Source organism: Ovis canadensis, chromosome 19, assembly GCF_042477335.2.
Source record: "Ovis canadensis isolate MfBH-ARS-UI-01 breed Bighorn chromosome 19, ARS-UI_OviCan_v2, whole genome shotgun sequence".
NCBI lineage: Eukaryota > Metazoa > Chordata > Mammalia > Artiodactyla > Bovidae > Ovis > Ovis canadensis.
Window position 1 is genome coordinate 53,665,743 of NC_091263.1, and position 1,153,433 is coordinate 54,819,175.

General features: G+C 41.6%; 3 protein-coding genes, 1 non-coding gene and 1 pseudogene across 10 annotated transcripts; 2 read left to right on the forward strand and 3 right to left on the reverse strand.

Moving 5' to 3' along the window:
- The first annotated feature begins 2,579 nt into the window (after positions 1-2,579).
- On the forward strand, positions 2,580-5,385 carry FEZF2 (FEZ family zinc finger 2). The gene is made up of 4 exons (XM_069562144.1): positions 2,580-3,431; positions 3,782-3,916; positions 4,119-4,251; positions 5,126-5,385. Exons 1-4 carry the CDS (start codon positions 2,580-2,582, stop codon positions 5,383-5,385), a joined length of 1,380 nt encoding a protein of 459 aa, XP_069418245.1.
- Positions 5,386-54,274: 48,889 nt separating this feature from the next.
- CEP15 (centrosomal protein 15) lies at positions 54,275-69,207 on the reverse strand. 4 transcript variants are annotated; one of them, XM_069560445.1, is made up of 5 exons: positions 68,339-69,207; positions 67,638-67,722; positions 66,160-66,283; positions 56,730-56,804; positions 54,275-54,680 (listed from the first exon to the last, which is right to left on the reverse strand). In XM_069560445.1, the coding sequence occupies exons 2-5, from the start codon at positions 67,688-67,690 to the stop codon at positions 54,546-54,548; spliced, it is 387 nt and encodes a 128-aa protein (XP_069416546.1). In that variant the 5' UTR covers positions 67,691-67,722; positions 68,339-69,207; the 3' UTR covers positions 54,275-54,545. The 4 variants fall into 4 exon arrangements, with proteins under 4 accessions (XP_069416546.1, XP_069416547.1, XP_069416545.1 ...); XM_069560446.1 differs by having other exon boundaries at positions 67,638-67,719; positions 68,805-69,199; XM_069560444.1 differs by having other exon boundaries at positions 67,638-67,719; positions 68,339-69,199.
- Positions 69,208-111,245: 42,038 nt separating this feature from the next.
- On the reverse strand, positions 111,246-886,664 carry PTPRG (protein tyrosine phosphatase receptor type G). 4 transcript variants are annotated; one of them, XM_069560451.1, is made up of 30 exons: positions 885,842-886,664; positions 685,100-685,210; positions 447,239-447,418; positions 431,075-431,223; positions 351,154-351,249; positions 293,889-293,955; positions 271,463-271,620; positions 258,889-259,081; positions 231,788-231,972; positions 228,727-228,835; positions 223,830-223,879; positions 221,265-222,027; positions 207,372-207,501; positions 196,502-196,588; positions 176,946-177,037; positions 162,908-162,999; positions 154,174-154,270; positions 148,248-148,330; positions 147,924-148,058; positions 146,263-146,397; positions 143,952-144,124; positions 141,783-141,918; positions 141,153-141,299; positions 139,181-139,274; positions 138,216-138,292; positions 137,602-137,730; positions 133,551-133,697; positions 132,448-132,590; positions 116,377-116,512; positions 111,246-115,815 (listed from the first exon to the last, which is right to left on the reverse strand). In XM_069560451.1, the coding sequence occupies exons 1-30, from the start codon at positions 885,924-885,926 to the stop codon at positions 115,669-115,671; spliced, it is 4,326 nt and encodes a 1,441-aa protein (XP_069416552.1). In that variant the 5' UTR covers positions 885,927-886,664; the 3' UTR covers positions 111,246-115,668. The 4 variants fall into 4 exon arrangements, with proteins under 4 accessions (XP_069416552.1, XP_069416551.1, XP_069416554.1 ...); XM_069560450.1 differs by having other exon boundaries at positions 207,372-207,504; XM_069560453.1 differs by lacking the exon at positions 196,502-196,588.
- LOC138424147 (kinetochore-associated protein DSN1 homolog pseudogene) lies at positions 121,532-122,812 on the reverse strand (annotated as a pseudogene).
- Positions 574,175-574,247, forward strand: TRNAE-UUC (transfer RNA glutamic acid (anticodon UUC)). Its single transcript has one exon. It is a non-coding gene; the product is annotated as a tRNA-Glu (tRNA).
- Positions 886,665-1,153,433: the final 266,769 nt, after the last annotated feature.

The window sequence follows — 1,153,433 nt, forward strand, 5'->3', positions numbered from 1 at the left end:
GCTTGGCAGGGTGGAAGAATTAAACCACGGCTGTGGCCATCCAGGGCACTTTCCCCCGGAGACGTTTCTCTCTGCTCCCTCTCCTAGCGTTCCAAGTACACTTTTCCTTTTCTTTACCTGCCACATCCATATCGTGTCTGCAGTTACACGTCAGAGGGGGAGTGGGTAGAAAAGAGAAATTCCAAAGGGGAGAAAGGAGTGGTTTGCCTGAATTTAAAACTAGACCTTTCCTGTCTCTTTCCCCTGCTGGTTTTCCTGGGATGTTTTGCATGAGAGAGGCCTGGGATGGGGCACTCAACTGAGAAGGGAGAGGGTTTTCTTCCCACCAGCACTTTCTGGAGCTCCACAAGATCTTACACCTTTGGAGAGAGAATTCACTATCAAACCCTCAGCCCTGTTTGCTCATATTATACCAACCATAATCCTCTGAAACTGTAGTTGCTGCTACAAAGCTCCTGGTCTTGCAAAAGCCGGCAGGCAAGATATAATTGTCCAGCAAACAAAACCCTCCAAAAGTTTTTTTTTTCTTTAACCCCAGAATCTCCCTTCTCCTTTCCTAAACCTAATTCTCTCCCTCGCTCTCTTGCTAGCCGCTGTCCCCCTCCCCATTAGAACCCTCAACCTCGATCACTTTTGTTGTCGCCAAGAGCACCCGGCCTGTTGAAAGTGCTGGAGCGTCTTTGAGCAGTTTGTTGTGATACGCAGGTGGAATGGTCTGCAAACAGATGAATTCAGCCCCTCCAAACCGAGCGCGGAGTGCGCTGCTTTTGTGGCGAGGCACAAAACGCTGAATTCCTCCGAACTTACTTGGGGCCTGTCTAGAAAAGGGCCTTTTCTTCCCTCTGCGTGTACCTCTGGCCACACTAAGTCTCTGCCCGCCCCCCTTCAGTCCTCCTCCCTCTCCCCTCTGATAATCCTTCTCTTTATTTTAGAAAAACACAAAACCCGGTTCCACGCGGTGCTTTAGTGGCTAAAAGTGAAAGAGCTGCCTTGGCAGAATTCAGCTCTATGAATCACTTCGGAAAATTGGTTCGACTGAATGGCCTTAGGAGGAAAAACGTTTTAATAGGATCCAGGGGAGGTTCTGCTGTTTCAATCTGCTCCTTAAACAGGTGGAGATTGGACCGTCTCAATTATACAAACAGTAAGTACCCGTCAGCGGGGAGACCTGCCCTCGGAATCCTCCTCGCTCACAGCCCTGAACCGGCAGCGGAGTTGGGCTTTGCCTCAGAAACCCGATCACAAATCAGCGATCCCTATCAATCAAGCTCTCAAACAGCCCTCCCGCTCAGGGTGCAGCCTCCCTCAGCCGCAGGCGGAGAGCGAGTCGGAGAGGGGGACGCGCACCCTCCAGGCGCCAAAACCCCCAGGATCTGGGCTCGCGGCCTTGCTCCTACGGACGCTACGGGGTCGTCCTTTGGCTGCGGGAACTCTCTCCCGACCTCCGACGCCAGCCAAGGCGAGCTGGTTGTTTTTGCATAAATTAATATTTCCCCATTAACAAGTTCCCCCCTCCAAACGCGGCGCCCGCGTCCCTGCGCCACATCCTAATGAGGTAATTATCATTTGCGCGTGTTCGGGGCTGGCGCCGGCTCCGTGGGTAAATGGCAGTTTATTAGCACGATGCCCAGCGCGGCTGCAGAGGGCTAAGGGATACTTCGGTGACTAGACGGACACCCAGGGGCCCTTTGAGGCGGCGCGCCCGGGACCCCGTGCCCTCTCCACGTCCCCCAAACCTATAGGCCCCCAAAGTTGTGAATCACGCACGGAACTCTGCCTGGGTTTGGGCTCCCCCCCCCTTTTTTTTTCCACCGGCAAAACCATCACGATTCCTCCCCCTCCCCCTCCCGTCTCTTCCCTCCTTCCCGATTCGCGAACCGCTCGCACTTTCTCGAGGGGAGCGCGGGCGCCAGTTGCCTCCTTTTAAAGTTTGAGGGGCGGTGGCGGCGGCGGCCGGCAGGCGCGGTGGAACACAGGGGCCGCTACAGGAGCCGCGCCGCCGCCCATGTCATTCCACTTCAAGTGACTTCATGTGATGTCAGCTGAATGTAAAAGACAGTGATCTCACGCGGAGGGGAAGATGTTTGCCATCAAAATGTGACAGAGGAGACAGGCTGCATGGCTCGGACCGCATCTCCTTGGCGGTGGGGGAAAGAGGTAAATGCGAGGTGGCTCTCCCGGTCCTCTTTAACTTTGCCCCTTCACTATCTAGCTCCCAGCACGCGTGGCGGAGGCCGGGGTCCAGGGAGCGGCTCAGGGGGGTTAATTTGAGGCTCTTTTCTTTCTTTCTTTTTCTCCCTCTCTCTTCCTCCTCTGTAAACCCTCCCCCCCTTTCCCCCCTTTCAAAGTCCCGGGGCAGGGGCTGGTGGGTTCCTTTGCGCGGCGGGTTAATGGGCGGTAATTTGGTACCCTTGGGTGCACTTTGTTCTGCCCCTGTTCATTTGAATGCAAATGGGTGACCTGAACCCGACAAGGTGCTTATTAAATTGCGGTTTCCCTCCCTGCCTTTTCCGGAATGCAGACTTAGAGGAGAGAGGCTGCGCCCTGGCCCAGTCCGGTACGACTCGGCTCGGCGCGCCATGGCAAGCTCGGCTTCCCTGGAGACCATGGTGCCCCCGGCCTGCCCGCGCGCAGGAGCGTCGCCGGCCACTTCCAAGACTCTGGCCTTTTCCATCGAGCGCATCATGGCTAAGACGTCGGAGCCCCGCGCGCCCTTTGAGCCCCGGCCGGGGGCACTGGACGCGGATAGCGGCCAGGGCAAGAAATTGCTCAACCTCTGCTCGCCGCTGCCCTGTATGATCCCCCTCCAGCCCCTAGGCTACGAGGTGCCGTCCAAGACGCTGCTCAGTTACTCTGAGCTCTGGAAAAGCAGCCTCCGGGCGGGCGGCAGCGGCGGCGGCGGAGGAGGAGGTGGAGGCGGCGGTGGGGGGGCCCCGGTGTGCGGCGCCAGCGGCTTGTGCAAAACCAACTGTGGCGTGTGCTGCAAGGCCGAGCTGGGCCTGGTACCGTCGGCGCTGCCCGCGGGCAGGGTCATCAAGCCGCAGGTCATCAACCAGGCGGTGGGGCTTCCGGCCAGCGGCTCGCTCTACTACTTCAACTACCTGGACTCCGCCACGTACCCGCCGTCTGAGCTCCTTGGCGGCCACCTCTTCCCGTCCGGTCTCCTCAACACACAGACCCCCGCTGCTCTGGCTGCGCACCCCAAGCTGTTTCTGCTGGAGAACGCCAAGTTGGCCGGCCTGACCGCGGACAAGTTTGCCCATCCAGCCCCCTACGCTCATAAGGAGCGCTTGCCTGCGCCGCTGGAGCAGGTGCTGAAGGAGAACTCGGGCCTGACTGCTGAACGCGGCGGAGTCAAGGGCCACAGCAAGCTGCCCGGGGGCTCAGCAGACGGCAAGCCTAAAAACTTCACCTGCGAGGTGTGCGGAAAGGTGAGGCTCGGGGTCCTCGGAGCCTGGGAGGGGTGAGCAGCTGCTTCCTTGAGGGGCAGCCTGGACGGCCCCTTTCTCAAATTTGGGAGCTCCCTAGTAGCTGTCTACTCGAATTGAGGGCACAGTTGGGCCTCAGTTTCCTTTTCTGTAAAATGGGGATGCCTTTGTCAGCTGCCTCACAGGACTGGCACGAACAGTGGATTCGGCAGCTCTTTACAAAAGGAAAAGGGCTCTGGTTTCTGAAGGGGATATTGGTTGGGGGAGGTGGTCTCTGCGCGACAGCACCCCCTCAACCCTGCCCAGGCGGACTCGGACAGACAGCCACAAGGCCCCCTTGTGTGCTTCTATAGGTGTTTAACGCTCACTATAACCTCACCCGCCACATGCCAGTCCACACCGGAGCCAGACCGTTCGTGTGCAAAGTCTGTGGCAAAGGCTTCCGCCAAGCCAGCACGCTCTGCAGACACAAAATTATCCACACCCAGGTACGTGGGCCCCGGGTGTGGCCCAACCCGTACCCAACACCCGGAACTAAGTGATGGGGATGGGGAGAGAATGACCAAGGGTTCCCCTTATAACCTCCACCAGAGGCCCCTGTCCCTTCGGTGTGCCCCTTCCAGGTGCCCCCCAAGGTGGCTTCTCCTGGCCGGGGCCTCAGCCTCATGATACGCACGCCCTTCTCCGCAGGAAAAGCCGCATAAATGCAACCAGTGCGGCAAAGCCTTCAACCGCAGCTCCACGCTCAACACACACATTCGCATCCACGCGGGCTACAAGCCCTTCGTCTGTGAATTTTGCGGCAAAGGCTTTCACCAAAAAGGTAACGTGCGGGGCGAGGCCCTCTCCTCACCTCCCCTTGGGTCTCGGCAGGTCATCGCTAGCGGGAAGGCAAAGAAGGATCTGGAGAGAGAGCAGAGAGCGCGCGAGGGCCGCGGGCTCAGGCGCAGCATTTCTTTGGAATCGGGTTGTACGGGGTTTCGGTGGAAGCTCTCCGGGTTGGATTAGTAGAGCTCGCTGGACTCAAGCTGGTTGCGCGGGGAGACTGTGAATTTGGGAGATGGGAAGAAGGAAAGGGGTATAGGGAAAGGAAGTTGGAGGAAGACAAGGTATCGCCCTATGGCGGAAGCATCCCTTTGTAGCCGGGATTCTTTTGAAAATGGAGAAAAAAAAAATTTTGAGGCGTAATCCACCTCCTGGGAACAATTTAGAATGGGGGAACCCGCTACTGTCTCCAGCATTCCGCTTGGATTTTCCCAGGCACGTTCGGATCTCCAAATGGTAGTTAGGGGACAACAGGGAGTAACTTTAAAAATAATAATAATAGGGGACGAAGCCCGGGTTCATGCGAATTTCTTCGAGCGAGGCGGCGGCCCGGACAAGGGCCCCATGCGTCTCTCTGGGCAGCACAAAAGTTTCCGGGCCGGCGGAGCTCAGCGGGAGGGATGCTGCGCGGGCCTCAGGCCCCGGCGGGGCTGGGACGCGGGGCGGCTACGCGGGACTCGGCCCTGCATCCTATAGTGAGAGCCCGGGGCTTGACGCGTACGAAGTTTGACAACTTCTTCACTCGGAGAGGTCGCGCCTGCCTAGCCAAGCGTCGCCTTCTTTACGCGGGCACCTGAGCCAACCCCGGGACACCCGGCCCCTCCCCGTCCCACTTTATCCCCCCCCCCCTTTTTGTTTTTGGTCTCCTGTAGGGAACTACAAGAATCACAAGCTGACCCACAGCGGCGAGAAGCAGTACAAATGTACCATTTGCAACAAGGCCTTCCACCAGGTCTATAACCTGACCTTCCACATGCACACCCACAACGACAAGAAGCCTTTCACGTGCGCCACTTGCGGCAAAGGGTTTTGCAGAAACTTTGACTTAAAGAAACACGTGCGCAAACTCCACGACAGCGTGGGCCCCACCGCCCCCTCCACAAAGGACCTGACTCGGACAGTGCAGAGCTGAGAGCTCCTGCCTCACCCTCCCTTCCAGTCCTATCCAACCCCCAAACAGATCACACGTATAAACTTTCTAAAATTAAGAGAAAGGAGAGAGAGAGAGAGAGAGAGAGAAAAGCTATAGCAGAAAGGCTAAAATCTATTTATCGAAACCAGCATATTTTTGGAAAGCTAAACGTTTCCTCGATGACTGGCAGCAAACGCCTGGCTCCCCACCTTTGTATATTCGGGAAACTTATTTAAACCCAGCGCGCCGAAACGTATTTAATTCCAGGCCTCGGCTTCTGGCTTCTCCTACGGCGGCAGCGGGTTTTAACCCCAGCCTGTCACGTGAACGTCCCGGAAGAGCGCGGCGCCCCCAGCCATCTTTATACAGCCATGTAAATTCTCCTGTACACACGAACACGGAATATATACATATATAACTCAATAAACAGAATCCTTAGTGCGTCTTTTCTTTTACCCCCTCTCCCCTCGCCGCAAATCAGCTCAGCAACCCTAAAGAATGAAAAAGAAATAGGCATTTTAAGCATTTCTCGGCCGCCCACATGCGACGTTTTCTGAGGGCACTGGAACCAGGGTGAGGCCAGATCGGTCCTCCTGCCACGCTAATGTGTTCAGATCCCCCCAGGAATCAAGGATGCAAAGGCCTACAACGGGCCTCACGTTGTACCAAGTTTTTATTTGCTAACTGTTCTGACCAAGGGATTCTGGGTGTTGCCATATTTGGGTGAGTTTTTTTAAAAAAGAAGGGATTAAAAGTGGCTAGGTGTTGGAGAGCAGGTTTGGGGTGCGTGTCCTAGAGCAAAGAGCCGTGCCACAGTGGGGTAAATGGCGTGGGCACTGCCGCGCCGGGCGCTTCTAGGCACACCCTCTTGTCTGGGTGGTTTAAAGGGAGCCACTCTTCCACTCAATCATTCCTGGTGGCGAGAACTGGGGGCCAAGTGTCCCAGCCCATCCGGAGCTTTGAGGCTCCGCGGCCCTCGCTGTGGTCTGGGGCCGGCCCCCGGGTGCGGTGCGCCCTGCCGCGGGAGGGCGCACCCGGGATCCCGCGGCTCGCAGCCGCCGCCGCCGCCGCCCCCAGCGTCCTGATTACCGCGCAGTTAGCCCATTTCCTGAATAGCTATCTCCGCCGCCGAGCACGCTGATGAAATGATCTCACGCTTGCTTTCTAAGTAATGACCCAAATTAAGAGAGAAAACAGAGACCCTTCAAACAGCATTACATTAATCATCTAATCATTCCCAGGAGGGGGCCGGCCGCCGCCGCCCCGTTTGATCCGAATCTGGATAATCAAGAGCTCGGATTACTGGCTTGGCGCGCCGGGCCTTCTCCTCCCGCCCCTAATATTCGCACCGCGATTCAGCCCACGTTTTCTGGAACAATGTTCCCCAGCGCCAGAAGGAAATGTGGCTCGGGGCCGGGGAGTGGGCTTCCACGCAGCCTCGCCACTGCAAGGGCTAGGGCGGCGGCGTCTGGGCGCTGATCCCACGCGGATTCCCACTGCAGGTGGAGGGTATTTGGAGGGAAAGATGGTTGATGCAAAAAGAAACTCCCAAGTAAGTCTGAAAGTGACTTGAGTGGGGATTATCCCAGAGCCCGGTATACAGTAGGCGCTTAGCGCTGTTTGCGCCAGGGACTCTCACAATCAAAGAAGCTCACATTGCCGGAGCGCTTGCTCCACGCCACTCAAACCATATTCTTTCGAACGTTCACAACCCGCAAGCTGGGGGGTGATTATTCTCACCCTGTGGAAGGACGGACAAATTGAGGCAGAGATCAAAACTAAATGACCTGCCTAGGGTCCCAGGACTAGGTAGGGTCAGGAATCGGAGTCTAGACTTTTAGAAAATCCCAACTGCCTTCAGTCCTCTTTGGTGGGGGAGGAGTGTCCCAGCTGGGACTCGGGAGAAGACGTTCGGCTGCTGGGTGGAAGTTCTCCCCAGGTCACAGCCAAAGGTTGGGTCCTCATCCCAACCCCCGCCCGATTAGCAGACCCATTGCGCCGGGAAGGAGAATTGTCGATTTTGTTTGCACAGAGGACAGCGACAGCTTCCTCAGGCTGTCGCGGGGGTATTTTTAGTACCTCCGATTCAGAAATAGGAACGTGTACATTAGAATTCCATTTCCTGAAAGGAGAGCGTCCTCGTTTTTTTTTTTGTATTCCTCTCCCCCTCCCAAGTCTGGGAAGACGCAGCCAGGGGAGGGGGGCGAGGAAGCGAGGAGGAATTTAAATGTTAGCTCGTTCTGGCTGCATTTCGCTGAGGGGAGATTGGGACCCAGAGGGATATGCAGATTTAACTCCGAAATCTCAGTGGATGCCACAAACCCCAGGAAACCCCACATTGGGCGAGGAGGACTTGGCGGCTAAAGATACGGAAATAGCGCCTTGCTCTTCCCAGACATCTATCCCCAGGGGGCTTGTGGGCTGGTTTGAGGAGTCCGATCTTATCCCAGTTTTATCTCCCTAGGTTTTATTAGCCCCGCCTCACAGATACACACCCCTTCCCCATTTCTGGGAGCTCTTGGGTGCCCTCCGACTGTCTCAATCAAACATCCTTTGCTTCTTGCATCTCTGGAAGGATCCTTGGCAGAGGGGCTTCTTGGAGACCAGACACTGGCCAGGACAAGCCCGCCTTCTTCCTAAATAGTTCCAGAACTTTGGGCAAGGGGCAGACACCACAAAATTTAGCACAGAAGCCTCCTCTTTAGATAATTCTTAGAGAATTGGGTTTAAAAAGTTGGCCTGCATTTGGGAAAGGTGATTCGGTTCTCCTCTTTCTCCTTAAGAAGAAAAGATAAATAAAAAATAGATGGGGCACTCCCATCCAGGGAAATAACTTTCTAACCATCAAGTGAGAGAATGGTTCTCTGAGGAAATTCTTCTGTGATGTTTTCACAGGAGAAAGACTAAAAGGGTTGCCCATCTCATAAACTGGAGACATTTATTTCCAGGTGACGGTTCTGAAGAGGGTTGAAGAGCCCATGTTTGCAAAGGACTGCAAATGAGATAATACTAATACGTGGAACAGGAGGCATTTCTCTCTCGGACTGCTCATCTCTCTCTGCCGTCGGGGAGAGGTAAGGAATCAGAGCTCTGAGTGGAACCTGAGCAGAGTTACTTGACTACTCCAACCTCCTGGAGGTTGTTCCCTCATAACCTGATTGTTACTTAACCTTCATACCAGTGCCTGTCAACTGCTCTGCCCTGAGAAGGGTGTTATTTCACATCTGGTGGTAATTGTAGATAAACAGACTTTTTTCATATCTATAGGGCTTAGCGCTGCTTCGCTTGAAGTCCCTCCTCTTCAGTTTAAGATATCTGCTTCCTTCAGTTGTGGGGGATTCAGAAAAGGATTTCTTCACCTGGAAAGTAGTGTGAGGAGAAAAGGAACCTTCTGGAGAAAAGGAACCTTCTATCTGTATGACTAAACACCTTTCGCAGCCAGTGCAGGCTCTGACACCAACGCTAAGCTGTTGTAAGTAACTGTCCTCACTGAAATCCTTCTAGGTTATTCCCCATGCATCGGAATTGATGGGTGAAAGGTTCTATTTTCTGTTTTTTTTTTTTAATTTGCCTCTTAATATTAAGCTGTTTGCATGACTTGTAGCTTGCATTATTAACACATGACTTAAACAAGGTAGTCATCAGGCACATATTAATATTCTAACTTTGATTAAATTGAAGAGGCCGCCCTTAAAAAATATTTTTAAAAAATCAAATTGCGGGGGAGGGGAATCCTGTCACAGACACAAAAAAGACTCCAATTATCTTTTCCCCTACAAGATGTTTGTTCTGTCCATGACTGCTCACACTTCAGCAATCTTGCCAGCAAGACTCAAAAAAAAAAAAAAAAACCTCCTTCTTCCAAAGCCACAGCCTTGTACATAACAGATTGTACAGTCCTATTGCCTTAGGCGAGTAAGAGGTTCCTCTCTGCAAAGAGCGACACAGAGAAGTTGCCAGCATCCAGACGCATTTTGGGGGGCACTTGTGCTCACTCTTGCCTCGGCTGCAGAAGTGTGTCTGTAAGGTCCCCATTTTGCTGTTTGGCTCACGAGAAGATAGGGAGTCGCCTGAGCCAGGCCCGAGAATCACAGCAACAAGGCATCCAGGTGTGTTGGTGGTGAATGAGCTGGGGAGTGAATAACAGTGAGGGGGGTGTGGGGGGGTGCTGCCAGAGAGAGGACTGGAGTCTTGAGAAAATGCTGGGAAATAAACAACCTCAAGGCAGCTGCGTTGCCCTTTTCCCTGCACTTCCCTCTCAAACGTCTGAGCAACCAGTTTGCTCCTAGAAACATGTTAATTGCCAACGGAGCTCATTAAGGCATGCACATGCAAAACACAGCAAGAAAGATTAATGGACAAAAGCGCAATAATGAACTGTCAACAATCGGGCCCATCTACGCGACCAGGATCACTCAAGAATGAGGCATTTAGAGGCAACAAAGGATTGTCTGGGACAGGAAGAAAAGACGACCTAGACTTTTGTTTAGTCAACACAATTGATTACAAATGAGAGATTAACAGGATAGCTTCAGATTTTTTTAAAAAGAGGCAGAAAAGAAAAGTCCAATTAAGTCCACCGAATGTTAACTACATTGCGTTCCATGCCTAGCCCCAAAGAAATTCTCATTAAACCATCCCTGGCGATCCCTTTTGGAAAGTAATTTGTCTCCCTGATGGAGCAGAGAAAGAGAATCGTGTAAAAGAAAGCGTTAGTTCTTGGCACAATGAGCTTAGGAGACACACTAGAAAGAGCCAAAGGGGGAGTTAATGAGCATCTGACAAACTGCTTGGATTCAGGCCTAGAGAACAGCGATGAAAAGATGAAATTGGCCAACAACTATTCTTTATATCAAACATAAAAAGGCCAATCTGAAATGGGGCTGCTCAAAACTGGTTGAAAGTACATAGCCCAAGAAAAGGGAGCCGCTGCCAGGCCCCTTGGTGGACACTGGACAGACAGAGGCAGAACTCAACCAGCCAAGAGTGAGGAACTAGGCAGAAAGGTGGGCTTGCCAGCACAGAGCAAACTCTACTACGAGCCACACACCTTTGGTGGTGCTGATCTGAAGCTCTTGGTGCCCACCACCAACCCTCTGGATGTTTCTTTCATAAGTAAAAAAGGTATCAGGCTAGCCTTTGAGGACTCCCTACAAGTTCTAGTAATCTGGTTATTAGCTCCCAGCATTCTTCAAACTACACCTCCCCCTCTTCTAGAGTTAAGGCCACCCCCACCCCCTCCCACCCACTGGGATACCAGATATATGTAATTCACATTCAGTTCTTCTACCCTCCATCCTAGTGACCATTCAAAACTGTCACCCACCCCACCCCCCACTCCCCCGCCCCCAGGTGACTGCCTTCCTAATTCTGCTCAGGGCACAGAAGTGGAGAGAAAGACACTCATCACCCATGGCTTTGTGGACCAGGTGATCAAGTATTTAAACTATTTCTCCTAGCTCATCTGGCCTTAAGAGACTGCGTCACTTTAATGTTTCCACTTTTTAACAAAGTAGGTCAACATATCTGTCTATTTCAGATGCGTATTACATCCCAATTAAACATAAATGTCCAGACATTCCCAACAGCGTTTGGGAATTCTTTTACAAGAATTTGGGGTTTCTTTTACACTCAGTGTTCAGTAAAGCCAGGTAAAGAGAACCTAATGGTGTGTGATAGGGTTTTCCACTTCCAACTAAGGAGTTTGTTAAGTGTCCAACTCTTTGCAACCCCATGGACTGTAGCCTGCCAGGCTCCTTTGTCCATGGAATTCTCCAGGCAAGAATGCTGCAGTGGGCAGCCATTTCCTTCTCCAGGGGATCTTCCCTACTCAGAAATTGAACCCAGGTCTCCAGCATTGTAGGCAGATTCTTTAGTGTCTGAGCCACCAGGGAAGCCCAACTTCCAGCTAAGGAACCCAGAACAAATCGTGTGGTTGCTTAATGCCTTATTTATTCCATATTTGACGTGGGACTGGTGCCACCTCAGATACTAGAGTGCAGCATTGAAATCTTGATTCTAGGTTTTGTATTCTTACTCTCAAATCCTTGGTAACAGCTATCACATTTCTGAGGTCTTGGCTTGCACTTCAGGCTTTGCTCATGCTTCATGAAAAAAATATATTGGTGCCTAGAAGTAAAGAATGGGGAAGAAAAAGTATACCAATTCAAAATAAAAACAGTCATCTAGGATGAAAGACTGGTTCTAGTTTTCAAAGCACAGAGGTGTTATACAATCTAGAAAGGTAGATTTCAGGAAATAGAGGAGAAAGTGAGACGTTTCTATTGTAGATCAATCAGAATCTGATATAATTTGTTTTTTATCAGGGCATCCTGTGAAGGCCATGTGACCTGACACATGACCTTTGTGGTTTCTCCTTCCATGTTTTTCAGTCCTAGGTCATTTTTTGGAGTTCTTTTCTTCCTCAAGGAGTTTCACTGTCCTCATTTTGCCCTGCCCCCACAAAGTGGGTGGTGATGAATTGCCTTGGGAAAGATAACTTATTATTTATAAGGAGAAAATCCAGTGAGTGGTTAGGAGCCTGGGGTCTGGCATCAAAACAGCTGACTTCAAATCCTAGCTCAGATACTTCTCAGGGAAGACTACCTTGTCTCTGTTTCTTCATTTGCAAAACAGGAATAGTTTCTATCGTGCCTGAAACTAATATAATGTTCTGTGTCAATTATACCTTAAAAAGAAAAAGAAAAAATTTTTTTTTCTCACAGGGCTGTTGTGAGGCTTAAATGAGTTAACATGTATAATTAGAATAGTACCTGGCATGTACACAGGAAGAATTCCAGAAGTTAGCAGTAATTATTAGAAAACCTCAAGCAGCAAAACATGAATGCAGAGCTTTCTAAAGAAAATTTACCTGTGTTATCTTGTTGACTCTTCATTACATATTCATTAGGCAAGTTTTCTCAACCCCATTTTAAAGAGGGGCACACCTAGTTGCTGAGAAGGTATGATTCCTGTTAGTTCTCATGACTGGAAGGCGATGGACTGGGGACTCATACTCAGATGATTCTGTCTAAATATGGGTCATGGTTTTAAAAGGAAGGTGTACAAGAACCGCATAACATTTTTGTTTAAAATGCATCTGATGGGAATATAAATTGATGTCGTCACTGTGGAGAACAGTATGGAGGTTCCTTTAAAAACTAAACATAGGGGACTTCCTTCGTGGTCCTGTGGTTAAGAACATGCCTTGGGATAGTGCACAGGTTTGATCCCTGTTCGGAGAACTAGGATCCCACAGGGCAACTAAGCATGCGTGCCACTATGAAAGAGCCTGTGTGATGCAATGAAGATCCCATGTGCTGCAACTAAGACCAGATGGAACAAAAAAAAAAAAAAACTAAACATAGAACTACCATATGATCCAATAATCCCACTATTGGGCACATACCCTGAAAAAACCATGATCCAAAATGACGCGTGTACCCCAGTGCTCATTTCAGCACCATTTATGATAGCCAGGACGTGGAAACCTAAAAGCCCAGTAAGAGAGGAATGGGTAAAGAGGATGTGGCGACATACACAGTGGAATACTACTCGGCCACTCACAGGAATGGAATAGGGCCATCTGTGGAGCGGGGGATGACCCTAGAGTCTGTCATGCAGAGGGAAGTAAGTCAGAAAGAGAGCGATAAATACCGTATATTAACACATACACATGAAATCTAGAAAATGGTATGGATGACCCTATTTCCAAGGCAGGAATCAAGATGCAGACACAGAGTGGACATGTGGACACAGAGTGGGAAGGGAGGGTAGGACGAACTGGGAGATTAGGATTGACGTGTGTACACTTCCATGTATTAATGTAAACAGATTGCTAGTGGGAACCTGCAGTAAAGCACAGAAGCTGAGTTCATGCTCTGTGATGACCCGGATGGGTGGGATGGGGGCGTGGGTGGGAGGGAGGTTCCAGAGGGAGGCTATGTATGTCTCCACAAGGCTGATTCACTTCTTATATAGTAGAAACTAACACAACATTGTAAAGCAATTATGTTCCAATAAAAGAATTTTTTAAAAAGGAAAAGGTACCTGAATTCCATTTACTGAGATGTTGGGTGGACAGTTTTGCTCTGTAGCCCAGGAATCTGCATTGTAACCTGAAGCAGTTGGTTCCTGACTACACTTAAGAAACACTGATTTAGCATCTGTGTTCTTTCCACCTCACAGTGATGCTGCCTTTAAAAGATGAAACGACTGTGGCCCACTAGGCTCCTCTGTCCATTGAATTTTCCAGGCAAGAATACTGGAGTGGGTTGCCATTTCCTATTCCAGGGGATCTTCCCCACCCAGTGATCAAACCTGTGACTCCTGCATTGGCAGGTGGATTCTTTACCACTGTGCCACCTGAGAAGCCCCAATAACACCATTAGGACTTCATAAATTAATACACTTATTCATCCAACAAATATGATAAGAACACCTCCAATGTGTCAGACACTATGCTGGGTACTGGAATTACAAGGAAGAGAAGAACATAGCCTCTGCCCCAGAAAAGTGTGAAAGTTAACTTGCTCAGTCGTGTCCGACTCTTTGCGACCCCGTGGACTGCAGCCCACCAAGGCTCCTCAGTCCATGGGATTCTCCAGGCAAGAATACTGGAGTGGGTTGCCATTCCCTTCTCCAGGGGATCTTCCCTACCCAGGGATCCAACCCAGGTCTCCAGCATCGCAGGCAGACGCTTTAACCTCTGAGCCACCAGGGAAGCCCTTTATAATAGAGTAGGGGTGAAAATCACATACAACAAAAATCCCCATATGATACCTGGTCATGAAGATGAAATTCGCATTCAGTCCTGTCTGGGGTGGGGTGTGTAGTGGACATCTGTTACTTTTGCCTGCTGATCAACATTCTCCCCTCTGGTAACAAAATCAACATTTCCTTCTGAGACACCACCTCCCCTCCACTCTCCATCAGTATGGTTAAGGTGGGGTGGAGGCGGGTGGGGGGGGGAGGGGGGGAGGTAAGTCCCTCCCTCCACGGTGGGCATGTGACCCAGGTCTGAACAATCAGAGTATGGAGTCTTCCTGGCCATGGTGACTGGCTCAGGACCAGTCACATGACCCAATCAGAGCCTTCAAGTCGCCCCCTGGTGTGGGTCAAGGCAGAAGCTGTGCTCCTGAGGTTCGAGAGTGGACTCAGCCTAAGTCTGGGGACCAGTGTACACGTCTTTGTTACAGTGTTGTGGTATATGCATGTTTTTTACAATATTCAGACTTTCCAGTACTGAAAGTATTATAGGTGGAGAGGGAGAGGAATCGAAAGCAGGCCCGGAAAGACCCCGTTGGACTCTAGTATGGTTGAAACCCGAGGCACACATGGACTTCATAGCTATTTGCTCTAAAATGGAGTCTCCCAGCTCTCACTTCTGCGACTCCTGATGGACATTGGGCAGAAAAAAGGAAAGTGTGAGATGTTTGGCTAGAGAAAGTCGTGCCTGCGTTGAGTCTTCAACAAGCAGAAGGCATTACCAACGGAGAAATGGAAGGAGAGCCATCTCATGCAGCCCAAGTGAAAGCCCGCAGGTGAAAGAAGGACGGTGAGTTGATGCGTCTAGATGCGGTTGGGTGTGGCTGGGTTTAATATGAAGAGCCTGACTTTGAAACTTAAGTTGTGCCTCTGAGCAGCTGTAAGACTCTGCGCTACAGTCTTGCCTTCTCTGAACCTGAGATTTCTTCTCTGCGAAGTGGGGGCAGTAAAGTGGGCCATAAGGATTCGGTGCAGTGGGGCTAATCAAACACCTGATCCGTTGCGGGTGTTTAGGTAAATGACTGTGATGATTATCACCGGAATGTGAGGCACCTTAACTCATTATTGACCAGATGATTTTTGCTGCAACTGCTGCTTGTGATTGGCAATTTTTATTTTGACAAACCAAAAATTAATCGTTATTTAAGTAACACTTTTTGGATTATTACATTCAATAATTACACCCAACACACCTGTAAAGTCTTCTCATGTACCACGAGTTTCGTTTTCACTTCCCATAACAGTCAATCACTAAGGTTTTTGTCTTTCTCTTGGTCTAATATTGAGGTCGCCTGATTTAGAACTATATTCTGAAGGACGGTCCTCTTCAGAGACACTAGTACATGTGTTGCTCGAGCAATCAGAGAAAGTTATCTGCATGAAATTCACCAAAAAATTATTCTTCACTCAAAATTTCACCATGAGCCATTTTTGAAAATTTTCAGTAATAAACTTGAGTTTATAATATACACGAGTTGGGAAAAAACCTAACGGAGCAAAATGTGATAATGATAGCAGTAAGTTGTATAATGAACCTTTGATGAATTTTAAGCTTTAACAAACATCACAGCTCCAGTGATGTTAATTGTGTCACTCTCTAAAACAAATTGATATATCCCTGGTCAATAATGTTCAGATAACAAAAGACAAACCACATATCAACGATGTGGTTTAAGAGGGAGGGACTGTCGGTATTCTGATTTCCCACGTGGTCCAATGGAGTGTTCTGCTGGAGTTTGAGGTGTTGTAGGGCAAAGATTGGTACCCTAGCGCCCTGTCAGCATCTGCCTGGCTGCTGAAGCCTGCCTATTTCTGAGTAAAGCAGGGAGTATAGATCAAATATTATCGACTTTGTGGAGTACCCTAGACTAAGCTGCGAGACTGAGCTTCTAACATTGAGACCCAGTTGCCTCATCTTTAAATTCTTTGCCAATAGCAATGCTGTTAGAAGGACTTAAGTGAGATAATATGTGTAAAGTGGCTGGTGCATAGTTGACATGCAATAAATTACAGCTTTTTACTCGGAATACTAATTGCTAATACTACAGTTGTTACCCTTCAAATTTTGAGGTCCGTGATGCAATGTTTTGTTTTTTTGTAATTTGATTGATTTGGGGCTGGGCTGGGTCTTCGTTGCTGCAGCGGCTGCTCTCTAGTTGCATTGCCCGGCCTTTCCATTGCAGTGGCTTCTCTTGTGGAGCACAGGCACTAGGGCACGTGGGCGTCAGTAGCTGCAGCGTGCGAGCTCGGTAGTTGTGGCTCACAGGCTTACTTGCTCCTTGGCATGTGGGATTCTTTACCACTGAGCCACCTGGGAAGGCCCTGCAAGTTCTTTAGCAAAGTAAGCGCTGCAAGGGCAAGGTTGTCTGCCTTGCTCACTGCCATGTGCCCAATGCTTGGCACATAGTAGGTACACGAAAATGAGCTGGATAAGAACTTCCACTCCTCCCCGTGGGCAGGGAGGTTACCTGCTCAGTCTTCTGGGCAGCCACTGGCCCTCTCATCTTGTAACAATTCAGTCCTAAAACATTTACTGAAGGCTCGCTGTGTGCCGGCCATTGTGGTGAGGATACAGCTGTAAAAATCACAGACTTTGACTTTGTGAATCTTAACATCCTAATGGTGGGACACAGGTGATGAACAAGCCAAGAAACAGCAGACAGATTCAGATGCTAGTAAACACCAGGAAGGAAATCAAAGAGGGCGACTTGATAGAACATATATGTGGGAGAAGGCTACTTGAAATAAGTCGTCGGTACCAGTCATGATACAATTCAAGACCCTGTTGTATCCAGGCACCAGCTAAGAGAAGCAGCAACACAACTCAAGTTGGCCTCTGGAGTTAATCCACTTGGACTTAATCTCAAGGCCTCTGCTCCCCCACAACTCCTAATTATCCATTGGTTGGTACAGCACAAACCTGCTTGGGACTTGGTGAAAGGGTTTTCCATGGTATGATACACAAAAGAAAAAGCACCCCTGGGCAATGAGTGCTTATAGGCCATTGACCCACATATCATTTTCCCACTGAATGACACAGTAATTGATCAAAGTTAAAAAAAAAATTTATAGAAAGAGATACTGCTGCCATGTTTTTAAAGCGCGCGTTTCTCAGCCAAGTCTCCAGATGGAATCACCGAAGCAACACATCCTTGACTTAAATGTGACTGTTTAACAGTTATATTGGGTAGGCCATATTTTTCCACAAGGAGGTGGTTGCTTGTCTTAGGAACTTGAGACTCTTAACAGACTTTTGGGTGAGAGCTTTCCAGGATACCAGTCTTTTTCTCTCACTTCCTGAAGTCACAGAAGTCAGAGACCTGGCCAAAGTGTCAGGAGAGGGGAGTGGCAGAGCAAATTTTTGCACAGCTCACTCCGATGAGCTCCGTGGGGTGTCCTCGCGCAGCGACTGCCGCTAATGATGCTGCATAAGCATAAGCATGGGTTGTTTTCGCCTGAGCATTCCTGCTTTCCCTCCTGATTATCAGCCTTCTGGTTTTGCTTTGAGGGAGCTGCCGTTCTACACTGAGCTCAGATCCCCGGTATTGTGAAGCAGTCCCCCCTGGGACATGTCCGCCAGCCAGGGGACAGGTGTGGAGCTTAAGTTGAATTATGCAGATACTTTATTTGGAATTCAACTCTTGAGCAGAGGGACAAGACTACAGATAACTGGACTTCATTCATTCCAAGGAGACCCGAGGGTCAGCCTGTTACATGAGTTGCCCTAATTCCTGCCCTTCCAAACCTTCTATTACAACCTCCCCCTCTGTTCTGCTAGCTCCCTCATAACCTTCCAATGAATTAATTTTCCACATAAATTGGCCAGAGTTCTCTTCTGTAGTTTATAACCAAAAATACTGACTACTACAGTAATCTCAGCCATGACCCACCTTCTCCTTGTAATCCTTAGAAACAGAACGTCTGAAGTTCAAGATTGGTTTTCCTTGTGCCTCATTTTTATAGTCTGCCTAAATCCCTTCTTCTGGTTGTGAGAATCTTTCAAGTAGACATGTCCTACTTTGCGACATGAAAGAAGTTTGGAGGAAGAAAACTCTATAACCCTATCCACACATCGTATTTATATACAGAATAAAAATGTCTTCAGAGGTGGGGCTGAGGCTGAGCCAAGGAACTTGGGGAAAAGTTAAAAATACAGCACCACCATGATGAGATTTAGGAAGATCTCTCAGGGAGGGAAACGGGGAAATGCTGATCAAAGGGTACAAACTTCCAGTTAGAAGTTTCATACGTTTTTGGGATCTGATAGACAGCACTGTAAGTATAGTTAACAATACTGCATGTTATACTTGAAAGTTGCTAAGAGAACAGATCTTCAATGTTCTCACCACAGAATATAAATGGTAATTATGTGACGTGATGGAGGTGTTAGCTGACACTGTAGCGATAATCATTTCACAATATACGTCTATCAGATCAGCATGTCATGCATTTTATAATTGATATAACGTTGCGTCAGTTTGTCTCAATAGAACTTTGGGAGAAACAGTAAAATACCCCTCTTCCCCACCAAAACAATAAAGAAGAATGAGCTCTTAGGATATAATCTGGTTATTTTTTGCAGTACTCCCATGATGTAGGAACAATTTAAGTGTGGTTGACTCAAAAAGAGGACATCTCAACATAGACGTTAGGAAGATACTGACTGAGGTCAAGTGGTACCATGGAAGAAGTCTGGTTTCCCTTCCTGAGGTCTGAACCTAGAAGTCTGTGCCTTGTTTGTTGAAGGACATGGACCCTAAAACCCGGTGGACCTAAGAGGCAAGAACCATCATTTATCATTTGTCCCCTTCCAAAAGTAAATCAATCTAATGTCACTCAAAACCACTTTTTAATTAGGTAGTCAATGAAAATATTAAGTCAAAGTAACATATGGGAGGAAACTAGACGAGCTACTAGGTTACTGAGAGAAAGCATTACTGAGCTCCCAGGGCTACTGATGGAGACAGCCACTGAACTTCCTGGTAGCTGTAAAGAAGGACAGTGGGTTACATTCTGACATTCTCCAAGAGATGCCAGAAAACCGAACAGCTTCCTTGATCCGATTTGTCTTACTAGGTTTCAAGTGAGCTCTTTGGTCTTGAATATTGTGAAGTGTGCACCCAGAAACCCACATACAGGTTAACACCAGCTGGGTTGTATAGTAATAACTAGAAGGTGCTAGCCAACTTCTGTCATGTCCAGAGCTCACAGAGGAAAAAAAAAAAAAAAAGTGGAAAGTCAAAATGCTCTGACTTGTGGCTAATTCATGAAAATGCATGACTTTTAGATAAATTGTCCTCTTGGCCTGAATTTTCTCTCACATAAATTTCTCACATACTACATGCCTGTGCTAACATGTGCAGGGTTTCTCTGGGGAGGAGAGCAGAGCGGAGTTGGATGTCTTGAGTGAGCCAGAGTAAACGTGGGATTTAAACTGTAGGCCGGAGATTAATTTGAAGAAGATGCGGGGTCTCGATGGCTTTCTCTCAAATCTTTAAAATTGACATAAGACCACTGACGATCTACTGCAAAGGAATATTGTGTTGGAAGAAGAATGCACTGATGTTCGCAGTTGCGTCCCTCGAGGGGTGCTCCGCGGAACTCACAAGTGGAAGCTCTGTGCTTAAAGTACTCCTCACATCGCTTCTGCTTAGATCATGGGAAATCAATAGCTTCAGAAGTCAGTGTTAGGCATTCCGTCCTCTGGGAAAATAGATGCCAGAGTGCCTGCAAGAGAGAAGAGATTTTCATTTCCCCATGAGTTTTTTTTTTTTCAATGTGGCTGATTTTGTTTGGAGGTTTCCCCCACATCTGATAGTTCGCACCTGCGCTTCTTGTTCTCAGCTGTAGAGTGGCCTCCTCTCCCTCACTGTTCTTGTGGCTGGCTCCTGCTCATCCTTTGGGCATAGCCTGCATCGCAAAGGTCTTTATTCAAAGGAAGGACGTACATAATATAAACTTGATAGTAACATTGGGGTTGGGTCTGGTCTTTGTGAGGCTTATCCTTGAAAAGAGCCCCAGCTCCCCTCACTCCACCTCATTAATCCTAGGTGGGCTTGTAGTAAGGCATGGTTTACTTTTTCCTTTCTTGTTTTCCCTGAGTACACTGGGAGGACCACAGTGTGGGGTTGTCAGTCATGTATGTCCCATGCCAAGTTCCACGCTCATCAAATCTAGATCTGAATGAAGCTAGGTACTTCCTCCTTAAAAAAAAAAAAATCAAGTGTTGAAAAGGATATACAAAGTTCAGAAGATAACTGTTGCTGGTTCCCTCCTGTCTCTCTAATTGGGGGACAAGAACTTAAATCAGCAGCATTTATATTCTATTATGAGAACTCGCGGGCTTCCCTGGTGGCTCAGATGGTAAAGAATCTGCCTGCCGATGCAGGAAACTCAGGTTCGATTCCTGGGTCAGGAAGATCCCCTGGAGAAGGGCGTGGCTGCCCACTCCAATATTCTTGTCTGGACAATCCCGTGGACAGAGGAACCTGGCAGGCTATAGTTCATGGGGTTGCAGAGTTGGACATGGCTGAATGACTAACACACATGAGAACGAGTATTTGTTTGGCATTCACTATGCACAAGAATTTTGTGAATAGTGGTTTTTATTTCTCTCAAACCTTCCGGGCACATGCCCTTTCCTTTAGGGGAAAACGGAGTTCCCAAGGACTGCAGTGGGGCCCAGCTATTACAGGGGAGTGCCAACGACAGGGTTCACTCCCTCTGTGCCCGTCCCGCCTTCACAGGGTCCTCTCCCCTCCTGGCGTGCCTCAATTCTGTGCCCCCTCAAAGCTCAGTTAAACATAACTTCCTTCCTCCAAGTGCCTCAATGAAAACTCTCACAGGTTTTGTCTGTAGGTCTTGTATAACGTGTGACATTTTTCTTCCTTGGATCACCAATGTCTTCTTCAGATCTCTTCCCTGGGGCTCAAGCACTTTCTGGTCTGCCTCCAGCCTGAGGCTACAATCTCACCCTCTGTCTGCTGTCCTTCATGCTTTGTGGACTAGCTGTCCTGGTGTCTTTCTGTCCTTGCAGTAAGTCATACCTGTTTATATCTCGGGCCCCAGAATATGCAGTTCCCTCTGCCTGATGTTGGAAAGATCTCCTGGAGTAGGGCATGGCAACCCCCCTCCAGTATTCTTTGATGGAGAATCCCAGGGACAGAGGAGCCTGGCAGGCTACAGTCCATGGGGTCACAAAGAGTCAGACATGACTGGAGTGACTTAGCACGGACTGCCTGACGTACTCTGTTCTCCATCATTATATTTAGCTCCTCTGTCTCATTGAAGACTCACCTCCAGTATCACCTCCTTGAAGATGTCTTCCTCAACACCTAGACCCATTCTCTAACCCCATCTAGCATTATGCAAGGATGCCAGGACCTGGATTTTGTTTTCAGAATGCTCACAAGCCACCATTTTTGTCAGCTGGTTTTTTTGCTTGTGTTTCTATCCTTCTCCAATCTAAGCTCCGTGAGGGCAGGGACCGTGTCTTCCATGTTGATGGCACATCCCCAGCACCCACATGTCAGGACAGCGCCTGGCTCACAATAGTTGCCAGTAACTGTTTGCTGCAGAATATCAGCTCACATCACTCTGCTTGAAGCCCTTGAATGCTTTACCATTTACCACCCAAGGGTAAAAGGCTAATTCTGACTTTCAAGGTCCCACACCCATCCCCTTAAATTGGCGTCTCAGCTCGTCTGCTTGTTCCCCCTCACTCACTCCATGGCCTGCTTGATATTGCTCACACATGCTGGGCAAGCCCCTGCCTCAGGACCTTTGCACTTTCCATGCCTTCCTCTGGAACTTTCCCCCATGGATTATCTCTCCCTTCAGGTCTCTAGGAAGGCCTTCTGTGCCAGTCAGTTTGAAATGTGAAACTTCCCTCCTTTCTATGCCCATAGACTCCCACTCACTCCCACTTTTTCCCTCTTCCCTTTCCTTCTTTATTAGGGCAGGGATTTTTATGTATTTTCTTCATTGCTGTATTCCTTGGATCCCAGAATAGCACATAAGAGGTGTTTAGTAACTTTGGAATGAATGACTATCTTGGCCTGTCTTATCTGCCCCATTGTTCTTCATGGCCCTCCAGGGTTCCAGCAAACATTCACTGAATATCACATCGAAGAATGAATTAATCTGTCCCTGGATGGTAAATGCGGTCCCTTCAAAGAGTGTGCCAGACATATTTGAATAAACTACAGGCTTCCCAGGTGGCGCTAGTGGTTAAAAAAAAAAAACAAAAAACCCCACCTGCCATTGCAGGAGATGTGAGAGACGTGATTCTGATCCCTGGGTTGGGAAAATTCCCCTAGAGGAGAGCATAGCGCCCCATTCCAGTATTCTTGGGTGGAGAATCCCATGGACAGAGGAGGTCTGGTGGGTTACAGTCCATAGGGTTGAAAGAGTCGAACATGACGAGCAACTTGGTGCACGTGCGTGCGCACACACGTCTTCAGCAAACGCTTCGCAGTCTTTGAGAGAAATCATATTGCAGTAGTCCTGCAAAGCGGTAGCTTTCAGTTATCATTGGTGAGTCTGGCTAATCATGAATGAAATCTGCTCTCTTTGACATCTCTCCTGGCTTCCCCTCTGCAGACTCACAGTTTCTTTTCATTGAAGACCATCTCTGGGCTGAGACGCTGGCTTCTGAGGATGGAGCAGTTCTATCAATGAATGGGGGTGTATAAACTTTTGGTTTAGCTTTATTCTTCAGAGAGAACAAAAAAAAAATCAGAAATTGTTGAAGAGGGTGGATTTATGAAGCATTTTTCAACCTTATCTCTCCAAAACTAAAAGCTGCAGTTCAAGAGTGACCTTAATTAGTATGGCTTTTTAGTCCCTGCAGGTCCCAAGGTGTGGGCTGGCAGCTGCTTCTGTAGCAGCTGGGCTGTGTGGGTCATATGAACCTTGTGAAGGGAAGTTGTCTGAGTTTGTTTTTGTTCATTTGCAGAAGTAGACCTTCCTTTCAGGGTATAAACCATTTTCCTTTCGTAGAGCTCTTGGGACGTGTTCCTGCCTACCTCGTTTTCTCCTAGGGTTCACTTTCGTCCTTGCGTTTGCATTTTCTTCTCCGCCAGCATTTTGAGCTGCTCGCCACCCTAGCACTTGGCAACCTCTGCTTCTTTCACCACTTTCCTCGCCCCTGCCCATCCTCATTTATAAGCTTCTTGAGCAGAGGGAGAGTAGGGGTTCCAAAAGGAAAAGAAAGCTCATGGAAAACATTAATGAAAAGAGTAGGGACTTCCCTGGAGGTCCAGTGGTTAAGGCTCTGCGCTTCCGATGCAGTGGGTGCAGGTTGGATCCTTGGCTAGGGAACTAAGTTCCCACACGCTGTGGGGTATGGTCAAAGAAGGAATTTAGGACACATAGGCGTGACAGAAGCCAGGAGCTAACCAGAAAGGATGAAAGTTGCCATGCATCGATTGTCCCGCCCACAAAATAAATAAGAATTTTTAAAGGAATATAATTCATTCTCCTCTTTTCATTAGTCATTTGGATTGCTAATTTACATTGCTAAATGTGAGTCACATTCTCTACCCTTCTCAGATAATGAATGAAGGAAAAAAAAGTCTCATTTTAACCTTTGAAGAAATTTAGGCAAAAATATTTGCAGAATCCTTGTCTCATGACCTTGATTTAAAAAACAAAACAATTACATCTTAGCACAGTTTAAATGCTTCTGAGAGAGGCCTGTTAGAAATCCCTTCTTTAGAGTATTTTTACAAAGTATGAACATTGATGAAAAACTGTAAGGGTTAAAAAGCCATGAATTTTTATAAAAACTCATCCTCTCTTAATAAAAAATGTCCCTTAAGCCAAATAATTTCTAAATCTTACTTCAGAATTTGCTTCTGTTCTGTAGCACTTAGACTGATCAATTTTCAGAAGTTGTAGGAGAGAAAATAAATTCTGTCTCCAAACGATGTTTATAATCTCAAATCTAAATTAAAACATGTCGATTCCACAGCAATAGTCACTATGGAAATAGAAACATATAGGCCTCGATTCTAAATCAAGAGAGTGTTTAGCTGGGTGGTATATATTTTCCATCATGTTTTTGAAAAATCTGTTACAGTGTATGCATTTTCAAAGGCTTGGATTTGATAAGCTTCTAAGAAATTGTACATGTGTGGGTCAGATTAGATTTAAATGTGCTTTGTACACTTTGCAAATGTGGTTTATAAAGTCTTGTCCCTATTAGTGAAAATCCCTGTTGAACCATTAGACTTATTTTATGGGATTTTAAATAATAAACATATTTGAAATCCATGATAGCTTCTGTCACAGGCAGATATAGCTTTACATTATCTCCATTCAAATTAGACTAAAAATCAAATGTTGCGTTAATACTAACAAGTGTAGAATGGATTTTAAAGAGTTTAAATAGAATTGCCACTCACATCTCTGTTTACACCTAATTATCAAGCTTTCTTTAGTTTTAGAAACTGTTTAAAAATATATTTGCTAGTTTAAAAAACTGTCAGCTAAAAAAAAACCCAGAAGTAATAATAGAAATAATTTATTCTAAAAGGTGTATTTTGCCAAAAAAAAAAAAAAAAGATTTCAAATTTATTTAGAAGTTTTATATGTCAAGAAAGCTTTCCCCCCTATGTTTGGCTGAATAAATGTTCCACCTTTTCAACTTTTTCTAGTAAATACTCAAGAAATACTTCTTCAACCAGAATCTGCATGCCTACTATGTGTTGGGTGATGTTCTAACATTAAATGTCACGTAAGTAATGTAAAACAAAACATATGCTGTGATCATTTTGCTTTAAATAGCATATGCCAAGCATATAACTCCTTTACATAAAATACATAATTCCCATTTAGAAATGACATCATTCCTTTCTTTCAAGGAGCTCAAGATGTTTTTCGAGTCAAAACAGTTACCTTCACGTTATCCTCCTGAACTTAATGAAAACCAAATGCTACCTACTTTTTCCTGTACCTGGCATGCCTTTCTAAAAATTAGGAAGAGTCCTTGGTGAAGACAGAGTGATACAGCACTTCTGCCCATTCCTTGCCTAGCTAATCGTTTCTCATCAGTTGCAAAATGAGGGTGGCCTAGCATCCCCTTTTCCCACAAAAAGATCTCTTGTCAAAATTCAGTCATTTTCCTTCTCTCTCTCTCTCCAGCCCTTAGATTAGATCAGCATCTCTCCTTCTGGTGATACTTAACTTCAGAAGTCACCTGCTTTGATACACCACACAGTACCATGTAGTCTCGTAATTAGCTGAGCTCTTTCTCACTTGCACTGACACCTTGCAGTCATGCCTCCAGACATTTTGAGATCCATGATATATGAAATTCAGACGTTTGAGTTGTTGCCCCCTTGTTCTAATAGAGTTAACCTAGGCACCAATTTTTTCGTTGTTGTTCATCTTTTCTTCTCTCTACTCAGCCTCACCCTGTTGGCTAGAGTACTCCTAAATTTCTCAGAGACTGGTACATTAATGTTTTTCTTTGATACCATCCCAACTTACTTTCGGTGTTTCGAGCTGAAATGACCAGCTGTTCTGGAGTCACACAGATCCACTCAGTTTAAGCTCACAGTTTACTTAATAAGTAATAGGAAGTTTAGTTTAAAATACTAAAAATACTCATGTATCTTTTAAGAACTCTTACCTGCAAGTGACATGCAAGAGGCTTAAACGGTAAGGAAATTGACCATTTCACATTATAAGAAACTCAGAAGTAGGAGCCTCAATTCTTTTTATGTGTAATTGTCTTTGACTGTTTCTCCTCTATGTGACGTTCTCTTTGAGGCTGGTAGAAAGATGCTGCAGGGAACCCAGCCTCATGTGCAGCTCTGACAGTGTTCAAGTGAATAATCTTCTACCTCTTAGAGGAGCAGGAGAAACTTTCCCAGAAACCCCCCCAACTGGCTTACTCTCCTATTTCATTGGCCAGAATTTTATCACATGTTCATTAGTAAACCAATCAATGGCAGGGAGAAGGGGATTACCATAACTGGTTTAGATAAAAGGGTTTATGTAACCCAGCTTCCCTAAAGTGTTTGAGACTTGGAAAAAGGTGACATTTGAATAAAATAAAGTTGCAGTTAAGCAGGTGGAGGAAGCAGTGTTATAAATGTTTAGATAGCCAGTCACATTCACAAGGTCACAGTGGCATTTTGGAACTGATGGGCGATTTCCCCCAGGTGATCGAATGGAAGGCTGAGTGTGATATATTTATCTTTGGGATCATAAGCATTTTTTTCAATCCATATCTCAGTACAGTAAAAACACTGGGTGTATATAAATTTAATGTTGGAAATTCCCACATAAAGATATAAAATTCCCACATTAAAAAAAATAAAAAAAGTTGTCTTACATTTCAGCAGCATATACAATCACTGTGTTGTGTAAGTTAGCAATTATAACTAACAACAGAAATGATGCATCTGATAACCTATGTGTCCAAAGTTCAAAATATTATCAATGGAGATAATTAATTAGCTGAAATCATCTGAATACATTTTGTAATTTGTTTTCCTCTGAGTTGATTTGACATTTACATTAAACCCAGCTTTTGAAAAAAAAAATGTTTTTGATGCTACTTGGCATATCCTTGTACTACATTATGTGTTGCTGTAGAATTTACAAGATCAACATTTAGATGTCACCAGAGAGACATGCATCCTTGTACTGTGATAGACATTATCAGGCGCTCCCAAAGTAGCAGCAGCTATTTACATTGAACTTAAATAGACAACTATGGAAATGTCAGGAAGCATTACATTTTTAGAAGTTGGAAACATTGAATAGAATTAGGCTTTTTGTTTCTGATTTGCATTCAAGTGACCAAGATGTCTCTTTTGTGATAGAATGATTCCATATGGGCAGAGCAAAGACCAGGTAGCTATAAATCTCAAATCATGTACCGCAAACCTTTAGAGCATCATTAAATCAACTTAGGGGGTCACCACCACCATTCTTTTCCCCTTCTATTATTTAGTTTAAAAAAAACCCAGAAATATGAAAGAGTGTTATACATAGCTAGGGTAAGAGCAGATTCATTTCCTTTGAACTTAATTTTTTTACTATGAAAAAGTTCAAGCATATACAAAAGTAGAGAGAATAATATAATAAACCCACATATGTTCATCACCCAGATCCAACAGTTGTCAAGATTTGTGCCATACCAGTTTTATCTCTTTTTTGGCTGATTATATTTTAAAGTGAATCCCAGACATTACTTCATTTTACTCTCATATATTTCAGGATGTATATATATTTTTAAGTGTGTGCATTTTCTTACAAAACCACAATGTAATTGTTACCAAACCTAATAAAATTAACAGTTAATATCATGTAATAACCAATCTCTAAAATATTCAAATATTCTAATTTCCCCAGTGAACTCTTTTTTAAAAACAATTTATTGGAGTATAATTAATTTATAATGTTTATTAAAATAATGTTATTTAATACATTTGAGACATCATCCATACAAAGCTTTATTTTTTAAACTTTATTTATTTTTGACCAGATCATATAGCATGCGGGAACCTTAGTTCCCCAGCCAGGGATCGAACCCCTGCTCTCTGTGGTGGAAGCACAGAATTTGAACCACTGGCCCACCAGGGAAGTCTCTCATTTACAGTTTGTGTTAGTTTCAGGTATAGAGTGAATCAGTTATGCATTTACATATATCTCCTCTTTTTTAGATTCTTTTCCCATATAGGTTATTACTGAGTACTGAGTTCCCTGAGCTATACAGTAGGTCCTTGTGTGTGCTCAGTCACATCTGAATCTTTGTGGCCCAGTAGACAGTAGCCCATGAAATTTTCCAGACAGGCATAGCTGGGGTGGGGGGGGGGAGCCACTTCCTGCTCAGGGGAATCTTCCTGACGCAGGGATTGAACCCACGCCTCTTGCATCTCCTGTATTGACAGGTGGATTTTTTACCAGTTGCACCACCTGGGAAGCCCTCAGTAGGTCCTTATTAGCTATTTGTTTTATATATAGGTGTGTGTGTATATGTCAATCCCTACCTCCCGAATTACCCGCCCCACTGTCTCCCAGGTAACAGTAAGTTAGTTTTCTGCATCTGTGAGACTGTTTCTGTTTTGTGAGTTCACTTGTACCATTTTCCCCTAGATTCCACATATAAGCAGTCATCATATTTGTCTTTCTCTGATTTACTTCACGCAGTATGACAGTGTCTAGGTCCATCCATGTTGCTGCAAAAGGCACTATTTTGTTCTGTTTGAATGTTTATAACATTCCGTTGTATATAGGTACCACATCTTCTTTATCCATTCCTCTGCCAGTGGACATCTAGGTTGCTTCCATGTCTTGGCTATTGTAAACAGTGCTGCAGTGAACATTGGGATGCGTGTATCTTTTCAAGTTAGGATTTTCTCCAAAATATGCCCAAGAGTGAGATTGCTGGATCATATGGTAGCCCTGTTTTTAGCTTTTAAAGTCACCTCTGTACTGTCCTCCATAATGGCTGCACCAATTTACATTCCCACAAATAGAACAGGAGGGTTCCCTTTTCACCACACCCTTTCCAACCCTTATTGTTTGTATACTTTTTTTAAAATATATATTTTGGACATGTGCACACTACCACATTTATTTATTATGTGTTTGTTTTTGGCTGCTCTGGGTCTTCATTGCTTCACGCAGGCCCTCTCTAGTTGTGGTGCACAGGCTTCTCATTGAGGTGGCTTCTCTTGTTGTGGAGCTTGGACTCTATGGTGCACGGGCTCCAGTAGTTGTGGCCCAGGGGCTCACTGCTTGTGGTTCAAGCGCCCTAGAGTGCTCAGGCTTCAGTAATTATGGCACATGGGCTCAGCTGCTCCAAGGCATGTGGAATCTTCCCGATCAGGGATCGAACCCATGTCCCCTACATTGGCAGGCAGATTCTTACCCACTGTGCCACCAGGGAACTCCTGCTTGTAGATTTTTTTTTTTTTGATGATGACCATTTTGACCAGTATGAGGTGATAACCTCCTTATAGTTTTGATTTGCATTCTCTTATAATTAGTGTTGATTAGATATTGAACATCATTTCATGTACTTTTTGGTTATCTGTATGTCATCTTTGGAGAAATATCTATTTAGATCTACTCATTTTTGATTAGGTTGTTTGTTTTGTTGATACTGAGTTGCTCTTTATTTCTTTTGGATGTTAATCCCTTGTCAGTTGCTTGGTTTGCAAATATGTTCTTCCATTCTGTAGGTTCTCTTCTGTTTGTTTTTGTTTTTATTTTTATGACTCTAGGAGGTGGATCCAGAAAGATCTTGCTATGATTTATGTCAGAGAGTGTGTTCTTCCTATATTTTCCTCTAAAAGTTTTATAAAGTATCCGGCCTTGCGTTTAGGTCTTTAATCCATTTCAAGTTTATTTTTGTGTGTGGTATTAGAGGGTATTCTAATTTCATTCTTTTACATGTGGCTCTCCAGTTTTCCCAGCACCACTTATCTTTTTAAAATTTATTTTTAATGGAAGAATAATTACAATATTGTGTTAGTTTCTACCATGCATCAACATGGATCAGCCGTGAGTATACATACGTCAGTTCCCTCCTACCTCATCCCACCCTTCTAGGTTGTCACAGAGCCCTGGTTTGAGTTCCCTGAGTCATACAACAAATTCCCACTGGCCCTCTAGTTTATATGTCAGTGTATATATTTCCAGGCTACTCTCTCCATTCATCCCACGCTCTCCTTCCTACCCCTCCACGCCTGCTGTGTCCGTAAGTTTGTTCTCTATCTGCATCTCCATCCAGCTTCACTTATTGAAGAGACTGTCTTTACTCCACTGTATGTTCCTGCCTCCTTTGTCATAGATTAGTTGACCATAGGCCCCAGTGAACTCTTTTTAAAAAATCTTTTTATAGTTGGTTTATTTGAAACATGAAACTTTTATTTATGTGTCTATATATCTGTGGTAAGTCACAATGAGAGATAGCTTTCTTAATATGGGTTGTAGTCAAGAACATTCTGGAAAGTTATTCCTGAGGGTATTGACCGATGCTTGTTGGGAACTCAAGAACAAACTTCTCTTCCTGTAGACAGCCAGTTTCTGTACATGCCAGGAGGTAGCCCAAAGTTAAAATTTTAGCTGTCAATTGCTTGTGTCATTTATATGGAGCTATAGAAATGCTTTGGCTCTTCACCCACCTGCCCCTGCCATGAGGTATAAAAATTTTTCTTATATTATGTATATACAGGCTACTCATTCTAAGAGGTTACTGATTTGACAATTTGTGGAGTTTGATTAAGTAACTCAGACCAGAGAAGATGCTGCAGCCTCAGATTTGTAGTCTCATTCTCAAGCAGTGGATTTAAAGCCTTGTTTGGGACTTCTTCTTTTTTTTTTTTTTTTTTTAAAAAAAAGCATGATTCACAGTAAGATGGCAAGGTCAAGTGTTTAGTTACATGATATATCAACTTTATATTCTCATCATTTTTCTCCAGGTAAAGAAATTAGCAAACAGCAAAAAACAAAACCATTTTTTTTTTCAGCTATTGTGTCCTCAAAGGCCCTTTGAAATCTTTGCGTTCTGCGTTTGGGGCCACAGGATGTTTACCTACGCTGTTCCGTTTGTCAAGAGGAGTTAACTGCCTTATCCACTGCTGCAGAACATAATTTTTTTTTTTCTTTTCTTCCTTTAAATCTCAGTCTCTACCTCTCTAGAAAAAACTTTCCGTGACCTTCTTAAGTCATATTCTCCCATTATGTGCTTAAAACACCACGGGCCATTCTTTTGTAGAACTTATTTATTGTTTTTGTCGTTCAGTCGCTCAGTTCTGTCTGACTCTTTGGGACCCCATGAACTGCAGCACACCAGGCTTCCCTGTCCTTCATCATCTCCCAGAGTTTGCTCAAACTCATGTGCATTGAATTGGTGATGCCATCCAACCATTTAATCCTTTGTTGTCCCCTTCTCCTCTTGCCTTCAGTCTTTCCCAGCATCAGAGTCTTTTCCAATGAGTTGGCTCTTTGCATCAGGTGGCCAAAGTCTTAGAGCTTCAGCATCTGTCCTTAAATGAATATTCAGGGTTGATTTCCTTTAGGATTGACTGGTTTGATCTCCTTGCAGTCCAAGGGACTCTCGAGAGTCTTCTGCAGCACCACAGTTCTAAAGCATCAATTCTTCGGCGCTCAGCCTGCTTTATGGTCCAACTCTCACATCCATACATGACTACTGGAAAAACTGTAGCTATAACCATGCAGACCTTTGTTGGAAAGTGATGTTTCTGCCTTTTCAATACACTGTCTAGATTTGTCATAGCTTTTCTTCCAAGGAGCAAGTGAATTTTAGTTTCATGGCTGCTGTCATGGTCTGCAGTAACTTTGGAGCACAAGAAAATAAAGTCTGTTACTGTTTCCAGTGCTTCCCCATTTATTTGCCATGAAGTGAGGGGACTGGATGCCATGATCTTCATTTTTGAATGTTGAGTTTTAACACAGCTTTTTCACTCTCCTCTTTCACCTTCATCAAGAGGCTCTTCAGTTCCTCATGGTTTTTTGCCAGAAGGGTGGTGTCATCTGCATATCTGAGGTTATTAATATTTCTCCCAGCAATCTTGATTCCAGCTTGTGCTTCATCCAGTCTGGCATTTCCCATGATGTACTCTGCATTTAAGTTAAATGAGCAGGGTGACAATATGCAGCCTTGACATACTCTTTTCCCAATTTGAAGCCAGTCTGTTGTTCCATGTCCGGTTCTAATTGTTGCTTTTTGACTTGCATACAAGTTTCTTAGGAGGCAGGTAAGGTGGTCTGGTATTCCCATCTGTTTCAGAATTTTCCACAGTTTGTTGTGATCCACATAGTCAAAGGCTTTGGCATAGTCAATAAAGCAGAAGTAGATGATTTTCTGGAATTCTCTTGTTTTTTCTATGATCTAACACATGTTGGCAATTTGATCTCTGGTTCCTCTGCCTTTTCTCAATTCAGCTTGTACATCAGGAAGTTCTCAGTTCACATTATTGTTGAAGCCTAGCTTGGAGGATTTTGAGCATTACCTTGCTAGCATGGAAAATGAATGCAATTGCATGATAGTTTGAATATTCTTTAGCATTGCCCTTCTTTGGGACTGAAAAGAAAACTGACCTTTTCCAACCCTGTGGCCACTACTGAATTTTCCAAATTTGCTGGTATACTGAATGCAGCACTTTCACAGCATCATCTTTTAGGACTGGAAATAGCTCAACTGGAATTCCATCACCTCCACTAGCTTTGTTCGTAGTAATGCTTCCTAAGCCCACTTGACTTCACAGTCCAGGATGTCTGACTCTAGGTGAGTGATCACACCATCATGGTTATCCAGGTCATGGAAACCTTTTTTGTATAGTTCTTCTGTATATTCTTGCCACCTCTTCTTAATATCTTCTGCTTCTGTTAGGTCCATACTGTTTCTGTCCTTTATTGTGCCATCTGTGCATGAAATGTTCCCTTGGTATCTCTTAATTTTCTTGAAGAGATCGCTAGTCTTTCCCATTCTGTTGTTTTCCTCTATTTATTTGCATTGATCACTGAGGGAGGCTTTCTTATCTCTCCTTGCTATTCTTTGGAACTCTGTATTCAGATGGGTATATCTTTCCTTTTTGCCTTTGCCTTTTGCTCCTCTTCTTTTCTTAGCTATTTGGAAGGCCTCCTCAGACAACCATTTTCCCTTCTTGCATCTCTTTTTCTTGTGATGGTTTTGATCACCACCTCCTGTACAGTGTTATGAACCTCCATCCGTAGTTCTTCAGGCACTCTATCAGATCTAATCCCTTGAATCTATTTGTCCCTTCCACTGTATAATCATAATGGATTTGATTTAGGTCATACCTGAATGGCTTAGTGGTTTGAATTTCAGTCTGAATTTTCAGTCTGAAATTTGCAATAAGGAGTTCATGATCTGAGCCACAGTCAGCTCCTGTTGCAGTTTTACATTCTTTGTTGCAGTAATATATCTAATACCTTTCCCTTCCTAGTCTGTAAATTCCATGAGAGTGGGGATTGTCCTTGCTCATCAGTGTAGTCTGAATACCTAATACCATTGAGCTCAACACAAGTTTGGGTGAATGATATGCTGGCTAATAGACTGAATGCTGTCACCATAAAGCAGTTAATTATGCAGGCTGAAAACATCTTTATAATTAAGCATCCTCATTTTTCTTTGAACTTCAAGTTTTTTCCTGGAATTTCAAAGAGATAGGGCAGGGTAATTTAATAGGTGCCATATTCAGCCTCTGGTTGGGTTTTGTTTTTTTTTTTTAATGACGTCCAAAAGAATATAATGCTTTTAGCAGGGCAACTTTTGTACATCATAAAAGGGGCTTATCAGTGTGAAGGTTGTGCAAGTCTGCAAGAGAATGTAATGATTTCAAATACATTTTAAAAATGTATAGGGTCAGTCCTAATTATTGAGAGATTTCTCTTGGTTCTCAAAGCTACAAATTAAACTGGAGAAATGGATGAATGGTGTAGAATCACTGAATAAAGTCCACAAGACTTAGCCTGGTACACTACTAGCCTATTCACTGCTTGCCCCAGGCAGCCTCCCTAGTCTCAATTACTGCCACTATTTGCCTCGATCTTACTGCTCCAGGAGTATATACCTATGTATTATTCTGTGCTTGGTTGCTCAGTCATGTCTGATTCTTTGTGACCCCACGGACTGTAGCCCACCAGGCTCCTCTGTCCATGGGGATTCTCCAGGCAAGAATACTGGAGTGGGTTGCCATGCCCTTCTCCAGAGGATCTTCCCAACCCAGGGATCGAACCCAGGTCTCCCTCATTGCATGAAGATTCTTTACTCTCTGAGCCACCAGGGAAGCCCATATATGTTCTTAAAATAATATAATGTACTTGTGGGCATTCCTAGTGGCTCAGTGGTAAAGAATCTGCCTGCCAGTGCAGAAGATATAAGAGACGCTGGATCAATCCCTGGGTCAGGAAGATTCCCTACAGAAGGAAATGGCAACCCACTTCGTGGATAGAGAAGCCTGGGGGCTGCAGTCCATAGAGTTGCAGAAGAGTCAGACACGTCTTAGCAACTAAACAACAACAACAGTTCTCTCTGTAAATTACCTGTGAAATATTAAGGTGTTACATATAAAGATGAGCTCCTCTTGAACAATTTACTTGATTTTGTGTCCTCCAACATACAAAAAACACTATATCCTTGTGAGATGTGTAGTAATCTTGTGTCTTCACTTCAGTTCAGTCGCTCAGTCGTGTCCGAATCTTTGCGACCCCGTGAATCACAGCACGCCAGGCCTCCTTGTCCATCACCATCTCCCAAAGTTCACTCAGACTCACATCCATTGAGTCCGTGATGCCATCCAGACATCTCATCCTCGGTTGTCCCCTTCTTCTCCTGCTCCCAATCCCTCCCAGCATCAGAGTCTTTTCCAATGAGTCAACTCTTCGCATGAAGTGGCCAAAGTACTGGAGCTTCAGCTTTAGCATCAGTCCTTCCAAAGAAATCCCAGGGTTGATCTCCTTCAGAATGGGCTGGTTGGATCTCCTTGCAGTCCAAGGGACTCTCAAGAGTCTTCTCCAACACCGCAGTTCAGAAGCATCAATTCTTCGGTGCTCAGCCTTCTTCACAGTCCAACTCTCACATCCGTACATGACCACAGGAAAAACCACAGCCTTGACTAGACGGACCTTAGTCGGCAAAGTAATGTCTCTGCTTTTGAATATACTATCTAGGTTGGTCATAATTTTCTTCCAAGGAGTAAGCGTCTTTTAATTTCATGGCTGCAGTCACCATCTGCAGTGATTTTGGAGCCCAAAAAAATAAAGTCTGACACTGTTTCCCCATCTATTTCCCATGAAGTGATGGGACCAGGTGCCATGATCTTCTTTTTCTGAATGTTGAGCTTTAAGCCAACTTTTTCACTCTCCTCTTTCACTTTCATCAAGAGGCTTTTTAGCTCCTCTTCACTTTCTGCCATAAGGATGGTATCATCTGCATATCTGAGGTTATTGATATTTCTCCCGGCAATCTTGATTCCAGCTTGTGTTTCTTCCAGTCTAGCGTTTCTCATGATGTACTCTGCACGTAAGTTAAATAAGCAGGGTGACAATATACAGCCTTGACGTACTCCTTTTCCCATTTGGAACCAGTCTGTTGTTCCGTGTCCAGTTCTAACTGTTGCTTCCTGACCTGCATACAGATTTCTCAAGAGGCAGGTCAGGTGGTCTGGTATTCCCATCTCTTGAAGAATTTTCCACAGTTTATTGTGATCCACACAGTCAAAGGCTTTGGCATAGTCAATAAAGCAGAAATAGATGTTTTTCTGGAACTCTCTTGCTTTTTCCATGATCCAGCGGATGTTGGCAATTGGATCTCTGGTTCCTCTTCCTTTTCTAAAACCAGCTTGAACATTAGGGAGTTCACAGTTCACGTATTGCTGAAGCCTGGCTTGGAGAATTTTGAGCATTCCTTTACTAGCATGTGAGATGAGTGCAATTGTGCGGTAGTTTGAGCACTCTTTGGCATTGCCTTTCTTTGGAATTGGAATGAAAACTGACCTTTTCCAGTCCTGTGGCCACTGCTGAGTTTTCCAAATGTGCTGGCAATATTGAGTGCAGCACTTTCACAGCATCATCTTTCAGGATTGGAAACAGCTCAACTGGAATTCCATCACCTCCACTAGCTTTGTTCGTAGTGATGCTTTCTAAGGCCCACTTGACTTCACACTCCAAGATGTCTGGCTCTAGATTAGTGATCACATCATCACGATTATCTGTGTCGTGAAGCTCTTTTCTATACAGTTCTTCCATGTGTTCTTGCCACCTCTTCTTAATATCTTCTGCTTCTGTTAGGTCCATACCATTTCTGTCCTTTATCGAGCCCATCTTAGCATGAAATGTTCCCTCGGTGTCTTTAATTTTCTTGAAGAGATCTCTAGTCTTGCCCATTCTGTTGTTTTCCTCTATTTCTTTGCATTGATCGCTGAAGAAGACTTTCTTATCTCTTCTTGCTATTCTTTGGAACTCTGCATTCAGATGTTTATATCTTTCCTTTTCTCCTTTGCTTTTCGCCTCTCTTCTTTTCACAGCTATTTGTAAGGCCTCCCCAGACAGCCATTTTGCTTTTTTGCATTTCTTTTCCATGGGGATGGTCTTGCTCCCTGTCTCCTGTACAATGTCACGAACCTCATTCCATAGTTCATCAGGCATTCTATCTATCAGATCTAGGCCCTTAAATCTATTTCTCACTTCCACTGTATAATCATAAGGGATTTGATTTAGGTCATACCTGAATGGTCTAGCGGTTTTCCCTACTTTCTTCAATTTGAGTCTCAATTTGGCAATAAGAAGTTCATGATCTGAGCCACAGTCAGCTCCTGGTCTTGTTTTTTTTCACTGTATAGAGCTTCTCCATCTTTGGCTGCAAAGAATATAATCAATCTGATTTCAGTGTTGACCATCTGGTGATGTCCATGTGTAGAGTCTTCTCTTGTGTTGTTGAAAGAGGGTATTTGCTATGACCAGTGCATTTTCTTGGCAAAACTCTATTAGTCTTTGCCCTGCTTCATTCTGCATTCCAAGGCCAAATTTTCCTGTTACTCCAGGTGTTTCTTGACTTCCTACTTTTGCATTCCAGTCCCCCATAATGAAAAGGACATCTCTTTTGGGTGTTAGTTCTAAATTTTTTTTCAGTGTGCCTCTTAAATCCATTATTCAGTGTTTCATTTTTAAAATGTTAAACAATATGATATGTAGATAGGATTTGAAATTCTGTTTTTATCATTTACTATTATATTGCAAGCGTGTCTCATATAATTTAGTATCTTTACAAACATTACAAACAAATATTTTAACTTTAGATTCTTACCAGCAAGGCTTTTTTATTTTTTATTTGCTTATTTTTAATTGAGGGATAAGGCACCCCACTCCAATATTCCTGCCTGGAAAATCCCATGGATGGAGGAGCCTGGTGGGCTGCAGTCCATGGGGTCGCTGAGGGTCGGACATGACTGAGTGACGTCACTTTCACTTTTCACTTTCATGCATTGGAGAATGAAACGGCAATCCACTCCAGTGTTCTTGCCTGGAGAATCCCAGGGACGGGGGAGCCTGGTAGGCTGCCGTCTATGGGGTCGTACAGAGTTGCACACGACTGAAGTGACTTAGCAGCAGCTTTACAGTATTATGCTGGTTTCTACCAAACATCAGCATGAATTAACCATAGGTTTAACTGTCCCCTTGCACTTGAATATTCCTCCCACGTCCCTCCCCATCCCACCCCTCTAGGTTGTTACTGAGCTCCGGTTTGAATTCTCTGAGTCATACAGCAAATTCCCATTGGCTATCTATTTTACATGTGGTAATATGTGTTTCCATGTTACTCTGTCTACATCCCACCCTCTCCTTCCTCCCCCACAGCTGTGTCCATAAGCCTGTTCTCTATGTCTGTGTCTCCGTTGCTGGTCTGCAAATCTGTTCATCAATTGTATGTACAGATTTTTAATAGAAATTATATAGTGAATAATGGCTGCATATTCCCTTTTCCACTTAGGAGTGTGTCTCAGAGTGGTATGCATGTTGTGATGTGTAGATCAAGCTTGTGCCTTTTAACGACTGTATATTATCCCATTATATGAGTAGATAGCATGCTTGTCTCCATTTTCCTACCGAGGATGTCCAGCTTGTTCCTAACCTTTTAAATTCTACAAACCAAGCTCCAGGCAGCATTCCTGTGTATGCCTCATTGTCCAGCTGTGTGAATGTTTCTCTAGACTATAAATGGAAATATCGGATGATAAGCTGTGTGAATTTGGGGATTTTATAGACTGCAAAGCTGCCCTGCAAATTGGCTGTACGGCTCCTCTTTACATTCATACCAGCAGCGTCCGAGAGGATGTTTTCCCCATGTTTTTTTACCACTTACTGATACCATACTGTGTTACTTGCTCCCATCTGATGAGTGAGAAATGGTGTCTTGGTGTAGCTCATGTGTCCAGGATTATTCTCAAGACTCGGAATCATTTGCTACCTTGGATGGCAGTTTTGCTTTTCTCTCTGCACCTCTCTTGCCTCTGGTTCTCCAGGCTGGCTCCTGCCTGTTTGCACCGTGGTTCTCTCCTGTAGCTTCTCTGCTCTCTCTCTGTTTCTGGCTCTTTGCTGATTTTTTCCTCCAGAGTTATACTCTGCTTAAGTATAACTTGAAGTAGAAGGAAGGTATTAACTTCTTTTTTTTTTTGGTATTAACTTCTTTATCTTCAAATTTATTTAAAATAATATTCCTCCAGTGCCTGCTAGGTGCCAGGCACTACAACAGAGTGGTGACAATACAAGAGCCTCTGGCACCCTGAGTTTGCATTTCAGTGGGAGAAAGGGGCAACATATTAAGGGTGTGTGGCTCAATGTCATGTCCTGTGAAGATGAGGCGAACAAAGTGATGGAGGTTATGGGCGTAAGGCAGGGAGAAGGTGGCCAGGAAGGCCTTTATTAAGAGGCGCGGTCTGAGCAAAGACCTGAATGCAGTGAGGGAAAGAAGAGCCATCCCAGGAGATGCGTCAGCAAGTGTAGAAGCACTGAGGTGAAAGTGAGAGTTCGGAGGGATAATGGTGTGGCTGGAGCCCAGAGGCCAAGGGGCAGACTGCAGGAAATGATGTCACAGAGGAAGCGGGATCCGAATCATGAAGGACATTGAGGTCCACGATAAAGGTGCTTGTATTTCCAGGGTATGGAGGTTTGCAGCTGGAACGGTGTTATTTAGGCGACTCTGGTGGTGGGAAGAGGGACAAGTGTGGCAGCATGGAGAACAGTCACGTGCGTATTGCAGCAAGTATTGCAGACGCCCGGGCAAGCGGGTCTGGGATCGTGGCATTGGAGGTCGTGAGGAAGAGTGAGATACAGGATGTATTTTGTAGGTGGAGCTGGCATGTGTGGCCGATGGTGGATGATACATGTGTATGTATGGTACGAGGGGGAAAAAGAAGAGACGAGGGTGACTCCAAGAGTGATGTGAGCTACTCGAGGATACTGATGACACTTAGAATGTAGAGAAGGCTTGCGAGGGGAGCAGGCTTGAGGGGACGAATCTAGAGCTCTAGGGAATATTACATTTGACATGCCTACTATGAGGTTGGTACCAATGTAATTGCAGTTTTGGACCATGAATTTTAAATCATTATAACTATGCTCAAACACATCTTCATTAATCAAAATAGGAACCATTACAATCAACACATATTTGCCAACAAGAAATAATTTTATTACTGTAGTGTAAAAATCTGTGCTTGGGGATTTGATGAACTCTCGGAAAGCATTTTCTGCACCCTGTTGGTTGTAGAAGTGTTTTTCCCTGCAAAAAATTGTCCAGATGCTTAAAGAAGTGGTAGTCAGTTGGCGAGAGGTCACGTGAATATGGCAGATGAGGCAAAACTTTGTAGCCCAATTCGTTCAACTTTTGAAGTGTTAGTGGTGTGATGATGGGTGGTCAGGCGTTGTCATGGGGAAAAATTGGGCCCTTTCTGTTGCCCAGTGTCGGGGGCAGGTGTTGCCGTTTTCAATGCATCTCATCGATTTGCTGAGCATACTTTTCAGATGTAATGGTTTTGCCAGGATTCAGAAAGCTTAGTGGATCAGACAGGCAGGCAACCACCAATCAGTGACCATGACCTTTTTTGGTGCAAGTTTGGCTTTGGGAACTGCTTTGGAGCTTCTTCTTAGTCCAACCACTGAGCTGGTCATTGATGGTTGTTGTATAAAATCCGCTTTTCATCACATGACACAATTTGGTAGATACATGGTTCATTGTTGTTGCATAGAATAATAGAAGATGACACTTCAAAGCAATGATATTTTTGTTTGTTTGTTTTTTATTTTATTATTATTATTTTATTACATGTTTTTTGCTTTACAATATTGTATTGGTTTCACCATACATCAACATGAATCCACCATAGTCAGCTCATGAGGCACCCACTTGTTGAGCTTTTTCACCTTACCAATTTGCTTCAAATGCTGAATGACTGTAGAATGGTCGATGCTGAATTCTTTGGCAACTTTCATGTAGTTGTAAGAGGATCAGCTTCGATGGTGGCTCTCAGGTGGTTATTGTCAACTTCCACTATGCTCCTCATCTTCAAGGGTCTCATCTCCTTTGCAAAACTTCTTCAACTACCACTGCACTGTCCGTTCATTAGCAGTTCCTGGGCCAAATGCATTGTCTCTGCTGCTTTGCAACCCATTTTGAACTCAAGAAAATTGCTAGAATTTGCTTTCTGTCTAACATCATTTCCATAGTCTAAAATAAATATAAATAGCAAGTAATAAGTCATCAGCCAAAAAAAAAAACCCATAAAGCAAGAAATGTGCATTAAATGATGTGTAACATGACCACATTTATTTAAGAATTATTGCAATTTCAAAGGCAAATTTCAACAATGCAAAAGCTGCATTTACTTTTGCAACAACTTATAGCTGTAGGTGTTGAGCTGGTATTAAACTTAAAAAAAAAATCAAAACTGGGACTATATATTTGAGAGTAGTCCCCTTAATGGGCTTTCCTGGTGGCTCAGATGGTAAAGAATCTGCCTGTGATGTAGGAGACCTGGTTTGATTCCTGGATTGGGAAGATGCTCTGGAGAAGGAAATGGCTACCCACTCCAGTTTTCTTGCCTGAAGAATTCCATGAACAGAGGCGCCTGGTGGGCTACAGTCCATGGTATCGCAAAGAGTCGGACACGACTAAGTGACTAACACTAGCGCTAGCCTTAAGGGAGCATGCTTAATACAACAGACTGGATGTTATCACTGGAGGAATAGAGAGAAGAACAGGGTCAGAGAAAGAGCTGAGGCTGCTCCAAATCTGGAGGCAGAGACTCGGAAGGAGAAGACAGTAGACAGGATTGCCAGGGCTCTGGAAACCAGGAGAAGGAGTTCAGGAATGAGAGAGGGAACGTATCATATGCTGTGAAAAGACTGAGGAAGATGCATGCTTAGGACACACGTTGGACTTGGTGAGACAGAGGGCAGTGGTGACTTTACTTGAGAAGTCTCAGTGGAGAGAGCTGGGGAAGAGATCACTTGATGAAGTGGAGATCCCCACGTTTATAAAGTTTGGGTACAGTGAAAGAGCTGTGGCCTTTGCTTCTCTGCTGTCTGAAGGCTGGAAGTGCCTTGGCCAGTTTCTGCTCTTCTACTCAGAGATGCTTAGAATGTAGCGCTGGTTTCTTCTTTCTCCCAGCTTCCATAGCTCCCACGCCTATCACCCCCCACCCCACCCCCTGCCATTCCTCAGACTGCATTGGAAGTCCCACCTTGGTCTTATCCCTCTCCACTTTATCTCTGTCCAGGTGACTCCCCTAAAGACAAGAGGCTCTGGGACAGCCATGTTGTCGATCTCTTTCCGTAATCTTAGGCCATTCTGGGTCTCAGTAATAATTATTTCTTGAATTGAATTTCACTCCGAATTCCATTTTAAAAGGGGAGATGAGATAAAGGAGGCTTTGTTCTAGTTAGAGAAGAGTCTGAATTGGATGAGCATTGTAGGGAGTGGATGAAGAAAATATGTTCCATTAGATGAGCAGGCAGTTACAGAGTTGATATAAAAACAGCACCATACCTCCTGACATTGGTATTGCCATACCAGCTGAGTAAGACAATTCAAGAACCTTGAAGTTCATGGTCAGAGCCTTACACTAGTGAGTGACAATGATGTTAATTCCATTTTGAACTCAGACTATTTGTTAGTTTATGAGGTTGAAACATGTGCTTTGTGAAAAGTGTTTCCTTTCCACTTAATTTTAACTGGTAACTGCTTCTCTATGGTTCCTCTGGAGAACCTGTAGGTGTGGGAATGGGGATATGGGAAAGAGAAACTAACAGTTCTGAGTACACAGGTATAACAAGAGAACCCCTGATGTGACTTAAGACTGTCACTTAATGTGACATTAAGTGACAGTCCTTCCATTTCACCATCTGCAAGTTGATGATTAATAGTAGTTGTCAGTAATGTACTTTTCCTATAAAAGATGCTGTTATCACCAAGTATTAATATTGCTTCCAATGATTACTAAGTTGTTCTGAGGAAAAACAGAGCTTTGATTTCAGTAGCCAACTTCTTTTTAGCTTGTACCATAGGAAAACCAATGCAAAATTATTTTATCTGGGTTGAGACTTCGTGCCTTTTGATCTTTAATAATAATAATCTCATCAAATGTACCTTAATTAAGAGTTTGGTGAAAATGAAAGTCCTCATTTTACTATTGATGTAATGTATTTATTGAACATCTGTATTTCTTAGGCATTGTACTTGGACTCAAGATTCTACACATGAATGTGTCTAAATACAACTATGAAGATAAAACAATATTCTCCTCTGCTGTTAAAAAACTTTCACTTACCTTGTGAAGTTTTGGAAGTATGAAATGTCCATTAACTATTTAAGTTTTCCCCCAAATTCAGTAATTATTGTCTTTGTTCTTAAATATTAGAGTGGATTATAGGAAATGTTTATAAAGCTCCTGATTCAGGGAATTGCTGTGGCTCTGAGAAATTGTCTAGTTTAATACTCTTCAGTGAAATATATTGCAAGGCCCATATGGAACTTTGAACTTTCTAGCAGTTACTTTAGAAAAAATTAAAAGAAATAAGTGAAATTAATTTTAGTAATACATTTAACCCGTTGTATTGAAAGTATCTCAATATGTCATCAACACAAAAATTAACAAGATAAAAACATTGCTTTGTTCATACTGTCTTTGAAATCTAGTGTATATTTTACACTGAGAGCACATCTGCACTTGGATATGAAATTTTCATTGGAAATACTTGATTTCTATTTAGATTTCATAAAACAGTTAAAAGTTATTACAGACGTATTTAAAGTTTTTTTTTTCTACAAATTTAAACTTAAATAGAAATTTAGCTTCTCAGGAGCATTAGCTCCACTTTAAATACTCATAGCCCCTGTGGTTAGTGGCTGTCACGTTGGACTGCACAGACGCAGGACATTTCAACCATTGCAGAAAGCTCTGTTGCACCGCACAGCTCTAATTCAAACCACTGAGGAAATGGAGTGGCAGTGAGTGGCAGACTTGGGGCTAGAATGTTGTTTATAAGGAGTTTCATAGACACAAAACCACTGCTGGGAGCCACTCTGGCTCTGAGTTTGGTTACTCTAGGTGTCTCACATAAGTGGAATCATACAAGATGTGTCCTTTCCTGTCTGGCTTGATTCAATTAACTTCCTCAGGGTTCCTCCATGTTGTAGAATGTGTCAGAATTTCCTTCCCAAATAATATTCTATTTTATGGATAAGCCACATTTCAAAGTTAGGATATAATTGACCTGTAACATGGTATACATTTAAGATGTACATGTTGAATTGATACATTTATTTATTGTCTTGTAAGTGCCTCTGTAGCTTTAGCTAACAACTGGTTCGAGTCATATAACTATTGCTTCTTTTTGTGTGTGATGAGAACATTTGAGATCTAGACTCTCACTAGTTTTGAAGTATTGAGTACTATATTACAGACTGTAATCAATATGCTGTGCATTAGATCTCCAGAACTCATTCATCTTACGCATCTTTCCAACTCCCCCAAGCCCCAGCCATCATATTTTGCTGTCTGTTTCTATGAGTTTGGCTTTTTAAAGATCCTGAATAGAAATGATACCATATAATATTTGTCTTTGTCTGTCTATGTCTAACTTATCTCCCTTGGAATAACACCCTCAAGGTCCATTCATGTTGTCAATAATGACAGGATTTCCTTCCTTCTTATGACCGAATAATATTCCAGTGTATACCACATTTTCTTTTTTTAAAATTTTTATTGTATATTGGAATATAGTTGGTTAACAGTGTTATGTTAGTTTCAGATGTACAGCAAAATGAATGAGTTATACATAAACATGTATTTATTCTTTTTCAGATTCTTTTCCGATTTAGGTTGTTACAAAGTATTGAGTAGAGTTGTTTGTGCTACACAGTAGGTCCCTATTGGTAACTTTTTTTTTTTTTGGTATATAGGTGATTTACAATGTTTCACCAGTTTCAGGTATACAGAAAAGTGAGTCAGTTATACATGTTTCTCATACCATGTTTTCTTTATGTGTTCATCTCTTGATGGGCACTTAGCTTGTTTCCTATCCTGATTATTGTGAATAATGCTGCACTGAATAATGTGGATGTCTTTTTGATATTCTATTTTCACTTCCTTTGGCTATGTACCCGAAGCGGCATTTCTGGATCCTATGGTGATTGTATTTTTAATTTGAGGAACCTCCAGACTATTTTTCATAGGGGCTGAACCAATTTACATTCCTTCCATTGGTCTACAAGTGTTCCCTTTTCTCCATATTCTCCTTAACATTTGCTTTTGTGTGTGTGTTTGTTTTTTCTTGATAGTAGCCCTTCTAACAGATACCTCATTTTTGATTTAGATTCTCTGATGATTAGTGATGTTGAGTGCTTTTTCATATACTTCTTGTCCATTTAGATACTTTCTTTGGGAAAATGTCTTAAGTTCCTCTTTTTTTAAAAAATAGCATTACTTATTAATGGTGGTGGTATTATTGAGTTGTGTGAATTCTGTATATATTTTGGATATTAACCACTTATTCATTATATGGTCTGAAAATATGTTCTCCCATAGTTTGCCTCATCATTTTGCTTATTATTTGTTTTTCTGTGAGGATTTTTTAGTTTGATATAGTCCTGCTTGTTGGTTTGTTTTGCTTTTACAGCTTCTGCTTTTTGGTGTTGTATCCAAAAAATCATCGCCGAGACCAATGTCAAGGAGTTTTGTTTTATCAGGTCTTATGTTTAGGTCTTTAACCCATTTAGAGTTAATTTTTGTGAGTGGTGTTAAAGTCCAATTTCATTTTTTGTCATGTGGTTATATAGTTTTCTTACCATATGTCGAAAAGCCTATCCTTTCCCATGAGTGTTCGTGGCTCCTCTATGAAATATTAGCTGACTGTATATGTGAGGGTTTACTTCTGAACTCTTATTTCTGTTTCTTTGGTCCCTGTATCTGTTATTATTTTCATTTTTTTTACTATACTGTCTTAATTACTATAGAACTCCGAAATGCAGTACTTGGATGTAATATCAAAAAAACACAATAATCTCCGTTCATTTCCAAGGCAAACCATTCAATATCAAGTAATCCTAGCCTATGCCCCGACCAGTAATGCTGAAGAAGCTGAAGCTGAACGGTTCTGTGGAGACTACAAGACCTTCTAGAACTAACACCCCAAAAAGATGTCCTTTCCATTATAGGGGACTCGAACACGAAAGTACGAAGTCAAGAAATACCTGGAGTAACAGGCAAATTTGGCCTTGGAGTACATAATGAAGCAGGGAAAAGGCTAATAGAGTTTTGCCAAGAGAACGCACTGGTCATAGCAAACAGCCTCTTCCAACAACACAAGAGAAGAGTCTACACATGGACATCACCAGATGGTCAATACTGAAATCAGATTGATTATATTCTTTGCAGCCAAAGATGGAGAAGCTGTATACAGTCAGCAAAAACAAGACTGGGAGCTGACTGTGGCTCAGATCATGAACTCCTTATTGCCAAATTCAGATCAGATCTGATAGACAGAGTGGCGAAACCAATACAATATTGTAAAATTAAAAAATAATCAAAATACCTGTTGAATCAACAACAACAAAAATAAATAGACAGAGTGCCTAAAGAATTATGGACAGAGGTTCGTGATGACATGGTACAGGAGGCAGGGATCAAGACCATCCCCAAGAAAAAGAAATGCAAAAAGGCAAAATGGTTGTCTGAGGAGGCCTTACAAATAGCTGTGAAAAGAAGAGAAGTGAAAAGCAAAAGAAAAAAGGAAACATACACCCATTTGAATGCAGAGTTCCAAAGAATAGCAAGAAGAGATAAGAAAGCCTTCCTCAGTGATCAGTGCAAACAAATAGAGGAAAACAATAGAATGGGCAAGACTAGAGATCTCTGCAAGAAAATTAGAGATACCAAGGGAACATTTCATGCAAAGATGGGCTCTATAAAGGACAGAAATGGGATGGACCTAACAGAAGCAGAAGATATTAAGAAGAGGTGGCAAGAAGACACAGAAGAACTATCCAAAAAAGATCTTCATGACCCAGATAATCGCAATAGTCTGGTCACTGACCGAGAGCCAGACATCCTGGAATGTGAAGTCAAGTGGGCCTTAGGAAGCATCACTACAAAAAAAACTAGTGGAAGTGATGGAATTCCAGTTGAGCTATTTCCAATCCTAAAAGATGATGCTGTGAAAGTGCTGCACTCAATATGCCAGCACATTTGGAAAACTCAGCAGTGGCCACAGGACTGGGAAATGTCAGTTTACATTGCAGTCCCTAAGAAAGGCAATGCCAAAGAATGCTCAAACTACCGCACAATTGCACTCATCTCACATGCTAGTAAAGTAATGCTCAAAATTCTCCAAGCCAGGCTTCAGCCATGAACCGTGAACCATGAACTTCCAGATGTTCACTCTGGATTTAGAAAAGGCAGAGGAACCAGAGATCAAATTGCCAACATCTGTTGGATCATTGAAAAAGCAAGAGAGTTCCAGAAAAATGTCTACTTCTGCTTTATTAACTATGCCAAAGCCTTTGACTGTGTGGATCACAATAAACTGTGGAAAATTCTGGAAGCAATGAGCATACCAGACCACCTGACCTGCCTCCTGAGAAATCTGTGTGCAGGTCAAGAAGCAACAGTTAGACTGGACATGGAACAAACAGACTGGTTCCAAATTGGAAAAGGAGTTCGTCAAGGCAGTATATTGTCACCCTGCTTATTTAACGTATATGCAGAGTACATCATGAGAAATGCTGGGCTGAATGAAGCACAAGCTGGAATCAAGATTGCTGGGAGAAATATCAGCAACCTCAGATATGCAGATGATACCACCCTTATGGCAGAAAGCAAAGAACTTAAGAGTTTCTTGAAGAAAGTGAAAGAGAAGAGTGAAAAAGTTGGCTTAAAACTCAACATTCAGAAAACTAAGATCATGGCATCTAGTCCCATTACTTCATGGCAAATAGATGAGGAAACAGTGGAAGCAGTGAGAGACTTTATATTTTGGGGCTCCAAAATCACTGCAGATGATGACTGCAGCCATGAAATTAAAAGATGCTTGCTCCTTGGGGAAAAAAGTTATGACCAACCTGGAGAGGATATTAAAAAGCAGAGACATTACTTTGCCAACAAAGGCCTGTCTAGTCAAGGCTATGGTTTTTCCAGTGGTCATGTATGGATGTGAGAGTTGGACTATAAAGAAAGCTGAGTGCCAAAGAATTGATGCTTTTGAACTATGGTGTTGGAGAAGAGTCTTGAGAGTCCCTTGGTCAGCAAGGAGATCCAAGCAGTCCATCCTAAAGGAAATCAGTCCTGGGTGTTCATTGGAAGGACTGATACTGAAGCTGAAACTCCAATACTTTGGCCACCTGATGAGAAGAACTGACTCATTTGAAAAGACCCTGATGCTGGGAAAGATTGAAGGCAGGAGGAGAAGGGGATGACAGAGGATGAGATGGTTGAATGGCCTCACCAACTTAATGGACATGAGTTTGAGTAAACTCTGGGAGTTGGTGATGAATAGTGAGGCCTGGCATGCTGCAGTTCATGAGATTGCAAAGAGTTGGACATGACTGAGAAACTGAACTGAACTGTGGATCCATAAAAACTTTAGGGTTGTTTTCTCTAGTTCTGTGAAAAATGCCATTTGAATTTTGATAGGGATTGCATCAAATTTATGCAATTTGGGTGGTATGGACCTTTTAAATAAGTTTTCTGATGCACGAACATAGGATAGTTCTCCATTTATTTGTGTTTTCTTAAGTTTCTTCCACCAAAATCTTATACTTTTCATTGTTCAATCTTTTACTTCCTTGGTTAAATTTATTTCTGAGTATTTTATTATTTTTGATGCTGTTGCAAATTGTATAATTTTTATTTAATTTTTCAGATATTATGCTGTTCATGCATAGAAATGCAATTAATTTCTGTATGTTTATTTTTATATCCTGCATTTACTGATTACTGAATTCATGAACTAGTTCTAACACTTTTTTGGTTGAGTCTTTAGGAATTGTGTTTGTATATATATGTATATACATATATATATACATAGTAGTAGTAAAGTCACTCAGTCGTGTCCAACTCTCTGTGACCCCATGGACTGCAGCCCACCAGGCTCCTCCGTCCATGGGATTCTCCAGGCAAGAATACTGGAGTGGGTTGCCATTTCCTTCTCCAGGGGATCTTCCCGACCCAGGGATCGAACCCGGGTCTCCCGCATTGGAGGCAGACGCTTTAACCTCTGAGCCACCAGGGAAGCCCATATATATATATATACATATACACAAATACATGTATATACATATATAGAGCGTATCATGTACAAATAAGGACAGTTTTACTTATTCCTTTATGATTTGGATGCCTTTTTTCTTTTGTCTTGCCTCATTGCTCTAGCTAGGAGTTTCAGCACCATGTTTAAATAGAGTGGTGAGAGTGGGCATTCTTTTCTTGTTCCTGGTCTTAGATGAAAAGCTTTCAGTCTCCCACCATTGAGTTTGATGTTAGCTGTCAGTTTATCATATACGGCCTTTATTATGTTGTGGTTTCTACCCAGGTTGTTGAGGATTTTTAATCACGAAAGGGTTTTGTAAAGTACTTTTGCTGCATCTGTTGTCATGATCATATATATATACATATATATTTATCTTTCAGTCTGTTAATGTGACGTATTATATTTTATTGGGGGCTTCCCAGGTGGTGTAGTGGTAAAGAATCTGCCTGCTAGTGCAGGAAACGCAAGAGACGTAGGTTCAATTCCTGATTCAGGAGGATCCCCTGGAGTAGGAAATGGCAACCTACTCCAGCATTCTTGCCTGGGAAATTCCATGGACACAGGAATCTGATGGGCTACAGTCCACAGGTTTGCAAAGAGCTGGGAATGACTGAGTAACTGAGCATCAATACAAGATCACAGTTTTGATGTTTTTGTTGAACTATCCTTGTGTCACAGGGATAAATCCCACTTGGTCAGGGTGTATGCTCCCTTTCATGTGTTGGTAAATTCAGTGTGCTAATATTTCACTGAAAATTTTTGTCTCTGTGTTCATCAGGGATATTGGTATAAGTTTTTGTTTTGTTTTTTTCTTGTAGTGTCCTTATCTGGCTTTGATATCAGCATAATACTGGCCTTGTAAAAGGAGTTTTGGAGTGTTTCTTCTGCTAATATATATATATATATATATATATATATATATTTTTTTTTTTTTTTTTTTTTGGAGAATTTGAGAGGGATTGACCTTAATTCTTATTTAAATACATGGTGGAATTCACCAGTGGAGCCATCTGGTCCTGGGCTTTTTTCTGTGTTGGGAGGTTTTTGATTACTGATCAATTTCCTTATTATTGGTTTGTTCAGGTTTTCTATTCAAGATTGCGTCCTGGTAGATTGTATCGGAGAAGGCAATGGCACCCCACTCCAGTACTCTTGCCTGGAAACTCCCATGGACGGAGGAGCCTGGTAGGCTACAGTCCATGGGGTCGCTGAGAGCTGGACACGACTCAATGACTTCACTTTCACTTTTCACTTTCATGCCTTGGAGAAGGAAATGGCAACCCCCTCCAGTGTTCTTGCCTGGAGAAACCCAGGGACGGCGGAGCCTGGTGGGCTGCCATCTATGGGGTCGCACAGAGTCGGACATGACTGAAGCGACTTAGCAGCAGCAGCAGCAGCAGATTGTATGTTTCAACAACCATCTCCCTATCCGTTAAGATTACATTGCTTCCAAATTAGTAGCAGTGGGAATGGTGCTTCACTGGACAACCCTAACTCAAGATCTATGAATGGGGGTGCGGGGAGTCTCTATTCCAGTCATATTTTCTGTGAAACTATGACATTTGCTTTCTTTTTTTTCCATAGAGAAGACATTTTAGAAGTTCATACATTATTAGACATTATCATCATCTGAGATCATGTGTTCTTTTTTGTTTCACTATCTTCAACTCCTTCCACCCGTTGCCCACTCCAGAATGTAAATTCCATGACAGGTTTGTTGTTTTTTGACTGTATTGTTTATTGCTATATTCTTGGTGCTCAGAACTGTGCCGACTACACAGTAGGCAGGCAGTAAGATCTAGGGAGTGGATGAATGATGCTCAAGTGTTATCCACCGTTGTGTTTACTGGACATCATTTTAAAAGGCTCTAGATTTGGCTTCTTTTGAATAACTCAGTATTTGGTTTCCTGGAGTAAAACATGCTAGTACAAAAATATGTTTGTCAGTATTATAGACCTTGTAAATGTATAAAGAGACAGGTATAAAAAATAATTATTGGGAGATGAAAGAAGCCAGAGATAGACTAGACAAAACAAGTGGAAGTTTGCTTCCTTCTGATTTCATAGTATTGTCTCCAAAGTGGTATTATGTAAAACATCAGAAACTTTTCAACATTGATAGCTTAGACTTATTAAAGAGTAAAAATAAAACCAACCTTTGACTGTAAGGGTGGAGGTTAAATGATCCAGTTGGATCGTAGTTGTCAAGATGAGAACAACTATCTTTCCTGCTTTCTAAAATAAGAGCCCTTTATTGTTTCCTCTCTGCAACTTTTTCTTGATTTGCACTGTGATCAGGCTACTCCTTTGACAGTCTCACACTCTGCCTGAGACACAAATTAGAGTTTTTAAAATAGGAAGAACTTTAAAACATTATTACAGTGTTGGAAACCCAGTCCTTTCTCTTGTAAGCAAGGAAACTTGATTCTGAGAGGTAAGATGATGTCCGGAAGCATTTTCTAGCCTCTTTTTTGTTGGACTGGTTTTCCTTGTCTTGGATTTTAGTAAGGATATAATCCCAGCCCCAGTTAGAAAGGGAGATCACAATGCCAGGTGTCAAATTTACAAATCAGTCCTCTCCATAATTGCTGAAGTTTGACATGTCCCATGTTTGTCCCAGGAAACTCTAACTGTTCTCTTATTAGCAGTAGGGAATTAAATTTCCTATATAGACAAATTGACTTCTAAATTAGAAACAAACAAAAACACCAGCAAACAGACGCACAGACACACTTTCTTGTTTCAGTTTGAAGCTTTCTCAAAGTAATTTCTCTCCCTTTTCACCTTCTCCATATTTTCCACAGACTTACTTTTACTGTTTGAATTCACCATCTAGTTACTACCTTCTCTGAAGAGGAGATTTTGGTCAGCAACTCTTAAAAACAAACTTACTATCCTAATTAAAGTGGAAGAGTCAAAATAGACCTCTGAAATGAAGAATGTTTTAAGTTATATAGGTATTATGTTTGGGCAATTCTTGAAAAGCGGGGGAAAACTCTTCAGGGAGCTTTAGAACTTTTTGTTCTAAACAAGAGGATTTCTTTAAAAAAATAAATAAATAAAAGGATGTGAATTGGCTTAGAGTAAAAAGACAATAGACTTAGGAAGGAAAAGAATGTATTTTGTAGATAAGACAAATTCATGGCCTTGTGCATTAAATTTTACACAATATAACCCACCATAGTGTGGTTTTAATGCTAATATCTTCCTCCTATCTAAAATTAATGCTGATTGGGCACCCTGGTTTTTCACATAAATGTTCCCTTACTCTACCCTTAATCTGTCTCCAGTTGCCTCAAAAGTGACAACATAACCTCCAAATTAATTTTGAATCAAAAAATGAATATACCCACACACCTTGTTTCTTAATAGAAAAAGAATGAAGCAGAGAACACAAAATGGTAAAGACTGTTAAAGATTATTTTAATTCTTATCTAAATCTTAAGCTAGCAAGTTAAAACACCTTGTACAGAAGGCAGAGAAAAACTGTCCTTTTGACATCACTTTCATTCACACTGCTCCCTACACATGAGAAAGAGCAGATGTCTGGTTTCCAGAGTATTAGGCTTATTCCTGAGTACTTTAGTAAAATTAATATTTCAGAGAAAAACTGCAGCTCCTTCTGATCTTTAGCATTTTGTAGCTTAATAATATCATACACTAGAAGTGTTTCAGCAGAAAATGAGCTTTGAATATTTATGCATTTGCAGTAACCCAAGAAAGGCTATGAAAAATTCTTGGAACAAGCTTTATTTAGAAAACCCCATTATTCTGAAGGAAAAAAAAGAAACTCATAGTTTTCATAAAGACTAGTGGATATACAATATAGTATATGTAAGGGCACTGAATAAGAGGGAAAAGACTCAATGGATGACATTTCTTTTTCCTTGTCTTTTTCCTACTAATTATGTACAAAATCTGTAGTAGATACGGTATTTCTCCCCTCCTTACAGAAAAAAAAATTTGGAAATTCCTATCTAAAGCTAATTTGACATGAGGAATATAACACCCTTTAATGGGGGTATCCAGGTCCCTTTGGGAATTTTTTTTTTTATAACATACACCATGTGGTGCAATCTGTTCCAGTCTACAAGGAGGGGACTGGGGAAAAGCTCTATGGGGGCCAGGAATAAAGTCCTCTCTGGGAGTTGTTGAGGTAGTAACTAGAAGTGGGGGAAATGGAACAGTCAAAGCCCAGAAATCCCTTCCCCTCTGCCCTAAATCATAACCCAGGGAACATTAAACTTAGGCTTTTTAAAAACATGATTTAGCAAGTTAATCAATTTGAGGGAGAAAAAACCTGAACCTTTTCTGAGATGGTTACATTGCTATTCATTTTGTATTTTAATCTAACCTACTGGTGATTTAATTTACAGAACTCAAAGGAAGCATAATGCTCAAATATTTGAGGACGATCACGTATCAACCACTGTTTAATTTTGGAATGTGCCTACTTGCTTGACACAATATTTTACCATCTCAACAAATGTTTAGCCTTTTTTTTTTTCACTTGACTACAGAGAAATAAGTTTCACATTGCTTCATTCACCTTCTTATGTGCATATGCTGGGAAAGATTGGATGTTAAGAAAAAAAAAAAACTTCCTCATGTTCTCCCTACTACATCTAAATCTGTTTACCAATTTGAAGCTGCTAAAAAGCCCTGCATTCTCCTGCTAAATCAACTGGATGGCTAGAAACCAAACTGTAATGTAACAGGAAAAAAAAAATATCAATTTATTTTCGTGACAGAACATTCTTGAGAAGGTATAAAATTGTTCTGGTCTCTATGCCAGTTTTCTTTTTTCTTCCTTTCTCTGTCTTGCTTTTTAAAGGGCTTTCGGTTTTTAAGCCGATCCTTTTTATAGTTATGTAACAGTTCTAATATTTTGTGACATTTTGTATTGTGACACTATAGATGAAATTGTCATCGGACTGACACTCTGTGCTGTTTATTCCTTAATTACAACTGTTAACACTGTAGAGAAGTGTGCTCATCTGCCAGCACATATTATGAAAACAACATTATTGTTACCCACACCAACACCCACTCAACAGGATATTTCCAAGATGGTAGTTTAAAGGAACTTATCAGCACAATGGATTTTTTTTTTTCCAGCTTGTCCTATTGTCATCTTATAAAACCACAAACCGGTTTGAAATTGAAAGTCTTTCACTGTGATGTGGACTCCCTTTACTGAGCAGGAGCTGCTTTTATAATTAGAAAAATTAGATTTTTTTTTTTTTTTGAGGTCTCTAGAGCAGTGGTGGATTGAACAGTCTCAGAGCTGTTCAGGGTTGTGACCCAAAGCTTTCTGACTGACAGTTGTTTGAGAACTAACAAAAATAGAAGGGAGAGGGAAAGGCAGATTTAAAGATGAAAAGATAGGAGAGGAGTTACTTGTATTCACAGGTTGGCAATCTTTAATCAACTCAAAATCCAGTGACCATTCACAGCTCTACCAGTTCTTTTCTCAGAACCCAGTCTGAGCCCTCCTGAAACTAGCTGCTTATTGAATGCTTAACAGTTCACTTCTTTCTTCCAGAATTTGTACAGGATCAGTTATCTATGAGGGACAACATCCTATGACTCTATTTCCTAATCTCTGTTACTATACTAAAGCAGTTGTCATTGTCTTTTCACCTGTTAAAAAACTAAAATGTAAGCAAACCTCTTGGATCCTGCGCCTTATCCTCTTAATAAAATAATTGAAAAGTAAAGATTCTAGAAAATGTCTAATCTGGTATTCACTGTTTAGATGAGAAGCATGGTATATGATTAGATTAAAAAAAAAAAAAGCACACAACACTCAGTTAGCAACTTATTTACTCAACAGTCCATTTTCCAATATCAGCTTTTAACACACTTCCATGGGTTTGGTAGAAAACAAATTTATGACACTGAAATAGCAGTGGATCTTCCAGTGAGAACCTGAAAGCTGCCGGTAGATTCTCAACCCTTCATTGCCGCAGAGGAGGTGATGAGGCAGTCTCTCTGAGTCCTGAAGTCCCCGCAGCGACCTGAATGCTCTTTAATGTACAGCTTTACTCGACAGGTTTCTGAAATACTATGTGGAGAAGCTATTGCTGTGCCCTCTTTGGAATGGTATCTTCTGCTTCATTTCCATTTTCACTACTAGCAGGATACGGCGCTCTTCCTAAAAGAAACTGCTCCCATTTGGGAATATATTCTTCTACTGATGCCCAGTAAAGAGTCTGGCGGGGGAGGGGGGGGACAACATCCAAAAGTGAAAAAGCATATCAGGCAATTGAACTTGGCGCTTCATAATAGTCTAAATGTTTATTCCCTTAAGTGTGTGTGCGTGCGTGTACACACACACTCACACACACTCACACATATACGGAGAATGCACTTCCTCTGCAGAATATTTTATGTTAATTTTAGAAAAAAAAAATCTGGCTACTTACTAGTGTTAATTTTCAAATTTCTCAGTAAAACCAGAGCCTGGCAGAATTACAGGTTTTACAATTTTATTGTGATTTTACACGCCCTCTTGTGGCCAATCATGTGATTATTCCAAGTAGTATCATTTATGGCCCCCAAATCATTAAAAGTTCTTGCTTAATGTTTCTAATCCCATACCAAATGACTCCTCATACTGTAATTATCACAATGAAATGATTCACTGTGAACAACTGCTTTAGAATTAACAGAAAAAGAAGTGACCTGGGATGAGATCAGGAACTGAAATATAAAGAGGATGATAACAGGATTCGGGTGAATTAACCCCTTAATTGTATGAGGGAAAAACATTTAAAATATGTATCCACTCTATCTATTCGAAGAGCACATTGGGACAAACTGTAGTTTCTTCCCACACTCTTTTGGATAATGACAAAATAATACCAACATCACCTAGCTCTTTTTAATTCAAATAACTTGGAAATTGAGGTGCTGTGTTTCTGCCTTGGCTGGAGCAGTCCCAGCTCAGAAGCTCCAACTGCATCACTGGATCGCTGTCCATCAGCTGGGTGGTTTCTTGGTTCACTGTCCTAAGTAAGCTGCCAAAACCTCTGTGTCGTAGGAGGGCATTTTATATGAGATCGTCACTACCGGTCTCATCTTGGGAAATTCAGTCAAAGAGTTAGATAGCAATGGGGACACACTCTGAGCAATAAAAGGTATGGGGTGGGAGGAACTTCCCAGTGGTCCAGTGGTTAGGGTGTGGCGCTTCTACAACAGGGGGCTTGGGCTCAACCTGTGGTCAGAGAACTAAGATCCCATGTGCTGCATGACCAAAAAAATAAAATACTGTCATTAAAAAAAAAAAAAGATAACAGGAGTTCTGAAAGCTGAAAAAGGGACTCCACTTATCTATGCATCTATGCATGTGGTCTGAGAAGTAGCCTGACATACTTAAAACAGGGGCCATCCTGCTGTGCGAGACTAGCTAAGAAAAATACCAGCCAGGGCCTGTGGTTGGGTGTTTCTCTGCCATTCACGGCTGGATTAACCCCTATTGTGTGAGCCCTGTGCAGGCCAGGGTAAGGTATTGGAAAATCCAACAAAGAAAAAGACATGCCCAGGGCACAACTTTGAACGGGAGTTTTTTCTGTCCTTGATCACTGCCTTTTCTTATTACCCTAGATGACACAGAAGATTGCGGGGCAAATTGTCAGCCTTCCATTTTTGAGTCTGTTCACCTCCTTGGTTAGGCAGTAAGCAAAACTGCACTTAGAAAAAGGTCATTAAAAATACAGTCAAACTATTTTATATGTAGCAAATTCCCTTTCAGCACACATACATGCATATACCAACTATGGTTTATTTTTGCCAGCCATCTTCTCAATCTGTTCTTGAACAGAGCAAAATCAAACAGACAAAAGCCACGCTGTACTGCATGATAATATGCATTTAAATAGCGTTGGTTGCATTTTTCGGTGAAGAGACTGAGCTGCTACTTGTAACATCAGCCAACAGGAAAAGCATTTTGGTGAGGCTGTCATCTTAAGATTTAGTGCATATTGTCTGTTAGGATTTAACAAGAAAGTAGTTTCTAAGTGACTCGGTGAAAAGACACGAAGTCTTCACAAAATTTTCACTTGATGTAAAAATTTTTTTAAAACCAAAATACTTACAGATTACTACAATGTACAAGGTATGGCACTGTGGACACAGATCAATCAGATACATTTGGTGTATTTTATTGAACGCAGAAAGCTGGGAAATACACAGAGCCACTTAAAATGCACTAATGACAGAATAGGGTCTCTTGTTGGACATTTGGTCCTTAAGATTCTCACCTCAAGAGCAGCCACCTCAGGTGGTAGAACTGGATGAATCTGGGTCTGTAGAGACTTCTCTGCCGCTTCTATATCCTGAAACAGATAGAAGCATTTTTCAAAACATTCACACACACACACACACACACACACACACACAGAGCACCTGTAATAGCAGGATCTATATATTTCTAATCTCTTGCTTCATCTCTCCTCTGCATACACAGTTTAAACTCGAGATGATGCTGACAGAGAACTGATCACTGCTTAATTAACCAGTTGCAAATAGAGAAGGAAGCGTTTCTTGTTTTAAAATAAAAGGCAGGGGATGGGGGTGGTACATCTAAGTTCTGCCTCTTTCATTTTAAGTAGTTAGTAAATGCCAATAATTCTTGGAAAAAGAACTTCCTCTAAAACTGCTCAGAGGACTAACTTAGCTTTAAAATCCTTTAAAAACAGCCAGATGGATAAAATAGTCAAATATTCCGATACTAAAAACAATCAGATCCTCAGACCCACGCTAGGCTAACCTTCAAAGTAGAGAGTTCTAGTCTGTCGAAATCATGCACATGGTATATTAATGACACACCTTTCATTTATGCGGGACTCCATATTTGAATTTTATACATAGGCAAATATTCCCTATATTTAAAAGGTCCATGAGGTACCTGAGTACTCAGGCAACAAGAACCTTTCACTACGCTGTTTAGACTTTTAGTACCAGGTTTCTAAGCTAATCTCAAAGGTAAATTTTATTGCAAGGTAGTGTATCCTTCAGCTCATGGCATTCAAGCACTGTGTGTTACTAAGTACTTCAACATGTAGATATTTATGTTTTCTCTTACGGATGTAGAAACACAAGAGTATTTAAGCTTGATTCATACTTCAGGAACGATTTTATCTAGATCTAGACATAAAGTTCATGCCCAGAAACATAAGACTTTACAAGTCGTTACAGAGATACTCAAGCCCTGTGTGGTAAATTCTCCCCAAATCAGCACCTCTGCTGTCTTGTGCTTGCTTAGGTTTGTCAAGTTCACAGGGCCACTGGTGGGAAGGCTGTGTAAATTCTGTCTCTCAGCTTAATAAGTTGATAGAAAAGAAAAAGTTCTCTGCTCCATGTAGAAGCACAGGAGCGATCTGAGTACAGGGCTGTTGGACAGAAGGAGAGCGATGGAAAAGGGCGTGGGAGTGGGGTGTGAAGAAGCCAACGCTGAACAGGAGAAAAGAGATAGCAGATGGCAGCGGCGGGAGCAAGGAATGGGTGTGAAATGGAAAAGGGAAAAACAGGAAATTCCCTAAAGGGACTCCCCAAAGTTGCACAACCATTAGTGCACCTGCTGTCTGGAGGAAGGTGATTTGAAGGGGAAAGAAAATGATTTAGGGATAAAAAGCCCATCTATTAGCATGTCTATCCCATACCAGCAGTTCACAACCAACACGCAGGCTCAGAGGGCTTTTGATGTCAGTGATACAGCAGACAGGGGATACCAGCTCTTCTGCTTACACCAGGATTCAACAAGGCTCTGGAAAACCACTTTATACATCTAGGAATCAAACAAAAACTCACAACCCCAATGTTACCATTATTCTACGAACAATTACAAAGTTGCCTGAACTGGGAGATCGAGGTGCTACTAGCACCTATAGGCAAGATTAAACATTTTTCTTAAAGATCAGAAAATAAGAAAACCAAGTATCTTGTAGAGAAGAGCAGATTTGCAATGGGAAGAGCAGACAGGTGGAGAGGGACGCATGGCCTGGAAAAGCAGGCCCAAGTCCGCTGAACCCAGCTGCCATCTCTGCAGCATTTGGACAAGGGATTATCACCCCTCGAGAGAACTTCTTCCTTAGCTCAAGTCATATTTCACTTCCTTCGATGTTTCGCTTACCTCTCGGACTCCTCCTCCTCCTCCTCTCCTTGGCTGGCTGTTTTTTTTCTCTCATTAATCCTCAGTGTGGGCTTTCTTAAGATTTGAGACATCTGGCCCCATCTTTTCACTTTTCCTCCCTCCAAGATTATCTCTGATGTAGTATCAATTATTATCATAGAAGGATGGCTAGTTTCTTTCCTGGCCCTTAATTCTCAACCTGATAAAACTAAACTCATCTTTTTCCACTGAATGTATTAAACGTATACTAGTGGGAATTCTATCCATTCAGATACCTATGCTATATCGTGTAATTCCAAATCTTCTTATTCCTGCCATTTAAAAATTCAGCGCTCCCTATATTGTTCTTTCAGGATGTCTCCTCTGGTCTTTTCATGTGATTCTTAATGCTGTGGCCTTCTAATTACACTTATTCATTCAACAAATACTTAATGCTTACTTGTACTCATGCCTGGACCATATCATACTTTAATACATACATAACTTGGAATTGATTAGCTCTGCTAAAAACTACTTTAAATATGTCCTCCCCTAGATTAAAAAAAAATAATAATTGGTACCCACAACACAGAGGATCAAGCAGGCATTCCTTAGCCTGACTCAGAATCTCAGCAATTTGACGGCAGCCTTCTGTAGCAAGTTGTATCTTAATCCTTCAACATAAGAACCTTCTTTCTCACTATATGCTGCCCAAAGGAAAAGACTGTCTCTTATAACCTTTAAGTATCTGAGAATCTAACAAGAGGGTATGTACTAGGTACTGAAATATTCATTAAGTAAATACAGGCTGAAGGGTCAAAGAATCCTGAGTATAAATCAGAAACTTAAGGAAAAAAAAGTACCCAAGGAGGTAGGGGAAGAAAAGGAAGAAAGAGGAGAACAGGGGCTTGCTGGCCAGCTTTACCTGACTATCTTATTGTCCTGCTGTATAGACTTGTCACTAGACCATTTAAAATTGTATGCAGTTAGAAAACAACTGAAAAACCAGTCCCTACAAATTGAAAATAAACAGATCTAACTGCTATCTAGTTGGTGGCATAACCACACAGAGAATAAATATATCAAATGACCTTAGAACACAATGTTTTGAGTGAGCACCCCTAGTGAGATATACCCTAAGGACAGAAAGAATCTTAGTAAAAGCATCTTACTGAAAACCATTCTTTATAATCACATGGATGGTGACAGTGTTGTCTGGATCATAGGATATAAGGTACAGAAGTAGTTGTGCTGGTGTTGGAAACTTCTTTGGGAACAGATTTTGGATTTGAGAAAAAGAAGTCAGAGGTATGAAATCTATGATTTTAAGTTAAAAGCCTTGCAAACTGGAATCCTGGAATTTCTGATAGGATCTCTTATCTTAAAAAAAAAAAAAAAAAAGAAAAAAAGGTCACAATAAACACCACCATTGCCCAGATAGAGGGCTCTGAACATATTTTCTACCAAGAGGATCCAGGGCTCCTTGGAACAGTGGCTGTTCCAGGTCTCAGCAACAATTGCACATGATGAGCCTGGAATGTCTCATCAGAACAGAAAGGAAACTGTCATGCTGCTAAGATTTCAGCAGAGGCATTCAGGAGCTAATCTGAAGAAGTTCCCACTTGTTAAAAATGGGACAAGTTGAGAATAAATGGGAATAAATGTTGAAATGTATTGAAACATTTCCAATCCAGGACACCTCAAAAAACAACAGCAACAAAACACAAAACAATATAAAAAAAAAACAACCAAAACCAACAACACCTAATTGGTCACTTTTGTAGGACAGTAGAGAGCCAACCTATTATTTTGAAAACTAAATAGAATCAAGCATTCATCATGCTTTTTCCTCTATGAAATATACGTCAGTGTAATTAAATAATTGATGAGGACAAGTGTCTCTTAATATAACTAATCAGCAGTTGAATGAGAAGGAATAAAAGAATTTGAATACTGCTTTTCATAACCCCTAATGAGTATACTTAGGCAGTGATCATCAATGCCTAACATTCCAAAAATAGAGAGACAGCTGGCATTATGGAAGTGTTCTTCCCCAAAACACAGAATCTGAATCTACTCAGGCCTCTCTAATCTGCACTGATAATGGAATATTTCTTAGCCTCAAGTAGCTGCTGAGCACTCAAAATATACAAGTCTGAATTAAGATGTGTTGTGATGTACAATACACACTGAATTTTGAAGGTCTAGTAAGAAAGTAGAATATAAAATATTTACTAACTTTTAAGAGCACATTTGAAATATGTTTGAAATCTTAACATTTTATTTAATCTGTTTAGGTTGACATTATTAAAATTAGTTCCTTGGAAATTTAAAATTACATATGTGGCTTGCACCACACTTCTGTTGCACAACACAACTTAGATCTGTCAATTATATTAAAAGGAATGAGGGGGAACAGAGGAACATGTTAAATGAGAACCTCAGTGATGGAAGCAGCAACACCCAGAAGCTCAACAGGACAAATGACCCAGTTTCTTTAACAGATGTATTAAAAGGGGGGATAAAAGAGCAGGGAGTACTGTGAGAAATTTAGGAAACCTCTCAATTACAAGTTGACTTTTATTTGGAACCTGATTAGCTATTTGAGGGTTCATTGTTAATTTCTTAGGCTGACACTGATATTTTTATTTTGGTTAAAACAGTCCTTATATTTTAGTGACAGACACTGAAATAAAGGGATACACTGAAATATTTACAGGTGAAACAATGCAGGGTCTGAGGTTAGCTTCAAAGTGATGTGAGGGGTAGAGGTGAAGAGTATAGACAAAACAAGCTGGCTGTGTTCTGACAATGATTCAATGTGGGTGATAAGTGCATGGAAACATTCTTTTATCCCTTCTTTGGCATAGTTGTGAGATTTTTCATAGCAATTAAAAAACAAGCTTCCAGTGGATGACGGTGTAACTGTTACTCTACGGCATGACTCGGGAGCCTGTATAAACAAGTTGACTCCTGAATAGGAAAAGGAAGGAGCATAAAGCATCATATACCAAGATCTGTCTTTCCTCCTCCCTGCATACATCCATCCCTCCTCATCAAGCTGTGGCTGGCCTGGGTTTAATCTTTTAAGCTGCTGGAGGGGCAATTTCTGGGATACAAAAAATAAGATATTAAAGACATGAAGTGCAAGGGTCATTGGTACAAAGAATGCAGAGACATGTGTTAAACATATGCACTGGGGAAAGTGAGAAATGTGAGAGGAAAGAGGAGCACATGGGCCGGCAAGTACTGGCCACCCCGGGTGGCAGTTCTGACTGCCAGCTGCCCCATGGAGGCTTCCAGGATGTCCCTGAAGGAAAGCACCGGCTGTATGTCTAATCTGCTGGAGGACACTCTCATTCTTCCTCACTCTGTCCTGTTGGTCCATCTCACAAGAGGATGTCTGTTACCAAAAAGGCATCTTTTGGGGTTTAAACTAAATTTTGTGGAGGGAAAGGTGGGAAAGAGGGCGGTTTATATCATGGAAATATTTGCAGAAATAAAATATTTTCTGGCTTCTAAGTCCATTTATGTTTGATTTTAAAAGGCAGATAGAGTTCATTGTATTAACGGTAACAGAAAATAAAAATCACTGAGCTAGTGTTCAAAATCCACTGTCTTCTATGATATTTACTGACTAAACCCTCACTGTGAATTTTCTTCACTACTTACATTCATATACAGTTTTTACTAAGTTTGAATCTTTGATGGGATTACTCTTATTCCCCCTTTAAAATCAGTCTTTGATATTTGTGCTAATTTATTTATTTAAATGCAACTAAAGAACATTTTCCTTGGGATTTTACTAAATCTAAAAATAATTTTGTGACAGATGACTTAGAAAAAATAATAGTTTTCCCCAGTCAGGATTAAGGCTTATGTCTTCATTTAAGTTTTCCCTTAAAACTGCAACTGAAGTGTAATAATTATCTTCATAGCAGTCATGCAGATCCTTTGTTAAGAGCATTCCCAAGTATGTATTTTATAATTTTATTGCTAATGTGAATGTGATCTCTATTTTCCACCTGTATACATAGGATTCGAAGAAGGCAATGGCACCTCACTCCCGTTCTCTTGCCTGGAAAATCCCACGGATGGATGAGCCTGGTAGGCTGCAGTCCATGGGGTCGCTAAGAGTCGGACACAACTGAGTGACTTCACTTTCACTTTTCACTTTTCACTTATTTTCATTTTCATGAAATGGCAACCCATTCCAGTATTCTTGCCTGGAGAATCCCAGGGATGGGGGAGCCTGGTGTGCCGCCGTCTATGGGGTCCCACAGAGTCGGACATGACTGAAGCGACTTAGCAGCAGTAGCATACATAGGATTGCTATTGATTTTTATACGTTCGTGGTTTACCCATTAATTTTACTCAACTCATACTAGTTGTGAAACAACTTTGGCTTTTCTTAAGTATAAAGACATGTCATTGAAAGATACTAGTGTTTTATCTTTCTTTCTTAAAGCTCATGCCCTTTTAGTGTTCATGATACTGTTCAGAACAGGGAATAAGGTCAGATAATGGACAGTGTACAGTCATCCTTATTTTGTTTACTATATTATAGGAGTGCCACCTGGTTTTAAGGGTACCATTTTCAATTGCACTCAGTACTTCAGTAGCTATCCTGCTATAACTTAATCTCTTTGTGTAAGTCTGTGTGTGTGTGTTCAGGGGTATCTTATTCCTTGACTGCAGATCAAATCTGTGCCCCCTGCATTGGGAGCACAGAGTCTTAACCACTGAACTGCCCAGGAAATCCTATTTAATCTGTTCTTGCAAAGGGATGTTAGGAGTGATACATGATGGTTTTCTCATCTCTATAAATTAAGGGATTAGCCCAGATGAGTGGTTTTCCCAGTTCTCTAGAGCCACGGCAGTATAGTCAAGGAAGGGATTGTAGGACTTTGGGCCAAAGTAGGACCACTTTTATCTACTGTGTGTGCTCCCTCATGTCTGAATCTTTGTGACCCTTTGGACTGTTGCCCACCAGGCTCCTCCGTCCATAGTATTTCCCAGGTGAGAATACTGGAGTAGGTTGCCATTTCCTCCTGCAGGGGATCTTCCCAACCCAGGGGTTGAACTTGCATCTCCTGCATTGGCACGTGGGTTGTTTACCACTAAGCATAGGGGAAGACCTTTATTTTACATCTGTGGGAAAAGTTTTTATGCTAAAAAACAAAACAAAAAAGACTTTAGATAAGAATCTAAAGCTATATGCTTTTTACAGTCTATTCCAGCTCAAATTCTGTAATCATGTCCTATTTATCTTAACAATAACTTCTGTGGGAGAGCCACTAAAATTATATCCCTTGTATATAAAAATTATATGAGGGAAAGAAGGACAAAAAAAAGGTTGCATATCCAATTATTCAAAGCGACTAAGCACACATGTTAAAAAATAGGGGGAAATTGTATCTCTAACTTTACCTGGGATTAAAAAATGTTTATAAAACTTGTTTATAAAAAGCTGAAAGGAAATATAGAAAAATATACTAATTTCTAGATAGGCAGATGATACAGAAGGTTTTCCATCTTTGCTCTTTCAAGTTTTTTTATAATGAGAGTGTATTATTTTTGGTAATTAAGGGAAAAAAACACCATACCAAACTGGTTTCTCAAGACTATGACACTAGGTTCATTACCTTCCCTCTAGATATGACAGTGATTTCTTAGCTACCTCCTTAAAACTCTCCATTTTTGAAATTACTTTGCTAAATAGCAAATGAATCTTTCTTTAAAACTCTTTCATATGTTTAAGTCTTGCTGTTTTTTTTTATTTTTTTGCTCACAACACTATATTATCTCTACATACCAAGTCTCAACTTCATTTTGTCTCACAATATATATTCAGCCTGTTTCCTGGGGCTCTCCAAGCCAGTTAGCTTAGGATCCCATGAACATTAATAGGCCATTCATTCTTCTTCTGGTCTTGGCTCTTCCTTGAGAACTCAATGGAATGTCTTCCCGCTTAGCTTAGCATCTTCTCTGAGACCTCATGGAATATTCTAGCTCTCCAAGAGTTTTTAACACTTCTAAAGTGCTAAGTACTTTAACACGCCTAAAGTGCTGAGTACCCTGGAGGAGGGCGTGGCAACCCACTCCAGTATTCTTGCCTGGAAAATCACCATGGACAGAGGAGATTGGCAGGCTGCAGTCGATGGGGTCGCAAAGAGTCGGACACAGCTGAGCAACTGAGCGCACAGCAAAGTCCTGAGTATTCCACAGCATGTAATTAGTGTTTGATCATACAGGGTCTCTATTTTGTGTATATTTTAGGTCATGAACAGAACCTGTAAGCTACTTGATGTAAAGGACCTAGCTTGTAGTTATTTTGTTACCCTCACTTTCTGCTCAGAACTAGCTCAAGAGTAAAGAGCTGGGCATTCCTCAAATACTTGGGCATTAAAAGGAAGACAATATTACCTGCACTCGCCGATATTACCTGCACTCGTCGTAACAAGTAGCAAGCAAGCCGTGAAGACTTCCAATTTGGATTTTCTGACTTTTCAGAGCAACTTCTAGATTACCCTATATATTTCCATTTAAAAATAAATATTGCAAATACCATTGGGCAAGTAAGACATATGGCAATATAGAATGCTTTGGTAGCACTATGGCTGTGACTTAAATTACTGTGGATCAAACTGCCAGAAGCTGAGAAGATAACTGAATTTTCCTCTTCCTTTATCCTCTAGTGAGGACAGAAGAGAACTACATCATGCCTATCGATGAAAATATTTAACAATAAAAAACTGAAAACACTGCTTTATAACTTAAATAATATAGCCTTACTACCAAATGTTTTAGTCATAGGATCTCTTGGAAGCTCGAATGGAAGCAAACTTTAGGGTTTTAATTATGGATGAAGCCATACAATTCTGGAAGCAAAGTACAGCAAGCAGCCAAAAATGTTACACATATGATTTTACTCCAAATGGGCACACTGGCCAAATGGTGAGGCCCTGCGCAGTCACATACTTTGACCACCTCCTCCATCACCATCAAAGAAGATCCTGGGAAATCTGTTACCTTAGATACGAAATCTGTATATTGACTGTGGCCCCAGGAGGGCAAAATCAAATTATTTAGAGCATATTATAGGTACTTTATCATGTTTCAGAATCTCCCTACAAATAAAAGAAGATGGAAGATAGAAGCTATGTCTTTTTTTTTTTTTTTGGTTGTGTTAGGTCTTAGTTGCGATATGGGCATGAAGAATCTTAGTTCCCTGACCACGGATCCAACTCACATCCCCTGCATCAGAAGACGGATTCTTAACCACTGGACTGCCAGGCAAGTCCCCAGAAGCTATGTCTTCTATTTATTACTTCTTGCACAAAGGTGACTTTAAAGTTCTTTTTATAGTGATTGATTTTTCATTAGCCTAAGCAAACATCAAGGCTTTCATTTTAATAAGTGAGAATCCATGCTTCTTGTCCAGTTAACATGAATTTAAATAGCAGTGTATCATTAATTCTATTTGTTACTTAAAGGAATTACATAAATCAAAGTAATGAAATTGAATTAAAACCTTTTTGCAAAAGTGGGGAAAACAGGTTTAATTCAGAGAATCTTACCTTTAAAAGACTAACATTCCTTTGTAAAGCAGCCTTAGCTGCTTGTGTCTGAGAGGCCCTTCCCTTGTTTTGATCTTCAGGTTTATTCTCCATTCGTTGAAGTAACATTAATCTTTGTGATAGTCTACAAAAAAATGAAGATTATGTAAAGATTTTTAAAAGAAACATTTTATTGCTTGGCCAATATAAATCATTGCTTAATTGCACCTCACTCCCAGTTCAACCTACTTTGAAAGCCAGTTACTATATGTCAGTTAATAAGACAGTGGAAAACTTAGGGAGTTCAGTAAGTCTTCAGTCTCAGTGAAATTATTTTTATTTTCATATTTACACTGTAAGTACACACTTGTGTTTTTTTAACCTCTCTAGTCTTGAATGTATTTTAAAGTGTTGGAAAATATTTAGTGAAAATGCAAACTGTAATCCATATCCCTTTGTACACATACTTATATATACCTCCCCACACATACATTGGTATGACTTGCTATACAAAACCTTCTGCTTAACACTTCAGTACCCCTGAATCTTATGTTACACATTTAGAATTGTGCTAAACTTCCATATGTTTGAAGAAGCAATAAAAATATTTTTTTCCTCTTTTTCCAAGAGAAAGATGATGGTTCCATATATGAGTGAGAGGCTGTGTGTACACATGCATACTCACAACATGGTAAAACTAATCGAAGATGTAGAAAGTTGCAAATAAATTATCAAACTAACTTTGTTATATATAATGGACTTCAAAAGTTTCTCCATGGTTAAATATTCCTATTATAAGTGTTTAGTCTTATTAAGTGATCAAATCAGAAAAAAATACACCAGTTACTGGTGTTACTGTACAGTAACAGTCTAACTATTTCTCAAAGAGTTGAGATTCTCAGAAAACAGTCTGTTGCACAGGGTTGTTCTTGAGAGTAGAAATAAAAACCTAGGTCTTTGAAAAGTCATTTTCATAAGAAAAATACCTTAGAAGGCCATGGCAGAGAGGCTGGTAATTAATTAAAGAAAAGCAAAACATGAGAGCCCACAAACAGAGGCTAGAGAAGGGTTAATACTAAATAAAAGTGCAGGACTGGCCATATAATTTGCAGAGCCCAGTGCAAATGAAAATTTTGCTCCTAGACTAAATCTAGTGCAGGGCCTGTGACTATAAAGGTCACATTCTCATGAAAGCTGGCCTTGGTAAAAGGCTTAGAGAAGTTCATTGAATAGCAGTGTAGAGCATAGAGCGGCTAAGAGGGAGAGTGAATTTATGTAGGTATTAGTAACAAGAAGTTAAAAGACATAAAACATAATTAGACCTTTTAATCTGTGTTATTCTTGAGGGGTAATGACATTCCTTAAAACCAAAATCTCTCAAGTATCACAAAAAATGACACACAGATTTTGAAGTTTTCCTGTGCATACAGTGTCACTAATAAAGCCAGTACAGTGTATACACTGAGATTAGCCTTTTTAAAACAACAACAACAACTTACATTTCTTCATGTCTTATAGAAAGGCGAATTTCTTGAGTGAGCAGAGATGTCATCTTTAATCAAAGCTGCCTCGATAAGCTTTCTGCTAAACAGTAAGGACATTTAAAGTTATTTCTACCCCATGGCCTTAGCTTTGATCATTCAGCACCTCAATCTATTGGTTCTGTCTCAGAAGGGAAGAATACAGCTTGGGCTGTACTGATGTTTTTAAATGCATTCTTTCATTTTACATGTTTACTCACAATGCAGTTTCCCAGGTGCCATATGCATCCCAGAACACTGACGCAGGTAAACACAGCATACTTCCCCTGTCTCCCCCGCCCCAACCACACACACACTTTAACCTTAATCAGAATTCAAAACAAACAAGCAGCTGGTACCAAGACTAGTAAACATTTTACTGAATCAACAAAAAAAAAAAAAAAATCCACAGTGTATAATTCAGAGAAACACCATCCCTCAGACACACAGAGAGATAAACAAGTATGAAAACCAACTGGAAACTCATGGTCTTTCCTTTTTTTGGAAGACTGCCCAGTTCTACTATCTCTCTTCCAAATGGGGAAGTATTTTTCATGCCTAACAGTGAAGAAAAGCACATTAAAGTGGTTTCACCTTACCCTGGCTGCTCTGGACTCTTCATTAGGGGAGTCTGGGAAAACCCATTTTCACAACACACTGTACGCCATAAGCAAGCTCACCTTGGTAGAAGTGCCTGGGCCAATACAGACAGAGGTCTAGCGAACTACTTGGATGGCTGTGAGTCTGAAGGCAAATCATCTGGTTGGGTGCAAGGACTGAAGTGTCCTGACTGCACAAAGGAAGAATGCAACTAAACCGAAATAATATATTTTTTTAAAAAAAATGAAAATTCAGTCTTAGAATGAAGCACTGGCTTTCCTAAATTTTATGAAACAAATACTGGTCGTCTGCTCGTCGCCTGCGTGTCCAGCGCTTATTTAAAAATAATAATAATAATAATGAGCCCTTCCTTCAGCACACACAGAGAGACTCTGAGCAAAGCCGAGGAAAATGGAAATACCGCCCTGCCCTCAACGGGTTTCTTCCTGAAGATACCGCTCTGTTTTCAGCACCGCGGACAGCAATCGCGCGCAGGCTAGCCCGGAAGGGGTCGAATTACAGATTTCCGACGAAATCACTGCAGACCTTTCTCCCAGTTTTGAATGCGGTGTCAAGGAAATCGCTGGAAGTGAGTCCATGGTAACTTCTTTTCTGTGTCGACCAGCATCAGCACTTAGAAAAAGTCTGCCTTCAGAGACGAAGATCCGCAGCTTTTCGGAGTCATCAGCTCACCAACCACTGCAACTCTCGCTTACTCTGGAAGGACTCGGGAACTTTCCTCATCACCCTACCTCTTCCCCTTTAACAGCATCCTCGCCACCAGCGCACAGCTGTCCTTCGGACACTCGGGGCACTCACCCACCGGCCGTCCTACTGTTGGACCTCACTCACCGAGCCCGGTATTGACTTCTTCCGGGAAGGCGCGCCACAGACTGTGCGGACGTTAGGTCTCCGCGCAGGCGTGGGCGTGGCCACGCCACAAAGCTGCGCAAGCGCAACGCGAAGTGATGTCATCACGTACTTATAAAAGGAGCGCGTCTCGCACCAAAACGGTAGTGAAGTAAGGCGGCACCGAAGGACTGTGAAGTCGTTGCAAACTGAGTGGAAAATCACTTTGGTGGTAGCTTAAGTTCAAGCCTCTTTTAAGCGTACTTGCATGTATTGAAAATACTTTAGAGAGTGAAAATGGTTTCTACAAGCCAGAACATCACAGTAGAATGTGGAGGGGGGAAAAACACTTAAGAGTCCTGCAAAGTGTTTACAACAGACTTTACAATCAGGGCTTCCCAGGCGGCGCTAGTGGTAAGAACTCGCCTGCCAAAGCAGGAGACTAGGAGAGGCGGTTTGATTCATGGGTTGGGAAGATCCCCTGGAGATGGAAATGGTGGCCCACTCCAGTATTCTTGCCTGGAGGATCCCATGGACAGAGGAGCCTGGTGGGCTACAGTCTGTGGGATCGAAAAGAGTCAGACTAGACTGAAGTGATTAATCACGTAAGCACAGTCAGGTCCACAAATGCCCAGGGAACAGCTTCAGAGGGCTTCACCCTGGGCGTCTGATGCCCAGCCGGACAGCAGAGCTCTTCCTGCTTGTAGGGCAGCCCCCATAGGGATAATAATGCTGATTTTTCACTTGTTGAGAAATACGCGTATCAGTCCCTGTATTTCTGTGGATGATCTCATTCTGAATCCCCACAAGGCCTGCTGAGATAGATGCCATTCTTCTCATTTGACAGACAAGGAAACAAACTTGATCATTGATTTAAGTGGTAGCTGGAAGCCATCAGAGCCTCCATTAAATTTCCCACAGCCCTCTGGACAAAATCATTTGAGAATAATACTTCGGTGTTTTACATTCTTAAACATTCCCATTGAAAGAACTTTGTAAGTTACATGGTAGTATCCTTAATTACAGAGTAAAATATTGAGGTTCAGGTGGGATAATGTTTTCTTTCTGAAGGTTACTGAGTTGGTAAAGGGCAAAGAGCTAGGACTCCATTCTAGGTGTTTAAATTATGTTTTTTTCTTCCAGAATATCTCCTGCTTGAGGACTACTGCACTTCTGTGTTTTCTTCGCTTGGAAAGGCCTTTCCCCAGATATTGACATAGATTCAGTTCTTATCTTTCAGTGCTGCTTCCTCAGTGAACTAGTCCCTGAACCTCCAGTAGAGGATCTCAAGTCTGTCTCTTCACCCTTCATGCTCCTTCTCCTGCTTTACTTCTCTCCAGAACACAGTATCATTCCACGTATTTTCTAATCACTTGTTCATTTGTTTAGGAGGCACCTCCAATTAGGATTTGAACTTTCTTTTAATTATCTCTCTTTATTTGCTGAGCTATTGAAACTGCCTGACTATAGTTGTTCAGTAAATATTTTTGAATGAATGGGTTAAATAACTTCCCCTGTTGAAATTTCATCATAATGTAGGAGAGCTGTGTCTTCAGTTGCTAGGACTTAAGCTTTACTTCAGTTCAGTTAAGTCTCTCACTCATGTTTGACTCTTTGGGACTCCATGGACTGCAGCATGCCAGGCTTTCCTGTCCATCACCAACTCATGGAGCTTGCTCAAACTCACGTCCATCAAGTTGGTGATGCCATCCAACCATCTCATCCTCTGTCATCCCCTTCTCCTCCTGCCTCCAATCTTTCCCAGCATCAGGGTCTTTTCTAATGAGTCAGCTCTTCACATCAGGTGGCCAAAGTATTGGAGCTTCAGTATTAGTCCTTCCAATGAATATTCAAGATTGATTTCCTTTAGAATGGACTGGTTTGATCTCCTTGCAGTCCAAGGGACTCTCAAGAGTCTTCTCCAACATCACAGTTCATAAGTATCAATTCTTTTGCACTCACCTTCTTTATGATCCAACTCTCACATTCATACATGACTGCCGGAAAAGCCATGGCTTTGACTAGACAGATCTTTATCGGCAAAGTAATGCCTCTGCTTTTTAATATGCTGTCTAGATTGGTGATAGCTTTTATTCCAAGGAGGAAGCGTCTTTTAATTTCATGGCTGCAGTTGCCATCTGCAGTGATTTTGGAGCCCAAGAAAATAGTCTGTCAATGCTTCCATTGTTTTCCCATCTATTTGCCTTGAAATGATGGGACTGGATACCGTGATCTTAGTTTTTTGAATGTTGAGTTTTAAGCCAGCTTTTTCATGCTCCTCTTTCACTTTCATCAAGAGGCTCTTTAGTTCTTCTTTACTTTCTGCCATAAGGGTGGTGTCATCTGCATATCTGAGGTTAATGATATTTCTCCCAGAAATCTGTATTCCAACCTATGTTTCATCCAGTCCAGCATTTCGCATGATGCACTCTGCATATAAGTTAAATAAGCAGGATGACAGTATACACCTTTAGTTTTACTTAGTAAAGATTAAAAAATAGACCTCTAACTGGTCTTGTGTTGTAGAAATAGAATGGAGTTATTGCATGGTGACAAGGCATTCTTGTTTATCTTTTATTGACATTAACAAATAAGGATTTTTCTTAAATTGGTAATGCGTTGCATGAAGTAGAGAGCTGGGAGACAGCACATTAAAGCATTGGTATGCTGTTTAAAACAAGCTTCACACCTCTCTTCTTTATGTAAACTTGCATAGTGACACAACTGGGTCAAATCCAAGTCTTTGACCTTTGAACCCAGTTTCTTTCAGTCATTTCCTGCCTTGGCAGTGAACTATGGAATGCTTTGGAAATTTTCTTGCAATTTTTAAGAGAATGTAAGTAGGGCTACCTCACAGACATTTAGAGATCATTTATTTTCCAGTATTTACTCTCTGCCTAAAGATGTGCTATGATAGGCCCCCACCTCCTGATGTAATCCATGGTTGATCCTATACGATACCTGGCTGGGGAGAAGAATCTCTGGCAATTCACAGGCTAGCTATTAACATATAGCTTCTGTATTCGCTTAGTAAGTTTAGGTACTTTCTGGAGTGAGGTATTCATGGCATACCATGAAAATTATGGTAACCTACTAAGTATCAGTTGGTCCATAATGAGGCCTTCTCTAAATATGTGGTGGTTGTTGCTTCCTAACCCTAGACTAGTCCTGTGCATTAGGATACCATAATTATCCCCTTAGCCTTTCATGCCCATGGGGAATTCCATGGAGAGAGGAGCCTGGCAGGTTTACAGTCCATAGGGCCGGAAAGAGTTGCACACAGCTGAGTGACTAACACGTGATTTAGTTATAAACATGTATTTATTCAGATGCAGTCTCTGCCCTCAAGGGCCTAGAGTCTGGCTGGGCTGTGAAGGCATATTCGAAGCTACAGGATGACGATTGGCAGTATAAAATACCTATTGACTGCACGTTCTGTGGGAGGCTCTTGGCATGAATTACTCTTCTAACCCATGAGCAACAGTGCCAAACTCTTACTATCCCCGTGTTCATAGCTGAGAAAACCGAGACTTAGTTTTGACTAACTCAAATGACTTAAGAGCCCACTGCTAGGAAATGGACTCCAGCTTGTTTGATATTAGTATTCTAAGTAGTTATGTTGATTGTCTTGAGACTGTGTAGTTAAAATATATCATTCAGATATTGAGAGAGCTCGAAAAGTCAGGAGAGATGAGTCTGACTTGGGATAGTCTAGATGGCATTTTGGGAGACCGAGGTGGAGTTTGAAAAGGGGGTGGGATTTGGAGACTTTGCAAGTGGACGGAGTTTGGAGGTCTGTTTTTGTGATTGGGTGTACAGGGTGAGTGGGCTGGGCACAGAAGTGTGTGCTTGAGAACACACCTCGAATGAGGGCCAATAGAAAGGACGCATTGAGAAGGGTGTTTTCCTCTCTTTCCCCCCAATTGTAAAGGTTTCATTTCTGGTACCAGAGAATATGAAAATAGAGGATTGACAGTAAGAAAGAGAAGGAGTGCTTTTGTAGATGAGACTAGTAAGTGGAAAATAGAAAAGAGGAGAGGCGTGATGATGAGAAAGGAAGGGCATGCTGTAGAGTAAGAAATTATTGAAAGAATTGCGGAATCCTTGACAATTTCAAAGACTCCAAGTTACTAACAGTAAATCCTGTTATGGTTTGTACAAAGGCCATCTTTTTAGATTTCATTTGGGTTTATTCTGTATATCAGTGTTAGTTGCTCATTCGTGTCCAACTCTTTTGACCCCATGGACTGTAGCCCGCCAGGCTTCTCTGTCCATGGGATTCTTTAGTCAAGAATACTGGAGTGGGTTGGGGGGTGTCAAATTAAAAAACCTCACTAGTTCAAAAATGCACTTGAGGAAGTATTAGAATTTTAAAGTTGACAGCACACATGATAATTCATAGGAAATTATTTGTGTATTGTATACATAGAAATATATACTTGTTACTTCCCAAGTTTTAGTAACTCAAAGCTCATGTGATCCTTCTGCCTTAAAGCAATGTGCTCATAGCTGTATAACTTATGAAGGCCTTTTTATCACCTCACTTCAGTCCTGTCTCCTTGATTTCGCAGTGGCTTTTAATTCATTCACATGTTTCACTATAACTGTTTAGCTCGGGTTTTTCTTGAAGTAAGAATTTTCTCTTTCAGAGCCTTTCTGCCTGTTATTTTCTCCATCTCCACCTCCTTCCATTTTGCTCTTATAAATTCTGTAATAGCTTTATCATTAGTCCACTATTGATTAAGCAATTGAAAACTTTCTTAAACGTATGCTTGACTACTTGGTAAGGTAGTCCATCTTTTTATAATGCAGCTCCATTGTGTTAATCCAGACCATTCAAGGCTATTTGCTCCATCTGGTTTTTCATCATTATTGTTTGGTATATGTATCTACTTGAAAACTTTATGTACTTTCCTTTTGAAAGAACAAAACTGGCATTCTCACTGCATTGCAACTTCTTAGTTTCAGGACCTAATGATTTGTGAAGATATTGTCAAAGAAGTTGTTGTGATTTAATGTGTTTGGTACAGATTTAAAAAAAGAAAACACCCATATCACATTGATTTGCATATATTGAAGAATCCTTACATCCTTGGGATAAATCCCACTTGATCATGGTATATGATCCTTTTAATATATTGTTGGATTTGGTTTGCTAGTGTTTGTTGAGGATTTTGCATCTATGTTCATCAGTGATATTGGCCTGTAATTTTCTTCTTTTGTGTGTGATATCTTTGTCTGGTTTTGGTGTCAGGGTGACAGTGGCCTCATAGAATGAGCTTGGGAGTGTTCCTTCCTCTGCAAAGTTATAGAAGACTTTCAGAAGGATAGGTGTTAACTCTTCCTTAAATGTTCGGTAGGATTCTTCTGCGAAGCCTGCTGGTCCTAGACTTCTGTTGGTTGGAAGTTTTTAAACTAGTTTCAATTTGAGTACTTGAGATTGGTCTGTTCACAGTTTCTATTTCTTCCTAGTTCAGTCTTGGAAGATTGTACTTTTCTAAGAACCGGTTCATTTCTTCCAGGTTGTCCATTTTATTGGCATGTGGTTGCTGGAAGTGGTCTCTTATGATCCTTTGTATTTCTGTGGCATCAGTTGCAACTTCTTTTTCATTTCTAATTTTATTGATTTGAGCCCTCTCTCTTTTTTTCCTGCTGAGTTCGGCTAAAGGTTTATCAATTCTTATCTTTGCAGAGAACCAGCTTTTAGTTTTATTGGTCTTTTCCGTTTTTTCCTTCATTTCTCTTTCATTGATTTCTACTCTGATCTTCATGATTTCTTTCATTCTACCAAGTTTGAGTTTTGTTTCTTGCTTAGGTGTCAGGTTAGATGGTACTGCTTTTCAGTCATGTTTTTCTTAAGCTGAAAGCTGAGCAATTTACTGACAATTTATTCTTTTATAAACCTTCTCCTCAATTTGAATACAAATGCCATTTTTTATTTTTATTTTTTTTTTTTTGGCTGTGTTATGCAGCCTGTGGGATCTTAGTTCCCTGACCAGGGATCAAATCTACACCCCTGCCTTGGAAGTGAGAAGTCTTAACCACTGGACCACCAGGAAGTCCCTGGGTGCCACTTTTAACATAAGAATATTAAAAATGTTAATTAGTTAAATATACACTTGGAATTTGGCTGATTTTCATAATCAACTTTTTCAGATATAAAAATGGAATAATTCTATAATATCTTTATATATGAGTGCTTTTTTCAGACTCTGAAAAAAATACAAATAGGCTGTGTATATAGAAATAGAAAGTTAGTTTTAAGTTGTTATTGTATTTCCCCAAGTCTAAATGTGTATTAGTTGCCCATTGATTTGTTTATACATTCAGAAATAATGTTTTAACTAGATTAAATGTGAGCCTCACTTTTTACTTAAAATATTTGCAGCCGGTAGAAATTTACAAGTGCTTTGAAAAGTTGGATAGTCATCCTTTTACAGTTTTGTTGTTTGAAGGAAAGAAGGGGTTAAACATGTTGGCTCATATGCCTAAAATTTTGAAGAGTAGTAGAGGGGAAAGGAAATGGATTCATTTTAACTCTAGATGGCAGTTAAACACAACTAACAAAGACCAACTTGTTTTTGAAATACAGAAATACAAAAACAGTAAAACACACACACATTCTGTTCTACCGTCCAGTTAATTATATTTCTCAAAATGATGTCTTGGATCGATATTACTAAACAAACACATATAAAATGTAATTGCACACAAATGAAATAAATAGTGGAGGCCTGTAATTGCAAGATTTTTTTTCAGCTGGTAATATGGCATACACCTGTGCAGTAGTGTATTGCCTGTATTTTATTTTGCCATTTGTGCTGACGTTTAATTCAGTGTAGTTTTATTTTATGTACAGTTATTTACCAATATCAATTCAAGCCATCTGCCACTGGGAAAACTGTTACATATTTAACGTCTTGAAAATTTTTAATACAAGCAAAGCTTATTTTCATAAACAAGGTGTTCTGTAAAAGTCCACTCCAAAACCTGGCACAGATATTCCAGCGTGTTCATTTGGGATCATTTTTGCTTTGCTTTGTCTTTGAAAACAGGCTTTTTCACATGTTAGTATTTAATTCACAATGGTAATGTAACAGAGCAGGCAAGCTAGCCAGGAGATCTGTGTCCATAGCAAGCTGATGCCAGCCAGGGGCTGCCCCTTCCCAAATTCCCAGCAGCTGCCAGAGTTCATTTTGCTCCAGGGGACCAGGAAGGACTCTCCCTGACAAGTGCCGGCCACCCCAAGGCACAAGGCTATTTGGAGCAGAGAAAGGTCCAGAGCTGTGGTCCATATTTGGTGTCAGTCAGGCTTGTGCAGGCTAGGAATTCCGTCAGCTCCATTTGGGCTGCTTGCCTTGCAGGAAGTGAGCCGCTTCAGGTTCGTTCTCTTTTGAGAGCTGGCCTCTCTGCTTGGAGGCCTCTGTCTAGGAGTGGAAGTGGAGTTTTAGACTACACCTTCTGTGATTTTCTGTCTCTATGACTGTAGGTTATATGTTGTTGGTGTATGTGTGTGTGTTGCTTTGGAGTAAGCCCTCCAGTTTGTCCTTTTGTGTGGGGGACCATGTTTGTTATTTGTTTGTTGTATGTGTGTGAATCAGTATTTGCACTGGCCAGCTGAGATGTCTTTGAATAATGGAGCTTGCATGTGATGACACCAGGTATCCTTCCCTACTCCATTGGGTTTTGTCTGTGGTGGAACATTGATTGGCATTTTCCCTTTGCAGTGTGTGAGTATCTCCCTTTCTGGTTCTAGGGAACTGTGATCCTGAGAGACTGTTTTGGTGAAAGTTACTCTGTCATGTCTGACTCTTTGTGAGCCCGTGGACTATACAGTCCATGGAATTCTCCAGGCCAGAATACTGGAGTGGGTAGCCTTTCCCTTCTCCAGGGGATCATCTCAACCCAGGGATTGGGCCTAGGTCTTCAGATTCCAGATGGGATTCTTTACCAGGTGAGTCACCAGGGAAGCCCAAGAATACTGGAGTGGGTAGCCTGTCTCTTCTCCAGCTGATCTTCCCAACCCAGGAATCGAACCCAGGTCTCCTGCATTGCAGGTGGATTCTTGACCAACTGAGCTCTCATGGAGACCATTTTGTCTTGCCTTTTTGTTGTTGTTGTTGTTGTTGTTGTTATTTGATAATACCTGCTGTGATAATCAGAGCTCTGTTTCGTCTTATAGTTCCCTTAGGCTATAAGAAAAAAGATTTCTTTACACTGTGTGGCTCTGGAGGAGGGGAGATGGACATTGGTTAAGATGAAACTTCTGAAATTCCAAAACTGGCTCTTTTTGCATATGCAGTTTGAGAAGGGTGGCTTGATGAAATGCTTTTTTTCAGAATTCTGATACTGAGAAAATAAAAATACTTCTAGAAGAAAGCATGACATTAACTCAGTAAATGTAACTTATTCCAGCTGTTATTTCTGGTTTTGTGTTTGTCAGGTGAATCGCCATGGCACGTGGTCATGATTTGCTGTCTTTCCATTTGCACGTCATTTATTATTACTAAGAGGAATCTTTGAAAAAATGGAGGAAGTTGTTGATCTTTACCCTTTTGTTTTTGTCCTGCAGGAATTAGATTTGGTTCTTTGTGTGTTTGTATCTGTCTTGTGTGTTAGTGTGCATGCTATGGAAACTCACATTTGTTTCCTGAATGTAGTCCCTTGAGGTGCATTCAAGAAATGGATCATTTTTGGTTATAATACTTCTGAGTTAAGTTTGCAAAAGAGCTCTATTAACTGACTTAAAAGTAAGAACTTTCAAGTTAAATACTTGATAATATTTAGAAAATAGGCCAAAATGAATTTCAAATCCTCATGATGTGGGAAATATTGAGTACTGAATCAATAATCTCATATTGAAGCTAGCTTGACTTTGTGGTTTTGCTAAATGTAACAGTACTGTTGTACCTAGGTTTGTTGGAGATCAAGACCTTATATCTGTTGCAAACTTGTCAGCAAGAAAATATCAGTAACTAGATATAATGACACTTTAAGTCTATCAAAAATAGCCTCTCCAGATTTTGGTACATTGAAACTGAATTAAGTTAAGTGGCAAGAATTCATTGACTATCTGGGTCATTTCAAATAGGATAAAATATTAGAACATTGTTTACTGGGCGAATCTAAGCATACTAATCTTTGCCTTCTTAGGAGAGGAAAACTAAAGCATAAGTTTCCAATCAGAAAATGCTGGTATGACAGACAATTCACAATCATTTGCTTCTTGGTTTTCACTAAAAATTAAGATGTTTTAGAGTTGAGGATTCTAAGCTAAATGTGTAGTTAAAGCTACTAAAAAGAAAGGGGAAAGTTTTCAGTATATAGTAGGAATGTAGGATATACGTGTTGAGTAAAAAGGAGTTTTATGTAGGTCAGGCTGAGATTAGGTTAAAATTAGATAAATTGATTTTGCTAATATATGTGGATAATTTTCAGAAAATATGAAGAAATGCTATATCATCACATTAAATTGGAAAAAAATCAGAATGTAAAATCTTTCCATGTAATACACAAACATAATTATGCTAAAATACACATAGAAAAATGACAGGAGAGAAATACTCCAGATTTTAATGCTGACTTTCTTTGAATGGTGAATTATTTTGTTTTCTTCTTTCAAGTTTTCTGCATTTATAAAATTTATAATAGAAAAAAAGGCAAACATTGGATTAGGAATCAATCTTGTAATGACTCATAGCATGGGATGTTGGGATTGCAAATGATGTCAGATGTTGGTCTTTTTACTTCAAAAGGGCAGTCATTCTTAAGGCTGAGACCAATTGCCGAAGGAAATCACCATCAGCTTTAGCATTCCAGTTCAGTAATGTCCTCCTGACATACAGATTTGAAATGTGCCTCCTTGTCAGAAAATAGTTGTCTATGTTCTACCAATTAAGGATTTCTCCTTTGTTGCCAGCATAAGAACTGCTTCAGAAACTTTAACTTCTGGGAAGTTTCCATGCAACCAGCACTGCATTAAAATGCTATAACTTGAAGGAGGTTTAGTCTCCCAAGAGGAGATAATATCAATATGTATTTTCGGAGGAGGTTCCTTTGAACCTATAGTTATGAGCATTTCAGGTTTCCTCCAAAATCTTCAACCACTAAGCAAAGATCCACATTGGGAGGAGCAACTTGGAGAAATTTGGGCCCCATTATTTTATAAGAGTCCCTTGGACAGCACGGAGATCAAACCAGTCAATCCTAAAGGAAATCAGTGCTGAAAATTCATTGAAAGGACTGGTGCTGAAGCTCCAATACTTGGGCCACCTGATGCAAAGAGCTGACTCTGATGCTGGGGAAGATTGAGGGCCAGAGGAGAAGAGGGCAATAGAGGATGAGATGGTTGGATGGCATCATTGACTCAATGGATATGAGTTTGAGCAAACTTTGGGAGACAGTGAAGGACAGGGAAGCCTGGCGTGCTGCTGTCCATGGGGTTGCAAAGAGTCAGACCTGGCTTAGTGACAGAACAGCAACATCAAATTTTTCAAGATTGCTAGTGAAGACATAGGTACGTGATAGCAGTATTAACTAATCTCACCACATTTATTTATCCTTTAGTCATCCATTTATTAAGTATTAATTGAGTACCAGATCTTGCGCCATAGTGTACATAAACTTTAGACTATATTGTCTTACAGTGACCAGTGATCTTATTTGACCAAGTATTTTGAAACTTTTGACAAACATCCCAAATATCAAATTTTAATTAAATTTCTTTTGACTTCCAGCTAACTTTGAGGTTCATTAGGGGTCCTTTTTATCTTCCCTTGTCACTCAGTTGGTAAAGAGTCTGCCTGCAATGCAGAAGACCTGGGTTCGATCCCTGGGTCGGGAAGATCCCCTGGAGAAGGAAATGGCAACCCACTCCAGTATTCTTGCCTGGAGAATCCCACAGACAGAGGAGCTTGGCAGGCTACAGTCCATGGGATCGCAAGAGTCAGACCTGACTTAGCAACTAAACTATCACCACTACCAGGGGTCCTTCAAGGCACCTCAAGGAGGAGAATATAATTAATTTTATTCGGTATGTTGAGTTACATGGGAAGTGTTTTCAAAGTGTTTTTCAAAGCCTTCTAAGATTATACTCTATGGGTAAATGTTACTATATGTCCTGGTATAATCTGTCAGCCATAATTCTGGTGGTATCACAGCAACTTGATTGAACTTTGTTAACACGTGATGAGATCGTTAATCTTGTCTTTTACGTCTTTAATAGACAGTTAAGCCTCCAGTACTCTTGCCTGGAAAATCCCATGGACGGAGGAGCCTGGTAGGCTGTAGTCCATGGGGTCGCAAAGAGTCGGACATGACTGAGCGATTTCACTTTCACTTTTCACTTTCATGTGTTGCAGAAGGAAGTGGCAACCCACTCCAGTGTTCTTGCCTGGAGAATCCCAGGGACGGGGGAGCCTGGTGGGCTGCTATGGGGTCGCACAGAGTTGGACATGACTGAAGCGACCTAGCAGCAGCAGCAGCAGACAGTTAAGCTGATGGTTTGCAAAAGTGCTTAATCTTCAAGAAGATTCATAGAAAGGACTTCTAAACAAACATAGGTCAGGTATATCACTGAATTTGGTATGAAATTTCTATCAAACTGGTGAAAAGTGAATCTTCCCTTTCACTGGCAGCCCCAATGGGCCCTAAGGCTGTCTGCAGCAGAGTTAGCAGTGACAAGACAATCTTACAGTGATGCTCACCCTTGAAGGGAAAGGGGGTTTGACTGTGCTGTATGCTAGTATTCAGGAATAAACAGTGAAAGAGAAATTGTCAGCTGCTTAATTAAGAGAGAGATGAAATACTGGCTTTGAAAAAATCTGATTTTCGTAAAACATAAGGAAAGCGTAAACTCAGAATTGCTTACTTTGCCCCCTGAAACAGCACAGCTCTATTGAGACAATCCCTTGGCAGCACAAAGGTCAAGGGAGAAAAAACAATCAACTCTCTGGCGAACCGTGACTCCTTTAGAGCAAAACAGGAACCGCCCTCTGAGTGTCTCTTATGCCTCCTGCATTGGCAGGAGGGTACTTCACCGCTAGCACCACCTGGCAAGCCCCAGACACGAAGATACAGAGGTTCAAAGTAGCCTCAAACATCTCAGGTCCTGGAATTAGCACTTTGCCAAGAGAATCCCATGGACAGAGGAGCCTGGAGTGCTACAGTCCAGAGCGTTGAAAAAATTCAGACACGACTGAAGCACCTGAGCGTGAACATGAGCATCTGAGTTGGTAGAATACGTGTGAAGCAGACTTTGTAATAAGAGATGTGATCCCACGCTAGAGAGTCCCCAGTGCCGCTGGAGTTATTTCCCCAGACTGCAAACTCCTAATAACAGGTGTTGGTTTATAATAGTTTCTTGATGAATGCTTGTTGAATATAACTTGGCAGCATGATAAATGCTTTGTTTCTTTTCCTCTTTTTAAGCAACATAAAAACAGTCCTATGTTACCCCCAAAACTTTATCCATTTATTATACAGAAGTTTCTGTTAGAATTTTATAATGATTGATGCAGTTGCTGCTCATGTTTCCTTGCTTGAATATAAATTAGCGAAGCTTCTAATTTTTTTTAAGTGAAGACAGAAATTGAATTTTAATGTGAAATTTTCCAATATTTCAGCGTTAGCAACTAATTCAAATAAAAAACAAAACACACACACACATGCACCCACATACCAGTGGTCTGATGGTTCAGTATGTACCACTCTCACTTTGTAAGCTATTTTACAAGCTAAGTTTATTTTATTTTTAAAATAAAATGTTGGATCTTTTAGTTATGGTTGTCATCTTATCATACTTTCTTGAGGTTGCTCTTTAGTTCTCTTAAAATTAGGTTTGGGGATCTTTCTAAAAGTCTTCAATTTCATGTTCACTATCATTCTCTTGAGTAATAGCTACAGATATCCCATCCTTTGCAGTTTGATTCTTCCTAATTTCACTTTCAGAGAATAACCTTTAATTAGGTTTCAGAAGTAATTTGTTGCAGGTAGCACATGCCACCCACATAGGATCCAGATATGCAAGTACTAAAGACTAGTGCATGAAAACCTCCTCGTTAATTTTTTTTTCTACTTTTTTTCCTTTCTGCAATCTTCTCTCCAGTCACAGTGGGATTTTTTTTTTTCTTTTTCAAAACTTGTAATTTCAGAACTTGTAATTCTCATCCTCAAACCCCGAGGTGATCTTTCATGGCCCTTCAAGGATGATCCATGCTCCTTCCCACGGCCCTGCTCGGTCAGGCCTGGTTACCTGTGTTCTGATCTTTGACCAGATCGCCCCTCATTTACTGTGACCTTGCTGATGCCAGCCAACCCAATCCTACCTCAGGAACCTTTGCACTCAAGAGTTCTCACTGCCAGGAACATCTTCCACAGAGTTTTTCATGTCCTTCACATGTCGCTCCCTGAGAGAGTCCCTTCTTGCCCACCTTGTTAAAAATAATCCCGTCACCATCATCTTCTGTCCTATTATTTTTATAGCACTTACCTCTCCCTGATGTATATTTGCGGATGTATGTGTGTTAATATGTAGACATATACATATATAGCTGCTATATTGACTGATTTGTTTATTGTCTGTCTTGCCCACTAGAATATAAATTTGATGAGAGCAGGAAGTTTGTCTTACTGACTGCTGATTCCTCAATACATAGAACAGCCGCTAGCCCTACGTGGCATAACAGTATGGTCAAATAAATGAATAAAGAAGATCTAGGCAGCAACGTTGATAGTGATAGGAGAGAGGCCTCAAGTTTGCAAAGGGGTGCAGAAGCAAAGTTCTGACTCAAGGGCCTTGGTGCTGTATATTCGATGTAGTTGCCCATCATTATAGCCACTGACCCCAAAGGTTTTTCTTTTAATTTGTATTATATGCTAGAATTTTAAAATGATATGTTAAACATGCTTTGCACAACTACACTCTCCTAAGTGACTTACTAAATTCGTGGTGTGATTTTATATGTGGAATACTGTTATGATATAAAATCTATTAGAAAGTTATCCTTTCTAAAGTTATATTCTCATGTTAATATTTGATGTTCACAAGAAAATCCTGGAGATGTTTCATAGTAATACTTTGCATTGAGGTCAAATAATTAAGGATTTAGGGAAATAAGAGTAAATACTTATTTATATAATTTTTTTGTTTCACATATCAGTATATAAGTTCTTGGTAGAGAAATTCTCAGTAGACATACCACAGAAGATACGTGAAATTGTTAAAGTATTTCAGCATTGCTGAAATCAAGATATTCTTGTAGTTTTTGCTGTAATCTAGTTTTCCCTGTGAATTTCTTAATCTGTTGGTGTAAGACAAGTTTTTTTCTGACATCTGGGAATGTTTTTCAGTTTTTTTAAGCCCATCATTTTATTTTCATTGATGGTTTAAACATAGTCTGTTGATAGTACTTATGAGACTTTACAGAAAGTTCTGTGAAGAAAAAAAAATGTAATTTATATTCATTTATTCCTGTGCCAACGTTGCTGTACAGAACTATATCCTTATAACATTTCTACCTTGACTAATAGTAGGTCAGCCTTAAACATGACACACACAGAAGAAGAGGTGTAAAAATAGTTCGTTTTCCTACTGCAGACCTACAAATGTTAACCCAGTTTATGTTGTGAATAAAAGTAAAGAGTCTGACCTTCACAACAGAACTATTGAGGAACCGGGCCCTGATATTTGCCACAGAGGCAGCGTGGTAAAACAGCCAGGTCGCCGAGTCAGAAAACAGGGCTTCTAGCTCCAGATTTCCCGCTTAAGAACTCGGTTTCTTCACTGACCAGGCAGAGGAAACATCGCCATCTCTCTCAGCGTCAGCGGATGCTTGTGAGGGCCCAGTGGAAAAATGCATATGAACATGCTTTCAGAGTTGAGCGCCACTGCGGCATGCAAGGCTTCTTTTCTGAGTGGGGGTCGTGGTAAAGTAGATCTATTTTATTACACTGTATCACACATAGTCTTGTTCCATGTGGTAAAAAAATAAACAGAATTTGGGTAATTTAGAACATAGTTCGATCTCATGGACTAAAGTTTCCTTCACAGCAAGGCTGTGGTATGTTTTAATTACCACATGTAAGGCACAGGTATATTTTAGTTCTGATTTATTCTTTGAATTTCCGGTTCACATCTTTTCAAAGATAGTATTTTCTCTCATCTCTGAAATAATGACCTGAAAAGATGGATAAACCACTATGTGGGGGGCGGGGGGAGATATATATTTATTAAACATGCAAATAAAGGTACAGTTTTTACAATAAATCTTTAAATAGTATCCTGAGCTTTTTATTAGGCTTTGTGAACTGATTTTCTCATGCTTTTTAGACTCAAAAGAACCGAGTATCCACTTTCATTCTGAAACTTACCAAATTTAATTCTCAAAAGTGACTGATAAAGTGAATAATCTAAACTTAATTTTAAAGAGTTTTTAAATGCACATTGTAAAGATTTCCAAGAGAGTAGAATTAACAAGTCTATTGGAGTTTGAGGTATTGCTTGGAAGCGCAAAAGTATAACACTTTTTAATCCCTAGATGGCTGAAAAGAAATTCACTTATTTCTGGCTTAACTGTTTAAAAGAGGGAGATAGTGTAGGACAGGAAAGCCTGGCATGGGGCTGCAAAGAGTCTGACATGACCTAGCGACTGAACAAGTATTCGTATTTAAATTTTGAAATCATTCCTAGGGACAGTTTTAAGCAGAGTGAGCCTTATCCGGAGATGTTCAGGAAAATCCTGTCTTTCAAAAGAGGGATGTTTTCCTGAAAAAAAAAAAATGTGGAGAAAACTGACTTGACTAAGAAAAATACTCTGTTCTGGGACTTCCCTGGTGGCCCAGCGCTTCAGACTTGGTGCCTCCATTACAGGAGTTATCTGTTCCATCCCTGGTCAGGGACCTGAGATCTCACACACCCCATGGCACTGCAAAAAAACAAACAGAAAAAAGGTTGTTTCATGGTCTTTCTTGGCTTTATTTTTGTTTTCTTTTTATTACTTTTAACTTGAGAAAACACTGACATATAGTTGATTTATAATGTTGTATTTCTTTCAGGTGTACAGTGGAGTGATTCAGTTATACACATACAGATCCCTATCTTTCTGATAGCCTTATGCTTATAGGTGATTGAAGAATATTCAGTAGATCTCCTGCTGCTGCAGAAGGAGGTCCTTGGTGATTATCTAGCACATATTGACTAGTGAGAGGATCTTGATCCCAAGCTCTTAATTTATCCCCACACCCACCCACACCGTGCCTCCAAAACCATTTCCCCTTCAGAACCAGAAGTTTGTTTTCCATATGTGTGAATCCCTCTGTTCTGTACGTTAGTTCATTTGTATCATTTTTTTTAACTTAGAAATCACGTATGACTGATGTCATAAGATACTTGCCGTTCTCTGACTTACATCAGTTAGTATGATAACCTCTGGGTCCAGCTATGTTACTGGGAGAGACATTCTGTCATTTTTTTCATGACTGAGTCACATCTCAAGCTGTATGTGTGTGTGCATATAAATATATGTTTATATATAGATATGTATACGCATACACACCTATATGTATACACACACACAGATGATAGCTTACGGTGAACAATGTTGGATTCTTGATCTCCAAAGAAGATTTAGCTTTGGAACCAAGGTCCCGGAAGTACAGAGACAAAAATTGGTGTGTTAAAGTTGACTCCTTGAGATGGTCTCTTAGGGCTAGCCCTGTTTTCAGTTGCTTGTTTGTTGCAAACCTGGGACATTGCCTGAGGGTAGGTGTCCTTTCCAGCCCCCCCGGTCTTATGAATTTGAATTGCCCAGAGGATGAGATGGTTGGATGGCATCATCGACTCAGTGGACATGAGTGTGAGCAAACTCTGGGAGATAGTGAAGGACAGGGAAGCCTGGAGTGCTGCAGTCCATGGGGTTGCAGACAGCCATGACTTAAGTGACTGAACAGCTGCAGCCTGGTATTTAAGCTGTCATTATGGGAACTGTTCATAGGCGGCACACTTCTTCATGCCCCCCTTGAGTTCCTCAGGCAGCTGGAGCCCTAGAGAGAAACTCCCCTAGCAGGCCTGTAGATTAGACGGAATGTCACAGGCCTCATGTCTGATGACTTCTTCCCCTTCCCCTGCAATCCCTAGAGAAATCCCAAGGTCTATCCACACTGTGCTCCTGAGGTTGCTGTGAGCTTAGATGGGATGACTCAGTGGAAGGAGGCTGCTGGTGGGAACCCCGCCACTGGGAGGTTTGGAGACCAGGTCCCATTTCATAGCTCTTCATGCCCTTAGGTCCACCATTTTTTAGGTGCTCCTAGGCATACCTGCCTCTTGAGAAATCTGTGTGCAGGTCAGGAAGCAACAGTTAGAACTGGACATGGAACAACAGACTGGTTCCAAATAGGAAAAGGAGTACATCAAGGCTGTATATTGTCACCCTGCTTATTTAACTTACATGCAGAGTACATCATGAGAAACGCTGGAAGAAACACAAGCTGGAATCAAGACTGCTGGGAGAAATATCAATAACCTCAGATATACAGATGACACCACCCTTATGGTAGAAAGTGAAGAGCTAAAAAGCCTCTTGATGAAAGTGAAAGAGGAGAGTGAAAAAGTTGGCTTAAAGCCAACATTCAGAAAACAAAGATCATGGCATCTGGTCCCATCACTTCATGGGAAATAGATGGAGAAACAGTGGAAACATTGGCTAACTTTATTTTTTGGGGCTCCAAAATCACTGCAGATGGTGATTGCAGCCATGAAATTAAAAGACGCTTACTCCTTGGAAGAAAAGTTATGACCAACCTAGATAGCATATTCAAAAGCAGAGAGATTACTTTGCTGACTAAGGTCCGTCTAGTCAAGGCTGTGGTTTTTCCTGTGGTCATGTATGGATGTGAGAGTTGGACTGTGAAGAAGGCTGAGTGTGGAAGAATTGATGCTTTTGAACTGTGGTGTTGGAGAAGACTCTTGAGAGTCCCTTGGAGTGCAAGGAGATCCAACCAGACCATTCTGAAGGAGATCAGCCCTGGGATTTCTTTGGAAGGAATGATGCTAAAGTTGAAACTCCAGTACTTTGGTCACTTCATGAGAAGAGTTGACTCATTGGAAAAGACTCTGATACTGGGAGGGATTGGGGGCAGGAAGAGAAGGGGACGACAGAGGATGAGATGGCTGGATGGCATCACCGACTCGATGGATGTGAGTCTGAGTGAACTCCGGGAGTTGGTGATGGACAGGGAGGCCTGGCGTGCTGCAATTCATGGGGTCGCAAAGAGTCGGACACGACTGAGTGACTGAACTGAACTGAGGCATAGATGAGCTCCTGGAGGGCCTACCTGGATCTGGAGATTGGGGTCCCATCCACAGGGGACCAGTCACTCCAGGTCCAAGGTTGGCAGATCCTGCCCAGCTCCCTCAGACCAACCCACTCCCACCTTGGGACCCAAAGCTGCTCAGGCTCCAGGGATGTGACTGGATCCTAGCTCACCCAGAATGAGGGAAATAACTGTTGACACTTTAAACATTTTGTATGTTAATTTTTATTGTACAGGGGAATTCAGTGGATTCACAGTGTCTTTTAAACCCCCCGATTCAGTTATAAATATGCACATATATATTCTTTGGTTTCCTTTCCATGTAGATGATTACAAAGTGTGAGTTCCCTGTGCTCTACAGGAGATCTTATTATGTGCTGAAGTACGCTACTGTGCGTACGGTCATCTTCACCCCGTAAAGTATGCCTCGCTTGCCCCCAGCTTTCCCCTTTAGTAACCAGAGGTTTGTTTTCTATAATTCTGAGCCTGTTTCTCGTACGTAAATGAGTTGTTTGGTATTGGTTTTTAGATTTTACCCAGAAGTACTATCATAGGCTTCCAGCCTTTTCTCTCTGGCTTCCTTCACACAGTGTGATCATCACCTGGTGTATCCATGTCACTGCAGAAGGCATCATCCATTCTTCTCTGTGGCTGAGGCATAGTCCCTCGTGCACACAGCCATATGCCACATCTTCTGTGTCCGCCAGTCTGTCGGTGGACATTTTGGTTACGCACTGATCTCGTTCAGTGTAAATACTTGTACTTGAAACTTGTGGAGCGTGTGTTGATTCTTATGTTCTCTCATCGAGTTGAGGCCCAGGAGTGAGCATGTCAGGTCCTGTGGTAGCCCAATTTAAAGTATTTTAAGGAACCTCCATAATGTCCTTTGGGCTTCCCTTGTGGCTCAGCTGGTAAAGAATCCGCCTGCAATGGGGAAGACCTGGGTTTGATCCCTGAGTTGGGAAGATCTCCTGGAGAAGGGAAAGGCCACCCACTCCAGTATTCTGGCCTGGAGAATTCCATGGACTTTATAGGCCATGGGGTCACACATAGTCGGACACGACTGGGCGACTTTCTCTTATAGTGTCCTTTATCCTGGTTGCCAACCATTTACATTCCTAAAATCAGGGTGGTAGAGTTCCATTTTCTCCGCACTCTTTCCCACTTGTACTGCTTGTAGGCGTTCTGTGATGACCATTCTGAGCAGTGGGAAGTGATAGCTCATGGTAGTTTTGATTTGCCATTCTCTAATAATTAGCAGTGTACAGCGCCCTTTCCTGTGTTGATTTTTTTTTTCTTCATTTTTTAAAGAGAGAGAAAGAGCTGTCAGGGGGAAAAGACTGTAGTGTTAAAGTTGACCTCTTGAGATTGGTCTCTTAATGCTCGCCCTGTTTTGAGTTGCATTTTTGTTAGTAAACCCAGGACACTTCCTGAGGGCAGGCGTCCTGTCCAGCCCCACAGGCCTTGTAAATTTGAATAGCCCGCAGGCACTGGTGTTGAAGTTGTAGTTATGGGAAACACCCACAAGGTGGCAGCACCTCTTGATGCCCCACCAGGGTTCCTAGGGCAACCCTGGAGAAAGTTCCCCTTGCAAGGTTGTCATTAGAGTGTAATGTCCCAAGGCTGGTGTCTCATGACTCTTCCCCATTCCCCCTCCCCGCCTCCCATAGAAATACCCAGGTCTCCCTGAACTCTGCTCCTGAGTTGCTGTGGTACTTAGGTGGGGTGACTCTGGAAGGAGGCTGCCGGGAGACTTGGAGACCAGGTGACATTGCAGAGCTCTCCATGCCCAGCAGGTCCAGCGTTTTTTGGGTGCCCTAAGCTCTAAGAGGGCTTGCCTGGATCTGCAGATTGGTGTCCCATCCACAGGGACCAGTCAGTCCAGGTCCAAGGCAGGGGGTGGGGTTACTTTCCTTGGCACATCCTCCCCAGCTCCTTCAGTTCAACCCAGCCCTGGGATCCTTGGGACGAGGCTGCTTAGGCTCCAAGGATGTGACCGCATCCCAGGTTACCCAGGCCTGAGGGAAATGCTGTTGATATTTTTTTAAATTTTTCATGTTAATTTTTATTGTTTAATGGAATCCGGTGGATTTACAGTGTCCTGTGAAACCCGAGGTTGAGTCACACTTAGGCGTGTGTGCATTCTTCTTCGGCTTCCTTTCTCATGTAGGTTATCACAGAGGGTTGAGTAGAGCTTGTTGATTATGTTCTCCGTTTCTGTTACTGTGGACATGGTCATCTTCACCCCCTAAGCTATGCTCCCTCCACCCCACCGTGCCTTTTAGGTAACCAGAGGTTTCTTTTCTATGACTCTGAGGCTATTTCTGGTCCATAAATGAGTTGTTCGGTACTGATTTTTAGATTCTACCCAGACGTGATGTCATAGGCCACCCAGCCTCCTCTCTCTCTTTCTTCACTTAGTATGATCATCACCTGGTGTATCCCCATCTTGCTGAAAAATTCACTGTTTCCTTCTTTACTATGGCCGAGGCATATTGCATGTTATATATAGTAGCATGTGCCATGCCTTCTGCATCCATCAGTCTATCAGTGGGCATTTTTGGCTGCTTACCTACTCATCTAGTGTAAATACTTCAACGTGAACCTTGTGGAGCGGGTATGGATTCATATCATATTTATGTTTACCATCCAAGCGGTGGCCGAGGAGTGAGAGTGCCAGGTCCTGTGGTCGCCCAGTTTAGAGTATTTTAAGGAACCTCCCCTTTATCTGGGCTGTCACCAGTTTACATTCCCCCAAACAGGGTAGGGGCCTTCCCTCTTTTTCAAGCCCTCTCCCCCCGATTGTCCTGGCCGTTTTGAAGGTGACTGTTCTGACCAGTGAGAGATGGTACTTCGTGATAGTTTTGATTTGCCATTCAGAATGGGTTGCCATTTTCTTCTCCAGGAGATCTTCCCAACCCAGGGATCGAACCCGGGTCTTCCGGATTGCAGGCAGACGCTTTACCACCTGATCCACCAGGGAAGCTCAATAATGCGGAATGTAGAGCATCCTTTCCTTTGTTGACTTGGGTTTTTTCCTCTTTTAGAGAGAAAGAGGGCAGGGGGGACAGAGGCAAAGATCAGTCTGTGTTAAAGTTGACCCCTTGAGATTGATCTCTTAAGGTTGCCCTGATTTGAATCGCCTTTTTTTTCTTTTTTTCTTTTTTAAGCAAACCCAGGACATTGCCTGAGAGCAGTGACCTTTCCAGCCCCACAGGCCATGTGAGTTTGTATTTCCCACAGGCACCTATGTTCAAGTTGTAGTTACAGGAAATGAACACAAGGCGGCAGCACTTCTTCATGCCCCCTGCCTGAATTCCTCCTGCAACTGAGCCCTGGAGAAAGTCCCCTTGCTGAATGGCAGGTTAGAGTGGAAAGTGCCAGGGCTGAGACTTGGAGACCAGGTGACATTTCAAAGCTCTTCCTTCCCAGCGGACACATGTTTTTTTCAGTGCCCTACGCGTGAGTGTGCTACTGGAAGGCCCACCTGAATCTGAAGGTTGGGGTCCCATCCACAGGGGACCAATCCCTCCAGGTCCAAGAGGAGCTTCTTTGCGGGCACACCCTCCCCAGCTCCCTCAGGCCAACCCACTCTTGGGGTGCTTGGGACTCAAGGCCGCTCAGGCTCCAGGAAAAAGTCCAGGTCCCCAAGGCCTGAGAGGGGTGCCGCTGGCATTTTCTAAACATCTGCATGTTAGTTTTCTGCTGTATAGTGGACTCAAGCCCCTGGCTGAGGTATGCAGGTGCGCGTATGCGTCCCCTTCTGTTTCTTCGCCATGTAGGTGGTCACAGGGTTGAGCAGAGTTCCCTGTGCTCCACAGGAGGTCCTGTCGCTTCTGATCTGTGTGTATGTCCCTGTGTATGCGTTCATCTTCACCCCACAAGGTATGCCTCCCTCTGCCCCACCGTCCCCTTTGGTAACCAGAGGTTTGTTTTCTAAGATTGTGAGGCTGTTTCTGGTATAAATGAGTTGTTTGGTATTGACTTTTCGATCCTACTCGTTTAGTGATATCGTGGGCTACCTGGCCTTCTTTTTTTTTTTTTTTTTGTCTTCCTTCATTTAGTATGCTCATCACCAGGTGTATTCATGATGCTGCAGGAGACGTTCTTTCTTTCTGTTCGATGGCTTATTCCATGTCATATACATTACATGTATGCACCACATCTTCCGTATCCTTCAGTCTGTTGGTGAGCAGTTGGATTCTTCCACGTCTCATGCAGGATAAATAGTGCTACAATGAACCGTGTGGAACACGTGTTGATTCATACTATGGTTTCTCATCAAGTGGAGGCCCACGAGTGAGAATGCCAGGTCCTGAGGTAGCCCATTATGAAGTACTTTAAGGAACCTCCATAGTGTCCTTTTCCCTGGCTGTTACCAATTTACATTCTTAGAAGCAGGGTAGGAGGGTTCTCCTTGGAAAAGGCCCTGATGCTGGGAAAGATTGAAGGCAGGAGGAGAAGGGGACGACTGAGGGTGCGATAGTTGGATGGCATCACCGACTCAATGGACATTAGTTTGAGCAAGCTCTGGGGGTTGGTGGTGGACAACAACAAGCCTGGCGTGCTGCAGTCCATGCGGTTGCAAAGAGTCGGACATGACTGAGCAACTGATGAAGTGAGGAGGGTTCTATTTCCTATGCCTTCTCCCACTTTGGCTGCCTGCAGGCATTTTGAGGATGCCCATTCTGAGCAGTAGCAAGTGATAACTCATGGTGGTTTTGATTTGCCGTCCTCTAATAATTAACAATCTAGAGCATCCTTTCCTGTGTCAATGTATTTATTTATTTTTATTTTTCAGAGAGAAAGAGAGGGCAAGGGAAATGGAGGCAAAAGACAGTGTGCATTAAAGTTTTCTCCTTGAGATCGGTCTCTTAAGGCTCGCCCTGTTTTGAATCGCCTTTTTGTTAGCATCTGCCTGCAATGTGGGAGACGCGGGTTTGATCCCTGGGTTGGGAAGATCCCCTGCAGAAGGAAATGGCAACCCACTCCAGTATTCTTGCCTGGAGAATCCCATGGATGGCTACAGACCTTGGGGTCACAAAGAGTCGGGCATGACTGAGCGACTTCACTTTGTTAACATACCCAGGACTCTGCCTGAGGGCCCACCTTGTGAATTTGAATTGCCTGCAGGCGGTGTTATTTAAGTTGTACTTATGGGAAACGTCCACAAGGCGGCAGCACCTTTTCCTGTCCCACTAGGGTAACGAGGTGGCCCTAGAGAATGTCCCCATTGCAAGGTTGTTGGAGTGGAATGTGCCGAGGCTTGGGCTTCCCTGGTAGCTCAACTGGTAAAGAATCTGTGCCAAGGCTGGTGTTTCATGACTTCTTCTCCCTCCCCCTCCCCCCAGAGAAATTGCAAGGTCTCCGTGAAGTCTCTGTCAGAGGGTGCAGTGGTACTTAGGTGGGGCAACTCCAAGGAAGGAAGCTGCTGGTGGGAACCCCCCACTGGGAGGCTTGGAGACCAGGTGCCATTTGAAAGTTCTTTTTGCCCCACGGATCCACCGTTTTGGGGGGTGCCCTAGGCATGGATGATGAAGAAGGCAATGGCACCCCACTCCAGTGCGCTTCCCTGGAAATCTCGTGGATGGAGGAACCTGGTAGGCTGCAGTCCATGGGGTCGCTAAGAGTCGGACACGACTGAGCAACTTCACTTTCACTTTTCACTTTCATGCATTGGAGAAGGACATGGCAACCCACTCCAGTATTCTTGCCTAGAGAATCCCAGGGATGGGGGAGCCTGGTGGGCTGCCGTCTAAGGGGTCGCACAGAGTCGGACACGACTGAAGCAACTTAGCAGCAGCAGTAGCAGGCATGGATGAACTCTAGGAGGGCCCACCTAGATCTGGAGATTGGGGTCTCATCCACAGGCCACAAGGGACTCCTCCTCCAAAGGGCAGCTCCTTTGCTGACCTGTCCTCCCTAACACCCTCTGATTCAGTGCCGTCCAGCCTAGGGACCCACCGCTGCTCAGGGTCGAGGGATGTGCAAGAGGCCAGGTCACCGAGGTTTCAGGGGTATACCATTGGCAGTTAGTAGTAATTCACCGTTTTTTAGGTTTTCTAGGTGTGGATGAGCTCTAGGAGGGCCCGACTGGATCTGGAGGTTGGGGTCCCATCCACAGGGACCAGTCACTCGGGGGCCGAGGAGGGGCTCCTTTCCTGGTACATCCTCCTGAGCTACCTCCGGCCAACCCACTCCCATCTTGGGACCCGAGGCTGCTCAGGCTCCAGGGATGTGCACGCAGCCCAGGTCACTCAGGCCTGAGAGGAATACCATTGCCGATTTTTTAAATGTTGCGTGTTAATTTCTATCGTATAATGGCATCCTGTGGATTTAGAGTATCTTGCAGAACCCCTGATTCAGTTATGTGTATTCCTGTGTGTGTGATTCTTTGGTTTCGGGTCCCATGCAGGCTATCACAGCGTGTAGAGTTCCCTGTGCTCTCCGGTAGGTCTTGTTCATTGTGTTCTTTACGCATGTTCATGTGTATATGGTCATCTTCCCCTAAGATATGCCTGCCTCTGCCCCTCCTCTCCCCTTTGGTAATCAGAGCATTGCTTTCTAGGACTAGGAGGCTGTTTCTGGTCCATAAATGAGTGGTTGGCATTGACTTTTAGATTCTACCCAGAAGTGCCATCACTGGCTACCCAGCCTTTTCTCTCTGGCTTCCTTCACTCTTTGAGATCATCACCCGGTGACTCCATGTTGCTGCAAAAGGCATTCTTGCGTTCTTTTCAATGGCTGAGTCATACTCCATGGCACATATAGTATATGTCTCTGCCATGTCTTCTGCATCCATCCGTCTGCCAGTGGATGTTCTGGCTGCTCACCTGTCTCATCCGTTGGAAATACTCCTACCTGAACCTTGTGGAGCGTGTGTCAATTCATATTATGTTTACTATCCGAGGGGTGGCCACGGAATGAGAATGCCAGGTCCTGTGGTAGCCCAATGTAAAGTATTTTAAGGAATCTCCAGTTAGAGATACCAGGGGAACATTTCATGCAAAAATGAGCACAATAAAGGACAGAAATGGGATGGACCTAATAGAAGCAGAAGATATTAAGAAGAGGTGGCAAGAATACACAGAAGATCTACAGAAAAAAGATCTTCACGACCCAGATAATCACGATGGTGTGATCACTCACCTAGAGCCAGACGTCCTGGAAAGCAAAGTCAAGTGGGCCTTAGGAAGCATCACTATGAACAAAGCTAGTGGAGGTGGTGGAATTCCAGTTGAGCTGTTTCAAATCCTGAAAGATGATGCTGTGAAAGTGCTGCACTCAATATGCCAGCAAACTTGGAAAACTCAGCAGTGGCCACAGGCCTGGAAAAGGTCAGTGTTCATTCCAATCCCAACAAAGGGCAACGCAAAGAATGTTCAAACTACCGCACAGTTGCACTCATTTCACCTGCTAGCAAAGTAATGCTTAAAATTCTCCAAGCTAGGCTTCAACAGTACATGAACTGAGAACTTGCAGATTTTCAGCCTGGATTCAGGAAAGGCAGAGGATCCAGAGATCAAATTGCCAACATGTGTTGGATCACAGAAAAAGCAAGGGAATTAAAAAAAAAAAAAACCATATCCACTGCTTCATTGATTATGCTACAGCCTTTGACTGTGTGAATCACAACAAACTGGAAAATTTTTAAAGAGATGAGAATACCAGACCACCTTACTTGCCTCCAGTGAAACGTTTATGCAGGTCCAGAAGCTACAGTTAGAACCGGACATGGAACAACCTACTAGGTCAGAATTGGAAAAGGAGTACATCAAGGCTGTATATTGCCACCCTGCTTATTTAACTTATATGCAGAGTACATCATGTGAAATGCTGGGCTGAATGAAGCACAAGCTGGACTCGGTTGCAGGGAGAAATATCAATAACCTCAGATATGCAGTGATACTACCCTTATGGCAGAAAGCAGATTGGAACTAAGCCTCTTGATGAAGGTGAAAGAGGAGAGTGAAAAAGCTGGCTTAAAACTCAACATTCCAAAAACTAAGATCATGGCATCTGATCCCATCACTTCGTGGCAAATAGATGGGGAAACAAGGGACATTGACATTGAAGTTGCTCAGTTGTGTCCGACTCTTTGCGACCCCATGGACTGTAGCCTACTAGGCTCCTCTGTCCATGGAATTTTCCAGGCAAGAGTAGTAGATGGGCTGCCATTTCCTTCTCCAGGAGATCTTCCTAATCCAGCGATTGAACCCGGGTCTCCCGCATTGTAGGCAGACGCCTTACCGTCAGAGCCACCAGGGAACAGAGACTATAGTTTTGGGCTCCGAAATCATTGCAGATGGTGACTGCAGCCATGAAATTGAAATATGCTTGTTCCTTGGGGAAAAAGCTATGACCAACCTAGACAGCATATTAAAAAGAAGAGACATTACTTTACTAACAAAGGTCCATCTAGTGAAAGCTATGGTTCTTCGTAGTTACATATGGATGTGAGAGTTGGATCATAAAGAAGGCTGAGTGCCGAAGAACTGATGCTTTGGAACTGTGGTGTTGGAGAAGACTCTTGAGAGTCCCTTGGACTGCAAGGAGATCAAACCAGTCCGTCCTAAAGGAAAGTAACCCTGAATAGTCATTGGAAAGACTAATGCTGAAGCTCCAATACTTTGGCCACCTGATGTGCAGAGCTGACTCACTGGAAAAGTCCCTTTATTTGTAGAGACTGAAGGCAGGAGGAGAAGGGGATGACAGAGGATGAGATGGTTGAATGGCGTCACCAACTCAATGGACATGAGTTTGAGCAAGCTCTGGGAGATGGTGAAGGATAGGGAAGCCAGGTGTGCTGCAGTCTATGGGGTCTTAAAGAATCAGACACAACTGAGTGATTGAACAGCAACAATAGTGTTCTTTATCCTGGTTGTTAACAATTTACAATCCCCAAAACAGTGTAGGAGCCTTCCATCTTCCTCAAGCCTTCTCCCACTCTTCCTGTCCAAAGTCATTTTGAGAATGGCCATTCTGAATAGTGAGATGATACCTCATGGTAATTTTGATTTGCCATTCTCTAATAGTGAGCGATGTAGAACATTCTTTCTTGTGTTGATTTCTTTCTTTTTTTTTTTTAAGAAATAGAGGGCAGGAAGAACTGAGACAAAAACCAGTGTGTGTTAAAGTTGACCGCTTCTGATCAGGCTCTTAAGGTTGCCCTGGTGTGACTTGGCTCTTTGTTAATAATGCCAGGGCATTACCTGAGGGCAAGTGTCCTTTCCAGCCCCTCATACCTTGTTAATTGGAATTGCCTGTTGTTCAGTCCCTCCATCGTGTCTGACTCTTTGCAACCCCGTGGACCACAGCACGCTAAACTTCCCTGTCCTTCACCATTTCCCAGAGTTGGCTCAAACTCATGTCCGTTGAGTCGGTGATGCCATCCAACCATCTCGTCTTCTTTCGTCCCCTTCCCCTCCTGCCTTCAGTTTTTCCCAGAATCAGGGTCTTTTCCAGTGAGTCAGCTCTTCACATCAGATAGCCAAAGTATTGGAGTTTCAGCTTCAGCATCAGTCCTTCCAATGACTATTCAGGGATACTTTCCTTTAGGACGGACTGCTTTGATCTCATTGCTGTCCAAGGGACTCTCAAGAGTCTGCTCCAACACCACAGTTCAAAAGCATCAGTTCTTTGGCACTCAGCCTTCTTTATGATCCAACTCTCACATCTGTACATAACTACTGGAAAAACCGTAGCTTTGACTATACAGACCTTTGTTGGCAAAGTAAAATCTCTGCTTTTTAATATACTCTCTAGGTTTGCCATACTTTTCCCTCAAGGGACAAGTGTCTTTTAATTTCATGGTTGCACCACTAAATTTAATTTCAGTAGCTGCACTGTCCACAGTAATTTTGGAGCCCAATAAAATAGTCTGTCACTGTTTCCATTGTTTCCCCATCTATTTGCCCTGAAGTGATGGGACCGGATGCCATGATCATAGTTTTCTGAATGTTGAGCTTTAAGCCAGCTTTTCACTCTCCTCTTTCACTGTCATCGAGAGGCTCTTCAGTTCCTCTCGCTTTCTTCTATAAGGGTGGTATCATCTGTGTATCTGAGGTTGTTGATATTTCTCCCAGCAGTCTTGATTCCAGCTTGAGCTTCATCCACCTAGCATTTCGCATGATATACTATGCTTATAAGTTAAATAAGCAGGTGACAATATATAGCCTTGACATATTCCTTTCCCAATTTGGAACCACTCCATTGTTCCATGTCTGGCTCTAACTGTTGCTTTCTGACCTGCATGCAGATTTCTCAGAAGGCAGGTAAGGTGGTCTGGTATTGCCATCTCTTTCAGGATTTTACACAGTTTGTTGTGATCCACATAGTCAAAGATTTAGCATAGTCAATGAAGCAGAAGTAGATGTGTTTTCTGGAATTTGCTTGCTTTTTCCATGATCCAACGGATGTTGGCAATTTGATCTCTGGTTCCTCTGCCTTTTATGAATCCAGCTTTAACCTCTGGAAGTTCTCAGTTCATGTACTGTTGAAGACTGGCTTGGAGGATTTTGAGCATTACCTTGCTAGTGTGTGAAATGAGTACAATTGTGTGATAGTTTGGACATTCTTTGACACTGCCCTTTTTTGGGATTGGAATGAAAGCTGACATTTTCCAGTTCTCTGGCCTCTGCTGAGTTTTCAAAATTCACTGGCATATTGAATTGCCCTTCATTTCAGTTCAGTCACTCAGTCGTGTCCAACTCTTTGTGACCCCATGACTCGCAGCACGCCAGGCCTCCCTGTCCATCACCAACTCCTGAGGTTCACTCAGACTCACGTCCATTGAGTCTGTGACGCCATCCAGCCATCTCATCCTCTGTCGTCCCCTTCTCCTCCTGCCCCCAATCCCTCTCAGCATCAGAATCTTTTCCAGTGAGTCAACGCTTCGCATGAGGTGGCCAAAGTACTGGAGTTTCAGCTTCAGCATCATTCCCTCCAAAGAAATCCCAGGGCTGATCTCCAACACCACAGTTCAAAAGCATCAATTCTTCGGCGCTCAGCTTTCTTCACAGTCCAACTCTCACATCCATACGTGACCACTGGAAATATTCAAGTTGTAGTTACAGGAGATTTCCACAAGGCGGCAGCACTTCTTCATGCCCCACTTCAAGTCCCATTGCAGGTTGTGGATGAGCGCGCAGTTTGCCAGGGCTTCCATCTCGTGACTTCACCCGTCTTCCTTGCACTGCTCAGAGAAATCCCAAGCGCTCCCCACACTGCCCTGCGGAAGGTGCTGTGGCACTTACGTGGGGTGACCGTGGGGAAGGAGGCTACAGGCGGGAGCCCCGCCACCAGGAAGCTTGAAGACCAGATGGCCTGTCAAAGTTCTTCCTGCCCAGCGGGACCACCGTTTCTTGGCCTGGGAGGGGTTGGGGTTCCCCTGGTGGATCAGACAGTAAAGAATTTGCCTGCAATGCGGGAGACCTGGGTTTAATCCCTGGCTCAGGAAGATCCCCTGAGGAAGGGAATGGCAAAGTACTCCAGTGTTTTTGCCTGGAGAATCCCATGGACAGAGGAACCTGGTGGGCTACAGTCCATGGAGTTGCGAGCCATGGATGAGCTCTTGGAGGGCCTGCCTAGGTCTGGAGATTGGGGTCCCATCCACAAGGGGTCAGTCACTCCAGGTCCAGGCGTGGGCTCCTTTGCTGGCACAACCTCCCAGCTCCCCCAGTCCAACCCAGTCCTGCCTTGAGACCCAAGGCTGCTCAGGCTCCTGGGATCTCCGCACATCACCCAGGCCTGAGGGGAATACCACTGGTACTTTAAAATCCTTGCATGTTATTTTTTATTTTATAATGGAATCCAGTGGTTTTTTCAGTGCCCTGGAAAACCGCTGATTCAGTTTACATAAGCATATGTGTATTCTCCTTCATATTCCCATTCTGTGTAGATTATCGCAGGGTGTTGAGCAGAGTTCCCTGTGCTCTCCAGTAGGTCTCGTCGATTCTGTTCTCTCTGTGTGTGACTGTGTACGTGTTCATCTTCACCCCCTAAAGTATGCCTCGCTCCGCCCCACCTTTCCCTTTCGGTAATCAGAGGATAGTTTTCTAAGACTGTGCGCCTGTTTCTGGTCCATAAAGGAGTTGTTTGGTTTCGATTTTTAGATTCTACCTAAAAGTGATATCCTATGCTACCCACCCTTTTCTCTCTGGCTTCCTTCACATAGTATGATCATCATGTGGTATGTCCACGTTGCTGCAAAAGGCGTTCTTTCATTCCTCTCAACAGGAGAGGCATTTTCCGTGGCGTACATATTCATGCGCCACAGCTTCTGTATCCATCAGCCTGTCGGTGGACGTTTTGGTTGCTCACCTGTCTCGTTCAGTGTAGACACTTCTGCTTGAAACTTGGGGAGCAGGTGTCAATTCATATTATGTTCACTCTCTGAGCGGAGCCCGAGGAGTGAGCATGCCGGGTCCCGTGGTAGCCCCGTGTAAAGTATTTCAGTTCAGTTGAGTCGCTCAGTCGTGTCCGACTCTTAGTGACCCCATGAACCGCAGCACGCCAGGCCTCCCGGTCCATCACCAACTCCCGGAGTTCACTCAGACTCACGTCCATCGCGTCGGTGATAATGAACCTCTGTAGTGTCCTTTATCCTGGCTGTTACCAATTTACATTCCCCGAAGCAGGGTAGGCGCCTTCCACCTTCTTCACGCCCTCTCCCGCTTTCACTGTCTGTAGTCCCTTGAGGGTGGCCATTCTGACCAGGGAGAGGTGATACCTCATGATGATTTTGGTTTTTTGTTCTCCGATAATGAGTGATGTAAAGCATCCTTTCCTGTGTTGATTGCCCAGCCCCCACCTTTTTTGAGAGAGAGAGAAAGAGAGAGAGAGAAAGAGGGCAGGAAGGACAGAGACAAAAATCAGTGTGTGGTAACGTTGATCCCGTGTGATTAATCTCTTAAGGCTAGCCCTATTTTGAGTTGTTGTTTCATTAGCAACCGCAGGACATTGTCTGAGGGCAGGTGTCCTTCCCAGCCCAGCAAGCCCTGTGGATTTGAAACGCCCCTGCCCCAGGATTCTGGTTGCAGTTCCAGGAAATGTCCCCAAGGTGGCAGCACTTCTTCCTACCCCGCCTTGTGTTCCTTAGGCAACAGGAGCCTCAGAGAAAGTCCTGAGGCAGGGTTGTACGTAAGGGTGGAATGTGCCAGGGCTCATGTCTCGTGACTTTCTCCCCTTCTGCTGCAGCACTCAGAGAAATTCCAAGCCCTCCCCAACTGCCACTGAGAGTGCTGTGGCACTTAGGTGGGGAGACTCTGTAGGAGGAGGCTGCTGGTGGGAACTCCACCACCGGGAGACTTGGAGACCAGGTGGTGCTGCAAAGCTCTTCGTGCCCATCAGGTCCGTCATTTTTTTAGGTTCTCTAGAAGCGGGTAAGATCTAGGAGGGCCTGTCTGGATCTGGAGATCGGACTCCCATCCCCAGAGGGCCAATCACTCCAGGTCCAGTGGGGCCTCCTTTGCTGGCACGTCCCAGCTCCCTCAGGCCAACCCAGTCCTGCCTTGAGACCCAAGGCTGCTCAGGATCCAGGGATGTGACCGCCTCTCAGGTCACCCAGGCCTGAGGAATATACTCCTGACATTTTAAAAATAGTTCATATTAATTTTTATTGTGTAATGAAACCCAGTGTCCTGTGAAACCCCTGATTCAGGTATGCAAATGAATTGTGCATTCTTTGGTTTCCTTTCCAATACAGATCCTCACAGAGTGTCGAGCAGAGTTCCCTGTGCTCTGAAGCAGGTCTTGAGGATCATGTTCTGTATGTATGTTGCTGCATATGCTCATCTTTTCCCGCTGAGATACGCCTCCCTCTCACCTCCCCTTTCTTCTTTGGTAACCAGAGGGTTGTTTTCGAGTACTGTGAGGCTGTGTCTGTTTTGTAAATGAGTTGTTTGTGATCTATTTTTAGATTGTACCAAAAGTGATATCATAGGCTACCCGGACTTCTCTCTCTGGCTTCCTTCCTTAGTATGATCATCACCCGGTGGGTGTATCCCTGTTGCTTCAAAAGGCATTCTTTCAATACTTTCCTATGGCTGACATGTGCTATGCTGAGTCACTTCATTCGCCTCTGACTCTTTGTGACGCTATGGCCTGTAGCCCGCCAGGCTCCTCTGTGGGATTTCCCAGGCAAGAATACTGGAGTGGGTCGCCATGACTTTCTCCAGGGGTTCTTCCCACCCAGGGGTTGAGCTCTTCTGTTTCCTGCACGAGCAGTTGGGTTCTTTACCACTAGCAGCGCCTGGGAAGTCCTGGTGTGAATGCATATATGCACCGTGTCTGCTGAAGCCACAGTCTGTCAGTGGGCATTTGCTTGCTCACCTGTCTTGCGCAGTTACATAGTTCTGCTTGAGCCTCGGGGAGCATGTGTTGGGTTGTATTATGTTTACTATCTGAGTGGGGGCCCAGCAGTGAGAATGCCAGGTCCTGTGCTGCGGTCCAGGGCGTCAGAGAGTCAGACAGGACTGAGTGCCTGAATAAGTACAGCCCAATTTAAAGTATTGTAAGGAACCTCCACAGTGTCCTTTATCTGGGACGTGTAAATTACCAATTTACATTTCCCAAAACAGGGTAGGAGCCTTTTGTTTTCTTCAAGCGCTCTCCCACGATTATTATCATAGTCTTTCGAGCATAACCATTCTGACCAGTGAGAGGGGATACCTCGTGATAATTTTGATTTGCCATTCTCTAATAATGAGCAATGTAGAGCTCCTTTCTTCTGCTGATTTGGTATTTTTTCTTCTTTTAAAGAGAAAGAGAGGACAGGAGAGGAGGAGGCAAAAATCAGTGTGTGTTAAAGTTGATCGCTTGAGATTGATCTCTTAAGGTTGTCCTGGTTTCTCGTTTGAGTTGCTTTATTTATTTATTTTGTAAAGCAAACCCAGGACATTGACTGAAGGCTGCTGTCCTTTCCAGCCCCACAGGCCTTCTGAGTTTGTATTAACGGGCACCTGTATTCAACTTGTAGGTACAGGAAATGTCCACAAGGTGACAGCACTTCTTCATGCCCCACTTGAATTCCTGCTGCTACTGGAGCCCTAGAGAAAGTCCCCTTGCGAGGTCATGGATTAGAGTGGAGAGTGCCAGGGCTGGGGAGACTTGTAGACCAGGTGACATTTCAAAGCTCTTGCTTCCCAGTGGATACATCTTTTTTATCGGTGCCCTACGCATGAATGTGCTCCTGGAAGGCCCACCTGAATCTGAAGATTGGGGTCACATCCACCAGGGACCAATCAGTCCGGGTCCAAGAGGAGCTTCTTTGCTGGAACATCCTCCCCAGCTCCCTCGGGCCAACCCAGACCCACCTTGGGATTGGAGGCTGCTTAGGCTTCCAGGGATGTGTGTGCAGCTCATGTCACCCAGGCGCGAGAATACTGCTGGTAATTTAAAAATTTTGCATGTTAATTTTTATTGTATACTGGAACCCATTGGATTTACAGTATCCTGGAAAACCCCTGATTCAGTCAGGCATATGCATACATGTGTCCTTCTTTGGTTTCCATATCAATGCGTAATCACAAAGTCTTGAGTTCCCCGTGCTCTATAGGAGGTCTTGTTGACTGTGTTCTGTATGTATATTTCTGCGCATATGGTCATCCTCACCCCGTAAGATGTCCCCCTCTACACCAGCTCTCACCTTTGCTAACCAGAGGTTTGTTTTCTATGACTCTGAGGCTGTTTCTCTGTAAATGCATTGTTTGGTATCAATTTTTAGATTCTACCAAAAGTGATATCATAGGCCTCCTGGCATTTTCTTTCTGGCTTCTTTCGCTTAGTGCGATCCTCCCATGGTGTATCCTTTCACTCTTTCCTGTGGCTGCGGCGTATTCCACGGTGTACGTATCCATGTGCCGTTGCCGCACATCCTGTATCCATCAGTCTGCTGGTGAATGGCTTGACTCTTCCGTGTCTCATGCAGGGTAAACAGTGCTACAGTGAACCACGGGGAGCACGTGTCCATTCATATTACGGTTTCTCATCAAGTGGAGGCCCAGGAGTGAGAATGCCAGGGCCTGAGATCGCCCAATTTAAAGTATTTTAAGGAACCTCCATAGTGTCCTTTTTCCTGGCTGTTACCACTTTACGTTCCTAAAAATAGGTTAGGAGGGTTCAGTTTCTCCATTCCTCCTCCCACTTTTACTGCCTGTAGACATTCCGAGGATGCCCATTCTGAGCAGTGGGAGTTGATAACCTCATGTTAGTTCTGATTTGCCATTCTTTAATAATTAGAAGTTAGAGCATCCTCTCCTCTGGGTTTTTTGTTTGTTTTTCAAAGAGAGAGAGGGACACAGGGGTAATGGAGACAAAGACAGGGTGTGTTACAGTTGACCCCTTGAGATTGGTCTCTTAAGTCTTACCCTGTTTTGAGTTGCTTTCTGGTTAGCAAACCCAGGCTATTGCCTGAGGGCGGGTGTCCTTTCCAGCCCCACAGGCCTTGTGAGTTTGAATTGCCCACAAGCTGCTGTATTCAAGTTGTAGTTACATGAAATGTCCACAGGGCAGCAGCACTTCTTCATGCCCCGCTTGGGTTCCTCATGCAACTGGAGCCCTTGAGAAAGTCTCCGTGCAGAGCTGTAGATGAGAGTGGAATATGCCAGGGCTGGGGAGACTTGGAGACCAGGTGTCATTTCAGAGCTCTTCCTGCCCATGGGGTCCATCATTTTTTAAAGTGCCCTAGGCATGGATGTGCTCCTGGAGGGCTCACCAGAATCTAAAGATTGGGGTCCCGTCAGAGGAACCAGTCACTCCAGACCCAAGGGGGCTCCTTTGCTGGCACGTCCTCTGCAGCTCCCTCAGGCCAGCCCAGCACCGCCCTGAGGCCCGAGGCTGCTCAGGATCCAGGGGTGTGCAAGCAGTCCAGGTCACCCAGCCTGAGGAGAATACTGCTGGCCTTTAAAAATTGTTCAGTTCAGTCGCTCAGTCGTGTCCGACTCTTTGCGACCCCATGACTCACAGCACGCCAGGCCTCCCTGTCCATCACCAACTCCTGGAGTTCATTCAGATTCACGTCCATCGAGTCCGTGATGCCATCCAGCCATCTCATCCTCTGTCGTCCCCTTCTCCTCCTGCCCCCAATCCCTCCCAGCATCAGAATCTTTTCCAATGAGTCAACTCCTCGCATGAGGTCACTAAAGTATTGGAGTTTCAGCTTTAGCATCAGTCCTTCCAAAGAACACCCAGGACTGATCTCCGTTAGGATGGACTGGTTGGATCTCCTTGCAGTCCAAGGGACTCTCAAGAGTCTTCTCCAACACCACAGTTCAAAAGCATCAATTCTTTGGCGCTCAGCTTTCTTCACAGTCCAACTCTCATATCCGTACATGACTACTGGAAAAACCATAGCCTTGACTAGATGGACCTTTGTTGGCAAAGTAATGTCTCGGCTTTTTAATATGCTGTCTAGGTTGGTCATAACTTTACTTCCAAGGAGCAAGCGTCTTTTTTTGAGGCTGCAGTCACCATTTTCAGTGGTTTTGGAGCCCAGAAAAATAAAGTCAGCCGCTGTTTCCACTGTTTCCCCATCTATTTCCCATGAAGTGATGGGACCAGATGCCATGATCTTAGTTTTCTGAATGTTGAGCTTTAAGCCAACTTTTTCACTCTCCTCTTTCACTTTCATCAAGAGGCTTTTTAGTTCCTCTTCACTTTCTGCCATAAGGGTAGTGCTAAGGGTGGTGCATATCTGAGGTTATTGATATTTCTCCTGGCAATCTTGATTCCAGCTTGTGCTTCCTGCAGCCCAGCGTTTCTCTTGATGTACTCTGCATAGAAGTTAAATAAGCAGGGTGACAATATACAGCCTTGACGTACTCCTTTTCCTATTTGGAACCAGTCTGTTGTTCTGTGTCCAGTTCTAACTATTGCTTCCTGACCTGCATACAGGTTTCTGAAGAGGCAGGTCAGGTGGTCTGGTATTCCCATCTCTTTCAGAATTTTCCACAGTTTATTGTGATCCACACAGTTGAAGGCTTTGGCATAGTCAGTAAAGCAGAAGTAGATGTTTTTCTGGAACTCTCTTGCTTTTTCGATGATCCAGCAGATGTTGGCAATTGGATATCTGGTTCCTTTGCCTTTTCTAAAACCAGCTTGAACATCTGGAAGTTCATGGTTCATGTATTGCTGAAGCCTGGCTTGGAGAATTTTGAGCATTACTTTACTAGCATGTGAGATGAGTGCAATTGTGTGGTAGTTTGAGCATTCTTTGACATTGCCTTTCTTTGGGACTGGAATGTAAACTGACCTTTTCCAGTCCTGTGGCCACTGCTGTTTTCCAAATTTGCAGGCATATTGAGTGCAGCACTTTCACAGCATCATCTTTCAGGATTTGAAAGAGCTCAACTGGAATTTCATCACCTCCACTAGCTTTGTTTGTAGTGATGCTTCCTAAGGCCCACTGGACTTCACATTCCAGGATGTCTGGCTCTAGGTGAGTGATCACACCATTGTGATTATCTTGGTCGTGAAGCTCTTTTCTATACAGTTCTTCTGTGTATTCTTGCCACCTCTTCTTAATATCTTCTGCTTCTGTTAGGTCCATCCCATTTCTGTCCTTTATTGAGCCCATGTTTGCATGAAATGTTCCCTTGGTATCTCTAATTTTCTTGAAGAGATCTCTCGTCTTTCCCATTCTATTGTTTTCCTCTATTTCTTTGTACTGATCGCTGAGGAAGGCTTTCTTATCTCTCCTTGCTATTCTTTGGAGCTCTGCATTCAAATGGGTATATCTTTCCTTTTCTCCTTTGCTTTTCACTTCCCTTCTTTTCACAGCTATTTGTAAGGCCTCCCCAGACAGCCATTTTGCTTTTTTGCATTTCTTTTTCTCGGGATGGTCTTGCTCCCTGTCTCCTGTACGGTGTCACGAACCTCCGTCCATAGTTTATCAGGCAGTCTACCAGATCTAGGCCCTTACATCTGTTTCTCACCGCAGGCCGTTTCTCACTTTCGCCTGCGGCATGCTCTGCGGTGTGTATGTGCCCCACCTCTTCACACATCCTTTTGTTGGTGCTTTGTTTAGCTTCAGCATCCTGGCTATTGTGAACAGTGCTGCAGGGAAAATTGGTGGTACATGTATTTTTCGTGTGTGGGGGCTTCCCAGGTGGTGCTCGTGGTGAAGAACCTGCCTGCCCGTGCAGGAGACATAAAAGATGTGGGTGTGATCCCTGGGTCAGGAAGATCCCCCGGAGGAGGGCATGGCAGTCCACTCCAGTATTCCTGCCTGGAGAATCCCATGGACAGAGGGGCCTGGCGGGCTGCAGTCCATGGTGTCACAAGGAGCCGGATATGACTGAAGAGACTAGCAGGCAGCATGTATTTTTTTGTAAGTATGGTTTTCTTCGAATATCTGCCCCCAGGTGGTATGATAGAGTCATGTGATAGGTCAGTTTGCAATTTTTAAAAGGAACATCCATAGTATTCTGTGTTTTGGCTGTTCCCAATTTATGTTAAGACTTTGTAGGATCCGTTTCTTCCTCCAAACTTTCTGTAGCATTTATTGTTCATAGAATTTCTGATGATGGCCATTCTGATCCTTGTTACATGAGTACATCAGTGCAGTTTCATGCGTGTGTTTGTAGTAATCAGTGATACTGAGCGTTTTCTCATGTGCTTCTTGGCCGTTATGTCTTCTCTGGATGAATGTGTTTGGGTCTTCTGCCTGTATTTTTTGGGGGACTGTTTTTTTTGGTGTTGAGCTGTATGATCTCTTCGTGAATTTTCAAGATTAACCCCATTTTCATTGCTTGTTTGCAAATACTTTCTCTTATTCTGAGGCTTGTCTTTTTGTCCTGATGATGGTTTCCTTTGCGGTGCAGCAGGTTTTGAGTTTCCTTAGGTCCCGTTTGTTTATTTTCTTTACTGTGGGAGGTGTGTTTAAAAAAAGATCTTTTGTCCATTAAAATTCCTGGGATAATTCTTGAAAGTCAGGGGATGGTTTTAGAAAAGCATGGCCTGGTGCTCTCATGTCCGCACCCACAGAAAGTATTGAAAAAGCAAGAGTAAAACTGCCGATAGCACATGCTTTTTCTAGTCGGAACAGTTGATTACTGGTGTGGTTAAAACTTAGAAGTAAAGAGTCCTATGCAACTTGTTGCAGTAGCCCAACAAAAAATACAGTTCAAATATGTATTTTTTAATATAGTTCAAATATTCTTAAGCACTGTTGAGAGTTTTGTCCCACCAAAGGTGTCTTGAGAAATAATCAATCCTACTACTAAGTTCATTTTAATTTTGCATGGTTATTATGCATCTTTCTATGAAAAATGGTATTTCATACCCAATATCCTATTGTAACAGCTCATCTCATATTATTTTTAGAAGTTCAATTTTGAGACATTTACAGGATTCATGAATCATGAAAATATTAAGTATTAGGATATGTGTTTTTAATTCAGTTTTTTCATGGAATTCAAGTGTATTTAATACTGAAATCAGATTTAAAATGTTGTGAATAAAATTATAAACTCTCAAGACTTTTAAAATTAAAGAATGAGGCATCAATATTTTTTTAATTTCTTAGATTTATTTCCCAGACTTCCCTCCAGGAGGATATATTCATATAAGAGAACTTAGGTTGAACAGTATGCGATGTTCTCTTCAGTGAGATAGAAAGTAATATTTTTTTCTCTGATAACCTTTTCGTGAAGTTCTAAAGTTGCAGAAAAATACAGAGATTAAAAAATCTACCCTATCAGCTTCTCTGAATTATCAGATAGTAACAATTCCAGTTTTTATTCATATATGTGTTTGTGTGTCTATATATATTAATGACATATATATATGTATACATGTGAACAGAAACAGATAAAGTTGTACTTTTAAAACAATTATAGTGAAATATGCCAAGAGGTCAAATACACTCATTATGTATTCTAATTATTTATTCCTATTTATTCAGTAGAGCTTTGGCAGAGGGACAGATTATCTTGTATATATAATCAGATACTCTGGAATAATGTGGTTTATAGGCTTTAAGAATCTGGTAAAGAGAAAGGAAAGGCCTCTGATTTGTGGTCACTCCTTCACAGTAGGATCATCAGAGGCTGCATAGGTCTGGGGTGAGGAGACACGATGGTTGATGATGACAGTGATAAACTGAAAGCAATGGGGAGTAAAGAAGATAAAAAAGGAATTACCACTAAGTATACTAGCGTGTAGGCCTGAGGGTTGAGGGAGGGCAGTGTCACCAGAGGTGGAGACAGCATTCATTTTTTTAAATAGTGCCACACAGTAATCTGCCCTTGGTGTTGGAGGTTAACAAATACGAAGCTTTTGGCGTCACTCTTCTGAAATTACAAAGCTTGTTCCTAAGAAAACAATAAACTTCCTTGGAATGGAGATTTCAGCCATTAGAGGCTGAGACACTCAGGCTTGGGCATCGTGACCATCTATCTGTTCTGCCCCTCCCGATTCTGGACGTAGGCTGTGTGGGTCATGCTCACTGTCCAGTTCTGTCCCCATTATCCCTCTTGGATCTGGTTTGAAGTGCTCAGCTTCCTTACCAGTGAAGGTAATTCCTCACCACTACTGTTAGTTGGGTAAGCAAAGGTAGTTGACTTTGTATTTCATGGTTGAAGAAAGGTCTGCTAAGCAATTTTTTAAAATAAAGCAAACTTATAGGCTAGGTATGTAAGTTAGTATTCACTGACTTTCTCAAGAACTTCTCATTCACTCCTTGTAGCAGTCCTGTGAGGAAAACATCCGTTTCTCTTTTTCAGTTCAGTTCAGTCGCTCAGTCGTGTCTGAGTCTTTGCAACCCCATGGACTGCAGCACGCCAGGCTTCCCTGTCCATCACCAACTCCCGGAGCTTAAACTCATGTCCATCAAGTTGGTGATGCCATCCAACCATCTCATCCTCTGTCGTTCCCTTCTCCTCCTGTCTTCAATCTTTCTCAGCATCAGGGTCTTTTCAAATGGGTCAGCTCTTCGCATCAGGTGACCAAAGTATTGGAGTTTCAGCTTCAGCCTCAGTCCTTCCAATGAATATTCAGGACTGACTTCCTTTAGGATGGACTGGTTGGATCTCCTTGCAGTCCAAGGGACTCTCAAGAGTCTTCTCCAACATGCCAGTTCAAATACAGTTGTTAGATCCTAATAAACTGTGGCCAAACTTCATGATCCCAAAAGTCAGTTTTACCTTGTTGGTTCTTGATTTCTAGTTCCTATCATTTTCTAGTACCTTTATGTTATTTCACCAAAACAGGCAGAATGTAAAAACAGTACTTTTAATTCTGTCTGTGAATCCAGGGTTGGTTAGTAGTGACTCATTTCTAAATCTTCATGTGCTCAACAGTCTAACCTGTTTGAAAATGGGGTTTTGGACCAGTGGCTTTTGCACTCGTTTCTTTGCCCCATTCTTTGTAACAAAAATGAAGTTTTCTTGTCTTGGTTTATTTCCTTTGAAAGCCATGGAGTAGAGAATAGATTTGTTAATTATTTTGAAGAGTCATACCTCCTGCCTCTTTACCCCTTGCTGGCTTCCTAGTGTTTTAATGATGGAAGACCAGTATAAATCCGTCTGCTGCTCCTTTTGGTTGATGGTTTACCAGCCTGAGGCAGATGATGGTCTGAAAATTCGTGGGCAGCTGCTCGGAGGATCCAGGCAAGGTAGACTGGTGATGGGCAGGCCGATGCGGTGGGACAGGCGGAGACTGCGGTGAACTGGAGAGAACACGCCTCACCTGAAGGGGCGACAGCTCCTCCTCTGCGGGTCTTGACGCCCAAGTGAGAACAGGAGCCTGGGGTTTCAACAATGCACTTTTTCCAAAAGAGCTTGAAATCTGAATCTTACTGTAAAAGTTTTCACTTTTTAGATGTTAGAAACTAATAACTGTGATAAAGATGATGGCCTCAATATGTGGAGTCAATATGATCTACAGGTCAACAATTTGTGACCACTCACGTACTCTGTGATAGAGAGGATTGAGTCCCTGTGGGTGTTTGAGGAAGACCAGGCTTCCCAGGTGGCGCTAGTGGGAAAGAATCCACCTGCCAGTGCTGGAGATGCAGGAGATGGGGGTTTGATCCCTTGGCCAGGAAGATCCCCTGGAGAAGGAAATGGCGACCCACTTTGGTGTCCTTGCCTGGAGAATCCCATGGACTGGCAGGCTGCAGGTCCATAGGGTCACAGAGTCAGACATGAAGGGGCAACTGAGCACACAGACAAAGGGTTACATCAGTAGAGTTCCATTCTTTTGTACTGAGGGGTTGATGTAGGTACCACAAGGATTAATATGCTGTTTGTCAAATTCCCAGTTACTTTTGGAGAGTGAACTATCAGTTCTTTATCTTGCTGGAAAGAAAAATTGGAGCCACAGTGATGAGTTGAATTCCTGTAGTGCTGCTTAAAGTTCAGAGAATGGTGGACCCAAGCTGCCCAGTTGGCAACTTGTGTTTGGAGATGGCAAAATGTCGCTCAGTAGGAGTTACAGGATCTTATGTATGTATTTCATAGATCCTCCCAAAGTCTTGCCAACAAATGTCTCTCATTCTACAAAGTAAATATTTAGAGGGAGGAGTTGCTCCAAATCTATTTGATACACTGGATAAGACAATAATTCTACTTATAATTTAGCAGGAGGTTCATAAAGTGAGCACAGTTTCATCTGACATGCCGGTGAAATATTACTCTTTAAAGGAGGAAGAACTCAGAAAAGACATTTCTGTGGTTTTCTGCCTGTGTGAAGATGACTCCTAATAATGATTTACTACCATGAAAACTAAGACCAAGGGTCTGTGTGTATAAACGTGACCCATTAAAAGAAACGAGTAATCTGATATTATTGGATGTAGGTATTTTCTTAGAAATGCTCAGCACTAATGAATACATCAAAAACCATACTTTATTTTATGTATAGCAATACAATTTACATATTAAATAACACTATAATAGAATGATTTGATATACTTTTAAACAGAAGAAAAAAGGGAAAAATTTCAGGTTACAAAACCCCTCCCCCCGAACAAATTAAAAAAAACAAAAACAGCACTTTATCCAAATGGGTCAATGCAACAAATGTATTCAGTGTGACTAATTATGTCTAATTCCTATTGCACAAATGGTCAATGAAATTAAAAAAGAAAACCCAACTGTCACAATCACTGCCTCAAAGAAATAACACATGTTGGATTCTTTTGGAATGCAAAGATGGTTCTTGCTACTTCAATACACAGAAAGTTGAATTCACATATCCACCACAAAGGAAAAAAAAAAAAAACTATGACAGAATTGAAACTAGAAAAAAATTAGCTTTATATGAAAATATAAAATTCTATGATTATATACCATAGATACAAAGTTCCCAGAAGATGCTTATCCAAGCAACAAAATATTTACAGTTTTAATGATTTTCGCTATTTCAAAATGAAGTGAAAGAAACATGAATCCACACAAAGGCTGAATTTTTTTTTCTTTTTTTAAGAAACGATGGCTACTTGCTAGTTTCAAATGTCCTAACAAAAAAGGAGTCACTACCCCAAATGTTGGAGAGTTGCGACATTTTATAAAATCGTTTGTCTCCTTTTCTGGAGATGTTTTATTTCTTAAAACTCAAGATTATTTTTCTTGAAATTAATTATCCTCTGTAGAAAATGCTTCCCTTTGCAAATATTTAACAAAAATACTAAAAACAGTTTAACAGCTAAGACAAAGTAGAGGCCAAATACCATTCTTACAACTCCTTCCGGTTTGTCGCATGCCTTCTTTCTAGAGATAAGTGAAGCCAAAATCGTATGTTAGATGGCAGCTATGGGCAAGCGCAAAGGGGCAAGTGAGATTACAGCTGTTTCAAAAAAAAAAAAAGCAGGCATTCTCCCTTCATATAAAAATTCACTGGCACCATTTGAACATAAACTTTAGGACTTGGAGTTGGAAATGTATTTTCCAGTATAACTTGCTAGATTCTTAAGACAAACTACGTTTTTGATTATTATTTCCTAAATTATGATGAGTTTGGGTTTCTTTAACATTTTTTTGCTTACAATTAGTATGTGTCTTTGGTAAATTGGTATCTATATTTTAAGTTTTAAATACAGTATATATGCGTTTAATAAAATTCATAACAAGGCAGTTGTGCTGTCATTATAAAATAATTAAGGTTATCTGTTGATTTTGATATGTCACTCCGGGCTAAAACCTACAGCCACCAGACCCTAAATGCCATAAACATCTCTGACCTTGCTGGACTTTTCAACTTGAAATTGACTCTGAAAGCTCCAAGGCATAAAAATTAGGAAAAGCGATTCACCTCATCTTAATCATCTTGAATTTCAGAAGGAAACTTTTTTTTAAAGTATCAAAGTATTGTGACTTTCAGATGCAGGAAAGTTCTTGGCGCAGTGAGGTGTGTTTTCTCTGATGTCCAGCATGGCCACGTGCCCTGATCTTTGCAGTTCATTTTGAATGTGTGCCTTCTGCTTACCTAGAACTCATACACTCTAAAAGCTTATTTTTATAACAGCACACAGTAATTTGCAGTAGCTATTTCCTTTCCTCCTGAGTGCATGGGCTAATAACCTTGTTATTTAGTTAAGCAATGTGCTTCTGTCTCAAAGAAAACACCATCTTTGAAACTCTTTGCCTCTGCAAAGATACAAGCGTATATTTGCCAATGCCATATGAATAATGATAGGATACACTCTATAGTCAAAGGGACTGCTGACTATCACTATCCTCCACGAAGTGTGTTTGGACCATTTTGGCAAGATGGGCAAACCGCAATTGCTTGTGGTTCAGTGGGTTAGGGTTTGTAGACTGGTTCAGGCCCACTACAGACACTCGAATGCTCACAGATAAATTCTAAGCCATCCTTGTGACGTTTCTGTTTTATCTCCAACCTATTTCTCTCTTTTATCATGATTCTGATACCCATGGAAGAGACGGTCACAGAATTGGAGGGTATGAATGTCCATGAATTGGGCCCTCTGTAATAGCACAGTGAAGGACAGGGAAGCCTGGCGGGCTGCATTCTATGGGGTTGCGAAGTGTCGGACACGACCGAGTGACTCAACAATAGCACAGAAGGGAATACTTGCCACGTGTCCTGAAAAAATTAGAGGGACCACAAGCCCCAACCTGCATGTTGCTTCTGAAAGTCAGGTCCACTGTGCCATCCACTGAGGAGAGTCAGCTCATGTCAACACTCTACAGCTAAAGTGAGCTCCGTAATGGACTAGTGACCTAGCTCTTGCCATGCAGAGGTGAATCCGTGCTGAAAGCTTCCCCTTCCTGGTCTCCCTCAGCCAGCCCGTGGCAGTAGTGTTGGTGAGGTCAGGATTCTCCCTCAAGTGTTAGGCAGAGGCTCCGCACGTCACCTCTGATGGGAGCGGAGGGACGGTGAACGAGTCTGTGTCCTCCACCACTCATGGTTGGGCTCTCTTGTTCACATTTTCTCAAGCAAGCGCTCACAGTCCGTGAATAGTGGACTACCCTGTGTGGCTGACTCTGCACGATGAGAAGATGAGATGAATCCTGGCAAGTTACGTTGTTTATGAAAACTTGGTTGACCTGGCCCGTGTGTTAGAAATCCTGGGCCAGGAGGCCTCAGCAGCTTTGGTCCTTTGAGCTCTGCTCTGACAAACTTCATAGAAAATCAACTCAGGACAAACAGAGTCTCCGTGCTGCTTATCACGGACGTTTTAATGCCTAGCCAGAAAGTATGGTCACAGCCAGTGTGACCTGTTGGTTGATGTTTATTGACATAAAAAAATTAACCAAAACCCTTTTCCTCTTCCCAGGCTCAGTCCTGGTGATGGCTTAACTTCTGACAGAAGTCACCCGTCAAAAGCAAATATGCACCAGAAGAAACAGATCTCAGTAAGTAGCTTATCTTTCTAACTTGCTGAACTGAAATTTCTTGTGAATGCTCCTGATTTCCCCATGATGGATGGCAGGGTGAATGTGGCTCTGGGAAATTGCCTCCTTGGGCTCTGTGTCCCTATGAGCAGTCTCTTTTACTGAAGTGAACCTGTTTTTGAGGCTAAAATAGACAAAAGCATACAAAGCTGTCTCCTCTTTGAAAATGTCACTGTTACCTTTCACTCAAGATTCTAATTCTCTCTCTCCACGTCAGATTTCTCCATGTGGAGGAACCTAGATAGTCCCAAGACTTTTTGCTAATTAATTAATACAATATTTTCAGTTTAAGTAGAAGAATACATGTAGTTAACGAGCTTTATCATGAAATATTTGGCCAAAAAGAAAGGAAAGAAAAGAATGTAAGAATGTTAACTCTATAGGTAGTTTTTATTAGATTGCTATATGAGTAATAGGAATATTAGGACTACTTTCAAAATTATACACCTGCCAAGATTTGCATTATTCCACCTGCCAAGAGGTATGAAATTATAAACCATGAGGCATTAATGAAGACTCACTAAAGGATTTCATAACTGGAGTTACGTAAAATATTGCCATCTCTCTTTTGTAAAAGATGGCCCTGATTTGGGGGGCAGGGATGTAACTATTTCAGAGAGTCAAATGGAAATAACACACACTGTCCACATAGCTACTGTGAAAACTGTAATACAGAGATATCCTTTATTTTGACACAGTTGGGCATTTTTTAAAGCTAGGAATATAACTTTGAAACTAGGAAGTGATGTTCACATCAGATGACTCTTCAACCTTCTTGTTTCTTAATGGACACCTTTACCATCACAAATGGGACTCTCTCAAGGCCATGACATGGACAGGCCTTCAGAGGAGCCCCCCCGCCGCCACTATTCTTTAAAAGAAAACAGGGCTCATCCACTCCATTAAAACACAGAAGGCATACAGAAGTACTGAGCAGTGCCTTAAAAAATAGGAGAGGACTGAGGAAGAGGACAGCATTGCCTGCGAGGAGGATGCAGCTGCTTTAGCAAGAGTAATAATTAAAAAAAAAAAATCAAGAGTCACTGTCATAACAAAGACCTTCACTATACTGAATTAAAAAGTAGCATGTATGGTGTCGTGGAATGTCACGTCAGGGTTTGCTGTAGTATCAGATTATAGGCAGTAACACTGATCAGATAGTGCAAACTAGGTAAAACCGCGTTTCACTGTGGGAAATGAACAGAGGTGCAAATGCTCAGTAGGATACCATTAAGACATAAAATGGCAAAAAATAAATATCAAAAGTTTTATCAGTGTAAAAAAGTAACTGGGTTATCATATAACCTAGACCTAGAGTCTGGCAAAAAAAAGGCCTCAAGAAAGTTCTCAGTCTTCAGAAGGTTTACAAATGAAGCACTCTTTCACGATTCCAGTCACACCAGCGACTCCATGCTCTCGGCAGGGTCCGACTCGTCCGCGGTGAGAGCGGCGCCGTTTCTGTCCACTGTCATGGGGCCATTTCCATTCTCTTTAGTGCTGACCAAGCTGAGCATCGCTTTGTAGACAAACTGGTACTGTTCCTGGAAAACGAGAGGAAGATGGTTTTGGAGCTGAAGAACAGCTTCATCTCATTTCATCGCAGGTAAAAGTACTGATTAAAAATCTAACTGTGAAAAATACACTAGAGACATGGGAATATATGTCTATGCTCCTGAAGAAACTTACAAAATCATCTGTGGAATCCGTTATGATCAAAACCGACACCTGCTTTGTGTCCTTTGCATCTCTTACCTTGGAATGGTCCACTAAGATAATAAGAAATCTGTACTTTATCTTCAGAAAACACGACATACTCTAGAAAGCAGAGTTTGTTTGCTCAGCACTTCTGACATGTGGGCCAGAGAATCCTTTATTGCAGAGGGCCATCTCAGGTGTTGTGGTATGTTTAGCAGTGTCCCTGGGCTCCACTCACTTAACCCCATCCCCAGTAGTGATCATAAAAAGGGTCTCCGACATTGCCCAACATCCCCTAGGGGGCAAAATTACTCCACCCTCACCCCCATTGAGAACTACTGTTGTACAGGGTGAGGCTGAGTTTCAGCTGATGTTGTACAGGTTTTGCAAATAAGCACAGTACTTACAATGTCTGTAAATACTCCAGGCCTCATCAGATTGATCATTTTTGCAACCTGGAAAACATCCACGGCATTTTCATTCTCCAGTTGCTGGGACAAGGTGGTAAGAGCACACAGCATTCCTGCTGAAACCGCGCCATACCTTGGGGGCAACAAAAGAAAAACCTATTGCAGGATCACTAAAAGACTGAATATACTGGAATGAAGTCACCATCACGTATTTCTGTAGACGCTAGGGAGCCTAAATTTATACCTATTCTAGAACACAAAAATGAATGAAATGCTGACAAGGGAAGAGATTTTAAGGTTAGCATGAAGGTGATACTTGTTCATAACGTGGCCTCTTTTGAGACTGGTTTATCAGTTGTTTCACTTGATGTCTAATTTGAAAAGTTCAAAATTAGACTTGCAAGGGCAATAAGATTTGATGTGAGGGAGGAGTTGGGTGATATGATAGGAAAAATAATATGAGGATTTTAACTGGAGGCTATGAGATAAGTAGGAAGAGGCAAAAAGCTCTGGAAAAAAAATTATTTTTTAAATTCCAAATGGCTAAACTGAACTTTCAGAATCTGAATAAAAATGGAAATCTATGGCCCAAAAGGCAGTCAGAAAATTTTCACAGTGAGTTTCATATTTAGTAATTATTTCTGGCATGGAAGTGGAACTTTCCAAGTATGACCACCTTCTATAAAATTCTTGGAAAAATATGTTTCTGTTTGCTTCACACACAGGCACGAAAAAGGCGTAGCAAGGGTACCAGGTATTTTCATCAGGCCATTTCAAAATGCTTTCTTGACCCCGGTATTTAAGAAATATTCTCCTACAATTTTCTACCTCATTGCATTTAATTGTTTAATTCATTGGAATCTTATTCTTCCTCTGATGTAAGGCAGGGGTCTCATTTTAGTCATTTTTCCAACAGATAACCACTGGTGCCAGCGTGTTATAGTGAACAGCCTCCTCTTTCCTCTTTCCTGATTTAGGCTGCCTTTTTAATAATTTGCCAAATTCTCATATACAGGCCTATTTCTGGACTCTCTGGTTTGGCCCTTTAATCTGCTTGTCTGGTTTTTGATACTGTATTTCCCCACAGTTGCTTAAATTCCCTTAGGTTCTCAGTAGTTCTGACACTTGATGAAGCAGGTTTATACAATAGTCTTGGCTGCTAGCAGTACAGTTGCTGTTTCACTTTGAGGGCTTCAGACACACGCATTTGCATCTTTCACTTGTACACTCATTTCCACTTCGACCCTCCTACCTCGTCCCATTCTACCTTATATTAACTGATACTGGACTGTCAAGGAATATAAATAGTTGTTGGGATTTTGGTTAGGCTGCACTGAATATCTCAAGTAGATCTGAGGAAATAAACCTCTTTTTGAGCTTTTCTGTTCATGAAGATATCTTTCTTTCCATTTGCTCAGGTCTTTTATAGTTTTCAATTAGATTTTACAGTTTTCTGCATATTGTTGTTTAGTTGCTAAGTCGTGTCTGACTCTTTTGGGACTCCATGGATTATAGTTGACCAGGCTCTTCCATCCGTGGGATTCTCCAGGCAAGAATACTGCCATTTCCTTCTTCAGGGGATCTTTCTGACCCAGCGATCAAACCCCCGTCTCTGGTGTTGCCTACACTGGCAGGCAGGTTCTTTACCACTGAGCCACCAGGAAAGTCCAGTTTTCTGTATAGTCTTCCCCAATGTCATTTTAGGGTGATTCCTAGGTAGTTTCTGTTATTCCAAAGAATGGCCTCTCTTCAGTGGCTATATATAGGGAAGTTATTGATTTTTCACATGGTGAACTTGTATTCAGCCACGTAGAACATTTTTTTAAGTTCTAATAATCTGTAGATTCTAGAACTTTTTTTAAGTTCTAACAATCTGTGGATTCTCTAGGTTAGTTGGCTATACCATCATCCACCAATAACGCCAATTATGTCTTTCTTTTATACCTCTTACATCTTTTGCTTTTACTGCATTGGATAGGATATCAATAGTCTTCCATTTTGACACTGTAAAGAATTACCATATTGTGTTATGGTAAAGCATCTACTTTCTTAATATTAAATAAAAGTATTTCTATAGGCATCTGAGAAATAACATTTAACAAGTTAAAGAGAATGCTTTTGACTTTAAGTTTGCTTAAGAGTGTTTTCTTTTGGGGATGGGGATAATGAATGCGTGTCATTTTATTGTATGTTTTCAAACATCTATAAAAAAAGTTCCTAAAGTCCTGAACTCACTGAGAATAGTTTTTTGGTACCATTTAACTAGCTCTGTATTTCTGGGAGAAATCTTTTGAAATGATGTATGTAATTCTTTCAATATAACACACTGGGTTTTATTCGACAGCATTTTCTTCAGATCTTTGTACCCGTATTCAAGTAAGTAACAATGGCTTACACTGTTCCCTTCCATTCTGGTGTTAGCTTTGTCTGTTTTCTTAATCAAGGTGACATTACATGTTTTCTCTGTGTGCTACAAGTGTAGCCTGGTCAAAACGCAGTAGGCCTAGACAGGTTGAAAACTGTAAATACCAGGCTTGTAAGTATTTTACATGTGCCAATGATTTTAATCCTCAGAAAAATCCAGGTACTATTAACATCCCCATTTTGAGGTTGAATAAACAATGTACATCCAGGTAAGTAACTGGGGTCATAGCTTGGGAGACGAGATTTTTTTTGCTGCGGCTGATACACATTGGGGGCTCAGATCAGAGACTGGTAAGTACCATATGTTCCCTAAGTATCGTTTATTATGATTAGGTAGGCTTAACAATTTATTGGTATAGCACTATAAATAGTTTAAAATGTTTATTTCATTTCTTTTAAAACATTTATACGATTTTTAACCTGTTAGCAAAATACAAAGTATAGTAACCCTCATGGCTCTGTCACTAAACTACAACAATCATCAGCTTGCAGCTGCTCGCGTTTCGTGCCTATTTCCGCCACACGTGTTTTGAAGCAAACCCCAGATTTTTCATCCATTAATAAATCAGTGTAAAATTCCAAAAGATAAGGACTTTAAAAATAAACATCATCTTATCACAATTAACAATTTTTAAAACATTTGAGGACTGCAGGTTAAGTGGGAGACTTTTTTTCCTTCCCCCATGGTAAATTATGCCTTCTCTGCTTTTTTCACCATTTTCCAGAGTTGTATCTCTTGTTAATAAAATTTAAGCAATAAAGTTGATCTGCTTCCCGGGTGGCTCAGATGGTAAAGCATCTGCCTGCATTGTGGGAGACCCAGGTTCTATCCCTAGGTCAGGAAGATCCCCTGGAGAAGGAAATGGCAACCCACTCCAGTACTCTTGCCTGGAAAATTCCATGGATGGAGAAGTCTGGTGGGCTACAGTCCATGGGGCTGCAGAGAGTTGGACATGACTTCACTTTCACTTTCATCCTTGCCTCCATTTCATTACTATTTGCTCTTCTTAGTACATTTTGTGGATTTATTTAGTTCTTTTTCTGGGTTCTCCAGTTGAAAGCTTAGTTGTTCTTTTTTTAATATTTTCTCTAATATATGGATCTATATATGAATATATAGATACATACATTTTTTCCCCCTTTGAGTGTGTATCCTGTTAGGTTTTGAAAGTAACTATCAGAGCCTCTGTGTTAAAAATTGGTCATCAATTTGACTCCATGGTCAACGTTGGGCAGTACTGAGTCTGAGTAATGGACCGTAGCCTGGATGCTTATTCCAGCTTAAAGTGACAACTACTGTAAGTTCAAAATCCAATGAAGTTTAAATGTGACTCATCATCTGAAGAGATTCTCAGTGATGGTTGAGGTGTTTAAGCAGTCTTTACTCCCCCTAGTCTGAACTACTAGTAGCTCCTCGACTATATGCGGCATTTCTTCCACTGTCCCTGCTTTTGTCTTTCTCGCCCCTATACTTGGAATGTCCTTCTCTTGGGTACAGACTTCAACATTTACGTACTTAATTCAGAAATGTTTACATAAAAAAAATAGAACTTTAGAAATATAGTTGACTTATAATGTGACAATCTCTGCTGTATAGCAGCGTGACTCCGTTCAACACATGTATACACTCTGTTTTTTCTACTCTTTTCGATGAGAGTTTATCCCAGAAAGTCCCCTTTGGAATATACAATAGGACCATGTTGTTTATCTGTCCTCTGTATAATAGGTTGCATCCACAGACCCCAAGCTCCCCATCTACCCCCCCCCACGCCCCTTCTCCCGCTTCGCGGGCACACGTCTGACCTCTGTATGTGTGAGTCTGCTTCTGCTTTGCAGGTAGGTGCATCTGCGCCGTATTTTAAATCCCACAGATAAGTGATGCCATATGGTATCTGTCTTTCTCTGACTTACTTCACTTAGTATGATGTTCTCTAGGTCCATCCATCTTGCTGCAATGACACTGTTTCACTCTTTTCTTTTTTTTTTTTTTTTTATAAATTAGTTGGTGTTTTATTGGCTGTTAACACTGAGGTGTAACTTCACGCTACTGTTCACTTCTGGGTCCTGACAAAGAATCCTATTTTCTGCTAAGCCTTCCCTGCCTTTTCATTTTTTCCATACATGAGGATAAGGGAAAGCTTTTAAGAACATGCAATCTTATAATGCAAATCATTAACAAATATGGAGAACAATGAAAAAGAAACACTTAACCCCTTCCTGATCCCTGGTTGGGGAACTAAGATCTTGCATGCCACATGGTGTAGCACGCCCCCCTAAAAAAGCTAAAACACATTACAGACATCAGGATATAAAGAATGAGTGTTATTACCTTCAATTTGGGAATCTTGTAAGGAGATACATGTATCCATACAATGCAAACAATGCTCACAACTCCTCTACCTAACATCACCCTCAAAGTCACAGCAGAAGATCAGTCTCATTCTGTTTACAACCAGAATGACCTCTAAAATGCTTACTGGATTTGGTCCTGAATGACTTTCGGTTGTTTCAAAACCTCAAAAACATCTTCAGAGTAGGGAGATTTCTGATCACAAAGGATATTTCAAAGAATGGGCTACTAGTTCTGAACGTCATTCCAAAGCAAAGTCTCAAGCATTTTGCTTGTTCTTGGAAAAAGCTTGTATATGACATTCTTTCAAATGCATAAATTCCATTTTAAGAAAAAAAATCAGAGTGCTGTACAGTCAGCCAGTTATCTTCAAAGGCAACAAGGCAGATGTCACAGCTCCGCCTGCTGTGCACTGGGGCACTCTTCCGGTTTCTCTCCTCTAGAGCACCTTGTGGCAGGAAAGCTGCATTAGGTCACTGACAAGATTTAGAGCAATATCTGCTAGGTTGTTTCTGTAACTGAAGCTTGAGCAGTTTTCCAGCTGGTGAAGGATCTAACTGTTGAGTGCTTCTCTTCCCGAGCTGTACTGACACCTCCCGGAGGCACTGGGTACTTTTGGCCATAAAGGCATGCAGCTGCTTCACGGATCCTTGCAGTTCGTCTATCACCAACTCCATACAAAGACTTTGGTCTGGTTCTGCAGTATCTTCTGGTAGTCAGGTTTTGTATTAAGGACTTCACTCTGGGAAGACCCGACATACATTCTAGGTTCCACTTCAACTTCAGTATTTTTGGTTTCAGCTGATCCTCTTGATAGGATCTCTTCAGCCTCTTCCTGGTAGCGCAGCAAGAGCTGATCCCAACTCTGACGTTCTAAAGAAAACTTTGTTATATATTCCTTCATCTCAGCCACTGATGTTTCCAGAGCCAAATCTGATACTCTTCCTTCTGAATCTTCAAAACATTTTTGTAGTGTTCCATTACTTTCCAATCTGTCTGCAAAATGTTTCAACTCTTCAGAAAGGGAAGACACTTTGGCTCTGAAACTTTCAAGATTGAAGCCCTCAGTTCCCCTTAGGAAAGGCTCAAGTTTCTGAACAGAGAACTGGAAACTGGAAAGGAGGAGAGAGCTCAGCCGTTTGCTTTCTGTTAGGTCGACACTGATGGATCTGCAGAGCTCTGTGATGCCCTGATGAAAGGGAGGCAGTGACTTCCGCCGGTTTGTGTCCTTCTTACTTGCTCGCCGCCAGGACTGCCTCCTGTCTTGATGACAAGCAGACTGCTCTGGGGACAAATGAAGGGACCTGGATTCAAGTTCTTCCTGGTGGCTGAGATCACCACTTTCCCCTTTTCGGGGGCTACGGCCAAGGTGGATTCGGTCCTTTGAAACACGTTCAGTCATCTTCTGGGAGGTGGACGATTTATTACACACTTCCACAGAGTTGGGATCTGATTCCAGTTGATGATCATGAGTCTTAGATGCCACTGGTTCCTCTCCTAGCACTTCTACTATCTCCGGTCTAGAAGTCATCCTGAGGTGAGAACCCCGGTTTCGGGGGTGACGACGGGCAGGCAGGGTGTGGGCTGAGTCGAGTTGTCTGACCCCAAAGAGGCTGGTGCGGGGGTGAGGGAGGCCTCGTCCGGGAACAGGCCTGAGACTTTTTCACCTCAGAGAGACGCCTGTCCAACCCAGAGCCTCCGTCTCCGAAACACAAGGCCGCAGGTGACTCTCTCCCAGACACCAGGTTACCCCTGGACGCGCTGCACCAAGTCCGCTGCTCCTTCCAACTCTAGGACCGCTACATTACCTTCCGGCGGCGCCAGAGCTGCCCCTTCTGTTTCACTCTTTTCAATGCAGGCGTAGTATTCCACTGTGGATGTGTCCCACTTTATCCATTCCTCTGTTGATGGGGGCACATGCCGTTATAGGCCACTACTGGACCAGCCTTGTTAACTGTGGTTTTCAGATCTTTTCTCTGAATGTTACTATTCTTTGTATCCTTGTATCCTGATAATTCATTTTAATATCTCATCCCTTTATTCAGTTATTACAGAATCTTCAGGCCATGATTTTTTTTCAGCTTTTCTTCTTCCTCGTTCATCTCTCTCTCCATAGATCATCCCTTAGATCGATGTCAGAACTTCTGTATCTGACTTCCATATCTGAGTCTAATTGCAGTTTTGTCCATTCTACTACTAGCCTGTCTCCTATCCTTTCCATTTATTAGCCTCTAATTTGTTCCAATTTCATAATCAGTGTTTCTGATTCATTTCATTATATCTTTAGAATGATGACTGCTCTTTTAACTCTGATTCACTGTATTATTTTTTCTTGTTCATTATGTTGTCTTTCAGTTCATTTTAGAATCTGAAGAGTTTACCTTCTCAGTGTAGCATAGCTAGGATTTCCCACCTCCTCCACCCCAATCATTTGTATTAATGTTTTTCAACGTTTAACCTTTTAATCTCTGCTTAATTTGTTCTAGTGAAACTGTTAGGATCTTTTCTCCTTCTCCCTTTCGAGCTAACCTCAGCCATTAGTTAGGAAAGTCAGGTAGTACGTGCTTTATTATGCAGTGCGCGCTCCATGTGGGATTACTCTGCCCTTTGCCTGGGTTGTCTTTCCTTAATACTTAGCCACTCTTAAATAAGTATCTAAATAAAAGGAAAGTCCTACAAAATAAGACTTTAAACATGACTAGAAACTAGGTCAAATCAAATCAAATGCACAGATACTTTGAAGTATCAGTCTTGAAAGACTGAAAAAGGCCATTCTCTTTTAGAAGTTTAGGAATTCAGCAGGATTAGAGGAGGTTTGTCAAGTCTCATGCATTTGCACTTCGCATTACAGAGACTTGGTGGAAAAGCGACACAGGTAATTTATAACTTAGCTAATACAAGAATAGTATATAAATTCACTGGTTTGGTAGTTTGCCACTTTCTTAAAGGGCCCCCTTGAGAGTAACAGTGCTTTAACCCTTAGCTGTTACAATGTATTCTCATCTTCCTCTGTCAATGCTTCAAACAATTGAAAGCAATTTCCCAATACACAGTAATATTTTTAAGTGGCTCTGTCTATATTCATTTGAAGAGACACTGGGGTTCCTTCTATCATCAGTATGTATAATACCTATGGCCTTTTGCCACTTAATTACACTTTTTACTACTTCATATAATTATTGCTGAAAGCAACTACTTCGTATAATTACCATTATTGTTGTTTTGCTTGTGCGATGTTTTAAAAATCATAACTGAGATGGCAATGCAGGGGTAAAAACCGTGTCACTATGAAGGAAGTGAAGCTTCCTTTCAAAATCATTACGGCAGGAAGGAAAACAGAGTTAAAGCTTGAATATACATTAATCCTGGAATAATGGCAACTCAAGCCTGTAAGACTTTTAGAAGTGGATGAGAAAATAAAGGCAAGTTATTCTGACTGGTGTGAGATCTGCCTAACTGTGCCTTTGATTTGCATTTCTCTAATAATGAGCGGTGCTGAGCATCTTTTCATGTATCTGCTGGTCATCTGTATGTCTCCTTTGAGAAATGTCTATTTAGGTCTTCTCCCACTTTTTGTCTGGGTTGTTTGTTTTAGGATGTTGAGCTGCATGAGCTGTGTGTATATTTTGAAGACTAATTCCTAGCTGGTTACAGAGTTGGCAAGTATTTTCTCCCATTCTGGGGGCTGTCTTTTTGTTGTCTGTGGTTTCCTTTGTTCGTGGAAAAGCTTTTGAGTTTAATTAGGTCTCATGTGTTTCTTATTTCCATTATATAGGAGATGGATCAAAACAGATACTGCTGTGACTTACGTCACTGTTGTTCTATGAGTGTTGTTCTATGTTTTCTTCTAAGAACTTCACAGAGTCTGGTCTTGCCTTTAGGTTTTTAATTTGTTCAGAGTTATTTTTGTGTATGGTGTTAGCTGTTGTTCAGCTGCTCAGTCATGTCCGACTCTTTGTGACCCATGGGCTGGAGCAGCCAGGCTTCCCTGTCCTTCACTGTCTCCCAGAGTTTGTTCAGACTCGTGTCCATCGAGTTGGTGATGCCATCCAACCACCTCGTCCTCTGTCGTTCCCTCCTTCTCCTGCCTTCAATCGTTCTCAGCACCAGGGTCTTTTCAAATGAGTTGGCTCTTTGCATCAGGTGGCCAAAGTATTGGAGCTTCAGCATCAGTCCTTCCAAAGAATATTCAGGGTTGATTACCTTTAGGATTGACTGGTTTGATCTTGTCGTGAAAGGGACTCTCGAGAATCTACTCCAAAACCACAGTTCAAAAGCATCACTACTTCGGCGCTCAGCCTTCTTTATGGTCCAGCTCTCACATTTACACATGACTGTTTCTTTTCTCAGCTATTTGTAAACCTCCTCAGACAACCATTTTGCCTTTTTGCATTTCTTTTTCTTGGGAAAGGTTTTGATCACTACCTCCTGTACAATGTTACGAACCTCTGTCCATGGTTCTTCTGGCAATCTGTCAGATCTAATCCCTTGATTCTATTTGTCACTTCCACTGTATAATCAATGGGTTTCCCTGGTAGCTCACCTGTAAAGAATCCACCTGCAAAGCAGGAGCCCCGAGTTTGATCCCTGGGTCAGGAAGATCCCCTGGAGAAGGCATAGGCTACCCACTCCAGTATTCTGGCCTGGAAAATTCCACGGACTGTACAGTTCATGGAGTTGCGAAGTTCGACATGACTGAGCAACTTTCACTTTTTCAATGTCTAATCTTAAGAGATTTGATTTAGGTCAGACCTGAATGGCCTAGTGGTTTTCCCTATGTTCTTCAATTTGAGTCTGAATTTGGCAATAAGCAGTTCATGATCTGAGCCACAGTCAGTTCCCGGTCTTGTTTTTGCTGACTGTATAGAGTTTCTCCATCTTTCGCTGCAAAGAATATAATCAGTCTGATTTTGGTACTGACCATTTGGTGATGTCTGTGTGTATGGTGTTAGAGAATGTTCTGATTTCATTCTTTTAAATGTAGGTGTCCAGTTTTCCCAGCACCACTTAGTGAAGAGACTGTTTTTGCTCCATTGTATATTCTTGCCTCCTTTGTTGTAGGTTAATTGACCTTAAATGCATGGGTTTATTTCTGGACTTCGTATCCTGTTCCATTGGTCTACATTTCTGTAGCTTGTAGTATAGTCTGAAGTCAGGAAGCCTGATTCCTCCAGCTTTTTTTCTTTCTCAGGCTTGCTTTGGTTATTTGGAATCTTCTGTGTTTCCATACAAATTAAAAAATCTCTTGTTCTAGTTCTATGAAAATGCCATTAGTAATCTGATAGGGAGTCACCGAATCTGTAGATTAACCTGGGTGGTATATTTTAACATGTTCTTGGATTGGAAGCATTGATATTGTTATCCCTCTCCATCTGTTGCTGTTGTCTTTAAGTTCTTTCTTAACAGTTTTCAGAGTGCAGGCCTTTTGCCTCCTTCAGTTCAGTTGCTCAGTCGTGTCTGACTCTTAGCGACCCCATGAATCGCAGCACGCCAGGCCTCCCTGTCCATCACCAACTCCCGGAGTTCACTCAGACTCACATCCATCGAGTCAGTGATGCCATCCAGCCATCTCATCCTCTGTCGTCCCCTTCTCCTCCTGCCCCCAATCCCTCCCAGCATCAGAGTCTTTTCCAATGAGTCAACTCTCCACGAGGTGTCCAAAGTATTGGAGCTTCAGCTTTAGCATCAGTCCTTCCAATGAACACCCAGGACTGATCTCCCTTAGGATGGACTGGTTAGACCTACTTGCAGTCCAAGGGACTCTCAAGAGTATTCTCCAATGCTACAGTTCAAAAGCATCAATTCTTCGGCACTCAGCTTTCTTCGCGGTCCAACTCTCACACCCATACATGACCACTGGAAAAACCATAGCCTTGACTAGACGGACGTTTGTTGGCAAAGTAATGTCTCTGCTTTTCAATATGCTATGTAGGTTGGTCATAACTTTCCTTCCAAGGAGTGAGTGAAAGTGAAGTTGCTCAGTCGTGTCTGACTCTCTGTGACCCCATGGACTGGAGCCTACCAGGCTCCTCCATCCATGAGATTTTCCAGGCAAGAATACTGGAGTGGGTTGCCATTTCCTTCTCCAGGGGATCTTCCCGACCCCGGGATTGAACCCAGGTCTCCCGCAATGCAAGTAGATGTTTATCCTCTGAGCTACCCCAAGGAGTAAGTGTCTTTTAATTTCATGGCTACAGTCACCATCTGCAGTGATTTTGGAGCCCAAAAAAATAAAGTCTGACACTGTTTCCCTATCTATTTCCCATGAAGTGATGGGACCAGATGCCATGATCTTCGTTTTCTGAATGTTGAGCTTTAAGCCAACTTTTTCACTCTCCTCTTTCACTTTCATCAAGAGGCTTTTTAGTACCTCTTCACTTTCTGCCATAAGGGTAGTGTCATCTGCATATCTGAGGTTATTGATATTTCTCCTGGCAATCTTGATTCCAGCTTGTGCTTCCTCCAGCCCAGCGTTTCTCAGGATGTACTCTGCATATAAGTTACATAAGCAGGGTGACAATATACAGCCTTGATGTACTCCTTTTCCTATTTGGAACCAGTCTGTTGTTCCACGTCCAGTTCTAATTGTTGCTTCCTGACCTACATATAGGTTTCTCAAGAGGCAGGTCAGGTGGTCTGGTATTCCCATCTCTTTCAGACTTTTCCAAGTTTATTGTGATCCACACAGTCGAAGGCTTTGGCATAGTCAATAAAGCAGAAATAGATGTTTTTCTGGAACTCTCTTGCTTTTTCAATGATCCAGCGGATTTTGGCAATTTGATCTCTGGTTCCTCTGTGTTTTCTAAAACCAGCTTGAACATCTGGAAGTTCACGGTTCAGGTATTGCTGCTGAAGTCTGGCTTGGAGAATTTTGAGCATTACTTTACTGGTGTGAGAGATGAGTGCAGTTGTGCGGTAGTTTGAACATCCTTTGGCATTGCCTTTCTTTGGGATTGGAATGAAAACTGACCTTTTCCAGTCCTGTGGCCACGGCTGAGTTTTCCAAATTTGCAGGCATATTGAGTGCAGCACTTTCAAGCATCATCTTTCAGGATTTGAAACAGCTCAACTGGAATTCCATCACCTCCACTGGCTTTGTTCGTAGTGATGCTTTCTAAGGCCCACTTGACTTCACATTCCAGGATGTCTGGCTCTAGATGAGTGATAACACCATTGTGATTATCTTGGTCATGAAGATCTTTTCTGTACAGTTCTTCTGTGTATTCTTGCCACCTCTTCTTAATATCTTCTGCTTCCATTAGGTCCATACCATTTCTGGCTTTTATTGAGCCCATGTTTGCATGAAATGTTCCCTTGGTATCTCTAACTTTCTTGAAGAGATCTCCAGTCTTCCACATTCTGTTGTTTTCCTCTATTTCCTTGTACTGATCGCTGAGGAAGGCTTTCTTATCTCTCCTTGCTATTCTTTGGAACTCTGCATTCAAATGGGTATATCTTTCCTTTTGTCCTCTGCTTTTCGCTTCTCGTCTTTTCACAGCTGTTTGTAAGTCTTCCCCAGACAGCCATTTTGCTTTTTTGCATTTCATTTCCATGGGGATGGTCTTGATCCCTGTCTCCTATACAATGTCACAAACCTCATTCCATAGTTCATCAGGCACTCTATCACATCTAGTCACTTAAATTTGCCTCCTTAGGTAGGTTTATTCCTAGGCATTTTATTCTTTTTGATTTGATGGTAAACAGGATTGTTTCTTTAACTGGAAATGCTTTACTGGTAATAATTTTTGAGCAAGGGGGTCCTATGCACATTAGTAGCTGGTGCTGGCTCTGATCCTTGCTAACCAGATACATGTGCACACAGGCCCTAGGACTTACCTTTGCAGCCCTCATTTCCTCACACAGGAAGAGCGGATCCTAAAATTACTCCCCTCATGGGGTGATTTTGAGGATTAAAAGAAGGACTCAATTAGTTCTAACTTGAGGGGGGTGTCTTTACAACAGGTGGTTCAGAAAGCAGTCCATATATTTCAGAAGCATTTGCTATAGACCATCTCAGGTCAAAATTAACAATTATTGAAAACCCCCTAAAAGAGCTTTTTCTTATTTGGCTGTTAGCTATCAGTCTTTACTGTATCAGACATTAGAGCTGAGAAAACATTGAAACACACCACCATGCAAGCACACATTCCCTTCGCTGTCAGAGTGGGGATGTCACCTGGGTCAGGTCACTCTGAGAAACTCCTCTGTACACTCAAGACAGAATAAGAGTGAACAAGGCTACCAGTATCTTTGTATTATTCTGAAAACTGTTGTGTCTGCCTGGATTACCTAGAAGGTGATCCAAGAGACCATCCCGCTGCCCTTCCCAATCGGGGACCCTCAGATCCCACTCTGAGAACTGCTGAATGAAATCAGCCCACTCTGGCATGCAACAGGGTGGTAGATTCACACAAGAAACCAGCCTTTTGGTTCTGTAAGTGAAGGTCTAAGCTACTACTGTCTCATAAAACGGTGTAAGAACCATGACTGTGTTCCACACTCTTCTGAGGAAAATAGGCTCTGTGTTTGCCATTTGACAGTAATGATGCAGATCAGCCTCTGGATAGGACTGTCTTGAGCAGACGAACATAGGAAGCTGAGAACAAAGTGGTTTGCCTTTAACCTATGCCTGTGCTCAAACTGAATGAGTGTACTTTTCGTTGAGGAAGTTTTACCCTTAGAGATCGTTTTATCTAGAAACTCCACTCACCTGGCACACAGCTGTGAGGACCAGGCAGACAGCACAGAGGTCGTGCACTAGAAGTTTGACTCTTGGTCAGTGGAAAGCACCCAGGCCTTTCCAAGCCTCCCCCCACCTATTTTTTGACAGGGCTTTAAAAACTTTGTAAATTGGCTTTATAGTCCACAGATAAATGTAAGCAGGTAAAATAACAATAACCAAAACAAAAACAAGGCTCTCCGGGCAAAGTTCATATATAAGCACATATCCTGAATAATGGGTAAGTCATCCTAACTTGAAACACGGTACCAACTCATATCAGTATTTATCTACTACCCACTGTGTGTCAGGCATGCGATTTCACTCTATGGAGAATGGGACAAATGAGTTCACACTGCTGGTCTCTGCAGTGTGGGGCTGACAGTCATGTAAACAAGCCCTGAGAAGCGGATCTCATAAACAGGAATGGCACTGGTAAAGATGTGTTGTCTGTGAATGGTCACCTCTGGGATGAATTAGAGACAGTTTCAAAGAGAGTGCCTTTTGGAGGTGTGTGTTGAATGAGAAGACAGGAGGACTGGGATGATAGCTGGGGCAGAGTAGACTTCAACCAGGCTGCAGAAGGATCTGGAAAGTGTACTGAAAGCCTGCGGAGCATCTGCGAGCTCTGGGGGCCGATGATACATGGAGGTGAGGAGGCACAAAGGACTTTGATGTCTTTCTGGTTTGTACGACTAAGTGGATGGGAGCAGGACGGGAGGCTGAGTTTGGACCTACAGATACTGGACTTGAGGTGTCTGTAGGCTAGCAGGAAGGGATATTTAGAGGTGCAAAAGGTAAGATGGAAACTGAAAGGTAACTGGCATTCAGAGTGCTGTACGAGAGCTAGCAACTACTTAAAAACTTCAAATTTGCTCAAGTAATGTAGAAAAATAACTTTAATGCACTCACTTCTCTCTTAAAGACGGTGGGTAAATGAATGAACACTTGATCGTTGGGGACTTTTCATCCAGCTCACCTACGTAACATGTGAAGATGCACTCGTGCAGGATTAACTTGCTCTTTTCTTATTTAGACCTAAGAACAAGCTGTATCTGATTAAGTCCAGAGGTAACATATGCAGCATGTAGTGTAAAATGAAAATCTCTACATAAGACAATCCACCCCAAAGCTGTATATAGATGAATGAATCAAACAGTTCTGTTAAAATTGTACTTTTTCCCTCCCTTTCTCCGTTCTCTAATATAAGATCAGCTGCATTCCTGAGTTAAGGGCAGATCCTTGGAGTACTACTAGTACTGCAAAATCCAAAACAAAACCGGGCAGCAACATCAGAATTTGGTCTGAATTGCTAAAAGCTGGTAAAATCCAGAAGGTATTTGAAAAGCTAACCCAGATTAGTGGGGAGGAGGGAGACTCTAGAAGCAGTCCTCACTTTCTGCTATCACTGCATATCCTACAGTTGCTTAGACTAGGAGCAAGTATCTAGTTATTCTGAAGCTGTCTGTGTCATTTAAACAATACTGCTGGTTGTCACATTTCCAGGGATCTTACTTACTGGTGGTGGTTTAGTTGCTAACTTGTGTCCAACTCTTGGGACACCATAGACTGTAGCCTCTTAGTTCTTCTTAATCTAATTAAGAGGCAGGCTAACATTCTGAAATAGTCACTATTTTAAAAAGACCATCAGACTCCTTGGAAGGAGCCAGTCATGTGGCTTGCTTCAAACTGGTGACAGTACTGACCTCCGCCAGAAGTCTCATTTCCTCTGACAGCAACAGGTCAAAGCAAAGGCTTATTTTATAAGCTTCACTGTGAAATGTATTAATATCTACTCTAGCAGAGGGGTGGTAATTTAATAGTAAATGCCTAACAACGTGCTGACTAAGGAAGCTACCTACCGTGGAACCTGGGCTAGAGGCTTGTGAGATTTGAAACCGTCTGCCACTGTCTGGCAGGTCAAGTCCCAGCTATGAAGTCTGACTCCAGATATTCACACACCATTAGGCATATCTAGGACCCTGTCCCTCTCATTAAAGTGAGAGTGTGCGGGGTCTGAACTCCACTCAGACACCTAGCAGCTTTGAGCTAGAAGCAAATCATGCTTTACCTTTAAACCACCAGAGACGGTAAACTTCAAAACACAGTGTAAACTATAAATATTATTAAGAGTTAACTTTATGATTACTAATCAACTAAACATATTTTAAAAGGTTTTCTACCTAGTGTTTGTTGAAATTCAGTGTAAGGGTTTAAAGATAATATAAACTATGACATGTAAATTAATATAAATGTAAACATGTACATTACTGTCTAGTCTGCATTACTGAAACAGAAAACCTAGGAAAGCATGCAGATATATTGCGGTAGGCTAATACACAGTACTATCTAGAAAGACGAACCCTATAGCAGAACCTGAAGCCTCTGACAAACTAAAATGCACAACATTTTACACCAGTGCACACTAGAAACCACATGTACCCAGCAGAAACCACGACGTGCACATTAGAAATACCCTGGAATTGTCGCACGCAGAGATAGGGCTTGTGAGTCTCTCCCTCCTCCCTCCTCCTATTACAGTGCAACAGGAAAATGGAAAAAACCTGGTACATACTCATCGTGCACAATGGTGGGGCCGTCCCTTGTCAAGGCCTCTTCCTTGATGACGTTGATGAGCTCAAAAGTACTGCTGATGGGGGCGTCCGGGTTGGGCCACTTGGGGCACTGGAAATGTCGGACTTCGAGGACATAGTCATCCTGCAACCAGCATGACACGAGTCACAGGTCACCCTTCACTTCACCCCATCTACAGTCTTAACAACTGGGACTTGCTAGCACATAGTACAGACCACTGAAGAATGCCATGATTGCCAGGAGACCCAAGCTGCTCTAAGGAGGAAAGTACTAGGGAGGTCTCTGCCTGACAGTTAACAAATGAGGTTGGTGGTGTGGTACTGTAGTTGCTACAGTTGTGTCCGAATCCTTTCTGATGCCATGAACTATAGTCCTGCTCCTCTGTCCATGGGATTTCCCAGGCAAGGACACTGGAGTGGGTTGCCATTTCCTTCTCCAGGGGAGCTTCCTGTCCCAGTGATTGAATCTGTGTCTCCTGCCCTGCAGGCAGATTCTTTACTGCTAGGCCACCAGGGAAGCAACAAATGAGGTTATCACAGTGAAACAGAATCCTGTTCAGGCAAACATTTTAAGGGACAACAAACTGTAAGAGACTTTATATCCTATTCTATCTTATCTATAAAAATAAAAACAAGGAAGGGGAAAGGACATCAGTATTTAATTTACTAAATAAGATAACTCCCCTCTTAACCACTCCATAGGAAGATAGTTAATTACTCATCAAAATGTGTATTTTTTTAAATGTATAGTCTTAATATTATCACCCCTGCAACATATTATATTCTAAGGCTTACATTTCTGATGGCAAAGTAACTATAGAGCTCTAGTATATTGTTCTTATAATCAGGTCAACAAGCCTATTTGTATGCATGCTCAATCCGAGGAACTGCTACATTTCATCCTTGCACCTGGAAAAAGCAAATACTTGAAGGCAGCAAAAAAGGAAGTGTGCACATTTAAAATTAGGTCATACTCAAGACGCCTGCCTGGGCCTGTCCTCAGGGTGGTAGATTACTTCATTGTGACTTAGAATCACCCAGGACCTAGGTACAGCTGTTACCAAGGACCTGAGGTTGAGGTTACCTGTGTAGCTTCAAGGATAAAATCATGGATGATAATTTGCTCTTCATTAGAGAGGCACAGTCTGTCTTTGCTGATAAGGGTGACGGTAAAGGCCTCACAGTTCATGGATTCTTCTCGACTGGGCCAGTACACAAACTCATCTTCAGCCTACAGGCACCAAAGAAAAAAAGAAAAAAATTCTTCTGCAGGGCTGTCAACCATTCGTTCTTGAATTTTCTTACCAATTTCTTATGTTTGCAATTTCCCATGATTCCCAGATCATCTTTTAAGTTGGGTTCATAGAATTATTGATATACCCATACTGCATCATGCTGAGGTCAGTGGTTATTGTATTTTATTGTAAAACACAATCACCATGTTTTGGCACCTCTCATCTATGTTACTCTACCAACCAAAAAGGCTCCTTCTGTAGGGGATGTCTAACCCCTAGCTGAGAAATGCTGTGTAATGGTAAGTGTGAGAATAAAAAAGAAGATACGATCTCCTATCCTATCCATTTTATTATTTCACAGTGGCTTAGTGCAATTAAGATATGCTAATTGTTGTTCTATGGATTATGTTATTAAGAGTTCTACAGTTGACTAGCATTTTCCAAAAGACTTTTTGTAAACATTATCTTATGTACTTTTCTTAATATACCAGTGAGGGAAGGCAGTTTTCATCTACAAAGCTCAGACAGGTCCATAAATAAGCATGCTGGCTATAAGTATAAGGTGCTTTGTAAAAGGGAAGTTAAACTGTCAATGTTAAGACTTCAGGTCTTTCAGTCTTGAATCAGGCAAGCTTTAAATGTTTATCTATTTTAAGATTAAACATAAATATTCAGTAACAGAAACTACAGTACATAAAATAGACAAGCAATAACAATTTACAGCTCAGAGAGCAATATTCAAATATCTTGTAATAACCTGTAATGGAAAAGAAATCAGAAGAAATAACTGAATCGCTAAGCTGTACATCTGAAACTAATACAATATTCAGGCTTGATACTTGAATTCTTTCCCTGAAAACTATGACGGCCTAAGAAAAAGATAACCGTTGCCTAGGTTGGAGGCTGAGAAATCCAATCATTATGATGAGCCTCATCTCCTTTTTCTCATCAGTTCAAATGGCAAATAACAGTTTGCATGTAATATATAGATTTCCATGGGCATTTTCCTGAAAAAGCCTAGACACTATACTAGTGAAGTCAGAAATAATTCTGAATAATGTTCAAAGCAAGGTTTTGTTTAATCTTACATTGTTGCATTAGAAATGAGCCAACAGTCCAATAAGACTTATCACCCTTTCAAGTTTCAATATAGCTTATTGCCAAGTACATTTTTATTTTTAAAGCTCAGCATAAGGGGAAACAGATTAGCAATCGGGTTTAGTCTATACAAAAGAAGTCTGTAACTGTCTTGGATTTTAATACACTGTGCCCTAGGATATGGAATTAGGACCCTTTTAACAGGTATCCTGGTGGATGAGTGGTAAAGAAGACACTTGCAATGCAGGAAACGTGGGTTTGATCCCTGGTTTGGGAAGATCCCCTGGAGAAGGGAATGGCAACCCACTCCAGTGTTCTTGCCTGAGAAATCCCCTGCACAGAGGAGCCTGGCTGGCTACAGTCCATAGGGTTACAAAGTCAGACACCACTAAGCAACTAAAACAGCAGCAAAGACATAATGATGAATAAGGCCTCTAAATTTGACCAAATACACAGATTAAGCATAGGACGGGATATGACCCTGAATAATCTGACTAGGCCTTAATTTCCATGTTGGAAAAGTGGGAATAATAAAACTATATACCCCAAATAACTATTATGATGATAATATGAATTAGAAATTCTCTAACTGGCCTACCAATTGCCAAAAGGAGTTAGTAATGGCAACCCACTCAGGTCTTCTTGCCTGGAGAACCCCATGGACAGAGTAGCCTGGTGGGCTATAGTCCACAGGGTCACAAACCCCACAGCTGAACAACTAACAAAATGGTGGAAGAAAGGCAGAAAAATAGTTTTGAACACAAGACAGCAAACTAGGGAATAATGCCTCAACTTGACAGACACAAAGAAACAATGCTACTGACTTCAGTAGGAGCTCTGGTCTCATGGATATTTTGCTGATGGAAAAGGCAAAGATGCCTTGGCCACAGTGACTTTTGGGCCATCTACAGAATCATGGTCTTGTAGAGTTACAGTAGTGATAAACAACAAAGCAAACAAAAAATGCAGAGACATCATCATGTCTGACTCCTTGCGACCCCATGGGCTGTAGCCCACCAGGCTCCTCTGTCCATGGGATTCTCCAGGCAAGAATACTGGAGTGGGTTGCCATTTGCTCCTCCAGGGGATCTTCCTGACCCAGGGATCGAACCCAGGTCTTCTGGATTGCAGGCAGATTCTTTATCGACTCAGCCAGCAGGAAAGCCCTTAGGAAACACTACATCTGACTTTCCACCTCTGAGCTATGAGCGCAGACGTGCAGGATTCCAGCATCGCCTCCGCGGCCCGAGAGAGACCAGGAAGTGGCAGGCCTGGCCCTGCAGCCTCACTGTCCGCACAGCAGACTCACTGGATCCAGGCTCCCACGCGCCTGCCCATGCAAATGAGCTTGTGGGTAGAGCTGCTTTCAGTGGCTGTCCTCTGTTCAGTGAGGATAACAAAACACTGACTCATCCAACAAATGCACGTTTTAACAACCCTAAATGCCTCCAATTTCCATATGCCAAACAGAATAGACCCCTATTGCCAGCTAATTTGAAAATTTACACTCCAGTTTTTAGCTTAAGATTCTCAACTCTGTTGCCATTCTATCACACAGAAGCAGTCTTGGTATTCTGAAGCTGGAGCAGAAAGTGACAAAGTGAAGTTCCTACTGACTGGGCACACAGTCAAACGCATGTCATCAAGACTAGGGGTTCAATCACATGCTGTTCTTTCCTGATTAAAAAACTCACTACTCTTGACACTCAAGGAAGCAGATCATTTTTGTTTTTGTTTTTAGTCTGTGTGCTTCCATGTCCTCATAGTAACTTCCGAAGACCCAATTGATTGAAAACTTCAGGCAATCAAAGTGCAGCGGTAACACTTAAACTTGTTTTCATAAACGTGCTCACCCTTCTCCTCTAGGGTCTTACAGACCTCAGTTGTTGTTTAGTTGCTAAGTCGTGTCTGATTCTTTGTGACCCCCTGGACTGTAGCCCGCCAGGCTCCTCTGTGCATGGGATTTCCCAGGCAAGAATACTGGAGTGGGTTGCCATTTCCTTCTCCAGGGGATCTTCCCAACCCAGGTCTCCTGCATTGGCAGGTGGATTCTTTACCTCTGATCCACCTGGGAAGTCTGGAGACCTCAACAGGGAAGGACTAAAGGGAGGAGAAAGAATTAGTAGCTTAGTCAAGCTCTTTAAAAAGCACCGTTAATTTCCAACAAAAAAGCCTCTCCTTTTCTCCTTCCCTGTAACAGATCTGGCTTGCCTATGGAATGAGGGGTAAATGATGATACATTATTAGTACTTTTGATACTGATTTTTTTTTTTTTTGGCTGGGAAACATTTCTGTAATGTGGGATTGGACATAGACAATAACAAAATAAGACAAGTGACTCAAATCATGGCCATAATTATTTGTATATGCCCCTGGGCAAACTAGGTCCCTCAGTTTTCTCAGCTTCTAAAGGAGGTGAAGACAGTACCTACGTCATCAAGTTGTAGAAATGATTTAATGAGCTAATACATGTAAAAACAAGGTCATATAATCAATACATGTTGACCACTGCTCATGTGGTTTTCAACAGTGACATGTAGCAACTAAGAGATCAGTGTCAGTTCATACACTAGTGAGGCTGGAGACAGAAGTTTTTTTCAAAACCTTCTGTCACCTACCGTGTACAGTAGAGTTGAGGGGTTCTACCACTAGGAATCAGAAATCAAGGATTGGAGCAGACCTATGAAATGAGCAGTCTACATTCCCTCCCCAGCGCGTGCAGACACTACAGCCCTACTGCAAGGTCATGAATGCGTGCGGCCTCACAGGCCCGTGAATGCAGAGCAGGCGTGCCTCACTCACCAAGCTCTGGTTGTCCGGCAGCATGACAATGATCTGTGCATTGTGGTCCCAAATCATCCTCCAGAAATCCTTGGTGGTGTGCGGCAGAGGGTGCTGGGTTATAATAAACTCATTGCTCCTGTAATAGCCCTTTAGTTAGGAAGATGAAGAACCAGCGATTATGAGTGCCTAATTGTAACTCCACGGTAGCAAAACACATTCATGAAATAAGACCACATGGTGCTAACCTCACTGAAACAATCCAAAGAGGCTTTCAGTGCACTCGGCTAACTTTTAGACGTACTTCTGCTAACACGTAGAGACAGTTTTCTCTCTGTGTCCTATTCACTTCTCATTCCCCCTGCTGTTTTTACTTAACAGTCATTTCAACATTTATTCCAAGACTAGACGGGTGAAATCACTAAGAGGATCACTTCCTTAACAAGCTTGTTTCTTAAGTATTTTTGTGTCCTCATGGATTAGGTATTCTTTGTTAAAGGTTTCCAGATGCAGAAATCTCTCAAATTTTGATATTACACATTGAGAAAGTATTTGAGTAGCCACATAGGTGGTGTCTGCTCTTTGGCACCATTTAGTGTATTCGACTTTACGTATAAGTAACTGTTGACTCTCACCATGATATAAGAAGCATTAATGTAGTCTGTTCCTTTCATTCCAGGCAATGGTGCAAGACCCACTCGAGCACGTTCAGCTATGACAAAAAAAAAAAAAAAACACATTTGCCTTGGTTACCCACACACCATCAACAGCACCTTCTCAGAGTTACCTGATGAGCCACAGAGTCCCTTGGCTCCTGTTTCTTTGTAAGACTTACCTATGCTGTTAACCAAGCTAAAGCATTATCAGCTAAGACTGAATGTAAAAGGAAACTTTACACGTCCATCTGCACGTGCCCAGAGGGACGCAGGCATTATGCGAATAGCATGCAACTGTGGGAGACACTTTCTCAGCAGGTCACGAAGAAGCTAGAGACGAAAGAGGAGTTGAGGTCACTGTTGACCCCAGTTTGATGTTCCTATAATTAGACCAACATATTGCACTCTGCTCTTCTGCATCCCCTTATCTCTATCTTTCTGTTCAGGAAGCACTTAGAAAATCTTGGCCTTTTTCAATCAAGAGAATCTCTCCACTGATTCCCTATGTCTGTTTCTACAGCATACACACAATATCCTCTGCTGAGTCCCAAGTTACTTACACGATGGTCACCACCTATCAAGTGTCCTGGTCTCAGTTGACAGGATAATTTATAATTGTAGTTCCAGTTGGACAGATTAAACCAGGACTTTCTATTTTAAGAGAGCATACATGCCACAGTGACAATGACTTTACCTTTCTTTTTAGGGTTTTAAGCTAAGACATGGTGGAAATAGCCTCACTCTTCAATCTCGAGGTGAACTTGAAGCTAGATTTCTTGTCCCATAGACACAGCAACTTCCTGGTGCTGATAGCTGCCCCTCCCATCTGTTCTATTTGTCCTAAGCATAACTTTTCCCCGTGGTGGTGGTTGCCTCTTTACTGAACACACAAAATCTCAAGGAAAGAAAAACACAGTCAAGTCGAACAGCTGTTAAGATCTTACATGGCACGACTGAAGAGTTTCGGTTCTTTTCTTTGTTGCACTCCTTCTGAGCACTGAAGCATTCCACATATTTTGCATTGCACTGTGTGACCAGCTGAAAGAAAAGCAACATTTTCGTCCTCACTCAAAGGACTATATCTGTGCATGTGTTAACTTACTGTGGCAAACATTTTCCAGTATGCACATAAACATCAAATCATACCTTGTGTCCCCTGAACTTAGAATTCTATCTCAATAAAGCTTGGAAAGACAACAGAACAAAAACAAAGCTACAACTGAGAGCATCTGCTTGAAGATCTGGCAAAAATGCCAATAATCAGATAACTGATGACTTTTGAACATTTTTGCACCCTAAGAGCACTTTGTGTCTGACTGGTGGTACTTTTCTCAACTGTCTCGGTGGAGTGCGTCTTGTTTCACTTACTTTTAGGCCTTAGGTTTCTTGACGGCAGGCTCTATGTAAGCAATATTTATTGAATAATGTGGATTTACGGAATGACTTCTTTGGATTTACTGAATTAATGTGGACTTTCCCATGCACTCTCTACTAGAATGTATGGGAATGCTCTCCTGCTCTACCGGCTTTACGGCTACACTGTCCAGGGCCCTGGAGGCAGCCTGAGTTTCTGTTTCTTGTGTTTTCTTTCTAGGTAAGTTCTATACCTGTAAAAGAAAAAACAACCCGGTCTCCTTTGATGAATTTTTTAAAACAAGGTATAAGCAAATGTTTCAGGAACAAACGGCAGAATTTTAAAAATACTGGTACTCCACACTGCTATATTTAAAATGGATAACCAACAAGGAGGTGCTGTAGAGCACAGGGAACTCTGCTCAATGCTATGTGGCAGCCTCGATGGGAGGGGAGTTTGGGGGGAGAACGGATACATGTCTGTATATGGCTGAGTCCCTTTGCTGTCCACCTTAAACTATCACAACATTGTTAACTGGCTATGCCCCAGTAAAAAATAATTTTTTAAATATAAGAAATATTAATTATTAAAGAATTCATTTTCAGCATTCAAAATAAGACACTATGTCCTCACTATTAATTAACTTAATGGTTTTTAGAGTGGGTAGGACATTATAAAAGGAGACCTGGAAATATAAAGTTGTTATGACTGAACCTGGTGAAATTAATCTATTTTTCATTTCATATCACTTGTTATCATTTGCTTGACAGTCTCATTTCTTCAGCTGAGATTCAAAGGAAGGTTTCAGTGTCTATGGAAAGTTTTACCATGAAAATGAAAACGGCAGCGATTCATCTCATTCTTTTTATCTTGACACAAAATGAGAAATAGAACAATGTGCAAAAAAGACAGATTTTTAAAGTCTAATGAGAGACTGCTAAATAGGAGGCATTCAGTACTTTTGAGATGGCTAAGCTGCTCTGACCTTAATTACTTTAATAGTTCTTATAGTCTCTCTTTTCACCTTATTTCACTCAATTCCATATAACCCTAACTGTCTTCACACCTTGTGCCCCTATCAAAGAGAAAGAAAACCCCATTTAGGAAAAATTAACCTTTTTTCTAGTATTGCTTAGTAAGTCTTTTTTAGTTTCTAAATCATCTGCTGGGATAGTCTTTCAAAGAGCTCAGCTTTCAAGATAATGTCAACAAACTGCCGTTCTTCATAAGGGTAAGATAAATTAGGTCAGAAAGAATACAGGGGATTTTTTTTTTTTTTGATTGGAACAACGAACAACATATTACATCATTGTGGCCAGGGGCAAGTGTTTATGTTCAAATAAAGTTGTAAACTGCACAGAAGAAAATATAGCACAGCACTCTCTACTCAAGACACTTACAAACAAGTCACAGCTTGATTTTCCCATGTATTACATCTCAGGAGTACACAAAGTAATCCATCTCAGTCTAAACATTCATGCAAAAAGGACATGGAGCCCTAAACTCAAGGCATTTCTTTACCTCCTTGCTTTTTGCCCAAAGAAATGTATTCTAAGCAGTACCTTGAACTGTTTTTCCAGTCGCGTCTTGCCTCCTACTCCTGGTATGAGGATGCTGTTAACGTAACTGTGCAGCTGACTGGAAGACACTTCTGTCTCCTTTCCAAGAATGGCTTCCAACAAGGCATCATGGATGAAAATGTACTGCTCCTAAAAGGCAGAGGACATGACGGTCACAGAGGTGAGCTGTGACGGGATACCACCTGTTTCCTGCAGGAAATCTACCTTCAAGGCGCTCTTCCCCTGGCAGGGACCTCTCCGTGATTCCCTCAGCACTCACTTCCTAATGCGCCAGAAGCAGCTTGAGGGCAGGGACTGCACTGACTTCGGTTCTGTACGCCACACCATGCTCCGAACACGCAGTGGGGAAATGCATGTTCACTGGAGGGCTTTACAACCATCCTCTCAGGCCAGACAATGTTTAACTCCCAGATCAACGAATACACAGCACTAGGTACAGTGTCCCAGCTTCACTTCACATCCACACAAAAGTGGGGAACAACCAGATAGCCTCGTCAGGACACCTTCCCATCCAAACCCCTGTAGCTTCCTCCCAGCCCTGTCTGCTGACGCTCCTCACCCTTCCGCTCCAGCGCACGGAGACCCCATGGGGGCCGCACAGTCTCTCCTCACCTCAGTCTGGACGAGGTAGTTGCGCTGAGTCCTAATATGCTTCAGGAATCCCAGGACGTTGACTGTGCTTTTGTCTTTTATCTGTTGCAGCATGCTGTCAATGACGATGTAGGTGCCTGTCCTGCCCACACCAGCGCTGGAAGAAAGGCAGACGCTCAGCGAGCACCCCTGCTGCTTGGCCCTGGCACAAACTGCAGAAACCACCCTCTGCATCTCTACGGCCCTGAGAAATAACCCTGCTGTTCGAGGGACCTGGCGCAGGTTATGATGAATGGAGAGCATCCACAAACGACAAGAGGATCCTTCCTCCCTCTTGAGTCTTCATGAGGAGGGAAGACTACTTCATTCCTTGTATGAAAATACAGACTATGTATACTTAAATAAAATATATATAAGCTACATACGAGCTTTCTTGGCCTTCCTTGTAGCTCAAGCAAAAGGATCTAAGTCCATGATGCCAGGGAGCCCAAGGCATCCCTCCTGGCAGCCCCATGCCCACACCAGAACCACTCCCGCAGAGGCATCACCTGGCTCTCCTGCTCCCGCAGCGATCGTGGGGGAGCCCATTGGCCTTTCAACATACGGGCTTTCTGCCCACCTTTCTGCTTTGAGCCCGGTGGGCTCAGTACTGGAAAAGTCCCTGTTGAAAAGGATACTTTTCTTTCATAATCCAGAGGTGGACTAGGAAGAGCGCACCTGGAAAAGCCAGCCTCTTTAATCCCACATCCTAACTGTCATTTCAGAGAAACAAAGCATCCTAGGGAGACCCGAGTTCTGCCATATTGAACAACAAACTTCTTTTTGGCAGAATCTCTGCTCCCACCCCCCTAGAAGGTTTCCCGTCTGACACAACTCTGCTGATACACAAGCTCTCTGGTAGACTCTCTTCTATTTTAGTGATTGTAAATGGATTAGCAAAAATGGAGAGTTCTCGAGGCACTCTAAACAGAAGACAGGCTCCAACTCCTGCTGCTCTGTAGGCATCTATTAGGGGAGCCGCCCCAAACAAGAGCCAAGGAAGCTGTGCAGCCGTGTAAGATACATCACAGAAGCAGCAACATCTGTCTGAACGCCAAAGCCAAGCAATCCAGTATGGCTCAGGAAACCTGAACAGGGGCTCTGTATCAGCCTAGAGGGGTGGGATCGGGTGGGAGATGGGAGGGAAGTTCAAAAGGGAGGGGATATATGTATACCTATGGCTGACTCATGTTGAGGTTTCCCAGAAAACAACAAAATTCTGCAAAGCAATTATCCTTCAATAAATAAATAAATACAGTAAAGGCATTTTTAAACAACCAGCTGAGGTTGATTTCCAGGTGGCTCAGTGTAAAGGATCTGCCTGCCAATGCAGGAGACACAAGAGACCTGGGTTCGATCCCTGGGTCGGGGAGATTCCCCTGGAGAAGGAAATGGCAACCCAGCTCTAGTATTCTTGCTTGAGAAACCCCATGGGCACAGGAGCCCAGAGGGTATGGGGTCGTAGAGCTGGACACAACTGAGCATTAATGTTACTATTTACTAAGGTTGTTTACGGTAGTTTAGAAGGGAAAACAGGCTTTTTATGTGCTTTACAAAGGTATTTTATATAGTACCTTTAAGCGCAAAGCCTTTCACCCAGAAAATAAATACTAATTTTTGGAGAAACCCTACAGAAAAGCCATATTCAAAAACTCACAAGCTCCTCTGCTCTGTGGTGACCTAAATGGAAAGGAAATTCAAAAAACAAGGGATGTATGTATACATATAACTGATTTACTTTGCTGTACAGCAAAAACTAACAAACCCTTTAAAGCAACTATACTTAAATAAAAATTAAAAACCAAACCAAAAAAAAAAAACCCCTCAAAGTTTCTAGTGTGGGAAGTTCTAAACTTATGTTTAAGGTTTTTATATATTAGGAGCTACCAACAATTGCCTTACAAAATAACATTGGATTTTATCAATAATGAGATGGTGTTATAAAAACTGGAGACTCATCCTCTAAGAGTTCATTCTGTTTCACCCTCACAAGCAGCAGCTGCTTTCTTACCGTTAGAAGGACTATAGTGACCTCCTGTAACTCCACAAGTCTCAGTGGTCCCAGTTTGGGGTGGAAGACTCTAGTTCGCTGTCAAACAAGGCAGCGGCAGGCCCGCAGCCCCTGCCCTCCCCAGCTGGGTGGGTCCTCACCTGCAGTGCACCAGCACAGGGCCCATCTCCGGCGTGCGGGCTGCCGAGGACCTCCTCACGAAGGTCAGCACTGGGAGGGCGTACTCCGGAACCCCCATGTCGGGCCATTGCGTGTAGTGGTACTGGATCACTACACGTTCATTCTGCCGCCCCTTGGGGTTTCCCTTCTGCCCCTAAGAGAAAGGCAAGAAAGCATGTCTTTAAGCCAACAGTGGGCATTCTAGATGAAGATGCTGTAAGGACGGCAGGAATCCCAACCTCTGTTCTCATTCGCCCTAACTGCTGATATCCTCTCTGGCCACAAATGAGGACATGACCCAGCTGGATGAGAAGGCGCAGATACTTCATAGAAGAGAATATGGTTACCTTCTGCACCAAGAATGAATGTTTCATATTTCATTTTTCTGGATCTGCTATCCAAAGAGCTCAGTAATTTGCCTACAAGATTTCTATTTCCTAGGTGCTTCCCTGATGGCTCAGCAGTGAAGAATCCACCTGCCAGTGCAGGAGACACGAGGTTCTACCTCTGGGTCAGGAAGATCCCCTGGAGAAGGGAATGGCAACCCGCTCCAGTATCCTTGCCTGGGAAACCCCATGGACAGAGGAGCCTGGCAGGCTGCAGTCCATGGGGTTGAAAAAAGAATCAGACATAACTTAGCAACTACTTAGCAACTACACAAACAACAACTTCCATTTCCTGACTTCCTGCCCCAGCTCCTCTGACTGTGTGCCAGGACTCCCATTCCTTCTCCACTGTCCAGGCTGATCCTTTAGGGGCTGCAAGGCGTGTGCTGTGCAACCTCCAGGAAGTGTGGGGAAGATCCTTCTGAACCTCCAGAGTCCAAGGCAACAGTCAATTTATCTGTCCCTTTCAAAATGAATTTTTTAGAGTTGTTTTCCTTCAAGTGGCTGAACTTTTTACATTTCAACCACTTTGGTTGACAATCTTCTTCAAATAGATCAGTTTCTGAGCTGTGTTCTTTATTATTATTATTACCAATACTTGTAAAATTTACAAATGTTTTTCGTGATTCAGGGTCATTAATCTGTTGACACTGAACACTGTAGGGTGCTTGGCCCTGTGCTTGGATGTCCTTGATTATTACTTCTCCAGTTACCTCTCCTTTTCCTTCCTCATTTTCAGTTCCTACTGTCAGTGTGCAAAACGCCAGACATTCCTATTTGACATCCTCCTCTGGCTTAAGCCATTTCTAAAATAAGAGTAAGTGGGCCACATTTAAATACCTGAGGTGTTTCCATGCCTAATGGACGTTATGCTTCATGAATATAAACTGGTTATTGGTTAGCTTGAACCAAGTAACAGCTCTGGTGTAGAGAACATAGATAAAGACAGTGCTACTAATCTTTATATATAATACTTTTGCCGTTCTTGGGAAGAAAGCTACACATGGAAAGGACTGTTAACCTTGGACCATGAATGGGCTTCAGAGCCACTGAAATGGTGTACAAAAACCTGAGTAAACGTGAATTCTTCTGGGGCAAGAGGCAGACAGTTTTATCACATTCCCAAAGATGTCCAAGCCTAGAAAAATAAATGAGGAGCCAGTGCTACCAACAGCTGCCTACCTAAGCCTCCAGAGAGTGAGTAACACTCCACACTGTCCTAATGAGCATCTGTCCTGAGTTCCTAGGACTGCTAGAGTGATCTGTGAGTCTCAATGGGACAGTGGATTTTCAACAAGAGAAACTGAGAAAACCAGAATGTGCCATTTCCACAAGGGCGATTCTCAGGATGGTAAGAGTTCTTTACTGTTAAATCACATTAGGAAACACGACAGAGCTACATTGGTTTCCTAACCCTGGCACTCTGGGTACTTGTTTTCCTTGTAAATTTTTAAGGGGGAATTCAGGCTCATTCAGCACTCATTTTGCACACTTTGAGTTTTGCACGCATACTGCAGGGCTAGTATTCCTTGGGACACACTTTGGGAAACAATGCTTTAAAGCTGTCAGAAAATTAGATTTAAAAAGCTAAATTACCAAACAGATGCTGCCATATTTGCTGGCTACCAAAACCTCAGAGGACCTTTTGTCCCTCCCCCCACTCCAAATGAAGCCTCTTTCATGAGGAGATTAAAGAACTCAGTCAGGCCAGTTAAATTCTATTATGTGCTTTGCCAATATCTTTCACACCATACATTGATGTCAATCAAAAGAGTTGTGAAAAAACGTTTCAAAAATACTTAAAAAAAAAAACAAGTTGGTTATGAGAGTTGGCCTTGGTAGCACAGTGATTTTCATACTAGTTTAAAAAGAGACGCCCTGGCAGCCCACCCAACCCCTTCAATACCTTTTTCACTTTTGTATTTCTGACTGAGAAACGACGAACAGTATAGCAGGCATGTACTTTTGTGCTCTTCAGGGTGACAATAATGTTTCCATACTCCTCACTGTTCTCTGTGGGCCAATACTGATCACATTTTCGCTGCAAAAAAAGATAAATAAAAAAAGTTGTAACTATAACTACAATCGATACCACAATGCCACTGTTGGTAATGCGGTTTCAAATAGCACTGTTGAAACACAGGTACTCTCACCATGTGGCTGACTCAATCAGGAATGAATGGGCTGAAGTCCTTGCAGGCAGCTGCAACCCCTGCAGAGGTTAATCTTGGGACACGTTTGGGCTAGATAATTTGAGGACTGGGCCTAGTATTTGTGACCATCCTGCATCTCATGATGTACTTTAAAGGGGGTCTAAGAAAAGCCCTGTATATTTGACCCATACCGAATGTGGGTAGGATATGTTACCAAGGAAGTCTGAGTATCACTTGGGAGGTTGGCCTGCATTCACAGGTAAAGTCTCTTGCGGGACTTCCCTGGTGGACCAGTGGTTAAAACTCTGCACTTGCAATGCAGGGGTGCAGGTAGGATCCCTCATTGGGGAACTAAGATCCGATATGCCATACCATATGCGGCTAAATACACGAAGGGGAGAAAAAAGGAAAGTCTCTTCTAACTGTGAGAGCCTGTGTGTTAAAAACTGGTCACCAATTTTGACTCCACAAAGTGAGGCAGTAGTGATTCTGAGTAAGGGACTATAGCCTGGAACCTTATTCTATTCCATTCCATTAATTAATTAGTATCTAATGTAAGTTCAAGGAGAAGGCAATGGCAACCCACTCCAGTACTCTTGCCTGGAAAATCCCTTGGATGGAGGAGCCTGGTGGGATCCTTAGTCCATGGGATCACTAAGAGTCAGACACGACTGAGCGACTTCACTTTACTTTTCACTTTCATGCATTGGAGGAGGAAATGGCAACCCACTCCAGTATTCTTGCCTGGAGAATCTCAGGGACAGAGGAGCCTAGTGGGCTGCAGTCTATGGGGTTGCACAGAGTCAGACACGACTGAAGTGACTTAGCAGCAATGTAAGTTCAAAATCCAGTAAAGTTAAAGTATGACTCACCATCTTAAAAAAAGATTCTCTTAGAGATGGTCGAGGTGTTTAAGCAGTCTTTACTCCCCTGGATTTGAACTACTAGTAGCTCTTTGACTATATACTGCATTTCTTCCACTGTCCCTACTTTTGTCTTTCTTCCCACTGTACTTAGAATGTCCTTCCTTCTCTTTCCACATTTGTGTGACTCTTCTGCCTTCTCTTTCATTGCTTAAATCTCACCTCAAACATTAGCTCTTTAAAAAGTTATCTGAACTATAGAATATGTCCACGCATTTTGCAGCATCCTCCTAATTAATACCTTATTCATCTTTTTTTTAAAGACTTTTATAAATGTATTGTTAATCTATTTGAGAAAGACAGATTAACACCTAGAGATACCCTGTTCACCTTGATCATCATGTTGAATCCACTCTGGTAAGTGACCACTTTCCTGGCATGGTAGACATTTCTCATTTCTCTAACTCGTCTGGCCTTATCAAGTTTCTACCCTACAGCAGACACTCCACAAGTAATTTTTTGAATGCAGGTACATGAGTAAAAGTTCTTACTCTTCCTTTTTCCACAAGGTTCGTAATCATGACAATGATTCCAGTGTTTTGTTCCCAAATCATCCTCCAGAAATCTTCAAACGTGGACTTTAACGGTCCCTGGGTGGCGATGTAGGCTTTTGCTTTGTTGTAACCCTTCAAAGATGACACAGCACACAGTGAGATGAAAGCAGTGCCACAGACCGGTTAATAATTCAAGCGCCTTCCATACTGAGTAGGCTGTGTTTTTCATGAAAGCTCTGTGCAGTACGGAAACACATTCAACCGTCTCAGCAGCACTCTTCATTTATCAGAAACAAGTTTAGGAAAACATTTCTGACTTACATCGACATAGTTTGCGTTAATGTAGTCGCTGTGCTTAGAGTCTTTTCCTGGTAAAGGTCTTAACTTCACTCTACTGTGATCATCTATAGAGGGTAAGAAAGCAAAAAAAGCAAAAACAAAATGTATGATTCAAAAACTAGCAGCATTCTGAAGCACACAACAAAGCAGAGAGGCAATGTGGCATCTCCCAGAGGGCCCTGGAAAAGCTTCTGGCAGACGAACCACTAGAACACCAAAGCTTCAGCATTGGGACCCCTCTCCATATCACGGGGACACTTCTACCACACGCTCTGAGCTGTGAGTGCTGATAAGAAATGCAAATAGTGGTCCTTATTAGTTCGTGTAAAACGATTCAAGATGCAACCCTCTGAAATTCCCTTATCCTACATTTTAAAACAAGTTTCCAAGATCTTTGATTACCTCTGTTCCACCCCCTCTCCACTGATACAGATATAAAAAGGTGATTATTATCTCAAGTCCAGAACATCAATTTTTAGGAGATGCCACTCAGCTGGACTCCCCACCACCCCAGAAGACCCCGAGTAACTGAGAGAACGGAAGCTTGCTTCTCAAAGTAATCTCAATACAGGCATCTGAAGTCCATGATCAGATTCAAGACCCACTTAACCTTTGCCTATGAACAAAGGGTGAGTGCTGATATGTGCCTCTGGTTGTCCAACAGAAGGAGTTTGTATTTATAAGGTAACAAACAGAAGAAAGCTGAGGTCATACTTTTTTTTCCCCCTAGCTAGAAAGAGAATGGGCAAAAGCTGATTTACATTTCTATTTATAATCATGATCATAAAAGGCTAGTTCGAAAGAAGTCCAATGAGTGGATTAGCGTGGACATTACTGACCTCAGACTACATCATGCACTTCTGGAAAGCCCTCCACATTCTTGAACTCTGAACTGCTTTTGTGCTGAGAAACGCACAGACGCAGTGAATCTAAACAGGGGCTGCCTGCTGAATCTAAACAGGGGCCCCACATGAAAATATTCTCTTAAGGCATCTGGATTCAAACTCTTTGTAGCATTATATTGTTATTTCACAGACTGACAAATAAGAACACACACTCAAGCTGCGTCCTTCATAGTCAATCAAAAAGGTAAAAGACTGGCTAAAAAAGATAAATACCGGAGGTGGCATACACGTCTGCTTTGAAAGCTGTGATGGTTCCATGAGAAAAGGCTCTTCCTATATTGTGTATCCAGCACATTCATGGACTAATTCTACTTGTTCCATGACACTTCCATGCTATTCTCTGCTATATGAAAGCATTGATATAAGGGAAGACCAAAGTGATGGGTTATGTGCCCAGAATCTGACGAGGTAGCCGAGATAGTACCAAAACCTAACTCTCTGAACTGCGAAAATAAAACACCTAATTTGAATTTGTGAACATTATACCTCAAGTAAACTTGTGAAAGTATAAACACATCCAACCAGAAATGGTGATTTTCTGGCAAAATATGATGACCCTTGAGCACATCACACAGAGTTGCTCTGACTTCCTCTTTGCCACATACTTTTAGCTAAGGCAGTGAGGTCACTAGAAGTAGAGGTTACCATGGTGGAGAGTGATGTGGACATATGTAAGGCATATATGTGTGTATATCTCTGCCTGACTTCTATGATCAGAAATGAGGTCTGTAGATGGACAATTCCTCACAGTCTCAGGAAGGTGAGCCTTGACTGAGTTGGTCAACAAACGCTGCCTGAGTAATCCATCCAAAGACTGGTGAGAAAAGTTTGACTCTTCTTCCTTGTTCTCCTTTTCTCCTTCTCTCAGATAACTGAAACAAATACTCTTACTAAAAAATGACTTTTAGTTCTTTTAAAACTTTTTCTAGAAGTAAAACTACACTCACAGATGACATGAGGTTGTACCCTAAGGTCATATAAGACAAATCCACAGCTAACATTATACTCAATGATGAAAAGCTGAAAGTTTTCCCTCTAAGATTGGGAACAAGACAAGGATGTCTATTCTTGCCATTTTTATTTGTCACGGTACTGGAAGTCCCAGCCAGAGCATTTAGGCAAGAAAAAGAAATGAAAAACATCCAAACTGAAAGGAAGAAGTAAAACTGTCACCATTTGCAGATGACATGACATTGTATGTAGAAAACTGTGAAAGACTCCATGAAAAAACTGTTAGAACTAATAAATGAATTTGGTAAAGTTGTAACATACAAAGTCAACATACAGAAACCTACTGAATTTCTATAAACTAAGAATGAATTATCAGAAGGATAAATTGAGAAAAGAGTTCCATTTATTATTGTCTCCAAAAGAAGAAAATACCTAGGAATAAACTTATCTACGGAGGTGAAAGACCTGTATGTTGAAAACTGTAAAACACTGAAAAAGAAGCTGAAGACACGAATAAATGGAAAGATATGCTATGCTCATGGATGGACTAGAAGAATTACTATTGTTAACATGTCCGTATTACCCAAATCAATCTACAGATTCAGTGCAATCCCTATCAAAATTCCAATGCTACTTTCCACAGAGATAGCACAATCCTAAAATGTGTATGGAACCATAAAAGAACTCAAACAGCCAAAGCAATCTTGAGAAAGAAGGACAAGGCTGGAGGTATCACACCCCTGGTTTCAAATTATATTATAAAGCTATAATAATTTGAAAAGTACTTGCATAAAGACAGACACAGATATCAATGAAACAGATTAGAGAGCCCAGAAATAAACCCACACATATACAATCAATTTATTTGTGACAAACAAGCCAAGAACACATGATGGGGAAAGGACAGTCTCTTCAATAAGTGGGGCTGGGAAAAATGGGCAGTCATATGCACAAGAATGAAACTAGATTACTATATTACAACATACATAAAAATTAAGTCAAAATGGATTGAAACTGAATTTAAGGCCTGAAATCATAAAACTCCTGGGAGAAAACAGAGAAGAAAGCTCCTTGACATTGGTCTTGGCAGTGATTTTTTTTCATTCTGACACCAAAAGCAACAAAAGCAAAAATAAACATGTGGGACCACATCAAACTAAAAAGCTTCTGTACGGCAAAAGAAAGCATCAACAAAAGAAAAAGGAAGCTTTACTGAATGGGAGAAAGTACTTATAAATCATATAATAAGGGGTTGATAACCAAAATATAAAAACAACTCATACAAATCAACAGCTAGCAAAATCAGCAATCAATTAAAACACAGGCAGAGGACCTAAATATAAATGTTCCCAAAGCAGATATATAGATGGCCAATGGGCACATGAAAAGGAGCTCAACCACCACCAATCTTCAGGGAAATGTGCATCTCACACCTGTTACAACGGCTATGACCAAAAAGATAAGAAATAAGTGTTAAACAACTGTTAGAACTAATAAATAAGTTCAGTCCAGTTGGTAAGATATAAGGTCAGCATATAAAAATCAATCACATTTCTATCCACAGTCTGAAAACACCAAGTAAACAATTCCATGCAAAAGAGTAATATACTTAGAAATATATTTAACAAAAGCTTAATACTTGTAACATACAGATCATAAGACATTGCTGAAAGAAATAAAAGATGACCTACATAAATGCAGAGATGCCCTATCTTCATAAATTGGCAGACCTAATTCTGTTAATATGGCAGTGTTCCCTGTATCAGTCTACAGAATGAACATAATCTCTATTAAAATTCCAGCTGTACTTTTTCTAGTAATAGGGAGATCCTGAAATTCATATGAAAAACAAAGGATCCAAAATAGCCAAAAGAATCTTGACAAAGAAGACCAAAGTTGAAGCATTCACAGTTTCTAATTTCAAAACTTGTTACAAAGCCACGGTCAATCAGTTATCAAGACAGTGTGGCACTGACATACAGACACACAGATCAGCAGAAAAGAAATGAAAGCATGGAAATAAACCCTCACACTTACAGTCAGCTGACTTTCTGTGGAGTGCTTAAGACAATTCATTATGGGGAGAAAGAAGAAACTTTTCAAAAATGGTGCTGAGACCACTGGATATTAACATACAGAAGAATGAAGCTGGACCCCTACCTCACACTGTATACAAAAATTAATGCAAACGGGTCAAAGACCTAGATGTAAGAGCTAAGACCAGAAGATGCTGACAAAAAACAAACAAACAGGTATATATTTATGATCTTGGATTAGGCATTGGTTCATTACATATGACAACAAGAGCACAGCAAACAAAAAAAAAAAAAAACAGGTTTCACCGAAGTTTTAAAAGTTGGTACCTCAAAGGACATTATCAAGGAAGTGAAAAGATGCCACAGCGAATGTAAGAAAATATTTGCAAATTATATATGTAAGATATTTGTATCTATAATGTATACAGAATTCAACCATAGAAAGATGAGTAAACAAATATAAAAATGAGCAAAGGATCTAAATAGACATTTCTCTAAAAAGGACAGAAAGGTGGACAATAGACACATGAAAAAAATGTTCAACATCACTAATCACTGGGAAATGCCAATCAAACGTGAAACTACAGTCAGACACCACTTTAGGCTCATTATGATGGCTATTATCAGAAAAAAAAAAGTAACAAGTGTTGGCAAGGATGTGGAAACCTTAGAACCTGCATATATTGCTGCTGAGAATGTAAAATGGTGCAGCCACTTTGGTAGACAGTTGGGCAGTTCCTCAAAATATTAAACATAAAGTTACCATATGACCCAGGTATTCTATTCCTAAGTATATACCCCCAGGGAACTGAAAATAGATGTCTATATAAAACCTTATACACAAATGTTCATAGCAGCATTATTAATGACAGAAAGTAGAAACAAATGTCCACCAAATGAGAAATGAATAGACAAAATACGGCATATCTATACTGTGAAGTATTATTCAGGCATAAAAACAATGCCACGTGTACCTTTTAACAACATCATGCTGAGTAGAAGCATCCAGACACAAAGGGCACGTATAGTATGATTCCATTTAGATGAAATACTCAGAATAGGCAAATACACAGAGAAAGAAAGTAAATATGTGGTTTTTAGGGACTTGGGAGCAGGAAGAATTAGAAGTGACTGCTCATGGATAAGGGGTTTCATGTTGAGGTGATTAAAATATTCTAAAATTAGACAGTGGTGATGGTTGTACAACTCTTTGACTATAAAAAACCACTCAAATTAAATTTAAAATCAAATTATCTTTAAAATGGGTGAATTTTGTATGTTATATAAATCATATCTCACTAAAGTATTATTAAAAATCTGTCTACAGCAGTGTGTAACTTTAAACACTATTACATGAAACTGTACGTTAACCAAAAACATCTGTGCTCCTGCCCTTAATATCGAAGTGAATATTTTCAGCCAGTGAGTCAAGTCTCAGTGTCTGTGAAAAGTGGCCTGTCCTCCTAGCAGCCTTGAGGCTCTGTAAGAAGAACTCTTATTTATTTGCTCCTAAACTTCCACGGTACTCATGGCCCTGGAAATGTTTTGGACAGGACTAAACACATAGGCCACAAGGACTGGAATAAACCAATTACCTACTCTTTGAAAGACTGCTCTGAAATTCAGCTTCCTTGATTCAGCTCTCAGTATTTCCCCATTTGCATTAAAAGGCTTGGCTTTCACTGGTTGAAAACAATGTTAGGCTAGCCACGTGACAAACTTTGGTTCCCAACACTGGATATGAAATTACTTCATGTAAAAACAGTAAAGCTCAGAACATTTCCTTTGATCGCCTGATTATGACAACAAAGATCTGGCAGCTTCATGAAACACTAAGGGGGCAGAGGATGTCCCCACTTCTTACACATTGTTGAAGAAGACGGGCCAATGAGAGGTTAACTTGCAAGTGTAATGTCCTCTTGGCATCCTGATTTCAACTGCTTGCATTTCAGCTCATACCCAGCAGGAAGATTTCATTTCCTTGCTGTTGAAGATAGTTTAAAGTTTATTACTCACATGCTAAAATATTGATGTATCTGTTTTTGTGCTTGTTATCTGGATGATTGGAATGTTCTGCAGTGATGTTCATATCAGCCGTGCAGCGCTGGACTTCCTAGAGAAGGAAATATACAGGGAGGTTACCAAGATTTTTAGACATGCTTTTAGATGCTGAACAACAGCTGAAAGCAAGAAACTACAAACATCCAAAAGCCCAGAGCCTTTACTCACTCCCCAGTCACTGGCCACCATCACCTCCCCAAACTCAACTTCAGAAATGAATACTAACATATTCATAACAGATGTATGAAGGATGAAAACAAAATAAAAGGATTTCATTCTTTACTAATTCATCAACCATCCATTTTATTCCAGATCTGACCTAGGCATGGGGATTACAGAAATAAGTGTCTCTTTTTGAATATGCTGCAGTCAAATGGGTGAGAAAAACATAAAAAACATAATAATAGTCAAGTATGATTAGGAGAAGAGAGGCCTGAAGAAATGGATAGGAACACAGAGGAAGGTTTAGATGGGAGATAATTCACCTGGGTCTTAAAAAGATGAACAGGAATATTCCAGACAGAAGAATCATCTCCACCATGATTTGCAATATGCTTATATTATGGTCCTCACAGCCTTGTTTTATAACAGACTACCAAGTGACTATCCTCAGCCCTGAAATGACAGTGTGTGTGTGCTAAGTTGCCTCAGTCGTATCTCTTTGTGACCCCATGGATTGTAGCCCACCAGGCTCCTCTGTCTGTGGGATTCTCCATGCCAAGAATACTGGAAAGGGTTGCCATGCTCTCCTCCAGGGGATCTTTCTGACCCATGGATGGAACCCACATCTCTTATGTCTCCTGAACTGGCAAGCAGGTTCTTTATCACCAGCAATACCTGGGAAGCCCTGAAATGACACTGCTGCTGCTGCTGCTGCTAAGTCGCTTCAGTTGTGTCTGACTCTGCGCGACCCCGTAGACGGCGGCCCACCAGGCTCCCCTTAGAACCTAAGAACTGTCATATCTGACTTACCCATATATGGCTCTGATGCACTAATTTTTAATTCTAATTTTACTTACATGATCCTTCTTTATAAAAACAGCCACGGGAGAAGCAAATCTCCTCTTCTATTACCTTTGCCATGGATAGAAACATTATCCATTAGCCTAATAAAAGATTGTTAAAAAAGCCAAATTTTTCGACACCATATGCTTCAAATCCCAAGAAACCACTGGTGCTAACTAATAAAGGAAGTCATTTGGAGTGCACAGCTGTGACGAAGAGCAGGGCAAAGGGACATGAGGGGATCAGGCAAAACCTTTCACATGTGATAGATATAACTGAGTTTACGAGTGTGCAGACTTTTCTGCACAAAGGAGCTGCACAGCAAGTACAGATGATGTCCACAGCATGTTCATCATGCACAATGAAACCTATCAGGAACCAGGTGTCTTTTATATTCACAAAGTACTTAGGAGAGGCTCACCATGATCAAAAAACCAAGGCAAAAAACAATAGGTCACTAAATATTCAGAACCATATTCACAGACACCTGATTCCTGGAGGATGTACACACAATTTTTCAGAATTGGAGACATTCCCGGGGGAAGGAAGAATGAGAAAGAACAAAAGGAAGAAAAACAGGGGGCTTCCCAGATGGCTCTGTGGTAAAGAATCTGCCTGCCAATGCAGGAGACATGGCTTTGATCCCTGGTCTGGGAGGATCCCAGGTGCCACGGAGCGACTAAGCCCGTGCACACGCCTACCGGGCTCTAGAGCCCAGCAACCACACCAAGAGAAGCAAGAGCACTACAGCAAAGCCCTGGCTCACCGCAACTGCAGAAAAGCCCGCGCAGCAATGAAGACCTAACATAGCCAAAAATAAATGCACAAAATTACATATTAAAAAAAAAAAAAGGAAGAGAGAGAAGGAAGGAAGGAAAGAGAGAGAGAGAAAAGCCACATCCATTAGTTCAACACATGTCTCTGGACAAAGTGTGTATTTCATGACCGTGCGTTAGCTTTTTTTACTTTTACTAAATGTGATAAACTCTGAAACCTGCTGTTCTATCTAAAATGGTTTATAACCTACAGTTTGCTGAATGCTGGTTTAAAAAGGCCTGAAGGGTGCCTTCGGCTGTTTTCTCTGAAACAGACATAAAATGTGAGCATAATTTAATGAGTCTGCTGTTTTAACATCTCTAGGAACAGGAGCAATGGTAGCTGTACTCAGAATATCTGCCATTCAGGATTGCCTTGAAAGCCGAAGGCGTACTCTTCTGAACAGTTTCAGGGGCAGAAAACCTTTGAAAATGGATTTGTATTCCGGAAGACATTAATTCAGCCTGTACACAAATCTGTGAAATAAGCTGACATGCTTTGGTTCCTGGGTTCTGAAGGTCATACCTTTGGCATGTACTTCTTCTGGGCTGAGCTGTTCAGACATCTTGTGCTGAGATTTCAGCTTTGAGTACTTTAGTTGGAGATTGCCTTATTGATATTTTTTTTCCCATTGTGTGACTCTGACCACACTCACTGGACTGAGGTGGGGCCTCTGTTACAGTCTAATGCAATTGGTTAAGCCTGTGTGGGAGCAGCTGTCTGCACTGTTTAAAGCGGCCATTCAATATGGCCAATCAAACTCTGCGCTATCTAAAACCCTTAGTCTGATCTGTCGCCTCTATTTCACTTTCCCAATTATGTGAATGACAGAAAACAAAGAATGGCCATAAATAATGCTACATCTGATTTTACGAGAACCCAAGGGGTTGGCCTACGGCCTTCTGATTTTGTCTTGTGGGTAATAATGTCATCTGTAATTCCTTGCAGTACCGCCTGGTTCATTTAGATGCTGATAATATCATCCGATCCTGGAGTGCTTTTTCTCCAGCTGAACTGGCATTTCAAAGTTAATGTGATTTTAATAGGTGTTAAGACCCTTTGAAGTGACACTGGCCAATAGAATGTGTATAGTGCAGTTACTTAGTCAATACCCAAATAAAAAGTTGAAGATTTAAGCTTGTTTGCACTTTACTGTCTCTATAACAGAGCCGGAATTCTCAAAATGAATACTATGCGAATAACCAGGACACACCACCACCAAGAAGAGCCAACTGAAAACAAGGGATCTACAACAAAGCATAACTTCAAAAAATGAACCAAAAGAGAAAAAAAAGAAAAGTACAAGTTGACAGATACAGAATCCTTCGGAGATGATATGGGCTGCATCATCTGCTGCCTGGAGCTGTAGATGGAAGAGGCTGTCCAAAGGCACATGCTGACTTCCTGTCCTCCCATTCAGAAGCTTAATTGAAAAAAAAAAAATAGCCAAAACAGATCTAGAAATCTTTCAGGTTACTCAGCTTCACAGTGAAGCAAGCTGAGAAGGAAATATTTTGGACCTGGTGACCAAGGGTTAGGCTGAGCGTGTATAACAGCCTTAGTATCTGAGCTCAGGCCACCCCCATCTATGTTCAGGGGCCTGCCCCGCATGAGAATAAGTCAGGACCAACAGCGCAGTGCTTGCTGAATTTGGACACAGAGCTGGCCCTCACCAGGTACTGGTCACACCATCTTCCGGCCTCTCCTTCCCTCCGCTCAGGCGACCACTACGGCCACACTGGTTTTCTTCAAAGGTTGCTTACCTATGTTCTTTTCTTGTTCAGACATCTCTTGGAGAGATTCCAAATCCCCGAGTCAGGCTTTCAGGGCCCCCACCTATGTACCTCTTCCTTTCCAACACAGGACAGTTTTAACTCGGTGCCCTTTGAACAGCCTGTGTGACCTCCTACTCTCTCTGCTTCACCGCAATTTTCCTTATTCAGGAAAGCCTGTGCTGCTCTTCACGCCCCTCTAAATCCACGTCCTTATCTCAAGTGTCTGCCTTACCCTCCAGAAAATCAACCCATCTCTGAAGAAACTATCCCAGTGTCTATCATCCTGCAGCTGGTCTATAAAACAGAATTATTTTTTCCTGTACAACTTGGCTACCGTACTTTTTCCCTCACTCTTCTTAAGAGCCTCAACTTAAAAACCTCAGCTTCATCACCTAGGATTTCTTTCATGATAAGGGTTTACAAAGTTTTCCTTTGGGTCATGTAAGACCCACACTGGCATTTTGTCACTGAGGCTGAGGAAACTGCCAACCTGCAGGCAGCCTTCTTTCTGCAGTTTTCTGCCTCTGTCAGGAACTCCCTAGTATGTGTCATCAGCAACAAGGGAACTCTGCATCTTACCTAAGGCCATTGTGGCCACTGGCCCCTTGGTGCCTGGGCTTGGGTGGACAAAGCTATGTTCTCTTGATGTAAGATGAGCAATGGGCCCAAATTCAGCTGAGCTGGAGTTCATTTTAACAGACTTGATCCCCCAAAGGATCTTATCAAGGGGGTATTGGACCTCTGGCCTCATCTCTACACTCCACTTTTAAGCCTGTGATGCTCCTGACCTCTGCCTATTAATTCTGCTGACCCACAGGGCCTTGAAGCTCCACTGATTTTGAAAGATTATTTGCTAGCACCGAGCCTCTGGAAGACTCCTTGATTATGACCTGGGAGGCGGGGGAAGAGTGAGGCTGAAGTCAGCTAAGGTAGTCAAGGGAATAGGGACTGAATACTATCCTGACACCAGGATTGATGCTATTTCCAGGGACTGCAAAATCTGCTAGAGGTATAATGTCTCCAGCTTTTTAACAGCCTCCAAAATTTATCTGACAAGGACAAAAAGCTTGCATTCAGCATCACCTCTAGACAAAGACTCAAAATTACCAGCAGATCATTTCTCATTCTCCTTAAGCAGCAAAGTTCTGAACATATGACAGGTATTCACCTTGTTTTTTTTCTATTTCCCTCCATGATCTGAAAACAAAATGGGGCAAATAATAGAAGTTTCGCAGAAAAACCCAATCAAAATTCCTAGCAGCCTTTCTCCTCTGCTTCCCTGGCAGAACTTCATTCCTGGATTGGCACTTCTTTTGCTTTGACCTCTTTCTGCATTAGCTGTGTTCACTCTGGTCTCCCCCAACCAGAATGAACTCTCTGAGGGCAAGTTCTCTGTCCAGTCCATCTTTGGACTTATAAAACATCCAGAGAATAGCAGGTACTCAGTAACTGTAGAATGACTGGCTTCAAAGCCTTTTCATGGGCAAATTGGAAAAGACCCTGATGCTGGGAAAGATTGAGGGCAAGAGGAGAAGGGGACGACAAAGAATGAGATGGTTGGATGGCATCATGGGCTCAACAGACATGAATCTGAGCAATCTCTGGGAGATAGTGAAGGACAGGGAAGCCTGGTATGCTGCAGTCCATGGGGGCACAGAGTCAGACATGACTGAGCAACTGAATAACAACATGGGCAAATATTAACTGTTAAGTGGTTTTCTCTATAATCTTAACATTCGTTCTTGGACTAACTTCAGGCCTCTATTCGGAAGTTACGTAAGATTTTTGTAAGTCAGATTCTCAGCCCTTTGGGAAGGATCTAGACCATGAAGATCATGTATTGGGCTCCTAGTATTCTTAGCTGTGGGATGGAGTGGGGGGTGGGGTAGCTCCTTTATTCTAACCTCCCTCTCCTACTTTTTTTGCCAAGGAATTTACTGGTCCGTCAGCTGCATGATCAGTTTTAGACAATCACTGATCATCTTGGTTAATTCTCCTCACTATAGGACACTACTTAGTTAAACGAAGAGTCTGGATGGCCTTAGGGTTAAACATGTGGGCTTGAATCAGAAAGCTTTGGTCTTACTGATCAGAAAGTGGTCCTACTGCTGCCACTTCATTACTGAACTAACCAATGCCTCAGTCTTCCTCATCTGCAAAATGGGGACAAAACAGCTCACAGCTCACAGGGGTTATTCCTGAGGAATGAGTGAAATAATCTGAGCAATGGTGCCAAGCAGATACCAGCTGTAATTATTCCACATAAAAGGACCCAGAAATCTAGAGTTGAGGTTTCTACTCTCTTAACAGGATGAGGGTTTTGTTTTATTCTTGTTGAATTAACACAAAATCTCTTGTCCTGACCTTATTATCATTATTATTTTTTTACAGTCTATGACTATCTCTTGGCTATAAAACAGCCTTGATAAGGGAATCTCCTCGTGGTCCACTGTTCAGGACTGCTGAGCACTTGGGTTCAGTCACTGGTCAGGGAACAGAGATCAAGCTGCGTGGTACAGCCAAAAAAACCAGCCTTGATAGTTTGTTAAAGATACTATTACCGTTGTCCTTTTTAGCAGAGCTATGCAAAAGGAGCACTACTGTTTTAAAATACTTCAAATTTCTCCTAAATTAGAAGACTGACAGTATAGTAGTAGGCTTTCCTACTGTCTCATTCCCTTCTCTGCATGAGTGTCTAACTATTCTTTTTGGAAGAAAGAATGTTCTTGCTAGGGTGAAGAGCCCTGACTTGAAACCTTTCAAACCAGCACAGACTGTGAAATAACAATGATAGAACAAAGCCACCCTTCTCGTGCCCTCCCTGTTCCAGTCCCAAACATACCAGGTGATAAGCTACAGACTTCAATATAGGTGACAAAAGCTACAGCTGCAGTAATTTTTTTTTTTTTTAGGACAGAAATAGGGTGCAGATGCCCAGGATTTGTTAAGAGGCGTGATTTTGATGCAGTGAAGCCCATTTTAAGTCAGAGCCAGTTTACAGAGGTGTAGCTGATTATTTTGAATAATTAAATGGTGTCAAAACCAGCTGTGATGAACAGCACTGGGGTCTCAAATCATAAATAATTGAGAAACTGGAGCTGCATTTGATCATCCTGATCAAATTCTCGTCTCGAGAGGATGAATGTTTGTCCGGAATACCATCAACATTGTTAAATGCCTCAATATTCTTGCTCAGTCATCCAGCCAACAGTCAACTGAACTAAATCACTCGAACACCCCACACATGTGCTGTCCTCATGAATGCAAAATGTCTGACTTCACACCATGTGCTCTGTACTTGGACAGGCACCTTTTTTTGGGTCAGCATCTAATAGCCGCATTAAGCACTGGACATGTGTTTTTGCTTTTTCCAGGAAACATATGACTCTGCAGAATACATCAGAGGGGTCCTTCTCTCTACCACCTTTGCTCTGCTTCTGCTCCAGAAATAAAACAAAGAACCAAAAAGCTAGGAGAGGGACTTCGTTTAAAACAAGTTGTCAATATAATTGCCTTTAGGATGGCCTTCAGGGACTCCCCAATTTGCATAGAAACAGGGCTTCTGGTCTTCTTTTTTCTCTTCCTCTGTGCGAAAATAATTGAGCCTCCCAGCCGTATGGCTCCTAGGTGATCTCCAAGGGCTTCCCTTCCATTATTCCAAGTGAGCCCCCGGACCAATTTTGTGAAAAGAGGTGGGCAGGTTAGCACCCTCGGCGTCATTTCCATTTTAAAGGAGAAATGAGACAGAAAGGAACTGACTTACCCACAAAGCTAGAAGACAGCTGAGCTGCCACGAAAACTTGGCCCCCTCAGCACCACTCGTGCTGCCAGAGATGTGCCTCAGTGAAGCGCCTCAGTGAAGAAAAGGGCAGTCTGTTTAATAGCTCCTCATTGACACCCTGTCACTGCCGAGCTGGCGCGGGACCCGGAGCTGGCAGGGCGGTGCGCGCTGCTCTCTACCTTCCTTGTTCCCTACACACCAGCTCTCAAAATCAGGAGGCTCTGCTCACCCATGTCTCCTCTCCAGGGCTTAAGAATTGTGAAAACAAGAACAATCCACTTTTGCACGGGCTTAACTGTTAACAGAGAAGGCAATGGCAGCCCACTCCAGTACTCTTGCCTGGAAAATCTCATGGACGGAGGAGCCTGGTGGGTTGCGGTCCATGGGGTCATGCAGAGTCAGACACAACTGAAGTGCCTTAGCAGCAGCAACTGTTAACCTAGCACTCTCCTGGATGTTCATCATTCATTTCTGCCAACATGGTTGGGGTAGGATGTTGCTGCCATTTTCAAAAATGAAGGGCGTAGGGGGGGATTCCCTGGTGGCTGGGTGGTGAAGAATCCGCCTGCCAGTGTAGAAGACACGGGCTCGATCCCTGGTCTGGGAAGGTCCCCCGTGCCGTGGAATAGCTAAAGCCGTGTGCCACAGCTACTGAGCCTGTGCTTCAGCGCCTGGGAGCCGCACCGACCGAAGCCCACACATCCTAGAGCTTGTTCTCTGCAAAACCAGAAGTTGTCACAATAAGAAGCCGATGTATTGCAACTAGAAAGGGACCCCTGCTCCCCATAGTGAGAGAAAGCCTGTGAAGCTGCAAAGACCCAGCACAGCCACATAAATAAAGAAAATAATAAAAAATGAGGAAACTGGGGATCAGAGGTGAAATGACTGACTCCAGAACGATCATGCCTGGTGGAGCCGGCATCTGACTCCTCAGACTGACAACCTGTGGTCTCCCCTGCACCGTGTGCCTTCCAGAACGGATGTGGAGTTAGGAGCCTGTCCTCTGCACGATGACCGCTGTCCCAGTGAGAATGCAGGAGGCAGAATCCGAGTCTGCCTCTTTCCTGCCACTGAGTCTGTTCTCTCACAGAAGTGCACGTTCAGGAACTGTGCAGCCAACTCTCTTTACTCACTTGTACTGGGAAAGGAAGGCCCGTGAGAACTCTCAGTGTAAGGAAAAGACAGCCAGTCCCCACTTTCTTCAGTGACTGCTTTTGTGATGCTCGAGATACATTCATTTCAAGTTTACAAACAAATCCCTGTAAAAGAAGAGTTAGCTTTCTGGAAAGGAACGTCCAGTTTTAAAGCATACCTCAAAATCCTCGGAGAACCCGTGCTGGTTATTAGAATAGAGCTCACCGATGTGTTTAACAAACTGTTTGACAGGAATGGCTTCCATGTCATCTGTAGGAATAAAATAATATTCAGAGTCACATAGATTTCTTTCAGAAACAAATGACACCAATAAGGGAATTCCTGAAGACAGGTGTTTGATTTCTACAAAGAGTGATATAATTGTATTACCGGAAATAGACATCTTTCAGAAAAATGCCTTCTCTGGATTTACTTGACATTAGGGTCTCATTATGATTTTTGAATGCTTATTGGAAAACACTCTGATGCTGGGAGGGATTGAGAGCAGGAGGAGAAGGAGACGAGAGACGATGAGATGGCTGGATGGCATCACCGACTCGATGGACATGAGTTTGAGTAAACTCCAGGAGTAGGTGATGGACAGGGAGGCCTAGCGTGCTGCAATTCATGGGGTTGCAAAGAGTTGACTGAGCGACTGAACTGAACTGAACTGAACAGCTAAGTATGGCTTTTAAAATGGTCTATAAAGAATTACCTTTAGTTTTCATATTCAAGGGAATTTACATACTTAAAGCACCACATCATACTTTTAACTAAAATTGAATTTACCAAGTGTACTTGTTTGTTAAGAAATGTTATCACGACCCAGGTTTTTGAAGAATTTGCTGTTCAGTGGGGTCCAGCTTGAAGTTGGAACAACTCAGTTCTGTTTCTGATCTTTGAAGTCTATGCAATCTTTATACACAATCACAGACAGTCCCAGACAGGTGCCATTGAACCAGCTGGCTTTGGGTACACTGCCATCTACGTTTACGTGTTCACAATTTTCGTGCGAGACAGCTGTGTCTACACAATGCCAAACAACCAGTTTGATGGAATTAACTGGATTTTCTTTTGGTGTTGACAGAACTAGGTACAAATTCGGGAAGACTCCACATTCCAATTTATTTGTAATGCTGTCACTTCAAAAGGACGTTTTCAGTTCGTGAGCCTTGTGCGCGTTTTACGCTGATTTACCCAGCTCTGCTCTGCACCTTGAGGACGGCCACACCCCACCCACTGGAGCTGCCCGACCTCCCCCTTCTCTCCTTCCCTCGCCCCTCCCCCACAAATATTTCCTTTTAAAAATACTCTGCTGAATTTGAGATAAACAACAGACATGACATTTACTTTATTCAGAGTGAAAGATCTTTGGCAAACGCACAAACATCTAAACTGCCACAGATGCTTTTCTTAGCAAAGGGTATGAAGATCTGTATGTGTAAATGAGGTCCTACTTTGGCAAGAGTGTTAGAGATCCAGGCTTGACAATCTGATTTCTCTTCATCTGGTGACAGCTAACATTGACTATGTCATTCCTTCTCGACTTTCTTTCGAGAGAGCAAAGCTCTAAGGGTGGCTTTTTGCATCTATTGACATTTTCAAACTTGAATCATTCCTAAGAGGAAAAGAAGCGTCTCTCATATACTTTAAGGAAGGTGACTTATAAACGTTCATAATCCAAACTGCCTAGCGAAGAAATGTGACTTATCAAATAGGGGGTGCTTTGTAAGTACCAATTCTTTCTGTGTGAACCATTAAAGACCTAATCATTTTAACAGGCGTCCTTATGAAAAAAAAAATTGCCAAGTTATTTACAAATATTTCAGGATTGAAGATGTTCATGAATATGCAATCATTTTGCACGCCCAAGAAATCTATAGCGCCCATAATGATGTAACCGGCATTAACAAAGTGAGCTGAGCCAAAATGTTTCCCCGGAATATTTAGCAGAATGCACAGTTCAAGAAAAATTTCCCAAATTATCTGATCACTTCACTTAAAATGTTTAGAAGTAAGCAAATTCTATAATAAAGATCAAGTGGCAAAGAAAAGATCTTAAGAAAAGAAAAGGCTAATGTGTACAAAACTAGAGTGTATCTAAGAGGTTAACCCAAGAATAAACTCATCTTTGAACAAGAGGCGACATAAATAAGATGGGACACAACCTGGCCCCACAAACACTCCAGCCTACAGACTGCAGGCAACACTTTTCTCCTATTTTGAAATGAAAGACATTTCATGAAAGACACTGTTTCCAAGAGTGGAGTGACATGGTTAATAGTTTATAGGTTGTGTGCCTGAGTCCCCTTGCACCTACCTGAAACTATCACGAAACTGTTAATCGGCTATGTGCACTTGTGTCCAGTCACTTCAGTCATGTCTGACTCTTTGAGACCCCATGGATTGTAACCCAGCAGGCTCCTCCATCCATGGGATTTTCCAGGCAAGAATACTGGAGTGGGTTGCCATTTCCTCCTCCAGGGGATCTTCCCGCCCAGGGATGGAACTTGCGTCTCCTGCACTGCAGGTGAATTCTTTACCTATACCCCAGTACAAAATAAGGTTAAAAAAAATAGTGTAATAGGTTGAGGGCAACATTTATTCTGTAATGATAGTTTAGAACTGGAAATCCCCAATAAACTTCAGGTGCCATGATTAAGTACATGGACTCCCAGGCAGCATTAGTGGTTAAGAACCCTGCTGCCAATGCAGAAGATATCAAGAGATGTGGGTTTCAAATCTGGGTCGGAAAGATTCCCTGGAGGAGGGTATGGCAACCCACTCCAGTATTCTTGCCTGGAGAATCTCATGGACAGATAAGCCTGGCAGGCTACAGTCCATGGGGTCACAAAGAGTCAGACACAACTGAAGCGACTTAGCAGGCACGCATGCCATGATTAAGTACATGGACTCTAGTTCAAAATAAGACTGTAGTTCAGCTTCACAGTTATTTTACTCCAAGGTACATACCACAGTGTTTTAAAGGGCAGAGTCCTGCTTGAGTCACTAAAAAAAAAATCACTTTAAGGTTAACAATTTATTATTTTTTCCTACAAAATGCTCAACTACACTATCTAAGCTAACACTACACATGCCTATAAATCAGTTGGTCCATTCCTCCCATGGTTAGAAGCAGCAAGACCCAGCAGAACTCAGTTCGAGAACTGCATATGGAAATACACGACTCACTAGTCTCTCAAATTTGGTTCTTTATCCAAAGAAGTCTAATCACAATCCTCTAGGTTTCCAAGCACCACCAGTAACGTCACAAAACTACCAAACAACCAAACAGAAAGATATATACGCACACACAAACACGCATGGTATAGTGACCACCCAGATAACACATTTTTGTCTTTCAATCAACATAAATGAAACTGAAGGGTCGTAAATCTTTTTCCCTTCGATATTAAGATAAATATAAGGCTGAAGCTAATTAGAAGTCCTAATAGTTTTCCTCTTACACTGGTTTCCTATTAAATTTCTCTCAACATGAGCCCGATAATTATAAAATTACTCTTAACTAGCCAGAAGGCCAAGCAATTAGGACAGCACTGTAGACCTGATCTGCTCAGTTTAAATCTGCAGAAAGCCTGTGTTACAAGAAGATACCCATCTGTGAGATGTTATTTCCACCTATACAGCCGAGTTTCATTAACAAATGTCACAACTATCAGCAGCACTATGGACCAGGCACCTTCTGTGCCCTTTACATGTGTTTACAAGCACTCATTCCTCCCAACATCCCTAAGAGATAGGCACTGTTTTCAATACTCATCTTCAGAGTTGAAAACACAAGCTTGGAAAGATGGACCGAAGCCTGGAGCATGGCGGTGGCGGCTGGCTGGAGAGCCAGGCAAAGAGTGCTTCTGGTGGGAGAGAGTGGCTGTCCTCTAGGTCACAGTGAAGGGGAAACCATTGGAAGAGGTGTTTAGTGAGCACCTAGGACTCAGCCAGATATTAGCGAGATGGTGTCTGCTCAAGGGCAACATGTGTTCTGCTGAACATAAGAAAGTGAGAGCAAGGACCATGTGAAATGACAAGGTGAAGACTGCCAGTGTCTTAAAACGGATGGGTTTGATAACTTGGTGAACAGGGAGGGACATGAAGAAGAGGAAAAGAGCTGGAATCAAAGTAAAGATGCCTTGGGACTTCCTTGGTGGTCCAGCGGCTAAGACTCGGCGTCCCCCAATGCAGAGGGTCCAGGTTCCATCCCTGGGCGAGTCAGGGAGCTAGATCCCATATGCCACAGCTAAGAGTTCCCATGCCACAAATGAAGATCCTACGTGCCGTAATTAAGACCTGGCACAGACAAATAAATAAACGATTTAAACAAAAACAAGGATGGTTTCACTGACCACAGGTTAGACGTTGGATTACTATGACACAGTGAAATGTCTAATGACAGAGTTGAAAGAAATGTGAAGGAAGCCCTTACTGACTGCCAGGGATTATGCTCAGCCTTTTGCATACACTTATCTTCACAAGGACTAGGCACAGAGGATGCCGCTGTCTTCAATTTACACGTAAGGAACCTGAGGCAACTTGTCCAAAGCGACGCCATTACTAAGCAGCAGAGCTGACATTCGAATCCTGGTGTATTAAGCCCAAAGCCTGCGCTCCCATGTGATGGGACGCACCGCCTTCATTCTCGGAACACAGTTGCAAGGGAAAGCAAGCAATTAGGCAGAGCGTGTCTGTTAATCTGATAAAATGTTTCTACACAGTATAATTTTGTGCCAGTATTTTTAAGTATAGAGCTTTCAGATACCAAAGGTTTAAATAAGGCAAAAATGGGATAAGTACTATCACCACTACATTACCCTGTTACAAAATATTTGATACAGTTAGTTGAGGATCAGGAAAAGTGGGCTTGTTGATCTTAAATAACATTATTTATACTTTGTTCCAAGATTTTAGCCTTTTGTGGTTGGAATTAAATCCAGCACATAAGAGGTCCTTTAATTTTGGTCAGTCCACAACAAAACATCCTTATGTACCACTTCTGATGAAGCCTGAAAATAGTTTCTGGTTCATATGGATCAAAAGCAGAGCATTTTAAGAGGCTAAACCTCTACTGAAAACAAAGTATGAACGTGAGAAATTCCAAGAGGGAGGAAAGAGCTGGGTAATGTTGACCTCAAATGCAAAGCTGCAAAAAATAGAGAAAAATGCATGTGAACATAAAGAAAAGTTGCTTTTACAAACTAAGTGTCCATTGACAAATGAATGAAGAAGATAACGGTAACACACACACACACACACACACACACACAATGGGAATACAGCTTAACCATAACAAATAATAAAATTTTGTCATCTGCAGCAACATGGATGGACCTAGAGACTGTCATACTGAGTGAAGGAAGTCAGAAAGAAAAGACAAACACCATATGATATTATTTACACGTAGAATCTAAAATGTGATACAAACAAATTTATTTATAAAATGGACACAGAGTCACAAGACAGAAAACAAACATGCAGTTACCAAAGGGGGACGTGAACGGAGGAGGGATAAATCAGGAGTTTGGGACTGACATATATACACTACTATATATGGAAGGGATAAACAGTAAGGTCCTACTAGATAGCACAAGGAACTATATTCAATATCTTGCAATAAGCTATAACGGAAAAGAACATGAAAATGAATACATATACATGGGTGTGTCTATATAACTGAATCACTTTGCTGTACACCAGAAACTAGCACAACATTGTGAATCAACTATACTTCAATAAAAACAGAAAGAAAAAAAAGAAAAGTTGCTTCTAAAATCTGTGGTTATATCTCTGTTGTGCTTGCATGCTCAGACTCATTCCGTTAGAGAGAACTCACCCATGCTAAATTTGCAGACTCTTAGTATTAAGGAACAACAGATAAACCAAAAGGAAAAACTCAGCAATTTTTCCTTTGAAATTGCAAAGAAAAAAAATCAGCACCTGAGGCGGTCCCTGAACATCCACCACAGGGGGGCGCTGCAGAGGGCCTCGCCTAGCACGCTGCAGGGTGGTAGGGTCTTTAGACTGCAACTCAGTGTAACTGTGTAGCCCTTATTCTCACCTGCCACTGCGGCCAGAATGCTTCCAGTGCATCAGGTACCCAGAGATAGTGGAGTAAATGGAAAAAGCCAGAATCAGTCAGCCTGGTGATACAGGACCTTACCTCTCTGTGACTGTAGTTCCTCATCTAATTGGAAATCAGAATCAGCTAATTCAGAGAGCTATGCAGAACAAACCAGAAAACATAAGTACTTACCAGAGAGCTTGGCATTTAGTAAGTGCCATAGTAAATCATAGTAAAGCTGTGATTTACTATGAGGTGAGAATCGCTATGCATGCGAGATCCTATGATCTGGGGGCTAGGACAAACAAAAAACCTGGCCAAGGTCCACTGCCATGCATTGGCTGGGCCAGGCTGACCCCAAAGCTGGCTTCTTGAGCCTTAATGTGACCTCTCTAGGTCTTAAACTGAACATACACAGTGAGAGGGCAGAAAAGCATATGATACGTGTTAAAGAAGTTCTCCAACAAAAATGGGCTGAAATGAATCATTTTGGCTTCATAGGTAAACTCTGGTTTACCTGGAAAATTCACGCTGATATTCTGGTCACCCTGAAGATGCCAGGTAAATAAAACACCATGGTATTTACCTTCCTGCCTTCCAAGAAGCTTAGCTGTGGGGTTGACTGGCCTAAGGTCTGTTTTCAGAAAATTATCGCTGCTTGTTTACTCTGGCAGGCTGTGGGTATACATATAAATTTACCGTGAAGATTTCAGAAGGCCTTCAGTCACTTACTGAGGCCAATCTGTGCAAACTTCATTTAACACTTAGCATTTCCTTCAACCCTGTTCCAAATCGCAACCAAATCGATATGAGGATAGGGAGAGCCTAGTACTTGGGTCCAGTTCAGTCATACTCAGGCATCTTCCTGACCCCAAGCCCCATGACTGGGCTGTTTTCAGGGACTGCTAACCAGCCCTGTAGTGGACAGACCTTAATGTTGAGAACAGTCTCCTTCCTTTCTGAGGAGGGATCAGCCTCTCATCTCAGAAGCCAAGTTCAGGCCTCTCTCTGTGCTTAGTAATACCTGTGTCAACTTAAGAAGATAAAGCAAATAGCAAATACGATTACTGAGATGTTTTAGCTCCTGATTTAGGACACAATAGATTTTTATCTAAATCAGACTCTTAGGATGCAAGGAGTGCTGTGGAGATGAGGACATTTTATTTCCTGCCATAAAAAAGAAATCTCTTTTCATTTATGACACAATGAAGTCAATAAAGAAAGGGCTTCATTATAGTCAAAAGACCAATGAATCTCCTTTGGAGATAATCTCTGTATAAATAAAATATGCCAACAAGGTTGGTTTAATCCCAAGGGTTTTAAACTGCATGTTTAAAACCCCTTTATGTGCTGACACCCTGCTGAAGCCAGTGACCTTCAAATTATTAAGATGTGTTTTAACTGCGGGAAAGGCACGAATCATTTCTGGATTTCTAAACTACTGGTTAGCAGCAACATTTTGTTTTGTAATGTTCTTGTTAGAAAGTTAGAGTTTCTAGTTTCCAGAGAAAAACATTTATAAGGACATTTGTGTTTGACAGTAGGCACATTTGGAAAAGCCCTTTCAACATGCTCTATAAACAGGCTAATTCAATGAGCTGAGTTCTAATTTTAAAAAGCTACATATGATGAAAGTCTAAAAGAATAAGTAGCATAATACACTGAATATAATTTGCAGATGACATATTATATATAATGTTTCATTAAAAATTAGAGTGAAAATGTAATTCATTAATAACTGCAGTGAAAATATAACGCAAGCTTGGTGTTTCAAAAGATTACCCCAAAGACGGAAACAGTAGATTTTTAAAAAATACTTGCAGATATTAATAATAATAATATCAATTTAATAATAATATGGATCAACTGTCATGGCATGGGTTCAATCCCTGGTTCGGGAACTAAAATCTTGCAAGCTGCACAGCGTGGCCAAAATAATGATGATGATGGTGGTCTTAAAGGACAGAAGTTTGTGACTACTTCAATATCTTAGAAGACAGACCACCAGAACGGGGCTGATAGCTAGGTCATTACATTCAATTGTGCTTTATCTTCCCAGAGTAACAATGGGAGACCAGTGAGCACGGAACATTTGATTTTGAAAAGTGATTAGTGGGACGTATGAAGAGTCAAAGCCCCTTTCATTCTCCTGAAGAAGTCACAATTTAACTTATCTGGAAGAAGACTGCATACTTTTCTCAAGCATTATACACATAGCAGATTTCACAATTAAAAAAATTTCCTGATAGGGACTATCCTGGTGGTCCAGTGGCTAAGATTCTTTGCTCCCAGTGAAGGGGACCCGGGTTCAATCCTTGGTTAGGGAACTAGAGTCTGTATGCCACAACTAAAGATCCTGGATTTTGTAACTCAAGATCCCACATGCCGCAACTAAGACCCAGCACAGCCAAAGAAATGAATGAATTAAAAGAAAAAATTCCTAATAAAATAATTGACATCACTTCTCTAGTGATTGGAACTGTCTGGTAAAATGTTTGCATAAGGAGTTCTCTCTCATATGCTTGGCTAACCAACCTTCGCTGCCATATTGGGTTTACAATTTCCACACTGTACAGGATTTAGGTGAAAAAAAAAGTCTTCCTTCTTACAGCACTATCTTTGCCAATTAAACCAGGACACTATGAAGAGTCTAAATTGCTAAATTTCAGTTAGAGCTAGTAAATCTGATAACTCAAATTTCCTCAAAGGTTCCTGTAAGCATCTATCTCCAAGAGAGGAGTATCAAAAGGTTAGCAAAGCTTTCCTTAACCTTTCGTCTATTTTATAATATTTTTTAAAGAGCCAGTGTAACTTGCTGGTTCTACTTACGCTTTGGGATTTCAAGATCAGAGCTGTTTATCCGTGAATTTGAACCACAGCAGAATCACCCAAAAATTGGTGATTTAGAGTCTAAATTTATTCAAAATTCAACATGTTTTTGAGCTGTTCTCCAAGTCATTTAAATCACAGAGCCCCGGGATTTCCCTAGCAGCCCCGTGGTTAAGACTCTGCGGTCCCAATGCAGGGGGCGCAGGTTCAATTCCTGGTCAGGGAATTAGACTCCACATGCCGAAACTAAGAGCTTGCATGCCACAATCAGAAGAGTCAGTATGCCCCAACAAGGAGCGAAGACCCCATGTGTGGCAACAAAGGCCTGGAGCATAAAATCAATCAATCAATCAATCTCAAATTCCTACTTGGTACAGGGAATGGTGATATTGGTGGTGGCGGGGAGAGTCTTCTTCTTAGGAAAGAAAAGAATAAAGATGACTAGGAAGCAAAGAGGAGAGTTTTGGTTTGGGTTGTTTTGTTTTGTTTTTTTTTTTTTTGGATATGGAAGAAACTTCAACAGAAGAATGATGAAATGCTCTCATGGAGGATGAAGGGGAATTTAGTGGAAAAGCAAGTGGTCAGTGCTACTCAAAGAAGAATATCCAGAAAAAAATTTTAAGAGAACAGTCACATGTATTTGAAGATACAAGCCTTGATTTAAGGAAGCAAAATCCAAATGAGACTGAAATCCTGATATCAGAACTGTCAGAGGAACATGCCAAGAGGTGGCAGAGCCATTTCTAAGCATCTGTGCTTTGAAGTCACACATAGAATTCCAATGCTAGCCCACCATTTATCCATGCAACCTCAGGCAAATTAAAGGATGTCTCTCAGCCTCGGTTTCTTCATCTGTGAAATGGGGGTATGGACTGCACCACGTTCCCTAAAATTGATGTTGGAAAAAAAATAATAAACCACATAATTTTGATCAATAAATGCTCAATAAATATCAGATGATGATGATATTTTCTGAGGAAGGCTAAGTGCAAAGTAAGTTCTTGGATCAGAGTATGTTACACCTGTTATGATGATGACTTAGGGACTCTACAACAGTTCAGTAGCTGAATTTTCAGTCTCACTCTGTTGCCCACACTTCAAAACTGTGTAATGGTTCAGTTTACTGGTCACTGTCTGGAAATATCTTTTTCGAAAAATCAGTGATAGAAAGTGAGGGGTTCAAATGATGAAATAACTGAAGTTGATACATCTAGGGCCTAGAAGTTTTCCTCTTAGGTTTCGAATATGGACAAAGAATGAGTGAAATCTAGTGGGCAGGGTAAGTATTCCATATTAGTTCAATAAATATCCTACTGTTTTTAGACATAAAAACAATTAGAGGAACTTCCCTGGCAGTCCAATGGTTAAGATTTCACCTTCCAATGCAAGACGTACAGGTTTGATCCCTGTTTGGGGGCTTAAGATCCCATATGCCTCACGGCCAAAAAACCAAGACATAAAACAGAAGTAGTGCTGTAACAAATTCAATGAAGACTGCAAAACTGGTCCACATTAAAAAAATTATAAAAATTAGATAAGTCCTAAGGTAAATCATTTAGAAGGATACTAAGGAGGTCTCAGTTAAAGAAAACTTGTGCTGAAACTTAATAGAGTTTAAAAAAACAGGTGATATTTCAGAAATTCATGTTTTCCTTACATTGCCTTTTCTTATGCAAGACAACCATCCTGTAATAACTGGAAGAAACCTTAAGAATAAATACAATCATGGATCGTTACAATGAAATTATAAACTATGCTACAAATTTAGTAAATAGGACTCTGTAGTTTTAAGAAAAACGGATTGTGATCTGGTTGAAAGATTTTTAAAGCAAGGTCATATAAGGTAACTTCTCAGTGAAGGGTGAAATAAGTTCTCTGTCTAGGCACACCCCCACAGAAGGCTACTGCTATCTATAAAAACCTCAGGAAACACTAGAAGAGCAGCCTCACATTTGGTTTCACCAGCTAAGGCCTTCTAACACTACAGCATTTCAAGTCATTCATTCTCACAAATGTGTCACAACTCATCGAGGGGATGTGTCTACTAGGATTTCCCTAGCAGTCCAACGGTTAGGACACTTCACTTGCAATGCACAGGGCAAGGGTTCGATCCCTGGTTGGGGAACTAAGACCCCACATGCCTTGCGGCATGGCCAAAACATTAATCAACTAGGTAAGCAACAAAGATTTACTATATAGCACAGGGACCTATATTAAATATCTTATTTCAAAAAAAGGATGCATCTACTACACCAAGGAAGATTCAACTGGATTCCATGCATTTCTCAGTTAGTGGAGAATCTTACACCATGGAATTGTTCCTTCCACGTATTTCTACCTTCAGTGAGTGAGAATCTCACATTTAAATAGGTATGTTGTTGGACTGTGAGTTTTTTATTTGTTGCTGGGAAATGAAGCAGAGAACATTCAAAGAGCATTTCTGGTCTAAGACACCTACTTAGAGGTGTGGCAAAGCAGCCCCGACTGATGGCATTTTCTGAGGATCCCAGGAAACTACAAGTTCTAAAATCCAAGCCCAAGAACGCGGTGAAGCTGGCTGCACCCAGTGTATGTGGATCCGTGTTTGGGACAGTTTTAACCTGGGGATTGTGCAAATGCTTGCTGTCTACAGATGCTGGGAAGAAGGATACCACGATTTGGGAAGGAGATATCCACAGCTGACCACTCTGGCTTCCATGAATCTTTCCAAACTGCCCTGACACATACCACTTCATGCGATCTTTAATTTCCTGCTCACTTTGCAGATTCTGGAAACTAGGCTCAGAGAGGTCAAGTCATTGACCTAGGTTTCATGGTGGAGGCACGGTGAGATCCTTGGCTTTCTGATTCCCCATCCAGGGGGAAAGAAACTAAAAATGCAAAGACAGTGCAAGAAGTATCTCTCACCACTTAACCTTTTAAAATGGATTTCAATTGCACAGCTACCCAACAGCTGTGTTTGTTGGCTGAATCAATTCAGAGGGGAGAGGCCCCAGGCATTTTCCAGAGGTCAACACATATTCTAGGTGATGCGAGAGGAAAATGATTATACACGCACTGCTGCACAAATGTGGTAGAGTCAACAAAACTTATTCCATGGGGATGGGGGGCTGGTTCCTGTCTGCCTCCTCTCAAAAGGCAAAGAATGTAATAAAGGGTGAGGGTTAGTGGAGAAGAACAAACGTAACACAAAACCTACCCATCTGTATGGGAATTGTTTGGCAGCCACAGAATGACCCAGTGGGGGACTTATGCAGAGACTTTTCTGCTACCCTCTCTTTGCTGTGTGACAAGCTTTAATGAGAGAAGCTCACAGAATGGCGAGAACATGGCCAATTCCAGCAATATCTAATGTCTTAACATAAAGAGACATACAGGGCCAAAGCAGTCCCCAACCACAACCATATCTAGAGAGAACGTGTAGACAGCAGTAGCATTCCTTCCGGGGACTCAGAAAAGTACTGCATCTCCGAGCCTCATAGCAAAGGTCTTAAAAGAACTGTAAGGAAGCTTTGCTCATATTCATCATTCATCCAGAGAGTTCGAGAATCCCTACCATGTGCCAGGTATTTATTCTTGCACTAAGACGACATCCATTTGCCTTTAGGAAGCTCTCATTGTAGTTGGGGGAGACCACAAACCAAGTGAAATGTATGGTGTACTAGATGGTGAAGAAAACCATTCTAAAGAATGAGGCAGACAGCTGGGATCCAGGTCTGCAGGGGAGTAGGAGATGGCACCTCTGCTTACAAAAGAATGATGTCAAGAGGATCCACGTACACATTGCTATAAGTAAAATGGATAACTGGGACTTCCCTGGTGGTCCACTGGTTAAGACTTTATGCCCCCAATGCAGGAGGCCCGGGTTCAACTCCTGGTCAGGGAACTAGATCCCATATGTCAACTAAAGATCCAACAACTAAAACCCAGTGCAGACTAATGAGTAAAATAAATATTTAAATAAAACAGATCACCAGCAAGAACCTACTGTATAGCTCAGGGAACTCTGCTCAGTGTTACCTGGCAGCCTGGGTGGGAGGGGAGTTTAGGGGAGAATGGAGACATGTACTATGTCTGGCTGAATCGCTTTATCGTATACCTGAAACCGTGACAACATTGTTAATAGGCTATACTACTCCATTATAAAATACAAAAGGATGAATGTATAAGATATCTGAAAATACGTGTTTCCAAGTGCAGAATGCAACCCAGAGGAAGAACGTTTGATTCTGGCACAACAGGAAGGGGACACCAAATAAAAACGATGGAAAAGTAAAGAAGTGAGTGTTAGTGGCTCAGTTGTGTCTGACTCTTTGCAACCCCATGGACTGTAGCCCACCAGGTTCTTCTGTCCATGGAATTCTCCAGGCAAGAATACTGGAGGTGCGTAGCCATTCCCTTCTCCAAGCATCTTCCTGACCCAGGGATCAAACTTGGGTCTCCCACATTGCAGGCAGATTCTTTACCATCTGAGCCACCAGAGAAACCCAAAAAATGATGGGGGCCACCCTCAAATCACTCACACCATCTACCAGAGCTAAGCTACTAATGAACTTCTCACATCTGTGGCATCAGCTATGATTTACCAGAGTCCTGCCTGCAATGCAGGAGACCTGGGTTTGATCCCTGGGTCGGGAACATCCCCAGAGAAGGGGATGGCTACCCACTGCAGTATTCTTGCCTGGAGAATTCCAAGGACAGAGGAGCCTGGCAGGCTATGGACCATGATTTCATAAAGAGTCGGACATGACTGAGTGACTAACGCTTTTCACCAATCCCTACCCCAACAGCACCTGAGCATTTCCTACTTGTATCAAGGACAAATGAAACAGATACCAGACCAAGAACATCGCTCTAGACCCCCATACAAAGGGCCTAAGTACGAAAACTTTCAACCATCATGTAATTATTTTCAGAGTAAGGAATCTTAGGATAAAACTTTAAAATATATAACAGTATTTCAATTTTTTTTAAAAGCAAGCACACATTGCCTGTCATAACAAAATCGAGTCCAAGTAGACTGCAAGTACATAAGTATGTTCCCCCCTTTTTTCTACTCTTTCCCCCCTTTCTTCATGAGACTCTACATTATGTGAACTCATAGTCATCTGTTCTCTGAAAGATGATTTCATTACATGGAAGAGATGTAAAGGAGCAAAGATCTCATTAAATTACCCTTAGTTAAGGCTCTCTTAGACTGGGCGAGCTGGAAAAGACTATACAAATTATATCTGGTCATGGCTGTCACATAACACTGAGAACAAAAAAAGAAAAACCATCAGCCCACTGGAAACAGGAGTCGTGTCTTACTTACCCGGAATAGGAATGATTGGAATACTTTCATTGGGGACCACCCGAGGTGAACTGCTATCTTCCACATAGAAATGAGCTGTCTGAAAACATTTTCTGTGCAAGAAAGAGAAAAGCAAACAGTGAGAGAAGAGAAATACACTTTGTCTGAGTTCACCATCTTTCAATTCTTCTTTCAGACTCTCCCAGCTTTCTATTTCACCTAGCACTGAGTACACACCCACGGGAAAGGAACAAGATACAGGAGGACAATGTCCAGCCGATTGGAAGGATCCCCCCCTCCCCCCCTGCTGAAGAATATCCACTTTTTTTTTACACTATACCCATCCTGAGAGATAAAAGGGACACGACTTAGTCATGAGCCACTCAGACACATGAAAAGTTGGCATGAACTGAGGAAACTTGCTGTATAAACTGCAAGGATTAGCTCACAATCTTCCCCAATTCAACCTGCTCCAGAGGAAGAATTATTCGCTATTGTAAACTCTCAGCACCAAGTTCAAACGATACCTCGAACCCTCCCAAATGCAGTCATGGAACGGCCCAAGCACACAACAGCACCTCACTGTTAGCGCTCAACGGAGGCCCCACCCCGAGCCCCAGAGAGCTCCTGAAGGGGGTCAGAGGGCTTCCAGGGGCAAGCACCCTAGCCAGATCATGTCAGAGACCAGCACCCAACGCTGTCGAGTGTCGTCTGTATGTCAGGGGTCCTGTTTGATTTTTACCTGGACTTGAGACAAAGCAGGGAGCAGACACTGGTCATCACTGGACAGGCTGGGAGCAGAAAAGCCATCGGCGGCTCACTCAGCCTCTGCCTGCTGCCGCCGGCTGGCCCTCGGTGTTCCCGCAGCCACGTCACTGCTCACTGCGGCCCTAATGAGCTGCCGGAAGCACCGGCTGAATATTTAATGAGGCTGCTCAGCGTGAATGGCTATTGTGACCAGAGACGGGTCCCTGTTCATCTGGCAGAGGGGCTTCACAATAGCCGGCCCCACTGCTGGGTCTTTGAGACAAGCAGGCGGCAGCCTTCTGGTGCTTGGGGTCCCGGGGACCCAGGCCACTCCTCTGGCGTCTCCCAAGAGCCCTGGGTACACCCAATTAGAGCTCCACTTTTTCAGGGGTAGGCGATGGGTATCCCTACCACGAGTAAGTCAACTTTTCTTTGGAGTTGTCTTGGCTCACCTGATCGCAAGTACTCTTGCGATGATTCTGTTGGGTGTTTCCTGTTTCTACGAAGCCAAAGCAGAGGGGTTTGGGGGGAAAAGAAAATACCAGGGAACCTCAGAGAGTACAGGAGATCTTGGTGGGAGTGAGGAAGCCTCTGAGTTCTGCAGATTATTGGAACTGTAGGTTTGCACGGAGCTGTTGTAACTACACACAATCAAGAAGGATCACACATCCCAGTGGGAAGTGTTTTCCTTTCAGTGGCGCCTGTGTTCAGACAGGAAGTAGTTCTAACCAATTGCACGCCCAGGCACGGCTATGGAAGCAGTCTGGAGGGCTGCTCCCTGCCATGAGGGGCTCCGAAACATAAATCACTCCCTCTCCTGGCACACATCTCATGGGACTGCTCTTGCAGAGCACTGAACAATAGTTTTTTCCTATGAACTGCCTGGCATTTGTAGTATAAATAATAGAACACGTTTTCACCACTCACCGTCTAGCTGTCTACCCCTAAATTTGGAAGGAACAGTCAGTCTGACTTAAGCTACAAGGACATGAAACGTACAAAGTATTTTAGGGCTTCAGTAGTGACAGGATCTTCTACTCCATGTGAAATAAAGCAGATACATGTGAAAAGAAAAAAATCATGATTTTGTGGTTTCACTTAATAGTTTCTTTGTTTCCAAGCGCTTCATCAAATTTTCTATTTCTCTATCCCTGCCACCTCCCATGTCCCCGTCCCCAATTTACACAGATTTCCAGAATGTAACCTTAGAGTTAAAACACAGAGGATGGAGACTTTGCCAACCACCTAAAACTGTAACAACCCACTGTCATAGGTGAGGAGTATCTATTTTTCTTAAGATACTGGACCACTGAAGTATTTAGTAGCCCAAAAAAGTACTCTATGATAGTGAAACGAATGGCCCAGTTTACCAGCTCAGATTTGAACTATGCACAAAGGGGGGAAAAAGTGCAAAAAAGATACCACACAACAAAGAATTAACACTAAGACCATAATTACGCTACCTGATAAGGTTTCTAAAATATAAAGTATTAGTCAAAACAATCAGCATTGGCCAAGTAACTGTTAACATCAAACGACTTGGAAAGCATGAATTGACATGGCAGGTTCTTTTCCTGGAAGAAAACAGGCAGACGGTTCACCCAGACCCTCAGTTACACGTGAGGCCAGAGGCTCCATATCCTCTTTGGAAAAAGTAGCATGGACTGAAGCATATCACATGTTCCAAATGTGGCTGTTTATAATGGGATTTTCCCTGGAGCAAAGGACTCTGGGATTGCCAGAGAAGAGCACACCCTGGGGATGAAGGTCAGAAACTCGGGGACCGAGGTTGCTACATCCACACCTTGAGGCAGGTCACACGGACTCGGGTGGGCACCCAACTACAGAACTCGGTGACAAACATCTTCCCTCGGAAAAAAGGTTTCAGTGGACCCGGTGAACATTTATTCAGCACTCACTGCTTAGTATGGTGCATGCAGAGAACACATTCTCTTTCTGGGAGCTTTAAAAACACCTCCTTCTCTGCATCTATTGAGATAATCATATGGTTTTTATTTTTCAATTTGTTAATGTGGTGAATTACATTGATTGATTTGCGGAGGCCTTTGACAAAATTCAACATCCATTTATGATAAAAACTCTCCAGAAAGCAGGAATAGAAGGAACATATCTCAACATAATAAAAGCTATCTATGACAAACCCACAGCAAACATTATCCTCAATGGTGAAAAATTGAAAGCATTTCCCCTAAAGTCAGGAACAAGACAAGGGTGTCCACTTTCACCGCTACTATTCAACATAGTTCTGGAAGTTTTGGCCACAGCAATCAGAGCAGAAAAAGAAATAAAAGGAATCCAAATTGGAAAAGAAGAAGTAAAACTCTCACTGTTTGCAGATGACATGATCCTCTACATGGAAAACCCTAAAGACTCCACCAGAAAATTACTAGAGCTCATCAATGAATATAGTAAAGTTGCAGGATATAAAATCAACACACAGAAATCCCTTGCATTCCTATACACGAATAATGAGAAAGTAGAAAAAGAAATTAAGGAAACAATTCCATTCACCATTGCAACGAAAAGAATAAAATACTTAGGAATATATCTACCTAAAGAAACTAAAGACCTATATATAGAAAACTATAAAACACTGATGAAAGAAATCAAAGAGGACACTAATAGATGGAGAAATATACCATGTTCATGGATTGGAAGAATCAATATAGTGAAAATGAGTATACTACCCAAAGCAATTTACAAATTCAATGCAATCCCTATCAAGCTACCAGCCACATTTTTCACAGAACTAGAACAAATAATTTCAAGCTTTGTATGGAAATACAAAAAACCTCGAATAGCCAAAGCAATCTTGAGAAAGAAGAATGGAGCTGGAGGAATCAACTTGCCTGACTTCAGGCTCTACTACAAAGCCACAGTCATCAAGACAGTATGGTACTGGCACAAAGACAGACATATAGATCAATGGAACAAAATAGAAAGCCCAGAGATAAATCCACACACATATGGACACCTTATCTTTGACAAAGGAGGCAAGAATATACAATGGAGTAAAGACAATCTCTTTAACAAGTGGTGCTGGGAAAACTGGTCAACCACTTGTAAAAGAATGAAACTAGATCACTTTCTAACACCGCACACAAAAATAAACTCAAAATGGATTAAAGATCTAAATGTAAGATCAGAAACTATAAAACTCCTAGAGGAGAACATAGGCAAAACACTCTCAGACATAAATCACAGCAGGATCCTCTATGATCCACCTCCCAGAATTCTGGAAATAAAAGCAAAAATAAACAAATGGGATCTAATTAAAATTAAAAGCTTCTGCACAACAAAGGAAAATATAAGCAAGGTGAAAAGACAGCCATCTGAATGGGAGAAAATAATAGCAAATGAAGCAACTGACAAACAACTAATCTCAAAAATATACAAGCAACTTATGCAGCTCAACTCCAGAAAAATAAACGACCCAATCAAAAAATGGGCCAAAGAACTAAATAGACATTTCTCCAAAGAAGACATACGGATGGCTAACAAACACATGAAAAGATGCTCAACATCACTCATTATTAGAGAAATGCAAATCAAAACCACAATGAGGTACCACTTCACACCAGTCAGAATGGCTGCGATCCAAAAATCTGCAAGCAATAAATGCTGGAGAGGGTGTGGAGAAAAGGGAACCCTCCTACACTGTTGGTGGGAATGCAAACTAGTACAGCCACTATGGAGAACAGTGTGGAGATTCCTTAAAAAATTGCAAATAGAACTACCTTATGACCCAGCAATCCCACTTCTGGGCATACACACCGAGGAAACCAGAATTGAAAGAGACACATGTACCCCAATGTTCATCGCAGCACTGTTTATAATAGCCAGGACATGGAAACAACCTAGATGTCCATCAGCAGATGAATGGATAAGAAAGCTGTGGTACATATACACAATGGAGTATTACTCAGCCGTTAAAAAGAATTCATTTGAATCAGTTCTGATGAGATGGATGAAACTGGAGCCGATTATACAGAGTGAAGTAAGCCAGAAAGAAAAACACCAATACAGTATACTAACACATATATATGGAATTTAGGAAGATGGCAATGATGACCCTGTATGCAAGACAGGGAAAGAGACACAGATGTGTATAATGGACTTTTGGACTCAGAGGGAGAGGGAGAGGGTGGGATGATTTGGGAGAATGACATTCTAACATGTATACTATCATGTGAATTGAATCGCCAGTCTATGTCTGACGCAGGATGTAGCATGCTTGGGGCTGGTGCATGGGGATGACCCAGAAAGATGTTCTGGGGAGGGAGGTGGGAGGGGGGTTCATGTTTGGGAATGCATGTAAGAATTAAAGATTTTAAAATTTAAAAAATAAAAAACTAAAAATTAAAAAAAATAAAAAATAAAAAAATAAAAAAAATAAAAACACCTCCTTAAGCCTGGCTAAGCATTTGAGTAATTAAAAATTAGGAACTATTGATACAAATGAAAAACAGGAGAAAAAGAACCCAAGTTACCCTCATCCTTCTCTTAGTAATCGTCACTAGTGCTATTTCGGGGTGTCTCATTGCACACTTTCCCTCATCTAGAGCCTGTCCTTTGATCATTGACAATGACAAACTGGGAGCAGAACAATAAACAAAAGACAGAGAAGGTCTCGCCCTAGTGGTGCTTACGTTCTTTCGGGGAAATCAACCACAAACAAGTAAACAAACAGTTTCAAATCGTCAAGAGCTATGAACAAAATACAACAGGATGAGGTGGTGCTAACTGAGGGGGGAGGTGAGGGAGGGGGTCCTCCCTGAGGAGGTGGCCTCAGAGCTGACACGTGATTGAGGAGGAAGGGTCATGGGAAGGTGCAGGGAAGACCATTCCAGGCAGATCCAGGAGCTGGTTAAAGAGCCTTAGCACACAGTGAGCTTATCCACTGCTGGAACTGAAAGGAAGGCAGATTTAAGAGCAGGGAAAGAAGGAGACCCAGAGAGGTGGGCAAGAGGCAGGTCATGCCAGATCCAAGGCCATACACTTAGCATCTGTGAGCAATGAAAAGCCCACAGAAGGCTTTAATCCACAGACTGGAACATTCTCACTCATCCCTTCAAAGCAGGTGCTCTGGCTGCTACATGACGAATGGAGTACAGGGCAGCAAGGACGGAGCAAGGAGCGCCATCAGGCACTACCGCTGTAATCTCATCCACACACCGACAGGCAGACAGTTTCAACAAAAGGAGATCATGTTATACATATCTCCTTGATAACAAATATGAACTGACATCCTCAGTCTGCTTACTTCTCCACTTTATGGACACACTACACTGTTAGATGTTTAACTTCTTATTTCTTGAATAACCGTTGATGGGGGAGTCTACTTTGGTCAAGTGAAGTGAAGTCGCTCAGTCGTGTCCGACTCTTCGCGACCCCATAGACTGTAGCCTTCCAGGCTCCTCTGTCCATGGGATTTTCCAGGCAATATACTGCAGTGGATTGCTGCTGGGAGCCAGCGTGGAGAATCCCACCCATGGCAAAGGTCATGAGGAAGAGGCCTGACGGGCAAAGGCGAGATCAGGACTCAAGGGACCCCCCTCAACTTGCTCGAGCATCTACCCCCGAACCAGAATCTGTCTGTCTTATTTTATTTTACGTCTTTCACCAGCTCTTCTGACATTAGCAGGGGTCTGTCCCTGACCAAAAGAGTTAACATTGGGCTTTAGTTTCTAAATCTCCTGGGCATGAAAGGAGTGTTTCAAACCCTCTGTTAGCATTCTAGCTTACATGGCAGCTTTATCCAGACTCTTGCAACATTGTTGAGCCTATGCAATGCTTGCTGCCAAGTTCTCACATCCCTTATCCATTGTGTTCCTGGGAGTGCATACAGTCAGGATGTAGAAGAAGCAAGTAATAGCCTTAGCATTAGCAACATTAGACTTTGAGTTAATAAGTTCTTTCTTTGCTGTCACCTGCTGAATCTTTGCTCCATAAGAATGTAACTCTGTACTTTAAGGGTGATGCAGGCTAAGAATTTAAGAAGAAGCACTTTAAGGGAAAATCATTGTTCTGATGTCCCGGCTGACCAACCTTTATCAAAAGGAGGTCATGGAATATCAACAGGTCTCCGGAATAAAAGATGATGTACAAAAAATAAGACTTTTGCAGGAAGGAACCTGATATCGATAAAAGTTATTACTGATGGAATGTTGAGTTGACTCTGCATTTTTTCACCTTGCTGTATGTATAACTCAGGGTATAAAAGCCCCGAGAAGAACAAAGTAAATGGGCCTCGCTCAAAGAAGCTTGGTCACCCCGTGTCTCTTTATCTCTTTATCTATCTTTCTTCATTCGCCGATGTCGTCCATCCTGAGGATATCCCTGGACTCTGCTGAGGCTGGACCTCGGCAAGTGGCGCCCTGTTCAGGGCGAAGAAAGGGATGTGAGAACTTGGCAGCAAGCATTGCATAGGCTCAACAATGTTGCAAGAGTCTGGATAAAGCTGCCATGTAAGCTAGAATGCTAACAGAGGGTTTGAAACACTCCTTTCATGCCCAGGAGATTTAGAAACTAAAGCCCAATGTTAACTCTTTTGGTCAGGGACAGACCCCTGCTAATGTCAGAAGAGCTGGTGAAAGACGTAAAATAAAATAAGACAGACAGATTCTGGTTCGGGGGTAGATGCTCGAGCAAGTTGAGGGGGTCCCTTGAGTCCTGATCTCGCCTTTGCCCGTCAGGCCTCTTCCTCATGACCTTTGCCATGGGTGGGATTCTCCACGCTGGCTCCCAGCAGATTGCCATTTCCTTCTCCAGGGGATCTTCCCAATGCAGGGATTGAACCTGGGTCTCTCACACTGTAGACACTTACTTTACCATCTGAGCCACTAGGGAAGTCAAGAGACTGGTAATTTTGCTGGGTTGTGGCCTCCTTTCCACTACCATTGACCACGTGGAGATGAATCTTCTCTGGGTACAAATTCTACACTGTGGGTTTAATAGCTAAGAAAAGTGGCTGGTTCAGAGTCATCACCACACGACATTTTATTTGATTTGCTCATCTCAGAGAAGGCTCATGAGATGTTTTGGGGTTTTTTTTTTTTTTGCTTCTTTTTCTTTAAACCTTCAGTAGTATCCAGGAATTTAAAAAGTAAAGGCAAGAGATTTTGGAGAAGATGAAAAGAAAGTGTTGAGTTTTAATGCCTCTAAATATCTAAATGGTAATGTGTTCCAAGAGGCAGTATTGTCTCTAACTCTGAACTCAGGAAAACAGAGATAAAATTTCTGAAGATGCCTCAGTGTGTCACCAAGTGTGCAATTTCAAAGTTCTATTTAGGTTCAATTCTCCTTCAAGTTACTGATTCTAACATCTCTCCTTGAAGGAAACAGATTCTTTGGATCAAGAGCCATCCTATAACCTTATTTCTTCACACTGAGCATTTGTTTCTGTCAGTATCTCCAACAGGGAAATAGTCAATTGTGTTTGGAATAGGAAAATAAAAATTAAAAAAAACATTTTTAAGTTTAACTACAAATTACAGTCTCCTGGATACTCACCATAAATTTTGTATTCGCCTCTTCCCCCCTTTTCTTACCTTCCTTTTTCTCTGCCCCTCCCATCATGTCTGGTTTAAGAACTTGAAAACAGATCTTTTTTTTCCCCCCACTAACCCTGACTGGCTCAGTAATGATCTAAATTAGTTATCTTTTACTTCCTCTAATCCACCTTTCAGCAGGTATTTTCCTGACACTCTGTGCTTCCCAATTTAGGAATCTGTTTTTTCCCTAATAATCTCTTTATTTCTTTAAGATTACAAATATAGTATTTACTCCCATGCTGAACTAGCTAAGTCATTTTCAGATGTGGAAACCAGCTAAGCAAAAGAAGAGGAGAAAAGGCTCACTTCACAACTCAAATTAGTAAGAGCAAAAACAAACCAAAAAGGCAAATAAAATTACTTGGTTTAACCTTACTTTCTACTACTCTTTTTTTTCTTTTGTAATTTTTTATTGAAGGATAATTGCTTTATAGAATTTTGCTATTTTCTGTCAAACTTCAACATGAATCAGCCATAGGTATATACATATCCCTTCCCTTTTGAACCTCCCTCCCATTTCCTGCGCCATCCCACCCCTCTAGATTGATACAGAGCCCCTGTTTGAGTTTCCTGAGCCATACAGCAAATTCTTGTTGGCTATCTATTTTACATTCAATTTACGAATTTTTAAGTTCACCTTAGTTTTGGAGGGTCCTGAAGTCAATCAGCCCCTCTCTCTCTCTCTCTCTCACACATATAAGAACACTCCCCACTGAAGTTTCAATCAAGTAGTGGTTATCACTCAGCAGCCCGTTGCTCTTTGCCTTGGGCAGCTTTTAAAATCCCGTGTTGGATGAGCCCCATTCCTGGCGATTCTAGGTGGGCAGGCCCAGGGTGGGTACACAGATCTGTGTCTTCTGCAAAAATTATCCCCAAATTCGGGTGTGATTGTCTCTGGTGAAGGACCACTGCAAGAGAGAAAATGGTTCCCGAGAGTCTCTAGGCCCTAAGAAAGCCCTAAAGAAATAAAACAATCCTGGGTGGCGGGCACCTTAAAAATGCCCAGTGAAGACTCTAGAATTTAAAGGGTCCTGTATGAGAAAATAAAACTGGAGTAAGAATTCAAGGGTGTTAACATAACTCATCTCAAACACGGAAAGAAAACCTGGATTGCACAAAGCTTGAACAAAACCACGGAAGGTCTTCTGCTTTGTTTCGGTGAGAACCTAAGTTCCCAGACATAGGATGGAATTCTCTAAGAGAGACCAAGCGTGCTGCCACTGTGTGTAAAACAAGCTTCAGAGCACAGAAAAAAGTCAGATTTCTCAAATGAAAGTTGTTCCTCCTACCGCTACCTTTTAAGCCACCTTTGTGGCTTTCTGGCTCTGCTTGTCTGCCAGCAAAATAAATTTTAGTTTCCATGCAGGAATTCCAGTTATAGATACGAACTTGACTGTCAAGTAGTTCATGATGTTCTGACGTCCTCGATTCCAAGCGTCCTGCCACTTGAACAATGAAAACCAGTCGAGTTAGAGGGCTTTCTAAAACCCACCCCTAGGAAGCAAGTACCACAATAAAGAGTTCCACCACACGTTCACTGAATGCTCCCAGATGGACGCAATGAAGAGGCATTCCAAGTTGGCAGGAGAGACTTTTCCTCAGTTCAACTCAAGTGGGAGCTGGATCAGAATGAAAATGAAACGGAAGAAGTGAGTCTGTGGGTCCCACTTTCCCTAAGCCTCTCACAGAGTAAGCATCTCTCACCTTTTCTCTCACCTTGAAGTCTGACACGGAAAGGTACGCACATCTCATACAACACAGTCCCTGAATACAAGCCAACCGCCTCCTTTCTTGACCAAAGGTGGTCCACTATGTGCATCTTACAGGAAGCTCTAGGTAGCTAAGTGGAAACAGGCTTTCTGTACTATTCTCCATTCATTCATCTCTTCTGAGAAAACCAACATGGGCTCCTGTGTTTTAAGAGTATAAGCAAGCTTTGACTAGAAGTCAAGAGGATGATGCCCAACATTCCTCTCCACGTGATCAGATGCACATGGATCCTGGCTAGAAGCTCCTTGGTTTCAAGACCACACCCCACTGCCTGGGGCCCAGAACCCATCCAGGGTCTGAAGGCCTCGTGGCAGGACTGGGTATGTATGTATGGATCAGCCGGGCTTTTAAAAACCCATAGATGTTTTCAGCTTACAGTCACGAACAATGGGTGTTAGACTAAAATTTCTAAAAACAATTTTCCATTCTTTCAAGTCAGGCAGATACTTTGCAGGGAGACTTTTTCAGAAATCAAAAATCCTAGTCTTGAGACAGCACAGCCTAGTACCCAGGACATCTTCCAGTCAAGCTGTAGCAGATATGGACTGAGATGTGGAAGCCATCAACACCAGTCCCCAGAGCTCCCCATGGGAACACGCATGCTGCCAGCACAGGACAGACCGGGATGTTTAATTGGCCCTCTTGACAATGAAAACCCCCAACCCACACACACACCCAGCTGCTCTAGTGGTGCCCGCTGTTAATAAATAGACTCAAGCTAGAGGCTTCCTATTCAAACAAAACGTAGCCAAGTACAGAGATAAGCAGGGGCCCTCCAGGTTCTCCCTCCTGGCCTCTCATTTCTTTGTAAGAATCACCCAGAAGGACCAGTCTTCTGCAGATAGGCTTTCCTTTCTGCTCCTCCTGTTTTCCTGGGTATAAGCCTCTGACACATCCTCACAATTTCCTTACTCAGATCTCTTTCTGCCCGTCTAACAGGAAGCTGAGAATAATTTAGATGCAAGATACTTTTCAAAAGCTAAGTGCTGACCTCCAGTCCAGGAAGACTCTATCTTGTAGCTGTCTGGAACTCCACTGCTCACTGTTGCCAACGGCAGGCATCTGGATCTGCTTACAGGAGACTTTCTGAAGCCTCTAGACACCTGGGTCAAACTGGACATCTCTGGCGAGCTTGAGATGAGACCCTGTTCTCATCCAGGGTCCTTGGCTTATAGTAACACTTCCCTCAGCATCACTGTAACTGATGGGGCATGGGTGACAGTAGGGCCGAAGGACAATATGCAGACTCCTGTGGAAACCTGGGATTATGGAAGTTAAAGTGGAAGCCACTCAGTTGTGTCTGACTCTTTCAACCCCCTGGACTATACAGTCCATGGAATTCTCAAGGCCAGAATACTGGAGTGGGTAGCCTATCCCTTCTCCAGGGGATCTTCCTGACCCAGGAATTGAACCAATGTCTCCTGCATTGCAGGCAGACTCTTTACCAACTGAGCTATCAGGGAAGCCCACGATTATGAAACTACCAAATACTGATACACAGGGAACCAAATACTGATACACAGGGATTAGGAACCAAGTCACTGTCTTCAAATTCAGTTCAATGGCTCTGTAATCACACTGTAGTGACAAGGAGTTTGTCTATGGTGTGCAGCTCAAAATGCTAATTGGAGGCTAGAACAGGCGGGTGGCTGAGATGCTGTTGAATATTAATTAAGTAATCTTAACCGATCTGTATACTGCCCTCACCTAACATCACAGTGGCATGCTTGCTAATACTCTCATTTATTCTCATGCTGTCAAGCACAGAAATCATGTTAATATTTACTTTTGTAAATGGAACTGCTGTAGTAAACTGTGTATGAATAAGAGTCACTTATAAACAGAAAGTGGGAACATGTTCACGTGCCTTCGAGGAAGATGATTGAGGGCTATGTTAAAAGGACACGGATTGATTTATTATGGCAAAATTCGATTTCTTAAGAAATCGAATTGACAAAGACAATAACAGAAGGGAAAGGCTGTGGGAGTTGATGGGCTTTTTCCTCCAAGAGGAGGGTCTGCTAGAAGTAATGCAGGGGTCCCGCTTGGAAAGCAGTCCCGTGTCAGTTCTCAGCTGAGATGCTTTCATGTGCAACCACTCACTCATGTTCAGTTCCCTTTATTGCATCTGAAATCACACTGGAAAATTCAGTTTATACTCAGAGTATCTCTTCAGGAAGGCATCTTCTAGAAAAAAAGGAATTCAGACCTGCGCTTCTTATTTGCATATTCTTTAAACCTTTAAAGGGATGCTGAGATCTGATAAATACTAATATCCTTGTGGGCATAATCTAATGGCATAATCCACACGAGGGTGCTCCCAGGCATCCCAGGACACATGATTGTCATACCCTGGATCAGTGGGGCTTGTCTGCTGTGAGGAGGAGATGATGGGAGAAAGGAAGAGAAAAAGCGAACAAAATTGTTTTGGAAATGATGGGTGGGCAGGGTGACAGGGCAAACATATTAAATAAGGAGAAAATGTTTGGAAATAGATTGGATCTCACATAGATAGGAGAGATGTCCCATCTAACTCTGGTTATGGCTGGAAGGGACAAGACTCTGATTTCTGCAGTGATAATTTCATTGGAGGATACAAACTGCCTGCAATTAACATCTTAGGAAAGTGGGAGAAAATTAACAAATAATACGCAGAGAAGCAGGAGCAAACTTCCAGGCTAGACATTAAGTTTTCCCGGAGACCCCTGCAGACACCCTTGAGTACTAGTAACGCTTTCTGGGAGATATGAGAGGAAAAGATAATTTCACGAACCATATTTTGACAAGACCAGAACCTGAACAGGGCAATGTGCACATTCCAGTTGGTTTTAAGACAGTGAGCACTAGACAGTCCTCGCCACACTCCTGGCTGTCAACTCAGAAAGAGGGCCTCAAGTCCACTCCTGCTCAGTCAGTGCCTGGTCTGCATGTTCCCAATTTCTGAACTGAGGCTTCAGGAACTCTTCACCTTATCTTTCCCACTGTTGCAACAGACTGACATAACACCCTACGGACTGGAAGGGTTAACAGGGACAGGACAGTCCAACTTATTTCAGGCAGGAGCTAGTAAATGCAAATTGTCATTTCATTTATTGCACGTACGACTGAGTATCTATATCATAAAGTGGCCCGGTAAAAACCTTTGCCAAGTACTTATTTCACGAACATAGTGACGGAACTAAGTCCGTCAGGTTTTTGCTGCAAGAGCTATTTTAAGGATCGACTGAGGTGTTATGTGCCTCTCCACTAAACAGCCCCAGATTGTAGTACTTTTAAAATATTTGGGACCATCTGGGGGAAAAAAACGATTCAGACATCACACTATCAGTCAGGTTTCATTCCAAGTGATTTAAGAATTCCACATTAACATTTGAAGCCATAAAAGCACCTTAAAAAAAAAAAAAGTAACCTCAGTTGGGGGAAAGACTTTCTAATGAGAATTCAAAACTCAGACACCAAAAAAATACTTTATGGATAAATCTGATTATATCAACATCAAAGAAGGAGCATAAACACAGTTAAAAGGCAATGTACAGACTGGGAAAATACATTTGCAACCTGTATTGCTGACAAGAGGTCTCTCTCTTGATTAGAAAAAGACCAACAATGCAAAGAAAGAATGAGCAAAAGATCAACAATGTATAGTAAAAAAAATACAAGTGGCAGAGCCATAGGAAAGATATGTAACCTTTTTATAAAACACACTAAGACACATTTTTCCTTTCCACCTGTGAAGTTAGCAAAAATACCAAAGTCTGACAACACGCTGTGCTGGAGAAGCTGTAGGTAAACAGGCAGGCTCACACATTGCTGGTAGAAGCCCACCTTGATGTCCCCTGGGGAGGGCAAACGGGCACTATCAAAGTTATGAATGCATGTAGCTCAGAATATAGCCAATTTCTTGAATTTATACTAGAAATAGACCTATCAACTTGCAAAAGAACATATCAAGTTATTCATCACACTACTGTCAGTCATAATAAGACTTGGAAGCAACCAAAATGACAGCCACAGGGGAATGGTACAATAAATCACAACACAACTATACCAAAAAAAAGAGAAAATATTGTGCTTCTGTAGAAAGGAATGAGAACTACATATGCATAGAGAAAAAAATCATGTTATGTGAAACAAAGGTTGCTGATAGCATATGCAGTATTCTGCTCTGTAAAAGGAGATAAAGGAATATACTCAATAAATTCATATATATCCACACACACAGAAACACACGCACACACATATATAACCATCTCTGAGAGCAGACAACCAACTAGTACTAATGGTAACCATGAACAGTATGAAAAGGCGAAAAGATAGGACACTGAAAGATGAACTCACCAGGTCAGTAGGTGTCCAATATGATACTGGAGAAGAGTGGAGAAATAACTCCAGAAAGAATGAAGAGATGGAGCCCAAACAAAACCAACACCCAGTTATGGATGCGACAGGTGATGGAAGTAAAGTCCAATGCTGTAAAGAGCAATACTGCATAGGAACCTGGAATATTAGGTCCATGAATCAAGGTAAATTGGAAGTGGTCAAAGAGAAGAGGGCAAGAGTCAACATCGACATTATAGGAATTAACGAACTAAAGTGGACTGGAATGGGAGAATTTAATTCAGATGACCATTATATCTACTACTGTGGGCAAGAATCCCTTAGAAGAAACAGAGTAGCCCTCAAAGTCAACAAGAGAGTAAAAAATGCAGTACTTGGGTGCAATCTCAAAAACGACAGAATGATTTCTGTTTGTTTCCAAGGCAAACCATTCAATATCACAGTAATCCAAGTCTATGCCCCAGTCAATAATGCCAAAGAAGCTGAACGGTTCTATGATGACCTACAAGACCTTTTAAAAGTAACACCCCCAAAAGATGTCCTTTTCATCATAGGGGACTGGAATGCAAAAGTAGGATGTCAAGAGATACCTGGAGTAATGGTCAAGTTTGGCCTTGGAGTACAAAATGAGGCAGGGCAAAGGCTAACAGAGTTCTGCCAAGAGAATACACTGGTCATAGCAAACACACTCTTCCAACAACACAAGAGAAGAATCTACACATGGTTATCACCAGATGGTCAACACCGAAATCAGATTGATTATATTCTTTGTAGCTGAAGATGGAGAAGCTCTACACAGTCAGCAAAAACAAGGCTGGGAGCTGACTGTGGCTCAGATCATGAACTCCTTATTGCCAAATTCAGACTTAAATTGAAGAAAGTAGGCAAAACCACTAGACCATTCAGGTATGACCTAAATGAAATCCCTTATGATTATATAGTAGAAATTCAAAGAGATTCAAGGGATTAGATCTGATAGAGTACCTGAAGAACTATGGACAGAGCTTCAGCAATCAAGACCATCCCCAGGAAAAATAAATGCAAAAAGGCCAAGTAACTGTCTGAGATGGCCTTACGAATAGCTGAGAAAAGAAGAGAAGCTAAAGGCAAAGGAGAAAATGAAAGATATACCCATCTGAAAGCAGTGTTCCAGAGAACAGCAAGGAGAGATGAGAAAGCCTTCTTCAGTGATCAATGCAAAGAATAGAGGAAAACAATAGAATGGGAAAGACTAGAGATCTCTTCAAGAAAATGAGAGATACCAAGGGAACATTTCATGCAAAGATGGGCTCGATAAAGGACAGAAATGGTCTGGACCTAACAGAAGCAGAAGATATTAAGAAGAGGTGGCAAGAATACACAGAAGAACTGTACAAAAAAGATCTTAATGACCCATATAACCGCGATGGTGTAATCACTCACCTAGAGCCAGGCATCCTGGATTGCGAAGTCAAGTGGGCCTTAGGAAGCACCGAAACGAACAAAGCTAGTGGAAGTGATGGAATTCCAATTGAACTATTTCAGACCCTGAGAGATGATGCTGTTAAAGTGCTACACTCAATATGCCAGCAAGTTTGGAAAATTCAGCAGTGACCACAGGACTGGAAAAGGTCAGTTTTCACTCCAAACCCAAAGAAAGGCAATGCCGAACTACTGCACAAATTAATGTTCAAACTACTGCACAACCGCACTCTTTTCACACGCTAGCAAAGTAATGCTCAAAATTCCCCAAGCCAGGTTTCAACAGTATGTGAGCCGAGAACTTCCAGATGTTCAATCTGGATTTAGAAAACGCAAAGGAACCAGAGATCAAATTGCCAACATCTGTTAGATAATAGAAAAAGCAAGAGAGTTCCAAATAAACATCTACTTCTGCTTTATTGACTATGCCAAAGCCTTTGACTGTGTGGATCACAACAAACTGTGGGAAATTCTTCAAGAGATAGGAATATCGGACCACCTCACCTGCCTCCTGAGAAATCTGTATGCAGGTCAAGAACCAACAGTTAAAACCGGACATGGAACAATGGACTCATTCTAAACCAGGAAAGGAATATGTCAAAGCTGTATGTTGTCACCCTGCTTATTTAACTTATATGCAGAGTACATCATGCGAAATGCTGGGCTGCATGAAGAACAAGCTGGAATCAAGATTGCCGGGAGAAATATCAATAACCTCAGATATGCAGATGACACCACCGTTATATCAGAAAGTGAAGAGGATCTAAAGAGCCTCTTGATGAAAGTGAAAAAGGAGATGAAAAAGCTGAAGACTAAGGTCGTGGCATCTAGTCCCACCCCTTCATGGACAAATAGATGGGGAAACAATAACAGTGAGAGACTATTTTCCTGGGTTCGAAAATGTCTGCAGATGGTGACTACAGCCATGAAAGTAAAAGACACTTATTCCTTGGAAGAAAAGCTATGACCCCAACCTAGACAGCATATTAAAAAGCAGAGATATTACTTTACTGACAAAGGTCCAGGCAGTCAAAGCTATGGCTTTTCCACCAATACTTTGGTCACCTAATGTGAAGAACTGACTCACTAGAAAAGACCCTGATGCTGGGAAAGGTTGAAGGCAGGAGGAGAAGGGGGTGACAGAGGATGAGACGGTTGGATGGCATCACTGATGGACATGAGTTCAAGCAAGCTCTGGGAGTTGGTGATGGACAGGGAAGCCTGGCGTGCTGCAGTCCTGGGGTCACAAAGATTAGGACACGACTGAGCGACTAAACTGAACTGAAGTGAATGGTTACCTGTCTACAACGGGGCAGGAAACAGGTGGGTGTTTGGGTGAAGAGACAGTGATCTCAGGGTAAATATAATTTTATACGTTTTGCTTTCTGAACCATGTCAATTATTACCTATTCCAAATTTAAACCTACAATTTGTTTGAAAAAGGAAATACTTGGATCTGATTTTTACTGCTTTTTCTTCTCCTTTCTATAGGGTATCATCAACAATGACTTCTAACAGCCTTGGTCCTGCATTAGCAATGGTGTCCACTCTGGGACTGCCCGGGGCCCTCTCACCCACAAATGAGGAGGACGAGTGTTAAGGCCAGTGAGGTTATCAAGGGAGACAAGGTGGGAGCCAGAGGGGCCGATGGAAGGGCAGCTTCTTGCAGCAGCCTGGGAGAGAGAGAGTATGGTGGGGTAGCCACAGGGAGGAAGAGCAGAAACTTGCAGATCAGGTCAGTATGGGGCCCAGGTCTTCACCAGGGAGTGGTCAGCACAGCACGTGGGGGTGTGAGAAAGGTCATCCCTCAGGACTCAGACAACAGAGAGGGCTGTCCCCACTGGGTCGCCTGAGCAGCGTGGCCCTAACAAATAACTTCTCAGAGCCTCGATCTCCTTGTCTTCTAACGGTATAATAGATCTCACACAGTCAGTATTTTATACATATTACATTTACTCCTCACAACTCCACTACAAGGAACCATCACAGACCCATTTTCTGGAGGAGTCCATTGAGGTTCAGAGAGCTTAGGTAAGTAACTCAAGGTCACAGAGTCACAAAGAGGCAGAGCTGCAGTTAGAAGCTACTATTCCCTGAGCCAAGGTCTGTCTTAGCTGCTACACTATTAAAAAAAAAAAAGTAAAGTCAAAACTATGATTCACAAGTAGGTGAATTCTATAAATACTTGCAGTTTCCCAAGATAGTCCTCGGGAAACTTCTAGACCTACATAAAACTGTTCTTCCCCCAAGCTTCTGGCACTCAGAGGTAGAGAAGATACCAGAGGGACTGAGTGCTTTATAACAAAACATAGCCTCTCTAATGAGCCCACTTCCTCATTTGGGGCCAAGTACAAAAATCAGAGCTAGTAACAGTCCACCTGGCTGTGGCATTGTGTCTGGAAAGGACTTAGAAACTGGATGGGCATTTATCTTTGTGCCATTCACAAGGTAATGATGGCTTTTTAAAGTGTTAAGAGTCAAAACTACATTATATTTATAATGAACTGGGCATGAAAGTTGGTCATTTAAGTGAGGTCCAAGGTCTTTCTCTTAAGACTAGATCTTTGAATCTAAAACGTATACAGAAGGGTTTCCATTTCAGTTTTTACTCTTGAAGTGTTGAAAATGGGATTCAAAATTAAAGACTTCAATAAGGAAAAAGAGATGATAGAAAGAATCATTGCATTACCAGTTAGCAGTTACTGCCTTTCTCTAAAAGCCCAAAATTGCACCGTTCAGCTTAAAAGAAGATAGATCATAGAATCTGTCATTGATCTTCCACAATTCTTATACTATACCTTCCTAGATCTCACCGCTATCCCCAATTATAGTGGGTGCATCAGCTACAATTTCATCTCATCATCTGCTTTACCCACAACCAATGGAGACAAATAAGTTCATGCAAAAAGTCAAATATCAATTCAATAAACTGGTTTGTTGAAAAGGAACAAGGGGCTACTAACAATGAAACGTTGATTAGTGAATTATTCTAAGAGGCCATTTAATATTAAAGCATTAATTACCATCTTAAGTAGAATTTGCCTAGATAAGCCTTACAGAAAGTATCAAGGGCTTACGTGTGGTGATTAAGGTTATATAATCCTGACTGCTAAAGGTTTATTATAAATCTCTCCAGGACAATAATTTTTTTAAGTACTCAAGCCATCAAAAACTCTTATATTCATTTGAATTTTAGCCTTCTTATGGAAAAAAAAATGCTGTAACCCCATTTATTTCTCTCTTTTCTTCCAGCCCTTCTCCTTTAACTCATTGACAAATTTAGGTTTCTACAAGACACCTTTCACTCACAAGGCTAAATGCATGCATAAAGTGTTTTTACAGCTCTCCAACATGCAAACATCTGAAATTTCAGAAAGAAAAGGGATGCAACAGACATACCAACATATAAACATAAAATATCCCCATCCTAGAAATAAAAAACATCCCCCTCCAATGGCAAAATCAAGCAAAGCAAGCACACGCGGGACATACTGGCATTGCTACCAGCTACCCTCCAGCCACACTGATGTTTGCAAGCCATCCTTTTGGGAGCTGGGGTAGAACAGGTGAGTTTCAGCGCTGTGCTGTCCGGAGGGCTTGACTCCCCATGGCAACAGAACAAAAATCCGGCAAGCCAGTCCCGGCCAAAGAGACCCCCTCCCCACCTTCAGCTTGACTGCCCCTCACCTGCTCCCCTTCTCTCCTCTCTCCCCAGAAGAAGGCACTTCACGGAAACGTCTGGGAAAGCCCTTGGACTTTATTTTGTTACACCCTCTAAATGGACAAAAAACAGAAGAGAACAGGTGTAGAAGACAGTACTTTCAATTGGCCACCCCTCCCTCCCGTTTCGCACAGACCAACCCCACCACTGGACCTTGCAGGGGGCATGCTCCAAAGAGAAGGGTTTACCCACAAAGATAACTGGGCTTCTTAAGGTTTTTTCAAAACTGAGGTAAAGAAATGCAAAAAGGGAAATTCTGCTCTTAAAAGCTGTCTTTAAGATACTAGAAATATATTATCACCCCCAGTGTGATCAGAAGGTAAGGAGGATACCACCGGCCCAGTAACAGTTTCTGATGAGCCTCCCATCTTTGACAAGCTCCCCTGGCAAACAGGGTGGCTTAAAACACCACTGGGATAAACACAATTTGGCAGGAACAGGTTGGGTACCATTTGAACCTCAGCTCTGCCACAGATTTCTCTGAAACTGGTGCTGTGAGACTGGTCTGGGGCTTGGTCTTTTCCCCATGCATGTCACTCCTCTCTGGAAAGACGCTTTGATTCCCAGTGCAGGGGGTGGGATCACACGAGGGCAGCTCAGACATGGGCGGCTGGGGTGGGGTGGGGCAGCAGTGGGCAAGTGACTGGAATACACTGGGTCTGACGTTGAATTTCCTCTTAATACTTAAATAAGCAGAGCATTGGAGACTTGGCTCTAGCATTTGAAAAGAGGCACTGTGGCCACCCTGAGAAGCGTTGCTTTAATTATATGCAACCCCCAAACCACCTGGGCTATAGGATTTCACATCGAAAGGATTTTCTTTCTCAACTCTGTAGGACGGTAGAGACTAACACGGATATGGAAACGTTCTCCTTTCTGGAAGTTCTTCTTAATCTCATGCAGAACTCTGCATTCAGGACGTGATTTCAAAGAACACTTGTGAACTTCTGATTGTCATCGTCTCAGAATGGACTTTCTCTAAGACATAGCTGTTAGTTTTTTCTTCTCCATCAACACAAGATTTCCTTTATGTTGATAATTAATAGCCTCGATGGTGGGTAAAAGTGCTTGGTGCCGAAACCAAATGAGGGCTAAGTCAAAACTTAGGAAAATGATTAAGAAGTAGTGGAGGGGGGAAGGTGCTATAAATCAGAACTTCTTGTCTCCCTCTACTGAGCACATTGTGGAATTGCAACAACTGTCCTCAAAACCTCTCTCTCACATGCAGCGCGGCTACCAACATCAATCCCAGGGAATCACGAGTGTGTTGGGAGTGTTTTTGCAAATTTTCATAAGAACTTGAAATTTGCAGCTTCCTAAAATATTTAGACTTCTTCTCAACCCTTAGCCCTACTCTGAATTCTGCCAGACTCACTCTTTCAGGAATTTTGGAGCCGAGCCGGCTATCTCCGCAGTTTCTCCTCACACACAATTGCAGGCGCTTCAAACTCCCACCCTGTAAACTGACAACACTCCGCTGAGAAGCAAATGCTACAAAACTAATATCCCAAATAATTGAGGGGGCTACCTGAGAAACCCGACAAGGCAGACCTCATCAACCCTGGGAGACAGGACTCTTCATTCTGAGAAATCCAAAGAAAGGCACCGAGGATGTAACAGACACTGAATATGTCTAGGAGTTTCCCTTTCCTGCAAAGCGAGCGTGGTTGAAAAACGGATCCATTCACTTCTTCACAGAATCAGTCCTGTCTCTTAAGGATCACAGTGCATAAATGGCAATCTTTAATGGTGAGTCTCTCCCTGCTTTTGTCTAAGTGACTACGTGTTCCCCTGGTTCCAAGAGCTTTGGCTGGCATCTCAGGGCCAACTCGACAGCAGGGGGGCTGGTTACTATAACAACGGATGGGTCTCCTGAATTCTGAAAGGGCCCTGAGTAGCCACTTGGGAAACAGTTATTGAGCAAAAAGTTGCCTGGGATCTGCCACGTGACCCAGATTCCCCTGCACACAGCTGTCCAGAGAAAAGAAAGAAAGAAAAAAAATAGGTGACCATCTTCACGAACAGCTGGGGTCTCTAAAGGCTCCCCACCCCCATGCCTTTTAGCATCTCAGAGCAAGACACCAGCAAATCATTAGAAAAAAATCCTCAGAGGCAAGCCATGTTTCAGCATCAGGAAATGTGCTTTCTTCTCCCCACTGGCTCCACACACTGTCAGGCTTTGAAGAGCTGGATTGCAACAATTATTCCTAATGATTACATTAAAACCTTCTTGAACTATGGCTACAAGTCCATGTTTTGGACAGAGATGAGTGACATGAGCAGTTACTGGATTAAAAAAGAAAAAAAAAATGATGCTTGGAATACAGGTGGCCCTGAGGGCAGTTTATTTCCAAAATGATAAAGGTGATTGCACAAAGCCACCAAAAATTACGACTTGGAAGCTTGGCTTTTTCCAGACTTGAGAAAAGTTGCACGTAAACCTGTCTTTTGATCCTCATTCCTTCCCTCACATGAGATGCAGAAGAGCAGCTCAGACTGATCCAGGGCCTTTGTGCGTGCCCCAGATTCCCTTAAAGAGAATCTGAGGCTGCCTGTGAAAGTGGACTTTATTTTGCAAAGAGGAAGTGTGTTTTTCCTCGGGGAGTATCAAACACAACAAGAACACATGCTGCTCTATCAGCTCACACAGTTTCCTCCACCCTGAACATCTATCCTTCTCAGTTCTATGAAAATCAGAGCCAACCATCTCCTCCAGGAAGCCTTCCCTGACTCCCTTCTGCCCAGCTCTGGCGATGGTCAAGTACCTCCGGGAGCACAGCTTCCCTTCATCACCACTGACCTTGGGAATGCACATACGAGGGCAGGGCAGAGATGGGCAGACCGGTGAGCAGGGGACCACGGTCAGGTCTGTGCAGCCCACCAGTGCCATGACAGAGTATGAGAACAGTGATCTCACGAGAATCCAGACAGTAGGAGTTTTAAGCAAAATCTTCCCATTTTCAAAGAAATTCTCGTTTCTGAAAAAAAGAGGTTAGCTACACAAAACCAGTATAATAGGGCACCAGAGTGTAACCTCTGCTTGGGACAACCTTTTTCTACCTGCTCATCTATTCTGTTAATCTACGCACTTAAAAAAAAAAATGCAATTATTTATTTATTTTTGGCTGTGCTGGGTCTCTGTTGCTACGCGGGCTTTTTCTTTAGTTGCAGCAAGCTGGAGCTAGGCTCTAGGTGGGGTGTGCAGGCTTCCTATTGCAGTGGCTTCTCCTGCTTCAGAGCAAGGGCCCCAGGGCATGTGGGCCTCAGTAGCTGCAAGACATGGAGTTGCTGGGGTTCCTGGGTTCAATAACTTTATTTATTGAGCACAGGCTTAATAACTGTGGTGCATCGGCTTAGTTGCTCCAAGGCATGTGGGATCTTCGACTGGGGATCAAACCTGTGTCTCCTGCATTGGCAGGCAGATTCCTTACCACAGAGTCACCAGGGAAGACCCCTTACACACTCCTTGACGCAGGACCTCTATCTTCTCGCCATATCTCCAGTGCCTGACACAAACTAGATGCTTAAGAAATGTCTTTGAATAAATGAAAGGAAGGAAGGAATACATGAGCCACCTGTAAAGGGTCTTTTAGGTGAACAAAACAAAACAAAGGCTTAGGTTTGAGTACAGCTGACCCTTGAACATGGAGATAAGGGTGCCAACATTCTGCAGTCAAAAATCTGCATGCAATGTCCTTGGCCCTCTGTATCCACAGTTCCTCGACATCTGTGATTCCATAGATTCAACCAAACACCAGACTGCATACTCCTGCAGTGCTGACTACTAGAAAAAACTCCAAGTATAAGTCGATCCTTGCAGTTCAAACCTGCGTTGTTCAAAGGTCAACTGTAGGGACTTCCCTCGTGGTCCAATGGTTAAGACTCCAGCCACACTTCCCCCTCAGGGAGCATGGGTTCAATCCCTGATCAGGGAACTAAGAATTCACATGCTGCATGGCACAGCCAAAAAAAAAAAAAAGGTCAACTGCACTTCTCAAAGGTACTAGCTTGTGATCCTGGGCAAGTCCATTCCCTCTGTGCCCTCTGTGGACACTGTTTCCTCCAACGGGAAGGAAGGAACAGTCCCCAACACCATGGCCAACACCCGCGGCTGCTGGGAGGATTAAGTCATGTCACGTTTGCTTTGTGCTAATTCACCACTATTGGCTGCTGTGACTTATTATTATTGTGCTTATTATTATTTAATAATAATATTATTATTATCTTGACTTATTATTATCATGCTTCCTCCTCACTAGCTTGTTCACAGTCACGCACGGGAGGAATCATTGCTATTGCCCCAGCTCCTTTGTGACCTTCCTGGGATGGGGGTGGGAGACAAATGTCTAAACCAAATCCGGTGATTGGCGAGCAGGCTTGGAAGCACCCGCTGCTACAGCAGATGGGCGGAGAGCCTGCACACAGCTCACAGTGCTCTGAGTGTCACTGCTGCTACTGTGGAATCCAGGAGGGACCCGAGCTCTGTTGGGCACACGTGGTCAACCGTCCCTCCAGCAAGAAGATGCGGCACATGCCCACACTTGACCTCACGGGCATCTGTCTGTTTGCGAGAGCCTCTGCTATGCCAGCTCAAACCCCGCACACATTTGCGGTTTATGTCCCTTCCTATTTATTACACTGTCTCCCCCTGAACATCCAGGAGAGAGAAAAATCGCGTGTCAGCAAAACACACTTGCTTTCACGAACAGCATTCTAAATGTGGAGGCACCGACAGAGGGCAAAATTTCTGGGAGTCTAAAGATGAGAGTAAAAACAGAGACCTTTCTCCACCTGCCTATGAAGCTAAACTGGTGTGGACTGATGTACCATGGAATTTACAGACGGCTCAGTTGTGTGCTCAAGAGGGATGTGGATTTCTCAGACCAGAAGGTGAAATCCTTCTACTACCAAACTTCAACCAATGGGGGTTACTTTTTACATTTCCCACTTAAGGCTTTTCGGTTTGCTGCTCTGGAGTCTCTGTACTTAGCTCAGCTCTCTCTGCATCTGAGAAGTAAAGCTGTTTTTACACTTCTGGAAAGTTCTCTCCCAAGCTACAGTTATGGTCAATGAGATGCTCAATTTGTCATCAGGTAAGATAGCACTGATTAGCTGGGACTAACAATAGGACAGGTAGGTAGGATTACTCAGCATCAAAATCTAGTCTGCTTCTTAAACACCTGAAAATAGGGCAGGTCCTCAAGTTTTCTCCTTTGCGACTTTGGCAAATCCGAATCATAAGATCTTTTCAGATATTTTCAACAAGCAAATGAGCTATGAAAACAGACTCTGGAAGGAAGAGAATGCCTCCAGACAAGCTACTCCTCATCTAGGCAAAATAATGTAACGATTCACATAGTGGGCAATGAAGTCACATTGTGCTGTGTGTTCTCAGTTGCTCAGCTGTGTCCGACTCTTTGCGATCCCATGGACTGTAGCCCTCCAGCCTCCTCTGTCTGTGGGATTCTCCAGGCAAGAATACGGAAGTGGGTTGCCACTTCCTACTCCCGGGGATCTTCCCGACTAGGGATTGAACCTGTATCTCTTGCATCTCCTGCGTTGGCAGGCAGATTCTTTATCACTGTGCCACCTGAAGTCACATTTGCGGGGTTCAAATCCAGGAGCCACTAGAGATGAATGCTCTCACTTATGATTTTACCAAGCCTCAGTTTTCTGATCTGCAAAATGGATGTAATAATTCCTAGGATTTGAAAGTAGCAATGCAATCCATGTAGCACATGTGTGATTTGCTGAATACTCAGTAAAAGACTCTTGGCTGTTTAGACCTTAAGAGGTATGAAGCCATTTCAGGGGTAAGACTTTCTTTGCTCATCAGAGAGAACAGCTACCTTCAAAGCAATTTTCTTCAAGGTTACAGGAAAAAAAATTAAAAATATTTTTCCAATCCTGACAATTCTAAGGGGACACTAATGTTTTACTTACACAGTATTAAGCTATTCCATGGAACAAGATAATAAACGAACAAGATGTGTGCCCTAGCATATGGTCTGGAGGTCCTGTATACAGCTCTTTCCCCAGCATCAGCCTTAAGTGATGCAAATTGCAAAGAAACCTTCTCCAAAATTTCCTCTTGTTTCTGAGTGGCAGCAGCTGGCTGCTCCAATCTTTTCAGGAACGCCAGCACATTAGTGCCATATAAACAGCTTGTCTTGGTGAGATGGGGGCTAGAGCTCTTGCAATGTACTTTGTGACTGTAGTCACTCAAAAGGTGCATTTTGTTACTGTCTGGAGGAACAGGGCCAAAATGGCAGAGTTTAAAAAGTATGGAATTGATTTCTCCTCCTTCATTTCAACACCAACGACTACAGCTCTGCACCGTCGCATGCTGACATGGGCTGCACTATTTAAAAGGCACACACAGGGCACTACTTGTAAAATGAGACAAGATTTTCCTCGAGTTTATCCTTATTAGCCGCCCCACCACTCTGTCCCTTGTCCCCAAATGCTCTGCATGTTTATTTCTAGCTTTTCAGCAACTTTTGCATTGTTAGGGATTTGATTACATCTCTTAAAGGCAGACCCTGGCAAGGGGAATTTGAGAGAGAGCTACTAGTAACATCTCAGCCAACTAAGTTTCAAAACAAATTTCTCCCACAAACCCATGTTGATAACTGTAAAAATACTGCTCAGATGGTCCCCAATGGACCTCTGTACACCTTCCAGTGGAACAAAAATATATGAGGTCTCCACCTATACTTTTTGCTAGTTTAGTCACTAAGTTGTGGTCTGACTCTTTGAGACTCCATGCCCACCAGGTTCCTCTGTCCATGGGATTTCTCAGGCAAGAATACTAGAGTGGGGAGCCATTTCCTTCCTTCTCTAGGGGATCTTTCCAACCCAGGGATGGAACGGACGTCTCCCGTGTCTCCTGCACTGCACATGGGTTCTTTACCACTGAGCCACCTGGGCTTCCCACCCTGTATTTTTCAGTTTTGGCCAAAGGTTGTAACAAAACTAGTATTTGGCCTCCAAAGGTGTCCTTTTCAAGAAACATACTCAGCCCAATAATGCCAACACTTGAGGACACTTCTGATGGTGCTCCATGAATACCCGCATACTCTCCCACTTCTCCCGTGTTCCTGGGGCTGTGTGACCATGTCTGGCCAATGGGAGTGAAGGGTTACACTTCTGGGCCATGCAGTTCAGCCTCAGTGAACACGCAGAAACCACAGCAATAGCTGCGAAGACTCAGTCCTCCGTTATGGAAACCGCCACCATGGCGAGTTGGTTTGAAACCTCAGCGTCAGGCCTGCCACCTGAGGGAACACTCCAGGACGTTCTGATCTGCCTCTCTGCTCTACTTATGTCAAGCCTGCTTGCCAACCATCTGCTCTCACGGTGCCTCAAAGGCAGGAGAGGTGTACTGTTGTTTTAGCTTCAAAACCACATCGCTGGAGGGGAACACCCATCCCTTCAGCATGTATGCATTTTCTCTGTGTACTCTCCCAACACATCTCTCTTTCATGTTCATAATAATGAAAAAAAAAAAAAACTGAAAAAAGAGGAAAAAAAAAGATCCTTGTTCCCTGTAGGCTGTTCTCATGTTTGGCCACCTCATCTGTCCTGATGCTAATTCAATTTCACTTTGCTTGTTCTGAAAGAAGTTTTTCCTTTGCACTCAGTCCTGTGTACTGGCATGTTAGGAGTTTGGAAAAAACTCATAGGCAGGACTTTCCTGGTGGCTCAGTGGTAAAGAATCTGCCTGTTAGTGCAGGACAACAGGTCTGATCCCTGATCTGGGAAGATCCCACGTGCTGCGGAGCAACTAAGCCCGTGCACCACAGCTACTGAGCCGGCGCTCTAGAGCCTGGGAGCCACAACAGGCCATGTGCAGCCACTGAAGCCTGCGTGCTTAGAGCTTGTGCTCCACGGTAAGGGAAGCCACAGCAATGAGAAGCCTCTGAACTGCAGCTAGAGCGTGACCCCCAGTAGCTGCAACAAAAGAAATGCCTGCACAGCAGCAAAGACCCAGCACAGCCAAAAGTAAATAAATAAAATTGTTAACAACAACAAACAAAAAACCCCCCTCCAAAACAACAAAAAACACCTCAACTCATAGGCAGTATCTACTGAAGGAGGTTTAAACCTCTCGTTACTTTAAAGCAAGCTTTGAATACACACATGTAATATGTATATCAGCTTCTCTACTGGCTCAGATGATAAAGAATCTGCCTGCAATGCAGAAGACCTGGGTTTGATCCCTGGGCCAGGAAGATCCCCTGAGGAAGGGAATGACAACTGTCTTCAATAGTCTTGCCTGGAGAATCCCACGGAGAGAGGAAACTGGCAGGCTATAGTCCATGGGGTCACAGAGAGTTGGATGCGACTGAGCAACTAATAGTAACTAACATGTAAATAACATGTACAAAACATTATAAACATATTTTAAACATGAAATAATAATATATTATTCAATATGTATGTGCAATTCAGACTCACTGAGTTTTTCAAAAGTATACACAGTATGAATTTCTCATGGGGAAATACATCTTGAATGGAAGGACCTTAAAAGCTCTCTTGACGACATTGCACAGCCCCTTCCTGTAAGCACCTTGTCATCAGCATGTCTGTCTGGTCAGCCTGGTATCCACATCTGCTTGACCAAATAGCCAGGGTCCTCAGTGGCCAGCATGACCCTTATCAGGCAGGCAGAGAACCAAGGTGGGCCAAGCAGAAATAACACTGAGGTTTGTGCTAGAACTACTGGGAACAGGAGCTTTTTCACACTAGAGCTGCTAGGGTTACCAAGCCTGGGGCGGCGGTGGGTCCTCTCTGCTCCTTCCTGCGGAGAGTCTGCAACTAAAACCACACAGCACCAAGCAGAGACAAGAGGAGGGCGTGCAGCAGACCTTTTGTTACCTCTAGGCGCTCAGTTTAACCCATGTGAGGCAGCCTCCGATGTACCAATCAGTGGGCTCCAGAGAGTATCTGTTTGCAAACCATCATGTCTCAGAGAAAGGGTGACAGGGACGTGAGTCTAGTGTTCCTAGATCACCCTGAAACACAACGTCCGCTATCACCTAGCTGGACTATGGCGCAAACAGCACCACGGTTACCCTTAGACGGCAGCGGAAGCCCTCAGATGAACCCTTCCTTATTCCCTTAACCTTTCCGATTGAGAACAGACCCAGGGACACCATCTGTTCACAGATTCTGTTGATCCCACCTTCAGGATGTGTCTACAGTCCGTCAGTTCACAACCTGCGTGGCTGCCCTCAGCCGAGCCAGTATCACTCCTCCTTGGACAAGTCCGTAGTCCCCTAGCTGGCCTCTCTGCCTCTGCCCCGGCTCCTTTTCAGTGGTCTTTGCAACACAGCCAAGGGATCCTGAATCACAAGACTTCTCTACCAAACACTCCTTCTGTCATTAAAAGGCAATGTGTTCCAGCGGTCTAGAGTGTTCACAAAGCTGTCCATGACCAACTCCCCTTTATCCTGTTTCTTCCTGATACCCTGTCCTACACTCTCTCCCCCCACTCATCTGCTCCAGCCACAGCTCTTGGCTCTTCCTGGAACATAGCAGGCACATTCCTGCCTCAAGGCCTTTACACATGCAATTTCCTCTGCTTGGAACCTGCCCTAGATGGAGCCCGTTTGACTCCTTTGGACAAATACCCCTTACCAGGTAGGCCTTCTTTAACCACGCTGAGGGCTTCCTAGGTGGCTCAGTGGTAAAGAACCTGCCTGCCAAGAGGAGATGAAGGTTTGATCCCTGTGTTGGGAAGATCCCCTGGAGAAGGAAATTGCAACCCACTCCAGTATTCTTGCCTTGGAAATCCCATGGACAGAGGCGCCTGGAGGGTTACAGTCATGGGCTCGCAGAGAGTCAGAGATGACCTAGCAACCAAGCAACCACCACCACCACCACCACTCTGACCATTCACCCTAAAGCCTCAGCATCCCCCTCCACCTTCCAGACTGACTTTTCTCATTGTACACGTAACATCATCTTGTTTGCTTTATTTATCCCGTCTCCTCAGCTCCAAGAGAGGAGACTGTCTGGCACACAACAGGGGCTCAAAATTCATTGAATGAATGGAAAGAAGGGAGGGAAACATGACACCTGTCCATTACTGATGAAGCTTGTTAAAGGGTAGAAGCTTCCTACATCAGTTTGAGAGGTGAAGCCTGCCAGGGCAACCAAGTGGGCCAGCCTATCTCACTCAGTTAAAACTGGCTGACAGTGTGGAGCTGAAAAAACAGACAACTTTTAAATAGAAGCTTCAAATAGGCTTCCCTCGGGAAGCAGTGAGAACCAGTTCAAGGATGATGCTAGTACAAGGATGACTTACCATCAGCCATCTTTATGAGTATTAAATGCCAGAGAATATGATATATGTTCCATCACTGAATTTTCAGTAAAAGGCTATGAAAAAAATTTTAAGGTCAAGAGGAGCTATTATGTGGTTACGACAAAGTGGAGCATGGTCTCAGAGAAACTGGGAAAGCTCGGAAACTTATTAACTCATTTTGCAGGTTCAGAAACTAAAGCTCAAAGTGAGAAATGGGATTTGTAGCCAGCAAGTAGCAGGGCTGGTATTTGAACTCGCATCTCCCTGATTTTTGAGCAAAAGCCTCTTTGGCGCTAAATTCTAGGAGCTCATCATGGGTGCCTTAATCTCAACAGCGGCTCTGTATCGCCAGTTTCTTGCAGATAAAGCAGGTCTCCCAGGTGGTAACACAAGAAGCACCGCAGCCACCTTACCTTTCTAAGTGAAGAGGCCATGGGTGTCCCCTCCCCTTGGTTAAACCCCTCTTATGGGCACGTGCTGACAGCGGAACCCGAGCCCTACACCAGGCCTGCCTGGCGACTCACCTCCAGTAAACGAGCACAGCAATGAGAAGGATGAGGCACACGAAGGTCAAGGCTGATACCACAATCAGAGGGATGATCCATTCCATCCTCCCGGGGGAAGGCCGGCTTATCATCCCAGAGGTGTTCTTCTCTGCTGCAAAGAGAAACCGTGCCAGTCAGAGGGCAGAGGCGAGCCGAGCGCAGGAGCTAGGGGAGCCCGACTGTGCCGGAGAGCTCTGCTCCACTTCTGGGTGGTTTCTGGAGAACGGGGCTGCCCGGTGATGAGGGGCAAACCACTGTCCTCGCCGTTTCCTGGGGAGGCCCAAGCCAAGCAGGGCCTTTCTGCAGGCTGCACCCCATCGTCACCAGTGGGATCGGTTTATAGATAAGAGTCCAAATGTTTTTGAAAAGACTTGAGCCGATGCCAGAGACCCAGCCTCGCTCTGAGAACGCTACTGACCCTGAGTGGCCTCTGGATATACTGAAGAAATATGCTCGGGTCTGAAAGGAGCACTGAGCCCGCTTCTGGAAAATGGACAGGGGAGCCTGGTAGGTTTGCCAGGGCGGGACGGAGGGAGGGAAAGATGGGTTTTACTAAGACAACCTTCTGTGACTGATCGGGTGTATATTTCTTGGCTTAGCATCCATTACCCCCTCCTCTAGTCCTGCTGTGGGAAACCACCCTCCCTAACAGTCCTGGTGAGACAACTGTCCAAGAGTGGATCCCTCAGTCTCCCGGCCAAGGGGAAGGAGCAGGACTCAAGCACACCCCTGCAGAAGCACCCAGGTTCCTCCCGCCCATCAGCTCCCACCACCCAGATCCCCCAAGAACCCGTTTTCCCTCAAATCTGGTTTGAAAGCTTTTCCTTTGATCCCATTTCCCACCTGCCCCCTTACCCCATCCTTCTAAAGGCTCTCAGAGAGGCAGCCACATCTCTCTCTGCTGCCAGCACACATCAGCCACTCAACAGTAGCCAGCCTTGGCGGGGGGAAGGGGGGCATTAAGAGGGGAAGCTTGCGGAATAGAGGATTCTCTCGGGTCGGCTAGCACCTCTTACCCCAGCAGCTCCTCCTCCTCTCTCTCAGGTCCCAAGGATCTTCACAAGTTCCCAGTGGACTCAGGTGAGAATCTAGTCTACAAACAGTGGGGTTGATGCCTGGAAATCTCCAGGTGGTCCACAGGAAGCTCAGAGGGTGGCGTGGGGTTGGGAAGAGCCCAGGAGCACAGAGACGGTCAGGAGACACACGTGTGAGAAAGCAAAGGTTCCCTGATCGCAGGGAGAAGCCCACAGACACCTCCACCGCTGGCTGCAGGGCTCAGCGAGGATTCCTCCTGCTCTGCAGAAATGAGGCCAGCGTTCAGCCAGCCCCGAGCACCCCTGAGCTGGATGGACTACGTGAAGGGCTAATCAGGCTGGGTTTCCAGGAGAGAGGAGGTGGGCTGAGCAGGAAAGAGATAATTATCCCTGGGAGCAGATTATTAAAGAGGCAAGACCTGGAGTGAGGAAGAAATGGGCTACAGCCTTTTTACTGGGTTTCCTCAAATGTAGTTGACCCTGATCCCCTCCTTTGTTTCATGCACAGGCGGGACCAGATGTATGCCCAGCTCACAGGTGACAAGACAGAGGCACGCATACTCTGATGAAAAACTTCAGCAGGGCAAATGGAGGTTTATAAAGAGCATCCCTAACCATGCTAGCCCATTTCTTGTGATAGCATGCCCCAGAGGCTTCCGTTAGGCATCTATCTGACAAGTCCTGACTGCATGCCAGGCATGGTGAGACGGGATGCGGAGGCAAGAAGACATCAGACAGGAACAACTCTGTGTCTGTGGGGTGGGAATTTGAAGGGAGAGGAGCAGACGCATGAACAAGCAATTGGAATAAATGAAAGTGATGCCACAGGCAGCACACGGGGTCCAGGGGAACAGTGGTCTCAGCCTAGGGATTTGAGGGGGGGGGGCTTCCTGATGTTCAGATGGCAGCTGAAGGATGGATGAAGATGAGTTAGCCAGGTCAAGAGCAAGCACGGATGTGTTCTGGAGAGAGAGGACTGAAGTAGAGGGGGTATGAGGATGAAGGGGGGTTCCAAAATGGAGAGCTGGAGGCCCCATCAGCCAGGGTTTGTAGGCTGGATTAAGGGAACCGGTTTTAGGCCACAGGACATGTCCTGCAAGACTGTAAGCAGAGACAGACAAGTGTCAGATGTACAATCTCTCCCTCAATATCATGCTTTCATCGCAAGCTCTGGTCACCAGCCGCAGAAAGAATCCAAGCTGCAAATGAAAATTTTGCAGGGCTCCAGCAGGGGGCAGCCCAGTCAGGTGATTATGTGGCTGAGGTGGGGAATCTCAGCCAGGATGGTGCCCTTAATAGAAAATATGGCAGGAGGGCTGACATAAATGCCTTACAACCAGCAAACTCACTTTCCACCCTGGGAAGCCCAGGCATACCCAATGTTTTATTTCTCTCCTTTCCTTCTCACCGAAGAGTCTTCCTGTCTGGGCTACTGCATGGTTAGGCAGGGGTGGGGAGGAGGCAGAAGGCAAAGTCCACGTCCTGCTCGTCCTCAAATCACTGAGAACGACCCTCGCCCAAAACTCCCTCAGATTTCACAATGGAGCTGTTTCTAACATTTCATCATGCCTGTGTGAGCACTTTTTTTTTGAGAGGTTGAGGGAGTAAACATATCTCAAGTCCCTCTCAAGACAGCCCCTTGAATGGCGGCATTTGTGGAAGAAAACTCAGACCAGCAACAGCTGGCAGTGAGAGACAAAAATCTAAGGATTATTTTGACAGCAGTTTGGTCTTCGCCTGGACTAATGACAGGCACCGGGATCTGCCTAGGTCATTTACGTAAAAGCCAGGCAAAAATAGGAGTGCTGCTGGATTTCCACTTGGGCACAACAAAGCTGACTGCATGTTAAAACTCAAGAGTCCCCCTTTGTCTTCACGGTACCAGGAGCCTGGAATTCCACTCCATGGCCACACAGTCACGCGCATCCTCTCCTGAGGAATTCCGGCCTGCCCCTGGGGACAGCAAGGTCCTCCCTGAGTGGGCCTCCCCACCCCATCCTCTCCTGCTACCCGCCTCCGCTGCAATGGGTTCCAGCCACATCCACCCATCCAGTGACCAGCTGGGCCATGATCCCACCTCTCAACCTCTGACCCTGCTGAGCTCACTGCCCGGGAACACTGCTCCATCCTGTCCCCGGAAGGTCCTGATCCCTCAGTCCTGGCTCAGGCGCAGGGATCACCTTCTCTGTGAAGTCTCCCCAGACCCTCAGACTGTGCTCTCCGGAAGGTGCAGTAGAGATTACAGGTTTGAACCCTGACTCTGCCACTTTCTACATGACCTCTAACTGATAACTTGCATCACTTGGGGCCTGGAGTTCTTTATTTATAAAATGGGGAGACAAGAACTTTTTCCCCTGATGTGGTGGGAAAACTCAAGACACAAGCAGAATGCTTAGAGGTGTGCCTGGCATTGAGCAAAACTAAATAAATCCTCTAATCCTCGCCACGGTGGTTGTCATCATGCACTTTCCTTACGGCACGTGTAATTTCAGGTGCTCTCTTATTACTTACTGTAAGGTCCCCCAGAGTAGGCTGATGGTCTCCGTATAGAACAGTAATAAAGCTCTGTCTCTTCCTAGTCACGTGACACTTGGGGAGTTACTTAAGCTCTTTGGGCATGAGTTTTGCCATCTGTAAATGGAAATAATGATACTTCCCACTACAGTGGGGTGGGAGGGGGGGTGTGACGATTACATGAGTTAATTCGATAAAACCCTTAGCGTGTTGCCTGGCACCCATAAGCACCTACTTAACATTATCAACTGTGATGACCATCATCACCACCACCATCCTCTCCCTCTTCAGCACCCTAGCATAGCACCAGGCAGATGGAGAGCACTCGTCAGGTGTCTGCAAAATCTGAATCCCCCTGTAATATACGAGGGCTCACGTGGCAATCACACAGAACCGCAGGTGGGTTCTGGGGGCATCGGCAGTGGGGGCAGCCTGTGAGGTGACCACCAGTGAAGAGCCAGAACCTCAAAGTCTGTCCTAAGACTAGAGCTTCTTGCCGTGCTTTAGGAAGAAACACTTGTCCTGGTGCCTGACTCGAGGTATGGCCCAGCGGGCCCTCAAAGGAGAAAGTGCCATCAAACAGTCAACTACTAGAAACTAACTAGGAACACGTAGCCTGCCACCTGAGCTAGGTCTACACTCTTCCTCCCCTGCCCTTGTTCTCCCAACAATCTTCCCCACGCCAAGGCCCCAAACACTAGAACATACTACTGACTTTTCAGAGAAACCAAGATCCTGCCCTCCAGGATAGCAAATTCTGACTACACATCCTGCCTCATGCCTTTTTCACCCTGTGACTTGGGGTAAGTGACTGTCTCTGAGCCTCTCTGGTCGCTCCTCTATCAAGGGGAAACAGATGACAATGCTCACCTCTCGAGGGACGTAGAGGAATCAGATAACCTACGCAGAGCAGACTATGCTAGATGCAGAAGGAAATCATGGGGCCTCTTTTTCAAAAATTACTGAAGAGTTTCAAGAGCTGATACAGAACATAAATGCAAACACAGGGCCTCCTGAGCACAGGGCTGTGTAACTGCAAAGGTCGCATCCCCAGAAAGCTGGCCCTGAGCAGTCAAGCATTCAGCCCAGTACCTGCGTCCAGGGGACATCCATTCTTCTCTTCCTTTCAACCAGGCGACACCACTGACTGTGATAAACCTAGATGCTCCCAACTGTTAGGAGTAGAAAACACCCTGATGCTGGGAAAGATCAAAGGTAGGAGGAGAAGGGAACGAGAGAAGATGAGATGGTTGGATGGACATGAATTTAAGCACTCTGGGAGACAGCGAAGGAGAGGGAGGTCTGGCATGCTGTAGTCGGTGAAGTTGCAAAGAGTCAGACATGACTCAGTAACTGAACAACAGAACAGTTAGGAGCAGCTTACTTGTCCTTAGAGCTTCACTTGTAACCCAGCTACCTCCTGAATGGTCCAGCAGAGCCAGGCTGCCCAGCTCCAGGAGAGTTTGCCTGAACCTTGACACCAAGACAAGTGCAGGACCGCTGGGTTAACACAGCACCTTCTTGCCTCCATCTCTGATCTGTCCAGTTGGTTTGGTTTTACTAGCAGGACCAGCCCGGCCATTCCAGCCTGCCATGGGCAATGTGAACTGGCAGCCCACAGACGTGTGGGTTGACACCCTTCCCCTGGGAATTATTAATTAAATTGTGAGGTAGGTGCCAAGATTTCATAAACAATAGAGTTCAGCAAAAAATAAAAATAAAAAATAAATTAAAAAAAAACAACTACCCAAAATCTCCCATATCACAGTTCTGAATTCCCAGATGGCACACATCAGCTGGAAGCAAGGAGCATACACTCTAAGACAAGCTATGGTTCCCTGGCTTGCCACAGTCCTCACTGCCCCCTAGACACAACATAAGACCTGCTTTCTTTATCCCTGAGTCCAGCGGCCAGCTCCCTCTGGCCAGTCGAATTTCAATCTGTAGTATGGCACTCTGACCCAAGGAAGCAGCTGGAACACACACACACGCACACACACCTGGGGCTTTTACAAAAGCCTTATCATCAAAAGCAAGAATCATGGTTTAACAGAACTCCTGACCAGGATTCTGAAAACACTAACGACTCAAGAGAGAGGCTGTACCAGGCAGCTTTTCCAATTCAGCTTTTATCCTGAAAGTGATTTTAGTTTTCAACCAATGAGAAGTGACTCAGATTGCTGCTCCATCTTTACAGCATGGGCCATTCCCCTTTGTGAACCTAGAACCTGTTCATACTCGTTCCAGGGCTGCATCTTGCTGTTCTGTGTAAAAGGATAAAAATGGGAAGGGGGTATCGACTTATGCCCCTTCTCCTCCCATGGATGTGATGTGCACATGAGGGGCCGCTAGGAGGGTCAGAAGATGTCAGGCCAGGCAGGCCTGGGACTCAGAGAATGATCCAGTTTCAGAAACATCTTCCAGCGGAAATGTAGAGCAAAATACTAATACATAATCTTCTTTGAGCATTTGTGTGCAGAGGGTGGGGGAAGGTGAATGACCTCCCCACAGATCATCTTCCTCTTCTATTTCAGCATCCACAAGAATCTGAGTAAACTGCCTCCATTCTGCTTTCTCAAAAAAAAAAAAAAAAGAAAGAAAAGAAAAACAGTTTTCAGTGGCATATGTCATCACTGAATTAATGCTGTTTGCCTTTTACTGGCTTGGCTCTCATCCCAGTAGAAGCAAATAAAAACGGAGTACAATGTACTATAAATGCTACAGGCAGGGAGATATCAGATGGACCCGTAGAAGACGCCTCCTACCCTGCAGGAAGGGCTCAACTTCTGCTTCGGGACAAGAACCTCTACATGGTCAATACTGAAAGGGGCTTGGATCCTGATAGGCCACTCTCAGGGGCTGGGCAAAGGTGGATTTGGTCACATTTCAAGGGAGATTGAGAGCAGGACAACCTGCACACTCAAAATCTATAGCTGGGTTTAAGTCACAAAAAACTAGACTGTGTAAGTTTGGATAATGCTACTCCTTCAAAACCAGCTGCAGCTATGAATTAAGGTGCTACTTAAAAAAAAAAAATAGTGGTAAAACACACATAAAAGTTACCATCTTTACCATCTCCAGGAGTACAGTTCAGTAGAGTTAAGCACATCACAGTGTTGCTCAACTGATTTCAAAGAATCTGTTTCTCATTTATAAAATTGCAACTCTGTACTGATGAAAGGACAATTCCCATCAGCCCCAGCCCCTGGCAACCACCATTCAACTTTCTGTATGACCTGACTACTCTAGGTAACTCATGTGAGTGGACTCGCGTGTGTGTGTGTGTGCATGTGCGTGTGTGCTTACGCACGCGTGCACATGTATGTGTGTGTGTGTGTGTGTGTGTGTGTGTGGTGACTGGCTCAAGGTTCATCTATGCTATAGCCCTGTGACAGAGTTTCCTTCCCTTCTAAAGCGGAATGGCATTCCACTCTGGGTATATACCACATTTTGTTTATCTGTCCATCAGTCACTGGACACGTGGCTTGCTTCCATTCCTTGGAAACTTGGCCAGTATAAATAACACTGCTATGAACATGACAGTTCAAATCTCTCTTCAAGACCCAACTTTCAATCCTTTTGGGTAAATACCCAGGAACAGGATTCCTGGATCATACGGCAATTCTATTTTTAATTCTATTAAGAACTTCCATACTGTTTCCTAAGCGGCTGCACCATTTCACATTCCCCTCAACAGGGCACAAGAGTCTTCATTTTGCCACATCCTCAACAACACTTGTTTTCTATTTTGTTTTTTGAGTCTTGCGCTAGCATCCCTAGCAGCTGTGAAGTAAAAAGAAAGCTGCTTTTTTATAGGGCCACAAAACTTGTCTTTATTTTCTGAAGCCCTGGTATTAGCTAAACTGCTGTTGAAAAGAGACATGACTGTGAGTCACAAATACCTATATTCTCCTGCAACGGGACACGGGTTTCATGTTCCCATGACCACGTCTGAGCTTGATTTAGAGCATGCATCCTGTCTTTCCATTTACATCACCACTAGGAGTTGTCCTCAATAAGCCCCCTTACCATTTCTCACAGAGCTCAGACTCAAATCAATGCAAGCGTCACCTGTATTTCAATAAGGCATTGGAACAATGAAGGCACTTGATAAATCCCAATTTATTTCAAGTTCCATAAACACGGCAGGTCCTGGGTCCTGACCTACTGGAAATCACCACCATAGATGCTTCACTAGAACATCATGTGTCTCTGCCGTTAATCAGGACTCATGCCAGACACACAGCCCCTTACAACCGGAATCCTTTGCTCCAGCCTCTCTGGAAATCTGCTTGTTCTCGGTGAGGTCTGGTTTCCTACATCAAGAGGTATACAATCTGTCCTATTTCAAGATCACTCAGTGAGGGACAGAAACTTCCAAGGACCCAGACACTTTCTAGGAGGAAACTAAACCACACTGCTGCCTTCAGGGCACCCAAGCTAGTTCTTCTCAACACTTGCAGTAAAATCACAGTCAAGAGCCAGGGCAAGCCATATGACGCAGAAAAGTTATCCCCACAACAGGAGCCTGAGCAACCAAAGCAGGAAGGCTGAAAACTGCGATGACAGTCCATACAAAATCCTGGTCTGATTTACTTTAACTAAAGCATGCAGGGACCTCCCTGGGGGGCCAGTGGCTAGGACTCTGTGCACCCAGTGCAGGGGGCCCAGGTTCGAGCCTCTGGTCAGGGAACTATATCCCACATGCCACAACTAAGCGTTTGCATGCCACCACTAAACGTTCTGCACGCCACAAGGAAGGCTGCAGATCCCACACACTGCAACTAAGACCCAGCAGAGCCAAAACACCAACCAACCAACCAACCAAAGCATGAAGCCTCTCCCCCGCTCCATAAACCCCGGCTGAATTTCAGTCATAACGTCTGCTCTATATTCATGAGCCTGTATTGCTACTTATTTCTGACCTTAAATTACCTCCTATTGTTTCCTCCCAAGTAAACATCTTTGAAAAGGAACTTTATGTTAACCTATAAATCTGAAGTTTCTCCACCATGGCACTATGGACATTTTGGACTAAGAAATTCTTTGTTGTGGGACTGGTCTGTGCCTTGGAGGATGTTCAGCAGCATCCTTGATCTCTTCCCATTACATGTTAGGAGCAGGCCCTGCCTCAGTCATGATAACCGAAAACATTTCCAGATATTACCCTGTGAGGAAAGGAATAAGCTCATCTCTAGGTGACCTTGAGAGTCTGTGTCAAAAGTGAAAAAATGGTTTCTTTTTACAAGGACACATTCAAATATTCACTTAATAATTAATAATTCATTTGAATTATTTGCCCACTTGGAAAATAAGCCCCAAGGGCAGGAAGCCAGCAGCACCAGGTGGGTTCTGGGCCTGTGTCTGACCCCCCGTCTCGCCACGTCTTGCTCAGGCAAATTCCTTAACCTTTGAGCCTTGGTTTCCCCAGGCCTCCCAGGTGATGCTAGTGGTAGAGAAGCTGCCTGCCAATGCAGGAGATTTAAGAGACACCAGCAGTTCAATCCCTGGGTTGGGAAGATCCCTTAGGGGAGGGAATGGCAATTCACTCCGGTCTTCTTGCCTAGAGAATGGACAGAGAAGCCTAGTGGGGTACAGTCTATACGGTTGCAAAGAGTTGGATACGACCGAAGCGACTTAGCATGCACGCCTCGTTTCCCCACTGGTTTAAGGGCCACAAAGACAGCAGAGGCCGCCTGGGGTTATGTAGGATAAGCGACATCACATTTTGGCTTTTAGTACCCACATCACCAGCATGGAATAAATATTAAGCAGTGATGCAACTGTTTCTAGAAGTAAAGATTTTCAAGCTGGGCTTCCTTAGAGCCTAAGTGTTCCCAAGAGGTACTCAAGGTTTGCCCAAAGCAGAGAGGTGACTGGAGCTTAGCACCCTCGACTCTGAGTCAGAGCAGAAGAGCAGCCCCAAGTCTCTGACCAACTGAGTGTACTGCAGATTTATGAGCGTGCTCAGCTGCTTCAGTCATGTCCTTTTGATTCTTTGTGATCCCATGGACTGTAGCCTGCCAGGTCCCTCTGTCCATGGAATTCTCCAAGCAAGAATACTGGAGTGGGTTGCTGTGCCCTCCTCCAGGGAATCTTCCCAATCCATGGATCAAACCTCAGTCTCCTGCATTACAGGTGGATTCTTTACCACTGGACCAACTGGGAAGCCCATTTCTAGCTCAGGGTTAGGACCAAAGTCACTCAAAGGCAAGATCTGGTCTGGAGACTCTACTCTCCCGACCCCTGAACTGGAGGAGGCACTCAGCCAGCTTTCGGTGAATGAGTGTTTACATAATGGGGTTCTGAGCAAGATGCAGTCTGAAAAAGGAGTTTCCCAGATATAAGGAAAGAAAAAGGGAAAAACCTCAGCATTAAATGATGAGTTTGTAGACTGTGCCCACCCTGAGATGTTACTGCTGGGGCATGCTGCATACCCCAAGAACACTGTATTGCATCAACTGGCCTCTGGGGGTGTCTTCACCACATCTGGGCCGTGGCTGCTAAGGGAGGGACCCTGGCCGTTACCTGCCTGATTTCTGCATGTGTCTGAACTGGCCCCTTTCTTCTAGAGAATCGTTCTCTCTTCTTCCCTGCAAGTTAATACTGAAGATACTAGTCATAGGATTTTTTGAAAAGATGTTATCAAACATCAAGGAGATTTAAATAAGCCTTTTGGAGATGCTGGTAAAAACACAATTTGTTTAACGTTGACGCTTTTTTTGAAGAGACTAAATATCGACTGGAAGAATTGTTTTTAACGTGAAGAAAAAATAAATGTGGAACAGATTTACACAAATGTACATCCAGAGTCTTTAAAAGAAGTCGCCACTAACATTAAAACGATGGGGATTTCGTTTAAAAAAATAAACACCAAGCTGGAGGAGGCAGATGGAGAAAAGGAAGATGGATCGAGGCAAAGTGAGACCTTGGGGGTCATGCACAATGTGGGGTTTTACCCTCAAGTTACTTATATCTTTTATTAACCAACGGGCACACATACATTTGCCTTCAATCTTGCCTAGCATCAGGGTCTTTTCAAGTGAGTCAGCTGGCCATTAGGTGGCCAAAGCATCTGAAGGCACAAGGAGAAGAGGGTGGTAGAGGATGAGGTGGCTGGACAGCATCACTGACTCAATCGGCGTGATGGGCAAACGGGCAATGGGCTAATTCCGGGAGACAGTGAGGGACAGGGAGGCCTGGTGTGCTCCAGTCCACAGGGTCACAAAGAGTCAGACACGACTGAGCAACACACATACACATTTCTGTGTAAAGCCACAGGGGTCAGCAAATGATAGCCTGCTGATCAAATCAGGCCCACTGCCTGTTTTTGAAAACTGAGTTTTACCAGAACTCAAATCACGTTCACCCATTTGTGGGGTGTTTCAGGCTGCTTACATGCCCCCTTGCAAAGAGGTACAGTTGCAACAAAGACTTACAGTCCACAAAGCTGGAAATGTCCACTCTTTGGCTGTTTGCAGAAAACGTTTGTTCGTCTCTGTATTAACCAAGCCCCACCACCACTCTCAAATTGGAACTACCTGAAATTCTAAAGAAAGATCCCTCTGACTTTGGGAAGAAGTGGACGCTCCCATTGAGATGAAGGTGGAAAGGCAGAAACTCTGCTTTACCAGTGTTGCGGACAGACTGGAGTTTCTGGAGAGTGTTTCTAGTGCCAGATCATTGGGGACCACAGTCTCCGCCTGCTCTTCAAAGTCCCAGGATGACTGCTGGAGAGCTGCAAGGGGCTGCCTCATAGTCGCTCTTGCTGTCCTGTGGACCTCAGGCTGCGTGAAGCTCCTCTTCCCGTGTCACTGACAAGAAGGGTGACTCTGTTTATCTGCACCTCCTTCAGCACTAAGGGCTCTAGTTATGCCCACCTTACAGGTGATGATGCTGAGTGGAAAGACTGGCCTGAGGACCCTGTGAGAATAAAGGGCAGAGCCCCCTAGAAGGATCTGACTCCACAAGCTACTGTGCCAAGATCGTGGACACTCAGATGCGTGCAGGGTTGAAGCTGGAGACTCACAGGTCCTGCACCCGAAGGCAGAAGCCTCCACAGGATTTACCAAGTGTTTCTGCTCCCCTCTCCCTGGAATCAGCAACTTGACTGCCACTGCAAGGACTCATTTCCGCTCACCTGGACTGAATCCTGGGCCCCCACCCTCACCAGTCTCTCAAACTGCCAAAGCTTCAAGCTCTTCGCTTGGAGAGCTTTTCAGGAGTGTGGACAAAGAAGTGTTTAAGAGGAGCCAGCTGGGAAGGCTACTTTGCCAGAGCCCCTAGTCTGCAAGCGAAACTGTTCAAGCCTGAAAATCAATTCCAGGTCCACTGCTCGTCTGTGGAGAAACTACACTGGTCCAAGCTGCCTCAGTCATCACCTCCTAACTCAACTGCCTGTGTCCATTCCTGCCTCCCTAAACGTCCACAAAGAGGTGGAAATGACCTTCTGAAAAAGTTCATCAGATGAGTAACTCTGCTGGGGAAATCCACTGCTGGTTTTCCACAGTGCTTAGAACTCAAGCCTCAGCATGGCTGACAAGCCCCTTTCTGAACTGAGCTCTGCTCTAACTCATTCTGGATCCCTGATCTCGGGGGTCCAGACACACTGGGCCTCTGATGGCTCCCTGACTGATCCAAGTTAGCCCCCACTTTAGGGTCTCTGGACCTGCTGCTCTTACAGCCCAGAATGTTCTTCCATGAATCACTGCCTAGCTAGCTCCTTCCACCACCGGGGTCTCCACTCAAATGTCCTTCCTTGACCACTGAATGAAAACCGTCCCTGACCCCAACTCCAGCACTTGATGTTAATGCATCTATTTACTGGAACACTCTCAAGCTTTTCCATTAGAACATAAACCTCAGGAGAACACAAGCCTGACTAGCTCTAGAGTCTATTCCCAACGCCTAGTCCAGCGCCTGGGATTCAGTGGTTACTCCAAAAATATCTCTTTTAATATCTCCAAATCCAAGAAATCCAGCTTTTTCACATCAATTCTTGTAGGGAATGTCACTGCTCCTGCAGGAAGAGTTGCAAACAGCTTCCCAAGTGGCTTGATACTTCCTTTACTCAATTCTTAGAGGGCTACTCTGCACTTTCCCCTAAAACTGGGACAAAGTGAGCAGCACCCACAGTAGACCCACACTTCAAAACATGAGTCCATACCATCTTTAAGGAGGAATGTAATTCAAAACATGAAAATTTATTCTAAGTTGTATCTTAACATACGAGGTCTCAGCTTTAGATGAATTTTAATGTTTACAAGTGCAAAAGCAAATAAATATTTACCAGTTGCTTTTTTTTTGCACTCTTATAACTCCACAACAGCTTAGATGAAAAAAAAAAAAAAGAAAAAAAATTGTTACTAAACATCTTGTAGTCTGGCAAAAGAGAGACTTTCTTATTAAGAAAACCCCCACAACAATAACAACCCCTCATGTTCAGGACCCCCTTGTAAAAACTAACAGGATGTTTTAATAAGATATGAGCATAGGACAGAGCCACAAAATCACCCCTGGCTAGGAAGATGGCCATCATGTCCTCCTCGTGGAGGGTAGACCAGCTGTGCCCTGGAGTCATCATCCATAAAAAGCACAATTCAGAGCAAATGGGGCACTATTTCATAGGCTGGCATGAGCGAATCCCAGTTCTCCCCACGCTGGAGCTTCTCACCCTTGTAGCTTTAATATAAAGTTACTTCCCCCGAGTGGCCCTTGGTGGTTAAAATAGCTCCCTGCCCTCTTCCTGATTATTTTCTTTGATATCACCCTATTTTTTTCCTTTACTATGACCGTTCACAGTCACCAACAACCGTTAGCTACATTTCTGGCTTGCCCATGGATTTGCTTGCTTGCTTTCCAACCTCTCTTGTTTCCTAACTTCCCTGCTTCCGGCTCCTCTTTTACCCTGTGAGCTGCAGCAACAAGCTCACCTCAGTCAGCACCCCGGCCAGCGACTGGCACCGATCAGGCAGCCCAGAAACACAGGGGCTGGGGAAGAGCCTAGGCAAACAAATCTGAAAGAATACATTTCTTAAGACAGATGCCTTTTTCCATCATGTACTTCATAATATGGCTGAAGTGCCTGGAGTTACTCTGAGGCAAGTTGACTTTACTGGGAAGCAAGTATGAAGGCAAGACTTAGTCCAGCCACTTTAATAGAAGAGGTGATTTTTATCAGAAGAAAATAGAAAGAGACACACACGCGCACACAATTCCAGGAATACTAAGCACTCTCTGGATCTTCACTCTCTACCCTCAAATATTTCTTCAAGGGTAACTGTTCACATCAGCTTGAGGGCTCCGGGGAGGGCCGGCCGCTTACCTGGGTTAACAGTGATGAACCTGCTATCCTCAGGAAACCGGTCCCCTGGGGGCACAGGCTTCCTGGATGGCACCTCGGGCCTCGCGGGATCACTGTCTTCGTCCTGCTCCTCTGTGACTGTGGGGGGCACTTGGGTGGGGGTGACCGAGTGGGGGTCCAGGGCGTCCTGGGGTCGGGCGGTGGGGACGGCAGTGCGGGCCCGCTCGCGCCCGGATGTAGTCTGATGCGCGCCCTCCTGGGCAGCGGTGCCGGGGGCCGAGGGCGCGGCGCTGGGCTGGGTGTGGTTGCGCGCCCGCGGGGCGTGGGTCACCCCGCTCCGCTCCTTCTTCTCGGAGTCCTTCTCGCCTTCCTCTTCGTGCTCGCGCTCGCCGTCCTCGCTCTCGCTCTTCTCGTCCTTTTCGCTCTCCTCCGCGCCCTCGCCGTCCTTGCTGGGCGCCGAATCGCCGTCGGCGCCCGGGCTGGCCAAGGCCTCGGTCGTGGCCAGGACGGGTCTGCCGGCCTGCTTGCTGGCAGAGGCAGCCGTGGGCAGGCGCGTGGGCCACACGGTGCTGGGGAAGGAGGAGATGCCGCCGCCGCTGAAGCCCAGGCCGGCCAGGAGCGTGCTGGTGACCACCGAGGCCACGGTCGCCTGACTGCCGCTGGACGATGGGCCCATCCCAGTCGCCATGGAGACAAAGGAGAAGGGGATGCCGGAGGATGTCCAGGTGGAAGAGCCTGAGCTGATGGGGGCCATGTCCGCCGAAGAGGCCGGCGATGCTGTGGGCTTGAAGGGGTTGCCCAGGGAGGTGGGGGGAAGGGAGAGAGGAAGAGAAAGCAGAGTGTCAGTCACTGGGATTGGGAACCAGGCCCTGGATGCGACCCTCCAAGGGCTTCCACTCATCTTCACCTTTATTCTCAGGGTCTCCCAAAGGCTGGTGCCAAAAGTGACAACAGGCCCTCCATGGCTGACTGTCACCGCTCTTCATATTTTTATAATTACTTAAAATTTGTAATCTACATATCAAACCCAACTTCAACTTTTCACTGATATTGCTCAGGAGGAGGAGGCTAAGTGGCAAAAAAGCAAGCAGCATTCTTCCTGTTGGGTTCTCTACCCACCTGGGAAACTCTGTCTGAAAGGCAAACGTCAAATAAGCAATACAGGGGCAACACCGGACGGTCACGTGCTGCTGGGGTGACGCTGGAGGGGGCAGGAGCTTTTGCATTCACTGTGTCCCTTGTGGACAACTCGCAGCCCTGAGGTCTACAGTAGCTCTCCAGGACGCGGCTGCACATCTGAAAGCGAGGAAGTGGATGGACAGAGGACAGTGGCCGGTACATGTCTGCAGTGGCCGGGTCAGAAGTCGGGCTGCGCTCTACGCTGCAGGCCTCGGGAGCCGGTTTACACCCGCATCTCTGGGTCAGGTGCTGTACACCTGCCATATCTGATTTCAGACCCTCCAGATTTAATCATAGCGAAATACATGCTTGTAAAGATGACAGTAAGAGTCCCATTTAAAAAGCTCCAACTGTGTGCCTGGGCATCCCAGGCTTTCCCGGGGACACATGTGAACATCACCCTACTTTAGAGGTGAGGAAAATGGGGCACAGAGAGGTTAAGGGGCAGAGGTGCAGCTGACTAGCTACGAGTCTCAGCTCATTCTTCCCATCCTACTAAATGAGGCTTCGTGGAGGGACTGTATTTGCACACAGTATCTTACAAAAATAAGTGCTGCTCTGACATTTATTTTTAGTCCTTGAAACCTCACATGCAGAATCCAGAATTCCATCCCATCATTTATGTAGTTAAAAGTAATACAGCCAGAACCACTTAGATTTCACCACTGTCTCATCAAGTTTCAGTTTGAAAAGTCTGTAGTTTAAATGATGATCAAGTTAGCAAACGCTGAGTTTTGAAGTTGGTGAATGAAATGCCAGGTGCCACCCACGATAAGGCACTGGAGACAGAGCAGACAGTCTGGCTTGAGCATGATGCCTCACTTGCTCTCTGGGAGATGCTGGGCACATTAACTCATGGAGCCTCAGCTTCCTCATCCATAAAATGGGAGTCATAGTAATACCAAACTTGTGGGATGCTGTGAGGGGTAAATAAACTAATACCCTGTGCCTGAAACCCAGGAAAAACTCAATATATTGTAGGATTTGTTATTACGAACACTGCAATTATTATTACAATTATTAGTTGTACTAGAAAGGAGAAAACATAGATACTGAGGCTCCAGCATGGGCAAATTCATATAACTTTGGTCAAATAACAACCTTTCAATCTTAGCCTGTCCCCACTCCTTTGCATTCTTACATCCTATGATCTCACAAATTATAAACCATTAAAAATTTTTATCTTGACAAAAACAATACAGTATAACACTGCTGGCTTAACTCTGTTGCAAGGCTTTTTAAAATAATGCATTGTACTGAATTATACGGAGTGTATAATTTATTCAGTCTTTTAACTAGGTCTCATTGAGCAGTTTGACAACATCATACTGCCACCTTGTGGTGACAGTTCTAAATGCATGCAAATTACCAACCAGCCATGACAAAGCAATTATATTCTCTACTTACCACTCCTGTTTTGACAATTCTGGTCCCTTGGAATATTCGAGTGGTATTAGCTGAGAAGCAAAGAAATTATACTGTAAACAGCAGAAATTTCTTGTTGTTCCAACAAAACTGTACTTACCTACACAAATCTGAAAAACATAATTTTTACATGTTATAAATTCTTTATTTTTTCCCCCCTATCAAAAAATGTGACACCCATCTCAGTTTGTGAGTCATCAAAAAACACAGATGGTCGTATCTGGCCATATCTGTGGGTCATAGTTTCCGACTCTTGTCTTAAAAGCTCTTAGTTTAAAATTTTACAAAATTGTCATCATTTTCTTAGTTGAGATAAAACTTACATAACAGCAAAATGTACAAATCTTCAGTGTAGAGTCAAATTAATCTTTACTGCTGTATAACTCGCCCTCATATTAAAATACAGACATTCTCCAGCACCCCAGCAGGTTTGTACATGCCTCCATAGAGGTGTTCTCACGACCGCTCTGACCTTTGTCAACATTCTGTCTATTTCTGAACTTCATATTATTCCATTGTTACTCGTCTTTTTTTTTGGTGATAATGTCTTATATTATCCTTTCAGGGACTATAATATGCATTCTAAACTTATTACAGTTTACCTTAAACTAGTACTTTTTATCTCTTCCTTAAAAAATGTAAGAACTGTAATCTATTTGTCAGACTCACTTTTTGTGCTGATCTCAAAAACAATAGTCCTGTATAAAATAAACATTTGCTTCCCATACATACATGGCATTGAAAAAGGTGCAAAAAACCCACTAAATTCCCAAATAAATAACATTGTATCTGCTGGAGTTTTTACCTAAATTAGAAGTGGGGCAAGTACTGGAACTATTTTTTATTTGCCCTGCAAGCTTTTTGGAAAAAAAAAAAAAGAATTCATTGTCAACATTTTAAACAGCAGCTTTAACCTGAAAATCCCAATTTTCTGCTCATCCTGAAAAAAAACGCAATTTTTGGCAAAACTAAGTTCACCTTCCTGCAGGGCACATTTGGCAGGGGCTAAGTGTCCATCACCCCCTTTCAAACGGCACCTCTCCAGTTTTCCATGATGGTCCCGCCTCATTTGTATGTGGTTCCCTGCTGGGCCACAGGACGTCTACATTTGCAACCCCCAACTTAACGATATATTCACTTTGCTCAGCTGGAAAGTGAAACGTGTAAAGAGACAACTGTGGGGAATAGACTGATCTACACATCAATACAACCAGGTCAGATGAGGCAGCCCAGGAAGCAAACAGTCCTTGCCTGGCACTAAATATAACCTCCCACCATCAGTGAGCTGCTTCAGGATCAATACTGTGCTGCCTCAGACAGGTATACACACCTCCCTTTGTTAACACAGGAAGAAAGCTTCCTAAGAGATCTGCTTTTCCTGCCCTTTACAAAGGCCTTAATTTAAGGCCAACAAACTCAGTGGCCACTCCATCACTGTGGCTGTTTTCATTGATCTTGAACAATTCGCACTGGGGTCAGTGCTAGTTGTGACGACTAGGAAGCTTCTATAGGGCCTTTCAGATCACCAGTCCATCGGCCTGGTGGAATTCAGGGATAGGGGGAGAAAGAGAGACATGTCTCCACTGAGCTGTCAGGGAGATGTAGCTTCTTCTTGCAAGAGGAGCAGAAGCTTGGAATCTCAGCTCTCTTTAGCAGGACCATCCTGTGTCTCTGTCTATGATTGAAATGGGGTATTTTCCTGCTGCCTTACAGTTGCTGGAGCTATTTTGAAGTATCATTTATGTTCATTGCTACTCAGAAATCACCATCGCTAACAGACCCACCACTGTCATTGAATACTTTCATAAAAGAAGTGCAGCAATGACTACGTTGCCGATTTGCGTGTTTAAAATATTTGACAACTGTATCTAAGTGTAATTGGTTTCCTTTCCTATGTATTTTAATTATTTATTATAAACCATTCTGAGAGAGGATCTGATGGGTTGGCCAGGCTGCCTGATAGGTCTGTGGCTCAAAGAGAAGGCTTACAAGCCCTTATTTTGCATAACTGTTGAGACCTGCAAAAAAACTTTTGAATACTTGGCAATCAATCTTTTGAGCTGTTTGTTGAAGACCCAGGATACAGAATAATATTTATGCTTTAGGGGTGGTTTGTCATTGTGTATAAATGACTAGGCTTTGGAATAAGAAACTGGACTCTGCTTTGTAATCAAATGATTTTTTTTGGTGGGGGGCAAGTTACTCAATTGCTCAGAACATCGTTTCTCCCTCTAGAATATATAGTCTGCATTACAAGCTGCCACGAGGTCAGATGAGATGACTTATGGCCAAAGGGTCTGTAACTAGGAGCTGCTCCAAACACAATGATCACCATTATTATCATCATACTTACTACAGTAAGGTAAGCATAACTTATTTATGATGTTATACAGGACATAAATATTGTGTTATTTACTACGTGCTGTGCTGTGCTTTGTCGCTTCAGTTGTGTCCGACTTTGAGAGCCCTTGGCTCCTGTGTCCATGGGATGTTCCAGGCAAGAACACTGGAGTGGGTTGCCGCTTCCTCTTTCAGGGAATCTTCCCAACCCAGGGATGAAACCTGCATGTCCTGCATCTCCTGCACTGCAGGTGGATTCTTCACCACTGAGCCACCGGGGAAACCCGTGTTATTTATTATAATAATGAAAATATTCTACATGTCTTTCTCATGCTGCCAAGTCAGAGGCAAACTTTATCAAGGGGAAACCTAATTATTCTTAACAAAGTGCCCATGAAATTCCCTAAGTTCACTTCTTTCCCTTTTAACACTGAACTCTTAAGTTGATCTGTCTTGAACTTTGGCCTCTACTGCTCACAGGCTCCTAGCTGGTTCACCAGAAAAGGTGCTAGATGACCTGCAGAGTTGATTTTTCCACTGCCCACTGGAAGACGCAGGGAAGATCCCAAGGCCACTGTATGTCCCTTGGTCAACATGCAGGGACAAACATTGATACAGAGAATGAGTGAATGCATGTCCACCCCTGAGCAAGGGAAGCCTTCAGGCAGAGGAGGCACTGCCATCTTTAAGGAGTCACCGTGATCAGACATTTTAACTATTCCGTGCTCAGAATTTACAGCTGACGAGGCTTTTGGGAACTGCATTATATTACAAACATTTCATTTTTCAAAGTCTGTGCAGAAGCCAGTGAGCTCAGGGGCCTATTAATCAGGAAAGGCGGTTTTGCAGATTCCAGGTTCCTAGTTAGAGCGCATGGGCGGCCTAATCATGATTTATGTGCCCAAGTTGCCGGCCTCTGGCCTCAGCAAGCGTGCGCCTGGCTTCCCCTCCTGTCTCCCATGGGCTGGCCCAGACAGACCTGGCCTTGGCCTGTGGACTCTCCTCAACACAAGCAGATGGGCCTGTGCATTCAGGTGGACACACGGTGAGAGCGATTTACTTGTGAAAAAAATACAGCCATGTTAATTTCAAGTAGTTTAAACGGAAGGATGAGCTGAGGTGAATGTCAGCAAAGGCTCTTTCCATACTAGAGGCAAACCTGCAAAGCTAGAAGGGATCCTTGGAGGGAATCTCAGCTGCAGGGGTTCCTACTCTGGGTTCATCACATACTATCTTTTATACTAAGCCTCACACTAAGGGGATATTGAGCATTGGTTCTAGGCTCTGTGCTAATTACGTAACATGAATCACCCTGTCACTTGACAAGGGCCCCATGAGGGCAGTACTCTCCTAACTACCACCTTCAGACTGTGAAATTGCAGCTTAGATACATTAGTCAACATTTTCAGAGTCACAGAAAGATCACGTGGCAGCCAAGATTCAACGTGGGGCCCTCATGTCAGGCCCCGGCTCTGAGTCAGCAACTTCTCCATCTCTCATTGCATGCCTGGTACCTGAGCCATCTGGTTCAAATTCAGATTCCTGGGCTTCATCCTCTGAGATTCCGAGATGATTAGTCTGGGAGGGGCCCGTGAATGTGCATTCTTCACAGGATTCCAGACAGTGAAGCCGGATCTATGGTTTACAGGTTTCTGAGACCCTGGAAGCTGTGATGTGCAAACTTCTGGCATTTTCTAGGGAAAATGTCCAAAGTCTTCAACCCAGATACATAACTTACAAATGTGAAGAAGCATTGGCCTGGTTTGTGCCTCTGAAACTGAGGATCCAGGAAGTAAAGAACCTTCCCAGGGAGGTTCAGACAGGGAGAGCAAAGCCTGATGCCCTGGTCGCTCCCTCCACACTGGTCTTAGTTCGCATCACAAAACTAGGTCTGCCAACTACAGCCCACAGGCCAGCTGCCAATTTTTGTCAATCAAGTTTTACTGGAACCAGGACTGAGATGATCGTGGGGCAAGTAAGACAGAGAATATCCTGTCTTCACGCAAAGTTTTGATTTTTTGTTGCTGTTCATGGGTATTTTACACTGATTTTGGTTTAAAAAATATTCCATTTAAAGATGACATCTTTAATGACATCTTGATGACAAAGTTTTTAAGAGCTCCTTTAAATTCTTCACCAAAGTGCATTCTCCTCTTGCCATGCCCCAAAGCTGAGCTGAAACATTCCACTAGACCCTAAATCAGCTAACTAGATCATGCTCAAAATCCAAAGACAGCACTCCTCCCTGTGGCTAGGAGACAATTCTATGATCTGATACAGTAGCAGACACATGCACGGTTGGAAAATAACGTTAATTTTTAAAAATAATCACTTCACCCTTCTTCCCCTCCTCTTGCCTGTGAAACCTCCTACCTAAAAGACAGGCCAAAACGGCCCAGGCTTTTCAGGTGTGACTGCAAAAACCCACACTGATGTTTAGAGGCCAGGTTTGTAGTCTCATGTGTACGTACTGGAACAGGAAAAAAGACAAAGCCCAAAGGAGAAGGGCTCAGGGCAGACGAGAAGGCCAGCTCCTCACCTTGGAAGAGCATGGTCTGGCTGAAGTCACTCCTCATGTCGTTGCGACACACGGCCTGGACCCGGAACAGGTAAAGGCTGTCGGGTGAGACGTGGCTAATGGTGGCTTTCTGCAGGGTGAGGAAAGGACAGGAGTAAAGCCGAATATAAAAGACTGTTAAGCATCACATGTAGGTTTCTGGGTGCCATGCGAAGCCCAGCAAACACGGTGCTTCCTCACTGACCAAAGGCTCACTCTGAAAGGAACAAGCATTCAGAAGCAACCTCACCTGGGAGTATGTTCTCAACACAAAAATATGTAGAGTCAGAGAAGGGACACCAGCCTCGACATAGATGCTGGACTCTGTCTTGGAGCGTGCCTTCAGCCCTGTTTGTACCCATGAGGCTGGGACTTCTATCAAAACTGCTCTACCTTGTAAACGATAATGATTTACCATCTAGAATCATCAAGTGTACTGAATTTCCGGGGCCATGCAGAGTTTAGAGAAGCCACAACGAAGTCTCTGTGTTACTGTTTCTTTGCAGTTTAAAGGCACTGTTGTACCTTGACCTTGGATAACACAAGGCATGAAGCTGGAAGAATACCCGACCGGAAGTCAGAGGACAAGAGATCTACCTGTGTCATGCCACTCACCAGCTCTGTGATTCTGAGTCAGCTGCTCAATGTCTTTTAGCCTCTGCTCCCTCCAGCTGTTAAGTGGAGAGAGTAAGATTTCCCTCGCAGGGTTCTTGTGATTGCCATACAACAGAGGTCAAGCAAGCCTTGATTGGTAGTCCTCACCACGCAATAGAAACCATGCCCCTGGTCTAACACAGGGGTTGGCAAGTGACAGTCCACAGCCCCAGTCTGGCCCGCTGTTTGTTTTCTGTAAATAAAGTTTTACTGGCACACGGCCACATCCCATTCATTTCCCTGTTGCTGTGGCAGCTTTCACCCTTCAGTGGCAGAGTTGAGTAGTTGCCCACAGATGCCTTAAAACCTAGTATCTTAACTCTCTGACTCTTTAAAGAGAAAAGTTTCCCAATCCCTGGTCCCAGGTCAGGAGCCAAATCCAGATCCCCATCCCGCAAAGCTTTACTCCAAGAGACTTTTAAAAATCAGAAAATGGAAAATGCCTAAAAAGTTGGCAGGGGTTGCTTACCCAAAGAAACAAGTAGCAAAAGCAACTGATTTTTAAAGACTCCCTGATGATGAAATGTCTCGTCACTAAATTCTGGGCCAGGTCCAGAAAGCAGCTCTGGGAGCTTAACCACTGAGTGGGTTTCCCCCAAGGTAGCTATTGAAAACCTCTGCAGAGGCATTAACAAGTTACTGTGGCCATGCCTGCTGCCTGCTGCCTAGCAAATGTATTCCTGGGTAGAGCGGGAGGTTAGGGTCCCGTTATTTCACTTTCAGCCTACCTTTTGGAAAAGGCAGGCAACAACACCTGTTCCCCAGGCTGGCAGTGAGGGTGTGTGTGTCAGGGGGATGCTGGCAAAAGCCAGGAAAATGTTTGGGGAATGTTTCTGGGCCACAAGAATCCTAAATCAGAGAAAAGCTTTGCTGCCACTAAGTCAGCACTCTCAACTTCTTGAGGAATTAAGAAAATTAATTTTGTGTGTCCCCAAAGAAAAGAACCACCCCTAGAAATCCTTATAAAAAACTTGCTGTCAAAGCATGTTTTTCTCTACATCTCTCTCTTTCTCTGAAACTCATTTATGCCTCAGTCTCTAAACCTGTGACCTCGTCTTCTGTGCAGAGCAAAAATCTTCGCTTCCTCTAAGCAGGGATTTATTAGAATTCACTCTGAGCTGGTATCTATTCATCTTTGCATGTTTAATTATCTCCCACTTAGTATAAGAAACCGAATAAGCGCCTAGCTAGTTTCTGCTGATTAATGCAAGCCCCTTCAGCTCAGAAAGAGAAACCTCCCTCCCGGACTTCGGGTCCTGACAAGAGAAAAGGTTAAAACACATCACAACCTTGGGTGCCTTTCAACAGATTCCTCTCTGATTTCTTGAAGCTCATCATTCCCTAATGTGACCCAGATAACAACATCTAGTGGGGAAATTGAAAGTATAAATGGAAATGAAGTAAAAGAATCGTCATCTGAAGCAATACGGAAAGTATTACTCTGTAAGTGATTGAACGGGCCCTGGGGACTCTGTATTGGGAAGAAAAAAAGCAGTAACAGTCATTAAGAATCCCACTCGGTGCTATTACATTTTTCATGTACATATACAATGATGGGCTTCATTATCCCAAAGACTTCTTTTGATTAACAATAAACGCCAGGCTTTCAAACCCAAATGTGTCGCTTTGAGTTTCCGGGCAAAGATGTAAAGACCAGCGCTTGTTGGAGTGATTGCTTTTCTAGGGGAAGAAGACTTGGCTTCTGCAAACATCTGTTCTCAAGGGCCTTGTTGGGGGATGGCCACTAAATATTTATGCACATCTAAGATGAAACACGGAACTGGGCACGTGTAGCTCAAAAGTGAAGTCAGGTATTACAGGGTCTGAGAGCCTGAGAACTGTGGTTAAAAATGGTGTGGTCACCGAGGTCTCGCAGGTAGAAGGCGTGAGGCAGATGAAATGTGACAGAAGGGAGCGGTGGGGACTGCAGAGGGTTGCCTGGTGGGGGTGAGGGGAGGAGGGGTGGGAAGGAGGAAGGCAGAGGGGGAATAACTGCAGTAATGGTAACAGCGAGCACTGAGAGTGCTCACACCGTGCCCGGCCCCGCTGTACGGTTAACTGTGTAACGCACTTAGCATTTACGCTAACGCTATCACATGATGAGGGCTTCGTGGAGGCTTTCTGACGTCTCTTTTTAAATAATGAAAGAAAAAGCAGTCAGTTTTGAAGGGCTTAACTACAAACAGATTAACTCTTCCTGGCAGTGTGGCTGGCAAGTTTAAGGGTGGGATGGAGCCCAAGCAGGCGCTGCAGCGCTGTCCACGGCAGTACCTGCTTCACCAGGAAGGCAGCCTGGGGCTGGAATGTCGCACAGGAAGCACCCCCGGAGATGCACGGGGGGCCCCCCTCATTGCCCTGGATGCCCCGACTCAGAACAAGGCAGTCTTACCAAGTCCTTGTCGCTGTCCTTGGTGAACGTCTTCTCCTTCTCGTCCTCGTTCTTGGTCCAGCTGTAGGACACCATGTAGTTCATGATGGGCGGGTGGTAGATGGTCTCTGGTTGACTCCAGGACACCTGCAGCGCGGTCTGGTTCAGCGGCTGCACTTTCATGTGGACGGGCGGGGAGCTGCAGACTGGACACACACGGCCGAGCTCAGCGCCTGGCGGCACCCCGGGCCCCATGCCCCGTGCTCCTGAAGGCCACAGCCGCGAAACGCCGGCGCGGGAGGACGGAGAGTGCCCACACTCCCGCCACTTAGAGCCTCCCCCTGCCAACATTTTCCCTGCTAACATTTCCCTGTTTTCCCTCTCTCCTCCTCCTTCTGTACACACACACACCACACAAAGACACATAACACACACACTACACACACACACTACACACACCACACACAGACACACAACACAGAGACACACCAGAGACACACACCACAGAGACACACCACACACACCACACACAGACACACAACACACACGCACCAGACAGACACACACACCCCACACACAGACACACCACACACCCCACACACAGACACACCACACACCCCACACACAGACACACAACACACACACCCCACACACAGACACACAACACACACAGACACACACCACATAGACACAGCCCACACAGACACCACACAAGACACACACCACACAGACACACCACAAACACATACCACACACACAGACACATACCACACACACACACACCACACACACAGACACACACCACACACAGACACACACCATACACAGACACACAGCACAGAGACACACACCACACACACACCACACACACACAACACACAGACACACATCACACAGGCACCACACAGACACAGACACACACACACCACACAGACACACCACACACAGACACACCACACACCCCACAGACACACAACACACACACCCCACACACACACAACACATACTCTACACAGACACACACCACACAGACACACCCCACAGACACACCCCACAGACACCACACAAGACACACACCACACACACACACAGCACACACAGACACACCACACACAGACACATACCACACACATAGACACCACACACACACCACACAGGCACACAACACACACAGACACACAGCATACACACAACACACACAGACACACAACACACACAGACACACAACATACACACAACACAACACTTTCCTGCTTTATCCCTGAAAACAAGTTATATACATTCTGAACTTCACTCCTTAATACTTGGGTCTGTATCTCCCAAGAATGAGGACATCCTGTAATGATGAGGATCCGAGTACCTGTGTGCCCCTAAATTCATGTGCTGAAACCTAATGTCCAACGAGATGGTAATAGGAGGTCGAGCGTGGGGAGACAAGTAGATCTTGAGGGTGGAGCCTCTAAGTGTGGGATGAAGGTCCTGATAAGACCCCAGGGAGCTCCCTCACCCCTTCCCCACATGACAACACAGCGAGAAGATGGCCGCCTGTGCATCAGGAAGCAAGTCCTCACCAGAGAGAGACTCCCGCACCTTGATGTCAGACCCCCAGCCCCCAGAACTGTGAGAAATAAACTTCTGCTGTTTTAAGACACCCAGGCTATGGTGTGTGATATAGCACCCCATGCTGACTACTCTCGTACCTTAGAAAATAAACACTAACTTGATATTATCTGACATAGCATGCACATTCCAATTTCCCCACTTGTCTCCAAAAGGTTGTCTACAACCCTATCCCCCAACATCACAGTTTAGACTCAGCTGTTATGATGCATTAACCTCTTTTAATCTTGCCTAGTCATCTGGCCTTTGCTTCCACAACAAAATTTTTGTTAGAAACCAAGGCTGTTTGACTTGTGGAATGTCTCAACTAAAAATAGTAGATCAAATTTTACTGTAAATAGACCAGAGTGTAAACAAATACAATTAAAAATAGGACTTCAAATCATTTTTAAAGCAAATGCACAAAAGGTCAGGATGACTCTCTTAGGAGCAGGGGGACTCTGTATAACTATTCTGATGTAGGTAGAGCACAAGGAAAAGTCAGGCTAATCCTCCCACTTATTCCTTCTGGCTGGTAGTTCTGAAGGGATGCGGTAGTTCTGTACCTGTCTACAGACAAGCCCATTTAAGGGCCGAGAGTGCTGAGTCAGCCTTTAAATGGCATTTTTGGCTCTCCAGACGACCTCCTTCCCAGTGGCCATGGTTCCTGCCTCCGTGGGGCTTCCACTCTGAGGCAGGGTTTTTCTTTTTCTCAAAAGACATTTTTTAGTTTATTATTTAATTGGAAGAAAATTACTTTATAATATTGGGATGGCTTTTGCCATACATCAGTATGAACAGGCCTTAGGCATATATGTGTCCCCTCCATCCTGAGGCCCTCTCCCCCTCCCTCCCCAGCCCGCTCCTCCAGGCTGTCACAGAGCCCTGCGTCATGCATCAAACTCGCCCTGGCTATTTATTTTACATATGGTAACATGAATGTGCTGTGCTGTGCTTGGTTGCTCACTTGTGTCCGACTCTGCGACCCCATGGACTGCAGCCCGCCAGGCTCTTCTGTCCATAGGGATTCTCTACGCAAGAATACTGGAGTGGGTTGCCATGCCCTCCCCCAGGGGATCTTCTTAACCCAGAGATCAAACTCAGGTCTCCGGCATGCCAGTCAGATTCTTTACTGTCTGAGCCACCAGGGCAGCACAAGTTTCACTGCTATTCTCTCAAATCATCCCACCACCTTCTCCCCGAGTCCAAGAATCTGTTTTTCACATCTGCGTCTCCTTGCTGTCCTGCACATAGGATCGACGTCGTATCTTTCTAGATTCCACATGTATTCGTCAATATGTAATATTTGTCTTCCTCTTTCTGGCCTATTTCCTTCCGTATTATAGGCCCTAGGCTCATCTACCTCGTTAGAACTGACTCAAATGCCTTCCTTTTTATAGTTGAGTAATCCACTGGCTTCTTGGGCCAGACGATTCTCTGCTTCTGGGGGCTGCCATGTGCCCTGTATGATGTTTAGCAGCATCCTGGCCCCTACCCACTTGATGCCAGTATCCCTCCTGCCAAGTTAAAACAAGCATAAATGTCCCCAAATATTGCCAAATGTCCCCAGGGTGGCGAACCATCCCTGGCTGAGAACTGCTGGTCTAAAGGGGGGAGACAGTGATTCACCAAAGAATGACATGTATGGAGTTACTGTTACCCTGGGATGGGGTGGGTAAGGGGAGGAGGGCTGTGCTGCATTTTCCAAGCACTTTCTCAGGAGATTTGACTCATGCTACACAGACCAGGGAAGGCCCCATTTGAAGAAGACTCATCCAACTGAGGACTGAGTGGACACTCACTGTGTGGGAGTCAGGGGAGGAGGGGAGGGTGGGCCAAGGGACCTCAGGAGGCAGAAGACCTGGGGGAATCAAAGACAGGCTGCTGGCTCGGGGTGCAGGAAACAAGGCAGGAGGCCTCACATGCCCAGAGGGAAATTCCAGCCTTTACCCTACAGCACTCAGAAGCCACGGCAAAGATCTGAACCACAGAACCACACAGGCAGGTGGGCACTTCACAAAGGTCCCTGGAGCTTCAGCTGAGCTAAGGGAGGAGAAGAGAGGCCTGGGAGGAGGTGCCGCAGACAGTGGGGGTGCTTGTCGAGCTGGGAGAGAAAAGGAGGACAGGATCGGGTTCTAGAGCAAATAGGCAAAGGCGATGACGTGCTGGACAAGGAGGGTCATGGGGGCGAGGGGGCGAGGGAGGACAACGCTGCGCAGTGGCAAGCAGGAGGGAGGCAGCCCTGGAGGACTGGAGCTTGGTGTTGGTTTCTCCCGGGAGGCCAACTACAAGCCAAGCAGCCCATACGAGCCAGAGTCCTCTATTTGTCACACGAGAGCCCCAAGCCCAAGGCGGCCTTGGGGAAGATGGCTTTCCTGCCAGAAAAGCAGGGACGGGCTTTAAGGAGCCAGCTGCTAGAGAAAAGTGGAGATTGGTTTTGACAAGGAGGCATCCTTTTTTGCTCTTCAACTGCCAAACCCCGCTTCAGTTGGACAGATTCGTTTTGTGCAACTGAGACAGGAAGGAAGGGATAAATTAATGAGGCATCCCCAATGCCCTGAAGAACCCCGGGAGGCATTTCGCTGCCTGCTGCACAAATGCCACCAGAGCAGAGACATCAAACAATGAATGTGATGGTCGGCTCCTCCGGAGACAAGGGGGTGAGATGACAGGGTGCTGACAGTAGGTGGCGCCAACACATCATTTAAAAAAAATACCCTAAGTGGCTTAGTTTCTCTAGAGAGTGTCAAGGTTGGGGGACCCGCAGGGGCGAACCAGGGAAAGATCTACTTTCTGATCTATCCAAATACCAATAACGAACCAAGGAAATTTATATATTGAGAAGACTGAGTCCCTTCCAATGACGACCATGTCAGATTTTCTGACTTCTAGATCTTTCCTCACTTTCTCCCATGTTCTTACTTATCTCCTTTATTCTGAAGATCCAATTAGGGATGAGCCGTATGGGAATGCATGTGTCTCTACCAGTTACATCACAACCACATAAATAATTCTATCACCCACAGGCGGATGCAACCATTCTTCTTATTTGTTCTTTGAAATTAAAATAGCTGGCTTTTTCTTTACTGATTAAGATGATTCATGCTAATGTTTTTAAAAAGCAACCAAAGTCATCCAAAAAAGTAAGAAGAAAGTTTTAAAAATATCACCCATAATCTCAGTATCCAGAGATAACTGTTAACTTTCTGAGGATCCAACATCTTCGTACATTTGCAAAAACACATACATACAATTTGACATAAATGGGATATAATGCATTGTGGCTCTATGAGTGAGTTTCTTGTTGTTTTAAGTCATAGAAATATTGTCTTATCAAGAAGAACGTGGGGGACTTCCCTGGTGACCCAGTGGCTAAGATCTACACTCCCAATCAGGAGGCCTGGGTTTGATACCTGCTCAGGGAACTAGATCCCACATGCCACAACTAAGAATTTGAATGCTGTAACTAAGACCAGCATAGGCAAATAAATAAATATATATATATATATTTAAAAAAGAATTTGGTATGACTGTTTTGATGACAGTATAGAATTCCACTGTCTTAAAGGGCTAGAAAATATTGCTTTAAGTTCACAAAACAGGCCTCACTCTAATGGGACCACCTGCCATGGGGAGAATTCAGTAACTGAAAAAAATGTTAGGTGCTCACTCGTGTCCAACTCTTTGTGATCCCCTGGACTACAGCCCTCCAGGCTCCTCTGTCAAGTTTTCTAGGCAAGAACACTGGAGTGGGTTGCCATTCCCTTCTACAGGGGATCTCCCTGACCCCTGGATTGAACCCTGGTTTCCTGCATTGCAGATGGATTTTTTACGATCTGAGCCGTAACTGAAGGGGCCTCCAAAGATGCGTGCTTGTCAAAGGTTATACATGGAAGCAGAAGGTCAGGGGCCTGCAGGCTGAGGACCCCCAGCTAAGCTTAAGGGAAGAGCAGGTGGGGGCAGGAATTTCCCTTCTGCTCTCCTCTTCCCTGAGACAGTGGATGTTCTTGGCCAGACTGGGAGGAAGCACTTGCAGATCACAGGGAGGACTTAGGACAGGAGTGGGCACACTTGCCCCGTAAAGGGCAGGACAGTAAGTGGGCATGACTTCCCCAGCCACGTGGTCTCTGTCACGACTACGCAGCTCCGCCTTTGAAGCACAGAAGCAGCCCAGCTCATTTGTACGTGACGGGCATGTACGTGCTCCAGTGAAACTGGTTATGGACCTTGCGTTTCCATTTCATACCATTTTCATGTGCCATGAAATCTTTCTTGATTTTCTTCAACTATTTAACATATAAACACCACTCTCAATTCCTGGGTGCACAAAAGGTGCTGGTGGGAAGAGTTTTGGCCTGTGGATCAATGGTTTGTTGATGCCACACATAGAAGCTAAAGGGAGGCCTAATCTTTGTTTGAAACACGTTTTGTGATTCCGGGGCCAAGTCGTGTCCAACTCTTTGCAACCCCATGGGCTGAAGCACACCAGGCTTCCATGTCCTTCACTATCTCCTGGAGTGTGCTCAAACTCATGTCCGTTGAGTTGGTGATGCCATCCAACCATACTGACTGCATCTGTGTTCTCTGCACTGCATTCTGCCCCCTACCCAGCCCAGAGCTGAGATCCTCCTGTGCTTGGTACCACTGACCTCGTGGACTGCCTGCAATGAGTAATGACACTTCACTGCTAGAATGTGAGCTCCATGAGGAGGCTGCACGCTTCTGTCCTGTTCACTGCACTTTCCTCGGTACTAGATCCGAGCCTGGCACCCAGTGGACTCCCTGTAAATGTGGGCTGAATGAGCGGCATGGATGGATTTGATTCCCTGGTTTCGCCCTGGCCCACAGGTCCCCTGTGACGTGGCCACTCCGATGTCTCCAGCCTCACCACCTTCACGTCCTCCTCGTGGGCTCCTCTCGGGCCAGCTCCACCCAGTCTCCCTGACGCTCTGGCCTTGTGCTTCCACGCTTTGCTGGCCTGTTCAGGAACGCACACCCTTCCTTCCTACAACACCTCCATCAAAATTCCAACTATTAATCAGATAAAAATGGCACTGAGGTACATCACAGAAGGGACAGCTTAGAAGAGCTGGTATAATGAAGAAAGCGTGGACTCTGGAGCCAGACTCATAGAGACCCCTGTGTTCTCATCTGCGAAATGGGTGGCTGGTACCTGGCATTACCCTCCTCACAGGGTTGGGGGTAAAGATCACAGAGGACACTGTGGCCCAGCCAAAACCTGAGGGCCTGAGGCCCAGCAGCACATGCAAGGACAAACCACCAGGCCCACATGGGGATTACTGAGCAGGGGATTTTTGCAGAAACTAACATGGCACCCCACTCTAGTACTCTTGCCTGGAAAATCCCATGGACACAGGAGCCTGGTAGGCTGCAGTCCATGGGGTCGCTAAGAGTCGGACACGACTGAGAGACTTCACTTTCACTCTTCACTTTCATGCATTGGAGAAGGAAATGGCAACCCACTCCAGTGTTCTTGCCTTGAGAATCCCAGGGACAGGGGAGCCTGGTGGGCTGCTGTCTATGCGGCTGCACAGAGTCTGACGCGACTGAAGCGACTTAGCAGTAGCAGCAGCCACGCCTGTGGCTGGTGATTTGTTATGTAAGCGAATATTGAAACGCTCTGGCCAATAACATTTGGGTTACAAGAGACGCATTAATACATCTCTGGTCAGTAAGTTGTTAAAAACTGGTATATTTTACATGTAAAGCCAGCTTTTCAGTTGGGTCTGCATCCACACACTGCAGTGGTTTCCCAGAGCCCCACCTTCAGATGGGGCTGTGCCCTCGTATTTGCCATAGTTCCACCGCCCTCCTTGGCCTTCACTCACAGCTGCCTCGCCCTAGGCAGGAAGCAGGTGTCCGATGCCCTTGACGATGACCGTCACAACTACACCCACCACAGGGCGTCGGCCAATCCTGATACATCCTTTTGCGCAAAATCAAAGCCTTTTAACCAGGTGGGAGGCACCACACCCAGCTCTCTGAACAAACATCCCCCATGAGGTGCTCCTGACATCAGCCTCCCCTTGTGGGGGCCTGATTACTTTCCCACTGGAGTCTGATTGCATTTCACAGGCATCTTGGCTGATGCTGGGCGCTGGCTCCGAGAATCCCTGCCTTCCTTCTAAACCACCTTTAATTATGATCCCAGCCCTCATTACATAATGAAGAGGCTTCTAGCCGAGCACCCAAGGTCCTCTGATTCTCAATCAATGTCAGGGATATTTTCTTGGTGGTTCCACAAATACATGAGAGATTCCCCCTCCCTCCTCTTCATTTGGGGCCTTAGAGATAAACTAATAGCAGGCTTTCAATGTGAAAGCCAGTGTAAGTTCCAAGTGCCTTACATGATTTGGATTTGAAATCATCCCTGGGGGCCTCCACCCGCCACCAGACCCTTCGAGTTTTGCACCTGAGGCAACGGGCAATTATTGATCTGGCGTCAAATGAACAGCACGGCTCTAACACAGTGATTGGGGCCATCCACTCTCTCCCAGAGCTTGTCAATGGACAAGAGACTGCTGTCTCCTGTGAAGTGGGGACTGGGCGGGGATGATATCACATGGACCCTGCGGAGGACCGCGGGGGAGGCAGCGGGTCCTCGTGAGCAGGTGGGAACTTAGCACCAGCCTGGCCTCAGACCGCCTAATGCCTGTCACTGCTTTCTCGCCTGGCCTAGCTCAAGAACCTTCGAATGTGGAGTGCTTTAGGGAAAATTTCCAAAGATATGGCCTCGGGGAAGGATTTCTGTTTCTGAAGGGCTGTATCAAAAAGGTCTGGGTAAACACAAAGTCCCCCAAAGCTGATAGTGTAGGACTTCAAACCTGGCATCGTGGTACTCTGGGTGAGGGGGGGTGTCACCTCCCCCAACACTGCCTAAGAGCTCCTGAAAGGGAAACCACATGCGCGAAGTGCCAGAACTGGGTCAAAGCAGGGTCCCAGCCCTGGCATTGGGGGGGAAGGACAACATCCGAACTCTTACCTAGATGGAGCTGCCAAGCACCTGCCAGGGGTCAGGCACCGTGCCTTCCTCGCAGACGGTCCACAGGGCCACCCTCTCCCCGCAAGATGAATGAAGACACTGGCATTCAGAGAGATCAAGCCACTGGGCTGGGCTGTGCACCCTGGGTGGGAGGAAGACTCAGAACTGGCCCCAGCCTGCCGTATTTCATACCAAGGAGATAGGTGCAGTTATCATACACACTCTATCCATAAACACCTCCCATGTCTGTTCTCCCATCTGCAAGACGCTACTGAAGAGGTCAGGAGGGTCATTCAAAGGGCTTGAAAGGTGGAAAACGTCCCATACAGAAGACATAATACATCCCTGCTCCAGCCTCAGGTCTGTGCCTCCTCCCTGGTTATCGTTGTTTAGTTGCTAAGTCGTGTCTGACTCCATGGACTGTAGCCCGCCAGGCTCCTCTGTCCATGGTATTTCCCAGGCAGGAATACTGGAGCGGACTGCCATTTTCTTCTCCAGGGGATCTTCCCGACCTAGGGACTGAACTTGTGTCTCCTGCACTGGCAGGCGGATTCTTTGCCACTGAGCTAAGTGGAAAGCCTCCTGGTTAACAATACTCTATGCAAAACGCTTTCTTCCCACCTGTTCTTTCTGGGTTTCTTTGTTCTCAATGACAGATAAGAGTGTGCATCTCTTGACAATTTCCAGCATAGCCTCCAACTCCTTCGAGGCCTTCTAAGACTGGGCACAGCCCAAATACAGTTCCCCTCCATCAGAAATACAAACTAAGCTTGTGATCCCCTCAAGCCACCATGTGGAGGCTGGAAACAGGAGTGGTAGAGCAGGGTGCCCACCCCAGGGCCTTTGCTTGCACTGTTCTGTGACAACATTGCAACAGTCACGAATCCTATCAGAGGAGCCTGGTTCTGGGCTGAGTTTGTGCATTTCACAAATTACATCAGCACATCCTCAGGTCATTCTGTGGGGCTGCTGGTTCCATCATTACCTCTGTTTTAGAAGTCTGAGATTCAAGAAGGTCATTCACTCACTTTGTCACTCTGGAGTCAGACTCCTTCGGTTCTGGACACACCAAGTGGAGTTGGGATAAAGCTTAAGTGGAAGCATCAGGAATAAATCTATGAAACACGCAAGCACACACTGGCTGCTGTGTTGGAAGGATGCTCTAAGACCTGGCAACTGTTAAATATTTTTTAAGCACCTACTGTACGGCAAGGAACTAGGGATAAATGTGAACACAAGATGACATGGTCTCTGATCATCTAGAGATTACAGCCCAGAGGGGAAACTGACATTAACTGCTTTACCCCAGTTAAAACTGGCTTCTTAATTTGGGGTTCCTTAGGGGCTCTGGATGGAATCCATAGGAATGTGTTAACTTGGATCGGAAAAAAATACACTTTTATTTTTGCTAATCTCTAACTATAATTTAGCGTTTCCTTATATTTCAAATGTTGGAAACTGCAGTAGTCAGCAGAAACTGTGTGACATCACCAAGAGAAATCAGATATATTCCTATTTGATTGCAGTTACTGCTAATACTTCAAATTTTCCTTTATGTTCATTATTATTTTGAAATTATAATGGTTATTAGATCTGCTGCTAGGTTTTATAATTGAATGTCTTCATCAAGAAACAGATCAATTATTATATTACAATTAAAAATTACTTTCATATTATCTGAAGAAAATTGGCTTCTTCAGTAATCGATCGAAAACCATCAGTAATGAGAAGTCTATGGGATTCACCCGATGGCTTAGAGTCCATGGCATCAAAAAGGTTAAATACTCCCAGCAGTAAGGAGTATGTGATTACATGCTTTTAAGGAAAATGTCATAGTCACTCTGTAAAATGGTTTAATAAAGAACTCTGACCTAGATTTGAGAGACTGGTTAGGGAACGCTTACCGAGCACAGTGATACTTGAACTGAAATCTGAACAATGATTAGGTGTTTATAATATGAGCAGGAAGGAAGGAAACTTACATATGGAAGACAGAAAAAGAGTTTGTCCAAAGTCCCTGAGGTGGGAAAATTGGGAAGAATACTAGCATGACTTGGCAAGCAGAGAATGAGGAGGAGGATGGTGGAGACCCAGGTCTCAAAGGAAGAAAGTGTGTAAAGCTGAGTCCATCCTTGGCAGCTCTGACTCAAGGACCACTTTCTCAAGATGTGGGAGACTCCAAGTTTCCCCAAGCATGAGGACAACTCTGTTTTCAAGTTTTAAATCTATGCTGTCTTAAATCATGCAAACTCTAACCTGTTACAATAGAAAATATATATATTGGTCTTTGCCATGGGTTCCTGGCACACAGCTCCTAAAAATTTGTCATTTCCCAAGTGATACTAGAAACATCTCTTACTCTTTTCAAAAATTTCCCTTCAAAATCATTCAATTTATTCAAACCAAAAAACAAAACAAACAAAAACTAGCTCACTTCTTTTCCCCACCCCTAAACCTTACCCCTGTCAGTTCCCTGTATCTATGTCCTTGGTTTTTGTTTTCACATATAAATGAGATCATATGGTATTTATCTTTGTCTGACTTATTTCTCTTAGCATAATACCTTCCAGGTCCACCCCTGCATCTGTGCTAAGTCGCTTTAGTCGTGTCCAACTTTTTGTGACCCTATGGACCAAAGCCCACTATGCTCCTCTGTCCACGGGATTCTCCAGGTAAGAATACTGCAGTGGGTTGCCATACTCTCCTCCAGGGGACCTTCCAGACCTAGGGATAGAACCCAGCTAACTTACATCTCCTGCATTGGCAGGTGGGTTTTCTAACCATTAGCGCCATCTGGGAAGCCCTTGAAAGTTCACCCTTGCTGTTGCAACTGGCAACATTTCCTTCTTTTCTACAGCAGAATCACTTCAGTTCAGTTCAGTCGCTCAGTCCTGTCTGACTCTTTGTGACCCCATGAACCGCAGCACACCAGGCCTCCCTGTCCATCACCAACTTCCGGAGTCCACCTAAACCCATGTTCATCTACTCGGTGATGCCATCCAACCATCTCATCCTCTTTCATCCCTTTCTCCTCCTGCCCTCAATCCTTCCCAGCATCACGGTCTTTTCAGATGAGTTAGCTCTTCTCATCAGGTGGCCAAAGTATTGGAGTTTCAGCTTTAACATCAGTCCCTCCAATGAACAGCCAGGACTGATCTCCTTTAGGATGGACTGGTTGGATCTCCTTGCAGTCCAAGGGACTCTCAAGAGTCTTCTCCAACACCACAGTTCAAAAGCATCAATTCTTCAGCACTCAGCCTTCTTTGTAGTCCAACTCTCACATCCATACATGACCACTGGAAAAACCATAGCCTTGACTAGATGGACCTTTGTTGGCAAAGTAATGTCTCTGCTTTTTAATATGCTGTCTAGGTTGGTGATAACTTTCCTTCCAAGGAGTAAGTGTCTTTTAATTTCATGGCTGCAGTCACCATCTGCAGTGATTTTGTAGCCCAGGAAAATAAAGTCAGCCACTGTATCCATTCTTTCCTCATCTATTTGCCATGAAGTGATGGGACCAAATGCCATGATCTTCGTTTTCTGAATGTTGAGCTTTAAGCCAACTTTTTCACTCTCCTCTTTCACTTTCATCAAGAGGCTCTTTAGGTCTTCCTTACTTTCTGCCATAAGGGTGGTGTCATCTGCATATATGAGGTTATTGATATTTCTCCTGGCAATCTTGATTCCAGCTTGTGCTTCCTCCAGCCCACCGTTTCTCATGATGTACTCTGCATATAAGTTACATAAGCAGGGTGACAATATACAGCCTTGACGTACTCCTTTTCCTATTTGGAACCAGTCTGTTGTTCCATGTCCAGTCCTAACTGTTGCTTCCTGACCTGCATATAGGTTTCTCAAGAGGTAGGTCAGGTGGTCTGGCATTCCCATCTCTTTCAGAATTTTCCACAGTTTGTTGTGATCCACACAGTCAAAGGCTTTGGCATAGTCAATAAAGCAGAAAGAGATGTTTTTCTGGAACTCTCTTCCTTTTTCCATGATCCAGCAGATGTTTGCAATTGGATCTCTGGTTCCTCTGCCTTTTCTAAAACCAGCTTGAACATTAGGGAGTTCACGGTTCACGTATTGCTGAAGCCTGGCTTGGAGAATTTTGAGCATTACTTTACTAGCGTGTGAGATGAGTGCAATTGTGCGGTAGTTTGAGCATTCTTTGGCATTGCCTTTCTTTTGGATTTGAATAAAAACTGACCTTTTCCAGTCCTGATACAGTAGAATACTATTCCATTATTTTATATCTATATCTATCTCTATCTATATATATATATCTATATCTATCTCTATCTATATATATATAGAGATAGATATAGATATAGATATATATGTGCACACACACATTTTCTTTATCCATTCATCTTGAATTGGGGTGCTAGAGAAGACTCTTGTGAGTCCCTTGGATAGCAAGGAGATCAAACAAGTCTATCCTAAAGGAAATCGACCCTGAATATTCATGGAAAGGACTGATGCTGAAGCTGAAGCTCCAATACTTTAGCCACCTCATGTGAAGAGCCAACTGATTAGAAAAGACCCTGATGCTGGGAAACATTGAAGGCAGGAGGAGAAGCGGGCAACAGAGGATGAGATGGTTGGATAGTATCACCGACTCAATGGACATGAGTTTGAGCAAACTCTGGGAGATGGTGGAGGAAAGAAGGGCCTAGTGTGCTACAATCCATGAAGTCACAGTTGGACACGACTTTTTGTTGCTGAACAGCAACAATCAATGGTCACTTAGGTTGTCTCCATATCTTGGGTATTTGTAAATAATCCAATGAACACAAGTGTGGATTTATCTTTTTCAAGTTAGCGGTTTTGTTTTCTTCAAACATAGAGGAAAACACAGCCATACCCTGGGAGGGTGAACAGACCCAAAAGCAGTGATGGAAGGTCCTGTGCTGGGGACCTGCTCAGACCTCACCCCATGTGTCCCTTCACCTCTGTCCATCTGTCACCTTCGTCACACCTTTCAAAAAACTGGCAGACATACCTCCCTCAGTTCTGTGAGCCTCTCTAGCAAATTCATCAAAGCAGAGGAGAAAACTATGCAAACCTCCAGTTTGTAACCCAATCAGACAGCAGTTATGGGTAATTTGGGAATCTGCTCCCTGGTGGCTGGCATCTGAAGTGGGGTGGGAGTGGTCTTGTGGGCCAGAGGCCAGGCAGTGTGAGAGCTGGGTTACATGGCAGGACACTCAGCTGGTACTGCAGAGAATTACTTGTTGTAGGGAAACCCCTGCCCCTACATTTGGTGACCAGGAATGAAGGATTCTACCTAAAAGGTAAAGGAGAAACACCCAGGAGGTGGAGAACCTACCCTGGAGGGAGAACTCAGTTTTCCTGACACACCCTTGGGGTTCTTTTCTACATCACCCAATGACATTCTCTCTATTTCCATGAACAAGCTTTGGTGCATTAATACAATTCTGTTTTTCGGTCAACAATTGAGTACCAGAAGCTGTGTGCCAAATACCATCAGTTCAGTTCAGTTCAGTCACTCAGTCTTGTCCGACCAAATACCATGGAAGACAGAAAACCGGAAAGCTTTCTCATCTCATCGGATGTCTCCATGGTGCATATGATGGAGTCATAGGCTCCAAACACATCAGGGGACTTCCCTGGTGGTTCAGTGGCCAAGACTCCAAGTGACCAATGGAGGGGGCCCAGGTTTGAGTCCTCGTCAGGGAATGAGATTCCACATGCCTCAATTAAAAATTCCGCACGCCACAAATAAAAAAAGATCCTGCATGCCACAAGAAAGACTGAAGATTCCATGCACTGTAGCTAAGACCTGGCACAGCTAAGTAAACGAGTAAACAAATATTAAAAACACACACACACACACACACACACACACACACACACACACACACACAGCAGCAGCCGCAGCAGCAGCAGCCACAGTCCTCCAGACACTCGGGTTTGACTTTCCCACATTCTGCTCATCCGGACCTCTCCCTCTTCCTTGGAGTCTTTGTGTCTGCATGATATCCGTCTTCCTCTCAGAGCTAAAGGCCAGGGGAGGTACCTCTGTCCTGTGCAGGAAATAGCATTGTTCAGCCTGCCGCTAAGGGAGGTGGCCAAGTTCAGAGTGACGCATCATCCCAGTCCTGCCTAAGAAGAGCCGCCTCTCAGACCCTGGGTGCAAGGCTGGATTCCATGTGCCCGAGAGCCCTTCCCTCCATCCCAACATTAACATGCTGTGCTTGTCGGCCAAAAGGGCACAGTGGACCTATCCCACTTTAACTGAGCACAAGCATCGTTTCTCCATGATACCTCTTAACTTCACCTGCAGTCTTGCTCTAAGTTATGGGTTGCAACGGAGGGTCGGTACCAGAAAGCAGGGTGCAGGCCTGAAGTGGGCAAATGCCCAGTGCCCTGAGACTGAAGCTGGGCCTTCTCTTGACTAGTCTCCTAGTTTCCACGGCTGACATGATGTTACGGTCTCGTTTATCATGAAGAAACAGTGGACTCATTGGAAAAGATGCTGATGCTGAGAAAAACTGAGGGCAAGAGGAGAAGCAGGCAACAGAGGATGAGATGGTTGGACAGCATCACCGACTCAATGGACATGAGTTTGCACAAACTCTGGGAGATGGTGAAGAAGAGGAAAGCCTGTTGTGCTGCAGTCCATGGGGTCGCAAAGAGGCAGACAGAACTTAGCAACTGAACAACAAAAGCTGTCCTCAGTATTGGGAGACTTTTCTAAACACCACTCACGATCTAAGATCCCATGAGCTATCTTTTTTAAGTGATCCCAATGGCCATGTCAACAGATCAACTAGTGAGCCACACTGATGTGCTTAGCCAGGCTTTTATTTAAATCTTTGATTCTAGATGACTATGACTCTGCAAGTCACAGTGCTTTACTCCTTTGCTTGAACTTGGTCCTTAAAGTACTTTTCTGCTTAGAATTAGGGATCACTCAGGTACCGACTATATCTAAAAGGAGTGTTCTGGCTCTCACCTCACATTCACGCTACTAGCTCTGAATCTGATTTCTGGCCACCTGCGTTTCTTACTTGTTTTGCCTCAAGGAAGCCACTGGATGTGCTCCACTGGTTGAATTCCAACCTTGTTTCAATCCCGAGATGTGGCACCTGTACCAACAGGTCATTTGGTAAGGATGGCCCTCTCTGGTCTGGTCCAGGGTCTTCCACTGAGGACTGGCCTCAAGCAGACCCTCCTGGCCTTGGGTAGGAGGACCCAAGAGATCAGAAATGGCACTTACATGTGAGAGACCAGGATGTGATCAAGCAGTGTTCCTAGTGGGCCCCAGGGGGGAACTCACCTGCACAGCATTTGGGAACAACAGCCCCACTTCTGCCTCCTAGCTACCCCCTCCCCACCCCTGGGCACACAGATCCATATGCTCCAAGGAGCTGGGCTTCTAGCTGAATGGCGAAAACCAACAGTTTGAGATGCTCAGTATACTCCTTGTGGAGAAGGCTCCTCTCTTCTCAGAAGCCGTTTTTTGCATGGAAACCATGGGGCTCTGTGCACTTGATAAACAACACCTGTTAGCACTCAGTATCAATGGGCAGACAGCACCTTCTCTACCACAGCCGTACACGTGACATGGTCCAAGACGCTCGTGTGGGTCCAAACCAGTGCTCTGGAATCACAAAACCAGTCCCGAGAGGACCCAGGAGTGAAGCCAGGAACTGTGACGACACCTGGCTGTGCTTGGAAAGAAAGAGGAAAAGATGGGGACTTCCCTGGTGGCCTGGTGACTAAGACTCTGCATTCCCAATGCAGGGAGCCCAGGCTGGATCCCTGGTCAGGGGACTAGATGCCACATGCCACAACTAAAACACCCCCGGGTGGCACCTAAGACCTAGTGCAGCCAAATAAATAGGTACTTTTTTTTTTTTTTCTTTTTAAGAGAGAGAAAAAAAAATGATTCCAGAGGCCTCATCATGGGCTCCCGCCCTGTGCCTTTACACACAGTCTCAGGCGCTGGGGTGTGACAGCGCTGCTTACGCCCTCAGAAAGCCAAGGGTTCTGGCCGCGTTCCTTGTACCCAAAGAAAAATCAACCTCAAGGAGCCTGTGTTTGCTCGTGGAAGGATGAATGAAGAATGGAGCAGATAAATCATCCGTCTCCCAGCTACCCTCCTTGCGTGACTCCGCGGGGACGCACGCAGGCATCTCGGTGCCTCCTGCTTCTTGGGCTGTGAACCGCTAGTTAGCGACAGAAAGGGGAACTATGTCGCTCTGGAAGGAAGGACGCTGGTGGCCTTTATTAACTTCCAGGCTGTGGTTCGCAAGCACCATAGCGCCCACACAGACAAACCCAATGTCACGGAAGGTTTTTTCTAGAGGGCAGGGAAAAGCTGAAGCTGTAAGAGGGTGATTATGTCGGCCCTGAAGGTGAAACTATGCCTACCTGCCTGGAGACAGAGGATTCAGTAATTAGCGGCTATCGATAAAGTGTGAAAATGACAGACGGCCGCTGGCATCTGGTACCAGTATCAGCTCAGCAGCTCCCAAGCCATAAAGCGGATCTGCCAGGGAGCACCCTGACACCAGCGTCTGACTCATTTGGGGCCTCCTTCCCTCTGCTTTTGGCAGTGGTGGAGGAGTTGAGTAGCATGGTTGTTCCTTGGGACTGAGAGGAAAGCCTTCTTTACATGGTGTTGTCATGCCTTTCCAAATCTTAGAGGCTTTTCTGATTTCAGGTCCTGGGAACGGTGTGAAGTGCTCACTGGCTAAGTTGTGTCCGACTCTACGTGATCTGATGGACTACAGCCTGCCAGGTTCCTCGGTCTGTGGGATTCTCCAGGCAAGAATACTGGAGTGAGTTGTTATTTCCTCCTTCAGGGGATCTTCCTGACCCAGGGATCTGAACACACGTCTCCTGTGTCTCCTGCACTGCAGGCGGATTCTTTATCATGGAAGCACTGGGGAAGCCTGGGAGAGGTGCAGAACGCTACTCCAAGTGCCTGGCCTAGCTCCACCCATTACAGCACCTAGTCTGGGCTAGATTATAAATGTCTCAATTGTGCCAATTCTTGTAGCAAGCATTCTTTTACTCCTGGCCACCTGGCATGTACAGATTTGCTCCATCCATCCATTCCAGCATTTCCTGTGGAGCTAACAGTGAGCACTGTACCCACTCTCTAACAAAGAAAAAGCAACACAAAACAAAAGAACAATTTTACCACTTATGGAGCTTGTAAGGTAGTGGGAGAGCTAGGTATTAGGGGAAAAAAACACACAAGTGAATGTAAAATTTCGATGTTGAGAAGTGCTACAAAAGAGTACCAATGCCTCGACAGTATCTGGGCCGAGGCACACTGTCTCACGTAAAAGTCAGGGAAGGAAATGCGATTATCAGCTCCATGCTACAGAAAGGAAACGGAGGCTTAGATATTTACCAGAGCAAAGACATGTAGGAGTAAACGACTGGTCTGGAATTTGAGTCCAGATGTGCTTGACTTCAAAATCTACATTCTTACCCACCGGCCTTATATTGTCTCCCCATTCATTCATTCAACGAACAGTAACTGTTTGCTTATGTTTAGGAACTGTCAGGTCCTGTTGATTCAAAGATGCACAAAATCCGCAGTCTAGGAGGCTCTACCATCCCCATCAAGTGGGTTCACTGACCCTCCCTGGGAGCAACCCTGTGATCAAGGCCTCAGCAGCCCCTGCCTTGAGGACTTAAGATAACCTGTCAAAAGTAAGCCAAGCAGATAAAGAGAGTCCAGTGATGCCTTTCAGGAAGATAAACTTGATCTTTAGGAAGGGTATCTGCTTGCCGCAAGGACGTTTAGTTTTAAAGCTCCTTCATTCAGAGAAAGAGTAATAAACTGTGCTGCTCAAGCCACCTGATGACATTTAAAAACAGAGGCCACTGCTTGCGGATCCATAGGGGAGCTGGCAGTCCCTCGTGAAATATAAAGAACACTGTATCTGAACACAAAGGGATCTGGGTTCACGCCTCAGTTCTACTGCCTTTGCTGGGAGGCTCTGGATGACCTCCTGTTCTCTCGGAATCTCAGATACCTCATCTGTTAAACAGTAACACTGCATTTCTCTCTTTGCTTGCCCCCACCAACCCTCCATCCAAAGTGTTAGTAAATATTAGAGACTCTACAACAAAATGCAACCCTAACAGACAACTTTTACCTTCATCCGGATTGTCCTCATCCAAGCAATGTCATCCTGCCAGGAGGAGTATTTCTATCAGCCTCCAGCTGTCTTGCCAATTTCACCCCATGTCCTCTGCAAACATTTCTCACCTAACAGTCAATGATGGGTTTAAAAACCTGGTCAGATGGTTCCACAGCCCTGCTTAGCACCCTTCAAAGGCATCCCATGGTTATAGGAACACAGTCTTAAGTCTTCCCTTACCAAGGAAGGTCTTTCAAGATCTTGCCTTCACTGGTTCCTATGCCTCAGGCAGGGCCTTTGCAAAGGACTTTTCTCTCTCAGAACTTTGTAGACTAGCCCACCAGTTGGACCATAGAGAAGGCTGAGTGCTGAAGAATTGATGCTTTCAAACTGTGGTGCTAGAGAAGACTCTTGAGAGTCCCTTGGACTGCAAGGAGATCAAACCAGTCAATTCTAAAGAAAATCAACCCTGAACATTCATTGGAAGGACTGATGCTGAAGATGAAGTTGTAATATTTTGGCCTCCTGATGCAAAGAGCCGACTCGTTGGAAAAGACCATGATGCTGGGAAAGACTGAAGGGCAGGAGGAGAAGGGGATGACAGAGGATGAGATGGTTGGATGCCATCACCGACTCAATGGACATGCAAACTGTGGGAGGCAGTGAAGGACCGGGAAGCCTGGAGTGCTGCAGTCCATGGAGTCACAGAGTTAGACACAACTGAGCGATGGAACAACCACTCTATCAAGGGAAGCTTGCTTCCCCACGGCCTCACTACACTCTGCCACTCCTAGCAAAACACCCAATTTGATCTGCAGAAGAATACCAGAGCTTTATCATTGGTTGACCTGTTCGTTTCTTTCTTCCCCTTAAAACTTAAGCTCCATAAGAGACTCTTCACCCTTGTTCAGCCTTATGTCTAGTACCTAATACTTGTTCATAGTAGATGCTCAACAAATATTTGATAAATGAATGTGAATCTTGACAAAGGCTGTTTTGAGGATTAAATAAAACAAATATGAATGGAAAAGGCCAGTATAGAATCTGGTCCATGAAAACCCCTATGTAACCATAGGTGCAGCAGGCACAGCTCCTAGAGAAAGCTCTTCATTGTAGATGAAGTTGCCCGAGACATGAAAAGAAATTCACTGCCTACAAACATGAGCCCAAAGTAGTTAAAGCTATGGTAAATGTCAAGTGTCAACTTTATGCCAACCAATCAAAGGAAACTTTTACCAACTCTACCTATTCACATAAAATTAATCATCATGGGATATCCGAGCATGAAAAAGTGTTTGATAGAACATGATATGACCTTCAACAGCATGAGAACCCAGAATCTGAGAGAACAGCATTGAAACATATACATTACCATATGTAAAGTAGACATCCAGTGGTTGTTTGATATATGACACAGGGAACCCAAGCCAGTGCTCTGGGACAACCTAGAGGGGTGGCGTGGGCAGGCCGGTGGGAGGGGAGATCAAGAGGGAGGGGACACGTGTAGATCTATGGCTGATTCATGTTGATGTATGGCAAAAACTGTAATATTGTAAAGTAATTATCCTCCAATTAAAAAGAAAAGAAAAAAAGTATGAGAAGCCAGGATGTTGGACAGTCTTAAAAAACCAGCTGTATTTTTTTTTTTAACTTCTTTCTTAATCACTTTCAAGATGGGCATGGCAACCTACTCTAGCATTCTTGCCTGGAGAATCCCCATGGACAGAGAAGCCTGGTGGGCTACAGTCCATGGGGTCACAAAGAGTCAGACACAACTGAGCCACTGAAAACAACAGAATAGGAATTTCCCTCCAATTAAACAAAAAGAAAAAAAAAAGTATGAGAACCCAGGATGCTGGACAGTCTTAAAAAACCAGCCTTATTTTTTTTTCTTTTTACTTCTCTCTTAATCACTTCCAAGAATAAAAAGTAACAGCTAGTAATAGTTACTTTTTAAAGAAAAGTGAAAGTGAAAGTTGCTCAGTCATGTCCAACTCTTTGTGACCCCGTGGACTATATACATCCACGGAATTCTACACGGCAGAATACTGGAGTGTATTCCCTTCTCCAATCTTCCCAATCCAGGGATTGAACCCAGGTCTCCCACATTGCGGGCAGATTCTTTCCCAGCTGAGCTACCAAGGAAGCCCAACAATGCTGGAGTGGGTAACCTATCTCTTGTCCAGTGGATCTTCCCAACAAAGGACATGAACTGGGGTCTCCTGCATTGCAGGCAGATTCTTTATCACCTGAGTTACCAGGGAAGCTACTTTTTAAAGAAGACAGGTAACAATCTTCTAAGGGGCTGCATTTAAATGTTATTTTCCTTATACTTCTCTATGCTGAAACTTTCTAGAAGTACTAAGGTAACTTTTGGGAAGAGTTTCTGGGAGCGCAGCTGCCTACAAAGGAATTAAGTGCTCATATCAGAATTTCTTTTATGAAGATAAACTGATTCAAGCTCATTAATCTGGTGAGTGAAAATGATTAAACTGAAAATAGAACAACATTAATATTTTCTCCCAAAATAGCAGAAAACCATGATTTCAATGTCAAACTCTTGAAAAGCAACCATGGATTTACTTCGTTGTTTGCTAATTTGGGTGGAAAACGGGATGCTCTTTCTCAGTGTGTTCTGATTTAAAATAGGCTAGTTACTTAGGCATTCTCACGTTGGTATATGTCCTTAAAAACTGCCTTTTAACCAAGATAGGAAGCAATCTTCAGCACTAAAAATATAGCTAACAAAGAGATTCCTCCATCAGCAAAAACAAAGCAAAAATCATTCTCCAAAAACCGTGGCAGTGGCTTTAAGAGACTGGGTGGCACCCTGGCAGCTCACTGTCCTCTTCCTTTGCTTTCATTACATTATACAATGTCACTTTAATTAAGCCATCAAATCACATTATCAGATCAAGTGGTTTTGATCCCACTGTGGTTTGAACAGGTTTCATTACATTAATAAACCATATGTTTCATGTTGTTGGAAGGAAAGTTATTTTTCTCTGTTCGCTGTTCCAAAAGTCTTCACAATAGACAGTATTCAGCACTTAATCACCGACGTGCTCTTCCACGCGCTCGGGATGTGTTAAGAGGAACTAAAATGACAGCCCATTAAATCTGAAAGTCTATCCAAGTTATTTACTGACAAAGGGCAGAGTGGTGACTTGAATGTCCCGTGAATAATCACTGAGCCTAAATATTGTTTCCATTTCCTGGAAACTAGAGCTTTATATTTTTTTACAGATGATATCCATTCTAAGTCTATCTCAGGCATCAATAGAAGATTAGATGACTTTTCCCCCTCTTTGGGTGTCACGTGCGGCCATGCATCTCCTGCTCGGGTCTGAAAGCTTGATTCTGCTTTTTCTGTTCCAGTATGTCGGATCATCCTGACAGAAGGGCAGGATGGGGGCACCTTAACTCAGGCAGCCTCCACGGTGCTGCTCAGTGAACACCAGTTGATGATCACAGCCAGCGAAAGAGGGAGGTGGGGCTCAGTCTCCTGAGGCTCTGCTTATACATCTGGAGTGGCAGATGAGCAGATCTTAGGGTGGACTGGTCAGTAAATGGTTACCAAGCTAATAAACCTCTTGCAGTGTCTTGGAAAGGCAGAACCAAGCCATGGACACTTTCACAGTCATAGCCACCATGAAAATACCTTCAAACATGCCTAAGACTGGATTTCTCCATCTAAGTCTGAGCCATCCCCGAGGGCAGGGGTATGTAAACTACCGTTCCGTGGCTAAATCTGGACTGCCACCTCTTACTACAAATAAAGTTTTATTAGAAGACATTTTCTACACCTACTCATTTATGTGCTGTCTACAGCTGCCTTGATGCTACAGAGGCAGAGCTGAGTAGTTGCAACAAGAGATCACATGGCCCAATATCTGGTCCTAGATTCAAAAAGCTTACTGGGTTTCCCTGGTGACTCAGTGGTAAAGAATCCACCTGCAAGTGTAGGAGACATGGGTTCGATCTCTAATTCAAGAAGATTCTACATTCCACAGAGCAACTAAGTCCAAGGTCACAACTATTGAGTGTACACTCTAAACCCCTGGAGCTGCAACTATAGAAGCCCACATGCCCTAGAGATTTTGCTCCCACTTCTCTCTAAAGAAGCCACTGCAATGAGAATCCCATACACTGCAGCTACAGAGCAGCCCCCACTTGCCACAACTGGAAGAAAGCCCACACAGTGATGAAGACCTGGCACAGCCAAAGATAAATAAATAACGGGATCTTCCTTTGTATCCGCTCTCCTCCACTCAGGTCACTAAGCTCGATAATCCAAGTCCTCCAGGCTTCCTGATAATTGCGAGCACTGGTGGCTGGCTTTCAGCTTTTGGTGCCATGGAAATATCTGAGTTTTCTTGTGGGGGATACAGGAGGAGCATTTCGTCATGTGGACCATGGTTGTATGATATTTAAAACAAATAGAAATATCATTTAAATGCAATAGGGAAGAAAGTTCCCTGGTGGTCCAGTGGCTGACTCTGTGCTCCCAATGTAAGGGGCCTGGGTTCGATCCCTGGTTGGGGAACTAGGTCCCATACACTGCAGTTAAAGAGCTCACACGCTGCAACTAAAAGAACTTGCATGCAACAACTCCAGATTCCACATGCTGCAACTAAAAACATCCAGTGTGCCACAACCAAGACCTGGCACAGCCAAGTAAATAAACACATAAATATTAAAAAAAGACCAGACACATCACTAGTCATCAGGAAAGTGCAAATCAAAACTAGAAAGAGATACTATTTCATATCCATTAGGATGACTACAACAAAAAAGATATATAACAAGTGCTGGTGAAGATGTGGAGAAATCAGAACCTTCACACGATGCTGACAGGCATGGAGACTGGTACAGCTGCTTTGGGAAAACTGTTTGGCAGTTCTTAAAAAAAAGGAAAACATAGAGTTGCCCTATGACGCAGCAATTCTACTCCTAGGGTTATGTCCAAGAGAAATGATAACATTCATCCACACAAAAATGTGAACATGAATGTTCAAAGCAGCAATATTCATAATGAGCCAAAAGCAGGATCTATCAATTGACAAATGGATAAGCAAATGTGGTATATCCATACAATGATGTATAGTTTGTTCATAAAATGAAATGAAATTCTGACACATGTGCAAATATGGATAAATCTTGAAAATATGATGCTAAGTCAAAGAAGCCACAGACGAAAAAGTCAAGTATTGGAGGATTCCATTTATGTGCAATCTCCCTAACAGGAAACTCCATGCAGACAAAAAGCACATTACTGGTTTCCTGGGCCTGGGCAGGAAGCAGGCATGGGAGAAAAAGGAGTGACTGCTAAGAGGGATGGAATTTCTTTTGGGGGTGACAAAAAGTCCTAAAGTAGATACTTGTGATGATCACATAGCTTTGTGAATACAGAATACCACTGAAGGGTACACTGTAAAAGAATAAACCATACGGCATGCGAATTAAATCTCAATAAAGCTGTTATTTTAAAAACTCAAACAGGGATACTATTCAGCAGTAAAAAGAAATGAGCTACTGATCTACAACATGGATAAATCCTAAAACCCTAAAGTCAAAAGCAGAGTTGAGGTTAGGAGAAAGAACTGACTGCGAACAGGCATGAAGGAACTCGCTGGGGTGAAGAGAATGCTCTAAGAGAGGATGTGGTGATGCCTGCACAACTGTAAGTTTGATAAAAATCACTGAATTGCACATTCACTACATCTGAACTTTATGATATGTAAATTAGGCCTTGAAAAAAGTATATATAAAAAAAAAGAACACTTTCTTACATCACTGACAGAACTGTAAAGTGGTACATACAGTCATTCTGGGAAACTGGTCAGTATCTAATCAGATCCAAACATACATGTATCCTTTAGGCTGTAGTCATTTTACGACAGGGTGCATAACCAACAGAGACGTGTCCACATGTTGGTTAAAAGGCATGTTCAAGAACTTCCCTGATGGCTAACACTCCACGCTTCCAATGTAGGAGACCCGGGTTTGATCCCTGGTCAGGGAACTAGGTCCCAACATGCTTCAGTTAAGGGTTCCCAGGCCATAACTAAAAAGATTCCGTGTTTAGCAGCCAAGACCCAGCACAGCCAAACAAATCATTAGAAAAAAAAAAAAACTTTCATAATTACCAAAATGTGAAAATAAATCTACAACTTCATGTATATTAAAATGGGTAAATTCAGGTACAGTCACACACTGAAATTCAGCCATAAGAACAAACTACAACTACGTGAAATAGCACAGGTGACTCTTCAAAGCAGTGTAAAGCAACCGAAGCAAGACACACACAAGAACTTGGTGAACAGATTCTATTTATATGAAATTGATAGGAGGCAAGACTATGATCACGGTTATCCTTGGGAATGGGCAGTGACTAGGAATGGGGAGAGCAACGTGCTTTGGGAAGCTGATGTGATGTTAGTTTCTGGATCTGGGTGTGTGTCACTCAAATATATTCAGTTTCTGAAAAGTTATCAAGTTGTATGCATGCTGTGTGTGCACTTTTCTGTAGCTTATACTCCAACACTACGATAAAAAATAAAAAAGAAGACTGTGTCTACACCTCTGTCTCTAGAAAGATCACAAAACATTTTAATATTCAAACATCTCAAGAGTCAGCAACAGATGCACACCATGATCACTGTAACCTTGGAAGATGAAGAACTGATTCCCTCTACATAAGGATGGGTCCTTGGTTCTGCTCAAAATCAAAGAAAGCCCATTCGGTGGAGGACACCGCCCACTCTGACAATTTAACACAATGGAAACCAGTTGCTCTCTAATTTCCTTGGGTAAGAAGGACTATACACCCTCTCTGCACAGCTGGTATATCAGATGGTCAAGCCCATTTATTAGGAAAGAACTTTGTAACTGTCATAACGTCAGCATTTCCAAGCTACCAGATCCTATACTCACTTGTGATATAAATTCCCCATCCTGCAAATGTCCCACCTCTTGCAACATAGTCAGCCCTAAAAGTCCTCCTTTCCCTAAGCATGTTCTCTTGGGAGAAAGCTTTACAGTTTGGCCGTTTGCTTTATTTTTAACTTGGATTGAAAAAAAAAAAAATTGGCCAAATGAGGTTCTTCATGCCAGTCCAATCCAAGATATTTTACAGGTTTGCGTGCTTCTCAACCTTCCTGCTGTTCCCAGTTGATAAATGATGCCCTTGACAAAGTGTCAGCCCCAAATTAGTTGATTCTCAATTATGTCTTGATGGAACCTGGCCAGACTAGCTTCTTCGCACCATCCTCTGACAGAACTACACCAACAGGAAGGAGATGATCACATTGTTAAAACTCCCTTTCCTCTTCTTTTAGCTCCTTTACAGATACATGAGCCTGGAAAATGGGCTCATTCTTATCATCAAAGGGCACATCAATGCAGTTATTTCCGGAATATCAACTCACTCCTCTTGTTCCTATAAAGGTCATATGCCAGTAAACTGGTCCCTTTTATTGGAGGGAGGGGTATGTACACTCCTGAAATAAAGCCCTTGCATATAACTCACGACGCTAAAAATACCACGGTCTACTGTCAACGTCAATAAATGACAAATGCTTCCCACATCACCCAAGCTCACTATTTCAAAGGAGAGAACTGATTTGGGAAAGACCCATCTCTTCAAACCCAAAGGAAATACCTTCTTTTTCCTTCCTCCCTTCCAAATACTGGGTCTTTGACAAACCTTATTCCTCCAAGAGTTTCCTGAGCTCTGTGTTTTTATGACAAATCACAGAGCTTGAAGGTTGGGCTGAGGGTAGAATCAGACTTTCCAATTTCCTGGGAGAGAAATTCATGACCATTTCCCATGAGAAAGGAGAAATGGAAAAAGATTAGGACACAAGCAAGTTATGAAACTTATGTTTTTCAGATCTGGGAGTTGAACTGTTAAACAATAGATCTAAAAGGTTACGTGATGTCTGGTGGAGGTGGAGAGCTGGAGGGGTACTTCTTGCTTAGCATGGAAGTTAGTAAGAAAGCTGAAGACTGGGGTGTTGAAAGCAAGTCTGAGGTCCTGATGTTTGAGCTCAGAGACAAACACCTGATTGCAGCAGGGAAACAGTTAAAAAGTAAGACACCAAAAAGCTTTAACACATCAACGAGTTTAGTGCTGACACTACAAGGTCAAATTACAGAGAGAAGGACTGATATTTCGCTAGTCAAAAGGGCAATTCTGAACATATCTATTTAACTGAAGTTATTCCCACAAATGCTTCTATTTATCACCCAGACAAGTCTCTTTTAGCAGAGAAACATGCTTTTAATGCCAAGTTCCAATTCTTGGCTGGTTCCGAACTCCTTTTCACTTAAAGTAATTTATGATAAGGAAATCTTCCTCTGGGCAAGGGCACTGAATCCAAATGTACCTTTAGAGGCTTCCGTCCCCAGTGGGTTTTCTAAGAAGTCTGTCATGTCGTGGTTCCAGGCGTCACGAATGGCAGACTTGTACACCACCCTGTTATTCAGGCCCTGCTGTGGCCGGAAGTTATTTCTCAGATACTCCACCGACTTGACGTGGTCTTGCTGCTCCGTGGTGAAGATGGAATAAAAAGCCTCGAGCTGAACATAGAACCAGAGAAAAGGAGAAAAAAGAAATTTGGTTAGAAGGCTACATGGTCCAAACCCAGGAGGGGTGATGGGAACAAAAGGTGCTGGGAGGTGCCCGAAGTTGAGTGGGACAGACTCAGCCAGACACAGGCTGCTGGCTGGAATCACTGCCAGTGGGCTTATCCAGCTGTGGATTCTTTTCTGTCAACTGAAAAGGAAAACACTTCATTGGAAGGTGCTTAGGACTCTTGCAGCTCGTGTCTCAGACAAGAGGCCGGGTCTGTCTGCAGTAACCCCCTAGCCATCCCTACCCCAACACCTGGCAAGAATTTCCATATTACAGGAAGCAGCACAGAGTTACATAGTGAAACTGGTAAGTTTGAGACTCAGACTTCCTGGGTGGGAATTCTAGCTCCATGGCTCAACCACTCTGTGACCCTGAGAAAGCTGTTTAACTTCTCTTGAGCTTCAAATCTTCCTTGGTAAAATGGTGAGAATTACTGCAACATCGACCGGATAGGGTTTGCGTCAGCAGTAAATGAGATTATCCATGCGTGGTCATTAAAACAGTTCCAAGAACAGAAGAACTTTAGAAATATTCGCAATTTATCAAAAATTCTTACTAAGTACCTTCTTATATACTAGGGATACAGTTCAGCAGTTACTGCGTTACAAAGTTGACAAGCCCATGATGTGCAGGTTAAACTGCTGAAGTTCAACATTTATCAGATGGGTAATCATAGGCAAATTATTCAAGCTTTCTGTAACACAGGTTTCCTCATCTATAAAATGGATACGATACTAGTACTGCCTTTCTTAAGGTTGTTAAAAAGATTAAAATCTATGAAGCAGCCAGTAAGCCCGTAGTAAAGATTAGGTGTCATTATTATTAATATTGCTAGGAAACATTTTCCTCAAGACTGCTGTCTACACTTTCAGGGGAAATTAAAGAAAAATTCAGGACTCCAGGATCCTATTTATACTATCAAAAAGGATTCTTTATGGCCCTCAACATTCTGCATAGCATAAAAAAGGTCGTATGGAATCTATAAAAATAGTACAGATGAACCTATTTGGAAAGCAGAAATAGAGACATAGGTAGAGAACACATGTACGTACAGCCATGGGTAGAGGGTGGCAGTGGGATGAACTGGGAAACTGGGAGACATATATATACTACTGTGTATAAAACAGGCAACTAACGAGCATCTCCACAGGGAACTGTACTCAATGCTCTGTGGTGACCTAAGTGGAGAGGATTACAAGGGAAAATAGAAAGCCACTTCCCAAGATGAGATGGAGTGGCTTCCCTAAACTTAACAGGACCAGGAGGTGGTTAAGCCAATGGATAATAAGAGAATTAGGACCGGGATTTCTGGATGGACGTCTTGAAGCTTGGAACAAACCCCAGTGTTTCTCTAACAGCCTCACAGAATGACAGAAAATGACTGGCTTACAGTCTGAAACTCCTCTGTTTGCATGAAAAGGTACTGAATTTACACCGTCAAGAAAAATCAGTTAAGTATACAGATTCACTCATCATTCCACCTCCTCTCCCAATTCTCCTGCACATGGAAAGTGATAATAAACCATGAAACCTTTTCTGCTTTTTCCTCAAGGGAATAGAAACAGGGTGGTCTTTCACGCAAAAGTAGCCTGTTATTCCCCTCTTATTCTAGTTCTCTACAATTCATAGAACTTCTAACAACTCACGTGGTTGCTATTTAGAATTTGTCTTTCTTCCATTCTTCCTTGTGATGGTCCCTGTTTATGTATCACGAAGGGACAAAGGCCATAAAAGCAGAATAATTAAGAAAACTGGACTGTTTACGCTGTCCACAGGTGGCCTATTCAGATGAAAATAATTGGAGGTGCAGAAAGGGAAAAATCAGCTCCACCTAGCAAGGTGCACACACTTGGTAGAGACTACCAAGATCAGAACTGCAAGCGTCTCAAAGTGAGAGGAGCTTTCAGGATTTTCTCAGAGAAAATAACTCCTAAAAATTACATGAAAGGAATTAACAAAGACCTTCTGGAGGCAGTCAAGGGAAAGACCAACCAACATGATGAAAGGGAAGGCGCACAATCCCGTGAGGAAAGGTTAAAGGAAGAGGAATTGTTTCGCCTGAAGAAAAGGCGAGTAAGGAGTAATTTGATTAAAGGCCTTGTATGTGAAAGATGATGACCAGCCCTTATCCACGTCCAGAGAAGGCCAAATAAGAGAAAATTGGTTTGCATTAAAGCCTTAAGAGACGTGAGTTGAATAGAGGAAGGAATTCCTTAACTTCAGGGTGATTTTTTTTTTTTTTTTTAAAAGAAGAGTGGGCTGTCGTACATAGCAAGTTAGACCAGAAATTTTTTAGAAGGGACAGCCATCTGTCATCAAATACTTTCATCTCTGGGATGCCAGGAAAGGATGGCCTGGGAGACCCTCAGCAATGTGACTCCAAGGTTTGTTTATTTTCTCAAATACTTGCTTCTTTCACAGCTCTCTTTTAGTACTCCTGAAAAGTTTATTTCTGATGCCTCAGGAAAGAATTAGTCATATAACTGTAAAAAGAGGCACGTTCTGATTTCAACACAGCAGTGATTTTGCTCAAATTGCTCTTATAGTTTAATGACATGCAATGGCTTAAAAGCTCAGCCACATCCTTGTCATTAACTCAACTTGCCTGAAGATTTCAAAGGAAGGATGTGATGGTTCTGAGAGTGAACTGATGACCTGGGTGATATTATATTGTCACCTGGATCATAGCTTCTCTTGACAGTCGCATAGAAGAGGAAAAAAGGAGGACAAGCTTAGCAGCCTCATCAAATGTCCTTCGGTATTGGCAGCGTTTACTAAAACCCTGTCACTCCTCTCAGCTGGATAAAAACTGTCAGTGGCCTCTCCTGCTGGTGACGGGCATGCTTGGCCATTGAGTGGAAGCGTCCATGGTCTCCAGACTGGCAAGGGGAACCTATATTTTTCACTTGGGCAGGAGATCAGCGGTCATCTGGACCAGACAACTTCTGCAGCTCATCACACAGCTGCTGAGTGTTGTCCCTCAGTCCTTATCCTTGCCTTGAAACCCACAGTTGCTAAAGGTAACCCTGGCCACCACCAGGACCCTGACTTTGCTGGATTCCATGGGACGCTATTCACAGCGCAGGCGGTGATAGGAAGGTGCCTCAAAGAGTTGGGCAACAAGGAAGCCCTATGTAAAGCGCCAGGCATAGAACAAACTGCAAAGCTGCGTCTCTCCGGCCTCTGATTGGTCCACACATTTGGTGTGTAAACTGTTCAGTTCTTCTAGATCTAGTTAACTACATTCTTCTAGATCTAGCTAACACAGGGATCCTTCTAAAAGGTACACAGGGATCCTTCTAAAAGGTACACAAGATCCTTCTCAAATGTACCTTGGTCCAACACCTTTAGACAGGTATTATCGGTAAGCATTTTCCTGCCTGGAATAACTCCTGACACAGAAAAGGTACTCAGTAAATATTACTGTCATTCGTGCACGCATCAGTGCATAAGTTGTGTCTGGCTCTTCTGCGACACCAGGGGCTGTAGCTCACCAGGATCCTCTGTGCATAGGATTCTTCAGGCAAGAATACTGGAGTGGGTTGCCATTTCCTCCTTCAGGGGATCTTCACAACCCAGGGATCAAACCCAAGTCCTCTGCGTCTCCTGCACTGGCAGGTGGATTCTTTACCCCTGTGCCACCTGTCATGACTATTATTATTTTGTGAAGAATGTAGTAACTATGATTGTGTGCTACGCTTACAACAACCATAAGAAGTTCTCGGCAGCTTCTTTTTCCTTTTCTTTCTCATAGTATATATAGACATATATATCAACAATGTACGTTATACATATATAGTAAACAATACATACGTAGTTACGTGTATAATGTCATTATAATGTGTCTATGTATATGTATCATGAATATTTGCATCTTATCAAACTTATTATGTGCCAGGTACCTTTGTCAAGCACTTCATAAACACTGTTTTGCTAACTTTGTCTTGGCTCAAAATAACACCATTACAGTGACATTATTCATAATATTATTATGATATCACTAACACTAGAAACTAATACTTACTGAGTATTGATTAGGCACAATGTGCTAAGAACGTTATCTGCTTTCTCCTACTTAATCCTCATGTAAATCCAGTACTGTTGGCGGTATTATTGTTTTTTATTGTTTTGTATTATATTGTTTTGTCTGAGCAGGAACTTGGGCTTAGAGACATTAAGTCTCTTGCTCAGAATCACACAGAAAGTGAGAGGTGAAGTGAGGATTAGAAGCCTGGGTCTATGTGACTCTGGTTTTCACACTTTCACTTACTTTGTGCCACATGAGTAACAGGGCTTCAGTATTATTCACTAAAAGAGAAATACTGTAGTGGACAAATAGAATTTGATGTTAGTACAGACGACCCTAAACCATTCCTTTTAGCTGCCCTCCAAAGACCCTACCATGCAGCACACCCACTACTGCCATTTCACTACTGGCAATATACATCTATTCACATTTTTCTGCACTCTGGAAAGACAGAGCCTACAACCCAACACAGGAAGAATCAGGAACTATGAACAAGACAGGAGGTGCAAAGAGAAAAGAGAATTCACCTCACAGAGCCTGTACTTTTCTTTCCCTTATTCTTTTCCAGAGGCACGTAATAAACACACTTGGATTTACCTTGAATATAATTAACAAACTCTTTATCATTTAGGGAAAATAAATGAAAGTTTTTATTTCTGTAATATTAAATTGACTTTTTAACTTTTGAAGTGAACATGTAAAACATTTCCTTCTTTTATCCCTGCTTGGGGAGTTGTAATTGCATTTTAACTGGTGCTGTTTCAAGAACAATTTTAACCTTGAATTGCAAATGTGCTGGCTGGAAGTGTATATAAATCAATTCAACTTAAGTTTTTATTGTAAAAATATTACAAAGAATAATTAGTTTTTAATCTGTCAGTTTGAGTCAAAGGAAATTTGAAAACTATTCATACTGTTTGTAAGATCTGGTCCATAAGATGTGGGAGAGGACTATCATGGTTGAAGGGGGCAAATGAGAGAAAATCAAAAGTAATGTAATTACTGCCCATGGAAAGGCTGATGTGCACGATATTTTATAGGCTGTATATAGAATGGCAATTAGAGAAAGCCAGACGACTCTGGCTTTGTCTAATAATAATTATTCTTATAAGAATAATAATAAACTCCAGGGTAAACATTGTGATCTATAATGTTGCACCTAAGGTCATGGGGACGTGAGTTTTGTCATACATTTAAGAGGTATGTATGGCTTGGCTGCCGCATGAGTAAATAAGATAATAATGAGGGAATATGAAATTCCCAGTAGCCTGGAGCATTCACAGTTTTACTTATTGAACCATGGCTATAAAACTAAAATCTGAGAATGTTCCATGTCTGCAGGCTGTGCTCTCTCCCTGCAGCTATGGACAGTTTTGGGTGAAGGTGATTATAGAAGGGCCTTCTACAGAAAGAAGATTTAACCATAATTTAACAATGAAACCTACCTGTTATGGGCTAAAGTAGCATCTTCACTCACTATTAAAGGAAAGTCTTTATTCAAATCACTGCACGTTGTGTAGTGTTGGATAGAAACTTTTTGAATTACGTGATTCCTCAGTTGTTACGGCCTTGAGATAAATATGAGAGGCCCAACCATCAGCAGTCACACATAGCCATTCCGCTGGAAATGTGGCTAGTCCTACATATTGAAATGATAGTATTTTGGATACACGAGGTTAAATAAAACATATTATTAACATTAATTTCACCTGTTTATCTTTAAATATTTTAGTGTGGCTATCAGAAAATTTAAAATGATATATGTGGCTTGTTTGTTGCCGCTGGACAGTGCTGTCTGAGTGGTTTCAGCAATTTAAAAAAAAAAGGCAACAAAGCAACCCACCTAATATCTCCAAGTACTTCCTGTGGTGCCAGGCACTAGTCTTGAGCATATCCTACATGCCCTCCATCAATGAATGTCTATAATGACTCCATAAAGTAGGTATTATTATTATTTCCATTTTACAGATGAAAGTTGAGGCAGAGTTAGTAGGGTAATTGATTAACTTGGATGAAGAATATAGCCAAAAAGGCAACAGTTTGGCTCCATATGGAACATGGTCTTAATTCAAAAGAGTTGCTCTACTCTATGACAGGGACAATATTGGTTGCAATTTTAAAAAGTCATGTCACTTAAAGACCCTACATACACACTATTAAAACTAATACACGAATTCAGCAAAGTACAAGGATACAAGATTAATATTCAGAAATCTGTTGTATTTGTTTACACTAACAGTGAAATGCCAGAAAGTTAAAAAAAAAATCCATTTTAAAACTGCATCAGAAAACAAAACATCTAGGAATAAACCTAATCGTTAGGTGAAAGACCTATATGCTGAGAACTATAAGACACAGACAAGGGAAACTGAAGACCCAAAGAAATAGAAAGATATCCCTTGCTTATGGACTGGAAGAAGTAATGTTTAAATGGCCAGATTACCCAGAGCAATCTATAGATTTAACATGATCCCTATCAAATAACCCATGACATTTTTCACAGAACTAGAACAAATATTCCTAAAGTTTATATGGAACTACATAAGACCCTATATTGTTAAAATAATCCTGGAGGGGTGGGGGTAAGAAATCAAAGCTGGAAGCATTACCCTCCCAGACTTAAGACAATATTACAAAGCTACAATAATCAAAACAGCATGCTATTGGGATAAAAACAGATGTATGGATCAACAGAACAGATGAGAGAGCCCAAAAGTAAACCCATATGTCAATGGTCAATTAATCTACAACAAAGGAAGCAGAAATAAATAAAGGGGAGAAGAAAATCTCTTCAGCAACTAGTGTTGGGAAAAGCTGAACAGCTGCATGTAAATCAGTGAAGTTAAGACACACCCTCACACAATGCACAAAAATAAACTCAAAAGGCTTAAAGACTTAAATATAAGACATAACACCATAAAATTCCTGGAAGAGAAAAGAGGCAAAACATTTTTGGACATTAATTGTAGCAATGTTTTCTTAGGTCACTTTCCCAAAGCAAAATAAATAAAAGCAAAAGTAAACAAATGGAACCTAATTAAACTTAAAAGCTTTTGCATAGCAAAGGAAACCATCAATGACACAAAAGCACAACCTATGAAATGGGAGAAAATATTTGGAAACAATGTGCCTGACAAAGGGTTAATTTCCAAAATATACAACTCAACGACAAAAAAACAAATGACCCAATCAAAAAATGAGTAGAAGACCTAAACAGACATTTCTCCAATGAAGACTTGAAAGATGCTCAATATTGTTACTTATTATAGACATGCAAATTTAAACTACAATGAAGTATCACTTCACACTGCTAAGAATAGCTATTATCAAAATGTCTACAAATAATAAATGCTGAAGAGGGTGTGGAGAAAAGGGAACCTTCTTACACTATTGGTGCAAATTGGTACAGCCACTGTGGAAAATAGCATGGAGGTTCCTCAAAATACTAAAACTAGAGCTACTATATGATCTAGCATTCCCACTCTTGGGAATATATCTGGAAAAGACAAAAACGAATTTGAAAAGACACATGCACCCCAATGTTCACAGTAACACTATTTACAATAACCAAGTCATGGAAGCAACCCAAATGCCCATTAATAGATGACCAGTTTAAGCTGTGCCCCCCTTCACATACACACAATGGAGTATTACTCAGCCATATAAAAGAATGAAATATTGCCATTTGCAATGGTATAGATGGACCTAGAGAATATCATGCTAAGTGAAGTCACAAACATTAGATGATATGACTTATATGTGGAATATAAAAAATAATACAAATGAATATATATACAAAGCAGAAATAGACTTATAGACATAGACAACGAACTTATGGTTACCAAAGAGAAAAGTGGCATAGAAGGATAAATTAGAGTATAGGATTAACAAACTATTGTACATAACCAGGCACGTAACAGGATTTACTGTGTAACATAGAGAACGATACTGGACCTCTTGTAATAACCTATAATGGAAAATAATCTGAAATATATATATATATGTGTGTGTATATATATATATATATATATACATATATATATATATATATAAAACTGAAGCACTTTGCTGTACATCTGAAACTAGCACAATATTGTAAATCAACTATGAACTCCAATGAAAAATCAACTAACTTCAATTTTTTAGAAGTCATGCAAATAAATAAACTAGTCTTTTTGATAGAACCTCCAAGAAGCACTTCAACAAAACTGATGCTCGGAGAGATTATATGCAGTGTCATATTTCAAACTATAGAAGCCAACAGCCTTGGAAAGTGAAGGTTGGGATAGTCAAAGTATCACCATCTGACAGCCACTGTTCGAGAATAAAACATATCCTAGACAGCAGACTAAAAATCATCATGTTCCCTGACTGATCATGAATACGAGGCAGGGACCCATCTCAATGTCCTAGTCCCTGTTCCTTTGGCCTCCTACGCCAGACTGAGGGTACCACCGTTTTGTTTGGGTGACAAAATCATGGTTGGATTTTTGCCTGATATTTACAGTCGACCTGAGTGGAGCCACAAAGCCATGCTGACTGCTGATCAACCAAGCCAACCAACGTGATTCCATTACCTACACCACATTCAAATCTAGATTATCACAGAAGCCAGTGTTAGAGCTCACTGGCTATAGGGTTGGTTTGAATGCCCAAGGAAACCCACAAAAGAGGCTCGTATTTACTCAGAAAGACATCCACATCATACAAGTCAACAGGAGGGCTCAGCACTCTATTTTAGCGTGAACCTGCTCTCCTTTTCACTGCTGACAGGTCCCCACCCTGTAGAAGAGAAGAGCCTTTGGAGAAAAGGAAGGATGAATGACTAGGAAAGCTTTTTTTTTTCCCCCTGACAGAAGCAGACATGGAATTCTGTCTACTTGTCTTCTCTGAATTGGCCATTTGCCTTTCTGAAATGAACATTCTGTGCTAACTACAGAAAGAATGTTGGCAGGCTCAAGGTGGGAAGGGCTGAAACGATAATACTTGGATGGCTAACACTTTCCTGTCTGAGGACTGACACAGCGGTGACCTCCACTCAGCTCTCCAGCAAGGAACCAGTGCGGCCACATGAAAATGAGTTGCTTCCTCCCTTGGGAAACAGGAAAGGATATATGAAGCTGTGCTTGATGCAAGTGAAGCATTATCTAAAGGCGGCTCAGAGGCAAGAAACTGGGGAGCCAGTATGACTGCTTTATTTCATCACTATTCTCTCGAAACAATAGTACCTACAGAGAGGTCATATACTGAAAAATCTCAGGGGGAAAAAAAAAACTCTTTCATTATTTCTCTTTGAGAATATGAGTTAGCAGAGCAGAAGCATAAAAAGATGTTAACAAAGCACTTTTTAAGATACCCAGTTCCCAAATGTCAAAATGCTTCTTATTGACAAATACTTGACAAGACATCCAAGCCTAAAACTCTGTCTTGTGTTTAAGATTCACCAAACTGCAATAAAACCCAGTACGTGTTAAAGGTCTATTTCACCTCAGCCAAACAATTACCCCTCTATGCCTCCCTCTCACACGGCACTCTCCAAAAACAAAACAAAACAAAACAAGCCAAACTTGAATTTTCTAACCTCATTATCTCAAGCCTTTATATCTTTGAAGACAAAAGCATTTATCTTAATCGACAAAAAGGGTCCCTTTTCAAAGCTCTGGCCCCCGCCCCGAACCTTGAGGATATAAATATTTGGACTGCAGTTTTCTTACATTTTAATAAAACAATGCTGGCCTCACCATGAGGAAAAAAATTTGTTTTATATTTCATCATCTCCTTAAAGCTAGCAGATCCTGTTCAGCAACCAAATTGCTAGTCCTTCTTTTTTCATGACAATGGAATTAAAAGCAAAAAAAGAAAAATCTGAAAGTAAAAGGTCTGCCAACTGTAGTAAGGCCAAATTAACCTGTTTCCCCTGGTCACACAGCACCTACTGTTTCTAGCAGGATCTCTCTCCTTCACATAGGTCCTTCTAGATAATCTGCTCCCTTCCCACCTCCCTCCCTGCCCAGAATGGCAACAAACACTGATGTCTCAGGACACAACCAGCACCTCTGCTGATTTATGAAGAAATGGACACAAGATCAAGGCCATCCAACTTGCTGCTGGCCAACTTCTACTCAGATCTATCTTCCCAAATACTTGACACAAGACCCAGACCACTAACAGCTGGCAGCTCGGTGGTGCTGGAGAAGACTCCTCAGAGTTGCTTAGATGGCAGGAAAACAAACCAGTCAATCCTAAAGGAAACCAACCCTGAATGTTCATTGAAAGGGCTGATGCTGAAGCTGAAGCTCCAATACTTTGGCAGTTGATGTGAACAGTCAACTCGAAAAAGACCCTGATGCTGACAAAGACTGAGGGGAGAAGGAGGAGGGGGCAACAGAGGATAAGATGATTGGATGGCATCACCAACTCAATGGACATGAGTTTAAGCAAACTCCGGAAGACTGTGAAGGACAGGGAAGCCTGGTGTGTTGCTGTTCATGGGGTTGCAAAGAGCTGGACACAACTTAGCAAATGAACAACAAACCATATCGGGCTCCAATCCCCTCCAAAGAAACCATACTCAAACTGGGAGAGAGAGATGGCACCAGAGTTTCGCAAAAGGACAGAATCACAAAGCTGTGGCAGAAACTCTTAAGATGTAAGAGCTGGCCCCTAAAAGAGAGTAAAACTCTTGTGCCTCACTTGCTAGAAACAGTCCTGGTCATGATGTCTTCATCTCAGGATGTCCCTACTCTGGTTTTCTTCAAATATTCCCTCTACTGAAGTGAGTTACTGTTTCTGATACCCCAAACAGCTCCGACCAGGACACCATCCAATTCTATTTCTCCCACTCCCTTTTCTGTACTCTCTGCCCTTGTTATGAAAATCTCTGGGCATGAAATTCCCATGCCAGCCAGGTTCTTAATCTTGTTTCCTGTGTCTTCTTCTGTTATATTAATTTATCATGTAATTTGAAAACATCCCCCTTCATCTACATTAGCTTCAACCCGAGCTGACCAACTTTAAGGATGCATTTGTATGGATGTCTCTGATATTAATGTTCCATTTTTCAAACAGTCCTGAGTCAACGGCTCAAATCCACGCATGGTCTTACAAATCCTACCAATCGTTCTTGGTCCTATTTTATGAAATCATGGAGTAGAAATCTACTCTTCTTTTACTGCAATACACATTGCTGCTGCTGCTGCTAAGTCACTTCAGTCGTGTCCGACTCTGTGCGACCCCATAGATGGCAGCCCACCAGGCTCCCTCATCCCTGGGATTCTCCAGGCAAGAACACTGGAATGGGTTGCCATACACATTGCATTTTTCATCAAAAACAATATTTCCCCTCTCTTTCCCCCTTCCATCTATTAATCTTCATGGGGTGAGGTGATGTCAAGACCTCTCACCCTCTGGTGGCTCCTCTTTCTCTGATATTTCCCCCCAATCTCATCCCCATTTCACCAAATTCCTACCCACAGTTAAGAGTTCAGCCTTAGCCCACCAGACTATGACATCTGCCAGGTCACACTCAGAGAGACACAGTTCAATGTAGGGGTTGCCAACACGGGTTTGCAATTAGACAAACTCAAGCTTGTTTTTCTGGCTGCAACCTTCATTGACCATGAACCCCTGAGCATGTTATCCAACCTCTCCATGTTTTCCTTATCTGTACACCTGTGTGCAATACACCTAACCCTCAATGTTGTTTTGCAACGGAATTGATTGCATGTAAAATGCCTATCACACAGAAAGAGCTCCATTGGTGGCATTTTTTTCTTTCATTTCTTCATGTATACCAATTTCTCTTTTCTGAACTTTGGGGAGGTTTAGTAGCTCAGAGCATGACCTTGGGGTCAGACATCCTGGCCTCGCAGCTGGCTGTGTGACCTTGGCAGATCACTTCACTTCTGTTGTGTCTCTTCTGTAAAATGAAGGTACGAACAGCACCTACCTCCTAAGACTGCTCATGAAGACTAAATGAGTTAACGCATATAAAGAGCTCAACAGTTCCTGGCATAAGGTCTCATCATCACAGACGGTGGCTTTTATCTGCTCAAGACTGAATACTTACAAGATCTCCGCTTTCATGCCTGCTATTCTCTTCAACTAAGTTCATTTGTGGCTGAGCAAGCATGTCTTATATTTTACAATTCTCGGGTGCAAAAATATGTAAAGAATCAGTGAGAAGCAAAGGATACCAAAAAACAAAATTGTTATCCTGGTTATACTCTAGCAACGTCATCAGGTTAAGTCAACACAAAACAAGTTAAGTATGGAAGCCCTCTGGGGGCTCAATAGCTACCTGGTGGTAAGAGATGGGGACGGGTCTCCGGAACACTATCCACTCCACAATCTCGCTACACGGCGGGGTCGTCAGAGAACCTGTGTACCTGTAATAGCTCCCCAGGGATGCAGGCAGGAGGTCCCGGAGGATGAAAGGATCCAGAAAGGTCTCTTTCTCTGTTTGGGAGAAGAGGGAAAAGAAAAGCACAGTGGTTAAGTCCTGCTACACGGCAGACACACAGTCAAAACCCTTGGCATCGGGTGCCGCGTCACGAGTCTTGTGTTTGTTTACATCCTGAGAAGCACTAGCATTTGGTGGTGGGAGAGCCATGGAAAATAAAGCAGCATCTCCCAGGGTGTGTTCTGAGACTTCGCACAGCGCTGTGTTTCATGAAAAACAGGTTCCATGGTGAACAGCACCGGGCAACATGCAACCCTCTCTCTTCCCCCAGGAAACAGACAAAACATTAGCACAGCTGCGCCATTGAGCCCAGCAGAAAAGAAACAGACGTGGTTTTGTTTACCTCATTCCTTTCCAACTTTTTTTAAGCTTTCATAAATTTTAATTAATCCACTGTATTTTAAATATTATTTCAATATTTAATCACAGTTAAAATTATTAATGAGATATTTTATATTTTTTTAACTAAGTCTTTCTATTTAACTTTTTATTTTACATTGGGGGGTGCAGCTGATTTAACAGTGTTGTGAGTTTCAGGTGAACAGCAAAGGGGCTCAGCCATACATATACATGTATCCTTTCTCCCCCAAACGCCCTTCCCATCCAGGCTGCCACATAACACTGAGCAGAGTTCCCTGTGCTATACAGTAGGTCCTTGTTGGTTACCCATTTTAAATATAGCAGAGTTGTGCTAAGTCCATTTTTAATGTCTGTTTTAATTTTTTAATTATTTATTGAAATATAGTTGATTTACAACGTTGCGTTAATTGCAGGGGTACAGCAAAGTGATTCAGTTATACCCACCCTTGTTGCATCATAGACCCCTTTTCCATCTAATACTTATGAACTAATAATCAGGTGAACAAACTCTAGGACACCCATGAGATGAAGTAGGAAAAGGAAACCACGGCAACAATAAACTGCAACTCCAAAGTTGATAATAGTTTCAGTATGGCTTCATCCAAGGCTTACTCAAATCAAAGTGAAATCAAACCAAGGTACGGCCCTGAATTTATAAAATGATGGCCCAGAAAATAGGCTTCTTCTTTTTACAAAAGTGGAGGGGTGTTCTCTTAGGTAGTGGAAATGCCATTTAAGTTGAGACCCAGCACTGATATTGCACAATAACTCTATGAGGAAAACAAGCGAGAGAAGAGCTCAGTTCCTGTGTTGCAGAGCTGGGATATGAGCCCAGGCACCTTGACACCAGAGCTTGCACAATTCTGATTCAGCTAAAGAAGCTAAAGTTAACTAGGTGAATACTGAACAGGAAAAGAAGAGCATTTTAAGCTGCGTGAACAGCAGGTGCAAAGGTCCTGAGGCCGGAAGGAACAATACAAGAGATTAGGGGACTATATTATAACTCTCCTCATTAGACACAGTAGATCATCTAGCTTCTCATAAGTCAGAGAAGGTTGTGATCTCCACCTGGCTATTCAAACGACTACTCTGGAATTCCTTTTAGGAATTCCTCAATCCTTTTAGGGCTGTACTACGGTTACTGTTGTCTAGTCACTAAATCATGTCTGACTCTTTTGTGACCCTATGGACTGGCCCGCCAGGATCCTCTGTCCATGGGATTTTACAGGCAAGAATACTGGACTTAGTTGCCATTTCTTCTCCAGGTGACCTTCCCACCCCAGGGATCAAACCCTCATCACCTGTGTCTCCTGCACTGGCAGGCGGATCTTTACCACTGAGCCACCTGGGAAGCCCAGTCCTGCTAACAGGTTGCCTTAGCTCCTTGATGGCCTCCTCTACAAGCGCCTCTGGACACTTCTTGGGAACTGCAAGGCTCCAGGTACATGGACTGCATGTGCAGTCCTGCACATGGACAATGCATGGACACTCCTGTGACTTATAGGAACATTCTTTCCAGCCTCACACCTTCTCCCTCCTTTTCCTTTAGAACAACCGGTACACAGGTATTTGGGCAAATGTGTTATCCTTAGACTCAAGAGGTCTATGTAACTGAGGGTTAAGTCAAAAAACCAACAGAAATCAACTAATGAAAATGAAAATTTCCTTTTGGTAGAGATTTGTTGAACAAAACCTAGTATTTATTTCACTTTTACTATATACCAAGCACTCTTCTTGAGTATTTACATGCTGCAGACATTTAAACTGGCTTCCTAGGTGGCGCTAGTGGTAAAGAACCTGCCTTTCAATACAGGAGACGTAAGAGATGGAGAGTTTGGATTTCTGGATTGGGAAGATGCTCTGGAGGAGAGCACGGCAATCCACTTCCGTATTCTTGCCTGGAGAATCACATGGACAAAGGAGCCTGGTGGGTCCATAGGGTTGCACAGAATTGGACACAACTGAAGTGACTTAGCACAGCACACCACAGACATTTAAACAACACTTACTGTATGTGCCAGGCCCTGTTCTAAGAGTTTTGCAAAGACTGATGTATTTAATACTTAAAGACAGTCCCATGAGGCATGACATCACGGGGTTATTATTACCATCTCCAGTGCTGTCGTGTACACCCATGTAGCAGAGTTTGGAATTCAGACTTTCATTTGTCTTAGGCCACCACCATGCCCTTTCCCTTTAGAAACCTTTAGAGTATGTACTTTTAATATCCCAATTTTCCAGATGTAAAACTTAAGGCACAGAGAGGTTAAATCAATAAGCCCCGGGTCACTAGTGAAGACTAAAGCACCAGCAGTTATTCATGAGGCTCAGAAACTTTGGCTGATTCTGCAGAGGTTTTCAGTTCATTTTTTAAACGGGAAAATTAAATGTTAACTAACAAATGCATCATAGGGTGCTATAATCAAACCGACAAAAGCAACTTCTGTGGGATAAAAGGCCGGAAATAACAGAGTCACCCCTCTACCCGCTGGCAAGTCTAGGCTTTAATTTAACCTGGTTACCAGCCACCTAATGATAGGGGAAATTCTGTTAGTGTGCTTGGCCAGGACTGGCTTGGCTGGGAAGAAGGACCCTTTTGGCCTCTGCTTGCTGCTTTTGGACTTCCTGGGCTGTGCAAATAGTCAATACAAAGCCCCATGCAATACACTGTGCACAGGGTCTGGCATCAAAAACTGCCACCTTCATTCTTCCACAGTGTTGTAGGTAAACCTGGCATCACACCAACCTGCCTGAGGATCAAGGGCTCTAAACTGAAGGACAGGAAAATCTTCCGAGTTTTCCCCGAGGGGCCTGACCTAACATTAGGGTTGCAGTTAAGCATGCTGGATGCAGACAGGTAGTGACAGGACAATCCCTGTAAGCCCAGGGTAGCAAAGCCTTCATCCAAAGTACCCACTCTGGGAAGAGGCTGTGGCTTTAAAGAATATAGACAGATAAGTCAGAAAAACCTGCCGTGCCAATCAGACAGAGGTGGGTGAACTTCAAAAGGGAACACTGTTTCACGGGAATCGGGACTCTCATATACATTCCTGTATGGGCTCTTAAATTCGGCAAGGACTGATGGGAACTGTAGGCAGGACCACTGCTACAAATACAGCAGTGTTTCTCTTCTAAACCAACTGAAGGGCTTCAGACACAGCTTCCAGTTTAATTCATTAGAAGAGAACCTACCCTACAGCTCAGGGAACTCAGTGCTCTGTGGTGACCTAAATGGGAAGGAAATCCAAAAAAGAGGGGATATAGGCATATACATAGACAGTTCGGACTTCCCTGGAGGCTCAGACAGTAAAGCGTCTGTCTACAATGTGGGAGGCCTGGGTTCGATCCCTGGGTTGGGAAGATCCCCTGGAGATCTTCCAGTGGAAATGGCAATCCACTCCAGGACTATTGCCTGGAAAATCCCACGGACAGAGGAGCCTGGTAGGCTACCGTCCATGGGGTCGCAACGAGTCGGACACGACTGAGCAACTTCACTTCGCTTTAGACGATTCACTTTGCTGTACAACAAAAACTAACAAAACATTGCAAAGCACCTAAAATTTAGTTTTTTTAAAAAAAGGTGCAGTAATATGAGTGGTGGGACAGTTAGACCTAGTGATAGGGACAAAAAAGGGAGGGGCTTCAGTACTTATTGTTACCACATTGTCACTACTCTTAGACCTCCCTGGGTCACTGGTTTTGGGAACCCAAGAACCCTTTCTGCAAACCCCATCTTACACAGGAGCCAGGCAAGTCAATTGCCAGAGTGCAGCCACCAAGGTGGAAGCTGAGCTGGAAACCCCACGGACGCTTTGAAAACCACCCATCTAGTCCAATTCTTTAATTTTACAGCTGGGAAAATAGGAGACCAAAGAGGATTAATGAACCCAAGGTCAAAAACTTAAGGAGAACACAGAGGCTGGGACTGGACTCTTTCTTCAAAGATACCACTGAGAATCAGAAAGTTAAGTCTGTGAGTAGGAAATATCACCAAACGCTGAAAACTTCATCAGTACCTTCATTTCTCCATTCCTATAGAAACTGGTGAAACGAGCAGATTCTCATTCTACTGGGTTCAGATCCCAACTCTTCCACCTGTGAACTGTGTGATCTTAGTTACTAAACCTTCCCAGGCTGCTGTGAAGATTAAATAAATCAGTATGAGAATGGAGTTCAGAAAGAGCTGGGAACAGACTAAACATCTCATAAACGACAGATATGATTCTCACTCTAATTCTTACTACTTGTATTATTACTATTATTATTATTCCTGTAAACTACTAAGCCTATACTTAGCCATGTACTTCCTTGAATGTTTCTGTATGTGTTTTGGTTTTTTTTAAACAGAATTACTAGTGCCTTAAAGGCACAGCATGTCTGATATAGTCTCCATCAGTCTGAACACTGTAGGTTACAATTTTCTTTGCCAAAGCTCTAGCATGAGCTTCAGAATCAACTAATATTCAATAGCTGTGTGACCTTAGGAAAAGCTCTTAACCTCTCTGAGCTACTTCCCTTATCTGTAAAATGGAAAAACTGAGGCTATTTACCCCTCAGGAGTGACAATTAATCAGACTAATAAATATGACGTTCTTATTAGCACAGTGGCTTGCAGCCGAGATTAGTTTGTGTTTTAAGCCAGGGACTAGCAAATGTTTCCTAGAAAGTGCCAGAGAGCAATATTTTAGGTATTGCAGGCCAAGAGGCAAAACCAAAGATGTTACATAGGTAGCTATATAACAAACACATTTCCACAACTTTACTAATGATGTTCAAAATGCTAATAACAACTGATGATGGTTTAAAAAATATACATCTACTAATGGGAAGAATGGAATTCTTTAGGACTGGGGAGAAGGCAGGAATAAGATTTTGCTTAATTAGGGTTCACCTATGAGAACAATTCTTAGCTCAGGAGCCACACAAAAACAGTGACACGGATTTGGTCCTTGGGCCACACTGTGCCCACTCCCAATTTCAAGCCAAGCATTGGAGGGTGGAGGGGGGTTGTGTTAGAAAGTCATCCTAGAGCCACAGCAAGAAGCAGGGGTGTGCCATGCATCTTTTCAGGGGCCTCCATCATTAACGAGGATTTCTTCTATGAACATACATTACAGAATTAACTCTCAAGTTGTTTTCTTTTTCCCTTGAGTTTTCTAAGTTCAACTCGAACATTAATTATTACTGCTATTTCTGAAAATTCCATTTTCCGCTCAGTTCCACAGGAGTGCTCCACTGGCAAGATGGGGGCACTCATAATGCTTAATTGTTAGAAACAACTTTAGAAACGGTACCCAATATTTCTGGCACTGCCCAGAAAGCCCTCACAGGCCACAAGACACTTAACTGGCTGGACCCAAGATCGAGAGTTCCTGAGTATAGCCATTGGAAATAAAGAAGAATGCACTTTTCATCTAAAAATTTACACTCCCTCACTAAGACAATCTTAATAAATATACATCTTATAAATGGATGGACTGCTAGAGCCAGGCCTCTGGAATTGAAACCTAATTAGTCTACCTAATACCTACCTAGAGTCTCTCAGTCATGTCCGGCTCTTTGTGACCCGTGGACTGTAGCCCACCAGGCCCCTCTGTCCATGGGATTCTCTAGGCAAGAATACTGGAGGGGGTTGTCAGTTCCTTCTCCAGGGAATCTTCCCCACCCAGGGATCAAACCCAGGTCTCCCGCATTGCAGGCAGATACTTTAACCTCTGAGCCACCAGGGAAGCCCAATCTACCTAAAGGCCTGCCTAGGACAAGTTACTTTAATCTTTCTGCAACTGTTTCCTCATCTGTAAAATGGGTTTATAACAGTGACTCATCTGAAGGCTTATCTTATCAGGAGAGTATTACATGAATCAACATTAGTGAAAGTGGAGTTGCTCAGTGGACTCTTTGCGACCCCATGGACTGTAGCCTACCAGGCTCCTCTGTCCATGGGATTTTCCAGGCAACAGTACTGGAGTGGGTTGCCATTTCCTTCTCCAGGGAATCTTCCTGATCCAAGGATCGAATCCGGGTCTCCAGCATTATAGACAGATGCTTTACCATCTGAGCCACCAGAATCAACATTAGCTAAGGGCGTAGGAAAGCACAGAATAAGCAGAGATAAGTACTTGTTAAAATGAATCCTATTATAAAGGGCAGTTTGACTCTAAAGCCATCCAGATCAGGACACTCTGCCTCCAACTTTTATCCTAATTAGTAATTTGAATTTGAAACATTGCTGTCCCAGACACTTAACTAGTTGAGAAAAATATTTGAAACACTCTGCTTATCCCACCATTCATTCCATTATACCATAATAAGCAGGTACTGTGCATTACTAGATAAAAGAATTGAAAAGGAATGAATCTCATATTCCACTTTCAAGGATCCCAGTGCTGTATGCAGACAATATTATATTTTAATAATTAATTGTTCATCAAAGAAAAAGATGAGGAACAGGGATGCTAAATTCAAAGTTATTCAAATTGCAAAAATGAATAATGTATGACTTTTTTATTAAATACACACTGTATTAAGTAGTCTACATTTCACCCAACTCTGTCTTTTTCATTTTTAAGCATTTTGAACGACAATATGAATAATCAGTTAGGGGAGGTTTATTTAGAAAAAGAAATACCTTATTTGAATGCAAACGGAGTGTATCCAGAGATGATTAAATTTTTCTTATCAATTAGAAAATTTTGTATGAGGGCTTTAAAGTCATGGTCAACCATTAAATGCAGAGAGGCCCAGTTATCCTTGCAGTTTCCTTTCAACATTAAATTATATCTGGCTCAATTCTGTTCAATTTCTTATTTCTGATAGCAGTGCCAGGAGGCAATCTTTAATTAAAGAAAATTTGAAAGATTCAAACATGCATAATTGGATTAAAAATGTGATCATTAAAACATTAGATGATAATCATCTGATTGATTGCATTTTTCAGCGTGTTAATAACCTAATATTTTCAATGCTTTGGTTATATAGGAAAAAAGAAAGCCTTTATAAAATATGATGAACAATCAACACAGAGAGGAGACCTGTGCACTAATCAAGGCCTACGGAATTATACTGAAAACATATGCACACACCCCAATTAACAGAGCATTGCACTATAAAGAGTATGGACAGAATGTGATGGTGTCAACGGGAAGAAAATCCTCAAAACAAGAACTCAACCAATTTTAGGGACGTATATAAAATAGACTAAGAACAGAAAGCCCAAACTTCGATATTTAGCCCAAGGACTGGTTTCTTCAGTGTTTTCCAAAACTTTTTGTAAGGAAAAGCTATTAATTTTTCCTTAAAAGCTTATAATCACTGGGGTAGGACTGGCCTTCTGCTTCATACAGGGAAAGGCAGGGAGAGAATGACACTGGGCAAAAACTGGGGATTAGGTGATGCTAAATGGGAGAAGATTTCTGATAGGCCTGCTGAAAACCAATGTGTATGCAAATCACCTGGGATGCCTGTTATACTGTAGATTCTGAGCCAGTAGGCTTGGGAATGGGGACTAAGATTCTGCATATTTAATCATGCTGACCACACTTGAGAGTCAGTTTTTATGAGGAATGTGTCAGTGGGCTCCTCTGCCTTCTGCAGTCTCATCCTCTGCTGCTTTCTGACCCTTAGGCTAAACCACACGGACCCCTGGCTACTCCATGATCATATCACCCCAGGGCCTTTGCCTCTCCACTCTGCCTGGAACATTTTTTTCACTGCTCTATTCATGGCTGGGTTTGAGACCAAATTCAGCTGCCAACAACTTAGTTATATTTGAATGACCCATTTCTCAATTAGGTGACTCTCTCTGACTATTGTCCTGCAAATGGGGTTTTAAGCACAGACCCCTTGAGATGGAAGCCTCTGACTGAAAAACCTGAAGATGGAAATGAGCCATGTGCCTACCTGGGGAGGACATTCCGGGCAGAGAGAAAGGGCACTGCAAAGTGGTTCTGCCTGGTGTGTGGTGAAGTGAAGCAGAGGAAAAGGAAAACTGAAGAAAAGTTCAAGAGCCCAAATCTGACAACTCAAGGAGGGGGAAAAAAAAAAAAATCAGTTGCTGGTTAAGGATAACCTGGAATATGGCTAAAAATTGTGAAGAGGCCAAAACACTCAACTTAAGTCAGCAGCTCTGGGTGAAGCCTGGACTAGGCACATGTGGACTGTGTGATCTGGGAGGGGCGATGGGTCAGACAAGCTGGTGACAGAAGGGCCTGCCGAACAAAACAAAAAATGGGAACTCATAATGGGGAGAAAGAGCCTGAGGGCCACAACTCCAGGACTTCAGGAGCTTGGCACCTAGAAGCCCCCACGGAGGTTAGAGAGCATTACATTGTAATTAATGATGGTGGCAGAGGGACTCAAGGAACTCATTTCATGATCTAAATATAAGAAATGAAGCTTGCTCCATTTGACTATGGTGACTATCAGACATGCCATCTCTCATCTCTAAGGAGGATTAAAAAAAAAGAAATAAGGAGGATAAAATGGCAAAGATGGGGCATTGTAGCTTCGGCAAGGCTTCATGACAGATGACTTTAAGGAACAAGTACCACACTGAGGTTACAACAAGGGGATCCCTGAGGAGTCACCCCAGAACCACAGAGAACTGCGGGGTTCTGAAGAGTTTCAAAGGATGCTAGTTGTATTCCATGTACAAATAAAGAAAATGAGGTCCGGAGAGGGAAAGCAACTGACCTAAGATCACACAGAGAAGTGCGAGGGAGGCTGGGTATCCTTCTCTACTACCTGATTCCATGTCTCTGGGCACCTTGCCTGCAGCGGATACAAACATGATCCGGTGAAGAAATCTCCCTGAAGACTGAAGAACTCATTTAACCTGGTGGACCTAAATCTAATCCTGACGCTGCCCAGCTCACAATCCTCCAGTGGCTTCTCATTTCATTTACAGTAAAATCCAAGCTTCTCGTCACAGCCATGAGGCCCTCCAGGATCTAACTCTGCAGCCCAACTTCTCTCCACCGTCTCCCTTGTTGACCATCACCTTCTTCCTCACCTTTCTGTGATCTTTTCCTTCCTGTGTTTACTTATTTACTGTTGGTCTCTTCTCAAGCGTTGGATAATTCCACAAGAGAAAAATACCGCATCTTTGTTGGGTACCCTGTACACCCAGCAACTAAAACACTGCCCAGAACAGAGCAGATGCCCAATCACTGTGACAAGAGAGTGAAGGAACACACACAGCAGCTGGTGTATTTTAAATGGCCAATAAATCCTAGATTTCTTCATGGCCGTGTCACCATCAATCGTGAGATGAATCATTACTTCAAAAGTCATTAATAAAGGCAACAAGTTGCTAATTAAACAACGGTCATAGCTATACAATCTGTGTAATTAGTTACCAGTAGCCTTTTTTTTTTTTTTTTTTTAAAGCAAACAAGAAACTCTATTACACCAAGACTGTGGCTCCTTACTGCATCCCCAGGGCCCAGGACAGGACCTGAGAGAAAAAGCCCACTACACAGGGCTGAAAACATTGATCAAAGCAAGTCACTAAGGAGCTCTCATTCAGAAGTAGGGAAACTGGGCCCCGGGGCCAAATCCTCTCTAGAATCTGCTTTTGTGAATAAAGTTTTACTGGAGCACCGCCATGCCATTGCCTATGGCTGCTTTCTGGCTAAAACTGGGCAGGTGAGTTGTTGCAGCACACAATGGATGGCCGGCAGAACCTAAAAGATTTTGCCATCAATCCTTTTACTGAGCAAGTTTGCTGACACTTGCTCCTTTGTGAAGGGTAGGGTGTTTAGAAGGGATGGGGACAAGCAACCTATTCAAATGTAGATGGAGCAAACTAAATGGTAACTCAGAGATGTGTGGAGCTTATTTCTGCCTCTGAAAGTCTCTGCCAGTGGGCAGAGAATTTAATACATGCCCCTTGGCCTTCACCATGGGCGTGGTCTGAGAAAACCTGAGAAGTTCCCACATGGCATCTTACTGCAGGGTCTGAGCAAGGGCGGCTTAAGCAGGAGAGTGCTCACCTGATAATCAGACTCCTGAACTCAAGGACCTAGGGTGGCCCTCCAAGGTTAACAGCCACTTTACGCAGGTTCAAAGACATCTAACCCCCTTGAGTTTAATGGCAGCTTCAGATGGCCAAATGTGATATTTTGATTTAAAGACTGATGTTGAAGTGAAGCACATGCTGACATTAAGATTTCCAAAGAGAAACTACCCAAAGAGCACAGAGTCCCATCAACAATTAGAAGGCACACGACACAGATTATCCAGAGTTATATAGTGACAGAGACCCAGTGTTAGCAGTGAACAGTTTCACTGCCTGCCTCTCTCCCTGACACGGTTCTGGTGGCATAACTGACACGGTGTGTATATTCTTTTAGACATTCAGTTAATGACCTAATTCACAGAGGAGAAACCTAGGCAGAAACCCAGAGTTGAGTGATTTTGACAATAATTAGGAAGACAGTCGAGGATGGAAATGAAACCTGGTCCAGCAGAATGAATCTGAGTCTAATACTAATGGGTTCAAATCACTGTTTCACTGCCATGAGCTGGGACAAATGAGACAGCTCTATGAGGCTCAGTTTACCCATCTGTACCATGGGTTCAGAATTCATATCTCCCTGGGCTCCTGTTGAGATTAAATGACACTCTATGTTTAAAACATCCAGGTACAGCTCAGCACACAGCAAGAAGGTAACAGATAAAAGGTTCCCCTTTCTTCCTTTCAGCCTCTTTCTGGTTCCTAGTCCACTCCCCTGAGCCCTCACCTCGAAGGGACCGGCTATCCCGAATCAAATTTGTGAACATTTTCTCCCTCACTTAATTTGATTTTTGAATGACCCAACTAAGTCAAGCAACACACATTCTATTTCAATAGCCAGGTGGTGATGGGGCAGAACTCAGAGATCCACAATCATTTCCTATCACCTCATGGCCTCCATCATACTCACATCAACGAGTAACAACAGGGACTTCCCCGTTGGCCCAGTGGCTAAGACTCCAGACTTCCAATGCAGGGGGCCCAGCTTCCATCCCTGGTCAGGGAACTAGGTCCCACGTGCCGCAACTCAGAGTTCACCTGCTGCAACTAAATATCCTGCATGCTGCAATGAAGACTGAAGATCCCAGTGCTGCAGCTAGGACCCAGTGCAGACACGTTAAAAATAAATTAATTAAAAAACAAAAAAATACCCAAGTAACCACAGTAACTTGTCGCTAGGGGTGGGGGAGGGCAGTGAAAACCGCTGACACTGGATGCTGACCGTGTCCCAGGCACAAGTATGTACAGTAAGTCACTGGCTCCGCGAGACAAACCAGGAAGTGGTATTACTATTACCACTGTACATGGCTAAGAACATTTAAACACAAAGAGATGAAGTGATTTGTGCAGGCTGTACAACTACCCAAAAGCAGAACTGAAACTCAAACCCAGAGCGTCTGCTCTTGGCCATGACATGACCTTGCTTCTACTACACCAAGGTGATGTGCACAGACTAGGGTAGCAAAGTCACCCCAGAGAGCCCCAGGCACTTGACCAAGTGCTTCTGCAGGCCACAGTGGAGACATCCGAAAACTGTCTCTATGCTCTCCATGCCAGTAAAACAACCAGGAAAAGGGCATTTCCCTGGGGTCCCACAGTCCTGTTCTCATGATGACATATTCATAAAGAAGGCTGGCTAAATGAGAAGGAGCCTCCAAATTCAAATCTAACCTAAAAGGAATCACTTCTGAAGGCTTTTTCTGTCTCAATGATTGTTAACAGCGTTACTAGTGATAAAAGCCCACAGCATCCCATTTCCTGGCTTTGGCTAAGAAAAGACATGGAAGTAGCCCACATCTATGGTGGTGGTTCTGACACACCTAAGTCCAGGAAACTGTGGAAATGGCTGAAGTGGGCCTGTTTCTAGAAGATTTTGAGATCAAAGCGGGTTCAGATAAGCATCTGCCCTTCCCGGATCCGCAACAGACATGAGCCAATTAGTCCAGAGCAGGGTGCTGGGTATTTATAGCACACTTCAGGAAAGTTCCATGTAATTAGATGCTGGAAACATAAACTTCAAAGGGGAAATTCTGTCACGTGTTAAGATGTTCAAAACTATCAGTGGCCTGTAAATAACAGAGCACTGGTTTTTCCCTTCAAGAGGGAGAAAATTTGAATGATTTCTTTCTGGAAGGTTAACATTAAAACAGAACCCCCTTTAATTCCACTGAAATATATGTGGATGATGTAGCAATTTGGGCAAAATCTAAACTGAAGCCCATGTCTGTAGAGTGTATCAAATGGTAAGTAATGCACATACCACTGCCATGAAACAACACTATTAGTAGACCCAGAATAGCTCCCATTTAGACAAGGCAGGGTTGACACTTTTTTTCTGTAAAGAACCAGCGAGTAAGTAAATATTTAACACTCTGCAGGCCAAAGAGTCTCTCTGTTACAAAACTCTGCCATTCTAGTGTAAAAACAGTCATGAAAGTGTTACTTCTCAGGTTGCGTCATACTCTTTGTGACCTCATGAACTGTATGTAGCCCACCAGGCTTCTCTGTCCATGGGATTCTCCAGGCAAGAATACTGGAGTGAGTTTCTATTCCCTTCTCCAGGGGATTTTCCAGACCCAGGGATTGAACCTGGGTCTCTTGCACTGCAGGTAGACTCCTTATCGTCTAAGCAACCAGGGAAGCCCTAGTCATAGGCAGTAAGTAAATGAATGGGTGTGGCTGTGTTCCAATAAAACTTTACTTACAAAAACAAGGCAGTGGGCCAGATCTGGCCCACAGATTGTATTTCCTGACCTCTGATTTCAAGGACAGTGGACACATGCCAGGCACCCTTCCTTCTCAGTACTTTCCCTGTCTTAAAGCATTTATCATTAATACGAGGCAGATACTTTCATAATCACCATGTCCCCAGGTGAAACCTCAGGGACAAAGAGAACCAACGATTTGAACAGGATCACACTGCTCCCAAGTTTCAGAGCCAGCATTCAAATCTACGACAACCTGAACTCTATAGCCTTGGTCTAGAATCCTTGTTCAGTAATGTTCTGAAAGAGTCAAATTTCAAATGAAAAATAACAAAATTCCATTCCTCTAAAATTATCCCATAAGCAAATTTTTTTTTAAATAAAAATTCCTTTCAAAGTGCCAACTATAGTCATGTGAACACATGAGATGACTCTGCAGTCAAATAATAATCTCTTTGACCTTAAACAACAAGAATGGTAAGAACCAAAAAAAAAAAAAAAAAAAAAATCCTCATGAGATTAAAATTTTTCCCAAAGCAGAGGACATCTAGTTGATCATTTTGCCCTCAACACCCAAACTAGCACTTATTAAGCATTTGATGGATGGACACTATGATCAAAGGGGTTCAAAGTTCACTTACACAAAACAGGCAAGACCCCCTCAAATCACATCAATTCATCTCTCCTCCATTTCCTTGCTGCTGGATTATAATAATACAGAGAGACATTTCCGACTAATAGTATACTTTGCTACCAATGTTCCTTGTGCTAGGATGTCTTCTTCCAAGGTCCATGCAAGATATTTTCAGGAGATTCAGCCATTAAGTCTTGGACAGAAAGTTCAGGCTAAGCTCTTTGCTTCAAGGATAATCAAAACGGTGTTGGAGTGATGATGAGAATATGGTCCTCAAGTATTTCTTCACTTGCCCCTTCAACAAGTCTATATAATGGGCTTCAATCAACTAAAAGAAGCAAATGGTAACCCTGGCCAAGAACAGGGCAGGAGATGGCCTGGGAGTAACAAGAGGCAGTCTGAAGTCACGAAGACCTTGGTTCAAGTCTCCCAGGTACTGTCTGCTTTCCTTGCCTTCCTATGTAATGGGGAACGTGAGAGTTGTATCTCAGAGGGTTTCCAGAGGATTTAGTGATGGCTGCAGGGCAAATTACATCCTGACCTGGTGGAGAGCCAGCATGTACCAGCACATTAGCAGTGAGGAGTTTCTGTTTTCAAACCTGTCACCTGCCACCTCATCCCCTTGGTTTCTGATTTCTTTTTTTCTAAATTCCACAAGGAACTATTGGCTTCCAAAGTCATCACTTAATGATACAGTCCCAAGATAGCCATAGTTCTTTCCGGGGTCTTGCAATCAATTTGTAGAGAGAATAAACTACATGTCAGGGGTACTTATGATAAAAAGTTTATAAAAACAAAAACGCTGTCTGTCTGTTTGGTGTGAGGCCACTTGGTACTTGATATGTCCCTGAATAAAGCACTGCCTGAATCTCTGACTTTCTAATGCTCATCAGTGTCTTCTCTGATGATGAAATTTAGCACGCATGCAGACAGGTGCACAGACATAAATGTCCTGCTGACCAATAATCCTAAAGTGAACCCTGGCCTCACCACCACTCTGAACATGAAGAGACCTGCCACCCCTCCCAGGGTGGGGTCCTCCTCATTCTCCCTCCCCACCCCAAAAAGTAACCACCACCCTTTGCTTTTAAATATTCACTATTTCCTTTTCTTACACTTTCACCACCGACATGTGCACTCTGAAACACCAGGTCTTCCCTTTCTTTTTTTTTTAAGTTTTATTTTTTAATTGGTAGAAAACTGCTTTACAATGTTGTGTTGGTTTCTGATTCCCCACCCCCACCTTTTTTTTTTTTTTAAACATCCAGTGCCTTCTTCAGGCTCCTGCATCACCTTATGGTTTTCAGATGTGCCCATGCTGGTGTGAGCTGCAAGGTTCCACACGTTTTTCACTGGGGTGAATTGTTTTGTTGTATGACCATACTTCATCGTATTTATCCAGTTTGCTAACAATAGGCATCAGAGGCACTTCTGGGTTTTGGCAGTCAGGAAAAACAATGAACGCCACATTCTCATACACAGCTCATGGTGTGCTTTTATCTGAGTTTTTCTAGGGGACACAGGCAGCGGTGCAACTACTCAATCAATTCGACTAGACACTGCCAAACCATTTCCAGGAGACCTGAGAATTCCTGGCATTCATATCCTTGCCAACACTTGATATGGTCAGGATTTTTAATATCTGACTACCTGGTACATGTTGCCAGATTATTTTTGATCTTTGTGAATTTAAAACCTTTGAGAAATAAACATATAATACACATGTGCTATTCTTTAGTTTGCAAATAGTCAAATGCACGAATCTAAGGGGACAGTATGGTAAATGTTTATATTATACTTATGACATCTAATCATTTTCCAGACCTATAATACTGTTATTGCCCGGGAGATTTCTTTGGGTCCTTTCTCATTCAGTGTATGTACGCCTTTACCCCACTATTCTGCCTCTTACTACCAAGCTTCTATTTACTCTACATAAATAGAACCATGCAGCACATGCTCTTTCATTTTTGTGTGAATCAAGTCCATCATTTTACATTGCTGTAGACTATTCCCTCATTATGACCAGACCAAACCTTGTATATCTAGGCTCCTCTAGGACATCTGGGCTGTTTACACTTGGGGGCCATTATAGACAAAGCTCCTGTGTACAAGTGCTTCTGTGGCCATTTCTCCTGGGTATATACCTACATGTGGAACTGCTGGCTCAGCAGGTAAGGCTACACAGCCTTTGGAAAGGCTGCACCATCTGCAGTCCCCACAGTACCTCTCCTGGAGTGTCAACAGTGCTGTGCTCAGGGCTAGTTTTCTTTTCTTTTTTTTTTTAATAGTCTATCTGTGGCAGTGGCAGTTGACAAGGCAAAGCCTACCCACCTCTTTAGAAGGAATTCAGATTGTTTCATGACTGGAGTCTCTTCCGGGTTAGTGTCGATCATGGACACTTCAATCCTCGCAGGTGGGATATGGAGAACAGAACAGACGCAGACACACCAGATCTCAGCACTGAATGAAAACCCTCGGCTGGCAGTCACACAGATCTGCAGGATTTATGTCATCACTTCCCTTTCTGCAAGGTGCCTAGATTGAGTCTAGCTATTCTTGGACTTTTTCCATAGACCTGGTGAGTGGATGATGAGTATCCCAGACCAAGGGAGAAGACGAGCTAAAAATACCCTCTAAGTGAGCCCAGTGAATAAACTAGTCAGTTAGGGGAGGTGTTCTGCAAAGAAAGTTTTGATCTTTCATAGACTCAGCTTCCACTGTGCTGAGTTTTAACAAGTAAAGCCTGTGGGAGCCCATTGTGTGACACCAATAGAAAGTCAGGTGATAATGTATGCGCACTTTCAGTGATAACTTTCTCAGAAGTGTGCGGGAAGGGAAGACTGAGAGAAGAGCCATCTTGTTTGAGGCAATTTCTGTCTTTCTCACGTTTCGGGTAAATGAGGATGATACCTTCCTGCTCATTAAAGTAGTACATTCAGTGGAAGAAGAAATCACAAAGAGCAAGGGGATGACAAAAGAGAAACAGACAGTCAAAGCTCAGGACTTCCCTGCTGGTGCAGTGGCCAAGACTCTGCACTCCCAACGCAACGTTCAGTTTCTGGTCAGGGAACCAGATCCCACGCGCCACAACCGAGGTCCTGCATGTCACAACAAAAGATGCTGCATGCCTCAACTAAGACACGGTACAGCCAAACACATAAGTAAATAAAAATGAATGTCAAAAAAAAAAAAAAAGACAACAGTCAAGGGTCACCAATAAAACTATCACTACTCTCAAATCTCCTTCACAAAACTCAAATCTTTCTTGGGTGATGGACAGGAGGGAATGGTTTGTCTTCTGATGCCCGACAGCATTCTAGATGAGGTGTATGTAGAGTCTGCTGGATTTCCTTTGGGTAGATATTATGAAAAAGAATAGAAAGCAGGCAATCTGAAAATTGAAAGAAAAATAATACATCCCTTTTCACTGAAAGATTATACAATGTCTATTTCTTAGCACTGGTCAATCGGGTACAAAATACTTACACAGGAATTGGTATATTTTTATACTAATTCAGGCTTTTATACCAATTCACATACAAGTTTATTTTTTTAATGGGTTTTGAAAAAATTAGAATTAGACTAAATTCTTTGAAACTAATTATTTCTATCAGGCGTGGCTGCTCACAAGTCCTGGTTCTTACATACAAAAAGCATTGTGAATGACTGAGTCAGTGCTATGAATATGATTCACAATTTCTTTCCTTTCCAGCAGATGCTAGTGGTAGTGTAAATAAATTCTCTGATTAGATACAGTTTAGTGCTTCAATCTGTGGCTCAAGAGATAGACAAGATCAAAATCAATGGCAAATCACCTCTCTTCATTCTATTTCTTCACGCCTAAGTTTGTAAAAATCACAATTTACATAGAAAAATGAACCCTTAAGAGAGTGCACTTTCCGCTGCCAAGAGGTTTCCAGGTATCTCTCCCCAGCATGAGAGAAGCCAGGTTTCAGAGCTCAGGGTCTCAAACATGCCACCTCGATGCTGGTGCTGCTTGAAACCTTAGGCTCCCTTCTCGGCCTGGACAATGTTTACGCACTCTTTAGGTCTCAAGGGTCATTTTGTCTGAGATGCCTGCTCTGTAATCCCAAGTCTGAGTAAGGTCTGTAATTCCATATTTAACCTTATATGTCTCCTGACTGTCTATAAACTCAGCTGTGCTCTCTCTCTACACATGGCTTCATGGTGTACTTAGATTAGGTGCTTAATAAGTGCGCACAAAAGGAGCAAGCAGTGCCTGTAAGAAGCTCTGCGCATTTGAAAAGTGAGAGGCCCAAGTCATCAACTTTTTGGCAAGGTGATCAGGAGAACGTGTTTGGAAGGAAAACGTGAATGGCTGGACCAGTCATGGGGAAACCCCTAAGATCTTCCTTCTAGAGACAAGCTGCTGTGAGGAGGCTTGTCAGCCTCTGTGCCTCCAGGGAGACCGGTCGTGTTAGGATGCTCTAGTCAGTGACCACATAGAGGACTTCTCTTATGGGCAGCCTTGTCTCTGGGGTTCTCCAAGGGCCCAGCCAAAACTTCCTTAGAGATGCTTTCAGCCAGTCCTCCTAGCTTCCCTCTCTTTGGAGGTGTCAGACCTGTGTTGGGGTTCTAATGCTCTCCCCACCCACTCCTGCTCCCTCTCCTCTTTATCCTTCCTAGGCAGTCTCTTCCCCTTGAAATCCAATCTTTCATCTGCTTCACAGGGGACTCGAGTGACCAAAGGCCAATGGTTGGCTAGTGGAACCAGATTCCTCACTGCCATTTCAGCTGGAGGAATATGTAAGATTCTTCCTATTGAAAAAAAATCACTTAATGAGAAATTAATATTCTAAGATAAGACTCCCAGAGCTGAGGAAATAAAAGACAGTGGTGAACTGGAACAGAAATCCGTATTGATTCCTTCTTGGTGCATCTCTCTATCATCGTGCTCAAGCCAGACACTCTGTGAAGGGTATGATTATTTATGTCTCATCACATTAACAGAGCATTCAAATCCCTCATAGGACCTTCAGCTCAAAACACTTCTAGTTCCAAGAGCAGTTTTTTTTTTTTTTAACCAACTTCAGATGTTTCTTCTCTTTTGGAAGAATGACAGAAGTGATGGGAGTTATCAAAACGAGAGTCAACCATGGCCCAGGAACAGAGGGCAAAATCAAGTTTCCAAGACATTATCCTACTTCTTTCTCTTCCCAATGAAAGCAAAGCCTGAGCAGCCTTTAGTTCTACCTCTTCTTTTTCCAATTTTATATTTTTCACCTATTTGCATCTTTACTTGATTCGCTCTTTTGGCTAACATTCCTGAGGATCTATTAGCGGTTAAATACACATGGGTTCTGCTCCCATGAAGCTTACACTTTAGGAGGTAATACACGGGTAAACAGGCTTCCCTGGTGGCTCAGTGGTAAAGAACCCACCTGCCAATGCAGGAGGTACAAGAGATGATGGCTCGACCTCTGGGTGAAGACGACGCCCTGGAGGAGGGCATGGCAACCCACTCCAGTATTCCTGCCTGGGGGCCTACAGTCTACAGGGCTGCAAAGAGTCAGACACAACTGAGCGACTGAACACACTCACACAGGAATAAATACACAACATGAGTTCAGATACCTTTAAGAGCTTCAAAGGAAGAAACCTACGGTGAAATGACAAGGAATGAAGGGAGTGGGGAGCCAGTGGGGAGCTGGGGAGGATAAAGGAAGAATTGTTTGAGGAAGCAAGATCTGAACCAAGACCTGAAATAATTAGAGGAAGACATCTGGGTTCTGAGCTGAACTTATCTGGCAGAGGAAACAGAAACAGCAGATGCAAAGACTAGAAGGGGTGACAGTCTGGGCAGGCTAGGGCGACAGGGGGTGGCATTCATCTCCTCTTGGGTCCCTGAGGGCTGGCCTGGGTCTGTCTTCACCAGTGCATCAGTCCAGCAATCAGACTGAATGGGCGTGCAACACTCCTGTGGAATAAACAAGTGAACTTTCTCAGAGGGGCTCAAGAGGCAGCTGTTGAGCCAGCTAGGGAGTGGCAAAGCTGAGATCCCCACCAAGGCCAGTCCGGCTCCAAAGCCCACACTCTCCCCCCATGAGAAAGCCCTGATGAGACCTATGCTGGAACGTGGAAGGCATCCTCTGCCAGAATGGCTGGGACTCCCTCCCAGGCTAGGTCACTCTGTTCACAGAAGTGACTTTGCAATTCCTCACCTCAGCTTGGCACATGTCTGGGTGCCCTTTGTGGTATATGTTACTTAGCATAATTAGGATAAAAGCCAGACACTAGAAACCTTGATCTGAGTTCTGTAACTGGGCATGATGAATAATTCAAGGGAGCCCTAGGGCTACGCCAGCCATGTGTGCCCAAATCAAGAGCAGCCTTTGACCAGAAGACTAAAGTTGAACCAAACATACTCACAAATAGGAATGCTCAAGCCTTCATCAAATATCAACGATTAATAAACAGATTTGGGGAAGAATAGATACATGTATATGTATGGCTGAGTCCTTTAGCTGTTCACCTGAAACGATCACAGCACTGTTAATCGGCTATACCCCAATACAAAATAAAAAGTTAAAAAAGGTGAATTTCCAGATTTTAAGAGACAAAAGAAACACATTCCCTTGTGCGTTAAAGAAGAAATCTGTCCACCCCTCCAGGGGATAATGACTTCTGAGTTACACTGACATGAATGCTGAGTTCTAAAAATTAAAAAAAAAAAAAAAGAAGAACTGAACTTCCTTTGCAGCTATTTTTCGCAGGTCTACTTTGACTTTTCAATTAGGAGGTAGACTTGAAACCACATCGTGGGCATCCCTGCCAGAACAGGTACCACATCCCTACATATAACAGCCTCTTAGAGGGTAATTGTGGAGAATGAAGAAGGATAACACGATCATGCCAGCATGCAGCTCATGAACCAAATGATCGCAATGCAGTGCGTTTGCTGAGATCTGGGGACTTAGGGACTAAAGGACGCCTACTGCTTCTCTCTAACAGATGGAATCTCCTTCACTGATCACTGTGGAAACAACGCCAGATGCCACAGACACATTCAAGTGCCACAGCTGATGGAGCATCTCCTCTTAGGCTGGAGAAGAGGTACCTGTTTCAAAGATTTTAGAATTCCTTGTGGGGTGATTGCATTATAACAAGAAGAGCCAGGGGGAAGGAAGGCCTGTCCATCATTCAGTACATGTGAACCCCCCAAACTTATCATCTACACAATGGGCTGGAATTTCAAGAAGCTGTTTCATCAATGGAGATTTCTAGGGCACCCTCTGAGAAAGAGCTCAGAGAACACAGCGTGCTGCCCATGACACCAACATCCTGTGCATTTTTGAAACTGTTCCGAGTGCAACGCAAATCTCCTCCTATATTGCTGTCCTCCACCGCCTATGCTGCTCTCAACATCACGTCACCAAGGGGCAGACAGCCTAAGAGTTGGCAAAAGCGTTTTACTCCCTAAGGGAACTGTCTGTACCACCTACTTCCCAATTTTGCGTGAGGGGATTTCTTTGGAAATGGAGAAACAATGGAAATTTCCAACAGTGAAGACCTCAATGGGGTGTTTTCAAGTCATCTTACTTTTCTACATTGACTAGGTTTATTCTTGTTACCTGCTGTACGATTGAACAGGTCTAAGAGCAGAAGAATTAATCCCAAATCCTACTTGCTTCCACTGAACACTGAAAACTGGTTTTGTTTCCCTGAGAGAAAGCGGGTAAAATGTTTGTTAAGCTCGGCAGAGTTGGCTAATGTGGAAAGACACCCTCCCAGAAAGCTGGGAAGATGTTTTATCACAGCCGTGGAGATGAAAGGGAGATTTATTATGGTTACTAATGCTACTTCTGTCAATGTCTTTGGAATTCTAATTAGATTATTAAAACTTTGCAAATCATTACATTACTTCTCAACTCCACACCTCCCCGTGACAGGGTACTTTTGAAATTAGATGATCCTGATGTCATAGGTAATGATGCATTGCCAATAATAAAGTTGCAGGGAAATTCCTCCAATAAAAAAAGGTTGGGTAAGACAGAACCCATCTATCTTACTTTCTCTCCCAGTTTTATGCTTGAGGATAAGACATGTCTGCTGCACAGAACACGGCCCAGCATTTTCCATTCCAGTAGCTAATGGTACTTGTTCACATGCAGCAAAGTTTAATGACTTGTCAGGGTTACTTAAACTTATTCCCCAAAATCTCAGAGGCAAATCAAGAAATTCATAAATGAAAAGTTACTTGAAAAGGGAATCAATTTAGGATAGCTATGAGGCAGGTGGCAGGTTCAGTGTGTATGAATGGTACCTCTTATGAGGTTCTGATTTATAACATATGCATTCTGAGTGGTACCTGAAGAGAAACAAATGGCTTACTGTTAACCCAGATCCATTTGCAGGTAATAAATGGGTGTGCTCTTTACCCATCAAATAATGGCTCTCATGCCCTTCACCATCAGAGCATGAGGAATAGGTGTCACGCTCCATCCTCTGCAAGATAACCCACTCCTTCAGGTGAAGACCTTAGCCCTCCCTACCCCAGAAAAAGGGAAGTGTACACAGCTGCCTTACCGTGATGGACGACGCCCTTCAACCCGTGGATAATAGGATCCAGTGCAGAATTGTCCCTTGGACTGACCTATATGTAAAGGAAACATGATTGGTTAAATCTGTTCTGGCATCAGACACAACAGTCTCAGTTTAATCTTCTAAAGAGAAGGGGGAAGGGGGATGTTATCAAGCAAGCTGCTTGGGTCTCACATACACCATGCCTCTCACCGAACACAGGAGATTTATGACATCATAAAATCAAGTGAGGAAGGCTAAATCAAAAGAGAGAAACTTCTCAGAATACATCAGAACAGGAGAGAAACACTGTTGTCCCAGCAAGATCTTAAAAAGCATGCAGACTTTCCCCTTGCTTTGTTTTATTAAAAGTAGACCCCAACCGACTAAAAAGTCATTGAAAGTCATCAGAGACCAATCCATCACTGACCGAATATTTCAATACCTTTTTGTGATTTTTTTTCTCTTCTTTTTTGAAAATGGATTTGTTCCCTGCAGCCTTCTCTCCTTTTTAAGGATCCCAGTCCCATGTGCCTTAACTTATGCTCAAAGAGGCATTTCTAAGAGTCACTCAGGCAGGGCAAATATAGAGAGGAAAGGAGCTCAAAGAGACAGTGTCTCCAACCTTGATTCCCCCCTGGAGCTTTCTTTTTTTTTTTCCCTTTCTTTCTTTTTAAAATTTTGGCCATGTTGCACAGTTTGCCGGATATTTCAGTTCCCAGACCAAGGACTGAATGCAGGCCACAGCAGTGGAAGGGCCAATCCTAATCATTAAACCACCAGGGAACACCCCTTCTCCTCCTCCTGGAGTTTTTAATCCCCTCAAATGTCAAGCTTCTTTGATCCTGACTCACATACTTTCCCCTTAACTTCTGATACTGCTCAGCATAACTCTCAATCTTCTCTTTTCCAAAAGATTAAAATTTTACCAGCATGTTATAATTTTGGTTTTTAAGTTCTTTCTTTGAGACACATATTCAAATAGCAACAAATGAAATGATCTTTGCTTCCAAAGAATTCAGCAGTGGGTAGCAGGGGAAGCAAGCAGGGTACAAACGCATCAGGACTGGCCATTAATCACATTTAGGATCTTAGGGCATTTGAATCAGAAGGGCCATGATATGATTTTCTGTGCTTTTGTGTATACTGAACTTCTTCCAACTGAGTTTCTCCAAATTTAAGCCACTTCTAACATAATAAAGTTAAGATATTGATGAACCTTTCAACATGTAGCAAGATCCAACTTGATGTTTCCTGGTTAGTCCAGGGGAATCCGGGGCCATCATAGGTTAAATTTTAAGGTGACCGAAAAAATGAGTGCACCTCTTCCTCCCTTACAATTCTCCTTGTCTGGTTGCCGATCCTAGTTTGCTCTCTAATAGAAGTCATACTTCGCAATGTCTTTCTCTCTTCTGCCTCAGCAGTGGTTCAACTGGAGGCATTTTTACCTATCTCCCCATTCCCACCCAGGGGCCATGTAATCATGTCTGCAGACACTGTTGGTTGTTATGAGTAAGGGTAGAGGAGGTGGGGCTATGAGCATCAAGGGGGTAGAGGCAGGGCTGCTCTAAACATCCAATAACATTCAGAAAAATGCAAGGAATTAACTAGCCCATGATTCCAACCATGCATTACGTTGAGACAGAAATGCAGAATGGATGCTCTGAGTTAACAGTGATTACATATTAATGTCTGGAGCCCTGAGTTACGACTAAATTCAAACACAGTTGTCACTGGGTATGGGGTTATGTTTATAGACTAATAAAATGAGGTAGAATTTGGTGCTACATCAAAAAGACTACAAGTATTAAAAAAAAAAAAAAAAGGGATCACTGTATCAGAGCACAGTGGTAGAATTCCAGAAGCTGTCATGAGTGTTACCTCCAAAATAGCCTGAGAGGAAGCTCAAACCAGGGGTTTAATACACTGGTCGTAGAACAAAACATTCCTGAAAGGCAAACATCCACGGAACACCACACAATGAAAAAAAAAAAACCATATTTGCACCGCAGCATAGACTAATCAAACATTTTAAAAACTTAACCAAAATGGAAACACAATTCAAGAACGCAAGATAAGAGTCTATCAGTGAATGGCCAAACTTTAAGAGTGATAGAATAAAGCAAGACTCCAGACAAACACCTCGTATCAAATTGAAGTTAGAGACGAAAACATGGTCCCCTTCTCCCTTGTCCAGGTTCAGGCTGCTGGACATGTTAATGCCAGTTCAACTACTCAAAGTTATTCTAACGCATGTGGAAAATGGCAAATGGCCACCAACGCCTGCCTTCACTGTCACACACACCTTGGAAAGGTGGTTTTCTACTCCTCTCATCAAGAGCGCAGATCAATTTCTCTACTCTTTGAAACTGGGCTTGACACATTTGCTTTGGCCAAAAAGACATCAGCAGGCATGATGCAGAGAGAAGCTTATATAGGCACTTGGGTGCAAGGGTTTATACTGTCTTGTTAATCTTTGAAATCTGGAAACCCCCAGGTAAAGAACGCCAGGCTAGAAACAAGAAAGGTCAAGAGACCACAGGAACGGACACACACAGTCTCAGCTGAAGCCATCCTAGACCGAGCCCAATGGGCAGACAGCAGAGTAAGTCTATTTGAGACCATCCAGCCTTAGAAGGACCACCTGCAGTCTGCAGAGACCAGCCAAGTTGGCCTTGACCAGAAGCACCAACCAGCTCATCTAGGGAATCAGAAAGTAACAAGATGATTGTTGTTTTAACTAATTGGGATCATTTACTAAAGAGCAACATTTACCTGAGTTTCATGACTGTGTACAGAGGTGGAAGATGGGGGTAGGCTATGATACCAACCATTTTCTTAATTAATACACTTTGCTTATTTATGGCTTGTCTGGATGGTTTCTCAATGAGATCTCACATCACAAGACACAACATTTACCATCAACCTGATCAACTCCTGTGCTTCTACAAAATGGTGCTACCCCTCTTCCACTGTGGCAACATTTAACAGATACTCTGATTTTTTTTTTCTATTTTTTGGCCACACCCTGCATAATGTGGGATCTTGGTGCCCTAACCAGGGATGGACCCTGCACCCTCTGCACTGGAAGGATGGGGTCTTAACCACTGGACCACCAGGAATGTCCCCTGGATACTCTGATTTTTGATCCCAATAATAGGGGTATGTTCTGTACTCAGGGGAACCCTTTAATGCATTTAGCCTTATCAGACGATGTGAAACTTCAAAGAAAGTGTTCTAATCCCCTGTGACTTACATCCATCAATAATGTTGTAGCCCATGAAAAAAGAAAATTATCTGGCACCCTAATCCACCTTCAATTTCTGGTTGCTTCTGACTCCACTAACTCTGTGTTTGATTACTCAAGACTGGTCTCATTCAGACTCAAGAGCCTGACCCTAGATTCTAAGCAATGCTGAAAATGAAAAGGCTTCTACAATGTCCATTTACCTACACAGCCTCTATTGCTGGTTTATATGGTTGAGGTTTAGAAGACTGACAGAAAGAGGGAGAAAAATGAAGATTATTGGATGGTCAAAGTAACTTACTAATAATATAGAACCTACTTTCCAGTTCATGTCTTGGATTTAAAAATCAGGATTAGAATCCTAAGAGCATATTAATATGTGGGTTTGTTCCAGAAGGCATAAGCCTAACAAATAATCCCATCCACTCACTGCTTAAGCAATGTGCCACTCAAAAAAAAATTCAGAGACATTAGCTTAGCAATTTGGGAAGCTCTGAAATATGCCTTCAGAGAAGGTGTACAAGGTGACTCTGATCTCTGCCCAGGATAGAGGAGGCCAAGAGATGGGGGAAGATGGAAATCTTAGAGCTTCAGTGCCTTCATCTGTGACATGGGGATACAATCTCATGGCTTTTTTAATGATAAATTTAATTTTTTTTTCAATTTTATTTATTTATTTGGTTGCACCAGGGCTTAGCTGTGGCAGGCAAGATCTTTCACTTGTGACACGTAGGATCTAGTTTCTTGACCATGGATCGAACCAGGCCTCCTGATTAGGAGCTCAGAGTCTTAGCCACCAGATCACCAGGGAAATCCCCAATCTCATCATGTTATGAGAATCAATGTATGAAGCTTGGGATATAATGCTGAGTCCAAATGCAACAATTCATGTGGGCTGCATAGGACTGGGTAACAACCTGACCCAAACACTCAAACGTAAATGAATGTCAAACACCAGCCATCTTATCCCTGAGACTTCTTAATGCACTTGGCTCTAAAAGCAATAATAGCTCCTTGAGTTCAATTTTCAAAAGATGCAAATTTATCTGACATCCACTCCATTTTGTAATATGCCGCTCCCGCTAAAACCACATGAGGAGTTTTCCTGGCTTTTGAAATTTGCTTCCTTCCACTTTAGAGTCAAAGAAGTTATGCAGTAATATGGAGAAGGCAGCAATTGCACAAATGAGCCTAGAATGGACGAGGAGAAATAGACACCGCTTTCCCGGAGAGCAGTCCTTTCCTGCTCTCCTTGCATAACATAGCTTCGGGCACTTCCAATTCAGAGCAGCTTTCACAGCATTAGTCATCTTCAAAAGGATAGCACGCTGACGCAACAGAGGGCTCTGAATTAAAGCTTTTAAGTTGTCTTTGGATATAATCAGAAGACATAGGGATATCAGCAATACAGGAAACCATGGCATGTAGGTTTGGGTAAAAGGGCAAATTTATATAAACACAGATGACGCCTAAACTTCATAAAATTTTCTTTCTAAATTATAGCTGTAAGGATTCAGCCAGCTGTCAATTAAGTAACTAAGTTATCGATAATCTCCAGAGATGTCTCTCTATAATCTAGGCTCTACAGGCAGACATCCATTTATTCCTGCTGGAAGCAAAATGACATGGAAGTAGACAGGCCCTGCCAGACTGCGTGTGTCTGCATTTGGAGATGAGCTGCCATTTACTTTTTCCATCCACTGTGCCATGTAGCCCTTGACTTGGATCCTAATAATCTTCAATCTATCAAGTCCTGGCCATCTGCTGAATAGGATGGCCAAGACAACCTAGTTGCCTTGAATCCGACATCGCCAGCTGCTCCGTTAGTCCTAGAAAAGTCATATCCAGCCAATACCCTCATGTGGGAAAAAGGATTTATGCCTGCTGAGGGCGAATGGCTACCCCATTAACCACAACTATGAGGGAAAGTGACAAACAGCAGGACCAGAGGCTCTGCACATCCTTCCTGAATTGCAGCAATGATGATCCATCCACAATGATGGTTAGCAGGTAACTGTGAACTCAGAAGCTAAAGTGTTTATCAAGAAAAGGGCAGGCTGATTTCAGATCTGATTCTTCTCTTCACCCACAGCTATCACTTAAAGGGCCACACAGCAAGGATGCTGCAGCTTCTTCCATTCTGGCTCCAGCACCTTGGGTACCACTCACCAGGGTTTAGTTGAAGCTGCTCTCAAGACGTTCCTGACAAAAACCATTCATGACTTGGCTATTTTTACAAAACTGCATTCCAAGTTAAGCCTCAGAGGCAGAGCACTGACCACATCCCTTTATTAATAAAGAGTTGTGTCCAACTCTTTTGCAAGCCCATGGACTGCAGCCCACCCAGCTCCTCTGTCCATGGGATAATCCAGGCAAGTATACTAGAATGGGTTACCATTCCCTTTTCCAGGGGATCTCACCGACCTAGGGGTCGAACCCGGGTCTCTGACACTGCAGGCAGGTTCTTGACCATCTGAGCCAACAGAGAAGCCATTAATAAATTAAATGCTTGTCAATAATTTCAGAATCTATCTACGTTCAAGAAGATAAGAGCATCAAACTACTGACACTGTTGAAACAATGCTGATCTATATTGAAGTATATTGATGTATATAACACTGATCTATGTTGAAAACATCATTGTTTTTTTGACTCTTCTTTTTAATACTCACAAATATGACTTCTCTTCTTGTACACCCTATACTCTCAGTTTCTAAGGTAGAAATTTCTTTTTCCCTTTTGACATCACAATAACATTTTCTATTCTCTCTGATTCTCTCTGGACTGCCACTGATGCCGTGGGATTGCAAAAAGTGGAATCAGAGGTATTCAAGCGCATTTAACACCCCACACTGCCACAGAATAAAGTCAAGGAGAAAACAGAGACACAAGCCAGAAGGAGTCGAGGCTGATGAAGAAGAGCTCTGAAAGGCTGCAGGACTTCTGAAATGAATGATTTTAGTCTCCTGATCAAGTAGTGGCAAGTAACCAAGTATGAATTCCTAAGCAGGAGGCTTGGATTAACTTCAAATCAAAAATTTCCAGAATCATAGTTAAGCCTAATCTAATAGATATGCAAAACATCACAGAGGTGTCTCACCAGAGAAAGAAGACTTCCTGTCAGAGAGAAAGGTCATGGCCCCGTATCATCATCTATTTTCCAGTACTTGACAGGACACACTCCTGGGACTGGTTTCCATCAGCAGATGAGAAAATTCCTAACTCCTCAGCCATGGGAAGGGATTAATATGAGAAAGCAACACATAAATGCTAATAAAATTCACGCTCCTCACTTCCAGTGGCCCTTGAGCATGGACACGGGCTTACTTCCTGTTAATTCATAATATTCATGGAGACTAGTCAATTCACAAGTTATTCATCTCCAGAGAACTGAGATGCATGGCCAGAGAAGGCTACAGAAGAAATAAAGTTAAAGCTCTTGGTCTGCTTAAACTGACCACTCTCTATCCCTCTGCTCCCACCTCCCCAGCTCACCAGAGGGTTTACCACTTAATTGTCAGACTTGGCTTGGAGGAGTCTATTGCTGGAAAAGCCAACCCAGCAGGGTGACAGGGAGGCCCAGGAGCGAATCTGCACGACTGCAGATCTTGCCAGCAGCAAGCATGCCTACTGTCAATATAGGCGATTTCTCATTTTCATGAGAATCAAACTGCCCTGGGCTCGGTCTACAGTGCCATTTCCTCTAGCTGTGGACTCACTCAACTCTCAGTTTCAAAGCCAAAGCAGAAGAAAGCGAGGGAGTGGGCAGACGGGGGCACCTGGCAAATGGGACTTCCACAGGGGCCCACATGGTGGTTTTGGTCCTTCTTTGTCTTTTTAACGCATTGCGTTTCAAAGCCAAGAAGATAGTGGGGAGGGCTTCACAGCAGTTCAAGACAGGGTCCCTGAGCCCGCCTGTCCTACCCCTGCCAGTCTTCTCAATGTAAAGGCTGCTGTTGTACTGGGAAGAAGCAAAAGAGAAATTCCAATCCAGCAAAGTATGACCCAGAGTCTTAAGCTACTGTTTCACACAGATGTTCTCAGGACCTTTGAAATTAAAAAAAAAAAAAAAAGAGAGAGAAGCCTGGGGCAAGAGAAGCTTATTTCAGGTTCAGTGCCTTGCCAGTAAGTTTCTCTTGATTTGGTATCACAATGCTGGACAATGTTGACTTTCTCTTGTTCATAATCCTGCCATGCACTGAAAAGCTCCAACAATATCAGAGGTTTGGGGGAGAAAGCAGGGCTGTTTCCACATGTAGTAAGTGACTTCAACTAAAACATGAAATGTGAACTCTCACCCTTGCTTTTCCATTCCCTTGAAGCAAAAAGCTGCTCAGGGCAGTTCATTTACAAGAGCCTCAGAATCCAGGAAGCAGGAGGTACGGACTGTTTTAAATCCCCACCACATATGCAGCAAGGAAAACTTAAGGAGACAAAGCATATGATCCTTTCCTTGAAGAGATTCCTCCTTAGGAGTAGGTCAGGTCATCATTTTGGATAAACTTTAAGTCCAGTAACCAAAGATCCAAATGGCATTATGAAGGATGGGAAAGACTATATAAATATCACATAGGTATCATATATAAATTATTAAAACAAACCTTGCTCATCTTAGAGTTACATATGTAATGGCAGGGTGGCGGGGGCGGGCAGGGAATGACAGGATCTCTTCAGCTCAAATCCTAAGAACCCAGCTCTTACGCTCATTCACTCAACATACACTCACTGAGTGCCTGTTGTATGCTGTGACAGGCTGACTCTTAACGAATCTCCCAATGGTCCCCACTCCAGGTATTCAGACCCTACAAGTCTCCGCTCTCTGAGACCAGGCTGATCTAGTGGCCTACAGGAAGTCCCCTATATACAAGCTAGTTCTGTTTCAAGAGTATGTTTTCAAATCCAATTTGTTCATAAGTCCAACAAAGTTAGCCTAGGTCCCCAACTAACACCATCAGCTATATAGTACCGAACTGTAATAGGTTTATAATACTTTACAAAGAATACATAACAAACATACACACACAAAAGAAAATATTTTTAATCTTACAGTTGTAGTTGTTTAGTGGCTAAGTCGTGTCTGACTTTGTGACCCCAGGGATAGCCTCCTATTAGGCTCCTGTCAGGATTCTATCCATGAGATTCTTCAGGTAAGAATAGAAGAGGAGGTTGCCATTTCCTTCTCCAGGGGATCTTCTCAAGCCAGGGATCGAACCTGCATCTCCTATATTAGCAGGCAGATTCTTTACCACTGAACCACTGGGGAAGCCTCAATCTTACAGTACTATACCTTGAAAATGACAGCAGCAGAGTATGACAGCTGGCATGCAGTGGCATGTTTTCATTTTTGAACATTGTGGGGGGTCTTACTGTGTATTTTTACAACAGTAGAATGAGGCAAAAGCAAAGGGAAGTCACTTCTATGATTAGGCAACAAGGGATTCTCATCTCCATCTTGCTAGCAGGCTCTTACCAGTCCCTACTCAGCTGTGAAGAACACAGCCGTGCTAGAGGGGCAGGTGTGGCAAGCAGCTGCAGGAAACCGAGGTCCTCAGGAAAACAGCCCTGGAAAAACTGAATTCTGCCAACAACAGTGAGGGTGGAATGGATCCTTCCCCAGCTGAACTTTCAGATGAGACACCTGCCTGGCTGACATCCTGACTGCAGGCTTCTGAGAAACCACAAAGCAGAAGGCTCACAGAAACTGAGATGGCAAGCGTGTGTTGGTTTAGCCTCTGAGCTTCTAGTAATTTGTGATACAGCAGTAGATACGCACATGTCAGGAGCAGGGCACTGGGATATGATTCTGGACAAAGCATGGCGCTTATCCTTTCAGAGCAGAGAGCCTAGCTCAAACTCACATAGATGGGGTGAAGCGCCCAGGATTCCTTAAAGAATCCACACTTCGCCACTGTCCTCACCCTGCATCAACTATTAAAAGGCAGCTTCCACCCTTCTGAGTAAACCCTTATCCCTTTTAGACCTAAGCTGCTATGTTACATCACAGCTTGAGAGTTTAAGGGGACGCAATATGTTTAGAATCTAAGTTCTAACCAGGAAAACATGGTTAAAAAAAAATAATAATAGTCAGCAATTCTTAAACAGTGTCAACAGTCAATGATAACACATTGTGAGTCGACAGTTTTCAGTAGCTCTTTTGTTTAAACAAACATAGAAACCAGTAAGTGGCAGCACAAAAACTAATGCCTTCTTGATGAAACCTGCTCCTGGGCAAGGTGCACAGTGAAACGCATGGGCCTGCGCAGCTGCTGTTTCCAAGTCATGGCAAGCAAGCCAAGTGCAAGCTAATTACACATCCGGATGCATTTTTTCTCTTTTTCTTTTGGAAGGGGTATTTCTACTTTGTGCTTTGTTTGGAGCACTAAATGACTGCTCCTATAGTGTAGTCTCTGAGGATTGATTAAGTATCATTCCACTCTCCCAAGCAATGCTTCACAGGGCATTTCCTATTCCAAACCACATGGCCCCGGGAGGGCTTCGGGGCCTGTCGCTCTAAGGCGCCTGCCCCTTGTCACGGCCGTCTAAAATCAACCCCTGAACTGTTCTAAACATCTCACTTCGTCCACCAATAAACTGATGAAAACTGTTTTCAGCAGACAGTGTTAAAGCTGTCAAGCGTCTGATTCAAGAGCCTTCGCTAAACGACATTTTGGTGGGGGATACAATAAGATTATTTAAGTGGACGAACGTCTTCAAATCCATAAATTAAAGAAATTCCCTCTAAGTAAGTGATACCTCTTCAACAAAAGCCAGCCCCATCTCAAGGAGGACACAGATGAATAGTAACTGAACAGTTCGGGCTTTGTATTTAAAATGCACCTGAGTTCAGCAGAGGATAAAATTAAACTGCAACAAGGAAAGACAAAAATCTTTCCCAGCAGGCCTTGATTGATAGAACGTGCCATTTGTAGCAGAACAAAAGGGAAAACCAGAAAGTTTGTTTGCAGCAATCATTGCCTCACTGAGCCAACTTTCTCTCCTTTGAGACAATAATATGACTTCCTCACAGAGCATGTAGTCTACTTATTTAAGCACCAGTACTTCAGGATTCTTGAATTCCTCCAGCATCTCAGTTGAAGAAAATGGCCCCAGTGGGGTAAGTACAGGTAAAATTTAACCAAGATGAAGCTTATTTTATACAAACAGCTGTTGACAATAGCCTGAGAATAAAACTCCTTAAAAACAATGCAAATAGGTCTCCTGTAGTTGAATGTCATGAACTTACCTGAAACAGCAACTTGGGTTTCTAAGACTAGTGCTGTGACTAAGCACAGAGTTTTGGAAACTAGGTTGGTAGACCCAGGATTCAAACTTAACTCTTCCACTTAATAGCCATATGCTCGTGGTGCTGGTGGTGGTGGTTTAGTCGCTAAGTCGTACGACTCTTGCGACCCCATGGACTGTAGCCTGGCAGGCTCCTTTGTCCACGGGATTCTCCAGGCAACAATACTGGAGCAGATCGCCATTTCCTTCTCTAGGGGATCATTCCAACCCAGGAATTGAGGCCGGGTCTCTTGCATTGTAAGCAGACTCTTTACCAACTGAACTAAGTGCTTAGTTGTTCAATGGGACTCATGCTCGTGGGAAAGTTAATTATAACCTCACTGTGCCTCAGTTTCCTCATGAGTAAAATAAGACTATTCCCCCATAACTTCAGAGTGTGGTGAAGGGGATTAAATTAATGTTTAGCACAATGACTAATATATCCAACATTCTTTACAAAAGCAGATATAGCCTCACTTTCCCCCAAAGAGGTACCATGACCAGGCACACACAAACATACACAAAGATACAAATATGACTCTACTTTGGGTTACAGACAGACCAACAGTTTGGGCAATTCCAACCTAAATTCCCTTCTCCAGGGGATCTTCCCAACCAAGGGATAGAACCCAGCTCTCCTGCATTGCAGGCGGATTCTTCACCATCTGAGCCACCAGGGAAACCCAAGAATACTGGAGTGGGTAGATATCCCTTCTGCAATGGATCGTTCCAATCCAGGAATCAAACCGGAGTCTCCTGCATTGCAGGCAGATTCTTTACCAGCTGAGCTACCAGGGAAGCTGCAACCATGAAATTAAAAGACACTTATTTCTTGGAAGAGAAGCTATGACCAACCTAGACAGCATATTAAAAAGCCAACAACAGTCTGTGTAGTCAAAGCTATGGTTTTTTCAGTAGTCATGTATGGATATGAGAGCTGGACTATAAAGAAAGCTAAGCATCAAAGAATTGATGCTTTTGAATTGTGGTGTTAGAGAAGACTCCTGAGAGCCCCTTGGACTGCAAGGAGATCCAACCAGTCCATCCTAAAGGAAATCAGTCCTGAATATTCACTGGAAGGACTGATGCTGAAGCTCCAATACTTTGGCAACCTGATGGAAGAACGGACTCCCTGGAAAAGACCCTGATGCTGGGAAAGATTGAAGGTAGGAGGAGAAGGGGGTGGCAGAGGATGAGATGGTTGGATGGCATTACCTACTCAATAGACATGAGTTTGAGTAAGCTCTGGGAGTTGGTGATGGACAGGGAAGCCTGGCATGCTGCAGTCCATGGGTTTGCAAAGAGTTGGACACGACTGAGCAACTGAACTGAACTGAAGCTAAATTCAGTCGATCATGACCCTTTCACTTTCATGTCAAAATTCCATTGCAATAAAATGGTATCTTTCAACCCAGTAGACTAATTGCCAAAACTGGGAATTATTTTGACTCCTCCCTTTCTTTCCATACCTATTATGATACATCAGAAAGTCCAGAAAACTCCATCTCCTAAAAATGACTTCAGTTGGTCCACCTTTCTCCAGCTCCTCCATTCTCACTCTAGTCCAGGCCACCAGCACCCTGAACCTAAACAAACACTGACTGATTTCCCTGATTTCTTTACTGCACCCTCCAGGACATCACCAGGCCTATTCAGAACACCTGGCAGCTGCAACCTGCTGGTCTCAAGGTCTCTCCTTTTAACTATGAACCATTTCAGACCCTAGCCAACCCTTGCTTAACAAGCACCCTTACTTCTTGCCAGCTCCAGTTATAATTCTTCTCTGTATAGCAGTTCTACCAATGGTTCTCCCCTGGCAGCCTACTGCGATCACTTCTAATCAGTTCTTCAGAGAAGAACAGAAACAGACAACAACAGCTGTTCTGATTGACCTGAGCTGCGGTCTGAGCTTCCGGGTATTTAAAAGCTCTCTAGGTGATTCTGAGAGTCACTGAGTTAGAATTATCTATTACTCATTATTATTTTTAGTTTGTCTTGTACAATCTGAGTTCTCTCAACAGAGACTGACCCTGTGCCCTCTGCAGTGGAAGCATGTAGTCCTAACCACTGGACTGCCAGGGAATTTCCCTGAATTATCTTTTAAAAAGTAAATCCAATGACAACACATCCCTGCTTGGAAGTTCACCAGGATCTGGGTCAAGGCCACCTATAGATTCTTACTGCAAAGTCTTAATTCTTATTCCCATGGTGTACTACAGTCCAGCCTCATTGGCCTCCTTCCTCTTCTTCAAATACCCTGAATATTTCACTGCCTCCAGGCCTTTGCCCCACTGATCCTTGGCTGAGAATGTTCCTCATTCAGCTCTATACAGGACAGTTCTCACTTTTCAGACCTTGGTTAAGTCTGATTTTATCAAGAAACCTTCCCTGAGTGCTCATCCAAACTGGCCCATCCTATATATATTAACCATTACTCTGCTTAGCTCCCTGCAAGCACCAATCTCTCTGCCTGTCAGTACCTGAAGGTCAAGGTATAGCCCAGGTGATCAGTGCATCAGAGCCAACCTAGGATGAAGGGTCCAAGAAATTTAAGCAGGTCAGAGGTCCTCATCCCCTCCATGTGTGACCAAGGTATCACCTATAACACCTGCTCTCTCATAGCACTTTCTACTTTACTTTAATGACCTATTTAAACATCTATTTTCTAACTGTTCTCCCGACTGTCTCCCTGAAGGCAGGGTTCATACTTTCAATGACAAATTGAGATTATAATGGAATAACTGCAGTTCAGGCATGCAAAAGTGGAGCGGGGCTCTTTGAGAATCTGGTCTCAAGACACATCACTGCACCACTGAGAATTTAAACTTTCTCTGAACTGTGCCAGACCAATGGACATCACCAGGCCTATTCAGAACACCTGGCAGCTGCAACCTGCTGGTCTCAAGGTCTCTCCTTTTAACTATGAACCATTTCAGACCCTAGCCAACCCTTGCTTAACAAGCACCCTTACTTCTTGCCAGCTCCAGTTATAATTCTTGATTAACAACTCATGTAACTAACTATAACCTTGTGATATTTTTGGCCTTTAAAATCCTCATTTTCTAGCCCAATGGAACACAAGTCAAGTGTTCCATAAATCTATGTCTCTCAGGCTACAGTCCCAGCAAACCCCAAATAAATGCCTTTCTACTTCAATCTGGTCCCCGTTTCTGAAAATCCGGTTAATGCATTCTTTAATTTGATTTTCTATTACCAGCTTCATTTTGGTGCCTGCATAGAATAGGCACTAACAATGTCTGTTTTTAAACAAGCAAAATAGGTAGCTATTGAAGAGGTTTACAAGGAGAAAGAAAAAAGGGAGAAAGAGTTTAAAGGAAACTTTAGCCAGGGTATCTAGAGAGCTGAAAGAACTCTGGGATTTCTGATTCAAGTCCTGGTTGTATGTTGGCTATGTGACCTGAAGTTAAGTGACTTAATCAGACATTTCACTGAGAAGGGCTTTCATTTTATTTTCTTTGAAGGAGGTTTTGAAAGCTAAAATTAAAAAAAAAAACAAAATTCAATAGCAATGATAACGGAAGGGAGAGGAGAATCAGTAAAGGACAGCTAAAGCAGGTTTCCCACTTTTTTAACAGATTGCAATTTACTCCTAATTATACATGGTCTTCAGAGTCATGTTGCTTTGGTTCAAATCAAAGTGCCATCACTGATGAGATGTGACAGGGGTCAGCAAACTCCAACTGATCAGCAAAATACAGCCATTGGGACACTCCCACAATCTATGTTTGTAAATAAAGTTTTATTGTAACACAACCCTGCCCATCAGTTTACATACTGCCCATGGCTGCTTTTGTAGTGTAAGACAGCAAGGAACAGTTGGCACAATACTTCATGACCTGAAAAGCCAAAAATATTTACTGTCTAGCCCTTTATAGAAAGTTAAAGAAGCCCAGCTTTACACAAATAAATTATTTAACTTCCCTTAAGCATCAGTTTCCTGGATCTATGAAATGGAGATACTAACCCAGTGTTTTCTTAACAGAGCTATTGAGACAGTCAAATGAGATAATCTACATAAAATACTGCACAAAGTGTCAAGTATATGAACTAAATAAATTCTGAATAATAAATAAGCAATAAACTTCATCCCTTCAACTATCTAACTATACTCATTCATTAATTCGCTCAGTAACGCATACATTCAACAAATATTTACTAAGCATCTGGTAAGTGCCAATGATTGAGCTAGAATATATTTGACTGCGGATACATCTATCAGATGAACAAAAGCAAAAAGAAAGGAAAGAATGAAAAATATCTATCTGTAATGTCCTCACAGCCTGGCAGTTATAAGCTACGAGTATTAGCAGCTACAGTATTAGACTATGTTGACAAGACTTTGACTTTTGTTTTATTTGAAGGGGCACTGCATCGGGAAGCCTTTACAAAGTCTTTGGGGGAATGACTGACTGATGGATGGCTGTTACAAAAGGTGCAGCTTCCAAGTAGGGAGGCTTCCAATGATGGTGTGAAACTGCCCCAGTTTTCTGACGTCGTAGAGGAACTCAGTCTACCTGTAAACACTACATGAAAATCACCCACAGTCTAGAGACAGGTTTCACAGGTGGTGTTACTCAGATCTTGGTATCACTGCTAAAGTAATTCCAAAGGCTACGAGTGCACTGAGAAATGTGAGGGTTGTTTTTGAACGTTAAATCTGCAGAGTTCCACACTGTGACGTGAGGCGCAATGCAATAATTCTGTTCGCAGAACAGCGTGGAGAATGAGCCACGGAAAGCAGTCTGTCAGTGAACTTGCAGAGGTCCCCTTTAGGCACTCCAACTTTCTTACAACTTCAGATAAAATCTTTGTAAAAGCTACTGCCTTCTCCAAAACAATCTAAGCCTTAGTAAAATTTTTTTGTTAATTTTTTATTTTGCGGTGGTGTACAGCTGAATAACAATGCTGTGATAGATTCTGGTGAACAGTGACGGGACTCAGCCATACATATGCCTGTATCCGATCTCCCCCAACCTCCCCTCCTACCCATGCTGCTGCAGAACGCTGAGCAGTTTCCCATGCTACGCAGTAGGTCCCTGTTGGTAATCCATTTTAAATATAGCACTGTGTGCACGTCCATCCCAATCTCCTTAACTATCGCTCCCCTCCTACCTCTGCTGGCAATCACAAGTTTGTTCTCTAAGTCTGTGGGTCTATTTCCCTTTTGTAAGTTCATTTGTTTCATTTCTTTCTAGATTCTGCACGTCAGAAATGTCATATGGTATTTCTCCTTCTCTGTCTGACTTACTTCACTCAGTATGACAATCTTTAGGTCCATCACGTTGCTTCAAATGTAAGTCTTATGATTAAAGCTGGTCCTTTGGAATTATAAACGGGTGACAAAAGTCTCACAAACCCAGAGTCTCAGGGTATTTGTATCCTTGCCAGGTGTCACCAGAAGCGAGGGCCTACCTGAGAGTTCCCTCGTGAATGCCATACACGCACTTCAGGATATGGGTGGAGTGATGCATAAACTTCAGAAGTATTTTACGCTTCTCAAGGGTGTCAGATAACCGATCCACACATAAGTTGGATGCCAGTAAGAGGTCTCATTAGGCATCAACTCTGAGATGCAAAGGTCCAGAGATTAATTCACCCTTCACAGACACTGGGGCCCTGGATGAAATGTGTGCTGTGATTTACTTTTTAAGGTTGATATTTACTTGCGATATAACATAAAATGGTAAAGTACACAGATCGTAAGTGCACAGCTGTATGGATTTTCACAGACATAGAGACACATCTCAGTCCAAATGAAGACAGGTATTTCCAGTACCCCAGAGGGCTCTTTTATGACTGCCTCCCAGCAGGCAGCCCCGTATCACACATGTACAGTAATGGAATTACACACCAGTCTCTTCTTTCACCTGCTTTCACTCATCGCTGTATCTGTGAGATTCACCAAAGTTCCACGGAGCAGTAGTTTGCTCTTATTCCCTACTACAGAGAATTCAATCATATTAATCATACCACTCCTTACTTATCCAATACTCTGTTGTTTCAGTGGGCAATTATTTCTCTGTCATATAAACCATCACCAATTTCAGGCCGTCTATGGAAAGGTTTTCAGTCTAGAAAGCACATCAGGGTAGGGTACAACATTTCAGGAAAGCAAGGAGCATAGAAATGACATTGACTTTGACCTTTGTTCAAACGGTATCTAGGTCAAGATTCTCAATCAGTGCCTTGACCTTGGCGGTCAGGAGAGTATTACTGTCAAGCTCAGGGACTACAACGAGAGTTGGGTAGAACTTTGGAGTTTAGGCTACCTGGCTGACTTGGGCAGGTGCTTAACCTTGAGACTCAATGCCTTCAACTTCAAAGTGAATCATCAGTAACCTCTTACTGCTGTCATGAAAACAGATGCAATCATTCATGCTTTAAGGAAGCAACTCCAACACTGGTTATTTCTGTATAACAATAGTACAATATATACAATACTTGGAAAAGTTGTTTTCAGTATAACTGATTGACAAAAACATCATAGCAAGATTATTTTTAAAAAATATTTTATCATTCTTATTCTAAAATTTTTAAAAAAATATCTGGCCATGCTATATGGCATGTGGGACCTTAGTTTCCCAACCAGGGATTGAATCCCTTACCCCTGCATTGGAAGCTCAGAGTCTTAACCACTGGCCCTGCAAGAAAGTCCCAGAGTAAGCTTATTTTTGAACAACTCTTTCACTTACATTGTCTCCCACTAAAGGAATGTGCCTTAGAACCATGAGTACTTTGCCTGGCACAATTACACTCCATAATCTAAGTTGAAATTCTTACATATTAAAGAGATAATAATAAAATAATAATTTCTCTTGCTTGGGTTCAGTGAAGAGCAGACATTGAGTTTCACAGTCTTTGCTCCATCATCAACCCACCTGCTTTTGATTCCCCCCTTTGAAAATCTGTTGATATTCAAAACTACAAAACAAAATCTTAGTTGAGAGTCTGTGCCAAAGATAAACATTCTTTATAATCTCCTGAGGGAAAGGAAATTTTTTCTTTGTGATCTTTGGTCAATTGCATTAGTATTGAGATGATAAACCAAGAGAACATTTATCTGTGAATTTTAGATATGTATACCACCTCCTAGGAAGACAGAGAGAGATAAAAATTCTGCCTGGCTGGAAGTTAGACCACTGGGGTAAGGAATAATTGGGAGGTAGGACGATAAAGAGAGGAGACAAACAAGATGGCTGAAAAATCTGCATTTTCTTGATGACCTGAAAATCCAAAAGCTTTGTGCCTCTGTACAATGGAAGCATTCAGTTCAATCCCATTTTAGCAAAGCTATGGTCACTAATACTAGCCCAACTGAGTAAACTGCAATATTTATTTTGGCTTAAAAAAGTTACTTTTAATATTAGTATGTTTATAGGTCAACATTTCTTTCACTTCTAGTCAAAAGTTTCCTATTGACTTTCTTATATAACTTAAATAGTTGAGGCATATGAAGTACCTAGGCTACACAAATACAAAGGGGGAAGAATGAAGTTCAATAATAGCACAACAACCTTGTGAGTAACCTCTTACTGCTGTCATGAAAACAGATGCAATCATTCTTGCTTTAGGTAAGTAACTCCAACACTGGTTATTTCTGTATAACAATAGTACAATATATACAATATACTTGGAAAATCAAATAAAAAATGCCTCATGTTGATAAGAAACTTATCAAAGGAGCATGGCATGCTTATTGGAGTGTTATAATCTGGTCACACCTTTTCAAAATGAATCCTGGGCACATTCAGTGACCCAGGGAATCTTCTAAGGAAAAAAAACAAACTTGAATACCTGGAGAAAAGGCAGAAAGATATGAATACAACACTTTGATGTTGTTCATTATACTGGAAACAACTAAAAAAATCCATTAATAGCTAACTGGTTAAATGGATTATGGTATTGCCATTCAGTGTAACACTATGAAGCTTAAAAAGGATAAGGAAAACATGTGTCTTCCAGCATCAAGACATGGCTATGACATATTAGGGTAAAAACCACTTTGCAGTAGAATTTCATCCTCTTTGGGAGACGCTTGTTTACAAATGTTCTTAAAACTTTAGATGGCAGATAGAGCAAACATCAGCAATTCTCTCTGGAGCTTGGGATCAAGGGCATACCATTTTCCCCTTCTCATTAACGGAACCTCATGCTGCTTGAAATTTGTACAACATGATTCTTTCTAGAACTAGAAAAAAAAATCTGTTCATATTCTGGAAAAACACTGTATTTGAATGTTGACATATATGTAGATACCAACTTTGATAGATTTGTATATTCATCAAACTTGATATGTACATTTTGTGATCCTGATTTGCATACATTTCAAATTTGGTGTGTTTATATCAAGTACATAAAGGATAAATGAAAAACTTCATATATGCCTATATTATGGCAAGCAAGTGTTTTGGCAAAGACAGCCTAGGGTAAGTGGTAGCAGCAGTGCTGTTTTGGTTTCCAATAGAACCAATATTCCATTTTGGTTCTTTCTGACCAAATGGAGTCATTCTGACACATGGTAAGGGGTTGTAAAACCACAGCATGATTTTTGGGTGGCTGACAACAGGTCACATTTCTGTACCTCTCATCTATAATCCCTCTTTCCTCCCACGTGGACCTGGCTGGGGACAGAAGATGCCGTTCCTGAATACATCAATGGACTAAAGCGAGCCCAGCCTCCCCCTGACCTGGGCAAGGAAAACAAGACAATGATTTGCAGAGCATTAGCTGCTGTTTCCCCAAGCAGGCCAAGAGTGAAATCAGCTCTCGGAGAAGAATCGTTACTTTTCACCTATGAATTGTGATGTATGTGGTTCTCTGAACTGGGATAGGGTTTGAGGTGACATGGTTTACGGTGAAAAGCAGGGAAGACCTAAACAAATGCACCCTAAACTGACTGCTGGAAGAGCCATTGAGCAGATGGGACCAGTGTAGACACGCAATGCCCATCTGGAGGAGCAATTGCTGTGGGAACTGCTGTTTTTCTTGCTTGTTCCTCAAGGGTCCCTCTTCACAGATATCAGCACCCCCCACACACAGATGCACCCATCTCAGTGACACGGTAATGTACCTCGCTTAGCCTGGTGACAGCTGCAGTCTCTTCCATTTTACCAGCAGAACCTCTGCCAACCTAGTTCAAAATGATTTTGGTCACTGGCTCTCTCACATCCAGGAAGGATCTGCAGAGAACCACTCCCAAATACTGGCCACAGTCTGTTCTTTTTCAACATAAAAACAGTATCTACTGAGGTTACAATGTATCTCGCAGTACACCTAGCGCTCTGTGGTCATTATTTCACTTTGCTCTCAACAACCCTGTGAAGAACAAATCTTCATTCTCATGTAACAGATTCAAAAACTAAGGCCTGGAGAGAAAAACTGGTTTTGGCCAAAAGTCACAGTCCATGGGGACACAGATGCCAGACACAACTTAGCAACTACATCAGGACTACCAACACACACCTACAAATAGGTGGTAGAGGGGTCTTGCTGGTATATCCTAAGGCATTGCCTACACTGTCGTAATTCCTCTTTTCCATATGCACGTTTCCCTTCTAGCCCCAAGGCCATTTACCCAATCCTTCAAAGTCTTAAGGGTGGTAGGGACCATGGAAAATCTTTTAAAAAGCTAGATGAGGGGACTTCCCTGGTGGCCACTGGCTAGGATTTTGTGCTCTCAATGCAGGGGGCCTGGATTCAATCCCTGCTCGGGTAACTAGATTCCATATGCCACAACTAAAGATTCTGTGTGCTACAATGACGACTGCAGACCCTGTGTGCCGCTACTAAGTCCCGGTGCAGGCAAAGAAATCAAGCAAAATCAATCAATCAATCAGCAAACATTAAAAGCCATATGGTACACACACACACACAGAGCTAGGTGAAAGCTTCTTTAAAGAAAGATATGCAAAAAATGGCCAAGTTCCCAAATTTACATAGGGAAAAGAAAACCTTGGTGGGACATCAGACATTTAAGAGAAAAAAAAAAAAAAAGGGCAAGCAATATTTAAGGACTACCATGTTGGAAAATGTTTCTGGACTTATCAGAGAGTGCTTATGATGTGAAAACTGAACTGTCTCTGAGAGGAGGAGGATATTCTAGACTAGGAAACATTTCCTAGGTTTCAATCAACGCCGAGCATCTTCCAAGACTAGTGCTCTGAAGGGTGTGTGCCAGGGAGGCTGACTGAGTCAATTTCAGAGCACCACCTTCAGCAATGGGTCAGAGGTGCAGACTGCAAAGGTGTTGCCCGTGTGCTTTAACTTCTCTGCAAGAGCTGCACAGAGAATTGCACACCATTCCACTCAAGGGACTCACTAGAACAATTCTGGGAAGGGAACATCTTAAATATTACTCTGCAGAGTGTGCATCTCTGACAGGATACCAGACTACCAATCTGGCTTCATGTATCTTGTCTGCATAAAGGCTTCAAAAGTAGAATCACTTCACACAGAGCGCCACACTCCCCAAACCAATGAGATCCCACCCAGCACTCCTGCCTCATCCTGCACAGCTGGCTTCCAGTAATTTATACAGTAAAAGAAATGTTTCCTGAAGTCCCAAAGTGTGCATATTCAGACACCGTTTCAAAGATCTAGTGTCATAAACTATTTTCATTGGCTACAGAAGACCTACCAATTTGCAACCCCTAAAACTCCTCCCAGCAAGTCCTGTGGATGTAGAGAAAACAGGAAACAATTGAAAAGACAAATGAATGCTCACACACTTAGCAATGTGAATGGATTGTACAGAACAGAACACTGCTGTTCTGTAACATTACTTAGTTTAGAAATATGAAGCAATACAAATGCTAATGCGAACCCTATTGCTTTTTTGGTTAACTTTTCACACACCCAGGTCCTGTCTTCCTGACAAACTTGCAAGGCAGGGCCTGAGTATCATGCCTTTTTTAAGCACATACTCCAGTGCCAAGTATGCCAGCGCTGCTAAATAAATCTCTGCTGAGTGGATAAATGCCTTCATACTATAAACGCATAAAAGAGTATTTACCGGTTTCATACTCAGAGGAGCGATACTGGTGGGAATATTCAGCACCTGATTCTGGAATGTCTGATGTAAGCCACACTAAAATAAAATTAGGCATTAAGCAGAAATATCAAAGAAGGTCAAAGAAACTACAGTACTGGTCACGAGCTGGCAGTTTAATAGCAAGTAATTCTTTTTGCAGGAGGCTTTTTGCTTGTCCCTTTCCTTTCAGTCAAGGTCCATTCAGGAGACAGAAACCACGTTGGTAATCTGAATAGGGAAAATTTAATATAAAGAATCGCTGTCAACTAAAAGATGGTTAACTCCCAAAAAGAGGGAGGGTGGAGGCAGGGTTGGGGGAAGAGAAAGGACTCTAAAGGGAATAGGGCAAGCAAATGCAGAAAGTAGCCACTAACTTTAGGACAGATAGAGAGTGGGCAAGGAGGAAATGAAGAACTCAGAAGGCTGGCACTGAGACCTTCTTGGGGAGGGCGTGGATGCCACAGGAACATGGTCTGGAACTCACAGCATGTAGCCTGCTACTGTGTGCTACCAACGGTCCAGGACACTGGCTCACTGGTTAGCAGAGAAGCAAGAGTCAGCTGGACAGCCTCCAGATGAATGGTTTGTTAGATGGTGGCTCGCAGAACCAAAGAGCACAGCATAGTACAGACACACTGCTGAGGAATCAAGTGGGCTACGGTTGATCTAAGGAGCAGCCCACCTAGTGGTGAAGAAACTCGCTGGAAGGGGTGGGCTGGAGCTGCTGTGAAAGCTGCTAAGAAAAGAGCCACAGAGCCGCCCTCTTGCTCCCCAACCGCCCAGCACTCCAACAGCAGGAGGGGAAACTCACACCTTGCGGTGGGCCCTGGCTCCCTCTATCGACAAAACCCACCGCTGCACGAGCTACTGAAGGAGAAATGTTTATAGGGCTTAGCTCAAATATCACAGTAGGCAAAGAAGGGTGAATTTATAACTGAGAGCTGAAAAATGGCTCACTGTTAAAAGACTTTGACCGAGAAGCTAGAAACTTCCGTGGATTCATCAGCAGATGCCAAAAATTTTATAAAATGCTGATTAAAAAGTCTCTCTCTGTAAAAGAATTGGGAAAGAGTAACGTGGCACAAGTGGTAAAGAATCTGACTGCCAGTGCAGAAGCTGTGAGATTCACGTTCGATCCCTGGGTTGGGAAGATCCCCTGGAGAAGAGCATGGCAGCCCACTCCTATATTCTTGCCCAGAGCATCTGATGGACAGAGGAGCCTGGTGGGTCACAGAAAAGTCCATGGGGTCACAAAGAGTTGGACACAATGGCAGAGACTCAGCAGAGCACAAGCTCTTGGAACAGTGCCTGTGCCTGCTCAATGAATTTGTAATCAATGAACGAACAAATAAACACATAAATGTTCGCAGTGTTTTATCTTTGACCAGGACACTGGTTTGTTTACCAGCTGCTGGAGGAAATATCTGTGTTCAGACAACAGAAAACTATTTTGCATTTTTTCTTCATTACAGGGTAAGGTAGGACAACTTACTATATGTATCATATATTACTCAAAACTCAATTCACATGGAAAATTATCTCCAGAGAAGTCTTAATCCATTTTATATAATGTTATATAAACCTGAAACAAACATTTCTTCAAGTTATTAGGTTACTGCCTGAGAGAAACATTTTGGTTGAATTATAAAAAGCTGCCTTTATCATCACAGTATACATTGTTAACAGTATTTCACATAGATTTTAAATGCTGCAGGCATATCAGTATACCTTTTCTGGCCCAGAAGTTTACTTTTTATGAAAACATGGGGGACATAAAATTGCAACTGAAATTTGGAGGTGATTAATCATTTTACGGGAGTATGCTACATGGTATAAATAATTTACCATACAAATGGTTGGAACAGCAAGCTCCCATGATGCACTTAATAATCTAATTCTATTGACAAAATTTTTATTGAGACATAATCCATCACAGGCATGTCCATTGTGAACAGTGAGATATAACCAACCATATGCCTGTAATTTCCATTTCTACAACTGGCTGTTTCACATTTCTCCTGCTCTCAATATTAATGGGAACATCTTGAACACCTCTAATTTACAGGTGAGAGAGATCATGGTTCGATACAGGAAATCAAGTTCTTAATGCTGAGAGTAGCCTGACATTGATATTTCTAGTGAAGATAATCAAAGAAACAGACAGCTACCATTCTTCTTTTCAATAAAGTTCTTACATGACTATCAATTTTTATACTCTTCTCATAAAACCATATGAACCCTGAGAAAGGAGAGTGGGCATAAGCTGTACACCCAAAAATATTCAGTGCTATGAACTAAATCAAAAAGATCTTCTTTAACACAAAACGGTTACATTGCAAAGAGTTACATTCCAGGAAGCAGATCAGGGATCTGCTTTTAGAGAAAACACGGCTTTACTAAAGACATCTGTGAGGTCTCTCAGAGTCACAGGGGACCAAATGAAATCAGGACCAGGATCAGAAGAGAATCACGACCCCAAGAAAGACAACAATCAGCCACTGCATCCCTAATGGAGCTCTACCCACACTGATCTGACTCCTGTCTGAGTGAGGCTTCTCAGTACTTCCCTGCTTGGTGTGTGGTATCTGCCGAGACAGTCCACCAACAGGCTAACTCACCCTGATGCTCGAGTACAGCTAATGTTAAAAAAGAAAAAAATTCCCACCGTGAGTCAGGGATACCCTCCCTTCCCCTCTCTAGATTCCAACTGTGTTCTTGATGGCAAAACCACAGAAGTGGTAGAAAATCTGCCTGCATCACCTCCTTCTCAGTTTTGGAATAGAGGATATAATTTTACCTGGGCAAAATATATTTTTACAATTTTATATAATACTCAGATTCAGTTGGGTGACCATGAAAAGCAAATTTGGGAATTGTATTTTAAATATATGATAATAAAGATCAGTTTTTTGTGATATAACTTTGACATTGATAAGAAAGGTAGCAATTATCCTGACATTTGTGACTATTACTACAGAAACTAATTGTACTAGAAATTCTCACATGAAGGCCAGAATTGCATCTGCCCTGCTCACTGCTGTATCCTAATTAATTACATAGTACAGGATTCACTTAACAGATGAAGAAAATTGAAGGGACTTCCCTGGTGGTCCAGGGGTTACGAATCTGCCTGCCAATGCAGGAAACATGGGTTTGATTCCAGGTCCGGGAGGATCCCACATGCTACCAGGCAACTAAGCCAGTGGACGGTAACTACTGAAGCCCAAGCGCCTAGAACCTGTGCCCTGCAGTAACAGCCAGAGGACCACAATGAAGAGTAACCCCGCTCACCTCAACTAGAGAAAAGCCTGAGCACAGCAACAAAGACCGCGTGCAGCCGACAATACACCACGTTTCAAGGAAGAAAACCGAGAAGAGCCCACCGTGTGCAGCCGACAATACACAACGTTTCAAGAAAGAAAACCGAGAAGAGCCCATGATCCAAGCTGCAGTAATGAACAACAGACAACTTGCTACTAGGTAAGTCTATAGTTCCTGACGATCCAAAACACATGTCTAGGGTTCTGCGTCATCTTCAAAGGTTTTAGGACCAGCTGTCCAAATCAGAAATACTGAATCCACCTAGATAGAGGCTCTACTCTATGCCCCTTGAAGGTATTTTCTTTAAAGAATTTTTTTTTTATTATAGGACAATGCTGCGTTAGTTCAAGGTGTACAATAAAATGATTCAGATTTTATATATACGTATCCCTATATATCTTTCAGATTCTTTTCCATTATAGGTTATTATAATGCATTGAGTCTAGTTCTTTTCTTACGCGCTCAGAGGCAACTTCACTATACCTCTCTCCAGAATGTACTACACATATTTAAGTGTTAGTCTCTCAGTCGTATCCAACTCTTTGTGACCCCGTGGTCCACAGCCCGCCAGGCTCCTCTGTCCATGGGATTCTCCAGGCAAGAACACTGGAGTGGGTTGCCATTCCCTTCTCCAGGGCATCTTCCCAACCCAGGGATCGAACCCGGGTCTCCTGCAGACAGGCAGATTCTTTACCGTCTGAGCCACCAGGGAAGCCCAACACATATTCAAGGGGAAGTGAAAATCAAAAGAGGCTTTCAACATTAAAGTAGGAAACTTCACCTCCTCATGGACAGTGTGGTTTTATAGCTGTTGATTTCAGTTGTCTATATTAGAAATTCATTTGCAGCAAGACAGTTAACACCAATCCTGAATTTCCTCATGTTTTATTTGCTGGGGGAAAAAAGTCATGTCAAAGCCTAATAAAACTATGACAGTAATTAACCCAAATCACACACCAGAACATTTAATATAGCTATTCGGCCACTGCTGCTAATACACATGCCCTAGAAATACAATGAATTTTCCCACTGATGACAACTAAATCATGTTCTTTTGTCTTAGTGAAACTCCAGCCATAAATATCTGTGGGAAATTGTTGGATCCTCCCAGTTCTACTAACAATAAAGTTCCCACATCTTTTGGTGTAAACTGCAGGTACTCGTAAGCCCCAAATGACCACACTTCTTTAATTAAGGTGTTTTCCCTTAAAACTCTAGTTAAATAACTATTTCTTAATGTGTATTAAATGCTAAGTACTGTGCTACAGGGCTTCCCAGGTGGCTCAGTGGGCAAAGCATCCGCCTGCAATGCAGGAGACATGAGTTTGATAACTGGGTTGGGAAGATCACCTGGAGGAGGGTTTGACACAGTATTCTTTCCTGGGGAATCCACACAGACTGAGGAGCCTGGTGGGCTACAATCCACAGCGTCACAAAGAGTCTGACATGACTGAATCAAATGAATACAGCATAGCACCATGCTAAAAGCACTTTAGGTAAATTATCTCATTAATTTTTACAATGATACTACTTAACTGATAAAGTATTACCATTTTAAGGATAAAGAAGAATTCAGGCTTATACCGGATATTAAGTCACTTTCCAATAGTCACCAAACCATCAACAGTGAAGCTAAATTCCCAGGTGCCCCCTCTATGCTTCCCAAATGTATGAAAAGTATATGCAAAAAAAAAAAAGTTTCACTATTCTTCAACATCACTTTTAGTGGCTGCACAGACAGACCATAACACATGTAACCCATCCCACTACTGGACACATGGGTTATTTTAAACTTTCACTACTATGATTTTTTTAAGTCTGAATGAACATCTTTATGGCTAGGTACATATCCATGTTAATTTCCCTAGGATAAACTTCTAGCAGTAGATTTTCCAGGTTAAAAAAAATACATTATGCTCTACTATTCTGGACCCATGATCACAAGTGGCGTGGCAAATGGTTCTAGATTTCACTCTCACAAGAACTGTTTGGAAGGACTTTTCCCAATGGAGTGTTTAAGTGAATTCTGTTCTCCATCAAAAGCAAGTCTAACGAAGCAGCAAAGAACTGTGCTCACGTCCACCATTATAAATGGTTGTAGGACTTCCCTGGTAGTCCAGGGGTTAAGAATCCACCTGCCAATGAAGGAACCTGGGTTCAATCCCTAGTCCGAAGAGGCCCCACCTGCCACTGGGCAACTAAGCCTGAGTGTGACAACTACTGAGCCCACATGGTCTAGACCCTGCGTTCCTATAACAAGACAAGCCACCACAAGGAGAAGCCGGAGCAACTCCATGAAGAGCAGCCGCTGCTCGCTGCAACTGGAGAAAGCCCAAGCACAGCAACAAAGATTCGACGCAGACAAGCATAATAAGTAAATAATTTGTTTAAATGGTTCTTGATGTCATAAACACAACCAGCACTCTTGTTCTCCACTAAACACTGACACTGTGATGAAAAAATCTTAACAGTGCCTGGTGCACACTAGGCATTTCACGTAATTTACTAAGTGAATGAGTGAATCAGCAATTGGTGAAAGCCAAGATAACTGACCCAGGGAAAGTCGATTTCCAGAAAACAAGGCAAAGGACCGAAAGCCCTTTAGGTCGGACTTCTCAGTAGCATGTAGAGCTCGAACTTAATTCTTTAATTCTGGCTATTGGAGTGTGATTCTGGAACTTCCAGCACTCTAGGATTTCATGCCTCAATCTCATATTTGGTTCAGACAAAAAAGCAAACGAAGACAGCAAGTTGCACATCATGGTAGCACAGGATGAAAGGAAAGCCATGCTCTCTCATACTGTCATTTCACCATGAGTCCATGAGTTGGGTGACAGGGCACCATAGCCATGTCCTTCTGCCATTTATAATAATGAAAAAAAAATTATTTGGAATATAAATATTCCAAAGTACTGTTGCCATAAAGGTGCATTTTGTAATTCAATAGGAAGTAAAGCACATAGGGCTCCCTTCTATGTAGCAGAAACCGTAGTCCTAGGCTTCCCTGGTGGCCCCTCAGTGAAGAATCCACATTACAAAGCAGCAAACATGGGTTTGATCCATGGTCCAGAAAGATTATACTTTCAGTGGAACAACTAAGCCTGCACAGTACAACCACTGAAGCCCGGAGCCTGTAGTCCACAATAAGAAACCACAGCACCACAACTAGAGAGTAGCCCCCACTAGCTACAACTAGAAAAAGCCTGCACACAGCCAAAAGGACTCAGTGCAGCCAAGAATTTTTTTAAAAAATATTTTTTAAAGAAAGCGTAGGCTCCAGTGTGATGTGTGCTTTGAAGCAGAGGAAACCATACAAATAACTCTTGTGAGACAAGTAAGTCACATCACTTCCTTCAGATTCAAAATCAGGCACAGCTTACTCTTTCCCCTACTATGGTCAGAGTACAGAGCCATGCTGAATCCGTTTTACCAGGTCAAGTTGGAAAAGCTTTGTTATAATTTGAGAGTCTTAGAATGCACTGTTGGTGACATTCAGGAGAGTGTTAAGTAGCTAAAATTATACATACATAAAAATGATTTGAGATAAAGAGACAGAGGAACAGGGAATCACAGAGTACTTGGAGGTCGATAAAAAGACATAGCTGATTACAGAGAAAACTTAAGCATCCTCTTCCTTTCCTCCCTTATGTTAGAAAAGGGTATAATGGCAAGAGTTCAAAGTCGTCAGCTCTTCCGTTTCCATGCTACCTTCCAGAATATTAGCTCGGCAAGAAGTGAGGGACAGAACTTTGCAAGAGGAACCTTTTAGGATGGATAGTCCAGCTGACTTGAAAATGACATGCTGACTTGACAACAGATATGTCTAGGGGCAAAATTCCAACTTACTCTCTGCCAAAGCATAGTTCAGAGAAGCTAGGCTGGAGAACCAAAATTATACCCAACACTGTAGAACCTGAACTAGTAACAACGTTGGTTCATTAGAAGCAATGGCACAAAGCTGACTGCATTTCTCTTTCATTGATGATTTTATTCCAACAGGATACTACACCTGATTGTAAGAAAATTACATAAGAGAAAACATGATTCAAATGATGAGCAACTCTTGCATCATGCAGGCTGTTTACAAATTTGGATCTGACTACAAAATCACATCAAAATTACCTAAGCTGTTGGGACCCCAATACAGCTCTTCAGCTGGTGGGCTTCCCAGGCTGCCTACTTCAACTGCCTTTTGTCCCCAGACAGTATTACTGTCTATGTTCCTGGATTCTCCAGTGACAGGTGTCATCAAAATGCAGACACAGACCCTCTGCCACCTGGCCTGGGCTCACTGCTTTTATTCACCATCTGTCACAAAATGATATCAAAATGAAAAAAGAAGAAAACATTATAGGCTTGAATTTCTTCATGGGAACTGAGGAGAGGGAAAAAACTAGGGGGTAATTAAATAGTCCTTTCTAGGGCTAGCCTGACTAAGAACATCTCAGACCAGGGGAACATGAAAGATTTTTTTAAACATGAGACTGGGATCTCAGGTGTTTGAAGTGTATCACTCTTATTTTATTCCTCTAGAAGAATCCAGTGTAGACATGTGTGGGATGAGACGGGCAAAACCCTGCTTAACAGTGTAGCTGGCGGGGAGCTGGCGAGAGTTGAGGGCTACAAAGTCTCATTAAGACTTTGAGTTAATGAACATCTATTCAGCACAGCCAGCATGCAGAAGGCTGGCTTCCCCATGTCATAAAAGAGTCCAAGCATGCTGTAGAAAGACCAGAGTCTTTAGGCTGAGTGTTCAAAGCTAGTATTACAAAACAAAGGAAATGTGGTGAGAAACAGAATTTATGAGAAAATGCTTATTAAAAAATTTTTATAGGACTAAAAATCACAGAGGACAGAGGGGAAGTAGAATACTAGCAAATATGGGATCATAAGACACAATGATGATGTGACTTCTAATTTTTAGCACCAACATTGAGAAACGGGTTTTAAAAAGTCACTAAAATAATCTAGAGCATCAAGCTAAAGAAGTCTTATCAAAACTTGTCAATCATTCTAAGTCTTTGATTTAGGTGATGGCATGAGCGCGAGAGATGTTACTGGTAAGTGTCATGTAAAAGGACCAACAACGTTCAAGCTGCAGCACAGAACACTCCCTTTGCCTACACGAGGCTCCTGGTATGGGAAGCAAAGCTCAGAATCATAAGGGCAATTCTTCCTGAGTTATAGCCACTGCCCTCTCAGACCCCCTCCACTGATAAAAAATACTTCCTACCGAGGAGTATTAAAGACATTCAGACCCCTAATAAACCCCATTCTATTCTTCTCACTTCCAGAAGAAAGTTGAATAGAGACAGTGAAAGTGTTAGTCGCTCAGTCATGTCTGACTCTTTGCGGCCTCATAGACTGTGGCCCACCAGGCTCCTCTGTCCATGGGATTCTCCAAGCAAGAATAATGGAGTAGGTAACCAAGCCTTTTTCTCCAGGGGATATTCCCAACCGAGGGATCGAATTCTGGTCTCCGGCATTGACAAGTGGATTCATTACTGTCTGAGCCACCAGGAAAACAGATATTTAAGTACCCACCTGGCATTGAGCTCAAGACCAGATACAGAGGATGAGAAATGGGTCACACACAAGGACCTCTCAAAAAATCTACTTTTGAGAACAAATAATGAACCTTTATTTGGCTGTAAAATATTACTATAGAATATATTAATAATACAATAGATAGGGACATAAATACACATTAAATTGAAAAAAAAGAATCTCAATGAAAATCTGAAAAAGGTCCATCTTCAGTGACAACTGTAAGAAAAAGATTTATTTTGCAGGAAGGTACTTTGAAAGGTAATAATACTTACTATTTATGTGTGTATGGTGTGACAGGAGCACTGCTATGTACTCAGTGGGAGTACAATTTCACTCAAATATTTCAGAAATTGTTCAGAAACAAATTTCAGGGGTTTTAAAATGGCCTATTCTCTTGTGCCTGTGTGGTTCCATTTGTAAGAAATGGCTGGTAGGAGGAAAAAAGCCCATTTGCAGGGGTAAGTTTGGGCCAGACTAGAACATCTGGATTTTATTCACAGGTAATTAGAGATCCACTGCCAAGGTCTGGACAAGAATGATAAGGGACAAGTGCTACTACTTTAGAAGAAGCACACAGAGGGGCTTGGAGGCGGAGAGTCTGAAACCTAAGTAAACACAGATACACGTCTATGTACATGCAACTGAATCACTCTGTTGTACATCTGAAACACAACACTGTTAATCACCTACACACCAATATGAAAAATAATTTTAAAAATATCTTTTAAAAAGGTGAACATTTCAGATACTTTTATAAAGTCCACAGGTAAGATAGGAGTAAGAGGTTCTAAAAGGCTTATAGTTCAAAAGTACAACCTGAACATATATAAAAATTCATTAAAACTATTCTCATAAGATTAGTTGAACTGGAAAAAAAAACCAGTCAATTATTCTTTGGCACGGTTGAGCCTTGTATGCAAACAGTGTGATAGACTGTCAGAATTTATCACATTTCAGTGGTTTGTTTTGGCATCTTACAGATTAAAGTTCTATGTGACTTCCCTGAACGTTTGCCTTTCAAACTGAATGTGTTGTTTTCCATGATGCAATAGAATTGCTAAGATGGCAGTGAACTCTGCTTCACTTTTTTATGATGATAATTTTTCAACATAAACAAAAATAGAGTCCTCTTATGAGCCTCTGTGTCCTCATCACTATGCTTCATGACCGATCTTTTCATTTACATCCTTATCTTCTTCCAAATATGCTGAAGGAAATCCTCAATCATATTTTCTTGGTAAATATTTTCATATGTATTCTTAAATGAACGGGACTCTTTCAAATCGCTTTTAATAGATTCCTTTAGCATTTGGGGTGCTACTTTATCACTGCAAATTAGTTGACAGAGGAAAACATTTAAATACGGCTTAGCGGAGAGAGCAAAAAAACCAAAGAAACAAAAGAACTCTGGCTCTACTTTTCACCAGCAAAAGAACAACAAAAACAAAAACCAGGCTATATCTGAAAGAGCATAAACAACCCATCTGTCCATCGCTCAATGGAAATAGTGCCCCACTGAAAAATGCTTCCCATTATTCATTCTACGAGATCTTCACTAGTATTCATCCCATAGCTAAAATGCCCATGCATTTAGCCAAATCACCTAAAAAGTTATGAGATGGGAACAGAGAGATCCAGTATTCAGATCAGACATTCCCAAGTGCCCCTTGAATTTTTGCTTATGATTGAAAAGCAGAGAAATGTCTAGGCAAACTTGCTTGGTATATGGGCAGACACGCTCTCTGACTGAGGTAGTGCACGTCATGGTAGAGGAGATCTAACCTCTGTGGTTTGACTGCTCAGAAATGAACACATGGATATGACAGCATAGGATGGCTTTTCACCCAGTGGCAAGGAGACTCCGGGAGACAAAAAGAAGGCTTCTATGTACTCACTTATGTAACACTGCATTATAGACTTCCTTGGCGGTCCAGAGGTTAAGAATCTGCCTGCCAATGCAGGGGGACAAGGGTTCGAGTCCTGGTCCAGTGGAGCAACTAGGCCCATGTGCCTCAGTTACTGAGCCCACACGTTCTAAAGCCTGTGCATCACAGCTAGAGAGTAGCCTCACTTACCGCAACCAGAAAAAGCCCAAGTGTAGCCATGAAGAGCCAGTACAGCTAAAAATAAGTAAATAAGTAAAAAAATTTAAAACTGCATTATGTTCTAAGAACAAAAATATCGCAAGTTCTTTATAAGATACAGAAAAGACTAGACCAGGACTAAACCTCACAAACTCCCATCACACAGGTCACCAGTGCTGGAAACTGCATCACTCGTCCTTCCAAATTTTCCACGCACATGTGAACACATTTTATAGCACTGGTGACATCATGTGTTAGGAATATTACATAGGAATTTTATGAGTAAATCAGAAAACACAGCTGTATTTGTAGGCTGGTGGCAATCAGAACTACCTCCTATCTCAAACAAGTCTAAATTCTACCTTTGCATACAAATTCATCATTTTGGGATTTGTTTGTCCAGTGACATTTAGATGCACACTTTTGTTTCTAAGATGTCTTATATCTTAATTCAGGTATCCCTACTAAAGTCAGAACACATTCTGTGGCTGCAGCCCTTTGAGTTGAAGCATCCAGTTCAGTTCTACCATTTGTTAGGGATGAGATAAAAGCATGGAAGGTTAGGAACTATCAAAGACTGCTATTTTCCTAAGACTATATACAAAGACACTTGGCATGGCTTCCAGAATATTCTTTTAACCTATCCATCCATGGAACCTAAGAGAAGGCCAACAATTATAGAAACATCAGCTTTCCGGGAAGGCAGTAAAGGAGACAGCATAAAAGCCAAAGGTCTGGGTGCTAGTTTTAACTCTGTGACCTTGGGCAAGTCACTTGACCTCCTATATTTCTTTCCAAAAACCTGCTAAGAAAATGACCAGAGGAAAAGCTGGGGCCAGAATGAAGGGTGTGAGGGGATCCACCACGCCATATCTACCAACTTAAGAACCACCAAACAATATAAGTAAAGACTGGTGACAAATTGTCATGCTCTGTAGAAAGGTGAATTGGTACTAAAATATTTGTTGTGGTTTTTTAAATCAATTAGCCCTGTAATCTCTCAAAAGCTTATTATCTTTTATGAAGATAATCTCTAATCAGGATTAGTAAATCTCCAAATAGTGATCACTTGAACCTGGAAAGGTATGACGACAGTAATTATTGTTCTGAGATATTTACTGCTTATTTTCATGACTGAAGTTAATTTCCTAGCTTTATATTGTACACTGAAAAAAAAAAACAAACTTTTTTTAACCAAAAGTGCTTTTGAGAATCACAAATGCCTCTTCTAGAGAGTTCTTCATGAGATGAATATTTGGCTATGCCTGTCATCCACTTAAATATTTATAAAAACATAAATAATATACTTTCTGTACCTAACAAAATAACAGAAAAATTAAAAGAAGACTGAAGAGGAAAATCAACACCACTTCTCTGTATTAAAAATGAGTGAATGTAGTTTTAACTTAGGTTTAGAATAGTGCATAGTAGAATAGAAATTGCATAGAAAAGATCCTCTAGGAAAATGAATTTCTAGTTTTTAGATATTTTCTGGCCATATTAGTCCACATTTATTATTTATTGAAGATATAATATGATGTTCATTATTATTTAATACCCAAAGTATAGTGAAGTTAATTACGGGACTGTTAGGTTTCTTGAAAAGTCTATTTTCCGAGCACTCTAGATACCAACAGTACCAAAAACAGAGTGTAGTTTATTTCATACAAGCGATATCATCTAGAAAACTTGTTTTAAAGGGAAGAACTGGGACTCTGAGCTTAGCAGATGTAAACTGTTGTATACAGAATGGATAAACAACAACATCCTACTATACAGCAGGAAACTATATTCCAAACCCTGGGATAAAGCGCAACAGAAAAGAATATTTTGAAAAGCATGTCTACATGTACATAACTGAGTCACTGCTGTATAGGAGAGGCTGGCAGAACATTATAGATTTATTATACTTCAAAAAAAAAATAAAAAAGACAGATCCTACTCTGCTATGGTACCTTTAACTTGGGAAAGGAATGTGGAGGGGGTTCGCTTTTGCCGTTAAAAGAACATGACCTTCTAATTTGTACTTATAGATCAATAACAAGAGCATGTCAAAAACGCAACATTACTCACGCAGTGTTCATTTATTTATGTGGAAACACTCAGGCCAGGAGTCCTTCAAAGAACACTGGGTGCTCTTGTGGCGTTTATTTAGGTTTTCATTTGCTGGACCAGCCCCAGGTTTGAAGCAATATCGCTTTGGCAGAACATCCTGAACAGCATTTAATAGGAATCATATTCTCACTTCTCAGCTGGAAGATGACATGAGCAAGATCTTTATAAAAGAACCAGGAAGGCCATCCTTTAGTAACTCAATTCTGTACCATTATGTTTTACAACCAGTATCTCCTTCACAGGACTAAGTGGAACAAGGCAACCAGGTTCAAAGAGAATCTGAGTTCACCCTCTGCTTCTTGTTGTTGTTCAGCCACTGAGTCATGTCCAAGTCTTTGCGATTCCATGGACTGCAGCACGTCAGGCTCCTCTATCCTTCACTATCTCCTGGGGTTTGCTCAAATTCATGTCCACTGAGTCAGTGATGCTAACTAACCATCTTATCTCTGCCGCCCCCTTCTCCTCCTACTCTCAATCTTTCCCAGCATCTTTCCCAATGAGTTGGCTCTTCGCATCAGGTAGCCAAAAGCGGAGCTTCAGCATCAGTCCTCCCAATGAATATTCAGGGTTGATTTCCTTAGGGGGCTTCCTGCTGTTTCTGACAGTGGGTTACTAATGGAGTTATCTTCAGCCAGCTCAGCTCTATCATTTCACTTTTAAGATGGAAAGCTCTTTGCTTTGTGTTTTTAAAACGAGCTAGTAAACTGTGTTTGTTTAAAAATCCTTCTGTGCTATTGACAAAACCAAAACGGAAGGTTTTGGAACTGTAACCTATAACAGAGTATAAAGTCTGATTGGGATTAAAAGACCACCGTAGCCTGGGACCATTCACTTCATTTGTTCTTTTATTCTGATAATTATAATGAAGCTTCAGTACGGTCATCCATCATTTAACAGAGGGTGAAGAGCTAACATGACATTCTGAATGACATCCCTAATTTTTATATATTAGACATCCGAAGACTACTTGCAGAAACACACTAATGAAATTCCCATGAAGTTCGATCTACAGGCTTACGGGTTTAACAACATGGCTGCAAAATTCATTTTTCACAACGGAAAGCAGTCAGCCTGTATTTGCAGACAGGGCATGGCGAAATGCACACACAAACTGATTATAATCACACCCTTGTCCAGCTCTCCAAAATTAAAATGGAACCTGATGAAGACAGAAGGCCCATTCAATACCCTTGCACAATGCACATAAAACAAGAAATACACACAACAGGAAGAAAAAACATCCAACACAACAATCAGTGAAAAGTGAATGTAGAAAAATTGCCGGCCTCCAAACAACAATGAGGATGTTACTACAAACTTGATCGTGAGCAGCGTTCATAAAACCCCTCTGACCTGCTTTCCTACCCCAGAAGTACTCTTTTTCATTCATCATCAAGTTGCTTCAACTGCACTCTCCCAGAGCCTGAAACTAATTTTCTTCCTCCTACATAAGAACATAAAATTCCTACAATCTTGGTAATAGAAAGGGATCATTTTTCCCCAGGCCCCAGCCACTGCCATCTCTTTTCTTTGTGACAAACGGATGACAGTGCCTCCTCCTTGCGTTTCTCTCCAGCTTGTCCCCCAAACACAGCTTTCCTAATTGGCTCCACAATGCTAACAAGTTAGTTTCCCCACCCAGCCAGTTTCTCAACGGCTCCCCTGGATAAAACCCCAGAGGAGACGGCCTTCTGGCTTTGTGGGGTCCAGCTGCCTGCCTTGTGGTTTCCCTTCAGGTCTACTGGTATTCTGTTCTCCTGCCTTGGGGCCATGGCACGCACTACTATTCCCTTGAAGCTTCTTGACCTAGTGAAATTCTAGGCAATCACATCTTCTTCAGGAAGCCTCTCCTGACCCCCAGATAGGGCCTGGACCTCGTGACACGCTCTCAAAGCACTGAATGTCTCTTTCCTTCAATGAGTTCAACACAAGTTTAACCCTGCATCCAAAGCACATTTATGTGATTAATATCTATTTTGCTAACAGACTGCGATGTCCACAAGGACCAGAGCCACATGGGTGTGTCCTAACTAAGGCAGGCCTGATGTCCAGCAGAGCACCTGGCCCTTGCTGGGCTACGAGACATATTTAGTGAACACTGAAAGAGATCAGCTTCTTCTATATACACGCGCTGGAAAGGTCTAGACAATTAACACGCTTCTTCCACTGAGAACTCAGGATAGCACATGACCCACTGTACTGGTGTAATGTTCCAATACTGCCTTAAAGAACATTTTTCTGGCCTTGCTGGGTCTTAGTCGCTGCACACAGGCTCTTGCGGCATGCTGGTTTCTCTAGTCGTGGCTCGTGGGCTTAGTTGCCCCATGGTATGGGGAAATCTTAGTTCCCAGACCAGGGGTCAAACCCAAGTCCCCTGCATTGGAAGGCAGATTCTTAACCACTCAACCATCAGGGATGTCTCCCAATACTGTCTTTTACAGCTGGAAAAGCCTTGGAAGTCGCCGGTGAGGTGACATCCAGGACAAGCTGCAGGAACCTCTTTGTAGAGTATCCTTCCTTTGCCTCACTGGAGGCCACACAAGGGTGTGGCTTTGAAATGCCCGAGAACTGATAGCATCGCTGCCTACCAGAGCACCCTCTGACACCAAGACTGTCTACTTAGCAACTTGCGATGGTAAACGCTGCTCTCTCGCTTTGCTTTACGGCCCAAGAATTTTTAAATGAAGCTTTTATAACAAGGATGTAATTGAAGGAATGGTACTTTGCCGGGAATCTGGGCTGATTTTACACATTCTCCCGACAGAAGAACGCTGTGCAGCACTTCATCGAGTGTAACGCTGGAGAGAAGATGATTACGGTGGGGCTGTTCTGGCAGACGAACACACTGAAGGTGGACTTTCGTTCCTCTAGGCTAAGGGAGGCTGTGGATGGAAGTGCCCCTCTGCAGCAGGTCACAGCCCTTCTGATCCAGAAATGTCGAAAAAGAAAAGCCTGTTGGCAGACCACAGCCCAGATGTGAGCAGGGCTGCTTCTGGGCTTCCAGAAAGTTTCAGCAGCACCGAGGGGTCCGCCAGGCAACTGAGAACTCCTGGAGCCTCCCCAAGTCTCCCAACTCAAACACCTTTCTGGGCCCACAGCCTGAGCTGACTTCTCAGCATCAGCCCTGCACACAGCCTCAGTGGGGACATTGGGCTTGGGGGAGGTCTGGCTCGGCTCCCGAGATCTGGAGCAGGTGCTGCCAGTGCCTGGGATATCCGAGCAGAGAACATCCATAATCTTCCACTGAAGCAACCACACTCGGGAAGCTGCATGGCAACAAGCATAAAAACCCAATGTCGATGGGCTCGCAGTGAAGTTCCACGGGTAGCCAATTAAAATCATGTGCTTTGGAAGCAGGTAGTGGAAAACACATAGCTCTCCAGCCTGAGCATCTTCCAAATGTTAAGAGAGCTGCTGGCAGCAGTGACTCCAAAATATAAGTTTCCCCAATAAAGTCTTTTCCTGAAAGTTCTCATCGCTGATGTCCTGAGTGCTATCACCACAGAGCCCACCTCGAGGGCTGAGCAGAAACACTTTGAGGAACTGGCCTCACCCCAGGTCCACATTCCTGGGAAGAAATACCAGGGAGGTAGGGTTTCCAGGATGGTAGGAACGGATCCAACTGAGGTTGGCAAGACAGGAAAGGCCTCCAGAGCAGGAAGAATAGGTTCTGATCCCACCGTTTCCTATTAACGTTTGTGTGACTCAGGGCAAGTTACAAACTGTCTGTTCCTTAGTCTCATTTGTCAGTCAGTGATGCAAGTTCTTACTGCACAAGTCTGAGCATCAAAGAAAATAACAGGTATGGATTGGCCAGACAAACATATGACTTTCCTCCCTAATGTGATCAGTAACAGACAGTAAGCTGGAGGATGAAGACACAGAATGCACCCTAGCTCTATTCGCTTCTCCATTTCCTCCGGGCTCACCAGAAATGGGGATCTGTCCCAACATGGATTTATCCAGAAGGGCCCGGGGAGCAACTCTCTCTATTCCTTGGAACTCTGCTTCTAGTTCCCCTCTATAAGCCCCTGTCTAAGTTAGGGAAAGATGCAAAAGTCTTAAGTCACTCAGTCATGTCCGACTCTGCGATCTGTTAAGACTGTAGCCTGCCAGGCTCCTCTGTCCATGGAATACTCCAGGCAAGAATACTGGAGTGGGTTTCCATTTCCTTCTCCGTGGGATCGTTCTGACCTAGGGATCTAATCCGGATCTCCCACATTGCAGGTGGATTCCTTGTTGTCTGAGTTACCAGGGAAGCCTGCCCAAGTCAGGGAAGCTCCCCTAAATACAACTATTTGAAGAAAAGCAAGCTCAGCTGTTTTTCCTACACTGTCTTCCCAGTTCCCACAGCTACACCCCAGCCAGAGGGGAAGGCTGGGCTTCTGGTCTCCAGCTTTGAGCAGCCAGCCCAAGACAACAGTCCCAAGACCTTGCGCCTGGGTTAATGCATCAGCTTGGCCTTGCTCTGCCTACTCATCCTCTCCAGGTGGGGAGAAGCTTGTAGACTCATCTGATCCTCAGTTGCAGTCTCCTTCTATCTGCCTCATCGCTAACAACTCTTACACCTGAATTTCTTCTGGCACAAACTAGGAGGTAGGAGAGACGACTAGTCTCCTCTACACCTAGGAGATTATTGCCATCCTGGGTAATAGGATAAGGTGGAGTCACCCACAGACAACAACACTTCCTGAAACTGTTCATTATAAACTGAGAACACAATGCATGTGGGACTGGTGCTACCCTGGGATATGAGAGTTGGGGTGTCATCAGCAGAGAACATGCCCTGTTAAGGAGACTGTCAAGTAAGGCCCCAATGAATCATTAGCTGCCTAAGCAGGAATGCAGGGGGTGGGGGGAGGTGGGTGGTAGGGAGGACAATTCAGGGGACCCAAGGGAGTCCCAGAGACTTGACCAGTGGCTCAGTGGTAAAGAATTCTCCAGCACTGCAGAAGCAGCTGGAGATGAGGGTTTGATCAGGAAGATCCCCTGGAGGAGGGCATGGCAACCCACTCCAGTATTTCTGCCTAGAGAGTTCCGTGGCAAGAGGAGACTGGCGGGCTACCGTCTATAGGATTGCAAAGAGTCAGACTGAAGAGACGGAGCATGCACGCAAGGGAGTCCCGAGAGCCAGTCACTGGCTGCGCACTGCATCTAAGAATTATACATGAGCAAGGGCAGGGCCGAGGGCGGGGAGAAAGACTGCTGCTCAGACCACCGCCCAGACCAATGACATCTAAATTCTAGGAGGGGGCCCCAAATGCCAGGAGATTCACAGCTCTTTCAGTGATCCCACTGGGCAGTCACTGGGGAGGACAAGCTTCTGTGCTCCTGCCAGTCCCTGAGCTTGGCGAGGAAGAGGAAGAACAAACCGCAGATAAGAAGTCATGACCCCAATGCAGGGGACAACGCCTTTCCTCTCTCACACAATGTGGGTTCTTTACTCTTCCTTCCACATGACCACAGCTCTCGGTGACCGGTTTTTGTTACTGCATAAATGATGATACCTGCTACTGCCTAGATTACAACAGAAGCTCACATTTACTGAGAACCTACTCTGCACCACACACATGCTCGTTCCATCTGTTCTCATGAACACAGTCCTCACGGCAATCCTGAAAGGTAGGTCTCTTTTCATCTGTTCCATTGTCCAGATGAGAAAACAGAGAGGCAAAAAGGTGAAATTTACAACTACTGACTGAAGTTTACAACTACTGATGAGCTGGACTAGGACTGAATCAAGCCAGCGAAATCCAGAGTCTCTTTGCTTCATCAAGCAGACTCTCTCAAGTAGTGACTTCTGCTTGTGTTCAGTGCCTCTGAGGGCTTCCCAGGGGGCACTGGTGGTAAAGAATCCGCCCACCAATGCAGGAGACCCAAGAGATGTGGGTTCACTCCCTGGGTGGGGAAGATACCCTGGAGAAGGGCATGGTAACCCTCTCCAGTATTCTTGCCTGAGAACCCCATGAACAGAGGAGCCTGGCGAGCCACAGTCTATGGTATTAGAAAGACTCAGACCCAACTGAGTGACTGTGAGCACAGCACAATACGTCTGTGGTAAGCAGTGAGACTGTAACAGCAAACAAAGTAAGGTTCTTGTATTAAAGAGCTTACAGGTGTGTGTGTGTGTGTGTGAGCGTGCACACACACATCCATGTGTGTATGCACGGAGCCACGTCCTTGATAACACGTGACAGGGTCCACAGTTTATTCAATTCTCTGGACACCATGCTGCCCACAGTACATGGGACACCATGTGGACTCTGCAGCTTTGCAAAGGGAATAAACAAAGAAGGCAATGGAACAGCCACAGGAGAGGAGAGAGGGACATGCGTATGGGCTGATCACATCCCCTTGGACAAGGAGGAACAGAGAGTTAGAGCCGCAAAACGCAGATGACAAGCACCTCCCACTCACAACCCAATGAATGGAGCACAGTGACCATGGGGATGGATGAAACGGATTGCTAGCACAATCATTCTCATGCCATAGTATTAAGAAGCCTCCAGCAATCACATCATTACTGCTGGCAATGTCTCTAACCAAGCAGACAATAATAAAGGATCTCCAAAGAGAGGATACATTTCCAGTACAAATAAGGCCACATAAAGGATACCTGGTTTACATCTTTGACACTGGAGTGAAATTCACGCCTAGGAATTCAGCAGTCACTTGGGGGCAGAGCTGATGGGGGTCCTCTGACTTCCAAAGAGGACCCCCCACACACCATGTGCAGGCATCTGGGCCCATATCAACGTATTCCTTGTTTCTCCCCCAGCTGACTAGCTGCTCCAATTAAATTAATATTTATTTCACCATCCCAGGTGTTGGGAGTAATTACTTTAGCTCCTCTTTAAAGGAGTAAGAGAGATGTGTAGATGCTCCTTGAAGAAATTTGAATCTGGTTACCTCCTCCTGAATTATAGCACCAATAACAACACTTAGACTTCAGAACCTTGTCTCACAGTCGAGGTAATCAGAGAGCTCAAGCACCCTCCACGAAACACAAGGAGCCTGGGAAGATGCATATACTTGATGTGCCCAAAGCAGTATGACTATTTTAACGTATCTATTCTGGGCCAGGCTTCAGGGTACAGGGAAGCAATCATTCAGAGTACTCCCTTTTAGAAATGATACAAACGAACTCACTTTATAAAAGAGAAACAGACTCACAGACTAGAGAATAAACAAATCTATGGTTGCTGGGGAGCAGGGAGGGAAGGATGAGGGGAGTGGATAGTTAGGGAGTTTGGGACAGACGTGTACACCCTGCTACATTTAAAATGCTTAACCAAAAAGGACCTACTGTATAGCACAGGGTACTCTGCTAAATGTTATCTGGCAGCTTGGATTGGAGGGGGGCTTGAGGGGAGAATGGATACATGTATATGTATAGCTGAGTCCCTTCACTGTTCACCTGAAACTACCACAGCATTGTTAATTGGCTACACCCTAGTACAAAATAAAAAGTCTTCTTAAAAAAAGAACACAGTATTCCCTTTTATTTTAGCATCTGGACTCCAGTTGTTACTCATTATCAATATCATGTAAATGATTACTTACTTACAGTCATTGAAATATTACAAATTTTATAGAGCAGTTCAAATTCTGCTCCATAGCACTTTCCTAGACACGATTTTATTTGAAGCTCATAACAAATCAACAGGATAGCACTATCTCCATTTTATGGACAAAGAAATTGAGGCAGCGAGAGAAGGAATAGCTTTGTCCAAATGAGTAGGCCAGTGAGGGGAAAATCTAAATTTCAGGATAGAATTATCATTCCAAAATGCCAACCCTTACCACAAATTTTTTCCTCAACACTGATTTCACAATCAAAGGAAATCTAAACATCGGAGAAAAGTTCTGGAATCAGAAGCTCCTTCTCAGAGGACTGGCAGGAGCATTACAAGAGATAATGTATGCACAATGCTTGGCAGAACAGTCTCTTGACCAGGATCCACAACTGCCACCTGCTGCATTTATTTTTTGTTTGTTTATATTCATAGAGAATTGGAAATTGTAATTCTTTTTTAGAAGTCTTGGAATTTTACCCGTCCGAAGTACTTTAATGGGATGAGGACATCTTTCACCTGTACAACATAAAACAGAGAGGAACCAAAGCTTTAGGTTGACTGCCATTTAAAAAAAAGGAGGGTAGCCAGGTTGCCAAGTTCAGATGTGGCCCTAGACATTCGTTTCCTTTCCTGAACGATCTAGTAATTGACCGTGTGTTAGCTGCTTGCATTTCTGAGACATCTGGCACTAAACCTGATAATCAGTACTCAAAAAAAAAAAAAAAAAAAAGAGCTAGTGCCTGGCAGCCACCATTGGAGAGGTGCCTAAAAACAGAAATAATTCATTGAAACCTTATCAGAATGGTGCTCAAGGACGCCAAGCTGCTTGGGAAAACCCTCCAGAAAGTCAAGTAAGACCTCACAGATACAGATAAAAAAGACTCCGGAATGGAATTATCTAAGAGTCTAAACTGGGTATCACTTTAGAAATTGTTGCTGTTCAGTCACTAAGTTGTGTCTGACTCTTTGCCACCCCATGAACTGTAACACACTAGGCTCCTCTGTCCTCCAGTATCTCCCAGAGTTTGCTCAAATGTACGGGCATTGAGTCGGTAATGCTATCTAACCATCTTATCCTCTGCTGCCCCCTTCTTCTTTTGCCTTCAATCTTTCCCACCATCAAGGTCTTTCCCAATGACTCGGCTCTACGCATAAGGTGGCCAAAGCACTGGAGCTTCAGCTTCAGCATCAGTCCTTCCAATGAATATTCAGGGTTGATTTCTTTTAGGATTGACTGCTTTGATCTCCTTGCAGCCCAAGGGACTCTCAAGAGCCTTCTCCAGCACTACAATTCGAAAGCCTCAATTCTTTGGTGCTCACCTTCTTTATCCGCCTTTTTTATGGCTCAAGCTCCTTTGCCACAATAAGGCTGAGGTCCATGAAGAGGTCTCTAGAGACAGAGGTTTTTATTTCATTATATGTGGCTCACACTGATGTGATTTTAGGAGTGCTCCTCACCAAATCCATTTATATGATATGTAAGAGTTCTCTGTTAGAACCAAAAGATTGGTATCAAATGAATACTACATAAAATTGCTAGATATTATTCAGTTGATACACACAGATTGAGCAGCTCCTCTCACTGCAATGCAATCTATAATACTTATGTGTCTAATTAATGCTTTCTTAAGTAAGTTTCAGCTTACCTCAACTTTGGACAAATCCAGATGCCAAATAAGTGAGATCTAAATTAATTAACTCTATGATTTTATATGCAGCAACCTATGAATTTGCATGAACATAGAAATCATATAACTTAATACATATTCAGAGAACTCAAAGGACTGAGAAAAATAGAATCTGCTATATAAATGTGTTCAGGCAAGTCAATGTATAGGTATGTTTAGGACTCCCACAAAACCCAAAGCAGAGGAATTCAATGCTAATATCTTTCTCAAAAGACAGCTGCGGCTGCCGTTGCTGCTAAGTCACCTCAGTCATGTCCGACTCTGTGTGACCCCATAGACGGCAGCCCACCAGGCTCCCTCGTCCCTGGGATTCTCCAGGCAAGAACACTGGAGTGGGTTGCCATTTCCATCTCCAATGCATGAACGTGAAAAGTGACAGTGAAGTCGCTCAGTCGTGTCCAACTCCTAGTGACCCCATGGACTGCAGCCTAGCAGGCTCCTCCATCCATGGGATTTTCCAGGCAAGAGTACTGGAGTGGGGTGCCATTGCCTTCTCCGCAAAAGACAGCTAGGCAGTCCTAATAAAGAAACAAGGGGAATGTCACTCAGCCATAAAAAAAAAAAAATGAAATAATGCCATTTGCAGCAACATGGATGGACCTAGAGACTGTCACACTAAGTGAGAAAGTCAGACGAAGACAAGTATCATGTGATATTGCTTATATGTGGAATCAAAAAAAAAAGAATACAAATGAAGTGATCTACAAAATAGAAATAAGTTACAAATGTAGAAAACAAAATCACAGTTACCTGTAGATAAGGGGGACACTGGGATTGACACATATACACTACTGTATATAAAACAGATAACTAATAAGAGCCTATTATACAGCAGAGGGAACTGTACTCAGTGCTCTGAAACGGCCTATCAGGGAAAAGAATCTAAAAAAGAGTGGATATATGTGTACGTAAAACTGATTCACTTTGCTGTACAGCAGAAATTAACACAACATTGTAAATCAACTATACTTCAATAAAAAAATCATAGACACCCCAAATACTGTGTGTTTTACTATATCATATTTGGGTGCTTACTTGTTGCAAGTGAAAGATAGGAGGGTTAAAGTATTATGGAAGTTCTCCAAATAGTTTCTCTCACAAACCACAGGACTACATTCCTGAAAAATATCACAGTTGGCCAGATGGTATTACCAAGATCAAGATGACACAGGAAGAAGTGGATACTACAGAAATGAGGATAAGTCTCATATAAATAAAACTAAGTTTCTTCTTCATTTGTTACCACATCATGGAAAAATAGCTGAATTTCAACCAACTAAGAAGAGCTGTGCAAAACAGTTTGTCTTTACATTGAATCCCTGTGGTGTACCAGGCAAGTGCTTTGGGAGTATGGGTCAAAGGTATGGTCAAGTAAGGCAGATATTAGAATTTCCCTGGTGGTCCAGTGGCTAAGGCTCCACTTTCCTGATTCGGGGAGGCCCGGGTTCAGTCCCTAGTCAAGGAACTAGATCCCACATGCTGCAACTAAAGATCCCATATACTACAAATAAGACCCAGTGTAGCCAAATAAATACTAAAAGTTTTAAAAAAAGATAGGGCTCCTCTGGTGCTCCAGTGATTAAGAATCTGCGTTGCAAAGCAGAGGACACCAGTTTGTTCCCCAGTCCAGGAAGATCTCACATGCCGGAGGCAACTAGGCCCACGAAGCACTATTGAGCCCACATGCTACAACAACTGAAGTCCTCGCACCTAAAGCCCATGCTTTACAACAAGACAAGCCAGCGCGTCTCAACCAGAGAGGAGCCCCTGCCTTCCGCAACTAGAGAAAGCCTGTGCAGCAATGAAGATTCAGCACATTCCAGGAACCAAAAATATTAACAGAAGACAGGTAAGCCTCATCCAGAGCACACAAAGAACAAAAGCTCTGGGCTTCAGACAAGCGCACTTGTATCATATATATTAAGATCCTACAGACAAAGAAAACCAACAGCAGTTTTCATGTAAACCCTGAACTCAGAATTGCAAGCTTCTCATTTGGGCAACTCAATGCAGCAGCACCACAGGTGAGTAACAATCGGATTCACCCAGCTCAAGACGGTTCCTCACTCCTCTGAGACAATGCCGAGATGGCCAAAGAGTCAAAACCTTTTGAGAGAAGCCGTAACAGACCTCTGAAATAAAACCAGCGTTAACAGCTTTAAAATCCTGCCCTAGGAAAGTGCAGGGACCGTGGGAACAAGAGCATCCTGTGATTCACGGAGACATAGTCTCCTACAGCCTACACCAAGGGAGCTTCCTTGATCTCTCAGTTTTTCAAACCAGCTCCCACTGAAGTCTAGTTTCAAAGGCATTTGCACATGCTCTTAACCTTTGTTTACTTTTCTAGGTCTAAGTGAATGTACTATTAAATCGGTGCTTGTTTCACAAATCATTGCAGTGCCTGGGAACACATTTCCCCTGGGTTCTTTAATTTCTAGGGGCTGAGATGAGGTTGGAATACCTAGAAGCAGGGTTGATTCAAATTGCTCTACAGTGTTGGGTTGGTTTTTGCCCCACCAACAACACAAATCAGTCATAATTGTACATATATCCCCTCCCTTGTGAGCCTCCCTCCCTTCCCCACATTCCAGCACAGAGCACCAGGCTGGGCTCCCCATGTTATACAGTGACTACTCACTATACATTCTACACACGGTAGTGTATATATGTTGATGCTATTTTCTCCGTTCATCCCACTCTTTCCTTCCACCACTGTGTCCACAAGCCCGTTGTCTATATCTGCGTTTTCATTCCTTCCCTGCAAACAGGCATCTAAGCCTTTAAGTCTTATCTTAGAATCCAGTCAAACCCTGGTTGACCAGAGTCCTAGGGGACTTCTCAGGCATGGGATGATTTCGTTATTCTTACAGCCATCAGCTAGCAGAATAACCCAAGCAGCCTGGATAGCCCACATCTACTGAGAGCGAAACCCTCTGGTGTCCTCACGCAAAGCTGGGTTTCTCAATGTGAGCGCTGACATTTGGGCCAGATCAAACTGTGTTGTGAAGGGCTCTCTTGTGCACTGCAGAATTCCGAGCAGCAACCCTGGCTTCTGTCCACTAGATGCCAGTAGCACCACTACCCCAATGCGACACACGGAAGTGTCGCCAGACATGGTTTCAGGTCCTCTGGGGGGAAAACCCCCTGCACCCTTCCCTCAAAGAACCACTGCCATTAAAAAAGTTAATAAATGACTGTTCAAATCTTAACCCTGTTCACTCACAGTATCCTTATCTAACCATACCATTCATTCAATTCCCTTTATAGCCTTTTCATAAAAGGGAAAAGGCAGAAGAAAGAAAGCTGTCATCAAATCTATAAACTAATTACAGGCACAGAGTCTAAGGGAATTTAGAATGAGATCAAAGGTTTTAATTATGGGCAAAAAGAGTAAGGACAAAATTTTAAGTTAGGAGAAAATACCTTTCGGGTACCGGAAAAATTAAGAGAGGCTCCGAAGCACATATACATATATAATAACTGGTACCAATGATATACACTTCTTTCTCTACCCTCTCCAACAGAACAGCCAAATTTTCTGATTCAGTTTTACACAAAGAGCAAGACCCTGGAGATACCCTACTGCTGTTGAAATACTGACTCCAACATTTATTGGCTGATACGATGTTGAGTAATTTATACTGAAAAAAGTTCCATGCCTCACCTTGTACATCAGTAAAATGGATACAATAATACCTTGGGGGGGGGGGGGTCTCAGTAAAGATCACATGAATTAAGTCTGTGATAAACACTAACTTTTATTAGAAGTGCTTGCATTCTGTTTAGAAGCATCTTTTCAACTAGTTTACCTAGAGGAAAGAGAAGGAAAAGAAGAGAGTTGTCCTTCACTTCTAACCTTGGGATGCAAGATACTTTGTGTGTAGAGTGGTCCCAAGAGATCTAATTATTAATAGTTAAAGTATGTCTACTTCAGGGAAATCAGAGCTTAAGAAAAATCAGACAACTGGATTCACAGTAACAAAACTAGAATTCTTAGCTTAGTAGATTTCAAAGAGCTATGGGACCATGACCAACCACTTCACTCTCAGAAGCCAGTCTCTCTTCTGTCATTTTAATGGGATCACTATAGAGTTCCCAGTGTTTCATCTGAGACTACGACAATCAGATTCAGTGACTGGTCAAAATATCTAAATTCTAAAGTAAATGGTAGAATCTAAACTGTCATTTAGTGATGTACAGAGGCAAAGAACTTGGTGACTGTCCTTGAAGTGCAATATTTAATTAAAGAAGATTTTCACATGGTCTCTTTCAAAGTTTCTTAATTATGTAATGCTTCGCCAATTATAGTCCTCCATAATGTCCACTAAGAGGAAATTTGAATTACAGGCCATTTGCAGACAGGAGATGTACTGAAAACACCTCACAGGGCATAAATGCAATGTTGTACATCCACACATCTATTCCACGATTGCACCTGCACATTAACGATGACTCTGGCCTTCACGTAATGGTAGGTCTTGTGAAATCAATTAGCTGTTAAAAAAGTTTAATTGGAACATATGTATTTTAATTCTTGCGTGTATATTTAAAAAAAAAAAGTCTCTTAATTAGCCCAAAACATTCTGAAATTACACTTCTAGGCAATGTAGTGAAAGAACTGAACTTATAGCTGGATAAAACCAAGGATGTGGAAAATGTGAGAAGGATGATATTCAAACAGCAGCAACTGGAAAGGGATCAATTAGCAATCATATTAGTTTCCTTCAATTATTCCCAAAAGCAGTCTAAGGAAGAAGTTGTAAAAATCCATCACGAGTCCCTGACACAAATTCACTCAGTCTCTGACTCAAAAATAGTTTTTAGATTTTTTTTTTTTTTTTGCTGGGTGTTTGGTAGTGGGTTTAATATTTTTTTCCTCCTTTCCTTCTCACTCCTTCCTTTTCTCCTTCTTTCTCTTTCTCTTCTCCCTTCATTCTATGGAGTAGAGGCATTCATTTCACCTTGCCCACAGGTCCAGTCGTACGTTAAGGAAAAAAAAAAAGAAAATTATCTATAGCCATGATAGAAAATGTGCTGTTCATTAAAACAGAAAAACCATTTCTCAAGATGGGTAAAAAAAAAAAAAAAAAAACTGAAAAGGTGACTTTAGGTCACCATAAATAAAAAAGGGTGGTTTATACTCGTGTTGTGCTTTGTAGAAAAATGGGAGGAAAATGAAAAATGGAGGAAACTCCAGTTCTAAAACTCACAAATAGGAAATCCATACTCTTATAATTAAATATTTATCATTGTGAAATTATACAGATATATAAAGACATAATTCTTGTACTCTTTTCTCGATACTTTGTCTACTTAATTTGATCTGTCTTCCCCTACCTCCCAATGAAACAATGATGCTACTGGTAAAGCAAGGATTCAAAGGCCACCTCTTTTCAAAGCTTACAGTTACCTAACTACTCCGAGGGCAAGCTACAGTTCTGAGGATACCTTCGCCATGTTAATGAAGAAAGGCAGGAAGAAGGAGCTTAACATACTGAAAAAGGACTAAAATGAGTCAGCACAGCAGAGATACAGCAAGAGCAAGAAAAAGGACATACATACAGATGAAGTGGAATACAAAGAAACCAACCCTAGGAAGGAAATGCGCCAGAAAAAGAGTCGTGGTAGAATGGAAAAGAGCTAAACAATCCAAGAAAGCCTCTCTCTCCACCCATCATCTGCTGAGATAAAATCATTTCAGTGGGAAACTTTTTATTATTATTATTATTATTTTAATTGGCCATGACACTGCCTGTAGGGTCTTAGTTCCCCGACCACGGAATGGAATACCTACCTACCCGCCTACTATGGAAGTAGAGTCCTAATCACTGAACTGCCAGGGAATTTCCTGTGGGAAACTTCATAAGAACAACTTCAGACACAGATATATCCAGATATTCTTGGCACTAACACACTCCTTTAAGGCCTCTGAATGCACTGTACCTTTTAAGAAGTTTCAAGCCCTGATGCTTTTCCCAAATACATGCATAAGCAGAGATACAGTTGAGAGCAATGTTAGACCCAGTGGAGTCTCAGATTAGAACTGCCTTCTCAATTGATCAGCAGTCTGAGAATCCTCATGGTCAGCGTCCTTCACCATTTCAAAAGCCTTACACTTCTGTAAAACCATCACCTTTTTCAGCTGAAGCTTACGCAGTTACCTAGGCACATGCTTTTCCAAAACCCACATCATCAGTCTTGTGGTGGGATCCTAAAAGGCTTCCTGTAACTTAATCCTATCCACTACAAATATCCTGAGCAACAAGTGAGGTCAAGACATTGATGCAAGGGCTAGAGAAAGGCGGATGGTGAGACAGGAAGAAGAGGAACCAGACACGGACCTCCACCTCCAAAACTGTAGTCCAGTATTCTCAGGTCTTACACTTCCTCATGGGCTTTGCAGGTGACTCAGTAGTAAAGAATCCACTTGCCAAGAAGGAGATGTGGGTTTGATCCCTGAGAAGCAAAGATTCCCCTGAGAAGGAAAAGGCACCCCACTCCAATATTCTTGCCCAGAAAATTCCATGGACAGAGGAGCCTGGTGGCTACAGTCCATGGGGTTGCAAAAGAATCGGACACAACTGAATAACCAAACAACACTCCCTAATGCCTGTTTCTAATCACTTCTTCGCTACCAGGCTATCTCGTGCGCCTTTCCAGTCAAGACTCAGGACAGCCTGAATGTGTTTGCACTGAATTCACCTAAGTACTTGCACCACCAAGTCACAATGGGAGTCACCCACAAGAGGTGCACTTGATGAGTAAGCAGAGGCTCCCAGTCCTCCGTGAATTCACAATACAAAGTCAGAAGAAGCCGACTGATATCAGAGCGTGACTGGGAGATGGAGCGGTAAGAGAAGCAGTGCGTCAGAGGAAGGACAAATCACAGCTCCTTTGGTGGGGGGAGACCCAGGGAAGTGGAGAAAAAGCCTTCCTTGCCAGCCCTGGATGAGTCATCAAGAACTCCTCCCGCCTTCTTCACGTCTATAAATAATCCCAGGTGCTGCCATTTCACTTAATTACTAAGCCTCTCCAGATGGAGAAAAATAATTAAGCAGTCTGCACCACTGAGTGATATAAAGAATGGGTTAGCAACTCTGGAAACATTTGAGTTTTGAAGTTTGCTTTCAACTATGAAGGAAGGACAGACTGCTGCTGCTGCTGCTAAGCCGCTTCAGTCGTGTCTGACTCTGTGCAACCCCAGAGACGGCAGCCCACCAGGTCCACCATCCCTGGGATTCTCCAGGCAAGAACACTGCGCAAGAACACTGGAGTGGGTTGCCATGTCCTTCTCCAATGCATGAAAGTGAAAAGTGAAAGGGAAGTCGCTCAGTCATATCAGACTCTTCACGACCCCATGGACTGCAGCCTACCAGGCTTCTCCGTCCATGGGATTTTCCAGGCAAGAGTACTAGAGTGGGGTGCCATTGCCTTCTCCTAGGACAGAGTGAGGAAGACCCAAATGCATGAGCAACAGAACTTAGTGAAAATCCAATGACAGCAGTCAGTTTGTGGATAGAAATTTGAATAGGAAAAAAAAAAAAAAAAAACTTGTGCAAAGGAGCTCAATGCTCCCGGAAGAAGTAGGAGCTAGTATTAAATGAAAAAAGCTTCAATGGAGTTGCTGAAGACAATCTGTGAAAAAGAAGTACTATAAGACAACCTATAAATACATCAACTTATTTCTTAAATGTATAAGAAACATGCTATTGATTGGGCCCCTGGATGAAGACACGGTAAAAATTTTCTTTGTGTCTGATGCAAAGATTCAGAAGTGATTATACCCAACAAGGTCTAACAAAGAAGTTGAAAAGAAAACCACCTGAGGAAAGTTTCTAAATATAAATATAGATGCTTTTAAAGAATCATGCATTTATAATTCTGAAGTTCAATAGAATCAGGAAATACAAATAAAATTTCTGGCATTTAAATAACAATGGCAACTGGGTAGCAATACAAAGGAGACTCCTTCGCCATCACATATTCAAAGATAATCATGGGCTTCCTCAAAAGGAAAAAAAAAAAAACACAAAAATCAAACGTATAAAATCAAAATTTTACAAGCTGGGAATCCCAAACTTCTATAAGCAACAGATTGAAAGTCATTAAGACGGTTGCATGGTTCAAAGGCATTTTGATGCTCATGGGGATTATGGAGGAAACAGTTCAGAGAAATGATGAAGAAACAGATTGCAAGAAAGAAAAATCAAACCAGAACCCAATTTCAAGGGCAATGATAGAAGATTCTTGATCTAAAAAGCAATACAGGTCAAGTTAAACATAAGGTCACTCTGAGAATTGAGTAGTCTCTGCTCTATACAGAGTCCCTAACTTATAATTTTGATTTGATGATGCTGTGAAAGTGATACACCTCATTTTGAATTTTGGTCTTTTCCCAGGCTAGTGAGATGGTAAGATAAACTGTCTTCTGATGATAGGCAAGGCAGTGAGAGACAGCTTCCTGTCAGTCACATGATCACAGGGTAAATGACCAATACATATACAACCTTTCTGTATCAGATGACCCTTCCTTTTTTCCCTTTCAGTGTTCAGTAAATTCCATGAGACAATGAAAACTTCATGCTGTGCTATACTTTTGGTTAACAATAACAGGCTTTGTGTTAAGATAAACAGGTTCAATCATTGGCTAATGTAAGTATTCTAAGCATGTTTAAAGTAGGCTGGGCCAAGCTATGATGGTTCCACGTTCAGTAAGTTAGGTGTATTAAATGCATTTTCAACTTGCTACGTTTTAAACTTACAATGTTTACCAGGAGGAAACCTCAACTTGTCAAGGAAGATTTGTAACTTTACATCAAAATTAATTAAACCTTTTTGAGTTATTTTCAAAACACAGTATCATCAACAAATTGCCTAATCAGTCCACTGTCATTTCAACTGTCCTACAAACACAGGCTTTCATCCTTCTTCTTTAAAGAGATAACCCAATCGGTGTGTTATCCAAATATGAGAATACATTAAAGGAGCATTTTGATGACTTTTGGCTTTTTACATTTCTACAGGACTTCAAAACAGGCTAATAGATAAGATTAAACAGAAAATACTTATTTTTTGTACTAATAAATTAGCTAAACAAACATCTATTTATTCTCTTTGTGATTTAACAAGTATCTTCATGCCTCGCCTATTTCTTATTGTACCCTATTTTATTTAAAAAATCCTTTAAAATCAAACTTGACCCTTCCTTTCTCCTTTATCTTCCAGAGGGCCACTAGCCCAAAGGTGTGTGAACTGGAAAAGGGGTGTTCTTTCTCCAGATGCATTTAGTAACATGTGCTGGAAAACTGTACCATTCCACTCAGCAGTAGTTATCTATGGAATGAATGCGCCTTTTAGCACTGTATGGGCCAGAAAGCGCAAAACCTTGTGGGGCTGCCAGGATTTGCTCTGCTCTGTCCCTGGAAGCGATCCTTCCTCTACTGGTGTTCACACAAAGCACTCAGGGGAAACCTGCCTCACTCCATTTCAACACTGAGACTGACCTTCAATTCTGTCCGCAACCAAAGGATGTCAGGCACTATTCAAAGTTACTGGGGCCCAGGTTGGGGTCATGAAATCAAGATCATGCTGACAGTGAAGTCATGGAAACTGCTTAAGAGAATGGGTTATTACCATGGAAATTCACACCCCCTCCAAAGGAGACAGTCACTGCTCAGATCTCAATTGTTACATCATCATCAGGAAATCTTATGTTAAATATTCCATGTTTAACTGAAGAAAATAACTGTAAGCATGATGGAGCATCCATCATTATGTCCATAAGCTACAACAGGACCACCTGTGCTCAGCCAATATGTTCCCTGGTCGACCATGTGTCTGCTAGGTGTGTGTGCGCCTTGGTGTTTTGCAAACCACAGCAAAGGCAGTAAGAGAGCCAAAACTCCTGGGAGTAACAGGCAGAGGGTCAGGGGGAAAAAAAGAAACACAGATAACGAAAAATTGAAATTGTTGGGAAAATTATTCTAGCGTGTGGAGTAAGCTGGCATCAAAGCCACAGCATCTACATAGAACTTAGCCTTGCCTAGACACGTACTTGTAGGTCATTCATATCCTGTGATTCTCAACAATGAATCCTTGCATTTATGGAGCAGAGTACCAGAGCAGAGTACAGTCAATTCATGAGTAGGAGACCTTCTCCTCTCACCTCTTTCGAGCCATTATCACATGGGACTATGATCCACTTCTAGTGGGCAGGAGGTGACTACACTTATCACATCTATTTAACATAGTAAGTGATACCATACATGTCATCAAATCATTCCTGAGAGAATGATAAATACTTCTTTAAGACCAAAATGGAAGGTACTAGGTTTGAATTTGGAAATGTACACCAGATTTCCTTACCTGGGGGAGAAATACCAAAGTCTCAAATCAAGCATTCTTATTAGAAAGATTCAAAACACAAAGATCTCAAAATACAGGTTATAAAAAGACTGCCAAATTAAAACAGCAATAATATCATCTTTCCACTGCAATGACATAGTGTGAACTCAGATGTATAAACGTACACGTGGACTTACAAGGAAAACAAAAAAAGCAGCCCCACGCAGCTGCTATCAAAAAAAAAAACAACAACTATTCTATTTTTTATTATCTGTCCTCTATTTTGTGTCTATAGGACAGCAAGCCAAAACTTAGAGGACTAACCAGATGAAATACACATTATATTTCTTTGTATGTGAACGAGCACTTGAGTCCTGGAAATACTTTAAAAATTCAAACCTAGATTTCACACTGAGGTCTTTTGCTGGTTTTTAAACCTATGTGCCTCTCCTGCCCATACTCTAATTGGTCTTACATTTAAAAGACTTTCTAGAGCTGGAAAAATAGAAGCCTTTTGGGTAGAGCATGCTGTGAAATAGACTTTCTAGTACTCATAAATAACATTTTAAAATTTTATTTTCCTCTAAAAAAAAGGTGACCTATAAAGTATTAATAGAACTGGGTTGGGTGAGGCATGGGTGGGCATGACAGAAGAGGAGGAAAGGGTAGGTATGAAGGCAGGGCTGCAGGGGTAGAGATCCAGCAATACAAAAAACAGTGTGCTAAGAAGAGAGTGATGAAAAGGAAGGATAACTATGTAAGGGCAAGGGCTTCCCAGGGGGCACAGTGTAAAGAATCTGCCTGCCAATGCAAGAGATGCGAGAGACACAGGTTTGACCCCTGGGGCAGGAAGACCCCGAGGAGGAAATGGCAACCCACCCCAGTTTTCTAGCCTGGAAAATTCCATGGACAGAGAAGTCTGATGGGCTACAATTCAAGGGGCTGCAAGGAGCTGAACATGACTGAGAGCACACTCACACATACAAACAGTCTGAGAAGTTCAAGTAGCCTCAGTAATGCCAGAAACAAATCTATCACAGTTCAGATGCAGAAGGGGTTATGACAGAACCCACCTGAATTGCTAGCAGGGCTGTGCCCAGAATAGACCTCTGTTTATGCAGAGAAGACACATACACCATGGGGTCTCCATCTCATGAAACGGAAGTGGCTGGATATGGGTACATATTTTGTTCGGCATTTACCAAATTTCTACTATGTGCCAAAACCCACATTAGGGACTTCATTTAAAGACTACAGTCTTGATGCTGTACAAGTTGCCATCCTCATTTCACAGATCACAATGCTGTGGTTGAAAAGTTTAGAAATTCCCTAGTGGTCCAGGGGTAGGCCTCAGTGCTTTCAATGCCTAATGCATAGGCTTGATCCCTGGTCAGAGAACTAAGATGCTGTAAGCCACACGGTGTGGTCAAAAAATAAAAAGTTTAAACAACTACATCACCATTATGCAGTTAAGTGGAAAAGATGAGACTCAAATGCACGTATTTTTGACTCCGCCAAATAAGCTTTTAAAACACTAGGCTCTACTGTGATTCATGAAAATAATCAGGGGAAGAAATGCCTGGGAAAACAGTAGGAACAATGAGGAGATTATCATAAAACACAGTGTAAACAAAAAATTTCAAAATATTTCAGTATCACCCACAATGAGAAACACATTTCATATAATGACCCAATTGCTTGCATGTCTGTGTATGAGCAATGAAAAACCAAGTTCAAAGAAATTATTTACCCTTAGTATGTGTGGTACACTTGAATACTTTCTGTTCTGTATTATTCTATTTATTTTAAAAATGCTGGTCAAGACTCACTGAAATGACTTCATGGCGCACTACTAGGTCAGAAACCTTACTATGAAAATTAGCGTCATAACCAATGCTGTGGAACGCCACTCTCATTGTTTCGGAAGTTTGGATAGGATATTAGGCTTTTCAATTTTTCAAAAATCACATCCCCTTTGAGCCTTTATCCAAGAAAAGAAAGGGAGAGGGGTATTAAGAGAGAGAGACAAACAGTACAGAGAATTGTCCATTCTGTGTCACTCACTAAAAAGGGCAGTGAAATTAACACACTCCACACAAGAGTGGCTCCATCTCAATGACAAAGAAGCTTGCCTCAAAAGGCGGAGGTTAAAGACACATATTGAAGAAGGTTCTGATGTCTTTAATGTTCCTCTGAGTTGTCAGAAAGACATAATTTCCCCATGATGACTCACTGGTAAAAGGAACACTTGTTAAGTGGTCTTTAGGCAAATTGCAATACTGAAAGACAAGCCATATACCTCCTACTCAGATTACCTTCCCACACAAAAAAAAGCACCAGGTCTCCTCTAGGCTACTTGGTTAAGACACCCACTGATCAACACTAAGAAGCCTGGACAGCATTATCTATGGAAGGATGCAATGTTTCACTTCTAGATATGGAACCAACACATGAGCCAGGAAAACTCCTTAATACAAATACAACAAAAAAGAGAAAATGAGTCTGGGAGATCATAAACATACTAACTTGGAAACAGTCTCAATAAGAATTTTAGTTACCATGGGGATTTCTGGAGGGGAACGAGGAGGGAGAAATGAAGTCTCTTTAGAGAAATGACTGATGCGATTTATTAATCTACTTGCAAGTAATGTCAAATTTTAAAGTTGCTCCAAAGAAAACCACCTTTTTTTTAAACATCAGCTTCTTAATATGCTGAAGGAACCTGTTCAAAACGCTTCAGGAGTGAAGTAACTTAGATGATAAATGTGTTCTTCAATCTGTGCACCAGTCAAGTAGCAATAAAATCAGAATAATTCATGCAAAATTTTTCACTATGTTTCTAAACATACTTATTTACATTTTAAATCACACATTAGACAATATGAAATATCTTTCATTTAGACAGGTGTGAACTCGAAAACAGATGCATTCATTAAACATGGAACAATTCGGTGAATTAAAAAAAAAATACTCAAAGAACTCTGGTTGAAGTACTTGAGCCATTGTTAACTTACTTGAAAAAATATAGCCATAGCTCCGATGATTCTGTTTTCAGAAATGGCGGTTTGAAAGCTGTCAAAATCATCTGGATTGTAAAAGAAAATCTGCATCTGCAAAAAGAACAATAGAAAACATTAGGAGAATATACCAGGAAAACCTATGCAGAAGTAGAGAGAATAGTACAGTGTACTCAGATTCCCCAACATAATAAGATTTTGACCAATATACTCATCTATCCCTATTTCTCTTTGCTAAAGTATTTGACAGCAAACCCTAGACATTTTATCATTCTACCCCTACTTCAGTAGATATCAATAAAACACATGTCTTTTCACCTAACTATGATGACTTTAGGTCACACACAAAAATAACACCCAACATATTATTACCTAATACTCATGCCATGATGAACAGTCCCTACTAAGAAGCCAGATTTTAATGGAGTTAAAACATGCAAAGGTAGAAAACCAAAGCTGTGAGATTCAGTCCACAAGTTAAAATTTTAAAGGCTTAAATGGACACGTCTTTATAGACAAGTATCATTTTAATGATAAGAATTTGATGGGGGCTCTCAGCTTTAAGAAATAGCCAATAGGGGCTATTTTAGTCAATCCACAAAAATTTAATGGTAATGATGATAATACTACTCTGGATTTCACAGTCTGCAAAAAGGCATCCCCTTCCTGATCTCACTTAATCCATCTAACAATCCCTGTGAAGGCTGGTCAGAAAGGACTACACTCAGTTACACATGAAGAAAGTGCTTCATAAACTTGATGCTCACTTGTTTAAGACAAAAACACTGTTGAGTGCAAAATCCAGGTACTCTCATCCCAACCTTGAATACCTTCTCTGACGTTTGGCAAGGGCTTCTCATCCTTTACGGTAAATCAGCTTAAAATCATTACACAATTTGAATGCCTGAACATTCCTTGATATCTAATACAATTCAGAGAACAAAAACAGATCACAGAGTGTTCTTGAGAGACTACATATGAGATAAGAATAAAAGATCTGGGCCCCTAACTCCAGCTTCCTCATTTACTTGCATGTGAGATCTCAGGCAAGTAAGCTAATTTCTAAACATCATTCCTTATGTATAGAATCCCATTCTTACCCTTGGTAAGAGGAGTGTGGGGATTAAACATGTCAGTGTGGTACCCAGTGTGTGCACTATGCCTGGACCTTACAGGTCCACAAAGCCCATCACCATCACAGTAACACCTGGCGGGCATCTTCAGGTTTCTAACTGCAGTATAATTCCACTGAATCTTCTTGAATCACTCCTCCTCCTCACAGAAAATCAAGAATCCTGCTGTCATTGGTTCTTGTCTACGACCTTTACTTTTCCACTTTCCCAAATGACATGATGCTATTTTCTGAACAACCACACCCCAGATGGAATATGGAGACTTGATGTTAAATGGTAACTACCCAGTGGGAAAAGGGAAGTCAGACAGACTAGCTGAAATACAGGTCAAATGCGAAGAGTCCGGCTGACCGAATTCACCCACACGTTATGAACAAGCTGACATTTTTTTCCCCTGAAGGGTGTGATCAGGGAGCCCAAATCAGGACACTTTCTAGGAAAAGTCAGACACCCAAGTAAACTGGAGGATGGTAGATTCTTTTGGAGATTATTCTTTCTTATGCAGAATTGTTCTCCTTAGACTGTGAATTTCCATTGACGCTACCACCACCCACTTACAAATGTGTTACCTTTATGTCTGGACAGCTACAGACATCATGAATTTACTCTGAGAAAAATGCGTTCAATGAGGTGCAGATTAAAACAGTTGAATACTGGGTGAATTGCTCTGGGGACAATGAGACTAAACCAAGAAAGAAACTCTGCACAAGTATATTCAGAAAATTACACTTCACTTTCCTTTTAAAACCTAGACCCTCAGATGAAGTAAATTCACACAAGGTTTCCTTATTCTTCAGTCCAGGAGCAGGAGCAGCATTGTTTAATGCATCACCTGAATAGTGTGTGATACAAAATACTTTCAAACCTCTTCAAGGGTATTTTCATTTACAACTGGGTGAGGAAATTCATTTTTAGAAAATGTCTTTGAATCATGGCTCCACCCATCAGGATAATAAAATGTCTCATAAAGAGAACAGCAGCCATAGGTCTGAAATATCAATTTCCCTTGCCATCAATATCTTTCTCAAGTTGTAGTCTACTGAATTTTGTTAACTTTTAAAGATATCTTCAATGTGAAAGTAAGTAGATGGACTTTTGCTGAGGGATTGGACTTTAAATTATTTTGTTGTTACCGTTGACGAGACAAATCCCCGCATAGTCTGGAAACTTATTTTACAAAAACATTTTGGGAACGGTCATGGTAGCTACTGAGCATTTTGAGTAGCCCATCCATTCTGTACATCTGTTTGCAAGCGCCATGTTCGGACCATTCCTTCAGCCTTCCCCAAAGTGTGTTCTTTCCAATCATGTGAACTGAAGTGATGCTGACTGCATAAAAATCCTCCCTCTGAAGAAACATGGTGAACAGAAGCTGAAGAAAAGATCTGAGAAACTGGAAAATAAAGAAATCTATTAAGTGTTCCCTATAGCCTTTGCCCGGACCACCAATTATTTATATTTTACCTTATCTGCATGTTTCCTCTCTCCCCTGAATCATTAAATAATAAGCAGGAGAAAATATGCCCCTTTACCAATACATACTTAAGTGTACTGTTTCTAAGAATAAGAATATTCTTTTATACATCCACAGTAAAATTATTAAAATTAGCAAGCTTTACTTTGATATAATACTATTAATCATATTCACAGTCCACTTTCAACATTTGGCAAGTGCCCAAATAAAGTCCATTATAGATCATTATTTATATCTTGGTCCAGGAATCTAATAGAGGACCAAACTGCATTCAGTTGCCACGTCTCTTTATAATGACCCCTCTGACCCCCAACTTTCATTTGGGACAGTTACTCAGCCTTTTTCTTTTTTTGGTAGTTTGAAGGATGCAGGCCAGTTACTAAGTAGAAATGGGGTCAGTTTCATAGTTTCTCATTAGATTCAAGTTGAGTCATATGTAAATGTACCACAATAAAGCATAAGATAGTAAATGGTTCAGGGTCATGGGAGGCATATATTAAATGAATATAAAATAATACAGGGAATGGACCAGGTCGGGGGGGAGATTTTGCTGAAGTTAGACTTCCTATTTTCTAATGTTTGTTTAAATCAGCTCTCACATCCCTGTTATAATGACAGCAAGAGGAAATGATCCCAATGCAAGAGTGGGAAACCCAACAGAACTTTCCTTGGTGATTCAGAAAGCTCTACATTTTAATTTCCTCTCAGAACACATATTTCTCCAATGTGCACCCCTCCCACGTACATGAACCAAGAAAAATTCATGATGAATTAAGGAAATGGCATGCAGACAGTCCAGAGGACAGGCAACATACTGGTAGATTCATTAGACACTTCCAGGATACTGTTGTTCATCTTTAATAGAACAGAAGAACACATAGGAAAAGCTTCAGGAAAAGAACACATGAGACGTAAACACGATGAGATAAAGATGGTGATGAAAAGGGCAACAGCAGAATTAAAAGTCACCGAGGAGGCAGTACATAACAGGACTGAAGAGGTGAAATGTATTTTTCTGATCATGTTTGGGGCTACCATGTAGCCAGCCAGTTGAGAACACAGTAGTGGACAAAAAAGTCACCCAAGGATAAAAATGTGTAGTAAAGACAAAGAAAAAATCCAAACATAGTTAATGATCTGCTGGTTCTACTTGTTGGATGATTTGCAAATGATGATATCACCAGGGTTAGGATAACAAGTTCTTACTCTAACTTTATTTTTAGATTATGCTGTACCTTAACAACTGAAGAGCCAGATCACACGCATTCAACAATCCCTTCATTCTGCCACTGCCATCAGACAGGAAGACTGATGAGGGCAGGAAGGCTGCCTGCTTAGTTAAAGACTTTGTCTTGAACAGTGCTGTTTTTGTGAATACCATTAACTCATTCGTGGAATGAATAAAATGAGTGGGGGCTCTGGATGACTGGAAGCAAGGGCAGTCAAATGATAAAGTCACAATCATTACATTGAGGTTCTTGTTATTTCCAGGAATAAATTATACAGTGAGATGAGCAGCAAAGAGAGATAAGGATATTAAGAGAATGAATGGACTTAAAATTGCTGGAGAAAATGTTCAAGAAGGTGCAAATATAACCCCAAATCCTTATGAAATGACTAAGTGGAACCAGGTATGGTTCTGCTAAACACCGGCAACATTCCTTTCTCTTTAATCTGCAAGGCATTTCAAACTGTTTTCTACCCAAGCAACTCTAGCCTGAAATTTTAATGATCCAACAAAAGAAAATCTAGTCACCTAAAGTGTGGAGAAAAATTATAAATACCCACTATGTATACTTTATAAGGAATACTCTGAGTTCAGAACTATGATATAGGTATTTTCTTTCGCATCAATCAACAGTCTTTACTCCCAGTTACTTTTTTTAAAGCGTCATGATTTTATTTTTATCCCCTGTGAGGGTTAATTTTAATGGGTCGACTTTGCCCTGGCTATGCTGCCCACTTGTTTGGTCCAACAGTATTCCACGTGTTGCTGTGAAGCTCAGTTCAGTTCAGTCGCTCAGTCGTGTCCGACTCTTTGCGACCCCATGAATCACAGCACGCCAGGCCTCCCTGTCTATCACCATCTCCCGGAGTTCACTCAGACTCATGTCCATCGAGTCAGTGATGCCATCCAGCCATCTCATCCTCTGTCGTCCCCTTCTCCTCCTGCCCCCAATCCCTCCCAGCCTCAGAGTCTTTTCCAATGAGTCAACTCTTCGCATGAGGTGGCCAAAGGACTGGAGTTTCAACTTTAGCATCATTCCTTCCAAAGAAATCCCAGGGCTGAAGGTATTGTTTTAAATGTGATTACTGTTTATATCACCAGACTCTCCATACTGTGGGAGCCACATCCAATCATTTGAAAGCTGGAGGAAGAGGTAGGAATTCTGCCTCCAAAATGCCACAGAGAAATTCTGCCTGAGTTTCCAGCCTTCACTCTTCAGCCTGCAACATCAGCTCTTCAACACAACTCTTCATCAAGGCTGAAATTTCCAGCCTGCTCTGCATATTTCATACTTGCCCAACTCCACAACTGAGGCACAAGCACTTCTTTAAAAGCTCAGTCTGTCTCTCTCATATTGGTCTCACTTCTCTGGCGAACTCTCACTAATGCAACCCTAAATGTTACTACTAATCTTAAGCAAAATGTATCCGGACATATCTATATGTCTCTCTGCTTCACCTTATAAAACTGTTCTGTAACTTCATTCCTTTCTGAGTTTCTGTGAGCTCTGAGCTTTATCCTCTTCATTCGTCTCTTTCTAAAAAGGTTCTCCCCTGGAGAATGTAGGCCCTGTTAACAACCCAGTTCACACTCTTGCAACCTACAGAAAAACATCCGTGAAACTGACAGGCAACACAACTGGGTGATATAAAATGAAGACCAGATGACATGGGCCACAGAATCAGTCCTGATTTGTATACAGAAGACGCCTGAGGTTTCTCAGGCTCAGTGTCCCCTTCTGTCAAACAGAGGTAATACTTCCCTCATGGGATGGTTGTCATAGAGAAACACTACTCCCATGCTTGGAAAAAGTAAGAAGAAACTCCATAGCCCTCAGTTTTTATTACTATGTATCTTTATTACTTTTCTTTAGACCAGGAAAGAGATGCAAATTAAGGTGAAAATAAATTGTTTCCACCGACCAGCCAACAATCCCAATGAGTCATGCCACAAGGTGTAGCAAAGAAACCTGTGTGGGGGCTTCACACAGCCTTCATTCCAAGAATATTTTTAGAAGAAACCTGACCCAAAGAATAGATGGCATTCAACATCCTTACAGGCAAGGCAGCATTTAAATAAACATTCTGAAGCATTTGCTTTATAAAATATCATTAACCATGGAATGCACCAATCCTTAATTATTTCCCTTTTTCCCCCTGCCCTGTTATATGGAATTATCTTCAACTATGAACAGCAGGAATCCAAATATTTGGAGAAGAACCCCACGTGTACCGTAGCGGCATGACTCCTATGCAATTGGGTATCAAGGAATCCCTTTCAAAAGTCTCTTGTGTTTAACTTGTTTATGCCATTGTGTCTTTATTAGTTTTTTTTTTTTTAATTTCTGCATCTGATTAGTCAAATAAACATTTAACTTTTTCAGCTGTTTCCTGGTAGGGAAAAACTCAGCCTCTTGCTTCCATCAGCGAAGGATTTACTACGTGTGATTCTTGAGCTATTTCTTAAAAGTTCAACGTTAAGTTTGGACACAAATGAGGGAGGTTAAGCATCTGGCTACAGTTGGTCCCGATCTTATCACGGACTCCAGAAAGTTGAAGCTCTCCCATTTTCTAGCTGTGTGACCCAGATGACGTTAGTCACCCTCTCTGAATCTTAGCAGCTTAGCAGGAAACTGACGCTCAGAAACAAGTCACTGGGCTACATTGAGGATTAAATAAAGTAAGTAAAGTGCTTCCTACAATAGCTGACATATAATAGGCCCCCTAATGAATCGTTTGTCTTTAAAAATTAGCTAATGGGGGGAAAAAGGAAAGGGAAAAACCCAAATATGTTAGTGCACGGGTTGTTTTCAATAACCCCAAATTGGGCATTACCCAGATGCCAGCCAATAATGGACTACCTAATAGAACACACAACAATGGCACGTAAGAATATGAACGCACCTCACCAATGCAAACCATGCGGAGACAAACCCGATTTTTTTTTCTTTTAACAGAAAGGATATACTCTGTGATCCTGCTACAATGAAGTACAAAATCAGGAAGAACTCTTGCAGTTACAAGCCAACACCCGGTGGATGGTAACTAGAAGAGGGGTCCTGGGGAGAAGTCGATGAGAAAGTGCTTTTTCTTGATCTGGGGCCTGGTTCCAAGAGCGTGAAAATTCATTCAGCCGCACACTGATCATCTGCGAATTTCTCTCTATATATAAATATTTCAATAATAAAGAAATAAAATTAGGGACCTCCCTGGGGGTTCCAGTGGTTAAGACTTCACCTTCCAATGCAGGGGTGCAGGACTGATCCCTGGTTCAGAAGCTAAGATCCCACAAACCTTGCGGCCAAAAAAACAAAAACATAAAACAGAAGTAATACTGTAATGAATTCAATAAAGATTTCAAAAAAGTGGTCCATTTTAAAGAAAGAAAAAGAAATAAAATTAGTGAAATAGCTGTAATTTTCCAACTGGGATAAACAAAATATAGTCTCCTCCTATAATAAAGGAGCAGGGTGACGTTGTTTCCCTGTTCTGTACCCATTCCATGCAACAGAGGCTGATTTCAACAGGAGGGTATGGCCGCAGAGAACTGATTTGCTTCAAAGAGCAAATTAGGGTGGATGACTGGAAGTGTGTGCAGAATCACACCTGCCTAGGACCAAATAACAGTGACATGGGCCCAGCTCTGCTTCTTTCCACCCTTCCTCTTGAGGGAGACGCTGCAGAATGAAGCCAAGAGGCAGCAGCGGAGGGCTACTTAAACGTATCGTATCCAACTCTTTACAATACTTGACATGAATTCATCCCTTCAATCTTTGGCATATATGGAGGGTGAGTGAGTGAGTGAAAGTTGCTCAGTCATATCTGACTCTTTGCGAATCCATGGACTATACATACAGTCCATGGAATTCTCCAGGCCAGAATACTGGACTGGGTAGCCTTTCCTTTCTCCAGGGGTTCTTTCCAACCCTGGGATAGAACCCATGTCTCCAACATTGCAGGTGGATTCTTTACCAGCTGAGCCACCAGGGAAAGTAGTATTATTCTCCCCATTTTTAACAAAAGGAAATTCAGGCTGAGATATTATGTCTTCTCTGTGAAGAAATAAAGCCAGGATTCAAACGCAGAGCCCAAACTTTAAAAATCCTCTTGGTAGATCATCCTGACAGAATTCCCATAAGCCATGAACACGACCTATTAGCTATTGCTAGGATCTTGGTACAAAGCTTCTAGGGTAGTATTCCCAAACAGGCTGATTTCTGGACCCCCGGGGACATCTGTCAATGTCATCTGTGGTTGGTGTCACTTGGGTTCAGATGCTACTGCTGGCATATACTGGGTAGAGGCCAGCGAAGTTTCTAAACACCCTACAATGCATAGGATACCCCTCACCAAAGCAACTAATTATCTAGCCTAAAATGTCAATGGTGCTGACGTGCACAAATCATGTCTACACCCTCTGCCACAGGAAGTCTAGTCAACGACTATGGGAAAGCTCTTTGATTTTCTTTGTCTTTCCTACTACTGAACTTACAGGGAGGAGGAACAAGTCTGATGTAATGGGGCTCAAAGCTTCCAGGGTCTTGCCCTTACCCATAAACCAGTAACTTAAGACCTCTTTCACTTACTGCAGTGACTGTAATAACCTTCTTTTCTATTAAAACAACCTATCCTTGCTTTCTATTTTGTACCTAAGCCTGGTTCTGAAATGCAGTGGAGCTTAACGCCCTGGACACAGTGGAGGGGGTGGGGAGCCCTAGGTGCATCTGGAACTCATTTGTATTTCAAAAACAGGAAAATAACCACCTCAGTGTTTGTGCTCTTTGTAATGTGAAACTTTTTAGAAATTGCTTTGTACTTGGGAATAACAGCCACATGATTCACCATGAAATGAAGTCTGGAAAATCATTTTGGATAAATGGACCTATAAATTCAATAGAATTTCCATGACAACATAGACTGCAACACTCAACCACAAATAAAAGGTTATAAATCATTCAAAACCAACGAGGAATCGGCAATACGTCTCCCATTTTGAAATACAAGAAACCTGAAATACAGTTTATTTGTTACTGACTCACCCAGAATTCCCATTACGGTTCTGTCCTCATTTCTGATATTGTACTTTCTACCCCCCAATAGGTTCTGGGGAAATGATGACGCCATGAATTTGCAATCAAGCTAAATAACATTAACACAGGTATAGAGTTAGTTGTTTTCCTCCCTTTCTCCCAGCGAAAAGTCTGCCAGAAAGCTTCTACATAAAGAGAAGCTGTGCACTTTTACCCAGAAAACTGCATTTTGCCCTTTGCAGCTAAATGTTGCCAAATTAAGCTCTCCCTAAGAAACAGGTTTATGCAAAACATGTCTGAGGAAGGACATGCGAGACAATATGAATGCTTTCCAAAGCTTTTTAGACTTCTATAAATCAAAACCTCACCCTCTTATGTTCTAAGGGAAATCTCCATAGGAGGCATTCTTTTAGATTAGCTGGGTCAATCGAACTAAAACATCTGCTCCTTAAAACAGCTCTCTGCGACTCAGATCTTCTGTTTAATTTTAGTGAAGGGTGGCGCTAGTGGTGAAGGATCCATCTGCCAATGCAGGAGACTTAAGAGTCCCGAGTTTGATCGCTGGGCTGGGAAGATCCCCTGGAGGAGGGGATGGTAACCCACTCCAGTATTCTTGCCTGGAGAGTCCCATGGACAAGAGGAGCCTGGCAGGCTACAGTCCACGGGGCCACAAAGAGTCAGACATGACTGAGCGCCTGAGCACAGGACATGAGGTGTCCTTATAATGGACTCTCCCAGGTCCGATGTGTTGGGACCTCTCCCACTGGGCAGTACTGGCTCCAGGACCAAGCACGCAGTAGTTACTCATTAAATGACTGTGGAATAAATAAATGTAAGGCGGTTATTTCTTGCATAGGAGGACATGCACTGCCTTGCTCTATTTAAACTCTTTCTGATTTTTAAGTCTCCCTTATAGACAACAGCTTTGGGTAGATAACTGGTGGCGGGGGCACCAATTTATGAAGCTATAAACTGGGGTTCTGCACATCCCTCGGAATACTGCCAAGGGTTGTATGTGTGTGCACCGGACACTGTCTACCTCTTTTCATCAGATAAACTCTTATGGTTATACCTATTACCACATTTTCAGTCCTGATTGCCACGTGGTCAATGGCTTTCATCAAAATCTTCACAGGTTCTACAAGCCAGAAAGGGTAAAAATCACTGATAAAAAATATGTAAATATGCTTCTATGAGCACAAAATCCTTTCTATAAGACAGATCCCTAGAAGTGGTTCAAATTTTCCCCTGAAAAGGGTACACATCTTTTATATTCTAGCAGTAATGGAAAAGAATACCATCTCCCTAAACCACTGGTAACACTGGATTGGTGGATCCTTATTTTTTTACACATTGGGTGAACATTCCTGTTTTCATTTTTTAATTTTCCTGATAATCAGTAAAAATGAGAATCTTAATTCATTTTTTTCTAATGATTTTCCTTTTTTATGATTTGAGGAGGCTCTTGACTAAGAAAATTTAAGATTTGCCAGAAGTGTAGCAAATACAAAGACAGACAGACAAGTACAAATATCTGTCCCATATACATTGGGGAAAAAAATTCACATGCATTATAAATAGAAGAACTGATAAGATAAACAATGGGGTGGAGAAAAGAAATTCGCAAGTAGGCACTGACATTTAAACTTCTTGAAGATGTATTAGTAATGAAGAAAGTCAAGATGCAGGGTATATACACATTTGATTTTTAAAAACAACCACAACAAAATATTTGTTGTGTATCTATCTGCATCAGTGAATCCTAAAGGCAATCAACCCTGAATATTCACTGGAAGGACTGATGCTGAAGCTCCAATACTTTGGATACTTGATGCGAGGAGCTGACTCACAGGAAAAGACCCTGATGCAGGGAAAGATTGAAGGCAGGAGGAGAAGGGGACAACAGAAGATGAGATGGTTGGATGGCATCACTGACTCAATGGACGTGAGTTTGAGCAAGCTCTGGGAGATGGTGAAGGCGAGGGAATCCTGGCGTGCTGTAGTCCACGGGGTCACAAAGAGTCTGACACAACTTAGCAACTGAACAATAACAAAAAGCATCTGCACAGATATACAAAAGGAAGGAAAGAAAAGGCTCTGGAAAGTAACACCAACTAATAACAGTGGTTTTCTCTAGAGAGGGGACTTGGATTGGTTTGGGGCCAAGGAAGGTAGTTTGCTCTATTCCAATGATTTAAAACACTTGCTGTTTCTATATAATACTTTCTCTGTGTTGCGGGGGGAGGAGGGGTTCCTTAAAATGAGGGAAAGGAAAGGGAAAAATCGAAAAATAAAAGAACAAAATCAAAATCCCCATCACTACTGCAGAGGGGGAAGGTGAAGCTAATGGATTCATTTGGGGGACCAAACTCAGAAAACGTGCGTTATCAGCAAAGAGCTCCAAAGGAATGAATCCATCAGCTCCTAGCGACAGAGAGCACAGCGTCACACAGGCTATGATCCTGCTCTATTCCTGACTTCACTCTGACACTATCCACTCTTCATTTATTTCTGCCTGCAGTGAAACACGATTCAAGTTCAGTAACACTCCAAAGGAGGAAGGAGGGGTGGGGGGGAGGGAAAAAAAGATAGAGCTACTGTTTCTGACCTACAAAGACTATTCAATTCACTTAACACAGCTGCTCTGTTGAAAAGTATATTTATTTAGACTAATAGTTTCCCACCTACCTGGCCATAAAATTACAGTGTGCACACCTAGTAAACACAAAGTACTAATGCTCACAGACTGTGTATTTGGTCAGGAAAACACCAGCAAATTAAGGAGGAAAGCAAGGCTGCCCAAAGCTGGGCAAAGCACTGGCTCTGCTGATGGACTGAGTACAACCTGAGAGCAGTGATTTAGGGAGAAGCTTTTAGGAAACGGTTGAAGGCCTCAGTGGTAATGAGGACAGAGCTCTGCCACCAACAGTGCTTTGATCGTCATTCATGATATTCTTGCTGAATGATCCTCCTTTCCGCGAAGTCCCCAGAGTATGATTTTGAATTTCAAAATCTTATAATCAGAGCAAACATATGATGGAGTAACACACATATGACTAGAACATCTAAGTTCCAGTTCAAGCTCTGCCTCGTCTTGTGTTAAAATCGGAGGCAAATCGCTTAATATTCTCTAGATCCCAGTTTCTAAATATGAACAGCTGATACGATGTTATTAATTTCAACAATGATGACTTAAAAAGAGGTTTGATGACTGACGGTAAGTGTACAGGTTTGATGTTAGGATTAAATACCACAAAACCTATGGATGATATTAATATCTTCTTCCTCATTATTACTATGGCTATGATAATTATTACATGAAAATCCTTTTAAAAAATACATGTCTCTGTTCAGCTCGCTATTACTAAGTTCAATGACTGTATGATTTTAGAGCCAAGACCTCTATTGATTACAGTTTCTCATTTCCCATTCTGTTCCATACTCCTTCCCCCTCCCAATATATTTTTATGAAGAAGTTTCAAACATAAGAGCAAAGTCGAAGACTATTACTGTGAACACCTATATATCGCCAACTAGATGCTAACATTAATATTCTAAGAAACTTGTTTTATCAAATAACAATCGGTTCCTCTATCCGGACATTTTATCAGGTACTGCATTGTAAAGGAAAAAAGAAATTAGCACGTTCAGGCAGTCAACTAGTTACCTCAATATTAAGAAAAAGCCAGGCAATGTTTTCCAGGTTTTGAGTCCAAGCCAGGGAATGTCTTGCTGGTTTGCAAGGGGGTTAATAACCCCATTAATGAGAACATCTTGAGATTCTGATAGCTACATCTCTGCAGGGAACTGTTCATAATTTGGAATAAAGACAGAGTTTAAAGGATGGGACAAAAACAACAAAATATCAAAGCTATGTCTTGAAGAAGCCACGAGTCTACAGGAGATAGTGTCAGTCAATAATCATGTTATTGATTGGCTCCATTCAGGCCCCACTCTGATGAGCTAACACCAGAACACATCCAGAGACAGTATACATTAAGTGTAACCATGCCTCAATGCTTGTTTCACTTGTCTTGAATTTATAATACATAATGTAACAGTGAACACACCCAGCAGTCTATCCAGGAAGCTTTATTCATTATCTCCACATCTGAGATTCAGCCACCAAAGAGACTCTTCCCCACAGAATTCCACCCCAAAATCTTAATGAAGAAGGTACTTTAAAATCAAAAGGAGCTAAAAATTGGCTGTCTTAGTTGGGATTCAAGCAGTGTTGTGTATGTTACTAGGGAGATTCATGGAGTTCACGAAGCCTGATTGATAACAGCAAAATACTTGGTGCTCGGAAAACTGGACAGCTACATGTAAAAGAAAAAAATTAGAATACTACCTAATACCATACACAAAAATAAACTCAAACTGGATCAAAGACCTAAAGCTAGGATAGGACACTATAAAACTCTTAGAGGGGAACATAAGAAAAACATTCTTTGACATAACACACAGGAAGATCTTTTTTGACCCATCTCCTACAGTACTGAAAATAAAAACAAAAATAACCAAATGGGACCCAATTAAATTGAAAAGCTTCTGCACAGCAAAGGAAACCATAAACAAGAAGAAAAGACAACCCTCAGAATGGAAAAAAAATATCTGCAAACAAAGCAATTGACAGAGATGGACAAAAATATGTATCTCCAAAATATACAAACAGCTCATGCAGCTCAACATCAAAAAAACAAACAAGGCAATCAAAAAAATGGGTGGCAAATAAGACATAAGACATTTCTCCAAAGACACCGTAAAGATGGCCAACAAAAACATGAAAAGATGTTCAACACCATTCATTATTAGAGAAATGCAAACCAAAACTACAATGAGGTTTCACCTCACACCAGTAAGAATGATTATCAGCAAAAAAATCTACAAGCAGTGAATGCTGGAGAGGATGTAGCGAAAAGGGAAGCCCTTTGCACTGTTGGTGGGTATATAAATTGGTACAACTGCTATGAAGAACAGTATGGAGGTTTCTTAAAAAATTAAAAATGGGACTGTCATATGGCCTGGCAATCCCACTACTGGGCGTATACCCTGAGAAAACCATAATTCACACAGACACATGTACCCCGGTGGTCACTGCCGCACTATTTATACGAGCAAGGACATGGAAGTAACCTAGATGCCCACTGACAAATGAACAGATAAAGAAGATATGGGGCATATATATACAGTGGAAGTGAGAAATAGATTTAAGGGACTAGATCTGATAGATAGAGTGCCTGATGAACTATGGACTGAGGTTCGTGACATTGTACAGGAGACAGAGATCAAGACCATCCCTATGGAAAAGAAATGCAAAAAGCAAAATGGCTGTCTGGGGAGGCCTTACAAATAGCTGTGAAAAGAAGAGAAGCGAAAAGCAAAGGAGAAAAGGAAAGATATAAGCATCTGAATGCAGAGTTCCAAAGAATAGCAAGGAGAGATAAGAAAGCCTTCCTCAGCAATCACTGCAAAGAAATAGAGGAAAACAACAGAATGGGAAAGACTAGAGATCTCGTCAAGAAAATTAGACATACCAAGGGAACATTTCATGCAAGGATGGGCTCGATAAAGGACAGAAATGGTACAGACCTAACAGAAGCAGAAGATATTAAGAAGAGGTGGCAAGAATACATAGAAGAACTGTACAAAAAAGATCTTCATGACCAAGATAATCACGACGGTGTGATCACTCACCTAGAGCCAGACATCCTGGAATGTGAAGTCAAGTGGGCCTTAGAAAGCATCACTACGAACAAAGCTAGTGGAGGTGATGGAATTCCAGTTGAGCTATTTCAAATCCTAAAAGACGATGCTTGAAAGTGCTGCACTCAATATGCCCCCAAATTTGGAAAACTCAGCAGTGGCCACAGGACTGGAAAAGGTCAGTTTTCATTCCAATCCCAAAGAAAGGCAATGCCAAAGGATGCTCAAACTACCGCACAATTGCACTCATCTCACACACTAGTCAGAGAAGGCGATGGCACCCCACTCCAGTACTCTTGCCTGGAAAATCCCATGGACAGAGGAGCCTGGTAGGCTGCGGTCCATGGGGTTGCGAAGAGTCAGACATGACTGAGTGACTTCCCTTTCACTTTTCACTTTCATACACTGGAGAAGGAATGGCAACCCACTCCAGTGTTCTTGCCTGGAGAATCCCAGGGACAGTGGGGGGAGCCTGGTGGGCTGCCGTCTATGGGGTCACACAGAATCGGACACAACTGAAGTGACTTAGCAGCAGCAGCAGCACGCGCTAGTAAAGTAATGCTCAAAATTCTCCAAGCCAGGCTTCAGCAATACGTGAATCATGAACTTCCAGATGTTCAAGCTGGTTTTAGAAAAGGCAGAGAAACCAGACATCAAATTGCCAACAATCTGCTGGATCATGGAAAAAGGAAGAGAGTTCCAGAAAACCATCTATTTCTGCTTCATTAACTATGCCAAAGCCTTTGACTGTGTGGATCACAATAAACTGTGAAAAATTCTGAAAGAGATGGGAATACCAGACCACCTGACCTGCCTCTTGAGAAACTTATATGCAGGTCAGGAAGCAACAGTTAGGACTGGATATGGAACAACAGACTGGTTTCAAATAGGAAAAGGAATATGTCAAGGCTGTATATTGTCACCCTGCATATGTAACTTATATGCAGAGTACATCATGAGAAATGCTGGGCTGGAAGAAGCACAAGCTGGAATCCAGACTGCTGGGAGAAATATCAATAACCTCAGATATGCAGATGATACCACCCTTATGGCAGAAAGTGAAGAGGAACTAAAAAGCCTCTTGAAAGAGGAGAGTGAAAAAGTTGGCTTAAAGCTCAATATTCAGAAGACGAAGATCATGGCATCTGGTTCCATCACTTCATGGGAAATAGATGGGGAAACAGTGGAAACAGTGTCAGACTTTATTTTTGGGGGCTCCAAAATCACTGCAGATGGTGGTTGCAGCCATGAAATTAAAAGATGCTTACTTCTTGGAAGGAAAGTTATGACCAACCTAGATAGCATATTCAAAAGCAGAGAGATTACTTTGCCAACAAAGGTCCGTCTAGTCAAGGCTACGGTTTTTCCTGTGGTCATGTATGGGTGTGAGAGTTGGACTGTGAAGAAAGCTGAGTGCCGAAGAATTGATGCTTTTGAACTGTGGTGTTGGAGAAGACTCTTGAGAGTCCCTTGGACTGCAAGGAGATCCAACTAGTCCATCCTAAAGGAGATCAGTCCTGGGTGTTCATTAGAAGGACTGATGCTGAGGCTGAAACTCCAGTACTTTGACCACCTCCTGCAAAGAGTTGACTCATCGGAAAAGACTCTGATGCTGGGATGGGTTGGGGGCAGGAGGAGAAGGGGACGACAGAGGATGAGATGGCTGGATGGCATCACCGACTCGATGGACATGAGTTTGGGTGAACTCCAGGAGTTAGTGACGGACAGGGAGGCCTGGTGTGCTGCAATTCATGGGGTCGCAAACAGTGAGACATGAATGAGTGACTGAACTGAACTAGAATATTACTCAATTTAAACAGAATGAAATTGGGTCATTCATAGAGATGTGGATGGACTGAGAGTCTGTCACACAAGGTAAAGAAAGTAAGAGAGGGAAAAACAAATACTGTATATTAATGCATATGGATGGAATTTAGCAAGATGGTACAGATGAGCATGTCTGCAGGGCAGGAATAGAGAACAGGCGTTGGACACGGGGGAGAAGGGAAGGGAGGACGAGCTGTGAGGTCAGCACTGACATACAGTCACCATCGTGTGTGCAGCAGGCACTGGGAAGCTGCTCTGTAGCACAGGCAGCTCAGCCCGGCGAGGACCTAGAGTGGTGGGGAGGGAGGAAGGTCCAAAAGGGAGCAGATGCATGTGTACATACAGCCGATTCCCTTCACTGAATAGCAGAAACACAACCCTGTAAAGCAACTATTCTTCTATTAAAAAATGTAGATACATTCATTGTCAATCCATGAGAAAAGGACTCAATAAATTGGGAGCAAACTGTGGAATATTATGCAGCTCTTAAAAAGAATGATGCTCATTCTATATCTGACATGCAAAGATGCCCATGGATATACCATTAAGTCAAACACTGAAGTTACGGAACACTATGTACAAAATCATCTGATTGTTCAAGTAAAGGGAAAAAACACAGAAATACCAACAGTGAGGAAGAAGAAAACACTGGAACAATCTATAAGAAGCACAACTATGGTTACCTCTGAGAACTAAAAATGCAGAGATGGGGATGACAGAATGGATTCCATTTTTACTTCATATGTTCAGTACTGCTTAAAGATCATTTCAAAGAGAAAACTTTCTTTTGTAAGTATTTAGTAAACAAAAAACAGCAACAACAAAGACTTAAACAAGAATCAAACAACAGAGAGAGGACAAGATGCATCAAATTTTACCAAGTATTGACATTCATACAGAACACTGCCCAGAGTAAATGCACTTGTTAAGTAACCTTGGTGAAGTTTCAGAGTGAGCACTCATGCAACACTTCTGGACCCAAGAAGCCCCATGTGTTTCCATCTGGTCACTACCCTCAAACAAAAGTAACCATCTCCTGACATCCACTAGCAGAGAGAAATTCATTCTTCTAACCAGATGGCTTTTCAGCTCATTTTAAACAAGAGATTCTATGATGCTTTAAAGCAAGTCCTCTCTTCGCCACCAGGCTTCAGTCCACATTCTTACAAGGGTGACAGCTGGGAGATCAGTGAGTTCTCGTTCCCTGGCTTTTTTTTATGGATGATGGGGGTTTGTAAGAGTGTTTGGAGCCTTTAGAGGCACCCTTTTGAGTTATTTTCAAGATGATTGCTAGGAGGTAGATGGGGGGGAAGTCCTAAGAAACAGGGATGTGAGACACTCCACATCTCAGAGTCATCATCCATACTTTTGTGTGCTGCACTTATGAAACAGCCACTGGGCCATGTGCTTTACAAAAACTGGGGAACTTTTTCTGTCATGACAACTCCAACAGGGAGGTGCTGCTGCTGTCCTCATTTTAGAGACAGGAAAGGGGAGACGCAGAAAAGTGTAGAAACTGCTTCCAGGAACAGCTGGTGAGCAGTTGCGAACCCAGCCTTGCTGCTCCCCAAGAGATCAGACACCTGGGATGTGCCCCATGGGACCCATCAGATGCTGGAGGACTATTCACTTCAGCCCATCAAAGGCGGTTCTACTCTGCAGCCCTTGACTCTTCCTGGTGTGATGACCACTCACGGGCACAGCACAGAGCACACCCAACAGCAAAAAGCCTCACTGGAAGATCTCAACTTGAATCAGCTCTGATCACCAGGGCTCTATTTTCTTTCTTCAGGGAGCACGGATGTACTTTGTCTCAACAACTGCTTTGCTTCCAATTCAAGTTCTGTCCAATCTGTGAGATGCTGTGAGCACCCTGAATCCACCCTGGTCCTTACTGCCTAGTAGAGTCATGCTAACCATCAGCAGCTAGGCATGCACTGCAGCCCAGCACAAGCCCAGTCTTCACCTACTTGGTACAGAAACTACCCAGGGCCACACACATAAGCCAAGAACAAGAACCAGCAGCGGTCAGAGGACTCTGGACACTAACAAAATCGGGGAGAGGGGAAGGATTCGGAATTCAAGAACAGACCCAAATAAACTGAACATCCATCCAAATGTCATCGGTCGTCAAGGTCTCTTCACTGTAAGGTAACTTAGCTTGCTTCCACAGTTCCTAAGTAGAGGTTAGGGATGGAGTTGTACCAGACACCCCACATTAAAGAAACATGGCTAGGTAAACAGAATCTTCCATCCTGTTTCTAAAGGCTGGGTCCATAGGGATTTGCATGCTCAGGGAAATACATTCACACATGCATTTTTATATTTAAAGGGGTCACTGGTAGACGGGTATATTTTTACTCACAGCACCGTTGTTTAGTCAGTAAGTCATGTCTGACACTTTTGCAACCCCTATGGACTACCTCCCACCAGGCTCCTCTGTCCAGAAGATTCTCCAGGCAAGAATACTGGAGTGGGTTGCCATTTCCGTCTCCATGGGATCTTCTGAGCACATGGATCGAACCTACAATGGCAGGGGGATTCTTTACCCCTGCGCCACGTGGGAAGCCCACTGTATTCCACCTTAATACAGCACATGTCCTTGTCTAAAGGTTGGAATATTGGGCTCTGTTATTTCTTCAAACACCTACACCTCAAGTATTTTTAACATGCTGGCTCAATGATTCCTACCCACGGATTCCTCCCCATGATTGTCTATTTGTGCTGCATGGAAATACCGTTTTTTGTTCTCAGTCTGCAAGCACAGGATGGTGTAGAACATACAGCTCTCTGAATTTTCTGAGTCTTAAACAGCATGTAAACACCCATCTGGAGCTCTTGGGCATTACCTTTTTGGAACATTAACTGCACAGCAGATGGATTTCTGCCTTCTATAGAGCCATTCTACTGGGCTTCCAGGCCATCAGCACTGGGGGCTCTCGGAGCTGTGAACCTCTTTGGGCCCTGCTCTGGCACAGTTATCTTTGTGAATTGGCTTTCCTGGCAGTGAAGCTCTGAGCTCCTTTTCCAGTTTTGTGAACTGTTACCAGTGTACACAACCATGTTAACAGTTGGGGGACGAGAGAAAACACACCGATAGATGTGGGGGCCTGGCAACACCCTGGGGTGTAGATACCCCAACACATCTTGGGAAACAGGGTTCTCTGGGTACCCTGGCAAAGCAACCCACAAAGAAGCATTTCTCCTAAAAGAAGAGTTATAGTTCTCCATCTTCCTCTTCTTTTAAAAAATAATTTTATTTATTTATTGGCTATGCTGGGTCTTTGCTGCTGTGCGGGACCTTCTCTAGTTGCAGTGAGCAGGGGCTACTCTCTCGTTCCAGTCTGCAGGCTTCACCGCAGTGGCTTCTCTTGTTGAAGACCATGTGTTCTAGGGCACGCAGGCTTCAGCAGTCGCAGCGTCTGGGCTCTAGGGCACAGGCTCCATAGCTGTGGCACGTGGGCTTATTTGCCCCACGTGGGGCATGTGGGATCTTCCCACATCAGAGAACGAATCCATGCCTCCCGCACTAGCAGGCAGACTCCTTACCGCTGAGCCACCCGAGAAGCCTCTCCATCTTCTTGAACAGGAGAAAACAGAGGAAATGGGAGGGTGAAGGAAGAGATGAACCTTAAGTCAGAATTTCCAAAGAACACTCCTGTGTTCAGCTGAGAACAGCTGTGGCTTCTTACCATAAATATGCAGAAAAAAACTCACAAACTGTCTTGTAGGTATGACCAGGGTTTACTATCCCTCCCTCTAAGACAGAAGGCCCATCAAAACCCTGATCTTAATTGCAAATATCTCCCAAAATAGTAAGGAAAAAACATTTACTTCAGGCCTGCCATCAGAATCATTTGCATTTTTCTAAAAATGTGGATAACCCCTTGTGTTCAGAGGAAAGACCCTTATTTTTTAATCTTAAATTTATTCCAAAATGACCTGCTTGCTTGAAAAATCATCATATTGTTCAGTGAGCATGTTCAATGTGCACTGGGTCTTCAACTCTCCATCCTGCCTGTCGTCTTCCTTCTCATGTCCATGGACAGCACAGACCATTGAGTAAATTGAGCAAAAACAGCTGGCTTCCCTACGCTCTCCACCAGCGACCACTTTAAATAAAGATGAATTCTAGGCACGACACAGCAAGTGCCAGGCCAGCGTCATTTATCCATAATGCTACTCCTCTCTTTGTAGACTACTGATTCTCAAATAGGGGTGATGCTGCTCTCCCGGGGACACTTGGCAATGTCTGCAGATATTTCAGACTGACACACTGTGGCTCGGGTGCTACTGACCTGTCATAGGTGCAGGCTTGCGTTGTTGCTGAGTCACTAAGTTGTGTTCAACTCTTTGCAATCCCTTGGACGATGCCCCACCAGCCTCCAATGTCCATGGGATTTCCTAGGCAGAATACTGGAGCAATTTGCCATCTCCTTCCTCCAAAGATCTTACAACCTAGGGACTGAACCTGAATCTCCTGTACTGCAGGTGGATTCCTCACCACTGCATGACCTGGGAAGCCCAGGTAGAGGCTTAGAATGCACTTCACAATGCACATGAGGCGAAAGAGAATTATCCAGCCCACAATGTCTGGTAAGTTTCTCTGATAAGGCTGACTTTCTCTGTTCTATTCAGACTCAGTGGACAATGGCTCAGAGGCTCCTCATACATAGAAGATGGATCAAAAATTTCCAATTTCAAGATGACTGGACTAACATTTCTTCCCCTGGCTATTCCCAAATCAGTCATGTCTGGACAAGATGTTCACATCATGCTGTTTGCCTACTGACTGCTGAGTTAAGAAGCACATGATGCTCTTGGGTACAAACACTGGGGCTAATGCATGATGATGAGGCAGTCAGAGCCTCGGGCTGCACAGCCGATGTGAACTCGAGGTGGATTACTGTCTCTACTGCACTCTACCTGGGTGAACTCATGTAAAGCTATGGGCTGAAAAGATGTTGTGGGGACTTCCCTGGGGGTCCAGTGGTTATGAATCTGCCTTTCAATGCAGGGGACATGGGTTTGATCCCTGGCCAGGGAACGAAGATTGTCGCAAGGAAGAGCCAATTCTGACTCCATGTTGGAACTGTTTCATGATCCCACATGCCGCAGAGCAACTAAGCCCACGCACCACAAGTACTGACACACAGTCCTCAATGAGAGACACCACTGCAATGAGAAGCCTGCGAAAAACTAGAGAGTATCATCTGCTTGCCGCAACTGGAGAAAGCCCGTGTGCTGCAATGACCCAGCACAGCCATTGAACAAGTAAATAACAGTCTTTAAAAAAAATGATGCTGTAATGCTAAATCCTACCTGTGAATGTTACCTTATTTGGAAAAGGGGTCTTTGCCCACAAACAAGGGAAGATGCAGTCATGAGGATGGGTTCCAAACCAGTATGATTGTGTCCTTATAAAAAGGAAAATATCTGGACATGAAGACACACACAGGGAGAATGCCTTGTGAAGGGGAAGAGGGGTAATGCATTTGTAAGTCACAGAATACCACACATGGCCAGCAAGTCGGCAGAAGCCAACAGGGAACCACAGACCGGATTCTCTTTCAAAATGCTCAGAAGGAACAAACCCTGCTGACACCTTGATCTCAAACTTTTAGCTTCCAGAAGTGAGAAACAGCAAATCTCTATCTTTAAAGCTCACCCACTTCCCATACTTTGTTAAAGCAACCCTAGAAAACCAATACAGGGAACTTTGCATATGTCTCAGCTTTCAGTATCTGTTAAGTAGCATTAAACTTAATAGTATCCAGTTCTTAAGGCTGCTATGAAACGCACATGTGACAAACAAAGCCCAGTGACCAGCCCATGTTAGACGCTCAACAGGCAGGAACTCTTCTCATGTTAGAACGCCCACCATCAATGACTGGAACCGGTGAAGCTTCAATTCTATGGCACCTTCATCTTTTTTTTTCCCCAATTCATTTTGTAATTCTAATCCAAAATGTAAAGAAGTATGATGTCATCTTTAAAACAAGTGTAATGCTATAATAATAGTCCTATATTAATTACTGCTTTAAATTCTGCAATGCAGTGAAAGCATGGACTCAATTCCGCTAATTCCTGAAACATAATTGGGCCTTAATCACAATATTAACCATAATAACAATGTATGATGTGAGGGTATCAATTCAGAACAACCAGAATCAGGAAAGTTCGAGATGTAATTTTACCTGGAAAACTTCTACTCATTATCTTTCAAGATTCAAATTAAGTGTTACCTGCTATGTAAAGTATATCTTAAAAAATATGCCAGCCTCCCCTCAGAACTCCAGAGGCAGGGATGACTTTCTGTGTCCAATTCAGACTGGAAAGGTCATCTAGACACTGATTTGGCAAAATACATGACTCTCCAGTCTGAGAATCAAACAGTAAGAAACCGCATCTTTTTCATCTTTGAATCCCCTATCATGTGTAATCACATGTTTAAAAAATTAAAAAAATAATGCAGTTCTGTTAAGACTGGGAACTGTGATACTTTAAAAGGCACAAACATAATGGGTGCATGTGTGCTCATGCTCAGTATTGTCCAACTCTTCGCGACCCCTTGGACGGCAGCACACCAGGCTCCTCTGTCCACAGGACTTCTCACTCAGGCTCTTGAATACGGCAGTGGGTTGCCATTTCCTCCTCCAGGGGATCTTCCTGACTTAGGGATTGAACTGATATCTCCTGCATTGCAGGAGGGTTCTTCACCAGTGAGCCACCTGGGACAAACATAATAGGGATTCCCATTTTGGTTCCATTTTCATAAACCTGAAGAAATTCTGATGTCCCAAAGAGATAAGTGGCTAGGCAGCTGTCTCGATCTCTGCTTTTAACCTTGCCCCTTCCTCCTTAGTCTTCCTGAGTAACCAGGTGAAGTCAAGAGACACCCAGAAGAACGGCAAACTTTCCAGATTCTTCTGGCCCACATCTCTCTGCCTGGAGGCCCCCACTACCATCCGCAAGCTCATGACATTGATTGATTGGTACAAATGAATTTGCAGACACTAATATCTTAACAAGCTACTCTGAGCTGGTGGCATGTACACTGAGAAACAACTGGAGAGAGAAGATAAAATTACAATTCAAATTACCAGCTAACTAATAATGAACACCATCCATACTACTGAAAGCCCACGAGAAGATTCTGAAGGCAGACAGGGCTTTTCCCTGGTTCAGCACTATAGAAACTATAGAAGTTTAGTGTACCAATAATACTATTCTAACCCAGCAAGCACTAGGGTATCAGCAGCAATTAACTTTGGTCACGAACAGGCAAAAAGGGGACAGAAAGGCCCAAAGTCAGCAGAAAGCTAAACTGTTAGTCATTCAGTCATATCTGATTCTTTGCGACTCCATAGACTACAGCCCACCAGACTCCTCTGTCCATGGAATTTTCCAGGTAAAATCACTGGAGCAGGAAGCCATTCCCTTTCTCTAGAGAATCTTTCTGACCCAGGGATCGAGCTCAGGTCTCCTGCATTGCAGGCAGATTTTTTACCATCTGAGCCACCAGGGAACCTCCTGAAAGAGCCCTTCTGGGTGAGGACCAGGTTACTGACCAGGAAGAGACACTCGGCAGATGTTAAGAGTGATGGAAAAGTTTAATATCTTGTTGTGGATGGTAGTTACCTGGTGGTGATGGTTGTTTAGTCACTAAGTTGTATCTGACTCTTTCACAACCCTGCCAGTGTATAGCCTGCCAGGATCCTCTGTCCACGGGATTTCTGTGGGTTGCTATTTCCTCCTCCAGGGGATCTTCCCTATCCAGGCATTGAACCCTCGTCTCCTGCATTGGAAGGCAGGTTCTTTACCACTGAGCCACCAGGGAAACCCTACGTGGGTATTTTATTTCATTCATTCAGTCGCTCAGTCGTGTCCAACTCTTTGCGAAATCCACCAAGCTGCACACTTATTACATGACAGCTTGACTACAGGTATGTTATAGCACAATAGAAAAATTTTAAAATTCAGCACCGTATGAACAGCTTTCTTGGCAGAGCTGGGAAGCCAAATTATCTAACAGCCAGGTTGAGCCTCCAGACCCTTTAAAAGTGTGCAGTTGAGGGAGAGTATCAGGGATGTTGAGACTTCTGTTTACATTTAAATGAGAAGAAATCTCAGAATGGACACCATTCTCTGGAGAGCCAGTGAAGAACCCTGAATATAGCTCACTGCATCCTTTTGAGCACACCACAGGTGTGAAACTCAAGTCACGCTTATCTTTCTGACAGCAAACAAATCGTGCCTTCAGAATATTAAGCACCAGTTACAGAAGTTTCCCATGTAGTAAAAGCAAGGCAGTGAAGTTTGAAATACAGATAATCGCCTACAAATTACTGATTTCCTTTGGAGAGCAATTACATTTATAAATATGAATACCATCTATATTAAACCCAGAAAAATGACACTCAAGTATCTGTCAAGAGTTTGATGCACCCTTAGAAAAAAAATTTCAAAGCCAGAGGGAACGCAAATGAACACAGCATTTGTCAAATGGTACTGCAATTGGAAAATCCGATGAATTTAAGAGACTCTGATCTAAAGAACACTTTAAAAATTAACGTGTTATATGAGCTGATCTGGCTACTCTGGGCATCTCCCTCTGTTCTACCAATAGAGGAAAGAAATATGTAAATAAATCCGACGGAGTGAAGGCAATTTATGAACATGTGAAGACAGAGGAGTTATTTTCCTTATGGTTTAAATCTAATACTAAATGGCAGGTTTATTTTAAAGTCAAGCAATAAGGAAATGAAAGACTGATCAAATGTACCATGATACGGGAGCCAGAGCTCTAAAGATTAGCTATTTCTTTTTTACAAAGCAGTGGTTTCTATTTTTTAGGTCCTGTGCCTAGCCCACTGATAGAAATTTTGTGTGTGCAGGCGCTCCCAATACTTTTGTTTACTGATAACTTATATATTTACATTACTGTACTAAACACGATGCTCTCATTCTAAAACACAGAGGTAGAAATTTTTAAAATGGATGCAGTAAGGGTGAAACAAACACTATTTCAAAATATTATACAACCACACCATTTAGTAATACTTAACAAAATATATTTCACCTGAGGTTGATGGCTAACGATAAGGGACAAAAAAGCAGATATCAAACTGTCTTGATAATTTATACCTTTCATGTCAGATCTGATTAGATCTTAATTTGTATCTGTAAGAAGGCTGACAGCATGCTGATTAAGCCATTTGCCTATTTTGGGAGTAGGGATTCAGTTACAAACATAATATTAACACATAGATTCACTTATACAGGCATACATAAAACGCAACTGATTGCAATATGGTGAAAGCAATTGAATGCTCATGTATTCTGGCATTCCTATTCTTTCCATTGGATACCTGCCACATAAGACATGTGACCACCTGGCACAGAGACCACGTGAGGGTGCCAGCTGCCATGGATATATCAAATATTAGTAAAGCTTTCTTTTAACTGACAAAAATAAAAATAACACACACTCTTTCTCAGCCTCAATGGGTCAGTGTTGCACAACCCACTTGGGGGAATAGCTTTATCATGTATTCAAATTCCCCAGGGAAGCTTAAAGAAAATACAGATTCCTGAACTCAAGAATAGAAATTCCAATAGGTGTAGAGTAGGAGTCCTTGAAGGGCCTTGCCTGGTAGCTCAGGGATAAAGAATCCACCTGCCAATGCAGGAGATGCAGGTTAGATTCCCGGGTTGGGAAGAACCACTGGACAAGGCAATGGCAACTTAATCTAGTATTCTTGCCTGGGAAATCCCACTGACAGAGGAGCCTGGTAGGCTACTGTCTATGGGGTTGCAGTCAGACATGACTGAGTGGCTGAGCACGCATGCAGGGGCCCTTGGAAACTGAAGAGTCTAACATGCTAATTCCAAATCAGGAACTCCATACTCCTAACTTTGAGAAACTCCAGCTTGGTTTGCAGGTATGACAGAAATAATCCACAAATGACCCTTAGAGAGACATGTATTCATATTTAGAGCACTTCTTCCTAACACAATAGTTCTCCAAACTGGCTGCTTACCAGTGTCATCAGGAGGCTCACTGAAATAGCACATTTCTAGGCTCCCATGCCAGAGATTCTGATTTCCTAGGTCCAGGGTAGCTGTGCCAGACAAGCCCCATGGCAAACAACTTTGGACATCAGTGCCCCAGTGCCTCTCCAATCCAAACTGGAACCAATTTGGCAATGATACTCTTGCTACTTTCTGTATCTTGCTTGTGTATGACACTCAAATATGTTTTGGATTAATGGTCTCAATGGCAAGAATGGCAGTCTGATACAGTCAGGAACCTGAGGAGAGCCTCAGTTCTGCCCGGAGGTAGCTCTAAGTGCTACCTTCAAGATGCTGGGAGGTGTGACCCTTGCCTCTGGTAACCAAGTTCCAACTTTCTTTGGATACCCCTCTTCCCTATCTTTAGAAGAAACACACCCAGGCTAGGGGAATGGAAATGTGATCCACTCAGACGCAGGAAAAATCAGTGGCAGAGCGGGGGCGGGAACTTTCCAGGAAATACTGAGAGAGGATTTCCCATTCAGTGCGAACCTAGGAGGGTATGCTGGAGCTGAAGGAGGCAACCTCAGGAGTCAGCCTGCCTGAAAGGAGGAGCTAGGCCACAGAACAGCTTCATGGTGGCCATTTGTCTTCACTGCGATACATCAATCCCACCTCTGGATTCTTCAGTTAAGTGAGCCATTCAGTTCAGTTCAGTTCAGTTCAGTCGCTCAATCGTGTCCGACTCTTTGCAACCCCATGAATCGCAGCACGTCAGGCCTCGCTGTCCATCACCAACTCCCGGAGTTCACTCAAACTCATGTCCATCGAGAAGTGAGCCATTAAATCCCCATAATTTTCTTAAGCTAAATGGGAATGAATTCTGTAGTTCCTAACCAAAGCAATACTAACACAATGGTGATAACCACTTAGTAGGAATGTCCCTCAATTTTCATAAAAACACAAGGTCACTGGGCTGTCTCTCAAGCCCCTGCTATGTCTGTTTCTATTATTTTCTACATGTCTCTATTGTACTTTACCTGTTGAACTTTTTTTTTTCTATTGAGGATATATGTTTATTTTAGTACACAAAGCCTCAGAGTGGCTAGAAGCTGAACAGTTTAATCCATTTTTTGGTTTCTTTGTTTTGCCATTTTTCCATTTCAAAAAAATTATTGAAATATAGTTGATTTACAATGTTGTGTTAGGTGTACAGCAAAGTGATTCAGTTACACATATACATATATCTGTTCTTTTTCACACTCTTTTCCCATTCTGTAATAGCCTAGTTATTATAGAATACTGAGCAGAGTTCCCTGAGCTATACAGTAGGTATTTGTGGATTATTTTATATATAGTAGTGTATAATTTTAATCCCAAACTCCTATTTTTTTTATAGTCTTTTACTTTATTTCTAATTAGAAGATAACTACTTCACAATATAGTGATGGTTTCTGCCATATATCAGCATGAATCAGCCACAGGCATACATATGTCCTCGCCCTCCCACCTCCCTCCCCATCCCACCCCTCTAGCTTTGGCTTCCCTGCATCATACAGCAAATTCCCACATATGGCAATGGATATGTTTCACTGCTACTCTCTCAAATCATCCCACCTTCTCTCTCCCCGCACTGTTCCCTGAAGTCTGTTCTCTATGTCTCTATCTCCACTGCTGCCCTATAGATCAATTCATCAGTATCATCTTTATAGATTCCATATATATGCATGTGTATATATATATGTGTGTGTGTGTGTGTATCCATATATATGTGTTAATATACAGTATTTCTCATTCTGACTTACTTCACTTTGTATAATAGGCTCCAGGTTCCTTAAAAAACTAGCAACAAAATTACCATATGACTCAGCAGTCACATTACTGGGCATATACCCTGAGGAAACCGTAAGTGAAAAAGACACTTGTATCCCAATGTTTACTGCAGCACTATTTACAAGACCTAGGACACGGAAGCAACCTAGATGTCCATCAACAGATGAATGGTTAAAGAAGCTGTGGTACAGATACACAGTGCAATATTACTCAGCTATAAAAAGGAATGCATTTGAGTTGGTCCTAATGATGTGGATGAACCGAGAGCCAAACTCCTAAGTTATCCCTCCCCACCTTCCCCTTTGGTAACCATAAGTTTGTTTTCTATGTCTATGAGTCAATTCCTGTTTTATGAATAAATTGATCTAAGTCATGTTTTTAGATGCCACATATAAGCGATATCATATATTTGTTTTCCTCTGTCTCACTCACTCCACTTGGTATGATAATCGCCAGGAATCTCTTTTTTTCTTTAACAATTTTCATATTTAGTCATTATCCTTTTTTGATACTACTGATGTCCACTGAAATGCTCAACAAGCTTAACTCTTGAATCCACAGGCATCTTTAACAATCTTCTTGCTGTCAATTTAGTCATGTCTTCCATTATTTCTAATATTTCCCCAGTTTAACACCATTTTTGGATGTTTTTCAAGGTCTGGGAGAAAGAAGTGAGAGAGATTCTATAGAAAGTGACATAAGGGAGTTCCATGGTGATAGAATGGTTAGGACTCCATGCTCCTACTGCAGGGGACGTGCGTTTGATTCCTGATCAGGGAACTGAAGCTACACAGCGTGGTGCCTGCTCTCTCTTATAGACAGACAGGTGGCTCAAATGGGAAAGAGTCCACTTGCCAAGGAAGGAGCTGCGAGTTGGATCTCTGGGTCAGGAAGATCCCCTGGAGGAGGGCACGGCAACCCACTCCAGTATTCTTGCCTGTAAAATGCATGGAAAGAGGAACCTGGCGAGTTATAGTCCATGGAGTCTCAGAGCCAGACACTCTCGGTATCTGTTCAGTCGGACACAACTGGGCACACAAGCACGTGAGAGACAGAGAGAGAGAGAGAGAGAGAGAGAGAGAGAGTGTGTGTGTATATGAGAGCCACATGAAAGTTCCTTTTTTTTCATCATAAAGGCAAGTAAATTTAATAATCAAAGCATAACACTGCATGAATAACATTTTGTTTATAACACATAGAACCTGACTCTGTGTTCATATGTATATATGCATGTACACGAAAACTTGCATCTACCTGTAAGTATTTTAGATCATCATGATCCAGAAAAACTTCAGCAGGATTTCATAATATAATCACATATGAATTGTTATGGAGTTTAAAAGATATTTTTTTAATATAAATTTATTTATTTTAATTGGAGGCTACTTACTTTACAATATTGTATTGGTTTTGCCATACATCAGCATGAATCTGCCATGGGTGTACATGTGTTCCCCATCTTGAACCCTGCTCCCACCTCCCTCCCCATATCATCCCTCTTAAAAGATATTTTTAAGCATGTTATTTTAACTGCAAGAGCCAGAGGTCATTTTTACTTTTTAACACCACTTTACTTCAACCAACAAATTTTAATTTTCCTCCGAATTTATCTCTACAGCTCAGAAATAATTTTCTTGCCTGCTTGGAATTCCCTTTGACTTATCATACAGGCTGAGTTTTGCAGAACTCAAAATGTTTTACATGTACGTTTCCCTTGAAGGCTTTCACATCAACATGTTATGGTATTCCAAACTTAGGCAAGTTCAAAAATTACCTCTCAGCGTCTTTTGCAACTTATCGAGCTGTACCATTCCAGCTGATGATTTTAATGGGCACGAAACAATGAAAATCCTACACATCACTCGAAAAGTGAAAACGCATTTGATTACAGGAAGCGATAGCACATTTCAGAGTAAACTTCCATTATATGTGTACTGCCATGCAAATACATCCAGTGGAAAATATTTTTACCAAACTGGGACTTTCAAAATTATTTCTGAACAAATTTTGTCTACTCAGTATGTCAAAAGGCTACATATCTATTAATTTATCTGGAAATTGAAAAACTATACACCACAACTCGTTTTCAAAAGCAAGAAAAGGCTTGCGTAATCTGGGTTAAAACCTTAAGAGAGCATACACGTAGCTTGTATTACCTAGATCTCAAATCGACAGGAAATAGTTTGAGTCATGCTTTAGTTGAAGGATACAAAAGGAGAACAATGGGAATACTTTCTTTTCCCAGATTCTGGTTTTAAGAAAATACTTTTCAGGATCTTTACCTACTCACTCTTTCTCAAGGTTATCATCTTCAAATCTGTGTCAAAGTCATTTCTCCTTTTCTAATATTTCCTCATTCAGTTCACAAAATCCTCAGTTATACATTGTGTCCCTTTTGAAAGGGCCAGAGAGAGAAACAGGCAGCTGGCCACCTGTTCAACCTTATCTCAAACTTCCTTTATTCACAGTCCTTAATTAAATGAAAATTATGTGCTTTCACTGGACCAATTTTTGAATTATACATATTCTCTGACTTTGCTCCTTGCGGGAGGGGGAAAAAGAACATGCTCGCCTTTACAGAGCAAATAAAAATGTGATGATACAGCAGTTATGTGGTGCAGGTAACTTGTATGATTCCAGATGAAGAATAAAGGACCACAAACATCTTCTAAAGACAGTCACAATGTTTTAATACATTGTCTCATTCATTTTTAGTCTACATATGATCAAGGGACTAAGAAAAACTGGGAGGTAAATAAGATGTAAATGTGTATAAAAGGTTGCTCTTTCTGATGATAACATCACAGTGTTTTCCTGCATCTCGACTTTACAAGAGGTGATTAATAGCTTCTGCAGTTTTCCATTGACAGACAAAGGATTTCCTTTCTACCTATCTCATCTATGCTGAGAGGTCACAAAGTCTGTATCTCGGGAGAAATAAGGATGTGCTCTAGACTGTTTTGGTACCGGCCACCCTCACCCCATTTGAGTCAAAGCCAAGTAGAAGAAAAGCCACAAATCGCCAAAGAGGCAGGTTACAACAACCTACCTGAACCAGACTAGTTTTCTTCTGACTTGTGTAGATCCTGCCTCCTGGGACAGAGCAACATCCATTTCCACATTCTTTCCTTTTAAAATTTACTTTTTAAAGCAGGCTTTTTATTATCAGGATATAATTTACCCTCCTTTCTCCATGGAGCAGATTTTCTTAACATGCTATATTAAATATGAAACACTCTTAGATGGCTTGCAGAGGTAATTGTCTTACTTTCAGCAGGCTTCTATGAAAAGTAAGTTTAGCTTCCCAACATGAAATATAGTAATTAATGGAGTGTCAGGTTACTAATGCACACTAAAAAAAATATGAGTGAAGTTAGTTATGCATCCCACTGTTTTAACTGCAGACTGGTGCTAAACAACCATGCTGGCTTTTTGTATTTCTGTAAATCTAAACCTGAAATCTGTTTTAAGAAGGCAGGGGAGGGAGCAGGAAGGGTAGGAAAAGAGAAAAAGCTTACTGCATTTATGAACTCAAAGGCCTCTGCTGGAATGATTTACATCTGGGACGAAGGGGTCCTACCATCCTGAGGCATGTACTATCTCTGAAGAACTCAGCACTGACACCACCATTAAAGACAAGGGCAAATGCATGTTACATAAGGTGACAGCTGAATGGACTATAGAAGTCTTATATAAAACTTGAACTTAATGCAAGTCTGGAACTGTGAGCAAGACATCCGGGGATACTGTGTAAACAACAGGAAGTTGTGAACCAAGAAATGACAATCACTCCTGCACTCTAGAAGCTACTTTCAAATTCAGAAAAGGGCAACTACATAGAAGTAAACGGGGTTGTGTCACACCGAACATGTTAAACAGAAAGACTGATTTAACTTTGAGATGAAACTTGCAAATCCAGCAGATATGGGTTCTAATTCTGTGCACTACTTGTAGCTCTGGTTTATATGCATGGGCAAATTACCCTGTCCACATCCCATTTATATCATCTGTAATAATGGGGTGGTAATACTGCCTACTCAGCACTCATTTGTAAGAATTAAATGACATAATATTTGTAATTAGCTCAGCACGCAATCTTGTACTCAGTAAGTACCACTAAAAGGAAGTGGTTATTACTAGCATATTTTCCAATGCATATGACATCCTTTAAGGAAAAGTCAAAACAACCAGATAAATAGCAAATATCTACCAGTAAACTGAAGGATAATCCTCCCAAAAGGTGTTTTCTTTTTTTTGAGTATTCTTCCTATGAATGAAATCATAAAATGATTTTGCATGGGAAAATGTGACTATTTCAGATTGGAGGTGATACATGAATTCTGAAAGCCTGATTTCAAAATAAATTAGCACATAATAGACAGAAAGTTCCCCCCAAGCTGAACATAGGGAAGAAAGACTTAAATTAGTTGAAGGTAGCAAATGGTTTTAGTCTAGCATGCCAATGGCTTGGTGGTGGCTCAGCTCTGATCTTGGATAAAGATTAGGAAATCCTATCAGACTCAGGGGAAAGAATTCTAAGATCAGTTAGTGAGGACTAGCATGGGCTTCAGAGGTATACAAAGAAGGTATCTGTTATTCCTCCATTTTATATACTACTGTTACCCACCCTAAAGAAAGAGAAAATGGGTAGTCACATGGAAGCGAGGTTAACTGAAGAAATCCTGTAGGGTTCATCCCATGTGTGTCTCCAAGGACAGGGCACCGCTAGATAATCTTTGTGGGAGACGGCCTGATATTAATCACCAACATCATCCAACTCGAGCTTTACTCTACTTCCATTCTTACCTAAAATAACTGGCCTTCTGCAGAAAGTTGAGTGCAAAGAGAGTAGCCGGGAGAGCTAACTGGAACATCCCACAGCTGACAGTTAGGGCGTTCAGTGACAACATGATGGTGAGATGCTGCTTCATGTAACCACTGCATGAGCAGAGGGCAAGGGAGCAGAGCATGCCGTGGGAATCAACTGCATCCTGATGAAAAATCTGAGCCTCTGGTGGCCCAGCTGGAGCAGTGTCCTGGAGACGATCTGGCCAAATGGTCACTAAAGTTTTGGGCCTTACTGCTGTGCTCCTCTTGGCCCTTCCAAAGTGTAACTCAAATACGGTTATCTATGAATGAACGCAAAATCTGAATTATAGAAGTTAAAGCTTCAATATGGCTTTTCATGGAATACTGCAAGACCTTGGGAGAGGGAGCGGCTCAGAATCACAAGTTAAACAGATCATCACCTACGAAGAGAAGACCAAACACATTTTACTCAAGGTAATGACTGGAGAATGGTAAGTGCTAAGTGACTTGATACCATTCTCCATGTATTAAACTATCATAACTCATATTAAGAGCACTTGACATGGTACAGAAAACAGTTTTCAGGGTGAATGCAATATACTTACCTGTGCCATTTACATATTTCTGATTTACAGAGATTTAAATCTAAAAACTGGACAAAATGAGATTGGATTTATGTAATTCAAATCTTAAAGAATTAGGGAAGGAAAAAAAAACAGTCTAGTGAAGAGAAAAATGCATGTTTCCTTTTTTTGTTTCTTGGCTAACGGCTGTATGGCTAACTTGACACTAGCTTTGAAGCTTCCAACTGGGTAAACTTAAATTTCTTTCAGATAACATGTTTCCCCAAATGAGAAAATGCTATTTTTAATGAAACCAAATAGCCTTAATTGGTTGTGATGGGAAGTAAACTCAGAGATAAACACTGCATCAATAATTCAAGACTTTCCATCTGGGGGAAACTTCTTCTTGAATTGCATAATGAATATTCGACCTAGGACCGAGTTTGCATCATTTGAAAAGCAACAGCTGAAATCTAAGCAAATATCCAAACACACAGCTCAGTGAAGGTAGCTAGCCTCCAGAGCAACTCTTCTGAGTTTCAGGAAATAGCTGCCTTCATCTCACAATACTATCCCTTCCCTAGTCTTGCACTGAAAACCATCTAAAACACTCATGCAGGTCACAATCTTTTATCCTTCACTCTACCACAATGCTGTTTAATTTCAAATAATTACTATGGTTAGGCTTGATTAAAAGGATGCATAAGAAATGGTCCCAAGTTTCTAGGACACTGCTAACAAAATCCATCAAGTATTAAGGACTATAATAAACATACATAAAAAGTATAAAATACAAAAGGATAATTAATTCCAGTGGGTGAAGAGGGAAAGCTTAATGGATGAGCTGGCATTTGGGCTGAGCAATGACATATATGAGATTAGAGAGATATTAACAACAATGACAATATGGCTGCATAATATATGTCATTGATTATTTTTATTTATTATTAATAGCCATGGCTAAGATTTTGGGAGTATTTACCGTGTAGCCAATGCTGAACTAATTGATTTAAATGTGACAGTTCATTTGATCCCACAGTGATCTCAAGTGTCTCTGTTTCCCTTGATGTTAAAAACGGGGAAACTGAGCACAGAGAAGCTATATGACTTGCTCAGTAGTGCCCAGCTAGTAAGGAGCAGAGCTGAGGATGTGCATTCATAATTAGATTCTGGGAAAAAGGCTTCAGAGAGAGAAGAAAAGACAATGGGAGGGGCTCGTGCCAGAGTAGAGGGTGCTGGCTCCATGATAATTTTTAATTGATTGATTATATATTTACTGATTTATTTGGACTGTATTATGCCAGATCTTAGTTCCCCAACCAGGGATGGAACCCATGCCCCTGCGGTGGTAGTGTGGAGTCCTAACCACAGGACCACCAGGGGGATTCCCCAGCTCCATTCTTACTGGGAGCAAATGAGCCTCCAAGTGCCTTTATCCAAGAAAACTGGCAATGTCCATCGTAACTATTCTGGCTGCTTCTAGTTCTTTGTTGGGTGTTACCCATCTGCACTGGCCCACTAAGATTTTTGAAAAGCTGTCTTGTTTTCTAATAGCTTCTGATGGCGATTTCAAAACTTCTTTATTTCTAAGACTATTTTTTCTCCTTCATGTAGTTTCTTTCTAATGAAATTATACTATCCCTTGGACAAGGGTTGGGTCTTTTACTTTTTTTGAAACCCACAGGAGGCTATCACGATCCCAATAATAAAGCTGGCAGAACTAAAGAACTTGAGCCATGACTAAAGCTTGTTTTTGGATACCTACATCAAGATGCTTTAAATCTTAAGTGCATGATATAATCCACTGATTGATAGGCTGTTTTAGACAGAGGGCCAAAAAAAGACTTTTAAAAACAGAGGACATCTCAACTGCCCTTTTAAAATAAACCAAAACCATTTTCCTTCTCTATTGTCTTTATTCTCTCATGCAAAGGGTTCTGTAGAGATTGTGTAAAAGGAAAAATTTTAATTGCATTATCCCAAAGCAGATATAAAAACTCTTTAATAAAATAAACACCGCCACATTAAAATCATTCCAAAACAGGCAGAAAAGTCATTTGGTGATAATTGAATGTTGATTTAAAAAGTCTTGATGTGCTGCTGGAGAGAGAAAATAGGATATGAAAATAAACAATATTGCATGCTAGATGACAAAACACTGGAGGTACATCCATAGAGCTGATTCTACAAAATAAACAGAGAAGCCTAATGGAAAAACATATTGGGCTTCCTTGTATTTGTTGAGATAATTTTTATGTGATGAAATTAAATAGAAGAGGAAAACGAGTTTTGCCTTTCCTTATGCCTTCTGTCTTTTAAAAGCGAACATTTCAAACTGATGAACTTATCTACATCTAGTCCAATGACTTCCTTCACACATTCCTTAGAAACAAAGTGTACCCTTGAAGGGCATCTTCCAACAAGAAATGTATTTTTACTACACTATGATGGCTTGTATGTTACTGCAGAATTTGACCCTTTTAAGACGCAGGTCAAAAGATAAAAAGTCACAATGCCAGTTCCTTAATTCCACACTCCTTGAAGTGGTTCTCAGGTGCAAATGTGACATGAATTCATTCAAACAGGCAACTGATACTGACTAAGCCAAGACAGGTGCATGGGGAAGGCAATGGCACCCCACTCCAGTACTCTTGCCTGGAAAATCCCATGGATGGAGGAGCCTGCTAGGCTGCAGTCCATGGGGTTGCTAAGAGTCGGACACGACTGAGCGACTTCACTTTCACTTTTCACTTTCATGCATTGGAGAAGGAAATGGCAACCCACTCCAGTATTCTTGCTTGGAGAATCCCAGGACGAGGGAGCCTGGTGGGCTGCCGTCTATGGGGTCGCACAGAGTCGGACACGACTGAAGCGACTTAGCAGCAGCAGCAGCAGCAAGGCAGGTGCTAAATGCTAAGCACACGGGGATGAACAGATGCCACAAGACTTAGCATCACCAGGAAGCTCATGATCTCTGAGAAAGACAAGGAGGAAATGAGCACTTCCAACAAAATGTGAAGGAGGCCACGAGAGAAGAACACCAGGGAAGAGAGGTACCAGATAGGAAGCTGAAGGTAAAAGGTGTAAATAAGAAGCAATTAAGGCCAGACCCAGAGGAAAAGCAATAGTTAAGACTGGCTCCGTGAGGTGGGGGAGTAGTAGGAAGGAAGTTTTGGGCAAAGGCAAAGGAACATCATGTTTACAGATCATTTATATAGAACGGGAGCTCAAGACCTGGAATCACTGTTAAATGATCTCAAAGGCTAAACACAGCATGGTTTTCAGCATAAGGACAGACTGTAGAAATCACTGGTCTTTAAAATATGAACGGTGAGCCACCGTGGACTTGTTCTGAAGGCAAATGGTCTCTGGGATCCCACCTCCAAAGCCCAGGTTTATTCCATGCAGGCCTCTGGACACGGCTTTAGGAGAGGCCACGGTAGTGCTGGAAACCTTGTTCATGACTCCACCTCCAAAGCTAGCGGGGAAGTTCCAGGTCAACTTTGCCTAAATTTGAGCTTACCCCTAATCCTAGGAGCTCCAGAAAGACTTTTAGTGACTGCCGCCACCCCCACCCCCAACAGGAGCTAAAGTAGGGTCTGTGTTCTAATATGAGCTCACCACTTCCTGGGTTAAAGCCCTGGGTAAACTAAAGCCTGCCCATTCAGGAGGGATGGTGATGATAGAGAATGAAAGAGACTATGACCTCAAGCACTTAGCATCGTACCAATCACATGATAACTGTCAACACAAGGGAGGTACCGTCTCCATATTCACCACATCACAACTGAACACAAAGGTCCAGTGAAAGATTTTGGAGGCAGATATGAGGAGATCTTTTTAGCTCACCACATTAATCCAGGAGAACATCCTAGAGTGTCAGATGTTGGGGAAAATGACAAAAAGGCCAATTCTAAGCAAAGTGGGAGAAATATGAACATGAAGAAAAAGGGGTCACATGTTTCATCGGAGGGAAGAGACTTTGGAGAATTTCCTTGCGTTACAAAGGGGAAGGCTTCCCTTGTGGCTGAGCTGGTAAAGAATCCGCCCTTAATGCGGGAGACCTGGGTTTGATTCCTGGGTTGGGAAGAGCCCCTGGAGAAGGAAAAAGCTACCCACTCCAATATTCTGGCCTGGAGAATTCTATGGATTGTATAGCCCATGGGGTCGCAAAGAGTCGGACATGACTGAGCAACTTTCACAATGGGGAAGATGTCCAGAGACATTCTCAGACCTTTGTTAATTTCAGGGTGAGCGTCTCATATATCCCTAGAATTCACACATGGTATCATCCTAAACTTCTGACACCAATCTGCTCACATGTGGGAAAATATACTGATGTTTGTCAAGTCCTATAAGGAAAGTGACAAAGTTGTGTGTACCGGAGTGATCATATTTGGCACTGAAGAGGCTCCTAAGTCTGCAGGTCAGTGTTTCTGTGAAGCATGGCTGCAAAGAATGAACTCTGCAATTCAATGGCAAAAACACAATATAAAACAGTAAATAACAAACACAATATATTGTCAGTGCTGAATAGAAAAATCTCAGTATGCATCAGCTAATTTAATTCTCACAAAACCCACAAGAATCAGATACCATTATTCACATATTACAAAGCAATAGGCTGACATACTGAGGGGTTAAGTGCCTTGACCCAGACACACTCAGCAAAGTGGACACTTAGATCTCAAAGCTCACTCTATCCATCACCATCCCCTATGTCTACTCTCTACACTTGCCTCCTGCAACAGATCAACCCCAGGGTTTAGCTGAAGTCAGCTAACCCATTTCAAAGCTGACAAAATTATTGACAACTACTATAAACATGGGGCTTCCGAGGTGGCTCGGTGGTAAAGAATCTGCCTGACAATGCAGGAGACACAGGTTTGATCCCTAATCCAAGAAGATCCCCTGGAGAAAGAAATGGCAACCCACTCCAGTATTCTTGCCTGAGAACCCCATGGACAGAAGAGCCTGGCAGGCTACAATCCATGGGGTCACGAAGAGTCAGACATGGCTTAGCGACTTAGCAACAATGCTCTGTAGAGAGTTCATCCTAACTTTGAGTTGAACACTACAAAGGCCCAGGATGAAGCTCTCAAAACAGAAACCAAGGGGTGGGCCCAGCTTTCTCTGCAATCATTGAGTAAGATCTGAATTCCTATACTTGACTGCCCTGTGTTCCACCTTAAATATCTACTCACGAGAAGCATGTGCAAGTTGGAATAAACTCTGTGAAGACAGATTAACTTATCTGCGATGTCTTCCACGGGAAACAAAATTATATGCCTTAATCATCACCCACAGCACATTCCCCATAGGTACTCAACGCTAGATAAATACATTTCTTCAAGAGTGCCGCTTTGTGCGGCATCTTACAAGACACGAAACTGATATTTGGGGGGAAACTGTCTCCAATTTGTGCAACTTGGAATCTCCTTTGGTGTATGAAATATAAACATACTTAGAAAATGAAAATGCTTTCTTCTTATGTTCATTAAGAGGAGTCTTTCAAAATTTAGAGGCAATGCTCATGTTATGTTTTCTACACAGATGCACCAAAGCAGCTATAAAAGCAACTTTTAAAATATTGAAGACTTGGAGCTGGCTGTCAGCTGGAAAAGTAACTACCTATAAAAAATACTTAAGACTGAAAACCATCAGAAACCAACAATTTCTTATTAAATCTATTTAATGTCAAGAGTGTCTCACTGAGTGCAGTAACTTTTTAAAATATTTAACACAGAGAGTCACTTGGAGGCTGGGAAGATATTTTTTATTAAACATACTTAATGATTAGCCCTGTTCTAATGCTGGGTAAAAAAAGGCAAGTGCCGTTAACTATTATAGAGCAAAGGAGCCAAGTGTTTACAGCTGTGCTGGCAGCAGACAGAGACGGTTATAAAGCACATTTAAAGGCTCAACGTAGGAGTCCCTGCATAGCTGATCGCCCGAAATGTATTCTGAGCCCGACATATAGCCACATTTGTTTAGCCATTGTCTATGAAATTAATTCCTCAGGATGGCAAACAACAGTTCTGTACACAGACTCTGTTCATATCTACTAAAAATGGCTCTGAAGTTCATATTTGTGTACAAGGCCATGATCTGCCTGAAGTGAAGAAAATGTGGGACAAACACCAGAGTATTTGGAAAACACCCTATGTTGTCACGTTTCTATTACTCATCTTATTTCCACAGCTTTATTAGAGGAAAATGGATTTTTCCCCTATTGCATGAAAGCACTGTTTCTTACGGATATGGTAAGAAATTTTACAGAAGTTTTATTTTACTTAAGTAATACATTTAAGCACTCCTTCTCTCTCTATCACTCTCTCTCTGTCCCATTTATTTGTGTAACAATTATGGTGACCAAGAAAAACAGCATAATTTTTCACTGCATACATTATAATACACTTTGCATGGAGTCGCAAAGAGTCCAGACACAACTGAGCAACTGAATTGAACTGAACTGAATAAAATGCTATGCAAGGGCTACACCAAATGCTACAAACTACAAAAAAAAAAAAAAAAAAGCTAGTATGTATTTTGAAATTTGAAAGTAGGCCTTCATCACCCACCCAGGGCATGTATGAGGAGACTTTAGGAGAGAACAGACCAAATACCTCTTTCCTAGTAAAAATGAGACCCTTTAGATTGTTTCATTTAAGCTCCAAAACAAACCCATGAAGCAAATCATTTTATCCCCATTTATTAATAGCAGGTCAGGAAATAGGCTAAGAAAGGTTAAATAACATGTCTAAATAAGCTGGAACATGAATCAACTTTTATCTATTTGACTTCATGCTCTTTCTTTATCCTTTCAACATACTGAGGCTCAGGTCTGTCTCCCCCAGATTCACATGTTGATGCCCTAACTCCTAATATGAGGGCATTTGGAGACGGGCCTTTGGGAGGTAATCAGCATTAAATGCTGACATGACGGTGGGGCTCTCATAGTAAGATTAGTGCCCTTGTAAGATGACACCAGACAGCTTGTTCTCTCTATCCCCGAGCGCATAAAGAGGCCCTATGAGCACTGACTGAAATGGCTTCTGCCTAGAAACCAAGAGAAGACGTTGCAGAACAAACCTTACCTTGCCCTTGGATGTCCCAGCCTTCTGAACTGTGAAAAATAAATGTCTGTTGTCTACGCCACCCAGTCTCTGGTATTTGTTTACGACAGCCCAAACTGACTAAGACACTCAGCCCCAACTGTTCCACCTGGAACAGTTTCCAGATAAATGAAAAGTTGGACTGGAGATGAAAAGTTTAATTTTGGCACACGAGAGCAGGTCTGTGTAAACTGAGCATCCAGACCACAGGTCCCTCAACTAGGGAGTGATTCTGCCCTTATGGCAAAGCTGGGGGCACTTAATTGTCAAAATTTGCAAGAGGTGCTACTGGTACCTACTGAGTTAAGGCCAGGGACATTACCTTACTTCCTTCAGATCACAGGATGGCCCCTCATGGGAGAGAATCACCATGCCCAATGTCAGTCGTGTTGCATTGAGAGCCCTTGCTCCCAAGCACTACCTGACACATAACAGACCCTGGACAAACACTTCTGAAAGAGGATCTGGGTACATTCAACAAGTACATACTGAGTTCTGCCAGGCACTACCCATAGCTACAAAGAAAAAAAAAAATGCATGTACTGGTGTTTCTCCATGTACATTCGTCAGCAAAAGGAATTAAGATTTTCCAGAAACACTATGAGAAAATTACAGTGGGCAAAGGTGACCAACATTATAAAGAGTTACATGGGAATTCCTTGGTTGCCCAGTGGTTAGGATTCAGTGCTTTCACTGCCAGGGGCTTGAGTTCATTCCCTGGCTGGGGAAATAAGATCCTGTAAGCTGCAGGGCAGCCTTCCCCCCAACCCCCCAAAAAAAGAGCTCTAAACTCATCAGACTTTTAGAGGAAGGAGAGGGTCATCTGTGTAAAAAGGACACACCAGCAAGGAGAGGTAGCTGAAAGGTAAGAGAAGAGGAGGGCTTGAGAAGTTACATCAGCCAATCAAGAAGCAGAACATCAAGAGACCAATTCCATGAACACTACTATCTAGCATCATGTCAATACAAAGGATTTAACTGGATATAACTGAATGTATTCTTGCCTGACCTACGGTGCCTAGCTGTCCGCATTTCCACACCAACTCCATCTATAAACTGAGGATTAAAAAAATGCATTCCTCTGTAGATTCGCCTATTCTGAACAATTTATCTGAACAGAATCTCAAAATACATGGTATTTTGCAATTGACTTCTTTCTCTTAGTATCTGGTTCATCGATGTTAGAGCATGTATCCATATGTCATACCCATTTTTGCCCGAATACTTAACGGGTTGCACAACTCTGAACATACTAAATATCATTGAGTTTAGACACTCTAAATTTGTGAATTGTTATGGTATGTGAGTTATATTTCAATAAAGCTGTGACCAAAATAAAATAAAAGCTATAAAAAAAAAAGGGGAAAAAAATGAAGCACTGCTTTAATGAGATTACTGAGAGATTAGATAATGCACTCAGATTATTTGATGAGGATAGTAACTGGCTTGGGTATGGTACTATGGGTGCTGGGGAGTAGTAGCAACTGAGCCTGAGTTATTTCAGTGCTGAGCTGTGCCCACGTATGCGCAGTCTCTCAGTCATTTCTGACTCTGTGGCCTGCTAGGCTCCCCTGTCCACGGGCTTTTCCAGGCAAGAATATTGGAGTGGGTTGCCATTTCTTCCTCCAGGGGATCTGCTGAAGCCAGAGATCTTGCATCTCCTGAGTCTCCTGCATTGGCAGGCAGAATCTTTACCATGAGCACCACCTGGGAAGCCCGTTCACTGCCCAGCCAAGAGAAAAGGAGATGCCCTGGAGGCTCCAGGATTTGCTCATGGCCATTTAATCAGAGGATGGTACAAATTACCCTGCATTTGTCTCTCGCTTGTTCCAGAGCACAAGGCTTTTCTTGCTGTTTATTTACACTGTTTCTTTTTTTGGACCAAAATCTCAGTAAAACTGCTCTGGGGACATTTTTATCTTTTTCCTTCCCAATAAGCTGCATGTATAAATGAACCATTAGAACTGAATCAGGTCAGTGAATCACAGTAAACACCAATAAAAGTGAGGCAAAAGCATGCCTGAAGCCAACACCCCTTCCCATCTGTTTCACTCTTGAATGGATTTCCTGACAATCTGTGAATGTCACACACCAAGGTCACATTCTGAATGCTCAGGATTTCATCCTATTCCTGTCAGTGGGGCGGGGGGCGGAGGGCAGAGGGTGGGCCACTGTCCCCAAATAATGCCAGGGCTTGGACAGAAGAAAAGAGAACTCAAATTGAAAAGGAAAAAAGGGAAAAGATTTTCAGGTTCTAGTGACCCAGGATATATTACTTTCCAATGTGGATTTTTTTTAATTTTTTGCCCATATAATCTGGAATTCCTTGTAAGAGTTCTGAGATACTTATCAGATTCACTTCCCTCAGGGCCTCTGCCTAAATGTCAATTTCTCAATGATGCCTCTTAAGCTGTAACTCCCAAGCAGGAACAAATCCCTGGCTCAATGAACTTGCATTACTTACTCTATTGTCTCCCCAAATTTAATACTTAACACCTTCTAACATATGATAATTCGTGTTTTTTTTTGTTTTTGGTCTGCCTACCCTTTGCTAGAACGTAGGACAAAAGAATTTTTATCTGTTTACTGACATACCCCAAGTGTATATAATGGTATCTGACACACAGGAAGCACTTATAATATGTTAGATACATCACTGAACTAACAACTTACTGACCGGACACATATTAATATGTCTTTTGTCCCCTGAACATTACTGACTACAGTGTTTCAATATTCACTTACGTAACAAATCCCTAGCCATAGGCGTTGGTTTCTGCACAAATACCCCAGTCAATAATGTGTTAACATGGCATCAATTCTTCACCCATAAAATCAACAGTTAAAAGTTATTAACAGTGCTCCCACCAATCTGTCAGACATGCACCTACAACTGTGTGAGGCTTAAGAATACTCCAGTGGGAGAGAACAGCTACTCTCAGTAAGGAATGCATTTAAAAGGAGGAATTTTGCATTGAATGCACTCCCCAGCTTTCCACCTGGAAGCTACCACTCCTCCATTAGAGAATGACAAATGTCACTGTCATCATCAGAAATTTTCTGTGGTTTTCAATGTGCTGGCTTCTATGCTAAAAGCCAAGGCATTAATAAAGCAATTGAAGGAGCAGGATTATAAGACTATGAATGTCAGTGGCAAGGTTTCACATATGTCGCTTTGCAATAATAAAAGACTTCAGAGAGAATGCTGGGGACTGGGCAAAGCAGGACAATTTGGATTATTTTTTTAAAATAGAGGACAGTGAAGACAGGACCAAAAGCAAACAGATGAGAAAAATGAAGGCAAATTCAATTAATCAGCTCCCCTCCTGACACTTTAATGTGTTACTGTTACAATTACTCTGCAATGTCTTGGAAGAATCTTAACACCATCTCACCCACCCCACCCTGGCCATTTCTCTGGGCATGAAAGCCGAACTGTCTTGATTGGCTTTTATGTTTGGAGGAGCTATCTTCTTGTTTTCAGGTGCTGGGAAGATCATGAAATATCAGTCTTGCCTGATGACCAGGAATTCACGTCACTTTGTTCTAGCTTCGACCTGTACTTAAACAGAAAACAGCCCCCAAATGCAGAGTCTCAAAATTGTCATTTTCAAGGTGCAAGCAAAGTGTTAATGTTAAGTTTTCAACTTTAAGTCTACCCCCGGGTTGTTCTGTTATCCAGCGGCACTGACTTACTCAGAAGCGAGGGGTCTGTACACGGTGGAGGCCGCGATGCCGGTCCCTCATAACTGCCTGTGAACGCTTAATATTCTCATCCATCAGTTGAATCAATATGGTACCGCCCCACTCCCCAAGAGTGAGCCACGGACAAGGACAACCACACAGGGTAAGTTAATTTGAAAGTAATAGAGTGAGATTGCTCCCATTACATTTATCGAACCAGCATCTCCAGTGACAAGTCCACCGCACACCATCATCTGCAAAACCCAGCAAAGACATGGTGTTGATCTTATTTATTTTAAAATCATTCATAGTTTTCTTCTGTTGGGATGGATATTTTTAAACTTTCTTTCAGGGGAGGGGGTGCTGACTGCTGGAATTTCTTTGTCTCAGTCACTTGACTGGGTTAGTCACCATCACAACAGAGCAGTCTAATGGACAGAGAATTGTAATGGACATCGACTGCTAAATAAGAGTAACTTTGAAGAGCTCAAAACACCAGAAGAGAGAGGGGCTTAAAAGACATCCTACTGAGTGACTCAGCACACGGCTGAGAGTAGCTGCCTTTAAAAAGAAAACCTCCACCATCAGACCTCATTGAGGAAGCCATGCCAAGGTCTGAAATGCCACTCAGTACTATTACTAGCTGGGAGACGTACCCTCTTTGTGCCTCAGTTTCCCCATATAGCATGCAGGAAGAGAGTACCAACACTGAAGGGTTCCTGTGAAAATTCAGATAATCCCTATGCTCAGCATGCAATGAGCACCCAATAAACATCGACTCGTAATATCATCTTCTCTATGAAAATCATTAGTTAACAAAAAGGGTCATGAAAATGTCAAGAGAAGTCAGGGTTGGCTGTTACCAAGTTTTCTCCCTTGTTCCCTCTCTCCCTAATGTGCCACCACTCAAGAAAGCTCGGGGGACAATGAGAGTAAATAACAGGCACCGCATCTCCCTGGCGGTCCAGTGGTTAAGGCTCTGTGCTACCAATGTACGGCAAGCAGGGTCAATCCCTGGTTGCGGAACTAAAGATTCCACACGCAATGTGGCATGGTTAAAAATAATAATAATAAAACTTAATAAATAATAGGGACCTTATAACTCAGGAAGGAAGTGAGAGAAAAGGCTTCCACCAAGAATGACAAGGTGAATGGAGATTTTTAAAGGGGAAAGCAGAAGAGAAGAAAGTCCAAAGGTCCTGAGGCAGAAAGAAGCAAACCCCTTGGAAGGAAAAAGGCCATTGAAACTGGAGCAGAAATAATAAGAGAAAAACTATTTCCAGATGCAGCTGGGCTGGGAGGCAGGAACGGGGGTCACACACACGTAATACTTTTTATATAGGATATCTGCACCAGCATGTCATGGGCAAATTGAACATCCAATGTGAGATTAAAACAAGATGAACTCATCATGTCTCTATCTTAGAACTAGGTCGGTCATTCAACCATTTCAATATTATCTTGCAGGAGCGAATTTATAGATAAGCCTGTGCAAATTCTGCCATCTGACTCCCCTTAGCATTAATAGTTCTGCTTGACAAAACCATCTGCACTGGCCTAATGCTCCACTCTGTAAGTCTCTTACACATGAAGAGGCGTCATGATTTTTCACTGATCTGAAATTAAGATTTCCAGCCATAAAAAATATATTTAGATCCAAGGCTACATGTCACTTCTGAAATCTTGTCATTTAAATCACGTTAGGCGTTGAATGAGATATAGGTGAAATTTAACTTTCACTGCATTTTAGTCTCGATCATGGCAAATTTATAACCCAGGAGTAAATCCTGCTGTCAAGGAAAATGTCTTCACTAAATCAGATTTGTTGCTTCCCTCCTTCCTTCAATACTTTTGTGAAATTGGAACACTCTCCAAAAGAGCCCCGTTGCTTCATTCCTTCCTTGGCCACAAAGGGTCCATCGGTGTTGCCACTGTAGCCACTGGGACCCTTAGCCTTTTCTGTAATTGTGTATTCACTATTCAGGTTGGTTCAGCAAATGATACACTGAATATTTCTGTTTAAATCCATATTGATTACATCTAAAGCAACTGTTTGGGGGCGGGGTGGGGGTCACCACCAAGTGTTCCTGTAACTGAATTCCATCCCAGTTCTTTCTCCCACCTGACACAATGGACTGCTCCTGTATTTCTCAGAACAAATGTGTCTGTCCCTAGCTATATCTGTATGCTCAGGTTTTCTGCTGACTTCTTGGGCCAATACATCTCTGTCTCCTCTGAAGGTACCTCTTCCCTTAGGTGTGTCCTAAAGGCTGGTGGCTTGGGAAGACTGGTTTTCATTTAACCTAATGGCCTCTTTGTCACACTCATCAGCACCAAGCCATTCACTTCCACATGTGTGCAAATGCCTCTCGAATCTTTATTTCTGGTTCAGACTTGTATCCTGAGTGGCAGATCCATCTAACCAACTGGTTTCTTAGACACATCCAGTCGAATACACCTTGTGACTCTAGACCAGAACACATCCCGCCCCTTCCATAGGGCCCATGGTTTCAATAGAGCACTGTCTTGGACTCACACGTGCAAACCTAAACAGTGACATCATCCATTTTCTCTCCACATCCAACACCAAGACTTGTCAACCTCATTTCCCAAACAGCGCTCCAATCAACCCACTTCCTTCCAGGCCTCTGCCTCCAGTCAGATCCACCGTCATGTGCCTCTTCCATTCCGGAGCCTCCCCAGGGGACCTCACTCTGCAGTGCAGCGCTCACGCCACAGTCCTGGTCGCTACCTAAGAGATAACTCTGATCACACCACTCTCCTCCTTCAGAGCACTTTAAAGAATTTCCATTTTCTTTAGGATATAATCCAAATTCACTAATGTCAAATCCCTGTGTCGGCATCTCTAGGCTTCTTTCTTAACACGTTGTGACTCTGTCCACTCAACTAGCTGTCCTAGACTTTTCCCCTCATGTATGTCATTCTCTCCCTAAACTCTCAGCCTTCGCTTGTTCATCCCTTTGCCTACAACCTCCCTTTCCCCAGGTTCCCTTCACCGATTATTCTACATTCTTCAGGTTTCAGGAAATATGTAAGTCCTCTCAGGAAAGAGTCTCTGAGCTTCTAGGCTAGATGATGACTCAGCTCATTTTCTTTCACCATAGGTCACCTGTTGTTTTGTAAGTACAATTATTAATGAGTATTACATCTTCCAGCGCTTCCCTGACAGCTTGGTTGGTACAGAATCCACCTGCAATGCAGGAGACCCAAGTTCCATTTCTGGGTTGGAAAGATCCGCTGGAGAGGAGATAGGCTACCCATTCCAGTACTGGGCCTCCCTTGTGGCTCAGCAGGTAAAGAATCCACCCTCAATGCAGGAGACCTGGGTTCGATCCCTGGGTTGGGAAGCTCCCCTGGAGAAGGGAAAGGCTACTGGAAATTCTCCAGTATTCTGGCCTGGAGAATTCCAAGAACTGTATAGTCCACGGGATTGCAAAGAGTTGGACACGACATGAGCAGCTTTCACTCACTCCACTTCTGCCGGGGCTTCCCTCGTGGCTCAGTGGCAAAGGACTGGCTGCCAACGCAGGAGACACAGGTTCGGTCACTGGGCTGGAAGATCCCCCAGAGAAGGAGATGGGAGTCCACTCCAGTATTCTTGCCTGGAAAATCCCATGGACAGAGGAGCATGGCAGACTACAGTCCATGAGGGTCACAAAAAATCTGGACATGGCCAAGCAACTGAACAACAACCAGTACTAGCTCTGCCCTGGTCAGTCAGTGCTCCATGCCCCTTCGCTGACTATCACCAAGGCAGTGGGAATCAGCCTAAATTACTGCCCCATTCCACAGGTCAAGTAGCCTTCACCTGAAAAGAAGTCAATGACAGTTCCTTGTCCTGTTCAGATTTTTGCACAATTACTCCCCCTACAGACACTCACATCTTTTCCTTGGGTTTGTCTGCAATGCAGACAAAATTCTTTATTTCACCCCGTTTGCTACGCATTAACTGTTCAGGATGGTGTCTTGTATCCCAAACTGGATTTTATGATGTTTGACCCCCCACCACCACTCAAAGACCTATGCCTCCTCAAGACTAATTTGAAAGTCAACTGATTGATCAATGATGGCATTTCTAGTAAAAACCCAATTCCTTCGACTCATCATTATGAAACATGCTCAAGCTGACTAATCCCCATTTAACCACAATTCCACAATAAATCCCTAGGCTGAAAGTTCTGATTTATAGAAATGCACCATCTATTGGAAAATGTTAATTAGTTTTATGTATATTTTGTCCTCTTACCTACCCCTAACATTTTCCTAAAGAAATATTTCAATTAGACTGTTCTTACAGTTAATTAATTGATGAGAATTTTGACACTGAGAGTGAAATTAAGTTCTCATACAAATATCAGTAACAACAAAAACATTTTTTAATAAACTAAGCTTTTTTGGGGGGATAATATGTCTAAATGGACTTTAAGAAATGAAGAAAGTGACATAAGTTTAAAAACAGAGGGAAAATTCTTTCATCACTTTATTTTATTTCTTATTTTTTTATGTGGGCCATGCTTAAAGCCTTTAATAAATTTGTTGCTATATCACTTTTGTTTCGATTTTTTGGCCATGAGGTATGTGGGTTCTTAGCTTCCCCAGCAGGGACTAAACCCTCATCCCCTGCTTTGGAAGGCAAAGTCTTAACCACTGGACTGGCAGCACATCCCCTTCCATCATTTAAGAACTGTTTCTCTATGTACCACACATAGCTACAGAAAGTTAAAACCTGTGTTTGGATACACATGATTTCCCTAAAAACCTCATGCAATTTAAAAGAGAGCAGCTCAGAATACACAAATGATAGAAGCATTGTAAACAATGTATTTACTCATCAAACTTGTATTCTTTCACAGACCTTAAGGATAATCATAAAAGCAATTTATGCAGTCATTCAAGCAGAGCCAGAAATGCAGAATGGAAAATCAGATTGGACAATGCCTTGTGAAGGGGGAAGGGGGGGCCAGGCAAGAGAAGAGGCATTATGTTGTTGCCAGAGTGTTACCTTAGCATGGTATTCATACTTCACATTTTATCATCATCTATAATACAAAGTTTAAAGTAAACATAAGGTCTTAAGAAGGAAGATCTGATCCCACCAAATAAACAGGAGCAGACAAATCTGTGTATATGTATTTCTCCTCTTTTCTCCTTCCTTTCAGTGCAATCAGAACAGGAAATGGCTGGCTGGCATCAGAGGGGTTTCAAGGTCACCCATGTTGTAGTCAATTTGCCTTAGATTTTAATTTATGTGTTTCTTCAATGTGGACAACATCCAGATGGTAAGTTTTCAGACGGAGACAGATAAATTAATAAATAAATAACCTAGGCATCCCTTCAGAGGACATGCTGCTATTCTGACTCGTCCATAAATAATACCTAATGTTTTAGCAGTTTTTAAGGGCGTGCTAGGAATGTGAATTGCAGCTAGGACATCCCTGGTAACCTTTCGATAATGAGTTCGTCTTTAAATAATAGATATCTTTCTCTTCTAAGGAGGCTAGCTTGAAGCTTCTGAAGATGGGAGATGGATTTGTGAGAATGAAATGATAAGCAGTGTCTCCTGGTTGACTCTAACACAGACCCAGGTCAGTCACGCTTGCTAGACCGAGTTCAGATGAGGCACAGTTACTGCAAGACCACTACCCTTGAGATTTAGAAAAGGTAAGGACCTCTTGACCCAACTGGACCAATCATGTTGTCATTTCTGGGTCTCTGGTGCTAGGCCCAAAGGATTATGGGTGAGTATCAACCCATCATCCACAAACTCAGGAAGTATCAAGAACCAGAATGTGTCACAGAGACAGAGAACCTGCTCAGAGCAGAAGATACAGAAGAAGAAACCATGGAGACACAAAGCAGAAGTTCCACTGCTTTCTGGTCACATCTGTGCCCTTGAATTCCATGAGACACTCCTATGTATTTAAAATAAACTATCCTTTTATGTTTAACTTGACTTCAGTAGGTTTCTGTTCTATGCAACCCATGAGTACTAACAGAACTACCATCTACGACAATGTTTTCCTTTCAAATTGTGACAGGTCTTCCTTTTTCTGAAGTTCCCAAGCAGTATATTAGACTATCATGACAAAATTTGACAATGGATAGTAAGGTATGTGCGTATTTGGAAATGCAATCATACTACCTTGGCACTCCTGTTCCTCTGATGAACTAAACAATTTTCTTCTAACTGAATTAAAAACAGGATTTGATGAAACCACATACTGCATAACGTGTTTGGTCATGTATTTCACCTGTTTCGAGTCGGAGTCACTTCCCTCCTAGAATATGACAAATTATGCCATTAAAAATGTAAAGGCAGTAATTAGTGTATCATTGCCAGAAACACAGGAATATTTTCCAGTATAACATGGATGTCACTACAGAAAGATCATTTTGAAAAAATTCTTTATAACTGAAAAATACGTCTCTTTCAAGAGGATATTAAAAGGATAATTTTAAAAGTGGTTTTGCTTTCTCTGGAAGACTCCGTTTCTCCCCGTCAGAACAAAGAGCCACGCAGATTTCGACTTCCAGTAAACCACTAGCTTATCCTTTCAGTAATTAATGGATGCTTTGATACCAAGGAATCCTAAAGAACATTTTTCAAACCTTAAATGCAGGCTGGGCTGATTCACACATAGCACATCTAAACAGATCCGGGGAATAAATAATCACGAGTTGAAAACACTTGCCTGGAGCATTCGGGTACTGACCAGATTTCCAACAAGGGATGTGATTTTTTTATTATAACAAGGAAAATTACTTACTGAAACACAAAAATGTGCCTCTCTTCAAACCACTGGCCTTGTCCTATAAACGCACGCACACATTTCCTGGGTTATTATTTAGCAAATCCCTTTTAAAAAATAAATTCACACGGGACCTGAGGCACACGTTTTGACAGATTTGAAAATCTCTCCTGTGAAAGAAGTTTCTTTCTTTGGCTGGGCCTCAGACTAGGTTACAGTCTGATGAAGCTAGCCTACAGGCAAATTTTTGTCAGCTGCCTGGCTTAAAATAGGAGTCAGCACTCAAAAATATTTGGAGAAATTAGGTTTAGCATGGGATAGAGGCTTTTTCAGGTAAGGGACAGATTATTTTCAAGCAGACACTTGCTTTCAGCCAGGATCCTGAACATCAATGTTCAGTCTGACTGCTCATTGGGGTCTGAGGAGACAGTGCCCTCAGATACAAGCTCGCTGGGCAGGAATTACATTTTGCAGCAAGGGGGGTAGGGGTGGCAAGAGGCACACTGGGGCCAGCAAACAGGAGTGAAGCTGTCAGTCAGTCACCTTCCAGGACCAGAATAAAGTGTAGACTGTGGAGGCCAGTTTAGGCAGGACTGCTCTGGGAGCAGTGGACGAACACAGGTTCCCTTGCGCTCACAGTGTTCTCCAGACCTAGATCTGCACAGAAGGGAGGCCTTTTCTGCTTTATTCACTGGTGATTTTTTTTTTTAATCTCTTGCAGAGAAACAATTTTGGATGAACACAGTGAGAGTCATCCCCAATTTACCCTATTAAATAGCCACATATGGTAAAAAAAAACACTACACCACAGGAAAATGGAATAAAAGTTACTTTTTTTTTCCTTTTTTCTCAGGAGAATAAAGTACATATGTGGCCTCAAAATGATTACTGTGATAAGTCTTGTTTTGACTCAGTAGTAGAAATAATAAGAGCAGATAATAATAATAGTAGTAGTAGTAATAACAATATTAATAATTTTTACCATTTATTTGTCCCTATGTTCTGGGGCTTCCCTGGTAGCTCAGCTGGTAAAGAATCCACCTGCAATGTGGGAGACCTGGGTTAGATCCCTGGGTTGGGAAGATCCCCTGGAGAAGGGAATGACTACCCACTCCAGTATCCTGGCTTGGAGAATTCTATGGATTGTATAGTCAATGGGGTCGAAAAGAGTTGGACACAACTGAGCCACTTTCACTTTTCACTTTGCCCCTATGTGAGGCACTCTGCCAAGTATGATCAACACATATTTGCTTTGTTTTGTATAACAATCTTATAAGGAGGATTTTCATATCTTTTTTTTTTTAACTGACAGCACAGCATGGCGTGCAAGATCAGAGTTCCCCACCTTATAATTTGAACTCAGTCCCGTGAGTGAAAGCGCTGAGACCTAGCCGCTGGACCACCAGGGAAACTGCCATATCCATTTTTAAAATGAGAAACCAGAGGCTTGCAGAAATCAAGTCACTTGCTCAGGTCATACAAGTAGGAATGAAGGCACTCCTGAAACCCAGGCACACACGTCTGAGTTCAAATATTATACACTTGCTCACCACCCCATTCTTTGTGCCTCTGAAATGAACACAATGGAGATGGCCATGGTAAGGGTAACCACAGCACTTCACTGAGGTACAAGTCCAGAGACATGCAACATAAGGACGTGTCTAGGAAGTAGTATTAAAGACTAGTAGTTAATGTAAAAAATGTGCATTTTCAATCTATAACCATAAAGTTCTGGAACCTCTGTATCCAGGAAAGATTAAGAATAATCAAAGTGTTAGTCGCCAAGTCATGTCTGATTCTTTGCGAACCCATGGACTGTATCCCGCCAGGCTCCTGTGTCCATGGGATTTCCCAGGGAAGAACACTGGAATGAGTAGCCATTACCTTCTCCTGGGGATCTTCAAACCCAGGGATTGAGCCCAGGTGTCCCAGACTGCAGACAGATTCTTTACCATCTGAGCCACCAGGGAAGCCTAATAATCAAAGGCCAATGTTTAATACAGTTATCATCAAACCCTTGTATGTGATAAACGCTGCTTCGCCCTAAGAGATCAATTCCATTATGGCTATTTATGCAGTGACACCAGTAAATCTATGAAAAATAAACTAGCCTCACTTACATCATTGATTACCAAGCCTTAAGACAGATGGCACTGCATCTCTTAATGCATGGGTTACAAAATCATTTTTCTCTTTAATAACATACACTTTATTGAAAAAGAAATCATTTAAGCATCATGGCAATAAAGCACTCCAATTTTTATTAACTTTTTGGAAAACTTGTGTTTAGAAATGTATCAGTAAAATATAAAAAAGAATATAAAAACGACTTTGCCTTTTAAACACCAATATTGATGAGGACACTGCTTAAGGTTTTCTCTTACAACTCTGATCAGATTTAGTCAGTTTATCATTGAAGTCTACACATAGCCTATCCAACAATTTTTTCAAATCAGATTAGTTTTTATTGTGTCTTTATGCTAAAACATTTATACTTTTTTTCCATTAGTTCAAAAGAGAGCTGTTTTGAAACTGGATGATCTTTAAGGATGGGTAGATACTCAAGAGAAAACCCAGTAGAATAACTGACATCAACTGGAAAGAATTCAAAGGCAAAAAATTTGCTTGAGAACAGCTACATTTCATGTTTGTCAACAGAACAAAACCTTGGATCCCTTTTGAAATCTTAAACTCAGGTCATATCAACTCAAAAATACAGATGAAAATTTGGTTACTAAAACAAAGGAAAAACAGTCATGAAAAGAACTAAAAAATGATTTTCCACTGTACTGAATTGAGAATTCCTAAAAAATAGTTATAGGTAGAAAAACACAAACACCAAACATTCCCGAGTCCCAGTCTTTCTGCCAAGGTTGCAAAGCTGAATTTTCAAACACCAAAGCGAAACGTAAAACAAGGTTCCCCATAATAACAGTACATCTGCATTAACAATATGTTTGTTGCTATATATACACATTCAGACCTGTAATATTTTTATCATAAGTTTTTCTCTTAAGCAGAGGTGCAGAGTGACAGCTAAGACATCACATATTAGAAATTTCTAGTGCTTCATCCTGCTCCCTTTTATAGTGTTTAATTGACTTCACTGCCCACATATTGAAAGCCTTCTGGTCTACCTCCCAACCTATTACATAAATGTCTCCCTTCTAACTGGAGTCACAAGCATAGCTTTTATACTTCACAAGGCTAACTCTCATATGGTAAGGACCTAGCAGAGAAGAAGAGACTAAGAAGAGGTGGCAAGACTACACAGAATTATATAAAAAAAGATCTTAATGACTTGGATAATCATGATGGAATGGTCACTCACCTAGACCCAGACATCCTGGAGTGTGAAGACAGGTGGGCCTTAGAGGAAGCATTACTATTAAAAAATAGTGGAGGTGATGGAATTTCAGCAGGGCCACTTAAAATCCTAAAAGATGATGCTGTGAAAGTGCTATACTTAATGTCAGCAAATTTGGAAAACTCAGCAAAGGCCACAGGACTGGAAAAGGTCAGTTTTCCTTCCAATGCCAAAGAAGGAGAATGCCAAAGAATGTTCAAACTACTGTTACAATTGTGTTCATTTCACATGCTAGCAAAGTTATACTCAAAATTCTTCAAGCTTGGTTTCAGCACTAAGTGAACCCAGAACTTCCAGAGCTGGGTTTAGAAAAGGCAGAGGAATCAGAGACCACATTGCCAACATCCGCTGGATCATAGAGAAAGCAAGGGAATTCCAGAAAAACATTTACTTCTGCTTCATTGACTACACTAAAGTCTTTGAGTATATGGATCACAACAGACTGTGGAAAATTCCTAAAGAGATGGGAATATCAGACCAGCTTACCTATCTCCTGAGAAACCTGAATGCAGGTCAAGAGCAACTCAGCCATTAAAAAGAATACATTTGAATCAGTTCTAATGAGGTGGATGAAACTGGAGCTGATTACACAGAATGAAGTAAGCCAGAAAGAAAAACACCAATACAGTATACTAACACATATATATATATGGAATTTAGAAAGATGGTAACGATAACCCCGTATGAGAGACAGCAAAAGAGACATAGATGTATAGAACAGACGTTTGGACTCTGTGGGAGAGGGAGAGGGTGGGATGATTTGAGAGAATGGCATTGAAGCATGTATAATATCATGTAAGAAATGAATCGCCAGTCTAGGTTTGATGCAGGATAAAGGATGCTTGAGGCTGGTACACTAGGATGACTCAGAGAGATGGTATGGGGAAGGAGGTGGAAGTGGGGTTCAGGATTGGGAACTCATGTACACCCGTGGTGGATTCATGTCAATGTATAGCAAAACCAATACAGTATTGTAAAGTAAAATAAAGTAAAAAAAAAAAGAAAGAAGAAGAAGAAGCAACAATTAAAATCAGACATGGAACACAGACTGGTTCAAAATTGGGAAAGGAGTATGTCAAGGCTGTATACTGTCACCTTGCTATTTTAACTTACATGCAAGAATACATCATGTAAAATGCTGGGCTTAATGACTCACAAGCTGGAATCAAGATTGTCGGAAGAAATATCAACCTCAGATATGCAGATGATAACACTCTAATGGCAGAAAAAGAAGAGAAACTAAAGAGCCTCTTGATGAGTGTGAAAAAAAGAGTATAAGAGCTGACTTGAAACTCAACATTCAAAAAACTACGATCATGGCATCCAGCCCCATCACTTCATGGCAAATAGAAGGGGAAACAATGGAAGCAGTGACAGATTTTCTTTTCTTCAGCTCCAAAATCACTGCAGATGGTGATTGCAGCCATGAAATTAAGGTACTTGCTCCTTTGGGGGGGGAAAAGCTATGACTAACTCACCATATTAAAAAGCAGAGATATCACTTTGCTGACAAACACTTTGACTGCTGTACAGTCAAAGCTATGGTTTTCCCGGCAGTCATGTACAGATGTGAGAGCTTGACCACAAAGAAGGCTGAGCATTGAAGAATAGATGATTTTGAGTTGTAGTGCCAGAGAAGAGTCTTGAGAGTCCTTTGGACTATAAGATCAAACCAGTCAATTCTAAAGAAAAGCAACCTTGAATTGAATATTCATTGGAAGGACTGATGCTGAAGCTCCAATACTTTGGCCACCTGATGCAAACAGCTGACTTACTAGAAAAGACCGTGATGCTGCAAGACTGTGGGAAGGAGAAGGGAGTGACAGAGGATCTGATAGTTAGATAGCATCACCAACACAATGGACATGAGTTTGAGCAAACTCTGGAAGATAATGAAGGATAGGGAAGCCTGGCATGCTGCAGTCCATGGGTCGCAATGACTTGGACAGGACTTAGCGACTGAACAACAATGGACAGAAGGATATTGCTCTAGTGAGGTCTAAATGACAAAGGTAGCAATCTGTTTTTAAAAACAGATTATTACTGAAAATATGGAAAATAATTTCCAATTATCTGACACTGAGAAATAAGAAAATCTCACAATGAATTACACAAAATAAAGCCCTGTTTATGATGCTAAACCCAGTAGCATGAATTCAAATCTAAAGCATTTATCAGATCTATGAAGTTTAAATCCATTCATTAACTGATCAACCTTTACCTATCAGAGAACATGTTAGGGGTTAGAAAGGAAAGACGTGAACCCAAAACTTTTCACTTTCTTCAAATACTCACTTGATATAAAGGGTAACAAGCAATGAAATGGTCAAAAGATTCCACAGCGAAGTAAACAGCTAGAAAATCCATAAGCAGCTGAAGAAACTCTGATCAACTCTAATTTGGTCTACTTTTCATTCCATTTCTGCTTAAAAGTATATTGAGATGTCTTTTTCTCTTTTTTTAAATCTAGTGCTTCATTCAGACTTTAGCCTTGTTTTCCTAAGTTTGATGGAATGGAAAAACAAAACAGGTAATGACAGTCACAGAGTCAAATGTTTTTTAGATGTTAGCTGGCATTTTTCTAGTATTAAAACACCCAAAAGATAATAAAGTGAACTTTTATTATAACTATTACCATAATTAATCACATTATGGAAAAGTGAAGAGATGGGAATCAGTAGCAGTGACTTGATATTAAAAAAAGCTCAATACATTGTCACCACCAGGTTGAGCTAAACCAAGTGTACTGAATTAAGATGAAAAAGACATGGAAAAAGATAACAGTGAGTGTCTAGAAAGCATTGGTAACACTGCACAGACACTCTCTAAGTAACCTCATTTCATTCATCTTTCCAGTAATGACCAAAGCTAGACTTCCTTGAACCTCTTCATATCTGTGAAGGCAATTATGATATGACCTCAGATAAATCTGCTTTTCAATGAAGATTTAAATATTTCCCATGAGGAATATGATTCATAACACCATTTAGTATTTTATAAAACAATTATTTTTTCAGCATTCACTATATTCTAAAACACTATAGAAACTAGCACCTTCTTTAAATTTACCATAAACTAGGACCCTATGTTTTAAGCTTTTCATATTCAAGTCTCGGCACTGCCAAAGTTGTTCCTGGGATCTCAAAACACTATGCCTCCCTGGGTTTCCATATTAGTAACAGAAAAAAAGAAAGAAACAAAAAGAAAAAAGGGCAGATTTTGGATACTTCTATAATTCAGAAAATTAAGTTATATTAGGTAACCTAGGCTGGAAATTATTTTCTTTAAAATATATTTATACACAGAAGTAAACAAGGATGATGAAGAGAGAAAAGTAATACCTATTTTAAAATAATACTTGGATAAATGCATAGCAATAAGAAATATTCTGAACCACATGGTCCACATACTAATAACTTTAAAATAAAAATGGTTATTGAAATCCTATCAAGAAGATGTACAGAGAACTGGAAAAGACAGAGGGAGGGCTTTGGGTGAAATTTCCAAAAAGCTACACACTGAGGAAATATATATTTGTAGTACTGGTGCTAATGGACAGTTGACATAAATGTCATCATAAATCTATTTTTGATCAATCTCATCTCTAGCCAAGGAAAATTCTGATTTCTTGATAATTTCAATAGGACCATAAAGATAAAAACCTCAGTATCTGCTTATTAATATATTTATTACTGAGGCTGATTCAGGGTTACATATTTACCTTCAGTTAAATATAATAAAAAGGTTTAATTCACTGAACAGATAATAGGTACTATTGCTTTTTCCTATTTTATTAAACTATTTAGAACAGGTAATTTAACCAAAACATATGCATCAGTAAAATTTAACTGCAGCCTTTGTAGGTTAAATTTAATTAATTAGTGAAGTATTTTACTAAGTAATGAGTTCCTTTTCATTTGAATTTATCATATAATTTTAATAAATATGCAACGAGAAGGTTAAAGAACATATTTTCAAAAAAGAACAGCCAGGAAAAATAAAGCGCTTCAGATAAGCAATATGTCACCAAGAAATCAATTACCCATTTTTATTAAGGAAAATACTAGCCTGTATTTCTGTAGAAATAATAGTTCTACAGAAAAGCCACTTATAGCTAATGTACAAAATGCCTCTGAAGTACTAGTGACACTAGGTTTGTTATCTTAAGCTGCTGCTAGGTGAATTTCAGACCAAAAAGGTATATCATTCTAGTTCTTAGAAAATCAACTTACGAATGTATCCAAGACTATCAATTCTATAGCCAATCTTTCTACTTAGCACTAAAAACCAAGGTTGCATCCCCATTCATAAGAACATTAGACATGTCAAAACCTCCTATTCAAATTCCAGCTCTTTGCCCATCCTCTTCTCCATTGTTCACTCTATAATCTACTTATACTGAACAAAGCCGGTTGAGTATGACCTGCTCAACTTTCCATCCTCGTTGAGCCAAGAGAAGGTGACAAGCATTGTACCTGCCACTCACTATGTCAAAACACAATCCCGATTGGCACTGATACTGGTGCATCAAGAGCTAGCTTTGACTAAAAGACAGGTTTTGTGAGCTAGTTCTAGTGAACCTGCACTGGAAGACTCCTTGTATGTATTAACTAAGATAAAGAGCAATGGATCCATTCTTTAACTTTACAAAAAATTTACATAGGTCACCAATGATGTCCCGTGTTCTGTGCTTGCTGCTGAGAGTATAGAAATTAATGAGAAAATGATGGTCCTTGTCCATTGGATGGTGGCAGAAGAGCCACTCATGTCTGCCTTCACTGTGAGTATTCAAAACTTGAGAAAATTCATGAGACTACTAATGAGGTTATGAATAAAACTATGCAAGTTTTATATATTCTAAATGTAAGAAAGCAAAAAAGCAAATGTCCTATAAAAAAAATCTTGCTTTCTTTCCAAATTCTTCACTCTTTCAGAGGTGAGGGTCAGAAAAAGAATCAGAAGACAATACTAGAGTTTGAAGGAAGCCGTCCATTAAAAAAAGTCACATAGGGACTTCCCTGGCAGTCCAGTGGTTAAGACTTTGCCTTCCAATGCAGGGGGTGCAGGTTCAGTCCCTGGTTAGGGAGCCAAGATCCCACATGCCTTGCAGCCAAAAAAACAAAACATAAAGCAGAAGCAATATTGTAACAAATTCAATAAAGACTTAAAAAAAAAAGTCACATAAATGTACAAAATTTCACATGGAATTTCGGGAAGTTTATTAGCCCCATATTGGGAACTCATATACTGCATTCTCGTGAGAGAAACTAATTATTATTATTATTATTATTATTATTATTAGACAGTTTTAGAAACTGTATATAAAGCCACATGATATAATAACAAATCAGCTTTTCCTATAACATCCTAAATATTCTTATTTCATGAAGGTAAAGGCAGAGTGAGCTGTAACACAAGGAACTTGATCTTTGAGATTAAACATCCTGCAAATGAAATTCAACTGATCAATTCTAGCCCACCAGCAAGTTGTGAAGACCAAGAGAGTACATTTTACATAAACAGCGTAGCATCCACATAAATGCAGAGATTCGGGCCTTTTCAACCAGAGACTTTCAGCTTCTTTTGAAAAAGCCAAAAGTTCTGACTCATGTTGCTTTATATTCTCAAATGTCAACAAGCCAAATAGCATTTAGGGCAATTCCAGTCTTTCACGTTCATGTCACATAGCTGGTCCCTAGAGAACCTGAGTTAATCTCAGACACATGCTTTTAAATAGTTGTGATGGTTCTAACAGGGAAAACTGGAAAGAGCCAAAAGTTCCATCAACAAAGCATTGCTAAACTAATTAATGCCACATTCACACCATGGACAGGCAAACATTTATCTATCATCCTACTGTGCAACACTAGAACAAGTATTTTATAAATGTAGTACTTTTAATTTCTCCAAAAATCCTCATCAGATAGATAGTAGTACTAAATGTTGGTTTACAGATAGAGGAATGGATTAAGTAGATTCCCAAAAGTCACAAAGCTACAAAATGGCAGTGATGAGATCTGAACTCCAATATTCTTCCTCAGAACCCAAGCTATGCAACGTTTAACTAGCATGATGTAGAAAGCTACTTACTGTCAACGGGCAACTTCTTTCATCTAAAAGGGGAAATGAGCCTATAAAACTATGCACATTATATTGGCATTTTTAAAGAGGGCTATGTGTTTGCCAGAAAAACACGCCCTTTCTTCTTAACTAGTCTATTACTTGGGTTACTTTATAATGAACATATATTACTTCGAAAATCAAAAAACTACAAAACTATTTGCATATTAAGAAAAAATACTTCTTATGTTTTCAATATGCCGCCTTTGTACTTATTTCTGCTTAGGGAAAAAAGGTCTCAGAAATGACATTAAATTAGATTCAGTGTTCTGCTTATTTTTTCCCCCAGATCTTAAAGTAAAATATATTAATTATGAAAAATTGGTAGACAGCAGCAATGACAAGTAAGAAAATTAAAATTTTTGAAGGAGTGAAAAATATTTCAAAACCTGGAAAATGTTCACAATATGTGAAGTAATAAAGCAGGTGATGATTGTATTCACTTTCATACTGACCATAGTTATATCTTTTCTCACCCTCCTGCTAAATATTGGAAGGAAACAGATCCAAATGTTAACAGGGATCATTCTGTGATCAGTAGAAAACAGCATTTAACTCAGACTATTAGCCTTCGTGATGATTTCTACCAAGACAACTTCAGGAAACACTGAGATGTGTCTCAGGACCTCTCTAACCTCATTTTTCTTACCAGAAAAAAAGAGATACTTGTTATTAACTGCTGTTTTCATAGAAGGATATTTTTAATCAGTGATTACTGAATGACATAATATGTGAAGAACACTCTAAGTATACACAGGGAGTACTTTTTGCAAAGTTAACCATCTTTACCATCCCAGGTGCAGTTTTTGATGGCAGAACTTGGGACGGTAGCTTTTACTTCTCAACATCTGTCTCAGAAGTTCCCTGGAGGGACTGAGAAAATTAGATGTTGAAAAAATCCCCCCTGAATTATGTGATACAGAAGCAGCTATGGTAGGTACCTGCTCCTGGCTTGCGTGCTGTGCCTGAGCTATAACCAGTTTCTTTAGTAGGCTCAGTTCTATTGGTCTTGGTTCCATTCTGGGCTCCCAATGAGACTCAGTGAGACTCCGTCCACAAATATCGAGACACTCTTACACTCTGCACACCCCACTGTTCAGTCAGATCATCTGCTCTCCAGGCACGGCTGGCTCACTGACGGCCAGGCCTAATCACTACTGGTTTGAAGGCCTCCCCTCTCCAATCCTTCCCTGGTAGCTCAGCTGGTAAATAACCCACTTGCAATCCTGCTGCTGCTGCTGCTGCTGCTGCTAAGTCGCTTCAGTCGTGTCTGACTCTGTGCGACCCCAAAGATGTCAGCACACCAGGCTCCCCCACCCCTGGGATTCTCCAGGCAAGAACACTGGAGTGGGTTGCCATTTCCTTCTCCAATGCATGAAAGTGAGAAGTGAAAGGGAAGTCGCTTAGTCATGTCTAACTCTTAGTGACCCCATGGACTGCAGCCTACCAGGCTCCTGCGTCCATGGGATTTTCCAGGCAAGAGTACTGGAGTAGGTTGCCATTGCCTTCTCCGTAATGCAGGAGATCCTAGTTCAATTCCTGGGTCAGGAAGATCCCCTGGAGAAGGGATAGGCTACCCACTCCAGTATTCTTGGGCTTCCCTGGTGGCACACCTGGTAAAGAATCTGCCTGCAATGCCGGAGACCTGGGTTCGATCCCTGGGTTGGAAAGAGCCTCTGGAAAAGGGAAAGGCTACCCACTCCAGTATTCTGGCCTGGAGAAGACCATCGGATCACAAAGAGTCGGACACGACTGAGCAACTTTCACTTTCTCTCCAATCCACACCCCCATTCATATATCCAATCCAAACGTTCCTTCTCCCACGGGAACCACTGTATCCAGCCTTGTCCACCTTTGCTCACTCAGAGTTGACTTCCTTTGCATCTTTTATGTTGGTAGCACAGTGCAGCATGTGGGATCTTAGTCCCCTGACCAGTAATCAAACCCACCTCCCCTGCATTGGAAGCGAGGAGTCTTAACAACTGGACCACCAGGGAAGGCCCTCTTTTGCATCTTATTCTTTTTGAGCTACCTCTGAAGCAGGATATGTTCAGTTCTTTTCCTGTGTTCAAGAGATAAAACTGTCATACATACATTGCTCTTCCCTTATATTAGCATTTGAAGAGGCAGCAATACTTGAACTCAGAAGAATTTGAGACACCAAACTTTAAGATAAACTTGGCGATCCACAATCATTCAAAGAGACTGGCCTTCTTAAAAGAGGCAGTATCACCCCCAGGATCTACAAATCATTTTCTTTTTTTTTTTTAAACTCCAAATCCAGTGCTGGCTTCCATCACAGGATTCTAGTAAACTCTACAAAGGAGACAGAGTACGTGAGCATCTCAGCACAGGGGAGAGTATGGTACCCACAGGAGGAACACACGGCATTTTACTGCAATGTCAAAATACCAACCAATGAAGCACTTTTAATTTTTTTTCCTTCACTTACCATTAATTAGGAATGAGTGGAAGCCACTTGAACTTGGTTTAGGAAAATTAAAAAATGCTGCCTTGATTTTGATGTAAATACCAGTTGAGATTCTCTCTGCTGGTCTCTCAGGTGGCCTAAAGTCAAGGGGCTTGTTTATCTTGTTCACCATGAAATCTCCTAATGCTCAACACAGTGTCTAGTTATAGACAAATACAGAGGAAGGCACTGGTCTAGGATGCGGGTGAGAGTGAGGCAGAGGAGGGGAACTGGCAACCTCATAATCCTTGTGTGTGGATACAGGAGAACCTTCTAGCGAATAAGTTGGTGGAGAAATGCTACACTTCATTCTCAGGGGTCCTGCTTTAGTTCATGAATGAAACTGATAATCTCAATCTACAATTCCCAAAGGAATGCATTTTTAACTCTGCTACAGTAATGGCTCATGTACATATTAACAGCTCTCAAAAACCTGGACCTCACTGACTAATTGGAACAATCTATCTTGGTATGTACATGTAATGGTTGTTAATATAAGAGCCCCACTCTGGCAGAACAGACCTTAAACAGATCATTTTTTCCAAGCTGTACGACTAGACCTCAGCCTAGCAGCATGAGGCAATGGAATGCACGTGTTTATTGGGGAGTTCAGTTGGGTCTTTCACATCGTTAACACAAGAGGTAGTCTGACAGGGGAGGGTAGGATTTGTTTCTTTGTATGTCCTTTATAGGAATGAATTGTAACTTTTTATTCTCAGGGATTAGAGTTCCTCACCCTGAAGTCACTGAGAGGACAAGATGAAGATACAATATGAGGAGTTGGTTGCTTAATATGTACTCTGCTCAACCTTTTATGGCATTATATCCATGGGTGTGAAGATGAAGCAGTGACTAAGACAGACTCCTCTCTCCTCCAGAAGCTTACATGCCGCATACAGGGGTGGGGGAGGTGGTAAGTTAATAAACAAGTAAACAAATCAATAACCAATTTCAAAAAGTGATAGGCGTTATGAAGAAAATGAAACTGGGTTAATAGGAAAGAAAGTGGCTGAGTTGGGAGGGGAGTAAGCAGGCAATGGTAGTTGTAACGGGTAGGATTAGGGAAGGAATGAGCAAGGAAAAGGGATAATCAGGGAGGGAATATTCTCCACTGAGGAAGCAGCCAGTGAAAGAAGAGGCGTCAGGAGGGTAGGAGCCAGATGAAGAAGGAGTCTGTAAGGCGAGGCAGGATTTGGGGATTTGTTCAACACGGGATCAGAAACCACTGGAAGATTTTAAAGAAAAAATGTAATGCAATTCAAGGATGTAAAACTGTCGGTACTGTAAGGAGTGGATTGTTATGGAGAGGGGTGGATGGGCAAGACAGACCTTAGAAGAAATTACGGCAATGGTCCAAGTCAGAGATGGGGATGGCTGAAACCTGGGTGCAAATAGTGGCAAAGACAATACACAGATGGATTAAGGATCTGCTGCCACATAGAAGGAGTGGATTTGTACATAATAAGGGGAATGGGGAAGAGCGAACATACTCTTAGAATGTTCCAGTTCTGCTGCAGCACTCCGCATCTACTAATTCACAGGCAGCCTTCCAGGATGGGGTTTGCTTCATCCTTGTCATCTTTAATCAATTCTCTATGCTGTGTTCTTCCTTAGTGTACACCTAATAGTACCTAGACAGCATATTCAAAAGCAGAGACATTACTTTGCCAACAAAGGTCTGTCTAGTCAAGGCTATGGTTTTTCCAGTGGTCATGTATGGATGTGAGAGTTAGACTGTGAAGAAAGCTGAGCACCAAAGAATTGATGCTTTTGAACTGTGGTTTGGAGAAGACTCTTAAGAGTCCCTTGGACTGCAAGGAGAATCAACCAGTCAATTCTAAAAGAGATCAGTCCTGGGTGTTCTTTGGAAAGAATAATGCTAAAGCTGAAACTCCAGTACTTGGGTCACCTCATGCAGAGTTGACTCATTGAACAAGACTCTGATGCTGGGAGGGATTGGGGGCAGGAGGAGAAGGGGACGACAGAGGATGAGATGGTTGGATGGCATCACTGACTCAATGAACGTGAGTTTGAGTGAACTCCGGGAGTTGGTGATGGACAGAGAGGCCTGGCGTGCTGCAATTCATGGGGTCACAAAGAGTCGGAAACGACTGAGCGACTGAACTGAACTGAACTGAATAGCATATACTTAGGAATATACTTAGGAAGCATCACTACAAACAAAGCTAGTGGAGGTGATGGAATTCCAGTTGAGCTATTTCAAATCCTGGAAGATGATACTGTGAAAGTGCTACACTCAATACGCCAGCAAATTTAGAAAACTCAGCAGTGGCCACAGGACTAGAAAAGGTCAGTTTTCATCCCAATATCAAAGAAAGGCAATGCCAAAGAATGCTCAGACTACCGCACAGTTGCACTCATCTCACAAGCTAGTAAAGTAATGCTCAAAATTTTCCAAGCCAGGCTTCAACAGTACGTGAATCGTGAAATTCCAGATGTTCAAGCTGGTTTTAGAAAAGACAGAGGAACCAGAGATCAAATTGCCAACATCTGCTGGATCATCAAAAAAGCAAGAGAGTTCCAGAAAAACATCTACTTCTGCTTTGTTGACTATGTCAAAGCCTTTGGCTGTGTGGATCACAACAAACTGTGGAAAATTCTGAAAGAGATGGGAATACCAGACCACCTGACCTGCCTCTTGAGAAACCTATATGCAAGTCAGGAAACAACAGTTAGAACTGGACCTGGAAAACCAAACTGGTTCCAAATAGGGAAAGGAATACGTCAAGGCTGTATATTGTCACCCTGCTTATTTAACTTCTATGCAGAATACATCATGAGAAATGCTGGACTGGATGAAGCACAAGCTGGAATCAAGATTTCTGGGGAAAATATCTATAACCTCACATATGCAGGTGATACCACGCTTATGGAAGAAAGTGAAGAGGAACTAAAAAGCCTCTTGATGAAAGTTAAAGAGGAGAGTGAAAGAGTTGGCTTAAAGCTCAACATTCAGAAAACGAAGATCATGGCATCCGGTCCCATCACTTCATGGCAAACAGTTGGGATAATGGTGGAAACAGTGAGAAAACTATTTTTTGGGGCTCCAAAATCACTGCAGATGGTGGTTGCAGCCATGAAATTAAAGGGAGAAAAGTTATAATCAACCTAGACAGCATTTTAAAAAGCAGGGACATTACTTTGCCAACAAAGGTCCATCTCGTCAAAGTTATGGTTTTTCCAGTAGTCATATATGGACGTGAGAGTTGGACTATAAAGAAAGCTAAGTGCCAAAAAATTGATGCTTTTGAACTGTGGTGTTGGAGAAGACACTTAAGAGTCCCCTGGACTGCAAGGAGATCAAATCAGTCAATCCTAAAGATCAGTCCTGAATATTCATTGGAAGGACTGATGCTAAAGCTGAAACTCCAATACTTTGGCCACCTGATGCAAAGTGACTCATTGGAAAAGACCCTGATGCTGGGAAAGATTGAAGGCAGGAGGAGAAGGGGATGAGAGAGGATGAGATGGTTGGATGGCATCACTGACTCAATGGACATGAGTTTGGTTAAACTCCAGCACTTGGCGATGGACAGGGAGGCCTGGCATGCTGTAGTCCATGGGGTCACAAAGAGTTGGACACAACTGAGCGACTGAACTGAACTGAAGAGTATGTACTCAAAACTGGTATATAACACCTATTATACAAATACCATTTGAATACTATAAAACATTCAAGAAAGATATAAAAGTATATTTAAAAGCTAAATTAAATACAAGAAAATCCTACAGACTAGTGACTGATCCACAGTTTTTCTCTCCTCAAATTGTCTTTTTTTTTCCTAATCAAGACATACACATTTTTTCTCCTGAGATAACAGCAATATTTTATCTCCCTTGATTAACACATTCTTCCATCAAATAGAATTCAGCCTCAAACAAAATTCAGCCTCTTCCTACTGGTGCCATCTATGGCACACACATGCTAGGATACTCTCTCTTGGAATACTACAATCATCTTTTGACTTCTGTTCCCTACATTCAAGTGCAGCCAAAAAGATCCTTCTCGAATATAAGCCAGATAATGTTGCTCCTCTGGTTACTCACCTAGAGATAAAGCCATGTAGCTTCACACAGTCCACGAGAGGTCATATCATCAAGACCTTGATTATTTTGCTGACTTTGTTCCTATCACTCTGCCCCCTTGCTTGCTCAAGCAGGAGAGGCAAGCTTCTGTCTCAGGGCCATAGCACCTGCTAAAATAAAGGTTCCTTGAGGCCAGGGCATTTTCTGGTCCATGTAGAGAAGGCTCTGTCCACTAACTTAACAAGCAAATACTTGTGATAATTTAGAACATAAAGGAAGTTATTTAAACGTTTATATAGCTAGCAGCTAGATGTCAGAAGGAGCTGTCCTTGGAACTATGTGACACTGCATGTCTCCAAGTATTTATTCTCCTTATTAGTTTATCAGAAGGCATAAATAAGAGGAGTTCTGTGCTCACCTGAGCTCAGGAAAGTCCAAGTCAGATGAAAATTAAGCAGGCTACTCTACTGAAATATTCCTCAAGTATTACCATATTAGCTTATCCTCAAGCTATTAATATAAGAGGAAGATATATCAAGCAGGATTTCCTACATCTGTCTGACCACAGATCACTTTTTATACATTTAGACCCACTAACAAGAAGGAAAGGGGTGACAGAGGATGAGGTGGTTGGATGGCATCACCAACTCAATGCATGAGTTTGGGAAAACTCTGGGAGATGGTGAAGGACAGGGAAGCCTGGCATGCTGCAGTCCATGGGGTCACAGAGAGTCAGACACAACTTAGCAATGAAACAATAACAATCTAGAAAATAGACCAAGGGCATATTTTCCCAAGGGCACTGCCTATGTATACTTATGATATTTCAGCCCATATTGGCCAGAAAAATAAACATAAATAAGGGATGAAAAACAAGAAAAGAAAAAAGAAAGAGACAGGGAGATAGAGACAGGCAAAATTAAAGTCAGAGGCAGCATGAGCAATGTCAGAAAATCACAGGATGAGTTTTTTTTTTTCTTCTCACCCTGAGCTTTTCTTGACCAGAGAATGGCCAACACCGAGGCATATATTAAGAAGATTCCATGAATGTTGAACTTTATTAACCGAAGCAGTAAAGGTCTTAATAGGGAAATTAAAAAACCGAAGCTCAGTCTGAATAGAAAGGGCTGGGATTTAGAAGGTATTTTACTTTTAACCCAAGTATCTTTCATGTATTAACCTGAGTTTTACAGCCCAGTCTTCTAAGACATCCTCAAACACTCAGGAGATAAAATTTTGCATTTTTAACTAAAATGGGGTTTTGGTGACTTTGCCCAGCTGGCCTCAGTACATCACAGGAAATGTACCCAGACTGGTATCTCTGCTGCACAGACAGGGGGCCAGGCCACGCAATTGGAGTGGGAAGCTATACGGATCTGCTCCCATCTTATTAAAGAGGGATGCAATGAAATTCTATGCCAGGGATTTGAAGGGGAGGGAGGAAACAGACTTTCTTTCAATCCTGACTTCTTTCTATTCCTTATAAATGTTTCCGACTGTCCTTTGTGACTGATGCTGACACTAAAGAACTAGCTAAAGGCTTTAGATTTAAGATGACTTGAAACCTTCCTGCTCAAATTTTGACAGGATAAAAAAAAAAAGTGATGGTGGTGTCCGTCTGTGATGGTATGCGTTTCTGAGTCCAACGTCCATAAATCGCGCTTGACCTGAACTTACAATGCAACCAATCTGGCTGCCTGAGGTCCATCCCTGCCCCCAGGGCACAAAGGTCTCCCCAGTAAGCTTTATTGGACTTCCTCAGCCTGGAAATGGATTCTGAGAAGAATAGTGCTCATAGCCCCAGGAATGAATGTTGTAAAATTAAACAATGGGAAAAGACCTGAAAGTCTATAAAGGAACAAAAGAAATCCTATATCACATCCAGGGGAAGGCTTCTCAACAGCTAACTCAGATCCCAACACAAAAGTGAACTACAGAGTCTGTTTTATTGTTGGGAGAGCAGAAGTGCAAAAATTACCAGAAATTCAGCACAAAGATTCCTCTTAAAGAATCCCTGCTACTCTTTTGGCTAGTTTATTAACTGTGTGTGCTGTTTTAAGTTGCTTCATTCCTGTCCAACTCTCAGACCCCATGGATTATAGCCCACCAGGCTTCTCTGTCCGTGGGTTTCTCCAGGCAACAACCGTGGAGTGGGAAGTTATTCCCTTCTCCAGAGTATCTTCCTAACTCAGGGATCAAACCCAGGTCTTCTGCATTGCAAGCAGATTCTTTACCATTTGAGCCACCAGGAAAGCCCAGGAATACTGGAGTGGGTAGCCTATCCCTTCTCCAGGGGATCTTCCCAACCCAGGGATCAAACCGGTGTCTCCAGCATTGTAGGAGGATGGATTCTTTACCAGCTGAGCTACCAGGGAAACCCCAGTTTATTTTCTAAATTTTGCTGTCGAGGTCTGGTGCCGTCAAGTCTTGCACATTGTAGGTACAGTAGCCACAAGCTATACGTGGATCATGAGTCTGAGTGAACTCCGGGAGTTGGTGATGGACAGGGAGGCCTGGCATGCTGCGATTCATGGGGTCGCAAAGAGTCGGACACGACTGAGTGACTGAACTGAACTGAACTGAGCCTCTGAAATGCAACCAGTCTGACTTGAGAGGATCTCTTAAATGAAAAATACACATCGATTAAAAAAAAAAAAAAAGAATGTGAAATATCTCAGCTTTTAATCATGATTACATGTTGAAATCCTCCAAGCCAGGCTTCAACAGTACATGAACCAAGAACTTCCAGATATACAAACTGGATTTAGAAAAGGCAGAGGAACCAGCTATCACATTGCCAACAATCACTGGCTCACAGAAAAAGCCAGAGAATTCCAGAGAAGCATCTACTTCTGCTCCATTGACTACACCAAAGCCTTTGACTGTATAGATCACAACAAACTGTGGAAAATTCTTCAAGAGATGGGAATACCAGTCCACCATACCTGCCTCCTGGGAAATCTGTATGCAGGTCAAAAAGCAACAGTTAAAACCAGACATGGAACAGACTAGTTTCAAATTGGGAAAGGAGTACATCAAGGCTGTATATTGCCACCCTGCTTATTTAACTTCTATGCAGAGTATATCATGGGAAATGCCAGGCTGGATGAAACACAAGCTGGAATCAAGATTGCCAGGAGAAATATCAATAACCTCAGATATGCAGATGACACCACCCTTATGGTAGAAAGCAAAGAAGAACTAAAGAGCCTCTTGATGAAAGTGAAAGAGGAGAGAGGAAAAGCTGGCTTAAAACTCAACAGTCAAAAATAAAGATCACGGCACCCAGTCCCATCACTTTATGGCAAAAAGGAGGGGTAACACTGGAAACAGTGACAGACTTTATTTCCTCGGGCTCCAAAATCACTGCAGATGGTGACTACAGCCATGAAATTAAAAGATGCTTGCTCCTTGGAAGAAAAAGCTATGACAAACCTAGACTGCATATGAAAAAGCAGAGACATCATTTGGCCGACAAAGGTCTGTATAGTCAAAGCTATGGTTTTTCCAGTAGTGATGTTCTGCTGTGAGAGTTGGACCATAAAGGAGGCTGAGTGCCAAAGAATTGATGCTTTCTAACTGTGGTATTGGAGAAGACTCCTGAGAGTCCCTTTGAGGGCAATGAGATCAAACCAGTCAATCCTAAAGGAGATCAACTCTGAATATTCATTCGAAGAACTGATGCTAAACCTCCAATACTCTGGCCACCTGATGAAAAGAGCCAACTTACTGGAAAAGACTCTGATGCTGGGAAAGACTGAAGGCAGGGGGAGAAGGGGACAACAGAGGATGAGATGGTTGGATGGTATCACCAACTCAATGGACATGAGTTTGAGCAAGCTCCAGGAGACAGTGAAGGAAAAGCCTGGTGTGCTACAGTCCATAGGGTCGCAAAGAATCGGACACTATTGAGCAACTGAAAAACAACGACATGTTGAAATAGTAAAATTTTACTCATTGCAGCCCCATGGACTGTAGCCCACCAGGCTCCTTGGTCAGTGGAATTCTCCAGGCAAGAATGCTGGAGCGGGTAGCCCTATCCCTTTTCCAGGGGATCTTCCTGAACCCTGCATCTCCTGCATTAGCAAGTGGATTCTTGACCACTAGTGTTGCCTGGGAAGCCCAAAATTTTTAAATAATTTGGTGAAAATAACAGATAATTAAAATTGTAACAGTGATTATTATATAAATTATAGAAAATAAAATGAATTATTAAAATAAAATTAAAACACTTTTTACCTCTTTTAAAGTGGCTCCCCCAAATTTTAAATTATAATGTATGGCGATATTATACTTTCTATCAGACAGTGTCGCTCTCTACATGATAAAGAATAGACTAAAGTGGTAAAGCCAGATAAAACATGTAGTGCTTGCTACAGATATCTCTAGGCAAGGGCTGATGGCATTTTCTGTTCACTTCTCTCTTTTTTTTTTCACTCTATGTTCTACTGCTGGTTCAATCATCTTTGGACATTTTAAGTTATTTGATTTTTTTTCTCCTGTTATATAATAAACAGTGGTTATGATCTCAACAAAACTATTTCTACTGGTGATATTAAAAACAACCTAAAGTGACTATAAGAAAAATAGTGAAATAACTTATCCAGTAAAATGAATGGTCATTACTGGAACCAAGATTTTGGAGTACTAACAGTAAACCTCAGCTAAGCCATTTAGCGTCCCAGAAGGTCAGTTGTGCCATGTGTAAGATGGTTATTATGAGAGCACTGCCTTCATAAGGCACATAAGAAAATTAAACACCTGAAACATTCTAGACACAAGTAACACTTATTAAATGGTGTCCGTAGTATTGCTGTTACACAGTCATAACTACCAGTGAGACAGGTTGGAACCTGGGACCCTTAGCTTCAGTGCTTACACCTGGATAAATGTCTCCTCAAGCAACAAAATACAGAGAAACTATAAGGGTCTAAAAATAGCCAGGGACCTCCAGTGGTTAAGAATCCACCTGTCAGTGCAGGAGACAGGGATTTGATCCCTGGTCTGGGACAGCCCCAAGTGCTACAAAGCAACTACTCCTGTGTGCAGCGACTACTGAGCCCACAAGGTCTAGAGCCCAAGGTCTGCAATAAGCGAAGTCGCAGCCATGAGAAGCCCGTGCACCACAGCAGACGAGACCCTGCTCCCCACAATCAGGGAAAGCCCACATGCAGCAAGAAGATCCAGTGCAGCCAGAAATAAAAAATTTAAAAAAATAAATAAAAAGAACTGCATGAATGCAGCAGTCCCAGTTGTAACAATTATCAACAGTAAGATACCAAAGGGCCAAACACCAAACTGCCATTGCTAAGAGGCAAGAGCAAAAGCAAGGTGTGGTCCCTGTGCACAGCAGCACCCAGGGCGAGGCAGACCACCACCGAAGCCAACCCTCCAGCCTGGCCCACCAATCTGCCCTTACCTTCACTCGTTTCACAGAACCAGCCCAACCTCCTCAGGTTCCCTCAGCACTAATTTCCAGTGAAGCGATGCTTAAATTCCCCCCGTGGCCTTATCACTTTCTACTGAATCACGAGTCCAGGGACCTGACTCGGTAACAGCAGCCCCATGTCTGACACCATCATGGCCTCCCTAAGTCTTTTTTTCTTTCGTTGTCCATGCCACCCTCCCTGACCCCCATCACAAAGTCTTCACGCTTCTATACTGAGAATGTTTTCAATTTAACCAAGGTGTTTTTCACAGAGTGTCCTCTGCTTGTCTGAGCTTTTCAGTGCGGGGCACCCAGCTGCCAGACCCCAAATGGCAGCGACACAGCATCAGGCAGCCCTGAGTCACGTTCAGATCTCACGATGACAGTGCGTGGTGAGGACTGTTGGGCACCACGGACACCTTCACATAGGGGACCGAGACTGCTTCCATCTCACAAAGTCCCCTCTCCAGCTCTGCACAGCCACGCCGGAGCTTCTCCACTGAGCACACTTTAGGTACCGTGTGTACTCAATCGCTCAGTCGTGTCGACTCTTTGCAACCCCGGGGACTGTAGCCAGCCAGGCTCCTCTGTTCTTGGGGATAAGCATTAAGTCCTGGGGCCTCCTCCAGTGTTCTTCTTCATGAACACAGGTGTGCATGTCTGCACAGTCACTCAGTCATGTCTGACTCTTCCGCGACACCATGGACTAGCCCGCCAGGCTCCTCTGTCTGTGGGATTTCCCAGACAAGGATACTGGGTGAGTTGCCATTTCTTTCTCCAGGAGATCTTCCCAACCAAAGGATCGAACCTCTATCTCCTGCACTGGCAGGCAGATTCTTTACTGCAGAGCCACCAGGGAAAGAAGCCCAATTAACTTGGGACATACGCATTCCAAAAAAAAAAAAAAAACCAGCCAGATGGAAATTAAATATTTCATGGAATCCTTATTTCAATCAAGTCATTACTTAAAGTCCAACCAATTCCCTTGCCATGTGATGGAAGCCACTAACGAAAAACAGGACTGGACACGTCGCCAAAGAGCCAACACTAGACTAGCAGGTAACAATTTCTTGAACACTTTCTATGTTCCAGGATGGGGCAAGATGAGAAAACCAGGCCCTCTCCTGAGCTCCACCCACTGAGGAAGCTCTGCCTACAAAGCAACTTTTCCAAGAACCTGTAACAACTGCAGGAATTTACGTCAAGAACAAGGCAAGGCCAAAGAAAAAGGATGGTACTGCAAAAATTATTTTTAGTAGAAAATGTCTCAATCTCCTAATGATAGTTTTCTGTAATGACGAAGCAAGATAGCATCGACTTTTTAAAGACACTAAACAACTGTTCTGTGAACAAGCCTTGCTGGTTTTATAGTTTTCAACATGACAGAAATCCAAATCATCCTATCTGTCCTCTGAAAACATTCATTTGAAGAGGACTCAACTTCTTACAAGGAATATGGACTGAGGGAGGAGAAGAGAAAGTTATGAACCTCATTTCCGAAAGAGTGATATGCCTAACTTACACGAACAAAGGAGGGAGATGGTAGTTATTAAGTTCAGAAAAATACCAATTTAAACAAAGGTAAACACATTTCCACTTCCTTGGTAGCTCAGGCAGTAAAGTGTCTGCCTGCAATGTGGGAGACCCGTGTTTGATCCCTGGGTCGGGAAGATCCCCTGGAGAAGGAAATGGCAATTGACGCCAGTACTCTTGCCTAGAAAACTCCATGGACAGACGAGCCAGGTAGGCTACAGTCCATGGGGTCGAAAAGAGTTGGACACGACTAAGCGACTTCACTTTCACTTTTCAAACACATTTCCTCAATGGAAGACTTCTAATAGGCTTTGCAATGCCATTGCATACAATAAGTCTTCAAGAAGGCATTTCACATGTCAACCTTTATTTCCAGCATAAAAAAAGAAATTCATACAAGAGTAATGGGCAAATTGCCTTCAGCCCACTTAGTCCTCTTCTAGAATGTCATGCTTGTAGCTAGGACTCCATGTGGCAGTTCGAATCCCAGCTGGACTGGTCCACATCTGGGTTATGCAGTAGCTGCCATGCTTCTATGAGTGGAGAGACGGTGACAGAGTGTGAGGCCTCTGTGCGTGTCACAAGAGCACGAGTGTACTCTTATCACACCCATCTTACAGATGGCACGGCTGAGCTTCCGGGATGCTAAGCGCCCCGACTGAAGTGCAGTGTTAGAACTCGAGAATCTGGGTTCCAATGTCTCTAAAATCTTAACTAGGATTCATTTTACTTGTACATTATGTCACTGTTTTTCTTGTCATCACTTGAGGTTGCTTTTAGCATCTTACCTGGGAGAAGGAAGGCAGATGTGAGTTACCTGGACATAACCTAGGGGTTTAAGGTAAGTCAACTATCCAACCAGAATAGGACAGAAGCACTAGAAGAGCAAGATTCATTTCACAAAATGAAAGGAAAATCATCAGGCTGACTCTAAGCACAAAGGTAGGTGTTGGGCAGACAAGAATGAATACACAGTAGGTCCAGGTAACACATCCAGAGACATGGATACTGGAGGAGAATGCAGGCAAAAACAGAACGTTAAAATGGGACTGAATCACACACTAAGGTCAGGCTAACACTAGCACTTTCTTGCCCACTGGACAAAACCTAACTTCGACTAAGAATGTTGTATGGTATCATGGCCGAGCAGAGGAGGGAGCAGGATGAGAGGGGTACCCAGACACACACAGCCCATCAGGGAGACAAGGAATTTAGTGTGTGCTTGTCTCATGGGTGGAAATAACCTACACTCTTTAGAACATAAACCAGTGCCACAATGTGGACCAGTTTTTAAAATGTGGGTCCATAAATCCTTTATCAGTGACTACGAAACCTCAAAAGCTTCCAAGATCAAAGTTGTTCTTACTATCGATATTTATAATTTTGGTACAAAACTAGTTCAGTAGTAAAATCAGAGGTGGAGAGATGTGAAGCTATTTAGAATCTTGATATTTCCTACTTGTGTGAATATTCATCTGTATGCTGCAGAAATATAAATGCATTCAAGGGGTATAGTCCCAGACCCCACTATGTGTCTTCTGTAAATATAAATGGCATATGCACCATCATGCCTTTCTAAAAAAGATACTGAATTCTAAAACATCTGGCCTCAAGGGATTCAGCTAAGGCACTGCAGACCTGCGCCATATGGTAGTGTGTGCACGGTATGGATTAGGAAAAATGTCTTTGCTTCTACTCACTTGCTAAGATGCTCTAAACTGAACTGAAGTGAACCAGCTGTGAGTTTCGCTGGAAAGGGCACACACAATCAATTTGGATCATTTAAGCTTATTGAAGACTTCAACTCATAAAGCACCGATAAGTCTGAATCAACAATTCCCACGATCTCTTATTGTAATAAACACGATTTTAATTACCTCAGAAAATAAGCATGCAATGAACCTCCACCTTAATGGAGCTCTCAGAGGGTTTCATCTGGAGGTTTCTCTTTGCATTAACTCCAACTTCAGTTATTAGCGAAAACACGGCATGATTCAATTCCTATTAGTGCTACATGAACCTTTATTTAAAACAGGGAATGAGTATGGAGTAGGGAGAATATTCAGACAGGGCCATCACAGATAACTAATTGGACAGATAAAGTGGAGTATCATGGAAAAACTCAAACAGAACCCCTGTTCTAATCATAAGAATATTTTAAACCTTCTAACTTTAAGGATACTTAATCACATCTGCAAAGTCCCTTTTGCTGGACAAAGTAACAAATAAGTTCACAGGTTTCAGAAATTAGTGAGTGAACATTGTTTGGGGGGAGGGTATTACCCTATCAAAACCCCAACTTGATCTCTCTTAATTGCTTAAAGGTACCTGTAAGCAACTAAGTATTACCTGTCTCAGGGACTTTGCACACCTCTGTTCTTGGGGCAGGCTCCAATTAATCTCTTCCCTCTTAATAAATACCTGTCTCCACTGATGTCTTCCATCTCATGACAAAATGCCCTTCTCCTTCAGAGACTGTTTCACAACCAGTATTACAAACTCGTATATGTGAGTGTTTGGTCAATATCTGTGTCGTGACTCGAGTATAATTATCTCGATGAAAGGGCTCTCTGCCTCTTTGTTGTAACCCAGCATCCACATGACAGAAGGCACTCCAGACAAATCTGCTTCTAGACAAGAGATAAAGCTGAATACTAGGAGGTGAGTGCATCTGAGGGCCTAAAGTGGGTCTAGTCTCTTAGCCTCATCATCTGATTTCGACTTCCTTTTCTAATTTTAACAGAGCTGTAAAGAATGCCACTATTGAAAGGCTTTTGTTTTGTTTTAACAAGGACATTTATTTCTTCTGTTAGGCTGGATGTTTTTAAGCCCAGGAACGACAAGGCTGAGGCCAGGATTTCAGCCAGAAAAACACGGAGAGGTTTAATTTCTGAATGTGTACAAAGTTGTTGCAGATGACCTCAAAGAATTCCTGGGAAGCACCAAAACATCCAAGGTTGGGTTTGTAGCAGTTAACCCTGAGGGAGCAGATCCAGAATCTCATGGGGCATAAACTTAAAATCCAACCTGCAGCGCTGGGGCCAAGGCAACTGAGGAAACAGGAAACACTCAAGGTCATGACTTTATCCCAGATGGAATCTAAAGGAACCAGGACCGGCAAGACTCTGACCCAGGAGGCAAGAGAGGCAATTTCCTCTCTAAAAACTGCAGGAGGATGGAACAACTCTGCCATGAAGCTTCTTTAGTCAAATCTACTTAAAATGATGCCACACCAGTAAAGGAAGGCTGGATTCCACTACACACACAGCTTTCTCTTCCTGAGAGTCTCCCAATAGTGACAGTGGGGCTGTCCTATGAATTGGAATGTTTAGCATCATCCCTGGCCTCTGCCCACTAGATGCTCGTAGCACACCACTGCCCACAACGGTGACAACCACAAGCGTCACCGGAAAATGCCTAATGTCCTCCGCAAGGGAGGATGCTATCTCCAGTGGAGAATCAACGGTGTATTTGACCAATCCCAGCCCAATCGCCCACAATGGCTCTTCCTTCTCTGGCTCTCTATAAAAGACCAATAATATCCCCAATGCTGATAAATTACCATGTGGTACATTATGATTTTCTCCCTTTCTTTCTAACCTCTTGAAAAGCAGTGTAGTTATGTGGGAAGATATAAACCAAGTCTGAGATGTTCAAACAGTGTAAAAATCTCAGGAAGAGCTGGTGTTAATCAAGAGCTCAAAGCAATTTAATTCTTGTGCAAAACTGAGCAACATTTCTGTGCATATTTTACAACTAAATTTGATCCCGTTACCTTTGATCTCTGAAATTCAAGTTCCTTCAACTACAACCACGAAGTAATTTAACATATTTATCACATTAAAAAGAAAAACAAGTTAGGAACCAGATGGGTTTCAATGAAGCACCCAATTACTATAGGCAGCTTACCATCTGACATTACTGAGAAGAAATAAATTCAAAGAGCTTGGTCAAACAGTAAGTCTGGGCATTGTAGCTGCCATTTCTAATTAGTTTCTAAATTTCATGGTCCTTTTTGAGTTTAAAAAAAATTCATTTAAAGCAATAAATTTTCAAAAGAATATGTATCTAGTCTATTCATCTTTTCAGAATCAAACAGAAGGAGGAGATAGGCACTAGGAAATGTGATTTCAGCATGAGGCAGGCGTTTCCAGTTTTTTTTCCTTTCAGAGTTTGTCTTTTCCAAGCCAGCTGCCAAATTAAGTTTCCCAAACTTTCAAGTACAGGTCTTTTGTCCAGATCAACATTAATTAGACAAATGGCAGGCTGATTCTAAGATAAAGAAGCTTTAGAGCAAACCTAGCTGGACAGAAACTTTCCCTTCAGCTACACAGCCAATGCGAACTGGCCAACAGGAACAAAAGAGAAACCCCAAACTTCAAAACCGGATGCAACTTGGCTTCTAGGAATCAAGTTTTCCAAGTACAAATCAAGCTACGATTTCTAAGAAATGATTCATTCAACATAAAAGGAGAAAAAGAGCCCATTAAGTAGAAAGTCTACTCATAAGGCATAACATTAATGTGACTAGGACAGGAAGTCCATGATAGAGGAATGTTAATGCAGAAAGAATTTTTAACACTGTGAATTCATCAGCTCAACAACAACAACAACAAATACGCAGCACTTTCTCAGAATGGTGATCTCTGGTTTCTCCAGCAATCATGGAAAAGACACAAATCAGTATGTGAACATAAACATGTATCAGCAAAGAAATACTATTCATCTCCACCTCTTGTAGGGATTTTTCACCTAAGCTTCAAAGTTACCTAAAAGGCCCATGAATGGGCTTGAGGAGTGAGGGTGAGTGACAAAACCCTACAGATTACGTGCAAATACGTGTGTACACATTTATATCTTTTCTCTACGGAGAAAGACTGAAAGTATTCATCAGATGACCCAAGTAGGTCATGACTTACTGAAGTCATAAAACAACGAAGAGAGTTGTCATTCCATGTTTTGAGTTCAGTCACAGGCCTGGGTACAAGCCTACCTACTTCTTTCACAAATTTGTAAAGCTTACCATGTGGGCATCCAAATAATCAACAAATATGCTTCTCCCAAGGGAGGAATATTTACATCCTGACTGTGATTAAAGGTATAAAAAAATGAGGCTAGCAATAGAGCAGATGCGTTGTCCCCACCAAGATTAAAACAAGAGCTTGGAGAACTGCTCCTTCCCTCTCTCACCCAAAGGGTACACATGCCCTACCGCACCCACCCTTTCGTCTGCATGGATCTCTGAGAAAACAGACAGAAGAGGCAAAATGACACCATCGATCCCAAAAAGGTAACAGTGAGTCATATGACCAGGGGTCACAGCATCTTCTTCAGCAGCACACAAACCTTTCAAGCGTCTTCCCTGTTGAGAGATGGTTTTGAGACTCCCGTTCACATATCAACTACCTCTTTGCTTTTGTAAAATGTCAAAACGAAGACAGAATTTCTCTTTTAGAAAGCAGGGTTTCAGAAATGGACAGGGAGAAGAAATCACGTCAAATGAAACCAAGGGTTTGAAATCATCCACCAAAGGTTTAAGTCGACTCAGACCACAATGTTTGTAACTTCTATATGCTGCGCCCATTAAACAAAGATGAGAAATTTGAGAACAGCTATTCCTCTGTCACACTGTATATGTAGGATTTCCAGACACAAAGAAAGAATGGTACAAGTTTCATTGGCAAAATGTCTGGGGGGTAAAGACAAAGCACTCTGTTAACACCAAGGCCCAAGACACGGCTGTCCCTGAAATCTCAGGTTGCACTCACCTCCACGGGAAACCGCCTGCCGTTGACACTGTGTTCAGAGCCTGCAGAGCCATTGCTGTGGCCCCAGTGAAACTCCACCTTCTCAGCTTTGAATCTGCCAGGCAGGCCAGCACCGCTGACAAAATAGTCGTCTTTCAGCAGGATGGCAACTGTGAAAAATAGGGTGCAGAGGTGAACAATGAGTTTCTAATCCAAACTTAAAAGATATCTTCTGGTGCCTGAAGCTCATGGTTATATGATGTGAATTATTTCCTCATGTACCTGGTAAAAGGCAAACCAAAAACATCAGTTTGCATACATTAGCACATTCTAGGTGAAGAAAGCTCTCAAGAGTCAGTTGACTCTAACTTCTGAAAATTCCCAGGGAATGGTCTCAGAATTTATCCATTTCAAAGCTGGAAAAGAAAAGAAAAAAAAAAAAAAAACCCACAAACCACAGACAATGACAGAGTAAGTTACATTGAATCAGGCCTCCTAAATCTGCTTGATGATCAAAATCATTTCTCTTTCTTAAACACTGATTTCAAGGGCTTCCCTAGTGGCTCAGATGGTAAGGAATCTGCCTGCAGTGCAGGAGACCCAGGTTCGATCCTTGGGTTGGAAAGATCCCCTAGAGAAGGAAATGGCAAACCACTGCAGTATTCTTGCCAGGAGAATCCCATGGACAGAGGAGCCTGGCAGGCTACAGACCATGGGATCGCAGAATCAGACACAACTGAGTGACTCACACTTTCCCTTCTTTCACCTGCTAAAAGATTCACTCTGGAATGAGACGGGAAATACACATAAGCCGGATGCAAAAGACATGTTTCTTCAATCACAAAACTTAGGCAACGTATCAGGTAATAAAACTGGCAGGGTCTACAAATACTAAGGTGGGCTTTTCAGTGGTAAAAAATACGTCTGCCAATGCAGGAGATCCAGGTTCAATCCCTGGGTCAGGAAGATCCTCTGGATGAAGAAATGGCAACCCACTCCAGCATCCTCGTCTGGGAAGTCCCACGGACAGAGAAGCCTGGCGGCCTACAGTCTATTGCATTATAAAGAGTTGGACATGACTTAGCGACTACAAGAAACCAATATTAAGGCAATAATAAAGGGAAGACAGCCAGCTAGTAAAGTAATGCTCAAAATTCTCCAAGCCAGGCTTCAGCAATACATGAAGCGTGAACTTCCTGATGTTCAAGCTGGTTTTAGAAAAGGCAGCGGAACCAGAGATCAAATTGCCAACATCCACTGGATCGTGGAAAAAGCAAGAGAGTTCCAGAAAAACATCTATTTCTGCTTTATTGACTATGCCAAAGCCTTTGACTGTATGGATCACAATAAACTGTGGAAAATTCTGAAAGAGATGAGAATAACAGACCATGTAACCTGCCTCTTGAGAAATCTGTATGCAGGTCAGGAAGCAACAGTTAGAACTGGACATGGAACAACAGACTGCTTCCAAATAGGAAAAGGAGTACGTCAAGGCTGTATATTGTCACCCTGCTTATTTAACTTCTATGCAGAGTACATCATGAGAAACGCTGGACTGGAAGAAACACAAGCTGGAATCAAGAGTGCCGGGAGAAATATCAACAACCTCAGATATGCAGATGACACCACCCTTATGGGAGAAAGTGAAGAGGAACTAAAAAGCCTCTTGATGAAAGTGAAAGAGGAGAGCGAAAAAGTTGGCTTAAAGCTCAACATTCAGAAAATGAAGATCATGGCATCTGGTCCCATCACTCCATGGGAAATAGATGGAGAAACAGTGGAAACAGTGTCAGACTTTATTTTTGGGGGCTCCAAAATCACTGCAGATGGTGACTGCAGCCATGAAATTAAAAGACGCTTACTCCTTGGAAAAAAGGTTATGACCAACCTAGATAGCATAAAAAGCAGAGACATTACTTTGCTGACTAAGGTCCGTCTAGTCAAGGCTATGGTTTTTCCAACAGTCATGTATGGATGTGAGAGTTGGACTATGAAGAAGGCTGAAGAGTGCCGAAAAATTGATGCTTTTGAAGTGTGGTGTTGGAGAAGACTCTTGAGAGTCCCTTGGACTGCAAGGAGATCCAACCAGTCCATTCTGAAGGAGATCAGCCCTGGGATTTCTTTGGAAGGATTGATGCTAAAGCTGAAACTCCAGTACTTTGGCCACCTCATGCAAAGCGTTGACTCATTGGAAAAGACTCTGATGCTGGGAGGGATTGGGGGCAGGAGGAGAAGGGGGCGACTGAGGATGAGATGGCTGGATGGCATCACGGACTCGATGGACCTGAGTCTGAGTGAACTCTGGGAGTTGGTGATGGACAGGGAGGCCTGACATGCTGCGATTCATGCGGTCGCAAAGGGTCGGACACAACTGAGTGACTGAACTGAACTGAATTGATGGTGTACAGGAAAGTGTAGTCAAAATTCTCATTAAGTCACTCAAATAACTGCAGTTTAGTAGGTTACTATTTTTTTTAATTCTAAGAAACTTTTGCTTAGGCCATGTGAAAATAGGTCAGTCAATTCAAATAATAAATTTCAAAACCACATCTCTCTTCCTTAAAATCTGGAAAAGAAAAATCAAGAACAAAAAACATGGACTTATGTTAGCAGAAAAAATATTTTTCTAAAAGGAATGTAATACTCAAGTGGATAAAAAAGATTTTATTTTGTAAGTTACATATTTCCCCTTCCTTGTTGTTTGAACTAAATTCATTCATTCAAACACTTATTGGCTGCTAAATACACATTAAGTTCCAACCAATATATTAAATGGTTTGTGATCAAAAGCTAAGCTTTTTTAAGGCAGGGAAAACCTTTCATATCCTCATCATCTGCTCTTCCTAAAGAGATCCCAGTTTGAGTCTTAGAGAGAAATCCTGCATGAAAATTAGGTCTCCATAAAAGACAGGGACTAAACTAATGACCCATTTCTAAAACAAGTATAATTAGTTTCTGCACTTCTCTATATTAGGAGCACTAAAAGCAAGTGAAGGAAACCTGTTGGTGTAAATCCCTTTTTACTGCATTCAAAAGGCAGTTTTCCTCCAACTTCTGAAAAATATTCAATTAGTAGAACGGAGATTAAAGGATAAGATGAAATAAAAGTGTTTCTTAGGCTGATTGAATATGCTACAGCATTGTTCCACCTTTATTTCTGTTATCATGGTTTAGAAGAAGGGTTGGCCAACTTCTTCTGTAAAAGGTTAAGATAAGACATACTGAAGGATTGGTGGGTCTTATGGCTCCTGTTTCAATTACTTAACAGTGTTCATAACACAGAAGCAGCGAAACATAGTAAGTAAATGCTCAGGTGAGGCTTTGTTCCAAGAAAAACTTATCCATACTATAATTTGGATATAATTTTTACAGGTTATGGAATATTCTTTTTTCTTTTTTAAATTTTCTCAACCATTAAAAAAACATTAAGAACAAGCAGTAGGGGGTTGTCATTTGGTGATCTTTGTTGCTGCTACTGCTAAGTCGCTTCAGTCGTATCCAACTCTATGCGACCCCATAGATGGCAGCCCACCAAGCTCCCCTGTCCTTGTGATTCTCCAGGCAAGGACACAGGAGTGGGTGATCTCTAGGATATAATATATTTTAGAAGACAAACTATTATTTTGAACCTGCGTGCCAAAGCCAAAATACCTATGAATTAGCTCAGTAGTGTCCTAAACACTGTTGATGACTCTCAGCCGGTTACAGATTCTATACATACCAATTTGCATCCAAAGGACGGAGGCAAAGCATTTGGAGTGCATCTGTTACAATACATCCAGGGACTCAGCAGCATCTTATAAATATTTGATTTTACCTAAATCATTTATGTCCCTGTCAGGGGTCATTTTACTTGTTTTACATGAATAATTAAAGGCATAATTAGGCAACCGTACAACCTGAAACACTAATCTCATTTTTCATTTTACAGTATCTCTCACTGGAGAACACAGCATGCTACAAGCACGCACTGCCCCCACCTCCCGAAAGCAGCTCACGGCTGACATTCTTGTTTTCATGGAACACTGGGAAGAGAGAACCTGCCCAGCTACCATGCAACAAGTTTCTGCCGACCACAGATAACACAGCTCTGCTTCACAACAAAACGTACCAAAGGTAGTTGCTGCGGAGCACAGAATGTGCTAAGAGCCTCGAGCTCAGAGGACGGACAGACCTGGGTGAGAATCTTGTTCTGCCACTTAAAAGCTGGGAGACCTTGGGCAAGTTATCTGACTTCCCTGTGTCTCGGTTTCCATCATTACTCAAATGACATTAACAATGCCTACCTGGTGAGGCTGTTTTGATGTTTGAAGGAAATCACACACAGCAAGCGCTGAACACAGCACCAGCAATTCAGCAAGTGCACGGTCAATGTGGGTTACTGTCAAACTATATACAGCTCAGATGGGTGACCACACCTGTACTTTCACTTTCAGACAGAGTTCCACTCTAAAGCAATATTGTTTTTCCCACAAAACAAAACTGTGTCCTTGAGCAGAAACAACAAACAGCAAAGGCAGATGTGGCCCAAATACTTGAGATGTTAAGTGTTGAGTAGCTCCTTTGAATTTACTATAGCATCGAGTAAAAAAACATATTTCCATTATTTTTATCCTTTTAGGCTTATCAATGGAAAAGATAATCTCAATTGGATGTCTAATATGCACTCCACACTTCAAATGATACTCATTCATTTCCCCCTTTTACCAGATGTATATAAGCTAGAACATAATAACACTGGTACCTTTGATTTACTTTCACAGCTTATAGACATAATTTTTTACATACGTCTATCACATGTCAAATAGCATGGGTTTTTGCATTAAGGTGTTGATAAAATGTTTTGTTATAAAATCAATTCATTTTAATTAAAATGAAGGGAGTCAACTGAAAACAGTAATATAGTATGACAGGTAAATGAAATTATGATAATAAAAAACAAGTACATTTTAATTTAAATTTTAAAACAATAGCACAAAAAAGTGAATCTGGGTAAGGCGACACTTAAGAAGGTAGCAAGCAGCAGCTAAAGACTGGGGAAAGATGGGCTAGAAGAGGATGAGGAGGCAGGTAAGTTACCCAGGAGTGGACTTTACAGAACGAGTCCCTCTGGCTGTTCAACTGATTACATGGATTTTGATGAAGTCAAAGCAGAATGATGGAGGACATGGAAGAAGCTACAGGTTTCAAATTCAGAATCCTTAACCTGGAGTCCAAAGTCCATAGCAACAGCTACTCACAGATGTGGGCATCTAGGCCCTCCTAAAATAGGAAGTAAAATTCTGAGCATGGGGACATAAGTGGAGTTGGACTCTGGAGCCACTTGGGTCTGGATTTCAGACCTAGATCTGCCACTATCCAGTTTTGACAAAGTTACTGAAATTCTGGGTGCTTCAGTTCCTATTCTTAAAACTGGAATAATACAACAGCAACTTCACAAGTTTGTTGTGGGATCACAATAGTTGACATAGGGTGAATGCCCAGAAGAGTAATTCATTCACCACATTACGGCGTGAAGATGGCATTGTAAGTGCCCAGAAATAAATCCATACATATATGGGCAATCAATTTACAAGGAGCAAAGAACATATGATGGAGAGAGGACAGACTTGTCAACACATGGTGTTGGGAAAACTGGGCAGTCACATACAAAAGGATGAACATTACCATTTCATATCATATGCAAAAATTAACTCAAAATGAATTAAAGACCTGAATATAAGACTGAAATCATAAAACTTCCTAGAAGAAAACATAGGTGGTCAGCTCTTTGACATGGGTCTTACTCCTCCTTTTCTGGATCTGACTATAAAGACAAGAAAAACAAAAGCAAAAATAAATGGGAATATATTAAAGTGAAAAGCTTCTGCACAGAGAAAGAAACCACCATCAAAATGAGAAGGCAGGGGCTTCCCTGGGTGGCTCATTGGTTAGAAATCCGCCTGCCAATGCAGGGGGCACAGGTTCAATCCCCATTCTTGGAAGATCCCGCATGCCGCAGAGCAACTAACCCTGTATCCCGCAACTACTGAAACTGTGCCCTAGAGCCACAACTACTGAAACTGTGCCCTAGAGCCCGGCAGTCACAGCTACTGAAGCCCTTGCGCCTCGAGGCTGTGCTCTACGACAGGAGAAGCCCCTGTGAGAAGCCCCCACGCCGCAGCGAGAGAGCAGCTCCCACTAGCTGCAACTCCAGAAGGGTGCTCCACAGCAATGAAGACACAGTGCAGCCGTACAACAAATAAATACACATCTTTCAGAAAAGGAAACACGATTTAAAAGAAAGGAAAAGGCAACCTATTAAAGGGGAGAAGGTGCTTGCAATGTGTATACCCACTAAGGGGTGAATACAAAGAACTCATAGAATTCAATGACCACAAGACAGAAAATCCGATTGAAAATTAGGTACAGGATCTAAGTAGACATTTTTCCAGAGAAGACATACAGATGGCCAACAGGCATGTGAAAAGATGTCCAACATGACTAATTAATCGGAAGACGCAAAACAAAATCACAGTGCAAATCACCTGGCACCTGTTACAATGGCTAGCGCCAAAAAGGCCAGAAGTAAGTGTTGGCACTGGGGTGGAGAAAAGAGAAACTTTGGGCACCGCTGGTGGGGATTTTTTCACTATAGAAAACAGTAAGAATAAGAACAAAACTGTCATTTGACCTACTTATTCCACTGGGGCATTTATCCAAAGCACATGAAAACTAATTTGAAAAGGTATGTGAACCTCTATGTTTAAAACAGCCATGATACAGAAACAACCTAAGGCCTCACAGAGAGACGAACAGATAAAGACAACGTGGTGTATGTAGACACAATGGAATACTACTCAGCCACGAAAAAGAAAGACATTTGCCATTTGCAACAACATGGACGGACTTTGAAGATATTGCCCTAAGTGAAATAAGCCAGAAGGATAAAGACATGTGCATTATTTCAGTTATATCTGGAAACTAAAAAAAAAAAAAAAAAAAGAGCAAACTAAAATGAAAATAAACTCATTGATACAGAGATCAGAGGAGCAGTTACCAGGGCTGGGTGAAATGTGTGGAGGGAATCAACTGTATGGTGACTGATGGTAATGAGACTTGGGGTGCTGATCAGCTTGTAGTGTATACAGTGTCAGATTATAATACTGTATACCTCAAGATTATATTTAAAAAATAGATGGCATTGTATAACTACTGTTTAGAACAGTTCTTCCAGGAAGAGGATCCACAGCTTTCATAGATTCCCCCTGTGTCCAGGGCTCCCCATAATGCAAAAATGCTCTGCATAGGGGCAGGGGAGACATACAAGTCACACCATGGATAAGGAATTACTTTCTGAATGTGACGGGGTGACTGAGGACCAGGCATTCGCTGCATTCTTTGCAGGACATCCATTAACGGTTAATAAATTATACTCAATGTGTCTAAATAATGCTGGCCTATTTTCACTTTCATGCATTGGAGAAGGAAATGGCAACCCACTCCAGTGTTCTTGCCTGGAGAATCCCAGGGACAGGGGAGCCTGGTGGGCTACTGTCTATGGGGTCGCACAGAGTTGGACACGACTGAAGCGACTTAGCAGCAGCAGTAGCAAAGCAAGTATTCCCACTAAAATCTGACTAAGTAGCAACAGATGCCAAAAGTTTTTTAAAAATTGATGTGAAAAGGAAAATAAGCCCCTCAGTATCTTACCTCCACCACTTGTCAACCAGCTTTCAACACTACAAGATGGGGAAAGACTACCATTATTGGATCATTAGTGCTGAGACCTCCAACCACCCACAATTCCAGTGTGCATCAGGGAATGCTTTGGGGCTCCTGGTCAAAAGAGAAACTCCCTGGTCTGGAAATCAACACACACAAGCTCAAGTGCTAACCTTCTACTGACTTCCCTATAAGCACCAGCATTTAATTTATCTAATATGTACCTGTACCTACTGGGAAGAAAAGGAAAGATTTTAAATGAGGTATTATCTCCCGCCCTCACAGAGTGTATAGTTGGTGGGGAAAACAGGTGCCAGCACCTGATGCGAAGAACTGACCCATTGGAAAAGACCCTGATGCTGGGAAAGATTGAAGGTGGGAGGAGAAGGGGACGACACAGGATGAGATGATTGGATGGCATCACCGACTCAAAGGACATGAGTTTGAGAAAACTCTGGGAGATGGCGATGGGCAGAGAGGCCTGGGGTGCTGCAGTCCATGGGGCTGCAGGGTTGGACACAACTGAGTGACTGAACTGAAACTAAGCAAGATGGACAAGGCAGAATAGTTGACCCTTTAATCATAAAATATGTTGGATGACAACCCAGTAGAAGGTTCTATGCCCTAAAACAGCAAAGTGGGCTTTAAAAATTATCCTCCAAGTTCAAAATCTACATGAGTCTAGTTATACAACAAAGCGCTGGTTTGCCCATTCTGTAATTGGTAAATTCAGCTTCAGTTTACCCAGAAGATAGCTGCTACTACCTGAGCGAGGGCTAGGGCTGGGGGAATAACAGAAAGGATGTGGAGCTTGGCAGGCAGGAAACAGAGCTTGCAGTGTGTCTTGCAAAGAGAGACCTGGGGAAATAGCTCCAACTGGAATTTCAGGGTTCAGATTGAAAGCTGCCAGGCTGACAAGAATCCAAGAATATGGATATTTGATTTTTTAAAAACTTTTTATGTTGTATCGGAGTATAGCCAACTAACAATATTGGATAATTTCAGATGAACAGTGAAGGCACTCAGCCATACATACACATTTATCTGTTCTCCCCCAAATTCCCTTCCCATTCAGGCTGCCGTATAACACTGAGCAGATTTCTCTGTGTTATACAGTAGGTCCCTGCTGGTTATCCATTTAAAATATAGCAATGTGTACATGTTCATCCCCAGCTCCCTAACTATCCCTCTCCCCTGCAACCATAAGTTCATTCTCCAAGTCTGTGAGTCTGTTTCTGTTTTGTAAGTAAGTTCCTTTGTGTAATTTCTTTTTAAATTTCACATATAAAGGATGTCATATGATATTTCCCCTTCTCTCTCTGACTTACTTCACTCAGTATGACAATCTCTAGGTCCATCCACCTTGCTGCAAATGGCATTATCTCACTCTTTTTAATGGCTAAATAATAAGGGATCTGGATATTACAAATAGGAAAATTTTAAAAATGAAAAGCCAAAGCACATTTAGCATCCCCCAAAGAAGAACAAAATTTTTTCTTAATTACACTTAAATTTTCTATTTTGGGCAACCTTGAGCTCATCAGAGGTGCTGCAGGGTACTACAAAGACAGGGTTGGGCAGGCCCAGTGTCAATGCTGCTGAACACCCAGATGCTTTCAAACATCTGTCTACTTGGCTGATGCTCTGCTTCTAATCAGAAAGCTTGGCAGCCTCTTTGCGAGCAAAATGACCAATTCATTAATGGCATAAATAAAACTCACAGCTTAAAGAAGAAAATGTGATCTAGGGGAAAAGTTCCAATGCCAGTCCCTCTTCAGTACCTATCAAGGATCACTAAGATAAGGTGAATGCAATATCACTGCAATAGGCTGTGGATGATAAAATAAAAATAAGTAATGGTTTCTTATCAAGCCCAACTGGAAACCCTAAGAACATGGACTTGGGAGATCACTGTGTATTTTCACTTGTTCCAAAAACCTATCCTACATCAATATGCCAGGAATAGAGGTTTTATTGAAATAAGGACACACTTAGATTTTCACCATCAATGCTGGACACTCTACTCCATACACAGAGTAAGCAAAACCCCTTTTCAAACCGTGGTTCTCATCTGCGGCTAGCTATAAGGACAACAGGAAGAAGGGAGAGAAAGGCGACAAAGTTAGGAGCTGGGAGTAAAGACAGACCAACAGGCAAGAGCCAGTCTTGTTACAGGAGAGGGGAAATTCAGGGAGATGTGAGAGAAAAGATGGGAGAGGGCGAAACCACAAAAATCGAAAGCATGTGGAGATATACTCATGAACAGACAGAAATAGATTAGTAAAAGAAGTACACAGTAGCAACAGAAGAGGAAGCGCAAACAGTGAGAGTCAAGAAGACAAGCACACAGAGAATTCCTAGAATATTCCACCAATCTAAGAGCTGTTAAAGGCTTTTCTATGCGTGTGATACCTGGACAGTCATGCTGAAACTATGGAACTCCCTCCTGAGTGAGGGCTGAGCACAGAAGTCCGTGAATTTGGACAGAAATCAAGCATCATGAAAATCACCACTGGAAATCCTGTAAGGAGCCCATGATGGCTCTCAGTAAGGCTGGCGTCAGTTCCTCCACCAACCTTGCTCAAAACCCTGATTCTTCAGGGCACCATGGAGGCAGCAGTTGATCAAGCAGCAACTGCAATGAACATAGAGTGTCCTTTCTGGTCAGACACTCACTTGGCTGGGGTGGAGTGGGGCTTACCAGGTGAGCAAAAAGAGAAGCAGCGTCAAAATGCTCCTCTCGTACTGAGCTGGGGTGACATGCTCAGCCACGAAACCAGCATGTGGAAATGACAGAGGTTGTTTTTAAGATTGTATTTTTCTCTTTCTACCAGGCTGCAGTGAGACTGTTCATTGAGACTTAGTTTAAGTCTGTAGGTTTTTATGGAACTGCTTTATCATAAAAGCTTCAAGGACTAGGTGAAATAGAGTAGATGCAACTGTCTCCTGATCTTTGTCTGAATTATATGGGCTCAGCAACATATTAGGACATGGTTCCTCCACAATTTATCTACGCAGACTTTCCCAATTGTTGATCTACTTTTATTAACAGCTACTTTAATCTTCTATGTCAGGTATACGTAGACAAATAAGAAAGAATGTAGGCAAAGAAAAAATAGAGCAAATCAATATGAAGTGTGAAAATAGTAGTAACGTGCATTTTGGCAAATGTATTTACTGTTTGTCCTTAGTGTAAGGTAACAGAAAAAGAGGTGGAAAAATAAACACCTTCCATATAGTTAAAACTCACAGGAGATCATGGCTTATTAACATACACCAGAACCACTATCTACATCTTAAATTCCAATCATTTATTTAGAAGCTAAAGCTAGGAACAGTAAGATTTTCTTGAAATGTTCTTATTGAATGCATTATCGTTTCATTCTACAAAAATGAAAGAAAGGGAAATAACTTTAGATGAAATCAAATGAGAACTGGCACAATAGAGAGTTAGGGCTGTTCAGAAAGAAACAGAGAGATGCTATCTGTCTTCTAAAGATATTTTAGACAACTTTCGAGAAGTGGACTACGGACAACCACATTGCTCTATTGATTATGCTGGATTGGATATATGATCCTATTCACAGGTTAAGACAGATATGAACATTAAAACTGTTTTATGGCAAAGTTACTGTCTGTATGTAACAGGCTGCTTTAAATATTAACTTTCTGTATTCATATTTTAATATCCAAAAGACAGTCTATTTTACAGATAAGTGACCTGTAAATTTCCAACAGAAAAAATAAGTGTCTCTTCCTGAATTTATTTTGTAGAAGTGCAAGTTTCAAGAAAAGACTTTTGAGGCTCAAAAATTAATGACTGAAGAAAAATAAGGTTTTTTTGGCATCTAGGCAAGAAAGTTAGGTCCAAAATGAATGATGATAACAAAGACAATGTGGCTTATAATATACTTTTTTTTAAAATTAAACTTTCAATCTTCCTGATAACTGTAGATCCATGCGTAGTTCTAAGAAATAATAGAGAGGTCCTGTGTCCCTTTTTTTCAGTTTCTCCAAATGGTCAAGTCTTTTAAAACTAAAGTACAATGATATGTACTTTTTTAAACTAATATTATCCAGCTTGCCTATCAACACTATTCACTGCTGGTATTATCAACTCCCACAGTTAATTCAGATACACAGCATCCTGCCCTGTATTTGTACTGTGTTCAACTCAGTTTATATGATCCAGACATAGACAAAGCAAATAGATCCTCATTTCTCTAAAAATGCTGGAATATTTATGAACTTATCTGGCATTTTAAGAACAGGAGAATAAAGCTGTTCCTAGGTTCATAAATATTAAAAAAAAAAAAAAAAACAGGACAGGTTTTCCAGCACCCAAGTTTCTAGAGAAACATACATTGAAACTCTTTTTTAAGAGAACTGAAGATACAATTTGATGTTTACATTTAACACTGCATACCTCAATGTTCACTGCAGCACTGTTTACAATAGCTAGGACCTGGAAGCAACCTAGATGTCCATCCGCAGACAAATGGATAAGAAAGTTGTGATACATACTCACAATAGAATATTACTCAGCTATTAAAAAGAAGACATTTGAATCAGCTCTAATGAGGTGGATGAAACTGGGGCCTATTATACAGAGTGAAGTAAGTCAGAAAGAAAAACACCAATACAGTATATTAACACATATATATGGAATTTAGAAAGATGGTAACGACGACCTTATACGCAAGAAAGCAAATGAGACACAGATAAAAAGAACAGACTTTTGGACTCTGTGGGAGAAGATGAGGGTGGGATGATTTGAGAGAAGAGCGCTAAAACATGTATATTACCATATGTGAAATAGATGACCAGTTCAAGTTTGATGTCTGAAACGGGGCACTCAAACCTGGTGAACTGGGACAACCCAGAGGGATAGGAAGGGGACGGAGGTGGGAGGGGAGTTCAGGATGGGTGTCACATGTACACCCGTGGCTGATTCATGTCAATGTATTGCAAAAATCACCACAGTATTATAAAATGATTAGCCTCCAATTAAAATAAATAAATAATTGTTTTTTAATGGTTGGTACTTTAAAAAAAAATCACTTCTGCGGAATCATGCTAGATTGATTATCTATGGGCTATTAGCCTGTCTAGCATGATGTCATAAATTTTGAAGTCATAAGCACAGTTTGAGAAGTAACAAAGATTTATTTTGGCTTCTCAGAAAGCCGTGCTTCTGAATTTCAGAGACAGATGCATTCATATTTAGATGGCTATGCTCTAAAGTCAGGCGCATGCGCCCACAGACAGGCAACAACTTGTGGTCACTCTGGAGGCCCAGAGAGTGACAGAGATTGATAATCAGCTTCTAGAAGACCAAGGTCATGAATCAACTTGCATTGAGTGAACCCTACACTTGTCTAAAACCTGTCATTGGAGATACCAAGCTGAAAGCTGTCACTGAAACATGTTATCTTTGCAGAAGGCTGTCAAGCGTTGCAAGTCAAGTAGAAAACCGTATCACAGAGCCCAGCAAATTGCCTTTGGCAGGCTTCCGGAATGTGGCACCAAGGTGGCACTCAACCCCCAGATCTGATTACCCCAGCATAGCAAAGCTCTGTCTACCACATTCAGACTGTCTGTAGAGTAATATTCCCATCACAGATCTCCAAAGGATACTCACATTTGAAATACAAAGCAGAGCTACTGTTAGAAAAAATCTGAATTGTAACTATAAACACACCATCTAAACTCGGGGAGTAGAAAGGTGCAGGTGAAAAGGTGTGTACAAATAATATCACCAGTATACAAGTTTGTCCTGAGCAGATGCTCAAATGGATGAATCGAGGTAAAGGAGAAGGTAGCCTGCTATAATGCTCGAAGACCTGTTTATGGGGACATTATGAAAAAGAGCTCGAAGCCAGGAACCACTGTGTTGAGTGGAAAACAATTCTAAGATCAAGTCAGACCAACCCAAAGCAATCAGCCACAAAAAAATCTCTGCAAAATGCTGGTTCAGAGAAAGAAAATAGAGCCCTAAAGTTGTACGTGCAGCCACTTAGATTTTTTTTTTTTTTAAGGCAACTCAGTGACCCACAACATGAATGGGACCAAAAGACAGATAATGAAGTCATTTTAGCTTCGCATGAGGGCTTCAGGCAGCCAAGGCTCCTGGAGGGACTGCTAAGAGTGCTCTGTACTGACATCCTTGGTTACAAAGGGATCGTTTCAAAGAGAGAGAGAGAGTGAGTCAGTTTTAATGGGGTGGGTTATAAAAGTAGAAAAATAAGATAAAAAATACCTTTAGCACCACAGAATCCCAGTTAACACTAGGCACAAATGTAATATAAAACCCAGGCATTTATTTTCAAATCAAACAGTGGGGCAGAGCAAGGCAATCTCTGCTACTTCCATCAACAGTCTGTAATTGTTATTTGCATGGTAGTGATTAAGAGGGAAGTATTTTGCATTAGCAATTCTGAAAATGTGGTATTTCATACTCATGGACCCTAAGTGAAAGGTGAGGTAGGTAAAATGAAGCCGGAGGATCAAACTACTGGTCTGATACACAAAGGGATAAGATAGAGTTCATCTGTATTATAATACAAAACAAATATTAACAAATCAAATTCTCAAGGGAGATAAGAAATGCATTTCCATCTGTGCATTTGGCATGGTGATGTCTAGTAGAAATTTCTGTAATGACAATGTTTTCTGACTGTGTGGCCTGTTCTGGTAGCCATTAGCTATACATGGCTACTGAACATATGAAACATGGCTAGTATAATACTGCCCAAAGAGATATATAGGTTCTTTGAAATTCCTATCAAAATTCCAATGGTGTTTTTCACGGAAAAAGTTAAAACCATCCTAGAATTCCTATGAAACCACCAAAGACCCTGAATAAGAAAAGGAATCCTTAGAAAGAAGAACAAAGCTGGAGGCATTATACTTCTTGATTTCGAATGATACTCCAAAGCTATGATAATCAAAACGGTATGGAACTGGAATAAAAATAAACACATCAACCAATGAAATAAAATCTAGATTCTAACAAATAAACCCACGCATAGGAATATTTGCTCATAATTGACAAAAAGAGCCAAGAATACTCAACGGGAAAAGGATAGCCTCGTCAATAAATGGTGCTAGAAAAATGAGACATTCACATATAAGAATGAAGCTGGACCTCACATCCCTCATGAAAAGTAACTTGAAATGGATTAAAGACGTAAACGTAAGACCTGAAACTATAAAACTCCCACAAGAAAACACAGGGAGAAAGCTCCTTGACATTGGTCATGTCGATGATAATTTGGATATGACATTAAGAGAACAAGCGACAAAAGAAAACCAAACAAATGAGACTCACCAAAACAAAAAGCTCTGCACTGCAAAAGAAACGACCAATAAAATGAAATGGCAAAACGTTATATGCCAATTATATCTTAATGTGTGCTCAGGCACTCAGCTGTGTCTGACTCTTTGCAGCCCCATGGATTACATCCTGCCAGGCTTCCCTGTCCAGGGAATTTTCCAGGCAAAAATACTGTAGTGGGTTGCTATTTCTGACTCCAGGGACCTTCCTGACCCAGTGATCTAATACATGTCTCTTGCATTTCCTGCATTGGCAGGTGGATTCTTTACCACTAGCGCCATCTGAGAAGCCCTGTATCTTAACAAAGCTGAAAAAAATAAAGGTAACCCTATCTCTACCCCCAAAATACAAAGATCTGAACGTGAGTCTCCTCTGCTTTCCAACATTGCAGACAGACACCCTAAGAAGGCAGGAAACAAAAACAAAACTATACATGGAATAAATTTTAATCTTACTGAGCTTTAATTAATTTAAATTTAAATATAGCTAACATATGGCTAGTGGTCCCCATACTAAAACAGAGGTCTCAAAGTTCATTCTATATAATTTACGTGGACTGACCCACTCAAATCTTTACAATTCTATGAGATTGATACAATTTCATTATCCATATACACTTTTATCTTTATATTTTTACCCTGCTGCTGCTAAGTCACTTCAGTCGTGTCCGACCCTGTGTGACCCCATAGACAGCAGCCCACCAGGCTCCACCATCCCTGAGATTCTCCAGGCAAGAATACTGGAGAGGGTTGCCATTTCCTTCTCAAATGCATGAAAGTGAAAAGTGAAAGTGAAGTCGTTCAGCCGTGTCCGATCCTCAGCGACCCCATGGACGGCAGCCTTCCAGGCTCCTCCGTCCATGGCAGTTTCCAGGCAAGAGTACTGGAGTGGGGCGCCATTGCCTCCTTATCACACTGAAAAAAAAAAATCTGTAAGCACAAAGTGGTTAGGCAGTTTGCCCAAAATCACACAGCTAGTAAAGCAAGCAGCGGTTCTTAAACCGAGGATCAAATCCAGAGCTCTCACTCAGCTTTACGTTTATAGGAACATGCACAGCTAAAGGAGCAAGTCATGGTTAAGGTACAGACCAGAGACACCAAAAACTTTTCATGCTGGCCTACAGACAGGTAAAGAAGATGCTGTACCTGTTTTCCCTGTGTTTTTCATCCAGGTTTTGTTAGAAGACTCGTTGTCGAAGCCATCGAGTTGCAAGTCCTGGTACTCTTCACTGACACGTGCATGCTGGTCTGAAATGTCTATAGGCGACTGCTGATGGCCCCCACAGCTGACACTGGATGTGACCCAGTACTCAGGACCGTAGGCACCTGTTAAGAGAAAATAAGATTTCAACTCCTGTGGCTCAAAGGACATAGATGGAATGAATAAGACACACAAAAGTCAAGCACGTCATCTGCCAAGATACATTCTCCTATGTAAACCCACCCTAACAATGTTAGTGCCTTGGAAAGCTATCAGCCCAAGCCACTTGCTCTGAAGGGCAAGAAAATGTAAATAAAAAATGTTACTTCAGACAGTTTTGCTTCTTGATTTGTAACCAAATATTTGCTCGTTTTTTGCTGTTACCCAATTAAGAAAATTGAGCAGAAGGGTTGTCAAGAGTTATTTACATTACAATAATTGTTTTAAAAATATTTTTCCTAAAATAAACAGAGCATTTATTCACAAGAAAACACCTTTATCAATTTAACATGTTCTGCTATTGTGAACATTATATGAAACACAACTTTTTGTTATGTTTCTAGGAATTTCTGAACTGGAAAAAAAATTAAAAGCAACACAACACTGGATGAGAGTCACCACAAACAATGTAGTCAGTAGGATATGGTTTTCCTTTGGCTAATTGTGAGATTTTTCAGTGTAGACAGTTTGAACACGTATGTATTAAGGCACCCACTTCTCATTCTCAGCTCCTCTTTCATAGGAGATGGAGATACAAAACTACCTTAGGACTGGATTCAGCATTCATATAAATAAAAGATTTTGGAGGGACATATGCCACAGAAATAGACAGAGAATGCAGCTATCATGCATAACCTTGATGATCAAGCAGATATAAGGAGAGAAATTTTTACAAGCTTTGTGACATGACAAAGCAGAAGTTGTCAACTAGAAAAAAAATCATTTACTAGAGAGATTAAGATACATTTTTTGTTTGAAAACCAGATATAGAAGAGGTCTAAAAGGTATACTTTTTTCAATTTTTCATTTTATATTGGAGTACAGTTGATTTATAATGTTGTGTTAGTTTCAGGTATACTGCAAATTGATTCAATTATATATATACATATTCTTTCTCAAATTCTTTTTGCACAGAGGTCATTACAGAATATTGAGTAGTTTCCAGTGCTATACCATAGGTCCTTCTTAATTCTCTGTTTTATATATAGCAGCATATAATAACTGAATAATAACTAGAAGATAAAACTTAGACTTCTCAATCAATACAGTTTAGTTTGTGTATAAACAAACATATATACATACTTGTATTCCTAGCAGGATTTTTTTAGCTTTAAATTTCTTCACATATCAAGCAAAAGAGGATGAATGGCCAAAGTGACTTTAGGTGATCCACTCATCCATGAACCCATTCCTTTCTGCCTCATTCTATACTTAGCCTTGCATGATGGAAGACAGGAGGACATCTTAGGTCTCCCTGCTACCAAATAAGAGTCCACACCTGTGCCCAACACCCACCACACACTCACTGACCATGGATTTCCCCTTTCCCCTTGGTCTGATACTGGAGAAGGCAATGGCACCCCACTCCAGTACTCTTGCCTGGAGAATCTCATGGGCAGAGGAGCCTGGTGGGCTGCAATCCATGGCGTCGCAAAGAGTCAGACACGACTGAGCAACTTCACTTTCACGCATTGGAGAAGGAAAAGGCAACCCACTCCAGTGTTCTTGCCTGGAGAATCCCAGGGACGGGGAAGCCTGGTGGGCTGCCATCTATGGGGTGGCACAGAGTTGGACACGACTGAAGCAACTTAGCAGCAGCAGCAGCAGCTAAGTCTGATACAGCTCACAGCAGATACAAATAGGGGTACCATGAACAAAGGGGTGACCACAAAAAACCTTTTCAGTCATAGCAATGGAAGCTTCATGGCTGCAAGAGTAACTGACAAAGCTGCCCCCCAAATGATTCAAATGCTTGCTGTCTGGCAAAGAGCTCAGCCTCACTCTATTCCTGGGTCCTTTTCCCTAATCCACATCCCAAAGACTAAGATAAAAGACTATCAGAAAGAACATGTTCACTGATGGGCAGAGATTCAGCGACCGCAGGTCACGTTTCAAAATTACTTGGAAGTGCCAGAGACTTTCTGCAAAAAGTTAGCATCACCACTTGCTTTACTGCACGATTCTAGCTACATTTGGAATTGTCAAGGGCTGTTTCCTCATGTCATGTCACCTCTTGGTCAAATTCCCTAAGACTGAGTGCGATGAGTCACGAAGGAACAGAATGTGCATTTGCGTATGTTTCACCTTGCATCAATATACTTGAAAAAAAGGAGAGGAAAGTGGACGGGAATGGCTCCAATTATCCTATTTGCTCTAGATTTTCTTCCACATACCAAAAAGATTCCTATGAATAAAGTGCCGGTGATGTATTTGATAGCTGAGCACCATGTTAATTCTGGCTAAGCTACAACTGGGCCTGTATGTTGGAAATATGGAAACTGAAGTGTTAGAATATTGTGTGTGTGTATGTATGTATACACTGTCTTTCAGAAACTCACTACTACAATAAAATTACACTCAATGGAAAAAGAATGCATGGTAAAAAATCAATTCTAACACACGTGACTCCAAAGAACTAAGAACACAAGCCATCATTTGTAAAAACACCTAGACACCTGGTAGTTATCCTACTAATAAAAAAAAAATACTCTGTAATCTCTGATAGATACTTGCCATTCACATTATTTCTCATAACCTGCCAGACATGGGTGAAATATAAGTTAGCACTCTATAAAAATATAATCAGGGTTCATATCAGTGAGATTCATTTGTTCACTGGTAACAATCTGAAGATTTAAGCCAACTACCATGCTTGCTTTCACACTTCTACCCAATATATGCTCAAGTGCAATTTTAATTGAAACTGATCTTCCACTTCAGATTTTAAATTAATTCTTTTTTGGAGTGTTTCATGCTCCAGACACCCTTGCTTTGCAAAAACCCCTTATGTCATTAGTGGAGGAAACAGAACACGTTTTCCAAGCTTGCAGGTATCGATTACCTATTCTCACGCTGAAGCACCACTGCCGTTCCACACTGTATAAATCTCTTCAGTGTTCAGACACTTTATAAAGGACTGAGAATTATATCATTAATCATTTCCAGATGCACAAGTCTCAAAGCATTGAATGCTTTGTTTTTCAAAACTATGAGTAAATGCCTTTAAGCTAAAAACATGACTCAAAACAAAACAAAACCACTGTGGTTAACTGAAACCTAGTTTTGAAGGAGGGAAAACAATTAGCAAGAAGCCTCCTCTCTTGGGCTTCCCTGGTGGCTCAGAGGTTAAAGCATCTGCCTCCAATGCAGGAGACCTGCGTTCGATCCCTGGGTCGGGAAGATCCCCTGGAGAGGGAAAAGGTAACCCACTCTAGTATTCTTGCCTGGTAGGCTACAGTCCACGGGGTCACAAAGAGTCGGACACAACTAAGTGACTTCACCTTCACCTTCCTCTCTCAGGCCTGGGATTACCCATCTAAAATAAGAAGAAAAAGTCACGTGCATTGTTGTTTCCTCTTATTGATTCTTTCTCAGAATATCTGCATTTTAACAGCTGGACCAACCCCGACATGACAATCTAATATGCAAGGCTATCTTCTCAAAAAAGGGGAGGCATGGGGCTCAAAGGTAGAAACCGCAGGGTAGCTCGGCTGCCAAGAGCAACTCCCTGTTCACCTGTTAAGAGTCTAGTATGAATTAGATCTGATTGAGACATACTGCCAACATATTAGTACCAAGGGAATTTAACAGTGACTTTCCCTCAATCTAGAATGAGAAATATTTTCTTTTTTTTTTTGGCTGGACACAAGGGAGATCTTAATTCCCTGACCAGGGCTTGAACCCATGCCCCATACAGTAGACGTGCGGAGTCTTAGTCACTGGGCTACCAGGGAATTCCCAGTATTTTCCTTTTAATAAATTCAATGCATACATCTGAAACTCCTGGCTGAAGGTTTTGACCTCAGTGTAAATATCCCCTTGCCAAGGAGGCTTTCGTGAGAAATGCACAGGGGTCTGTATTCTCCTGGCAATGGGTTCTTGTTTTCCTAAGGACATCTGATCATCAATGTAATTATTTACTCTTTACTGTCTGGCTTCCCCACCAGCTCATTACTCTATGAGAGCAGGTTCCTTCTCTACATTGTTTGACTTCATTCTATTGTCTACATAGAACTGTATAGACAATGAGCTCCTAGTATACATATTTTTACCACAAATACATAAATTGGAAGATGACATTAAGCAATCTTCCATAGGTCTGTCTTCTCATGACATGTTCTCTGTCATTACTGTGGTTTTAATTTTACACTTCTATCTGCTGATTTCTTCCTAAGTCTTCATTTTCTGGACTCAAGATGTCAGCTCTCAAAGTAAACACTCATTTCTTCATTAAGACATTACATTAATCTGAACAGTGATATAGTGTTATCAGCAAAGACATGACGTGCAGGATAGAATCTATGTGCAAACTTAACAAGTCCACCAACGGCAATTAAGGTTTTTTAAAAGAAAGGAATGTGATAAAACTTTGCTTTCTAAACCTTTTGGGAACCGATTATTCTTAAGATGCTCATTTTTCCTACCCTTTAGCAGAGCTCTCTAATCAAAGGTCAAGGAGGAAACAAGTCTTGCTCATTACTTCATCAACAAAGTCACTTCAATACTGACTCAACAAATGCTCAGTACCAGGCTCAGTGCTAAGAAATGGTGGTTGAGGGGTGGAGATACGACAGATGCCTCTGTCAGCTCATCTGTACAACAAACGGGGAACATCAGTGATCAGACCTCAAAGGCTGGTTATGAGGATCAGATGAGATAATCCACAGAAGATACTCAGTATAAGAAAAAAACAATAGAAACTCGGTGCATGGTGGTTGGTGTGATTATTGACACTGTTAGTGTGTTATAAAATACACAGCAATCCCTCCTCAAGAACCTGACCATATATAATGAAGGAAATAACCGTGCACTCAAGCAAGGACTACGGTAGGTGGAGGCGGGCATTAAGCGCTACACAGGGAGAGAGGAGAGACACCTGAAGGAGAGAAATTTACATCAGAAGTGGAGAGAAATTTACATCAGAAGTGGAGAGAAATTTACTAGGTCCCTTGGACTGCAAGGAGATCCAGTCCATTCTGAATGAGATCAGCCCTGGGATTTCTTTGGAGGGAGTGATGCTGAAGCTGAAACTCCGGTAACTCTGGCCACCTCATGCAAAGAGTTGACTCACTGGAAAAGACTCTGACGCTGGGAAGGATTGGAGGCAGGAGGAGGAAGAGACGACAGGATGAGATGGCTGGATGGCATCACGGACTTGAGGGACGTGAGTCTGAGTGAACTCCGGGAATTGGTGATGGACAGGGAGGCCTGGCGTGCTGCGATTCATGGGGTCGCAAAGAGTCGGACACGACTGAGCAACTGAACTGAACTGAAGTGCTTCCCACATGGGCAGAGGACAAGAGTCAGAAGTACAGCTGATCCCTTCAGGAGGTGAAGTTTAATCCTAGTACCTGCTACATTTAGGGACTAGCTTCCCAAGAATAAGGCAGAAAAGTGGGGGAAAGGCAACTTCTCAATGGAGAAGCCTGGTAAAGAGCACCTCAGCCAAGTGATGGAGGTAAAACCCACCTTCGGTATCACGGGTTATCATGCACATCCTGAAAGGATGTGGTAAGAAGGGTACAGAACCACTCTTGGATTTTTGTTTATTTTTATTTATTATTTTTTTAATTTTTATTTTTACTTTTACTTTACAATACTGTATTGGTTTTGCCATACATTGACATGAATCTGCCACAGGTGTACATGAGTTCCCAACCATGAACCCTCCTCCCACCTCCCACTCCATATCATCTCTCTGGATCATGGATTCTTTTTTAAAAATCCATAACCCCCATGATGAGGAAGACATCAGACACACCCATACTGAGGAACGGAACATTCTACATAACGCGTGGCCAATAGTCCTTAAGGTAATGACAAGCAAGGAAAGACAACAAAAAACTGTCACAAACCAAAGAAGATTTAGGAGCCAAGACCAAAACTGCAATGTGGTATTTGAGACTGAATAATGGAACCAAACATGGAAATTAGTCAGAAAACTCATGAGCTCTGAATAAAGGCTGGAAGAAAGAGGAAGACCTATTTATGAAACTCACAGAAAGCAAATAAAACCTAAGTGTTGTTAAGTGGGCTACATTTTAATATCTAGATTTTACTGACTTTACTGTTACATATTTGGGGGTAGCTCTATGGCCTAGTGGATGAAGGAGATGGATACTGATTTACAGATAATGCTGTGCTTACTATCATACCCTCTTTGTAAGAAAGAAATTTGCACAGAGCAATGCCAAAGGAAAAGAGAGGTGGCCTAAAGGATATTTCATTATTTAAGGTTACATAAAAACCTTCAAAAGTTGGACAAATTATAGCTAAGGAAAAACATTATTAGCTTAATTTATGGCTTATTTGTGCATGAAAAGAACCCACCTCTACCTCCACGGTGTACCATTAACAAGTCACTCTATTTTCTCATTTTGAGATGCTTACAATGCAGTAGACTAGCACCAAGAAAACGTATTTCTACAGGAGGGTAAATAAATCACACAACTGGAGATTAATTCCAACTGGCCTCTTTAAGGTAGACAATTCCCCATGTGAAAATAATGGCAAATACTGTAAATCTGGGTTCAGTCTGAGATCCTGCTTAATCTGCACTGCTTCTTTAAGGCGTATTTAACTCAAAGAACTCGGCTGACATGCATAAATTCTGAACCCAAACTAAGCTAATGTGTTCAAAGAAAAATAAAAATGTGAGAGATACATCTCAACCCCCTCCACATCTCCAACAATTTTACTTGAACAACTAAGAGGAGCAAATATAACTGGTTAGCAATACGACTTTTCTATAGTGTAAGCAAACCATCTCACTTCAATGTAGTTCGCTAGTAATACCTGAGCTGAGAAAAAGAGATAAAAATGCTATCTTTAGAGCATATAAATCATACTTGTGTCTAAAAGCAAAGAATTTCCAATGTCTATTCCAAACAATGGTTTCTTTAAATACATAAGAGATTCTGTGCAGAAAATAAGCACACACCTTGAATTTATTTTACTAATAACATATCCAAATAATGGTTTCTATTCACTAATGAAAAGCCATTAAAAATAATGAATTCTGTCTAAATCTAATTAAAAACAAAACTAATATACATGTTATATGTTGTTACTAGTCAAATATGCTTATTAATGCCTCCCTCAAGGAATTTACATTAAAAGCATTACCTTGATCCAGGCATCTTGGTGTCTACTTTTAACCAACAGCAACAATCCAAAAATAATGTATTTTTTAACCTAACAGTATAATTAATGTTTTTTCTCCCAAATCTAAAACACGTATTTAAACTGTTCTATTTTTTAATTTAAAAAGTTTATGTGACTAACTTATGATTATTCTGCATTTTCCACCCCTGGTAGCTAACTACGTGTTGTAAGTTAAACACTGTATACATGAAAAATGGAAAAAGGACTAAAAAGCATTCATGCTGCTGATCTCCAGATCATCTCTAAAACTCCAAAGAGTTCTAAATGTTACAAGAATACTTCCTGTAACACCTGAAAGAATCAAACAGGCCCATTAAATTTTGTTGACATTTTAGCTACCATTCACTCTCACCATATACAGTCCTGAAAGTAACCACAGGATCTGGTGAGGATTACACAAATAATTACAGAGTGCATCCACCAGTACATGGCACGTACTAATAGTGCTCAGTAAGCATGATTATCTGTACTTTCACCTGGAAACTACAACCAAAATTAAATTCTGGATGATGTGACCCTGCTCCAGGGCTCCAAAAATAGCACCTGATTGCTCATCTGGCCATTAGTTTAATTCCATTGTCCTTGACAAAAGACTGACTCAGGAAGGAGTATTAATCCAGGACTAAACCACTGAGGAGAGGGGATTTTCCTGCTCAGAGGAAATGTTTGAGGTGGGAGGTTTAGAGAAGACTCTTGAGAGTCCCTTGGACTGCAAGGAGATCATACCAGTCAATCCTGAAGAAAATCAGTCCTGACTATTCATCGGGACTGATGCTGAAGCTGAAACGCTAATACTTTGGCCACCTGATGCAAAGAACTGACTCATTGGAAAAGTCCCTGATACTCGGAAAGTTTGAAAGCAGGAGGAGAAGGGGACGACAGAAGATGAGATGGCTGGATGGCATCACTGACTGAAAGGACATGAGTTTGAGCAAGCTCTGGGAGTTGGTGATGGACAGGGAAGCCTGGCGTGCTACATTCCATGGAGTTGCAAAGAGTTGGACATGACAAAACTGAACTGAATTGATAGGATTCAATGTAACCTTTGGCGAAGGTCTGTATATTCAAATCTATGGCTTTTCCAGTAGTCATAAACAGATGTGAGAGGTGAATCATAAAGAAGGGTGAGCATGAATAATTGATGCTTTTGAAGTATGGTGCTGGAAAAGACTCTTGAGACTCTCCCCTTGGACTGCAAGGAGACCAAACCAATTAATCCTGAAAGAAATAAACTCTGAAGATTCATTGGAAAGACTGATGCTGAAGCTGAAGCTCCAATACTCTGGCCACCTGATACAAAGAGCTGACTCACTGGAAAAGACCCTGGTGCTGGGAGAGACTGAAAGAAAAAGGAGAAGGGGACAGCAGAGGATGAAATGGTTAGACAGCATTGCTGACTCAATGGACATGACTCTGAGCAAATTCCAGAAGATACTGAAGGGCAGGGAAACCTGGCATGCTGCAGTCCATCGGGTCACAAAAAGTCAGACACGACTCAGCGACGGATCAACAACATTCAAAACCAGGCTCCAGATTTTTGTTCTGAGTCTGAAGGAACAACCTACCTCCTCCTTGAATGGGAGCAGAGAAGAGGCGAGGAATGGACTGGTTTTGAATCAAGACTGAATGAGGTAGAGGCCAAAGCTGACAGGGAAAAAGGCAGGTGGTGAGGAGAAGGGGTAGGACCTGACCAAACAAATGTTGAGATTCAAATTTGATCTCTAGACTTCTCAATTTTAAGTGTCTTTGTAGTCAAAACTTCTTGATTAGGCTTTCTGCTATTTGTGACGGAAGAAATATAGGAGATAATCAGAATGTTAGTTTAAAAATACCAACAGTTAAATCACTCAGCGCTTTCCCCATTCATCACTAGGAAGAAAATGTCAAATTATAAAGATAAAAATCAGGAACGCAGGCTGGATGGAATGTATAAGGATAACATCTCCGGATTCCCCTTCCTTCCTTTCCTCTCTCCCTAGAGGAGAGGATAAATTTGGATAAGGCTTTTAAGATCTCATTTAGACAAAAGAAGAGGAAACAGGTCCTGAAGTCCCTGACTATAAATTCACAATGGGTAAAACAGAGGTCATGGGACAGGAATCCCTGACTTAATGGGACCAGATGCCTCTCTCTGAAGTCCTCAGCCTCAGAGACAAAACACAACGCAAGTCACTACCTAGGGAAGACCTGCCAAGGTGACCACACTTGATTCCCAAAGGTCACAATTTCATCTCAGGGTGGGGCAAACAAGACAGACAATTAGGATCTAGTTCAGTCTGGCTCAGACAATGCTGGAACTTCCTGACTTTGAGTGGAAGGCCTTTTTCACACCATTTCTCTCTACAGTAAGTACCTAGTCTCACACTGTGTTGTAGAACAGAAACTACTTCAGCTTATGAGAAATCCCCATCATGAGAAGGAACAGGGAAACATTTCCAGACACATTTTAGGAGTTTGGTGTTTGCAAGGGCTAAGAGTGTACAGACCAACCCCATGATATAAGGGCTGAGAGGAAAAGAACAAGGAATTAAAAATCATTTTATGAGGTGTTCACTCAACAGCTGAGCTGGGGTGGAGGGGGTGTGTGGGTCTGGGAAGCACTTCAGAGGGTAGAGACAGGATGATTCACACCCTTCCAGCAACAACTATAAAAGGAGGCATGTATGCTCCAAAATGCATTAACTATTGAGTGCCATCCGGGGAAATGTCTAGACATAAAGTGCCACATTTATGAGGTGACGCCAAAACAACATGATGGATTCTGTGCCTCTGTGACACACTGTGAATAGTTCACTTCAACTTACACTCTCCTCTATTTCAATCAACGTATAGTGTGGGTAACATCCAGCAAAGGGGATCTATAAGGAAAACCCGAAGAAATCAGCAGAAGCAACAGAGAAAAAAAGAACATTAACTCCTTTCAGTGCATCAAATCACAGGACACTCTGCTAACCTAGCTATTTAAAATAGTCTTCTCATCCAAGCTGTATTTCCTTGACCTCGTGCATTTCTTTCGAGTATACAGTTCGTGAGAAAATAACCTCCATGATGTTAAATACTTGACTATTTGGTTCACGTAGTACACAGAAGGCAGTCAATAAATAAGTATCAAAAGGGCCAGTATTAAGGTGAAGCACTCACCCAAACTTACTTATCAAAATAGAAAATATTCCAATGAAGTATTTTAAAGTTTGAAGTGAATGCAAAAAAAAAAAAACAAAAACGATGAGCAGAATATTTTAAAAAATAAAGATATTATCATTAACAAAGTCCTATACAAAATCCTATTGGAGTCTGAGGCAAAAGGAAAAACCAGCAATCGCAAATATTACATTAAAATATAATTTATCTTGATTACTGAGTTTTTTTGACACTCTAGTCCCAGCCCGACTAAAAATGACGGGAGTGATATTTAATAGTATACAGCCATCAAATGACATCATTAAGGAGAATCCATTTGGAGAACAGTCACTTTGTGCCAGGCATCGTGATGAAACATGTTATAGTTTATCTTCTTTGAGCCTTTAAAAAACTTGTCTCAAGTATATATGTTTCTGTTTCTTGGGTTAAGAAATTGAAGCTCAGAAGCCAGGAAACGTGCCCTCACATAGGGACAGCGCATGGAGTCAATTTTAGATACACGGGAATAACCCGTACTATGAAACAAAGAGTTCGCTAACCAGGGCATGTGCGGCACATAGAGCCCACCACCTGGTTTCGTAAATAAAGGTTTACTGGAACACAGCCGCAGCCATTCACATATGTATTACCATGGTCTTTTCCAGACTCTAACTCCAGAGTTAAAATCTTGAGAGAGACAAAAAAATAAACTCTCTAAAATATTTATCATCTAGCCTTTTGTTTACAAAGTGAAAAAACTGGCAATAATGTAAATATCCAACAGTAGGGGCTTGCTAAGCAAACTACTTTCATATTTAAGAGTTCAAAAGTAGACAAATCCTATTCTCAGATAAATTCCCAATGGTTGCAAGTGTTAAATATTTAAAATAGTAAAAGTACAAGAAGCAGTTGTGAGGAAGTTTGAAGTAGGAAAAGTATTTCTACATATGTAAAATCCTAAGCATCAGGAAGACTAATAAAATCAACTTTATTAAAGAAATATTTAACTTTCTGATAGCAGAATGCACCATAAGAAACAACTAAAAACAAATGATCTGCAAAACCATTTGCAATTCAAACCACAAAAAGGAAAATGTCTTTATTACACCAAGGGATTCTAGAAACTGATAAACCCAAAACCGGACATAAAAATGGGCAACAGATATGAATCAACAGTTGAAATAAAAAAGGAAAACACAAATGGCCCCTTAACACAAGAAAAGCTGTTCTGCCACACTAATACTAAGAAACACAAATTAAAATTGCATAGATGCATTCTTTTACTCACTCAATCTGTAAACACAAAGATGTTTGAATATACACTGATGTGTTCGAATAAGTATATTTATTTGTGCCGCAGTGAGACTGAAACAACCTTCATAAAAGAAAACTGGATAACAAGTATTTAAAGGAAATGGATTCCCAAAAGGTGCCAGTGGTAAAGAACACCCCTGCCAATGCAAGAGATGCGAGATATGTGAGTTCAATCCCTGGGTTGGGAAGATCCCCCCAGAGAAGGAAATGGCAATCCACTTCAGTATTCTTGCCTGGAGAATCCCATGGACAGAGCATTCTGGCAGGCTGTAGTTTATAAGGTCACAGAGAGTCAGAAATGACTGAAGCAACTTAGTATACACATGTACACTGAAAGGAAAAATGTGCACTCCTTTGAGCCTAGTGTTAATTCTTCAGGTATACTTGTATTCATACAAGTTAAGGTTAAGGTTAGTTAGGGGCTTCCCAGGTGGCGCTAGTGGTAAAGAACCTGCTTGACAAGCAGGAGACCTAAGAGACACAGCTTGGATCCCTGGGTCAGGAAGACCCCTGGAGGAGGGCATGGCAATCCACTCCAGGATTCTTACTGGAGAATTTCATGGACAGAGGGTCCAGGCGGGCTTATGTTTTAAAAAACGAGAAAATAAATGATCATATATATAACTATATATGTATACACATATATTCTTACTGTAGTTATATAAAATACCCCTGGAAGCATATTTCAGAGAGCATAATCCTAGTAAATGAAGAGGAAATAAGAACAGGATATTTTTCACTAACCTATTTGAAAGTTAAACTTAAGAACACACAGAAACTTAACTGCATGGAGGAGTACCTGGTATCATTCAGTAGTAATATTACAGAGCAAATACTACAGAAGTTATATCAGATCATGTACAGAAAAAAGTTAAATAAAATTAAAACCAGAGACAAAAAACAAAGATTACAAAGAAGCTTGCTAAACTGTGAATGGTGGTTAGCTCCAGGATGGGAATCAAAAGATGCACGTACATGAATGTGTGGAAGGCTGAAATGAACACCCAAGTAGTGAACATCAAATAAAGTACTTACACATGAATACAAGATGCTAATATGATCTAGAAAGATATTTATTTTGAGGATACATGTAGTGCTTTATTTAACAACAACAAAATTTTTTTTTTTTAAATTTTGGACACACTTCTGAGATTTTGACCTAAGAATATTCTTGAGGGACTCAGGAAGTCCTGGGGTCTTATAACATGATGGTATCATTTTAACAGGGATCCCAGTAGAGTAAAAGTTTGTTTTCTGTGGGAAAATAAACTACTATTTTCATCTTTAAAGCACAGGCATGTATGTATGTGTGTAATCAGATGGAGGTGATTAAGGGGATGTTATCCATAATGTTAAAATTTCACATGTTAAGGGCTGATTAGGGGGAAAATATCTAAAACCTCATTAAAAATAAAATCCATTTTTCTGAGCTCCCATAGCAGCACCTTCAAGAGTGGGATCAAGGAAGCTTTTCTGAGAACAATGAAAAAAGTCACAGACATTACTATGAGCTGACACAGTACTAACTACTACAAAAGACAGTGTGTTTTACAAAAACTCTCTTGTAAAAATATCTAAATAGGCAGTGGGCAGTAACAGAAAATAAGGTTGAGAACAAAAAGATTGAAGAATTCTGTAGGCAAAACAGATCCTCAAGTCTTCTTCTTTTTGTATGAATTCATTTATTTTAATTGGAGGATAATTACTTTACAATATTGTGGTGGTTTTTTGCCACACATCAATATGGATCAGCCACGGGTCCACATGTGTGCCCCCATCCTAAACCCCTCTCCCACCTCCCTCCCCATCCCATCCCTCTGGGTTGTCCTAGAGCAAGGCTTTGAGTGCTCCACAGGTCTTTCTCATGTGACTGTTGAGTCAGATCCATGTGAAAGTAGAACTTCTATTTTAACTTTAAACCGAGGCAGCTATTTAAAAAGCCAATACTACTGAGAAGTCATATGCTCCTCACTGTAATTTTACACAACTGCTGCTGCTGCTGCTAAGTCGCTTCAGTCGTGTCCAACTCTGTGCGACCCCATAGATGGCAGCCCACCAGGCTCCCCCGTCCTTGGGATTCTCCAGGCAAGAACACTGGAGTGGGTTGCCATTTCCTTCTCCAATGCATGAAAATGAAAAGTGAAAGTGAAGTCGCTCAGTCATGTCCGACTCTTACCGACCACATGGACTGCAGCCTACCAGGCTCCTCCGTCCACTGGGTTTTCCAGGCAAGAGTACTAGAGTGGGGTGCCAATGCCTTCTCCTAATTTTATGTCATTAACCCATAGGAAAACTCTATGGTATATTAGGATTATCCACTGTAAATATAGCAGTGCATACCTGCAGGAATATGGGTTTCACTTTTAATGAAGTTTTCTAGTCATCAAGTCCAGCACTGGTCTTTCAGTCATCATTTTTGAATAATTGTTTTCATCATTCTACTATCAATCCATTTTATCCTCCATTATTCCAGTTTATCTTCCATTATTCCATCATAATACTAATATACTAATAGTACCACTAATATACCCATTATTACAAAAGGAAAACTGAGATTCACTTACTTGGAGTGCAAGTACTTGAGGCTATGATTTGAACCCAAGTCTGCACAACTATGGAGAAGGAAATGGCAACCCACTCCAGTGTTCTTGCCTGGAGAATCCCAGGGACGGGGGAGCCTGGTGGGCTGCCGTCTATGGGGTCGCACAGAGTCGGACACGACTAATGTGACTTAGCAACAGCAGCAGCAGTACACTCTCAAGTGGGGAAGGCAATGGCACCCTACTCCACTACTCTTGCCTGGAGAATCCCAGGGACGGGGGAGCCTGCTGGGCTGCCATCTATGGGGGGCACAGAGTCGGACATGACTGAGGAGACGACTTAGCAGCAGCAGCAGCTGCACAACTGTAACTCTTCATTTTGGCTGCACTGCCTGTTGCTTCTCTCCTACATCCTACTGAATTTTCACCCATCATTCCTGCCTCACAGGAGCTGGGGAGATCCTGACTTTGTCATCTAATTTGAGACATAGGCCTCCCAATAACATGCCAGTCACAAATTTAATAAATCCATCTCCTTTGTCAAGTTAATGATAAAAATACTCAAAAGGCCAGGGCCCAAGATAGAACTCTCCATCATTACAGTGGTGTATTATCCAGAATCCCCTGGGAAGATTTTTTCAATCTACCATGAATCCTCATTTCTCCATCTTAACTCTAAGAATATCAAGAGATAGGATGTCAAGGCTTTTCTCTGAAATACAGATGCCTGTGTTGGTTGTGCTTGAAAATTCAGCAATGTGTTCAACACATAGCAGAGCTTTAAAGAGGTAGGGGTGCTAACAAAGACCTTTCCTGCAAATATCAGCACACAGTGCTTTGAGGGCAGGACATACTTTAATTTCTTCACCCTTGTGACCCATCCTAGGAAGAGCAGGCAGCGGATAACTAAGGGTTGCAGAAATGGGGCACAGAATGGGAAAATACAAAAAGAGCAAATCAGTGAGATGACAAAATGGCCAACTCTGTTGCTCATTCTGCCAGATATTTGTGATCAAAGTAAGATTCCTGATGAAAATCTCATCAATTTTAGGAATCACTACTGGAGAAGGAAATCGCAACCCACTCCAGTACTCTTGCCTGGATAATCTCATGGACGGAGGAGCATTGTAGGCTACAGTCCATGGGGTCACAAAGAGTCGGAGATGACTGAGTGACTTCACTTACTTACTTACTTATTATACTTTTAGGGACTAAACTGATCAGTGATGAGGAAGAAACAAATGCAAGGAGGGACAAATGTAGGAGGGACAGATGGGATCTATTTATATTGGCAGCAAAGAAAGCGGTCACTGTGAAAACCAAAAGTGTACAGGAAAAACAGCAAGGAATTTATCTTCAGGTGAAACACACTTTCATTTCAGGATTTAAGTAGCAGGGAGTGGTAGCCCACTGATGGCCAAGAATGATAGAAACAGTGATTACAAAATGATGACCCAAAGCCCAGAGATGGACTTGATAACCAGAAAATTTCATTAAAAATAAAAATTTGTTAAAAATAATACATAGACTTCACTTGAATACCTGTGGCTGATTCATGCTGATGTATGGCAGAAACCAGCACAATACTGTAAAGCAACTATCTTGCAATAAAAAATTTTAAGAAATAGATATAACCTATATTCCTACGGGTATATGCTGCTATACTTAAAATGGATAACCAAGGAGGACCTACTGTATAGCACGTGGAACTCTGCTCAGTGTTACATGGCAGCCTGAATGGGAGGGGGTTTGGGGGAGAAAGATGGCTGAGTCCCTTTGCTGTCCACCTGAAACTATCACAATATTCTCAACCAGCTATACGCCAAGATAAAATAAAAAGTTTAAAAAATAAAACAAAACTGATATTTCTGAGCTCTCATATCAGCACCTTCTAGAGCGGAATCAAGGAAACTGTTTTGAGAATTCAGAAAATTGCCAGGAACAGTATTAAGAACTGATACTGTCACAAAAGACATTGCGCTTTTCAAGAATCATCTCCTGAAATCAAATGTAGGCAATAAACTTCACTATTATCCTTATTATCCTATTATATACTGGGTTGCCCAAAGCGTTCATTCAGGCTTTTCTGTAGGGTGTTATAAAATAGTCCAAACAAACTTCTTGGCCAACCCAATATTATGAGGAAGATCAGAGGGTATTCTAATCTGCTCAAAATGATCCCTCTAGTAAGCAGCTTTTAACCCCCATTTCAGATGCATTCTTTATATATTAACATTTCTAGACCACTGACAAGTGGTCAGAATCCATGGATTATCTTATTTGCTCCTGACAATACTATCTTCATTTTATGGATGAAGATACTACACCTAGAAAGGTTTATTTATCTGGGTATTTAGGTCAATCCATTTAGTAAGTAATGGGAGTCAGAAGTCAAACTTAGATGGCTCCACAGACAACTCTTTAAATATTCTGCTATAGTAATAGTTGAATAGGTGGATACTTCTAGACAGTTCTGATGTTAGCCAAATCTAGAGGTCAACTTCAACTCAGATTATGTGTCCAGGTCCAAAAATCTGCTCCACAAATTTTGAATAGCCTGCTAGCAGCTTTGACCTTGGTTCTTCATAGTCAGCAAAGAAAATTCTATTATCAAAGTACTAACATTTTCCAGTAAAAACCATGTGTCTGTAGGTGGGGCGCAAAGCGAGGCAGGCTGATTAGGGAAATGAAGTAAGCAACCATGGTCACAGAAAGGTCTAACATCCCAGAATCACCCTACTAAACCTGAGAAGACTAATGCCATGAACACGTCAAGATTAAGAATGAAGGAATAACCGATGGGCAAATTACATGAGTATCTAAAAGAAAAATCACATACCTTTGCATATTAAAGAGGGGCTACCCAATTTCAGGTAATAAAAGTTTTTTAAAACATTATCAGTTCACTTTAGAGGACACTTTTAAAGGTATCAAAGCAAATAACTGCATTAAACATGTGCATGAAATGAACAAACTTTGGCTTAAGGTGTGGCTGTGCCATGTTGGTCTTATAATTCTTCAACAGGTGATTTAGTACTGGTAATACCATGAGAAAAAAAAAAAAAAAAACTTCCTTCTGACTACATTTGAGGAACATTATTAAGAAGACAGAGCACAATTTCACAGTTACATCGGGACTTTCTATTCATACAAAACGCTTAACGAAAAAGAGAGGAGAAACTGTTTTTTCAGAGAACTGAATGAAGAATTGTATTTGGCAAGATGCCTAAGAAATATGATTAATAAGAAACTGAATTTAGGATCCACAGCTTGGGACTAAGCAGGAGATAGAACATACATTTTTCCTTTCGCACTTTTAGAACTCTGACCATGAACAATACAAGCTTAAGTGGAGTTCTGGCGACCATCATAATGGATTTAGTGGGAATTTTTTACTTCAGGACCTTACATTCCAGAGAGAATGTTTTAGTGATATCCAAAACAATAGGCTTTTGGTTGCGAAAAACAAGCTCTTTAATTAGCATTTTAGAAGTCCCTTTCTTGCAGATAAAGTTGCTAATGCAGGCAGACTTAATAAAAAATTATCATTTTCAGAAGACGTTGGACAAAGAGGAGGAATGTGCTGTAATCAGCTTTCATTCTTTTCGCAAGCTTTATAGTCAACTGTGGGACCACCTTCTACGGAAGGAATGAAGACCTTTTGAATGTCTAGGTAAAAGAGGTGGTTTTCATTTATTAGCACTAAATTTTCTCTCCAAATTCCTCCAAAAACACCTACATCAGAAAAATAAGGGAAAAATCTTTCCAAAAGAAAAGACTAGTTCTTTAAGCAGCCATCTCTTAACCATGTTTACTAGATCACAAGACCAAACCCCTAAACTACTGGGGTTCTAAGGATCACTTAAAGTACTATACTTAATATTCCATTCTGAATTTGCGTTGCAATATGTGTTATTGGGGCTGTTTCCACCCTTGGGTGAGATCCCAAAGAGAAATAATTCCATGATAGCAAGGGAAATCAAATAACTACTCCACTGGCTGTTTACACACGATCAAAGCCAATAAGCAGTAAAGCCTAATACCTGCACTGCTCCTGCCCTGAAGTTCTTGATAATGTGAAAGGTCCTGAACCCCAGTGGGCATGGATAAATCTGAGAGTAGGGGTGGATAAAGGAATCTCTGTTAGCCTCAGCCTAACACTGCCCTGCAAGCTGGGATGGCTACTGTTCCGCTCAGCAGAAGCTGTAGCCCCTTGGGGACAACTGATCACAAAACCCATGTCTTGAACCCATCTCATGTATTACAAGCATAAACCTAAGTTTCCAGAGCTTTCCTCTATCCTAAACTTGGCACAATGCGGTCTGTACTATTTTACAAGCATTCTTCAATGCTCGTGGCAAATCCTTGATGTCTTTCCTCATTCCTTCTTGATAGTATTCAATAGAGGCAAAATGCTAGCCTCTACCCTTCAGAGATCCAGAAGCTGACTACTTCTGCTCATTTCCACCTGCTCCCACTCTGGTCCAAGTCACTGTCACCTCTCCTAGGGACTGCTATAGCTGTCTTCCACCGTGTCTCGTTGCTCTAGTATCAACCCAGCAGCCAGTGATCTTACTAAAACATAAGCCCAATCATGTGACTTGGTTGCTTAAAATCCTGCAATAGCATCCTTTGACATTGAGAGGGAATAGCCTGAGACCTGCAAAACAGTCTGCAAGACCACACACATCTGCTCCCTGCCCCCAATTACCTTCCTGATCACAGCTTCCACTTCTCTCTGCACTGACTCTATGAAAGCCACACAGGCCACCTGGCTGTCCCTTGAACACGTCAAGCATTTCACTGCTGTCCTATCTAAGGTAACAAGTAACCCCTCACCTTCTTGAGATCATAACTCGTGTCATTATTTTCAAAGTCCTGCCACTCAAACTGCGTCCTTCATGCCTATGTGCTTTTTTATCTTTTCATCCATAGCACTTATTTTCTCATATTGTAACATACTTATTTCATTTATTTACTGTCTGTTGTCTACTCACCATTCCCTCTGAAATACAAACTCTACAAGGACAGGGAAACACGTTAGGTGCCTTGCTATATATACACAGGTCAAGAAATAACCCGACAAATATCAACAACAATGTAGTCTCAGTTTACAATAGAGTTTTTAAACAATTTTATGGAGGTATATAACATATATGCTTAACTTCAACCATTTCAAGCATACAGTTCAATGACTATTGGTTGCATAACGCTGTAAATTTATTAAAATAACCACCACAAATCAGTTTCACATCACTTCCATTATAGCGAATGATTTGGAGTGGAAGTTTTAATTGGGTTCCTACCTCCGTGACATCTCCCTTGTTGTATTATACAACACAATCAAACTTCTAGGAACACTGAATATGAAGTAACCTGTTCATGAACTACTGGTACTCATCAATCTACAATTTCCTTTTGTTTCAAAATGCAGATTTCTTTTTCATTCATATACAGTACCCAGATCACTGAAATTGATGGAAGATGAGCAGAATTTGAATCCTGTTCTTTAACCAGAAAGATGGGTAATACATATGGAAAATTACCATAAAAACACTGAATTCCTAACATTACCTCTATCAAATGGGGAAAAGATCTTCACTGAATGGTTGGATATATTCCCACTGGGACCCGGTTCCTCAACTATTCTTTGCTCAGATATGCCCAGCTATGACTTTCCATGATCAGGAGTTTATAGTTAGCAACCTACACTTTTGGAAATCAAGTGCTCCTTGAAACTATTATTCACTAACATTCAAGCCACCTTGACACTTTAATGAACTAATGAAGGGACAGAAAATAAAAAGTTAATCAATACGGGACTTTTTACCTTAGAGCTTTGGATACTTAAAGAAATTTAGCCTAAGTGGGAGGTAAAAGTTCTTATACAGTCTAAGTTGCAAGTAGAAGTTCTTATATTTGAACTAACTTGGATCAAATTCCTTTCCTTTGTGTTTTCTTCCAAACCTGCCATTTCAGCCCTATCAAGTTCAAAGGCAAGAAATAAATATGACTTTAAGATCCAGATTCAGAAACTAGAATTTTCAGGGAGAGTTTAAAATAAATACTGAACATCCACCTTAAAAAATTACAATTAAGAAACCACTATTAATCTACCTTGGGCTTCCCTGGTAGCTCAGCTGCTAAAGAATCTGCCTGCAATGCAGAAGACCCCAGTTCAATTCCAGAACTGGGGAAACAGACTCTTGGAGGGCACAAAAAGAACCTTGTGCACCAGGATCCAGGAGAAAGGAGCAGTGACCCACAAGAGACTGACTCAGACTTGCCCGCGAGTGTCCAGGAGTCAACAGTGAAGGCGTGGGTTGATGGTGGCCTGCTGCAGGGTCCAGGGCAATGCGGGCATGGGGCCTTCTGAAGGAGGTCGCCACTATCTTCATTAACTCCACCATAGTTGGGCCTCAGGTCAAACAACAGGGAGGGAACACAGCTCCGCCCATCAACAGAAAATTGGATTAAAGATGTACTGAGCATGGCCCAGTTCCCCCTCAGTTAATCTCTCCCATGAGGAAGATTCTATAGGCCTCTTATCCTTATCCATCAGAGGGCATAATCCAACTGTGGAAAATTCTTCAAGAGATGGGAATATCAGATCACCTGACCTGCCTCCTGAAAAATCTATAAGCAGGTCAAGAAGCAACAGTTAGAACCGGACATGGAAAACCAGACTGGTTCCAGATAGGGAAAGGAGTACATCAAGGTTGTATATTATCACCCTGCTTATTTAACTTTTATGCAGAGTACATCATGTAAAATGCTGGGGTGGATGAAGCACAAGCTAGAATCGAGATTGCTGGGAGAAATATCAAGAACATCAGATATGCAGATGACACCGCTTTTATGGCACAAAGTGAAGAAGAATTAAAGAGCCTCTTGATGAAAGTGAAACAAGAGAATGAAAAAGTTGGCTTAAAACTCAATATTCAGAAAATGAAGATCATGGCATCCAGTCCCATCACTTCATGGCAAATAGATGGGGAAACAATGGAAACAGTGAGAGACTATTTTGGGGGCCTCCACAATCACTGCAGATGGTGATTGCAGCCATGAAATTAAAAGAAGAAAATCTATGACCAATCTAGACAGCATATTAAAAAGCAGAGACATTTTTAATGTCAAAGACGTACTTTGACAACAAAGGTCTGTCCAGTCAAAGCTATGGTTTTTCCAGCAGTCATACACAGATGTGAGAGCTGGACTATAACGATAGCTAAGCACCTAAGAATTGATGCTTTTAAACTGTGGTGTTGGAGAAGACTCTTGAGAGTCCCTTGGACTGCAAGGAGATCTGCCAGTCCATCCTAAAGGAAATTAGTCCTGAATATTCACTGGAAGGACTGATGCTGAAGCTGAAACTCTAATACTTTGGCCTTCTGATGGGAAGAACTGACTCCTTGGAAAAGACACTGATGCTGCGAAAGACTGAAGGTGGGAGAAGGGGACGACAAAAGATGAGATGTTTGGATGGCATCACTGATGTGATGGACATGAGTTTGTGTATGCTCCAGGAATTGGTAATGGGCAGGGAAGCCTGGCATGCTGCAGTCCATGGGGTCCCAAAGAGTTGGAGATGACTGAGCGACTAAACTGATCTACCATTATTAGTTATGTCAAACAATTCTTTCTAATCCCAAAGGTGTTTTTTTCCCTTGCATATTTAACAACTAAAATTTACAAGCAAAACACATTGGGTATCTTTCAAGTATTACTATTCACAGCAGATGAAGCTATTAAATTGGCTTCCAAAAAGTAGCAAATAGTAAAACCAATTTTGAAGATAAGGTAACTTTGTTTTCTTCAGGCCTCTTTAAACAGAGATGTTCCTTCCTGTCTGCTGCATTTCTTTCTTTTTTAAGACAAGGGAGAAAGGAAAATTCCTTGAGAATGGTCTTTTCCCCAACTCTAAAACACAGACAGAAGGCAGAGGTTACAAAGGAATTAAAATCATTCTTTCCTTTTCCTCATGGGAGATGTAGTTTCTCAACACCATCCCAAACGTCACCCAAATATTCTGTTCCAATGAATCAAGGTAACCTGAATTGACATTATAAACATGAACAACTGGGAGATATACCTCACACAATTCCAAAAAAAGTGGCATTTCAGCGCTTCATTAACCTGCTCAAGAAATTTATGGCTAAAGACAAATGAACGATTATCCATGCTAAAACGAAACAACAGGAATCTATCTATGGCTTGAGATAGAACAGCTTCCCAATTATCCCATGCTTACTTTGAAACATCTCAAAAACAACCTCCCTGATTTCATATTAATTTGCACACTCATGTAAATAAATCGATGTTGCACATATCACAGAGAAGGCACATGGGTGAGTTCCATATCCCCACTGCAGCGTTTCAAGGGGAAAAACATCATCCAGGTATTTCTCTACCCCCATCAGAGTCACGAGGCATGCTGGGCCAGGTGCTCAGCTCCCCAGGCTGGCCGTGCAGGTAGATAGTGCCACACATCTCAGTCCTGAATGGTCAGATGTGCTCACCAGGGTCCCCGGAGCACACACAAGCTGGAGGAAACGAAGGACATTGAGCCTGCAGCCTATTTGTGGGACGATCAATCTACGCACTGTAGTTTGTGAAGCACAGACTCATCTCACCTCCTCACTGTATTTTCTGAATACCCTCCACTAACCAATCTGCCCATGACCTGCCCCTCTAAAAGAAGCCTTTCCCATCTTCCTTGATGCTTTTGCTGAGAAAGGTAACTTGAATCACACAATACAGTACTGGACTCCTGTGTGCCAAACTGTTGTTTTGTGGAAATAATTAGAATTCTGCAAGAAGAATAACTTGCTCATAACACATTGATAATCATTTACTGTCCCCATCATGCATTCATTGATGCAAATATCACATTCAAGGGTGTTTCTCCCCCCGCAACACAGGGCTCATTTTTTACTGAGCTCTGCATCCAGGTATACTGGAACTCTGTGGAGGGATAAAGTTTTCTATCTCAACAGAAAACACATTCTTGCGCCTACAACCACTGCCCGGCTACTGCTAGCAGTGAACCATTCACTCAACCAGACAATTGGCCTGCAACGTTTCATTTTACTCCTCACCCCACCCTGTGTCAAATATAGCTGCATTTCCATTATACAGATGTGGAAACTGATGCATGAACAAGTCACATTGGGGAGGAATACAAATTCCAGTGAATCTATGACTCATTTGTACTCAGTCATACATGACATCTGCTTTTTGATAAAATGTGTGGAGCAGACACCATGTCTCAGAAGAAATTAAGGGTTTAAATGAGGGTACGCTATGGAACTAATTGGAGAAGGAAATGGCAACCCACTCCAGTATTCTTGCCTGGAGAATCCCAGGGACAAGGGACAGAGGAGCCTAGTGGGCTGCCGTCTATGGGGTCACACAGAGTCGGACACGACTGAAGTGACTTAGCAGCATGGAACTAATTACCCTCCACACGTTCATCTGTTGTTCTTTTTCAGTTGCTAAGTCATGTTCAACTCTTTGCAACTTCATGGACTGCATGCTAGCATGCCAGGCTCTTCTGTCCTCCATTATCTCCTGGAGTTTCATCAAATTCATGTCCATTGAGTCAAGGATGCTGTCTAGCCATCTCATCCCCTGCTGCCCTCTTACCACATGTTCTTTAAGGTGGATTAATTGTTACCACACATCTACTTTGTATAATCCCCTTAAAGAGCACCACTGATCCTAGGAAGTACTGCTACTGCTACTGCTTAAGTCACTTCAGTCGTGCCCGACTCTGTGCGACCCCACAGATGGCAGCCCACCAGGCTCCCCTGTCCCTGGGATTCTCCAGGCAAGAACACTGGACTGGGCTGCCATTTCCTTTTCCAATGGATGAAAGAGAAGTGAAAGTGAAGTCGCTCAGTCGTGTCCGACTCTTAGTGACCCCATGGACCGCAGCCTACCAGGTTCTTCCGTCCATGGGATTTTCCAGGCAAGAACACTGGAGTGGGCTGCCATTTCCTTCTCGAATGCGTGAAAGTGAAGTCGCTCAGTTGTATCCATCTCTTAGCGACCCCATGGACTGCAGCCTACCAGGCTCTTCCGTCCATGGGATTTTCCAGGCAAGAACACTGGAGTGGGCTGCCATTTCCTTCTCGAATGCTTGAAAGTGAAGTCGCTCAGTTGTATCCATCTCTTAGCAACCCCATGGACTACAGCCTACCAGGCTCCTCCATCCATGGGATTTTCCAGGCAAGAGTACTGGAGTGGGGTGCCATTGCCACATCATAATCCTTCACCATAGCCTTCCTCATTTCCCATTCAACGGGGAAGAGGGCTTCAGTGAACAGCCCAAAGGCAACTCAGAAATGGTAGCACCTCGGTTTTATCATGGTCAGAACCTTTATCAAACAGATTTTCTCACAAAGGAAAGCTACCACTAATCAAGAGTACGAGGCTAGAGGTACCCTCAGACAATGCCAGGGGCACCACATATATTTTGGACAGAATTCTTACAATATGTATTTAATGCCTTCACAACCTTCACATTTAAATCTACTGGGTCTTTATGCGGGAATCTAAGAATCCAGGAAAACCCAGTTTAATAAAAGAAGAGGGTGATCTGCACAGATAGACTTCATCTCCTGATTCGTATTGCTAAAAGGAAGAACAAACTTCCTGGCCCAACAATGAGAGGCTGTAATCATTTGGTGGAATATAACATAGCTCTAAAGCATAGCTAGGAAGGCCATTCAGCAAGAGAAATGATACTGAAAAGCAGAAAAACAATGTGAAATTAACTATGCATCATGACTACAAACCACCACAAAGCTTTGATAAAATAACATACTTTATATTGAATGTTAGTCATATAGCATTTTTATTGCTATTTGAAATACTTCTTTGACATGCTCACTAGAGAAAATCTAAAAGCCGTTTATATACACGTAAATACCTATGTATTCACAAAATACATGCACCCTTTTATAGAAGCATCTTTAAAAACATCCATTGACTTTGATCCATGAACTCAACTCCAAGAACATTTTTCTATAACATTAGTCAGAGATAAACATGGCTCCCTTAATTAACATGGAAATCATTTGTCTCAAGCAGCGAAATTTAAGTTTAGTCAGTGTTTGGCAGCACTCACCTGCACTAAATTCAGGAGAATGGCACTGTGTCTGATCAGAAGGTCATGATTATCAATTATCATTAGCTTGTCTTTGTGTTTAAACGATCTACTTTCTCTTCCCAATGAGGGAATGAATTTAGACATCTAAAATGCAACTTAGGGTGTTGATGCATTACTAACATTTGAAACAAGGCTTGAGACCATTCCTATGGTGGGTTAATATTTCTTACCACTTCTGACAAGTAGAGCAAAGATTAGGGAGCTGAAAAAGCTGAGATGAATTGAAGGTCTTATTGATAAAATGAGTAGTAATAAAATTTTTCTCACAGAGATTTTTAACACTCCATTCTGCCTAGTCTATTAAAAAAGCTTTAACAGTTCAATGTGAGAAATCAAATCACAGGCAATCAGAAGTCCCCATGACAGGCACATTTCCCCACCAGCAATGTGGATACAGGTTAGCCAAGACACTGTGGTAGAGCTGGTGTCCAGTGCCCTAGTGGCCAGCTCAGGCCTAGCCTCTGGATTGCATGTAAAAATTACAGCTCAAGAGACTTTATTCAAGGAATTCATCCTTGGTCCCCATTTCTAGGTCAGTTTACTTGGTTATAAACTGCAGAAAAATCACATTGCTTTCCTTTGGGACTACTAATCTTAAATTTCATTCATTCTCCTAAAAGAATTTAAGCCTATATTATTCATAACAACTCCCGCCTCCCACCAACCCAACTGTTAAGTGTCACGGCAGCCTTCACAAATAGCTACAAGAGACCTCTGCATGTGGACCTCTCTAAGATCACCTAAACAAACAGATAAGCTGGGACTTCCCTGCTGGTCCAGTGGCTAAGACTCTGTGCTCTCAGTATAGGGAACCCAACTTTGATCCCTCATCAGGGAACTAGATTCCCCCATGGCACAGCTGAAAGAGTCTATGAGGAGTCTAAAGATTCCTCATGCCTATGTGCAACTAAGATCCAGCACAGCGAAACAAACAAACAACAAATGTTTGTTTAAAAACCAAACATACAAGCTAAATAAAAGCACAGTGCGTGCCATACCATTACTGCAAGGCAAACTCCAATAGCTCCAACTTCCACCCAGGCTGTAGTGGCTGAACCTTATATAAAAATTCTAGAGCCACCTGCCCATTCTGCTCCTCATTATTCCCAAGAGGATAGTAAAAGCATCTGGCACATAACAGGCACCTAGTAAATCCTTCTTGACTGAATAAAGTGAGAAACAAACTAATAGATGAGTGGGAACTAAATCGGAAGCTCTATTGCTCGGAACACATTTCTTCATATGGAATTGATGTGGCATTACAAGCGGCATTATAAACACCGGTCATACAAGTGTACGAGTGCCACCAGAAGTCAACCTCACATCAGCACACCTACTTAAAACATCGGTTCACAGGCTCAACACTGCATCAGAACAAGGCATACCTAGCCCTCCTGACATGCCCCATCTCATCAAGATGACTCATTAACAGCCCAGTGTCGGCTATCTCAAGTAATGTCTCTCATCTTCCTATCACTGGGGGCTGCCCATCTGCAGCACTGCCCGCTGTGCATACAGGTAATTAACTCGCAATGCTCCACTGGCTCTGATACATGCTATGGCATTGGAAAATTCAGCAGCAGGTAGTTAAGCATGCAAGCTGCTTCCTGACTTAAACCCGATAACCAAGTATCATATGTAAGTGTCACTCAATATGGAAGACCGTGTTGACACGGAAGTCATATGTCAGCTGGGGGGGCATGGTAACTATGGTTAAATCTCTTTGAACTCTGTTAATCTGGAACCTATGGCAATGCAGAGCTGGAACAACAACTTGCTTCTGTTATGGAAGAAAGGTATGCTTAGAGTCCTGGAAATAAAACTGTATGGGATAGGTTCAAATAGATGACAAGTTCAATAAGGAAAGAACATTCCTGTACGCTCAGAGTAAAGAATCTGCTCGCAATGCAGGAGCCCTGGGTTCAATACCTGGGTTGGAAGATCCCCTGGAGAAAGAAATGGCCACCCACTTCAGTATTCTTGCCTGGAGAATTCTATGGACAGAAGAGCCTGGAGGGCTACAGTCCATGGGGTCACAAAGAATCAGACAGGACTGAGCAACTAACATTAACACTTCAATAATAGTCAGGACATGGAAACAACCTAGATGTCCATCAGCACATGAATGGATAAGAAAGCTATGGTACATATACACAATGGAGTATTACTCAGCCATTAAAAAGAATACATTTGAATCAGTTCTAATGAGGTGGAGGAAACTGGAGCCTATTATACAGAGGGAAATAAGCCAGAAAGAAAAACACCAATACAGTATACTAATGCATATATATGGAATTTAGAAAGATGGTAACGATAAACCCGTATGTGAGACAGCAAAAGAGACACAGATGTGTTCAACAGTCTTTTGGACTCTGTGGGAGAGGGCGAGGGCGGGATGATATAGGAGAATGGCATTGAAACATGTAAATTATCATATATGAAACAAATCACCAGTCCAGGTTTGATGCATGATACAGGGTGCTTGGGGCTGGTGCACAGGGATGACCCAGAGGGGTGGGATGGGGAGGGAGGTGGGAGGGGGGTTCAGGATGGGGAACACATGTACACCCGCGGCAGATTCAAGTCAATGTATGGCAAAACCAATACAATATTGTAAAGTGAAATTAATTAATTAATTAATTTTAAAAATAAAATAAAGTTATAAAAAAGAAAAGAAAAGAAGCCATGCATAATCTAAGGGTAAAGATCATGAATTCTAGAGCTAGACAACCAAATCTGAACTTCGCCACTTGATAGGTAAATGACCATGAGCAAGTGACTTAACTTCTCTGCACTTCAGTTCTCTTATTTGTAAAATGGGAAAGGTTACAATACCTAACTCACAGTGCTATAATGAAGCAAAATTCTTAAAATGATGCCTTGCAAACATTGAGCATATGACATGTGAAGTATTAACTATTAGTACCCTGAGCATCTGTTGTTATTGTTCAATCTCTCAATCGCGTCCTACTCTTTGTGACCCCATGGACTGCAGCACGCTCGGCTTCCCTGCCATTCACCATCTCCCGGAGCCTGCTCAAACTCATGTCCATCGAGTCCGTGATGCCATCCAACCTGTCCTCTGTCATCCCCTTCTCCTCTTGCCTTCAATCTTTCCCAGCATCAGGGTCTTTTCCCAGAACATTATTAATATCCAATATGGAACACACAGCAGGCCCCCAACATGACCGTGCAAAAGTAAAACTTCTCTCTGCAGATACTTAAGACGGAACCTACATCCAAACAACTCATACATTCTCTACTCATCAATACAGGTCCCTTCGAAGAGTGTCAAATGAACATTGTGCATGGTCTAGATTCCTTACGAACTACACAGTTATCTCATTTTGAATTTTTTTTTCTTTGAAAGGCCAAATAATTCTGTGAGACACTAATCTAGACTGCATTTTCCTCTGGAAGTCTAGGGCAATCAAAGCATAGGTGATCAAATGACAACAGTGAGGGTTGGAACTACCCAGCAAATCAGCAAAACATTTTCTTTAAAAAAGCGGAGAGAATAAAGCCTCAAGCTCAGGCTGGGCCACGTGTGTAAAGCCATGAGACAGCAAGACAGACAAAGAAACCACAATAAAGGGTGGAGAAAAGAGGCTGAGGCAATAAAGATGAGGAGACACATGAATAGAGAATTATCGGCTGCAGAGGCGCCTGGAGAAATGTGCAGGAGGTCGTTATCATTTTCTCCTACAGTGAAAGGCAGCTCAGATGTCTGGAATTTAGCAACATTGGACATGGGGTTTTGATCTCCAACTAAGCACATGCAGTGACCATTAACTCATAACCCCACAATAAATACAGAGGACAGTGTTGCCCAGGAGTGGACACTATGGGGAGGACCATTCAAGAAATTCTCGAAATGCACAAAAAAAGACTCTTCCCCTGGTGTTTCCCACCTCATTCACCACTTCACCTCAGTGATGACTACTGATGAATCTCACCCTTTCTAAGTCACAGTTTCTGTTTATGAAGCCATCTTGGCGATATTGTTGGGAAAGTCTCCGACCCACGTTATGATGACAGAATGAAAGTGTCTGCTCCGTCTCATGAACTTAGTTTTACATTCCTGAAAAGATCACACAGTAACGGTTGTGGTCTGCTCCTTCGGAAGCAGATGCCACATGGTTGATTCCTGGCAAGTTATCCTTTCCTGGATACTTTGAACGAGCTACTGTTGCTAAAGCACTGTAAACAATGTTATTTGAGAGCATAAGTAAAATCACAACATTCATTTATTTTTATGCTTGTTTATTGTCTTTTCCCTCCATCTCCAAGTTGGAAGCACCATAAATGCATGGATCTTGTCTCAACAGTTAGTTTCCTGTGTTATCCTAGCTTCTAGAACAGTGCCCAGTACCAAGTAAGCATTCAAAACACATCAACAAAAATGAGTCATGTAGGATTTATGAAATATATGGCTTATTGATTAATCGAGAAATAAGTTCACCAATTTTGACTATAAAGAGCTTGATGGTGAACATAAAATTGAACCTTGAATTAAAGATATTTCCTGTATGCACACTACTGAATTCTCACCATTTGATATTGATTGTATTATACCCATTTCACAAATGAGCAAAGCTGTGCTCAGAGACGTTAAAAGTATTCATTTAAGCCTTGCAGTTTAAGGAGCAAAGCTGAAATTTCCCAACCAACTGTACCTTATCCAAACCCCAGCTCTCCAGGGTACTGGGGAAGAACGGATTCTCTTCTATCTGAAAGAATAAAATTAATATACTGTCTTTAGGCAGTCTATTATCCAGATCTTGTCTTGAGAGTGAACACAGCTGTCAACAGTCTTCCACAACATTAAACAGACTCTTAGAGATAAATCCCTCTCACCATGAAATTCGTACTCAGGCTTAGAGAAGCTCAGGGGACTGAAAAGCTTAAGGTGTCGGATCTGTTTGAAGTTGAATGTAAATCAGCCCACAAGGCAACCAAACTCTACAAGCCAAACCAGTCCCCAGACAAAAATACCTCTATAATGCAGGGAGTAAAGCTGGGTGTATAACAGAGAAGACGGAGGACTGTGGAAAATATCAGGTCACAAGCTAAAATAATGCTGCTCAAACTCTAGTTCTATGGATGTTACCAGAACAGAAAAGAGTCTCAGAATTTCAAACTTAGAAGCCTTGGGCAGGAATCTGGAAATGTACTCTTTTTTCTTTTTCTTTTTCCTAAACAAGTTCCCAAGTGATGCTAGTCCAGGGACCACACTTTGAGACCAATCTCAACAGACCAGCTTCCATTCAGCTCCAGCCCATTGTTGAAACTAAATGAGGGAGACCCAGAAAAACTTTAATACCTTTCAAGCAAGACTGACTTTTCCCATTAAATGTTTATCTTTAAAATAGTGCGCAGAACAAAACTTCAACCAAGAGTGTCTAACCCTTGAGAAAAGATGTGCCTAAAAGTGATTATTAACATTTAGGGGACAAAACAAAGCATCAAGTCACACTTCCCCCAAGGAAAAAGAACCCAGTCTGATGTGGGTAATAAAGTGACATAAAATGGTTTCCTTTTGCTCTACACAGTCAAGGGACTTGTTGGATTTTAAGATGACCACATGTATCTCAGCCATAAGGGATCCCTGCAGCTGAGGGACAATGGTGCACAGGTCTGTCCCCACAATCAACCCCTAAAGGCATCATTCAGAAACAATAGGTGAAGATAAACTAAAAGCAGTGAGTAATAAATGAACTCCTATTTATAAATATTTATCTTGCCCAAGATAATGTTTACACCCATTTCAGTATCACCCTGTACCTCCTGGCCTCCTTCCAGGTATTATCTGTGCCTCCTTTTAAGGATCTCTCTGAGAGATGATGCTGGTGGTGATGTCAAAGCTTACACAACACTCAACTGCTAACTTTGTGTTGATGGTACCAATTGTCTGAATCTGTAACTAGATCCCTGCACAGACAGTGTTATTGCTATCGCTGTCTTATAAATGAAGAAAGGAGGCTGATAAACTATTTGCTGCAGATAACGAAGCTGATTAGTGGAGGGGCTGGGATTTGAACCCAGTCTGTAGTGGGCAAACCACACCACTAGCTGCCCTTAATTCTAAGAGTTCAGAAGCTGGGATACTTGGCAACCTGAATCAGAAACACAGGGACTCATAAACCCCCCAAGTCGTACTACCAAGTGGTTATTTCTCACCAGCAAGACCAGAAGGCCCAAACCATCTCATCCTCTGACCCAGAAGCAAGGAAGAAGAAACTGCTTACTTTGCTCAGCAGAAATACAAACCACCCTTGTCATATCTGGACGATTAGCCCTGCATTTGGGAAGCAAAAACAATGACTCTAGTTGGCTGTCAAGTGGAGTGTATTAAATTTCTGGCTCCTGAGACAGATCCCATTGATCTGTTTTACTTAGACTTAGTCTCTAGAGTTGACTTCATAACTTAAGTTTATGACTTTATCAAATGATGCAGAAAAACAACCCCAAAAGCTAAATGATTCTATTGTGCACATTACAGAGTGCTGTATTTGTGGCAGGGCAGCTGACTACACAAACAGGGAATTTATCACCCTGATACCAATGGCCTGATGCACAGTTCAGTTTCAGTTGTTCTAGAAGAGGCTGTGTCATACCTCTGAGAGATGGATGACAGCTAGACAAGCACAAGTTAAAGCCACGTCTATGGGGGCGCCCAGTGCATGTCAAACACTGGGACCCAAGCTGCACAAGGCAGAGATGGCCTAGGCCTTCAAGAGCTTGCTTTCCAGCAGGGGAGAAAGGCATAGGACAAGTAACCAAGCATACCCATATGTAAATGCACCTTATGAGAAAGAATCTGAAATTATTGAATGTGAAGTAAAACTCTTGGGGTGGGGAGAATTTACATAACACAGGGCCTCTTCAGGAGGTGACATTTAAGCTGAGCCTGGATGGACAAGTAAAGACAAGGAAGTGGGGCTTCCCTGGTGGTTCAGTGATGAAGGGTTGGCCTGCCAATGAGAGGAACACACGTTTGATCCCTGATCCGAGAAGATCCTACATGCCATGGGATTAACAGAGCCCGTACACCACAATGACTGAGCCTGTGCTCTGGAGCCCGGAAGTCACAACTACTGAAGCCCACAGGCTCCAGGGGCCACGCTCCACAGTATGACAAGCTGCTGCAATGAGAAGCCCGCATACCACAACTAGAGAGAAAGCCTGTGTGCAATGGCGAGGACCCAGCACAGCCATAAATGGATAAATAGACAAACCTATACAAAAGATGAGGGAGCAGTATTCCGGACAAGTGGAAGAGTGCCAACAGAAGCTGTGATGCAGAGGACAAACCTCAGAGCAGCATGGAGAGCTGGGGAGCAGGGAAGGGATGGGCAGAAAACAGATGTGAAACGAAGGAACTGTTAGTGCGGTCGCTCAGTCGCGTCCGACTCCTTGCGACCCCATGGCCTGCAGCCAGGCCTCCCTGTCCATCACCAACTCCCGGAGTTCACTCAAACTCATGTCCATTGAGTCGGTGACGCCATCCAACCATACCATCCACTGTCGTCCCCTTCTCCTCCAGCCTTCAATCTTTCCCAGCATCAGGGCCTTTTCAAATGAGTCAGCTCTTCACATCAGGTGGCCAAAGGATTGGAATTTCAGTTTCACAATCAGTCCTTCCAGTGAGTATGCAGGACTGATTTCCTTTAGGATGGACTTGTTGGATTTCCTTGCAGTCCAAGGGACTCTCAAGAGTCTTCTCCAACACCACAGTTCAAAAGCATCAATTTTTCGGCACTCGGCTTTCTTTATAGTCCAGCTCTCACATCCACACATGATTACTGGAAAAACCATAGCCTTGACTAGATGGACCTTTGTTGGCAATGTAACGCCTCTGTGTATTTCTCTAAGAGTTATCAACTGTGTATTTCTCTAAAAATTATAAGAAGAGCAAGATTATTCTGGGCTCCACTGGTCCAGGAAGGGAAAAAGAACTATAGAGATAGAACTCCATAGAGGCTGATCACGAAACAGCAACACCACCAGTTCAAGAGATACCCGCAGACAGATAGAGAATGGAGTTGGCCGGGCTTTCCCATAAATGGTCTCTGTTTCATCCTGTGGTGGCGGTGGTGGTGGTTTAGTCGCTAAGTCGTGTCCGACTCTTGTGACCCCATTGATTGTAGCCCTCCCGGCTCCTCTATCCATGGGATTCCATCCTGAGTCCTGGCCAAATCTACTGTCCAGTCCTGTGTCTGAGGGAAGCCCCTGAATCCTCCAAATAAACCCCTGCCTTTGCCCAAAGACAGTGGATGTGGGTTTTCATTCATCCCACCCAGTGATCCTTGACTGGTACAATGAGGGTTTGGGGGGCATTCAGTCTAGAAAATCTGACCATCTCCAATTTAACACGCAATTATCAAGCATGTATTCTGTGTTCTGCAGAGCAAAGCAAAGATGAATGAGAGTCAGTTCCTGCCTCAGAAAACTTTGACATGCAGTAGGGAGATGGTCATAAATATGGCAACTTTTGCAGGGCAGGCTCATGGAAGAAGGTAACGGGGAAAAAATAATCCATAACTATGGAAGGGTCCAAAAGAGGGCTAGTTATTTAAACTAAGAGAATCAATGATGGCTTCACAGGAGAGGAAGTATAAAAAATTGTTGACCCTCATCTGTCTGAAAACACAGCCCACATCACTGTGTTGCTATTATTTTACCAGATTCAAGAAAATTCCTTAAAAATTAGTAGCCAGCCCAATGGCAGGCAGAAATAAAAATAATAATAATAAAGCCTACAATGGTTTGCTTGGGGAAATAGAAAGTGTATCCAACAAACCAGCAAAACCCATAAACCTCATTAAGGCAAATCCTCAGATAAAAAAAGGAAAGAACAAGAGTCACACACTATTAAACTGGCTACAGACATCTGCTTTCAGATTAAGAAAGAGGTGGCCAAACCACCTAAGTGCCATTGTTCTAACCCAAAGACCCTATCTGAGGCTTTCAGGTGGGGGTGATTTTCAATAGTGCAAAACTGGCTGCTGAAAATCAATGAAAATGGAATTGCATGAAAATGGGGCCTCTTCACAAACAGATGCAACAGGAAAAATATCAAAATTGCCTGCAACACACCGATACATACAATTCTTTTGGACCATGCCTGTGCATTCTAGGAAAATGAGGAGTGAATTTCTTCCACCTTCCTAATAGAGAAGCTACTGACTGCCACCTGCACTAAGAGAGGAGACAGGCATTTCATGGCAAACGTAATGATTACCTAATTGTTCCCAGGGATGGGGAAGAATTGGCAATTACCCACCCCAGAAGACTTATGTTCAGCAATTACATGTTTGCATGCTCTCCGTAAAAATGCAGCATCCAAGTCAATAAATTGGTGGAGTGCATTATACGGCATAGTGCATCATTCACCTAGAACTGCACAGCCAAAGAAGCAGAGCAGATGGCAAGTGAGAAAGAAATATTGATCACCATGAATAATTTTTACTAAAAAAGCGTATAAAAACTGGATTTTAAAATATTTCAAAATAATTTATTCACTGTGGTCTCACTGTTTTACATTTCTGTTTATAAATATTTACAATGCACTGCCTTCATAAAATAATTATTATTCAGTGTTCACAGTAAAGGGAAAGGCATCAGAGACTGACTGACTGTGAGGATGCCTCTACTAATCTGTGTGACAATATTTTAATTTCGCATTAATTTTCAACTCCTCCCAGTTAAACATACACGGCTTTATTTGCTCTCTGTTTCAGGTGATATTTATAGACAAACAACATACATCACGCTACCAGTTTTTATTTGTAGTAATTCAGTGATATGAGGGACAGACTTGGAGGTAATATTAATGTGGAATACTAACAGGTTTCCAACCCAACTTCCTATTTACCTTAAACAAGTTAACAGAATAAAGGAAGCGAATCATAGAAATGGCAATGACACAAAGCAATTTCATTAGTCAATGTTTAGGAGGAAGGACAGATGCACTGAGGTACTACTCTAGGGGGCCTTCCCAGGTGGTACTTACTGGTGGTAAAGAACCCACCTGCCAATGTAGGAGGTGCAAGAGACAACAGTTCAGTTCCTGGGCTGGGAAGATCCTCTGGAGAATGACACGGCAACCCACTCCAGTGTTCTTGCCTACAGAATCCCATGCACAAAGCCTGGTGGGCTACGGTCCATGGAGCCGCAGATTCGGACACAACCGAAGCGACTTAGAACTCACTCGCTCACTATTCCAGGACAAAGACAGACAGCTAAATAGCCGATAACTAAAACCCCCGCCTGGGTGTCACATAGTCTGGTCAGAATTGTCCCTATGTCCTGCCTGAGATGCCTCTGAAGATAAAGGCAAACCTTCTTCCTCTTTCAATGATGACAAAAAGCTCAATATATGGATGTGGGAGTCTTTCTAAAATATTCTTTCATTTTAACAGACCAGTAACAGTCTTTTTTGCCACACTACATCATCCTTAGGTTATTTCATTTTCCTACATTTCATCTCTAGATTTAGGGCCTGATGCATCCATTGAGTTGAATATTCAACTCATTTTTAGAACAGAAACTGGCAAATGACCAGCCTTTTCAGATCACTTGAAATTAACTAGACTGTGATCTACTGGATCCTCATTAAATATTTCCTCAATAAATAGCGACATTGAAAGATACAGATGGTAAGTCAAACCAAAAGTTGCAGCAAGAAGGGTTCTGAGTTCATTCTGCATATAGCTGCACTATCAGTATCAAACCTTGTCTCTTGTTCCATTTCTTCCTTTTCCTTTGGAACAAATGTCTGAGCACATGGTGAGCATGAATGTTGATGTGTACTTGTATGAAAGCTGGGTGCCAGGAGGATAGAAGCAATGTAAATAATTAATTGAACAAAAATTAAACATAATTCCTCATGGCACTTTTGGGCAGATGGTCATCACATGTCTGTTAGAACTAAAGACATACAAGATAACTGCAAGGCAGAAAATTCAATTTTTTAATAAATACATTTCATTAAATTCATATACTTTCATTCAGCAGGTTAAACTAAGAGAGGGTATTTATTCCTTTCCAAAGAAATAATGAACTTGGCAACTCTGTCTCAGAAACTGAAATTTTGTTCTTTAATGAGCATAACATATTATATTGTGTTACCTATTTTAGGAATGAAGAAAAAAACAAGAATTCTGGGATATTCCACAGTGACATGAAGCAAAGCATATTCATCTTCAGACAATACTAACATCAGCTATTGTTAAAGAAGAACTTTCTCAAGCACATTTGTATATACACACAGATATGTGTGTGCCTGCAAATGCTATTATTTCAGTGGAACTGAAACATAATACCTATCTTGAATTCCCCAGACTAACACAGTATGATAACTAACAGGTACATTCCCCTGCCAAAGTAAATTTAAGACCAGGATATTTATAATAACGGGTAACTGTAGGGGAATCTGACATTTAGTCATAATTGAGCAGGTAGGCTTCTAGCCAGAGAGCTATATTGTTCAAGTTCCAAACATACATATAAATAGATTTAAACTACAGTTATTCTTTTAAGCCATCTTCTTCCTGGTGCCTAATTCACATACATATACGTAGATGTTCATAAATTTTTTCTAAACCCAAAATGAGACAGCATAGTATTACAGGTTATAAATATTATTTTAAAATTAAAAACAATGTGAACATTACCATAGCATTAGCTAATGGTTTTCATCTTCCTCTGGGACAATGAGAACATTAAAATTCAATTTCTACAACATTTACTTCTCATTAAAAAAATGGTCATTAACACTTTCTAGTTAAAAACACCTAACAGCCTACTGAGTCACAAATAATAAAGACTGGCTCTCAGTGATAAAGATTTGAAAAAGATGGAACTAGAAAAAATAATAACAATAAAGTTCAATGATATGATACATATACATAGGTCCAGAACAGTCAGTAATTCTTATCCATCATGTTTTCAGCCTAAACTACAGCTTATATCTAAGACCTAGGATGGGGGTTAATGTTAGATTAACTGCTGAGAGATGTCATTACGCATGGTCATTAAATTGAAGTGATACTCTATGATTATAACAGTGCAGTGTATCACAAGATGATTCGATCAGATCATTATTAGGGCAGTTTCCCAGGATATGTTGGTGTTGTTCAATCAAAGTCTGACACGTGCATCCCTTTTTACTGGAATTGATTTCTCTTCAGCATCTCCTTCCCCATCTGATTTGTTCAGCCCTCGGCCTCACACTTCATTGAGATGTCCTCCCCTGTACGTCCCCTGATCCTTCTACTTTACGCAGCAGAATTCCCATCATTTCACCACAAAATATTTCCAGTGGACCTCTGCTATATCTGAGCTCAAGAAAGAATAATGGGTATAGTTTTGGATTTCATAAGGGATAAAGGGAAGTATCTTATGAGTGTCAGCCTCTGAAAAATCTTCCATCTTAAAATTCTCCCCGTTGCCTCTCTTGAGTCTGGGCTCCCCTCTCCAATCTTGCCTGCCAAACAGTGCCATTTTTCAGGGTTGTAAGAAATGTCTCTCGCATGAATCTCTCACAGGTCCCTATTGCTTACTTCATTAAATAGAAAAGCTCTACGAGCCAACTCTGCTTTTATCTATCATTTCACCTTACACAGTACATCGAGGTGATGGGAGCAGATGGTATTCATAGCTTTTTCCAGTTCTGAGAGTCAGGAACCCTATGATTGATTCCACATCCTTGCCTGTTCGGACTACTCTGTCCATACTACCATCACCCGTAAATAAATGTGCACAAATTTCACACTGGACAAATGTATAATAACACGTATCCATCATTACAGTAGTACACATAATGTTTTCACTCCCCTAAAAGTCCTCTCTGCCCTGGGAGAGGTGGTCCACTAGGCTAATACCCCATGCTCGCAATGAGGGGAAGCCAGGTTTTATCCTTGATGATGGAACTAGATCCCACATCTGGCAGCTAAGAGTTCACATGCCACCACTAAGTATCGAAGATTCCACAGACCACAACTAAGACCCGGCACAGCCAAATAAACAAATTTTAAAAGATTCTCTGTGGTCTAACTATTCATCCCTACCCCAACCACTAACCCCTGGTCTATTTTTTTACTGTTTGTGTAGCTGTGTCTTTTCCATAATGTTACATAGCTGGAATCATACAGTTACATAGCTGGAATCATATAGTATAGCCTTTTCAAGTGAAGCCCAGGTTTTTAATTACCAAAGACCAAAGTCAACAAGGACAAGCCTTTCCCTCCCTTTGGCCTGAATCCCGATACCGGTATCTCTTTTCCTTCTGTTTTTGCCCCTCTCAAGCAAACCTTGACCATCAGTAGTGGAACAACAATGTAGGGTGTTGGGAGAACGAGCAAAATGCTCTGATTTGACGGGAAGTGAGAGAAGTAATTTAAGCCGAGCCTTGATGCTGAGTTAGACTCTAACCAGGTGACAGTGGAGAGGCAAGGCTGGAAGGAGGGAAAAGACCTTCCAGCAGACTTAGATGGTGATGAAGGGCTCCCAGGGGAAACTGTGTACCGATGCATGGCAAGGGAGGCAGGCAGGGTGACGTCACAGAGAAAAGCCACCGCTGGAATGGATCCTTGGACTGAAGGAAAAATCACTTGAAAGGCTGTCAACATAAGAGTCGCGTGGTCACAGTTCCACCTTTAACAGCTGCTCCAGATTTCTGTGCATTCCCAGGCCATAAAACTGCGCAGAGTCCTCCTGTATTGCTCAAAGCAAAACTGTCACAAAAACTTTAAAATCCTGGCTGATGGGTCAAGTGCCAAGGTGGGCCCACGAGGTCAGTAGTGGTCTCCGCGGATCCTGGGGTTACCATTCTCCCTAATGCTGCCGAGCAGGACCTGTGTCCACTTCGGAGGTCCAAGGAATGGCAGCATTCTAACTCTGGCATTTTTGATTTGGGCTTGAGTCATGGAACAGATCAACAATCCCATCGGCAACAGAGTAACGGCTTTCAGCATTTCCTACAAAACCAGTAGTTACTCTCCTGTTGCCAAGAAGAAACCCTTGCACCTTCACCTGTGAACACGGTGTGAAGACTCCCTTACAGCCAGACACTGCATATACCCAGGAATATTTGGGGTCCTCTCTGGAAGATCAAAGAAGGTAGACTGGAATACATCCTGCTGCCAATGGTCCAGATCTACGCAGGTGAAGAATTCCTACCACCACACGAAGATGAACAGTGTTTCTGAAAAGGCTGCCGGAAGAAAAATACAGCCTTGATGTGAAGTCTACAACAGCCTGTGAAAGAATCGATTTCCAAAACAGCACAAAGATATGGTCGACAGAGGCTAAAGAAATGGGAATATGAAGCCACTCTTGAAGAGCTAGGATTATTACAAAACCACAACCGCGAGAAGCTTCAGCTTGAAGGGCTTTCCTGGTCACTAGGAAACAGCATTGCCCTTCCTCAATAGTGACAGGAAAGGGCTCATAGAAAACAGTGGACAGACTGGATTAGACGTGATTTGGCACTTCTGATTCTAGTAACTAGGAGAAAGAGTTCAACTGGGAGGAAAGAAAATTCTTTTCTAATAGAAAAGATAAAATGAGAACTAGCTGAAAAAGACAAAAACATTCCTAAATTCTGCATGGGTGTGCAATGATTAGTGGGACAATCTATGACCTCTTCTACTAATGAAAAAATTAGTTTTTATCTGGATCGAAGTACCTGCAAGTTTCACAAAACTAGTGCATTGGAAGGGAAAAATGATATGGCTTGGAGACTCCTGGGTTCACCTATTCCAGAACTCCTTGTTTATACCACAAGACAAAGAATTATTGCTAAGCCCCCATGGTTTATCTCAGGACATGGTATTTATCAACATGAAAATGTTTATGAACATAGCATGTCATGTATCACCTGAGCTCTCTTTCCAGGTTTGATTCCTAATATTAACGATTTAAACCTAAGGACCTAAAAATATCCAATCTCACATTTTCACTGCAAGCATAAATACGGTGAAATAACTGGAAGGATTGAATCAGCCAGTTCAGGTACGCATCAAGATTTCTCAGGTGAATGAAGATTTTTTTCATCCAATTACTAGGAGCACAAGAAAGCAAACGTAATCGGTTCCTGATACAAACATACAAAAATAACCCAGAGTTGATGTTTTTTTAAAAATATTAATAAAAAAAACCATTTAAAGCAAGATTATTGCTCCTAAAATTCTTCTTGGGGTTTTAGTCTGAAAAGAAATACCAACAATTACAAACCCTCTCAAATCTACCATATATCTTTTCTTTCCAGATTCACTTCATCAAATATCTACTATGTGGAAAAAAATAACAAGATACAACATCTGCAAGACTGGAATACCCCTAAAACTCCCACAGTGAAGAATACAGAAAAATACAACTGGAGGCATCCTTCTCATAACAGAGCTGAAAGCAAAAGTGCAGGGCATAGCAGCAAACAAGATGGCAATAATTTGGAAATAGAAGGAGGTGGGACAAAACAGAGGTCAGGAAGGAGTGGACGATTTTGTGCAGAGGTGGGGACCACATAATGGAGCAGGTTCAGCCAGAACTCTGTCATCCAGGTGAAGCAATTTGAGACTTTATCTTTCTGACCATGCAAAGTCATTCAGGGAATCCTTAGAGGCCGGGACCTGATCACCTTTGCAAACTTTACCAGATGCTTTCAGAAATTCAGGGCAGTGGCTAAAACCCAAAGGCTTAGGAAGAAGAAATGTCCTGACCTTCTCTGTCTGAACTGCCATTTGTCACCAGTGGAAACTTAGCTCCATAACCTCTCTCCACTGCAAATTCCTCGTTTTCTACCCTTTGCAACCCCATGGAATATACAGTCCTTGGAATTCTCCAGGCCAGAATACTGGAGTGGGTAGCTGTTCCCTTCTCCAGGGGATCTTCCCAGCCCAGGGATCGAACCTATGCAGAGTCTTTGCAGCACATTGCAGGCAGATTCTTTACCAGCTGAGGCACCAGGGAAGCTCAAATGTACCATTAGGAAAATACTGATTTCCAGGCAGGGTGAGCTGAGCGTAAAGTAAGATACTCCAGACTCTTGGGAAGCAAGAGGCACAAGGTTCAAGTTACTCAAAGCCTCACCTGAACTATGGTTTCTCCCCCTCAAAGATACCCATACCTAATTCTCCTCCATAGACTTGATTTCTGATGTTCCTATCCTTCTCAGCCTGTATCAGACCCTTCATATTTGTACATTTCTCAAAAAATCAACAGCTACAGAAGTCTCATTCTGTTACCATCAACAAGCAAAACTGTCTTCTTTTTATTCTTCCACCTGCTCATTTAAATCTGATTCTTTTCTCAGTTATAAAAAGCCCCCTATCACACTCATTCTGTTGCTGCTATTAAGTCCTTGTTTCAGACTCTTAAACAAAAAAGACCACTGAGGGGGGAAAATCGGGTCATTAGTGAGATCCTTTGGGCATTCCCATTAAAAACCACCACATGTTAATGCCCCAGGGCATGATTTTGCTTCTGTATTTCAGGAACTACCTTTGCATCTTCTTTGGAGTGTTAGCAAGTTGAGCTCCCTTACTGAAAGTGAACAAGAAATGCCTTTCTCTTTTCCTGACAGCTATATTCCCACTGTGACAAAGATAATCATAGACATTAACTGTGGTAACAAGCTATTAGATCATCAACTTGGTGCTTCTTCCAGGGCAGGCAAAGTATCTAAAATAACACAGTATCATGACTGCCTCCTCAAAGGTAAATACATTAACTCTCACTCCCAATTAACAAAGGGGCTCTTCACACACTTATGCTAAATCCCTCTGTGCTGTATAAAATACTCGAGGTATCCGATGTCAGCCTCCTTTTTGGCAGCATTCAATCATCTCTCCATCCTTTCTTTCCTTGTCTCTAATACACCCCATCTCCTGTCTCCTTGATTATTTTGGCCACTTTAGAAGCAGTCAATCCCTCTGCCCTCTACTGTATCTATAGCAACCACCACTCCATATCTGGAGAACATACTCCATTCCTGCCTCTTCCAACAACAGCATGAAAATGTAATAAGCTCTACAAAGAAAAGGATTTAGGAGAGTTTTGTGCATCACTAGACTCTGGGCACCTAGAATGATGCCTGGCCATGATAGGTGCCCAATAAGTATGTGTTGAAAGGGTGAGTGAATGAATGAATGATCAGACCGCAGTTTCTTCTTTGATTCCCTACAAAATGGCTGGTGTTCAGATGCAGCCTGCATCAATTCCTCCCCTTCTGATGACACACTCATCTTTCCTTTTGGGCAACAATCTCCTTAATCCATACTCAGTGTTTCTCAAAAAAGGCAACCAAAGCCTGATGTCCTCTGAAAAAGTAGGCAGACAGATATCCAAAGCTAGTAATTAGACACATCCCTCCAGACTCAGGAGTCCAAGGATGAGACCTTTGCATGAAACAGCAGAGAAACAAGTTCTCGTGACACTGCCATTGCAAGCCATTAGGATGATTTAAGCCTATGGAGGCCAGGGGCCACCACAAAGAAAGCCACGCCAGGAGAGGCATAAAGACCCATTCAAGCTAAATGAATCTCAATCCACTCAGACCCAGTCCCGAACGTTCCAGTTACTTTAACCAATACATGTCATTTTTGCTCCAGTGAAGTATGTCCTGGATTTTCTGTTACACAGTCCTGAACAAGTCCAAAAGGATACACGTACCTCCTCTCACCTTCATTTGGGCCCTCCCAAATTTGCAGATTCTCTAATTATCACCCAAATTCCTTCACTAAGAACCTCTTCGCACTTGATCTCAATCTCTCATCCTCCACTACCCAGGCATTGTTGGTCAGAACCCTCCCACTCAAATCAATCCATCCCTGGTATCCTGTACATTTTATCTGTAATTCCTCACGAACAAATCAAGAACTGTTCACTCTGTGCTGTAAGGCAGTTTTGGAAATTGTTGTGGATTTTTAAACAATCATTCTATATGCTTTGAAGAGATGCTCATTACACAGGCCAGCTGCAAAACTGACCTTTAGTCTGCAAAAGTTTATCTCCTTCTACAGGCCCACAAATTAGCAGGGGATCAAAACCCCAATTGCTGACATAATTAAGCTGGACTAATTATCACCGCTAATAAAAGCGCCATCATCCCAGTCAGCCCTCTTTGGTGACTTTGTTAAAAAAGAAACCTGAGCCTTTTCTTTAAAGGACTAAATCTCTGCTGGAAACCTCTGAAACCCTGCCTGACTTAACCAGATCACACCTCCCCCAAAAAGAGATTTTTAGATGAACATGCTTTCCTTTATTAGAAGCTGTCATTTCTCATCATACCATGTCTAAATTTGTTCAAATGTTTTCACTCATTTTCAATAATTTGGTAGAAATGTTCTAGAAGAGATGAGGTACCGAAAGGCACTCAACCTCAGAAAGCTCGTGTCCTACATATTTCCTGTGCTTGAAAAGGTCTTCCAGAGTTGAAAGTAAACAGATGTCTTCACGTCTCTGCAACAGAAGACAGCAGTGCCAAAACAGCACGCGGATGCAGTAAGTGATACTAATTACTGAGCAAGGTATTTTTGGCCTCTCAATTATAAAATTGAGACAGAGCTAAATGCATAGCAATGGAATATACCTGTACTTGTCTTAGTTGCAGATAAATATCCCTTCTGGATGAAAATGCACAGATATCCCTGCAATAGGGAGATGTCTGGAGAGAGAAGTAGACTCCCTGTAAAACAGATCCCCAAAAAGTGTGGGCTTGAGGGCCTGACACTCTCCCTTCATTCTTTTTAATTATAACCGAGATCTGTATGAAATCATTTCTAAATTAAATCTTTCTCGCTCCCTATGTGAAACCCTTTTCTATTCCCCACTCCAAACCTCTGAGGCAGAGCCGGAATTAAATTTTTATTTATCACATGAAAAACTGTATTTTGTTTCTCAGCTCCAGCCAGTTGTGAACTGACTCAGAGCACAGCCTTGTTGATACATCTGACAGACAGACAATCTCAAACTTGTTATCTCATATAATTTCATTTGCTGATACTGAGGGTGGAGCTGACTTTAGGATTGGACAAAGCAGACACAAAATACTAATCTTCCCCTGTGTCTTAAAAACCTTCCAGTGAAATGAGCTCTTAATTTGGTGCTGTCTGAATATTCAGTAACCGAATCACAAGTCCAATGTTCCAAGTAACACTTTATGGTTGGGTACAAAGGGGAGAGACGAGAGTACAAACAGTGTGAATGGCTCCATCAAAAAACCTGGCAAGAGAGGCCAAAAACCATTTCAACGGTGATGTTTATTACGTGTAGAGCTTGGGAAAGCCACATCACGTTTCTGAGTTTCACATCCCTCATCTCTGAGACAGAACTGGGGATCGTGTCAACCTACTGATGAGACTAGCCTTATGGATGGGGTAAGTGTTAATTCTACATTCAGAGTTCTCAGGACAGCGTCTGGGTAAACATTAGGTGCTCCACAAACAATAACTCTTGCAAACTTTATGAATTTAGCAACACTACTTGAATAGAGAAAATAAATGGAATTTCCCTGGTGGTCCAGTGGCTAAGACTCTGTACTCCCAATACAGGTGGCCAAGGTTTGATCCCTGGTCACGGACCTAGATCCCACAAGCTGCAAGTAAGAGTTCACATGTCACAAGGAAGACTGAGTGTCCTGAGTGCTAGAATTAAGATAAAGATTCCACATGGCGCAACTAAGACCCAGCACAGCCAAATAAATAAACACATAGAAAGTAAGTAAATGTATGCTTATCGTCTACCATCATAGTTTCCCAGAGAAACATGTAGACGAACCGTTTGTGGCTCAGGTCAGTTTCCACAATTCCCCAGATGTGCCTCAATTTGAAGTTTTTCTTCCAAGGGCCTTCCCTGTCAGCGGGATCAGGTAAGTCATCAGATGTTTGTGAAAGAATACAGGGGTTGCTACTAAACTAGAATGTTTCTGGTACTTTGCTTACAATTTGTCAGCCAAGACTGCATGCCTTGAAACATGTACTGACAGTCTGTTTAAGGGTCACAAAGTCAGCTCTGCCCTTTGTTATCCACTGCCGGGATGTTTCACAGATGAGAATGGTGAATTAGAGAAGAAACATAATTACTCTTTTTCTCAGTCTACTCACTTCTGTCTGTAGGACAGAACTCAGGGAGCACTTTACAAAACAGCTTTAACACCATGGGGATTTCAGCAGGGGGTGGAGGGAGAAGTGGGTGCGGAGGGGAGATCACAGTTGGCCATCTTACCTGGGTCCCCAAAAGTTTTCATTCAGTAGCTAAAATCACACACATAAATGCAACATCATGCACTTAAAAAAATATTTAGACCGGATCCAACTTGTGACTGGACTTAAACCAGATCCAAACTACGACATTTCACAGGAATATGCTGAAAAACAATTTTTCAGGATTATACTTGGGCAATATAGAGCCTGACAACTATCTCAGGCATTTTCCCTGATGAATTCAAAGGGCTGGACAGACAATTGATCGTTGTGTGTCTGACCCTTTGGAAAAGGGAGAGTCAGTCTGTGAAAAAGTCACAGAGTTCAAACTGAGAGGAACTTCAATTCACCTAGTCTAGTCTCCAGACTTCTACTGCAGCCAGGAGACCATGAGCTCTGAGAATGGGGTGAGAGGAAAAGATGCTGCTGCCGAAGCACTGGGTTCATCCATCACACAATTCCATCCACACACCACGAGGAATCACCCCTGCCAACTACTTACAGAGGGTCGGACATAACTTGTTTAAGATGCATCCCCATGACAGGATGACTAGTACATGAAAAGCATGAATCATGAAACTCAGCAGCTGTCCAGCAGGGGCGTTTCTATTCTCCACGGGACATCTGGACAATGTCTGGAGAGATGTGACTGTCACAACTGGGAGGTGATACTACTGGCAAGTGGGTAGAGGCCAAGGGTGTTGTGAAACATCCTACAAAGCACAGGACAGAAGCCACAAAATGTCAGCAACGCTCAGGTGAAACTTTGCTATTACCGATGAAACATGATATTTTGTCTGCTGCTGTATTCCAGACATACAGCCGTTGATCAATGTATGAAATGTGAACAAGGGGGAAACATAATGCATAATCGCACCTTTGAGACTGCCCCTAAAACTCTTACTTCTTGGTTTTTTCTGTTTTCCACTTTTGGTGACTGGTGATCATTTCCACCCAATGAGCTAAAGAGCAGCTACCCAATCCTCTGAGAGTGTATGTCTTCTCATTTCATTCAGGCTTTGTTTAAGAGGACCCACAAAGTGACTGGTATGAAAAATGTCCAAGTATCCCATCAAGACAATGAAATATTTTAGGGTGTGACGATGGCGGTGGCAAATCAATGACATGAGGAAAATATGTTTTACTAAGAATCTATTGGGGTTTCCCTGGTGGCTCAGTGGTAAAGAATCCGCCAATGAAGGAGACGTTTGCATCCCTGATCTGGGAGGATCCCACATGCTGCAGAGCCAATGGGGTCATGTGCCACAGCTACTGAGCCTGTCTGTGCTCTAGAGCCTGGGAGCTACAACTACGGAGCCCACGTGCTGCAGTTACTCAAGTCTGCACGCCCTAGAGCCCACGCCCTGCAGCAAGAGAAGCCACCACAGTGAGAAGCTCTAGTACTGCAACTAGAAAAAAGCCTGCACAGCAAAGACCCAGTATGGCCAGAAATAAATACAATTATGTACTGCTTTGTGGTCCTTAGTATTGCCTTGTAACCCTACAAGGGAAGGGCTATAACCTTGGGTTGCCAGAATGTTCATTCAGGTCTTGTAAGCTGGTTAGGAAAAACCCAAAAGAACTTTTTGTCCAACCCAGTATTACACATTTTTATTATCATGTTCAGAAAGCAGGCTTAGTACAATAAAATGATATACCCAAATCCCAAGTAGGATATGGTTATTAGGCCCAAAACCTCCCAAACCCCATTCCCAAATTCAATTCTCTTCATACTACAAATAATTATTTTTTAAGGTATCTACATTTTATATGGGGATTCTTCTGCACATCTGGTACGTTAACACCAGGGCGGGGGGGGTGGTGAAAACTTGAAACGAAAACACAATGACCTATACACATGTGACCCATTGGTATAGCTAGTTGCAAGGCAAAGACAACATTCTGCATCTGGCGAGCAGATCCACTCTCAGCCACATGACAAAAATCTGTGTACCAGTTTCCTTCTTCCAGTGATGAAGACTGCCCTTCTCCCGACTAGCAAACAATAGCTTTAAAATCTGAAATGTCTATTACAAAGAGATTTCACCATTTATTTCCCATCCTCATTTAGCTTTGGGAAGAAAGTCCCAAAGACTTTATGGAGAAAGTCACATTTCCATACCAAGGATTGTTTTTTTTTAAAAACAAAGTTAATAAAGAAGCAATGCTTTCTGGGTTATTTTTAACATTAAATAAAAACTGACCATTTTTTAAAACCTGATTTTTAATTGGAGAATAACTGTTTTCCATGACCATTTCTTTGGGTCAAGATGCAGGAAGAGTTTTTCTGGCGCGGCAGAAACAAAAAATTAACTGTCTGACTCTTCTATTTTAGAGCTGAGTAAATTCAGGCTCATTCACAATCTTCTCTGAGCCTTAACTCTTAATCTCTTAAAGTGAAATAATGATAATAATCATTATGTATTTCAAAGACTGAGTGGTTGAATGAGATACGTAGCATAAAGTAGACAATAAGTATTAGTTGAACCTGATTTTTATCAGCTAATAACATCTGCAAAATCAAAATGACGAAAATGACCATGAAGTGAAGAGGGTCATGGCAAATACTAAACAGGAGATAAAAAACACAGGTATTTCACTTCTTAGTCCTGTTACCTGGAAAACAACACCACATGTGTGGTGACAAATAACCATTAAGTTGGTGGCCTCTTACTCAGAGCTCAGCAGGTAAAGATGGGGACCTGACCTATCCTGTTATCACATCAAACATGATAGTACATGTCCAGGTAAAGAGAAGAGTACCAACTTGGCTCTAATATTTCTCATGATGCAAGCAAAGTACTAAGATTATTTCAGAAAATAAAGTAAAATCTGTTTTTACCTGTGGGATAACACATCAAACATTTATTTGAAAACAAAGTATTAACTAAAGTATGATTCACACTAAGAGCCCTATATGTCCAAGATGGACAATTTAGAAACTATTCGAAAAAAAGAAAAAAAAGGGTGGGTGGGGGAGTAGGGAATGATTGTTGGCTAAATTTAAGCGATCATTTCAGTACAAAGTGTTATTTTATGGCACCCCTAAATCACTAGCCTCTTTTTCTTCTATTTTTAAAACTATAAAGTTTTATTTTTCAGAAATGAGGCTAAGCCCTTTATATGAATGATGTGTTAGGGAGTTACCAGAAAACGGTTCCTACAGAGTCATAGTGGGTTGTCATCTTTGACCCACTCACCAGTTTTGAAGACTTTTCTTTCCCCGTGTCATACATGATGAATGTACCGAGCTGTCAATTAATTTGCTCAAGTAGCACCAAAGGCTTCTGTTGGGACTAGGATGCCAATCTGTCCAACCTCAAGTGCAAAACTGCTTCCAATGGACCACATATGTTTCACACCATATACAGCAATTAGCAATCCAGAGAACGCAGTAAAAAAATAATAATAATAAAATTTGGTTTCTTCCGGAGAAAAATGTTGAATTCTATCAATATAATAAAACTGTAAAGACTCATAAGATGTATATGAGCAAATGCCAAATCAGGTACAGTGACAATTAGGGCAGAAGCCACCAACTGATGAGAACGAAATCTCAGAACTGCTTTCAAAGTATTCTCAAAGTTTTGCAACTAGAAGTTCTGAAGTCCAATGTCATTCAAACTTCATTCATTCATGTGTGACCTTTCAATTGGTGCCCTACCAAACCACCACCTAAATGATTTATCTCCTCAGTGTACTGTGTGTGCTCAATCATGTCCAAATCTTTGTGACCCCATGGACTGTAGCCCGCCAGGTGCCTCTGTCCATGGGATTCTCCAGGCAAGAGTACTGGAGTGGGTTGCCATGTCCTTTTCCAGGGGATCTTCCCGAACCAGTGATCAAACCTGCATCTCTTGCATCTTCTATACTGGCAGACAGATTGTTTTTACCACTGTGCCACCTAGGTAAGCACTATTTTCCTATAAAATGACTCGTGTTCTTTTAAAGCTACAGGGAGTAGAGAGGAATTAAGCAACACAACCACATTAAAAACAAGTTGGTGATGAAGACAAGATGTGGACCCAGTCCAGATTTCATTCAATTCAGTATGTCTCCAGCATTTTCCTTTGTTCTATTTCCACATCTATCATGTGGACACCAACCATATGCACTGTGGTCAGAGGGAAGCACAAGGAGCAGAAACTCCAACTCTTCATCAAACAGCAAGCTGGAGGTTGCTATTGAACATTCCAAAACAGACGATTATTATTTCTTAACAAAAGTCAGTAAGACTTGGACCCTCATCTTAAAGCATGAGAAGTTAAACAAACCTCTCAAAACATTTTATTAATAAAAACTATTAATACAAAACACTTACTAGTTTATTATTAATAAAACGGTAAGACTGTGATTTTAGAAACAGAGTATGCATTGCTTTCTCTAAAATGAAGTGCCTTACTTCTTTTACATGCGGAGAACTCAAAGAAATCATATAAAGTCTTAGGAAATTTCTGTGTATTTTGCCTGGCATTTTGCTCTGAGGCTAGATTAAGCAGTATATCTTCACACTGCAATTTCATTAAGCATTGGCTTTTTCTTTAGGTTCAATCACGTTTGACTTTTTATGAGTTCTGCACATATTTACTCAATTGTGCTATGTAAGCACCCTCTTGTAAGACTTATTGGAGGAAAGGAGCTTATTTAAGGTTTGTTTGGAGTCGTCTGATGTCACCTTATTACACAGAGCACTGCAATCCCCGTGTAACTACAAGGTGTCTGCACCAGAAAACAAGGTTTTATTTTTAAAACTTCCTTAATTTGTGCAAAAAGGACCCATCCAAAACACACTGCCAGTGAGACACCCAATTTGGTCTAGTCTGCCCAGTATTCAAACCACTGCAAAAATGGCGAGCATGCACAAGGCAGCAGTACCAATTTCTGGTTTGCAACTAGTCTTGGTAATTTCCACGTGTAGTAACCGAAACGACACATCTACAATGAATTGGAGCGGGCTACTTAAAGTAATTGTTGTTGATGTCTGAATTGACTTTCCATTCGCAGAAACACAGTAGGAACACAAAGCCACACATGAAGCTTTTCGTGCCCAAAACATGAATCTGGACGCCAGCAACACGCAGATATTGAATGATGAAAACGTGAAGCCATGCTACCATCTCTTCTCATCCCAGAAGATCAACCTGTTTGTTTTTTCTAGAAAAACAGACCATGATAATAAAAACTATCATTTTCCATTTTAAACTCTGACCGCACCCTAAACAAGGAACTGGCAACAGCTTTCATTAGCCAGCACTTCTGAAAGGTTATTAGGAAAATATAACCAATATAAGGAGAGCACTTACACATTTCAAACACGATGATATTCATCACATCCCGAATGCTAAATCAATTTCCCTTCTCTACTGGCATTTATAGATTCCTTAAGAATACCTAAAACAGAACTTGATTCATAATAAATTTCAATTTACATAAAACTCCAGGGAAATAGATGAGACATACCCTAAGTTCTTTTCTAGATCAGAAAGTCTCTAATTCACAGGGTAAGACTATGTAAATACTTTGTTAAAACCCATTTTCAAGCTTTATGGATACACACACAAGTTTATATACCCAGACCATATGCTTATCTAAGCAAATATGGAGAAAATTTTGGAAGTTAGAAAAAAAAAAGGAGACCTAGAAAGAGGGAAAATACATCTAAGAAAACAAACAAACATTTAAACAATCTTTCTTAGCACGAGCCACTCAGACTTGGCTAACTACAGAGAAAAGAAATTTAGATTAAAATGAAGAATACTTTTAAAACCTTTATCAAGGTAAGACAGAGAACTTCAAATGCAGCCTTAGAACAGTGGGGAATCTTAAGTCCACACAGAAGTAAAAGATAGTACTACAGTCTTAAATTTCAATAAAAGCACCCACAGCCAACGACTATTCAAAGATAATTCAAAGAAGAGGAAGAAAACAAAATCAAGATCAAATGCAGGACTGTCTTTTCTTCTCATTTACAGCTTAAAAGCTACTTGGCAGCACCAGTAATCTGTCAGAAAGGGTGAAAAATTGTGCCTAACAGATAATTTTAAGACTTTGCTCAAAAGATGTTAATAAATATCCCGGAGTTGGGACTTGGATGTGGCACCAGCAACTCTCTGTTTGCTGTCACCTGTTATGAATCTAAAAATGTGATCACTCTGACTGCATGTTTCTTGCCTCTAAAATAAGCAAAAAGCTGTGAAAATTTCTCCAAGTTTCCAAGTTACAAAGATCTGAACAGAGAACTCATAAAGGGGGGGCTTTTTCAGCTACATTCATCAAAGGTAAATTGGGTTTATGGTTCTAAGCATTTGTTTTGGAGAAGGCAATGGCACTCCACTCCAGTACTCTTGCCTGGAAACTCCCACGGGCGGAGGAGCCAGGTAGGCTGCAGTCCATGGGGTCACTGAGTCAGACACCACTGAGTGACTTCACTTTCACTTTTCACTTTCATGCATTGGAGAAGGAAATGTCAACCCACTCCAGTGTTCTTGCCTGCAGAATCCCAGGGATGGCGGAGCCCAATGGGCTGCCGTCTGTGGGGTCACACAGAGTCGGACACGACTGAAGCGACTAGCAGCATTTGTTTTAAAGAACGGAACGACAATCAGCTTTAAATTCTCAGTGAGGAGAAGGATATTTCAAATAGTTTCAAAGACTCTGGATCTGACAACCAATATCTAAGGGTGGTTTCGGTAAGACTATGGGTTTAGTTGATAAGGACTGCAGAGCAAAATGTTTGTGATGGGAGAAAGCAGCGTGCCCTGTTGGAGCACACTTGGTATTCAGAAGACGGTTTGCAACACTGGTGAAACCAGAGTCAAAGTGAAATGGATGGCAGTTCCTTCTTAAAGTGAACTGGCAGGAAAGCCAAATCTGCAGCCATATTCAATCCCTCCACTTGCTGACTCTCAAAAAGGCAGTCACTTTCAAAGGCAAATATATGGGGAAACAATGGAAACAGTGACAGACTTTATTTTCGGGGGCTCCAAAATCACTGCAGACGGTGACTGCAGCCATAAGGTTAAAAGCTCCTTTGAAGAAAAGCTATGACCAACTTAGACATCATATTAAAAGGCAGAGACATTACTTTGTCAACTAAAGCCCATCTAGTCAAAGCTATACACAGTAGCCATGCATGGATGATTGGAGAGTAAAGAAAGCTAAGTGCCGAAGAACTGATGCTTTTGAAACGTGGTGTTGGAAAAGACTCGAGAGTCCCTTGGACTGCAAGGAGATCCAACCAGTCCACCCTAAAGGAAATCAGTCCTGAATATTCATTGGAAAGACTAATATTCATTGGAAAGACTGAAACTCCAATACTTTGGCCACCTGATGTGAAGAACTGACTCACTGGAAAAGACTCTGATACTGGGAAAGATTGAAGGTGGGAGGAGAAGGGTATGACAGAGGATGAGATGGTTGGATGGCGTCACTGACGATTTGGACATGAGTTTGACGAGGTTCCAGGGGTTGGTGATGGACAGGGAGGCCTGGCATGCCTTATCCATGGGGTTGTAAAGAGTAGGACACAACTGAGCTGAACTTCATAGACTAGAAGTCCTCCATCTTTCAAGGAAACACATTTGCAGCTGAAATGCTGAGCACTTTCTTTGGTATCTCATCAAAGTGACAGGGGGCAACAATGTTCTGTCTTTAGAGAAGACGGTACAAAAAAGCACAGAAGGTACTCCCTCCCCATTATCACTTTTGGTAATACTCTTCACGTGTTGGCTATAAACTACACGACTTCCACTTTAAGAATTTAGAGCACTGAGAGATAACTCAGAGCCATCACAGTGTTCGCTTCAGTTCAGTTCACTGGCTCAGTCGTGTCCGACTCTTTGCAAATCCATGAACCACAGCACACCAGTCCTCCCTGTCCAATACCAACTCCCACAGTTCACCCAAACTCATGTCCATCGAGTCAGTGATGCCATCCAGCCATCTTATCCTCGGTCATCCCTTCCCCTGCCTCCAATCCCTCCCAACATCAGAGTCTTTTCCAATGAGTCAACTCTTCGCATGAGGTGGCCAAAGTACTGGAGTTTCAGCTTTAGCATCGTTCCTTCCAAAGAACACCTAGGGCTGATCTCCTTCAGAATGAACTGGCTGGCTCTCCTTGCAGTCCAAGGGACTCTCAAGAGTCTTCTCCAACACCACAGTTCAAAAGCATCAATTCTCCGGCGCTCAGCTTTCTTCACAGTCCAACTCTCACATCCATACATGACCACAGGAAAAACCATAGCCTTAACTAGACAGACCTTTGTTGGCAAAGTAATGTCTCTGCTTTTGAATATGCTATCTAGGTTGGTCATAACTTTCCTTCCAAGGAGTAAGTGTCTTTTAATTTCATGGCTGCAGTCACCATCTGCAGTGATTTTGAAGGCCCCCAAAATAAAGTCTGACATTGTTTCCACATCTATTTCTCACGAAGTGATGGGACCAGATGCCATGATCTTTGTTTTCTGAATGTTGAGCTTTAAGCCAACTTTTTCACTCTCCTCTTTCACTTTCATCAAGAGGCTTTTCAGTTCCTCTTCTCTTTCTGCCAAAAGGGTGGTGTCATCTGCATATCTGAGGTTATTGATATTTCTCCTGGCAATCTTGATTCCAGCATGTGCTTCTTCCAGCCCAGCATTTCTCATGATGTACTCTGCATAGAAGTTAAATAAGCAGGGTGACAATATAAAGGCTTGATATACTCCTTTTCCTATTTGAAACCAATCTGTTCTTCCATGTCCAGTTCTAACTGTTGCTTCCTGACCTACATATAGGTTTCTCAAGAGGCAGGTCAGGTGGTCTGGTATTCCCATCTCTTTCAGAATTTCTGATAGTTTAGTGTGATCCACATAAAGCAGAAATAGATGTTTTTCTGGAACTCTCCTGCTTTTTCCATGATCCAGCAGATGTTGGCAATTTGATCTCTGGTTCCTCTGCCTTTTCTAAAACCAGCTTGAACATCAGGGAGTTCACGGTTCATGCATTGCTGAAGCCTGGCTTGGAGAATTTTGAGCATTATTTTACTAGCATGTGAGATGAGTGCAACTGTGAGGCAGTTTTGAGCATTCTTTCGCATTGCCTTTCTTTGGGATTAGGATGAAAATTGCCCTTTTCCAGTTCTGTGGCCACTGCTGAGTCTTCCAAATTTGCTGGCATATTGAGTGCAGCACTTTCACAGCATCATCTTTCAGGATTTGAAACAGCTGGAATCCATCACCTCCACTAGCTTTCTTCATAGTGATGCTTTCTAAGGCCCACTTGACTTCACATTCCAGGATGTCTGGCTCTAGGTGAGTGGTCACACCATTGTGATTATCTTGGTCATGAAGATCTTTTTTGTACAGTTCTTCTGTGTATTCTTGCCACCTCTTCTTAATATCTTCTGCTTCTGTTAGGTCCATACCATTTCTGTCCTTTATCGAGACCATCTTTGCATGAAATGTTCCCTTGGTATCTCTCATTTTCTTGAAGAGATCTCTCGTCTTTCCCATTCTGTTGTTTTCCTCTATTTCTTTACATTGATCGCTGAGGAATGCTTTCTTATCTCTTCTTGCTATTCTTTGGAACTCTGCATTCAGACGCTTATATCTTTCCTTTTCTCCTTTGCTTTTCACCTCTCTTCTTTCCACAGCTATTTGTAAGGCCTCCCCAGACAGCCATTTTGCTTTTTTTCATTTCTTTTCCATGGGGATGGTCTTGATCCCTGTCTCCTGCACAATGTCATGAACCTCTGTGCATAGTTCATCAGGCACTCTGTCTATCAGATCTAGGCCCTTAAATCTATTTCTCACTTCCACTGTATAATCATCAGGGATTTGATTTAGGTCATACTTGAATGGTCTAGTGGTTTTTCCTACTTTCTTCAATTTGAGTCTAAATTTGGCAATAAGGAGTTCATGATCTGAGCCACAGTCAGCTCCCGGTCTTGTTTTTGCTGACTGTATAGAGCTTCTCCGTCTTTGACTGCAAAGAATATAATCAATCTGATTTCGGTGTTGACCATCTGGTGATGTCCATGTGTAGAGTCTTCTCTTGTGTTGTTGGAAGAGGGTGTTTGCTATGACCAGTGTGTTCTCTTGGCAAAACTCTGTTAGTCTTTGCCCTGCTTCATTCCATATTCCAAGGCCAAATCTGCCCGTTATCCCAGGTGTTTCTTGACTTCCTGCTTTTGCATTCCAGTCCCCTATAAAGAAAAGGACATCTTTTTGGGGTGTTAGTTCTAAAAGCTCTTATAGGTCTTCATAGAACCGTTCAACTTCAGCTTCTTCAGCGTTACTGATTGGGGCATAGACTTGGATTACTGTGATATTGAATGGTTTGCCTTGGAAATGAACAGAGGTCATTCTGTCATTTTTGAGATTGCATCCAAGTACTGCATTTCGGACTCTTTTGTTGACCACGATGGCTACTCCATTTCTTCTAAGGGGTTCCTGCCCGCAGCAGTAGATATAATGGTCATCTGAGTTAAATTCACCCACTCCAGTCCATTTTAGTTCACTCACAGTGTTAAAAATGGTCAAATGTGATTACCCTTATTTCACAATGACATGTTAAGGAAGAGCAGACAGATGTGGTTGTAGCAATGTAGCTGCCATGGAAATAAGGCCTTTTCAACACATAGCTCTTCAGTCCGGTCCTCCTTCATATCTCCAGTGACCAGGCTCAGTTCTGTTTTCACTGGTGGGTACATGCATGTGTGTATGTGCTCAGGTACATTCACCAGGGAAGAGCAAGGGTTGCTGTGACTGTCGTCTGGCATTCATTTATCATTTCCTTAATATGCAGTGAACTAGTATGACAGCCATGGGGTGCCCGGGTAAAAGTGAAGCTCCAAAGCTACAAGTGAATACAGTGGAGCTTAATGATCATCAAAAGCATGAGGTCTAGAATCAGACCTCCTGGTACTGAATCTCATCTCTGAAGAAAAAAAAAAAAAAAACTGGGCTGGTATTTGCCTTGCTTAGGCAGAGTTTCCTTTAAGAGAATGGAAATGCTACCCCTTCCACTAGGAGGTTACTAAATATTCCAAACGAAATGCCTAGACCAAAGTCCAGGTCTTACTCAGGGTTAGGTGGGAGTGGCAAATAGTAATATAATCTTAAGATATACATAAAGAGCAACTCTTTACAATCGAGACATTCTGCAAATATGTAGAAATCAAAACATTAAGAAACTGAAAATGTGAGAGCATCTAAGACTGAGGGCAGGAAAAAGGAAACAAAATCAGCAGCAAAAACCCTACACCAGTATGATTACACTAAGAGTGATACGGAAAGCACCACTGAGCAAGCAGCGTTTATGCCCAGACTCTCTGCACTGCTTAAATGGTGCTTCTTCCAGCTTCTGGAGAAGGGTCCAGCAAGTTCATTGCCTCCATGTGCTATGGAGGTTACGTAATGTGTATTTCTGGCAGGGTCGCGTATGTGGGTGGGTATGAACGCACATACATATCTTTGCCACCCTGAGCCACATGGAAAGAAGCAGCAGTCAAGAATTTGGAGAAGACAGGGTGTCCATCAAAAGCACATGAAACAGACCGCTTTCTGTCCATCTGTTACTTGCAAAGCTGAGAAGCTGTGCTCCATTCTGTGGATCACACTTTTAAATGAGAAATGAGCAAAACTGGAATGTACTCGGAGGTGAGAGACAAGGATGGCGGAAGGACCTCAGGAAATGCTTACAAAAATGTGTAACAGCTAAAAGAAATGTGGGTGCTGGGCCTGGAGGAGGGGGGGAGTTGCACTTGGCAGTTGTCTTTAAACCAAGTAAAGACACATACGTGGGATGGGGGATGGAGTCATTCTATAAAACCCTGGAATAGAAAGAGCGACAAAAAGGAGATGGAAGAGATTTGCGTGGAAATCCACACAGGAAGTTCCAAAAATGAGATGGGCTCTGGGCTCCATCATATTCATTCATTCAAGCAATACATGCATGGATGATGTGCCAGCAATCATGTCACTCAATAGGCTGAGTGAGAAGCTTAGAGAAGTCAACTTAACTGAAAGAAATGAGTAATAGATCTCCTAAGTTTTACCTGGGCAGGTGGCCAGCCAAGCTCATGACTACCTTTCCCAGCATCCCATGCAGCTAGGAATGTATTTGCAAGCATGATCACCAGGACTAGAGTGAAAGCAGCATGTACACTTCAGACCTTCTTTTCCCCTACACACCTTCCAGCTGGCTGGAGGACAGATACAATGGCAGGGCAGGAGGTGGGGCAACCACCTGAGATCATGAGACTTACTATAGGTGCAGCCTGGGTCTCTGACACTTTCACTGTATCAACATTCAACTGCTTGGGTGTAGACTATTCCATCATGGAGGAGGGCATGGCAACTCACTCCAGTATTCTTGCCTGGAGAATCCCGAGGACAGAGGAGCCCGGTGGGCTACAGGCCATAGGGTTGCAAACAGTCGGACACGGCTGAAGTGACTTAGCACACACAGAGACTATTCCATGAGAATGAAATCCACTAGACTGTTTAAATCACTGCTACTAGGGCTACTGTTATAACAGATGAACAAAAATCCAAATACAGATGCCTAGAAAAGACACTGTGATTTTGTGAATGACAGACCAGTACTAGAAAATTCAAGTTTCAGAGCAAATGCAAGAACATAATTTAGTCCGTAAATTACCTAAGCATCCCTCTCAAGGGGCATTCAGAATATTCAGCAGAATATGTAATGTCAGAGATTCTAATTTATATAAATACATATACATGCACACATATATATACATATATAGAACTTAATGTGATGAAAGCTGTGTTTAAGATTGATACCTTTTTTTTTTAAGCTCTAACGAGGATATGTAACTTGCATACATTTCCCCCATCACTGAGACTCAAAACACCCAGTAGAACAAGCTAAATGTTCTCACAAGCGAGGTAATTATAACTGCATCTTTGAGTCCATAAAATATTCAGGCACGAAAACACAGGTGCAGGAGTGAGAGATGGGACCCCAGGCTGACCCACATGTGGTTAACTTGCAGAGAGGAAATTTGCTTTTCCCTGGGCTTGATGGCACAGCTATCTAAAGGGGTGATTTTCTACAGTGGAGACTATTTTCAAACTAGCTGATCTACTGATTACATGTTTGATATAAATGCCAGAGAAAAAAAACACGGGCATCGTTGAGACAAGAAGGAAATCTTTTAGATTATCTTACTACTATGGGTGAGACACAGAGTCTGAAAAACACCCTCCAAAATGGAGAGAAGCAATGGGACTAAAAGAGCAGCAGGAGATGGGTGACAATGACCACTGTCAAAGGAAATCCTAGATGGATGGACTCAGATGACTTCTTCCACAAGTTTATTTGCTAGCACGTAAAGCAAGGAGTGATGTGGTAGGAAGCAATAATCAATGAGTGGCAACTACTATTAAAAGCCAATATTTGAGCTATCATTTACGTTCACAGGACATGATAAGCAAAGTGTACTACATACAGTTTATCCCCTCAACAATCCTGCGCTGCAAACTATTAGTTTGGATGGGCATTTGACAGATGAGGAAACTAAAGCTTACAATTAGTTCACAATGGAGTTAATGAGTACCGTGTACAATTACTAACTGTGAGCAAAAGAGGTTAAAAAAAGACAAGGTCTCTGACTTCACAGGCCAACATTATTTCTGCAGAAAGCATGAGCTTGGATCTTAGCAACATTCAGATCTGCTAGGGTGTTTGAAATATTCTGTCTTTGTTACTTTATTAACTTAAAAGGAGCGCTCATCCTACCATATAGGCTAGGGCTCCATCAACCTCTTGTCTCCTAACTCCCCTGTGTGAGGTATTTATCATCCTTGACTGACCTTCCTGCAGATATTTATTTGTTTCTGGAACCCCAATCATAGAATCGCAGCAGACGCTCTGCTCAAACACTTCTGCTTGTCTGACCACAAATCCTTAGCCATATGGGTTTCCTAATTGGCAGTCCGCTCTCCAGACAGACGGCATAACCATCCTGTATATTAGCTTCTATAAACATAAAGAAAGACAGCAAGTGAGGGGGTTGCTTCCAACTCTGATCTGGTCAAGATGAGATTTCCCCCCTCGGCCTGAGAGACCACCTGCCTCTCAGAAGATACTGGGACGAGGAAAAGAACAGGGCACGATACCCCTGGAAATCTCCAAGAGAAAGTCAATAAAGATCAAAGAAATGGTGAGACAAGTCAACTAGTTCTAACGTTGTGATCAAGACTGCTGCATCACACTCGTGGCTCTGTAAATTCTGGAGTCAAAGAACATGGATTAAAATCCTACCTCTTTCTCCTTCCATACAATTTTTGCAAGTCTCTTGACCTCTCTGGGCCGCCATCCCCTCAGTTATAAAATACGAATCTAACACAGTACTATGGTGAGGACCAGCTGTGATAAGGCAAATGAACCATGAAAACAGTGCCTTGCACGGTCAGAACTCAGCAAATGATGGGGATTAGATGTTTTTCTACTTGACCCTTTTAAAGGCTAGTGCCAAAGGCACTTGGTCAGCTCATGCTGGGAAACTCATAATACATTTAAGGATTCATATTTTCCTACATCCTCCTCCTAGCTAAGATGCCTGAGGCTGCCAGAAATAATCACACTATTTGTGATCCTATGTTTATGCAACAGAAACGAAATGGAATTTTATGGTCGGCTGTGTTCAACACCAATGCCCACATTGGGATAATTCCATGCGGTGCTGTGGAACGAGAATTTATGCAATATCCAATCCAGAGATGCAGTTCCCAGGCCAACAAAGCTTTACCAAACTATCAGATTAAAAAAAATAAAAACCAGAGCAAGCCAGCCCCACATCTGTAGACCCCATCTTACAGCCACTTAGCTATAGCTCTTTAATTGACCTGGAGAGTAATTCTGATGTTATTCATTTAAAAGGAAGAAGCACGTTTCGGCAGAGGAAATGCTTTCCACACAAAAAATGTGTTCCAGATAGCAAAAACACAGAGTGAAAAATGAAAAACACAAATGAAGAACAATTGCCATATTTAAGATAAAATAAATGTTGCCAATTGATAAGAAAGGACAGCAACATAGATGAACCATGATTCAAGAATTTTTAAATGTTAGGCTGAAAGGTTTCCCTTTGGCGCTAAGAACAGAACACCATGAGGTTGTTATGGTATTCACCCAACAACCTACAGGGAGCGAAACACTGAGTAGAATTTACATGATCATCACTCTTGTTTTTCTTTGGATGCTTCACACAGCATGCTAGTTCTTAGTTTCCTGACCAGGGGTGGATCCTGCGCCCCCTACAGTGGAAGTGCGGATTCCTAAGCACCAGAACATCAGAGAAATCCCATCACAGTCATCTCTCTGTAATCTCCTGGCATGGTCTTTGGTTTTGGTTTTTGGTCAGGGTGAGGGGGGATTATACTACAAAGTACACAGCACTGACTCCATCGCTGCTTTGGTGCTCCCGAAAAATGCAATCAAGGGGGAACATAAACTTAAATACTGTCCTCCCTGGGCCAAGGGAAATGAGGACGCAGCCTGGTCATGAGGTGGCTGGGAAGGTAGCTCTAAGAAGAGGCAGGACCTCTTCTTGGAGCAACAACCCAGCTCGAGCCAGGCACATCACAGGCTTTCCAAAAGATCTAGTGAGCTGAACATTACTCCAGAGGAACAGCGTGGAGGGCACAGTGGGCAGAACTAAGTAGGGAAGAAACCTAGTGTCTGGGGACATGCCATCCCCTCCCTGCATTAAATGGGATCAAACAGGAATTTGTGCTTTTGTAATTTAGTCGCTCGGTGGTGGCCAACTCTTTGGGACCTCATGGACTTGTAACCCGCCAGGTTCCCCCATCCATGGACTTCTGCAGGCAAGCATATTGGAGCGGGAAGCCACTCCCTTCTCCAGGGGATCTTCCCCATCAAAGAATCAAACCTACGTCTCCTGCTTGGCAGGCTGATTCTTTACCACTGAGCCACCTGGGAAGCCCAAATTGTGCTTAACAATAGTCTAGCTATCAAATACTGTCAAGCAAGACTCCAGAAAAATGGATGTCTGCTGCTTTTTTTTTTTTTTTCGCTTTGTTTGTTTGTTTTGGCTGCACTAGATGGCTTAGAGGCTCTTACTTCCCCAACCAGGATTGAACTCAGGACCTCAGCAATGAAAGCACACAGCACCAACCGCTGGATCACCGGGGAATTCCCGGATGTGTACTCCTTTAAACGTTAACATCATTATGATGTAAATAATCTGGGGGAAAATTGTATCTATCTGTTCACTAGATTTTTAAGGAGTGCTCACTCCATGAAGTGGGAGGGATAGAGGATGGGACCAGGCAAGCACAATAACTTCCTTCACAGAATTTACATTTCTGATACAGAACTGTAAAAAATAATAATAATACTGACGTGACTACAGCTACAACAAGGAACGAGCCTTTAAAAGAAGATGCTGAGGGTGAGAAGAAATTCAACTGGCAAGAGCCAGGAGCAGCAACTTCGAGAGATGGAGAGCAAAGACCCGGTATTGGGAGACTAAGTCGGTGGGGAGGGGGTACGGCGGGAGCCAGATGGCAAGATTCACTGGGTACCCAGAGACCTCGGATCCTTTCCCAGCAATGCATGAAGACAGAACGCCTTCTCTTATACGTCCCATCTGCAGTGGTTCAACAGCACTATGACCCTTATAACTTAACTTAAATTTTGCAACATCCAGAGATGATGTCCAGCCCCACACAAAAAGAATCACAGCCCACAGTCCATTCAGAGTTTTGAGGTGATTTGATTTTCAAAAACCCTTCAACATTCTTCCTCCAGTCTTGTTTAGAATTTGTCTCTAGCCATCTGACAAGGAAAATAGTCGTTAGGAGTAAGTCAAAAGTAAAAGGTAACTGGTAACATTCAATCTTATACCCCAAAGTGAATTAAGGAATCATCCTTGGGCTAGTAATTCTTCACGACACTCCTGAGAAGAGAGAGGGAGATAGAAACAGAGAGAGAGAGAGAGAGAGAGAGAGACAGACAGACAGACAGACAGACACACACACACACACACACAAACAGAAAGAGCCAAAACTTTGATCATCCAAAAATCACAAGCATTCTTCCAGATGAAATTTGTTGGAACTAATTTTCTGGTGTCACAAGTCAAATTTTCTTCCAAAGTCACCCTTAAAAGTAAAAACTCATACAAAACATGAAAACTAATTTATATAAATACAGATCTACACTGAAATCTTGAAAACACACACATCTGATACAGCCAAGATGGCTGTCACCATCACTTTTTGTGTGTTCGGCTGTATTTATAGATACAGTGTAGGTAGCTCCGTCTTTATCTCTCTCTATAAATACTTACACTGGCAATTGTCAACCAGATCGTGGGGAATTAAAAGCAATTTGTAGGCGTTAAAAAAAAATACCACACTGTCTGTTATTCTATCATAAATGTGTCAATATCTGTGCACCCAGAGCAAGAAAGGGCAAAACTTTAATTACAAGTTGATATTCTATTACTGATAACTCAATGCCCTTTTATTGAGTAGAAACTGGGATACATGAATCTGCTCCCATAGGATACATACCGAAAGAAAATAAAAATCAGGCAGTTCAAACTGTATGTATGAAAACGTCAATGCTGTTCAAGGTCAAAAGGACCTCACTTTGCAAAGAACCCACCCATCTTTCTCCTCAGACACTGCAGCCGAAGGGCTGGAGTAGCCTTGATACCTGTACAGAGTCTGAAGACATGGGGCTCATGTAATGCCTGAACAACAACCTGTGCCTCATTTTTCAAACACACTTTTGTTCATCTCAGGTCACAACTGCAATGGGCAGAACAATTTAATTCATCACCTTTTGGGCAGGGATCCACACTGAAACACCCACATCCAGAGAACAATTTGGCTCAATTAATGGGCTTTTCTCAGAGGACGCTCACGATGAAAAGCATACGGAACCAGCATAGCGTGTTCTTTCTACAATGAAATGTTGACTTCCAGTATGGGAAACGAACCCTAGAACTAAGCATGGGTTTGTTGGAAAATCACTGAATTAACAGAATATGTGGGTTTGTTGGAAAATCACTGAATTAATAGAATATGGCCAAAGAAATCTTGCAAAGTCCACCTTTGTAAACCAATGTTATTTTAAAAAACTTAAACATAAGGCTTCACAATACACCAGGAATGTATAACGTAAAAGGAAAAAACCTCAGTCTGCCTTCCCTAAAGAGAGAACAAGCTCTACGAGACAATGAGGTTCAGAAGTCTCATGCTTAGTATGTTAGAAAGCAATGCTTTTTCCCTGTGATGTGTGGCATTCCGGACATGCTTTTGGTAATGTCCCAAATGTCACGTGAAGAACGAAAGCTCAGAGACAGAGCATTCGGTTTTGGTTATGACACCGCAAGGTTTCTCAACAGCAGCAGCATTCTTATTTCTGGCCACATTAACTCGCTGGTGTGTGTGTCGGGTGGGGGGGTGGGGGGGTGGGGTCCTGTCCTGTGCACTGTAGGACTTTAGGAAGCATCTCCAGCCTCTACCCACTAAGTGCCAGCAGCAACATCCCTCCCTATTCTGATAACCACAAATGTCACCAGTGCCAAATGTCTTCAGCGGGGCAAGAAAGAAACAAGAAAATCACCTTTAACTGAGAAGACTGCACTACTGCAATCATACTGTTTTATACTTAAATGTCACTTGATTACATCTGAAGACTGTCACAATACAGTTGATACCCTTATAAAAACAGATCAAGCTTAAAAAGAGATAAGGCATTTTCAGCCTCCTTATCTCCAACATCTTTGTAATCTGTAAAACACATCTTAAACTTTTTAAACAGAAGGGAAAACTAAAATGAAAAAAAAAAAAAGAAAGAAAGAAACCACCAGTGTCTTGGTCTTCTCCCACTCTTATTATCACAGGGGTGATTAAAAAAAAAAGCTTACATTTTATGGAGACCACCAAACAACATCCTATCGTGTAAAAGCTCATAAACTTCAGTAACTGGGTCTAGGAAACATTGGTCCCATATTTCTGAAAGATAAATAAATTCCCTCCTCTTGCAGTCTGACACCTGCTACGATTTTTCTTTCAATAAATTCCTGTAATGTAATCTGCCCAATAGAAAGTCAGGGATAAAAAAAAAAAAAAAAAAAAAAAAAAAAAAAAACAAAAGAGACAAGGAGGCAAAATGACAAGTTTAATTTGGAAAATATGACTGGGTTTCAGCCTGTGTTCAATTGAGATGGAAAATGGTCGCATCCCGTGTGGTTCACATCTACATGCCTGTTACTACCTCTGGTTTTCCTGAGCTCTCATGGCGGAGCTGCCTTAGAGAAGGGGAGACCAGGCATGCTATGTCAGCATGCCTGCAAGGTTTCTGGGGTATGCTCTCAGGGGAAAGAAGCGGGAAAGAGAGTCAAGAGGCAACAGCATAAGCAGCCGGGTGGAGGCATTCGAGTGAGCTATGCACCTCTGCGTTGTCCTCCACTGAGAAATGAGCTGTGTCACTTAACCTCTCGCCTCATACTCCTTACAGCAGCAGAAGAATGGCTAGTAATCTATCACCCGGCTCATTTATCTTCCTCCACAACTACATGGAAAACTCTCCATCAGAATCAGATGGGTGGCTGACAGGGAAAGAACACCCAAGGTACAGAGGGCTTCTGAAAGAGCCCTCTCCCACAACCTCCCAGGCCCCTTCATTTTGAGTACAAGTACACTGCACTTTGAGAAGTGAAAACACCCAACTTAACCAAATAATTCTGAGATCTTAATAGACGAATCTTATCTCCTGTTTCTATTAAATGTAAACGACCGCCAGTACAAGAAGAAGATAATCCGATTTATAAACCATAGAAATGACACAACTTTAAAGGAGGCCTCAATTTTATAAAGCAAGGAAATCCTATATTGAGCTTTTAAACCTAACAGACAAACCACACCAAATACAGCCCCAGGGTTATTTTGTCCCGGTCATGCTCAAAAGGCATCATTTTGCAGACTCAGATGGTTAGCAGCAAACCACAGCCAGTTCCCCAATGAAATCATGTACTTCTCAGAACCCAGCCAGCACTGCCGCATAAATGGGATAGAGGGCTTCTGGCTGACACTCATAGCCAAGTTCATCCTGCTTCAACGGTACAGGATATAACCCTTCTCCAAACACCCAAGTGGGAGACTTGCCTGCTTGGCAAAGACAGTCTTCAGTAGGCCTCTCCCCACACTGAGCTCCCAAAACACATTGGCTAATGGAATTCCAAGGGTCAGTTGAGAGTTCTGCCTTAAAATGTGGGGCAAGTCTTACAAAGATGACAACAGGCACAGACCTGCTGTCCGGATCCGACAGGTGTACCAGGAGGCCAGCCATATTTCCAGTTAGGCAGGTTTTAATTTCCTGGGGAAACTCTCAGCATTTTCAATAGAAGAAAGCTAGAAAAAAAAAAATCAATTTTTTTTCTTCATGCCTGGGAAGCTAACGTGCCTACCGATGGAAAAGATCAAACGAACAGAACAAAAAATAGAATCCTGAAATGCAATTCGGCTGCTTAACTGTGGAGCTTCCTGTCATCAAAAATAGAATCCAGACACTTGATGGTCATATGAATTCATGCAGTGACCTGTCATGAAAGATGGCAAATTATTTTCAAGATAAAAGCTAGACACGGCATGTCAGCTGTGTGCACTATAACGTGGGTCAAAACAGAAGCAATGACAATGTCTACAAATCTTGCTTTATTCTCTCCACTTTGTTTTTATTTTCAATCCCATACCACCATGAACACTGCTAGGACTTCCTGGGGAGAAGGAATGAGATAGGTCCTCTAAATAACTGTAGTCCACTTTGAACACTGAACGCCATACAAAGTACCAAGAGTTTAAATGCAGAATAACGTTACAAACTGGAATTATAAGAGCACATTCAGGTGCTTAATCGGGAGCCAAGGTGAGATTCACCAACCACAACCACTCATTCCACTCCATCGCCCATTCTTGGTTTAACCATCCTCAAAATGGCCTTTTTTGAGGCCTCAAAATGACCCTGAGACCCTCTCCAACTTGAAAGTGTCTGCAAACCACCTGAGACTCTTGTTTTAAAGCAGTTTCTATTCTGATTCTGGGTGGGGTGCCAAGTCTTGCAGTTCCAACAAGTTTCCAGGAGATGCCCATGCCCTTGGTCCAAAGATCAAGCTGTGCATAGCCGGGAGCTCGGTAACTATGGAAACACTGTGGGCTCCCTACGGGCAGCCTTCTCTGTCTTATCTAAGAGAGGCAACCTAATTAACCTGAGGGCTGAGTCAGGCTGGAGCCAACCCAGTCCCAGGAACTGGAGTCCGCTCTGATAGAAACAGGTGTAGGGTAGGCACAAGGTCCAGCTTGAGCCAATGATTTTTATGGAGAAGTCAACTGGACTTCCCTCCCAGCTTCGCTCCTGCGGCCGCCTCTGCCATGTGAGTCTGGGCTACAGGGGGCCGAAGGAACCATCTGAAGGCCAAGGACAGAGGTGAAAGGGCATGTACAGAAGACCACAGAATGAATGCAACATGAGAGCCCAAGATAAAAGGTCACGAAGCTATGAGCCACAGGCCAAATCCAGACTGCCATCTGTTTTTGTAAATAAAGTTTTACTAGAGCAGAACCATGCCCATCCATCTACTGTTTATGGTTAGGTTTATGCCTCAGTGACAAAGATGAGAAGTTGCAGCAGAGGCCATATGGCTCTCCAAGCCTCAAGTGTTTATAACCAGGCCCTCTACGGAAGAAGTTTGCTGACCCCTGGCCTAGATCGTTAAATCAATTCCCCATATGCTACATGCCATCCTGCATTTCACCAGCGTGTCTGCTGCAATAGCCTCCTCCCCTGTTGGACAATACACTCCTTAGCTATCTTGTTTACTACTATCTGCCAGTTCTGAGCACAGTACCAGGCCCATAGGGGCTGCACAATGAGTTGTGAAATTTGTAATTAAGCTCCAATGTTTTAATCAAGATATCTGCAAGTTTGTGCTCCTTTCTCTGGCTCAATAGTCAGTGTTTAGACTATGCTAAAAATGACAGTTCTTAATATAACCTCCTATTAATAGCAATAACCTGCCTTTCATCCTCCACAAATACCACTTCCTTCCTCTCCGATCGGTTACAGGCAGGACAGAATGGGGCTGCCAAATCCGGACTCACTGTATCCAGAAGCAATACAGCCCGGGGCCTGGAAGTCCAGGTCAGAATTTGCATGATCGCCAGTCCTTCGGCCAACAGCAGGATGGACGGCCTGCTCTCCAGCCAACTTGAGTCCACAGCAGAGAGAACACACAATAGTGGACGGCCTTCTGTGAGCCCAAGAGGAAACATAAATTTTGGATAAAGGAAGAAAAGGAAAAAGAAGTGGGAGACCCCAGGATGATAAAAGGCCCAACTTCCTACAGCAAAAGAGCTACCAGAGGATATCCTACAGAGAACTCGGAACATTATGACAGAAGTATCTTGCGGCAAAATGCTATGATGGAAATGGATGCTTACTAGTTATTTTCGAAGATAACGAGTTTTCTTGACAGAATTAGCAGTGGATACATTCCTTTTACTGTATTTTTGTAGCCTAACAGCACAATGATGAAGAAGGGAAAAAAACGACAACAAAAAACCATGCAGTATAGAGCTGGAACTTGGCTAGAGTTCCTGCTTAGGGATGGGGGTAAATAATTTGGCCTCAGTTTTCTAATCCAAAAAATAGACATAATACTAACACTTCTCTTACACATTTGTTGAGGTGAATACTCAACAGATGGTAGCGATATATCATTGTTGGTATTTTTAAAGTAAAGAACACATAGAAATCATTGAAATACATTACCTAGCATCCTTCATCTTTTAAAAATTTTACTTCTATCTTTCCCTACACACTGTTGACATTATCAAAAAGGAGTCTCCCCTACCCTGTATTATATACCTGTGCCTAAAATGTTATAGTTGGTTTTTTTAAATTGGAGTATAGATGTTTTCAAGTCTTGTTTGTTTCTACTGGACAACATGAATCAGCTGTAAGGATACATATATCCACTTCCTCCCGAGCCTCCCTCCCACCTCCCAGTCCCACCCCTCTACGATCACCACAGAGCATGGAGGTGAACTCCCTGAGCTACTCACCAGCTATCTATTTTATACATGGTGGTATATATACGTCAACATTACTCTCCCAATTTGTCCCACCTGTCTCAGTAATATATAGTGGATCATTAATCTATGCCAGGCTATGTCTCAATATTCTTCCTCGAAGAAATGTGAATAAGAAATAGACAATTTCGATATGAGGCCTTTCCTTTGGGGAGAAGGTTGGCAGCTTCACTCAGCAAGTAAAGAAATACCCAGGAACAGCAAATATCATGTATCTTTGAGCCCACTGCTAGCGCTGCTCTAAAGCCTTTATTTTTCACTACACAGCTCAGAGTCACAACCTAAGCACCTTCAAGACACAAGCTTAGTTTTGTGATGTTTGCTGCTAAGTCACTTCAGTCGTGTCCGACTCTGTGCGACCCCATAGATGGCAGCCCACCAGGCTCCCCCGTCCCTGGGATTCTCCAGGCAAGAACACTGGAGGGGGTTGCCATTTCCTTCTCCAATGCATGAAAGTGAAAAGTGAAAGTGAAGTTGCTCAGTCGTGTCCGACTCTTCGCGACCCTACGGACTGCAGCCTACCAGGCTCCTCCACCAATGGGATTTCCCAGGCAAGAGTATTACACTCATAGTTCCTCATAATCGTCATTTCCCTGTCTTGGGTGGATGTCCACTGTGCCCTCCTTACCAGGTCCATGCTCGGCCCTGGTGCTGAGGGGCAGAAGCACTGGGATGGGCCTGGATTTTGTTCCTTCTCAACACCAAAATTGAGTCAGGGCTTTAAATGAAGGCAGGTGAAGACAAAACAAATATTACGGGTTTTTAGCTAGTTTAAAAACCACATACTAGGCAAAAGAAATACAAGTGGTTTTAAGTACAGCGTAACTGGATCCCATTCATTTCCCACAATTGTACTAGTTTTATAATTTGTGAAGGAAAGGGGTATAGTAATGCCTAGAAACCTGAAAGCTGGTTAAGAGTAAAATGTAAATTACTTGATGTTACTGTGATGTTTAGGGGAAAGAAAGCAAGTGTCTTAAAGGGCTCAAGTTTATGAAATGGACTGAGCTGATATGTCAGCTTTAGGTAACGAATAAATGTAATCAGTTCCCACTAAACTCTAGGCACTAAGAAAATGTGGTTCAAAGGGTTAAGTTCTAAGAGTGGTACATGGTAAAAATGGCTGGCGGGATCATTTCTCTGAAGACAATTAAAGGAAGTGCAGAAAATGACGCAGAGCAGACAGGAGTACTGTCCTACGGGGGCTTATGGGCAGGCCTTCCTGGGAAGGTGAAGTTTGAACAGAGACAAGAACTGAGTGAAAGAATAAGTTCCGTGCCCTGCGGTGAAGGTCGGGGTACAGGGTGAAGAGGGAAACATGTTCCAGAGAGCAAAGAGTAAGAGCAGGCTAGTGACTCTGTTCCAAAGAAGGGTTCTCCTTGGGTCCCAGGACAATAACACGCACACTTACTCCCTCCATACTTACTCGCTCACTCCAGCTGCAGCACGTGGGATCTAGTTTCCTGACCAGGGATCGAACCTGAGCCCCCTGCACTGGGAGTGCTGAGTTTCAGCCACTGGGTCACCAGGGAAGTCCCGAGGATAACAACATTTTATTCAAAAAAGTTGCTTTCCTGGATTCCCCTGGTGGCCCAATAGTTAAGATCCAGCTCTGCCAATGCAGGAGGTACAGGTTAGACCCCCGGTCAGGGAACTAAGATCCCACGTGCTGCATGGCAAACAGTTTCTTTTTTAAGGTTGCTTCTTATAAAGTGGGTAGTGTTCAAAGATAAATTGAAGCATTACAAAAATTTTAAGAGTTTATTTAATCAAAAGTCAACTCATATAGGACAATATTTACTGGCAGGAGCTGAGGAGAGCTTTCATAGAGAAAAAGTAGAAACAAAATAAGGAAATTACTGATTGGCTGAAGCCCAGCAAGTTGTTTGTGATTGGTTGGTGTTAAGTGTCAATTTCATAACCCTGAGGCATGTGCAGGTTTGGCTTTGGGTTTGCTACACAGGCCACTAGGGCATCAGCCCCACTTCAGTCTCATGGCCTCTTTAATTAATATGACAGTCAAATAGTGGGTAAGTAGGGGCTTCCCTGGTGGCTCAGAGGTTAAAGCGTCTGCCTCCAATGCGGGAGACCTGGGTTCGATCCCTGGGTTGGGAAGATCCCCTGGAGAAGGAAATGGCAATCCACTCCAGTATTCTTGCCTGGAGAATCCCATGGATGGAGAAGCCTAGTAGGTTACCGTCCACGGGGTCGCAAAGAGTCGGACACGACTGAGCGACTTCACCTCACCCTACCTAGGTCCATGAATAAGTGAAATTTGGGTATGATCTGGTTCTTTATTGGCTTTCTAGTTGCTGCGGCATACACTAAAACTAACCATTTAACCACTCTCTAGGTGTCCTGCTATTTCTATTACATCCCTTCCTTTGGAAAGGCCTACAGTACTCTCCCAAGTGACCACACGCAACCAGTCACATCTGCATTTCTTTCCAATCCCTTCCACACACCACCTGGAATGCAGCAAGAGGAGTGATTATCTGTCAACCAGACTTCCTTTAAAAACACTCCCTTTGCAGCTCCAAAGCCTTGGTTACCAAGGACAGCACCCTTCTGGTTCAGGTCTGTAATTTCAAAAGCAGGGGATCACAAGAATTACAAGCACCAATGCCCTGACCTTTCGGGAGCATTTCCACCACTGGGGACCAAGTGAAAAACCAACTCACCTATTATAGTGTGGGAGCAGACTGCAAAATTTCCCAGTCCCATTCTCATAGCCACAGAGTTCTCCTCAAGAAGTCATTAACAGCATTTACAGAAGGATAAAAGGATATTTAGAGAACTGGGCTTTCCCCAGGAAATGAGGTAGCTTTTTGACTCACAGTATAAAAGAAATCAATGAGAATCAGTTGGCCAGCGATATAAAGTATATGTTAGACAAAAAGAAAGGAGAGGTAGAGAGAGATGGTTTAAATCACAGCCATATTCAGGGGATGGCAGGGCATTTCCCGCTCCTGCCCTCCAATCCATTCATGGTGACTAATTCAAGTACAGCCTTTTCAAAACCTTAAAGGGGCAGAGGACTCTATTTCAGACATCTTCCTTATCCATGTAATTTCTGAGTTCACAGCTGAAACAGACAGACATTTGCAGATTTTACTAAAGGCATATGGCAGTTACATACTATTTCCTATCTTCTCTATTCTTTGTTCAGAGGGATGTTATACTCCTTATTAGATGAAGCTGGGAAAGAGTCACTGCTATCTCTCTAGCTGGTATATCACACAACTAAAAAACGATAGAGCTGAATGTCAAATCCAGGTGTTTTAGGAGTACCATGATGCATCTGAGGGTAATTAAATATAAATACATTAATAAAAATATTTATCTCCAGTCAAATATTGACTTCTTCCTCATTTGTAACCTGATGAGTAGAAATACATCTGTGTCCTCACAACATCATTTAGGAACAACTTTTCTTTCCAAGTGAGTCTCCCAACAACGCACTGCCCTTTGATGTTGACATCAAAATTTCTGCCCACAAACCGACCAGCATATGTAGAAACCATCCTTCTCTCTGCACCCAATGCAAAGACTTTCTGTCCAGCTTCTTTCTTGAATCATATCTCCAGCACGCTGCCTCTACTCATTCCTTCCCTGCTTCTCATTCATCACTGGCCAAGCTATATAGGAGGGGAAATACAGGAGTTCTATAAACCAGGGGTCCCCAACCACCTGAATACAATGCCTGATGATCTGAGGTGGAGTTGATATAATACTAATAGAAGTAACATGCACAATTAAATGTAAGTGCTTGAATCATCCCAAAACCACCCCCAGCCTGGTGTGTGGAAAAACTGTCTTCCACAAAACCGGTCCCTGGTGCCAAAAAGGTTGGAACTGCTGCTATAAACTGCTTATTACTCAAAATTTTCCTGCCTCAATTTTACTGATCACTAACACTGCATTATGTCTTTTCTCAGGGTGTGATAACCTCCTGGATCAATATCTGTTTGGGTTCTAGACTTCAATCTGAAAAGCAACCTTAATTAAACAGCCCTTGTGAGCAAGATACACATAACCGCTATTTGAAGAGGTGTTTGTGGAGCTCTCAGGATCCTCCCAATATTAGCATATCCAGAAAAAGTTTGTAGGAGGAAAGTGTGTTACCAGACTTCATACATGGCTCACACCAAGGCAGGGTGTCATTCTAGCAAGACGCAGAGAACCTGCAAGACGAAGAAGATGAGTTGGGCACAGAGCGACTGCCAGGCAACGTGGCATGTTCATCCCTTAAACACTCCATTTCATTCCAAGGTACCCAAACGATAATAGACTTTATTCTAATTGGATTGTCTGCAATGAGCCAATTTAAGTGCTAAATGCTGCGAATTATTCAGCCTGACATAGCAATGCACTGATGTGAGCCGCTGCAGGGCAGGAGGTTTGTACAAAGCGTAAGTTCCTGAAGCATAAGGAGGAGCCTCGCGCATCTAACTTGGCAGACCTCCACCGCAGATTCAGACTGTCTGCACAGCTGCAGGAGACCCAGAAAGCATCGGCTGCCACCTTGACCCCAAACACATCTGCCATCAGCCCGGATGGCTGATTCCATAGCGTCACAGGGGCAAAGACGGGTCAAAGGCTTAAAAGGAGAACGAATGGCTCAGAACACAAGGAAAGATTTTCCACAGGGAAGGACATCCTTCACCATCACTCTGGGTTCTGTTATTTTCACATCACATTTTAAGAATTTTAAAACATTTTTAGACTTAAATTTTTAAATTTCAGAATGTTTAAACTCATGAGGGTGTTGGCTAGAGGTTTAAAATTAGTGTTTAAAAGCTTGAGATTTGGAATGGAAATCGATCCATCACATGCCAAGGCAAGTTACTTAATACTTCTATACTTCAGTTTCTTCATTAAAAAAAATGGGCATGATAAAAGTGTCTACACTGCCCCAGACTAGGATGAAGATTTAAATATACATAGGGATTCTACACATGTATGGAGCCTAACATAAGCTAGTGAGTAAAATGTACAGTATAGATATAGATGTATAATGTATATATTATCTACAGAAACATATAATAGCAATTACATGGGAGTTTTCTCCCAAACAGATTTAAAGAGAAATAACTAGACAACATCTACAGAACTCCATCTGGAACCTAAATGATCACTATTTCATGTTACAGGACACAAAAGAAGGTGTCTGATTTGAACAGGAGATTTTCTTCTCAGCACAGTTCTGCCGTGGCTTCTCCTGTAGAATTTATTTATAAAAAACACTGGAGGGGGAGGTCAAAATAGATGGTCTCTAGGGTGCCACTTAGCACTAAAATTAGGATTTTCAAAATCAATTTATAACTATAATAATCTTGTAACTAAAATGATTTCCAACACTTCCCTAGTCCTGAATCAAGCTATATTTTCATGAAATACTATGGCTCTCTACACAGAGCCCAAAGGAAGTCTAAGTCATGGTAAAAACTCAATTTACAAATGCCAACAACAACAACAAAAATACAGAGCCAGCTTTTAATGGCTCAAGAGAAGAACGTTCCTTCAGTTTCCTGACTAAAGGGTTAATTAAAATCTCTTCCATGTCAAATGCAACTGATTCAACTTGGGCGGAGGGATTGAAGTGCCATAATATTCCTATCTGACTGAACAGTGCTTTCTGTATATATTCTATTCATAAGAATCAACAGTTGAATAGTTTGACAGTTTTCCCCTTACATGTGCTAAGTCACACAAACCTAGTCACGTTCATTCAAGAATGGGCTGTGATTATTTGCGCTGTTCTCTTAGGAGCTGTGAAAGCAACCTAAGCCACTTTAAATTCAGTCACTATGTGGCATTTCCTATATTATTCAGATTTGTGTGTGTGTCTGTGTGCACTCGCCTAGTCATATCTGACTGTTTGCAATCCCATGGACTGTAGCCTACCGGGCTCCTGTCCATGGAATTTTCCAGGCAAGAATATTGGAGTGGGTTTCCATTTCCCACACCAGGGGATCTTCCCAACCCAGCAATCGAACTCCCACCTCTTTTGTCTCCGGCAGGCAGATTCTTTCCCATGTGCTACATTCAGTTTCAGTCAGTATCTGACTTTAAATCAAATGATAATATGAATGAAGCTTGGTAAACTCTAATAACATCTCCTAAGATGTAGTGCTCTCGTTGAAAAATTAATTTCAATTTCCAGCCTATCTGAAAAATAACACTCCCTGAACTTGCGGGGCTGGGGTTGGGGAGTTCCTATTAAGCCTCACTCAGCAAAGTCCAAATCTATAGCTTCTGAAGAAGGATTCACAAACTTTGCTGTGCTAATCTCTAGAAACAGGCCAAGGAATAATAAGATGATGACAAATAAGATATATTCCGCAGCTCTATTTACAGAACAACGCCTTCCTGCAAGTAGAAGCCATCTCTTGCTAAGAACGGTAAAGAAACGTAAATACATTAATCAGGATTTCAGTTCAACTCCCTCACCACTGCCATGCTCCAGCCAACGAGAGAAAAATGAGAGATATTCTGAAATAATCTGTAAACACAGAACAAACCAAGTGGTTGAGAAAGACTGCCTTCCTTCAGAACACGCTGCAAGGGCAGGGAAGGCAGGGTTCATCTATAGAGCTCTTCATCGTAAAATGCATTTTAAAATTCTGCCCACATAAAAATTATTTTGTAAGAAACAGATTCTCATTTTAAAAGAGTTAATTTAGCCATGTTTAATGAAACCAAAATGAATCCCTTATAAAGCCTGCTTCTTCTTCCCCACCCTTTCCCTCCTCCTCTTCAGGGCAGAGGTAGCAATTTTTTGGGTGTATTTGTATGTGTACATATACATACACATTTCCTTATCTCTCTACTGTCAGTCGCTCAGTCATGTCCAAATCTTTGCAATCCCATGGACTGCAGCTCTCAAGGCTCCTCTGTCCATGGAATTCTCCAGGCAACAATATTGGAGTGGGAAGCAATTCCCTTCTCCAGAAGATCTTCCCGACCCAGAGATCGAACCCAAGCCTCCCACATTTCAGGCAGATTCTTTACAGTATGAGTCCCTAGGGAAGCCCTATCTTTGTATAACTCATTTAAATATTAAGGTAACACATCTTTTCTTGAGGATCCATCTTTCACTTGGTATTAAGCTAGGAAGAAGATTGAGCTAATAAAATCAGGCAGGTAGTTCACTTCAAAGAAAAAAGACACTCATGTCATTTCAGAACAACATCTTTACTCATGATGATAAAGCTGGTTCTGACTTAGGAAGAATACTATCAGATGCTTAAATAGGAAAACAAGGGGATGGGCAGATACCTCCCTCCTACACGGCCGTCTTTACAGAGGAAAAGAGACCTCGACAATGATGACAACCAGATGGCAACGAACTGCTGAACAGAGCCGAGCGTCCCCAACACGGGCCTATAAAATGAGCAAGGAGCAGAAATCTCAAATCCCTGGAGGCACTGATTTGAACTGGGTCTTAGAGTAAAAGACTCATCTTCGAGAACATCAATGAACCTTATATCTGATTCCAACGCAAAATCACAAAGAAATGATACGTCAAGTAAAATGAACTCCTTCCAACACAAGAAAAGTGGGTCAGAGGACTTTAAAAGCCAGGTATCAGTGGCATCTTTATCTTGACCTTCATCCGATTTCTGATCTAACGTCTGTGACAGAACCATCTGCCTGGGACCTGGTCCACTGAAGATGGGGACTGAAATGCCTCCGATGAGAAGCAAGGCAGCTCCACCACTCCCGTTTCTATTCAGAGAGGGGAGTAAACCGGAGCCTTTGTGCTCCCACTGTGAAATACACCCAATTAGCCTGGAAAAGGAGGAAGTTTTCTTTCTGTTATAGCACAGACACAAAAGGAAACGCTCTATCAGACTTGGGCTAATCTCTGAGGGCTGAACTTTTGGGCTAATCTCTGAGAGCTGAGCTTTTCTCATAAGACCATACCTCTCATTTTACATGGCTTTGAAAAAAACCAGACATTCCCAGTGGTGACGAGAAAGCGCTGGAAAGAACTGACAGCTGAGAGCATTCCCTCAAAGGTTAGTAACATAATGGAGGACACTGATTTGAACTTAGATGAACAGGACAACAAGAATCTAGTCAAGGTGTTAACTTATTGAGGAATATGCTATAAACCGAAAAAAAAAACAATAAAGGTCCAGACCACTGGGTATCCCTTCTTGGAGGATCATGAAAGCAAGACTGCAAAAAGAGAAAGGAAAAGGAAACCCTGATAGAAATACCCAGAAAACTCTTAGCAACTGCTGAAGTCACATATCTGTAGGGTGGCTCTACCTTCACACAGTATATTTGTATGAGGTAGGGGAAAGTGCCCCTTGCTCTGAAATGTGGCCCTCATCTGCCCTTGGGCACTGCTCCTGTACAGTCATCATCCTGCCCAGCTGTCAACGGCAGCCCTTCTTTCACATGTAAAAGTCCATGTTATTTTCAGCCTGAAAGAAATCAGTAAAGAGAAAAGAAACTAGAAGAAAAAGAAATATTTTTAAATGGTGGGGGAAAAAAAAATAACTTCAAACCTAGCCATCAAGCTATGACTTGTTTCAAATCCACGTAGTCCGTTTCCTCCTGGTAATCCAAAATACCCTAGCAAACCACTCTTGGAATAACTCTAGGCTCTGCATAATTTAAATGCTTTAGAAGAAACCCCTGACTGCATGGAGAATAAAGAAATGCCAACCTCCCAAACCTAGCTCCCAATTGACAAGAATAAGGGGAATTAAATATCAAAACTATGCAGATTATTCAAGTATATCAAACAAAAAGGCAAAGATCAAAAAAACAACCATGAAAGTTTTGGAAAAGACTGCCAGTCTTCTGTGCACCAGAATCAATCATAATGACAAATTCCGATGGATTTTTTTCTTTGCCTTTTTTTTTTTTTGATACATTAAAGGGTAATTGAGTCATGCTTAAGTGAAGCTTTGCAGTTTGAGTTCAGTAAGCAAAGCCTAATTCTAAATGATGCTGAGATACTACGGAATGCAAATCCATAAATAATTTTTACATTTAAAAGAGAACCTAGAAAACACACTCTCTGATATATGAATTTTGATCTTTTCAGGGGAAAATTTCTCACCCAAATGAACAGAAGCCCTACTGTTTGGGTTTAGTTTTAGCAGTGCTAAGGGGCCATGACTATATTTAAATGGGAATTATTCATAAAGAAGGAGCATATTCCAAAGCTGACTGTATATTGTTACATATTTTTGAAAAGTATCAGAGAATATTCCTAGAAATATACCTGCAAGGTTCCAAAAACACTCTAAAACACAGAAATCAGGATGGGGTCCTGACTACCTGTACCTTTCGCCACTCACAGAAAGGAGAGATTTGATTACTTTGGGAGGACATCAAAGGATGCGCACCAACAATTTAAATAGAGGAAAGAGAGGGTGTAAATCATCCTGATGGAAAACGCACAGATTTACCAGGAGAGAAAGAAATGTAAATTGAAACAGCTTTAGAGTTACACTTCAGAGGTATTAAAATACAATGAAATTATAAGACTCAATTTTGGTGGAGCTCTAGATAAACAGGTACACACTGCCTGGCAATGAAACCAACTTCAATCTTTCTTAATGATCGAGCAGCCTTTAATAAGAGCTGTTCAAAAGCAGTAATTCCAAAGAAATGACTCGGGGAAAAAAGACATTAATTTATACCAAGAAATATTATATTTCATTATAGAGTAATGAAACTGAAGACAACCTAATGCTTCAAAATAGCAGAACAATTATACAAACCACGACACAGCAGCACCCTATATGTGATGGTACTTAAGCTAATACTCTGCACACACAACCCTACTGAAAATTAAACCTATAGCTAGTGTTAATAACAGAGAGAAATGTATTTAAGTAAACATATTCGATCAGCAAGGAAAATGCAATTAAAGGTATTTTATATCGTAAATGTAAAAAGTAGCCTTGAAAGAAGGCTCAAATGGATAAATCCATCCAAATGTCTAGTGAAAATGAGTCATGAAGCCAGAGTCAGGAAATTTGCATTTAATGTGCATCCATTTTTATTCCCGTATCAACAAAGATTAATTGCACTTCCATGTCTCAGGTGCTAAGTTAGATGCTTGGGAAACAACAGGAAAGAACAAAGACACAGGTACTGACCTCATCAAATTCCCAAATGCCTCTGTCCTCATCCTTTTGTCTTCAAGCAGAAAAAGGATTAGATATCACAGGTATAGAAGGAGTTTCAAAGAAGGAAGCAGAGGCTGCCATGGGGGAACTCGGAGAGACCTCGCCTCGTATAAGGATACAGGAGGGCTTTCCTGGAGATGCAGTGAGAAGTCGGGAGGAGTCCCTATCAAGGCGCAACAGCTCAACAGTGAGAGCACAGGGCACAGCAGGTGGGGCCGGAGAAGTCCCTGGAGGGGTAAGGAAGTAGCCTCTTGGGGCTGCGAACAAGGCATAGGGGATGACCAGACTCAAGGATTAAACAAGGGGGGACATTGAGACCCAGCCAAGATGCAGACCTTTCCCCTAAAAGCCAAGGGGAGCCACTGGAGCTTTTCAGCAAAGCAGGGACCTGACAGGGTTTGCTCACTTCGGCTGGGCTGCACTGCAGGGAGGCAGTAGCTTATGGAAGGAGCAGGTGCACAGGAGGAGCAAGACCTGAGGTTGTTCAAGGCAAAAAGAAAGGCTCGGATTAATCTCAGGGGTATCTTGCAGTCACAAAGTCAGCCCCAAGTCCTGCAGGAATGAGTTCATGTTCAGCTTCTTCAACACAGTCAAGAAAATACAGTAACTACTCCAAGAAAAGGAAGAGAAACACAACATTCAAAATAGAAATAGATTTAAGCAAGCAATTTCCAAGAGGGGAAAATGCAATGGTTAAAGATGTAAAATTATGTTCAACCTCAAGAGCAACGCAAGGAAGGTAGAAGTAAAAGAATGAGTTACCATTTCATACCCACTGGGTTGGTAACCATTAGAAAATCAGGCAAATAACTGGTGCACTCACTGAATTCCAGATACAAAGGATGAAAGCATAATAGTGATATCACCATTCTGGGGGCTTCCCTGGTGGCTCAGACAGTAAGGAACCCCACCGCAGTGAATGAGACCCGGGTTCAATCCCTGGGTCAGGAAGATCCCCTGGAGGCGGGCATGGCAACCCATTCCAGTCCTCATGCCTAAAGAATCCCATGGACAGAGAAGCCTGGTGTGCTGCAGTCCACAGGGTCACACAAAGTCAGACACAGCTGAAGTGAGTAAGCAGCAGCAGCAGCGTGGTCATTTTAGCTAAGGACCAAGTAGATTGTGGTGAAATTCGGTAATAACCAAAGTCAATGGTAAAACTCAAGAAGCCCATTTTGGATGGATGAATACACAAATGCACAAACATGCACACACACACATATAGCTATTTCCCTCCTCCAGGGGATCTGTCCCATCCAGGGATCAAACCCATGTCTCCTGCATTGGAGGCAGATTCTTTACCTGCTGAGCCATCAGGGAAGTACACACAGACAGACAGACAGACACACACACACACACGTTCAGTCACTCAGTCATGTCCGACTCTTTGCAACCCCATGGACTGCAGCACACCAGGCTTCCCCGTCTTTCATCAACTCCTGGAGTTTGCTCAAACTCATGTCCATCGAGTCAGTGTTGCCATGCACCTCTACACATACACATCTTTATACATAAAAGGTCCATAAGGCAACAGGTATAAAGATCCTCATGGGAGCACTGTGAATGAAAAACACAAGTTACAGACGACCAAGGGGCCTTTTCCTGTAGGAATGGGTAAGCAGAATGGGGTGGATGGATGCATGGAACACTACACAACAATCGAAAGCAATGAGCACGTAAGATGTAAATAAAACAGTGGAGAGAAATTCTCAAAGCTGGCATTGATTGAAAGTGCACAATAACAAATTGAGTTCTAAACATAAAACATGCAGGTGAATTAAAACCATTACTAGTGAGGTTCTTTGGAAAAGAAAAAAATGCAATCAGAATGAAGGGGAAAAAAAATAATGAATATAACATGTAGGATCTTTTGACAAACTGAGTATGATAACACAACATTAAGTATTTGATGCCTTCTGAATCTTAAGCCCAAATTTTACAAGTTAAATTTCTAAATTATTTTGAAATTAACTTTAATATTTTCCAGTGATAAATATCATGGTACCAATATTAGCAACTGTATTTTTCTAATAAATCTTACCGATTCAAGATTTTTTTAAATGACTGTACTACCTTTCACATCTAAACTGCCCAGTACTAAAAATGTAAAAACCTGAGCTGACAGAGATTCATATTAGCTTGCTAGAAAGGGTACATTTAGCCTGAGAGAACAGTTCCCTTATGGTCCCAGAAAATATTTACATAACTTGTATCATTTCCTTGACTTCATAACAGGAAATCTGAAATATCTGGTAACTGATCTCTGATTTTTCGCAGAGTATGTGAGCTCCAACACGCTCAAAAAATTATCACAAAATCAGCCAAGGACTGATGCCAAGAATAGCCTTGCTATTATAAATACCTGGTTATTCAAAAGGGGTGGGAAAAGCCATTTCAACATTACTCTTCGAAAACACAAAAGCCTTTTTAGAGTTTCTGAGAAAAGATGGTATTAAGTGCAAACGAGAGTCAAGGAAAGGAACAGCCCATGTCACGTTTCATGGGGTGTCACATTGCAGGGCAATGTTTCAGGGCCCCTGCCTTGTCAGTTTTCACACAATGTCCAGCATTCAGGGACTTGGGGCCCTTGTGTGTAAGCACGAGCCCCTGAAATGATTTAAGTCTGCAACCACAGCAACATAATTAATGCTCTGTCTTTTAATGTCAGTATTATTCATTTTTATGTAGATTGGTGGTAACTTCTGCCTCACCAACAGATTCTCATTATGTCTGCTTAAGCACATAAAAATCAAATTAATTCATGTTTGCTTTCTTCCTATCTGCCCTTAATTCCTGCAGAGAAGAAACACAGAAGCAGAAGGGTCCAGGGTTTATTACTGTGCTGAGTCACTAAATTATACAGGATTGAACTGCTGATCCTAAATTACTCACGATTCTAACCATGCCTTCCAAAGTTTATACCCAGAATTGGGGTCAAATGCACCCTGCGACCCTCCCGAACATATGTATCATTACTAGATTTCCATTTCTAGGATACTGATTTTAAATATGGATTTGAACCTGTCCCTGTTGAACACTTAGAAAGGAAACAAGTTCTTTAGCTTTTACTACAATTGAGAAAGAAGTTCCAGAGACAAGTCTGATTTCAGATCAAATCAGAGCAGCTCAGGATTTTCTAAGGTGGAGAGTGATCATCTGTGTTCTAATTACAAGAGCTTTGATTTGCACTTGGCTTATGGTTCTACCTGGTGTTTGGAGTAGCCATCCAAACTGGAAATATAAATTTGTAGAATAAAGTAATTTTTTGCACTTCCCTTCAGGAAGAGTTTTGCCTAATAAAATGACCTACAATAAAGATACACGGATTCAAAGATGACATGCAGATTTCATCTCAGCCTGGAGCCAGTGTGCAGAGCAATGCTGAGAAGAATCAGGAAGGTAAATCGGGCTCTGCTAGGAAGACAGATCCACTGGTAAAGAATCTTCCTGCAATGCAGGAGACCCCGGTTCAATTCCTGGGTCGGGAAGATCCGCTGAAGAAGGGATAGGCTACACACTCCAGTATTCTGGCCTGGAGAACCCCATGAACTATACCGTCCATGGGTCGCAAAGAGTCAGACAGGACTGAGCGACTTTCACTTTCACTTCCTTGAGCACAGAGAAAAAGGAAATACTTAAAGGATTAATCTAGGATTAAGTCTTTCCAATTGCTGGGCTTAAAATGAATCTTTGAGACCCACTCTTAAGCTTTTCTCAGCAACAATACAAACCAGGCATATTCTGCAATGAGTATTTATTATGGAAGACCATTCATATGAAAGAAGAGAAGAAAACTGAGAAGGCAGGAGCACACCGAAACAGAAAAGGCTACCCCCAAAACAACTGCTCAAGAAAATGCTGTATAATTTCAAACTTTGTGTGTTTTCAATTGTCCAACTCAAACGTGCAATCACATCACTTAGTGGATCAGTCAATTCTGTTTCCTATTAAGGGAGAAAAACAGAGCTCTTTCCAAAAAGAAAGCTTAACACTTTTCTTAAAAATGTTTAAGCCAGAAGTAACAGTAGTCAGACCTTTAAAAACCTAACTCAAATAGGTTGACTACTATGAACACAATCTCATGATATAAAAATTTCAGGAACTAAAATGTTTTCTTCAAATATGATTTAGTTTCTCTAAAACTTTACTTTCTCCATGATAAAGAAAAATCCTTTCCAACTCTAATGATAACACATGCAACCTTGAAGCTAAATGAAAACTTAAGAAATAAAGCTAAGTACATTTACGGCTCTCTAAAATTAAACACATTAATGAGAAAATTAATATTCACATGGTTCTTTCTGAAGAGCATATTTCCTCCAAAACACAGAGGATTTGCTTCCTGAAAACACAAAGACTATCCGAAGCGAGTATTCAAATATTAAATATGTTTCACTTCTTGTAGACAAGTATTTGGAAAGTCAAATGGACACTGAAAAGAGTAAAGAATTATTGGTTCTTTCTTTAACTTCTACTGACAGCACTGGAAGTTCCCTAATAGTACCTCTGTTTATCCCACAAGAGCAAGACTGGAAATCAACTACAATTGGGCAAATATCTGAATTCTGTAGGTTTCGTTTCAGAAAGTATAGATCTTTCATTCAGATAAATGCCAAAGCTTGGAAAAGATTCTCCAAGATTCACTTAAGACACTTGAGTTCTGGGGATTAACGTTAAGTGTATGACAAAGAAATGGATGAACTAGGAAACTATGGCAAGCAAATGTTAAAAGAACCACCCACATCCTGAGAAGAGGAAAGTTCAATCTGGGAAATTAAGTTTGGAAGGCAGACAAAGAATCCTGAGGACTGAACAGAATCAGAAGACAGAAGGGGAAGCGATCCTAAAAGAACTAAACAGTCACCAGACATGTGCTTGGACAGAAGATTCTAATGTGTCTCCTGGAAAGCACATGGCAAGACTATTTAAAGGAGCAGAAATTAATCTTGGAGTCCTGGGTTCACAGGGTACCGGCCTTATGATCATAGGCAAGCCCCTATACTTCTCTAACCTCAGTTGACCCTAATGAAGTAGACATGCCCAGCTTAGCTCTCATCGAGTAACATATACATGACTGTAACATATACTATACGGGTCATTGCAGTCAGACTACCCAAATCCTCTTTAAATGATTACATCTGATTTTCAATTATGTATAGTACAGCACCTTTTGAGCAGGGAGGAGTCTTTTCCTTTAAGGAAAAAAAGAGGCGGGGGGAGCTTCTTTGAGGTCTTCCTAGTGCTGATAAAAGCCCTTCCTTCATCAAAGTGCGGGGAAAGGTAGACAGCAGGAACCAAATGCACAATTTTCCACCCATTTACAACTTTGCTCTTGAGCATCAAAAAGAAAGTCTTTCTGATTAAAATCAAAGATCACTTTATACTTTGGTAATATTTAACAATCTACTTGCCTGAGATGAAAACCAAGTGTAAAATTATGAGGTTGATTTTTGTCAACTGCAAATACATACATATGTGAAATGCCTATATATACATATACATTTAAATGCCAACTATACTCATATATATGCCTATCCTGGCTTTTACAGACTGGATTTACACCTTTGTAAACCACCTAGGGTTTGGCTTTTTTAAAAGACTACATTAAATTCTGAGTAACAATCTAAATGCAGTGAAAACCCCAGCTGTATGCTTGGGGATTATGTAAGAGTTAGAAAGCTGACCACAAAACTAGGTAGATATGAGCCAGAGGCCTGTGGGCATCTGACAGGAAGGTTTTAAATCCTATAAAAGAGGCAATCTATAGTCATGCTGCAAACGGCAAAACACTGTATCACAGTAAGTCTCAAAGGATCCTGGGAGGCTGCATTAGCACTGCCCACATTTGCTTGGGCCTGTAGGGAGATGGTTAGTCAAACGACATTTAAAAAAAAAAAACACACAGTGGAAACCACAGGCCCTGCTTTTAGAGGCAGAAAACAGAGGGTGTTTGCACTTCTTTCTCTTGGCACAAAATTTTTCCTTTTCATGAGACTTTCACAGTCTCTTGAATCCTGCAGGGTGGTGGTGGGGGCGGGCAGGGGGTGGGGTAGAGGAGGAAAAAAAAAAAAAAAAAACCTACTCAGCTCCTTCTGGATGGAGACTTAAAATCACAGCAAGGCCTAGTTTCAAGTGGCGGGGACTGGCAGGTCTGAGGCCGAGGAAGTCCCACAGCTGCACTTGGGTGCTGAAGACGAGGAAGAACAGAATGAGGTTCTGCCGGTGCGGAGGCAGAGAGCAGCCCAGGCTGGATCTGTCCTGGGTACGGGCAGGTGGGGGTGGCAGTGGGGCGGGGAATATCCAAAGCTCATCAGATTCTCTCAGCACCAGCAGGAGAAACTGAACCACCAGATGTGAAAAAGACTATTTACAGAAGCTACTCTTGCTGCCAGTACCTGAATGACATCCATCTTTCCAGATGACAAGTTTAAGTTAGTCCAGAAATGTGAGAAGACAGAACACATACATATTAAAAGGAAAGGGGTGGCAGAGGGCCTTCAGATTTTAATGACATGCTTCCTGTTAATAAAATATAAAAATAATTGAGTCCGTGCAGGACTGCCATATGACCCAACCGGAAGGCCGTGGACTTCATTTGGGGAAACCAGAGAATATTCATCGGTGTAATTCGGTGTGACTTGCTGATGTGCGTTAATAAAAACACGTACCTCTGGTGTGTAACTGTTTTTCACTGGGCTTCCTTAAGCAACCTGTATCTGTGTGGCTATTATATTACATGCAGAGGGTACCATCACAGAAACAAGGGCACAGGAGTACAGGGGAAAGTCTAAGAAGATAAACTGTATTCAGATGGATGGATTAGCAAAGGCTTAGGGGAAGAGGTAGCTTCTGGGAATGCTAGGGAACTTGCATGTCCATGGCTAAGGGCAAGATGGAGGGACAAAGAGCAAGAGGAAAAGGAGACAGCTGGGGCATGGTCTGGTTTGTGTAAGAGATAAGGTGTCCAGATGGCGAGGTACACAGAAGATGCTGGAAAGTAACAAAACTGTAAAGAGCTTGGCAGATGTTGTATGTATACATGCTACTGACACACACATTCAACCGTAAGGTTATGGCCAAGAAAAGCAGCTCTTTCTGGTGGAAAGGGGGAGCTTAGCTTGGGGTCAACGATGCTGCTTACTAAGGAGGTAGAGGGTCCTTTTTTGCCCACAAGGTAGACTGCAAGCTGCACCATTAGTAAGATATATGTCTACTTTGTTCACTGGTATGTGCTAAATACAAAGAACACACCAGACAGGTATTATACACTCAAAAAAGATTTACCGATTAGGAAGAAAACCCCACTGGGACACAGCAGTAAGTTAATGATGACTGAGCGCTCCCTATGTGTTAATACTGGTAACGTACGAGCAATGTCTTAACTATTATGGTCCTTACAAATTTGTGATATGATTCCTTACACATTCGAGAACTCACACCCTATCTCCCTTAAATCAGGACAGATTCTAATTGACAGTATCCTTAGCAACGTGTGCTTAGTTGCTCAGTTGTGTCTGACTCTTTGCCACCCATGGACTGTAGCCTGCCAGGCTCCTCTGTACATGGAATTTTTCAGGCAAGAATACTGGAGTGGGTTGCCATTTCCTTCTCCAGGGGGTCTTCCCAACCCAGGGATCGAACTTCGGTCTCCAACGCTGAAGGTGGATTCTTCATCATCTGAGCTACCAGGAAAACCCACTCACTGCAATATGTAATAGGTAAATTAGTAGTGAGATTTCCTTCTTAGTGGTACATAAAAGAGTGGTTAAGTTTTACAAACAGTGGATAAACCTAAGTGGATAAATATAAGTATATTTAATGACCAATTTGATGAAACAGTAAAAGGATTAGTAAATCCCAAGGTACAGGCGATAGAAACTAAGGCTCCATGAATTTAACTTTGCTCTCTTGGGTCTAGACATGTCCAGGCATGTGCTACTCAGCACTATGCTTCTCAGCGCTGCAGTATTAACACATTATTGACCAGAGATATCTTAATACATTTTCTGTTTTCCAAATGTTATTCACCAGAGTGTCTCAATATTCATGTACATCCACTGCAGGCCACAGGTGTTAGATCAATGGAAATAAGCATAGCGCAAAACTCACCCAGTCAAAAATGAGTCAACAGCCACACTATGAAAAGCTCTTCTCTGTCTATTCTCTGACCACATGCTTCCCTCCAAGCAGGCACAAAGATTCTCCACAGCTACCCTGACTGCCACGCCATCTTTCTCAGTTCTCACCAGCCCACGAGAAAACACAGGGCGGCTCTCCCCAGACCTCAAGAGCAAGCTCCCAGGTCTGCACCTGGTGTGCCTCATGGTGGGAGAGACGAGGACAACTTATTCTGGGTGATAACCAAACCAACCAGCGTGAACCTGTTCACTCTTTCCAAGCCAAGTTGATAGAAGAATATAGTACCTTGTTATCTACTTTGCTCTACATTTTTAACTTTTTATTTTGCATTGGGATATAGCTGATTAACAATGTTGTGATGGTTTCAGGTGCACAGTGAAGGGACTCAGCTATACATATACATGTACCCAATTCTCCCCCCATCTCCCTTCCCATCCAGGCTGCCACATAACCTTGAGCAGAGCTTCCTGTGCTCTACAGTAGCTGCTTATTAGTTGTCCATTTTAAATACAGTAGTGTGTACATGACCATCCAAACTACTTAACTATCCCTTCAATTTGCTCTTTATTGTCATGTTTCATCACAAGAGAAAAATCTCCAATGAGAAAGAAAGTCATTAAAACTGGGCGATCATACCTATGATACAATATTATTTTTAAATGTCATTTTTCTTATTAAGTAGATTCTTTTTGCTCTTTTAATGAAGCAAATATCTGGCAATGATATCCATGTTAAAACATAATAGAAAGAGAAGGTATTTCAGCAAAGTGGACACTGAATATGTCTAAAACAGGATGGGTTAGACCGTGGTAGCAGGTGGTCACCGTGGGAGAAAAGGGGGCAAACAGGTTTATCTGCAAGGCAGTGTGAAAAGTCTCTAAGCTTCCTGCACTGAGATTCTGGGCCGCTATTCACACTTGCTGCAGTCTCAAGGGACAGTGCAACAGGAGACCACGTCTCTGCAGGTTGAGGGGTCTCCAGTAGAAACTGGGGAGCACACAGTCTGTACACCTACCCTGCAGATTTACCTTCTGCAAGGGAGCTCAAGCTCTGCTTTCTACGGTTTTCTTCCTTCTAATTCTACCTGATCTGAATATATATCGCACCCAAAGGGAGCAACTGATAACACTTTCCTAACATCAACTATCGACAGAGACATCCATTGATTGGACAGCCATGTGATAACGTTTTTGACAAGAAAAGTCAAAAATAAGAGGCAGCTCTTCACTTACCCATCCAACCTTCATGCTCACTGGCCTATAAACACAATGTGAAAAAAATCCATACAACAGCATCACTCTTGTGTGGTTTCCATCTGTACTGACAACTGCAAACACACATCCCCCATGTTCAAACTATAATTCAAGAGAAAGTATTGTAAAAATGGAAAAAATACACATAGATACATTTGTTGGTTCCTGGGTTTAACAATATTTCAATGCAGGCCAATCCGACCTCTGAGATCCACATGCTCGTACTTTGTACTTCTATAAGGGACCACTGCATTTATCAGCCAATAGGCCTTCTTGGCAATGTGTAACACTTAATACGCGCCAAGCCTCCAAAGAAGAAATTTCTATGCTTATTTCCATTGATCTTCACAACATTTCTGTGAGATAATTACTGGGAGCCTTCCCAGATTAAAGAGGAGGTAAAGGACGCTTGGTGAGGTGAAACCTCTTGGGACTCGCCAGTCCAATCTCCAGGCAACTATTCTATACTGCCACCTACATTTCTTTTTAAAACTACAGGACATGAATATGGAGATAAATGTCTAAAACAATGTGTTCTGAATTCCTACGATATTCCTATCTAACCCGTCTGACATCGGGTGTAACCTCAACAACTCTGCCAGCAATTTTGGGGGTGGAAAATGAGTTTACAATCTGTAAATCCCAGGTGTAACTTCTGCTTCTCTGCACTGATGAGCTTCCACTGCCTTTCTATCAGAGAAAGGGGTGGTGTGGGGAAAGCGCGGGGGCATATTTGCAGGGGAGCACTTTCAGGCTCTCCTACGAGGATGAAACGACAGGAGAACACAACTTGCATCAGGGGACAGGACCAAGAGTGTCTCTGCCAACACTGCAAAGACACTGTCCCCATTTATAGACGTCTAGCAGAACCACAGATGTGTCTGTGATGGGGGAGCAAGCCTTTAATTGAGAGACTGGGGAAGGGAGGATGAACATCACAGCAGCAATCACAGAAGTCATTTATTTTTCCAATTAAATTCTCAAATTGGTGGGAGTGGCCTATTAAAAATACAAAACAAGCCAGAAGGGATAATGTGAACTTTAGAGGTTGGCATCAGCATTATTTTTTAATAACAAAACAAATAAAGGAAGACATCACCACCTTGTGCTGTTTCCTTGATGTCTCTAAACGTTGGGTTCTGGCCACCGTGATACCATGTCATTGAATACTTATAATTTGAGCTGATGCACTTGACAAGACTGTGTTTAAAACTGTGTTAGAAAATTACATTTCTTTTAAAATGCATGTATAGAACAATTTCTATTTGCAAAGCGCTTTCCAGTTTGTGTGTTTGTTTTTTTTTTAAGTTATTCTTTACAACAACCATGTAAAGTAAATTGAAGTTTTTATCCCTCATGCCTCCTCTTTCAAAACGCTAGTTACAAAAGGGAACTTCCCTGGTGGTTCAGTGGCTAAGACTACATGCTCCCAACGGAGTGGCCGTAAATTCAATCCCTGGTCAGGGAATTTGATCTCATGTGCTGAAAACTAAGAACCAGTGAAGCCAAATAATTAATTTAGAAAAAGAAAGATACAAAAAGGTTAAGCGGTTTTCCTAGGATTGCACACAAAATTGGTAATGGAACTTACCAAGCTATGACAACTGCTAAATGTCTAATGATGATGTCATCCCAGTGGTTCTCATCCTCCTTCTTTTAATTTTCTTTCATAATTTCTGAGGATCTTTGTCTCAAGTAGTATATGAAGCATCCTGGGCCCTCCTCCAAACCTACTTCCTAAAGAATCCAGCAAGCAGATTCTGAAAACCTGTTCATGGAACAGGTGTTCCCCAGATGAGTCTGCAGGGCAACCTAGTTTGGGAGCCACTGTTGGTGGTTCTTTGGGAAGGCTCATCCCTGCATCTTGCAAAGCAGCTGAGAACCATCAGCACCATCATAATCAAGTTGTGCGTGCATGCTAAGTCACTTCAGTCGTGTCCGACTCTTTGCCACCCTGCGGGCTGTCACCCACCAGGCTTCTCTGTCCATAGAATTTTCCAAGTAAAAATACTGGAGCGGGTTTCCAGGCCCTCCTCCAGGGGCTCTTCCCAACCCAGGAATTGAACCTGTGTCTCTTACATCTCCTGCACTGGCAGGTGGGTTCTTTACCACCACCACCACACCTCCACTTTGAGACCTTGCCAAAGCAGAAACTGGCAGCTCCCTCTCAAGAAGCAAAGGCATTAGAAATCACTTTCAAGTCACATGCCTTCAACACGTTCCCTCTCAAAACAACTGTTTCAAGTATTTTGGCTTTTATCCTGAAAAAAATGTCCCTTAGGAGCCTCTGACCTGATAAAAGGAGCAATAACATTTCAGCATTCATTCTGTGACCACCTCCCCTATTCATTCTTCCTCCCTGCTAGAATTATTCACCAATTCCACGTACAGCAAACACACTGTGACCAGAACTCAGCACCATTTCAAGTGAGCATACAAGGTTCCTCAGCACCAGGCAGCACAAGTGACTTCCATCATTCCATTAAACCTACCATGTGAGAGATGGCCCCATTTCACAGATTTCAAAAAATTCTAAGAGGCTAAACAAGTTGCCCCAGGACATACCAATATCAATTCCAGATTTCAGGTTCAAACCAAACCCGAGAAACAACACAACCACTTTTTCTCTTTCTCTGTTGTTGTTTGTTAAACCACGGGAAAATCACATAGTGAAGAAGTGCAATGGCTGGAAGAAACAATGCTGTGAAACCTCTCACACTCATTTTCAGGGTCAAATCAGAAAGGCTAGCTTTAAATACGGACTCAGATGATTCAGATGTCTCAAGCTAACAGTACCCTCCTTCAACTTTTCTGGCCTGGACTATCTGAAGCGTAACTTGAATAAATATGACAAGAGAAACAAAGATAAAGTCAGAACAAGATGAAGACAGACGAGGCACAAAGGCAAACAATAAAGCAAGTGTATCTCTGTGTAACACTGACAAAGATGTAGCCTTCGTGACTTTCCTTTCTGAAGCCTGATGTCATGAAAATACGTGTGAAACTGAATATCAAAAAAAAAAAATATATATATATATATAGAGAGAGAGAGAGGCCATGGAATCAACTTAAACCCCCCCAAAAAAAAATCGTGTGATCATATTCACTGCCATACAAAAGGCATGACAAAATTGAATATGCATTTATGATAAAAACTCAGGAACTTAGAAATAGAGGGGAACTACCCCAATGTAATACAGAGCATCTACCAAAAAATAAGGAAGTAAGGATGAAGAACTGAACATATTTATTCTAAAACTGACACCAAGGCAACTCAAGGTAATGCAACTTTTAGCTGCTAAAATATCATGGTACCAAGTTCTAGCTGCTAAAATAATGCACAAAGAAGAAGGAAAGACAGAGAGAACATGAAGAAAGAAAACTACCTCCATTTGAAGATGAGATGACTACCCATATAGGAAAGCTCAAAGATTGTACAAAAGAAGACATCTTAGAAATAAGTGTTCAGCCAGGTTTCAGGAAAAAAAAATAGCACAGAAAAATACAACACAGTCCTATATACTAACACAGCAAACAGAAACGCACATAATACCATTTACAATTATCCCAAAGTAAATAAAATACTTAGGTACACTCTGGACAAAACATGTCCAGGGTCTGTATGCTGACAATTCCAATGGCACTGAAAGAAATCAAAGAAGACCCTAACCAAATGGAGACACACTGTGTTCACAGACTGTATGACACAACATAGTAAAGCTGCCAATTCTCCACACACTGATCTATAGCGCTAATGAAATCCCCATAAAAATCCCAGCAAAGTTTCTGTAGACATAAACAAGCTTATTGTAACATTCATATGGAAAGGCACAAGCCCTAGAAGAGCTAAACCAGTCTTGACAAAGAAGAATAAAAAGAGAAGAATCACTCTGCCTGATATTAAGACATACTATATAGTCACAGTGATCAAGACTGTGTAGCACTGGGGAAAGACAGATACATACATCAATGGGACAGAAGAGAGGACCCAGAAATAGGCCCACAGGAAGATATTCGACTCCTTTCAACAAAGGCTTAGAATTAAGCAAGTATGGTGTTTTCAGATGCACTATCTGCTGAAGCTAGACACCTATTGGCAAAAAAAAAAAAAAAAAAGGCCACAGTGACCGAAACCCCTCATCTTATACAAAATTTCATTCAAAATGGATCACAGGCCTAAAGGTAAAATGCCAAAACTTTTAAGAAAACACAAGAAAATCTTTAGGATCGAGGACTAACCAAAGAGTTACTGGACTTGAAATCAAAAGTATGATTCATTTAAAAAAAAAGGCTGATATACTAGAGCTAATCAAGGTTAATAAAAACTTTCACTCTATGAAGGAAAACCCATACAAAGGGGATAAAAAGCCAAGATACAGACTGGGAAAAATATTTACAAATCACAAATCTAACAAAGGACTAATATTTAGAATACATAAAGAACTCTCAAAATTCAAAGTAAAAAGAAAAAAAAAAAAAGGCCAATTAGAAAAGAAATTGGGAAGAAGACATGAAAAGATACTGCACTGAAGACACTATCCAGGATGGAAGACAAGCACAGCAAATGATGACCTACATCATCTTCCATCAGAGAAATGCAAATGAAAACCACACTGATCACGACACACCTATTAGAACGATAAGATGAAACACAGGGACAACGCAAAACTTGCAAGGACGCAGGAAAAACTGGATCACTCATAAAGTAAAGAATGTAGAGAATGTGCGGGGCTGTAAAGACTGTAGAATGGTGCAGTCCCTCTAGAAAACCATTCACCAGTTCCTTATGAAACTACACGTGATGACCATACAAGCCAGCAGTTGCAGACGTGGAACATGTATCACAGAAAAGTGAAAATACAGGTTCACACAAAAACATGTACGAGAATAAGCACAGCAGCTTTATTTATAGCAGAAACTATAACACGCCCAGATGTGCTCTACCAAGTAACAGGTTAAACCGGAACACCCATATCTAAGAACGCTGCTGCTGCTGCTGCTGCTGCTAAGTCGCTTCAGTCATGCCCGACTCTGTGCGACCCCATAGACGGCAGCCCACCAGGCTCCCCTGTCCCTGGGATTCTCCAGGCAAGAATACTGGAGCGGGTTGCCATTTCCTTCTCCAAAGCATGAAAGTGAAAAGTGGAAGTGAAGTCGCTCAGTTGCGTCCGACTCTTTGCAACCCCATGGACTGCAGCCCACCAGGCTCCTCCGTCCATGGATTTTCCAGGCAAGAGTACTGGAGTGGGGTGCCACTGCCTTCTCCGATCTAAGAACACTACTCAGCAGTAAAAAGAGATAAACTACCGATGCACACGACTTGTATATCCCACCAAATTACTGAGTGAAAAAAGCTGATCCCTAGCTTACACACTGTCTGACTCCAATTACATAACTTTTGAAGTGATAAAGTTTTTAAAAATGGAGGACAGATCAGTGGTTTCCAGCAATTGGGGCAGGAGGTAAGAGGGAGCTGGGTGTGGTTGATAAAAGGGAAACACCAGACATCTTAATGGTGTTGAAACTCTTCAGCATCTTGACTATGGTGGTGGATACATAAACCTAAACAGATAATAAAATTGTACAGAACACACACACACACATGATAAAATGTCAACACTCTGTGATATGCTACAATTTTTTAAAATGTTACCTTTTGGAGAAGAAACGGAAAGATGGAAGAGGTCCCTGTATTATTCTGTACAACGGCATGTGACTCTTCAATCTCAAAAGAAATTTTAATTTAAAAAAAAAAAGATACAGGCTTAAATTTTTTAAAAAGATATAGACTGAGAAACCTGAAGCATATCACTTTAAAATTCATCAAAGCCAAGCCCAAAGTGTCTTTTGAAAAGCCAAGGACTCCCTTTAAAGGCGGAGGATCACTTCCAATACAACACTCTTTCCATTGAGATTTAGCTAGCAGAATACTGAATACTAGATACTAGCAGAAGTCACCCAGAGAAGCAACTCTTGTTTATCTGCAGCCACAGGAGGTGAGTCACAGCACATCACTGAATCCCAGGTCTCATTTTTATCAATGGTCTCAACCTCTATTCATACTAAAATTTTGCCGTGAACTGCTACCAAGAATGCCCCACAAACAGATATTTAAGAACATCAAAGTTGACTTCCTAACATAAAACGTCCTTCTGGTGGTATTTTCAAAGTAAAAAGGTGGCCTCCTCTGTCTTAAGATATGCCGATAACTGCTATTCAGTTCGTAAGGTCAAAATCCTACACATTTATATGCACGGCATGCAATTTTATAAGCTGGCGAATTTGAAGCAAATCATTAGCTGAACTGTAAACTTAATCAGAGGCAAGACAGGCCGGCAGATCTAAGGAAGATTAAAAGGACAGGGAGAAAAGCATTTAGATACCCACAAAGGTACTACACTCTGGAAGCACAAATGGCTTGTAGGAAAGGACATGAGTCAACTCTTTAGGGGCACTTCCTCCAAACACAGGATCAAGAACTAACCCACATAAATCACTGCAGTTTCCTTAGTTCCTGCCCGGACCAACTAAATCACAGTAGTGCTCAAGAAGAATCACACTGAAGAAGCTATCAAGTGACTTTATACACATGGAAGTCACAGGACCCTGTTTAAGTACTTGCTTACAATTTATTGGTCTCTCCTTCAGAGAGTAGTCTGAAGACATTTCTGTCGTCACAGCTGGGGAGCAGGGCGGGGCTGGCTGTGCTACTGGCCCCTGGGGAGGGGCAGCCGGGGATGCACTGCAGGCTCTGCAGGGTAAGAGCAGCCCCCACAAACCAAGAATAATGGGGGTCAAATGTTACTGGTGCTAAGGTTAAACTCCTTGACATAGAGGGATACTAGAACTGGGTCTACCCAGAGGAATACTCACATACAATGTAAAATAAGGGGACAAATATTTAGAGCTATTTATAGCCAATAACTTAGAGCTATCAAGTGGAGGTGACCTCCAGGACAAAGGTGGTTCTTAGTCCTCCATCTTCTGATTCAACTCCAAGAAGATGATGCTCTTTTTGACCATTATTTTAACAACATTTGATTCTCAAGCCACAAAGCCCAAGTTGAAATTCCAGGTTTGCCCTGTAATATCTGAGTGACATTGGATAAATATGTTTGCTGCTGCTGCTGTTAAATCGCTTCAGTCATGTCCGACTCTGTGCGACCCACAGATGGCAGCCCACCAGGCTCCCCCGTCCCTGGGATTCTCCAGGCAACAACACTGGAGTGGGTTGTCATCTCCTTCTCTAATGCATGAAAGTGAAAAGTGAAAGTGAAGTTGCTCAGTCATGTCCGACTCTTAGCGACCCCATGGACTACAGCCTACCAGGCTCCTCTGTCCATGGATTTTCCAGGCAAGAGTACTGGAGTCAGGTGCCATGCCTTCTCCGAAATATGTTTGCTAAGTCTCAGTTATTACATGGAAAGGAACATAGATATTCTTCTTTCTAAGAGCTCTTAGGAAAAGAAATAAGATATGGGGTGTCAAAGAAACCATATTTGTTACTGCTAATGAGTTATCTCCCTTTCTCACCCCACTATCTTTTTATTTCTTAGCTACCAACAATGTCAATCACTTCTGATTCCTCGTCTTTTTCAAGATAAATCGGATTACTTTTTTAGCTTAGTTTCCTCTCTTCCAGCACTCAGTAAGAGCTGCCCATTTCTCATTACATATACTTAGTGCCATTTGCTTTCTCTGTGAAAAACCCCACTAAGCATCTTTATCAGCCACGTAACTCACTTCACTAATATTCTTATATAAGGGATAACATTATGAGACAAACACCTTTTCTATGTTCAAAGCAGTTCAGAACACTTGAGACTAAAAGTTTTGCAGTTACATTCCTAAAGAGTTGTCTATGTAAATAAAATGCTTATTTTGGACCCTAACGATGCAAACTAGATGCCTCAGCTCAGAATTCAAAGTCTGGCAAACAAATATTTATCACACGCCACTGAGGGGCTGGCAACGCTGGATACTAAGAATAAAATGGTGAACACACAGGCACAGCTCCTTCAAGGTTTAAAAAGAAATGTTTCTATCTTAAGACTTAAAAATGCAACAGGGTAGCTAATCGGATGAAGGAAAACCTTCCTGTTACAGGAAATACCACCCAGTCTTCAAGTGGATCTTAGCAAAAACATGAAACCACCAAGGCGGCTGAACCCAGAAACTTGGTTAAGAACTCAAGCACCAAAGCCAGGTTATGGTTCTTCCAGGTACAGCTGGTATAATCTAACCATTCTGGGTCTTATTTACTCAACTGTTGAAAATAGGTAACCAAAGTACCTACCTTGTGGGGTTCTTACGAGGATCAAATTTGTTATTACGTATGCAGTTGAATACTAGCTGGTAATCAATGATGCTACTATTATGCTTATTAGCAAAGGAATTTGAATCTTACAACCTTGGCCTTTTATAGCTCTTGATTCTTCCAAGCATCTACTAGAACGTCTTTCAGCAGCTTGTAGACACATACCCTTTCCCAAAACATGCTACCTCCTAAAACCTCAGTAAGTTCTTAAATTTTCCACACTCTGAGCACTCCAGTTAGAACTTCCCTCCCCATGCCCCTGCAGCATACAGCTCCCAGCAGGACGCATCTGCACTTCATCAGCAGGTGGCGATAGCAATGTGCCACCCATCAAAGTAACAGTCTAAATGCAACTACATCTGCCGCCTTGCTACCTTAGAAACTGAGAATGGATGCCGTGAACACATCAGGTCTGATTCTTATTCTGTATTATATCTTCTCCTAGTTACTTGCCAGCTTAAATCCTTAAGATCATCTTATTAAAAACTGAACAGAGCTTAATGTTTTATCCCACTAACTGAAGCATGTAGATGTTGATAACGAACAACAGGGTTCAGCTCCGTCAGCGTTGCAATCACACAGGGTGATAAACGGACATCTAAAATTTCTTCTACTTTGACTAACTGGACGGATTGGAAAAGGTTCCTTGAGCTCTCTGAGACATATTTTCTCACCTGTAAAATGGAGATAACAATACTACTTCACAAAGCTATTGGAAAGATTCAATAAATTTATCTCTTAAAATGTGTGCACAGCGCTGAGCACATTATTTACAACCAGTAAAACAAAACTATTATTATTTTCATAGAGACTACTATGAAATTATTTGAAAACTCAGCTAAATTCATTTATGCCAAAAAATAAAACATAAAAATGATTTTAGAGAAGTCACACAAGTGTACTTTAAAAAGTGCTAGCTTGTAGAAGGATTGGCATTTACATGGCTGAACATCTTATATCAACAATTTTCATTAAAGTGAAAAAGTCAATGTTTTGCATAGTAAGGTAAAAAAGTTTCATTAGGTACCAGATGTATAAATCGTAGGCTTACAAATCATACTGGCCTGTACTAGAACCATCTCCCTAAGATTCCAGATGAATATGCCTTTTCCACTTTAAATCCAACTTCTGGTTCTCTCCTCTGCTCTCAGTCACCCCATGCTCTTTCCAGAATATAGACATCTACATACGAACATTTCTTGACGTAGATCTTCATTCTCTAAATCATGTATCTGTTCACCATGATTAGGGCATTGCCAAGTTGACTTAACCAAAAAATGACTAAGACTTTAGCCTGAAGACCTGCCTTTCCTACTGTAAGACAAAAAGTAAACTGTTTGCACATTAAAAAACCCATGTAGACTCCTGTCATTCAGAACAGAAGAAAAAGATTGCTTAGGGGGTAGACTTGAGCCAGCTGAGATCAAATGCACAGTGGAATGAAGGATGAGAAAAGCCACAGGGAGATTAGCCTTTATATTTTTTAAAACAGATAGAACAGAAACTGGAAGTCAACAGCTTCTATCCATAAAAATATTGAATTTTCAATAACAAATGTCATGATATTAAACTGGTCAAACTCTGCAAAAGGACACAACTAATTATAAAACAAAGAGGTATTTTACACTGATGTAAAGTACAGATAGTGCAAACACAATTTGAAAAAACACCCTCGTGTTTCCTCATGCTGATGTTAGCTATGTCTTCTGTCAGAAACTCAATGGCTAAAACAGGGTTTGAGTCCAAGTCAGCAGTAAAAGCCCATTTTTATACCAAATACCCTTTCTCAAATGCAAGAGTTCGTGAAGACTGGATTTCAACCCTCTGCACATTTGGAACAAAAAAGGATGAAGCAGAGTAACACAACTATTTCAAGGAATGCCTGTAATTTCACTGTTGGTAAAGCTTCCAGATGTCTTAGCTCAAAGACTACAGAGCGACTGAGTTAGGGCTTAAAAATTGACAAAACCTTACAATGAAAAGGCCACAAACCCCCATAAATACCCCCATCAACCATCACCTTGGGTAGAAAAATGCTGAATGCTTGGCTCATCCAACACGCTAAGACAGGTATTCACTGAAAAGGCAGAAAAGAATAATCAAAAGAACAGAAATGACAACATGCTTTGCTACGTTGTTTCTATGGTTAAATTGGGTGATCTGGTTAACCTTAAATATCAAGCTATGGATTATTTCCCATCCAATAAATACCTCAAGGATAGTAATTGAGTTTCAAGTCTGACCTTCAGACAGCAAAATAAATGATACTCTGCTACTAAAAAGAATGCAACAGCTGGCCCCATACACCCTGCAGAAAAGCTGAAGCGGGAGAAACTGAAAATATCTTTCTTCAGAAAGTATGAGAATAGTTATGTGCAAAATCTCAGGCTTTGCCGGCACCTCAGCAGCTCGCTTGCTGAAATGATGCCACGTTTCAGAGAGAATCCTCCCAACCCGGCTTCTCAGACATCACTTCTGTAACTTGTCTGCAGGTATGCCTCTGTATTAGAAGTCTCTGTGTTTTAATTAAATCTAGATTATGAATCTGGGTCTGCTGCAGAAGTGACGAGGGAAATAAGCTAAATATTAAAACAACAAGAAGGAAATACACACAAAGTCACATCTGCAGTTCATTATGGAAATACTTGAGCAGGGCATGACTGACTTCTGGGCCAGAGGATGTTGCCATCCTCGTAAGAATCATCCACTTACTGGAAAATTCCACTTTAAGACAACATTAATTAACTCTAAGTAGATGCTAATGTCTAAATCAGCTAACGACTCCAACATACACAGCAGAAATAATAACAGCCTTTTGAACTCACGAAGCAAAATACTGGTAGAACAGGACAACGCGATAAAGGTTAAGTCTTCACATCGTATAGAAATACGCCTCTACTGCGTGAAATTTCAACTTTCCTAATCAAATCAGACACAATATGGACACAGACAAATGACACAGGAATCAGCTTAAAGCGATCGCACTGGTCAAATCTGGAACAATCAATTTCAGCACCAAAATAATCACAGTAATAGATTACATCCCATTCAATAAAGAAATAATGTATGAGCCCTAATGATAAACATCAGTGAGTGGGGAATAACTGGGGAAGAAAGTACTTCCTTTTAGTAGAATGCCAACTAACACAGAGAAAGAAATACAAAGGAATCGCAGTTAGAAACCACCACCATTTGGCCATTTTCATAGCAGTATCAGCAATTATCAATGGATAGTAAAACTAATAGGAAACATTTGATGAAAAATAGCATATTAATACAGCTGCAAAGTATCATTTGACAAATAACTCAGGAAAGAAGTAGTTTTAAAGTTCAGAGATCTGGTGGACACAAGATTTCATCTTAAATGTTGAAAATCCACATCACCATGTGTTGTGATGAGACGCACTGAAAAAAACACAGCATAACCTAAGATAATTCCTGCCTTAGGTGCATGACCTAAATACAATCAAAGGAAACACTGGGGGAAATCTAATTTGAGTGATACTCTGAAAAATAGCTAGTCTATGCTCTTCAAGATGTCAACCTCATCTGCTCCAGGTTAAAGGAGACTAAAGGGACATGACAGAAAAGGGCAATGTATGATTCTGTATTGGAGAGCAAACAGTCATAAAGGACGTAATAGGGGCAAACAGTACAATCTGACCACAGACAGTGACTTTATGTAATAGTGTCATGCTTGCTGTTTAGTTGCTAAGTCGCGCGCGACTCTTTTGTGACCTCATGGGCTGGAGCCCGCCAGGTTCCCCTGTCCGTGGGTTTCCCAGGCAAGAATATTGGAGTGCGTTGTCATTTCCTCCTCCAGGGGATCTTTCTGATCCAGGGATCAAACGTGGGTTGCACTGGCAGGCAGATTCTTTACCGCTGAGCCACCAGGGAACCTAATACTGTCGTAGCAACACCAAATTTTCCTGATTTAGATAATTTACTATTGGTGTGTAAGAAAACATTCTTATTCCTAGGATATAAATAATAAATTATTTGTAACTAATTGGGCATATTGTTAGTTATATAAAATACATACATACACACAGTGTCATACAGAGGGAAAAAATGATTAAAAAAGAAAAACTGGTTAATCTGGATCAGAGATACAAAACCGGTTTTCCACAGTTGTTGCAACTTCTTTGAAGACTGAAATGATTTAAAAACAAAAACAAGAAAAGGTCTACCCCACCCAAAACTCTCAAGGGCACAGAAGAAGACGCGAATGATTACCCAGTTACAAGACACATACCTTCTGTATCTCTGACTGTTTGCTTCTGTTTTATTAACACATATCCCTGATTTGATTTTACATCAATCCATTTTGATAATCTACAGAACTCTTTAATTCAATCTACAGCATTGTTCCTATGAAAAATTAGATTGAGTAATGTTCCTTTAAAATCTTTGCATTTCCAGGAATGTGACCTCAGCAATATTTAGATAAGTAGTATATTAATTTTTGTTTAAGACTGAAAAATATATGCAAAGATACTCTGAGGGCCTCTTTTTCTGGCCTAAAAAAACATGGATGATTTAACTCTTCACTCTTTTCCCCCTTTTCTCTCTCTTTGGCTTACTAAAAGCAATCATCCATAATTAAAGCTTGGTAACACTTGGCTTACAATTTGCAAAACAGCAGGAGTTCAACCATGTAATGCTATTATAGCTCAAAGCCACCCCTAAATCCAACAAAAGGTTAAACAGCAGCTCACATACACAGTCCTCACGATTTCATTAATTGGTAAGTAAATGTCCCTTCTGGTGAGTGTGCTTTTAGTTTCTCTTTGCCTTAAGAAATCCGAGTAGACTTCAAGACTGGGACATGTTTGTAAACCATGCATTGGGAAATCTCTCAGTGAGAAAATCTTCTAAAGTTTTGCTGGACTCTTTATTCTTAGCGTGTGTCTTTCGCTGTGTCTAGATGTCTTGTTAAAATTGGTTTAATGACTCTTGGTTAGGGCGAAGAAAAGGCTGCCAGCAGTTTAGAAATCACAGCAGAGTTTCATCCTGCAGATCTGTTTTCACTTTCTTTACATCCCTTCAGAAAGGGCTGAATTTGTCTTAGCAGGCTGAAATGGGTATTAAAGATGGCACCAAAAAATAAGATGCTATGGTTATTTATACTTTAAAAATAGTATTTCCAGATAATGTTTAAGTGGAAGGCAATCAGAAAAGTGGAGTTGGAGAGGTATTTGTTTTTTTTCCTTTTTTATTATTATTAGCAGAGCACGAAAGATGCTTCATTGCGTTGCTTGATCATCCATGAACACTGAGCACTGCTGGACTTCATCCCTAATCAAAGCTTCACTTGAAAAAAAAGAAAGAGAAGTCCAGTCCTCTTCCTGATCAATTCTCTAATGGCAGAAAAATACCACAACACTCAGAGTCTATGAAGCAAACATGTAATCAATTGCTTACACTCAATTAAGCAGAAAATAAAACCCTTCTATTTGGAAGAAGATTATAAAACACAAATCTGAAAAGAAACAGAAAATAGAAAGGGTAGTTAATAAAGCTCAAGATGATTGTGGTTCATGACTAACCAGGAAATATTCCCCCAAGCACATGTCTTATTGTCAAATAATCTACACGCTTTCTGTTTATGTGATTCAAGCTGTCTACCTTTCCCTCTTTCATCCTTGGGGATCCAAACACCTACAGGTGGGCTCTAGCAGGCATCTAAGATGTGGAGCAACCAACATCAGATGTAAGTGTTTCTGATCACTCTTCTCTTTACTCCAGGGAATGGGTTTTTTTTTGGGCAATGGTTTCCTTTGGATTTCAAATAAATAAATAAATAAAACAAAAGTAACATAAAAAGGTATTGTCAAAATGCCAGTAAGTAAATGAACTATTAGGCAATCATTAAATATGACATTAAAACTGGAAAATTCCAAGAGGAAATGCTTACTCATTTTTTTTCTTGCCACACTGCACCGCATGTGAAACTTCCCCAACCAGGGACTGAACCCATGCCCCCTGCACTGAACACGTAAGAGTCTGAACCACCAGGAAAGTCAGGAAATGCTTACTTTTATCAATTCAGTTCAGTCGCTCAGTCGTGTCCAACTCTGTGACCCCATGAACTGCAGCACGCCAGACTTCCCTATCCATCACCAACTCCCAGAGTTTACCCAAACTCATGTCCATTGAGTCGATGATGCCATCCAACCATCTCATCCTCTGTCATTCCCTTCTCCTCCCACCTTCAATCTTTCCCAGCATCAAGGTCTTTGCCAATGAGTCAGCTCTTCACACCGGATGGTCAAAGTATTGGAGGTTCAGCTTCAACATCAGTCCTTCCAATGAACACCCAGGACTGATTTCCTTTAGAATGGACTGGTTGGCTCTCCTTGCAGTCCAAGGGACTCTCAAGAGTCTTCTCCAACACCACAATTCTAAAGCATCAATTCTTTGGCGCTCAGCTTTCTTTATAGTCCAACTCTCACATCCATACATGACCACTGGAAAAACCATAGCCTTGACTAGACGGACCTTTATGTATATCTTTAAATAGATTGAAGGTAGGAGGAGAAGGGGACAACAGAGGATGAGATGGTTGGATGGCATCACAAACACAATGGACAATGGAGTTTGAGCAAACTCCGGGAGTTGGTGATGGACAGGAAGGCCTGGTGTGCTGCAGTCCATGGTGTCGCAAAGAGTCAGATACGACTGAGCAACTGAACTGAACTTAAATAGTTTTACACTCCTTCCCTATAAAAGAGTAGCAATTTCTCCATCACATCCCCTCACCAATGACTCTCCTGCAAAAGGAGAAGTAACTTGTATACTGACAAGGAGGCAGAGTCGAGTGTTTTACAGGGTCTCTAACTTTGAGGATAGCTTATTCATTTTATTCTCTTTCTCTAAGTGGTGTGAGACATGCGACATGTTCCTGCAATGTTGTCTAGCTCTTCCTTGCATGCCTCATCTCCTCATCGTCCTAAGACGAGCACTTAATGTGAAGTATAGAGATGCTCCACTGTGACCCGCAGATACAAATGGTGACATCCTATCAGCATTGCTTTTGATTAAACAGTTTTGATCTGATACCTGATCTTTATCGCAAAGCTGGGTGAAAGGATAACAAGAAAGGATAATAAGACTGCACACGCGTGAGTTCTTACATAAATTCATGTAAATATGCATGTACGGAAAAAGAAACTAGGAAAAAACACACCAATGATGGCCAGCCCTTGGCGGCAGGAGAACAGGTAATCATTTTTCCTTCTTGAACAGCTGGAGTATGTTCCAAATATTCTACCATATTGAAAAGAAACCCATACAACTGTTTTCAGAAACAGTACAGTAGGATAGAGATTTTACAGGCAAAACTTCAGATAAGTTTTTGTTGGTTTTAAGCAAAACTGTCACAGTTTATGGTGTTATGTGATCTATGAAATTTACAAATCGGTTGAAAAGATACCAAAAATCCCACCTGTGCACCTCATCTGCTTGTATTTTCATAAAAGAGCATGGTTTTCGAATTGGCAGACGGAAATAAATGACATTTTGCTCCAGCCGACAATGAAAGCAAGCACCCTTGTCAAGATTATTTACCAACTACCAATGCAGGACAGATCTCATAAGCGGCTCTGGGCAGAAGAGCAGGTCCTCCGATTAAACTTGAGCTTCCCTCTTTCCCAAACTTTAACCATGCTTTTCCCTCGGGTTTTCTTTTGCTAGGGGCATTTAAAATCTGTCAGGAATCAAATTTGAAGATCACTGCCTTAGAGTTTAGTAGAAGTGGCATGTGGGAATCTTGAAGCACTATGCGGCCTTGTATAAACAAACACCTGCTTTTTCAAACCAAAAAGAGAGGAGGGCCCTCAGATACAAAAAGTGCATTTCTTTAAAGACAATGTTGAATTTTCCAAAAACATTTAAATTACTACTCCGATTACAGAGACATTCCTCAGTTCTTTAAACTTATCAAGCTACTGCCAGGCCGGATCGAGGCCTTTGTGTAAACTGCTCTCTCTCTCTCTGCCAGAGACAACACGCCCACCTCATGGTTCAGCTTATATGCATTGTGAAAAGACATTCTACAACTTCTATTCAAGACAGACCAACTCTCAGAACTCTTACTCCAGAGGTCTCACCACAATCTCCAACCATTTAATGCAAAGAGCCCCAAACTTTTTGGCAATAGGGACCAATTTCAAGGAAGACAACTTTTCCGCTAAGAGGTGAGAGAGCATGGTTTGGGGATGATTCAAGCACATTATATTTACCGTGCACTTTATTTCTATTATTATTACATCAGATCCACCTCAGACCATCAGGTATTAGATTCCAGAAGTTGGGGACCCCTCGTTTAATTAATTCATTTCTTACCTTTTGCAGTCTGCCCCCTAGACTCAATTCTAGGGCCGATCCACCATTTTATAACCTTAAAGCTGATTACATGCAGCTGACACATCATATGCCTTCATAGCAAGTGAAAAACACCAATTTTAACTCAGTTACTAAATCAATATTCTGTCTCTTGCAGCATTTGATTGGGCAACATATATAGCAATTTATCAATCATACAGGTCAGTTTGAAAAGGGGAATGAGAGGAGGAGGGCAGGAGAAAACAACGTGCAACTCCCAAAACAACTTAGGGAAGGCAAGAGGAGAGATGGAGCTGCAAGTGTCCAGAAGGTGTCAGGGACTGTCACTGTCTTCTGCCACATGAATCACCAAAAGCAAATCACCAAAAACTGAAGGCAGTAAGAATATTACTGAGAATATAACAAGCTAAGTCCGGTAACCTGTAACAGGTATCTATGTATACATATGTACCTGTAACAGGTATCTCAAACTTTATAACATGTATTTTTATATTGACATAATCTCTAGCTGTATTTTACGTACTAACCCTCAAAGATATTGGGTTTTGTCCCTATGAAAATTGACCCTTACCCTGTAAACCACCTTAATTCCTTTTTTTGGAAACAAGGTGACTGCTGAATTACTAAAAGAAGAACTGGGAGCACAGGAAGCCCTGCCAGGAGACGGGTGGCCGACAGTCTGACACATTAATGAGAACAGAGAGAAGCTGAGGGGTGACTTGCTTAGAAGACAGGAAACAGGAAATATAATTCAGCATGTAAGTTTCATATCATTTTTCTTCCTTTTTTTTTTTTTTACCCAAAAGGTTCTATTAACTTTATACAAGTCAATTTTTTCTAATGTTTTTTTAATCCTCAAGAAGGATACAACTGTTGGTCCAGCCTCAAAACCTCTGTCCCAATGAATTTCCAAGGATGACCTGGTGACCTCCCGTGTATATGAACAGCCTTTACGACAAGTTCAGAAAGCTGAAAGTTATCAAGTGAGTTTTATCTGCTCAGAGGAAGCCTGGCCTTATGGTGACCATCAAGCATCTCCTGAAGCTGCCCAGCCACAAAGGCAGAGGCCTGAGATGGCAGCAGATGAAATGGAAGCCAGAGGCCAACCACTGGAACAGATTTAGGAGGGAGAGACAGAGGAGCCTGGGTCATCCCTATAATCAGCAAACACCTTCTGTGCGCACACGCGTGACACAGAAACAGGCAAACACAACTATTCCCAACAACCACAGGAAAGACAAGCAAGTGAACAGGCCATTACAACACTAACAGGGATTCCAAAAGAGGGAAACCCAGAGCACCGTGAATCCAGAGAGGAAATGCTCTGAAAACCAAGATGTCAACCAGGTGAGCGGGAAGGTATTTAGACACACAATTCTTATTACTGTTGTTTAGTTGCTAAGTCAGGTATGACTTCTTTGCAACCCCTAGGGCTGTCCATGGGACTTCCCAGGCAAGAACACCACAGCAGGCTGCCATTTCATTCCCCAGGGGAATCAAAACCTCATCTCCTGCCATGTCTCCTGAATTGCAGGTGGGCTCCTTTACCGCTGAACCACCAGGGAACCACATGAATCCACAATTTATGAACTTTGCCGTCCATGGGAATGTGTGGGGCTTGTAAACTCTTTTGAAAAAAAAAATAGAGAGACAAGTAGCACACAGCTTGAAAGCCCTTACACTTCATGCTGTGTCACCAAGATTGGATCAAGTCAAACCTATGTCTATATACGAGATCCATGACTCATCTACCTAACTCAATTAGGACGCCACAGTAAATGCATTCGAGTAGTTTCAAAGCATGTCATATCAGGACAGCACAGTTTCCAGGACATTTCGGCCTCCCAAAGGGTATAAAGCGATTTAACAAACCTAGCCTTGCAGAAAGCAAATCCATCTAAGCAAGCCATTAAGTTCAGGGGAAAGAGCTTTCCAGCCAGCCAGTCACTGGCACTGTGGAAACAATACATGCAGTTGACTGACCCACAATTTATGAGTTACCCAGATGCTCTTTAATTATGTTTCAAAATGCCAAACAAATTTTCCATTCGGAAAATTGCTCCCAGCTTATGTTCCCAGGAAATGAAAGATTTGGCATGTACTTCATTGAGAAGGAGGGACATTATCGGTACCAGTGCCACATAGCTGGGGGTCAATCAAATGTGGAATTTCCCATCACACAAAGTCCTTACTCCCAGCAGGGGGGAAGCAGTATTCTTTTATATGTGCCTGTTGTTATCTGCACGTTGACTTGCGGGTGGAGGTAGAAGGTTTTAAGAATATATTTCATAGGAGTGGGTAGCACGAATGAAGATTAAAACCCTGAAATAAACATTTCTTTCAAAGGAATTACAAGAATGTTTAGAAATTGCTTATACACACACACACACAAATTAGAAATAAACACACTAATAAAACCATCTATTATAGTGTTTGTTCTCTGTTTCCAAGTTCTACACCATGTGCTCTGTCTGTATTTACTCTCATGAGTCCTATGAGAAAGGTATTACTAAAATCCATTTTAAAAATAAATCATGGAGGAATGAAACCCACCATCAGTCTTTTACTAAAGTTGACGCTTCATCACTAAAAACTATAAATATCCTCAACTGGGTATTAAAGACTGCAAAGTCATAACTAAACTAATATGCCGGGAGCCAGCGTGGAGAATCCCACCCATGGCTAAAGTCATGAGGAAGAGGCCTGATGGGCAGAGGCGAGATCAGGACTCAAGGGACCCCCTCAACTTGCTCGAGCATCTACCCCAAATCAGAATCTGTCATACTATTTTATGCCTTTCATCAACTCCTCTGACATTAACAGGGGGCTTCCTCGACCACATTTTTCTGGAAAGAGTTAACTTAGGGCTTTAGTTTCTAAATCTCCTGGGCATGAAAGGAGTGTTTCAAACCTCTGTTAGCATTCTAGCTTACTTGACAGCTTTATCCAGACTCTTGCAACATTGTTGAGCCTATGCAATGCTTGCTGCCAAGTTCTCACATCCCTTATCCATTGTGTTCCTGGGAGTGCATATAGTCAGGATGTAGAAGAGACAAGTAATAGCCTTAGCATTAGCAACATTAGACTTTGAGTTAATAAGTTCTTTCTTTGCTGTAACCTGCTAAATCTTTGCACCATAAAAATGTAACTCTGTACTTAAGGGTGACGCAGGCTAAGAATTTAAGAAGAAACACTTTAAGGGAAAATCATTGTTCTGGTGTTCTGGCTGACCAACCTTTATCAAAACAAGGTCATGGAATATCAACAGGCCTCCCGAACAGAAGATGATGTACAGAGAATAAGACTCTTACAAGAAGGAACCTGATATCGATAAAAGTTATTACTGATGGAATGTTGAGTTGACTCTGCATTTTTCACCTTGCTGTATGCATAACTCAGGGAATAAAAGCCCCGAGAAGAATAAAGTAATGGGCCTCGCTCGAAGAAGCTTGGTCACCCCGTGTCGCTTTATCTCTTTATCTATCTTTCTTCATTCGCCGACATCGTCCATCCTGAGGATATCCCTGGACTCTGCTTAGGCTGGACATCGGCACTAATATAGACCCAGTGGTTCTCCACCAGGGCCGATTTTGACATCCCAGCCATCTCTGGCCCCTGGGAACCCTTGCAATGTCTGGAAGCATTCGGATTATCATGACTTGAGGAGCAAAGAGATACTGGCATCTAGTGAGTCAACGGTCACCAATGATGCTAAACATCCTACAGTACAGAGGACAGCCTCCACTCCAATCAGTGAATTGTGTCTGTGTGTGCTTAATCGCTCTGTAGTGTCCAATTCTTTGCGACATTATGGACGGTGGCCTGCCAGGCTCCTCTGTCCAGAGAATTTTCCAGGCAAGAATACTGGAGTGGGTTGCCATGCCCTTCTCCAAGGGGTCTTCTTGACCCAGGAATCAAACCCACATCTCCTGCATTGGCAGGCGGATGCTTTACCACTGAGCCACCAGAGAAGCCCAATCAGTGAATTACATGGACCCAAATGTCAACATGAAGAATTGATGCTTTTGAAATGTGATGTTGGAGAAGACCCTCGAGAGTCCCTTGGACTGCAACAAGATCCAACCAGTCAATCCTAAAGGAAATCAACCCTGAACATTCATTGGAAAGACGGATGCTGAAGTTGAAGCTCCAATACTTTGGCCACCTGATCAAAGAGCTGACTCATTAGAAAAGACCCTGATGCTGGGAAAGATTGAAGGCAGGAGGAGAAGGAGACAGTAGAGGACGAGATGACTGGAAGGCATCACTCACTCAATGGACATGAGTTTGAGCAAACTCCAGGAGATGATGAAGGACAGGGAAGCCTGGTGTGCTGCAGTCCATGGGGTCACAATGAGTCCAACATGACTGAGCGACTTAACAATACCAGCAACATTCAATAATGCTGAGGCTGAGGAAGACTACTATAGAGGAATGCAGATCTCCAAGGATTATCAGAACCAGTGACTTTCTGTGTCCATGGTCCTTAAGAGGTCCATTGGGAGCTATCTAAGCAAATGAAAGCCAAGAGGATACAGATCTGGATTAAAATTCTCTCTCCACTTATATATACTGGGGAGTAAGGGTGTTGTATGTAAGTATTTGAGTGAAGTACTCCACACCTAAAATAATCAATCTAGTCAACTCTATATTTCCAAGAAAAATGGTAACTAAAATATTCTTTTGAAAAGAGGCTATTACTCTTACTGCCACTAAATTCCTCCCTGTTCTGCCCACGGATCATTTGAACAGCTAGAAAAATCTCCCTGTAAAACAACATGACAAGGATGCCAAGAAGGTATCCAATGAGTGAGACATACCAAAAGGAGACAATAAGGAATGGAAAAACTGCAGGGGAGAAAAAGCATGCTCTAGCTAAAGCAGTCAGTGGCTGCCCATCTAACTGGCTGCAGCCAAAGAGACACTGACCCAGTGGATATCTCCTTAAAGAGACTAACATCTCTCTCACTTTAACATCCACCCATTGGCCACCAGTCTGAAAGCTAATCAGTATGTTCCTGCATCCAGAGGACAAATACTTGTAACCATTATTATGTAACTTCATTCTCTCCTCACCCATATCCCAAGATTCTTGGCTAAACAGCGGGCAATCATTTTCTGATGCTGTTGGCTCTTCCTCATAATACATTACTTTATACCTTCTCACCATGCCATATGGCCTTTCCTGAAGGCACCTGAAAATAAAAATTCTAGAAAAGGTGGCGGGTGAGGAGGAGACAAACAGACAAAACACATTTTATATCGATCAATTTGTTAATCAGTCTGCCTCCAGCAAACAGCCTCTAAGTTTCTTACGAACTGCTATTTCTCTGGAATATCAATCGTGCCTGGGATTTGGTAAGCATGCAATAAACATTTGCTGACTAAATGAATATTTAAATCCTGATTAGTATGCCTGATGTGACCATTCTATTAATAAAGCCAGAGAGTGTGATGCTCCTTTTTTATAGTACAATACAATGAAGACATACAAAAAATTAGACTATCACCAGAATCATCACCAGGTCAACTTTTACGTGAACACAGAACAGGTAAAGTCCAGAAAAAGGTGGTATGCTACAGTGAAAACAACCTCCAGTTCAGTCTTCTACATCCTCAACTATAAATTATTTTGAGTTTGTTTCATTCTAACATGAAGAATTATAAAAATACCATATAAGATTATATAAACAATCTGGGAAGCAAAAAAAAAAAAAACACGCACCTTAAAATACCTAAGGAAGCCAATGATGGCCAATCTTACCACTGTTATTCTATGCTGTACCGGAAGTTCTAGCCAAGGCAATAATACAAGAGAAGAAATAACAGTCATCTAGATCATAAAAGAAGTAGTAAAACTACCTCCAGTCACGGAAGACACAATCTTACATACAGATGATTTCAAAGAAAACCACCAGAAATGATTAGAGCCAATAAATGAGTGAAGATAAATACATAAAACTATACCCTGGAAATGAACAGTCCAAAAATGAAATTGAGAACAGGAAAAAGAACAAAACTTCTCAGAATAAATTTTACTCAAGTATAAGACCACTGCATTGAAAACTACAATGAAATCATAAAAAGCAGTTAAAGGCCTAAGTAAAATGACAGGCATCCCCTGTTCACACATCAGACTTTAAATTATTCCAGTGTTTGAATTGGAACTAATTCTGAAGACACAGAGACAGCCTAGAAGCCTACAAAGAAAGCTGTCCTTTAAGGTTTTAATCGCCTTATTAATCAAGGTTCAAATGGTTTGCTCACCATGTAAGTAAAGTAAGTAAGTAAAGTCACTCAGTTGTGTCCGACTCTTTGTGACCCCGTGGACTGCAGCCTACCAGGCTCCTCCTTCCCTGGGATTCTCCAAGCAAGAGTACTGGAGTGGGTTGCCATTTCCTTCTCCAGGGGACCTTCCCGACCCAGGGATCGAACCCAGGTCTCCCACATTGGAGGCAGACGCTTTAACCTCTGAGCCGCCAGGGAAGCCCATGTAAATACCACATTTTCCAATGATTTTCATAAGAAATCTTCAGATGTTTGCTATCAAAATAGGAAATGAGGTAAATTCCACAGGCTTTAGTCGTGGTGAACCTACATTGGCTACTTTGCAATTTTTATAACCCTAATTAGACTTTTTTCTAAGACTATATGGCATTAGTTGAAAAGAGCAAGGAATTCTGATACACAGGTTGGTGATCTTATAGAATAACAGGCATTGCTGGTGAAACCATGTCACTGGATACATCTGCAAACTGAAAAGGCAACTAAATGTCTTGCACTCCAACTTCAAAATGCAGGATAATTCTGTTGTGCTTTACAAGTCCGGGGAAAATGTCAAGTAACAACAAAAAGAGAAATGCAAATCAAAGAAAACCGGTGTTCACATATTGTATTTCCTATAATATGACTGACTCTACAATGAACCATTAAAGAGAACCGAAAGCAGGAAAAAAAATGAAATTCTACTGGCTCATCATCACTACCCAAGTCACGGAATGAAGAAGGCTCTCCAGGGCAAAGGGATCTATCACTCAGGCTTGTCAGGTCTCCCAAAATTAATTTCTTTCCATGAGATGCAGCAAATTCGCCAATATTCATAAAAGGCTCCATCAATAAAACTGAAAATGTTAAGTGTTTCAGTGAGTTTTGGTGATAAATGCCAGAATATGTGCAACAATTCTGATACCCTGACACTTCGGGTGCAAATTATCTCCTATAGAAAGTCCCAAATTTAACAACAGAGATCTCAGGAAGTACTTCTCTCACTTAATAAGCCTTGGCAGCGTTTCAAATTAAATACTCTATTGTGCAAGGAGCTAATTATGTTAAGATTAAACCGAAAGAATGAGCGGGACATTTACTGTACTTTCAGTAATTATTCCAGTGTTCTATATTCAAAATAAGGCCCTCCTCATGTTAAACGTTGTCACTGCTAATCCAATGAATTCCACAAACACACAGCTTGCTCAATGTTCAAATATTTTGGAAACGAAGAGGTATTTTATTTCACCAACTAGCATTCATTTTACACTCCCTCCTAGCTGCCATTATTTTCATTGTTTCCATCCCACTGCATCAGAAGTTTCCATATTTAAACACATTAACATCCCCTGAGTGTGTTTCTGACATGCAATTGAACAATTAATGCTTTTACTACCAAGGCCTACACATAACTACTGAACATTATTCTAATTTAGTGTATTTTTATCAAACACTCAAAGGTGATAAATGTCTGCAAGCTGTTTGGTCAGCTGTTTCCTCCTCATTTCTGGCTTAATGATAAACTACAAAACAACCAAAATTAGGCACCTGTGTGGTTTCTCTGCAGTTTACATATTAACCTCCTCCTGGGGACCTAAGCATTTGTACCAAAGTTCAAAAACACAAAATTAACTTCTGAGGGCCAGGTTAGCATTGTCAAATACCCATCCACTGATGCAGAACATTCACAACCTCAATACTTAGGGAATAGCAATAAAGATACAAAGTCATGCTTCTGTGCTTCTGGGTCCACACTGAACTAAAATTACATAAAAGCTAAGAATCACATAATTTAAATATGCCTTTTCTTCTTGGTAGACTGAATGGAAAATGTTCTTATATTTGGATCCAGGCATTTGATGTCTAGGAATTTACACTTTAGATACACTTCCGATACAAAAGAAGTTTAAAAAAGGAATACAAAGACTGCATAAGGCAAAGACCCAGACTTTCTTTCTGATATAAAAATTCTTTCTGATATAAAAATGTAGGCCTGAATCAAAAGCTACCTTTCTTAATATTAAAAAAAATCAGAATACACAGAGAGGAAGAGATGTTAACACTTCATGAATGTAACTGGAAGACAGCTGAAATTCCAATAAATAAGTAGTCAGACACATTATTATCTGAACCAGTGAACATGAGTTTGAAGGAACTCCAGGAGATAGTGGAGGAGAGGCAAGTCTGGCATGCTATAGCCCACGGGGTCTCAAACAGTTGGACATGACTTACCGACTGAACAAAACACATCAATATAAAAAATGCAAAAGAAGTACTACTTGACAGAAAATAAATGACATAAGGTAGAATTACGGGTATTGAAGAAAGCCATGAATTACGGTTAGGTGGGAAAAGAGGAAGGTAAGTTATAGAAAGGCTTTGACAATGTGATCACATTCTGTCTAATACATATTACCTAGACAGACACTGGTGAACTTCAAATCCTGAATCTGTACCTCACTTTTAACAAAGGGAGGTGTGAGCTGTAAGTAAGGCAGAGTGGAAAAAGGAATTAAGAACACTTGTTTCTACTTTTCATTATTTAATTTTTCACAGTAAGCCTGCTACTTCTATAATTTTTTTTACATTCCAAGTACTAAACACAGAAAGTTTCCTTATGTACCCCACTGTAAAAAAAAAAAAATCGCCATTTAATATTTGGAACTGATACTTCCATGGTTTTATAATTCATAAAACTAACACATTTGTGAACTATTTATATGAAATGGCATTTAAACTATATTTGGATGAGCAAACAACAGAAACTATTTAACTTGTTTCACTCTAGACAATAATTACTGCTTTTGAAAGCAACCAATTTACACTGAACAGATTTCAGAACTATAGAAAAGTTGCAAAAATAGTATCATTTCCCTCACTCAGCTTCCCCAAATGTCATCTTATATAACCACATTCCAATGATCAAAACCAGAAAATTAACATTGGCAAGACACAAGGAACTGAAAGACAGACCTTACATGAAATGTTCCAGGTTTTCATTCATATCTTTTCCAGTTCTAGAATCCCATACTGCATTCAGTAATATCTCCTTAGCCTCCTCCCGTCTCTAACGGTTTCTCCGTCTTCCCTGATCTCGCACCATCTCAACAGAAGAATCTTGATCCACAGCATGTCCCTCAGTCTGGGGTATCTGACAGCATCCCAGGACTGGAGTGACATTATGCATTTTTGGCAAGAATACCATAGAATTAATAGTATAGCCTTCCTGATTACTGTTTCTAATTGTAAGAGAATCTTTCACTGATATTGGGTATTGAATGCTCACATTTATTAGCATTATCTATAATGCCCTTTTTTTCTTTTTTGAGAGAGAGAGAAACTGCTTTTAGTGAATCATGGTGAAGACTTCAAAAAAGTAGGAAATGGATTTCAGTTGTAAAGCTTCCCCATCACCACTCCTGTCCCTCACATTGGGTTGGTTCTTTGTATCAAGGGGGCATCCGGCCCTATTTCACCCTGATTTTAGGCACATGGAGGGAGTGGAAAAAAAGTCAACCATCTCTGCAAGGTTTGTTCTCCAGTCACATCCCTAGAAAGGAATGATGGCACTCTTAAGAATAGAAAGCCCCTTGGCAAAGGCTTGAAGCCAGTCTATGAAACGTGTGCTTATCACTGTGGCACACCTCCAAGCAGGGAACCCTCCATCTGATAGATGTCTGAATCACTAACTATCCAAACACCAAAACACAAATGCGGAGCCAACACTTCTTTCGAGACACTAGGTAACCTTCCTTTGAAGCACTTCCCAGTTTCCCTCGTTTACAAAGATAGACATTTACTGATTAACCAAGTAGATGGTGTAGTTATCATTAAAAACATTATGATTCTTTTAAAGGAGGATCCTCTCTCTCTCAAAGCCTTTTGCCTCACAGATGGCACTCAAGTACTCCTGACACCACCCCCAGGCAATCCCAGAGGCCTTCTGAAACGCGTCCCTGCGTGGTATCAATGGGAACCACTCAAGTGTCAGTTGCTGAAACGGGATGCTGAGGAAGATGGCTGCAGCCTCTACAAACACTCCGTACTCTAAGCCGGTCTTGTGCTTTGGCATATGATTTCTACACACTGAAAAGAGAGGAAGAAAATCAGAAGAGGGATCAAAAGCCAAAGCAAGAGATTTTGTGAGATCGTTATCCACTGTGAATCTCCCTTCTTTAGATAAGGGCATGTGGCAGAAGGAAAAGAGGAAGGAAAATTTTTAAAGGCAACGACTTTTTATTCCTACTGATTCCTACACTTCTTAAAGTCGGGATAGTCAAAGAAAAAGGTAGGGAAAAAAGGGAAAGGGAGAAAAAGAAAAAAGTATGGTGGATATTTAGGTGAAAGGGAAGACAATTCACCTCTCTGGCCCCCAAAGCACCCCCATCCTGGAAGTCCCTATAAATGTGAAATTAGCCTGGAGATAGTAAATACAGAACACATCAGGACACTGAAAACCAGTCTGCATAAGGTAGATAAAATCCTGGGAAGAAAAACTTGTGATGAGACCCAGTCAAACTTGAGGAGATAAGCTCCCCAAAGTTGGTGGAGAGAAAACAGCACAGGCCGCCAGGCCAAGCCCACATCTCAAGGCCTGAAACAGATAGAAAATGGGGGACAGCCCTTGTTGATGACACTGGCCAGGGAGCGCCTGAGCTGCCAAGGTGAGCAGATGACGGAGAAAAAGGCGCAGACTCAGGGCGCTGTTCTGCATTCCTGTGGCGGGGACGGTCCGATCCACAGCTTTCATTGCTGGGGTCTACAACTGGTTGTAGAGTGCCTTTTCCCACCAAAACCCATAGTAACAGAAACAGCTGACATTTCTACTGTGTCAAACAGTCTAGGATTTGAATCAACAGAAATAATCCCATTCATGACCCACCGCTCTCCTGGACATTGTTTGACAGAGAGGCAGCAGAGCAGAAGACGACTGAGGCTCTCTCCTCTCACGGCGCAGTCAGGAGGGCTGGGAACGGCCGCAAACCCAGAAAAGCTGACTCGGTGGCCTGATCACTTAGGTGCTCATCTACGCTGCCTTCGGAAATGTCATTCACTCTTAGTCACGTTACAGAGCTAATGGGTAAAAACGTCTTCCTGATAAGTAAGAGAAATGAGGTGGAAAAACCTACGTTCCTTCGGCGCTCCCATAAACATACACCCACATTCATCACTATACCACACATTACCGATTTACTTTCCTGAAGGAAATATTTTATAACATGAAATAAATGCCAAATGCAACCCATAAGCCATTCTACAGTACTTTTCTTTTTCTACCAGCTACCTAAAGTTGAAAAATGTTTCTAATGTTCAGAAAAAAATATAACTGATGGCCACATTGCTACCACTATTTAAACAGGATTCAATGTTTCAGTATATTTACTTTTGATGTTTTGTTGTTTAGTTGTTGTGTCCAACTCTTATGGACCCCCGTTGACTATAACTTGCAAGGCTCCTCTGTTCATGGGACTTCCCAGGCAAGAATACTGGACTGGGTTGCCACTTCCTTCTCCATAGTATTTGCTTTAACATGAAGGAAATGAAATATTACAGGTAAAGCTAAAAGTTTATTCATGTTGACCTATGCATCTTATTTACTCATTTCAGCAGCTGCCTGGTCCCCCAAGGTATGAATGTAACACATGAATTCACCAATTGCATGGTGAAAGTCACTGGAGGTTGTAGCCAGTTTTCTGCATCACAAATTGTGCTGTGATGAGTATTTGACATGTCACCCAGGCTACTTATAAAGAGTTTTTCTCACCTACAAATGGAATTTTTTGATCAAAAAGCAGAGAAATCTTCAACTTGACTGAAGAACTTCCCCAAATGGTGGAATCCATTTGCTCCCAGCCAATGCCTGTCTTGAAAGGGGAAGAAAACCCAAGCCACATTTGGCAATTCAATTACTTCCCTCTTTAACTCTTTGTCATTCCAGAGATGGATGGTTCTGATTCAAAACAAATTCCTCAGATTTTCTAAAGATGGAACTGCAAATGAGAAACATAATTTCAGGGAAAAGCTCTTTCTTTCCAAACATAGCTGTTTTACCAAGCTGGGTATTCTGTTTCCACCACGACCTTTGGATTCCTCTGGGAACACACAGTCTAGATGTGCAGAAGGCTCACATACACCCTGGCCCAGCTCACTGAGGAAAAACTGTTGTGACCCTTCACACATATACGGGGCTTTCCCTGGAGAAGGGAATGCTACCCAGTCCATCATTCTTGCCTCAGAAATCCCATGGACAGAGGAGCTTGGCGGGCTACTGTCCAAGAGGTCGCAAAGAGTCAGACAAGATCTAAAGACTAAATTACCACCACCACACACATACAATGATACACCTCATGGATGATTGTGCCATATGTTAAGTGAGCATGAAGGAAGGGCCAGACCAGCCAAGCACTGATACAATCACCAAACCAGCCTCAACACTAAGTGTGATATCATTTTATAGATGGAGAAATCAGGGCTCACAATGAATAAGTAATTTGTCCAAGATCATAAGGCCAGCAAGTCATGGAGCCAAACACTACAAAAGCAACTCACCCAAATCAATGACACTGCGTTTCAAACACCCACTTCAGTACAGAGACTGGACTTAGTCCAAGTGCATGCTATTTCCACAGGAAGTGTGTTTCTTTGGCCCAGTCTACTCCATAGCCAGACCTTTTGACCAGTTTTTCTCTTACTGAGGTTCCAACAGTAAATGAAATATATGGAGAAAGCTCTATGATCCAAGAATTCACTGTCTGCTTATTGGTTATAGAGTGACGCGGTATTTTCAGCTGTCGAGAGCTTTGAGCTGGGCATTAGAAACGCTGGGCGAAAACACTCAGGTAGAAAATACAGATCTCTGAAATCTGAATGCCTGTGGCCTTTAAAGTTAAACAGCTGTGCTGAGACACAGAAAGGAAAGTGAGAAAGACAGTCATTTATCTCCTTCAAAATGGACCGCAAGCCAGCGGTGCTGCTTGGGAGCTGCGATTCTAAAAGGCCTCGGTGATTCCCAGAACTGACTGCCCTGATGACCACGACTCCTACCCCAGAATCGATCGGTTAGCGGGACACAAGATGAATTCTAAAACGTAAAGTCAGAGAGAAACAGGCCTCTCCCCTTTCCCCCCGTGCAAACCTGTCACTTTCAAGGTAACTTAGCTGGAACCCAACAGATCCGAACATGACAGCTCAGTCCTGGCAAGAGAGACAGAGCAAATATTTTTTAAGCAGTCAAACTTTCTTCATTTCATGGAAGTCACTACAGATTCTGTCAAATGATCCATCCCTTCATCCAACTGGGCCCAGAGGATGGTATTCTCCCTACTAGAATCAAGCATCCAGTTCAGAGTCAGCAATTTTATGCTTTTTAACAACAAAAGAAAGCAAGAAGAGACTGGAGCCCTGAAGGGACCTTCAAAATGCTCTACTTAACGACCCTCCATTCTAGAAGCCAGGAAACTGACGTACACAGAGACTGACTATCTGAACAAACTATATTCCCTTCTTTTCCTAAAACCTCTGCTTTGAACGTCATCTGTAACTTTACTTCACTGCTGATTTCTAAACAGCAATGTTTTAAAACGAATTTCACAGACATATTCATTAAGGGATCTTATTGTATTAATTGATTTCACAATGTAAGGCACACACAACCTGGTCATTGTTAATTTTTACAATTAACTTTACAGTTTGTACAGCAGTGTCACAAAACTGAGAAGTAAGAATCATTTTCCCCACTTAACAATGGAAAACTCAGTCAGTGAAGTATACTGTATATTAAAACTATTTATTATCATGTATTTCCAGCAAAATGCAATAAAACAATGGTATTTATACAATAGCATATGTAGACACTTTTTTCCTAAAATGATATAAAGGACAATGCCGAAAATTTTGTACTTCACATATACAATTGCTTGGATGATCTTAAATTATAACTTTTTTTTAAATTAAATAAGACACTATACAACATGTAGTCTACTCCCTCATTTAAAGTTACTTGTATTTAACTTTTAGAACTACATATTTAAGTGTTTTAAACTGTAAAAGTTGTAATATGCACACACCTGGATAAAACTATTTCCGCTGATTCTTTACCAGCTGATCCCCAAGGGAAGCTCAAGAATACTGGAGTGGGTAGCCTATCCCTTCTCCAGCGGATCTTCCCAACCCAGGCATTGAACCAGGATCTCCTGTACTGCAGGCAGATTCTTTACCAACTGAGCTATCAGAGAAGACTGATACTAATTTACATATCAAGAGAAATAAAAATACAGACGTTCACCAAAGCAAAGTTAAGTTCACAACGGATCTATTAATTGTAGTCATAAACTGGAACAGCCCAGGTGCCCATCAACAAGAAGCACAAATAGGTAAACCGTGGTAGAAAGATGCAATAAAATAGGACAAAGGAAATGCGACACCAGACTACATAAGTATAAGTAACAACACAGACAAATCTCACAGACACGAAGAAAGAACACCCGAAACAGAGTACATATGGTATGATTCCATCTGTAGGAAGATCAAGAACAGGCAAAAGTCATCAATGGCCACAAAAATGGGAAAAGTGCTTCCCTCAGGGAGAGGGGAGTTTATAGGTAAGGAAGAGGCACAAGGGAATCCTCATGAGGGTCCAGGAACTGTCTTTGCACCCACGTGGTTGCAACCTGCATCTCAGCACACGTATCATTGCTGAACAGTGGAAGTGAGTTCACTTTATACAACGCATGTTCTTGTTGTTGTTTAGTTGCTCAATTGCATCTGACTCTTTGTGAGCCCGTGGACTGCAGCACTCCAGGCTTCCCTATCCTTCACCATCTCCCGGAGTTTGCTCAAACTCAAGTCCATTGAGTCGGTGATGCCATCCAACCATTTCATCCTCTGTCTTCCCCTTCTCCTGCCTTCAATCTTTCCCAGCATCAGGGTCCTTTCCAATGAGTCAGTTCTTTGCATCATGTGGCCAAAGGACTGGAGCTTCGGCTTCAGCATCAGGCCTTCCAATGAGTATTCAGGGTTGATTTCCTTTAGGATGGACTGGTTGGATCTCCTTGCTGTCCAAGGGACTCTCAAGAGTCTTCTCTAACACCACAGTTCAAAAGCATCAGTTCTTTGGTGCTCACCTTTCTTTATGATCCAACTCTCACATGCATACATGACTACTGGAAAAACCACAGCTTTGACTAGATGGACCTTTGTTGGCAAAGTAATGTCTCTGCTTTTGTATATGCTGTCTAGGTTGGTCACAGCTTTTCTTCCAAGGAGCAAGCATCTTTTAATTTCATGGCTGCAGTCACCATCCGCAGTGAGTTTGGAGCCCAGGAGTTACTGGAGCCCAATAACAGGTACATCAGAGCAAAAATAAAACCCACAGCAGAAAAAGCCATCAGACTACCAAACTCCACCCTCCTCAGGGTAAGCAAAACAGGGAAGCCACAGAGAGAATAGGCTTAATTTACCAAAAATGTTCCTAGAGATAACCAACTTCAAAGCCAGTGATTCTACAATCCTGCTAAAATCTAAAAAAATTCTAAGCAAGTCATCAAATAAGACCTTGTTATAAATGTGCCTGCTGAATTAAATATGAGGCTATTTCAGGTACAAAGACCAGTGCCCAAAGGAATTCAAAATAACAAGAGATATAGAAAGCCTGGCCCTAGAAACTTCAAAAACTGCAAGACACAGCATTTGACCTTGACCTTGAATCGCTGGCCTTACTTGTGCTTACTCAAACCACCAAAAAAGCCCCATAGCTTTACTAATAATTTTGTTACAAATTAGCCTCAGGGAAATTCTACATGCCAAATGTGTTCACTTTGCCCAACAAAACCTTCAGAATCAAACTCACACAGCAAAAACGTAACAGGGAGAGGTGAGAGAGCCCAGAAGGTGAGGAGAGGAGAAAGGAGAGGGAGAGGAAGGCAAGAGGGGGCAGTGAAATCCAAGGCCCGGGGTGGGGGAGCCCAGGAGGCCAAGAAGACAGCAGGGAGGCCAGGGTGCAGGGGGCTGGTGGGGCAGGGGGTGACCAGAAAGAAGCAAAATCAGCAAGCCCACCAGGAGTAAGCCCACAGAAGGCCTTTTTTAAGAACTTAGGGATTGTGGAATCAATTCGGAGAAAGGAAAGGAATCCCAGGAGGACTGTGGGCAAAGAAGTTACATAAAAGATACCTGACAATCCCTGATCTTGGGGTTCTTTCATCATCAGGTAAGACAGAACATGACCCACTGCACAGAGTTTGTGTAAGGATCATATGAGATAACTAACAATTTGCATGTCTAATCCAGAGCCTGGCACAAACCTGGGTCTCAAGACATGTACCCTCTCTTCTCCTTGGTGAAGGGACTATTTGGGGGTAGGGCAGAAGGAGGAAGCTTAAGTAGAACAGGAGATCTTAAAAACAGGGGTGTACTAGCCAACCCTACTTGTTAAACCACACCCACCGGACAGTCACAGAAGGCGGCAACCACTCCTATATCTCATGCTCTAGGCTGCTGGGGAAAAGGTGCTCAGTCCAGCAAGACCACAAGGGCTCAGACTCTCAGTGGAAGACAGAGCACTGGGCTCAAACTTTATAACCCACCTCTAGGCCCTAGGCTCAGGCAGGAGCTCATCAATGAGCCCCACACAGCCTGGGGCTGTGTCTCATCTTCAAAGGGTCAGAAGCATGTGTTTGTCCTATGACAAGTTAACTGTGAGTTTTTTTTTTAAGGGCTTCCCAAGTGGCACAGCGGTAAAGAATCCACCTGCCAATGCAGGAGATGGAAGAGGGGAGGGTTAGATCCCTGGATTGAGAAGATCCCCTGGAGTAGGAAATGGCAATCTGCTCTGATATTCTTGCCTAGAAAACTCCATGGACACAGGAAACTGGTGGTCTATAGTCCATGGGGTCACCAAGAGTCACACACAGCTGAGCACACACACATATGCACTAAGAGAAGGGCTATTTCCCCTATCTCTATGAGCTCCATCAGCAGCCTGATATAGGATGCATGCTCCAGGGAGACCCCTGAGGAAGGGATGGGGAGAGGGGTCACAGCGAGATGGAGAAGAGCTGCAGCATAATGGCCTGAATTGTCAGGGAGTTAGACCCACCCAAGGCCCACTTCTGTCACTCCCCAAAATGACCCGATTCCCTAGTTTTACTAGGAAGATCAGTCATGAAAAGATCAAGTGAGTAATGGATGAAAAGAGCTATAGTGTATGGTTCATAAAAAGCAGTGAAGAATGAAAGTTATTATTATAAAACAAAAGGGAGGGAAAGAAGAGAAGGGGACAGGCTCACGTTCTGCAAAGGTCACCCATTTCTGCGCCTGCTCCATACACACATCCCCTCACAGTGAACCAGCTGCCCAGCAGGGACATGCCTCCCCTCGCTTTCCTTCCATCAATTACCCATTTAACCATTCTCACTTCAGGCAACCAAGTCAGCTCAATGGGGGCCGCTGGTATGTCTCCACGTGCAGCCACTCCTTGGCCATGGAGGCGAGCTGCGGGCAGCAGCGGGGAGAAGCCATGCCAGGCCCCCGGCGGGGGCACCATCAAGCCTGCTGCTGCTGAATCACAGTGACAAGAACACCCTGATGGGTTCCAGAAGGAACTTCTGGGGCCAGGAGGCCATCTGGTAGGGCTGCTGTCCCAATCCTGGGCAATCTGACAAAGCATGACGCCTGGCTAGGAGGCTGATGTTCCACCCAGCCAACAAGCCTCCTATGACCCACATCCAAGCCTCATATGACCTGGGCCCCAGTGCTGCTCTAGTCTCTCTTCCCATAGACCCGTCTCCAGTAGGATAAAACAGCACCCAGTTCCGAAAAGGGGAAAACCCTGTGAAGTGTCATTTTTACAGGAAGGAGCAATGCTCACTTCTCTGTGCTAACTTCCAGCCAGGTGTTCTAAGATGGGGATGTGCTTGCCCTTCTTCCTTCTAGTCCTTAGCCCCTGTCTCAATCTCACCGGCCTGGACAGGATGGGTCAAAAGCCTTCCAATTCCTAAACCACCACCTTCTGCCTCTCTCTGACATGAGAGTTACCGAAAGCAATCAGAGTCAAGTGCCAAAAAAAGTGTGTATGACCAGGAACAAAATGAAGAATCCATCTTCACATGTATCAGGAGTGGGGAAAGGAAGTACAGATGTTTAATAGGAAGAGTCAAATAATAAACTAATAGCCGGTGACAGCAACAGGAGGCAGTGTTTCCAAAGAGCGGACAGAGCAAATTCAGCCTGTTCCTGGATGTAAGGCGAATGGCGCTGCATGAGTCACCCATTGTACATGGAAGCAGGGATAGATGAACCCCCTGGTTCATTTATCAAGCAGCCCCATCAGAGGTCACCATATTCTTATACTGGCCGTAAAAGACTGAAGATTAGACCTATGGACAAACCAGAGTCCCTCTGTCCGGCAAAGGAAGCCTGGATCAGCACTGACTGACCTCCACCGACTTTAACCCCAGCACAACACCCCAAGCCTTCTGTGGCTGTCCTGGCTACATGGCCATCAGAGGAGATATACTTTATCCTTGGGGTAATGGGCTCAGCTCAGAGCTCTGGCCCCAGTGGCACATGGTGCAGATACAGCAAAGTAGAACTTAGTTAATGAGAAGGCAAACATGCTTTGCCTTGCTCATGGAGTACAAGCAGCGTGTTGCCACCTACCCTGCCAGCACGGGGGAGGGGGTGCCCTAGGCCAACACAGGATGATTTTATGATGATCAGGTAAGAGGCCATCTGGAGCAGGAAGAAGCCTTGCCCCACTTACTCCACTGCAGAGAGTAAGGGGATGGCACACAGTCAGTACCCACTTGACGCTAGGCAGAGGTGGTCTGAGTTTGCATCTTGGCTTCACCACTCAGTAGGTATGTGCTTCAGACTGAAACGTCTAACACAGTTTTTTTCAGCTGCTGCTGCTGCTGCTGCTAAGTCACTTCAGTTGTGTCCGACTCTGTGTGACCCCATAGATGGCAGCCCACCAGGCTCCCATCCCTGGGATTCCAGAAAAGGAGAGAAGAGTACTCTCCTCAAGTGACTTTTAGAGAAGATGAGAACAATGAAGCTGTCTAACTGGTAACTGCTTTATTCTTAACATCACTGTTGCGGTGCTGGTTGTGTAACAGGGTTGAGAACGGACACTGAATGACGGCATTCTAAGCTGTACTGTTTTTGACCCCACAGATTCATTGGTCATATACATGGTGCACTTCCCCAGCTTGCTTCAGGACAAAAAGCATCATCATCCCCAGTGATCAGCAAAAATGATCCATGGTCTCTGGATACCTGGACACAGCTATGAACCTGTAGACTGGAGGGGACAAAGCCGGGGTGGCGGCAGGGGGGGCAGCAAGGGAATGACAATTTGACACTGGCAAGCTGACATAAATGGCCCTTCCAAGACACTGAAACCTCACAAGACACCTTCTGCAGAACCACTGAAATAGTATGGAGAGGAACATTGGGGAGCAATCTGGGAAGATCAGGAAACCAACACTGCGTGTTACAAGGAGCTGGATCCTGGAGTCTCCTTCAGAGTGTATTTCGAATCTGTCGTTTCCTCTCAATTTGCAGAGCACAGATGTTGAAGAGAAAACCTTAAAACGTTTGGGTTATTGAACACTCCGGGTGACTGCTGAACCAGATTTTAAGAGGGCAATAGCAGCCAGAAAATTACAGCTATAAGGTGAAAAATCAAGAGCTGAAACAAACCCAGCTCACCACACTAAGTTGAACTTGATAGTTTTTTAGAGCAAAATCAAGTGACAAGCAAATGACTCTGGTTCCCTAATCCCCCTGGGATTTGCCTTAATTCCCCCTGAATCCCCGAGATGCTCAGGGTAACTGATTTGCTTACAATTAAGTGGCATTAAAAGAGTGAGGGTCTCCACGCCCGGCAGTTAGGTGTCAGGGGGAGCGTGATCCACTGACTGATGGACAGACAAAGATGGACATCTTTAGAGATCAGCATCACAAGGCCAAGTCCCAACAGTGCTGTGAGACAGTGGAACACTTCCGTCTTCTGGGCTACTGCACTGAAGTTCTGGGTGAGTAAACGAAGGAGTAATAGGAAAGAATAGGCTGTAATTATGCAGCAGGAAGAATTCTACCACCCTAGCTAACATTCACTGATCCTTATCAATGACAGGTGCCACAGGGAGGGCTGTTTGGTTTTGTTCTCATAAAAGTCCCACATGGTAAGTGATTTTATTCTCCCCACTTTACAACAGAGAAGAATGAGGGATGCAAAGGAGTTAACTGATTTGTCTAAAGTTCCATTAACTTAGGGAGAGCACGACCTAGGGTTGGGACCCGGAGCTACCTCGATCTTACTGCTGTTTTTCTTAACCAGCATGCACATAACCTTGGACAACCTCTTCAGAGCTGGTATAGATGAATGAGTTCTGCTAAACATGTAAGGCACCTCTGAGGTTCATTCCAGGTAATATTCTTACTGAACTCTCTTCTAGTGAAAGCGGAAAACAGCTGAATTGGGGTTCACTATCTATATACATCTGACCTTTCTTTTAAATGTTTAAATGACGTGTTCAGAATTTAATGATGACCCCCCTCCCATCCCAGGGCAGGGGGGACTCACCCCAAGGCTTGAAAAGAGCAAGCAGGAGCAGAGGCCTATCGTGGGGCCCCACAGTCGTGTTGCTCAAGGTAACACAGGCGTTCTGAAGCCCCACAATGGGAAACTGGGATGCGCTGCCTTACACAGCAGATTGGCAGAGAAGACACAGGGAATGTGGAAACATCCTTCGCCCACTACACATCCTTGCCCTGGAGACACCTGTCACTCCAGAGGTGAGCCCTGATGAGCCTGCCACAGCCAGGAATTAAGTCTATGCTATTAGGACCTGTGCCTAAATACACACTCTGCTTTGGTCCCAAAGTTACAGCAATAAAATTCCCACTACGTTTTTCTCCCCCTTCCTATTATTTTGAGAATGTTCAAACATACAAAACTGGAAGTACTTTTATAGTGGACACCTACATGCCCACCACCTCAAAGCTCTCCGTGACATCACCACGGCAGATGCACAGGTGAGGCAGGAGAGGGGTGAAGAAAGGTGCAGCCACAGCAGCAGGTCGCTCTGAACTCATCATCAGACATGTCCACCCCGTGTCTGAACCTGAGCACCGGCAACCTGACGGGACTGGCTTCCATAGAGAACTTCAGGCAACCATATCGTCTCATCACCTTCAATGCAGAGAAAGCCAGTAGGTCTTCTACTTTATACCCACAGATTTACTTTCACTACTAGAACTGAAGAGGAATTTAGGGGTCAGCCAGTGAAACCTAATCTTTTATTTTAAACTTGAGGCAAATAAGATTTCAACAGGTTAAATGCCATATAGGATCACATATGGATCACATAATCGGGGGAATTAAAACTCTCCAATAAGATACCTGGAGTATTTCCTAAAATACAAATTGGCCTGATGGCAGATAAGAACTAAGCCAACAGGAGGGAAATGCTTTGCAACAGGTTTTAACGAGCAAAATGCAACTGTACTCTTTCAAAAGTCTGGGAGGGAATTCCTTGGTGGTACAGTGGGGAGGACTTGGCACTTTCACTGCCATGGGCCCAGGTTCAATTCCTGGTCGGAGAACTACAATTCTGGAAGCAGTGCAGTGGCCAAAAGTCAATGAATGAAGGAATAAACCAACAAAAAATAAGAGTCTGGGAAACACTCACATTATTACCAACGACCTTTTAATACTAATTAGGGTTCCTTAGATAAAGTTCAAGAAAGACCATTCTTCTAGGTGACAATGTCAAAAAGTTTCCATGACATTTATTATATGATAATACAAAGTATAAAAACCCCATCAGGCTCTGCTTACGTCTTATCTTAATTCTGCCCCTAAAAGATTCTTTCAGTCTAATCTGACAGCACATAATAGATCTGGGCCTCTCAGGTGGCTCAGTAGTAAAGAATCCAACCTGTCAAGGCAGGAGATGTGAGAGATGTGGGTTTGATCCCTGAATAGGGAAGATCCCCTGCAGGAGGAAACTGCGACCCACTCCAGTATTCTTGCCTGGAAAACTCCATGGACAGAGGAACCTGGCAGGCTACAATCCATGAGGTCACAAAGAGTCAGACATGACTGTACATGCAGACAAAGGATGTCAAAACCATTAGTGCTTTCCAATCATAACGATACATGGCAGAAACCTAAATAGTGTGATAAAACCCACTGGCATTAGCAGGCACTAACTGCCAGGACTGCTGAAGAGCGCCCCAGTCTCCAGAAGGAACGCCAAGGTGATGGAGCTTCCGGCCACCTCTAATTAACACCAGTCTGTGCCTGCTTTTAAGTCTGTGCCTTCTTTTAAGGCTTGTGAAAATCACTGCAACTGACCTGGGCTCACCTAGAGATGAAAATTACTTTGCCAATAGCAGAAAACAATACCTTCCGCATAAACAACAACAAAGGCAAGCCCCTTTGTTGGCCCCTGCATCGTTTTCTTTTATGTGGAGCATTTCTCCAAAGCTTTGAAGACAAAGGACAAGACTCCAAGAAAAGCACCATGGCAAGAAAGTCAAAGGCAGACAGCATTTTCTGCCCTCAAGGACTGACTCCTACACTGGTGTCTTTGATCAGCATCTTCGCAGGGTTTTGTTTGTGGGCCCCCAGTTTGACACAAGCTTTGAAGAGTGATGTCTGTGCCAATTTGGGGGGCTAAATAAAAGCTGCTCAGTGGAAACTCTGGAGAATGACAATTACAGCAGACAGTCTGTACTTGACACCTTATGTCACCAAAACTATCATAATAAAAGCTGGTTTTCTAAAGGACCATTTTAAAATAGCAGTTCATATTTTCTTCAGTTGGCAATAAGAAGAAACCACTTATTGATATACAGCAATTGGGGTGACTCACTACAAAGGCAGACTGAAGTAGAAAAAGCCAATACCAAACAAAAGGTGATTTATTGTATGATTCTATTCACATGACATTTTGAAAATGTTCAAAACTTTGGAAATGGAGCTGTATTAGAGGTGGATAGGGACTGGAGAGTAGGAAGAAGGTAGGTGTGGTTATAAAAGGGCAACACCAGGGATCCTTGTGGGGTTGGCACTGTTGACTGCGGTGGTGTATACATAAACCTACGAAGGTGATAGAATCATGTAGGATTTTAATACGCACACACATTAATGCACATTGTGCCCATACATGCACGCACACACACACAAATGAATACAAGAAAATCTTAGCACTAAATCTGACAGGTGGATTGTTACCAATTTCAATGTCCTGGGTGTACAATTACACATTAATTCTGCAAAATGTCACCAATGCAAGAAACTGGAAAGACAACTGTACATGAAGTATCAGTTACCTCAAAATTTTTTATTTAAAAAATCAGCTGTACCTCTATATCCTAGAAGGGGAAAAAAAAAAAAAGCCTTTCCCCCACCCTTTGCTAAAGGCAAAGAAGGAATCATCCAAGAGTCTATGGCAGCAGAAAAGGACAAGAGCAACTGTCAGCAAAATAAAATATGACTGGGGGACATGTAAAAATTTAAGAAAAGGATTTCCTTCTCAGTCTAGCACTGATATCAACTCATTATGAGTTGACATCACTCATATCAACAATTTCAATTTTGCATCCTTACCTTGAGGCACAACTTTTCATTCAGAAACAAGCATAGAATGTTTCCTCCTCTGTTATCTCACTGTCTTTAGTAACATGACAAAGCAATCATGCATGATTTTATGGACTGATGTACAAATTAGGAAACCTCAGCATCTTTCCAGAGTTTATTAAATTTTAAAAGGAAACATGGGACTTCCCTGGTGATCCAGTGATTGAGACTTTGCCTTCCAATGCAAGGGGTGCTAGTTTTGATCCCTACTTTGGATACTAGGATCCCAAATATCTTGCAGCCAAAAAAAAACCAAAATGTAGAAACAAAATAATATTCAAAACAATTCAATGAAAACTTTAAAAATGGTTCACATTTTTTAAAAAATGATATGCTAGTTAACAAATGATGTGCTCTATTGATCAAAACTAAGGACATAAGATAAGCTGTTGTTGGGTTCAGGTCATTAGTTCTTACAACTATTTCCAAGTGCCTGTCATTCACCAGCTTCCCATTCTTACCTTATTCCCCTTATTTAAAACAAACAAACAAAACAAGAGTCTTGACCAGCGACCACTTCATTGGTTGACAAGCAAACTCCTAGCAACCAAAACTATGGATTCCTTACCAGGGCTACAAGCAAGAAGTTCTCCTTACATCAGATGTATATAGGACAGAGCTATGGGAAGAAGTATAATTTTATTTCATGATGATTCTGATTTTTCCTTATGTGATATTCCATGATTTAAGATAAAAGGTAATTTTAAATCAGACCTGGTTTGAATTTCAGGTCTGTGATTCAGATAACACTGTAACAGGAGCTATTTAATAATTTTCCCTGTGTCTCAACTTCCACATTCCTACAAAATTATTATATGGATTACAGTGAGACAATGCCCCAAAGGCCTTTATGCCTGGCACATAGTGGGTGCATAATAAATGATCAATTCTGATGATCAACAATTCCCAAGCATCTTTAAATCTTCAAAACTTTAATACTGGGAATTCCCTACCCATTCAGTGGTTAGGGTTCAACACTTTCACTGCTTAGGGCCTAGAGAACTAAGATCCCAGGAGCTATAAAGTTCATGTTAAAATATACTTAATTATTTTGCAGGAGAAAGCTATTGCTCTTTCTAAGAGTCTCCATTAGATTAACCTGTTCCACTTCAAGTTTTTAAAAACCAACCCTTAAGCGAGTCATAAGACACAACCATAAAAATTTCAGTATTAGTTCAGGAAATTTTTTGTCTCTACTTTCTTATTTTCTCATCATGACGTGCATATACAAAACAATGAAAGTCATGTTTGCTAAACCAGGCAAAGAAGAACAGTCATTATTCTTAAATTTATTAGTGGACAGTTTATTAAAAGGAAGTGTGTAATGAGCTAGTCTATCATGCAAAATGTACGTACCATGGTTATTATCTTTAAAATTGAATTTACAGTCGGATCCAATTACACACAAAAGCATCATAATTAAAAGTTAAGGCTATTTCACCAGTGTAAAAGAGGCATTAGGCTGCCACAACTCAGCTAACCCCAACTGGCATCTCATGACATGTTTTCAACAGAAGCCATGTATTATATTAGTGAGCTTAACTAAAAGTGCTAAAAGTGAGTAAAACTTCATTTATCTGTTTCAAAAATTGGACAAAATACCTAATCTCATAGGGAAGACAAAAAATGTCTTTTTCTATACCACACTGAGAAGACACCTGACGTATCAAAGCTAATTTGGTTGACTACCATGATGAAAGAATCTTTTTATTATAAATACTATATTATTATAGGTTGTTCTTTTCCCACTCAGTGGCCAATTTGTATTCATTTCCAAGAATAAATTCAGCTGCAGAAGCACTGCTAAAGTTGCATATCCTTTGGAAAGAAATAAAAGGAGTTGGTGATACTAATAAAAATGGACTGAAATATATTTACTCATTCACCTATCTTCTCCATGAACTCTCTGCAGCAGCTTTTGGTAGTAGTGTGCCACCTATTGTTACAAAACGAGCTTCTGTATTTGAAGATTTCCTATTTCTTTCTACAGGGAAGCAAAGCATCCTACTGTCTTTTTCAAGATAATGAGTCTTTATTTTCCTTCCTTCTTTCCTGTCACTTCCCACACCTGAAATACAAATGGGCTACAGAGAAACTAACCTTTTAAAAAATGTATTACAACCCACTTCAAGCATGAATCAGTTTAACTCCGTGGCTATCATACAGGGGTGATCTTTTTCCCGGAGGAATCTGTCAATGTCTGGAGATACACACAGTTGTTAAGACTGAGGTGCGAGGATACTGGCTTCTAGTAGGTAGAAGCTGGGGATGCTGGTAAAGCATCTTACACTGCGCAGGACACCCCCTCACAAGGGAGAATTACCCAGTCTCAATACCCATAGCACTGATGTTTAGACACCCAGATTTAATTACAACCAGTAAATTCCAAAGTCAAAAGAAAGCCATATATGATGGCAGAACAAAAAATAAAAAAGCCAATTTCACAAATTCAACATTCAACAGCAATACAGTAATTAACAGTGGTTAAAATATTAGGAATTACATTACTCTTGTCAAGACTAGTAGAAAGATATGATAACAACACCCATGACCAATTTATAATTCAAATACTCATTAAAACACACACACACACTAAAGCACATGTTGGCCAACTGATCCAAAATCCATGTAAGGAATAAGACCTCAACTTGACTTTGTGATTGGTCTCCCAAGCTGACTCTTGGAACCCTTGACATGTAATAAGGGTTCTCAATTCTCAAGCCATACTTAAGAATCATCCTTGTCAGTGTGGCATGCTGGGGCACAGTGTATGGCATGTCTACCACAGCTGGTCGTCTCCTCTCCCCTTCATGGCAGGCATCATTAACTGATCAAAGTCTCAACTTTTCTTATGCGGTGCTCCAGTCCATGGAACTGGCGTGGGAGATGCTACAGATATCCATGATGAGATATGATTTCAGGAGGACTGAGTTCAAGTCTCACCTTGGTCACTGAAGAGCTGCATGAACTCAAAGTCACATAAGCTCTCTGGGTCCATTTCCTTCAATTATATAACATTCCTAAAGGAATCTTTAAAGAATCTTTTAATTCTAATTCTAAATAAGATGTTACAATATAGCATTTCTGGAGTAATAAGGTACTTTGCACTTCAACTGCAGAACTGCTAAATACTAAATGACTAAGGCTATGCCGATAAAGAAGAAAGATTAGACACACAGAAGAATAGGAGAGTAGGATGGGAATTCACCAGAAAATAAATGTCCAATGGAAACAGGCATTACCTTCAAAAAAATAAAGGAACAGCATGCAATTATGGAGAAAACTCACTGGAATTAGATTCTTAAGACCTTACTTTGAGTAATCACGTCATAGAGCAGTAATATGTCTGTAGTAATATGTCTGTGACTTAAGATAAATAATTTAATCTCTCTCTGAGGTTTAGTCTCTTTATATACAAAAAGGGCTAATTGCAATTGCCCAGCCCTTCTCACAAGACTTTCTTTAAATTAATTACTGAATCTTCAAAAGGCCACGAAGAGCAGCATGATTGAGTAATTTATGGATGATCCAAACTATGAAATATTACAGAGCTGCAAAGTGAATGAGTTAAAGCTGCTCGCAACAGACTGGAGAGATGTTCATAATATATATATGCTGCTGTGCTCAGTCACTCAGTTGTGTCTGGCTCTTTGTGACCCCATGGACTGCGGCCAGGCTCCTCTGTCCATGGGCGTGCTTCAGGCAAGAAAACCGGAGTGGGTTGCCATGCCTTCTTCCTGGGGATCTTCCAAACCCAGGGATCGAAGTCAGGTCTCCCATGTTGCTGGCTGATTCTTTACTGTCTGAACCACCAGGGAAGCCCCTATATAAAGATAGCTGCAGAGAAATGTGTATACTACAATTCCATATTCATAAGCAATAAGGAAATGAATCAAAGATATGTGAATACATGTGTGTGCAGGCTATTAAAAAAAAAAAAAACACTGTGAAAACACATTCCAAAATGTTTAGCACTGAGAATGGGGCGGCACAAGAAGAATGGTAAAAAGAAAACTGAAATTGTGGGTCACACTGTGGGATTCACTTCAGATTTGTTCTTTGGGCCAGTTCTTATGCTGTAGCTTAAAAAGATGAATGTTTTTAATTTTCAATCACCTTCAACAATTCTTGAAAAGTCAGTCAGTGGCTGGCAGGAGCTGGGGGGAGGAGGAAATGGAGAATGAATGCTTAATAGGTACGCAGTTTTCATTTGTGGTGATGAAAAAGTTCTGGAACTAGATAATGGTGCTGGCTGTACCACACCATGAACGAACTAAGCCCCTAACCTGCACAATTTTAAATTGTTTAAATGGTAAATTTTATGTTCTATGTATTTTTCAATTTAAAAACTCTTCTAAGTATTTGGGGTGGGGGGGTGCAGTGCACAACATAGCTTGCAGAATCTTAGTTCCCTGACCAGGGATTGAACCTACACCCTCAACGAAAGCATGTAGTCCTAACCGTTAGACTATCAAGGAATGGAATTTCCACAGTTTAAAAATTCTTGATCTTCAAGTTCTGTGGAAGTAGAGAGACTGTGGTCACTAGAACCTCCACCAGCAGATATTGAAGCAACCAAGGAAACAGTTACGGGAGGAAAGGAACTTTGTAAGTTCTTCTAGGAGCAGAAAGAGGTGGAAACCCAGGTGAGCCCAGAAGGATATTTAGATATTTGCTTACCTATAACTCACAGTAAGCCCAACCCCAGGCTCTATAACACCCGAAGATCCAGTAAGTGTCTCCCCCCACACCTTCTTTGGTTTAATACTTGTCAATTCTGCCCCAGGTTCTCTACGAACCCCCTGCCAGACACTGTTCAAACAACCCAAGGCTTTTAACCTCAGCAAGATCCCTTTGTGAGGCTTGAAGCACTATTCAAACCAAGAACGTGAGAAGTAAAAGAAATTATTATAATTCTGTATGTTCTTTGCTTTTAAAAGGTCTCGCCTGTCATAAGTACTGTAGTTCCCTGAGTAAAACATTACAGAACTCTCAGGTCTACTTTAACACGAACTTCTTATAGCTATTTCAAACTGAGTTTTGAAGTTGTAAATAGAAAACCAAAACAAAGGAAGTAAAATTCTATAAGACTCCAAAGAGTCAGAGCATTCTAGGATACACTCTGAAAACCACCAGGCCTGGGCAAGATTCTGTCGTTTTTAGAAAGACGAGAGCATCTCCATCTATACCATGAAAACAGGGAAGAAGTTAACTTCAAAAGACTCATGTGTATAAGTTGCAACAACATGATCATAAAATCCATGAATCTCAGAAGTCCAGTGGGGAGCGGGGGGAGGAGGGAACAAAAACCCAGCAGAGAAGAACAATAGAAACAGTCCAGCTGTCCACTGGTGAAAGCTTTTCATCTTACTACTGTCATCCCCTAGGTGCTCATGTCAGTACGGACCAGAGAGTTTAGCAGTCTTTTTAGGGCCCTAAACATGGGTCTGGGCACAACATGGACAAGGAAAGCCTTGTTACCAAACATGAGAACCGTACAGTAACTGTGCTCTCCTTCCAATGAAATGAAAATAAGAAAAAGCTAAATCATAGCCATCTTTAAAAAAGGAAACCCATACCTCTATAAACCAGTAGCTCTCCAGCTTCACTAGAAAAGTTAATGCAAATATTTGATTCGCAGCAAGGATGGGGAAAGACTAAAACAAATGGAGTATCTTATAATCTTAAAAGTGTAAGATATACAGAAGGTAGATATGGGCTTCCCTGGTGGCTCAGACGCTAAATAATCTGCTTAGAATGCAGGAGACCTGGGTTTGATCATTGGGTTGGGAAGATCGCCTGGAGAAGGGAATGGGAACCCTTCTCCAGTTTCCTTGCCTGGAGAATTCCATGGACAGAAAAGCCTGATGGGCTACAGCCCATGGGGTCACAAAGACTCGGACATGAACAAGCAACTAACCACTAAAGCCGATATACCTTCAGCTCTTCTTGGAAACCAGAAATATAGCAAGTCCCTCTCCACTGCTCTGACATTTTTCCCCTTCTCTACACATTCCTCATCATAGATTGTTAGGATATGTGGTTCTCCATAGAGTAATACTCTGACCTGGCACCTGGTTTAAACCTCAGGTAAGTACTGCCCACTGGAAATGCTTATATACAGAAAAGACCGGTTTATGTCTTACCAATGTCTGTCCACTAAGAATAGCTCTTGATAAGCCTACACATTGTTAATGCCATACATGTCTGTGTGTATACATATATAAGCACACACACACACATATAATACATAGCACACTAGTACAGTCCTCCTAGTAGGGCAACTAAGAAACACACACACACACACACACACACACACACACACACACACACACAGAGCAATTTAGTTTTTAAACTGTTATCCACGGTTCTGGCCCCATCTTCTACTCTCTGTACAGCATGCTTGGAAGAAAATCCACCAAGACTGACCCTCAAGAAAGGTCAAAATAATCCTCAGGACAGTCCTTTGGAACTGACCAGAACAAGAGAAAGTCAGAACTCTTGGAAAAGCACAGTGGACAACATGTAAAATGCTCCTTTTCAAAGGTTAGTTTTTAGGAAATGGTGGCGGCAGAGAGAGAAAACAGAATATTTAGTATTTCTTTTAAACATCTTAGAAAGAAGGCTGTTAACACAGATGGTTTTGTTAAACTCTCTAAAATCGAGTCCCAAAATCATCAGAAATGTTCCCGTCAACCAAGAGTATAGCCTCAATTATGTCAGTACCACATTCACTACCAAGTGTTATTTAACAAACTACCTGAAAACTTCGTAACTTCAAAGCACTAACATTTATTACCTCACCATTTCTGAGGGTCATCCTATCTACATAATCACAATCATAAAATAGGAGACAATCAAGTGGCTCCAATTTAAAATTATTATTTCTTAACCATACTTTCTAATTTTTTTACTTTCAAAATCATGCCATCAAAGGACAAAAGAAAAGAATAAACTGAGCATGCTAGCTCTACCAGAATCCCAATCAGAACATTTGTTTTCTATCATTTTAAATAAAGAATCACAGATCCATCAAAAAGAGCCTAATAATTCCAAGCCACTTAACGCCAGTTCTCAGTCATTTAAAAACTCAAATGTGTTACATGCACTTCATCTTAGTCTAATTCTTTGAAAGTGTTTATTTCAAACAAGCAGTTCCCCAGCTATGCAAGTAAACAAGTATTATATGTGAAAACTGAATTTTGATAACATAAGCTATAAAATATATTTGTCAAGGTATTCAATGGCAGCAGATAGTATGTTTTCTGGCCACCGAGCATCTGTCTTCTCTGCCTTTTGCTCAAAGTAGATGGATTTCCTTCTGCTTTAACTTTTTTTCCCCCAGCTAGGTCTTCTCTTGATGGACCATGCAAGCAGGATATACACCTCCTACACTAGGCCCATCATGTAACCAATGTCTTTTAGACACAGACATTGCGAGTAAGTCTAGAGCAGATTCATCCCCCCAAATAATTACTTTTTGAGGGACTTTTTCACCTTGCCAGAATTTTCACCAGGACCCCTACCTTTTTGCAATAAAGCCCATCTTTAAGTTTAGCCAGAGTAGACTTCTGTTGCTTGCAATACTGACCGATGCAGCCCAAGTTAATTTTCTGTTATCTGTGGACACAGTGGCGGCAGCATGGAGCAGATGGGCAGCAGCCAGGGCACTGCACTCACTGAGCAGCAGAAAGAGCGAGAGGAACCGTCTGCGCTGTGAAAAGCCCACCTAACATGGACCTGAGCTCACAGATGCTGTCCACTCTTAAGAAACCTAGCGGCAGTCACCCATGGGCACTTCCATTATCAGGCATCTTACAGGGAAGCAAAACCGAGATCCACTTTTAAATGCATCCTATTTCACACAAAGGCACATTTCACTTTGCAAACAGTCCCCCCAAATTGCTGAAAGGTGGTGGTCTCCTTTTTGCAGTGTTTACTTAAATTTTAAATGTGCCTCCCCCCAAAAATAGCACATGTGTATAAGGGGGAAGGGTAGACAGATGTTCAGTCAATTTTCTTTCTTAATGTCAATAAAATAGAAACAATGTAAACATCAAGCAATGGATAAGCAAATAAACCACGAGGAAATAGCCACAGTAAGGAAATACCTATGGAGCAGTATAAAACATGAAGCAAACAAATATGAACCAATGTGGACAAAAATGAAAGGCACAAACAGGGGGGAAAGATTTTAAAAGCGTAATATTTACACAACCATACACAGAATCATACAGATTACACCTGCCACAGCTAAAAGAAAAAAAGATATTAAATATTTCCCAAAGAGATATGAAGACATTCAAATAACACATTAAAAGCAAAACAGCAGTATTTACAAAACTGATAGCTTTTCAGAGGAAGGACAAAAAGGGAGGCCTGGAATTAGGGAAAGAATCAAGCAATGAAGTATGTGCAAATCATTTCCATTCTTGTCAGTAGTATATAACCATGTGTTGCTTACAACAATTAAAAATAATCAGAAAAGTATAGTAATCTGAAAAAGCTCAATTCAGCTATCAGAACTTTGCAGAAACAGACTCAAAATGTAAAAGGAGTTTCAACCACTATGGAAAGATAACTCTAGGCATGAAGACTTGGGGTTAGATAGTTAAGTAACCCCAATACTTCTGGAGTTGTCACGGGTATACCTTGCTGTTGCTGTTGAGCTGCTAAGGTGTGTCTGACTGTGTGATCCCCGTGGACTATAAGCCACCAGGCTCCTCTGTCCATAGGATTTCCTAGGCAAGAATACTGGAGCGGATTGCCATGTCCTCCTTCAGGGGATTTTCCCAAACCAGGGATCGAACCATGTCTCCTACATTGTAGGTGTATTCTTTACTGCTGAGCCACCAGGGAAGCCTGAGTATACCAACCATATGTTTCATGCAGAGTTTTGGCCACTGTATCTTCGTTTAAAAAAAAAATTCAGTGTCTAAAGACAGTCATTTTTTTCTTTGCTTAATGTGTAAATGTCCCTCACACATCATGGCCTCCTATTGCATCGAGTTCATTCATTCTTTTCAATAACAATAAGCAGCTTCTGGGCATTAGGAAAGTCACAGCAAATTGTGTTCTCATCAGTTATGCTACTGCGTCCTGTTCTATTTCAAATCCATTTTCCAGGGAAAGCTTTCAAATAGTTTAAATCATACCACACTCCTTTCCCTCAACTACCCCTATCTTTTTGCTGCATTTCCAGTTAATAAAATAAGGCTCTGGAAAAATATTCATGGATTTCTCATGCAGCAGGTTCCAATACTTTATTCAGGTAAGAAATGTATAAACTGAACCGTCCACCATTATGCTGATTTGAAAGCACTAATTGTGGCAGTGGTTTTCTAAAGAATGTTATCTATTTCCATCCTGTACAAATTTAGGAGAAACTGTGGTTTCCTGTTCCAGGGTGTTGTCCAAAAACCACTCTACAGAAGTCTGCAAAAATAATCCTTGGCGTTTTTTGTTTCAAGAGGAATACTTGGAGTGTTTCCCACTGAGAAAGGAAATGGGCTTGTCCCGACTGCAAAAGGTCCCCATGTACTCCAAAGACTCCAAGAACAAACATAATTTTTAATTGAACAATACTTAATGGAGTTGCTTGTTCACAAGCTCTCTGGTGGGAGGTGGGTGGCGGTGGTGCTGTGCTGTGATGTCAGATAAGCTTTCTGCTGATCGCCAGCGGGTGGATCTGTTATGTGTATACGCGTGCTCACTTGCTTCACTCATGTCCAACTCTTTGCAACCCTATGAACTGTAGCTCGCCAGGTTCCTCTGTCCATGTGTTCTCCAGGCAAGAATACTGGAGTGGGCTACCATGCCCTCCTCCAGGGGAATCTTTCAGATCCAGGGATCGAACCCACATCTCCTGTATTGCAGGAGGGTTCTTTACCACTGAGCCACTGGGGAAGCCCTATTATCTGTTATGAGACTTCCCTAAATGTCAGTTTCCTCATCTTGGTTTTAAGGTAATTATTACAGCTGCCTCTTTAGAAGATTTATTGCTAAAGGTTAAAATGAATGCCTTGAGCTGAGCAGAATGCCTGGCACACACTATGGCATGATGATGGTTTTATAACACACACACACACTTTTTTTCCCATAAATAGAATATTAGATTGAGTATAAAACAACCCAAGAAAGAGAATACTCAGCTATTTAGGGAAGGGTGTTACTTTGCATTCCATATTCATTATAGCAATGACTTCAACTTAACAAAACTTATGAGAAAAGTGGTCTGAAATAACAAATCGAATATGAAAAGACAAAATAATTTTTCAAGACATTAGTTGTTATAAAAGAGATATTAAAAATACACTGAAGTATCACCTCACTTTCAAAAGACCTTCCTTAACTTGAAAAGGTAAAAAAATGCAAACATTTCTCAGCCTCTTCCTCACTTGACTCACTGAAGGCCAAGTTTCCCAAAGGAGGCATTTCAGGGTCGAAAGGAGCAGGTGGGAGATCAGGTACACAAACTGTTTTCCCTGGATCAAGGACCTTCAGCACTCTCCCAGCATCCAAGGTATAACCTCCTGAAAAGAGGGCACGGACTGCAGAAAGGATGGTGACTCTACCCCACCAGAGGTCACAACCACTGCCAGCCAATTCACATCCCCTCCAGGATGAAGGGCAGCACCCACAGGGAAGTTTTCACCTCTGCTCCAAGGAGGCTTTTCCCTGCCAGCCCCATCCCCAGACAGGTTCTCAGGCACTCACTCTACAGCCAAAGTAAAGGGGCTATGAGCATTTCACAGTATGTCCCAGCCATGGCTGGGAACTAGGAAGGACTCCGTGACCCTTCCACATGGTGAAGCACTTAGAAAACTGGAGCAGCAAACCCTCATCTGTCCTGTCTATTTACAGCTCATGGGAGGATTGGAGAGCGGGGAGGACAGGGAGACGGAAAGCCCTATTTACAGTTCATTGGTTGGGGGAACAGGGGACAGAGAGATGCAAAGCATCTTGCAAACACTTATATAGTTGCAGAAGAAAACAAGGGGGGAAAATAGAGCTGGATACAAAGGAAAGCTCTATATATAGAATGCAATTATGTAAGAGTTTAACCAGGGAAGCAGAATCAGAAATTCATCCTGCACAGAAGACAAGGCTGCCTTGGCCGGTTTCTCCATCTCCCCCAGAACAGGAAGTCCCCATGAATACTTGGCTGTCTGACCAGCACATATTTAAGAAGAATTTTTTTTTTTTTTACCTTTTACATCACTCACGTGCTTTGTCCTGAATTTTAGCACAAGGAACATACTTCATATAACTCATTCAACCTTTCATACTTTTTTTTTTTTTTTTTGCTTAAAATATGAACAGCATGGAATCCCCTGAAGAGTATTATCCAAGAGTGCTTTCAATAAGGACAGCAATGCTCGGTGTCTCCACCATCCAATACAGTAGGCACATGTGCCTACTCAGTGCTTGGAAGTGGCAAGTGAGACAAGTGTAGCAAGGTATCACAAAGTAGGTGGTCTTACTGCACATTAAGCATATATACAGACTCTAGAAAAATGATACAGATGAATCTGTTTGCAGAGCTGGAACAGAGATGCAGAGGTAGAAAGAAAACCGTGGACATGTGAACACAGAGGGAGAAGTGGGGCATGGGAAAAATGGAAAAGTAGCAGTGACATATATCCACTACCACCTGTGAACAGATGCCGAGCGGGAGGCGGCCATACAGCACAGGCAGCTCACCTCCACCTCCGCGATGACTTGGACGGGCGGGAGGGAAGCCTGGAGAGAAGGCATGTATGCAGACCTACAGCTGATTCACTGTGTTATACAGCAGAAACAAAGGGCAACATTGTAAAGCAATCATGATCCAACAACAACAACAAAAAGTAGTTGGCTTAAGAAACTAAAATTCACTGCCTCAGGATTCTGGAAGCTAGAAGTCTGAAATCAAGGAGCAAACAGGGTGGATTCCTCATGAGGTCTGTGAGGAGAAGCTCTCCCAGGCACCTCTCCTAGCTCCCAGTGGTGTGTAGGCCATCTTCAGTGTTGCTTGCCTTGTAGAAGCAGCACCCTAATTTCTGCCTTCAAGTTCACGTGCATTCTCACTATGTATACATTTGTGTCCAAATCCCTCTTTTTTATAAGGAAGCTAGTCACACTGCACTAAGGGCTATCCTATTCTATTATAATCTCATTTTAACTAATTACACCTGCAATGACTATTGCAAATAAGTACATTTGAGATGTTAAGTAGGACCCCAACACATAAATCTGGAGAGAATGCAATCCAAACCAAAAGTCTGAGGATCTTTTTTTATTTTTTAAGTTTTGTTGGAGTATAGTTGATTTACAATGTTGTTACAAAGTTAGTTTCTACTGGACAGCAAAGTGAATCACACATACATACACACACTCGGTTTTTTATTCTTTTGCCATATAGGTCATTTCAGAGTACTGAGTACAGTTTCCTGTGCTATACAGTGGGCTCTTACTATCAATAATAGCTACCTATTTTATATATAGTCGTGCATAATATGTCAGTGCCAATCTCCCAATTTATCCCTCCCCCTTGCTTACCTCCTGGTAACCGTAAGTTTGCTTTCTACATCTGTATCTCTATTTCTGTTTTGTAAATTTGTACTCTTTATGTTAGATTCCACATATAAGGGATAGCATATGATATTTGTCTTTCCATGTCTGATTTACTTCACTCAGTATGATCATCTCTAGGTCCATCCATGTTGCTACAACTGGCGCTATCTTCTTTTTTTTACAGCTGAGTAATATTTCATTGTATATAGGTACAACATCTTCTTTATCCATTCCTCTGCTGATAGACATTTAGGTTGCTTCCATGTACTGGCTATTGTAAATAGTGCTGCAATAAACACTGGGATATATGTGTCTTTTCAAATTATGGTTTTCTGAGGATCTTACTTTTATTTCATTCTAATTCGTGTCACTTGTGACTAGGTCTACTGTATTGGACAGGATAGGCCCAGAATATTTCCTCTCTTTCACTGTACTCACCTCATGCGTGGCTTACTGTATTCCAGGCACTGTGTGAAGCTCAGTGCATAGGAGGTACCGTCACCACCAGTTACCCAAGCCTAACTTTAGAGTCGGGCTTCCCTTGTGGTTCAGCTGGGCAAGAATCTACCTGCAATGCAGGAGACCTGGATTCGATCCCTGGGTTCCAAAGAACCCCTGGAGAAGGGAAAGGCTACCCACTCCAGTATTCTGGCCTGGAGAATTCCATGGACTGTCCAGTCCATGGGGTTGCAAAGAGTCAGACCCAACTAAGCGACTTTCACTTTCAACTTTACAGAGGGTAAATACGTGCACTTTGTCCAAAGACACAGATCCTGTAAGTTAGGACTTGATTTAACACGTGGCATTTTCTTACTTCACACAAGCCCATGTCTTGCACTGATACAGCAGCTGCTTCCATCACACTTTAACTTCTGAAACTGTCCTGGAACACACAACAGCTACATTGAGGACTGTATTCCTAGCTGTTTCTTATGGGAAGATAATGCATCACTCAGATATTAATTGCTATTATAAGGATTAATCATTTGCTTTTGGAGTTTTGGGTCTTAAACAATGTAACAATAATTATCTCTTGAACAGTATGTGCATAAATAAAACATGGCAATTGAAAATTTTACAGCATTTCTCAGATGTTCGACACTGAAGTTAGTACGGCATTATACAGACTTCCTTCAATTTCATTAACTTCTATTATTGTCCCTACTTTAGTAGATGAGCAAACCGAGGCTTTCAAAGGTTAAACGGTTTGCTTCAGGTTACAAAACGAAAGAATAGTTCTCAACTCACATCTGCTAGGATCCCCAAACCCTCTCCCTGAACCAGGCTGCCATATGATTTCATACAACCTATTAATACATACACTAATTTACCAGTAAAAAAGAATAGAAAAGACTATATTATATGAAGTTTTTCATAGGTTCCAAAGGCATTCGCCTTGCCAAGAGCCCCTGCCATTTAATACAGAGCACCAAAACACTTTTTTTTTCTAACCTTCTATAATACACATCCTTATGCCAAGTGTGTTCCTTGAAGATATTTCTAGCAAGAAAGGTTTAGCTCAAGTAATGGTTTTTGCATGAGAGTTTGAAGATGAAGCATGTGATTTAAAAAAAAAAATAAACAACATCATGGCTTTTCAAGGGGAAAATTGAAACCCTATTTCAAGTCCCCAGATAATAAGATCAATAGACAGCTTCCCAGTTGGAGGCAGCGCCTCCAACTGACTAAAGCAACAGTCTCCGCAGTTTGCCTTGTGAGGCCACCCCGCAGTTTAATCGTCCTCACTGTTAGGTTTTCTGTTCACATCTATAGTCTAACATTCTCTGTGTTACACTTCCACATGGTAATCACAAGCTGCTCTCCCAAAAAAATCCCCTCTCAGTGGTTATGCATCCACTAAAAACCCTTGACTGGCAACTTCTTTCATGCAGTCCCTGTGCATTATGTACAGAGGTGCCTTTCAAATCACTCATACAGTTGAAAACAAATAAAAACAATATGAAACAACCTCCACCCACAAGGCGATTAAAACAGGCTACCAGAGAAGGTGTTAGAAACCTCAGAGAAAGAAACGAATGAAGGACTTTTTCCTTAATCAGTCATGCTGATGGATCACAAAACCATCACAATACTGTAATCCTCCTCCGATTAAAATAAATGATTTCTAAAAAAAGAAATGGATATTGAGCACCTACTACGTGATAGGCATTGCAGTACAATTAGGAACAAAGAAACAAATGAGATACAGGCTTATCCAAGTTTATACAGTCTTAACATGTCAGTATTGCAATATTTAATTCAGTTATCCCCAAAGTGTCAAAGCACTTAAAATCTGTTTTTAAATCATATGATGAAACTAGTTTGCCAGGTTTAGCAAATAAAATACACATGACCAGTTAAATTTAAACTTCTGATAAATGACAAATGATTATTTTTATTCTTCTGTGAAATATGTCCTAGGGTTTACAGGTGACTCAGTGGTAAAGAATCCACCTGCCAACACTAGAGACAAGGTTCAATCTGAGGGCCAGGAAGGAAGTGGCAACCCACTCCAGTATTCTTGCCTGGGAAATCCCATGGAAAGAGGAGTCTGGCGGGCTACAGTCCACAGCATCACAAAACTCAAACATGACTTAGTGACTAAACAACAACAATAAGTATGTTCTACATTGGATCTGGCACACCTAACACATCATTTAACCAATAAAAGGATGTAAAACAAACAGGAAATATATAGATTTTTGTACCAGAGCCCTAAGAGTTAAGAATTTTAGGCAAAATACTATGTAACAATCCTCAGTATAAATGGTGGGAGCATACAACAAGAGAACCTGGGTCACCATCCAATCCCGTGATGCTTGTGAATGGAATTCCCTGGGTGAACCAACAATGAAAGGTTTAATGTTTTGTTTATGGGATTGTGGTTTCTAAATTTTCTGGACAAATGTGGTGCAGAAAACAATGTACTATTGAACAGGACAAGAGATAAATAAGCCTGTCTTTAAGTATGCTATCACACTCTATGCCACATTTAATTCAAATAAGTCAAGGTTAGCAACCTGCCCCTCCAAACGTTCATCAAGTCTGTGTGCGTTCATCACTTGCCAGCAGTAAAATTTCTTACTGTTTCTAGAGAGAGTGCCACATGCTTCAAGGAAGTAGATTCTCTGCAGCACATACATGCAAACATACACACAGATACACCTGTACCTTCTCTCACCAGCCTGTTGTTGTCATTCAATCGCTAAGTCCTATCCGACTCTGTGACCCCCATAGACTACAGCATGCCAGGCCTCCCTGACCTTCATCATCTCCCATATTTGCTCAAATTCATGTCCCCTGAGCCACTGATGCCATCCAACTATCTCATCCTCCATCACCCCCTTCTGCTCCTGCCCTCAATCTTTCCTAGCACCAGCCTGGTGAGCAGCATTCCTTGGCTCAATCTTCATGCTTGACTGTTGTCGGTACCAGAAATGTACTCAAGGGAAAACGGTCCAAATCTACCTTCGTTCTGTGTCACTTTTATTCCAGAGCCAGAGAGGCAATATACTCAGGGTCCTCATTAAAGCAACCCAATTTATGTTAGTGTGTGCTGGGCACTGACTTAAATGCTGCAGAGACATCCACTGCTACAATAAACCTGGTTTCCTTTTCTTCCTGTGGATCCAAATCGAGTGCATTTCCCAAACTCCTTCATTAGTACTGACCTATGTGCATGATAGAAAGCAAATGTGATGTGCACAGCTTCTTGAACTGGCCTCTACAATGCTCCAAGCTAGAGGGGGAAGCTGAGCTACAAGACAGGAGGAGCCTGAGCATGTTCATGAGAACCAAGACTTGAAAGACTAACTTTGCATGCATTAAAAACAAATTTTAGTCTGTGGATGATAGAACAACCTGTTAGAACCACTGCTGTATTAAGATATACTCAAGCTTTTGCAATGCAAATGGAAATCTAAGTTATATTCCATGAAATGAAATGTAAAGAAATCTTTCTTATGACTCTGTCCCTCCAGCACAATTTAGAACACTTCTCCATTTTAGAGTAAAAGTCTCTTTTATACCAGTTTCATGTTGAATTAATCTGCAAAGAAAACCCAGTTTGGCAGCATGTGTCCATTTAAACTTCGATAAGCCTCCAATTCCTTCATTATCACCAATGTTTGGAAATGGCTAGGTTAAATGTACAGCTCATGCACCATTAAGCAATTTGAAAGAAGGAAAATAAATATGAAGCAATCTCATTATAAAAAGTATAGTCTATATTTAGTACTGACAAAGCAATAGCTAATAGATAAACAAAACATACATGCAGGGCCTAGAACAGCCCCATGTACAAATGGGAACTGAGAGAATTATACATGAATATGAGATAGTATTTACCTTCGGGGAGTATTTTGAGACAACTTACAGTAGGGAAAAGTAACTGAAATGTTTTGGTGAAGAAGCTGAACTGCTGATTGTGCTTGTATGTAAGATATTTTAATAACTTTGGCAGTTCCCAAATTGTTCAGTCCTCCCCAAATCCATGAGATCTATCCCCAAGGCAATTTTCCTCTTTTTTATTACCAAACCAAAAGTATTTCTTTCATCGGCAGGATTCCATTGACTAGAAACGATTTTGCCTTTACTACTCTAAAATCTCTAACAGAGCTACAGTGAAATACATTATTAGTTGACGCTAACACCTGATACCCCAGGTACTGAAGCAGAAAATCACCTAAACGTTGAATGTTTCTTAGGAAAAAAAAAAAAAGTTCCCAAAGTTATTAATTCCAGGCACTAAAAGGCCACAAATCGCAGGAAAAGTACAACAACTTTGCAGTTTACGTTCATACCATGGATAGCTTAGAAAATCAATAATTTACAGCTATTCAAAGAAACATTTTTCCAAACCCTCCTTTCAGGGATAAATTCAAAGAGGAAAGTTTGGAAGTCTGTCTACCTCTCGTTTTCATTTGATATCAACTTAAGGATAATTTATATAAAATAAGATTCACCCCTTTAAGGGTACAATTTGATTATTTAATAGAAAAGGCAATTGTATAAGCAGCAGCACAATCAAGTTAGACATTTCCATAACCCAATCTGTTCTAATGCCTTTGTGGTCAATTCTCTCCCTAACACCTGCACACTACCCAAATGATTTCCATTATAATAATGATTTCCATTATTCTAGAATTCTATAAAGGGGAACCATGAAGTATACTGTCTTTTACATCTGGCTCCTTTCACACACGTGATGTTTCTGAGATTCATGCTGTTGCGTGTGTTCACAGCATGGTCCTTTCTACTGCTGAGCTGAATTTCTCCGTATGAATACACCACGAAGTTTCTACTCACCAGTTGATGTATCCGGTTTTTACCAATTGCGTAACAGTCTCAATAAGGTTTTTGTGCGCCTCACTGCCTTAATCACTGAATCATTACACAGAGTTTTGAAATCAAGTAGTTTGAGTCCTCTAACTCTTCTTCCTTTTCAAATGTGTTTTGGCTATTCTGATTCCATGTGTTTCCAATGAATTTTAGAATAGGCTGCCAATCTGTATAAAAAGTCATGGTGGTACTTTCACTGGGATTGCGTAGAATTCACACGTTAATTTTTAGCTTTAATTTTAAGAAATCCAATATGTGGGTTCCCAATCTACCCTGTCTTCCACTGATGCCTCTGTCCACCCTGACACTGGACACTTAGGCCAGGCTCCTAAACCACCAGCCTGGCAAGCAGTCAGCCTATTTCTGAGCATCCCAAAAGGCTCACTGTTGGTCCTACCCTTCCTGCAGACTCTGACACCCCCTTCCCCTCCACCTAGCTAAACTCTTTTTGGCTTTGACTCTGTTGGCAGTCCACACTTGCCTTCCTTGATTCTACAAAAAATACTTGACCCACTGCAACTATGCCTCTAGAATTTCCCCGGGGCTCTGGCTGCTGCTGTCCCCAGGACCTCAGAGTAGCTTTTCAAGTAGACCATGGCTCCTAAGTCAATCTCACACTGAAGCTGCAAGAAAAGTGAGCGTCCCACCCACAATGAGTTAGTTCCCTTCCCCATGTCACACATCCACGCTGGTCCTTTGGTTACGGGGCTACTGGTACCCAAAAAGCTTCACTACTCCACAGCAGTCTCTTAATTTCACTTAGCAAACTGCCAGTGGATGGAAACACACAACTGTTCTTCTCTTGGTGTCACTCCCTAAGCATGAAAACACATCTTGGGGGCAAGAGGGTGGTGGTGAAGAGGGCTAAGTTTAATCACATCTCCTTTAACTTGATAGTCAAAAGGAATCAATAAAAAGGTTTAAAATAGAGTCTACCCTGTAGTTCAATGCCTCATTAGTCTCAGTAATGGCTTTATATCTACAAGACAGATTTTTTTCTTTTTTCTTTTGAAAGAAAGAAACTCCATTAAACTAAAATTACTATAGAGGAAGCAACTATCTTAATTTATCCTCCCAGAACACGCACTGGAAGTTTTCATTTTAACTCATGTCCATTCAACCAGCAGCTGACTTGCAAAAACAAAGAAAAGTTGTTGTTGTCATTGTTCAGTTGCTAGGTCATATCCAACTCTTTACAATCCCATGGACTGCAGCATGCCAGGTCTCCTTGTCCTCCAATCTCTCTCAGAGTTTGCTCAAGTTCATATCCATTGAGTTGGTGATGCTACCTAACTATCTTATCCTCTGCCTCCCTCTTCTCCTTTTGTCTCCTTAATATAATGGCATTATCTTATAGACACATAAAATACCTCTTTAAGGTTTTTTGTTTTAGCTTCTAAACAGTCGCAATGCATGAGTGGATGTTTTTTAATATTTTCCTATTTGTTTTACTCAGCGAACTGCTCAATGGACAGATAAAAGGTATCCTAAAAAAAAAAAAAGAAAAAAAACAGAAACATCCATCTGAAATTATCTGTATCTTCTATATCTGTTTACTAACATATTCTTTATCTCAATACCATTCTTCCCTTCTCCAATGGCAATGAAAAAAAATAAATAACTCTCTCATTCACTCACACCTACAAAGTGTCTGGGACAGCACTATGCAATTAATAATTCTTTACTCAATAAAAGATTCTTTATCCTACGTTTATCAGCATGACCACAGCAAAAAATAGGTACACAATTCACATTCTGACATTATTTATAATAAAAAGCAATAGTCCTCGTTACGTACTTACTAAATTACTTAGTTTAAGAGATGAAAATCTAATTTTTTGTTGCCCTAAAATATGAAGCACGAGTTTACAACCTCTAGTATTTTAAACTTTAAAGATTCAGTACCTGGAAGAATGCCAACGCAACAGTTCATGGATTAGACAGAGAATTCACAAAGAACATCCTTAAGAAAATAATTACATTTAAAAGTCTAACCTTTTATAAAAGCAACCTAAATGACTAAAGCAGAATCTTATCACTGTATGCACAATCATACAAAGTAATAATGCTGAGCTGTTAAAAGTGTTGGTAAGACCTTACTACTACTAGGGAATGCACATACACAATATCAAGGGATAAAAATGCAGGACACATTGAAATATATACGTGCATATAAATTTTAAGTGTGGCTATAAATATATGTGTGCTCTGTTCCCTAAATTCCAAGACTCCATGAATTCTGAAATTCAGTCGTTTTAATAGCAGCTTTTTGGGGGAGAAAAAAGAAATAGCACCACATAAAATACACACAACTCTAAGACGCATTAGGACTACAAAACAAACCAAATGTTTGAGAAGGGTGATTTTATAATGAAGAAAATGTAAGAGTCGGAGGACGAGAGCTGAAAGAGTACCTGGTAGGAAAAGGCTGCTGCAAAAAAAATCCACAAATTGGCAAAAGCATTTCTTTTTCCTTAATAAAATTCATCGGCATTTTTTATTTCTCTATATATCTTTCTTTTCCACTTCTCTATATTGAGCACTCATTACCTCTAACCTTAAACGTCATCAAAAATATTTTCAAGGTGTTGTTTCAAATGAGAAAAGTAATGTTGCTTCTATAAAGTTGTATTAAGCAAATTCCTATCTTTTCAGTTCAAGCCCCAACTCGATCAAGCTCAGTTTACATTTTGGGCCAAAGTTCTTGGAGCTGGTACACCCTAGAAATTCCACTCTTTCTGGCAGCTGAAGAATATTTACTGTTTTACTTAAGTTTGTTTTTGCATTTATCTTCCATGCTGATCTGAGGCTTCCATGAGCAGCTGGACATTTTTAAAGAAACTGGAAAATATCCTCATGCCCAAGGCATCTGAAATAAGAGGCTGACTTTCATTTTATAGAGGCCAAACTTGGATCTATTGAACTGCAAATATTTTTCAGCTATAATCAACTCAAGAGCTATGTAATATAGTTAACACATCAGGTAAGCTTCACCTGCCACTAATAAAAAGGACAGTTTCCTGTGAAACAAAAAAATCCTATTTCTCTTTATAATGATGTTTTGTATCACAATTCAGCTTTTTAAAACCTGTAAATGAAAGTTATTATCTTATACAAGAGATAGACCTTCTTGGTTTTAGATCTGCTTACATTAAAAATTCTCTGGTAGGAACACATAAATCAGAAACCTGCATCCTTCTCTCTGTCTTTATTGAATTCATAAAGCACTAGTCTTTCAGACATTTTAATTAATATGTGCTAACTTCACACTATTGTTCACTTTTAAAAGACCAGCCCATTAAGCATTAAGCATGAAAAGCTTAAGGTTTTCTATAGCTCCCTTTTAAAAGCAATCTCTCAGATTTCTGGAAACAAAGACACTAATAACACGCTATCAATTTTATTTACAGAAACACAAGACAAAAACTAATTCCGAATGACAGTTTTAGCAGAAGAAAGCAAATGAAAAAGAAAAACCTTAGGGAGAATCATAAGAATACTCAATTTCTCATTTTTTGGACCAGTCACGTGATATAAAATATGATGATGCTATTGAAATAAAACTTGGTCAGCTATTTTTAAAAAGTCTTTCTAACTTGGTTGGCCTCAAAAGTTTTAGTCCATATCAGCATATTTAAGTATATTACTTTACTTAAAGGATCATCTTTACTTAAGGGATTTGCAGTTATAAACTCCTATGTAGAGTTTTAAAGGAAAAGCCTGGTTTTAATCACCACGCAGGCCAGAATACCACAGTTGAACTCCATTTTAGGCAAGCTTGCAGAAGCAGTTTAACTGATTCAAGAACATGGAAAGCTCAATGGCATGCTAAAACTCACTAGGTTAAATCTGACAATGTTATTTTGTAATTGAATCAAAAAGGGACCTTTCAGACCAAATACAGACACACATATAGCCTGTGCAGTTTTGGTGCCCTTATTTACACTCAGCTCTAACCTATAGAATTAATCATTTAATACAAAGAAAACTCTTCAATGGATCGGAGGAAGGCCACCCAGCAGTACAACAGTAACTGCTTCGCACTAAGTTGAAGACAATGCTTCTGGTACATTTCCCAGAAGGTTTCTGGTAAATTTCTGACTTCTTGGTCCAGTTCCCTCTCATTCACAGTATCTGGAATTTCAGGCCAGTCATTTAACCTGCCCTGGGGTTAAGGACTGAATTAGGCCACCCCTCCACCATTGACTGGGGAGCCTGGTGGGCTGCCATCTATGGGGTCGCACAGAGTCGGACACGACTGATGTGACTTAGCCTTAGCTTCCACCATTGATAAGTTGAAGCCCTAAGCCAGCGCATCATAGTGTTTGGAGACAGAGCCTTTACAGAAGTAATTAAGGATGCAGTCATCAGAACGGAGCCCCAAGCCAACAGGACTGGTGTCTCTATAAGGAGAAGAGGCACACAGATGAAAGAAGTATGGGGACAGAGTGAGCAGAGAGCAGCCAGCGAGCCAAGGACAAAGGCCTCAGGAGAAACCAAACCTACCCACACCTTGAACCTGGACCTCCAGTCTCCCAAACTGTGAGAAGACAAAATCGGTTGTTTAAGCCACCTCGTCTGTGGTATTTTGGTATGGCCATCCAATGCACCTGAGTTCAGTTTCCTCACCTATTTTTGTGGATTCCCCAAAACTGAAGAACTCATCATTGGAAACTAAAAAGGTGTCTAGAAGACAATATAAGTGTCATAAATAGTCATTGCTAAACTTAGAACTATGGTGTTGGAGAAGACTCTTGCGACTCCCTTGGACAGCAAGGAAATCCAACAAGTTCATCCTAAAGGAGATCAGTCCTGGGTGTTCATTGGAAGGACTGATGCTAAAGCTGAAACTCCAATACTTTGGCCACCTGATGTGAAGAGCTAATTCATCTGAAAAGACCCTGACGCTGGGAAAGATTGAAGGTGGGAGGAAAAGGGGACAACAGAGGATAAGATGGTTGGATGGCATCACCAACTAGATGAACATGAGTTTGGGTAAACTCTGGGAGCTGGTGATGGACAGGGAGGCCTGGCATGCTGCGATTCATGGGGTCACAAAGAGTCGGACATGACTGAGTGACTGAACTGAACTGAATACTTAGTCAACAGGCTTCCTAGGTGGCACAGTGGTAAAGAATCTGCCTGCCAACCCAAGAGATGCAAAAGATGCAGGTTCAATCCCTGGATAAGGAAGATCCCCTGGAGGAGGGCATGGCAACCCACTCCAGTATTCTTGCATGGAAAACCCCATGGACAGAGGAGCATGGCAGGCTACATTCCATGGAGGTCACAAAGAGCCAGACATGACTGAGTGATTGAGCACACACATGCCTACTTAGGATCACTAACCTTAATGAAGTTGGCTGGCAGTCAGGAAATGGCAACCCACTCCAGTGTTCTTGCCTGGAGAATCCCAGGGATGGGGGACCTGGTGGGTGGCTGTCTCTGGGGTCACACAGAATCGGACACGACTGAAGTGACTTAGCAGCAGCAGGAGAGATGAAAACCTAGTGACTTGTTCTGGAATTAAGTCTATCACCCTTGATTACCAACCCTACAACTCAGAATATTACAATCTCAATCTGCATTCCCTCCAGCCGTTTATTTCCAAGTGTGCTAAATGGTCAAAAACAAGGTGGTAAGTCAGGGGTATTCTTTCAATGATAAAGCAGATGTTGGCAATTTGATCTCTGGTTCCTCTGCCTTTTCTAAAACCAGCTTGAACATCTGAAAGTTCACGGTTCACGTATTGCTAAAGCCTGGCTTGGAGAATAAGCAAGAGCGTTCCAGAGAAACATCTATTTCTGCTTTATTGACTATGCCAAAGCCTTTGACTGTGTGGATCACAATAAACTGTGCAAAATTCTGAAAGAGAAGGGAATACCAGACCACTTGACCTGCCTCTTGGGAAACCTATATGCAGGTCAGGAAGCAACAGTTAGAACTGGACATGGAACAACAGACTGGTTCCAAACAGGAAAAGGAGTACGTCAAGGCTGTATATTGTCACCCTGCTTATTTAACTTCTATGCAGAGTACATCATGAGAAACGCTGGGCTGGAAGAAGCACAAGCTGGAATCAAGATTGCCGGGAGAAAATCAATAACCTCAGATATATTGCCGGGAGAAATATCAATAACCTCAGATATGCAGATGACACCACCCCTATGGGAGAGGAAGAGGAACTAAAAAGCCCCTTGATGAAAGTGAAAGAGGAGAGTGAAAAAGTTGGCTTAAAGCTCAACATTCAGAAAACAAAGTTCATGGCATCTGGTCCCATTACTTCATGGGAAATACATGGGGAAACAGTGTCAGACTTTACTTTTTGGGGCTCCAAAATCACTGCAGATGGTGATTGCAGCCATGAAATTAAAAGACGCTTACTCCTTGGAAGGAAAGTTATGAGCAACCTAGATAGCATATTCAAAAGCAGAGACATTACTTTGCCAACAAACTTCCATCTAGTCAAGGCTATGGTTTTTCCTGTGGTCATGTATGGATGTGAGAGTTGGACTGTGAAGAAAGCTGAGCGCCGAAGAATTGATGCTTTTGAACTGTGGTGTTGGAGAAGATTCTTGAGAGTCCCCTGGACTGCAAGGAGATGCAACCAGTCCATTCTGAAGGAGATCAACCCTGGGATTTCTTTGGAAGGAATGATGATAAAGCTGAAACTCCAGTACTTTGGCCACCTCATGAGAAGAGTTGACTCATTGGAAAAGACTCTGATGCTGGGAGGGATTGGGGGCCGGAGGAGAAGGGGATGACAGAGGATGAGATGGCTGGATGGCATAACTGACTCGATGGATGTGAGTGTGAGTGAACTCCGGGAGTTGGTGATGGACAGGGAGGCCTGGCATGCTGCGATTCATGGGGCTGCAAAGAATCGGACACGACTGAGCAACTGAACTGAACTGAACTGAAGTCAGGAGTGCCTCGACCTGAAAGGTCAGTGGCTAGTGGATGAGATAGACAAGATTCATAGTCACAGACAGAGAATAAGGTTTGAAAAGAGGAGAGAAGTCTGGGCAGGAAGGACTCCAGTCACAGATCTAAGAACAATGCTTGAAAACATCCAAAGGGCTTGCTGTGGGGCCAGAGTATCTGTACTTTTCACACATGCTCAAAGTTATCCTGATGGTAAGTCACTTTGAGAACCACTGAGGTAGAGTTCGAGCTCCACTGAGGCCTGATCTTCAAGGAGTTGGATGGTGGCAATGACGTGACTTGCCTCACTGAGAAAATTGACTCCACCACAGAACATCAGATTCAGGTAGGGCTGACCAGAAGCTGATGGAATAATCTCACTCCTGTTCTTCCAAGAAAACTCTGAGGTGGAATGACAGCAACAAGGCTACTGAATGCCAGAAGGCGTCTCACCCAACGCGATAGAGATAAGGAAACTGCCAAACTTCTCAAGATACTTCTGAACACAAAAGCAAATAATCTTTCAGTAGACCTGATAGTCATGATGGTGGACTATGATATTTAATTGAATTAATGATGGAAAACACAGGCAAAAGGTATGCTAGTAGGAAAGAAAGCCCAAAATATAAATATGTAAGCCTCCAAATTAAGGCTTAGAATCACAATCTGGCTGAAATAAAACCACCCAAGCCAGCAGCCTTGGATTCCTGATATATCCACTGTTCAAACTCTCAGGATGAGCAACCAAACTCAGCATCATGTATCAGAATCAGATTTCTAAATAAATTAAGCTCAATAGTAAAGAAAGTTCTTTACTTTAAATTGACCGCCTACCAGGGAGAATATTTTTAAAAGAAATAATCTTAAGACCAAAAAAGAAATCTTCAGGAACAAACTTGACAATAAAAATATTCCAGGTGACACTAAGACCAATTTTTATTTTTTATCAAAACTCATCCAAACAATTTTAACTGCAGGAGATTTTTTTGGTCAAAAAATGACTTCAGAGAGGCAGCATGTCAAAAGAAGACGCTATAACAAATAATTTCCTTTCAAGGCAAATGTCGTTTTTTGACAAAGAAGCTAAAAGAAAGGATATAATAAGCTATCTATAATGTTTCCTTACTTTCTGAAGTCCTAAAACTGACCTTCACTTCACTAATCATAGGTGGTTGTAAGTAGTTACTAACTGAACCAGTAACGGAGGTAAGAAATTAGGAAAACCCATAACCTTGTGGATAATTATACCTAACATTTAGGTAAAGCAATCTTTTTATATATGAGGTTGCACGGAAAACACTGCCACGCTAAAGATAAGAGGTACACAGGGATGCAAGAGAAGGGTTGGGAATAAAAGTCACACTGGAGGATGCATACCTGGGTTGCAAAAAACCTCGCAGGGTCTCTGCATTAGTGTAGAACCATCACCAACACTATCTGAGAATAAAACCTAAATTTCTGAAAAAACTGGATTAAATCAGTAAGCTAGTAAATGCTCTTGCAGTTTCTTCTGTAATTTTTCAACTCGAGGTGCTACACCAAAAGGATGTGCCTAACTTTGATAGATGCAGCAAATTGCCCTGCAAAACTATGGCTATTAAGGTATATGCCCTATAGAATATTTTGTCTCTTGTGCAGAATTCACTTAAAAACTTTCAATCAAGGCACTCCACCTACACCTCACCCAATTCTACTCCACCCATCCCGTAAGAAGAAACAGGAAAATAGAGAAGATAAGAATACCACCAACTCTCTGGACCCAGTGGGATTACTCTGCGTCCCAGTGTTCTAGCTGTAAAATGAAGACAACACCTAACCTGTAAGGGCACTGGCGGAACCAGGAGAGATGATGCGAGGTAAGGGCCTGAACCCTGAAGGCAGCAGATTACAGGGCGACCTCTAAAGCCAGAAAAGCCTAGGTTCAAACTCAGACCCGTCTCTTACCAGCTGTATGAGCACCAGACCAAATGTATACCCTCTCTAAGCCTGAAGACTCTCTCACCAAAAAGGAGATTGTAACAGTACCTGCCTCTGGGTTGCTAGCAGATTTACATGAGTTAGGACAGGCGTGGGGTTTTCAGCAATGCCTGGTACATAAAAAAAGATTTTAATAGACATTATTTTAGGCAGGAAATTCAAATTCCAAACCCTATTTCCAAATCGAATAATTTTCAAAGTGGCGCTTCTATCACCATGTCAAAACTAAAAGCACAGCTGTGAAGAGAATACGCCCGGTACGACGAGATGGAAATGTGAATTCATTTGCATGGAATTGTGTATGCAAAGAACCTCCTAATTCTTGTTAGGCTGAACACCATGATTACATTTATTTTGGCAGATATAATTTCTTGATTGACTTTTCTAGGCTATTTTATAAGAAATCAATGGATAAATTCTTCATCTGGAAATATCTTTAAAAATATTACATTTTTTTAACTCTACCTGGAACAGGTATAAATAATTAAAAGTGAGTTTATCCTCTTTTCTCCTTCAACAAATATGTTTTTTAGTTTTCCTACCCTAAGCAATTAGAAAAATCCTACCACCATAAATATCCATCATATCAGTGTTAATGTATGTCTCTGTGTGTGTAACTGTATGTACACATACACACTGTTAGAATCAACGATTCCCATTAAAAATCTATCCTTGTTTCAATGAGGAAAAAGTGTCAAAACTGTCATCTCCCATAAAAGATAGGTCAAAAAAACACCCTAAATTTGGTAGTGCTTTGTCTGTGTTTAAATGGTCACTGGCAATGTCCACTGGCATTCCTGATATTTCCAAGTAGGAAACATTGATAAATGCAGCAACTGGATTAACAACACAAAAGGATAACAGATGAATGAGACTGATGAAAGAGGAATGAATGGCCTGACTTCACTCTCACCTGGGTTGAGCATGATGCGAGAGAAGTGACATGGAGAAAAAGCAGGTGTCACCTGAAATAAAAAGCGCAACCAAAGGCCCATTCTGTTTGTGATAGGCTTACAATATTAATAGGTAAAAATTCTCTATTATGTTATGCAAGTTTTATGACTTAAACTGTTCATTTAACTGCTAGATGTCTTAATCACCTTATTCTTTCTCTTCATCATAAATGGGTATTATCTCATAAAGTTTGTAAAGCAAATGTTTTACATATATTATTAATTTATTTCAGTGGAAAAGTCTATAACATCAGCTAGAAATATTATGAATTTGATTATCTCCATTAAAATATGATAGATATACAAATGGTATTACATCAGCTTTAAGTATACATATCATTTACAAAATATACTTTATAGCTAAATGTCCTCCCCTCTCCTGACAGGCTTCAAAAACTTGAGAATAACAGACTGAGAAAGGTAAGGCTTCAAAGGCTGAACTAGAAGTATTTGTGTTAAATGCTCTCATTGAATCTTAAAACAGAAAGGAAGCCACCAAGCAAAATCAAAGCAAAAATTTCACTTTGGCTCGACAAACCATGATGTAGCTTCTCTCTTAGCTTCTGATGAGGAGAGCCATACCAGTTTTAAACGATGCAGTCAAAAAAAGAGAGCAAAATTGTCAACAAATCTGTCAAGGATCAGCAATACTAGAGAAGACTCTCCACTTTCCATTTTTAAAAAATGTACAGACACATATATTTAATATGTATGTTTTCTTTTCTGTTTTACACTTGAAATATAGCCACACAACTAAATTAAACATTATTAACCTAAAAGACGATAGCATCCTTCACTAAGAGAGAGTAAAGACAGCTCACAGCATATAATTCCAAAGCCTAGCAATCTGAGGCTTCCAAAAATACGATACTTTTGATTTGCTACTCAGGTTCTCAGAATTGGCAGTGTTCCAGGGTTATGCCAGGTGACATCACAGCATTTCTCAGAAGCAGCTTTTAAATACATTTTTAAATGAGTAAATTTGACCAGGCTTTGAGGCAAATCTAACACTTGGGGACAATTACTGTTGTATAAGAAAGATGCTATCTTCACACTGCACTGTATGACCATCCCATGCAAAGATTTTTGTCTTCTCTGAACCATACCATCATGTACTTATCAAACTATAATGAAAGGAATGGTCTTCCTTAGTTGTATGCATAACCAGCAGAGTCAAATAAGTCACAAGCAAAAGTGCCTTTTTCTCCAAGTTCAGGGTCATGACAAACCAGCTAATTAAATTAACTAAGCAAATTTCTGGACTTCAGCCCTATCCTTTGAAGGTGGATAAAAATTTTCAACAGAAAAAGAAAATCTTTACAGGCAACTGTGCCATACAAAATAAAACAACAAACTCTGCAAGGGTCATTCATGCTGGACATAGACTTTTGGGGTGAGATAAGACTCGCTTCTTGACAGCACTATCCAGTGACTTTATTCAAACTCTAGTCAAATCTGTGTCTCTATTTGTAAGACAGAGACAGAGGCAGTAGGGAGAGTCAGGCAGTGTTGGCCTTTAAAGTGATTAACCCACAGAGACTTTGTTTTGGAATGATCCTTCAAGCCTGAGGGATATTTTCCCTGGTGGTAGGGCTCAAGGCAGCGGTAGGCTGAGTGAAGTGTAAAGAATGGCCCCCAGTCTGCACCAGAGACAACACAGGCCCATTGGCCCTGACCCATGGAGACAGAAAGGTCATTCATTACCCGATGTGAACAAACAGAGTGTACATCTGTGATAAATAGTGGTCATTATTGAACTACAATGCTCTCTGGGAATTCCTCGACACTTCCTTGACATTAATGTACTTTTCGTGGAGGGCTCAGAAAGGCTCCCTTGATATTATTTAGTGCCTCAAGTTTTATGCAGGATACCACAGATCTTCTCCTTTGTTGGGGTGAATGGGTCTGAACAAACACCAAAGGTCTTCTTTACTGGTATAGCATACCAAGTCTGTTTTTCCTCAATCAAATGTGCACATGCGCGCGCACACACACACACACACACACACACACACACACACAAGCATGCGCTAAGGTTGTATATCTGTGTCAATGCAAGCAGATACTAACTAAACAGAATCCTGACAGGACTGGAGAAATGGTCCATTCTGAGCCTTGACCTGTTCTGAGTTAAGAGTCAGTCACATAAGTAACTATGTTATACCCACGTCCAAGTGGAACAAAAGAAATACAAAAGATGTTGGCCCAAATAAAGATATTCCTCAGGGAAGTGATAACCACAGTTTACCTTTTTTTTTTCTTTTTTCACATAATCCTTGCCACTGGGCCCTTCACACAAGCTGCTGTCACTGCAGGCAAGACTTCTCACCCTCTCTCCCATAAGCCTTCACCAAGCCAATTCCGACTGGCTCAACTCCAGTATCATTCTACTCGAAGCCTTTCTAACACATCTCACCCCAAGAGTGTGTGTACAGTAACTCCCTCCTCTGGGTTCACACAGTGGCTCCTTGAGAGGCTAAATAAAACACACATCAGGGGTGCGGCAACTGGCTGTTGTGAGTTGAAATTCACTTGGTCACTATTTGGTACAAATTATCTGTCAGGCACTGTGCAAACCTTGTCTACCTCATTTCACTCTAGTCTGAATTCTCCCCATGGAACAGAGAGATCTTCTTCATCTATGTATTCCCAGATGCAACCGACTATGCCTGGTACCTACAGTTACACAACACGTGGCTATGGGCAAGGATGGACAGGTGGATATATGAAATATGTTTCCTACCATGTCACCCAGGTTTGATTGCTGCATATGGAAAAGTGACTTACCTGTTTGAAATCCTAGGCTTTTAAACCTTTAAAATATGAATGACAGTTATTTTATTTCATAAAAATGCTTGCAGTGTAAAATCCATGTAATGTGTCTCGATACACAGAGAAAAGGCACACAGAAGAGTAAATTCACATACTCTTGGCAAAAATGTAGCAGAGATTCAGTATTCACAGCAAAGCAAAACTAATTATTGTACGTGGAACACAAGCCACTTGAGGATAACTGACTTGGTCCAAGGATCATGAGTTGATTTAAGAAAACAACTGAAGGAAAAACATAGTTCACTGGTAAGAACAACACCTAATACTTTCAAATAAAGTAAGGCTCAACATCTCTCTTCAAGTAGTACCTGAGATAATACACTACTTATTATCTCTTAATAAAGATGTTTTTAAGGTACTGTAAAATGAGCACAGCATGAACTCTATTTCTGAAATAATTCTACTAAGTAGAGAGTATCTCCTTGGGTCCCTAAACTAGCTCTATAACGACAGAACTACCAGTGACAAGGTATTGTTTCAGAAGACAAAATCTTTGCATTTTATCTACTTGATATTAATATTATTTTGATAGCTGCGTAATCTAATACTGAGAAACAGACAGGTAAGGTAGAGTCTTCTGGACAGACAGATACGAAAATATTTTATCCACATGTGTATCAATATATATACACACACACACATATATACACATGCATATATATATACATACACACATACATATACATGTATGTCAAGAAACTATTCCTACAGCCAGGAAAATTTCTGTGAACTAAAGGACAGATCAGGAATGTCACAGTATGTCAAGAAGCCATGGGAAAAAATTGCAGTGCTTAGATGGGACCAAGAAGATATCTACTTCTGGACCCATAAGACTAGCACCCAGATTCCATTTGCCTTCCTCTGTCCTGCTATGTGATATGGAGGGAGAAGAGGAGCCATGAAGCAACAAAGCACAGAAAGGTTCCAGCGGGAACTAGGAATCAAAACTCGTATTAAAGACGAAAAATAATGGCGGGGGGCGGGGGGGAGCTATGTGTGCACATATGGCTAATTTATGATGTTGCATAGCAGAGACTAAGTAATAATTATGCAGCAGTTATATTACAATTAAAAATAGCAAAAAAAAAGACGAAAAATATGTCTTATTTTTGACGCCATTTTTCTCAGGGTGAGTAAGTTTATATTGAAGAAATAAGCAGTTCTCCGAAAAAGAAACTTCAAACAACAAAATGCTTTCTCACTCCTGCTGCACATATGCCAGTGAGGAAGACCAGGCTCAACACCATCCTCATTCAGGTCTCTGCACTTCCCTCACTCATTCTTAATAAAGTTTCCGCCTAAGGCAGCAGGGCTCCTATCGACTGAAATTCTACTTGTTCCAGGACCACACCCACCTCAGAAGAGACCAAGGACATGTAGTGCTATCATCTGCCCAGGGGTGTAGAGCTCAAAATATTTCTTGAAGCACAATAATTACTACTTCAGTCACCAAATAATTTCAGGACAAGTTAGGTTTTGCAATCATATGATGATATCATCGACTGAATGGATATGAGTTTGAGTAAACTGCAGGAGTTCGTGATGGACAGGGAGGCCTGGCATGCTGCAGTCCCTGGGGTAGCAAAGAGTTGGACACGACTGAGCAACTGAACTGAACTGACCAATTTCTTACCATTTCCATGTTCAGAAACTTTCACATTTGAGCATGTATCTTGGGGACTTCAGACCTAGGGTACCTAAATAGACGGTATGCGGAGTCACTCATCTTTGCTTACAGAAAAGGTTATACAGGGTGGGAGAACAAACAAGTGATAGGAAAACAAGTATTTTTATCACCATAGAAGAATCTAAGTTCAGGCTGACATTAACATAAACATGAAACATTTATCCATAGTGCAAAGGGGGAAAACAGTAAAGACATCAGATGCTTAAGTTCTGGAAGATGTGCCCAAATAACACTGGGTGATCCCAAACCTACTGTCAAAAACATCTGCAGGGGTGGGAGGGTCAGGTGAAAGGACAAATGCATTTCCCCATGATCCCTTGTGACCTACATTAATTATCAATGACCTCCATGTCAGGATCATGTCAGATCCACTTAGCATCACTGCAGGTTAATATTCTGGTGCCTCCAAGATTTGAATGTATTCAAATCTTGAATATCAATACATTGATATTCACCATATGCAACTCATCATTGGGGAGACAGGTTCCTTTGACAGAAAAGGGACGAATGTTTTTAGCATATACAAACTGAATCTTCAAGAAAGAAATAAACGAAGAAGCTTCTCCAGGCCCTGCCATCCAAAAACTACATTCATCAATAATTAAGATTTTTCTAAAAATTTCAGAAACCTATTTATCCTCTGAAAACTATACAGACGCTTGTTAATGACACTGGTGGTCAAGAAATTTTAAGCACTCTATGCGCCATGCACACTAAGCAATTTACAGAGTATTTCTATGAATCTTACACAATTCTTGGTTTTATCTTCATTTTATTAACAAGATCATAGAATCAGGAATAGAAGACATGAGATCAAATCTTGGTCTTACTCAAATTTTGTGAAATTTAGCTACCACATGATATTGTCTCCTATGTAAGAAACACTTTTAACTCTTAATCCATATTGTAAAACCAAATAATTATATATGAACTACTTAAATGTCCATGCTTCCCTGTATATTCAAGTCTTTACTATTTCTATGGATCATGAACAGAAGAAAACCCACCTCTCAGATGACCATAAGGATCTATTTGCATTTTTCTGAAGTTGTCCCATTTATACTATATTCCATTGGACTAGCCTTCTACTTGAAGCATTTAACTTTCTGGGCTATAAAATAAAATCTGAGAAAATAGTAACCTCATTGGGTTTCTCTTACTTGATGATTTCTAAAAGTGCTGAGACGCTTAGAAGGGTAAACACCCCAGAATCTCTCCAGACCATGGAAACAATGGAAGTAAGCCTCCTGGTCCATCTTCAGGGTTCTGACTGTTCTCACACATCATTCTCAGAGCAGACACTTGGGGAGCCAGGGCTGGAGGACAATGTCTCCTGATCACTGCTCTGGAAGGCTGACATCTGTCTGCCATTCTGTCACTGTTCATACCTCAGGACAAGACCCTGGGCCATACTTCATGAAATCAGACCTCCAAGAGCATATCTCCTCTCCTGTCCTGGCTCTGTCTTAAGTACGCCAGCTGGACGCTGTATAGCTTACGAGCATGAACATATCAAGGAGTTTTAGCTGATCTCCTACACAACTGATTGTGGAGAAATTACAATTTTACTTAAGCATCCCATTGACGCTGGAAACTCTCACAGTGGAACGAACTTGCAGCCAGGTTTTCCCTACTGCACGGGGAACTATCTTCAATGTAAATTGTGGTTTGCTTTGACTTAACTGTCCTACTTGAGCAGCTTGGTGGTAGAAGGCTCTACGTGGTAGAAGGCTCTATATTGTTTGCGGGTAAAAGCTACCTGCTGTCTTATGAAGTACAATCTTGCCAGCCTAGGAGGCTAAAATATGAAAGGTCAACTCGCTTCCCATTCCCAGACAGAATGAACATATTCATTTAAGAAATAAGTATTCGCTACAAAAAAAGTCCAGGGATATTTTCAAAGTACTCAACAGGAATACTTGGTCTGGTTTGAGAAAAAATTCATGGTCCTCTGACCCAAATCTCATAAGTGTCAATGTTTTAGACTCATTAAAAAGCTGATATATTACATCAAATTGCCATAGCATATACTTGGTATCTTACAGTTTTGTCAATTATACCACACTTAAGCTTAAATTTTAAGTATAAGATTAAATAAAAAATATTTTTTAAACCCACGGATACATATCATCAGTAAATTGGCTGCACAGACAAATCTAAGAGCTAAAGATATTTCTACACATTCCGCTTCATCAATTTCTACTTCCATTTTGAATCCATGTAAATTTTATCTTCATGATAATCAGGGGTTTTTCTCAGGAAGGGGGGGGTTATAATTTGTTTTGTTGTATCTGTATTTGTTTTGCTGTCTACAATATAAAAATATTATAAATAATGACAACTTTTAAGTTTTCCATCACTTTTCATAAGCTCAAATTTACTCTATTTTAATTGCACATACTTCTGACACCAGAAATGCATGGCCCATTAAGCTCTACTTGCCTTTGCATTGAGTAATAAGATTCCATTAATTAATAACCCTTCCACAACTCGTCATTAACTCTAATGCCATCCATCTCCAAACACAGCCAAACTGTGAGGAGCAAAGTGCACAAAATGGGACGAAGTATAAGGCACAAAATACTCGACCAAGGATAATAAAATGCCTTGAGAAGTCCTGACCAGGAAACATAGCACAAAGAATGTTGTACAGAAGCTTGCCCTCTGCAGCCTTGTTCTCATTCCCCAAAGAGACACACCCTCAGCCATGGAAAGGATCTGTTGAAAACCAATACTCCCTTTCTCCTTGTCTCCTTTTTGGGGGGAAGGTCTGAGGACACAGTTATAGAGGAAATTCTCCTGCTGTGGACAGCTAGAAGAGTAAGGATTGCTGCACCAATGAACAGTGCCAAAAATACCCGACTGTTAGCCATAAGAAAAATAACTTCACATTGGAAAATTGCTCAGTGCTCAAATTGGAAAGAAAATCTCTAGGCTACTAGCACTTTCACAAACACAACTTTCTCAAGAATGAAGCTCCTTTCCTTCAAGTGCCTCATTTATTTATTTTTTTTGGTCCCTCTGGTTTTTCCAAACAGGAAAGATTCCTGTGAGAACAGAAAAGATTTCCTTCTTTCCTTTTCTACAGAAGGTCGCTGTGAACATTCATCACCAGTGCTGGCTGTGAGAGCTCGCATTGGTGAGTTTTCACAAATAAAGTTCAGGGACACCATCAACACGTTACTCCTCATTACCAGGAAAGTTAAGCCTCGAGTCAGGGACAAGAAAGAAAGTTTTTCAACGTCAAGCCGGCATTCCCAACAGGCCAGATTACTTTCCAATTACCTTTTATTTTTTGCAATTATTGTGTGAAACCCAGCTGTTACTTACTTCATACTTGGGAACTCAGATGGAAAGTGAAGACGTGAACAGTAACAAACTGGCAAGGAAGTCAAAGAAACTGTACTGAGAAGACAAGACTGTGGCCTTAAAGGAGCTATTCCAGAAGCAAACTCATTGAGAAAAGTCAAAATAATGCTTCCCTGTCAGAAAACAAGCAAGCTTTTCTTGGCTCTGCCATTGATGGAAACTTAAGTGCTTAGGGAAGTTGCTTAACCTGTCTGGGGCATTTAATCCCTGGGAGAAGGATTTGGAAAAGTCACTAGGATGTGTAACAGGAATTAACATTACTGAGTCATGGCCCCATACCTCTTGGCTAAGCCTACCCAGTGCAACTTATATAAATCCTAGTGCCTCCATTTACTCATCTGCAAAATGGAGAAAATAATGGTGGTGATCTGATAGAGGTACTATGAAATCCAGGAGGTCTGAGCATCCTTCCGGGGACAGTGTTATCTATCGTTACGATCATTAGCACTGTCAGCACTTATAGCTTTCCTAATTCACATGAGGGTGAGTGTTAAGTCGCTTCCACTGTGTCCAACCCCTGGCAATCCTATGGACTGTAGCCCCCCAGGCTCCTCTGCCAAAGGGATTCTCCATGCAAGAATACTGGGGTGAGTTGCCATGCCCTCCTCCAGCCGATCTTCCCCACCCACGGATCGAACCCATTTACAATGAGCACCATCTGGGAAGCCCCTCATTCACCAACTTGCTCACAACTCACTATTCCTTAAAGTTTACACTTTTTAACATTTCTGTCTCTCCCTCTTCGCATGCCTCTTTAGAGTCGCCCTAGGTTCAATCTAACTCTCTCCCTTTAGATTTTATTCATAACAAGTCACTTATCACTTAATCTCCAGTTTTCTGGTGTTCCAAATGAAAGAAATATGACCTTCCAGAGTTTTAAGTAGTGTCAAAAATGTAAAACTTATCAGGTGTTCTGTCAATCTGAGAAGAGCAAGCAATTTAGAACTTGGGGGGAACAAATGAAAATGAAACAAGTATGATTTTGTTATTAGTGTTACTGTTTCTGAATTTAAGATTCTTAAGGTGAAGAAGTAGCCCTCAATAGCTACAGTAAACCAACACTGAGATGAATACTACAAAATGTAAAGTCTATTAAAAATGGCATTTAAAAGTTCTGACTAAGAAAGACACAGAAGACAAATACCGCATGTTATCACTTATATACGGAATCTAAAAAATGAAACCAATGAACGAATATAACAGAAAAGAAGCAGACTCACAATACAGAGAACAGACAGAGGCGAGAGGGAAGTGGAGAGGAAAGAAACAGAGTAGGGGATTAAGAAGTACAAACTATTACATATAAACAAGCTATAAGGATATATTGTACAACACAGGCAATAGAGCCAGTATTTCATAAAAACTTTAAAATGGAGCATAACTAAAATACTGAGTCACTGTTACACACCTGAAACTAACATAACAATGTAAATCAACTAGACTTCCATAAAGAAATAAACATTAAAAAACTAAGAAAAATAATATTTTAAATCCTCAGTGCACAAAAAGGAGTAAGCCCATATATGTCCACAGTGAGTCAAAACAAACATATCTTATAAAGGTGCAAGAGGTAACAAGTAATCAAGTTCACCAAAAGGTGCGCAAAACTATAGGAAATTTCACTCATATTCAATTTCCCACTCCCTTAACAGAGGAAGTGCAAAAAATGGACCCCTGAAGATGAACACTGGAGCTGTTCCTGGAGTGATCCCCAGGCACCAGGAGACTCAATTTACTGAATGGCAAAACCTGCTTTTTCTTTTCTGAGGACCACAGTGATTCAACACCAATGAATTACTGTGTGATCACCTACAGCCAAAAGGACAATAGGAGCGACGGGGATGAGAAATAAAAATGCTTTAGTTTTATCTCAACTTGATTACCCAGATATTTGGTGAAAAACTTTTTCTGGGTGTGTCCATAAGGGTGCTTCTAGATGAGATTAGCATTTAAATCCATAGACTGAGTAAAGCAGATGGCCCTCCTCAATGTGGGTGAGCATCATCCAAGCTGTTGAGGACCTGAATAGAATAAAAAGGCCAAGGAACAAGAAATCAAGCTCTTCCTGACTGCAGAGCTGGGATTTTGCTCTTCTGAAGGCTTCAGACTCAGATGAAGCTTATACCAGAGGCTCTGCTGGGTCTCATGGGACATTTCAGCTTCTATAATCATGTGAGCCAATCCTATATTAAAAAATCTTTCTACTTTCATTTATCTGGTTTAACTTTGATTTAAACGCATCCTACTGATTCTGTTCACTCTAATACATCTACCAAAATCCTATAATCTCTAACCGGTTGCCCAGACTTTTTCCACAAAATTTACTCTTTTTCACTACTACTAACAAAAGCCAAAAGATAGTAAAATATTTAAAAATACGAGTGACCAATTCAAAACAAAATCCTATATTCACATTTTCCCAATTTCAATAGATCTTTTTCTCTGTTTCACAATTTGTTGGATTGATCCAGGATCCAAAAAAGGTCCATATATAAACTGAGGCAATCCTAAATCTCTTTTAACCTATAAGTTCCCCTTTTATCTCCTTTACCCACTGTGTTTTAAGACTTAAGTCTTTTGTAAAGTTTCCATGGTCTGCATTTTGCAAGTATTACTCATTATATCCCCATGGTGTCATTTAACTTGTTACCACTATTTATTTTCTATAAATGACAGATGTAGAGGCTTGATCACACTAAAGCTTCATTTCTGGCAAGACTACTCCATTGATAACAGTTGTATTTGGAACGCTAAAGTAGAAAGGCAAGAAACACCTGGAGTAACAGGCAAATTTGGTCTTGGAATACGGAATGAAGCAGGGCAAAGACTAATAGAGTTTTGCGAAGAGAATGCACTGGTCATAGCAAACACCCTCTTCCAACAACACAAGAGAAGACTCTACACATGGACATCACCAGATGGTCAACACCGAAATCAGATTGATTGTATTCTCTGCAGCCAAAGATGGAGAAGCTCTATACAGTCAACAAAAACAAGACCGGGAGCTGACTGCGGCTCAGATCATGAACTCCTTATTACCAAATTCAGACTCAAATTAAAGAAACTAGGGAAAACCGCTAGACCATTCAGGTATGACCTAAACCAAATCCCTGATGATTATACAGTGGAAGTGAGAAATAGATTTAAGGGTCTAGATCTGATAGATAGAGTGCCTGATGAACTACGCAATGAGGTTCGTGACATTGTACAGGAGAAAGGGATCAAGACCATCCTCATGGAAAAGAAACGCAAAAAAGCAAAATGGCTGTCTGAGGAGGCCTTACTAATAGCTGAGAAAAGAAGACAGGCGAAAAGCAAAGGAGAAAAGGAAAGATATAAGTATCTGAATGCAGAGTTCCAAAGAATAGCAAGAAGAGATAAGAAAGCCTTCTTCAGCAATCAATGCAAAGAAATAGAGGAAAACAACAGAATGGGAAAGACTAGAGATCTCCTCAAGAAAATTAGAGATGCCAAGGGAACATTTCACGCAAAGATGGGCTCGATAAAGGACAGAAATGGTGTGGACCTAACAGAAGTAGAAGATATTAAGAGGTGGCAAGAAGACACGGAAGAACTGTACAAAAAAGATCTTCACGACCCAGATAATCATGAAGATGTGATCACTAATCTAGAGCCAGACATTTTGGAATGTGAAGTCAAGTGGGCCTTACAAAGCATCACTACAAACAAAGCTAGTGGAGGTGATGGAATTCCTATTGAGCTATTTCAAATTCTGAAAAGATGATGCTGTGAAAGTGCTGCACTCAACATGCCAGCAAATTTGGAAAACTCAGCAGTGGCCACAGGACTGGAAAAGGACAGTTTTCATTCCAATCCCAAAGAAAGGCAATGCCAAAGAATGCTCAAACTACCGCACAAGTGCACTCATCTCACATGCTAGTAAAGTAATGCTCAAAATTCTCCAAGCCAGGCTTCAGCAATACATGAAGCATGAACTTCCTGATGTTCAAGCTGGTTTTAGAAAAGGCAGAGGAACCAGAGATCAAATTGCCAACATCTGCTGGATCATGGAAAAAGCAAGAGAGTTCCAGAAAAACATCTTCTTCTGCTTTATTGACTATGCCAAAGCCTTTGACTGTGTGGATCACAATAAACTGTGCAAAATTCTGAAAGAGATGGGAATACCAGACCACCTAACCTGCCTCTTGAGAAATCTGTATGCAGACCAGGAAGCAACAGTTATATAACTGGACATGGAACAACAGACTGGTTCCAAATAGGAAAAGGAGTACGTCAAGGCTGGATATTGTCACCCTGCTTATTTAACTTATATGCAGAGTACATCACGAGAAACCTGGACTGGAAGAAACACAAGCTGGAATCAAGATTGCCGGGAGAAATATCAACAACCTCAGATATGCAGATGACACCACCCTTAGGGCAGAAAGTGAAGAGGAACTAAAAAGCCTCTTGATGAAAGTGAAAGAGGAGAGTGAAAAAGTTGGCTTAAAGCTCAACATTCAGAAAAAGAAGATCATGCCATCCGGTCCCATCACTTCATGGGAAATAGATGGGGAAACAGTGGAAACAGTGTCAGACTTCATTTTTTTAGGCTCCAAAATCACTGCAGCTGGTGATTGCAGCCATGAAATTAAAAGACGCTTACTCCTTGGAAGAAAAGTTATGATCAACCTATATAGCGTATTCAAAAGCAGAGACATTACTTTGCCAACTAAGGTCCATCTAGTCAAGGCTATGGTTTTTCCAGTGGTCATGTATGAATGTGAGAGTTGGACTGTGAAGAAAGCTGAGCACCAAAGAATTGATGCTTTTGAACTGTGGTGTTGGAGAAGACTCTTGAGAGTCCCTTGGACTGCAAGGAGATCCAACCAGTCCATTCTGAAGGACATCAGCCCTGGGATTTCTTTGGAAGGAATGATGCTAAAGCTGAAACTCCAGTACTTTGGCCACCTCATGAGAATAATTGACTCATTGGAAAAGACTCTGATGCTGGGAAGGATTGGGGGCAGGAGGAGAAGGGGACGACAGAGGATGAGATGGCTGGATGGCATCACTGACTCGATGGACATGAGTCTGAGTGAACTCTGGGAGTTGGTGATGGACAGGGAGGCCTGGTGTGCTGCGATTCATGGAGTTGCAAAGAGTCGGACACGACTGAGCGACTGAGCTGAACTGAACTACCTACCAAGAAGTACGTTGTGTTTAGGTGTTCCCATATTTATAATGATAGAAGCCCTCAATGATCATTGGCTACATCTGCAAATTTATCAGGGGTGGCAAAACTATATCACTACTGGCACAATTCTCTCTGAATCCGCTGGAAACTATAATTCTAGTAATCTTAAAGGCAGTAGTGTGATGTGTTATCTGAAGTACTTCTAAAAGAGAAAGACTCTTTACCGACCATTTGGTTACCAGTGTGGGCATGTTCAGTCTCTCAACCATGTCCCACTTTTTGAGACCCCAAGGACTATGGCCCACCAGGCTCCTCTGTCCATGGCAAGAATATTGGAGTGGATTGCCATGCCCTCCTCCAGGGGATCTTCCCGACCCAGGGATCAAATTCTTTACCACTGTACCACCTAGGAAGTCCATTTAGTTACCTGGGTATACTTATTTCATCAGCGTTTCTTCAGGCTCTAAGGTTGTCTGAACCAAGGAGCACAAAGAAGCTAAGACTTTACTAAACTTTCCAGGAAGAGCTCATGGGAATAATATTCCCTCATTTCTATCACAGTCACAGTAATATGTCTGCTGGTTTATACTTGAAGATCTGCTTGGTTAGTTATAAATTCCATGGTTCACATTTCTTTCCATGATTATCTTATTTATGATGTTCTTTTGCTTATCTGGCATAAAGCACTGCTGTTAAAAAAAGTCTCATGAGAACCTAATTTTCTTCCTTATAGTGATGAAGTCTTTTTGCTTGCATGCTCAAAGGTATGTTTTCCTTGCATTAAAGGCCATACTTTTACTATACTATGTCTCAGTGATGATTTGAGATGATTTCATGGGGAACAAAGTGGCCCTTTCAATATACAACTTCAAGGACTCTTTCTTCAATAAAGTTTTCTAATGGTTTTTTATATTACTTTTTTTCTGTTTGATTTCAATCTCATCTTATAGGTCTCCTGTTATACATACTTGGTTCTTCTTTAGGTAGTTTCTATACAATATTTCCTTAAATTCTTTTCATTACTATATTTTCGTTTAACTGTTAAAACATTTCATCTCGTCTTCTACTTTTCTCAAAACATAAACTGTTGTGTTTACCTGCTCCTGTGTATTTTTCTAGTTTTCTCTTAATTTCTAAAAATCAGTTTTATCTGTACTTTTTTCATGAACTCTCCCATCTTTCTTTTCAAACCATTTCTGTTTCTCTAATGACCTTTCACACTTCCATCATGCAAATGCTTTGTCCCGTTTTAAAATATCAGGTATACAGTTTTCAGCTCTTGTGAGTATTGTTCCTTATTTTCTGTTTAACTATAATTTTGCATGGAGTTATTATCCTAGTCCCATTTTTTTTCCTATAAAATAAATATCCCCCAATATTTGAAGGGTTTGTAGCTGCGTTCTCGTTCAAATGAACAGAAGTGTTGTCACAATGAACTGTGACCTTCTGCTTTTACAGATCTATCTTTTCAATGCCCACATATTTACCGAAACCCTCTTTCTCTTGGACCCTCGTTGCCCAATTTTATTCAATCTGGGCTCTACTCCCAGCACTTCTCCCTTGATGCTGACTCTTACCTTGGAAGGGACATTCAGGATGTTAGCTGATAAAATAACAGAGCTGAGAGATTACCAGACCTTACTGTTTCCCAGTCTCCTTGAACTCGCCCTAGAACTAGAGAGCCTGTTACAACTCTCAGCTCTTCTACATAATTCCTATGGGCTCATCACACTTTTCTTTGGGATCTGCAGCTGACTTGGGGGATTTTGGATCATTCACTCCCTTCCATGCCCAATTCCTACACAGGTCTTACAGCTATCACTGTGTCTCATCCACACATACTCTGAGACTAATGAAGATACCTTAAATCCTAGTTTTATAGCAAATATTGTATGTGGGTTTCTATGTTAGCTCTCCTAGTTGCTGCATTTGTTTTCATGGAAGAGTTTGAGGTTTAAAAACTATTACCACTGGTATCACTTCCCAGAACTCACTGGAAACTCAATTTATAATAAGTCCAAAGCCAACCAATTAAACTTTTAGTATTTCTTATAGCTACTAAAAGTACATTAAAGTATTCCAATTTCCCCTAAATCAAAGACCCCCACCCCCTCATGTTTTCCATGATTTTTTTGCTTTTCAACATAAAATTATTTTAGAGATTAAACCTAAAAGATTTAGCAATAAGTTTTCCTAAGATTATCATTAGCCCTTTGTAAATTTATCATGAAATACACAAACACACAAGAGAATCAACTAATGAAACCCTTATGCACCTACCAATAAACTTTAGAGCATTAAATTTAAAGTTGTGAACAAATTATCCAACCAAAAAATATCCATTTCCATACACATTTTCAAGTGAAACTGTTCTAATCAGCACATTGAGACATCAGCCTTCAAACCTGCTTACTCTTTATCCCATTGCCATTCTCAACCAAACTTTCATCATCTCTCACCAAAGTCACCAAAACCAGCCATCTATATCCCTCTTCTGTGTGGATCACAATAAACTGTAAAAAATTCTGAAAGAGATGGGAATACCAGACCACCTAACCTGCCTCTTCAGAAACCTATATGCAGGCCAGGAAGCAACAGTTAGAACTGGACATGGAACAACAGACTGGTTCCAAATAGGAAAAGGAGTACGTCAAGGCTGCATATTGTCACCCTGCTTATTTAACTTCTATGCAGAGTACATCACGAGAAATGCTGGACTGGAAAAAACACAAGCTGGAATCAAGATTACTGGGAGAAATATCAACAACCTCAGATATGCAGATGACACCACCCTTATGGCAGAAAGTGAAGAGGAACTAAAAAGCCCCTTGATGAAAGTGAAAGAGGAGAGTGAAAAAGTTGGCTTAAAGCTCAACATTCAGAAAACGAAGATCATGGCATCTGGTCCCATCACTTCATGGGAAATAGATGGGGAAACAGTGGAAACAGTGTCAGACTTTATTTTTGGGGGCTCCAAAATCACTGCAGATGGTGATTGCAGCCATGAAATTAAAAGACGCTTACTCCTTGGAAGAAAGGTTATGAGCAACCTAGATAGTATATTCAAAAGCAGAGACATTACTTTGCCGACTAAGGTCCATCTAGTCAAGTCTATGGTTTTTCCTGTGGTCATGTATGGATGTGAGAGTTGGACTGTGACGAAGGCTGAGCGCCGAAGAATTGATGCTGTTGAACTGTGGTGTTGGAGAAGACTCTTGAGAGTCCCTTGGACTGCAAGGAGATGCAACAAGTCCATTCTGAAGGAGGTCAACCCTGGGATTTCTTTGGAAGGAATGATGATAAAGCTGAAACTCCAGTACTTTGGCCACCTCATGAGAATAATTGACTCATTGGAAAAGACTCTGATGCTGGGAGGGATTGGGGGCAGGAGGAGAAGGGGACGACAGAGGATGAGATGGCTGGATGGCATCACGGACTCGACGGACGCGAGTCTGAGTGATCTCCGGGAGTTGGTGATGGACAGGGAGGCCTGGCGTACTGCGATTCCTGGGGTCTCAAAGAGTCGGACACGACTGAGTGACTGGACTGAACTGAATCGATATCCCTCTTCAATCCATTTTAAAATAATATAAAAACAAATAGAATACACAACCAAACTAGCAAGGAGCACACAGAATCTGAGTCTAAAGCAGTCTTGCAAGAGGGAAAACGTACTGGATTTGGAGCTAGGCAAACATGAGTTTCAATTCTATCGCCATTATTGGCCTAAGTCTTAGCATCTTTAGAAAACTGGGAGGATAACTGTTGCTCCCTGATAGAGTTGCTGCCTGGGGTAATGAGATCTGGCACACAACAGTATTTTTCTGGGGAGATGTCCAAGGAATAATTGGCTTCCTAAACCTTAAAAACCAGTAGAGCTAATATTGTACCTTTCATGGGATACAGCTTAACAGTCTGCCATTTTTCTGGAACTATGAATTCTTTTCAGGAATACCAAGACACAAAACAGCAACAAGTCAAAATTTCTCCTCTGAACTAAAGTAAAGCTACCTTGCTATCTCTACTCCACATCCTTGGGTCTCAATTTCCTCACCAGATAAATGTAAAAACTTCAATAGACAATCTTGAAGTCATCTTTATAGATTTTGTAACAAACTTTAAAAAGTTATTTGACTTCAGGCAAGGAACACTAGCAAACTAAAGGCATGGGTTCTGCTACTGAATGATCTTCATTTGCATTAGTATTTTCAGGGGTTAAGGATGGTCAGTAACCACTGAGTTTATGAAGCAAGTGTGAAAGTGAAAGCGTTAGTCCCTCAGTCCTGTCTGACTCTTTGCGATCCCATGGACTATAGCCTGCCAGGGTCCTCCATCTGTGAAAATCTCCAGGCAAGAATACTGGAGTGGGTTGCCATTCCCTTTTCCAGAGATCTTCCCGACCCTGGGATCAAACCCGGGTCTCCCACATTGTGGGCAAAGTCTTTATCCTTATGAAATAAACTGCAATTAAATAAATAATAAAATAATTAGATGTACATTCTAGAATTTCTAAGCACTAGTCATGTTTCGAAGCAAATTAAAAAAGAGATCTGCTTTGTTCACGTCTGTATCTGCAGTGCCTGTTAACACTGCCCAGCATGTAACAGGAGCTTTATAAGTATTTGTTGGATGGATGAATTGGCCTCTTCAAACCTAATAAAAGCCACAGTATCATTCATCTTGTCTGGTAATGACCAAGATCAAAAGAGCAATATGGTTCTCAACAAGCTCTGGCAATATGGAACTGGTAAACTCCTTTTTGCTCAGTGAAACAATGAGGCCCCATCATCTGAATTCCTAAACCTTAACAAAATATAAGCTCATATTCTCCTGTTAGCTTAAATCAGAGATGGCACTGGGAAATGGTTATCTGCACTGCAATGTAATGCCCATCTCCATCCTGCAGTAGAAATGGAATTACAACCAGTAGAAAGAAGCAATGGGATTTCTTTTAATAATAAAACTAAATTTGAGAAACCAAATGCCATTAACAACCAAACTAGGAGGCAGGTCACAGAACTCGAGTCTGAAATAGCCTTGCAAGAGGGGAATATATACTAGATCTGGAGCTGGGCAAATATAAGTTTGAATCCTGCCTCCCCTACTGGCCTAAGTCTGAGCATCTAGAGAAAACTGGGATGAAAACTGTAGCTCCTTCACAGAGTTGCTGCCTGGGGTAATGAGATCAGGCACACAAAGCACTTAGCAATATACTTGGCACAAAGCAGTCATGCAATGAAATTTATCTTCCAGACTCCCTTGCAATCATCCTAGATGAATACATGATGGTGTGAAAAAAAGACAGAAGTAGAAAAGAAGAGAGATACTCCACAAGGGTATGTAAGTTTTTACATATGTACATCTTTTTCCTTTAGCTTATACATAAAAGACTATACACCCTAGGTAGCTAAACCAAACTTAACAGAATTTTAAGTAACCTTCCACATAACTCACAGTTCCCTAAGGTCTAAGTAGACTTTAAGAGCAGATCTTAAAGGATAAACAAAAACCAAGTGAAAAAAACATATGGGGCAACTAAAGCGAGGCTGAACCACAGCAGATCAAATCTCAATGAAGTAGTTACCACTAGACATAGTTCTCTTGGTGAATTTCAGATTTGCTTTCTGTTAAAAAACAAGCAAAGTCTGTCCTTGAATCTGTTCTATTATACAAGAGTTGGAATACTGTAATGGCTACAGAATACAAATTCTTTACAGGCTACAGAATCTACCCACAATGCAGGAGACTCTGGTTCAATCCCTGGGTCAGGAATATCCTCTGGAGAAGGAAATGGCAACCCACTCCAGAATTCTTGCTTGGAAAAGCCCATGGATGGACGAGCCTGGCGGGCTACAGTCCGTGGGGTCACCAAGAGTCGAACACGACTTAGCAGCTAAACAACCACCGAATACAAGCTCCTCTGCAAGATGGTCCAAGAACAAATCCCAGAGCGATGTCCATGCTGGGTTAGTTAATGATGGACACGGTTGAGGAGCCCACTCTACAGCCAGAAGGCCCAAGTTCAAATCCTCCTCCATCATTTATTAACTGTGACTTTGGACAGGTGGTGCCTTAACTTTTCTCCACTTCAATTTCATTGTCTTTAAAAATAATATCTCAGAAGATTTCTGTAAGGATTAATGTAATACCTGAAAGGCACTTAGGAGAAAGCTTGGCATGTACTAAAACATTATGTAAATGTTTGGGACATAAAGAAACACTTTGTCATGTGAGAATATTAACTGCCCCTTCATCACAAGATTGTTGGGATAAATCAAACATAATAGTTCACGTAAACTGTATAGCACTGGGCCAGGACCACAGTATTAGTTCAATAAACGACTATTAACACTTCAAATACAACTACTACTGTTATTTTAAAGGCATCCAGAACTCTTCAAAATTAAGACAGCTGAAAAATAAATCAGTAGAAGTAAGCATGTACACACAGACACACACACACACACTTTAGTTCTTTTATTCCTCACTCTTTCTAAAACCTTGTTCCCCATCCTGTGCCATTAAGTTGAGCCCCACGCAATACCTCATTCTAGAAGGTTTATTATGTCCCACACCATACTAACGTGCCCTAGTGTCTCAAGACCCTGGTGTTTCCTAAACAATAATGGATGAAAAGTTGCTTAAGGTAATCTAAGCAATTATTCAGTGAGTGTAACAATACTGATCTTTGGATTTAAAATTTAAATTTCTCCATAAGGCATGGGGCATTTAAGACCATAAGACAGGTATGCACATTTAAATGAATCCAGCATCTGAACCAGTAGGTGCACATTAAATATTCATCAAACCAACAAAACAGTTGTTCACAGCATTTTTATCAGCTTCAATGACCTCAAACACTTCCACACTTTTATCTGTATCACCCAATTTAACTCCAGGCTCTGACCAACTTGGGAAGGACTACAGAAGGTGGATTATCAGCAGAGCCCCAAGGGCACAGAACTTCTTTGAAGACCCAGAGCCATTTAGGTGATGAGGCTGCCCCTTAGGGACTTCCCAGGTGGCACTAGAGGCAAAGAGTCTACCTGCCAAGAAGGAGAAGTAAGAGATGTGGGTTCGATCCCTGGTTTAGGAAGAACCCCTGGAGGAAGAAATGACAAGCCACTCCAGTATTCTTGCCTGGAGAATCCCATGAACAGAGAAGCCATGGGGTCGCAAAGATTCAGACACGACTGAAGTGACTTAGCATGCACGATGCCTCGTAAGAATCTGCACTGTGGTTGTTCTTGTTGCTGTGGTTCAGTCACTCAGTCATGTCCAACTCTTTGCAACCCCATGGACTGCAGCTCTCCAGGCTTCCCTGTACTGTGGAAAGCAGCTAATTGAGGAGCTCCCTGAAAACTTGGGAAATTTAATGTTGAATCCGAGTTTAAGTTGGTGAGGAAAGACACATATTTGTAGAAGAATCCTCAACCTCTATTGCAGAAAGCAGCTCTTCGAGGCAATATATGCAAGCTTAGGAAATCTAATAACAAATCTGAGTTAATACTGGTGAGTTTTCATTGCACTGTAAAGTGTCCATATCCATTCTGAATAATCTTCAACCTTGTATGACAGATGATTATGTACAAAAGGAAAATTGATCATGCCCTGGAATGAAGGTGGAGAATAAATATTTGTTATTTGTTGAATGGCTAATAAATGGACTGACAGCAAATGAATGAGTGAACGGCAGGAGCCCTTGCTCAATTACCTCGAGGACGGTAAATCTAATGTCATTGCTATGACACTAAAAACAAAACAAACAAAAAAAACTAAAACCACCAAAAAGAAGCTGCCAGGAAATCTGTTCTTTGTAGCAAGGATGTGCTCTATCGGGGTACACACATCTCTTCATCCTGTAAAACCACAAACATTTTAAAATCTGTTCTATGCTAGCACTTCTACCTCTTGAGACACTGAGGAAACACTCATGGTTCTCGCCACTATGTCCTCGAGCACACTGTGAAATAAAAGCTTCTTTTGAAGATGGCCTAATAATAAATTAAATTACTTCTGTTATGCCACAACTAATGGAGAGAAAGCACACGCTCAAGATGAACAATAATCTAACCTGTTAGATCTGATTTGTAACCTAATGGTATTCTGGTTCTGGCAGAGGAACAAAAAAACACCCAAGCTGTAATAACAGGCAAGGTGTGTTGGCAGCACTCTGGAGGGAGTTTTTATATCTGAAGCCTGCGGGAATTTGGAAAAGGTCCATGGCACTATTTTTTTCCTTATCTGACTGACACAGCCGATTATACCTTTAAATTAAGTCTAATAATGCATACCAGCCTTTGTTAATCAGAATATGAAAGCTAAAGTTGTGTTTTGGGGAAAAGCAGATCATCTTGCAGTACTGAAAACAGGTGTGATTGACGCGGGGGCTTCACTGGAATTCAGCTTCAGTCAAACAGAGAGCAGGTTACGTGACCTTGAAAGAGATGGATTCATTTTTCCACATGGCTCACCACGCCCGCTCCTCAGTTTTCTGAACAAAGAACAGATACTTTATGAGTTAACTTGGCTGTTGAACAGGTCACACTTCTGTTCTAATAATATTGTGTGACTCCCCCAAAAGGAAAAGAAGCATGGCAGTGGACAACAGAAAGGCTGCTTTCTTGATCACTGGGGTTCAGGTACACTGGGTGACATCATGATGCGTAAAGCTAAAGGTCGGGGCCAGGATGCCCTCTATCTCTCATTGTGGGATCAGCAGCAACCTGGGTCATGGTCCACTTAAGGCAGGCGGCAGGGCAGAGAGACCAAGAAACATCATGCAAGGACATGGAAGCCCTCTACCCACATGCTTCCAGTATATCCCACAGGACAAAGTCCAGTCCAAATTCTAGGGGACAGAAAAGTGTCCACCTACCTGGAGGCAGAGCAGAGTCACTCAGCCAAGGGGCTGCAAGGGCAGTTATAGGAAGGGAGCATCCAGTCTGCACAACAATCAGTTCTGCCCACACACAATAATCAGATCTGCACAATTCACCTGAGCTTGCCCTCCTGCTGACAGCCTCTCATTTTCCACCACAGGTACATGGAAATAGGCTTAAGAGGACATGGGATGCAGGAAAAATCCATTCATTGGCTGACAGGTGCCATTCAGATCCTCATTCTCTCTCTCTCTCTCTGATGTTCACTTGGTGATAGAACCCTAACGTAATATAGTCCACAAAAGCAACTTCAACTGTTCTATTTATAGTCCTTCTTGGTGACTAAATTTCTTTGTCCTTGAATTCCCTGTAATTCATCATATTAAATGCCCACTCATTCCAATTAGTTTCAGCAGCTCTGCCACTTTCCAGTATGGTCTGTAAAGAGGCCACAGTGGCAACAACAGAATTTCTATCTAGACGGTGATGACAGGAGAAATCTGTCCAAAGAGCTGAGTCTAGGAATGGGCCCCCAGACCCAGAAACTTGTCTTCTAGCACAGACTGTAAAATTAGCACATCACTGTTCTTACTGAGGGTATGTGTCTCAAAGGAGACTCGGGACTAATGGAATCTTTTTTTTCCTTACAAATATTAAGTGAAGATTCCCTTTAGCAACGTCACTGCCTTTGAGAAGCCGCCTAAAAAGAAATCACTTCCTTTGGCTTATTATTTGTTTTTCATCCATCCCTCTCTCATCTCTCCTTCTTTGGGAATCTTGGTATTTCTTTGTAACCTTTCAAGTGAATGATTTCTGATCAATACTTGCAGCTGTGCACTCAAATCCAAAATTTCTCCTGCCTGTGGACCACTTCTTCCTGGATAGCCTACTTTCCCCCTGAATGCACTCTACACAACCCTCTACCACTGCCCATATGCTCTTTATAAATGGTATTTTCTTCCTTTCTCTTGCATCTCCTACTGAGCACACTTTTGGGCTCCAACATGCCATTTGGGGCAGATACCACTGGCTGCATCACCACATTCCAGGAACCTCTTTTGCAGCCATGAGATGGGCAGGAGATTCAATCTCAAGCAGAAGGGACCCAAGGTGGAATGTTCAATGGGGTTTCTGGAGAAGGTCTGACTTCCTGACAGGAAGATAACTGTGGAAAGAAACTTCTTTTTCTGATATTCTCCCAGGCATTGTATTGAAATCATGAGAGGACAGACCATCAAGGTCTCTGCATTTGATCAAAATGCTTCCCTAGTCCCCAGCTGTCAAGTGAACAAAACCTAAACTCCTGAGGTCAGTATTAAAATGCCTTCATTATCCAGGGCACATCCATCTTGCCAGCTGATGTCTATTTTCCTTCACATCAGTTGGGAATAATTGTATGACTAACCACTGGTACCGAGAGCTTATGATGCACCAAACGGCCTGCTAAACACACTACATACAGTACTCACTAACTTACTCCATACAACCCAAGGTGGCCAGTGTTATCACACCCACAACACAAATCACAGGACAAGAACTCAATGCAAGTTTCTCTCCATAAAGCCCAATACTTTTCAACCATTGTTTCCTGGGTACCTACTATGTGAAAGAGAAAGTGAAGTCGCTCTGTCGTGTCTAACTCTTTGCGACCCTGTGGACTGTAGCCCTCCAGGCTTCTCTGTCCATTGGATTCTCCAGGCAAGAATACTGGAGTGGGTTGCCATTTCCTTCTCCAGGAGATCTTCCCAACCCAGGGATGGAACCGGGTCTCCCGCATTGCAGGCAGATGCTTTATCCTCTGAGCCACCAGGAAAGCCAGACACTAATACATCCTATCCTTTCCACAACCATTTTATCTTTCTAATGATCCTACTCCTTTAGACCACTCCCTCTGGGCTCAGCTCAAAAAGCCACATCACAAAGGTAAAAGTCACCTCTTCTCATAAGATGTTGCAAAACCATAAGCAATTGTGTTTTCCTTTGATAAAAAGAGAACCTGATGAGCAATCTAGACAGCATATTAAAAAGCAGAGACATTACTTTGTCAACAAAGGTCCGTCTAGTCAAGGCTATGGTTTTTCCAATAGTCATGTATGAATGTGAGAGTTGGACTGTGAAGAAAGCTGAGCACTGAAGAATTGATGCTTTTCAACTATGGTGTTGGAGAAGACTCTTGAGAGTCCCTTGGACTGCAAGGAGATCTGACCAGTCCATCCTAAAGGAGATCAGTCCTGGGTGTTCATTGGAAGGACTGATGTTGAAGCTGAAACTCCAATACTCTGGCCACCTGATGTGAAGAGCTGACTCATTGGAAAAGACCCTGATGCTGGGAAAGATTGAGGGCAGGAGTAGGAGGGGACGACAGAGGATGAGATGGTTGGATGGCATCACCATCTCGATGGACATGAGTTTGGATAAACTCCGGGAGTTGGTGATGAACAGGGAGGCCTGGCGTGCTGTTGTTCATGGGGTCACAAAGAGTCGGACATGACTGAGCGACTGAACTGAACTGAATCTGACAAAAAATGCAATCAGTTTTCTCTTTTCCCTTTATAGCCTTCAGTCCTTCTTACTTGTACTATGGTAATTTACCCATACCTTACATGGAATTTCAGGCTGCCAGCTTCTGACTACAATCTGATCAGCTACACATTCATTCTGTAATCTCCCCGCCGCCCAGGATAGTAAGAAGAGATGACATTAATTGAGTCTTTCCTATGCAGAAGATAATGCTTGACACATTCTTTTATTTATTCCTGTGATATCTTTACAAATTCTATTACCCTCATCTCTATCGGGAGGTAACAAGGTGTGGCAAGGTAGAGTTACCTGCCTAAGGTTATATGTCTAATAGAATAAAAAATTCAAACCCAAGAGGTTCCATAAGAAATAACTTTAATATTATATTAACACTCCAGTTTTCATTAACTAAGATAACAAAAGATCTAACTCAAACCACTTGGATCAAAAGGCTCCATTAGGAGAGGAATCAAGTTTAAAAGCCTTTTTCATGGCCAGATATGAATAACAGGCTTGGATTTGAGGATAACCTTCACTGGGATATCTTAGCCAATTTCTGTGTGGGAGAGCAAGAAAGGGTGGAGTTTAATTCAGTGTTATCTAGGCCAACAAACCTGTGTTCAATGTTCTGTATGTTCCAAAGATTGTCGGCCTCACTTTGTGTGTCTCATGAAAAACAGCAGTCTGTGTTACATAATTAAATCTGCTCTAAGATCCAATATCGCATTATGGAATTTAAATGACTTACATTCAAAGAAATCAATTCCTGCCAGAGAATGTTACGATAAGGTTGATAACCTGTATTAGGGATTCCCAAATCAAACCAAGGGACCACCTGCATACAAATTTTCTGGGATGCTTGGTGGGCGGGGGGGGGGTGGGGGTGGGGAGGGGAACAGATTTCATAGTTATGGAATAAGGGAGGGGTGTCGCTTACAAAGGTCCCCAGGGGTGCAAGACTTGAGATTCCTGGATTCTAGTCTACTCTACACCTTAACCACTAACACTTTTGTACCTTACTTGCTTGAAAATAGCTGTGCAGGGGGAAAAAGAAAAAAAAGATCAGTGGATTCTCTTATTGTTTTTGGCTTCTGTCTCCAGCAACTACAGTTTTGAAAAGCTCATGACAGAGGTCATCATGTCTCCTGCATATTTGGTTACATTCACACAAAAGCCCTGACCCTGAAGAATCTACTCTGAGTTCCGGGAACACGTGCTGAGAGTTGATTGTATTTGGATATCAGGACGCTGCCTGGATAGGATTACATAAACTCAGGGAGCACATTCTGAGGAAGGCAGGCTTGCCTTTCAATAATCGGATAAACAGGTGCTAATAGAAGCACCACAAGGGCTGACCACCTAAGCCCGTGCACCTTTGCTGAACCATATGTCAGAGTGCTCCTGGCTCCACACAAGATCAAAACTGCGTCCTCACAGATACAGTCATTCCCTAAGCCGCTTGCAGGGAAAGACAGAAAGAGCTCTGCTTGTAAGAACGGTAGGAACAGCCTCAATATGTGGTTCAGAGTTTGAAAGAGTAAATATCATCCCAATAGCATTCAAATATACACATATAAACATACGTGTACACACGCACATGTATTTACACACACATCTGGTCTGTTATCAATATAGCAGAAACTAACAGCACTGTAAAGCGACTATACTCCATAAAAATTAAAATAAAACAAAATAATAAAAATAAATTAAAACATACATTAATAAACTTAAAACCTCCGGGTCTTATATTGATTAACACCTGTGACAAAGAAGGAACCAAGATTAAGAGATAGTCACCACTTCCTAAATCATGACAAGAAGCATGGAAAGAGGATAAAAAGAAAAACCCACACCTCTAGAGGTCAAACCTAAGTTCTGAAAATGACCCTGGCACAGTTACCACACGTCTGTCCCAGGGCCTGAGGAGAAGCAAACGTGAGTAACGACAAGTAACTTTAATTAAACTCTCCATCTGCTTATGAGCTTGATGGACTTCAAAACGAACTTGCTCACTACTAAATCAGGGTCTCTCCAAGCAGTAATCCTTTCTTATTAATCTTTGACAAACTATTAAATTTCCCATTTTCCCACTGACCCATGGTAGAATGCCCTTTTTCTCTCTGTGATTTATAAGGAGTCTCAGAAATTAGAAAGTGATATACGGCTCATGCCATTCATTTTAACAGGAATTTGAATGGCTTCTCTTTTTCTTTTACAAAACACAATATCCTGAATTGTCCACTCCAAGCAGGCGATAAATAACTTGGGTGCAGAAAAAGAAGAATTTTTAAAAGCAAGATAAAGGGGATGATCCTGTATTCTCTCTTTATGAAGTGATAAAAGCTGTGGTCCTGCTGTATCTCCACCTGCAAAACTCCTGTTAAACCTAATAGAACTCAAGGTACACAAGCCGCTGAGGATGAAACCTAATTTCCATCTCGGTTCATTCAATTTCCTAAAATTACATCAACAGCAAAAATCAGATAGATGGTGGATGCTGGTTTTATGCTTCTAATAAGTAAAACTCTATTTTAGTATTTAAAGAATAATTACCACTCTCTGATTCAGCCAGGGCTCATGGAAAACTATTTTCTCACCTCCTCTCCCTTCATTAGGCCATGAACATAACCAGCACAACCCACTAACTATTCAATCATATTTTTAAGATCATTTAAGGAGAAAAAAAAAAAAGAGATACTCATTAAGATGCACTGTAAATCCAAAAGCACAAAAATCACAAGAATTTCCACGACTCAGAAATCAAAGGGACTTAATCATTAAATTCAATTTTCCACTCGTTGCATCTTAAATGAGTCCCAGAACAGACAGGGCGTATGTATTTAGAACTTGGAAGAGGAGGATGGAGAAACAAAGTCTTAAACCCATCCGCTGCAAATAGGCTTTGATTTATTCTGGAAGGAGATTGCCCACATGCACTTGTTCTGACAGATGGACACATTCACTAACTTTAGAAACCCAACTTTGTTTCTACCCAACACCACTATTGCCCACAAAGTCCACTCCAAGATTATTCAATCAAGAGTTCTTGCTATAATTGGATTCTCTCTCTCTCCTTGCCTCCCTCCCTCCTGAAAGAACAAAATGGTAATGCTGAAGTATCATTGAAGTTTTCCCTGTCCCATGAATGCAAACCCTACTAGACACGCAGGCACATAACACCATACTTAGCACATTTGATACTTGTCCATTCAAAGAAAAAAAGTAGGTCCAAAAGTCTATCCTAGAACTTTAGCAATCATCCCACCAAATAGTCTCACTATGCATCAAAATCTGCAAAATGGTCTGTGGTCTCCTCTGAAATGGCAAAGAGAAAATAAGATTGACGGCTTAATAGAAAACACGGTTCCACAAGGTAAAAACAAAAGGTCATGTCACACTTTGCAAAGTGTAACATTTGTAAATTCATTTCCCCCCCTTTTCGCTATCCAACACCTACCATTCACAAGAAAGCACACGTTAAAATGAGAAAAGCATGAGTTTTCCTTTAGTACAAATGACTAGAGAACACTGCTTCTAGAAAATAGAAGACACATACATCATGAGGTATAACTGCAGCTTCTACCATTACACTTCCTAGTGGGGTGGCTCATCTGGGGTCCAAATCTGTGACGCCCTTTAGAAGAGACTTCATGACCTTCTGGGCTCTGTTAATTACCCCAACCCAGAAAACAGACCTCAGAGGGAAAGATTTAATATCATCCGTGGGTAACTCGTACCATGGGGCCACTTGTGTGTGTGTGTTTTTTTTTCCTCTCCTTTTTGCAGGAAAAGTAGACTTGGGATTTCCTTTAAGATGGAATTTATTATGGATATAGTTGGTGGCTTTTCACTTTTTAGCATATTTAAGAAACAGAAAAACAGAGGAGAAACAAACACACAGGCCACAGCTCGACCCTAGAAAGCATCCTTATAGCCAGGCTTCTCAACCTCCTCACCAGGGACAATTCAAGCCAGATGCTTCTTTGCTGCGGGAGGCTGTACTGTACCATGTGGCTGTATAGGATCTCAGGCCTCGATCCATTAGATGCTGTTAGCCCCAGCCCTGTTGGAACAACCAGAAATGTCTCTAGACATTGTCAAACGTCATCCTGGACAGAAAATGGCCCCAGTTGACAACCAAGGCTTTAGAGCTAACGGGATAGTCCCTTTTAACATTACTTAGGCCACTCCTAGCATTGCTGAGGAGCATTTGCAGGTCCATCCAGTCTCTGTGGATATCCAATGCCTCCGCCACCATCACCAAGTACGCAGGGTACCAAAAACAGCAACTGCTGCTGCTGCTGCTGTTGCTAAGTCGCTTCACTTGTGTCCGACTCTGTGCGACCCCAGAGACGGCAGCCCACCAGGCCGCCCCGTCCCTGGGATTCTCCAGGCAAGAACACTGGAGTGGGTTGCCATTTCCTTCTCCAATGCATGAAAGTGAAAAGTCAAAGTAAAGTCGCTCAGTCGTGTCCTAGTGACTCCATGGACTGCAGCCCACCAGGCTCCTCCGTCCATGGGATTTTCCAGGCTAAAGTACAGACCTATCTTTACCTAAATGATCTGCCAAACTCTTCACAATGTGTGCTAACAAAAAACTGAAACCCCCCAAAAGGCAAATGCCAAGAGGTACGTAGCCTTCATACATCAGGAAAGAGGGAGATTCTAGGCTTTAAAACCGCTGCTCTGGTAAATGCCTGATGCTTTGAGACCTATTTTTAAAAGTTGGGGAGAGGGAAGCCACAAAGAAACGAAAAAGTCAAAGTACATTGACAACATCTTTTCATCTTTTTGATGTATCAATGAAGATTTTTTTGAGAGAAAAAAAAAAGTCAGTAACTCCTGCAGTAAAAATAAAGAATGAGCATACAAGAAAGTAAAGCTGACCATCAGCACTTTTAAACTACCCTTCAACCAAAAGGCACTGATGACCAGGTTTATTTTAACCCCTTGGCAGAAGAGGTTGCTGAATACAGTCTACCGCATGGTACCATTGGGATAAAGATGGTTGCAATACCTGTTGGGAGATATTAAAGCAAACCACATCCAACTAGGACATGAGATTACCCTCTCCGCCCAACATACTGAGTTATTCAGGTGACAGAACCCAGAGCCCAATGAAGAGAATGCTTAATCTAGTTCTAATAATTAACCCGAGACTACACCACAAAGTTAGAATCCTAATAAGAAATGTAGTCTAGGAAGCAAGTCTTTATGTATCAGAGCTCAAATGACAATGGTGGGACTTCCCTGGTGGTCCAGTGGCTAAGATTCAGTTCTCTCAATGCAGTGGGACCAGGTTCAATCCCTGGCCAGGGAACTAGATTCCACGTGTTATAACTAAGAGTTTCCATGGCACAACTAAAGATCCCATTTGCCTCAACAAATATCATGCCACAACTAAGACCCGGTGCAACCAAGTAAATAAATTAGAAAAAATATTTTAAGGGCAATGGCAACCTGGGAGTAATCCAAAGATACCTTTTATAGTGAGTTGGCCAGGAATAATTAACACTACTCCCCTTCTCTTGTGTGTAAGATGCTACAGAACTAATACACAGGACAAGGTTCAAGGTTCTTACAGAAAGTTCATGGGAAATTAAGTGACCGAACACTTTTTCCTAAGGGCCCTGGACACTGTTCTTATTCTTCAAACCTGTATTCCAAATTCTCCATGAATGAATGTGGTCTTGGTTACACAATGCATTTTCCAGAACTTCCCAATGAACCATGAATCAACTCCAAGGGAAAGGTAGTGGTTAATACAGTAAATGGATCCAGCCATGGCAGATTTTTCATACCTGGCAGTTCCATCCTAGAGGAAGTAAAAAGACCCTAGTGTTGCTATTGTTAACTTCCCAAATGCTTGGTGATTATTCTAACAGATCAAGAAGATCTAAGACAAATAGATATTGTGAATCCTCTTGAGGAAGAAATGACTTACCAGCACCAGGAAGCCACTCCCAGACATCATATCACCAGTGAAGAGAGCCAAGCTGACCCAATGGATGTTCACATTGCCACACTGTTCTTGTACAAAAGCAATATTCAGGAAGCAATAAGAAAAACCTTTGCAGGAAAAACACCTCGTCAACTATTCAATAAAACATGAACATAAATTGAAAAGGTACTGTTGAGTTGCAGCACCCTCAGAGACAGGCTTCCAACATACATTCTAGAACCACATTATCCAGTACGGTGGCCACGAGCACCGTAGGCACTTGAAATGTGGCTTAGTCCAAATTGAGGTGTCATTACAATGCTAGATACACACTAGATTTCCAAGACTTAGCAAGAAAAAGAATGTAAAACATCTCACTGATAATTTTTTGATCAATCATATGTTGAAATGATAGTACTTTGGAAATACTGGGTTGAATGAAATATACTATTATACTTAATTGCACTTTTTTTCTTTTTTATTTTTCTAATGAAGTCACTTGGACTGCAAGGAGATTCCACCAGTCCATCCTAAAGGAGATCAGTCCTAAGTGTTCACTGGAAGGACTGATGTTGAAGCTGAAACTCCAATACTTTGGCCACCTCATGCGAAGAGCTAACTCATTGGCAAAGACCCTGATGCTGGGAAAGATAGAGAGCAGGAGGAGAAGGGGACGACAGAGGATGAGATGATTGGATGGCATCACCGACTCAATGGACACGAGTTTGGGTGAACTCCGGGAGCTGGTGATGGACAAGGAAGCCTGGCGCACTGCCGTCCATGGGGTCGCAAAGAGTCGGACACGACTGAGCAACTGAACTGGATGAAGTCACTAGAAAATTTAAATTACAAGTGTGACTCAATTTATGGTTCCCATGAGATTCCTAAGAGAAGCGCTGTTCTACAATGGGAGTCGGCAAATTGTCAGGGCCCAACAGTAAATATTTTAGACTCTGTCTCTGTGTGTGGTGCCAAAGCAGCATGGACACTATATAAACAAGTGGGTACAGCTGTGTCCCAGTGACATTTTATTTGCAAACCAGGCAGATGAATCTGGCCTGTGAGCCCCAGTTTGCCTCCTTCTCAGGGACCAGATCGTTAACAGTTCCCCATTAAGAGGAAGATGAATACATCAAGGGCATGTGATATGAATTTAGTCGCATATACGTTTTTATATCCAGCATGAGTCTTGAGCAAACCTAAACGTGAGTATCTTTAGACTGGGCCTGGCTGTTTCCGATCCCATGGTCCCCCATCACTCACCAAGTCTACCTGGCCTCCCTCATACCAGGACCATGTGCATGCCTCCCTCTGTGAAAGTGATGTCCTAGGAAGAGGCACGCCAAAGAGCCACATGGTCATAGAATCAGAAACCGGGAGTTTCTATCAAGGGCTACATCAGTTGACTCATATCATTAGTCACCCAAACCATATCATTTCTGAGGCAGAAAAAGAGGTTTAATTAATAATTGAATTTGGATTAGTCAACTTCCATCAGAAAGTATATACTGATTCCTACTGATAAAGAAACCTAGGCCTACAGTGAAAACATGGTCAACTTTCCCCAGCATGCAGGCATGAACAAGAAGAGAAAGCAGGGGCCATGCCCTCTGCAGCGCCATGTATGACTATTAAACAAAGCCCGCCTGACACATCTTGGGGCTGGCCTTACCCAGTGTCTGTGGAAGGAACACAGTGGTGGGCTTCCACACCCTCTGGTCATCTTCCTGATACCAATTTCAACACGTCTGGGTGATGGAGTTTGTCGAGGTTGGCCACACCTTCCCTATCCAAATCATGACCTCATGATTAAAACCATTCCACCCAAGCTGCATAATGAGTATGAGGGCTGGGACATTACTCTCTTGACTTCTCTGCGTTACTGGTCATTTTCATAGTTTAAAAATTAATTTGCAAGGTTACACCCAGCCTTCCAGGTTGCAGATGCACTTCACTTAGCCTAAGATAACCAGCTGCTGTGGGCAGCAACACTGCCACTACAGTGGGGAGCCTGCATCAGGATGAGGCAGACACTGTGGGTGGCAGAGCCCAGAGACAGAAATAGACAGCATCTCTCACCATGGTCCTGAGCAGCTGGAACCAATGAAAATTGAGGACAACAAAGTTTATCTTTTTCCTTTACTGTTGAAACTGACTTGCGTTGAGTTTCTGCTTTAACTTGTCAATGGAGTATTCCTAAAACCAACGCCTTCCTCTTCCTCCCCTTCTTTCCCAGCGATCTGTATCTGGAAGGTCTATGGGTCTTTATGGGCTTCCCAGGTGGCTGAGAGGTAAAGAATTCACCTGCCAATGCAGGAGACACAAATACGCAGGTTCCATCCTTGGGAGATGAAGATTCCCCGGGGGAAGAAATGACAACCCACTAAATTATTCTTGCCTGGAAAATCCAGACTGTAGCAAACTACAGTCCATGGGGTCGCAAAGAATTGAACAAGACTGAGAGATTGAGGACACGCACACACACTTTTATACCCTCCAGGTACAGACCACTGGGAAGTATCATGAAAATATACAGGCTCTTGAAGCTATGTTAAGCAGTCAGGAACCATTTCCCACCTCACAAGTACCTCCATGGGCTGCCAGGCATCTGTTTATAGGAACAGCTCATCACACACTCTGTACCTCACCAGAAAGTCACTTCCCAGATGGACACTGTAACCTGCAGGGCAGGGTCGGGGGCTCCCACCTAGAAACCCCTCAAATAGAACTTTGAACACATTTTGGTTTCCTTCTGATCTTTCTCCTTCCATGAAAGAACTGTTACAGAGTTATACTGACAGCACAGGTCAGTCCTCTCTGCATCCTAACACCTCGGGGAAATGTTACTTTCTTCCTCCAGCTTGAAACACCCATCTTGAGAGACAGGAAAGAGAGCTGAGACGGGAAAGAGAGCTGGGACAACCTCACAGAGAACTCTCAGGCTTTGGAGGCTTGCTCATCAAGAAACACCAACCTCTAAAGTAGCAAAGGCACTGAGACGCATCTCCGAGAGTCTCTGTAGTCTCTACACCTACTCCCCTTCTCTTGAAAACTCTAGTTTCTACCAGGGCTCAGGATATTTTTAAACCACGGTTTCTTATTTGATTGTTCTCAACTTTGAAACTGGGACTGCAGCAGCCTGTCACCTGTCTTCAACTCACCTAGAAATCCTACCACCTTCTACAAAATTGCCTTTATGAAAAAACACATCGAAATCAATTTAAGAACAGACATGTAGAAACTAGTTTGTTTATATAATCACAATGGTATTTATTAAGCAATACATATTAAGAATTTGCCATGTCCTAGGCTAAGCACGGAGAAGGCAATGGCACTGCACTCCAGTACTCTTGCCTGGAAAATCCCATGGATGGAGGAACCTGGCAGGCTGCAGTCCATGGGGTCACTAGAGTCGGACACAACTGACAGGACTTCACTTTCACTTTTCACTTTCATACACTGGAGAAGGAAATGGCAACCCACTCCAGTGTTCTTGCCTGGAGAATCCCAGGGACGGGGGAGCCTGGTGGGCTGCCGTCTATGGGGTCGCACTGAGTCAGACACGACTGAAGCAACTTAACAGCAGCAGCAGGCTAAGCACTGTACCATAGAATATTTCATTTCGTGGTCTCTATACTTCTGTTCAGTTCAGTCGCTCAGTCACGTCCGACTCTTTGTGACCTCATGAATCACAGCACGCCAGGCCTCCCTGTCCATCACCAACTCCCGGAGTTCACTCAGACTCACGTCCATCGAGTCCGTGATGCCATCCAGCCATCTCATCCTCTGTCGTCCCCTTCTTCTCCTGCCCCCAATCCCTCCCAGCATCAGAGTCTTTTCCAATGAGTCAACTCTTCGCATGAGGTGGCCAAAGTACTGGAGTTTCAGCTTTAGCATCAGTCCTTCCAAAGAAATCCCAGGGCTGCTCTCCTTCAGAATGGACTGGTTGGGTCTCCTTGCACCCCTATTACACAGGCAGGAAATAGCAGAGATGAAATTCACATCCCACTGGTCTGGCTTGATCATCTTAACTATAATAGGATACCACCTCCCAAATTAAGAAATATTCTACCCCTCAAATTAAGAATCAAATTAACTCCTTATTAATCAATACACATTTTTTCAGGAGGGGGAGAAGGAGCTCTCAAGAAAGTAGAGCAAAACACCCAGCTCCTTAAAGTCATGACTGAATTCTCTCCGAAGAATATAGTGCGTGTGTGTGTAGTGGGGTAGAGGATAAATTTACCGTGAAGAAACCTAACAAACACTGCCAGTGAACAGCACCAACATCAACAATCACAGTGTTAATAGCATGCACTTTTGATATGAAGTCATGAAAATGGTACTTTACGTCTGTGACCTACCACCCAAAAATCTGCAACCCCAATCCAGTCATGAGGAAAACACCAGACAAACCCAAACTGAAGGACAGTCTATGAGGTACTTGACAAGTAGCTGTCAAGATCATCAGAAACAAGGCAAGTCTGAGAGAATGTCACAGCCCAGCAGAAGCTCCGGAGACCTGACAACTAAATGTACTGCCATATCCTGGATGAGACCCTAGAACAGGAAAGGACACTAGGTAAAAAGTGAGTAAGTAGAGAGTTTAGTAACAATGGATCAACTTTGGCTCAAAAATATGATAAAATAAACAGGTCAATATTATCAGCAAACACTGGATATGGAGTACATGAGAACCCTGTGAGATTTTCTCAATGTTTCCATTAAACCTAAAAGTATTCTAAAATAACATGTTTATAATTGTTTATGTCTCTAATGGGCTTCCCTGGTGGCTCAGTGGTAAAGAATCAGCTTCCCAGTGTAGGAGACATAGATTCAATCCCTGGGTCAAGAAGATCCCCGGGAGAAGGAAATGGCAACCCACTCCAGTATTCTTGCCTGGAACAGCCCATGGAAAGAGGAGCCTAGTAGGCTACAGTCCATGGGGCTACAAAGAGCTGGACATGACTTAGCGACTGATAACAGTGTCCCTAAAACTTGGAAGAAAAGTATATACAAGTCAAGAAATCCTCCAAAGTTCCAGGCCTCGGACTGGGGAACTGTGTTCAGGAGCAGAGGCTGGCCTGACTGCACAGCACTGCCTTATCAACAGGCACTCTAAGACCCATCCCGCTTCCAGGCTGTTCTACTGACAGCTTCATTCTCTAGTCACTCATTCATAAAAGCTGGTAATTTAAGTCACTAGTCAGTCCTTTGACCCCACCCTTGAGTTAGCACACTGGCTATTTTTGAGCCAACTATCAACTGAACACATTTAAAAATGAAAACAAACACCCTTCCTTAAGGGACCTTTCCAATACAAAGCTAAAACTCAGATTAAAAACTTTTAAAGCAAAAGGAGGGTGGCCAAGAACAGGCTTTTTAAAAAGCAAGCAGACTGAAAATTCTTAACTCCCACTTGGGCCAGCTTTTGCACACAAGCCTCAGAGGAAGGGCAGTAAGTTGCAAATGATTTCAACCAGCGCTACACTGATGGTTGTTGTTGTTTAGCTGCTCAGTCATATCTGACTCTTTGTGACCCCATGCATGACAGGCCTCCCTGTCCTTCACCATCTCTTGGAGTTTGCTCAAACTCATGTCCATTGAGTCGGTGATACCGTCGAACCATCTTATCCTCTGTCTCCCCTTCTCCTCATGCCCTAAATCTTTCTCATCATCAGGATCTTTTCCAATGAATGAGTCAGCTCTTTGCATCTGGTGGCCAAAGTATCAGAGCTTCAGCTTCAGCATTAGCCCTTCCAATGGATATTCTGGATTGATTTCCTTTAGGATGGCCTGGTTGGATCTCCTTGCAGTCCAAGGGACTCTCAAGAGTCTTCTCCAATACCACAGTTCAAAAGCTTCAGTTCTTCAGCACTCAGCCTTCTTTATGGTCCAACTCTCACATGCATATACGACTACTGGAAAAACTATAGCTTTGACTTATATGCACCTTTGTTGGCACAGTTAATTTTATGCCTGACACTATATTCAACGCCTAATGAACCTTTGTTAACTACCCCCCAAAATTAACTAGTTGTCATTTACTGTCACATAGAGGATTTTGGTGGGAATTTATGAGAGAGAAGGGGGTCTAGAATGCTGAGTTAGAATGTACATTTCCAGTTGTGTTCATTACTTCTCACAATCACCTGAAACGTTTCTTTCCCTCATCACAGCCAGTAAACTCTTTAGAAGCCCCAAACTAAACTGGGCAGGGTAAGATTTGAGAAAAAGAAGACAATAAAAGTTTATTCCTATAAGAAATAGTTCATGCAATTATCTCAATGTTAAAATGCAGAGAAATATTTTAAGAAAAAAAAAAAGTAAGTAACCAAGTGTCCCAACCAAACTACTCCATGCTTAGATTCAGCAGACAGTCTGAAATTCCTGACTTCTTGTACTTTATGCTGGAAAAATTCCATACGGCCTGTTTTTCTTTTCTTTCTCTTCTCTCCTTCCTTTCTTCCTTCAACCTTCCTTCATTTTCTCCTTCTTCAAGCCCCAAGGCCCCACTCATCTTCTGTCTTTGTGATATTACAAATTAAAGCTGAAGACCAGGAAACCCAGGAGTGGAAATGCTGGCTGCTCTAAAGTGCTCTTCTGCACATCAGGCTCACGGCAGTCAGCAATGAACAATTCTGACATCTGCCTACAGTTCTGGGGCTTGGCTTCACAACTCCGAACAAACAGCTCCAATGAGCCAGTGGCAAACAGCGGCACTACAGAGGGAACCTCTTTATAAAGCCAGATCCTTGCCTGACAAAACCGGGCAGAGGGACAGGGAATGACTACCGTCTACAGCTAATGCTGATTTCGCAAAGGAACCAGCCTCCCAGTCCCCAGGCCTGTGCTTCTCCTTCCACAGGAAGGCGCCTTTCTTTCTCAGTGATGTTTGTACCAATGTTCTCGTCTCCTTTGTTACTGAGGACAAAGATAAGGAAACAAACATTTATAGGTCTAACAGCTATACACCTCCAGTAATTACCTTATTTCATGAAGTTGAGAATACCATCCCAATTCCACTGATGTTCAAATGTTAAAAAAAAAAAGAAGCCCCAGACAATAGTTTTCTAACACTACTAGATGGAAATTATATCCTGATTTCAGAGATATTAAAAGGTGAAGAAGAAGGGGGAAAATCTTCAGCATCAATGAAATCCATGACATCATTTGAGTCCTCAGGGGAAGACTGCAACATGTTAAACATCATCTCTGCCATTCAGGGATAAAATGGAAATCAGGCTCAAAGAGTTGATGATGGACATGTTAGTCATGGAGAATAACAAGAACACGTGTGTGATCCCCGGTCTCTAATAACCTGAGAAAACAGGGATGTGCTTTCTGCCTTTTCCTATGGCCCTTCACCCTGATATCTTCCACACTTATCAAGGTGGGGCCGAAAATTAACCCTCCAACTGGGAGAAAACAGTGGTATCATGAAGTAATCCAATCACTGATGCCAGCATTCAAATCGTTTTTGAGAACAAAGTGTCAGCAGGCCCTGTAGTGATTCCGAGTAGACAGTGGAGAGACGAAGTCCTTACCTGGTGTCTAGTAAGAGGCAGAAACAATAAACAAGGTGATAGCAACGACACAAAGTGGCAGACAGAAGTACGAGTGCTCTGGAGGGGCCACACTTAAGAATCCACATTTAACCTGGGCTGCACTGGGGGCTCAGGAGGTAAAGGATCTGCCTGCTGCACAGGAGAGGCAGGTTTGACCCCTGGGTTGGGAAGATCCCTTGGAGGACGGCATGGCAACCCACTCCAGTCTTCTTGCCTGGAGAATCCCCATGGACAGAGGAGCCTGGTGGGCAACAAAGGAGTCCATGGGGTCTCAAAGAGTCCGATTAGACCAACTAACACTTTGCTTGCACTGCAAAGAGAGAGGATTCGGCCACCTCGCCAAACATTCACTTCTCACCCAGAGGCCACACAGGCCTTCACTCTCTCTGAGCTTCATCTGCCCCAAGGAACCAGGTTCTACCCATTCAGGCTCTTGAATGGGCAGCTATCAGCTCTCTAAACTGCTGGATTTAATGATTCCTCTTCAATAACCCCAAGAATCAGAGTCACTATTTATCACAGCCCTCTTTTGTTTTGAGTCATGTAAGAGGAAAAAGTATCAATAATCTTTGCTCCAAGACAGGTTTCTACAACCTTGTTTTCTATTTCTGCAGTGAAGATTAAAGGACCACTGATGCTCAAGAAACCCAAAGCCAGTTACCTGCGTGGGGACCACTGGATTAATAACACCAGCCAGCGGGCACCCCAGTCTCTGGGTCTCTTTAATCTTGCTCAGTGGTGAACATTTGGGAAACGCTCCCTCGTCTCCCAGAGACATTATTTTCAGTTATAAGCTATAAGGATGTCCCCTCTGGTCATCAAATTTAATGTGATGATTATTAAAGGGAATTTGCTAATATTAATGCCCACTTCAACTTGAGGGACCAAGCTACAAATTTCTCCTCATTTTGGCTGGTGGCGAACAGGCCAAGGACGAAATCTGAATAAAGTTAAGGAGAAATCTACTGCTGTTCAATATTTTAATAGATCATGTACGACAGAGGTAGTGATGCATTATCTACCTGAAGATATGATTACACTCAAAGCTATAATGAACTTTTACTATCCTGAGGCCTCTACATCTTGGTGGGGTGGGGTTAGGGCAGGAGGAGGCACAATATATATCTACTTCTATAGACAATACTAATCAATAGCCTTAATTACAATGATAATAGTAGTATTTACTGAGCACTTACCAGTCAGGCATCTGTACTTTGTCATTTAACCTCAGTTTGAAGGCAGCTACTGTTTCCATCTACTTTACCTAAGACTGAGAGGCTCCAAGTCCTCCTCACCTTCACAGCCGGTGCTCTTCAAGTCTACACCACACAGAAGTAAAATGCAGAGACTGGACTCAGACCTCCCAGGCTAAAGCCCCAGGTCCCCCATTTTTTGGTTGTATGACCTAGGAAAACCAGCTAACCATTCTCACCCTCAGTTCTCTCATCTCTCAAATGGGGCCATCTAGGGATCAACACATGCGAGCTGTCTGGAGGATTCAATGGGACCCTGCACAGTATCAAGTAGACCATGAAGCTAGTCACTGATCCTACTCAAGCCATTACCACTACCAAGGGCAATACTGCATCCCCAGTTGACTATACGTCAATAACTTACTACTCTTTTATTTTAGCCATTCATGTGATGACCAAATACCATCACTAATACATAAACCAGAGCATAAACCACACCCAAATTCCTTTCTCATTCCCATGGGGAAGTCTGAATTCATCACCAGGAAAGGCCCATTGTTGTAAACCAATTCAGAGAATAAATAAACCACTTTTTAGATATCCTCTGGGAGCAACAAAATCTCCGTTATAACCTGATGGATATAACTCATGTTTCAGAGTATACAACCTGTAGATTATGGTTAAAATGCATAAGGGGAATTCTCCATGTTTTAAATACGTGTGCGTGTTTAATTTGAAGGCAGCAATCTGCTCGGGTATAAGCAAAGCATGCTATCACTGACATCTTGCATTTCAATTTTTTTACACCCAAACAACAAAATATTTAAACAGTTAACATCTGCTCAAAGACCTAAGAGATGGAAGACTTCAGAACGCATAGGCAGTGTGTTGACTATGGACAAAGTCAAGTTACACAGGGGCCAGATTTTTGAAAACCTGACCTATTGTGTCAGGAAAGAAGAGCCAAATGCCAGAGAATGTATGGAGGGAAAATTGGAACTGTAAACAGTCTGAGAAAATTTAAACCAACAGATGGCAACAGAAAAATAAAGACAAGGAAAATTTTAAAATTAACAATAAATCTCACATGTCCTTTAAAAAAAGATACCCCAAAGACATGTTCATAATAATTAATCATCATAAATTTTACTGATTCTTTAAAATAGTAAAATGGGGGTGAGTATAAAAAAAAACAGTAGAAAGTCGTAGAAAAAAGAAAAAAAGATAGGATTTATTTAGATAAAAGCATTTAACTAAAATCGTCTTCTGTGCTCACAGAGCCATGAGGCCCTTGAGCAAAGGAAAGACAAAAGTGAGTCTCCAGGACTAAGCAAACTACACAGAAACTGGGTCATTACCCACTGTGGAGGATGTCACCCCTTCCGTGACCACCAGTTCACTCCACAAACATTATCTGGTGGGAACAACTTCAACATGCCATGGGAAAACATCCGTTTGGCTACAATTGAATAATCAAAAAAGGTATTTATTTCTGTACAGCAGGGAGAAACAGAGCACATGATTCACAGTTTCTTTTTTACAACCTAGCCAAACTTGGAATTAATTTTGATCCTTTCAGCTAAAAGGAAACTGGCAAAGAAGGGTGGGGTGGCGGTGATGGTGGCTGCCACAGCAAAGACAAGTAGACCACATCCAGAGAGTTGAACCTGGACCCCTGTCAATTTGCAGGTTCAAGTCCTGTGCTGGGAATACCAGCTTGTTGTTGTTGTTTTTTTTTTAAATCAGTGACTGTGTGCCCCTCTCCCTAGTATAATACTTGGGTAGCTTTTGATTGAAAGGGACATGAATATAAGTGGATAAAGAGGAGATAAGGGGAATTAACTGACTTAAATTGGAACCTGAAGATATGAGCTTTCAGGTACGGCTTGCTCAAGAGGCTGCAGATTTCCTTTGTAATTTTCAGGCCAAGGAGGTGACCTCAGAAAGCCGAAACTGAAACACACTCTCTTCTGGATAATAAACACATGAAAAGAAGATAAACTCTCTGTTTGTAAGGAGTCCATCCATCCAACTAAAGTGAGACACTTATCAGTCTCACTTGGGATATACAACCAGAACAAAATACATTTAATATGAATAAAGTAGTCCCAAGAATCCAAAACTGTTACAAATACCTGCCTAATCTCTGTCTCAAGCAGATTATCTATGCAATAGAATCATTTTAGCTCCTTGCTGCTAAGTCACTTCAGTCGTGTCCAACTCTGAGCGACCCCATACACAGCAGCCCGCCAGGCTCCCCCGTCCCTGGGACTCTCCAGGCAAGAACACTGGAGTGGGTTGCCATTTCCTTCTCCAATGCATGAAAGTGAAAAGTGAAAGTGAAGTCGCTCAGTCGTGTCTGACTCCTAGCAACCCCATGGACTGCAGCCTACCAGGCTCCTCCTGATCATGTTGTAGCAAAGGCTGGAACAACATGTCTCAACTACCTCTCAACTACCACTGGGCTAGTTAAGTGGCCCACACTTGTTCTGAACCATGTGATGGACAGCCAGACTAGAACTGCGTAGAGGGTGGGATGGAGAGGGGACCTAGGGAACGGACCTAGGGAGACTGGACCACGAGAGACAGATCTTGATATGCTGCCAACAGTGATGCCCACTCAACCCCCCCCCCCCTCCTTTCCTCCACTAGTTTCTTGTGCCATTCTCAACTCAACACCTTTCTTTCAATATGCTATTTAATGAATGAATGGTAAGCTGTGGGCTGGGAGAAGAAAACAGAGAGAAAAGTGTTTCATGGAGAAAAGAGTTAAAGAGAATGTTTAAAACACATCTGAGATCTGAACGCAAATTCCTGAATTCATTGGTGGGAAGGGCCAAGATCTGCGAGAAACACGGCGTGTGCCCAAAGGAGGTCACTAATGGGAGGCTCAAGGCTGAGCGAAACCAGAAAGTCTCAAGGGCTGAGGACAGGGTTAGGGCTCAGCGTCCGTGTCCTTGGGGCCCCTTCTGGTGACAGCGCACCAGCTGTAAGGCTACAGATCCCATCAGTCTGGCCCCGCAAAGCTCTGCGCCACGAGGCTGCAGCAACCCAAGCAGAAGATGGGCTCTCATGACTGAGGCGCTCCAGCCTCTAGAACTCAGGATCCCGCTTATTATTCGTGAAGATGCATTTAAATATGTACTTTCCTGCTTTCTTCTTCTCTTAAAGCTCTGCAAATCATTAACTAAATCCAAAAAGTGGGATACGATTAAAATAAAGTCAGTAATAACTACCCCTGAATACGAGAGAACGCCTTAACATCCCAGCTAGCACACAGACCTGCAGTTTGTAGAATGACCGCTGAATACAGATACATTTATTATGAATCAAGCTGTCCTGAGAACCTGAAACTGTTACCAATACCTGCCCAATCTCTGCCTCAAGCAGATTATCTATGCAACAGGACTGTTTTAGTTACTCCAGCTACTTTATGATGTGGAATCAAAGGTTGGAACAGGTCTCAAAGAACTCTTTATGATAGGAAATCATCTCCAATATCTGTGGGAGCAAACCTGAATCACAAATCTAAGAAACAAGACATTCTAAGCATCCCACGTAAATGCTGACTTTGTTCATCCCACCCACTAAAAAATGTTGGTTTCCGGCTCCTCAGAGCCACCCCCAAAGCTAGAGATCTAAGAGCTTAGGATTAATTGCATAAATACATGCACATAAGTAAAATCAAACAACAAAAATCCCATCACATCATACTCCTTTTCCCTGTTTCAAGGTGAATTTACAACAACTGATTGGACTTGACTGGACTGTTATTTTAAACTGATGACCCGTGACTTATCTTAACACAGTAAGAGGAAAAAAGAGGTGGTGATTTATAATTCATCTCAACCAAGAATTCCTTTGGTAATATATGACAGATCAAAAGATCAGATTTTACCTGATCTGCATCTTATTGATATACAGAGACTTCACAAATCAATCATTACACCTATTTATGGAAGAGATGAAAGACTTATTTGGACATACTTTCCTACATAAAATAATTAAATCACAACATGAATAACTGAATTCCAGGAAAAGAACTGCCAAAAAAAAAAAAAAAGTCAGAGAAGCCAGAGCAGTTTAGAGATGGAAGGCGTTCAGAGGCTGAGAAGTTGTCTCAGTGAAGGAACTGTGAAATCAATGGCAAAGTAAGTAGCTATAAGGGGCCAGTACTCCAGATGCATTTAGTCACTTGTACATGTAAACATATAGGGCCTCCTAGGTGGTGCTAGTGGTAAAGAACTTGCCTGCCAATGCAGGAGACAGAACAGACATGGATTCAACACCTGGACTGGGAAGACCCCCCTGAGGAGGGCATGGCAACCCACTCCAGTATTCTTGCCTGAAGAACCCCATGGACAGAGGAGCCCGGCAGGATACAGTTCATAGGGTCCCCAAGAGTTGGACATTACTGAGGTGACTTAGCATGCACGCACATGTATAGACACTATATATTCATCACTTTAGAAGAAATATTTGATCCAGAGTCTAACCATGAAGGTCAGTAACATATCAGCAGCAATTCTGTTCTCCACAATAGTTCTTATTCTAACTCCTGAAGCTGAAACAAACTCAATGTTGTTTTCAGAAAAATAGCTTCTGGCCTGAGTTTTGCCATCAAGTGTGATTTTAAACCAAACCACTGGACAAAAGCACTTTTTAGTCAACTCCAAGTTCATGATAAATAAGGTCTTAGGATAGCTGTGAACAAACTAGCTCTCACATGGACCCTGGGCTTGTGACAAAAAGAATGCAAGGAAGAAACCAGCAGCTTGTTGGGCTGCAGCCAGCGGGTCTACACGCTTTGTGCCTGTACCGTTTAAAGGCCAAAGAAGAACCTGGAGTCAACAACAGAGACATCAACAGTTAAACGGATGTGGGAGCTTACAGGTGTGAAGCAAGGTCCTGGAGCGACACCCTACCTCGAGCAATACACGGAGAGCAGGAGTGTGAAGGGGAGGGTGGATTACCAGTAATAAAGGAACTGACATTGACTTCAGGTGGGCAAATTAGCTACCATGGAAACCAGTGGAGGCGCACACAGCACACAACCCCTTTGATAAGAACAGTCCACAGCTGGGGCCTGGGGCAAGTACCTAGGAAGATCAGTCACATGCCTAAGTACAGGTGAAGCAAGCACTCATCAGGCAGGGGATGGACAGAGGGCAAGAGAACAGCCATCGTGAGTGGCCTGACCATACACACCCTACTAGCCCACCACGCAGCAGTACATCCCCAAACCTCAGTGGATAAAGACTTATTCGATCCATGGAAAAACACTCAGTCCTCAGGCATCCTGCACTTTAGGTGTGAGCTAGGGCGAGGGCAGTCATCCTCCACCCCTGCCACCCAGGACAGAACCCACCAAGTGATCGCACGTCTACCCCACAGAGCTCAGGTGTAGCCTGTGAACTCTTCACACTCGGGTGAACACCATCCATTGGAGTAAACCCAGCAGATAAACACCCAATGGCCACAGAGACCCTGATAGCAACAGGGAAGAGCTGCTCAAAGCGAAGCTCTGCATAACCTGATGAACAGGATCTTAACCAAGGTAGCATACACCAGCTGTGGAAATGCACTCTTCACACAAAACTCACTCCCCCAGATTAGAGGACTATGTTTTACATGTCATCTTTACCTCTTCTCATTTGAAAGAGAAACCTAAAATTAACACCCACTCTTCTGAAACAAAGCATATCCAAAGTAATCTGTTATCACTATCTGTGAATAATCCTCCATGACCATAATCTAGACACCTGTGATTTCTAAACTCTCTGCTCTTTTTAAATAAAACATTCATTTAGATATAGATTGATTTTCCAATACATCAGGCCATGAAAAGATAAAACTCTTTCCTATAAAAAGGACTGAGTGCAAGGGACTGAGAAGTCACCTAAAGAAGAAATGTGGTACTGATTTTTGTCCTCTTGACGGACCCAGTAACATTTTATGCATAGCTACTGTAGCAATAAGAACACTAAAGCTACCCATTTAGGTGTTGATTTGCCCAACTAGTTTAAGGTTCTGTAAGAGCAGAGAGTATGTCTTAATCATCTTTTTGTATTTTAAGAAACCAGAGACGGCAGGGCTTGAGGCATATGTTCATTAAATTGAATGCAGTGCAAAAGAAATGTAAGATGGACATAGCACCCAAACAGCAACAATAAGAAAGTCACGTGCATAACACAGCAGTATCAGTGATTAAGGCCCAAAGTGAGGATCTGTCATCAAAGGTATAAGTGAGTCTTGGCAAGAAGAAGTTTCCTCCAGAAAAGGAGCAGCAAACAATGGCCAGGGGCAAAGGTCAGACCTCTATGTGTCTAAATCAAGTCCTTCGGGAACACAGCCGTGATCACTCATTGAGGCACTGCCTCTGGTTGCTTCACGAGGCAGAGCTAAGTAGCTGTGGCAGGGGCTATATACCCAACAAAGTCCAAAGTATTTATCATGTTGGCGTTATAGGAAAAGTCTGTGACCTTGGTCTAGAACAACCTGCAGTAAGAACTCGGAAGGAAAAAAACAATTGTTTTTATTCTCAACAACATTACACTGGCCATCGAATTAAGCATTTCTTTCAATTTACGAACCTAAGCAAAACCACAGTACTTTTAGCAGTACCTACTTGAGAATATATCATCAGAAACCATTCACATGACAGCTGCTGCAGGAATCTCAAAATGTCATATGCATTCATGACAACTTCTACATTAACATAGTTGTCAGACCTCCTATGAGATCTGGAAAGTACCAGGCTGGTTGAAATGACCTGGAGTCTTGATCCCTTCCCTTGTGACTCAGTTGGTAAAGAATCCTCCTGCAATGCAAGAGACCTGAATTTGATCCCTGGGTTGGGAAGATCCTCTGGAGAAGGGAAAGGCTACCCACTCCAGTACTCTGGCCTGGAGAATTCCATGGACTATAGTCCATGGAGTTGCAAAGAGTCGGACACGGCTGAGCAACTTTTACTTCACATGAGATCTTATTAGGTAATATATTTCTGAAAACAGTTCATGTATTACCAAATCACAAACTGTAATACTTTGATTGTCGCAGTACAAGCAGTGCCCTCTGAAACACTACATACTCCTATTTCTGCAGTTAAAAATATTGATTATGAAAAAAAATAAAAAATAAAAATATTGATTATGAATGTAAGTGGCATGAAATGTGAATCCCAGCCTTGATACTAAGATTGTACCCTCTCATGCTGAAAAATAAACAGTTGGAACCATGGGAATAAATAGCTGTTAAACTGGGAAAGGGAAGAAGTTGGCCAACAAGCCAATTCTTAAGACACAAGAAGTAAGCAGCAGGAGTCTCTGAAACTGGGAGCTATTGTCTTCAGTTGCTTTGATTATTGCTACAGATCTTTAGGGCTTCTCTTGTAGCTCAGTTGGTAAAGAATCTGCCTGCAATGCAGGAGACCTGGGTTTGATTCATGGATCAGGAAGATCCCCTGGAGAAGGAAATGGCAACCCACTCCAATATTCTTGCCAGGAGAATCCCATGGACAGAGGAGCCTGGCAGGCTACAGTCCATGGGGCCACAACAGTCGAACATGACTGAGCGACTAAACCAGTACAGATCTTTATTTTTCTCAGACAGACCCACTTATTGGTACTCTTCCGCACACCAGGCACCATCTTCAAGAAACAAGTACAACAGTGCAGACAGTGTCCTTGGGGGAATCAACAGCCTACATTCAAGACTTTAACAGGTCTCCACTGGGTAATAAGGTACAGCCATCGTGGGCATGAATGCCTGCCTAAAACACTAATTCTTGTCATAGATGGAAGTAGCTTTACAGCCCATCAAGTCAATAAATCGGCCTTTTTAAGAAGTTTCAAAGAACAAATTGACTTTAACAACTCCATAGGAACCACTATGATATCGTTGGGTCCAGCACATCAAAATGAAAGGCTTCCAATAAGGAATGATGGTTAAGCTCCAGAACAGGCAAAGGCAGACATTTACAGTCCATGGGGTCATTATGTGCCCCCCAGAAGCATCTAATAAAGCAGATCCCAGTGGCTTGGTTACTGTCCACACACTTCTGTGTTCACAGGGACCTTTTACTCCACAGATCACTGCAGATGAAAACAGTAATGATACCGCTAGGAACCTCCACCATTTCAAACGCCTAGGAGGTAACTGAGCCACTGAAACTAAACACAGAGAAGTTTTCTCAAACTGAGAAAATGTTTTGAGCAGACCAAATCAGGTCCGCTCAGAAAAAAAGGCAGAAAAGGGAGTAACAGCATGAATTCAATATTCCTTGTACAGAGTTTTTCTCGTTGCTAGCTTCTTTCCAAAGTCATTTTCCTTAACTTTCATCATCAAGAGGAAATATAAGGAATATAAATAGAGAACAACCTAGTGGTTACTATGGGGAGAGAAAAGGAGGGAGAAGCAAGACAGGGGTGGGGAGCACATCAGATTACCTACTATCTACCCCTCAGGGAAATATGTTAAAAGCTGAAACTATACTTTGCTTAGAAAAGCCAGCAGTGAAACATGGAACATCACCACGGTGGTAACTCAGGAAGAACTCAGCACATCTTTCTTCCCTGTCATTTAAGCACAGGTACAGTGTGCGCAACCTCTATTCCCAGTGGGACATTTCAGAGACAACATGCTAATTTTCCTCAGATTTAGCATATTCTAAATTGACATAATAAGACAGAGAATAATTACTTTAAAATATATTATAATTCCAAAACTTGATAGGCAGATGTCATTCCTTATGTTTAAATAAAAATCATTAGATACAAATACAAAAAGAGAAGGACCATGCAAGGAAACGCAGCCCTTTCCTCCAAAAATCATACTCCTGCCTGTTCCTAACACTCCCTCGATGGGGTGCGTTCCTTTCCTCTTTACCAGAGCTTCCCTACCGTGACTCTCCAATCACCCTTGAATTCCTACAATTATGACAAACCCAAATGGTCATTTTACAGTTTTTCTTAAAGCTCTCCAAAGAGAAAGGACCGTAACTAATGACTAGCGGATAACAAAACCGTTTCTAAGGCTCAGCTATCAGGTCAGCGCACAGCCAAACATTGTACAAAACTAAGTGTGGTTGTATTATGCCTTCCTGGTCACCAGGTGAGCTCAAGCCACCGGCTGTGTTCCCTTCTCATGTTAGAAGCTGGAAACGAGACAGAAGAAAAAGAACAAAATGAAATTTCCAGAAGCTAAAATAAAGTAACAACTGCCCAAGGCAAATTTTCCTCTTTTAATTTCTGAGCAACCAAGATGATGAGAGCATCTGACACCACCTACTCCACCTCCCTCAGATAACCGGGGAAAAGCATGTTTTCTGAAATTCCACCGTGGAAGGGAAGAAAAGGCTAGAGGCACATACGACTTGGGAATCTATATAGGACACCCATTTAAGGTGGCGTTTATTTATAAGTCTAAGTACTGGCTGTCGCTGTCAGTTTAGAGAGGGGCCTACAGGAAAAGGGGAATGGGTAGCTACAACGAGGGGAAAGGGGGCTCCCACCAGGCCAAGGGAAGTACAGAAATCAAAGGAAGAGAAGCGGTGAGATGAGGTTGAGTTCATTTCCAGTGAACGCTCGTGTGTGTGTGTGTGTGTCTGTGTGTGTGCGTGTGTGTGAAGGGGTGACATGAGGTTGAGTTCATTTCCAGTGAACGCTCGTGTGCGCGTGTGTGTGTGTGTGTGTGTGTGAAGGGGTGACATGAGGTTGAGTTCATTTTCAGTGAACGTGTGTGTGTGTGTTTGTATAGGGGTGAGATGAGGTTGAGTTCATTTCCAGTGAACGCTCATGCGTGTGTGTGTGTGTGTAAGGGTGAGATGAGGTTGAGTTCATTTCCAGCGAACGCTCGTGTGCGTGTGTGAAGGGGTGCGATGAGGTTGAGTTCATTTCCAGTGAACGCTCGTGTGTGTGTGTGTAAAACAGTCTGTTCATTAGGATATTATCACAACACTACATATGTGTTCACTCCTGTTTATATGACTTCTAATGAATTCTTTATTGCTGTCTGTGTATATGTTGATACAAACATTCTGCTGTATTCTAAGGCTTATCAGTATGAGGGTGAGCAGGCTTCTGATATGATAGGCAATGTTTTATATTTCCCACTGTATCTTGTCCCTGAAGAACATCTGTTGTTCAAGAGGGCGCTATCAATTGAAGCCAGGTCTACCTCAAAATAGAGCAAGACTGACACAAATTATAAAGCTAATTTAACACCCCCAAATCTGCTTTTACCAGAAATATGCAGCTAATGAAGATCTAAGGATTTGGGAAAGACTTTAATTAGCTTGAATTATCTGGATAATTACATTGATTTTTGCTAAAGTAAATTCATTCCTAATTGGTAAAGCTAATTATATAAATATATATCTTCTACAATTTTCTAGATTATTCAACCCAAAGGGTTTCTCATTTAAATTTCTGAGGTAAGTGGTAAATTTTGCACTTCATTTTACACTTGTATAAACAAACCCCTGGTGTGGATATGACCTAAAAAAGCATGTATATCTCCTGAATTGTCCTCTGTCTAATTACATCATTCTGCAAACCAAATACAGCAGAGGTTAATGTGCAGAACCTATACTTAATTCATAAACGTGGCCTGGAAAAATGGTTTGCAGTTGCCTGTTAGAAGCACAGCCCTGAAAATTTCCATCACAGTTTTGCATGTAATTAGCCTCTTTTTTTTCCCCTCTGCTATTTATAAATGCATAAATATACCTGCACTCTACGTAACAATGACAGACAGTGACAACATGTTGATATACGGTGCCACTTCCTAGTTGGAAATGAATATTTCATTAGCTGAGTTATCACTGCTGGGTTACGACCTTCAACACTCTAATTTTAAATTCATCCGTTTTCAGACTATTAAGCTGTTCTTGAGCACACCACAGAAATTACAGATGGATAGGTAAATTTTCAAGATAATTTTTAATTCCAAGAAAAGGTCAAGGATATGCATACTAAAATTCTTGAAAAGAATTGTATCTCATAATGAGAGCAAATGGGTCATTTTGGTTGTTAATGGTATTTGCTTCTACATGTATAAAAGGGGTGGGGGTGGGGCAGAAGAAACAGATCATGATCACCAGATGATACTATCAAGCTTCTAACTTCCCAGTACCATACACAAGAAACTTAAAAATGATTAACCATGAAGATCAACAAACTTACACCTGTTTTGTGCCTCATAAAAGCTAACGATAAAATACTGATGGCAGCTTGTAAGTCTGCCTCAGTTTCTCTATTTACAGTACCCTTGCCAGGAATAACCTATGATACCTTTTACACACACACACACAGGGACATATTTCTGAGGTTAAAAATATGCCTTTGCAAAATCAAAAACATTTATCTATGACGATACACATTTGGAAAACTATTAGTTAGAGAATAGCTATTTCTTGCCTGTAAAATCCCATGGACGGAGAAGCCTGGTGGGCTGCAGTCCATGGGGTCGCTAGGAGTCAGACACAACTGAGCGACTTCACTTTCACTTTCCACTTTCCTGCATTGGAGAAGGAAATGGCAACCCACTCCAGTGTTCTTGCCTGGAGAATCCCAGGGACGGGGGAGCCTGGTGGGCTGCCATCTATGGGGTCGCACAGAGTCGGACATGATTGAAGCAACTTAGCAGCAGCAGCAGCAGCTACTTCTTGATCAATAAACACCACCCCTACCATCGCCCCAACTATCATGTAGCTTTGCCGTGCAGGTCAAGTGCTCAGTAAAGGAGGCAGACTCCTGTGAGTCAGGCCCAGTGGTACCAACGAAGGCTCCTCCTCAAAATTTCTGAAACAGTCTGTGCTTCACCCAACACTCCAATCTCACTATGCATGTTTCACCATCTCTAGCCTTCTCTTTTGAGGTCTCTCTCCCATTAATGGCTCCTTAAAAATCAGTATTTCTCAAAGGGAATGTTCCTCTATAAAGTACCCTTCAATGATTTCAACTAATCCCAAGTCTTCATCGCACCCCAAACCTCAGGCTCAAATAGCCAATGGCCTGCTGGACTTTTCCAATAGTACACCCTGCTAGCACCCCCAAATTAACCCAGTCAATCTCCTGCACAGATTCAGTTCTTGGTTCTCCATTTCAAATTTCCAGACACGGCACAAAAGGCTCCCAACAAGAAGGCTCCTGGTTGGAAATCCAAGCTCGTGGACCTCCACTGCCTGCCCTCAAATTCACTCCAGGGCTTGGGGCATGGCTGCGTCTCCCCAGTGTGAACCTGGCCAGCTCTGATCTCCACATCTTTCTCACACTTTGTCTGCTGCATCAAATATGCTGCAAACAGGTCCTATCCCACTGAAAACAATCTCATTCTCAAACGCCAACACACTTCATCCAATATTTCTCAGCCAGGTGACCTCTAGTTATCACCTGTGATTGAGGACAAGAATCACCTTCCTACCCACAAATTTTCTTTGTCCACCATCTAATACCGTAGCACAATTTCTAGCTCAGTTCCAAACTGCCAGGAGCCAGCACGGGAGATCCCACCCACGACAAGGTCATGCAGGACTCGAGGGACTCCCTGGGCCATCCGACCCATGACAAGGTCATGCGGAAGAGTCCTGATAAGCAAGGCCTCAGGACTTGACAGACCCCCGGACCTGCTCGAGCACCTACCCCCAAACCAGAATCTGTCTTATTATTTTATGTCTTTCACCAGCTCTTCTGACATTAGCAGGGGGCTGTCCCTGACCAAAGAGTTAACTTAGGGCTCTAGTTGATAAATCTCCTGGGTATGAAAGGAGTGTTTCAAACCCTCTGTTAGCATTCTAGCTTACTTGGCAGGTTTATCCAGACTCTTGCAACATTGTTGAGCCTATGCTTGCTGCCAAGTTCTTACATCCCTTATCCATTGTATTTCTGGGAGTGCATATAGTTAAGGTATAGAAATAACAAGCAGTAGCTTTAGCATTAGCAACATTAGATGTTGAGTTAATAAGTTCTTTCTTTGCTGTAACCCACTGAATCGTTGCTCCATAAAAATGTAACTCTGTACTTTAAGGGTGACGCAGGCTAGGAATTTAAGAAGAAGCACTTTAAGGGAAGATGATTGTTCTGGCTGACCAACATTTATCAAAAAGAGGTCATGGAATATCAACAGGCCTCCGGGACAGCAGATGTACAAAAAATAAGACTCTTACAAGAAGGAACCTGATATTGATAAAAGTTATTACTGATGGAATGTTCACTTGACTTTGCATTTTTCACCTTGCTGTATGTATAACTCAGGGTATAAAAGCCCCGAGGAAAATAAAGTAAACGGGCCTCGCTCACTGAAGCTTGGTCACCCCATGCTGTTCTTTCCTTATCTCTTTCTCTATCTTTCTTCATTCACCAACGTCATCCATTCTGAGGATATCCCTGGACTCTGCTGAGGGTGGACCCCGGCACCAAACTCCATATACACTTTCATAGTACTGCACTTATCACATAACAGCATGTGAATTGTCCTCTGTGTCTCCCACCCGAACTACAGTGAACACCCATTAAGTCCTTGAGAATCCAGGACAGTGGTTAGCACAAAGTGGATGATATATATATATATATATATATATATATTTTTTTTTTTTAAGTGAATTACAAAATGATACAAACAACGACACTCATGTAATGGTTACCCTAAGAAACGGCACATCCTGGATATAACCTTGAGCTGAAATATCATACTGGCAAGCAAGAGCTCTGTGATGACCCAGGTCAACTAGGTTACATCTTCTTCTTAAACATTCTCTTTGATCCTTGTCCCTCTAGACCACCCTACCTCAATTACCACCACTGCTTTCTCTATTCCTTAACACTTCACAGTTTCTGGCTCACCCTACACTCTTGTTTAACTACACACCAAACTCTTCCTCTAAATCAATGTGTGGTGACATCATTTGTCTCATGTCTATCTTCCATCCCACCTGAGTGGGAAGGCAGGGTTCACTGGCCTAGCTGATGGTTCACACTCAATTTATTGACTGATTTAACACATGATTCAACTGGTGCATAAAGCACTGTAATCATCTATCATTGAATTAGCACTGATAGTTTTGTCAAATTAGCCTAGTGATAGTTTGGAAAATAAACAATGCCTGACTTAGCAAATGCAAAACAAGTTTTAGGGACTTCCCCGGAGGCCCAGTGGCTAAGACTCTGTGCTCCCAGAGCAGGGGGCCTAGATTTGATCCTTGGTCAGGGAACTAGACCCTATGTGCCCCAACTAAAGCTCCCATGTACCGCAGACAAGACCTGGCACAGCCAAGTAAATAACAATATTTACAAAAATGTTTCAATGAAAGCGAAAGAAAGATGGAAGCATGAAGGACCTTGCTCCTTGCTGTACAAATCCTAAAAAGTCATGCTGGAATGGATGTTTCCCTTTTAACACAGCACTTCTACAAATTACCTACAAAGATGTAAGCATCTTTGCTCACAACGGGAATTATATTCACTCAGGGGCACCACTGGTCAACTGCTGATAAGCAGAAGCCCTGACAGATTTAAATCACGTTTATTAAGAAAAATGGGAAGAAGAGTTATTAACAAATTCAGTTAACTGAAGTAATCAACACTCCTCACAATTCAGTTGAAAATCAACTCTTTGCGTATATTTATAACTAAATCTTGTTACCATGCTGGTAAAAAGCCTATCATCATGACAGACAAAATTTTCTTCAGTGAAGGGACCAAAACAGGAGAAGAAATGACATGGGTCCCAAATCTGCTGTTCCACGGAGAATAGTCCTTATCAGTCTCCAGAAAATACAACGGACTTGAAACAATGATCTTTCAAAGGACAGTCCTCAAACTGAAGTTACAAGGGGTTTTTTTTTTTCCCTATCATTTATGCCTAGAAAAAAACAAGACTTTGAATGCTCATAAACCCAGTCATCCTTCAATGGTTTAACTGAAATGCACACACAAGTAAACCAATTTTATAGGAACCACTATGCAGGTTCCATTTCACTGGCTCTTCCACTCCTAAAGGTTTATGAACTTTTTAAGTGTAGGTAGAAGGAAATCAATGATGAATTTCCCAGTATGTAACAGCAACAGCATCCTTCTCCCTACAGAGGTCATCACAGAACCTTTTCTATCCAAATCCTTTTAATATCTACACGTTCCCTCAACTTTTTGGCAGACACTCTGAAGTCAGCTAAAATTAACTAACTAGAGACCCACGTTAGACACTCTAAGAACTATATAATAACAAAAATCCCTCTCCATTCCTTCTGGAGGCACGTTCTGGGACAGCTCTGAGCTAACCAATGTTTTCGTTAACATTAACTCATAGTATCACACCGTTAAGCAGATCGCTTTCTAAAACAAAGAGGATGGACAGAGATGCATTTTAATTTCACAGATCTTTTATCTTCATATTGAAAGCTAATTTGCAGGAGTGACTTAAGAATTACGTTTTTCAAATAGTGAATGAACTGAAAACAGATTCTTAGATGCTGGATGCAAATTCAACTGTCTCCCTAGACCAGACAGATAATGGAAAATGCCCAGTGAAAGAAATGGCTGAGCAGCAGGGTGGGACTAGAAAGAAGCACTATAGCTGTGTAGGAATGAGGGCTCCACGTGGCCAGAATGTCTCACTTTTACAGTTCCATTTAGAATGTGTGCACTGTGATTTTCATTGAAGGAAGACATTAGTAGTGGCCTTTTAAATGAAAATCCCCATTTTTTAAAAGTTGGAAAACTAGGAATACCCTGGCAGTCCAGTAGTTAGGACTCTGTGCTTCCACAGCAAGGGCCATAGACAATCCCCAGTTGGGGAACTAAGATTCCATATGCCACACAGTGGAGGAAAAAAAAAATTTTTTTTAATTTTAAATAAAAAGTAGAAACTAGTTTAAAGACAGACACACAATTTGTAGACCAAATGAAGCAGAATCTAGTTTGGCTCTGACTTGTGTCACACAGGACACTTACACCAGCTTCCATGGAGCACTCCCAAAGTTTTCACAAAGTGCCTAAATGTCTGCCTGTCTCCCACTCAATATTCTATCTTCCAGTTTTACTTTACAAAAAGGTCCTCCTGCAAAATGACAAAGGAAAGTCTGACTGTCATCACCTAGCTGCTGCTAAGTCACTTCAGTCGTGTCCGACTCTGTGCAACCCCATAGACGGCAGCCCACCAGGCTCCGCCGTCCCTGGGATTCTCCAGGCAAGAACACTGGAGTGGGTTGCCATTTCCTTCTCCAAGGCATGAAAGTGAAACGTGAAAGTGAAGTCGCTCAGTCGTGTCCGATTCTTCTCGACCCCATGGACTGCAGCCCACCAGGCTCCTCCGTCCATGGGATTTTCCAGGCAAGAGTACTGGAGTGGGATGCCATTGCCTTCTCTGGTGTCACACGAACTGATCACAAATCAAAAAAAACTAATTGTTTTGAAGTGTCTTTTCATTCTATGCAACAATAACAAACCATTTATTGATCAGATTAGTGATGTGCAACGTAAAGTGGACTTTATACAACTGGTGATGACCACCTCAGTGGCTGGACCAAGAAGCAGCTCCAAAGCACTTCAGTTCAGCTCAGTTCAGTCGCTCAGTCATGTCCGACTCTTTGCAACCCCATGGACTGCAGCACACCAGGGCTGTCCATCACCATCTCCCGGAGTCCACCCAAACCCATGTCCACCGAGTCAGTGATGCCATCTAGCCACCTCATCCTCTGTCGTCCCCTTCTCCTCCTGCCCTCAATCTTTTCCAGCATCAGGGTCTTTTCCAGTGAGTCAACTGTTTGTATCAGGTGGCCAAAGTACTGGAGTTTCAGCTTCATCATCAATCCTTCCAATGAACACCCAGGACTCATTTCCTTTAGGATAGACTGGTTGGCTCTCCTTGCAGTCCAAGGGACTCTCAAGGGTCTTCAACACCACAGTTTAAAAGCATTACCTAGAGCTACTGATTAAATGACTCATTTCTAGTAAATTCTCATGACATGATTATACTTTATACAATAATCCTGACTTTGTCTTTTTCAGAGAAATGCAACCTTGGTTTCATATGTGACTTCCTTATCTGATAATGAAGTTTTGTGGTCATGAAGTTGTTGTGTCAACTCTTCTTAATATCTTCTTAGCCTAGGATTGATTCCCCAGAAACAGACCCTGAAGACAAGACTCAAGTAGCAGTACTTCACTTGAGAGGTGACAGGGAGTATTATTCAAATCTGCTCGATCAATGGCTGAAAGCCATTGGCTCCAGGGCATGGATTTCCCCAGCCCTCCCCAAATGCCCTGTGCAGGTTCCTATGGCCCTGGAGAACCCTCAAGCAAAGACCTGCAGGTGCCAGCAGGTAAAATGCACGCCAGCATGCAAAAAAAGGAAAGCAAACAAAACAAAAAACGGAGGTCTGGAAAAGAGAAGAGGAAATATGAACAGAATGCAACAGCATCTATGCTACTTCAACTTCTTGGCATACTCTACTCATTATGACAAAGGCTTACATAAGAAAAGTTCAGAAATCAATCTTCCTAAAGCTAGGAGGTTTGACCGGATGGGTCCTCTCTGAGCTGGCTCATGTCTCCCTTCCTGCAAACGCCTTCTACATAATGTACATCACTCAACTCCCCCTGTCAGCATCTCCACTGCCTGGAGGACTTAAAAAAGGCTCATCCCTGGGAGATAGTTTAGTCTTCTCTCTCTAGGGACAAGTCACCCGGGACATATAGTGACAAGCACCAGGTCTTCACCTCCCAACACTGGCATGTGTAATTAGGTAGGCAATTAGGGACAATCACACTCTTTTGCCCAATTACTGCCTCTCCTAACACTTAAAATTAGACCAGTACTATGTCCTCCATTTTTGTTTCTCCGAGGATTCATCAGATGTTCCCCCAGTCTGCTTAGCTTCAAGCACTCCCATGAGAATGTAGAACTCTGTGCAGTTTCTTAATGGATCTTCATCTAAGGCCAAGAGAAGGCTACCTCAAAATAGCAACGCAAGTGACCACAAGTGTACAGGAAATTTTAAGATCAACTAAGGCTCTGCACACTTCTATCTTTTTGAGTGTGTGTGTATGTAAGTAAATCTTCTTAAAATAAATATAAATACTGCCCACCCTTAATGATTTCTCAGATTCCTTAGGATTCATTCTGTGTAATACATCCTAGAAGATTTTGTAGAATCTGGCTCCTGCCTGTCTCCTTCGCTCCTTCTGGGGCCTCAACTCAGAGAATGCCAATCTCCCTTACTTTACTCAGAGTGTCACAGTCTTCGATGCTAGAGCAACCCATGCACTTTCTCCCACCACCTGATCTTTGTTGGACTGGCTCTTTCAGCCTGGAATTCTTTCTCCCTAAGCATCACATGATTAGGAGATTTTCATTCACTGTCTACGTAAAATAGATTACCTATAGCTTCTGTCTATCACAAGCCCATTCATTTCCTTCATGGCTACAGCAGAGCAGTTTTATCTATTGATATTCAGGAATTTATTGCCCAAATAACTCACTAAAGTGGGTCTCATGGAACCTGGGACCAAAAGGGTCATGTTCTCCAGTGCGGCCCCAGCACCTGGACGGGAGCAGACCATCAGGTGTTTGCCATATAGATGAATGAGTGAATCAGTGAAGGAAGGAGTTTCCTGTGCCCCTTCCACACGACAGGCATTGTGTTAGACAGTGAAGATGCAATTACCGTTGGCCCTATAGAATGGTGGTTTCAACTGTTCCAGGTCTACTTATAGGTGAGCATTTTTTCAATAGGAAATACTACAGAACTACATGGTCCCATGGCTGGTTGAATCCTCGCATGCAAAGGAACTGCTGACACAGAGGACCAACTATAAATTATACTCAGATAAACCTTTGGTTGTCCAAGGGTCAACTATATAAGCTAAGTACACCTGGTACCTGAAGCCTTGGAAGTTTAAGTGCTACAACTTAGAGATAAAGAAATGGATGAAGTAATAGGACTTTGATGGGAGTCTTCTTCTGATACAGTTAATCAGTCACTTGATGAACATCTACCATGTTTCAAGCATCTAGAAACAGACTGCTAATGCACTCTTGTGGTGTCCCAGTAGGCAGGCTCACTTCAAGTGACCCTCCTCTGTGATGCCCACCTTGACCTCTCCAGTACTGCCCACAGTTTCATGATTTTAGCTACAAATGATCCATACATTTATAGCACCCTCTTCTATATGTTCCCAATTCTATCTTGACAGCTTCACACTCTGTGTCCTGTATCAATGACTAAGGGATCTTGTCAGCTTCTCTGCAGTATTCCAAGGGCTTCCTGAGTCCTGGAATTAATAAACGTACCTGGTATCTTCATGGTCTAGAAAAAGCATTACCTAATAGGTGTTTAATGAAGATGGCTGAAATGAAAGAGGAAATGACCCAAATTAAAATATTTCTCTGCCTGTGCAGTACAAGATAAGTAGCCACTAGCCAATGGCTGCTATTTAAATTTAAAGTTAATTAAAATTAAATTAAGTTTAAAATTCTGTTTCTGGGTTACACTAGCCAAATTTCTCATGCTCAATGGCCACATCTGGTTACTGGCTACTGTGTTAGTTAGCACAGGACAGAATACTTCCATCATCAAAAAGAATTCTACTATACAGTACTGATATGTATCTTTACAAATTAAAGCTGCCAAGTAAATATTTTATTATTTATTGATTAGAAGAAATGTTATTTCTGAGTTCCACAGAGATCCCTAATTCAATAAAGTCCTTGAAATATTTATTTAGGAACTTCTCTCTGTGTGGTACCAAGCCAGGCCCAGCAAATTTTCAAAGAGGAAGGAAACTTGAAGCTTGCCTCTCAAGAACTTCACAAACAAGTATGCAAAGCAAAGCAGTCCAGTCAATAACTAGCTAAAAATTCAGTCAAAAATAATAAATAAGGAAAGTTATAGAAGCATGGAGTCATTAGGTCAAATTGGATCAAAATTTTTAAATCTGGCAATATTTAGGCAAAGAAGTGGTTTTTGAAACACATAAGACAGGGAAGATTTTAAGAGACAATAAAAATACCCATTCCAGATTCAAAAATCTGTGTAAATTAAGATTCAGCTGCAGAGAAAAATCAGAGAAAGTTTAGTAATGGCAAATACTGTTGGTGCTGAAGTATGAAGTATAGAGAAAGAGCGGCAAAATATAAGGCTACAGATCATCACAACCACAGAACATCAAAAAAACTGGAGCATCCAGCTAAAGGGACAGGATTTGTTGCACAGAAAAAATGTGGAGCAGCCCTTCGTAACGTTTCAGGGCAGAAAGCAGCTTCCTGGCTCCCTCTCAACGGTAGCTGCTGAGTTTCACGGTAGCTGCTGAGTTTCAAGTCTGAGGGGCTAGTGTGATCAAGAGAAAGTAACAGACACAATTGGTCCTTCCCATAACCATCAAGGGATACCTAGAATTTCTACTCCTCTGGCAACAGGGGAAGGACCTGTGTCAGTAACAACCTTCTCAAGAAAACTAAATTTAAAATTCCAATCATAATGGGAACTTGGGGTTAACAGAAATCATCTAACCGTTTAAAGATGTAAGTCAATTTCATGACTCTCATTCACCGAAAGGGAAAAAAACTGGTAAAAGTACATTTAGACAGGACAGAAGTACCATCTAATACTATTTTCTAGTAGTTTAAAAGTATTAGAAAATACTCTTTCTGATTTTCTAATACTAATGCAGTACTGTCTAATACTTTCCCTTAGCAAATAGTATCTCTTGGCCTCCACATCACTCCCAGTAGGGATCCAGACCAAACTAATACACTCCAATCAGAACCTTCAACTCAGCCAGGACCTTATAGTGTTCGTTTTACACAGAAATGAGCTAGATATGTGAAGCTATTTTTAAGGCTGGTGAGCCTTTGATAAGACTGAGCTTATCTTTTTATATCAGCTAAGTTATCAAAAGGAAGATTTCCCAAACATTTCTCTAGCAACACTATTTTAGTATTTTTAAAAAGTTGTTGAGTTGCTCAGTCATCTCTTTTCAAACTCCACTGACTATAGCCCGCAAAGTGCCTCTGTCCATGGGATTTCCCAGGTAAGAATATTGGAGTGGGTTGCCATTTTGTTGTCCAGGGGATCTTCCCGATCCAGGAATCGAACCAACGTCTCCTGCATTAGCAGGTGGATTCTTTACCACTGGGAAGTCCTTCCTTTTAAGAAGACACATACACATTCAGGAAATGAGGCAGCCATATCTATGCTGTTTCACAAGCTTTCCTACAGTCTTGCAAGTTAAAAAGTTGAAAGAATTTTCTTTGAGGTATAAAAGCATCAGACATAATGACAAGTTGATCAAAACGATTAATTGGGGGTGAGGAGAGAGGACACTTGCTGGGAACTGAGAACTACAGACGGCACAAAAAGGAGTCCAACTTGGAACAAGGCGGACAATTAAATTATGAAAGAATAAACTCTTCACTAGAAGACAAGATCAGATACAGTGCAAACCTGGGTCACTGAGGCATTGATTTCAATCTTATTTTAACAACCTTTATAGGACTGTGATTTCACAATAACCTCAGGAGTTGCTCAATAGTCACCTGTGGACAGGAAGTAGGGAGCAGACACGAGCAGGCAGGCATACTTCATTCCCTGCTGGCTGCCTGCACAAACCCATGCAACATTCCAGGTGTTGATTATATTGACGCTGATTATGAAACAACGATTTTAACATTGAAACCTCCCAAGAGAGTGGTCAAGACATACCCAGTGTAATGAATACAAAAGCGGTGAGCCTCAGGTGCAGGCTGGTGCTGCTCTGGTGAGACTCACACAAGAGCTCCAGCACCGATTCTCACATTACTTACATAAAGAGCCAAATTTCCAAGTGCCAGCAACAGACTCCAGGTGAGATATTTATATATACCTGAACTGTTATCTGCAAAAAGGATTAGTTGAAGCATGTAAATGAATAATGATGCTGTCTGGTCCTGTTCCAGTGTACTTGCCAGACTAGCATGAGTGTCTCACACTGTGGAGACCTCTTGGTCAAAGTCATTCAGACTCTGCATTGGAAAATTAACTAGGTTTTGAGGGAAAAAAACCTTTAGCGTCATGTTTTGCTGTGTTCTGTGTGGTCCACCTTAGGGAAGGACTGGAATCTCTTAGACACTCTCAAAGCCTGGCATGGACAGACAAGTAGAAGCTTTGAAGTTTTCTTAACTCATAGACCAAATTTTTACTATGTGCTAATAAGCCCTTTTCTAGGATAAAGCCATGGGCAAAGGGCGAGCTACTTAACTCTGTATTCCTTGATTTTCAAACCTAAAGGTCACCACAGTAACCATGCCCTCCCCTCCGGACTTATGGAAGAAATTAAGAGACATCATTCACCTGAAACACCTATATATAAAAGTAATATTCAATAAATTAATATTTTCCCAATAAACACCTTCAATCCAAAGGCTCTCATTTTGGCTACATGTATCAAACTTCCAAATCAACAGCAACCCTGGAATTCGCCACCATTTCTATCAAACTGGAGTTCTTTATTACTTTGCTATCATTGATCAACAGGTCGGTCAACTAATCAAAAGATTAATAGGTTAATCTTTCCTCTTTCTCCCTCCTTTACTTCAGCTCAAGCAAAAAATAGTTTCAAAGCTATGAACAGCATACAATAAAACAAGCAAACTATTGGATCACTTCAATTTCTCAAATATCATAGCTGATAAAATTTCTCCTAAGTCTCTAATTCGAAGTAATTGTTATTGTAAAGATTCTGTCACTTTTCTTCTGAATAGTTTCCACATGACTACGTTTGTCTGGAAACTCTTTCAAAGAGTTTATAGCATAGATTCAGTTCCCCCAGAGAAACATACCTGCCACAGTATCCTATACCAGCCCTCAAGACATATACTTGATAAAACAAGCAACCGCCTGTTCTGCAAACCAACGTCTAATGTTTGCCAATAAAAGCAATTTTTTCATGGTTGATCGATTTGTTTTCAGCCTCTGTATTATGGAGCTGTTCCACTCATTTCTTCCATTCTTTGTGATAAAGAATCAAATCTTAAAAGCCAAGTACCAAAGGGCACAGGAAAAAGATAATACTATATTCCTTGATCCAGCAGCCCTACTTTTGACACCCTCTTTTATAAAACTAAAAGCATCAGCACGTCAGGATTAATACTAGGGCACTGTGGTGGTGTCAGAGAGCTGGATACAATGCAAATGCTGCTCAATGAGGAATGCTCAGATAACTTACGGTCTGTCTACCTCTATATGATAGAATGATATGATTTTTTTAATAAACTTATTTATTTTTGACTGTGCTGGATCTTCATTGCTATGCACAGGCTTTCTCTGTTTGTAGCCAGCAGGGGTCACGTCTCCAGTTGCAGTGTGTAGGTTTCTAACTGTGGTGGCTTTTCTTGTTGCAAAGCATAGTCTCTAGAACACCAGCTTGGTAGTTGTGGCGTACAGCCTTAGCTGCCTCATGGCATGTGGGATCTTCCTAGACCGGGGAATGAACCCATGTCTCCTGCTTTGGCAAGTGAATTCTTAACCACTGGACCACTAGGGAAGTCCATCAGGTTATTTTTTTTAAACGTGAATTTTTATGTATTGATCCAGATAAATTATCTATTCTAGATTAACAGAATGTTACCAAAAATCAAATGTCTAAAAAAGAAAACCACGTGTGTGTGTGAACAAAAGTTAAAATAGTTATCACAGCTTTTCTATCTGCTCAAGCTACCCCAATCCTTTAGGAAAGAAAATGGAGAAAGAGAGAAAACAGGGATATGGTATCATTTTAACATTGTTCCAAAAACAGTTCACTAAAGTAGCAAAGAACGGACTAAGGCAAGGTGGCAAATTTGAGTTGTGTAGGTACAATAATTATTTTTGGTATTAGATTTATATCTCATCTCCATGGTAACTAAACTGCAAAAACAAAATACGTTATGAGGGAAACTGAAGGATTGAAGTACTAACCCCTAGCACCTTAAGGATCTTTAAATGTGCATTAACACACAGACAGAAGTCACACATGATCAGCTTGCATGGTTTAAAGAAAACTCAAAGAACTACCAGAATATGAAATTAATATGCCATTCAAAGCATACAAAGCTTTTTTTTTTTTTAAAGGATAAGATAAAATCCTCCAGTTTCTGCAACCCTTTTTTTCTTCCTTCTGAGGTGCCAGAGCAAACTTAAGCTGAACACAGAATAAGAGGTTTGGCAGATTTTCCAGCCTCCACTCAACATTATGGGAACTAAAAGCTTAATTATGGTCAAGTGTCAGAGTTTCATCATAATGTATCTTATTTTCGCTTTGTTCTGCTTTTTTAAAAAGGCATTGTACAGTGTAAAAGAGAGAAAAGAATTCACTTTCTTTTCACGGAACTCGACTCCCCACCTGCATCAACCTCCCCAAATATAAGGCATAAGTAGGAGAAGTAAAGAGGACCACGGCCGATACTGAGGTGCAGCTGTCTTAAGAGAGAAACAAGAGTCAGAGAGCACGATAACCTCATGGTCCAGGGGAAAGTAAGTGCGGAAGGGAGAACATTCTGCCAACAGAGTTTAAAGGCCCAGGACCCAAGGGCAAAAGGTTAAAAAAAAAAAAAAAAAGGTGTGACAGAGGGCACTCCTGTCCATGCCAAGAAAAAAGATGCTGTGGTAGGCAAAAAGAAAAGTTAAAAAAGCTCCCTTTACACTCCCAAAATTAAAAAGCCAACTTTTAATTTCACTCACATATGAATTAGAAAATATTAAGAGTTATTAAGCTATAATTCTAGATAAAATTCTAACCTGGATAAATCTAATTTCCGTTTTTTTTTTTTTTTTAAGAAGAAGATCTCAGATCACAGCTCGTTTTAAATTCTTTATGAAGCCATTTCCACCAAAATTAGAGATGTTCTGAATGGAATGAGATTATATGCAGGGGGAAAAAGTGTATGCAAAATTAAGAAAATCATCCAAAAAATTAGGCCCACAATCAGACCCACCAAAAAGTATATGTATGCATGGTTGCATATGCGGCAGGCCAACATACTCAGATAAGTAATAGTATGGGCTTGTCTACTTTTGTGATTGAATTCAGGCAACATCTTTTAACTATACAGATCAGGGGTGAACATGTAAGTGTGTGTGCATGATCAGTCATGTCTTTGCAACCCCATGAACTGCAGCCCAGCCAGGCTCCTCTGTCCATGAGATTATCAGGCAAGAAAACTGGACAGAATGGGTTGCCACTCTGTCCTCCAAGGGCTCTTTCCAACCCAGGGATTAATTCGGCAACCAATCATTGTTCATCGTCTCCAGTGTGAGTTACAATCAATTTCATGCTTTCCAAGGCTGACATGGAAGAAATCAAAGGGAAATGAAATCCATGCCACATTTGTTACCCCACCCCCCAAAACAAGGTAAGAAATACTTAAAGTCACCCACTTGCAATAAGAAACTTTTCTCAATTATTTTAAAACGCTTGTCAGGTCAAACACCAAAGTCAATTTTGCCATCTAAAAATTCCATGATATGCTATTCTGTTATGACCTATTATCATCATGTTTTGGGCTTCCCTAGGAAAAGGCAATGGCACCCCACTCCAGTACTCTTACCTGGAAAATCCCATGGACGGAGAAGCCTGGTGGGCTGCAGTCCATGGGGCTGTGAAGAGTCGGACACGGCTGAAGTGACTTACTGCTAATGCTAAGGCTTGGGCTTCCCTGGTGGCTCAGACAGTAAAGAATCCACCAGCAATGCGGGAGACCTGGGTTCGATCTTTGGGTTGGAAAGATTCCTTGGAGAGGGGCATGGCAACCCACTCCAGTATTCTTGCCTGGAGAATCCCCATGGACAGAGGAGCCTGGAGGGCTACAGTCGATAGGGTAGAAAAGAGTCGGACACGGCTGAGTGACTAAGCACAGCACAGCAGTGATTCTCAATCAAAAGCGAATCTGCATTGCCTCATTCCTCATGGCAATGTATGGAAATGCGTTCTACCATCTCAATCTGAGGACCTGCTATTCCTTTTTTCTCCCAATATAATCTGGCTCAGGAGAGCCAATCTCCAACCCACATACTCCCCACCCCAGACCCCTTTGCATCTTTTGTCTTCCCCTCCCTTCCGTATGGAGTGTATAAGCACACAATGAAGGAGACGTGTCCAATTCTTTAGTAAGAGTGGATTATTAAAGGTTATGACAAATCCTGCAGTAAAAATACCTACTATGTTCACCTCAGCAATTCCCGACCTTCCTTGCCACCAGGACTTTCCTGCCATAAAAAGTCTTTTAACCACCTACTGAACACAGGTGGCATAGACTTGCTAAAACTCTCTGAACAATCACCTTTACTTGGCCCTCTGCCAAAGACTGCTTACAATGAAACTCAGTTCAGAAGGAAACACAGAGACACTCAAACGATTCCATACTGATGACACTCTTTTTGTTCACAGAAACTCTTCTCGAAAAGGCTACACCAAGAAATCAGTAAAATTATTTAAACCTTCAAGTAACTAACAGTTGAAATGGTCATAAAAGTCTCCCAATGCCTAAAATTAATTCCTGCAGTAAATGCCCTGACCAAAAAGAGACATACATCACACCTGTAAGGCCAGAAATATAAATTCACAATCCATTGTGATAAATGGTGGGACCGCTGGCTTTTCAGATGAATAACTCTCTCTATATCAAATTCAAGACCATAAACATGGATTCTAATAACTGTATTTATGACCAAGATTTTACAGACAGAAATCTGAAATCAATTAATATATTTTTCATTATATTTCCTGTCCTCTCACTGCATAAATCTATTTTGTTCTGTAATGAGAGCTCAAAATCAAATACCAAATATTCATCTGAACTTGTATTCTACAACCCACTGAAGTGTCTTTAAACCCTGAAAGTGTATATTTTCTACCTTTTATATTACAGCTGCACTTGATTCATGAAAATCACTTAAAATATGTAAATGTCAAGCAATTCCTATGAAAAAAGGTATCTTAAATGCTCTTAAGATCCAGTAAAACATATTCTGCAAAGGGCAGCACTCACTTGCAGCTACCTTTAGACAAATTACTTAATTGAGAATCTATGCATTTTGTCATCATCTGCATGATGAAATTAGGAAAAATAATTTACTACAGTGAAATCATGATGTATCTGAATAAGCCAAAAAAAGATAGTGTAAAAGAGCATGGTGTTCCTTTCTTACTACAAAAAACTACTTACTTTAAAAAATGGAGTATGGTTATCTTAAGTAAAATTTTAATAATAAACAGATGTTTCATACTAAACATTTCTAATTGGAAAAAACATTTTAATATAATAGTGATGTTAAATAATACATTTGTAATAGAAGCATACTATCTTTTTATAATTTAGTCTGCATTTCCATCAGAGGGTTGGAAAATCCCAAATCTACCCCTTTTATATATAGATGGAGACCTGGAAAAGTTGGCATCAATCAGAGCTGTTAGATTCAAAAATCTAGGAGAAAAAACTGAAAGTAAAAGAATATTCCAAAAACAAAGTCTCCTGTCAACAGTAATGACAAAGTCCTTTGGAATCAGTCTTGGATATGAGAGAGAATCCAGGGCGGGAAAAAGACAATGATAATTCCAACTTTTCTTTGGGGAGAAATGTGCTTCTCACATGACCTTCAGCATAAATAGGCATCTGGATTTGAATCCTAAATTGGAGATGGAGGGAGCTGCAATAATGCAAGTCTGAACACAATTTAAATGGAGATGTAAATACTTACATAAGATGTTATCATTCCAATTTAAAGAAAGAGTATTTCTGGGTCACCCTGGTGTATGAATGACCTTACACCTTTTCAAGCTCTCAGTAGAGAGTAATACTTCTATAGTAACATAGAAGTATCAGGATAAATATATTCAATGTCAGTATGTTCCACCTTCTGAGTCACTGACTATAACTGATAATGGATTTCATTTTCAAAACAGAGAAGAAGAGAGACTTTGACCTCCTAGAGTGACCACACGAATCTGTCTTTATATCTAAACATGAACAAGAGGGCTTGGAACACAGCAAGTAGATAATAACCATGTGCTCTATAGAAAGTTAAGGGCACCGTGACATGTACAAACACATTACACACTCTTATATCCCCTCCACATATAGTATACTTTTTGTTTAAGCCATACACAGAAGGTAAGGAATCCATTCTAGGAGGAACCTGTGGTCATTATTAAAACAGGTACATAAGTAAAATACTTAGCTGCTGATATCTGACAAAAAGCTGGTTTATGATTACCTGTCTGTCATCATTCACAGCTCTATTTTCCTTTCCACTCCCTTTGTTAAAAGTGATTGCCCAAGAAAGTGTGCTATGCCCTGCTCAACTCTGAAGTGACTTACCATGGTTCACACCAGCTAACTAAATTTTCTCATGATGCTACAGCAGCTTGATCAGGTATTCTGGAGGGTCCTTCATGGTTAGCAATACTGAGATAGGTATTATTTCATAACAGCCTCTTAGGTCAAAGGATTGGCACACGGAATAGTCACCAGGGACCTCAAAAATACAACAGTAATAATGAAAGCAATCTCATCACCTCTTTATTGCAGCCTGGTTATCATTCATTGCCTCCACACAATATGAGATGTGGGCTTTTCACCACAACCAGAGTTGTGATGCATTTCTTTATGATTTCATGCAAAGACTTCCAGAATGGTCAATTTGTCAAGCTTTCTATTTCTCCTCTCCAGTCTTCAGAGAGGGCTGAACAACATGCCACTCACCTGGTCCTGTAATACCTTAGGAAATCTGCACAACACAGCCTGCCACAAGCTCATCATAGAATACTTGCTCTGTTCAGGAAATGGATCCGTTGCTAGCTAGAAAGGGGCAACTCTTTCTTACAGCATCGTGGGGGACAGACTTTAAGAAAGCAAGGAACTCTGGCGAGCCTCCAACATGCAGTTTCTCAGTCTTGACACTATGACATTTGGGGCCAGGTAACTCTTTCTTGTGGGGACTGTGCTGTGCATCGTAAGACACTAAGCAGCACCCTGGGCAACTGGAAGTTCTAGAGTAAGTCCCAACTAAAGGTAACAGAATCCGTGCTCTCTCCACTTTGCTTCTGCCTTCATTGCCTGGCTTGAGTATCTACTTGCTTTGGTCATCACATGCAAGGTTGCTCCTCTAATACCACCTCATCAGAGAGACCTTCTCCAGCTTCCCCTTCTGAAATAGCACCTCTCTCCAGGTCATGAATCTTGCTGGCCTTATCTTACTGCCTGGGGAACAAGCTAGAGGCCTCTCCCAAGCAATGACCTGTCTGCTGGCCCCACCCTCCTAGTCAATGGAGCCAAGTTTGGAAATGGGACAACCTGATACTGGCATCCATTCTCATAAGCGGAACACATTAAGTACAGATGTGGATTTAAGAGCTTCCTGAAAAAATGTGCATATGATCCAAGACATATGCACGCTTTTCAGACATATACAAGCTTCTCAGATTCAGGAATGCCCCATGTAGGCCTCGCTTCCCTTTGCTGGAGTTAAGAGTATTTTTTATAGTACTATTTGATGAGATTACATATTATTTTGTGCATGTAACACTGTCAGTCTCCACCAGGTAAAAATGGAATTTTGTGTATTTTATTCTCTGTTGTGACCCTAGAACCTGGACTTAAGCATGCCTTGTGGCCAGTTTTTGAGCAACACCCTTTCAGTGAAAAATTCAATACACTGAACTCCGGAGAGCACACACACACATACACAAGTCAATCACTATCAGTTCTTATTTTAGGCAAAGATACAGATTCTTGGCAAAATTCATGCTTAAGAGCTAGAACTCCCGAAGACCAACAAAGTGAAACAAGGTCTATGGGGCCATTCCTGAATTTGAGAATCTTGAACACTTGTAGCATATGCAAGTTTTTCAGGAAGATCTTAAAAAAGCATCTGCACCTAATGCTTTCCACTTAGGGGAATGGATGCAAGTATCAGATTGTCCCACTTTCAAACTGAGCTCCAGTGACTAGGAGGGTAGGACAGGCAGACAGGGGTCACTACTCAGGAGAGGCCTCTAACTTGCTCCTTGGGAAGCCACTTCCCCACAGAGACTTTCCTTTCTGTAAAAAGGGTGTATCTCAGAGGGCTGGTGTGAACAGCAGTCAACAGAGACAAAGCAATTCCCCCCAGCGCCTGAGACAGACTCAGTAAATGTTAACCGCTTCCTTCCCTGTAATGTATAACTCCTCTGAACAGCACTGTCCAGAAGTCTTTTGTGCAAAGATGGAAAAATTCTGTATCTTGAGCAGTATAAAAAGATAGCCATTAGCCATTTGTGGCTACCAAGAATTTGAATTTCGACTAGTATGATTTTTCATTTGATTCTAATTCTAAATGGAAATAGCCATGGAGAAGGAAATGGCAACCCACTCCAGTGTTCTTGCCTGGAGAATCCGGGGGCTGGGGAGCCTGGTGGGCTGCCGTCTATGGGGTCGCACAGAGTCGGACACGACTAAAGCAACTTAGCAGCAGCAGCAGCCATGTATAACCAGTGTTGACAGGATTAACTAGACAGTACAACCCTGAATGTTATAAAGACTCCCTGATTCATGGAAACTTATTACTTTATTTACAACCACTTCAGACTTCTGAAATCAAGAACTCAGCTCAAAAGGAAAAAAATGTCTTCCCTGTAACTCTTTTCCTGTAAGTTCCGTGAGATCACTTAGCTTTTAAGACCTGAAAGGACAAGAAGGGTAGCAAGCACCAAGTGCTTAACCAGCCAACTGCCAGGCATGCCCCCTGCTTCTTCTAGGTACACTGACTGGTCTGAGCCAATCAAGCTAACTCCATTTCTCTTGCCAGTGACTGGATGAATCTTGAACACGTGATTCAATTCTGACCAATGAGGTAGAAGGGTTGATAGTCCAAGGGCAGGGTGCTCTGAGGCAGAATTTACTTGCTCTTAAACAGAGACATCGGAAAGGGATACTTTCTCTTTCTCTGGACGTCATACCTCAGCATTTGACCTCCGCAACTGCAGAAGTCATATTACAGCCATGAGGAAAGGGATTCAAAGCACCAACTCTACCACCTAAGGTTGGTTGGTATAACAAACAGCATGGAGTGTACCTTACAGATGGCAGAGTACAAAGGTGCTCTGCCCTCTAGACACGTAACTTTAGAGATACATTGCTCTTACTATTAAGACAGGAGAGTCCGCAGGTCTTTTCCAGATGCTAAACCGTGGTAAGAGATACAAAAGCAAGTCCTTATACACAAACATGCCCCTGGAAATGACTGCATTATGAACTGGGGAGAAATCCTGGTAATACCGCCAGCCAGGAATCCTCAGAACAAAAGAAGCTAATCTTGACTTGTTCTTGCTGGCACAGCAGGTCCATGGTCCAACTGACCATAAGTGTTGAAACGTCCTTTTCACACCCCAGTGAATGGTGAGAGAAAGGGCAAACTTTACACAAAAAGGATGTTATAAAGATAGCTCATTAGGAGGTGGTGTAAGAATATAAAAGCCACAGGACATTCAATAAGTGTCAAAATCACTTCCCGAGAGGAGAGTGTGGACTGTGCACTTCGCAACAGTGAGGAAAAAATACCTCCCATTATCACAGAGAGCCCCAGAAGCAGAAACACACCACAAATGGCTTCTCTCATCTTTGCAGACACTCATCATAGAATCTAGTTACTACAGGCTCATATTTCATTTTCCTGCTAAAGTTTCTCAATAACCAATCAATACCAAATGTACTAATGGCAAGCGCACCCTGCTCAAAGAGTGCTGTCCTAACACATGGAACTAGGGGGAAGGGTGGCAGAGAGACACACTGGTTTCCAGGAAGGAAAGAGGCCAACAATAATTGGGACAGAGCAACTAAATGATACCTTTGGGAGCAGCAAATTTTCATGCAGTTTCAAGAAGAAGCTCGTTTTCCTCCCAGGGAATGGCCATCAGACTGGGAGAATGTGGATTAACACAAACAGGAAATTTGGATCCAGTGGCTTCCCAAACTCAGTGAAGATCTCAAGGTAACCAAAATTCATTAAGTGGGTCGCAGAGGATAACATATAACAGCCCACAGTCCACACATTCACTGTCTGAAATTCACTCCATCATGGATGCAGGGATGATAATGTAAAATGTTTAACAAATCAGAGGCAATGAACACTAACAATGGATAGTAGAGGGCAGGTATTCAATCCTAAGGTCCCAGAACAGGAGTGGTTGAGGCAGAGATGAAGGGGTAATTCAGGGGAATTGGGCCAGTGTGTTTTTAGGATTTTTAATCATCTACATGGCTGTACCAGAGCCAGGACATACAAAGAGTTATACTTCTTAAAATTAGGACACTAAATAATCTCCTAAATTTTTAAGCCAATTTAAGAATCTCTATACCCTTCGTGATTTTTTTTCTCAGCAGAGATGCATGTTGATTGTATGGCATGTAAGAGGCTTTTCAATCCTTCCAAAATGGTGATAACATCTCCTAGCAAAGACTTATTTTGTGACATTGGAACACCCAGCTGTACAATTGCTGACTTTTATTATTAAACTGGGTAACTTTTTATAAAATCTTAAATATGTAATTAACAGGAAACTTAACACACCAAAACAGAAAACTAGCACAGCCTTTCATAAATTAGGGATACTAGGATATAATGAAAGTCACAGGATCAAATTCTAAAATACCCTTCCAGGTGAAGGCCCTGGGCAAGACCTGTTTCTTTCAAAAAGTGATATTGGCAAGTGACAGACAATTATTATAGACCTGTTAGCACTAAATTGTGAGTTTCTCCTTGATAGAGAACTTCAGAAGAAATGACTTTATTATGCTAAAGTCAAGTACTTTAGCATATGACACAGTAGAGTCATTTTTCACATGACATAAAAATCACATTTAATACTACACTCAGGGAAAACATTATTTATTACACACTGTAGTATTATTAACGAAAAGCAAGGACTCCTAAAGTTACCAGAAAGCATTTGTCAAAAAGGCAAGGTTCCACATGATACACCTACTACTGATTTGGGTTTTTTTCCCACCTAAACAAAGTCTTAATTACATGATAAAATACATAGTTTAATATAACTGAAATGGAGGAAAGGTTAACTTTTAATAGCAAGAAAGAAAACCAAGAAGATGTACTATGTTTAATGCTATTGATCTCAAATAGAGTCATGGGAAATTAGCAGCTGAGAGATGGAAGTGAGATTAATTTCAGGATCACTTAACAAACTATTGAAGACCAAAGACAGCATTTTGCATGGGTATCAGACAGGAGCAATATTCACGGTGGACTCACCACAACACAACCATGTATCACTTAACACTTTTGCTCAAACACAAGATTAAATTTGAGCTTAAACTAAGTTCCTGTCTATATGTAAACAAATAGAATAGCCCTCTTTAGGCACACAGTAGACATTTCAGCCATGTAATGGCAATACTACTGATAAAAGTTCAAAAGATAATGAAATTCAGTAAGCTTTCCCTTACTTTTGTAAGGCTCGCCTCAGCAAGAGAAGAGACAAGGTAAGGAATAAGAGTGTAGTTCATCTTAATGACTGTACGGGAAATCCGATAAAATGTTACTCAGCAAGATATATATGAATAATATTTTATTTGCCAAGAAATTCCACATAACAGAACTTAACAATACCCAAAGGGAATGACAGAAACATTCCTCTCTTTTATGCAGTCAGAAAGTGGGTTTTACGAACCAAATTGTATATAATAAATGAGTACATTTTGTTAGCTTACAAAGGAAAATGAGTAGCCTTTAAGTAAATCACACAGCACATTGCAAATCACTGGCTCTCCAATTATTAGGCATGTGTAAGGCTAGGTATGCTATTCCTTTGACTCTTTAAATTAATCATGTTCCTCTATTAACTCAGACTCACCCGGCCCCTGCCCCAAAGATACCAGTTTTAAAGGAGAGAGTATCATCCTTTCAAATTTATGACCAGGGAAAAAGATGTCTGACTTTGATCCATCACAGGTATGCAAAATGCATACTTATAGATAATTCTCTATATGCCTTCTGTAGGCCCACTAAATGTAAAGATTACTAAATGTTAAGATTTATGTTATATCAAAGCAAATATTGACCTTACCTCTGCCTGCATCAATATTTACTGCTTTGTACAATAAATCTTGATGTTCAAACTGCATCAATATCAGTGCATTAATTTCTGCATGGCTCATATCAGCATCTTATAAAATTTGAAATGCCAGTGAAAATATTTCACTTGAAAAATGCAGATATAGCCAATTAAAGAGACAAAAAAGGCTTTTCCTTTCCTTCTGGCTTTCTTTGCAGTTTTTTCTTCTTCTTCTCCCCTCGAAATATTAATAGTTACAAAGAAAACTGCCCAAATTTGATGAAACTCAGCCATCTATTATAAAAGAATTATCTTAGGAAATATTATGGATGTATTGGCATAATAAAATATTTCAGATATAACCCTATAATATTATATACTTATAAATATAAAAAGGCAGTATCCATCATTTCTCACTGATAATCACAATCAACCTTTGTGTATAGTCTCTCAACTTCTCAGTTCTATTTATTGATGAGACCTTATTACCCAAATTATTTTATACATCTTGTAGCTCAACCTCATTCATATTGGTACATGTTTACTAAGCATTTCATGATAAGGATGTACTAAAACTACCCAAGTCCCCACTGATGGTTATTTAGACTGTTACACTCACAATGGCACACTGGGGATACATACAAGTGTTTCTGAAAGACAAATTCCTAGAAGCAGAGGCGCTAGATCAAAGCCTATCAACATTCAATATCTTCATAGATTACGCCAGAGTCCTTAAAAAAAGGCTCCATCAACCTGCTACCTTCAAGGCCGATTTAAAACCCAAACTTTCAGCCTTCCATTTACCCATGTTTTAAACATCTCATCATAGCAACAATTGAAACTTTTATCACTGTTACACAGCACTTGATACCAACCCAACCCTGAATAAAACTTTATCTTCTAATACGCTTTTGCCAAGGGTCACAAGGACCCTAAGGAGTTTATTGATGTCCTCTTACAACATACAATAACATCTGTTAGCTTTACAAACACTTGTGAAACCACCTCCAGAAAGAAGATGCTAGGAAATGTTTGCACTCAAGTAGCACAGATTAGAACAGAGTTAAAAAGAAGAAGATAAAGAACACATCTCTAAGTTAATAGAATAATTTCATTCAAACGATGGAAGAGAAAAAAGCCAAAGTCTTCACTGAAAAATGTTCAAGGTACCTTAGGCATATGGCACCACATTTTTCTCTTTTATACATAAAGTCCTGATTACTGTGTGACCACATGTGTTTTTTTCTCACTCTATCTATCCTTGTAATCACAGATCAAGTGCAAAAAGGAAAAAAAAAACAAGTACCTACAGGAAAAAATAGCTTGTACTTTGTCCTACAAACTATTTCTATTTCAAAACATTATGGTAGGAACAGGGAGATACAAAGATTAATTACAGACAAAGGTTCTGCTCAAGGAACATAAAGTTTAAAGGGTGTAAGAAATATAAACAAAAGACCATACCATGTCTTAATAGGTTCAAGTCCAAATTTATCTTTACAACCAACCCACCATTCCTCACATACTCATTTAAATTAAATGCAATGCCCTCTTCAATCATTCTGGGGAACATCCCAGACAATTCATTTGCTTTCTCTTTCATATACAAAATGTAATCAATTCCCGCAGGCTCTTTCATATCTCAAATTCCTGACGGTACAACCTCAACATTTCTCTCCGTTTCTGCTCTCTTCCCCTGCTGACCAATCCTTAATGCTACAACCTGAGGTCTCACTCAAACATAAAACCAACTTAGATCATTTTCACCGTAAAATCCTTAAGTGAGTCCCTCAGCAAGATGTTCTAGGTCACTAGGAGAATTCTGTTAGACCCCTCCTGGTCTACTTCCGATACCCTGCATTATTCCTTAACTTGTTCCACTTGACCACACGCCCCAGACCCACTGAGGTACTACTCCAGCTCCCCAGTCAAGGCTAGGCTGTTTATGCCTCCAGGCTTCTGCAGTCCTGGAAAACACCTGTCCATCTCTAAGGGAACCTGGCAGGAGCCATTCTGCGGAATTTCTCTGGCCCCTCCCACTACACCATAACAGCTGGCACACAATAACTTCTACTTTAAAACTGTAAACAGATTACTAGAGAATTGTAAAGAAGAGGGAAATTCACTGTCAAAAATAAAGAGGAAACTGATCAGTGAAGAGAGTGGGGTCAGGTAGACATACCCTTGAGCCAGGACTTAACGAGAATCAATCTCAACAGTGTGGACCCATCAGATCAGAAGGTCTCTACTGCAAAGGGAATGTCTCCAGGGAAATGATTCCCTTAGGAGACTTCCTAGGAGGTGTCAGGAGGGGGGCACACGATATGACAATATTAACAGTACACTGGAAGGTTCCACAGCGCCTTCCATTCTTCTCATGACAGAAGCAGACCTGGACAGGCATTTGTGTATTTTGCTTTACCCCGTATAGATGTTATTAAAAATAGGCATGGAAATGTTATTTTAGGAATTTAATTATGTCTTAAGTTCACCAGGGGAGCTCGTTACTTAAAAGGATCCAAGAGTGAAACCTTTTGTAAATCACCCACTAACTTATCTGGATTTCATGACAAGATCCCCTTAGAGAGTTCCCAACCAAGCACAGACTCTGGTATGAATTCATTTATCCATCCATGCATTCACCTACTTGAAAAATATGTTCCAAATATATACAAGAGGAGATATTCTGGCACATAGCAGGAAAAACAAGGAATAATAAGCTATAATCTTTGTCCTTAAAAACTCTACATTTAGCTCAGGAAAACTCTCTCTCTCTGCCTCTTCCCCTTTCCTTTTTCCTTCTCTCTCGCACACACAAACATACACACACATGCATGGTATAAAACAAGATGTTCATATGCATAGTGCAGTGGGGTGGCCAAGTGATTAACAGCCATAGCAGGTGATTACATATATTACTGCTAGCTCTCAGAGCCATATAAGGTATGTCCTGTCATCTCCATTTTACAGTCGAGCAAGTCACCAAACCCCAGGACAATCAGTAAGGCCCTTGGAAATCTCATCCCACAATTTTCTGGCCAGGAAGGAATGCCTCTTAGAGCAATCCTGCTTGACCTTCACCTAGTGCAGCACCAGACACTTCTTTCAAAGGAATTTTGGTCATGGCATGTCTCAATTTTGGAGTCCTCTAAAAGTGAGAAATGCTCCCCCTTGTATTGATTCACAGAATCTATCTACACAAAAAGAACATAAGATAAAGATTATTAAAAATGAAGAAAACCACCAAAGAGGATAAATTAAAACGGCATGGGAGGAGAAACCCACCACCTGTTTTTCCCTAAGTCTTTGAGGGGGCGGAGAGGAAACAGAAAGCTTTATAAAAATGCCTCAAATTTCTACTTGAACTTGCTCCAGATTTGTTTCTCATTTCTCTTTCCGGCAACAATGACCTACCTAGCATGTGTTACTTTTTGGGTAATACTTACAGAAGTTCTGGGTGAACTCCAAAATTCATGAGCTGTCATCACCTCAAATAACACAGAAAAAATATCTGTATTTTAGTCAAGAAAACCAACAGAAGAGAAGTAAAAAAACGTGAAAGTCGCTCAGTTGTGTCAGACTCCTACTATACAGTCCATGGATTTCTCCAGGCCAGAATACTGGAGTAGGTAGCCATTCCCTTCTCCAGGGGAATCTTCCCAACCCAGGGATCGAACCCAGGTCTCCTGCATTGCAGGTGTTTTAATATTTCCAGTAGACACCTAAATTATTGTTACTGTTTTTCTCAGCGTAATTCTGTATGAGCTACACCAAAAGGTGTTCCCCCCTTTTTCCTGTTCTCGGTATATACCAAGAAAATATATCCAAAGATATAAAGCAATCTTGAAGTTACATTAACAGTTAATGATGATAATCTTACATTTATGTTCTGTTTCATTTCTCCAATGCATGATGTTTTCACACTAAACTCAGACATTATGACCACTCCTTTTTAGAGTAGAAATAACTAAGGACCCGAGAGACAGTCTATCCTCAGATGGGCACAATGGGACTAAAACACCAGTCTCCAGGCTCCTCAATAAACAGTCCTCTATCCTAAAGCTGCTGGTGTTCACAGTGGCATCATATGATAAGCCTATGAGTAAGGTTGTTGATCATTTTCAAATATAAATCGGTTGCAGACATTATCCAAGATGATGCAGTGACATTGAAATCACTTAGATAGTCTAACGTGGTAAGTCACACTATTAACGAAGTACGATCACGACAATATCCTTAAAACAAGTTCTCCACAGCTCAACTACTTACGTAACTCTCCTCAAGTGATTAGTGGGCTGACTGGGTGGGCTGCTACCAGAATAACCAGATCAGCATCATTCACCAAACCCCACCCTGTACCCAAAGGCAACCTAATGATGAAGAAGGACACCAGAACCCAGGGGCCCCAGGCCCACCAACACCGACTCCTCTCCGTGTTCCACCTCCTAAAACATATCACTTCCTCATCTGTATTCTTCCCAGAACTTTGCCAAAGCAGGAACACAAGGATCACTAGAATGCTATCTAGAATATTTGCTGGGGACATTTCAGCTCAAGGGAAATGCAAGGCCAGAAGAAAAAGAGAGACATGTTCCCTATCTCCACACAGTTTTGTTTCTGAGTCAGGCTAACATCTGCTCATGGGGGCAGGAGGAAAACGGGATGACAGAGGATGAGATGGCTGGATGGCATCACCGACTCGAGGGACATGAGTTTGAGTAAACTCTGGGAGTTGGTGATGGACAGAGAGACCTGGCATGCTGCGATTCATGGGGTCGCAAAGAGTTAGACACGACTGAGCAACTGAACTGAACATCTGCTCAAAACTCCAGGCTGCACCAGTGTGATCAGGAGCTGGCAAACCTTTTCCGTAAAGGGCTAATTGATAATAGTCTAGGCTTCTTGGTCAAAGTTCTGTGTGGTAACTACTCAACTCTGCAGTCTTAACAGGAAAGCAGCCATCAACAATAGCCAACAAAATGGATATGGTTGTGTCCCAATAAAACTACACACAAATACAGGTGGATGTTTGTAGTCTGCCAAGCCCTGAACAGGAGGATAGTTTGTTCGCTGAACCTTCATTCCCAAATCTCAAATGGGCGACTCTTATGAATTACGGCTGATATAATTTAGCTTGCTGAGCTCCAAGTATTACCTAGGGATCCCCCAGTAACAATCATAGCACCCAAAAGAGAATTCCAATAACAACAGTATCACCACTAGCAAAAGTACTAATAGTGTGAAAAGCAGCAAAAAGTAACATTAGGCACTTTATGCCCAGAATTTGTTAAATTTTTCACACACATCTCATTTCATTCCCATTAACAGCTTTATGAGGGAAGTGCTATTAATTATTCCTTTTTCAAAGATGGGAAGACTGAGGCTCCAAGCAGTTAAATGCCTTCCCAACGTCATAAAGATATTAAGAGGTATTAATGGTAGATATTAATCTGAACCACAGTCTACATACGTGACTTGAAAATTCACATCGTCACACACAACATCACCCCCCGCCCAAAGTATAACAATGCCTTATCTTAGGAAGAACTAATACAAATTTGTGAATTAGAGTCATAAGGTTAACATCTGGACCATTAAACCCCTCTCTCATGAAGTGGACTACTTCACTATTGCTCAACTCAAAACCATTTCCCTCTGCAAATAATGACCTTTCATTCGGCAGTTCAAGTGCCAAAGAACACCCTAAGAGTTCTTGACGTGAAAACCAATATTTCACCACTTTGCTGAAAATAACCACTGATACCATGGAATGTTCCAGAAGATGACTATCAACCTCAACTGGTAACTCTCTTATGCTTTTCTTCTCCTTTTACTTTTGTTTTTCCCGTTATGCCTAGCAAGTTACTTCAGTGGTTCTTCTAAGCCAGTCTATACCCTTCTAAGGGATTCTTCAAATAACTGCCTTATCCTGGCTCCAGAAAAAAGCACAACTAAAACAAGGGTTGACAGACTATAGCTTGTGGACCCTATCTAACCAGCCACCAATTTTAGTACAGCCTGCAAAGAAAGAATGGTTTCTCTATTTTTAAAAGGCTGAGGGGAAAAAAGACTAAAATGTAAGATTTCCTGACACATGAAAATTATAATAAATTCAAATTTCACTGTCATAAATAAATTTCTGTGAGGACACAGGTAGTTTGTCCAGCTACCTATGGCTGCCTCTGCACTACGACGAGAGCTGAATAGCTGCAACGGAGGTTGCAGCCCTGCAAAGCCCAAGACTACCAGATTCTTATGAAGAGCATGCCGACCCACTGAAGATAAACTATGAGCTTTTCCACAGACAGAAGCAGTTTTCAAATCCAGACACAATGCATTCCAGAAATACAAAATGGAGATTCATCAAGCCCAGGGTTAAGAGGATCAACCACTGCTCCACCCCGAAGTCCACACTACTAATTATGCCCAGTCTTAACTAAATAATGGGAAAAGTCACTGCCATCTGCAGCTGTACATGCTGATGTCATATAATTTCCAATTTCCCAACAGCATTATTTTCAAAATTGATGAACTATAAACATTAGGCCACTTTATGCCTCTTCTTAACTTCTATCAGAGACACAGAGAACAAAATGATAAATTTTCTTTGGGTTTCTTGGCAGAAAGCTATATATATATATGTAATTTCAGCCTTCATCTCCCAATTTCCTTCATTTATCAGAAATGGTGACAAAAAAGTTCTAATTAGATAATTCTAATCACAAGGAATGGGGTGTGATGGAAGACTTCAGAATCACTATCTGTTCTTGCAAAACAAAACAGATAGGCTATTCTCCCTGGAGGGGCAGGAGATTTATCAATAGACAAAAGGATGCAAAAAGCCAATAGATAAGGTGTAATTAAAGATCAGGCCTATAAATTTTATACTGACATAAACTTAACAGGATTTGCAGGTGGAAATTCAGGGTTTAAGACCAAGGTATAATCATGACAATAATACCTTTCAGTTCTATGAGCAACAACATAGAAAATGCGTACATTTATTATTGAGACTAATACTCTGTGCCTCCAAGCACTTTCATAAAAAAAATTTGAATTATTCAGTGCTATAGTGATTTCCAAAGTGGTCTATCTTGCTCAAGAATTCCTCCTTAATTAGCTAAAAATACATTTCCCATATATTTTTGAGCATCAGAATCTCTTTTAGAAATAACAATCCACCTGTCTTCTTTTTGTTAGTTGTTAGACGCATAAACCAGAAAAGGCCTGTATATTCTTGTAGATTTTTTTTCTGCCCCTTAAAATGTAAGAAAATTATTTCCAAAGTAGTATTCAGAGTTGTTAACAATATGTACTCTCTCTTCACTGACTCGAAGGCAAAAAGTGAAAACAAAACTTGAAAAAGGCTACAGAAATATCGCAGTGGGCTGAAATATATAAAACTAGCAAGATCTGATCAGAAAATAAAGTTGCATTTCTTAGATTAAAGCATAATAGGTCGTTTTGATACGTGATGCTTTGCAATATTTAGCAGATATTTAGCAGCTCGAGACAAAGCTTATATTTTCTGCTCTCTGAAATCACAGCCTCTGGGAAGAGACAAGAAAAGGCCACGTCTTTTGGAAAATTACAAGTTTGGTACAATAACTCATTAACAAGTAAAGTTCAGAAATAAATGCAAATTGAGGGGAAAAGGCAGGTTGAGGAAACAGGTGGGAGAGATAAATTAAGGTTTATCAGCTTGAGGAAAAACAGGCTTGAATATTTCAACTTTCAGGGAACTACAAAAGGTTTGAACAAACAGAAATCAGGCGTGAAACTGATTAAAAGTGTGCCTTTGAGTGTAATGGGACGTGAACTGGCCCGTATGATCGCAATGGGAACAAGGCAACTTACCCGAGTAGGCCCAGTACGGGTCGCCGGAAGCCTTGCGCCTGCGGATCTGCGCCTGCACCGAGCTGCCCTGTCTGTTCTCGTGCAGGGTCCCCACGTAGCCCTCCGTCAACGCTGCAAGACAGGAGAGGCACAGTGAGTCAAAGCCGTCACCCTGCTGCACATGGGAGTGGTGTCAAATGCACACAGCCCTGTGACCGCCTGGAAGCACAGACCTTGTGGTAGCTGAATAGAACTTCCTGACTTCATAGAAGAGCAACTACAGGAGAACCTCAAGAGATTACAAGGACCATCATTAATACTAACAATAGCTTGTGTATGTGTTAGGTCGCTCAGGCATGTCCAACTCTTCGCGACCCCACAGATTGTAGCCTGCCAGGCTCCTCTGTTCGGGGGCATTTCCAGGTAAGAATACTGGAGTGGGTTGCCATTCACTTCTCCAAGATCTTCTTGACCCAGGGTTCGAATCCTGGTCTCCTGCACCGGCAGGCAGATTCTTCACCGTCTGACCAAACTACAGTGAAACTTTTCTCCGTACCATGAACCTGAGGTGCACTAAACCCTTTACATGCATTATCTTATATAATTTGCAACACACCACCACGCAACAGATGCAGTGTTTCAGTAACGGGCCCATTCTATGGATAAGCAAAATAAAGCTTAGAGTAGTTGAGTAACTTTAACAGCTAGTAGACCTGGAACTCGCAGTTTTGGCTCCAACTGTGTGTATAAGCCTATATCCTAGGTGCAATATGCTTCCAGCCGTATTTAATATTCATTGAGCAAGGAGTCATTCCATCTCTTTTACAGATGGAGGAATGAACACTCAGGGACACTGAGTATGCAGCAGATCAAGGAATCCAACATAAGCATGCATGCCACAAAGCTCGGGCCTCTACCATCCAAACACAGCACAGTGTCAGGCCTGGGAGCCACCCCATGGTTAAGAACCAGTCCTCCACAAACTCTGGATCCCAGAGAGTCACCTATTATATCTGAAGATATGAAACTTGAAACCCTCCAAGGCCAGCAATGCTCAGAAAAGAAGCACTGTTTAATGATGCGTTCCTTTGAAAACTCAAAATGAATCCAATTTTCTACCCCATTATCAAGAGCTTCCATCTGCCTGCTATAGTGTTCAAAGCCCTCCCCTCCCAACCACTTCATGGATGCAAATTTCTTCTGTGGTGTGCCCACACCTGACTGCACTGATGTGTCAGAAGACAAGTATCACAGGTGCCCAGAATCCAAAATGAATTGGAACTACACTTCAAACAATACATCCCAGCTGTCTGTGTTAATATTTAAATGCACCCAAACAAAATCAAGTGTGCCTTTGAAAAGCAAGGAAAATGGTTAGAGGAACTATATACTCAGTTTAAGACTCTGAAGGCACCAGGAAAGCACAATACAGTCTCTATTACAAATTAGCCAGAGTAGTGATAATAATAATCATGTCACCATGATGGCATTAATTTTGTCCACAATGTGATGGTCATGAAGGAAAATCAGGAAATACATAAGTATTATACTTTAGGCTTGTATGTCAGTTGCCAAGACTGGCTTTAAAAGAAATAAAGCTTGAACAAGAGCTACCCCACAAATACAAGCCCTTTGGAGGGAAGTGAGAATCTTATAAAATCCAAACACACATCAGCAAAGTAAACCGGGCGTCATGTATGCCCACTGTTTGGTCCTGAATGACAGAGTCAAAACCTAAGGTACTAACCATTTTATAAGAATGGTGACGGTTTAGGTACGTATGATCTAATCCATCCTATACTCTTGCAGGTAAGCCATTCAGAATCTCAGGAAGTGGATCATTCTAAGTTTCCAGGGATCAAAAACAAAATTTCCCATCTCTTCATCTATTTCTTTCCTCCACTAAAGCAAACTAGTTGGTCGACTTCATGGTCTGTTCATAGTAACTTGTGTTGTCTTCATAATGACCCTATGAGGTTGCTATTTTTAGCTCTATTTTACAGATAGGGAAACTGAGGTTCACCGACATAGCCAAATACCCATTAAAAAGTTTCCTAAATTGTTCAGCTTATTTCTGTGTATATGGGAGACATTTTATGTATCTGTTTACTACACTTCTTACAGCTGCTGCTAAGTCACTTCAGTCGTGTCTGACTCTGCGCGACCCCATAGACAGCAGCCCACCAGGCTTCCCCGTCCCTGGGATTCTCCAGGCAAGAACACTGGAGTGGGTTGCCACTTCCTTCTCCAGTGCAAAAAGTGAAAAGTGAAAGTGAAGTCACTCAGTCGTGTCCGACCCTCAGCGACCCCATGGACTGCAGCCTTCCAGGCTCCTCCGTCCATGAGATTTTCCAGGCAAGAGTACTGGAGTGGGGTGCCATTGCCTTCTCCGTTCTTAGAGCTAATTCACTCTAAATAATTACTCCCAAATAATCCTTCCTCTTTGCATGAGGACAATGAGTAAAAACCGTGCCCCCGTTCCCATACATACCACTGGGGCCAGGGGCATGGTTTACAGTGATTCAGGAGAGTAAGTCAAACAAAGCCCACCTTTGGAGCTGCCAGGGCAACAGAACTGGCTGTCCCATCCATGACTTGTGACCTAGCCGGTGGAGTAGGGTATGAAGATTACCAAAAACAGAGACACTGCAACAAATTTCGACTATGTTATCAGGTATTTAAAAAGCACCACATGCCAAAGCTGAAAAATGTGCTTTGCTCATAGTACCTGGTGTCATCCTTTATACCAATCTTGTGAGGTTGGTAGGTTTAGCTTAGTGATATATATGTTTGGGAATGGGGACACCAGCCAGTCAGACAGAGTCTTCTCTCTCTTGCTGAAGGTATTATGACAAAAGTTGAAGCCTCATGGGGGTGGTTGAGGGTCGAGCACAGGATCAGCAAAGGTGCTCAAAATGAAACCAAGCCAGAAAATGCAAAATCTATGGATCAATTCGGTTGAAAAAATTGAAGATCAGGACAAAGCCAATTTGAAATCAACCCCTGGAAGGCTTATAGTTACATGACCAATTACCCACCAATGCTTACTTTTCCTCCAATGTCACTAACATGACCTTGGTGACCTTCAAACAGGATACAATACCCAATAATCAGTTTTTCCATGCAGAAAATGCTATTGCTGGACTAGAGTTCTCTCAACCCAAGCTGCTTTAAAAACAGTACAAAACTAACGACCCTATGCACTGGACCCTGCCTCCAGAGATTCATCTTTAGTCTAAGGTGTGGAAGCAAAATAGCAGTATTTGTTGTTGTTGTTGTTGCTAAACATTTTCCAAGCTATTCTATTTTTCAACCAGCGATAAGAATGACAAACCTCCCTGCAGAGCTGGACGTTAGGCCCTGTTCATTGTGACACTGTCCACTCACGCTCACAGCCTGTAACTTGCCAGGTTAAATAGGCCTATCTTAATTTTAGTAAAGACCTGGCCAAAGAAATGAATAGCCTACTGCAAGAATCACACCAGTGTGGCGTCACCCTGAGCAGTTAAGACAAATCTGAACCGAACCAGAGTTCCAGCCAGATTATGCTCACAAACAAATGAACCAGGTATAAAAGTAAAGACGGAATGAGGTTATCCTTAAGGATATTAATTTATACACTTTATACCAGACCCACTAGAATCATAGTCTCCATACCTAGTATCCCCAGCTGTTGTTTTTTTTTTTGCTAGAAAGTGTTTTATTTCTCAGTCAGTCATACATGAAGCATGTGTGCATGCTAAGTCGATTCAGTTATGTCTGACTCTATGTGATTCTATGGACTGTAGCCTACCACGCTCCTCTGTCCATGACAGGATTTGGAAAGTGAAAAGTAGAAGTTGCTCAGTCGTGTCTGACTCTTTGTGACCCCATGGACTCTACAATCCACGGAATTCTCCAGGCCAGAATACTGGAGTGGGTAGCTTTTCCCTTCTCCAGGGGATCTTCCCAGCCCAGGGATTGAACCCAGGTCCCACACATTGCAGGAGCATTCTTTACCAGCTGAGCCACAAGGGAAGCCCAAGAATACCAGAGTGGGTAGGCTTTCCCTTGGTCTCCTGCATTGCAGATGGATTATTTACCAACTGAGATATCAGGGAAACCCTAAGAATATTGGAGTAGGTTGCCATTTCCTCCTCCAAGGGATCTTCCTGACTCAGGGATCAACCCATATCTCCTGTGTTTCCTGCATTGGCAGGCAGTTTCTTAACCACTAGTGCCACCTGGGAAGCCCCAGAACCTTTGAGAATATTAGGGAGCAGCAAAGGAGAACAAAGCCCACCAGCAGTTGCATTACCCATCCTGCCGGCAGTGTGGCGCTAGAGTCCAAAGCTTCATCAGATAAGTACTTTAGCCAAGTACTTAGAAGGAGACAGTAATCCCAACACTCTTTAACTGACTGCATACAAGCCATAGGTTTTAGGGTCTCACACCCGGCAGCTCTCCAAGCCCACTAAACTATTAGTGATAAAGCACGTCCACAAAGGTATGTCCAACTCAAGACACAAGGGAGGTACACATCAGAAGATGCTCCCCTGACTGTGTGAAGTAACAGAACCCATTCCCCGAAGTGCAGTTATTTTCCTAGCCATCCAAACACATCCCAAGGTAGCGCAAGGCATCTGTTTCGCTTGGGCCAAAAGTAAGGGGCATGGCTTTGCTGTATAAAGACAAACAGACCAGAAGTGACAGAGGGCGAGGCCATCCCACGGATGGTGGGTTAACTTGGTCATCACATACCCCAAAGTACTGACGAATGACATAGGCTGAACCCAGCAAGGTGAGAATGGGCAGGAGACTTGCTTTGGAAGGACATGCTGTAAAAGAGCGCCAAGGTCCCTGAGACAAGGAGCTCTCAACCTACCTCACACGACAGAGCTTGATATATGGGATGCACTCAGTAATGAGTGACTGGAGTGATTGAATGAACACACAAACACCAGAAAAACCGATGGTGCCTATGTTAGAGTCTAGAGTGTGTGTATGTGTGTGTGTGTGTGTGTGTGTGTGTGTATGTGTGTATGTTAATGTGCGCTTTCATGAGCCATAAGCAAAAACACTGTCTTCTTCCCTAGTGTCTCGCTTTTTAATCACTGCTCACCTATCAGAAAGAGCAAACATCTAAAACATGAAGCTAGAAGGAACTAGCTGGAGGATCTAACAGGCAATTTTTAGGAAGCATCTCAGAAATGAACCAGGTAGCAAAGATCTTTACCACCCCAGCACCAGATATCTTTTAACACAGCAACTATTCATTAAAGGTAACTATATTTAGTTTTTCCTTTTATTCTATGTCAGTAGTGTGTGATTTTTTCCCCCTCATGATAACATAATCATGTATTACTTGTATCGCATAATTGAAAACACAATTTCAAGTCCCTTCTTCAAATGTATTTTGATCGTATGACAAAGTGCTCCCTAAAAGCAACTTTTAAAAATTATTTGAACAGCAGTCAAAAACTGTATACAGAGTATATTAAGCAACCTAACGTCTCACTGGCAAGGAGCAAAGATTTACAAAAAGAAACAATCTGTGGTTCCCAAGTAAAGATACAGACTCAGCATACCAAATTCAATCAATTTTAATACTCTCTGCACTCTTCTGAACTCCAACAGCCAACCAACGGCAGCATGGCAATGATATGGTGAGGTTATGAATCATGCTATTGATTTTCAATATCTTCTGTGCAGAAAATTAAATTATGTAAATGCATGCCTTTACAGATCCTTACCTTAATGTGAAATTGCTTACTTGCTTATGTCAGCAACTTAATTACACAATTAAAAATGGGGCATGCTTATGAAAATATCCAGTTCTACTTCTCAGAACAGATAGGAAGTATAAATCTGCCTATGGTTATCAGGTGACTATCAAGAAGGAGGAGTTGGTATTATGCAAACATACATTCCATATTCTTCCGAGTTCTGCAGCACCAAGCCCACTATGGTTTATGGAGGTGAAGTCATTTGAGAGCAAGAAGCTCAGGAGAGCTTGCAGTGGTTGGGTTCACAGTGATATAACAGGTGGAGAAGACAGAAAGAATGCCCAACACTATATACTGCTATGCACTCCTCTTCAAAGAGGTTGTGTCTGATGACACTTGAACCAACACACACACACACACACGCAGATAACAAACCTGGACATGAGGAGTATTAAACTCAGATAGCTTTCAAGAGTCTGGATAGTATAATAATAATATGACAAGACGATTTTACAAAAGGAAAATCCAGCTACTCCCATCATCCAGGAGAATGTGTCTCTCAATGCTGACAGGATAAAAGTAGAGATTTCAAAACCAATAGCATTAACTAGCCAATGATTCCCAGGTCTCACTCAGCAGGGGGAATCTTAGGTTGGTTGTTATGCATAAAGCTGACTGAGTGACGGGTCTTTTCATCAGGGAGTCTTCATAAACTCTATCACCTCTCACAACTTTACAGAGCCTACCTCATTTCCAGCCTAAAGCGAAAAAGATAAAAACGTTTCCAGACCCAAGGGCCCAATCCTTTCCTACAAAAATATCCTAAGAGCTTACCTACCACAGAAGATATCAACAAAATGATTTCCTATGTGCATGATTTTATTTCCCAGAGCCACCGGACAGAGTTTGTAACAATAAATGTTTTTATTCTGGGAATATAAAGGCAGCTGTCTGTGTATCCCATCTGCCGTAACAATATCTTCAGAAGGATTTGGTGTCATTCTTTACTCTCGGTATTTTACAGAAATGTTGACTTGAGAGGGGACAGAAAGTTTCAAGTCATGTTAACTTGCTGGCTGAGTATTTCTCACACAAAGAGACCAGCTCATTTAACACCATATTAAATAACGTTCCTGACATAGATGTCTTTCCATAGGTTTCCCTGTGAGAGAAAGAACACTGAAGCTACATAAAAATAAGTAGTTACGGATGGATAAATAATGTTCTCTTTCAAAATTACAAATGTGTAAACAAATTACAGAGTCTGTTAATTAATGTCTGTTTTTGACAAAAGGATTCCATTTACACATGCATTTATATATGTGAAAATGAAAGAAAGTCAGAGGTGCCTCCAAAGAAAGGAAAACAGTGGCCACCAAGTCTTTCAAAATGACCACACTCTTCCTCCACGTTACTGTTTCATCTTACCAAAATGAATAACAATGTCCACTTTAGCACAGCAAAGTTATGATATAGGGGAATGGGGGTGTGATGGTAGTTATGTAAAGGGGAAACCAGAGTCTGTTTATGAAGAGAACAGCTCCAAACTCCATCTACAACACAGTCACATATCTTGTATCCAAAACAAAATGTGTAGTGACACTTGAGGATATTTCCACTTAACTATATGTCCAGTTCTAGGTAATTCCAAAGGGACTTAGTAGCCTGGGAGAATTGGTTAGCTTCCATCCAAAAATGAAAACGTCAAAGAAATTCTGGTTCCCCAGTGCCAGGATGAGAATTACTTAGGACAATGGATGGATGGTTCTCATATTAAGAGTCCTAGTTCTCTGTCAAGAGTTACTGCCAAAAAGAAGCCCACTACAATACTAGTAATAAGCACTCACATTTTCAAATGCAGAATGTCTATTTCCAGAATGGCAGACAAGCAGTTAAGCAGCCTGTTTATATCTATTATAACTGCTCATACAACAAACAAATTAAAGATCCCTCAAGGATGATGAAATCTCTATCAAGTATAATTTTCTCTAAATTTTAGAGTGCATTTAAGAACATTAAGTCCCACACAATAGTCTAAAATGAATAAATCTTTATCTTTTTTGTGACTACAATGGGCAAAAGTATCAAATTATAGTTAAAGTAATTAAATATTCCATCAGGCTCTCATCTCCTTTTGTGACTGTATTTCAATTAATTGCAGGAAAAGTACTTAGTGAGCTTCCCAAAAAGTAGAATCAAAAAGTGCATTCCTTTGTAACTACTGCATTACAAATGTTCCCTCCAGTTGTTTGTGATACTGAGCTAACCTCAAATACAATAGACTCTATTACAGTAGATTACCTATTTTATCACATACAAATGTACTTACTGTCCCAACTATAACAAAAAAAGTATTTTTCATGATCTAAAGTGATAGAGATACCTAATAAAGAGCCATGAAATTTTTAAGTAAAACAGATTACTAAAACTCAAAGGTAGTTCAAAGAAAGAAGAAATCACACAGCAATATAGTATCCTAGGGCTGGGAAATAGAAAACATTTTTACAGGCTTGTAAAAATGGCTTCAGACAGGTAGAGAGGCAAAATAATGAACTTCTCTTCCACATTTTACACTAAAATAACACTGATTAAAAAAAGGAAGAATTTTTTTCTTTTTAAATCTGACAGAGCTAAAAGAGACCCAAAAAACTAGAGTGATTCATCTGCTCTCAACTATGTCAGTTTTTAAAAGTTCAGAAATAAAAAAACACACTTCACAGTAGATCTGAGAAAAGGTACACGTAAATAACTGATTTAAATGGGGGCTCATCACATGTGTAATGAAAATCTGAGAAATATCTCTGTTCACTCTTGCTCAGAGGCACCCTCCTAAAAAAGAACTGGCCTCCTGACTTCAGACATCATACAGAAATAAGCAACCCTCCCAATCCATTTTACTACTGCTTGGTTCTCAAAGAATCAAGTCTCTAGATTCTACAAAATTCTTGGGAAGATCATACATAGATAATATTGTAATAGTATCAACTGCCAGAAATCTGTACGTCTCGTTTTACACCTGTGCCACCTGTTTGAATCCTTAGTGATCAACAGAACTGGCAGATTCAGCTTAGCCATCCCAGCTGGTGGCCACCATGGTGAATGCAGGCATGGACTCAGATGTTTTGTTTCACCCACTGAATGTGTATACATGTGTTTAACTACTTGTCAACATGAAAGTCTGAGAAAGAACTCTAATATCTGTGTTTATTAATGAGAAATCTGAACTTTGTTCTCAAACAGAAAAAACTATGCTATATAAGCAGTGAGTAGGTCTTCAGAGAAGAATCATGACCCCATCCAGTCCCATTGGTGATGTATATTTCTTATCTAGTTTCTATAGGCACCTGGGTTTTCCACCGATGGCCTAACTCAGTAATAAGTTAGTTACTAACTCAGTCTTTGTCTATGAAAAAGGCACTATTAAAAGTACCATCAACATAGTGACTCACATACTTCTTCCAATAATGCTGTGGCTTAGGTACAATTATTCAAAAAAGGCATGTAACTTTTGTTATGAACAGATAGCCTTGAACCAGATATTCCTCTCAAGCCTGCATAACTGACCCTACGCTACAGCAATTCTTCACAAAACTGAGTTTTAGGATTCATAACAACATCTGTGAATTAATAGTTACTCCACCTGCTCAAAACTAAATAAGCATCACAAGTGATACAGTTTCTCCATGGGCCTCTGAAAACTAAAACCCTAACAATTTCAAAAGAAAGAATTTGTCAAAGCCACTCCTCCCACCGCTACTGCCAATTGTCTGAGATAAAATCATGTTCTGATAGTTCCACCAGAAAAAAGTAGAGTGATTTTCCTAACATGATGTGGAAAATATCCAATTATAATTATACAAACATTGGTAATGTGTCTGTAAAAAGAAAGTCTCTTACATTAAAGCAGAAAGAAATACAAAGTTAAATTTCAGTTAGGGAAACAAACTGAGACACTAATTAATAAATTTCCTTCATTCATATTTTCTTTTGTTTAAAATTTATAGCTGGGACTGCCTGACAACTTTTTATCCCCGAGAAACAAAGAATAAACTTTAGAACTTGGGCCTTTTATATAGCTGAGGCATATATATACATATAGTCCCTATGAAATATTGAATGAAAAATATTCAATGAGATGGGCATTTTTCATAGAACAAAAGGAAACCGGCAAAGAAAAAAACTCGACTTAAGTATTGTTGGGTGCCCATTGTAAAACTATGGCACATCATATCAAGTCTGGCAAAATGTGCCATAATGCACATTTCCAGAATTTGGAGAGAGTAAGCTCCACAGTGACAGAAATACCCACTAAGATAATTCCTGACCACAGAAGATGGTAGAAACACACTGAAGGCACAAGCCCTCAGGCCCTGGGCTCCGGGGTCACATACAGAGGCATTCCAGACACAACACAGCTTTCCCCTAGACACCAGTCAGTCACAGTGTGGTCAGACCTGACTAGCCTAGTGAACCCAGAAGCCGGTGCCTCTGGGGCCACGTTACAGGCACTACATAAATCCTAGCTGGCCAGCCACCCCGTGGCCCCCAGCTGTCTATGTCTCAAGAGTTCTCCACTGCTAGGCAACAAAATACCCACTCGACCTCCTAACCCTTTCTTGCCAAAAGGAAGATTTCTAGCAAACATGGTAAGGCAGGTATCCCTGGTCTTTCCAAGGCAGAATACGACAACACCAAGGAAATCAACAACACACACCATATAGGGAAGCCTGGCGTGCTGCAGTCCATGGGGTAGCAAAGAGTCGGACACGCCTGAGCAACTGAACTGAACTGAACATTACCCCCACCATCTTGAAGCTTTCTTTCCACTAGCAGGTTCAATCGATCCATAAATAAACTATCATTTGTGTACATGGTAAAACAAATACAAAAAATAAGAGAAACAAGCATGATGCAATAGGGAAAAATACTAGTAGGGAAGGAAAGTAAAAAGACCAATCAATAAAGGAGATATCACTTTAGTTGAAGGCACTGATGCACCATATGGGAGGACAGAGGTCAAGATGGGGGGCGGGGGGAGCATGGATGAGGATACTGAGGCAGGAAAGACGGTGGCGTAAGGAGGCCAGCCTGGCTGAAGCTTGGTGAGCCGGTGTGGGGAGGAGGAGGGAGAGAGGGAGGGGGAGGAGGAGGAGGAAGGGGAGGAGGAGGGGGAGGAGGGGGAGGAGGAGGAACACATGCAAGACCCTGCAGGATTAGCTCTGAGTCAGTCTGGGAAAGCAATGAAGGACTCCAAGTAAGCAATCAATGTCTCATACGTGCTTTCCTTTAAAACAGCTTTCTTGATACATAATGGGCCTTAGTATATTTACAGAGCTGTGCAACCATTACCATAATCTAACTGTATAACATTTTCCTCAATGTATGCTTTGAAAAGGTGACCCTGCCCTGGCTGGGATACTGGCAAGAGCAGAAAACAGTGGCTCATCACCTAGGCCCCCAGGGTGAATGAAGACACATCATTCATAAAATGTACATTTGCACCTGTGTCAAGGGTGGGGGCGGTGGTGGGAAAGGGTTGTTCATGGAGAGAAAGCTTAAAACAAACAGTAGCCTAATATTCACATACACCTGACCAAAAGCCTACTTGGTTTATTTTCAGTTTTATTTTACTATTACTTTCTATAATTTTCCCCTTTGCACCTTTTCACCTGGATTAGGATTTGCACTAGTCTAATCAAGCAATTAATTGCTTTTACATGTCCAATTAGCAAAAAGATAATTAATTAGAGGCAAATCAGAAACATCTATTTACAAACACAATGGAGGAAAAGAAAGAAGGTAAGAATACTTATTATCACTATATTTTCTTTTAGAGCCAAATAGTGCATAACTATATTCTCAGTATCTTAATAAGAAAAAATTATATATAACTATATATATAATGCTTGCAGAGGTATACACTGCCCTACTATAGATATTGAAGGTGGGTGAATTTTTTTAGCAATTTTATCATCATTTAAACATGGACAAGCATATGGCTTTGAGCCCAACTGGCTTCTCTCTGCCTCCCCAAATGATTCTCAAAAAAAAACCAAAAAACAAAAAACCACCCTCTATATTGGCATAAAGGCAGACACACAGACCAATGAAACCCTAGAGAGCCCAGAAAAAACCCACACAGATATGGACAATTAACTTACAACAAAAGAGTCAAGGATATACAATGGGGAAAGAACAATCTCTTCAAAAAAATGGTGCTGGGAAAACTGGACAGCCATATGCAAAAGAATTAAAACAGGCCACTATATTACACCATACACAACCGTGAACTCAAATTGGATTGCAGACTTGAATGTTAGACCTGAAACTATACAATTCCTATAAGCGAATGGAGGCGGTAAGGGAGGGGATATGACTCCAAAGTCAAGAGAAACACAAGCAAAAATAAACAGATGGGACTACATGAAATTAAACAGCTTATGCACAGTGAAGGACGCATCCATGAAACAAAGAGGTAACCAGCTGAATGAGGGAAGATATTTGTGAATGATGTATTCAATAAAGATTAATATCAGAAATAAAGAACTCATGTAACTCAACAACAACAAAAGAACCCAATTTAAAACATGGGCAGAAGCCAAAGAGACTTTTTTCCAAAGACATACAGATAGTCAAGAGGCAGATAAAAGGTGGAAAGATGTTCAACATCACTAACAGGGAAATGCAAATCAAAACAACAATGATGTATCATCTCACACCTGTCAGAATGCTGTTGTCCAAAAGACAGCAAATTACAGGTGGTAGCAAGGATGTAGAGAAAAGGGAACTCTTACATTGTGTATGGAATTGGAAACTGCAGCCACTATAGAAACCAGTACAGAGATTGCTCTAAAAATTAAAAACAGAACTACCACATGATCCAGTTATTCTACTTCCGGGTATTTATCCAAAGAATAAGACAACACTAATCAAAAGGATATATGTACTGCTATGGCCACTGCAGTATTATTTTCAACAGCCAAAGTATGGAAACAAGCTAAGTGTTCACTGATAGATAAAAGGATAAGAAGATGTAGCAGATACACCATGGAAGACTGTGTGCTAAGTCGCTCTGCTGCTGCTGCTGCTAAGTCGCTTCAGTCATGTCTGACTCTGTGCGACCCCATAGACAGCAGCCCACCAGGCTCCCCTGTCCCTGGGATTCTCCAGGCAAGAACACTGGAGTGGGTTGCCATTTCCTTCTCCAATGCATAAAAGTGAAAAGTGAAAGTGAAGTCGCTCAGTCGTGTCCAACTCTTAGCGACCCCATGGACTGCAGCCTACCAGGCTCCTCCGTCCATGGGATTTCCTAGGCAAGAATATTGGAGCAGGCTGCCATTTCCTATACCAGAGGGATCTTCCCAATCCAAAGATCCAACCTGCAGCATCTCCTCAATTTCCAGGCAGGTTCTGTACCACTATCACCACCTGAGAAGGTGATGGAATACAACATAGCCATAAAAAAAAAGAAAATCTTGCCATTTGCAACAAAATGGGTGGGCTTTGAGGGTATCATCCTAAGTGAAATAAGGTAGAAAAAGATAAACACAATGATTTCACTCATATAAAATCTAAACAGCAAAACAAATGAATAAACAATATAAAACAACAACAAAAATCACAGATACAAAAGCAGGAGGGTAGGGAGCACAGGGGGAGAAAGCAATGGCAACCCACTCCAGTGTTCTTGCCTGGAAAATCCCAGGGACAGAGGAGCCTGGTGGGCTGCCGTCTATGGGGTCACACAGAGTTGGACACGACTGAAGCAATTCAGTAGCAGCAGCAGGAAGCACAGGGACAGGGACGGGGTATAGGGGTGAACTTCATGGTGATGGATGGCAACTAATGGTGGGGATCACTTTGAAGTATATACAAACACAGGATGATAATATTCTACAGCTGAAACTCACATTCTATACCAATTTTACCTCAATTTAATGAATAAATTATGTTATCTGCTTTAATAAAATCAAAAGCTACACTCCACTGTCACAACAATGACAAAAAAAGTGCTGTCTCTTCCACAGGTGTGAGCAACAGAACAGTAAGGAACCTGAGTGAAGAATAATTAATAAATTAAACAACAGGAGTTCATCTTTGCACAAGAACAGAAATTTTGTCCTTAGTAACCATCCAGGAATGTCTATAGTTACAAAAACGTTTTCAGGGACAAATATACTTTGTGACTGGTAGAGCAATAAATTGCCAACTTACTTCTCTCTTCTTTATTCTAAGTCCATACACAGGACCATTTCTACTTCCTGAAATACTGAGAATCAAACCTTCCATAGTGAAGTGAAAGTGAAGTCACTCAGTCGTGTCTGACTCTTTGCGACCCGTGGACTGTAGCCCACCAAGCCTCTCTGTCCATGGGATTCTCCAGGCAAGAATACTGGAGTGGGTTGCCATTTCCTTCTCCATAGGCTTGATTTAATTAAGGTAGATCTGCCCCTGGAATTTAAGAGAAAAAAATTACCCAAGCAATAGGGTAGTACTGCCCAGGCAACCACTTTAATGTTGATACTCGGAATATCCCAGGGCTTCAAGTGATTTCTGTTATCTCCATTTGTATTAAGCATTAGCTTCACTTCCTTTCCAGCAATAATGTGGTTTGCTTTGTTCTCAACTGCAGAAAGAAATCATCAGAAGAAATATTGTGCATTCTGCTTTGCTTCAAGAGGAGTTATTAACTTCAAATAACACAAAGCAAGTCTCAAGGAAAATAATTGAAAAGGGCTATTACAATCTTAAATAAAATGATTTAATTAAAAACTCTAACCACATGGAAATTTTCATCAGATCACATCAAGATGGCTAAAGCATTTATCCCTAAATCAGCTTTAACTAGCTCTATAAGCAACGGCTTCAACCAACTGTATGAAAAAGACTCATTTTGCTTTTTTACGAAAAAGAAGTATTTAACCCAAAGTCTGTTTCTGATGAACAACTGGCAACTACTAAATAAGCAATTTTATTCTTGTTTTCATTTTTGGTTGCGCCTTTTCTAAAACGTCTGACTCTGACGAATTATACTGCAAGATCCATTTGAAGAGTCAAATGGAAAAGCAGTTTTATGACTTTAGAAGAGTTAAGCTCAAAATTGAAAGTTCAGTTCTGTTCTCCTCTCCTATTTGTATACAAGAGGGTGAATAAAATCAATTTCAAGGAGACAATTTCAATTCTCAATGTAAATCCTTTTATGACTCTGCAATATAGTCAAAGTGGGGTTAGGAGGGGGAATAAAAAGAGTTTCCTTTATATTTTTTTTAATATAATGATGCCGAAAGGCAACTTTGTATCTTTGGAGGCTCTCCTATCAGGCAAACTGAACGGAACAAACTGTTCCTTTGATTTTTAGACAGCAGATGAGAAAAATATGCCATAAAACACTATGAAACAAATTTGTACAAACCATGTACCAGAACTACAGGCCTGAAGATTACAGAAATCCTGAGTGAATTTTGAAAAATAAACACTCCTTTAAATATTGCTTGCAGAGGTTTATTAAACACATTCACTCTTAAATATCATTTCTGCATAATCAGTGAGTGAGTATTAAGTGAAAATGTGAGGAAAATGGATGGGGTTAGAAGCTGGCAGAAACTTCAGGTTTTCCTTTGGTACCACCCCACAGTCGGCAAACCATTTTTCTGATATTTCCCACAATGGAACCAAAAAGGCTGCATATTTTAGGCAATGTAGAAATCATATATGATCTCTCAGGTTTTATTCAGGAATCAATGTTTCCAAGAAAGGACTTTGTGAAACACATTAAGGACTTTTCCCTTCACTCAGTATGGGAGAAGGGACTTTAATAGAGATGCTATAAGCAGAGAGTTCATATTAAAATCATTTTACCCAGAGTAGAACAATGCTAAACCCAGAACAAAACAGTAATGGAATGGGGGAGTGGAGCTAAAGATACCGTAGAAGAAAAAAAAAAAAGGTTGTTAATATATTTCAGAAAGAAGTATTTTTTTAACCTCTATCTCAACATCAAAAAAAAAAAATTCCTATAATTCCTCCTGCACTGTTGTGTCTCTAAAATTAACAAAAATAATTAATAAAGATGCTGAGATAACTAATATTTCTTTAATACTTAACTATGTATTGGGAGGCACCACATTCTTCAGCTGGATGATCTCATTTAATCTTCACCAGAACTTTGAGGGGTAAATCCTCCCAGCTTTCTAGTTCCCAAGGCACAAAATTGTTAAGAACCTTGTCAAAGTCACATTACACTATACAGGACAGAGAGAGGAATTCAAACCCAGACACTTTAAAGAGAGAGAAGAGGGAAAATGAAGCTCCACTGAGACCTCCCTACAAAGTCTGAGGGCCTGTAACAGGGAAATAGATGGTGCATATTTAGTTCTTTTTTGAAAAAAAAATTAGAGACCTAAACATTAACACAGAACATGTTTGGACTGCTACAGTGACCTTTGAACCTGGGGTCCATTCTCATATTACACATTCTGTTCCAAGGACCCCTCAAGATACTGAGGTTGCCCCAACCTGTGTCCCCCAGAAGAAACGGTGTATTTTCTATTGTCCTTTAAGAGATTTCACACTGAAAGAATCTCCTATAAAACTCTCTAGTTGCAACTAAAAATACTATGATAAAAGTGATAATTCCTGAAAATTATTACAAGAGCTTGCAAAGAGAATTCTAACACTACAGCCTACACAGGAAGGCATTATCCTAACACCAACTAACTGCTGAGAAAACAACTCATTCTTGCTACAACAGAAAAATAGGATGTTCCACAAAGGCATATGTTCACATCTGAACTGAGAACTGGGGATGAGAAGAAACCCTTCCAACTATACTGTCAAATACAGGAGTCACCTGGGGCAACCCTGAACTCTGCTGTGCTATAAAACACACAAAAGGATTTCAAATGCTTAGTAAGAAAAAAATTATTATAAAGCATCTCATTAGTATTTTGTTTGGGATACATTTCACAATGATATTTTGAATATACTGTATAAAATGAATCTCTGCCTAAACTGTTGGAAACATGTTGCTTACTTCCTCCTAACACTCCTGCCCCTAAGACAAAAGGTGACCTAGACTCATTCGGTGAAACCCTCCTTTTCCTTCTCTCTACCGACCCCAGTCCCACAAATGAGAGGAACTCAATTGCTTCTTTTTTCCCTCTTCTATTGGGTAAGAAGCTAACCCAATGGAACGTTGTGGAGGATGGATTTTTATAGAGCGATCTGGTCCCCTGTTTTCTGCACTGCTCTAGCTTTGCAAATGTAGGGCTCATGAATATGCCTGGAGGTCTGATGCCTTGGCACTGAATATAGGAAAAAAGAAAAAAATCATAGAATTTGGCATTTGGACCATTCTGTTTCTCAGAAGACCTAAGCTGAGAGGACACAGAGCATATACAGAGAAGAGAACAATTTCAATTCAGACATTACTATTTCCGGAAAACGTAACTAATGAATCACTATGTTCACCCTGGGAACACAGTTGCTCTTTCTGCAAGGACCATCAGCATTTGCCTGGTAGCTCAGTTGGTAAAGAATTCACCCTCAATGAGGGAGACCTGGGTTTGATCCCTGGGTTGGGAAGATCCCCTGGAGGGCATGGCAACCCATTCCAGTATTCCTGCCTGGAGAATCCCCATGGACGGAAGCGTCTGGCAGGCTACAGTCCATGGGGTCATAAAGAGTTGGATATGAGTGAGCATCTAAGCACAGCACATGCCTTTAGGATCATTCCCAAAATCTTACAACCAAAAGCAAACTTTCTAAGAAGCCTCGGTATTCCCGAAGGTGCCCAGTCGCCTGTATCTCGGTGTTGGCTTTCTAACTTCATGCCTACCTCGATACAATAGGAGCTGCCTGGGGATCACACAACCCTAAAAGCCCAAAGTGAAAACTGTCAGTCGCTCAGCTGGTATCTTACTCTTTGTGACCCTATGGATTGTAGCCCACCAGCCTCCTCTTATCCATGGAATTCTCCAGGCAAGAATACTGGAATGGGTAGCCATTCCCTTCTCCAGGAGATCTTTGCAACCCAGGGATCAAATCCGGCATTCTCCCGCATTACAGGCAGATTCTTTACCGTCTGAGCCACCAGAGAAGCCAAAAGTCCAAATCTCTGGTTTAAAGTTTTGGTGAAGGAATACACCCCTAAGATCACAATTCTCTTGGTCTACAGTAAGGCTCCAAAATAAATATTTTAACCAACTCCTTGTGGGATCAAGTATAGGAGATCAACAGACCACACTGTAAGGAGTACTAATTTGCTCAAATCATCATTAATTTAAAAAGCCACTGCTAAAGGAGGGCAAAGAAAATGAAAATCTTTTACAAAATAAGTTTAGAAAAATATTTTTAACTAAGCCCTGTTAACTGACATGTCTGCAGAAAGGCTTCAGATAAAAAGTGTGTTCTGCATTTCTTTCCGCTTTGGGTTTTGAAGGTCATGGGACTGACAACAGATGTGGCCTGGTTTGAACCATAAAGGTCTGCACGGCTAATAACAGTGTGTAAAAACGCACAACAGCTGAGGCACTATGGCTGCAACAGTTGGTGGGCTACAGCCCAGTAGGACAGCCCTTGGCTCTGCCAAAACAGACGGTCTCCCCTTGCAGGCCAGCTGCCCAGGAGCAGGTCCAGCAACTTACATGCCCCACGGTAACCACAAACCCATTCCAGCAACAAAATCACCACAGGCCTAGGAAGACCCATCTAAGCATACCTAAATAGCACAATAAGATGCACCAACATTTTCAGGGAGCAAATGAAATAATGAACCATTACTTTTCTAGCAACAATCTTGGGGCCATGAAACTGATCAATAATCATATTATCACACGTCAAGGCATTCCCATGATATATTCTCTTTTTAATAGCATTTATTGCTTTTTCTGATTATAAAAGCAATAAATATTTGTCATAGAAGCACATTAGGCAAAGTACATTAATGAGCAGAGTACATTAAACAGACAAGAGAGTACATTAAAAACCATAAAAAAGAAAATAAACATAGCTATAACCACTGTTACAATGTTGGTTTCTTTCCCACCCCTGTTTCAATAATCAATGCCTTTTTTTTTTTAATGTGTGACGAGTCTTTCAAAAATGAGTATGTGTTAAACCTTATAACCCCTAAAGTGGAAGAACATGGACAAATATAGCCTATTTTCATAAAAATTGTAAGTACCACCACTAATGGGCTACATGACTCCACCCAAACACAACTGTCTCATAAAAAAAAAAAGCAGGAAGACTAGGAAAATGCTGTGATCACTTTAATTTGTGACATGGTCTACCGTGAACAACTTTACCTTTCTTGTGGAATAATCTAAAGCAACCAAAGGCAAACACAGCAAACTGATGGCCCACTACATATAGCCCAGATCACAATGTTCAATGTTTCATGTATGCCGATCAGTTCCAACATTTACAAAAGGGAAAGGACATGTGACAATCCAAGCTCTACTTCTCTGTTTAAAAACATTAATATCAAGTCATACAGAACCATATGACAACAGTTGGTCCAAGACACAGTTTCAGGACTCTCCACCAGAGTCCCCACCAATCACTAATCTTCCCTCAGCTGGGAGGCCAATTGTTCCTGCTTCCGTGTCTTATTTTCAGTAAGTTACTGTGTGCCCCCCTGGTGCTTTTAAGCGAGTGAGTTTGCAAACCCTCTAGGGAACATCTAGTGTATAAAACAAGATACTCCCCAAAATACATATATGTATGTCTGTATACAGCTAACTTAGAGATCATCTTAATCAAACACATACTATTGTGCTAAGCACCATTTTTATCCTTTCATCTTTCAATTCTCAGAATATCCCTACAAAGTAAGCACCACTGTTCAACCCATTTTAGATGACCAAAACAGAGGTTTAGAGGTTAACTGATGCGCTCAAGGTAACATACGTGAAACGGACATGACAAAGTCATGCCCAAGTCCAGGTCAGCACAGTAAGTAAACTGTTCAGGACTCTATACTTCAATCTTCTCCAATCACCCATTCTTCTAAGAGTAAGAATAAGCTAAGTCAATAGGAAAGATATGAATGCTTTCTAACAGAGTGAACAAAGGAAGTGAGGATAGGGATAAGACTGAAAGTACTGTAAGTCAACAGAAAAGGGGGAAAGTAATGAAAATATCACAAATAGTTCAACTACAACCTTGTAAACAGCTTCACCTTTAGGACAGGTGGACTAGCCGTCCACACTAGAGTAAAGTAAATAAAACTCAGGCATTGTCCGTCTCCATGGTGTGACAGTGCCTCACAAACAGCTGATGAGAAAAAATTATCCCAAACGTGGAAATAAGGTAAAGAGAACACAGCATGTCCTTTCAATGGCACTGGAGTTGTATTTAACAGAGTCATCTCAAAATTATTTACAATTTCTACAGGAAGGTATCATTGTTTGACTTGCTATTCACTACAATTAAAGACCAGGCTCAGTGAAGTTACAGATTAACTTGTAGATTGGGAACCAGTTTCAAGAAAGAGAAACAGGTTATGGTTTTATAACTCTGTAGGAGACTGACTACTATTGAATCAAAGCTAGCAATCACATTTTCACTGTAAGCTACAAATACTGCTTCCAAATGCCCTTCCAACCAGCTTGGCCATATTACTATCTCATTAACTATTTGAATTTTATATGTGTTAATTCTGTTTGAGTAAGAGTCATGGTTTTAACTTTTTAAATTAATAGAATAATTCGATACTGCAATGCCTTAAACCACTTTTCTGAGTAGCTAGGACTTCAAGTGCCTCTTCCCTCTCTTCCATTTCCAAACTACTGTAAATAGAAACATGCCACAGAAAATTAAAATTAAATTTTACACCCCAATCTTAGTATGTCGAACACCTTAACATATCAGAATCTCAAGGAAAATAAGACTGTCTAATAGAGAAGATTTCTAGCCATGCAAATAAATATGAACAATCCTAATTTAAAGACAACAGAATTCAACCACTAGCCTTTAATAGATTATAAAATGGTCTTACAAACATCTTATTCATCCCAAGTAGAAAACTGTCTACTTACAATCATGCTTAGGAATATGATGGTTCTTTCTATTTAATGGTTGTATAGTTGCAATACAAAAACCCTTAACACAAATGAGATCAGATAGTACATTCCATTAAAATTACTCATCCAACTTTTCTTGCTATACTCTAACAATGAATGGTTTTTAACCATTAATCCATGTACACCTCTACCCATGGTGGGGGTGGGGGTAAAAACATCAAGTCAGAAATCAAGAGAGCCTTTCACTTGAAAGGGATTTTAAACAGCAGACAGAAGGACAACCAGATGCCCAGAAGACAAAGCCACGACACATAAGCCACAGTAATGAAACTTGGCTGCAGTTTGAAGATAAGAACTACAGCTCCTCTCAGATTTATGTTACAAGGTCATAGAGGAGGATGATTCACTGGAAATATTTAGGTTAGATTAAATGTGTGGGCAAGGCCTGCCCTCCACCACCCACCTCAGCCACAGTCATAAACTTTTGGCTCCTCTCCAGCTGAGATCCAACAGTGCCTTATTTGATACCAAGAAGGCAAACACCCAGCGTTGTCTCTTCCATGAGCCCATCCTAAACGCAAGGCAGGCAGTGCTCACATTTCACAGCACAACTGGATTCCAGAAAGAGAACAAAGTGTCCCAGACTGTAAGCAGACATCACTAATCCATTGGAAGTAACCCTCAGGATGAAATATGCCACGTTAAAGTCAGGACTTCCTGGGAGGTTGGGGGGTCCGACACACGGAAGTCATCTGCGCTGATCACAGTGATCAATCCAGGCAACAACAACAAAAGGTGGAGGACAGAGAATCAAATCTTCAAAAGAGACTATAATCATCGGAGGGGAGAAACGTGTGAGAAATCTGTCCACTCAAGTTTAAGACTGGTTACACAGCCATAGTAATCAATACTGAGGTATTAGTAGACAGAGAGACATATAGATCAATGGAACAGAAAAGAGAACCCACAGAGAGACCAGCACCGTGCAGTCAATGGTTTTTGACAAACAAGCAAAAGTAATTCAATATAGGAGGCATAGTCTTTTTCAGAAAATAACATTAAATAAACTAGATGTGCATATGATAAAGGAAAACAGGAGGCGGAAGAACTGAGGAGGAGGAGGAAGGAAAGGAAGAAAAGGGAGGAGAAAGTGGAACAAAAAGAAGCATCACACTGACCTAAATTTCATACTTTGTACAAATATTAACTCAAAACAGATCATAAATTTCAACATTAGATTAAAAAATATAAAACATTTTAGGGGGTAGAATAAGAGATGATCTTCTGGACCTGGGGCTTAGTGAAGAGTTCTTAGATATGATACCAAAAGTAGGTTTCAAAGAAATAAGTAAGTTAACCTTCCTCAATATTAATTAAGAGCATCTGCTCTACTAAGGGGCTTGTGGAAAGGATGAGGGAACAGGTAACAGAGAAAAAGTATTTTGCAAACCACATACAACAAGGGACTAGTATCTGGAGGATGTATACAGACACTCAAGACCCAATAGGATAAAAAAAAAAAAAATCCAATTAGAAAGTGAGCAAGGGACACAAAGAGATATTTCACCAGAGGATAGCAAATGAGCACATGAAAGGATATTCAATGCCATTAGCCATAAGGAAAATGCAAATTACAGCCATGATGAGATACCACTGCATACCTACTAGAAAAGCTATAATGAAAAACAGTGACAACTCTGAGAGCTGGTGGGGATGCAGGAACCACAGACCTCTCACGCACAGCAGGTGGGGATATGGGATGGTCCAGGTATTGTTAGAAAACAGTTTCCCAGTTTTGTTAAAATATAAATAAATATATTTACCATTTGTAGTTGTGTATTTAGGCCAGAAAAGTGAAAATTCATGTCCAAAAACATCAGTATGCACCTATTAATAATTGACTTTGTGCAGAAGCCACCAGGAATTAGGCAAAAAAAAAAAAAAAAACTTCTGTAAAAGGTGAATGTTTATACAAACTTGGGTATATCCACATGAAGGAATACGGCTCAAAAATCACTGCCCACAACAACCTGGAAGGTGTTCGGGGACATTATGCTGAGTGACGAAAGCCAATTTCAAAAGGTCCCTTCTATACGATTCCAGACGTGTTAAACATTCTCAAAATGACAAAACCATGCAAAACTACAAACACAGACATCGGTGGTATAGCGGTGAGCATAGCTGCCTTCCAGACATAAAGCAGATTAGTGGACTGGGGATGGTGGGGAGGACAACTGTGTGCTTACAAATGGATAGAAAGAAGATCTCTGTGATGATGAAATCATTCTGTATCTTATTCCAGCAGTGGTTATAGCAATCTGCACTGATAAAATAGCAGAGAACTAGATACACACCTTGTACCAAGGTCAAATTCCTCTTTTTGATACTTAACTATAATCATGTACGATTGAACCAATGGACGAAACCTGGTAAGGAAGACACATAAGCTCTCTGTACTGTTTTTACGCTGTTCTGTAAACCTGCAGTGATTTCAAAACTGAATGCTTTTGTGTTTAGCGTGTGAACACTTCTGACAGATCATCTAGCGATGACCACACTTTTTGCTTTTTAACCAACCGATTTTGATAACTCCACATGGAAGTAAGGAAATCGTATCAGGCAAAATGTATGTTGGGGACCAATGAGACCATGAGAGTTTTCATTTTTCTTGTTCTCCTCAAAATGTACCATGAACCCTCTCCCCGAATTTTTTAATTCCCATTTCTATCCCCCAGATCATTTAAATTAAAACAATGCTACTATCTGCAGGCTAGCACCTTCACACACTTAACATACTAAGAATCTGTGTGCCAGATAGCAAACTAAATCCTTTTTTTAAGACATCTAAGTTTTAAATTTTAACCAAAATAGATATTAAAGAATTTACTATTATTAATTCCCCAATCACACTATCACACTAACAGGTTCATTCTGAAGTTGTTCACTCTTCACTTTTTGAGTTCACTCAAAAAAAATGCTCCAAATGCCCACTTCTCATCCCAGCAAGTGGGATGAAGGCCCATGTGTCCCCCACCTTCCTCACCCCTCTTCCTCCTCCAGGTCAGAACCCAGGTTCACTGGCCTGAGTCCATCCTCCACCACTCAGCTGCGAGCTTCAAAGAGGCTGCCCTGTATCTCAACTCTGGGTAACGTGGGCCTAACGGGCCTATCTGTGGGTTTGGATGGCAGATTTTCTATAGCTCCATTTTGCCACCTCGAAAAGAACACCTCTGGGGAAAAAACAGATGGCAGAGCAGAAAGATGGAAACCATTTGCATTCACAATGAACAGTGGCTGGCCATTGATTACCTGGAAATCTACCACCTCTGGATATATAGTATGAATGGTAACATTTTTCTATATTTTCTCACTGCTCAGGGTTGAGTCTCTCCTGACTTGCAGCTGAGAGCATTCTAAGTGATACTTGGGTCTTGCTTACAGGACAGCCCTATGGGCTGGCAGCGGAGAGAGGGTGGAGTGTGCTGTAAGTATTAAGAGAATCAAGTACACAGGACATGGTTTTAAAAAAAGAGAACACAAAATTGGTCCTAAAATATATTGCTTTTCTTTCTGATCTTTAATGACTGCGTGATATTCCATCCTGTGGACAGTCAAGCCCCACAGCCAGTTGATACGTTGCTTTGTATGAGGAACTCTGGACACTTCTCTGCTATTTGCCGGGATAAAGGCCCAATAACTTCACTCATTAGTGACGTACTGATTCTTGAGTTTGCAGGCACATATACATTTAGAGGAAGCGCTAAGCAAAATTCTCAGAAGCCACTGCATGCTGAAACTCACTATTACATCTCAAATGGTTATCAGTATAATCAAATCTGATGACACTACCTACAGTAGCTGCAATCCTAATGCAGGCATCCAACTGGAAGAGAATCCCACACTCCCAGAGTCCCAGATAGTGGCCAGTAACCAGGAACAGAAATGTGCAATAATTTCAGCTAGGAAAGAATCAAGACCAGAGGGCAAGTTTTGGTACAAATTTATTACGCTTGGCTGAATTTACAATGTAGTTGAAAGGCCAGAAGAAGTTAAATAATCCTGTAAGACAATCACCAGAGAGATGTCTGATTAAGTGCCTAGCAAACAGAATAGACAGTAAATTAAAACTACGAGCAGGAAGAGTGAACTTACAGAGATCACAGGTAAAATACTTAAATAATCAAGGCCAACACAGCAGAAACAAGTGACACATCTAATAGGCTAAGTCATAGTAGCCAGCGTCTGGCAAACAGATACTTCAAAAGCCTCTAACTACATTTTCCAATGACTGAGATTAATTTACAATTAGAGACCAGCATTAGAAATCTAGACATATAGGTTTCTCTCCCAGTGCTTTTAATAAACCCAACTAGTGTTGACTTTGTGCCCACCATGTGCTATGGATACAGCACTGAAAAGTCCCTACCAGGGATTCAGGATGGTAGTGGCCCTTAAAATGGAAAGAACTGACTAGAAAGAGGAATGAATGGGGCTTTCTGTGCTGCTGCTGTTGCTTAATGGCTAAGTCATGTCCAACTCTTTCAGAACCCTATAGACTGAAGCCCGCCAGGCTCCTTTGTCCATGGGATTTCCCAGACAAGAATACTGGAGTGGGCTGCCATTTCCTTCTCCAGGGGATCGTCTCAAACAAAGAATCAAACCTGTGTCTCCCGTATTGGCAGGCAGGTTCTTTATCACCGAGTCACTGGTGGCTAGTTATGTATATGGGTATATTCAGCATGTGTTGAGTTCACTGTAATATGTAAACTCTTACATTTGCCTGCTGCCATTCAATAAAATGAATGGAATCATGACACGTGTACTCTAAGGAGGTTGGAGGTGGAGGGGACAGAGGAAGAGATAGAAATAAGTTAAATAGATAGAATGCCAAAAGAAGCTCAGAGGATAAAAGCACATCAGAGAGAGGAAATAAAACAACTGGGGAGTGGCTGTAATTTGAGATGGAGTGGCCAGAGAAGGCCTTCCAAGCACGGCTTGCTGTTGTTTAGTGGCTGAGTCGTGTCTGACTCTTTGCAACTGACGCCATGGACTGTAGCACGTCAGGCTTTCCTATTCTTTACCGTCTCCCAGAGTTCACCCAAGTTTATGTCCCTTGAATCAGTGATGCTATCCAACCATGTCATCCTCTGCCGCCTTCTTCTCCTTTTGCCTTCAATCCCAACATGGGACACCCAAACAAAGACCCACAGGTAGTCCAGAAGAAGCCATGCAGGTCTCACTGGCAAAGATCATTCCAGGCCAAAGGAAAAGCAATTACAAAACACTGAGGTAGGAGGGTGCTTGGGGCGTGTGATGATCAGCGAGTGAGGCCAGTGTGGCTGGAGCAAAGTGAGGTGGAGAGGTAAAGGCCGGAGCGGGGGAGTCAGAGAGGGGCTGGGGACCAGACAGCATAGACGCATGACGCACATGGTAAGAACTGTCGCTTGGAAGAGGGGTGTCGTTCAGAGAAGCGACAAGATCTGAGTTGATGTTTAAACATACTCTGCTTGCTGCGATTCCAGATACACAGACATCCTTTTGCTTTTTAATAATGCAGATCAACTTTCATTGTGACAGCACTGGACACAAGAGAGTGCTCACGAGAAACACAAAACCTCCCCATTCAGAATCATTTCGTTCAACCCACTTATTTATCCACTTGTCCGATAAGTGAGAATCAGAGAACCAACACCAAAGCACATGTTTTCTGGTTCTGAGTTTTTCTTGTTTTTTCTTCTACACTTCTTTTTGTAACCAAGCAAACTGCTAGCTTTCAGTTTTCCTCCGTTCAGTCATTCCACAAGTATTTACAGAGGCCCTACTATGTGTCAGGCAGGAGGGAATTAGGTAGCAGGGGCTGGCCCTCAAAGTCGACAACAGGCCATCATGATCCAAGGAGTCAAGAGTCACGTTACCAAAAGAGTAGGTGCATGGGAGGAGGCATGACTCTAAAACTTGAGGAAGAAAAGAAGGCTTCCTGGAGGAAGTTAAGAGCCAAGCGAAGGCCAATGGAACAAACGGTGTGGGGCAAGCGAGACCAGAAACGTAACAAAGTCCATGGCTTGGCACATAAGTGATGAACCCGAGTGATGACAGCTTCCAGCTGGACTAGCATTACAAACGCCAAATCTCTCCTCCTACTCACTAACCCATAATATGCTGGAGAAGTTCACTGTGGATTGTTGAAGCATCTTTGTCTAGATGATTCACAATTCGCATGACTCTCAAGGAGTAAGACCTCTAATTCTGATCCTACTAATTTAGAAATTGTGATTCTTTGGGGGCAATGATTAGTTTGGCCTTGTCTAGGAAAAGGATTGGCAATCCAAATTAAAACAAACATGATACACTGGGTTAGGAAACCAGTTTGATGTATTTTGATATACTTCAGACAGATAAACCAACAAGTGAAACATGTGCCAGGCAAGACAGGTCCATATGTTGGCCAGAGAGATGTGTCAGTATAGCAGGGCTTCTCGATTTGGGCACTTACAACACTTGAGGTAGGCTAATATTTCATTGGGGACTGTCCTGGGTGTTGTGGGATATTAAGCAGCATTGATGGCCTTGAAGTATTAGATTTAGCATGCCCCTCCCCCTGAGATACAACAACCCAGAATGTCTCCAGACATCACCAAATGTACCCTGAGTACAAAAATCACCCCCAATGGAGACGCACTGCAATAATGAGGAAGCAACAAACATCTTGGAGTTTTTGAAGGAATGCAAGAGAGAAGAGAAGCAAAAAAGAAAAGAACTTGCTGCTCTCCCTGCCCGCGTAACACTCTTCCGTCATTCAATAAAGATCCATTGAAGTGATGATCAGAGAGGGTCTTCCCTGGTGGTCCACTGGCTAAGCCTCCATGCTCCCAGTACGGGAGGTCTGGTTCGATCTCTGGTTAGGGGACTAGATACCATATGCCACAGCTAAAGATCCTGTGTGCCTTAACTAAGATCCAGCATGATCATAAATAAATTTTTTTTTCCTAAAAAAGTGATGATCAGAGAAATTCAATTGTTAGCTCCACCTTCCCCAAGCCTCACACACAGACTCAGTTCAAAAACAAGACTTGATGAACACACAACCACTCTGAAGACAAAATGGCATGAGAAGAAGATAAAAAGGGTAAGGAAACAAAATGGAGAAAGACGGACCACTGTAGAGATTTATTGCACCTCTTTGTGGTTCCCTTTCTTGACCACTACACCAAGCCTGCCACCAAAGCCCTGACCTCAGGGTGCACCACAGCTGGATCACACAGACCTAGAAGAGCCTATAGCAACCACGAAGCATAAAGGACATGAGCTCTTGAGGACACCACTCCCCAGCAGCTTTCGTAGGAAAAGGACTCTATACCTCAGTTACCCCCACAACTCCAAGGTCAAGGCCCCTTGATGAATGCTTGAGAACTCTGGGACTCTTTTCCTTTTAATTCAAGAGTCTTGCCTCGATTATACTTTCATATACAACACCAGCATCACATACAACACCAGTGAACAAAGAAAATTCTTTTCCCAAAGTATGAGTCATACTCAATTGCCCTTGGTCTCTCTCCATGGTAAGATTTTATGGTTGAACAGCAGGCAAAGCAACATAACAGTACATATATGGAATCCATGCCGTTTGTGAAAGATTTTACAAGAGTTAAAACAGAGATCTTTGCCTAAAATGAGGCTTAGGGATTTCTAGAATTTTCAGTAAAGCCAGGTTGATGGCTGGTATCCGTCTGTACCATTTAGGAGGGCTCACTAGGGACAATTTATAAAACCAATAAAGCTGTAACAGGTAAGCATTCAATGCTGATTATTTATCCCCATTCAACTTAAGACCCAGGCTTCAAATTAACTGCACACATCACAATTCAACAACTGCTCTCAGTCAATAGTATTGAATTCCATGTTTCTATTACAAATGGACCAGGATGCGAGGGACAGAGCAGCGGGCCAAAAGGACATCAAAACCTTGCTGCAAACTCCAGCTTCCAGGACTTCCCTGGGGGTCCAGTGGTTACAACTGGTCACTTTCACTGCAGGGGGTGCATGATCAATCCCCAGTGGGGGAACTAAGATCCTACATGCTGGGCCATGCAGCCTTTTAAAAGAAAGAAAAGAAAAAAGAAAATCCAGCTCTCCTAGGCAAGCTCATCAAGCTGTCCTAGAAATCTCTGAGCCACGTCATCGCCCTCTGTCTTCCGAAGGACCTGGTTTCTAGTTGCCAAAGAAAAGCTACTAAGCACGAATCTCATCCCCAAGCTCCTATTCAGGACACACCCAATTTTTCTGATTTCTTTCACAGCAACAGAGATACTGGCAAAATTTCCATCTTCCCTGCTTTCCATTTCAATCTTCATAAAAAATATAAAAATGTCCAGGATTTAAAAGCTAAAGGGTGGTATCAAGACATCACACCATTTTAACTCACTAAAACCAAAAATGCATTAAAGTGGATATGACATGTGGAATCCTGCCTTTCCCAGCACACAGTAAGAACCTACATGACATTTTGCCATTCATTTCTACACCCACCATTGCAGAGGGCTAAAGTGAAGCACAGTTAAGAATATAAAAGGAATCTTTTAATAAAATAACTAACGTCATTAACAAACTCTCCCCTGAATGTAATACACAAACAGTAAGAAAATGAAGTTTATCAATCTGTTATGGTTCTCTGAGCCTTACTTTTTTATGAATTGTGTTTTGATTCAAATAAGAGCTTTAATATATTCTAATACCTATAAAAAATTACAAACAACTTCCTACAATAACAGGCATGTTTCTCCTTTAAGCATAAAAGTAAAGTATGTAACAATTTTACTGTTCATGAGAAAGAGGAGTGATTTTGATTTACCTTGATGGGATTCCAGTTGAGCTATTTAAAATCCTGAAAGATGATGCTGTGAAAGTGCTGCACTCAATATGCCAGCAACTTTGGAAAACTCAGCAGTGGCCACAGGACTGGAAAAGGGCAGTTTTCATTCCAATCCCAAAGAAAGGCAATGCCAAAGAATGCTTAAACTACCGCACAATTGCACTCATCTCACATGCTAGTAAAGTAATGCTCAAAATTCTCCAAGCAAGGCTTCAGCAATACTTGAAATGTGAACTTCCAGATGTTCAAGCTGGTTTTAGAAAACGCAGAGGAAACAGAGATCAAATTGCCAACATCCTCTGGATCATGGAAAAGGCAAGAGGGTTCCAGAAAAACATCTATTTCTGCTTTATTGACTATGCCAAAGCCTTTGACTGTGTGGATCACAATAAACTGTGGAAAATTCTGAAGGAGATGGGAATACCAGACCATCTGACCTGCCTCTTAAAAATCTGTATGCAGGTCAGGAAGCAACAGTTAGAGCTGGACATGGAACAACAGACTGGTTCCAAATAGGAAAAGGAGTACGTCAAGGCTGCATATTGTCACCCTGCTTATTTAACTTCTATGCAGAGTACATCACGAGAAACGCTGGACTGGAAGAAACACAAGCTGGAATCAAGATTGCCAGGAGAAATATCAATCACCTCAGACATGCAGATGACACCACCCTTACGGCAGAAAGTGAAGAGGAGCTAAAAAGCCTCTTGATGAAATTGAAAGAGGAGAGAGAAAAAGTTGGCTTAAAGCTCAACATTCAAAAAACGAAGATCATGGCATCCAGTCCCATCACTTCATGGGAAATAGATGGGGAAACAGTGGAAACAGTGTCAGATTTTATCTTTTTGGGCTCCAAAATCACTGCAGATGGTGATTGCAGCCATGAAATTAAAAGACGCTTACTCCTTGGAAGAAAGGTTATGAGCAACCTAGATAGTATATTCAAAAGCAGAGACATTACTCTGCTGACTAAGGTCCATCTAGTCAAGGCTATCGTTTTTCCAGTGGTCATGTATGGATGTGAGAGTTGGACTGTGAAGAAGGCTGAGCAACAAAGAATTGATGGTTTTGAACTGTGGTGTTGGAGAAGACTCGAGAGTCCCTTGGACTGCAAGGAGATCCAACCAGTCCATTCTGAAGGAGATCAGCCCTGGGATTTCTTGGGAAGGAATGATGCTAAAGCTGAAACTCCAGTACTTTGGCCACCTCAAGCGAAGAGTTGACTCATTGGAAAAGACTCTGATGCTGGGAGGGATTGGGGGCAGAAGGAGAAGGGGACGACAGAGGATGAGATGGCTGGATGGCATCACTGATTCAATGGGCTGAGTCTAAGTGAACTCCAGGAGTTGGTGATGGACAGGGAGGCCTGGCGTGCTGCGATTCATGGGGTTGCAAAGAGTCGGACACGACTGAGCGACTGAACTGAACTGAACTGAGAACTAGTTTTGAGGCAGAGGTCTCTCAAGTTCTGGGTCTTCTTACCTTTGGTCCAGGGAACTTGAGTCCTAGTTTCCTCATCCATAAAATGGAAATAACAACAGACTATATCTCACTGGGCCATGGTCAGGGTTATGCATTGCTTAGGAGACAGTAAATTGTAACCATGACTATTACTACTGCTACTATTTTACTTTCCTTTGGGCGTTCAGAGATGAATAATAGGAGGAAGAGAAAAACAGCTACACTGGACTGTTTAAGAGGCATAAAAACTTCTTACAACACGTGATTTCAAGAAACATTTATGAAAATTGGACAGGAGTATCATTTATCTCTTGCAACAAAGGCTAGAAGAGCTTGAGACAAAGAAGGCACCAAGATAGGTTATGGAGTCAACATTCTTGGGAACTTTTATAAAAAGATTAGGCACATATTTTTACAAAATGGTTTAAGCACAAGATGGCCTTTCAGCCCTAAAATGCTGTGAATATAAAATGCTTCATAATCCTAAATAGAGAGTAAACAGTGAGGACACAAATGAGATTAATGAACATACAATGTCTCTATAAGAAGGGACAAAATTTGAGGTCCTGACTTAATAATAATAAATAACGCTTACAAAATATACTGCTTTCCCATAGGGTAGATGACCTCATACGTTCTGCTTTGCTTTGTAATAAGAAATTGATTTCTCTCTTCAGGTTGAGACATTTCCTTGATAAACACCAAAATTCACTGGCTTCCAAAGATATTAGGACTCTGCGGGTAAATTATTCATAAAGAAAAACCATAAAATTATCACAAAATAGCACTTCAGAGGCCAGAAACATACCTCCGCAGGGCTCAAGATGACATTAGATTCTTACGAGTTGAGACTGAAGCCCCTTTTCTGGGAAAAGAGCAAACAAACCATTCCCCAAAGAGTTCTAAAGGGAAGGGGAGTGGCAGGTGGCAGTGGAGCAAAGACAGCAAAGCCATTTCCTCAGTTTCCATGTGATTCTGCTTTTTCATTTTATTGTATATCGTAGAAAAACAATGTTGTGTTAATTTCTTATGTACAGCAAAGTAACTCCATCATACATATATGTATTCTTTTAAAATATTCTTTTCCATTATGGTTTATCACAGGATACTGAATATGCAAGGACCCTGTTGTCTATCCATCCTACATGTAAGTTTCCCTCCACCCATGTGATGCCATTACGTAATGCATATTAGGGAGCCCAGGGCTACATCACCACAGGGAGGACCCTCTCCATCTATTACGTCATCACATCCCCCTCGTATCTGACACAGCACGCTGTGCACAGCAGGCAATCACACAGGAACACAGAAAGAGACTCAGCACTCACTTCCTGAGGGTGGGAAATTAAATACCGAAAAGTAGACCCTTGGTGGGAAATCAGTGTACACTCCATTGCTTTACAGATCGCATGGTGGTGCGGTCACATACTGTCACTATCTTCTTTTACTTCTTTCTCTTCTTTTTGCCTTTTATTTCTTTTTGATACTCATCATCCATCCCCCAGCTCAGCAGCAACTTCAATTCTTTTTGGGGAAAGTACATGCCCTTCACTGTAGGTATATAGTTATATATATAGTTGACCCAGATGAGCATGTGCCCAGTACAGAGCTAGGGGGAAAGAGCCAGGACACGTGATGCACACCTTGACACATGGACACCCTGCTCTCATGGCAGCTCTGAATCAAGAATGAGCTCCTGAAGGAGAAAAGGCCAGGCTGTACTTTACTGTCCCAGACAACAGGAGCTGCGCCTCTGACCAGACTCCCAGCCCTGCAGGCGCCAACCTTCAGCACTCAGTTCCTAACCTCCCCTAACTTCTTTGCTCCCAGCCCACAGCCAGTGTTGATTATTTCAGCTGCCTCTCTATCCTGTGGGCTCTTGATAACCTTGCAAAGCACTTCAATCAGCCACCTAAATGCCCACTGACAAATGAATGGATAAAGATGCGGTACGTATATACAATGGAATAGTACTCAGCCATAAAAAGGAATGGAACTGGGTCATTTGTGGAATTGTGGATGGATGGAGCACAGGGAGTTAAGCTTGGTGCTCTGTGATGGCCTAGAGGTATGGGAGGGAGATTCAAGAGGAAGAGGAGGCATGTATACATTTAGCTGATCCACATGGTTCACAGCAGAAACTAACACAACACTGTAAAGCAAGTATATCCCCATTTAAAAAAAAAAAAAGGCAAAACACTTCAATCAACATACATTGCCCAGAGGTGGTGTCTTCTGTTCACAAATCAGCAAAACATAGACCCCCCAAAAATCAAAGAAAAAGTCAGTGATCTATTGACCAGATTGAGGTCCAACTACCACTAATGGGCTTCCCTGGTAGCTCAGCTGGTAAGGAATCTGCCTGCAGTGCAGGAGACTCTGGTTCGATTCCCAGGTCGGGAAGATCCGCTGGAGAAGGGAACAGCTCTCCACTCCAGTATTCTGGCCTGGAGAATTCCACAGAGTCACAAAGAGTCAGACGCAACTGAGCTACTTTCACTTTCACCAGTAATGAAAATGTCAAAACAAAGTGGCTGAACAAGCTGCTGCTGCTCAGCTGCTCAGTCGTATCCGATTCTTTGCGAACCCATGGACCACCGGGCTCCTATGTCCGTGCAATGGTCCAAGAAAGGCTAAACAAGCTCAGGATTACTACTGTCTACCATTAATGGCATACAGGGCGGTCTGGAGATGAGGTGGCGCTCCATAGTAAGAGGGCTCCTGTGGTACCTCTGAATAAATTAGAAAAAAGGTACCCCTCCAGTTGAAAGTAGTCCTGTAGGTACATAGATTTTTAAGCACATGATCTTTTTGTATAAAGGAGAAGGCCCAACCTTTCCCCATGTGCACTCCTTGAGAAGCAGAGCCTGGGATGAACTTCAGGCCCTTAATCAACTTCTCAGCCAGAGGCCCTTCTGCAAGAACACTGTGGAATTGTGTATACAGCCTCGCCTGTACTGCTATCTTGTGACTCTGCCTGAAATACCAACCTCAAGGTCCTAAGAAACTGCTCAATATCCAGCCATCATGTCCACATTCCAGCCAACAGCAAAGAAGAAGATATGGAGGACTTGCCTCCTTCCCTTTAAGGAAACTTTCTGGAAACTGCATGTTATTTCCACTTATATTCAAATAAAGCAAAATTAAAATCACATGTAATTACCACAGCAGAAGTCTGGTCTTTAGTCCATGTAGCTTTGTGTTCCCTGAGAAAAACAGAGTTTCTATTTCTGAGAAAGAAGAGAATCAGCAATCTCTAGACCACTATCCAAGGTTCAAAAGGCAGGCTGTGGCCTCTCCTTGAGGTTTTCAGAAGTGTGACACCATTCATGTGGAGCTCTTACTTTCAAACACCAGAAAGAACTTACTGGAAAGGATTTTAGAGAGCATTCAGTTCAAATCTCTCATTTGAATATTAATGTTTCATAACATATCCCACTTTCCAGAGATACATAATGCTGTATTTTAAAAATATGGCATTATCATTCATTTGTAACCTACCAATCCTTTGTTAATTATTACAACAAATGCTTTAATGCCTTTTTAACATTTAAATCACCCATGCAATTAGCACAATGTCTAATAACAAAGGGAAATGGGCACATAACTTTTGCAAGGCATTTAATAAAAGCGTAGATGCCTCATTACCACATAATAGATAAGGTGACCACCTTCTATGAACCAAAAACTGGGACACTGCCTGCCACACACAGAAATGATTGTTAAGTACTGCTGAACGGCTACGCACTCCAGTATTCCTGGGCTATAGGAATTCTACGGACAGAGGAGTCTGGAGCGGCTACAGAGTTGGACACAACTGAGCGACTAATACATTTTCATTACCAATTTCTAGAAAACTCATACTACAATAAATTGGAGGAACAGAGAAGAGAATTGTAAACACCTGAATACAGGCTCGATGGGGGAGGGTTTAGTCATCTCTCTCACTCTCTCCAGTATCCTCCCCAGTCTGGCAAAATGCCTGGAACCCATAGAGAGTCAAAATATTTGTTGCTTCAAAGGATCTATCAAAATTCTGATAAGAACTTAAAGATCCGAAAACCAAAGACATGCATTCTAGGACTTTGCAAGACACCAGAAAATCAAAACAATAAAATATTATTATGAAAGAGGGGGATCTGTGGTGCCAGACAGGAATTCCTGAAGTTGGTATAAGATTGTAAATACACTGGCCTCAAATCCCCAGAACATCAGAAAACATGACTCATCTAATTTCTCAAGAGTACTTACTCAATAAATTGTCAACACACAACCAACTCTAAAGTCGTATGCTGAAGCATATGACTTCCCTTGCATTTTAGTTTTGCTACATATATAAGTATGCATGGGCTTCCCTAGTGGCTCAGACAGTACATAATCTGCCTGCAATGAGGAAGACATGGGTTCAACCCCTGAGTTGGGAAGGTCCCCTGGAGAATGGAAAGGGCCACTCTAATATTCCGGCCTGGGCTACAGTCCGAGGGGTTGCAAAGAGGCAGACATGACTGAGGGGCTGCTGCTGCTGCTGCTAACTCGCTTCAGTCGTGTCCAACCCCACAGACGGCAGCCCACCAGGCTCCCCCGTCCCTGGGATTCTCCAGGCAAGAACACTGGAGTGGGTTGCCATATCCTTCTCCAATGCATGAAAATGAAAAGTGAAAGTGAAGTTGCTCCTAGCGACCCCATGGACTGCAGCCTACCAGGCTCCTCCGTCCACGGGATTTCCAGGTAAAAGTACTGGAGTGAGTTGCCATTGCCTTCTCCAGACTGAGGGGCTAGTTATCTGTAAATAGGCATACACAAAACCAGGTATCATTTTGGGTAGGAAAGGAAAGAGAAAAGATGTTTAGGGATTTAACAATTCTCTAGTGTTAACTCTTTAAAAAAGAAAAATCTTTTAAACAACTGTGTTGGGCTGCACCCCGCAGGCCTACAAGTCCTGCCCTAGCTAGCCCAGCTTCAAGATCAAAAAAAAGAGCCCAGAGTCAGCAACAGCAACATAAGGAGTTAAATGAATGTGGGAGCTTACACATCTAACCGACACCTCACCTCGTGCAAGACAGCGGCAGGAACATGGAGGCAGTCTTCTCTCCCAGAGGGATGGAGGGGGAGGCTGGATTACCAGTTAGAAGGGAACTGACATTGACTTCAGGTGGGCTCATTAGTTACCAGGGAAACCAGTAAGGAAGCGTGCAGCTCACCACCCCTTTGATAAGAACAATCACCAGCTGGGGTCTGTGGCAGGTACCCAGGAAGGTCAATCAAGTGTGTAAGACAGAGGTGAAGCAGACACTGGGTGGGCCATGGATGGACAGACAGCAAGAGAACAGCCATCATGAGTGGCCTGACCATACAAACAGTGACAACATAGTCACATCTGCAAACTGTGAGTGAATGGTGTATTTTCTCTTAGTAAAGAGTTTTCCATAATTCAAAGTTTTAAAAATAATTATGACAGTTACTGTAGTCATAGAAGCTTTTTCTAAGAAAAGGATAATACTAACAACATTTTGCCAAATGGGCCCTTTTACCCTCCAGAACAACATTTTTGTAAGCTAAAAAAGAGAGATAGGGTTCTCATGTGGTAGCCATGGTGGAGGGTGAATGCAGGGGAGGAAGCTGTATCGTAGACAAGAGTCTAAATTATTTGTGGCCACTTGCCACACAACTGTGACAGGAAGTTCCTTCTTACATCTTATATTGGCCGCACCCCATGGCTTGCGAGATCATAGTTCCCTGACCAGTGCTCAAACCAACATCTTCAGTAGTGAAAACACAGAGTCCTAACCAGCAGACCACCAGGGAAGTCCTTCCTTACTTTTAAAGGGACGACACTATCTTCTAACTGCATAGGATTATTATAAAAGTTCTGTACAGAGCAGAGTAAATAGCAAATTATCAGTTAATTGATACCAATTATCACTTAAATAAGGTGTTTAAATATATCTTCATTATTTACTATTAAAGGAATGAAAAGGTTGAAGTTCTGAAGCTTAAATAAGATGTTTAAATATATCTTCAATATTTACGATTAAATGAATGAAAAAGTTGACGTTCTGAAGCTCTATCTCCACTTTCAGACAGCTGTTGCCAACACAGGTTAAATTTCTTCCTCCTCAACACAGAAGCCTTCTTTGCCGAATGTATATTTTGTCGGTCTACAAGCCTAGGGCCCTAATTTGGAGGGGCTACAATTGCAAATAACTGGGCTGAGACCCTCTCACAGTTCCACGGCCGATATCCCTAATTCCACTCCGTCCCCCTTGCTTATTGCTTCTAGTGTGGTCCAGGCCCAGCAGAGTCCACCCCCCTGGGAAATGGTTAGAATGCCATTTCTGCAGTCCCACTGCAGATCTCAGGGATAGGCCCAGAAATCTGTGTTAGAACTCACGCCATACCCACCACGTGCTTCTGACCCATGCTAATATTTGAGAACCACTAGCCTAGCCAACTTCCCCACTTGAGTGAAGGTATTTCTTTTTAGTCTTAGGTAGTTAAGGACTAATAGTCAAGAGAAGAAATTGCAAAATTTTCATGTAAAGGGCTAAATATTAAACATCTTAGGCTCTACGGGACAAGAGACAAAATCAAGACAATGTAGGCATTTATTTAATCCCTTAAGATGCAACCATTTAAAAATATAAAGCCCATTCCTAGTTGGTGGGCTGTGCAAAAGCAGGTGGTGGGTCACATTTGTTGATCCCTGGTCAGGAACTGGAATTAGGCAGACTTTCATCACATGCATTTGTCTGGCTTACCCCTTACAAACTGTAAAGTGGGGAACATGATAGCTCTGACTCCATCAGGCTGCAGAAAAGAGTAAAACACTAAATGGAAACAAGAACAGCCCAGCCATCCACTGGCTTATTGAGGAAATAACCTACCTTCTACTTTGTTTTTACTATGGTCTCACCACGGGTGTTTATTTTCTCTGACAGATTTAGAATCCAAACTGGCCAGACTTTGTGACACTTTCTAAAATTATCACAAAGTATGACTCTTATTCTTAGGGCAAGGCCCTCAAACGCAATTTAGAAGTAACCACATGAAAAATAGTATGTTTCCAAAACATTTTAAGAAACTCAGACTGGTTTCTGTTGTGATTTAAACTTAACAGACGGCTCCATTTAATTAAGAGCCAGCTCATTAGGAAAGATCCAACAAAGCAAGGTTTTGGTGAATTAACAGTCTACCTGTTAGGGTGTGAAAGTGTCACTGGAGATACACAGCCACTCCTGGAGGTGGCGGGGGGTGGTCACTGCTCAAGTGATGATGACCTAACCACAACACTCGCCTCATTCTTACAGATCAACAATATTCAAGTCACCACACCCCAGTGACTCAATATTTTAAAACAAACTTTGATCACCATTTGGCTAGAATATGGAGAAAGGAGTATGGTCTTCTCAGTCATCACTGATGGAAATAACATACGGTGACATGGCATTTTGGAGGAGGTATAATATACATTAAAAAATTTTAAATACCCCTAATAACAGCTCCAGAGAAGGCAATGGCACCCCACTCCAGTACTCTTGCCTGGAGAATCCCATGGATGGAAGAGCCTGGTGGGCTGCAGTCCATGGGGTCGCTAAGAGTCGGACACAACTGAGCGACTTCACTTTCACTTTTCATTTTCATGCACTGGAGAAGGAAATGGCAACCCACTCCAGTGTTCTTGCCTGGAGGATCCCAGGGACAGGGGAGCCTGGTGGGCTGCCGTCTCTGGGGTCACACAGAGTTGGACACGACTGAAGCAACTTAGCAGCAGTAGCAGCAGCAATAACTGCTCATCTGCTGTATGTTTAATCACAGATAAAAATACAAAGGTGCACAAAGATGCATGTACTAAGTCAATCTTTTTACTGCACCATTTTTTGTAGCAAACAACTCTGAACAGCTATGCGCTCTATAAATCATGGAATAGCTATACTGTAGAATAAAATGCGGCAGTTAAGAAAGATGTGGACACTATTTACAGAATGACCTCTGAAATTTCAAAGATATATTAAGTGGAAGAAACACACAGATTGTCTAACAATACACGTATATGATTTATGTAATATGAAAATTAGGTATTTTCCGAATGTAAAAGCACAGGGTAGGCACAAAACTCATATTTATTTTTCAGAAGTGTCTGGAATCAGGAGGGGCTGGGCAAGTGTATTTGTCTATTGTTAGTATTCTTTAAACTGGGAAGTATTCAGAGATTGTTTTTTTAACTAAAAAAAAAAAATCAAAATTTTAATACTCTGGTAAAAACAGAAAGATAAAAATAATAGAAAGAGGGACCTCCCTGGGGTCCAGTGGTTCAGACTCTATCCCCTCCCAGTGCAGGGAGCCAGGGTTCAATCCCAGGTTTGAAAACAAAGATCCCACATGCCACACAAATAACTAAAAAAAAAAAAAAAAAAAAAAACAAGGAAAGAAATTGAGTTTATGTTGTTTCTATGTTCATTATCCAAAGCAAGAAATTAGGGTCTTCCATTGCTTATAGCCTTAGAGATTCCACATCACTACATATTATTAATTACGATTGAAAAAAAAACAGGTCAGGGCCTTGGTTAGGATTGCAGAGGTAGTTCCTACTAGACGTTTGTTCAAGGGGTCAGCGCACAGCTGCATCTTGGTAATTCGCCCAAGTATTTTTTTAATGGATTTTTAAAAATCATAGGTACCCCCAACTCTATAAGTTTTCCTTTAAGCCTCAGTGCCCAAAGCATTTCAGAATGTGAACAGGCTACAAGCACTGAATCCTGACTGTATTAGGCTTTCAAATCAGCCATCCCTCTCCAGACCTGGGTGGGCAGGACAACAGGGGACTCGCTCCTTGGCAACACACCTGTCCCGGGGGGTGCATACGAACAATGGGAAACGAAAGGCAGAGAGAGACTTGCCACATCTTGGGATGCAGAGGGATGCTTGTGTATTGCTTCAGTTTTGCCAGGGCAGCTCCAAAAAGGGCAGAGACAAAGGCAGAGAGAGGAGGGCAGGGAAAATGAGAGATGAATGCCCTGACCCAGGCTGGTTCAAATACACCGGGCGCCACACAGCCTCTGCTCAACCACCCGTCATCACCACAACTGGCAAATAAAAAACACTGGTTCCTTAATAAACCAGTCCCCCCCTTCAGGCAGTAAAAGAAATGGAGCAGTCCATGATGACATCTTTACCTGGCCGAGGTGGAGGAAGAAAAAGTTAGGACCACTGGCAACGTTCCATAATCCTGTATTTGTTCAACATAAACAGTTCAGTTCAGTTCAGTCTCTCAGTCGTGTCCGACTCTTTGCGAGCCCATGAATTGCAGCACGCCAGGCCTCCCTGTCCATCACCATCTCCCAGAGTTCACTCAGACTCGCGTCCATCGAGTCCATGATGCCATCCAGCCATCTCATCCTCTGTCATCCCCTTCTCCTCCTGCCCCCAATCCCAATCCCTCCCAGCATCAGTCTTTTCCAATGAGTCAACTGTTCGCATGAGGTGGCCAAAGTACTGGAGTTTCAGCTTCAGCATCATTCCTTCCAAAGAAATCCCAGGGCTGATCTCCTTCAGAATGGACTGGTTGGATCTCCTTGCAGTCCAAGGGACTCTCAGGAGTCTTCTCCAACATCACAGTTCAAACGCATCAATTCTTTGGCACTCAGCCTTCTTCACAGTCCAACTCTCACATCCATACATGACCACAGGAAAAACCATAGCCTTGACTAGACGGACCTTAGTCAGCAAAGTGATGTCTCTGCTTTTGAATATGCTATCTAGGTTGGTCATAAACATAAACAGAAACAACTCCTCTTTATTCTATAGTCATGTTCCTCATACTTGTTTGGTGACAAAACATTTTTTTCCTTTGTGCAAGGCTGATGACAATACATAGTAACTTTTTTTTTCCCTTTAAACATTCTTATTGAACAATCTTAAAAACTAGTCACTTTACATCAGTCTTCCAATTTTACCTTAAACTGGTCCACAAAATCCAAAATCAGAAACCAAATAGTATCCTTGAACAAAAAAAGGATGATTAAAGAAAGAATCTGTCTGAATCTACTCATGCATCTTCCGACATCTGACTCCCTCCCCCTCAATAACCAAAACCCATCAGAACCTGCTATTTCACTCCTGAGTTTCCAAGCACTTTCTCAGCGGTGTTATTTCCACCTACTCTTCACACCCATTCATGGGCATCCTCACCAACTCCAAGCCCCAGGCGGCCCAGACACTTTGATACCTCTGGGGTGTGTGGTGGTTAACACTGCTTGTGTCTCAGTCACCCCAAGTCCTTGCTGTGTGTGTCAGCTAAGCTCACCGGCTGCCTGTCACAGCCCACACCCTCCAACAGGTTAGTGCTCTCAGCAAAGTAGCCTGGCTCTATCGTGACTTAGGAGGTCTGTTCCGAGCCAGGACAAGAACAAACCCTGTCTGCAGGATGCCAAGGAGGCTGAGCTGCAAACGGGCAGGTCGCAGAAACCATCACATTATACACAGCAGCCAGGAGCAGGCGCCAGGCGATACCTACTGTTCTCCAAGAGGCAGGTAGGTACTAATCCTACCTGAATCAATGTGGTTCATCTCATAGAGTGCATCAACAATTCAGTCAGCAGGCTACAAACAGACTTTTGTTAACTGGGCTTTGTTAGCATTTTGTTTTCGTTTCCCATCAAGAGGGCATTAGGGAAGGAATTATGACTTATTCAAAGGAGTTTTTCCTTTAAAGGAAGTGTCACTAATAATTTCTCCAAAGTATTTAGAAAACGGAATTTAACAGAACACTTTGTGTTGTTGTTGTTTAATCACTAAGTCGTTTAAACACTAAGCCTTTGTGACCCCCAAGGGCTGTAGCCTGCTAGTCTCCTGTGTCCATAGGATCTCCCAGGCAAAAATATTGGAGTGGGTTGCCATTTCCTTCTCCAGGGGATCTTCCCAACCCAGGGATCGAACCCACATATCCTGTATTACAGGTGGACTCTTTTCTGCTAAGCCATCTGGGAAGCCTATAAGGGAAGACCAGTGGTCCTCGAAGGATTGAGGAGAAGCACTCCCCCCACAGGAAAGCTGACAATGCCTAAAGACATTTCTGATTGCTACACATGAAGGAACCTAGTGAGGAGAGGCCAACGATGCTGCGAATCATCCTAAACCGTGCAGGACAGTGGCTCCAAAACAACGATATGGTCCAGAGTGTCACACGACTATGGGTGGGTCCCCCGGCACGGATTCGTATAAAGCCTCAACCATCCTTATGGGTGGGTAGAGTTATTATACTCTTTAACAGATTAACAAACTGAGGCATAGAGAGGGTTAAATGACTGATCCGTGGAGATCACAGATGCCACTCTGGTCTACCTGTGTCTACCTCCAGAACCTGTGGTCTTGGCTATGGCACTGCCTGACCTCCAGGCAGTCATTCACCAAGTCAGGTCCTTCCACTCCAATAGGAATCCTCAGAGAGACAGGATTGGAGTACGGTTTATTTACTTTTCCACAACCCCAGCACAAGGCTGCCTCGGAGTAGTAGTCCTCAGAGATGTTCTTAACATTGGACCAACGATTGCATCCAGTTCACGTTGGTTACTGGGTGACTACGGAATATCATCTTCATTTTGGTAATGACAGTATATACTGGCATCCCCCAGACAAAAAATCTGATACAAAAAAAAAAAAGATTTCTCCTTCAAATGCAGAGAGGTGAACTTCCATCTAATATTAGAATTGGAAATATCCTTTATAATCAAGAAATCCTGAGCAAATATGCATGAACAAGTGCATATGAAATTTAACAGAAATTCGTATTTGGTTTTCAAAGGAGAGAGTCACCCTTCAGATTACCGAAGGGATCTGAACCACCAAGGCAAGGTGAAGAATTCTATACATCCGGGGCTTCCCTGGTTGGTCAGTGGTAAAGAATTAACCTGCCAAAGCAGGAGACACGGGTTCGAACCCTGATTGGAGAGATTCCACATGCCTCAGAGCAACTAAGCCCGTGCTCCACAATAAAAGAAGCTACCACAAAGAGAAGCCCATGTGTTGCAACCAAGAGTATTCACTGTCCCCTCCATAACTAAAGAAAAGCTGGCGCAGGAACAGCGACCCAGCACTGCCAACAATAAATGCATAAAAATACTTCAGAGCGAAGAATTCCATACATCTTATCTTTAAAAGGAAGTGGAAGTGGCTTTCACAAGGCCACACAAGCAACTGGCAAAAAGGGGGCATACGATAGATGATGTCAAGTCCCCCAGTCCGTGGAATGTCTTGTTGCCTTTGTTCCATCGCTCAGTCATGTCCAATTCCTTGTGACCCCATGGACTGCAGTGCACCAGGCTTCCCTGTTCTTCACCATCTCCCGGAGTTTGCTCAAACTCCTGACCATTGAGCCAGTGATGCACCCAACCATCTCTTCCTCTGACGACCCCTTCTCCTCTGCCCCTCAATCTTTGCCAGCATCAGGGAATATCTTAGAAACATCATTTCTCCTTTCTGAATATGAATCACTCAACATTTAGTACCAAGGCTTACTATTAAATAAAATAAAGTCATAATAGAAAAAGCATCTGTCTAGTTAAACACAGTTACATAGTTCTAATCTTGTGGAGTTGGACATTATTATAACTGAAACTTCAAAACCATTTTTTAAACAAGCAATACTGATAAGATGCCGTCTTCTCGTGTTCCTTATTTATTTTACAAAAAAAGCATCAGGTTGAAAAAAAACTGAAAATGATAAACAGTTTAATGGTCTAGTAAAAGTGGGGCAAACACAAGTTGCTAAGAAACATCTGTGATGTTATGACCTATAATAACAAATAGAGGTTTGGTCTTTGTCCCAGTTCCTGACACTAAGCTCTAAAACCCTTGGAATTTCCTAAGTGATAAAAGCTATAAAGATGAAAGCAGTGTTTTGCTATTCATAACCAGCCCCTTTCAACCACACCGGAGCTTATGTTAATGAGGCGACTTTTTAGTAAGCCTCAATAAAAGCCCCAGAGGAGGAGGCAGACAGCTTTCAGGTTGGTGAACCAGGATGGAACCAAGTACCAAGAAGGTGACAAGCCTCCAAACTCAATAGGGACAGAAGCTCATATTCTTGGGACCTTTCCACACCCTATGTATCTCTTGACCTGACTCTTCATTTATAAGCTTTAATACATCCTCTGTAATAAACTAGAAATCTAGTAAGTAAATCTTTTCCCAAGTTCTGTGAGCCATTCCTGTTGTTGTTCAGTCACTAAGTCACGCCAACTCTTTTCAGCCCCATGGATTGCAGCACGCCAGGCTTCCCTGTCCTTCACTAACTCCCGGAGTTTGCTCCAACTCATCATGTCCATTGAGTCGGTGATACCCTCCAAACCATCTCACCCTCTGTCTTCCGTTTTCCCTCTTGCCTTCAACCTTTCCCAGCACCAGGGTCTTTTCCAACGAGTTGGTTCTTCCCATCATGTGGCCAAAGTATTGGAGTTTCAGCATCAGTCCCTCCAGTGAATATTCAGGGTTGATTTTCTTTAGGATTGACTGGTTTGTCTCCTTGCTGGACAACGGACTCTCAAGAGTCTTATTCAAGACCACAATTCGAAAGCATCAAACAGGAAATGATTAAATCAGAGGAAGGGGTTTTGAGTAGCTCCATCTTGTAGCCAAGTTGGACAGAAGTTCTGGGTAACCTGGGGGCCCACCTGTCATCTGATACGTGTGTGTCTGTGTGTGTGTGGTGGAGCAAGGAGGACCTGGCTTGTGGGACTAAGCGTTGATCCTGTGGCATCTGATGCCATCTCCAAGCAGACTGAATTAAATCATAGGACAGCCAGTTAGTGTCTGCAGAGAACAGGATTAATTGCTTGGCGGGGAGAAATTCCTATGTCTGGTGCAAGTTTGTGAGATTGTGGCAACAGCAGACGGGAGAGGAATCAACAGATTACCATCTTCTCACATCTCCAAGGATCAGTTCACCAAGCTTTCACCAGAACAACCAGAACTCCATCACCTCAGGAGATTTTTAAACTATGGGCACCAGCAAAGGGCAGTGGTACATTGACATGCCTCTGAGGATAAAGGACCAAGGTTTAAATCCAAGCTCTGCACCCACCATATGATTCCCAACGGTAGGAACCCAAGGGAATTCCCTATGAATGTGCAACCGATGGGCATTTACAAGAATGTTCTTTGTAGTTGATTCCTAAAAACTGGAAAGAACCCAAAGGTCTACCAGCAGGAAAGGTCAACTGTGATGTATGCACATATTAAATGAAAACTCAGGAGCAAGACTGAGGGCAGGATGAGATGAGGTGACAGAAGATGAGATGGTTGGACGGCATCACCAACTCAATGGACATGAGTTTGAGCAAACTTCAGGAGAAGGTGAAGGACAGGGAAGCCTGGCGTGCTTCGGTCCACAGGGTCACAAAGAGTCAGGCATAACTGAACAATGACAACAACAAGAAAACAAAGTATCCCACACAACATGAATGACTCACAGGCACTATACTGAGCAAAAGAAGTCAGACACCAAAGAGGACATACTGTGTGATTCCATTTGTCTGCAGTTCTAGAACAATCATATCTTATCTATGGTGAGTAATAGCAGGTATTTTGTTGGGGGTAAAAGGAGTGACTGCTGTGGCTGGGGAGCTGAAAATGGTCTCATCTGGAAGGTGATCACTCAGGTGAAAACAGTAACTCACCTATATGAATATCTCCAGCCACACACTTCAAATGTGCTGCACACATACAAGAAATACTTTAATTAATATTTTTATTTATTTTATATGTTATATACTTGGCTCAAATGATAAAAAGAATCCACCTACAATGCGGAAGACCTGTATTTGATCCCAGGGCTGGGAAGATCCCCTGAGGAGGGCATGGCAACCCACTCCAGTATTCTTCCTGGAGAATCCTCATGGACAGAGAGGAGCCTGCCAGGGTTGCAAAGAGTGGGACACAACTGAGCAACTAAGCACAGTGCATATTTATAATATATTGTCTATAATGCTAATATTAATATTATGATTAGTATAATTCATGTTATAAATCAATTTGCTTACAAATGCATATTTGCATATAAATGCATTAATTTGGCTATAAATATATAAATTGATTTGCATGTCAACCTATGTTTTAATTGAACTACAAAAGTAACTTTTAATTGTTTAAGAAAAGGACAAAGGAAAAAATCTAGCTATTACTTACTACCTCAGATACTGAAAGCGAGATTTTAACTTCCGGGGCCTCAAATTCCCAGTCTCAAAAATGGAGATAACATTTTAGAGTTCCCTTTCTTATCAAGGGGTGGTAAAACTGTGACCAGGGTAAGGATGAGTGAAATCTTACCATGATCCCTCAGCACACACAGGCTGCTATGAATTCTATCATCATTATGATGATAGATAACAATTCTTAAAGATATTTCTGCACTTATTTCAGGTCATTAATATACTGCAGCAGTAAGAACTAGCCACTGAATGTGGCCTATGGCTATGGTTTTTTTAAACCCCTATCTTTTGGTTCACAACAAAACTCAGCAAAAACAGAATAGATAAAACTATTGTGATAATTATATGCAACTAGAGACACACCATAAATAAGAAAATGTCACCAGGGCCGCTTCCAACTCAGACCTACCAGAAATTTTGAAATGAGACCAGACTCTTCCAACTGCAGCTCCTACCCTACGATCAAGGTGCTGCTGCTGAGGAATTGCCAGATACCTTGTTAGCAGTAGGTGCAAATGTGAGAAGTCTCACGCTGCTATTCTGCATGTTCTGACAAGACCATGAGGAAACAAGTCCCCAGAGATCACACTGCCCAGCAGCAGACTCATTAATCACCAGAGGAGAAAGCCCATATGGTCTGATGGCGGAGGGCGCCATCAACACACAGGAGGAAACTTGCAACCAGCAGTAAACAGACTGAAGGGCAAACGAGAAGGGCAGGGATAGCAAGGGGCGGATAGCAGCCTAAATCTGCCACTGCACACGTTTCCAGAACACCAGGAGCCTTACCCTCCTGCACTGTTTGCCCTGGGTGTTCCCTATATGGCAAGGCCTTTTGACCCAGCTGGAGGCAAAGCTTGCGGCTGTAGCTTTAACAATGGGGACGTGCAGCTGTTTCTACCAGAGTTGTTAGCGTGTTTTACATGTATTTCCCGTGGAGTATAAAAGCACACCATGTAGCATTCACAGAGGCAGGGGAAATACAAGGAACAGATGCAACAAATGGGGAAAGGGAGGCTACACAGAATGAAAGTGATACAGCTGAACGAGTCTGAGAAAATGAGGGTGTTTTACCCTTCCACACTGAGAAGAGAAAACCCAAAATGAGAACACTCTGGAACAACAGAGGATTGTTTCATTGCCCCACCTCCCTTTTTTAACAGACACCCTAGAGTTCAACCTCCAAAGCCAGTCAAATTCACTATCTCCAGAATACCTAGTGCTATTCTCACCCAAGTATCAATGCCTACATGAGGTAAGTCAAACAAAAATATGTTATGATGTGTAATAAAATTAGGCAACCAGGGAATTCATTGAGCCCAATTTAGTTATAAATTTCCCTTAAAGTTAAGCTAAATATAAGGAAAAGGCAATTTAGGTACAGGTTTTAGCCCTGTGCAGAATTACTTTAATCATCTTTTCGGTCTAGTCATTGCTACAAGCAACTTCACTGTTGAACATTCTCAGCTTATTTGTAGTTTTATTCCCAAACATCCAAGGGGGAAAAAAAAAAAAAACTACTCTGGACAAAGTAATTCTACCTTTACAAGGAAAATCTCACATTTAAGGGATTGTATTAACATCTCACAGAATTGTTTTAGCAACACATGAGTCAACTTATTAATTAGTTCAAAAGTCAAATCTTACAAGCAAATGGAAACCCTTGAGTGGTAGTGGCTGCACAGAGGAATACGGACAAAATAGATATGAACACTCTCAAGGTTTTCCAAGTTAACTAAATAAGGATTAATCCCAAGAAGACCACGAAAACACACTCTCTTCCCCAAAGAATCCACAGTTCCAGGTGTCTTTGCCCTAGAGTTCAAGGGTTCTCAACATTAAAGTATAAAACATTTGCTCTTGAAAATCCTGAAAAGTACTTTCAAAAGCAGCCATTCTAGGGTTGAATCTCCTTTTGTATTTAACCTTAATTTTTTGGAGCTTTTCAAGTGTTTCACTTTTATGCAAATAATTCCTGGAGGCTTCTTTGTCATCAGAGGCATTTTTCCTGTTCTGAAGCTCCTCTCTTTTGTTCCTTTTTACTCCAATGAATTCAGACTATCTGCAGGCTTTTGTTTCTCTACAGTAGTAAAATTCCATTGTGCTGCAGCAGCAGACAATTTAAGCTAAGGTGACAATCATTTCAGAAAATAAAGCAAGCCCGCTTTCATAAACTCTTACCACATGACTTAAATATGCTTTCTGTGACAGGAAGAAGGGGAAAACACTGCAGCCTTCACTGCAGCTCAGAATAAGATGACAAAGGAACTTGGAAATAACAGGTAAAAGCAGCTGGCGCTTATAAGGTAATACCTAATTTAATTCCTCTTAACAATGTCAATAGAACAATGATTCTCAAAGTATCCTTTAAGAAACAAAGGGGTCTCAAAATGGCCCCCTGAGGTTCCCAAGATGCTTTCAGGAGATAGACTGTGAGTTTCTCAGAAACTATATGGCTTGGAACATCACAACAGATTGAGTTCAAAAGCAGTAACGGAAATCCAGCTGTCTTCTATTGAGTCGGACATTAAAGAGATTTGTAAAAATGTAAAGCAGTGAAACTCTTCCCAGTAAGATTTCTTGCTTTGGAAAATAGTTGCTTTTCATGAAAATTATGTCAACATGCAATGGTTTTATTGGTGTTATTTTCATGACTTAATAACTTTTAAATAGCTCAATTTAAAATGTTACTAGAGTAAATATCAACAGGAACAGCCCACATCAACAAAAGCTCTTAGGGGTCCTCCTTAATTTTTAAGTCTATAAAGGACTCCTGAGTATAAAAGGTTTGAGAACTACTACTACAAAAGATCAGCAGACCACATCCCATGGGCCAAATTTAATCTGCCTGCTTTTGTATGTAAGGTGTTACTGACAAACAGCTTCGTCTGTTTACATAGTATATATGAGCCAAATCCAGTCTATTTTTATAAATGTTTCATAAATGTTCTTAATGAATAAAATTTTACTAGGACATGAGTTCAGCTCAGTCGCTCAGTCATGTCTGACTCTTTGCAACCCCATGGACTGCAGTACACCAGGCTTCCCTGTCCATCACCAACTCCCGGAGCTTGCTCAGACTCATGTCCATTGAGTTGGTGATACCATCCAACCATCTCATCCTCTGTTGTCCCCTTCTCCTTCTGCCTTCAATCTTTCCCAGCATCAGGGTCTTTGCCAACGAGTCAGTTCTTTGCATCAGTTGGCCAAAGGATTGGAGCTTCAGCTTCAGCATCAGTCCTTCCAATGAATATTCAGGACTGATTTCCTTTAAGACTGACTGGTTTGACCTCCATGCAGTCCAAGGGACTCTCAAGAGTCTTCTCCAACAACACAGTTCAAAAGCACCAATTCTTTGGTGCTCAGCTTTCTTTATAGTCCAACTCTCATATCCATACATGACTACTGGAAAAACCATAGCTCTGACTAGATGGACCTTTGTCAGCAAAATAACTCATTCACTGAGGTATCAGTGTTCAGCAGTTGTGCTGAGATAGTAAGGCACACAAAGCCTAAAATACCGTCTACCTGGCCCTTTCCAGAAAAAGATGATGACGATGACTCTGCAGCAGCACTGCAAGGTCACAGGTGTGGAGCCCTGAACCACGGGCACAGGACAAAAATCTCTAGGACTGACCGAGCTCCGTAACAACTGCTGCTGTGAGCCTCTGGATCTATACCATCCTGTTCCCTGACCCCACATTAGGTAAAATACCCATGCTATCACCCACCCTGGAGCATTCTAACCAGTCACCTAATGCCACCCTTCCTGTCTTGAGGCTATAAAAATTAGCGACTAGTTTACGAAAGGGGTTGGTCCCTTGAGCTGGCTTGCTGTTCTAAGAGCATCTCCCACTCTAATAACCTGTATTCCTCTCTCATTCTGTCTCATGTCTGGAAATGCTTTTCCAACCCATGCACAGACTGTAACAATGACGGCGGCAATGGCTGATCAATCGTAAGTGCCCATATCCCATGTGCCAGACACTGTGTCACGACCACTTTCCATGGGTCCCATCAACCCTTCCAGCAAAGGCATGAAGGCAGATTGCCACACTCCCACTAGAGAGATGAAACACGGAAAGCTCAGAGGTGAAGGCACTTTCAGATCACAGGACTGTATCACTGGAGCAGGCAGTATTCAAAACCAGGTGTGACTCCAAGATCAACCATGAACAAGTGAAGCATGAAAACACTAAACAGGCTAGCTTTTCAAAACACTCTCTGAGGGAGGAAAAAAAAAAAAAAAAAGATAACTCTTTTTTGTACACCGCCCTACACCAGCAAAAGCCAGGAACAGGTATTTTTCCATTGAAGAGAGCACAGGATGCCAGTCATGCTTCCTACAGTCTACACACACAAGGTAGGGGCTCCATGCATTTGTGAAAGAAAAATCAAAATGAGAATCAGTACTGCTGAGAGAGTTCCCTAACACAGAACCAGCAGGTCACTGAGGAAGCGTGATTTACACATATCTCAGCCTAAATGGAAATGCACACTTTGAACACTACTGTGTAACGCAGGCATCCAGAACATTTGCTCAATGTTCTAGAACTCCAGATAATTATTGGAACCTTTACCCTAAAGTAACTCCTGACAGCCTATGCCTGAAGGACAAATAGTCCCTTTCTTGCGTCAAAGTCCATCACAATCATGGCCAGACAACTCTAACAAAGTTGTGGCAATACCTTCTTAACTCCTCGACTTTATGACAAAACAGCCTTTGTGACTCTCTTCGCCAGAATACTCTTTTTTATGTTACCCAAATCTGTATCTCTGCAATTTCTATGCCCTGAAATAAAAGTCTTCTTTTGTTTTCAACCATCTGCGTCTCTTGGTCGACACAACCCATCAGTGAGAAAGCCTTTAAAATGAAGAACAGTATCACATTAGAAATGACCATGGGCTTTTTGTTTTTTTTTGTATACCAATTACACCACAACAAAGTTAGAAGGAGGAAGTCATAGTGGTGATGATAATAGAAATCCTTTGCCATTCTTGACCTCTGAGGGAAAGTTTTAATATTGGCCTTGAATAAGATGTTGTTTCTACACATTTGGCAAGGACTACTTACAAGGTTCGGCTTCCCAGGTGACACTAGCGGTACAGAACCCACCTGCCAATGCAGGAGAGAGACACGGGTTTGATCCTTGGATTTGGAAGATCACCGGGAGGAGGGCATGGAAACCAACTCTAGTATTCTTGCCTGGGAAATCCTGTGGACAGAGGAGTCTGGTGCCCTACAGGTCACAGGGTGGCAGAGTCAGACACAACTTGAGCAACTTAGCACACAGTTAACAAGGTTAACAAAATTTCCTTCTACTGCTAAAAAAAGAATAGAGCACGTGGTCTGAATTTTTTTAATGGCTATGCACGTAAGATGTCAATGTGTAGCCCTCTACAGTAATAACAAAAAATGCTTACCGTAACCAGAGAAGCACTAGGGGAGTTATAAACTCTACAACATGAGTAGAACCATGTGATGGGGCTTGTCTTCTAAAGACCCTCAAAGTTTTAATTTAAAAGCTCTGTGTTTGAACTTCCCTGGTGGTCCAGTGGTTAGAATCCACCTCACAATGCAGGGTGGAGAAGGAAATGGCAACCCACTCCAGTGTTCTTGCCTGGAGAATCCCAGGGATGGGGGAACCTGGTGGGCTGCCGTCTATGGGGTTGCACAGAGTTGAACACAACTGAAGCGACTTAGCAGCAGCAGCGGCAATGCAGGGGGCACCAGTTCGATCCCTGGTCCTGGAAGATCCCACAGGCAGCAGAGTGACTAAACTTGTGTACCACAACTACTTAGCCTGTGCTCTAGAGTCTGCAAGCTGCAACGACTGAGCCCATGAGCCACAACTACTGAAGCTCACGTGTCCTAGAGCCCGTGCTCTAGGAGAAGCCACCGCAATACGCCCGAGCACCACAGCTAGAGAGGAGCCCCAGCTAGATAAAGTCCGCACACAGCAACCAAAGCCCAGCATAGCCAAAACGAATGAATGTTTTCCATCAAAAATAATCGGTGCTCATATTCCAACCAACTCAACACCACATTGATGGGGCAACAGAACATTCACAAAATGTTTCCTTAAATCCCTATATCCAACTCTCTTGCCAAAATAATATTCATTCACTCATTCTCACTACCGTTTTTGAACCAGGAATATATTAATGTGTACTTAAATTTAGTGTGTATTTACTATAATACTGTATTATTAATCTGAAATATGAAAGCAATGTTTCAAATGCAGAGGGTAAATGAGGCCCCACAAGGCACAGGATTTCAGAGATGACAAAGGAACAAAGAAATCCTTTAGTCAGAGGCACTCCTTCTCAAGGGAAGAAAATTGAGACCTAGAAACTAAATTAAGCAGCAGAGCATGGGATATAACAACCCACAAAGTATAACAGTTTTAAGACATCAGGAAGCCTCATGCCAATTGCAGGGATTTTTTTTAAGGCTTTTTTTTTTTTTTTGTATTGAAGGATATTTGCTTTACAGAATTTTGTTTTCTGTCAAACCTCAACATGAATCAGCCATAGGTTTACATATATCCATTCTCTTTTGAACCTCCTTCCCATCTCCTGCCCCATCCCACCCCTCGAGACTGATATAGCCCCCGTTTGAGTTTCCTAAGCCATACAGCAAATTCCCATCGGCTATCTATCTTACATATGGTAATATGTTTCCAAGCTACTCTTTCCATACATCTCACCATCTCCTCCCCTCTCCCCATGTCAATAAGTCTATTCTTTATGTCTATTTCTCCACTGCTACCCTGTAAATAAAATCTTCAGTACCATTTTTCTATATTCCACATATGTGTGTTAGAATATGATACTTATCTTTCTCTTTCTGACTCATTTCATTCTGTATAATGGTTCTGAGTTCATCCATTTCATCACTGACTCAAATTGGTTCATTTTTATGGCTAATATTCCATTGTGTATATGTACCACTACTTCTTTATCTATTCATCGGTCGATGGACATCTAGGAATTTTGTCAAAGGTCCATGGAGATGATCATATGGTTCTTAGTTTTCAATTTGTTAATAAGCTGTATCACATTGATTTATTTGCATATATTGAAGAATCCTTGCATTCCTGTAATAAACCCAACTTGATCATTGTGTATGAGCTTTTTGATGTGTTGCTGAATTCTGTTTGCTAAAATTTTGTTGTGGATTTTTGCATCTATATTCATCAGTGATATTGGCCTGTAGTTTCTTTTCTGTGTGTTGTCTTTGTCTGGTTTTGGTATCAGAGTGATGGTGGCCTCGTAGATGAGTTTGGAAGTGTTCCTTCCTCTGCAATTTTTTGAAAGAGTTTTAGAAGGATAGGTATTAGCTCTTCTCTAAATGTTTGATAGAATTTTCCTGTGAAGCCATCTGGTCCTGGGATTTTGTTTTTTTGGAGATTTTTGATCACAGCTTCAATTTCAGTGCTTGTAACTGGGTTGTTCATAATTTCTATTTCTTCCTGTTTCAGTCTTGGAAGATTGAACTTTTCTAAGAATCTGTTCATTTCTTCCAGGTTATACATTTTATTGCCATATAGTTGTTCATAATAGTGTCTTATAATCCTTTGTATTTCTGCATCATCTGTTGTAACCCATTCTTTTTTCATCTCTAATTTTGTTGATTTAATTCTCTTTTCTTTTCTTGATGAGTCTGGCTAAAGGCTTGTCAATTTTATCTTCTCAAAGAACCAGCTTTTACTTTAATTAATCTTTACTATTGTTTCTTTCATTTCTTTTTTTATTTATTTCTGCTCAGATCTTTATGATTTCTTTCCTTCTACTAACTTTGGGGGTTTTCTGTGCTTCTTTTTCCAGTTGTTTTAGGTGTAAAGTTAGGTTGTCTGTTCAATGTTTTTCTTGTTTCTTAAGGTAGGGTTGTATTGCTATAAACTTCCCTCTTAGAGATGCTTTTCCTGCATCCCATAGGTTTTGAGCTGTTATGTTTTCATTGTCATTTGTTTCTAGAAATTTTTTTATTTCCCTTTTGATTTCTTCAGTAACCTGTTGGTTATTTAGAAATGTGTTGTTTAATTTCCATGTGTCTGTGTTGCTTAGGTTTTTTTTCCTGTAATTGATATCTAGTCTCATAGCACTGTGGTTAGAGAAGAGAGACGATTTTAATTTTCTTAAATTTACTGAGGTTTTATTTGTGATCCAAGATGTGGTCTATCCTGGAGAAATGTTCCATGTGCACTTGAGAAGAAGGTGTATTCTTCTGCATTTGGATGGACTGTCCTGAATATATCAATGAGATCCATCTCATCTAATCATTTAAACTTGTCTTTCCTTACTAATTTTCTGTTTTGATGATCTGTCCATTGGTGTGAGTGGGGTATTAAAGTCTCCTACTATTACTGTGTTACTGTCAATTTCTCCTTTTATGTCTGTTAGTGTTTGTCTTATGTATTGAGGTGCTCCTATGTTGGGTGCATAGATATTTACAATTGTTATGTCTTCCTCTTGGATTGATCCCTTGATCATTATGTAGTGTCCTTCCTTATCTCTTGTAATCTTCTTTATTTTAAGGTCTATTTTGTCTGATAAGAGGATTGCTACTCCAGCTGTCTTTTGCTTCCCATTTGCATGGAATATATTTTTCCATTCTCTCATTCTCAGTCAGTATGTGTCTTTAGGTCTGAAATGGGTTTCTTGTAGACAGCATATATATGGGTCTTATTTTTGTATCCATGCAGCCAGTCTGTGTCTTTTGGTTGGAGCATTAAATCCATTTACATTTGAAGTAATTATTGATATATATGTTTCTATTGCCATTTTCTTAATTGTTTGGGGTTGATTTTGTAGATCTTTTTTTCTTCTTTAGTATTTCTTGACTGTATAAGTCCCTTTAACATTTGTTGTAAAGCTGATTTGGTGGTACTTAATTCTCTTAACTTTTGCTTGTCTGTAAAGTTTTTTATTTTTCCATCAATTCTGAATGAGATCCTTGCCAGGTACAGTGATCTTGGTTGTAGATTTTTCCTTTTCAGTACTTTAAATATATCCTGCCATTCCTTTCTGGCCTGCAGAGTTTCTGCTGAAAGATCAGCTGTTAAGCGTATGGGGTTTCCATGTATGTTACTTGTTGCTTCTCCCTTTCTGCTTTTAATAGTCTTTGTGTTTTAGTCTTTGTTAGTTTGATTAGTATGTGTCTTGGTATCTCCTTGGGTTTATCCTATATGGGACTCTTTGTGCCTCTTGGACTTGATTGACTATTTCCTTTTCCACTTTGGGGAAATTTTCAACTATAATCTCTTCAAAATTTTTCTCATACCCTTTCCTTTTCTCTTCTTCTTCTGGAACCCCTATCAGTCGAATGTTGGTGTGTTTGATATTATCCCAGAGGTCTCTGAGATTATCCGCAGGTCTCTTCATTCTTTTAACTTTATTCTGCTCTTCAGAAGTTATTTCCACCATTTTATCTTCCAGCTCCCTGATTCGTTCTTCTGCTTCAGATATTCTGCTACTGATTCCTTCTATAGTATTTTTAATTTCAGTAATTATGTTGTCTCTGTATGTTTATTCTTTAATTCTTCTAGGTCTTTGTTAATTGATTCTTGCATTTTCTCCATTTTGTTTTCAAGGTTTTTGATCATGTTTATTATGATTATTCTGAATTCTTTTTCAGGTAGTTTGCCTGTTTCCTCATCATTTATTTGGACTTCTGTGTTTCTACTTTGTTCCTTCATTTGTGTAGTATTTCTCTGCCTTTTCATTATTTTTTTTTCAACTTATTGTGTCTGAGGTCTCCTTTTCCCAAGAATCAAGGTTGAATTCAAACTTTTTGGTTTCTGCCCTCCTAAGGTTGGTCCCGTGGTTTGTGTAAGCTTCCTATAGGGTGAGATTTGTGCTGAGTTTTTGTTTGTTTGTTTTTCCTCTGATGGGCAAGACTGAGTGAGGTGATGATTCTGTCTGCTGAAGACTGGGTTCGTATTTTTGTTTTCTTTGTTGTTTAGATGAGGCATCCTGCACAGGGTGCTACTGGAGGTTGTGTGATGCCACGTCTTGTATTCAAGTGGTTTCCTTTGTGTGAGTTCTCACTATCTGATACTCCCTAGGGTTAGTTCTCTGGTAGTCAAGGGTCTTAGAGTCAGTGCTCCGGCTCCAAAGGCTCAGGGCTTGATCTCCGGTCAGGAATGAAGGTTCCACAAGTGGTTTGTTATGGCATTAAGTGAGATTAAAACAAATATCCAAAAACAAAAACCAAACATGAACCCCCAAAAAATGGTAATTACAAAATCATGCAAATAATAATTAAAATAATGGAACGTACATATATACATATACACCCATGAGCAAAGTCAAAACAGTCCAACAAAAATAAAGTACGGTAGATTGACCCAGTGAGCAAAGGAAATCGAAAATTATATTTACCAGTTAAGAACAAAAGTGACTAAAGCACAAAGTGGAAAACAAAACTAAAGCAAAGTGCCAAGTGAGGAATAAAGCAACGAAAACAAAATTAACAAATACGTTGAGAGGAAAGTAAAGGAAAGAAAAGAAAGAAAGAATATATATGCAAAGTTAGAGGTAGATGAAGATTTATATATACATTAAAGATTAACTGCAAACAAAAGAAAATAAAGATCAACTGCAAGGGGGAAAAGAACAGTAGGAAGACAAAGAAAGGAATAAATGTAGAAAAATATGATAGGTATAAAGAATTAAAATTTTAAAAAGAGAAAAAAAAAAACAAGGAGAAAGGAAAAAAAAAAAACAAACAGGAAAACGCCACAGAACTGTGAAAGCCCAACACAGAGACAGAGGTTTATAATAATAAAAAGTGTGACTGAATATACACATATACATATACATCCCTAAGTAAAGTCAAAACAGTCCAACAAAAATAAAGTACAATAGATGAACCTGGCAAACAAAGGAAACCAAAAATTATATCTCCCAGAACAAAACTGACTAAAGCACAAACTGGAAAACAAATAAAGCAATGAAAATAAAACTAACAAATATGTTGAGAGGAAAAGAAAGAAAGAATAGAGATGCAAACTGAAATCGAGGCAGAGGAAGATTTATATAAAGAGTAGCTGCAAAGGGAAAAGAACAGAAGAAAATGCAAACAAAGGAATAAATGTAGAAAAAGTAATAATAGGTTTAAAAAATTAAAAACTAAAATTCAAAAAAAAGAAGAAGAAGAAGGAACATTCCCCAGAACTGCAAAAGCCCAACATAGAGGCAGAGGTTTATAACAACAATAAAAAATGTGACTGAGGGAAAAAATAAAAGCTCAAAAGCTTAATTAGATTTCATAGTGCCAATAAAATCAACAACTACAACAGAGGGGGGAAAGGGGGGGGAAAAAGAAAAAAACACAAAGGAATCTACAGAACAAGTCAAAACATAAGAATAATAAATGTTTTTCTTGAGTCACTGCTGTCAGAGTCCTTTCCCTCTCTGAGAGTCACAATCCATCTCACCTCCCTAAGATTCCCTCCAACACGATGCTGATCTTCAGACCTGCTATGGGGGTAGCTCAGATTCTAATCTGGCCCTACTCCTGCATGTTCTTGCCTCCAGTGTCCACAGCTATCAGAACTAGTGAGTTTTCTTTTGTGGGAGCTCTCAATGACCTCTTATTTATTCCACAGACAGAATCTGCCTAGTTGATCATGTGGATTTAGCTTATACAGATGGTGGGAATGTTTTGGATCTTCTTCCTTAGTCACACTGCCCCTGAGTTTCCATTGTGGTGTTACTTCCACCTCTGCATGTGAGTCGTCCACTGGGGTTTGCTCCTGAGGCTGCCCTGGAGGACTAGGGTTTGCTCCTGTGAGGCCAGGTGTGGAGGTGGTGCAGCTGCTTGGGTCGCAGGGGTTCTGGCAACACCAGGCACTCAGGGGAGTTGGCAGCTAGGGCTGCACAAAATATAGTGCTCTAGAAGGGTATGGCAACCAGTACTGGCCAATACGCTCCCGTATTCTTGCCTGGAGAACTCCTCTCCCTGACAGAGAAGCCTGGCAGGCCACAGTCTACAGGGTCTCAAGGAATCAGACACAATCAAAGCAACTCTGCATGCATAGACAAAAGACGTTTTTGCCTGTGGCAGCTCTGCCCCAGGGAGAGTTGAGCATGAAGGTGGCACCACTGCTTGGCTTGTGGGGACCCTGGCAGCGCCAAGTGTGCAGGAACACACACTGCCTCTGCCACAGGAGTTATGGCCCTATCAGAGTCTTTTATCAAACCTCTTGTAGCTGGCAATCTGAAGGCCTCTTTGGCCAGTCTTTCTCTGTAGCTCTACCCGTTCAGGCATTTAGAGGGCACCCTTGCCTGGGGTTCTTCTCTATTGTTCGGAGTGTCAGGCACATAGAAGGGCCCCCTGGCTGGGGTCTTACTCCATAGATGAGCGCATTAGTCACTTAAAGGAGCACCCAGGGTGGGGTTCTGGTCTGTAGATCAGTATATCAGGCATTGAATGGGCCAGCCTGTCTACTGTTCAGCTGCCAATGCTGGCATGTGGGGAGAGAGAGGGGCTACGGTGATGGCCCCACCCCCTATGCGTGACTCAGTAGTATCACCTTGCTTCCATGGCTGCCTGGCTTTCCTCCACAGGCATTTCCCACCACAGTCTCCTCCCTCACATCCCTGGATCTGTCTCTCCTCAGTCAACAGCAACCCTAGCCCTGGGATTGCTCCATAATCCCTAAACTCCAGCTTCCCAGCAGCTGTGCCTTCCAGGGTCCCTGTCTGGGGTGTGCATGGTTGCGGCAAGGACTGTCTGATTCTCATTCCATTTAGCCTGCCACAGACCAGCTACTTCACTCTCAGCCTTAAATGTTTCTCCTCTGACTCTGACAACTGCCCTGATGTGGGAACTGGACCCCTGCTTCAGTTCCCCAACCCGCCAAGGGAAGGTCCAGTGCTACTAACAACTCCTGGTTTTCCCTCTAGTTCCTTCCTCCCACTGAGTTTCGCGTGGTTCTGTATATTCTCTTCTGGTCAGGTCCTCCTATCTGCTCTCAGCAGGTGTTCTGCACGCACTTCTGTGTCTGAAGGTGTATTCCTGATGTATCCGTGGAGGGAGACGTACTCCACGTCCACCTACTTCTCGGTCATCTTGTTCTCCCCCCAGAATTTTTATCTTTAAACTTGCAAAACCAAAGTACACAGTAACAGAAATCCAAATAGTTCAAACGAGTAAACAGTGAAAAGCAGGAGTCCCTCCCCATTCTTCAATATTTATTTCACATCTTTCCAAAGACCCTGTGTGTGTGGAAGACAGAGACAGAAAGAGATGAAGATAGAGACATAAGAGAACCAGAATGTTCCTCTCTCCTACACCTTCACTGAGAAAAAAAAAAAGTTAGACTATCATACCAATCCTGCACATGACCTTTCTTCACTCCATACCTAGATCAGAAATCATTCTAAACCAACACGTACATAGTCACCTCTTTGCTTCAAGATGTCTACATATAACACACCATATACAAGTATGTCACAAGCAACAACCCCAAATATGTGTATTCAGGCTGTTTCAAGGTTCATGCTATCCCCAAAATGGCTTCATTTACTATCAATGAACATAAATCTTGGAACAGATTGCAAGTTTATTTATCACAGGATAAATTCCCATAAGTGGGAATGTGTATTTCCTACCATTCCCACAAGTGGGAAATACAAACACATATGTGTATTTTTCACTTTCTGTGGAAGCTTACAGACTGTTTTTCAAAGATTACAGAACCAAGTATCTATTTCCACTGACACTGTTCTAGGCCCGGTGAAGGTACATAGTAAGAATACAGCTGACCCCTGAACAACCATGGGTTTGAACAGCATGGGTCCACTTATACGTAGATTTTGTTCAATAGTAAATACTACAGTGCTACAGGACCTACAGATGGTCCACTAATGAGGAGTTGTGGATACAGAGAACTGTGTAAACACAGGGCCAACTGCAAAGTTATACGCTCATGTTCAGTGGAGGTGAGGAGGTCAGTACCCCTAACTTCTGCATTGTTCAAGGGTAAACTGTACTCTTAATCCACACTCTAACTAATTTGATGTTTTATCAAACATGTTGTTCTTTGCCACTCAATAATAAGTTATCTCACTAGAGCGTCAATATGTAAGGGAATTTTAGAAAATCCATTCCTGTATCATCCCTTACCAGCTTTAATTTTTTTCCTAAATATCAAACACCAAGGTAGTTTAAAAAAAAAAAAAAAAAAAACACCTCTGGTCGATTCTGGATCAGAAGAGGAAAGAAAAAGTGAAATCAGAAAAAGTGGAGTTGGAATGTATGAGTATAATTAGTCATCAGAAAGATGTAGGCAGAAGTCTGTATGTCTGTGTATATGTATAAAATGGATTGATGTTGACTTAAACTATAAATATCTTACTATTTAATTTTTTCTCCTCTCCAGCTTTTAACACATTCTAAGAAATGTTTATATTAACTATTGAAAGTGATATTAATGTGATTGGACTGAATTGAAAGGTATAATATATGGTTAAACAGTAGGGTAGAATTCAACTTTAGTAGGAAAGAAGGAAAATCACTCTCCTTCCTTTCAAATATCTAGTTTGGAGAGGAAGAGACTGGAAAACACAGGCTACCAAACCAAGAAAGGTTGGAGTCAGGAACATGAAAAATTAAGAGACTAGAAAACACAAGCTACCAAATCAGGAAAGGCTGGTGTAAGGGTCATGAAAAATTATATTTACCTAGCAGTACTTTTATTTCAGCTTTATTGAGCTATTACTGACAAGTAAAATTATATTTAATGTGTACATCATAGTGATTTTATACACATATACATTGTGAAAGGACTCCCCCTTCTAGGTGATTAACACATCCATGAACTCACATATGTATTTGTGTGTGTGTGTGTGTGTGTTTGTAAGAGAGAGAAAACATGTATAGGTCTTCACAGTTTATTCATCTTATAGCAGAAAGAATTTTCAAGCACAAGTCATTTCCTACACAATTCAAACTTCACTTACTTTTGAACAGCTTGCCTCCTTTACCTCCTCTCCATCCAGGAGCCTGAGCAGAGTCAGATTTCACTGTTGTCTTCCCCCTCTCCCTCACCAACTCCAACACAGACAGTTTTTAATATCTTTGTTCTGCAGAAGATTACACATCTGTCTCTTTTCTTGGGATATTTCAGCCCACCTTTCCAGGACAAGGATCAACTTTCTTTTGGGGTTCATTAGCACTCTAATCCAGCCACTTAATGGAAAGAAAATGCCTGCTTAATCTACTGGATCCTGGCTAACAGACAATACAGATAATGAATGTATATTCAATTCTAACACGTTACCTAGGCATTTCACCATAAGAGTTCAGAATATATTAGCAGATAAGGAATACACTGCCAACTTTTAGGACATCTCATGGGTAATAAGCAGGAGTATTTGAATATTCTCTAACATAAAATATATTATTTCCCATCACAAAACCTAATGGAAACATAAAAATCATTTATTCTAACAAGTTTTGGACAAGTGCTAAATTCAGAATTTCTCATATATTAATCATTTATACATCATGCTAAATAGTTGGACATTAATGCAATGCCTACCTCTCCATAAAACTGAATCATCTAATGTAACAAATGAGCAAATTGCATTTTTAATATTCTTTCAGTGTTAATCTTTTCTTCATTTTGATTCCAAGGAATAGAAACCAATTAATAAAAATTCTTAGTCTCACATCATATCCTATTGCTATAAAAACAATGATTAACGAAAGGACTGTGAAGATACTGAATAAAATGTACACCATACTCTTAAGTTTTACATGTGCTTACACAGAAGTAGCTAACATTTGCCAAGAATTTTTCACTTCTGATCATTTCCACAGTAACAGCAGGTTAACAGCTATCAACAACAGTCATAAACTGTACTTATGTTGTATACTACTTCATGTAATACTTACATCAACTGTATACAGTTAAGTGATTTTTTTTTTTAATCACACCTCAGAGCTGAAAACCTCCAGCTGAAACCTTATGACAACAATGTAGCGCAAGTTGTACAAGGGAAACTTGACCGATGACTTGTCCAAATCTGTAGGGCATGATCTTTAGCACCACCCAAATTTCAACTCCTTGTTTCTTACAAACTGCCAGTTCTCTATCTTTTCAAATTTTAAAAATGTTATTTTGTGACTTATGTACAACACAAACCTCTGTATCAAACCATTAAGTAGCACCATATATACTGAAGGGCAGCTAAATCCTTAAAGAGAGGATACTACATGTGAGCAGAAGAAAATTTGTTATTTATCATATATTATTCACAGTTTGGCAACAGAATGTACAAAAGGAAAAATAACTATAAATACAGAATGGAATGCTCATTCTTTATCTTTCTTATCTTATGTAGTCTTCATAACCTAAAAAGTATTTCAATCTGTACATGAAGTAATATGCCACTTCTGTTCCCCCAAGTAAATTCATTATGAGTCAGGCTTCAAAGATTATTCCTCTTTATTAATATTATTCCAATATGCCTACCAGTTCTTAGCAAAGCCCCACCTGCCCTTCAGGGTATTAAAATTACCCCAAAATGCTTGGTGTTCTCTCCGTTCTTGGTGGGAACCCAAATGTTAACCAAAGACAAACTACTGACAGAATCAGTCTTGTTGGGATAATTTCCAGAATTCATATGCCAGCAAAGGTCTGTCTAGTTAAAGCTATGGTTTTTCCAGTAGTCATGTGTGGATGTGAGAGTTGGACTATAAAGATACCTGAGAGCTGAAGAACTGATGCTTTTGAACTGTGGTGTTGGAGAACACTCTTGAGAATCCCTTGGACTGCAAGGAGATCCAATCAGTCCATTCTAAAGGAAATCAGTCCTGAATATTTATTGGAAGGACTGATGCTGAAGCTGAAACTCCAATCCTTTGGCCACCTGATGCAAAAAGCTGACTCATTGGAAAAGACCCTGAGGCTGGGAAAGATTGAAAGCAGGAGGAGAAGGGAACGACAGAGGATGAGATGGTTGGATGGCATCACCAATGCGATGGACATGAGCTTCAGTAAACTCTGGGAGTTTGTGATGGACAGAGAAGCCTGGTGTGTTGCAGTCCACGGGGTCACAAAGAGTCAGACACAACTGAGCAACTGAACTGAACTGAGTATATACACATATTGTTGTTCAGTTGCATCCAACTCTTTGCAACCTTATGGATTGTGGCCTACAGGCCTCCTCTGTCCATGGGATTTCCCAGGCAACAATTCTGGAGTGGGCTGCCATTTCCTTCTCTAGGGGATCTTCCCGATCCTGGGATCAAATCTACTTCTCCTGTTTGACAGGATTCTTTATCACTGAGCTTTCAGGGAGCCTTTGAACTGTGGTGTTGGAAAAAAGACTCTTGAGAATCCTTTGGACTGCAAAGAGATCAAACTAGTCGATCCTAAAGGAAATCAGTCCTGAATATTCATTAGAAGGACTGATGCTGAAGCTGAAGCTCCAATACTTTGACCACCTGATGCGAAGAAGGGACACAATGAAGAGATTCATATGCTGGGGGAAAAAAAAAATGAAGGCAAAAGGAGAAGAAGGTGGCAGAGGATGAGATGGTTGGATGGCATCACAGACTGAATGGACATGAATTTGAGCATACTCCAGGAGACAGTGGAGGCCAGAGGAGTCTGGCATGCTGTAGTCCAGAGAGTTGCAAAGAGTCAGACACAATTTATCAACTGAACAACAACAATGGTGAATAAATATATCCTTGCCGCGCAACATCAGGACAATACATAGGTCCAAACAAAGTATGCTGGACACCGTTTGTCCCCTTCTACTCGGTGCTCTTTCATGTTTCTGAAAGAACACAGTTTAGTTTACAGCTAAGTGTTTACAAATACACACACAAATATATACACAGAAATTTGTATATGTTTAAAATACATACACAAATACACCCACAGAAATATACATATATAGGCTGGTCTTTACAACCCTTTCAAAAACACAAAGAGGATTATATATTATATTGTACAAGTTGCTTTTATCATCCAACAATACAATAATTTTTCCAAGTCAGTATACACAGACTAATGTCATCTGAAAGTGCCTAATATTCCACATTTTTGTTGTGTCATAGTTTATTTAATCATTCCTATATTGACAGATAGAGTGATTTTATTTTGTCAATGTAAAAACAGCAATTCTCTACAAAAATCAATCATTCTCTAAACAGTTTCATCTGAGGTTACAAAAAAAAAACAAAAACAAAATACTAACGTGGCTTTCGACGAAGATGGTGCTGAAATCTAAAACTGCCAGGCATTGAGTATTGTCTATTAATTTCCTTTAAAATACGTAGTTCCTAGCAAAACCCTGACACAAGCTAAAAAGCCGACAGAGGGTTGTTCTAACTCAAAGAGCTTTGTTTCCGGTCAAATGCTTTGAAGGGCATTTCAAAGAGAATTGGAGTCAACTACCAAACTGTGAGTGCATGGTTTTCTCTTGAGACGTGTAACCTATAAACAGCACAATGCTGGCCTTATGAGTGGTGATTAGGAGAAGGAAGCATCAGTTCAACATTTCATGGACCTGAAGAGTGAAGACACACTGAGTCGTTTTGGGGTCCCAGGCTCTGCCTGGTTTTGTTCGTGTTTGCTCAACCCACCTTCCACTGTTTTGCACATTTCCTCCACTTTGCATGTATCAGATGTCCAAGAGATGGAAAACAAGAACGACAAGGTCCTGAAACACCTGGTGTGCGTACCCATCAAGCACAGGGACGATGAAGCAATTGCCTCTTGTCCTGGACAGAACAGGTTGATGGGCTACCCTGAAATAAACACTAAGAAAGGAATGTGACTCCGCCCCTTCATAGGTTTCTGCCATCTCACTCTGTCTCCCTTCTTGGCTTTAGTGGCCTGGAAGAACCAAGGAACCTCTGCACTTACAAAAAGTAACAGCAACCACCCAAACCACATGTGCAAACAATAAGAGGTTGGTCAAGTTGTCACAACAAGCGAAGTCCACTGCCCAATTGGGACTAATGCCAGAACAAAGCCTGGCAAAGTTCTCCCTTATCTCCTAACCCAGGGGAGGGTTTGGACAGTGCCCAGAGGGAGGCAGGAAACACGCAAGCAGAAGGCGCGCCCCTTCCCTGGCTCATGATCCTTCTGCTGATGTGCTTTCAATCCAAAGCATTTGAGAGAACGCTATTTCTAACTCTACGAACCCCACTTCATAGCTGGAGGATTTTTCTCAGAACACAAACTGATCCTCCTAAAACCCTTCCAGTAAAAATAATTAAAAGCTGGTTAAATCCTCAAATTCTCTGATCAAATAATTCAATGATGGAATAAGGACACTCTACAAGGAGGCAGACTTCTATTCTGTCATCACTGTGATTATTGTTACTAGCTTGTTCGCCTTCATTGCTTGAGAAAATTATTCACTGTCAATAAATAGAAAGCCTAAAATCTCTGATGCGACACAGAAATGCCCCTGAAAGAAGGAGATACAATGAAAACCAATGCCTGCCATTCACATTTGCCCTTGACACTTCAGCTTTGGTGCCTAAATTTCCAAGGATGCTATGGTGTCAGCATCACATCACAGAGATCCAGTCTTCCCAGCTGGGCAGTCACCATCATCGCCACTGAGTCTCATTCCCTTCCAGCTGCCCTAGAGGAAGCTGATTATCTATTTATTGGGTGGTGCTTTCCCAATGGCCCCTCCACAGTGAACTTCATGTATGCCACAAACTATCATAAATATGCATGCAGTCTTACTGAAAATCCTTCTAGAGTTTTTCTAAGATTGAGTAAACAAACTGTCATGGTGTGTGTGTGTGTGTGTGTGTGTGTGTGTACACACACGTGTGTGAACATATACAGAGTTTCAACTCTTTATTACAGATGATGATAAGAGTTATATTATATTATCATTGGTAGATAGATCATGATGATAGACTTATATTAATCATTCCCCCAAATAGGTTATTCCAATCATCAAATCACTTCTGGCTGGCATTAGGGATCTTTGTTACAGGAGCTTCAAATGTGAATTGCAAAATATTTTCCCAAGGCTAATGGTAAATATAATTTTCATTCCTAGAACATAAAGCCCAGAGTGATGGATTATTATAATAATAAAAGTCCTCTAACAGGACTCAGGATCCCAGGGCTGAGGAAGGTCTAATGTACCAACACGGGCTCCTTAACCCATGGCAGGGTCCACTGCCAAACCCCCTCAACCTTTGTCCTCCCAGTAAAGTGAAAGGTTACACCAAACACGTTAGGATATTTCCCCTGATGCGCTGAGATTCGAGGTAGGACAATTCATGAATTCTGCAGGCAAAAGTCAAGGTCAACCCATCCTAAGATTTCTGCTATGGACAAGCCTCACACAAAACCACCTAGAAAAAGAAAGCTGGGCTATGGCAATGTTGCCATTTACTAGGCTATGACCCAGAAAAAGGAAAAGGACACCGAATTAAAAGTAGCAGCTGACAAGGCCACTCACAACTGAATTCTGCAAACGTAATAAGCTATGTCATTTGGTAAGGAAAACACTAGGAATGGAGGGCTGGACCTGGAGTTGCCCACATCCCTTTCAGTGAGCAGCCAGATCAGATAGCAACAATGCTGCTGAGGCTGAAGCTCCAATACTTTGGCCACCTGAGGCAAAGGGCCGATCCACTGGAAAAGACCCTGATCCTGGGAAAAACTGAGGCAGGAGGAGAACAGGACGACAGAGGATGAGATGGTTGGATGGCATGACTGACTCAATGGACATGAGTTTAAGCAAGCTCTGGGAGATGGTGAAAGACAGCGAAGTCTGGCATGCTGCAATCCATAGCATCTCAAAGAGTCAGACATGACTGAGCAACTGAACAACAAATCCATCAAAGAGCCCCGGGCCAGAGGCAAACACAAAGGGCCTTCCCCACTGCAGGGCTAATCACCGACAAAGGTCAAGACCACTTTCACGGCTGGGAGCCTCTGAGTCACTGGAAAGACGGAGGCGGCCAAGGAACCGGGGCCTCAGATGAGCACATGCTTTACCTGCTCTCTTTCCTCAAAGATCCCCAGCTGGGATGACAAACTCTTGGATAGAGAGTCTAGGTTGCCACTTGGGGACCTGCTTCCTAGGTTGGTCAGGACATAGCCCTTTTGTGACCTGAGGTCAGGTAACTCTTTTCCAGGGCAAGATTGGTCTAAATCCTGGTCTTTGCCTAATCCCCAGTAAATAATACAAATCTGGCTGAAAATATGGATTACTCTGCATATAAGTTAAATAAGCAGGGTGACAATATACAACCTTGACATACTCCTTTTCCTATTTGGAACCAGTCTGTTGTTCCATGTCCAGTTCTAACTGTTGCTTCCTGAACTGCATACAGATTTCTCAAGAGGCAGGTCAGGTGGACTGGTATTCCCATCTCTTTCAGAATTTTCCACGGTTTATTGTGATCCACACAGTCAAACGCTTTGGCATAGTCAATAAAGCAGAAATAGATGTTTTTCTGGAACTCTCTTGCTTTTTCGATGATCCAGTGGATGTTGGAAATTTGATCTCTGGTTCCTCTGCCTTTTCTAAAACCAGCCTGAACATCTGAAGTTCACGGTTCACGTATTGCTGAAGCCTGGCTTGGAGTGCATGGGGTCACGAAAGAGTCGGACACGACTGAGCGACTAAGCACGCCCACAGATACACAGAAGCTAAGATTCTGGCATCAGCAATACAAGATCCCTGACAACCACCTCCATGGGCTCTGGGTAGAGAAGCTGATGTCAGCCACAGCTCAGTAAGGTCAGACCCCCTTAGAAAAAGGGCCTCAGTGGGTACATCCCCAAACCATGTAATTATCAAGGAGCTGTACTTCAACCACTCCTGCTAGGAAGCAGATTGCAAAAGCCGGGTACCCAATTTCACTTCTGGAGGCTCATCTGAGCTTCCCACACCCCTGTCAACATAATGGCATGTGATTAAACTGTCTTATTCTGTTAGCCCTTGAGCACACATGGAAACAAAAAAAGTCATAATCCTACCATAAAGCTGTCATAGTTTGAGAGCTATTTAACAAATTGATTTCCCGAAAAGCAGCAGGTATGGCTGCATAGTATACACCACCCCCGCAAATGTTTCTCTAAGTGAATGCAAATTGGCCTCTAAAGAATTTGTCTAATGTGTTAATAAAAAGATTTCTATGACCAATGAAGCTGTGAAGTCCTACTTAAGAAATAATTCACGCTTTCCTAACTTCTCATTCTTTTTCATACTTTTGTATAAATAGGAAAGTTCACGATTTCATTTTCTTTTCATTGCAGTCACTTTGTTTGGGAGAAAAAGTAACATCAACCAATAACTTCCAAAAGGGTCCCACACAGAGTACAGACTGGTGGATGCCAATGGGGAGGCGGCTGGGAGAGGGATAGCACGGGAGATTGGGATTAACAGATGTAAGCTTTTACATATAGGATGGAACACAGAAGCTCCTACTGTATAGCACATAGGATATAGTCAAGGTTCTATAATAAGCCATAATGGAAAAGAGTATTAAAAGAATGTGTGTGTGTGTGTGTGTATATGTTTTGTTGTTGTTCAGCTGCTAAGTCATGTCTGATTCTTTGTAACCCCATGGACTGCAGCACACACATTTGAGTGTGTGTGTGTGTGTGTGTGTGTGTGTATATGTTCATGTATACACGACTGAGTGACTTCACTTCACTTTCATGCTTCGCTGTGCTGTGCTCAGTCATTTAGTTGTGTCCGACTCTTTCCAACCCCATGGACTGTAGCCTGCCAGGCTCCTGTGTCCATGGAGATTCTCCAGGTAAGAACACTGGAGTGGGTTGTGATGCCCTGCTCCAAGGGATCTTCCCAACCTAGGAATTGAACTGAGGTCTCCTGCATTGCAGGAGGATTCTTTACCAGCTGAACTCCCAGGGAAGCCCCATCAGTTCAGTTCAGTTCAGTCACTCAGTCGTGTCTGACTCTTTGCGACCCCATGACCACAGCGCACCAGACCTCTCTGTCCATCAACAACTCCCAGAGTCCACTCAAACCCATGTCCATTGTGTCGGTGATGCCATCCAACCATCTCATCCTCTGTCGTCCCCTTCTCCTCCTGCCCTCAATCTTTCCCACGTCAGGGTCTTTTCAAATGAGTCAGCTCTCCGCAACAGATGGCCAAAGGATTGCAGTTTCAGCTTCAACACCAGTCCCTCCAATGAGCTCCCCCCCATATATATGTATAAATTAACTATACTTCAATAAGAAATTTTAAAATTTAAAAAAAAAAACTACAAGGGTCCCAAAGCCACCTCTACTCAGGTCAGGCCAGGTTCCCTAATGTCCACCCCAAAGTCTATTTATGGTCTTGAGAGACACATCTGGATGGTCCCCACCCAGCCCGGAATTAACCATTGTTATCTTGAACAGAGCTAACACAGACAGCACATGACCCTCCACTGCAAATCTGGGTCTGTGAGCACCCTGGCAAATGGCTACATTCCAGTTTGAGTGCCACTGAAGGTCTCCCAGAGCAAATTCCAGACAAGCCAGATAAAAAGATTTTCAAGTGGAATTATTCCCAGTATTTCCTCCAAATTTGGTGAAAATCTCCATGATGCTTTTCCTTCAACAGGAAATAAAGGGAGCTTTCCTTTTATGTCAATGTCTAACTGATCAACTTTATATGATTTCTTTTTAGTCCTAATGGTCAATACCTAATTCATTTTGGGTTAGTTAGTTTGGGCAGATTTCTTAATTGAAGTTTTTTGAATGGATCATACACACATATATTTAAAAAGTCAAAGTCAAAATCGACAGTGGATACTTTCTCTTCTTCCCTCACCTCCTTCCAATACATCCCTCATGGCAACACCTACTACCAAGATGCTAGGGAAAAGTAACCTAATCCAGGTACTGTTATGGACCTTGCTTCCCCCCTCCATCCCCCAGCCCTGCACCAATTAACAAGATATGCAGGGAAATAAAGATACGGGTATTTGGATAAACATATGTATCCATTCATATAGAGCTACTTAACTGATTTCAACAGCGACACATATGCCATTATTTAGCTTACCACAATTTAATAAAACGAGCTTCCCCAGTGGCACAGCGATAAAGAATCCGTCTGCCAGTATAGGAGACGTGCATTCAGTCTGTGGATCAGGAACATCTCCTGGAGAAGGAAATGGCAACCCACTCCAGTATTCTTGCCTGAGATCTCCCATGGACAGAGGAGCCTCACGGCCTAGTCCCTGGGGTCGCAAAAGTCAGACATGACTGACAGAGTAAACAACAACAATTTTCTCAAACAGCCCCTAGTAATGGGCTATCGGGTTGTTTCTAAACCTCTTCAAGTCCAAAGACTGCTACAATGAATCACCCTGGAATTAGTCATTTTGCACTTGTGGAAGATCACATGCAGGAAATGCACCTGGGGGCAGAGTTGCTGGATAAAAGGTCATGTGTATGTTTAATGGTGATGAATATCGCCTAATGCTTTCACAGAAACCATACCAATCTCAAATCCCTGCTAGTGACAACTCAGGTTACCCAAGTCCCCACAGTCTCACCAGCAGAGGTCAATCCGAAAAAGCTATGCATGCATAGAGAACAATGAGAGGTTCAGGGGACTGGTGTGGACCAAAACTTCCTTCACTTCCTTCCACTAACTCCCAATCCCAGCTGCTTCAAGATAGCAGAGCAATGCAGATCACAGTACTCGCGGGCACAAAGAGCTGAAGTCCCATCTCTGCCACTCCTAAGCTGAGTGACCCTGGAGAGTCTGAATATCTAAGTTCTCTAAACTCAGTTTCTTCCTCCATAAAGTGGTCACACACACATGTATCCTTCTACTAAACAACTACAAGCTGGTCCCTCCCCATGCTGGAATGCAGGGAGGGTTAAACGAGACAACCACAAAGCATGGCCCCTGAAGCTCAGCCAGAGTTCCCAATGGCTGCGTCCAACAACAGGTAAGTAATCCTTCCAAGCCCAGAGAGCATGGCAGTAAGACACCTGACCTCATTCAATGCCCGGCTGCCCAGAAATGCTCACTCTGTGCCCATAAGGTGTGCCGGCAACCAGTTAGACAGGCACGGGGCCACACTCTGGTAGGAGAGATAACGTGTACACAATTTTTATTACAGTTGATGATAAAAGCCTGTGAAGGAGATAAACAAGATGGAAACTAAGAACAGAGACTCCAGTATAGATAGTAGAGTAGCTACAGTGAGCAGGGAGGATTGGGAAGGGGTGCCTGCCACTTGGAAACCCTGTCAAGGAAAAACTTGCTACTCAGCTGCAAGATGCCTTCAAGATCCAAGCAACTTAGGGGCCAAGACAAGGGGCTACAGAGGGTGGGGGTACTGGGGCTTGGTCATTTCCACCCAAAGCTGTACTCATGTAATAAACAGTGAGCCAGCTTTTCTCCCGAGTTTCCCATGGGGAGGGCTGGCACTGTGTCAGGTCTGCAGTGAGTTCGGAGGCTCTCCCTATCAATCTTGCTTCCTGCCCCTTTATCTGTTGCAAAGTAACTCCCTCTCTCCTGCTGTGAACTCCTTGCACCAGGAGCTCAGCGTCTATACCCCTGAACTGACATGAACAGGGTACCCTGTTGGGTTCATCAAGGGTACCTTCTCCATCTACACCAAACCCTCCTCACCTTCCTCATCAGATCTTCCTTTCTAACCGAGCTAACCCACCCTCCAAAATAGGGCTCTCAGTCTCAGCCTTCTTCATGAGCACTCCTGTTTATACATGCCAGCTTCCCAATCTTGCCCACTTTCTGCATCCACCGATACTGCCAAATTCTCAATTAATAAGTGCAGGCACTCTGCCCAACTCATCACAGGCAATGGCCCAAGTAATCATCAAAATCACCTTACGGGGGAGGCAGGTACTCTTGCGTTCAAGAAAGAGAACGAGAGGGAGTACAAACAGGGAAACAGACAAAATGAGAGAGGGGAGAGAGAGAGAGAGAGAGAGAGAGAGAATCACCTCCAGAAGACTAGACAAGTTAAATACTGTGTCTCAGGCTCAGTCAATAGCAGAGAAGGAACTCACACCTCTGGTGACATAGATCGTGACCATCTTCACTGTCTTCTGCAAAATCTTTAAAAACTTGGTACCCAAACCCTGGGACTTCCCTGGTGGCTCAGACGGTAAAGGGTCTGCCTACAATGTGGGAGACCTAGGTTTGATCCTTGGATCAGGAAGACCCTCTGGAGAAGGAAATGGCAACCCACTCCAGTACTCATGCCTGGAAAATCCCATGGACGGAGGAGCCTGGTATGGGATCGCAAAGAGTCAGACATGACTGGGCGACTTCACTTTCACTCACCCAAACCCAGCTACTCCAGGAATCCTTCTCAAAAAAACTGAAACCCGCAAGTCCCTGGAATCTCACAGGCAATCTACACTAATCCACATTTGCTGACTCTTGGTTTTGAACCTGTTCTCAGAGGCTTCCCATGGTCTAGTTTGGGTTCCCACTTGGAGCTGCGAACACTCCCGGATGGGAGGCCACCACTTTTGTGACTCTTCATTTCCTGCAGTACTTGGTGTGAGACTTCCCACAATAGGAACCAGGTCTGGAAGCTCCTGTCATATTCAGAGAGAGCCCCTCTGGACTTGGACACGTTTCCTGTGTTTTTCCTAAAGTCTCTGGAATGGGGTAACTACTGGCTCACAGAAAACCCACACTCAAATGACTATATTTTTGAAGAGCCTTAAATGCTCCAAACAAAATCCTCCAAGGCAAAACTAAACGTAGGTTCACTTCAAAGAACAGCCGGCCCCTTCCTGAAGGACACACACAGACACAGCCCCGCACGCTGACCACAGTATGCTAATCGGGAAACAGCAGGTAAAACCACCCCTGCCCCCACACCCCAACCGCACACCCATGTGAGAATCAGGGCAGATGGCATGGCCTCATAAGACAGAAAGCAACCGTTCTGTTTGAGCTACTCTGAAAAATCCAGAAAACATCTCCAATCACTCCAGAAGTCAGGAGAAAACAGTGGCAAGTGGAGGCCTGGTTCCTCATGGCTGTTCTACCCCGGAGAACGTCACAACAGTGTGGACAAGACCAAGTCATGCCGTGTCTGCTGGTACCACGGAGCAGTCTCATCTAAACCACGGATGAAGTTGCGACATTTGTAAACGTCACCAACATAACAACATATTCTAATCACAACCCCAAGATAATAATCACATAATTCCTACTTTGTGCAGCAAGGTTATTATTAAATGCCTAGACTCAAATAGGAAGTCTTTCTTGTAACTAAATTTACCATGTTTTTAAAATGTGGGTTTATTTGCTCACTTGATGCCAAACCAGAACCTCAACTCTTTCCTCGGTGTTTTTCAAGAAAGCTTCCAAAATTCAGAAGAGGGTTAAGTCCTAACTGGAGAGAGGGCTCCAAGAGCACAACGGACCATAACAGACGGGAGAAGGGAACATGATGTCCTCTGATGAGGGGGAAGAAAAAAAATTCAAAGGGATTTCCAGTTTAGTTTGGCTACTGAAACCATGGTTTTTAAAAAGGCCGCAAATTTCAAGACTACTCCTGAGACAGCCAAACAACCCCAGGGATAAAGGAGCTGTTAACTGTCATTTGCAGTAGAATTTGGATGTTGGTTAACCAAAAAGCATGGGAACCACACATTTCCTAAAAGGGGAAAAAAATACATCCTTGACTTGGAACTGAAAATTACAGTTCCACGGAGAATTGACTACTAATTCTAGGCCAATCCATAGCAACAGCTGTTATCACCGCTTCATTTACATGTCACCCATTCAGAAAACTGTCCTGAGCCTGAGCGACGGGTGTCCTTCTCATTCTGCTATGGCCATAAGCGCCCAGGCTTCCAGATTGGGGAGGCTGTCAATGCTCAGCCCAGCTGTCTGAAGCCATTGTATTCATCTTTATAGCCCGACTTTTCCGATGCAGACTGCAAAGAGCAACTCCACTTTACAGAAAATAAACACACCTCGATGGCTCCGTAATGACTCACTTTTTCAGCCCAGGTGTGACATCCCTGTAATTAGTCAGCAAGACACCTTGAGCTTCGTTAGACCTAAAAACAAATCCATTTATCTGCCATAGAGGAGCTATTCACACCACATGGAAAATTAAGTAAGGAGGGGAAGAGGGGGAAAAAAGCTTTCCACTCAAAGGCAATTTGGCTAATAGATCACATATGTTCAGCTTTGTCTTCCTCTTGCCTTTTTCTGGTTTTCAATTTTATTACCCTGGGGCATTTGCACCAAACAGAATCTTCTTCGTTGCTTAGAAATTAATCCACCCCTGCTGTTTTTTCCTCATTTGAGTCATAATCCCCTGTTTGTGACATCACAATTAGCCACTTGTGGTGATGATTATAATGTCAGGAACAAAAGACTATGATTTGGAGTTGGAAATGAAACAGCAGGAACATTAACCACTGGGCAAAGAAGTTCCGCTTTTCAAATAACCATACCCGGGAGTGAAGAACTGAAGGGTAGGAAAGGAAAGCAGATCAGAAAACTCTCTAACAGGAAGAAACTCACTTTTTTTTTTTTTCTTATTGAAGTATAATTGATTTACAATATTGTGTTACTTTCTGGTTAACAGTAATGTTTGATTCAGTTACACATACATATATATTCTTTTACAGAATCTTTTCCATTAAGGTTATTATAAGAGATTGACTATAGCTGCCTGTGCTGTGGAAAAAGATGGGGGGAGGGGTGTGTGTATAAAAACACAATGGGATACTACTCAGCCATCAAACAGAATGAAACAATGCCATCTGCTGCAACATGGATGGATCTAGAGATTATTATACTAATAATACTAATATACAGCTTCCTCTGTAGCTCAGAAAGTAAAGAATCCACCTGCAACGTAGGAGCCTCGGGTTCAATACTTGGATCGGGATGATCCGCTGGAGAAGGGCATGGCAACCCACTCCAGTGTGCTTGCCTAGGAAATCCCATGGAAAGAGGAGCCTGGTGGACTACAGTCCACAGGGTCACAAAGAATCAGACACAACTGAGAAAGGGGGAAAGTGGGGACATATTGGGAGTAAGGGATTAGCAGATATACACTATCACATATAAGATAAACAAGGGTTTACTGTAGAAACCACTTTCGGATGGGAGGCTCTAAGAGAACTTAATTGAACCAGTAGGTTTACCTGGTGAATAAGTCCCACTTATATGTTTTTTTCACCGCCTCACCGTTTAAAAAAAAAAATTTTACTTTGAATAGAACAAACAACTCCTATACATTCTTCACCCACACCCATCATTGTCACCATTTAGCGGCACCTGCTTCATATTCTCTACATACACATTTTTTACCTCAACCATCTGAAAGCAAGCTGCAGGCATCATATCCCTTCAACCCCGAACACATCAGTACATTTCTTAAGAATAGGCACATTCTCTTACATAACTATAGTACAACTATCAAATTCAGGAAATTTAAATATTGCCATAACTTAATTCACAGTCTATATTTGAATTTCAATCATCCTTTAAATTTCATGTCATTTGTTTTCATTCAGTTCAGTTCAGTCCCTCAGTCATGTCCAACTCATTGTGAACCCATGGATGGCAGCACACCAGGCTTTCCTGTCCATCATCAACTCCCAGAGCTTGCTCAAACTCACATCCATCAAGTTGGTGATGTCATCCAACCATCTCATCCTCTTTTGTCCCCTTCTCCTCCCACCTTTAATCTTTCCCACAATCAGGGTATTTTCCAGTGAGTCGGTTCTTCTCATCAGGTAGCCAAAGGATTGGAGCCTCACCTTCAGCATCAGTCCTTCCAGTGAATATTCTGGACTAATTTCCTTTAGAAGAGACTGGTTGGATCTCCTTGTAGTCCAAGGGACTCTCAAGAGCTTTCTCCAACACCACAGTTCAAAAGCATCAGTTCTTTGGGGCTCAGCTTTCTTTACAGTCCAACTCTCACATCCATACATGATTACTGGAAAAACCATAGCTCTGAGTAGATGGACCTTTGTTGGCAAAATAATGTCTCTGCTTTTTAATATGCTGTCTAAGTTGTCATAGCTTTTCTTCCAAGGAGCAAGTGTCTTTTAATTTCATGGCTGCAGTCACCATCTGCAGTGATTTTGGAGCCCAAAAGCCCCCCAAAATAAAGTTTCTCATTGTTTCCACTGTTTTCCCATCTATTTGCCATGAAGTGATGAGACTGGATGCCAAGATCTTATGAATGTTGAGTTTTAAGCCAATTTTTTCATTCTCCTCTTTCACTTTCATCAGGAGGCTTAGTTCCACTTTGCTTTCTGCCGTAAGGGTGGTGACATATGCGTATCTGAGGTTATTGATATTTCTCCTGGCAATCTTGATTCCAGCTTTCGCTTCATCCAGCCTGACATTTCGCATGATGTACTCTGCACGTAAGTTAAATAAGCAGGGTAACAAATATGCAGTCTTGACATACTCCTTTCCCGATTTAGAACCAGTCTGTTGTTCCATATCCAGTTTTAACTGTTGCTTCTCGACCTGCACACAGATTTCTCAGGAAGCAGGTCAAGTGGTCTGGTATTCCCATCTCTTGAAGAACTTTTCAAAGTTTGTTGTGATCCACATAGTCAAAGGCTTTGGTGTATCCAGCAAATGTTGGCAATTTGATCTCTGGTTCCTCTGACTTTTCTAAATGCAGCTTGAACATCTGGAAGTTCACAGTTTATGGACTGTTGAAGCCTGGCTTGGAGAATTTTGAGCATTACTTGCTAGAGTGTGAGAAGAGTGCAATTGTGCAGCAAGTTGAATATTCTTTATCATTGCCTTTCTTTGGAATTGGAATGAAAACTGACCTTTTCCAGTCCTGTGGCCACTGCTGAGTTTTCCAAATTTGCTGGCATATTGATTTCAGCACTCTAACAGCACCATCTTTTACGACTGGAAATAGCTCAACTGGAATTCCATCATCTCCACTAGCTTTATTCGGGTTGATGCTTCCTAAGGCCCGCTTGACTTCACATTCCAAGATGTCTAGGAATCTGGGTCATGAAGATCTTTTTTGTACAGTTCTTCTGTGTATTCTTGCCACCTCTTCTTAATATGTTCTGCTTATTTTCATTACTAGCTCATATTTCAATAATCAAGAAAATGAAATCAGCATCCTTTTTTAACTCTCCTCGCTGGTCAACAAAATCATTAACTCAAAACTCAAGATTTAAAAAAGAAAGAAAGTTAAATCTGGGGTAAGAGAAATCAAAACAGCTACCATTTATTTGATACCTATTATGTTCTTTTATGCCTCATTAAAAAAACAAACTCAGACTTCCATGGTGGTACAGGGGACAAGAATCCACCTGCCACTGCAGGGGACAGGGCTTCAATCCTGGGAAGGTTCCACACTCTGCAGAGTGACTAAACCTGTGACCAGGTTTAGTGCAAACTATTGAGCTTGCCCGCTAGAGCCCAAGGCAATTACTGAAGTCTGAGCACTCTGGGGCCCTCGAGCTGTAACTACTGAGCTTGTGTGCCGCAACCCCTGAAGCCCACCGCCCGAGAGCCTGTGCTCCGAAACGCAAGAAGCCGCCACAATGAGAAGCCCATGCAGTGCAACTAGAGAGAGGCGCTCACTCACCACAAGCAGAGAAAAGCTCACGCAGCAACGAAGACTCAGCACAGCCGTAAGTGAATAAAAAAACTACATGGGGCGTGAGTGCTTACAATCCACCTTTTATAAAAGAGGAATGAAAAACTATCCAGAGAACGAAACATATATTAGGAAATACATCAAGGTGAAACAAACCTAGACTTATCCCTATGACAAGGATGCCCCTAAGGAGCTGAATTAAAGCTGGTCCTAGCAGGCACGCTGACATGAATAGATTACCGAAATCCAGTCAACCTTCAGGACAAACTACTAAAAGTAGATCAATACTGCACTGTAAATGAAGACTGCAATTAAGAATGCAGATTGTAGGGTCACGGCTGATTGTAATGTTTCAGCATTTGATTATTACAGAATATTCCAATACATGTCCTGCCCTCGGAGCAAGTTTTACGGTTGGCTGTACAATGGGCAGCTTCTATGGCATTATTAACTGCCTATTTAACAGATCCAGGAATGCCATTTATTCTAAACATAGAGTACAGGTTTTAAAAGCAAGAAAAGAAGCTTTTCACAGGCTAAAAGCTTTTAGGATGGGATAGACCTTAAATCGCCTATTTCACAAAGACAGAAATGGCTCCAGGGATGCCGGGACATTACTACACTTTTTTTTTTTTCCTAAGAACATAAAGATATACGATTAACTCAACCGGACACAAAATCAAAGCTGTTCACCTAAAACACGTTGTGGAAAGAAACAAAAACTCACGACCTACAAGCCATGGCCACATTTGAAAAATAATGATTTCTATTCCACTCTTATTTCCCATTAAACACATTCCATGATGCCCCAGACATGTGCCATGTACAAATTTCCACCACCCAGCAGGTTATACATAGACACCAAAGCCACGCGGGTACCAGTATTATTCTACAGCATCCTGCATCTCTAGTCATTGCCACCTAGCACTTTTGTACCAGAAGCTAATAATCAGAAATAGGCAAAGGAAAAGTCTGCTCACCAATGAATCCCATATTAGAGGCTGGTATCTATCCATGTCTTTTTTCCCTCTTCATCACCTGTGTCTGTGGTTTCCTGAGTTTTGCTTTGTTTTCCTTTCGGTTTTTGAAGGAAATAGAGGACTTTCTTCAAAAGCAGCCAATGGGTCACCCACATATTTTGCCTGCCCCACAGTTTCTTATAAAGCTGAATAATTTTAATTAATGAAAATTAATTATAAAGCTAAATAACTGCCAACAGTTGAAAAGCTTTCAAAGCTTTGCCTAAAAATCCAGATTTCTGACTTCTCTTGAGATTCAACTGGGCAGCCCTGGGCACACAACCAGCCAGGGCAGTGCTGGTCGATAAGAGTGCCAGCTACCACCACACACCGCCCCCCAAGATGAGGACCCATCCATACACCCCCCGGCAGCCTATTCACTCACCCTCACCCTTTCCTATGATGACCAAGTAATTAGCTAAAACAGGATGCCTTTGAGTGTGAAGAAGAGAGACTGTTAATGATGACACCAGGACAAGCTGGCATTATCGGGACATATGGTCACCCTACTCAGGTTCCCACTATTGACTCCAGCTTCAAATCTCTGCAGCAGGCACGTCTTTGTTCTTTTCTAGCCCGAATGCTTTGGTTTGCTGTGTTCATCAGTTTTGCTTTGGGATTGAGAGGCTGGGAAATTGTAATGTCTAATTAGTACATTGCTTGAGGGGACAATCGAAATTGAGAACATGTTCCAGTAGTGGGGCAGTTGAGGAAAAGTGGGACAAGATGAAGGGGGCAACGTGTCAAGGATTTTTACTTCTCCTGGGGATCTTGCTAAACTTTCCATCAAATTCGATTAAACCTAGTGAACCTCTGATTACAGAGGTTAGCTGGAATCGAACGAGGAAACTTTGCGACCACACTGTTAAAGGTTCTTCGAGTGCCAACCACAGTCACTCTCATTTGGCTGGTGGCAGGGGTGCAAAGTGTATAGAATCTTTTAAGGAAAAACAATGCAAACTCCACTGAAACTAAACAACTCCTCAAAAAACCTAGCACGCATCCTGTCGTCCTGATGAGTTATCAAGAGCTCCTTTTATAATGAACTCAATGCACAGTTGGATCCCTTACCAAATGCGGCAGCCATTAGCTTAAAAACAGTTTGAAACGCTCAAGCTTTGGAGTCATGTAATCAAAATCAATTAATGTACCCGTTTGGGACTTTTCATACACGTCCATCCCTAAGGCAGCAAGCTTTCCAGAGTATCCAATTTGACTATGGCACAGTCTTGCAGTGTTTCTATCAGACTGTACAACCACCTCAGCCTGGTGAGTATCGGGTCCTTGTGAATATCTCTCCTTCTCCTAGTCATTTAAACTTAGCGATGATTGTCTTCATTAAAGGGGGAGAAAAGAAGGACACTATTCCAGAAAAGTATATGAGTAAGAAAAAGGAAACAAAAATCTAATACAGAGATTTGTATTGAAGAGTGGACATTCAGAGGCATCCGTAACTTAGGGGTGGCACGTGGTTATAACAGGATTGCAAAATAGCTCAGGAGATTTTTTTCTGAAAACATGGGATGACAAAGTATGAAACTTGGAAGCCCAGATGGGAGATGCACTTTGGGTTCTGAGTCAGTGAACTTTTTATTTCGGCGGTGTCCCTCTTGTTGAATGATACCTTGAGCTAGAAAGCTCAGAGACCCAAAGAGAAAGGGGAAAGCTACAACGGACATAATTTCTTTCAAAATGAAGATGAGGATGCAGGGAAATCCCATCAGGCTGTACTTGACAATTCTAATCCCACCTGGCTCCTCCCTTTCTTGACTCTCTCTCTGTGCGCTCAGACAACTTTATCTGTAAAGAGCTAGACTACTGAGCAATCGTTTTAACACACATTGATGACTTCTTCCCTGGAGCAAACATGAACATTTATTTACCCCTTCATCCATTTTTAAAAACTCACCAGGCTACCCTGTCAGGTATTTTCAATGGTTTTCACAGCTACTGGTTTTCAAAAAGACAGGTATTTTACATGTATCATCCATGTTCGTTCAGCTCTGGGGCGGTCATGGCTTTGGCATAACGATGACTGGAAGCTGCTCAAGAGGACTCAGCTACTCCCAGCCACAGCCCCAGTGGACCAGTTGGCCTGCACCCTATGTCTAATGATGATTAAGCATCCCATTTGCCCTACATGAGGCTCTGCTCAGGCCCTGTGCACTGCTAGCAATGTTTCCAAACAAGGTGTCTGTACCTCTGGGTATTGAATTTCCCAAACAGCCTTCATAAATTTTAATTCGGAGAAATTGCTGAACAGAAGCTACCTTTCAAAACTCCGCCAGTCACTTCCCTTCCCCTCCCATCGCATGGCCCAGTAATCATAAACACTGTTTATAACTGATGTCTGTCCTAGGTCTTCCACATCAAAGGGGGCTGCCAGTTTTCGGAAACTGCTAACACACAAGCAAGTCGCTTTACCACTCTGGGACCCTGCACTTTAGAAGTCAGATTTATTCCAAATCAAGAGAGAATGACAATGGAATGAGGGTAAGATTTAGCAACTGAGGCATGAATACGAAAGAAACTTTTAGACAGGTAATCCCAGGGCTAACATCCAGGGCACTCTATTTGCATACATTATAATTAGTAAGTAAATACACATCAACCAAACCTTCACCACAGATCCACTGAGATTTTGATTCAGACTACTAAACGGGTTGACTACATGCTTCCCAGGTGGTGCTACTGATAAAGATTCTGCCTGCCCTTGCAGCAGACATAAGGGATGCAGGTTCGAGCCCTGGATCGGAAAGATCCCCAGGAGGAGGGCATGGCAACCCGCCCAGTATTCTTGCCTGGAGAATCCCATGCATAGAGGACACTGGCAATCTACAGTCCACAGCGTCCCACGGAGTCAGACACAACTGAACCGACTTGGCATGCATGCACGCATAGTGTTCAAACATCTGTATTTAGCAGGGTTGCCTTCACTGAGCAGGTTGCTTTACCACTCTAAGCTTCATTTTCTCATCTGAAAAACGCGAAGACTAGAAACTGCCTCTGAGCCCACTGTGAAGATTCAGTTGGATGAACAAGTACCGTATATAGCACAGAATCTATCCCATATTTAAGCTCATGTATGAAGTAGTAATTAATATTCTTTTTATAATATTTATTTTTGGCTGAGTCAGGTCTTAGCTGTGGCAAGTGGAATCTTCGCTGTGGCATGCAGGGTTCTTTCTAGTTGTGCCTCGTGACCTTAGTTGCCCTGGGGCATGGGAGGGTCTTAGCTTCCTGATGAGGAATCAAACCCACATCCTTTGCAAGGTGACTTCTCACCCACCAACCCACCAGCCATTCTTAGTTGTTCAGTCATGTCTGACTCTTTGCAACTGCATGGACGGTAGCCTGCCAGGCTCCTCTGTCCATGGGATTTCCCAGGCAAGAATACCAGAGTGGACTGCCATGTCCTCTATGGGATCTTCCTGACCAAGGGATCAAACCAGGGTCTCCTGCATTGGGGGCGGATTCTTCACAGTTTGAGCCACCAGGAAAGTCGCTACAATATATTCTTACCCAAATTAACTTTGAGGTTCATGGAACACATGATATTCCTCACTCTGAATTCTCAATCACCCATGTACACACAAGTTCAGTTCAGTTCAGCTTAGTCGCTCAGTCGTGTCCAACTCTTTGTGACCCCATGAATTGCAGCACGCCAGGCCTCCCTGTCCATCACCAATTCCCAGAGTTCAACCAAACTCTTGTGCATGGAGTCGGTGATGCCATCCAGCCATCTCATCCTCTGTCGTCCCCTTCTCCTCCTGCCCCCAATCCCTCCCAGTATCAGAGTCTTTTCCAATGAGTCAACTTCTACACATGAGGTGGCCAAAGTATTGGAGTTTCAGCCTCAGCATCAGTCCTTTCAATGAACATAAACTTTATTAACCTTTCTAAATAAAGATTTCTGGTGCTCATCTTTATAGTTATCAGAACTTAAGATTCCTTGGTGATTAATGAAAAAAAAAATTTTAACCAACAAATTCTTAAGAGAATGGCCAAACAAGTTTGCATCCATTTCCAAGAATGACCCTAAAACTGTGATCTAACAAGTCAGTGATGGTTACATTATAACTATGCTACAAATTAGGGTCCATGCTGTTAACAGTATCACATGTGGTTCAAATGAATGAATGATGGCACTGTTCATCTGTAGACCTGGGAAGATGTTTGTGACTAACACACACACACAAGTTATTTTATTAAAGAAAACTCAAAATTTGTGCAAAATAAGAGTATAATAAATCTCTATGTACCCATTACCCAGCTGAAGAAAGTTTTTGAAAAATCAAGCCTAAATCTTATTTCAGCAGAAACACTAGACATACCCTCATGGTGCCCCTCAATTATTTGAAAGGCAATATATCAACATATCAACTGTGAAACTCTACTAAATGGAGGTAAAAGGTAATTTAAGGCTGCCTATAAAGCATAATCTTGTATTTTAAAAAGTCAAAAGTACATACATATTAGGAAAAAAAAGTAAATGTCATCCAAATGGTAACACTGATAGCTATGGGTGAGGAGAATATAGGGCTAAGTTTCCAGATGGTATGTTTTTAATCAACTACTCCTAAATGAACCAATCATACAGTACTTACATTATAAACTCAAACTCAAACTCATCTTGTCCTTAAGAATATTTTAATACTAAAAAGGAAACAATCTCAGCAGTCGTCTCCACTAATAATAATCCAAATGTACTGATATATCTTATTTATGTATCTGCTAAGTCTTCCAAACCTTACCATTCTAGGTTAGTCTCCCCCTCCCCTACCCAAAAAGGACCCAGCAATGTAAAGGTATTATAAGCGGGAAAAAAACCGCAAGTACGCAGGCAAGAACGCAAACGCAGACATGAAGTTTGTATAAATAACCTTGCTTCCTATACATCACGTGCCAGTTTTTACTAGAAAAGAAATCATTATTCAAAAAATGTTAAGAGTTGATGCAAATTTATAGGGCAACAGTGCTGAGTGACAGACATCTGTGGTAGGGTAATGCTAGGCTGTTTCTTGCTTTGTTGATTCAACAATCAGCACTGAATGTCTTCTGTTCTAATTTATTTTAACTTCTGCTTAATTAAATGCATAAAAGAACTAATGTGTTGGATTTGGGGATTTAAAATGACTTTCACCCAGCTGTTTTTAAATGTGCCAGAAAATTTCTTGAATATAATTGTTCTTTTAGAGGGGGGAAAAAAAAGCAGCCTGTAACCATGACACACACACAGAGAATTATCACCTAGTGACACTAGCTGGCAGCTTCTAAACAGTCATTCCCATTCAGAGTTTGAAAGACACTCCAGGACTTCTCCAACTACTTCATACAAGGTGACAGAGAAACTGCAAAAAGGAAATTAAAGGTCAAGATAAAATTATTTTAAATTCATTTGCAACCAATTCAACAAACAGGTGTGCAACAAAGAGGCGCTAAATAAACAGACACCAGCACCACATCAATCTAACTTTTTGGAAGAATGAGGACTCTTTTCTACCTCTACTCCATAAAAATAGTGTATGTTATTTACACAACAGAAAGAGAGTCACAAATTTATAGTTACAGAGGGGAAAGGATGGGGGAGAACTGGGGGATTGGGACTGACACATATATACACGCTAGTGTATATAAAATTGGTAACTAATAAGAGCCTACTGTATAGCACAGGGGAACTGTACTTAATACTATATGAACCTATATGGAAAAAGAATCTAAAAACCAGTGGGTACATGTATATGTATAATTGATTCACTCTGCTGTACATCAGAAACTAATCCAACATCATAAAACAACTACATTCTAATAAAAATTAATTTAAAAAAAAAGAAAAATAGAGTATGCATTTACACTTCGTGGTAGGTCAGCAGTAAAGAATCTACTGCCAATGAAGGAGACTCGGGTTCAATTCCAGGATCAGGAAGATCCTCTGGAGAAGGAAATGCCAACCCGCGTCAATATTTTTGCCTGGGAAGTTCCATTCATGGAGGAGCCTGGTGGATTACAGTCCATGGAGTTGAAAAGAGCTGCACGTGACTTAGCAACTTAGCAATGAAACAACAACAATAAATTCTGGCTTTAGCTACATAAGGTAATAGTAAAACCCAACACTGAAAGAGGAGGTAACAGGAATCAGTATCCAGATCATTCTACGCAAGTCAACATTTCCCATCCAGTCAAGTGCTATTTCAGAGTTCCACATTTAAGAAGATGATCACTCATGAGGTTTTACTTTCTACTCAGTCTGATACCTAAAGCCAAGTTTGCACTCAATGCTGAATTATCCCAGATGGCTCAGTGAATGCACCTGTCAATGTAGAAGACACAGGAGATGACGGTTCAGTCCCTGGGTTTGAAAGATCCCTTACAGCAGGAAATGGCAACCTGCTCTAGTGTTCTTTCCTGGAAAATCCCATGCACAGAGGCGCATGGCGGGCTACAGTCCATGGGGTTGCAAAGAGTCTGACATGACTGAGCATGCCCACATAGCAACATTTTTATCATGTACTGCCCTCATTTAGCAGGCTGAAATATCACAATGGGATCCCACCTTTGAAAAGTCTCACATCTAGTCTTTTATCCCATGGAATCATTCAGGTTCTTGGTTATTTACCCCAAAATTCAGAGTTTTAGAAAGAACCTTGACGAGGCCATGACTCCACAGAAATTTTAGTTCCTTTGAGAAAGGAAGAATTGGCTTTAGAAGCAGGGACAACTTTTGCTTTACGTACGCAGTAGGAGGCAACTGAGTGATGTACACAGACACACTGATAACTTTCATTCTTCAAACCATGAGGTGCTCTAAGAAATAGTGTTCTCTGCAAAGCTTTCATCCCACATGAAGGAAAACTCTAAGACCTCAAACAATAGTCAACCACTGAGAAAAAAATGGCTTCCCATGAACATCTAAGTCTCTCGAGGATCCCATTTCAGCCTGGAGACCATCATGTTCTCAGCTGGAGTCAATTGAACTGGCCTTAACCTGGCCCAATTCTTCCACTTTTCCAGGGTTTTCCTTCATATCTCCCCCAGGTTAAGGGCGAGTCCAGAGAAGGCTGAGATTTCAACAACCACAATGAGAACAAAAAACGTCAAGGAGAGGGTCTTCTCTGCTGTTCTACTTAATTATGTCTCAAAAAAACAAAGCAACCATTCTTAACTGGCAGCACAGACCCACCCGTCACAAATTTGTGCCTGCTGCATGAGAATTTCACTAAGGCTAATGCCTCTGACTGGGACTCAGGAACACGCAGACTCGGGAACTCTGAAAGAGATTTTAAATACTCCGTCTCTCACAGCCAGTCCCCTTCAGGAAGGTTTATATTTCACGTCAGAGAGGTTAATGAGTTAGTGCGTCTCCTCAAGGTCTAGCTTTGGATTCTGACCATATGGCAAGCAGAGATAAGCAAGTAAAAGATGTGATGCTGATCAATATGGGGGCAGATAATACTGTTTTGAACACAGATTACAAGTCCGCAAAGCTCTGTAAAATAATTTAAACAAATATTACAAAACGCACTCCTCCCAAGCAAGGTGTTCTTAAGAATAACTTTGGCATATCTGAAAGGCATGGTGACATTTTGAGACCACTGAGAATGAGTTAATTCTTTAGCAGCCTTACATGACACCTTGCTGGCCTGAAAGAATTTCAAGAACTTGATTTTAGGATAAGTCAACCCCCTTGTGGGTCTTCCCAAGTATTTGAAGATTAGCCACAAACCTACAGACTTGAGTCCCAATCCTTCAAATTTAAAAAGCTAACGTTTAGAGAGCATTTACTGCAAAGCAGACCCCATATAGTTTTTCATTAGTAACACTGTCCCAAGATGCTTTATGAGGCAGGTATTTAACCCCAACAAAGAGACAAGGAGACTATGCTCTAAGTGTTTGTGTCCCCCCCCCCAAAGTCTTATATTGAAATCCTAACCCCCAGAGTGATGGTAGTAGGACAACCAGGAGGAGGATTTAGCCAGGAGAGCAAAGCCCTTGTGATTGAAATTAGTGCCCTTAAAACTGAGACCCCAAGGCTTTCCTGATGGTCCAGTGATTAAGAATCTGCCTTGCAACTGCAAGGGATACCGGTTTGTTCCCTGGTCTAGGAAGATTCCATATGCCACAGAGCAACTTGAACCTGGCCTTCCTAGCCTCCGGAACTGTGAGAAATAAACTTGTTCATAAGCCACTTGGTTGATGATATTTTTGTTACAGCAGCCCAAATGGCCTGAAATAGAAACTAATGCTGAAAGGAGTTGAATAAAGTTGCCCAAGGTCAAACAAGCCAGTGAGCTGGGTTTGGGACAGAAGTCTAGGTCGGCTGGACTCCAGGACTAAGGCTTTAAGCACCTTATCAAGCTGCCCCTTCGCCAGCAGGAGCGGCCACACACCCCTGCACTCATTCCCAGACTAAACACCTTCTGGCCCATGGGACCTCCCAGCCCCACCTGCCACCTCTTCATTGCCAACCAGTCACCTGCGATGCCAGGACATGACACGTCTCTTCTCAATCTGTACCAGTCTGTCTAATTTTTGCAGCAATGAAGGGCACATACCTCAAAAAAGTTACATGTTCTATAAAATGTTGTGTGTGATAAACCTATACGATGTAATTGATTATAAGCAGCAAATTCCTTGATTCAAAGAAGAAACAGTCCAAACACTCATACATTCAACAGTATACTGTAGGTACCGGGGTCTCTTAGTAAACTTTTTAATAGACTGACTATCTGAAATAGACACAGAACTGCAATTAACTGTGGTGGTCAGGCTGTAACGGGCGTGAGAAGAACAGGACTGGAGGTTCCTGAAGACGCTGACAGCCACGGGCAGGCAGCAGGTGTCACTGTGCTGTCGCTACTATGAGCTTTCCTCCCAGCCTCTCAGTAACGAGACAAGCACCCGAGCACGCCACTCTGTTTGGAACTGGTCCTTCTGACTCCATTCTGGGTCTCAGTGAGCGACCCGTAACATCTCAAGCTCTGAACTACAAACACCATCCATCAATTCCAGAGGAAGGGAGGCAAAGGAAAAAATCTCTGCTGAAACAAACCTTTCTGCACTTTTATTTCTGTTTTGATCTACACAAGATCAGTTTTGATGAGTCCCCCCCTCAACCATAAATAGAAACTGCAAATAACCAATTCAAGAGAGTGGCTAGAATCCTTCACTCACAAGCACTGAGGAGTTGTCAATAATAAGAATGCAATGCACAGTGTTAGTTTTACCAAGGGACAGAAGTATAATTATAAAGCATTTCTACATTAAGTAAAAGTCAGCGTAATAAAGGAGCCAAAAAAATTAGGCCACCGTTGATTTAATATATACTAAATAAGTATTCCGTGAATTAGGTGTGAGCAGAAAGCCTTATTGCTGCAGCTCATAGTAATTTCAGATAAAGAAGCGCTTGTGTGGTGGAGTGAATCCTCCTGGTAAATGAAGCCTCCCGTAACATACTTTTAACCCAAAAAAATATCGTCTCTTGAAAATATTGAAGAGTCACATTTGTTTTGCTTTTACTAAAAGATCTCATTAAACTTCAGGAAGTGTCTACAATTTTCAGCAGAGGGTAATGCTCACAAAGTAACCTTTTAAAGAAAGCGATAAAACCATAAAACCAATTAAAGCTTTACACATTTCCTCTAATACTTTTTGTAAAATTTGCATAATTTCTGATTTGACAAAAGAAACTCATTTCTTGTCTCTCCCTCCCCCAACCTTGAGCCATGGTGTTATAAAGATCCACCCTTCAGGCTGCCATTTACTTTCCAAAAAAAAAAAAAAAGGCCATCAGTTTCTATTCTGAAGCTCTTGCAGAAAAGCCCGAAGAAGAATGGAAACCTGAAGAGGGCGATTTTCAAATTTTGCAAGGAGTTGAAGCCCATTTTGTAAAGCAATTCTATCCACACCCATTCCCATTTCTGCAGTGCCTTAATTACACACTCACCGACAAGTGTCTCTCTATGTGTCTTGCCAAGCTCTCTCCCGTTTTTCACATATTTAACTCTATGTATTCCTTTCCCCTCTCCCAGAAAGAACTGCTGGGAATGCCCTGAAGAAGAGATGCAGCCTATAAACACTTTGACATCCACCGTAACTCTAAGAATGACACCAAATACTTTGACCTTCAATGTGTAAGATGAATGTTAGCTAACTCCTATTTAAAAGTTAACAGAAGTATGATTTCTTTCATTTTCCTACCCTTGTGGACTACATCAGTGGGTGAGAACAGTCTTGATCTTGGGCAGGAATGGGCACACTTTTTCTGTAAAGAACCCAGATGGTGGCCACACGGCCTCTGTCGTACCCACTCAACTTTGCCACTATAGCAAGACAACAGCCACAGACAGCAAGTCAACAAACAGTAGAGCTGTGTTAATAAAATGCTATTAACAAAAATAAGCAGGGGGCCAGATGTCTGCCCACTGGCTGTGATCTGCCAACCCAAGGTCTTGAGAATCAAGTCTTAGAATTCATAGAAATGAGGTTATATAAGCTGCCACTTAATAGTGAAGTAAATGTGGGCAAGTTACTTTTTTTTTTGGCTTTGGTTTCCTTGTCCATAAAATGCAGAGAGAGATGCCACCAAGACCGAACCTACCTCATAGGATTATTCTGAGAAGAGAGAATAATACAGAAGAGAATTAATACAGAAATAGAAGCTGGTACATATTAAGTACCATAAAGTTCACTATAAGCATTATTTTTAATGTGACTAATATCTTTATCCCAGAATCAGTACCAAATACATATATTTTTATTTCTACTATGCCTATGTTAAAGATGCCAGACTTTCTAGGAGAAGTTGGAAATTTTCTCTTCATCCCTCTGAGAAACAAATTTTTTAAACAGATTTATGGAGGTTAAAATGGCAAACAAAACTAACTTTTTTTTCAGTTTGTTGGGAATGAGGTTACCTTTTGCAACTTACTCTTAAGATTTTTATGATTCTCTTTGGATTTGAGTTTTCTAGTACTATTTGGAGTCACAGGAGAGCATTACTCCTATTATTTTCAAAGTCCACCCCAAAGCAATTAATGCTAGTTGAACTCAAGCAAGAGGAAGTAGCAGACAGCTTGGCTTAAGTATTAATAAAATCATCAATTGAATGAATGAGTACATATTACCATTACAGAATTTCTTCACTAAATACAGGAGGTAATAGTAAATGAAAGTCACCCATTCATTCCAACTTCTATACCATTTTGGATCAAGGGGGAAAATCTGACATCAGACTTTCCAAAGTACCTTGTCATAGGCGATCATAACCAAATCGGTCTGGAAACATCTTTGGTATCACAAGTAGGGGGACGGAGGTTCCAAGTGGAAAGAGATCAGCGAGGCTGCTCAGCATCCCATGGTACATATGGTACTCAGCGACAACAAAGAATTATCCTGCACAAGATGGTGCTAAGGTTGAGAAACCCTGCTTTGTCTTTGAGAAAACCAATAATGGTAGAAATCACTTATCAAGTACAATGTGTTTATCACTTCATTTCACCTACGTAACAACTCTACAAAGTTGGTTTCCCTTCAGCCCACTGGCAGACATCAGAAAAGATGGCACAGAGAGGGGTGAGGGTGGTCTGCCTCCTCCAGAAGTCAGGGACCCAAAGCAACTAACAGCAGAGAACTGAAAACAACCGTGGCAGGTTTACTACACACTCTTCGCAGAAGTGGAAATTATTTGGCAAATGAAGACTGGTAGGTCTAACTTCAGAGAAATAAGATATCCAGAGTCTCTGAACTGCTATCAAAAGAAAGTCCCCATCTCCATCAGGTCCAGAAGTAATTCAGACAGATAGCAGGAGGGGAGAAAACTCATCACCTTCGAACAAGGAAGGAGCCTTCCACAGCTCAGCAGTGGTGCCCTGATCTTGACCAGCCAGCATAAGACGAACAGAGGTTTTATTGAGCTCCTGCGAGTTTATTACACTCTGCAGCTCCTTCTCTTTTATAGGATTTTCTGCTCAAACTCAATCTTCACCAGCATTGTGGAGAGGTTAACCTCATTCTTTATTTACCAAGTAAGATACACAGCCACCTGCCTCTGGTTCCCTGTGTAATTAGTCACTAACGCAAAGAAAAGTGAGACTTCAAGAACCAGATTTCAATCCTTTCCAATATAATGTTATTTGATGTGATTCTGGGGACTTCTTGAATTCACACATAAAATTTCCAGTAAAAGAGCTTCATCTGTACATTTGATTTTTAGAAAAATAAAACCTTTAAATATGTCTTTGTGTGTTTTAACCCAGTGTCTTTGCTTTATACTTTTAAAGTCAGAATTCAGACCAAACTTGCAACTGAGCTTCCAGAAAAGGTACACACATCTTTATAAAAGAACCACTGGCTAAAACAAACCTATTTCTCTGGCTTTCTGCAGTAGATTGAAAATCACATTTCCAGGAAGAGGGCAGTGAAAACACAGAGAAAGGCAAGTATTGCGGAAGGTCAGACAATGTATTTCTTGCACCCACATTTCTTACGTCTTCTAGGTCCTCCAGTTCGAAACAGTACAAAGGTAAGAGCTCGCAAATCAAGATGACCCCCACCTACTACATAAGATTTCCTTTCCTCAGAATTCCACCCCTAACCTCACTGCCCAGCAATATAAAACACACACACACACACACACACAGAACAAAATCTGACATTCCCAGGCCTTTATCAAGAATAGTAGAAAAGCTTTTGTACACACATGTATAAATAATATACATGCATTTGTATGCTTAGTTGCTCAGTCGTGTTCAACTCTTCGCAACCCTAGGGACTATAGCCCACTAGGCTCCTCTGTCCATGGGCTTCTCTAAGCAAGAATAATGCAGTGGGTTGCCATACCCTTCCCCAGGGGATTCTCCCTATCCAGGGACAGAAGCTGGGTCTCCTACAGTGCAGGTAGATTCTTTACCAAATGAGCCACCAGGGAATAGTATGTATAATATATATATTTTAGAAAACTTACCAATTTTTTTCTAACTAAAAAATTTGACATTTTGATTCCACTTGTTTGATTTATTTAATATGAATAGGATGCTAGATTTCTAATTTAAAAAAATAGACATACAACAAGCAACAAAGGATTACTGGGAACTATAGTCAATATTTTGCAATGACGTACAATGGAAAATAATTTCAAAAATAGTATAATGTGTATATGTATAATGAATTTGGGGTGCCTTGCTGTGCACCCAAAACATTGTAAGTCAACTGTAATTCAATAAGATATACAGATACTAAGAAAAAAAATCTGACATTAAATACAAATCCCCCTGACAATCCCATTCAAACAGGCGTGATACTAACAGTAGTGTTAAGAATTATCAGAAAGTCATTCTCCAGAAGTACCAAAACAAACATCACTAACACAAAAATAGTGTATGTCCAGTTGCTTAAACTTCTTATAACCCTTTAGACAGACAATTCCTACTATTTTTCCACGTTTCCTTTTTTTAACCTTGAAACTGAAACTATCATTCGTATTATTCACAGCAAAAAAGGAGAACTGTTTTTACTGAATATCCAAGATTTTTACGAGGTCACTTGATTAAAACAATATTAGTGAAAGAAAAATTATCTGGGCAGCCTCTCGGACTGAAGAGTGTAAGAACAGGAGATGGTCCATCAGTATTGAAAGCTCAGCTCCCAGTCGTCCCATAAACGAGACCCAGGAATGTCCCTTCCTGCGGATAACTATGACTCAGAGCTGCCATGTTAATCTTGGAAATGAGAAGGGTGGGTGACATCAGCTCCACTGAAAGGAACTTGGAGAGTGGAAGCCTGGTGATAATCCACTTAATATGATACATATATGAAATCAAATCCTTCCATTCACTTTCTGAGCTCATCACTGACAATTGAAGGAACTAAAATACCCAGACTCATTCTGCCAAAGCAGAAAGTGCAACATGAACAGTTTCACATTCATTCTCAGATCAACACAACCAGAATTAATTCTGAGGACTTTGAGAAATATATGCCCACCTCCTGTCGGCCATTCATTCCAAGACCTGCTTTAAACACATGGTCTCCAGACCTTGTAGTAACCTTGTGAGGTAGGAATTAGTTATGCCCATTACACAGAGCAGAAGATGGAGGCTCAAAGAGATTACATCACCAGCTCAAAATCACATGATTATCTCCATTCCATGTTCCATGACACCAGACGTTCAGAAGTTAATGACAGAGACACACTGTGCTCTTGGTGGCAAGTACGATTCAAGTCTGAGTGGAATGTCAATATTCTAGTTATTTCCAATGAGATTGAACACTCTATAAATGCATCACTTCAGGAGCAACTGGAGATTTCAAGATAAACCAGAAGCCAATGTTTGTATTCTGCATCTAGAGCACCTGCTCTGCCTTCCCTTGTTTACCTACAGGCTGACAGCCAGATGTGTCAAGCCACCATCGTCTCTTAGACAGGAGATCATCAAAAACTGCAACTGGAAGAGATCTTCAGTGTGCGTGCAAAGTACTAAATCTGACCCCAAAACGATCTCAGCTCTAGCTCTAGAAAGGACCTTCCCAGGGTCCCCACCATTGCTGGCTTCCATTTAAAGAGAACGCTAAGGAAAGGAATCTGCTTATGGATTCAGTGATGACTGCTTGTTCTTATCTTTGTGGCCCAACCATTAACTTGTATTAGCTATCTACTGCTGTGTAACAAATTATCCCGGAACAGAATGTCTTCTAACAACAAACACTATCACCTTTCTACGGGTCATGGATTGCAGGGCAGTTTAGTTGAGGCAGGGGTGGGGGTGGCTCTGGCTCAGGAGCTCTCATGAGGTTGCAGTTGAGGTGTCAGCCCGGCTGTAGTGTAAGTAGCTGACTTTGAATGGAAGACACACGTCCACACTCACATGGCTCAGCAGAAGGCCTGCTTCTCAGCACATGAGCCTAAGGGCTGCTCGAGCAGGTGGCTTCCCCCAGAGTGAGTGACTGAGGAAACCAAGTCTCTTTATAGAGACTGAATCTATAAAGGTACTATCACCTATATTCTTTTCCTTAGAACCGTGTCATTAAGTCCAGTCCATACTCAAAAGGAAGAGAATTAACGTCAGCTCCTGAAACAAGGAATATCAAAGAATTTGTAGATATATTTTAAGATGACTGTAAACTTATAACCCTGTCTAAGATGAGAATAAATTAGAGCTTCAGGAAAACTCAAGCCTATTAACCAGAAATTGAGACCTAGAAGTTTAGAATTGGTTTTTTTGGTTGGTCTGCTAAGTAGATCTCATTAAAAGTTAGCTGCACCGAGGTGTGTATGATTACAAGGAAAGAAGTTCATCCTTAATGGGGCTTTAGGCCTAAACTTATTAAAATTTAAATTATTGGTGTTTTGAAAAGAAACTGAAAGAGATTGGTTTTTATGACAGACCATTGCTCCTAAACCATTATTCTCTTTTCCACAGTCATGTTTCAGAACTATTTCATAGGTGCTGGGTTTTAAGTGTCTGAGACTGAATTCTTTACATAAGAATACTGATATCTATGCACAAATGGATATCTACCTTTTACTCACTCTATAGAAAGGACAATAAAAGCTAAGTGATTTGCAAACAAAGTCTCTTATTTTCTGCAAAATAAAGGGGGTAGGATTTACAAACAAAAATGAAATAAACTTATTTTTAATTTCTAGTGTTTGATATTTATAGCATAATAAAGTGTCTCAGCCTAGAGTTACTCACCAAAGATGCCATAATTCTCAGAAATATTCAGCTGCATAAATACTTACATATTCTGAACCGCCTCAGGCAGCCAGATAAATAAGACATATACAAGCACAAGAAAGAGCATATAAAAACTAGGAGAGAAATAACATATTCACCAAAGTCAAGATCTGCACTCCTCCACCCAGAAATAACTCCTTTAAACAAAAAAGGCCAACTTTCAAAAAATAAATAAAATGTTAGACTTCAGAATAGTATCAGCAATCAAGTTAGCTTTTTTAAAAGGAGGTGGGGGGGGGGGGGATGTTCAAACCTGCTTAATGAATCCTTCTAAGTTTCCTATGTCCAATAATCCTCATTATTGTCAACATATGGTCGAATGTGGGCTTTCCTGGTGGCTCAGACGGTAAAGAATCTGCCTGGAATGCAGGAGACCTGGGTTGGAAAGAACCCCTGGAGAAGAGAATGGCAACCCACTCCGGTATTCTTGCCTGGAGAATTCCATGGACAGAGGAGCCTAGCAAGCTAACTGAACTTGGTTGTAACTGAACACTAGGTAGGCATGCCTGTTTTGTCCATATTCATGAAGCGGAAACTGAGGCACAGGGCAGTTAAATAACTTGATCACTCACTAGGTACATGAACATTCATTAGGCAGTCCAGCTTCAGAGCGCACATTTTTGACCACTCTTCCTCACCGCTATATGTCAGGCCTCTGTACATAAGGCCTCTTACTGCTGCTAAGTCGCTTCAGTCGTGTCCGACTGTGTGACCCCATAGACGGCAGCCCACCAGGCTCCCCCGTCCCTGGGATGCTCCAGGCAAGAACAATGGGGTGGGTTGCCATTTCCTTCTCCATGCATGACAGCGAAAAGTGAAAGTGAAGTCGCTCAGTCATTTTCGACTCTTAGGGACCCCATGGACTGCAGCCCACCAGGTTCCTCCGTCCATGGGATTTTCCAGGCAAGAGTACTGGAGTCGGGTGCCAAGGCCTCTTAGAGAGTGATTAAGTAGGCTTTGAGTTGAGATCTAACCTCAGTCAAAAAAGAAACTGAACATAACACAATGCCTCTCCACTCTTTAGAAAAGGCCTTCTCAGGTGGCTCAGTGGTAAAGCATCTGCCTGACAATGCAGAAAATGTGGCTTCAATCCCTGGGTGGGAAGATCCCCGCAGGAGGAAATGGCAACTCACTCCAATATTCTTGCCTGGGGAATCACATGGACAGAGGAGTCTGGCGGGATATGAGTCCATGGGGTCACAAAGAGTCAGACACGACTGAGAACGCAGTTGTACTTTTAGAAATCACAAACTTCCACCTGTCCTAAAACCCCCAAAACAATCAGGAAACTGTCGGGAAAGTTAACATTCATCTACTTAATGTTTCCAGAATTTCATTCTCTCTCAGACTCTGTTCATGGTTTCCACCATATCGACATGCTCCCTTATAACTCACATCTATCCTTATTTAAAAAGCCAACTCAGTTCTTCCAATGAAATGAACTTGGTTTTTGTCCTTTTTATTTTTTTTTTAAGAAATTTTACATGACATCCAGGTATGACTTCAGATATGACTTCAGAATCCTTCTCAGCATAATGTTCCAGGCAGTCTGTACCTGTTAACCACCAGGGACATGCAAAATGAAATCGAGTAGCCAAACTATACAGAATCTTATCCACTCTTCAGACAGAGGAAGAATTTAACACTTAAAAGTTTTGTGGGTTTTTTTTTTTTTAATGTTTATCTGCTTGAGGGGTTTTTTTAGGAAGGGTGGGGAGTTGGAGAATGCGACTGCTCAAAATCAGGACACAGGTCCTTATTTTCTAACTCTCCTCTCTTCTACACTCCACTGCCTGGAGAAACTATCTGTGAAGCCTGTTTCACTTTAAGAAACGTACTCGGCACCATCAAACCATCTTCCTCTCCAACAGAACAGAATGCAGTCGGTCAAGAGCTATCGAAAATTGAACTAGAAAGTACTCACCTGAGAGGCACTGTTTGGACTTGCACAATCATTGCCTTTGTTGATGAAAGAAAATACACATTTTTGATGCCTATATGAAGCCCTGAGAACATCTAATCAAACTGACATCTGTGGAGTTGAAAAAAAAAAAAAAACCCCACCAGCATTCTGCCTTTGATGATCATCAGGTCACAGCTCAGGACCCTTAAAAGTAAGGGATCAGCAGGTCTCTGAAGCTGCAGGAGTCCTAGGGTGCCCCTGCCAGGCCGTGGGGCAATGTCAGAAAAACAGAAACAAGAGATGAGGCGGTGGCAGGAGAAAAGACAGCAGAACTCATGCAGAGAAGTGTCAGCAACTACTCCCAAAGACACCCTCCAGAGCAGGCCAAGAGAATGAGTGTTACATTCTTGGTCTGAAGACAGACTCAGAAGTTAAACACCAAGGACATGATGGGCAGAATCCATGTCTAAAACACAGACATGGGCTGAGTTCTTACTTAAAGATGATCCTTTCTTGCAAGCAGCAAAGAAACACGGGCCAAGGAACACAGCATAATGACCACAAGCCTTTAGCAAACATTCCTTTCCTCTACAAATATTTTATCTATTACGTGCGGGGTGCTGGGATAGAGCAGCGAAAAAAAAAAAAGTGAATAAAGTCCCTGACTCTCAAAGAATTTATATCCAAGCTGGAGAAATAAACAAGAACAACAAGAAACACCTATCTTGGCTATAAATGATAAATAAAACTTGAAATCACAAGTGTGACTGATGGGGGTGGGTTGGGGGGCAATAGAAACCAGGGTGGCTAAGTTAGACATTTAGACCCCTACTGAGGGATGGAGAAATAGAACATGAGCTCCAAGTGTCCTCCAGCTTTGCCAAGGTCACAGAAAATAGGTAATGGCAGAACCCTACCTGACTGTAGGGCCAGTACAAGCTCCTGATCAGGATAGCACAATGCTTCCTATAACCCTGTACTTGTTCCTGAGACTTCACGTAGTCACTCCCCTGGGACACCTTCCTGTGGGGGCCATCTGCACTCACAAGGTCCAACTGCAAGACCAGCTCTGAAGACACAGGCATTGGTAATCTACTTGGTCCAGGATAGAACATTCCTATACTGGCAGCTTTCACAGCCCCTGCAAGTTAGGTCCTCTTTCCATCTCATTACAGAGCCTGGAGTTTTTGTATTTGCCAAACATCTTCTTCATGGAGATATGCACAGGGTGGGTACCCAGTGTATGTGCCCGGGACAGCACAGCAACCACTGTGGAAGTGCACACTCATATGACCAACAGCAGAAAGGCTGAGCCAAGTAAAGCCCAGCTGCTCAGCCGCCCACTTTTCAGAAAGCAAAGCACAGGCATCTCTACTGCTGACCGCTGACTATTGGCCTAAGGACAAGGAGACCCGCACAGCACTGTGAGCAGCCCTGTGAACCACACTCTCTAAGAAGGGAAAATCCGAATGCACCATTGTGAATAACTGCGTCAAAGGCGCCTATATTCATTTCATTTTTACCCAACTGATTTCATTTTAAACTAAAAAGGCTGGAGGAAAGGGAGAGAGCACATCCAAGGGAGAAGAGGGCATAATGAATTCTCTGAAAACAAACCCAAGATACAGACAGTGATCTAGCTGTGAGCTTGTACTATTAAATAGAATATACGCACCACAAGGGCAGGATCTGTTTGGTTCACTGTTCTACCCTGGGTGCCTGGTATAAAGTAGGTTGTAAATAATATCTGGAGAATAAGTAAAAACAGTGCTTCAAAAAGCAAAAAAATGATGAAAAAAATACAGTCTGTGAGGCTAGAAAGTAAAGAAACAAGAAAATATCTTCAATACACAAGAATATTGAGCACTATCCAGGTAATCCATCTAAAAATAAAATTAATGTTTCAAAATCACAAAGAATTTGAATTATAATAGATTCATCAAACAAAATCTGGGTGAACTATTATGAGGTTGAACCTGGAGAAGAAACTCTTAAAAGTTAATTTTTAAAAATAATGTCAACAAAGGGGAATGGCCAGCATTAAAGTAATCGGCACTAGTTTATCTCCTCTTTGCTCTGGAAACCCATTTACCACAGGATTTGTTCCTTAAAATGCATTCTTGCTGGTTTCCAATTTTGTGGAACAATCAGCTCTTAAATTATTCATATATAAACTAGAGGTTAAACAAGCAATTCAATTCTACATTTCCTAATCCCCAAGACTTGGACCACTTCTGAGTCACCTCACCTTCTGCATCAGGAGTGGGATGCTGATGGAAACCCTTTGATGAAATAAATGGCATCCACCAGTAAGAGTGAAACAACCAAACTGTGTACCCAGGCATTAGCATATATCAACTTGAATACACCATGCATGAAGAGAAACAGTTGAGTTGAACTGACATTCCTTCTTGACTGAGATGTTTCAATAACAGCATTCACTCAATCACATCTTCAAGCACCTACTTGGTATCAGGCACTGTTACAGGAACACACAGTATAGAAATGAACAAAATGGATACTGTCAATCTTATATTAATCCACAGGATAAAGGAAGATCCATAAACAGGTCAACAAATACGTGAAAAAATGTAACTTACAAATGCGGTGAAATGCTGGTAAGAGGAGCATCAGAGATGAAATAAGGAGAAATAGTGGAGGGAAAGAGAATAGTCTTTAAGGCAGTGCTATGCCATGCGTCGAAGAATTGATTTTGAACTGTGGGGCTGGAGAAGACTCTTCAAAGTCCCTTGGACTGCAAGGAGATCCAACCAGTCCATCCTAAAGGAAATCAGTCCTGAATATCCATTGGAAGGACTGATGCTGAAGCGCCAATACTTTGGCCACCTGATTCGAAGACTGACTGATTGGAAAAGACCCTGATGGTGGGAGGGATTCAAGTCAGGAGGAGAGGGGACGACACAGGATGAGATGGTTGGACGGCATCACTGACTCAACAGACATGAGTTTGAGCAAGCTCTGGGAGATGGTGAAAGAGAAGGCAGCCTGGCATGCTGCAGTCCACGGCGTCACAAAGAGTCAGACACAACTAAGTGACTGAACTATAGCAACACGCCATGTGAAACTCAGGACCAATCGGGCCTCAGAGACTTAACCATCCCATCTGCAGGATTACTAGGCAACCTGGGTCCCTTCTGCCTCACATCTAGACAAGCGGATAAGAAAGCAGAGAGGAAGCCTTGTCAGAAGCTGGACGTTAAAACCAACCAAGCCCTAGGTCACGTGGACAGAATGGTCAACAGACCAGAAAGATGTTACAAATGTATATTCACTAACAACTGAGCCTCAAAATATATGAAGCAAAAATGGACAGAATTCCACCTATGTTGATCTGCTATGAGAATGCATGTCAAGGGACTTTCCTAGTGGTCCAGTGGTTAAGACGTCACCTTCCAATGCAGAGGGTGTGGGTTCAATCCGTTTGGTGAGGTAAGATCTCACATGCCCCAAGGCCAAAAAAAAACAAACAAAACAACATTGTAAAAAATTCAATAAAGACTTAAAAAATGGTCCATTTAAAAAAAAAAAAAAGGAAGAAAGAATGGCAAATATCTGCTCTACAGCATGTCCACAGCAGGTACTCACAGGGTGATGCCAAATGCTGTCCAATGGGAACAAGACCAGTCTCCATTTCTTCGAGTGATCACCACTTCCCAGACCCCACGCCAAATGCAACTCCCACATCTGATCCACATCCGGCAACAACTCTAAGAGGCACAAGAGTAAACTGAGGCCCAAAGAGACTAAGTTATTTGCCAAGGTCAAAGACTCAGGAAAGGCATGCAACCTCACACCCTCTTCAGACCTCTCCCGTGCTGCACGGGGCTTCCCATGAGGCCAGCCAAGAAAACCAGGTCAAGAAAGACACCATTCAGTCACTCTCTGTGTAATAATAACAGACTAAATTCCTTAATTAGCATTACATGTTTCCTGACAGCTCCCCCAGTCAACCAAGCATACACATGCTATTTCCCGTAGATTCTGACTCATGCGGATTTCACTAGAAAACCGGGAGCAGTCTGAGTCAAGGCTAATTCTAATCTCACAAGCAAGCAGATTCTACAGCTTTCCTTTCACTGAGGCTGAGCCTTTACACTACAAAGCTGCTGTCCAGAAGAGCAAAGGAAATCGGAGTGGGAGACGACAGACAGGTAGAGGAGAAAGCAGAGGGCACAGTGAACCCCAACAAAGGAAGATACATACAATGGCGAGCTGCAGATACTAGCTGGACTGTAAGAACCTTCAGGGCAGAGGTTGTTTTTGTTCACTTGTTCTCTCTTGGGTACCTAAAATAGGAATGCTTGCTACCTAGAACATTATAAATGAACACTTGGGGAATAAAGCAAAGCATTATTAGGAACAAGGAAAAAAAAACCCTAAAAAAAAATTAAATGTCCAGCAGAAAGATAGACATTGTTCCATTAACTGAGGATTACTATTGCAGCTGTTAAAAATGACGAGCAATAGCTGAGAAGGTGTACTATCCATTATAAACCCTCCTGCAGAAGCAGACTGAAAAGAAATGAGAAGTGTTCACAACATAAAGTGAAAGAGTAGACAGCAAAACACCATGGACAATATATCCCTTCTATGCCTGTCTGGAGACCATGTCTTTCTCAGGCATAATACGTACAGATAGAACACTAGCAAGATGAAGAGCAAAATGCCAAGCCACCACTGTCTCTAGCTGGTGAGATGACTTCTTAAATGTTCCTCTGTGTTTTACTTACAAGTACTTTTTAAAAATTGCCTTTCCCCTATCTTATATTTATAAAATGTTCTAGCATGAATACGAATTTGCTGGCTGACATAATTCCTACCTCCATGACATGTGGAGGTTGTGCCGTTAAATCTCCCCTTCTTTGACAGAAGATTCTGCAGCTGCCAAAACAGGCTTCTGACCCTTCACCCAGTGACAAATAGCTGGCAGTTCCTTTAGAAGAGTGGTTCCCCAATGGGGGGCATTTGTCCCCAGGAGACACCTGGCAGTGCCTGGAGATCCTTTCGGTGTCCATCTGAGGGGCAGGCGAAGTGTTAGAGGCATCAACTGAGTAGAGGCCAGAGATGCTGCTGAAAATCCCACAAGGCGCAGGACAGCTCCACACAACACAGAATTGCTGGACCCCAGTGGTGCTGATGCAGAGAGCCGGCTCTTCAGAAAAGACCCCGATGCTGGGAAAGACTGAGGGCAGGAAGAGAAGAGAATGGCAGAGGCTGACTTGGTAGGATGGCATCACTTACTCAATGGACATGAGTTTGAGCAAACTCCGGGAGATGGTGAAGGACAGGAAAGCCTGGCGGACTATAGCCCATGGAGCTGCAAAGAGTCAGACATGACTTAGTGACTAAACAGTAACAACAGCCAACAACAACAACGGTGCCGAGGTTAAGGAACTCCATCTGAGACTTTAAGGATGAAAATCTTTCTATTGGGAGTCTAAAGGCCTATCCTAAAAAGAAAGAGGAAAAGAAAAATTACTATTAACTGTCCTTAAAATGCTTCATTACCAGCAGAGCAAGTTTTACCGAGGACAGAGATGGGAAACATCTGTTCTTTTATGGCCCCTTAACCACTGTCCACAGCACAGAGCTGGGGCTAAGCACGTGCCCCATCCAAGAGAACACGGAGTTGCACTGGAGAGAAAATTCCAACTGCAAAGCCAGGCACACGGAACTTGAAGATCGGCTCTGACAACAGCTAACACACTCTGTATTTGCAAAATGAGGATCAGAGCACTATTCACTTAATTCTTATATGACTTCCAGCGGGTAATGTTTATGAAGCTTTTAACACTGTCCAAGATACACAAGAGCCACGACATTAAGAAGTGACCCACGAAGTTCAACATACATACCCCCAAACTTGCAACAGGTGGGTGAATGGAAACTGCTTAGCTTCAAGCTCCATACCAATGAATCCAGGGAAAGTCGATTCCCATACAGACCAGGTGCCATCTCCTCGAGAAAGTTATGTCCCATGAGCTTAATCCTCCAGCCTCATTGGGCCTTTTCAGACATCCGATCACCAATCAACTAGGAAATGCACCAACACATAAACAAGGCTTGTACTATCTACCACCAAAACTGTTAATGAAAGTTCTAAAAAAAAGATTAACAACAGGACAAAATACAAACAACTTTTTTAAAGTAGAAATCTAAAGGGGGGTAAGATTACCTCTGTTAAGACTAGAAATCAGTAATCAAAAACTTAATCAAAAAACTCAACATCAAGACACCAGATGGTCTGCTAAATATTTTGGGATTTTTATCTTATAGCCAACACACACATCTGGAAGCAAACAGAAACTGTGTTTTTCCTTTAAAAATAAAAAGAGAGGAAGAGATTGTCCACATACACCTGTATAATTGAGGTTGATGAATAGGGTCCTAAAAGTATAAGGCAATTAGGAAAGAAATATAAACAGACACACAGATAAATGTATAACTCATCTAAGTCATTAGAGTGAGCTGAATCATATAAATTTTTTACTAGACAATTCCACGGCAAAAAATATATGTTCAAGTTGCTGAATCATTGTTCAGATGTAAATAGGATTCCTAAAACTTTTATTGGTAGTTAAAATTAAGTTTACAGCACAGAGTAAATTAAAAAAGCAAGCTATAAAGCCAAACACTGGTGAAAGTCCCTTGCAAAGGGACACATCTGACAAAGAAGCGCATTTGCAAGTCAAGAGTCAACACAAAGCAGCAAAAAATGATGGCATTAATAAATTTTAAAATAAAACTTGACTGCATATTTGATGATGAGATGTTTAGTTAATTTGATTATATGTTCACACTAGTGCTCGGAAACATTTATTCCACAGCAAAGAACACTGCCGGTTAGAAACACATGGGCTCAAACACGAAATTTCTTGCTAGCACAGTTATCACCCTGAGGTCCCACGGTGTTCCTCATGAAAACTGCAGACGCATCTAGCAGTTGGAGACCTATCACATCCCGTTAAATTAGATGCCAAATTCCCCTTCTCCTGGCCATGGCTCAATCATTCATGAGCTCCTTTTTTTTTTTTTTTTTTTGGCTGCTTCTCAGCAGTTTTGCACAGAACTCTCCACCACACTTTTCAAACATTAGCCTCTTTCGACAAAAATCTTGTGTTACACATTCCAGCTGATGTTCCCGGGGACGTGGCAGTGGCCAATACCGTAATCCTTCGCTGGCATTCAACGTTTTTAGGATTATGGTATATGCAGCCTCCACTCTTAACTGTCTTGATTGGGTTTTATGACTCAGATGCATCAAAAGATCATTTCTCAACAGCAGCATGCAGCTCTGCCCCTCATACTTTCACTCTGCATCACTACATTTCTACTGGGAAAAACACAACTGCTCGGCATTGTAACGGAGAAGGCAATGGCAACCCACTCCAGCCTGGTAGGCTGCAGTCCATGGGGTCGCTAAGAGTCAGACACGACTGAGTAACTTCACTTTCACTTTTCACTTTCACGCATTGGAGAAGGAAATGGCAGCCCCCTCCAATGTTCTTGCCTGGAGAATCCCACGGACGGGGGAGCCTAGTGGGCTGCCCTCTATGGGGTCGCACAGAGTCGGGGACACGACTGAAGCGACTTAGCAGCAGCACTGTAACCCTTGGTGCTTAAAAGCTTTATTTTTTTCTTTTGGGAAGAAAAGAGAGAATTAAGAACAAGGAGACATCATGAGAAACCAGAGATGCCACTCACTAAGTTTAGGAGTAAAACCCAGTGTCACGTTTATTAGGATTTGGGGGCTATTTTTTGTAAACAGTGATCTTTATTTATAATCTGCTTTTGATGAGCCAGAACATCAACTGCTGGTTGAAGTAACAAGCTTAAGGATATCACAAAGGAAGGTCCAAACTCCAAGCCAGAGCTCCACCAGTTATTCATACAAGCCCTGTCACCAGCCATATGATCCTGAGCAGAAAAATTAAAATGTTAAGTCATTTTGCTAATCTATAAAACAGGACAAACTACTTGAGAGGAGTCAAGATACAACCAAAGAACCTGGTGTTACATTTTGGCACAAGGAATCTCTAGTTTTTGTTCCAATGGAAACCAAAGTTGCCACTAGATTTTTTTTTTTAAACTTTGGTAGTAAACTCACATCTGACTGGTCCTTAGCATCACTATATATACTATATTAAACCTGCACACATTTCTTAGCTTGTGGGCTTGCTGTGGAACTTCAAGGAAAGGACAGTCTATTGCTTCAGCAAAGACCAGAATTTAACGTGGAGAGGCGCTATCCAAGCCTCACTCACCACGGCCACCACAACTCTTCCTACTTGGGAGTTTGAAATACACAAGGAGCACATGAAGAGAGTCTCTGGAGAAACAGTCAGACAATATGCCATTCTTCTTCCAATACTGTGTAATAGAACCTAAGAGAATATTTTCTACCCCCTCTCTTGGGAAGCAGTGTATTCCAGATGGCAGCCAAATGGGTGATCAGTAGTGTGTGCTGAGCAGCAGAACGCAGAGGAGATGCAGGCATACCCTTGGTCCATTAGCCTGGGATCATCCCAATTTAAAAAACAAAACAAAACAAAACAAAACTGAGTTTAGCTGTTGGCACAAAATGAAATGCCTTTTTTCTCAGGATAAAGGAATTTAGGTATTTTAACATGTGCATTACAGAAGAAAATGTCTCCTATCCCATAAGCAATTGAGAGCGTTTCCTTCTTTTCCTGGATACTCTCTTTTACTGTTCAGTTTCCATGCCTCCTTCTTGGACTGAATGTGTGCACCCTGAGAGGGGCAGGCTAAGTGTCTTCTGGCTGGATCCTTGGAGCCTAGAACAGTGTCTGAAACACACGAAGGCATTCAAGGAAAAGATGGGTTCCTTGGGTAAACCAGGGACTCTTCTGTGCTTAGGTACTGATAGCTAGATATGAGGACTTGGGCACAAAACAGGATCACATGGGAAACAAACCTACAAGCTGCAGGAGTGTATCGGGATTATTTGAATCTCTTAAAGTCTTCATTCTCATTGTACCTGACTACACCATCCAACAGTAATTCTTCACTACTTCCACTGTGAAGACCTTCTCAAATGACCACGTAGCAGGATCTGTTAGGCCAAACATTAAGCCTCCGCTTGCAAACTAATGGAATGCCTTGGGCGTCATTTACGTCAAAAGCAAAAGGGCAAATACATCCAAAGTGGCAGAGGATTCGTGGATAGGTGAGAGGGAGTGTCAGTAGGTGGGCAGGGTATAATGGACCCCTAAAAAGGCCACCGGGCTTCCTCAGTGGCTCAGTGGTAAGCCATCCGAGGCTTACCTCAGAATCCGCCGGCAACACAGGAGGCAATGCCAGAGATGCAGGTTCAGCCCCTGGAGCAGGAAGATCCCCTGGAGGAGGGCACGGCGACCCACTCCTGTATGCGTACCTGGAGAATCCCAAGGACAGAGGAGCCTGGCGGGCTACAGTCCATATGGCCACAAAGAGTCGGGGACAACTGAAGCAACTTAGCACCACAAAGGCCATAAGGAGCTTCAGGACACTTTGCAAGGGAACATCTCAATGCATCCGGTGCACTGTAGGAAGCCAGTCTAGCAAGGCAGTTATCAACACTGACTCCAAGACAGAATGTGAGCTGCTGGATCTGCCTCTTGATGACCTGGATGAACTTGAACAGGTTAATTACACACACCGATTCAGTTTCCCTCTCTAGAGAAGTAATGGTATCAACCCTCCTTTGGAGAGTTATTATGAGGATTAAATAAGACACTATAGTTACGGTGCTTAGCATGATATCTGTGATGTAGGAGAACTGCAATCACTGTTTGGGAAAATTAATTGAGATAATGGCTTGAAAGAGAGGAAAATGAAAGAGAGAACATTTCAAAAACTGCCCATTCAAGTTATCACACGCTTCTAAGAGTTTGGCAGTTTCGTATAAAACTGAACATGCATTTACCACCTGACCTAGCAATTGCACGCTCAGGCATTTATCTCAAAGAAACAAACAACTAGGCTGAACTCCAAAGAACTGTAAACTTACGTCTACAGGAGCTTTGTTTGCAATATTCCAATTCTAGAAAAACCCAGATGTCCTTCAACAGACGAATGATGGGACAAACTGAGTTACATCCATCTGTACCACAGAATATCACTGAGGGGGGAAAAAAAGGACCAGCAACCTAGCAGTCAGATGAATTACTGCCGAGTGAACAGCCAGCTCCAAACGGTGACACACTATAAGACTGTATCCATCCAATATGCTTGAAGTGACTGCCGGGAGAAATATCAATAACCTCACATATGCAGATGACACCTCCCTTATGGCAGAAAGTGAAGAGGAACTAAAAAGCCTCTTGATGAAAGTGAAAGAGGAGAGTGAAAAAGTTGGCTTAAAGCTCAACATTCAGAAAACAAAGTTCATGGCATCTGGTCCCATCACTTCATGGGAAATAGATGGGGAAACAGTAGAAACAGTGTCAGACTTTATTTTTTGGGCTCCAAAATCACTGCAAATGGTGATTGCAGCCATGAAATTAAAAGACGCTTATTCCTTGGAAGAAAAATTATGACCAACCTAGATAGTATATTCAAAAGCATAGACATTACTTTGCCGACTAAGATCCGTCTAGTCAAGGCTATGGTTTTTCCTGTGGTCATGTATGGATGTGAGAGTTGGACTGTGAAGAAGGCTGAGTGCCAAAGAATTGATGCGTTTGAACTGTGGTGTTGGAGAAGACTCCTGCAAGAAGATCCAACCAGTCCATTCTGAAGGAGATCAACCCTGAGATTTCTTTGGAAGGAATGATGCTAAAGCTGAAGCTCCAGTACTTCGGACACCTCATGCAAAGAGTTGACTCATTGGAAAAGACTCTGATGCTGTGAGGGATTGGCGGCAGGAGGAGAAGGGGATGACCGAGGATGAGATGGCTGGATAGCATCACAGACTCGATGGACACGAGTCTGAGTGAACTCCGGGAGATGGTGAGGGACAGGGAGGCCTGGCGTGCTGCTATTCATGGGGTCGCAAAGAGTCGGACACGACTGAGCGACTGAACTGAATTAAACTGAACTGAACTGACAATAGGTAACTGAGAGCCAGGGGTCAAGGGTGGGCTCCATGTGGTTGCAAAGGGCAACAGAAGGAATCTTTGTGATGGTGGAACAGTCTTATACCTTACTTGTAGTGATGATTACATGACTCTCTGCATACGATAAAAATGCAAACAACTAGGCTTCCCTGGTGGTCCAGCAGTTAAGAACCCACTTGCCAACACAGGGGATACAGGTTCAGTCCCTGGTCCAGGAAGATGCTACATGCCACGGAGCAACAAAGCCCAGGCCTCACAGCTACTTAGCCTGAGTACTACAACTACTTAAGCCCAAGCCCCTACAGCCCATGCTCCACACCAAGAGAAGCGACCGCGATGAAAAGCCCACCCACAGCAATGAAGAGCAGCCCTGACTCAACACAACTAGGGAAAGCCCATGAGCAGCAAAAAAGACTCAGTGCAGCCATTAAAAAAAAAAAGGCAGAGAACCACACATACACATACACATACACACGCACCCCACAGACACAACTGGGTACGTGTAAATTGGTGAAGTCTGAATAAGGTTTGTGGATGTGACAATGTCCATTTCTTGGTTTTGATATTCTACAGTTACAAAGAATGCACCATTGAGGGAAGACTGGCTACTGTGTATCCAGGACCCTTGCAGGGGAAAATGCTTGAATGGAAGCATTTCTGGATACGTAACTCCAGAGCTTTGAGCAAAGAGAATACTTCCAATTAAGATTTAAATTAGGTACTGCAGAGAATAAGGAGAGAACCATATTTTACTCTCAAAGAGCTGCCATCTCTTTGGAGATAGGACAGTCCTATTTGTGTCTGTGTAAAGCAGGTAGGATTTTACAGCCCCTACACGCAGTAAATTAAACCTAAGGAATCTGGAAGTAAAAATGCATATCCTAGAGGCAAGCAAAATAAATCTTCAATCTAAGAAAAAGAATTTATGGAAAGCATTAGGTAGCTCATCTCCCAGGATCACTAGGCAGGCATGATTCGGGATTAGCAAACCACAGCCAAATCCACACATGGTCTACAGTCCTTTTCATACTGTAACAGCAGAACTGATTAGCTGTAACAAAGACTGTATGTCCCACAGAGCCTGAAATATTGACTAGGAGGCCTTTTATAGAAAACAACAAACAAACACAAGCCAACCCCTAGGCTCAATAACCAAGCTCCGGGGACTTCCCTGGCAATCCAGTGGTTATAATGCACACCTGCAATGCAAGGGGTGCAGGTTTGATCCCTGTAGAACTGAGACCCCACATGCTGTGCCAAGAAAATTTTTTAAAAGTGAGAGAGAGATAACCAAGCTCAGGAACCAAACCAGTGAAGTCAGTTAGGCCCCTCCACTGCCACCACCGTTGTAGTCACTGACAAAACTGGTGACTTCGTCTCTGCAAAACTAGCAACAGATCCAAAGTCCAGAATAGCTGTGTGTCATTGGTTGAGTCCAGGTTACATGTCCCCACCCTAGCTGCAAGGGAGGCTGGAAACTTGAGCATCACACAGACTATGCCTGCACCAGAACTCAGAGAATGGGGAAAGCCCAATCAAGAAAGTGATCTCAGAGAGCAAGCAGCCAAAAACACAACAGAGGACAGGGATGCGGAGTGTGGACAAAACCATCAACCACAACCCAACCAGGTAGTTATTATTTTCTGCGGTTCAACCCAAACACTGGGTTTACTGCCAACTTGACCAATAAGAGGTGTTAATTGTTGTCAATATTTGCTAAGCCTGGGTTTCTATTTGTGTACTTTCATTTTCAGTTTTTCCTTGTATCTTTTACATTTTTTATCCTTAGTCTAGAAATGCTTCGATTATTTTAAATGCTCTTAGTTGGGTAGACAGGAAAGGCAATATCCAAGTTCAGGAGTCTCTTCAAGTGTGTGTGCTTATGAAACTAATTTTAAAAGACAGAGCAAACCAGGCAGACTTAATGTTCTAACAACTTCCTAGCAGCAAACAGGTTCTGTCAACCATAAAGCAACACCGTCTTCTCTCCTGGATTGACTTTAAGACAAACGACTATCTTGTCTGTACAAAGCAGGAGGCAAAAAGGCCCCGTAATGCTTGCAAGTAAAGAAAGACAAAGGGGGGGGAGAAGGTGGTGTTTTCAAAGATTATCTCATTCACAGCATCCTTTCATTTTATATGGTTCCATAAACCTTAAGATAGCATGGATCATATTCCACATCTAGGATTCCTAACTGAAAGATTTCATTAACTTCCAGTTAATGAAGGCCAAACTATTACCAACTGGGATGGAGGTGGAACTACTGACGGGATGAGGTTGGTGTGGGGCATATATGAGATGGATATCCTCAGTGCTGAAGCCAAATCTTACAAGATCTAAGATCAAGGCCCTTCAAATATAGTCATCTCCCCAAAATACATCAACACCCACTGGGTTTTAGAATTGTCCTTGAATTCCCTTCAGTAGCTTTTCGTTCTTCCCCGGGATGACTCATAGTTCATGGGGTCCCTCTCTTTCCTTAAGAGATGAAAAACTATGGTCACATATCAACGACCCTCCTCTTCAGAAACGGGGCATGGAATTTCTGCTCGTGGGAAGCCACATCAATTTCAAAGGAAGACACCACAACCCCAAAAAAAGATAAAACCAAGAGTTGTGGGAGACAACATTCAAAACTTAAAGCCCAAAGGTAACTTCAGCACATCTGCCAAAAATGATTTTCCAGAGCTGAGCAGAGGCTTGACACAGTAGGTGACACCTCTTTATCAGCTCCAAGAACTCCAGGGCACATGATTAGCACCCAATTAGTTATTAATAACTAAATATTCACACATCTGCTGAATCTCTGTAGGTGTACAACATAATTTACATGTGATTGTGATTATCTGTTAGGGTAGGTGCTGTATACATGATGGATTTGATTTCACAGAGCCTGAAAGACAAGGGTGGTGGCGGGGTTGGGAGGACTGGGAGCCTAATCTCTTCTTTTCTTCAGGGTGTAAATGGTCAACTCAGGCAGGATCGGTGTCCCAGCTGATCTGGAAGAGGTAAACTAAAGTATCATAAAATACAATCAGACTGACCATGTAAACATGCATATGCCCACTACAGTCCCCGGTGCTACAACAGATGCCTTAAATGCTTCTCGGAAAGCCACTGTTATCGATAATCATTTATAAAGCCATTAATACACACCAGGCATCCCTCTAATCACTTCAAACACACGCAGTATTTCATTTATTATTTCATTTACTCCTCAGAAGCACCCTGTGAGGTGGGCCCAATTCTTATCCACCATTTTACATATGGGGAATCTGAGGCACGGGTTCATGTATCTTGTCAAAATCACAGAACTACACATGGCACGCCAGTTTCCAAACTCAGTTCTATGTACACGACGGCCTTTGCTTTTAACCACTAAGCTAGAGTTCACCACTGTCCTCTGAGGCTTTTGACAGAACCCACAACAAGAGGTTTATAAGGCTAAGGAGGGGCCCTGAGGACCCCCTGTTTGCTGGGCTCCCTGCACAGAAGGCTTGGTTGGGGGTCATGCTTTCACCATCAGTACTGTGACTTTAAATGAGTGACTTCATCTCTTGAAAGTACTGCCTTTCATGTTTTAAAATGGGACTTCCTTGGTGGTCCAGTGGCTAAGACCCCATGATCCCAATGCCGAGGGCCTGGGTTCAATCCCTGGTCAGGGATCTAGATCGCGCACGCCGCACCCAAGAGTTCAAATGTCTTAACTAAGAGATACTGCAAGTCGCAACAAAGATCACTATCCCATTGCCACAACTAAGACCAGAACAGTCAAAAACAATTTTTTAATATTTGTTAAATAAAAATTAAAAACTAAAATGAGCCTCCTATAATGTTTCTGTTGTATACAGGCACAAAAAAAAACCTCTCTCAACACCCTCCCATGTCCAAACCAAACATCTCACTCTACAGTTACTAAAGTTCCCTTCTGCAGAGATGAGAAATGGACAGGCTCTTGGGGGAAATTTGGAAACACAAACCAATGTCATATCCATCCTTCTCAGGATGACCAAGGCCCACATTCAGACCAGCGTGACATTCAGACCAGCGTGAGAAAAGGAGAAAACAGAACAGAGATATGCAAAGGGCAGAACTCTCATCACAAACTAAAAGTTTATACAAAGTCTCTAAACAACCCTAGCAGCTGGCTGCAACCAAGCCGCCCAAGGCAAAGCAATGTGAAACAGTGAGTCTTTTTCCAAACCTGCATGAAATACGAGCACCAGAGAGTCATCTTGCAGTTTCATTTTCAATGTTCCATTCTTCAGTTCGGGCTTCCCTGGTGGCTCAGAAAGTAAAGAATCTGCCTGTAATGGGTTCGATTCCTGGGTTGGGAAGATCCCCTAGAGAAGGAAATGGTAACCCACTTCAGTATTCTTGCCTGGAGAATCCCATGGACAGAGGAGCCTGGTGGGCTACAGTACATAGGGTCGCAAAGAGTCGACACGACTGAGCAATTAATATACATTCTTCAGTTCAGTTCAGTTCAGTCGCTCAGTCATATCCGACTCTTTGTGACCCCATGAATTGCAGCACGCCAGGCCTCCCTGTCCATCACCATCTTCCAGAGTTCAACCAAACTCAGGTCCATCGAGTTGGTGATGCCATCCAGCCATCTCATCCTCTGTCGTCCCCTTCTCCTCCTGCCCCCAATCCCTCCCAGCATCAGTCTTTTCCAATGAGTCAACTCTTCACATGAGGTGGCCAAAGTATTGGAGTGTCAGCTTCCAAAGAACAACCAGGGCTGATCTCCTTTAGAATGGAATGGTTGGATCTCCTTGCAGTCCAAGGGACTCTCAAGAGTCTTCTCCAACACCACAGTTCAAAAGCATCAATTCTTTGGCGCTCAGCCTTCTTACCAGTCCAACTCTCACATCCATACATGACCACAGGAAAAACCATAGCCTTGACTAGATGGACGTTTGTTGGCAAAGTAATGTCTCTGCTTTTGAATATGCTGTCTAGGTTGGTCAAAACTTTCCTTCCAAGGAGTAAGTGTCTTTTAATTTCATGGCTGCAATCACCATCTGCAGTGAGTTTGGAGCCCCCAAAAATAAAGTCTGACACTTTTTCCACTGTTTCCCCATCTATTTCCCATGAAGTGATGGGACTGGATGCCATGATCTTCATTTTCTGAATGTTGAGGTTTAAGCCAACTTTTTCACTCTCCTCTTTCACATTCATCAAGAGGCTTTTTAGCTCCTCTTCACTTTCTGCCGTAAGGGTGGTGTCATCTGCATATCTGAGGTTATTGATATTTTTCCCGGCAATCTTGATTCCAGCTTGTGCTTCTTCCAGCCCAGTTCCATTCTTACAAAGGGAATTTTACCTCCAGATGAACACATATGAGAGCACAGGCTCATTGCTTTTAGCTGGATGAAAATATTGAATATTCAGTACATTTCATAGGTGCTACACAGCCAATTGTAACTAACAGAAATGGCAGCTTCCTTGCCAGGCTCCAATAAGAATACTGTTTCTTTTGAAAATCCGGGGAAAAGGTAGTTGTGTGAATATTCACGGACACCTAGACAAGTTTATAAGATACAAGGATACTGAAAATATGGGGCCTGAATTCAAGAAGCTTACTATTCTGGAAGGAAAAAGAAATTCATCCAGAAGAAAATTAAGAACACTTCACATGCAAAGTATGTAAGCAAAAGCTATCAGAAACACTGGGGATGGATGGATATTGCCTTAGCACTTCCAAGGAATCTGTTTAAGGAAAGAAAGATATGTGCTCAGTTTTAGTTAGAAGAATTTTAATTACAGCACTCATTATAATACAAAAATCATAAGTACCATTTATTTAACAATAAAAAAATTGTTCCATAAAATCATCATTAAAGATTAAATGCAAGCATTAAAGACTTCTTGACAGTCAATTTTCAAAGTTTTTAAACAGTATTTAATGGCCTAGGACAATATGGAAAATAAACAATTCACTTAAAAGAGCAGGTTATAACGGAGGATAACAGTATTCACTTTCACCCAAAAAAGAAAAACCTAGACACATACACAGATACAAATAAACAAAAATATTCAAAGCAAATAACTCAAAGATAGATTATTTTACCTGCATTTATTAAAATGAACACATATGGCTTTCATACAAGGGAAAGCTTTTTTGGAGAGATCTTAGCATATCTGTCTTTTTATTTCCAACTATGGAAAATTTCCAACACTGAGATAAATAGAAGCCCCATATACTCAAGGCCCAGCCTCACAGACCATGAACCCATAGCCAATCATGTTCCACAATGCCTACCTATATTCCCTCCTGAGTATTACTTGCAACCTACCTGAATTATGCACTTCCCAGTTGGCACTAGCAGTAAAGAACCTGTCTACCAAAGCAGGAGACACAGGAGTTGTGGGTTTGATCCCTGGGTCAGGAAGATCCCCTGTAGGAGGAATTGGCAATCCACTCCAGTATTCTTGCCTGGTAAATTCCATGGATAGAGGAGCCTGGTGGGCTACCATTCATGAGGCCACAAAGAGTTGGGCACGAGTGAGCACCCACAACAAAGATTCTCTAAAAAATCTGCATTATATAATTTCATCCAAAAATATTTAAAAGACAGGGCTTTTTAAAAACACACACACCAGAACTATTATCACCCCCTAATAATTTAAAGATAGCTCCCTAATACTGTCCCATTTCTAATGCCTAGTTTTTACTAGTTAATTCATTTGAATTAGGATTCAAGGAAGGTCTATCCAGAGTCATTGATATGTCTTTTTAAATCTTTACAGATTTTCCTCTTCATTTGCCCTTGCAATTTTTTCATTAAAAAAATCCAGATCCTTGGCTAGTCTGGAATTTGCCTATTGTATTCCTGCAGTGTCATTTACCATGTTTTTCAGTCCTCTCCACTTCCTGGAAATTGGTAGTTGGACATTTGAACAGGTCAAGGTGTTTTGTTTATGGCAGGAGGAGCAGGGCATTGCAAGAGTACTTCTGAAGAGGTTAATGTGTTCCACTATTAAAGGCTCATATTCTGTTCCCTCCGTGATATTACACGTTGATGCTCTATGCCTAGATCCGTCAGTTCCTAAGTGGAATGCAAAATGGCCATCCTCAATTTTTGTTACTGAATCATTCATCGTTTTTAGCTACAACAATTTCATAGAGGAAAAACATCCCCTCAAGCACAACTCGGTTACTCAATATTAGGAGCTATTCTTAAGTTTTAAAATACATACATACATGCATATCTAAGCTTCCAATACACCGAGAACGATCAGAAGCTCCAACCAAAAGCCTCATTACTGTCAAGTCAAATCTGGAGTTCAAAGGGTTCCCCAAAAGGTCAGGATGGACACACCTGAATTTAAGTCACTTGGGTCTACTCGCTTGAGCACGGTAAAGCCAGCCTACTGACCCCGGGTAGTGGAGAAGGAAAGTGTAGCATTTATTCTAACGTACCAGGAGATCCCCTGGAGAAGGGATAGGCTACCCACTCCAGTATTCTTGGGCTTCCCTTGTGGCTCAGCCGGTAAAGAATCTGCCTGCAATGTGGGAGACCTGGGTTTCATCCCTCAGTTGGGAAGATCTCCTGGAGAACAGAAAGGCTACCCACTCCAATATTCTGGCCTGGAGAATTCCTTGGACTGTATAGTCCATGGGGTCACAAAGAGTTGGACATGACTGAGCGACTTTCACTTTCACCAGGACAAGGAATCTGACAGCTAATACTCAAAAAGCCTAAACTCTCCCATGAGTTTCAGGAAAGCATATTTCAAGGCAAAGTGAGGGGCCCAGGGTTGTGATCAGCCGGTGCACAATTCTCTGATTGGTGGATGGTGTCACAGGGGGCTAGTAACGTAATCAACCCTTTGTCTCCACTAGGTCTGGGGGCTCAAGGTCATCAAATAGTTTATATCTTGCATTTGGTGGGGGGGTTTTAGCATCTGTAAAACAGCTCAGGAAATGTGTGCCTGATATTATGATCTAAGAACTTCAGAGAGGAGCTAAAGCAGAGGGGATGAGGGAAGGGCCTGTCCCAGGACGGCCTCAGCGGGTCCTGCAGGGTTACACACAGCACAAAGGGCAGCCTAGGGCACACACATGGAGTCCACATGGAACTCACTCTCCGCAGTGCCCGGCAGCACAGTGCAGACGTGTGCTAGGGATGGGGGGGCCACCTCTCCCCGACATGGGCCCAGCTGAGTCCAGCTCTGGGAAACAGCCCACTCCTCCATGGCTCTGCCAGAACCCTCAGAGGACCCTGGGCTACACCCCGAATCAGAAACAAGCATCACGAACCTCACAGAAAATCCCCAGAGGCCAGCAGAGAAAAGTCCTCGCAGGAGGGCAACAGAGCAGAGAGAAGTGACAAACTGTACATGAGAAAAATGGAATCCACGGTCGCAACGCAATTTAACGACGGCTTTACAAATCGAGAGGCTGGCGGGCCCGAGGCAAGAACAATGCACACCCCGCCACTGGGTCAGGTTCTGCGGCTGCAGGGCAGCTCCAAGGCTGTGAAACATGGCCAGAGGAGCAGACTTAATAACTCAGGGTCAGCACACGGGCTTCTGCCTTGCTCCTTTGATTTCTATAAACTAACAATACAGGCGAGTGGGGAGCATGAAAACACCGCCACAGGTAAGGCCTAGCTTGGCTTCCGCGGCCAGCCCACAGGATCCCTCTCTTGGGCTTCCACAGGGAGGCTGGCCATGACCTCCGTACTGTCCACCAGGTCTCCTCAGAAAGCATTCATTAGCTACATGTACACCAGCCCACAGGAAGGGGCCCGAGCCATTAAACATAAATGCAAAACATTAGACCCATCCATCCTAAATCCCAGCTCTTTGCAGCAGGCAGAATTTACTTCCTGCTTTTAATTTTTCTAAGAGGCATAAGCAACAAAATTCTAATAGCCCAGGAGTATGCCTCTAGATTTGGGCTCCACTCCTCCCAAACCAAACAAAGAAATGGTTTTTTTTTCTTAATCACTGTCAGATTTCAGGGGGCATCTGCTGACACTCCTAAACCAGATTAAGTTTCTATATAAATACTAAAGTACCATCCTTTTAAACAAGAACCACAAGCCTATCTGGAGCAGGTCAAAACAGAAACGATGGTAAGCCTTAAATGAGCTGGAAACATTTACCTAAATGAAAGTCAGAACAAACTCAGTGCTTTTCCTTCAAAAATTAAGAAAAAGGGTGGCACAGAAGAAAGCAAAGAGGAATAAACATTCACAAGATCTCTCTTCGTCAAATTAATATACGTAATTATTAGCTAACCAACCACTCACAACGCACCTGACTTCCACAGGATAGCCACGTGCTGCGGCTTCCTGCTCTCCTGAGGTTTTCATTTTGTACCATGCGCATAAAGGCAGCTCACAAGTGGCACAGTGGCAAAGAATCAGCCTGCCAATGCAGGAGACACAAGAGACCCAGGTTGGATCCCTGGGTCAGGGAGATCCCCTGGAGTAGGACAAGGCAACCCACTCCAGTTTTCTTGCCTGGAAAATCCCATGGACAGAGAAACCTGGCAGGCTACAGTCCAGGGGGTCGCAAAGAGCTGGACAGGACTGAGCATACACACACGTTCACATAAGCACTCAAAGGGGCAAAGGTTTCCATCTGCCTCTATTCATTGTCCTATCTCAGTTGCAGGAATAAAAGCTTTATGGTGGGTGTTCTCTACATATTTGAGAAAAGGTAGGGAAATGAAGAAGGGAGACAGGAATTTTATCCATTTCACTAGAATCAGGGGTATTTCAGAGCTAACAGGATACTCCAAGGAGATGGCCAAAGAGCTAAGCTTCAGATTCCTCTCTGCAAATAAGTCTTCATTTTCATGAAATCAGAAAACCTGCCTGGACCTTCTCCAGCTGAAGTTGGCAGAGCTTTCCTCCGATCTCCTGACAATCTCCACACTATCTTCTTCAGAGGCCCCCGCCACAGTGAAGGGGCACCATGCAACCCATCAGCTTCTCTGATCTGCAAACACCTTCCCTCTTAAAGCACTGAAGGAAGAGGAAAGGAGCTCCAAAGACGGAGGCCCTATTTCTGTGTTAAGATTAATTTCCTAAAAACCTGAAATCCAAAATGAACAAAAAGGAGGACTGTATAATGATAAAACTCAGGCTGTGAAGCGAACAATGCAGACACACGCATCACAAGCAGCGTCAACAGGTGACTTCTTTCCTCTAAGCCTTGTCTGCCTCCTCAGTTAAATGGGGTAACAGTAGCCCCTTTGCAGGGTCATATGAGGATTAAATACGAAACTGTACAAAAAGAACAGAGTCTGACCCCAACACATGCTCAGCAAGCTGTGTTCAGCAGGAGGAAGAGAATAATGAACATGAGGAAGATGACAATGAGGATGAAGACGACGAGCGCATCTCTCTCACACACTAGGGAGAGGGCCTGTGTTTAGTGCTGGAAACATCCAGGTTATATACCCCGCGTCCAACTCTTGATTTCTCCAGAGGGTAGCTTTCATTCTGGGGAAAGACAAGACAGTGATGGCTGTCCCTTGCCCACCAACCGCTTCAGCTTCATTTCCTCCCTTAAGGCTGCTATGAATTTTTATGTTCACGTGAAGCGCTCAACCGGGAAATGAGGCTGTCAATCGTGGACTGTGGGCAGGACACTCTGAGAGGGAAGACAGGGTGAGAGAAATGTCTAGAAGGCTGGCAAGTGGTAGGAGGCAACACACTGAGCATCTCCAGAGGAATACAGGTCCAATTAAAGACAGGCATAGCATCTCGAAAGCTTGGAAAGGCATCCCCCCATGCCTACCCCCGAGCCTGGTATATGCTATTTTTACTGAACAAAAAAACAGAAAATGATGCAACAGGAAACCAATACATCACCCTGATCCATGGAAAGAAAAGTGGCAGCTCTCAAGAGTGAGTGATATTCTTCCACTGAGCATCCAGTAATGTACACTGATCCTTTTTTTTTTTTGCTGTTTTTATTTTTTAATTGCAATATAGTTTATGTACAAAATTATGTAAGCTACGGGTATACAGCATAGTGATTCACAATTTTTAAAGTTTCTGCACTATTGATAGTTACTATAAAATACTGACTATATTGCTGTATAAAATATCCTTTCAGGTTACTCATTATATAGGGTTTCCCTGGTGCTTAGAGGGTAAAGAGTCCGCCTGCAATGTGGGAGACGTGGGTTCAATCCCTGGGTCGGGAAGATTCCCTGGAGAAGGCAATGGAATCCACTCCAGTACTCTTGCCTGGAAAATCCCATGGACAGAGGAGCCTGGTAGGCTACAGTCCATGGGGTTGCAAAGAGTCGGACACGACTGAGCGACTTCACTTTCACTTTACTCATTATATACACCAGAGGTGGCTTTTGTCAGCTAGAAACAATCCAATGCTTCAGGTTTACAGAAGTGGACTGAATAGTACTATCCCACCACCAAGAAGATAAATCCACATAGTAACTCCCAGAACCTGGGAATGTCACCTTACATGGTCAAAGAGTAAATATCACTTTACTTAGCAAATGACGTGATTAAGGATTTTGAGAAGAGGTATTTATCCTAGATTATCCAGGCGGGCCCTAAATGCCCTAACAAGTAATCTTGCAAGAGTGAAGCCAAGGCAGGGGAGGATCACAGAGACAGAGATGTAGCAACAAGTCAAGGGATGCAACAACCACCAGCAGCTGAAAGAGGCCAACAACAGACTGTCCTCGAGACCCTTCAGAGAGAGCAGAACCTTGCCGCCCCCTTGACTTTTGACTTCACATTTCCAGATCTGTGAGAGAATAGGTGTGCCCTAAGAAACTAAAACAGTTACCTCATTCACAGGTAAATACACAAGGTCACAGAGCTGAGTCACCATTTCTTTCCTCTCAATTAGCCTCAGAGTCACAAGTTCAACCAGGCAAGTACGAAGGAAAGAGCTGTGTCAGAAAGCAACAGAGCAACAGGGCAGCTCAAAGGGCCAGGAAAGAATCCAAGGATGGTACAACAGGACCATCAGGTATGTAAAGAAAAGACTCTGAAGCTGGGAAAGATTGAAGGCAGGAGGAGAAGGGGATGACAGAGGATGAGATGGTTGGATGGTATCACCGACTCGATGCACATGAGTTTGAGCAAGCTCTGGGAGTTGGTGATGGACAGGGAAGCCTGTTGTGCTGCAGTCCATGGGGTCAAAATTAGTCAGACAAAATTAGTCAGACACGACTGAACGACTGAACTGAACTCAAAGAAAACATGGATGCTGGCTGTGGATAAGACGGATATTTGAGATTGATAAATACCTATTTATATTATACACACACATATATGCATTTAATTATGTTTTAATTACCTGCAAACTTGAAAACCTCTGGTTTACAAAATCACAGAAAAGAATACATCTTATAACCAGAGTTTCATGGATGTACAGCCTGCAATCTCCCGGAAACAATCAGATCCCTCACTTTCTATCAAAAGGCTCATCTCTGGGCCAAGGTTTCTCAAAATGGGGTCAAAAGACCACTGGGATATTTTCAAAACAAGTTCAAGGATTTTTAGTTCTACGATAATCAAAAAAAACAAGCATCCCTATTTATGAACACCAAACCAAGCAAGAACTCTGATAAATGGCAGTCAAAAGACATTTCAATGCCGTAAAACAAGCATCTTCTGTTTGTGGGGCTTGGATAAATTCACAGGGTTCTTGCAAAGTATTTCCCCCTTTGATAAGGGGTCTGTATATAAATCTGAGAAATACTACTCTCTGTACAGTTTTGACATTTCACTGAACAGAAAGAAATCATCTACATACAGATATTAATTTAAATAATCTTAATGTTCGATACCAAAAAAAAAAAAAACTCAGAATCATTTCTATGACAGTATCTAAAGAGAATCAGTAAAAAGATGCCTCTCTTCCCTCAGGCTTTTTGGGTTTTCTAAGCCCTCAAAGGACCAGGCTAAATGAATACCTACAAATGGTAATTTAGGACCACAAAACTACAGCTGAAGGTTTGACAAATCTCAGGACAAGAAACTGCTTTAACTGTTTTAAAAGGCAACCAGGAATGTCTTCTTTAAGTTATGTCCTTAAAATTCCACAAGACTGAGTCAGAGCTCCAAGTGATAACTGAAATCCAATTATAATGCACAGATTATATACAGTTTTCTTAACAAGATTATTCCAGTGTGAATAAATAACAACTTCAGATTTGAATGATAAAGTGGCTATCCTGGTTTATCCTCATCACAAGCAGATAAGATCCTCAGTCAAACCTGGACTGTGTTCTAGTGCAGGACTTTTCTGGACATAGCGACCAGCTGAGTTTCAGATGTGACTGACGTCTTTGCAGCACAAGGGCAACAATGATAAACACACACACGAAAATGCTGGACAGCACTGGAAACCGGGATTGCGTGCGTGCATGTTCAACTCTTTGTGACCACATGGACTGCAGCCCGCCAGGCGCCTCTGTCCATGGGGATCCTCTAGGCAAGATATTGGAGAGGGGTGCCATGCCCTCCTCCAGGGGAAACTCCCCAACCCACAGATCAAACCCATGTCTCCTGCATTGGCAGGCTGATTCTTTTCCACTGAGTCACCTGGGAAGCCTTGGAATCTGAGCAACTCCCAGGAAATCAGAAGGCCTACAGGTGTGTGCTCCACAATCACCAACAGCTTCATTTCCTTCAGAAGCCAAAGCCCTAAGGGAAAGAGGTTCCCAAGCCACAGGACCTGCCTAATCTGTGTGGCTCCAGCTCTGACACTGGGACAGCCACAGAAAGTTCTCTACCCTCCATCTTCTTCCCTGAAATACAGCCCTTACCAACGTGCCCCCCACACACTGAACAGCTGGTAAGGATCCTTTCATGCAGTTCATTCAGTAACCTTGTAAAATAAGTGCTCCTATTGGCCTCACTTTCCAGATGAGAAAATAAACCAAAGTAAACTTCAGGGAACCTGCCCAAGGTCATTCTGATAATAAATGGTGCCAGAGTCAGGGTTCAGATTCTCATCTGAGCTGGAATAGGAAACAACTCAATATAAGAAATTGGCACAGATAACCCTGTCATATCAGAACAACTTGGTGCTGGAAAAAATAAAAGGATATTTTTACAGCCTTAAATACTTCATATTAGCATAAAAGAATACCAGTTCCATAACTTCCATAGTGGTCCAGTGGTCAGGACTCCATGCTTCCAAAGCAGGGGGTCCAGGTTCGATAAAGATCGGGAAAGTAAGATCCTATGTGTTGTGCAATGCCACTAAAAAATAAATACTCTTCTAGATAATTTTTTTTGTTTCCTATTTGCACACAGACCAGTAGCTGGAGATGCTACCTCCTCCACAGTAACAAGTCACGTGACTGAGAAGCCACCCCACACTGAACAGTATTTTGATCTACAATTTGGATGAAGCCAGAGGCTGGAAATTTAAAGAACAGACAGTATACAAGGTTGAAATGAACAGATCACACAATCAATCAAAGAACCAAAATGTCAAAGAATCCAGCAAAGTAGAACCTGACTAAAAACCAACAATAGGAGATTTTAACCATATAAAATACTGTATTCAGATTGATCAATAAGTAATGCAGTCCAGAAACATAAAGAGACCAGACTTTTGACTGAACAGTTCAGTCAAAAAAGCATCTGGAACAAACGTTAATACCGGCATGATTCTTAACAGCCAAACAGTGAAAACTACTCAAATGCCCATCAAGTGATGAATGGATAAACATAACATGGTATATTCGTGAGTGGACTATTATTTGTCCGTAAAAAGGAATAAAGTTCCGATACATGCAACAAGACAGATGAACCCTGAAAAGCGTTCTACTATGTGAAAAAAGTCAGGGACAAAAGGCCACATATTTATGATTTCATTTTTAGGAAGTGTCTGGAATAGGCAAATTTATAAAAATACAATAGATCAGGAGCTGCCTACAGCTAGGAGGGATTAAGGGAAAATGAGGATGGGATGACAGAAAACATGAAAAGAAAGGTTTCTTTTGAGGGTGATGAAAATGTTCTTAAATTGAACCTTGTAGTGGTGGCTTCCCTGGCAGGGCAGCCATGTGGGAGACCGAGGTTCGATCCCTGGGTCAGGAAGACCCCCTGGAGAATGGAATGGCTACAGTAGTATTTTATACAGTACTATATATAAGATAGCTAAGTAACAAGGACCTACTATATGACACAGGGAACTATACTCATTACCTTGTAACAAACTATAATATAAGAGAATGTTAAAAATACACATATATTTATATATGTATGCTGGTAAGTCACTTCAGTCGTGTCTGACTCTGTGCGACCCCATAGACGGTAGCCCACCAGGCTCCCCCGTCCCTGTGATTCTCCAGGCAAGAACACTGGAGTGGGTTGCTATTTCCTTCTCCAATGCATGAAAGTGAAAAGTGAAAGTGAAGTCGCTCAGTTGTGCCCAACTCTTAGGGACCCATGGACTACGGCCCACCAGGCTCCTCCATCCATGGGATTTTCCAGGCAAGAGTACTGGAGTGGGGTGCCATTGCCTTCTCTGATTATATGTATATATGTATACCTGAATCATTTTGCTGTACATTTGCCTGGAAAATTCCATGGACAGAGGAGCCTGGCAGACTACAGTCCACGGGGTCACAAAGAGTCAGACATGACTGAGCAACTAAAATAAAAAAGGAACAGCGGTGACACAACTGTGTAAATATAAGAAAAACAGTTTAGATGGGTGAATTTCATGGCATATAAATTCTGTGTCAATATAGCTGAACTACACCCCTCTCCAAAAAAAAAAAAAATCTGGAGTATTTAGGTGCCTATAAATTTAAATAGAGACAGCAATAGATTATAATTGTTAAGGAAGCTAACTTGACCCTCAGATTGGCTCAGAGTAAGAAAGAGCTTACACAACAGTGAAAAAGATCACCGACATGCTGTAGTGAGTTCAGCACTGAAAGAATTTAAGCAGGGACTACTGGACATTTCAGTCCGACTACAGCCAAAGGTATTTATTTCAACTGCAGGCTGAAAGCCGGAAGAAACTGTCTCTACAATACTAAAATTCTAATATTTGTCATGGATGACACCTACGTGATTGCAGAATTAGACACTGAATTAAGAATGTTTAAGTACAAAACATGCAGGAGTTTTATAGCGTCCAGTTTTACATTTGAATGTTTCATCCATTTTCAGTTTAGTTTTGCACGTGGATGAAAGGATAAGGAAGACGTGGGCGCGCATACACACACACACAGAGGGATATCATATACAGCTGTAAAAAATGAATACCACTTGCGGCAACAAGGATGGACCTCGAGATTATCGTATTGATAAAATAAGTTAGGCAGAGAAAGACAAATTAGTATGATTTTGCCTTTATGTGGAATTGAAAAAAACTGATAAAATGATACAAATGAACTTATTTACAAAAAAGAAATGAGTCACACATATAGAAAACAAACTTATGGTTATCAAAGGGGAAGGGGAAGAAGATAAATGAGGAGTTTGAGATTAAAATACATACACTATTATATATAAAACAGGTAACTAACAACAACCTACTGTATGACACAGGGAACCATACTCATTATCTTGTAAAAAGCTCTAATAAAAGAGAATGTTAAAAATATATTTATATATGTATAACTGAATTATTTTGCTGTATATCTGTAACTAACACAACATTGTAAATCAACTATATTTCAACAAAAACAATTGTTTTAAGTACTAAATGTGGAAGTAAGCTGTGTGTGTGTGTGTGTGTGTGTGTGTGTGTGTGTGTGCATGCCCTCAGTCACGTCTGACTCTTTGATACCCCCTGGACTGTACGCAGCCCTCCAGGTTCCTCTGTCCATGGGATTTTAGAACACTGCAGTGGGCTGCCATTTCCTTCTCCAGGAATCTTCTTGACCCAGGAGTCAAACCCAAGTCTCTTGCATCTCCTGCAGTGGTAAATGGGTTCTTTATCACTGGGCCACGAGGGAGCTGCCTGGAATCACACCCATACTCCACCATTTAACAGTATGATCTTACTGAAGCAATCAGCTCAAAACTCAGTTTTTTGTTTTATAAAATAGATTTTCTTCAATTAAAATATAAATTTTTTTAAGTTGATTTTTAAAAGAATGGATTCAAGCTGAAACTATATCTTCCATGGGGGAAAAAAATGGAGTCAATAAAAACAAATCAAGACTGGACAGTTGGTAAAAACCAACAACATGATGATGAGGCTTTTCCCAGAGCATCTCACTTAACTTTAACCTTATGAGCCATCACCATAACCTCTCAATATTTTTAGTACCACCACATCAACTACATAACAATTTCTAACTAAAATAAAAACACCACCCAATAGCATTCACTAATTAAAAGGGATGGGACCCTCTCCTAAACAGAGATCCCAACATATACATATTTTTCCAATATATATCCAAAAGTTCTAAAAAATATTAGTGCTTTTTTAATACTGCAATGAAGACACAGTATCATATTGGACAGTAGAATGTTCCCAACAAAAATACTAATGTCAAACTATTGATCTTACTAAATTAACATGACACAGTTATACAGATATCCTCCTTTTTCCTTCTTGCTCAGGCTTGACAGCTCGTTTTTTTTCACCAACTCACTTTCCTGGATGTTATTTTACCATCACGAATTGAAGTCTCATGCAACCCAATCACGCCTGTAATATGGCTGTTTGACAGGCTCTATCAAGTAGAAGTTGTCTTTATTACTCGTTCAGGAAGTCCATCTGTGTGTTTTACAAGGTCTGCACTCTCCGTCGAACCTTGTCTATTATAAATACAGGCTTTAGATATATTCTCTCTCTGAGATCACTTACACCGTTGACTATTTGCAGGGCAAACGAATACAATCAAACACTAAAGCTTCAAGGAGATTAGAGAACTGCCAAGGTCTGAACTATATCAACAGCTCGGAATCCACTCACTCAACAGCGCTTTGACAGTATCACACCCGCAAAACAAACGTGGCAGCGTGTGCACATCGGATATGGCATCACAGTCCAGCAGTTTGTTTCCCAGACATATAGGGAAACATCTCATCACTAGCACTGCTCCCAGAGGGCAACACAAGGCATCATTCTCGGACAGTGCAGCCCGTGACAAACGATGTTCCAGACAGGGCGCTCACGGGAGGAAACGTGGAAACTCCTAAACCTCTGCTGAGTGGGGGTCAAGAAAGCATCTTACAAGCGGTGCTTTAAAAAGAAGTGCTGTAGTCTGAAAGTTTAATTTTCTGCAGAAAAATCATAGGACAAAATCCAACACCCTTCCATAATAAAAGCACTTGGCAAAAAGAGGAATAAAAGGGAACGTCCTCAAACTGATACAGGAAGTCTATGGAAAACCCACGGAGAACATCATATTCCAAAAACTGTGGGCTTTTCCACCAGTGCTAACAAGGTAAGAGTGTCTGCTCCCACACCACTTCTATTCCAGGGGCCACTGTGATTCACTTCTGCAATGGAGGTGTTAAGCAGGGCAATTAGGCAAGAGAAAGAAACAAAAAGGCTTCAAGACTTGAAAGGAAGAAGCAAAACTATCTATTTGCAGGTGTCATGATCCTGCATACAGAAAATTCTAAGGAATCCACCAAAAAAAACCTATCAGAGCTAACTGTTCCACAAGGTGGGAGGATACAAGATGATATGCAAAAATCAATCACAGGTCTATACATTAGTAATGAACAATCGAAAATTAAAAGTTTGTGTTTCACATCTAACTTATCCTGATTAAACTCCAGATTTCCAATCTATAACCAGAAAATTATAAAGTCACTTCAGTGCTATTCATTTCTGGCTCTTGGAAAACTATTCCAATCATACCTTAAGCAGTGAAAGACTTGTTTATTCAGTAAACACTTACCAAGTATTTCCTATATCCCAGCCACAAGGGAAACATCGGTAAACAAAACAAAACAAAAAAATTTCTGCCACCCCACTTTATGAAATTCACATTCCAGTTGGGAATACAAGACATTCAACAGATGAACAGAAAACTGAAACTTCTGATAGTGCTAAGTGTCACAAAAGTAGCTCAGAAAACAGAAAGGGAGGCTGATGAGAAGCTGGGGGGAGCTTTAAAATGCAGAGGTCAAGGAAGTCTCCCTGAGGTTTTTTAACAACGAACCAAAGCAAGAAGACAGTTGTAGTTAGTTTTCAAAGCAACTAGAAAATCATGTGTAAGAATGCTGGGGTGGGGCTTCCCTAGTGGCTCAGTGGTAAAGGACCTGCCTTACAATGCAAGAGATGTCGGTTCCATCCCTGGTCCCGGAAGATTCCACACGCCGCAGAGCAACTAAGCCCGTGCACCACAACTGCTTAGAGCCCTGGAGTAAAAACTCCTGAGCCCACGAGACACAAGAACTGAAGCCCCCCACCCTAGAGTCCGTGCTCCACAATGAGAAGCCCGCCCCAATGCAATTAGAAAGTTGCCCCTGCGTGTCGCAAGCAGAAAAAAGCCCTAGCAGCAAGAAGACCCAGCACAGCCAAAAATAAATAAATAAAAAAGAATGCAGTGGTGGAAACAAGCCTGGTATGTTCCTGAAACAGCCAGAACACAGGGTCGGGGTGGGAAGGGGCGGGGGGAGGGCCTCGGGAACTTGTCCGAGGCTAGTCCTAGTAGAAAATAGGAGCACATCATATGGAGCCTTACAGGCCAAGATCTAGAGTGAAAGCTTCATCCGCTGAAGCGCTGGGCAAGGAGGGGAGAGGAGAACAATGGAAGTCATGATGTGCTAACTCTGGTTCTTTGTGGAATAAAGGTCAGAAATGCTAAACTCAAACACAGGCTTGTGTAATCACCTGCTGTGTGACCCCTCGGTATGTCACCCTACCTCTCTGGGCCAATATCTAATATATCTCAACTGCCTCCCAGATTTTCTGTGGAGCTAGCTGATGATATATTGGATTGCCCAAACAGTTCATTTGGGTTTTTCCATACAATGGTACAGAAAAATCTGAATGAACTTTTTGTCTAATGCAATACTTTGAAAGTTCGGTACCAACTGAAATTTGCTGCACAGTACAGCAAAATTATCATTAATCATACTGAAGCATCCTTACTCTAAAACAAAAGTACTTTCTTTCTCGAAAAACACAGAGCACTTTAATTGTCTACCTCTTTTAACATATCACCTTTTTTTCAATATTGTAAGCGTTATCTATGTATCTTATCACCTCTTCTAGATGTTAGATTGTTGACTCAAATCTCACTTTGGCAGAATTGATAACTCCCTATTACTGATTTCTACTGCTTCTACTCTAGACTACAAGCAGAGCATCTGTATCATTTTATTGCAATTGATTATTTACCTGTCTTTCTTTGTCACCAGACTATGAATCGTTTCAAGGACAGATTCATGTCTTGTTCAAAGCTATACCACCACTAACTACATCACTGAAAGGGTATCCTTTCCATGTGTCTACAATATTCCTTTTCTCTATTGAATAAGCGTCACATGTTAGTAGAATAAAGACTCTGATAGTAATCTGTTTATAAAAACAAAGGGTGTCCTTGGTGGTCCAGAGGTTAAGACCCTGAGCTCCCAATGCAGGAGGCCTGGGTTGTATCCCTGCTCAGGGAACTAGATCTCACATATTGAAACTAAAACCCAGCACAACCAACCAAACAAAAATTTTTACAAGGGGGTACTTTGAAAACTTTGGCAACATCTGTCTGTACAGCAAACATAATTTTTTAAAAATAATATACTCACTTAACAAATCTGAGAACTAAAAGTTGCTAGTGACTATTCATTTACCCTTTTTTAATAACTGTTCAATTCCAAGTTAGTAAAACAAGAACCATTAGCTCTGATTCCTCAATGACAATAATAGGCCTTACCCCCAGTTTCAAGATTTGGATTTCAGTTAACCTTAAAGATATAATCTTTTTTAATTGTAACATACTTGATATATAACATTGTGTGAATTTAAGGTGTAGAACAAACATAAATTTGTTACACATATGTTGTAATATGACTATCATTGCAGTGCTAATTAACACCTCTACCACATTACATAATTATCTGTTCTTTAGTGGCTGGAATAATTAAGTTCTAGTATCTTAGGAATAATTAAGTTCTAGTATCTTGGCAAGTTTGTTGATTAAGCAAAATACTGTCTATAGTCACTAGAATACATTAGATCCCCAGGGCTTATTTATTACTTATTGTAAGCTTGTATACTTAAACATCTGTCTTATCCCCCCACCTTCATCTCCTGGTAACCACTGTTCTTCTGTTTTTATGAGTTTGGTTTTTATACTTATTTTTTTAATAATACAAAATGTAAGTTATTTTATTGAAAAACACCAAATAATTAACTTGATTTCATGTAGGCACAATTATTTTAAATCTACTGATTTCCAAAAAATGTTTAAAATCCAGTTCCTATTGAGTGATATCCACCCCACCAAAATTATGCAAACAGATAGACGCATCAAAGTACCTACAGACACAAAGCAGAAGACACAGAAAGCTGAAGCTCCTCTTTTCTAAGTTAGGAGTCTATCTTTCTGCTTTCTTGGGCTTTCCAGGTAGAGCTAGTGGTAAAGAATCTGCCTGTCAATGCAGAAGACACAAGAGACACAGGTTCGACCTCTGGGTCAGGAAGATCCCCTGGAGAAGAAAATGGCAACCGATTCCAGTGTTTTTGCCTGGGAAATCCCATGGACAGAGGACTCTGATGGGCTACAGTCCATTGGGTTGCAAGGAGTCGGACACTTTCTATTCAGTTGGAAAGAGCGGGGCAGGAAGACTGGAGATGAAGATGAAACTCAGTGAACGTCCACAGTCTCTCCTGAGGTCCCTTCTCGCTGGGCAGGAATCAGTTTCATGCCTGATCAATACTATTAATAGCTCATCCTTTTCATACTGAAAAGTTATTGGCAACATGAGGAATAAATATCCACTACAGCCAGGTGTTCATCTCACACGGTTTTATGTATCTGCTGGTAGGTGAGCAGTTCTCAAATTCCAGACCAGCCTAGAGACAACAACAGTGATATGAGAAACACCATCCCACCTGGGACCTACAGAGTTAGAATCTCGGGGGTGCGGGAGAGGAGTGGGGAGAATGGGGGGAGTGAGCAATCTGTGTTTAAAGAATCCCGGATAATTCTGATGCATATTGAAGTTTGAGAACCACAATGCTATGCAAATTAAAAAGGGCCTCTCACACTCCACAGAACTTACAAACTTCAGGAAAATAATTGTTAGAACAATTATGTTTCAGTGAAGTCATGCGCAATGGGGGATAAGAACTTGTTTATCTTAGGGTAGCATAAAAGAATCCACAGAGGAGGCTATGCTTCAATTAAAACTTTTAACAAATTTCCAAAAGAAACAAGTGAAACAAGCATTCTAGATAGAGAAAACTAGAATCATTAGATTTGAATTTAGACTATAAAGAGGCAAAAAGTTTGTGGCAGCTGATGTTTTAAATCTTCGATAAAATCCCTGATCTGATGTTCATAACTTATTTCACAGTCAAGTACTTAGCCAGTCTAAAGGAAACACTGGGGAATGTCTAGAAACCAGACAATACAAGGAAGCCAGAATCTATCAAACAGGAGGATAACACAGTGGTTGGAGATTTCAGTCAGAGAAAGAACTGACACAGTTTCTGTGTCCTTGGTTCTTAACACCTGAGTATAATTAGTACTTCTGTGTCCACAAGCAACTTGCTTCATTTCTGTGAGTTAGGTTTCTTGCATGTAAGTTGAGATACCGGTACTTCTATGTACGCATGCTTAGTGGCTAAGCTGTGTCTCTTTTTCACACTGTAGCCCACGCCAGGCTCCTCAGTCCGTGGGATTTCCCAAGCAAGAACACTGGAGTGGGTTGCCATTTCCTTCTCCATATCACAAGACTATTGCTTTAGGGGATTACTAACTGAGATAAAGAATTTGAGTTTTTACTGATAATTTTTTTTTTTTACCACATGGCTTTCAGGATATCAATTCCCTCACCAGGGATTGAACCTGGGTCACAGCGGTGAAAGCACAGAACCCGACCACTAGACCACCAGGGAATTCCCTTTAGACAGATATCTGTTTTTTTAACTTGGGCTTTTTTAGATTCCACATACAGGTAGATATCACACAGTCCTTGTCCTTTCTGCTTGACTTATCTCACTTGGCATAATGCACTCAAGGTCCGCCCATCTATGTCATCACAAATGGCAAGATGTCCTCTTCTCACGTTAAAGATACATTTCTTGAGTAGTGGACAATTACTAGAGCACTTTGGGGAAAGCACACTATATTTCTTTCTACCCTTGTTGTTGAAGAAACTTGACAGGATACATATTTTCAACCATGACAAACTACAAACACATTGCAAAAAATGTCAACTGAGTTGGAAAATTTCTTCCGCTGAATCGGTTTTTTAAAAGACTCTCCCCCCCCCCCAACCCCCCGCAAAGAACTCTCCAAAAAAAAACCAAGACAGTAACTTCTTTTTGTGACTGGGGGTGGATGACAAGACAAAGAATCTTTGACTTGGGAAAAAAAGTCACTACCATAGGAAAGCATGGAATACTATAGTCCTAAAGAGACATCCTGCAGGTTAATACCTAAAACACTGAAGAGAGGTTAGTTTTATTTCTCTGTGGCTTTTTAATTCATATAGGAACGTGGACTACCAGCACAGTGGAATCTGTTCATATTAAGTGACTTAGCTCAAGTAAACTCTTTCAGACTAGGAGCATGACAACCTCTTTATCTAAATGAGTACTTTCTCAAAATCTGCTCCAGCCAACAACTCCATCGAACAGATTTGGAGTAAAGTCCAGAAAGCAAGCCTCCAGTTCTCTCCCCATCATTTTATTTCCTTAATAACACCATCCATTTAAAGCACACATCCAGCTGACCAATTCCTGCTGCCCCGTGGCCAAGAAACACTACTTAAGTGCCCGTCTCCGTCATCAGCCTGTGCTTGGCATCTTCGGGCACAGCATCCCAGCTAGAGTAACTTCCCCAATTTGATGATTTAGTGTCCATTACTTGAAATTGCTGGTCTCCATCTAACTGTTTCCAAACGTTCTGCTCCAACACCAGGCTTCGTTCCTGGCACGATGCTCCTCACCAGCCTGACAGAAGAGGTCTTGAAGGCAAAAGGAGCCCAAAGTTGAAGATGGCACACTCACAACACTGGTTAATGTAGAAAGCTTCTAGATCAACTAGAATTTGTTTACTACACTTCACAACACCCCAGGCCTTCAAAACAATCTCCAGGAAGCTTTACTCTTTTTATCTCCTTCTTACCAGAGACCACAAAATTTATCACCAGTTGCAAGCCTTAAGAAGATACTGTTGGACTTTCCCGGTGGTCCAGTGGTTAAAATTCAGTGCTTCGAATGCAGGAGACATGGATTCGATCCCTGGCTGGTGAATTAAGGCCCCACATGCTACATGGTGCAGCCAAGAAACTTAAAAGTGCATAATTTTTAAAAATTCTTTGAAAAGAAGATACTGCTATTCTGCGATGCCTAAGGCTCATAAGCATCTATGTTCACAAAGATCTCATTATGGAGACCCTTTCAACTCTCTGGTTGAGACAAAGCAGTGCTGCAAACAAGCAGCTAGCCCATCTATTTTACAGTAACCAAGTCACCGGTGTCTGTATGTCCTTCCTGTGCCCCTGTTCTGTCCAGAAGGTATTTCAGTTAAACATCAAATTTAGGCCAACCTGAAATTCATGCAGGTGTCCAAAGTGAAAGCACAGAAGCCTGACCCCTCTCCCTGCCGTTCAACTTCTCATACAGAATCAATACGAAGGAACATCATAGAGAAAACGAAAGGCTGAGGTTTCACTGAAAAACTGCCCTCATCACCTTCACCCTGGGAGAACGTACACGGTGAGTTGGTTAAAAGCACCGTTTTGCACGGACAAGGCCACACTAACCAACAGAGATACTCAGGAGTCATAAGAACTGATCAAGTCACTCAGGCTTCCTCTCCTTCCTTGTAAAACAAGTGATTCTTAACCTTGCAGGATTTGGGGATGGCACAAAGGAGGTATTTCTTTGGACAGTACCTGCTACAGGGTCAAAGCGCATACATGTTAGCTCCCCACCCAACTCTAAACTGCTTCAACTTAATCACGCCTTTATCCCAGATCCAAATAATTGAGCATCACCTTGGGGATTACAAACTGAGATAAGGGATTACAAACTTAGTCATTACAAACTGAAGGGGCAATGTTGCCAGAAAAAGAGAAAAGTAACAAAGACAAGAGAATGGGGGAGATGGCAATGGGGAGAGATGAGAAGGCGCAAAAGACAGTTTACAACCAACTTAAGACAAAAGAGCAAAAAACTCTAACTTCAGTTTGTTTTGTTCTTCAGTGCCTAGCCCAGAGCTGATTACACAGCGGGTACTTCACACACACACAAAAGAGCAACAACAACAACAACAACAAAAAACCACTTAGCATGAAAGAAAATGGAAAAATGGAAATAATGCCTCAACACTGAGAGAGGGAATAAATCTGTACATAAATCCCAGCTTATCTCAACCATCTTAACGTAAGGTCTAAGGTATGACACGAGGGGGAAAAAAAAACTTTGGCAGTGTTCCATGGCAGCTGTTGTTCTCTTCACACAGGAATGCTGGACCAAAGGGCAGAAAAACTTTCCTTTTGGCTCAGTTTACAATGAAGCTGCAAAACATTAAGCCGCACCTCATTTGACCTTAATAAACCCAGGACGCAAGAGAACATTTATTCAGCCCCTACCCCCACCAAGTTCTCCCATTTGATTCTTCCATATTTCAAACTTCTTTTAATGACCTTCTACTGCATTCAGCAAATAAAGAATCCTCCCATTGATAATTAAACACCTGCTAATTCCTACCAAGCCATCTGAAAATTTATAAAAAGTGGAGTCTGATGAATAAAACATTCCTGTTATTCCACAGGGCTGAGTTCAAATGAAGGAAAATGGGTCATTAAGCAAAACCTGACAATTTTTGGAGGCTGGGCTGCCGCAGTTAGTGACCATATTTATATCTGGATTACTCTGAAGGAAAAGGTTATATATTAAAATATTCATTATCCCAAGAAAACTTAAAAAGAAGTAGGTCTTATCAAGTCAACAGCCATCATGAAGAATAGAAGACAGGTAGGTCATTCATACGATTCAATTATTTGCTATGAAAATTTCAAACATTATTAGAGTCCCCACATACCTATCTCCTACCTTCAACAATTATCATATATTGAAAATCCTATTTCTTGTTACCTCGATCCACTCCCTGCTCCAAGTGGATAAACTTGAAGCAAATTCAGACATCATCAGTTCAGTTCAGTTCAGTCGCTCAGTCATGTCCGACTCTGCGACCCCATGAATCGCAGCACGCCAGGCCTCCCTGTCCATCACCATCTCCCGGAGTTCACTCAGACTCACGTCCACTGAGTCAGTGATGCCATCTAGCCATCTCATCCTCGGTCGTCCCCTTCTCCTCCTGCCCCCAATCCCTCCCAGCATCAGAGTCTTTTCCAATGAGTCAACTCCTTGCATGATGTGGCCAAAGTACCAGATATCATAATTTCCCCCATAACTAATTCAGTATCTATCACTAAATGATAAGGATAATATCTAATTCAAATTTCCCCATCTTAAAAAACAAAAAAAGAAAAAGTTTTGATTGATTTGATCATGTCAGGATCTAACTTCCAAAGTTCACAGACTGCATTTGGTTGCTACGTCCCTTTAAGCTCTTTTAATCCAAAGGTTCTCTCTAAACTGTTCAATATATTGAATTAGATAAAAGGGTTGTTCAGGTTTTTTTTTAACACCTTACAGGAGAACCAGAACGAACTTTTTGGCCAACCCAGAATCTGCTGAACGAAGGTGGGTGGTTTAAAGTATAAAATTTCCCTCATGCTGAGTTTTGCTGATGGCATGCCAGGTCTGCCCTTTTACATCATGCTCTATCTTCAGCATCTGATGGAGAAGCTTGATCTGATTCCATTTACTCTTTTTTTTCCCAAAAATACATCGTAAGTGGTGAGATGGATCATATAAATTAAACTGACAATTTAATGTCTCGTCAATCTGACTTCCTCCCCTCCACCAAGTCTTTACTCCTCACATTGCTGAACATTGGCACCCAGCAGCAAAACATAGCACATCAGTTGAAGAGGGGCGGTCTTCCTCCCCGGGCTGAGCTCCCTAGTATGAGAAGCTTGGTAACTGGGGGGATGCCAAGAACTAACCCCAGTATCATCATCTTCCTGCTCACACGTAAACCCTTCCCAGTTCCTTGCACACATAGATTTTGAACAGTAACACCAAATGAAAAAAAGACCACATTCAAGTCACCTACCTATTCCACAATCTGCCAATACGGAAAATGTAACACTTTATGTTAAATTTTAAAAAACGGAATTCAGGTTACAAAATCCCTTTTTAATGGCAAATCAGAAGGCAAAAATAAATTTTCAAGAAATAAGCAACATCTACTGTAAATGGTAAGGAAGGGGACAAGAGCAGCCCTTCTTTGGGGCTGCTGTCAGGATGGACAATTAGAGTATTGAAAAATGCACTTTGCGTTTTTTAAAAAGGCTTTATTGAGAACTTTGCTCTTGCTGTTTAGTTGCTAAGATGTGTCCAACTCTTTGCAGCCGCATGGACTGTAGTCCACCAGGCTCCTTTGTTGATGGGATCTCCCAGGCAAGAATACTAGAGTGGGTTGCCATTTCCTTCTCCAGGGGACCTTCCAGACCCAGGGATCAAACCTGCGTCTCCTGCATTGTCAGGTGGATTCTTTACCATTGAGTCACCTGGGAGGCCCTTAGGAAGAACTAGGCCACCGTAAAAGTAACATCTATAAAACAATAATGGATGTCATCAATTTTACCTTATATTTGAATCCCACTCTAGATTCCTATTCAGCTGTGCTCAGTTATACCTTTTATTTGAAGACAACCCTCTCCAAACACGTAAAGTCACCTAAAAGTGAGCTTCAAAGAAAAACCCTGTTGGGACAGGAAAATTATTTATGTAACGCATAAAGTACTCTGCTTCACTCCAGAGGTAAATGCTTAAAATATTTGCAAAGGAAAAGAAAGCAGCTGTGAGAACACTAGCTTAACTTACTTCCAGATTTAAAGAGAGTTGAGGAAATTCTCCAATGGTGGAAATGTCAGCATTTTTAAATAATTATGCTCAAAATGGGATTTAAACAGGTCCTCTGTTGCTGAACTCACCATAATCTGAGTTGTTCATGGGCACTGTTACAGATGCTGTAGCCTGAGGCATCAAGACTTTGAAACACAGTAGGTGACACTCTGGGACATCTCAGTCACATGAATTCACCGAGAGCACTAACAGCCCACGTGTATGACTGTAGCCCCATCAATACTCTATTCTAGGACTTGCCTGGTGGTCCGGTGGTTGAGAACCCAGTGCAGGGGGACATGCGTTCAATTCCCAGTCAGGGAAGATCCCACACGCTACGGGGCAACTAAGCCCATGCACCACAGCTACTGAAGCCCAAGCTCAGCAACAAGAGAAGCCACCACAATGAGAAGCCCAGGCACAGCAACTAAAGAGTAGCCCCTCCTGGCTCTAACTAGAGAAAGCTTGCACACAGCACCAAAGACACAGTGTAGCCACATAAAGAAAGAAAACATTTAAAAATTAAATATTCTAAGGAATTCCAAAATCTCTGGACTGATGCACAGTAGACTACTGTTATTTCTCAGTAATGAGCTTGCAACCTACCCAAGAGAACACCCAAATCCAGGAAAGTTGTAAGAACAAACAAGTGAAAGTGAAGTCGCTCAGTCGTGTCCGACTCTTTGCGACCCGTGGAGTGTAGCCCACCAAGCTCCTCTGTCCATGGGATTCTCCAGGCAAGAGTACTGGAGTGGGGTGCCATGTCCTTCTCCAAAGAACAAACGACTGCCCAAAACCGACAATGAATTTGGAAGCCCTTGCTGATTCCAGAATCTAGAAATAAGTAAGTTAAAGTCATTAGCAAAAAAAGGACACTTGGGGTTAATTTCTCATAAATTACATCTGATTTTTTTTGCTGAAGAGTTTTTGTTATCAGAAAAAGGGTGAGAAACTGTAAACCTCACTGATAACACGTTACACATGTACTGTTATAAGCTGAATTATGCCCACCCTACAAAGGATATACTGGATATATCCTCAGTCCCTAACAAAATGACCTTATTTGGAGACAGCATCTTTATAGAGGTGATCAAGTTACAATGAGTTCTTTAGAGTGCCCTAATCCATTATGACTGGTGTCTATATAAAAAAAAGGGGGGTATCTGTACACAGACATGCATACAGAGAGAAGACAGCCATCTCCTAGTCAAGGAGAACTGTGACTCTGTTTCTATTTCATAGATAAGCTCATTTGTGTCGTATCTTAGATGCTACATATAAGTGATATCATATGCTATTTGTCTTTCTCTTTCTGACTTAGTATGGTAATCTCTAGGTCCACAGATATTGCTGCAAATGGCATTATTTCATTCTTTTTATGGTTGAATAGTATTCCTTTGTATACATGTACCATGTTGTTATGTTAATGGACATTAAGGTTGTTTACATGTCTCGGCTATGTAAATAGTGCTGCAATGAACACTGGGGTGCATGTATCTTTTCAAAATACAGCTTTCGCTGGATATATGCCCAGAAAGGACTGCAGGATCATACAGCTACTCTTATTTTTTAGTTTTGGAGGAACCTTCATACAGTTTTCCATAGCGTCTGCACCAATTTACATTCTCACAGTGTAGTAGGCAGGAACTATATTCTGATGCTACTATCAGAGACCCACTAGAGTCATTTCATATAACAAGTCTGGAGGTAGGGGCCTGCAGGGAAAGATATCTCAGTCTCTGCAATTCCCTTGGCCTTTCCCTCATGGTCTTAAAACGGATGCTGCAGCTCCAAGCTATCACATCTGTATTTCACATTAGGAATGCAAACTATGAAATATCAAAAAGCACACACTTCCCAAATGAATGAATCCCTTCAGAACAACTTTCCTGGAAACCCCAAAAAATAACTTCCACTTGTAATTCAACCATCCTTACTGGCAGGGGAAGGTAAGAAATGAAGGGTTCTTATTAGGTCTGCTGCATTCCCCAATGGTACAAAGATTCCATCAGAAGGAAGGAGAGAATGAATCTTGATTAAGCAAATCTATCAGAGGCCCTAGCAGCTTAGAAATTTGCCCAAGTTCACAAGCATTAAGTGGCACCATCCCTGGAACCACCATGCTATACCGCAACTCTCCAAAAACCCAAAACCTTATGAAAGGGTAGTCCTAACTGAGAAAGAGTTAAGAGTCACTTGAGGATCTCAGAAGTGGCTCCTGAGCTCAGCGACCTCTCCTTTTGAGTTTCTGGGTAAAGTGAGAACTCCTGAGTATCCAAGAAAGCCGTAGGGCCAAGAGTCCCTCAGATGTGCCCTCAAACATCAGCGTTTTCTGCATAAATACCGGGTTGGCAAAAAAGTTTGCTCGCGCATTACGGAAAAACCCAAGTTAACTTTTGGCCTACCCGATACTAGAGGCTTCATTCAGTGCTTGGCAGTAAAATCTAGGAATACACCTACCCTGCCGGCTACTAATCCCTTGGATGTTTGTTTAGTCAAGTAATATTTATAATCCTCAAACAGGTGAAGCTTTTCGCAGGTAGTCCTTTACTTGGCTTCTTGGCTTCTACAAACAGTAACTGGAAGGTTTCTTCACATCTTCTTTAACTGCACCTTTCCAATCATAGAAGGCTTGCATTTATAGGCATCCCATCCACTTTCCTTGTCAATCTCTGCTAACTCAAAGAGGTTTTCTTCCCCAATGTTAGATAACATTACTCAGGAACTACATTCTTTAGCCTGACGCTAGATGCAAAGGTAATCAATCCACTCTGACCGGAGCCACGGTGAGGATAACCTTAAGAGAAAGACATCTCAGGCTGTAGTTAACCTCATGGTCCTTTCCACTCACTTGTCCAGGCTGTTGTTCAGTAGCTCAACGTGTCTGACTCTTTGCAACCCCACAGAGTTCAGTACACCAGGCTCCCCTGTCCTTCACTATCTCCTGCTCAGATTCATGTCCATTGAGTCAGTGATGCTATCTAACTTTCTCATCCTCTGTTGCCCCCTTCTCCTCCTGCCCTCAAGCTTTCCCAACATCAGGGTCTTTCCCAATGAGTCAGCTCTTTGCATCAGATGACCAAAATACTGGAGTTTCAGCTTCAGCATCAGTCCTTCCAACGAATATTCAGGACTGATTTCCTTTAGGATGGACTGGTTGGATCTCCTTACAGTCCAAGGGACTCTTCAAGAGTCTTCTCCAGCACCACAATTCAAAAGCATCAATTGTTCAACACTCAGCCTTGTTTATGATCCAACTCTCATATCCATACATGATCACTGGATAAACTATAGCCTGGATTATATGGACCTTTGCCAGCAAAGTGATGTCTCTGCTTTTTAATATGCTTGTCTACGTTTGTCATAGCTTTCCTTTCAAAGAGTAACTATCTTCTATTAATTTTCCTAATAATTTCATGGCTGCAGGCACCGTCCACAGTGATTTTGGAACCCAAGAAAATAAAATCCATCATTGTTTCTACTTTTTCCCCTTCTATTTGCCATGATCCCCTAATTTTCCTCTGCAATATCCATGCAGGCATTCGGTCCTGCCCAGCCAAGCGAACCAGAACCTCTCCGAGAAATGGATCTTAATCTTGAGCAGAGCATCTTCCCTAAAAACAAGACACAGGAGGGGCCGATTCTTTCCAAGACCCATTGGTTATCAGCTCCCTGTCCTGGTTCCAGCTGTTCCCAAGTCAGTGATTGCATTTTTCCTTCATCCTGAGAATAAACCTGTGGTGCCCTTCCAAAGCCAAATTTTGACTAAGTCCTTCAGAATCCATCCCATTACTGGCAATCAGGAAAACCTCCTTCTATCAGTTTGATATGTATGTGAGATATTTCCCTGATATTAAGATACATCATAGAAAATTAGCCTCTTCCTCAGCTTCAGGGGGATGATGCCTGAAATTCTTTAACAGGGAAACAATATTACCACTTTTCGTAAAAGTAGCAAAATACTAATTTGGTTTTATTGTACACAGGGTAAAAATGCGTCTTCCACGTAGGGTACAAATGCGCCTTCCTAAAGACAACTTGTAAAAGAGGAAGTGACTGAGGCACTTAATCTGATTCATTAAGAGGCTGGTTGCTAACTGGACATAACCAAAATATACTGTCCTTTATCTTTGTTCAGTAGTCCACACAGTTTATACTTCTTGCCTATGAAGGTAAGACTGTCACAGAACAAACAAAACCAGAAAACAGAGTCTAAAAGACATGAAAAGTTTTTACTTTGCTCAGTTCTAGGGTTTGCCATAATTTGCATAATAAATCAGAGAAAAACACTTTCCGTGGCAAGAGGAAAGCAATTTACAAGATTCTCAAGTCCCTGTTATTTAGTAAAATGAGGTCTTTACCTGCACTGTCTAAAATTCTAACAACATAATCTTCCACATCAAAATGGGTGGCAGGTCCTAAAATATGTACTGCAATCTGTCACTTAAAAATAATAGCAAAAAAAAAATTTATCATCCAAAGTGACTGACAACAGGAAACTACAGAAGTGTACCAACTTCTGCTCAGCACTAATTGCAATTAGCAAAATCTCCTTTCCAAAATCCTTCTTTCGGCTCCCCACAACTCATTCACTTTCTCTAATTCCAAAGCAGGTCTTCTGATAAAAACAAAAGCAAGGTCTCTTGACTCCACACATGCCTTTTCACCTCACAATTAACAGTTCCTAGTTCCTAGATCACTCACTCAGCCTGGTGCTGGGGAGGGAGGCAAGAAAAGGTGAAGTGAAGACTTAGTCTCCACCCTCCAGAAACTGAATTTACCTGGGGAGAAGGAAAGGAAAAGAACACCTCCGTGAATGATGTGATAACTGTGCCCCGCTACACTGTAGCACTAGTCATTTTGGTGTCTAACAGCTCAGATAGAGGTCGGGGAAATCAGTGTTAGTCAGAGTGAGTGAAGACGTTCGAGAAATACTTCCAAGAAGTCCAAAAGAATAGGAACTGCTGAGAATAATTACACCATAAATAAATGGGCATTTACTTAATGCCAGGCCCTGTGCTGGCTATTTCACACACACCTCACTTAACACTACAAAAAACTACAGGAGTTAGCCGTGATCCCCACTTCACAGATAAAGAAACAGAGAATCAGAGGAATTTACCAGCCTGCCCACCAAAATCATCGAAGCAACATAGTTTTCACTAAGGGGTAAATCTATTAATTCTTACATCCACTATTCATTGGCTGTAATTATTTAACTTGAAATCTCCTATTTCTTTTTTTTTTTTTTTGTCCGCATCCACAGCATCCAGGATCTTAGTTCCCTGACCAGGGGTTGAACCCACGTCCTGTGCAGTGGAGTGCACAGTCTTAACCACTGGATCACCCGTGAAGTCCCAAACCCTCTACTCTTAACCTACAAAATCTAATTGATTCTCGGAGAAGAAATATATTTGGAATTACTGTGTCCCAGTTTCCCCTAGCACCAAAAAAAAAAAGGGGGGGGGGGGAAGAAAGGAAAGAAGTTAGGGAGGTAGGGACCAAAAGGAAAAAAAAAGGAAAATAACTGAGATAAATCAGGAGGTAAACTTCTAAGGCACAGAATTCAGATAAAACATGAGGTCAGCTTTAGCTATTTCTGTTCCACACTTTGCAACTAGGGAGGCGAACCACTTCTGAATCTTTAATATTAATCCAATTTCATCTGCAGTTCACACCACACAATCACAGTAAAGTTTCAAGATTAAGTCACTTATTTTAACGAGACGCCTGCAATATGGAAGGAAGGCAGCCCAATCTTCTCCAGTACTGACAATGCCACCTAAGGCGATACCAGCGCTTCTCGTTTCCAGCGCCAGCCACCCAGGGGTACGTAAGATGATTCCTCGGGGATAAGAAAAATGCAACCTTTTCCCATAAATGTTTTTACTTCATGTGTTATAGTGTTTCACATTTTGTAACTTATATAATGTTTTAGTGCAACAACACATATACATAAATGAGAAAAATGAATATGCATATAATGAGGGCAAGGGTCCAATTTTTTTTTCTTACAAGACAATGAAGGAGATCACTGAAGACCACTGGTCCACATGCTTATTATTAAAAGGGTAATTTCTTAACTTCCTGTGCCCTCAAGAGCCAAACTAAGTGACATCACTTTGGAACCACTCCATTAGCTAGTTTTAAAAAGAGAGACAGAGAGAGAACTCAAGTTTTATTTCAGTCTTCCTTTGAAAGGTATTTGATTCCTAGCTGATTCTGGGCACAAGCAATGGCTGACCATTACAGATCTGTGCGGCCCCCTCATTACGAGTTCATACTGCAACCAAATCCCATTTTCCCTCTGCAAACTCAATTCACATCAATAGCTCCATATATCACTGGCTACTGCTGTTGGCTGCCTAATTTTGAAACATAAAATTTTTTTGGAAAGATTACTGCCAACACATAATAGGCAAACTGCAATTTCAATTCCCTACACATGTGCTTGAAGGAGCAGGGGGGGGCTAGGCAAGCTACAAAATGTAAATGAAGCCTGTTGTTATCAGCTGTTTATAAGTCCCATGACATCGTCCTCACTTATTCCTCCAGTCACGTATGTCAGGGGTAGGAAAAAAAACACATCAAAAGTGCCGCCATTCAAGAAAGTCTTGTTATTATTCTGCTCAAGACTAGTTCTCTGGTCTCTTAATTTTCTGAGCTGTGTACACAACATGAAACAAAATTAAGCAGTGGTGGCTGTACACAGCCAATCTTCATTAGGCAGAATTCATTGTGAAGGAGGAACACAGTTGTGTAATGTTGTTTATTAGGATGTTTTCATCATCAACTTTTGATGAATCTACCATGTATAAGTTAATATTTAAGGGTGACATCTACTTTAATATAGGGAGACTTCCAAGAGGAGACAAAAGCAATCCACTGCCCCCAAGGCTGGTTACACAAACTCTGGCTGTCTCCAAGCCACACATACCTGGTTCATCACTCCCATCAACTTCCTCGCTGAATTCTTCCAGAAAATACTATTTCTTAACAATTCATCTTTACTTTACTGCACTACCCACGGGCACCGCACTGGGAGGTTAAGTGTGTGTGTGAGTGTCTCAGTCGTGTCCAACTCTTTGTGACCCCGTGGACTGCAGCCCCCCAGGCTCCTCTGTCCATGGGATTCTCCAGCCAAGAATACTGGAGTGAGTTGACATTCCCTTCTCCAGGGGATCCTGCCAAACCAGGGACTGAACCGGGGTCACCTGCATTGGTTGAAGCCAACTTCTTTACCATCTGAGCCACCAGGAAAGCTGGTCCATGGAAAATCCATACCCATTTTGACAGTGGGGAACAAAGGCAGGATAAGTTTTCTGCTTAGTGCTCATTACTAACATTTTACACCAGATAATTCTTCCCTGTGGGAGGCCGGCCTGTACACTGCAGGACCTTTAGCAGCTCCTGAGCCTCAACCAAGCAAAAGACAGTATCACTACCTCCCAGTTCTGACAACTGAAAACGTTTCCAGGCATTACCAAACGTCCCCTTGAAAAAGGTGGAGGGTGGGGGGGAACAAAACTGTGAATGCCTGGTTACACTGGGAACAAGAAATGAAAATCCACTACATACTCAAGCAATGTCTATCACAACTATAAAACCTTTCTGGGACACTGAACAATGTCAAGTTTGCCTACCAAATAGAAGAAGCTTAAGCTAATTTTTATCAGTAAAGGTCAGCGAGAGCCAGACATCCTGGAATGTGAAGTCAAGTGGGCCTTAAAAAGCATCACTACAAACAAAGCTAGTGGAGGTGATAGAATTCCAGTGGAGCTATTTCAAATCCTGAAAGATGATGCTGTGAAAGTGCTGCACTCAATATGACAGCAAATTTGGAAAACTCAGCAGTGGCCACAGGACTGGAAAAGGGCAGTTTTCAATCCAATCCCAAAGAAAGGAAATGCCAAAGAATGCTCAAACTGCCGCACAACTGCACTCATCTCACATGCTAGTAAAGTAATGCTCAAAATTCTCCAAGCCAGGCTTCAGCATTATGTGAACCGTGAACTTCCAGATGTTCAAGCTTGTTTTAGAAAAGGCAGAGGAAACAGAGATCAAATTGCCAACATCCACTGGATCATGGAAAAAGCAAGAGAGTTCCAGAAAAAACATCTACTTTTGCTTTATTGACTATGCCAAAGCCTTTGACTGTGTGGATCACAATAAACTGTGGAAAATTCTGAAAGAGATGGGAATACCAGACCACCTGACCTGCCTCTTGAGAAACCTATATGCAGGTCAGGAAGCAACAGTTAGAACTGGACATGGAACAACAGACTGGTTCCAAATAGGAAAAGGAGTACGTCAAGGCTGTATATTGTCACCCTGCTTATTTAACTTCTATGCAGAGTATCTCATGAGAAACGCTGGGCTGGAAGAAGCACAAGCTGGAATCAAGATTGCCGGGAAAAATATCAATAACCTCAGATATGCAGATAACACTACCCTTATGGCAGAAAGTGAAGAGGAACTAAAAAGCCTCTTGATGAAAGTGAAAGTGGAGAGTGAAAAGGCTGGCTTAAAACTCAACATTCAGAAAACGAAGATCATGGCATCTGGTCCCATCACTTCATGGGAAATAGATGGGGAAACAGTAGAAACAGTGTCAGACTTTATTTTGGGGGGCTCCAAAATCACTGCAGATGATGACTGCAGCCATGAAATTAAAAGACGCTTACTCCTTGGAAGGAAAGTTATGACCAACCTAGATAGCACAGTCAAAAGCAGACATTACTTTGCCAACAAAGGTCAGTCTAGTCAAGGCTATGGTTTTTCCTGTGGTCATGTATGGATGTGAGAGTTGGACTGTGAAGAAGGCTGAGGGCCAAAGAATTGATGCTTTTGAACTGTGGTGTTGGAGAAGACTCTTGAGAGTCCCTTGTACTTACTGCAAGGAGATCCAACTAGTCCATTCTGAAGGAGATCAACCCTGGGATTTCTTTGGAAGGAATGATGCTCAAGCTGAAACTCCAGTACTTTGGCCACCTCATGAGAAGAGTTGACTCACTGGAAAAGACTCTGATGCTGGGAGGGATTGGGGGCAGGAGGAGAAGGGGACGACAGAGGATGAGATGGCTGGATGGCATCACCAACTCGATGGACGTGAGTTTGAGTGAACTCTGGGAGACGGTGATGGACAGGGAGGCCTGGCATGCTGCAATTCATGGGGTTGCAAAGAGTCGGACACTATTGAGCGACTGAACTGAACTGAAAGGTCAACAAATAGTGAAAGATTCTCTTTATCTTAAAATTAAAAAAAAAAAAAAACCTGCCACTTTATTACTGCACTGGATCAATAACTATCCAGAGAAGAACACTTGGAAAATATCTGTCACAGTTCTTCATATTCAACAACAGAAAATCCCCGTAAAGTACAGTTTTATGGGCCAAAAATTTTTATTTAATCAATTCTCAAGAAAAGCCCTCAGAAAAATTTTTTCAGAGTCAAACCCACTTAACAGAAGATGGATATACTGTGAGATTCAGTTTAATGGAAATGAAGAGTTTTGTAAAAGTGTTGCCTTCTTTCTCCCCAAACAACCACTGCTGAACTTCTACAAACCAACACTAAAAAAGACAATTTTTATTTAACTGTTAAAGAAACCAGCTTCCAAAAGCTCAATTGCTATCTACAATTATAATCAAGCCTCATTTAGAATACCCCATCATGTTTTAGTCTTAATTAAAAACGGCAAATCCTTACAAGGGAATGCAATGTGAATTCACAATACCTATGTGAGCAACGCACACACACACACACGCCCCACACTAGATTCTAGGCTTGGGAGACTTAACTGTTTACCAGTTTCTTAATGTATTAACTTCAGTATTAACTTTAACTTTCATATTTTAAATTAGAAAGGCATAAGGATTATGTTAAGACAATTTGCCAGAAATACAAATAGTTTTTCTAAGCCTGTCATCTTTCACACAGCACATGGCTGATCCTGCATTCCAGCCACTACTATCTTTACTCTGCATAAAAGGCATAATGTTTCAGTATAATATTTCCACTGATGGAAAAGTTTTTCCACCACGCTAAATAATAAGATTTACCAAGCACCACTTGGCCTCTTTGTAAGCTTAGCAATTAGTTATAATAATGTGCCCCTGCATGTTTATAATTTGGTGTAATTTTTATATTAAAACTCCTTAATATGGTCTCCAGTACAATCAACCTTCTCTCTACAGAACATTCATGCAGACACTATCTGAAAACCCCCTCACAAACTCCAGCCATCGGTCGAAGCCACTTAAAATGAGACAAATGAAAGAAGATACAGAATGGACACCCTCAGAAGAACACGTGCCAGGTTTTAACACACAGAATTAAAGAGAAGTGCTCTCATATCTATCCAGCATGCGATGATTCTTTCTAAAAATCCAACTTCCAAAATTCGTTAACACTAGCTTCAGGTTTCCCTGCTGGAGCAGAGCCTCAGGCAAGGAAGGCAAGAGAGGGGTGAAAAGCTGTAATCGGTAAACACGCCTCCCATGTAAGCCTGTAAAATTAAGCCTCTCTCAGTTGGACAATTAGCTTTCTATAGCTAATCAGGAAGAAAGAAATGAAGGCCATCTGGTTCTTGGAAGAAGGTCTGTATCTGACTAACGCTATCTTCTTGAAAGTAAACTTCCTACAAACAACAGAGCAGGAGAGAGCAAGGAGAGGAATCCCCTTTTAAACTGCCTGCACACACTGATAAACCCACATGCAAATCAAGTCCCTGACTTTCATATCCAGAAGCAATACAAAAGTGATTAAATGCCAACGTCCTAATTGGACAGACCTCATTTGATTCCTAGCTCTGCCACTTATTAATGGGTTAGCCTTTGGCGAACAATTTGACCTCTTCGTGGTGGGCTGGATGGTTCACCCCTGCATCCAGGTTCTTTGCCAGTCTGTGCAGTTTCAGAGAACTTCTCTGTCCATTAACTTGGGGCTTCGACGTAAGACTTGCATTGAGGTAATTTAACTTCAAGAGTGAATTTAGTGTAAGAACATGGGGCTGTCACTCAATACCAAAACAGGGATGCAGCTAGCCTCAGACACAAACGAGATCAGGCACTCAGTTCCTCTAGGAAGCCTCCAAAAGTCCTTCATCTCCACGTTCTCTCTTTGCATCAACTTTCTTTTTTGTCTGTCCAACCAATTTCTTGTCTTCCAGGGCCAAAGGCAAGAAGTCAGCTACCAGTAAACTCCTTTCTCAAATAGCCAACATCCTCCAATACTCAAATCTCCTTGGTTCAACACAGCAGCGAATCTCTGAGAATAGCAGCAGTGGGTTAGGAGCCCACCATCGATCAATCCAGTGTAGCCCAGCAGGAGACTCATCAAGAGCCACATAAACTTGGATACTCGATGTACAAGACAAAGGTCAGTTTAGAGTAGTGAAACGCAGCCCACATCCTCCATGTGCCAAGCTGAGTACCTCGGCACAGGGCTGCTCCCTGCCAGGAGATAGAGCTACCATTTTCTTTCCATAAAAGCACCATCTGTTCACAAGGGCTGCCCAAGTATAGTGAAGGCGGCTTCTGGGTCTGCAGGATAGAGGGGAGTGAGCGAAAGTGGTAGGGTGAAGGACTTGGATGGGCTATTGATATCTGAGAGTTAAAAAGGATGTTTGTGTGGAACAGTGGCCCAACAGAGGGAGCAAGTCACTGAATAACTAACAATAGTCAAGTTAGTCTGAGTTTCTCACTGCCAGAGAAGGGGAGTTACAGAAAGGAGAAAACTAAATTGAACCATGTGGTGTCAAAATGGAATTGGAGGTAGTGAACTTGTGATTCCTAATACATAAAAACCCAGTAATACATAGATATAAATGTGTGTGTGAATGGATAAGACTACTGTGCATGCATGCTAAATTGCTTCAGTCATGTCTGACTCTTTGTGACCCTATGGACTGTAGCCCACAAGGCTCCTCTGCCCATGGGATTCTCCAGGCAAGAATACTGGAGTGGGTTGCCATGCCCTTCCTGACCCAAGGATCAAACCCGTATCTCTTATGTCTGATGCATTGGCAGGGAGGTTCTTTACCACTAGTGCTAAGGGGGAAGCCCCACATACACAGACTTATACAATCCCTATTTGTGTCCACTAAGAGGGTCTGGGAACTGTAACATTTCAGGAGCAATGAACTTCCATATAATGCCCAGTTCTTGGTTTCTCAATTTCATTCTCCTCTAAAAGGAATCAGAGCTCCATGGCTCCTCAACACCTTGGCCAAACAAAAGAAACCTAGAACTTCTTGTTCCAGAAAGTAAGGAAGCACTGAAATAATGATAGCAACACATGTCAAAAGGACACAGGAACTGGCTAGGAACAACACCCACTACCTAAATGTGGGGGGATTGTGAGCATCAGAATAAGGATAGTAACAGATTATAACCCATTAAGTGAAACAGAAATTCATGATTTCCAACTGATGTATAAAAAAAACAGTATGAAAGTTTAAAAAGAGAATGGCCTTCAAGTGGGGGAAAGAGACTTCTCTGGTGGTCCAGTGGCTGGGGCTTTGCCTTCCAATGCAGGAGGTATGGGTTCACTCTCTGGCCAGGAAACTCAGATCCCACATGCCTCGAAGTGAAAGAACCAAAATGTAAAACAGAAGCAATTCTGTAATAAATTTAAAAAAGACTTTAAAGGCAGGGGGGAGTAACTTTACAACAGAGAAGCCTGGAAGATGTTGTCTTTATCAACATCACCAGCAAAGGGACATAAGGAAATCACATGCCACCTGATTAAGATTGGATGAAAGGAACACAGCATTACTTCAGTGGTATTTCTGCCCTGACACATAAAACCAAATTTACTGGTGAAGAGTCCTCAGATAAACCCAAATTGATGGACAGTCTACAGAACTACTGGTTTGTTAACTTCAAAACAGTGATCATGAAAGTCCAAGAAAGCCTGAGGAATCTTCCAGAAATAAAGGACGCTGGCACATGATCTCAAATGGCTCTGTTATTAATTGGGAGAATCTGGGCACATTTGAATGAGGCCCGATATTTAAATGACAATGCTGTATCAAAGTTAATTTCTCAGTTGTGATCGACATAGTGTGGCACTACAAGAGAGTATCCCTGTATCTAGGAAATATATACAAGTATTCAGAGATGACAGGGCACGAGGTTGGCAATAAATTCAAACTGGTTTATTCGTTGCAATTTGTTTTTTTTTAATTTTGTATTTATTTATTTTTGGCTATGCTGGGTCTTCATTGCTGCGAGGCCTTTTCTCTAGTTTTAGCGAGTGGGGGCTACTCTCTAGTTGTGGAGAACAGGGGCTACGCTCTAGTTGTGGTCTGTGGGCTTCTCATTGCGGTGCCTTCCCTTGTTGCAGAGCAAAGGCTCTAGGCACTCAGGCTTCAGTAGTTGCAGCTTCTGGGCTCTGGAGAGCACAGGCTCAATAGCTGTAACTCACAGGCTAAGTTGCTGCACAGCACGTGGGATCTTCCTGGATCACAGATTGAACCCGTGTCTCTTCACCACTGAACTACCAGGGAAGCCCTTCTTTTTTTTTAATTATAGTATAATTAATTTGGGGGCTTTGCTGGTGGCTCAGATGGTAAAGCATCTGCCTGCAATGCGGGAGACCTGGGTTCGATTCCTGGGATGGGAAGATCCCCTGGAGAAGGCAATGGCACCCCACTCCAGCACTCTTGCCTGGAAAATCCCATGGACGGAGGAGCCTGATAGGCTACAGTCCACGGGGTCGCAAAGAGTGGGACACAACTGAGCAACTTCACTTCACTTCACAATTAATTTACAGTATTGTGTTAGTTTCAAGTGTACAGCAAACTTATTTATACACTTTTTCAGATTTTCCAACTGAAGTTACTATAACATATTGAATATCGTTCCCAGAGCTATACAGTAAATCCTCATTGTTTATCTATTTCATACAGAGTGTGTTATCTGCTAATCCTCTATGTCCCCCATGACTCCCTCTTCCCTTTGGTAACCTTAAGTTTGTTTTCTATGTCTATGAGGCCATTCATTTTGTAAGTAAATGCATTTGTATTATTTTACAATTCCACATTTAAATGCTATCACACAGTATTTGTCTTTGTCTGACTCATTCCACTCAGTATGATATTCTCTGGGTGCATCACGCTGCTACAAATGGCAAGATTTGATTCTTTTAATGGCTGAGTAATATTCCACTGTTTAGATGTACCATTTCTTCTGTATCCATTCTTCTGTTGATGGACATTTAGGTTGCTTCCAAGTCTTAGTCGTCCGTGTGGCTATGAACACTGGGGTGTATGCATCTTTTTGGATGAGAGTTTTTGTCTTTTACAGATAGATGCCCAGGAATGGGATTGCTGGATCACATGGTAGCTCTCTTTTTAGTTTTTAAAAGACCTTTTACATTGTTTTCCATAGTGCTTGCACCAATTTACTTTCCCACCAACAGTGTAGGAGAGTTCCCTTTTGTCCACACTCTCTCCAGCATTTATTGTTTCTAGACAGTAAATTCTATAAACAAATGTTTGTAGACATTCTGACCGTTGCTATGCATTTCTCTAATAATTAGTGATGTTGAGCATCTTTTCATCTGCCTCTTGACTACCTTTAATCCTTCTTCAGAGAAATGTCTACTGAGATCTTCTGTCCACTTTTTAACTAGAATTCTGTTTTTTATTTAATTGTTTATTTATTTTTGGCTATGCTGGGTCTTCACTGTTGCTCCCGCTTTCTCTGGTTACATAGAACAAGGAGTGGAGGGCTACTCTTCATTGTGGTATGCAAGCTTCTCATTGCAGTGGTTTGTCTTGTTGCAGAGCAGACTCTAGAGCACGTGGGCTTCAGCAATTGTGGCTCGGGAGCTCCAGAGTGTGGACTCAGAAATCATGACACACTGGCTTAGCTGCTCTGTGGCACATGGAATCATTCAGAACCAAGGAGCGAACCCATGTCCCCTGCACTGGCAGGCGGATTCTTACTCACTGCACCAACAGGCAAGTCTCTGCTTGCTTTTTCATATTGAGTTATGTAACTTGTTTGTATATTTTGCAAATTAACCCCTTAACAGTTACATTGTTTGCAAATATTTTCTCCCATCCCATAGGTTGTCTTTTCTTCTATGGTTGAAAAAAAATTTTTAACTGTAATGGGTAGACTGCAAGGTGGCTATGGAAGGCATGAGCACTTTCAGAAAGTGAATAGGGAAGGTCACTCAGAAAGGACACTTGTGCTGAGATATACATGAAAGGACCAAACACAAAAAAATCGTAGGGGTAGAAAAGACAATTATGATGCTGACTGTACAAGAAAATGGTATCATCATCTAACTCTTATGCAGTCTTACTGAGTGCAAAGCAATGGGCTAAGTGCTTTCCACATTTTAACTCATTTGTTCCTCACAACAACCTTATGTAGAATTTTTATTAAGTATTTCAAGTAGAATTAGTGTTACACCCAACTTAAAGATGAGGAAGCTGTGACAAAGGTTTCAGTAACTCATCTAGGTTAGTTAGTAGCACAACCAGGATCTGAACCTATCAGTGTGGCTCCAAGGTCTATACTTAAGTATTACACCATGAAGGCAACCCCAGGCAACTTAACTGCCAAGATGCAGAGACAGGAAGGAGCCAGAACTTTGGGACCATCCTAGCCACAAAACTGGAAGAAGGGAGGGAGGGAGTGAATGAGGATGAGTACAAGATGATGTAAGGGAAAGCAGGAACAAAGGTGAGAATCTGGGTTTATCATGTGTCACAGAAGATGCTTCTAAAGTAGGGCAACCACTTAGAAGGCTGACTCCTAGGCAGGATGGTGGCCGAGACCAAGTCAATATCATAGCGAGACAGAGAGCTCTAGCCAGACTTATTTTTGAGGTAAAGCCAGTAGGACTTGGATAATTGTTCTAGAAAGCCAGGTTATGAGTCCACCTTCTAAACAAAACTGTATATACCATCCTGGTTCCTTGGGTCAGAGTGCATACAGGTCACAGTATACTGCTGGTGCTTTTCTGACGATGATCATGTCCTAATTCTTAAAAGAAAAAAAAAAAAGAAAAAACAGGACAAAGAACCCACCCCACCTTTTGTATTATGAGGCCTTCAGTGATCCAATAATGGCGCATGGTTTACCGAGACTACACCATGCTCAATCTATGCAACTATTTCCCCTGATCATAAACAATGTCCACTTCATTATGATTTCACAGCTTTCTTCCTTACAAAGAGAATCTCTCTCCCACAGATTAAGTCATCTGTTCTGCTTGAATCTCATCAAAGATTATACCTGGCACTGTAATTGGGAGGGTTTTAAATAGATAATTTAACCTTGAAAGAATGTTCATTTGACTCAACACATCCTTCCAATCTAAGAAACACACAAATTCCCTTTCACCTCAGCATGTCTTCCTTAATTGTGACAGCACTGCCGAGAAATTCATTTTCAAAGAGCTGACTGAGCCACAAGGGAATATTAATACCTAAATATTGAAGCAATCCTGATGCTCTGCTTTAAAGAGGGAAGTTGGATTTGCTAGATGAAAAGACTCCAAAATGCCTCTGGTTTAGGCCTTAAAATATATATATCTTTAGCATTTTTTATCTCTCTGCTTTAAGTCAAAAAGTAAAAGACACAGTCTACTGCTCTTAAAAACGGGGAGAGAGGAAAAAAAAAAAGTCCTTTGCTTTCTATTGCTGGTTAACTGCATTTGCTAGAATGCTGCTAGATTTTTTGAGTGTCCTAGTGTGAAGGGTGTGATTTTCTTCACTTTTGAATATGGAGGAATAAATGTTTTTTCAATTCTGACAGCCTAAGTCTATTCCACTCTGCAGTGCCGACCATGGCTATAGTAACAGCATTCCACATTCCAGATCTGAAATTATAACAGGGTAAGCGCAGATAGAGAGAAAAGGAGAGCGCATGCAGGACAGCTGACCTGTTCTTTGTCATTCTCTGGTTCACAGCAAAGGCTGTTCCATCAAATGATTACAGATACAAAAGAAAAAGAAAAAAATTAATTCCAGGAACCAGAGAATTCAGAACAAGTAATAAGATCCCATTCCCCCCAAAGCTGATATCATCAAATTCTCTCACATCATTTACAACCTGGCAATCTATCTCTTTCCATTGATTATCCTGCTATTATGGGATATAACTGCTCACTGCCCATTCCAAGAATTCTAAAGTGTTGCACTGAGAATACACTAATGCACCTTTAATGTGGAGAAGACAGGAGGGGGAAAAAAAAAAAAAAAACAAGGAACAAAACAGGCTGGAGAATGCGTAAAGCTGAAGTTCCTTTCAAAAGCAGTGGAGAAGTTAACAACTTTTCAGGCAGGCAATCAAGCAATTCATCCCCAGCAGCTACCCAGGCTCATAGCACTAACTTTCCTAACTGGAAATAGGCCACATGTACCCTGAACCAGAAGCGGGCACCTCACTCTGGACCAAGGCCATCGGAGAAAATAGTGATCAAATTGCAGAATCGCCATGAATGTTACTGAAAGATGCTTCAGATTCCAAGACGCTGGCCAGACAAGCTCTAGAGCCCTCATCACTGCATACATTATAAAATGATTTATCAAAACTTTAATGCTAGAGTCAACAAACACTGATTCACTGTCTCCTTTCTCATAGTCTTCAAGCTAAGAATGGTTTTTATATTTTTTTAATGGTTAAAGTCAAAAGAATAACATCTTGTAACACAGGAAAAGTTTACAGAATTCAAACTTCAGTGTTTGTAAATAACATCTCATTGGAACCCTGTCATGCCTGATCACTGACGTATCCGTATCTTCCCTGGTTACTTTCAAGCTACAAAGGAAATGAGTGGATACAGTTGCGTTGCGCTACCTAGAAAGTCAAAAACCTCTACCTGGCTCTTGACAGAGTTTATGGATGCCTGCCGTAATTCACCCACAGATTTGAGGAAAACAGCTTCAAACTAGAAAAATATGAAAGAAAAACTGCTCTTTACCCACTAACTAGGCTCCCTTCTCAAAAGACTTAGCAAAATATGGCATAGTGTACATAAAATGACCAGAAAAGCTTTCAAGTTTGCTGATTGGGTAACAAGGCAGTGGTTTGAAATAAAGCGGCAGAAAAGATAAAATTTTTAAATGATAAGGAAACTTTCTGTCCCTTGCTGGCATTCAAGACGTCAAAGCAAGGAGATGGTGAGTCCTCTGGTGCAAAATTCCCAATTTCCTCGGGGCTTTCCTGGTGGCTCAGACGGCAGGCATCTGCAAACTCGAGCCACGTAGAGATTTTTTACTTTCTAGGCTGCGCATCGCAACTGTACCTACTCATTCCTGTGTAGCTTGAAAGTAACCAGGGAAGATACATCAGTGATCAGGCATGACAGGGTTCCAATGAGATGTTATTTACAGACACTGAAATTTTAACTACGTAAACCTGTCCTGTGTTACAAGATATTATTCTTTTGACTTTTTCCTAACCATTAAAAAAATATAATAATTCTTAGCTTGAAGACAGTGAGAAAGGAGACAGTGGACCAGTGTTTGTCATTGCAGGTAAAGAATTTCCTGCAATGTAGGAGACCTGGGTTTGACCTCTGGGTCAGGAAGATCTCCTGGAGAAGGGAATGGCTACCCACTCCAGTATTCTTGCCTGGAAAATCTCATGGACAGAGGAGCCTGGAGGGCTATCATCCATGGTGTCACAAAGAGTCGGACACAACTGAGCAACCAACACTTTTCTGTCTTCCGGCTGGGGCCATGATCAATTGTGCTGACAACACAGAAGCCAGAATCTGTGTATTATCTCTGTGAAGGGGATCAAGGGACACTGAACAGACTTCCTGCTGCTGGTGTGGGTGACATGGTGATGGTCACGCTCAAGAAAGGCAAACCAGAGCTCAGAAAGAAGGTACATCCAGCAGTGGTAATGTGACAACAGAGGTCAGACTAGAGAAAAGACAGACGGTGTGGTCCTTTATTTTGAAGATAACGCAGAGGTCGTAGTAAACAATAAAGGTGAGATGACCGGTTCTGCCATCACAGGACCAGTTAAAAAGGAATGGGCAGACTTGTAGCCCAGGATTGCCATCAAATGCCTGCAGCATTGAATGATTCTTCAGTGTATTTGGGGAAAAAAAATTAAATAAAAATTATTTGCTCAAAAAAAAAAAATTAACAAGGAAGGCACTGTGCTAGTCTCTTTACATACAGGATTCCATTTGACGAGCACATCAAGGTTCTGAGGACAGGTTATCCCCATTTTACAGATGAGGAGACTGAGCCCAGGAGAGGCTGTCTAATGTCCTCACAAGATCATGGCAGAATATGTGTCTTCAGACCTGGAACCCAGGTTTTGTCAGCTCTCAACCCCATACGTTTTAACTATTACAAGGTGACTAGGATTTCTGTTCAAAAACTCATACTGCTTTTGCCATCCAGAGAAAATGAATGAGAAGGTAAGAGAATAAGTAACATTTAAGTGAATAAAATGAGAGAATGAGCTACCTTTGAAAGGAACAGCCATTTAACAGACAAATGTTTGTTTTATTAAATGCTGCATGCTTTAGTGTTGAGCTCTTAAGTAACAATCAGTTCCTGTACTTACCATCACCCTGAGTACAGCCAAATCCATCTAGGCAAACACAGTACATAATCTCTTTATCCATCTGCTATGAGGACTGCTGGCTGTGGACCAGCATCCCTGCCCTATGGGGACTCTTTCTCCCATGCTTGTTTCCCAGGGCAATGTTTTATATCCAGCGATAAATCACTCGTAATCTAAGAAAGAGCGACACTACATCTACTAAGTGATTCAGGTCTTTCAAAATCTCTTAACGAAACCTGATGAGCCAGTAGCAGCAGTCTTGCAGATTTTATTATCATCACTGTGATGATGGCTAGTACCAAATACACAGAGCACTGACAGTGTCCCAGGCACTGGTCCAAGCACTTTAAATAGGCTCAGGTATTAAACTGTTAATCTGCACACCCCTACAAGGTCAGCACTATAATTGCGTTTATTTTACGGATCAGGAAACTGAGGCAAAAAGAAATTAAGCAATTTGCGAAGCTCCCACAGCCAGCAGGTGGCAGAACCGGAATTCAAAACCAGGTAGTACAGATGGGAGTGGACACCTCACTGCAGTTCCACATCAGGTCAGAACAAAACATTTAAATGTGAAAATCCACAGCGCATAACCAGGCGTACCTGTATTATTACGAGGATAAGGACTATCTTTAGTTTTTAACTAATTAGAAACAGACTGTGAGAATAACCTACATAAACTGATAAAAATAAGAAAACATTTTCTCTAAAACACAGTGTTAGGGACTTTCCTGGTAATCCAGTGGCTAAGACTCTGAATTCCCAATGCAGGGAGCCCAGGTTTTGCATGCTGCAACAAGGACCTGGTGCAGCCAAATAAATGAATAAGTATTTTTAAAAATAAATAAATAAAATGCAATGTTATTTATTTGAAAAAGGAACAAGAAACATCTGAACTGTTTAGAGATGGTGGGGACGCTTCCAGCCAATTTTCCTTCACAGTAAAGGTCAGATAGGGACCTCTTTCTGTTTTGCACTGTTCCAAGAGCCTGAAACTTTCTAGATTACATTAAACACAACTCAGTCATTCCTTGGGTATAGAGGCAGCAGTGGCTCAGACAGTAAAGAATCTGCCTGCAATTCAGGACACCCAGGTTTGATGCTTGGGTCAGGAAGATCCCCTGGAGAAGGAAATGGCAACCCACTCCAATATTGTTGCCTGAAGAACATGGACTATAGTCCATGGGTTCATAAAGAGTGAGGCTCTTTCCATCATGAAGGCTTATAAACCTCAAGAATAATTGTCATAAATGGAAAAGGTCATAGTTTCATTATATTAATCTATATGAAACCCTCTACAGAGGCCAAAGACCTCAGTAACGTGTTCAGGCTGAATCTGACCACATGGCCAACATACAGTGTTGCTCCCCACTTCTCACTCTGAACCTCCTTCCCCCCTGGTGGGTGTAACTGACAAAGCCCCCCTTCCCCATAGAGTTCATCCTTCTCAACAAAAGAATGCAGTATCATTTCGATAACACTAGACAGAGCCAGGCAACCAATAACAAGGGATCACAGTAAAGGTATAAGACATTCTTTTAGCACCTAACCCTCCATCACTGACAGCGCAGCCCAGCATCATGGAAGATGGTGGGGGTGCTTAGAGCCCTACTTTATCACCATCAGTTCACTGGGTCTACAAATGGACTAAGGCCCTCTCCCTGGTCAACTTCTCAGCCTGACCAGCACTGATTTAACAATGAAGAATTTATTATGTCACATAAAGTCCACTGGAAGGGCAGGCCTCAGGTAGATTCAGCAGCTCAAAGACATCAGCAAGAATCCAGCTTCTTCCCTTCCTTTCCAGGTTGGCCCTCCTCAAATGTGACTTCATCAAGGGGAATAATGTCCGCCTCTAGGCTGATATATATGGATATGAGAGCTGGACATCCTGCGGTTCACGGGGTCGCAAAGAATCAGCCATGACTGAGTGACTGAACTAACTGACTGACTGAGAGCTGGACCGTAAAGAAAGCTGAGCACCAAAGAATTGATGCTTTGGAACTGTGGTGTTGGAGAAGACTCTTCAGAGTCCCTTGGACTGCAAGGAGATCAAACCAGTCCATCTGAAAGGAAATCAGTCCTGAATATTCACTGGAAGGACTGATGCTGAAACTGACACTCCAATACTTTGGCCACCTGATGCAAAGAACTGACTCACCAGAAAAGACCCTGATGCTGACAAAGATTGAAGGTAGGAGAAGAATGGGACGACAGAGGATGAGATGGTTGGATGGCATCACCAACTCAATGGACATGAGTTTGAGCAAGCTCTGGGAGTTGGTGATGGACAGGGAAGCCTGGTGTGCTGCAGTCCATGGGGTTGCAAAGAGTTGGAAACAACTGAGCGACTGAACTGACAGGCTGACTCTCGGGGAATTTAATTCTAAGGAGAAGCATGAGAGAGAAGTACCTAATCAAAAATGTCCAGCTACATTCTCAGACCCCCTGAAAACAAAGTCATGTAAGATTTGAAGAGTTTGTGGAGCTGCCCTTTCATGGCAAAGAAAAGTCCTATAAAACAAGCATGTCAGTGTGCCTCACTCTGTACAGCCTCAGATTTGGTGCAACGTTTGATCCATCTGGCTAGGATTTGGCCCCAGGCATTTCAGCTTTAATGAATCCCAAAGAACATAGCTTGATCCGACTTCTGAATTCATGTGGCATTTTCTCAGGACAGTGTTTATAAGTCTTTAAAGGAGGCCCATGTCAAGTAGATGGAGGATTTACACAAAAATAAAAATCTACCAGGGACTGCCCATTACTCAAAGCTTGTATTTCACAGGCAGCTGTCCAAACCATTTCTGTTTCACTGGCAAAGGTGCTAAGGAAGGAGGGATAAGGAATTCCACGCCCAGACCCCTGAAATTTTATCAGGGGCATTCACTCAGGATGTGTCTGTTACTCCAGGGTCCAAAGAAGAACTTTCACTTGTTCAATGCTCCTTCTCTCTTCCACTGGTAAAGACCCATCTTTTCTAAGGGAAACCCATTCCAAGGCTAAGGTAGGGGCGTTACCTTTTACCTCAGTCACAGTGGTGAGGACATTATCTGAGCCTGTCCAGTTATTAGTCCAGCCAAATGTGACCCAGGTCTTGATAATTAAGAGTAAGACATGGTATCTAGCCTCAGGAAGATTTCTTCTCTGTAAAAATATGGAGAAGATTCAAAAAGACACATGTATCCATTGTTCACTGCAGCACTATTTACAATAGCTAGAACACGGAAGCAACACAGATGGTCATCAACAGACAAATGCATAAAGAAGCTGCAGTATCTATACACAATGGATTATTACTCAGCCATAAAAAGGAACACCTTTCAGTCAGTTCTAATGAGGCGGATGAACCTAGAACCTATTATACAGAGAGAAGTAAGTCAGAAAAAGATAAATAAATATAGTATTCTAACACATACAGAATCTAGAAAAATGGTGCTGAAGAATTCCCTTACAGGGCAGCAGTGAAGAAAAGAGAATAGACTGACGGACATGGGGCGAGGGGAGGAGAGGGTGAGACGCATGGAAAGAGTACCATGGAAACTTCAGTTCAGTTCAGTTCAGTCGCTCAGTCGTGTCCGACTCTTTGCAACCCCATGAACTGCAGCATGCCAGGCCTCCCTGTCCATCACCATCTCCAAGAATTCACTCAAACTCACGTCTATCGAGTTGGTGATGCCATCCAGCCATCTCATCCTGGGTCGTCCCCTTCTCCTCCTGCCCCCAATCCCTCCCAGCATCAGAGTCTTTTCCAATGAGTCAACTCTTCGCATGAGGTGGCCCAAGTACTGGAGCTTCAGCTTCTGCATCATTCCTTCCAAAGAACACCCAGGACTGATCTCCTTCAGAATGGACTGGTTGGATCTCCCTGCAGTCCAAGGGTCTCTCAAAAGTCTTCTCCAACACCACAGTTCAAAAGCATCAATTCTTCAGTGCTCAGCTTTCTTCACAGTCCAACTCTCACATCCATACATGACTACTTACCATATGTAAAATAAATAGCCCAAGGGAATTCGCTGTATGGCTCAGGAAATTCAAACAGGGGCTCTGTATCAACCTAGAGGGGTGGGATGGGGAGAGAGATGGGAGGGAAGTTCAAAAGGGAGAGGATACATGTATACCTATGGCTGATTCATGTTGAGTTTGACAGAAAACAAAATTCTATAAAGCAATTATCCGTCAATAAAAAAAATTAATTAATTTAAAAAAAGAGAGAGAGGAGATCTCCCTGGTGGTCTGGTAGTTAAGACTCCATGCTTCTAATGCAGGGGGCAGTGGCTGGGGAACTAGGATCTCACATGACAAGCAGCATGGACAAAATTTTGTTGTTGTCGTCGTTGGAAAAAAAAAAAAAAGCAATATGGAGCACTATGTCAACAAAGTCTGTGGATGTTGGGGGATTGAAGGTGGCCATTTATCAACATCAAAAGAACTGCCCCAAAAGGGTAGTTTAAAAAGGAAAAGAGAGACCTGATACATGGGTGGAGGACCTGAACCCAGCCTTGCCTGAACCTGGTATACCCTTACAGTATGGCATCAATACGTTCTTCTATCCACTTGAGCTACTTCGTGTCAATTTTCTTTCCTTTCCAGCTGTCAATAGTGTCAACAGTGTTCCCTGTAGCATGTGCTGATGACCATCATGTAAACATTCCCGCCACAGCTCATTTCACCCTGCTCACGTGGCAGCATTAAATGTGAAGAGGAAAGAGACCTACAGCAGCAATCATCAGACAGCATCTCTACCTACAGATACACCAGGCAGCAGCTCAAGAGCACAGACAACAGTAAAACGCATTCAAACACTTAGGGGGCTTCGCGCGCGGTTCAGTGGTAAAGAATTCGCCTGCCAATGAGGGAGGCTCAGGTTCGATTCCTGATCCGGGCAGATGCCACGTGCCACAGGAAAACTCAGCCCCTGCACCACAACTACTGAGCCTGTGCTCTAGAGCCCAGCAGCCTCAACGACTGAAGCCCTCGTGTCCTAGAGCCTACGCTCCACAACAAGAGAAGACATGGCAATGAGAAGCCCACGCACCACAGCTAGAGTAGCCCCTGCCCTCCACAGCTGGAGGAAAAACCCTCACAGCAACCCAACCCTGCCAAAAATAAAAAATATAAATAAATACAATTTTAAACTGAAATAATGAATTGAGCAGTATTTTTTACTTCGTAAATATGCTTTGGTTGTAAATTTCACATAATGTTTTGCTTTATAAGACTGTGTTTAATAACGAGCTCACAAAGTTCCCGAGACCTTCAGCACCAGTTCTCCCCAAGTTGCAGAAGCAGCTTCCTGACGCCAGGCCAAGGAGGCACAGAGCAGAAGGGAAGCACACAAAGCATCAATCCTCTGCCCGCACAGGCCTCAGCCACTCCTGGCCCTCGGAAGTTCGGTCTTCTAATTCAAGCCCTTCTGCAGAAGAGTAGTCACACTTGCTGTCGGATGGTAATACACAGTGTTCGGTTAATTAAGCAGGTTTTAGTGCCGCTAAAACCCAGGGCCTATCTTCTCCCTGATCCCATAAAGCATTCATGGCAGTTTGGGTTTTAACCAATACAGGAGTAATTCGAAATCAATTTCCCCTCTCCTTGATGAACAATGGACTATTTAGTGCGACCCACAGAGAAAATCAGAAGCCCGTGTATGTGAGGCAGCCGCCGCGAGCCCCAGCCGAGCATGCTCCAGGATTCTACCACACAGCTGCATGCCTGACTGAAGCCACCAAGAGGAAGCCGGTCTTCCCCTGCTCTGAACACCGTGATCCATCACCAAAGCAGCTACGAGCTACACGCTCTGATGAGTGAGCAAGATGGATACAGCTTCAGACCCTCTGGCACACACAGGCTGGCGAAAGGCGAGGGGGGCCTGAAACAGAGGCCTAAGAATGTCCCATTAACACAGTCACAGAGGGACATGGGTTCAATGAGCCTGGTGCATCTTGCACCCCTGGCTGGAATCCCACCATTGTTGCCAAGGCCCTTGATCTTGGACAGCATGCAGGCATGCTTAGGCGCTCAGTCGTATCCGACTTTCTTTGACCCCACAGACAGTAGCCTGCCAAGCTCCTCTGTCCATGGGATTCTCCATGGAGAATACTGGAGTGGGTTGCCATTTCCTTTTCCAGGCAATCTTCCTGACCCAGGGATCGAACCTGAGTCTCCCACATTGCAGGCAGATTGTTTACCATTAAGCCACCAGGGAAACTCCTGGACAGCTTAAGCCTCAGCTTAATCATGACAGTATCTACCCTCACGAGGCTACTGTGGGACACAAACAGGATTATGCAGGCAAGTGAGCTGCCTGTCCTATTTGCAAAGTAAGTTCCAATGCTAATGGCAGACTTGAAAACACTTGACCTTAAGACTATTTTTTGCACCCCCAATCAAAAAAACACCCATCATGATCAAACTTTCACTTAATTAGCATGGATTACCAGATAGGGTAGTGAGGTTACATTCAAAAGTCAGTGTACAAGGTTTCAACAAGAGTCAGAAGTATCCTTGTCAATTTCCTTGAAATCACCCAGAAAGTGCAGAGCATGTTTTCATGTTATAATATTGTACACGTATTGCATAACACCAACATTTGTCCCCCCTACTGAGCATGAATAAATCAAAGTCTTCATGCAAACTATTATGCTTTTTGATACCCAGAAAAAACAGATGGGAAGATTCTAGAGAGTTCCTGCTCATCTACAGGGTTTACTGAATTCTATTCCATTATGAAGTCTGTACTAGCTTCATATGCATGAATATATTTGTTTGCTATAGTAAGGAACACAGGTTATGTGAAACCTGTTTTTTTTTTCCTAGAAAAAAACATGAAATACAGTGTATGCTTACTCATTTTCAATCTGTAGATGGCTTGACTGAAACCACTCTGACTTGAAATTTTAAAGACATAAAACCAGCCATGTTACCACTTGAACTGCGTTCCCCAAACTCATACATTCCAACCCCAGGACCGAATTCGCCAGTACCTCAGAATATGGGCTCAGCTAGAAACAGAGTCATCACAGAAGTAATTAAAGATGAAGTCATTGCGCTACCCTGGTGATCCAGTGGTTAAGAAACTCACCTTGCAATGCAGGGGACACCAGGTCAATCCCTGGTCCAGGAACACCTCACATGCCAGAGCAACCAAGTCCATGACACAAAGTCCCAGCACAACCAAAAATAATTAAAGATAAAGAAATTAACTTTTTTTAAATATGAAGTCATTAGGTGGACCCTAATCCAATACAATTATCACCCTTATAAAAAAGGGGAACTGTCCACACAGGGAGACCACTATGCGAACACGAAGGGAGAGGTCAGGGATGATGCTCCTACAAGCCAAGGAATGTCAGACTGCCAGCAAACCACCAGAAGGTAGGAGAGAGGCAGGAAACAGATTCTTCTCACAGCCCTCAAAATGAGCCAATGCCGTCCACCCTTTGATCTTGGACTTCGAGCCAATGAGACATTTCTACTGTGTAAGCCGTCCATACTGTTTACTACAGCCCAAGCAAACGAATACGACAACCGAACTGACATTTTCTCCCGTGGTCCCACGACAGGCCGTTGCACCCAAGCTCTTGGGCCCTGGTCTTATGACTCTGAGCGGAGTTACCAATTTAACTGATTCACGAGTTACGGAGTGTGTCTGACAACTCCAGTCTATCATCCGCTGATAAACCTTAAAGTCAGGGACAGGAAGGGGGCAACACACGACGAGCAACCCATATCCTGGCTCACAGGTAAGAGAAAGGAGTCTCCGAGGGGACTGACAGAGACGCGAGCTGCACTGGCCCCTCACGCAAGGAAAGCCATTCTCAATTTCTCTACTTTGCTGGCCCGCTCCTTTTCTTCCCGTGGTGAATAAAAACACCCAAGGGGAAATGAAAACCCATTCATCAACATTCCTGGCCAGACAGTGAGCCGCTTAATGGCTTTATCGATTCCTTGTTTTGCTCTACATTATGTGTTACATTGGCTCAAGAAGTCCATACAAGAAGAATCAAGATGGTGTTGGTAAAAAGGCATTATTTCATTTTAAGCTTGTTACCACTGAGACCAGTCAACCTTGAACAGAAGTAGCCTAGTTTCAAAACAAGCATGTGCAAAATTTCTATTCACTGCATGCCAGTGGTCCTTCCCATAGCCAATGTCCCTTGGTTCCAAAGGCCTATCTTAGTTGGTAAAGAAAAACAAACGATGGCAATAACTGTGCCCGTTAAGTGGATTTCCCATGCTAGAATAATGTTTTATGTTTTATATTCCAAGATAATGGTTCCAAAGGCTTTAAGGGGATAAGTTTCATATTAGGAGAATGACTCTAATTACTAACACAAAGCACTCTGTCTATGCATGTTGACATAAATATCACTATAAGGCTAAAATAAAACAATTAAATGGCTCGCAAATTTATCAAAGACATACAGGATCTTCAATGCCCTTGCAAATGTGTCCATTTTAATACTTTTAAATAAACATGCTATAAGCAAACAACACATAGGCTGTTAAGACAAGTTTTCTAAATTCAAGACAATGACCTAATACCAGATTTGACATGGTGAAAAGAGTAAATCAAACCTTTTAACAAATGAACTTGGCTGCTTTAGACAAGGTGGGCAGTTGGCAATAACATACCACTAAAAGACCAGGGAAAAAGTGAGAACTGACATTAAATGTTCTATACCATTTACATCAATCACTTATATAGTTACTAAAAGTTGAGTTAAATGGCATAAAACCCTTGAGAAAATTATTCAATTCTGAAAAACAGCTGAGACTCTGAAATTGTATGTGTCCAATTATCATTTTTGTTCATCATCCTTTCTATCTGTCAAAGAGGAAATAATCAGGAATAGCAACTAAGAGTTGTGAGGTTCAAACCCACCTCTACCACTCACTCACTAATCTGAATGAGTCTCGGACACCTCAGACCTCACTATCCTCGTCAAAAAAAAAGGGGGGGGGCACGGGGAAGGGCTGGCCTATATCAAAAACAAATACTGGAAAAAAAAAAAAAAACAAATACTGGGACTTGCCTGGTGGTAGATGAGAACCCACCTGCCAATGTAGGGGACACAGGTTCGATCCCTGGTCTGGGAAGATTTCATATGCCATGAGGAACTAAGCCTGCACATCACAACAAAGAGTAGCCCCCGCGCACCACAACTAGAGAAAGGAAAACCCATGCAGCCAAAAAGAAAGAAAAAAAAAAAAAAGCAGTACCTATTGTAAACTCTAAGATGGCAAGGGTCTCATGAGCAGCCTCCCAAATGAGCCAAATAAATAAGGCATTTCATGTGTTTCATATTCTGTGCTTTAACAAGGACAATAAGATTTGAAGGAAGTATTCTATGCTTAAAAAAAAAGTTGGAAACCCACTGGTAAGTTCAGTTTTTTTCAAAAGTAACTTGTAGAAATGAATGTGTATATTGTTTCACAATCACACAAGTAATGTGAACTTCAAGATTCCGCTTATTTTTAAGCTAAATGTGGTATCCAGTGTCTTCACATACAGAGAAAAAACAAAGCTGAAATTAATTTTAGGGGAATTCAAGAAAGAAGAGACCAGAGATGAAGTTTTGCCTTAACCCAAGCATTTCACACTAACTTTTGAAGAAAACTTTGTCTTGAGATGTTTCTTGGCCAGAGTTACTGAAAATTGTTCTAAAAATCATACCTTTTGCCATACCTGCTGATACTCAATTCGGATGAAGAGTGTTCAGATTTGTTTTCAAAACGAATCGTCCACCTGCCTAGGTTTTGCCTTGAAGGTGCATAAATTAAAAGAAAAGATGCTTTCTTTTAAAAAATATTTTAATTTTCAGATTGTGCTAAAGAATATAATGGTACTAAATAAATTTTCTAACCTTTACCTTGAGGCGAATATTAACTAGACTTCTTATTCATTATATAAGCCAGCTACCCAAACCTATAAAACTGATACAAGACTAAAACTCAGATCTAATTCTATACAGAAATCTTCAAATACAGGTCCACCAAGAGCTACAGAGCTGGTATGTGTATATAAATGGGGCTCTGCCTTCTACTGAATAGCTTATGAATATGATATTACTTCATTTAGTAGAAGGGTCAAGGTCTAGGGCCAAACTACCAAGTTATAAATGAAATTCTCTTACACGTTCCCTCAAGTAGCAATAAGAAATATCCATTTACCAAAGGTTCTGGTCCCCTTCCTGGACCTGCAACATTGTTGACCTAGCATGGAGAACACCCAGACTTTAAGGCCACACTCCCAATTGTAAGGAAAGACATGATAGAGTTTCCATGGTTTTACTCAGTTAATTTCTTTGAGCAGTAACAGTATATAATCAGACTGTTCTCCCTATAGGCAAAAGGTAAGAAAACAATGAATAAAATTCTTCACATGTTAATGACTGTGCTGACCCCAACGTCTACCGTAACACAGATGGCAAAGCACGTTCAGGCTACAAAGGAAATACCCGACGCCTTGCTCAGTTCTGTCCAGGGAGGTGGGAAGTTACCACTGTGCTCTGCACTCAGGCACACGGAGCATGTCCAGATGGAAACCAAAATCTGCAGACTATCATCTGTGTGTTTGAACTAAATGACAAACATCTGCAAACTGACAGACTTTCTCACTTTTCATCTGGATTAAGGAAAACGTCCATTTTCCCACAACAGATTAAAAATGATTTAACAACGACAAAAAAGAATTTAATTAACTGTAACCATTCCCTGTCCATGTCAGACCTTAGCTATGCTTGGATCAGGCCAATTTTGCTGTAACATCGTGTTTCTTCCTGTAAGCTATTTCCCCAAACACACTGTGCAGATTTCTCTGTCATGCTTTATTGATAAAGAGTCGGGCTTGAAAGCAGGGCTGCCAGATTATTACCATAGTATAAATTACAGGCATGCAAAGCGCTGATGGATGTTGGCTGTGCTCTCGTGACAAACCAAATGGTGGATTTGAGGCTTAAACTGCTACACCAAGGACCTAGCACAAAGTAGATACTTAACAAATATTTGCCAAACTGAGGAACACTCCACCTGACAAATATGAAACATCATCCACTCCTGGGTGTGCTTTAACAGAAATAATTGATTCGGATGAGGGAGGTGGTGAATGAAGAAGGGTGCTCAGGCAACCCTCGGAAGCAGCTCTGGCCCTTGAAATAAGCAGCATTTGCAATTGCTGCCCCTTCCCTTCTGCCTGGACTCCCCATGTCTGACCGCTACCATTAGGGCCTGAGCTGCTTTACTTGAGCCAGCAGCACATCAGCTAACCCAGTAAATTCATACTTGGTCTGCTCAGAATGGAGGAGATGCTCTCGCCACTAACAGCCCACAGCTGCACCCCACACCGGTAGAGACGCAGGGCCGCGCACTGTAATCCCCGCCTTCCCCCCCTCTCCCGGATGAGCATTTTCACCCTCTCTTTGTGTTTAAATCCATTTTGGTCCACAGCATTCTGATTAGTCGGCGCTGGGCAGAGAATAGGCTCCCAAAGACTTGTTGATCCAAATATTCAGGTTGGAGACTCAGTCGAGAATCAGGGCTCCTGGTACACAGTTTAGATTCCAATTTCGAAACCTTTTTTTTTTTTTAAGTAATTCTATCAATACTCATTTTATTACATGCCACAGTGAACACCCTGAGATGCATTCTATTTTTTAAACTCAGCTGTCTATCCGCTGCCGAAGCTCTAAGTCATTAAGGGAAAAAGAGAGACTTCGTTTGCTGTGATAATACACAGATCTGTGTATCTTTCCAACTGCCTTCCAGGTTGAAAGAAATGAGGTCTTGATGAGTACCAGCTAGCTATTAATTAGATTTAGTAGCAACAAAATATTACTTTTCAAGCACTTTAAGAACTGAGAACAGCTACCAAGCTCAGCAGAATTTTTCTGTCGTTTCATTTCCCTGACCCTCTTTTTCCAATTTATCTCATTAAAAATGCTTCCATCTGAAAGGAAATGAAGAGAGCAAGAACAAGAACTGAAGAGTAAATGCAAGTGATTAAATAAATGCAAGTGACTGTTATAAAGACCTCACTCATCTATCCCCAATTTTCAAAATCCCATTTCATTTTGTTTAGCTAAGAAAGACAACTGTATATATATATATACAGTTACACAGTTACACAGCTTACCTTTAAGGAGTAGACTTTTAAGTCTGAAGCAGTGATTGCAACCTATGCCACTACAGCTCTTTTTTTAACAGTTAGGACCACCTTTTGTCCTTTTTTGGTAATTTAATTATTTTTATCTAGTCGACAAAGGAAATGCTGATTCCTGGGCTGGAGAAACGTATCGCTGTTGTTTGGTCATTGAGTTGTGTCTGACTCATTTGTGACCTCACGGACTGTGGCCACACACTGTCAGGCTTCTCTGTCCATGAAATTCTCCAAGCAAGATTACTGCTGTGGGTTGCCATTTCCTCCTCTAGGGAACATTCTCAACCCAGGGATTGAACCTACGTCTCCTGTATTGGTAGATGAGTTCTTTACCATTGGGCCACCTTGGAAAGTGAAGGAAAGTACAGGGCTTCCTAAAAGTAGTTCAGCCCAGCTGGGCCTTTCCTGGCACACACACACAGTTTTAGGATCTCAAGGGTGTCTGTCCTGATGGGGGACAGAGGCGCCTATGGTTATGTGGGGAAATGCTGCAGAGAAGGAACATACAGATGGGGGCCAGGTGGCCCGTCTTCTCCAAACTTCCCATGTGCTAAGGAATCACTTGGGCAGTTGCGCTAAGAACAGATCCAGAGTGGAGGCTGAGACTGTTAAGAATCTGCATTTCTAGCAAGTTCCTGGGTGATGTTGATGCTGCTGGTCAAACACCACCAAACCACTTTGGCTCTTAAGATTTAGAACTGTCTAGAATAACTATCCTATATTGGTTCTGCCTGCCCAGCATCTACTGTGGGACTACAGCGAACCAATCAGACTTCAAGAAGACGTAAGAGGGTGGTTTCTTTTCCTCCACCACCCCCCGCAGCTTTACTGGGGTGTACCTACAAAGAGAAGGCGATTTTCAAAGACAACCTGTGTACCCAGTTCACAAGAGGGGACAGATCCATCTCCTTTCCCCCAAGAGGGGTGTTTCTTACAATGACTAAGAAAATAATTTAAAATCATTTTGGTTAGGTATAAGCTTCACATTAAAAAAAAAAAAAGAAACTGGTATGCTGCAGAAACCACTGGCTTTACCACAGTTTAAGCTGCAGAGAGAGAAGATTCAGTCATGTTTTGTTTTGTTTTTTCTCTCCAGTGCCTCTTAACAGAGGACTCCAAGCAGTTTCTCTGCCTCTTCTGAGCTCATTGTGGTGAGTCAGACAGTAAAGAATCCACCTGCAATGAAGGAGACCTGGGTTCAATCTGGGTCAGGAAGATTCCCTTGAGAAGGGACTGGCTACCCACTCCAGTATTCTTGCCTGGAGAATCCCATGGACAGAGAAGTCTGGCAGGCTACAGTCCATGGGGTCGCAAACAGTCAGACAGAACTAAGGGACTAACACCTTCACTATTTTTTTTAAAACTTCGCATATGCTCCGTTAGTTCCAAGTCTTAGTGACCCTTTCTAACCTCAGCACCGAGCTCAGTAACTGGGACTGAGCATAGAATTAACAGTTAGCACTTAGTAAATGTTAGGCAACTGTGCGTGGCCCTTCACATCCATTATCTTTTGGAATCTCACCCTCGGGGAATAATTCTCAAGGATCCTCACAGAAACTCGGGTTCAGAGCAGGATGACTACCTTAGCTGGTTAAACATAAAAAAAGGATTCAAACAAAATCTGATACCCATTTCCAAAGCCTATATACCACTCCCAACCAACAACTGTATCCTGGTGCTTTAGCGGGCACAGCATTTCTAAAGAGGAACAGATCATGCGTTCAAAACCTGTCCCCTGCAGCTTCTTTCTAGCTCCTCCACACCCCTCACTGGCCTCCCCCTCTTTCAACTGCCTCTTCAGCTAGTTTTCACACCACTGACGTGGAGGTGGACACCTCTGGGCCCCTCTTGCTAAGACAGGTCGGCATGAAGGCAAGGATGCCCAGGCAAATGTAACACACCTGTGTAACACAACAAACCGAGGGAAGAAAACCCATCAAGAGGCCAATGACGGAGTACAGGGGGCACTTGGCCTGCAAACACCACAGCAAGCTTATCTTCCTGCCCTCTCAACCTCCACAAAGAAAGAGAAACAGAATCATACCCTTGGGTGGCCAAGACCAGGGGGAGGGACGAACTTACCAAGACTTGCATTTCTACGAACCTATGACCCAGCACTTCCAACTCTCTGTGTTGACCATAAGCCAATACTGACACATGTGCACAAAGAGATATCCATAAAGCCTATTCTGTGTCAAGTGACTTCAGGGACCACCAGCAAGAAAGTACCTCATCACCTCTGCAGCCCATTCTTAACAATGGAATCCCACACTGCAAGTAACAGGACGGTGTTAAAATTATCAGGCATCATCCATGAAAAATTTTTTTTAAATCATTGCTGAATCCCTCCAAAAAGCAGCAGCATGATATATACAATATATTATTTATGTAAAAAGAATCTATATATTTGTAAGTGTGTGTGAAAGGGTTAGTTGCTCAGTCGTGTGTGACTCTTTGTGACTCCATGGATTGTAGCCTGCCAGGCTCCTCTGTCCATGGAATTCTCCAGGCAAGAGAACTGGAGTGGGTTGTCATTCCCTTCTCCAGGGGATCTTCCCAACCCAGGGACTGAACTTGGTTCTCCTGGATCACAGGCAGATTCTTGCATGTGTGACTGCATGCTAAGTCATTTCAGTCATGTCCAACTCTGTGTGACCCAAATGACTGCAGCCCGCCAAGCTCCTCTGTCCAGAGGATTCTCCAGGCAACAATACTGGAGTGGTTGCCATGCCCTCCCCCAGAGGATCTTCCCAACCCAGGGATCAAACCCAAGTCTCTCATGTCTCCTGCACTGGTAGGCGGGTTCTTTACCACTAGCGCCACCTGGGAAGCCCATATATTTTTATAACTATATGTAAATCTATTAAAATATCTTCACACTCTGGGAAGGCAGGATAAGAAGTAGTCAACAGATTAAAGATTTGGCTGAAATGTTCTAAGAAAGAACATGTTATTATATGCAATTTTTTTTAAGAAAAAAATAAAGGACAGGGCTGTCAACAGCCAACAGTAGATGCTCCATGTTCCTGGCCCATTATTTCTATCAGAAACATAAGATGTCAGCATCCTGAGAAAGAACCAGTCCTTGAAACAGAGACTACACCCAGGCATTAGCAAAGGACTATGCTGTCCTCGGTCACCACTCACTTGAATATGCAGGAAACCTTAGGTCTGACACCCTGGGTGCCTCCAGCCTCATCTCTCACTACCTCCTCAACTTCCTGCCTCAGATGTCCTAAGGCTATGAGACGCTCATCTAGCCCGCCGCAGAGTGGCTGTTCTTGGCTGGTCTAAAGACTGACCCTGACCATAGCCCCGTATTCCACTTCCGCTTTCCAGACTGTGTTTGGGCGTCATCTCTCCATCCATTCATCCATCCTTTCACACCGAGCAGCTGCCCCATGCCCAGCATGCCAAAGACACAGCAATGGGGAAGACTATCCTGACCGCACAGACCAGTCTAGTGGCCCAGGCTACCTGCATCCACACCCAACCCATCCCAGTAATCACCCAAATTCTCCAAGTCCAAACTGAGCCTGAACCACCAACGGCTAAGGTGCAGAACAGCTGCTTTCAAAACCCCAGCCCCTTCACCTCACTATGTGTAACTGGGGAAAATTTTGCTCTCTTCAAAGCTCCAAGGTTCTCATGTTTAGATGGACATAATATCCTGGAAGGAGGTATCTTAGGCGACCTCTCCCTCATGGGGTTGTGGTGAGGGTTAAATTAATACCTGCAGAGCTCTAAGTTCATGACCCAGAACATATCATTCAGCAAGTGGTAGTTTCATTAATAACGTGGTGTTATGGGAGGAGCTGGCAAACTTTTGCTTTAATGGGTCATAGTTTATATATTATACACATGAAATAGTTTAAGCCTGCAGGTCAGACAGTACGCTCCTGCTTGTAAGCACACAAGTGTGGTTACGCTGCAATAAAACATGAATTACCAACCTCTAATGTGAATGACGTATTTTCAGGTCTCAAATTATTTTTTTAATTTTTTTCAACAGTTCAAAAATGTAAAATAACATTCTTAGCACACTGGCTTGGGCAAAAACAAAGAGCAGGTGTGATTCGGGCCCAGTCTACAGTTTGCTGACTCCTGTATTAGAAGAAATCCTACGAAGTAGAGAGACTCCCATCATGTAACAAGTTTTTCCTGTCTGTAGAGATGTAACTAGCTTCCCTGGCAGCTCAGCAGGAAAGAACTGGCCTGACAACGCAGGAGACGCGGGTTGGATCCCTTGGTTGGGAAGATCCCCCAGAGGAGGAAATGGCAACCCACTCCAATATTCTTGCCTGGAGAATTCCATGGACAGAGGAGCCTGATGAGCTATGGTCAGTGGGGTTACAATAGAGTCGGACACAACTTTGCAACTAAACGACTGTTAACTGCTAGATGTTGCAGGAGTCTCCAGCACTGGGCTACTTGAAGGAAAAAAAAAAAAAAAAAAACAGAACAACTAAGCATTCACAGACACATATGTATGCATATACATGTATGTGTATATACACATATATATAAATAAATATGTATCTGCCATTTCCTCTCAAATTGTCCAGAAGAAAATAAAGAGAAAGTACATGTGGTAAATTTAATGTTTGGATACTCTGGGCAGAGGGGATACAGAAATTCCTTGTACTATTTTTGCACCTTCTTGGGAAATCTGAAATCATTTCAAAATTTAAAAATCTAAAGACTAAGAATAAATGATTCCAGCAAGTTCTCTGTCTAAAGACCTTATATAAAGAGCATGCTTACTTGCTTTCTGTTGTTTCTATTTCACAAAATAGAAGGCAAAAACTTGCCTTTGGAAGGTGACATTTGCCATTGATACTGCAATTTTTTTTACTTATTAAATACTGTAAAAAAATACTTTGGCCATTTGATGCAAAAAGCTGACTCACTGGAAAAGACTCTGATGCTGGGAAAGACTGAAGGCAAAAGGAGAAAAAGACGTCAAAGAATGAAATGGTTAGAGAGCATCACCGACTCAATGGACATGAACTGGAGCAAACTCCGGGAGACAGTGAAGGACAGGGAAGCGAGGCATGCTGCAGTCCATGGAGTCACAGAGTTGGACATGACTTAGTGACTAAACAACAACAAAAAACGGCTATCAGTTCAGTTCAGTCACTCAGTCGTGTCTGACTCTTTGCGACCCCATGGACTGCAGTACGCCAGGCTTCCCTGTCCATCACCAACTCCTATAAATCAGCTAACAACTATAAGTCAGCTAAAATCAAGACGGTGTCTCATGTCTTCACAAGACTGAAGTGAAGTGAAAGTTGCTCAGTCGTGTCCGACTCTTTGCAACCCCATGGACTATACAGTCCATGGAATTCTCCAGGCCAGAAGACTGGAGTGGGTAGCCTTTCCTTTCTCCAGGGGATGGTCCCAACCCAGGTCTCCCGCATTGCAGGTGTATTCTTTACCAGCTGAACCACCAAGGAAGCCCAAGAATACTGGAGTGGGTAGCCTACCCTTTTCCAACGGATCTTCCCAACCCAGGAAATGAATCAGGATCTCCTGCATTGCAGCCGGATTCTTTACCAACAAAGCTATCAGGGAAGCCCTTCACAAGACTAAGAACAAGTCAAAATACCCTCAAGCCCTAACAGTGAGGCCATCAGAGACAACCGCTGTGCCCGGGGCACCCACCAGGTCAGTCTCATTCCTTCTACACCCCTCCTGTTGGCGGAGGAGTGGAAGCTAGCAGACTTACCTGGGGGATACCTAGCCCCATAAATGATAAAGGAATAAACAAGGAGAGAAAAAGGTTACCCAGTCTTGTCTCTTGATGTCCTGCCATTTACCTAATAACACTAGTCAAAGAATCCCGGTAGATTCCTTCCAGGGAAGGGAGTCTCCTTCCCTTACCACCCCCACCCCACCCAAGACAAATGGGAACCCAGTCCGAAGGACTGTCCCCCAGCAGGTCCCGTTCCTTTAATTCCAGTCTGTTGATTCTCACGACTCTCCTGGCCTCCTCTCATCACTTGGCCAGTTCCTTTCCGGGAAGGCAGCCTCTCTCAAGAGTAGTTATCTTTTTCACACTAGCGGCCCTGCAGACAACCCAACTTTAGAACCTGTGGGTTCAGAGAGACAGAAGGAACAGCAGAGCTTCTGTTTCCTATCAGTGACCTGCGGCAATCCCAGGCAACAGGATCTGAAACCATCCCCAATTCCCCAGCACTGAGAAGTTGCACACTGGTTGCCATACCATCTTCATACATCGAGTTCAATTCCAAAACCCTCACATGAGAATGACCTGCTAATTGGGTCTCCAGTGCCTCCATCATAAATAGATACTACAACTGGCAGTGTAATTAGCAAGCTTCCGCTGCCAAGACAACCACCCTTTTTTTCCCCCTCCCCTGTTGGAGAAGTTGTCCTTCCTGACCTTAAGTTTCAAATCCTAGATATTTTCGGATGGAAAGGTCTGCTCAATCAGAGGAATCTATCACCTAATGAAAGCAATTAAACTGGCAAATAATTCAAAATCCACAGCAGCAAAACAAGACAAAAAAAAATTAAAAGGAGGAAAGTGAAGCAAAAAGCAAGCCTTATTAATAATTCCCTTGGTCTCAACTGTCCAGAAAATGCACGATAGGGTTCAAAAGCCCAGTCAGTGTCTTAATTGTCATCTTACTCTCTGACTACCCACATATGGGTCCCACAGGCAGGTAGCAGTATTTGGCACACAGCAGGTCCCTAACAAATGATACAGGTTAGGGAGGAGAGATGGAGAAGGCAATGACACCCCACTCCAGTACTCTTGCCTGGAAAATCCCGTGGGCAGAGGAGCCTGCTAGGCTGCAGTCCATGGGGTCGCTAAGAGTCGGACACGACTTAGCGACTTCACTTTCACTTTTCACTTTCATGCATTGGAGAAGGAAATGGCAACCCACTCCAGTGTTCTTGCCTGGAGAATCCCAGGGACGGGGGAGCCTGGTAGGCCGCCGTCTATGGGGTCACACAGAGTCGGACACGACTGATGCGACTTAGCACCAGCAGCAGCAGGGAGAAGCTCTTTCTCACTAAGAATCTCCTGTCCTTGACCAAAGGAGAACTTGGACCTTCATCTTTCATTTTCTAAGAATTAAGCTTTATGCTGAATTTATTATGTTTTAATATCTTTCACAAAATGATACCAACAACCCACCAAAAGGCTGTAGACCAACAACTAAATAAATGTGAAGTTACAGATGATTTTCTTTTTTCTCTATGTGCCTTTATGAATTCCTCTATTTTCTACGATGAACATTTATTACATTTCTATTAAAGAAAAAAAAATGAAAACCAAGTAGATGAAAATAACATTCTCATTCAAACAGAGAGCAGTCTTTAAACTCCGAGGTGCTCCCCAGTCACCTGCAGGTCTTTCTGAAAGACAAATTCCAGTTCCATTAGTCTAGGGTGAGGGTGAAGACTGACATTTCTAACAAGCTCCCACGCAATAGCTGGACAAACCCAATGGCACTTTGATTGCCAAGACTCTATAAAACACAAAAGTAATTCAGATGCCAACAATCCCAGTTTTAAAGAGACGATGATGGTAACAAGGCCTTAAATCAAAGCAGGGCAACACTAGCAAAGCCCACACTGAAAAAGGAATGCCTTTTGGGCTCCAGCCAGAAAGAAGCAAAAAAAAACAAACCAAAACACAACTGAACTTTACTTGGAAGTACAGTACTCTGCTGGAAGCGCTTGTCTCCATAGTTAAAAACAAATGAAATTGCTTCCTATTGATTTTAATTTAGGCTGGAACACTTGCTGTCCAATAACACCAGCAAAGGAAACCGTGAGTGAGGACAAGATATGATAAAGGAGACAAACTCTAGAGGCCATCAGATACTCAGCCGACCTCCGGTGTCAGCTGTAGTTAAAACGTGATGGACAGGATTAGGTGCGGGCAGAACAGACACCCAGATGCCCCGTTTTCCATTCATCTCATCCTCCAGGGCCTCTTACCATTATGGACTCTTTTTATTATTTTTTTAAATTCCAGCTCTAAATGTTGTTCAATTAAGTTTTACTCATTTCCTTACAGATCCTTAGGATTCTCATTTACAAATAAAATCAAGAGACGCAGTTAAGGCTAAGTGTTATCAGTGTGTCTCCTCAAGAGAGGCTGTCCTCTGCATCAAAATAAAAGTCCTCCTATTCCTGGAGATAAAAAGCTCAAAATGAATGAACTCGAAAAATCAAAGGGAGAAATGAAGCCATTATGAAAGGACTATTTTTGGCAGGCAAGGGAGATGGTTCCTGTCCTTCTCAATGCACCTAGTTACCTTCCCTTTGATGTACTTTCTAGCTGATCCTGGTGTTCTTTGATTGAAAATGACCCAAATTAATCTTTGGTTAACATAAGCAGAAAAACAATGTATGGAAAGATTCTTGGACATCTCCTTACAAATAGCTGAGTAAAGAAAAGATGAAAAAGGCAAAGGAGAAAAGGAAAGATATACCTGTCTGAATGCAGAGTTCCAGAGAATAGCAAGGAGAGATAAGAAAGCCTTCCTCAGTGATCAGTGCAAAGAAATAGAGAAAAACAGAATGGGAAAGACTAGAGATCTCTTCAAGAAAATTAGAGATACCAGGGAACATTTTATGCAAAGATGGGCACAATAAAGGACAGAAATGGTATGGACCTAACAGAAGCAGAAGATATTAAGAACAGATGGCAAGAATACACAGAAAAACTATACAAAAAAGATCTTCATGACCCAGATAACCACGATGGTGTGATCACTCACCTAGAGCCAGACATTCTGGAATGTGAAGTCTGGTGGGCCTTAGGAAGCATCACTACAAACAAAGCTAGCAAAGGTGATGGAATTCCAGTTTAGCTCTTTCAAATCCTGAAAGATGATGCTGTGAAAGTGCTGCACTCAATATGCCAGCAAATTTGGAAAACTCAGCAGTGGCCACAGGACTGGAAAAGATCAGTTTTCATTCCAATCCCAAAGAAAGGCAATGCCAAAGAATGCTCAAACTACCGCACAATTGCACTCATCTCACACACTAGGAAAGCAATGCTCAAAATTCTCCAAGTCAGGCTTCAGCAATATATGAACCGTCCACTTCCAGATGTTCAAGCTGGATTTAGAAAAGGCAGAGAAACCAGAAATCAATTGGCCAATATCCACTGGATCATCGAAAAAGCAAATCAGTTTCAGAAAAACATCTACTTCTGCTTTATTGACTATGCCAAAGCCTTTGACTGTGTGGATCACAATAAACTGTGGAAAATTCTTCAAGAGATGGGAATACCAGACCACCTGACCTGCCTCCTGAGAAATCTGTATGCAGGTCAAAAAGCAACAGTTAGAACTGGACATGGAACAACAGACTGGTTCCAAATCGGGAAAGGAGTATATCAAGGCTGTATATTGTCACCCTGCTTATTTAACTTATATGCAGAGTACATCATGAGAAATGCCAGGCTGGATGAAATGCAAGCTGGAATCAAGATTGCTGGGAGAAATATCAATAACCTCAGATACACAGATGACACCACCCTTAGGGCAGAAAGCGAAGAAGAACTAAAGAGCCTCTTCATGAAAGTCAAAGAGAAAAGTGAAAAAGTTGGCTTAAAACTCAACACTCAGAAAACTAAGATCATGGCATCCGGTCCCATCACTTCATGGCAAATAGATGGGGAAACAATGGGTACAGTGACAGACTTTATTTTCCTGGGCTCCCAAATCACTGCAGATGTTGACTGAAGCCATGAAATTAGAAGATGCTTGCTCCTTGGAAGAAAAGCTATGACCAACCTAGACAGCATATTAAAAGGCAGAGACTTGACTTTGCCAACAAAGATCCATTTAGTCAAGGCTATGGTTTTTCCAGTAGTCTCATACAGATGTGAGAGTTGGACTATAAAGAAAGCTGAGCGCCGAAGAATTGATGGTTTTGAACTGTGGTGCTGGATTTGATGCTTTTGAACTGTGGTGCTGGAAAAGACTCTCAAGAGTCCCTTGGACTGCAAGGAGATCAAATCAGTCAGTCCTAAAGGAAATCAGTCCTGAATATTCATTGGAAGGACTGACGCTAAGGCTGAAACTCCAATACTTTGGCCACCTGATGTGAAGAATTGACTCATTGGAAAAGACCCTGATGCTGGGAGGGATTGAAGGCAGGAGAAGGGGACGACAGAGGATGAGATGGTTGGATGGCATCACCGACTCAACGGACATGAATTTGCGTAAGCTCTGGGAGTTGGTGATGGACAGGGAAGCCTGCTGTGCTGCAGTCCATGGGGTCGCAAAGAGTAGGTCACGACTTAGCAACTGAACTGAACTAAAGTGGACATCTCAAAGAATCCAATCAACCATCAAATAATTCAGCTTCTGAAAGGCAAGGAACAGAGTAGCTCAGGGGATTCAGGCAGGAGGAACTGAGAGAGAGATCTTCATGTCACTTGCCTCAAGTGTCCAATTCCAGGAAGAGAAGGTATGACTGGCCTAGCCTGGCTTCTGGACCTCAAAAGAGCCCCTTGAAGTGCAAAAGTGAAGTCGCTCAGTTGTATCCGACTCTTTGTGACCCCATGGACTGTAGCCTACCAGGCTCCTCTGTCCATGGGATTTTCCAGGCAAGAGTACTAGAGTGGGTTGCCATTTCTTTCTCCAGAGGATCTTCCCGACCCAGGGATCGAAGCCAGGTCTCCCACATTGTAGGCAGACACTTTACTATCTGAGCCACCAGGGAAATCCAGGATTTCCCTGATGTGCAAAAGGTCCCCTCAAGACCATGGAGGAGGAATCAATAACCAAAGAGGAGGGAAATAAATGGTAAAGGGATACTGGGCAGGCAAAAACAAGGGCACAATAATAATAAGGCGACTCCCTCTCTCTGAGCCAGCCCTTGTGTCTACCCCCATGTACTCTGTCTTCCTAATAAATACTTTACGTGTTTCGCTACAAAAACAAATAGATAAATAACAATTAATGACAGTCATGTGCTTGCTAGGATCAGAGCCTTATATTCTCATTTAATTTTCACATCAACTCTATGAGACAGCAATCATTATTCTACCTTGTAGGAGAGATAGGGGCTAAAGGACACAAAGACAGTCCATGACAAAGCAAGATGACACTGCAGTCTCAGTACACAGGACCACCGTAGAAAGTCATTCAGCTGTTCCACGTGCTAACTTACGGTCTCGAGACAACAATGGGTGTTGTTCAGTCACTCAGTTGTGTCCAGCTCTTCATGGCCCCAAGGACTGTAGCCCACTAGGCTCCTCTGTCCATGGAATCTTCACAGCAAGAATACTGGAGCAGGTTGCCATTTCCTAATCTGGGAGATCTCTCCAACTCAAGGAACAAACCCACATCTCTTGGGTCTCCTGCATTAGCACGTGGATTCGTTACCACTAGCACCACCAAATTCAAGCCCAAATGCCTAAGCCTGGCATTCAAAGTCCAGTCAATGCATCCAACATTGAGAGCCTCTCAAATTGCAACAGTGTCCACAATGAAGATGACAGTCACCAATGGTTTTATGCCATAAGGAAGTAGCTAAGATACAAGGTAGAACCAGTCAGAGTGCCAGAACTGCGTTACTTTGCCCACTAGTCAACCACCTTCACCAGCTCATTACTGCCTCTGCTCACCAGTTCCCTTGGTATATATATAAAATAGCATCCAAGCTTTCAAGTACCTACTACCAGGAAGGTATCATTCTCATTACTCCATTGCTCCTGAACACTAAGGGACTGAATCAGTATTCCGGAGCTCTATCATACGGATTTAGCGGCTTTCACTTTATTTTCCCAATTTGCACACATTTTTAGAACCCCCGTAACACCAAGCACATCTATACATGTGAAGTTTCCATTTACATTTGACTTGAACCTGTAACTTTCCTTGCAATACCGTGCAAGAGGATGCCCCCCTTCTGAAGTTAAAAAACATACTGCCCCACTGAACAGCTCAGGCCTTCGTTTTTTTATCTATGGACTCAAAACAGTAAAGTCCAGAAGTCACTGATTTCACCCAAGAGTGAGCCTGGTCATCCTCTGTTTCTCAGCATCTCAGTGACACAGGAGTACATGGTTTAATTCGACACTGATCCCATTCTTGTCAAACATAGGAAAACGCTGGCTGGGTTCAAATTATGCTACTTCCTGGCTGCATTTTCCCTTCGTGGCCAAATGGATCCATCTCTTATTGTCTCTCTGACCTCCAAAACAAGGAGTATCCATCTCAGAGTCATTCCAATGCGATGAGAGAATGTATTGAAAAAAAGTTTATCTCTCTGCCTAAATCTACTGATACCCTTGTGGTTTTTAACACTGATATACTATAATATAGGCTTCCCTTGCGGCTCAATGTGAAAGCATCTGCCTACAATGCAGGAGATGCAGGGAATGCAGGTTTCATCCCTGGGTCAGGAAGATCCCTTGGAGAAGGAAATGGCAACCTACTCCAGGATTTTTGCCTAGAGAATTCCATAGACAGTGAAGCCTGGCGGGGATCGCAAAGAGTCGGACATGACTGAGCACGCACACATACATACATATATTGTAATATACCTGAGTATTTTATATATTCAATAGCATTCCCAGTTAAAAAGATAGGCACACAGCAACCGCCAAGATAGAAGACACAATTCTGGGTGCTCTCATTTACCCTTTGCATTCTTCGCCACTGCTCTCTCCCGCTCACATTCTTGTGGCCACATGCTCCTAAACTGCTAAGCACAAATCTTACATTACAGCGGAAAAAGCCCCACAGCTGTCTGTAGCCCTGCACTCAGAAATGACTCAAACACCGAGGCAGGAGCAGAGGAAAAAGGAGACTGAAAAACCTTTCTATTAAAACAAGGGCTTTGGTGGTAAGGAGACAAAGCTGATCTGACCTTCCTTCTCACCCCTGAGCTTTCACGCTTGCCTGCTGATTAGCTAGTGTCTGGAACTAATTAACAGGTGTGGCAAGAAAGAAAGCAGGGAAAAAACAAACCCTGGCAACTTTCTCTCAGGGAATTGATGAGCCTAGATTTACAACAGCTCCTTTAGGACAGAACTGGCAGAAAACTCAGTGAGGCGAGTTCATTATTCACAGAGTCCACCTATTCAGGCTTTTAAAGGACCCACCGCCAAGAAGCAAAAGTTAAGACTTCATCCCCAACTAAATGATGGTTCCCTTGACTACAGATGGTGCCCCAAACATCCCGGACAAAAACATTTGAGCAGAAGTCTGAAGCCCAGGAGCAATCGAGGATGAGAACATGTGTTTGCCAGGCTCTGGGGTAAGACAACGATGAAGGAAGCACAAATACTTTACCTCCATCAAAGACAATACTTTTCTAACTACTCAGAAACCTCCAGAAACTAAGTACAAATCACACACTAACTTGCAAACATGCCCTCCACAGATGGAAAGTATAATTATATCCTGTTACCCAAGGTAACTTACCAAGAACTCCTGAAAGGTTTCTGCGGCCAAAAGAACAGTCTTTAAGTCCTTTTATTTTTTTATTCTTAGCCATAGGAATAAAATACACTTACCCAGTAAGGCTTTTTTTCCTTACTTCTATTAACACACATTATCATTTATTGAGTTTAAAATGCCATGTAGCATTTCATCCACCTTCCGTGAGAATACACACAGAGTGGATTCCATACAGTGGCCAAGAATGACAGAATGAAGGCATCTGTCCAACTTGACCTTCAGTTCTCACTCACCTGGCCTTTCCCCTTTTCAGAACTCAGATATCCGTCTCAAACTACAGAGTTCAATCCAGTAAGTGCAATTCATATGCATGGAAGTACTCCTCTATGTAAGAAAAAGTATCAATAACAGTGAAAATGAAAGTGTTAGTCCCTCAATCATATCCGACTCTTTGCAACTCCCTGGTCTGAAGCCCACCAGCCTCCTCTGTCCATGGAATTCTCCAGGCAAGAATACTGGAGTGGGTTGCTCTTCCCTTCTCCAAGGGATCTTCCTGACCCACAGATCGAACCTGGATTTCCTACACTGCAGGCAGATTCTTTACCATCTGAGTATCAGTAACAGGTTGTTAGGAAAAACATCGCTAGCTTTGGAGGCAGAAGTCTGGTTCCACCACTTTCAAAGGTATCTGATGCTGGGTAAGATTCTTAATTAAGCAAAACTTCCATGTGTTCATCTGGGAAGGACAAGGATGAATTTGAAATTAGATGGGTCCAGCCCCCAGCGTGATGCTCACCATGCTGGCAGCAGCTGCCCAATAAATGGCCGTACCACACTCAGCATCACTGACTCAATGGACATGAGTCTGAGCAAGCTCCAGGAGATGGCGAAGGACAGGGAAGCCGGGTATGCTCCAGCCCACGGGGATGCAAAGAGTCAGACATTACTTAGCAACTCAACAACAATACAGTAAACACATCTGCAGGAGTAATAGCAGAATTTCAAGATACCCTCCCTCTTTCCTGGAAAACTGGCTGGGCACAAGGGTGTTCATGCTAGAAATCAGGGCCTGGGGTTTGACTGAGGGATCAGTGGTAAAGAATCCACCTGCCAATGCAAGAGACATGGGTTCAACCCCTGATCCAGGCAGATCACGCATGCTGAAGAGCCACCTAGGCCCGTGCACCACAACTGTTAAGCCTGTGCTCTAGAGCCGCGGGGCCACAACTGCTGAAGCCCACGTGCCCTAGAGCCGATGCTCTGCAACAAGAGAAGCCACCGCAAGGAGAAGCCAAGCACTGCAACAAAGAGTGGCCCCCCTCTCCCCAGCTAGAGAAAAGCCCGCGCGGCAACAAAGACCCAGCACAGCCAAAAAACAAAGAGAGAAAAGAAATCAGGGTTTGAAGCAGGAAATACTACCCAGGAATAAAACTCCCAGACCCAGGGAAAGGACAAGGAAGTGGGTAGCTGTCAGCAGCAGCACACACGGGCGATCACACCATCCCTGAAAAGGGACGGACTTGCCTTAATTCAGCAAGGGAAACACTAAAGCTCTCTGTGGACAGAAAGGCCTGGAGGGCTATTTGCCTTTAAGAGTCACCCTGAAATCTGGCTCTGCTGAAGAGACTGAAAAGGTCCATAGGGAGCTCCTTGTCTTCCACTTCCCCAGTGGGTACATACAGCTGCTCTCATCTCTCCCCTGGGTTTCCAAGGCAAGCTCAGGGCAGGGGGTGGGGGTGGGGGCCGAGGAGCCACTGACACCCCTTCAATACCCTAGCTTTAAGACTTCAACATCCTTGGTTATCCCTCGCAAACAAACTTACAACTGAAGCCCAGGTTCTTATCAGCTGTACCAAAGGGTATGTGTCCACCATGCCCATCGTCCCCTGGGAAGGAAGTGGCCCCATCCACAACCTGAAAGAACAGTTAAAACGGGGATGGATTTTCCCAGCCAGCTCACTGCTTGCTCTGCTCCCCAGCAGCAGCATCTCCTGCCCAAATTCTTGTCCTGGAGATGTGCAGGGACATGCAGGACCCTGGCTAGAAACCGTTGTAGGCAGACCTGAGCTTTCTGATACAAGTATGTTAGTTTCTTGCATTCACCCTATTTTCCACATCGAAATAAAGCAGTAGGTTGGCAAATTTGTTTTTCTTCAGAGTAGCTCAGTCATGTCCTACTCTTTATGACTCCATGGACTGCAGCACACCAGGCTTCTGTCCTTCACTGTCTCCCAAAGTTTGCAAAAACTCATGTCCATTGAGTCGATTATGCCATCCAACCATCACATCCTTTGTCATCCTCTTCTCCTGCTGCCCTCAGCCTTTCCCAGCATCAGGGTCTTTTCCAATGAATCAGCTCTTGGCATCAGGTGGCCAAAATATTGGAAATTCAGCTTCGGCCATCAGTCCTTCCAATGAATATTAAAGGTTGTTTTCCTTTAGGATCGACTTGTTTGACCTCCTTGCAGTCCAAGGGACTCTCAGGAGTCGTGTCCAGAACCACAGCTCAAAAGCATCAATTCTTTGGTGCTCAGCCTTCTTTATGGTCCATCTCTCATACCCATATATGAGCCTCTCATTTTAACAGTCTGTTGGAAGAAGGAATCAAACAAGCTCTAGGGACGTTTAGGAAGTCTCTACACTGTACTAATGCAGAGACACCACCCAATCCACCTCAACAATTCCACAGTTGTGTTAAAGCTTGGATCGCTCCCTGGTAATATGCAGAATTCAGTGTTTGGATCTGGTACGAGATTGGCTAAAAATGGGAACTGGGGCCACAGTAAATCCGAACACCCAGGAGAGTAAATGCAAGAGCCTGGGAGGCTGTGTGAGGAAGCATTCTATGGCTTCTCCAACCAGCAGAAGAGAATGGGCACTATGACCCATTAGCAGTCTTGTCAGGGAGTTTCTGCGGACCCCTGCAATCTCCAGAGATCTCTAAGGTCCCCTCTGCTTTTTGAACTGCTGAGCAAGCATGCAATCAGAATGCTCAACTCTATACAGTCCTAGATTTCCTCCGTAGCAGAGGCTGGCATCTTAAAAGCATTCAGGCCTGTGTGTAACCCTCCACAGGTCCCTCAGGGCATCACCAGCTAGAAACCAGAAAGGGGAGACACAGAAGTCTGGAGCTCTGCTAAATGCCCACTCAGGAGCTAAAACGATAATGGATATTATTTTCAAGTGCTTTGTGTTTGCTAGGCCTGTGTTAAATGCATTCCGTGACTTACCTCAATTACTCCAACAACCTCACGGAGCAGGGACTATTACCCCCTTTCACAGTCAGGCAAACAAAGCCCCAGCCCTCTATCCTGATACCACCCAGGCTCCAGTGCTTCCTAGTGACAGTGCTTTTCAGAAGGAAACGCTCTATCAATGACAAAGCTCTCTCTTGGTCCTGTGGCTTCAAGGGGCAGGAACAGAAGATGTGACTGCTGTCACACAGGGACTACAGCTATGAAATGCTCTTGTGAAAGGTCAGGAAAAGTCTGAAGGAGCACCCTAGACCAGCACTATCCGATGAAGACACAGTGCAAGGCACGAATGGGAGCCACATATATTATTTTAAATTTTGTGATAGTCATGTGAAACAATAAAAAGGCAGTGATGCTCATCTTAATGTTGTACCTTTAACCCTATATATCTAAAATATATCTAAAACATTCAATAGACAATGTAAAATTTTAATATTACACATACTTGTTTCAGGGATTCCCTGGTGGTTCAGATGGTAAAAAATCCATCTGCAATGCTGGAGACCCAGGTTCAATTTCTAGGTTGGGAAGATCCCCTGGAGAAGGGAAACACAACCTACTCCAGTATCTTGCCTGAAGAATCCCATGGACAGACGAGCCTGCCAGGCTACAATCCATGGGATCACATAAACTACAGCTTGCCAGACTCCTCCATCCATGGGGATTCTCCAGGCAAGAATATCGGAGTGGGTTGTTGTTCCCTTCTCCAGGGGATCTTCGTGACCCACAAAGACTGAGCAACTAAGCACACACCTACTTGTTTCATGTATCTTTGAAATGCAAGGTGTATTTTATACTTAAAGCACATCTCAATTTGGACAAATCACATTTCAAGTGCTCGATGGCCACATGTGACTGGGGGAGGTCCCCATACTGGACGGCACAGCTTCACAGACATTTCACAGTAAATTAGCGAAGGCTCAATCGTACAGACTGTTAAATTAGCTAAGGATCAACAGTACAACGCACAATTGCACTCATCTCACACGCTAGGAAAGTAATGTTCAAAATCCTCCAAGTCAGGCTTCAACAGTATGTGAACCGTGAACTTCCAGATGTTCAAGCTGGATTTAGAAAAGGCAGAGAAACCAGAGATCAAATTGCCAACATCCACTGGATCATCGAAAAAGCAAGAGAGTTCCAGAAAAACGTCTACTTTTGCTTTATTGACTACACCAAAGCTTTTGACTGTGTGGATCACAATAAACTGTGGAAAATTCTTCGAGACGGAAATACCAGACCACCTGACCTGCCTCCTGAGAAATCTGTATGCAGGTCAAAAAGCAATAGTTAGAACTGGACATGGAACAACAGACTGGTTCCAAATCGGGAAAGGAGTATATCAAGGCTGTATATTGTCACCCTGCTTATTTAACTTATAATGCAGAGTACATCATGAGAAATGCCGGGCTGGATGAAGTGCAAGCTGGAATCAAGATTGCCGGGAGATCTATCAATAACCTCAGATTACGCAGATGACACCACCCTTAGGGCAGAAAGCGAAGAAGAACTGAAGAGCCTCTTCATGAAAGTGAAAGAGGAGAGTGAAAAAGTTGGCTTAAAACTCAACACTCAGAAAACTAAGATCATGGCATCCGGTCCCATCACTTCATGGCAAATAGATGGGGAAACAATGGGTACAGTGACAGACTTTATTTTCCTGGGCTCCCAAATCACTGCAGATGTTGACCATGAAATTAGAAGATGCTTGCTCCTTGGAAGAAAAGCTATGACCAACCTAGACAGCATATTAAAGGGCAGAGACTTTACTTTGCCAACAAAGGTCCATTTAGTCAAGGCTATGGTTTTTCCAGTAGTCTCATACAGATGTGAGAGTTGCACTATAAAGAAAGCTGAGCGCCAAAGAACTGATGCTTTTGAACTGTGGTGTTGGAGAAGACTCTTGAGAGTCCTTTGGACTGCAAGGAGATCCAACCAGTCCATCCTAAAGGAAATCAATCCTGAGTGTTCATTTGCAGGACTGATGCTGAAGCTCCAATACTTTGGCCACCTGATGCAAAGAACTGACTCATTGGAAAAGACCCTGATGCTGAGAAAGACTGAAGGCAGGAGGAGAAGGGGATGACAGAAGCTGAGATGGTTGGATGGCATCACCGACTCGATGGACATGAGTCTGAGTGAGCTCTGGGAGTTGGTGATGGACAGGGAGGCCTGGCGTGCTGCAGTCCATGGGCTCACAAAGAGTCGGATATGACTTAACTGAGCTGTACAACAGTAGAAGGCTTCCCAAGTGGTTTAGTGGTAAAGAATCCATCTGCCAATGCGGGAGATGCAGGTTTGATCCCTGCATCTGAAAGATCTCCTGGAGAAGGAAATGATAATCCCATGGACAGATGAGCCTGGAGGGCTACAGCCCAAAGGGGTGGCAAAAGACTTGGACATGACTGTGCAACTAAATACTGGAAGGGATCTCTGGGGAGGAGATCCACACCCAGGAAACAAATACGGGCTCACCTGGGGTCACCCAAGTATTAATACTTGGTGCATTCAGAACACCATAAAGTTATCTGATGTCAGCTTCACAAAAGAATTCCTTTTGCCTTTTATCCTAAATCTCCAATTTCCTTATCAGAAACAATACTGATCAGAGGACCACTCAAATTTTGAGAAACAAGCTACCCTAAAGGAAACAATAAATGTATTCACAGTAAATACAAGACACTTTACCAGGTATAAACAACAGAGGGAAAGGATCCATTTATTCAGTCACAGTTTTAAAAGCTGCTGTCACCAAGCCATACTTAACACTTACTTAAATAGCTAAGAATTCAGAAAGGTGTTGCTTTGGAATATAAACAGTCCTACAAAAGCCATAATATGATGCAAAACCTCTGGGTTTGAAGAAAGGAAAAATAAGCAACTAATTTTAGATCCCCAAATCTCCATTAGTAAGGCTTGCCATTAGAATATGATGTAACCACCGCCTAGAGATTGGACTTCCTTTCCCCTGAATAAATGAATGTGAGTCAAATACAAGCCCAAATCAATTTCATGGATCAGAAAACCTTTGCACAAGGTACTTGCTATCAATACCTGCTCTTTTGGGTCAATTTCAAAACAGCTATATAGCTTTAAAATTGCTTATATAGCAGCAAACATATTTGCAAGGATGTAAAAGCTCCCTAGATCTGCCTTTCCTTATACTACTTTCACAGGTTGGCTAACATGTCTCGGTATAACACAGGGACGGCACTAAAGTCCTCCCCCAGTTCAAACCTTGCAAAGGCAAAAAAGAGTTCTGTGATCAATGAGCAGTATCTGCCATGGCTACAAGTAAAGATAAAGGGCCTCACATGTCAATTTGCAATCCCTGTGTAGAAAAAACTACAAAATAACACAAGGGCAGCAAAGAGAAAAACAAACGTGGTACATTACAGACTGCCACAGAATGTTTCCATCTGTATGCACACAAGGGATGTGAATAGCCTCATACTAACAGAGATACACGAGGTATGTACATCCTACCCACGGATGTGAACAGCCTACGCTAACAGAGATGCTAGCTAACAGAGATTGTCAACAGACAATGCTCCTGAGTGGCCACGTGTACCTTAATTCATCCACTGCGTACTCTGCTAGCAGAGAAGGAACATGATATCATCCAGAAAGCCAAGTTCAATTCTGTTGCGCTACTTCATTAACTGGGGATCTCTGTTCTCCCCGAGCTCCAGCCCTCCTATCTTTTCTCAGGGTTGCGTGGGGTTAACTGACAGTATAGTTATGCAAGTCCTTCTTTCACAAATCTTAACGAACAGCTACTAAAAGAAGGTACCACTGACACTGTCCTATGTGCTTAATGCTTTCCTGGTGCTTTGCATACAGAATTTCATTCCATCTTCACAAGGACTCTGGGAGACTTAAACTCTCATTATCCCCATTCTACAGATGAGAAAACCAATCAGGTAGGTTCAGGGCCAAGTTAGTACAGGCCGAAACTAAGATTCACTAACTTGAGCCAGTTAACCCGACTGACCGATCTGTGCAATTCTAAGAACATGCATTTGCCACTGGCTTCTTTCATCTGAATCCACCCATCTCAAGTCTCATTTTCTCAAAATCCTATTAAAGGTCCCCAGGCATCTGAGAGTTATTTCCACAAACTGCTTTGTTTATCTGGTCAGAGTGCTTACAGTTCCCCCAGATTCTCCAAAAATCAATTTTCCCTCCGCTCAGCATCTCGAGCGAAGGCAGAAACCTCCGGAGCCAGCAGCTCCCTCAAGTCGGTTAATTCACTGCAGTAACTGAGGTGTTTTTCTTTTAAAGAGCACATCCTAAAAAGTGTTCAGGAAGAACTCTCCTGCCAGACTTAGCCACCCTCCATCACATAAAACAATTTCAGCAGCTTCTGCACAAATTGACCAATTGAGAAAATGAGGGGCTGATGCCTAAAACTGTCAAGTGATTTTCCACACCCTCCACATATGGCCCCTTGCACACATGTAAGCTGAGAAAATGACTAGTTTTAGAAGAGAAAACAACTAGTTGGGAGAGGAATGAAAGAAGGCAGACATCGACTGGCAATGTGTTCTAGAAAACTTAACTTCTGCCTAAGCATATTTGGAATGACATGATGCACAGTCAACATCTGATTAATTAAGGGTAACTGACAGGATTGTCAAGCAGTACCTGTCAAGCAAGCCCAAGTGGTCATGTTTGGTCCTTCTCCTAGATCAATCTGCCCAAAGCCATTCCCAAGCAACAGATTACACTCGGCTCTGGGAAGCTCTGCTGTCCTCCACAGATCTAGGGTCACTGTCTGCAGGACAACCCAAGCAGAAACCAGACTGCCTAATTCTTCTGGGTCAACCCTACAGCCAAGGGCATTTCTGATGCAAACGAACACCAGATTCACAGAATTTGGCCTCAATTATTCCATAAGAGAAGAAAACCAAAGATCTGTGACCATCAAAACCTAGTCCTGCTGCCATGTAAGACATTTGACCTTTAATTAGAATATGTCATTTTCAGCAATAAATACCTTGGTGATGATTAACAGAAAACACACATTCAGCTTCTGTTTTCAAAGATGGACTTCAAACACCACGACAACATATATTATATACATTCCGAATTCTCTTAATAAAGATGCTGACTTTGAGTAATGTGTCTTTTAAGAGGATACAATGTGACATTTTTAGAAAGCACATACAAGGATGTCACTGTCTTATACAACGTCCTGTAATTTTGCAATTTTTCTAATTTTTGTAATTTTGTTCAGTTTCCCTGATGGCTCAAATGGTAAAGAATCCACCCACAACATAGGAGAACCAGGTTCAATTGCTGGGTTGGGAAGATGCCCTGGAGTGCTACCCACTCCTGGATTCTTGCCTTGAAAATTCCATGGTCAGACGACCATACAGTCCATGGGATCACAAAGAGTTGAACACGACTGAGTGACTAACACTTTCACTTTTTTTTAATCAGTAGTTAAATATGACTACCACCAGCTAGACACTGAGGATTCAGTAGATAGAGGAAGGATGTCAGTCCTGCCCTCAGAGGGCAAACAGTAGAATCTAATCAGGCTCTAAATCATAAGAGAACAATTCACATAGATGGCATATTATAATGACAAAAGGAGCTGGAATTAGGATGAAGAAATCACCTCCTCAACCTTCCAACTGCTCACATCAAGAGCAACACACACTACTCCATCCAAAGTCTAGGTTTTCCTTTATGTTGCTGTTGGAAAAATTTAAGATTCCTGATATTTCTGTCATGTATCAGAAATCCATACATAGGTGTCACACGTGAAAATATTACTGGGTCAGGGATTTTATGCGAAAAAATTAAGCTCCTTGGGAAGGGGGCATCTCCAATATTACTTTACTCACATTCCACTGTAGTGGTCACTGGCCTTCCCATATCATCCCCGTCTTGGGTAGTTTGGTCACAACAAAGCGACCAAGGGCCCTAGTTCTTCAAAGTGAAACTTTTGTTAAAAAAAAAAAAAAAAGTAACTTTTTTAAAATTGAACAAGCCAACTGCGATTTAGATCAGCAGGAAATCTGCCACATTACGATGAAGCATCCAAGTAGCAGCCTACGTGCAGAGCCAAAAAAGGACAGACCCGGGACGGCTGAACTTCAGGCAGACAGGAATGACGCACGGCTTCAGCCAATGATGGGCTCCGTCGCGCTAGCACATGCGCACACATACATATTTACACACAGCCAATCTGGGCAATATAAAACCCCAAACAAGCAACAGCAGTAAGATTTTTTTTAAAGAAAAGTGTCCCTCGGGTAGAAATCTAGAAATCAGGCATGCTGGTGGCAAACACCTCCAGGGATCATTTGAGTATTGTAAATAACCACTGTGGGCCAGGTGAGTGCCCCTCTCTCAAGGGGCAGCCACTATTTAATTCCAGCTTACTACTGTCTCGAAGGAAGACACGTGCCCTAGGCTGCTGTACCTGCCGATTTTCCAGGAGTTATTCAAAAGCAGAGACATTACTTTGCTGACTAAGGTCCGTCTAGTCAAGGCTATGGTTTTTCCAGTGGTCATGTATGGATGTGAGAGTTGGACTGTGAAGAAGGCTGAGCACTGAAGAATTGATGGTTTTGAACTGCGAAGACTCTTGAGAGTCCCTTGGACTGCAAGGAGATCCAACCAGTCCATTCTGAAGGAGATCAACCCTGGGATTTCTTTGGAAGGAATGATGCTAAAGCTGAAACTCCAGTACTTTGGCCACCTCATGTGAAGAGTTGACTCACTGAAAAAGACTGATGCTGGGAGGGACTGGGGACAGGAGAAGAAGGGGACGACCAAGGATGAGATGGCTGGATGGCATCACTGACTCGATGGACGCGAGTCTGAGTGAACTCCGGGAGTTGGTGATGGACAGGGAGGCCTGGCGTGCTGCGATTCACAGGGTCGCAAAGAGTCGGACACGACTGAGCGACTGAACTGAACTGACCTAGATTTTTTCACGATGAAGGCAGGACTCTCCATTTGTTTTCGTCACCACTATCTCCCCAGTGCCTGGTGTGCTGCAGGTATTCAGGACACACTTGTTGATGACATAAATGAGAAATGCTCCAATTTTTAATTCAACCTTTTTTTAACACAGTACAGCCAAAAATGCCAGATGCCCCCTGCCAGAGCTCCAGATAACCCGAATGACTGTCCCTTCTCCGCTTCTCTTTTCCAGAACACGTTCTGGAACTAGGTTGGGTGGTTCATTTTAGATAAAGAACCCTGCCACCACTCTCCCAATCCTAAATCACATTCGGTAAATTTTAAAAGCCAGGCATAACTTCATCGGCATGAGCAAACTTCTGATCTTTTTTTTAAAACAAGGACTCCAGGACAAATGAGGTTTCCTGTTCAAAAAAAAAAAAAAAACAAAAACAGCTTACAGGCATTTCATTAACCAAGATCCACTCACTATCCCATTTGCTAATTCCCTCAGGACATTCTGCAGCAGAGTTTGAAAAATAATGAAAGGGTTCTTAGTGCCTTAAAAAAAGCCAACTGTCAGAGTAAAACTAACCAGAAGGACCCCTGACATATCACATTATAATATGGACTGGGCACTGGACTTGAGCGTAGCACAGAAGTCACAACCTCTGAAACCATCCAGTGTGGAATCAACAATCCCTAAAATTCCAGAAGAATGTTTCTTTAAGGGTGAGGAAGACGACCCCAAAGAAACCTAGGGTCTTGCCCAGATTCCACAGCTGGCTTGGCAGGCTTCCATGGTGAGTTCTCAACTCCAGAGGAAAAATCCAGAACCCAAACTTTCTCCAGCCAAGTACAACTTCCCTTAGACATTTTCCTGAAGTCATAACTTGAGCCTGCAGCCCACATTTAAATGATAGATGGGATGATAATAATAATACCCCATTATTATAACATAACCATCTTTAACACCCCAAACAAAAGTTCTTGAATTATAAACTAAACCAATTTAGATCCTTTTGAAGAGGAGTTAGAAAAAACACCAACAAACTCACTCTATCCACAGTTATTATCAGCTTATTCAGAAGCTAAAGTAATTTGCTGAAAGGTCATCTCTTCAATGTAACCAAATAAAATCCTATACTAATTGCATTACTTCCTTATTTAATTGTAGCAAATACAGGAAGACACCTTTATTTCACCCAGTGTTTCTGGTACTTGGCTTCTATAGGAAAAGCAGTAGCATGAAATACAAAAGGCTGGGTCTTTTAATCTGCCTTCCTGTGGAATTAGGAAAAACATCTTCCAAATGAACAGAATCCATTCTGATTCAAAATAATCCTGAGAGACAATTAGAGACATATTTTAGCTACTCTCACTAAGAACAAAGGTAACCTTGAACAAGGGACAACTTCCTTTTGGTTTCAGTTGCCTCATCTTTAAGTGAGGATATTCATGGTTTCTTCCAGAGGGGATTGAAGGAATACAAAAAACTCACACACAGCAGCAAGTGCTTGGTGAGTGTGGGCTGTTATAACCAATGTCACCACTTTAGAGATTAAAAAAAATGAGGCAATTTTCTCAACATAACATAGAATTAACATAGAATTTCAACCTGGACCTCTGAGGTCCTAGTGTAGTTTCCTGAATAAGAGGTGTGTATAACTGGGACTCACACATCCCCACTACCACCCAACCCTACTTCAACAGGATGTTGAGGAATTTGCCCAGTGGCATAGTGACATGCCAGCTAACCAGTGACATAGCCAAGGCCATGGCCAGCTCTTAACCTTCACATTCGTTGAATCAAAACACTTCAGGAAAAGTGATATTTAAAAAAAGAAAAAGAACAGAACTCATTTGTTATAAATAACTACGGCTTTGAAAATAAATCCTTTTGATGACTCGTGACTAACTTGACTCTTGAAAAGCCAATGACTTTTTATGCTTTTATATTTGGTAAATGGCTAACAGCTATGTCTCCTATCCAAATTATTCTACACTGATGAGTTTATCTGATTTAAGTACACTGTGAAATTCATGTGGCTGAAATGGTGTCAGAAATCAAATACCTCTTGGATTCATCTAATAGCTCATATGGATTCCTCAAAAGGATACAGTATCAGTTGGCAACCTGTTTCCTCCTCCTCGTTAAGAAAACAGTATCACAGACCCAAAAATAAGACCAGTTGTTCTATTTTCTTACATGGAAGTGTTACATATTCCATGAACTATGCTTTCATTGCTTCTTTCTTAGTTGCTAAATTTCAGCAGCCAACTGTGTCACTTTGCTGCAGCCCTGGAATAGCTAAGTTGAGTAGTTTAAATTGTATTCTGTTGTTTTGTCAGAAAACCATCATGCTGATTTGTCTGAAAAAACCTGATTAGAGGGCAGGAGTTTTGTACACACAGGGCATGTGCAAGTCTGAATCCATGAAGATATGGAGACAAGGGCATGAATCAAGTGTCATTCAAATACAAAATAAAAGCAACACCCAAAGACTACTGCTTGCTTTCCGGTAGTGGCACACAGCTAAAGTTCAGAAATGACAGTCACAGGTAGATCCATTCTCCTTAAATACCACACAGCACAGAGGCCTTAAAGGGGGAATGGGCATTCCAGGGTACAAGACCAAGCAGCACTTTCTACAATGCGTAACACCACACAAGGACCTGGAAGATTCACATGGTACAGTTTAAGCCTGCAGATACCATTTCTCATCTTTAAGCAGGCAAAGAACAGACCTCCTTTGAGGTGGGAGTAAGGAGGTATCTTAGACTTCACAGAGGCGGTCTCATTTCTTTAAACCTCAAAACATTAACCATTTTACTAATTATACATGAAATGTCCCTGTGCCAGCCTAGCTTGCCCTCAAGAGCAAATCCAGGCACAAAACTTATCATGCAAGTTTGTATAAATTTTTGAAAATGTTTTTGTTTTTACATGCATTGGTTTTTTTAGTTGTTTTCTCCTTTATTTATATTCCTACTCAACTCTCTTTGATACACAAAAAATAAACGTGGTTACTTTATTGGGCACTTGCTGTTCACCATGCACAGAGCTAAGTCCTTTGGCAAGCAAGCTCATTCCAAGCCTCATGAAGACCTTGGAATTCAGGGTCCTCACACGATGCCATTTTGCAGAGAAGAGGGGGGGAGAAAAGCAAGGTACAGAGGTTAAGTGACTCATCTAAAGCAGTACAGCCAGTAATGGCACAGACCAACTGGCTTGAGATGATATTCTGATGTATTTTGAACAACTTTCCATAGCTACCTGGTTTAGAAAGGAAAGAAACAGTATTAACAACATTCAAAAAGTTAAGATCATGGTATCCGGTCCCATCACTTCATGGCCAATACATGGGGAAACAATGGAAACAGTGACAGACTTTATTTTGGAGGGCTCCAAAATCACTGCAGATAGTGACTCCAGCCATGAAATTTAAAGACGCTTGCTCCCTGGAAGAAAAGTTATGACCAACCTAGACAGCATATTAAAAAGCAGAGACATTACTTTGCCAACAAAGGTCTGTTTGGTCAAAGCTATGGTTTTTCCAGGAGTCATGTATGGATATGAGAATGGAACCATAAAGAAAGCTGAGCATCAAACAATTGATGCTTTTGAACTGTGGTGTTGGAGAAGACTCTTGAGAGTCCCTTGGACAGCAAGGAGATCCAACCAGTCCATTCTAAAGAAAATCAATCCTGAACAGTCATTGGAAGGACTGATGCTGAAGCTAAAGCTCCAATACTTTAACCATCTGATATGACAAGCCAGCTCACTGGAAAAGATCCTGATGCTGGGAAAAATTGAAGGCAGGAGGAGAAGGGGATGACAGAGAATGAGATGGTTGGATGGCATCACCAACTCAATGGACATGAGTTTGAGCAAGATCCAGGAGCTGGGTGATGGACAGGGAAGCCTGGCGTGCTTCAGTCCATGGGTTCGCAAAGAGTTGGACACAACTAAGCAACTGAACTGGGATTTCTCCTTTCCATAAGCAGATAAAAGCACGGTGATTCTCCTGCAATGTGGAACTTGCCTCCCACTGTCCACCCAAAGAACAGCAGCCAAATGAAAGGGAAAGGGAAAGTCGCTCAGTTGGGACTAACTCTGTTGCAATCCCATGGACTGTATAGTCTATGTATGGAATTCTCCAGGCCAGAATACTGGAGTGGGTAGCCTTTCCCTTCTCCAGGGGATTTTCCCAACCCAGGGATAGAACCCAGGTCTCCCACACTGCAGGCGGATTCTTTACCAGCTCAGCCACAAAAGAATACTGGAGTGGGCAGTACAGCAGGAACACTACCCAATTCAGTTAAGAGGGCTTCGAAAAGAGAAATCAGGCACATCTAGAACCTGGTGAGCTCACTAGCACTCCCCTAACCAGCCCTCAAAACACTTTTCACAATGTTTTTTAAAGTAGTCATATCAAGTGCTGTATGTAGTCCTAAGAAATTTTGAGCCTGCAACGGCCCGACAAGCCAACTCACATAAAAATTTTTTTCTGTCAAAACACCAAACATTTTGCTATGAATGATACCAAGGAAATGGCCTTTCCGATTAGAGGTGTCCTTACAGGAGGAGACTTGCACATGGAGCCGTCTAGCTACCTCAAGCAGTCTTGCACATCCATCGGTGATAAACCTCACTGCCCTTCTCATCAGAGGAGAAAACCCACAAACTTACCTGTTATATATTTCGGTCATCACAGACTTTTGAAAATGAAATCCACCTACATTACCTTCAGACCTTTTTCTTTTTTTTTTTTCAAGACATAAACAAATCCTTGGTCTTGAAATTTTTAGATTAAAAAGAAATTGTAGGGAAAAAAGCAGGGAGAAGTAAACAGGGTATTTAAAATATATATCATTTTTCAAGTGATTTTTAGGTTACAACTGCACAAAAATAAGAGTGGTTCAAGACGGTGGAGCAGAAGAATGTGTGCTCACCTCCATGGAAACTAAAACATTCAGGAGTCAAAGCACAGTCTGTAACAGGTAACTGGTTTTCACATGTGCATCTGATCTGAGGGCACAGAACACTGCCATAGTTCTGGGCCTGGACCTTATACAAGCAAGAGAATCACTCCCATTTCTCAAGCAAACAAAGGTATCAGATCATTTAATCATCTGGGATTACTTACTGAGGGCCTAATGTGTGCCCAGGCAACCTCATTCTGGTTCCGCAACAGCCGCAGAATTCCACAAGCAGCTCTCACTGCCTGTTGGGGGCAGGCTCTTCTCAGAAGAACAGTCTCACTTTGCCGAGGCCCTCCCTGAGTAGTTACCAGCTTTGCCTAAATCAAGCTCAGACAGAGAACTAAGAAGTGCAGGCAGGGCACATTCTCTACACAGACAAACAAAAATGAAGTTTCACGTCATTACCACCCATCACCTAATAATGTTCAACCTATAACCAAAGCATAGCAAGAGCTTACATAAACTAATTTTTGAAATGTGACTCTAAGAAAGATACGCCCTAGGATTAAAGTGTTAATCACAATTTTTTTTCAGTTTTGCAACTAGGAAAGCACACCCCTATTACCACTTTATCCTGCTTAGAAATGACACTGCTTTGTCCTGCATGCTATAACTAAAATGTTGAATGTTATATATTCAGGTTTTCTTTTTTAATTTTACCATAAAAGAAAATAGGAAAAGCAACAAAGCGCCAGCAACATTTAATTTCTTTCCTCACCCTAGGTCTGGCTGACGTGTCCAGATTGTCCTTGTGATCAAGAAGTTTCTAGGAAAATGAGGAGGAAAAGTAAGGAAGTAGGAGGAGATCTCTAACAGCAATTGCTCTGGGGCATCTTAAATGCTCTTTCATGAGAGGCGAGAAGGTTCATTTCAATTAGTGCACTGATATGTAACTGATTATACCACATAAACTTGGGAGTTTTTCAGAACAGAAATAGAGAGATGAAATCAGAAAGGGTTTTTGTTTTATTTAGCTGTGTTAAAATATCAGCATTCCCTGTACTGCCTCATCTAAACAACATTATCTTTTATTCTGTGAAAATGGGTCCATAATTAAGGGGAATTGCCCAGAGCTTCACAATTGGTTAGTTTTTTTTTCTCATTTCAGCCAACCTTCCCAATAACCCTTCTGCCTCCACCAAGAGCAACTTCCCTACTTCTTTCTGTCATGTCTATTTGTACTAATACTCTAACTTCATCAACTCTGTGACATGAACACTGTTTAGAAGCAAACAAAAGAGTTTATTCCATCACGGCATCAAAGGGACCCAGTTTCAAGACTAGACAAAGATCCTTCGTTTTCAAACAAGACACTTTAGGAAAGGAGTTGGAGGTGCGTGACTTCTCACTCCATCCCTCAAGAGTAAGACTGCTGACTTATATTACTTATGTGTCTTTCTAATAAGGCCATGAAGGATGGCCACCAGGACCAAAGCATGTACATGCAAATATACCAAGAGCCAGCTCAGAGGGAGACTCTAGAGACATCAATCACAGGCCCTCTGATTCTGACACATCCAAGGTGCACAGCAGAGCTTATCCATCTAAAACATTTCCAATATCAGCCTCCTAGATGTAATTATCCTACAAAACATACCAGAATCATAGAGAAGGATTTCTCTCTGAGGATGGAAAGAGAAATCAATTTAGAAGAAATTTTTTTGTAAGCTTCTTTTGAAAGCTTAAGAATATAAAATACACAAAATGTTAACCCTTTCAAGTAACAATGTATATGCTGTAAGATGAACTTAAATTCCCAATGATTAGACATATATACCAAATGCCTATATGAACTATGGATAAGATTTGAAATAATGGGGTTTTGGGGAGGTGGGTAATGGAAGAGCAAAAATTGAGTTGTAATTGTTACAGCTGGACAGAGGATTCTCAGGGGCCCCTTAAGTTTCTCCATTTTCATAAAATTTTCCATATCAGTATTTTTTTTAAGTTGTCAGAAAACAGATACTATGCACTACATCATGTAAATAACCCTTATGCTCCGCAAAGTGGAAAACATCACTTGAAACACTAAGGGTGATGCGGATCCCACAGCTCCCACACCGTTGTTTCCCCTCTTCTGGAGAAACACTCACGCCAGAACGATGTTTCCGAAACCTTTTCAAATCACAGCTACCCTGTATCCTGAACAGGAGCTGAGAACAAAACGTTATCAGAAAAGTTGGCGCGATTCTGAGAGGGAACACAAAATAACAAGGGATTTTGGTTAACATGTCACAAGGAGGACCCTAACTCAAACCAGAAGCATCTTTATCCCTGGTACCAACCAGACAAACGCTTTCCAGGTTTGAGGGGGGCGTCCCAAAGCGAACTCAGGTCCCCACCGCTCCTAGGCGGTTTAGAGCCACCCAGGAGCAGCAGGGCGGAGCTGAGACCGCGTCTCCGCTCCCAGGCGCATCTGCAGCTGCCAGCCGAGCGCCCCAGCCCCATTCCCACCGCGGCCCCAACCGCACCGAGGCGGCCGAGTCCGACGGGCGGAGGTGGCGGGAGCCTGACAAGCGGCTCGGGGGCGCCCCCTGAGGTCCAGCGGCGTCGCGGCACTTTCGGAAACCCCAAAGCCGACGTCTCCGGCTCTAACATTTTAACTTTGGTTGCAAAGCCTGCCGCTGCACCCTCTCCGGCGGCACTCTTCCAAACCACAACCCTCCTTCCCCGGGCACCGCTGCCCTTTCCCTTTTAGACACCCTTTGACTCCCGGACTACGGAATGGGCTCTTTGTTTACCTCGCAGCGAGGGCAGGCATAGGAAATGTGGAAGACGAAAACTGTCCCAGCTCGAAACAGGCGGCATCACTGGCGGTCCAATTTTGGATTTTAGGCTTCCTCAGACATCAGGAAAAAGAAAAATCCCGCCTGGCCCACTGACTGTACACCCGAGTGTAAAGTAAACGCCAGAAGTGGAATCAGAAATTCCTTGTATTTCGCAAGGCTGCTAGGCTCTCTCCGGCTGCTTCCCACTGCCCCGCTTTAAGCGTGACCCTTACAAAGCTAAACCCCAGTGTGTGTGCGCCTGAGTCCACTCTGCCGGCAAGTCCAAGGCAAAGAAGAATCTAGAAGGGGCAAACGGTTAACACAAATGCTGAGGAGTGGTGGAGAGAATGTTTAGGAGTAAATGTCAAAACCGCCTCCAGCCCCCGGTGGAGGCAGGAGCCTGGTGGACAAACCCAGGCCTCGGGTCGAGTGTGGACACACGTCCTGGCTCCGCATCCGAGCTGGGATTCAGGACTGTGGCAGGAGTTCTGTGCGGTTCCAGGGACAGGAGGATGCGCAAAGGGAAAAGCGGGGTGCCGAAACAAGACCATGCTTTGCCTCTCTACCCCTCGAGGCACCCACTTGCCTGCAAAGGGGACCCTCGCTGCCAATCCCCGAGAGCAAGCAAGAGCGCCCGCACCCTGCTCCAGGGCGCACGACGCAGCTGGGGGACCCGCTGCACCAAAATCTGCGCTCGGGCCACCAGGGGACAGGCGGCTGTGACCAGCGGGAGCATAAACATGGGAGGGCACGTTCCTTTTTCCTGGATAACCCCCACCTCTGAATATCCAGGAGCTGGTGGATGAAAAGACAGAAAAACGGGGGCTTCCTTGTCCTTAGGAGAGCAAAGGATTAAAAATGAATGGTCCCCTTCTTCCCACCCTCTCCCCGACTAGGAGAGGGGACGTGGCCTCCACCAGGGAGAGGGGGAACGGACAGATTCAAGGGAGCTCGAGGCTGCAGCCTGGTGTAAAGGGGGCTGCAAGAGGGAAGAGGGAGGCAGCTGGCCTCTGCCCTCCCCTAGCAGAAAGAACAAGGCGGGTCGGCCGATGGAGGGCTGGAAGTGGAGGATCGCTGAGCCGCACACCCTGCGTGTGGTGATTTATTATCTTCATCAGTGGTCAACAGTGTTCCTATCTTAACCCGACCAGAAAGGTGAGGGTGTGGGTCCGCCAGCTGCTAACAGCCTGCAAAAAGGCAAAGATGCAGGTAGGCAGGGCGCGAGACAGAAAAAAAATCCGCCCGGGAGCGAACAGCAACCCAGCCGCCGACCCGCGCCCGCCCCCCACCCGAGCAGCCCAGCCAAGCAAAGGGGGCCGCGGGCCGGGATGGGGGAGTCACGGATCTCCCTAAACCTCCTGCTCCCTGCTCTCCCACCGCGCCCAGGTCCCCGAGCCAGGAAGGTTCCCTCGCGCCGGCACCGAAGCGCAGCCCGCGCCCCAGCCCCGAGCTGAGGTCGTCCCTGACCCCCGAGACCCGAACGCAGGCTGCTCCCGACATCCCCAATCCTCCACGGCCAGCCTCGAGCTTCCACTCCACGAACATCAGCCCCTCCAAAGAGTCGCGGAGCAACAAATCCAATCCCCCCTTCTGAGCTCCTTCAATCCTCGCCTGAGCGGGGAACGCACCCAGGGCCCCCACAAACCCACAGAGGCATCCTCCCCCTAGCCCCACTGTCCCCAACAGCCTCAGAGCTCTAGCTCTCCTGCACAGCGGCGGAGCAGCGGAACGAGTCTTCTCCCGACTCCGGATCCCCCAGGCCCCCAAAGCCGAGCGAGAAATAGACCCCTGCGGCTCCCGTTCCTCTCCCCGGCCAGCTCTTTGCTTCCACCCTCCCCAACCACAAGCCTCCCTAAATTACGCCGCCAGAGTCAGCGGAGCGGATCCCTCTCTCCTCCCCGGGTGCTCGACCCCCACTTAACCCTCTCCGGGGTCCCTGGGACGGGCGCCTGAGCTCCATGCCCCGGCGGCAACTCCGCTTCCCCCTCGCGCGCTGGCCAGGGCCGCGTCCCCTCGGCGGTCAGCACTCACCGGGGAAGCACACGACATAATGGAGCACGGAACTGGTGATTTTCAGGAACAAAATCCACCAACACGGTTCCAGTAACCTCCGCATGTCCGAAAACGCACATCGAAAAGAGGAAGGCAGGGGGGGGGTAAACTTGTTGAATAAGTTCTTGCCTCGGTGTGAGCCTCCGCTAAGCCCCGGCTCTTCGCCTGCTCGCCTGCTTTACGGGGCCCCCGCGCTCGGCCGCCCGAGTCCCCTCTGGAATCTGGGAAGCCGCCGAGCGCCCCCCGGAAAATCTCAAAAAGTGGCCGAGAACGCGGAGCCACGCTGGGGACGATCCTCGGCGGAGAAGGGCTGCTTTATGTTCAAAAAGGAGCGAGTCGAGCGGGCAGGGCGAGGAGTCGGCGGGCGGCGGCGATGCCCGGAGCCCCGGGCAGGCAGAGACCGCCGGCGGCGGCGGCGAGTAGCCGAAGATCCCCAACTTGAGTCGGCAGCGGAGCCCGAGAGCCGGCGGGCGGCGGCGGGGCTGAGCGCGGCGCGGCGTCTCCCGGCTTCAGGCAGGCAGCTTCTTCCAGGGCCCAGGGAAGGAAGGAGGCATGTTTGCAAGCGGGGAAGGGGAGGGTAGAGGCGGGGGGAGAGCGAAGAGCCCCCAAAATAGAACAGCCGGAGGAAACCGAGGAAAACACAAAGGCTCTCAGAGGGGCGCAAGGGCGAGGGCGCCTTCAGTCCATGCTCCTGAAAGTTGTGGCTCTGGCGCGAGCTGGGGAGGATCGGGGAGCGCGGGGCTGGAAACTAGCCATGCCTCCATACAGGAAGTAACATGTGAGCATGGATCCTGGCAGAGACTTTAAAGCCGGCGAGCGAGCGAGCAGGGGACGCGCGGCGGCGGCGGCGGCGCGCGAGCAGTGGGCGCGCGGCGACCGCGGGGACGCGCAGCCGGGCTGCCGGTCGCGGGCGCGCGCGCCGCGAGCTCTTAAAGCTGCAGCGCGGGGCTCCCGCCTCGGGCGTCCCACAGCTAGGTTCTCCCCGCGCGCTGCTGAGCCGGCCCGGGCAGTATCGGGACTGGGGACCCGCTCTGGTCGGGTCTCGGAGAGAGGGAGGAGGGCGACTGCTTTCGCGGGCTGGCGAGTCTTTGCCTCTTTCCCGTCTTTCGAGCTCTTAAAGACGCCACTGTTTGAGCGGGCTTGGCTCGGTCTACCCCCGCCCCCGTCTGCGTTGCTCGCGGATGGCGAGAGTCGGGGGGACCCCGGCTCGGGTCTGAGGAGAGGAAGGGGCGGCCGGCTGCGTTTATAAGGCTGCAAGGTTTCATGCTGGGTTTCTTCGCACTGGCAGCGCCACGGCGGGGCGCGCCCTGCTCGTCCCCTGCTCGCGCCCCCAGCCCGATGAATTCCCCGCCAGGAAACAAAGCCGAGCGGCCTTTGCACTCCGGCTCCGCTTTGCGATTTAATTTTTTTCCCCCCTTTTCGGGCTTCCATTGGCCTTGTTCCCGGCTGGGGAGGGGTGGGGGAGGGAAGGAATACCGATCCTAGGCTTGCAAGATCCAGCCCTTTCGAGTCCCACGCCCCCTTTCCCCACGGCACGGCTGATCAGTGGCCGAGATTTCCCAACTCGCCGCTCCACGGGAGGAGGGAAGGTTCCCGCACTCCAGCCTGGTGGCGGGGAGGCCGCAGGAAGTGCGCCTCTTACCCCTCGCTGGGTGAAAGCTGCGCCCCGGGGCTGGACCGATTTCCTGGCAGCTACGCGGGGAGCGGCAACCTCTTTAGCAATCGTGGAGAGGCGTCCGAGGGAAATGGGAGAACAGGGCTTATCTGTAATGAGTTTTGTCCTTTAGTTCGTGGAGAGAAAGATCTTTATCGCTTAGACTTCTAAGCGCCCTATTTTCCCCTCTTAACGCCGGTGCTAAAGTGGGGGAGGCGGGCTTTTGATTAAACGTGTAACTGAGCCAAAGTAATTAGCCATTTGTAATTTTTGCCTAATTTTTTTGCCTCTGTTTAAACGCCATCTAGACTTGTTTTTAACTTGCCCCTGCTGCTTCAGCCCACCCCGCAGGGTCCCCCACCCACCCAAACAGCCCAGCCGGATGCTCGGTTTTCAAATGTACAGATGTTCCAGAGCCTCCCCCAAGATGTTATTAGGGAAGCACTTTCACACCCACACTTCCAGAAGAAAAACCTTTGAAAAGTTGCATTTGGGATTACGAACTAATAAAAACCAGGAAGTTCCCGGGGAGGGCCCGCGCTCTATCTTTAGCAAAACGGGGGTGAACACTCTCCCCCAGGGTGGAGAATCAGTCGTTTGTTTGCTTTGGCATTTGGTCCTTCCTGGTTTTGTTCGAATCCGACTCCCCCATAAATGCTCGGAGAGGGTCAGTTTTCTTGGGAGTGTATTTAAGGGATGTCCATTGGTTAGTAGGAGTTTTCAGAGAGGTGCATAGGACCCCTGGGTGTCTGACTAGCTCGTTAAAAACTGAGTGATAAAATGGGGAAATCTCTGGAATTTGAATCAGGACAGAACACCTGAATAGACATACCCAAGTGACTTTCCTCTGCAAAATAACAATAAAAACTGCCGGTTGTGGAATGCTTACTATCTACCAGCTACTGTGCTAAATTCTTTCTCTAAATTGTTCATTCTATAAATTCATTGAGCAGTTATTGAGGAAGGGAAGGGGACACACCCATGAACAAAAAGAGGAGGCCCATGACCTGTGTGGACCTTCCAAAGTAAGGATTCACTCCCTCACAACCCTACAACAGTTCTTACAGCAGTAAGAATTATTCTCCCCATTGTAGACAAGGAACCATGCACAGGGGAGTAAAATAACAGATCCCCAGCTGCTGCTGCTGCTGCTGCTGCTAAGTCGCTTCAGTCGTGTCTGACGCTGTGTGACCCCATAGATGGCAGCCCACCAGGCTCCCCTGTCCCTGGGGTTCTCCAGGCAAGAACACTGGAGTGGGTTGCCATTTCCTTCAGTGCATGAAAGTGAAAAGTGAAAGTGAAGTCACTCAGTCAAGTCTGACTCGTAGGGACCCCAGGGACTGCAGCCTAACAAACAGGCCCCTCAGTTCATAGGATTTTCCAGGCAAGAGTACTGGAGTGGGTCACCATTGCCTTCTCGGCTAGGGAGAAGCAAAGCTAAGATATTCAGGTCTGTCTGCCTCCATAGATGTGAAAAGGCAAAGAAATGATGGTTTGAGAAGACACTGAAATGTGGGATGAGGAGGAATGACTCTGGAGTAGGGAAAACTTCCCATGGGTTTGGAGAGTGAATTACCACTACTGTTACAATATAGAAGGCCCACAATCAAAATTAACATTTAATTAGGTCAGGGCTGATGCCTATGGTGGCCCTAGGATGAAGTATACCAAAAAGTGCTCTTGGAAGCACCAGCCCACAACCCAGGCCCCATCAGTTTCCATAATAAAATAGAATGTGACAGGCATACCACATGAGAAGCATTTTCATTCATTCTACAACCAACTACACACCAGATATTCTATCAAGTGTTAGCGGCACAAAATGACAGGCAGTGGACCTGACAATAGTCTCACCTGCTGATTACGACCCCCTCCCCCTAGGTGATGATAGGGGCTGCATCACACAGTGAGCACTCCAGGATGGTTGGTGTGAAGGATCCTGTGAGTGCCAACAAAGGTGTGAACAGCCCTGGGAGTGCTTATCAACCCCATGTGAAAATAAGGCTGCAGAGAGAAGGTGCTGGTTTGGGTAATAAATTATTCCCAAACTTAGTGGCTTAAAACAATCTAGCATCCATTTATTATCTCACAGCTCTGTAGATCAGAAGCTGGGCCACAGCGTAACTGGGTGCCTCTGTTCCAGGTCTCCCTAGGCTAAAATCAAGATGTTGGCCAGGGGTTCTCTTCTGGAGCTCAGGATCCTCTTCGAAACTCATTCACAGTATTTACAGATTTCAGTTTCTTGCTTTCATTTTATGACTTGAGTTGTTTAGAGGTCCCTATTTTCTTGCTGGCTGTTGGCTAGAAGTATGTCTCAGCTAGAAGCTGCATTCTGGTCCCAGCCACACGGCCCCCTAACAATGTAATATCTTACCTGTTTAAAACCAACAGGACAATAAAGAAAAGACAGCGTCTTTAATAAGTGGTGCTGGGAAAACTAGACAGCTGCATGTGAAAGAATGAAATTAGAACACTCCCTAACACCAAACCCCAAAATAAAATGGATCAAATACCGGAATGTAAAGCACTATATATAAACCTTCTACAGGAAAACATAGGCAGGATACCCTTTGACATAAATCGCAGCAAAATATTTTTTGACCCACCTCCTAGAGAAATTAAAATAAAAACAAAAATAATCAAATGGGGCCTAATTAAACTTTAAAGCTTTTGTACAGTAAAGGAAACCATAAACAAAATGAGAAGACAACCCTCATAATGGGAGAAAATATCTGCAAATGAAGCAACTGATAGAGGATTAATCTCCAAAATGTACAGACAGCTCATGCAGCTCAATATCAAAAAAGCAAACAACCCAATCAAAAAATGGGTGAAAGACGTAAATAGACATTTCTTCGAAGATGTTCAGATGACCAACCAACGCATGAAAAGATGACCAACTAAATACATCAAAAGATGCTCAACTAACCAATTTGCATTAGAAATGGAAATCAAAACTACAATGAGGTATCACCTCACACCTATCAGAACTAGTTTAAAAATCTACAAACAATAAATGCTGGAAAGGGTGTGGAGAAAAAGGAACCCTCTTGCACTGTTGGTGAAAATGTAAATTGATACAGCCACTACTGAGAACCGTATGGAGGTTCCTTTAAAAAATTGAAAACAGAATTAGTATTTGTTGCTGTTGTTTACTCCTGTCAAACTCTTTGTGACCTAATTAAGGAGTGACTATCCTTTCACAGTCACAGGTCTCACCCATATAAGAAGATGATTATATACCAAGGGTAAGAATCTTGAGGATCATCTTAGAATTCTTCCTATCATAGTGCTGTTGATCTCTTTTGAGTATTGCATCTTCAGTCACCAAGTTGTGTCCAACTCTTTGCGACCCCACAGACTGTAACCTTCCAAGCTCCTCTGTCCATGGGATTTTCCAGGCAAGCATACTGGAGTGCGTTGCCATTTCCTCCTCCAAGCGATCCTCCTGACCCAGGGATCGAATCCTCATCTCTTGTGTCTTCTGTCTTGGCAGCTGGATTCTTTTACCACCGGAGCACTTGGAAAGCCCCTGTTTTGAGTACAGACTGATAGTTAAAGGCAACAGCTCCCAAGCCAGTCTGTTTGGGTTCTAATGCTCACATCTGCTTGACTATGGGCAACTTAACCACTTAACTTTTCATCACTTGAGTGCCTCAGTTTCCTCATGTGTCAACAGGGAATAATAACTACACCTACACTTAAATCGAGAAGATTAGAAGGAGTTAAACAGAACAAAGTAATTAGAGCAGTGCCAGGTTCCTAATAAGCAATTAATAAACATAAACTATTACTGTTATCTTCTTAATAAGCTTTAAAAATAGGAGTGAACACTTGTTATTTTTTTACCTGCTCAGCTCCCATTTCTTTTCTTCTAAAAAATGCATTCCAGCTTCCTTTGTGCTAATCTCCTATATGGTCTTGGGAAGCCTGACCCCTTCTTCCCCACATCTCTACCCGCTGCCTCTCCACCTCACTGGCTCACGTCACCTGTCCCAGCTTGACTGTTTAGACCATCTCAACCTTCTGGCCTGACTGACTTAGATGTGGCTATGTGTTTCTACCTGGTCCAATGAAAGTCAAATTTCCTCCTGGGTTTATCCAAGCTGGATGAACTTCAGCCTCGAGAAGCAAGGAGGCTTGAGAAGAACCTGCTTGGGGTGAAGCTGACACACAGAGGGAAGTGGGGTGGGGTGTGGGAGTGCTAGGGGCCAACAAACCTCTGATATCATCACTTGTGTCTTTAGGTTAATCTTACTTAAACCCAGGTCAGATGCTGGACTTTTCAGTTTCTTAAGCTGCTAAATTCATTTTATTCTTTTTACCTATTTAATTTGGGTTTTTATTCAATTGGAACTAAAAAGTTGAAACCTGGGAGTCATGGCGAAAGATTAGTGAAATATCTACATTTTATATTTTTTTAATAAAGAAAGAAGCAGGAGCTCTTAGAATTAAGTAATTTACCTGAGGTGATTGAGATAGTAAACAACAGAAGCCTCGAGCTTCTGACACCCAACCTATAGTAGCAATCATGTCTTTCTTGTGTAAAAAAATCAGTCCAAAATTTAGTCACTTGAAACAATAGCCATTCTGTTGGTTCTTAATTCTGTAGGCCAGTAATTTGGGCTGAGCTCAGCTAGGCAGCTCTGCTAGTTTTGTCTGAGGTCACACATGCAGCTATGGCACCAGCTTCCAGAGGCTCAACTAGGTCTGCACAGGACAAGATAGCCTCAATCACATGCCTGCCAACTGGTGGTGGCTGTTGGCTGAGGCCCCTCAGATCTCAGCCAATGACTTACTTCTTCAGTAACCTCTCTCAGACTTATTCACACAGAACTCTCGGGCCAGTGGGACAGAAGGTGGAAGCTGCAAGGCATCTTGAGATCTAGACTTAGCAGTGGCATTACATCACTTCCACAGCATTTTTTTTTTTACTATTTATTTAGTTGGCTGTGCTGGGTCTTACTTGCAGTATGAGGAATTTAACTCCCTGTCCAGGGATTGAACCTAGGCTCCCCGCATTGGGAGCGCAGAGTCTTAGCCACTGGACCACTAGGGAAGTCCCTTCCAGAGCATTTTGTTGGTTAAAGCAAGTCTAAAAGCCCAGATGCAGGGGAAGGTGGAAACAGGCCCTAGTCCTTGAGGGGAGTAGGCTTCCCAGGTGGCACAGTGGTCAAGAATCTGCCTGCCAATGCAGGAGACATAGGAGATGGGGGTTCGACCCCTGAGTTGGGAAGATCCCCTGGAGAAGGGAATGACTACCCAATCCAGTATTCTTGCCTGGTAAATCCCATGGCCAGAGGAGCCTGGCGGGCTACAGTCCATGGGGTCCCAAAGGGTCGCACATGACTGAGCAACAGCAACAGATAGGCACAGAGGGGAAATGATGTGCAAACACATGGGAAGAAGATGGCCATGTGACTGGAGGGAGGCATCTACAAGCTGAGGAACACCAAGGATTGATGGCAAATACCAGAAACTAGGAAGAGGTAAGAAAGATTTCCCCTCCACGTTTCAGAGGGAGCATGGCCCTGCCGAAACTTTGATTGGACTCCAAGCCTCCTGAACTTTGAGACAATACATTTGTGTTATTTTAAGCAACCCAATTTGTGGTGCTTTGTTACAGCAACTCTAAACAGAGCCCTTAAATGATTTTCATGTGTAGACAAATCACAGTTGTGACCATATTTTCCACCTCACAAATGAATGTTTGCAAAACTACTGAAAACCTATTCTAGTCATTCTGACTTTGCATTTTGAGGTAATGTTTTATTTTAGGAGAAAAGAAATTTAGACTTAGCATAACTGCTTATTCTGAAAAACCTGACAAAGAAAAACCTCAAAGTGCTCTAATAATAATGATATCCATTATTACATAAAACTCTATATCCAGCTGCCTAAACAGAGTAAACGAGTAGGGGGGCTAGTTTAATACACTATTTCAGAAGTCAGTTTCATACTAACAGCAAACATGACTGATGAGGCTCTTTTTTTTTTAATTAGTAGGAAGCCTAAAACAAGTCAATTGGAGCCAAGAAAGGAAATTATCGATTTGACACTGCTTGCAAACTCAAGACTTTGGATTAGACTGGATGCATGGGCTCCAGTGATGCCTCCATGCACCTGCTTAAGATCTCTTGGTTCTGCTTTCCCTTACTTTGATTTCCTTAACTGGTTCCTGTGACTCCTGTTCTCAAAAAAGGATCTTCCCCAGTGTCGATACTGATTCCCCTGGATATATTTTGATATCCCTCTCTTGGGTCCCATAACTGCCTGGACCAATGTACTGGACTTGACCAGCCTGGTGATGGAGGAGGCAGGGCTCCCTTTTGATTTCCATCACATTAGAAGAACAAAGAAGGATAGTCAGAAAAGAAACTTCTTGACAACAGTCTTTTCAGATTGGAAAGATTATTATCCCTGTTTTAAGAGAACAATGGGAATAATTATAGATGAAAAGTAAAGGATTGAGAGGTTAGGTACTTTAATGTGAGGCTAACAAGGAGCTGGGGATTAAAGCAGTTCGGTCACTGGAGTAACTTAGGCTCAGATATAAGTTCTGAAACCTAGTTACCAGACCTAAATGCTAAAGGAGTCAGAGCCAAAAATCATAATAACATGACTCACAAACATCATAGATCCAGAGTAATCAGAGATGGTGATAACAATTCATGAACAAGAAGCCTCATCACAGTATTTCCAGGTAAAGAGTAGAAAAAAATTAATGTTCAACTGTGGAGGGGGGGGTCAATTAAATAATTATTTCCCTGTTTAGTGGAATATTATGCTGCTATTCACAATAATGCTTTGACATTGAAAGTGTTAAACGCTAAAATATTTTTCATACAGCTGTAATAATCTTTTTGACAATTTCAGAAAAAAATATGAAATAATGTGAAAGCCGTGCGTTTAGTTTTTTCTGTTTAATATTTTTCCATTAGTGAAGAAGAATCCCTATTTTTTTCTGAAATGGCTGATTTTTCAGACCTATAAAATGTCTTGGCAACCCAACTTCTTAAAAAAGCAAACAAGGAAGAAAATTGACATATAAAGTGTTCCTGGGACTTCCCTAGTAGTCCAGTAGTGTAAGACTCCTGGTTCCCAAGGCAAGGGACCTGGGTTCAATTCTGATCAGGGAACTAGATCCCTCAGACTGCAACAAGATCCCACTTGCTGCAACTAAGGCCTGGTGCAGCCAAATAAATAAGCAAACATTTGTCTAAAAAAGGTGTGTGTGTACGTGTTCAATCTATTTAGTCGGATAGGACTCTTTGCGATCCCATGGACTGTAGCCTGCCAGGCTCTTCTGTTCATGGGATTCTCCAGGCAAGAATACTGGAGTGGGTTGCCATGCCCTGCCTTCGAACCCAGGGATCGAATCTGCATTTCCTGCATTGCTGGCAGATTCTTTACTGCTGAGCCACCAGGGGAGCTCTTAAATAAGATATTCCTTAATAATACTAAATTTTGCTAACATGCAGTGAAAAGGGTACTCCTATATATCAGTGGAAGACAAATTGTAGATGTTCTGAAAGACAAATGGTCAGTGTGTATCAAAAGCCTCAAAAACATTCATATTATTTGACCCCAAATTAAACTTAGTACACTTAAAACAGACTGAGCTACAAGGGTAGCTCAGTCAGTAAAGAATCTGCCTGCAGTACAGGAGACCGAGGTTTGATCCCTGGGTTGGGAAGATCCCCTGGAGAAGGAAATGGCAACCCACTCCAGTATCCTTGCCTGGAAAATCTCATGGACAAATCTCATGCAACCCTGGTGGGCTGCAGTCCATCAGGTCACAAAGAGTTGGGCACGACTGAGCAACTAACTAACTAACACTTAAAACAGAGATAATCAGAGACAGGGTTTCCCAGGTGGCTCAGTGGTAAAGAAGATGCTGGCCAATGCAAGAGACGCAAGAGATTCTGGTTAGATCCTTGGGTCGAGAAGATTCCCTAGAGTAGGAAATGGCAACTGGTTCCAGTACTCTTGCCTGAAGAATACCATGGACAGAGGAACCTGGAAGGCTACAGCTCATGGGGTTGCAAAGAGTTGGACATGACTGAGTGACAAAGTGCACACACTCAAACACACACACACACACACACAATCAGAGATAACCATAAATGCCTCAAAAATATTTACAAAGATATCCTTTGCAAAAATACTTATAATCCAAGTTGTATATAACAGTATGTTGAAACACCTACTATAGATTACTGCACAGCCATTTAAATGATGTTTACAAAGACACTTTATATACATAAAATGATTGGGAGAAAATACACTGCAACCTTTTAAATGTTTATCTTAGATTGGTAAAATTACCACTGATTTTTATTTTCTTCTTTACATTTCTAACACATTTGCACTTTTCTATGAGAAACTTATTTTTTAAAGACAGAAACATTTGTAGTGGCAACATAAGATATCCCTCATTTTTGTCCCCCGAAACAACAAAAATTTGGCATTCATCCACAAAAGGGTTGTGGGATCCAGCACTATACACCAAGGCACCTGGCAGGTGCCATGCACTGGGTAATACATAGTCCAGCCTCAATCCTGACTGTGACTGAAGTAGCCTGTGAACACGCCCCAGCCCCTCTCAGCGACATTTGGGAACCCCTGGAAAACACTTGGAAAATCTCCCATGAATGACAGAGCCTATATGAGAGTTCATGCTTCCAGAGGAGAAGTTACAGCATACCATTGGAGCAAAAAAAAAAATATATATATATATATATATATATATATATATATATATATAAGTGTGGCACACTGGAATGGGTAATTAATAAAGACTGGAGAAGGTGTCTCCTGCTAGAAATGCCAAAGTGGAGTCGCTCAGTCATGTCCAACTCTTTGCAACCCCACGGACTGTAGCCTACCAGACTTCTCCATCCCTGGGATTTTTCCAGGCAAGAGTACTGGAGTGGGTTGCCATTTCCACTAGAAATGCAAAGACAGAAACAAAAACATTAGGGAACTTGGAAGGATCAAGGAAACATGAAATCTTCAAAGAATCACAATAATCTTTTTGATAATCAAAGCCATAGACATGGAGATCAGAAAGGTACTGGATAAAGAATTCAAATAGGTATTTTAGAGAAACTCAGTGAGCTACAAGGAAATACAGAAAGATAATTCACTGAAGTCAGAAAAACAATAATGAAGTAAAGAGATAGGAATTGTAAAATAAAAAATAAAAAGAAGAAGAATCAAACAGAAATTCCAGGGCTGAAGAATAGAATGAATAAAACTTCAAACTGTGACAGAGTACGTCAATATCAGAATAGATCAAGCCAGGATAAAGACTCTGAGGCAGAAGACAGGAACGTTGACATTATCCAATCATTGGGAGGCAAGGAGGGGAAAATGAAAAAGAATGAAGAACGCCTATATGACATGTGGGATACTAGCAAAAGACGCAAACTGCAAATTATTGAAGTTCCAGATGGAAAGGGAGAAAGAAAACTTACCTAAAGAAATAATGGCTGAGAGTTTTCCAAATCTGGGCAGAGATTTGGATATCTAACTTCACAGACTTCATAAGTCACCAAATAAACCAAACAAAATCAATGTGAAGAGAACTTGTCCAAGACACATTATAATAAAATTGTAAGATATTTTTAAAAAAGAATCTTTAAAGCAGTAAGAGAAAAAAAATCTTGTAATTTAAAGTGATCCCCCATAAGGTTACCAGCAGATTTCTCAACATAAATCTTATACATCGAAACAGAGTGAGTTGATATATTTAAAGTTTTGAAAGAAAAAAATAAAAAAAAACAACCAAGAGTACTTAACTGAGCAAAGCTGTCCTTCAGAGATAAAGAAGACAGAAAGATTTTCTTAGACAAACTAAAGCTAAGAGAATTCACCACCACTGCTGCTAAGTCGCTTCAGTCGTGTCCAACTCTGTGCGACCCCATAGACAGCAGCCCACCAGGCTCCCCCGTCCCTGGGATTCTGCAGGCAAGAACACTAGATCTGCCTTAAGAGAAATGCTGCAGGAAATTCTTTAAGCTGAAATGGAAAGGTGATAATTAGTTACATGAAAATATACAATATACTGATAAAGGTAAGTATACAGTCAAATTCAGAATACTATCATATTACAATCTGCTGAAGTGTTAACCAATTAGTCCTAGTATAAAGGTTAAAGGAAAAGAGTATTAAGTATAATCATAGCTACAATAATTTTTTCATGAATATACAATACAGAAATAAATAAATTTTGACATAAAAATGAAATAAACTTAACCCCCAAACCAAAAAAATAAAAACAATAAAAGGCAAGGGAATAAAAGGGTAGAGTCTTTGTATGTGTTTGAAATTAAGTACTTACCAGTGTGAAATAGATTATATTACAGCTATGGGATGTTTCATGGACGCTTCACAGTAACTATACAAAGCAAAAATCTGCAATACATTCAAAAACAGTAAAGAGAAGAGAATCCTTATACTAGGATTAGGTATTAGGACTAGGTGCTATGCTCAGCTGCTTCAGTCGCCTCTAACTCTTTGTGACCCCATGAAGCATAGCCCACCAGGCTTCTCTGTCCAAGAGATTTCCCAGGCAAGAATGCTGGAGTGGGTTGCCATGCCCTCCTCCAGAGGATCCTCCCGACCCAGGGGTCAATCCTGCATCTCCTGCGTCGCAGGCTAATTCTTTACCTGCTGATCTCTCCAGGAAGCAGTAACTCCTTGGTATGGTGGTTTAGTCACTAAGTCGTGTCCAACTCTTGAGACCGCATGAACTGTAGCCTGCCAGGCTCCTCTGTCCATGGGATTCTCCAGGCAAGAATACCAGAGTGGGTTGCCATTTCCTTCTCCAGGGGATCTTCCTGACCCAGGAATTGAACCTGGGTTTCCTGCATTTCAGGCAGATTCTTTACCAACCGAGCTATGAGGGAAACCCTTACTTATCAGTAATTGCTATAAATGTAAATGAATTGGATTCACCAATCTAAAGACTGGATTAATGAATTAAAAAAAAAAAAAAGCAGACCTGTTTATGTACTACTTACAAAAGACTCACTGCAGCTTTAAGGAAACACATAGGCTCAAAGTAAGTGGATGGAAAAAGATATTTTATGCAAGTGGAAATCAAAAGAAAGCAGAGGTAGCTATACTGAGACAACACAGACTTTAAGCCAAAAAAATGGTAATTAGAGACAAAGAGGAGCATTATATAGTTACAAAGGGGTCAACTTATTAAGAGAAATAACCACCATAAAGATATACACAACCAATATCAGCATACCTAAATATGTTGAGCAAATATTAACAGATTTCAAGGGAGAAACACGTAATACAATAATAGTAGGAAACTTCAATTTACCCCGTCACCAATGGACAGATCATCCACACAGAAAATCAACAATGAAATATTAGACTTGAACCATTCTTTCAGCCAAATTGACTTAGCAGACACACATAGAATATACTGTAATGTAGAGTACAGATGTAGAACATTTCCATCACTGCAGAAAGTTCTACTGGATTAGACTAGGATATATTTAACAAATGTGCAGAAGTGATTCAACGGAGGAAGGACAGTCTTTTCAACAAAAGGCTGGAGCAGTTGTGTATCCACAGTTTAATCATATATATATATATATAATATTAAATTTAAAGTCAATAAATTTAATTTAATTGTAAATATAACTAAAGTAGGACACAAATGAACTTATCCAGTAACAAAGACACAGACTTGCAGACACGGAGAATGGACTTGTGTTTACCAAGGGGGAGGTAGGGAGGGGTGGAGTGGGAGTTTGGGGTTAGTGGATAAAAACTAACATGTATAGAATGGGTGAATAGCAACATCCTACTGTATGGCCCAGGGAACTATATTCAATATCCTGTGATAAACATAATGGAACACAATATTGAAAAAGAATGTAGTTATTGTATAACTGAATCACTTTGCTATATACCAGTTGATTCACACACTGATTGTGAATCAATTATACCTCCATTAAAAAATTATATATATCTATAAAAAGAATAAACCTATGCTTAAGCTTTACAATTTGCAAAAATTAATTAATTAAAATGGATCATAGATTTAAGTGTGAAATATAAAAGTATAAAATTTTAGAGGAAAAATGAGAAAACCTTCAGAGTTCAGGGCTAAGGAAAGAGTTATTAGAAACAACACCAACAGCCAAATCCCAAAAAAAAAAAAAAAAAAAGACGTTGATTAAATTTGACCTCATCAAAAATTTAAAACTTTTTCTCTCTGAAAACTCATAAGACGAGATTGAGAAGATGGGTACAGAGTGAGAGAAAATATTTACACGCCATATATCCAACAGAGCTCTAGTATCTAAAATATTTAAAGGTGTCTCAAAACTCCAGAGTAAAAACAAATAAACCAATTAGAAAATGAACAAAAGCAATGAAGAGACATTTCACCCAAGAGAATATAGAGATAGCAAATGGAATTTTTCTGTATCCTGACTGTATCACCATCAGTATCCTGGTTCTAATATTATATTATTATAGTTTTAGTAGATGTTACCATTGGGAGAAACTGGGTAAAGGGTATCTGAGACCTCACATTATTATTTTTCTGTTTTACTTTTTAACAGCAGCTTTATTGAGATATAATTCACATATCATAAATTTTTAAATTCGAAATGTGCAAGTCACCTTCAGTGGCTTTTAGTATACTCGCAAGATTGTTCAACCATCACTCCTATCTAATTCCAGAAGATTTTCATCAACCTCAGAAGAAACCCTATACCTATTAAGCACTTACTCCCTATCCCCCATCACCTTATCTTCTCTAGCTTCTTGCAAGCCCCAACGGGCTTTCTGTCTTGTGAATTTGTCTGCTGTGGTTATTTCATATAAATGGAACCATACACTATGTGACCTTTTGTGTGTGGCCTTTTTCACTTCGCATAAAGTTTTTAAGGGTCATCTGCCTTATAGCATATATCAGTACTTCGTTTCTCTTTATGGCTGAATATTATTTCATTCTCTTGATATACCATATTGTATCCATTCATTGGTTGATTATCCAGTCATCAGTTGATGACTATTTGGGTCATTTCTACTTTTCAGCTATTATGAATAATGCTATCATGAGCATTTGTACACAGATTTTTGTGTGGACATATGTTTTCATTCCCTTGGGTATATATTAATGAATGGAATTGTTGGGTCATACTGTAAAACTATGTTTTATACTTTGAGGAATTCTGTTATTTGTTATAACTATGTATCAGTATACAATTATCTGAAAATAATGTTTAATTGTTAAAAAATAAGTTGCAAACATTAAAGAATATCTGATTCCATTTTTAGACAGTAACAAGCACGTGCATATGTTACTGGGTACACATAAGAACTAAGTTCTAGAGCAGTGTTTGCCAAACTTGGCTGCATATTAGAGTCACTGAAAGAGTTTTCAAAAATCTTGAGTCAGAAGTAACAGCCCTGATCTTTACAGGTAGATCACAGACGTCAATATTTTCAAAACTTCCTAGGTGATTCTAATTTGCAGCAATGTTTGATAAATACCATTATAGACAGTACATACAAAATTTTACTAATGTGGTTATGTGATAATATAATAAACTAATAATATTGCAAGTAATTTATATATACTATTTTTTACATTTTGCTGTTTAAATTTCTTATAACTTGTATATACTACACGTAAATTTGTATATACTACACGTAAACTTGTATATACTACACGTATAATCTCAAAAATAAAGCTATCTCTAAACTTTAGAAACAATTTACTACTGTGATATAAGTCTAGGAATATTTACTAAAACAACTGTAGAAACTTACACAGGGATTTAATTTTACTGTATAATTTCTATATTCACTGCTTGTGAAATAGGAGAGAACTTTTCTCTTTTGTGTAAGCTTTCTTATTCACAACATTCAGAAATTATTGTGCTTTCTTAGGAATTGTCACAGTACTTGTTTGAAACTATAAATACTAGTCAGGACTCATAAGTTACAGAAACCCAACTCAAACTGGCTTAAACAAAAAAATGGGACTTTACTCAAACTATTGGCAAATTGAGTCCAGCAATGTATAATAAGAATAATATACCATTTTCAAGTATAATTTATCCCAGGAATACAAGACTGATTCAATATTTGAAAAATCAGTCATTATATTTCATCTTATTAACAGACTAAAGAAGACTACATGGTGATATTAATTAAAGCAGAAATAGGATTTGACAAAATTCAACAACCATTCATGATAAAAAAAAAAATCTCTTATAAAACTAGGGAAAAAGGGAAACTCCTTAATCTGATAAAGAGCATCAACCAAAAAATCAACAACTAAAGTCATACTTTGTATGAATAAATTGTAAGAGACTAAATTCTTTGCCCTCAAGGCACACAGCAAGGCAAGGATATCCACTCTCATCGCTCTTATTCACCATTATCCTAGACACCTTAGACAGCGCAAAAAAGGAGAAAGCAAGAAATAAAACTTCCCCTATTTTGATGATGACATGTTTGTTCTTGCCTGGAGAATCCCAGCGATGGGGGAGCCTGGTGGGCTGCCGTCTATGGGGTCGCACAGAGCCGGACACAACTGAAGCGACTTAGCAGCAGCAGTTGTCTATATAGGGGTCCCCTGTGCGTGCTAATTTGCTTCAGTCGTATCTGGCTCTTTGAGAACCTAAGGACTGAGCCTGCCAGGCTCTTCTATCCACAGGATTCTCCAGGCAAGAGTATTGGGGTGGGTTTCCACGCCCTCCTCCAGGGGATCTTCCCAACCCAGGGATCAAACCTGAGTCTTTTATGTCTCCTGAACTGGCAAGCGGATTCTTTATCACCGGCACCACCTGGGAAGCCCAAGGAGTCTACAACAAAATTTCTGGTGCTAATTAATCAATTTATAAAGGTTCTAGGATACAAGGTCAACCTACAAAATTAACTTTTATGTTTTCACATAAGCAGTGAATAACTGAAAACTGATATTCAAAAACTTATTTACAATACATCTAAGAAAATTAAATACCTTGGTATAAATCTAACAAAATGTGCAAGATTAGTATGCTGAAAAATAACCGACGATGGAAGATATCAAAGTAGAGCTGAATAAATGAGAGACACATCATGTTCATGGACTGAAACAGTCATTACAGTTAAGATGCAAATTTTCAACAAATCTATAAATTTAATGCATTTCTTTAACATTTTTTATTTTAAAAAACATTTTATTGAATTATAGTTGATTGATAATACTGTGATAGTTTCAAGTGTACAGCAAAGTGATTCAGTTATACATATATGTAAAAAATATATGTATTCTCATTTTTACATTCTCTTCCATTATAGGTTACTACAAGACACCGAGTATAGCTCCCTATGCTATACAATAGGTCATTGTTGGTTAGCTGTTTTATATATAGTAGTGTGTATATTTTAATCCCAAACTACTAATTTAATGCATCTCCAATCAAAATCCAAGCAGGACTTTTTGTAAATACAGACAAGGTGGCTCTAAATTTATGGGGAAAAAAATGAAATAGAATAAGCAAGTAACTATGAAAAAGAATAAAGTTGGAAGTTCACACATTGCTTGATTGTTAGATGTACTATAAAACTACGCTAATCAAGGCAATATGATATCAGTAGAGGTCTATATACATAGAAGAGTAAAATATATAGAAAAGAGATCCCAGAAATAGACTAACATTGGCATGGCTAATTGATTTTCACAGAACTGCATAGACTATAATGTCAGTAGTAAAGACAATTTTTTCAACAGATGAAATGAAACTACTGGACAACCATATGCATAAAAAAAAAGTCATCAGTCTAAACCTGACACCTTAACCAAAAATTAACTCAAAATGGTTTATAAATACAGAATGGTGGTTGTTGTGGGGAGGGGGGAAATCAGGGGAGGGCTAGAGTGGAAGATTGGGGTTAGTAGATGTATGCTTTTAATATAGGATAGATAAACAAGGTCTACTGCCTAGCACAGAGAACTATATTTAATATTCTATGAAAAACTGTAATGGAAAATCATATAAAAAAAGAAAAAGTGTATCCATGTATAACTGAATCACTTTGCTGATTACAGAAGTGATTAACACAGCACTGTAAATCAACTAAACTTGAATTAAAAAATAAAATAATAAAATGGGTTATAGATCTATAGGTAAAACATAAAATAATAAAAAATTTAGAGGTCACAATCTTTTCCATCTTGAGTTAGACAAAGAGTTCTTCAATAAGACACCAAAACACAGTCCATAAAAAGGAAAAAATGGTTACTAAGACTTTATCAAAATAAATAACTTGTCATCAAGATAAAAAAGATACTGTTAAGAGAATGAAAAGTCAAGCTAAAGATTCTGAGAAAATATTTGCAAATTACATATCCAACAAAACACTTGTATCTAGGATTTTTAAAGAATTCTCAAAACTCAACAAGGAAACAAGCAGAAATGAGCAAAACAAATGAATAGACATTTCACCAAAGAGGATATATACATGACAAGTAAACATGTGAAAAGTTGTTCAACACTATAATCCATTATGAAAATGAAAATTAAGTTATAATAAGGTATCACTGTATACTTATTAAAATGACTTTAAGAAAAAAAAGATTGACAGTACCTAGTAGTGGGTAGGATGCCTGGCGTACGAAACTCTCATCTGTTGCTGGTAGGGATTGGAATGCAAAAGTACAAAGTCAAGTGATACCTGGAGTCACAGACACATTTGGCCTTGGAGTACAAAATGAAGCAGGGCAAAAGTTAACAGAGCTTTGTCAAGAGAACACACTGGTCATAGCAAATCGCTCTTCCAATAATACAAGAGATGACTCTACGCATAGTGAAAAAGTGAAATCGCTCAGTAGTGCCCGACTCTGCGACCCCATGGACTGTAGCCTACCAGGCTCCTCCGTCCATGGGATTTTCCGGGCAAAGGTATGGGAGTGGGTTGCCATTCCAGATGATCAATACCGAAATCAGATTGATTATATTCTTTGCAGCCGAAGATGGAGAAGCTCTATACGGTCAGCAAAAATAGGACCTGGAGCTGACTATGACTCAGATCATTAGCTCCTAATTGCAAAGTTCAGACTTAAACTGAAGAAACTTGGGAAAACCACTAGGCCGTTCAGGTATGACCTAAATCAAATTTCTTATGATTATACAGTGGAGGTGATGAACAGGTTCAAAGAATTAGATCTGGTAGAAAAGTGCCTGAAGAACAATGGACAGAGGTTCGCAACATTGTATAGGAGATGGTGACCAAAACCTTCTGCAAGAAAAAGAAATGCAGGAAGGCAAAGTGTTGTCTGAGGGGGCTGTACAAATATGTGAGAAAAGAAGAGAAGGGAAAACAAGGGAAAAAGGGAAAGATATACCCAACTGAATGAAGAGTTTCAGAGAATAGCAAGGAGAGATAAGAAGACCTTCTTAAATGAACGATGCAAAGAAGTAGATGAAAACAACAGAATGGCAAAGACTAGAGGACTCTTCAAAAAAATCAGAGATATTAAGGGACCATTTCATGCAAAGATGGGCCAAATAAAGGACAGAAATGATAAGGACCTAACAGAAGCAGAAGATATTAAGAGGAGGTGTTACAACACATAGAAGAATTACACAAAAAAGGTTGTAATGACCACGATAATCACGATGGTGTGGTCACTCACCTAGAGCCTGACATCCTGGAATATGAAGTCAAGTGAGCCTTGGGAAGCACTACTATGAAAAAGCTAGTGGAGATGATGGAATTTCAGGTGAGCTATTTAAAATCCTAAAAGGCTGCACTCAATATGTCAGCAAATTTGGAAAACTCAGCAGTGGCCAGAGGACTGAAAAGAGTAGTTTTCATTCCAGTCCCAAAGAAGGGCAATGCCAAAGAATGTTAAAACTACCATACGCTTGTGTTCATTTCCCATGCAAGCAAAGAAAAGAAAGTGAAAGTCGCTCACCGACTCAACAGACATGGGTTTGGGTGGACTTCCGGCGTTAGTGATGGACAGGGAGGCCTGGCGTGCTGCGATTCATGGGGTCACAAAGAGTTGGACACGACTGAGTGACTGAACTGAACTGAACTCTCCAGCTTTTGTCTTTCTTATTCTAGGCTGGATTTATTCTAAGCTTGGCCTTCCCTTTGATGGAAGTGACTAGCATTTGACCAACTTGAGTCCATTGTCTTCCCGGACTTTTGGACCAAGCCACCCTTCAGCCAAAAGATGGAATATGCTGACTGGCTCAGCCAGGTCATGTGCCTACTACTATCAGAATGAGAGACGACAATAATGAGGGGCATAAGGATAAGTGAGAGCCAAACTGATCCAGTCCACATGGACGGAGGATGTGGGGGCTGTTGCTCCCTGAAGAAAATTCAACTTGCTGTTACTAAAAGAAAGAGAATATATGCTAGACAGGCAGAAATTATAGATACCTGTCTTCCATCCAGCATTTCTTTAATTTTGGATTATATTATACACTGTTGTCTATGTCAGGGGTCCCCAGCCTCCAAGATGTAATGCCTGATGATCTGAGGTGGAACTGATATAACAATAATAGAAATAAAGTATACAATAAATGCAATACACTTGAGCCATCCGGAAACCACTCCCCCAACATGCGTGCCCCCCTCCCCCCCGCAACACACACTGCCCACTGGTCCATTGGAAAAATTGTCTTCCATGAAGCTGGATCCTGCTACCAAAAAGGTTGGGGACTGCTGAGTCTATGCCATACCTCAGTTATAAGCCATGCATTCTTTGAAACCAAGTTCTTACTGTCTTGTTTTTCTTTTTATATTCCAACATCATACACATTTTTTTCTCAACTTAGTAGGTGCTCAGTAGTATTTGTAGCATACATGAGTGATAGAACGACTGATAACTAAGTATTTATGAGTATGTTTATAAAACTATACGTTTGTGCATTAAAAGCCTCTAAAGGCACATTATTTCATGTTTCTCTGAACCACATTAATAGCCACATTCTTGTTTAATCTTGCTTCTCTCCAGTGAGGTTTTAACATGTACAGCTCAGTTTTCCAGCAACGGCAAATCAATCATTACATCATCATCCATCATGTCTGAGTTCTCAGTAATGAAGGTGTCTTTCTTCCCACATTAGCAGTTTGGGTGGGCAAAAGAGCCATAAAGATACATGACAGAAGAGTGAAGAACTGGATTAAACAAGGTTAAACAAGATTCCATTTTCTGGATTCCTCTTCACTACAGGAATTTTGTTGATCCACAGAATGAACGGGCCAATTGTTTGGACATTTTTTCCTTCAAGCTCTCAGAAGGGATAGTTTTTTGCTGTTATTGGAATAGCAGAGAGCTGGGAAAAGCAACCAAAAACAATGACTTGGGGTTTTTTTGAAGTTATTAAAAGAAATACTTTATCCACCCAAAATCATAATTTACAACAGCTGTGGGGTCCAGGTTAAGCATTGCTAAAGTGTCATTCCCTGACCACCGTATCGAACTGGTCTCTTTCTGTAGCTGCACACTATCTCTTTCACAGTAAATTAGCGCATGATATATGTGTCTGGTTTTGTTGGTTTATTTACTCCAGTGGAGCATGAGTCCTATGCAGGCAGGAAACTCACAAATCTGAATCGATCACCGCTGAGCCCTCAGAACATGGACTACAACATGCATATAATTAGGGCTCAATGTGTACAATTAAACATGTTGGGTTAATGAATGAAAGAGGGATAGCCACCAGGCTTTTTACCAGCTCAGTCACTGGCATTTCCGCTACTGAGGGTTTCTGCTTCTTAATCACTCTCTTAACATTTCTTAATGTCTCTATCTTGGGTTTAACAGGAGCAGCAAACAGGAATTATTCCTCAGATGAGCCCTGACTTTCCTGCCTCCATTCTTCTCCTCATATCATTTCTTAAGCCTGAGTGTCTTTTCCCTCATTTTTAGCCAGTTTTATTCTTCCCAGACTTGAAAATCTGACTTCAATTTTACCTCCCTCTTCAGAGAAGCTTTGAATGTCTGGAGCCCAGGAACAACTTCTTACCCTTAAGGTCCCCGCTCTGCCATTAGCGCACGCTCTCTCCTCCCCGCCCCTCCTCCCCCACCCCGTTCTTTCATCCAGCACCTTAGAATCTGCTTAAACCAGAGAGGTAGTGAAATAAGACTTGTGACCTCAGAGTCCTTACAGCCCTGCCAAGGAGACATAGGTTGCTGCTGCTGCTGCTAAGTCGCTTCAGTTGTGTCCGACTCTGTGCGACTCCATAGATGGCAGCCCACCAGGCTCCGCCATCCCTGGGATTCTGCAGGCAAGAACACTGGAGTGGGTTGCCATTTCCTTCTCCAAGGCATGCAAGTGAAAAGTGAAAGTGAAGTCGCTCAGTCGTGTCCGACCCTCAGCGACCCCATGGACTGCAGACTTCCAGGCTCCTCCATTCGTGGGATTTTCCAGGCAAGCGGGGTGCCATTGCCTTCTCCAAGACATAGGTTAGGGAAGTGCTTAAACCACAGTGGTTTCCCATTCACCTGCCAGGGGACATTTAGCTTGTTTCCAAGTCTTGGCCATTGTGAACAGTGCTCCTATTAATACAGAGAGGCAAGTATCTTTCTGAATTATAGTTTTGTCCAAGTATACGCCCAGGAGTGGGATTGCTGGATCATATGGTAGTTCCATGTTTAGTTTTCTGAGGAACTTCCATACTCTCTTCCATAGTGGCTGCACCAACTTACATTCCCACCCCCAGTGTAGGAGGGCTCCCTTAAAACCAAAACAAAACTAATGCAGCGGTTAACATTTACATTGTGAACAGAGTGTACACGGAAGATCTCAGGGGCTTCGGAACGCTTTGAGAAACCTCTTTCACTTTGTGCTCATATTATAGGTGCTCATATATGTAGATTTCTCTCCCTTCCTAGATTTTCAGGTCCTTCAAGACAGACTTTATTGTCATTATTTTCATCTCTGTAGGTGCCCTCCCTAGCACTCAGCACAACATTCTTAACACAGCAAACATCCAATAATTGCTTACTGAATCAGTGAATAAATAGTTTGCTTTGAAAATACTGATAGGGAAGGTATTTTTTTCTCCCCCTCTAATTTGAAAAGAAAATGCATGTTCAGTCACTTTACTTAGCATAGGACATCTCTACTGGGAAACAAATAAAAAGTCTTTTAATTTATTTGATTCCCCAAAAGACACAATGAAAACTTGAAACTGAGAGGAAGTCAGGCTCCTGAGTGGGGAGCACATGGAAAGAAACAAATATTAAAAGTCATTCAGACAGGAGAGGGCTGTTGAACTGGAAGACTATTAATGGTGTTAATCAATTTCCACTGGGAACTGTTAACACTCAGAACAATGTTGAAAGCCTCTGGAAGACAGATTTGTAAAGTCAGAAAGCCACAGCAAACTTTTATTTTCTGGTCTGTCAACTTTAGAAAACAGAAAAAAAGTATAAACTTTTTTCTAAGTGTGAGAAAGAGTTTACATGGTCATGTCATTAATGGGGTTCCAAATTGTTCCATGGGGCTAAAAACAGAGGATCTGAACTCATAGTTCATAAGATGTTAACAGGAGGCTTTCTCCCTCAAACTCAGGATAGATGCCTTCCTTTTGGCATGTGTTCTGAGCCCTGAAAATCGTGGCATGAAGAACCTGATGAGATTCAGACATGGGGGCAAGTCAGGCAGATGGTGAGAAAAGGGGTCTTATTTCAGCATAGTCATAGAAATAAGTGGTGCCGGCTATGATTTATAGTGACATAAAGACAATTCATCCAGAGTGTTGGGGAAAGCAGAGTGGGAGGGAAACCAATCCAAGGTAAGGAGGACTAGAAGTGAAGAGACAGGCCATGGATGACCTGAAATTCCGCTTTGCCAGGCAGAAACCCTGGCAACAAGGAGAGGAATACGGATGCTGGCCTCATACAAGCCCTTTGCTCAGTCACTCTGACATATCAGATCTGTTGCAGCTCCATGGACTGCAGCCTGCCAGGCTCCTCTGTCCATGAAACTTCCTTGGTGGCTCAGATGGTAAAGAACTTCTGCATGTAATTCAGGAGACCCGGGTTCAATCACTGGGTCGGGAAGATCCCCCCGGAGAAGGGAATGGCAATCCACTCCAGTACTCATGCCTGGAGAATCCCATGGACAGAGGAGCCTGGCAGGGTTGCTAAGAAGTGGATATGACTGAGCATGAATAAGGACTAAATTAGATCATGTATAAGCATTTTGTACTTTGTCTGGCACCTACTAAGCACTCCATAAGAACACTGCAGAGGGTTGCCATTTCCTCCTCCAGGGGATCTTCCCCACCCACGGACTGAACCTGTGTCTCCTACATTGCAGGGGGATTCTTTACCATCTGAGCCACCAGGGAAAGGGTATTCCAGGCACAATGAATGGATGGCATGTGCAAAGGTCTAAAAAGAGTCCTTGGTGAAATCTAGTGTGGATTTCAAACAAAGGATCAACCGAAAAGCAAACAAACTTCCCCAGGTTTCTGATCTAGCATCAGTGGATAAGAGCTTGGAAAAAGACTCAACATCCAGCTAGGGTCTGTGCTACTGATATCAATCAGCCAGTATAAGAGAGTCCTGTTTCCTGAACACCTGGCATGGGATGGGTAAATGTAGGTATCATTATAGAACCCTATTTCGTAGATGAGGAAAAAGGCTCACAGAGGTGAAGTACTGAAAAGCCACACAAGACAGTAAGCTGCAAAAGCAGAGTTCAAAGCCAGTTTTTTCTGGTTCTATAGTAGACATTTTCCATCTACACTCTTGCTCCTCAAACCGGTCCCAGCAGCATCAACACAACCTGGGGGTTCAATAGTAATGAAGAACCTGGGTATCCATCCAAACTTGCAAAATCAGAATCTGTATTTTAACATAATCCTCAGTTGATTGATATGCTCATTACAACTGGAGCACTGTCTCAGATCTCAAACCCTGCTATATATTAGAAAAACCATTAAATCCTGGGAGATATTTAAATTAAATGCTTGCTATACATTAAATCACCATTAAAGTAGGGATACCTGAAAGATACCAGAGCCCATCCTAGAACAATTATATCAGATTCTCTGGTCATGGAATCTGGACATTCAGAGTAGTTTCAGTTCCCCAGGTGACTCTAATTCTTAGCATTGAGCAGTCTCTGAGGCTAACCTTGCAAGGCTGTTTAGGTGAGTGAAAAGGGAGAGAAGGCCTGTTTCCAGATCTTTACAGAGCCCTTGACTCTTTTTCAAGCCACTTAGTCTCATCTAGTGGTTCTCCACCCTTTCTCTACTAAAACCATCAGAAGCTTTTTAAAAGCCTTATGTGCAGACCATACCCCATACCAATTACATTAGAAGCTCTAGGTGAGGGATCCTGGCACATGACATTTTTTAAGCTCTGTGTTGTTTCCCATGTGGAGCCAGGAGTGAGAACCTCTGCCCCAGTTAGAATCTCTGGGACCTACATCTCATGAATTCTTCAGCAATGAAAGCCAGCTTTCAGGAAATGAGGGTAATAGAAAGACAAGCGAAATAACGCCATAGGGAAGCAACACTCCAAGTCAAGGAGGAGTGGCAACCCAGTTTCTCTAACAGACACATCAGTGGCATTACAAAGGCGGAAGACATCTGATACTCCAGTTTCTCTGTTTCAGGGTACAGATGCTCATATTTAAGAAAAAAATTTTTGGCCATACCCTGTGGCATGGGAGATCTTAGTTTCCCAACCAGAGATCCAACCCATATCCCTTGCAATGGAAGCGCAGGATAACCACTGGGCTGCCAGGGAATCCCGTTAACATTTTTATAATAAAAAGATTTTTAAAAAATAATTGGAGGTAAAGCCAAAGAATCTGTATTTTAACCTTGTCCTGTGGAATAATCATATTTTGAGGACTTCTGTTCCATAGCAGGGAATTCATTAAGGCTCTGGGAATTCTTGGATCCTACTTAAGTGGGTTCTGGTGGTGAAAGCACAGTTTTTCTCAGCTTTTGGACTGGCTAAGTTTTTGCTAAGGTTGGCTAGACCCGCACTGCTCCAAACAGAAGCCATCAGCATATGTGGCTGGTCCAAATTGAGATGTTCTGTCAATGTGAAATATATATCAGGTTCCAAAGACTTAATAGAGAAAAAAAATCATAATTTTATATTGAGTTCATGTTAAAATATATTTTTAATAAATTTGGTTAAATAAAATATATTAATTTCTGTTTTATTTTTGTAAGATAGCTACTAGAATACCATAAATTACATACGTGGTTCCCATTATATTTCCATATAACAGTGTAGCCTGGGGCTTTGCTATTCAAAATGTGACCCACTGACCCATAGCAACAGCATCTTCTGGAAGCTTGTTAGAAATGTGGGCTTGGGGACTTCCCTGATGGTCCAGTGGTTAAGACTTTACACTCCCAATACAGGGATTCTGGCTTCGATCTCTGGTTTGGGAACTGGATCCCACATACCAAAACTAACAGTTCACATGCTGCCACTAAGGATCCCGCAAGCTACAACGAAGACTGAAGATCTTGCAGTGCCACAAATAAGACCCGGCACAGCCGAGTAAATAAATAATAACAAATCAAAAGAAAAAGAAATGTAAGCTTAAGCCCCATTCAGGGGTACTAAACCAGACTCTGCATTTGACCAAGATCCTTGTGCCTCTGCTTGCCTCTCAACTTTCGTCTTTCAACTTTTTGCACTGCCTGAAGCCCTGTGGCTTAACCAAACCCCACAGACCCACTTAGTCTGCCCCCTTGCCCCAGGCAGCATTGCATTCAAATTCTCTAAGTCCTAATGAGGGCATTATTGTCTTCAAGTTATCCCGCTTTCTTCCCTGAGCCAGGAAAGCAAACATTTCCTACTCTTTTAACCTCTTTCCTGCAATTTAAATCTTTTGATTTCCAGCTCTGTTCCCAGTCCCTAGAGAACATCAGTTACTATGTTTCTTTTTCCTTAATACTTCCTCTTCCAGGCTTTCTTTAGATTTTATTTTCCTTTCCTCAACTAATTTCATTGGTCTCTCATAGAACCCATTCCCTACCCCTTCTCATCATGATCTGTCCCTTTTTGGAGGCACACAGTCCCTCTGAAACAAATCGACCAAGTACTGGGGTGCCCCCAGCCTGTTCTTCATGGTAAATCTGAAAGTGGTTAGTGCCAACCAGATCATTCGGAGAGAGGATTTTGATGAATGTTCCTGTCTTAGGAAGGTCAGACAAAAGGAGAAAGAAAAGGGAGGGGCTGAACTCCTCCAAAACCCAACAGGAAACAGTAAAGTGAAGTGCTTTTGCCAGGAGTGGTGGGGGTTCAGGAGAGACAGCCTAAGGAGAATGTTCAGGAACTTAGTGATTCTAATTTTGGCTCTTTCATTAGCTCCCATCACAGACTCAGGAAAAGTCACCAGGCCCAACAGCCCTGATTTCCTCCAGTCAATGGGGACAATATTGCTCCTGTATTCCACAGGGGATTTTTAAAGGCTGGTATAATAAAAAATAAAAAAGATGAGTTTTCTTGCTCATAAGCAACAGTTATTTTACATTGGCCGTGGCAACGATTCCCTCATTCGGGATTTCTTTGTGCACTTTATTGGTCGAATGGATAATGCCTCCATTTTGAAAGGCTAAAGAGTTCTTTAAGCAATTCATTATTCTGGAACACCTCACCAATCTAAACCAGATCGTAAAATATATTACATTGACTTGGTGACTCAGGGACTCTCACTTCCACAAGTAAAATGAGCAATTTAATACTCAACAGAGAGCCTCTTTGTGACAAAGAGGAAATTTGAGTGCTATTATGCCCATATTAAAAACTAGCGGTATTCAGTACTGGGAATCTTTGGAAACTGGAAAAAAAAAAAATCACTTTTACAAAAGGGATCTCATGGAGAAAGCAATCATGTAAAATTCCTAGTGCTTTTTTTTTCCCCCTCCAATTTTTAAAAACTTGCCTCCTGAGACTTCTCTGGTGGTCCAGCGGTTAAGAATCCACCTTGCAATGCAGGGGATAAAAGTTCAATCCCTGGTCAGGGAACTGAGATCCCACATGCCTTGGAGCAACTAAGCCCATTCGCCACAGCTACTAAGCCTGAGGGCCACAGCTAGAGAGTCCATGTGCCACAAGGAAATATCTCAGATGATGCAATGAAGATCCATATGCGTGCAGTAACTAAGACCCAACCCAGCCAAAGAAATTAATAAATTAAAAAAAACTTGCCTCATCTTCCAAAGCTCTTCTTGGCTCTGCTCAAAATGAATCCTGACTCCCAAAAGTAAAGCATTATCATCGCCATCCATGTTTTGCTGAAAAAAAAAAAAAAGTGTTAAAACAGTTACATTCCTTCCACAGTATGATAAAATTCCTTTGGACTTAACATTTATGTTTTACCCTTTAAAAATTAACCATATTCTGCATTTCCAAAACACTTTACTTCTACTAATTAATATCACAGTTGGGGAAGTGACTTTTTATTCTTTTCTCCAGGCAAACAAGCTGAGAATTTAAGTGATTTACCCTTTCTGAGAGAAGAGGTCACAGACAGAATTCCAAGGATTTGAACCTGTACAAGGACCATTAAGGCAATTTTTCAGGGGCTTAACAAACACCCACCTGGTGATGTTAAATTGCCTTTGAAGAAAGCAGCTGTTGGCCCAAATTGAGGCCTACAATGAATCCTGTGGATTTTGAGGGTAAGGAAGAGCTATACAAGGCAGGTTGATTTCCTTCCCAGGAGGCGGCCATCTGGAAGACAAACAGCCCAGCAATAGCCATAGCTAGCACTTTTTGAACATTGATAGTATGGGCAGAACTTTACTTGCTTGACCTCATTATCTCTCCAATGGGATGAATTGTGCACCTTATTATCTCCATTTTACAAATTAAAAAAATAAAAAACTTATAGAGATATAACAATCTGCCTAAAGGTTAAAACTGAACCAAGAAACTGCAGCTAAAAACTCAAATTCTAACTGATACCCTCGTGATTTTAATCCTGTGATTATATCTGCAGATGTCTTTCACCTTCTAAACCAAATATCCACACCCACTCTGATTCATTTACAGACTGTCAGTCATAATGATTTCTTATGTAAATTTGAAATCCTGGTAGATTAAATCTTACTGGCTCCATAGTTCACATTGTTAAAGCAAGACATCCTACATCATTATTTCTATTTCTTAATTGTAAGCTGCATTTTAGAACAGAATAAATTTTGGAGATGAAGAGAATGACAAGGACATTGATCATGCAAGAGTATTAATGGCTCTTATTTTTATTTCTTTTATTTTTTTCAGCCATGTCTTGTGGCTTCTGGGATCTTAGGGATTGAACCACCCCCCAGCTAAGTCCTAGCCACTGGACCACCAGAGAATTTCCAATAGCTCTCATATTTAAATCACCAAAATCAAGAATCTGAGTTTAGGACATATCTGTATCTCTATATCTTTATCTACTTCTAATTTCATCTATTTTTAAAGGGCAGTTTTCACTTGTTCATCTATTATTCATTGAAATACTACATATTATACTCAGAACTAGTACCAGAGAAATGTATAATATGGTCCTTGCTTCTAGCTGACATACATGGGGTATATTTTATTATTGTTGTTGTTGACTTTTGGTCATGCTGCAAGTCACATGGGATCATAGTTCCCAAACCAGGGATCTTAGTTCCCAAATGAGGGACTGAAGCCTCAACCCCAGCATTGGAAGCAATTAACCACTGGACCACCAGGGAAGTCCCTATTTCCATCTGTTTCTAAAAAATACCATAATTGCTTTATTTTCAATAAAAGGAAAGGGCAAAAATTATCCAGAATATTGCAAAGTTGATTGTAAATTCACATTATTGAAATGCAGAAGATTCAATTTCTTCCAGATGCCATTTTTTTCTACTCTATTTCTCGAAGACTTTTGTGGCAAGCCTTAAAAACATTATAACATTAAAAAATATAGGCATCTATTAGTGTACAAGCTCATTAGTAACACTAAGATGACAGCAGAGCTTTCTGTGAATACTTCTGTCTATCTGAGATTTATATATGAACATCTCATCTTTCCCCACCTTAGCTAAAGTGTTACTTTATCATTTAGACCTTGCCTATCATGTCCTTTCTTGCTTGATCTTCATGTTCGCAAGTCTAATGGTACTTGTTCTATACACATTCATACAATAAAAATCTATCAAGCAATTACCATATGCCAGGTTTAGGAAGATCCCCCGGAGGAGGAATGACAACACACTCCACTATTCTTGCCTGGGAGATCCCATGGACAGAGGAGCCTGGTGGGCTGCAGTTCATGGAGTCACAGAGTAGTTGGACATGACTTAGTGATTAAACAGCAACCGTATCATATCCCTACTTTTGCTCATGTCATCCAGAAATTTTGTTTTCTAGTAAACATTTAGACATTGTATAATGGCAAACTGTGGTTGAATTAGGTCCATTGACTTTTGTCCTTCAGAGTGTTCTGATAACATTTGAACGATTTACTAACATTAAAACTCTGGAAATTTCATACACAGGTCTTTATTTTGCACTGTCTCTTGAAAAATCAGATCTGGGTAGACTGAGCACATATTGTCCCATGTGACTTGGTAGAGAATGCCTTCTGTTAATAGGCTACATATTCTCCATTTCACCCATCCCTATTATTACACTACATGTAGGGGCACCCAAGACAGATGGGTCATGGTGGAGAGTTATGAAAAAATGTTACTCACTGGATAAGGGAATGGCAAGCTACTTCACCATCCTTGCCTTGAAACCCCATGAATAGTATGAAAAGGATATGACACTGAAAGATGAACTCCTCAGGTCAGTAGGTGCCTAATGTGCTACTGGAGAAGGGTGGAGAAATAGCTTTGGAAGGAATGAAGAAGCTGAGTCAAAGGGAAAACAATGCCCAGGTGTGGATGTGTCTGGTGGAGAAAGTAAAGTCCGATGCTGTAAAGAACAATATTGATTAGGAACCTAGAATGTTAGGTTCATGAAGGTAAATTGGAAGTGGTCAAACAGGAGATGGCAAGACTGAACATCGATATTTTGGGAATCAGTGAACTGAAATGGATGGGAATGGGCAAATTTAATTCAGATGACCATTATGTCTACTACTGTGGGCAGGAATCCCTTAGAAGAAATGGAGTAGCCCTCATAGTCAACAAAAGAGTCCAAAATGCAGTACCTGGGTGCAATCTCAAAAACAACAGGATGACTTTGGTTTGTTTCCAAGGCAAACCATTCAGTATCACAGTAATCCAAGTCTATGCCCCAACCAGTAACGCTGAAGAAGCTGAAGTTGAATGGTTCTATGAAGACCTATAAGACCTTTTAGAACTAACACCAAAAAAGCATGCCCTTTTCATCATAGGGGACTGGAATGCAGAAATAGAAATTCAAGAGATACCTGGAGTTACAGGCAAGTTAGGCCAGGGAGTACAAAATGAAGCAGGGCAAAAGCTAACAGAGTTTTGTCAAGAGAACACACTAGTCATAGTGAACACTCTCTTCCAACAATACAAAAGATGACTCTACACATGGACATCACCAGATGGTCAACACCGAAATCAGATTTATTATATTCTTTGCAGCTGAAGATGGAGACGCTCTAAACGGTCAAAATGTAAGACCAGGAGCTGACTGTGGCTCAGATCATGAACTCCTTATTGCAAAATTCAGAATTTACTGAAGAAAGGGAAAAACCACTAGGCCATTCAGGTATGACCTAAATCAAATCCCTTACGATATACACTGGAAGTGACAAATAGATTCAAAGGATTAGATCTGATAGTGTCTGAAGAACCATGGATGGAGATTTATAACATTGTACAAAAGACAGTGATCAAAACCATCCCCAAGAAAAATAAATACAAGAAGGCAAAATGGTTGTCTGAGGAGGCCTTACAAATAGAAAAGAGAGAAAAGAAGGAGAAGGAGAGAAAGGCAAAGGAGAAAAGAAAAGATATATCCATCTGAATGCAAAGTTCCAAAGAATGGCAAGGAGAAATAAGAAAGCCTTCCTAAGTGAACAATGCAAATAAATAGAGGAAAACAATAGAAAGGGAAAGCCTAGAGATCTCTTCACGAAAATTAGAGATACCAAGGGAACATTTCATGCAAAGATGAGCATAATAAAGGACAGAAATGGTATGGACCTAACAGAAGCAGAAGATATCAAGAAGAGGTGGCAAGAATACACAGAAGAACTATACAAAAATGATTTTCATGACTCAGATAACCTCGATGGTGTAATCACTCACCTAAAACCAGACATCTTGGAGTGTGAAGTCAAGTGGGCATTAGGAAGCATCACTATGAAAAAGCTAGTGGAGGCAATGAAATTCTAGCTGAGCTATTTCAAGTCCTTAAAGATGATGCTGTGAAAGTGCTGCACTCAATATGCGAGCAAATTTGGAAAACTCAGCAGTGGTCACAGGACTGGAAAAGGTCAGTTTTTATTCCAATCCCAAAGAAATGCAATGCCAAAGAATGTTAAAAGTACCACACAATTTCACTCATTTCACTTGCTAGCAAAGTAATACTCAAAATCCTTCAAGCTAGGCTTCAACAGTATGTAAACTGAAAACTTTCAGATGTTCAAACTGGATTTAGAAAAGGCGGAGGAACCAGAGATCAAATCGCCAACATCCACTGGATCATAGAGAAAGCAGAATCAGATTAAAGAGAATACCAGAAAAACATCTACTTTTGCTTCACTGACTATACTAAAGCCTTTGACTGTGTGGCTCACAACAAACTGTGGAAAATTCTTAAAGACATGGGAATACCAGACCACCTTACCTGTCTCCTGAGAAATCTGTATGCAAGTAAAGAAGCAATCATTAGAACTAGACATGGAACAATCACCTGGTTCAAAACTGGGAAAGGAGTATATCAAGGGTATATGTTGTCATGCTGATTACTTATTTAACTTAGATGCCAAGTACATCATGTGAAATGCCAGGCTGGATGAAGCACAAGCTGGAATCAAGATTGCCGGGAGAAACATCAATAACCTCGGATATTCAGATGACACCACACTTATGGCAGAAAATCAAGAGGAACTAAAGAGCCTCTTGATGGAGGTGAAAGAGAAGAGTGAAAAAGCTGGCTTAAAACTCAACATTTAAAAAACTGAGATCATGGCATCCGGTCTATCACTTCACGGCAAATAGATGGGAAAACAATGGAAACAGTGAGAGACATTATTTTCTTGGGCACAAAATCACTGCAGATGGTGACTACAGCCATGATATTAAAAGACACTTGCTCCTTGGAAGAAAAGCTATGACCAACCTAGTCAGCATACTAAAGCAGAGATATTACTTTGCTGGCCAAGTCTATATAGTCAAAGCTATGGTTTATCCAGTAGTCAGGTATGGATGTGAGAGTTCAACCATAAAGAAAGCTGAGTGCCAAAACCTGATGCTTTTGAACTGTGGTGTTGGAGAAGATTCTTAAGAGTCCCTTGGACTGCAAGGAGATCAAGCCAGTCAATCCGAAAGGAAATCAGTCCTGAATATTCATTGGAAAGATGGATGCTGAAGCTGAAACTCCAATAATTTAACCACCTGATGCGAAGAGCCGACTCATTTGCAAAGGCCCTGATCCTGGGAAAGATTGAGGGCAGGAGGAGAAGAGGATGACAGAGGACCAGATGGTTGGATGGCATCACCGACTCGAGGGACATGAGTCTGAGCAAGCTCCGAGAGATGGTGAAGGTCACAGAAGCCTGGCATGCTGCATTCCATGGGGTCACAAAAGTCAGACATGACTGAGTGACTGAACAACAACTATTACATATTCTTATCTGAGTCTGAGTGAACTCCGGGAGTTGGTGATGGACAGGGAGGCCTGGCGTGCTGCGATTCATGGGGTTGCAAAGAGTCGGACACGACTGAGAGACTGAGCTGAACTGAACTGATACTTGTCACCTCCCTTTCCTTAAACATGGGTTTGTGGTCTCCTCCACCCTGCTCCACCTCCTACCTCATCTGTTTTGTTTAGAGATGTATTCCAAATTTCTAAGGCAAAACCTGGCACACAGTAATTGCTTGATAAATATTTATTGTATGAACATGGATAGAACAAACACTATCAGACTTGCAAAGATGAAGATCAAGTAAGTGCCTTGTGGAGGTTTTCAAATAAGTCTACAATTTAATTCGCACTTCTCCCTATAAATGGTAGAAACGAATTCTCCTCCCCTTGAGTGTGGGACAGACTTACTTCTTTTTTAAATTGGGAAATAGTTGCTTTACACTGCTGTGTCCATTTCTACTGTACAGCAAAGTGAATCCGCTATCTGTGTACATACATCCCCTCTCTATTGGATTTCTTTCCCATTTAGGTTCTACAGAGCACTGAGTAGAGTTCCCTGTGCTGCACCATTAATCACTTACTTCTAATGAACAGAATGTGGTAGTGGCCGTATGTGTGATTCCTACGTCTGTATTGTATGAGATATTGTCATTGTCACCTTGCTGTCTTTGGGCTCATCCACTCTGGGAGAGGCATCCTCAATATCCTGAGGACACTTGAGGATTCCTACGGAGAGAGGCCACCGTCTAGTCCCATCCTTCCAGGCATGTGAGTGAGCCACCTTGGAAGCAGACCTGCCAAACTCAGCCAGGTGACTGCAGTTTTAACTGACATCTTGACAACAACCTCAGTGAGAGACTCTGAGCCAAGACTGCCCAGCTAAGCCACTCTTGAATTCCTGACCCGTGGAGATGGAAAGATATAAAAGGCTTATTTTCTTAAGCCACTAAGTTTTGAGGTAATTTGTTACATAGCACTAGATAACTAATTTGTTGGTGTTCAGTTGTTCAAGACGTGTCCGACTCTCTGCGAGCCAGGGACTGTGGCAAGCCAGACTCCTCCATCCTCCACTCTCTCTCAGAGTTTGCTCAAATTCGTGTGCAAACTCAAGTTGGTGATGCTACCTAACCATCTCATCCTCTGCCACCCTAATACATGCCTCAAATTAACCTAAGTCAATTTGGTTGTTCACAATTCATGTGTTCTTTTTGACGGATATTGGTAACCTTCAATAATTAGAGTAGGTGAGGGCTCTAATTCTTTCTGACAATATGACTGAACAAGAAAACGATGGCTAACCTCAGATCTAATTCTGTGGTGGAGACAAGTAGAAACAAAATAATCACACATTGAGCCTTCTGAACTCAATAAAGTCCCCGTCCTTTGTCATTTTAGGCCCATTGATATTAATAGCATTTCACATGAAAGATTTATTCCGAGATAAATGTGACTTTGTTGCAATGGCAGGATCGACTAACCTTCTAGCTGAATTGGATGAAAGAATCCTCCAGAAAGTCAGTCTGGGTGACACAAAACTGAACTGAGTTATAAACTTCAGGTGTCACTCAGGGGGCGGTAGGCTTCTGGGCTCACCAGATAATTATACCTCATCCACGCCAGAATGAATTGCCTGTACAAAATTTCCTGCCAACTTCACATCATTTCACACACAAGAACTTATTTTTAACATCTCCTATGTTAATTAATGAAACTTCTGGTGTGGATTCAGTTAGGGATATTTGAAGCTCTGGGTGAAGGGGTTTTTCCAGTGTGTTGCTTCCTGATTAAGATCCTTCATTGCCAAGTGAGTGTGGATTCTTGCTTACTGTACTTTGTATGGTAATTCACCACACCTTGGGCAATGCACATAGATAACACATACACTTTTTTGTCTTTTTTAAGTCTTTACTGGACTTGTTACAGTATTGTGTCTGCTTTACGTTTTTGGTTTTTTGGCCCTGAGTCATGTGGGATCTTAGTTCCTCCACCAGGGATTGAACCCACACCTCCTGCATTGGAAGGTGAAGTCTTAACCAATGGACTGACAGGGAAGTCCCCTTTGTCTTTATGTCTCTTAAATATCTCTACTGACATGTTTGGAAACAAGTTACAATATAAAAATAATAGATGTTTGTGGGGAATTACCTGGATGCAATGATAGTCTCCAAAGAAACTGCCAGGCAAGCTAACTCAGAGAGTACTTAACTAAAAGCCTTATATACCAAGTAAGATGTTCAAATCATGTGGCTTATTGAAGCAATTTAAAACACACTTTGCACGGTCTCCCCCAGTGGTCCAGTGGCTAAGATTCCGAGCTCCCAATGGAGGGGGCCTGGGTTTGATCCCTTGTCAGGGAACTAGATCCCACATGCCCCAACCAAGAGTTTGCATACCACATGCAACTAATGAGTTTGCATGCCACAGCTGAAAGATCCCACCTGCTGCAGTGAAGATCGAAGATCCCATTGTGCCTCAACTAAGACCCAGTGCAGTGAAATAAATAAAGAAGTAAAAATAAAGATTAAAAAAAACACATTGCAAAGCAAGGGGGACAAGATGGGACAGACTAACATAATAATATAGGGAACCCAAGAGCTGAAAGTTTCAAACCATGTTTGCGTGTTCCTTCTCTCTTACTCTCACTCTCCTTCTCTCTCTGTCTCTGCCACAGCAGTCTTCCTGGAAATGGTGTGTTTTTATGAGAACTAGAAGTGAGGTTTGAATAAAATACCCTAAAATGAAAGGTACCAGGGACAAGCCACACACTTGCTCTGAGGTGCCTGCAAGTACCCCTGGTCAACATCTGTACTCCAGAAAATCAGATGAGCAGAAAGCCTATTTTGGGGCAGAAACCCTGGAACCAGGATGAGTGTCATTAATAGGAAGCAATTAAGACCTCACAGATTGAATAGTGCATGATTCATGTACCTGGAGGCAACTGCATCAGTGTAATTTCCTACCCTTAAAAAAAATACCCTTAAAAAAAATCTTGTCCTTATGTGTATAGCAGGAATATCTGGTGCCTCTCAATGTTTCCTCTCGCTTCCTGTCTATGTTTAGCATGTATATTCCTCTACTTCGTTTATCTACATCTAATGTAGCTCATAAAATACTTGCTTCTCTGTTTAGTTTCATCTCTTCTCCCTATTTGCTTCTCTTACTTTCCATTGCAGAATTGAATAATCTTAAATAATACAGCAAACACACATTACAAGAGATTATCATAGAATTAAGAGATTTTAGAAAAAAAATACTGGTTTGAGAAATGATGGAACCTATTGTATGAAATTCTTTTAGCTTATCTATCTTTGGAAATAGCCAAGGGGAAAACCTTTTTGTTGGTGGTTTATCTAGGGATTATACCTCCAAAAAGAGAGGGCTCTGAGGAAGGCAGACATTGCAGAATTAAATTCAAAGTGAATCTGTGCAAATGAAAACTGGAGACTGGCTAATTCAGTTAATTTCTATTCATGCCATCAGTGAAACAGGAACTTTAAGCATCAACTCAGATGCAAGAAGTCCAGTGTCCTGCTGAGGACACTGGAAACCAAACGGCTTTCCCAGAATTCCAGGTCCGATCACCATAAGAATATTGGTGGTTGAATTGTATGGATCAACTCAGAACCAGGACCTATGGTTCCTTTATGAGGCCTGAACCTCCACAGAACACATTCCACAAGGGGGAGCTGATTTGCCTAAATGAGGGAGTTATTTCACTTCATAAATCACTCTGCTGGTAATTCACCTGTTCTTCAAACTCATGCCACCTCTGACATGTTGTGAGTTGAGTGTAAAAAGAGGCTTCCTTGCAGTGAAAGAAAACAGTAAGCGTAGAAAGCACTTACAAACAAGTTTTACTAACACAGACTCTCATAAATGGGCCCTCACTGTGGGCTTCCCTGGTGGCTCAGATGGTAGAGTCTGCCCACAATGCGGAGACCCAGGTTTGATCTCTGGGTAAGGTAGATCCCCTGGAGAAGAGAATGGCAACCCACTCCCAGTATTCTTGCCTGGAGAATTCCATGGACAGAGGAGCCTGGTGTGCTATAGTTATGGAACTGCAAAGAGTCAGTTACCACTGAGTTACTAACACTTTCACTTTTCACTTCACTGTGAGATTCAACTGGGCAGTTGATTACTACATTTCCGGGCTTCACTGGAAACCTAACCTATTGAATTAAAAGTGCAGGATCTGGGGTCTAGGAATGTGCATTTTAGACAAACTGCACAAGGATTCTTCTGCACACTGAATTTCAATCAACAGAACTAAGGAATTACTTTAACAACACTCAGAAGGATGGAGTAGTCTTGTCTGGATAGAAGTTAAAGTTCTTTGTGTGGAAGTTGAAGTGTTTTCTTGTAAGTTTGCAATTAGAAACACAAATGGGTACAGATGAAGTGCAATGAATATCTTCTCCATCCTTATTAATAAGGATGATAAGGCAGTGGGCCAATTAAAAAAATTATCAGGTGACACCTGGAGAAAATTTAGAATATTTGGTCATGTTGGGGCTTTGGTCACTTTTTTTCAAGTGAATTAAAATGGCAGGACATGTTGGACGCTAATTTACTTTAGAGTAGGGTTTATGCCCCTTAACTCAAAGCCCAGTGATTTTTAAAAAGCCTGAGATAAGATTTCCAAGCAGAAACTGGATTTACTTGAATGACAGTTTCAAGCTTAGACTCCTTCCTGTCTCTTCAGCTTCCATTTCCTTCGTTCGCACTTGACTCCTCACCAGGAGGCTCTTTGGGCTTTGGAATTCTCATCTGTAAAATTGGAAGGATAACAGAACATACCAACTACCAAGTGTTTTCATGAAGAGTAACGGTAGCCAGTAAAACAGTCCCTGATTCACAGTCTTGAATATTCTTTTTGTGTTGTAGCCACTTAAGGGTACAACTCATCCTCACCCATGTCCAGGTTATTGGCTGAAAGACTTTTTTTTAAGAGAAAATAATGGTAAAAAACCAACAAGCTGGATTTTCCCCTGGTGGTCTAGTGGTAAAGAATCCATCTGCCAATGCGGGGGACATGGGTTCAATTCCTGGTCCAGGAAGATCCCACGTGGTGCGGGGCAACTAAGCCTGTATGCCGCAACGGCTGAGCCCATGCTCCAGAGCCCGTGAGCTGAAGCCCATGTGCCTGGAACCTGTGCTCCGCAACAAAGGAACCCACAGCCCTGAGAAGCCCATGCGCTGCAACTACAGTAGACCTTGCTCGCTGCAACTAGAGAAAGCCACGCACAGCCACAAAGGCCTAGCACAGCCAAAAATACAACACTAAATAAAACTGGAAAAAAAAAAAGAATCAACAGCTTTCCATTTTCCATTTGTCCAGAGGACTGGTATGCATTCCATCTATTCGCCCAGCCAGGGTAACCCTGCTCCAATGACCCGCCAACTATTGAAACAAGAACTGCCCTCGGGGCAAGGTTTTCCAACCTATCCAGCTCAGAAGAATCTCCAAGGGCACTTTTTAAAAAAAAATACAAATTTTAGATCTATTCTTAGATAATTTGATTTAGAGCACAGGGGAGGAGAGGGTGCAAGCACCAGCAATTTAAATGAGATTGCCCAGGGGACCCCTAAGATTAGGTCTGTTGGGAGAGTTGCCTGAGGGCCTTCCTGCCCCTTATTAATCACGGAACTGATTTCCCTTGCAAAAATATCCAGCCATTTTCTTTTTTCTTTTTTCTCTAGAGACCAACAGGCTTGAATGGGACTGGGCAGCCGGGGAACTGATTTTTAGTTCCCATTGACCGCTATTTAGATGACTTTGTTCTTGTCCATTTCCTCAGCTATAACAGTGAGGATGAGGGGCTCCATGCAAGGGTGTGGAGAGGTTGAACTCAGAATGTTGTTGTTGTTGTTTAGTCGGTAAGTCATGACTGACTGCAGCCCCATGGACTGCAGCACACCAGGCTTCCCTGTCCTCCGCGATCTCCCAGAGTTTGCTCAAACTCATGTCCATTGAGTCAGTGATGCTATCCAACCATCTCATCCTCTGTTGCCCCCTTCTCCTCCTGCTCACAATCTCTCCCAGCATCAGGGTCTTTTTCGATGAGTCAGTTCTTCACATCAGGTGGCCAAACTATTGGAGCTTCAGCTTCGGTATCAGTCTTTCCAGTGAATATTCAGGGTTGATTTTTTTTAGGATTGACTGGTTTGATCCCCTTGCGGTCCAAGGGATGGACTCTCAAGAGTCTTTTCCAGCACCACAATTCAAAAATATCAGTTTGTAGGAGATTTAATAATAGAGACAAACACAATTATAGCTAACTGTTTTTAGGGTATTCATTCGAAGTGTCTCAGAGAACATGTTCAAAAGGAGCGTGCTTCCTTCTGTTTTTTATCTGACCAGCCCGGCTTGTCTGTGGATGCTCCTAGCCTTCCAGAATTCAGCTACACTAAGTGAAATTAGGAGGGGCTGAGTCCCTTCCGCCCATAGTGCTTGCCGTCGCCCTCACTATGTCACTGCTTGAGATTAATCATGGCCTGTTAGTAAACTACATTGCAGAACTCATCTGGAACTTTTCTCGTGTTAGACGACCTTGGGGAAACTATTCAGGAAGTCACATGTGTCGTCTGCCACACATCCCAGGCTCATTTGGCAGGTGGCAGCTCTGGGCACTGTTCCCATCACCGCTCATTCTCCAACTTGGTCTCAGAGATGCTACGTTGCCCGCTGGGCATTGCAAAGGACGCACTGACATCTTCCAAACCGGCAGAGGGAGGTAACGGAAAGAGTGCCTGGGTGTGGACGGGTCTGGGTTCCGCCATGGCTGTGTTCTGGTGTGTGTGAAGTGGGTGTTTCCAAGCCTCACAGGATGTCCTCACCTGTGAAGGGGGAAGTGTAAGGCCTCCCTCACAAGCTTCTGAAGATTCAATAACATAAGTTATCCAAAGCACCTGCTAGACTCCCCAGCCAGAATGCCTGCTAACATTTTAGCTGTTCTTACTATTATCAGTTTTGTCAGTTCTTAGACGTACATTGTTTTTTTCCCCATTTTTAACCTTTTCAGAAATGTGGCTGCGTCTCACAATCGGTGGCACACAACAGGTTAAGTAGTAGTGCTTTTTCTTGGTTGTTGAGTTGTGACATGCATGCTCAGTTGTATCCAACTCTTTGGGACCCCAAGGACTGCAGCCCACCAGACTCCTCTGTCCATGGGATTCTCCAGGTAAGAATACTGGACTAGGTTGCCATTTCCTTTTCCAGGGGATCTTCCTGACCCAAGGATAGAACTCACATCTCCTGTGTCTCCTGCAATGGTAAGTGGATTCTTTACCACTAAGCCTCCTGGGAAGCCCTTTTTCTTGGTGGTGCATTAAAAAGTAGCGTGCTGTACAATTCATGCTGTTTTAGGGTTGAATGAGAAATGGCTACAGCCGTCACTGTCATAATTGCACCCAGACTACCGTGCCACAGGACTTGTGTATCCTTGGTAGAACCGTATAGCAATGTCTAGGTAGTTTTTTCATTGTTTGGAGTGGAGGCTGGCCAGTGAATTTTGTCTCTCTTTGACCTAGCAGATGAGTCTGCAGAATGACCCAGAGTCCCTAGTTCTGAGTGCCTGCTTCAAAAGAATATTATCCACACAAAACGTGCTCAAGTTTCTCCCCCGAAAAAGCAGGCTGCTCTCTCTGCTTGCCGGCACCTAAATTCAAAAGCCTGTCTTGGAACTTGGGACTGTGGTGTGACATCTGATCCCTTTGTTGTTCCCTCCAGTGAGAGGCCAATACATGAGTGGACGAGACATAATCGCCGTGGACTCCTGTGGCAGAGAAGGAAACAGGTGACGGCTGTGGCCCAAGCTGGTCTTCATGCAGTGCTGCTATTATGCTCATCTGGAATGTCAAAGTTCCCCTCCAACCACCCCAGGCCTGTACACCACCTCTGCCAATCTTGTCTGGGATCTGCTCTTCCTTGAATTAACCGTGTAGACATTCTTGCTAGTAAGAGTCTACCTTCATTAGCACCTACTGGAAAAGGTCAGTTTTCATTCCAATCCCCAAGAAGGGCCGTGCCAAAGAATGTTCAAGCTACCATACAATTGTGCTCATTTTGCACGCTAGTAAGGTTATGCTCAAAATCCTTCAAGCTAGGCTTCAGCAGTACGTGAATTGAGAACTTCCAGATGTACAAGCTGAGTTTAGAATAGGCAGAGGAACCAGAGATCAAGCTGCCAACATTCGTTGGACTATAGGGAAAGCAAGAGAATACCAGAAAAACATCTACTTCTGCCTCATTGTCTGTGCTAAAGCAGACAGAGAAGCCTGATGTGCTGCAGTCCATGGGGTCGCAAAGAGTCGGATGAGACTGAGCAACTGAATAACAACAAAGCCTTTGACTGTTGGATCACAACAAACTGTGGAAAATTCTGAAAGAGCTGGGAATACCAGACCACCTTCCCTGCCTCCTGAGAAATCTGTATGCAGGTCAAGAAGCAACAGGTAGAACCAGACATGGAACAACGGACTGTTTCAAAATTGGGAAAGGAATATGACAAGGCTTTATATTGTCACCCTGATATTTAACTTGTATGCAGAGTGCATCATGTGAAATGCCAGGCTGGATGAATCACAAGCTGGAATCAAGAGTACCAGGAGAAATATCAACAACCTCAGATAGGCAGATGATACCACTCTAATGCCAGAAAGTGAAGAGGAACTAAAGAGCCTCTTGATGAGGGTGAAAGAGAAAAGTGAAAAAGCTGGCTTAAAACTCAGCATTCAACAAACTAAGATAATGGCATCTGGTCCCATCATTTCATGGCAAATATTAACAGATGGGGAAAAAGTGGAAGTAGTGACAGATTTTGTTTTCTTGGGCTCCAAAACCACTGCTGATGGCGACTGCAGCCACGAAATTAAAAGATGCTTGCTCCTTGGAAGAAAAGCTATGGCAAACCTAGACAGCATATTAAAAAGTAGAGACATCACATTGTCAACGAAGGTCCATATAATTAAGTTATGGTTTTTCCAGTCGTCAGGTACAGATGTAAGAGCTGGACCATCAAGAAGGCTGAGTGTCAAAAAACTGATGTTTTCAAGTTGTGGTACTGAAGAAGACTCTTGAGAGTCCCTTGAACTGCAAGGAGATCAAACAATACTAAAAGAAATCAACACTGAATATTCATTGGAAGGACTGATGCTGAAGCTGAAGTTCCAATATTTTGGCCACCTGATGGGAAGAACTGACTTATCTGAAAAGACCCTTATGCTGGGAAAGATTGAAGGCAAAAGGAGAAGAGGGCAGCAGAAGATGGGATGGTTTGATAGCATCACCAACTCAATGGACATGAGTTAGAGCAAACTCCAGGAGATAGTGAGACAGGGGAGCCTGGTGTGCTGCAGTTCATGGGGTCACAGAGTTGGACACGATTTAATGACTGAAGAACAACAACATCTCATTCCCATCTACATCATCTCATTAAACACCTACATGATCTCACCCACCTATAGCCACATAAGATAGGATGCAGGGTAATGGCCGTTATATGGAGCAGCCATAGAGATTTGCATTTAAATCCTTACTTCCCTACTTACTAGCTGTGTAGCTTCAGATAAGTTGCTTAACCTCTCTGGGTCTCAGACTCCTAACTTTCAAACAGAGGTAAGGAGCCTTCCTTGGTGGTGCAGTAAATCTGCCTGCCAGTGCAGGGGACATGTGTTCGATCCCTGATCTGGGAAGGTCCCACAGAGCAATGTGTCGTTAAGTCCGTGCATCACAACTACTGAAGCACGAGCTTTAGAGTCCACACAGCTGCAACTACTGAGCACACACTCCCTAGAGCCCGCACTACAGTGAGAAGGCCAGGCACTGCCGCTAGAGTAGCCAACACTCCCCACAACGAGAGAAAGGCCTTGCAGCAAGAAAGATCCTGCACAGCCAAAAATAAAGAAAGAAATACAAATCTTTAAAAAAATTTTTTAAAAAGGTAAAATAATACTTGACTCTGAGTCTTAATATAAGGACCAAGCATTGTTATCCCTATGGACTTCTAAGAACTGCACTGGCACATTGTCAATACTTAACCGAACGTTTCCCATAAGTGGTTAGTGCTGTTTCCACAGCACCCTGCATGCTGCCTGGCACACAGTAGGTGCTTAATAAAAGTCAATTTATCAGAGGGAGGAGGGGAACAGGAGAGGGATCTAGGGGAGTGCCTCAGTAGACTGACTTCTCTTAACATCTAAACCTATGAAGGAAAACACAGGGGCACAGGCAAACAATAACGGCAATTTTTATTTATGTAGTTTTTGTATAGCTTATGAAGCACATTCATATGTTTTCATTTCAACCTATGAATAAACCCAAGACAGAAAGGGTATTATCAGCATCTCTTGAGGAATTTGAGGTCCAGAGAGGTTAAGGAGCAGAGAAGTACCCACGTGCCTCTACAAATGAAGGAGGATGATTATAGAGCAGAGTTTGTGGCTTTAGCAATAAGGAAGCCCTTGGTGACTTCCAGAGAGCTCGTTCAATAGAGTGGTGGGGAGAGCCACCAGATCTTGGGGACTGAGGAAGGTACTGATGGAGAGGGCATAAGAACCAGCCTCTTGGTAGCAAAGCAAAGGAGAGAAATGGGATGTGAATAGGATCAAATAATGGCTTTTTCAAAATAAGAGTGACCTGTGTGCAGTTATCCATTGGAAAAGACTTATTCAAGCTGATTTGTGATGACTGAAACTTAAAACGAAATAAATCATGGTGCTTGAAGGATCACTTTGAAAAATGAGTCTTTGCAAAAGAATTCTCAATAGACTGGGGCCAAGATTGGGGGGAGATCTAAGTGGCCAGTAAAAATAGGAAGAAACACTCATCTTCCCTCATACTAAAATAAATACTAGTAAAGTAAGAATGAGATACTATTTTTCACCAATGAAATGACCTAGATGAAACTATTTGATAAAATGGAGAGGAAGGGGAAGCATAGGGACCCATACACTGCTGATGGCAAGGGAAGTGAGTGTATTCTTTTGAAGAATATATTTTGAAAACATTTACCAAATGTAAAATGTACATGCTCTTTCACTCAGCAGTTTTACTTGGTAATTATCCTAGAGACATACTTGCACATGTGGGCAAGGCTATTTATTGGAGCATTGCTCTGTGTGTATGTGTGTGTGTGAGAGAGAGAGAGAGAGAAAGACAGAGAAAGAGAAAGAGGAGAAAGAGGGAAAATCACCCAAATTTCCCTAGGTAGAGCAATACTCACATAGATTGTACATGGTACATCCATTCAGCAGTTGAAAGAATGAGGGGGTTCTCTATGTCTTAACATGGAGTGGGGTTTATCACATACAGGTGAATTTTAAAAAGCAAATATTCTATAAAATCATACTGAAATATGCAGCAAAAGTGGCTAGAAAACAAGAAAGTATTAAAACTATTTGTGAAGAGTAAGAAGAGAAAGGGGTGATATTATTCTTCATATTATTTTCCTCTCTCCTGTAAGTGGGAGGTTTCTTTTTTAAAAAAAAAAAAAACAAACCATGAGTATGTATTACATTTAAAATAAAATACTGACTTGAAAAATGCCCCCACATGATCCCTTTAAATCTTTAGGTCTTGTAGTGGTACACTTGAAAAAAATTCCACTTATAAAAATTTGATTCATACACTGTTTTTTCTGGAACACATTTACTGTATTAAGGTACACCAATACAGTTCAATGACCCATCACCAGTGGGTTTTTCTCCACTGGCCATTTCCTCTGCTGTGGAGACTACCAAATTGCCAAGAAGTTAGTCTCACAACCTAAGTGATTAAATACCTTTCAACACCCTCAGTGCAATCAGGCTCGTTTGGAATGAGTCCAAGATAACAAAAGAGTGTTTGAGGACTGTCCCATTTTGAATTAATAGATGGAGTCTCCCAAATCTGACTGATCATTATAATCTCTGGGGTGCTCTTTTAAAAATACGCACTTACTACGCATTCTCCATTCTGACATCAAAATTGGTGCCCTGAATTATGGGTTTGTGCGTGTTGTGTGTTTTTAATTTTCTGAATTATGGGTTTGTGTGTTGTGTGCTTTTAACTTTCAAGAGCCAGGTTAAGGAATTCCGGCATTGCATTGTGGCAACTCTCTTTTTTCCTAGAAATTACTATGCAATGGTGCCAGTCATTCTCTCTAGAACAGGAGTCCCTATTTGTTGGCTCAGTAACTGGGAACATGTTTCCAGTTGCCAGAAGTCTGTTGACATGCAGAGGGAAGGCACAAGTGAGGATAGTGTCCCCTAAGCTTCTCAAATGGAGACTTTCAGTCACAGAGAACACCTTGTAGAAGATCACAGCTATGACATCTGTTGAGCTAAGATTGTGGGAGGCAGGGCTCATGGGAGCTGCATAAAGCAGCACTTTCCAACACTCTTAAGCATATACAGTGTTTGTCAAGGCACTCTGCATGTAAGTAGGGGCCCTTGCTGAAATGATTCCCTCTGATGTCTACTGTTGCCAAAGCTTTGCTGGTGGTTCGCTTAACAGAGATGGATATCAGCCTCGGAAGAAACTCAGTTTGGTCTTGAACGTAGATATCCTTCCCCTCCAAACTATCTAAAATATCATCCAGAGGTTTGTACAAAATGGACTTGGAGAACTTCCTATCAAGACCCTCACCCTCACCGCCTTGAAGACTTAAGCTGCTTTTCTTTGGTTCTTATTCATTTAAAATGAAAATGATATTTTCATCATGAAAAAATTGTGTTAGCTTTGCAGGCTCTCCAGATTAATCTCTCAGTGCTGCCCTTGTTTTTGCACCTTAGCTCTCACCTGAAGGCTTGCAGTTCCCTAAGTGCTCCAAGATACTTCATACTCTATCCCTTCACACATGCTGTTCTTTTGCTCTTCTTTGCCTTTTTCGGCTTGGCTAACTCTTATCCTTCAACTCCAAACTCAGCATCTCTGCACTGCTCTGATCTCATCTTCAGTAATTATTTTATGCTCTAAAAATTCTATTTCCTTGTTTATATTTGCACAAAATATCTCTGGACAATTATTAGACATTAATAACAATTGTTTAGGCAGTGGAATGGCTGGGAAACAACGGTGGGAGGAAAGATGCTTCATTGCTCATTTTCTGTTTGTTCCTTTGAACTTTTGTGCTACGTAAATTTACATCTACTCCAATCAATACAATTCAAATTTTAAAACAATAACACATCTCAGCTTCAGAAGAAATTCTATTCTATACTTCTCACAGATTAACAACTTTTAGGCATATTTCCAAATCTGTCTCTGAAAACAATCTTTATTTTTAATTTCACAAGTAATATGTAAATTTTCTCCATTACAAATGCCAATGCAAATTAGTCTTTCTGTTACCAGGCTTCTCTGACATGATACTCATGTGATTTCCATTCTTGTCTTAAATTTGTCTTTGGTATTAAAAAAGAAATCTCTGGGGTGTATTACAAACCTGAAGAGGGTCAATTGTTTATACAAAATGTTGACTTGAGATGCTTTTAAATTAATAATGTTGAGTTTTGCTGAAATGGTTCATTAGGGTAACAGTTGTCCCAGTTTCCCCAGAACTAAAAGGGTTTCCAGGATGTTGGATTTTCAGCATTGAAACTGGAGATGCCTAATCAATTAGAATGGACACCTGCCCAAAGAGAAGGGACGTGTGCCTGCTCAGTTGCTTCAGTCATGTCCAACTCTTTACAACCCCACGGACTATAGCCCGCCAGGTTCCTCTGTCCATGGAATTACCCAGGCAAGAATACCGGAGTGAGTTGCCGTTTCCTTTTCCAGGGGATCTTCCCTACCCAGGATCGAACCTTCGTCTCCTGTGTTGGCAGGCAGATTTGTTACCTCTCAGCCACCTGGGAAGCCCGAAGAGAAGGGATACCTTATGTGAAACCCCACACTGGGTACTGGTGCATGGCAGCTGATTACTAGCCCTGGTTTTGTAGCTTTCCTTATCTTTCCAGAAGCTATGTTCATCAACTCCATGACCTTTTTAAAAAGATCTTAACTTCTACTTTAAATTTCAAAATGAAATAAGTGGCATAAAGAAAGAATTTCTATGACATTTGATGCTGCTATATTCTTAACTGAAGCTGGAAAATTTATCACCTTTAATGGTGCATGCAAAGTAAATCTTATTTTTAATTTTAGAGTCAAAAAGAAAATATACCATTCTGACTTTTTTTTTCCTGAAATAGTCCAACGTTTACTAAGTCAAGAACCATTCAATCTAATTGTATAGTATGGTAGAAATAAGTAATTAAAAAGTAAATTAGCAGATGAAAATAATGAGTTTGTAAGTGGGAGGGGAAGAGAAGGCTATAAATGTACTCAACCTAAGAAAAAAGTGAAGATTAATTTCAGTTAGAAGTTGATCTAGAGAGCTCACTGAGTTTTCAGCTTAAAACTAAAATGCGTGCTGAATAAAGCTGTTCCAGACTCCATTAACCAGTAATCTATGTACATAAGAGTGACACTGAGCGAATAAATGTTGTGGAGCAAAATGTATATGTTTTTAAAAATAAATGTCTTTTAACAGTAGTTGGCTATTAGTTAAAATAATGAAACAGCTCCAAAAAGTGAGTCTATGAAGTTTTCCTCTTTCATGCTTCCTCCTGCCCATTCACAATTTTATTTCCTCATTTCAGGAATCTACAAATAAAGAGAGCAATTTTATACATTCTGTAGATCTTTGCAAAAAGATGAAAGATAAATATTGAAGGTTTTGTTCACAGATGAGTTTGGCAGATCACACAGAACATTTAAAAATGGTTATTTGGCCACTCCTGATGGCTTGGGGGCAGCCAAAAGAGGAATTCTTTATCTGGATGCCTTTCTGGAAGTATAAAGCCATCTGAAATTTAGAAAAAGTCTGCGAAGTTTGGTGTTTATGTGTACATGGAGCAAAAGCAAAACAAAACCCAGTTGTGGATGGGACTGGTGATAGAACCAAGGTTCAATGCTGTAAAGAGCAATATTGCATAGGAACCTGGAATGTTAGGTCCATGAATCAAGGCAAATTGGAAGTGGTCAAACAGGAGATGACAAGAGTGAACATCGACATTCTAGGAATCGGCGAACTAAGATGGACTGGAATGGGTGAATTTAACTCAGATGACCATTATATCTACTACTGTGGGCAAAAATCCCTTAGAAGAAATGGAGTAGCCCTCATAGTCAAGAAGAGAGCCTGAAATGCAGTACTAGGATTCAGTTTCAAAAATGATAGAATGATCACTGTTCATTTCCAAGGCAAACCATTCAATATTACAGTAATTCAAGTCTATGCCCTGATCAGTAAAGCTGAAGAAGCTGAAATTGAACAGGTCTAGGAAGACCTGCAAGACCTTCTAGAACTAACACCAGAAAAAGATGTCCTTTTCATTATAGGGGACTGGAATGCAAAAGTAGGAAGTCAAGAGATAACTGGAGTAACAGCCAAATTTGGCCTTGGAGTACAAAACAAAGCAGGTCAAAGGCTAACAGAATTTTGCCAAGAGAATGCACTGGTCATAGCAAACACCCTCTTCCAACAACACAAGAGAAGACTCTACACATGGACATCACCAGATGGTCAACACCGAAATCAGATTGATTATATTCTTTGCAGCCAAAGATGATGAAAAAATCCTTCAGTTCAGTTCAGTTCAGTTCAGTCGCTCAGTCATGTTGACTCTTTGCGACCCCATGAACCACAGCACACCAGGCCTCCCTGTCCATCACCATCTCCCGGAGTTCCCTCAAACTCACGTCCATTGAGTCGGTGATGCCATCCAGCCATCTCATCCTCGGTCGTCCCCTTCTCCTCCTGCCCTCAATCCCTCTCAGCATCAGAGTCTTTTCCAATGATTCAACTCTTCGCATGAGGTGGCCAAAGTACTGGAGTTTCAGCTTCAGCATCATTCCTTCCAAAGAAATCCCAGGGCTGATCTCCTTCAGAATGGACTGGTTGGATCTCCTTGCAATCAATCCAAGGGACTCTCAAGAGTCTTCTCCAACACCACAGTTCAAAAGCATCAATTCTTCAGCGCTCAGCCTTCTTCACAGTCCAACTCTCACATCCATACATGACCACTGGAAAAACCATAGCCTTGACTAGACGGACCTTTGTTGGCAAAGTAATGTCTCTGCTTTTGAATATACTATCTAGGTTGGTCATAACTTTCCTTCCAAGGAATAAGCGTCTTTTAATTTCATGGCTGCAATCACCATCTGCAGTGATTTTGGAGCCCCCCAAAATAAAGTCTGATCCTGTTTCCACTGTTTCCCCATCTATTTCCCATGAAGTGATGGGACCAGATGTCATGATCTTCGTTTCCTGAATGTTGAAGTTTAAGCTAACTTTTTCACTCTGCTCTTTCACTTTCATCAAGAGGCTCTTTAGTTCTTCTTCACTTTCTGCCATAACGGTGGTGTCATCTGCATATCTGAGGGTATTGATATTTCTCCTGGCGATCTTGATTCCAGCTTGTGCTTCTTCCAGCCCAGCGTTTCTCATGATGTACTCTGCTTAGAAGTTAAATAAGCAGGGTGACAATATATAGCCTTGATGTGCTCCTTTTCCTATTTGGAACTACTCTGTTGTTCCATGTCCAGTTCTAACTGTTGCTTCCTGACATGCATATAGTTTTCTCAAGAGGCAGGTCAGGTGGTCTGGTATTCCCATCTTTTTCAGAATTTTCCACAGTTTATTGTGATCCACACAGTCAAAGGCTTTGGCATAGTCAATAAAGCAGAAATAGATGTTTTTATTTATAAATGGAACTCTTGCTTTTTCCATGATTCAGTGGATGTTGGCAGTTTGATCTCTGGTTCCTCTGCCTTTTCTAACACCAGCTTGAACATCAGGAAGTTCACGGTTCACGTACTGCTGAAGCCTGGCTTGGAGAATTTTGAGCATTACTTCACTGTCGTGTGAGATTAGTATTATCCGGACACTAATATTTTCCCTTCCAAGTTTCAGTATGTTCAACATTTCTAACTGATTGGGGAGGCCCCAAATGAGGCCAGTTGAGTAAAAAAAAAAAAAAAAAAAAGCACCCCTTTCCAAAGGTGAAAATAACTCTCATTAAGGTGAAGTCTGAACTGATAATGTGAACTCTACATGTAAGTCAACAAAAAACTATCTCAAATTTAGAAATAGGAAAGGTGTTCCTAAATGTTGTTTATTTCAGTTTTAAACTGACTTGACACTGTCAGGGACATTTCATCACTCATAGGAGGCAGAGATTTTGTGTATTTTTATCTGATAGGATTTAGCCAGATGAAATTAAATTCTATCTGGTAGAACAGAAGACCATTAAGGGTATACTTTATGATTTTGTTGGAGATTAATCAATTCTGCAAAAAAAAATTGAGGTAAAATTTATACAACAGAAAGTTAACCATTAACTATTTTAAAGTGTGCAATTTAGTCAAATTTAGTATGTTCAGAATCTTGTGCAATAGTCTCCTCTATCTAGTTCTAGAACATTTTCATCACCCCAGAAGGAAACTCTGTACCCATTAAACAGTTAATCCCCATTCCACCATATGCCCAGCTCCTGTCAACCACTGATCTGCTCTCTGTCTCTATGGAGTTGCTTACTCTGGATATTTCTTTCGTGTCTAGCTTCTTTCATTTAGTATGTTTTTGAGATTATCTATGTTGTAGCATGTATCAGTACTTCATGCCTTTCTGTAACTGGGTAATATTCCACTGAACATTTAGCTCATATTTTGTTTGTCCATTCATCTGTTGATGAACATTGGGTTCGTTCCACCTTTTGGCTGCATTGAACAGTGGTACTGTGATCATTCTCATACAAGTATTAGTTTGAATGTTGCTGCTGCTAAGTCGCTTCAGTCGTGTCCGACTCTGTACGACCCCATAGATGGCAGCCCACCAGGCTCCCCCGTCCCTGGGATTCTCCAGGCAAGAACACTGGAGTGGGTTGCCATTTCCTTCTCCAATTGATGAAAGTGAAAAGTGAGAGTGAAGTCTCTCAGTCGTGTCCAACTCCTAGAGACCCCATGGACTGCAGCCTACCAGGCTCCTCTGTCCATGGGATTTTCCAGGCAAGAGTACTGGAGTGGGTTGCCATTGCCTTCTCCTATTAGTTTGAATATCTGTGTTTAATTCCTTTGGGTATATACCTTGGACTGGAAATGCTAGATCATGTAGCAATTTTATGTTTAAGTTTCTGAGGAAGCACCAAACTGGTTTCCATAGTGGCTATAGCATTTTACATTCCCAATGACAATGCACGGGTGTTCCAATTTCCTCATATTCCTGTCAACATTTATTTTCCTTTTCTAAGGGTTGTGACCAACCTAGTGGATGTGATCTCATTGTGGTGTTAATTTGTATTTCTTTAATGACTAATGACACTGAGCATTTTTTTATGTGCTTGTTGGCCATTTGTATGTCTTCTTTGAAGACATCTTTTCAAGTCCTTTGCTATTTTTAAATTGGGTTGTTTGTCCTTCTGTTGTTGAGTTTATAAGTATTCTTTATATATTCTGGGCATTAAATAAACTCCTGTCACATATATGATCTTCAAATATTTTCTCCCATTTTGTGGGCTGTCTTCTCAACTCTTTTGATAAAGTTCAGTTTATTTTTGGTTATTTTTGTTGCTTGTGCTTTTGGTGTCATATCTAAGAAAACATTGTCAAAGTCATCAAGATTTACTCCTATGTTTTCTTCTAGGTTTTATAGTTTTAGCTCTTTAGGTCTTTAACTCATTTTGAGTTCATTTTTGTATATGGCATGAGTCAAAAGTCCAACTTAATTCTTTTGCATGTGGGTAATCAGTTTTACCAGGATCAATTTTTGAAGAGACTATTCTTTCTTCAGTGAATGGTCTTAGCACCTTTGTCTGGAGAAGGCGATGGCACCCCACTCCAGTACTCTTGCCTGGAAAATCCCATGGACAGAGGAGCCTGGTAGGCTGTGGTCCGTGGGGTCGCAAAGAGTCAGACATGACTGAGCAACTTCCCTTTCGCTTTTCACTTTCATGCATTGGAGAAGGAAATGGCAGCCCACTCCACTGTTCTTGCCTGGAGAATCCCAGGGACGGGGGAGCCTGGTGGGCTGACGTCTATGGGGTCACACAGAATCGGACACAACTGAAGTGACTTAGCAGCAGCAGCAGCAACAGCACCTTTGTCAAAAATCAATTGACTAGAAATGTATAGGCTTGTTCAATTCTATCCTTATTTATCTCTGGACTCTCTTTTTATTTGGTTCCTCCTCCAAAGATTCTGATGTGATTGACCTGGGACTGGCATCCACTCTATTTGTCCTTTTTTTTTTAAGCTCCCCAGGTGATCCTAACAGTACTTGGTGCTGACAATCACTATCTTAAGGGAAGTTCTACTGAAACCACTTCTGATATAGTCTGTTTGGTGCTTCAGGAAAAGTGGATGTGAGTGGGTGTTGCTGGAGAGAGTTAATGTTTGGGGACTAGTGTTATGTTGACTGTGAGCTTAGGTGAGACAAACACTAGGAAAAAGGGACATTTCTTATATATCTTCTCACTGTTGTGGCTCCTTTGTGTTTAAGAAAACTAAAACCAAGTCCTTGACACAGTCTAGTGTCTCCAAAACAATAAGTAAAACCGCAACCTACACCTGAAGTCTATCAGATGATAAATACATGATTAAACAAAGAGTAATGAAGGAACGGACAGCATAAAAGTAGGAGTTTCGGGAGAAGAGGTTGGTGACCTTGGCAGGTTGGTGAGGGAGATATTTTGACTACAGTGGTGCCTGCTCTGCTTTTTCAGAAAAAAGTGGAAATATGGAGGATTGCGCTTAGAATGATTTGGTGACACGGGGAAAATCTCTCACATTGTTAGTCATTTTTCCCAGTGTTATTTCTTACACTTGGAGCCTCTCTGACTTCCTACACTGTCACTTCTACACATCTGTTCTTTGGACTAATTCCTCATTTCCGCCTCTTCCTTCTGAAGCAGGCTTATTTCTATGAGGCAGTTTTGTGTAGGGGCTGGATATGCAGGCATTGGAGCCAAACTGCCAGGGATTGTAGCTCTGCTCTGCTACCCCCTACATATGAGCTGGGCAGGTTACTCAGCACCTTAATTTCCTCACCTGTATAGAATCCTTTTTATTGAATTGTTGTGAGCTGGTAAATAATCCGCCAGCCAATGCAGGAGATGCAAGAGATGCGAGTTCAGTCCCTGCGTTGGGAAGATCCTCTGGAGAAGGAAATGGCAACCTACTCCAGTGATCTCACCTGGAAAATCCAGGGACAGAGAAGCCTGGGGGGCTATGGTCCATAGGGTCGCAAAGAGTCGGACATGACTGAGAGACTGAACATACACACACAGACACACACAGTAAAGCACTTAAAATATCACCTGGCATGGAATGAGTGCTCCATAAACGCTAGCTATTCCATTATTATATTATTATTGCCCAGGAGTTAGAGCCATCAGCTGGAGTAACAGTGAGGTACAGAGTTACCTCTTTGGGATCATAGAAGAAGGCTGTGAGGATTCTTAGTGAAACCATGGAGGATGTGTGATCTTGACGACAACAGTGAGAAATTCTGCACAGAGAATGACTTGCACAGAGGTAGATTGGATGGAACCGGCATCTGCTTTAAACAACCAGGTAAGTAGGTTTTATCTCATTCCTGATTGGCCTGACAGATGTAATTCCCCCTTGTAAATGCAACCCCGTCTTGGGATGGGAAGCCGGCTGCCCTGTGGGGATTTCATTTGCCATTTCCAGCTGCCTTGTCTCCAGTACCTTCCTAGACTGCAATGGATGACTCAGGAGCTTTCCCTGTTCACATATCTGATACCTCTGCTGCAACAATGTAGCCATTTTCTAAGCTGTGTCAAAGAGGTGGAGAACACCTGACCTTTCCTATTTGCCCCCAATTTCTGGTCAACACCTGATCTGACCACAGACTACTCTATCTCCCAAAGCAAAATAGAAGTACGGAAGTACGTGATTTCAAGATGGAGTTCTCTAGCTGATTTATGGACCTAGGTTCTTCCCATCTTTCTGCTCTGCCGTTTCCAGTGTATCAGTGAAAGGTATAAGAAAGCTGTTACAGTAGCAAAAAGCGACAGTGTCAAAAAGCAGGAAGAAAGATTTATTTCAATCATTTCTTTCCTCATCTCAGAAAATATTGCCCTTTCAGTCTTACTGGACGGGCCTGAGTCACAATATACCTTAACTTCAAGGAGGCTCTGATATTACACATCTGGATTTTCAGCTTCCTTTGGAATACAGGAAGGCTCTGCCGGCAAGAAAGAGGGTAGGAAAATGGCTGTTAGGTCGGCAACTAAAACTGTCTGCTTTTTGACCCAGTGGTAATTGCACTTTTTGTTATCTAATCACTTTACATTTTAATAGACCACACTCGAGCAGGCTGGCATAGCTTATTGGGATAAAATGAATTTGCTTAAAGATGCTACAGTCTGCAAGCAAATCCTGTGTCTTTCACTGACCACTCCATCCAACTAAATCCTGATTCAATGTTGCTCTGACTAGGGAGCCCTATGTGTCGTCCTCCTTTATGCTTCTGTAGAATTTGTGACCCCCCTGAGCCAATTTAATTTAATTAATCTAATAAATGACAGCACAGGAGAAGGTTGCTTTTCTGCTGCAATGCTCAGGAGGTAGCTCTGTATTTGCTTATTTTTAAGTTTGATTAAAAATTCAATAAAACAAACAGGTTATAAGGTATAATTATCATTAATTTCAGACCAGATTATTTTCATGTACTTCTGAAAAAAATACTCCAGTAATCTTATCTAGCCTTGGAATTTAGAGGTAAATTCACTGAAGAATTCCTCTTTGTTTTTATTCAAGATTCTGCTCTGTCCTAGTATTAGAAAATTTAACTTATGTTTGCATATTTTCCACCTTTTTGATCAATTGTTATTTGTGCAAATAAAAAATGGCTTAAATTAAATTATTTTTTTCTGGGGATATTTTCTGGGATGAAGAAAGAAATGATTGAAAGAAATCTTTCTTCCTGCTTTTTGACACTGTTGCTTTTTTGCTACTGTAGCAGCTTTCTTATACCTTTCACTGATACACTGGAAATGGCAGAGCAGAAAGATGGAAAGAACCTAGGTCCATTTAAATTAAATTGTTAAAAGAACCTTCTCCTGTGCTGTCATTTATTAGATTAATTAAATTAAATTGGCTCAGGGGGGTCACAAGTTCTACAGAAGCATAATGGAGGAAGACACATGGGGCTCCCTAGTCAGAGCAACATTGAATCAGGACCTAGTTGGATGGAGTGGTCAGTGAGAGACACAGGATAAAGATTTGTTCAAATCTTTAAATAAAAAATATTGTTTAACAATGCATGTTCACTGTAAGAAAGAATACAAATAATATAAAACGACACGAAGTTAAAAGGAAAAGTGCCCCTCTCTCATTCGCATCCCTTGTACCCCAGCCAGTTTTCCATCCTAAAAGACCCCGTCACAGAGCTGCCCACAATTAATAACTTAATTTTTGATCTGTGCAAGTCAGTCAGTCATGTCCAACTATACAGTCCATGGAATTCTCCAGAATGCTGGAGTGGGCAGACTTTCCCTTCTCCAGGGGATCTTCCCAACCCAGGGATCGAACCCAGGTCTCCCACATTGCAGGTGGATTCTTTACCAGCTGACCTACCAGGAAAGCCTAATTCTTGATCTAGGCCTATACAAATATAAATATGCATTTATAGACATGAATTTTTAAAAAACAACATTATGTATTGTTCTACAACTGTTTTTAAAAAATTTACCAGTATATCCTACTCAGCTTTCCATATGCTTATGTATAAACTTATTTAATTTATTATCAAATATTATATTCATATAATGTACCTTTTGCAATTTTCAGAATATTTTTATCTTCCACTCCCCTTTTTTTTCATAGAGAAGAACTCCTCTTGACTAACACCATAATGACTCTTTAAAGAGTTTTAAAAATGGCTCTAATAAACTTTAAGAATACTAAAGTCTTGATAGAACATAACCTTTTTTAGGATGGAATTGGATAGAAGAGGACTATGATTTTATAATGATGATGATGATTATAACTCCTACTTGTGTTTATACATTTTAAGATAATCTTCTATAAAGAATCTCATTTAAACTCCATCTAATGTTATTTTGTTCCAGAAGTGCCTGCAGATTCTCCTGATAACACTATTTTTATTGTAATAAAGTTTTACAGGCTGAGCTGGGAACAGCATGATAATGTTGTTATTGCTACCCATGCAACCATTATTTAATAAAGATGAAAATTAATAGCTCTAACATTGCTCCATGCCCAGCCTTACCCAGCTTTGAATGAAGATTTCCTAACTATATCCTGCTGTTTCTTATTTCTATGCTTCAAAATACATGAGGGAACAAGGACAGAATTAAAGGGAGAAAGATAATTTTACAGCTAGAGGTCTAATTTTTAATACTCTATCATAAGAACTGAAACAAAAACTAGACCAAAATATTTAGTAAAGATGTAGAGTAACAACACTACCAACCACCTTGGTCTGATTAATAATAGGAATATACAAGGAAATGCTGAGTACACATTCTTTTCAAGGTCTCACTATACTTTCTTAAAAATAGACCATAAGCTAGGTCATAAAACAAGTCTCAATAAGTGTATAGGAAATTAAATCATGCAAAGATGTTTTCTGACTGCAGAGGAATTAATTTTAAAATTAATAACAATAGAATATCAGGAAAATATTGAATATTCAAAAATTAAACAGCATACTTCTAAATAATTCATGAGTCAAGGAAGAAATTACAGAGAAAAGTAGAAAATACTTTGAACTATATGATAAAGAACATGTAACAGGTATTTGTTACTGTCTGGATGAAGCACAAGCTGGAATCAAGATTGCCGGGAGAAATATCAATAACCTCAGATATGCAGATGACACCACACTTATGGCAGAAAGCAAAGAACTAAAGACCCTCTTGATGAAAGTGAAAGAAGAGAGTGAAAAAGTTGGCTTAAAACTCAACATTCAGAAAACTAAGATCATGGCATCCAGTCCCATCACTTTATGGCAACTAGATGGGGAAACAATGGAAACAGTGAGAGACATTATTTTCCTGGGCACAAAATCACTGCAGATGGTAATTGCAGCCCTGAAATTAAAAGATGCTTGCTTCTTAAAAGAAAAGCTATGGCCAACCTAGACAGCATATTAAAAAGCAGAGACATTACTTTGCCGACCAAGGTCTGTATAGTCAAAGCTATGGTTTTTCCAGTAGTCATGTATGGATGTGAGAGTTGGACTATAAAGAAAGCTGAGCACCGAAGAATTGATACTTTTGAACTGTGGTGTGGAGAAGACTTTTGAAAGTCCCTTGGATTGCAAGGAGATCCAACCAGTCCATCCTAAAGGAAATCAGTCCTTAATATTCATTAAAGGACTGATGCTGAAGCTGAAACTCCAATACTTTGGCCTCCTATGCAAAGAACTGACTCATTGGAAAAGACCCTGATGCTGGGAAAGATTGAAGGTAGGAGGAGAAGGGGACGACAGAGGATGAGATGGTTGGATGGCATCACCGACTCAATGGACATGAATTTGAGTAAGCTCCAGGAGTTGGTGATGGACAAGGAAGCCTGGCATGCTGCAGTCCATGGGGTCACAAAGAGTCGAACATGACTGAGCGACTGAACTGAACTGAACAGGTATTTGTAGGATGAAGCCAAAACAGCATTTAGGTGAAAAGATAAAACTTTAAATGTTTATATCAGTGACCAAAGGGCTTCCCTCATAGCTCAGTTGGTAAAGAATCTGCCTGCAATTTAGGAGACCGTGGTTTGATTCCTGGGTTGGGAAGATCCCCTGGATAAGGGATAGGCTACCCATTCCAGCATTCTTGTGTTTCCCTTGTGGTTCAGCTGGTAAAGAATCTGCCTGTGATGTGGGAGACCTAGGTTTGATCCCTGGGTTGGGAAGATCCCTTGGAGAAGGGAAAAGCTACCACTCCAGTATTCTGGCGTGGATAATTCTACGGACTGTGTAGTTCATGGGGTTGCAGAGTTGGATATGACTTTCACTTTCACTTTTCATCAGTGACCAAAAATCATATATTTACAAATAGCTAGACTAAAGAAAAAAAGGGGATCTTCCTTGGTATCTCAGTTAGTAACGAATCTTCTTGCAATGCAGGAGATCTGGGTTCAATCTCTGGGTCAGGAAGATCCCCTGGAGAAGGGAATGGCAACCCACTCCATTATTCTTGCCTGGAGAATTCCATGGACAGACAATGGGGTCACAAAGAGTTGGACGTGACTGACTAACACACGCATGCACACACACACACTACAAAAGGGGGAAAATAAAAGATAAGGGATCAGTAAAATAAAAACAGATAAAGAATAAGGAGAATTAACCAATCAAGAAGTTGAGTCTTGAAATTGATCAACAAAATTGATGACGCCCTAGCTAGAATGATCAATGGAAAAACAAAACACAAATCACCAACATCAGGATTTAAATAGATATTTTTGTTACAGATCCCACAGGCAATAAAAGGATAATATAATATTATAAAAAACTTTATGCCAACAAATTCAACAGGCTGGATGAAACTGATAATTTTATGAAAAATACAATTTACCTAAACTAGTACAAGACAAAACAGAAAATCTTGATAGTTTTCTCTTAGAGAAATGAAATATATTATCAAAGTTCTTCCCACAAATAAAATACTCCCTAAGCCCAGATGATTTCACTGGTGAATGGTATCAAACACTTAGGGAAGATATAAAACCACTATTATACAATCTCTCTCAAGAAAGAGAGGAGAGAATACATCCTTACTCATTTTATGAGGTCAGCATAACCTTAATACCCAAACCCGAGAAAGACATTACTAAAAAAAAGTTACAGATCAATATCCCTCAGAAGTGTTGATGCAAAAATTGTTATCCAAAAATAAGCAAATTGAATGCAACAATATAAAAAGGATCAGATATCATGACCAAATGGGGCATTTATATGCTGAAGTGAAAATGTTAGTCACTCAGTTGTATCCAACTCTTTGCGACCCAGTAGACTGTGCCAGGCTCCTCTGTCCATGAGGGTTCTCCAGGCAAGAATGCTTGAGTGGGTAGCCAATTCCTTCTTTAGGGGATCTTCCCAACTCATGGATCAAATGTGGGTCTGCTGCTTTGCAGGCAGATTCTTTACCATCTGAGCCACCAGGGTTGCAAATAAAAAATAAAATTTAAATTCCATGTACAGTAGTGCTCCTAAACACAAACTTCTTGGAAATCTGCTAACGCTATCCAAGACTTTTGCAATGAAAATATTGCTGATATTTTAAAGACCTAAATAAATGGACATACAAATACCATGTTCATGGGTTGTAACATTAAATATTATTAGGATGTCAATTCATACCACTCTATCTATAAATTCAACATGATCCCAGTTTAAATTTGTCTTCTTTTTAATAGGAATTGACAATAGTATTTAAATTAAATGAGGATGTACTGGAGAAATCTCTTTTAGAATCTGCCCACTTTAATTGTATTTATTTATTTATTTTTGGCTATTCCGGGTCTTCCGTGCTATGTTCAGGCTTTCTCTAATTGTGGCAAGTGGGGGCTACTCTCTAGTTGTAGTGGGGAGGCTTCTCATTGCAGTGGCTTCTCTTGTTGTGACGCATAGGCTGCAGAGTGCACAGGCTTCAGTAGTTGCAGCAAGCAGGCCTAGCAGCTGGGGCTCACAGGCTCACTAGTTGCCTGGGCTTAGTTGCCTCGCAGCACGTGGAATAATCCTGGACTAGGGATCAAGCCCATGTCCTATGCATTGGCAGGTGGGTTCTTAACCACTAGACCACCAGGGAAACCCAGTTATCTGTTTGTTGTTGTTGCTGAGTTGTATGAGCTGTTCCAGTACAAATGTCTTTAATAGAATATGCTGAACTGGTTAAAGTACAATGATCATTTGATACGTATACGATTTCAACTTGAGAAAAATAGAAATATTGGGCATCTAACCCACTGAGATTGTGGGCAGGACTCTATGGTGATAACATCAGAAATGTAGCCAGCTTGTTTTCTTTCCAAGAGCCATGTCCAAAACCCTGGGACTCTGATTTCCATCTAACACATGGGGAAGTTCCCTGGAGGTTATTCAGTGAATTTGATTTTACATTAAGGAATTACTTGGAATCTGACTTCAGCCAATTCTAGATTTAATTATTCATGACAAATATTGCTTGCCAATTGACATCTTGGTTTATAGTGAAGCTGATGATTCCCATCTTTGATTGTGTGTGACTTTCTTCCTTGAGTATTATGTATCACTTAGTCCTTCAAGGTAAAGTAGAGGGATACCTTTCAACACTTAAGGTGAGCTCCTCAGTTCTGGGTAGCATCAGCCAATGGATTTTCATATCTTGCCAATTCTCTAATTCTTTATGCTTAATTCATAGCCTCATGGACTTTATAAATAGCTTTGATAAATCCAAAAGGCCATCCACTTTCTCTTCACAGAAGTTGCAAATTGGTATTGGTCCATGTTTGAGTATCTCCAACCAGTCTTCCTATGCAAACTTGTTTATTTGCAATGACATCTGGCCCAGTTCAGCGTCCATTGAGATTATTCATAATGACTTTTGAAATCATCTGTTTTTTGATTATTTATCTTCAGGAAGCTTCACAGCATACTATTGAAGTCATCCAGTCGATGTCTGTTTTTCCATTCTTTAAGTCATTAAAAATAGCACTGAATCAAATGTGAGAAGATTTTTCCATCTGGGGAAACAAAGATGCTCCTGATTTTCTGCGTTTCTCATTTTCACATTTTTCTGACCAAGGAGGTTCAAACAGCATGAAAATAATCCAAAATAAATAATCTGTTCAAAATAAATCAATCTAACGGTGACTCGGAGGGTGATTGTGGGGTATATGAATGGGATAAATGCATTAAATTACCAGATTCAATTTCACAGGTAGTACCTAGCTGCAGATGGTCTGTAGATAGCATCCACCAGTCAATGTTTGTTGAGCATCTGTACCATGCCGAGTTAAGCACTAGGAGGATTCTGGAGATGAAAAAGGCAAGTTTCCTAGACAGACATATGCAAATCAAGCAAGGAAGTATATGATAAAGATCAATAGATATGCATGAATTAATACTATTGCAGCTGAACAGAGAAAGAACCCTACAAATTGCTAGGCTTTAGAAGATTTCATGGAGGAACATGGTGTCGGAACTGGGCCTTGAAAGATGGATAGTAGTTCCACGGCAAGGAAGGATATGCCTGGTGGATGAAATGGCACATGAAAAGGCCTAGAATTCGGGAAGTCAGAGGGTGTTAAATCCGTCTGTTGCAGGCTTTGTGCATGCTCTTCTGGTGAGCAAAACTTCAATATGCCAGCTCTTTCATTCATAATGGTGAAGAGATAGGAAGCATTTGACCATTGATACACTTGACCAAGAGTCATCTCTGTACAGAGGCCATCTAGGGATTTCTTTAAAAAAAAAATCAAATAATTTATTTGGCTGTGCCAGGTCTTAGTCGTGGCAAGTTGGATCTAGTTACCTGACCAGAGATCGAACCCAGTACCCCTGCTTTGGGAGCATGGAGTCTTAGACACTGGACCACCAGGGAAGTGTCTAGGGATTTCTTGCTGGAGGGAGTGGAAATTATTTTTCAAAGAGTAGCTTACTAACTCAGCAGAAAACAATCCTTATGAAAAGGTTTTATCTTGCACATGTATCCAATCAGTTGATTCAGACAATAAGGAAGCTGCTTCAATGTGGGAGACCTGAGTTTGATCCCTGGGTCAGGAAGGTCTTCTGAAGAAGGGAATGGCTACCCACTCCAGTATTCTTGCCTAGAGAATTACATGCACAGAGGAGCCTGGCAGGCTACAGTCCATGGGGTTGCAAAGAGTTGGACATGACTTAGCGACTAACACTGCACACATACACTGGTCATGTTTCCTTTCTGTTGAATGGGGTTTAGGGAATTAGGGCATGATATTGTTTGATGAAACCTAACCTTGTTAGGTTAGATCCAAAGGTATAGAGCTTTCCAAAAATATAATTTCATAGAGCTTTGATGACCTATGCTTGACATAAATATCAACCTTGAGAATCCCAAAATTTCTTAATTATGTTTGGATTAAGCTAAATTAAGAGTAGGTTGCAAATACTGTATTCACTCTATGAAGAGTAGATGCAAATATTAACATGTAATATATATTGAGTACTAAATATATGCAAGGTCCTGAAACAAGAATTCACATGCATTGTTTCAATCCTTATAACAGCATATTAGATAATATCATTTCTATCTTACCTTTGAGGATGTCAGTGCACAGTTAATTACCTTAACCAGGGTTTTATAGCTGGTAGGTAAAGGAGTTATGATTTAGACCTAGGCAGTATGGCTCTACTTATCTCAACTGCTAGGCTTAGTACAATGGGGATAATAATGCTGTATTTCTCATAGCACTGTTATGATCATTTCAAGAGTTAATGCATGTCAGTGTCTATTTCAACATCTGCTGTTTCAGTTTAGTTCAGTCGCTCAGTCATGTCAGACTCTTTGTGACCCCATGGACTGCAGGATGCCAGGCCTCCCTGTCCATCACCAGCTCCTGGAGTTTACTCAAACTCATGTCCATTGAGTTAGTGATGCCATCCAACCATCTCATCCTCTGTCATCCCCTTCTCCTCCTACCTTCAATTTTTCCCAGCATCAGGGTCTTTTCAAATGAGTCAGTTTTTCACATCAGGTAGCCAAAGGATTGGAGTTTCAGCTTCAGCATCAGTCCTTCTAATGAATATTCAGGATTGATTTCCTTTAGGATGGACTGGTTGGATCTCCTTGCACTCCAAGGGACTCTCAAGAGTCTTCTCCAACACCACAGTTCAAACGCATCAATTCTTTGGTACTCAACTTTCTTTATAGTCCAACTCTCACATCCACACATGACTACTAGAAAAACAATAGCCTTGAGAGCTTTGTTAGCAAAGTAATGTCTCTGCTTTTTAATATGCTATTTAGGTTGGTTGTAACTTTTCTTCCAAGAAGCAACCATCTTTTAATTTCAGGGCTGCAGTCACCATCTGCAGTGATTTCAGACAGAAAATAAAGTCTGTCACTGTTTCCACTGTTGCCCCATCTATTTGCCATGAAGTGATGGGACCAGATGCCATGATCTTAGTTTTCTGAATGTTGAGCTTTAAGCCAACTATGTATGGAGGTTCATGGCATTGTACAGGAGGCAGGGATCAAGACCATCCCCAAGAAAAAGAAATGCAAAAAGGCAAAACGGTTGTCTGCGAAGGCTTTACAAATAGCTGTAAATAGAAGAGAAGCGAAAGGCAAACGAGAAAAGGAAAGATATACCCATTTGAATGTAGAGTTCCAAAGAATATCAACGAGAGATAAGAAAGCTTTCCTCAGCAACCAGTGCAAAGAAATAAAGGAAAACAATAGAATGGGAAAGTCTAGAGATCTCTTCAAGAAAATTAGAGAAACCAAGGGAATATTTCATGCAAAGATGGGCACAGTAAAGGACAGAAATGGTATGGACCTAACAGAAGCAGAAGATACTAAGAAGAGGTGGCAAGAATACACAGAACTATACAGAAAAGACCTTCACGACCCAGATAATCACCATAGTGTGATCACCAACCTAGAGCTAAGACATTCTGGAATGCGAAGTCAAGTGGGCCTTAGGAAGCATCACTACAAACAAAAGTAGTGGAGGTGATGGAATTCCAATTGAGTATTTCAAATCCTAAAAGTTGATGCTGTGAAAGTGCTGCATTCAATATGCCAGCAAATTCGGAAAACTCATCAGTGGCCACAGGACTGGAAAAGGGCAGTTTTCATTCCCATCCCAAAGAAAGGCAATGCCAAAGAACGCTCAAACTACCATACAATTGCACTCATCTCACATGCTAGTAAAGTAATGTTCAAAATTCTCCAAGTTAGGCTTCAACTGTACGTGAACCATGAACTTCCAGATGTTCAAGCTGGATTTAGAAAAGGCAGAGGAAGCAGAGATCAAATTGCCAACATCCGTTGGATCATCAAAAAAGCAAGAGAGTTCCAGAAAAACATCTACTTCTGCTTTATTGACTATACTAAAGCCTTTGATTGTGTGGACCACAACAAACTCTGGAAAAAATCTGCTATTTAGTAACTACTCAATAAAAAGTGAAAACTATTATTGGAAGATGAAGTTACTCACCCAGAGTTGTATGTGGCCATACTCACTAAAGAGCAACATCCTTTTAACCCTTAAAATACTGTACAGATATTCTTGACTTTACTGTACTTATGTCATCTCTAGTTGATGCTGTTTTATTTAATTTTGTTTCAAAACACTTAACTCGTTGCAATATTTGACCAGCCAGTAAAGTAAAACTTGAATTTCATGTTTTCAGTTTCAGTTGAGTTGCTCAGTCGTGTCCGATTCTTTGTGACCCCATGAACCGCAGCATGCCAGGCCTCCCTGTCCATCACCACCTCCCAGAGTTCATCCAAACTCATGTCCATTGAGTCGGTGATGCCATCCAACCTCTCATCCTCTGTCATCCCCTTCTCCTCCTACCTTCAATCTTTCCAAGCATCAGGATCTTTTCAAATGAGTCAGCTCTTCGCATCAGGAGTTTCAGCTTCAGCATCAGTTCTTCCAATGAATATTCAGGACTGATTTCCTTTAGGATGGACTAGTTGGATCTCCTTGCAGTCCAAGGGACTCTCAAGAGTCTTCTCCAATACCACCGTTCAAAAGCATCAATTCTTTGGTGCTCAGCTTTCTTTATAGTCCAACTCTCACATCCATACTTGACTACTGGAAGAATCATAGCCTTGACTAGACGGACCTTTGTTGGCAAAGTAATGTCTCTGCTTTTGATTATGCTGTCTAGGTTGGTCATAACTTTCCTTAACTTTCCTTAAACATGTATAAATATAAACACAATCGTTGTGACATGCATTTAAAAAAATATGCCATATTCCTAGCAGTATAATTCACAATAGACAAAAGGTGGAAGCAACCCAAGTGTCCACTGATGAATGAATAGATAAACAAAATGTAGTAGATACATGCAATCCTGTCACGTGCTACAACATAGATAAAACTTGAGGACATTAAGTGAAATTAAACCAGTCATAAAAGGACAAACACTGTATGATTCAATTTATAGGAGGTACCTAGAATAATGAAATTTATAGAGACAGAAAATGGGATGGTAACTGCCAGGACTGGGGGAGGGGAAGTAGGGATTTATTGTTTTAGTTTTATAAGATGAAAAAAGTTCTGAGCATAGATGATGTTGATGTTTACCCAATGATGTGATTGTACACAATGCCACTACACTGTACACTGGAAAATAGTTACAATGGTATATGATTTCAATGTAAAAAAATCTATACAAATTGAAATTCTATACATTCAGACAAATTTTAAGAGCTTCATGGTCATCACAATAAAAATGAGACATTTTTGAAAACAGGTATAAATCATTTCCCTTCTTATGCATTCTGACTGTAACTTGATAAAATTTTTGTTTATTTTAAATATCGAAACATATTAACTGAAGCCTTCGGTATTCAGCAGCCGAACACCGGATTTCAGTAATCCTCTTCTCTGCTGTTTTTCTGATGTTCTTATTTCTAAAACATAATTCTCCTGGGGAATGTATTACTCCTTTTTAGCAGATGAACAGTGTCTATAATTTAACTATTCAAAAATCTGAGGTGACTTTGTGGTGGGAGGACACAGTAGGGAGATGCTATTATGTTGGGGACACCATATTAAGAATAAATTGGATCCTCCATTCCCTTCTGGAAAAGGGTTGGGAACTAATAATTTTTGAGCACCCATTACCATCCATGGTTTGAACAACCATGCTGGGAACTTTATATTTATTCTTACAGGATAGGGATAAAGAAAATACATTGAATGATAAGAGGTTGTGGGTGATTTCCTTCCCCTGTTTCTAAAAGAGGAAGGCTGCTGCATTGGTTAGGGAGCTACCTCTGTGGTGCAGGGTCCAGGTGTTCCAAAATGAAAAGAAAATCAAGAAATGGAGAGACTCATCTACATCCTTGACACCTTGATGTCTTGTGCCAAATAGTTCTTTGTTTTGGAGGCTGTCCTATGCATCATAGGGGTTTAGTGGCACCCCAGTCCCTACTTGAGAAATACACATGTATGTGTTTAAGGACTGAGATCTGGAGGGGAGAGGGAGCGTCACCAGGCGATAGAGTGGTGATGAGGACAATTTTAGGGGGTAGAAGAGAAAAAGGAGAATTTTTTGACCACTGCTACAGATTTTTGAATAGATTTTTGAGAAGTTATTAATAAATTTTCTCCTTTATAATCTTGAAAATTTGCATCACGATTTTAGTTGCTCTGAATTGTGATTCTTATCTGTGTTTCTTTGAATATGAGTCTTTGTTGAAACTGGACCAGATAGTAGGGGTTTGTGTAGATTTTGTATGAGTTACACTCATAGCAGTCTTTTAAATTCATAGTATCCCCATTTTTATAGACAATGTCCTGAGCTCTCTGAAAGGTAAGACTTCCCCTCGTGCCATGCTGCCTTCCTCTTCCCTTTGCCTTCACAAAAGGAACATTTCATTTTCTCAAGATTTTAAAAAGACTAGTATGAAAAGACACCTTTTTTTCTTTATTTAAATGATGATCTTACATTCAGATGTAATTTAACATCTAACCACCCCTACATATATAGAGTGGAATATACAAAAAGGAATGAAACTGTGCCATTTGCAGAGACATGGATGGACCTACAGATTGTCATACAAAGTGAAGTAAGTCAAAGAGAAAAACAAATATCATATGTTAATGCATGTTACGGAATCTAGAAAAATGGTACAGAAGGACCTATTTGCAAAGCAAAAATAGAGAACAAATTTATGGATACCAAAGGGAGAAAAAGGTGGGTTGGGATGAATTAGGAGATTGGGCCTGACATACATACTTACTATTACATCTAAAATAGATAACTAATGAAAACCTACTGCATAGCACAGGGAACTCTACTCAGTGCTCTGTAGTGACCTAGATGGGAAGGAAATCCAAAAAAGAGGGGGTACACGTATTTGTATAGCCGATTTACTTTACTGTACAATAGAAATGAACACAACATGGTAAAGCAACTATACTGCAGTCAGAAAAAAGCTAATCGTCATATGATTCAGAAAGGTATGTCTGCAAGTTTTTTAGTGGTGCTGTAACAAACTACTACAAATTAAGTGAGTTAAAACAGTACAGATATGGAGATCCACAATCAGTCTCAGTGTACTAATATCAGGTGTTGGCAGGGCTACCTTCCTTCTGGAGAATATAGGGGAGAATCCATCTCCTTGTCTTTTCCAGTTTCTAGAGGCTGTGTGCTTCCTTGAATTATGACCCTTTATCACTTGGAACTCTCTTTTTCTCATCTTATGTACTTTTCTCTTTGACTTGCCTGTCTCCTTCTTAATGAAGACACTTGTGATTACTATGGGCCCACCTGAATAATTCAGGAGAATCTTTCCATTTCAAGACCCTTAATCGCATTTGCAAAGTCCTTTCTGCCATGCAAAATAGCATATATGCAGGTTCCACAGACTAGCATGTGGACATCTTTGGGAGCTGTTATTCTGCCTTCCACAACAAGGATGTAAGAACTTGTACGTGTAGTCTCATTCTGATAACATGCTTGAATTGTTCCATATTGACTTGATTTTTTTTTTTATGTGAAAGTCTTAGGCTTAGCTGACATTTAATTTTCGCATTAGAAAAGGGATAAAGATTAATCAAATTACAATAATATTGATGGAGATACTGAGAAAAGTTTTAAATACTTACTCAAATTCCTCTTTAATTTCATTCCTAGTATCTAATTACCAAGCCCCTCAAAAGAAAGCTGTGACTACAGCACATTCAGTGGTCCTCCTTACAACTGGTCTTCCTGAGACTTACTGCATATCTAGTAGTTAAATATGTGGGATAAATCATCTTTCAACAGATTTAAAAGGGTCACCTGCCCAGCACAGTGCTTGGCACAGAGTAGCGGTCCATGAATGTGGCTTGAATGATTAAAAGATAGCATGATTACATCTGTTTTTATTTATGTTGAAACATGTTGGAAAGAGATGAGATTGAACACTGTTATGTCATGTATTATGTATTTGGAGATAATGCAATTTGACCTGCACCATCTAACTTCTGGTGAAGCTCATGGGTTGGGTGTATCAGGGTTAACGACATTTCATTTCACTTCTTTCTTGTCAATACACTCAAATTAGTTTCTCAGAGGCGTCTTCTCCTGAACTCATGTTTGTATTGTGTTTGAAAACTTGCTTTTTCGGGAAGTTCAGCATGAGTTTGGCATCAGACTGAGGATGTATTTAAACACTACTTATGCCACCTGCTGAGAAGAAGCAAGCCCATTCTGAGCCTCAGTTTTCTAAGCTGAAAGGGATGATAATAGCGCCTACTGAACTGTAGGGTTATGGTGAGGATTCAAGGAGAACTGTGTGAAATGCAGAGTCAGTGCCTGGCTCACAATGACCACTTAGCAAATGAGTTAATATTTGTCAGATTGAATTATTAAATTACCTATTAACCAGTAATATTGAGGAAAGGGGCTCCTGTACTTTCCTGTGTCCATGACTATTTTGAGGAGATATTTTGGGGAGAGCCTATCCTTCCTCCTAGAGGGAGATGGGTGGGGAGTGGATGTTTAATGGTTGTAGGATTTTCTTTTTGAGGTAATAAAAATATTTTATAACTAGAAAGAGGTGGTGGTTGTACAACATTGTGACTATATTAAATGCCACTGAATTATATACTTTAAAGTGGTTTAAATGGTAAGTTTAATGGTATATACAGTTTGCCATAATTAAAAAAAAATACCATGGGACAATCTGAAGGTCTTATTTCTTCTGAAATTTAGGACACGTTAATGTGAGGGAGTGTAGAGATATTTACATAAGCATCAGCTGGAATTTGAGGCTTTTAAGCTAAGAAAATTAGAAGTTAAAAATTATAAGAATAATTCCTCTAATGTCCCCTTAGTTTATTTTATCTATTGAAGTCAAATAAAATCAAATATTTTATTTAAAAACTATTGAAACTATCTGATTTTAATAAAGTATTTCTCAAATGATTTATCTATATAGCCAACCTTTCAGTGTACACACATAGAAAAATTTCCATAATATTGTTCACCTGATGTAAATAATAATGATTTCTAGATGGTGAAATTTAGTGTAATTAAAATAAACTTTCTTTTTTTTTCCTGCATTGTTTGGATTCTTTATATTGAACACATATCATTCTTTGTGAACATCATTTTGTGATTTTTCTTGAGTCAACCAACTAACCTAGAAAGCAAACATGGAAAATGGGGGCAAGTAAGCCAAGATGTGTGTGATTGTTTGTGTATGTGCTGAGTTATGTCTGACTCTCTGCGACCCTATGGACTGTAGCCCATCAGGCTCCTCTGGCCATGGAATTTTCCAGGCCAGAATACTGGACTTGGTTGCCATTTCCTACTCCAGAGGATCTTTTCGACCCAGGGATCAAACCCCCATTTCTTGCATCTCCTGGATGAGAAGGCAGGTTCTTTACCACGAGCACCACCTGGGAAGCCCCAAGCCAAGATGTCATGGCAATTAGTTCTGGGGTAAGTATTGCTCATTATTATTTCTTTCTTTGTTCTTTTTTGGGGTACTTTTTAAATTCCCAAAGCAATAGTTAAAAATGCAGAAAAGTTAGAGAAACATTAAGAAAGTTATCTAATGTCAGAAAGCTCCTAGGGGTGGAGATGGTGGGAGTTCATAATCAGAATTGCTTGCCTCCAAAGCTCAGTTCTCAGCTTTGAGTTAACCTTGCCATAAGTAATATGGTTTTATTTTTAAAACATTTAACCTAACTGTCTTTTCCTCCTGGATCCTAACTACTGACTGAATCCTGCATCTGTCCTTCAAAATGCCAAGACTGCAGAGGAGGGCATCATCTCTGCCACCTCTTAAAAACATGAAGAACTTGATTAAATTCCAGGAAATTATCCACCTACTACCAAAATGCCCAGGGATGGAGCATCTGTTCTGTACAGGGCACAAATAAGAAGCTCTGATCAGAGAATCTGAGTCTGAAGTTGTTACAAATTACAACGTCCAGTAGCCTGCAGCTAAGGGGGATTTCTGGTAATAAGACATTAATTTGCTCATTTATCTGTTTACTCACTGTTTATCAACTTCTTAGGAACTACAAATGTTTGACATCTGATTATCACTAATGTGCTCCTTAAGACATTTTTGGCTGCATAAAACAGAAGCCACGTTAAACTAAAGAAAATGGGAGAGTTTATGACAGAAATACTGAGTGACTCTTATAGCATGCAAAGAGAGCGACACATCCAAAACGGACAAAATGGAACGAGAGAAGGGATGTGGTGGTTTAAAGGAAATGCTCTGACAGATTGAGTTTGAATCTTTGCTCTGACACAACTCTGATCTTGAACTGTTTACTTAAGTCAGTGAGCTCACCTGCAAAATGGACATAATAGCAGCTTCCTCAAAGATGATTCTTAGCAGTAAGCAGTGATGCACGTGAAGGACTTATCAAAGAGCCTGCTACTTACTAAGCACTCAGCAACTGTTTGTTCTTTGAATTCTTCTTAATACAGCATGTGACTGCAGACTTGATTTCTTAACTTTCCAGTTTGTATAGTTAAGAATGACCACTCAGTCCTACTGATTTTATAGGTTTCTTCATTAGTCACAGGGAAGAAATTAACTTGACATTCTCTTAGTTCCAAAGTCAAATTTCTAAAGGTAAGCCCTTGACTTGTTGCAATGGACATGTATTTCAGGCCTAATAAACTAATCCCAAAGGTTTGTATAGTGAAAGCTATGGTTTCTCCAGTAGTCACATACAGATGTGAGAGCTGGACCATAAAGAAGGCTGAGTGCTGAAGAATTGATGCTTTTGAACTGTAGTGTTGGAGAAGACTCTTGAGAGTCCCTTAGACTGCAAGGAGATCAAACAGCCAATCCTAAAGGAAATCAACCCTGACTATTCATTGGAAGGACTTATGATGAAGCTGAAGCTCCAATACTTTTGCCACCTGATGCGAAGAGCTGACTCACTGGAAAAGACCCTGATGCTGGGAAAGATTGAAGGCAGGAGAGCAAGGGGACAACAGAGGATGAAGATGGTTGGATGGCATCACCAATTCACTGGATATGAGTTTGAGCAAACTCCGGGAGATGGGGAAGGACAGGGAAGCCTGGCTTGCTGCAGTGCATGGAGTTGCAAAGAGCTGGATGTGACAGAGTGACTGAACAAGAGTGGGCAGGGCTAACCACAGCTGCCAGGAATCCAGCGTGGTAACCATGTGGATAGAGAAAAGGGGTCAGGTGGTAGATGTTGGCCAGACAATCTGGTATATGATATGTCAAAGAAACCTTTAAATGTGCTACTTTTTGGTGGTATTCAATAGGAAAAGGGAAAAACGAAGCAGACAAAAAAACCAAAAAAACAAAACAGTCTTTGTTTTATCTTGGTTATTCAAAGAATATCTCTGTGAATTCTTATCTTTCTTCTTAAAAACAAAACAAAATAGTGTTCTTGGATTAAACATTTCATGAAGGAGACTGCAAATTGCCATGGAGATGATAGAGGAAATTATACGCTTGTTCTTTTTCTTCTTCACAGCCCGTGCATAGTGATGGACTGAGGTATTAGCCTCAGCTCTTTTTTTCACAGTGAACTAAAATGTTTTAACAAAATGTGCCATTTTATAAGCAACAATAGACTTTTCTACATGCTAGTGTTAAAATCTTCATTGTAATAAAGTAAACTTTTCTAAAAATCAGGCTACATTTGCTTGTCAAGTCAAATACCCTACACTGTCTAAGCTTTGAATCTGGATAATTTTATTCAACTCTGTGGGTTTTTAAGGTTCTTCTAATCTGGTTTCAGCTTCTGTTAATAATTAGCTAAATTACAAGTATCTGTTACTTGCATTTATTTGGTTGCAAGTAACAGAAAGCCCAATTTGCATTAGCTTAAACAATAAAGGGAATTTACCAGCTTATTTAACTGAAAAATTAAGTAGTGGTGCAAACTTCAGGTATAGATTGATCTAGTAGTTCCCTCATGTCACTAGGGGCCTAGTTTCTTTTTGTTTCTCCATATTGTCCTTCCCATCTTCACTTTCTTTCTGCTCCCCCCTTTTTCTTTCATATTTCCTTGGCCGTGACACACGGCATGTGGGATCTTAGTCCCCAGACCAGGGATTGAACCCATGACCCTTTGCACTGAAGTACAGAGTCTTAACCACTGGCCCACCAGGGAAGTCTTTTCATTTAAAGATGTCCACAAAAGGCTGGAAGCAGGGATATAGCCCACACTCTTCTGTTTTAGCAGAGAGGAGAAAAAATTATTTTAGTAGCTTCTCCAGAAAAGAGAGGACACTTCTTTCTCAGAATTCCTCCAAAAAAAGAAAAAAAAACAGTCACCCCAGCTAGGAGAAGCAAGCACAGGTTGAACAGCCTGTCTTTAGATTCTTAGGAGAGTTCAATTCCAGCCAAATCTCATGACTGAGAAGTTTGTGGGTTTGTTTTTGTTTTTAAAGAGAAAAGCCTAGAAGGTACGTGGATAAGGCAACCAAAATATGTTCTCTCCAAACTGCCTCTGTTTCAAGGCATGTTCATTTCATGGTCTTCCCTAGACTGCAGTGCAATACACCTTTTGGCAAGTTTTGGTGAGTGTGGTCAGATGTCTGGCTTTTGTTAGAAAGCAGTCATCCACTAACCTATTTTAGACTGCCTTAGAGATAAAGGGCTTCCCAGGTGGTGCTCATAGTAAGGAATCCACCTGCTAATGCAGGAGATGCAGGAGACGAGGGTTCAATCCCTGGGTCGGCAAGATCCCCTGGAAGAGGAAATGCCAATCCACTCCAGTATTCTTGCCTGGAGAATCTCATGAACAGAGGAGCCTGGTGGGCTCATGGGGTCGCAAACAGTTCTACATGAATGAGCAAACACACAAAGAGTCCAATTAAGAGGGTGGGCTCTAGCTTTTCCTACTGAAGACATCCATCAGAAAGATAAGATTAATATTAATTCATTAAAGAACTATCTTTATGTTTAATGAAATGCTGCACAGACCTGTTTTTATAGTTTGAATGGAATCATGCTGAGACTCTTGATTTTGGATTTAAAACAGTTCCATCCAGACTTCCAAACTATGTCCTCAGAATAGAGCTACTAATTACTTAGGCAATGGTGAACATTAGCCTCATTTCATTGTCCATCAATAGATAAATTTATGGTGATGCCTGAATTACTTGAAATTATATATATTAGGAATGTCTGTAAAAAAATATTGAAGGGTGGGCAAAACATGTAATAGAGGCAAAAAAAAAAATCCATTTGGATGAAATTCAGGGCCTGATTATTTAAATGATGTGCTTTGTGGCCTTCACTGGTTCTCTTTGAACAAATAAAGCAAATTTGAACATCTGAAAGTGTGCAATTATCAGAGGAAAACACGGATATGTCAAGGTAATTATTCCCTTTATACTAATTATCCCTGGTGACCTGAATACATGTAGGGATCTAACTTCTTTTCCTCTTCTTCATTTGTCTTATACAAGCTTTTGAGATATTCCTGGTGTTAAATGCTTCCCCAGTGCCCAGATAAGTCTATTATTATTTCTGGTGAGCCTGAATATTGATATAATTAAAGAAAAGTATGAACTCTTATTAATTTAGCAAATTAACAAGAAGCATCATTTCACTTTGCTCCAAAATATCCCCAAAAGTTTTATCTCATTTTTGTCACATGAAAGGGGAAAAAAAAAAAGTAAAAAAGAGAGTTAGGAAAATAGTTCAGTCATTTTTCATGTTAAGCTACTTTTCAACATTTTGCTGTCATAGCTACCTTTGGCTGCTGTCCTTAAAACTCTCTATGATTTCTTATTCATTTAGATGAATGCATAGCTTTTCCTGAAAACTGTTCATATGGTTTTTTTTTTCTTTTTGCATTTTCTGTTTAAAAAAATATGATTGTTAAGTGTACCTGTGTAATAAAAATGAATGTTTTTTAAAAAATTATTGTAGTTTTAAGGATGAAAAGACACAGCTGTTAAATTATCCTGTCCTATTTTGTGTTAAATTTTATTCTGAAAGTGTTGTTGGATCACACAGGTAGAATTCAGACTGCAAACCCAGGTGAAGTCTGGCTTGTAGTTACAGACTCTCAGGGGAACTTTTTTCCCTGTTCACCCAGAGCTGTTTTCTTCTGTATTCCTTGCAGTACACAGGTTTATTTCTCCTTGCTCCTTGCCCTGAAAGTACAGCCTGTTTGGGTCTCTACTTTATACACCTTCACCTGGTACACCAAATTAGCACCCCGCTATACCCCCAGCCCCATCCCCTCAGGAACTCACTCTGAACTGTTTTCATTGCCAAAAATCAGTGTCTATAGTCTCAGAAGAACGTCTCCCAGGCACCCTGCTTTTCTGTTCTTGGCCTCTGGAGAATCTGTCTTTCCATTCCAGTCCAGCGAAGCACTTAAACAGATGGTTTTTATATTTTTAATCCAGCTTTTTACTCGTTTCATTCAGCAGTGTTGTTTATTTAGTGTCTGCCCTGCTGAAATCAAAGTCCTGAATTAGTTTCTAAAATGGTCTCTCAAAGACTTGTTTATAAATAATATAACTCTTGGATTTGTGAAGTTATATACTTAGGAATACTTTCTAAATCTGTCTTAAATTTCTCTTTTAATTTGTTTTAAAAAACATTATCAGGTGACCTCCATAATCAACCCAAACCAACATTGTTGAAGTTGGTTCTGTTTTAATAATTTGTTCTTCAAATTGAAATATTTGAACACATGTTCTATATTGAGAGACTTGATAAGGACTCAAATACATGTCAACTCTCTTCATTTTGGTGGATAAACATTTGAGAAAATTAAAAGCTACCTTATATTCATGCATATGTGATGCTCTTACACAAACACCCATTAGAAATGCTCTATTCTCGACAGTGTCAGTCTGTATAGGTCTCAGTGTCTACTTAAGAGCCTTGAGTTTCTTGAGGCTAAGAGCTGTCTTACTTATTTCTGTGCCTCTTACACCCAGCATCATAGCTGGCCTTTGCATCCAGCATGCTTATGAAATGATCGAATGAAATAATTGGTTGTCTTTGAAGAGTTTTTTTTTTTTCTTTTTCCACTGTGTTTCTATATTCTTGCCTATTTCCATGTTATTCTTCATCAGTTTGGCCATAGTTGAAACCAGAGTTTCCATCTGCTTGGGGAATTATGTGCTTCCTCTATGCATAAACTTGAGAGAAAACCAAGGGAGGTAGTAAAAGATGCATCTATCTTGGCTGACTGTAACTTTCCTCTTTGTGTCAACAGAGGTAGAAAAATTCACTGTTCTCACATTCTGTGGAGCCCCTGCTTCCTTTCCACTCCTCATTGGGGTCCACGTTTCAGGGATAAACAACATTTACAAGATCACTTACTGAGGGCAGTAAGTCCCACACTCACCTTAGTGTCTAGTTGAGGCCAATTAAAATGCTTTGCAAGGCTGGTTGTATTATTCTCATTTCTGGCATAGCTCAGAGGGTGGCCCATAGTAGTCAGTCATGGTTTAGAATAAATAAATGAATCCACATGCACTCTGAGAAAGAGAGAGAGCGAAGATGAATTAGATTCAAAATTCCTGGTAACGCCACTGAAAAAATTTAATCTCAGTACAGTTGTAAAAAATCATATTGAGTATAAGCAAGCAGTTTTATTCTTGCCTTCATTAGGGCCAATAACAATAATAATAATAATGTTTTTGAATGCTTATGATCCATGTACTAGGAAGTGGCCCAAGCATCTGGAATATGTCACCAGTCGGGTTCTCCAGAAGCAGATGCTAAGATAGAGCTTTGCATACAAGATGTTTGCTGGGGATCAAAACTGCGAAAAAAAAGGAGGAAGAAGCAGGACATGTAAAAGGAAGAAGATTCCCATGCAGTTTTCATCCAGCCTGGTGGGGAATTCTAAGGTGAGTATTGACTATCACGCATACTGCATTAGGCTCAAACAGCCCAGCCTTTATACCTACGGTAGAATATTTACTAGATTCTTAAAACCTCATGTTGGAGCAGACCATACATCTTCTTACTTAAGTCAAATGCTAAGGCTTAGACTTTTCAGTGAGAACATTTACTCTACTATCATCTATCTTGTATCATTTTTGCACATGGAGACACAGATGATGATTCAAGTTGGCATTTTGAGGGGCAGAAAAAAATGCTAAAAATAAATTAGTCAAAAGAAACATTTGAAGTCGGGGGGCGGAATATGTGTCTACAATTTCAATCAGAATGACACAATGTCTAAATGATTTACTTCTGCTTATTCTTCCTTAGTCCCCAAAGAAGCATTGAGTACCAGTTCTATCCATTTCTTACTCTGAGTGTTGAGAATGTCATGGAGAACAAAAGAAACAAAGCCCTGTCCTCAGGGATCTTACTTTCTGGTTTGGAGGGTAGATGTTGAATAGTTATAAGATGGATAAATTTGACTAAAATCTTAAGTCCTTACTGTGGCCTATGAGGCCTCATGAGGTCTGGTCCTTGTCTATCTTTTTACCTTATCTTCAGCCTTCCTCCTTGCTCTTACCAAGGGCTTCCTTGTTGGCTCAGGCGGTAAAGAATCCGCCTGCAATGCAGGAGACCTGGGTTCAATCCCTGGGTCGGAAAGATTTGCTGGAGAGGGGAATGGCAACCCATTCCAGGATTCTTGCCTGGAGAATCCCTTGGACAGAGGAGCCTGGTGGGCCACGGTCCCTGGGGTCACAAAGATTTGCACTTGACCAAGCGACTCACATCCTCCTGCTAGCATAGCCATGCTCATTCTTACTTAGTCTTTGTATCTGCTGCTTCCTCCGCTCTTACTCCACATCACCACTGAATGCATCTTTCTTATTATTTGGGCCTCAGCTCAGTCATCAACACCTGGAGAAGACTTCCTTGACCACACTGTCTCTTTGCCTTATTTTAGGTATTTATTGCCTTTTTTTTTTTTTTTTAAATATGGCTGCACTGGGTCTTAGTCGTGGCGTGCAAGATCTTTCAGTGAGGTGCAGAGGCTTCTCCCTAGTTACGGCACACAGGCTCTAGAGCATGCACGTCCAGTGGTTGCAGTGCAAGGGCTCTCTCGTTGTGAAGCTTGGGCTTAGGGGCCCCGTGGTGTGCGGGATCATAGTTCCCAGACCAGGGATTGAACCCATGTCCCATGCATTGGAAGGTGGATTCTAAACCACTGGACCATCAGGGTAGTCCCTGAGTATTCATTGTTATACAAAGCTAGTTTCTTTGTTTATAAAACTTCTTGAGAACAGAGGCTCTGCCCATTTGATTCATGCTTGTATCCCCAATACCTAAAGAAATGGCTGGCACAGGTAGGCACACTATACATTCTTTTTTTTTTTAATACATTCTTAATGAATGAAGGAAAGAATGACTGCATGACAGGCAAGTGCTATAAACTACAAGAATTCTTAAAAGTGTCAACTAGAGATCAGGTACATACAGGACACGTGTACATATGATCTTTTTCTTCAAGTCAACTGTAAATCTCTTAGTCTTATTGGCACAGTGTTTTAAATTCTGAAGGTACTTACTGAAGCTATTCAACTGCAGATTCTGGACAGAATCTGAACTTTTGAACCCTCCCACGGTTGCGCCTATCATTTTGTTGTTGTTGAGTTGCTAAGTTATGTCCGAATCTGCGACCCCAGGATTGCAGCGCGTGAGGCTTCCCTGTCCTTCACTATCTCCAAGACTTTGCCCAAAGTCATGTCCGTTGAGTTGGTGATGCCATCAAACTTTATGCCAAATTTTCAGTTGTATATCTGTGTCCTTTGTCAATGACCATTTTGAATCTTACTCCACTGTATATCACACAGTAGAGTGAATGAATAAATGAATGCCTTCTAAGACTTCTTTTTCCTAGTAATGGGCAAAACCTTCCAAGACTTCCTTTTCCTAGCTTCTTTGCCCAGGAAGTCAGCCATCATTATACCATGTAAATAGTGTGCAGCAACTAGGAGATGCTTAGTAAACAGTTACTGAGAGAATAAATTGTACAGCCTGGTGCAGCCTAGAGAATAAGTACAATGCATCCGCAATGAATGGCTCATGATGCTATATTTCAGTGACAGGTGAGGAACTCTGGGCTCTAGTTTAGCTCTACGGCAGAGCTGTCAAGTGACTCCAAGCATTCTTATGTCTCTCTGCTTCTCAGTTTTCCCATCTGTGAAATTATGTGGCTGAAAGCTGATATGTCTCGATCATGTGGATTCCAATCTTGGTTCCACGATTACTGGCACCTGTAACCCTTGGGCGAGTGTAACTAGCCTGATTTCCAGGGTTCTCATTTCTAAAGGGAGAAATAATAGTCCTCACCTTCTAAGGCTGTTGCCAAGAATAGAGTGCAAAATGTAAGGGGATGCCAAACACTCAGCAGTCAAGATAAATAATGGTTTAATACCATATTTTAAAAACCAAAGGTAATGCAAAAGTTTATCATGAACATTTTCAATAAGGATATTATCAGTAATAGTGCTGTTTTGGAGTCTGAGGCAAAAAGAAAAAGGATTAAATCAGACCCTGCTTGTAAGGTATTTAGCACAAAGCCTTCTACTATAGTCAGTACACAATAGATGTAAACCAGTATTACTAAATAATCTCCAAGGTTTCCTCTAGTTATAAAATTGCTTAGCTACCAATTCTCCTCACAGTTTGGAGTCTTTTTAAAAAATGGCAACTACACTGAATTAATTTTATGCAAAAATAATGTAGGGTTGGCATAATGCCTATCATACTTCTATAAAAATGTAGAATTAATATTGGAGAAAAAGAAAATAAACCACACTTCTAAACTTCTATGTGCACTTAGGATACAGTTAAACATGTTGAACTATGAAAATAATTTCAGAACAAAGGTAAGTCTATATGCAGAATCACAGTCCAGCTAAGCACAAACAGCCCCCAATTGCTCATGATCATGGAAGTATCCATCCACCTACTCAAGAAATTCATATTTTTTGGAATTTTATCTATTTTATTAATTTATTTTTGGCTGTACTGGGTCTTCGTTGCTGCATGGGCTTTGCTCTACTTGTGGAGAGCAGGGACTGGGGCTCCTCGTTGCAGAGGCTTCTCTTGTTGCAGAGCATGGGCTCTAGGCCCACAGGCTTCTTCAGTTGCAGCTCCTGGGCTCCCGAGCACAGGTTGTGGTGCACGGGCTTTGTTGCCCCACGGCATGTGGGAACTTCCCGGATCAGGGTTCGAATCTGAGTCTCTTGCATTGGCAGGCGGATTCTTTACCACTGAGCCACCAGGGAAGCCCAGAAATTCATCTTGAAGGCCTACTGTGTTACACTACAGTGATCTAGAAGCTGGACACACAAAGCTAAAACGAGGTGTGGATTCTGCTCTTGTTACGCTCTGATGGGGAGAGAAGACTTGCCTGAGAAGACAGGGAGTTTGTATCACATGTCAAGGCTGTATCTTGGGAAAAATGCAACTCACAGTGCAAAGATTTATAATGGGAAATTATTTCCATAAGAATTGTAAAAAATCTAGACACATGCTCAGAGCCTTACCACTCAACACTTTATTATCCATTAGCACTGACCTAAAACACATTTTAAAAACACTTAAAAGGCATTATGTAAATACTGAAGGAAAAATAAAAGGCCATGTGCAATCATTTGCACCTTAAAATGTTGAGCTTTGGCTTGGTGGAGGAATTTTAGGGGTACAGTAAGATGTTGCACAAAATACCATGGAAATAAAGAGTATATCCTTCACTGTGAGGGGTGATGAGGGGAGAGGAGGAGAGTAAGGGTTGTCCAGAGCCACTTCTTCCACATCAACTTCACATCTGTACTGGGGAGAGGAGATGCACATGGGTGAGAAGGAGCAGGTTGGTGAAGGGCCAAGAGAAGGTCTTTTTCTCCTTTATATCCTTCTCACAGAAAACAAAGATGGAATAAAGCATCTAGTGCCCTGTATCCCCAGTTTTAGAGCTGTGTGTTAGAATCTTCCAGAGTTTGCGATGAGATGGGGTGGTGGGGGTGGGAAGAAACATATGGGATAGAGTCTGAGAAATCTGGAGAGCTGAGGCTCACTCTTAGCTGTTTCTATTATATACAGTCAATTTATCAGGAGAACTGTCCTCCTGGTGTATCAAATTCTCCTTTTTATTTCACAGTCACAAAAGCTAATATGACCAGAGACAAACAGAGAGGTACCTACTGAGCCTATTGTTCATCTCCTCCTGGTTTCAGAAGCTGAGTTTAAACACTCTAATTTCTGTGCTTGAGAATCTGACATGAGTGACCCCTTGTGTTTTGGTGCCTGTAATTGATTTTACATTATGTCAGCTGAAATAGCATGATCTAAGCATGTGGTTGATTAGTTTAAGCTACATCCTAGGGGCAGTCAGTCTCTGATTGGGAATGTGTTCCAGAGATGGCCAGTTTTCATTTCTTCATAAGACCGCACTCCAGATGAATTTAATCACAAGTGCTTTAACTATATTTATCCTTGACCAATACCAAAGGTCTCATTAATTAGTATAACAATGTTAGAAGTGGGCCTTCACTAGTAAAATGACTGGTGCTCAAGATCTGTAGATTGGCTAAAATGTTTTAGAGACATTTCTCAATCTTAAATGAAGAAGCCATACAACTCTAGTGAGTCTTTTATCCTCCAACTTTCAAAACGATGCCTGTGGTTTGACTCTAATGTGGTCCTATCTCCATCCACTAAGTGAGATGATTCTGCTTGCCTGATGATTCTAGGAAGCTTACTGAATCTTTCCTCGAGAACGTTGTGTTTATCTCAAGATAATTTGTCATGCAAAGAATGATTGGAACACATTAAAGAACAGAGCGCAGGGATGTTATCAAGGTTAGAGATTATTTGACTGTTTTGTGCCTTTTTGCTGATAAATACTTATCTAACAAATGTCTGCGGGATTGAGCATAGTAATGGATATACTTTTGTTGCAGCAAGGTTTGGGGGAGGCAGTTTATACTTACCTACCTCTAACTATTAAAAGACATACTGAAGCAACCTAAATGTCCACCAACAGATAGACAGATAAAGAAGATGTGGTACACATACTATGGAATGTTACTCCACCATAAAAAGGAAGGAAATTGGGTCACTTGTAGTGATGGGGATGGACCTAGAGTCTGTCATACAGAGTGAAGTCAGGAAGAGAAAAACAGATATTGTACATTAATGCATATGTAAGGAATCTAGAAAGATGGTACAGATGAGCCTGTTTGCGGGGCAGGAATAGAGATACAGATGTAAAGAATGGATACATGGACACAGTGCAGGAAGGAGAGGGTAAATTGGGAGAGTGGGATTGTCATATGCACACTACCACGTGTAAAACAGGCATCTAGCGGGAACCTGCTATATAGCAAATGGAGCTCAGCTCAAAGCTCTGCAAAGACCTAGAGGAGTGTGATAGCAAGGTAGGGAGGTACAAGAAAGAGGAAATATGTATATACTCATAGCTGATTCACTTTGCTGTACAGCAGAAACGAACACACTATTGTAAAGCAACTATACTCTAATTAAAAAATTACTTACTGAACAACTATTATGTTCCTTCCTGGAACTTATATTCTATTAAATAAACCTAGTAGTTTGTACTTAAGCAAATTGACCTGAGTAAGTTCACACCGTTACTATATACTCCCAAGCCAGAGATAGACACATCCCAGAGGAGACTTTTGTTTCGACACCAATGGTTATAAAATACACCCTATGTTTCTTCTCTTCCTGGATTTTATCAGTAGAACAATTTCCATGAGACAAATACAAGAATGTCCTGGAAGTTTGCGAGAGCATTCATATTTTAAAGTTTTAGGCTTTTCCCAAATACCTCTCTGGAAGACCTTGGCTTCACACTTGTGTCTTGATTACTTGCCTTCCCTCTCTCCCAGTGAGAGCTGCTACTTAATGAAGCCACTTTGTAATGCAGTGATAGCAAAATACGCTACATGTAAGTGAATGATGTGCTTCAAAAGGGACACAGGAAGGGTCAGTTCGCACAGCAGACTTTTCTAATTGCAGTTCAACAAAGTGAGTGACCTGAAAGAGATATAGAAAAATCACGGGTGTTTCGAGGAGAGAGTCCTTGCCTTGAGCTGGGGATGATAGAGAAGAGGCTTAAAGAAGTAGGTGGCATTTGAGCTGGTTCTTAAAGAGTGGCCAGGGCCTGGATACACACTTAACATTTGTTCCGCCTTATGAAGCATAGTTGACTCATTGGAAAAGACTCTGATGCTGGGAGCGATTGGGGGCAGGAGGAGAACGGGACGACAGAGGATGAGATGGCTGGATGGCATCACCGACTCGATGGACAGGAGTTTGGGTGAACTCCGGGAGTTGGTGATGGACAGGGAGGCCTGGTATGCTACGATTCATGGGGTCACAAAGAGTCAGACACGACTAAGCGACTGAACTGAACTGAACTGAACTGATGAAGAATAAAGGTAAGAGGTATGGAGTTAGAGTGAATTTTTCAAAAGGACCATTCAAGACAGTCACATATAAAACAGAGTGACTCCTCAGTTCTCTATGGGTGAAAAACATCATGTGAAAATCAAGGTAGTGAGGGAGAGATATGGATGGGATATGTACTTGTTAAGGCTAGCAAATGTAAGATGAGGCTGACAGAAAGGAAATTAGGCAATGCGGAGGGAAAAGGGAATTAAAGTGTACGAAAAGGACTTTTAGCTGCATATTAGCATGTAGGGTAGTTTTGAAAAAAAAAAAAGGGATTTGCTAACAAATAAGGAGGGGGTGAAATTAATAAAGCTTTGGTAAGTGCCTAAGGCATTAACCACCCCCCCTTTTTTGGTTCATATCTAATAAGACTAATCAAAAAGAAAAAATTGGCAAAATTAAGAAAAATTGCACAAGGAGTACATGGTAATGAGACTATTTTACTTACTTTATGTACGAGTGTAAATCGGAAAAAAAAAACTTTTCCAGAGAGAAATTTGGCAGTGTGTCAATCAAATAATGACACAGTAACCAACAGTCGAAATGATGGTGGTTTGAAACAACACATGTTTATCCTCACTGATCCTGTGTGTTCTTGGTGAGTGAGCTGAGGCTTTGGTCCACACTGTCCTCACTACAGGACTCAGGCTGGTGAAGCAGCCACTATCTGGAACATTGCTGGTCACTGTGGCAGAAGATAAAGGATGCCTGCAAGGCTTCAGACTGGCAATAGAATGGTGATGACACGTGTCCCTTGTACTCACAGTTTACTGATCAAGTCGCATAGCCTTTCTACTGGCTAAGGGACCAGAAGGTGCAGCCCCCATGAGGCCTTGGAAGGCAGAAAGCTGGAAATATTCTGGGAGCGAAACAGATGACTGCCTTGGGTCATAACTATTAAAATTCAAAATGGACACAACAATTCCATTTTTGAGATTCCACTGAGAAAACACTCCCATAGAAACTCAAACCTTTGTGTTCAAGAATGTTCCTTTCAGCACTGAGAACCTAATTTGAAAGCCTAAATAACTGTCAACAATGGAATGATTAAGCAAGTAATGGAATATCAAGGCATTGGTATTCTAGAATGTATTAAAAAGATTAAGACAGGTGTCCCAGAGAACTTCCTTAGTGGTCCCAGTGGTTAAGAATCTACCTTGCAATACAGGGGACGCTGGGGTGATCCCTGGTTGGGAAACTAAGATCCCACGTGCTGCAGAGCAACTAAGCCCAAGCACCGAGAATGCTGAGGCTGCGGGCCACAACTAGAGAGTTCAGGCGTTGCAAAGAACGATCCCGCGAGCCCCAACTAAGACCTGATGCAGCCAAAATAAAGATAGATGTCCCAGATAAATTAACTGACAATTTTTTTAAACACACACACAGAATGATACCATCTGCATTAAAAACCAGATGCTGTTGAAAAATTATGACCACATTTGCAGAGGAATGATAATGTAAGGCTGTAACTATCAAGAATACTAATATAGCTACTGTTTCCTGAGCATTCTCTACAGTCAGGCACTGTACTATGGGTTAAATTTCACAAGTATGATTCACATCTGTGCTAATAGGAATTATCACTCCTATTTTACAAATGAAGACCTTAAGATTCAGAGAAGTTAAGTGACTTGTCTGAGTTCACAAAAATAAGGAGTTATGCAGCTAAAGCCCCAGTTTGTCTGAGAATCATGGCTGCCTCTGGGGTTGGGAGTTATTGGTGGGACAGAGAAGGGAAAAATTTTACATTCCATTTTATGAAGGTGAGCGCTTCCTTGGTGGTTCTAATGGTAAAGAATCTGCCTGCAGTGCAGGAGACCCAGGTTCAATCCCTGTGTCCAGAAGATCCCCTGGAGAAGGGAATAGCAACCCACTCCAGTACTCTTGCCTAGAGAATTCCATGGACCTGGTGGGCTACAGTCCATGGGGTCACAAAGAGTTGGACACAACTGAGCGACTAACACTTTTATGAAGTTTAATGAGCTTGCATTTATTTTTCTTACAACAAGCTGGTATTCCTTTTGCAAAAATAATTTTAAAATATACCTTTTTGGAAAAAAAAAAAGGAAGTGATTTAAACAAAGGGAAAAAAATGGAAAACTGTGTAGACACGATGGAGATTGCTGTGTATATATAAGTAGAAGTTGAGGATCGTTGGGGGGGAAATCTACAAATGTACCAAACACCTATCCAAGTGTTTGAGTCACAGTGCAAGTGGGAGGGTAATCGCGTGTCAAACTGACTGAACGTTTAAAACGAAGGCAGGGCGAGGAGCCTGGGGAGAGAGGGTGCAGAGGGTCTCTCAGTGAGGCAGAGAGGACTGGGGAGTAGACATAGGAAGTTTCTGACGGCCTCCTGGAGAAAACTGTGCAGGCCATTTTGACAATTCTGCAAACACTGAGGACGATGGATTTCTGAAAACGAGCAGCAGTTTTCACAGGAAATAACTCATGTTGGGCAGTTTGACAGCCCTTTAAAAATGGAATTATTAGGTTAGTGAATAAAAGAGCCATTATGAGCCTTAGCATTTGGAGCTCAGCAGGACTGTCTTAAGAACCCCTCCCATATAATTTTTTCAAATGGGCTCCTGCTGGGGACACAGGCATGGATTCAGAGACAGAAGATAGTTATTTACACACTCAAGGATGCAAAAGGTACATGTATAAGGATGCTCATCCTAGCACTGCATGTAATAGGGAAAAAATGGAAATGATCTAGATGTCACCAGCTGGGGATCTGGTCAAAGTATTTTGGAGTACCCATGGAATGGGCTATTGTTTAAATCAGCAGATGACAATCTATGGCCCATAGACCAAATTCCTGCCTCAGGAATTAAGAAAGATTTTTTGTAGTTTTAAATGGTTAAAAAATTCAAAGAAATATGTCTCAGGACATGTGAAAATCATATGAAATTCAAATCACTATATTCATTCATAAAGATTTTTTGGAACATAGCCAAGCCAATCCATCAATGTATTGTTGCTGACTGGCTTCAACCCTTCCATGACAGAGTTGAGTACAGTATTAATAGTTCAGCAAGAACTGGGTAGCCTGAAAAGCTTAAAATATTTACTATCAAGCCCCTTAAAGAAAAAGTTTACTGACTGCTGGTCTAGAATAGATCACTAAACAAGACTCTTTCGAACAACAGATTCATTTTAATTCCCTGTCCTTCCTAAACTGCCTGCTTTCCTTTCAACTGTGGGGTTTTTCCTAGTATTCTTTGACCTGGTTTATTTATTTATTTAAATTTAGTTATTTTTATTTATTTTCAGTTGGAGGATAATTGTTTTACAGTATTGTGTTGGTTTCTGCCATATGTCAACACGAATCAGCCACAGGTATACAAATGTCCCCTCCCTCTTGAACCTCTCTCTCACCCCCATGATCTGGTTTATTTCTTGCTTTGTTTTGTGCTTTCCTTTGTTTCTTCTATCTCTGTCTTAATAGCTGCTGCAGACCATTCATATTCCAAAAGCGAAAAAAAAAAATTGTTTGCATTAGTCCAGTAATACCTAATTGTTACTTAAAAAAATCAAGTGGTCTCAAGTATATAAGATATTGATGTCAGTTTCAGCCACTGGAATGGAAACTCCCCTACAACAATGACCATATTCTGCAGGGAGCACAGGGCCTGGCACATAACAAGGCCTCAATAAAGACTGTTGAATGAATTACTGTGTGAATGAATGAATAATAGTTTCATATGTATATACATGGGATCACATGCAGCATATTGTCTTCAGCATGCTTTCTTTCTATGTGATGGTATGTGGGAGATTATACTGGACGTGCAATGAGAGGGCATATTTTCCTTTCTTCTTGTCAGCAGAGTATACACTCCTCTTCATGGGAGCCAAAGCCCTTATAGTAACTTGCCTCTGCACAGCTCAGAGGAAGCCTCAGGCAGGCAGAGTGGATCACAGTCATGAAGCATTTAGCTAATCTGCTTTGGGGGTGACACACAGGCAGGGACCCAGGAGAACTGTCGTGGGGCATTTCCTGGGCCCCCTTACTTAGGAGAGTAAGGGAGTTTTTGTGCCGTGGGCAGAAACCTTGTTGCTCTCCTTCCTGCCCATCTTCCCTTTGTTTTTATTTTCTGACTTGCTTCTCTGCCCTTCCTTTCAATCCCTTACGTTTTCCTAAGATGCTGTGCATGTAGGTGAGTTGTGTACGTGTGTGCTCAGTCACTCAGTCGTGTCCAATTCTTTGGGACTCCATGGACTGTAGCCCACCAGGCTCCTCTGTCCGTAGATTTTCCAGGCAAGAATACTGGAGTGGGTTGCTATTTCCTACGCCAGGGGCTCTTCCTGACCCAGGGAAGAACCCATGTCTCCTACACTGATAGGCATATTCTCTACTACCGCACCACCCAGGAAACCCCCGTACGTGAATTAGTAACCCTGCATTTCAATCAAGTGGTACTGTGCATTGTGTCTTTCTAAACTTAGATTGGGGCTTCTCTCAGAGCTCAATTGGTAAAGAATCCACCTGCAAGGCAGGAGACTCTGGTTTGACTCCCGGGTTGGGAAGATCCGCTGGAGAAGGGATAGGTTACCCACTTCTGTATTCTTGGACTTCCCTTGTAGCTTAGTTGGTAAAGAATCCACCTGCAATGTGGGAGATCTGGGTTCAATCCCTGGGTTGGGAAGATTCCCGGAGAAGGGAAAGGCTACTCACTTCAGTATTCTGGCCTGGAGAATTCCATGGACTGTATAGTATAGTCCATGGGATCGTCAAGAGTCGGACACGACAAAATGACTCTCCCTTTCACTTACAGACTTAGATTTATGGGTTATACTGGACAGGTTTGATTTGTTGTCCCTATATTTCATAGATAAGCAAACTGAGACACAGAGAAGCTGAATAACTTGCCCAAGTGGGAAGCCTGGCTGCCAAAGTAGTGTTCTAATCACTTTGCTGGGCTGCCTCTCCAGAATCCACAACTGCCTCGCACTCCAGTGCTGTTCCCTGCTAAACAGATAGACCTTTATTGACGTCTGTATCTCCAGTGCTGCATATAGAATCTGTGCCCAGAAACAGACACTTTGTAGACCAGGTAAAAAGATGGTATAGAAACAAAATTTATGATGCTTACTCAATATTCCATGTGCAGCTGTCTCATAAGCTCTTTCATACAATGCTCAGGTGAGATGGGGTGTACTTAGTCCGAACTTTTTTTGGAGGCAACTTAACAATATGGAGCAAAATGTTCTTACTATTGGGCAAAAGCAATTTTACTTCTAGAAATTTGTCTTAAGGAAATAATCACACATGTGTGCGTGCTAAGCCACTTCAGTCGTGTTTGACTCTGTGACCCCACGGACTGTAGCCCACCACGCTCCTCTGTCCGTGGGGTTCTCCAGGCAAGAATACTGGAGTGGGTCGCGATGCCCTCTTCCAGGGAATCCTCTGAACCCAGGGATTGAACTCGCATCTCTTAGGTCTCCTACATCAGCAGATGGGTTCTTTACCACTAGTGCCACCTGAGAACTCTGAAATAACGAGATATGTGTATGTAAAAAATGTATATTTAATGATGTTCATTGCACTAATATACATAATTGTGAAAAACAGCAATAAAAAACTGGTTAATTCCAAACTCCCTAACTGTCCCTTACCCCCATTCTTTCTCTAGCAGTGACAACCATAAATTCATTCTCTAAGACTGTGAGTTTGTTTTTGTTTTATAAATTCATTGGTATCATTTCTTTCTAGAGTCTGCATATACGGGATGTCATACAATATTTCTCCTTTTCTGTATGACTTACTTCACTCAATATGACAATCTCTAGTTTCATCCATGGAATGGACATTACACATTGCTATATTTAAAATGGATAATCAACAAGGACCTACTGCGCAGCACATTACGCTCTGCTCGAGATTGTGTAGCTGCCTGGATAGGAAGGGAGTTTGGGGGAGGATGGCTATATATGTACACATGGCTGAGTCCCTTCACTGTTCATCTAAATCTATTACAGCAGTGTTTATCGGCTATACCCAAATACAAAATAAAAAGTTAAAAACTTTTAAAGAAAAATAATGGTTAATTATGATACATTGATTATGTATAGACTATGATACATTTCTATGAGGGAACATTATACACCCAGAAAAACTCCCTACTTAGTGGAGACAAGATAGGAATGTTACTCTAGAGGTTTATACAGAAAGCTTCAACTGAGTTTGTAATAATTAATTTCTTAAGCTGGGGAGTGGGTATAGGGTGCTCATGGTATTGTTCCTTACGCCTCTTCAAATATCTGAGATGTTGAATAATTAACTGAAAAAATAAAATTTAAAAGTCGCATTTAGAATTTTTAATGATGTGGAATAATGATCATAAAATATTATGTTTAAACAAACAGGTTGTAATAAATAATGCTAACATAATCATAGCTTTCTAAATCAGTGTGTATGTTTGGTTATAAAAGAAATGTACTACCCAATGTATAAAACAGTTAACTAGTGGGAAGCTGCTCTATAGCACAGAGAGCTCAGCTCGGTGCTGCGTGATGACCTAGAGGGGAAGGATGGAGGGAGGTGAGGGAGGGAGGTTCCAGAGGGAGGGGATATATGTATACATATGGATGGTTCACATGGTTGTACAGCAGAAACGAATACAACATCGTAAAGTAATTAAACCCCAATTAAAAAAAAAAAAAGAAATGCACTAAAGTTTTAATTGTGTTTGTCTTTGGGCAGTGTGATTATAGGGAATTTCTATTTCTACAATTAAACAGCATTCTTTTTGTAAAAGAAATGAAAGCAATACTTTTAAATTTGTGAGCTCTAATTTATGGCTATTTTCTACTTTATGTCTAGCTTCCTAAGCAACAAACTCCAGAACGATTTCTAATTTGTCTTTTTCTTTGTATTCCCAGTCCAGTTTTTGCCAGATTTTACTATTTTTTCTTTCACATTCCCCCAATCTTTTCTTCATCTGTAGTCATTCTCCGTAAGGTTTTAGATTTTATTTTTGTTATGTATGCAGAGCAGTGGTCATGTATGGATGTGAGAGTTGGACTATGAAGAAAGCTGAGAGTCGAAGAATTGATGCTGTTGAACTGTGGTCTTGAAGAGGACTCTTGAGAGTCCGTTGGAATGCAAGGAGATCCAACCAGTCCATTCTAAAGGAGATCAGCCCTGGGTGTTCTTTGGAAGGAATGATGCTAAAGCTGAAACTCCAGTACTTTGGCCACCTCATGTGAAGAGTTGACTCATTGGAAAAGACTCTGGTGCTGGGAGGGATTGGGGGCAGGAAGAGAAGGGGACGACAGAGGATGAGATGGCTGGATGGCATCACCAACTTGATGGACATGAGTCTGAGTGAACTCCGGGAGTTGGTGATGGACAGGGAGGCCTGGTGTGGTGCGATTCATAGGGTTGCAAAGAATCAGACACAACTGAGCGACTGATCTGATCTGATCTGATCTGATGTAAAGCAGAGGCTCTTTGGGCCAAGTAAACTAGGGTCCGTGGTATGGAAATCCCCTGTGTTTTCTTTTTCTTTTCTTTTTTCTTTTTAATATTTATCTCTTTACTTGACTGATTTGGGTCTTAGTTGCAGGTGTAGGATCTTTGATCTTTGTTTTGCTGCAGGTGGGATCTAGTTCCCTGACCAGGGATTGAACCCAAGTCCCCCTGCATTGGGACCGAGGAGTCTTAGCCACTCAACTACCAGGAAAGTCCCCTTGTGTTTTCATTTAAACATTCTGAGCTTCTCTTTTAAGTTTCTTGACAGAAATCACAGGGTCTGGCTATAAATTACTTGTGAGGGGTCAAGAATGGTGATGAGCTGCAAACTGACTTTATAACTTCATACTAATGAGGCATGTTGGACTACTCACTAGTTCATCTCATCACATCAGAAAAGCCATTATATATCAGAGATCTAGTGTCCCTCACTAGGGTGTGAATGCATTAAGAAGTGGAGTGTGCACATTAGCATGGATACAAGGAGGTGACCCTGACCTGTGTTCTCTGAGTCTTCTCTCTGTGACTCACTCTGATGGAGACTTTGCCTGAAGTATTGGTTGGCCATGGTGGGTTTAATGACCTTGGCCTCATAGGAAGCTGTTCTTGCTTCTTACGGAAAAACACAAGCGGAAGAAAGGCATCAGGTGACGAGGAGGCCAGTCATTCACACAAAATGAAATGCTTTCATTAAGAGAGAGAAACAGCAGAAGTCAAGTTCATTTGGAATGTTTCAGCATATGTTCTGAATTTGAAAACATTGTGCAGAAGGAAGGCAAGGAAACAAGATTTTGCTGAAGAGCTTAGGAAATGTGTGGGAACGTGTTTGTAGCAGGAGAATTCAATTATAAGAGCTTCCTGTCCTTCCCGTATGCCTATGCTACTTTTCCTCCTAGACCAAAGAGTAGTTCAGAAAGTTGGGCGGGGGCGGGGGGGGGGATGGGGGGGCAGGGGGGGGATGGGGGGGCAGGGGGGGGAGGGGGGGCGGCGTCAAAATATTGTTTCTCATGTGAATTACTCAAGATTTTTGTAGTTGCAAGTGACAGAAACCCAATTCAAAAAATAACTTAAGCAAAATTAAAAAGGCATTTGGTGGCTGGTATAGTTGAAAACTCCAAGTGGTAGAGCTACCTCAGTTATGGCTGGATTCAGTGATTCCTACAATGATACCAGGAATACGTCTTTCTCAGTCTCCTGGTTCCGCTTTTCTCTGCGTTGATTTGATTCTGATATTGCCTCTCCCTTCCTGATGGCAAAAATGGCCTGGGTCTAACTAGCTTAATGAACTCAGCTGAAAGCACCATTTCCCAAAGGAATGGTCTGTCTTGTGCCATACTGTCTAGCTTGGATCAGTCACTCTGGCCAGGGAAATGGAATGCCCTGACTAGCCAGGCCTAGGTTCTATTCCCATTCTTGGAAATGATGAGGTGGTGTTACCCTCATTGAACATATACAGACTATGATGGGCAAATGGTAGTCTCCCAGAAGCATATTTGGATGTCACATTCAGAGAAGGGGAAAAATAAAGATGTTGGCCAGTCAAAAACCCCAGAGGGGCCTTTCTTGGTGGTCCAGTGGCTAAGATTCTGTGCTCCCAATGCAGGGGGCGGGGGTTAGATCCCTGAACAGAAAACTAGATCCCACATGCCAGAACTAACAGCTAAAGATCCCACATGCCACAATGAAGATCGAAGATCTCCAGTGCTGCAACTAAGGCCTGGCACTACCAAATAAAGAAATATTACATCCTGCCTGCCCCTCGCTAAAACCCCAGAGGTCCACAACCCACTAGAAGCTCATTCTTCTGAAGAGCAAGATAACTGCGGCATCCGGAACTAGTTTGTTAACAACAGTACATGACACAAACGTACATAAGATCGCCTTAGCTGGGGGAAATGAGGGTCACAGTCCTTACTCTTTTCAGCTACAATTTGTTCTGCAATGACTAACTCTTTAGCCAAAAATCTGTGACCATGTGCTCATTACCATAGAAACTTCCTTTGGGGGAACAATTAGCATCTATTGTTATCACTGGAATGTCATCATTTCATGAAGAGTTGCTAATAACATGACTCCTTTGGTTTTCCATGCTTTCCTATGGATCTTCACGTTGCAGTCAGTTCCTAGAGGTCATGGCCTACATCAACACACCACCAGCCACCTAATTAGTGGCTTGTCAGATGTCCACTCGGTTTCTCTACTTATAGGATAATAGCAGCTCCTGATGTGCACAAACAGAGAAAAGCTAGTAAGAGTAATTGTGAGTTTGTCAGCCTAAGAACAGCATGTTGGAGTTCTTATTTAATAGTGAACAGGACAAAAGGAAAAAAAAGGACCCTCACTATATACAGAGACAACAAAAGAAAAAGATTAAAATATTGTGAACACCGGGTATCCTTTTGTTTTTGAAAAGATTTGACAAGTTTACTCACGTGGGAATGATGGCTAGAGATAGCTAGAACTGATTACAGGCCCTTTTCCAAAATGACCAAGTAGAGAAGTACTAAAAATTAAAGGCCCTGTTTCTCAAAGTGTCTTTGGATCCCTTTCCAGAGTTATCATGGAATATGCAGACCCCTGGGCTTCCCTGGTGGCTCAAATGGGAAAGAATCTGCATCCAGTGTAGGAGACCTGGGTTCAATCCCTGGATCAGAAAAACCCTCTGGAGAAAGAAACAGCAATCTACTCCAGTATTCTTGCCCGGAAAATCCCATGGACAGAGCGGGCCTGGAGGGCTGCAGTCCATGGGGTTGCAAAGAGCTGGACAAGACTGAGTGACTAACACCACATGTCAACGCATCTAACATTGTTCAAAATAGAACAGCACAAGAGTCACTATCAAGCCTCTTTCAGGCATTCATGGACTAGAAAATTACTGAAGACTGCAAGTCTATTCTCCAAAAAACGACATGCTATAGAGACACAGCAAAGCTGAGTACTACTGTGGACCAAAATAGAAATGAACCCACCCCCTTTTCTGCATTTTGCCCTCTGAAGCTCAATACAAGACTCAAACCCCTCTTTCAGCGCAAATGCCACTCTATGAGTCTCGTCCCTTTCTTCTCTTGGAAAGTGAATAAAAACTCTCTTTTCTCCTCTTGCCAATATTTCTATGAATTCTTTCACAACCTGCATTGTGAAAGTTGTGATACTAACAGAGTACCACTTTAGTTGCAAGCATCAGAAACTGATTGGGTAACTTGAACAGGAAATATTTGTTGAAAAGATATTTGGGCAAGTATGATGAAGGACAAGTTAGGTCCAAGGAAACTCTTGGATGGAGTAGGACATCTTTGTTGAGCTTCCTTTTTTTTTTTCTTCCCTGAAAATGCAAAGTCTTGCGAGACTCCACACGATTGGCTAACCTTAGTTTACCTGAAAATTCCTTAGCAAAACCAACCGATGGGAAAAGAGGTTTGGCTTCTATGAGAATGAGTGCCTGGATTTACCCTCCCACTGGGATCAAGCCCAGCATAGAAGTAATTCTCGCAAATAAAATTGGGTTGATTTTAGGTTAGGAAATGGATAATGGCAGCTACAAAGTAACAATTGCCTCTCTCTTTAGGTAGGATGCTTGTTGAAACTACTGATGCTGTGTTCAAAACCTGTCTTATGGAATGAGAATCTCAGAATGTGAAGCCCTGACATTTTTGTTTCTAACGAGCTCCCGAGGTGAGACACGTATATAAAAAGTGGAGAATCACTGAACATTGTGGGCAGGGGTACTCAGAGCGGAAAAAACTACAGCAATCTCTGAAATATGAGCTTGAATGAGTAGGCAGAAAAGATCGATGCCGCTAGTCACCGAAGTTCTAAATATGGATTTTCCCTTCCCTCCAGAATTTTTCAGAAAGCATGAAGGACCTATTCTTGGCAAACATTTAAGGATTGCAGAAATTCCTTCTGCAATATTTGGCATGCAATGCCTGCAATCAATCCATGACACTGCAGAATAAACTCATTGAGGGTTAGACTTGGAAGTGGGGGGTCATACTCATTTACTATTCACTTATGTTCACAACATCCATATTCAGTCATTGAAAAAGGTGGTTGAGTGGTTAGGCACTTGGGTTCTGAAATCAGTCAGAACTAGGTTCAAATTCTATTCAGTTACTAGGTTGACGGTCACGGACAAGTCACTTAACATCTCTGTTTCACTTTCCTCGTATGTCAAATAAGATTTGGAGTACCAACCTCACATGGTTGTTCTGAGAAAGAAATTCTTAGTACAGCTCCTGACATGAGGTCCCTGCTAATTTAGTAGTAGTTATTATGGTTTAATAACTAATGCTAGGTATTTACGGATTTCTTACGGGGGTAACCAAGAGAAGACGTCCAGAAGGAAAGAGGTGGTTACCTTTTGGTCTGTAAAGATCCTACCAGACTGGGATATGGAGAGCTTTCTCATTGGTCTCCCTGCTTTTTTTTTCCCCTTCACTGGACCCTTTAGGCTCCTAGCCTCAGGTCAGTGAGTTTTTCCTAGCTCTAGTCTGGTGGTAATGGAAAGTTCTTCCTGTGTGCTGAGTGAGCAAGCTTTCGTATTCACCAAAGGGGAGCACCTCTAAGAAGGTCAGAGCTTTCTTTTTTTTTTTACATTGACCTTTCCTCTAAAAAAAGCTACTCTTTTTTTTCTCAACTTGAGCAAAGGCTATCCTACCAAAACCAATGAGGAGAGAAAAGAAAAGGGCGAGGGGGTAAGAAAATCACATCAGAACTCAGACACTGAAAGGTATTCCTCTACTTGAGCAGCATTAAAGACTTTACTAATCAGTTGTGATGGGAATCAATATCAGCTAGTAAAAATAATACTGAAGAGAAAATTGGTACTACATGTTGGAGAGGATGGGGAGCAAGTAGAACTCACATGCAGTGTTGGTGGGGACGTAAAATGGTACAACTTTGGAAAGCAGTTTGGTAGTTTCTGAACAAGGTAAACATACAGCTATCATACGATTCAACCACCGTACTCCTAGGTGTTTGTCCAAGAGAAATAACTGCATCTGTCCGTACAAACACTTGTAGGAATGTAAGTACAGGAATATTTACCATGAATTTATTTACAACAGCTCATAATAAAAAACAACCCAAGTGCACATTAACAGGTGAATGGCTGAACAATTGCATTATAGTCACATAATAGAATATTATTCGGCACTGAAAAGGAATGAGCTATGGACACACACAGTGTGGAAGGATTTCAGAGTAACCATGTATGTAAAAGAAGCCAGCCAAAAAAAAAAAGTACATAGTTTATAGTTCCATGTATATAAAATTCCCAAAAAAGAAAACTTACAGTGATAGAGAGTAGATCAGTGGTTGCCTGGGAATGGGGGTACAGGGAGGGATAAAGAGGCATAAGGAAAATTTTGAAGACAATGAAAATATTTATGTCTGTTCTAGTGATGGTTTCAGAGGTTATACACATGTCAAAATGGATCAAATTGTACACTTTAAAATATATGATTTTGTGTCTTTCAATTATACTTCAGTAAATTAAGCTACTGTTTTTAATAAAAAAGAATGCTGGATTAAAAATCAGAAGGCAAGGGTGCCAGCTCTGGCTCTTATACAAAGTCTGAGTGTACCCTTGGACAAGTCTCTTTTACTTCTATGTGTCTTCATTCTTTCATTTTTAAATTGGAAGTGATGGATTGGTTTATGTCCAGAGTCTCACCCGGTGGAAAGATTCTCATTATTGAATGGCCTTGGGGCCAATTGATAAATCCATCAAAGTATCAGGTTTTCAATTGATCCTCTAACTCTGTGTTAATTTTTTAATCAATTTACTGAATTCTCAGATCTCAAACACAGCAGAACAATAAAATGAACTTTTTCAAGCTTTGAAAAAGAGATCAATATAAGTCTAAAGCCTTCATGTTAAGTCTGTTGTCAGTACCACCAGATTTAAAAGAAATTCTCAGATGCAGAATGTAGGTTAACAATGATTCTTGAGGGTAAGAATCACAATAGAAATATGATCATGTTTCCTTAAGATCAGCTTAATAGATGATAGAGTTTCAGGACCAGTTCACACACTGTCTTCACTACAAAATCTTCCTGTTACTCTTCTATATGACTAACATCTTTGCCCTGTAATCCAGAAGTACTTTGCCCCTGTTCTTTTTGTACTAGTGTGATCTTGGGGAAATTACACATTGTCTCCATACTTCTCATCTATAAAATGGTATAATAGCATAACTACTGTGAAGGTTAAAAGAAATATTGCATGCAAAATATTTTAGAGTAGTTCTTGGCACAATTAAATGTTAATTGCAGTTTTTCTAGTTAATAACATCACTGTGTAATATAGTTAAGTACATGTGTCATCTCCGTGAGGGAGCAGGAACTGCTTCAGATCCATCTTTGTTTTCCCTAGGCTGAGCACACAGTAGGTGTTCAATAAATGTGTTTTGGATGGAGGTATAAATGATGACTAACAGCCAATATGGGACTCAGGATGTTGATTTCTTCATTGGACACACAGCCTCTGTACGAATCTTGCTGACTGACTGCAAAGGAAATGTCACCAACTGTCAGAGACACAGCAACACATTGCTCAAGCATATGTGCCAGGGAAGCCAGAAACTTGTTATTGTATGCATGAGAAATCACAACCAACACAGCCAAAGAAATTCTCCTGGATTCTTCACTGGACTCCAACAATGTATTTATATGTGTTTCCTCCTCTCATGAGTTGACAAGGTCCTTAAGGTCATGGGGCAGGATTATAACCCTGGCTTGGTGGTATTCCTCCCCCTGTGCCTCCTTGCTGGTTCTCCAAGGCTTTTTTCTTCCCACAGGCTTGACTCACTCACTTTGGAAGCTGCAGCAAAGACTTTAATACTCAGAGAGAGAGACTTCTGGCTCAAAGATTTTAGGTGCATGTTTTTGGAGTTGAGTTTCTCTCCTCCCTAGAACTTGATAAACCTCTGGCTAGGGGACAGGGGAAAGGAGAGGGAGGCTCCATTTAGACCTGTAGCTGATTCTGTTCCAAGGTCACTTTGGGTGCTATGCAGAGGAAACTACCAACTGCCAGTGGCCAGCTCATCTGCCGCTGGGTCCAGTTTGAAGTGATAGGAGTCGGTGTCTTGGAGACTCTGGCTAGTTCTGTTCACAAATGTCCACCAGTCTACTGCATAGAGGAAACCTCCATGTTCTGCTCTAGAAATCCCTTCAAACACTCAAACAAGGATGTGAGGCAGGGACTTCACTATGAGCTGATGGTGGTACATTCATAAAACCTCGATCAAGACAGGACAGCATAGAAACTGTTGGAACTTACCTTACGAACCATGGCACCTATGGACAGCATCTTCATTTCCAGTAAGAATGAGTCTAGAATCAGTCTGCATGAGTTCTCGTTCTATTTCTGTCCTGCTGCTGCTGCTGCTAAGTTGCTTCAGTCGTGTCCGACTCTGTGTGACCCCAGAGATGGCAGCCCACCAGGCTCTGCCGTCCCTGGGATTCTCCAGGCAAGAACACTGGAGTCGGTTGCCATTTCCTTCTCTAATGCATGAAAGTGAAAAGTGAAAGGGAAGTCACTGAGTCATGTCCAACTCTCAGCGACCCCATGGACTGCAGCCTACCAGGCTCCTCCGTCCATGGGATTTTCCAGGCAAGAGTACTGGAGTGGGGTGCCATTGCCTTCTAACCCCACCATTTTCCAGCTGTGTGACCTTGGATACATTTCTCAACCCATCTTGTCATCTTTTCAGTGATAACTAATGTTCTTGAGTTATAAGCAACAGAAACTGGCTCTAACTTACGCAAAAATAGTTAATTATGATGATATCATGGATTTAAAGGCAGCATGCACAGGACATTAAGAAGAAGGAAGCCCAAATTATGTCTTGATCAGAGAAGTCTGGTTTGAATGCAGCCCATTTCCATCTCATTCTCTCCCTGCCCAATATTCAGATTCCAGGGAGGGAGCACTTGCTTGGTTTAGAGCACTTGCCTGGGTTACATTTTGACACTTGGCTGGGGTGGGTGGCGCCTTTGTCTAATGGTCCCAACTAGAGAATGTGTCTGGGAAGAATAATTTCTCAAGAGAAACAGTGGCTGTTAAGAACTGTGGATTCTAGGCAGTCTTCAAACAAACAAACAAACAAAATGCCTATTATATTAACTTACATGATTTGCAGAAACATTAAGATGAGGTAATGCATGTAAAGCTCTTAGCAGAGTGCTTGGAATGAGAGCATTCGCTCAATAAATGTTAGCTGTTATCATCCACTGGAGTGTAGGCACCATGAGACCAGACACAGTGTCCCTATGTGTCTACCACGGCTGGGTAATACTAATGAGTCATTGAATAGTTGATGAATGAGTGAATGAGTGACTGTCAGTATGTAATCAATGTGTTTTACTGTATGTTTACAAAATTCATAGTATATCCAAAACCAGATGCAAAATGTGAAGAGTGGGATTTGCCATTTCTCATGTTTTAACGATCAGGAAACATTTAAGCTAAAAGGTCCATATCCTTGACCCCTGAAGTAAATTCCACAATGGAAATTTGTGGATATTTTCACATCAGTGCTTCTAGTTATCCCTGGAAGCATCTGTCTGGTCACTGTAGATGGTGATGTGGTGTGCTGATTTTGTGACCTCTAGGTGAGAGCTTCCAGGTGTCACTAGTGGTAAAGAACCTGTCTGCCAATGAAGGAGACAGAAGAGAAGCGGGTTCAGTCCCTGGGTGGGGAAGCTCCCCTGGAGTAGGAAATGGCAACCTACTCCAGTATTCTTACCTGGAAAATTCCATGGACAGAGGAGCTGGGTGGGCTACAGTTCATGGGGTCACAAAAAGTCGGACACGAATGAAGCGACTTAGCATGCACACCCAGGTGAGTCACTTCCTGGAATAAGATAGAATCTGTTAAGTGATCTTGGAACCTTATCCTTTGCCTGAGAGTCATTACTGTCTTTTACTAGAAAAAAGTCAGGCCACGATTGGTATTTATTTTTCTTTATCAGGGACCTAACCTTTGTGATCTTTAGGCAGTTGAGTCGTGATCTTTAACAATATTTAGTTGTTGGGTTTATGCTCTTGAGGGAGTTTTTTTGTATCAATCATTCATTAATTCATCAAACAGACATTTACTGAGTGTCTACTTTGTGCTAGGCAGTGTTAGGAGAGAGACAGTCACATGGTCACAAAAGTAAACATACTCGTGTCTCTGTGGATCTAAGCATTTGGGGGTAGAGACTGACTTGTATCAAATACTCACAAATAAATGTAAAACCATCAGTGATGAGTGTTTTTAATATGGAGAGCTAAGTGTGATTTATGATAAGCCTTGTCCAGGCATCAAGGAATGTGATGTCTGAGCTGACAATAACTAGGCAAAAAAGAGAGTGAAAAGAATTCTAGGGAACGTGAACTGAAATATCACATGCTCTGAGGCCAGAAGAACTCGGCAAAGAGAGGCTAAAAAAGGCTAGAGTGGTAGAGAGCTGAGTTGGGTATCAGATCACACAGGGTTTTGCAACTCATGTGAAGGAGTTTGGGCAGCGGTAGATTTTAACCACGGACATGACCCACTATCACTTGCATTTAAAAGACCACCGACGTGGTGTCGAAAAAAGGATTAGAGGGGGCTGGAGTGATGGCAACACTCCAGTATATTAACTGTGACTCAGAAGTCTGCAGAGAAATGTCTTGGGTTGGTGTGTGTAGCAGATGACAACTGTGGTGAGAACTGTTCCACTAGGCATGTTGTCTCCCATCTATTACCAACATTTGCTAAGTGACAACTCAAATACTGTTTAATGCTGGCCTCCACAGAGCTCTCATTGGCAATTAGAATTCTACATCATCTCTCAAATAGATCACAGTGACTCCCATAAAAAGAAATGTGGAAGAAAAAAAGACATAAAACAGATGATACTTTAATTATCTCTGACCCAGCGAGATTTTATCCTTCTTGTGTTCATTCAAAAAAAATAGTTGTAACCTTTCTACCAATCTTGCCTTTAGTTATTTTTCATTCATTTACTCATCAGACGGTTTATGCTTCCTATGTCCACTCTTGCTCTAGGTATTGGTGTATCCAAGAGGAATAAAAGAGCATCTCCCCTCTTTCTGAGAGAACACATTCTAACAGGAGTTGTTTGCTTGCTAAGCCTTGTCTGACTCTTTTGCGACTCCATAGACTGCAGCCCACCAGGCTCCTCTGTCAAGAATGAATACTGGAGGGGGTTGGCATTTCCTTCTCTAGGGGATCTTCCCGACCCAGGGATCGAATCCATTGTTTCCTGCATTAGTAATCGGATTCTTTACCACTGAACCACCAGGGAAGCCCTATAACAAGAGGGATGGGACAGCATATTAGGTCATTGCTTACATTCTGTTAGAGATGGGGGGAATCAAAATGTAAACACTGATCTAACACACTGTGGTGGGTTCTGTGATAGACGTGTACACATAAAATGATGTGTGAGTATTAGAGTGATGACTGCTTCTATAGTGGTGACAGGGAAGCTTTGCTTAGGGGATAATTTTTGCTTATTTATAATAGCCATGAAATTAAAAGACGCTTACTCCTTAGAAGGAAAGTTATGACCAACCTAGACAGCATATTAAAAAGCAGAAACATTACTTTGCCGACTAAGGTCTGTCTAGTCAAGGCTATGGTTTTTCCAGTAGTCATGTAAGGATGTGAGAGTTGGACTGTGAAGAAGGCTGAGCGCCGAAGAATTGATGCTTTTGAACTGTGGTGTTGGAGAAGACTCTTGAGAGTCCCTTGGACTGCAAGGAGATCCAACCAGTCCATTCTGAAGGAGATCGACTCTGGGATTTCTTTGGAAGGAATGATGCTAAAGCTGAAACTCCAGTGCTTTGGCCACTTGATGTAGAGTTGACTCACTGGAAAAGACTTTGATGCTGGGAGGGATTGGGGGCAGGAGGAGAAGGGGATGACCGAGGATGAGATGGCTGGATGGCATCACTGACTCGATGGACGCGAGTCTGAGTGAACTCCGGGAGTTGGTGATGGACAGGGAGGCCTGGCGTGCTGCGATTCATGACGTTGCAAAGAGTCAGACACGACTGAGCGACTGAACTGAACTGAGCTGAATTGAACGTATGGATGTGAGAGTTGGATTAGAAAGAAAGCTAAGTGCCAAAGAATTGATGCTTTTGAACTGTGGTGTTGGAGAAGGCTTTTGAGAGTCCCTTGGACTGCAAGAAGATCCAACCAGTCCATCCTAAAGGAGATCAGTCCTGAGTGTTCATCTGAAGGACTGATGTTGAACCTGAAACTCCAATACTTTGGCCACCTGATGCGAAGAGCTGACTCATTTGAAAAGACCCTGATGCTGGGAAAGTTTGAAGGTGGGAGGAGAAGGGGACGACAGAGGATAAGATGGTTGGATGGCATCACTGACTTGATAGACATGAGTTTGGGTAAACTCCGGGAGTTGGTGATGGACAGGGAGGCCTGGCGTGTTGCAGTCCATGGGTCACAAAGAGTCAGACATGACTGAGCGACTGAACTGAACTGAATAGCTGATAGCTATCTTTGAAGAAAAGGAAAATCTACTGTATCAGAGGAAGGAAAATATTTTAGGTTAAGTATTAAGTAGGTAAGATATATTTGGTTAGTGCCTATATAAATATATCATGAGCGCTTTGAATATATGCTGGGAAATATTTTTTACGTTACATTGGTCAAAGAGGAATGTTCCAATCTTGTGTTTGTCCAGTCTTGTAGTCACCAGCTGCAGATGGCTATTTACATTTCTAGTTAATTAAAATGTAAAAAAAAAAGTTTTCTGATAACAGTAGCCATATTTCAAAGGCTCAGTGGCCACATATGGCTAGTGGGTCCCATACTGGACAGTTCAGACACAAAATTTTCCATCACCATAGCAAGTTCTATTGGAAAGTGTTGTACTAACCTAATTGGCTTTAGCAGAACAAGAGTTGATCAAAGTAGCTGTAGGAAGACCTCATGAAGGTCAGTAGGAGAAGAGGTCGTGGGGTGTTTAGATTCTTGTGACCATGAGAGAGAGACAAGCCAGATGGAGATAAACCAAGTAAAGCAGAGGATTTGACTGACACACTTCTGATTGCCTGATTGGAGGGGTTTTCATGTCATATTAGTGACACTGTAAGGAGAAAGGCCATGTGCAAACAGATAAACAGGAATTGTTGGTGGGCTGGCTGGTTTCATGGTGAAGGAAAGCTGGGGAGGGGAGAAATTGAGGAGGCATGTGATCCAGAAGAAGGATGAATGTCAAAGGAACGGTGGGGCTTTAAGCAGGATGACTGATCCGCCTCTTTGAGCTTGAGAACTCACCAGGTCTGCAGACTCTGCTGATATGGCAGAAGCTGCTGAAAACAAGGTGGGTGGTCTTGTCTGCTGACATGGCAGCCTCTGCCCAGAGGAAACTGAACTGGGTGAGACAGCAGCCCTCTCTGGGAACTGACTTGGGTAACTAAGTTTTATCAGCTTGTTTCTCAATCAGTTCAGTTCAGTCGCTCAGTCGTGTCTAACTCTTTGTGAGCCCATGGACTGCAGCACGCCAGGCTTCCCTGTCCATCACCAACTCCCGGAGCTTGCTCACACTCGTGTCCACTGAGTCGGTGATCCCATCCAACCATTTCATCCTCTGTCCTCCCTTTCTCCTCCTGCCTTCAATATTTCCCAGCATCAGGATCTTTTCCAGTGAGTCAGTTCTTTGCATCAGGTGGCCAAAGTTTTGCAGCTTCACAGCTTCAGCATCAGTCCTACCAGTGAATATTCAGGACTGATTTCCTTTATGATTTATTGACTGCTTTGATCTCCTTGCTGTCCAAGGGACTCTCAAGAGTCTTCTCCAACATCACAGTTCAAAAGCATCAGTTCTTCAGAGCTCATCTTTCTTTATGGTTCAACTCTCACATCCACACATGACTACTGGAAAAACCATAGCTTTGACTAGACAGAACTTTGTCGGCAAAGTGATGTCTCTGCTGTTTAATATGCTGTCTAGGTTTCTCAATACTTTTCACCTTTCGCCAACAAAGAGGGTTCAAGCCTACCAAAAGGCGTCAAGTTGTATGGAAGAAAAAATCAACAGGGGGAAGGAAAAAAAAGGTAGCTTGGAAGTCCATTAAAGCAGCAGGGAAAACTTATTTAAAAGCATGAAGCAGGAAAATGCATGCCATTTTTTGGAAAATAATCCCATGACTGAAACAAAGGGGCTATGAAGATTGTAGAGGTAAATGAGGCCAGACTGCCAAGGGTCTGCTGAGATGCTATGTTAAAGGGGGGCACAGTGGAAATATCCTTTGTTTTGGAGTTAGAGCTCCTCCACATACCGGTTCTGTGAACTGGGGCAAGTTAGGTTATTTTTTTGTGCTCCAGTTTCCTCATGATTCTATCTGTAGAGCTTTCTACTGAAATGAGTATCAACATTTTAACTACTATAATTTAGATATACCAAGAAAATAGCTCCTTTATTTCCCATAATTTATCTAAAATTGAGTGCCCATTTGCTTACCTTTGCTTAGACATTTGGGTAGATTTTCAGTTCTGATTCTCTCAAAACGTTACCTTCCTTCCTCTTTCTCCTAAGCTGGTGCCTGTGTATATGTATCACACGCATTGCCATGGACAGACTCCTGGATTGCAAATCCACAAGGCTGGTCCTTCCAGGACTTTGTTGGGTTTGTGAAGATTTCCTTGGTCCTACTTGGTAACCGTCATTGAAGTTGAGAGATGGTAAAACTTGTGTCTTATTTTCTTGGTTAGTTTTCTTTGGTGTGTGTTCCTCTCTTCCTATGCTGATGTGGGCTTTCTTGATGCAGATCCCCTGAACCTCAGCAACATCCTGCATCTGAGTGCCTGGTCTGGTTGTCCACGCCTAGCCTCTTCTATAAAGTCAACTCTCGTTGAACTGCTGTGTCTCAGCCTGGAGGGATAATCTAGTTATCCTTTTGTATTCCTCACCAAGTGCCTACGACACATCTGGATTCCTCCCATGCCATCTCTGCCACCACCTTGCCATGCTTTTCTTCTTCTCTTCCACTGGTGTACATTCGTCAGAAGAATGCTGAAAATGATCTCCTTCCAGAATGACAAGACGGAAGTGGGTTGCAAATCCCTGAAACTTTCAGCTCCCACCTAATGCTGCTGCTGTTGCTGCTAAGTCGCCTCAGTCATGTCCAACTCTGTGCGACCCCGTAGACGACAGCCCACCAGGCTCTGCTGTCCCTGGGATTCTCCAGGCGAGAACACTGGAGTGGGTTGCCATTTCCTTCTCCAATGCATGAAAATGAAAAGTGAAAGTGAGGTCGCTCAGTCGTGTCTGACTCTTTGCGACCCCATATCTGGCATTTTTACAGCCTTTCCCTCAAACCATCTAAGCTCTTGATCGTGAAGGGAAGTCACCCTTGTGCCTGACCACTGGCCTCCATTCCTCTTTCTCCACATGAGTTCCAGATTCCCCTATTATGAAAATACTCTCATTGCCTCTGTGGGCTGCTGGGAAATTTCCTTATGTCATATCATAATTTCCAGGTTCCTATAGCTTGTGTTAAAAATGTGTAGTCTGATGTTAAAGCTTAATCTTTGATACATTAAAAGGAGATTTTAGAACTGCCTTTTCTTTCTCAACTCAGCCTAGCTTACAAAAATCATTGTTTCACTGGTGCGTCATGTCCTAAAGAGATGGTGATTAATGGAAACACCAACAGATGAAGTTGGATGATGTAAGAATCTTAAATGGCAAAGAATGTAGAGCAGACCATTAGCTAGAGCAGAATTTGTCACTGCATGCTCTCAGAGGGATGGCTTCTCAGTTCCCCCAAGTTCTTCATAAGAGCCTACAGCAATGAATGCTCCTAACTGTGCTAAGTGAGGAGTCTCCCCCATATGAGATGCTCCGTTGCCATTCTAATTTTTTTCTAACTCTTCTGACCTCTTTCCCTGGAGAAGGAAACAGCATCCCACTCCAGTATTCTTGCCTGAAAAATTCCATGGACAGAGGAACCTGGTGGGCTACCGTCTATGGGGTCGCAAAAAGTCAGACACATCTGAGGGACTGAACAGGCAGGCACACTGACCTCTTTTCCTGCCTGACTTATCTGGAGATTCTGACCCACCAGGTGTGCCGTATGTAGTGGTGCAATATAGTCCCAAATCCTTCCTTGGTGTTCATTGTCACGCTGAATGAAGCAAAGGGAAATTCCCAGAGGGATCCACCCATCAGCCTCTAAGGTCCACCCTTGTAGCATGAAACTCCAAACCCAAGTTTCATGGTCATAGCTGAGCAATATATTTTATTGTTTTAGCCCAGGGTTTCTCAGCCTCAACACTAACCACATTTTGCACTGGGCAATACTTTGTTGGGGTAGGGGTGGGAGGCTGTCCTATGCATTGTAGCACATTGAGCAGCATCCTTAGTCTCCACTCACTAGAGACGAGTCACCCCTTCCCAGCTGTGGCGATCAAAAATGTCTGAACATTACATATTCTCTGGGGGATGAATTATCCCTGGTTGAAAACCACTGCTCTACTCTGTATCTGCTCCACTCGTGAAAAACCAAAGCCGTTTACTCATTAGATGAAAAGCCACAGGGCACATCATTTAACAGAAATTTAAAAAAATCATTGCTTAGTAGTTTCTAAAAATACAGCAATTGTTATGCTATTAAATGAAATGTTTATAAAATGCCCAGAATATAGGTTTTTACAAATGGTTATTATAAGGATTTTGGACTTAATCCAGTAAGAAAGTGGTTTGCCGCTAAAGATTTTTAAAACAGAGTCCTGACAATATCAGATTTATATTTTAGAAAGGTATCTCTAAAGGCACTGTGTAGGATTGATACAAGGAGGTAAGGTTGGTGACAGCAAGATTAGTCAGAGTTTAAAAAGAGAATTCTTCTTTTCTCCCCAACACTGATAGAAGAGTCTAGGCTGGAAACGTGTATATGTACTGGCTGAAGCTGAGCTAATTAGCTGCAATCAAGCAGTCATTCAGACATTCTGGAAAGACTGGGAAGTCAATGTCTCAATCTCCAGTCAAACAGGTTTGGTTGTAGGACATTTTAGTATACAAGATTGTAACAGAAAAAGCTGTCTATTTTTAACACCCAGGGTGGACTAGGCTCCAATCATAACATTTCAAATGTGCTAATATTATAAAAGTCTGTTTCTTGAAGATGGCTGTCTATAGGTATAACATCATTTACAAGGCCCAGGACTCTCTTCTTTGTTAGAATAGAGTAACTCATTGCCAAAAGCCATTTTGAAAATTTCCAGGGAGAAATGATGGATTGTTTGTGTTCAGTTTTAGTACTAATAACCTCCTTTGTTTCATAATTTACCTGACAAAACAAAACACTTGGCTTCTAAGAATCCCAAGACATAACTCCATTTCGCCACCCTACTGTATATTTGGTATATGTTTCATTCTTGTGGATAAGAAATGGCCATGGTTGCTGCAAATATGAATTTAGAACTTGAATGCAAGTGGATCAGTAGACTGTCTTGAGGAGAGGGAGCAGCAAGCTAAATTCTGGAAGCTGCCCAAATATGGGCTAAAACTTGTGCATGGTTTTATTTCCATTTTGAACTAGGTGTTATCAAATATCAGTAGTTCACAGACATAACAACTTTATGTGCTCATTAATTTTCACACGTGTGGCTTTCAATGAAGAACAATTCTGCACTTTCTTTCTCCTTTTGTGTTAGGAAACTGCAGAGATTCTTGTTTGTTTTTTTTTAACTGGGCTCTGCCATGTCTCTTTCCAACCTGCAATCTTTTTTTACTCTCCCCTCAATAATTAGAAAAATGAGCTTTTATGATAAATTCCCTCCTAAATTAACTTGATGAACATTCCCCTACAGATTGTAATGGTAAATGTCTCCCTAAAAATCAATTAAGTCCTTGAAAAGTTTCAGTGTGCTGAAAGAAATAGCTTAAATAAAAATCTCCAGCATTTTCCTCCAGAGTTGGATGTTTATAGAACTCTCTCTTACTTTACACTGTACATAACAAATCTCTTAGGTTTTGCTTACGCTGTACTGACTTGCCACTTTCGATTTTTTTAAAATTTAAGCCTAAACTAGCTACTGATATCCTGCTGCTCAAACCATATAGTTCTTCCGATTCAATGCCAGACAATCTCTCTCAATATAAAAGTCATGTCTATAATCCTTTGGCAGTCCACCCAAAGTGATGTTTTGATATTTCAGAGTTGTTTTATTGTACACTTCTAGCCTGTAGCTCTATAAAACAGAAAGTTTCATAACAGTTGTAATTACTAAGTTCATTTTCCCCATACACTAGGCCAAGATTTTCTGGAACTTGTTGCTTTTCCCCAGATAATGGGCTCCCTTTCTCCTTCAGCTCTCACATTCTGACTCTCTTCCACATCATGCCCTTAGGTGGGGAAGGTATTGGAAGCTCCACTGTAGTCTAATAACCTTCTTCTCAGAGAGAAAATAAGACTCAAGCCTGCTTGAAGAGAGAGCAGGACAGATGGCATTTGCATTCCAGAATGATGATGATGCTGCTGTTAATGATAATGATGATGACTGTCCTACTGTTAATGTAACACAGCTAATATTTGTTGAGGGCTTATTAAGTACCTAGCTTGCTGCAGGTGCTTCACATGTACGACATGACTGAATGCCCACAACATTTATGCAAAGCACTATTACTATTCCCATTTTATACATGAGAGAACCAAGGGAAGTTATGAATCAATGGTGATGATAAATAAAGAGAAGGAATAAAAACTTTCCTGGATGTTAGTAGTCAAGGGCATTACCTGGTGACATAGACTCACTCATTCATTCATTAATAAAAATTTAACTGTTACCTACATACCAGGCCCTAAGCTGAGCACTACTGGGCTTCCCAGGTGGCTCTAGTGGTAAAAACCTGCCTGCCAATGCAGGAGACATAAGGGACGTGGGTTTGATCTCTGGGTCAGGAAGATCCCCTGGAGGAGGGCATGGCAACCCACTCTAGTATTCTTGCCTCAAGAATCCCATGGACAGAGGAGCCTGGTGAGCTATAGTCCATGGGGTTGCAAAGAGCAGAACACAACTAAAGCAACTTAGCATGCACACACACAAGCTGAGCACTAAGCTGTAGTACTCTCCAAACTAGTCCTTATTGTGCCTAAAGTGATGATTATTTTAGACATTCATCAAAAACCTGTGATTATAGAAAATCTTTGCTGACATCTAAATGAAGATTTGCCAAGTTGAAAGCCTGGTTACTTGAAAGTCTAAATGACACTAGTCCTTTGTAAGATATTGAACCACATAGGGAAGACATTTAGCCCTCTTACTAACAATACTTTATCCAATTAAAAAATTAAAGTTATTTGTTAGTTATAATAAAATATTTTAGATATATTTCACACTAAAAGTGAAAGTCCTAAGTCTCATTTATTAATTTCTATTGATGTGAGTGGATTTTTCTTTCTAAAAGTATCACAATCCATTAAAAAAAAAAGCAATAGTGAACTCTGTTTTGCATATAATATGTCCCCGTAAGTTTGCAAGTTTTATATGTACTTTGAGTTAAGAATAAATTCATCTTAATCTTGAAATACCAGGAGGAGGGGGATACTGAAATATAGGTTGGGCAAAGGAAATCTTTTTTTCATATAAGTGCTAAATTAATGGAACCTGTTTCCTGAAGAATGATTTAACACAACCATTCAAATTGCTTTAAAAAAAATGCTATGTCAAAGTTTATATGACAGCTGAGGAAAGTGGCTCTTTGAGTTTGATGTCAGAAACGTTACTCATTTTTGGAGCTTTTTTTTTTTGACGCACCATACTGCACACAGGATCTCAGTTCCCAGACCAGGGAACAAACCCTCAGCCCCTGCAGTGGAAAGGTGGAGTCCTAAACCACTGGATTACCAGGAAATTCCACCTTGGCATTCTTAACAGCCACCATTTGTTGAGCAAATACTATAGGTAGGCACTATGTTATGCAACTGTTTAGTATTATATTAATATATACTTTCATCCAAGCTACTTTGTCAATAGTGTTGCCAAAATAAAACTTGTTTGATTATATAGATTAAGGATCATTTCTTTCAGCCTTTAGTATGAAACAAAGGGGCTTCCCTGGTGGACAGAGGAGCCTGGTAGGCTACAGTCCATGGGGTCGCAAAGAGTCGGACACGACTGAGCGACTTCACCTTTCAAAGGGGCTTCCCAGGTAGCACTAGAGACATAAGAGATGCAGATTCGGTCTCTAGGTTGGGAAAATCTCTTGCAGGAGGGCATGGAAACACACTGCAATATTCTTGCCTGGAGAATCCCATGGACAGAGAAACCCGGTGAGTGACAGCACATTGAATCAGAGACGACTGAAGCGACGCAAAGAATCAGAGACGACTGAAGCGACTTAGCACAGCACAGCACATGAAATGAAATGAAAAAGGAAACATGGGTGTAGTTATCAATATAGCTATTAGTGCTGTACTGAACACTGCAGTCCTGTTTCGAATGGCTGAAAATTGGAAACAACCCTAACGCCCATCAATTGGGTATTTGTTAAATAAGTGATTGTAATAGGATTCTCCAGGGAAACAGAACCAATAGGGTATATATGGATATGTAAGAGGCAGCTTATTGTCAGATTTGCCTCACAGGGTTATGGAGGCTGAGAAGCCCCATGATATGTTATCTCAAGCTGCATAATCAGGAAGGCTGGTGGTATAATTTAGTCTGAAGGAGAATGTTTGGGAACCAGGGGAGCGGATGATGTAACTCCCAATCCAAGGCTGAAAGCCCTGGATGCGGGAGCTCTGATGTCTGAGGGCAGGGGACGATGGATGCGTCAGCTTCAGAAGAGAAAGAGAAAATCTGCCCTTGTTCCATCTTTTTGTTCTATCTGAGCCCTCGAAGATTGCATGGTTGCCCACCACACTGGAGAGCACAGATCTTTACTCACCCTATTGACGCAAATGCTAATTTCTTCCAGAAGCACTCTCACAGACCGGCCCAGAAATAATATTTTGCCAGCTCTCTGGGCATCCCCTTAGCCCAGACAGGCTAACACATAAAATTAACCATCACAGTGATGTACAGTGTAGTCACTAAAACGGCAATGAAGAAGAAGAATGAAGACATCGGGAAATGCTCACAAGCCCATTCCTAATAGTGTATACAGTGAGATTTCATTTTCTAAAGTTTTATGTGTATATAGAAAGTTGATTAGAAAGGACATCTTCTAAACATTGGCAATGGAAAAGTTGATGTTAGCCATGGCTATTCTGGATAGTAAGACCATGGGTGGTTTTATGTTCTTATTTTTCCTTACCTTTACTTAAAGAATATCCTACATTACTTTGATAAAGTAAAAGTTGCAAAAGTGATAAGAAAAGAAAGAAAGGAGAGAGAGAGAGAGAAAGAGAAACATAAAAACCTAACATAGCCTGAATAGGCCAATGTTTGAAAAGATGGAGGACAATATAGTACTGTGTAATTTAACTTGTTCTTTCTCTTATATTTCTTAGGTTCATTTTGTGTGTGTGTGTGTGTGTGTGTGTGGCCCCAATTGTTTTGGACAAGGGATTTAGGTTTGACTAGGCAAATAAACATTGTGATTTGCCCTGTGCTATAAAATCCTTGACCCACACATTGCTCTGCTACAGAGATATCTAAGCACTTTATAAATGTTTTAAGTATCACTGCAGACAGATGCTTCTGTAACAGGCATGATTTTTGAAATCGTATTTACAGTTTATGAACTTGTAGAATCACTGAATCCATTTCTTGGGCCATACCACTCCCAGAGTATAAGTGAAATACGAAAATAAATACAAAACAATGATGGTGATGAGAATGACTAAATCACATGAAAAATCATAGTATAGCTATTTTACTTGAATCCTGGAGAAATATAATTTGGTTTATAAAGGTAGGAAAATGTGCTTTTTCAACTATATATAAACTATGTTGGCATTAAAACATAGAGGCATTACACTGTGACTTCCTCTAATTTGAATGTGCTCAGGTGATTGAAAATTATACTGTGGATGTAGACTAGGATTAGGAAACAGTAAGATCTGTAGGGTTTGGAAGGCTGTGTGGGTGGCATTATGACATGATCTGTAGGCCCAGTATAAAGTGTGAAAATGCAAGACTCCTCATTTGAAATGTATTAAGAACCTCAAGATCAAGACAACAACACGGGGACATCTTGCAGTCTAGTGGTTAAGAATCCACCTTCCAGTGCAGGGAACGTGGGTTTGATCCCTAGTGGGGGAAATAAGATCCCACATGCTGCATGGCAATTAAGCCCATCCTTTGCAACTAAGGTCACACATGCAACAACTAAGACCTGAGCCAGCCAATTTAATCAATTAATTAAAAAGATAACAGCACACTAATCCAAGTGCAGAACTGTCTCAGCGAGAGGAGTGAGGACCCTGGGCAACTGTACAGGTAGGTGTACACCACGAGGCCAGCCTATACAGCAGTGGGCTAAGAGGGTACAGGTTCAGTTCTGCCACCAACTATATGACCAAGCCAGTCACTTTGTCCTTCTAACTTGCATATTTCTCATCCTTCACATCAAGAGGATATTTTTTGGGAAACACTTTGTTGAAAGCAATAGAGATCGAACTCCCATTAGCTTAAATTTGAGGGGCTCGTATAACACTTCAAGGCTGGCGGTGATCTGACTTTACAGCAGGAATCGGTGAACTTTTCTGTAAATACTAGACAGTAATATTTTCTGCTTTGCGTGTGTGATGGTCTCTGTCACAGCTATTCAGTTCTCCAGGTGAAGCATGAAAGAAGCCACAGACAAGATGTAAATGAGTGAGTGTGGCTGCTTCCTAGCAAAATTTTATTTATGGACACTATATAAAAATTTCATATAATTTTCATGTGTCATGAAATAGTATTCCCTTGAATTTTCTACAACCATATAAAAATGCAAACGCCGTACTTAGCTCATAGGCCATACAAAAACAGGTAGAGGGCTGGATTTGGCCTTCAAATGTTAAGTTTGACGATTCATGTTCTAGACACATAAGGCATCGGTTATGTATATTTTACCCACAACAAAAAAAAGTAAAAGGAATGCAACTGAAGCAAATTACGTTCCAGAGGATATCTTTAATGTTCTGTGCAGTCTCTCATAGGAGCTGTATAATTCGATGAATAAGTATCCTCATTCTAGAGACAGCCAGCCGTAAGACTGAACCTTAACCCCGTCACTTATGAAATGTGTGACCTTGGATAAGTTACTGACTTCACTAAGCCTCACCCTCCCTAGCTCTGGAATCTGCATGATTAACAGCAGCAACAAGCCCTTGGACAGTCATGAGGGTGGGATAAGGAATGCAGGATGCTTAGCAAAGTGCTTGACTACAGCAAGCTTCATTGAGCTGAAACTACTAGTATGATCTCATATATTTTACATATGCTAAATAATAAGGACAATTTATGGGGTTTTTCAAAGAGTTCTTTGCCTCCCAGGCTATCATTTGGGATGGAATCTCCATGCAATTATCCATTTTCATGGATGTATGGACCCTTAATATCTTCAGTTTGCTTTAGTCTCACTCCCCCATCATCTGCCTAATGGACTCAGACCTGCAAAGGATGAGTGAACCAGACAGGTGAGGCTTGTCAGCCATCCTTGGCAGAGATCCATGACATGGATATAATTTAGCAGCCATTCTCACACTGTACATTCTTCCCTCGTGTCACAGTGCTGGTCCTCAAATATCTGTCTTGATGTTGGGGCAAGTGATATTTGTGGTGCATTTGGTGATATGATCAAGCCAGAGGCTACATGGGGTATTATTTAATTAGGACAGACCTGTCTACATGTTCATTTAAGAGGTTGTTCTTATCTTGCTACACAATTCCACAGAGCATATCTGAGGGATGAGTTCCCTTTCAACTCTGTGAGAGATCTGCTCTCAGATAAGCATCACAGCCTTTGGAACATGAGCAAAAAGTAAGTTCTTTCAAGATCATTAACTAGTGTGGGTTAAAAAAAAAAGCTATGTCAAAACACAGTAACAGAGTGGAACGCTTATCTTAAATATGGAGAAGAATATGTTGATTTTACTTGTTAGGAATTTGGGCAAATATAACCATTGTGTTTTTGTACTATCTATGAAATATGGGGTTATAAAGTAAATGAGTCAGATAAATAAGCTAATTTGGGTAAACGTTTAAACACTTTGGGGAATCAATTATTTTTTAAGGATTTAACTGGGCCAGTTTCCAGGAATTCTCCCAAACTTTTTGCTATAGTCTAATCTGTCTTTTTACATTTCCCACTCCTTCAAATCTTCCACTCTCCAATTTACCTTCTTTCATGCTATTTTATTATATGTCTTTGTCCATTAGTCAGGAAAGTCTGTTCCTCTTTCCTCTAATGCCAACTAGCTTATAAAACATTGACAAAACATTGAGTATATGTCAGAACTTGTGTTAAATGCTGGAGAGACAGATAAATGAAGCATGAAGGCAGATGGCTGCAGGGGTTAAGAGCATGGACACTGGTGTTAGATAGACATGGATTTGAGTCTACCTAATGACTCATGAATTTGAGTCTAACGACTATATCCAGAGAAGGCAATGGCAACCCACTCCAGTACTCTTGCCTGGAAAATCCCGTGGGCGGAGGAGCCTGGTACACTGTAGTCCATGGGGTCGCGAAGAGTCGGACACGATTGAGCGACTTCACTTTCACTTTTCACTTTCATGCATTGGAGAAGGAAATGGCAACCCACTCCAGTGTTCTTGCCTGGAGAATCCCAGGGATGGGGGAGCCTGGTGGGCTGCCGTCTGTGGGGTCGCACAGAGTCAGACACGATTAAAGTAACTTAGCAGCAGCAGCAGCAGCAGCAATGACTATATCACTTAATGGCTGGGTCACTGGGCAAAATTCCTAATCTCTGTGAGGCTCAGATTTCTGATACCTAAAATACAGAGAATTATTGATACAACATCTTCTCCTGACAATGAGAGAACAAATGAAATAGAGAATGTCTATTAAGCAGGTATTTATAATTGCAAGAGTCAGAAACAGAACCCAAAATGGCATAAGCCCAAAGGAGGTTATAATGGCTCATATAACTGAAAACTCTAGGAGTGGATTTCAGGTATAGCTGAATCCAGGGCACTTAATGTTGTCATGATTCAGCCTCTTTTTCCATATCTAGCTTTTGCTTTCTTCTGTGTTGGCTTCACTTTCAAAAGAACTTTCCCAGTTTTCATTATTATTCTTATAGCTAGTCATCATAGTAGAAGGAGATCATCTCCCTCCAGAAAGTTCCATCAAAACAGGGAGCAATTCTCTTGGATCAATCTGGCTCAGCCCTGACTAATGACCATAATCGGGGAAATGGAATATTTTGAGAAGGCCAACCTGTATCACAAGCCCACTCACCTAAATCAAGCAAAGTGAAATCTAGATGCTGTTTTCAAAAGAAAAGGAAATGGATGCCTGTAGACAAAAGTCAGATGTTCGTCAGAGAAGGTTAACACAGAGGCTGGCATCATATAGGAATATCTGTTGTTATCATTATAATTATTACTTTGAAAATAAATAAAATAAAAACAAACTTATCAGTAAATAATTAAATCATGATTTGATTAAAGTAATGAAAATGACTCAGATGGAAATAAAATGGGAAACTATGCAGTTTTCCATTACAATGGAAAGTGTAAGCAGTAAATTAGAATGGAGCAGGGTTGTTCCTAAAGGCATACAAGCAGTAGTTGAAGAAGACACCAAGACATCAAGTGACTGAAAATATTTCAGGGACTGTTTGTTCCTTAACAGTTCTTGTAAGTCCCACTGAATGGTAGTACACGTGCAACAAATGCCAATGATTATCTTATTAGCTTATGAAATAGCTTCTTTTTAATATTGGGGGGAGGGTCTGTGACTATTTTGTAAATACTTGACCCTCTGATTGGGTGGGCTACTCAATAAATCATCCCTAAGAAAGCCAGATTTACAAAGTTCTCTTACATTTTACTGATGTCTTTCCCAGCATTTTGTGGGCATTGAGTAAGGACCTTAGTAAAAACTTGATTAATACAGGTGAAAAGAAGCAATTAATGCACATTTACAAACATGTCTCATATACCAATTAAACTAGCTCTAATATCAGGCCCAGTACTTTGTTAGCCATTTTTTTCATTTCAAGGGCATGTACTAGAAAAGCATTTATTTTCTTTTCAAATATTTTCCTGTTACATTTTACTAATTTAGACCAGCTTTATACTCATTAATCCAAATTAGTGCCATTTTATAGTATGCTGCTGCTGCTGCCAAGTCGCTTCAGTCACGTCCGACTCCATGAGACCCCATAGATGGCAGCCCACCAGGCTCCCCCATCCCTGGGATTCTCCAGGCAAGAACATTGGAGTGGGTTGCCATTTCCTTCTCCAATGCATGACAGTGAAAAGTGAAAGTGAAGTCTCTCAGTGGTGTCCAACTCCTAGCAACCCCATGGACTGCAGCCTACCAGGCTCCTCCGCCCAAGGGATTTTCCAGGCAAGAGTACTGGAGTGGGTTGCCATTGCCTTCTCTGATTTTATAGTATATAAACTCTCAAATACATATTCCTCCATTCCCATACTGTTTAAAAGCAGTTTCCATTTTCAAAAAATGTGATTATTTCCAACTCTTTAATTTTAAACTCAGGTATCTTTTAAACACAATAAGATAAAGATAAATATCTTGCATACTAACCCTTAAAGACAGACACCTCAATTTCAGACTTATTTCTAATTCCATTATGTCCCTAAGACATTAAGTCATGTAATGTTTTGGCTTGATGGATATATTTTCTTTTTTCATTTTCCATTAATGTAGGAAGATCAGTATCTCAGCGTTTGAAAAATGTGTTTCAAGATCTATTTCATTTGGGAAGATCACGTGATAAACAGGAAGTATAATCAGTTTACCATTGAAATACTTTTGTTTTTGTAATGAACTTTTTAATAAGTTCATTCCATTGTTTTCCATCCATCATGCCTTAAGGAACATGTTCTGTTTGATTTATGACATATAAGTTCATTATTTTCCTAAGTTATAATATATTCAAGCTACTCTGTAATTAAGAAACATTTTATTATTTGTCTTTGCATTTAAGAATTTTCAACTCTTGTTTTTTTCTGTTGTTTTTTGGGGGAATTTTTGTTGTGCAAGTCTAGAGACTGAGACCAGTACTTTTGGGTTTTCACTTTCTTTTGATCCTAATCCTTTTCTTTTTCACTCCAGACTCTACTCTAAGCCTTAAAAAATCTCCTTAACTAGCAGTTCCCTCCTTAACTATCCTGTCTATCTGTGACTGCCCTTTATGGGGATCACCATAGGAATTAATCAAACATTTACTGGCTCAATTTGATCATCAGAGAGAAAAGTCTTAGAGGGACCCATATCATACTATCTGGAGCAGTTGAGTAAAGACCATACAAACATACACATTGAAGGCATATTTATATATGCATACTTACATATACATTAAATTTTTTAAAACCCAACTAATCAACTTGTTTAGGGCATTCACAAAATATTTTACTTTTAAAGTCAGTTTTAGGGAATTTTCTGATGGTTCAGTGGTTAGGAATTGGTATTTTCACTGCCATGGTCCAAGTTCAATTCCTGATCAGGGGAACTAAGATTCAGCAAGCTGTGTGTTGTGACCAAAAAAAAAAAAGGTCAATATTCTTTATATCATACCTGGCATAATTTATGATTTATCCATGAAATTGGAAAAAACTTAAAAAAATTTAGAGCACAACACTCCATGGCAAAGGGTAGAAAGAATAGAACAGTTGAATAATTCCTTACTTTCAAATCATGTATTCAAGCACTGTTTGAGTTGCAAGATTGGAGTTATGGTCAACTGAATGTATAAGAGTAATTTTAAAAATTGAATTATAAAAGTATCTATAAAATATCTAGACGTGATATTGCTATTTTTAAAATCAGTATCAACATCATCTTCCTTTACCACTCAGGAAATGAGTGGTGACTGATTAATATTTTGATTATTTCCACATCTTTATGTCCTTGGTGGCTCAGCCGGTAAAGAATCCACTTGCAATGGGGGAGACCTGGGTTCAGTCCCTGCTTTGGGAAGATCCCCTGGAGAAGGAAACGGCTACCTACTCCAGTATTCTGGCCTGGAGAGTTACATGGATTGTATATTCCATGGGGTTGCAAAGAGCTGGACACAACTGAGTGGCTTTCACTTTCATATCTTTATGTCATTTTCAGGCTTAACCCCTTCTACATGGAAAGATTATTTATGTTAAAGATATTATAGAAGCATTATGATATATATCAGTGAAGAATGTAACGTACATTCTCTATACAATAATGTGGCATTCTGTATTAGGCAATTACATTATAGTTTCTATGGATGCTTGAAATGACCAGCTGGTTCTACTTTGTGGAGCAAGGAAATGGTCCTTATAATAACAGTGTGGGTAAAATACCTCCCCAGATGAATAAATTATTTATACTGTGGGGAAAGATGTCACTGGTCATCTGGGCCATGCAGATGAAGAAGAAGCTACCACAGTCAATGTGGGTGGGTGGAAGAAGGTTCAAGAGGGAGGGGATATACGTATGCACATTGCTGACATACGTATGCACATTTACTTTGTTGTAACACCAGAAACTAACACAACATTGTAAAGCAGTTATATTCCAGTCAAAAATACTATCTTAGCTTTAGTTGGTGATTTTATCTCAACACAATTTCATTATTCTTTACAGCCTGAAATGAATGGTTTGTCCACTCAAACCAGTTTGTCCACTCTGATTGTGCTAGGATTCTTTCTGTACAAGCTATACTATAAGAAGATGTGAAATCAGCAGAGGACTGGGTGTAAGACCATTCAGAAAACAGAAAAAAAAAAAATTAAGGATTACCCAAAGGGCTTTATCTTACAGAACCTATATGGCCAATTTTTGTTCCACGGATTTTAAAAAAAGCTTCAGTTCAATTTAGTTGCTCAGTCGTGTCTGACTCTTTGCGACCCCATGAATTGCAGCACATCAGGCCTCCCTGTCCATCACCACCAACTCCCGGAGTTCACCCAAAGTCATGTCCATCGAGTCGGTGATGCCATCCAGCCATCTCATCCTCTGTCGTCCCCTCCTCCTCCTGCCTCCAATCCCTCCCAGCATCAGAGTCTTTTCCAAAGAGTCAACTCTTCACATGAGGTGGCCAAAGTACTGGAGTTTCAGCTTTAGCATCATTCCTTCCAAAGAACACCCAGGGCTGATCGCCTTCAGAATGGACTGGTTGGATCTCCTTGCAGTCCAAGGGACTCTCAAGAGTCTTCTCCAACACCACAGTTCAAAAGCATCCATTCATCGGCACTCGGCTTTCTTCAAAGTCCAACCCTCACATCCATACATGATTACTGGAAAAACCATAGCTTTGACTAGACAGACCTTTGTTGGCAAAGTAATGTCTCTGCTTTTGAATATACTATCTAGGTTGGTCATAACTTTCCTTCCAAGGAGTAAGCATCTTTTAATTTCATGGCTGCAGTCACCATGTGCAGCGACTTTGGAGCCCAAAAAATAAAGTCTGACACTGTTTCCACTGTTTCCCCATATATTTCCATGAAGTGATAGGACCAGATGCCATGATCTTCGTTTTCTGAATGTTGAACTTTAAGCGAACTTTTTCACTCTCCTCTTTCACTTTCATCAAGAGGCTTTTTAGTTCCTCTTCACTTTCTGCCATAAGGGTGGTGTCATCTGCATATCTGAGGTTATTGATATTTCTCTCGGCAATCTTGATTCTGGCTTGTGCTTCTTCCAGTCTAGCATTTCTCATGATGTACTCTGCATATAAGTTAAATATGCAGGGTGACAATATACAGCCTTGACGTACTCCTTTTCCTATGTGGAACCAGTCTGTTGTTCCATGTCCAGTTCTAACTGTTGCTTCCTGACCTGCATATAGGTTTCTCAAGAGGCAGGTCAGGTGGTCTGGTATTCCCATCTCTTTCAGAATTTTCCACAGGTTATTGTGATCCACATAGTCAAAGGCTTTGGCATAGTCAATAAAGCAGAAATAGATGTTTTTCTGGAACTCTCTTGCTTTTTCCATGATTCAGCAGATGTTGGCAATTTGGTCTCTGTTTCCTCTGCCCTTTCTAAAACCAGCTTGAACATCTGGAAGTTCACAGTTCACGTATTGCTGAAGCCTAGCTTGGAGAATTTTGAGCATTACTTTACTAGCATGTGAGATGAGTGCAATTGTGCGGTAGTTTGAGCATTCTTTGGCATTGCCTTTCTTTGGGATTGGAATGAAAACTGCCCTTGTCCAGTCCCGTGGCCATAGCTGAGTTTTCCAAATTTGCTGGCATATTGAGTGCAGCACTTTCACAGCATCATCTTTCAGGGTTTGAAATAGCTCAATAGGAATTCCATCACCTCCACTAGCTTTGTTCATAGTGATGCTAAGGCCCACTTGAATTCACATTCCAGGATGTCTGGCTCTAGGTATGAGTGATCATACCATCGTGATTATCTTGGTCATGAAGATCTTTTTTGTACAGTTCTTCTGTGTATTCTTGCCACCTCTTCTTAATATCTTCTGCTTCTTTTAGGAAAAGGAGTACGTCAAGGCTGTATATTGTCACCCTGCTTATTTAACTGATATGCAGAGTGCATCATAAGAAACGCTGGGCTGGAAGAAGCACAAGCTGGAATCAAGATTGCTGGGAGAAATATCAGATATGCAGATGATACCACCCTTATGGCAGAAAGTGAAGAGGAACTAAAAAGCCTCTTGATGAAAGTGAAAGAGGAGAGTGAAAAAGTTGGCTTAAAGCTCAACATTCAGAAAACGAAGATCATGGCATCTGGTCCCATCACTTCATGGCAAATAGATGGGGAAACAGTGGAAACAGTGTCAGACTTTTTTTTTTGGGCTCCAAAATCACTGCAGATGGTGATTGCAGCCATGAAATTAAAAGACGCTTACTCCTTGGAAGGAAAGTTATCATCAACCTATATAGCATATTCAAAAACAGAGACATTACTTTGCCAACAAAGGTCCGTCTAGTCAAGGCTATGGTTTTTCCAGTAATCATGTATGGATGTGAGAGTTGGACTTTGAAGAAAGCCGAGTGCTGATGAATGGATGCTTTTGAACTGTGGTGTTGGAGAAGACTCCTGAGAGTCCCTTGGACTGCAAGGAGATCCAACCAGTCCACCCTAAAGGAGACCAGTCCTGGTTGTTCATTGGAAGGACTGATGCTAAACCTGAAACTCCAATACTTTGGCCACCTCATGCGAAGAGTTGACTCTTTGGAAAAGACTCTGATGCTGGGAGGGATTGGGGGCAGGAGGAGGAGGGGACGACAGAAGATGAGATGGCTGGATGGATGGCATCATCTACTTGATGGACAGGAGTTCGAGTGAACTCCGGGAGTTGATGATGGACAGGGAGGCCTGGCATGCTGCGGTTCATGGGGTCGCAAAGAGTTGTATCTGACTGAGCGACTGAACTGAACTGACCTGATAGCCTGGAGTAACACTGTAAAAATAAGCAAAAATAATTCACCTAAAGCAACAGAACAAAGGAGGTTAAATGAAAGTAATAAAATCCACAGAGTGGAGGCTCTGGAGAAAACTCCCAAAGCAGAAAAAAAATAGCTCCTCCAAGACTTTAGAGTGATTGGAAAAATTGTGGGGGGTAGGGGTGTAGTCCCCATTTCTAAATCTAGCTGACTCTCCAGAAATTGACAGGAGTCTACAAAAGCTGAGGCTTCTCATAGACTCCGTAACTTGGACATGCAGGTAAACCAGTGTGTTTCCTTGCTTTTGCTGCACTCCTGACCAAAGCACTCTGAAAAGGACACTGGGAAAGCAAGTGAACGTGACGTGAATAGCCAACATTATCTCCTGCGGAAGTGAAAGTCCCATGACCGGAAGTGAGGAAACAGCCGCCGTTTCCCAGGCGGTGCTTCTCCAAATAACGCCTTGATGTGAGCTCTGCAATTTAGACACATTCAAGAGGAAACGAAAACTCATGGATTCTAGGGTCGCTCTACGCTACCGCCAAGATTGTCCAACAGGAGAATGGGGAGCCCTGGACACTCCCCACCGGGCACCCTCCAGACAGAGCTTTGAAGGAAATCCTTGAAAGCTACAAGGCTTGAAAGCTACAAGGGGGTGGTGGTGGGGGTGGGGAAGGGCTAAAAACATTTCTGAGGTTCTAAAATTGGCACGGTTTTCATCAAGAGCAACATTAATACCGAGTGAGAATTGTGTCAATTTAATCAGAAGCCTACCTGCCAAGTCAGACTATGCCCATCCCTCGGCCCACCACTACGTTGTTCCTGGTCTGCCGTGCCTCTGTTGGGGAGAAAATAGGAAGAGGAGTAAGTTCACAGCAGAACTAACATCCGCTTCCATCTGGGTGATCTACTTTGTGAAATAGGGCACTTGAACGCAATCATGATCTTTAAGATTTCTTAATCTCTGAAAAAATTATACAGTGCCTTGATTCTGTCTGCAGCCCCGTTGAAGATCACATGTGCTTGCTAGTAAATTTCTGCTGCTTGCAAGAAGGTTCTGAAGTCACTCTAGCACTAACTTCAGAACCTGTGCCCTCACAACTCAAGGACTGAAACCTTGAACTTCTGAATTTGCTGACCTGTTTAAAATGAGGTGGGAGGAAAAGTATTTTAGTAAAAGATACTGCTTAATCTTTGGTGTGTTCCTCAACGCCAAATGAATGGAATTGCAGTCGTTGGGCAGTTTAGTGAGATTCTTTATAGCAAGCTTGGCTCTGACCGGCGGAATATCACTCTAAAAACACTCTGGGAGCAATTACACACTCAGTAACACCTTATTAAGTAGCAATTTTATCTAACCTTACCCGTTTCTTTCTGAGTGTGAGAATGAAGGGAGAAATGAAATAAAATATATTGCGAGGCTCCATATGCTCTCCCCTTGGACAATATGGAGAGCGTTAGGGTGGCATAATACATGCGTGAGTGCCATGCCGAAGTTGAGGGAGGGGGAATTTTGGTTAACGCTTCCCACTCTCCACCACCCACACTTCAAGTCAGTCCCAATTCCCAGTGCTGACAGAGAAATGGGGAGGTGTGAGAGGGAAATAGCGACTTGCTGGCGCCGTCCCCATATCAAGCAGCAAATGTGCATGTAGCACTAATCCTGTTTTCCAGCTGGGGGTCTTAACCTGAGTCTAGAAACAACTGAGAAACAGCATGAGATAGTCTCTTGAGGGGACAGTGATCAGCTGATTCTTTATTCTCATTTCATCTTAATTCTTGGTGGTAAGATTTTTAACATTTCCTGAACAGACCGAAATTAATTTATGGCAGTCTACACCAGTGTAATCGGTGCTGAAACAAATGCATACAGATAAGTAGGGAGATAAAATGAATCTGCAACTAGAAGACCCCAAGATAATGCATTTAAAATGTTTTTACTGACATCTTTCCCGTATAATGGTTCCAAAGTACCTAGTAACAGATTTGCTTTCCTTTTTATCCTCCCTCCTTCTGCTTTCTCTATTTCCCCAGGCCAGTGAAGAAAATGAAAAAAAAAAAAAAAAGTAAATAATGAATATACTTGGATCCCTCCACCTTCTTCTTAATGCGGGAATGTTGGTTACCATTCCCTCTGCCCTTAGTTCTGAAAGATTTGTTGCCAATAATCATGAGACCTAGTGAATATTATTACTTTTTTTCCTTGATGATTGAGGGTAAAGTCTTGATGGAGACAAAACTAAATTTTAGTTTTTCAAAGATCACTTATTTTAGGAGTTGTCTAGCTTAAGAGACAGTACTGTATTTTGGACCCAGACTGTGTGTCCCTAGCTGCCCCAGTGTTACCGTTTACTGGGCACATTTCTTAATCTTCTGCCACTGTTTTCACCCATTCAAAACAGGGTTGGTGATAGTATCTACTTCCTAGGATTATGTGGAGGTGAAAGAGATCTACATGTGGAGGGAACATAAAACCATGCCTGGCATGTAATAGGTCAGTACTGAAAATTATAGAATTCATTTAGGGAACCAATATTTCTTGAGTATCAACTGGTATGAGGAATTTTTACAAGCATCTTTAAAGGAACAGGCCTAGAACATGCTATTTAGGAAAAATTTTACACTAAACAATATTTTGGTAGTGTTTTTTCATGTTGTATAACATAATTTTCTAAACAGACTGCATACTATTCTGCAATTTAGCTAATCTCTTGGACAATTAGATTGTTGGATGTTCCCCTTTTAGGTGTGAATGTAGCTGTTGTAAACATTTGATCAAATTGATCATTCTTCAATTACTTAAATGTTTGCATTCTATTCTGTCTTTTAAAAATGTTTTCAGGCATGTTGCCTGAAATGTTTTGATGCATGTTGCCAAATTAATATAGGTTCCCTAATTTGATTTTTTGTTGGATATGTACTATACCAGAATGCCATCCATAATATCTTCCCCTTTTGCATATTACCTTCTTTTTTTTCTTAGACTGACTTTCTTACTTGGTCTTCTGGCCTCTTTTTTTCCTTTTGCTGGAGGATGGGTAGAGTGATGCTTAGTCACTCAGTCATGTCCAACTCTTTGTGACCCCATGGACTGTAACCCTCCAGACACCTTTGTCCGTGGAGATTCTCCAGGCAAGAATACTGGAGTGGGTGGGTTGCCATTTCCTTCTCCAAGTAGAGAAGTAGGGTAGAGTGGGATAGGCAGTTAAACTGGGCTGACTGGAAACAAAATAAGATGATTGGCACCTCCCCTGATCTGACGCCCATCTAATCCACACAGGTGGTATCAAAGATCCCATCTCACTCCAGGCTCTGAGATCATTCTGTATCCCTTGCTGGGAGAAACTGGTAACTAGATCTACTTCTTCCAGCTTCACTTGCTTATTTTCATGTAATCTTGTCATGGGTTTGGGTAGTGGAGTCTCTGCCTTTGTCTCCTGTGTCAGACCCTCTTGTGGTTCTCAGTTTAGCAAGCTGCTTCCGTGTTAGTTCTGTCTTGTCCCCAAAGCTTTGTAGAGCCTGTTTCTCTACCATCTTGTTGACCAGTTATCTAGATACTGCTTCTACTCTTGCGTGTATTCTAACTACCTCTTTTGCACTATGGAATCAGACTTGTTATCAAGTCCCAGTCAGCCCAAATCTGATATGAAAGGAGAAAAAATAAAAGCAGCCACGTCATTTCTTACTTCCTTGTTCTGATCATCTACTACTGAGTGTAACTAATCACCCTGAAAGTTAGTGGCTTAAAACAAGAGTAGCTGTTTCTTTATTTGTCATGGTTTCTCGGGGTCAGTACTTTGGGAAAGGCCCAGCTAGGCAGTTTGGCTTAGAGTGTTTCATGCAGTTGCAGTCAGAGATGACTGGGACTGGAGCATCTGAGGGCCAGCTAGACATTTCTTTCTCAGGGTTTCTCCATGCAGTCTGTGGATCAAGTAGACTGGGCCTCCTCATAGCATGGCACCTTCAGGGCTGTGGGAGTTCTCCCCCAGTAGCTCAGGGCTCTAGGAAGAGTGTTCTGGTGAAAAGGGCAGATGTGAAATTTTATGACTGAATCTTCCAAGTAGTATTGTGTCTGCCATTTGCTACTGGTTGAAACAGTCACAAAAGCCCACTCACATTCAAGGAGAGAATTAGATTCTGTCTCATGATGAGGAGTGTGGCCATCTTTGGAAAATGTGATTGATCACATTCCTCTATCACATTCTCTTCTCAGTGTTCCTCCAGCACAATACACTGAGCTCTTTTGGAGAAATGGGTAGACATTTTCCTCTCACCTGGTTAAGGAATTCCTCTGCATCTGTTAAACCAGATCATGTCTCCCTTCATTCTCTAGAAGGCCTTTCTCAACTCTCTACAGTGCTGTCTTTGCTTCTGAGCTATGAAATAACAGACATTGGAATACTGCCTTATATTTTACAAATCACAGTGCCAAATATTCCACTTTGTATCTTTATTCATGTTGTACTGGTCTGTGTGTTTTCCTACCTAGGAACAGGAATCCTGCATTATGAATCTTGGTGTTACCTCCCACCCCTACCACCACTGTAGCATTGAGATCCACATTAGCTTTACATGGACAACTGCTGAATGAAAAAATGAATGAATGCATGAGAATTAAAAAAAAAGGCATAAGCATGTGCTGAAAAACATAATTCACTAAGAAAACTGGGCTTAAAAATGCCTTCCTTTAAAATTGTATTTGGCTCAAGATATCCTTTTTTAGTGGGCAGTCGTATGGTCACCAAGTTCTAAGTCCTGCTATTTACCCTGGGCATCCCTTGGACTGCTGCCTTCTAAGCTTAGCAGACCAGTGAAAGCAGAGTTTATGGTAAAAGAGAGTGTAAATTAAGGGGCTGGGATACATCATTAGACATATGGTCTCCTAGGAATTTAGATCTTCCTGTAGTAGGTGGAATTTGTAACATTCTGGCCTCTAGGACCATATGGTTGTATTTAGAGTTGCCAACAGAAATAAATACTTGACTTCCAATGCAAGATTCTTTTTTTTTGCTGGCCCTCCCAAACAGCCATATAAGTTTCCTGTGCAAAATTTAAAAGGACAGAATTAACATTTAGATCTCATCATTTTACTGATTTGTTCGTGATCATTTAACACAGGGTATAGAATGGGTTCATCAAGGGCCAATCCTGCTGAGGGTCAGTGACCCTGGGCCATCCCTGAGGTGAGCAAAGATATGTACCTGATCTGTACCATATGACTCTGCGCTCTTAGCTGTAGCTGACTAGACTGGGTTCATTCCACATCTCAGACAACAACTTGGGCCAGTGCCTTAAGAAATGGCTTGGTTTTATAAGATCTGCTTTAAATAGAAAAGAAGCAAAAAGAAATTCTTCTAGCAAAAAACAACTGGAAATTAAAATTACAAAAAAAATGCTATTTACACAGCATTGGAAAAATAAAATACTTAGGGGATAAATTTGACAAAAGATGTTCCAGATCTGTATACTGAAAACTATAGAACATTGCTGAGAGCAACTACAGGTGATACACAAAATGAAGAGAGAATCCATTACATGAATTGGAAGATTCATTATTAAAGTGCTGATTCTCCCCAAATTAAACTATAGTCTTTGTAATCCCATTTGAAATTCCAGCAGATTGTTTTAAAAGCCAAAAGAAATAAAAAAAAATAGAATTAAACTAACATACCTGATTGTAAGATTTACTATAAAGCTATAATAATCAAGACAGTATGGTATTGAAGCCAAGGTAGATAAATAGATTAATGAAGTAGAATACAGACTCTAGAAATTGACCCAAGCATATCTGATTAATAGACTTTCTGACAAAGGCCCCTCAAAAGGCAGTTCAATGGAGAAAGAACAGTTTTTCCAACAAATTGTTGCAGAGCAATTGTATATCCATGTGCCACAAAATAAACCTCAATCCATACCTCATACTACATACAAAAATTGACTGTATATAAAGTAAAATAAAGTAAAAATAAAAATTAAAAAAAATTGACTGAAAATGATCCACAGATCTAAATGTAAAACCAAAAACTGTAAAATTTCTATGAGAAAGCAGGAGGACCTTGTGACCTTGAGTTCAGTGTATGTTTTAGATATAACATCAAAAGCATGAACCATAATAAAATTAATATATTGGACTTCATCAAATTATGATTTTTTTTCTATTTTAAAGGAATGAGAAAGTAAACCACAGAGTGGGAGAGAATATTAACTAATCACATACATGGGAAAGAATTTATATCCAGAATAACTAAAGAATTCTCAAAGCACAGCAAGTAAACAAATAATCTAATAAAGTGGGCAAAAGATTTGAATGTGTACTTCAGCAATGAAGATGTACAGATGGCAATTAAGCACATGAAAAGATACTCAACATTATTATTCACTAGAGAATGCAAATTAAAACCACAAGTAAGGAGCATTGCACTGATTAGAATGGCTAAAGTTAAGAAAAGATTGACATAACAAGTGTTGGTGGGGGTGTGGAACAACTAGAACTCCCATACATTGGGTGGGAATGTAAAATGGTACAACCCTTTTGGAAAAGAGTTCAGCAGCAGTTTCTTAGCAGTTTAAATATGCACTTCCTATGAGACCCAGCTGTTCCAATCCCAGGTATTTACTGAATCACAACGAAAATGTGTGTTCTACAGAGATTGTACACAAATATTCATAGAAATCTTATTCATTACTAGTCAAATAACTAAAAACAATACAAATAGCTGTCAATAGGTAAATGGATGAAAAAACTGTGGTATGTCCCTGTAGTGGAATACTGTCAGGCCACAGGGAAAAAAAAATGGAATATTGCTATAGGCAATGTCATGGATGAATCTCAGAATAAGTATGCTGAGTAAAAGAAACCAGACAAATGAGTACATACTGCATGATTCTTTTTATAAGAAAGTTCAGAAACTACAACCTAGACTGCATGTGAGCAATTGCATGGGGGTGGCGAGAAGAAGTAGAGAGAGGCAAAGAGGATTAAGCAAAGATTTAGGAAATTTGGGGAATGACAGATATGTTCACTCTTAATTGTGATGATAAATTCACAGATGTGTGTATATATAAAAATTCAGCAAAGTGAATTTTAAATATGTCAGTTATAACTCAGTGAGGTGAAGGAAGGAAGGAAGAAAAAGAGAGTGAGAGGGAGGAGGAAGGGAAGAAAGGAAGCAAATGAGGAAAGAAAAGAGGAGGGAAGAAGAGGGGAAAGAGGGCGTGAATGTGAGAGCAAGCAAACCAAGAGAAACAAAGACTGACCAAGAAAGGCTGAGTTATGCCAACAGCAGAACTCTAGGGGGCGCTGAGGAAACCACAAGATAACCAGATGGCTAAGGTGTCTTAGATCTCAGAGGAGTCCGGTTCAGTCCTCACGAGGAGCGACAGTCAGTTCCACTGTTCTTGATGAGATTCTATTATTATTATTTCTCCTCTTCTCTCCTTAATTAAGCTGTATCTTTGCCTTTTGTGCTTGTCTCACAGTTTCCAGACTGGGGTATATGTGAGTCTTCACTTTGAGTTTGTAGATCACCCTATAAACATAGGAGAGGGAGAAGGAGCAGGCCAGAGACTACCTTGCCTTCCCCTGGAAGGATGTTCATACTTGAAAGCTGGTGCTTCTCCAGCTGGCTGTTGTGCAAGACAGTAGCATCACTTTGAAAGCTACTGGAGGGCGAGGACTGTATTTATCTTTGTGGACTTCCCTGGTGGCTCAGAGGGTAAAGCATCTGTCTGCGGGAGACCGGGATTCAATCCCTGGGTTGGGAAAATCCCCTGGAGAAGGAAATGGCAATCCACTCCAGTTCTATTGCCTGGAAAATCTCACGGACAGAGGAGCCTGATAGGCTACAGCCCATGGGATCGCAAAGAGTTGGACACGACTGAGCGACTTCACTTTAGCACAGTGATGAGCTAGATAGGTGCTCAGTACATGCTTATTAAACATATATTTGAAATTAGAAGAGAAATTGCCTCATGTTCGGTCACAGAGGAAGCTTCCATCCTGACTTTATAATGCTCAAAAAGAATTTCCATATAAACCATTTAGAACTATCTGATTTCCAAGTTCTCTCACTCACTCATTTCACAAACATTGATATTTATTGAGTACCTGCTATATTCTGGGATCATTCCATTCAAGGTAAGCTATGAACAAGAAGGCCTAAGCTCTGCCTTTATGGAGTTTAGTTGGGGAGACAGAAAATAAATGAGGCAAATAAGTAAAGCTTGTAGTGTATTAGATAAGTGCTTAGGAAAAAAGATAAGTGTAGGAAGGGGTTTAGGGAGCACCACAGTATGGTGAAGGTTATGATTTTATAAAGGATGAGCAGGAGAGGCTTATAGAGAATTCAAAGGTCATACTTCCAACTGGAATGGGTTATGCTACAAAGGGCATTTATTAGTTCACATAAGTATAATGAGTCCATCCCTAAGCACAGCTGGATGTGGTGTCTGAAGTGAAGATTTCTGAAATCTGTTTCATATCTTGACTTTGCTTTCTTCTCTTTGGTTTCAACATTGAGCTGGTGGTCTCCCAGTAACAAGATGGCTGCTGGATTTGCAGTCTCTTCACTCAGAGGTCCTAGGGAAAAGACATGTTTTTCCAATGGTTCCCACATCTTGATATTCAGTCTTATTGGTCTAGCTAGGATCACATGGAACTGTTAGTATGCTAGTTATCTGGGCTCAGGCAACTATGTGCTCTGGGGTGGAACTTGGAAAGTGAGGTCTGATGATGCAAACGCCAAATGCTGAAGTGTTAAGGTAGGGGGTTTCCACCGAAAGGAAACACAGGAAGGCATTTACAACAAATGAACACCATCCCAGCTCTTACTTGGGGAGGAAAGGCTGCATACTGAGGCTCACCAAGCATCTGCTCTGTGTAAAAGCATAAAACAGCCATAGGTCAGAACTACACGGGGTGCTTGGGTTCCTTGCAAACCATTTCTCTGTTGGGCATTAGTCTAAGAGTATCTATAGATGACCCTTCCTTACGTATGGACCGACCATTCCAAAATGCTTAATCCTCAAGACCTCAGATTCCAAGGTGATATTGTTAAATTGAGAACTGAAATATGTCCGAAGCAAGGGAGACGAATTATATTGTAGAGGCTTGGTGTCAGGAGTAGAGTGTTTACAATGGATTCCCTAGTGAATCCACTCCAAGATGATTCCAGGTTGTAAAGTGACTACTATATAGGTGAGGATGCTAGATGAGTAGGCTGGAGTCCCATAATCCTTTTAGATTTCTGTTCCGGAGAGGCAGGAGAATACAGCAGTTAAGCGCATAGTTCAGAGTCAGAGAGATATGGGTTATAAATCCAGTTCTACCGCTTCTACTGAGTAAGTTGGTTTACCTATGTCATGCCTTTGTTTTCTCATTTATAACATGGGATATGCCTAAGATCTGCATCATAGGATTCTTCAGTTAATACATATAAACTTTTAGTTCTTATTATCATGATCATTACCACTTGTGGCCCAACAGGTAAGTCAGGGTATAACTTGGAGACGATAGAAAGCATGTACTCAAAACATCTTCCCTACATACCTGCCTTGGTTTCTGAGGTGCCCATGCTCTTTCGTGCCTTTGGTTTAAGGAAGAGTTTGTTATGTATTCTGGAAGTTTTAAACGTTCCAACAGTTGTGCTTCAAGGACCACTAGGGAAGGGAAGGGGTGAGAGGATCAGATAACCCTTGGTCGTCTCACCTACTACCTTCAGCAGAGAAGTTTTATCTGTTTTACATACTGACTTCTACATGAGGGGCTTGCTTAGAGAATTCCATGGACAAAAGAGCCTGGCAGGCTACAGTCCATGGGGTTGCAAGGAGTTGGACATGACTGAGCAACTTTCACTTCTACCTGAGAATTTCTTTGATGAGGAGTTCTGTGGCTGAGAAAAAAGTTTAGAAATGACTGCATCAAAGCATCAGTGGCCCCTGTTAAAGCATCATTATATCATCTGGAGAGGGATTGGGGGTGTTTTACTTGAAGAAGAAAAACCACAGGTGGAATGATGCTGACTGTTTTCATGAATCTGGTCATCACCATGTGGGGTCCAGAGAATCAACATGAGGCTAATTTCACCTTGATGGGTAAAAGGAGGAGGCTCTTTCTAACAATTCAAGCTGTGCTTCCAGTAACTCATTTTTAGGATAGAGGCACACTGCTGTCCTTGGAGACATCTTAGCAAAGGCTTTAGGCTGTCAGGGATAGTAATGAGGGGGTTCCCTCAAGAGTAGAATAATGGACTGGGACTGCCAAGATTTATTTTAAACTGTAAAATTCTGTCATTCTGAGTAACACAGAAAGCTATTAAGGTGTTATACCCCCATGTACTTCTTGGTGAAATTTTATCACCTTTGTTAGATTCTTAGAGTATGACTTTAAAAGAATGTACCATAGACAGTTGAATTTTGAACTTATTTTAGACTTGGAGAAAAGTTTTGTGAATAGTTCAAAAAAAGTTTCGGACTTCCCTGGTGGTCCAGTGGTGGTTAAAAATCTGCCTGCCAATGCAAGGGACATAGTTCAATCCCTGGTCTGGGAAGATTCCACCTGCCCCAGGGCAACGAAGCCCGTGTGCCTCAACTACTGAGCCTACTCTCTAGGCCCACTGAACTGCAACTACTGAAATCCATGCCTCAGAGCTTGTGTTCTGCAGCAAGAGAAGCCACCACAATGAGAAGCTTGAGCACCCCAACTAGAGAGTAGCCCCTGCTTTCCAGAACTAGAGAAAGCCTACGTGCAGCAACAAAGACCTAGTGCAGTCAAAAATAAATTAAATTTTTTTTAGAAAATTTTAAAAAGTTTTCATTATCCCTCACCCAGCTTCTCTTAATGTTAATACCTTGTATAACTGTAATGTAGTGATCAGAACCAGGAAATTAACATTGGTGTTATACTGTTAACTACATTAAAGATCTTATTAAAATTCCATCAGATTTTTCATTATAGTCTTTTTCTTCAACAGTGAAAAACTAGATTTTATTATTTACAGTTATCTTTTGTTATTTGATCAATGTTAGCAAAAATGGCATGAGGTGGTTTTAAAATTATTAACTGTTACCCCTTAAAAGAAACATGTTTCCTGTAATTTGTGGAGCTCTATTATCCAGAATCATGTAATTTTAGAGTTTAGATGTTATCTCAGCAGTCACAGTTTCTCTTCTTCCTCTTGAGGGAATCCCTTCAATATTGTCCCTGACAGACGATCTTGGGGAACTCCTTCTCATGGGTTTTATTCAGAAGTATATTGTCACTCATTTAACAGATACCTATTTAGCACCTAGCTAAAGGTATATATCAGACATTAGGGATACAGAAATAATAGATATGGCTCTTGCCTTCTAGAAATTTGTACTCTGGAAAGAGAGAAACACATGGGCAATTATAATGGAGCAGAATGTGGGATAAAAGAAGGAAAACAAATAATAATTATTTAACATGGGATAAATGCTGGGGTAGGATAAATACTATGGGAGCATAGAGTGGATATCTTACCCTTCCTGGGGTATCAGAAAGACTTCCAAGAAAAGATGATGGGTGAGCTGAGTATAGAAGGATTGGATCCCTAGAATCAGTTCCTCCAAAGTCTCCTCCACATCCTCCATCTTCAAGGAGTCTGATTCTGAAAGTGATTGGAGGATCTCTCATTCACACACACACACACTCATACATATATACCCCCGCACAAATACATATATATTCAGTGAGCTAATTTATTAAATCTGTAAGGCACTTTACTGTTATTGCTTGTTATTTCATTGACATTTGATAACAACCTTGGCAGATCTAATGGGTGGTGTTTGGCTACTGTGAGGAGAAAGACTATAAGAAGGAAAGAGTGGAAGTCATGATCCAGGCCAGAGATGATGTATCTTGGACATACAGAATGAGAAATTAGACTAGTGTCTGTTGGGTCCCTTAGTAGCTTTGGGATCTTGGTCAAGGTACTTAACCTCTCTGAGCCTCTGTTCCGTTATAGATCAAATAGGATTAAGAATGCCTATTTCACTGAACAAATGTGAGAATTCAGAATAATATGTAAATTGAGGTCATGCATTAAGGAATATGGCTGCAATGTTTATTACTTATCTGTCAGGGTCCCAGCAGGAAACAGATGGTGCACTCAAATGTGATAATTCAAAGAGGGTTTAATTATGGGACAATTTTCAAAGCTTTGGGCACGGTTTAGGAAAACTCATAAAGAATAATGTAGTACTCTAGAAGTCCTGATCATGTCGAGGCCTAAAAGGACAACCTGGGGAGTGGTTACCAGATCTAGGAAGAAAAGTTTCAGTATAGAGGGCAGTCATAAAAGGGGATGAAATGTACAGGAAGGTGGCAGTGTTTAATAATACCATATTGTATACTTGAAAGTAGATCTTAAATGTTCTCAGTACCACTACCAGGACCACAAAGGTAATTATGTCAGGTGAGGGATATGTTAACTAACCTTATTGTAATTATTTTGATATATAGATGTGTGTGTCATACCATCATGTCCATCTTAAACTTACATAGTGTCGCGTTTCAGTTATATCTCCGTGAAGATAGGGGTGGGGAGGAGCTATGATGGTTGGTTGAAGGTTAGAACAAGACTGAAAGGACCCCTTCCAGATCTTTTGCGGGTGTTCCCCACTTACCAACTCCAACCAAAAGTCAGAGAGAGGGTCCAGAAACTCTTTCTGTCATCCTTTCAGTTCAAGCTTCTGGAATAGAAAGCAGGGCTTGAAGGAGGCAGCGTGGCTCTGGAGGGGCAAATAGAAGAATCTGGTTCAAACCATGAGGCAAACGGAAAAATTCTCAGAGAGGGACACCAATGAGAAGATATCCTCAGAAGGGTCCACTGTACTTGCCAACTCATTGTCAGTTTGCCTCCCCATGCCCTATCTGCTGGCCCATCTTTAACTGGAAATGTCCCCATCTTTTAAGGGGACATTTGTTATTTTCTGTTCCAATCTCCATTGTCCTTTTTTTCTAGCAACAATACTTGCTGTCTCCCCTGCCCCACCACAGAGGTTTCATTCTTCCCCTATTGTCAGTCTGTCCTGCAGGGCTGTGTGTGTGACCCAGGCCTGAATCAGTCAACATACTCCATCCTGCTGTGTTGGTCCAAGACTGAAGATAGGGTTCAGTTAGAACCTGGCAGCCACAGTGAGTCTTTTCTTACAAATGCGAGAGAGTGTCGGGAGGAGCTGCTGCTCCCATCCTGTCATCAGGAGGGAAAACCTTTGGGTCTGAAAATGAAACCAGTCTGTCAGAAAACCAGCCTGGGATCTCTGAATCCAGCTGTGCTGGTGGTGATGGAAGCATCACCACTGAACTCTGCAGTTAAGAAAGTCAGTGTATTGTATTTCCACTGTATTGTTTTGAGTTGGATTTTCACATATACCAAAAAGAGTCCTGATGTAGAAAATGCCCCACACATTACTTTTTCCTAGATAATAATTTTAATGTAAATGTGAAGTTAAAACTAAGTGTTAGCCAGTGTCATCGTTGTTAGAGGCTGTTGCATACATCCTTTACTTCATACTGTACTTCTTAAAAGAACAGTATTAGTGATATTCTAGCATAGCATAAAAGCAATTCACATGGTAATCAGCTGTAAATGTAATAATAGGGTAGTTGAGATTTGTGTTTTAAAACACATTCTTGCACAATTATTTCCCCCATTAAATTCATACAGAAAGCTGAAGTTGGAAATCAGGATTGATATCACATATTTGCTAAGTGGCTGTCTGGGTAGAAAATTAAAATCGTGCTAAAAGTTAAAATCCACTATTTGACTGAATTGACAAAATAGTAAAATTTCAGTTGATTTGATTCCCAGTGGCTGGTGCTTTTAGATTAAAAAAACAAAAACTATTATTTGGGAATTACAGGGCTCTCTCTCTAAATCATTGATCAGCTATTCTTGTTTAAATGCCTTTTTCAATATAATTGTTAAATTTTGGCTCATTGAATTTTAGAACACAAGAAGCATTTTAAAAAACATGCTTTTAAAATTAAAGACTTTTAAAAGTCAGTTCTTTACCTTGTTTTTGCTTAGAGATTTAGATAGAAGTTGTTTTCTCCCATGACATAATAAGAGGGGCTTTTTTTTTTTAATTTTTGGTAACAGCTTTGAGATATAATTCACATGCCATAAAATTCACCCTTATGAAATGTTCAGTTCATTGGTTTTCAGTATATTAGCAAAGTTGTGAAGCCATTGTTACTATCTATTTCTAAAACATTTTTTATCTTCCCATAAAGAAACTCGGTACCCACTAGCATTCTGCTCTAGTCCCTTCTCACCCCAGCCCCTGACAACCACTGATCTTTCCGTCTCTATGGATTTACCTATTGCAGACATTTCGTGTAGATGGAGTCATTCAGCGTGTGGCCTTTTGTGACTGGCTTTCTTCACTTAGCATTGTGTTTTCTTGATTTTTGCTGGCACTGGGTCTCTGTTGCTGTGTGCAGGCTTTCTCTCATGGCCAGCAGGGGCTACTCTTTGTTGCAGAGCATCAGCTTCTCTCTGCGGTGGCTTTCCCTGCTGCGGAGCACAGCCTCTTGGTGCGTGGGCTTAGCTGCTCTGCGGCATGTGGAATCCTCCCAGACCAGGAACTGAACCCGCGGCCCCTGCATTGGCAGGCGGATTCCTATCCACTGGACCCCCAAGGAAGTCCAGCATCATGTTTTCAAGGCTCATCCATGCTGTAAAACTGGAACTCTTTTTGCCTGAGCTTTTAAGAAATAGTGATTTGGTAAGATGCTGGTGCTAGTCTCCACACATCCTCTCCGCTCTGCTTTACCAATACATTCTCTACACCACAGCAGAATGATTTGTTTCATCTGCGTCAGTTGATGGCCTTTGCGTCTTATCTACCCTCAACATGGCCCAGTAGGCCCTACCTGGCTGCCCTGGCCCAGCTCCCCAGCTCCCTCGGGCTCCTCTGTTCTTTTGCATTCTAAAATGCTCCCTGCTGCCAAGGGCAGCTACTCATGCTCTCCCCTCCACCTGCAGCTGGTTGTCTTCTGTCACTTTTAGTTAATTCCTTTGATTCCTTCTTTAGATCTTGTGTCACTTCCTTAAGTTCAGGTCATGTTCTTCAATTATTTTCCTTCATAGCACTTTTTCAGTTTCTAATTATACCCCCATCATTGTGACTGTTTCATTAACTTTTATATCCACCTACTAGACAATAAACTTTCAGAGAAGAGAGCTCATATCTGTGACTCATTAAAAAAAAAAAATCTATAGTTCCTGGGCATAGGAGGTGCTCCGCTTGCCTCAAAGAATTTCTAAACTATTTTCATATAGTTTTCATGTTCAGTTTTCATGTTTATGAATAGTAGAATACTCTGAATATTGGAAACTCTGTCAATTGGAATATTGGATTGACCTTTGCCTGACTAGGCTGTGTAATCGAGTTCACTGTTCTTTGTTTAATGTTGACCACACTGGTCAATAACTGTGGGTTAGAATCATGCAGAGAGCAAAGGAAATTGGGAGTTAACATTAAAAAAAAAACCCTGAATTTTGAATTAAAACGAGCCTCTCCCTCACCTTCTCCCTTATACCTTTTCTCTCTCTCTCCTTCCTTCTCTCACAGCCAGAGGATAGCATCTTTCCTTTCCAAATGAGAATTAGCACATATATATGTTTTTTTTGAAAGCAAACCTATATTTTTATAGAACAATAAGTGATATGATCTCATCTTTTTACATTGTAATTATATTGGAAAAGTGCTTTCAAGTTTTACATAGAGTTGATTTAAATGCCTTTTAAAACATATAATAAACAATGGCAGATTTCCTCTTACAAAGAATAATTAATATCCCTTGGGATCAAATAAAATGTTATGGGAAATCCTGCCTTCACAGATGTTATAAAATTTAAGATCTATACTAAATATCAATCTATACTAGTTCTTCTTAGCTGGGGTAATTCTGTCCCTCCTTTCCCACCAGGGGATATTAGGGGATAGTTTTTAATAGTTATAACTAGGAATTGGGGAGCTACGGGTATCTAGTGTGTAGAGGCCAGTGATTCTGCTAAACATTCTGTGATGCTTAGGACAGTTCTTAAAACAAAGTATTATCCAGCCAAATGTCACTAGTACCAAGGTTAAGAGACCCTGTTGTGTATAAATTAAGTGTTTTGAGATGTTATTAACATAAAACTAAATGGTAATTTATTCCTTTGTTAATCAAGTTTATGGAAATTCGCGAATAGTAAAATGCCTTCCTTTGTTCACTAAACCAGCATTTCTTTAGCCTCTCCTTCATTCCAGGCACTGGACTAGGCACTGTAGACACTTGGTGAAAATAATTGACATTTACTGTTCTGCTTACAGTCAGAGAGACAGTCATAAAATTTGGCATTTAATACATATGGGAAAGGTTAAAAGAGCAATGTCACAGGGTGGTCTGGTCATACATACTAAGAATACTCCTTTACCTGGGTTTCAAAGAGGCTTCTCAGAAGACATGATATACCTGGAATGCATCCTAAAGAGAAAGAATGGACTTTATTGTCAGAGGGACTAGCACAGCAGAGGAGAAGTGTGAAGCAGAATTAGCAAGCTATCTGATGTTAGTAGTGAGGGTTGAAAGCAAGGAGAAGCAAGAGACAAGGCTGAAGGGATAGGTAGGACAGTGATGGAGAGTCTTGTGTGCAGACTCAGGAACTAGAGGACACAGGTTTTAAGCAGCAAAGCAATATAGTCTAAGTTGCATCTCAAATATCTAACTCTGGCGCTTCCTGGGTAGCTCAAATGGTACAGAATCTGCCTGCAGTGCAGGAAACCCAGGTTCAGCCCCTGGGTCAGGAAGAGTCCCTGGAGAAGGGCATGGCTATCCACTCCAGTATTCTTCCCTGGAGAATCCCATGGACAGAGGAGCCTGGCAGGCTACAGACCAAGGAGTTGCAGTTAGCCAGACGACTGAGCACCTGATACACACATGTACAGCTAACTCTGCCTACCCTGACAGTGATGGCTTTAAAGGGTTAAAATTGGATGCAGGGGAAGCAGTTAGTAAGCTATTTCATAGTCCAGGTAAGAGATCATGAGTGCCTGGACTTAGGCAATGGCAGTTGGATGGAGAGGATCACTTGGATTGAGAGATGTCAGTGAAAAAGGACCAGCAGAGTGGTGCTCGATTGGATGTGAGAGCTGAGGGAGAAGGAGGCCTCAGGAAGGACTCACTGGTGTCTGGTTTGGGCAGAATGAGGACGGGAAAGGAAAAGCCAGTGATAATTTTGTTGTAGACATATTAAATGATACATATTTGAAACTCTTAACGCTAGACATTGATTTGGGAGTCTTTAGTGCATCAGTTCAGTTCAGTCGCTCAGTTGTGTCCAACTCTTTGCGACCCCATGAACCACAGCACGCTAGGACTCCCTGTCCATCACCAACTCCCAGAGTCTGCGCAAACCCATGTCCATTGAGTCAGTGATGCCATCCAACCATCTAATCCCCTGTTGTCCCCTTCTCCTCCTGCCCTCAATCTTTCCCAGCATCAGGGTCTTTTCAAATGAGTCAGCTCTTTGCATCAGGTGGCCAGAGTATTGGAGTTTCAGCTTCAACATCAGTCCTTCCAAGACTGATCTCCTTTAGGATGGACTGGTTGGATCTCCTTGCAGTCCAAGGGACTCTCAAGAGTCTTCTCCAACACCACAGTCCAAAAGCATCAATTCTTCGGCGCTCAGCCTTCTTCACAGTCCAACTCTCACATCCATACATGACCACAGGAAAAACCATAGCCCTGACTAGACGGACCTTTGTTGACAAAGTAATGTCTCTGCTTTTTAATATGCTGTCTAGGTTGGTCATAACTTTCCTTCCAAGGAGTAAGTGTCTTTTAGGCCAGAACTAAATTCATGAGAATGGATGAAACTGCTGAGTGAATAGAAAGAAAAGAAGTTGACCCAAGAATGGAGACCCAGGTGACCCAAGGATAGAAAGTTACAAGGTACTAATTATTTTATGTCAATATATATGCATGCATATGTAGGTATCAATATTTGTGTGTATATATGTAATATTTGTTAGATTAAGAAAAATACACAAGACACAGAAGAAAAGAAAATGAGTTGTAGAAACCCACTGCTTGGATTACCTCTGTTAACATTTTAAACCAGTTAAAAGTTAAGCATAGCGTTGTGGGTTGAACTGTTTTCTTCAGAAAGATACATTGAAATCCTAACCCCCAGGACCTGTGAATGTGATTTTAATCGGAAATAGGTTCTCTGCAGGTGTAATCAAGTTAGGATGTATTCATATGGGATCAGACGGGGAAGATCCTAATACAGTCACAGGTGTCTTTGTAAGATAAGGAAAAATTTGGACACAGACACACACAGAGGTGAATGCCATATGACAACAGAGGCAGAAACTGGGATGTTGGATCTACAAGGCAAAGAATGCTAAGAACTGACAGCAAGGCTGGAAGCTAGGAAGATGGCGAGCAAGAGATTCTCCCCCAGAGCCTCCCCAAAGGAACCAGCCCTGCTGACACCTTGCTCTCAGACTTCCAGCCTCCAGAACTATGCGAAAATAAATGTGTGTATTGCGGATCCACCCAATTTATGGTTCTTTGTCATAACAGCCCCACAAAACTAATATACATGGTTGGGTTATATAAAAATAAACATAGAAAGCTAATGATAAATGAAAATATCTCTTTTTAAAAGTTTGTGCGATACTTTAGAAATTTATCTACATCAGCACAAACAGAACTACTTCCTCCTTTTAAGCTGCTACCCAGTGGTAATACTAATATTTGGTGGTTGGGCAGAGAAGGAGGAGAAAAAATAGGGAGGGAGGGAAGAAGAGTATTAGCTAAAAGTAGCTTCTTGAAGGTTTCAAGAAACCCTAAGTAGTCGGTTGGGTACAATGGAGAAATAGATCCAGAAAAATCAGGACTAAAAATATTTTGGTTATGGGCACCATGGAAATCTTAGGCAATCAGTGTAAGAACTTCTGTGGGGGCAGAGTAGCAGAAACTAACATTAAGTAAAATATCTCCATTCTTCACATGCCCATTCTCTGAGATAGGACAAAATAATGAACAGGACAGTTATGTAGAATGATATATAGGCGAATGTGAGGTACAATGGAAAACTGAAATAGGAAAGAATTTATTACATAAGGTGTAAAAAAGCAGTGTTACATTTTAGCATGGTTTCAGAAGTCAACACTATAGATACATACCCACCTTGGGCCCTGTCTGAAAAGGTGTCAGAAAATAAGTCCCTGATGCTGGGAAAGATTGAGGGCAGAAGAAGAAGAGGGTGGCAGAGGATGAGATGACTGGACGGCATCACCAATGCAATGAACATGAACTTGGGCAAACTGTGGGAGATGGTGAGGGACAGTGCGGATTGGCATGCTACAGTTCATGGGGTCGTAAAGAGTTGGACACGACTAGGTGACTGAACAACAAGTTTCACCTCTCCTAGGGTTGCCTGCTGTCAGGATCGAGAAAAACTATGTTTTTAACTATGTAAATGTACCCTTCTAACATTGAGCACTTACACCATTCTGGGCACTCTGCCCTAAGGATGACCTCATTTTATTTTCACAACCCCCTGTGAGGCAGGGCCTTTCAGAATCCTCATTTACAGATCAGGAAACTCATGCCCACATAAATTATTTTCTAAAGTCAGAAAGGAGAGGTGCTGGAACACAAATCCCAGGCATAGCCGGGGTGAGGAAGGGAGAGAAAGTAGCATTCCCCTCTCATTGTTTAGGGGTGAATTGCTGCCAGCAAGGACAAAGTTCTAGCTGCAGTGTCCAGACAGCATTGTCTAACCATCCTGAGCTGACGGAGATAATGGAGGAGCAGAAAACCTTTTGGCTAGATATTTTCACCTATAGGTAAAAACAACAGTTCATGAAGGCTTCCTGGAATATTGTCAAATTTAACTTTGTGTCTTACTATATAATATGATTGCATACCATTCTCATTGCCTCCCAAAAATATAAGCCATCAGCGGAAAAACTGAGTTTGGTTCTAAGACCCAGTATAGAGGACAGTCTCTTAGCCACGTTCATCTCAGATATGAACTTGCTGAGAGGGAGTTGTGGGGTCAGAGCCTAGGGGTCTAGAGCAGAGACCTCTGGATGCAGTGGCCCCCTCTACTTTACACACAGAGATGAAATGCTTTGGAGATAAACAAGTGAATGGGCTATATTGATAAGCACAGCTGACCAAAATCTCTTTTTATTCCAACTCCTAAAGAAATGCTTTTCTTCACTGTGATAGAAGAACAAACTTTTAGGTAGTGTTTTTATAAGCAAATTTCTTAACTCTGCCTGCTATATTATTAGCATTAAATAAGTGCTGTTCATTTGTATTTCTAATAAGGCATGGACTAAATAATACATATAGTAGTTTTACATTAAATAGAATCATGGGCTCTGTCTACACGATGGCAATTTTTATTCACCGCATTGTCTTACCTAAAATGCTCCTTCTCTTAGATTTTGATCTTTTAAAGGCCAGAAAGAAGGTTAAGTAAGAAAAAAGAGAAAGGGGATAAGAAATAAATAGCCAGTGCTTTTGTTGCACATAGTCATGGGGGGTTACTTTTTATATAGTTATCACCCTGTGCTGTGCTGGCAAGTCACCTGTGGTTTGCGTGGAAATCCCCACTGCAATACACCAGAACAAATGTATTTATTGCTAATTTTTGCTGGCAGAATATTTATAAGGGAAAGTCAACTCCCAAGTTAAGAAAGCATCCCTGTCCCTTATAATGTTCATACTTGTTACTTAATTTCTCTGATTCTTCTGAGTCACTTAATATGGCTGCAGTGTAAGGACTACTTCTCTCTGGACGCATGAACCCTATCATAAAGTAGTAGTGGCACGAGTGTTAGATAAATCTAGGAGATAATGAAACTTGGCTTACCTACCTCACAGGTTTCTTGGGAGGATCAAATGAAAGAATGGATGTGAGCATGTTTTTAAAAAGCAAAAAGTGCTGTAAAATTCAAGGTAGTATTGTTTTGTGTCTTGGCTGCAAAATTGTTTTGTATCACAGTCATAGTTTATTAGCTCTTCTGCACACATATGCATATGGAAAAAGCATTCCTGCTGCTCTTTCTCTATCCTCAAGAAACTAGAAAATTTTCTGTTCCTTTATGAAGGTAGCATCATTTAGACTGTCATGAAATTCTCAATTCCTCATTTAGTGTTTCTACACCATACAGGGTGAGTTTAAGACAAGTACATTGCTCATTCTCTGAGGCCTAGTCATCTTTGCACAAATCTAAACAGCACAAATGAAAGGATCTTTCTGGGAGTAACATCTTTGGGTCAGTGTCATTAAATTAATACCGTGATATATCCACATGTCACCTATGTGAATAATAATATACCCACACTTAATTTATAGGTTTCTCCCCCCGCCTTTTTTTCCTGAAATGGAGGCCATAACGATTTCAGACTCCCCATTCAAATGTATCTTCTTAGTCTTTCTAAGTCATAATTATTTTTTTTAATCTTAGCCAGTAATTTCTTTAACTCAAATAGCTGTCCATCTGCAAAAAGAGATTGAAGAAATAATGTAATAATACAGTGGAATGATTTTCATTTTCTAGCAATGTGTAGCTTTTTATAAATAAAACCAAAGACATGAAACTAGAAATAAAATGAAAATGTAGGCTGTATATATTTTTCTCCGAATGCTACTTGGGTAAGGAATGAGTCCCCAGATGAAAGCAGTATGAGTCATTTCAAATCTAACAACCTCATATTATCATAAAATTGTGTTGATGTATTTGTAAAAATCTATGAAGAATTCTATAAGGGGCTTTTGATCTTGACAGGATCCAGGGGTAGGGATGCAGACTGAAGAGGGAATATTTGTGTTTCTTATCTAGTGGATTTTGCAACATTGTCACATTTAATTTACTAATAAAAGAGGTATCAGATTTTTAGACTAAATTAATAAGGATGAGATTTGAAGGCAAAAATAATTGCTTTTCCTGCGTGGAATGTTAGAACTGAGAGGGGATTTAGCATCTAGTGTAAGTATGAATTTTTCCACATCTCCGTAACGTTGCTAATTAGTCTCTGCATTCCTTCCTGCTAAGCCTGTAGATGACCCCAGGATCCTTATCAACAGACCTGCAGGCAGCCATTACTAGGCAATTAGAGATGACATATGAGTGAAATCTTTATCAATCCTCTTCTATAGAACATTTCAAATAATTATCTTTAATTTCCTTCAAAAATATGTTGCAAATACTTCTTGTGCATTATTACGTTCCAGACATTGGGTATACACACAAATAGAAAAGACCTGAATCTCAGCCTTAAAGAGTATATAGTTTAGAAAGGGGAAAGTGGAGCCAACAGGTGATTAAAATATAGCATACCAAGAGCCAAGATGAAGGTATGCATAAGCTACACATAGGAGGGCCTCATAACACAGAAAATGATACCTGTCTTTATGTTGAATATACAAGCAGAAATTATTCAGGGAAAGCTGGAATGTTCTAAGACATCAGTTCTCAACTTTTAAAAAATCTCAGATCCCTTTATACTCTTGAAAATTATTGCAGACTTCTCAAAAAGTTAAAGAATTATTGTGTAACCTAGCAATTCCACTTCCAAGTATACACCCCAAAGAATTAAGAATACAGTCTCAAACAGATACTTGTATACCAATGTTCATAGCAACATTATTCATGAATTAGTCTACTGTATGAATGAATGTATTACAATTTGCTTATCCATTTACCTGTTAAGGGACATTTGGATTATTTCTGTATTTTTTTAGTTATTAAGAGAAAACATGATATGGATTTTTATGCACAAGTCTCTTTTTGGATGTATGTTTTTTTTCAGTAAGTAACTAGTTGTTCAGTGGCTTGGCCATAGAATAGCTAAATGGTTTTCAGCTGGGGACAATTTTGCACTCTGGAGGACATTTGACAGTGTTTGGGGACATTTTTGTCATGAATGTGGATGTGCTAGTAGCATCAGACAAGTAGAGGCCAGGAATACTTCAAAACATTTTGGAAGGTACAGGACAGCTCCCATAGCAAAGAACCATCTGACCCAAAATCTCAGTAGTGTTGAGGCTGAGAAAACTTGGTTTAGGTATATATTTAAAATTTAAGGAGACATCTAAACTCTTTTATAATGAAATTGAACAATTTTGCATTCCCAGCAACAAGGTATGAAAGTACCAGTTGTTCTGTATCCTTGCCAACTCTTGGTATTGTCAATCTTTTTAATTTTAACCATCCTGTGAGGAGTAGAATAGCATTTTTTTTGTGATTTTTAATGTACATCTTCTTGGTCACTAATAAAGTTGAGCATCTTTTTATTATTGCGATTTAAGAGTGCTGTATATATTCTCCTTGTTTTGCCGTTTTTATTGTTAAAATATTCATATTTATCATTTTAGTAAAGTGTGCAGTTCATTGATAACTTTATTATTCATTTGAGATCTTTATTAAATATTTTCACTCAATCTGAGGTTTGCCTCTTCAGTTTCTCTCCACGATCTTTTGAAGAGCTATGTTTTAAATTTTGTTATAGCTTAGTTCACTAATTTTTTTTATGATTAATGCTTTTCCATTATCTTATCTAAGAAATATTTGCCTACCACAAAAGATGAGGTATTTGTGAAGGTATTCTACGTTTTTTTTCTAGAAGTATCATCATTTAGTTTTATGTCTAGGTCTATCTTTCATTTCAAGTAAATTCAAGTAAATTTTGTATATAGTGTGAGGCAGATGTTGAGTTTCATTTTTTTCACATACAGTATACTTTTGATCCAGCACAGTTGATTGAAACAACTCCTTTTTCTCCCCATTGAATTATCTTGCTATTTTTGTCTTAATGACAGTAGGTTTACAGTAAGTCTTGAAATCAGATGAGAGTCTTAAATTGAGTCTTTTTACAGATGTATTCTAAACTCTGAAATTCCAAATAAATGTTAGAATTACTTTGTCTATTTCTACAAGAGAAATCCTGGTAAGATTTTGATCAGGATTGTTGCATCTAGATTCATTTAAAGAGAACTGACATTTTAGTAATACCGAATCTTCTAATCCATGAAAATGGTATGACTCTTCATTTATTTATGCCTTTAATTTCTCTCAGCAATGTTGTATTGTTTTCAGTGTATAGGTTGTACTTTTTTTCCCTTAAACTCATAAGTGTTTATGTTTATTATGCTATTACAAGTGGTATTTTTAATTTTAATTGTCACTAATATAGAATAATGCAATTAATTTTTATATATTGACCTTATGTTCTATAATCTTGCTAAATTCTCATTTTTAAAAAAACTATGGGGAAATCTGGTAGTTTATGGCTCAGTTTATTCATTTGTCTATTATAAACTATGTGAGATAAGGAGGCAGACTTTAAGATCTTACTAGCTTTTGGAAGTGGGTACAAGCCCAACAAAACATGTTTTAAATGTAGTTAATTTATTAAATTTTTGCCACTGATTTAAAAAGGTGAAATACAGTGAAATCTTTCTTTCTATACTTGGATCCAGTTTTCTTGCACCTTGCTTACTAGAAACCACAATTTTTGGGGTGTGTTTTTAGAATTTGTGCACATGCAAACAAATACTAATTTGTATTTATTTTCTCTTTTTATACAGTAGTAAATTATTATGCATAATGTTCTATACCTTGCTTTCTTACTTAAAAATATATCCTGTAATATTTTTCCAGTTGCATATTGTACTCTGTATTGATGTACCATGTATCATAATTTATGTAAGCAATCTTCTGTTGATAGACATTCAGATTTTAACAAATATTTTGCTGTTTAAATTAATGCTTCAGTGAATAGCCTTGCACATAAACCATTTATGTGTTGGATAGATTCCTACAGGTAGAACTGCTAGATCAAATAGTATTTGCATTTATAAGTTGTTAGATATTGCTAAATTTTCCTCCACTGGCAAGTCCAAGTATTTCAGAAGTATTTATTTATTAGGTCCTTACACTATTCAGATTGCTGGAAGAACTTTTCTTCTTTGAACCAGAGGAAGGAAGAAGAGGGAAAACATTTTTTGAGACTATTTTCATAAGCAACTTAAACATACTTATGAAACAAAGAAAGGATGGAAAAGAAAAACTATTTAAATTTTACCACGTATCATATGTTATTCTTGGTTGAATCCTTACCACCGCCACTACTCTGTGAAGCTAGTTTCATTTTTCTCTTCAAAGAAGAAAAACTAAGGCCCCAAAAGGTTAAATATCTTACCCGAGGTTGTACTACTAATGATTGTTCAGTAGAATCCAAAAGCATATTTCTTCTTTCTTCGGTGAGTCATGCCTATATAACTAAGAAGATTCTATTTTCAGTCATGATCAAGGTCCATATGCCCTTTGATGATAAGTCCATCTTATCCCTGATTCTTGTGTTAGGATGAATTACTGGGACCATAAATCGTAACCATTGAGTTCTAATTTACCAAAATTTAGTTGAACTATGAAACTCACTGTCAGAAGATGGCACACAATTAAATTCTCTAGGACAGATTTTTTTCCCATAGTTCTGTAGAGTATCTTATCTAATAATAGCATTTTCAGTTACACAATGTAAGATAAGGCAATCAGATCTTTTGCTTAGGGATATAAATTAATTGCTGACAGAAGTCAGTCAAGAGAAAGAATATATGTTTTGACTGGAGTCTAATGACCAAAGAATCTTAATTCAGGCAGGTCATTTATTTCCAGGTGGCCTAAGGCAACATATTTAACCATGACTGTTTCATCACTCTATCTGTAAAATGGGGGGGTTGTTACTGATAACAATCACTCACAATGTACTTGGCATAAAATTGGTCACCATTTCTGATGCAGCGTGAAATGTGAACTGGATAAAATAACAGACCTTGTAGCCAGGCACAAGTAGGTTTGAATCTCCTTCTGCTCTTTATTGGGTATGTGACCTTGAGAACTTCACCAATTTGCTGAGCCTACTTTTCTTTATCTAAAAAATGAAGGTATCAGTAGTACCTACCTTATGGGCTGTTGTAAAAATTAAATGAGCCCACATGGATTAAATGTTTCGCATAGGGCCTGGAACATAGTAAGTACTCCGTAAATGGTAGCTGTTGTTCTTATTGTTATTATTGTAATTATTATTTAGCGTTACTTCTCATTTCTGTCCTGAGATCTCTTAAGCACTGCCTGTTGGGGCAGATTTCTATGCTGTGTGAACCAACTTTGTATGTTTAATATAGCTTTGTGCTCAGCTAAATCAAAACACAGAGGTAAACCTCTACCTGACCTTGCTGGCGATTAGCTTTTGCCTTTTCACGCATGAGATTTGATTATCTTTATCAGTGTTTTAGCTTGTGTTACATACATATCATAAAATTATCCCAACCTTTTAATACCCTGTCACAAACATTTATCTTTTTGACCTTCAATGGAACTGTAAGATTGCCTGCTCTTTAATACATCTATCTTTCCTGTATAATGTGAATTTACCAGTTTAAGTTTAATATTTACAGGATGGTCACTTAGATGCCATGAGTTTTGATTCATCCTTGCCACTAGATGGCAGTGTAATAGAACACATTCATTATAGTTATCCTTTACTGTCTAGGAAGACGTGGCATAGCAATAGGAGCTAAGGAGAAGTCTTCACATGTGAGTCTGAAGTTGAGAGGGGTTTGAAATCGGGAGATTTTGTAAGTGGAAGAATTTATAGAGTGTGAACATGATGTATTTTGGGTTCCTTCAAAAGCATGCTTTGACACAAAGACGTGTGGGTGAATGTATTTGAGAGGTGATGTTGAGGAAGGGGGGCAAGAATGAGGGAGCGGGAAGAATGAGATTGGAGAGAAGAAAAAAGAAACATTAGGGTGATATTTGGGCAACAGGGCTTAATTCCACGGAAACATCCTAGGAAGCGCATGAACATCCTAAGAAGAATGAGTCTCAGAATTGTCTACAATAGTTCGCAGGCAGGAGTGTTTATTTACTAAGTCTTCACTAACTCCTGTTCATTGGTCAAGATTGCCCCTGCTGTTTCCACGCATGTACAAAAACTCCCACCAACATCCAAGAGGGTCATAGGACAGAAAGAAGGATACTCAGTCTTGGCTGTAGGTGAGATGCTAGCAGGGAAACAGATCTAAGCTTGCATTGAATTACCTACTCCAACCTGGCTAAAATCAGGCATAAGTCTAAGTGGATGTGACTCAGGGCACCAGATGTGTCTGCTGCAGCTATCTAATAAATCATGTACTCTGTGAATTCTTCTATTTGAAATAAAGGAAGAATCCTAATGAACCATCTGCAACTCCAAATCCTTGGGGACTACTCAGTAGGTAATCTGGCAAACATTAAGTGAATAAAATGTAAATGATTACTTTATAAAATTCACAGAAAGAGCTTTTGCCCTTTACATTCTAGTATTAAAGGTCCAAATATTGCCCTTTATATCCCAACATGGAAGGATTCCCAAGTCCTTTTATCCTTATATACTAGTATATAGGAACGGGAGGTATTGGTTGTTATAGGAGCAGGAAGATTCTGCTGATACACAAACACTGGGTTAAGTAGTGTATATATAGAGAACTACTTTGAATTAGGAGCCAAGACAGTTCAGAATATACCTGTGATGCTGGATAAATCATTTAGGTCATCCCAAACTAACTTTTGGGACCTCAGGGTCTTTTTCTGTAAAAGGAATATATGGCAGAGTTCAGTCATCTTGAGGTTTCTTCTAGTCCTGAAAGACCATGAAAATTAAACATACAGGAAAAGAGTTGATTTTTGCAAAGGAACACATTGTATTTATATGCATGTTTATGTTTATATGCATGATGTTATGGTTTTAGACATTGGGATTGATTATGCAGTCTATGGAAATCTCCTTGATCTTTAAAAATAAAAATTCATTTTGTTTGTTTGTTTGGCTTCAGAATGATGTGTCAGACATACAAGTAAATAGAAGAAATGCTAATTCTAAGATACATACAAACAATACATATGAAATCTCTGTTTTTTAATTGTTTAGTCATATAGCATTCTTTTATAAGTAATTAATAGTTATTTTAATGGAGGCAGGAAAACGGATAAAAATCACCTTTGAAGGTAAAGTGATCGTATAGTTTACTGCACATACTGGACACTTTTGAACATGAAAGGGGGCACTAGTAATCATTGTTCCAGAATAAAAGCCATGAATTGGAACCATCCCATACAAACTGGGATATGATATCACCCTATTCAAAGGTTGGCTTCAGTTTTGTTAGTGGTTGAGCTAGTTGTAAGGTAAACTGAAACCAAATTCTCTAGCATTACTTTGCCCTTCCCACTGAGAACAGTGATAAAATCTCAGTAAAATTCAAAATAACAGCTGTTTGAAGCCATCAGACAATAAAGGTGCCTAAAACTTGAAGGGTGATTATCTCAAAGAGAAGGGAAAAGCATAAGGTGAGTCCTACATATACTGATGTTTTACCTTTAGAACCTGTGTTTATTTGCCTTGCAGGACTTGGAAACCAAAATAGGGAAAGCAGAGATAGCAATATTACTAGAATGGGGAACCTCAAACTTAACTTCAGGGCTATTTAAATAGCCAAGACTTAAGGAGCCAAAAATCTGAAGAAATGGGAACTTCAGAGAAGTGATCCAGAATTCTCTATGCAATTTCCCTTCAAGGAATTAGCTAATTCCTAAGCTGAGCATAAGTGGAGTGAGAGGCTAAGAAACACCAAAAAGTAGTTGCTAGGGACTAGAAAAATAATCACAACTTTTGGCCATCTTAGCTTTTAATTCTAAGGAGAGATAAACATTACAATTTAGAAACTGCCAAGGAGAATATATCCCAGTAAATTCCTCAAGCTTTTAAAACAGCCCTCTGAAGTATTACAGCTGATGATAGAGGTAAATTAATAGATGAGGCCTCACAAAGTCTTAAACACCACCTCCAATTATTTCAGTTTCTGATTGGATTAAGGTTGCCTGCCGTCAGGCAGAAGAAAATAAAATATTCTCTGGAGAAATATAACATCATCCATAGTCTCTGAAATCACTCATGCTTAATGTCAGCATTCAATCAAAAATTACCAGCTATGCCAGGAAATAAGACCAAATGACAAAAGCTAAGAGAAAAAAATTGACAGTAGAAATAGGCTTTTATGGAATTCTCTGGTGGTCCAGTGGTTAGAACTCTGTGCTTTCATTGCCAAGGGCACAGCCAAGAAAAACAAACAAAAACAATACAGAAATAACAAGAAAAATAGGCCTATATGTAATACAGATATTGTGGTTAATAAAAATAAAATTTTGAAATAAATATGATTATTAAGTTAAAGAAAGTAGATAAAGAATAGAGACTGCCACCATAAAATTAGCATCTGTGGAAGTATTACCAAATGAAAGTTCTAAAGCAGAAATAATTAAAAGTCAAAAGATGTGTTTAACTGCAGATTAGACACAGCAGAATAGAGAATTAGTGAGCTGAAAATAAATAAATAGAAAATACTAAATTAGAAGTGCAGAGAATAAAAATGAATGGAAAATAAAAGAGAGGGGCAATGGAGCTGAAGAAATCTTTGAAGATAAACTTGCCAAAATCTTTCAAAACTAAAAAAAGATAACAAACTGCAAATTCACCAAGCCCTATAAACCTCAAATAAAATAAATACAAAGTATCATAGCAAAATGTAATGACACCTATAAAGAGAAAATCTAAGATAAATTCCCTTTAAAAAAGCAACAGTAAAGTGACAATTGACCTTTCAAAAGAAATGATGAAAGCTGATGGATAAAGAATGATGTATACATATACAACGGAAAGAAAATAACTGCCAAAGAAAAATTCTATGCCCAGTGAAAATATCCTTCAAAAATGAAGGTAAAATAAAGACATTTTCATTCAAATAAAAATGGAGAGAAATTGTTACTAGAAAACCCACACTAAAATAATCACTACAAGGTAGGTATTTTTCAGCAGAAAGTTAATGATCTCAGATGGAAATGTAAGGAATGAAGAGCAACAGCAAAGATAAATATATCTAAATAAGTAAATACATATTTAAAAGTCTAAATGTTGACTTTATAAAACAATAAGGTCCACTGGCTTTAAACTATGTGCAGAATTAAAATGCATGACAACGATAGCACAAAAGGTAGGAGAAGAGTATTAGTCATTGAAGTGTTGTAAGATTCTTGCATTATCTAGGAAGTGGTATGGTTACTAATTTAAGGTTGATTAATAAGTCCTGGATATATGTTGCAATATCTAGGGTAAATACTAAATAAACAAAAAAAATTATAACAATCTGATTAAAAAAATAAAATGGAATGATAAAAATTACTCGCATAATCAGAAAGTACACAAGAAAGCAGAAAAAAAGGAACACAAAAGAGATGGGACAAATGGAAAGCAAATAGTAAGGCAGTAGATTTAAATGCAGATACTGAGTTGGCCAAAACGTTCGTTTGGGTTTTCCCAAATTTTTATCATTTTCTGTACCACCTTACAGAAGAACGGACTTCCCTGGTGGCTCAGACGGTAAAGCGTCTGTCTACAATGCAGGAGACCCGGGTTCGATCCCTGGGACAGGAAGATCCCATGGAGAAGGAAATGGCAATCCACTCAGTACTATTGCCTGGAAAATCCCATGGACAGAGGAGCCTGGCAGGCTACAGTCCATGGGGTAACAAAGAGTTGGACACGACTGAGCGACTTCATTTCAGTTTACAGAAGAACCCAAATGAACGTTTTGGCCAACTGTAAATGAGTGAGACATTTTTAAAAGCAAAGATTGTCAGATTGGATTTAAAAAACAACACTATATACTGCTTACAAGAGACATGCCTTAAATGTAAGAACTATACTATTGTTTTTCTCTTCCATCATCCAAACCAGGCTAACATACTGTAATTAGTCATTATGTCTCATTAGTCTCCCCTGGTCCATACAATTTTTCAGTCCTCTTTGTTTGGTTTTATAACTTTCACAGTTTTGAGAAGTATCTGTTGGTATTTTGTAGAAGGTCCCTGAATTTCAGTTTGATAATTTCCTTATGATTGGATAGAGATTATGGGTCTTAGAAGGAATAATCTGACATTTGTTAATACTTGCTTTATGACTTAGTGGATGGTTTATTTTAATAAATGTTCCATGCTGCTGCTACTGCTAAGTTGCTTCAGTTGTGTCCGACTCTGTGCGACCCCATAGACGGCAGCTCACCAGGCTCCCCCATCCCTGGGATTCTCAAGGCAAGAACACTGGGGTGGGTTGCCATTTCCTTCTCCAGTGCATGAAAGTGAAAAGTGAAAGTGAAGTCGCTCAGTCGTGTCCGACTCTTAGCAACCCCATGGACTGCAGCCTACCAGGCTCCTCCGTCCATGAGATTTTCCAGGCAAGAGTACTGGAGTGGGGTGCCATTGCCCTCTCCATGTACACCTGAAAAAGAATGTGTATATTTGCATTTGTTTGGTGCATGGTATACAACACACACGTACACACACAGGCAAGTTTGTTAATTGTATTACTCAAATATTTTATATCTCTACTAAATTCTCTGAGAAAAATGTATTAAACTCTCTATGATGATTATGGATTTGTCTATTTTTCCTTTTATTTATATCTGTTTTCATTTTTGTATATTTGAGTCTATGACATTAGCTGTAACAAATTTGACATTGTTATATCCTCCTTTTGAATTGTCTCTTAATCATTATGAAATGGTCCTTTTTATCTCTGGTAGTAGTTCTTGGATCAAACTTTGTCTACAGGTAAACACCTTTCTTTTAGTTAGTGTTTGCATATCCTATCACTTTCCATCTTTCTCATATCAGCTTTTCTGTAAATCTGAAGCTGTCCTTACTGCCCCAAAACTTACTAAAAATAAAAAGAGGTAGACAACTTAGTACAAACATAAGCAAAAACTTGGAACTTAAAAAAAGCTAATATCGAAATGTCCAATACAGACAAGAAAAGATGATCAATATAATCACTTATGAGAAAAATACAAATTAAAACCTCAATGCAGTACCACTACACATCCTCCAACATAACTAAAATGGAAAGGACAGACAATAGCAAAATTGGCTGAGTGAATGGAATCTCATATTCTGTCAGTGGGAGTATCAATTGTTAAGATCATCATTGTAAACTTTTTTTTTGACAGTGTAAGCTAGGACTGCAGGTAAGCCAACTTACCACCCAGCAGTTTAAGTACACATGTATGCTAAATAAACATGGACAGGAATGTTCAGAGTCCTTTACTCATAGTAGCCCCACACAGAAATGTCCATAGATAACTTGTGACACAGCTATACAATGAACCACTAGATATTGATGATAAAAATATGAACTACTGTTAGAAGCAAAAATATGAATGAATTTCACAGACTTCATGTTGCAGAGGAAATGCACACTCTCTGATTCCATTTGTTTGAAGTTCCAAAGCAAATGAAATTGATCATTGGTGATGGAGGTCAGAATAGTGGTTACCTATGGGGAAGGTACAGGATGGACATGAGTTTGAGCAAGCTCTGGGTGTTGGTGATGGACAGGGAAGCCTGGCATACTGCAGTCCATGGGGTCGCAAAGAGTCGGACACCACTGAGCGACTGAACTGAACTGTGGGGAAGGTAGTGATTTAGAGAAGTAAGAGGGAGCTTTCTGAAGTGTTGGTTTTCTAAATCTCAGCCTCGCTAGTGGTTACAGGAATGTGTTAACTTGGTTAGAATCCATTGAGCAGTGCCCTTAAGATTTGTGCATTTAATTGCATGAATATTATCAATAAAAAGGTCAAAAACAAATTCCCCCAGAAACCTGAATTTCAATAAAAATTAAAACATATTTTTACCCTCTCTGCTGAATAATACAAATTATAACAAAATGTTTTAGGCAAAAATTCTATAAGATTTAGAAATGGAAAGTACAGCTGTTGTATTATGCAAAGATAATGGAAAGAAACAGTTGAGTGTCTATTCTTGTGCACATATGTGTATCCTTTACAAATCAAACAATATATAGAATAATCTTGGTAGAAAATATCTGCACAGTACTTTGATAGCTAGTTAATCAATTTTCCGTGCTCTGGGATTTATTTTATTCATAGCATAGTTGGGACTTCCCTGGTGGCTCAGACGGTAAAGCATCTGTCTACAATGCAGGAGACCCGGGTTCGATCCCTGGGTCTGGAAGGTCCCATGGAGAAGGAAATGGCTATCCACTCCAGTACTATTGCCTGGAAAATCCCATGGACAGAGGAGCCTGGTAGGCTACAGTCCACGGGGTCGCAAAGAGTCGGGCACGACTGAGCGACTTCATTTCACTTTCATTTTTCACTTTCATAGCATAAATGGATCCAGGGAGACCAGTTGCAATTATTGTACCAACTAAGGCCAAATTGGGCCATAGATTGTCCTGATGTTCTAATATTTTGAAACATGGAAAGAACTGTTTAAATGCTTAATGGTGCTTTTACAAAATGCCGGCACCTCACAATCAAATACTCATGGAAGAGTTAACTAAGAGAAAATATGAAGGGGACTCAGAATCCCTGAGAAGAGATTGAGAAATGTAAAGAGCATGACAAGAGAGGTTTTAGAGCTTTGGGGCTTTGTCTTTTAAAACAGTAATTTAATATCAGCACGATACAGTTCTTGAACATTTACTTTTTGTTGTGCAATATGGGAAATTTCTTCCCTTCACTGTCTCTCTTTGTGTGTGTGTGTATCTCAAGACAGATAGATACATAAAGATATTGTGCAATCTTTTAAAAAATTCTCACAACTATGGAAGATACTCTTGCTGTTCTCACATTTCACAGATGAAGAAACTGAGGTTTAGAGAGATTAAGCTGCTTGACTAAGGACACTCTGTGCCTGACTGGGGAGCCATGGTTCAGACTGATACAGTTGCCTCTGGAGCCCACGCTCTTATTTTGCTCTTATTCATAGCAGTATTTCTGGAAGTATGAATCATGTGCCACCTGCATCCCCAACCCCGGGGGACACCTGTCAAGTATAGATTGTCAGATGCCAGAGCAGGCAGACTCCCTGAAATGTGAGGTAATGAGTTTCAATTTTTCTTTAGGGCCCTGAGGTTATGAACTACTGCTCTTTGCTCTAACATTTTATCCAAAACTGACCTACCACATTTGTACAAATATCAGGTGATAGAAAAGGCTCATGCTCCTGCAGTGTATATACGCTACTCTTGTCATACCTTTCTCCCATTCACTAGTATTTCCTCTGAGATTTTTAAGAGTATAGTTCCTTTTCTAGTCAATTTCAAGCTGTTTATGTGTTGAATATACACAAAAGGAACATTGAGTTTGTTTAAATAAATGTTTATGACTCTCAAGAAGAGTATATGCCTATTGATTCTTTCTGTTACATTCTAAATGTTACGTTGAAGCAGTAAATTCATCAGAAGGAGTATTCTTCTGCCTACACAGTTTTCTATATCGGATGCCTTGAGAATGGTGGAAATACCAAGGCATGTATTTTTTTCATTAAAAAATACAAGACAAAAAATGATGTGGAAATGATCACGTATCATTTTACAGCTAACTTTTTCAGATTAAAAAAAATAATTTTAGCATGTTTCCTTCCCTCAAAGAATCACTTTCTTGGAAAAAAAAATGAAGAAAACATGGATAAACGGATAAACAGAGGTTGCTAAATGCTTAAACTTTGTGTTTCTTCTCAGTTTTTGGAAAGAAATGTCTAATATCATGTTCTGAAAATTTTTTTGTGGTACAAGAAGAGAAAAATAATAGTAAATAACTAAGACTCTTAATCATTAGGCATATGAGATGGACTTAGACCTGGGTTTGAAGACTCCTCTTCATGCAGCATTGTGATCTGGCATGAGTTCCTCATTGTGTGTTTCCTCATCTCCAGATGTGATAGATAACAGTACCTATTTCATGGCACCGAGGATTAAATGAAATAATGCATGCATGGTGTGCACGGTAGATGGCATGGTGCCTGGAACATAGCAGGCACACAGAAACATTAGCTATTCTTGTAACTGTTGCTGCTGCTGCTGCTAACGGAGAAGGCAATGGCACCCCACTCGTCTGTTTATTCTGTGATACCTACCATTTATGTTTTAAAGAAAGTTTCTTTTTATAGAAACTGGGTATGAAATATACTATTATGAGTTTCATGAGTTAGGGAACAGATGAAATAAAAATAACAAGAGATCATTTGACAGTGTTGCCAACCCTGTGTGAGTGCGAAGAGCTCCCTTCTGTCAGGTATCTGCTGCCTTAGACAACTTCCTCATTGTTTTCTGGATTCTGTGCTATGGAGCTTTTTTCTTTTCTGGTTTCTTCTAGGAGGAAGAGTTGCAAGTTCCTTTTCTATGAATTGGGAACTTCCTCACTACGGAGAGAAAAAATTTGAGGAAAAAAAAGTTGTCTTGTGGTGTTGAGCATATTGTTGATAGGCAAAGTTGTCAATCCAGTATGTTTCTGAAGGTTTTAGTTCCATTGCTAAGTGAAGAGTTATGATAGAAATGTTTTTCTTTTTAAAATAGTTTTCCCTTCTTATTCAAAGAATGTATGCTTAGTATAGAAAAATTAAAAGATGGAAAAGTAAAAATATAAAAACCAATACTGTCTAATCCTAAAGGAAATTACAGTTAATATTTTGGATTGTTGCATTAGAGATTTTTCCTTCTTATGGAGTGATATATATATATGTGTGTGTGTGTGTGTGTGTGTGTGTGTGTGTGTATTTAAATAAAATTGTGTGTGGAGTTTGTATCTCTCTAAGATAGTGTTATGATACTTCTCAGAAATGAATATTTTCCCAGCTTTAAAAATAAATTTTAAAAGGATTAGAAAACTCTAATGCTTAAGTGTGATTTTATTATCTTTTGACTTAAACTTTTAAAACATTTTGTTGATCCACTTAATCATCAAATATTTATGATGTGTCCACTATGTGTGAAGTACTAGATTGGGACTTTTTGTAGCAGGGAATTTGAAGTTTTTCATACACATATTTATTCTTTGAACTGTAATGTATTTGCATTTGGTCTGCTGAGATCACTTAAATGACTTCCATAACTCCCTCTCAGTTCTCCCATCAGCCTTCCCAATACCATCTCATAGCAGAGTATGTACTTCATATGTAAACTCAAAGTGGAGCTAGGCAGAAATTGCAGTTTCCAATCTAAAAAGGTAATTTCCTCTCTCAGGTTTAAGATTAAAAAATAATTGGGGCTCAGGAAAATGGTCTGTCCTACAAGAAAAAGGACTTTTTCCTTTGTGATATTTTCTTGTTGAGAGCAGGCAGGCAAAGAGGGACTCAGCCCCAAACTTGTTTAGGTCAATTCATAAGACATAATACCTAGGAAGTTCTACTGCAAGAGATGAAGAGTAATATGGACTCTTTCAGTTATCTTTTTCAATTTTCTTGGCCTCATCTCTGCCTGTAAAACATGCCTATCATACTGTGACTTTTATGTTTGTGTAACAGGTAATGTTTATTTGACTTTTATGTTTGTGTAAACTAGTAATGTTTATTTGTTAGCTCAGTATTATGTTTTCAGGGCTAAATTCAGAACAAAGAATGCCAGCTCTCCTGATATTATACAAAAGTTAGGGAAATTGCCTCTTAGCCACTGCTTTACTGTTTACTAATATTTTTAAATGGTTTTATATATTTTTATATATAATTACCCCTACCATAGTTTATGCTAGGGCCAAACTACAGGGAGGGAACACAGCCCCACCCAATCAACAGAAAATTCGATTAAAGATTTACTGAGTATGGCCTTGCCTACCAGAGCAAGACCTGGTTTTCCCCACAACCAGTCCTTTCCATCAGGAAGTTTCTACAAGCTTCTGATGCTCATCCATCAGAGGGCAGACAGAATAAAAACCACAATCACAGAAAACTAACCAAACTGATCACGTGGATCACAGTCTTATCTAACTCAGTGAAACTGTGAGCCATGCCCTGTAGGGCCAGCCAAGACAGATGGGTCATAGTGGAGAGTTCTGACAAAATGTGGTCCACTGGAGAAGGAAATGGCAAACCATTTCAGCATTCTTGCCTTGAGAACCCCATGAACAGTATGAGAAGGTAAAGAGATATGACATTGAAAGATGAATTCTCCAGGTTGGTAGGTGCCCAATATGCTGTTGGAGAAGAGCAAAGATATAGCTCCAGAAGGAATGAAGAGGCTGAGCGAAAGTGGAAACAACACCCAGTTGTGGATGTGTCTGGTGGTGAAGGTAAAGTCCGATGCTGTAAAGAACAAAATTGCATAGGAACCTGGAATGTTAGCTCCATGAATCAAGGTAAATTGGAAGTGGTCAAACAGGAGATGGCAAGAGTGAACATTGACATTTTAGGGATCAGCTAACTAAGATAGAGTGCTACTGCTACTGCTGCTGCTAAGTCGCTTCAGTCGTGTCCGACTTTGTGCGACCCCATAGACGGCAGCCCACCAGGCTCTGCCATCCCTGGGATTCTCCAGGCAAGAACACTGGAGTAGGTTGCCATTTCCTTCTCCAATGCATGAAAGTGAAAAGTGAAAGTGAAGTCACTGAGTTGTGTCCAACTCTCAGCGACCCCATGGACTGCAGCCTACCAGGCTCCTCCGTCCATGGGAGTTTCCAGGCAAGAGTACTGGAGTGGGGTGCCATTGCCTTCTCCAAGATAGACTTGAATGGGTGAATTTAATTCAGATGACCATTATATCTACAACTATGGGCAACAATCCCTTAGAAGAAATGGAGTAGCCCTCATAGTCAACAAGAGTCCCAAATGCAGTACTTGAGTGCAACCTCAAAAATGACAGAATGATCTCGGTTCATTTCTGAGGCAAACTATTCAGTATCAAAGTAATCCAAGTCTATGCTCCAACCCCTAATGCTGAAGTGTGGAAATTGAATGATTCTTTGAAGACCTACAAGAGCTTCTAGAACTAACACCAAAAAAAAAGATGTCCTTTTCATCATCAGTTCAGCCACTCAGTCATGTCCAACTCTTTGTGACCCCATGAACTGCAGCACACCAGGCCTCCCTGTCCATCACCAACTCCTGGAGTCCATCTAAACCCATGTCCATTGAGTTGGCCATCCAAGCATCTCATCCTCTGTCGTCCCCTTCTCCCCTTGCCCTCAATCCTTCCCAGCATAGGGTCTTTTCAAATGAGTCAGCTCTTCACATCAGGTGGCCAGAGTATTGGAGTTTCAGCTTCAACATCAGTCCTTCCAATGAACACCCAAGACTGATCTCCTTTAGGATGGATTGGTTGGATCTCCTTGCAGTCCAAGGGACTCTCAAGAGTCTTCTCCAACATCACAGTTCAAAAGCATCAATTCTTCGGCGCTCAGCTTTCTTCACAGTCCAACGCTCACATCCATACATGACCACAGGAAAAACCATAGCCTTGACTAGATGGACCTTTGTTGACAAAATAATGTCTTCTCATAGGGGACTGGAATGCAAAAGTAGGAAGTCAAGAGATACCTGGGGTTACAGGCAAGTTTGTCCTTGGAGTACAAAATGAAGCAGGACAAAGACTAAAAGAATTTTTACAAGAGAACACACGGTCATAGCAAACACCCTCTTTCAACAACACAAGAGAAGACTCTACACATGGACATCACTAGACGGTCAATACTGAAATCACATTGATTATATTCTTTGCAGCTGGAGATGGAGAAACTCTATAGTCAGGAAAAACAAGACTGGGAGTTGACTGTGGCTCAGATCATGAACTCCTTATTGCAAAATTCAGACTTAAATTGAAGAAAGTAGGGAAAACCACTAGACCATTCTGGTATGATCTAAATCAAATCCCTTATAATTATACAGTGGAAGTGACAAATAGATTCATAGGATTAGATCTGATACATAGAGTGCCTGAAGAACCATGGCTTGAGATTTGTAACATTTTATAGGAGGCAGTGACCAAAACCATCCCCAAGAAAAAGAAATGCAGAGGCAAAATGGTTGTGTGAGGAGCCTTTACAAATAGCTGAGAAAAGAAGTGAAAGGCAAAGGAAAAAGGGAAAGATATACCCATCTGAACGCAGAGTTTCAAAGAATAGCAAGGAGAGATAAGAAAGCCTTCCTAAGTGAACAATGTAAAGAATAGAGGAAAACGAGAGAATGGAAAAGACTAGAGATCTCTTAAAGAAAATTAGAGATACCAAGGGAATTTTCATGGAAAGATGGACACAATAAAGGACAGAAATGGTATGGACCTAACAGAAGCAGATGATATTAAGAAGAGGTGGGAAGAATACACAGAGAAACTATACAGTTTCTCTGATAACCATGATGGTGTAATCACTCACCTAGAGCCAGACATCCTGGGGTGTGAAGTCAAGTGAGCCTTAAGGAAGCATTACTACAAATAAAGCTAGTGAAGGTGATGGAACTCCAGCTGAGGTATTTCAGATCCTAAAGGATGATGCTGTGAAAAGATTTCATTCAATATGCCAGCAAATTTGGAAAACTCAGCAGTGGCCACAGGACTAGAAAAGGTCAGTTTTCATTCCAGTCTCAAAGAAGGGCAATGCCAAAGAATGTTCAAACTGCTGCACAATTGCACTCATTCACATGCTAATGATAGCAAGGTAATTCTCAGAATCCTTCAAGCTAGGCTTCAACAGTACGTGAACTGAGAAATTACAGGTGTATAAGCTGGATTTAGAAAAGGCAGAGGAATGAGAGATCAAATTGCCAAGATCCGTTGGATCATAGAAAAAGCAAGAGAATTCCAGAAAAACATCTACTACTGCTTCACCGACTACGCGCAAGCCTTTGACTCTGTGGATCACAACACACTGTGGAAAATTCTTCAAGAGATGGGAATACCAGACCACCTTACCTGCCTCCTGCGAAACCTGTATGGAGCAACAATAACTGAAGCAATGGTTAGACCTGGACATGGAACAATGGACTGGTTCCAAATCGGGAAAGGAGTGTGTCAAGGCTGTATATTGTCACCCTGCTTATTTAGCGTATATGCAGAGTACCTCATGCAAAATGCTAGGCTGTATGAAGCTCAAGGTGTAATCAAGATTGCTGGGAGAAATATCAATAACCTCAGATATGCAGATGACACCACCCTTATGACAGAAAGTGAAGAGGAACTAAAGAGCCTCTTGTTGAAGGTGAAAGAGGAGAGTGAAAAAGCTGGCTTAAAACTTAACATTCAAAGAGTGAAGGTCATAGCATCTGGTCCAGAATAGAATGGGGAAACAATGGAAACAGTGACAGACTTTATTTTCTTGTGCTCCAAAGTCACAGCCATGAAATTAAAAGACGCTTGCTCCTTGGAAGAAAAGCTGTAACCAACCTAGACAGCATATTATCAAAAAGAGATACTACTTTGCCTCCTAAGGTCCATATAATCAAAACGATTTTTCCATTAGTCATGTATGGATGTGAGAGTTGGACCATAAAGAAGGCTGAGCACTGAGGAATTGATGTTTTCAAACTGTGGTGTTGGAGAAGACTCTTGAGAGTCCCTTGGACTGCAGAGAGATCAAACCAGTCAATCCTAAAGGAAATCAGTCCTGAATATTCATTGGAAGGACTGATGCTGGAGCTGAAGCTACAAAACTTTGGCTATCTGATGTGAAGAGCCAACTCACCAGAAAAGACCCTGTTGCTGGGAAAGATTGAAGGCAGGAGGAGACGGGGATGACAGAGAACGAGATGTTCGGATGACGTCACCTACTCAAGAGACATGAGTTTGAGCAAACTCCGGAGATGGTGAAGGATAGGGAAGCCTGGTGTGCTGCAGTCCATGGGGTTGTAAAGAGTTGGACACAACTAAGTGACTGAACAACAACAATCAGAGTAATATGCACACGTGTTGAAACAAATTCAAAAATCAAAGACTGAACATGAAATGCAGTTGTCCCCTCCTCTGCTCTTCCTCACTACTCTTTTAGCCATTTCTGTTTTTAAGTGATTACTTCAATACATCTAAATATGAAAGTGAAGTGAAAGTCTCTCAGTTGTGTCTGACTCTTTGGGACCCCATGTCCTATATGGTCCATGGAATTCTCCAAGCCAGAGTACTGGAGTGGGTAGCCTTTCCCTTCTCCAGGGGATCCTTCCAGCCCAGGGATTGAACCAAGGTCTCCCGCATTGGAAGCAGATTCTTTACCCCTGATCCACAAGGGAGGCCCAGGAATACTGGAGTGGGTGGCCTGTCCCTTTTGCAGTGGATCTTCCTGACTTAGGAATGGAGCTGGTGTCTCTTATTGCAGGCAGAGTCTTTACCAATTGAGCTATCAGGGAAGCCATATCTAAATATAACAACATTCATTTCCTACAACTGTTTAAGTTATCCATTTTGGATTGTTGACTGAAGATTCAGCAGACCACCAGAAATATCTGTTGACCAAGCAAAATTAACTAACAGTAATTATAATTACTGTAGTAGGGAGAACACTGTCATAGAATCTTACCAGTTTCTTAGAAAGGTAAGGTCAGAGAAGACTATTTTATAGAGCTATGGATGATTTTAAGGCAAGACTTGCAAGGTGGAAACTGATTGGAATTGGGCTGAGTTTTGTGGGATACTTATTTTGGGTTGGTGGGCACAAGGTGAAATTTTAAAGCAAATGTTGATGAGCACGATGTTTGACTTGGTAAGTTACTTGAGTCGTATCTCCCAGGAGCAGGTATTTGTTGGAGCAAATGATTTATTTATAGTTTGGTTCTAATATTGTCTAGCACAGAAGCAGAAATTGAGTTTAGTCTGAGTGCTAAGGACAGTGTTGAGTTACTTCTTGGTGTGATTCACGAAGATTGAAATAGGTTATTCACATCACCTCCTTACCTCATCTCTCAAAGCTAATTCCTCCAGTGACCTACTCGACTCCTTCATGTAAGAAACTTAAACCTTCTACCTTTTGTTCAGTCACAAGATAACATCTCTTTATTGTTCCTCTTCATGACCCCCAAACTTGGTAGTGGGCATTTGTTCTGTGATCCTTCATTATAAGGAAACATATTTCTGTAGTTTGCCCAACTACACTGGGTCTAACTCAGACCTCAGCAATCTAGTCGGCATGATGTCTAATCAGCATTGTTTTCAGCCCTCTTCGCAGCGCTCGAAAATGGTCCCAGGCACTTGAGTGTCCAGAAAAACCAGTTAGTAGTGACTGTTCTACTTTTCCCTAACCTGGGTTCATTTGAGGGAGGGTAGCTCTGAAGATCCCCTTTTGCCACGCCAGACTTAGCGATTGGAGCTTCATACCATCTTTCAATACCATAAAGCTTGATGCTCAGTCCTGTATACTCACCCCATCAAAGCTTTTGCTTACCCATGGGTTTGTGTGGATATGGGGCATCTTTATCTTTAATGCGCCCTTCCATTTCCCTGATTTTAGGAGGATCCAGCTATCTAAAGGGATCAGGCTACTTTCCTTCCCTTCAGTTTTTGAAAAGCTATGTCTGGGCCACAGTGAGGTTCTCGCATTCCAGTATGTGTAGTAGTTAAAATCATAGGCTCTGCCCAGGCTGAAATTGTCAACTTTTTTCCAGAGCTATTTTGCCTTGGACCTTCCTAAGCCTCAGTTTCCTAGCTAATGGAAATGATAATAAATCCTACTGCGTAAGGTTGTGGTGAGGATGAGTTAATTTGTCTTAAAGATTACTTTCCATTGTGCCTGGCACTTAGTAAATATCAGCTATTATTATAAGCATCATTATATTGCTGTGTGATATGAAGGTTTTTAAAAACAAAGATTTCAGCTCTGAGTTCTCCAAAATACAAAGCCTTGCCTCCACTCCAGGGAGGTTAGGAGAAAAATACCAAGGTGGTTTACAGATGATTTCTGAACCTGTGTACCTTGTCACAGTAGAACTATTGGTTTTAACATAGTGCAGAGCTCCCCAAGACCAAGAATTGGCAAACTAGGCTTCTAGGGCCCTTGCTTGATTTTATAAATAAAATTTTATTGGAGCACAGCCATGCCCATTTGTTTAGGTTATGTTGTAGTGAAAAGCAGCCAGACTAGATGTGTGTCCCTCAAGATTAAAATATGTGATGTCTGTCCTTTTAAGAAAAAGTTTTCTGGTTTCTACCATAGATCGGTTAGATTGTCTTTGGATTTAAGTTAAAGAACACTGAGATCTTGACTCATGGGCCTGGGTGAGTAGTGTGGGGGTCAAGTGAACTAATCTACTTGGTGATGCTCAGCCTTCCAATGAGAGGAGGACATTACCAGTCCTTCACATTCTCTGAGAAACAAAGAGAAGTTTATTGAGTGTCCAGTAACTTTTTGACTGCCTTGCCCATGTGCTGTAGTGGGCATCCCCAAAGTTTCTGATGGTTTTCCACTGTTAGACACAAGCAAGAGAAGAACCAAATTTTAAATGATCCCACATATGACAAATATCCAGGCACCAAGATTGTTTTTTCTTTTCACTCCTGTAAGAAAGTTGAGTAAACAGTTGAATGTATGGCAGCTAAGGAAGAGAATGACCTTTGAGGATGCAAGACTGAAATCTTGCAAGTGTGGGAGGTGAGGGCTGGGAGAAAGTCACAGTCTCTGTGCTGGGCACAGTTCTAGACACCAGGGACAGGGGTGAGTAAGACCAGAGTTTCCTGCCCACAAAGTCCCAGTCTCATACTTTGTACATAGTGGGCAATCATAAACATCTGAAGATCAAATGAATACATAAATAAGCAGGTATCTAGATGGACCATGTTCTTCAGATAACCGGGTGGTATAATTTTGGGCTTTTTTAAAACAACTTTTTGAGATATATTCACATATCATACAACTCATCCATTTAAAATGTACAATTCAGTGGTTTTTAGTGTATTCACAGTTATGTAACCATCACAACAACTGATTTTAGAATATTTTCATCACACCAAAACAAAACCTGTATCTATTAGCAGCCACTCCCCATTTCCTCCCAACCACCTCAGCAGTAGACAGTCTCTAGTGTAATATCTGTCCTTAGAGCTTTGCCAATTTCAGGAATCATACAATATATGGTATCTTGTGACTGCTTTCACTTAACGTAATGTTTTCAAGGCTCATCATGTCATAGCACATACAGCTATGTCACTCCTTTTTATTGGCATATACTCCATTGTCCATTCTTCAGTTAATGGACATGTGGGTTGTTTCCACCTTTTGGCTATTAACAATAATGTTGCTGTGAATGTTTATGTACAAGTTTTTGTGTGTCCATGTATTTTTACTTCTCTTGGCTTCCTTGGAGTAGAATTTCTGCATCACATGATAACTCCATGTTTAACTTTTTGAGGAAGTGCCAAATATTTTCCATGGTGGTTGCATTATTTTATATTCACACCAGAAATGTTTGAGGGTTCCAACATTATCTTTCTTCTGTCTTCTGGTTATAGCCATTCTAGTGGGTGTGAAATGGTATCTCATTGTGGCTTTGATTTGTATTTCCCTAATGAATAATGATATTGGGCATTTTTCCAAATGCTTACCGGCCATTTGTATACTTTCTTGGGAGAAATTTCTCTTCAAAATCTTTGCCCATTTCTAAATTGGGTTACTTTTCAATTATTGATTTGTAAGTGCTCTTTATATATTCTAAACACAAGTCCTTTATCAGATATATGATTTGCAAGTATTTTTTTCTCAGTCCATGTTTTATCATTTTCTTGATGGTGTCCTTTGAAGTACAAATGGTCTTAATCTTTTATGAAGTCAATTTATCTGTTTTTCTCTTCTGTTGTTTGTGCTTTTGATGTAATATCTCAGAGGGCTTTGCCTAACACAGTCATAAAGATTTACTTCTATATTTTCTTCTAAAAGTTTCATAGTATACCTCTTACATTTAGTTCTGTGATCTGCTTTGAGTCACATTTTCTAGATCGTGGGGATTGAACCTCTTTACTTTGTGACTATCCCCAAACCATTTGTTGAGAAGACAAGTATATCCCCCATTGAATTGTCTTGGTACTCTTGTGAAAAATCAACTGACCATAAATCAATTGAGGTTACACTTGTGGATTTTTAAGTCTATTTTATTGATTTATACATCTGTCCATCTGTTACCAGTGTCTTGATTACCACAGCTATATAGTTAGTTTTGAAATTGAGAATTGAGTCTTCCAAGTTTGCTCTTCTTTTTTCAAAGGTGGTTTAGCTATTCTGAGTTCCTTTCATTTCCATGGGAAATGTAGGACCAAGTTGTCAATTTCTGCAAAAAGGCCAGCTGAGATTTTGATATGGATAGCATTGAATCTGTTCAAGTTAGACAGTATTACTTTACAGTTAACTTTACAAGTTAACAGTATTTACTTTACTAATACTTGAATATAGAATGTCTTTTCCATTTATTTAGGTCTTCTTTAATTTCTTTGAAAAATGTTTCCTAAAGAGTATACACTTGATACTTATTAAGTTTATGTCTAAGTATTTTATCTTTGATGCTACTGTGAATGGAATTGCTTTCTTAATTTTGGCTTTGTGTTTTTCATTGCTAGTGTCTCAAAATATCGTTGGTTTTTACACATTGATCTTGTATCCTGCGACCTTGCTGAACCTGATCATCAGTTCTAATGGTGTTTAAGTCCAGTTACCACTCAGAAGTCCAAGGTGGGAACCAAAGTCTAGGTTCCATCCTGTCTTGCCCAGCATATCTGTGCTATTACACAGTCCAGCAGGCTTTTAACATCCAGGCTGGAGGGCAAGTCCTAGATGCTGGGCCTAGTACTTTGGGTGAGATGCTGCTTGATTTATAATTTCTAAATATTTCAACATGCTATGTGTTCTCCATTTGTGCTCCTTCCCTGGGTCCCACAAATAACAGAGGTGGGCTTATTTTCTAACTGTAACTGTACTGTCTCATTACCCTCACCACTGCATACTTGCTTGTAGTCTAATGCATAATGTTCTGTTATTTAGATATTCATTTTCTTGAGTTAAAGCATTCCTTTAAGACTTCTCTTTATCAGGGAAAGATTGTGAAAAGAGGCTGGATGACTGACTACTTGTCAGGCCTGGTGTAAAGTAAATGTGATTATACTAAGAACGTGTCTTTTGGGAGGGGAGGGGTTTGCAGGGAATCGTGATCACAGTAGCTATAATGCTTTTCCCTCTATAAATGGAAGAAATAAAAGATAAACTTTGTTTCTTAACATCTTAATTCAGTAGGAAACTAGGCTTTTCTCCAAAATGATTTTTTTTCCTATCCATTTTATTTTCCTCTTTTTATTATTTTTATGATGTATTAAATTGAACCATTTACTTGCAGTATGCTAGTTAAGACAATTTCCTTAGCATTTGCTGAATGATTTGGCAAGCTAGACATCCTAGAGCTAAATTGTAAAATCCCATTAAAACCTAGTCATATAAAAATAAAAGATGCTGCCTGGTGCACTCCATGACACGCTATGGTGAGGTCTCATCACATTACAATAACAAATGCCAGAAAGAAGTGACTACTGTGTAATAGAATGTGATGAAGAGAGAGGAGTTTATTAGTGATGCAGCCAACTGCATTTAATTAAATCCCGTGTCCAAATTAGTTCTCTGATTGGCATGTTAAAAGAAAACATGTTTACTATGATAATTCAAGTAGCACAGTTGTTGTTTTAGCAGACAGGCCTTTTAGCCTCTTTTCTTTTTTTTTTTTTTTTTTGGTCTTCAAGTTTCTTGTCATCCTATGGATGAAGTAGATATTACTAAAGTCTCTCATCTCTCAGGTGAAGAGACAAGTGCATATGGGGAAGTAGCTTGTCCAAGTCCTCTGCTAGAAAGGCGCAGAGCTGGAATACTAACTTAGGTCACAAAGATTCCAGAGTTTGTGCTCTTTCATCTGTGCCAAGGGTTTGCCACTACGGCCTGCAGGCCAAATATGGCCAGCTGTCTGTTTTTGTATAGTCCGGGAGCAAAGAATGGTTATTATATTTTTTTAATGGTTAAAAAAATTAAAGAACAATATGATGTGAAAAATTTCTGAAATTCAGATTTCAGTGTCTACATATAATGTTTTATTGGAATCTGGCCATGTTTGTTCCCTTGTCTGTTGTCTACAGATATTTTCACGCTAGAGTAGTAGCGTTGATTAGCTGCAGCAGAAATATATGGCTGGCAAAGCCTCAAATACTTACTCTATGGCTGTTTTATAGAAAAAGTTTGCCAGTGGCTAAGACTCCACCCTCCCAATGCAGGGGGCCCCAGGTTTTATCCCTGGTCAGAGAACTTGAGCCCACATGCCACAACAAAGATTGAAGATCCCACAATGAAGCCAAACAAATAAATAAACATTACGAAAAAAAAAAGGAAATAAAAATTTGCTTGCAACTCCCTCACATATGAAATTAGATATTCACTTGGAGGCTGGGGTCCAGGGATTTCTGTGTTTTTAATAAATTCCTAATATCATTTTGAATACTTTCCAAAGCAGTTCTTATTACTGCTTTATTCAGTACATCATTGTTATTTGTGTATTTCCTCCTCTTTCTTGTCAATTATTGAGAGCTAAGACCATGCTGAAATATCTTTGAATGAAGATATGATGGTGGAGTTCATGTATTAAATCATTAGGCATATATTTCTGAGTTTCTACTGTATATCAGCTAGTCCCTGGGGGATAAAACAGAATATGTACAGTCCGGGGAGATAAGCAAAAGTCCTGTGATAAAGCTACATTATAAGAGACACACATTAGTGAAATAATTTCTATTTTATTTCTATTCATAATGGCAACTATTTCATTTCATTTCTATTCATAATGACAACTCATAAGACCCTTCCAGTTTCAAAGGTTATATTACTATGATTTCATTTTAGTATTAGATGTATCTTACAGAATTTAAGGGGTTATACATTGCCAATGCACAAGTAAGCTGTAAAGTGTACATATTATTGGAATTTGGGGGCCAGACAAGAGGGTGTTAACTATATTTAGAATGGAATGGTGAATTGGTGTGAATCCTTAGGACTCTTGTACAGCTGTTGTCTGGCTATTAGAAAGAAAACAGATGGATGTCATTATACCATAGATGGAACTAGATAGGGAGAACCCATTTTAACTTCAATAGGAAGGAGGCTGAAGATCAATTTTAACACTTAGTATCATTGTGATATGTACAGTGTTTTAATGAATAAACTTAATGGATTTTAAAGTAGCTTCTAAACTTTGATTTAATTATAATTTTCCAGGAACTGTTTAAAACTCCCTTTGTAAATATGCTAGGGTACCATATTAAAATAAGAAAACATTCAGTTGTAATACAGCCTCCATGGTCATGGAAGGAGCAGCTGTTATCACATTGCCAGGTTAATTTTTAAGAGACAAAAGTAATTTTATGAAGAGCAGAAAGTAGATAATGACAATGCCTTGGGGAGGGGGGATGAAAAATGTGACAGAAGATGTTTTTCTATAGATTTATGTATTAGCTGTCAATGGCTATGTAATAAATTATGCATTCTTATCAGCTCAAAACAAGTGCTTTTTATCTCATAGTTTCTGTGTGTCAGGTATTCAGGGATGGATTGGGTGGGTAACTGTGGCTCAGGGTCTCACAAGATTTCATGGCCAGCATTGCAGTCATCTCTAGACTCAACTTAGGCTGGAGAGTCTACTTCCAAGTTCTCCCATATCATTGGTGACAGAATCCAGTTCCTCATGAGCCCCTGGACTAATGGCCTCATTTTCTCACTGGCTGTTGGCGGGGCCTCCCTCAGCTCCTTGTCACATGGACCCTTTGGTAGGGTGACTCACAGCATGGCAGCTGGCTTCCATCAGAATAAGCAAGCCAAAGAGCAGTCAAGGACAAGACAGAAATCAGAGTCATTTTCTAAGCTAATCTCAGAAGTGACATTCCATTACTTTCATTGTATTCTTGTTAAAAGTGAGCCAGTTGATCCAGCCCACCCTCAAGGAGAGGGACTTACACAAAGGCATGACTATCAAGAGGTCAGTTCAGTTCAGTCGCTCAGTCGTGTCCGACTCTTTGCGACCCCAAGAATCGCAGCACGCCAGGCCTCCCTGTCCATCACCAACTCCTGGAGTTCACCCAAACTCGTGTGCATCGAGTCTGTGATGCCATCCAGCCATCTCATCCTCTGCCGTCCCCTTCTCCTCCTGCCCCCAATCCCTCCCAGCATCAGGGTCTTTTCCAATGAGTCAACTCTTTGCATCAGGTGGCCAAAGTATTGGAGTTTCAGCTTCAACATCAGTCCTTCCAATGAACACCCAGGACTGATCTCCTTTAGGATGGACTGGTTGGATCTCCTTGCAGTCCAAGGGACTCTCAAGAGTCTTCTCCAACACCACAGTTCAAAAGCATCAATTCTTCGGTGCTCAGCCTTCTTCACAGTCCAACTCTCACATCCATACATGACCACAAAAAAAACCATAGCCTTGACTAGATGGACGTTTGTTGACAAAATAAAGTCTCTGCTTTTGAATATGCTATCTAGGTTGGTCATAACTTCCAAGGAGTAAGTGTCTTTTGATTTCATGGCTGCTATCAAGAGGTAGTAAACCACAATTTATTTTTTCCTGATTAAAGAAGTGATAAACACATAAAAATCTAACTGTTGAAAAAAACACCATTCATTGATAAAATATATATTGAGTTCCTACTATGTGCTGGTTGTAAGAGTGAAATAATGTTTAAAAGAAGCAAGTTTCCCTGCCTTCCTGTAGTTTACATTTTGGAAGGACTGACACATTTAGAAGCTTACTGTAGTTCCTGGTATACAGAAGGCTCTTGAAAGATGTTAGTTATTTTTATTTTTGCAGGGTAGACATCCTGTCACAGAAATAGAGCCAAACTACCCGGTCTGTGGCATCTCTAATCCTATTGTGGACAAATATGATTTGCTTAACCAGAGCAGAAATGGCCTTTCTTTCACTTATGCTTGAAGGAGGCAATTCATAATGGTTTACAACACTATAGGCTTGTAACGGACTTTCTCACATTTGTGTTTTTAAAGTGGCTTTTGCCAGAAAAAAATAAACACTACAGGGTCCCACAGAAATAGCTGTCCTAGTAGTTTCCCTGTTATGCCCTGCTGACCACCATATCCTTTTGTATTACGTGTGCCAGGCTGACCTAAAGTCTTCCAGTTCTGAATTATTTTAATTGCTTTCTTTTCTAGATGCATCTTTTCAGTCTCTCAAGTGCTCTTTAAAAAATGGCTTCTTGAACTACAAACAAGATTTCAAAATAGGTGCCTGTGTATGCCGGTATTCTGTTGTTGCTTTTGCTAATTAATATTCCAAATCTCAAAAACTGTCCCAAGATTTTAATTGACTCTTGTCACCTCCATCTTATTCAAGTACTGTGCTGGCTATCCTTTATGTTATTATTAAACCATGCATACCATGCTTTTTCCCCCCCCCGCCTGATATTTAGTTCTGTCTTGATATTTGTTTTGAATGACAGTTGAAGGATAATTTATGTACTGGTCTTCTAACACCAGTACAGTCAGCTCTAGGTTGCTATACTAATTGGGAAAAAACAGTCAAGGCAATTACTCATTTGTGAGAGCAGAGATAGCTTATTTGTCCTATACATAAGTTCTTTTACATAACCCTTCCACATACATACACTGTTGAGAGGAGTATAACAAGTCTGAGCTATAAAATAATTGTATAGGAATGTTGATTTAGTCTTCCAGGTTTAGAAATATATTCTCAAAATATAGTGAAAGGATAAGAATTTAGATGGCTAGAGTAGTTGTTCATTAAAATGGGTTCTTGGAATGCATTCTTTACAACATTTGGCTTAAGTTCTCCCACTCATCATTCTTCATTGCCAACTTTATAGGCTGTGCTGAATTAAACTTTCTACCAGAACCTTTCCAAGACATCTCACATGGATTGTCACCAAATTAACACCACTGATGCAGTGGTAGTTGTCCGTCTAAAATCTGTTGGTCTCCCCTGTGGGTTGATCTACTCATAGGCATGGAACATCTATTTGTTAAACTTTTCCCTGTTCAAACAGAACATTTTCTAGTGCTCTTTTTAAGTTCATGTATCCATCTGAAAGGGGAACATAGCCAGCTTCTCAGATCATCGCAGTGCATGGAAACTACCATGCAGGTAGTTAGTTTCACTAATGAATGGAAAAAACAAAACACATCACGAGACTTCTAGCCCAATAAAGAATAATTACTGAGGTGGGCACAGCAATACCTTTGTGCTTATTTTTCCCCAGTTATCAGAACACCAGAGTCTAAAGACAGCATAGTCACAAGAATAAATATTAGTGGTTATCTTTCAGGCTACGACATTATAGCCAGAGTAAAGTGGATGGATTTTAAGGAAATCATCTGGCTGTTTTAGGGTATGTTAGGCTGGTTTTCCTCCTCCTCCAGACACACACACAGGCTACCCAATAATACATTCTTGTAGCTTCTGAGATATTTACTATGTTCTTGCCATTAGCACATATTTCTCTTAAGAATTGTTGACTTCAGATCCAAGGCAGCTCTAAAATAACTATTCATCTTTTTGCCAGGCATCTATTGCCTCCATATTTGCTCCCTGCCTCACCCTTCTCTACTCAGTGTCCAAGATTTCTAACTTCTGTAAATGACATTTCCTCTGACATGGGGCTTCCAGCTGTTTTGGCCGTTGGGAGGCACTGGAAGGGGACTGAGGAAGAGATGTCAGGGGAGAAGCCAATGTATTTTTTCACCGCCTGTCTCTTTCTCAGGTTGGGGGTAGTCCATAACTGGTCTCCAGCTCCTTCAGACTCTCTGTTGGACAGTCCTTCCCATCTGTGGTCCAGTCTCCCATTGGGCAGCTCCAACTTTTAGGCTCTGATTACAACATGTACTGTGTGTGTACTGTTAGTCCTAGGGTAGAAGTCACTTTCTGCTGTTGCAAATCTTTGGGTGGTCTCCTTATTCACAGTTTAGCTCTTCAGTTCATCCAATCTTTTGTAATTAGTTTCCTGTATTAACTTTTCTGTTTCAAACTACCTGACCTGAAGACTTCTGCTTCAGGGAAGATGGAATAGACATATTTTGTCCTATTCCTTCTGCTTAGTATAACTAAAAACCCTAGAAATAATGTAATTGAACATTTATAGAAATACTAACTACATGTATTGTCAATTACATATATGTATAGTCATTATTATCATGCATTATGTTACAAATACAAAGAATATATAAGAATACTGTGAAACCCAGACTGACTAGAGCCCTCAGGACCCAAATAGTAACGTGGCAGTGAGCCTCCTGGGTTTTGTCTATTTGTTTGTTCTGTCTCCCACATCCCAGACAGGCTGCCAAAGAAACTGGCAACTTGAAATGACCAATGGGTCCAGGCAAAATGAACCCCAACAAAAGCCTGCTTTCTTTACCCAAAAGACTGGAAAAGGGCAGCCTAGCAAGACAAAAAACTTTCAGAAAACAGCTGCTGTACAGAAAAAAATTACTGTCCTACCCTTATTCCCACCTATGAAGATGGACTGAGGGACTGAGCCCCATCCTCACCAGGTGATAAATGAGGTGCCAGAGCAACAGAGCTGCACAATAAGCAAAACAAAAATGACAGAGCTGAGACATGAAATGGACAAATCCATGATTATAACTGAAAATTGATAGAGCAACTTGACAGAAAATCAGCAAGAATGAAGAACTCATCATCACCACTCACCAGTAATCTAACTGACATACACAGAACACTCTACCCAATGAAGCAAAATACACATTGTTTTTGAGTGCTCAAGGTACATATACTAATACAAACTATATGTGGGCCATGAAACAAACCTCAATAAATTTAAAAGCACTGAAACCATGTGGAATGTATTTGACCAGAAATGGAACAGAAAACTAGTATCAGAGAGATAACAGAAAAATCTCCCAACAATTTTAAACTAAACCACCACACTTTTAAATAATCTGTGGTTGAAAAAGAATGCCTCAAGGGAAATAAAACATTGAACTGAATAAAAGAATTCATATCAAATTTGTAGGACACAGCAAAAGCAGTGCTGAGAGGACAATTTATAGCATTAATTATTTTAGAAAAGAGGAAAGATCTTAAATGAGTAATCGAAGGTCTCACCTGAAGAGCCTTGATTGAATAGCACTAAGTGAAGGGACTATTGATAAAAGGCTGGATTAAAGGAAACTCACAAGGGATGGTGTGGTGAAGCACCCCAGGATAGCAGTGGTAAGAAAGTACTGTCACCCTGTAGGCCTGGAGGCACAGAAGCAGACAGTTTCTGCTGAAATCTGGTGAGAACTACAGCTCTAGGATAAAGCGGCCTGGGAGGTGCTTGACATTTATCAAAGGAATGAAGCCACTGCCTACCTGTAGGAAGGTAGGGGAATAAATACCCCTTGCTTTCTGTCCTTTGCTCTTCTGTGGTGCTGTCCATTGACTGAACCTACAAGAAAGCTAGAGGGTAACAAAGGTCTCCCATAGCATGAAATAGGGTGGAAAATGAAGGAGGGTGTGTCTGAAGGGATGACTGGAGAATATTCAGCAGTTTGTTTCAAGGTTTAATAAGCAAGAGAACTATTTATAATCATCAAACATGTAGGGATTTGAATATTGGTGTTAGATATTAAAGAGCTTGAGATTCTTGAAAATAATTGTCTCACTTATTTTAAAATTGCCCTTTCCTCTGTCCTATATATAATCTACAGTCTGTTAAGAAAACATTGCTAAGGAATGATAGACATTAGCTTGGGCCTGAAAGTATCATAAACAGAGTAGTATTTGACTCTTGGCTGTGCCCTTCTCTCACTGGGTGACCTTCAGCACGTTACTTAGCCTCTCTGAGCTTCTATTTACTCATCTACAAAATAGATATGATAATGTCTACTTCCAAGAATGGTTGTGTAGCTGAGAGAATTCAATAAAAGACGCTTGTGAAGGCACCTGGTAGGAACTCAATGCATTCTGATTGAATTTGAATCACAAATTCTAGATGAGTGGTTTCAAAATTCATGAGGTAAGGCCACATGTTAGAATTAAGAATGCATTTTTAAAGAGAGAAGAAAATCTGTGTTTAGATTGTTAATGTCATCTATCAATCAACAATTATGATAATATGATCAGCAAATTATTCTTTAACGATGGATTTTCACCACACTTTGATTACAAGTATGAAATTTTACCAGGATTCAGCTTGTATTAGGAATTCAATGAATTTCTTAATTATCTGATAATCTGCCAAAAAAAAAGAGCAAGTTCTTTGGCATAGGATGCTGGTTACATCAAGAATTTGTACTTCACCCTTTTAATCAAAGATGAGCACTATTGGTGAGTATCAGCTATAGAGATGCCTTAAGTGCATCTTTTTGCATCCCTTCTCAAACAGGTTGCCATGGTAATGTTGACAATCACAAAATCTTAATAGCGTCTACTAAGGGTGTAAGGAAAAAATAAATATTGCAGGTAGAGTTTTGATTGAGAAATATTTTAATTCCTACAGTACTAGCCAGGTTTCATTTTCAGTTGCAAGCTCAGATTTGGTTATTATAAACATTTATCAGTTTTAGCAATCTTTGTTTTTATTAATTAGCCTTTTATTGGCATACATGTCAAGAACAAGGCAGCTGTACAGTTCTAATAGGCAGGTGTATTTTATACATGAGAATTACTCTGCTGTGTCAGAGCCATGCTCTTTGTAACTTGCCTGTGACAGAAGGCCCTAGAATGATATCAATTGTTTTCCCTTTCAAAGCAATTCTAAGACACCCAAGGCTCTGCGACTACTAGATTTTTTTTTAAAACAAAGGCATAAAATGAGATTTTTTTTTAAAAAAACAAAGGCATAAAATGTAAGGGATCATCTGTATTTGGATGGTCAAAATATATAGCAGCAGACTGTTGCTCCCCTGCATGTGTCCATATACAAACAAGTGTGTGCACGCATGCATGGACACACACCCACACATACAATCTTACAAAATCCGTTATATAATTATAAGCACCATGAGAACAGGAGTCTCATTTGTTCCATGTGCGTGTCATCCCTGGTACTAGAACAGTGCCTGACAAGTAGTACATGCAGTAGTTTGGAGCAGGGTTCAGTAAACTTTTCTTGTAAAGGAGCAGGTAGTAAATATTTTAGGGTTTTTGGACCATATGATCTTTGCTGTGACAGTCCAACTCTGCTGGTGTAGTGAAATCAGGTTTGCTACAACAGGCTTGAACAACCTGTAAACCAGTGAGTGTGGCTGTTCCAATAAGACTTTATTTACAAAAACAGAGGACCAGATTTGGCCTATGGGCTGTAGTTTACCACCCATATCTTCCAACCTGTACTTTACAGCATGAACTCTACAACTGGACTACCTGGGTGTTTCTTCTGAAACTACTGCTTATAAGCAGTGCAGCCTTGTTATTTGGGGCTTCACAGGTGGCTCAGTGGTAAAGGATCCACCTGCCAATGTCGTAGCCACAGAAGATGTAGATTTAATCCTTGGGTCGGGAAGATCCCCTGGAGGAGGAAAAGGCAGCCCACTTCAGTATTCTTGCTTGAACATACCATGGACAGAGGAGCCTGTCAGGCTACAGTCCACGGGGTCACAAAGAGTTGGATACACTTGAGCGATGGAGCACACACATGCAGCGTTGTATTCAGTTATTAATATGAAGAGTTAAGTTCTCTATAGTTCAATTTCTTCATCTGTGAAAAGGGGGCTAATAATAGAATCTTTCCGCTATTTTCGGGTTATATGAGTGAATATATGTACAACTTTAGGAATGGACCTGCCTTATGTGTCAGTATTCATTATCATTTGCTATGTCAACATTAAATAGAGAAATCATTCTTTAAGAATACAAAATAAAACAAACAAAAAAAAGAATACAAAACAAGTATATGCCTTTAAATACATAGCATCTTCCTTTCTTTAAAAATAGCCAGTGATAAGCTCGGGATCACCAAATGTGAAATTGCGAACTTTGGATAAGAAATACAATTTTCTGTTGGTCCCAGCAGAATCCTATTTATTTTGTTCTGGTTGTACAGTATTAGGGAGCACTTAATAATGTTTTTAAATAGTGATGGTGTTAATTATCTCATCATGTAATCTTAGGAGACTCTTCTACTAAGCAGAGATAGCAAAGGAATTTTAAATCTCAGGTTTATATACAAATTTGAGTTAATCCAGCTTCACAAATTAATGAATGTAAATTTGGAATATGATATATTTGTGTATATTTTGGTTTTTTAACATTTTATTTAAAATTTATCTTTATACACATGAAATGTGAATCAGTTATACATGGACTCTCCAGATGCCTTATAAGTGTGCATGTGTGAGAGCAAGTACACACAGATGCACATGAAGTGTGACTCAGTTTCATGTAGATTCTCTGGAGCCCTTGCTGAAATCCTCCCGTGCTTTCTGATTGGTTCTGTTGGAAGCCATGATGTGTGGTGGTGGGTTACAGCTGTGATTTACTCCTGTGTTTCCTGCCCTCTTCCAATCTGTTCTCCACGTAATAGCCTGCGTGATCTTAAAATTGCATCACCTTGTCTCATGCCCTTGATTAATATATGCTTTGCTAACCTCACATGCAGGAGCTTCAAATCCTAGTTCCTAATCTTGTCCTAAAAAGCCCCCTGTGGTATGATTTCTGCCTAATCCTTAACTTCAGCTTGCACCTCTCCTCTCCCTATCCACACTTCAGCTCCCATCACACAAGAGAAGTACCTGAGGACTCTTCCTGGACCCCTCCACACGTGTCCCACTCCTGCCTCCTTTGGTCCTTTATCCTTGTTTGCACTTCCTTGTTCTGAGCCTGTCTCTGGGTCCTGACAGGCTAGCTCCTTCTCAGTCTCAGGTCTCATTAAGTGTTACCTGTTCAAAGGTGATCACCCTATATAAAGTAGCACCTACCCAAACGTTTACTTTATCTCACCCTCCTATTTACTTTCTTTTTAGCAGTCATCACCGTCTGTCATTATCTTGCTGTTCCTTTGTTATCTTAAGCTGGAATGGCAACTTTGTGAGGCCAGGGACCTGAACATCGCGTCATTCCCCTCTTCCTGGGACAACTTGTAGGTATTTATAGGATAGATACCTCCAAGCAGAGCCTGCTACATTATTTGCAGGGCCTGGTAAATACAATGCAGGTCAAAATAAAAATGCAGGTCCCCTTGTTTAGAAGTTATTAGGAATTTCATGATGTCTACAGTAGAGCCCTTGTTTAGAAGTTATTAGGAATTTCATGATGTCTATAGTAGAGCCCTTCTAAAGTTGCATCTCCAAGAATCCAACCCTGTCCCCAAGCAAGTTACTTAATCTCTCTGGACTCATGTTCCTGTTCTGTAAAATGATACAGACAGTAGTAACCCTTCCTGTGGTGCTTTTGAGCCTTAAGTGAGGTCGTACACACACTTACTTGAGGTTCCCTGCCTGCAGCCATCTCCTGTACGTATCAGCATTATAATTATCAGTCTCTCATCCGTGTGATGCATAGCCCCCAAAGTACAAATTTTCCAGCATTCCTCTTTTCTGAATAACCTCCCTATCAACTCTTTCAAGTGACTAACCTAACTCTATCACATGGGATGGGGATGTGGGTGTCACTTACAAATAATATTGACACATTCAAGGTATGGACCGACAGCATATTTCGCTTGCTGAAAAGAATGTGTCAAATGGAGTTAGGCTGTTTTGAAAACTCCTTTGACGATAGGTAAATCATGTCACTCTCTGAGCCCACTAGTGACACTGGAATGATAAATAATGTCTGCCACCCACCTTCCTGACAAGAGTGAAGCAAGAGCATGAATTGGATTAAGAAGAATCCAGTCAAGTGCTTTGATTTTCTTAGAGAGGGCCTGTGCAGGCGCTGCTTGCCAGAGTCTGCACACATTGTCAGACACCCTGTTTGCTTGGTCTGTGTGCCTCTGGTTACTGTGTGCATTGTGTAACAAATCAATTGCACCTTGAATGGCAACTGTTCACAAACTCTCACATTTTGATTTATTTTTGTGGTACAGCCAGTGGTTCAAGTTAATTTAGAAATGCAGAGAGGAAAAGCAGCATGTCTTTTAAATTTATATTGTGGCCTCCCTGGTGCTTTGGGACTGTGTGGACTGCGAGATGTGGGCTGACTCCCTAGGAGGGAGCTTTAGTTCGTTTGCTGGGGGGAGCACCCTGCGTACGGAAGATCTGGACACTCTGATTTTATCAGTGGTTTCTCTTTGCCAGTGGAGGCTAAAATGAAGTGGAAAAATAACATCTGTGAAGCATGTTTTATGTATATGGCACTCTGCCTGGATTTTTACTTGCTCAGAGAGATTACGTAGCATAGTGATTAAAAGAATATGCTCTTCTTTGTTAGGTATTCCTCAGTAAAGCTAGAAAAAAGAAAAAAAAAAGGATATGCTCTGGACCACAAAAAGTAACTTAAACAGTCTCAGTTTCCTCATTTGTAAAATGGAATGGGTTGGATGTTTTTTCCTCTATCCCTCCAAATCTACTCTCCACCCTTTCTACTCTGATTTCCACTCCAGGAGACTGTCTGCTGTCATCAGCAGGCTGTGGCACCCTATGCTTCCTGCTCAGATTGACCAGCACACAGCCTCCACCGTAGCTGGGAGGAAGAGGAGTGAGGTGAGCGTATTCTTTTCCCAGGTTCTCTTGCTGTGAACCTGCCTTGGGTTAACCGTCTTCTTAGCCAAATGCCATGGCTTCTGTCAAGTTTCTGAGACCATCTCTTTACATCTTACTCTCTCTTTCAGCTTCCGGTAGCTCCTCCCTCCCCTTGTTCCTGTAGGCCTAAGGGTGGTGACAACTCTGTTGCTCCTATTCTTAGGTCCCTGCTTGCCCCTTCATAGTTTTCTACACTCAACTTGCTGTTTTTGTTGTTTAGTCGCTAAACCATGTCTGACTCTTGTGACTCCATGCATTGTAGCTCACCAGGCTCCTCTGTCCTAGGGATCTCCCAGGCAAGAATACTGGAGTGGGTTGCCATTTCCTTGTCTAACACACAGCCTCAATTCAGTTAAGTCGCTCAGCCGTGTTCGACTCTTTGCGACCCCATGGACTATAGCACGCTAGGCTTCCCTGTCCATCACCATCTCCCAGAGTTTACTCAGACTCATGTCCATTGAGTCGGTGATCCATCCAACCATCTCATCCTCTGTCGTCCCCTTCTCCTCCCACCTTCAGTCTTTCCAAGCATCAGGGTCTTTTTCAAGGAGTCAGTTCTTCACATCAGGTGGCCAAAGTATTGGAGTTTCAGCTTCAGTATCAGTCCTTCCAATGAACATTCAGAACTAACTTCCTTTAGGATGGACTGGTTCGATCTCCTTGCTGTCCAAGGGACTGCTCCAACACCTCAGTTCAAAAGCATCATTTCTTCAGCACTCAGCTTTCTTTATAGTTCAGCTCTCACATCCATACATGACTCCTGGAAAAACCATAGCTTTAACTAGGCAGACCTTTGTCAGCAAAGTAATGTCTCTGCTTTTTAATATGCTGTCTTGGTTGGCATAACTTTTCTTCCAAAGAGCAAGCAGCTTTTAAATTTCATGGCTGCAGTCACCATCTGCAGTGATTTTGGAGCCCCCCAAAATAAACTCTGTCACTGTTTCCACTGTTTCCCCATCTATTTGCCATGAAGTGATGGGACCGGATGCGGTGATCTTAGTTTTCTGAATGTTTTAAGCCAACGTTTTCACTCTCCTCTTTCACTTTCATCAAGAGGCTCTTTAGTTCTTTGCTTTCTGCCTCTTTGCTTTCTGAAGGGTGGTGTCATCTGCATATCCGAGGTTGTTGATATTTCTCCCAGCAATCTTGATTCCAGCTTGTGCTTCATCCAGTCCAGCATTTGTCATGATGTACTCTGCATATAATTTAAATAAGCAGGGTGACAATATACAGCCTTGACGCACTCCTTTCCCGATTTGGAACCAGTCTATTGTTTCATGTCCAGTTCTAACTGTTGCTTCTTGACATGCATACAGATTTCTCTGGAGGCATGTCAGTTGATTTAGTATTCCCATCTCTTTCAGAATTTTCCACAGTTTGTTGTGATCCACACAGTCAAAGGCTTTGGCATAGTCAATAAATCAGTAGATGTTTTTCTGGAACTTGCTTGCTTTTTCCATGATGCAGCAGATGTTGGCAATTAGATCTCTGGTTCCTCTGCCTTTTCTAAAATCAGCATGAACATCGGGAAGTTCACGGTTCACATACTGCTGAAGCCTGGCTTGGAGAATTTTGAGCATTACTCTGCTAGCATGTGAGATGAGTGCAATTTTGCAGTAGTTTGAGCATTCTTTGGTATTGCCTTTCTTTGGGATTGGAATGGAAACTGACCTTTTCCAGTCCTGTGGCCACTGCAGTGTTTCCCAGATATGCTGGCATATTGAGTGCAGCACTTTCACAGCATCATCTTTTAGGATATGAAATAGCTCAACTGGAATTCCATCCCCTCCACTAGCTTTGTTCGTAGTGATGCTTCCTTAGGCCCACTTGACTTCTCATTCCAGAATGTCTGGCTCTAGGTGAGTGATCACACCATCATGATCACACGCAGCCTACACCTTTGTAAATAGTCTTTGCAAATAAGCCCTTGTCAAAGTGCTTTAACTTAAGCTTGTTGTTTGCTTTCTGTTAGGCTTCTGATTGATACATGCAGATAATCAGAATAGCTATCTCCTGGGTTAGAATGTATTGATACCTACATGTGCAGCTCTCAAGATAGTATCTAGCACATATTTGAGACTCGTGACAAGGTCACAAGGTCACAAGGTGTAGTGAACTTCTGATGGCTTCTTCACCAGCCTTTGTTCATCTTTCCCTATCTCACCCATTCCAGGTTTCAACTGGGAACTTTTAGGAGTTTGAGAAAGCTGATTCCATCTCAGGAATCAGCCTATAACTTACACTAGACCAGTCAGCACATCCCATACTTTCATTGGCCATGGTTGGGTTTAGGAGTAGGCAGGTGGTTTAATCTAGACAAGTGAGTATGGCTCTCTTGATTTGTGTTGGAAATTCTGGGGCACAGATACACTGGGGTGCCATGCATTGGGTGTCGTTGCAGTTGGCTTAGGTGGGAGGAACATTTCATCACTGACCTTGTCTTAAAGTGCCTCTGTACTGTAATGATAATAATAGATCCAATTTCATTGGTTTTATTGCTGTTTTAAAATTGTCTACAGTTAATGTGTGGACCACCCCTGCTCTCTGCTCTCAGTGTACCACTGTACAGTTGCTGTGTGCTCTGGGTGGTGAGATGCAGTCAGGTACAGCTGCAGTGGGAAACTAGTCTGAGAGTGAAACTGCAAAGGCCAGAGAAAAACTTTGCAGCAGAAACAAAATTGGAGCCCTGCTTAAACCACACTCAAGGTCTTCCCTGCCACTGGGCTTATGTAGTTGTGCCAGCCAATAATCATCTTATCTTTGTGATTAAAAAAAAAAAACAAAACAAAACCAAAAGCATTCTTACAGATAGGCCCTGATAACATTTGGGTTTGAAACCAGGTCTTTTTGGCTCTGGAGCCTGACAATATTTTCATCTGCTCATTTTCCTCCTCATTCGACTTTTATACATCAAACCATGCATCATTTTCCTTCAGATAAAGTTTTTCATGATTCGTTTTCTAAAGTGAGTTTCAGGGTGGAGGTCAAGCCTGTGCTGGGATCTCATCTGATCCTCTTTACTGACTTTGGCACGTGCTTTTCCTTGAGTCTCTGCTTTTCCATCTGTGAGGGGAGGAGGGTGAACAGCATGTGTCATCTCTGGTTCTCACATTCTGCGAGCATCCACACGTGTGATGAAAACCAACCTCTTGAGTCAGTACAGCCTGTTTGGTCAGAGGCTAATGTGCGTTTGTGCCAATTAATAATAAAAATGGAACAACCTTGCTCATTAGTATAGAATCATGGGCCATTTTTTCCACCTTACATTAATTTTCCCTAATTCAGGCCTCCTGAAATGGTTATGCTCCACATTTGGGCATTTTAGTACACACTGTCTCGGGTGCTCCTGAATCACCTCACATGTGAAAGTCTCTTCCCTCTGGAAAAGTATCAGGCAGCTTGCAGGCAAGATCCGCTCTAATGGCTTCAGGTGTGCTGCATCTAGTCTCCATCCCAGACCTGTCGCCTCCATGTCCCTTAGGCATCTCCAAAGCAACTTGTCTATGGCTGAACCTTTTTTTGTGCTTCCGATTCTGACCTTCCTCTTGTGTTTCTCACCTCAGCAAAGCACCACCATTTGTCTAGTTGGCCAAACCAGAAAGCAGGGAATCTTTTTCCATGCCCACTCAGTCTTATTGATTTAGTCTCTTTAACATTTCTTTAAGTCTTGTATTAGCTGCTGTAACAGATTACCGCAAACTCAGTGGTCCAGCCAGCAGAACTTTATTCTCTCATGTTTCAGGAATTTAGAAGTCCAAAGTCAAGGTGTCAGCAAGCTTGGTTCCTTCTGGGAGCTCTGAGGGGGTATTGCTTCATGCTTCTCGCCTAGTTTCTGGTGGTTGAGAAGATGCTGAAGGTGGAATGGCCATCTTGTGACCACAAGGGTCAAGTATGTCCTAAGGTTGCTGTGCTCTGTGACAGAAGGGCCCTGAGTCCCTTGTGGCACCATTATGCTTCTATACCAGTCCTAAACTGCCTAACCTGGGAGTCATTGTACTAGGGGGAAAAAAAATCGAAACTTTTAAAGTTGGCCAAAGGATATGAAACTTCGGATATGCAGGATAGTAAGTTCTGGGGATCTTATGTACAACAGAGTGATTATAGTCGATAATAATGTATTTATTGTATGTTTGAAATTTACCAGCATTGTATATCTTAATTGCTCTCCCCAAAAAGAAAAAACAAAAACCAGGGTGACTGTGTAAGGTGTTGAATATGTTATTTAACTTGATTTTAGTAAACATTTCACATAATATATGTATATCAAAACATCACATTGTATACCTTAAATATGAATTATTTGTCAGTTATACCTCAATAAAGCTAGAGAAAGTAAATAATCAAATAGAAAAATATAGTTTTTTGTTTAAGACACACTTTGGGTGACTGTTATTCAGATCAAATACAGTTCGTACTGATTTTATACAGCTGTCTACCTAACACACCTCCAGCTTCATCTCCTATTGTTCCCAGCCTGGAATCCTGATTTGGGGCCATGCTACTGTACCATAAATGCTCCATGTTCTGTTGTTCACCACTGGGCCTTTGGAGAAGATGCTCCCTCAACCCTGCAGTGAGGGTTCAACCTCAACCCTTTTCTTCTGAGTTTGGCCACTTTCTAGTTATCTTTCAGATTTAAATGCCACTTTCTTATTGGGGCTTTCTGCCCCTTGTAGGCTAGGTTTCATGTTGTTATCACTCCATAGGTGTCTCCAGTCTAGTTCTTTATTGCAGCAGGTTGTAATAATCTGTTTATTCGTCTTTTTTCTGAGTTTCTAAAGGAAAAGGATCAGGCATTTCTTCTTATGCCAAGCACCTTGCACAATGTCAGCCACATTGTTATTAAACATGTGAGTGTAGGGTGGATGAGTCACGTGCAAAACACAGTACCAAACACATAGAAGGTATTAAAGAAATCCTATTCAATTAGACCCACATGGGCCACATTTCATCCTTCATAATGCATATGACTATGAAAACCATACATAATCAAGTCTTAGTATGAGGCTTCAAAGCAGATTAGTCATTTGTTATTTAGCAAACATTTATCAATTGACTATTAAACGTTCTCTCAATGGTGGGGTCCTTACCTAATTCATATTTGCATTCCTAACAGAATATCTAGTAGTTGAAAAGCACATGGTAATACTCATTTCCTCTAGTAAGTGGGTAAAAGTACAAATCAGTGCTGTGAGTTTTCAGAAGCGGGAGAGGATTGAGAAAAGAATCACAGGAGAAGTGACAGTGGAGCTGGATGAATATGGATGGTGGGGACTGGGACTCCAGCAGCAGCACCAGCAAAGGCAGAAGTATGAAGAGGGAGAGGCAAAGAGAGTGGTGTCTAGTCTTGTTTAATAGAATTAAAGGTGAGAGATAGAACTGAAAATGTGAGATGGGTCAAATCCTAGAAATCTTAGAGTAACAGGCCATCTGCTGCTCTGACAGTCCTGTTACCTGTAGCAAAGGTTACTGCTTGCCTCCCCTTGCTTTTAGTAAGAGAATCTTGATGTTTATCTGGACTCATTTCACTGCCTCCTTTACAGCTGTCCACGTCCACATGAGTAAGTTCTGGCCAATAAGAAATAAACAGAAGAGTCATGTGGGACTCTAGGAGGTCTGTTGAAATGGATGAGTATACTCTTCCTTGCCCTTTCCTCCATCCTGTTGTAAGAACAATGGTGTACACACAAAAATCAAACAGCCATGTTGGACTGGGAGAGTGGGGCTGCCATCTAGGCACCTCCTCAGGGGATGAGTGGGAGGAGACTGGACCTGCATGACATCACAGAGCTGCTAGACCAGTCTGCAAATGACCTCGTCCTATGTGAGAATTCTAGGTAACTGAGAAGCAAGCTCATTTTCCTGTGCTACTTGAGAGCTTTCTATTTTACATAGCTGAACCTAATCCAGTTGATATGTCACCCAACTTCAGTGTTAAAGAGTATTTGGAAACCGGGATGAATTTTTCCATAGAGCAATTGTTACTCTTGGACATACTCCCTATGCCTGGCTATCTTTCTTTTCCAAAGCTATGATGACATGTTCATTTTCTTAAGGGTCCTTTCTTCCCAGGACTGGCTGTGGAAAGGGACTGAGGGTCCTGAGGCCTCCCCTCCCTTTTGTTGCCTCTGAAAATAAGTACATTGTCCCTTTCTGTTGTAAGGATGTTTACAGATAATTATTCTGGGTAAATCAACCAGGAAATAATAAACAGGTCAGTTATAAATGGTCTTATACCATTTTCATAGCTTCAATTCCTTTTTATAGTCCTGTTACATTGGAAAGTGAAAGTGAAGTCGCTCAGTCATGTCCAACTCTTTACGACTCCATGACTATACACCAGGCTCCTCCATCCGTGGAATTTTCCAGGCAAGGATACTGGAGTGGATTGCCATTTCCTTCTCCCAGGGATCTTCCCAACCCAGGGACCAAACCCAGATCTCCCACACTGCAGGCAGGCTCTTTATCATCTGAGCCACCAGGGAAGCCCATGCTTGGGGAAGCCCACCAGGCTCCTCTATCCATGGGATTCTGTAGGCAAGAATACTGGAGTGGGTTGCCATTCCCTTCTCCAGCAAATATCCAGCAGATCTTCCTGACTCAGGGATTGAACCTGGGTCTCGTCTCCTACACTGCAAGCAGATTCTTTACTGTCGAAGTTATCAGGAAAAGTGTTAGTTATTTTTTGCTGCATGACAAATTATACTGAAACCTATCTGTTTGAAACAATAAATGTTTCATATTTCACACTCTCTGTGAGTCTGGAATACAGGCAGTAGTTGGATGCTTCTGACCCACAGAAACTGAAATGTGAAACATTTATTCTTAGAAGTTGTCTACGAGAGGAAAATTCACTTGTCTTCCTGCTCCATTCTTTAATTCTTGAAGGTATTAATCCACCTCCTAAGAAGGTTTCTTTTCTGAGTTGGTGAACCCAGTGGTATAGTCATTCATTTAACAAATACCTATTGAACACAAATGTTCCAGGGGGTAGACTGGTCAGTATAATAGATGGGCTCACTATTCAAAATCTCAGAGAGGTGCCCTGGGGAACTTGTTACATTCCCCCCGCTGGATATGAGCAAGTTGAGGTAACCACACAGTTTGTCTCTGTGCCTCCAGCCTTAGTTGTCCTTTTCCTCTGACCTGCCAGGAAGGGTCCCCTGGATTCAAGTGAATGATTATGAACTTCTCCTCCAGCCAGGACATCTTCCACCAGGACTGTACTGAATAGGGCTAGTAAGGAGGAAACCTCCTGGAACAGGCTTGCATTCATTCCCATCTTCATCACTTGCATTATAATAAATGCTGTTGTTTACTCTGTTTCTCGAAACCTCATTTTATTATCAATGAAATGAAGTCAAAAGTAGTGTCTACTCCTGGTTCATTGTGAGGACTGCATGAGAAAATATATGGGAAGTACTTGGCAAAGAGCCTGGCACATGATAGGCACTCAGAAGATATTAGTGATTCTGAATCATTATTTTGTTATTAATTTTACTGCTACTGTCCACTTGGAAGTAGGAATCAGCATAGGAAAAGAATGCTTCCCCAGATAATCCAGTCCATCACACCATGTTTGAGCTACTTCAAATCCTCTTGCCATAAGCAGGGCTGGGTATAAATAAATTAACTAATGAAGAAAAGAGGCTATGTATTTTGACTTGGTATAACTGTAATCCTTTTTGCAATTGGAAAATAATCCTTTAGTAAATAGAGAAGATAGAACATGTTCAGACTAACAGCGTTTAGTTAAAATGGTCAAATATTTAGCATGCCTGATACCAACGGAAGTCATTCAACCTTTAGAGCTGTCAGCGTATGCCCTCCCCTTCTGGCATGCATTCCAGCTTCTAAACGCACACCCAGCCATTTCAGCGCTTCCTGCTTTAAATTATTCTGAGTTTTTTTACACACGCGCACACGCCAGGAATAATAAACGGCAGTTTTAGGAACACATCGTATAAATGCCAATTTCCAGATGGATTTGTTTTGCTACAAACTTAGTTAACACTTGATTCATGAAATAGCGGGTGGAGAGAAGGTGTAGAGTGAGTACTTAGACCCAAATAAGGTGCGACCTGCCAAGGGAAGGATGGCCAAAAAGAGCTGAGAACTGAAGCAAGTACTCAAACTATTTTCAAAAGATAACTCATCAAAACTACAGAGAGAAAGTGAAAGGCAAAAAGCAAACAAGCTGGTGGGTAAATGTTAACCCTTTTTAACATTAAAGCTGTAACATAAAGCTGTGAATTGGTTCTGTCTGAGACTGCCTGTTTTGTTTCTGAACGGCTGAATATGTGCAGTAAAATTAAAACCTTAAGTCCATTATATAGCTTTCTATCTTTCCCTTTCCTTGTATCCCTTTTTCTTCTTTTTAAAAAAGTAGCAACTCTTGGAAAAGGCACCACTCAAGAACTCAGGAAGGCATTAGAGGGAAGCCTGACATAGTAGACTCTTTCTATATTGAGATAGGCTCAAATTTAAACCCTGAAATTGTGATTGTGCAGTTGCTCTCTCCAGTTACTTGTAGGCTGATTTTCCCTGAGAAACGCAGTAAGAAATGTTGAAATAATGAATGCATGATGCCTGGGAGCAGGCCTTTGGGACCTTCTGCTAATGCCAGCTCTGCCTCCAACTGGACATATGATGTTGGAATCATGACGGTAGCTCTGAGCTTCATTTTCTTCATTTGTAAAGCACATGCTTCATTGGGTTTCTGTAATGACTACAGCATTTATTCATTCATTTTGCAAGTACTTATTGAGCATCTACTGTGTGCCAGCCCTGATCTCTACATTGGACTTGACAGTGTGTGTGTGTCAATCACACAGTCATGTCCAGCTCTTTGTGATACTATGGCCTGTAGCCTGCCAGGCTCTCCTGTCCATGGGATTTCCCAGGCAAGAATACTGGAGTGGGTTGGCATTTCCTCCTCCAGGGGATCCTCCTGACCCAGGGATCGAACCCTAGTCTCCTGTGTCTCCTGTATTGCAGGCATATTCTTTACCACTTGAGCTGGATGACCTAAATAAAGTCCCTGCTCTCAATGGAGCTTACAGTCAAGTGGAGAAGACAATCAACACAAAAAGAAATGTCTTTTTTTTAGGATAAATAGCTAGCAGCAGAATTAATTGCTCTCATGTATTTAGTTTGACTAAGTCACTGTTCATAATGTATGCACTTGTCCATCCTCCCCTACCCCCAGCAAATGACGACACCTTATACCTGTACCCCCACCAACCCTTAGCATTGTCCAACTTTGTGATTTTTCTGGGCTCATGGATTTAATTTGATTTTTTGAATTTAGTAATAATTTTGAACATCTTTTTGTATCTTAGTAGTACTTTCTCTCATGTAAATTGCCTATTCATATCCTTTACACATTTTCCTATGGGAATTGACATTGTGTGCATGCTCAGTCACTCATTCATGTCCAACTCTTTGGAACCCCATGAACTGTAGCCTGTCAGGCTCCTCTGTCCATGGGATTATCCCTTCAGGAACATTGGAGTGGGTGGCCATTTCCTCCTCCAGAGGATCTTCCCAACGCAGGTATTGAACCTAATAGGAGTTATTGAATTGAAAGAATTCCTTATGTATTGTAGACCTGTACTATCTAACACGGTAACTACTAGCCACATGTAGTTGTGCAGTTATAGAGGGTGCCCTGTTCAAAAGGGGCCCGTGGTTTAAATGTCTTGGGCCCTGAAATCACCCTGAAAATTCTTAATAATTTTACATTTGAATTTATGTTTTGTAGGTGAAGTCCACGGGGACAGCACGGTGCACACATGAGCAGAGGAGACAGGTACAGTATACGGTCCTCAGTTTCTTGCCATGCATTTGCATATAATGTCAGACGATGCCACATGAACACAGAATTCTGAGGAGCCAGAGATGTGTGGGAGTTCAGTGAGACTCAAAGACATTACAAGGTGAGTGGTTTACATCTATGACTAAGTAGAGGCTGAAGCCACAGTTTTCATTCAAACAGAACTTACTTCTGACAGAGAAAGAAGGCTGTGGCATTCTAAGAGACCTAAGTGACCAAGGAACCCTAACATATCCTTTCTTGTTACTTCTCTGTATCAGCCAACCACTTATACTGAAAATTACAGAAAAAGAAAGGGAAAGATGAGCAATCCATAGTCGTTTTTCTTAGCAGTCCTGCCTTAGTCATCCGTAAGTCATGGAAGAGAGTATTGGTATTAATGGAATATGTGAACATCAAGAAGTAAAATATAAAACAGTTGAGTTAGTTTTGTGCAGCTCTTCCATTGTTCTTATAAGAATAAAATACATATGCATGAATGAGCTACAAAATATAAATTGTATAATTTCAGTGATTTTTGCACAAATGCGCTTATATTTGCACTTAAAACTACACTGTACAATATAAAGGTAAATGGTACAATTTATGTTAATAATTTAAATTTTAAATTTCTTTATATAAAGTAGCACTAAATAGCAACTAAAGACACTATGACAAAGCAAAAGAGAAGCCAAAGAAGAAATAAAGAGTTTTATATTTTAATATTGTTGGGAGGGAGGAAAACTTTTCATCTTCCCTGTTAGCTTCAATGCTTGGAGGCCTGCAAATTAAACTGACAAAAGACAGGTTAACCTAGCAAAAGGAAAGACAGATCTTTATTCATATACATATACAACAGTACACAGAAAACTATGATGAAGAAATGGTTAGAATTTGGGGTGTATATACCATCTTTACAAGGAAAAGGGTTAGGATTTCAAGGGACAGTAAATGGTAGGCATAGAGAAATATATGGAGGGGGGAAAATTAATAGAAGGTAAGCTTTGCTTTTGTAAAGCCTACTTATACAATTTCCTACTCCGGTGCCATCTTTCTCACCTGGTGACAGGAGGTGAGAAGACCAAAGAAGAAAAAAGAGTTCTGGTTGCTTGTACCCAGTTCTACAGGATTACGTTATCATATACTGCTGTTGCTGACCAACAATGCCCCTTGAGAGGAATTTAGGATGAAAAACAGGATGAGGTGCTCTGTGTTTTGGAAGACCAGTCCCTTACAAAGTTAGATGTGTATCTCAGGAAGTATTTTTAATGAACCCAGATTTGTGCATCTTGCCATACGTACAGAAGCACTAAAATTATTAACTTGAGATGTCTGTTTTTTGTAACTGGCCATAATCTTTTACAGAGAAAAATGCTTGACTGCATGTTTTCACTAGCCCAGAATCATAGGTAAGCTGGTTGTTCCCCTGCCTCTTTGGAGCAGAGCGACTGGGGGACTGTTTCCCAGGTGATAGCTGTCAGTAAGGTCCCTGAAGAAAAGTTAAACTCACAGCTTCGAAGATGTGCATTTTTCCTTAAAGTCGACAGGAGTCACTGTTTGCCCCGATACAGGACATGTCCCTTGGAGGGGGGTTTTTGGCAGTTGAGTTCTTTTGGAAGCCTCTGTTTTAGACAGAAAATGAGAGCACAAACAAAACCTCTTCCTGCATCTGTTGATTCTCAGATGTTTGCAGCTCAAAGTTATATTTATGCTATAGTGGTAGATTCTGAGTCTTTTCAAATAACTTGCATTTCCCCCCTGCTTTTTGGAAAGGGAAGGGATTTCACATTTCATTTTGCTCAGAACCCTGCAGCCTATGTAGCTGGCTATGGAAGTGGGGTTGGGGGAGACTAGTCCAGAATTCTACCCAGTAAGCCTGTCTCTGCCTGATGGCCATGAGGCATCTTAGTGGATTCCTAGTCTCTACAGATCTAGACCAATAAAGTGACTGGAATTTCCCTGGCTGGCTGGCTGGATTTCTTTTGCTTTTTGCTTGTATGTAAGAGCAAGGACGGTAACTTCTAAAAGAAGCCAATTTTTCCACTGGGCTATATAGGTTGTACAACTCGAGGAGTATGTACATGGACTCAGTGTAGATGGTGCTCTCTAATGGTTGTGGCACGGTGGCCCTGCCTACTTACTGCTATAGTAAGGCCACAAAACAGGAGTGGCTGGAAATTTGGTGAGAGAAATCAACTTTGGACATTCTGCCTTCAGTTCTGTCTCTCCTTCATTGACCAGCTCCAACATGACATCCTTCAATTCCACCCCTGATTCCCAGTTCCATTTCAGCTTGTCACTGGCAAAGGTCTTGAATGATTTCCAGGAAATTAAAATAGAATCTGGGAAATCAAATTCAGTCTAACCTTTTTTTCTTTCTTTTCCTTTGTGCTTAAGCTAGTTTCACTTAACTCACAGGGTGCCTGCACCCAGCACCTCTGACCAGAGTTCCTCATGCAAAATGGCTGCGCCTGACACTTAAACTTGGGGTACTATGTGCAGAAACGCTGTGCACAGCACTTTAAGATGGCAATGGCAGACCAGCGCAGAGGTGCTGCACCTAGCATTTGGATCTAGAGCCATGAGCAGCAGCACAAGAAGCAGCCCTGCCAACGGCCGTTTGGAAAAAACATGTACTCTTGAGCCCAAGCTTGCACTTCTCGATTTGATCATCAAAGAATAAAAGTTTGCTTTGCTTCTGAATGAACTTGGACTCGTTTTATTGGCTCAAATGACACCAGGCAGGAGGACCCTGGGACCTGACTCAAAAGGATCAACTTTTGGCAACCCAGATGGCTTTTTCATCTGTACTGATTCACTTAGCTCTGGGCTCATTAGAGCTCAGGGCTCCAGTCCATGGATGGTGTAGGCTTTGAAGGTTCACTTGGGAATGACTGCCTCTGGTCTTTGAGTACACTCTGACAGGTGAGAACAGCAACAGTCTTTAGCCAAATTCAGAACAACTCTGCCCAGCAACCTGATACCTGGTGGTGCTCATACAGCATAGCCCCCAGAGTCATCTCGACTGCACTCCCTTGAGATGATCATACTGTGGCATCACTGGGGATCAGAGACTGAAACTCGGGCATGTCTCCCTGCCGCCTCTGGCTGGCCTTCCAGTGATAAAAGATCTGGGGATGACGGGACCTATGGATGTGAGGGAGCCATGGCAGTCTTGCTCCTGCCTCACCAGTAGTGCTGTCCTCTGTACAAGGCACTAGTTGCCATGTCAGGGCCTGTTGCCCACCTTGCAGACCTTCAGGAGCCAACAATAGCATTCTCCATAGTCACTTTCAGTTTGGTAAAGGAAAGTGGCCAGACCTGTGAGCTAGGAGATGACTGGGAAAATCCCAGGTAATTAAGACCGCCTGACAAAACAAGGACACTGGCTTTGAGTTGAAGAAAAGGCACCGGGGACACTTGAATGAAAAATGTTCCCAAGGTAGGTTTGCCCGTGACTTGACCTCTTCTGGTCAGGTTGGTTTCTCTGAAGTGAGCTGGGGAGCCCTGTGAGCTGGTTGCAAGACCAGGAACCCCATCATCCAGGAACACTGTGAGCTGCTGGCAAGACCAGGAAACATCCACCGTCTGACCTCTTCTCCCTATCTGGAATGATCCTTTCTTTATCAGTTAAAGTTCCCCAGGTACCTCTCCCATTATCAACACAGAATACCAGCTGCCCCAGTGATCTGGTGAGTGTCGCATGGGAATTCCTTATACTTTTAGCTCTCACCACAGGGAAGTCCATGAACTCCTCCTTTTTGGCTAAAAGGAGGAAAGAGAAGACCCCCATTTCTGACATGTGTGCCACCCATTAACAGACCAAGTTGGTTGGGAACTAACGTGGCTAAGCTGCTCTGGCCAAGAGGCAATCCTGTCTCACCTCCTGTGGGACATTCTGCCTATCCCAAGCATGTGCCATTATACATTCAAGAAAGACCCCAGTTACATCAGAGTTCCTGATATTTGGATGCTTCCTATATTGGTCTTTCAAGGAATCCATTAACAGTTTGGTGCTGGTTCCAAATTTCCCAAACCTGAATTCTTATTTGGGCCAAATCTTACGACGTTTGCTTCCCCCACCCTCAACCAGTAGTTGGAAACATAACAAAAATAGAACATCTAAGGTATGGGAGACCAAATGTCTACAGTACAAAAGGATAGCCCCTTAGGGTGTATCCTGAAGAACTGAAGTTTTTCCAGTATTACCCTCAACCCCCAAACATTTTATCTTCCTATGTTTTACCACTTGGTCCCGGTATGGGGCTTGGAGATGGGGAAAGTTGATTCATCAGTGGGTCTCTAATAAACACTGGTTTTCAGTTAGACCTGCTATGCCAAAGACAAAAAATGGGATGAAATTCCCTATGTCTGTTTTTTTATGGCCTTAGAACAGTGGCCTTCTCAGACATCCCTGGTAACCCAGTGATTAGGACTCCACACTTCCAATGCAAGGAAGGGCTGTGAGTTCAATCCTTGCCTGGGGAACTAAAATTCCACATGCTGTGCAGCACACCAAAATAAATAAATAAATAAATAAATTCCAAAGGGATGTGGGCTGTCCTCCACTGCAATAATACTGGTGCTTGACCCTCCCCCTGAGAACCTTCTTGATATCTTCATTAATCCTTCTCCTACTCTTCCCTCCCTACCCTCTTCCTTCCTGTGTCCCAACCTAGGCCCTAGGCCCCAGGGATTCCCTCCATACAAGTCTCCTCTGCCATAGCCCAGTTAATCAACTACACAAAGCGGGACTAATTACCAGCCAGGGTCCAACACCCACCAGGGAAAGTACAAAGGACCTACCTCCTTTTGAGGCAGGTTCCCAATGGAGAAGGAGGGCTTATCTAGGTACATATCCCACTTACCACTTCTGATCTGTGTAACTGGAGAAGTACATGCATGATCCAATAAAAAAACAGTACCTTCTCCATCAAGAGGCTTTGCTGGGCACTGCCCCTATTAGGGTCTTCTCAGACCATGGCAATCAGCCTGTAATATCCTTATTCTCCCTGTAGGGAAACCCAGTGGGGAATACTGAATTGTACTGAAAGCCACTGAGGATATACATCCAATCTACACCCTACAGGGTGCTCTGCTGTCCACAGGGGCCTGGTATTCTGTGTTACATTTTAAAAATGCCTTTGTGGGCTTCCTTGGTGGTCCAGTGGTTAAGAATCTACCTGCCAATGCAGGGGACACGGGTTCACTCATCCGGTAAAATCTCACACGCTATGGAGCAACTAAGCCCATGTGCCACAACTACTGAACCTGTGCTCCAGAGCCTACGTACCACAACTACTGAAGACCAAGTGCCTACAGCCTGTGCCACACAACAAGAGAAGCCACCGCAATGAGAAGCCCACAATTTGAGAAAGCCCTCTTGCAGTCATGAAGACCCAGCATAGCCGAAAATAAGTAAAAAAACCTTAAAAAAAAGACATCGTCTTCTGTATTCTATTAGCCCAGAGTGACAAGACATTTTGGCTTTTGAAAGGCAAGAGTCAGACACACAGGAAAACAACTACTGCTGGAGAGTCCTGTCTCAAGTGTTCAAAAATTCCCACACCATCTTTGAGGAAGCTTAAGCAAAAGACCTAAGAGATCAGTAGGTGGATGATATTCTGAACTCCTGTGTGGCAGGCCCATTACCCAAGCCCAAGAGAAGGAAGAGCCGTTACAATGGAACAACTCAGGAATATCCTCCAGGTAGAAGAAACCATGGAAGCTCTCACGGAATACGGTCACCAGGTGCTCCGGCACCCACCAGTCTGGCCCCACATGGCTTCCAGCCTGAGACCTAAAAATCTGACAAACCATCAGCCGGCAAGACCCGCTCACTCCTGAATGGAATGGGCTCCACTTGTGATCCCATCACCCGTTCTGTCCTGAAGCTGCTGGGGTTCACTCATGGGGACATAGCACTTAAGTGAAGAGACAACCCCGCCTGCCCCCCCACCACCAAGCACCAAACTCCAGAGAGAGAACCTTGGGCAACAACGGACACCCTTGACTAACTGCTTCTGCGAACCTCTCTCTAATCTGAAGCTTCTCTTCTGGAAAACAGCAGAGATGTGACCAGGAGATAAAGGGCCTGGCGGTGAACATAGCGTCAGAGTGCTCTGCAGACATGCTATAGATCTAGATACCAGAGTCTTGAGGAAAAATTTGACTGCAGGAAGCAGCTACAGGAGACCACTCCTCTTCAGAGCCCCTCAAGAATGAGGAGCAGGAGGAAAGCCAGATGAGGGATGTGTCACTGGCAAAGCCTATTAACAATTTCCGGGGAATAAAAGTAGAATCTGGGTAACAAAATAAAATCTGACATTTTTTCCTCTTTCTTTTCCTTTGTGCTTAGTCTAGTTTCACTAGCTCATAGGGGGCCACATGCAGAGGCCTTATTGCCCCAGCACTTCAGACCAGAGCTCCTGGTGCTTAACGGCTGTGCTGACCCCTCAGCTGACGGCTGTGTGCAGAAGCCATAGGCCGCTCAATTCAAGAGGGCGGCAGCAGGCTGTGTGCAGAGACGCTGCGCCGAGCACTGTGACCTGGACCACAAGCAGCACAGTGGTGCCTGCCTGTGTCCTCCTCTGCGCCGAGCCACAAGAAGTTTGCCCCGTCTTGAGGAACAAGAACTCTATAAAGCAGCCCTACTTGTGTGTGCTCTAGACCAGAGCTCGCCCCTCTTCATTCTTTGATCTAAGACTGGAACTTACCTTTTCTTCTGAACTGAACTTAGGTCTCGTTCTATTGGCTCAAGCAACTCCACTAGGGACGATCCTTGTTGAAACACACTGACATTTTCTCCCTCTTGTAAATTCCTCTGTGTTGTATTTCTGTCCCTATAACTCTGATTTTTCTTTTTTGGTTATCAAAAATAATGTATTTTTATTGCAGAAAATAGAGATGATTTTATGAAAAAGTAAAAAGAAAGTAAACAACCACTCAGTGATACCACCAAAAGATACACATTGTTAATATTCTCTGAATAAATACTTGTTTCTTCCTTGTACAAAGAAACCAATGTAAAAATTGTTGAGTCCTTCCCCAGGCCAAGGTGTGAAGCCTTGTACCAAGACCACAGAAGTGGAGCCCAGAACCAAAGTCACCTCTGAAGCTAACTGAGTCCCTTTGTAACTGTTGCCAAAAGCCCCTGATCATCCCTAATAAGCTTCCTGACTCCAAATTAGGCAAAGATGCCCACTCCAGTGAACATGCTATAGCCCCCTAACCAATCACCTAATGCCTCGCTTCCGGGAGGAATTTTCTTTGTCTTGAGGCTATAAAAATTGGCTATTAACTCACGAAAACAGTCGACTCTCCCTGGTCTGTGAGGAAGCTGGCCTACTGTGCTCGAAGTGCCCACCTTATCATTGCTCTTTGTTTTTAATAAACTCACTCCCTTCTGAAATGCTATGCGCCTGGAAATTCTTTTCCAACCTGTGTTTGGACTGCATCAACAAAAATATTTTTTTCTTAAAAAAATGGAGTACAGTGTACATAGTATTTGGTTAGTTATTTTTAAACTTAATATTTCATCAACAGTGTTCCAGTCCTTAAATGTTTTTTCCTATGTTAATATAATAGCTGCAAACTAAGATTCTGTGCTTCCACTACCGGATGTAAGGGTTCAATCCCTGGCTCGGGAACTAAGATCCTGCATGCCAGGCAGTGCAGCCTACAGAAAAGGTAATAGGGAGTGATTAAAAAAGTATGACTCTTAACTACTCTCTACTGAGTAGTTTTTCACTACAATAATGGCTTCCATGAAATCCCCGTAGGCAACTTTATTCACACATCTGTGACTATTTTCTGAATGTTTCCCTGTTTAATCTTGTACACATACAGATCATTTCACTTATTAGCCAAGTTTTGAACTTCTTGACATCAGCATTCAGGTCAGTCCATCTCTGTTTTCCTCAGAGTGCTTTAAAATTAAGAGGCCTCCCAAAATGCTTAAAAATGAAATAGTTTATTGGTATGCTTTCTTCCTTAAACAGAATAAAAAGATAGCAAGATAGGAAAAGAGGTCAAGTTCACAAATTTATGGCTGACTTTAAAACTGGGTATTCCTCAGTCTTCTGACTTGTGGGCTCTGTGGAGTCCCACCCCCATCCCACCCCTGTCTTTTCATTTTTGGAGTAAAAAAAAACATCTGGCTGCATTTAAAATTGATTCACACAATTTATTTCACCAGCCTCTAGGTCTCAAACTGTTTCTGGATATGCATCAGTGTCTTCGCTGGTAGGCAATGGGGGCTGTACCTATGCAAGGGGGAATGTAATCTACCCTTGAGTCATTATGTTAAGATGATTCCCCACGCTGAATTGTTTAGTGTGAAATAGGATTGTTTGCATTCCATTTACTCTTTACTGTGTTAATTAGGGTGACCTCCAGCTTGAATCCACCAACTGTTGGATTTTATTATATTTTTCCAGGAATTCCTCCTGTGATAAGGTTAACTTTAAATATTGCATTTCCTGGAGGATGACATAAAATTCATTCTCCTTTAGAAAAAGTAAGCCCAGGTCTTCACTGAACAACTATAAACAGGATTTTAGGAACAATGGAGTTGTGTTCTTGTGGACTCTTTCCTCCAATGCTGCATGTAAATATATGGCATAAAGCAGCCCTGCCCACAGTCTAGGGTTCTAGGGCCTGTCTCCAGGGGAAATCAGGATTTTATTTGATGAAACTTTACTTTTTAGTATTATTTTTCTAGAGTACTGATGTTAATGTGTGAATCTGCCTTTCTATATTCTTCCTATAAAGTAAAACCAAAACTCAACAGTGGGTGAAATATTTGCGAACCATATTGCATGGCTTGATAAATGCACCTGATCTTTGTATTTCTGCCTGTGGATTCAGCTTCATCTGGCCCCTCCTTAGGATTCAAGCCAACTATTGGATGAAATTGTAAGGTCTTGGGATGAAGTGGCCAAAACAATTATAAGGACTCTTCCCTGCCTGCTAGACTCTCAACCCTCCCTAGTTTCTATGGGGTGAGATAGCTTCCACCTCTATTTTTTTTATGCTGCACCACAGGTCATGTGGGATCTTAGTCCCCGCTTAGGGGGTGTAAGGGGATCGAATTTACAACTCCTGCATTGGAAGCGTGGAGTCTTAATCACTGGACCGTCAGGGAAGTCCCCTACTTTCTAATTGATGTCTGTAGCTACCATCAGGTCTTTTTTGTTGAATTTACTGTTTAATACTTAACTTGATCTTCTAATCTTGGATATTCTCTGTCATCTTTACTCTCAATTTAACTTTAAATCTCTCTTTACTTGTCTGTAAGTGTGAGTTTCTCCCACCCTCTATCCCTCATCCATCACAGAGAATCATGATTTCGGTGGTAACCCTCACAAATTCTGAACTCCTCCACACACACAAACACTGCCATGTCTTGTGTGATGTTTCCCTTCCTCCCTTTGTTCGGGATGCTCCCCTTCACGTCTCCTAATACTGTTTTTTCTTCATACTTTTGGACTCAGTCTAAGTATCATTTCTTGGAGAGGCTTTTCTAGACCACCTAGTGTGATGATGTACATATATCCAACGGATCAGAAGAGACTCCAGTATTAACATTGTTTTCTTGTACTGAGGCTAACCAGGTGCATCCAACTCTTTTTTTTTCTGATTTCATTTTTTATTTTATTTTATCTTTACTTTACAATATTGTATTGGTTTTGCCATACATTGACATGAATCTGCCACGGGTGTACATGTGTTCCCCACCATGAACCCCCCTCCCAACACCCTCCCCATCCCATCCCTCTGGGTCATCCCACTGTACCAGCCCCGAGCATTCTATATCATGCATCGAACCTGGACTGGCGATTTGTTTCACATATGATATTATACATGTTTCAATGTAATTCTCCCAAATCATCTCACCCTTACCCTCTCCCACAGAGTCCAAAAGACTGTTCTATACATCTGTGTCTCTTTTGCTGTCTTGCATACAGGGTTATCGTTACCATCTTTCTAAATTCCACATATATATGTTAGTATACTGTTATTGGTATTTTTCTTTCTGGCTTACTTCACTTTGTATAATAGGCTCCAGTTTCATCCACCTCATTAGAACTGGTGAATCCAACTCTTAACTGACCCATTATTTGATCAGGCAATAATGACAAAATGTAAATAAATATTTGTGCATTTGCTCTTTCTGTGTATATTCCCTGATGGAATGCTGTTTCCATGAGAGCCAGAATTTTTCTCTTTGTCACTGTCAGGGAGGAAAAACTTTTCCTCTGCCCTCTTAAATTCAGTGGTTGAGGGCCTGTGAATTAAACTGACAGAGATTAGTATTAGAAGCGACAGATTTTTATTCACTTATAGATATGGGAGTTAACAGAAAAAATGTGACTCAACAAACAGCCGAAGATAGGGGCTTATATATTTACTGAATAATGGGAAAGGGAGGGGAGACAAAAGATTTAATGGGAAAAACAAATGAGTTTTCTTTAGGAAAGACAGATGGGCTTTTAGGAGAACAAAATGGGAGATAGAAAATTTGTGATTATGTTTGTATGCAAGTACTCACCTCCCACTTCTTTGTAGTTAGTAAAAACCACCCCAAGAGAAGATTTGTGGCAATTCTGCTCTGTTTCCTTCTTCAGAGTGAAGCTGCCCCAAAGGGTATTTATGACAGCCTCATTTCCAGGAGTGTCTGCCTTTAATCAGGTAAGTGAGGCTCCAAAACAGGTTTCTTTCTGGGGACTTGCCTGGTGGTCTGTCTAGTGGCTAAGACACCACCTTCAAGCTCTGGGTCTTATCCCATTCAGGGAACTGGATCCTACATGCTGCAACCAAGAGTTTGCATACCACAACTAAAGATCCCTCATGCCACAACTAAGACTGGGCACAGCTAAACAAATGAAGGCTTCTTTCTGGATCTGTTCAATCTCAAATGTCTTTAGTTCAATTGATCTTCATATCAACTCTGAGGGTCTGAGTGGGTCTACACATCATCTAGCACCCAGTATTGATACTATGCCTTAATTACCAATGGTACTCAGCAAATACTTGTTAAAACATGAATAAAGGAAGCAATGAGTAGAGTGTTCACTATTTGCTTATGTGACCAGTTCCCAACTCATTGTGATTGCTTGGTCAAGGCAGATGGCGTGCGTGTGTGTGTATGAAAGAAAGCTCAGAAAAAATACATTCACAGCAACCTGGATTCCTTAATTTTATAGTTTAAAATATGTTTTTTTGTTGTTGTTGAATTGATGAGTCCCATGACATGAAGCAGATGTACCTTTTAGGTAAGATTCTTGATGTGGACCTTCTCTGCCATTTTCCTTTTTGTATTACAGGATGAAACAGTTTTCTGTACATGGTAGTTCACTAGAAGGAAATACTTTTTATTTCTCCCAACCCTTGAAATCACCTTGGGTGGGCAGCTGCTGATAGTAAAGGTTCTGAGAGTTCTCTAAAGGTGAAATCCTTACTGGTGAGCAGTTGGGTATGTCCTCAGGAGCATCGTGGAATGGGCTGAGAGGAAAGCTTCCTTCCATGGCCCTGTCTCTTTTTGAAAGTTTAATAAATACGATGACAGCTACTGTCCTGTTATCTACTGGGATGAGATTTTTCAAGGGAATTCCCTGGTTGTCCAGTGGTTAGAATTCTGAGCTTTAACTACCAAAGGCGTGAATTCAGTCTGTGATCAGGAAACTTAAGATCCTGCAAACGGTACAGTGTGTCAAATGAAATGAACTGTTTTTTCCTTTCATGGAAAACTTCAAGCATATGCAAAGTAGTATACGCATATCATGCACCCATATATACCATCACAGTTAACAGTGATTTTGTATTTGGAGAGTCTTGTGTCAGCTTCCCACCCCTCACCCTCTATTTCCCTTACATTCCACAGCCTCTCCCCTCACCACATGATTTTAAAGCAATACCTCATATTTAACAGACGAGTTCACATTTCAATAATTGTATTATTTTGGGTGGGTTCGTTGTTAGGTTTCTTATTGGTAAAATACATATAACATAAAATTTGCCATTCTTACCATTTTTAGGTATATGATTCAGTAGTGTTAAATACACTCACAGTGCTGTTCAAGCATTACCACCATCCATCTCCAGAACTTCATCTTCTCCAGATGAAACTCCGTACCCATTAAACAGTGACTCCTTATTCCCCCAACCCCTCAGCCGCTGCCAAACACCATTCTACCTTTTGTGCATATGAATTTGACTAGTACCTTACGGGAGTAGAGTCATACAATATTTGTCCTTTTGTGACTGGCTATTAGTGTAATGTTTTTAACGTTCATCCTGGTTGTAGCATATGCCAGAATGTCCTGCCTTTTTCAGGCTGAGTAATATTCCACTGTATGTGTATACCATATTCTATTTTTCCATTCTTCAGACAATGAGTACTTGGATTGTTTCTGCTCTTTAGCCATCGTGAGTAATGCTGCTGTGAACGTGGCTGTGCCAATATCTGCCCGAGCCCCTCCTTTCAGTTCCTTTGGGTATATGCTCAGAAGTGCAGTTGCTGGATCATTTGATAATTCTGTGTTTAATTTTTTTAAGAGAGCACACATTAAAAAAAAAAAAAAAAACACTGCCACAGTTCTATTGGGCTTCTCCAGTGGCTCAGCAGTAAAGAATCTGCCTGCAATGCAGGCGACCTGGGTGTGATCCCTGAGTCAGGAAATTCCTCTGAAGGAGGGCATGGCAACCCACTCCAGTAGTCTTGCCTGGAGAATCTTATGCGCAGGAACCTGGTGGGCTCCCGTAGTCCGTGGGGTTTCGAAGAGTCGGACATGACTGAGTGACTAACACTTTGATCTTAGAGTGATGTCAGTGTTGAATAAGTGTTTGATGGTGGTGATGACACTGATGATGACCTCAGGGATGACTACTGACTGTGGCCTGGGTAGGTCTCTGTACTGTTAGCCTTTGAATGGACAAGCTTCCTGGAAGCTCTGAGGATAAGGGCAAGGATTCTTGCTGGGCTGATTTCACTTCAGGGAGAGAGTGAATTCAGCAGTGTGGGCGTGGATGCTAATTAAGGTTCTCAAATGTCAAAGGGAACTTTTGTACTGTAGGACCTCCATCTGCCCAAGCATCTCTTCCTCTCTAGGCAGTTATTCAGCTTCTTTAGATAAGAATCTCTAGTTTTTCAGCCTGGGGGCAAAGTACTGCAGTTGGAAAGTGGCAGCAGGAGGGCAACACTGAGCTTGCTTGGGGACGGGAGGACTTGGAGGGGAGTGTGGGAGCCACAGTTGCTCCATCAACCTAGTGCTGCTCTGTTTGCAGCAGGATTGGGAAGGGGGAAAGTGAGAGAGGGAGCCGATGGGAACAGTCCTTCCAAAAATACTTTTCAGTTCAGTTCAGTCGCTCAGGCGTGTCCGACTCTTTGCGACCCCATGAATCGCAGCACGCCAGGCCTCCCTGTCCATCACCATCTCCCGGAGTTCACTCAGACTCACGTCCATTGAGTCCGTAATGCCATCCAGCCATCTCATCCTCTGTCGTCCCCTTCTCTTCCTGCCCCCAATCCCTCCCAGCATCAGTCTTTTCCAATGAGTCAACTCTTCACATGAGGTGGCCAAAGTACTGGAGTTTCATCATTCCTTCCAAAGAAATCCCAGGGTTGATCTCCTTCAGAATGGACTGGTTGGATCTCCTTTTTAGTCAACCTCTTTCTCATTCCCAGCCTCTGCTGACTCAGCCCATCCTGACTGTGTTTTCTTTAGCGCTCACCTAAGTCATGTCTCCTTTCTCCGGAGTCTCTTCTGGCAAACTCTGTAGCGACTCCCTTGCGCCTTCTTCGTCCATCGACAGCCTCCTACCCTCAACCCATCCATCAGAAATTTGTCCAGGTGCCTTATTCATTGATGGCCTCCTTTCTGTGCTTGTCTTGGTTATGGGTTCATTCTTTCACTATCATTTATTGGATTTTGACAGGGAGAGATGATAAATGCTGATGGTCAGCCCTCTGTTCCTGGTGGATGCACTTCTACAGATGTCTAAAAATATCTTTCACTTGAATATTCCGTTTCTAAGAAAACAATCTATTCTCTGGTGTCAGAAGTGAAGGGCAAGGCTTTACCGCTGGTAAAGAATTATCTAAATCAAATATGAGCAGTGACAGTTGTCCAGGACATGTTTCTGTTATTAAATTCGCTTTGTTGCCTTTGTTTATGGCTTCAGAAAACCTGGACTCTAGTCCTGGCCCAGCTCGAGTCACTGAGAATATTTCAATTTGCTCTCTGCCCACTGATCTCTGGCATCTTAAGACCAAGTTTTCTATCTGGAAACTGAACACGGCCAATAACCATTTTTAACCTTTTAAGTAAGTTGATTACAAATGCCCATGTTATCGGAATACACAGTTACCAGTTTTGCTTCTTACCTTTATCACTCAGTTTTAGAACAGCTGGGAATCTGAAATAGACTCAAATCTTTCACAGTCAACTTAAGAACGCTATTGAAGTCACACAACAGTTCCCCAGACTGTGGAACAGACTACAAAAAGCTAGAAACCCTGGCATCCAAAGTCACCTATTCCTCTATTTGGGAGGCAATATGAAATGTGAACAGAAACTCTGCTGGGACATAACATAGGCTGAAGGTCAGGGTTAACTGAAAATTATTGCTTTTGTAGAATCATTTTCTTAGCCTTCTCTTAGCTCTAGTTACGGAGAAGGCAATGGCACCCCACTCCAGTACTCTTGCCTGGAAAATCCCATGGACGGAGGAGCCTGGTAGGCTGCAGTCCATGGGGTCGCGAAGAGTCGGGCACGACTGAGTGACTTCACTTTCACTTTTCACTTTCATGCATTGGAGAAGGAAATGGCAACCCACTCCAGTGTTCTTGCCTGGAGAATCCCAGGGACGGGGGAGCCTGGTGGGCTGCTGTCTATGGGGTCGCACAGAGTTGGACACGACTAAAGCGACTTAGCAGCAGCAGCAGCAGCTCTAGTTAAACATACTTTGGGTGTATCTCTTCCTGGTTTTGCATGTTAATTTTGCATTTGTATTTAAGAACAGAAAAAAGGGAGGGGGAAGCCTAACGAGGAATAAATAATGGAGAAGGGTTAAAAACTGTAAGTGTATTGGACCTTATAGGCTTATATAATCCGCGGATCATTTCTGTGGTAGACTGTTATGACTCCAAAGAGCCATTGTGCTAATGTGGCAGCTGATGGTCTTACTCAGAGACTCTGCATACTAAATGCCCTTATGAAATTGGAAATGAAATATGAGAGCCAAGCATGGCCAATAACCATTTTTAAAAATAATGAAGTACTCTACCACCTCACTCTTCTACCAACCCCCACCAAAGTCATGAAGAGCTGAGTCAATAGAATAAACTAATTGCTTGAAAATGTAACTTTAAAAAGAAGAAGAACTCTGCGTGTGTAGTGGGAAAAAAATACCAAAACCAGAATAGGGCTCATATTTTGAAGCAAAAAAACATATTTTAGCACTTGGGGAAAATGAATGAGCCAGTGCCACATTTCATTTCAGCAGCTGCTGTTTAAGCCTTGGAAATTAAATCATAGACACCCTGGGCTTTAGAGAAGGGATGGAGGTGGGGTCCTGGCTTTGCCAAGGCACTTTGGGCCTAAAGTAGCAACACACTGCTTGGCCTTGCTGGAGAATAGACTGCCAATTGTGGCAAATTATCTGATGCTTTTGAGATGTTCACAAATAGCCCATTACACTTTTCACAGCATCCCTTCATTAAGCCCGCAGAATTGTTTCTTTATGTTTTCCTCATAATAGCTTCTGAAAGGTCAAGAATGGTTTACTTGACTTTCTGGTGCCCTTCGGGGAATATGCCATTAACCATTTGTGGCCTCTGCTCTTCCAAGCTGACATTTGCTCCAGGGTCACCCATTGGTTGTCAAGACTGGGTCTTCTCCCTTTCCCAACACAGATAGACAGACACACACACACACACACACACACACACACATACACACACACACACACAGACACACACACACTCTCCCCCTCAGGTGGAGACAGGAACTGGAACTGGAAGAAGGGTTCTGGAATCCCTGCCAGTTGAGATTATGTTGCCTTTCTGTTAGAGGTGATGTTGAGATCTGGTAGCATTTGGAAAGCAGTAGAGGGTGTTGATGGGCTCCCCAGGTGGCACTAGGGGTAAAGAACCTGCCTGCTAATGCAGGAGAAGAAGTAAGAGATTTTGGTTCAATCCCTGGGTTGGGAAGATCCCCTGGAGAAGGAAATGGCAATTCCCTCCAATAGTCTTGCCTGGAGAATCTCATGGACAGCTGGCGGGCTACAGACCATAGGGTCACACAGAGCCAGACACGGCTGAAGTGACTTAGTACACAGAGGGTGCTGGTATTGAGGATCAGATAGTGTGAGTTCAAATCCATATCTGCTTCTGAGCTGGATGACCTGAGGCAAGTCATCTTACTGCTCAAGGCTCCGTGCAATGGAAACAATAGTATAAAATACCGTGTCAGAAGGTGCTTTCCAGACATGGAGTAGGCATACTCTATGTTTCTTCAAGACAAAAACAGCCAGCCTTGGAAGCCTGCTAAGGGGAGGCCTTGCCGGGCAGCATCACATATACACACTCTTCCATTACCAAGCTGATAGCTCCCGAACTTCACCCAGATCCATAAGGAGGCAGTAACATTTGTCAAATGCTATCTGTGTACCAAGGATTTACATCTGTTTCTCATTTAATTCTTTATATGTTACTGTAAAATAGGTATTATTATTGCTGTATTTAGCATGATGAAACTGATACTCAGGGCTAATGGTAAAGGCCACCATTTGTTGATTGTTTACTATGTGCCAGATGGCTATGTTAGATACTTACTTTTACCTGTTCTCTTCTCAGTGTGCAATTTAGTCATTTCCTTTCTTTCTTTCTTTTTTTTTTTTTTGCTCTTATGAAGAGTTCTTCTCTTGTGGACCTCTCAAACACATCTTCGTGGGCACATAAAGAGGATTTTCTCTCAGGAGTTCACACTCAGGAGTAGAAATGCTGGATTGGAGATAAATGAATGTGTAGCTTTACCAAATAATATGAAATTATTCTCCAAAGTGACTGTAATAATGTATACTCCCACCAGAATGTGTAAGCTTTCCTGTTGACTTGCATCCTCCCCTACTCTTGGTATTCTTGTTTTCTTTTTTTTAAAGCAATTTCCTTCTCCAGGAGATCTTCCCCATCCAGGGATTGAAACTGGATCTCCTGCATTGCAAGCAGGTTCTCTACCACTGCAGCCACCAGGGAAGCCCCTTTCTTAAGCTATTAGGTATAAAATAGTATTTTGATCTTGATCTGTATTTTCTGATTGCTAATAAGGTTGATGGCCTCTTTTTGTATTAATTGGCCATGAGTGTCTCCTTTTCTGTGAGATGTCTGTTCATGTCTCTTGCTTTTCTGTTGATTTGTTTGCTTTTTCCTATTGGTTTGAAGAGAAGTACTTGATATATATATATATATATATATATATGTATATGTATATATATATATATATATTATATATGTATGTATTTTACTCTAATCTGTTGGTCGTTAAAATAGTTAATTTTATGTGTCAACTTGACTGGGCCAAAGGATTCACGGATAGCTGATAAAATATTTCTGGGTGTGTCTGTGAGGGTGTTTTTGTAAGAGATTAGCATGTGAATGCATACACTGAGTATAAGATCACCCTCTTTGGGTGGATGAACATCACATAATCCTTTGAGGGACTAGATAGAATAAAAATGTAAAGAGAAAATTTGCTCTCTGTTTGCGTTGGGACATCCATCATTTCCTGCTCTCAGACATCTGAGTTCCTGGTACTCAGGCCCTCAGGAACAGACTGAATTACATCACCAGCCTTTCTGAGTCTTCAGCTTGCAGAAGGCAGATTGTGAGACTTCTGAGCTGCCATAATCGTGTGAGCCAATTCCTGTCATAAATCTCCTTATATGTACACACATCTCCTTTTTCTTGGAAGACCCTGACTAATATGGTATTTGTATCCTTTCAGATATTTTCTCCCTGCTTATGACTTGTCTCTTCACTTTCTTTAGGGTATCTTAGCATAAGTTCTTAGTTTCAATGGAATTGAGCTTATCAGTCTTTTCTTTTATGATTAGCACTCTTTATATCTAATTTAAGAATTTCTCTCAGTCTTTTCTGTTTCCCTCTGGTGTTTAAGTCCTTACTCTATCTGTAATTGACTTTTGAGTATGATTTGAGTTAGGGATCCAAAATCATATTTTTCTATTATGGATAACTGTTTGTTTTTTTTTTTTCCAGTTCAATGTATTGAATGATCTTGCCTCCTCCTCTGATCCCACATGGCTACCATATCACCTCTCATATATCAAATTTCTATGTGTATTTTTACACTTTGTATTGTGTTTCTTTGGTCAGTTGGTCTATTCCTGAGCCAGTATACATGGTTACTATGACTCTATAATTAATCTCATTATCTTGTGTAACAATCCCCACTCTTTTTCCTTCTTATTACAAATTAGTAAACTGTCCGTTTTTAGACAAATTAACAGATACAGGAAATTCCAGAGAAATTAAAACATTTATGATTTCAATAGTCAAGTATAACAACAGTTAACATCTGGTGTATGTATTTTCTACACTATACAAATACACACTTGTATGAAAACATTCACACATATATGTGCATAAAAACACACACATTTATACTTGAACAAATTTGAAGTCAATATTGATTGCTTCCTCTATTTAAGGCTTTATGTCTAAGGCTTTGTTATTGGTAAAGATGAGAAAGAATATTTAGGAAATATGATAAGGTTTAAGATACTAATAAGAATGTTAGGAGGAAATTTGTTTTCAATTTGGCAGCTAATGTGATTTCTCTTTGGTACCTTGGTCAAGGAAAGCATTTATTTTGAATCCCTAAGCGTTACTACTGCCTTAAACTAAGGAAATAAATCTCTCTCCATCCCTAAAGTAATACACTTATCCTCTAGCAAACTACTATTTACTTGTTTAATAAAACAAGAAAACAGAGTCTATTACATTTTTAAAGAATTATATCTTGGCGTTAAAATTAGATTTGGGATTGAGTCCTCAGTTTGCCCCTTATTACCACTTTGACCTTAAACAAGTCACAGACCTTCTTGTAGTCTCAGTTTCTTCATCTTTAAAATGATGATTATATCTACCTTGCAAAGTTGCCAAGAATATTAATGTATTTTTTAAAAGCTTCATAAAATGCTTTCACTTTAAAATTTTTAATTAGTTTTTGTTTTATTATAAAGGTAATAGGAGCTTCTTAGAAAGTTTTTGAATAGTAGAGAATGATGATAATAATGAATAATGGTACAGAATAATAATACAGTGAAAAGTAAAAGTTCCTTCCCTCCAAATGTATATTCTTCCCCCTAAGTCAATTGCACTCTCTTGAAGAAACAAGATTATATTCTCATTACACATAATTATTCAGAACATCCTAAAACTTTCTATGACAAGCAGAAATTGTGAAGATTTTATATAAACATCTTATACAGGTAAGCTAAAATTGTTCAGAACATTTCATTTCTTTAGGGTAGCTTTCATTTTAAAGGTTTTTTTTTTTTTTTGTAGAAAAAAGCTTAACAAATGGAACTATCCAAATTAAGAAGAGGAGGCCATCATCAAAAAGTCTACAAACAGAAATGCTGGAGAGGGTATGGAGAAAAGGGACCCCTACTACACAGGTGGTGGGAATGCAAATCAGTACAGCCACTGTGAAGAACAGTAGAGAGGTTCTCTAAAACACTAAAAGCTACTGTACGATCCATCAATTCCACTCCTGGACATATATCTAGAGAAAACCATAATCTGAAAAGATATGTGTGCCCCAATGTTCATTGCAGCACTATTTTTACAATAGCCAAGACATGGAAGCCTAAATGTCCATTGACGGAGGAATTGATAAGGAATTGATAAAGAAGATGTGTTATATATATACAATGGAATATTACTCAACCATAAAAAATGAAAGTCATTTGCAGCAACACAGAAGGACCTAGAGATGATCACACTAAGTGGAGTAAGTTAGAGAAAGGCAAATGTCCTGTGATCTCACTTATATGTGGAATCTAATTTAACAATGACACAAATGAATTTTTATTTAAAAAACAGAAACAGACTTATAAATGAACACACACTATCATATATAAAATAACCAACAAGGACCTACTGTAAAGCACAGGGAATTCTATTCAATATTCTGTGATAACCCATACAAGAAAATAAAAATCTGAAAAAGAGCGAATACATTTATATGTATAACTGAATCACTTGGCTGTACACCTGAAATTAACACAACATTGTGAATCAACTCTAATAAAATCAAAAAAACAAGAAGAAGATTTTGTTGTTGTTGTTTAGTCTCTAAGTCATGTCCGACAAGAAGATCAGAGGCTATTTAATAACTAACAGTAAATACTTGGTTATGGGCATTTATTTAAAAAAACTGTTATACTGGTAATGCATTCTTATAGCAATATCAACTGTTAGGTATATAAAGTAAAAAGGCGAAATTCCCTTTTTGCGCTATCTCAGTCACACTCCCCAGAAATGACCTCTGGGAAGAGTTTTGATGTCTTAACTTTCATATTATTTACCTACCAGACTTGGAAATGTCTCAGTTTAATTGGAAGGCTTTACTGCTTTCATGACACTGTTAATTTTGTTTTGCTTTGCTCGGTGCTACACTTATTCATTGATTCCTTTAATTAAGCATATACTAAGGACTAAAGTGGGCTTCTCTGGTGGCTCAGATGGTAAAGAATCTGCTTGCAATGTGGCAGAGTCTGATTCCTGGTTCGGAAAGATCCCCAGGAGAAGAGAATGACAACCCATTCCAGTATTCTTGCCTGGAGAATTCCATGGACATAGGAGCCTGGTGAGCTCCAGTGCATGGGGTCACAAAGAATCGGATACAACTGGGCAACACACACACACACACACACACACACACACACACACAAGGACTAAGGTGTGTACTCTGGGCCAGACGCTGAGCTGTAGATTCTTGAAGTATCAGTTCCAGTGCCCTCATCCATTACTGACAGTAATATTGTTTCATAAGAGCTTTGGTACAGTTAGTGCAGGATGCTGTGGGACTGACCACAAGGGAGACACATCAGACCCAAGTGATCTGGGAAGGCTTCCTGGAGGAATTGATCTCTAAGGTGAGAACTGAAAGCTGAGTAGGCATTGCTACTGCTGCTAAGTCACTTCAGTCGTGTCCAACTCTGTGCGACCCCATAGATGGCAGCCCACCAGGCTCCCCCATCCCTGGGGTTCTCCAGGCGAGAACACTGGAGTGGGTCGCCATTTCCTTCTCCAATGCATGAAAGTGAAAAGTGAAAGTGAAGTCACTCAGTCGTGTCCGACTTTTAGCAACCCCATGGACTGCAGCCTACCAGGCTCCTCCGTCCATGGGATTTTCCAGGCAAGAGTACTGGAGTGGGGTGCCATTGCCTTCTTCAAGTAGGCATTAGGCTTGTGAATGGCCAGATCTGTGGCACAGTAGTACATTAGAGATGATGAGAAGCTGAAATGAAGAGCAGAGCAGCACTGGAACAAGGGCTGAGGATGCTGGAGAGAGGTGGATGAAGGCGTTGCAAGATATGCTAAGACACATGCACACAGTGGGTAGATGGGCCACCTAAAAGGACTGCAAGTAGAGGAGAGACATCCTCATGTTTGTATTTTAGAAACCGCCATCCGGCTACAACTAGGAGGAAGAACTGGAGAAGGGCAAGCCAGGAGGCAGGAGCGATAGGAGGTGATTGTATTAATAATAATCCAAGTGAGAAACAATGGTGGACTTGATTAAGGAAGTCACATTACAGGAGGAAGAAGGGGTTTCTGGAATCTAGTTTCCAGACCAGGGAACTAGATCCCACATGCCGCAACTAAGACCTGGCACAGCCCAATAAATAAATAAACAATTTTTTAAAACCCACTTTAATATGTCAAGTAATTTTAAAGTTTATAATCACAAGTATGAACTAATGCTTAAGGTGAATAAATCAGGAGTGTAGAGGGCATAATTTTCAACACAAATTTTATAACAGTTCAATGACATCTTTCACTTCATGTTTAAGTTGTGCAATAAGTTTATAACGGAGATCATCTGGGGTACATATTGGGGTTTGTCAGTTTCCCCAAGGGTATCGTTTTCTGCTGTTCAGTTATTTTCTTTTTGAAGTGCTATTATGTCATCCCCTTTATTCCCCCCCCGCCCCCCTCCCCCTGCCAGATGGTAACTAGTTTAAGTAGGCTGATGTGTTGTTTGACAAAAGCTTTGCCTGTACTTGGAGTGCTTCTCCCAGATCACTTGATTGACTTTATGAAACTGTATCTTTTAAAAGAGTTTGAGATTGTCTTCATTGTTGATTTGCTTTGAATTTATAGTTTAACATGGATATTTGTAATTGACAGGGCAAATTTTAGTCAGAGGTATTATTATAAATGATAAGTTTATTAGTAAATATTTTTGTGTTACAATAACTTTTGCTTTTCTATGCAACCTGTTGCCTGTGGGGACTTGTGTAATGGTTCCTTAGATAATGAGAAAATCCTATAATTATCTGTCACCTGCTCACCAGGATCATACCTAACAGGGAAACATGGAACAAAGCTCTCCTTAGCAAGAAGAAAATGGATAAAGTCTTCATCTTCCAGGACTAAATCCTTTGTGTACATCAAAGACGCAAGGAGAACATAAAACACCTTCTTCAAATTTCTCTCCCATCCTTGCTCAGCGGAAGGTATTTTCTCGGCAGAGCTCACATCAAAGACAACAAGATTTGCTGGAAGGATCTCTGTCACTCTCTGGAAAGAAGCCCATGTCTCGTTACCAATAAGAGAGCATCATTTTATCCACTGATGTTTTCTGAATGAAAAAAAAAATCACCTTTTCTACCTTCTTCACAGGAACAGTGTTTCCTCTACCGACTCCTCAGTCCCCATAGCCATCTCCAGCTGCAGGGTTCAAGGAGATCCTTAGTTATGTTATTGCCTTTGTCCTCAGAGGATTTGATTTCCTGGGTTCAGTGCATCAATCCTGAGTTTCCTGAGTTTCCACCAGTGTTCCATCAATCTTTTGATTTATGATACATTTATTGTTTAACTACTGATTCTTTCCCTTCCTCCTTTTCTTCCAGTTGTGTTTCATAAACATATATATTGAGTACCACTGTGTGCCAGGTACCACGCTGGGTGCTGGGGCACCAATGCAGATAGCATCTCAATATGACAGAAAGCATCATAGGGGAATGACCAGATCCAGTTTCAGTTGATTGGGAGTACTTCCCTGAGGCTAAATCTTTATTCCAGTCCTGTAAGGCATGACTTGCAAATAAACACTAGTTTTCACAAAAAAGCCTAAGGAATGCTAGCCCTCACCAGACATTTTATTCCACCTTTGTCCTCTGATTTCTCATTCAGTGTCCTTTGTTTGGTAGGGATTCTTGTAAGCAACAGTAATTCCCACAAGCTCAGAGTGGAGTCACAGAAGTGACTCTGCAACCCTGTCCTGTGTGCCTGGTCCCAGCAGTTTCAGGGGCACACAGTGTCCAGTCTATGCCTGGGGAGAGGTCAGGGGATTTTATACCACAACACTGCTACCAAAAGCAATCCTCAGTACCCAGATCTTTTATACCCTCTCCTCTGCTCACTGTTTCTGACTCTATCCATTTCCTATCTCGGCCACTGGTGAGCCAGCCCAGCCTTCTTTGCTCCTGAATCTTCTTCCTCCCACACATATGTATCTATTTCTTTAGGAGAGCAATTCACCTCTGACCTGGATGCTCCAATCGTACATCCCCACACCCAACACTTAAACAACATGATCTTCAAGGAGGTTTACACACACACACACACACACACACACACACACACACACGCACAAACCAATGCACTGTGGACAGTGACCTTGTGGACAGCCAACAAAAGACGCTGCAGTTTGCAACCTTGGCCCTAGGGTCTCCTCTGCATTCACTAACTTGTTCACATGCTCATTCACTGTTACTATGAGGTGGTATCCACTCCTCTAAAAGCAGAGCCTGAAACAAAGGCTTGGGTGCAGGGAGCTTGTTTGGAAGGTGATCTAGGGAAGCAGGAGTGGAGAGAGCAAGCCACGGATGGACAAAAAGCCAGAAAAGGCACATTATTGAACTGGTTATTGCTGTGGACTCTGAGGCTCAGTCTCCAGGGGACTCTGAAGCGCTGCGTAGAACGCCTCTCAGATTTTTCCTTCTGAAGGATGGGACATATATCCACCAACTTGCAGCATCCTCTGTTTGAGGGCTGCCCTTCAGGGCGGTCACATCCCTCCCTGCTAAGCGAGATCCTGCTCAGGAAGCCACCAGCAGGCTTGGAGCTGTCCACCACAGTCGCAGCTGAAGTCAGAGAAGCCCTGAGAGCATTCAGCCTGGGGCTCCAGCCGATGCAGCTACAAGCAGCATTTATCACAGCTGTCGGTACGAAATCATTCCTTCTTGCCTGCTTTCTCCCATAGAGTACTGAATTCTACAAGGAAAGATCCTTCATCTCTGTTTCCACAGTGCTTAGCACAGTGCCAGACTCATGGGAGCCCTTCAGGTCTCATTTGCTGAATGAAGGAAGGAACTCGTGAAAGAACAATAGACTGAATCTAGAAGGCTGAATTCTAGTCTCCTCTGGATCACTAATTTCTGTGCGACCTTGACTATATCAAAACCTCATACAGTCATTTGATTACTTATGAACTTACAAATTCATATTTTTAAAAAATCTCAAATCCAAGCGTTATTTTAAAAAGAGAAAATTCCCCATCAGTGATTGATTTTAGAACAAAGTGTTGTCTCCAACTTGATGGCTCTCTCTAATTCTAGGTTTCCATCCCTCCCAGGTGTAAAGGTGAAGACTGTTGAAGCAGCAAGGATGTGTTACAAAGTTAGTTACCCGAAAAGTATTTCGTTTCCTGCATAATACGGGGCTTGGAAAACCTTCACTAACACTCTTATGTGAAGAGCGATAGAATGCTAATTTCCCACAGATTCATTATCACCATGAAATGAAATTTTGGAACACATCAGAGGGAAATATAATGTGCAAATGTAGAATTCAACAATTTGAGTTTTCACGGCCTCGTGTTTTTACACCTCTGTCAACAAGACCCTCATTAAAGACTTTACCCCATTATTCTACTTGAAAAGAAGACTGGAGAATATTATAATATTCAGGATGGAGAGATGTTCTTTCTAGTTAACTCTTTATGAAGGGAACTCCTCTGTGTATATATTTTTAGTTTTTTTTTTTCTTTTATGAGATCACAGATACTGTGCTTGATACTATACTAGGTCTTGGGGATACAATTTTGAAAAAAGCTTCTAGTCAGTCCCTCCTCTTGTGGGGCTTATAGTCTAGTGGGGAAGGACTATATTAATTATTGAAAATAAGTATTAAATTAACATTCCCCAAAAAAACACCACTTCTGGGAAGGATATATAATTTTATCAGAGCAAAATACAATGGGAACCATATGGTCTGAGAGGTTAAAAAAGTTTCCCACTCCACCAAGTGAGATTTGGGTAGAAAGCTGAAGAATGAATAAGTAAATGAAAGAAGGGATACCCTGTGCAAAGACCCAGAGGCAAGAATAACATGTTGCCTTGGAAGAACTGAAAGATGGCCAGGGAAACTGGCTAGCCCGGAAGGAGGAGGAGGAGGATGGGGAGGAGGAGTGGGAAATGAGGAAGGCTGAGAGGTAAGTACAGGCCAGCTAGGCAGACCTTTTGGGCAGGCTAAGCATTTTGGTCTAAGAGAAATGGGAAGTCAGTGTTTGGTTTCAGCAGGACCTGCTGATATGATCAGATCTGCACATTTTTAAACAGAGCCTTTTCTCCACATTTCTTTTATATTTTTTATAATGATATGAGAATTCAAAGAAAAACATTTGGTTTTGCCTCAGTTATGCTGATAATTGCAGACACACACCACACACCACACCCCTCCTCCCCACCAACACACAATTCTTCCAAAAGATGTCAGTCCATTTTGTCCCAGTATTATCTCTATCTCTCATTCTCATTTAGGTAGCATTTACTTTGTACTTCTAGGTACAGACTGCATTTACCCAATAACTAAATTCCATGCTGGGGTGTCACAGGGAATAAATGACAGTCCTATCCCCACCTATTAAATGTGCAAGTAAAACTGCCTTTCACTGCTGAGAAGTGTGAGAACAACAGCGATGGCATCAACGATATGGGTCCAAAATGAATGGTCTGGTGGTATCTGCAGGGCCTCCCTAAACGACGTCTGTAACATCCATTACCTTCCCCAAATTTCTTAGCATATCCAAAACTGGATTAAGTTGCTTTGGCAGGCTTTATTTTTTATGAACCTCTCTGGCTATTACTTACTATGTTATTTTCCTCAAGGTGCTCGTGGACTGATTTATGGTTTCATTTAAGGTTTTGACTGGTAGTTTGGATACGTTAACTAGCCCGCCTTTTCCCGGATCTGCTGTTGGCTGCTTTATCTCCAACACTAAATCAGCCTGCTTAAATTTCCCTGGTACATAAGTCTCCATGACAAAGACTAGTCCTGTAGGTATGTCCTGCCTTAGCCAGTTTGTTGAATGTGTTCAAATGAATCTCATCCAGCTCTGCTGATTTATAAATATTTAAATTGTATAAGTATTCTTTTACCTGCCTCTTATTAATTCCGTTTCTTGATACTCCCAGAGACTCATTAATATTTATCTTGCCGAGCTCCTACGTCCTTCATTCTTTGTGTTAAAGGCAGAGACAAGAGAGTAGTTCCATATTCACTATTCTTTGCATCTTTCATAATATGCTCTCAACCTTGGTTTCACAAAAGTAGCCTTTTATGTTTTTCTTGGGCATAACATCCTATTTTATATTTAGAAGGCGTTGCTATAATTTCTTGCTTCTTTTACATCTCTAAGTCATCTCCTTTCAGCCATCTCCTGGAATTATATCTTCTTCATATTGTGTATCCTTTTTCCCAAACTCTACACAACCGGATTTTTGCTTTTCTTTCCCCGAAAGGAAACATTTATTCTTTAAACCTTGTGTAACAGAATATGCCTGTTGGTTATATAATAGCACCCACCAGCCACTTGTGTGTTCTTTTTCTAGAGGATGTACTTGAATGCCCACACCCATGTTGTTCCTTTCAACAGAACAACACAAGTAGTTATCATTTAGTTCCTGAAAGATGGTTGGATGCATTCCATTAATTTCAAAGCATGTCCAGAAAATTGATCTGAAAGTAAACAGCAAGTGAATATGAAACCAAGACAAGGGGTTTCCAATTACGAGTAAAAAAAAATAAAAATACAAAGGAGAAGAGCCCAGGAATATACCTCATTAGAAACATGCTGGGAATTTGAATATGTTTTTCAAAAGGGTACATACTGTTTACCACAAAAAAAGTGCACACATTGTACCATTACATTTATGTGTTTCAAGAATAGGCTAAACTGAACTGTGGAGACAGAAGTCAGAGTAGTGGTTACCCCTGGGGATGAGTGGAAAGGTCCTGAAGATCCTGAATGTTTTCTATAGGATGAAGATCCTGGGTGTTGGGTATATGGATGTGTATGTATGCATTCTATAAAAGTAGATCAAGCTATACCCTTGTGATGAGTACCCTTAAAAAATCGGCCCAAGCGAAACAAAACAATTACAGTGTTTACAAAGTCAGTTACTAAAATCTTTAATAAACACTTGCAGTCGCTATGGACTATATCTGAGACTATCTGATATATTTTTATTATTAAAATTTGGTATGCTTGTTACTGGATAAGCTTTTCTGCTTAGTAGGCTGGTAGAATGAGAATGATCATGGTTTCTATTTCTTGATTGCCTGCAGTGGGACAGGCATTGTATGTATAGTTTGTCATCTCAGTATAGGGAAGGTGATATTATTCCTATTTTCCAGGTGAGGAGATGGAACCAGAAAGATCTTAAGTAGTTGCCAGAGAACACATAGCTAAAGAGAAGCAATTAGAGATTTAAACTCAGGTTTCTAAAACTCCAAAGCCTATGTAGTTTCTCCCACTCTATATGGCAGCCAGGTAGATAATTATGAATTAGTATTCTTATTAGTCTTTTTTTACTACAGGCAAGGTATTCTGCTATGCGTAGCATTATTTTCTTTCCCTGTTAGGTCTTCATTGCAATGTGCAGGCTCTTTGTTGCATCTTGTAGGCTTCCCTAGCTGTGGTGCACAGGCTTAGTTGCCCTGAGGCATGTGGGATTTTAGTTCCCTGACCAGGAATCGAACTCAAGTTCCCTGCACTGGAAGGCAGATTCTTTACCACTGGACCACCAGGGTCCCTGTGTAGCCCTTAAATATTCCTGTCTTTTGGTTTAGAAAATATGTGAATGTAGATACACTGAAATGAGTTATAAATGCTAGCTGAGGCTAGCACACTTCCTAAAGCCTATAGTCCGTACCATTGGGCTTTGGTAGTTGTGGCTTGTAGGCTCTAGAGTGCAGGCTCAGGAGTTGTGGCACTCCGGCTCAGATGCCTGGAGCATGCAGAACCTTCCTGGACCAGGGTTTGAACCCATGTCTCCTGTATTAGCAGGTGGATTCTTAACCAGTGGGCCACCAGAGAAGTCCTCAAAGCATCAATTTAAATTAGCACAGGAAGTCTGTGAGATTCCAAGTATTTCTCTTTCCCATTTTACAGATGAAGACGTGAAGATTCAGGTTAAAAGATCTGATAGCTAGTAAATTTCAACCTCTGATAGCCTGGCTTCAGAGCCCATACCTTTTACCAGTCTATTATATTACATATTAATGATTTTTGAAAAATGTAACTGAAAGAAGAAATAGACTGATCATTTTTTTTAATCTGAAAACAATTTACAAGAACAGACATGTATAGAAGAAGCATTTGTCAGATTTACATCCATTATTAAGATGAATTTGAGAAATGATATTGGTTTATTGGATCTTCTGTTTAGAAAGCTTATGAGCTCATAAGTTTAGTGATTGCATGGGACTAGGCATTTTTGCCGGAGAAGGCAATGGCACCCCACTCCAGTACTCTTGCCTGGAAAATCCCATGGATGGAGGAGCCTGGTAGGCTGCAGTCCATTGGGTCGCTAAGAGTCAGACATGACTGAGCGACTTCACTTTCTCTTTTCACCTTTATGCATTGGAGAAGGAAATGGCAACCCACTCCAGTGTTCTTGCCTGGAGAATCCCGGGGACGGGGGAGCCTGGTGGGCTGCCGTCTATGGGGTTGCACAGAGTCAGACACGACTGAAGCGACTTAGCAGCAGCAGCAGCAGCAGCAGCAGCAGCAGCAGGCATTTTTGCAAGAGGTTATGCAATTGATGTCAGTCACTTGACATGAGTGGTTGAAGGCTTTGCCAGTCCTCTGTCTATGGACTCCTTATCTAAGAAAACAAGTCCAAGATATCTATTCGTCTCTCTTGACTTTAATGACTATATGACTATTTCTGGTGCTTCGATAAGAAGTCTTAGATTATGTCACTTTAGTTCTGTTATTTTTAAGGTGTTTTTATCTCTGTAATAAAATCTATATATTTAGGATCTAATGTAGTCTCTATGGAGACTCATCTTATATGGATGCTTTTGGTCTCCACAAATCTTTTGTATGATTTCTTATACTTTCAGATCATCATATTCTACTGTTACCCAATTACCAGATCTTTTTTTTTTGGTCATTTCTCTCCCTACAGATTTGAAGCTTTTCACCATCAAGGACTTCCCACCCTTACCTTTTGTTTCTAAGAGAAAATCTGTAAGTATAGTAGAACAATCAACTTTATCCTATTCACCTAAATTCATCAGTTGTTAACACCTTGCCACGTTTCCTTTCTTTGTTTTTCTGTAATACATCTTTGTGTAAATGTGTGTGCATGTGTGTATGTGTAAGGTATATATGTATATATACATAATTTTTCTGAACCATTTGAGAATTGGCTGCAGACATTGTAACAAATCCTTCAACAGTCATATTCTGAGAACAAGGAAATTTTCCTCCATAATGGACAATATGCAATGACTATATATTTGGGACATTTAACCTTAATTTAAGACCATCTAGTATTTTGCACATATGCAGATTTGTCCAGTTGTCCCAGTCATATCCTTTCTGGGTCATAACCCCCACCCCCCACCATTTTTTTTTTCCAAGCCAGGATTTAACTGAAGATCCCACAGTATATTTAGTTATCATGTCTCTTTGGTTTCTTTTAATCTAGAACAAACCCTTAGACTTTTTAGTGTTTGATGAGTAAAGATGTTTGTGTTAAACATCTTCACCTTTACATTCAGCATTTCCAATTTGTTTAGTGAATTATTCCCCTGGAACCCTGCAAAAGTAAAATATTAAAATAATCGTTATGCACTCTGAAAAAGATGGAAATAATGTCAAAATACACTTAGAATTTCCTGCATTGGCAGGCAGATTCTTCACCACTACACCACCTGGAAAGCCCATGCACCTAGAATTTCACTGATTCTCCATTGTTCATCCAGTAAACATGGTGGTTAGATTGAAGGATATAAAGAAGAGAAAGCTTCTCTCTCAGCTTTGAAGATGCTCAGCTTCTAATCACAGACTCATCTAAAATCCTTTTTTAGTTAGAGATATTTTCATGTTTTTTTTTTTCTTATCACCCTGGGTTTTAGAAAAGGAAGCAAAGTTCTAACCAAGCCCTTTACTGCTGAAGTCAGCTGAGCTATTGGAAGCCAACGCCAACACAAATGGCATGCTGAAGAAGAAAATAAATTTAAATGCAAAGTGTGACTAAAAATGAAATACTATTCTTACAAAAGTTACTATTGTGACCATTTCTATCACCATCATACAGAATTTCCTTTGTTACCAGGATGAGCCTTCTGAGAAAGCAAGACAGGCTTCCTCACAAAGCAAGGAAATGAGCAATTGTTCAATGACTACAAGGACAAGTTGTGTGAGAAGTTGCCATAACGACATGGTGAGGCTGTCTGTGTGGCTCAATTTCAGTCACACTGAATCCGACTTGACGTCATATTTTAAAATGAGTCAATATTTTATCTTATTTTAGGGTTAGGGTTAGGGGTTTTGAAGCAAAGATGTAAATAGGAATTGTCTGGACTGAGTTTTCATGTGAATGTGACTTTGCCAGTAAGAGAGCTTCCAATTTACTGTCTTCATTTCTCCATCAAACAAGAGCATTCTATGAAGCAGAGCTTAAATGCTGTTTCTGGAAATCTACTTTCACTACACAAAGAATTTGATAAGCTATTAGGTTTCATGTTGCCATTAAGCAAATCAATATTGAGTCTATCATCCATTAACAAATTAGTAGGAAATGTGAGCATTTCTTCTTTGAACACTGAAGGCAATGTCAGCCACAAGCATTGTTGGAGATGCGTCATTTTATTGGCTGAAATAGAAAGTCACTTTTCTGATAAAGTATTTTTCTATTCTTTCTTATTGTTTTGATGAAAATACAATAGCTAGTATTTATTGAGAGTATTGGGTTATACTGTATGAGTGACACTTTTATGTTCATTCTTTCATTTAGTCCCCATAGCAAACCTATGAAATAGGGTTTTACATTATTATCTTCAGTTACAGCCTCAGGCTGAAAAAGGTTAAATAAAATTTTGTAAAGTGCTGGAGCTGGGATCTAACCCCTGCACTGTCTGGGTTGGAACACAGTACAGATTCTGATTCGTGGATGCAGGAGGGAGCCTTGAGTTCTACATACCTAATCATCCCCTAGAGATGCCAATGCTGATGATCTGGGGACCACAGTTTGAGAAGCAATTGTTTAAGCTACTACACAGTGATTCCCATGTTTGAGTGTTATATGGACTCTGTTTAGAAAATAGAGGTGGGCGTCTTGGGACGCTGCCTACAGAAACACCACGAATAAACTGGAATTTAATTCTATTAAACTGTCTTTCATTTAGGAAACATCACTGCAATTTAGATCATAATTTAGGTGAAAATATAAAATACTTGTGTAACATGTGAACTGCAATGTAAAGTCTATGAACTCTTGGGGTGCCTATGAAACCCAAATTGAGAAAAATTGCAGTACATGTTACATGGCAGTTTGTCAATCAATCAATAATCCACATTTATGAAGTAACTCTTCTCCCAGTTTCCTTGGTTGTTGCTACATTAGCACTATAAAAGTTATTATTTAGAAAATCTTCCACAGATCATGATTGTTTCCAAGCAGTTATATTGGATTACTTGCAAAACCAATTTATATAATCTTCATTTTACATGTTTCCTCTCATCAGGATATAAATAGGTCCCACTACAGGTAGGACTAGAAGGCAAGCCTTTCTATTTCTGGTATTGTATTTAGAATGTCTTTTTCACACTCCCAAACTAAGAAAAAAATTCTTCTGCCTTCACCGATTTGTTAGGGTACAGACCATGGCAGACTCTAAATAAGGAACGCAGCTTTATTGCTGATAGGCAGGTAGATACTCTTACTTACTTACTTCATTGATAGTTTAAACCTAAGTGACAGTTCATTCATAGAGAGTGTTTACTTGAGGAAAAGAGCTAGAGGTGGGGGTGGAGTGGGGGAGAGAAGAGGAGGGGCCCCTGAGCTGATGCGGTGGTATCTGCCCATCAATTTTTTCATTCATGCCCTCTGAAAGCACTGTGGTGTTTTGATTAAAAGACTGGTTCTCATGTCAGATGGAAGTAGACGTGAATCTTGACTTTGGCACTGATCAACTGTGTGGCCTTGGGCAAGTCACACTGCCTCACTGACCAATTTGAAAAGAAGGGACCTCCCCCACCCCGAGTCTCTCTGGAATCTCTTGCCACCTGCTGCTTGTGGGTTTTCTCTCCCACTAAACATTCCCTCCACTCTGGCCACCCAGCACAGAACTAATTATGGACAGCTGTGGAGTCTAAACACTCTTGGCTCCCTTGCCTGATCAGGACAACTCTGAGGTGTCCTACATCACAATCTCAGGAGGGCTTGGTAAAGTCCAACATACTGGTCCTACCTCAGGGTTTCTCATTTAGCAGGTCTGGGGTGCAGACCTGAGAATTTGCCCTTCTAACAAATTTCTGGGTGATGCTGCTGGTCTGGGGACCACACTTTGATAATCACTGACATACATGATCTCCAGAGCTCCTCTGAGGGGTGAACCACCTCTTTGAGTGGAGGCTTTGCTTATATAGCAATCTTCTTCCCTCTTCTTCCCTTCCCTACTCTGCTTTCTCATTTCTCTCTCCACACCTACTAGTCATGGAACACTTTAACACTTACACAGAAATTCTGAGCTTGGGAACCCAAATTAAAATAAGGGTTCCTATTCCCTTGTTGTTTAGTTGCTTAGTTGCATCCAACTGAGTTGACTCAGTTTGTGACCCCATGGACTCTGTCCCGGCAGGCTCCTCTGTCCATGGGATTTCCCAGGAAAGAATGCTGGATTGGGTTGCCATTTCCTTTACTTTCGCATAAATTCTTACTTCGGAAACCCAAACTAAGATAAGGGCTCCTCTCACAGAGGTGTTAGCTCTTGTTGTTTTTGTTGTTGTTTAGTCACTAACTTTGTGACCCCATGGACCGCAGCGCAGCACACCAGGCTCCTCTGTCCTCCACTATCTCCCAGAGTCTGCTCAAATTCATGTCCATTGAATGGACGTATTATTTAACCATCTTATTCTCTGCCACCCCTTTCTCCTCTTGCCTTCAATCTTTCCCAGCATTAGAGTCTTTTCCATAGGGTCTTTCACATAGGATATGTTATAAAACAGTATGTGATTTGTGCTTTTCAAAAAATATTTTTATAAATAAATAATATTGAAGTTTTTATATTTTAATATAAAATGTTATATTTTGCACTTTAAACTACCTCCTTCCTGCAGATGTGATATATCTTCCCAGGGGAGCTACGCCAAGCCCACACGACAGCCCCTCTTGGAAATGTCTAAAGCTGAGTGGTCTGGGTCATGGGAGGAAGAATGCCCCCTTGGTTGCTGCAGTGTATGTCTGGATGGAGAATAGTATTCCTTTAGACCAAAGGAAGTTTACCTGGAGGCAGGGAGATAAGGTGGATAGTGATTGCCTTTTTGCCAGCATTTCATGGGAAACTGGGGAATCAGGGGACACGACATGTTTGGCCTATGTCAATCTTTGTAGTTTGCAAAGTACGTTACCCTGAACCTGGGGTCATCTCTGAGCATTAGCATTTATTTATTTGTTAATTACTGCATACTAAAGCAAAGGCATCTTCTGTAGTAACTAAAACCAGGAGCTCTGGAATCAGATTGCCTGGATCATAATCCTGCCTTTACTATCTGCTAATTTGGGACCTTGGGGTAGTTTAAGCAGTTCAAAGTCTCCATTTCTTGGTCTTCAAAGTAGAGATAAAACTAATCCTCTCCTTTGTAAAATGGTAACGTAAGAGGGTTTTTTTGTTGTTTGTGTTTCACCTGACTGATCATGTAAAGAGATGAGCACATTCCCTGGCAATAGTATGAATTCAGCAATATTATCACTATTATTGTTTTTGTTACTTTCATCATTGTTGTTGTTGCTTGTGTTGCTATTACTAGCACTAATTGTTATTGTTGTTGTTTAGTTGCTAAGTCGTGTCCAACTCTTTGAGACCCCATGGACTGTAGCCTGCCAGGCTCCCCTGTCCATGGGATTTTCTAGGCAAGAATATTGGAGTGGGTTCCATTTGCTTCTCCAGGGGCTCTTCCCAACCCAAGAATCAAATCTGTGTCTCCTGCATTGGCAGGTGGATTCTTTACCACTGAGGGGCCTAGGAAGCCTCATTATTAGCATTAATTAGGTGCCAATCATTAGGCAGTGGAATGGCTGCAATGCTGAAGCATAAATTCCAGCACCAAAATGAACATCTAAATCCTTGGGAGTTGATGTACAATTTGAGTAGTCAGGCAAGAAGGGGCTGAAGAAACTGCTGGATTTGGCCTCCTGTGGAGTATCCTGCCCTGAGGCTCCAAACTGGAGCCCTGTGTGACTGAAGCCAGGCCCCTCTGTCAGTCTTGTCCCACAGTAGAGTTGACGTTGGCATCCCCACGCCCCAGCACAGTTCTGCATGGATGCGCTTCCTACTAAGTGATATTCATCAACTTGTCAGGCTTCACCAAGTGATAAGTACATCAGCAGTTGGGGACTTTACACATGCTTGCAATTTGTATACCAAGTGACTATGTCAGTCATGACTTGCCACCTACAATCTCACATGTGGAAGAATGATTGCATTTCATGATTTTCTTAAATCTTTGCTTAAGCTTTCTCATCTTGCCATAGTTAGTCCGATTTCAGCCTCAGTTATTACCAGAACACTTTTTTTTCCTCATATTCCCTCCCACCACCCTGTACCAAGGATGCTGTGCAAAGGTCTCCCATGGTCTTAAAGAGAGCATGGGGTACCATTCTGTTATGCTGCAGGGCCTTCTCAGGCTAAGCCACCAGAGTTGGGGCAGAGGTGGAACCTGGGCACCTGGCTTCCAGCCTGCTTAAGCACCTCAGAGTAGGACTCTCTGAGATCTTAGTGCTCCCAGAATGCTGTCATGGTTAGGCTTTATATCCCAACTAAACAAAGGATCCCCAACATTTGTCCTGTTCCCCATCTTCTCTGAGAAATGCTTCCCTCTCTTCTCCACCAATTCCAGAAAACCCACAATAATCATTTCAGTGACTTTGGGTTTCCACACAAGACAGGAATTGCTGCTGCCGTCAGATCTCCCCTGAGACAAGAAAGCCCAAAGTCTGGCTCTCTGCTTGAAATGAGAATCATAAAGACATAGGAAGAATCTACAGAAGTGAATACTGTCCCCAAAGTAGTCTTTAGTTTTCCACTGGATTGGGTAGCTTCATTCATTTGGTTGATTTATTGAGAGCTCCCTGCATGCCAGGCAATGCCTCTGGCACTGGGGGCAGAGGAGCGCACCAGACACAGACCCTGCCTTCATGGGCCATCTAGAAGCTGTGGCAGGATGCCCTGGTCTATGTCCAAATCCCACAGGTCCTGGAGACCAGAGCCAGCGCCACCACCAACCTGGCCATATTATTATTTAACGTTGATGACACTCATGGTTGCTTTTATTTCCTTGGGTGCCACTTGTGGAGGCAAATCTTGAGAAGACAACCATTTGGAGAGTCACAGCAGGATGTTCTCAGTGCTTTATTGACCTGAAGTTTCTGGCAGAGATATGCCACTTTTGAAAGCAAACTGATTTCCATCACCTCTTGGTGGGAGTCCAGCTTTACTTAAGGTTGTCTTGGAGAAACTAGAAGACTGAGGCCAATTATTAACCACATTTCCTTTCTTACCCAGAGGCCTCTGAAACACTTATTATTGGTACTGAACTATGACTGAATGATTTTTTTTTCCCTTAACAGTTTAATCCAGGAGACTTTTATTTCTCCAACAAGAGTCTGAGCTTCTTGAGAGCATAAATGCATTATTTCCTTGATCCACTCTTCCATGAACACTTAAGGAGTAGAATGATTTGCGTTTGTGTGCAAGTTAGACTTTGGATGATGGCTTTTCATCTTTTGAACCCTCCCATGTACAGTATTTCATGTTATACGTGTTACATTTAGCTCCCTTGATCAGTATTGCCTATTTGGGCTGTTTATACTTAAATTGCCTTTCTGTGCCCGAATGATGATTTCATTTTACTTTCCAGCAACCATTCAAGGAAATATATGAGGGAGTGACAACACAATCGGCATGCAGTAGATGGCCTGGCTGGGTTTCTTAAGTGGGAAAGCAGAAGAGAGAGGGGAAGGGAACAGAGCAGCAATACTTCTCAGCTTGTCATTTCCTATTTATTGGTAGTCCAAATAGCACACAGTTTATTTATAGTTCACCATCGATACCTACTTGAGAATTAATGAAGGAAAACAGAGATGCAATTGAGTACAGTATATAAGAACGTGGACTTTGCTATTCTGTGGACCTGACTGTGACTCACTGTTCTGCCCCTTCCTTGTTGGATGAGCTTGGGCTGGTATCTTTCCCTCCCTAGTTCTTACTTTTCTCATCTGTGAAATGAAAATATAGTACTATCTACTTCAGAGAGTTGTTAGAAAGATAAAATGAGGCAATGCACAGAAGGTGCCTAGGGTACTGAATTCAGTTCAGTTCAGTCACTCAGTCGTGTCTGACTCTTTGCGACCCCATGGACTGCAGCATGCCAGGCTTCCCTGCCCATTACCAACTCCCGAAGCTTGCTCAAACTCATGTCCATCGAGACAGTGATGCCATCTAACCATCTCATTCTCTGTCATCCCCTTCTCCTCCCACGTTCAATCTTTCCCAGCATCAGGGTCTTTTCCAAAGAGTCGGTTCTTTGCATCAGGTGGCTAAAGTATTGGAGTTTCAGCTTCAGCATCAGTCCTTCCAATGAATATTCAGTACTGATTTCCTTTAGGATTGATTGGTTGGATCTCCTTGCAGTCCAAGGGACTCTCAAGAGTCTTCTCTAACACTGCAGTTCAAAAGCATCAGTTCTTCGGTGCTCAGCTTTCTTTATAGTCCATCTCTCACATCCATCCATGACTACTGAAAAAACCATAGCTTTGACTAGATGGATCTTTGTCAGCAAAGTAATGTCACTATCTGCAGTGATTTCGGAGCCCCCCAAAATAAAGTCTGTCACTGTTTCCATTGTTTCCCCATCTATTTGCCATGAACTGATGGGACCGGATGCCATGATCCTAGTTTTCTGAATGTTGAGCTTTAAGCCAACTTTCTCACTCTCCTCTTTCACTTTCATCAAGAGGCTCTTTAGTTCTTCTTCACTTTCTGCCATAAGGGTGGTGTCATCTGCATATCTGAGGTTATTGATATTTCTCCCAGCAATCTTGATTCCATCTTGTGCTTCATCCAGCCCAGCGTTTTTCATGATGTACTCCGCATATAAGTTAAATAAGCAGGGTGACAATATACAGCCTTGACGTACTCCTTTTCCTATTTGGAACCAGTCTGTTGTTCCATGTCCAGTTCTAACTGTTGCTTCTTGACCTGCATACAGATTTCTCAAGAGGCAGGTCAGGTGGTCTGGTATTGCCATCTCTTTAAGAATTTTCCAATTTGTTGTGATCCACACGGTCAAAGGCTTTGTCATAGTCAATAAAGCAGAAGTAGATGTTTTACTGGAACTCCTGCTTTTTCTATGATCCAATGATCCAACGGATGTTGGCAATTTGATCTCTGGTTTCTCTGCCTTTTGTAAATCCACCTTGAACATCTGGAATTTCATGGTTCACGCACAGTTGAAGCCTGGCTTGGAGAATTTTGAGCATTACCTTACTAGCGTGTGAGATGAGTGCAATTGTGCAGTAGTTTGAGCATTCTTTGACATTGCCTTTTTTAGGGATTGGAATGAAAACTGACCTTTTCCAGTCCTGTGGCCATGGCTGAGTTTTCCAAATCTGCTGGCATATGGAGTGCAGCACTTTCACAGCATTATCTTAGTACTCAATTATTACTAATTATTATTATGCACCAGGATATCTTTCTACCACTTCCCAGATGTCTCACAAAATTTCCAGAGCAAAACTATGGAACATTAGAACACTCACCATGCACATAATGCTTTGTGGCTTGTAAAGAGATAGTTAAACCAGCTAATTAAAAGAAAACAAAAACAAAACCCTTGGCTAATCTGCATACTATTCACAGATTCAACAAATCTTTGATTATCTAGAACTCTGCATATTTACTGAAAAAATTTCTGCATGTAACTGGACCCATGCAGTCCAAACCTATGTTGTTCAAGGGTCAAGTGTATTTGGTCCAACCCTAATCTAGAGATTGCCCTGAAGTTATTTTTAGATGAGATTAACAATTACACCAGTAGACACTGAGTAAAGCAGGTTACCCTTTGCACTGTGGGAGGGCCCTACCTAAAATCGACTGATCTCCCTTGACAGAAATCTGCCTCCAGACTCAAGCTTCAACTTCAGCTCTTCCCTGGGCCTCTAACCTGCTTAACTACCATGTAGATTTTGGACTTGCCAGCCTTCAAAACCATGGGAGCCAATTTTTTTAGACTACATCTGTTCATTCTCTATTGGTTCTGTTTCTCTAGAGAACCCTGACTAATACAGTACTCCCTCCACTTCCGCCTTTAAAAAATCTGACTGCAAATAGGTCAGGCAGGCTTTTAAAATCTCAATAAGGTGAGGGAGAGTAGGGGGCATAAGTGGCTTATACCATCACCCCTCAACCCCAAATAGACCCTGATATCTGTACCTGTGCAACCAAATCTTTGCTTTACTTTCTGAGCTGTGTGTGGTGCTTAGTCATCCAAGATGATAGATTCTCAAGGGAAGGTGAAACTTAGTACACTTTCCTTAAAAAGGCGTTTCAGTAAGAATTTCAACAGTAAGGGTTGGAGCAAAAAGATTTTCTGGTTAAGTTAACCAGAATATGGCATTCCTGAAGCCATATGATTGATTCACCCTTAATATATTTTGAAAAATATTCACAAGAGACTTCAAGAGTGTTTAAAGGAAATTCTAATTTTGACAGGACAAAAACTAAGCAACCAATACAAGTTTTTCCAATATGATCATGTTTGTTCAATCTTCTAAAAAAATCTAGCCAATTTCTTCAGTTTCAGATTTTACTTTTATAACACTAATTTAACACTTGCTTTTAAGACTAATTTTCCAACTGGTTTTCTCCACAAATGACTCCAACTACACTAGAATAGCTTAGATTTCAAGGTGTATAATTGTTTAATATTTTCTTCAGAGGCAACATTTGTGTTTAGGTAAGCGTGTTGAACTTTTATGCATTTTGACAATATGACACCCATTTACTTGAGTGTTTCACAGTGTGGTTAGCACTTTAGTTAACATATTTCCTAGTTCCTTAAAAAAAAAAGATTTGTTTTTGATATCTAACTTGTATTAAAATAGGATTCATTTTATACCAAGTTAATGTAGCTTAATAGGATATGATATTTGCTGAAGAAGGAAAACCAAATCTTGCTCATCTTTTAATATCTTATTGAGTGTTTGACTAAAATACTTTGAAATTTATTTGGGAAAAAAACCACCCCTTTACAACCTGCATTTATTTTCAGGAAGTTTACCAGAGGACTGCTGAATTTAGTGGGCCATCACAGCTAGTCTTATTTATTATTGACTTTCATCAGTGCTTTCTGCATGGATTCTCCCGGGAATGCGTCTTCAGATTTTAGATGCAAATAGGATGAAGCTAATATCCTGAGTTGAAAGAAATGCTGGCTGGTTGTGACATAATCATAGAGGCAGCAGCAGTGGAAAACAAGTGGAGAAGCAAGGAAGATTATGTCTTAGGTTGAATAGAAAGAGCTCAGTGAGGTGTTACATGAATGAATGTAGGTTCTCCCAGGAAATTGTGCCAAGATCAAGAAGACATCGAAGATGCTGCACTTCTGACAGAGCAAAGACATATGTTTTACATTCCAAGCCCTCTAGGATTATTTAAGATAACATGTTTTTTTATGGAAATCTTAGAGGTAAATATAAAACAAACTACATTTCCCATGCATCTCTGTTCCAGACAGCCCTTCCAATGCCCCTTGGCAGCAAAAGCACTGATTTTCCCAAGCACTTGGCTCCATGTCAGAGTGAGGTAAAACTGGTGAGAACAAGAAAAATATTAAAATCCTGTGCCACTGTGAAGGATTGTGGAGAGGAAAGTCTTATGTTTAGATTTTCTTAAGTTGTCAGGCATTGAGTATAAACAAGAAAAGAGTTAGCTTTCAACATCCACTGAACTAGGCAAACCATACGTGCTCTTGACAGGCTCTACTTGGCTTCTCTTTAAAAACTAGGTTGAATTGGAGAAACTAAGTAATTAAAACACACATGGAGACCTTTCATTTGCTTCACGTATGTGAATTTGTTTTCTTCTCTTATCAAGGAAGTAAAAAAAAGGATTTTTGGCTAAAGGGAAAAATTGCTTTTGGGGCCAAATGTGTTTGATCACACCTCATTGTCTGCTTTGCAAAAACACTGCAGTCATAATTTTCATATGTAATGAGTAGTTTGTTGTTAGGGAAATGTGTTATGATGTTGGGAATGGAAAATGAAGAGAATCCCTGGCATGTTGGAGCTTAGTTTTTCTCTCATTATTTCTCCCCATTTCTTTCTTATATTAATTCCGAAACTCTAAATTTCTAGCTCTACTTTCAGGATTGAGATGAAAGGATGTGGAGTGTAAGACTTGTACCAACCTCAAATCAATCTTAGTTTCTGTTCTTAAATATTATGGTTCATTATTTTTTAAATATTGCATTAAACTCTATTCAAGGGGACTTTCCTGGTGGTCCAGTGTCTAAGACTCTGAGTTGCCAATGCAGGGGGCCTGGGTTCGATCCCTGGCCAGGGAACTAGATCTAACATGCCCCAAGTGAGATTTTGTGTGCTGCATCTAAAGATCCTGCATGTTGCAAGTAAGACCTGGCACAGCCAAATAAACAAATATCTTTCAAACTTCTTCAAAGAAGACACATAGGTAATGAAAATATTTTCAACATTACTAATAATCAGGGAAATGCAAGTCAAAACCACGATGAAATATCACTTTACACCCGTTAGAATGGCTATTATCAAAAAGAAAATACCAAGTGTTGGCAAGGATGTGGAAAAAAGGGAAACTTTGTGTACTATTGGTAGGATTGTGAATTCTCACGGTCACTATGGAAAATATGGAGTTTCCTCAAAAAGTTAAGAATAGAACTACCATGGGACGTGGCAAGTTTCTGCAGTCATGTCCAACTTTTTGCGACTCCATGGAGTGTAGCCCTCCAGGCTCTTCTGTCCATAGGATTCTCCAGGCAGGAATAAGGGAGTGGGTTGCCCCACCAAGGGAGCTTCTCGACCCAGGGATCGAACCAGTGTCTCTTAAGTCTCCTGAATTGGTAGCTGGGTTCTTTACCACGAGTGCCACCTGGGAAGCAGCAATTCCATTTCTGGGACAATTTCCATTTGTCCAAAGAAAACAAAAACATTAACTTATAAAGGTATATATATTTCCATGTTCATTGCTGCATAATTGGCAAGTACCCAAGACATGAACACAATCTAAGGGTCCATCAGTGGGTGAATGGATAAAGAAGTTGTGGTATATTCATACAATGGAATATTATTCAGTCATAAAAACAAAATCTCACCATTTGTGTTAATGGATGAAACTTGAAGACATTATGCTAAGTGAAATAAGTCAGACAGAGAAAAACAAATATGATATGATCTCACTTTTATATAGAATCTAAACCACCACCACCACCACAAACAAACAAAATCAAGCTCATAGACACAGAGAACAGATTGTTGGTTGTCAGAGATGGTGAGCGATGGGAAAAAAGAGTGAAGGGCTGTCAAAAGGTACAAACTTCCAATTATAACATAAGACAGAGAATATAATGTCCTGCATAGTACAGTTAGTAACACTGCAAGGCATATTGAAAGTTGCTAGGAGAGTAGGTCTTAAAACTTTTCATCACAAGAAAAAAATTTTTTGTAACTATGCATGGTGAGGGATATTAATTAGACTTACGGTGATCACTTTGTGATGTGTACAAATACTGAATGATTATTTATATACCGGAAACTAATATGTCAATTATAACAATAAAAAAAAAGAAAATCTCTATCCTGACACTGAGTTTTGGGGTACCCCCTTAACGTTTGCTCCTCAGAGAGTGCCTCACTTGTTTCATCCTAGTCCTGCTTGTCAACAGCCTGTAGGAAGAAACCTCCATATAACGAAGGACGTATTTTTTTGTTTTTGGCCATGTTTTACAGCATGTGGAATCTTAGCTCCCTGGCCAGGGATCAAGTGAGCACCCCCTGCATTGGAAATGTGGATGGAGTCTTAACCACTGAACTGTTAGGGAAGTCCCCATGGCCTATTTGTCCATCAACCAACTGTTCTCATTGGTTGAGGGTTCCCTTCAGAGGCATTAAATTTCTGGCATCTCTGAATGTCTCACTCAAGGCTATGTAAGCACCCCTGTTGTGGGAGAGAAGCCTCAGATAGAGAAGGAGAGAGACCGGGCACCTGAGGTGGGGAGTTGTCAGCACATCTGAACCCTGTGCACTGTAGCTGGGGTGGACCAAGAGGACTGGGAGTGAGGGGGTGGACAGAATGATGGGGTCACAAGAGCGGCCAACAGCTAATATCTAGAGGCACTGTCTCATTCAGTCTTTCCAGTAACACCAGGCTATGGGTACTAGTGACAACTGGGGCTACAGTCAAGTGAGTGACTGTCGAAAACCAGTAACTGAGATAAATCATAGTTTAAGACAGTATTTTAAAATCCCATAATCCATGTCTACAAATCAGGCTAAACAAAATGTCAACATTTTAAATAAAGACAGAACTGAGTCTGGACTTGTATGACCCTGACTCACTTGCTAGACTCTAATGCTGGCCTTTGTTTCAATAAAACTTTATGTACCAAAACAGGTGGCTGTACACAATATTGTAAAGAGATTATCTCTCTATTAAAATAAATAAAGTAAAAAAAAAAAAGGTGGTTGTAGATTTTCAGTTTGATTTCTTAAAGTATTGGATTAAAATGTGATTTTCCTTGATGTCTGAGTTTTGGGCATCCTCTTAAGTTTTGTTCCTGAGGCTAATGTGCCTGGCTTTCACACTAATATTATTTTCATTTTACAGATAAACAGGCTGAGGCTCAGACACATGAAGCAGATGCCTCTAAGTCACCTGGGTGACCCTAGGTGTCTCCAGGGTGAGCACTGTTAACCACTAATGCAGACCTGTCTCTCAATCACTGCCCTTTTGGTGGCCATGACAAGAAGTATAGAAATGGAACACAGTTCCCCACTTCAGGCGACCCCTCAAACCTTCTCCTACTTTGGGTAAATTTGGGGTTAGTAATTGCATAGCTTTGCTTGAAAAAGTACAGGAAAGTTAAACCAACAAAAGCAGTTCTAACTGACTGCTTGTCACATGGCAGGTAAATGCAGCAAACTGAAAACCTACCAGTTCTACAGCGGGTTACAGACATGTCTCAGCTGCATGTGTTTATTTCACAACCATAGAGGGAAACCTGGAAATATGTGTGTGCTATAAAAAGAGATGTTGGACATTTTCTAATTTTTCAATATCTAATAATTGCATATAAATGTACCTGATTTTCCATTAGCTTAATGGGATTGCCAAAAAGAGCTAATGAATACTGCATAGTTGAATTCTGTCACTTTTTCAAGGAGGGACTGGACGTGAAATCATTTCTTTTAATACAGAGACAAAGACAAGTGACTCTGGAATTTAATGAAAGGCGCCAGATTGGAAAACTTGCTTCCACAGCCTCACCTCCCTCCTCTCCACATGGACTTTCAGAAGGCTCTCAATATTGGTGTGCAGATTGATTGACAGCCTAACTGATGGCCTACTGGGCACAGAGCTTTAGGATACGAAGCAGGTAAATGTACAGGTTGGTACAAAGCATTCATGAAATTAAAAGACGCTGGCTTCCTGGAAGAAAAGCTATGACAAACTTTGTGTATTAAATAGCAGAGACACTACTTTGCCACCAAAGGCTGATGTAGTCAAAGCTATGGTTTTTCCAGTAGTCGTGTATAGATGTGAGAGTTGAACTATAAAGAAGGCTGAGTGCCAAAGAATTGATGCTTTTGAATTGTAGTGCTCGAGAAGACTCTTGAGAGTTCCTTGGACAGCAAGGAGATCAAACCAGTCTATATTCAGGAAGGCAATCCTGAATATTCATTGGAAGGGCTGATGCTGAAGTTCCAATACTTTGGTCACATAATGCAAAGAGCTGACTCATTGGGAAAGACTCTGATGCTGGGAAAGATTGAAGGTGAAAGGAGAAGGGGATGGCAGAGGATGAGATGGTTGGGTGGCATCACAGACTCAATGGACATGAATTTGAGCAAACTCTGGGAGATAATGAAGGTCAGAGGAGCCTGGTGTGCTGTAGCCTGGCGCAAAAGTGAGACATGGCTTGGGGAGTGAACAACAACAACGCATCTATAACACACCCTGCACTTCTGTGTTTGTGTCCTTACAAATGATGAAAATGTGGGGCAGTTTTTTTTTTTTTTTCCCCTACTTTAAACTGTCAGAGATATTGCTATGGAATTTCAACAGACTTGGCAAGAACTCTTCTGGAGTTTCTGGCTTGGCTATTTTCATGGCAAGACCTGTTAGCGGTGGTCACTAACTCTTCTTCACTGCTGACCTTACCATGTCTCCTCTGTTTTCCTGATGATTGGAGTGAAAATATTTCCCTCTTAATTTCCCTCTTCAGACAGTGACATTTTAATGTTTTTATGTTGCCCATTTGAATAGGGATTTTCCTGTTGCTTTACTTAAAATGATTCCAAGGTTCCTGAGACAACTGCTTTTGTTATATCTCCACTGGAGATGCCAAAGTGGACAGATGTTGGCTGAATGACCACAGGTTGTGTTTAAGACCAAGCTTCTTAACAGTGGGATGGCCTACAGTCATTATGCATTGAGTTTCTAAAATTAATTTGAAAAGTTGGCCATTGAAGGGACAGAGAAGAAATGAGTTCTAACGCATTTTAGGAGCATAAAATTAGAATAGTGACAGCAGTCGAATGTTATTAGCAATTCTTATCTAGTTAAAAAAGGGAGGGGTCATGTTTCTTGGAAGTCACAATCTTCATTTTTGTACTTTGTAAATTATTAACCATTCTATTAGAAAAATAATGAGAAGCTGCAGATTAAATGGCAAAGGCATAGTTAGTAAAAAAAAATGCCTTTTGATAATCTTGATATTGGGAATGTGATGGGTATGGATTAGAAACAGACTGGTTGGTTCCTTATCTTAGTTCTTTATACTGTACCATCAGGTAGGCCTGGTACTAAACTCAGAACAAGAAGAGTAAGCCTTTTCCATAGCCTAGAATGAAGGACATTATAAATGTACGAGAGGGACTTCCCTGGTGGTCCAATGGTTAAGACCCCACGCTTCCACTGCATGGGGCACAGTTTTCATCTCTGGTTGGAGAACTAAGATTCTGCCTGCTGTGCAGCATGGCCAAAAAAAATAAAATAAAAATAAACGTACGGGATGTGTTAGAATTAATTTAATTATCTGTTGAATGTCTTCTGTGGGAAGAAAATTGTGTTATGATCTTGAGAGCAAAGGAAATAAAATATAAGAGCTGGTCACTGCCAATGGAGAGCTTACTGTCTGGCTGGGAAATAAACAGAAGCATGCAGGAGATGTGCAGTTCTACACAGTTGTAATGCATACGGGAAAATGAAGTGCTAAATTGTACACTGGAGATAATTTGAGAATAACAGTACTTTTCAAAGGTGCTAATTGTGATGATCATTAATTGAGTTTAAATGGAAAGAGTAACCATAGTCAATCAAGAAATATGATATACGTGTACTGTGTAGGGTATGTAGGGCATTACCTTCCAGCAGTTCCTTCTCTATCCCCCTTTCAGTTTTTATTTCTGGACGTTAAATGTTGAGGCTCCTCAGCACTCAGTCCTGAGTCACCTCCTTTACTCTCTTCACTTTATTTGTCTGGAAAATCTTACTCATGCCCACAGCTTCAATGACCTCTTACAAACAGATGTTTCACAAATTTACCTCTTCAGCCTGATCACTCCCCTAACTCCAAACCCATACACCCGACTGCTTCGTGGACATTATTTCCTGGATGTCTCAAAGGATAATAAAGCACACACATGCAACAAAATAATAAAGTTATTTTCCAAACTTGGTCTCCTTCTAGTGTTTTCTAGCTTGGGAAATGGCCCTAGTTCTATCTGACTTATTCAAGGTAGATACAAGCCAGAAGACTGGAGGTCATCTTCTCTGGAGCTGCTATCCTTACCACGGTGTCTGATTCACTGAGGCCTGTCAACTTCACCTCCTGAATCTCTCGCGAATCTGACCACTTCACTCCACAGTCCTGCAGTCTGTGTCCTGTTCCTGTGCTATTCTCATGACATCATGTTTCCTCCTGTCATGGCACGGAGTCGTGGTTGGTAGATAGTTGCATCAGGCACAGATAGGTGCCTAATCACCATTCATTAATCACCAAACTTTTTCCTTAGTAAAATGCCTGAATTTTGTTCAGCTATCTGCCCTTCCCTATGTGACTCAGGTGAGTATGACCTTATTTCCATCTCATAGTGAATCTCCTTGACAAGGATTCGTTAAGGAATGGGTGCATAGCCAGGTTTTGGACCATGAAACGGAAAGCGATGTGTGCCAGGTGGCTGCGGGGAGTGTTTCTTGCTGTTAAGGAGAGGACTCAGGAGGAAACAGTATCTTTCTGCCTCTGCTGACCAGAATGAGCTGCCACCAACAGCTTCTGCTCTCGTGCTGTCCTGCCAGCTTGTGGATGGAGACCACAGAAAGAGTCAGGCAGCACTGAGATATCTGCAAGCAGGTGGAGTCACCCTACTGTCAAATGTCCCCTGAGAGGTGGCAAACGTCCAAACTGTTTTTGCCAATTTGAGGTGAAGATTTTGTCACTTGAAGCTAGAGTTATCTTCATGGGTACAATAAAATTCTTTCTCAACTGTTTGGTTATTTAATAAAAAAGATCAATTCCCATCTCTCTCCCCAACCAGATTATATGTATCTATATCTCATTTGCTCACTGTTGGATTCTCTGTATGAAGGACCACGTCTGCACAGAGTAGGAATTCAGGCAATATTTGATGAATGAATAAATGCTCTAGTCATGGAAGTGATAGGTGAACATGTACCAAGAAAGATAGCAGACTTCCCTGGTAGTCCAGTGGTTAAGATGCTGTGCTCAAAAGCAGTTCGATCCCCGGTTGGGGGAAGTAAGTTCCTACATGTCACATGATATGATCAAAGAAAAAAAGAAAAAATAGTGACATAAAATGATGTTTGATCCATGCCAGTGATTGGTAAGAAGAGCTTAAAGAAAAATAAATCAGAGTGGTTTGATGGCTGCAATGATCTTTTTTAGAGGAGATGAACTCTAAGGTGATCTTTAAAGGACTGACTGGCTTTATGCAGACAGACAGATGGAAACAGTGGCAGTGGGGGAAGAGCACACAAGAAAGGGATCCTGGGGCAAGAGAGTAGAGTAGGATTGAGCACATTTTGGTCAATGCCTCAGCTCAAAATTTGAAAGATTTTGTCAATTGACAGACATCCTTGAAAGTTACATATAAAGAGCGTGAACTAGTTCTGAGGGAAATGGAGAATCCTTAAAGATTTTTAAACAAGAGCATAGCCAGATGTTACATATTTTGCTGGTACTTAACTCCTGGATGGGGGTGATTCTCACTTTACAATATCCAATTATTAGAGAAAGAGAAGGGCCCTGTGTCCATGATTGTACAATTATACTTACAATGGCTAATGTAATATAAAAAACTTTTCATTTTAAGCTTTTAAAAGCACGTCTCTCTAGTTGAAATTGAACGAATAATTGCATACATGGTGTCTTACCTGTAGGCAGATTTCATAGTCATTCATTTTCAAATATCTGATGTCAGTAATTTAAGTAAGACTTCCGGAACATTATTCCTCTGTGCTGCAATGTTGGGTACTCAATAATTTCAAATTCATTCATTTCTATACCTAATGGAAAAAATAATTTTAAGTACTCTACCTATTTTTCCTAAGGGAAAATGCTTGGGGAGCCCACTGTTCAATAGTTTTAATATCATGACTTGATTTTACATGTCCCTTCAATATGCTTTTAAGGCATTTGGAGTAGAGCTTTAAACATTTTCCAATGCTAGCTGGGAAAACCCATATCTTTGAAAGTTAAATTACTTTGTGCCTTAAAAACAGGAATTTCACAAATAATTTTTTGGAATGATGCATTTGAAATAGTTTATGAATGCTTGCTATTTTTTTTTTTTTTTGCCAGTTGTAGAACTTTGTAATGTTTGCAATTTGGTATATACTCTTTCAGAAATTAAAAAAAGAAATATATATATATATATATATATATATACTCTTTTAGAAACTGTACATACTCTTTTAGACTCTATATATAGCTATATATATATGTATGAAGTGAAGTGAAGTCGTTCAGTCGTGTCCGACTCTTTGCGACCCCATGGACTGTAGCCTTCCAGGCTCCTCTGTCCATGGGATTTTCCAGGCAGTATACTGGAGTGGATTGCTATTTCCTTCTTCAGTATATATGTATATATATATATAAAACTATGTATGTACAATATATATATTCCTAGCCATACTTCTTAATAAAGAATAGTTTAAAACATAGAAACTATGGCCTGCTTATTTTTCCTTTTTTAATAATTTTATTTGTTTATTTAAGTTTGCCTACACTGGCTCTTCATTGCTTCACAGGCTTTTTGCAGTTGCAGCAAGCAGGGGCTAGTCTCTAGTTGCCACGTGCAGGCTTCTCGTTGCGGCGGTTTCTCTTGCTGTAGAGCACAGGCTCTAGGCACACGAGCTTCAGCAGTTGTGGCATAAGGGCCCAGGAGCTGCAGCTGCGAGGCTCCAGAGTGCAGGCTCAGTAGCTGCGGCACACAGGCTTACTTGCTCCATGGCACGTGGAATCTTCCCAGGTCAGAGATTGGCAGGCAAATTCTTCACCGCTGAGCCCCCAGGGGAGCCCCTGTGCCCTGGTTATTTTAACTATTTCTCACACCTTTATTAGTTTGTCTCCTTTAGTTGCAGGTAACATAATGGGAATTTGGCTAACTGAAACTAAAAGCTTAAAAGAAGTGGGTCTCAGAATCCGGGGGGAAAAGCTGAGGCCTATGGAGGGGCCAGCAAGGGCACAGAAAGGCAGTAAGGGGGTGCAGGGGAAATAGGAGGAAAAAAAAAAACCCAGTTTCGTGAGGACATTGCTGTAGGGGTAAAGAAATTCCCTTTGTTTTCAGTTCATTTGTCCCTTGCCTCATGATTCAAATTCTGGAGAGAAAGGATGAGTATGGTCAGCCTAGCCTGAGTCTTCCACCCACAGTTCCTCATCAAGCCTGAAGCCACTGGGGAAGGATCTTCCCCAAGGGAAATCCAACAGCTCTTACCAAAGGAAGGTGTCGACTCATGGTCACAGCACAGGTAAAAACACCAGATGTTACTTGTAACACCTGATACATGGGATCTTAGATGTCATTTATCTCCAAACCTGTTTCTCTCAAATTCAGCCTCCGAGCTGGCTGCAGAGTGACCCCCATAAAACCCCAAACTGCCTCTTATCCTTCCTGGCTTAACACTCTTCGGTGACTCCTTAAGGACCTGATGGTTCTTCAGTGTGACTTCTCACATCTCTCAGCCCAGACCTGCTGCTGCTTAGAGCATTTCCCACCTTTGCTTCATGCTGCTGTCCCCACCATGCAGTTTGAAAGCTTTATTCCTGTCTGTATGTCTGTCAGTAGATTCACCACATGGGATTACGATGAACAGCTTGAAAGGCATGGTTCTTGCAGAAGAACTATATCTCATTCATTTTTGATCTCTGTGCACTGTACAACATCTGGCTTCATGATAATTTATATTATTTCTCAATAAAATTTGCTGACCGCATAAATAAATGAAGGCAATGTATTTTTCCCTTACAGATAATGATGGCAAAACCCAATGTCTGCAATAATTACATCTTTATAGACACTAACTAGCTTCTAATAGTGCTACATTATTTTTCATCCAAATTCCTTAAAGTAAAGGACAAGTTTTATTACTATCTGGGAGCCCTATTGCCACTATGAAAAGAGTCTTGTTTATTTCCATTTGCTCAGGCTTATTTTTTATGTTCCCTTGCTATTTCAGGAATACAGAGATGAAGACATACATTTTCATAGTGAGGGATATATTGCTAGGAACTTTTCTAAACCAGAAATTGGAAAATCATGGGGAGATTTGGAATAACTTAGATTATTGCATAGTATTATTCTGTTCTCTCAGTTTCAGTAATTTCACACTGCTCCTCTGCTATTTACCTCCCCTGCCTTTTTCTTCTGCTACTAGCAGCACATTGTAAGCTCTTGTGAATTTGTTATCAACTCTCATCCCAAATCCTCTTAAGCCTTTTTGCTCTTTAGAAGAATTCTCAGTTTATGTCTGTGCTTCATTGTATTTTCCCCAAAGTGTATTATTTTATGTTTTTGTAAATTGAACTCATCACAGTTAAACATGTGTGCCTCTCCAAGGTCTTTAGATTATTCTGTACTGTTGATCTATTTTTCACTGTTTATGATTTTCTGCAAATAAGAATAATGTACAATTTACTTTGTGCTTCAGATCATTAATAAAGATATTAAATAGCTTGTGCTTCAGCTTTTGCCTTCTGGCTTCTTGCTTTTCCCAATTTGACTCTGGCCTGTTAGCAGCTATTTTTTCATTCTGTCATTTTTTTCTTGTTAAAATAATAATAATAGATATATACATATATATGCAGAAAGTAACTTGTAACTTTCAGCACCAAGAAACAGATAACCAAGATAAACATCATGTCAAAAGACATCTTTTTATTTTCCCCTGGAATATATGTGTTTGGGGAGAATGTCAATTGGTTACTATAATATTTATTGAAAATATGCTGCTGCTGTTTAGTCACTAAGTCGTGTCTGACTCTGTGACCCCATGGACTACACTCCACCAGGCTCCTCTGTCCATGGAATTTTCCAGGCAAGAATACAGAAGTAGCTTGCCATTTACTTCTCCAGGGGATCTTCCCAATCCAGGGATCAAATATATGTCTCCTGCTTGGCAGGTGGATTCTTTACCACTGAGTCACATATTATAAGTACACTATATTAATAATAACTGTAATACTCGTAGAGTACTTGCTATGTTCCAGAACTGTCCTAAGTATTACACATGGAATGGCTCTTTCAATATGCCCAATTACTCTGTGAAGTAGCTACTGATATCTCCTCCATTTTGCAGATGAGGAAACTGAAGCATCAAAGGCATAAGTCACACAGTCAGTAACTGGCAGAGCTAGGATTCAAGCACAGGCTGTTTGGCTTGGGAATCTGGGCTCCTAAGTACCCCATTATATTGGATTCAAACAAGCCCTTCCTAAATGAGAGATACTGAAAAGAACCACACATGAGTCCCACCCCAAGAGATTGACAACAAATTCAAGATTTGTAACTAAGCAGCCTGTGTGTACTTCTTCCTCCCCTCACCCCTCTCCTCAGTCAATCACAGCCGGCTCTTCCCGCCTTAACATTTCTTCTCTTCCTCCCCGTTATCAGAACCTTGGTTCAGCACATAATGATCACATCTGAGACAACTACAGCTATCTCCCCAACTGTTGCCCTGATTCTATCTTGGGCCCCTAAAAATCGTTCTCCACAATGCAGACTGAGTTACTTTACAAAAACACATCTACCATCTCCTATCTTCCCTGTTGAAAGCTGTCATACGGCTCCCAGAACATATTCCAAACTCCTCAGCAGACAGCCAAGGCCACCATCCTTTACCTTTTTCCACACCCTCCCCTGAATTCCAGACTCCATGGAGTTCCTGTGTTCACCTGCATCTACCCCTCTGAAGGAACTGTTTATTCATCACTCACCACTTGTGATACCCTCACTACTCCCAAAATTCTGATTGGCAAGCCTTGGCTCATATACATGTCTACATGTGGAAATGGAGGGGATGGAGCCGGGTCTACGCCATGCAAAATGTATGGCATGTGAATGAAGAAAGGGTAATTTCCCCCAGTGAAAATAAGGGTTCTGTTGCCAGTATAAGGAGAGGTGAATGCAGGTCAGGAAAACACAGTATATGTCCATCTTTCATCAGTTATCAAGGACATCCAATAGGCAATCAATAAATGAGTTATTAAGGGCAGTAAGCAGGTAATAAATATCACATCACCTGGTTTTTCAGGTGGCGCTCTCAGTGCTAAAGAACCTGCCTGCCAATGCAGGAGATGAAAGAAATACAGTTTTGATCCTTGGGTTGTGAAGATCCTCTGGAGGAGGGCATGTATTCCACTCCAGTATTCTTGCCTGGATGAACCCATGGACAGAGGAGCCTGGCGGGCTACAGTCTATAGTGAGTCAGACACAACTGAAGCGACTTAGCATCTATCACACAGAGCTCTTAATCTGAAAGTTTCCTAAACTGAAACTACTCAAACTGACTTGTAATTTTAACCTCTTTTTTTGAATAACTTTGAATAAGCGCTTTAACCAATAACTTGAATTTCATATTAACTTTGAATAAGCTCTTTAACCAATAACTTGAATTTCATATTATATGTAGAGAAAGTGATCTAAAAAAGAGGTTATGTGATTGAAAATCATTAACATGTCTGTAAAGAAGAAATCTGAATTTTCTTTGCAACAGAACATCTTTGAAGCAGTACATCATTCATACAGAATATTACAACTCAGGGAAGGTTCTTAAAATCGCTTTGTAGCCGAGACACAGGTTTGGCTCCTCTGCTTATCTGCTTGAAAATTTATCATTATGATGAGCCAAATGTCATAAGTGAACTGGACCCAGAACTGTAAAATTCAGTCCATTTTGCCCAAGTTCATTCTAACGCTGTATAGAGGTTATCTAAATGGATGCGGCCAAGGTGCGTTGTCATTTATCATTTAAAAATGCTCACCCATCTCCGGAAGTTCTTAGCTTCATTGGCAAATCAAGTGAGAAGTGAAGCTCACTGAATCTATCTAACCATCCCACTTTTATGCAGGATAAATCTAGGTTTGGGGCTTTAAATGTCCTTCAACAATCAGTTATATGGATGAACCATGGGCCATTATCTAAATTTTATCATGAACTCTGCCATCTCTATATGTGCCCTGTATACTTAGAAATGGCTATACTTTGGGGCCAATAAAAAACCTCCCAACTTTATTCTGACCTTGAATAATATAGATAGAGAATGGAAAATGTTAAGAGATAAGAAAAGACATGAGAGTAATGTCTCTGCTCAAGTGAGGTATTTGTAGCTAGTCAATATTCTTAGACCCTTGAGCATATCCTGAACGATGGCTTCCTCTGTGCTGATTTCTTGCAAAAGTAGCATTTGTTCAGCTTTCATGAATGATCGATTTTATTGGCTGGTAAATGAGACCAACAATTGTTCTTGAAGTTATTGGCATCTCAGCCCAATCTTTTCTAGTCCAGTCTAAACTCTAGATTTGAGTACCAATGGAATATTGAGAACTCAGGTGTATCAGAGCTGGAAAGACACAACTGCTTTTTAGAGAATGAAGGTTGATTACAGATCCTAGATTTTATATACACCAAAAGGCTGAACCATTATCTATTTTTTTCATAGTTTTTGTAAAGCAGTACTGACTGTTACAGCCTTGTAATAAATTTCCCCCAAACTGAATAGCATAAAACAATCATTTTATTTTGCTCATTTACCGGGTGAGTCAGGAAATAGGGAAGGGTTGAGTTGGGCAACTATTTTTGGGGGATCTCTCATGTAATTACATCAGGTGTTGGCTGGGACACAGATATCTGGGCAGGACATCCAAGATGGTTCATTCACCCAGCTGCGGTTGATGTTGACTACTGCCTGGGAGCTCAGCAAGTTTGTCTACCTTGTGTTTGCCTACACATGGCATCTGCATGGTGATCTCAGAGGTAGTCAGATTTCTTACAAGGCACTTGACTTTCCCAGAATGAGCATCCTAAGAAAACAAAGCAGAAGTTGTGTGGCCTTTTCGACCTAGCCTCAGAATTGTGCAGCACTATTTCCCCAGGATTCTTGTGGGTACAACATCACTAAGAGCAGTGCAGATTCAGAGGAGGGGACCCAGACCCTCATCTCTTAAGGGAAGAGTGTCAAAAGAGTTGTACACATGTTTTAAAACCATGACAAAGGGCACTGAAAGTGTCTTCTCGTTTGAAACACAGCCAAAAGTTTTATTCCAGTTGCTATAGGGGGACAAGAAGAACTGAGAAGCATTTGGATCTGCCTCAAGAAACTGGGATGTTAAGTCTACCTGTAATGCAAAACCAATCTTACCTAGTGTTCGTAAATTCTCTACTGGGTTTGACAAGATTTTATTTCTAACCCATTTGGACTACCTCATTTTTGAATAGCTGCATATTAAAGATAAATATGAGGCCATGAATGATATGTTGTCTGCTTTGTAAAATCAAGAGAATACACATTGTGCTGTCTTTTTTTTTTTATAAGCACTTTCCTTCTATAGACCTTTAATACTAGCAAAACTGTAAAGATCTATTGCTGACCTAGATTATCCTATAGAAAAATGAAATCTTTTCAAAGTCAACATTAAAATTCACATTATTCAGATTTTTCTTTTTCACGGTTTATCTTAGAGCGTGCCTGTGGGAGCTGTTTTGCTCCATGTACAATAGTATCACTGCTGGCTTTAGCTCTGTGGGCCCTGTGATGTTATCTATTATACAGAAGAGTTTGCTAGTTCATTAATGAACTGATAAGGGCTCAACTACCTGCCCTCAATTTTATTTCTTTCTTCTGAGAGACAATCTTTCAGATATGATACAGTTTGTTAACATATTTTACATAAGGTAAGACTTCTATTTCTTCACACTTGTAGTCAGTCAGTTCAGTCACTCAGTCGTGTCTGACTCTTTGTGACCCCATGGATTCCAGCAAGCCAGTCCGTCACCAACTTCTGGAGCTTGCTCAAACTCATGTCCATCGAGTCAGTGGCACCATCCAACCAACTCATCCTCTGTCGTCCCCTTCTCCTCCTGCCTTCAATCTTTCCCAGCATCAGGGTCTTTTCCAATTAATCAGTTCTTTGCATCAGGTGGCCAAAGCATTGGAGTTTTCAGCTTCAGCATCAGTCCTTCCAATGAATATTCAGGATGGATTTCCTTTAGGATTGACTGGTTGGATCTCCTTGCAGTCCAAAGGACTCTCAAGAGTCTTCCCAATACCACAGTTCAAAAGCATCAATTCTTCGGCACTCAGCTTTCTTTATAGTCCAACTCTCACTACTACTACACTTGTAGTATTAGGTTAAAAGTAGTGCTAAGTAGACTAAATTACAGAGTATATGCATGTCAGCTTTATTTTAGTGGCATCCTAATGAATAATGGTTTATCTGCTTGCAATGCAGGAGACCCCAGTTTGATTCCAGGCTTGAGAAGATCCGCTGGAGAAGGGATAGGCTACCCACTCCAGTATTCTTGGGCTTCTCTGGTGGCTCAGTTGATAAAGAATCTGCCCACAATGCAGGAGACCTGGGTTGGGAAGATCCCCTAAGAGGGGAAAGGCTACCCACTTCAGTATTCTGGCCTGGAGAATTCCATGGACTGTATAGTCCATGGGGTTGTAAAGAGTTGGATACAACTGAGCAACTTTCGCTTTATGTATTTTGAGCAAATGAATTAAGCTATGTTGTTGTATTTGTATCTATTGAAAAAAAAGGATTCTCCTTGATTTAGTACAAGTAGAATTTATAATAACCATGACAATTATTTAATCTTGTTTTTGTTTTCTGTTTCTCAAGCCAAAATATGGCTGGGAGGTTTTTTCCTAAAGTACATATATTAGTGTACTTCCAGCTACCATATTGATTAAAAAGCAAAGCAAAACAAAACAGTCTTCTTCTTATTGTTTCTATGTTCCTATTTTTAAGTGACATAGTATTTTAAAAATATGGTCATTTATCTAATTGCCAGGGTAGTACTTTAAGTAAAAAGAAGACAAGAATTTTGGAGAATGGGATTGAAACATGTATAATATCATATATGAAACAAATAGCCAGTCCAGGTTCGATGCATGATACTGGATGCTTGGGGCTGGTGCACTGAGACAACCCAGAGGGATGGTACGGGGAGGGAGGAGGGACGGGGGTTCAGGTTGGGGAACACGTGTATACCTGTGGCGGATTCATGTTGATGTATGGCAAAACCAATACAATATTGTAAAGTAATTAACCTCCAATTAAAATAAATAAATTCATATTAAAAAAAGAATTTTAAAAACCTTTGTATCTCACTGTCTCAAGATTATATGCTTGTATGTTTCAATTAATTTCTCTAGTATACACATGCACACATACACATGGATTATATCTGAATCAGTTTCATGGATCAAAATTCAAAAGATAAAAATGTTAGAAAATTAAAATCTTCCTCCTTCAGAACCTCAGTTCTCTAGCTCCTTTCCATGGAGGCTCCAATGTTCTCTGTTCGTTCTTCTTACAGAGATACTTTAAGCAGATTTAAATAACTTTATGTATATATTTTTCTTCTTCCCAACCCAAATAGTAGCTTAATATTCAGATTGTCCTGTGCCTTGTTTTTTTTTTCATTTTATAATCTATCTTAGAGATAGTTCCATATTAATACAATACGTCTTCTGTTTAAAATGTATAGGATTCAATATATAATGCAGATATATAATTTATTTAATCAGTTCCCTATTAATGGTTATTTGTTTCCAATCTTCTGTTTTTGTAATTCTACAATGAGTGATCTTGTGTATCAGCTTACTAGGGCTGCTGGGTCAAAGCACCATGAACTGGGTGGCTTATCAATAGAAATCTATTATCTCAGAGTTTTGAGGCTCGAAATCTAAAATTGAAGTGCTGGCAGTATTGGTTCCTTTTGAAGGCTCTAAGAGAAGGATCTAGCTCCATGCCTCTCTCCTTGGCTGGTAGATACCCATCTTTCCCTATGTCTCTGCACATCATCCTCCTTCTATTTGTGCCTCTGTGTTCAAATTTCCTCTTTTTGCACCAGTCATAATGGATTACTGTTAATCGCTCAATCATGTCTGACTCTTTGCAACCCCATGAACTGTAGTCCGCCAGGCTCCTCTATTCCATGTAGTTCTCCAGACAAGAATACTGGAGTGGGTAGCCATTCCCTTCTCCAGAAGATCTTTTCAACCCAGGGATTGAACCCTAATTTCCCACACTGCAGGCAGATTCTTTACCATCTGAGCCACCAGGGGTGCACCATAATGAATTAGGACCCACCTTAATTATCTCATTTTAACTTCATTACCTTCTAAGGACCCTATCTCCAAATAAGGTCATGTTCTGAGGTAGTATATTTAGGACTTTAATATGAAAAATTTGAGAGGGACACAATTCAACCTATAATACCTGTTGTATATATCACTTTGCACATAATAAAAGTGTATTCAGGGACAAATTTCTAGAATTCAGATAGTTCAATCAAAGGTTAGGTATGCTTGTAGTTTTTACAGATATTGCCAAGTTATCCTCTATAAAAACTGTAGCAATTTATAGCTCTCATGAGCAATGGATGAACATACCGTCTCCCTTAACCTTTTACATAATATGTTATTGACCGCTGGATCTTTGGAAATCCAATAAGTGAAAATTGTTCTTTGGTTATAATTTGCATTTTTCATAAAGGCATGAACTTGAGCATTTTTTTCACATTTTGAGTATATGCTTTTTAAAAATTTGGAATCAAACCACAAATAACATTTTATAGTTTTTTTTCACTTAAGCAATATTAATGGGTATGCTTCTATATTATGCAACATTTTTCTACAATAGGCTTTGTACTATACCATTCTGTATCTATATCAAAATTTATTTAATTAATTTCCTATTGTACATTTATGTTGTTTCCAACATTTTCACTTTTAAAATAATGCTGAGATAACTATAGAGATAAATCTTTGGGCACAGCAGGAGTAGAAATTAACTCTTTGCTTTATTGTAGACAGATTGTTGAAGCTGAATTGATATTTAGATGAAGTCATATCAATGTCCACTTTTTAACTCTATTTCCCTTACAAAATGTTTTTGCTTGTGATTTTAAGAAAGTCGCTTCTCAGTAGTTGAGGTTGTACTTAGACTTTTGTTTTCTGTACTACATCTCAATTTTCCTGTAATAAAATTCATTTGTCTCTGATATTAGCTGTGCCATGCACTACATCATATTATGAGTATGAGTGGATAGCACTACTTGGGCAGCACAGCAGGCAATATACTTTTGCACATTTGGGGTTTGGTGTCTTTTAATTTACTGCTTATACTCGTATTAGGGCTAGACAGAATAACAGCAAACAATACTTACTGAGGGCTTGAAATGTATTAACTTATTAATCTTTTCAATGAAGACAGTATAACTAATGGGATGATACTATAACAGACAGTTATTGCTATAATAGTGCTGTGAAACAAGCTATCCCAAATCTCAGGGATTATACTAGAAGCATTTAATTTTGTTTTGCTCATGGACTGACATTTGGCTAAGGTTCTGCTGTGCTTGGTCAGCGTTAGCTGACCTTGGTTCCAATCTACATATTGGGTGCAAATTTACTCCACATTTCTCTTCTCCTCATCTGAAACAGAATCTACCCCTAGAATGTTCCTCACATGATGGATGGATAGCAAGAAGCAAACCAATTTTATGGGACCACATTTATGACCCCCACTAACATTTTGCTGGCAAAAGCAAGTATGCCAATGACCCAAATGTAATATCAACACGGCAGAGAATCATGCTTCACTCACAGTGGGAGAGAAATGTACACAAGAGAAATGTACACTTATGTGGTTAATTCTATCACAGGAGAGTGAAGAACTGGAACCAATAATTTAATCTACCATAGAGACTTTTGAAGAATGGGTGAGTAAGTAACAAATTTCAAAAGTTTCACATAGAGACCAATTCCATTTCTTTTTTTGGTTAACATTGCATCTGAAATCCTACAGGGCTAAATGTCTAAAAAAGATCTTTTTAATTTGAGAGATATTTAATTTTACATATCAGTTAGGAGCTAAAGAAAATCCAAACTTCTGAAAGAAGAGCCCTGCTTATACACTGATTATAATGTTCTGGAGAAGAAAATAGACATTTATATAAATAATCCAGAGCAAGATGTAAGATGGTACATGTCCTTAAATGATCAGTTGCAAGTAAAATGGTAGAGGGATTTACTGTACAATAACTGGGTTTTCCTAGTTTGATCTTCCAGTTACTAAATTTTTTTTTTTTCTGTACTGAGAAATGCAGAAGAAACTTTCTAATAGCTAAACTTGGAAATTTTTTTATTTCCTAGAAATACTAATGTACTTTTTATTATGCATATTTTAGAAGGAGACTATAGGAGCTCCACAGTTTCAGAAAAACAGATGAACGTGTTTCTTAATCTTCTGTCTTTCAACAAATTGAACAGTCTGGAGTGTCAAACTGAAAATATGAAAGGAAAAAAATCTGCTAGTATGAAGAACTGCATGAATAAAAATGTAAGACAATGAGATCCATTGTTAAAAAAATTTAAAAATCCCTTTAGTCTTTGATTCAATTTAAAAAAGGTGAAGTTAGAAAAACAAACACAATAATACAGCTCTCTAGAAATACTTCATTTGGGGTTACTTCTTTTAGAAATGATAGAAAACAATTCACGAGTGAACATAGTGAACGTAGGAAATCATTGCTAATTGTCAGTCTTGATGTGAAAAAAATAGAGTAGTTTGAGAAAAAAATATTCTAACCAGCATCTCAACTTTTATTCTTGTTTTGAGCAACATTAACTGAAGGATCATTTTGATGGTGAAAAAACATCCATATATTCTAGTGCATTTCCATATAGCTTATTTCAGAAATTGAGATAGATTTCTAAAGAAACATTATTTTACCATTCATGATATAGATGTTTGAATTAATTTTTCCCAACAACTTGCTAATATTTTTATAGTCTATGTGAGAATAATAGAAAATGAAATTGGTTAACAGTGGTACCAGTAAGCTCATTAAAGTATAAAAGAATTTTCCTTCCTGCAAGAGGTAAATTTCGGGGCAGCTAAGAGGAACAGTTCCTATATTCATTTGATATTTTCAAACTCTTTAACAAGGAGGCAAAATCTAATCTAATTGGATGAAGACAATAACATAATAATTTAGGCTCTTGATCATTGTGTTGTTGTAAGACTGTGAGTAACCTTGTCTGATAAGGTATGTGTTTAAATTCAAAATCACATATATGTAATGGGTTACTCTTTCATCAGGTGGAGATTTTAAAGTAGGAATCTTCAGGTGGTCATAAAAAAGAGCACAAAATGTGGTCTTCCAAGATATGATTTTGAGTTCCAACTTTGTCATTTATTAAGCAGTTGAGTTTCTCAACTTCTCTGAGACTTAATTTTCTCCTCTATAAAATGTGGATAAAGATGCCAATTGCAAAGGCTGTGATGAGTGTGAAATGAAATAATTTTATAACAGTTTAATAACATATAACATAAAATTATAATGTAGTTTCTAATGTATAATTATATAGTATTTATAAATATAACATAATTGCCTCAGACACATTGATAGCCAATAGCTGGCTTGCCACAGTCCATAGGGTTGCAAAGAGTTGGACACGTCTGAGCTACTGAACAACAATAATTATTATTAGGATTTTCTATCAGAGAGATGATAAGTAAAAAATATTTTAGGGGACTTCCCTAGTGGTTCACTGGCTAAGACTCTGCACTCCCAATGCAGGGGGCCTGGGTTCAATCTCTGGTGGGGGAACTAGATCCCATAAGCTGCAACTCAGAGTTTGCATGCCACTACTAAAGATCCTGCATGCCACGAGGAAGATCAAAGATCCTGGGTGCCACAACTAAAACCTGGCACAGCCAAATAGATATTTTAAAAGATATTTTTCTAATTTGACAAATATACAGATTTGCATATATTTTTGAATCAATTAAATGCTGCACAGATATTCTGTGCCATAGTCAACTGTCATGACTAGAGGAGCTTATAGAAAAGTAAGTATAAGATGCATGGATAAAAGAGTTGGACGATAAAGAAAGCTGAGCACTGAAGAATTGATGCTTTTGAACTGTGGTGTTGGAGAAGACTCTTGAGAGTCCTTTGGACAGCAAGGAGATCCAGCCAGTCCATCCTAAAGGAAATCAGTCCTGAATATTCATTGGAAGGACTGATGCTGAAGCTGAAACTCCAATACTTTGGCCACCTGATGCAAAAAACTAACTCATTGGAAAAGACCCTGATGCTGGGAAAGATTGAAGGCAGGAGAAGGGGACGACAGAGGATGAGATGGTTGGATGGCATCACAGACTCGATGGACATGAGTTTGAGCAAGCTCCGGGAGTTGGTGATGGTCAGGGAGGCCTGGTATACTGCAGTCCATGGGGTTGCAAAGAGTTGGACACGAGTGAGCGACTGAATTGACCTGAACTGAACTGAATGTATGAACAAATAGGGAAGAGGTAATGCATCAGTGAAATAATCAGTATATTAGTTATCTACTGCTGCACAACAAATTATCCCAAAACTTATCAGCTTAAAACAATAAATACTTATCATCTCATAGTTTCTATGGGATACAAATTAGGGAGCAGCTTTGCTGGGTGGTTCTAGCTCACGGTCTCATTATGGTGCAATGCAGGCACTGGCCAGAGCTGCAGCCATTAGAAAGCTTGACTGGGGCTGGAAGATTCATTTCCAAGATGGAGCATTTACATGGCTGTTCATAAGAAGCTTTGGTTCCTTGTCATTTGGAATACTCTTCATGGCTGCTTGAGTGACTTTATGCCATGGCAACTGGGCTCTTCCCAAGGAAGTAATCCAAGGTGGAAGTGGCAATGACTTTCATGACCTGATCTAGAAAGTCACACGCAGACACCTGTGCATATTTTCTTTGTTGAAAGTGAGTCACAAGTCCATCCCAATTGAAACATTATGAACATATTTAAAAACTACAACAGACTATGGAAATCGTACTTTGATTCTATGTTTTCTTTCTTAGTTTACTATTATTGTGACATGCAACTAATGTGTAAATTGAGATATGGTTTAAAGGGCAATGAGAGTCTAGTAGAGCAGGTAAGAGTTACTTCTAGTGTAGGAGGGAAATCAGGTGAGGGTAAGGATTAGAGTCTCAATTTGTGAAAACCACTAAGCTTTCAGTCTCTTAAGTTTAGAGAATCAATCAGCTATTTATTCACTCACAAATATTAATAAGCCAATTTTGATGAGAAAGGTATTCCTTAATTATTGATTTAAAAAATAAACTGAAAACAGTTAAATGAGAACTAGTGAAGCTTAGACCATCCATCCAGGAGAAATAGTTGAGATTATTTGTCACACATAGGGTAGTTTTGCAGAGTTTGTTGAGAAATCTCAAAGGAAGGGAAGAAAATCTATGGTTTAAATGTCTCAAAGAAATATAAATCAAATATTGATTAGCTGTGCCAACTGAGAGTATTTGGATTATCCCCATTTTTTTTTCCCATTTGGCCCTAGATATTAAAATTTAGAGAATTCACAGTTCTTTTCTTGTTTGAAATGTATTCTGGAATTATTATTAGAAGGTTGATTTCCCTGGTTATGTGTGGATTAAGGGGCCTGGGGTAGAAATGGGGGGGTGCACTGTAGCCCAAAGGGAAGCCAGCCTTTTGGATCTGCACTTGTCTTATTTTATTTTCTGTCAGTTATGGCTGGTCAAGAAAGGTAGTGATATATGTAGGATCGAAGCTGCAAAATGTTTTGACATCAAGGAACAACATTCCAGGGACTTCCCTGGTGGTCCAGAGGTTGAGAGTCTGCCAGCCAATGAAGGGGACACAGGTTTGATCTCTGGTCTGGGAAGATTCTCACATGCCGCGGAGCAACTGGGTCACGGTCCCAAACTACTGAGTCCAAGCTCTAGAGCCTGTGCTCTGCAACACGGGGAGACTGTGATGCAGTCTCAACTGCAATGAGACTCCTGAGCACCACAACTAGAGAGAGCAGCCCCTGATGGCCGCAACTAGAGAAGGCCTACGCACAGCAATGAAGATCCAGTGCAGCCAAAAAGAAGGAAACAACATTTCATAAGCATAAGCATACCAAGGAGATAAACACTAGGGGGAAATCTGGAAAGGGAGAAAAAGACATTCTAAGGAAAAAAGATTCAATTTTATGACTTTAAAGAATTATATAATTTCAAACTTTTTCCCTCAATTTGACTTGAGTGTGAAACACAAGAGAAAGACATACAGAGAGCACAAAAATAGTAAGAAGTCTGCCATTCTGGATCAGTTGAGATTTGGTATTTGAAATGAAAGAAAAAAAATGTATATATATATTAGGAGGTTATAATAAAATGGTGGGAAAGAAGTAGATGGACTAAGATCGCTAAAAAAGAAAATGTAGATTCCGTCCTACACTGGTATGGCTGACCTCAGTCTATTGACTTTTCCTACAACCATCTTCATCTGCAGGCAGGAGAACACTGCCTGGGACTTTGATAGTGGGTCTGTTAGCCACAAGTTTAGTGCATAAAGGTATCCAGTGGGAGGTAAGATCTATTTTTGTGGTGGTAAAGCATTTGTGTTGGCGTGCCCTAATTGTGTTTGCAGTAAAATTGAAGACTATTACCAGAGAGGGAAATCAGCTGAATGATCATAAATAACTGGTCAAATGAGTGGCAGTGCTGCCCAGTCAACAACATCACTTTTGTGGTCAATGGTGTTTAGGGAGTGCCCCTGGGTGCCTGGCATAAATGAAGCAAAGGCCATGATTCTGAGAGAATTACCAGGCCTGATGTCTGCATGGCTCCATTGTGCTTTGCTCTGGGAGTGGCCTGATTCCTTTGTGCCACTGCTACTGCAAAAATAGTCTTCCATACTCCTGGCCCACTCCTTTGCTTCCTTTCTTCTCTCCTCATCTAACAGGCTTAGTTCCTCCCTCTGCTGGCTAAACTTCAGTGTGTGCGGCTGGCTCTGACCTTGCTTGGTGGGAATGGAAGGAACTTAAGGTCACTGCTGGGCTGTCTCAATCTTTTTGCTTTGACCTTGAGCCTCTGTATGAAGGCATAGGATACTGCCACTGTATGATACTGCCTCTAGCTTTGATGTGCTATGGAGACTTCCATTGCAAACCAGAGCCTCAAACCTAATAGTCATCCTCTATGTCCCTCTTACTTTCATACTGCACACCCAATCCATCAATAAGTCCTGTTGCCCCTACCTTTCAAACAGATTCCAAATCTGCTACTTCTTCTCATCTGCAGGGTGACCCTCCCACCTTTCGCTTGGACTACTAGAATAACCTCTACTTTCACGCTTAGTCTCTCACATAGTGGCCAGAATGAGCTTCTTTTTAAAAAACCTTCTTGTTGGTAGGCTCTGATTCTCATCTACAGAATCTTTATATTGCACTGCTATGTGTACTATTAGAAGTACATGTGTATATGTGTACATTGCTGGGCTATGAGAAGCCAGGTGTATTCCACCTCAGATCTTTACTTGGGAAATTACCTCTGCCTAGAATTTTCTTCTCCAGCTCTTGCATGGCTGGTCCATCTAACCACTGAGGTCCCTGTTCACCTATCAATTCCTTAGAAAGTCTTTTCTTACCATACTATCTACATAACATTACATGCTGTCATTTTCCATACCTTCACTCTGTTTTAATTTCTTTGTAGCATTCATTGCTACTCAACAGTTTAATATATATTTTTTCGTTGTCTGTCTCTCCCACTAGAATATATTTACCCATGAGGGCAGGGACTCGGTTTTGTTCATCCTGTATCCCTAGAACCTGGAACAGTGCCTCACAATTGCGAGCACTGAAAAAATATCAGTTAAGGGACTTAACCACTGGAGGTCCAGTGGTTAAGGCTCCACTTTGCAATGCAGGGGATGTAGGTTTGATCCCCGGTTGGGGAACTAAAATCCCACATGCTGGCAGAGCAACTAAGCCTATGCACTTTAACTACTAAGCCTGCGTACCTCAACTAGAGTCCATGTGTTGCAGTAAAAGATCTGGCACGATGCAAGGAAGATCTCAAAAGCCACAAGACCCGACACAGCTAAAAAATACCAAAAAATATCAGTTAAAAGTATGAATGAACAAATAATAACTACCATAAAGTTGCTGTGTCATTCACAGGCTGATTGTCTCAGACCGTATTTCCAAAAATGATCACTACAATCTCCTATCTCTATGATCTTATTTCACTGTGACTTTGACACCCTGCCCTTTGAGAGGTGGGGTTTATGTTCCCCCTCTTGAGTTTGGGCAGGTTTGTGACTGCAGGGGAAGTGTGGCTATTTATTTATGCCTGAGGCTAGATCATAAAAAAGGTGAAGCTTCCATCTGTTTCTCTTTGAATTGCTCTCTCTTAGAACCCAGCAACTATACACTTGGGAAGCCCAAGAAGACACAAAGAGAAGCCACATGGAGATGTCCTGGCTAATAACCTCAGCTGAGGTCCCAGCTGGTTGCCAGCATCCACTGTCAGAGATAGGAATTAGGAAGCCCTAGAGATGACTAAATCCTTTAGCCACTGACTCACCCTAAATATTTGATTCTTCCCAGACGAGGTTCTGGACATTGTGGAACAAAGAGACAAGCCATCTTGGCTGTGCCCTTCATGATGGCTTGTCATGAAGGTACAGAATCGATGACAGATGGTTAATTGTTGTTCTATGTCACTTTTTTGTTTTATTACATAAAAATATATAGCTAGAAAAATAGATGAACACATGACTACCCAACCTCTTTCCACTTTCCCTTTGTGAAATGTGGACAAGATGGCAGAAACTGGAGTGGCCGTTTTGAACTCAGAGAAGGAAGCTACCGCTTCATTATGCAAAAAGACAAGACAAAAGGAGCCACAGACCACCACAATATTGTAGCGTAATTAGCCTCCAATTAAAATAAATGAATTAATTTTTAAAAAGAGAGATAAAGGAGGGGTATAAAGGCTGAAATTTATAAAATCCAATCAAGATTTTATAAATTCACAAAATAGCAATTAAGAACCTATGTTGAATAAAAGTATATTTCCACCTTAAAAAAAAAGGGGGGGCCACAGAGTTTCCATGTCAGTTGTGTGTGAGGAGAAATAGAATTCTGTCTTGTTTAATTAAACCTTTGTTCTATTTCGGTCTTTGCTATTCATTGTAACAGCTGCAGCCCATATCCTTTCTCAAGCAACAACCAACACCACCTTTCCTTAAGGGCTTACTGTGTGCTAGGCACTGTGTTTCACATGTTATAGCACTGAATACTCAATATAATTGTATGGAGGTGAGTTGTCTCTTTATTTCCATTTGGCAAAAGGGTAAACTGAGCTCAGGTAGTCAGCAACTTAGCCACAGTTTTATAGCTAGAAGTAGCAGTGTTTGTTTTTGAGGGCAAATCAAAGGGGCTTCAGAGCCTGAGCTCTCCTAGTTCACTCTTCTGCCCCTCATGAATTTAGCTCAAGCTCTCTTTCAGGGAAATGAGAAATAAGACTGTAAAGAGAAGAGGCAAAGGAATAAACTGTCTGCAGATGCTTTGTCAGCAGAAAGGGCAGCTCACAGAGGAACCATTTATTTTTTCTTAGTTACGTCTGTATACAGGGCTTCCCCAGTGGCTCAATGATAAAGAATCCACCTGCAATGCACGAGATGCAGCAGGAGCCTTGGGTTCAATCCCTGGGTCAGGAAGATCCCCTGGAAAAGGAAATGGCAACCCACTCCAGTATTTTTGCCTAGCAAAACCTATGGACAGAGGAACTGGTGAGCTAGTCCATGGGGTCACAAAGAGAGTCAGACACAAGCTAGCAACTAAACAACAACACTGGGTGTGTACAGGAATAATCACGTTTTCCTCAAACCAGAACAACCAAATAGATAAATATACAAGTAATCTGACTATGGTAAAGCCTTTGACTGTGTGGATCACAACAAACTGTGGAAAATTCTGAAAGAGACGGGAATCCCAGACCGCCTGACCTGCCTCTTGAGAAATCTGTATGCAGGTCAGGAAGCAACAAGTTAGAACTGGACATGGAACAACAGACTGGTTCCAAATTGGAAAAAGAGTACATCAAGGCTGTATATTGTCACCCTGCTTATTTAACTTATATGCAGAGTACATCATGAGAAACACTGGGCTGGAGGAAGCACAAACTGGAATCCAGATTGCTGGGAGAAATATCAGTAATCTCAGATATGCAGATGACACCACCCTTATGGCAGAAAGCAAAGAAGAACTAAAGGGCCTCTTGATGAAAGTGAAAGAGGAGAGTGAAAAAGTTGGCTTTAAGCTCAACATTCAGAAAACGAAGATCATGGCATCCGGTCCCATCACTTCATGGCAAATAGATGGGGAAACAGTGGCAGACTTTATTTTTTGGGCTCCAAAATCACTGAAGATGGTGACTGCAGCCATGAAATTAAAAGACACTCCTTGGAAGGAAAGTTATGATCAACCTAGACAGCATATTAAAAAGCAGAGACATTGCCAACAAAGATCCATCTAGTCAAGACTGTGGCTTTTCCAGTAGTCATGTATGGATCTGAGAGTTGGACTAAAAAGAAATCTGAGTGCCGAAGAATTGATGCTTTTGAACTGTGGTGTTGGAGAAGACTCTTGAGAGTCCCTTGGACTGCAAGGAGATCCAACCAGTCCATCCTAAAGGAGATCAGTCCTGAATGTTCATTGAAAGGACTGATGTTGAAGCTGAAACTCCAATAGTTTGGCCACCTGATGTGAAGAACTGACTCATTTGAAAAGACCCTGATGCTGGGAAAGATTGAAGGCAGGAAAAGAAGGGGACAACAGAGGATGAGATGGTTGGATGGCATCACTGACTCAATGGACGTGAGTTTGGGTAAACTCTGGGAGTTGGTGATGGACAGGGAGGCCTGGCGTACTGCAGTCCATGGGGTTGCAAAGAGTCGGACACGACTGAATGACTGAACAGAACTGAACCAAATCTGCCTCAGTATAAATTTGTCTTTCTTTACTGCATTCCATTGCTGGTGTTTTTCAGTTCAGTTCAGTTCAGTCGCTCAGTTGTGTCCGACTCTTGCGACCCCATGAATTGCAGCACGCCAGGCCTCCCTGTCCATCACCAACTCCTGGAGTTCACTCAGACTTGTGTCCCTGAGTCCGTGATGCCCTCCAGCCATCTCATCCTCTGTCGTCCCCTTTTCCTCCTGCCCCCAATCCCTCCCAGCCTCAGAGTCTTTTCCAATGAGTCAACTCTTCTCATGAGGTGGCCAAAGTACTGGAGTTTCAGCTTTAGCATCATTCCTCCCAAAGAAATCCCAGGGCTGATCTCCTTCAGAACGGACTGGTTGGATCTCCTTGCAGTCCAAGGGACTCTCAAGAGTCTTCTCCAACACCACAGTTCAAAAGCATCAATTCTTTGGCACTCAGCCTTCTTCACAGTCCAACTCTCACATGCATACATGACCACTGGAAAAACCATAGCCTTGACTAGACGGACCTTAGTCGGCAAAGTAATGTCTCTGCTTTTGAATATACTATGCAAATGTATGTATATGTATATATAGTCATGCACGTGTGCACACATGTATATTTATGCACACCTCCTATCATGGTGCTTTCCATTGCATCTTGGGAAGCTGCAACTTGGTAGCTCCTCATAATTCAAAATCTAAAAAGAATTCAATAGACAAAAATTTTTTATAAGGGTTTTAGGTGATGAGGCACTAATGAAATAGTAACTCTTTTTGAAAAAGGAAATCCAAATAATTTTATTCATCCCTGAGAGATATTACAGATAATACTACTTGTGTTGTAGAAAGAGAGTCATATAATCTCACTGGTCCTCAAAACAATCTTAAAAACAGGAACTATTGCCCTACTACAGATTAGAAAGCCAAATCATAGAAAGGTTAAATGTTTTTCTAAAGGTCACACAGCCAGGAGTCCTTCTGTTTGACTGCAAAAGAATGATGAAAAATACTGTTATTTATTTTTCAGTATGAATGAATTTATTGTATAAATTCATATTTTATTTATTGATTTGCTAGAGGAAACACTGGAGATGATATCTTAATTACAGTTAAGATATAAGGTCAAAGATAATCTATTTCTTTTTAAAAGAGGTTAAAGCTGCCCAACTATGATTTAGTTAAATGGAATGTATATGATAATGCTAACTACCTTCCATTATTTGAAAGCTGCAAATTTTATGGAAGTAGTACAAGGAATATCAAAGTGAATTATGAAATGATATAAAATAAAAACCAGTCACACTCTGGAAGGGAAGTTCTTATTTGTTGTACCTAATTAGGTAGTCTTTGAACCAAGCTCTATGAGAGCTGGGTGGCTGAAGAGAGGTCAAATGAAACTGCTGCTGCTGCTAAGTCACTTCATTCATGTCCGACTCTGTGCAACCCCATAGACGGCAGCCCACCAGGCTACCCTGTCCCTGGGATTCTCCAGGCAAGCACACTGGAGTGGGTTGCCATTTTCTTCTCCAATGCATCAAAGTGAAAAGTGAAAGTGAAGTCGCTTGGTTGACTCTTAGCGACCCCATGGAGTGCAGCCTACCAGGCTTCTCCGTCCATGGGATTTTCCAGGCAAGAGTACTGGAGTGGGTGCCATTGCCTTCTCTGCAAATGAAACTAGACTTTAGTAAATGAGAGAGTTGCAAGATCCAATCCCTCCTTAGATGGGCAGTGGATTAATTTGGTGGCCTTCCTGCTTCTTCTTTCTTAGCTTTTGTGGTTTTATCCAGAGACAGAAATGTTTCTTGTGAACCTCTGCTTACATTTGGCTAGAATGTGAGAGTTTCATTTTTTAATTTTTAATAAAGTGATCTCTGAAGAACACCCTAGACTTTTCTGATTTCATTCTCATCAGGTGTACTGTGTATTCCAGAAATTCACAAATTCCTTCTATCTTTCATTGAGCCCTGGGGTGAAAAGAATGAGTTAGTTTTGTAAAATCTGGAAATGTGTGTGTTTGTGTGTGTATGTATTTATAGGATTATTTTAGTACCATACTAGAGATGAGACATCATGGTCTATAATCTCAGGCTTAAATGGACTGATTCTCTTTATTACATCTTCTGTGTCTTAGTTCAGGCTGCTGTAACAAACTGTCATAAACTGGGTCGCTTATAAATAACAGAAATTTATTTTTACACAGTTCTAGAGGCTGTAAGTCCAAGATTACATGCCTGTATGGTCGGGTCCTGTACGGTTTTCTTCCAGTCTGCAGACTACCAACTTTTTGTAGCCTTACATGATGGAAAGAGAGGGCTAGAGAGGTCTCTGGAATTCCTTTCATAAGGGCACTAATCCCAATCAGGAGGGTTCTACCCTTATGTCCTAATTTCCTCCCAAAGGGCCCACTTCCTGAGAGTTAGGATTTCAATATATGAATTTTGGAGAGATAGAAACATTCAGTCCATTGCATTCTTTTTCTTCTTTTTTTCTGTCATGTGTCCAAGCATTAATGTGATTAATCAATTGTTACATGTTTAGAGATCTACTGTTTAGAGTTATTTTGGATTTATGGACTTACTGTGGGGCATTTTAAAGGCTAGTTCCCAAACAGGTTTTCCTGAAAACTTCTTGTCTTGAATACCATTGCCATCACCCAGTTTCTTAGTGTAAAAGCTTTGGATTCTTTTTCTAGGTGTTCTTTCTTATTCACTAACACTACTCCATCATGAAGTTACAGATTCTATTATCTTAATATCCTTTCCATTTTCATCTTTATTGTTATTGCTTTAGTTCTGACCCTTAGCATCCATTTCAAGGGCATTTTCAATGGCTATCTCTTGTTTGATTTCTCTTTTAAGTAGGTTGAGTCATATATGGCATTGCCATTTTCTGGAGTCAGTTTTAGCAGTGTATTCGTCAACTTAGTGGCCATAACCAAAATACCAAAGACTAAGTGGTTTAAACAATAGTGGTTCATTTTCTTATAGTTCTGGATGCTAGAATTCCAATATTAAGGTATTAGAATGGTTGGGTTCAGGTGAGGATCTCTTCCTGACTTGTAGGTGGCCATAATCTCACTTGCTCACGTGACTTCTTCTCCGAGTGCATGCAGAGAGAAAGTATTGGGATGTCTCTTCCTTTTCTCCTTCTTTTCCCCCAAAATCTTAATTGGGTTTGTTACAATATTGTTTCATTTTTTTTATGTCTTGGTTTTTTGGCTGAAAGGTATGTGGGATCTCCAGCCAGGAATCAAACCCATACCCCTGCATTGAAAGATGAAGTTTTAACCACAGGAGCACTAGGAAGTCCCCTCCTCTGCTTATTTAGCTTATATGCAGAGTACATCATGCGAAATGCCGGCCTGGATGAACCACAAGCTGGAATCAGGATTGGCAGGAGAAACATCAATAACCTCAGATACGCAGATGACACCACCCTTATGGCAGAAAGCAAGGAAGAATAAAGAGCCTCTTGATGAAAGTCAAAGAGGAAAGTGAAAAAGTTGGCTTAAAACACAACATTCAGAAAACTAAGATCATGGCATCTGGTCCCATCACTTCATGGCAAATAGACAGGGAAACAATGGAAACAGTGACAGACTTTATTTTGGGGGGCTCCAAAGTCACTGCAGATGGTGAGTGCAGCCATGAAATTAAAAGAAACTTGTTCCTTGGAGAAAAAGCTATGACCAACCTAGAAAGCATATTAAAAAGCAGAGACACTACTTTGCCAACAAAAGTCCATCTAGTCAAAGCTATGGTTTCTCCAGTAGTCATATATGGATGTGAGAGTTGGACTATAAAGAAAGCTGAGCACCAAAGAATTGATGCTTTTGAACTGTGGTGTTGGAGAAGACTCTTGACAGTCCCTTGGACTGCAAGATCAAACCAGTCCATCCTAATGGAAATCAGTCCTGAATATTGTTTGGAAGGACTGATGCTGAATCTGAAACTCCAATACTCTGGCCACCTGATGTGAAGAACTGACTCATTTGAAAAGACCTGGATGCTGGGAAAGATTGAAAGTAGGAGAAGGGGATGACAGAAGATGAGATGGTTGGATAGCATCACTGCCTTGATGGACATGAGTTTGAGCGAACTTAGGGAGTTGGTGATGGACAGGGAAGCCTGGTGTGCTGCAGTCCATGGGGTCGCAGAGTCGGACATGACTGAGAGACTGAACTGAATTGAACTGAATCCCATCATGCAGACCTCACCTTTATGATCTTTTTTAAACCTAATTATCTCTCGAAAACCTGACTTACAATATCATCTATTGAGGGGTAGGATCTCAACATATGAATGGGTTAGGGGACACACTTCAGTCCCCAGAAGGTGATTTCAAACAATTCAACCTTATACTTGTTCGCAAGAGTAATACGTGTTCATGAGAGTATATCAAAGATACAAAATGATAGAAAGTTGAAAATGAAAATCATCAACAATTCCACCACCTGAGGATAAGCAGCAATTACAGTTTTATGTGTTTCTCAGTTTTCAAATGTATATAATTTTTTGAAGACTGAGCTTATACCATATATTTAATCTTGTTCTCTGAACTTTCATTTAATAGTATTCCTTGGGCAATTATCCATGTTATTGAACATTTTTAGAAACATTTTAAATGACAGTAACTTATTTCATTTATTTAATCATTGCTGTTTTATTGAACATTAAAATAATTTCTAATTTTTCAGAAACAAAACTGTGGGAAGAAACATCACTGAGCATATAATTTTATCTGCACCTCTATTCTCTTAACTGTCAATTCCTGGAAATAGCATGATTGGGTCAGAGGGTATGATCTTTTGGTTAATCCAAAGAAAAAAGTTTTTAGTTGACTTGCATATTTCAAATAGCTTTTGGGAAGTTTACCCATTTATTATGCTACTGGGGTGAGTATTACTATTATCATTATTTAGTCATTTGTCAGGTCAAAAAATTGTCTAACTGTTAACAATGACTTCCTTACTGATCTGTCTGGAGCCATATCCCAGTTCTAATTAAGACCCCACAGTGCTGCCAGAAAGATTTATCTCTAAAATTCAAACTTCATCGAATCTCTTGCATCCTAAGGCCAGTCACTGGTCCCCCATCCTTTAGCAGGTCAAGTCCTTGGTCTAGGGAATTTTATCAGACCTTCCACAATAATCTTTTGTTTACATTTCCAGTCTCATTTTCACCCTTTCCCATATCCTCCTCTGAGGAAAATTAAGTCATTTACAGTTTTCTAAAATGCCTGCTTCACATTTCTTTTCTTTTCCACACGCTATTCTTTCTTGAATGCCTTTCCCCTCTTGGTTTACAGCTCTCACAAAGCTTTTTTAGAGAGAAGGCAGGAGATGGACGGAGTGTTCCATTTCTGAAAATGGAAGTGTGCTACTGTGATCAGCACTGTATTAGACCTTCTTATCATTGTCCCCATGGAGACCTGTTCCAGCCCCTCACATGGCAGCTACACTTCTGCTCTCTGTAAAACCCCTGAATCTCAGTGTGCCTTTCGATAACAATTTCTTCTAAATAACTTTCATAAAATTTTTGTTGAAACTCCTTGGCTACAGCTGTGTTTACACTTCCCTTCACAGTGCCAAAAAGATATCTGTAAGTCCCAATTTGCCTGATTCTGTCTTCTCAAACACTTATTGAAGGCACCCTGAACTTCAGTACTTGCATTTTAGCATGGCACTGTCACTTGGTTATGTGTAGTTAAGCACTGCATGTCAAAGATGCTTTTGAGGATGAAAAATAAATTTCTAATACTCAAAACACTGGTACTCTACTCAAAGTTGAATGGTAAAGTGCAATAGTGGGGGGTTCACATTCATCAGCTGAGAGGGTTTAGAAACAATTGCTTTGTTAATGCTTATTTATAGGCAGCTATAGGCCTCAAAACATACTCAAGACTCGGGCAGGTTTCCTTGGTGGCTCAGTGGTGGATTCTGCCAATCCACCTGCCAACGCATGAAACATGGTTTCGATTGCTGGTTTAGGAAGATCCTCACATGCTGCATAGAAACTAAGCCCATGCGCCACAACTATTGAGTTTGTGCTCTAGACCCTGGGAGTCACAACTGTTGAGAAGCCCGAGCACCACAACGAGAGAATAGCCCCGCTAGCCACAACTAGAGAAAAAAGCCCAGGCAGCAACGAATACCTAGCACAGACAAAAATAAAAATAAGTATGTAAAATTTAAGAAAAAGATATGGAAAATTATTTATTTACAATAGTACTCTTTAATATATTGTCATTATATATATATATATTTAATATTTTAAAGTAAACTATTACAGGGGCGAGTAGTTTCATGGTTTGTGTGATATAAACCAAGTCTCATTTGTATTTAAAACTGCAAGTATCATCCCCTCAAGGAAATCTTCTCTGATGCTTTCCTTCCTCTATGCCTCCTTTTGTACAATTGACTCATATTTTTGATTTGCTGAAAGGTTGAGGTGATTTATGACAAATTACAAATATAATCATCATGACCAAACTTTGACTGAATCAGGGAGTTACAGTTAGACAAGATTTTAGATGTCACATTGTCTGACCACTCATTTAGCAAAAGAAGTGGTGTTGCTGGTAGAGGGTCACCTTATGTTTTCTATGATAACTTTCATTGTTAGAAATTTATCCCTCATGTTGAATAGAAAATTTCTCTCAGTAACAAGCACTTGTGGGTCTGAGTTTTAACTCTACTGAATGAATTCAACTCCCTTTTCACAAAATAAATCTTCCCATGGTTGAGCCCAGCAACAACATCTTGAATCTTCTCTTTTTATTTATTTGAAAAAATTTTTAATTTTTTAAACTTATTTTGAATCTTCTCATTTTTAGGCTAAATATCTCCAGTTCTTCAGATGACTAAACTGTGTTTCTTGCACAGTTTTGGTGCTGATAGAGCAGAGGTTGATGTGTTCGGATTTCTTGACTTTCAAAAGCAATCTGGTTATTTTTCATTTCACTTTCCTTTTCTGGTTAGTTTAAGAATTTATCTATAAGCTGAACTTTATGAATTAGTTATGGCTACAAGCAACAAAAAGCTAACACAAACCAACTTAAATAAGACAAGTTTTATTTAACTGGCAAATTGAAGGGGTAGCTTCAGGTAAAGATGGAGTCTGGGATGCAATACCACCTGGGCTCTTTTCATCTCTCTTCATCTCTGTGTGTCCCTGTTTGACTTAATTCCTAGGTGGGCAAGATAGCCAGCAGCCCCACATAGTAAATATGGTATAACTTGTGAGCAAACAAAAGGAGGGACCATCTTTCATGGTCTCTGATAAAATGTCTGAAGGAATTGGCTCTGCTTGGGCCATAGCAGATCTCTGAACCAATCATGTGGCCAAGTAGCTTGTTTGGCCAAGCTTGTTTCCTCTGAACACCCCCTTCACCTGCTCCTTTGGGAAGGAACACATGTGGTTAGTCCCATCAGAGACACTTTGGATTGAAAAGGATTACTGTGTTACAGGCCAGGGTTGATTACTTAAAGGAGGTAATCTTGGGAAGATAAGCATGCATCTACCAAGTTACTTAACATATAGAAAGGCCATTGCTCAAACATTTGAGGTCCAAAATGCAGAAATGATATGGGTAGGGAAAAACAGATGCAATGATCAGATGGAACACCTTTTTAAAATATGCAGGCCATTTTCAACTCAAAATTCCCCAAAGGTACTTTATATATCATCAAGACTCAAACCACATTTTATCATAATATGGAGAACTGCCTACAGTGTTCTTAGGTTAATATTTTTTAAAAGTCACTTTTCCTCAAGAGCATAGTATATTGGTTTGCAGTCATAATGCTCACTTGCTTACATGTCTGAATTGTACTTCATTGTTGGAAGCAAGGTCATACATCCTGTTCCATTTTTTAATCTATTCTGATTTGAAAGATTCCCTTTTGTGAGACTCTTCTTTATATTTTAAAAACTACATGGAGAGATGGAGGCTGAGCTAGATTAAAGTTGTACAAATCTGATTAACATCACCTGCTCTGTTTCAAAGGTCAGGTGCACTCAACGAATTTACTTTGAAATTATTTTGTTTATTTTGTGGGCATATACATCATGAGCTTTCTAAAGGTCAAAAGTAGAGTTTGTTCTTGGATTCTAAAGCAATCTGATTTCCATTTACAGTATGCTTTGGTGACCCTAAATGCAGAAGCAGGCCCAGTTAAGTCATACTTCCAGTTTGTGTTTGGTTTAATTTTCTCAATAAGAAAATCCCTCCTAGATTAAGGCAGTGCTGAAATATCATTTTCCCTAAATTACTTTTATTTTCAACTAGGTTCATGAGAGAATGCTACTCATAAATGACATCTGAACTCTGAATGTTGGTTTCATGGACATTTTGTTGACAAAGACGTAGAGCCATCTTAGTTGGCTAGAGTCTCATCTGGAAACTAAAGTGAAGGTCAGAGAAGTTAGAACTCCTGGGTTTTATTAACATTTACATGGTAGGGGTCCTGAAGGTTTTTTAATTAATGTATGTAAAGTCATTGTACATAGAGAAGAGGCTTCAATAAATTATGCAGTCTTATTTACTATTCAAAAAAATAAAAGATCTAGTTATATACATCAAATATTTTTCATTAATTATTTTAAATAATTTTTCCCCCTTACCATATGTACTTTACAAAGATAAAAAGAAAATCTCTCAGAGTATTTTGTATTCATGTTCATTAACATTCCGGTGGAATAATAAACCTCAAAACGATTCATGTATGAATCAGTGAGGCATGGCTAATTACAGTTTTCAGCCACACAGCCAATAACATTCACCATGAAACATGGCTTCTGTTAAATACATCTCTCTGAATTCTCTCTGAATTTTTGTTGGGGGAGAGTGGTAGGAAATAGGGAGGTTGCAAATTGCAATTTTAAAATGTCTAAATATTTTAGGGGCTTGTACATTATAAATCTCTTTCAGGCAAGTATTTATCACAAGCATGACATCCTGTTATCAAAACAGTAAAAAACCCCAGAGATGTGCTTTAAAAACAAAACAGAAACAACCACAAGTCCTGAGAATGGACCATGTTCTATATGGAAACAGAAGAAACTTCTTGAAACATGAGGAAATATGATTTACCATAAATTTTAAAAATATGTTTAATACAGATTTTTCCTATTCCTTACAAAATCATCTTGATACTATGATTCTCTCCATAAATATATTTAAAAGATGAAAATATGAAAAGCATATACAGAGGACACAGTAAAAGCTGAATGTCATGACTAAAATACTCAAATTTAAAAGCAATTTTGTAATGTATATTTGAAATCTTTTCTATTACATTTTTGTTTAAAATATTTTCCCTTCATGCCATCCACATTGTTGACTACCCAAAAGCTACATGAATAAAAACATTAACATCCACATTTTATTTTTAATTTAAACAAGTATTACATCAATGATATAACTAATGTATGGTTAAAAAAGAAACTTCAGAAATCACAAAACAAACATTATAAAGTAAATAAAATATACTTATGCCACCAATCCCATCTTAGTGCTCCAATCATTATTCAAAGACATTTGGGATGC

What these genes read in the sequence shown, in the direction of transcription:
- CEP15 (XM_069560445.1), bottom strand. Translation starts at nt 67,690, where the DNA reads ATGACATCTCTGCTCACTCAAGAAATTCGCCTTTCTATAAGACATGAA. An exon ending in TCTATAAGACATGAAGAAAT is followed by an intron (nt 66,284 to 67,637) that starts GTAAGTTGTTGT and finishes ATTTTTTTGTAG; the next exon opens with ACTATCACAAAGATTAATGT. An exon ending in CTGAGGTGGCTGCTCTTGAG is followed by an intron (nt 54,681 to 56,729) that starts GTGAGAATCTTA and finishes CTCCCCCGCCAG; the next exon opens with ACTCTTTACTGGGCATCAGT.
- FEZF2 (XM_069562144.1), top strand. Translation starts at nt 2,580, where the DNA reads ATGGCAAGCTCGGCTTCCCTGGAGACCATGGTGCCCCCGGCCTGCCCG. An exon ending in ACAAAATTATCCACACCCAG is followed by an intron (nt 3,917 to 4,118) that starts GTACGTGGGCCC and finishes CCTTCTCCGCAG; the next exon opens with GAAAAGCCGCATAAATGCAA. An exon ending in CAAAGGCTTTCACCAAAAAG is followed by an intron (nt 4,252 to 5,125) that starts GTAACGTGCGGG and finishes GGTCTCCTGTAG; the next exon opens with GGAACTACAAGAATCACAAG.
- PTPRG (XM_069560450.1), bottom strand. Translation starts at nt 885,926, where the DNA reads ATGCGGAGGTTACTGGAACCGTGTTGGTGGATTTTGTTCCTGAAAATC. An exon ending in ATACATCAATATTTTAGCAT is followed by an intron (nt 148,331 to 154,173) that starts GTGAGTAATAAA and finishes TACCCTCTATAG; the next exon opens with ATGATCACAGTAGAGTGAAG. An exon ending in TGCCGGACAACCAGAGCTTG is followed by an intron (nt 133,698 to 137,601) that starts GTGAGTGAGGCA and finishes TGGTGCCTGTAG; the next exon opens with GCTGAAGATGAGTTTGTGTA.